This window comes from Episyrphus balteatus, chromosome 2, assembly GCF_945859705.1.
Source record: "Episyrphus balteatus chromosome 2, idEpiBalt1.1, whole genome shotgun sequence".
NCBI lineage: Eukaryota > Metazoa > Arthropoda > Insecta > Diptera > Syrphidae > Episyrphus > Episyrphus balteatus.
This window is the reverse complement of record NC_079135.1, coordinates 76,311,242-77,307,928: the sequence shown is the minus strand read 5'-3', so window position 1 is coordinate 77,307,928 and position 996,687 is coordinate 76,311,242. Positions and strand designations below refer to the sequence as shown.

General features: G+C 30.3%; 58 protein-coding genes and 7 long non-coding RNA genes across 112 annotated transcripts; 30 read left to right on the top strand and 35 right to left on the bottom strand.

Annotated features, from left to right (window-relative positions):
- Positions 1 to 5,053: 5,053 nt before the first annotated feature.
- Positions 5,054 to 48,963, top strand: LOC129910510 (putative protein kinase C delta type homolog). Of its 2 annotated transcripts, XM_055987914.1 has the most exons (15): positions 5,054 to 5,207; positions 11,040 to 11,193; positions 11,252 to 11,472; positions 11,542 to 11,657; positions 15,376 to 15,461; positions 18,028 to 18,157; positions 43,396 to 43,497; positions 44,508 to 44,585; positions 44,806 to 44,942; positions 45,024 to 45,197; positions 47,368 to 47,522; positions 47,602 to 47,749; positions 47,814 to 47,993; positions 48,106 to 48,246; positions 48,319 to 48,963. In XM_055987914.1, exons 2-15 carry the CDS (start codon positions 11,098 to 11,100, stop codon positions 48,466 to 48,468), a joined length of 1,914 nt encoding a protein of 637 aa, XP_055843889.1. In that variant the 5' UTR covers positions 5,054 to 5,207; positions 11,040 to 11,097; the 3' UTR covers positions 48,469 to 48,963. The 2 variants fall into 2 exon arrangements, with proteins under 2 accessions (XP_055843889.1, XP_055843888.1); XM_055987913.1 differs by lacking the exons at positions 5,054 to 5,207; positions 11,040 to 11,193; positions 11,252 to 11,472; ... (3 more) ...; positions 43,396 to 43,497; positions 44,508 to 44,585 and adding an exon at positions 22,924 to 26,835.
- A 6,005-nt stretch (positions 48,964 to 54,968) lies between these two features.
- Positions 54,969 to 67,162, top strand: LOC129910511 (regulator of nonsense transcripts 1 homolog). Its single transcript, XM_055987915.1, has 4 exons — positions 54,969 to 55,527; positions 55,589 to 55,983; positions 59,213 to 61,985; positions 66,488 to 67,162. Exons 1-4 carry the CDS (start codon positions 55,351 to 55,353, stop codon positions 66,551 to 66,553), a joined length of 3,411 nt encoding a protein of 1,136 aa, XP_055843890.1. The 5' UTR covers positions 54,969 to 55,350; the 3' UTR covers positions 66,554 to 67,162.
- Positions 67,163 to 74,338: 7,176 nt separating this feature from the next.
- On the bottom strand, positions 74,339 to 80,718 carry LOC129912743 (uncharacterized). Of its 3 annotated transcripts, none has more exons than XM_055991135.1 (5): positions 80,628 to 80,718; positions 80,440 to 80,550; positions 79,996 to 80,330; positions 74,740 to 75,373; positions 74,339 to 74,656 (listed from the first exon to the last, which is right to left on the bottom strand). In XM_055991135.1, exons 2-5 carry the CDS (start codon positions 80,508 to 80,510, stop codon positions 74,566 to 74,568), a joined length of 1,131 nt encoding a protein of 376 aa, XP_055847110.1. In that variant the 5' UTR covers positions 80,511 to 80,550; positions 80,628 to 80,718; the 3' UTR covers positions 74,339 to 74,565. The 3 variants fall into 3 exon arrangements, with proteins under 3 accessions (XP_055847110.1, XP_055847111.1, XP_055847109.1); XM_055991136.1 differs by having other exon boundaries at positions 80,610 to 80,673; XM_055991134.1 differs by having other exon boundaries at positions 80,440 to 80,645.
- A 3,739-nt stretch (positions 80,719 to 84,457) lies between these two features.
- Positions 84,458 to 85,681, top strand: LOC129912739 (uncharacterized). Of its 2 annotated transcripts, none has more exons than XR_008771897.1 (5): positions 84,458 to 84,581; positions 84,670 to 84,723; positions 84,822 to 85,026; positions 85,102 to 85,508; positions 85,568 to 85,681. It is a non-coding gene; the product is annotated as an uncharacterized LOC129912739 (long non-coding RNA). The 2 variants fall into 2 exon arrangements; XR_008771898.1 differs by having other exon boundaries at positions 84,541 to 84,585.
- A 5,564-nt stretch (positions 85,682 to 91,245) lies between these two features.
- LOC129912741 (uncharacterized) lies at positions 91,246 to 91,649 on the bottom strand. Its single transcript, XR_008771900.1, has 3 exons — positions 91,570 to 91,649; positions 91,400 to 91,498; positions 91,246 to 91,333 (listed from the first exon to the last, which is right to left on the bottom strand). It is a non-coding gene; the product is annotated as an uncharacterized LOC129912741 (long non-coding RNA).
- A 733-nt stretch (positions 91,650 to 92,382) lies between these two features.
- LOC129912740 (uncharacterized) lies at positions 92,383 to 92,735 on the top strand. Its single transcript, XR_008771899.1, has 3 exons — positions 92,383 to 92,449; positions 92,538 to 92,591; positions 92,689 to 92,735. It is a non-coding gene; the product is annotated as an uncharacterized LOC129912740 (long non-coding RNA).
- A 4,680-nt stretch (positions 92,736 to 97,415) lies between these two features.
- On the top strand, positions 97,416 to 130,003 carry LOC129912736 (serine/threonine-protein kinase S6KL). The gene is made up of 9 exons (XM_055991131.1): positions 97,416 to 97,711; positions 103,480 to 103,565; positions 105,043 to 105,250; positions 105,324 to 105,447; positions 105,521 to 105,619; positions 105,681 to 105,839; positions 109,997 to 110,085; positions 128,114 to 128,344; positions 129,852 to 130,003. The coding sequence occupies exons 1-9, from the start codon at positions 97,601 to 97,603 to the stop codon at positions 129,933 to 129,935; spliced, it is 1,191 nt and encodes a 396-aa protein (XP_055847106.1). The 5' UTR covers positions 97,416 to 97,600; the 3' UTR covers positions 129,936 to 130,003.
- LOC129912738 (autophagy-related protein 101) lies at positions 105,858 to 109,504 on the top strand. The gene has a single exon (XM_055991133.1). It carries the CDS (start codon positions 106,058 to 106,060, stop codon positions 106,712 to 106,714), a length of 657 nt encoding a protein of 218 aa, XP_055847108.1. The 5' UTR covers positions 105,858 to 106,057; the 3' UTR covers positions 106,715 to 109,504.
- LOC129912737 (protein bangles and beads) lies at positions 112,186 to 120,227 on the bottom strand. Its single transcript, XM_055991132.1, has 3 exons — positions 120,072 to 120,227; positions 112,771 to 113,529; positions 112,186 to 112,680 (listed from the first exon to the last, which is right to left on the bottom strand). Exons 2-3 carry the CDS (start codon positions 113,526 to 113,528, stop codon positions 112,659 to 112,661), a joined length of 780 nt encoding a protein of 259 aa, XP_055847107.1. The 5' UTR covers position 113,529; positions 120,072 to 120,227; the 3' UTR covers positions 112,186 to 112,658.
- Positions 130,004 to 133,357: 3,354 nt separating the features above from the next.
- LOC129909290 (uncharacterized) lies at positions 133,358 to 157,648 on the top strand. The gene is made up of 12 exons (XM_055986367.1): positions 133,358 to 133,698; positions 134,778 to 135,113; positions 140,749 to 140,937; positions 141,002 to 141,308; positions 146,750 to 146,846; positions 146,918 to 147,318; positions 147,383 to 147,894; positions 147,957 to 148,436; positions 151,734 to 151,913; positions 151,979 to 152,128; positions 152,189 to 153,421; positions 154,808 to 157,648. The coding sequence occupies exons 4-12, from the start codon at positions 141,120 to 141,122 to the stop codon at positions 154,866 to 154,868; spliced, it is 3,303 nt and encodes a 1,100-aa protein (XP_055842342.1). The 5' UTR covers positions 133,358 to 133,698; positions 134,778 to 135,113; positions 140,749 to 140,937; positions 141,002 to 141,119; the 3' UTR covers positions 154,869 to 157,648.
- A 2,402-nt stretch (positions 157,649 to 160,050) lies between these two features.
- On the bottom strand, positions 160,051 to 213,991 carry LOC129908501 (neuronal acetylcholine receptor subunit alpha-7). Of its 4 annotated transcripts, XM_055985025.1 has the most exons (17): positions 213,401 to 213,791; positions 212,880 to 213,278; positions 198,974 to 199,068; positions 198,137 to 198,641; positions 195,853 to 195,992; positions 191,145 to 191,189; positions 190,875 to 190,984; positions 190,367 to 190,547; positions 190,197 to 190,272; positions 189,740 to 189,934; positions 185,732 to 185,818; positions 167,346 to 167,455; positions 166,710 to 166,852; positions 166,359 to 166,475; positions 163,976 to 164,111; positions 163,763 to 163,906; positions 160,051 to 163,615 (listed from the first exon to the last, which is right to left on the bottom strand). In XM_055985025.1, the coding sequence occupies exons 4-17, from the start codon at positions 198,234 to 198,236 to the stop codon at positions 163,610 to 163,612; spliced, it is 1,590 nt and encodes a 529-aa protein (XP_055841000.1). In that variant the 5' UTR covers positions 198,237 to 198,641; positions 198,974 to 199,068; positions 212,880 to 213,278; positions 213,401 to 213,791; the 3' UTR covers positions 160,051 to 163,609. The 4 variants fall into 4 exon arrangements, with proteins under 4 accessions (XP_055841000.1, XP_055840999.1, XP_055840997.1 ...); XM_055985024.1 differs by lacking the exons at positions 212,880 to 213,278; positions 213,401 to 213,791 and adding an exon at positions 213,885 to 213,991; XM_055985022.1 differs by having other exon boundaries at positions 212,880 to 213,791.
- A 25,032-nt stretch (positions 213,992 to 239,023) lies between these two features.
- Positions 239,024 to 240,403, bottom strand: LOC129909856 (nuclear speckle splicing regulatory protein 1). The gene is made up of 3 exons (XM_055986975.1): positions 240,290 to 240,403; positions 240,068 to 240,236; positions 239,024 to 240,009 (listed from the first exon to the last, which is right to left on the bottom strand). Exons 1-3 carry the CDS (start codon positions 240,298 to 240,300, stop codon positions 239,092 to 239,094), a joined length of 1,098 nt encoding a protein of 365 aa, XP_055842950.1. The 5' UTR covers positions 240,301 to 240,403; the 3' UTR covers positions 239,024 to 239,091.
- Positions 240,404 to 242,745: 2,342 nt separating this feature from the next.
- LOC129910679 (nucleolar complex protein 4 homolog A) lies at positions 242,746 to 249,480 on the bottom strand. Its single transcript, XM_055988145.1, has 6 exons — positions 249,210 to 249,480; positions 248,940 to 249,057; positions 244,012 to 244,644; positions 243,608 to 243,943; positions 243,353 to 243,546; positions 242,746 to 243,295 (listed from the first exon to the last, which is right to left on the bottom strand). The coding sequence occupies exons 1-6, from the start codon at positions 249,345 to 249,347 to the stop codon at positions 243,179 to 243,181; spliced, it is 1,536 nt and encodes a 511-aa protein (XP_055844120.1). The 5' UTR covers positions 249,348 to 249,480; the 3' UTR covers positions 242,746 to 243,178.
- Positions 249,481 to 252,512: 3,032 nt separating this feature from the next.
- LOC129910374 (uncharacterized) lies at positions 252,513 to 253,211 on the top strand. Its single transcript, XM_055987728.1, has one exon. It carries the CDS (start codon positions 252,626 to 252,628, stop codon positions 253,181 to 253,183), a length of 558 nt encoding a protein of 185 aa, XP_055843703.1. The 5' UTR covers positions 252,513 to 252,625; the 3' UTR covers positions 253,184 to 253,211.
- A 3,021-nt stretch (positions 253,212 to 256,232) lies between these two features.
- LOC129908735 (uncharacterized) lies at positions 256,233 to 258,745 on the top strand. Its single transcript, XM_055985461.1, has 8 exons — positions 256,233 to 256,836; positions 256,896 to 257,004; positions 257,080 to 257,215; positions 257,273 to 257,417; positions 257,488 to 257,564; positions 258,131 to 258,246; positions 258,313 to 258,427; positions 258,499 to 258,745. The coding sequence occupies exons 1-8, from the start codon at positions 256,268 to 256,270 to the stop codon at positions 258,693 to 258,695; spliced, it is 1,464 nt and encodes a 487-aa protein (XP_055841436.1). The 5' UTR covers positions 256,233 to 256,267; the 3' UTR covers positions 258,696 to 258,745.
- Positions 258,504 to 262,621, bottom strand: LOC129908737 (vesicle transport protein GOT1B). Of its 5 annotated transcripts, none has more exons than XM_055985464.1 (6): positions 262,443 to 262,621; positions 262,292 to 262,383; positions 262,052 to 262,230; positions 259,110 to 259,191; positions 259,008 to 259,046; positions 258,504 to 258,620 (listed from the first exon to the last, which is right to left on the bottom strand). In XM_055985464.1, the coding sequence occupies exons 1-6, from the start codon at positions 262,465 to 262,467 to the stop codon at positions 258,588 to 258,590; spliced, it is 450 nt and encodes a 149-aa protein (XP_055841439.1). In that variant the 5' UTR covers positions 262,468 to 262,621; the 3' UTR covers positions 258,504 to 258,587. The 5 variants fall into 5 exon arrangements, 3 of the variants coding, with proteins under 3 accessions (XP_055841439.1, XP_055841441.1, XP_055841440.1); XR_008771322.1 differs by having other exon boundaries at positions 258,508 to 258,620; positions 258,935 to 259,046; positions 262,443 to 262,609; XR_008771323.1 differs by having other exon boundaries at positions 258,510 to 258,620; positions 258,931 to 259,046; positions 262,443 to 262,610.
- A 1,999-nt stretch (positions 262,622 to 264,620) lies between these two features.
- On the top strand, positions 264,621 to 273,764 carry LOC129908736 (RNA-binding protein cabeza). Of its 2 annotated transcripts, XM_055985462.1 has the most exons (7): positions 264,621 to 264,753; positions 264,817 to 264,954; positions 265,058 to 265,136; positions 269,562 to 269,596; positions 272,581 to 272,732; positions 272,799 to 273,301; positions 273,361 to 273,764. In XM_055985462.1, the coding sequence occupies exons 1-7, from the start codon at positions 264,747 to 264,749 to the stop codon at positions 273,632 to 273,634; spliced, it is 1,188 nt and encodes a 395-aa protein (XP_055841437.1). In that variant the 5' UTR covers positions 264,621 to 264,746; the 3' UTR covers positions 273,635 to 273,764. The 2 variants fall into 2 exon arrangements, with proteins under 2 accessions (XP_055841437.1, XP_055841438.1); XM_055985463.1 differs by lacking the exon at positions 264,817 to 264,954 and having other exon boundaries at positions 264,633 to 264,753.
- A 4,337-nt stretch (positions 273,765 to 278,101) lies between these two features.
- Positions 278,102 to 281,857, bottom strand: LOC129909031 (E3 ubiquitin-protein ligase RNF185). Its single transcript, XM_055985969.1, has 4 exons — positions 281,666 to 281,857; positions 280,832 to 281,303; positions 278,594 to 278,760; positions 278,102 to 278,537 (listed from the first exon to the last, which is right to left on the bottom strand). The coding sequence occupies exons 2-4, from the start codon at positions 281,260 to 281,262 to the stop codon at positions 278,440 to 278,442; spliced, it is 696 nt and encodes a 231-aa protein (XP_055841944.1). The 5' UTR covers positions 281,263 to 281,303; positions 281,666 to 281,857; the 3' UTR covers positions 278,102 to 278,439.
- A 2,033-nt stretch (positions 281,858 to 283,890) lies between these two features.
- Positions 283,891 to 292,442, bottom strand: LOC129909030 (ADP,ATP carrier protein). 2 transcript variants are annotated; one of them, XM_055985967.1, is made up of 5 exons: positions 292,287 to 292,442; positions 284,797 to 285,097; positions 284,598 to 284,725; positions 284,301 to 284,532; positions 283,891 to 284,200 (listed from the first exon to the last, which is right to left on the bottom strand). In XM_055985967.1, the coding sequence occupies exons 2-5, from the start codon at positions 285,091 to 285,093 to the stop codon at positions 283,958 to 283,960; spliced, it is 900 nt and encodes a 299-aa protein (XP_055841942.1). In that variant the 5' UTR covers positions 285,094 to 285,097; positions 292,287 to 292,442; the 3' UTR covers positions 283,891 to 283,957. The 2 variants fall into 2 exon arrangements, with proteins under 2 accessions (XP_055841942.1, XP_055841943.1); XM_055985968.1 differs by lacking the exon at positions 292,287 to 292,442 and adding an exon at positions 287,245 to 287,404.
- Positions 292,443 to 294,536: 2,094 nt separating this feature from the next.
- On the top strand, positions 294,537 to 296,121 carry LOC129909029 (ribokinase). Its single transcript, XM_055985966.1, has 5 exons — positions 294,537 to 294,778; positions 294,844 to 295,066; positions 295,147 to 295,275; positions 295,333 to 295,526; positions 295,586 to 296,121. The coding sequence occupies exons 1-5, from the start codon at positions 294,735 to 294,737 to the stop codon at positions 295,941 to 295,943; spliced, it is 948 nt and encodes a 315-aa protein (XP_055841941.1). The 5' UTR covers positions 294,537 to 294,734; the 3' UTR covers positions 295,944 to 296,121.
- A 2,318-nt stretch (positions 296,122 to 298,439) lies between these two features.
- Positions 298,440 to 309,456, bottom strand: LOC129909028 (nucleolar protein dao-5). 5 transcript variants are annotated; one of them, XM_055985961.1, is made up of 4 exons: positions 309,115 to 309,456; positions 308,795 to 309,045; positions 308,606 to 308,722; positions 298,440 to 301,292 (listed from the first exon to the last, which is right to left on the bottom strand). In XM_055985961.1, exons 1-4 carry the CDS (start codon positions 309,326 to 309,328, stop codon positions 298,635 to 298,637), a joined length of 3,240 nt encoding a protein of 1,079 aa, XP_055841936.1. In that variant the 5' UTR covers positions 309,329 to 309,456; the 3' UTR covers positions 298,440 to 298,634. The 5 variants fall into 5 exon arrangements, with proteins under 5 accessions (XP_055841936.1, XP_055841937.1, XP_055841940.1 ...); XM_055985962.1 differs by lacking the exon at positions 308,606 to 308,722; XM_055985965.1 differs by lacking the exons at positions 308,606 to 308,722; positions 308,795 to 309,045; positions 309,115 to 309,456 and adding an exon at positions 303,955 to 303,976 and having other exon boundaries at positions 298,441 to 301,292.
- A 7,593-nt stretch (positions 309,457 to 317,049) lies between these two features.
- LOC129909026 (uncharacterized) lies at positions 317,050 to 317,497 on the top strand. The gene has a single exon (XM_055985960.1). It carries the CDS (start codon positions 317,157 to 317,159, stop codon positions 317,421 to 317,423), a length of 267 nt encoding a protein of 88 aa, XP_055841935.1. The 5' UTR covers positions 317,050 to 317,156; the 3' UTR covers positions 317,424 to 317,497.
- Positions 317,438 to 321,114, bottom strand: LOC129909025 (26S proteasome non-ATPase regulatory subunit 8). Its single transcript, XM_055985959.1, has 4 exons — positions 320,934 to 321,114; positions 320,702 to 320,877; positions 320,394 to 320,601; positions 317,438 to 317,838 (listed from the first exon to the last, which is right to left on the bottom strand). The coding sequence occupies exons 1-4, from the start codon at positions 321,042 to 321,044 to the stop codon at positions 317,536 to 317,538; spliced, it is 798 nt and encodes a 265-aa protein (XP_055841934.1). The 5' UTR covers positions 321,045 to 321,114; the 3' UTR covers positions 317,438 to 317,535.
- A 3,398-nt stretch (positions 321,115 to 324,512) lies between these two features.
- Positions 324,513 to 633,170, top strand: LOC129909023 (cAMP-specific 3',5'-cyclic phosphodiesterase). Of its 16 annotated transcripts, XM_055985943.1 has the most exons (15): positions 423,499 to 423,589; positions 423,648 to 423,749; positions 431,241 to 431,489; positions 431,778 to 432,592; positions 595,927 to 596,103; positions 599,737 to 599,775; positions 621,676 to 621,780; positions 621,994 to 622,162; positions 622,271 to 622,364; positions 626,510 to 626,820; positions 626,915 to 627,179; positions 627,289 to 627,403; positions 631,455 to 631,617; positions 631,683 to 632,042; positions 632,744 to 633,170. In XM_055985943.1, the coding sequence occupies exons 3-15, from the start codon at positions 431,391 to 431,393 to the stop codon at positions 632,864 to 632,866; spliced, it is 2,835 nt and encodes a 944-aa protein (XP_055841918.1). In that variant the 5' UTR covers positions 423,499 to 423,589; positions 423,648 to 423,749; positions 431,241 to 431,390; the 3' UTR covers positions 632,867 to 633,170. The 16 variants fall into 16 exon arrangements, with proteins under 16 accessions (XP_055841917.1, XP_055841919.1, XP_055841918.1 ...); XM_055985942.1 differs by lacking the exons at positions 423,499 to 423,589; positions 423,648 to 423,749 and adding an exon at positions 324,513 to 325,055; XM_055985944.1 differs by lacking the exons at positions 423,499 to 423,589; positions 423,648 to 423,749 and adding an exon at positions 338,153 to 338,283.
- LOC129909024 (uncharacterized) lies at positions 354,571 to 359,679 on the top strand. Of its 2 annotated transcripts, XM_055985958.1 has the most exons (6): positions 354,571 to 354,763; positions 356,689 to 356,838; positions 356,908 to 356,982; positions 357,189 to 357,478; positions 358,199 to 358,464; positions 358,522 to 359,679. In XM_055985958.1, exons 1-6 carry the CDS (start codon positions 354,571 to 354,573, stop codon positions 358,574 to 358,576), a joined length of 1,029 nt encoding a protein of 342 aa, XP_055841933.1. In that variant the 3' UTR covers positions 358,577 to 359,679. The 2 variants fall into 2 exon arrangements, with proteins under 2 accessions (XP_055841933.1, XP_055841932.1); XM_055985957.1 differs by having other exon boundaries at positions 356,689 to 356,982.
- Positions 361,124 to 362,326, bottom strand: LOC129909534 (uncharacterized). The gene has a single exon (XM_055986607.1). The coding sequence runs from the start codon at positions 362,324 to 362,326 to the stop codon at positions 361,124 to 361,126; it is 1,203 nt and encodes a 400-aa protein (XP_055842582.1).
- On the bottom strand, positions 408,960 to 409,505 carry LOC129909027 (uncharacterized). The gene is made up of 3 exons (XR_008771386.1): positions 409,425 to 409,505; positions 409,242 to 409,345; positions 408,960 to 409,125 (listed from the first exon to the last, which is right to left on the bottom strand). It is a non-coding gene; the product is annotated as an uncharacterized LOC129909027 (long non-coding RNA).
- Positions 633,171 to 640,661: 7,491 nt separating the features above from the next.
- LOC129909533 (uncharacterized) lies at positions 640,662 to 644,259 on the bottom strand. Its single transcript, XM_055986606.1, has 4 exons — positions 644,243 to 644,259; positions 642,396 to 643,021; positions 641,930 to 642,326; positions 640,662 to 641,862 (listed from the first exon to the last, which is right to left on the bottom strand). Exons 1-4 carry the CDS (start codon positions 644,257 to 644,259, stop codon positions 640,683 to 640,685), a joined length of 2,220 nt encoding a protein of 739 aa, XP_055842581.1. The 3' UTR covers positions 640,662 to 640,682.
- Positions 644,260 to 644,573: 314 nt separating this feature from the next.
- Positions 644,574 to 662,989, bottom strand: LOC129910759 (uncharacterized). Of its 2 annotated transcripts, none has more exons than XM_055988266.1 (7): positions 662,465 to 662,989; positions 650,837 to 651,528; positions 647,321 to 647,444; positions 647,091 to 647,231; positions 646,308 to 647,005; positions 645,842 to 646,238; positions 644,574 to 645,774 (listed from the first exon to the last, which is right to left on the bottom strand). In XM_055988266.1, exons 2-7 carry the CDS (start codon positions 650,895 to 650,897, stop codon positions 644,595 to 644,597), a joined length of 2,601 nt encoding a protein of 866 aa, XP_055844241.1. In that variant the 5' UTR covers positions 650,898 to 651,528; positions 662,465 to 662,989; the 3' UTR covers positions 644,574 to 644,594. The 2 variants fall into 2 exon arrangements, with proteins under 2 accessions (XP_055844241.1, XP_055844242.1); XM_055988267.1 differs by having other exon boundaries at positions 662,682 to 662,989.
- A 5,997-nt stretch (positions 662,990 to 668,986) lies between these two features.
- Positions 668,987 to 671,033, bottom strand: LOC129912185 (cytoplasmic polyadenylation element-binding protein 1-B-like). Its single transcript, XM_055990332.1, has one exon. The coding sequence runs from the start codon at positions 670,912 to 670,914 to the stop codon at positions 669,637 to 669,639; it is 1,278 nt and encodes a 425-aa protein (XP_055846307.1). The 5' UTR covers positions 670,915 to 671,033; the 3' UTR covers positions 668,987 to 669,636.
- Positions 671,034 to 673,245: 2,212 nt separating this feature from the next.
- Positions 673,246 to 678,985, top strand: LOC129910779 (vacuolar protein sorting-associated protein 4). The gene is made up of 7 exons (XM_055988318.1): positions 673,246 to 673,380; positions 673,848 to 673,996; positions 674,047 to 674,182; positions 677,263 to 677,982; positions 678,042 to 678,126; positions 678,214 to 678,357; positions 678,437 to 678,985. Exons 2-7 carry the CDS (start codon positions 673,861 to 673,863, stop codon positions 678,536 to 678,538), a joined length of 1,323 nt encoding a protein of 440 aa, XP_055844293.1. The 5' UTR covers positions 673,246 to 673,380; positions 673,848 to 673,860; the 3' UTR covers positions 678,539 to 678,985.
- Positions 678,986 to 681,711: 2,726 nt separating this feature from the next.
- Positions 681,712 to 685,035, bottom strand: LOC129910147 (EP300-interacting inhibitor of differentiation 3). Its single transcript, XM_055987418.1, has 6 exons — positions 684,797 to 685,035; positions 682,674 to 682,897; positions 682,436 to 682,609; positions 682,271 to 682,366; positions 681,961 to 682,200; positions 681,712 to 681,891 (listed from the first exon to the last, which is right to left on the bottom strand). Exons 1-6 carry the CDS (start codon positions 684,876 to 684,878, stop codon positions 681,832 to 681,834), a joined length of 876 nt encoding a protein of 291 aa, XP_055843393.1. The 5' UTR covers positions 684,879 to 685,035; the 3' UTR covers positions 681,712 to 681,831.
- Positions 685,036 to 686,489: 1,454 nt separating this feature from the next.
- LOC129910900 (protein HIRA homolog) lies at positions 686,490 to 693,330 on the top strand. Its single transcript, XM_055988496.1, has 10 exons — positions 686,490 to 686,654; positions 686,713 to 686,978; positions 687,043 to 687,837; positions 691,211 to 691,512; positions 691,584 to 691,715; positions 691,791 to 692,080; positions 692,152 to 692,297; positions 692,381 to 692,739; positions 692,799 to 693,018; positions 693,093 to 693,330. The coding sequence occupies exons 1-10, from the start codon at positions 686,618 to 686,620 to the stop codon at positions 693,225 to 693,227; spliced, it is 2,682 nt and encodes an 893-aa protein (XP_055844471.1). The 5' UTR covers positions 686,490 to 686,617; the 3' UTR covers positions 693,228 to 693,330.
- A 2,888-nt stretch (positions 693,331 to 696,218) lies between these two features.
- LOC129909877 (vesicle-associated membrane protein-associated protein A) lies at positions 696,219 to 706,780 on the bottom strand. The gene is made up of 7 exons (XM_055987005.1): positions 706,426 to 706,780; positions 699,739 to 699,891; positions 699,546 to 699,649; positions 699,393 to 699,483; positions 697,940 to 697,995; positions 696,963 to 697,058; positions 696,219 to 696,899 (listed from the first exon to the last, which is right to left on the bottom strand). Exons 1-7 carry the CDS (start codon positions 706,484 to 706,486, stop codon positions 696,747 to 696,749), a joined length of 714 nt encoding a protein of 237 aa, XP_055842980.1. The 5' UTR covers positions 706,487 to 706,780; the 3' UTR covers positions 696,219 to 696,746.
- Positions 706,781 to 708,646: 1,866 nt separating this feature from the next.
- On the top strand, positions 708,647 to 709,673 carry LOC129911177 (histone H3-like centromeric protein A). The gene is made up of 2 exons (XM_055988885.1): positions 708,647 to 709,228; positions 709,291 to 709,673. Exons 1-2 carry the CDS (start codon positions 708,757 to 708,759, stop codon positions 709,536 to 709,538), a joined length of 720 nt encoding a protein of 239 aa, XP_055844860.1. The 5' UTR covers positions 708,647 to 708,756; the 3' UTR covers positions 709,539 to 709,673.
- A 1,630-nt stretch (positions 709,674 to 711,303) lies between these two features.
- LOC129912635 (uncharacterized) lies at positions 711,304 to 716,122 on the bottom strand. Its single transcript, XM_055990968.1, has 4 exons — positions 715,822 to 716,122; positions 713,804 to 715,762; positions 712,043 to 712,209; positions 711,304 to 711,973 (listed from the first exon to the last, which is right to left on the bottom strand). Exons 1-4 carry the CDS (start codon positions 715,961 to 715,963, stop codon positions 711,521 to 711,523), a joined length of 2,721 nt encoding a protein of 906 aa, XP_055846943.1. The 5' UTR covers positions 715,964 to 716,122; the 3' UTR covers positions 711,304 to 711,520.
- A 981-nt stretch (positions 716,123 to 717,103) lies between these two features.
- On the top strand, positions 717,104 to 725,103 carry LOC129912634 (tyrosine-protein kinase hopscotch). Its single transcript, XM_055990967.1, has 14 exons — positions 717,104 to 718,206; positions 720,239 to 720,399; positions 720,483 to 720,575; positions 720,703 to 720,816; positions 720,884 to 721,035; positions 721,306 to 721,443; positions 721,510 to 721,631; positions 721,693 to 721,905; positions 721,964 to 722,097; positions 723,334 to 723,731; positions 723,800 to 724,050; positions 724,116 to 724,283; positions 724,348 to 724,679; positions 724,734 to 725,103. The coding sequence occupies exons 1-14, from the start codon at positions 717,466 to 717,468 to the stop codon at positions 724,879 to 724,881; spliced, it is 3,165 nt and encodes a 1,054-aa protein (XP_055846942.1). The 5' UTR covers positions 717,104 to 717,465; the 3' UTR covers positions 724,882 to 725,103.
- Positions 725,104 to 727,363: 2,260 nt separating this feature from the next.
- LOC129912637 (allantoinase) lies at positions 727,364 to 732,022 on the top strand. 2 transcript variants are annotated; one of them, XM_055990971.1, is made up of 7 exons: positions 727,364 to 727,681; positions 727,746 to 727,897; positions 730,597 to 730,855; positions 730,919 to 731,070; positions 731,135 to 731,280; positions 731,606 to 731,748; positions 731,807 to 732,022. In XM_055990971.1, exons 1-7 carry the CDS (start codon positions 727,526 to 727,528, stop codon positions 731,963 to 731,965), a joined length of 1,167 nt encoding a protein of 388 aa, XP_055846946.1. In that variant the 5' UTR covers positions 727,364 to 727,525; the 3' UTR covers positions 731,966 to 732,022. The 2 variants fall into 2 exon arrangements, with proteins under 2 accessions (XP_055846946.1, XP_055846945.1); XM_055990970.1 differs by having other exon boundaries at positions 731,135 to 731,472; positions 731,543 to 731,748.
- Positions 732,023 to 736,274: 4,252 nt separating this feature from the next.
- LOC129912639 (cyclic AMP response element-binding protein B) lies at positions 736,275 to 747,537 on the top strand. Of its 7 annotated transcripts, XM_055990974.1 has the most exons (7): positions 736,292 to 736,406; positions 736,473 to 736,640; positions 740,581 to 740,871; positions 740,961 to 741,107; positions 741,182 to 741,329; positions 746,549 to 746,692; positions 746,848 to 747,537. In XM_055990974.1, the coding sequence occupies exons 3-7, from the start codon at positions 740,704 to 740,706 to the stop codon at positions 747,054 to 747,056; spliced, it is 816 nt and encodes a 271-aa protein (XP_055846949.1). In that variant the 5' UTR covers positions 736,292 to 736,406; positions 736,473 to 736,640; positions 740,581 to 740,703; the 3' UTR covers positions 747,057 to 747,537. The 7 variants fall into 7 exon arrangements, with proteins under 7 accessions (XP_055846953.1, XP_055846947.1, XP_055846951.1 ...); XM_055990978.1 differs by having other exon boundaries at positions 736,275 to 736,640; positions 740,581 to 740,763; XM_055990972.1 differs by having other exon boundaries at positions 736,280 to 736,640.
- Positions 747,538 to 753,558: 6,021 nt separating this feature from the next.
- LOC129912636 (late secretory pathway protein AVL9 homolog) lies at positions 753,559 to 760,742 on the top strand. Its single transcript, XM_055990969.1, has 7 exons — positions 753,559 to 753,807; positions 756,867 to 757,070; positions 757,136 to 757,874; positions 757,935 to 758,336; positions 759,278 to 759,455; positions 759,519 to 759,586; positions 759,655 to 760,742. The coding sequence occupies exons 1-7, from the start codon at positions 753,742 to 753,744 to the stop codon at positions 760,053 to 760,055; spliced, it is 2,058 nt and encodes a 685-aa protein (XP_055846944.1). The 5' UTR covers positions 753,559 to 753,741; the 3' UTR covers positions 760,056 to 760,742.
- On the bottom strand, positions 753,746 to 755,124 carry LOC129912640 (uncharacterized). Its single transcript, XR_008771878.1, has 3 exons — positions 755,015 to 755,124; positions 754,770 to 754,950; positions 753,746 to 754,073 (listed from the first exon to the last, which is right to left on the bottom strand). It is a non-coding gene; the product is annotated as an uncharacterized LOC129912640 (long non-coding RNA).
- Positions 760,743 to 762,816: 2,074 nt separating the features above from the next.
- LOC129912234 (synaptic vesicle glycoprotein 2B-like) lies at positions 762,817 to 767,911 on the bottom strand. Its single transcript, XM_055990386.1, has 7 exons — positions 767,713 to 767,911; positions 767,308 to 767,632; positions 765,919 to 766,285; positions 765,555 to 765,863; positions 765,346 to 765,478; positions 765,126 to 765,282; positions 762,817 to 763,108 (listed from the first exon to the last, which is right to left on the bottom strand). Exons 1-7 carry the CDS (start codon positions 767,765 to 767,767, stop codon positions 762,904 to 762,906), a joined length of 1,551 nt encoding a protein of 516 aa, XP_055846361.1. The 5' UTR covers positions 767,768 to 767,911; the 3' UTR covers positions 762,817 to 762,903.
- Positions 767,912 to 770,354: 2,443 nt separating this feature from the next.
- On the bottom strand, positions 770,355 to 771,467 carry LOC129912693 (uncharacterized). Its single transcript, XM_055991050.1, has 4 exons — positions 771,152 to 771,467; positions 770,963 to 771,092; positions 770,739 to 770,895; positions 770,355 to 770,589 (listed from the first exon to the last, which is right to left on the bottom strand). Exons 1-4 carry the CDS (start codon positions 771,401 to 771,403, stop codon positions 770,376 to 770,378), a joined length of 753 nt encoding a protein of 250 aa, XP_055847025.1. The 5' UTR covers positions 771,404 to 771,467; the 3' UTR covers positions 770,355 to 770,375.
- Positions 771,468 to 776,479, bottom strand: LOC129909531 (synaptic vesicle glycoprotein 2B-like). Its single transcript, XM_055986605.1, has 5 exons — positions 776,449 to 776,479; positions 774,820 to 775,002; positions 774,423 to 774,747; positions 771,545 to 771,911; positions 771,468 to 771,473 (listed from the first exon to the last, which is right to left on the bottom strand). The coding sequence occupies exons 2-5, from the start codon at positions 774,869 to 774,871 to the stop codon at positions 771,468 to 771,470; spliced, it is 750 nt and encodes a 249-aa protein (XP_055842580.1). The 5' UTR covers positions 774,872 to 775,002; positions 776,449 to 776,479.
- Positions 776,480 to 780,391: 3,912 nt separating this feature from the next.
- On the bottom strand, positions 780,392 to 786,257 carry LOC129911894 (synaptic vesicle glycoprotein 2B-like). Its single transcript, XM_055989896.1, has 8 exons — positions 786,175 to 786,257; positions 785,793 to 785,985; positions 785,397 to 785,721; positions 782,670 to 783,036; positions 782,264 to 782,599; positions 782,062 to 782,191; positions 781,836 to 781,992; positions 780,392 to 780,750 (listed from the first exon to the last, which is right to left on the bottom strand). The coding sequence occupies exons 2-8, from the start codon at positions 785,842 to 785,844 to the stop codon at positions 780,537 to 780,539; spliced, it is 1,581 nt and encodes a 526-aa protein (XP_055845871.1). The 5' UTR covers positions 785,845 to 785,985; positions 786,175 to 786,257; the 3' UTR covers positions 780,392 to 780,536.
- On the bottom strand, positions 783,334 to 783,721 carry LOC129912547 (60S ribosomal protein L30-like). Its single transcript, XM_055990842.1, has one exon. It carries the CDS (start codon positions 783,652 to 783,654, stop codon positions 783,334 to 783,336), a length of 321 nt encoding a protein of 106 aa, XP_055846817.1. The 5' UTR covers positions 783,655 to 783,721.
- Positions 786,258 to 803,077: 16,820 nt separating the features above from the next.
- LOC129909530 (uncharacterized) lies at positions 803,078 to 823,507 on the top strand. The gene is made up of 14 exons (XM_055986604.1): positions 803,078 to 803,211; positions 803,273 to 803,597; positions 803,659 to 804,025; positions 804,089 to 804,424; positions 806,325 to 806,454; positions 806,521 to 806,677; positions 806,739 to 806,941; positions 813,215 to 813,316; positions 813,397 to 813,721; positions 821,795 to 822,161; positions 822,221 to 822,529; positions 822,786 to 822,915; positions 823,067 to 823,223; positions 823,291 to 823,507. Exons 1-14 carry the CDS (start codon positions 803,157 to 803,159, stop codon positions 823,490 to 823,492), a joined length of 3,165 nt encoding a protein of 1,054 aa, XP_055842579.1. The 5' UTR covers positions 803,078 to 803,156; the 3' UTR covers positions 823,493 to 823,507.
- Positions 823,508 to 831,122: 7,615 nt separating this feature from the next.
- Positions 831,123 to 837,814, bottom strand: LOC129910414 (peptidyl-prolyl cis-trans isomerase-like). Its single transcript, XM_055987793.1, has 2 exons — positions 837,540 to 837,814; positions 831,123 to 831,776 (listed from the first exon to the last, which is right to left on the bottom strand). The coding sequence occupies exons 1-2, from the start codon at positions 837,759 to 837,761 to the stop codon at positions 831,351 to 831,353; spliced, it is 648 nt and encodes a 215-aa protein (XP_055843768.1). The 5' UTR covers positions 837,762 to 837,814; the 3' UTR covers positions 831,123 to 831,350.
- Positions 837,815 to 843,358: 5,544 nt separating this feature from the next.
- On the top strand, positions 843,359 to 849,066 carry LOC129910415 (uncharacterized). The gene is made up of 4 exons (XM_055987795.1): positions 843,359 to 843,563; positions 847,204 to 847,523; positions 847,586 to 847,817; positions 848,024 to 849,066. The coding sequence occupies exons 2-4, from the start codon at positions 847,205 to 847,207 to the stop codon at positions 848,109 to 848,111; spliced, it is 639 nt and encodes a 212-aa protein (XP_055843770.1). The 5' UTR covers positions 843,359 to 843,563; position 847,204; the 3' UTR covers positions 848,112 to 849,066.
- Positions 849,067 to 851,865: 2,799 nt separating this feature from the next.
- On the bottom strand, positions 851,866 to 863,028 carry LOC129910403 (cell division cycle and apoptosis regulator protein 1-like). Of its 2 annotated transcripts, none has more exons than XM_055987781.1 (13): positions 862,825 to 863,028; positions 862,086 to 862,750; positions 858,906 to 859,108; positions 858,339 to 858,839; positions 856,060 to 856,414; positions 855,565 to 855,670; positions 855,169 to 855,464; positions 853,584 to 853,772; positions 853,018 to 853,523; positions 852,763 to 852,950; positions 852,475 to 852,710; positions 852,312 to 852,409; positions 851,866 to 852,242 (listed from the first exon to the last, which is right to left on the bottom strand). In XM_055987781.1, the coding sequence occupies exons 1-13, from the start codon at positions 862,886 to 862,888 to the stop codon at positions 851,993 to 851,995; spliced, it is 3,657 nt and encodes a 1,218-aa protein (XP_055843756.1). In that variant the 5' UTR covers positions 862,889 to 863,028; the 3' UTR covers positions 851,866 to 851,992. The 2 variants fall into 2 exon arrangements, with proteins under 2 accessions (XP_055843756.1, XP_055843757.1); XM_055987782.1 differs by having other exon boundaries at positions 862,086 to 862,630.
- Positions 863,029 to 864,470: 1,442 nt separating this feature from the next.
- On the top strand, positions 864,471 to 865,048 carry LOC129910417 (mitochondrial import inner membrane translocase subunit Tim8). The gene is made up of 2 exons (XM_055987797.1): positions 864,471 to 864,696; positions 864,769 to 865,048. The coding sequence occupies exons 1-2, from the start codon at positions 864,601 to 864,603 to the stop codon at positions 864,940 to 864,942; spliced, it is 270 nt and encodes an 89-aa protein (XP_055843772.1). The 5' UTR covers positions 864,471 to 864,600; the 3' UTR covers positions 864,943 to 865,048.
- Positions 864,987 to 866,326, bottom strand: LOC129910409 (coiled-coil domain-containing protein 137). The gene is made up of 4 exons (XM_055987789.1): positions 866,130 to 866,326; positions 865,551 to 866,058; positions 865,377 to 865,499; positions 864,987 to 865,314 (listed from the first exon to the last, which is right to left on the bottom strand). The coding sequence occupies exons 1-4, from the start codon at positions 866,210 to 866,212 to the stop codon at positions 865,078 to 865,080; spliced, it is 951 nt and encodes a 316-aa protein (XP_055843764.1). The 5' UTR covers positions 866,213 to 866,326; the 3' UTR covers positions 864,987 to 865,077.
- Positions 866,327 to 869,259: 2,933 nt separating this feature from the next.
- Positions 869,260 to 870,249, top strand: LOC129910416 (uncharacterized). Its single transcript, XM_055987796.1, has 2 exons — positions 869,260 to 869,374; positions 869,480 to 870,249. Exon 2 carries the CDS (start codon positions 869,606 to 869,608, stop codon positions 870,134 to 870,136), a length of 531 nt encoding a protein of 176 aa, XP_055843771.1. The 5' UTR covers positions 869,260 to 869,374; positions 869,480 to 869,605; the 3' UTR covers positions 870,137 to 870,249.
- A 6,656-nt stretch (positions 870,250 to 876,905) lies between these two features.
- Positions 876,906 to 880,716, bottom strand: LOC129910408 (uncharacterized). The gene is made up of 3 exons (XM_055987788.1): positions 880,017 to 880,716; positions 877,165 to 877,600; positions 876,906 to 877,092 (listed from the first exon to the last, which is right to left on the bottom strand). Exons 1-3 carry the CDS (start codon positions 880,587 to 880,589, stop codon positions 877,001 to 877,003), a joined length of 1,101 nt encoding a protein of 366 aa, XP_055843763.1. The 5' UTR covers positions 880,590 to 880,716; the 3' UTR covers positions 876,906 to 877,000.
- Positions 880,717 to 886,312: 5,596 nt separating this feature from the next.
- On the top strand, positions 886,313 to 886,962 carry LOC129910418 (small integral membrane protein 4). 2 transcript variants are annotated; one of them, XM_055987798.1, is made up of 3 exons: positions 886,313 to 886,445; positions 886,502 to 886,672; positions 886,728 to 886,962. In XM_055987798.1, the coding sequence occupies exons 2-3, from the start codon at positions 886,519 to 886,521 to the stop codon at positions 886,811 to 886,813; spliced, it is 240 nt and encodes a 79-aa protein (XP_055843773.1). In that variant the 5' UTR covers positions 886,313 to 886,445; positions 886,502 to 886,518; the 3' UTR covers positions 886,814 to 886,962. The 2 variants fall into 2 exon arrangements, with proteins under 2 accessions (XP_055843773.1, XP_055843775.1); XM_055987800.1 differs by having other exon boundaries at positions 886,336 to 886,445; positions 886,517 to 886,672.
- A 1,378-nt stretch (positions 886,963 to 888,340) lies between these two features.
- On the bottom strand, positions 888,341 to 890,104 carry LOC129910406 (zinc finger protein 714-like). Its single transcript, XM_055987785.1, has 2 exons — positions 889,539 to 890,104; positions 888,341 to 889,470 (listed from the first exon to the last, which is right to left on the bottom strand). Exons 1-2 carry the CDS (start codon positions 889,929 to 889,931, stop codon positions 888,397 to 888,399), a joined length of 1,467 nt encoding a protein of 488 aa, XP_055843760.1. The 5' UTR covers positions 889,932 to 890,104; the 3' UTR covers positions 888,341 to 888,396.
- A 1,996-nt stretch (positions 890,105 to 892,100) lies between these two features.
- LOC129910413 (platelet-activating factor acetylhydrolase IB subunit beta homolog) lies at positions 892,101 to 896,119 on the top strand. The gene is made up of 3 exons (XM_055987792.1): positions 892,101 to 892,612; positions 894,679 to 894,801; positions 895,136 to 896,119. Exons 1-3 carry the CDS (start codon positions 892,340 to 892,342, stop codon positions 895,415 to 895,417), a joined length of 678 nt encoding a protein of 225 aa, XP_055843767.1. The 5' UTR covers positions 892,101 to 892,339; the 3' UTR covers positions 895,418 to 896,119.
- A 603-nt stretch (positions 896,120 to 896,722) lies between these two features.
- LOC129910410 (transmembrane protein 41 homolog) lies at positions 896,723 to 899,724 on the bottom strand. The gene is made up of 4 exons (XM_055987790.1): positions 899,515 to 899,724; positions 899,269 to 899,416; positions 899,072 to 899,200; positions 896,723 to 897,632 (listed from the first exon to the last, which is right to left on the bottom strand). Exons 1-4 carry the CDS (start codon positions 899,543 to 899,545, stop codon positions 897,125 to 897,127), a joined length of 816 nt encoding a protein of 271 aa, XP_055843765.1. The 5' UTR covers positions 899,546 to 899,724; the 3' UTR covers positions 896,723 to 897,124.
- A 3,817-nt stretch (positions 899,725 to 903,541) lies between these two features.
- LOC129910404 (chromatin assembly factor 1 subunit A) lies at positions 903,542 to 911,603 on the bottom strand. The gene is made up of 3 exons (XM_055987783.1): positions 909,450 to 911,603; positions 909,207 to 909,379; positions 903,542 to 905,045 (listed from the first exon to the last, which is right to left on the bottom strand). Exons 1-3 carry the CDS (start codon positions 911,485 to 911,487, stop codon positions 903,717 to 903,719), a joined length of 3,540 nt encoding a protein of 1,179 aa, XP_055843758.1. The 5' UTR covers positions 911,488 to 911,603; the 3' UTR covers positions 903,542 to 903,716.
- Positions 911,604 to 912,401: 798 nt separating this feature from the next.
- Positions 912,402 to 913,518, top strand: LOC129910421 (uncharacterized). The gene is made up of 5 exons (XR_008771502.1): positions 912,402 to 912,535; positions 912,674 to 912,870; positions 912,931 to 913,148; positions 913,210 to 913,320; positions 913,388 to 913,518. It is a non-coding gene; the product is annotated as an uncharacterized LOC129910421 (long non-coding RNA).
- A 924-nt stretch (positions 913,519 to 914,442) lies between these two features.
- Positions 914,443 to 917,074, bottom strand: LOC129910420 (uncharacterized). Of its 3 annotated transcripts, none has more exons than XR_008771499.1 (7): positions 916,941 to 917,074; positions 916,712 to 916,813; positions 916,356 to 916,652; positions 916,159 to 916,287; positions 915,444 to 916,108; positions 915,040 to 915,381; positions 914,443 to 914,968 (listed from the first exon to the last, which is right to left on the bottom strand). It is a non-coding gene; the product is annotated as an uncharacterized LOC129910420 (long non-coding RNA). The 3 variants fall into 3 exon arrangements; XR_008771501.1 differs by having other exon boundaries at positions 916,356 to 916,649; XR_008771500.1 differs by having other exon boundaries at positions 916,952 to 917,050.
- A 1,875-nt stretch (positions 917,075 to 918,949) lies between these two features.
- On the top strand, positions 918,950 to 922,931 carry LOC129910407 (dual specificity mitogen-activated protein kinase kinase dSOR1). 2 transcript variants are annotated; one of them, XM_055987786.1, is made up of 5 exons: positions 918,950 to 919,291; positions 919,447 to 920,086; positions 922,061 to 922,387; positions 922,459 to 922,730; positions 922,819 to 922,931. In XM_055987786.1, the coding sequence occupies exons 1-4, from the start codon at positions 919,188 to 919,190 to the stop codon at positions 922,570 to 922,572; spliced, it is 1,185 nt and encodes a 394-aa protein (XP_055843761.1). In that variant the 5' UTR covers positions 918,950 to 919,187; the 3' UTR covers positions 922,573 to 922,730; positions 922,819 to 922,931. The 2 variants fall into 2 exon arrangements, with proteins under 2 accessions (XP_055843761.1, XP_055843762.1); XM_055987787.1 differs by having other exon boundaries at positions 918,956 to 919,291; positions 919,456 to 920,086; positions 922,791 to 922,906.
- Positions 922,805 to 923,612, top strand: LOC129910412 (uncharacterized). The gene has a single exon (XM_055987791.1). It carries the CDS (start codon positions 922,805 to 922,807, stop codon positions 923,519 to 923,521), a length of 717 nt encoding a protein of 238 aa, XP_055843766.1. The 3' UTR covers positions 923,522 to 923,612.
- Positions 923,613 to 927,247: 3,635 nt separating this feature from the next.
- Positions 927,248 to 941,920, bottom strand: LOC129910402 (DENN domain-containing protein Crag). 2 transcript variants are annotated; one of them, XM_055987779.1, is made up of 20 exons: positions 941,691 to 941,920; positions 941,153 to 941,547; positions 937,486 to 937,798; positions 937,233 to 937,421; positions 936,930 to 937,180; positions 936,749 to 936,855; positions 936,524 to 936,677; positions 936,362 to 936,463; positions 936,116 to 936,285; positions 934,512 to 934,725; positions 934,279 to 934,437; positions 934,012 to 934,176; positions 933,706 to 933,946; positions 932,337 to 933,489; positions 931,978 to 932,274; positions 931,745 to 931,825; positions 928,614 to 928,968; positions 928,135 to 928,551; positions 927,828 to 928,006; positions 927,248 to 927,768 (listed from the first exon to the last, which is right to left on the bottom strand). In XM_055987779.1, the coding sequence occupies exons 3-20, from the start codon at positions 937,784 to 937,786 to the stop codon at positions 927,450 to 927,452; spliced, it is 4,854 nt and encodes a 1,617-aa protein (XP_055843754.1). In that variant the 5' UTR covers positions 937,787 to 937,798; positions 941,153 to 941,547; positions 941,691 to 941,920; the 3' UTR covers positions 927,248 to 927,449. The 2 variants fall into 2 exon arrangements, with proteins under 2 accessions (XP_055843754.1, XP_055843755.1); XM_055987780.1 differs by lacking the exon at positions 931,745 to 931,825 and having other exon boundaries at positions 941,153 to 941,914.
- A 6,924-nt stretch (positions 941,921 to 948,844) lies between these two features.
- Positions 948,845 to 956,209, bottom strand: LOC129910405 (venom carboxylesterase-6). The gene is made up of 6 exons (XM_055987784.1): positions 955,814 to 956,209; positions 951,583 to 951,726; positions 950,982 to 951,521; positions 950,569 to 950,916; positions 950,338 to 950,509; positions 948,845 to 949,395 (listed from the first exon to the last, which is right to left on the bottom strand). The coding sequence occupies exons 1-6, from the start codon at positions 956,039 to 956,041 to the stop codon at positions 949,058 to 949,060; spliced, it is 1,770 nt and encodes a 589-aa protein (XP_055843759.1). The 5' UTR covers positions 956,042 to 956,209; the 3' UTR covers positions 948,845 to 949,057.
- Between the last annotated feature and the right edge of the window lie 40,478 nt (positions 956,210 to 996,687).

Genomic DNA, 996,687 nt, shown 5'->3' with positions numbered 1-996,687 from the left:
AGACTACAAATTGGCAAAAGTTTTTAAGTTATTATTTAAAATTAGTAAAATTATAGTAAAATTTGTTAAAAAAAAAACTTACAGTTCAAGAAACGAGAAATAATATTTGATATAAATGAATAAACTGTGCCTGATAACAAAAACAAAACTTATAATTTATTTTAAGTTAATTAGATCAATTTTAAGTATAAATGTCACATTTGATGCATATAAAATTAAAATTAAAACTAAAAAGAGTTATAAATTTTTGTAGAAAATTTAGCTTAAAGCTAGATTGTCATTAAATGTTTGTTTAACTAACTTATGTTAATTATGTTTAAGATAGGTATCATCGATTGAATTTTAAAATCGAGTCAAAAATTTGTAATTGTAACGACGAATGTGTGGAATTTCAAAAAGTTTTATATTCCCTACTTTCTGACCTGCTTCAATAAAAAAAAAAAACATATCTAGTCAGCAAAGCCCAACATACGTCAAATATGTACATTGCAATCTTCAAGATAGCAATGTCTCATAAAAATAAAATACATAAAATGTTTTAATTTTTTTTTTAATTAATATTGTATTTACAATGTTCGCCGTCATAAAAGTAAAATTTTAAAAACAAAGAAGAAAAAAAAATAAATTTGAGGAAATTTCTGTCTGTCATAACCACAACAACCAACAAACTTTTAATCATTTTGATTGTAAAATACATTTAACATTCATTTTGTAAATAAACAAAAAATAAAATAAACTAAGTTAAAAAATGAAAATATTTAAATAAATCAAACTCAAGAAATAAAAAAAAAATAAAAAATACCAATTTTATTGAATATTCAGCATATTGTTGTCCAGTATCCAACGACTTTCTTTGGTTTCATATAAATAATTGTTTAGAAATTTCCTCATTACAAAAAATAAAACTTTAAATAAAAAAAAAAATAATAAAAATATAACGAAAATACTAATATTTTTTACTAATTTGTTATAATAAGTGTTAAATAAATGGTGGATGTTATGTTTGGAAATTTAAGAAAATAGTATATAAAACTAAAACAAAAATAAAGAATATTTAATGTATATCCATATAAAATGATTGAAAAGAAACAAATTTAAATCAGAAAAAGAAATAAAAATGCAAACTTGAATTTGTTTTAATATACACTGAAATAAATAAACTACTATTTTTAAAAAGTCTTATTCCTGAGCTGAACTTGACTTGAAATTCGTTGTGAAATTTTTTTCTTGCTTTTAAATGGTAAGTACCAGGTAGAAATTATTTTCATTAAAAAAAGCAGTCAATTGACTGTTCAAACTGATAAATAAGACAAAAATGCAAGGTTTAAAATCAGTACTATAAAGCTTTGAATTTTTGTCGCTAAATGTGGTCATCAATGAAAGAAATTCCACTACATACATAATGTAAGTGAAGAATCTCATAACAAAAGGAATTGATTACGAACGTAACGTAGTTATCTTACTTACATGTTTGAAGTAGCATATTTAAATATTAATTAATATTTAATATTAATTAATTAAATTAATAAAATTTTAGACCGCAATGAAAATATTTTTGAAAACATTTGAATTAAAATTTAAATTCATAAACGTATGGTTTTTTGTTTTTTTTTATGGAGATCTAAAGCCCAACCTCGGACCTTTACCTATGTTTCCTATTCTTAGCATCCTGAGAAGAGTGTAAATACATTTGTTTCGACAAAATATAAAGAAAAGAAAGGAAAAAAATAATAAATTAAAGAAATGTAAAGTCAAGGCAAAAAATAAATTAAAAAGTACGTATACGCCACAGTGTATATACGATTTTCCTAAAGATTTTCTTTTACAAAGTTGAGAAGAAAACAAATTTATGTGGTGGTTTGCTATGATGGTTGGGTGTTGTAGAAGTCAACAAGTTTAAGGAAGATATAAATAAATAAATAAAAGTGTCTTCCTTAAATGGTTTCAAGTTTAAAGAATGGATTGACTTTTTCACTACGAAATGTATTTGCCCAGTCTTGATGTCATATATTTCATTCAGAATATTATCTTTTTTTTTCATAATACTCGTATGAAGCAGATGGAGAAGTAGCTGATTCGTATTTATATTGCAAGAAGGTCGCTTCGGCGCCGTTTCAGAGAAAAATTGCAATAACATTGCAGTTTTTTTTAAATAATTATAATTTTGACTAAATACTTTAATATCAGTGAATACAAAACAGTTGTAGTGCCAAATTTTTAAAGCTGCACTATTATTGCACTTTTGCTAGAAAATAACGCCGATAAATGCCGGCCGACTCATATGTTTCTATAATCGCTATAAATAGATCTTTATGTGATATTGATATAAATCGTTTACCTATGGCGCAGAAATCTAGCACAGATTCACCCAATTTTACGGAATATGCAAACAAAAATTAGCAAAAATAGTCAAAACCCGAATCGTTATGAACTATCCCTACGATAAGGCTTCATTGATACGACAATTAACTTAGATCCTTGTCACTTCTTATTTTTTTTTTTTTTTTTTTTTTAGTTGAGCAGTTATAGGGGAAGTGGGGTCAAGACCGCCTATGGGGGCAAGACGGTTTTCGTACTATGTTGTATTAAAAAAAGTAAAAATGGCAACACTTGCAATATAAAATAGGTGCCCTTTGGCATGATCGATCACGTCTGTAAGTTTTAGCAATTTAGAGTTACGGTAAATTTTGGGATTCTTCATCAAATTCTTATCGTTCATGTGAAAAGTCAGTTGTATTTTTGACACTGAAATAATTAAAATGTTTAACTTTTCCTTTTTTTATAATAGAAAGTGAATATTAAAAACTATTTTCTGCGAAAGAAGGAGTCAAGAAAGAAGGAGTCAAAAAATAATACAGAACCTTAAATATATTATGATATGACTGGGGCAAGACCGCCCATGGGCGAAATTGGAAGCTCTGGTAGCTTAAACAAAGTGAAAAAAGAAGTTCACCGTTAAATCTTCCAAAAAGCTAAGCAACAGGCGACAAACAATACTGTAATTAATGATTCTGATGAAGAGGACTTTGCAGATTGTAATTGTACCTTCTATCGGAAACTGTTTTCTAGATCCAATCCAAAGTATTGTTGGATAAGTGCAAAATGTGTACCAAATGGTACCAAAAAGCTTTTGCTGGAGTGAGAACTAATGAAAATATAGCATAATTGTGTTATTATTACAAATAGGCTGCATTTAAAACAATAGAAACGGTCTTTCTTCCAACAAAATTTGATAGGGCGGTCTTACCCCCATGTGGGGGCAAGACGGTTTTTTGTTTGATGTTTTTTTCAAAACGCATTATCTTTTATTTAGTATTTTTTATTTTTTTTTTTAGTAATGTGAGTTTCTGCAAAAAAACATTAAACTTAATGAATAAAAACTTTATTCTATTTAAAAGATGTTTTTATTGATTTTTAAGACAGTCAAACACTAAGTGTGCGGTCTTGCCCCCACTTCCCCTACAGATTTCTTTGCGAGTGTCAAAGAAACCATTGAAATAATAGTTAAATTAAAACTTAACGTATCCTTTTTCTAAACAGGCTAAACAGAGAGGAAATAACGCTGGAATTACTTCGCTTTTGGTAAAGTTAACTTTTTTTCTGTTATATTTAACTATACTATGATTAAATATACCAGAATTAAAGTTATTCCTACCGCTACCTTTTTTTCAGGACAGTTTTTTGAAAACTGTACACTAAAAATGCTCAAATAATTAAAAGGTCCTGAGATGAAATAATTGGTAACCTACATACAAAATATCGACTTAACTTTGTTCAGCGAATTTAACAGACTAGTACTCCCAACAATCACTTTTTCAAAATAAGTTTTTAAAAATATCCTGGTGCTGACACTTTTGTATTCTTTGCATAAAATTACAAAAATTTTCATCTTAAGATCAATGCTAAATATTATTGATGACAATTCCTGTTGAGTATTTTTTCTGTAAAAATACGAGTATTTCATGTTGTTTTCTTCTCTTCTATTCATAATTTAAAGAGAAAATAATTTGTTCGTTGAACTTTAAGAGTAAATTCCAAACGAGTGTGTGATCAAAAACAATATAATCGGGCTATGTTCGATCATTGGACTGATGAACTTTTGTTAAATATACTTGACTTTTTCTGTAAACATAAACTCAATATATCCAAAAATGAAAAAAAAAGGCAAAATAAAAGAGTAATAATGAATGCAAGGAAAATTCATCTAACAAAAGAAAAGTAATGAATGCTCCTGCGCACTGATTTTTTGTTCCATCAAACTCTTGCGCACAAAAACACAATTAATTTATCTCAAAAAATCCATGTTTATCTTAAGAAAAATGTGTAGAATAAATATTAAAATTTTTACTCATTTCATCAAGCGGATCATGAAACAATATGAGTGGTTTTCTCAGTCTTAAAGTGCACGTCTCAAGAGCTACATTAAAAAACAAAAAACTTAAAAAAAAAATTAATTACGATCAGTTAATTTCCCTGGGTTTAGGCAACGTTTTTTTCGCAATGATTCTCTTTCTTCACTGATCTACGCGTCATGGATTTATTTTTATTACAATTCCTTTTAATTTCTTGCAGAAATAAATTTTAAACAAAAAATAACTACTTTGGAATGTGCACTCGCTAAAATAAAATAGTGTTCATATTATTCACTTCCCTGTATCTCTAAAAACGTACCTTAAATTTAATTTAAAAAATAATATATTCCAACATTAAAAGAAAATAGAATTCCTCATCCCAAAAATAAATTTAAAAAAAATATAAAAGGCAAGTTTAATGTATTCTTTTGTGAATAAATGTATACTATATATATACATAAAAGCGTGATAAAGCTTTTATATTCCACATGTGAATTTAATTAAAATAAAAACAAAAAAAAAACAATAACTAAATACATTTTCATGGACTCTTTTTAATGGAAACCTACTGGAATTCCTCAATTTGGATATGTATCGCAAAAATGAATTAAAAATTGTTTTGTATATATAAATAAAACACGTCTGTTTTGTTCGCTCGTGTGTGGGTTTTATTTTGAACAAAAATTAAATGTGTACCTGAAATGCCCCAATGCCCATCGAAAGAGTGCGTGCTTGCCGATCAATCGTTTTCAATATTGATATTCAACATCAAAATTTAAGTGTTCCCGAATGTCTGTCTTATTTCAAAATCCGCAGGAAATGATAAAATTCGATTCGGATAACCAATAGATGGAGGTGAGAAATATATAAAAATATTTATTAGAATGTTTGTGTGAATGTATGTATGTATGTAGTTGCAAACGTTTGAAAATGCAAATATTTATGTTTTTTGTTGTTTATTTTAATCAGAGAACTTCAGATTTTATTTATTCGGGTTTTCGTTTATAATAACAATTTTTCAGATGAATTTTTTTGTTTTTTCATTTGGAAAATATCAAAATATTATTCCTCCTGTTAGAAATGAAGAATGACTTTAGTTTGTTGTATTTTTTAGATGCCAGTAAAATCTATCATTGAAAATCATCACAAAAAAATATAATTAAAAAAAATCTGTGACGGAGATGATATTTTTTTGAGTTTTTATAATTTCTCTAAAATTGTTTTCAACTCAAAACACTCTCTGTTATCCATTGTATAATAAATAAGTCAAAACAAGTTGTTTGTGTCATGCGAATGATATTGGTGACGTTTATAAATGTGTTTTTGAATTTCTTTGTTTTGTGCGTATACATGTGCATTAGAGTGGAGCGTTTTGAGATTTTTCTTTCAAATCATCTCATGCAAGTCTTGGTTAATCTCATGCAAGCCTTGGTTTCACCTAAACCGAAATTTTTTTTTGGATGAATGAATGAATAAACTTATTGTTTTTCAAAAAAAAAAAGAAACAAAAAAACCGAGACGAATTGAGATATTCGATAACTACATAGGTGTTTCCATTCCATTATCCTTGCCACTTAGTGGCTTCCTAGGTGACCCTTGTCACATCCACTAACTGTTAGCGGTTCGACGCATCATTTCCTCAACTACTACAATAATGTTATTAATATGCTTTGAAACGTTTTCCATGATATTTTCCAATTTCTGTAAAAATTGAATCACTTTCCCTTGTATTTTTGAAACTATCTATTTTTTGGTGATGAATATCCAAAAAAATATTAAAATAAAATTTGTAGACATTGTTCAGACCTACAATTTTGTTTTTTTTTTTTGACATTAAAAAAAACATGAATGATTGTTTTTTTCACAACCGAACGAGCGACTTGCTTGGCGGTGGGTGCGGACTAAACGACTTTGCGGGTGGCTGGAGGTCGTAATTTTTGTCCAAAAAAAAAAAAAAATACGAAATTGTAGGTCGGAACAGGGTCTACAAATTTTATTTCAATATTTTTTTGGATATTCATCACCAAAAAATAGATAATGTCAAAAAACAAATCGCATATCGTAAATTTTTTACTTTTTTGATCGATATCTCGAAAACGGTTCATGATACGAAAAAAATGTTTGTGAACATGAACATGGTAAAAGCTACAAAAAAGGTCCTTGTAAAATTTTCGTATCTCTAAGGATAACCGATTTATTGTCAAAAAAATTTATTGCGGAAAAAGCTCATAGGAAATCTTGGTCGAAAACTTCAAGATAAGCTTTTTTTAAGCATCCCCTACAACATATCCAAAATTTAGCTTTCTCGGTCATTTGGTTTTCTAAGCCGTTTTTTCCGACATAATGACTGGCCTAGATGGCCGGGTGGGGTAGGGACCAAAGGATGCTGGGGTGAAAAACGGGGCCTTTAACGTATTCTAGTAAATAAGGCCTCTTATTTTATCAAAGTATTTACAAAAAAATGTAGATAAATAAAAGAATAATTAAGAAAAAATGATAAAAATTATTTGTATTATTTTTTTCTTCATTATTATATCAGTCGGACCACGGGCATACATTTTCTAAGAGTCTGAATTTAAACAAATTCTTTTAGAATATTAAAATTCACAGTAAATTCATGCTGTGAGTTTTATAAGTGTCGGTAAACATCGACCAAAATTAGACGTCTTAGGAAGGGTACGGCAGATCTAACTGATGAGCCCACTGTGATAAATAAAAGATCTATAACTTTTATTTCAATCATTTTTTAACTTGACCTTAATCTTGAATTAATTATAAATCCAAAACAACGGCATTTTGCATAAAAACAGAAACCTAATCACCTGTTTTAGAGAAATATTCGATTTTTTCCATATCGCTCATTTACTTGAACACTGTCATAACTAAAAAAAAACTGTTGTTTTTTTTTCAGAAAACGAGTTTTAAATTCAGTATGGATCTGTTTTTGTATGTTAAATGTTAGTTTCCAAGACAAAACTAGTGCTCCTTCTCTGTCAATTTTTAAAGTTAAGAAATGACTCTTTGTGGGATTAAAGATTACTTTATTCCAAAAACTTCTGCATTAATAACTCAAAACTCATGATTTTTGAGTTATGACAGTATTCAAGTAAGAGCCCCCGCACACAACAGACTATCGGCCGATAGTTAAGTCGGTTTGGGCTCCTAGTGTGCGCACAGGCAGGCGACTAAATAGTCGGCTGGGTAACAAATATTTTAGTTTGAAGGCAATTGTGTAGCAAAACAAACTATTTTTTCGATGAAACAAACTTTTTGATCTGCCGATACTTCATCGTTGTAGTGTGCGCACATCATACTGTTAAATGTTAGATGAGACGAAAAAGCGATACGAAAAATCAATTGATCATTACTTTATTTTAATAGATAGATCAATGAAATTTGTACAGTAGATAGGTAATTAAATAAATTATGATTGTGCAAAATTTCAATTAATTTCATATTCAAAATTCTATGAAATTCTATGAAAGATAACAATGAAAAGATGTTCTTTTTATAAACACGTTATATCTTGATCTAGAATACATAACAAGTTTATTTAACTTTAATACGCATGCTGATAATATTACCTTTCATTTAATATATCACACATAACGGTACGTGCTGTACAAGTTATATAACACTGGTTAACAAAATTAAACTTTTTTTTTGTTGCCGAAACAAAAATATACTTTTCTGAAGGTTTTCGGTGTGCTGAACTCGAATCCGAAGTCAAAAAAAATTAATCAGCTCCCATTTTTGAAATATTACCGTTAGAGTATGCAGAACTTCAGACCTTATTCTTTTATATAAGGAAAATTGTTTGAGCATATTTAGTAACGGTTTTTATAAGAAATATTTATCACCTTTTTAAATCTGTTTAATTCTTTCCAATATCTTTTTTACTGCCCGAGATATCCTCAGTTGTTTGGTATTTTTATAAATTTTATAACATCATTATCTCCTTTATGATATATGAAGAAAAACCCACTTACTTAATTTTAAGATATCTCGGGCAATACAAAAGATATTGAAAAGATTTAAACAGGTATCGAAAGATGGAAAACAATTTTCCTTATACAAAAGAATAAGGTCCGAAAAAATCAAAAAAAACGTTTTTTTTGCATTTTCTAACGGTTATATCTCAAAAACGGGAGCTGATTAGTTGTTTCTGACTTCGGATTCGAGTTCAACACACTGAAAACCTTCAGAAAAGTATATTTTTGTTTCGGCAACAAAACCCTTGTAAACCAGTGTAATCTTTAATTGAAAAACTTGAAAAATACCTCAAAACACCTGTGAAGATTTGTTGCCGATGACCAGCCAGCAGTAGAGGAAGTACAGTAATCTCAGTTTGAAATTTCGACATGGTTGGCTTTAAAAAATTCTTACTTTTTTTGTAGGCATGGTAGAAATATGATTGAAGCGTCATATAAAAGGTGAAATAATAATGATATAAAATTTATTATAGGTTGTCTTTTAAAAAATGGATTCAATGGCGTTAGAAGAGAAAAGAGATTGATTGTTTTGCTTTTTTTATGAAAAATAATTGGGTTAAAAAAAATTCTAGCTCTTTTTGTAGATGTTGTATAGACATGGTCGATATAAATATTTTGACCTGAAACAATAAGCGCAGTGGCGTACGTTGAGTCGCCGGGGCCCCAGGGCAAGACTAAATTTTGGGGGCCCTTTGATATTTGGGGGCCGTTTAGATACAAAAACAAAAGTACGTATACTCAATACATTTTTTTTTGTATGGCTTATTTATTTTTAGGTTTATTTTAATGTTTTAATATGTTCGTAATGCACTTTGCTTTACTTACTTAAAATTTCTATCATAAAAGTAGTAAATAGATGTACTGGGGGCCCCCAAAATTAAATGTTTCGAGACTCCTAAAATAAATTTTTTTTAGCTTAGAATTGACAGTTCTTGGGGCCTCTGTTCTGAAGTAATATGTACACGTACCTACATATTTGATTTTCCATCATCTAACATAATTACTGTGCGCCCCCTGAAAAATTAATTTTGGGGCCCCAAAAATTAAATATTTAGAGTCCCCTAAAACAAACATTTTTGAAGTTTGATAGTTCTTGAGGCCTCTGAAGTAATAAATACATAGGTATTTGATTAGCCATCATCAGACATATTTTATTTTGTTTTGGGGCCCCTGAAAAATTATTTTTGGGGCCTCAAAATTAAGTGCTTAGAGGCCCCTAAAATATAATATAATTTTTTTGGAACCAAGAATTAATAGGTATTGGGGCCTCTGTTCTGAAGTAATATTCGGAATGCCACTAATAACGTAATGTTTTTATTTTGGGCCCTGATGTATTTATGTTGGGACCCCTGAATTGATATTTAATTTTCTATTTGATTGTTTTGAACCACTGAAGTAATATCTTTTGAGGATCCTCAAATAATATTTGTCATTCCATCAGAAAATTTGATGAATATTTTTGGGCTCCTTAGTAATAGATTTTGGGGCCCCAAAATTAATATTTGATTGACTCTCAACTAACGGGGTTCCTGAAAAATTATTTTTAGGGACCCTTTATATCATATTTTTGGAGCCCCGAAGTCATATTTTTTGGGGCTCCTAAAGTAATATTTAGTAATCCATCAACAAATGTAATTTAATTTAAAAAAACAATTTTTTTTAATTTAATTTTTTTTTGCAGCCCCGAAGTAAAGGCTTCTGGGGCCCCTGGCCTGAAGGTGTTTTTTGCTTTTTTGGGGCCCCTAATGTATTATTTGAGGTTGCAAAGATTTTTAAGTAATATTTTTTGGGGCCCTAAGATAAAATTATAATTTTTTCTCAATATGGATTGTGTGGCTACCAATGCATTATACATTACACTGAATGATATAATTTGTCTCCCTTGTATCCGAAGTGATTCAAATACATTTTAATTAACTTCGTAGCTCAATGTATGCTAACAGTTTTCTTCTCTGCATTGTCTCCAGTTGGGGCCCTGGGGTCAGTCGGGGGCCCCGGGGCGCCGCCCCGCTTGCCCCAAGGAAGTGTACGCCCCTGAATAAGCGTACAGATGGTATGAAATTTATTGTAGGTTGTCATATAAAAAAGTAATGGAATCAAAAAAATTATATTTTTTCGATTTTTTTTTAAATGATTTTTTGGTTTCACTTCAACCACGTGTGAATTGCACAAATGATTTTTTTTTAATTATTCCTATCCGTGACAGTATAAAAGACCCTGTTTTTTGTTAAAAAATGATTAAATTTAATTTTCATCATGGTTTTATTGTTTTAAATGAAAGTTGATGATGAACATAATGAAACATTTTTTAATATTAGCTAATATTTAATCCTATGTGGGCTTGAAGTCTTTTACTTAGCTTTTTCTAATTTATAAATCCGACGTTTCGAGTGTGTTTACACTCTTCTTCAGAGCTAAAAATTTTTAAAATCAATTAAAAGATGCTTGTTACAACGAAGAAGAGTGTAAACACACTCGAAACGTCGGATTTATAAATTAGAAAAAGCTAAGTAAAAGACCTCAAGCCCACATAGGATTAAATATTTAATTCAACAAAGGTCACGAAGTAAGGAATAATTTAATATTAGCTAAGTTTTTTTATTTTTATTTATATAATAAATCACAGCTATTATTGTATTGAATACATAAAGACAAAACTAATTGCCATATATTTATTCAAAAATTTCTTTTGCAGCTCTGCAAAAAGACATCTTTAGCCAGACTTCATAACAAAATACAAACCAGGTCTTATAATGATGTTTACAGGCGCCCATGGGCGCAAAAAAGCAAATGGAAGCTCAAGCAGCCAAAAACCTCGAAGTAGCCGTAGTAATCAATATGGATTTGATGTAAGTTTTGAAATATCTGACAAGAAATTTTTTTATCAAATATTTCTCCGTTCAAAAGCCAAGGCAAAAAGGTGGAAGCTCTTCAAGCAGAATGGTACCAAGAGATAGTACTGTCTCGAGTGGATACTACAGTGACAATTATTCAACAGCGCATTCCTATAGCTTACCTCGGCAAAATTCTAAAGAAGACTCACATTCACATCATAAAACACCATTTGTGGATAGAAGAACAAATCCTAGAAGTATAACAAATCGAAGAGGTGCAATTAAGCACCAAAAGTATGTTAATCGTTTTATTCCAGATTATATTTTGGAAAAAAATAAATACTTTTTTATTTATCATTGCAGAACTCATGATGTTAATGGTCATCGTTTTGTGGCCAAATTTTTTCGACAACCAACATTCTGTGCTTATTGTAATCTATTTCTTTGGGGTTTTGGCAAACAAGGATATCAATGCATTAGTATGTAATTAAACAGATGATATAGCAAAGCATAGGCATAGACACAAAAAAATATTTTTTTAAAAGAAACATATACTGGTATTAGGACTGTCATTCAAAACAACAGCTTATTTCGCGAAAAATTGCATCTAACTGATTTTGAGATGTTGTTAAAGATTTTGGTAGGGATATCAACGGTTTGAAATCAAGTTTGCTTATACAGCTTTTAGGTTAAGTTTTTCTTAGAGTGCAACCTCAGCTCTGAAGTTTTAATACAACTTGAAACACAACATTTAAGACGTTTAACTTGCCCTATTTTCCATAAAATGTCTTATCAGATATTCTTGAATCACTCACCGTTAAGAAATAACATTTACAATTTTAAGGAGCTTTGGCAGGATCATGATCATGAGCTCTACGAAACATTCTGACCTTTGCTCTCCTTATAACGGAGGAAACTTCAGGAATTTTCATAGATTGTAAACCACCTCAAAACCTGTACACCAAAAATCAGCCAGTTACAATTTGTTTCCATCCTTTGACTATTTTTCGTCTATTCTTAATTATTCTTTAAACTATTAAACGTGTTTGCAAGGATTTTGGCAAAATAAACAGAAATCACGTTAAGAGCGAAACAAAACGAATTCTTTTTATATAAAAACTTGTTTAATGGAAGTTTCAGTGTAAAATTAATGTAAAAAACAGAGGAGAAAAAATGTCAGAAAAAATTGAGAGAAAAGAGAATGGGCAAAGAAAAATGTCCAAAAATATATGGAGAAAAAACTCAGCATTAATTAAAAAGAAACCGTGAGAGGGCATCAAAAAGATATCGAAACAAAGTGCATTAACAATGCCTTTTTTTAAATAAGAATGATACTTAGAAAAAACTGTTGCAAAAGGATACATTTTCCTTAGCTTTTACCAAAATTTTTGGTTTATGATAGTTTTTTATGGATCCATCTAACCATAATATGCACTTAAAGTATGAGTTTTCAAATGCATTTTGCGGTCAGAAAGCAACATTTACACTGTCTGGATTTTCACTTTTTTACATCGCAGCGGAAAACTCAACATCGGTTTTTTCTAAGTAGTAGGCTAATGCATTGTGTATTAGAATTTACTTACTAAGCTCTGCAATAATTTCATATTCAAATCAAGACCCATCCAATTTACAAATCATTTTGCATTATCATCCAGATCCACATAAAAACAAGGAAACGGCGCGCGGTTTCATTTAAAAAAAAAATCTAAGCTTATGGCACACGATCTTGGGGTATTTTGCGATGCTAAACCTCATGAAACTTAAATCAAGACAATCAAGAATACTAGCTCTTGTTTTTGATTCTAAGTGAAAGAGAATTCATTTAGTATCAAAAACAACATCATTGCTTCAATTTTGACAAAAATTGGGTTTGGGCTATGGTCGTTTTTCTTATTTTTCACTGAAATAATCTTTCTAGGACTTTCCTTAAAATTTTACTTCTGCGCTCTTCCTCCCAAAACTGGAATTTTTAAAACTAATAGATATTCACTCAGACTATGTAAAGGTTCTAAAATAAGTTGATGTTAACAGCTCTTAGAGTAGAATCCCTTCTTTCCTTGGTCTTCTACTAGACTTAGCATTGAAAAAAAAAATAATTTATGTGTAAAAAGTTCCATTAATTTTAAAATCAAAACTGTTTTGAAGTAATTAGATGTAGTTTCTACATAGCGTAGCCGTAAAGCAAAATTGTTCTAAGTCACAAAAAGCAAATTTTACAGGGGGCGATTTTTAAGTTTGAAATTGGTTTAAAGCGACAATTTACTGCTCGTTTGCCATTCAAGTTATGTTTTTTATAAAGTTTGTTCGTTTCTCTTGAATAAAATATACAAGTTAACCTCATTAGTAGTTGCATACTATTTTTAAATATTTTTTAAAACTAAAAACCCAAAATTGGACATTATACAGTTCCTATACAAGTACTTTTTTTCCTTAAAGAAAAAATGGACTTAGAACAAAATATGATGGGACTTAGAACAATCAAGAATACTCTAGCTCATTTTCAAAAGGCTATTCCCTGTTTTTAATGTTCTATGTCCCATTAAATTATATTATCTGCGGAGTGAAATTTTTTTGACAAAAAGGGATTTCAAATTCAAAAAGAGCACCCTCAAATTAGTAAAACTGCATCATAAACTCAATTTCGGTAAAAAGTGGATTTATATTTATGATATGTCGAAAATTCAAGCTCTAAAAATCATGATAATCAAGAAAAAAGATGATAATCTGAAATTCTTAGGTAATGTTCATTCGATATCCGTGATCATATCCCACTTATAAAAAATGTTAGAATTTTTTGTTTTGCAAGATAACACTGGTTAACAAGGTTACAAATATAAATTTTTTTTCAAAAAAACATTCCTGGAACTTGCTATGACGATTCTTATTTTCAAACAATAAAGTGCTTTTTCAACCAAAATTTTTTTTCCGGGAAGTCCGATTGTATTGGTTTTTGTTCCATAAGATGCAGCAACGAAAAGTACTTTAAGAACATGTGCCATAATTTAAGGTTTATTTTTAAATGATGCTGTTAGCTTGTTTTTTTTTTTTAAATGCACATGATAGACAAAGGAAAGGACACACTGAAATTATGAGGATGTGGGTGATAACATAAAATTATTATTATCTGGGATTGGTCTTTCATTTGGATGCATAAATTATGAAATTTTCGCAGGCCCTAAGCGGGCAATTCCAAAATAAAGTGCATTTAAAATGCAGTATTATACGTATGGATGAAACCTAGAAAAAAATGTTTGCAATCAGATAGATTTTCCCAGGCCTAAATCGAATTGTCTGGTTTTTGAAAGTTTTTATGCATTCATATAACCTAAATATGCGCTTGGAGTATGCTTTTTCAAGTGTATTTTTTGGCCAGAAGGCAACAATTAAACCATCTTGAACTTAAGTTTGTCATATCTTGGAAGAATAATCAATGATGTGGTAACGTTTTTTTCTAGGTACCATTCTTTTGTAAAAAACGACATTGTGGAGTTGTCTGTCTCACCAGGGTCTGCAAGAATTTTGACTTTTATGCATCTAAATAAAAGAACCACCCAAGATACCAATAATTTTATGTTATCACCCACATCCTCATAATTTCAGTGTGTCCTTTGTCTATCATGTGTATTTTAAGCAAAAACAAGCTAACAGCATCATTTATAAATAAACCTTAAATTATGGCACATGATCTTAAAGTATTTTTTTGCTGCATCTCATGGAACTAAAACAAAGACAATCGCACTTAAGTGAAAAAAGTTTTGGTTCCAGAGATGGTTTTTTGAAAAACAAGTTCATATTAGTTATCTACTATTGAAGAGCTTTCAGGTCGTAAAAGGTCTCATTAGTATCGATGTTGGGTTTTTTCTCCATATATTTTTGGGCATTATCCTTATTCAATCTTTTTTTGTGAATAAAAAAAAGGAAAAAATAGTCTCGAAAATAGCCAAAATTACGTTTTTTAGCATCTTCTAACGGTAATATTTTAAAAACGGAGGTTCTTGTGGCAAACAAAATTTCAAATTTGGTGACTAGTGTTATCTATCCCAATTAATTTTTATTTTTGTTTTGTGGTAGCGCTAGTTATGCAATAGTCTATCATTAAAAAATAATCCAGGACGAAAAAAAATTATTCAATCCTATGCTCTGCTAGAAAATAATGATAAGTTGGTTATTATAATCTCTAATACTTATTTATTACAGCTTGTCAAACTGCCGTGCATAAGAGATGTCATGAAAAATTACTGGGGAAATGTTCGGGGTCTAGTTTCAATTCAGCAAGCACTATAGTAAGTAAAGAATTCTTTATAAAGATTTGCACTTACCATTTCGCGACATCTCGACATAGCGACAAAGCGACATGGCGACAACGCGACAAGGTGACATAGTGACATAGCGACATGGTGATATTTCGACATAGCGACATGGTGACATAGCGACATGGCGACAAAGCGACATGGCAACATAGCGACATGGCGACATAGCGATATGGCGACATGGTGACAAGGCGACATGGCGACATGGCGACATGGTGACATAGCGACATGGCGACATAGCGACATGGCCACATAGCGACATGGCGACATAGCCACATGGCGACATAGCAACATGGCGACATAGCAACATGGCGACATGGCGACATGGCGACATAGCGACATAGCCACATGGGGACATAGCCACATGGGGACAAGGCGACAAGGCGATAAGGCAACATAGCGAAATGTACTTAGGTACATTTGTATCTATCTATACGCATATCAAATTTTATCACCAAAATCAATTATCAAAGAAAATTTTTTTTTTAAATCGCAAACAAACTCGTGCTTGTTCAACTAATGCTAATTGCAACTGATGGTTTCGTGAACGGGTGTAATGGGACACAATCTAAATCCTTTTACTCCAGTCAAAGCGTCGGAAAAAAGGGCCTCACCTTGCGCAGAGAGGCACTGTCAGTTTTTATTTCATGGATCGATAGGGGTATATTTAAAAGGCTTAAACCCAATTTCTCACCACCTGATCATTCTTTTTAGCGGAGTTATTCACAAAAATGCATTTTTTGGGATATTTTACTTCTAAGCTAATATCTTTGCTCCAGATTGTCGTAGACCAAAAAATAAACTTAAATTCTCTTCCTTATAATATTTTCTATTGTTGTATGTAATTTCATTGTATTTGAGTGAGTAAATATAAAATGGCAGCCATTTAAAGTCAAATTCTTGTTGTTAAAAAACACATTTTTGTCATTATTTCGAAAAAAGCTTGCATCATGGTTGACATTTTTCTAACCTATTTTGTAGCCCTGTTCATGTCCTGCATTTTAAAGAAAAAATGAGCTCTTTATCACCAAAGATGACCGAGCTATTGATAAATTAACGCATGCAAAACCGGTGCGAAAACACCCAAAAATATCGTTTTTTGGGAATAACTCGACTTCAGAATGTCCTACGGCAAAAAATAAAGCAATGAATTGTTCGTTACAACATTTTCTATAAATTTAGTGCACAATCTTTTTGTTAAAACAAATAAAAAATAAGTAATATTAAGTCAAAGTCGTTTTTTTGTTTAGCAAACTCTTGCCTTATTCTTTTGCAAACGGTGCAAGTATTGGCTATAAAAATAAAATATTAATGTAGTCCTTTAAATTATCTACAATTAAAAAAAAAAAATTAGATTGTGCACTAAATTTATAGAAAATGTTGTAACGAACAATTCATTGCTTTATTTTTTTGCCGTAGGACATTCTGAAGTCGAGTTATTCCCAAAAAACGATATTTTTGGGTGTTTTCGCACCGGTTTTGCATGCGTTAATTTATCAATAGCTCGGTCATCTTTGGTGATAAAGAGCTCATTTTTTCTTTTAAATGCAGGACATGAATAGGGCTACAAAATAGAAAAATGTCAACCATGATATAAGCTTTTTTCGAAATAATGACAAAAATGTGTTTTTTAACAACAAGAATTTGACTTTAAATGGCTGCCATTTTATATTTACTCACTCAAATACAATGAAATTACATACAACAATAAAAAATATTATAAGGAAGAGAATGTATGTTTAATTTTTGGTCTACGACAATCTGGAGCAAAGATATTAGCTTAGAAGTAAAATATCCCAAAAAATGCATTTTTGTGAATAACTCCGCTAAAAAGAATGATCAGGTGGTGAGAAATTAAGTTTAAGCCTTTTAAATATACCCCCATCGATCCATGAAATAAAAACAGACAGTGCCTTTCAGCGCAAGGTCAAATGATGCTTTGACTGGAGTATTTGAGGGAAGATTAAAAAAATAGATTTATGGCCACATTTCAAGTCAAAATACCGCACTGTGCAACGTCCAGATAAAAATTAATGAAAAGAGTATTTCTGAGTAAATTTGTATTAAATTCTTAGAAAAACATAATTCCGAAATCTTAATTGAAATTACTTTTGTGAAAAATAATAATTTATATTTTTACTTGAACCTCCTATGGCTTTGCGTTTCAAATTAATTTTAAACTGTCGTCGTATTTTGTCTAAATAAAATGAACAACTTCAACGTTAAACACATCAAAATAATGACAGGTCACATTTTGTGGTTTATATTTGTTTTGCTTTTTTATATCCCAATAAATAATATAATTTTTTTACTGTTAGGAATTTATATAGGAAAATTACTAGATCTTGTTTAGCACCTATAAATCCAAAAATAAATATATGAACGTACTATTATAGAATTTGTTTATTTGTTCAAGTTTTTACTTGTAAATTGAAGTTACTTATTCAAGAATAGGTACTCAAACAATTATTAACCAAAAATATGAAAAAAAAATATTTTGGACACTTTGATTTTTATAGATTTTTTTATCTATTCATAGATGTTACGGGAAAGATTCAAAATAGATGTTCCACATCGGTTCAAGGCTTACACATTTGTGTCACCAACTTTTTGCGATCATTGTGGATCTCTTCTTTGTGGATTTTTTCGACAAGGCGTAAAATGTGAAGGTAATTGCAAAAAAAAATATAAACCAAAACAATATAGATTTACAGGGAACATGATGTTGGCTCTTTAAATATTTTCAAATAATTTTCATAAATGTTGTATGTATGTACGTTGATTTCTTACTCTACACAAAAAAGATTAATTTTTTTGTCAACATTATTCCATTTGGTTTTTAGTTCATAGATAATGATAAGTTGTTGCTAAGGAATTTTGATCGAAATTGAAAAAAAGGACACCACAAGTGTGACCGAATGAAAAATTTAAACTTTGCTATTTGTATTAATTCTGCATGGAACAGTAGGTAAATAAATGAACAAATTTGTCGACCAAGAAGTCCATTGTAGTATCTCAATATTGACAATTTGACCCAAAACGATTTAGTGGAGTCGCTAAAGCTTAAAAAATGGCAAAACATAGGAACCAGAGGAACAGATGCGATTTTCTTTTTTTTTCTTCAAACGTGCGTCGGTTATTTTTTGCTGTCGTATTTTTTTTTAATAAAATTGAATTTTATGTGATTTTTTTATTTTCTTGAAATTTCGTAAATTTGAAAGCTTGTTTTCAGATATTTCATTAATAATATTTTAAAAAGTATTCTAATTACGAAGATCTTAAAGGAAACTTGTAACAAGAAAGTACAACTATTATAAAAAAATATTTATTACAAATTAAAATATTTTGCACAAAAAAAATATTATTGCGAATAAATAATTTTCTGCATTGAAAAAAAATTCAATGCAAAATGTGTGCATTTTCTAATATTCATCGAATTTCTTATAATTTTGACTATTTGGCCTTACATAAGGTCAATAAGCCAAAATTGTAAGAAATTCGACGAATAATACAAAAAAATTCAATGCACACATTTTACATTGATTTTTTTTTTTTTCAGTGCAGAAAAGTTTTTATTTGCAACTTATTTTTTTTAATACAAAATATTTGCTATACAAAATTTATTTCCAATGCAAATATGTTTCAGGTGGAATAACATTTTTTTGTAGGTAATGCAAAATATTTTTAGTTTAATGCATTTTTTATTTATTTGAAATATGTAGTTGTTTCGAATGCAGTTTTTTTAATTGATATTTTTTACAAATATTATAATATGAAATAATTCCCAATAAATTATATGAATCAGAGTTTAAATTTTAGTCGAAAACTTTTGGATCTCTAGTGGAAGCCATTTTGGCCTTGCAGCCGATGTTTGGCTCTGTGCATCATATATTGTTCCATTCCAGAAGTCTTTTTGAAGAAATAAGTATAACTTTTTGCTTAAAAATAGTTTATTGAATTTTTGTGATTTTGATTAGGTTTTAAATATTGGCTTACACTTAACATTTCGTGAAATATAAAATTGTTGAATAAATAATGACTCTTCATGAATAATAAAATTATTTCTGCAATATGACTTACAGGATTTGGTTCAGTGTTGATGGAGTAAAATAGCTAGAAAGCTATTTTACAACTTAAAGTTTTAATAAAACTACTACGTAATAATTATTTACTAAAACTAATTGTCACACAAAATTTCGTAAGTCGAATATAAATGTAGAAATAGAAAGACATTTTCTGTTGAACTCCATCCGTTTTTTGTATTGGTTTTCTAATTTTAAAATCTAACCTTTCTCCTCAGTATTTTTTTTTTAATAGAGCTTGAATTTAACTTTCAACGCTGTACCTAAGTCATGCTATCCAGAAAAAAATAATAATCTCAGACAGAAATCTATTAAAATGCAAATTAAATTAATATTTTCCTAAGAACTTTTCCATTGAAACTTTCTTCAAAACATATCCATGTCATGAAGGTACTCGAAATTTGAAATGCATCACAGATAATAAACGAACTTGATTACTCAAAATCTTCTAAAATTCAACTATAAATGTATCAAAACCACCTACCCAAGAGTTCAGCAAAATTCCTAGATTCAACTAAATGCCTTATATCAAATTGCGACGTAATTGTACTAAATTGTATACATTGGACATCATCAGAAAAAAAAAATATCTATACCTACATCTACACCTCTTAATCATTCTGTTGAATATCTAGCAAAGTGGTTTTCTTGTAAAACAAAAATATTAAAAATTAGAACAATTATAGCTAGACTTCAAAAATACACTATACAAACGTCACTTTGCAAAAAAGTGACAAATGCCAGAAATTTATTTCGAAATAATCATTATATTCACGAATTAATTCGTCCAGGTTGCAACATCATTTACTGACGTAAAAATATTATATCTTCTGCCTATTCTTGTTAAGGGATTTATTTTTAATTCTAAAAGATATATACGTATAAATGTACATACAATCCTCCTGACTATTTTAAAATACATACACCCCAAGTTTCTCCGCAGGTGCAGGAAGAGAAAAATAAGAGCCTCTGGTTTAAAAACAAAAACACAGAAAAAAAATTTGTATGCCCTCGCACAGTCTAAGAAAAATTTTAGTTCTCTTTAGCCAAGAAAATCCATTCGACTAGAAACTACACTTAATTTTCCTATAATACGTCTGGTGAGTTTTTCATTCCCTCATAAGAGAAGGAAACATTTAAAGACCATGATCTCACCATCAAAGTCTGTGCAGAATATCTGAAACACAAAAATCTGCTCGAAGGCCTCGTTGAGAATAAAAATTTTTCAAAAATATTTCATCAATTTTTTTCGTATTTTTCGTTATTCAGCGAGCGTTTGTCGTGTCGGCTAGCAAAACATTCAATAAAATACATCGTTCTTTTTAGGCAGTTGAGCAATAAATTTTGTTAGTACTTTTGGTTGTTTCCGCGATAACGGTTGCATAAATTTTAGTTTCAAAACTAATAAATATAATCTTGAAATCCATTTATTTGTTCTAAATAAAATTAATTACTGTGTACTGGAAGAGTATTTTTGAGCTAAAAATAAAATTGGATTTTTAAATTCCAATCCAAACATACAAAAAAAAAAAAAAAAATAAGAAAAACAAAAACAAAACTTCTTGCTTTAGAGTTGAAAAATTCCGATTTAGCTCAGGGCAATTAGTCAAAATATGGGCATGAAATCGCATTTTTCGCGGGACAAAATTTTTTTCATGGAATGTGTTCGGGTGGTTGTCCTTATCATAAAAGTCAATTTGTTGGGAAAATTGGAGGTTGGGAACAGCCGCCATCTTGGAAAAGAGATTGGTAGCGTTTTTATTGAATAGCTCCATTGTTATTCATTTTAACAGAAAATGACAAAGGTAGGACTTATTAACAATAAAATTATCTAAACAATGATATACAAAACAATTCCGTGAGTTGATTAAATAAAATTTTATAGTTGGTCAAAGTGCGGGTTTGTATCGCAAGGTTGGGACAAAATGACATTTTTTCATATATCTGACGAACTTTTGATTTGTTTGGATAATTCTTCAAGAATGAATTATAGTACTTATAATTACCTATAAAATGAGCCCACAATTGTTATTGTAACCATCGTATTGTAGAAGTAATCTAACTCCGAAACTCTCCATGTACTAGTCAAAAGTGAGAAAAAAGCTAGTTTTTTGCTAGTAGGCCGAGAAAATTTTGGGAGTAGAGGTATAACCAAAATATAAGTACGCAGTTTTGCTGCCATACTCGTGTTAATGTCGATTTCAAAGGTCTGACAACTCTAATTTTGGGCTTTATACGGTTTTTGGGGGGTTAAATAACGTAAGTTTTCCAGCTAACGTGAATGGGCTAAATTTATACTATTTGAAATTATAAATATAAAAGCTGATGCTCTATTATTTTTCCTAAATCTGGACACCTTAATCTCGGCTATGGGGTTAATAGAACTCACGATATAAGCTTTTTTAACTAACCATATCAGGCTTTTCAATTCAAATAAACAAACAAAAATCGAAACAAAAAAGCCTCTAAAACATAATCGTATAAACGGCTTATATCTTGAGTTCTATTGGTCACATCCTCAAGATTGGGGTGTCTAGATTTAGGAAAAATAATAGGGAATCAGCTTGTATATTTATAATTTCAAATAGTATAAATTTAGCCCATTCACGTTAACTGGAAAACTTACGTTATTTAACCCCCCAAAACCCGTATAAAGCCCAAAATTAGAGTTGTCAGACCTTTGAAATCGACATTAACACGAGTATGGCAGCAAAACTGCGTACTTATATTTTGGTTATACCTCTACTCCCAAAATTTTCTCGGCCTACTAGCAAAAAACTAGCTTTTTTCTCACTTTTGACTAGTACATGGAGAGTTTCGGAGTTAGATTACTTCTACAATACGATGGTGACAATAACGATTGTGGGCTCATTTTATAGGTAATTATAAGTACTATAATTCATTCTTGAAGAATTATCCAAACAAATCAAAAGTTCGTCAGATATATGAAAAAATGTCATTTTGTCCCAACCTTGCGATACAAACCCGCACTTTGACCAACTATAAAATTTTATTTAATCAACTCACGGAATTGTTTTGTATATCATTGTTTAGATAATTTTATTGTTAATAAGTCCTACCTTTGTCATTTTCTGTTAAAATGAATAACAATGGAGCTATTCAATAAAAACGCTACCAATCTCTTTTCCAAGATGGCGGCTGTTCCCAACCTCCAATTTTCCCAACAAATTGACTTTTATGATAAGGACAACCACCCGAACACATTCCATGAAAAAAATTTTGTCCCGCGAAAAATGCGATTTAAATTACTAATTTCCCTGGGCTAATTATTTTATTGTTTTCTTTAAAAAATTTGATGCAAGAAAATGCTCTAAATTAATTTTCGGTGTAAGAGTAGGCAATTTTTGTATGTGAGAAGTTCAGAGCGCAGAAAATAACAACAAATATTCGGATTACATAATTCAATACAAAATAAAAATACTATGACAGTTTATCTGAAAATAAATCAGTCTGCTAAATATATGCACCTTAGGGGCTATTTGTGTTTTTGTGGAAAATATTTATGTGTTTCTGACTGGTAGCTCAGTTTTGTGAAAAATAAATTTTAAATTGAAAGATGTGCGGCGGCGGTGTTGCATGAAAACAAATTGAAAGAAAGTTTTTGTCACTTTTGATAAAAGTTTTGTAAAAACAAAGGAAAAAAATATAAACAATGCCTCTTTATAGTGATCCAGGATATTCCTACTATAGCAGTAGTGGGGGAAGTTTGTATTCTCCCTATTACACTAGTCCATTGTATGGGTCTTCATCAACATCTTCCACTAGCCCATACGCTCCTTATACATCGACCTACAATAGGTCTTACAGTGGAACTTATTCCCTTCCATCATCTTCAAGATCCACCCGATACACGACCATGGTATCGTCATACCAGCCTAAACTTACTACGATTACGGAATCTCCTTTAAATCGATCGAACTTTATTCCCTTAACGCGAATTAAATCCCCCAAATTATCTTCCTACACTTCTACGGCCTATATTCCCACACCTCGTACATCACGCCTCAAGACTATCAATACCGCTGATATTGATGTTTCGGCTACTTCACGTTATGGCAAGCACCATCACATGGAAGACAGAAAGGAAGAAGCAGAAAAACCTGAAGCAGCTGAAGTCGAAACAGCAACGAATAACAACAACAACAACACCGACAGTGATACGAATAGCAGTGTTGTTGATCCAAATTCACCCTACATGCCAAGAGTCGATGGTACTGATACTGGTAACGTTGCCAGATCAACAATCAAACGAAATCGAGCTGTTGTAAGGCTTTCAATGATGCGCCCACGAAATAAGGCAAGTCCAAAGACAGATGACAGCTTGAAAAAGGATACCGAAGGAAATACTGATTCACCAATCAAAACAAAAAATTCCCCAGAAAAATCCTACATACAAGATCGCACCCAAGAACAAAGTACTAAAATGTGTGTTACCGACATGATTCAATCCCAAGTTAGTGAGACCTCTTTAAATGAAGTTGTAATTGAGGTTGATCCTATTACAAATGCTGTTCGTAGATTAAGTATTCCACCGGCACCAACTTTTCATGATATTTGTGAAGACATATCATCTGATAAAATCGATGATGATTTGAATGCTGGTGAATTGAGAAGACGCGCTTCTTTGATTCAAGAACAAGAAATTGAAATAATCAATGAAGTTCAAAAGTCACAATCGGGTTCATTTCAGGTTATACATTTGGAACGTCAATTAAGTCAAGAGGATTGTCGAAAAAGTCGCAAATCGAAAAAAGTGAAAAAACTTCGTCACAAAATCACAGCTAATGTAGAAGTTATAAATCCTCCATTAACACCAATGATTCAACAAACAATTGAAGAAGAATATCATTCATCGGCTAGTCCGGCTGTTGTGACGCCTAAATTTACATTCAATATTGAAGAAATCGAAGAGCATAAGGTTTTTAAACTTCCAAAGAAAAGAGTCAAAAGTGTTAAATCGAAGAAAGTTGTTGAAGAAAAAGTTAAAGAAACTCAATCATCTATGTCTGTAGATGAGTCTTCAGTGGTTTTGCCAAACGAATCCAAAACTGTTGAAGAAACTATCAGCAGTAATCAAGAAAACTCTGAAATCGATGAAGACTTTTGGAAGAGTATCGAAACCAAGTTGGAAAATAGTGAAAAAGTTGATTCATCATTGCCAAAAACTCCCCTTGATAAATCTCTAAGCTTGGAAAAGAAGGAAGAAGAACCAATTGAAAAGGTTGCAACACCAAAACCTATCAGAAAAGTTATCAAATCAGATAGTAGTGAAGACTTTTGGTCACAAATAGGTACTAGGGAGACTTTATACATGAATAAACGTAAGAAACAGACATCAGCTGAAATCACAAACAGTATTCAAGACTTGGAAGTTTCAATGCCAATCAAGGATGAAGAATTGCTAAAGACGTCAAAAACATCTGAAGTCAATGATGAAATAAAAAAGTCTGATAAAGCAGTTGAAGAAATCAAACTAGAAATAAAAAGTGATAAATTAGACAAAGTACAGACAAAAGAACCAGCTTCAAATGATACTGCTAGTAAACCAATGTCACCTAAAGTTGCAGAAAAAACAATCAAATCCCCTGTTCTACCTTTAGAAAAAGTTGATAGTAAGGATCAAGTTAAACTATCAATTACTGAAGCAACTAAGAAAGAAATTCTTCCTCCAACTTCTCCTAAAGCTTTGAAAAGTAAATTTGAACAAACAATTTCCTTAAATAAAATCGAAACCCAAAAATCTGAAGCAAAAACAAATAAAGCACAACCGCTTGACATCAAGAGCACAACAAATCAATCACTACCGGTCATTGACAAATTGCAATCAAAAATACTCGAGCAACCATTATCACCGAAAAAACTTAATGAAAAGCCAAAGATTCTAATTGAACTATCAAAGAATGAAGAAACTACTGCAACTACTACCACCACCGAAGCAATTAGTAAGACTCTTAAAACCTCACCAAAGACCAAGAATGTTATTAAAACTTCTTCGAAAAAGAAATCCAGTCCTAAGAATAGTGCCAAAGAAGAAATATCTCAACAATCTCTCGAATCGAATGTCCAACCTAAAGCTAAACCAAGTGCATCGTCTTTGACAGCGATATCAACACTAACACCAACCGAAGAAAGCATCTCCTCGACGACGAAAATAAGTTCTGGCATCTCTGCCAAGACACCTGATAAAAGGAAATCTATCAAAACTACTACTAAACCAGCAACCAAACAAAGTATTACCAAAAGTGTGTCTCTTGTTGAAGTAACTTCTAAGGAAGTTTCAGAATCCAAAGCTATTAATAAGGAAAAACCATTGAAACAGCAATCACCTTCAACACCTGTTACACCGACATTTTTGAGGAAGTCAACCCAATTGACAACACCAAAAAGTGATATTAAAATATTTGAGGAAGTCAAATCGGAAACACTTGATAATAAACTAGAAAAGGACTCAAAACAAGCAGATGCTTTGCATACAAACTTAAATGCAACGTCACCATTAACTGCCCCAACGACAACGTCGTCACCGGTAAATGAAACAAAAGCACCAGAAACTATAAGCGTTACACAGCAGCCGCCATTGGTGACACTAAAAACGACACCAGATGTATCAGTGGCACAGGTACAAACAACAACATCAACTACTGAATCTTCGTCGCAATCAGTTGCAGCCGCAACCGTAGCCGCCGAAACAACAACAAAAACTACTGCGACCGAAGACAGTACTGTCCTCGGTAGTGGCAGCAATAATTTATCAAAGTTCGCGACAGTTTCTAATTTGGCACAGTATCTGCTAGACGTTGATGCCGATCTAGAGGATTACATACCCTCCTCGGCCGAGGAGAGCGACAGTTCTAGCGATTCGTATAGCGGGGACGGTAGTTTAAGTGCAAGTATGAAAAAGAAAAACAAGCAACTTAAGAAAAAAGCTAAGGAAGCGCAACAAGCGTTCGACCCAAATAAAAAGATTAAAATCGATACAAAGAAAAAGTGTTATGTGAAAGAGGAAGCACCGCGATATCCTTTGGTGGCAACACCAAGACCATTATGGAAACGCGAGAAAATCGTCTACGAAGAATCTTCGAATAGTAGCAGTGAAGAAACAGAAAGTGAAAGTGAGTGTACAACTTCAGATGAGTACGAGGATGAATTGTGTCCAAAAGATGCAATCATTCGCATGAGCACCTGTAGCAATGATTCAGGATTTGATGGTGGTACAATACCTTCAAGCCCGAAAAAAGTTCTAGGTAAGTTTGTGTGTTGTGTAAAGGACACCTTTATAATCAAAAATAAATAATTAAACGTCCTCATTTGCAAACAACATGAAAATTTTTTTTTTTTTTCAAAAAAGACATTTACGCATTGAACGAAATTTGCATTGACAAAAAACAAACGGTTTTTTTTTTGTTATTTTTTTATTTAGAAAAATACAATTTTACTATTTCAATGTCAAGGAAATGTATTTTTACTGTTACAAGTATTTTTACTTGTTCTAATGTGAAAGATCAAAGTAATTTTGTTGTAATTGTTTTTCATTGTAGTCTTAGTATTTAGTCTATAAAACAGTACCTATGTAAAGATTGTATTTTTATTTTGATGCGAAATTTGTCTCACAAGCTCTTTAGACAAACATTTAAAAAATATGTGTCACCTTTGTGCAGTCATAATAATATAATAATAATCGGCAGGAACAGGTGACAATTAGTTGAAATTCAAATTTTTATATATCGTGTGGGTAAATAATTTATATTTACATTTACATGTTGACAGGCATTTTGTTTTGGCAAAAATTCTCATAAAGATGATTAAAATACAAACATAAACAAAAACATTTTTTAATTTGTTTTGAATGGGTAACAAACAAATAAACTGGTGTTTTGTCAATTTTGTAAAAATAGACAGATTAATGCTTAAGTCATACTTTTATGACATTTATAGTTTTTCTAAACTCAAACAGCCGTTTTTAAGCATTTTTTATATATAAAGTATTTGCAAACGGAATTGATGATTTATAGGATTTTATGTATGATTTCAAAAATGAGTCTTCGTTTCATGAAAGCTACATATAATTCTTGACTTCCTATTTGACTTTTACTGTCTTTATTTATCAAAAGCAAAAGCAAGCGGATTTCTGTATGGTTTGTTGCCATGATAATTCCGGTCTTAAATTTAGATGAAAATCTTCTTATTTTTTTGATAATAAGGATTTTTATCTTAAATTGGATTCCTGCTAAATTTAAGACGGAAGTTATCTTGACAAAAAACATGCAGAAATCTGCTTGTTTTAATGTATGTATATGGGCTATTTTTTTTTTAAGTATCCTGTTTTCTCAAAAAAAAAAAAAACACACGCACACAATTTTAATCCAAAAATTGGCGGCATCTTTAACCTCCTTTATTGGAAAAGCATTGGTTTTGTGTCGAAAAAAAATGTTTGATATTTTGATCAAAATTATTAACATAATGAAAAATTCCAAAGATGGTTCTCATCATACTTTCCGTCGGCATGTTCGTCGATTCATGTGCACCCCATCTCTACAATACTGCCCATAATCTCGTTAAGGCCCTAACTACAAAATTTTCGATTTTGATTTTCTTGCATATTTGCAATGATTTATTCTCATTTATTTTTTTAGCCTAAGTCTTTAAATAAGCCAGAAAATTCCAACTACATTTGCTTTTTTTTATTTTTATATGCAAATTGCGATATTTGATTTGCAAATTGCGATATTTGATTTTGTTGTTTTCCTCTATAACTCAGAAGTATGAAAAATGTAGTTAGGGCCTTTACGAGATTATGGGCAGAATAGGGGTATACACAGATGTTCTTTTTTTTTAATGTGGAACTTTTTTTTTGTACTTTGTTTTATATCTCATTTATTTGGATTTCAAGTTATTGCAAATTTTCAAAACAATGCGTTTTGCAAAAAATTACATGTTTTTTTTTGTTTGTTACCTGTCTACTTATCGGTACGGTGTTATTTTAAATTTGTGGAGGATTATTTTTTACCATATTAATGGTCCCCTCGACTTCGAGAGCAATCTATTTCCTTGAATCTCGAGGAGGAGCTTATCATAAAATTATCTAGTGTCCTAAAAGTTTTACGAAAAATTAATTACACGAAGACAAATTATTCACAGAGAGTGAATCTTTTCCCTTACCGTTTTTGGAGTGAATAATTTGGCTACGTTTAAGTTTCTAATGACGATGAGCCCTTAAGATTCACCATGCATTCAAAATAAAAATTGCTAAAACACTTCTTCTGTACTTCTATGAAACTGTGCATGAAAACTGAAAAACTATGTTCGGAAAGAACCGTAATTACTTATTTCAATACTATCAAAAGCTATTTTTCTATATTTTACATATTTTACTAACCGTTCAAGAGCATTAAATGAAAAATATCCATCTTGGCAGGTCTCATGTTTATACCAAACACTTCAAATTTGTATGTCTATTAGAATTTTAAGCCATTATATCACATCATATAAAAGTGAACTAAAAAAATTTGAAGAAAAACTGAGTAAAATATAAAGTTTTTTTACAAAGAGAAAAGAGTTTTTTGTCAAACATGTATGTTTAAAAGTTTAAAAATAGTCATTTTACTGATTAAATATCTTCTACAAACTGTAATTCTACTAAAAGACCATATATTTGGTCTATAAACGTCGACCAATAAATGCCAAATTTATATGAACCTTTTCGATGATTTTAGGCTTAAAACAGAAAATTTTAAAGGCCAAAATCTTTTTTAACTGAGCCAACTTTGAAAAACTAAGGACGCCATCGTGTTCAGCATACTCGAATTATCTTCAGTAGATAGGAGCGCCATCTGTCGGTTAAAAAAGATGCATTTTTAAGCACAGTGTAATTAACTGTTAAAGATATGGGTCACTATGGTGCATGAGTAACTTTTTTATAAAAAAAAAAACTGAAAACTATTTTTTTTATAAAAAAAAAAGTTACTCATGCACCATAGTGACCCATATCCTTGTAACTTAAAACTTAGTTCATTTGACATTCTTTTCAAACTTTGATGTTATCAATTTGGTAGGGAAGGTGTTACCAAACACCAAAGTAAACTGTATAAATGGTATAAAAATGAAGTGTCAGTTTAACCTTCTAACGCAGAAAGCGTTTTAATCCTACGTTCTTAAATATTTTTTAACTCTTCGATAGGATTATTTTCACTCAACGTTCTAACCATCATGGGAGAGAGCGCCAGGTTAGTCTAAGCAAGTAACCTTAAAAAAAATCTCAAGTGGCGTCAAAATTGCTTTCTTTGGTAAATAGAAATTATTTTCGCTCAATTTTATTTTAATACTGCTTTTAATAAGCTTTCTGAATACTTATGTTAAAGTGTTTTAAATGTAAAGAATGCGAAACGACCGACTTCATTGAATGTTTTACAAAGACCAATCTTGTCGTGTCATTTAGGTGACCGCAAGCCCAAACATTCGCAGTGGATAATCGTCGGCACGTTAAAAGAGTCAGCACAATTCAACTATTGTATGATTGCACTTTGATTGACCAAAAACAATATCCGTAATATGATATCGAATTGGCAATCAAAGAGTACAACACAATTGAAGTGTGCTGAGTTCAACGCACGACGATTTCCTCTGGTAGGTATAGGAGGAGATACAACACTTATCTCATAAACCCCTTTATTATTAGGCGTACTGGCATATATTTCTGAACATTGTTTTTCATTTTAAAACCCTAAAGGCTTGGCCACACCGGAGGGTACGCGGTAGCGGTAAGGGTAGCGGCAACGATATTTGTATTAAAAAAATTCCACACCCGAACGTTGATGTGTCAGTTTGGAATTTTTTCCATACAAATACCCGTACCGTTACCTGTACCTCTACCGCGTACCCTCCGGTGTGGCCAAGCCTTAAATTCTAAATATTTCAATTGTCATTATAAAAATTTTTTATGCATTCTTTTAACGTAAATTTCGTCGGCTTTTTTATTTTTTAATTAATTTGAAATTTATTTCGAAAAAAGTCACACCTCCATTCCACCCACATCGATCGTACAAATTAATTGTTTAGCAATCTTATACGAATCTTATACGAACTTTGTCTATAATTTTAATAATATTTACATTCCATCACCTTCTCACAACCTGTCAGGTGCTAAAGAAAATAATGGTTTGGAGCCTTTCCAAGAAATATTGCAGTAATGTATCTTCAAACACATAAAGAATCGATTTAAAATACTAACAGAGCTGGTGGAATTAATACTAAGGGAGTGTTACTACTCTTTATGTGCAAGAAGTAACGTTTACATTAGTTGAATCGGATTTTTAATTCTTGAACATACATAAGTATTCGGATAGAGCTGATTCAAACATTTTTGCTTATTGAATTATGTCTCAGAATCAATGAACAATCGATTTTAACAACATTAGACAGCAATGTAATGCCGTGAAACGATGTTCGTTGCAAAAATCGACTCGTGAAAATCAATTCATGATTTATTCATACATGCATAAGATCCGAGCACATATAAGATCCGAGCGTATCAAAAAACGTTTCTCAGGAAATGAACCAACAAAAGCTTTAGTTTCGGACATCTTACAAAATCGATGTATACTTTTTTGCACATTTTTTTACAGAAATTTTAATTTTTTGCTTAAAATATATCACAACTCGAGCTTCTTTAAAACGTCACTATATAAATTTTCTACGACACCCCTGGGTGCCTTTTCAACGAAAAACTTTGAGTGTAAAATGCTAAAATCACATCACTATGCTTCAGGTAGTAAAACTACATGCTAGCCATTGCATCGGCGACTGTATAGAAAAAATTTAATTACACATGCGTGCAAATGCGTCATCGGTGAGCGACCTAGCTAAAACGACCGATGCTGTCTTATATTTAGATACGTTCTACGTTATGACTTCACAGATGATCACACAAATTGTAAATCATTCGTTGAATTATCCGCTAGATGAAATATTTAATTTGCTTGAATAAGAATAAATAAAATGTAGTTTTTTTTTCATTTTTGTATCCAGTAGAAGGTATTAGGAAATAATCTATTTATGAATATAATAAGCTTGTCACTTATAAGGAGTTGACAAATCTAAAGGAATTATTTGGCGCCATTGACATTAGAATAAAATGTTTTATTTTAACGTTGTGTATATGCTTTTAGGTACAAACTCATTACGTCGTCGTTGTACAAGCAATTTATTTTTAAACATCAAGTTCCTTGCTTGTAGTGCAACATACATTTTTACACTGACAATATAAAAATATCTGAATGATTCCGCAGTGAATTTTCAATGCACATTCAGATAATTAGATTTTTGGCAAACAATTTGCTTAGATGAAAGTGGAACATTACCAATTTACATGTATATGTAGGTATGAAAAAAAAAATTATAAATTACGACTTTCTATTAAATTGCCATTAAACTTACTGGCTTTTTTTTAGATGAAATGTATATTTTTTTAAAGCTTTTTTACACCTTTAAGCAGCCAAAATTCCTTCTAAATCTGTACCTAACTTCTTTTCATCACCTATAGACTATAGATAGATTGTATGTGAATATTGCACTAAGTTTTGGCATGATTTGGAATGTAAACTATTTTTTTCTTGTTACTTGATCACGTGTTTGATTGATATTATTCGAACGTTTTTTTTTCAAGCTTTTTTTCGAGGTTCGTTGGGAAAATGTTTATATTTCACTGCTTTTATTGTCGTTTCCTTTTAAATATGAAAATTTATCACAAATTTTACATGAAACGTGGTTTCAAAGCTTCGTGTTTCGGTTCTACTGCTTTTTTTTTTTTGTCCTTTACTGTATGAACGATTTATACAAGTTTTCTTCCCTGTGACGAATTTGTAAGATTGGACATATGATGAACATTTCTCATGGCTAACAAGAAAGAAATATTAATAATACAAAGGATAACAGGGATTACTAAAAAGAAAACAAAACTATATATTAAATCGACTTAAGATATATACAATATACATTGAGTTTTTAATCGAGGACTAATTTCTAGTGAAACTTAACTTGATTTCTTGCAATAAAGGTGTTTTAATTGAAATTTATCCCTATGATTTTCTTTACCTTTGGTGTTTTAGCTTGAGAACTACAGAAAAATTCCAGATACATATGAAGGAAAAAAAAATCGAACGATGGCAATGTCCCCTTATGACTTCTAAAACAAATTAACTTCTAAGCTTATATTTCATTACACAATATTCTCTTTGAAATTACTTTAAATGGAAATGCATTTCTATATTATTGTGTCAATGAATTGCATATTACATGGGTTGCTGAGTTTATTATGTATACACTTAGAAGAAAGACCACATAAAATAGAACAAAAACAATAAGATTTCTCTATGGTTTTCATTCAAGAAGGAACAATCGGGTTTTCCTTATTGTTTTAAAATCTGCACTTGTAGGGTTTTGAAAAGAAAAAAAAAAAAAAAACGACGACTTTATTAATCGTTGCTTTTAATAAGATTTCCTTATAAAACATATGGGCAGTAAAACATATGGCAATCTGTTAGTTTTTAGGTGGTCATATTTTTCTCTGTGTAGGTTTAATTTAAGTTTAATCATTGAATTTTAAAAATTTATAATTTTACGTGTACCTATGGGAATTTTTATTAAAAATAAATTAAAATTCTAAAGGAGATGGCACATTTTTCTATGGAGCTTGGGCCCAGTGTGTTCACTAACAAAATTGGTATCAAATGAAAGGTGACGGTAAGCACATTACGTGGGTAAAATATTTTCAAATTCGTTAGTGGGGTTTTGGAGATATTTGAGTTTGAAGTTTCGGATTTCACAATCAAGATTTCAGCTAATTTTTCGAACAATTAATCGTAGAATGCGTAATAATTTGTGTACAGAAATAATATTGGTATCAAATGAAAGGTATTTCTTTTGTCTATAAATCTGTATCAAAAGTTTTTTTCTTTATTAAAAAAAATAATACATATTAGGTATTTACTTTTCAAAAGGTGATTTTTTTAAGCGAGGCATTTGGCACATCGAAATATCAAAATATTCAGTTATGACATCCACTTGTTTTTGCAATTTTTCGATAGCTTAATGTGTTACCTTTAATTTTATATATAAAATAGTTCTTTAAAACATACAAAAACCTTATAATAAGCAAAATACACAAAAAAGCGCTGAAATATGCCTATTAAATAATAAGAATAGAAACTATAGTTCAGTCAATGGGGAAAAATCTGGAAAAAGCTATGACGTCAGCTAAGTTTGAATGCAGTATTGAAGAGGGGTTTATCCCAAGTTCAAATCTCAGATTGCGTATTGTTTGGTCTTGTGGGGCGACCGCCATTTTGAAAAACGCATATGTCTCAATATCTCGAGAACGACTGGTCGGACAGAAAACTAGAAACGACTTTTTAGATTGGAAATTAGTTAATCTTTCTTTTTCTAGTACATCATTTTTCTCTAGGAGTTATTATTTCAGAGTTACACTACCGAAAATTGTGTGTTTTTTGATATTTTAAATATTTTAAACAACCCTTAGAGTTAAGTGCGGAATTACTGAGAATGATATACTTTGCGGTTCTGTTACTCTGAAAGTATAACTCCTATATAAAAATGATGTACTAGAAAAACTAATTTCCAATATAAAAAGTCCTTTCTACACATTCTACGATTAATTGTTCAAAAAAATAGCTGAAATCTTGATTTTGAAATCCGAAACTTCAAACTCAAATATCTCCAAAATCCCACTACCGAATTTTCTCCTTTAACAATATTTTGCTATCGCACTCTTATAACGTCTGAAAATGAAACGTGAGCTATCAACCGAATTTTGTTTTATCGTATAGCAAATACAAATATAAAAAAAAAAATTATTTCACCTCTTATGAAAATAATGGGCAGTGTTTTTCGAGTCAATTTCTATTAAAATTGGAAAAAAAAAATTTCTATTACAGTATTATATTCTGATTGTAACCTGAGTTACCAAGGAATTGCAGTGCTTCCCTTGATCCCTTTTTCTGATTCGTGGCTTTTGTGCTTTTCAATATGTCGATGGTGTTGCGCAAGATAAGGACCAATTTCTCATATTAATAAATTTCAGATCGCCCCTTTTTTGCGCCTTCCAATTTAAACGGATAGGGTTCGGGTAAGGGGCAAGTTTAGGACTCATAAAAATCGAACTCGAGGTAATTAGACTGATTAGATTGAAATCTGTTTGTTTTATCTTCAACCTAAACTACTGAAGCTTTTTTCTTTTACCTTATTATATACTCAATTATTTTTGGATTAAAAAAAAAAAAAAAATTATTTTTTCTTTGTTGCAAAATAATATTTTTTGGAAACGGACCAATACAATTTCTTCAAAACTTTGTTTTAATATTTTCCTTTTGAAAATATGTTTATAACGATTTGAGTTTTATATAATTTTTAATCCAAATTCTTATAAATTTAAATTAAATGTATTCTTTTATGAATTTTTACAAAAATGGTTCAATATTCCAATAAAATTTTGTAATATGAGGAAGTACATGTGACCCAGTCGTGTAGGTACATTATTCTATTATCAAAAAAAAAAACAAAAAAAAACAGGAAAAATATGGAAGATGACATAGGTATTGTAACTTATTACTAGATACGAAAACGCTATCCATGTTCATTAATTTTCTTATTTGGAGAATTTATAAACATCAATTCAAAACATTTCCCGATATTAAAAAATAAAAAAACAAATTTGTTCATCTTAGTTTTTTATCAACCAATATAAAAACAAATTAAACAATAATGTAAGAGAATTAAAACACATTCGAACTAAAAAAAAAAACAATAAAAAAACGTCGGCATTTGCATATTAAAAATTATTTATAATACAAACATATAGGTAATATACATATGTGTCTGAATCCACACGCTTTTCAAATTATAAAAAAATATATGTATATAAACTTTATATTTTTAATTCGCATAGCACGTGTGAAAACGTCAAAGACAAATATATACTTATTTATAAATATTTAATAACTGTATAGTAATATCAACATATTTTTGAATACTTTTTTTGTTGATATACTCTTAACAAATCACATCACTTCTCTGTTCTGTTGATTCCTTTTTATCACACAATCATACTCTTTTGCAAAAATTTTTTGAAATGTCTCCAAAATAATTCTGTCATGATATTTAATTATATTTTTAAAAACAACAGTTTTCAATTAATTTTTAAAGATATTTTTAAATTATGTTCAAGTGTCACGCGGAATTATTTATAAATTATAGCACCTGCAAGCCAGGGGGTTTTTAATATTTCCTAAAATACCATATTTTGAATAGATTCAATGTTTTGAAATAAAAAAAGAAAATACAAAACACGCAAATATTTTTTATGATGATTTTTTTTATAAAATGGCTACTATTTAGAAGAGTAGAGTCCATAAATTTAAAATCATATCTTAGCAAATTGCCAAATTTAAATTTAAATGCATTTTTTTTGAAAACTTGGAGTTTTTTTAAATTTTATTGTCAGAAATTGCAATTTTTTTCTCTACATTATTAATTTGTAACCGAAACACTTGGTAGTCGAATTCCGACTAGTTTCTATGGTCCTAATATTTTATTTTAATAACATGAAATGGTTAGATTAAAGAAAATTCTTGTAAGCTGTTAAAATAAACTTTTAATGAAATCATAAATGCAGTAATTTATGCACAAATATGTCTCCTTTTTTTTCATTTCTGGAGGCCAACTTAATTCATTATTTTAGTTCTCAAGCATATATAAATCATCCATTGAATTTTTCCTTAAAAATAAATGAATAAAGAGTGTAAAAAAGGTATTTATGTATTTCTTACTTTATCACATAAAATTTCACAATAAAATAAAGACACTGTCTAAACAAAACAATGACCTTTAAATTAAACAAAATTCTTGTTTTATATTTGTTTATGCCAAATATTTTAAAGAACAACGGATATTACTCGTGCAGTACAAAATTTAATTCAAAATAGGATTTTTTTTTATTAGAGCTATTAACAAAGACTATGCGTGTATTTGAATTGGTATATATCGTTCATCAAATTGCAATGAATGACGCAAATCTTTTGATTTAAACAAAAAGGAAAAAAAAAAAAAACAAAAACATTTAAGTAACAGATCACCAGTCTAGGTTAATTCTTTTGTTCTTCAAAACAGGGCCGCACGTCTGCGGATAGTAAGCGCGTGCAGGAGACATGATGCTTCATAGAATATTTATAGCACTTACTATCTTCAATAAGCCAGATAAAGTGAAGAAATAAAATCTTCTCGAAACTGTCAAGATGTTTCAAGAATCAATATTATTTAAGTTCAATATCGATATAACTTTATTTGGATATCGCCCGAAGGCGCTACCGAGAGTCGACACATACCTGTCGATTTACATCATCTAATCGATGGGACGAAATAAATGAGAATATAAACATTTTATTCAAATAATTTTATTTCAACACTTATAGCTTTATTTGCGTTATACAATCACATTATAAAATTTGTTTGTCTCGCTTATCAAGGTGATTTATCTTGATTGCCAAAGCGGATATAAGAAGGTGCTAAGCAATTTATATATAGATTAATCGATTGTGACCTTACATATTATGTTATTTAATTAGAATTATATTTAGAAAATCAGTAATAAACTAACAATTTTGTTTTGTTACAATTTATACCTAAAAGAATTTCACATCGCAAAAGCATCATTTCACTGACATTTTTTCACGTCGTCATGGCCATTTCAGCAAGAATAAACATTTATTGCAGGATGCATCTCTTTCAAATAATAACAAACGTACTACTATAACTACGGTGACCATCCGTCCCGGTTTACCCGGGACTGTCCCGAATTTCTACAGCTTGTCCCGGGTTTTTATTTAAGAAACCCGGGACGTATAAGTGTCCCGTATTTTGTAATTTGTCCCGTGATTGTCCCTTATTTGGACATCTCTGATTTTTTTATTCAATATTTTAAATACTTTGTATACGGAAAACAAGAAAACAGTGGCTGGAAATCAAATTTTTTCTAATTTTTCGGTCAAAAGTCAAAATCTTTCGCTGCAAGAAAAACTGCCGGGACAAATAAATGGGAGTGACAAACGATTAAAAAATCTTCATATATTCTAGCACAGGTAAGAATTTCGTTACCTAAGCTGCGTATTTTGCAACGAAAAGCAAAATTTTGTGCTGGTTTTGTATGAAAATTTTCGTTTCGCCCCTAGACTAAGCTTTAGTTTTTTTTAAAATGTTCGTCAATTATTTAATTCCAGCTTCTATTTGTCAGGTTGCTACACCAGGTAAAATGTTTTCGAATAAAGAACAACATAGCTATGGAAGAGTAAAGTACCCAGATAAGTTTCAAAACTTTTAAGGACATGTTAAAAGTTGTGTTAAAGATCATACAATTTCAAAATCATTTAAAATGAAATTAAAATGTTAAAAAACAGTTCTCCCGATTTTGATTAAAAAAATATTTTTTTAGAAGTTATTAACAGACATTATTATAAAACCATTTTCTTGATTTCTGATATCGTAAACGACTTAAATGATTTCAACAAAAACGCTCCCATAAAATCGTTAAGGAAATCTTAATATCAAAATAAGGAAAAATTATGAGAACTCATTTAAAAAAAATTTAATTTTTTGTTCAAAAATCAATATTTTCAAAACGATATAACGAATTTTTTATTTTTCCCGGGTTTCGCTTCCAGAAATATGGTCACCGAAACTATAACAGTTCATTTTCTTTCAAGGGTTTTAATAAAACTATATTAATACGTTGTTGGAATTTCCAAAATGTTTCTGTTAGTCTGGGCTGTGGGCCTGGGTAGCCAGGGGGGGGGGGGGGGCATTGAGGGGCAATGCCCTACCTTAAATTTGAAATGCCCTACCTTAAAATAACTTTACCTTGGAAAATGCCCTATATTAAAAATTGCCCTACCATCAGAAAGGGATTCCTCCAAAAATGCCCTAGCTTCAAAAATACTCTTCTTATAAAAATGCCGTACCTTCAATAATTCCCGGCCTTAATAATGCCCTACCTTAAAACATTCCCTAGTTATGAAAATATCCTACTTTCAAAAATGCTCTGGCTTTTTAAATGCCCTAACTTCTAAAAGGCTGCTCTTATAAAAATGCAATACCTTCAAAAAAGCTCTAGCTTTAAAAATGCCCTGCCTCAAAAATGCACTACCTTCAAAAATGCCCTATTTATGAAAACGTTCGACCTTCAAAAATGCCCTTCTTTTAAAAATATCTTACTCATAAAAGAGGCGTTATATTTCTCTTTTATGATATTATAATACGCCAAACAAGTGAAGATATCTCAGACAATAAAAAAAAAATATTGGAAAGATTTAAACAGTTTTGATAGAAGACAACGTTTTTTTAAAGGAACCTGTATATTGTGGACTCGCTGATGGCAAGTAACAGAATAGCTGACAAAATCACGCGATTTATATAAAATAAGGTCATGAAAAAGAAAAATTGGAGATTTATTTCATTTTTCCACAAAAGGTTAAAAGAAGTTATTGCCTAATTTCATTTATTTCTGAGGCATTTTTTTCAATTCGTTATGGCCTTATTTCATTATGAAAAAATACCTCAATTTGGGGCCTTATTTCATTTTTTTCTTTTGGGCCCTATTTCCCGGGCCTAATTTTGCGGAGCCGAGTTGTATTCTATTAAATTGGTTGTACATACATATATGTATTGTGCTCAATTGGGATTTCAAAAAGAAAACAATGAAATAAATAAGATTTCACTATTTGTCAAAAATTACGCTGTGTGACAAAAACTTACATTTAAAGACTACTTTAGTCAAGACTTAGTAAGTTTTGTCAAACACAGTAAAGAGGCCTGCTTTCTTTCTTCAATATACCCCCAAAATCTAGATTTATGGCAAACAATAACAATAGTGGTATTCCCAATTCGCTGCAAATGGTCTCGTGTCATTGCAAAAGTGTAACATTTTCTTACACTAAAACAAACAAATATACAGACTACAATTTTTTTACACTTTTGTACTTTTGCTATATATGTACCTATAAAAAATAAAATGGTGCAAAATTTGTTTATTTGTAGTTGTAGTAGTAGAAAAATAAAATTTAGCAATTTAACACTTTTCTGTTGCACCGGATCGTGAATACTCCTAATTTTTTTCGACCTTCATTCAGCTTTGTCAATTTTCAACTGACTTGGAGGTAGAATAAGATATTTAGGCCATTTCAGGAACATATATAATACATGTGTTTTGGTTTAAAAAAAACATAGACCTTGTAAGATCAAGAATTTCAAGAATACTGTTTTTCTTTTTAGCTACATTTTTGCCACTTTGTTATCGATTTGAGCTATACGCTATTAAAAGAAAATGTAATTTCTTATGTTTACATTATATAGGTATATACTTGATATAATTACATATTTTCAAATTCAATGAGGTACTTTTCATGAGAATGGGTTGAGAACTGACTGAGAACAGAAATTTAAACGATTACCAATGCCCTACCTGTTAAGACCGTGGCCCTACCTTAAATTCTACTCTGGCTACGGGCCTGCATGCCAGATAGAATTATTTTTTTTTTTACTGAAATTCAAGTGACAAAAAAACACACTTAAATTGATTTATTAAAAGTTAGTCTAATTTTAACTCCAAAATTTAAGCTTTGTTCGATATTTGGATTGCATTTCACTTAAATTATTGTTTTAATTGTTTATCCGCAACAAAATTATTATGCGAGGATAAAAGAGATAACCCATTTTTCTATGGAGCCTGAGCCCAAAGCGTACATAAATGAGGCTAGTGTCAAATGAATGCTTATATTGAGCTCTATATTTTTATTAAAATTAGTGGTCTCCAGACATTTGAATCTGAAGTTCAGTATGATAAATCAGAAAAATCAGGCTTTTTCGAAACAAACGTTCTTAACGTATAGCAATAGAAAAACAATTAGTACTAAATGAAAGATCAGAATAGTAAAAAAGAGATGGCACCCGAATTTTTTAAGATAGAAGAGAAGAGATTGTCAGCTGAAGTTTAGTGTAATATACAGGACTAGTGTTTTAAAAATTATATTTTTTTCAAAAAATTTGAATTAGTACATAATTTTAATTATGTACGCTCTGGGCCCAAAAATGGGTCATGTCCTTTAATGGCATACCGGAAAGACAATTTTCAGCAAAATTGTCGATATACTTTATCGATATACAGGATATCCCGGAATAAGATAAGGGAAATTTAACGGGTGATTCTTGGTTACATTCTAAGAAAAAAATTGATGAAGGGGAAAGGTGCGAACAGTGAGACACCTTTTTTTTTAAATTGGTATGTCTTAGAATGTTTTCAAGATAGCTTAACCAAACTTTGAAGTCAGTTTAAGACATATTTTATCTTAATGAATTAATTTTTTTTTTTTGTCCGTGGGCGTGGGTAGGTGTTGAAATCTTCAAAAGACGCGGGCTCATAGATATGTGGGACTCTTAACCACTAAAACCACCTCCTCCTCCCGATTGTAACTAAGTTCAGATGGAACTTATCTAGCAATTAATCTTTCTCGAAGTTAAGTTACGTGTTGTAGGTAACTTTCCGGTGAAAGTTCCTACTACAGATATTTAGAAATAGCTACATATATAACATTTTTTTTAAATTAAATCATTAAAATAATGGTTCAAAAAATAAGTACTTTATAGGAAATTAAACAAATAAATTCTATAAACATTTAAATTTATATCAATCAATGCCGATATTTTGAAATAAAGGAATTAAATTGAAAAATTTCACTGTACCAAATCGGAAGGTTTAGTCATTCGCAAACGTCGTACTTAGTTTGTCTCGTCGAGAATTTCTAGTATTGTTCTATTAGTATGTTCGACTAACCGTTTTCTATGCTTTCGGGCAAAAGTTTTTATTTCTTCTCATTCTTTCTTAAAGAATGAATGAGAGCATCACATTGGACTAAAATGTAGAAAAAGTCAAAACGTCTCACTGTTTGCAAGGGGTGCGAGCAGTGAGACAGTCTTAGGTTCAAACAAATTAGAGAAACCGTCAAATAATTAGGTAATTGAAAAGTATAAAATTAATTAATTTATGTTACTTTAATCCATTTTTTTTTTCCAAAAATTTTCAAAAAAGCCAAAAAAAAAAACGAAAGAAAAAACGCTACGAAATCATATTAGCTGCATTCCTTTGGAAATATTTATCTACTTTTTAGAACTTAAAGCTGCTTTGAACTACTTTTTCAGTATAGCAAAGTAGATCAAAGTAGTTTTAAGTACTAAAAAGTAGATAAATATTTCCAAAGGAACGCAGCTATTAAAATCATAGTAAAATAATAGATTTTTTAAAAATCTATGTCTCACTGTTTGCTTTTTAAAAATCTTTGTCTCACTGTTTGCTTTTTAATAATGTCTCACTGTTTACTTTTTATCATTTTTCGGAAAAATATAAAATTACAAAAAACGAGAAGGAATTCTAAGTACAAGATATTTTTTTTATGAAAGAACATAATACATACATATGTAAAAAAAAGTTCCATTAACCTGATTTTTTTTGTATAAAACACTCTTCTCATAACACTCCAAAAACAACTTCTACCTGATTTTGTGTGATATTTTCCGGTGTAGGAAAATGGACAACTTCAATTTAATCGGAACAAAATTAAAACGCACAGAATGGGATCAGATATTAATTTTTAAAGTTATTCGTTTTTTTTTTTTGCCCATGATAGTTTTTGACTTTGATGTCAATTTTCTTCGAGAAATTTGTGGTAATATAGTGTTTTATTAATTTATTCTTATGAAACAATATCGATTATGTATATTTTAAAACAATTAAAAACGTAAAAGTAGAGCTTTTTTCTTAAAATCGATGCTCGATGATATAATTTTATTAATCGGAAAAAAATAAAATCTTGAAACATCATCAAAACAAAAAAAACTTAAAAACTATTACAAAAATAAGAAAACAAAAATCATTAAAATTTTAACAAATAGCTATTAAGAAAATGAGTCCGATTTATTTTTAAAATCTGCAACTTCAGACAAATTAAATCTTCATTCAGCCGGTAAGCATAAAGTTTCTCCCGTTTGATCGTTCAATCTATTCTCATTCAATATTTTCAAATGATTTTTAATTCGATTGGCAGTAAATGCCTTCCAAATAAAAAATTAAATTAAACCGTATAACATCAATCACTCTGTTTCCAAAAATTATTAAATTCAAATTAAAAAAAAAAAATACCAGTCTGAAAATCAATTATTTAGCTTTCCATAATGCTGATGATATTCATTGGAATTCTGTGCTTTCTATAGAATTAAAGTCCATACAAAGTACAATCTTTCAACTAAATTCATCACATGCTGTCGGTCGATATACAAAAAATTTAATGATTTATTTTTAAGCATCAGCCAACGTTGGCGTCGAAAACAACAATCCAACAATAACTTTTGTTTTTTTTTTTTATTTATTTATGTAGCTATTTCTTGCAAAAGAAAAGAAAAATGTAAACAAAATTTTATTTTTAAAATGAACAATCCAATTCCAACTTTTAATGTTTATGTTTTCATTGTTTTTCTATTAAATCGCACACATAACTTCACTTTTAGGGGATTTCTTAAGATTTTTTTTTTCTTTGAAACCATTTTTAAATCTTAGAGGCCAGCCAACATCATGTTCCGCTAAATTGTATTGAGTAATAATATCAAAAGATATTCTGCTTGCAAAGTAAAACTATAATTATTTTATTATTAAAAATGTGCATAATCAATCTATTTTGATATAAACCTTTTTCTAGACTGTGACGTTAATTGTCATAAGAAATGTGAAAAATTAACGGCTAATTTATGTGGTGTGAATCAAAAACTAATAGTGGAAGCTCTAGCATGTGTTAAAAGAGGTATGCAAAAAATATTGTATTTATATTTATTATTTTTTTTAATTTCTTATTAGTTAAAAATGTCTTTTTTATTTTGTACCTATACAAAAAAAATTGTTTTTGTGATAATATTGATGGGAATGTTTAAAATAATAAATTGAAAATTATTATGAACAAAGTCTTTGAAGCAAAGTGTGTATTGTACATGCGCTACTATACGAGTATAATAACCTATAGGAAGGTGTCAGAAATTGCTAAAAACGTACCTATATCTTTTCTATTAAAAATAAAGTGCTCTGTGAACATCAAGTGGTCGATTTTTTAAAATACCTTCACATCGCATAAAATGAAATTCCTTGTTCTATAATTGTTTATTTCTTTTTTTTTTTCAATTACATTCTTTAGGAGTATTTCAATTTACGTTTTATTATATACAAGTATGAAATTTATGGAGAAGAAACAACAATGTTTTTTACGGCCTTAATATGTAGTTCAACTCGAGAACAACTGCTTCGCGTTTATTTGAAAATGCATTTGAGATTTAATGGCAATTCATTTTTCAAACAGCGAGCAAACTTTTGTTTGGAATTTCATTTTTGAAAGTGAAAAATTATTTTAAATGGGTAGCATGGCCACCCTTAACGCATCTTATTGTTCTCGGGGGTCAAAATTCGATGCTTACATCTCTTTTGGAATAAATCAGGTGGGAAATAACTCTACACATTTTCTTGTTGACTTATTTTCAAATAAAGTGTGATGTAATAGAATAATGGAATTATGTCCCACCGAGGTCCATACCATAATGCACATAATGTCCTGGGGAGCTATTTCACTGCACCGCAACTAAACTATGCTCAAAGACTTAGACACAGAAGAATTCCCATGGATAATATTAGGAAAAGCCTAACATAAGATAGGTTCAAAAAACTAATTTTTTACTTTTTTTTAAATCTAGAATTGAAACTAAAATAATATAATACTTTATATATGATTTATTTTTAATTTTATCATCTGATTTATAAATATCTAAGGAGCACGAGAAACTAGAGACTCACCATGTTCACCTCTCAGCTTGAATCCGGCCTTCAAAATTGAAGCGAACGAAGATGGTATTTTTAATTGTTTAAATTCTTACAAATTATTTTTATTATTTATTATGGGTACATTTATTATTATTTCACGTTTGCAAATGAAGACAAAATACAAGAGTTTATGTATCTGAGATAACTCTTTTGTTGACAGTGTGATTTTCAGATACATTAACTATTTTATATGTTTCTTTTATTTTATTTAACATTAAATAATTCTTTATTCCTCTTTTACGTTTAGAAACTTCGTACACTTACTTACAATTCCAAAAAACAGGACGAATAACAGCTCCGGCCACTACAATTCCTAGATTTAAGAAATATTCAGTTGAAGATTTTAATTTCCTTGCAGTGCTTGGAAAAGGCAGTTTCGGAAAGGTAATTTTTTTTGTTATTTTATTTAATAGTAATGAATTATTGTAGATTATAATCAAAATTTTGTTGTTTAATTTTAAATAGGTCCTTTTAGCAGAACTGCGAAATACAGACTTTTATTATGCAGTCAAGTGTTTGAAAAAAGACGTAGTTCTTGAAGACGATGATGTTGAATGCACTCTTATTGAACGTAAAGTCTTGGCTTTGGGAACAAAACATCCATATTTGTGTCATTTGTTTTGTACTTTTCAAACCGAGGTGAGTTTTTTATTACTTTATAATTTTGTTTATAATGAATAGAGTTAGTTATAAGGCTAGCGATAATTTTAATTTCGTTGAGCAATTTGTTAAAAGAACAAATGAAAATTCAATTACTTCTTATGGGGCATGAATAGAATATCCAATGGATTTACACAACTTTTTTTTACATAGTACATAAATGTTTAGCTTTTTAAAACAATGATCTAAGTTGCTATTGTGTCACAGAAATTGATTTTATACTCGTTATTCATTTTTTTTTTTTTTTTTTTTTGCGAAAGCTAAACTTTCATTAATCGTATTTTTGATACCAGGAAGGATAGATCTTTCTTTTCTTTTAGTAGCTAGCGTCAACAATTTTTCTTATTCCAAAACAGTTTAAAAAATCCTTTTTATCAAAAAAAAAAAACAAAACCGACTTCCACTGACCGAAACTTTGATTTATTGTTTTTTCACGGTTTCTATATACTGAAATGGACGAAATTGAAATGGATCCACACTGCAGGAACCAGTTTCAATACATAATGAATTATCAAAATTGGTTCACACAGTCCAAAGTTATGAGGTAAAAAACAGAAACAAACATAAAAAAAAAACAGACGAATTGATAACCTCCTCCTTTTTGGAAGTTCGGTAAAAACTGAACTGTTATTGCAATTTTTTTGCAAATACCATGACCTATTCATACATAGCACATAAACGAAAAATTTCATAAAGGTTTTTGTTTTCCAGTATGGCGCTCTTTGATCAAAATTCACGTCTGTATCAGATTATTTGATGAGTTATTCACACATTTTTCACTTACAATTTACTTGCTTGATCGAAAAGAGTTTTTTGACGATTATTTCTTTGCAGCCGGGTTAAGTCATAAATGATAGTTTGTCCAAAAATGCGATCGATGTTGGGCAAATGTATATGAAAATCGATTAATTTTTGAGCATTGATCCTCTTATTTTTACCGACTTCCGAAAAGGAAGAGGTATTCAATTCGTCTCTATATTTTTTTTTATGTTTGTTGTTTGTTACCTCATAACTTGGCACTGAGTTCACCAATTTTGATAATTCTTTTGTATTGGAAAGCTGGTACCTGCAGTGTGGCCCCTTTTCGTCCATTTTTGTTTTGTTTTGTTTTTTTTTTTTTTTTGATAAAAATGACAATTACACTGGTTTACAGCCAAAATGGACACTCAATCCCACTATTTTTTTCTTACGTACTTTGACCTCAGAGACTCTGAAATAAAAATTAGGATGGATACGTTTTCGATAAAGTATCTTCTCTTCTCCTTTACATGTTCAATATCTATGAATGCTCAAAGGATAAAAATAGACCATTTAGTAAAAACATCAAAAATTTCGTTTCTTTCTCTTTTTTGAATAGTTTTCCTTAAGTTTCAATAGGAAATTTAGTTATCTACAAAAAATTACTTAATAAAAATTTTCAAATTCGTCTTGCTTTTCAAGTTATAGACAAAAACTCAAAAAGTAACGGAAAAAGTCGAAAATATTGATCGTTACAGAAATGGTCATATCTTTATAATTTATCCATAGACTTTGAAGAAAATTATCTTTTTATCTTTGCTAGAATGTTTTTTATACATAAAAAAATTAAAACTATGAGGATTCGAAAGTATCGAATACTAAGTATGCTGGGAAAAACAACGACAAAAAACTTTGAAAAATCATATCTCGAAAAGCTATCCATTAATATTTTTTTAGATACAATTTTCGAGTTTTCTGGGCTCAAATCTATACGAAAAGTATAAAGGTACTTGGTGTCCAAAACTTTTTTATTTTTTTGTGAACTAGTGTTAAAGGACAGAGTTCCTCTAAAGGTACATTTTTGATACCAAAAAAAAGAGAAAAAGAGCTTATTCTTGGTTAAAGATCCGACTATACATTTTGAGAATTAAGTTATAACCAAAATATTAAGATGTAGGCTTTGTGGCTGCAGAATTGGTAAGGATATTGTTAAAATCTTGATTCTGATCTTGATTTCTGCGCTGAAAGACATAATTTTGCCGAGGTTACGGCTAAATTCTAAAATTCTAAAACTCTTTTAGAGAGCCTACAAAAAAAGAATCAAGATCTATTTTTTATTGCATGAATAACAATGAATTTTTTTTATTATAACTTTGAGTTATAATACAAAAATTACATTTTAAATTTTCAGAGTCATTTGTTTTTTGTTATGGAGTACCTGAATGGCGGTGATCTCATGTTTCACATACAGGAAAGCGGCAGATTTCCTGAAGAAAGAGCTCGATTTTATGGAGCAGAAATTATATCTGGACTTAAATTTTTACACAAAAAAGGAATTATCTACAGGTTAGAATTAATTTTTTTATATTTTTAACTTAAGTTAAATATTAATCATGGATATTTTTTGCTTTTTAAAAAATTACAGAGATCTTAAATTAGATAATGTTCTATTGGATTTCGATGGACATGTTCGCATTGCAGATTTTGGAATGTGTAAGCTTCAAATATATTTAGATAAGACAGCTGACAGTTTTTGTGGTACGCCAGATTATATGGCACCTGAAATTATCAAGGTAGAGTTGCCTTTAATGATTTATATTTTGGAAAACATTTATTTTTAATTTTAAAAACTTAAAGGGTGACAAATATAATCAAAATGTCGACTGGTGGTCATTTGGTGTTTTGCTGTATGAAATGTTAATTGGACAGTCACCATTTAGTGGATGTGATGAGGACGAATTATTTTGGTCAATATGCAATGAAATACCATGGTTTCCAGTTTATATAACAAGCGAGGCAACAAGCATTTTGAAAGGCGTAAGTTTTAATTTTCAGTTTTTTAATAGAAACTTTTTAAAAATCTTTGCTCAAAAAATTGAATAAAGACCATCTTATCTTCATTGTTCCAATAATTTTTTTTTATTTAAAGCTCTTGGAAAAAGACTATACGAGACGTGTTGGTTCACAATATAGTCCTGCTGGTGATATTTGTGATCATATATTTTTCAAAGATATTGATTGGGGACTTTTAGAAAAGAGGCAGCTATCACCACCCTTCAAACCTCAAGTGGTAAGATATTTTCACACATTTTTATCTTTTTTATATTGATAAATTTTACGTTTTTATTTCAATTTCCTACAGAAACATCCTTTGGATACACAATATTTCGAAAAAATTTTTACACGAGAAAGAGTCCGCCTAACACCTATTGACAAAGAAATTCTTCAGTCAATGGATCAGGAACAATTTCAAGGATTCTCGTATACAAATCCAAATGCAACTTTGGACTGAAGACTTCTTCATCAAAGTATTAAGTATTTATTTGAACGTTCATTTGGTCCAGTATAAAATTGAGTGCAGAGTAAAAAAAAAATATATTATTATGTAGAAATCTACATTGAAAGGAAAAATTTTGTTGGATCTTAATTTTATTGCAATAATTTTTTTTTTTTTGACAAATAAAAAAAATCCTTATGAATTAGTTTTAGATACTCAAATGCAGTTTATCAAATTGAATTCAGCTGTAGATTTAGGTTTAATTGTTAGTTTTTATTTATTATTTTTTAATTATTTATATATGATTTTTAAGAATTAAATTAAAAATACAAAAACAAAATAATGGAAATTCTGATGTGAAAAATATGTGAGACTATGTAATTGAAATTTTCAAAAAACTTAGCGTTTAAAAGAGTGTTGAAACAATTTGAAATGTCAAACCATGTCATTATTTTTATACGGTGGTATATATGATAAATAAAATAAATAAGTTAGGAATACAACAATAAACTTTTGTTTCTTTTTTTATGGAAAAATGTGTATGTTCATTGGTGAAGAAAATAAACAAAAAGGGAGCAAATTATCTAAATGTATTGCTGGGATCCTGAATTTTTCTCATAGTTTAAGTTGCATTGAACCTAAATATTTTCACTACATATGACAATAACTACCCGGACAAAATATTTAAAAACTTTAAACTTGTGAAAATTTTTGATAGAAAAATCATTAATCAAATCCCTGAATTAAAAAAGACACAGCAATGCATTTACTTGAAATCAAATGGATCTCAAATGAATGTAAGAACAAGTATTTTCGGCTGAAAACTTTTGCTATTTCAATCTCTCCTTAAAATGCGAAAGAAATATCTATAGACCAGCCAAGTTAGACATACAAAAAAAATGCCATAAAAAATTCTTTAATTAAAGCAAACAAAAAAAGAACAAACTGGTACCTATACTTTTTAAGTAATTAGATAATAAAAAGTAGAAGTAGGGAAAAGTGGCCTAAAATGGCACCCCAAGGTAAAATGGCCCTCTTGCTAGAAATCGTAGAATCGAAAATAATTAGAAACTTTTATGAACGCGATTATTTAGTTTATCTGGCAAAACCAACATATACGAAATTTCAGGAACTTCAAGCTATTATTTGAAATTTTACAGGTCAAACTGTCTCTATCCACATCAAAAAGTACACTCGTTAAAATTTTGTGAAATTTTTTTTGCAAAAAAAAGTATAAAAAACATTGTATTTTGGAAAAAGAAGTTAATGTGTGTACGCATGAAGTATTTCTTATTAATTTACTGAAATAAGTTGGTTTAAAACGATTTTAAATTTTTTGGTGTAAAAATTAAATTGAAAAAAATCAAAATGGGCAAAATGGCCTACTTAGTGCTCGGGTAAAATGGCATACCTATTTTACATGTCATTTAAATTTTTTTTTTCACATTTAATTTTTTTTTAAGTGAAAATAGTTGCTATTTATGAACGATGTACTGAGAGGAAGTCCTGGACTGAGGAAAGCCCTTGATTCCGTCAAAAACCTGGAAAAAAGCATCCAAAACACTCAAAGTTGCAAAAACTACAAAAACGAGACGAGCAACCAACATGAACTGGGGTTTGAATGGCTAGATGAAAGATCTGGGGGGATTAAGCACCACTTGTTCCAAGAAAATGGAAAAGAAGCCCTTTGAGTCAATTTTGCATTTAAAATCACGTATGTTTGGACGGTGTGCCATTTTACCCGGGTAAATTTGATCAGTGAAATTTGTAGACGTCTTAAAAATTAAAAAAATTAAATACTTTTTGGAACTTTTTCAAATGGCAAATGAAAAAAATGTGAGAGTAATATATTAAACTTTGAAAAGTATATAGCATTTAAGTTTGAATGCTACTGTTTTTCGAGATATAGGACATTTTCCTTAGGGGGGCCATTTTAGGCCACCTTCCCCTAATTCTCTTCGAAAAACTTGAGATATAATTTTCTCGTTTTCACTTCGTTATCGATTTATAACGGTTTTTGTGTTTTTCGTTCTTATTTTCTTTAAATAGCTCTATTTTTGTAAAACTTCAATTGATATTATATTGGAGCAACTCAAGCTCAAAATTTACGAAATTAGGGAATCGATCCGAAGAGATCCGATTTTGATAATCTTTTTTACAAATGTTACGATATAAGCTAAACTACACTACACTATCTTTGTGTTTTTACATATTTTAATGTTAATAATAAAAAAAAGTACGTATACGCCACAGTGAACTGAATATGTACACTACATAGTATGTACTACAGACGTACATAATACGAATAAATTGATTAGTAAAAATAATTTGACAAATAAAAATACCTTAACCTCTAAGTATTGGTTCAAAATTACCAGTGCTTCAATTAAAATTAAGATTTTTGTGAAAAAAGAAACAATTTTTTTATTTCAAAACTTTGTTTAAATTTCATAAATTAAACGATACCAAAAGGTTGTACAGATTACACAGGTCAACACGAAATTTGTGCTTGGGTTGTGACTATGAAATTATGATATATATATTGATACTCATCTGGAAAATATTTTTTTTTTTAATTTGCTTTTGAAGTCAGCAGAGCAATATCCAGTTTTCAAGTAAATCTGTCTTTTACAAAAATTGTCGTGCGTAATTTTGGCAAAAACCCGAGAACGTCTTACACGTTTTGGCTGGTTTTTGTTTTGTTTTCTTCACTTTAATGCTGTTTTCATATTTATATTCAGAAAAATAAAAAAAAGGAAATTTAAGAAGAAAAAAGAAAAATTAAATCGAAATTTTCGTTTTTTTTTGAATTTTTTCAAATGGGAGCTTGAGGCATTATTTGATACCTTCTGTTTTCAATATTTATAGTAAAAGTAATTTACTCTGATGGTATTTTTATTATACAAAAATAACTGCTTACACAAATAACTGTATCCAAACTGTAGCCAAACTAGTTGAAATTCTTTGTTTATTGAAAAATTAAATTAATTTTTTTGCATATTTTTTTTATTTATTATTTTGTTCCATATACAGGGTGTCTAAAAAGTAATGGATTAAACGAAATGGGCTGATAGGCTAAACTTAAGATCTCTCAGAATTTGGTAACTTGTTCATCCCAAATACTTATAGCGTTTTCGTTTGGGAATTCGTAGAACTGTCCGGGACTGTTCGATCCGGAATGCCAAACGATCAGAGTTGGATACCTTTTTTTTATTCTGAAGTTTGGGTTTCTTTGTATTTGTGAAACGTCAAATGCGAACGTCTGATGAAAGTTTGGTTTTGTTATTTTTTTTATTATTATTAAGTTATCTATTTGTTTTTTTGTTTTTTTTTTCACTTTATTTTAATGTAATTTAAAGTTTTTGCATAGTTAAAAATCTTAAAATTGAGAAATGAACAACAAAGAAGACATTTCGTTACTTTGACGTCTTAAGGCTTGGCCACACTGGAGGGTATGCGGTAGCGGTACGGGTAGCGGTGAGGGTACTTGTATGAAAAAAATTGCAAACTGACACATCAACGTTCAGGTGTGGAATTTTTTTAGTACAAATATCGTTACCGCTATACCGCATACCCTCCGGTGTGGCCAAGCCTTTAAGTGTAAACATGTGTGCGTGATTCTGGTTTTGATTCTGACTCAAAATTCGAAATCGATTTTCTCTTCTTTTTAGAATTAGAACTGTCATTGAGTGCCAAACGAACAGTTTCAGAATCGTTCGAATGAATTCCGGAGAGTCCCGGAAGACCAAACGAAAACTCTATTACAGTTCTTGTGAAATTTCGAAAAATCCCTATACTTTGCAACAATATTTTGATTCCTCTGCCCATAATTGATTTTTGTTTTTTTACAATTCTTTTAATAAAACATTGCCTAACAATAAGTTAAAATTAACTAATAAAAATATTTTTTATTTCATACGCCATTTTTTTGCAAATTAATTAACAGTTCCGAGTTTCATAAAAACTCAATTTCTTACTTTTATTTCAGGGCAACAAGACCAAAAAAATTTGTATTGTGTGACTCTGGTTTATTATTTTTAAAACTTATCCCGGTATTGCAGTTTTCAAAAAAGTATAAAAGTTTCCAAAGTTGAAGTTAGATAAAAAAATATTACAGTTTGAACTCAACAAAACAGGGTTTTTCGGAGCAAAAATCCCTTGTATTCATCATAAATTTTTTGTTATAATTTAAGTCGAAAAAAGTGCTTTGGCAAAAATGTAGAACTTTAAATTATCTACATTTTATACCTTTACATTTTTTTTTTGTACAAGGCACGGTTCTTGCACTATAGCTCATAAGACTCGAGTTAGGCTCACAGGGTATGAAAATTGTATTTTTGCTCCCAACACTACAAAAGCAAATCTTAGGAGGGGAAAAGGTGATTATCTATTGTTTTGGTTTACCATGAACATAAAAAGTGCAAATTAAACCCAAGCACAAAAAATATTTTTATTTTTGTCGACCTGTGTTATTTAAGGAAAAAATCAAACAATTTGTCATCGTTTCAATTTTCTAAAAAATTGTCTTCAAACATAAAAAAAAATTTCGAACACAAACGGCATAGTACCTACAATATTAAGATATACATTTTTAAAAACCGAAGTTTATTCCTATCTGCAAAATAAAAATCAAGTAGATACCTAACTAAATTCAATGGAGTGTTCTCCAACAAATTTTCCCCAAACTCAGAATTCTTAAAATGAGATAATTTTTCGTACAAATTTAAAATTAGATAACACTGGTTAACAAGGGTTCTGTTGCCGTAACCAAAATATACTTTTCTGAAGGTTTTCGGTGTGCTGAACTTGAATCCGAAGTCAAAAAAATTCTAGCAGCTCGCGTTTTTGAAATATTACCGTTAGAAAATGCAAAAAAAAACGTTTTTTTGGCTACTTCGGACGTTTTTTTTTTCATGTAAGAATATTTTTTAAAATTAAAATTGTAATGGTTTCTAAAAGACCTGTTTTTCTTTTTTCAAAATCTGTATAATGTATCACGAAATTATCTTTCGTACGCTTGAGGTTTCGTCAACGGATGCGACGATTTGGCCCCTGTTTATCTTCTTTCAAAATCTGTTAAAATCTTTCCGATATCTTTCGTATAGGTCGAGATATCTTAAGATGAAGTAAGTGTGTTTTGCTTAAAAATCATAGAGGATGTAATAACTTTATACCAGGGTTTCTGGGATACGAATATGATGTCCGACTATTGTTGGTCTCTTATATGTCATTTTCCAAAGTGAGCACACCAGAGGAGAGCCTTAAAACGAAGTTTTTTGGAAACTAATTAATTTAATTTATTTTTTTAAATAAAGTTTTTCTAAGTAAATACATGTTTTTTTCTGTTTTATATCTACTTTGCTGAAACTAGAGCTGAATTACATATTTAAAAAGGGTATTAAATATGTAGTCAGCAACAGCTAAAATTTTTTCGACAACACATGTGCTGCTTGGCTTACCAATGTATTATAAAGTTATTACATCCTCTATGATTTTTGAGCAAAACACACTTACTTCATCTTAAGATATCTCGACCTATACGAAAGATATCGGAAAGATTTTAACAGATTTTGAAAGAAGATAAACAGGGGCCAAATCGTCGCATCCGTTGACGAAACCTCAAGCGTACGAAAGATAATTTCGTGATACATTAAACGAGCACAGCGATTGGGATGACGGCATACGTTAGAAAACAGAACGAAATTTTTGGTAGAATGTACAACTGCATAGGCCAAAACATAATTGGTGACAAATTTGACTTCGTCGACCCCTATGCGAGAATGGCCGAGTGGTCTGAGACGCCTGACTCACAAAACAATGTTGCCTTCTAAAGATATGGGAGCGTAAATGACATGGGTTCGAATCCCACTTTTGACAAGAATTTTTTTTTTATTTTTTTTATACATTTTAAGAGTTTTATTATTTTTTTGGCTAATCACGTCGTTTTAGTTTTATACGAAGTCGTTTGCTGTACGTATGACATATCATGCCAAATGAATAGATTTCGTTAACGAGTTACTCGAGTGAAATTTTTTTCACTTTTTGACTTTTTGCAAAAATACGCGCCAGCTAAATTTGCCTATCAAGTGAAAAAAAGAAAAGTTAAAATTTTTAAACATATTTTTTGACAGTTTTTTCAGTCTAGAAATCTTAAAAAATTTACGCAGAAAGCTTAGATTTTGTTTTATGAAAGAATTAGCAAATTCTATTCAAGAAACAAAAAAAAAAAGTTTAACATTTTTTCTTTTGCAAAAAGTTCAAGGCTTGACCACTGTAAATCCATCATTGATAAATGCGAGGTGATTTTTTTTAATTTTATGTCTCTGAACGAGTTCATCCATTTCCAAAAATGTTTGCTGTATGCTGTATCAGTTCTTTTCTTTCCTGGAAAGTTTGATGTTTGTTTCTGCTCAAAAATTCTCTTATGCATACATCACATTAGTTAAAGCGAGAAAAATAAATCTTACATCCTTTTCACTCACCTGCTTTGTTGTTTTTTTTCGAGGCCATCATCACTTTTGACAGATGCCAAATGTAGACTTTCTACATATTTCTTTTCGTTGGTCATTTTTTATCAGCGGAAAATGCTTTTGGTGAGTCGGATGTTTTCGCGCATTTTATTCATCATTAAAAATACTTGATACAAACCGGAACTAAAATCGGACAAAAGACAACCAAGCAAATATACAAAACAATTGAAAATATTTTTGCAGTGACATATTTCTGCAAACATTTTATTAAACCACACATCGTGCACCGCCCACGAATTTGGAAAATTTTCGCAGTTAAATTTTTTCACACAACGACGACGACGACACATTACACCCGTCGTCGCAACAGAACGTGGTAAATTGCAACAAAAAAAAAAACAAAAAAAGTTGCTACCGTAGCTAAAAAATGAGTGTGGACACGTATGGACCCAGTTCACAGACCTTGACGTTCCTTGACACTGAGGAAAATGATTTGATCGGTGCCGACACCCAGGCTTCGGATTTTGATTTTCGTGATTTCACAATTCCATCGCAATCACAGACTCAGTCGTCACAATTGGATCCAATTGCAGCTCCAAGCCAGGTAAAAAAAAAAAAACCTTTGTTGACTAAAGTAGTTGTTATCAATTTTTATATATTTTAAGAGCAATGCATTCGGACGAAAGTTGGAAATTCATTCCAAACTGCCAGGCATTACCAATGGCATGGCTGCTTTGCAGTTTGAAGAAGACGATGAGGATGGTGCTCTGGCAGTGAGAGAATTACCGCCGCATGCTTGCAAGTATTGTGGCATTCATGATCCAGGCACTGTGGTCATGTGCAACAATTGCAAGAAATGGTTTTGCAATGGACGAGGCAATACATCTGGATCGCATATTGTCAATCACTTGGTGCGTGCTAAGCATCGCGAGGTCACCTTGCATAGTGATGGGCCTTTGGGCGAGACTGTTTTGGAGTGTTATTCGTGTGGAGTTCGAAATGTCTTCGTTTTGGGTTTCATACCGGCTAAAGCAGACTCGGTTGTTGTACTTTTATGCAGGTAATTATTATATATAAAGAAAATAATAACACATTATGTACTTACTTCCACATCATATTATTGACACGTTGATAGATTAGATAAAACCAGTTTGTTCCCTTTATTATTTTTTTACATTGAGCAGGTGATCTTTTGTTGATTTTTTTTGTATTCGTTTAGATCAAGTTTTTGTTCATCAAAACAAAAAATGAAAAAAAGTATTTTCAAACGTAAACACAAAAATAACAGACAGGGATGGTTATTAAAGGATTCGTTTTAGAAAATAAAAAACATATTTCGGTAGCATTTAGCATCTATCTGAGTAGGTACGAACAAAAAAATGTTGATTATATTACACCATTTTTAAGGTCTAAATTATATTATTCGTTTGGAACAATTGTCAATGAAGAGTTGGCTCGCAATATTCGTAGAGATAGCATTTGCAACCTTAGAGTAAATGCTAAATTATTGCATAATTTTATTACTTTCCAAAGAAATAACATAAAATCACGTGACAGCGAGATGCAATTTTCAAGGTCAAACTGTGAGTTGAAGGTTTATTAATTTGAAGAAGAATATTTTGATGCAGTATAAATATATGGCGCATATGTACTTTTTTATTGTAAAGAATTTTTGGTGGAGATTTAACTTTTACACTAAATGCAATAAATGAAAAATAAAAATTAAATGTTATTTCTTAAATTCAGAAACCTTTAACTCATCTTGAAAATAATGATTTGCTAAAAATTGATTTTTAAAAGTTTTGCCTGCGACAAATGGCTTTTTTTATTTAGCGCTGTTATGATCTTGATGCCGAGCGGGTCATTACTTCCCCATATATCAGCTTGACTTTAGTGGAAGTCGCCGGGCTGACCTCTCAGAAAGCATCGAAAAGCCCTTCGGTTTGGTATTGTTTCATTTCTGGGGCCATAATGCTTGGTACTTTGTATTTGAAATTACGAGAAGGTTTTTAAGGCTGTCTTTCTTAATTCGCGGTCTTATCGGAACTTTAAATGACGTGGTCTTCAAAGTATTTCCTTTGAACATGCAATACTAAATGATTCGGTCGTGTTCTATTTTTTTTGAGAGATGTTATTTTTAACAAGTAGGCTTCCTTGCATGTTCGTACTTCCAATTCGATAAAGGTTTGTAAATCCTGTCATACGAAATATATTCCTCTTATTTTTTTCTGTACATTATTCAACATTCTGAACCATATCGCTTATTTCTTGAATACTGTCATAACTCAAAAATCAATTCTTAAGGAGCACTAGTTTTGTTTTAGAAACCAACTTTTGACATACAAAAAAAGATCGGTTCTAAATTTAAAACTCGTTTCCTGAAAAAACAGGGGTCGAATTACGGCATACGTTCGTTAACGTATGGTTGCTATGTGTCCCTATCTTTCTCTATAAATTAAATAGAGACACAAATAGTAAAAACGTTAACGAATGATCGTAATCGTATGCTGTAATTCGACCCCAGTTTTTTGAGTTACGACAGTATTCAAGTAATTGAGCGATATGCTTTTTCGGTCACAGAAGATAGCAGAATTTTACTGCCCCATCATCTACCCTACTTTTACACGGTATGGTCATCACAAGTATCTTCGCTATTCAACATTTTCGGATTTCAATAAATGTAGTATTGTATACGTCAAGTTATGAATTCGTAACAAAAATTCGAGCTTAAGATATCAACCAAACACGATGATAGAGAGTATGAAAAAAAGTAGTCTCACTATTCTGTCTATTCTACAAATAAAGCTATGGCTTAACCTGTTTTTTTTTTCTTATATTTTTATCTTTTTTCGTATCTTAATCTTTTGCAGACCAAAGGAGCTTTAGGAATTTTATATTTCCAGCCAAAAACAATGGTTCAACATTTAATAAATTTGAAAAAACAAACTTTTTCCAGAAACTGCTCATAATTAACATACATTTCGAAATTTACCTTTCCATCATAAAAAAAATTCAGCTTACTCAAAACTTGTTTTAGCTAACTAGAAGTAAGCTTACACTCATTTACTGATGAATAATTTAGAACACTTAAGGGAGAAAAAATTGTATAAAGTTAAAACAAACAGAATGGTTTTTATAAAACACAGTGCTTTCACGTGATTATAAATTCATAATAGTTATTGGTGGGCATCGCGTTATTATATCAGACCGTGAAGGTGGCCGACCATTAGCGCATTTCTTGCAAGGACGTTTTATAGAAGTTGGAGAGTGGATGTCAGGCGTCAGAATTGCAAATTCTGATCAAAACGTCCCTTTTTTCTGCTATCTTTGTTATATGTATGTACATATATTAAAATTAAATAATAAACAAAGAAAAACATAAGAAAAACGAACTTAATTAATTTAAAGGGTTATAACCACTTGTAATCTTGAAAAAAATAATTTTTTTATTATTACATATATTTGAAGATACCGTCCGAAAATTTCACATTGATCCGGCAAATAGATTTTTTTATCCCAGAAAAAAAGCAGTATATCTTCATTATATTATATATATCATGGATTAAAGGGTATTTATCTTTTAATGAGTGAGAAGATGAAATCTCAAAAAGTGCACAAAAAGTTATAAAACAAAAGCCTTTCCTTTTATGCAAACGACAAAAATATCGTATGTTTTTTTTCTGTTTATTTCTTAATAGATAAGTTTGCATATAACACAGTTAATTCGCATATGTATTACAATGGTATTGTATACTTGTACATTATATTTATTTACATACATATTTTTGAAATACCTTTCGTAATATGTTTGTATATTGATAAATATTGAACCTTATCACATGAAATAAAAAAAAAACCACAATGAAAAAAATCAGAGACAAACAATTCATTCACATGAATCGCTTGAATACGAAACATGTTACTCATCTTATAATTTTTAAACGTTATTTGATTTTGTTTTTCGTGGAATGATCGATTTATAAATCATATATTATATTAAATTTACGGTGACCATCGGTGCCATTTTAAAACAGTCTTTTTTTTTTGTCATTTATGAGACATAGACATCTTCTTCGGACTAGCAGTTTTTTGTGATATACAAAATGTTACCAATTTGAACAGTACTTTCACTAATACAAAAAATGGCCACTGTAGTATAAGAACAAAAATGGCATTCAAAATTATATATAAATACATTATTAAGAACAAGAATGGAATTCAAAATTATATATAAATACATTATGAGATTACTTTACATTGAATTTCATTATATTTAATTTATTTTCTAGACAACCATGTGCTGCTCAAAATTCACTTAAGGACATGAATTGGGATCAGGAGCAATGGAAACCGTTAATTAGCGATCGTTGCTTTCTCGCATGGCTAGTGAAAGTCCCTTCAGATCAGGAGCAATTGCGTGCTCGACAAATATCAGCTGGACAAATCAATAAACTAGAGGAATTGTGGAAAGAAAACATTGAAGCTACTTTCCAAGATCTAGAAAAACCAGGCATCGATACGGAACCAACTCAGGTTCTATTGCGTTATGAAGACGGTTATCAATATGAAAAGGTTTTCGGGCCATTGGTACGTTTGGAAGCAGAATACGATAAAAAACTTAAAGAGTCTCAAACTCAAGAGAATATCGAGGTTCGCTGGGATGTGGGTCTGAACAAAAAGACAATAGCCTATTTTACATTGGCCAAAACAGACAGCGATATGAAGTTGATGCATGGTGATGAGCTGAGGCTTCGCTATGCCGGTGAATTGCACGAACCGTGGAGTGAAATTGGTCATGTTATCAAAGTTCCCGACAACTATGGCGAAGATATTGGGCTGGAATTGAAGAACAGTTGTGGGGCTCCAATTAAATTTACGTCGAGCTTTGCAGTGGATTTCATTTGGAAGTGCACGTCATTTGATCGCATGTTGAGGGCTTTGAAAGTCTTTGCAATGGACCGTAATTCGGTTTCACATTATATTTATGCTCATCTTTTGGGCCATGGACGTCCCGATGGTTGGGATGATGTATTTCGAGGACCTATCCCCAAGCTATTCAGCGCTCCAAATCTGCCCGATTTGAATCGTTCTCAGGTCTATGCTGTTAAGCATGCAATTCAGAGACCATTGAGTTTGATTCAAGGACCACCGGGAACTGGAAAAACAGTCACATCGGCTACTATAGTTTATCAACTGGTCAAGCAAAACGGAGGAACTGTGTTGGTCTGTGCACCAAGTAACACTGCTGTTGATCAGCTTACGGAAAAGATCCACAGAACCAATTTGAAAGTTGTCAGAGTTTGTGCAAAGTCTCGTGAAGCTATTGACAGTCCTGTAAGCTTCTTAGCACTTCATAATCAAATTCGCAACATGGAAACTAACGTTGAGCTCAAGCAATTACAGCAACTTAAGGATGAAACTGGAGAATTGAGCAGAGCCGATGAGAAACGTTATAGAATGCTGAAACGAGCAGCAGAATTTCAGCTTCTTGAAGCGGCTGATGTTATATGCTGTACTTGTGTGGGAGCTGGTGATCCCCGTCTTAAAAGTATAAAGTTCTCATCGATTCTAATTGATGAAAGCATGCAATCTACTGAACCCGAGTGTATGGTCCCAGTTGTTCTTGGAGCAAAACAATTGATTCTGGTAGGAGATCACTGTCAGTTGGGACCAGTTGTTATGTGCAAGAAAGCAGCTCGCGCTGGGCTTTCGCAGAGTTTGTTTGAACGTTTGGTTGTGCTTGGAATTCGCCCTTTCCGTCTAGAAGTTCAATATCGTATGCATCCCGAGCTGTCCCAATTCCCTTCGAATTTCTTTTATGAAGGAAGTCTTCAGAATGGCGTATGTGCTGAGGATCGCAAGCTTAAAATAGATTTCCCATGGCCACAAACTGATCGGCCTATGTTCTTCCTTGTTACACAAGGTTCCGAGGAAATTGCCGGCTCAGGAACATCCTATCTTAATCGTACCGAAGCAGCTAATGTCGAGAAAATTACCACCCGATTCTTAAAAGCTGGAGTTAAACCCGAACAAATTGGAATTATTACACCTTATGAAGGTCAAAGAGCCTACTTGGTTCAGTACATGCAATACCAAGGAAGTCTGCACTCTAAACTATATCAAGAAATTGAAATCGCAAGTGTTGATGCGTTCCAAGGCCGTGAAAAGGATATCATTATAATGTCATGTGTCCGTTCTAACGAACGTCAAGGAATTGGATTTTTGAATGATCCACGTCGACTTAATGTCGCACTAACACGTTCAAAATATGGAACAATTATTGTTGGTAATCCCAAAGTTTTGTCAAAGCAACCACTCTGGAATCATCTCTTGAATTTCTATAAGGACCGCAAAGTTTTAGTGGAGGGTTCACTTAATAATCTGAAAGAGTCACTTATTCAGTTCCAGAAACCGAAAAAACTCGTAAACACCATGAATATTGGCGCCCACTTTATGAGCACTATGATGTGTGATGCCAAGGAGGCAATGGTACCAGGATCAATGTATGATCGTTCAGCAATGCGTGGATATAGCAATTTCGGACCGAATTCCGGTGTTGGTTTTGGTGTCATTGGCCATCCAATGAATCCTTCGGGACCTTCCATGAATCCCATGGGTGGATATCCTAACCGCAATATGGGTATGGATATGTTTGGCAGATCTCATCATGACTCAATCAGTTATATATCTCCGGAACGAGCACAAGCAGCAATGAATAATATGCCAGTCCCTGTGGGAATGTTCATGAATATGAGCAATATACCACCTCGTTTCTATAACCAACATCAGCAAGCCATTCAAGCAGCTAAACAAGGTCGACGTCAAGCCGTTGGCGAAAGAATCTTACCAAAGACGTCACGTGCTGATGGATCTGGAAATAATGATAAACTCTATTCAAAAAATCGCAACAGCCAAGGAACTGGAATACCACTTACTCAACAACTTATGTCGCAAAATATGTCACAACCTGGCTTTACACTTTCACAGCAGCATGATTTGTCTCAAGATTTTGGACAAATTTCCCAAATGGATGGCATTCTATCACAGGATGTTGCTTTCAACGTAAGTTAAAAAAAAAATCTTTTTTTTAGGCACACTTAACTGACTTCTCAAAGATACTGCAATTGGGAAGAGTTATTCTTCGCTGGATCACGAGTTTTTTTATATTCAGGCGAGTTTTCGGCTAAGCCCATGTACTCAAATTCCCAACTACCTCAAAGCTATTCTTCCTTTAAAACTGCAGTCCAGGGTATTAACTATTGCGATATTTTCCCTTTAAGCTTTGGAATCCAGTTCCAGCTCTATTTCCTCGATTACATGTTGGCTGCTTTTCCCAGAGAAAAGTTTCTAGTTCTTCTCTATCATTGTCGCTACTGCTTCTCAATACTTTCTGATGGTGGGTCGAAAAACTACGATTCCCTTTCAGTTGATTCGACAGTGTCGAGATGAACTCATTATTTTGAATTTAAGCCTTTCGAAGTTATGAATTTCAAAATATTCCGATCTAACTTCTAAATCGTAAATGAAAATGACTTGCTATGTTGTGTCAAGAAATATATGGTCCAACTAAAATAATACCCAAATAAACAACCTAATTTTTACATACAAGCAAGACTTGACCTGAATCGTTGCAAATCATACGTGACTCTAGCTTAGGGTGGTCCAATTTTTTGGTTTTTACATTTCCGTTGTTCTCCACTCAAAAATTGGTTGCATATGTGTTTTGTATTACACACGTTAAATTTCAGCTTTTTAGGTGAAGTGTAAGTGGGCGCTTAACAAGCTCAAAGTTTTTGCTCACATGCTGTTATAGCTGGGTCCTCATGCCTAGTAATTAACTCTTGTTTTGATTTATCAAGTGGATTAAGCTATGATGTGGTAAAGTTTTTCATACAAAACCAATAGTTAAGTGATATTTTCACAGATAATAATTTTTGTTCATTTAAATTCGGCTGTAATGGCGTTTTTAATTGGCAATCCGGAATTGTTCTTCGGTTCGGAATCCCAATTGAAAAGTTTTTTTTATTCCGACGAATCTGAAGTTTGGTGTGAATGTATTGGTTGAGTTTGAGTGTCACATACATTATATGTGTATTCGCGCCAAATTTCATTTCATCAAGTGTGACATCTGACATTTAATAGCGTTTTCGTTTGGTAGTTCTGAGAACTGTCCGGGACCGTCCGATCCGGAATGCCAAACGATCAGACGTGGATACTTTTTTTTTATTCTGAAGTTTGGTTTTCTTTGCATTTGTGAAACGTCAAATGCGAACGTCTGATGAAAGTTATGTTGTTTGTTTTTTCTTATTATTATTAAGTTATTTATCTTTTATTGTTTTCTTCACTTTATTTTAATATAATTTAAAGTTTTTGCATAGTTAAAAATCTTAAAATTAAGAAATGAACAACAAACAATGACATTTCATTACTTAGTGTGAACATGTGTGCGTGATTCTCGTTTTGATTCTGCCTCAAAATTCGGAATCGATTTTCTCTTCTTTTCAGAATTAGAACTGTCATTGAGTGCCAAACGAACAGTTTCAGAATCATTCGGAAGAATCCCGGACAGTCCCGGACGACCAAACGAAAACGCTATAAATCTATGAATGTGTGAGTGATTCTGCTTCTGATTCTGTTTTTAAAACCAGAAGAGAATTTTTCAGAATCAGAACTGTCACTTTTGTCCAATTGAACGCTTTTAGATTGCTTTTTTTTGCTTCCAGATTGCCAATTAAAAACGCCATAAGTATTTTTTGCTTAAAGTTAACAAAACAGAATTATAGCGTTTTCGTTTGGTCGTCCGGGACTGTCCGGAATTCTCCCGAACGATTCTGAAACTGATCGTTTGGCACTCAATGACAGTTCTAATTCTGAAAAGAAGAGAAAATCGATTCCGAATTTTGAGGCAGAATCAAAACCAGAATCACGCACACATGTTCACACTTCAGACGTCAAAGTAATGAAATGTCATTCTTTGTTGTTCATTTCTCAATTTTAAGATTTTTAACTATGCACAAACTTTAAACTATATTAAAATAATGTGAAGAAAACAAAACAAAAATAGATAACTTAATGATAATAAAAAAAATAAACAAAACAAAACTTTCATCAGACGTTCGCATTTAATGTTTCACAAATACAAAGAAACCCAAACTTCAGAATCAAAAAAAAAGTATCCAACTCTGATCGTTTGGCATTCCGGATCGGACAGTCCCGGACGCTTCTAAGAATTCCCAAACGAAAACGCTATTAATCAATGAAATACGAGCTAGTGACTCAAAACCAAAGAAACATGAAAATCATTTACATGGTTGTCGGGAACATGCGTGTTTATCATGTTTAAGCCAAATTCCAACCTCAAGCCAAGTCCTAATACAATATAATCAGATATGAAGGGTAAGGTAAGGGTAACAAAGTCTAATATTCCAAAGCTGATGAGCGCCCTCTTCCTTTTACTTTAGAGGGCTAAAACTTTCAGCATGTGTTGGTATTGATGTCTGAAGCAAAATAATGCGTGGGGAACTAATGAATTATATGGTTTATTTTTTTGCCTTATAACGTGGACCACACTACTCTGGCTAGTAGAAGAGCATGCGTTTTTGTTTTTTCCTGTGCAAAGTTGATTCAATTAAGAAAACAAATTTTTTCCTGTTCGTTCTGAATAATAGAAAAATTAAGCTAGAACATCAAAACATAAAAGCAACAAAATTACAAAGAGCATAAAAAGTACTATTTGTAAATTTTTCATTTTGTGATTTGATGTAGTTCAGGATTTACATCTAGGTAAACGTTGTGCATAATTCATGATGTTTTTTGTGCTCATTCTACCCAAAGGCAATTATGTGTTGTTTCCTAATTCGATACTGGATTTTAACTTTACTACTGTATCTTAGAATTTTCTCGAAATTCTCGCAATAGTTTAGATAAGGTGATCAACAAGAACCATAGTGCTGTAGAAAATGACTGTAGAAAATACCCCTGAAATAATTGGCGAATACTTACTTTACTTCGACCATGGGTTGCCATGTTATGTATGGAAACGATTGCCCTAATTACACTGTGTTCGAAAATGGAACTTTTTTTTTTCCGACAGAGGGCTCTCATATCTACTAAAGATAATTCGAGTATGCTGAACACGATGGCGTTCTTGGTTTTTCTGGATTAGGTCAAATAAGAAAGATTTTTGCGTTTGAAATTTTGTTTCCACATGCCAAAACTGAGGGTATAAAACACCATATATTTTCCAATTTTTGATTTTTATCGATGAAAAATGATGGAAAATCTATTTTTTCGCAAGTATTATTCGTAAAAGAAGTTATTTGAAAAAAAAATCTGCCGAATGACATTTTAAATCATTATTTTATGGCAAAAAAACGTCGATTTTTCTTCAATTTTTCTTATATTTTTCGTATTACTTAAATTTAAATGCAGCACTCGATGGCAACGATTTGATGTTGTATTTTAGGATAGAATATGGCTTTGTTTACAAATACGAATAGGCAGTTCCTACCTATCTACAATATTGGTTAAGCTTAAGAGTGAAAAAGTAGCAGTAAAACACTGTTTTTTTTTTTTAATTTTTAAGTTTATAAAATAAAAAAATTACAAAAAGTTTAAATGCAATAAATGTAGGAGAAGTGGGGGCAAAACGCCCATGGGCTCAAGTAGCATAAAAACCCGCTTAAGAGAAACCCTCTTAAGAGAAAAACCCGCTTATCTGAAACACGTTTCTGATCATTAAATATTTTCTTCAGTTAAACGAGGACTGTGACAAATATATTATGTGTTGTGTATGTAAGCTCATATAATGCAGATGGAAGTAATAGTAAATATGTTTTAATTTTAAAACAAATTGAAAGAAAAATGATTTTTTGAACTTAAACAAAAATTAAATAAAAGTATTGATACCATGCCTGATTTTTTAATTAAATATCTACATCTACATATGTATAATATTCCAGAGTACTAACACATACAAGGTGTGTACAAAAAAATGTTGAGTTTTCGCATACATTTGTACCTTTATAGTTAAAAAATGTAAGAAAAATTGAAGAAAAATCGACGTTTTTTTGCCATAAAATAATGATTTAAAATGTCATTCGGCAGATTTTTTTTTCAAATAACTTCTTTTACGAATAATACTTGCGAAAAAATAGATTTTCCATCATTTTTCATCGATAAAAATCAAAAATTGGAAAATATATGGTGTTTTATACCCTCAGTTTTGGCATGTGCAAACAAAATTTCAAACGCAAAAATCTTTCTTATTTGACCTAATCCAGAAAAACTAAGAACGCCATCGTGTTCAGCATACTCGAATTATCTTTAGTAGACATAAGAGCCCTCTGTCGGTTTTTTGAACTATCACAGTGTTATTATATGTAGTCGCGTAAGACTTATCGCCTATACTAGACTTAATCCATGAAGGAATAGAACCTTCATGGTAAAGGGAATAAAACAAAATTATTTCCTTATTTGTTTCAAAAAATGTATTTTACTTTAGTTTCTCCTTGTTTTTTTTTTAACATTTCAACATTTTCTTTTCTTTTTTCTTTTTATTTAAGGTACAGGTGGGTGATCGCCCCAGCATTGGCTTTAACAATCAAAGTCAATTTTCTCAACCGTATTGATTGCATAGAAGAAGGTTAAAATAATCTAACGACAACAGAAACAGCACCCAGTTGCATTCATAATGTGGTAACTGGTATACGAGTACATAATAAAGATACAAAAAGTGACAAAAGCGTGTGTTGGGAAAATAACAATGCAATAAAAATCAACAACAAGAAAAACAATTAATCAAAGAAAACAAAACAAAAAATACAAACAAACAAAATATACAAATATTTAGAACAAGCAATTTACAAATAAAACCAAAAACAAGAAAATTACCAAATCAAATTAAAAATAATAACTTCAAGATCATCAGCAAGGAAAGAACACAGACAAGTTTAGAGAAAACGTTCAATATGTTAACGTTTAGTTGCGTCTCAGAAGTACGGTCAACTTTTAATATGTGGGCACTTTTCCATCAGCGTTATTGATACAAAAAAAATATTTATATTTAACGCCACACCCACAATCAACAGGTTGTTTGAGGATCAGTCAGATGTGGAAGTCTGCGCGATGAACTCACTAAGCAGAAATGTGTCAGCTTGCTTTGCCGACAAAACCAAGGGGACGTTGGAGCAATTGTCTCTTGGATGGAAATAAAAACAAAACCAAGACTACACAAAAAAGTACTACTACGGAAGGAGCTTACTGTTTGCGTCTCCCTGTACGTGCCGTCGGGACCCTAAGTACATGATGGGCGCTGCTGGAATGCTGAATCGATAATATTTTTTCCTGAATTGTCGTGTTTCGGGGAATGAATTTTTCTGTTAAATCAATAAAAAAAATAAAAACAAACAAAAAACACATTTAAATAAAATAGGTTTCTTTATTTTTCTTTCTTGGAATGCACCATAATGCAAATGTACTCGGTTGATTGAAAAACAACAAACAAAACAAAAAAAATGAAATGTTAATTGCAAAATTTATTTTATATTAATAAAGTTTTTATTTTGTATTTGCATTAAAACTCTGCCTGATTATAATTTTTTTGTTGTATTTTCCTAGTAGTCAGATGTAATGGCGTTTTCGATTGGCAGTCCGGAAGCGTCCGGAATCATTCTGAAAGCGTTTTATTCGTACAAAACTCTCATACTCAGTTCTGTCTAGAAGCAAAACAGTCATACAGAGCTTATTCGAAAAATTTTCTTAAATTTGTCAGAACAGTTATAAAAATCGAATTTTAAATTCTTCATTCTTTATCAGGGAACAAGGAATCTGTAAAAACATGCAAATTTCCCTGGAATAAATTCAGAAGAATCTTTCTAGCACTTTTCAATTTTTAAATTTTAACTGATGTCGCGATAGCTGTAAACTTACTTTGGGAGACCATTTGCTGGTAGAGGCAGAGTTAAAATATTGGACTAAAATTTTATCATGGAATTTATATTTATTTGTAGTTGATTTTATCGCCAGTGATAAACGTTACACAGCAGAGGTACAGGCTCCTAACACATAAATCTAAAATTTTGGAAAAACTTTTAAATGCTGAAATTAACCAACAAATCAGTTTGAACAATTTTTAAGTTGTCATGGGAGTGTACGAAAATTGGGGTTTAAATATGAGGTTTGTAAAAATTAAGGCATGAAGAAGGCCTATCAGATATATTTAAGGCAATGCTCACTATTCCTGTGAGTTGTAGTCGGGTTTAAAGCAGGCCACCTGAACCTAAATTCTGAATATTCCGAAGCTCTGAATGGTCAGAACCAAAGGTCATCTAACTTTTTATGACATCTGACCAATCAAAGTCTTAGAACTTAAGTTCAGGTAGTCAGCTTTGGACCAGCCCAATATGAAAACGCATTACACTTTTTTGTTACATTAGTTTTCTAGATATGCCAAATTTTAAGATTTACGTCCCAAATTTAAATTTGCAAATTAATGAGTTTGACAAAAACGGAAAATCGCAGCTGTTTCGATAGCGGTTTGTATTTGGAAATAAAATGTCAATGGACGAACGAAGAAGCAGTTAACTTTTACGCCGACACCCAGTCGGCCTACTACCGCGGCTAAACGCCAACCAAACCAACCCAACTCAACCAACCCTACAACTGGACATCCGGGTCTGAACACCCCGAGGACAACCTAGACAGCAGACTTTTTAAATTAACTTTTAATTCAGGGGGTCTATTACGTAATACGAAACGAGCGGCAAGTAAACGATAATGAAGTAAACGATAGTCACGACAAAGAGCGATTATGTAAAACGAGAAAGGCGTTTGGCCAAACTAAACCAAAAAAAATATTTTTTTGACGCTCACATACATTCTAACGACAGACGCAATAACATTATTAAACCTAAACGAAAACGAAAGTCAAACGATAGGCAAATAGCAGTCGTAAAGATTAACGAGTATCGTTGAAATAAAACGATTATCGTAATACGTAATCGCGTTTGAACGATAACGAAGTAGTTTCAACGATTATCGTTTTACAAAATAGGGCCCCAGGCCATGAAGCAAATCTTTCGCACAAGCGAAAACGTTTGTTCGCTTATGCGATACAGAATGGCGCCCCAGAATATTCTTCCTTTTTCGTTTAAATTTTGTTCCCTTTTTGTTATTAATGATGAAAAAGCGAAAAGGGTACAAAATGTCGGGAACATTTTTGATTGGAAGCCTTTTCCCGAACACATTTTCCCGGGAGTTTTAATTCAGAATAGGCCTGTATATTTTTATCGTAGAAAGTTAAGCCTTGTTCATATTCTATATTTTTTAATATCCATGTTATCCTTTGAAAGTAGCTAGTAAAGGACTCATAACTTGTCAACCACCTCCAAAGAAACGCAGCTAATTAGCCCCATCGTGAGTTTCACGTGGAATTTGTTCCACTTTTAACACGTTGACTGCCACCGAACAAAAAAAAAAGTATCCCCTGAGGGCCAACCTTTAACGTTTGTTTTAAACGTATCTCTCTGTGTATTTAAATTTAAGTAATAAGTGTTTTTGATGTGTTTTAAAAGTGTGATCACCGTAGGGTCACATGGCCCCTTATGTTAAGTGCTTGTGCTTATTCCTAAGTGACCCACCGGTGGGTCATATCTTCTTTTCTTTTAAGCAATGTTCTGACTGTGACCCACCGGTGGGTCACCTGGCCTCCTGGGAAACTTTTGCGTGACCCACCGGTGGGTCACTTGGCAGTCAACGTGTTAATATTTTTGGTCGCCCGGAATTTTAAAAGGTATTGCGAGTTTCTCTCGAAGGGAATTTACATTTTTCGCTAAACTAGTTACTTGTTTGGCACCAACATTAGCTGTGTTTTATTTTTCTCATGATCCGGACAAGGCTGCCAGAAATCATGATTTAGCATGATTTTCAAGTTTTTTGAACTAAAATCATGTTTTAATGTTTTCGTGCCCAAAATCATGTTTTTTTTTCAATCCAAAAGAAAAATCTTTATAATCCAACAATTTATAAACCAACAATCTTTTTCACTAGGTGAACTGTTTTTTTTAATAAGTTATTCAATACCTAAATGAAGTATGTATATATGAAATTAACCCTAACGGCCATATTATTCACTAGTTTAAAAAATACATCTGAATGTAGAATTGTCAAATGTCGAAAATAAATCCAAATCCAAAATAGTTATCTCGATTTTAACTATGAAAATAGTTAAAAATGACTTTTTTCTCTGTATGAAAGTGAATATTATGGAATTGGATTTATTTTTGGCATTTTTATTTCCTTACATCCAAAAGTATTTTTTAAACTAGTGAATAATGGCCGTAAATGAGTACAAATTATAAACTGATGTATGTTTTCAAGTTTTATTCCTGCCGTTTTTGTAATTTAAGTTATAACTACAATGGCCAAAATGACAAAAGCAAACAAAAACTATAAACTAAATTTTTGAAGCCAATATCTATGATTTCTGCACCATAAAATGAGTTTGAAAATTTTCACTTTAAGACTTTGCAAAAAGTACCCTGTGTAGTTATACCTTTGATACTTTATTAATAATATTTTCGAAAATGAACTCGAAATAATTTGTTTTATTCCCCCCTAGTCACGATGTGGATGTTCACTATCTATCAATTTTTGCTTTTTTTATAAATCACTAGCTAACCCCCACCCGCTTCGCTGAGTGCACTTTTGTAAAAATTGAACCTGTTTGAAAATAATTTGAAACCAATTTATAGTACCTAATGCTTTTTGATATACAACATTTCTTGCATAACGAAAAAAATGCGGTTAAAATTACATGCAGTGGTTCCGCTGTGCTTGAGTCTTGAAGCAGAATTTTCAGATGTAAAATATATGTACATTGTCCAAATGCACTGCTCAATGAAGAAAAGCTGCGCTGGATAAATTTCATGTATTTGAAATGAAAAAATTCGACAAACTGCTTCGTTACTGCTTATGTAGCGTTCTATTTGATCATAGTGATTTCATTATTCCTTTCAACAGATTCTAATGCAACGCAAGCTATATCGCGCCCTTTATCACATATTTGCATTTGTATTTGATAGACTTCACAGAATTACAATACTCGAATTTATGTTGGCTTTGAATGCCTTGTATAATATCGGTGAATATGGCACAACTTCAATATTCACATTTTTCACTTTCACGATCATTGATTTCCCATTTTCTTGAGTGGAACGCCTATGATATAAAGAGTATCCATCATTTCCAGTAACTGTTTCTGATATCAAAGCTCTTGGATAACGTTTCGAACATTTTGCATCAACCACATGGGAATTACTATTAGTCTAAGAGCCTACAGCAAATTTTGGGAATAGAGTGATAACCAAAATGTGAGTAGGTATGCAGATTCATAGCCTTATAACGAAATCAAAAGTCTGGCAGCTTTTAGTCGCAGCCTTATATGGATTTCGGGAGATTAGATATGGCGAGTTTTCCAATCAATGTGAGTAGGCTAAATTAACACAAATTCACATTCTGAATACAAACACTGATGTTCTGTCATTTCCCCTAAGCCTGAAGACACCAACCTTGACGATGCGATCTATGGAACTCAAGATATAGGTTGTTTTAGCGGCATTGTTTTCTAGACTTTTCTGTTTAAATTTGTGTTTGTTTTTGGCTCTCGGTCTACATATATTTACCTATTGCTCCATATACTCCATGAATCACATTTTTTACAACAATCGCGAACAATTCTGGATCAATCGTAATGTCAGGAAGCTCCGCTGATATGATATCATCTATATCTTGTGCCATTATTATCTTCACCAGCCATATCAAAATGCATGCGGTAACCTTACTCTACTGAGTACATCCAGCATTGTACTTTCCCTAAACCTTTATGTTTAATGATAAAATCCATTAATGATTTTAACTTCATCTTAAACAAAAAATGTGCTATTATATCAATATATCATGCCTATCAGCAGGCGATCCAGGCAACAAAAGATCTTTAATTTGAATCTATCCCTGCAGGCTTTATTTCCTTTTTAATATGCCAATTTCACCCGTGTGTGTTATAACCTTTTCTTATTTTTTCCAGTTTTAATTGACCCACTTTATAAGATCGAAAAACAAAAAAAATTGCAATTTCACTTTGAGGAAGGTATGGGGGACATGCTGCCCCCCTGCAACCCCCCTGCTTGGGCACACTATAGTATTTAGGGTGGGTGTCTTATTCCAAGTGAAAGTGCTTACCTATTATTCAAATTCAGAATGAAAAAACAACCGTGAGGCTTAATGCCTTTTTGATGTGGGTGTTATTGCCTCTTTTAAAAGGAAATGAAGCCTGCAGAGGATGTTTTGCATACATATCCACAGCATATTGATTAAACAATCTCCGGCACAACAAAGTATGATTAAGTTCATTTCTGCGAACCTGTACGTATGTATGTATGTAGGTAAATTTTGAAAATTATTTGTTTTACTAATAATTATTTTGAAAGTTTGTCTTAATAAATTTGTTCACAAATTAAGCTAAGTTAAAATTTTTAAAAAGCGAAAGTGTTTTTTTACTCGTACAAATTGACAGCTATGTAAAGATGCGAGAAAAGGTATTATTTTTTTTTGATACAAACCATCTACATATTAATACCTTTCAAACAAAAAAAAAATTACCAAAATCGGACCAGCCAAACGCGAGTTTATCGGCCACACACACTAAACGAACTCATTTTTATATATAAGCAGCCCTATTTATAAAATCATCATAGAGAGTACATAGCATTATGTACTGCTTATAATGTATTTAAACAAAAAATTGTGATTTATAATATTTATGCAACGTTTAATAAATATTGTATAAGCTAAACGCGTTTTTAGGTTGTTTAGAGCTTGAATAAGAATTTATTTTGCTTAAATGTCATTTGAACTTCACATAATTTTCAAAAAAAAAAAACATAGCAATGATTTGTATGTATATTTTTTTTCAAGAATTTATTTTTTGACAATTTCATTTCATTTTCATTTCAAATAAAAAATTAAATGAAATTATTTTGTTATTGTTTGTGATTTTTGGAAAGAAGAGTTGGACAAGTGAGATAAGAGTAGGTTTTACAGACACAAGTAAGATTCAACTGTAGTTCCATTTGGCTCAAAAATAATAAGAAAATAATTTTTGTGATAGTGAATGAGTTAGTCAATAAAATTGATAACAATGGAAATGTTTGTCAAGTATGGTCCTGTTTCCTAAAGTTGCTGCGAAAAAAGTCTAAACACTTCAACCGTTATGATTTTAATAAACAAACATATCATCGCATGATTTCAAATCATTATTATATCTTAAAACATGTTTCTTAGGATAAAATAATCATCGCAGAAAAATGAATAAAAAGTAAGTATACGCCCGAGTGAATCAAATCAAATAGAAAACTGCTTAACTGTGTAACTGCTCTTCGTTATGATTTTTTTCTAGGTTTAAAATGCACTTTTCACTTAATTATCTATTTAAAGAAGAGCCTGTGACACATTTTTTTGGGTCTCCCTATTCCGTCCGTGCGTCTGTGCGTCCATCTGTACACATTTCCACAACGTGATATAATTTCCTGATTTATATATATTATATGACATTGAAAACTTTCACAGATGGAGTTGTTTGTTGTTATAAAAAGTACTTATTTTCCTTTTTTAGTACTTATTTGGACACAAACCTAGCATAATTATAATGGCTAAGAAAATGTTTTAATAAATAGAAATTTATGTGACGTCGCATAGAGGCTACGTAAAACTTTATGCATTGTATAACTATACAGCCGTTTAGAGTTGTTTAGCGAAATCTAATAAATAAGGCTGAAGATGTTTTTTCAACTGAAATCATGTTTTTTATCATGGCAGCACTGGATCCGGATCAGATCATTTATTTATTTGCGAAACAATAACAAATCAAAATCCTACTTTTGTTGTAATGCTGATAAAAACAATGATCTGATCCGGATCACGAGGAAAATAAAACACAGCTATTGTGTGCAAAGAGCTACCGACTACCTCGCATATTACCTGAAAAAAAAGTTGAAAATACCGATAGATGTCCGAGCGTGAATAACTTTTCGCCTGGGACTCACAATGGATGAAAAGTGAAATTTTCCGGGTGGAATCTTGTTCACGTGAAACGATAGGGCTGAATACTTCCGCTTATTAACTAGAATTGCCATAAGTCCTTGAGATGTTCGATATAGCATTTTGTTCATATTTATTGAGAATTACCTAAATGCTAGTTTATTTCGAAAATTCAATAAAGATCCCACCTCCGGTAGGTGATCTCCAACGAGTAAAGTCAAAAAAGTGTTGCTCTTAAACTATTTGAATGGAAGAGGGTATTTAGTGCGACCTAGAAGCCATCATAAGCAATTGCTCAGATAAAAGTCAAATTATAATTTGTATTTTCCACAAACAAACTCCTAGAAAGTATTCAATTTTATTTTTATGCAAATCAATCAGTGTACATTATTTTCTAAAATGCTTTTATAAACGCAAAAACCAATAATTAATTACTTTTTCATTTTTTTTTTTTTGTTCTATTGAATTCATGATTCTTAATTATGTATAAATATAAGCGAGCTTTTTTTAAATGTGCAAATTGGTTTTTAACTAAAAATCACTTTAATCAATGCCGACGAAAGAGGACTTTATGCAATGCATCTATATCGATTTCTAGTGGAATTTTTCCAGGTGGCACTCGATTTGTGGTATTTGAGCTGTAAGCAAATAAGAAAAGAAAACAAGTACAAATGATGATGGTGAGATAATGATGCATATTTTGGTCATTTTTTTTATTTACTTCATAATTTTTATTGCAGGAGCAGTCGGTTTGCTGGATGAACGAGGATTCACCAGCAAACACTTCATGGGTTGCCCATCTAATTGTCTATTGTGATATGTCTCGACAGCCTTTTCTGCATCCTTCAGATCCTTATAGATGACCTCAGCTATTCCCGGACGCACTAGACGTGATTCATACAACTCGCCTAGATCTTCAAAGAGCTCCTTTATGTCTCCCTGAGTGACACTAGTGTTTAAATTGCTTACTACGATTCGGTATCCCGATAATTGAGAACTATTTTGTGGTTTCAGGGGGTTCGAGAATATTCCCATGGAGACATTACGATCGGGTGCGTGTTCTAATCGTGAACGCATTTCGTAGGACAAATGAGAGGCCGGCTGCGGAACATATCGCCTCGAAAACGGGGGACTCAATTGCCTTATTGTTCTCGATGGAGACATTTGGCGATACTGCCTTCGGATGGCATCATCGGGCGTGATTTCTGGCGGTGCCCTTGATATTGGAATATTGTACAGTTCAAAAGGATCACCTCCGTTGGTATCCCAAGGGTCCTTGGCATGTCTTTCGGCCCTGTAGTTGTCGTATGCGAGTTCATTCTTCACCGCTCGATTAATTGAAGCCGCATACTCCTCTGCAAAACAATATAATTAGTAAATTTTTCCTTATTCCGTGACCTTTCTTTATTAAATAAATGTTATCTTCTTCGTTGGCTATAGGTTTTATTTTGATTTTAATTTTTTTTTTTTGTCGACGGTTACAATCCTCCTCCTTCTCAGGACTCTAAGAAAAATAAATCTAAAAATTGCTATTATATTCAAATTTTATACTTATCTTATTTCTAAAAATTGCTATTATACTTAAATTTTATACTAATCTTAAGATTTGTATCCTAATGGCTTTCTTATAACTCTGACTTGATTTCTTGGTATAGATTTTCGCTTTTGATCAAATATTTAAATCTCAATAACAAAATGTCTTGAAAAGGACGTTTTTAATCATTGAAATTTCAAAATATAAAAACTTTTTTATTTGTTAAAGGCTTGGTACCCGAGCATTTCTTTACATATCGTCGGCGTAAAGCAAAATTGTTCTAAGTCCTTAAGAAATCCTATGGACTTAGAACAATTTTGCTTTACGCCGACGATATATACCTGGACCCTATTGCACAGACAACTTTGCACTTTGCATTTTGTAACTTTGCAAAACAATACTTTTCTGCAAAGTGAAAGTGCAAAGTGTTTCACCAAAAATTAACTCTGCAATTTTTGATGTTTTTTTTGCAAAGCAAAAAGTGCGGGCCTTGCACCAACTAAAAATGCAACTTTGAGTAATTTGAAAATTTGCAAATAGTTTCAACTTCTTTTCGCTGTTGAAAAAGGTTGAAATATTCTTTTTTTACTTAAACAACGATATCTTTTGAAATTTTATTGTACCTTACTTTATAATTTGTTATTTTTTTGGTTATAGTTACTTAGATTGTTGCTTTGCTGCAATTTGTTTAAAGAAGAAAATGATAGAATTTTTATTTTCAATATAATTTTATTATTTTAACTTTAAATTGCAATCATTCATTGAATGACGCATAAATTTTAATAAGGTTGTTGGCAATTCTAGAGGAGGCTTTGTTGCCATAGTTTATTTATGTTTATAATATCGAACTATGGTCTTTTGTTTAGTTAAAATTTGTAACTATTTGACAGCTGAACATCATTCCTAAACTCCTTTTGAAGTGTGAAATAGCCACGATTCGTAACTATTTCCAATTCACTTCCATGATCTGAGTTTAGTGTGTTGATCTGTGAAATTAGATGTTTGGTTTTCAAGACAATTCAAACATTTTTAATTCTTTTATTAATCAGCGGAAAAACTAAATTAAAATGGAATTTTTGAAATTATATGATGGGAGAAAATTTATTTTGAATAAAAACATTCCTTTGGGTTATAATAATGGAATTGCATTTCCGAATTCAGATGTTTTTGGTAAATAAAAAAAAATCATTCAAATCATTAAAATCAACAAAAACGCTTTTGTAGAGCGAAACAGCACCCAAAAAATTAAAAAATCTGTCAAATATCTCTTAAAAAAAATGAAATCCATTGCTTTGATTGAAGTACTAACCGCTAGACTACCTAAACTGACAGTTTTAGGACTTGGTACTTGGGAGAAGAAATGAGTTGCTACCGATTTGTATACTAACTTTAGGACTAGGTCCGGTATTAGCGTTAGGACTCTGTGAAGAAATCGGATATTTAAAAGCTAAACGAACATTATCTTTGTTTGTAATATTAGCATCTTGAAGTCGATTCAAAAGATTATGAATATACAAACAATTTCTGTACAAAAACTGTGTTTTATTTGTAACAAAATTTGGTTGAACCAATGGATTAAAATATTGGTTCAATAATAGCCCTGTTCCATTGGAGGTGGTAATCTACTAATAGTAGATGTTTTGGTTTATCTAGTACTATCATCTACTCAAGCTCTTCTTCACGAGTAGATACGATTTGTATTCAATTCGTTGAAAGTGCGTTTCATTTGAAAATCGCTAGTAAACTACTAGTAGTACTTTGCCACCTCCCAAAAGAACAGGGCTAATATCTGTTTGCCTTAAGTATCTACTGCTAAGTACTTCTGGTTGTATTTAACTCTATTTCTTCTATAGAAAAAATGTCTTTGAATGGATTCAAAAGTACTAAAAAGTACTTTGCTGAGCCCAAAGAAACACAGCCAATGTTTTTATTATATTTATTGGAAAAGAATTTGAAAGCAAAGTTTCTATGATTTTGTTAATGTTATTCTGACGAAAGGAAATATCACTGATATCTTTTTCAAGACATTTTGTTATTGCGATTTAAAATATTTGAAAAAAAGCGAAAACCTATACCAAGAAATCAAGTCAGATTTATAACTTATAAGAAAGCCATTAGGAAAAAAAGCTTAAGATAAGTAGGTATAAAATTTAAATATAATAGCAACACCTCAATTTGTATCGTTGTTGACGCAGTAATCGTAACTTTTCTTCTTCTTCTTCTTCTTCTCCATTATCGACGATAGTCATGATCTCGGATGGGGTCACAACTCTCCCACTCTACTGCTTCACACTACGGCTCCGCATGTGGGGTTCGCCTGTGGCCTGTGGTAACTTTTCTACAAAAATTTACTTGAAAAGTTCAACTTTCAATGCGAAAATTCGATTAACTAATCAGAATTTAAGCCTTATTGAAAAAGTGTTGATTGTTCAAAAACTGCGAGATATGTCAATTTTAAATATCTAACAAACTAAAAATCCAAACAAATATGTCCCATTTTTTCGAAATAAAACAAAGTTGTATAAAGAACTAAACTTACATGAGGAGCTGATTTCCAAAACCAGCTATCGGAAAAAAATCGGAAAATGAGATATGCATGTCATTTTTTAGGTCTTTTCAACGCGCGTCTGATTAAATCAAAAATAATTTTCTAAAAAGCACACAGAGATAGTAATTCAATGTCAATGAGGAGTTACAAAAGTAGTTTTCGTCATTACTTATTTCCGTCCGTCCATCTGTACACCGTGCTAGGACCTAAACGGTCTAACGATTTTAATTAAATTGTGTGTAGGTAGGTACTTAAGGGTTTTAGTAAACAATATTTAGAATCTGTGTTTTTAGTTTTTTTTTTTTTTTCAAAAATTTGGATAATGCAAATGGCGTTGTGGTTTTTTGCGAAAATTGACTTATTTTTTAGCTTATTTCGTACCAATTTTTTTCAAAATTTGCAGACTGTTATTTCTTATCATTTAAAAAATTAAATATAGAGCTATTCAAATAACAAAAGTAGACACTCCAAATTACAAGAGCAAGTACGTGCGATCCAGAAACGCATTTTAATTCAATTCCATTTATAAAAATGTATTTTTGTTTCTTGTTATAAACTAAAACATTGATATTGATTTACAAAATTTAAAAAAAATCGTGATTTTACCTGCAAAAGAAGATTTTTTAAATAGTTTTACTTCTAAAAGAAGACATAATTCAATTATACTTCCAAAAGCAGATATACCGACTTTTTAATAAGGAATTTTCAATATAAATACTTAAGATATATTTATTTTAAAAACTTTAATTTTATTAAAATTTCGTAAAGAATAAATTTGTAGAAGATTATTTTGCTCTATATCTTCTGTATTACGAAGTAAAGGTTTTTGGCATTTTACTCAGAACTACCTTCAGATCAGATAGCTGGTTTTGGAAATCACCTCTTCATCATGTTATAGATGAAAAGTACTTTGTGCTTATTTTCCTTGTTCGATCACTTTGAAATGATCGATTAAACTTTAAAAAAATAATATTATTGAAAAGTCAAATGAAAATTGTATGAAAAAGAAGAATCTGGAGTTCATTGTAAGTTATACCTGATTCACAATATTGCGATGCGAGACGACAAGACGAGAGCGTTGAGAGAATAAAATTGATATCCATTTTTGGGTGTTTGGCCAAATAATTTCCTTATTTTCACTGACATTCTTCTATTTGCTGTCAAAAATAAATAATTACAAAAAAAAAATCGTAAGATTACCAAATGGCTTACGATTTAAATGGCCAGGAAAAAATTTCGTCTCGATCTCGTCGTCTCGCAATATTGTAAATCAGGCATTAAATTGCAAAGGAAGCTAGCCAAAGTGGCACTCAATCTATCATACATAATAAGTTTCTTAGGATCTTAATAAATTAACTTCTATTTGTTTTGTTTCATATCAAATAGGTATATTTTATTGAAAAAAAAGGACCCCGCACTATTTGTATGAAAAAGTGGTTTCAGTCAAATGCTCCAATTTTTTGCACAGTGCTTGCTTTTGGAATCCCGAACATAGGTCACAACAAAATCGTATGACCAAATTTTGAGTTTTCGCTCATTAAAAGTGTACCCCTTCGTACACTTACCAAGTTTACCAGAAAACTCTTACATTTTATGATAATTTGGAAAAGCTTAGTGTTGTTAGTTTTGGTTTTCTGATATTTTCGCTTTTCATCTCAGATTGAGCCTACAAAATATTTACTCGGTCATTGCAACCACCCTTGTTTTAATTAGTTGCGTTAATCGAGAATGTACTGAATATTTTTAGAGTTCTGAGGAAGATTGTAACCACAATCGAAACGTCGACAAAAAAGAAAAAATTGAAATAAAAATTAGACCTATAGCCAACGAAGAAGATAACATTTATTCAATGTAATTAGTGTTCTCACTTAAGAACATGAGGGTTGGATTTTTACCTTCTTCCAAACGCTCCATATTGTCATAGTCAACGTACCCGCGAGGTACTCCTAAAACTTCTGGTATACGTTCACGTTCATTGAGTCCGAATTTAGCATTTCGATTGCTAAGAACTCTTGGCACTGGCGCTTTTCTATTCCGTTGACTTGAGCTAATGATTCCTTGCTTCCTCACTAAACGGAGACGAGCATCACCTCCGGTCCGAGTGATTTCGGCCAATTTATCACGGGCATCACGAATTTTCGAACGATTTCTCTCAATAATCTTCAATCGTGCATCTTTTATTCTAAAGTCTTTGGTGAAGACTTTCCCGGAAGTGTAAGGTGCACTTTTACTGTTAATTGAAAAGACAAAAAAAAAAGGAAGAAACAATTTTTACATTTTTTGTGACAAAAAAATGCTGGCTTTACAACTTTTTTCTTGTATAGAATTCGCAAACTTACAAAGGCACTTTTTTCACAAAAGGAGGTGTAATTTTTTTGGTTTTTATAATTTCATCTAAGCTCATATCCATTGTAATGATGATTTAAGTAATTTATTCTTTTGTAAAATTTCTTAAATCGAAATGTATTTTTGTTAGTTTTTTTTTTTTTTTATTTTTGAGCAAACCAACTTTCTGACACGAACTCACCACGAAAAAATAAACAGACAGAGAGAAATGAAGATGCAGCAGAAAGTGAGATGAGAAATGAGAGTGTTCATGTTTTTTAGCTCGCTGTGCACAAGCCACATAATTTGGTGAAAGCGTTCAGCTAAATTTAACATTAGCTTAGTGGTAGAGTTCAGTAAGTGCAATGAAATGAGGACATGATTGAAGTGGGCTAAATAATTGAGATACTACGGATACCTTGAATTTTTCATAAATTATGGTGGCTTCTTGGTGTTTCTCCACCAGCCTTCATCTCAAAATCCACAATTTATAAGTGAACAAAAGAAATGTGCTATGCATTTTTTTCTCGCTTAATTATGTGGAGACTTTTTGAGAGAAGTACTAGATGGCAATATGAATTTAGCACGTGAAACTGCGTACAAGAAGGATTATAGCCTGTTTTCACTACAGCCCAAATGAGATAATTTCGCAAATTTAGTCAGTTCCGATTTCAAATTTAATTTTTTTTTCTATACATTTTGACATTCGAAATGGGGTAAAGCCTAGCGTTGCTGCTGCGAAACGAAAAATGTTCAAGTCTCCAAAGTCGACAACGAAATAGCTAACGAAAAATATCATCGAGTATTTCTGTCAAAGTCAAAACAAAAAAAATCAAAGTTAATTTAAAATCAAGAAAAATGAACAGAAAATAATTTTTAAGGCAAGAAATAAATGGATTAAGGCTTAACTACATTCACCACCTTTTGAAAAAGTACAAAAGTGAAAATTGCGCAAGCGCAATTTTTATGTAAAAAAGAGTAAACAACATGTTTTTTGGACGAAAAAATAAGTTTTCTGCATCATTTGTTTTTATTTCCCAGCCCGAAAAACAATACAAAAATGCGTTTGAAAATTTTTACTTTTGTACTTTTTCACTTTTTGAGCCAATGTAGTTAATACTAGGGGTATTCACGATCTGGTGCAACAGGCCTAGTAAAAGTGTAAAATTTTATTTTTTTTACAATAGATCGTGAACGCACCTCTTCTTATCTATAGTAAATATTGAATGGAATCCATGATATGATTTATATCAGCTTCACTCATTTTTTTACGGAGTTGTCTTTCCACCGATGCTTCTTCTATTTTTTTCAATTTTTTTATAATTTCATTCTTTGTTGTGTTCGGGTTAATTTATTTTCACAAATTACATCAAAAGAAACAAAATAAAAAAGAATAAGAATAAAAAAGATAAACTGTTCATCATGGGCGACACGCGACGGCGAGCTGCAATCTGTCAAAAAAATTTTACACCATTGTATTTTTATTTTGCAATAGGGTTAGGGTATAGCAAAAGTGCAAGACCATTGTAAAATTTCAATCCATATCCCAACTAACATTTCAGCTTCGTTTAAGGTATTACAAAAGCTACATTTCAGCTTCTTTTAAACTTTAGTAAGGTTGTTGGGCATGTTGCTGGTTAGTGGAGGGGAAAGGAGCGTGGAAGAGGAAGAGTCGGTAAGGCAGCAAGACTACCATACCGTGACAGGAACATCTGGAAAAGGAAAGAGGAACACCAGGAAAAGGGAAAGAGTGTCTACTCCCGAGAACTTGGCCTGCTTGCTTTGCGCAGCATCAGCTCGTCGGATGTGGGGGGGATCTTGTTCCCGGAAGTAAACTTCACCAGCAGCCAAAAACATAAATCAGGCCGGTGTACTAACAACTAAACTCAAAAGTTGACGCGGACGAACGTTCACCACCCCAAGGGCACTGCCGGTGTTGTTGCAGTGTGGCCTTTTACCCACCCAACCATGAGAATCCTCGGCCATTTTGGATTCTCCCAACTACGTTGTCGTTCCACTGGAAATCAGGTCCTTACCATCGTTGAAACTCAGCTACCATCAGCACCCCTGAAAATTTCTTTAATGAACCATCGTTTCACTCAAGTGAAACAAAAACAAAACAAAACAAATTATCACTTGTTCTTTTTAACATGGGCGTCTCAACTTTTATTCTTTACAAAAATAATTTTTATCAGATGAGAAATAATTTTAAACATAACTTAAATTAACAGAAAAAAAAAATAAATTAACAAAAAAAATTAACTAACCAAGAAAACCAAAAAAAACTAAGCAAAACAAAAGAAAAATGTAACAAAAAAAAACGATTCCTTTTCGAGGCAATGAACAAAAAAAACAATCAGGATACCCTTTGTGGTACCTACTCAAATACACAAAAAAGACGTCCCAGGATCCCCAACCCCTAGAGAGCTCTTTGGAGGTCCTAGCCCTAGGAAAATAAAAATTTCGAAATCCGCGTGGACCCCTGTGGAATTATTTTTTTTTTATCACTTACAATGTAAATTTTAATATTTTTGAATTGTAAGAAAAAAGAACCAAAAAAAAATATATTAAAAAAAATGTAGTTAAAACGCCAAAAAAATAAATAATTAATAAATAGAAACAACACAAACACATAAATTTTAAAAACGGTCCCGTTTTTGTTGGACACGTGTAGATGGGGTGAACTTTCTTTTATATTTTTGGTAGATTTCCTTTGTTTTAGGTGTATTTTTGATTTTTTTTATTGTTTAAAAAAACTCACTGCGACCTTTGTTTTTATTATTGCAGGCGAGTACTTTCGTTTTCTTTTTAGGGCAATTCAGGGGTACTTTTGTATAGACCAGCCCTCAAGTCTTACTGGGTGCTTCGATGGACGGCCTAAGGCTCCCTTCGCAAAGCGGTGTCGAAGTCAGTTGACTGTGGACCAGGACACAATTTTCTTTCTTTTTATCCAAAAAAAAAAGGTTGAAAAATAATGAATTTTTATAACGGTGCGGCGGCCCAGCCCTTTTATGACAATCTGGGACCGCCGATAATAAACCTAGGAAATTCGCTTTGGTTTAAAACTATTCAATAAAAAAGTTGCTAAAAAATTTGCAGAACTCACCACTTTTAATTATTTTGCAAAATTTATAATTTTGTTCACCACAAGTTAGTACAGGAAATTCAATAAAAAAAATTTCAAACAGATCTTTGTGATTATGTTCTAAAAAAATTTAATGCAAAAAAGAAACATTAAGTACCCACTCAACACTTGGTTTTTATTTAAAAAATTACCGAAAAGAACTTTTCACCACTATCTATTGACTTTTGTTTTTTTTTTTTTTTTTTTATTAATTTTGTTTTATTTTCTTCTAAATAAATTTTTTTGTTTTTGAATTTAATTTGGGTTTATACCAATTTTTATTTTCGTTTTGTCTTAAAAAAACTTTGGCCACAATAGCACAACCGATCTGTATCTGGATTATTTTCGAATGACACGAGTTCGGTGAGATGTCAAAAGCCCGATCTTAAAGAAAAAAAAGTAAGGGAAAACCACTTTGACAGTTGGCGGAGTACCTCAAAAAATTGGTACCGCATGTTAAATCTAACTGGACAAACATCACCCGATTCACATCTCTCAATATATGTAAATCTTATATACACTCATCTATGTATTGGTGAGCATTTCTATATTCCCCTTTTCTATCTTCGAATTCGAAATTCAATATCGGGCACGTTCATACGTACTAAACTGAACACTCATATTAGTTTGTTATAACCAGCAACCGATAGATGGCTTGTTAGGTTAAGGGTGTTATTATACTGTCCTATTCAGAATGGGAAGTTAAACTTTGGTTTGTACCTAAAACTACAATTATAACGCGTAACATGAACATCAACAAAAAGTACGTATTGAACAAATAAAAACAACTAATTAGAGACACCTTCGGACCCGTTTCTGAGCCGAAGTCGGACTCAGCTCCGTCTGAGGCGGAGTGGATTCGGACCGAGGTCGGACTTGTTTGCTTGAAAGGTAGGCACGAATTGACCCATCCAACTCGACCCTCATGTAACCATATAAAGTACGAAGTCTGAACCATTGTTGATCGGTGTCAGTCCATAGACTATAATTTATTAAACATCAAATTCGAACATGGCACATTCAACATGGCAGGTAGGTAATAAAGACTTCTTGTTTTGTTTATTTTTTTGTTAAATATTATTATTTATAAAACTCATATTAATTATTTTGTCTTTTTCAGGTTCTTTCAACAATTTCTAATTGGAGTACTCATCCAGGGATTCGTCACAAGCAGGTAAGTTGTCCAAACATTTTCCTCTAAGGAAATGTTTACATTCCTTTTTTTTTTTTTTTTTTTTTTTGTAATTAATTCTATTTCTGTTTTCATTCTAGGTTTCTTGCCTCGATTGGAGGCAGTTCCCCAGGCGTCCGCAACAAAATTTGCTACTTATTGGGATATATTCCCAATAAGGAGTAAAAATAAACGAAGTGAAGTCGGTCGCCTGGAACATAAAAAAAAACTTGTGGATGGTTATGCTCTAGGCGGTCGCAGAAAAAACTACGATACTTCCTATACCGGGATGCAACGCAGGTAAAGGTATGTAACGGCACATTTCCCTTTTAAATGAATTTCCCTCTTTGATTAATTTTTTTTTTGTTTGTTCGTTTTCAGCATCATAAAGTGTGACGTTCAGCATCAACGAAAGGTAAATACTATCCGCCATGGTGTCCAAGTTGGGATAGTAAATAAATTAAAGAACAAATAAGAACCGAAAAAACTACAAAACAAAACAAAACGGATATACCAAAAACAACAGAAAAATGGGTATGGATCATCGACATAAACAGGACCATAAAAGTGAGTGACTACTGAGTCATTTACATTCATTCAATTCGGGTACGTACATCATTTTGTCTTATTTTAAGTTGCAATTGTGGATTTAAAGTTTTGTTTCTTTTCATTATTTTTTTTTATGCGCTGTGGGGAAAAACCCACGATTGAAGCCGGGCACAAAAAAAAAAAGGTGTCTAGGTATCGTCTATTTTATTACAACAACCACCGACGCCGCTTCAGTGAAGGTTAGTACCATACATTTCTATCTCATTCAAGCATTAATACTTTTTTTTTTATTTAACAGATTGCCTCTATTGCTGGAAGTTAATGGGCTTTACCCAGATGAAACCCATCAGAGTTGCGTTACAAAAACATTTTTCAACGAATTTTTCGACAAAAATAACTGGTGAGCATTTTAAGTATTTTATTTTAATAATATTTTAGTATTAAGTATTAATTAAACACATTATTAAACACATATATAATTTAAACATTCAAATCAAATAAGTTAGTAAACAAATTATATTAAATAAATACATGTGGTAAAAAAAAATAAACTTAAATCTAGTATCACAGTTTTGTAAATAGTCAGTAAAAAAAATAAATATCACAGATCGAAAAAATAAATTAATTAAGCTAAAACTATCTAAATAAAAGTAAATATCACAGTTTAAAAATATAATTTAACTAAACTAAAATTAAACTAAAATTAAGTAAATATCACAGATTATAAAAAAAATTAACTAAATTATCAGTCTTTAAAATTCATCAAATTTTTTTAAAATCACATATGCTTTATAGTTTTTATCGCAGTACATAAGTATATAATTTAAATTCTAATCAATACATATAACAAAATATCAATAAATAATAATAAATAACATAAGTAAAACTAATTTTAAGCATGCAGTTAATAAAATTTATAATAAAACATAAAATTTCTTTGTTTTTATCAAACATTTTCAGGTACTTTTTAGATTTTCTTAGATTTCGGTTATAGCCTTCACTTTTTCTTAAAATTGGGTTTCTTTACGTTTAAAAATTGTTAGAAATCGGCAAATTTTTCGAAATCGGTTTTCGAACTTCAGATTAAAAATCATTTTAGCTCGGTTTATTAACAAATATGTTTACCTTTAGTTAACAACAATTAGAACACAATATAAATCAATAAATAGAACAATAAATTAAATACTAAATTCATGCAACACAAATAGAAACAAATAAATAAATAAATAATTCGTAGGGACTTTAATAAGAAATGTAACTAAAAATTTTAAAAATCGTCTTTAATAGCGTTTACGAAACAAAAATTTAATTTTTTCATTGTTTTAAATCTTTCGCGTGAAATACTCCAATTCTTTTGCCCTTTAAGTTTTCTAATTCGTACATATTGTTTCCAATTTGTTTAATTATTCGGCATTTGACATATTTCGGCGAAAGTTTCGATGACAAATATTTTGAGGAATCACTTAATATGAAGTTCCTTCGGTAAACTTCTTGTCCAGGCACATATCTCGTATTTTTCGTTCGGACATTGTATATTTTCGCCGATTTCTCATTGGCTTTTGAAATATTTTCACGAATTTGATTTCGAATACATTGCAATCGACTTTGTCGGGGAAGAATTAACAACTCGTTGTCGTCCATCGCGTTCAACTTTTTCGCAAGTTCATAGCTACTACCGTGCATCATCATATTAGTGCCAAATAAGGCATAATATGGGGATACACCAGTAGCACTATGAACTGCACTCCTTAACGCACACGCTATATCGCTAAGATGCGTATCCCATTCTCGTTGATCATTTTTAAGGTATGATCGGATAGCAGCTAACAACGAGCGGTTAACTCTTTCCGACGCATTCGATTGCGGTGAATAAAAAGCTGTTTTAAAATGCCTTATTCCGTATTTGCTTATAAGATTTTGGAACTCTTTTCCTACAAATTGTTTTCCATTGTCAGAATGGATTACGTTCGGAACTCCAAACATATTAAAAACGTCTTCCTTCAAAAATTTTATCACTTTCGAAGAAGTTGCATTTCTTAAAGCTTTTAATAACACAAATTTGGACAAATGATCTAATACAACGAAAACATACACATTTCCTAATTTTGACCTAGGATAAGGCCCTAAAAAGTCAATGTATATTTTTTCGAAGGGACGGTTACTACAATAGGACGTTACAATTGGGGGACGGGTTACTTGATTTGACGCTTTACATTGTTTACATACACTACAATTAGAAACATATACGCGAACATGCACAGTCATATTAGGCCAATAAAAATATTGACGGATCCGGTCTAAAGTTTTGGCTATTCCACCATGAGCAGCCTTAGGGGGATCATGAGCCCTACTTATAATTTCTTCAGTCAGACCTGACGGAACCCAAAGAAGCCAAGAATGCTCTAGCATCTCTTCTTCTATTTCAGCATCTCTAATCATTCGCTGGATACGTTCATTTTCTTCTTGGTTAGCTTCGTGTGCCATTTTTCAAAATTATAATCAACTTATTCAACAAAAACAACGAATATGTGAACGGATTTGAAAAATAAACTTCTACAAAAGTGGTGAGTTTTGAACTAATTAATTTTTTTCTCTTTCCCTTTTTGTTTTGAAAAAAATTTTTTTTTCTAAAAAACTACTACCTAATATTATTCGATTGAACAAAAAAATAATGATATTGTAATGAAAAAAGAAAAATGTAAATTAATTAATAAGAAAACCTTTCACCAAAAATTTAAAAAAAAATATGAAACTTGTAACAAAAGAAAACGTAATGTAAATCAAAAACAAAAAAATGTAATTAACAAAAAAAACTGAATAAATATAAATAAATAAATTAATAAATAACGAAAATAATTAACGAAAAATGTTTAAATAAACGAAAGAAAATAAATATAAATAACGAAGAACGAAAATTTGTAATAAATAAATGTTTACTTAAGAATTCAAGATTTTTGAAAGTCTTTGAAAGTGACCAAAAACTTAAATTTCGAAATTTTCAAAAAAGTAAATGTAATTTCAAAAAAAAATTGAAAAATCAAAAAAAAATTATAGTTAACTATATTATTGTTTTCAAAAACTAGTAAACTAAACCTAAAAGGTTTTTCAAAAACAAGTTTTGAAAAATAATTTATAATTCAAAAGGAATTGCGTAACAAAAAGAACTAACACTAAAAACAAATTTCCAAATTATATGTTTTGAAAAACTTAAAGTAATTTAACTTTTAAAAAAAACTTAAATTTTACAAAAATTTATTAGAAATTATTTCTAAAATCTCTAATATCAGAATTTTATTTAATCGAAAATAGCTGTATTAGAAAAATTAAGAAAAGAAACAATTGTAAACTTTAACAAATAAATAAATAAACAAAAAGATACTACACTGAAAACCAAAGTTTTTCACTAAACGGAAGAATCTTAACTTTAAAAAATTTTCAAATAATTGCTTAATTCCTAGTTTCAAAACTGAAAATTTAAAAATTCTTTTTTTTTTTTTTTTCAATCAAAAAAAGATAAATTTCATTAAGAACCAAATTAAGTATTTCTTAACTGATCTTAAACGAGGCTTAAAATTTCTTTTAGCAAAAAACTTAAACTATTTTGAGAAAATTCTCAAAGAAAAGAAAACTTAACCAAAAAATAACGAAAAACGAAAACAGATATCAAAAATCAAAAAACTTGAACTTCAATTTTGTATTATAGTATTGTGTATTTGTATTATTTTATGTTTTGTGTGTTTGTATTTATTTTTTGTATTAGAGTTTTAGTATCTCCAAAAACTTAATTTTATAAATTTTTTTTTTTTAAGTATTTTCACTGTTAGTTTACTTTGAACTAACTAATTATATGGTATTTGTTAACGGTTTTGTCTCATAAGCATACGGGGTGCTTCAGGTAGCTTAATCAACGATGTTTGGACCCGAAGACCTGGAACGACTTTTCTGGAACCGCTACTAGGGTTTAGAGACTTCAGACGGACTAATTTCAACTTCCCTCTGGGTGGTGAAATGGAAGGATAAGGAACAATTCAACAAGTTACATTACGAAGTTATTTTTTCCATACCCGCAATTCAAGTCTGCCTCTAGGGCTTTCGTTGAAGACCTGGCATTGGATAAATAACCACACAAACAAGAGAAATGAATTTAAAAAATTCGAAAAAAAAAAGAATTTGTTGAACATCATGCATCAATGTCCGACAACCTGCCAAACACGGTCACTATTTCAAAAAGCTTTTATAGAAAACGATATAAAAGGATAAGAAAATGAAAATGGTATAGAAAAGAAAAAAAAAGATTAAGGATTGGGAAAAAGGAATACAAAACAAAGGTGGTAACTGAAATTTACTTCAACTTCCCAGAGCCAGTCGCAATTCGAATCTAGCATGTCTGAGACTTCCTAGATGAAGACATACTGAACCCTGAAGAAATCGCTGCAAATTCAGATAAACACCTAACACATATCAACCGCAGTCACTGAAAATTTTCAATGAATCGTCGCAATTTACATGAGTCCGTCAGTGACCTTCCCTGTAAAGACTTACGAAAATTAAAAATTTTCAGTAAGTGTGGTTGAGAACTATAACAACAGAAAAAAACAGAAACGAATACTACAAAAATCTAAGACGAATGCCTTAGACGTTGGGCGCCATTTTGTTGCTGGTTAGTGGAGGGGAAAGGAGCGTGGAAGAGGAAGAGTCGGTAAGGCAGCAAGACTACCATACCGTGACAGGAACATCTGGAAAAGGAAAGAGGAACACCAGGAAAAGGGAAAGAGTGTCTACTCCCGAGAACTTGGCCTGCTTGCTTTGCGCAGCATCAGCTCGTCGGATGTGGGGGGGATCTTGTTCCCGGAAGTAAACTTCACCAGCAGCCAAAAACATAAATCAGGCCGGTGTACTAACAACTAAACTCAAAAGTTGACGCGGACGAACGTTCACCACCCCAAGGGCACTGCCGGTGTTGTTGCAGTGTGGCCTTTTACCCACCCAACCATGAGAATCCTCGGCCATTTTGGATTCTCCCAACTACGTTGTCGTTCCACTGGAAATCAGGTCCTTACCATCGTTGAAACTCAGCTACCATCAGCACCCCTGAAAATTTCTTTAATGAACCATCGTTTCACTCAAGTGAAACAAAAACAAAACAAAACAAATTATCACTTGTTCTTTTTAACATGGGCGTCTCAACTTTTATTCTTTACGAAAATAATTTTTATCAGATGAGAAATAATTTTAAACATAACTTAAATTAACAGAAAAAAAAAATAAATTAACAAAAAAAATTAACTAACCAAGAAAACCAAAAAAAACTAAGCAAAACAAAAGAAAAATGTAACAAAAAAAAACGATTCCTTTTCGAGGCAATGAACAAAAAAAACAATCAGGATACCCTTTGTGGTACCTACTCAAATACACAAAAAAGACGTCCCAGGATCCCCAACCCCTAGAGAGCTCTTTGGAGGTCCTAGCCCTAGGAAAATAAAAATTTCGAAATCCGCGTGGACCCCTGTGGAATTATTTTTTTTTTATCACTTACAATGTAAATTTTAATATTTTTGAATTGTAAGAAAAAAGAACCAAAAAAAAATATATTGAAAAAAATGTAGTTAAAACGCCAAAAAAATAAATAATTAATAAATAGAAACAACACAAACACATAAATTTTAAAAACGGTCCCGTTTTTGTTGGACACGTGTAGATGGGGTGAACTTTCTTTTATATTTTTGGTAGATTTCCTTTGTTTTAGGTGTATTTTTGATTTTTTTTATTGTTTAAAAAAACTCACTGCGACCTTTGTTTTTATTATTGCAGGCGAGTACTTTCGTTTTCTTTTTAGGGCAATTCAGGGGTACTTTTGTATAGACCAGCCCTCAAGTCTTACTGGGTGCTTCGATGGACGGCCTAAGGCTCCCTTCGCAAAGCGGTGTCGAAGTCAGTTGACTGTGGACCAGGACACAATTTTCTTTCTTTTTATCCAAAAAAAAAAGGTTGAAAAATAATGAATTTTTATAACGGTGCGGCGGCCCAGCCCTTTTATGACAATCTGGGACCGCCGATAATAAACCTAGGAAATTCGCTTTGGTTTAAAACTATTCAATAAAAAAGTTGCTAAAAAATTTGCAGAACTCACCACTTTTAATTATTTTGCAAAATTTATAATTTTGTTCACCACAAGTTAGTACAGGAAATTCAATAAAAAAAATTTCAAACAGATCTTTGTGATTATGTTCTAAAAAAATTTAATGCAAAAAAGAAACATTAAGTACCCACTCAACACTTGGTTTTTATTTAAAAAATTACCGAAAAGAACTTTTCACCACTATCTATTGACTTTTGTTTTTTTTTTTTTTTTTTTATTAATTTTGTTTTATTTTCTTCTAAATAAATTTTTTTGTTTTTGAATTTAATTTGGGTTTATACCAATTTTTATTTTCGTTTTGTCTTAAAAAAACTTTGGCCACAATAGCACAACCGATCTGTATCTGGATTATTTTCGAATGACACGAGTTCGGTGAGATGTCAAAAGCCCGATCTTAAAGAAAAAAAAGTAAGGGAAAACCACTTTGACAGTTGGCGGAGTACCTCAAAAAATTGGTACCGCATGTTAAATCTAACTGGACAAACATCACCCGATTCACATCTCTCAATATATGTAAATCTTATATACACTCATCTATGTATTGGTGAGCATTTCTATATTCCCCTTTTCTATCTTCGAATTCGAAATTCAATATCGGGCACGTTCATACGTACTAAACTGAACACTCATATTAGTTTGTTATAACCAGCAACCGATAGATGGCTTGTTAGGTTAAGGGTGTTATTATACTGTCCTATTCAGAATGGGAAGTTAAACTTTGGTTTGTACCTAAAACTACAATTATAACGCGTAACATGAACATCAACAAAAAGTACGTATTGAACAAATAAAAACAACTAATTAGAGACACCTTCGGACCCGTTTCTGAGCCGAAGTCGGACTCAGCTCCGTCTGAGGCGGAGTGGATTCGGACCGAGGTCGGACTTGTTTGCTTGAAAGGTAGGCACGAATTGACCCATCCAACTCGACCCTCATGTAACCATATAAAGTACGAAGTCTGAACCATTGTTGATCGGTGTCAGTCCATAGACTATAATTTATTAAACATCAAATTCGAACATGGCACATTCAACATGGCAGGTAGGTAATAAAGACTTCTTGTTTTGTTTATTTTTTTGTTAAATATTATTATTTATAAAACTCATATTAATTATTTTGTCTTTTTCAGGTTCTTTCAACAATTTCTAATTGGAGTACTCATCCAGGGATTCGTCACAAGCAGGTAAGTTGTCCAAACATTTTCCTCTAAGGAAATGTTTACATTCCTTTTTTTTTTTTTTTTTTTTTTGTAATTAATTCTATTTCTGTTTTCATTCTAGGTTTCTTGCCTCGATTGGAGGCAGTTCCCCAGGCGTCCGCAACAGGCATGGAAAAAGGAGAACGTTATACAAGTTTGATCCTCTATAAGAAGTTTAAACGAAGCTTTACCAAAGCTCTACCGAAGCTTTGAGATTTGACAGATAGCTTCGGAACAGCTTGTATAGTTCTTTAATACATGTCTTATCGAAATTAAAAAAACAACTAAAAAAACAAAAAAGAATTCTTTTTCAACTGGTTTTTATTTGATTTTAAATCATGAATTTTATCTTTTTATTTGAAATTATATATATTAGGTGTGTTTTTTTGTTTATCTATATAGATTTTGTGCAAAAAAACGACATCGGGATTTTTGAAATCCATGCAAACATTTGGCACCACTGTACATATACTTTGGCAGCTGTCTGTCAAAAATGTTGCTTTTGTTTTTTTTTTTTAACTCCGAAGTGGGAAGGCCATTACATCCATGTTGGATGCAAACAAAAATTTTCATATGGCCATGGCATCCATGTTGGATTCAAAAAAATTGTTTTTTCACAAAAAACCAAAAATTATCTGTATATTCTTAGCTACATTTTAAGACCATGACCATTAACATTAGTTGCGTCGTTCTTGTGTTATAAGCGTTTGAATGTAGCCATATTGAATTTTTTTCGATTTTTTAAAAATCAAATGTGAAAACATTTTTAATTTTATTTCTAATTTTTCGAAAAAACTTTGGTAATTTAATATACATATCTGTTCAAAAATCTTATCAGGATCCATTTAAGACTTTTATCTGAAAAGTGCATTGCGTATATCTTGAGATATTAACATTTCAATGCAACCATGTCAAACAAATTTTTGATTATTTTTTTCTATGAGAGTTTTTTTCAAACCTCGTTTTCTCCGATTTTTTTTTTTTGTTAATATTTTCAGATATTTCTGTATGAACACAACAATTAAACTACCTTGGCACTACTGTTTTTATCGAGAGAAAGTAAAATCTGGATAATTATCTGGATTTTTCAAAAATCTATACAGATAAAGTTTTTGTTGTTTTTAACACGTAAATTGTTTTGATTTCAAAAATCTCGATGTCGTTTTTTTGCACAAAATCTATAAAGATAAACAAAAAAACACACCTATTATTCCATTAGTTTTTAGTCTATCTATTAATAATAATTTCAAAATTATATAATTTTTTTACCACACCCAGGAATCGAACTTCGTATCTGCTTGGTGGCAGTCCACCACTCTACCCACTCGGCTATCCTAGTATATTCATTAATGAAATCAAAAACTTAATCAGTTCAAATAGCAGAAATGTCAAAACAAAAAATGTCCGAACTAAATTATTCAATGTCAAAACCAAAAAGTGTCCCAGCTAGATTATTCAATATCAAAACCAAAATCAAATACTAAACTTGGTAATATCTTTAAAACTTCTATAAATTCATTAAGCAGGCCTCTCCGAAAACAAGCTTTTTTCGTTAAAGTTTCTTTAACGGTATTTAAACAACTTATTAGAAGTTGTTAAACAAGTTCGAACTTGTATAAGCAATTAAATTCTGAAGCAAGCTCAATACAAGCTGTATAAAAAGTAGAACCGGTAAAATCTCAAATTATAGAAGCTGTTGTGCTAGTTGGGATATTTTGTTGTTGTAGTGTTGCAAGATTTTACACTTTTGCACTTTTGCAATGATACTAGACCAGTTGCATCGGATCGTGAATACCCCTACTATGTTTCCACCTACGCTAAATCCGAGATTTAGCTAATTAGATTTAGCATAAATCTCGAGTTTTATTCTAAATCTCGGATTGAAAGTAGGTACAAATCTTAGATTTAGGGTAGCTGAACACAAATCTGTGATTTAGCGAAGTAGATTTAAAATAAATCTCGAGATTTATTCTAAATCTACTAAGCTAAATCTCGGATTTAGCGTAGGTGGAAACATAGTATAAGGCTAGAAGTGAAAAAACCTTCAACATTATTACTACTAGGTGTGTTTTGTATTACCACCGGGCTTAACTGGTTAAAAAAAACGCCTCGGGGCTTAGCGAGAAAAATTGGCAGCACTGCATACTAAATGTTCCGAAATCATCTGACACAAAAAAATATAAAGTTGTCATATTTTTCGCTTTTGGGGTTTCTTGTGTGTTTTTGAAAAAAAAAAAGTTCAACTAACTATTAAATAAATATTTAAAATAATAATTGTCCTTCCAAACATCAGTTTTGATGTTTTTAAACAAATTCTAAATAATTTACGAACAAGTTGAGTTGGTAGCACAGATTTAAATCTGTTGAAAAAGTTAAGCCCAGAGAATTCTCCGGGCTTAACAGCTAAGCCCAAGGGGCTAAAGTGTTGTTGCATTTAACATGTAAATTCCTTAGCCCCGACTGCGTTTTTTTTGTCCAGTTAAGACCGGTAGTAATAAAAAACACACCTACTATCCCACTTTTCATCCATATAGATCATTAATTAACACGTATTACAACAACTACATGAGATCACGAATCGTAATCTTGCTTTTCATCAAGATCACGAATTCGTGATCCTGATGAAAAGCAAGATCTCATGTAGTTGTTGTAATACGTGTTGATTAATCTATACCCAACTAGCACACCAGCTTCTATAAATTGAGATCTCGCAGGATCTACTTTTTATACAGCTTGTATTGAGCTTGCTCCAGAATTTAACTGCTTATAGAAGCTTGAGCTTGTTTAACAACTTGTAATAAAGTTGTTTAAATACTGTTAAAGAGGCTTAAACGAAAAAAGCTTATTTTCGGAAAAGCCTGCTTAATGAATTTATAGAAGCTTTACAGAAATTACCAAGTTTAGTATTTGTTTTTTGGTTTTGATATTGAATAATCTAGCTGGGACACTTTTTGGTTTTGACATTGAATAATTTAGCTCAGACATTTTTTTTTTGACATTTCTGCTATTTGAACTGATTAAGTTTTTAATTTCATTAATTAATATACGAGGATGGCCGAGTGGGTAGAGTGGTGGACTGCCACCAAGCAGATACGAAGTTCGATTCCTGGGTGTGGTAAAAAAATTATATACTTTTAAAATTATTATTAATAGATATACTAAAAACTAATGGAATAATAATATAATTTCAGATTAAAAGATAAAATTCATGATTTAAAATCAAATAAAAACCAGTTAAAAAAGAATTATTTTTTGTTTTTGTAGTAGTTTTTTTATTTCGATAAAACATGTATTAAAGAGCTATACAGGCTCTTCCGAAGCTATCTGTCAAATCTCAAAGCTTCTGTAGAGCTTCGGTAAAGCTTCGTTTAAACTTCTTATAGAGGCTCAAACTTGTATAACGTTCTCCTTGTGCCATGCCCAACAACCTTACTAAAGTTTAAAAGAAGCTGAAATGTAGCTTTTGTAATACCTTAACCGAAGCTGAAATGTTAGTTGGGTATGGATCAAGTGGGATAATATAAAACGGCTAATCTCACAAATTAGCCCGACAAACAATATTGGTTCTATAAAGCTTTACAGATGCAATTGTTGCTTCTGTAAAGCATTATAGAAGCAAAATTGTTAGTAGGGAGGTCAGTTTAAATTTTAAATTAATTTTTTTCTTTTCGATTTGGCATCCGAAATGAGATAATTGACGAAATTATCTAATTTGGTTCTAGTGAAAACAGGCTATAACACTCTTTTGGAAGAAAAAAAAAAAACTATCAAGAGAGTGAAAACTCTCCAAATAATCTAGTACGGAGATGAATTTCATTTGGTCTCCATCTCCACCAGCACAACGAAAAATGCTCGCGAATTTCCAAATACACAAATTCTAAAACATAAATAAGCCCTGTTCCATTGGGAGGTGGCAAAGTACTACTAGTAGTTTACTAGCGATTTTCAATGGAACGCACTTTCAACGAATTCAATACAAATCGTATCTACTCGGGAAGAAGAGCATGAGTAGATGATAGTACTAGATTAACCAAAACATCTACTAGTAGTAAACTACCACCTCCAATGGAACAGGGCTATAGTAAAATGAAAACAAACACAAATCTCAGAAAGGCATACAATGAAAAAATGAACAGCAAAACAAACAAAAAATTAAATATCCCCGGCAATAAAAGGTGGAGACTTTTCAATTACACCTACAGCGTACCCCGACAAACAATTTTGGTTCTATAAAGCTTTACAGATGCAAATGTTGTTCTGTAAAGCATTATAGAAGCAAAATTGTTAGTAGGGACTGCAGAACGAAATATTTCGTTTACGTTTTCGTTGTGCTATTTTTGTATGGTTTTTTTCGTTTCGCTTCAGCAGCGTACTAGGTTTGAAAAACGAAAAGAAAAGTTCAATATTTCGTTGTTCTATTTTTGTATGGAATAGGTACTTCGCTGGTACATGGAAACGAAAAACGTAACGAAATTTTTCATTTACGATATATTTCTATAAGAATTGTCATTTCGCTTCAGAGCAGCATACTAGATTTTATTCAAGAACTTCAGCCGTGTTGTTTTCCGGTCAAAAACGATTTTTATTTTCCTCACTTCTCTTGCCCTTCACCAAGCAGACCCGACAAAAAATCATTGGAATAATTTGTTGAATGTAAACGGGCTCTATACAAAATCGCTTTTTACTTCCACGATTCCACACACCTCATTTTTTTATTTGTGTTGGTGTAAATCTCATTTACACAAAATGACAGAACAAACCTTGGAAAAGTTCATGTTCTTACAAAAAATTTATCTGTGGTCTGTATTTGAAAACTGAAAAGAAAAGAAGTGAAAAGGCAAAAATACTAGTGAAGAAGTGAAAGAAATTTTTTTCCGTCGAAGTAGAAAACTACTTTTTTTGTTTTTCAACTATGTAAATTCTTAAAAAGAAGTAAAATATATATATATATTTTTTGTTAAGATAATATTATTACATGATTTTCCATAATTTTAATGGAAAATACTGCAAACAAACTTGAGAGAAAATCCCAAAGCCAGATTGATTTAAAACAACAGAAATGTGAGATTGCTGATAGTTGTAGCGAATTAAATACAAGTCGCCAGGTAACAACACATGGTCATTTTTTATTATTATAATTTTAAATTACATTAAAAGATTATGTCTCATCATCTTATTATTATTACAAGAATGTCCCTTGTCTAAGAGCCTTGTTAATAAAAACTATTTTTGTTTTTCATCTCAAAAGTTGTTTTTTGTTTTCACAAACTTCACTTCTTGTCTGGCTGAAGAGAGAAACCTATGGCAAAAAAGCAAATTATCCCTTTTTTGTTTTGTCCAATAAATCCCTATGGATTGATGGTATTTATGTATACATTGCAAAAATTGTACTTCCAAAAAAAAAAAAACAATGACTTTTTTTGTAAAGTGGGACTTTTTAGAAATGTTTTAAATCGCTAACAGCTTGAAAAAGAATTGACAACAACGTAGGTATAAATGTATATAAATAATTATACGCAGTTTATTACATATTTTTGATGGTGTCATTCGTGTCACCAAATAAACATGCTTTGTGGGGTAGTTTTTAGGTACTTGTTCACAGTTCGAGTTCATTGTTGTGGTCTTAATTCCTAAAAAGGTGTTTGGTTATTGAGTTGATGATATATTAGGGATTTTTTTTTTTACAAATCAATCGTGCTTTGTGTAGGTCTTCTTATCATCTATAATTTGTGTTTATTTTTTAAATTGTCTTAACTTTTTTGATAAACAAGGAAGTCTAAGCAAACAAATGGTGGGCATCAATACAAATTTCTTTTCGATGAAAAAGGTAGATTGTCAAGTTGGTTAAAAAGGTGCCGTGTTTTTTTTTTTTTTTAAATAAATGTGTCCATTGTAATATTATTTTATTACAATGGACGTCATTCAGTGCGTGTTCATTCTACTTTTTCAATGTCAACTAAAAACCGGTAAGAATTCAGCTCTTGCTACACAAAAGAGATGATTCACTTGCTTTCCACTTGACGTTGATTCAATAAAAATTTCATCAATATAGATCCGTTTAGTGAAGAAAATTTAGAACAGAACAGATCGGAACAGCACAAATTCGGGAAAACTGTCAGAACAAAAAAGAACAGGAAAGTACACTTTCTTGTTTTATAGGGTTGACTGTTGCCTATCAGTTTTGAAACTTAAAATTTAAATAAATTTTGTTGTTATGACTTTTCATTAAAATAAATTAAACGTAGGGTAACAAAAAGATGAATTAGTGTTTCATTGATTGCATCCAAAAATAAAGATCATTAAAGCCCAAATAAAACATAAAAAATAAATTATAATTAATTATAATATTTGTTTTACATTTTTAGTTTTTCTTCATATTAAGACCCGTTTACTGAATCGATTCTTAAGCATTTAAGTTCTACATAAATCCTTATGTGACAGTTGAGGAAAAAGTAGGGAATAAGAGTTTATGTTCAACATAAATTATTTATTTATTTATTTATTTATTTACGTCTATAACGGCCATATTATTCACTAGTTTAAAAAAATACATCTGGATGTAAACAATGTCAAATGTCAAAAATAAATCCAATTCCATAATATTCACTACTTAAATCCAATCTTAAATCCAATTTTTTGAATCTCGTTAAATCCAAACAAATTTAAACTGCTCTCTGGAGGTCTGTTTAACTTTATTAATCCAGATGTAAAATTCATTTTCACAGTGTTAAGTTGTTTTGTCAAGTATTTTGTGAAGGAAAAATAAAGATAAATCCAAATTTAACAAAATTTATTGAACAATCACATAATTTATTCCTTGGATTTATGAAATTCGGATTTGGGCGATTAGATTTAAAATTAACTTTTATGCAAACTAAATCCAAAATGAATAATATGGCCGTAAGTATTATAACTCTCTTAGGGCCGGTTTGTTCACACTCGATTATCTTTTAATCAAGGATTTTTATATGGAATAATCTTTGATTAAAAGATAATCGACTGTGAACAAACTGGCCCTTAGACTAATTACAAAGATATTACTTAATAATAATTAAAAATAATTAATAACAAATTAAAGCAATTAGATTATCATTAACATAATACATAAGTGATTTGAATTTATTTCTGCTTTGATTAAAATCGAATACATTTGCATATTGGTTGAATTTAACGCAAGCATTTGTTATCGGCTCATTTTGGCCATAATTTGTTGCATGTCGTGAAATATATAAGAAAAAGTTACTTCTAGGTCTTAAGGCTTTAGAAGGTGCATTTATACCGAACAAGGCTAAAAGAGGAGGACATTCAATATGGTTCGTTAAAAACGTCTCTCGCGAATATTACCGAATAGTAAAAGGCTTTAAACCAATTAGTAGGCATCTACTGTCATAAGATGGCATGGAGCAAATTTTGTAAATCGTTTTTGAATTTTTTTCAATGCAATTATAATCTTTTTTTGAAAAGTGGGGACCAAACTACACAACAATATTCCAATATAGGACGAACTAGGGCTACAAAAAGAGTTTTTAACGTATAGGGATCCCGAAATTCATGAGAATTACTAAACAAAAATCCAGACATAGCATTGGCCCTTGATATAATACAATATGTACACTAAAAGAGAGATGTAGATCAAAAATAACTCCCAAGTCCTTTTGAGTTACAACTCTTTGCAACCTCACTCCACCCATCATATAATTAAATAAAATAGGCATGGTGGACGACCTCGAAAAGGACATTACTGAACATTTGTTGAAATTTAAGCTGAAAGAGTTCGTAGAACGCCAATCTTTTAATTTTTCAATGTCTTTTTGAAAATTTAAACTGTCAGCAACTGACTTGATTGACATAAAAATTTTAGCATCGTCCGCGAAAATTAAGCATTTTGAAAAATTAATTATTGTAGGAAGGTCATTAACGAACATTAAAAATAGAAGGGGCCCAAGATGACTGCCCTGTGGCACACCCGAGTGGTTAAAAATGTTAAAAGATAATGTAGACCCGATTTTCACAAACTGTGAACGATCACACAAATAATTACTTAACCATTTGAAACAAAAGAGTGAAATCCAAAAAAGGAAAGTTTTTTTAATAAAATTCGATGGCTAACCCTATCAAACGCTTTTGAAATATCTGTGAAAATCACATCAGTTTGACATTTATTTTCCATATTTCTTACGAAGAGAGTCAAATTTGTTGAAGTTGACCGCCCTTGTACAAAACCATGCTGGCAGATCGATATATGATTTTTCACCGCTTCATATATTTTCCTTTTCACAATTGATTCAAAGATTTTAGGAATCAGTTGCAATTTGGCTATAGGTCTATAATTTTCTACATTCTGTTTTGGACCTGATTTATAAACCGGAGTTATATAGGAAAATTTATGTTTGATTCAGCAAAGAAGAAGAAATTTCCATTATTTTGAATTAATTTTATTATATTTTTGTCATAATAAAACTAATCAGCTGCTCACTCATTTGCTGTACCTCAAAAGTAGGATCAGAAAAACTTGAACTAAAATGTGCTGGACAAATTCATGGAACACAAAATGACAGTTTGTAGAACAGTGTTTAGAGCAAGGTTTTTCTTCATGAAACACACAAACCTGTACTTTTCGCAGCTTTTCTGTTCTTCTGTGTGGATCAGATTTATTAAACAGTACTATTTAGACGTTTTTGAGTATCAATCATATTATTTGACAGAAGGGAAACATTTAAAATCAAGCAGTAATTTTACGAACTTCATTTCTACGAACTACGTAACGGCACTTTGGTTAACTAATGGCCCATTTCAAGAAGGACTTTTGAACATTTAACAGGCTTTTAAACCTTAAAATAAGATTTTTTGGTTTCACCAAGTAGGTACTTTTAAATTTAACAAGCTTTTAAACACCTTTCTAAACTAAATGCCCATTTTTGGCTCATTAAATTTTAAAAGTGTCATTGTATTTCATCAGATGCACTAAAGAAGTGAATATTAGCTGTTTTTTTTTTTTTGTTTTGTTTTGTAACATTTTCGTTTATTGCAAAAGAAAATAAAACAAACAAATTTCGACTTTGCATCACATGTTTTTAATATTTTAGTGATTTGCTTTTTATATACATAACACAAAGCAATTTGTGAAAGTTTATTCCAGGTTCACAGGAATTCATTGTGGTATTATGAGGTGTTGGTGATGTTCTGACTTTCAAAAAACATCTGTGAATGTGGATCAGTTGTTTAGTTTTTGTTTGATCATCCTTTTTCTTTTTGTACATTTCTTATTAAATTAAAGAAATGAAAAACCCACTTTGTTCAATTTTGTTTTGTTTTCTTTTTTTTTGCATTTCTTTGCATTTTTTCGACACATACATAATGCTTTCTCTTTTTTTCTCACATATTTCACTTATTAGAAAGAAAAAACCAATTCATGTGAGGAGAACTCAATTTTAACAAAAATCCCTAAAATTACTTTTTTACAGATTGGGGAAACCAAAAAGATTTAAGGATTTTTGATAAAAGTGGTTTTAGTGTTGGTTTATGAAATTGGACATTTATTCTTTTTAAATTGATATTATGATATCAGCTTAGTTGTTATTTCGTGTACTAAAGTAGTCGCAGTCTTGTCAATCTTTGGGTTTTTAGCGTTTGTAGTAGATATCCCTTCAAACCTGTATCTCATTAGATTTTATCTTGCAAAATAAATCGATTCATCCATATCCGGCCAAAAAAACGATAGGTTCTCATTTCTTGTCAAAAAGTGTCTCCTGCTCCCTCTTTTTTCGTCTTAAAAATCGGTCTTTCTCTAATTTCTCTTGTTTGCTGGGATCCTGCTTTTTTTTTATTTATTGCTATTTATCTGCTCATGAGAGACACATTCAACTACTATTTGGTAGATTTTCCAATATTAATGTCGTTTTCCAAAATTATGGGAGTGAATTACTCCTTTTTCGTGCAATTTTGGAATTTGTTCACGAAGAATTTGAAATAATGAATAAAATAATAACACAATCTTTTAAATTCACTTTTAGTGATTTTTTACAATACTTTATTGAATTTTTTTTGTAAATAAATATAATTTCCTTCACAAAAAAAAAGTTAAAACAGCACCCAACAATTTGACAAGCAGTCCATGAAGTCAAATGTAGAAGTATTGGTAATCACTCCGTCACTCCTTCAAAATTTTGGGAGTGAAGAATTAACTCCAAAAATTCACTTCTTTTTCAATTTTGGAATTTGAAATCACTCTTTTTGGAGTGATTATATAGCTAGGAGTGTCACTCCTTGAATTTTGGAAAACGACATAAGTGAGCCTAGCAACGATTTGGTGTGTACCTATATTATGTACATTAAGGTTTAAAGTGGTCCTTATCCGGGACATGTAATTGGATAGCCGCCATCCGTTTTCCCTTTTTTTATTAGATTTTTATTTGACGTCCTTCCTCTCCCGGATTTCACTTGAAATTTACATGTAAAACGTATCCTTTGATTTTTATAGGTACTTTTTACGGGGAATTCCATTAGACTTGCGGGTTGTACTGTGAGACTAGGCAGTTGAAGTCAAAATCCGCGAAAATCAGATTTTTCGGTGGATAGCACCTAGGAATTTCGTAAAAAAAAAACAATATAAGGACCACCTAAATGTAGTATGCATTACATACAAATTGATAACATCATTTTAACGTTTCCTAAGTTTTTCTTGGTCTTCGTTTATGTATTTTTCAAAAATTCTTAGCTAAGCATTTTAAAAAAAATGAATTTATTTACTCTGTATAATTTACATGCACTTGCGTGTCACTTTAGTTTGTTCTCATTATAAAATTGTTAGAAATTCATTCTTCTTCCATATAACGTGATATCAGTTTGACAAAATATTTTTTTTTTCTTACAGAGCTCTGCGTGGAATTTAAATAGCTGTGTTAGCAATTGCTGCACTGGATCATCAAACCCCTTCAGAAGTAAAAAGTTTCAAAGCACGTAAGTTTTTTTTTTTGTTTTCAAATATTAATTTCTAATTTTCACATTTTTCTAAAAGTTCTTTTACCACTTGAAAAAAAAAAATAAGAGCTAGAGTTTTAAAATGACCGACCACAACTATTTTGTGTTTAAATTTTTACATAATTCATGTATAAAAAACAGTTTGCTGTCAGAATCACTTAAAAAATGGAAAAACTAAAATAATCATTTAAATCAAATCAAAACTAAAATAACTCATCGTGCTCAAATGTTTTCATTAATAGCTGTGTTTTATTTTCCTCGTGATCCAGATCAGATCATTGTATTTATTTGCTAAACAATAACAAAACAAAATCCTGCTTTTGTTATTAAGCTGATAAAAACAATGATCTGATCTGGATCACCAAAAAATAAAACACAGCTATTTTATTATCTATTGAGAATATGTAATTAAATACTAATGTCATTTGATAGCACTAAATATGTTAAAGACGGGAAACCGACGAAGTTACGAATACCAGAGTTACGGGCGACAGAGTTACGAGCGTCAAAGTTACGCGAAACCGAAGTTACGAAAAACTAGAGTTACGAATTCTAAAGTTATGTTAAGCTTTAACATGTGATTTTTGGGTTGGCAACAATTGCGAGGAACGACATGGAATTATGAAAATACAAACAAGAGATTAACATTTTTCTCATTGGTCAGAACTAAATGAGTAAAGCGAAAATGGGTGTTATTTAATCTTGTAAAATTTTGATTGGATAGGTATAGATATACACATATATGGTTTTGTTTTTGTGAAAAGATTGCAAAAACGTTGAAATAGAAAAAAAAACATGAGTATACTTCTGTAGGTTTGGGGGACATAATTGAATTTAACTTCTTATTTGTCCAACTAATATTGCAAATACGTATTTTTTTTCTTTCTATTAATTAATATAATTATTCATAGAGTATTTTGTAATACCCACTTTGTTATTATTTATATTAAAACAATAACCAAACCACCCCTCTTTTTTACAGACGTTATTTTGGTGTGGTGAACTGTTGTTGCAATTGTTGCCAACCCAAAAATCACATGTCATAGCTTAACATAACTTTAGAATTCGTAACTCTAGTTTTTCGTAACTTCGGTTTCGCGTAACTTTGACGGCCGTAACTTTGTCGCGCGTAACTCTGTTATTCGTAACTCCGTTACCATTTCGTTAAAGACTGACTGCAAGTTTTCTTAAATGTTGCATCGAGACCTGGATTTTTTAATCTTTTGTCCCTAATTGAAAATTAAATTAAATATTTATGAGTATTTCGATTAAACAAGGTGTATTTTCTTGATTGCTTAAGCAGACTTAAGTTTTTTTTTTACCTGTGACCCAAGCCTTAAGATAATTACACATTGTATAAAACATTAACTACCTGTTTAGGGATCCAAACAATATACCTCAATAAAATAACAATATAATTGATTTAATATTCATTCGGTTGTAAATATTCTTACAGAACTGATATATCCCGTTCTCAAGAACCTTGGCACAGACCGCTGACAAATTGTATGTTCGATTCTCATTTCAAGAACATCAACCGAACTGAAGAATTCCAAATTGACCATTTGGTAGCTAAAGGTGCTTTTGCTTCTGTATTCAAAGTATTCCCCAAGGATAAACCTCGGGAGCATGAATTTGCTCTTAAGTCAATAAAAAAGTCGAAGGTAAGTAAATTATGGCTTTAAATTGTATAAAATATATTTTTTAAATATTGTTTGTGTTATCTACTTTGCACAGGTAATTAGAAACAATTGTGTGAAACAAATTAAAGAAGAATCAGATATTCAAAAACTCTGTGGCCATCATCCTTTTATTGTTCAACATTTTGATTCTTGGCAAGATCGACGCCATTTATATATACGTATGTTTTTTTTTTTTTTTGTAAACTAATTGTTATGCTTGTTTAACAACATAAATTTGTTTATATGTTTCAGTTTGTGAATACGTGTCCAACGGTGAATTATTCTCTAAAATATCCAATTTCACAACTGAACTTATTCGACTTTATGTAGCCGAGATAGCCATTGCAATCGGTAAGTAAATATAACCAACAATAATAATATTTTATTAATCAGTTTATTTGTAAAATTTTAGATTTTCTTCACAACGCTGGAGTAATCTATCGCGATGCCAAACCTGAAAACATTCTTCTAACACATAATTTTCACATCAAAATAACGGATTTCGGTCTGAGTAAATGGTTGAAGTTAGGAGCGAAAACAAGGACAATGTGTGGCACTCATCAATACATGGGTATGCTGATTTAAAACACAAAACCAAACAATCAAAAAATTGTATTGCTAATGATTTATGAAAACGTGATAAAGCTTTCTATATATTATATTCTAAGTTAAACAAACAACACACAAGAAAAAAAAAACAAATTTTGTGCAAACTAAAGTTTTCCCCCTTCTAATGAAAGCTGTATAGGTTTCTTCTTCTCAATTATATGTACGAAAAAGATAGGAAACATGAATGCTCGATCGCAGGTATTCGAATTGACCATGGAAGGCCGACAGGTTGATGAAGCCATATCTAGTATTTTCCACACAGTGTTGTTTCATCGCTGCCTGGGCAAATACATGTATACCGGCGAAACCCAATATTCGATTGGTACAGTCGGGTACACAGATGTAGATTGTGATTTCATTGATTTCACTTATGTCTGTTGTGCCTCTGATTATCTCAATCGCACTGTTAAACGTGCTATTAATCTATTTAGCGAACAACTTCGCAGCAACGATAGCAGTGGTTCTGGTCAGATCAGCTTAGAGTTTTTTCAAAAGAAAAAAAGTCGCTGGCCCTTTCAACAGGAATGCATTCCATGGGAGGTGTGGACAGTTCGTTTAGATTTAATTAAATATGACAACGAAGATGACCGCCAATTATCGCGTGAGAATGTCAGCGATCTTTTGACTGAGAAAGTCGTATACATTACCGAAGTAATGAATCGCGAAGACTATGTGCCCAAGACACCAATACAAAATGAAATAGATCTTATTTTTGATACATCATATCCGGATGTTCAACCCTATTTGTTCAAGTTCGATTATAATACGTCGGGCACAAATACCCCATCAGTAAGCAACACTATGAAGAAAATACTAAGAGAGACGCTAGCTTTATGACTGACCAAAGTCCATACAAATCCAAAAAAATGCAATCGTTTTTTATTACTACTATCGTTTTTTAGTTCTTGACTTGATTTTATTTGTTCTGTTTTCTTTTGAAACTCAATTTATTTGACCACAAAAGTTTTTTTTGTCTTTGTTTCAATTTAAACACAACCAAAAATAGCAAAACAAATACAAAAATAGTTTGAAATAATATGAAAATAGATTTTTTTCTTTCAAAATAAAAATAAAATTCAAGGAAAACAAATGTTTCATATCACAGAACAACACGAAATTAGATCTTAAAAAAGAAATATTTCTCTTAAACAGAAAATAGTGTTATTATTGGTATTGTAAGTTCAATAAATATAAAAACAAAATAATTAACAATAAAATAAAAACACACTTGTTCATAGTTTAAAAAAGATTTTAAGGAAATATTATTATTAAAACCACACAAAATAGTTAAAGGTTAGTCGTTTCATATTTTTTAATCTTCTTTTTGTTTTGCTAAAAAGAAACTAAACAAACAACGTACTTATTTTTTGTTTGTATTGAATATTTAAATATGCAATATCTTAACTAAGCCGGTTGTTTTAAATGTTTTCAAAAAATTAATCGGTGAATTTAAAAAGTTGGTCTGTTTAAAAGAAGCTACAAATGAAAAAAGTAATCAAATATTTTTTAGTATTTTTCTTTATCAATTGTACATACACTAAATTAGTTTATATATCAAGAATTCTTTAGCAGGCATATAGTTTTTCGAATACTTTTTTTTTTTGTTTTTGTAGAATGTTAAAACCTTGTTAAACATATTCAATTCCATTTGATAAACCTTCTTAGCACATGCAACAAAAATCCAAATAGGTACTTTAATTTTCTTTTTAAGACATCCCCTCTTTTATAAACTTCATTTTTGGTATTTTTTCTTGTGGAGAACTGGCTTATAAAAAAAAATATTTTTGCCATAGAATCTTCTTATGAGATCTTCATCGATACACACAGAACCGAAGAATATATGAAAAATGGTTCTCTTCGAACAGTCCAAAAGGTTTTCTTTCGATCTTGACATTTGCCATCTCTCCTCGATACAACAGGCCGCCTTAATTCTCTTTTTTTGCTTGGTATGCTTAGCTATTTGATAGCGGTTTTGTAAACGTTGGTTGAATTTTCTGATAGAGATTGATGGGGTCATTGGTGATAATTATTATGCGGTACAACAATATAGGTAGTAATAAAAAAATTTCATATTCGATGTTGGTGAGTTCCCAACATAAACAATTCAGAGCCCTATACACCAAAAACACTATGTTTTTCCAATTTTCGGGTATTACGAATAACAGATGAACTGTAAACTGTGTATGCTCCAGATTTAGCCAGATAGAAATTTGAACCGAAGGCCATTCTTATTGCTACGTTCATATTACAAATAAATAAAACTTCAACTATATTTGTTCTATTCCCTTTTGGGTTAATTAATTGGGCAATCTGACATACCAATTTTGAGGAACGAGCAAAAGTGTTTCTCAAAGAGAAATCAAATTGTAAAAAAGTGTGGAACCGGTTGGAGGTCTCACAGCTGAAACGGTCCAAGTCAAAAAAGGAAAAAAACAACTTTGGTTCGTGATAATCCCTATTAACTATAACATTTTCTAAAACTTAAAAAAAAAATTGAAGGCAATGAAATACATATATCGTCGGTGAAACTAGAAAAGTGTGTAACTCCATTTTAGCAAATTTTATAGGAGAGCAAAAAAACAAATCGTTTTGAAGGCATTTGTATGAGTTTTGATTTTCTAATTTGCTAATAAAATACAAACTATGAACTTTAAGGGCATTCTGAACATTCTAACAGATGGCATTCAAATCTAATTTTCAGAAAATTTGGAGTTACACACTTTTCGGGTTTCACCGACGATATATTATATTGTATAGAAATAGAAAATTACTATCCTTTCATGGATCTGACATACATAAAATATGAGGTTTTGAAAATACTCAACGACATTTCTCTCAAATCTAAATTTCTGAAACAAATCAAACTAATCAGTGAATTGAGTGTCTTTTTTTAACAAAATATCTAATGAATTAACTATTATAATTGATCCTTACACAAAATGTTTATACCAAATTTATTTTACCTATCAATCAATCCGTTAGAAAAACATAATTTATATGCTACTAATCGCAAAACATTTGTGTTTTTATTAAAAAAAAAATGGGTGACTTAATTTGTTTTTATTTCAAAAACATATTAACACATTTTTCTATCTTATGTGCATCATACAAATAAAAAATCAAGTCAATTTCGCTCAAACACATTTATTTAAGTAATTTCTAATTTTCCGTACAACCGGGTACACAGTTCACTTTAAAAAAACAAGATTTATTCTTCAAATTAATCGAGAGAAAATACATAACTGTAATTTTTAATATTAAACGTGTACGGTCTCTATCCATGTTCTTTTACAGGAAAATAAAAAAAACAAATTATAATGTCAATAAATACCAAAATATTCTTATAAAATAATTAGATACATATATAATTTAATGTTGATAAAAATTTCACAAAAAAATTTACACATTTTTTCAAACTAAAATAAATAAAAAAGGAAAAAAAAATCAATCCAGTATGTACGCGTGTTGTTTGTTTGTGTTAAACGATAGTTCTAACGTGCAAAGAACAAAAAAACAAAAACTTATTTGTTAGAATTAAAACAAAAAAATAGATTTAAATTAATTTTAAAAACTCTAAAGTATAAATTATTTCATAAGTGTAAATAAAAGATATAAAAATGTATTTGTTGTGATTATTTTATATAAAAAAATAAAATATATGTTAATATATGTAAAAAAAAATTTGTGAGAATTTTATTTTATATTCTTACAAAAATAATATACTTTTTTTTTGCAAAAACACTCAATTTTAAATAAGACCAAATGTGTTATTCACAAGCAAGTTTCTTAAATTCTTACCTAGTGATTTAGTTATTATTGGGCAAAATGACCTATTTAGTTAATCACGGCTTTTTAAATCAACTGTGGATATGGGCCCTATTCTAAAAAAAGATAATATTTCTTTATGTTTGGTCTGCATTTAGTTTTTGCTTTGAGATAGGTTCCTTGCAAAGAGAAATATGTTAAAAAATTTGCCAATTTGAAAAAAAGGAATTTACTTTGATAAATAAGACCTTTTCGGTAGCTGCTTATTAAATTTCTACTTTTTACAACGTCTAACAAAATTTTACAATTACAGGTAAGTTTTGAATAAAACAAAATGTATTTTTTTCTTTTCAGCACCAGAAATATTGCGCAATGAACCATATGGGCATTCAGTAGATTGGTGGGCACTTGGTGTTATAATTTGTCAAATGTACACAAACAAAGTAAGTAGTTTCAATTATAACTATATATATAACTATTATTATAATAAAAAAAAAAAAGTATGATATTTGACTAACTTTTTGTAATAATCCAGTAACTAGGCATTATTATCTTTCAATTAAGCCATCGAAACCTAAAAAATTATTTAATGGAATATTTTTTAAGAATTTTTAAAAATAGTTTTTTTATGAGTTTAACGCTGGGTCCGAAAGGGTTAAGATATTAAACATTTCAAGCGTTTTTTTTTAATTAGACTTGAAACATTTTTACACGCACAAAATTATATAAATATAATTAACTAAGTATATAATTAAATCCATTTAACCAAAAACGAAACAAACAGATGATATGCTTAAGTAAGTGTAACTAATTCGAAAATTTTCGATCCGTTCTTTGAATGTTGATAGTTAAATTAGACATTTTGACCTTGTCAATGCTACATATTGACGAAAAGGTGGTAAAATTATATAAAATTATCGGAAAACAAAGTAGTAAGAAAACTGTGTAGTGCATTTTCACTTTAAGGTTTTTTTTTTCATACATAATTTATCTGAATTCGTAATCTTTTTTAATTGTAATCATTAATTAAAATTAATTGTAATATAATGTGCAAGTTGTAAGCAATTTCTTTTTGTAAAAATATATAATTATCTAAGAATATTGAGACAGAAGATAAAATTGTATGTCTGTAGCCATTTAAGGTGCACTAGGCTTTCATATATTATTTAGGTTCAGAGTTCGAGGTCAATAAATTTATTGAAATAATGAAAGTGTAGAAACTCATAGTGGCAATACAATCCTATTTCAAGCCCTTACTCTTTTAAACGATTTACAATCGTATTACGAAACTAGAAAAGTTAGGTTTTTAGATTCATTGTATTAATCTGTTGTTTACAACATTCTTATAAGACTTTAAAGCTATTTACTACCGATGTAGGTACATCACTTTAGCTGAGAGTGATTTTATTTTTTTTTTAATTATTCAAATTTTAATGTATTTTATTTTGAAAGTGCCTTGCGAGAAAGGCTTTTAGTTTTCATTTGTCATCTCATAGTAAAATTAAAAATCTCATGCTAAGCTTAACGAATTTATAATAATACTGTAGGACTGTATCTCTAGAACAGGAAGTAATGTTTGTATTAAAACTAAAAACGCTCCTTCTAGTTATATTAAAAGAATCTTGTTACAGTCTTTTGATATCCTTTAAGAGAGTATTTTTAAGTTTCCGTAATTAATTTTGTAGTACTCTTGAAGCGTTTTATTCAAGGAAAAAATGGTATTTGGTAAGTAAGTAGTTAGTACGATGGACTGAATCCAGCCTGCACCACCTAGATATATTTTTTTGTGCTACTGCCTCTTCCAATGAATTGATCAAGTCTCCAGGGGTATAATTGTCTTGTTAGTTAGTTCAGTTAATGGGAAAACAAGTTGTGTGACGTCAGCATCCAATTTTTCTGAGGTCACAACTTTTTCAGATTCCAAGCATTTGAGTCCTCATTGACTGAACTATGTACCTAAGTTGTAGGGCACTTCATTCATGCAAATTATTTATACCCATACAAGAATGGCTGAGGGTTGTAAGTCACTACATGCTGCCCTTAATGGAGTCGATGTGCCACAAATTTATTCGTCCACTTGTTGATTTCCCTTAAAGTCACTTTGCTGGGAGTCCCGATAAGAGAGGACTTGAAGTCAGCATTTGTTATTATGACTTATGAGGTCATATCGACACTTTTGAACCAATTTAAAGGACATTGTGACCGTAAAATTGGCTCTTATAGGAAGCATTTCTGTATAATACATGGATTTAAAAAAAAATGTTTTGGATTGTTTCTGAGGTTTTAACAGTTTTTTTTAATATGCCTGCGAAATGAACGTCATATATTTTTAGGAAAGTAGGATTTTCGGTCCTCATTTAGTGGACTTGTTTTTTTTTTTCTGAATTGAAAATAATTTATTAACAGTTTCTTACATTTTACTTGGTGATGATGGCGTTTGGAGCCGTCCGTCGGTCGTTCATTTCCTGTTGGAAGGCTGTTTTTTCTTGTCATGGGAATTATACTAGACTTATAGACAACTTAATATTCAATAAAAAAAATAGTTTTTTTTTATTTATTTTCTTTTATTTAAAATCTTTCAGTCTAAAGGACATACAGAATTGAGAAAAAGTATTCCTTTGCAATCCTCATTTTAATTTACAAAAATAACGTACTCTCACGCATCATAACAAGAACTCATAGAAACGAGTAAATAATTATATGTTTTTTTTTTTATAACTATTTCCATTTTAAATATGTAATATTTAAAAGTAAATATTTTATAAACGGTTAACAAAACTATATTATTAGTAAATTTTGTATTCAAAAATAGTTGTACAATTCCCAAAAAAGTATTATTATATTATTAACATAATTAAGGCACTTTATAATTTATATTTATTTACATAAATAAATTCTGTAGGGAAAACAACATTTTTGCGCTATATGCTTTCTGTTGATTTGATTACAAAAAAAAAATAAACTATCCTAGAAAATAATATTACTTCGGTTAAGAAAAATCATTATTGTTCCGGTTTTATGCTGTGTGATATATGAAGCTGAAAAAATTAATTATTTTTTTTAACTTAAATAATGAAAATATTTAGTTTGTAGTGCATCTTAAACAGAAGCATGGACAAAATGTTTACTTAGATTTATTGCTTTCGTTCGATTCCTCACTCTCTTTTGATTCGGCTGATTCATCAGATTTGTTTGCCTCAGAGCTGTGATCGTGTTTTTCTTTCGGCGCTTGAGTTGTCTTAACTTCTGATGCATTTGGCTTTGGAGTTTCTGTGGCTTTGGGGATAGAGTTATCGGTTTTATTGTCGCCAGCTACTTCGGGCTTAGCTGTAGTTTTGTTTTGGGCGGATTCTGTTGTTGGAACATCGGTTTTCTTTTCGGCTGAAGCTGGTGATGTGCTATCTGTGCTTGGTTTGACTTCTGAATCAGTCTTTGATTCTGTGGTCTTGGAAGTCTCTTCTGCATTAGGTGATGAAGTTATTGACTTTGATTCCTCAACTCCTTCCTTTGGTTCATTTCGTACTCCAGCAACTGGGACAATTGGTTCGATTTCCTCTCTAGCTTTTACTGGCAACGATTTAGGAGCTTCTGGGATCTCATCTTCTATAGCTTCTTTAACATCATCGACAATTTTTGTCAGCTTGGATTCAATGTCAGTTGTAGAAATATTTTTCGCTGTGGCTGTTAAATTACTAACGACGGCATTCACTCCTTCTTCCATGGTGCTCAAGCTAGCTTCAGATTTCTTTATCAATTCATCAGTCGCTGTTACTGCTTCACCAACCATGTCAGCAGCCTTTTGAAGAACTGATACTTCTTCATCTGGAAGTGGGAGTGCTAGTGCACACGCAACAACTGACAGCAAGATGACAATTTGATAATTCATTCTGAAATGAAACAATTTATTCAAAATTATTATCATTGTTGCGATGGTACTTAAAAAAAATAATTTTTTATTCGTAATGTAAACACACAAGCTTTCCTATGATAAAAGTAGTGGAGTAACTAAAGCTCAAAAATTGGCAATATTAGGGAACCCGGCCGAACAGCTTAGATTTTGATGATCTTTTTTTTCAAACGTCGGTAATTAAAAATACTTTAAAGTCTATAGATTAAAAATTGCCGGTGTTGCCGTTTTGATTTTTTAAATTTTATTGAAGATTTTTGTGAACAAAAAAAAATTTTTTCAAAATTTGTTCTTAAATTTCATAAATTAATTGATGCCAAAAGATTGTCTTGGAAATTCAAGGAAAAAAAATATATGGGAGTGAGGGACAATCTTTCATCGTTCAAGCGATAGATGCAATTTTCTTATTAATTGACTTCAAACACAAAAAAAAATATTTGAACACAACGGCAACACCTACAATATTTAAATGTACATTTTTAAAAAGCCAGAAGCTTAGTCATATTTGTAAAATTAAAATTAAGTTAATTGAATTAAGGACTTTTGAAAGAATGGTAACTCAACTCAGATTCTTGAAAAAAAAAAATTATTGAAAAAATCTTAACATGTGGTTTTTAAAACTTTTTCGTAATATAAAATGCATTTTTTTTTTCAATTTTTTTTGGCCACATTTATTATGATTTGAAATTATAAAAGGAAATGTCAATATGTATTACGGTTTATGAAAAAAATTAAAAAGTTTTTCATTTTCAAAGAACTTTTTTGAATAGAAGTTTTGGAAAAAAATTTAACTTATTTTTTTTTTAAAGTTCAACTTTTAAATATAAAATTATTTTTTATTAATTTAATAACCCTTACTGTTGAAAGCTAAATAGCAAAAATTTAAAGTTCTTATTTACCAAAGTCTTTAAGAAAATCAATTATTTCAATGCAAAAATTCAGTTCTTATCAAAAAAACCCATTGAAATTGAAGTAATTTTGAATTTTTTTTTTAAACTCTATTATATATTACCTTTTCCTCTTTGGAATTCAACTGATAATATTTATGGCCAAAAATTTTTTTAAAATAAATTCATATTTTATTAGAAAAAGTTTGGAAAAAAGTCATTTAAAAATTTTTTTTTAACATTTTTTTTTAAATTCTGAGTTTGAGGACCATTTTTTCAAAAACTCTTCATTAAATTTAGTGGGTTTAAATTTAAGAGATAAGAATGAGCTTCTGGCTTTTTAAAAATGTATTTTAAAATATTGTAGGTGTTGCCGTTGTTTTCAAAATATTTTTTTTGTGTTTGAAGTAAGATTGTGAGAAAATTGCATTTATCGCTTAAACGATGGAAGATTGTCCCTTACTCCTTTATACTTTATTTCCTTAAATTACCTAGAGAATGTTTTGCTATCATTTGTTTTATGAAATTTAAGCAAAAAAAATGGTTTTGTTCAAAAAAAAATTAATTTTAATTTTAAAAAACAATACGGCAACATCGGCAATTTTTAATCTATAGACTTTAAAGTATTTTTAATTACCTACGTTTGAAAAAAAAAATCGTCAAAATCAGAGCTGTTCGGCCGGGTTCCCTAATAATTTGCTTTAGTTACTCTACTAAAGGTAGCTTTTTTCTTATACAAATGATGAGATCTTTTTTTTTAAGTGCAGTAAATTTAAATAAACTTAATGTCTTCAAGTTTTTTGTTTGTAATCCTCGAACCAGATTTAAAAAGAGCTATTAAAGTCAATTGATTCTGTTTAAGAACTGGGACTGATCAATTGAATCTGTTTTTTTTTTTAACAAAACAGATTTGACTCACATTTTTTAAGTAGGAACAAAATTACTCTTAATTTGCCTACACAATCGGTAGAAGTACAAAAATAAAGAAAATATAAATTAAATTAAAGGGTTCAAAGCTAAAGCAGTCTTCAATGCAGTGCACCACTATGTTGCACGAACTTGATCTTATAGTTGAATTTGTTGAGAATGTTAATGAGTTTTATTTGTATTTATTTTTATAAATGTAAAATTTATTGAGAATAAATTTAAAAAAAAATTAAATATTTTTAAAAACACGATAATTTTTAAACAAATACTTTTACAGGTAAAATAGGCATTTAAAAAAAAATTGTTACACTCTTGAAACTTGGCAAAAAGTTTGCTTTTGGGATAAGAACCACAAATCAAAAAAGTCTATAAGAAAAAATTGGGTGGAAGGGTGTTTTTTCGGAGGGGGTGAAGGTGAAAAATATAGTGAAAAAAATTGTTTGTTGAAGGTATGTTTTTAAGCTACTTTTTGATGCTGAATCTAATAACATAAAAATAAAGTCAATACGATTGCTCTAAGAAAAAGTTATTGTTGATTAAAAACAAGGGTGCTTGTTTTTTTGACTTCATCAGAAAAATATTATCGAAATCCATGTGAAAAACAAGATACATTGATCAAATTCGGGATGAAGGTTCTAGATAAAGCAGCTTTAGCTTTTTGGGACCAATTACAGATTTTAATGTCTCTTCGAAAAAACACTCTTTCACCTAAATATTTTTTAAGAAAACTCTTTATTCTTCTTCTTATTTATTCTTTATTAGGGTACCATTATTATTACTTACTTTTTTTAATATACCCACATTTGCTCTACACCTAAAAAAACATGAAAAAACTGTATAGACTTACTTTATTCGTAGTTCTTATAGGAAAGACAACATTTTTAATAAATTTCGTAAGGGGAACTTTTACACCATTGATTTAATCGGACTTATCGCGGATTTTCCTTATTTCCCAAAAAAAAAAAACATCCTTTCACCTAAAATATTTTTATAGACTGCTTAGATTCTTGGTTCATGTTATAAATGAAACATATGTACCAATTTTCGTTGGTGTAACATTTTTGTCAGTTTTGTTTGATTTCTAAAAAAAACACATTTTAAATGTGTTAAAAATGCATTTAAAAATTAATCAAAAATCTAAATCAGTTTGCAAGGTTAACTTAGCAAAATAAATACATTAATTTTATGTGAGTGCATCATAATATCAACTTTAAAGACATGGTTTCTTATAGTGTTTGCAATAAAGATAATTTTCTTTGAAATAAAAAAGGTTATCAACTATTATACCTACATAAGTCAACATTCATAAAAAATATGCTGCTGTTTTGTTTTGCCATTTTAATGATAACAGTCATCGGTTTTTTTTGTCAATGACGTATATGATAGTTATCATACTTAAATATTTTTTTGTGGTGACAAAAAGGGCAAATTACCTACAAAACATGTTGATACACCTTCAAATATTCCATTCATGAATTTTTTTTCAATGTTCATTGGTAAGCGAAATTAATAATAATAATAAAAACAACCTTCAAATGGGCACTTCTGTGTCAGCATTAAGAAAATACAAATGTTTGCGGAAGTAAAAATGCTCTAATAACATTAAAGAATGGAAGTTTTTAGCTCTACAACTCAGTATAGTTGTGTGAATATATACCTTTTAGGTTTGTTTGAGAGAATTCACTTTTCTTAAGATTAATTTATATTTTGTATGCCTTCTATTAATCATGCAAAGAAAAAAACAAAAAATTTATAACGTACATATTTTGCATATGAATTGGAACTATTCTGTTAAGTTTATTTTTTAGAGAAATTTTTCAATAGTAGGTAGTTTCAATCCAATGATTTAGCAAAGGTCTGAAGATGAGTGGATGTAATCACATTTGAAATGTCGCCGACTTATAAACGAACACAGAACATAACCTAAATACGACTTTATGGTCCACTTCATTTTATTTTTAGTTTTTATTTAGAGAATTGACTTAAGTTTAGTTTTAGTTTTTGAAATATTTTTATTCAAATCTTATTAGGAATTTAATATTTTTCATTCTTGAAATTCAGTAGTTGAAAATTATAAAAAAAAAATAGCTACGTACGTAAATGGAATTAAAAATTCAGTAAAAATTCAATTAATAATTCCTATCTTTAATAGCAATGATGTTTGTGAAGTTCGATACGCATTCAATTCACGTCTTATAAATTACAAAAAATATATCTTTCCGGTGAATAATAATACAATAAAGATTTGCAAGTAGATAATTATAAGGAGTGGCAAGTTTTATTTATTTATTTGTTACAAATATATTTGCAATAATCATTAGTCATTATAAAGAAAACAAATCACGTAAATTTTGTTTAAATTCTTGATTTCAAAAGTATGTAAATCAATCTGACAGAAACTGAAGTAAAAAATAGTAAACAAAAGTAACAAATTAATTTTATAAGCGATGGGCTGTGTAAATATTTTGTTTTCGAAAAATTTATGCTGCGTATGTATTTTAATATTTGTATATTATACTCATTTAAGTACACACATTAACAGAAGAGCGATTTTCATTTTGAATATAATATACTGGTTAAGTTAACTCGGTATCAAAGTTGAATTAAAAATATATTTAAAGATATAGATCGGGATTGACCCCGCAATTGGAATTTATTATTAAAGAAATTGAGTTGCATGATCCATATAATTTTGCAGATCGATATGTACAAGTTTTCGGCCATTTAAAGATTAACTAATCCTTAATTGAAAAACTGGCACTGAATTAAGTTTGGGGTAATTTGTTTGTACATAGTTAACAAATCGAGAATTTACTTAATTTGGTTTTAAGAAAATGAAACAAAATCGTTTTCTTAATCAATACAAAAACTTTCGGACTAACTGAACGCCAAATAGTTTATCTAAGTTATTTGAAAAAAAAAAATTTCAAATGAATAACAAAATAAGAATAAAAAAGAACAAACCAAATTATTTCTCCGTTTCAAATCGTTAAGAACGAACTATATAATAAACTGTTTAAAAAATATTTTCTGGGTCGAACTCCTATGTTGAAATAGGCTATGGTATTGACTTCTGAAATTTGACTCCAATTTATTCTACACAGACAAAATAAAGGAACAAAAATCATAGTGCTTGTTCTTCAAAATATTCAAGATATTTTAAATTGAAAAGTGTTTTTGCTTTAATATTTTCATTGCGTGCAAAAAAAAAATGCAAAACTGGGTCGTAAGAACTTGCTGTTTTTGTTAAAGCTGTTATAATATAAAATAATTGAAAGTGGAAAATTAAATAAGCATTGTAAAAAAAATACACTTGAAGTTTCCAAAATTACTAAACAAAATTTTTAAATGGCTAAGTTTCGAATGAAACACCCGAATCTATTTCTTTTAAAAAGATGAATTAAAAGAAAAATCTAGATCTTTTATGCTTTAACTACTTTATACAACATTACAAAACAAAATCCCTAAAGTTGAATTGTGAAAAATTAATTCGAAGTAAGAATCATAAAATATGTTTGTTTTATCGCACTTTTTTCCTTTTTCAATTTTTGGACTATATAGTTAAGCCTTGCAAGTCGTTTTGGAAATTGTTCAAAATATAAGTTAATACGCTGTATTTAATGCAATAATATAAAACATATTATTAAAAAAACAATTGAATTTTTAAATCCAAAAAAAAAATTGAATTTGAAAATTTTTCATAAGTATAAATTAATCTCTGGAAAAAAATCAAATACTTGAAACGTATGTAACAATTTTCGGCAATTTTTAGTTTTTTTTTACATGAAATGAAGAATAGAATTTGTCATGAAATTTAATACACGGTTTTTTATACAAGAAAAAAAAATCCTAAAAATTTTTTGGTATTTCTAGCTTCCAAAATATAAAACAAGAAATATTATGGATGTTACAGGTTGGGTCGCAGATAGCTTCTTTTTTCTAAATGAAGTTCTATGTTTTACGACAAGTCGTAGTTTTTTCGTTAAATGCAATAAAGCTAATGATAATTTGAATATTAAACTTGATTTTTGTATATATTTGAAAACATAATAGGTACTTTTATAATTGAGGAAAACCAATTACATATAATGATTTGAAATTAGAATTCAATTATCTCAAGCTTATCGTAATTATGCATTATTAAGAACCGTTTGTTAAATCGAAACTTAAGCATTTGTGTTCTACATAAATCCTTATGTAAAAATTTACGAAGTTCAGCAAATGGCCCTAAGAAAATTTTTTAAATTAAGATTACATAACTCAAATCTGTCAAGAAGCCCGAGTTTTCGATATTGGAATATGAAAGCTAAGTTTTCATCTATTTTGTGAATGAAATAGATAAATAGATAAATACAACTTGATAACTTGATTTTTATCTTCTTTTGAAAGTTGGGTAAAAGTGTAAAGTGAATTTCAACGAAGTAAATTTGCGTATAAAAATCCTGCTAGAGTAAGGTTCAAAACTCCACAAAATGATTTTAAATTCAATTATCTCATATTAAACTTTGGGAAGTTAGCGAATTGAGTAACCATTTTTAAAGTCAGGCTATTTTTTCAAACTGTTTTTCTTAAGCCGGGCATGGGTATTAAATTAAAGTTACAGTCCTTTTAAAATTTAACCATTTTTCATTCACTGAACACAACAAAGAATTCAATTTAAACACAAAATTAAGAAAAAAAAATAACAACTTAAATCACTTGAACTCACCCGTATATAAAATTTAAACTAGAGGCTATAAAAAGAACGCTATAAACTAACTCCAGAATGTTCTACTATAAGATTCTTTTTGTAATACACGGTCGCGTAAGCTGTGTGCTCGGTAGTAGGTTTGTAATCCGTTTGAAGAGATTTTCCGCTTTTAGTCAGAATATATACGCCATGGATGAGATCTTTATTGTTATGCTGTGTCTTTTGAGTCTCTTTGTTGCTTTGATTAATAATACCCAGTGATATTATATACTATACTTGTATACACAATAATGATGAGGCGGGCGAATTTAGTACGTCTATGGTGATAACGTGCGGCAAATCTATAAGGCGGCTGATTTTTGTGGGAGTGGGATTGAGCAATTGTATATGGGCAAAGGGAAGCCTAGAGGGTACATATTCCGGATGAGATTTGCTTTTTTTTTCGTTCTTGTTGTATCTAACGACAACAAGTGGAATATATGCAAAATGTAAATCATCATCCACTTTAAGGTAAGAATGATATAAATTAGTAAGTATGACACAGTGCAGTGCATTTGCTTAGAGCATAATTTTCACAACTGAGAGTTATATACCTACTATGAAACGCAAAACAGGATTTCAAAGATATTCTTTTTTCATGCGTACTAGCATCTTAAGATTCAGTATTAAAAAAATATCGAATCAATTAAAATAGTAGATAAGTAGTGACATAGTTTATGAAATACAAAAAATCTTCCCTGTTCAACAATCAAGGACCCTCCTCCTACCACAGTTTCTTCCGAAATGAATTTAATTGCTGATAAACATTTTGACCAAGAAGATTTTAACTGTCTTATTTTTAATAGATCATACAAGATCTTACTGTACGTTGTTAATACTTATTTTAATTTGATTTAGAACGGCAGTTGTGTAGATGGCCTCGAGACAAGAGTCAAATAAGGAGAGATCTATGTATTTGCCTCTTTTTAGTCAGGGGTAATTTCCTTAAAAGTTACCTACTTAAAATAAAATGCACGACTGGGTCGCACGTACTTGCTCTTATAGTAAAAGTTGCTTAGTTGTTAGAGTTTTTTATAGCATTAAAAAATAAAAATTTTAATTAAGTTTTATCACTTATTTTATAAGAAATGTAAAATAAAATTAAAAATTGTTTTTAAAATTACGAAAATACCTTTTTAAATAGCTGTTCCTTCTTGCGTGAGCTTAGAAAATTAAATTCTTCTGCCGTGTTTTTTTGGTAACTCAGAACTTAGCTCAGTAAAATTTTACACGGGAAACAACAACAAATGATTGCTAAGGATAAACAAAAGTTTTTTATTCGTTGGTCTACAAAGAAAATTTTTTTCTAAACATATACATTTTTTGACCCTTTATCAATAAAGAATTATTTTATTAATAATAATATTTTATTAATAAATAAAATAATTCGTTTGTTGTTGTTTACAGCATAAAATGTTTTATGCTAATAATCTTATTTATACAATACCAGCCCAAAATCACCAGATTTGGTGATTTTGATTTGGTTTTTTGAGAAATTGAAATTTTTTTTTTGGGTAAAAGCTATATCACCAATATGTAAAACCTAATTATTTCGAAAACGGCTCCACTTTTGAAAAGTTAACAATTAAATGTTTTGAACCATTCTACTGTTTAATACTACAAAAAATACTGCGGCGGAGACCTTTTAGACCAGGGTCGATAATTTTTGAAACCAAAAAAAATCATAGTAGAATGAAACCCATTGAAAAAGGAGGTGAATATGATGAAAATTAAAGGAAAAATAAATTACGGGCGAGCCGAGTTCGGGAAGTGGGTGGGTTGAATTTTTAATGGTAAAAAATGGTATATCTCGATTTCCGGCAAAACTACAAATCCTATAGAAAAAGTTGTATGGCAAAGTTGTAGGTAATAAAAAGATCTTCTTTGTATCAACAATTTTTTCACATAACCTCAAAATTTATGTGAAAAATTCAAAAAACCGAGTTTTTGGTTTTTTATTTTTATCTTTTTCAAAAACAAAAATTTTTCTACGAAATTTGGTGAAAACTTACCTTATTATGTCCCAAATACAATGTAATTTATTTGATTTAAAATATTAATTTTTGTACCTTATTTTGACTAAATACCAAAGAAACACCCTAATTTTCAATCGAAAATTCACGTGTCAAAATATCAGCTTTTTTCAAAAAGTAGGTGGGCATTTAGATCGTTAAAATGTCTATTTTCTGATGGTGTAAAAAAAATTTACATTAGTATACTATAGAACATGTTCTAATAAAATTCAAAAAATGAAAAAAGCTTGAATTCGAAAAAAAATTTTAGCATTGTTTACAATTTTGGCCTATTTATTCAAATTTTCACTTTAATTACTCAAAAAACGTAAGATTTCATGTAACATTGATAAATCTTACGTTTTTTGAGTAATTAAAGTGTAAATTTGAATAAATAGGCCAAAATTGTAAACAATGATTAAAAATTTTGTTCGAATTCAAGCTTTTTTCATTTTTTGAATTTTACTAGAACATGTTCTATAGTATACTAATGTTAATTTTTTTTACACCATCAGAAAATAGACATTTTAACGAACGAAATGCCCACCGACTTTGAAAAAAGCTTATATTTTGACACGTGAATTTTCGATTGAAAATTAGGGTGTTTTTTTGGTATTAAGTCAAAATAAGGTAAACAAATTAATATTTTAAATCAAATAAATTACAGTGTATTTGGAACATAATAAGGTAAGTTTTCACAAAATTTCGTAGAAAAATTTTTGTTTTTGAAAAAGATAAAAATAAAAAACCAAAAACTCGGTTTTTTGAATTTTTCACATAAATTTTGAGGTTATGTGAAAAAATTGTTGATACAAAAGTTGTAGATCTTTTTATTACCTACAACTTTGCCATACAACTTTTTTCTATAAGATTTGTAGTTTTGCCGGAAATCGAGATATACAATTTTTTAGCATTAAAAACTCAACCCACCCACTTCCTGAACTTGGTTCGCCCGTAATTTATTTTTCCTTCCATTTTTATCATATTCACCTCCATTGGGTTTCATCCTACTATGATTTTTTTGTACTTTTTAATGTTTTTGAAGGCATCGGCACTGCACTATTTCACGTTTTATATCATTTATTTTATAAAAAAGATTATCAACGTTTATAGAGTGGTCGTTTCGTTTCATTTCACATTAATATAATGTGTCATATTGCATTGAATCTTAATTTTCAAGCTTAATCAACCGTCTTCTTCTCCCCTATAAGCTTCTCTTGCATCTGCGTTTAAAAAAAAAAGCCATTCCAAAAAAAAAGATGACGTATACGCCACAGTGCCCGTGGCCGACGTGCAAACAATGTGAATTACAACTTTGGTTTAGGTGCACACACACCCTTATCGAAGGTAAATAAACTCTTGCACTCAAAACTCAATAATTGAACAAAATTGTTTATCTTCTCGTCGTCAGTGTTAATAAATAAACAGAAAAAAAAAATCCTTTCATAAAAGAATCAAACATTTGAGAATATTTCTTCAATCTCGTAAATTCAACTTATCCTATAGATAGGTAAAGCGGCTGTAGCGCTTTGTCCCAGTGTCACTTCTATTAATAATTTTTCAATGATTTTCTATACCGATAGTAAGAAAAAGATTCCAAACTTCGTTTTTTTTTAGTTTTTACATTGAAGATGTAATCAAAGCACCAACCTTTAAATGCATTTTTGTAAAGATATAATTTTTTTTTATACTAAGGTCCTTTCCAATTTACCCTTTCAACCCTTCTAAAATAATTTCGATTGCTGTTGGTCGGAGGGAAAAGATGTGTAGGCAACAAATGATCAGCTTAATATTTTATGTAATCAAGGTATAATTCCTTGATCAGATTAGACTTTGATTGTATTAACATCAAATTGAGACTAATTTAAATTTAATGTACCTAAAATCTGAATGTGTATCTATCCGAGTGAACTGCATTGTAAATATGTCGAGTATGAAGTCTAGAAAAAAACCTTGTGCAAGAAGCAAGAAGAAAACTTTAGAGACGAAAAATAGTATAAAATCGAAAGATTAAGTTACGGGACGACAACAATGAATAACTAGATAGGTATTCACTATTAGGGTTGGTATATGTTTTTTTTTCTTTCTTAAGTTTTCTATACAGCCTAACAACTATACAATCTACAAACAAAAACAAAAACAAAAAATGAAAAAAAAGAAGAGGCTCAGGATAAAGCTAAATCGTAAACACTGGTTCCTCTGATTGCTCTTTTCATTTCGAGTTCATGCAGCAAAGGTCACGTGGACTCGTAACATTTTTTTGTTTAAAAGACAAACAAAAAAAAAACTAGTGTAAGGTACCTCTATTGAATAAAATCAAATTGGATAATGAGTCTCGTTTCACTCGCAGGGGGTCAAAAAGTTTCCGTCATGACGTATCACACAATTCTAAGTAATAAGCTGACACTGGAATGCAAGTAAAGTTATTTTTTTATTTGTTGCATTAATGGAAATTAAATTATTATCAAGCCATTTACAAAAGTTGATCAATTTGGGTACATTAGGGCATGAGTCAGATTAGGAAATAATTTTGTATAGGATCAGAGCAGCAGCGCCATCCAGAGTGGAAAAGTACCAGCCAGCATATTGTTATCATAAATTTACATACAATTTTTTTTTTGTGAGTATGTATGTACTTATGTACATATATGAATTGGAAGTATAACTACAGACTGCGGTTTGAGATGCGATTAAGCTTTAAATTAGTTAAATGCATGTATATGTACTTTTGTGTACATATCCGACAAATTTTTTGGTCATCTTGTTATCGTAGTGATTGAACTCAAAATAAATAAACATATCCAGCAATATCAACGAATAAAATGAAGAATGGTGTCTGTTGATTTGTATACAATTTCGAAGATGATTGAACTAGAGTTAGAATTTTTCGGTTCAAATTTCTTTCTTTTTTGCAAAAATTTATGAAATAAATTATAATAATACAGTGTATTTAAGTTATTGTTTAATATAGGTATCATTTGGTGCTTTCTTTTTTGTATGCATGTGTACCTACATATTTTTACAAGCGATAGGTAAAGGAACTAAGTATAGGGCAACTTTTGGATTCGTAAAATGATAGAGAATGCTTAAAAACGTGGTTCTCTTAATTCTATCTGTCCGACAGTCTGTATGTGTTTCTATCCATAGCTCGAGTTGAAACCTAAACTACGAAAGCGATTTACGTCAATCTTGGTAGTTGAGGGTTTTGGGTAGTTCCCAAGATGCGAAATTGAAATTTAATTTTTTCTGAGAAATAAACTTTTTTTTTTTAAATTCTTTGTTACACAAGAAATTAAATTGCATGCTTGGTTTAGAATTCAATATATTTAAAAAAATGTTTTCATAATTTTAAAAACAAATTTTATAGAACTCCTTAAATGCTTGTTAAATTTTTTATATAATTAAATTAAAAGTATTCTTTAATGAATTTGTATATGAAAAAAGCTTGCAGTTGTTCATTTTTTTTGTGTACACCATTAAAAAAAATTTCAAAAGCATTTTCGAACTTCAGTTAAAAACGGTCGTATGAGAGAAAAATATGCATGTAATATTTAAGTTTTTAATTTGAAAAAATAATTGCCTTTAAATTTTTTTTTAACTATATTGGTCAATAATTTTGGTTTAAAATGGCTGTGGCCAGTGGCGTGGAGGGGGGGGGGGTGGGCTCAGGGGGCTCAAGCCCCCCCCCCCCCAAGCCTTCAAGATCATGTTATTATTTAGCTGATTTCATCATAATGAACATGATTTACTGAAACTTTTTCGTAAATCTTAAAGATTTAGGGGCAGCTCAGATGCTCGAGCCCCCTCCAAAATCTGAAACGGATGTTTATGTTTGTTTGAGTAAGAGCCTCAGCTGACGTTGAGGGTTGGCGTAATTTTTTTTCGGATTTTAGTTCGATTTAGAATTCTTCAGATCATTTTTTTTGGTATTTTGACGTCGAATTACATCACCGTTAAATTTTGCAAAACTTCTTATGCAAAATGCAATCTCAAAACGCCGTCTTTTAAAGATATTAGAAATAGAAATTTTTGATATCTCAAAATCTTAGTGACCAACATAACTAATGGTTTCTCTTAGCAAATTCCATTTTGCGCTTTTGATTTTGATTAAAAAAGCAATATATTACGAAAAAATAATATGTATTTTGGATTAAACATCAACAAGAACTTCATTGAAAATTAATATTTGAGACTTTCACATTCTGCATTTAACTTTTTCGGCATTCACTTGCCGAAAGTGAAATTAGGTGTTCTGCATTTTTTCACTCATTTAGATTTTCTCATCGAATTCAGTTTATTTTGAATTTAGTGCCTTTTTCAATGAATTTGCAATTTTTGGACAAAATATTATCAAAACTTATATTTTTATTGTTTTGTATAGTTTATTTGTTGTTGATTTAATACAAAATACATAATGCCTCATGGCATGAAATATTATAATTCATCACTGCCTATGTGTTTGCAGTGCGCAATTCTCCAGGTACCTCCGGGAATTGCGTACTCCTCCTGTGTTAGCAACCTCATTCGCTTTACACTAATTCATTTTTGTTTTAAAATTTGCAATAATACTGCCCATGTTTTTCATTTCACTTACATATTTAATTTGTCTCACAAAATGTGTCTTCTTCAATTTTTCTTTTAAATTCTGCTTTTTTCAATAAAATTGCAGATAAAATTGCATCCATGTCCAAAGCAGTAGTAATTTCACTTTAGAAACAAAATAAAAATGAATGATCCTTCAGTTTTGACAGTTTGAAGCAATTTTGAAGTTTTCGAAATCGATCGAAATGAAGAATATGCTATTTCATTTCACGTGAAATTGAAAAGTGATTTCAATTCACTTTCGTTCAAATTGCGGAACATGAGAATTTATATCGAAAATAATAATGAGCCTATAGCTCAATAACTATAAACGTGATAGGAATAAATCTGTTAACAGTTTTGAATTCAGTACATGACAAAGTTCGAACGAAATAAAGTGTTTTTTTACGGATGACTGAACTTCTTGCTCATTGTGTAAAATGTTTGCACTATAACAACTTGGAAAAAAATACTACTATTATTATGAAAGGAGGAGACAGAGTACGAAGCTGTCGAGTAGTAGCAGTAAAATGCTACTTTACCACTTCAGTACCGCACCACAGCTTTTCACTTTCGATCAAAGATGGATAAAAAAGAGAAACAAATTTTTTCGTACATTTTCCCTCAAAAAAAATTTTGAAAAATCTTCTCGCCCCCCCCCCCCCCCCCCCAAATTTTTTCTGGATACGCCACTGGCTGTGGCATGTGGATTGAACCGATAAGGCTCTTTTAATTAAACTAGGACTTCGCTGTTACATGCACTCCATCGCTAAAGTTGATTTAGACTTGGCATCAGGGGAAATTCGGCAAATAGGAAGCTTTCTGCGTTATCAGGATGCGGTTAGTTGGAGGCGAAGACTTTGAATAGGAACGATACATATTAAAATACTTGTACAACTCCGGTTCTTATGGTTTTTTGTTTTCTGGGTAAAACAGAAATAAGACCGTCTTTTTAGTAAAATTTTGTTTTGCGTTGTCTTTCGAGAATTACTACTACTCTTTATGAAACTAACATCTATTGGAAAAAAACGTAATAAAGCTAATTTGGCCTTATTTCAATCTCACAAAGTGAAATAAAGCTAACTTTTAAAAATTGGCTTTATTTCTCTTTTGAAAAGTTTTTTCATACGGCACCTGCTTCCAAAAAGATAGGTATCCAACATGGCAATATTGAAGGGGTTCTTGAAGATGTTGGTTTTGGTTGGAATATGCGATGAATGGGGATCAGTGTTGTAATCGAGTAAGTTAATAATAACGTCTTGTTTATTATTATCATTACATTATTATGCATATTTTCTTATGAACTTATTTTATACTATCATTACATTATTATGCATATTTTCTTATGAACTTATTTTATACTTCAGCCAATACATACATTTTTTTATTTATTAATTTTTAATTTTATTATATTTTTCTCTTTTGCAGTTCCCTAATATCGAAGAAATCGTTAAACCATCAGCTTTAAACGATGAAAATGATATTCTTTCCAAACCAATAGTTTTTCCAGAAGAATTTGATTCCGTTGATCCGGATGGAAGAGATGTGATTCGTAGACTTTTAGATATAAATCCAAAAACTCGTTTACATTCCGTCATGAGCTTACAAAGAATTGCACTTTATAAAAAATTCAAGATTGATAAGAAATTCATACAAAATGTAAGTTAACAATAAATTATTATATTTAAGGTGAAAAGTGTTCTACATAATTTACAAAACATCCATGTAGATAAATGGTATAAATCACAAAGTCCTTAATTAAACGCTTTCGTTGCAGTTAATATCCAACCACTTTTGAAAAATACATCCTATTAAAAACAAAACAAAAACAATAGTTGCGTTTTCTTGAGATTTTGTCACCACACTTTCTTATGAGTTATTTTGTGACAGTTTTTCTTAATAGAAAAAGACAATTCTAAAAATTCAGCATTTAAAAAACAAATTTTAATCCGCTGCGGACTACAGTACTTAGAAGTAGAACTCATAATGCATAGCATTTCCTTTTATCTTAATCTTGTCTTCTATTATAACAATGGCATGTAAAGAAAGAAATGCTCACGGCCAATGAGAGCAAAATATCACATTACCTTGACGGTGCACTCGATGCATGAAGGCAAAGGTAGACAAAAAAAAAACAGCGGTCATTTGCTTGTATAACAATAATTTATTTAACAATAAATTAGGTCTTTTACCCTACTCATATTATAAGCATGTTTATAAGGCAAACTAATATCAATATTAAGGGGGTTTATTAATCAAAATAGGAATTAAATAAAATTGAGTATTATTGTTATATAGAATGAACTTTTTGCCATATTGAGGTAACTTTCGTTTTTCAAATAAAAAAACAAGCTCAATATTTTTGAAAATATGAAGGAAATAGTCTCTCAAAAAATGAGCTCTTAATATTAATATTTAGAGGTGCCTTTTTCTAATTTTCTATTTTCCATATAAATAACATGGGGAAAAAATCATTTTTTTTTTCTAATTTTTGTAACTTTACATTGAGGAATTGTAAAAATTAATTGTAATATTATTCTTATAGTAAATTGAGCGCTCTACAAAATATCTATTAGAAATTTTTTCATAGAGTCAACCCATTTGAAGTTATTCAAACTTAAAGTTCAAAATAAATGAAATTATGACTTTTTTGGGTAAATTAATACTGATTGATTGAATTTTTTTTGCCAAAAGAACCAAGATATACTTTTCTAGTGGTTTTTGGGTTGCTGAACTTGAATTCTTAATCAAAAAAATTCTATTTGTCTTTGTTCTTGAAATATTACTGTTATAAAATGAAAATAAAAGGTTTTTTTTTAAACGGTTATATTTCAAGAACATATAGGCTAATAGAATTTTTTCGATTGCGGATTCGAGTTCAGCAAACGAAAGTTGCCTCAAAATGGCACAGCCTAACCTACATATTATGTTGTTTCTAAAGAAGATAGATACATATAGTTTAATTTAAATGCCATTCGCTATTAAACATGTGTATGTATTTGTGTAATAATGCTTAGAGCTAAAAATGATTCCAGTAAAAACTTTAATTCTCTGTTCCAAACGTTTTAGTGGCATTTTTTTTTTCAAAGCCTTACTTGAAATATATTTTATACAAAATTAATGAATAAATGACAATAGAAATTTTTTTTTATTATTTTCATTTCAGATAACTCCAATGGATATTATCAAAAAAGAGAACATAGTTCTACGTGATTCTACTGAAGAATTAACTTTCGACTTCCAGTTTTAGTTAACAATGGCTTCCCTTATAATAAGTTTATAAAAAATTATTAATTTTTTTTAGAATAATTTATAAATATTTACAATTCACAAAAAAAAAAAAAAAAAATATTTACACCCTAAATTTCCATTTTTAGTCCAATAAAAAAAAATAAATATTAATGCAGGTTGAACACTCTTATTTTTTTAAAACTCAGTTAAGTCTGATTTTAACCAGACCATGTCACAAATAACTTTTGATTTTTAGAATTAAAAATAAAATGGTACCTACTATAACTAGTGTCGTTTTCGATTGGCTCCCCGGAAGCGTCCGGAATCATTCAGAAGACTTCTGAAACCGTTTTATTGGCATGAAAATGACAGCCACAACGCTTCTCAGAAGAGAAATTCTCTTCTCGATTTCAAATCAGAATCAAATCAAGAAGCACAGAATCACAATTCAAAGATACACTCAATCATTGTTTATTATTATTTTTCATTCAAATTTTTTTCGTTTTCTGAAATTAATTTGTTTATTTATTTTCAAACAAATAAATTAAGTTTTTAAAATATTTTGCAAAACGAATTCCCGATTAATTAGTTGAATATTAGGTACTATTTTCTTCACATATTACCTAATTATTTTTCAAGTCTTATGCCATATTTGACATTTTAAATTTCACAGAAAAACAAACACAAACACAAAAAAAATAGAAGTGAGTGGAAGCGATTCAAACTGTTTTATTGGATTTCAGAATGAGTGAATCCTTGAGTGATTCCAATCGAAAACGACATAGGTCTTTTCTTCAGAATTTCTCAGAAATAGCTACAACTTTGAAAAGTTTTATAAAATTTGAATTTTTTTTTTTGTCAAATTTTTGTTTTTGGATATCGCTTGAAATCTGAAACCTTTTGAAGTGGGACATCATTATTTGTATTTTCTTAAGCAATGTTTATGATATTTTTATTTGCTTAAAGGTAAAACAAAAGGCTTGAGTGTGTACGTTGGGTGAAGACAAGAAATAGATAATAGATTGCATCTGTGTCGTGTCAGTCTGAATTTATAAGAAATTACAGTTGATTTACATCGAACTTGGAACTGAGTGTAATTTTCTTTTCTCCACAACTAATTTGAGGGACAAGTCGGTTCTCTTCAAACTTTGTATGTAGTACCTATGTAATATAAAAATAACGGTACCTACGAGTACCTTTTCTACACTAATCTTAAAAAAGAAGGATTTTTTCATAAATGGCTCCAACGATTTTGAAAAAAAATCAAGATCAATTTGAATGAAATTTATACAAAAAAGCATTAACATTATGTATATCGTTGTATTATGTAAATCAAAAATAAATTTCGGAGAAATAGATTATACACTAAATATTTTTTTTTAATATTCGTATAATATTCAAGACCAATGACCAAATATTTAAAATTGTAGTTAATTTAATTCTTCAATGCAGAATTTTTTTTTTATTTGCAACTAAATTTTTTTCAACTCAAAATACTTGTATTTTCAATAAAAATTCTGTTTTTTTTTTTCAATGCAAATATGTATTTTTCTTATGTAACAACAATTAGTTTTTTTCAAGCAAAATTTTTTAAATGTTTTATATTTCTCCATTTATTTTAATGTAATTTTTTTTCATTTAAAACCCCCAAATTTTGTTTTATTTCATAGCGTAACGAAACCGTACACGAAAAATTTTAATATCCTTTTCGTTTCCCAGTACGCAAAATCTATAGATGAAGTTCACATTTGTAGGGGAAGTGGGGGCAAGACCGCCTATGGGGGCAAGGCGGTTTTCGTACTATGTTGTATGAAAAAAAGTAAAATTGGCAAAACTTGCAATATAAAATAGGTGCCCTTTGGTACGATCGATCACGTCTGTAAGTTTTAGCAATTTCGGTTAAGACCCCGAAGAGTTTCGGTAAATTTTATGATTTTTCATCAAATTGTTATCGTTTATGTGAAAAGTCAGTTGTATTTTTGACACTGAAATAATTAAAATTTTTAAATTTTCCTTTTTTTTATAATAGAAAGTGAATATTAAAAAGTATTTTCTGCGAAAGAAGGAGTCATAAATTTAAATAAAAAAAAAAATACTACAGAACATCAAATATTATATGACTGGGGCAAGACCGCCCATGGGCGAAATTGTAAGCTCTGGTAGCTTAAACAAAGTGAAAAAAGAAGTTCACCGTTAAATCTTCCAAGAAGCTAAGCAACAGGCGCCAAACAATACTGCGCCAAACAATACTGTAATTGATGATTCTGATTAAGAGGACTTTGCAGATTGTATTTGTACCTTCTATCTGCAACTGTTTTCTTGAACCAATCCAAAGTATTGTTGGATTAAGTGCAAAATGTGTACCAGATGGTACCAAAAAGCTTGTGCTGGAGTGAGAACTAATGAAAATATAGCATAATTGTGTCATTATTAAAAATAGGCTGCATTTAAAACAATAGAAACGGTCTTTCTACCAACAAAATTTGATAGGGCGGTCTTACCCCCATGTGGGGGCAAGACGGTTTTTTGTTAGATGTTTTTTCAAAACGTATTATCTTTTGTTCAGTATTTTTTTATTTTTTTTTAGGGATACTGACGATTTTTCAATGTTTATCAAAAAAAAAATTACACTCTATGTAGCATAATAAAAACGCGGATTACAAATACTAAAAATGATTCTTTTAGCTTTCCTTCCCCTTTAATTTTCCATCGAATGTTATCCCACAGCAAAACCCTCAAATGACAACTTAAACTGCTCTTTAGAAAAATCACTATTTTTAAGAAACTGGTAGGTATTAACAAATTTAATGCTTATTTACAGTATCTATTCTATTCAAAATCTCAATGGAATCGAGATCAGTTTGAGAATCACTGTATTCAAAGTCTCCAAAAACAACACACACATACTATACAAACAATGCGGTTTTGATTTTAGACACATAGACTGTAGAATGTTGATCTAAATTCCAACAGTCACAATGAAACAGTGCATCTTTTTACTCGTTGCGATTATTCTTTAGAACACGGATTTCGACTATCAAATTTTTTACAAAAAAGTACTTTCTGTTTACCTTAAATTTGCTTTCTTTTAAAAAAAAATCACTTTTTCTTTAAGTAAACCAATAGATATAACATGTAAATATAAAAAAAAAGAAAATGGAACAAAAATCCGGTCGAATGTTTTCATTTCGCAAGTTTTTTCATAGCCCAAAAACTCTTCTATTTTTCCTGGAATTATTCTTCTAGTATCTCGTGGTAGTTCTTTTTTTGGCCAACGGGGAAAAAAAAAACAATATTGCTTATCAAATTGTGGGTGTATATATCGTTTCTAGCAATCATCTGGATATTCTCGTACTTGCGCATTAAATTATTACAAAAAATGCTTGAATTTATTTTGTAAACTGAGAGAACATTTAGCTGGAACCTAAAAAAAACAAAAAACACAGTCATGGAAAGCACGTTCCACTCTATCACACCGAAGAGGATGTGCGCGTTCACAATGAGCATGTTGCTACGCAGGAACCAAGCAAAAAGACCATCCAAATTATTTTTCCATTAAATAGATACAAATTTTCCAGGCCAGACCCAGTTCGAACAAAATTTCTTTACAAGAAGTCCACTCGGTTTGCTCTGCAGCTGTTTACGCGATGAATAATATCCTTTAACACAGAATTTTTTTTCAGTTTTTTTCCTAAACTATTTTCATCTATTTTAATTCCTCTTTTAATAATAAATTTGAAAAGAAAACAAAAAATATTTTACGAATTGCAAAAAGGATTTTGGTAAAAACACATTTTTCTGTTTAAAGTGCAATTTTATTTCAAAGTGAAAAGAAAAAAAAAAAATGATGAAAATATAAAAGTGAAAATTCCCAAGTCCATGATGTGGAAGAAGACTGATCTCGCCTACTGAAAATTAATTATAATGCGCAATTATTCTTTTTTTCAAATTATTTTATGGGTTTTATTTTTTTGTTTAATATTTTCTTATCTTTAAAAAATAAATTTTGTTAAGATTATTGTGGACGGCATTAACATTTTATGAGATATATTTTTTCATTAAATGGTGGAAAATATTTAATTTTCTTTAGCATTCCAATAAAAAGATAATTTTTTTTAATAAATTTTAAAGTGAATTTAGACACATCTGACGAAAAATTAAAACAAATTTAAAGGCTTTTCTGTTTTCTTAGAAAATCCAAAAAGAAAAAAAAAAAGATATATTTTTGCAGAAATCTTAAGCCTTACATACCTACATTTGGACGAACCAAGGGCATAATAGTCATATAAATATGTATAGCGCATGTCTCTAGAAATGTGTATATTTAAAGAAAATTGTGAATAACACAATTATTGACTTGAAAAGCTGTTAGTTTGTGGCCGAGATTTTTTTTTTTTCGTTTCGTTCAACATCAGTGTCGCGTTTTTTTAACTCTTCATAACTACGGCAGAATGTAAAATTAAGTAAAAAAAAAAACGAATCTCATCATCCCACACTCATAAATAGGCGGATAGGTACCTTTGGATAATAAGATTATGTACATTTTGCATTATGCACGTAGGTACTCGTATCCTAGATGCAAATAGTATATCTATCTATACGCTCATTTAGCTATCTTATACATTATGTGCGTGTGGATGTAGAGTGATAGGGAGCACGACCGACGACAACGATGAGTGTAGCATCTTTGGATCTGTTTCATAACTCTTGTGATGACAATTTAAAGTCTAATTATAATTTTTAGATCTAAACCTTGTTCTAAGTTTAAATCTTAAATTAAAAAAAAAAAAAATAAAATAAAATGTAAAAATGCCTTCCACATATTTTTAAACCATAAACATTTTTTTCCTTCTTCAAATAGCCCTTTTCTGAGAATGTGTTGAAACAAAATAAGATTTATGGAAAAAGTGTGTGATTTTAATTATGAAATAGTGTTGTTATCGTAATTGTTAAAAAAAAAAAAAAAAAAATAAAACGTAAAAATAAAATATAAAAAAAACATTATTTTGGGAAATTCCATGGATTTTCTTGAAATAAAGAAAATATAAAAAAAAAAACACACACACAGACAAACAGCGCGAAGGAAAAGGACAACATTTCTCGTATAACGAATACATTTTTGAAAATCATTTTGCATGGTGTGAAATTCAAGGGCCTCGGAAAATATCCACTGATCAATCAGGCTGGCTAATGGTTGGTGAGTGTTCTTTTCTTTTATTCTTTTTAAAAACAAATATATTTTCAAGGGTTTTTGTCTGCAAAAAGAAGATATTTGATGGAAAACTAATTAAATTTTAAGGTACATTGAATTTTCAAGAAAATTTTGTTGAAAAAAAAAAAACAATTTATGTTTTTTATGCCTTAACCCACCTTTGTTTTTGTGTCTTTCATTGAACAAAGGTCATTTCAAAGATTAAAACTTATAATTATTTATGATGAAATAAGTTAAATCATTATTGATGAAGCAAGATTCTTATTTGAATGTGTACCTATATTATTTATTTTACCTAATTCAATTCTTTTTGCTCGTTTTCTGCAAATATCAAATCAAATCTCAACAAAAACATAAATTTAAAAAAAGGGTTAAGTTCGTCTTATGTTTTATTTTAGGCACTAAAATAAAAAGATTTGGATTTAAATGTTGATTGTTTTGCTTGGCAATTTTTTATTAATGAACGTTTTTTAAATACATAGTTTGAAAAATTGCCAAGAAAAAACTAGCAAAATTTAAAACCATATTTTATATTGACCCTTTTTTTAACAACTTTGTTTTTGTATAGCTTCCACTATTTTTTATACCGGATTGCTGAAAAAATTTTAAATTCATTGCACTTCTTTGTAATTAAGTTGGTATTGTGTAAAAAAAATCTCAAGTTTTTGATGTTTCCTATGCATTTTAAATCAGTTATGTGAGTATGTTTCACATACTTCAAAATGGGTGGGTACCACGCCTTCTGAATAGAAAATCAAACATTTTAAAAACACGTTCTCAGTACAAAATAACAGCGCTACCGTTCTACCAAGTTATAATGCTCTATAATTTTGTATTATAATAATGCTGTTACCTTTCCCCCTAAATATAAAATCTCATATTTGTTCCCTTATATAAACCATCATCTCTACAATTTAACCAATTTTCAAGATTTAACAGCAATAAGGAATGCTCCATAGTGCTTCATATCGATTAAGAGAAAATGGGGGCTACCACGCCCCTCGGTTTTTCATTTGTATAAACCATCAGCTCAAACATGTACCAAGTTTTAAGGCTCTACAATAATAAGAAGTGATCCATAAATGTTTGATAATATTTCTGAAAAAATTGGCGGTTGGCGGTGTCATGTTTTGTATTTTACATTTTCGCACTATAGTTTATTTGTCATGGATCCTCGGTAGAACGGATTTCAGACAAATCGGAAACAAAATTTCTTCGAACGGATGCCTCAAGAATAAAATTCTTTTATATGAGGGTTCTGAATAAAGCAATAAGTAAATTATAATTGTTTGTTTAGAATTTAAGCATGTAAAAGCACAACAAAAAAACCACTTAAATCCGATTTTGCAGTTTAGAATTGTTATGATATAATTTTCAATATTTTTAATTAAAAAAAACTCAAAATCGACCAACGCTTTTTAGTGGAAAATCTTATTTATATAAAAAAATTTTGAATAACATTGGTTTTAAAAATAAAAGAAATGATTGCACTGTTACTGATATGAAATTTTGTTGCCCATTGCTATTGAATACAATTTATTGTTCAAAGATCAAAACTCCATGCAATTTCCATAAAAAACTTCAGTTCCTGTATAATGCTGTAGGATACTGTATGATCGTAATACTGTATGGTAAAAATTCTGAATTTTAAAATACTGAATCTTAAAATATAGAGATATACAAAAAAATACTGTATTTTAGAAAAATATCAAAGAAGCTTAAAAAATTGCTTTAATATTCGTGGAAGTTTTGAATGATCATTGTACAATTTGATGGAGTTGGTGATCAAATCAATGTATGCAATATTGATAAAAAAGACAAGGAGAAAAAGATGAAAATAATATTAAAAACATGTATTTGCAACTTCAATTGCTTAAGTGAAGTTTATAAGAACGTTCTGGTATCCTGTTGTAGGAGTAAAATTGATAAGATACCTTGATGGGATCGGGTCAAAATTCTGGCTTCAAAATTCTGCTTTTCAAAATTCTGCTTTTTTAACGAAAATTCAGTTTTTCAAAATTTTGTTTTTTTTTTTTTTTATTCTGCTTTTCAAAATTCTGCTTTTTAAAATTCTGCTTTTCAAAATTCTGCTAGCATTATACTTGAACAAAAAAATTCTGCCAATTCTGTTTTTTTTTATAGCATATGCGCTGACTAAAGAAAAATACTGCTTATTAATATAATTCAACATTGGTACTTTCCTAAATTTTTTTGTTTAAGTGTCGCAAATATTTTTTAAAATGCATATACTGACTTTCTTTCATATAAAATCTATAACTTATTGGAACCGATGTTGTTGATACAAAATATTCCTTTTCTTATTCAAATTTTTGAATATTCATCTTTATTTGATAAATTAAAAAATTTTGAATTATTTTCGGATAAACCTTTTCTTAATATTTTCAAATTTATTCATTTATAAAACAAAAATTAATATGCATTCAAAGAATGATAAATTATGTAGGTAAGTAATCAAATAAGTAGATAATTTTTCAAGTAGATGATTTTACAGAATTGAAAAACAGAATTATGAAAAGCAGAATTTTGAAAGCAGAATTTTGACAAAAGAATTTTGACCCCATCAGAATTTTGACCCCAACCCTACCTTGATCTTGCAAAAATTGTATTTTTAAAGTTGTGTATTTTAAAATGCTGTAAATAAGGCTGAAAAATAATTTTGATAATGTAAAAAAGTGCGCATTTTTTAAAATAATCAATACGATTTTTCTGCCTTTGTACAGCATTTTGAATGCAGAATTTTGAAATGCAGTATTTTGACCAAACAGAATTTTGAAATGCTAAATTTCGCATTAAAGTATTTTGGTCATACAGTATTTTGTACAAGCAGAATTTTGAATACAGTATTTTGACATACACTCTTTTGAATACAATATTATGACCCATAGTATAGTAAGGGACTTGAAACATGGGGAATATTAAAAAAAAGGAAAATTTGAACACAGCTGCAGACTGCATGAACTTAACCCAAGTCATTCTTTACTGTTGATCCTAAACAAAGTTATTTTATTTTAAGATTCCAAGTTTGAAATAAATCGCATCCACCCGCGTCTAAGGGACCAGTTATAGCTAACATTGAAATTCATAGCTATCATTGAAAAATTTACATCAAAATCAATTATTTTTGTAAGTAAAAATATTCTATATCTCATTATCTTCATATGCTGATATCCTTTATTACCATTTTTGTTTGCTTCTCCAGCTTAAAATTGCAAATGAAAAAATTCAATGATGCATTTAAGTGATAGCTATACTGGACCCTAAGTTGATTTATTCGTCATTGTTTTCTCAAGTACGAATTTTCGAAAATTTACAAATTGAGATTACCCACACGTCCGTTAAGAACGTCTTAAATGCATGTCAGCTAACCACTTTCAAAAGAATAACACTATTATTAAACATAATATGGGCAAAATTTTGCGACTGTGAAATTCTTTTGAAATATTCTTTTTTTTTCAGAAGCAATAACAACAGCAAAAATTTTTTTTCATTCTGTAGAAATATTAATATGTAGTGGAAAGTTTTTTTTTCTGTGAAACGGTGATAAATGTGAGATTAGTGCCTCTTAATACTCCAAAGAGGTACAATTAACCTGTATATTCATGCAACAAATTAGAATCTAGCAAAACAAAATATGCATTGTTTGCATGAAAAACATATGTACTTTGAGGGAACGCACGAATGCAGTTGAAACAAAACATGTTTCCTCTTCATCCACAAAAACAGCATTTTTGCATAAGATATTTAAATGAAGTTTTTTTTTGTCATGTGAAAAGGAACATTTTGTTACTTATTTCACTATACCTAACCTTTGTTAAACTTATTTAACTATTTAAATAATCCAGCAACAAGTTATAAGGTGCACAGAATTTATAGTTTTTTCCGCTGCCATCGCCGTATTGTGGTTTAAATAAAGTTCACGAAAACATACCATAGCCCCCCTTAAGCGGAATTCAGAGTCGTCACTCAAGTAAAAATTTTGCTGAAGTGATTATTTGCTCTTGCGTTTGGCCCATTAAAGCTACTCGTTATGTTAAGAAAACCTAAGGGTTTCTTCGATTTCAACTTATAAATACCATCTGAGGAAATTTTGAAGTAAATGCATGAGCAAACACTCATCTCAGACTACTTGTTCTTGAGAAAAAAATTTACTTGAGTGACGACTCTGAATTTCGCCCTATAAATACTAAAAAAATTAGCTTCAACTCAATATTTTTTATCGCAATAAAGTGTGAAAAAAAAGACGAAGAAAATGAAACAACGGCGTCAAAATTAGTCGGCGGAATGAGTGCAATATGCACACTTTTTTTAGTTGAGCCTGGGGCAGAACTGTTTCTAACAGACAACACCCTTTTGATCTGAATAAATCCTATTCTGGGTCAAAGAATCAGCCATCAAGCTAAGTTCAATAACTTCTTAGTTAACCGCATCTTGTTGATGCCCCCAAACGCGCAATAAAAATTATTCGGTTTCATTAGTTTACTATTTTATTAAACTAAAACGTTTCATATTTTTTTACAAAATGATCCACACTTTTTATTTGAGATCATTTCCTGTAATGTGTGTTCTTATAGGACAAATATATGCATGTAATAAATGTAATGTCCTTTCATATATGCATTATTTGCGTAAATTGGAAAAAAAGACCTAAAAAATCAGTTCTCACGTGTCACCAAGTCAAAACAAATATAGAATAATTTTGCTTTGTTTAAAACAGTTGTGTTTTTGATGAAATTAAGGGGTCATTCTTTAACTGCCTCAAATTGATCAAAAAAATTGTTTTCAAAAAAAATGTGACATCAGCGCAATATCGGAAAAACTTCGGATTGAGCAAAAGCAAAACATCAGCATTCAGTTGGAACACTACAAAACCCGGAAGGCTTGTCACCGATTTCTGAGGTCAACCCTCAGGTACATAAATGAATCACTTTAAAATAAATGGCTGTAGAACCTGTTTTCAATTGAGACCTCAATTTTTTAAAGAAAGATAAAGACTTGCATAAAAACGAGCCTGTTTTATACATTATTTTCGAATTGGGTCACTATGGCGTATGTGTAACCTTTTTTTTTTTGTTGAAAAATTTGATAGCTGAAAAATAGATTTCAACGCTAGCTACATATTTATCAGAATAAATTATTCAAGTGTATACTTAATAAGAAAAAAGTAAACAAGGTAAACAACTATTTGAAAGTCAAAGAATCGTTTATGTTTTTCTTGGCAAATAGCAAACACGAGAATTTTATGAAAGAAAACGATCTTATACACATGTTTTGAGCAGATAATAAACATCTTATTTTATAATGCACTTGGAATATTTATATTCCGAAATTGTCAATGCTTATTTTTCAAACAAAGGGATGGATATATAGAGTTGTGAATGTAATCAAATGTGGTTTTGGAAACGATTTATTTTATTTAACTTGGAAATGCTTCAAAGAAATTGAGGTGTCATGTGTGCATTTTTTTTAACATGTGTATGTACGAAGCCTGAAGTATATTAAAAAAAAAATACATATATAGAATAAATATGTTATTTTTTTATATTAAACAATTATTCAAAAGCTGAAAAAAAACTAAAATAAAATAAATTTTAATTTTCAGATCTCACGTGGAAGTAAGCCAGAAATGGGCCCGGGGCTGGATCGGGAACCAGCAAGCAATAATCTGATAAGGTCGCAGCCCCATTTGTGCGACTTTTTATCAAATAAATACGTTGCCTTTATAACAAATATATTGTGCATCAAACAAAGCCAAAAACAACGATTCGGTTTTTACTAAAAATGAGGCACTGTAAGTTAATTTTATTGTAAGACATTTGATTTTTTTGTTCATGTTTTGTGTTTTTATTTTTCAGCAAATATTTTTATACACAAAGATACAATGGAATTCGGATAAATCACTTTTTTTTAAATAATAATTTTTAATATTCCCAAATTGTGCCAATTAGGGCACAGTTGTACTATCCTGTGGTCATGGAGCCACCTGGCGGTGTATCGTCAGACAAAGATAGGCAATTAGTCGTACATCAACAGCCAAACTTAAGCCTTTTAAAATCTGCAAAACATCAACAACCTCAACAGCAAAATTCAGCACTCATGGGTATATCTGTTGGAAGTCAGCAAACTATCGAAAAACTTTCTCGTCCATTAGCGTTTGATAAAGTAAGTTTTTAAAGTTCATAATTATACATACATATTTCTTAGAAAAATAACTTTCATATCATAAATTTATATTTGTGTGCATGTATGTTATAAATATTTGTATAGGGTTTTTGTTCTCAACAATGTATGAAGAAAAAAACAAAAACATTTTAAAGTTAACTTCACAGATGAACAAAATAATTTGATTCCCAAATGTGAACGATAGCTTATTATAATCTTACTTCAATTTCGAAATTATCAAATCAAGATTCCATTATCAATCTTAAAGATTGAACATCACGAACTAAGTCTATTAAAAAAAAACCAACAATTTTTTGGGTAACTGTGGTGTATACGTACTTTTTTTTTTTAAACAATTTAAACGGTTGATGAATTAATTTCTACAACTGAACAACTATTTAAACCAATTGAGTTCTTACGATATTTTTACTTGCGATATAGGTACTATAGGGCAAGTTTAGGATTCGTAAAAAAAATCGAACTCGAGATAACAATTTTACATGACATTACGATGATGGAGAATGCCAAAAAAGTGGGTCCGGCAATTCTGTCTGTCTGTCTGTCTGTCTGTCTGTCTGTCTGTCTGTCTGTCTGTCTGTCTGTCTGTCTGTCTGTCTGTCTGTCTGTCTGTCTGTCTGTCTGTCTGTCTGTCTGTCTGTCTGTCTGTCTGTCTGTCTGTCTGTCTGTCTGTCTGTCTGTCTGTCTGTCTCTATCTGGAGCTGCAGCCTACACGAGTGAAGTGATTTTCTTCAAACTTGGTAGTTAGCAGTTTTTGGTGATTCCCTAGAGGGGAAATTGAAATTTTTTTTTTATGACCAAAACTAACGGTACCTGCCATATAACGGAAATAGAAAAGTTAATTTTTTTCAAAAACGGCTCTAACGATTTTGATTAAAATTTTTGTGTGTAGTACTACACATAAGAGTCAACTTTTTAAATAAAAAAATATTTTTTGTACCGTTATTAACGGTACCTGTCATAGAACGGTTTTTTTCGTTTCTGAATATCTCGTACAACATTAACCCGATTTAAATGAATTTATACAAACGTGTGTAAGTAAAGATAATATTAAAAATCTAGAAAATTTTCAAAAAACGCAATTTTGGATTTTTAAAAAATATTTCAAAATTTTTTTTTGAAAAATCAATTTTTTGAAAACGGATCAATGAAAAATTTTGAAATTTAGTTTTTATGTGTAAATTAATTATTTCTTCAAAATGGCATACCAACTTTTTTTTTTAAAAATGTTAAAAAAATTTTATACATAAAAAATTATTTTTTTAAAAAACGGCTCCTACAATTTTCGAAAAATTTTTTCTAAAAATACCTTTTTATACAAGAAATAAAATGGCATATTTGTTTTTTTTTTTAAGATAATTTAAAACGGAGTTTAAGTAATTATAAAAACAGATTTAATTTTTTTATACTACTTATGAAATTTCTTCAAAATATCAAATTTTAAATTTCTTGAATAAAAAGCTTTAACATTATAGTTACTTTAAGCATAAGAGCAAGTACGTGCGACCCCAGTCGTGCAATTTATTTCTATATAATTAAGGAAAAAACTAGTTCTATATAAATAGTAAAAAAAAACCAGCCTCCTTTTTAATTTCTTCTTGAAAATTTCCTTTTTCGTTTCCACCTGTGAACGGAATTTGATTTTAAAATAATTAATTTTATGGAAATGCGATTGAAATTTGTTACACATTTTTACTTGCGATATAGGTACTATAGGGCAAGTTTAGGATTCGTAAAAAAATCGAACTCGAGATAACAATTTGACATGACATTACGCTGATGGAGAATGCCAAAAAAGTGGGTCCGGCAATTCTGTCTGTCTGTCTGTCTGTCTGTGTGTCTGTCTCTATCTGGAGCTGCAGCCTAAACGAGTGAAGTGATTTTCTTCAAACTTGGTAGTTAGCAGTTTTTGGTGATTCCCTAGAGGGGAAATTGAAATTTTTTTTTTTATGACCAAAACTAACGGTACCTGCCATATAACGGAAATAGAAAAGTTAATTTTTTTTTAAAAACGGCTCTAACGATTTTGATTAAAATTTTTGTGTGTAGTACTACACATAAGAGCCAACTTTTTAAATAAAAAAATATTTTTTGTACCGTTATTAACGGTACCTGTCATAGAACGGTTTTTTTCGTTTCTGAATATCTCGTACAACATTAACCCGATTTAAATGAAAATTTTTATACAAACGTGTGTAAGTAAAGATAATATTAAAAATTTAGAAAATTTTCAAAAAACCCATTTTTGGATTTTTAAAAAATATTTCAAAATTTTTTTTTGAAAAATCAATTTTTTGAAAACGGATCAATGAAAAATTTTGAAATTAAGTTTTTATGTGTAAATTAATTATTTCTTCAAAATGGCATACCAACTTTTTTTTTGAAAAATGTTAAAAAATTTTTATACATAAAAAATTATTTTTTTAAAAAACGGCTCCTACAATTTTCGAAAATTTTTTTCTAAAAATACCTTTTTATACAAGAAATAAAATGGCATATTTGTTTTTTTTTTTAAGATAATTTAAAACGGAGTTTAATTAATTATAAAAACAGATTTAATTTTTTTATACTACTTATGAAATTTCTTCAAAATATCAAATTTTAAATTTCTTGAATAAAAAGCTTTAACATTATAGTTACTTTAAGCATAAGAGCAAGTACGTGCGACCCCAGTCGTGCAATTTATTTTAATACATATCTGTGTGTGGAAAGTAAAATACCCTAATAAGCTAGAAAAGAGATTAAATCGCTTATTTGGCTGTACTATATATGGAATTATTGCTGATGATTACAAAAAAATTTGTAACATGTTTTAACATTTTATTTTTTGTTTAGAACTAAAAAGTAAAAAACTAAAAGTAAAAACAAACTTATTTCTTCTGGAAACACCCATGAAAGGCAATTCAGTAGAAATAATTATTTCAAAAAGTATCAAATTAATATTGTTGTGAGAACCTTGTATTCTGTACATTCGGTAGTTTTGATAAAAAAAATATATTTTCGTCAAGTTTTCTAAAATTGATTTTGATGAAAAAAAAGTAATTGTTTAAAATTTCCTGTAAGTGTAATTTTGCTAAATTTTCTTTGGTTATTTAATATTTACATCAATGAAAAGTTTTTCGACACTTCGCTACAAGTTGGAACAAGAGCTTCTCAGAGTCATGTATAGTATAATTACGGTGACCATCCGTCCCGGTTTACCCGGGACTGTCCCGTATTTCTACAGCTTGTCCCGGGTTTTTATTTAAGAAACCTGGGACGTATAAGTGTCCCGTATTTTGTAATTTGTCCCGTGATTGTCCCGTATTTGCACATTCTCTGATTTTTATATTCAATATTTTAAATACTTTGCACGGAAAACAAGAAAACAGTGGTTGGAAATTAAAATTGTTCTAGAGTGCTGCTGAAGCAAAACGAAAAATTTTCAAAGTAAAAAAAACGATTAAAAACTCTCCATAAATTCTAGCACAGGTAAGAATTTCGTTGCCTAAGCTGCGTACTGTGCAACGAAAAGCAAAATTTTCGTTGTGCTGGTTTTGTATGAAAATTTTAGTTTTGCCTCTAGACTAGGCTTTAGTTTTTTTAAATGTTCGTCAATTATTTAGTTCCAGCTTCTGTTTGTCAGGTTGGTACACCTGAAAAAATGTTTTCGAATAAAGAACAACATATGGAAGAGTAAAGAACCCAGATAAGTTTCAAAACTTTTAAGGACATGTTAAAAGTTGTGTTAAAGTTCATACAATTTCAAAACCATTTAAATAAAAATGTTAAAAAACAGCTCTCCCGATTTTGATTAAAAAAATATTTTTTTAGAAGTTATTAATAGACATTATTAAAAAACCATTTTCTTGATTTCTGATTTCGTAAACGACTTAAATGATTTCAACAAAAACGCTCCCATAAAATCGTTAAGGAAATCTTGATATCAAAAAAAGGAAAAATTATGAAAACTCATTTAAAAAAAAATTTAAATTTTTTTTGAAAAATCAATATTTTCAAAGCGATCAAACGAATTTTCTATCCGTCCCGGGTTTGGCTTCCTGAAATATGGTCACCGTAAGTATAATGCATAAACTTCAAATGGCCTCCCTCATTCCATTATTATTTTCCATGCCGAAAATCAAGAAAAGCTTTTACCAAATGTTTTCTTATTTAAACTTATCGTCGTGAAAAAGCCAAATTGTTCTAAGTTCTTAACAAACCCTATGGAACGATATGTATTGTATAGGTTCTTTAGGGCAAGTTAATGAAGTAAAAAAAACTCGAGCTACAAATCAGACCACACAAGCGGTTTCCTACAAACTTGGTAGCTAAGGCTTGTGGGTCACTCCCTATGATATTTCCTTTAATTTGATTAAAGTTTCTAGGAATACTGTCGCATATGATTTTTTTTAATAATTTTCTTTTAAAATGGTATACTTCGTTTGGAGGTACAAAGTCATTAAAGCATGCTTTCTAAACTTTTGTCAATATTTTAGTGATTGAACAACAGAGATTGGTGATTTATTTACAAAAAAGGAAGCAAACATGGTTATGGCTTAAGGGGGACCATATTATATTCTGCAGAAGTCTTATTCATATGACGTACTTTACAAACGGATAGAATTTTTGCATTTAGTACTTTATATTGTTTAAGGGTAATTTATTATGGCTCCGACATTTTTTATGAGGGCCAGTTTGTTCATAGTCGGTTATCTTCTAACCAAGGATTATTCCATACGAAAATCATTGATTAAAAGATAATCGAGTGTGAACAAAACGTCCCTTAAGATCTCAATCTTGAATATTCGACAATCTTGAATTTTTTTTTAACTTTATTGATTTTTATCAATTGTAATGCATGCTAAAACGTCGATAAAAAAAGCTTAAGAAAGTACTCTCACCTTAAATTGTATTTATTTTGTATTGGTTGTTTTACAAATGAAACCTATCTATTTTTAAAAGCAAATTGATCAAAGAAATTATTTTAATGAAAAAACTACATTTTTTCAATATCTTTTAAGCAGTTGACTATTTTATTAGTCAACGGTTTCAAAATTTTGTGCAGACCTTTCTGATGAGTTTGTTTGAAAATTTAATTTGGGATGTGAGAGAACCTCTTACTTTATAGATGGGCCACACTATTCTAAGTTACCATTCACATCTTCCAACCAAATTGTCCAAATATTTCTGCTGCTTGTTGAGCTATTTTTTCTCTGTATTGGGCCTAAGATCCTAGTTAAGCAAGAAGTTATTTGGCTGTGGAGCGAGATTCTCGACTTTTGCTTTTATTCTGACTCATTCCTTTAATTTATTTCCCTTGAAACTTACTGCAATTTGTATATAACAAAAAGTCTTAAACGAATGTATTTTAACTTGTGGAATTTAAAATACAATTTGAAAAAAATTAAAAACCCTCTACTCGTTTTAATTTAATTAATTAGATGGAGTCTTTGGTGCGAGAAATGCAAGATCCTGAGCATGGAGTTCCAGTGAGACAGCAGAAAATGTTTTTAACATCAATTCCCTATGCATTTATGGGTAAGTTTTGGTCAATTTTAATATCAATTTTTATTTGGGAAACGTAAACAATAAAACTACAATTTTTAAAGGATACGATTTAATTGAATGGCTAATGGATCGTTTGATGATTGAAGAATCGGAAGCACTTAATATTGCTAATCAATTGTGTCTGCACGGTTATTTTTTTCCTGTCAATGACACAAAAACTCTTGTTGTTAAAGACGACTCATCACTCTATCGGTTCCAGACTCCATACTATTGGCCATGGCAACATAAAGCACCTGATAACGTAGAGTATGCCATCTATTTGGCAAAACGATCTCTACGCAATAAACAACGACACGCCTTAGAGGATTATGAAAGCGAAGCCTTGGCTAGTTTGCATAAAAATCTCAAAGGCAAATGGGATTTCATTTCGATGCAAGCCGATGAACAGGTTCGATTGGCAAAAGAACGAAAAAAAGGTGACAAAATTGTTGGAGATTCACAGGTAAATACACAATCTAACTTTTTGAAAGTTCTTTCTCATTTAATAATAAATTTGTGTTTCATAGGAGCGTGCTTATTGGCGTGTCCACCGTCCACCACCCGGCCAGTTTACACCTTTGGAACCTTGCCCAGTGCCATCTCGTGATCGACAAGGATTGAAATCTAAGAAAAAAACCGTTGAAGATCTTCAGCGAGAAGTTGACTATTTTCAAAAGTCCCTCACCCGTACCCGAATGAAAATGTCACAAGCTTGTGAAAGTCTAGTCAGCTATTCCGAAACATTTGCGGATTATGATTTCTTTTTGCAACCGGTCCTTCCTTCCAATCCATGGGTATCTGAAGACATTACATTTTGGCAGCTTAACAACACTATTGTCGACATTCCAACAGAAAAACGAGTACGTCGCTGGGCTATTTCTATTGAAGAGCTCGTTTCCGATCCAACTGGTTTGCATGAATTTACTGCATTTCTCGAGAAGGAATACTCTCACGAAAATATACGTTTTTGGATAGCTGTTAATCGTCTCAGACGTTCGGCTCATTCGCAAGTTTCCAAAAAAGTCACAGAAATCTATGAGTAAGTTTAACTTTGACAATCTCATCTAAACTTGTAAAATATACGTTTTTTGATCGTTACAGAGAATTTTTGAAGCCTGGAGCTCCTTGTGAGATCAATATAGACGGAAAAACTATGGAAATTGTTCAAAAAGGCTTAAAAAATCCTTCTCGTTTCACTTTCGACGCTGCTGCTGAACATATTTATATGCTGCTGCTGAAAAAGGACTGCTATCCCCGTTTTATTCGATCGGAACATTATAAGAACCTTTTGGCTACCGGCATACAGCCGTTGCACAAAAAACGATTCTTCAACTTTGGTGGAGTTGGTGTTAAAAAGAAAACGGCTGTGAATACTGCAACTCTATCTAGCCAATCACATGCTAGTGGTACTTCGGCAGCAAGTGCTCCTGTCCCACTGCCCGGACATTTAACTCGTCGTCGTGGTAGTGACCGAAGTCTTTCGGGTTCGGTTCATGAATTAGCTGTAATCGGAATAAAGGATGCAGGCAGTAAAGTCCCCCATTCTCATAGTCAAAGTAATTTGTCTGAGATTGCCTACAGGTATGTTTGATTTTCTTTTAAGTCGTAAACACGTACTTGATCATCAATCCATAGCTCTTAGTTTTTTGTAGGTTAAGTGGTGTAGTGCAGTTGATATTATTTATAACATTTACCTACACACACATTGGTTTAAGTGGTAATACAGATGTTGTTGAAGAAGAGCATCAAGTAATACTTTTGACATTGAAACACACTCATGATTCTTAAAAGCTTAGAGTGCTGACACTTTAAACATGAAGGGTTTTTTTTTATCTTATTTTCATTCTCTGTTGTATTTTTTTTACATTGAAGAAAACAGTTAAAAGTGTCTGTTGAGTATTGTAGAAAATATCAACATTATTTTGTGAACAAGAGAAAAACTTAGTTTATATAGAAAAATGAAATATTATAGTTTTTGAATTCATTTATATGTAGCTAGATTTGTTGATATTACTTAACATTTCTCAATGAGCTTCTGTATCACGTAAACGAACAAACGATTTCATGAGTGCGAACGTTTTGCTTCATGTAACTTGAAAAACGAAATAATTTGATCTAAATTTGACACTTCTTTTCTATCGTATTTCAACAACGAATGATCGTTTTCGGTTCATTTTTTTCTAGAATCTACCTTCAGGGGTGAGATAAGATAAGATCCATTTACATGGACCAAACGTTCTGACAAAAAGAAAACATTTATTTGATTTGACACGAAGTCATTCAACTATAGTTTATATTAGAATTGGCATATTATTTAATAACACTGGTCGTCAACGGATATAGATCAAAAACCAAACCCTACTTTTCGAGAGGAATTTGTGTATTGAGTCCGAATCTGAAGTCAAAATTTCACTGGCACGTCACGTTTTTGAAATAATTGAATATTAATAGGTCAAAAACGCGTTTTTTGGGAACATTTGACATCGAATTACATAACCGTTCATTTTTTTTTTTGTAAAACTACTTATGAAATCTCAAAACGCCATATTAACACGTCCTAAAGGTATTTATATTTTTTCAAAATTATTTTTTTTTCTCAAAGATATTGACAAGAGAAATTTATGATAGATATCTCAAAATCTTGATTATTTTTTTCAAAGTAATGAATGGTTTTTTGAATCAAATTCCATCTTGCGTCTTCTGATTTGGACTTATAAAGAGCAACATATTACGGAAAATATATATTTTTGACTAAACATAAAAAAAAAACTCAATTAAAAATTAGTTTTTGAAGCTTTATAGCGAAAATAGTGATGAGTATAGCTCAAAAACTAGACGTGATAGAAAAAATGTGTTAACAGTTTTGAATTCAGCACACTAAAGTCAATCAAAATCACCTTATAAGGTTCTTGATCGCGAATTTTTTTAGTTTTTTGCCGACCAGTGTAATTAAAGTTTGACATTATCTTCGTAAAAACTCCACCAATTGTTCTTTTAGAACAAGAGTTTTTTAGCCATTCTTTCCTTCTACATATTTGAATTCGCGTATCATATTGTTCTTCACTTACGGTCTTATTTTTCGAGCGAGATAACCTCGTCACGTTTCTTACTATTTCGAAGTTAAATAAAATGCACTATTGGCTCGAACGTACTTCCACTTTTAGTACAAAGATAATAATTATATTTTGTCAATCATTTCAAATGATAAACTTTAAGCATTCAAAATTTTATGTTTTAGAAATAGTAGATGTAGTACAGGAAAGATAGACTTTTTCGTGGAACGAAATACAAGACGGCTGAATTTTTCAAATCTGAAAGAGGGGTATTAGAAAAGCTTAAGTCCTGGTTTTCGGGACGCTACCCCTTCTGGCGAAATCCGCCATTTTGAAAAACGCGAATCGCTCTATATCTCCAAAACTATAGGTCCTATAGAAATGGTTGTCAGACCAAAGTTCTTGAAAATTTTATTATCTTTTTCTTTGTAATAAATTATTTTTCTCAGAAATAGTTTTGAATTTAAGTTGTTTTAATTTATTTTTTTTTTTTCGGTTTTTTTTTAGATTATATAATTCCCAGTGTTAGTTAGGTACATAGTTTTTTAAACAGTAAAAGTTATAGACCATTAAATTTCCAATAATTTGGTATATTTTTGAAAGTCATGCGATGTAGGTATGAGTCGTATATTAGTAGATATACGCCAAATCGCATTTTTCAAAATGGGGGATTTCGCCAGGTGGTTGTCGTCCCGACAACTAGGACTTAAGCTTTTCTAATACCCTACTTTCAGATTTGAAAAAATCAGCCTCCCAATATTTCGTTCCACAAAATGCCTGTTTTTTTACTAACTTTCCTGTACTAATGACAGTTTTTTGAAAGGACCCGAAATGCCATATTTCCAATATTTAGAAAAACTAAAAACGGAGTCTTATTAGAATTTGTTAAAGTTTTCAATATTGTTTTTGGATTTCTCCGTCATCGTACTGTTGGTTTTGACTAATACCTCCTAGGTTGGGTTGGGTCTTCTCTTCATTGTTGTCTTGAGTATATCCATCAAACCTTAATATCTTGCGTTGAAGGTGCCACCAAAAATTCATATGCGCTTCTGCTGACGGTTTGGTTCATGATTTGAATGTCGTGGCTGCACTAAAAGAAAAAAAAAATCCGTATGTATTTCCTGTCGCTGAATACCTTGGAAGAAATTTAGCGCATAGCCCCGAAAATTCATAGTTTAAGTTCTCATTCGCACTACATCTTATCAGAAATTTTCCGAAGTATCTGATAGAAATTTTTGCAATGAAACTAGACCAATTATAAAGAAAACAAAGTTTATGATTTTTTCCAGTTTTTAGAAAAAAAAACCTCGTACGTAGTTAGTACTGAAGCTAGTAGAAGCAGAGCCCGACTCAGGACAACACGACTTTGTACACCCCGACTCACGACAGCCCGATTCAACCCATAGCCCGACTCAAGATAGCCCAACTCATCGCAACTCGACGGTAAGAACTCGACCTGAGTCGAGTTGCGATGAGTCGGGTTATCTTGAGTCGGGCTATGGGTTGAATCGGGCTGTCGTGAGTTGGGGTGTACAAAGTCGTGTTGTCCTGAGTCGGGCTATACCCTTCCCCTGAAGCTTTCATACATTCTGGATCATAACTACTGATTTGTTTGCCTTTTTTCTAAAATTTTGATTCTGAATTTTAGCTTTAAAAAAATAAGCACTATCTAATTAGGACAAGACATACAAGTTTCTAAGCTGTTATTAAAATTAGCTAATAACTGCACATTATATTTGGTTTTCTAACTTCCATTTATCATACAAAAGTCATTTTATCCAACTATAGCTATGTTTCATTTATATTATTTTTTTTTTCACTAAAGGGACGGAACAAAGCCTGCTGTGGATAAGCTAGAAACTACCATAGAATCAGCTAGTGCCATATGTCCATGGGATGAACCCGAACCAAGCCAAGATCCTTCATCTACTATACAGCTCTCTGTTTGCCCTTGGGAACAGGAAGAACCTCAAATTGCACAAACGACCTCTAAAAGACTACCAAGGTTTGAAAATTACTTATAACCCTTTTTAATACTAAGTTAACACGAAATTTATTTTTTTCTCAAAGTACTTCATCTGATATATCTGATGTTTCTGATCGTATGAGAAGGTCTTGTGGTCTAAGACAAAATACCGTGGATAGCTGTGAAAGTAGCTCAAAACGTTTAATGCCTAATTTTACCGAACAACGAAGAGCTTCGGTGACTTTGACCCCAAGGTAAGATTTTTATCACTAAACAACCACTTTTTTTTCAATTTTTCTTATTATCTTTCAAAGAATATCGGAATATGCCAGATCTATGAAAGCAACATCTCTCAACGTTCCAATTTATACTGAAGATGTGTCATTTCTGTCCTCTTCTGAAGATCTTAAAAAATCAACAACAAATATCAATAATGAACATGTTGTATCTGTTGTCCTAGACAAACCTCTCGAATCAGATACTATTCAACCATCTGTTGAAACAGTTACAACTTCAACCGATGATGCTATAGAAGATGATGATGAACAAAAAATAACGCCTGATGACAATCCTGATGACGAAATTAAAGATGCAGCCGATGTGCAAACTGAAGTACAAATTGAGTTGATACAAATGGAAACAAATTCCGAAACACAAAATCTCGCTTCTACTTCTGTTGAGATACCTGAATTGCTTGATAAGAGCGATATTAAATTTGATATACCAATACCAACTCCTGAAATAAATAATCCTTTGTCAGGTGAAACTGCAGAGGAAATTGACATTCCTGCCAGTAGCTCAAAAATGGCATTAGATGAAATCAAAAGTGCAACGAATAATTGTAAGATTGCTAAGTCAAATTCAAGTAATTGGCCAGCTAATAACGATACTAAATTACCAATAGCCAACGCCTCTAGTAGCCTTAAAAAGGCGCCATCAATCCAAGTTGAAAGTTTAATTGAATTGAAAGAACAAGACGTTTCGATTCCAATGAAAACGGAATCTGAAGCAATTAATATTATAACATGCCTCGATCCAATTGAGGCCGATATACCAATAGAGCTTCCTTCAAGTGCAATACCAAATACGGCACTGTGTATTGTTAAAAATACAAACATTGACCAGGATCTACAACTATCTCCGATAGACCCTAGAGAAGAGGAAATGTGCGACGAAGAAGCTCTTCTGCATGAAGAGCTTTCACCAACAACCGATGAATACCATGAAGGTCTTCAGTTTGAGGGCCGAACTGAGTCGTATGATTATGATATTGATGATGTTATAACTCCTGGTTGTGTGGCGCCAGCTCCAACACCTGCACCATCGCTAGCACCTTTAGCGGAAATCGATATTGATCCGGTTGAAGATGAAATTGAGCAACCAGCAAAGAAACCGGAAAACGAAGAGTCGAAGAAAAAGCGAAAGAAACATAGTTCGGAAACTCGAAAATCCGTTGACAAGACTGGTCCTGAAAATGCTGCTTCTGGTGCGCAAGCTAAGCCAGAGGGTGATGCCAATCATAAAACTGTTTGTCCTTGGGAGGATGAGTAAGTTTTGTTGATATAATACTTTAATTTTTGTTATCATAATTGTTCAAATTATACAGTTTATTCCTTGTCCTTGTATATTTTGGTTACTTCTATTATTAACAAATTTTAAAACCAGTCTTGGCGTTAAGGTCAAATTTAATTGTTTTTAACTGTTAGATCTGCAACATTTATAGGAAACTTGTATGTGTTTAACATTTTTAGGAGTTTAATATTAGTAAGAGTGAAAAACTAGTAATTTTTGCAGAGGTCTTGAATAGCTTATAATGTATATAATAATGGGGTCTTAAAAGATTAATCTTTAATTTAACTGGAGTATGAAAGTAAGGACGATAAGAGTTGAACCAATAGAGGGATGACTTTCGAAATTCGCTTCAACTGGGACACAGTTGCTTAGAATTGCCCATGTTCTATTTTTTTTTTTTTTACACTTCAGAAATTTCCGATGTAGTGAGCTTAGAGCAAGCTACGATCTACAATCAGAGGCTCATCATATGTGCATGTGTTAGTGGTTAGTAAATAACACAAGCACAAAAATATATACTACGATACAAAATTAACAATTAACATATATTACATTAGAAAATTAATACAGACATTGAAAAACAATTACGATAGTGGTGCACTGGTCCGAAAACTTGTTTTCAATCCCACCTTATTTATATTAAAGTCGATATAAGATGTGTTTAAGTTAAAAAGTTTACACATACGATTAAGAGGTTCATGCATGCCATAGTTTTTTTAAGTTCTATTTTTTCACATATTCAAGAGTAAGGTACAAATTTAGACCTCCTATCGAAAAAAGTTAAATACAAAAGTTGTAGATAGTAGAAAGGTCTTAAACGTTTACTCAAACCATTTTTTTTGCATATAATCTCAAATTGAGAAAAATGCAAAATTACAAAAATGGTTGAATTTTAACAAAACCTGGTTAAAAATTACTTTGTAATATGTTTTACCTATTTTTAGTGTTTTTTAAGAAAAAAGTAAATTTTTGGATTTTTGACGAATTTAATTTGAAAAAATAGCCTATTTTTCAATCAAAAAGTTACCGAAAAAAATTTTTGAAAAGTTTGGAATGCAGTTATTTAGATTAAACCTTTTATTTAAGACTATGTAAAAAAAACTATACTTTTGCTTTAAAAAATATTGAGAAAATTTGAGAAAAAAAACAACAAAAAAATCGATTTTTCCGTAAATGAAAATAATATTGGCGAGAAATATTTTTCCATAGAAACCAAATTATAGTAATGGCCTTTGACCTTCTTGATTCGAATCTAGCATTAGAAATAGAATGGCGCTAACGTGCAAAGTTTTTGAGATATGGAATGAATGAATAACAATTTTTTAAAACACTACTAAAACCATCATTGTTTTTTTTTGCAGGGATGTTTCATCGAGCGATACAACTTTTGTGAAAACCTATGCTACACTTGGTTACTTGTGAATGAAGTTTATTACTGTAGGGAATATATAGAGATTTTTGTTGTTAAATATATATATTTTTTATGTAATAACAACATAAATTAAATTTATTAAATGAGTCTGTTTAAGCCAAAAAAGGACTTAGTTTTATATATTTAATAATAATAATTACAAAAAAAAAAATGCACTTAAGAAATTGTCTTTGCTAAAAGCTTAAATTTATAATTCATCGCATATTTCTAGTAAGTTTTATAAAAAAAAAATGTATACACGTTCTTATTTACAAATTAAAAACAAAAAAAAAAAAAGAAATTAAATTTCTTTTAACTAAGAAAGTATGAATACAAAAACAAACAAAAAATAAATAAATACATAAATAAAGTTATCTATCAGGTATATATTGTTATGAATAAATAAAAAATAATTCACACTACAAACGAAAGTTTCTATTACATTTACCTTATGGTCTTGTTCACACTTGTAAGTCAAGTTAAATAAATACAAAAAAAAACTAATATTTCATTTATGTTCTTGTTTTTTGTCGATTTTAATTTAATTAATTTTCTTATTTAATTAATTTAAATTCAAACTAACTTAAATCAATAAACAAAAAATACATAAAAAAAAGCTGCGAAATGTTTGTATTGCTTGGCATGCAATGATTTTAAGAGCCCCAGTATGTATGCCAATCAATTCAACGTTTTGTGGGCAATAAGAAAATATGCTAATTATAATTTTCTGTTACGACAATAAATAACAACTAACCGATTTTTTGGCTTAAATTTATCAATGAAATAAAAAAAACAATGAAATGCTGACTTAAAAATGGTAAAGAATGGTTAGCAAGACATATTTTAGCGAGTATAAAAGAAACATTATATAATTTAACACGGCTGCGGCGCGTTTTAATAAAAGATTATTTACAATAATGCTCTTTGTCTGTAATTCTGATATCAATCTAATGGAATATCTCTTCAAAACAGATTACATAAATATTAAATTTTTGATGTCTATTAAATAAATAGTGCATAGATAAAAACCCACTATAGAGGATTGTGTACAATGCGACTACATAATTTGATCTTCCATGTTTAAATAAAAAATTTAATTTGTTAAATTAAAAAATTAAATTAAAGTTATACAGGCCGTGTGACTTATTATATAATTTTAATTGACTGAGTTTTAACATAAATATAAGTTTAAAAATATTAAAACATTAAACAAATATGTAAATTATAAAAAACAAAGAAAAAAAACAAAATAAAATTATTACAACTGACATGCACAAATCATATTTTTATATTTTTATATAAATGATTTCAAGTATTTTTGTATATTTTCAAAATAAAATATTCTTTAAGTTGCGCTTTTATCTACTACCAACGTTTTAAATCTGTGTTATTTGCTGTTCAAATTTGCTTATACATAAACAAAGAAATATTTACATTGTTTAACAATTTTTTGCTTATACTTATCCTGGTTTTGAATTTTCAACGAACTACTATTTTCATAGTCTTCCCTTCCATTAAAATTCGTACTGTATTTGTTTTCGAAAACGTATATTATATTCTTAATGGAAATGTGCAATGAACCATTTAATAAATAGCCGGGCGCTGCTTTTTTGCTTCTATATAATTTTTCAATCACAAAAAGGACTTAATTATATAAAAAAATAATATTAAATCTCATAATGCTAAGATCAAAAGATTAAAAGCTAATAAACATTTACAAATTATGCTTTGGAAAAATATTCAAATAAAAAAAAGGAATACACATAACCTTATACAGAACAGTGTTTAACCCTGCGCTGTGTAAATCAGGATAGTTATTAAACACAGCTAAGAAAAATAAAAAGTATAAATCAAAATTATTCTTAGATTCAACAAAACAAAAGAAAAACAAACAACACTCTAATTAAATTTAAGAAGTAAACAAAAATAAAAACCCCTTAAAGTTAAAAAAAAAAAATAAAAGATGAAGTCAAAATAGAAAATAGTTATACATATATGTAATACAAAATGCAAATGATATATTTATAATTATTTTAATGACAGTTATAAAGTTTTTAACAAATAATTTTGTAAATCTTTTTGATTAAAATGAGACCACCGTATATTTTTTTTTTAATTATCTAATCAAAAAAATAAAAAAATATAAAAAGATTTATTTCGATGAGGAAAAAATAATTACAAGAAAATAATATCTATACGTACATAAAATGAATATATATAATGAAACATTTGCAAAAAACAAAACGTAACAAAGTTAAAAACCAAAAATAGTAAACCAACAAAAAAAATCACATACTTTCAAAATCGGTATACCAATTTGTGAAAAAACACCCGTTGTGGTATTTTGATTGCTTTTGAAAACGTGTATAATGTTAGAAAAAAAAAAATAAATACAAAAAAAATATTGTTTATTTGATAGTTAAAAAATATTATTATATAAAATAAAATAAAAATAAAATTTCCGAAAACAAACATTTTCAAAAATTAACTGCATTAGATAATTGACATTTATAAAAAAAAAAAACAAAACAAAAAAAATAAAATAAAAAAGAGAAAAGAACTTTACATAGATACACGAATATCTATGCTTTATTATATTGAATAAAAAAATGAATATTTAATGTTTGTTTAAAAAAAAAATTAAAAATAAAAATACAAAAAAAAAATTATTACAAAACAAAAAAGTTGTGGTTATGCAAATGGCATAAAGTTAAAGAATAAATATGAAGATATAGAATTAAGGAGATATAAAACAATATTATTAAATAATAAAAAAAAAACACAAAAAAAATATATATGTATGTACATAATATATATATTGAAAGGTTTATGTTAAAGCAGTACTACATAGTTATCGTTAATTTTATTGAAATAAAATGTATTGTAGAATGTATTTAATAAAATGAAGAACAATAACAATCGAAATGTTTTCTTTATTTCTCTCTTCTTGGAAATAACAATTGGATTGTTCGCTCTTTTATCAAATTTCTGATAACATAAAAAACTTTTATGGTCAAAGCGCATAACTTTGAGTCACTACTTACATAGCTCAATAATTGGTGCCAAACGAAGAATATGTCCGGGTATTTTTTGACATTTCCATTTCCAAAGTCATCAAGGGTTTCTTTGTGGTCTGGTAAGTTGCAATATTTTTGAATTACTTGGTGAAGCAGAAAGTCTTCACATCAAAGTTACGAAAAAAGTTTTGGTTAAAAGATATGAGCTCAAAGTGAATAGGGTTATGAATGATTTTCGGAAAAATAAACAAGGTCAACCCCTTCTCGAAAAATTTTTTTTAAATTTTTTCGCCGAATCCATCCATGTCTAACCTCATTTAAAGAAAGGTCTCGTAAGACTCTGTTCATAAATAAAACCCAAAAGTTCCTTTGGGGTATGGTTGCAATGTTATTTGCACTAGAAATATTTCGTTTGCGTACATTCACATTCGGAAGCAGATATCTTCGGATAAAAGTCTCAAAACAAGTCAAGTCTTGGTTGAAAGATTTAACTTCATAGTGAATAAGCCTATTCATTTAAGTACAAAAATTTAAAAAAAATGTTTTTTTAAATTTTCGAAAAAAAACATGGTTAACATCTGGTTGAAAAAATTCATTTAAAATTTTTTTTTTCTCCAAATCCATCGAATGAAACATTAAAAGAAAGGTTTCTTTAAGCTGTATTGAGGAATGAAAACTAAAAGTTTCGTTGAGGTCATCTGGTAGTGATTTTGCAAGGCTAACCCCTTGCCAAAAAAATAAATCCATTGACTGAGACATTAAAGGAAAGGTATCTTTATGCTCTATTCATAAGCAAAGTTATTATTATTATTATTATTATCGAAATATTTTTTTTTTTTTTAACATTCAGAGAAAGATATCTTGGGATCAAAGCCTCAAAACTAGTTTTGATTGAAAGATATGAGTTCATAGAGAATAGGCCTCTGAACGAAAATAAATAATTTTTTTTTCGGATTTTCCAAAAAAAAAAGGTCAACCCCTATCCCAAAAAAAATTAATTTTAAAAATGTTTCTTCAAATCTATCGAGTGAGACATTAAAAGAAAGGTCTGTTGTCGTCTTTGTTCTATGTTTCGTTACTGGTACTGAACCAACTGTGGGCCAAGAAAATCGAATATATTTTTTTTATTTTATACTCCGAAAAATCGATTGCTAGACATTTTTAGAACATACTCACCAAATATCAGCTCTTAATATTAATCATTAATCAGTGCACATTAGGGTTTGGATAAGAATATCTTTGAAACGGTTAAAGCAATTAGATACTTACCCTTTTCCATCTCATAAAAAAAAAAACACCTTGTTTATTTCTGTACAATGGTAGGTGCTACCTACTTTAATAAAAACAAAACACCACTTTTCAACTAATGCAAAATTGATGACTTTTATTTACATAGTCTTAATAAACATATTCTGAGAAAAACTTAACATAATGTTAACATATTTGCGATTTTGTTGATCTACTATAAAATTCATATAAATATTTTTATTTGTGTAGGTAGTAAATATATACTCCTACTACATACATACATAAATCATATAATCTTAAATTAAGTATTAAAAAAAAAAAACACTTCATATAGTAAGTTTTTCACTCTCTGCTGTTTACGTTGTTCCATTTTTTTTGTTTTTATTTAGTATGTCTCTAAGCTGCTCCTGGGATTTCTTGTCAAATAATTTATTTATTATTTATATTCAACAAAAGAAAAAACAGTCACCAGCCGTTTGCACATTTAATCTCTTTCATTATAATTATTAGAAATTTAAAAATGAATTTATGTAAAAAAAAAAACAACATGAAAAAATTATTTAAAAATTGGAATGAGATCTGAATTTGAAAAAATATTCATTTTCTTCTCTCTCAGAAAAATGACTGAATGCAATTTTTTTTCTATGACATGTTTCATTAGTTCTTGTTACTTATTTTATTAATTGAAACCATATGTAATTCAAAAACCCTTAAAATCCTTGTTTATTTTTTGTTTTATTTTTATTATGTATGTGTTTCCTGTTTTGTTGATTGGTTTCCACTGTTGAACTTAAATTTAAAAAATATAATTAAATTAAAAAACAAAATAAACGACAGACAAAATTAAAATAATAATATTTTGGCAAATTGTTGCATATTGGAATATATTGAATTAAATTTTCGATTTTATTTGATAAGTTCATAGTGATTGCTTGTTGGCAGTTTTCTGTGTCATTTCTTATAAGTTGTTATAGATTTTTTTTTTTTTAAGTAACCTCAGATTGTGTGGGTGTGTGTATTTGTGTGTTGTATGGTTTATTTAAAATTATTTTTGAATTTTAAGAACATGAAGCCACAGAACTTGAGAAATTAACTATATCTCAAATTTATTTCAAAAACAGTGCTAATTTGTGTTCCTAAAATATTGCAACTAATGCTTATTCGTAAACTTTTAGGTTGTTTTGGTTTTTTTTTTGCAATTTTTTGTTAAGAGTATTTTTTTTTTTTTTTTGTGCACAATAGATGTCGGATTTGCATTTTTAGTTTGATTTTTTTGTTTATTTGTGTTGCTTCAAAGTTTGAATTCATATTCATATTGCTTTTTCTTTTTTTTTTTTAATTTTCAGAAAAATCATGAACAAGTTTATAGTTTATTTATTTTTATTAAGTATGCATTCATTTGAAATAAAAACATCTTATTGATTTTTGTGATTTTTTTTTATGTTTGTTAATTCGAGAGCTCACTTAAAGCTATAATTTTTTTTTTGTTTATTTCTTTCTCCTGAGTGTTTTAATTTCAAAAAATTATTTATGGTTTTTTGTTTTTGCTATATAGGACATAAAAATAATAAATTTAATAATTTAATAGATACAAAAAAATCAAAACAATAATAAAATCAAAAAATATTTTTTATTGAAAATAAACTATATCAAAATATATTCTTAAGTGGAATATAATTTTCCTGTATTAAGCAAGGAAGACAATAATCTTATATTTTTATTTTTTAATTTATATCTATATACCACCAAACCTGGGTATGTCATCTTATACGTCAAAAGTACGCCCAAAAAATGTTATCTCAAGACTACAATACAACACTTTGTATAGACGCAATCGAAATTCAAAAACTCTGACTTAGAAATCTATGAGTATTCACACGACTCATGTATTGGATTTTATTTTAGTGTATGTATGTTTGTTGTTGATTTTTTTTTTTTGTTTATTAATTTTTAGTGACTAACAATATTTATGTCAATATGACATAATGTTTTCAACCATAACATATGTTTGATTCGTTATAAAATGTTTAACGGCTGATAACATTTGATTTTGTGTTTGTTTTTTTTTTTTTTATTTTGTATTTATTTTTTTGTTTAATATTTTATCTATATATTTTAAATGTTAATTTTAGCTTACAACTTTATGTTATCGTTATTATGTGTTTTAATTTTTGTTTTTGTTAAATTTATTATTTATGTTTATAATATTTATGTATTTAGCTTATTTTGTTGTACAAATATATTCGTATTTATTATTTTTATATGAATGGATCTATGGATGTCGATTTTGGGGATGCAAAAAGTATCTATCAATAAATATTCAAGATGCGGTTTATTTTTAAGATTTAGGGATTATGATTAGCTTTAAATATCAGCTTAATGTGAAAAGAATAAGGTTTCAATTAAAGAATTGATTTAATACATTTAAAATTCAACAGAAACTCATAAAACTCGAAATAAATTTTAACATTTAAGTTAGTAAATATTATAGGCTATAAATAATGATTATTTTACGAAGACCAAAAATATATTTTAATGATCGATATATTTGGTAATGATGCATTACAACTCTACTGCTTCCGTTGAGTAACTCGAAGCATATTGAAATTAATAATCCAAGAAGTTCAATTCACCTCGATTCAACTCATCAGCCATTTAGGCAAAATGAATAGGATAAATCTAATAGACAAGGCATTGGAAAATTTTCTTTGCATTTTTCATTCCGTTTCGACGAAAGTTTAAATAAGTAAATTTGAAATTTGAATTTCATTTGAATTATTTTAGCTTCTAAGCAAAACAAGACCTTTGTTATGTATATTAATACTAATATGTATAGTATAAATAAAGATATATTTCCTCCTGGTAGTAAGGGAAGTTGGGAGGAAGGTTTAAAATCTTATCGGGGATTTTATCGGAGACATATGATTTAGCATCTGAGATTAATCGAAACTCTCAATTTTGGTGAAAATGTATCTACATATTTACTATTTTCAAAAAAAAATCGTTTTTTAGCACTTAGTAGGCAATGATCTTTTGACGCATTGAATGTTCTCAGACGAGGTTGTGACTTTGATTGTTTTTTAAAAACAACGAAAATTGAAATTGCGGTTCGTAAAAGACGAAAAGGTGCCCGTCTCATTGAGTCGGAAGCTCTATAAGTACAAAAGCTACAAGGAAATCATAAATTTTAAAACGCTTGACACACAAAATTGACACCAACTAAAAAATGAATAAAAAAACTTCTGATTTTCAAATAAAAAGATCATAATCAAAATAACATTTTTAAAGAGCATTTTTGTACCATTTTTTATTTGCCAAATTTAGTCGTTTTTTTTTGTTTTAATTTTTTTTTAAATTTTATTTTGGGTTATGATAAAAGTTTTCTTATGATTATGATATCCCTTTAACCGCAATTCGAATAATTGATAAATTATTCATAACAATTTGTTTATAGAAGATGTTAACTACACTACTTAATATTTTAATGATATTTGTGTTTTTTTTGTTTTGTTTTATTCGTTTTTATTGCTTTGTAAAATGATACATTGCTTTTATTTAAATTTTGTTTTAAACTATCAAATTCCGTAGTTAAGGGTATTTGTCATTAATTTCGATTATCCCATTTTGTTTGTAAAAGTATTTTTAATCCAATTTGTTTATAGTAAATCATAATAATTATCTACATATATATATTTTATTTATTTATTTTTTGTTTTGTTTAATCATCTTGGAAACACTAAATCTTAGTGCTTACCAAAGAAATCAATGTACGTATTTATTTTTATATTATTTCGTTTTTTTTTTTTGGTTGTTTAATTAAAATAGTTAACTTTTAGGTTATGTTAATTTTTTGTTTATTATATTTTTTGTTTAAATATGAATTTTCATCAATGTAATTTTTTTTGTTTAAATGTTAATTTTTATTAATTGGCTTATAAATACGTTTTTTGTTGTTGTTGTTTTTTTCTTTTTGTTGTTGTTAAATTTGTAAATAGTTTATTTAAAAGTGTTTACTAATTGCGATTAATATATTCATTTATTTTTGTTTTTTTTTTAATGCATGATTAAAATTATATCAAAAAGCAGATAAATGATACATTTATGCGTTTTTTATCTTTTTTATAAAAAAAACAACAAACAGAATTTTCAATTATATTGTAAAATTAATTTCATAACATTTAATTTATTTTTTAACAATTGTCCGTTATCACAGCACCAACCATGTTTTATGTTTTTTTTTTTTTCATTTCATTATTTCGTTATCATTTAAAATTATAATTACACTTTTTTTTTCGTTTAAACTTAATAAAGAAATAAGAAAAAAAAAGGTGATATAGGTAGGTACCTTAAAGAAAAAATTATTAACTTTATTACAGAAATATATTTTTTGTGTTTATAATAACTCTAGGCACAATCTAATAACAAAATTTATAATTTGTTATTTGAACATTTTCCTATTTTGCTTATGTGGAGTAATTTTTGTTAACTTAAAACTATTTTGCGAATAAACACAAATTGGGCAAGGTTAAAAAAAAAGATGAAAAGAAATATTTTTATCAGAATTAAAGATTGTTCTTTTGTTAATACTTTAACAAAAAACTGTATTAATACAATTTCAAGCTTTAATTTTTTTTACTTACAATGAAATGTGGAGCAGAAAACAATACAGCTAGTGTTGCGATTATTGTAAACAGCGTGAAAATTATAAGGCACAGGCGGTCGACTACCATTGCAGCAAATTTCCAATCACGCGTTACATCGCCAGTTTCATCTTCTTTTTTCAACTTTAATATTTTTTTTTTTTTTCAAATAAATGAGTTAGTAATTAGTTTTCATAAAAAAATAATATTTACCTGATCTGTTATCCATCGAAGTTCTTTAAGAATAAGCGCCAGTTCGTATTCTGCTGATGAACTCAAACAAGTATGGGAGATAGCTTCGTGGATTCTACTTTCTCCTACTGGACCTACACTTCCATCGTCACCTTGTCTAAAAGTTAAAGATTATATTCCAGTAGATTTTCTGTTTCCTACCATCATCGTTTAGAAAATTTAAATGGGTTTTTACTTTAATTCAAAACCAAAATGTAATTACTCGTTTTTTTTTTTAAATTTTGATCGTTGCAATATGATCAATAACGGAATAGTCTTTTGTTTTTAAATTAAATTTTAAAGGTATTGAAGAGCTCGTTAGTACGTATACTTGAGGTAAACGCCTAACCTCGTTTTATTCCAAATAAAAATACATATTAAGACAAAGAATGCCCTGAAATATTAATATGAAAATGTACCGAAAACCGGAACCTCTATAGCTTTACAAAAACACCGAACATTTGTTTGATTTTTTCAGTTTTTTTTTGCAAGCGCTGTTGTAATTTTATATGTAACCAAAATTCAATCACAAGAACGTGCTCAAGGACAAACATCGAACTTCGAGTTCATTTGCATATTACAATATACTATATACAGCAATATATCGAAATAATGTTACCCACATCGAAAAAAATGTTACGCATACGCCTCAGTGACCCACAAATGATTTTATTTAAAGTAAACTTTTTTTACAGGGTCCATGTCAGACCCAATTCGACCACAACAAAGTATTAGACCTTGTGCTATATGTTTAACCAATCAAGTAAAAGCAGTTCACATTGGTTTCAATGACAAATCATTAAAATTCGAAATAAGAACATCTAATCGTATTATTCTTTTCGAACAAATAAAGTGCAAAAAACACAATCATAGAAAACATTCAAACCAAAAATAATAAGTTTGTAAAACTCTATGTACGCTGCACTTTGGAAAGAAGGGAAACCCTCTACGTGTTGAACACCAGCTACATCTTGAATAGAAAACAAAACACAAAAAATATTTTAGCCGTGTCTCTCGCTTCTTCTTACTTCATTACATATATGAAGTGATTTTTCGCTGTTTAAAAATTATTCATCAAGAAAACTAATTTTTATAATTAAAATAATTAATTTTACAATAAGGGTCAATTTTTCAATAGTCAGATACACCTCATATAGAGCTTATTCCTAGGAATAAGTTTTTTTTTATATTGACATTTATTCTTCTGATAGTCTTACTGACGATTGAAAAATCAGTGCTAATTGAAATAAGTTCATATTTAAGCATAGTACATACTTCTATTGAAGTGAACGAGAACAAATCTTCACTTGTGAACATTTGACATTCACCGCTGGTACTTACATTATATCAAAAACACGTTTTTCAAGGACTTTTTTCTTTAAGTTTTAAATTTATTTGTCCAAAAAAATATATAAAAGGCTTAGCCACTATGCAAAATTTAAAATTTTAATGAAATTGTCTGTGTGAAAAAGATTCTCGTACATTTTGCACGTGAACTTCTTCACCGCTCGTAAAGCAAAACTCTGCACTTTTTTCTCCAACAAGGTTCACAGGAACGTTCACGTACAAATTTGTATGGATTCACTACTTGCTGCACAAGTTTGTAACTACTAGGCTTCAATCGATTTTTATTTTTGTAAACAAAAATTAATCACAAAAACGTGCACAAGTACAAATATCGAAAATGCAAAATTTAATTCTGGATCTGTGATTCTTGATCTGTGCATCTAACTTGTAAAATTAAGCACGACAAGCCATGAACATTATTTAAATTATTAAAACAAAATATCATCAATTATTTAGATTATTTGATCAACAATAGATAGTTTAAGTTTTCCCATTTAAAAAGTTACGTATACGCAACAGTGAATAACGGTAAATGTGCTCGATTGTCAAACGAAAGAAGTTTATGAGCAAAAGAAAGGAGGTGACATGAAAGCCTCATTTAAATTAACCTTCAATAATTAGGAAAATTGATTAAATAGATGACAATTTTCTTGAATAATAACTTTGATCAATTTTCGTCTTAAATTTAAGAAATACAGTGGAGAAAATTATTACAATCTATCATTTAATAATTTTTCGATAATTTTCGTATTACGACCCGTGGCAATACGTTGTCTTATTTAATAACGGGTAACCAGTAATTATTTTATTTTTTGTACAACTTTATGAATAAAAGTAACGAAAAATTTTAAGGAGTCCCAAAGAAAAGAAATAAAATTCTGTTAAAGAAGTATTTTACATACTAAAAACTTCAATAAAAAGATTAGTACGTCCAGTCAATTAATAATACCATTAACGCTATCAACATAAATAACATTTAATGTAGATATTATTATAAGACGTCCTTTGAAAATCATACCTGTATACAGCTCGGTAGTAAGCCTGTTGGTGTGGTATCGTAGCACTGGAACATCTATGATTGCATCGAAAATCATCATCGATATCCAAAACATTTGCCAGCAAAGATTTCGAGGATCTAGAAATTAATTTTGTCATATTAAAAAGATCACTAAATACCAAAACAAAACATTCACAAATATAATAGTATGTACGAGAGATATAAAATTAAAATTGATTTATATATGTACAGTTTGACAAAACCAATCCAACCAATCTATAAGCAACTTATAAGATCACTTCTGTGGGCTTAAAGTCAACAAAATGGCACACGCGATCATGTGTGTGTTGGTGGTGGTTTCTCAATGATTACCTTTCCTTAAGTTCAACATTTTGCATTTGTTGTTTTTTATCCGAAGACGAGCTCGACGGAGGCGGTGGACATTCGTAACCCACTTGTCCCGGTCTTTGCATTCGTAATATACAAGGCAACCAATACAGGAATATAACTCGAATCTATGAAGGAGATTGGGATTTTAAATATTTTTTTTGTTTAAATTTTCAATTATATTCAAATGCTACATTCATTACAGGCGTGTTTGTAGACTTTTTCAAAGCATGCATTTAAAAGGTATAGATATAGGACAAATTCAAATTCATAATGAAAAATTAAATCGTTTTCTTTTTATTTTTACTATAATAAAATAGTAATTTAATTATGCAATTAATCCCATTGAATTATACTGCTTTTACGTGTTTTGTTTTTTTTGTTTTTTTTGCTAAAGTGTGTATTTTTAATATTTTTTTTATTATTTCTAATAAATATTATATAAATTATGTTTTGTGAGTATAATTTTTCTAAATATCGCTAAGTATATAAATAAAGTATATAGATTTTTGGTTGGCTGATATAAGCTTTTTGGTTTAATTTTTTTTTTTTTTTTTTTTGTATGTATTGGTGGTGTGAATTTTTAGTATTTTTGTTATGTGATATATTTTTTTATATTACCCATTCACTCATTTCATGCGTATCTGGATTTCTATGATGATAATTGAGGATAAGTATGGTTGACACAACTGATGAGGCCACCATAAACATAATGCAATTGAAATAAGTTCCTAGAAGGACACAAAAATTACACAAAATTGTACAATTTGGATTTCTCTATGGCTTATTGGTTTTCTCTTGGATGTTTTTCATCTTTTTTTTTTAACATATAAACTTAAATTAAATTAGTGGCTTGCAGTTATGAATTGTTGCGAAGAAGTTAAGCTGTCCTTTTACTTTTTTTTTTGCTCTTAATAATTTGACTTAAAATTAGTTCTAAATTTAGCCTAAATGAAATAGTTGTTGAGTTTTTTCTGTTTAGCATCCAGAATTGCACGAACTAATTGATACCTAATTTTTAACGACTAAATAAGCAAATAACTTAAAATTAGAAAATAACTTAATAAAATTGTTTCACTTTCTATAATTTGAACTTAAATATCCTACCAAGTAATATGTATCTTAAAATAAAACTACGCGTAACTTAAATAGAAACAATCATTATTCTTATAAACGATATAATGTTTACTAAGTGCAAAACATTAATTTATTTTGAATTTATTAAAAAACTAGTTAATTTTTTGACTAAGGGCCAATTTTTCAATAGTCAGATAGAGCTTATTGACATTTATTCTTCTGAGGGCCAGTTGTACAAATATTTAATCCGTGGATCAGCAACTTTTATCTTCTGAAATCGGTAGCAAGGCTGAAATTTAGCACTGGTTCAAGGTTCATATATGTAGAAATAACCATATTCATGCTTGAACCGAAGTTGACCCGCAGTTAATCCGCCGAAATCGGTGGGTTAAATTCCTGAACCAAGGCTGATCCACGTTTGTACAACTGGCACTGATAGTTCTGATAGTAACTGACGATTGAAAAATCAGGGCTAATACAAATTAATGGTTTAATTCTATTTTATTATTTTTTTAGTTTTAAAAATTAAAGAGAGTAATATTGTGGAGTGATTTTTCTAAAAGGAATATAAACATATTTTGCCTTATTTAATAGTCCAACTTTTAGGGCTGTTTTTGGGTTCAGACTTGACTTAAAGTGTTTACTGGAACATTATGATAAATGGAGAACAAAGATTCATAGGCCTACTTAGCTCAGAAAAAAAATTGAAAAATGATTATATCCCTTTAAAAAGGCACTCCTCAACTATTCTTTAATATTTGTTTTAATATCAGTCATACTTCTTTAATTTTATTTTTCTTCTTCAGTTTATTCCTAGAAATTGATTATTTGTTTGAAAGAGTTAATGGTTGACTTTGAGGCTAGACATTTCGGAGGCTAGACGGAAACAAATTTACATTACAACGAAAAAAAAATATAAACAATTTCTCTAAGCAACGCAGCACTTATGCCGGATTTACACGACTCGACTGGCAAATTGCTAATTTATCTGTCAAATTGAAACTATTTTTCCTTTCATCGTGTAAACGCTAGTTATACCAGCAATATTTTTGCAGACAAAAAATGGAAGAGAAAATATGACATAGAATGTTGCCATTAATGGCTATGTGTAAACAAAATTATTTCTTCTATTATTTTGCCAATTTGTTAGATGAAATATTTGTTAATTTGTCAGTCATGTAAGTTCTGTTGTGTATTTCAATTTTCAACTTTTCTAATCTACAATTAAAAAAAAATCCTGCTACTTGACAGCTGTCAAGATTTTTCTCAAAGGATCGTTTGAGGATGCTTTCGGCCATTGAAGCTTTTCACAACAAAGATTGTGAGCGAAGGCTCAAGCTTTTACTTGAGGATTTCCTCAGTTCGCATTAATAACTTTAAACTAGGATTAGACGGTCAACGTAAATGATGAACGCGTTGACACCCTGACATCAGAATTTGTTGCACACGTTCTGTTCACGTAATTTCCACACAATAATGCTGTCCACGCATTGCCGGGCAGAATGACTCTGCCGTTGACACACATTTTGATGCCGACCATGCGTTGATAGAGTAAAAATAACCAAAGTATCATGAAATGAACATTTTTTTTCTGTGATTTAACATCGTTAAAACAAGTTTTTGAAAAATGTGTGAAGTGTTTTGGCTTTGGATCTTGTGGTTACTTTTTTTTTTTAATAACGGAGGCATGATATTTCGACATGAATTAAAAGTGCAAAACGTGTGTTATCCATACGGATTCACTTTAAGAAAAAGAAAATGTGTGGTAATGCCTATAAAGTATAAAGTTAACTTTAGGGGACCAAAACCATCTTCCGAAAAATGGTATATTTATAGAATTTTAAATTAACTCTTTTGATTTTCAATTTTCAATACAGATGAAATATTAATTCATTTTTACTGTCTAAAAGCTTTCTCAAACGTTATTTCATTTGATTTATGAACTTAAATCACCATTGGATACAAATAATCCAATATTGTTTAACGTTGTATTTGCATTTTTGACATATTTTCGTTCGTAACTCGACCCCGAAAACTTAAGATATTTATTGGACTATAACTTTGGAACATTTCTGTATTTGATGCACAGGTATATTGTACAAAAACGAAAAGGTTCTGGTTAAAAACTGAATCCGAAACTGTATTAGGAAGCCGAAAAAATTATTTTAATATAAAAACAAATTATTTCTTCGATTTTTGGTTTCTTATTTTACAAAAATACAAAATAAAGGAGTTTGGACACATAACTGGCTCTCGGATTTTTTGAGCACAATACAAAAGTTCCTATATTTTATCACGGAGGCTGCAGTAGCTATGAGATGTAAAAAAATTATTTCACATAAATTTGTTTATAGGAAAAAAAAATTATTCCACTTCGAAGTGGGTGTAAAATCTCACCGCAATACAAAATATTTATGAAATAATTTTATTAGAAAAAAAAAAATGAATTTGTGTTGGTCTTTTGATTTGAAATTGTTTATTATTATTTAACATAATTTGACTAGTTGCATTCCGCTGAAAGCTGGTAAAAAAAATCATAGTATTGAGTCCACTTCAAAATAAACAGTCGTCAAAAATTCAATGAACCACTTCCACCCCGAAGAGAGATGTTATACCAGCTACAAATGTTTGAGGGATTTTTATCCACGGAAATATTGCTATAAATAAACGAAGTAATGGCCGATTTTGACCATTGAATTGTAACTACAAAGAAATTCACCTTGAATGTGGAGGAGATTCTAGTGGATTTATTTCTCTGCGTTTATTGCGTGTATTTTCAATGGTATTGGGGAGGACAAGGCTTGAACTATTCTGTTGGTTTCTAGAAATAATAACGTTAAAATAGAAACGTTTTTTAAATATCAAAATATCTAAAACTATTTGTGTTCTGTGTAAATATTCTCATATCACGGATTGCAGTGAAAAATGGTTCTTGTATTTTCTACAAAAAATTGGAAAAATATTAATATATCAAATCATTGTAACTTAGCAAATATCGCTTTAGATTTTTATGATAGATCATTTTGCATAATACCTTATATATTAAATTGGCTGCAGTATATAAATATTTGGTTTGCCTTACGCAAAATTATATTAAAACTAAAAGTGGAATCAAGGAACACTGTATACTGCCTTCAATACTATTTTTTTAAACGTAGGTAAATCATTGTGATTAAAAAATCCTAGAGATCAAAAAAAATTCCACCTTGTACATATGTAAGTTCAATTTCATTAGTCATATGAGTGACAAATTCATAGTGTCATTGATATTCTAATCTATATTCATTCATTACGGCAGGAAGTAAACTGTCAAAAAAATCATTTGGCTCGTTTGTGTTTGACATCCGAGTTCAAATGGATTTTATAGTAGGTAATGACCAAATTGACACATTAGAAGATGGGAAAATTTAGTATGTTTTTACTCTTAAGAACCCATTTGCTTACATTGTTACATTTTAAATTTAATTTAGCGTTAATGATACTTAAAGTATGTTTCAATTGATTGTTCAATTTGTGAGCAAAATGGAATATCGGCAGAGCTTTCCCATTTCCTTCTGTGCATTTTTATTTGGTTATGACAATTTTTTTAAGGTTGATGCAAAACTAAACTTCTAACACGTAAAAATGAGTATAGTATATATAGGTGCATCAATATTTCTATGTGAGCGAAAATTTTTCTACAAAGGAGGAATTCGGGGTTAAGAAAATCGGTTAGTTTGGTAGAATCGGATGCCTCGTTCTGATAGCATTAAAATGAATAACATTGTAGGACTATAATATGCAGGGATATTTTTATTGGTCGAGAACTTATCGATTAGACTATAACTTGGAAAAAATATAATACAGTTAAAAGTCTTTTTTTCTATTTTCTTTGATCGTTAATGTTAAATATATTGTTGCTAAATTAATAATAATGGTGTATGCATAGCATATTTCTAAAAATACCTATTCACTACAATTTGTATATTAAATAAATTTATCAAACTTTAATTTCTACTATCACGCTTTCACAAGTAAAAAAAACTAATATATAGATTTATTTTAATTAAAACTTACTAGAAAATTGGATAGAGAAAAAAATCTACACTAATAATAATTCTTTCGGTTTTGTTTTATTGTTTTCTTGGGTTCTCTTGAAATTTTAAAGAATTATAAATTTTTTTTTTGAAAGAAAAACAAACATTAACCTCAGTGAAGTATTTATGGCTATGTTTTCTTCTTTCCTAGAATGTTTATTATAACAAAAAAAAATATAATAATTAATATAAAAACTGTGCTCTAACTCAAAACTTATTTATTAATATTATATACATTAATTTCAAATATATATAATTAATTTCAAACAATCGTAATAATAAACTTTAACAAATTTTATTGACTTTTATCGTTAAGTAGTTTTTGTCAATACAAAAAATTGATTTATATCTCATTCATAAATATTATTTCTTTTTAGATATTATTTACATTTCAATCTTAAAATAATTATGGTTTTGGCTTGAAATATATTGAAAACTTGAATATGTATGAAAATAAACTAGGGATAAGCAATTTATGCCATTGGTAGCAATACTTATATAATTTTTTGGTAATTTAACAAAGAAAACATTTCGGTTTTGAACAAAAAATGTATATAAAACATTAAACTCAAAAGTGTAATAGAATACCAATTACAAGAAAAATAAGGTCAAAAGAATGTGTTTTTTTCGCCTATCTTTCATACGGTTTCTCACAAGCCACAAAGGGTATTGTTTTTTTCTAATTCTTTCCCACTGTAGTACATACAATGATTTCAAATATGCTGCAGCTCTAATCAAATATCTAACTCAAAATAGTTCCTTGATTTTTTTTTTTTTTTCAATTGTATTCGGGTGACCTCACGTACTGAGCAATTTTCTACTCGGCGTATTTTCATCAATTTTCGTTTACGATTTGGGGAAAATACTTTTTCTTAAAAAAAAAAAAACATTCAGAAACATCAGAAAATAAAATGCACGACTGGGTCGCACGAACTTGCTCTTAGAGTTGAAGTTGCTTAAATTTTTAAGACTTTTTATATAGAATTTTAGAAAATGTATGTACCTACTGTAAAGGTTAAAAAAAAAAATAAATAAAATTCGTTTTTTAAAAAAATAAAATAATATCTGAAATCGAATTGCCCTCCCAAAACAAGTATGCAGTTTCTATTGATATATTAAGATGCATTTTTAGAAAAAAAAAATTTTCAAAATCGTTAGAGCCGATTTAAAAAAAACTAATTTTGTATAAATAATTTTTTGGAAAAAAAGTTTTAAAATAAAATTAGTATGCCATTTTGTAGAAATTACTAATCAACATCTAAAAACAAAATTTCAAGAAAATTCAATGTACCATTTTCGAAAATTTGATTTTCCAAAAAAAAAAATTTCAAAATTTTTTTAAAAATCCAAAAATTTTATTTTTGGCTTATATTTATATTATATAAATACTTTTTCACAAAAAGTTTCGTTGAAATCGAAATAGTAGTAGAATAAGTAGGAGATAATCGGATTTGAAAAAAACGGTTCTATGGCAGGTACCGTTAATAATGATATTCAGACAAAATTTTTTTCATTAGAAGATACTTCTTGTCTTTAAACTAACATTTAAATTTTTTAAACAAAATCGTTAGAGCCGTTTTTGAGCAATTTCAAATTTACTAAAATCGGTATATGGCAAGTACCGTTATTTTTTGTCCAAAAAAATTAATTCCAAATCGGTCAATCGGTCCATCAGTGTCTCAATGTCAATCAGGGAAACATGTGAATTTTTTTTTAAATTAAATGTTTCTCAAATACCGTGAGACAAAGACCATGAGCAGAAAAAAGGCTCAGGGAGGTAAAAAAAAGACGATCCAAGTGGAAAATGGTTTTTTGGTGCTGTTCAGTAATCGGCATCGGTTGAAGACTTTGGTTTGGTGGATCGTAAAAAGCAGTTGTATGTTTGCAATGAAGCAGGTTCCTTAAAAACCCAATTTCCGCTCCGTAAAAATGTGTAGGTATACTTTAACTGTATCATGAAACCATTTAAACAAGGAAAACAAAGAATCAGTAAAAAAAAAAACGTTGTTAGAGCAACACATTTGACAAGTTTGACCAACATTTTTCGAACGGCACTGTACAGCATACACTGAGGGAAAAGCCACCATAAAAAAACGTGAAAATAATGAAAACCACATTGATTTAACTATTATTCGGAATGATTTTGAGTTGAAGATAAACATTTTAAAATCAACATGGAAAAAAGGTTAATTTTTGATGGTTTCGTATCTTAAAGTCACATAAATCAAAGTAGTTCATCTTGGAAACGACGACGTTTCAACTTCAATTTATTTTTTCCCTCAGTGTAGAATTGCATATAAATTTTCTGTTGCCTAAGAAAACCGTCATAACTCAAAAAAAACTTGACTAAGAAAACCTTTTAAAGTATATCTGAGTTTGTTAGTTTTGCATTTTTTTGTCGTCAAACGATGAAAAAATATTAACTGCCTAGTAAGAATGAAAAGGGGTACACAATGATAATTTCAATTGACAATTTCACTATAAGGAAAAATCTACATATCTCCATTCTATTGGCAATTATTGTGTTTCAAAAAGATTAGACAATTACGTAGATAAAAGAAGGGTTTCAAGGAAAGTGATATCCATGCTCTTATTTTATCCATTGTTAAGTCGTTTCCGAATGAGAACCTAAATTTGACTCTATATAGACAACAAAATCTACCTATTCTCCTCTTCCATTGTAAAGGAGTGTTTTTCAATAATGTTGACTTATTAAAATGATAATGCTTCGGAAAGGTACACTTTAACATCGAAAACTTAGCTTTGTCAGAAGTGAAATGTATTTCAAGAACTACAAATGATTATATTTATTTATTTTAATAAAAAGATCGCCTAGACAAGTTTTCAATTTTCAAAAGTTGTTGTTTCCGAAATAATCGGCTGTTGCTTTGTTTAGTTCGATCGAAAGAATTTTGTAAGTTCAGTATAGGTAGTTTTAAAAATCGAGAAAATTCTCGTGAGTTATTATTCCACATAATATAAAAAATATATATCATCAAAAATATAATTTTATCATTATATACAAACCTGATACTCGGCTTAGCTCGTACGAAATACAGTACAATTTATTTCAATATTATTTAAATGAAGTACATAAAACACATTTATGTATGTAGATATTGATCGATGTATGTATTTATTTTATAGTGAAATTGAGTGTGTTTTGTTTAGTGCGGTTAAGTTATATTAGTGATGTGAAGTATAAAGCTGTATACGTGTAATGTTGATTCGAAAAAAAGCATAATTAGTAACCAAAAAATTTTAAGTGTTGTGTTATTGTGTGATTAAGAAAAATACAAACCATTTCTTTTTTCTAATTTTAAAATAATATTTTTCTTGCTAGTAACCCCTTGACATTCAGACTCATATTAACTCTGATATTGTAGTTTGATGTCCAACTTTATATAGTTTTGGGTGATGAACACGAATCTGAAGCTCTCAAACAAACTTTCTCACGGAAACTATAGGAAATTACGGAAGGACTCCGAGAAAATGAATATTTTTCTTGTTGTTGGTTTATTACTTGAAAAGTGGTTTTTTTAACAAAAACCTTTTATATCGCTAAAGGAAATAAATAGGTATAACCATTAATTGCCTTTTACATTTATAAGAAAATTCATTTGAATTGATAAATTTGAAAACGCAAACAAGTATGAAATAAGACGTTAGCTTTCAAAGTCAACTTTCAATAAATCCTTGTTGTTCTAGAAATTATTGTTTTAATTTCAAATAACGACACTTTCACTAAGAGATACATTTTGGTAAAGTAGAAATAATTTCTATATTCTTCAATATAAAATCTCAAAAAATCACTCTTTGCATATGAAATGTCTTACCTAAAAACTGTAACGAAAAACTTTGGAGTTACAAATGTGATTCCTTTTATTTCTATTGCTAAATTATCTGCGTTTTTTCGATTAACCAAAGTATTCGAGATTATATATCTGCTTTTTTATATGGTGTGAACAACTGCAGAAAAAAGGCATTATTTGAAGGCATAAAATATAGTGTAAATTCACAAACGCATCACTGCAGAGATGATTAGCGATCATTCCTTTAGCACGTTCATAAACGCAAATAATAAGCATCACTTGTTGATTGTTCATTATTGCAAACTTTGATAAACTGATGCGCAAATATCAAACAAAAAAGCATCAAGAATTTTCTTGATGCGATTTGGAGTAAAAATGGCGGAAAAGAACAATGAAAAGTATTTAAACAAGTTCTAAATTAATTAACTTGATGAATTTCAGAGAACATATTTTACCAGCCCACAAATTAAACTAATAATAGAAACCAGATTAAAATATGAAGGTGATTTGTTTGCAGGCAGAAAATCGAAGTCGGTATTGTGGAGGAAAGTTCTTTGAGAGATAAAATGTGTTGCTCCATATTTTAATTACAACAAACAGTTTTTATTAGTATCATTTCCATCACTAGCCAAAAATTTTTGTTAAACGTAAAACTTTTTGTCAATCAGCATCACATCGTAATCAGCTGAGCAACGATCAGCATCGCAAAAAAGCAGTGATGAGTAATCACTACCAAAAAATTTGACGTTTGTGAATTTACCCATAGTTTCCGTTTCAACGATGTTGCATAAGGAGACTGTTTTCAATAAAAGCTCAGTTTTTTATAAGCACAGTATGAACTGATTTTTTTATTTTATTTGCAAAACAAATACTTGTGTAGTTTGTTTTTATTTTACATTTAAAATAAAAATGAGTAACTACTGAGTTGTAGGAAAAACAGCTTAGATAAATTTAAAAATCTGACTGTATTGAGATCAAGCCTGTTAACCTATTTTTTTTATTAATACCTGCCTATGACTACTTAATAAAACTCGATAATTTTATGCCACAAAAATGCCATGGTAGCACAAGGATCCTGAGTTACTCTACAAAGTGAGAGCTTGACGACTATTTCTGAATTTTTTTCTGAAAAATTTATTGTCGAAAAAAAAACTAATAATGTTAGAAATAAATTTAAAAGTCGGTATAATTTATTATTGAAAAAAAAAAGTTTTGGCCCTTTGAATGAAGAAGATCCCTCCAAATACAAGAACCTAATTGCCAATATTCTTCAAATCCAAAACATTTGTTTTTTTAGTTATAATAAATTAAAAGTGGTAAAAATTAAAGAGTTTTATCTGTAAATGTCATAATTTTTTTTTAAATATATTTTAAACAAAATAAATACATTTCATATCATTTATGACAATAAAAGGATAAAATTTAATTTTATAACAGAATATCAAATTTTAATATATGTATGTAATTTTGTTTACGATTATAACAAGTATTGGGAAAGGTTCTACTGAAATGTTTTCTTTATATTTTAATTTTAATTTCAATTTAATTTTTATTTAACTTCTACATAATTTGTTTAAAAAATTTCAAGCCAAACAAAAATAAATAATAAATCAAACCTCTTCAAACATTTTATGAGTATAAGTTTAATTGAATATAATGTATAGGTAAATGGTTAATGATTTGATATTAATGTTCTGATTCTGCATATATATAAAATTTGAAAGCTTCAAATTATGTATTTAAAAATATTTTTTTTTTTAGAAACTTAGGGCTCAATTTAAATGTGACAAATTATTGATAACCCCTAAAACACGAATGATTGATTAAAAAAACAAAAAAAACTAAATAAAAACCTATTCATTAATAAAAAAAAAACAAAGAAAATTAAAAAATTAAATAAAATGAATAAGCAAAAATGACTCTAAAACCGTTTCTTCAAACAATTATTCTTCCTCTATTTAAATAGAAAATTCCTTTGTGTGGTGTCATTTGAAACATAAATACGAGTAGATATTGATTCAAAACACCTATTCCGTTGTCGTTAATTTTGATGTCTCCATAACGTATTTTCTGCATTATGCGGGGCCAAACAGTTTTCAATCTTACTTATTTTCGTATATAATATTTGTGTAGTCATTTAAAGGCTTTAAAAAAATTCTTATAACTCTGAAAAGAATTTATAGTATTGTCAACAATAAAGTTTGTCCAAAATCAATAAAAGACAAAGCCTTTCTTAGCGCCCAAAATAGTTTAGATTCTCGTATACATATTTACAAAAGAGCATTATTTTTATTTTTTTTTTGTTTTTTTTTTTTAATGACTTTTTGAAAATAATTAAAATATTTGATTTTGAGAAATGTATTAAAATGAAATAAAAAAAAAAAGAAAGAAAAACAAAATAAGAAAGTAGCATAGTAGCAAAAAATGAGTTTCTTTTGTTTCGAAAAAATGTGATAGCATTTAAAATTATTAGCAAGTGAAGTGAACATAGCAAAATTGAGTTTTTCCTCGCTCACCTCGAGGATGATTTTAGTTTTATTATTTTTTTTTTTTATAAAAATGATTGAAAATAGAAATAAAATTATTATTAGGCAAATTAAACAAAAAAGATAGAGCGAAATGCGATTAAAAGAAAAATTTAGTGCATATGCATTCCTTATCTTATCTAAAATGTCAAAAGAAAATTTTGACTTCCTTAAAATTACTATAGACACCCTGCTAGTTTTTGTTTTATATTACATGTTCTTATTAATCAGACAGATTTCTTGATTTTTTTTTTAGAATTTGTTATAACATTTTTGCGATTTTCTTAATTAATTTATTTTGCTTACTCTTTCCCATACTCAGACATAATGGATTTGTTCCGCAAAGATTTGTGCACCTTTTAGATTTAAATTGGATGAACGGTTAATGGAATTCTAAGTCGTTTTCTCACGTTTATTAAGCATTTGATTCCATACCTTAAAGTTTAAGGAATTTGTCTAAATAACAGTGAGTGATTCTATCTGATTTTCGATTTCACTCTCAATTGGGTTATTTAATTGCTGGAACAGTAATGATATAGTGGACAAAATTACCAGCCCGCGAACAAGCAGTTAGAAGTACTCGATAATAAATTCGTAGGAAACAAGTTATAGAATATTCCTCGGAAGTTTTATAAAAGACAAACGACTTTTATTTTAGAGTTTAGAGATATAGTATAAATCCAAAGCTCAAAATATTCTTTATACTCTAACGAAATGTTCAAATACAACGTCATATTGATATATTAACTTTAGTTATCTATCGATTTTTGTAATTTAGCTCGTTAGTTTTCATAACAACTAATCCTTATGAAACTACCTGATGAAACTTTTCCGATACTCATTTAGTTTATTTCAACTTTTTTGGTTCCAATATTTCTAATTGCTATATCAATATAATCAATATTCAAAGTTGCACTTATTTATTGAGAAATATTGTTTGACACTTTGACTAAGTGTCAAATTTAGGGATTGGAGTTCAAAAAAAAACAATTTTTTCAACTATCTACTTGCCAGTTTATTTGTGTAGATATAAACCCCAAATGAAATTTGAAACAATTTACACCAACTAAACTATTGGTAAATATTGGGAGTAGATCAATATTTCAGATTTCTTTCCTTTTAATTTTGTTGAACATAATTTGTTTGGAGTGTACTTAACTTACGAAATATTAGCAACATACCAAAAAGGAGAACTTTCACTGTCCTCTTCGCCCAAATCTTACGGGCATGGAGTCCGGAATATAAGCTTACTTTTTTCCATACGTTTTTAGTTACTTTTTTTTTTGTAATGTACATTTTTTTTTGTGTAGGTACATTTAAAATGAAAAAAGAATAGTTTGTGAGTTTTGGAAAAAACTCGTTGAGTATTGAAAATAGTTCGTAAGTTAAAACTGTCACGAATACGGAAATAACTAAGAGACTCACAGGAAAATTAACCTGTTACACTGAGGGAAAAGCCACCATAAAACAATGTGAAATCAATGAAAACCACATTGATTTAATAATTATTCGGAATGATTTTGCCTTGAAGATGAACATTTTAAAATCAACGTGAAAATAAGGTTGATTTTTTGTGGTTTTCTATTTCAAAGCAACATATTTCAAAGTAGCTCATCTTTGAAACAATGAAGTTTCAACTTCAATTAATTTTTTTCCTCAGTGTATAGACAAAACGATTCGTATTATATCGTATAGATATAATACGAGTGTCACAAGCAACAGTTTCGAGTACTGCACTTAAAAAGTATTGAAACTAATGAAAAAGTATCTTAAAAATAAGCTCGAGGCCGTACTTTGCGTTAGTTCATCTTTTGTTAACAATATTAACAACCCGCTATTCAACCACTGAAATGGGTTTTGGCAGTCGAAAACGGGTAATTTATCTTACTTCTTTACGTCTACGTGTAAACGTTTACTGTGCAGAAAAATAGATATTTATCAAGATTATGGAGTTCTATTCACTTGAAATTCTTTCATGTTTTTACAGAAAATATATATTTATTACCGGGAAATCGTATGTATGCCCCGAATATTTACATTATTAATATACATATGTATGTAAATTATTTTTTTTTCCTCGTTACGGGCAACACTTTTTTGTATGTAATATTATTAAAAAATGTAAATAATTTTTCCTTTTCTGTACATAATTTGATTTTATGTGCCCCTAAAACCTAATTATTAAACTTGGAAGTCAGTACCGAAACAAATTAAATTAATATTTTTTTGAGTATGCGGAAAGCGTTCAGTTGAAGCTTGAATTATGTAAGACGAAAAGAAAGCCTATATATAGTTTGGGTCTACAACCCTCACCTTTAAAATATTTACTAAGCCGCACAGCGTCTATTGCTCCCAGAAAAGCAAATTAAATTGCAAAAAAACAGTTATGAATAGATGAATATAAGAGTGATAGGCACTACTAGATAGTCATTATGAAGGCTGTTCTCTTAAATCTGGCACCCATATCTATTTGTCATTTATCGTTTTATGATATCAAACAAGTAACTTGAAAAACTTTGATGTCTGAATAAAAATATGCATCGTCAAATGGGTTTTTGGCTTTTGAACTAATTTTAATGACTTGTGAATGATTTACAATATTGATGTCTATTTACGAATAAGCTGGCGCGAATGCATCTGCATTAAAATATTTTCTATTTTTTATGGGAAGAGGTAGTTTATTTTTTAACTATTATTATTATTTTTAATTTTTCTCAGAAGCTTGCAAATTATAATAATGAGTTTAATTAAATAAAGAGAAGACACTTTATGGTAAGCTTTCGTTTTAATGGAATCTAATGAATAAATCTATTTCGCGAAATATCAACAATTTGAAACGAATACTTTAAACTGAGCCCTTGGTTTCCCTACGGATTTTTGATTTGTGTTTTTTTTTTTTTTTGTATATGCGGACAATGAAGGCATAATTCACGCGCTTATAAATTTTGTGTTCAACCAATTATCCGCAATCATCATAAGAGGCTAAAAATCGAGAATATTTTTTTTTTTTCTTTTTTTTATGAATTTTTTTTTATTTGATTTTATTTTGTGTGCCAGTTGTTGAATGAATTATTTTTTTTTTTTTCTTTAAGGGGCGGGAAACAAATTTAGAGTAAGCTTTTCTTTATGTAGGATTCTTGGGGAGAATAAATTAACACTACAAAAGAAATTCCAGCATAAATATATATGAATATGTTGATATCACATGTGTATAGTTTGATATCATATATAGAACTATGAAAGTAAATGTTGCAGGTGCTATGTTATTTGTATGGGCAAAGCTTACAGGTAAGTTTTTTTCAATTATTAATTTTTTTTTCAAATTTAATTTTTGTTGGTTTTGTAGGTATGTTTAATTTTCGTATATGTACATTTTTAAACTTTTTTTTTTTTTTTTTTTTGTTTAATTGAAAAGAAAACTTTAATTTGTTAGAACAAAAATAAGTAAACTATGCGAGGAAATTGATAAAAACAAAATATATATTATGTAAATGATGCATTCAAGCTAGGTCTCTACTAATTATTTTAATGATAATTTAAACAGGTGATTAATTTATTGGAGCGCAATAATGTACAGTAGTTATGTATAGTATGTCAAAGATTTATTTACATTTTTGTTTTGTTTAATTACCTTATATCGTTGTTTTTTTTTTTTATTATTAGTTAAATTATTATTCTGAATAAAATTATTTTTATAACATAGTATAATTTCTTAAGTAAAAATTTAATACAAAAAATTAAAAAATTGAGATAAAAATATAAATTAAATTTTTATTAAATTTAATGTTAATAAGAAATAATGTTAAAATATAATGTGAATCGATGCAATAGGAAAGCGATTTGTTTGTCAAACCAAGAAAAGAAATCGTCGGTTCTAATAATAACTTTTGAAATTATGTAGAAAGTGTATTATACATAATAAAAATATGCTACAGATTGTGTTAATTTATTTAAAACAAAATATAAAAAGGAGAAAAAATAATTAAGAAATACCATCAGTGCTGTAAATTGTATGTTTTTTAACCTTTTAGTTACAAATTCATAGAACTTATAAGACTCTAGTGCTCTCATTGCAAAAATTTATAATTTTTCACAGAAACTCCGCGGACAACCATTTGTGAAAAATCTCAGATATCAATGTTCATCAAGCATCAAAATTCAGTTGTATTCAGCAATTTTTCAAGGGAATCTAAAGTAGCCGAAGTTTGTTGCTCTAGCAAAGGGCTTACAGCAAAAGTTATTTTACGACTTGACTAAATACTGTGTTCCCTAATCATCGAAAAATGTAATAGAGAAATTCATAAACTTCTTGAAACATATTTCCATATAAACGTAATCATTTTTCACATTTCTGACGAATAATATTCGTGCAAAAATACTAGAATATAAACTACGCGCAACAAGGAATCCGTGGTATGATTTCATGGATGTGAAGGTAATGTTTACTGCCGATTGATGCGGTACCCGTACAAAAAATCTTAATAGCTCACTCCAGGTTCTAACACCGAAGAACCGAAAATAGAAAAAGTATCTCAGTTGAATTTTTAGCAGGAGCTTAATAGAATCATGGAGAAAGATAGGCAGAAGCCAGTCAAGGAAGACTCAACTCTGCCACCTAGTGAGAAAAGGTCAAGCAAGCTACAATAACACTAATTGACACCTTAGAGGAGGTTCAACGAAGAATTATCCTAGGTAACCGCCCAAATTTTTCACAAAAGATGGCGTCTTAGTCGGAAGACTAATTGCATCCTAAACAAAATTATATATAGGGAGTGTTAAAACTGAAGTCTTTAAAAAGAAAAATTCCTCGACAAATATTCTGACTGTCAAACTGGAGACATAGGGTAAGGTGGTATAAGAGTGCGCATTTTAGACAAAATACCAAATAAAACAATAACAAAAAGAATTTAACTACTTTTTTTATATATAGTTTTTAGTTTATAATCAAAGCAACGAAAAAAACTTAAAACTGGTAACAAAAATGTATTAATTCAAAAGTTATAAACAAAATACCACATTAGGAAATTTGCGCACTCTTATACATCCTATTGTGAAAGAGTGCGCGGCTTAGTTTGTAAGAGTGCGCAGCTGCGCACAGGTGTAAGTTCGCACAAAAGTCGCAAATAAAATTGCCTATCTTTAAAAAAACAGAGTATTTTTCAACCCATCACTCCTTGCATGAGGAACAATCAATTTAGTCTTCGATTAATGGTTCCGAGAAAATTTCAATATTTCCTAGTTACTCTCATTCGCTTGTTTTTTTTTAAACTTTTATTTGGTTTCTTTTTGGTTGGAATTGCTTTTTCTAGCTGCTTTTTGCTGGTATATGGACAAATGCCAGTTATTTTGAAGCCTTGGATAGCATTTACTGCTTTTTTAACCCGCGCACTCTTATACATCATCATGGTGCGCACTCTTACACGTCCAGACATCTAATCGAAGAATATATATGTATTTCACAATACACTTTATGACCAATCTTACGTGTTCCTTAAATGTTTCTTTTTGTCGACTTTTCAATGTCCTATACTTTGTTTATTGTTATTTTTTGTTGTTAAGCGGAAAAATTAATTTCTTTGGCAAGAAAAATTGGAAAAAAAAGTGCTAAAAAACTTAAACTTAACTAGCACCTCTGATTACAAACACATTTGCATGAAATTTTGACAGCAGATTAAACTCATTTAGATTTTTCCAAAATAAGTGCATTCAGTCTTATATTCCCTTTCAAACCGTAGAAAATGGCATTGCGCACTCTTATCAACCGCGCACTCTTATACCATCCTACCCTAACTCTAGGGATCGTCAAAAAGCCGTTGTGTCTCAGACAGGAACTACTGAAAAATTGGAGCTTTGATGTAAAGTAGTTAGATAAGTAGATATCTAAGAAGATATTCATTCAAACTATAGATGACAAGGAGCAAGAATAAACAACAAGTACCAAGAAGAAATTTTAAACAAGTGAACAAAGAACTGCAAATAATAATAAGTTAGAGATCTGGTAGGTATAATCTAATCAATTAGCAAAAGAGCCAGTTGCGAAACTGCTACAAAATTGGTATAAGATCTTTTTACTATGGTGGTAAAAAGAATAAATAATACCCATACCAGGGAAAAAACGCATGGTAATATTAAATGCGTTCTTCATTGAATCAATGGTGAAATTCATTTACATTAATTTTCTTTAACCCATCTTAATGTGTGCACTACTTTGATTTAAAAGTGCGCCACTTTGATTTATCATTTTCTACTTAAGGCTAAAAATGTAGTAATTTTTCATTAGTTCATGATTAGGTGAATGGGGTTTTACTTGTCCAAACACGATTCACAAAAAGATCAAAGATGATTAATTTTGACATTGTCATAAAAGCGAAGAATGGTGAGCAGTTGCCTCAAGATCAGAGTTATTAAAAAAAAACAATTTTAAGAACATCCAAAACAAATATGAAAAAAGTTATTCCAACAACATTTTGCAGTGAGTTCTTAAAAATCGAAGCTTTCACGATAGCATCTAATGTTAACCTTTTAAGCAAAGCTTGAATGAAATTGAAACGCTTTTGTTTTAAGAAACTTATTGACAACTTTTAAGGGCAGAAAAGCCTAAAAATTATTGGTAGAACAACTGGTTCTCGAGATATTTTCCACTGTATTTTTTTGACATTGTTTTTATTTTGAGTAGACGCTGTTTCTTAAATATTAAATATAATGCGTCTATATCCCTAAATTCCAAATGTAGAAACATAGATAAACTTTTTAAACAGGCAAAGCAAACATAAATCGGAGGACCAAATTCGGAATGAATTTATGTTTCACACCTCTGAAAGTTTTTTTGTTACAATAATATTTACAGCACTGATTTGAACATAAAAATACTAAAATTAAATAGTATTAACCTATACAGTAAAAAATATTTTTTCAAGTAAGAGTTTTTTTTTCCTTTTCTATATCTTTAGAACCCAACTTAAAACCCCCGTAAAAGATCATACAAATATATGATTTCTTAATTTTAAACTTAGAAGCTATTTCTTGGGTAAGAAAGTTTAAGTTGTATGTTTTTTTTTTATTAATATGAATGTATAGTTTAGAAAAATTCTAGTTTGTATAATATTTTATGGATTTTGATGTTTGCGATTTTTATATAAAGTTATGGAGTGTTTGAATGAATTGACCAATGGTTAATTATGTTTTTTTTTTTTTTGATAAAAATGTATATTTTGTGTATACCATTTTTTTTTTAGTTTTTTGATTAAATTTTCTTTTTTAAATGAAAAATTTTGAAGAACTAAAAACTAATAAAAATAAGATAAATTATAAAATTAAATCAAGGTGGTTGTGATTTTTTTTTAAGTGAACTTGTGAAAAATAAATGAGTGAGAAAACTAAAAATGTTCTTTTTTTTTCATTTAAATGAAAAGTGAATTATTTTTAAGCAAAAACAATAGGAAATTATTTGTTTTGATAAAAAAAAAAGAAAATTATAAACATAAAAATGAAATTAGTAATAAAGTCTTACAACTTACCTAGTAGAGGCACTGCATCAGATGTGGCTGGCATAGTTTCAGCCACCATGTTAAGGAAGACTGTCAGTGACAACAAAATTGTAACTCCTATAAAATTGAATATTAATGATTTAATTATTAAATTAGATGATTAAGTATTTAATATTTTGACATTAACATTTAAATTATTGAACGTTCACATTTAAAAAAAAAAAAACCAAAAAATCAATACAACACAGAAAACAAATATTTTAAATCAAATAAATTACCTTTGAAACTTAGATTTAGTTGACATGCAATAAAAAACTACTACCATATTTCTGCGTAGAACCTTGTTGGGTAATTCCATGAAAAAGTGGACACGAATTTTGAAGAAATTATGCAGTGTTTTTTACTTTTTTTATTAGCAAATTACTATTTACAAACGGCAACTCTTTATGCAAGTTGCAAGAAAAGATTCTTTGTTGTATTCTCTTATGGATAGACATAAAATTCAGGGAGTTTAATAATCTTAAAGCATTTTTATAGCATAAGCTTGCCAACAACAGAAGAATTTCACATGAAAATGACGGAAAAACAAGCAAACTGAAAATATGATGAGTCTAATAGTGACGATGACAATATCCCCTCGTGAGTGCTAAAATAAGTTAACATTTAATCAAGCTTCGTTACACACTATTCGATTAAAAAAAAACTTGAGTGAAAATGCATCTTTTCTTTACTTTTGGAACCACAAATCGCAGGTAACATGAGTTACCAAAATAATGTAACGTGAGTTACCTAAATATTTTAAAATTTTTCCTCGAAATATTGAAAAAATGTTTGGTTTTGTCACTCATATTAAAAGCTTGTAATTTTGTATGTATGGAATCTTCATTGAAAACAAATTAAGATTCTTAATTTCACATAAAAACTTTATACTGTCGGACTCTTAAAATTCGTGTCCGATTTTTGTAACGTGAGTTACCATCAAACTTTTATTTTTCCCAAGCAAATGTTAAAAATAAAGACAATTTTTTTAGTTAATTATGAAAGTAATAGTTATGCTCCATTCATGGATAGTAATTTCGTATCAATTTACATTAAAATTGAAAAAAAAAAAAAATTATTTATGTGTTGGAAATTTTTGTGAATGTAACGTGAGTTACCATGGAATTGCCCTGTTAATATTTATGTTTTTTTTTTAATTTGTTTTAAGAAAAGGATTGGTATCATAATTATATGATAAAGCATAAATAATATTTTGGGGGCTTGGTTTTGCATATTTAGCTGTTTGGACATAGTGCAATGAAGGGTTTCTAATTTTTGCATAATTATTCATACATTTATGGGTACATTTAATCGAGCTTTGCGAAGATATTATTTATGTTTTAATAAGAAGAGAATAAAGGGACAGTTATTGTATTAAGGTTTTGGAAGACTTGCAGAATGTTTCTATTGTGAATTAAAGTCTAAGCACGATCACGAACTTTGGAGGTAACAAATAATTTGACGGGAGACCTTTTGTGTATGGTATAGAAGCATGGCTTTTCAGAAAAAAATACATGTATGGACAGAGTGAAACTTTTTTCAAATACGGTGGAAGCTGATGAATTCTCAATGGATAAAATTAAAGGTAGTTAAATATAGTTAAATATGAAATTAATTTAATTTTGAAATGTTCCTTCAAATTGATCCCGGAGTCTGAATCGCAATCGCTAGTAGAAAAAAACAGTTTTGAAACAACTAAAATCTGATTGATGAAGAAACCTGCAATTAAATAAAGGCATAGAATTTCAGATGTGTACGGATAGCTTATGGTCCTTGGTTCATAAATTACTCAACAAACGAAAAGATCTACAAAATGTATGAGGAACATGTTTGATAAGTGCACTAAATACGACGGAAATCCTTTAACATTATAGACTTAAACGGCAATATAAGAAAGAAAATTTTAGTTTGATACTTGGAAGAAATAAATTATAGCCTATTAAATAGAACATTCGAGACTGGCTCAAGCACCATTTATTCCCACTACAGGTAATACCTTAGACTCGGACGAGAGTTCTAAGAGAAATTTACGTGAAAAAGAAGAAGAAACCATCCGATTACTCAGACAAAAGAAGAGAAACCTTAAAAAACAGGCATGTCTATTAAGAGACGATAAAAATAATAATTTTTTCTAGAAATGATCTATCCAAATCTACAACATCTGAAAAAAATGTTCATTAGTGGCATTTGAAGGAGCGGAATAAAATGTTGGTCAGTTGTAGGTACCACTTCACAGAAGGTACAAAGAGATAGGTACCAAAATAAATGCTAAGAATTTTTGGAAATTTCCTCGTGTTACTATACTATTATTTTCAGACTTTGTTTAACGTGCATTTAACTGTGATACGAACACCTGTGATATCTTAAACTGGGAGCCTTTGATTTAAGATAAGTTTAACAAACATTGTTAAACATTGGACCTTTTGGAACACCCTTCTCTTGATTGAAGACTGATATAAACTTATATTTACTAGCAACATTGCTAAATTTGTATCTGAGAAACTGCGTCTTTGCAGAATTTGTTAAGAGATTTGATAAACTCTCGCTTCTAATTTTGTTAGGGAAATTACTAGTTTTTGAAACTTTGTTAGCAGTTACACCTTAAGTCACTGACATTGATAAATTTAAGGTATAAATTTTCGTCAAGAAATGATCACTCAAGTGAGTTATGATGCTGAAATTTATGCGATGCCTCTAAAAGTTGTCGAAATAGAGCGCAATATTATTTAATGAAACAAAGAGAAACGAATCACAGCTAGCACACAATTTTATGTTTATAAAGAACCCTTGTAAACACTATAAAAATAAATATCAAAATAAATAGTTCTCGTCAAAAAAATTTCACTGTCAATAAACCTAGAGCTAGAACTACATCGAAACACAAAGTCAAAAAAAGTATAAAAAGTAAAAAAAGTACAGAATAACAAAAACAATTTTATTGATGTGACATTTAAAAATTAAAATTATTTGAAAAAATAGAAACTTTTTGTGCTTTTTCTCTTTGTGTTTCTATGTATGTAGTTCTGAAAGGGAACTATGTACCTTAAAAAATGGGTAGATAAAACAAATGAATTCAAATAGTCGGAAGATGGACTGCACTTCTTGCAAAATAATAATCTGGCCTACTTTATTGCGCTGCGTATTGGACAAAAAACAGAAAAACTTTAAACGAACGAAAAATTTCCACACTTTTCATTGAGACTAAAGCTGCACTAGAAAAAGACAAGGGAAATTTTTAAATTTTTTTCGTCGAAACTGCTTTTTTTTTTTTGAATTTTGTACTAGATGTTTTTTGGATATTGATTCTTTTGAAAAATTTAATTGTACGAGTTTAAAGGCCATGAATCAGATATTTTTTTAATTTGTTTTTCATTTTTTAAAAAGCGCCTTTTGAAACTCGTGTCTGAAAACTTAGGGCGTTTATTTGCCCACTACTATAAGCACCTATACCAAAAATCAGAACTACATAATTTCACGTGCTGAAGAAAACTCAAGGCTTTAAAAAAAATTTCTAAATTCGACATTTAAGTTTTTTAGTTTTTACACTTTATTTTATTGCGAGGAAACAACTGAACTGAAAAATACAGAAATTGAAGAAAATTGCCTAGATTGTTGTTGTATCAATACAAAAGGCTTTGTACTGATTCTGATAGTAAAAGTATGCAACAATAGAAACATTTGCTTAATCTTCCTCAAGTCAAAATATTTGAAGTTGATTTTTTGTTTAAAAAAAAAAAACCTTTTGGATAAGTTAAATGTATTGAACGAAAAATAAATTTCCATCAAACTTCACTAGCATTTAGCGTAAATAGCTATTATTTATGTTCCGAAAAAGTAAACAAATTAAAATAAGTACTACAAACATTTTCATATCACGGATAGAGTTATTAGATTAATATAATTTTTTTTTTTTTGTTTGGTAATTATTATTTTGTAAATTAACGATTTCACGACCATCTAAATTGATGCAGAATAGGAAATTTGAATTTTCCGACTTACCAAGTGAGAGCTTCTCACCAGAATCTGGTGGCAGTGTAAAACCTAGAAGTGCCATTGAAGCAATTAGTACACACGGCACAATTAAATTGAAAAAATAGTAAAGAGTTTTGCGTCGAATCAATATGGCGAATGTTATATCAATATAAGGTTCAGGGCAGCAATTATAGTAGATTTCATTTCGTTTTCCTGGCACACCTAGAGTTGTTTTTTTTTTTTTTTTTAATACACAAAAGAAAGAGAAGGAAATACAGTTTTTTAATTAATTTATTTTCAAATTTCAAAAAAATACAATTTCACTATTAAATTTGATGTTAAATAAATTTGCTTTAAACTTACGTCCTTACCATATTGATGCTTAATTTAATTTTTGTTCATAAAACTCTAATTTTCATGCTTGAATTATTTTTTTTTGAAATTTTCTAAATTCATTTCAGAGTATTTTACATTTTCCTCTTACCTAATAGATCCCATTCACCATTTGTTATGAAACTGGATATATCGCCTCCAGCTTCGTCCTGTAGCTGTAAATCGAGCTGAAATATTTTTCAGTTTTCCATCATGATAAATTCCTTCGACTTTCAAATCAATATTTCAAACAATTTCCGATAATTTTGCTTTTTTAATTACCTGAAATCCATCGTACGTCCATGAACCAAATTTCATTTCACATCGCTGATCATCGAAAGGAAACCAGGTGATATCAATTTTGCACGTTGATTTGAATATACCCGGCGGCACATAAAGGCACGAACCATTATTTCGAACAACAACGTTGGTGGCGTACGTCCCATCGAAACCTTCATCAGCGCTTTATATTTTACAACAAGAAAAAGTGAAACAAATTAAAACCAATTTCAAAAATTCAGCTGTCAAACTAAACAATTAACATTTTCCCAACACTAATTGGAATGAAAAACTTAATGAGATCCATGAACTTAACTCACTGTCGTCAGTCAACTTGTTTCATAATATTTTCTGTATTATTCTCAACAAAGGATGAGCATGAGACATCCTTGCGAGAAAATATATACAAAAAAAAAACATTGTTCCAAAAAACACATTTTGCCATCCAGATTAAGAGACAACAAGAGCGAAGGATATTTTTTGTATGTATTTTTACTATGACATGGCTTACCTGTTGTACATAAGGACATCTGGTTTCCATAAGCGATGGGGTGGTATACGTAAGTCTCGTACTCCTCCAAATTCACTAGAGTTCCATCTTAGATTCATGTCATTCCATTCCTTTTCAAATTAAAGTTGAAATAACAAGTGAAAATGTATAAAATACATATATAGCTACATAGTTTTGTCTTAAATGTAATTTAATTAAAAACGATAAATTCATTAAAAATGATTACTTTAACATGGGTAGAGACATTATAGACAAATTGACTAGACTTACCAGCTTAAGCCAAATGTTTGTAATTAATAGTTGATTTTTTTCATCCTGCAACAAGAAAATCAATTAAAATTCGTATTTTTTTTTTTTTTAAATAACACTATCAATTAATAATGGTCAGGAAATATAATATACTATCTCAAGTAATATAAATTTTCTTTATAGGTACAATTTATGGTTTATTTACTTTTTTTCTTCAAGGACTGAATTATTCATTGACATTGTTGAAAAAATACAACGAAATTAAAACAATAAATCTAACTTTCAGGAATGGGATGACACCTTTTTAATTAGCTTTATTTCGTGAAAATTAAGTTAAAATTAAAACAAGAAAGTTTAAGTCTGAACGGGAGGAGAGAATTAAGAAAAATTAAAGTTTAATTGCCAATTAAAAATGAACTGCATGACTGGGTCGCAAGTATTTTTGTTAATATAATAGTCAAAGTGGATTAGAAACTCTTGAGAATTAATACATAAGAATTCTAAATATGTTTCCAATAGAAGTTCGTTCTTTTTGTAAAATAATATATAATATTCTAGAACCAACTTGGATCGAAATTCGACTTTTAAGTCACAAACAGGGCCTACCTTAACGGTTAAAAAAACAAATCTTAAAATTCAAATGTATAGTAGCAAGAATTGTTTGTGTTTTCTTGCGTATTAATATACGAGTTTAAATTCGAAAAAGTACATTCGTTCAATATATTATAGGTATGTACAATTTGTTGGTAGTAAAACTCTTTAACCAATACTTGAAACATAAGTGTGTTTGTATTACCTTCTATATTTTTCAAGGAAATAATGCTCAAAATTTCTTCGTGACATTATATTTGGTCTTTTGCACTTGCTTGCTTTTTGCATTGAACTTGTTTAATTGATGTTTCGACAGAAAAGAATTATTCATCAATGATAATGCCTCATTAGTTGAAAATTCCAGTGGTTCAGTGGTTCCATAGGATCAGAACTTAATCTTTTATACATTTTGATCCTTCTCTCAAAGAAAATTTTGATAAATCCTTTACGGTTTTATCGGAATATGCTTTTCCAATTTTGCGGGGAGCGATTTCACTGGTTTTAACTATCTCCTAATGGATAGGTGCACTCAGGAGATTTTTAACCTTCCGATTGTTATATTTTTCCTGTTTTTTTTTAATTTTTTAAAATTCTTTTCTACTTTTGTTTCACTATCTACTGTTTTTGTTTATTTATTCACCTCATAATATTGGTCAAGCAAGATGAAATTCATGTATGTAGAAAGAGCGGTCCAATGTGTCTTCCACCTTTTTTGGCTTTTTTTTCGCTTAACTTGAAGCACAAAACTTGTATATATATGTTTTTAAGTTTTTTTATCGTCAAAAATGTTCCAAAGAAGATACCTGCTCATTAAAAGATCAAAAAACCTTCTTTTCGATCTTATTTGGCAGTTTTGACACATTTTTCGAAAATTTGTTTTTATTTGAAAATTTTGACTTCATTTTGAAAAGTGAAAAAAGTTGTATGGCGGTCGAGAAAACGCGAAATATGTTAATAGCTAATCTTAGCAAGAACACTCCAAAAAATAATAATTGAGTAGTTTTAGGCCGGAAAAATTAACTTTAACTCTATTTGAAAAAACCTTCTGACGGAATTTTTTTTTTTCAATAGTTGCAATGGTGATAATTCAATATTAATTGAGGTTCTTAACCTTCAAATATAGAGTAACAATAATTTTAAAAAAAATTCGACATGAAAAGCTAAGTAGCGTTTTTAATCGCCAACCGAACTCATACGAAAATTAAAATACGACTTCATATTTCTATCAACTGTTGAAAAGAACCAACTTTCAAGCCTAATTTTCCAAGATAAAGACACAAAAACAACACATTTTTTATTGTTACCCATTGTATTGAGAAGCTAAACTCATAACTTCCAAATCAAAGGGCTAAACTTTTTTTTTAAATTTTGTCCAGTTAGATTGCCGATTTACCACACTGTGTCCTGGTGCAAAAGTCAAATCGTTCAATAGCTTTACACTCAGCAGCTGCTGACTCTATGAGCAATGTTGCCGTAGTGTAATTTTAATCGCATTTTGACCCCTTTTCTCGGCTTGATACGACCTTCTTAAAATTTTACCATAGAAAAATGTATGGACAAATTAGTCTTTTCAACTGTTCCTTCTTGCGTGACCTTTTTTGAAAAAAAAAAAATAATTCTTCTGTTTTGTGGGCTAGGTCTTTTCTAATGATCCTATTTAATACATTAATAATTTAAACGTCGACTGGTTTAAATAGGATCATTAGAAAAGACCTATAGCCCACAAAACATAAGAATTAAATCTTTTAAACCTTCCATTGAAATAAATTTTTTTGATGAAATGTTGCTTGTTACCAATTGTACAATAATCGATGTAACATACATCAAACAATTAAAATAAATAAGTAAGAAATTCAAGTTATTAATTTTTTTTTATTTGACATCATCTGAATATCATTTATGGGGTATATAAGCTCCTGGTAAAGTAGTTTAAATCAATAAAAGCATGACCTACAATTACGATCAAGTACCTACTCTCAGGAACATTTTGAGTCAATTTTTTGCAGATCATCTAAGAAAAATGATTAACTGAGGACAATAAAAATTGATATACATATACATAACTATGATATAGGGAATCCGAAAAAGGAAGGTTCCGCAGTTCTGTCTGTTTGCCAGCTTAAACTACTCAAACTTTCAAACTTAAAAGTAATAAGTTTTTTGAGATATAGAGGCGAAATAGAAATTTTATTTTCGGGATCAAAATTAAAGGTACCGACAGAAAATATTTTCTTTTCTTACAAACGGCTCTGACGATTTCGATTTAAATTTGTATGTCTTATAGGCTTGTACTAATGTAAAAAAATATTTTTTTGGACGGTTAATAAAACCGTAACTGTCATCGAGCCATTTTATTTATTTCTGATTAACTTGTAGACTCTTCGACCGATTTGAACCAAAATTTGTATACAAAAACGTTTCAGTAACCGTAAAATTAAAAATATGTAGGTAAGTAAAGTTTTCGAAAAAAAAAACAAATTCTGGATTTCACCAAATAAAAAAACAAATTTTATGTTTTTTAAATAGATTTACTTTTGTATATGCATTCATAAAAAAAGTCTTTAAGTTCTAAGCAGCTACTACGGAAAGAGCAAGTTCGTGCAACCAAGTTGTGCATTTTATTAAGAATACCTACATTTTATTTCATAACTTTTTTGAGATTCACTATTTTTATTTTCTTAAACTAATAAAAAACTTCAAACATATATTACAGATACAGTTTTCTCTTGGTGCGTAAAAACCAGTAGAAAAAAAAAACATTTTTTGCCAAAATTGATTTTTTCGGCTGAGTTATATTGATATTGGTACCGAAAACTAAAAACTTAAAATTCCGAAATATGTTATTTTTAAGCAATTTTATTTAATTTAGATATCTATCGAAACATTTTTAAATGCGTTTTTTTTTTTTGTTCCTTCTAAAAACAAATGTAGGTAAGGTGTAAGAAAAAGTTTAAAGTTACGAATGTAGTTCTATTTATTTCGCATATAGAATATTTTAACCCACAAAATTGTATTTCTATAAGAATTCGTGTAGATAATAGACATTATTATTAATTTTATCCTCTTTTTTAAGCCTTTCTGGTTCAATTTTTACTTAAGTTCAAAATCACAATGCATACCAACACTTTGTATCCTTCGCATTTTTGTATTATTATTGAAAAAAAAACTCTTTAATTTTCTTTGTACTGCTGGGATCTTAATAAAGGAATTCGAATGGTACACTTTACACCTGCTCCCCAGAACGAAATTTTATGAAAACTTTGACTTTTAAATTTTAATTATTCTTCCCAAACCATGTTAGACTTAATTTAAGAGTTATAATCCATTAATTTAAAGAGGTACAAAATCTTGAAACAATTCTCCTTTGATTATGATCTTAATAATGCTGTCTTAGAATTTTAATCCTGTTAAATTGGTCAACTATACGTACACGTGTGTGCTTCTTCATAAAATATTTTCTTTATGTTTATGTTAATCTTATTTATCTAAGGCACAAATTAAATGTGCCTATAATTGTCTTATTTATGATATAAAGTTGTGAAGCGGTATTAAATGCAAACACATCTCTCCTTTGTATATCCTTGTTATCAAATTAGTATGCATATGTTGGATTTAGGAAGGCAATAATAATTTTCTCTTGTTGTTCTATTTGGACGTGAGAAAGAATAGCAGGCATTTACGATAACGTTCCTTTTTATTGAGTTAATAGTCCAATAACATCAATAATATATTCAGTTTATTGTAAAAAGCTCAATTTTCATGTTAAGCTGCTAACATTCTATGAAATTTTATTTGGAACGTGGATGTAAGGATAGAGGGGAGAGGGGAATTAAATGAAATAGAATAGAATCAACTAAAATATGGATTAAGTTTTGTTTTGACCTTTGATCCGAAATAAATGGATAAACTCAAAGTATTTTCCAATAAAGACAAAATATATTTTAATTTATAATAATATAGCAAATGATTAGATAGGTTAACCTTTAAACAGAAACTTGGCGTTTTCTGAGGGGATCTTTTATTTCATGAGCTAAGCTTAAGATCCAATTCAAAGTATTTAGAATCATAATCTTGAATAGCAAGAAATTCACATACTATGTTAAAGCCTATCAATAAAAGAATTAAACAAACTACTTACGACATCTATAATTTGCATAAGCGTCAATCCAAAACTCAACTGCAATGGATCGGATTCGTTGACAACTGGACGCTCCAAACTGTTATAACTGTCCAGCAGCTGATGGAGTAATCTTTTTTCATGTGGCCCAGCAAAGCAAACTGAAATATTTAAAAATATATATTTTGTTATTTGCATGCATATTGCATATGTATGTATTGATAAATCATATAGTAAAAAGAAAAATATAAAAATTAACTAAATTGGCAAACTGGGATTATTGTGAGATCGAATTACTATTTTTAAACTTATTTGGATCTTGGTGTAATTAAAACTTGAATTCAAACTCGTTTTCAACTTATTTTAATATAATTACAAAGAATATATTTTTCCTTACTTATTTCCGTACATACTACATCTACAAACGCGGGAAAACAGCTCGTCGGTGTCTCCGGAGCACAGTGCACATAATATTTGCGTACTGTCTCCGGAGTATTTCAAACTGCTCATATCATTTTAATTTTTGTATAATCATCGTGAGTCGAAAAAAATTTTGTTCAGGAAACAGGAAACACTAAAAATTAATTTAAAATTGAATAAAAATGTGATTGTTTGCTTGTTAGTTGAGCATGTAGTAGAGCTCGAAAAATAAAACTAGAACTGCATAATATTCTTTTGAAATTTCTTAGAAACCCTGCTCCGCACATATCCATAATTGATTTTTGTTTTTTAAAACTCTTGCACTTAAACAATGATTAATAGTTTTCTCTGATTTACCTTCACTCTCTGACCCACAGAAATTGAAATCATTTTAAAAAGGGCAAAATGGCTTGTAGGGAGGGGCCCACAACTTATTAATTTTTTTTAATCTTTAAAAATTTGAATTTGAAGTTTGGTGCGTTGATTACATCGTCAATGTTAAAACTTAGGAAAAAAAAAAGAATTTCCGTAAAAATAGTAACTACAGAGCGTCAAACATTTTCAATTCATTTCAAATAATTTATTTAAATAAGAGGTATACGTACATTAAGATTATATCTAAGAGTAAGAGTATTCTTTGTAAATGTAAATAGAAATTGGATTTTGATTCTATACAGGGTGTCCCACAGTCACCGCCCCAAATGAAAACCACGGATTCCTGAAGTCATTTTAAGTCGAAACACTTAAGAGGTACATAATTTTCTCGTTTTGGTCCCGTTTTCGAGTTATGACGTTTGTATGATTTTTGCTCTCTTTTCCCTCAACTGGATTTATCTTTGACAAACTACATGTGTCTGATTCAAAAGATTTTTTTTTATAACCAATCAATAAATTATTACAGTTTTAGTTTGTCAAAAAACATTTTTTTTTTCTGCGAACAGCCGTTTCTTCCCAATTTTTCATCAAACCCAATTTTCTTACTTTTTTATGTTGTTTTTATCACTTTCATATCATTTTATTAAAAAAAAAAAAACGTTTCTTAAAAAAATAAGTTTTTTTTTCATAAAAAAGACTACTGAAAGTAAGTGAAATTTTCGATATTTTTCAATAAATAAATCGATCCTTGAGTTATTAAGACTCAATTGAAATTTACCTGTCACTTTTGGTCGCTCTTTCTATATCATCGTACTTAAACTCTCTAATAAAATATCTTTTAGGTCGGTTCAGAATTACTGGCTGAATACAATGGTGTAGCTGTGGCTGTAGCTTGTAGTACTGTCAAAATTTTACTGAGGGAATCAACAACAAAAGTTGGCGGCAACTGAGCAAAAAGTTGAGAATTCTTCAACTTGCGCTACAAGATACAGCCACAACTACACCATTGTATTCAGGGGGTTAACGACAACTAAGTTCAGAATCAAATGTTGATGATTTCTTTATGGAAAACTGTTCTAAATGTGTTTTTTTTTAAAGCGGCATTTATTTCTGTACAAACACACATTTGAAAAAAAAAAATAAAAATAAACGAAAAAAAAAATAGGTACCTACCTTAACATATTTTGTTTAGTATTGAATTTGAAACCGATTTTTCAAAAAGTACTGATTGTATTGATTTCCAAATGTGTTCAAAAAGGGCTAGACGGACATTGTTAAAACTTTGTCTTTTCTAATAGAGCAAAAAGTTATCTAGTTAAGTAATTGTTTTAAATAAATCATTTGGTTGGCAATTTTTTTTTATTTCGTGAACAGAAAAATTTTAAATCTCAAATTTTCACAAATTCCAGATAAAAGTTGGAGTTGAAGTTTACTCAAAAGAACGCCTATCATTTTAAAAGTAATAAAAAATAAAAGTAAATAAGCCATTGAAGGCCTATATCAAACTTACCAGGAAGCACGGGTAATGATCCAAATCCTAATAAAATCCAGCAGAGGGCATGTAATGGTTTTTGTAGTAAGTTCATTATAATGGTTTTTAGGTAGAACATTTTTGACAAGAGTGTATAGTTTGTTTATTTTTTTTTTTAATTTTTTTTTTTATTTTATTATTTCTAAAGTTGATAGTAAAAGTTAGTGAGAAAAGGGATTCTGACGCAAAGATTTGTTGGCCTCTTAGTATCTTCTGATTTTAAGTTACTTAGTGCCTTCTTTAAAATCCGTGAAACCTTTGTGACCGCAACCTGTCAGCTAAGATCCAGTTGAAACGATTTCATGCGCAACGAATTTTGTTCATGTATCAACTACGTTGGTGTATTTTTATTCTTCAAGGGGTAGTTTATAAAATATTCAAATACATATTGAATGGTGTTGTTGCTGTTGTTATTGTTGTTGTTTTTGGTGCAATTGCTGTTTCTGTAATTGTTGATGTTGTTTGCATAGCGCTGTGTCTTATTCTTTAGTATTAAAATTAAAATTAGAAATTAATTAAGAAAATTAAATCAGTACGTATATATGTATATTTATATTTCTTTTTGTTGTTGTTGTTGAATCTGTTTTACATTGACTTTATATTTTTTTTTTTGTTTATTTTAATTTTTGTTCGTATTTAGTCTGGGGCATTATTTATAAATTTAATTAATATTTTTTACTTTTGTATTCAAGACGATTTTTTTTATTGATTTAATATTACAACTTTTCTTTATTTTTCATTTTAATTGTATTTATTAATATTTCGTTTAGATTAATGTGTGTTTAAGATAAATATTTTTTTTTTCGTTTATTTTACTTTTAAGATTTCCATTTTAAAGTGGTATCTTTCCTTCATTTTTGATTAATTTTATAAGTTAGTGTAACTATATATGAAAAAAAACAAGTGCTGATCTGGAAAGAAATGAAATACAAATTACTTTAATTTAAAAAAGAAATTTTGTAAAATATTTTAAAACTATACGAATCAAATTGTAATTTCTGTGTAATGTTTAAAGACTTTTTTAAATGTGTCTCTAGTATTTGAAATGATTTAAAACTTCATTTTTCATGTAAGTCAGTTAAAATTGGTTTACATACTCATATTTTTAAGAGTTAATAAGAAAATATACTACTTGCCATTTCTCGCAGGTAACAGGGTTGTCATTTTGGCTTGGAAAAATTGGCTTTACCTATTTATTATAATAAAGGGTTCACAGCTGTAAAGGACCAGTGAGATGTAAAGATACTTTTAATTACTGCTGATATTTTTGGTTATTTAAGACCCTAATAAAGTTTTTTCTTGTGCGTTTATTTTTTAACTTGACTACACTACAGTTTTTAAATCATCTTATTATCCTGTTAAAATAGTTAAAAATTGGTACAACAACAAACGTGTGTTTCGTAATTAAAAAAGTTTGCCAGTTTGTTTGTAGTAAACAGACTTTTTTTAAATAAAGATAATAAAAAATTCAAAGGATTTTTAAGACAAGGTCGTTTTTTATGAAAAATAGTAACAGTTTTCAACTTTCTTCCATTGACTAATTCAATTGTTTTATACAAAAACTTTTATAGTCAAAAAAATATTTTATGAGTTTTTGAATCCTTTTTTTATAATTTTTTTTTTTTTTTTGAAAACAGGACTTTTTTTTGAGATTTTGGGTGTAAATGATAGTTTACAAAATTACTACTAAATGACATGTTAGTTTTATTTAATTTAAAAAAAATGTTTTTTTTAAATCATATTCATTCCAGAAATTGTTTTTTTCGTCTGAAAATGGAATTTTATGTTTTAAGAAAAGTTTTAAAGAAAATTAGTTATTAGGAAAAGCTCAAGAATTCTTTTTCTCGATTTTTCATTTTTAGTGACGTTAAATGTGGTTTATCTGACTTTTGGCAGAGTTTTTTAGTGTTTATGATGGCCCAATATGAACATTAGGGTGGGTCAAAAAAAATCGAAATTCGTTTTTTCGATTTTGTACTCCGAAAAAATCGATTGGATACGAATATCTTCTAAACGGTTAAAGCAATCAACCAATGCCCACTGATTTCAATAGTTTTCTTATGACCCGTATGCATTGCGATTTGGATACGAATATCTTCTAAACGGTTAAAGCAATCAATTTGATGCCAAAGAATACATCTTGTTAATTTGAAAATAATGAAGTTTCAGTGAATTGGAAAATTTTTAAAAGTAAATATTGTTTTTATATTTTTTTTTTTTAACTTTGACCTCGAATATCTTTAGAATGGTTTGATTAATGAAAAAAGTTAATAAAACCATTTTTGTGGAGCAATCTGTTTCCTACAAGAATATGTCATGCGCGTTTGATCATTATAATTTTTCAATTTGTTACAAAATTAAGAACAAAAAACGAATTTTTTAAAGATTTTCTCGATTGATAATTGAAAAAAGTGTATAAGGCCTTTTTTGTAGAGCGTTCAATTTTTTACAAGAATATGTAAAAAAAATTTGCTAAAAAGTCAATTAGTTAAAAAAATTATTTTATTTTCGTAGAAGTTTGATGTAAAAATGGAAAATTAAGCGGAGGACCTTCTGATTAATATAAAGAGCTCATATTTGGTGTGTATATTCTAGAGGTGTCTAGCAATCGATTTTTCGGAGTACAAAATCGAAAAAACGAATTTCGATTTTTTTTTGACCCACCCTAATGAACATTCTTAAATTTTGGATCAAAAGTATAGAGTTCAATGTCAAAATTTCATAAAATTTTGAAAAATATCCGGTTTTTTTTCAATTTAGGTATTTTTTTTTACATTGTATGCATTTTGAAAGTAATGCGGTCTACACTTTTGTTTTGCCCATAACACTCTTTACACATACATTTCGATTTTTTTTATTGTTTGATGATTGTGATGTGAACAAATTAATTTTTTTTACTGCATAGTTTGCATTTAACCAAGCACATAACCGATATAGCGATATCCACTGAATCTAAAAAGTTTGAATATATAAAACTGTCATTCGCACACATTTCAATTCCCCGTCGCTATCAATCATCGATTTCATTAAAAACTAGAGCATAAGCTAAGCATAAACATACTTTTATTATGTGATGTGAAGGCCTTAACCTTTTTTGAAGTACATAATTATGACATGTTATTATAGAATATCATCATAGAACTAATGACAAAGTCTGAAATCTTCAACAGCAGTTTTCATTTAAATAAAAAAAAAAAAAAACATCGTGAATTTTCAAGGACTGCATAAATTTTGTGTAAGGAAAAATCAATAATAAAACCACACTGATGCATACTCTTAAATTGCAAAGATTTTTCATTCATAAAAAGAAGTGTTTTTTAATGCGTGATAGAATTTTTTATTTTTTTTAATAAAATTGAAAAGATGAATGATGATAGTTTTGTGACATTCATATAATGCCAATTTTGTTGAAATGTGAATTTTGAATATTATTTATATGAAAAGTGACTAGTTCTCATTTTCATTGGAGTTTCTAAATTTATTTTTAACAGTCCGATGCTTAATCACTTGTTTCAACGTTTCTATATCAATACTTTTAATGGAGAGTACATGAGTCACGAAATATTAAAGCCGATGTGGAAACTGTCTCAGGGCGTTCCATACTTAAAAATAAAAATTAATTAGATGACCATTTCTTATATCAAAATTTTGTTTTTAAAAACGATTTCATCTTATGCAAAACTTAGGATAACTCTAGCTAGTTGCTGTTTATATGAACTGAAGAAGCAATTGAGGAACATGAACTCTTTTTCATCAGATGGATGAAAACTCTCTTAGTGTATTCAAAAGGAAGAATCTACGTACGGTAACAATTTATAGGTCGGTCGGTTGGCGATAGTAGCTAGGAAAATATTTTTTTTCACTCAGTCTCGCTAGAAAATTTACAGCATCTGTCGAGTCTTGTTCCTTCATAGGGTGATAATATTCTTACAAAATCTTATCGATTGGTTACTACCCACTCGAACTATAGACTCTCAGGGGAAAAAAGTTTCCTAATCATTCCAGGATTTACAATTTTGAGAATCATGGTTTAAAGATGATCAGCTTTGAGCAAACCGGCTCTTAGTATATTCGAAAGAAAGATCCTAGGTTCGATTTTTAGTCTGGTTTATGCTCATTGATGTGTCACGAATCACGATTCAAAAAGCTACGCATTTAAAGTTTCAAGTTTGGAATGGCAGGAACAGGTTGAACTCTTATCAATAATAAAGCGACCAGCCTGTTTCAGAGCTGGGGTCGAATTTCGGCATACGTACGTTAACGTATTGACACTTTATGTCTCTATCATTTTCATCTTATTTAATAGAGACAGCAATAGTCAAAACGTGAACGTATGATCGTAATCGTATGCCGTAATTCGACCCCTGATTTTATAAACTACATCAGCAACTGCAGCCACCTCAATAATCAATAATTGTGTCACATTGAACCTCCAGAAATAACTTCGTATGGTTTTTTAAGTCCTTTAAGAATCCACTTACCAGGGAACAAAACAGCAGAACCTAAATTTGTATGGGCAAAAATATCCCTTTAAACAAACCCACTACTACAATGTCTGTTTTTTTTTTTTACCGACTTCCAAAAATGAGGAGGTATTCAATTCGTCTATTTTTTTTTTTATGTTTGTTACCGCATAACTTTGGACAGAGTGAATCAATTTTGATAATTCTTTTTGTATTGGAAAGCTAGTGGCTGCAATGTAGTCCCATTTCAATTTCATAGGAACTATTAGAAAAAACCATAAAACCCCGTTTTAAATCATGGAAGTCGATTTTGTTTTTTTTTTTTGATAAAAATGATTATTATATCGACCTAACCTTAGTTATAATACTCGTATAAACTCTTTCAACATGTTAAATGAAGTTTTTTATAAGTATAAAAACACATATACGAGCTATTTTATGTGCGAATTTTGTATCTCATAGCATCTGTTAATACCACATACATACAACAAAACAAGAAACAAGTGTGTATTTTTAATTTCGCCATCTTCATAAAATGAATTAAATTACGCAAACAAATAGCGATAAGAAGCAAAATAAAATAATTTTGTAAACCACAAACGCAAACATTTTAAGGGTGAGTGGTGTTGTTTATGTTACAATACAGAAACAGAAAAAATATACATATATAATGTGATTTATAGGGTTTTTTGTTCAAATTCATTATTATTTGTATTTAGGCTTATACAATAAGATATAATATCTTATTAGACTTTACGAGGATAAAGCTTATTTAATTAATTTACATGCAGATATATTTAACGAGATAAATAAAATAGCTTACAATAAGAAAGAAAATCATTCTTTAACATGTTCTGCCTATCAATTGATTAAAAATAAGAAAAAAAAAAAAACAGTTATTTTTGTCCTTTTTATTTTGTCATAAAACAGAATCCCTTTTAACAGCGTTCTAAGTGCAGCATCCTTTTTTATGAACAACATGAAAGTCGTATTAGGGAGATTTACTCTCCCTTACACTCAAGAGTGTAAATATACATTTTATTTCAAAAGTCACGTCTTTCGTATGAAATTATATATTTTCTGATTTGGTTTATTATAAAATAAATTTATAAACTCACTTTACTTTACTGTATAGATATACATTTGCTGATTGTATTTATATAAATACAAATTGAAATGATGCCAGTAAATGTAAATTAAGTACCATACTTATAGACTTGCGTAGTTTTAGTTTCAGATTGACTAAGCAATGAAAATCAATGAAGATTTTTGCATTTGAATCACCAATAAAATAAAATATGAAAAGTGTTAAAAACAAGTGTACATGTAACTCTTAAGTAACAAAATGTCCTTTTTACCTGAAACTTGATTTTAACATATTTTACACTTGAAAAATTGCTGACAATTCCTTGATGCGAATATGTCTGAAATCCTCAGTTGTCATTCTAGGTCAACCCATAGATTTGTTTATTTGCTCTATAGGGAAAGTATTGGTTTTGTGTCAAAATTTGTTTCGTTTTTTTTTTTTTTTCAGTTTTAATCATAGCTAACATTCATTACTTGCAGATTGTTCCGGGGGACTAAGCAGTTGAAATAAAAACCCGCAAAAATTAGAGGGTTATTTCTTCGCTATTCAGAACTTTGATGTCCATATCCACCCTGGAATTTCGGAAAATAACAATATAAGGAACACCTTAATGTACACAAGAAAGCGTTCCCTTAATACTTACATAGATAACTCAAAAACTGAAATTCAAATGGCTTAAAAACACATTAAAGTGAATTATTTTTAGGCATTTCTTTACTTAACACCACTTATGTACCTACAGTATTCTTTATAATTTTTAGATATCTTATAAGAAAAATATGTGACTAGATAATATCAATATTTATATTTTAATAAAAGTTGTCAAAAAAAAATTGTTTTATAGAAATCGGTCTTTAAACAACCAAATAAAATGGTTTAGGCCTGTTATTTTAATGTAACGATAGGCGTTTTTCTTTTTTAGTTCAGAACAGAGCCTTAACAGTCACACGAAAAATTGTGATTTTTTTTTAACTTTGAAAGTTCAGAGCTTCAAATTTGTGTCTCATTTTTCATTCACAACATTTTATGAATATAGTTAGAGCTCTCTCAGCGCGCTCAGAATAAAATGACCGAGCATAATACTGAGTTAAGGAATGAGCGAATGCAAAATATGAAAAGTAGTAGATGAAAGTAGTCACTGGAGTGCTGAAGTACTGAACGAACAAAAAAACGCCCAGGAATTTTACTTTAACGAGCTCCTGAGATTCAAACTTGATCCTTAAAAAAGCAAATCATCGCCTTCATCCTCTAACGAAGAGAAAAAACGGATTAAGCCATCAATAGAAACTACTGATCTACAAGCAGCTTCTCAGACCTGTCATCACCTATACATACGGTCATCATCCGTCCAGGTTTACCCGGGACTGTCCCGTATTTCTATAGCTTATCCCTGGTTTTTATTTAGGAAACCCGGGACGTATAAGTGTCCCGTATTTTGTAATTTGTCCCGTGATTGTTCCGTATTTCCACATTCTCTGATTTTTGTATTCAAAATTTTAATTACTTTGTACCAAAAACAAGAAAACAGTGGTTGGAAAATAAAATTTTTTTTAATTTTTGGAATAAAAGCATTAGTTTTTAAAAATTCTTCATCAATTAAAATTTAATTCCAGCTTGTTTTTGTCAGGTTGGAAAGCTACACCAGAAAAGCAAATAATGAACAACATATGAAAGAGAAAGAACCCAGCTAAATTTCAAAACTTGTAAGGACAGTTGAATTCAATATTACAAAATTTCAAAAACATTTAAAATAAAATTAAAATGTTAAAAAACGGCTCTCACAATTTTGATAAAACAAATTTCTCAGAAGTTATTAACAGTTCCTATTATAAAACCATTTTCTTGATTTTTGACTTCCTCGTAAACGACTTTAATGATTTCAACGAAAATGTTCGTTTAAGCAATCTCATTTTATTTTATTTATTTTTTTTTTTTTTAACAAAGTTTTCAAAACGATCCAACAAATTTTTTACTGGTCCCGGGTTTCACTTTTAGAAATATGATCACCGTACCTATACAGTTTTTCGATATGGTATGCCATCTCCAAGACATCCCTGGAAAAACTCAAATTTTTGAGAAAAAACACAGTGAGGATCTGCACCTGACTTTTCTTTGCCCAAAAGAGGCGATTCTACGAAACTTGGACAAGTATCTATCTACTGCCATCTATCATCTTTCTACATCGCCAATCAACCCAATCAGCTGAGAAGGATGACAACCCAACAATGACATTCCGAACCCAGTTACTTTGTGCTTTGGATATCCTGGATGAACACACAATTCTTACCGAGAACGAGGAAGCAGTTCACTTTTAAGCCGACACGCAGTCGACTGCGCCTAAATGCCAACACACTGGATAGCGACGAAGTACCAACTCGAGCCTCGAGGATAACCTAGTCAGCAGACTTATAAAATCAAGCTTTATCATTCTAATTATAATTATATTTTATATCTTAGCTTGTCAAATTTCGAGTACAAGTGTGGCACGCTTCGTAGATTCTCAAGATTTAAACTCTCTTTTTTGGCCCTCTATCTCGCTCAAGGTACTTAGTTGCTCCGCTTAGGGTATGTTCATTTGCCTCATTTGTAGTTTTTTTATGATTATTCAAATCAATTTTTTGATTATATGGGTTTGATCCTTTGTGAAATTCTAAGCAGTGAATTTTGATACTAACTTTCTCTATGGGTTCTTTTATTGTAGTCTCAAGAGTGATCAATTTTCGAAGAGGAATTAATTAACGAAAAAATAACTTTTCCGACATGAGATAACTAAAAGTAATTATAGATATTATTTATAATAAGAATTCCAAAAATTTCAAAAAGCACTTTCTATTCATGTAAAGTAACTATCTCAGTTTCTGGTTAACCCAACCAAGATGTAAAATTAAGTTCTACTTCAACAAATTATTTCCACTACAAAAGTTACTCCTGCCACAAGATTGATTCAATGATAAGGGTTTTTAATATAGACCGATACAGTGTGAGAGGTTTTCACTTAATTGGTTCGATTAGATTTTCCCTAAAATGTATAATATAAGTTTAATTGTGTTCCTTTATATACACATAAAATGTATATTGTATAAAAAGGAAAGAACATTTTAGCAAAAGGTTAACTTCAATTTAGTTTATTTGAGTTTTGTATATAATTTTCAGAAAAGCATTACTATTATAACGTAACAGAGTGTAAATAAGTATATATACATAATAACCGGATGGAAGCTGTTTACCATTATTAATAAGAGTCGACCTTTATTAAATTGCTTTTAATAAAACTCCTTAATATCGTTTGTAAAAATATACATACACTATACTATGGCTATTTTAACGGTCGATAGCAAAATCACGTTACACGGATCCCTGCAAATTTAATTTAATAAATTTCACTGTATAAAAAGAAATAAGCTCTTTTGAAAGAGTAGTAGTTTGTTAAGGGCGTCGCAAAGAGGGACAAGAGAGAGGACTTTTATCCATCCTAGATATTTCAATAGCTACAGTAAACTGCGAAATCTATTGAAACCATTACAAAAAATAAGGCAGACATCGGTTTCGATAATGAAAAAAAAATTTCCATAGTGTTTCACTTCGCTTTGATAGATTTTTCATTCAGATCTCTCAAAATAACGCACTAAATTAGTTAAATTAAATCCGAGACTTAATTGAAATACTGCAGGAAATTGCCTTAAATAGTTAGTCACTAGGATGTTCTAAAGCTGGGCCTAAGTTATTATTACTTCGCCGGAAAATTGTTTCATAGCATAGCTTGAGATTTATGACTTATACCGAGCTAACTCAAAGTTAATTCAGCACTGAAAAACTGTTCATAAAAGTTACTTTTGAAGTTAATAAAAGTTGTATTACTCAGTTTTAAGTAAAAGGTCAATACATGTAGTCAAGATACATGATACACAAAACAAGTAAAAACGTGTAAGAACTTTGAAATGAACACAAAAGTTGTTGTTTTAATAATTTAAAATTTGAAGAAAAATGTTCACTTATGTTTAAACATATTCGATATTTTTTTTTCTCTACTTGTGTACAAATATGTCAGCACTTTGTGTGTACTAGATTTTTTAAACTTTTTTTTAACATCTTCACATTATAATGGTGTGAGGCAAACTTTGAAAACAAAACAAAAAACACACTTAAGCACATACATACTTCAATCGTCTACGAGAAACATCTTTAAAAAGTTATATATTATTCAGTCGAATGTTGACAAAAACTAAAATATTTTGTTCTGTTATCGAAGTTTATGATTTCTCAATCGATTTTGGCTTAAGAAGGTACTTATCTTAACTCATTTTTTTTTTTTTTTTTCATTTCAAGGTAGTCTTCTATTAAATTTTCGTTAAAAGGATTAATAAAAAAAATTAATCCAAAAAAGGACAAATCTGAGAATGAATGAAAAAATCGAAAAATGGAAATAAATAAGATTAAAAAAAAAAAACAACTCTGAGCGAAATTCTTGTGAAAACAATCCAAAAAAATTGAAAAATCTATTAGGACAGCATTTTAGCTGATTTTTGTTTTGTTTTAAAAACAATTTTCTAAATCAATGCCTATTTAAAAACAATCTATTTTAAATAGGTGACTCCAGCAGGAAGTTCTCGATTTTCACATATCCAAATCATTAAACCTAAGTAAGACCTATAACAAACAAATTGTACTTCTTGCTGTGTGAAAATGTGAGAAAATATCAAATTTTTTGTGATCTGGTTATGATCGGGTGACTTTGATGAAGGGAAGAATATTTCTCTTACGGCCAATTTCTTCACATAAGTCCTTAGTCAGCTTAGTACCCGATCTAGCTAGAACAGGTACTAGCACTAGTACTCGGTCCTAAGGAAAAGTTAGGACCCGAGCATTTCTTCACATATATAGGACCTGAACTAAATTCACAACGCAGTCCTAAGAAATAATACGTATAAAACTGGTCTAACTGTCATTCTGACAATATTTTAATGTTTGAAATATTTTATTTTGATATTTCAGCAGATTAAACCAAATGAAAAATATACAAAAAACAGTAAATCAATGAAATTATCATAAAAATAATTTTTTTAAAATATTGTGAAGATTGAAAAGAAGCCAACAAGAACAGAAGATAAATTCTATTAAGAACTGTCACAATCACGACCGAAAAAAAATCATTTTAAAATAAGTAATAAAAAAGACGATTACTATGCGGATGTTTGTTCATAATGTACATTCATATCTAAATAAAATTGACGTTTTAGAAAAACTGCAGCTTTATTGTTTTGGTACAGTTTTTTTTTATAACAGTCATAGGAAGAACAGAATGAAGACAAGTTTAAGCATAATCTTCAATACTATTTGTAAATAGAATACTTTTGCAAATACATTTTGCGTTGGAAATTGAAGATGGTTTTCACACGGCCATCACGAATTCTAAAACCTGTTCTCTGCCCGTAAAATGGTACCGAAAAGTGATATTTTGAGTGAATATTGTATGTAGGTGACTCCATTTATATTTATACTTAACCATGGTTTTTCAATCAGAAATGCAGTGCCAACGATTTTTTTCATAATAATTTATTCCAAAATTGCTTTGCTATTGCAATTTTTCACGACAGATGAACGTATTTGTCGTTATTATTCATGAATTATATCTAATGCAAAAAATCGATTATTATGTTTTTGGTGTTTCGGGGTTCATAGTTATTTGTTTACAAAAAGAAACACTTGCAGGCGTATGAAAAAATTTGAGCTCGTTGACCAAAATCGAAATCCATATTGAAAATTTCGTTCAAACAGAAAAAAAGTACGCATACGCCATAGTGACCGTTTTAATAACGAATAAAAATAATCAAATAGACCTTTGACATTCAAAATTTCGAAATTGGGTGTGCTTAAATAACAGCTCTTGTAATAGTTGTGTTTAGTTTAATGGGAACAAAATGTTGGTGTCTCAGTCGTTATATATTTAGTATAGCATTTATTTATTTAATGACTGTTTTTGTAATAAGATAACAAATCTTATGTATAATAGTGACAAGGTTTATAAAATAATGGTAAATTAAAATTTCAACATGAACAAAAGAAAAATAAATTAAATTAAAATAATGGTTGAAATAATGATTAAAATAATACCAATATATTAAAGTACAGGATTTTTGTTTAAGTTTAGTTTATAGCTTATTAAGTTAGTTTTAAAATAGCACTTGTTGGAAAATTATAATTTTAACATTACCTAAAAAGGTAATTTTTGACAACTATAAGACAATGCTAAGCAACTTCTCCCAATTGTGTAGGGCGTAAACATTTTAAATAATGGATAAGTTTAAAATTTCTTGTTCCTTTTTCCTGCCTAACATGTTCATGGACATGAGTGCCAGTTAAAAGACGATTTCGGAGAGGAGCCATCCCAGCGAATCTGTTATTTATCTCATTGATGCAGCACGGACGTCTTATTCTAAGCCTTCGCAAAAACTCCCCTATTTCGCCGAACGGGGCTCCAGTTTGGCTCATTCATAATTGCAACAGTATGACAGCTTTAGCTGCTTCTAATGGGGATGGGGCGCTATGCATTTTTTTTTTTAGATTATAAGGCCTACTAAACCTAAATATGTCAGAATTTACTTTTAACAGAAAACCAATAAACGCAAACCAATATTGGAGGAATGGAAGAAATGTAACACTGGCAATTATTCTTTTTAAACGACAAAAGGGAGTGATTCCACACTTTTGCTAGTAATGTCGTTTTGGGCGAACAAGACGCGATGTTAAGAAGTTGACTACGTAGAATTACAGGAAAAATGTAAAATGGTGAAAGTCCATAGCCTGTCTGATTTCTCACGAAATTAATTATAACTGTAATGCAACTGTGCTTAGGGTTGAATGGGTGAGTAAATGTCGTGGTAAATCTTGGTAAGCACCGAATTAATTTGTTTCTGAATTATTTTTTTTTAAGCATCTTGATAAACCAAACGACCGAAAAAGAAGTTTAATTATTTTGATCACGTTTTTTTTTTAAGGCTAGGGTAAACTCTAGGTTTAACCTAATAATTAAATGCGTATGTATGAAAAAGACCAGTACAACAGGGAAAATTTATTAGTCGAAGACAGATACTATAGACTAGAGCTAGTAAATAAATTTGTTCCGAAGCAGATTTCTCTCTGTCTCTCTGTCCTATTGAATACTTCTCAAAATTTATTGCAAAAAATCATAGATATAGGTATTCAATTAAAATAATTTAGTTAAATAAATACCGATGGCTTGAAAGGCAAAAGTTTTATGCATATAGATGGTTCATTGATAACTGCCCTCTATAATCAAGCACATTGTGGTTCTTCAAGTTTTAAGGGGATTCATTTTTTATAAAAAGAATTTCAATCAAGGAATAAGACTTTGAAATTTTAAAAATATTGGAACATATCTCACACTGTTGCATAAACTCATGTACTTAATATGTTACAAACTAAAAAATTAAACATTTTGGCGGCATTTTCTTTTACTTGAGCTTAAATTTTTTAATGATTACAAACCACAGTTTCTGATATAATTTTTTTTTTCGATGTTAGCTCTCATATTTTTAAAAACTTTAAAAATTTGACATGTTGCACATCTATCAAATACTACTATTTAAATCAGTTTAATAGCCCTTAATTTAAATTATAACTGTAAAAGTTTAAAGTTTATAGCTTTCACAGTAATTTATCTTCTCTTGTTGTAATAATAAAAACCAAATTTCATACAACAACAAAAGTTCTTATATTAATGCTTCCCAACACAATGATCGTGACAGAACAAAACAATTAATCTTTTTGAAACATTTGTAGATTATAGAAAGGAATTTTCGATTAGAATTGGAAAACTTTCACATTGTTTCATTTGTATAAAGAATTTTATCACATCAAATAATACATAAATTCCCTTAGCAAAAAATATGTTAAATTTATATTTGCATAGCATTATGATTGTATTCTTTGTTTTGGAATTTTTGTTTTGATTTAATATAAAATATATCCCTCATTAAACTTATTTATACACAAAAGATTGAACATCAAGCAAAGCAATGATGCACAGTAGAGGCAGCTTCACAAACACACACATAAAAAATATATAATTTTCACCTCACTGAATAAATTTTGAATAGCGATAAATCGCACTCATTCTTCACTCACAATAACAAAAAATTAGCCAACCAAAGTCCGTCCGTCGAAAGAGCAGAGAAATATATAATAATGTAGGACATCGCATAGCACAACATCATTTCAGGTCTATACAAAAAATTTTCATCCTATCAACAAAATTTTTAGAACAAAGTGTCAAAATAGAATCACATATTTTAGTTTGAAAAGCTAAAGAACAATCTGAAAAGCATCATAAACAAAGCTGAATAAGCAATGAGGTTTTCTTGTTGTTGACAACGCTATCGCCAAAGGACATCATCATCCAGAATGGAACATAACTATCTGTATGTTTGTACGACAAATGTAGGTTTGTATATGTGTATATAGCAAACTTTTTCAAAGGTGCTTTAAATTTGCATTCAAATTTACATAAACAAACTAAGTGGGCTTCAGATATCAAATGAAATATACCCACTCTGCCCGAAGATAGATGAATATTTAACAGAACTTATGTTCCAAGTCGAATTTGTAGTTTTTCTGTTTTTTTTTTTTTTGTTTCCCATTCTTTTTTTGCCATCCGAAAGTCAAAAGTCATTTAACTTTATCCCTCACACATCAACTACCATCTACCTACCTACCTCTACCACCCACCGGATTTTCCGGATAATGGTATTGTCCTTGAATAAGAGCATAATGCTTAAGAAAAACAAAGGACATAATGTACTTAAGGAAACATACACAAAACAAATTTTTTCAAAAAATACAAAAAAGCAACAAGCAAGAGTAATAGTATATTGAATGCATTTCCAAAGTCATTGTTAAACCCACTTATTTAAAAGTAGAAAAAACATTTTTTAACTCTCTGAGTATAAAATCAATGCATTAAAAGGATCTCGCGAAAATGATAATAATTATCCTTTCATTTCTTGAATAAGAAGACAAAACCAAATAACAAAAGTATGGACATGGACATCAAAAATGGCATTGCTGGGTCTGGGGGGAGCGGGAATTGCGGTGTATTCATATTCACTGCTGCATAATTCCTCCTCTTCCTTAATACATAATTGTATGTACGTACGTTTGCTTTGTATCCTTCGGTGATGCCGCACAGATTACAAATTTTCATGAAGCATAACTTTCATGAGCAAGTGACAAAATCATAACAAAGCATTTTTTTATTTTTGTAATTCTATTCTTTCTACTGCACCACTTTTTGTTAAAAAAAATTATAATAACTTTTATGAGATTAATTTTTTTGTATTCCTCTTTTTTTAGCTACACTTTCTTCGGTAAGGATTTTTAAGGACAAAATTAATAGAGTAAGAAAAAATTCACTGGTTGTTCACAATAAATCTCGTACTGCTTATGTATGCACAAATTTTTGCTATCACATCCATTACATTTTTTTTTTTTATTCTTGCTTCCGTGTTCGTAATCCAGTTTGGTTTTCGTTTGATGTTTCGAAGGATGTTGATAACTTTTTTGTTTTGAAATTTTTTAATAAAAAATGCACGATTTTTGGCTCATGAGAGTTAAAATAAAATTTTCGAAAAAATAAATTAAATTAAAATTATTTTTATTTAAATAGAGGTAACTAACAAATTGTTGATTAATAGTGTTACGGAGATAGAAAACAGGAGAAAGTATAACGACAACGACCGACACGTTCCAGGCAACGTCCTATACTAAAAACCCAAAGGATATTTTTACTCGGAATAAAAGAATTTCAAAATGATTTCAATTTCACCAATTTCTGTTAGCGCAGGAGAAGTATAAATTTTGCACACTATTCCAGCAGTCACTTGGGGCAGATTTAATATTTCCATTGGAGGTATGAGATTATGCAGAATTTCTCTTTTCCTATTTTTCAGAAATTATAAATTAAAGAGCGCACATGGAAGAGGATATAGGTTTAAATATCTATCTTATAAAATGCAGACAATTTTTTTTTCTTTTTAAGTTACACGAGTATAGTTTTTTTTTTACAACTGTTAAACTATTTATTTTTTTTAATATTTAAATAAGAAAAATACTTTAACTTTCCTATTTATTGTTATTTTTTTTTTTTTTTTGTCAAACTAACCCAAATGTATGCAGGACTACGAAGCGAGAGTATCTATATTAATATTTTAGTGCAAAAGAAGGAAGAAACTAAGATATGTGTGTGCGGCACTACACTTGGTAAACGTACTAAACTCTATTGAGCCCTTGAAAAAAACAGGAACTTTGTCTTTGCAGAATTTACCCCATCTCGAATACAATTTTTTGTTTTTTTTATTTTTTGGATTTTGCGCATAAAAATCTTAATCCACATTTGAGAGTATGTTATTCGGAGTTTTGTTACATGAAATAAATAAATATTGTAATTTGGGAAATTGTTGGCGGTATAACTATGTCAACAATAAAACAATGTTTCAATATTCATTTGCAGCTAATTTTTTTTCTTTGAACTTTTTTGTAAGGGAGTAAGTATTGTTCGGTATTTTAGGATGATTTTCACTGCGTTAATATTGAATATTTAAATAATTTCGAATCAAGATGGTTTCAGTATTTTTTTTTTATAAATTTCTTTATTTTTGTTATTTGTCCTGCCCCAGTAGATGGTAAAATTATTTTGATTTCTATAACCTACATTTGGTTTATTGGCGGCTTAAAGCCAAATCGTTATTTTTGTGTACGAGGTGTGCAATAGAGCGAAAATGGTCTCATCTTATACGAATCGATCATATAAATCGATAAATCAGTTTAAAATGAGGCAACTTAACAGTATAAATATATTAAATATATTGGATAAAAATGTCCGGCATACTCTCCATAAACTTGATTTGGAGGGTCCAGCTTAAACAAGCACAATATACACAGGACAACAAATAATCGGGTCCACATCTGAGTGTCAGTGACTTTTTTTCCAACTCAACTAGTTCCTTTTTTCCTTTAAGTAAAAAAGGTTCACTGTAGCGTATGCGTAACATTTTTTTTTAATCTTAATTAAAATTTCTCTAAAATTGATAGAATCAATAATTGAATTTTTATGAGCATATTTTTATAGGTAATTCTAATAATGTTCATAATTGGTCGTTAAAAATTTCAATAACACATATAAAAAAAAAACGCACACACACACCGAAAAGTCAAGCATCATCTTTTTCCAACTACAGTTTAGAGCCCCCTCACACTACAGACTTTCTATCGGCCGATAGTTTAATCGGGTTGGGCTCCTAATGTGCGCACAGGGAGGCGACTAAATAGTCGGCTGGGTAAGAAATATTTTAGTTTGAAGGCAATTGTGTAGCAAAACAAACTATTATTTCGATCAAACAAACTTTTTGATCGGCCGATACTTAATCGTTGTAGTGTGCGCACTTGCATACATTTTCAAACTGATTTAGAGACCGACTAAACTGTCGGCCGATAAAAAGTTTGTAGTGTGCGGGGCAGGGTTCAAACCCTGCTCCGATCGGAGCAAATTTGCTCCACTTTTGAGGAACAAAAGAAATCTACTCCAACGCTCCGATTTTTCGAGATTTTCTAAAAACTTTCTATCGGCCGACAGTTTAGTAGGTCTCGTAATCAGAATGAAAATGTATGAGAGTGCGCACACTACCACGATTAAGTATCGGCCGATCAAAAAGTTTGTTTGATCGAAAAAAAAGTTTGTTTTGCTACACAATTGCCTTCAAACTAAAATATTTCCTAGCGACCAGATTGTTTAGTCGGCTGCCTGTGCGCACACTAGGAGCCCAACCCTACTTAACTATAGGCCGATAGAAAGTCTGTAGTGTGCGGGGGCTCTTACTCCACTTTTTCCACACAGACAAATTGTTTTACTAAACTAACCTTACTAACCGGATTGGAGTGTTTGAAATTGAAATTGTATTTATTTTAGAATTGCAAACACATTTTTGAACCACCACTTGCATTTATGAGGTTTATAAAACAATATAAATTGGTCCAAGGGTAATTTATCTCAAAATAATTTTATTTTATGAACCAAATTGGGCCAAATTCATAGTTGTTGTTTAACTAATAGTGTTTTCATTTGGTAAAAACATCGATTTATTTTTGATCTAAATCTGTCAAAAAAAAACAATTTTTGATCCGTTCAACTACACATTTAGATCAAAAAATAAATCGATTTTTTTACCAAACGAAAACACCATAAAACTGGAGTTTATCCAATGCAATTCAAATGGGATAAACTCGAATTCTTCATAAATGTTTCTTAAACAGTGTCCATAAATACGCCCCGGCCCTATTGACTATATATACTTTAAGACTTTATTATTTTTTATTAAAAAAATTTCCTTAAAAGAAAGAATTTTTTTTGTTTCAAATCTACTCCGGAAATTTTGGATTTGCTCCACTTTTTTTTCAAATTTGTTCCAAAATTTCATGACCAAGGTTCGAACCCTGGTGCGGGGGCTCTTAGAGTGATTCAAAACAATTTCCTTTTTTTATTATTTTTTTGAAGAACATTGTAAAATCGTCAGGACATCACTAGAAATCGACATTGGCAAAATATGTATACATATAATATAAAATTTGAGGATGATGTTTTCTTATTTTTGGATTGTCCATACAAATTTGTTTGGACATTTTACATCTTATCTCAAAAGCATAGACAAATCTAGTATAGATACTATCCTAGTATTATACTCTGGTATCCATGACATGGTGTTTGCCTGATACTAGCATGGTATTCTCTGACACACATGCGGTATAAATTTCTACCATATTATCTCTACTACTATTAAGTGGCCAAATATCTTTAAATGAGGGTTATATATTGTATTAACAATCCTATTAATTTTATCCTTTTATCACAAACCGCACAGTTATTTTTCATACTTTTACTTATGCACCTCACTCTTTCAAAATATTAATTTGAAAATTTAATAAAAAATAAAAGCAAAGCAATTTAAGTTTTGCATGAAAATTTAATATTGCATGGTAAATATAAATATAATATAATTAAAAATATAATATTAAATTTATACATACATATGTACATATAAATGCTTTTATATAAAAAAAATTCCTTGAAACTGAAGTAGTAGTTTGGCAAAAAATCAGATTTGAAAAAAAAAATGGATGTATGGCAGGTAATAATTTTCGAAAAAAATATTATTTTTTGAAAAAAAGTGATTTTAGTGTCTTCGGATGACATTTCTATGCAAGGAAGTATTTGAAAACATTTATATTTTCTCGATTCAAGGATTGCCACTTTAAAATTCATTTATTTACTTCTTTCGACCATATGCACCATTATATGCCAAGTCTACGAGGTTATAAATAAATTAAATGTCAGAGAAAATTTTATATAAAAAAAAATTATTACGATTTTTAGAAACTCGAAATTCAATTAATATAAACACAGGTGAAATTAGAAAAGGTCAAAAAGATATTTTCCTAAAGTTATATTATGATATCATTCCTTATCTCACGAATTGACTTAGATATCTGCTTTTTTTTATAATTTATATAAAAGCAGTTTTTAGTTTTGTGTACTTCTTTGATTGGGTGTTATTTCCGTTTGTTGACATGTTTCTGATAAATTTTTAACTTGCTTTTTTAGCTTTTTTTCACAAAAAAAAATTTATTTTTATATTTCAACTCAGAGGCGGCGGAAGGGGTGTGCGGAGTGTGCCCCCGCACACGGCCCCGCTCTTAGAGGGGCCATGTCCATGTCTCTTCTCTTTATTCAAAGCAATCAAATAATTGAAATTGGCTTGTTTCCACTCGATTTCCATAATTCCATCGAGATGAGTCGAAGCATACATTGGCCACTTTTTGCAAAAGTAGGAAAGAAAAAATAAATTAAACAATTTAAGATTATTGTTTGTTTTTTTTTTTCTCAACTGAAGCAGATAATTAGTTTGCCCAGCAACTTGGATTATATAAAATTTTGCTTTTAAAATTCCCAATTAAATTTAAAATACAAAATCTCAGTGATAAAAACTGTTTTTTTTTTTTCTTTTTTCTATTTTTCAATTTTGTATAGGTATTTAAAATTGTATGAAATAAGTTTTTGTAAAGGTTAAGAATGGGTAAACTTTACTTCCCTTAAAAAAATTCTTTGCTCGCTTACGCTCGCAATTTATATAATCTGATTTTTTACACTTTCTAGAAATTTGAACACTTTGTTACTTAGGACTTAAGAACATTTCTGTTTTCCGCCGCCAATTTAATGATTAAAAAGGACCATTTTCTTCAGTGGAATTTTCGAATTTTCGCTGTTCGAAATTCCGTATTCGAACACATTTTGCGGATTCATTGATGTTTCAAAATACGGAAGGATTTACAATCCACCAAACTTTAAAAACCCGTTTTAAATCAAAAATTTTGCTCAAACAAACATGCGAATAATTTATCAGTTATTTCGTAAAAAAAAAAATTAAATGATTGATAAGTATCTAATAGAGAAAAGCAAACATCAACAAAAACAATTCCAATTTTTTATATATCTTCCTGTATTTAGCAGGGGGAGCCCCTTGGTTTTTTCCGGTCTCTTCTTCTTCAACTCAAAAGCAAAATTGAATCACCAATTAAAAGAAGCAATAAGTCCTCAATATTCCTAAAATTACATTTTGATGTAAATCTTGTCTCTATACAAAAGAAAGAAAAAAAAAACGATTTTCTAATAGAAATCTATGGAGTTTGGTATTAACAGCATAAGTTCATTTTTTTCGAAAATCTATTTTCGTTTGGTCTTAACTGCATAACTCTAAGTAAACAAGTTCCAAAGATATTCAATGGCCCTAACCACACTTAAATCCTTTTTTCTAAAATTATATTTGATCATAATGGCATAACTCAAAAAAAAAATATAGGACACAACTCGAAATAATCTTATTCTTGAACGAAAAATAGTTTGGTCAAAACAACATATCTTACTAAAAAACGAAAGTTAGAAATGCTCTATAATATTTGATGAAAATTCACCGGAAATAGGCAGTTGCCACGCCCCCTGGCTGAAATTCTCAAATTTTAAATTTTTTAATTTGAATAAACAACCAGCTCTAACATTCTACCAAATTTCAAGGTTCTACGATAATCAGAAGTGCTCAATAATATTTTATGAAAATAGATCTATGAACATTTATCTATCGACATTTATCTATCGACATTTATCTATCGACATTTATCTATCCACATATATCTATCCAAATTTATCTATCCACATTTATCAATCGACATTTATCTATCGACATTTATCTATCCACATTTATCTATCCACATTTATCTATCCACATTTATCTATCCACATTTATCTATCGACATTTATCTATCGACATTTATCTATCGACATTTATCCATCGACATTTATCAATCAACATTTATCTATCCACATTTATCTATCCACATTTATCTATCCACATTTATCTATCCACATTTATCTATCGACATTTATCCATCGACATTTATCTATCGACATTTATCTATCCACATTTATCTATCCACATTTATCTATCGACATTTATCCATCGACATTTATCTATCGACATTTATCTATCCACATTTATCTATCCACATTTATCTATCGACATTTATCTATCCACATTTATCTATCGACATTTATCAATCGACATTTATCTATCCACATTTATCTATCCACATTTATCCATCGACATTTATCAATCCACATTTATCTATCCACATTTATCTATCCACATTTATCTATCGACATTTATCTATCCACATTTATCTATTCACATTTATCTATCGACATTTATCCATCGACATTTCTCAATCGACATTTATCTATCGACATTTATCTATCGACATTTATCTATCCACATTTATCTATCCACATTTATCTATCCACATTTATCAATCGACATTTATCTATCCACATTTATCTATCCACATTTATCAATCGACATTTATCTATCCACATTTATCTATCCACGTATATCTATCCACATTTATCTATCGACATTTATCTGTCGACATTTATCTGTCGACATTTATCTATCGACATTTATCTATCGACATTTATCTATCGACATTTATCTATCCACATTTATCTATCCACATTTATCTATCGTCATTTATCTATCGACATTTATCCATCCACATATATATATCCACATTTATCTATCCACATTTATCTATCCACATTTATCTATCGTCATTTATCTATCGACATTTATCCATCCACATATATATATCCACATTTATCTATCCACATTTATCTATCCACATTTATCGATCGACATTTATCGATCGACATTTATCTATCCACATTTATCTATCCACATATATCTATCCACATTTATCTATCCACATTTATCTATCCACATTTATCTATCCACATTTATCGATCGACATTTATCTATCCACATTTATCTATCCACATATATCTATCCACATTTATCTATCCACATTTATCTATTCACATTTATCTATCCACATTTATCTATCGACACGTATATCTATCCACATTTATCTATCGACATTTATCTATCCACATTTATCTATCATCTATCCACATTTATCAATCCACATTTATCAATCGACATTTATCTATCGACATTTATCGATCGACATTTATCTATCCACATTTATCTATCCACATTTATCTATCCATATTTATCTATCCACATTTATCTATCCACATTTATCTATCGACATTTATCTGTCGACATTTATCTGTCGACATTTATCTATCGACATTTATCTATCGACATTTATCTATCGACATTTATCTATCCACATACATCTATCCACATTTATCTATCCACATTTATCTATCGACATTTATCAATCGAAATTTATCTATCGACATTTATCTATCCATTCATCTGTCGACATTTATCTATCGACATTTATCTATCGACATTTATCTATCGACATTTATCTATCCACATTTATCTATCCACATATATCTATCCACATTTATCTATCCACATTTATCTATCCACATTTATCTATCGACACGTATATCTATCCACATTTATCTATCGACATTTATCTGTCGACATTCATCTGTCAACATTTATCTGTCGACATTTATCTATCGACATTTATCTATCCACATTTATCTATCCACATTTATCTATCCACATTTATCTATCCACATTTATCTATCGACATTTATCTATCGACATTTATCTATCGACATTTATCTATCTACATTTATCTATCCACATTTATCTATCGACATTTATCTATCCACATTTATCTTTCCACATTTATCTATCGACATTTATCTATCATCTATCCACATTTATCAATCGACATTTATCTATCATCTATCCACATTTATCTATCAACATTTATCTATCGACATTTATCTATCGACATTTATCTATCCACATTTATCTATCCACATTTATCTATCCACATATATCTATCCACATTTATCTATCGACATTTATCTATCATCTATCCACATTTATCGATCGACATTTATCGATCGACATTTATCTATCCACATTTATCTATCCACATATATCTATCCACATTTATCTATCAACATTTATCTATCCACATTTATTAATCGACATTTATCTATCGACATTTATCGATCGACATTTATCGATCGACATTTATCTATCCACATTTATCTATCGACATTTATCTGTCGACATTCATCTGTCGACATTTATCTATCGACATTTATCTATCGACATTTATCTATCCACATTTATCTATCGACATTTATCTGTCGACATTTCTCAATCGACATTTATCTATCGACATTTATCTATCCACATTTATCTATCCACATTTATCTATCCACATTTATCTATCCACATTTATCTATCGACATTTCGCTGCCTCAAAACTATAATGTTCTATGTCGAAGAAATGGAAAAAAATGACTTTTTTATATCAAAATTTTCGTCTTTTCAATGGCTACAAGACTGTGTCCACAAAAAAATTATTTTTGGCTTAATACAATATTTATGGCCAAAACAAATATTCATTTATCGGATATAATGGCTTATACTCAGTACTATAAAGTTCTTAGTTGACATAGAACAATTTGCTTCATTTGAACGCCATGCAAAAATTACTACTTTTAAGTTACATAGAACATTTTGTATTTAAAAATTAGCTGCCGGACTCTAAAATAAAATCCTTTCAAGCAATATTGAAAGGTCATGCGGCAGGTCGATTATGGCTTTTTTTGAAATTGTTACTGACAATAATCAACAATAGTTTGTAAGTAAGGTTGACTTGAATGTTTATTTAGATAATTGCTGTGTGATTAAATTTTTTTGCTAATTTCTTGGTAAATACTAATTTTAAATCTTTGAACTTGTTTGGGCATGATGCACTTCACTAAATTTATGTTTTTTAATAAAAAAATACAACAAAAAGCTTAAAAAGCAATAGAATTACTCCACAAAATTTGTTTGTCTTGACTGTAAGTTGGTTATTTTCATATACCGTACTCATTACTATAATGTTGTATGTCGAACATAGAACAAAAAAATCAACTGAAAATGCAAGATTTTCAAATAAATGTTCTATGTCAAAACAGAAAAACGTTAATTAAACAGATTTCCAACATCAAAAAAGAAATTTTAGCATTTGAATCGATTGATTATCCAGCTGCGGTAGTTAATTGTCTATTTTCATGCTAAAATACATAAATAAAGGGTGAAATTCAGATACTCCAAACTTTGTGGTCGATTTTCTCGAAACTTTTTTTTGTAACATAGAACATTATAGTTTTCAGGCAGCGATTTATCTATCCACATTCATCAATCGACATTTATCTATCCACATTCGACATTTATCTATCGACATTTATCTATCGACATTTATCTATCCACATTTATCTATCCACATTTATCTATCGTCATTTATCTATCGACATTTATCCATCCACATATATATATCCTCATTTATCTATCCACATTTATCTATCCACATTTATCTATCCACATTTATCAATCCACATTTATCAATCGACATTTATCTATCCACATTTATCTATCGACATTTATCTATCCACATTTATCAATCGACATTTATCTATCCACATTTATCCATCGACATTTATCAATCCACATTTATCTATCCACATTTATCTATCCACATTTATCTATCCACATTTATCTATCGACACGTATATCTATCCACATTTATCTATCGACATTTATCTGTCGACATTCATCTGTCGACATTTATCTATCGACATTTATCTATCGACATTTATCTATCCACATTTATCTATCGACATTTATCTATCCACATTTATCTATCGACATTTATCTGTCGACATTCATCTGTCGACATTTATCTATCGACATTTATCTATCCACATTTATCTATCGACATTTATCTGTCGACATTCATCTGTCGACATTTATCTATCGACATTTATCTATCAACATTTATCTATCGACATTTATCTATCCACATTTATTTATCCACATTTATCTATCCACATATATCTATCCACATTTATCTATCGACATTTATCTATCATCTATCCACATTTATCAATCGACATTTATCTATCGACATTTATCTATCCACATTTATCTATCGACATTTATCTGTCTACATTTATCTGTCGACATTTATCGATCGACATTTATCGATCGACATTTATCTATCCACATTTATCTATCCACATATATCTATCCACATTTATCCATCCACATTTATCTATCCACATTTATCTATCGACATTTATCTGTCGACATTTATCTGTCGACATTTATCTATCTACATTTATCTATCGACATTTATCTATCGACATTTATCTATCCACATATATCTATCCACATTTATCTATCCATATTTATCTATCGACATTTATCTATCGACATTTATCTATCGACATTTATCTATCCACATTTATCTATCGTCATTTATCTATCGACATTTATCTATCCACATATATCTATCCACATTTATCTATCCACATTTATCTATCCACATTTATCAATCCACATTTATCAATCGACATTTATCTATCGACATTTATCGATCGACATTTATCGATCGACATTTATCTATCCACATTTATCTATCCACATATATCTATCCACATTTATCTATCCACATTTATCTATCCACATTTATCTATCGACACGTATATATATCCACATTTATCTATCGACATTTATCTGTCGACATTCATCTGTCGACATTTATCTGTCGACATTTATCTATCGACATTTATCTATCCACATTTATCTATCGACATTTATCTATCGACATTTATCTATCGACATTTATCTATCGACATTTATCTATCCACATTTATCTATCCACATTTATCTATCCACATTTATCTATCCACATTTATCAATCGACATTTATCTATCATCTATCCACATTTATCTATCAACATTTATCTATCGACATTTATCTATCGACATTTATCTTCTTCTTCTTCTTCCTTTTTCTCGGCGCTGTTATGATCTCGATGTCGAGGGGATCATAACTATCCCACGTAACTGCTTCACACTAGTGATCCGCCTGTGGGGTTCGCCGGGTTGACCTCAGAAATCGGCGGCAAGCCTCCCGGTTTTGTATTGTTCCATTTCTAAGGCCAACTGAATGCTGGTGGTTTTGCATTTGCTTGTACCAGGAGTTTTTAGGCCTACCTTTCTTTCTATTTCGTGTTGGAACGTTGTATGATATTGCTTTTTTGACGGGGTTCTCAGGATCTCTCCTTTGAACATGGCAATACCAACTGAGTCGGTCGTGTTCAATTTTTTGAGAGATGGTGTTTTTAACATGAAGGCTTCCTCGGATCTTCGTACTTCTAATTCTATCAAGCTTTGTTACTCCTGCTGTCATACGAAGCATCTTCATCTCAGCTGCCGTTAACTTACTCTCATACTTTTTGTACATTGTCCAACATTGTGAACCGTATGTGAGTGCTGGACGCACAACTGCGGTGTAGAGTCTTCCTTTCAGCTTAGGGGGCATTTTTCGATCACAGAAGATGGCAGAATTTTCCCGCCACTTCATCCACCCTACGCTTACGCGATGATTGATATCGTCATCACAAGTACCTTCGTTATTTATCATAGACCCCAGATATTTAAACTTTTCACACTTGGGAAGCACTACACCATTCAAATAAATGTCAGGAATAGGCCTGTGTGGATCAGAAAATGGGCAGCATAGGTATTCTGTCTTTTTCGCGCTTATGCGGTACCCACTACCTTCTAGAACATCCACCCATACATCAAGTGCTCGTTGCAGGGATATCGGGTCTTCACTTATGATGGCTCCATCGTCAGCAAAGAATAACTGATGCACTTTTGGGTCCGTCACTTTGCCTTCAAGCAGGTAATCAAGAACGTAATAAAGAGCAGAGGACTCAAGACGCTTCCCTGGTGTACACGTACTGTGATTTCGAATTCTTCAGTGACTCCAGCTGCACATCTTACTTTAGTTACTGCTCCATCATACATGTTCTCTTGTGCGGTCAAGTATAGAATACTGCAGCTGTGTTTGGAGCCCATGTTACCAATCTAATATTAACCGACTAGAGTCCGTACAAAAACAATTTTTACTTTATGCCCTTCGACATCTACCATGGAATAACAACACAAATCTACCACCTTATAACCAACGCCTAGCCTTAATTAATTTACCATCACTAGCTGACAGAAGAACTATTACAAAAATCTTATTTGTGTATGATGTTTTAATTGGAACGATCGACTCACAGTATCTTTTGTCACAACTGAACATAAATATTTATCCAAGATCATTAAGATCAATTGATTTCCTAAATCAAAGATTTAACAGAACAAATTATGGAATTCATGAACCTTTGTTTGCTGCTTGTACAGCTTTTAATAATTATTTTAATGTAATTGATTTTAATATATCAAAGAATTGTGTAAAACAAGAACTATATAGAATTTTGCAACATCAAAGCTAATTAATTTGTAAATTTGTAGCTAAATAAATAAATAAATAAATAAATAAATTATCCGCACATAGGTTTCCGGAACTCCTCGTTGTCTGAGGGCCACCCATATCAGATCTCGTGGTTGTCGATCGAATGCTTTTTCAAAATCAACCAATACCACATGCATATCCTCCAAGGAATCTCGATGTTTTTCCATAATGATTCTTATACTCTGGATTGCATCTGTCGTTGATTTACCCGCAACAAACCCGCACTGGTCATCAGATAGCCTTATTATTTTTCGCAGTCGGCTACCCAAGACTCGCTCAACGATCTTCATGGTGTGTGACATCAGCTTAATCGAACGGTAATTATCACAGCTTCGAGTATCACCCTTTCCTTTGTATATTGGAAGAAGGTAACTTTCCCTCCATTGATTAGGCATTCGATCACCTCGTATAAGCTTGGAAACAAGAACCATGAGCCATCTAGACCCGATGTCTCCCATCTTTTTCCAAAACTCTGAGGGTATTTCGTCTGGCCCAACAGCTTTTCCCTTTTTGGAGTATTTTACAGCCTCACTAACTTCTTCGACTGTGACATCGGATACTTCGCTTAAGTTAGGTGAAGCTATTGGAAAGTGTAGCCTTGGAAATTGTTCATTTAGAAGTTCGTCACAGTACTGTCGCCACCTGTGGAGGATTTCGTCGTTTTCCACAAGTAGTTGGCCTTGAGCATTGTTAATAAACTTCGGCGAACAGATCTCCTGAGCATTTCTTCTCCTTTGAGCGGCTATTTTGAAAATGGTTGCGCCCTTATTCACGTTTTGTCGTAGCTCTTGAATAGCACCAGCCAGCAGTCGGGGTAGAAATTTCATCTAGCTCCCGATATATGTCTTCCGTATTCTTGGCTTGAATTTGGGCACATATCTTCTTCGCTTCTTTCTTGCAGTTTCTGTATTCCACTTCGAGGCGTGACTTTTGCTCTGTATTATTAGAGGGGCACTTCGACCAAGCTTTGAAAGCCATTTTCTTTTTACTTACAACTGCTTTAGCTTCATCATTCCACCACCATGTTTCTTTGCCTTGTTGGTTGTGTCCTTTTGAAACCCCTAACAGTGTTTTGGCTTTTTCTATGCAAGTTCGCTGTAGGAGGTCCCACATACTTTGTGCTGTACTCTCTTCATTTCGAAAAATGTTGGTGTTGTTATACAGATAGTTTTGCATATTCGAAATAAAAGCTTCGCCTTTTTCCTTATCCAGATTATACCATTTGATCTTCCCAAAAGTCTTTGTCTGTTTGTTGTCGTTCACTGTCTCCATAAAAAATTCTGTCAGTAGGAGACGGTGTTGGTGGGCGATCGCTTCTCCCAGTATCACTTTACAATCCTTGACCCGAGGTTTCATGAAACTAGATACCAAATGGTAATCAATCTGGGTCTCATTTCCACCACTGCTGTAAGTGACCAGGTGTCGGCTTTGTTTGATGAACATGGTATTTAGTACGATAAGACCATATGTTTTGCACGAGCTCAGGATGTCTTCACCAGGAGAGTTCCTAGTGCCGTATCCGAGGCCTCCATGGCAATCTTCATAGTCTTCGTTTGTTTTCCCGACATGTCCATTTAAATCTCCGCCCACGAACAAAAACTCTTCCTTTGGGATGTCCTTAAGTAGGTTGTGAAAATCAAGCCAAAATGCATCTTTTTCCACCTGCTCACATCCAATTTGGGGAGCATATGCAGTGACAATATTCCACAACTTTCCTTTAATCACCAATTTAAGGGACATCAAACGGTCACTGGATTTCGAAATGGATAATATGCTGCCTAAGAGGTCTTTTGTAAGGATGATTCCGATTCCGTTCTTACCCTTTTCCGTTCCATAGTAGAACATCTTGTAATTTTTTGTCCTTGTATCCAAGAAACGAGCCCTATTTCCCGTGTTACGCCATTTCGTTTCTTGGACACACAAGATGTCTACTCGCCTTCTTATCATCATCTCTTCCAGCTCGAAGCTTCGACCTGTCATACTCCCAACGTTCCAACTCGCAATTCTCAGATTCTGTCTAATCTGCGGCATTACTTTGCTAGCCCCCGGAATCCGTCTAGCTCTGACCCGAGCATTGCTGCTCGGTCCAGGATCAGTACTATTAGTAATGGTAGTGCCTGGCGGGGTAGTGTCATTTCCTTGGACGAGTACTTCCATAATGCTTCAGTTCACAAAATCTTGCGAAACGTTGTTGTTGTTGTTGTTTTGTTTCGACGCGTGCATGCTCCAGTTTTGTATTTGATCTATCTTTAACAGCACCGGTGATCTCCAGTCGTGCCAACCCAGGGACTGGCATGCACACTTTTGGGAAAGTTTACAGGTGTTAAGTGTCGCTAGGTTCACCTTGGTGTTTGTGGCCTAGTTAAATTTACTCCTTTAGTCGCCTTTTACGACAAGCAGGGAGGCGCTGCAGGAATATTCTAACCCGTCCCTGCACAGGGAATCTATCGACATTTATCTATCCACATTTATCTATCCACATTTATCTATCCACATATATCTATCCACATATATCTATCCACATTTATCTATCGACATTTATCTATCATCTATCCACATTTATCGATCGACATTTATCGATCGACATTTATCTATCTACATTTATCTATCCACATATATCTATCCACATTTATCTATCCACATTTATCTATCGACATTTATCTATCATCTATCCACATTTATCTATCAACATTTATCTATCGACATTTATCTATCGACATTTATCTATCCACATTTATCTATCGACATTTATCTATCCACATTTATCTATCGACATTTATCTATCGACATTTATATATCCACATTTATATATCCACATTTATCAATCCACATTTATTAATCGACATTTATCTATCGACATTTATCGATCGACATTTATCGATCGACATTTATCTATCCACATATATCGACACGTATATCTATCCACATTTATCTATCGACATTTATCTGTCGACATTTATCTATCGACATTTATCTATCGACATTTATCTATCCACATTTATCTATCGACATTTATCTATCATCTATCCACATTTATCAATCGAGATTTATCTATCGACATTTATCTATCCACATTTATCTATCAACATTTATCTATCGACATTTATCTATCCACATTTATCTATCCACATTTATCAATCCACATTTATCAATCGACATTTATCTATCGACATTTATCTATCATCTATCCACATTTATCAATCGACATTTATCTGTCGACATTTATCTATCGACATTTATCTATCGACATTTATCTATCCACATTTATCTATCCACATTTATCTATCCACATTTATCTATCATCTATCCACATTTATCAATCGACATTTATCTATCGACATTTATCTATCCACATTTATCTATCAACATTTATCTATCGACATTTATCAATCGACATTTATCTATCGACATTTATCGATCGACATTTATCGATCGACATTTATCTATCCACATTTATCTATCCACATTTATCTATCCACATTTATCTATCCACATTTATCTATCGACATTTATCTGTCGACATTCATCTGTCGACATTTATCTATCGACATTTATCTATCGACATTTATCTATCGACATTTATCTATCCACATTTATCTATCGACATTTATCTATCGACATTTATCTATCGACATTTATCTATCCACAAATGTGGATAAGATAAATATCTTTCCACATTTATCTATCGACATTTATCTATCATCTATCCACATTTATCAATCGACATTTATCTATCCACATTTATCTATCCACATTTATCTATCAACATTTATCTATCGACATTTATCTATCGACATTTATCTATCCACATTTATCTATCCATATTTATCTATCCACATATATCTATCCACATTTATCTATCGACATTTATCTATCATCTATCCACATTTATCAATCGACATTTATCTATCGACATTTATCTATCCACATTTATCAATCCACATTTATCAATCCACATTTATCTATCGACATTTATCGATCGACATTTATCGATCGACATTTATCTATCCACATTTATCTATCGACATTTATCTATCGACATTTATCTATCGACATTTATCTATCCACATTTATCTATCCACATTTATCTATCCACATTTATCTATCGACACGTATATCTATCCACATTTATCTATCGACATTTATCTGTCGACATTCATCTGTCGACATTTATCTATCGACATTTATCTATCCACATTTATCTATCAACATTTATCTATCCACATTTATCTATCGACATTTATCTATCCACATTTATCTATCCACATATATCTATCCACATTTATCTATCCACATTTATCTATAGACATTTATCTATCCACATTTATCAATCGACATTTATCTATCGACATTTATCAATCGACATTTATCTATCCACATTTATCTATCCACATTTATCTATCAACATTTATCTATCGACATTTATCTATCGACATTTATCTATCCACATTTATCTATCCATATTTATCTATCCACATATATCTATCCACATTTATCTATCGACATTTATCTATCATCTATCCACATTTATCAATCGACATTTATCTATCGACATTTATCTATCCACATTTATCTATCCACATATATCTATCCACATTTATCTATCCACATTTATCTATAGACATTTATCTATCCACATTTATCAATCCACATTTATCTATCGACATTTATCTGTCGACATTCATCTGTCGACATTTATCTATCGACATTTATCTATCCACATTTATCTATCAACATTTATCTATCGACATTTATCTATCGACATTTATCTATCGACATTTATCTATAAACATTTATCTATCCACATTTATCTATCCACATTTATCTATCGACATTTATCTATCGACATTTATCTATCCACATTTATCTATCGACATTTATCTATCCACATTTATCTATCGACATTTATCTATCGACATTTATCTATCGACATTTATCTATCCACATTTATCTATCCACATATATCTATCCACATTTATCTATCCACATTTATCTATCCACATATATCTATCCACATTTATCTATCCACATTTATCTATCCACATTCATCAATCGACATTTATCTATCGACATTTATGTATCCACATTTATCTATCGACATTTATCTATCCACATTTATCTATCCACATATATCGACACGTATATCTATATACATTTATCTATCGACATTTATCTGTCGACATTCATCTGTCGACATTTATCTATCGACATTTATCTATCGACATTTATCTATCCACATTTATCTATCCACATTTATCTATCCACATTTATCTATCATCTATCCACATTTATCAATCGAGATTTATCTATCGACATTTATCTATCCACATTTATCTATCAACATTTATCTATCGACATTTATCTATCGACATTTATCTATCCACATTTATCTATCCACATTTATCTATCCACATATATCTATCCACATTTATCTATCCACATTTATCTATCATCTATCCACATTTATCTATCGACATTTATCTATCCACATTTATCAATCCACATTTATCAATCGACATTTATCTATCGACATTTATCGATAGACATTTATCGATCGACATTTATCTATCCACATTTATCTATCCACATATATCTATCCACATTTATCAATCCGCATTTATCAATCGACATTTATCTATCGACATTTATCTATCATATATCCACATTTATCAATCGACATTTATCTGTCGACATTTATCTATCGACATTTATCTATCGACATTTATCTATCCACATTTATCTATCCACATTTATCTATCGACATTTATCTATCATCTATCCACATTTATCAATCGACATTTATCTATCGACATTTATCTATCCACATTTATCTATCAACATTTATCTATCGACATTTATCAATCGACATTTATCTATCGACATTTATCGATCGACATTTATCGATCGACATTTATCTATCCACATTTATCTATCCACATTTATCTATCGACACGTATATCTATCCACATTTATCTATCGACATTTATCTGTCGACATTCATCTGTCGACATTTATCTATCGACATTTATCTATCGACATTTATCTATCCACATTTATCTATCGACATTTATCTATCATCTTTTATCGATCGACATTTATCTATCCACATATATCTATCCACATTTATCTATCCACATTTATCTATCCACATTTATCTATCGACACGTATATCTATCCACATTTATCTATCGACATTTATCTGTCGACATTCATCTGTCGACATTTATCTATCGACATTTATCTATCGACATTTATCTATCCACATTTATCTATCAACATTTATCTATCGACATTTATCTATCGATATTTATCTATCCACATTTATCTATCCACATTTATCTATCCACATTTATCTATCCACATTTATCTATCGACATTTATCTATCCACATTTATCTATCGACATTTATCTATCCACATTTATCTATCGACATTTATCTATCCACATTTATCTATCCACATATATCTATCCACATATATCTATCCACATTTATCTATCCACATTTATCTATAGACATTTATCTATCCACATTTATCAATCGACATTTATCTATCGACATTTATGTATCCACATTTATCTATCCACATTTATCTATAGACATTTATCTATCCACATTTATCTATCGACATTTATCTATCCACATTTATCTATCGACATTTATTTATTGACATTCTACCAAATTTCAAGGTTCTACGATAATCAGAAGTGCTCTATAATATTTTATGAAAATTCAGCGGAAATGGGCGGATGCCACGCCCCTTGAATTGAAAATCTCAAGTTTTCGATTTTTTCCTTTGTATACACCACAAGTCCTATCACCGTGTAAAATTTCAAGTTTCTACGATATCGGGAAGTTCTCCATAATTTTGATGATCTGTCAGTGAGTCAGTGAATCAGTGAGTCAGTTACGGTTTTTGCGATTTTTAAAGCCCTATATCTCAGAAACTACTCATCGTTGGAGGCTGAAATTTTGCGAGGTGTTTGGTTTTGACCAGCTCAACAAATGTAGTTGACCAGCTCAACAAATGTAGTTTGAAATTTCTAGCATCTTTGGTGTGGAAGTTAGAGGGGGGTCGAAAATGGCCTGATTTGTTTCCTGTAAATAAGGGTGTAGTGCCAAAGTTGGTAGAGAACTTGGCTGGGTACTGCCGTGCCCCTTGATAATTTAAAAAATAATTGCATCCCAATATACTTGCATTAAATAAAATTGGATTTGGGGGCATTTCTCAAACTTTAAAATGCATTTATCTCAAAACGACGATTTTGGACTTATGTTGTTATTACCAAACTCCATAGAAATCATATACATATAAAAGTGATTTTAAAAAAACAATAGTTTAAAGAAAGAAACAAATCCCGGCCTTATTTCCTTCTTCCTACTGATAAATTTTAAGTTTTACTTGCGATATAGGTACTATAGGGCAACTTTAGGATTCGTAAAAAAAATCGAACTCGAGATAACAATTTTAGATGACATTACGATGATGGAGAATGCCAAAAAAGTGGGTCCGGCAATTCTGTCTGTCTGTCTGTCTGTCTGTCTGTCTGTCTGTCTCTATCTGGAGCTGCAGCCTAAACTAGTGAAGTGATTTTCTTCAAACTTGGTAGTTAGCAGTTTTTGGTGATTCCCTAGAGGGGAAATTGAAATTTTTTTTTTATGACCAAAACTAACGGTACCTGCCATATAACGGAAATAGAAAAGTTAATTTTTTTTAAAAACGGCTGTAACGATTTTGATTAAAATTTTTGTGTGTAGTACTACACATAAGAGCCAACTTTTTAAATAAAAAAAATATTTTTTGTACCGTTATTAACGGTACCTGTCATAGAACGGTTTTTTTCGTTTCTGAATATCTCGTACAACATTAACCCGATTTAAATGAAATTTTTTATACAAACGTGTGTAAGTAAAGATAATATTAAAAATTTAGAAAATTTTCAAAAAACGCATTTTTGGATTTTTAAAAAATATTTCAAAATTTTTTTTTGAAAAATCAATTTTTTGAAAACGGATCAATGAAAAACTTTGAAATTTAGTTTTTATGTGTAAATTAATTATTTCTTCAAAATGGCATACCAACTTTTTTTTTGAAAAATGTTAAAAAATTTGTATACATAAAAAATTATTTTTTTAAAAAATGGCTCCTACAATTTTCGAAAATTTTTTTCTAAAAATATCTTTTTATACAAGAAATAAAATGGCATATTTGTTTTTTTTTTAAGATAATTTAAAACGGAGTTTAATTAATTATAAAAACAGATTTAATTTTTTTATACTACTTATGAAATTTCTTCAAAATATCAAATTTTAAATTTCTTGAATAAAAAGCTTTAACATTATAGTTACTTTAAGCATAAGAGCAAGTACGTGCGACCCCAGTCGTGCAATTTATTTTATTTTAATATAGCAATGGCACTCAGCTATATTAGATACAGGTTGTTTGAAAAGTGTAAATTTTCAAATTTTAAGACTAACGTGAGACTAGCCTAACCGCATTCTTAGAACCATCAAATAAAGAAGTTGTGCAGTTATTTGCGTTTTGCTAACAATAAGATGAGATGGATTTATTCCCCTTTTCCAATTGGTAATTCAATTGATATTTTTATATTCTAAAAAAGAAACTGACGAAAACAAGAATTTCTACATTAAAATAAATAGCTATATTATATTGTACCAATTTTAGAAAAGTACAGTTTAATCAAAAAAGCAAAGAGTTAGTTTTTATTTTGATGAAGAAAGTTTGATTTTTATTTGAATTGTCAAATTTTAGAATATTTCGCATTTAATTTTTCTGAAATTTGGAATGTAGATTATAAATTTCTGCAAAATTTCATATCAATTTTACTTAAAATAGTTTTTTTCCGAAAAATGTTTATAGCGATTTTTAACGATTTTGATTTTTTCTAAAAACGCGCCCTAATAAAAGAAATCAAATTGCTGAAATTCATTCTAGATGCTGTTTTTTTGTTTGATTTGAATATGTACGTTTTAGAACATTTAAGGCTTGGCCACACCCTAGGGTATGCGGTAGCGGTACGGGTAGAGGTAACGGTACTTGTATGAAAAAAATTCCAAACTGACATATCAACGTTCAGATGTTGAATTTTTTTCATACAAATATCGTTACCGCTACCCGTACCGCTACCGCATACCCTCCGGTGTGGCCAAGCCTTTAACAAAAAATCTTATTTATATAAAAAGTTTTAAAAATTAAAGCAATCTGAAACTTAAGAAAAAGTTCGTGAGATCGAGTCGTGCATTTTGTTTTTCATCTACAGCCCTGTTCCATTGGAAGTGGTAGTCTTCTAATAGTAGATGTTTTGGTTAATCTAGTACTATCATATACTGTCTTGGAAATCGCTAGTAAACTACTAGTAGTACTTTGCCATCCTCCCAAAGGAACAGGGCTTACATTGAAATGAAACGTTTTGTCTTAAGTTTGTTATTAGAATTTTGAACTTGATACTTGATACTTTTTTTCAAAATAATAGTCCAAATTCATTTTCTCAGGGGCCCCGAAAATTTTCTCTAGCACACGCCTCATTTTGGTCTAGCGCCGCCTCTGTTTCAACTAAGCCTATTCTGCTGACGAAAATTTTTATACAAACACAGACTAACGACATCGTAAACGAAAATTATAAATATTAAAATTTTGTAAAATAAAATTTTTTAAAACTAAAATTTTAGCAATGACTGAATTTCTGTCCTTAATTCCAGATTTGGAGGTAAATTTAAAAAGCAAAGTATGCAATATAATAACAGTATAATAACTATGTTTAATGGGCCTTAGGTCCCGAAAATAACGTATTTTTAAATTTGATTTTTTTGTTTTGCTAAACAGAGTAGGATTGAAATATAAAAATATGTATTTTTTCTAAAAAAAAAAAAAAAAAAACAAAGAAGCGTATTTACTTTAACTCGTTATATCTCTGAACACTACCTTTAGGAAAATACATATAACTCTTTGTTAAACACTACCTTTATGTAAATATGTATAACTCTCAATAGCGATGCGACATGAGAGTAGTTCGTCCTACGACGGGATCTAGAATACGAGCCTTTATATTTGAAAGTGGAAAACGGGTAAATTGTTGTTTTTTTATTTAATAAATTGAAATTAATAAATACTCCATATGTCCCATATATTTTGCCAGGACCATGTAGCAGAATTTCCCACGAGAACCAAATTAAATGGGTGTGGTATTTGATAACAAACGTTCTGCCATCTATTGTAGTTTCCCTTTGAATCGCCGCCATTTGTAATTATTCATTGTTTCAACCACATTGAGCATTGACATCAACCCTGTATATTGTTAGAAAATTACTAGGACCACTAGAATTTAACATTAAAACCCTTGACACGAATCATATATTTTTTTAAATCCACCTTCTGATGCATCTATTAAAATATATTAAATATCGAGTTTGATAATCCCTCAAAGTTTATCCCGATTTCAAACAATTTCAAAAAAAAAATCAAAAACAAAAATAGACTATTCGAAGGGGTTGGCTATCGAACATCTAGGGAAAAGAAATTAAGTATTCACGAAACGAGAAAAAAATGGGTGAAATGTTTAGCCTTATGTACATTCCGCAATTTATTTTTGATGTAAGGTTGGTTTTATTGAAATATTAATTTTTCAATACCTTCCAATCGAGAAGTTAATTCTGTGGGCTGTAACATTTTTTGGAACGATGGTATTTGATACAAAAACCTTCGATTCTTTTGTTTGTAGGAAAAAATTAACATTTCTGCTAAAACCCTGTTAACTCTTATAACTCTAAGTAACATAACTTAATCGGAAATAAGTTGGAAATTGATTCCATGAGATGGAAATGCCTTTACTTACAAACCCTGTATTTCTTCGAAGGAACAGTTTTAAAAAGGACCCACAAATTTGTTCTATGTATCTCTAGATGTCGCTTAGTTAAATAAAAAGTCCATTTTAATTCTTTGCACTACTCCTCAAACCTAATTTCAAAATAATTTGTAATTCAAAATTATGTATGTAAAATCCATATTTTCAAAATTTTACGATTGTGCCAAATGCGATAGTGAAATTTAAGTTTTGAAATCTACTTTAATTTAATTTTGACCTTTTAATTGCCAATACGACTATCCGATGAGTTTGGAGGAAAAAGATATAAAGCTCGGTAAAAATATCTAGTCTTCACTTCATCTTTTTCCAATAGAGATAAACTATAATAAATATTTTGGAACAATTTAAAACTTGACTTGTAACCATCCGCTAAGCGAACCGTGCTTGAAGTAAACAAAATTGAAGTAAAAAAATATCTAAAATCCAGAAATTTTTATATTAATAACCGTTTTTCGAAAAGCTTTTTCCTTGGGAGATTTAACTCAAACGCTCTACTCTTCGAGCTAAAGAACATTTCATTTTTGAAGTGGAAGAAAACCACAGGTCATCCCACTCCGCATTCTGGCACCATTAACGTGGTTAGGTGCAAAATTTGCACCTTTTCCATTTTCATGCCTCTCTTTTCACAATTCAGAGCTATTCCAGATAATAAGCTTAGAAAAAAATTTGGCAGAATTAATGAAAAGACAACAGATCTGAAATATGCTCTGAGGAAATATTTAACGATTCCAATAACGATATTATCCGAAACACATTAAAACTCCGATATGTAGTGTCCGACCGAAGGTCGATTTTCAGCCGAAGCCTAAGCCGAATTATTAGGCTGAAAGAAAATCTTCGGCCGAAGCCGAAGCCTAAGGTTGAAAAAAGTCAAGAATTCTCCTTTTAAAAATTGAAATTTTTTCCGGCGCCTTGTACGATGCTCGATATAATAAACAGATTCTTCGGCTTCGGCTCGGCCAAAACTTTAGCCTAAAATGGCCGAAGCCGAAGGTTTGGCCGAATATTGTTTTTTTTTGGACACTACCGATATGTTACAAACGCATTCATTTATCATTGCTAGCTTTGGAAGAAAACGATTGGTTTCGAGAAACCTTTGCTAATCAGACCCATGTACTCGACCAAGTACAACCTTATTTGAAAGTAAGAAATATTCACGATTTTTAGCCATAATTAACATTCAAAAATACAGTGGAATCTCGCTAACTTGAACACATACGAAACCAGGCCTGTTCAAGTTATTGGATTGTTCAAGTTACTGGAAGATATAAAAAAGTCTTCGTTTTGTATGAATTCAATTTGTTATTATAAATTAATGTAAATGACACACAACACAATTACAAAAGTAGTATCCTATATTGAGGAAATTCAAACTTCTGTTGAAATACAATTTATTTGTTCAACTTAAAGAGCTTCGAATATTTCGAATAAAAAAGTTCAGCAAAATAGGATGTTCAAGTTATTGGATTGTTCAAGTTATGGTATGTTCAAGTTAGCGAAAGTCTACTGTATTACAAACGCAGTTTTACTCTTTAATTTTGTGCTAAATTCATCTTTGAAATCGATGAGTGTACTATTCACTTCAAAAATTAAATTTTCTCTAACTCGATGATTATAGTAAATTTAATTGAGCTGAGGTAAAAATTGAAAATTCTAAAACTTGCGCTACAAGCTACAGCTACACCATTTGATCCAAGGGTTAAGGTAGAAAAAAAAAAAACTAAAAATGATCCTAAACAATTGGCATGGGCATGGCCTTTGCACCCGTCACAAATAGGATTTAATTGATTGATTGATATTTGGGGTGTAAAATGTACTGCGATCTGTAAGATCTATTGTACCCCCCTTTTAAGCTATATGAGTTAGTACCTCATTTTATAGCTCCTCCTCTAACCTAATTCCTTTCATGAAATTGATTATTTGGAGTATTTACAAAGAGTAAAATTTATCCTCTTCGACTTGGTAGCGACCCATGTGTTTAAATCTTTGGTGTATTATTTTTTTGCCAAGTTCGTTAAATTTTCCTATACACTCCAATACTATCTTGGAGTTGATTTTATTTTATAAACACAAACATTTGACCATTTAACCTAAACCCAGCAACTTTATTACCTATGCATTTGCATTAAAACTTTTTATATAGAGTAACCCTCACCCGCTTTGTAGATCGTTTTTTGTTTTTTATTTTTTTTTAATTGTTTTGTAACATAAACCTTTATTTAACAAATGCAAAGAGCATGCAAAAAGAATTAATTCGATTTTACTTCTCCCGCTTTCTCTTCTCTGTTCGTTTGTTATAAGCGTACAAACGAACTATATTTTATATCGTCGGTTCAAAGGAAAAACTCACTAACTGCTATTGAAATCGTATGTAGTTAGTGAGTTTTTTCTTGGACGACGATATATAAATAATATAATATGTATAAGAAGAAAAGAACAAACTAAGATGAATTGATTAAATTATATTTGTATTTATTAAGAATAAAAAAAAATCTGCTTAGTTCTACCCACTAACCCATTTAACCATTTCTGGCAGCTTTACGTTGAAAATATCTTTGCAGAGCTGCATCGAAAGCATCTCCAACGGTGCGTTTTTTCCATATCAATGTCCTATCTATTGTTGGTTTACTTACAATTTCTTTTTCTTCCACAATTTCTTCTTCCTTCTTGACTGTTTCCAATTTAATTTCTTTAGGAACTGCAAATGTAACTTCAGCTGTTGGTTGTTTTTCTTCCTCTTCTGGTTCTTTCTTTATTTCAACACTTAAATTATTGGTTTTCTTTTTAGAAGTCTCATCTTCATCGGACGAAGAATCAATACTAAAGTCAGAGTCAGCATCCAGATTGGATTGAATGTGGGCTCTTTTTGTGGGTTCTGTTGTAACACTTTCTTCCTCTTCTTCAGCCGAAGACTTACGTTTGCGATATGCTCTTGGTTTACCGGATTTAATTGGCTTATAAGCAATATTATCGTCGTCTTGAGGAGGAACTACTTCCGGTAAAGCAATCACTTTATTTGTGCTTTCTTTTGGTCCCAATTTCTGTTCATACAAATGCCGATAGAAACCATCTAAATCTTTCTGTTTTGTCACATCACCAATTGCCTCTAGATAGTCCTCTCGTTTTTCTTGATCTTCTGCCTTTTGCATTTCTTCAAGTTTTTTTCTATATGTGGATGTGACAAATGATTCCTTGTCCTTGAATTCTTCACCTTCTTGTTCACGTTCTTTTTGTACCATTCGCTCAATTCGTCTCTCATTTTCCAGCTTTCTCTTCTCGGCACATTGCAGCAAACGACCAATGTATTTTGGTTTCTTGACTTCATTGCTTTTGGCTTTTTTTGCTTCGTCGCGTTTGTTTTCAATTTCATCGTACAACTCATCGTATTGGAATACAGTTGGATCTTCTTTGAGAGCTTTTTCTTGCAATTTTTTTGCCTAAAAATATTGACAAAATATTTTAAACGCTATTTCAAATATAATATTGTTTACTGACAATTCTTTTTTCTGTAGCACCAGGAGCATATGGAGCAGATTTCATCTTTAACTGAGGTAGTCCATGGTCGTCATCGGATTCACTGCTCTCGCCAAAAATCGATGGTTTTGAAAAGTCGCTCTTTGGAGGTTCTATTGGTTTTTGTTTACCAGGAATAATTAGACCATATCTTTAAGGAGGAAATTATTAAATTGTTTTAGGAAAATTTTATTCAATACTTACTGCTTGGACATGGTTTGGCTTAATTTTTTGCAGACAAAATTTGTTTAAACAAAAATCAAAACAAAATTGAATCCGCTGTTGAAAGAAGTTAGATGACGTTTAATTACGTTTAGTGACATTTGATTACGTTTAGTGATGTATAATTACGTTTTGTATGAATGGACACGTTCAGGTCTTAAAATGGTCGTATTCAGACCTAAAATTCAAATATTTCAATTTTTTTCATTTAAAGGCTTGACCACACCAGAAGGGTATGCGAATGCGGTAGCAGTGTGGGTAGTTGCATGAAAAAATTTCCAAAGTGGAACATCAATATTCAGGGCCCTATTTCACCATCTTACAAATTACAATTATTTACAAGTATTTTTTCACAAAAAATGTAAAATAATTGACAAATTCTGTTCCACCAACTTTTGAATACATACAAAAAGTTACAAATTTGTTTAAAACAAGTATACAAATAAAAATTTGTGATTGTGAATTGTTTTTGGTGAAATAGACCACAGATGTGTAATTTTTTTCATACAAGTACCCATATTGCCGTCACCCGTACCTATACCGAAAAATTAGATAAGCCAAATCCACTTATTTCTAAAAATAAATAGCGATCTTATACTGTATTTTCATAGGAACACAAATTCACAGGTCAGACTTAATTTTATTCTCGTAGAACTCTGATGAATGTTTAACAAATAAGCCGAAGAATTTAATGTTTCATAAATTAAAAGCTAACCACACCGGAAAGGTATGCGGTAGCGGTACGGGTAACTGTATGAAAAATATTCCACACCTAAATGCTGTTCTAGTTTGGAATTTTGTTCTTACTATTAAAGCCTGGTAAGCTGCTCGCGCTAAATTTTAGCCGAGATAAAATTCCCATACAAATTATCGATAATTTGTATGGGATCCATTTTAGCTCAGATAAAATTTTTCGATAATTTGTATGGTAGCTAAAATTTAGCGCGAGCAGCGTACCAGGCTTTAGGCTTAACTACATACACCACTTTTTGAAAAAGTACAAAAGTTTAAATATTTTTTTCTGGCTAGCGCAATTGTTTTGTGAAAAAGAGTATACAAATTGTTTATTAGACCAAGAAAAAAGCTTTCTGCATCATTTGTTTTAATTTTTCAGGCCGCAAAACTATACAAAAATGCGTTTGAAAATTTTCACTTTTGTACTTTTTCACTTTTTGAGCCAATGTAGTTAAGGCTTTACCCGTACACCGCTACCGCATATACCCTTCGGTGTGGCCAAGCCTTAATTTAACAACAAGTTCCAATAAGAAAAAAGGAGCTTTCATCTTTTTTTAATTTCTCAAAAACGACAAAACATTTTTGCATCTGTTCTTGTTTTTGAATAAAACCTAATGGGAGCATTGAATTTTGAATTAGTACAAGGTACTTTAAGCCTGGTACGCAGCAAATTATCGAATATTTTTGGCCGAGCTAAAACGTATCCCATACAAATTATCGATAACTTTTATGGGAATTTTAAAAAAATGTCTAAAGTTATCAGTTTTCATCCATTCTGGGTTGCATTTCTTTGTCTGGAATCTATTAAAATCATCGGAGTTGAGAGAAAAACACATATGGCTGTTGATTTTACATATTTTCAACACAAATATGACAATATTATTATTTCTAGGCTTAGCGTTTAAAGATTTTGTAGATGCTCTGATTGACCAGCTGTTATAAAAACCTGAAAGCCATGAGCGCTTAATAAGCAAAGAGTCCACTAATAAAATACACAAATGGGTCGCACGTACTTACTCTTATTCGAAAATTTGCTTGGATTATTAAAGCTAATTAAAATTTTCCAAAAGATTTTTTTTTAAGGAAATTTAAAAAATATAAAACTTAATAATAATGTAAAAAACGGTTTTAGTTACATTAATTATTCCTTTTGATTTCTTGTACAATTAATTTCTAGAAATGTTTGGTTTGAAAATCGTACGAGCTTTCTAAAAAAATATTTTTTCGTTTAATAATGTTAAAAAAAAAATTCAAACAAAATTTGGTATGCCATCAATAAAGGAAATATTAATCGACATATAAAAACAAAGTTTCAATAAAATTAATTCATCCATTTTCAAAAAAATTGATTTTTCAAAAAAAAAATTAACTTTTTTTTTAAATCCAAAAATTCCCCAAAAAATATCGTGAACTCTGGAAAACTTCGGTACTGAAATTTTGGATTTTTTCATTTTTTCAATGTCCTAGGGACATTTTCGTGTTGCCTACGAAATACATACTTCGTGTTCCCTTGGGTTACGAAGTTGTGGCATGTCCCGTGTCACTTGCAATTTGGGATTCCAGTGTCCCATATAAATACGTTTCGTATGCATCCCATGGAGACATGTTATCGCAACAAATAATTTTAAAATCAATTTTTTAAATTCATGTCTTGCTCAAACATGCCGCGTCCAGATCAATAAAAATTTGAGTTTAAGTAGTAATTGTTTGTTTGTATCAAAGCGTAATGAAGTTATTCATGTTTTTATTTTACATAGTTTCTGTCTTCTACATTTTTTTTTTAAGTGGCAATAATGTACCACGTGCATTTCTTTATTTAATTTTAACGATAACAAAACAAAATAATAAACTGAAAATTATAATCACGGCCAACTTCTAGGCAAATTCTCGTATTATAACTACTATAATCTAACTATAAAGATTCTTACTATTTCTACACGAAATACAAATACGTACATAGGTTTCGTCGGATAAATCTTTTTTTATCTTGTAGTTCTTTTCTCATGTCTGTCTGTTTTTTTTTTTTGTATTTTTTAAATCAATCGAAATAAAAATATATATCTCTTATACAATTAATAGGCTATGGGCTGAGCTGGGACATGTGTTGGTTAAATTGCCCCTCAATGAAAGAGCTTTCTAAAATAGTTTCCAATATTGTATCACTTTGTCGTTTTTTGCCAGAAACATTGAATGCGGCCTCTCAAATGCCAAAGCATATTGTTTTGTCTTCTTAGCAATTTCTTGATCGAAAATCTAAAACAAAAAATTTAATATTATTTTTGATAAGTTTTTGTTTTGTTTAAAACTTACATCATCTTCTTTTATTTCTAGCACAGTTGATAGGTCCCATTCTGTACTTGGCAATGGCTGTGATATGAACTTAGCTGCTGTGGCAACGGATGGCAACGCATGTTTTTGCATCGTTACAATCTCCCAAAGTGAACTTTCTAGAGCGTTTGATTTTGTCGGTTCTCTCTCATCCATAATAAAAGGATCTCGAGATACTAAAAAACAAATTAAAGTTTAAGGCGTCTCTTAAAAAACAATGACGCGTTTGATATTAACCTTCAACTACTATTTGTGAACAAATCAACCGCTTGAGACCTGGATGCCTTAAAATTAGATTTCCAATAAAATACAAGATAATTATGGCGTCTTGGGGTGGTGCTATGAGACTAAGGCGGGCTAGTCTCTTAACAAATGCAGCTACTAAGCTCTCTGGCAAATGTGATGAGCTAAGGAATATGTCGGCCAGATAGAAAAGTCGAGCCTTAAACTTTGTGTGAAAGATTTCAGGTTCAAACATAGAATATAGTTTCTCGTAGATATTCGGATAGGTAATGTTGTGTTTTTGAATGAGTGTGAAAAGTCCTTGCAAGGCCAACAAACCGATCGGACCACCTGAAATTATTTATTTGTATTATTATTATGGTTTGCCTTTGGAGGATTTAACATAATTGGGAACTTACCAAAATCAAGCGAATCCATAAGAAAGTCTGTAAGCAGTATGGGTTTTTCCAAATGTGGCAGAATTCGTTCAAGTAATACAATCAGAACCTGCTTGTGTATGGTTTCTTTCATATCCCACTGCATAATGCAGTTCCAAACTTTATTGATTGCTTTCCTCATTGAATGGTAATCGTAGTTTTCGGGTCGTGGTGATTCCAATGAGCACAATAACTTGGCATCATCGGGCATTTCTTTTTTTACCGCAAGAGCATCAATCAAATCAAGATAATTGTGTGCAAACATTTCATTTTCGAATGCTGCCTTTGTTGCCAATGTTGGTATCATTTTCCAGGAATAATAAACTATATCAATGTAATCAGCATATTCTCTGAATCGATTGATCAGTTGACTGTTGGAACGCTCTGTGGAGAGGAGAGCTAACAAAATGTAGCGCAATCGAAATTTTGGGAAACAATAAGTGTCTGTTTGTTCAAGGGGATATTTGCCTTCCCAAGACATTAGTTTCATACTGGTGACAAGGGCTTGTGAGCTCTCATTTGTTTTTTCAACTTTAATACAGGCGAGAATAAGTTTAATTGCTTCTTCAAAACGTTCCTGGAGCCATTCTTTGTATTTTGTTTCTGGACTTTGATCTAAAAAAAATACATATATTAAATTTTTTTAATTTGGTATTATTATAATATAATTTATTTCGTACGTTTTAAGTTTCAGTAAATAACTTGTGGGATCTAAGTAAAATCCACTTTGGATACCTTAGAATTTAAAACCCTTTCAAATTTCTGGATTATCTTTTTTAATTCTCTAGCAAATCAAAATGTTCTATTGTAGCCAGGGATATTCTCCCCTCAAATGGATCACTAATCCTTCACACATTTTACGATTTCTCATAAATGGTATACGAGTATGAAAGCGGAAAAATAAATTGCCTACAAACAAATTGGGTGAGAGGGGGTGCGTGCTCGCAAAACTGTAGTGGGTGTTGAAAATCGTGTTTTTTAAGATTTCTGTGAAAAGTAGACCTCCTTAAATACAAAATTTGTAGATAACAAATAATAACATCTACAGTAGCGAGCAAAAAAAAAAAAAAAAAAATGTAAACATTTGCATTTTTTTGCTCGCATATTTAGGCAGACTTTTGACCAAGTAATGGTTTTGGAGTAAAATATTCCACAAATTTAATGAAAATAAAAAAGTTTCAATATGCCAAATTTGGTAACTTAGTTCTTGTTCAAAACTCTTTAAACCTCTTTCGTTTGCATTTTTTTTTTTGCTCGCTACTGTACAACTTTTTTTAAATCATTTTTTTTATATAACCCCAAAAATGACAAAAATGCAAAAGATTTTTTGGTTTTTTTATTTTACAAAAATAGTTGGATTTTGACTTTATAAACTCGAATAACGTTCGAGATATCGAATTTTGAACTTTTTTTTTATGTTTTTGGTGAAGAAAATATCAATTTCGGACCATTTAAAAAAAAAAAAAAAACTTTGTTAAAAAGGTTTTAATATAGAACATTCCAAATTTTTTTAAAACCAAACAAAATTGGTAATGCCAACTTTTCACGTGTAAACGGAAGCCGCAGCTGACTGAAGTGATAATTCTCATAGAAGAATCCTAATCCACTTTAGCCGTGTGATAACTTTACCACCTTTTGTAACCAATAAATGCCCTATGGGCTGAAAAGAAAGCTCTACGCGACAGTTATTCGTTACACACGTTTTACAATGTTGGACAATGAACAAATCATATACATATAAGTGAATCAAGTTGAAAAGGGTTTTTTTTTCATTTGGTTGCTCTATTGAAGTATTTGAAAGAAAGGTTCTACGATCAGTTTTTAGGTGCTTTCATAAATGCATGGTTGCGCAAGCCTGTCGAATGCAGAGCTTTCATTAATGCAAATGACAAATGTCAGGTGTTCATAAATTCCCAGGCGCAATGAATTTCAACTTGAAGAAAGAAGTAACATGAAGTAAAAAATGATACAGCTTTCCTTTATTTCTCAATTCTATCAAAATTTTGAATGGAAATTCAAAATTCAAGTCAAAATAACAAAAATAGACGCGAATTTTTTGCATATAATAAATTTGTAAACATTTGGAGAAATGTTTAAAAAAAAGATTTTTTCTTAAAGGATGGAGTTGGTTTATTTTAAAGAGGAGGCTGAATTGAAACTTCAAACTTTTGACAAGAGACTCAAATCAGAAAAAGTGTTCATAAACTCAAAGTAAAATACATGCGCAAATAGTTTTTCTGACATTAGTCTGATCGCAAATGACCGCATGTAAACAAAGCAACCATGCAATTATGAAAGCACCCTTTGTTAACAGACGACACTAGCCAAGGAAGTAACAGTGGTTAATTGCATTTCAATTGGAATTGTAATATATATCTATATTGTAGCGATTCAGATTATATAAAGTGTAACAAAGGTTTTATCAAACAACTCGCTTGACATTTCAGTATTTGGTATTTGGTAGTGTTGGTTCATATTTTATTTGAACAATACGCAAGCAGGACAATTTTACTCACACTTAGAAGTAACTTCCGTTAAAAATACCAAGTAACACCCGAAATTGACGAAAGGTTGCCGTTCAGTTATCGATTCCAACCGTTAACACGTAGGTACTTAAACTGTATACCAACTTTAGGGTTCTACCACCAATTGTAATGGCTGCAGTTTTAGCTTTTTCACAATTTAGCTATTATTTGTTTTATAGAATGTTCAATTATAAACTCAACCAATTGAAGGGACAGAAAACCTAACCTATTAGCGAAACAGACACGTTTTGAGATTCCAACCTCATGTTTTATGATCATTTTATATAAATACATAGATTCAGATAGTTACCCTTTTCGGATTCAAACTACTTACGATTATTTTTTATAGGTTTTTGATTTAAATTTTATTTTGAGTTGACTCTTTAGCAAATAGATATGTGCCAGTTGGGATTACAAAGTTAATATACACTACTGGAAAAAATTAAGGGATAAAAAAAAAATTCCAAATTTTTGGGCAAATTTCAACAGGCCGTAACTTCGAAAGAAATGGTCGTACAAGAAATCGATAAAGAAGGAAATTGTAGCTCCAAGTGTCTAGTTTTTGGATTAGAACTTTAAAAATTTTTAACCTCTGCGGTTTTTGAGTAATCGTAGAAAAACCAGCAACAAAAAAATTTTCAAAATTTTTTTAGTTTTTTTTTTTTGGTCTACGGGCGGGGAAAAATTGTTTTTCCTAGCTTTTTCCACATTTTTGCTCCAAAAAAAGCTTAAATTTAAAACAAAACAAAATTCCAAAAAATAAAATTTTTTTGAATTTTTTTCTCTTGAAAAGTTTAAGAGAAAAAAAATTTTATTTTTTGAAATTTTTTTTTTTTTTAATTTTGTTTTGTTTTAAATTTAAGCTTTTTCTGGAGCAAAAATGTGGAAAAAGCTAGAAAAAACAATTTTTTTTCTCATTACAAAATGAGAAAAGAAAATTGAGCTTTTCAGAGCAAAAAACGTGATCCTTTAATTTTTTCAAAAATTCGATCGAGTGAAACAAAAAAAACGGCTGGCTGGATTAATTTGATTTTTTGTAGAGTTTTTGTGGACATATTGAACTGTAAAAGGCACACTTAACATTAGTGGTTTCCTCAATATTTTCGATCTAGCGCTCGATTTTCCAAAAAACCACCAAAAGCCCTTTTTTTGTTGCATTTTCAAATTCATGTGAAAATAAGAAAAAAATTTTTTTTGGAAAAGCAATGGCTAGCCGTTAAGGAGAATTCATTCAAGTTCTTGAAACCCACCTTTAACTTTCTGTGCGATCATTGGTTGCTGAGATATCGATAATCAAACACAAAAGGATCCTTTTCCATTTGAAGACCGATATCTCGGCGAGAAGTGGACGTATCGAGGTGTTGAAAAAACCAAATTAAAGCTAAATGAACAAAGTATCCGATCCTTATAGTGGTTAAGCTAAAAAAAAATTTTCCACGCCCGTAGACCAAAAAAAAAACTAAAAAAATTTTGAAAATTTTTTTGTTGCTGGTTTTTCTACGATTACTCAAAAACCGCAGAGGTTAAAAATTTTTAAAGTTCTAATCCAAAAACTAGACACTTGGAGCTACAATTTCCTTCTTTATCGATTTCTTGTACGACCATTTCTTTCGAAGTTACGGCCTGTTGAAATTTGCCCAAAAATTTGGAATTTTTTTTTGATCCCTTAATTTTTTCCAGTAGTGTAAAAGGACAATAAATAAAAAGCTTTAGTCAACAAATAACTTGAGTTAATCTTCGAGCTGTCTCATTTCAATTTTTTCTTATTGGAAATGGATCTTTACTTAAGGACGAGAAACGAAAAATAAACTTCAGCTAATTTTGATCAAAATAGCAAATTTTGATTAATAGTTCATACTTTTTTCTAGTTAGAATTAATTCTACATTCCAATTGTGTTATTTTCAATATGTTAAAAAAATCTTTTGGTATAAAATCTTTAAAAAAGGTAAATACTCATATCAATGAGAAATGAGTAGCAAAAACTTCATCAATGCTTATTGGAAGCTGTAAAGAAAATTCGTAAAAAAAATATCCTAATTCCTTTATAAAATATCTCTTTTATAGAAAGGGATAAAATGGGTATGTTACACACGAAGCCACAATATTATTGAAATTAAATTAAAAACCTTTCAACTTTTAGTATAGGTACCTGATACCCCCAAAGTTTACCTTTAAACATAATATTGAATAAAAACGTGCTTATTATTTATTATTTGTCAACAAAATGTGATCAGAAAAAATATGTATCGACAAAATATTTAATCATACGAAGTAACTATTCATTATTTAACCACTAAGCACAGCTATACTAAATAAGCTTACATAAAATAATATTGTATTTTGCAATTTTTCGTATCGAATATAACTCAATGACTTCACTTTACCTTTTGGTTTGAGTGGCGTTATAGTAATGCACATTTCTCGTCGCTTCAAAAGTTCTGTGAATATAACTTCCAGGGTAAGAATACATGAAGTAACTGGTTGCTTCTGTGTTAAACATTGCTAAAACGGGAACAAAAAGTGAAAATTTAAGTTAGGACTTGAAAATTCATTCAATTTCAAATATACTCGTATATAAAATTATTGAACAAAATAAAAAAAATGGATACAACGAGAGCAGGAACATATTTTTTTTTTTTTTTTCACACACAAACCTCGAGGTGGCCAATGATGTCTAATAAATTGTTCGCATTTCGTCGGGAATTTAGAAATTCATTTGCTTTAAATTTCAATTCCTTGGCAATTGCTTTGTTTGGATTGTGTATTATGGAATTCTGGTCAGTAGACATCATTTTTATTTTGTATATTTTGTCTGTGTTTTAATATTTTTCAATTAATTTTGCTGATTCCTTTTATTTATTTTCTGTAACACGATGATGTGATGGCGATGGCTACTGACCGAGCCTGCCGTAGTAAAGAAAAAAAAAATAACTAACAACTGTGGAGTGTAAACGCAGTTGATTTGACGAAAAATTTCCCCTACACCATTCGTTCTGTTGTCAGCTGTGTGTTATTTTTCTTAAGGCCGAGTTTTCATTATATAGAAAAAATTCTATTTGGGCTCTCATCTACCAGCATGACAACATTTTTCAAAACAAACAATTTTTTAAACTATTCAAATCCATTTAAAAGGCTTGGCTACACCGGAGGGTATGCGGTAGCGGTAAGGGTAGCGGTAACGATATTTGTATGAAAAAAACTCCACATCTGAACGTTGATGTGTCAGTTTGGAATTTTTTTTTTCATACAAGTACCCGTACCGCTACCCCATATACCCTCCGGTGTGGCCTAGCCTATAGCCTTAAAACCTTGGCCACAACGGAGGGTATGCTGTAGCGGTAAAAGTAGCGGTAACGATATTTGTATTAAAAAAAATCCACATCTGAACGTTGATGTGTCAGATGTGGAATTTTGTTCATACAATTACCCGTACCACTATCTCATGTACCCGGTGTGGCCAAGCCTTTATTCATACAAATACCCGTACCGTACCCGTACCACTACCGTATACCTATCCTGTGTATGGTCTTTCTTTTATAAAAAATAAGTGTATATTAACATAATAGAGATATTCACGATTCGATGCAAATGGTCTTGTATCGTTGTAAAAGTGCAAAAGTGTAACATTTCTTTTAACTAAAAAAAAACAAATATACAGACTACAATTTGTTTACACTTTTACACTTTTGCTATACCCTAACCCTATTGCAAAAATAAAATACAATGGTGCAAAATTAACCTTTGGTACTTGTAAAGCCTGGTACGCAGCTCGCGCTAAATTTTAGCTCCCATACAAATTATCGAAAAATTTTAGCCGGGATGAAATGAGTCCCATACAAATTATCGAAAACTTGTATGGAAATTTTATCTTGGCTAAAATTTAGCGCGAGCAGCGTACCAGGCTTAATAGTAGAAACATAAAATTTCACACAATTTTGTTGCACCGGATCGGGAATACCCCTAATATGAATATAAAAAAGAAAAGGCATAACTACAACGGCCACTTTTTGCAAAAAGTCAAAAAGTGAAAATTTTACTCTCTATAAGGATCTTAAACGAAGCTTTAACGAAGCTCTGAGATTTGACAGATAGCTTTGGAAGAGCTTGTATAGCTCTTTAATACATGTCTTATCGAAATTTAAAAAAAAAAAACAACTTCAAAAACAAAAATGAATTCTTTTTTAACTGGTTTTAAATCATAAAAATTTTGATCTGATATTACATACAATATTCCATTAGTTTTTAGTATATCTATTAAGAATAATTTTAAAAGCATATAATTTTTTACCACACCCAGGAATCGAACTTCGTATCTGCTTGGTGGTATAGTCCACCACTCCACCCAGTCGGCCATCCTAGTATATTCATTAATGAAATCAAAAACTTAATCAGTTCAAATATCAAAAAAATGTTCGAGCTAAATTATTCAATATCAAAACCAAAAAGTGTCCGAGCTAGATTTTTTAATGTCAAAACCAAAAATAAATACAAAACTTGGTTATTTCTGTAAAGCTTCTATAAATTCATTAAACAGGCTTAAGGCTTGGCCACACCGGAGGGTACGCGGTAGCGGTAAGGGTAGCGGCAACGATATTTGTATTAAAAAAATTCCACACCCGAACGTTGATGTGTCAGTTTGGAATTTTTTCCATACAAATACCCGTACCGTTACCTGTACCTCTACCGCGTACCCTCCGGTGTGGCCAAGCCTTTAAGCCTTAACTACATTGGCTCAAAAAGTGAAAAAAGTACAAAAGTGAAAATTTTCAAACGCATTTTTGTATAATATTTCGGCCTGAAAAATTAAAACAAATGATGCAGAAAGCTTATTTTTTGGTCTAAATAACAATGTATATACTATTTTTAACAAAACAATTGCGCTAGCCAGAAAAAAAATATTTTCACTTTTGTACTTTTTCCAAAAGTGGTGTATGTAGTTAAGCCTTTATCCGAAAAATAAGCTTTCTTCGTTTAAGTTTCTTTAACAGTATTTAAACAATTTATTAGAAGTTGTTAAACAAGTCCGAACTTCTATAAGCAGTTAAATTCTGAAGAAAGCTCAATACAAGCTGTATAAAAAGTAGAACCTGTGAGATTTCAATTTACAAAAGCTGTTGTGCTAGTTGGGCAGCGTACCAGGCTTAACTACATACACCACTTTTTCAAAAAGTACAAAAGCGAAAATATTTTTTTCTGCCTAGCACAATTGTTTTGTGAAAAAGTTTATACAAATTGTTTTTTGGACCAAAAAATGTGCTTTCCGCATCATTTGTTTTAATTTTCTACCCCGAAAAACTACATAAAAATGCGTTTCAAAATTTTCACTTTTGTACTTTTTCACTTTTTGAGCCAATATAGTTAAGGCTTAATACGCAGATCACGCTAAATTTTAGCTCGCATACAAATTAAGCCTGGTACGCTGTTCGCGCTAAATTTTAGCCGAGATAAAATTTCCATACAAGTTATCGATAATTTGTATGGGATCCATTTTAGCTCAGATAAAATTTTTCGATATTTTGTATGGGAGCTAAAATTTAGCGCGAGCTGCGTACCAGGCTTGAGCTAAAAACCATCCCATACAAATTATCGATAACTTGTATGGGAATTGTATCTCGGTTAAAATTTAGCTCGATCTGCGTACCAGGCTTAACTTGTTATATCTCCGAATTCACTTTTATTGACTTGGTTCACTTCAGCTCGTAGCCCTCCATATGTAGTGCTAACTTTATACGACATCACGTAAAAAACAATTTATATATTTTTTTTTTAATCAAGATAAACATCAAGAAACAAAAAACTGTGTCGCTACAATTTCACACGATAGAAAATGCTACCGGCAGTGTTATTTTTTGTCCCCGTCGTTGATTTGGGAGGGTTTTGCAACTTTGAAAAGTAGTCAAACAGGTCTTACACATATTCATTTGTTGAAGAGTGTGAATATGCCCTTAATAATTAACTGTCATTAGTTTTGACATTTGCAACACATGTTTTGTTTACATACATTTTTTAACTAATCAAAATTAAATTAATATAAAAATATAAGAAACTAATAAATAAATTGTTGCAAAAAATGAGCGACCAACACGCATTCAAAGCTGTTCCAACGCGAGCTGCATTGTTGCTAAAAAATAAACCTACATTTACTGCAACAGTATTTGAAGAGCCAAAAACACAGTCGGAAACAAGGCGGGAGCAAAAACCCGAAACCATTATCAAGCGTGATAAACCACTTTCTTCAAACAACACACCAAATAAAAAAGATGATTTGGAATTTGATATTAAAAGGGCAAGACACGAAGTCATCAACTTTGCCCTAAATGGAGTCCAGGCAAAAAACAAAAAAAAGATGCAATTAGTGCAAGCAATTAAACTCGGTGCCAAAGCTCCAAAAAAACCATGCAAGAACTACAAGGAACTCTTGGGTGAAAAGAAGAGACTAAAACAAATTAGGGAAGAAAGACAAAAATTCCATCAACTGGGTAAAAATCAAACGGGTGCTGCTTCGGTTAGATGTAGCATACGAAAGAATGTTGCTGCAGCTAAACGGAAGAACAACAAAAAGGCTCCAGTTAATCACATTTCGAAGAACTATGGTGTTGTGAATCCTAAGCTGGGGAAAAAGAAATGATTTTGTAATAAAAATAAAATTAACAAAATGTTTTTCTTTTAAATTAAGTTTTTAAACAATCAAAGTAAGTATGAACTGTTTTGAATATGAGTTCTGTGCAACTTGATATGCACATTAACCATGGTAACGCTTCGTTCGTTGTTTTTGTTTAAGGGAATGGTATTGCCTAGTTCTTTAGTAATTTTTTTACTACAGGAAACCACTGGGGTCATTTTCAAAACCACATCGTTCAGTCCGTGTTTCTATTCGTCTATGTATTGACCGTTAATAATCTAGTCAATATTATATTGAAAAGAGTATTTTTGTTTACCTTTTTTCACATTTTGATAATGTAGGTATAACCTGAGACAGTGTTCTTCAAGATCTCCCAAGTAAAGGTATAACTACAACGGCCACTTTTTGCAAAAAGTCAAAAAGTGAAAACTTTCAAACTCATTTTGTGACAGTTTTTCCGACCACAGAATTAAAAATAATGAAGGAGAAAGCTTATTTTTTGGTTTAAAATATTTTTTTTTGATTTTTCCAAAAACAAATAGCGCTAGAGAGAAATAAATAACGTTAACTTTTGTAAATTTCCCACTTTTTCACTTTTTAGGTCATTGTAGTTAAATAATAATAAAAAAATATTATTTTTGTATGTATTGGGAACACTTATTACACAGTAACAATTATAAATTTTTAAGTGCATTAATATTTTGTTTCTAATTCCCTGGATTAAGGTTTTTATATCCAAAAAATCTGGGATGGGAAAACCCACAGTACACATAATAAGGTAATATATTCCGAACGTTGTCAAAATTTGTTTGTCAAAAATGGGCACCAATCTGTAAGGTCGGCCTTTAATTTTTATATTTCAATCGCAGTAAACAGGAAATTTGTTTTTGTTTTAACTTATAAAATGTCATTTAAAAATATTATAAATTGAAAAATAACAAATTTCGTGTTTCATCGCGGAAAATGATAAATAATTGTTTAAAAATTAGTGGTGTGCGTGGTTTATCTGTTTTTGTGCGTTTTTCATCGGTATTTTAAACAATTAAGAATTAGGTAGCTGACATTGGTCGCCAAAATGTCATGTTTTGACAATCTGGCGACCAATGTCAGTTCGGAACACAGTACACATAAAAAGGTAATATATTCCGAACTGACATTGGTCGCCAAATTGTCAAAACATGACAATTTGGCGACCAATGTCAACTACCGTAATTCTTAATTGTTTAAATTACCGACGAAAAACGCACAAAAACCGAAAAACCACGCACACAACTAATTTTTTAACAGTTATTTACTATTTTCCGAGACGAAACACGCAGAAAATTTGTTATTTTTCAATTTATGTCTTTTTCAAATGACATTTTATAAATTAAAACAAAACCAAATTTCCTGTTTACTGCGATTGAAATATAAAAATTAAAGGCCGGCCCTTAGAGGATATAATATATGGAGTGCTTGTGCTGTTAGTTCCGTGAAGCTTTTATAGAGGGCTCTAGTTTCTTTAAGTTTTTCGATGAGTGCATGCCTCCATTTTATTTTCATTTGATGGCTGTCATGAACAAACGTGTTTATTTACAGCTGCGGAACCGGACTCGCACTGAAAAACGAAGGCAGCGACCCCTATCCATGCATATGGCGTTACAATGTATTAAGTATAGGAACAAGCACTCCATATATTATATCCTCTAAGGGCCGGCCTGACAGATTGGTGCCCATTTTTTGACAAACAAATTTTGACATTTTTCGGAATATATTAATTTATTATGTGTACTGTGAGTTCGGAATATATTACCTTTTTATGTGTACTGTGGGGAAAACCTATAGTGGAAACATTAGGTACGTTCAATTTGGATACGACAACGCACAGGAGGAATTTAGCTGCTGTTTGGAGAGAAAAGACTCAGCTAAAATTTAGCGCTATCAGCTTACTATGCTTATGCTTACCAAAATTCAATTTTGTAAAATTCCAAAATTTAAGGTTATTGAGTAGGTACATACCTAATATTTTTATTATCCTGTGCATTAATGGCTTTCAGTTTTTGATAAAATCAAAAATAATTTTTTTTTATCCCTGTTTTGTAACTTTATCACCTTCGATATTGATGGGATTGTTAAAAAATCTTTTTTATTCCATAAATAATGTTGATTTTTTTTTTCAAATTCAGAATATTATTCACTTAGAAAAAGGGGTAATCGGTGCATACTCGTTTTCAAATGGAAATTGATTATAATCTCAACAGCCGAATGGAAAACAACTTTATTTCAATTTTTTTCTTCAGGGACTTGAACTCATCTCGCTAACATTAGTTCTGTTCAATGACCCTGACCCCGAGGAACACGTACATAGAAGTTCTGGGAATAAAGTTGAAATATACTTAAATGCTTTTAATTACATATATTTACTTGAATGTATATAGAAATATAGTAGATACTTTCATGAAGACGAATCTAGGTATTAGTTCATGTCAGCACTTTTTGGAGGTGGCGCTCATAATATAATTATTTTATACAAATTAAGTTTATGCACGTCACCACCAGAGTTGCTAGGATCGTTTCTCTTCATGATGATGCTGGAAATGTATGGTTCTATAAGAAACTTGAATATTGTTCTTCTCTAATTCGGAATTACGCACAACTGTCAGTATGAAAACCAAAACAAACCAAATTTTTAAAGACGCGCTCGATTTTAAAGAACTGTTTTTGGTAAAAAAAACTCGTACAAATCGATTTCTAGTGTTTTTTTTTTTTTTTTTTGTTAACTACGTTATGCTTTAACTTAATCTAGTGTTTAAAAATCGAAAAAAATACCAAAATTTAAAATACATTTCTATGTTCTATTTATTAACAAATATGGTTTGTTTTGGTTTTCGCTGAGTTTAAAACGTTAAAATGGTAACTGTAAAAAGAAAAAGAAGACAAAAGGACAAATGCTCGAACTTCCCAATCTCTCTTGTTCTGTTTCAACTTTATTCAAATCATTGAACACATCTACTTGCTTTGACATTTTTCTCATCGTCTCATCGAATAAAAAAACATTGAATATTCAACGTAAAAAAATCACAACATAAAAATAAAAATAAAAATGAAAACATGAGTGTCGTGAAAATCTTTCTACCAAAATACCTTTTTTACAATAAAAAAGAATGTGAAATCTTTGGTGAAATACAAATTACCGAAAAGTCCATATCCTATTTTGTTATTTCTGATGAAAATCGAAATGAATTACGACATTTAGGCTATGTTGTGCCAGCAGGAAAGAAAATAAACAAAGATGTGTCTATGATTTTTTCCCACGATTCCATACATTCATCAATTTATTTAACTAAACTCAGTATTAAAACTTCTAATGCAACAGTTCCCAATATATTCCTCTATGATGCTCATAAGATTGTACAATTGCACTATTCAGAAAAGAAAAAGTGCAAATATGATAAAGATTCTGGAGACACTCGAATGTTGTATGATCTACTAGTGTCGTTCCAAAAGAAACCAACTAAAACCGCTAATCGACAAGCTATTCTAGCTATGTTGATCTCATTTGTATGGGAATGCATTCATAGATCATTTTCAATTGTTGAATATCGACCAATATTTTGGGGTTTCAAAAAATTAGTTTTATATGAACAATATATTAAATGGAAGACAATCAAAGCCACTAGGTAAAAACATTAGCCGTTTGGTTTAGAATGGACATAATTTATTGAGTCTTGTGTTTCAGAAAAAGAACAGCTAATATTGTACTGGACAAGTTAATAGGCGTAGTCGTTATGATTACATTGTTGCTTTTCATTACAAAGCCAGGAGATGATCTTATACAAGTTTCACACGTAAGTAAACTTAGCTCTAAATATTGTATTTCCTCTCCGTTTACAATTATGTTTTAAACACATTACGCCAAGTAGTATGTCATACATCAGCTGAGACAACTTCTAGGAGCTCTTAAAGGAAATCCGATTGGTTTGAAGTTAAACGACCATTTAAATAATTTCTTTTTGGATTGTTTTACTTATCACATTGATTTGTGGGCCACTTTCTTGGGTATGAATCATTTCGAAATTTGTTAAACAACATTATGATAAATTTAACTGATTATAGATCTAATTGAACCAATTGTGCGGCAGCTCTTCGTACCGATGGCTTTAGTTGGTTTAATGGGTTTCTCATTTCAACTTGCAATGTTAGCCGATTTAATAGGTCTTGTTGGCTTGCATGCTCATAGTTTTTATATATATACAGCAGTGTAAGAATATTTAAATACAAGTATGTAACTTGAAAATTCTTATAATTTAATTCTCATTCTATTTTCACAGATTATATAAAGTTGAAATCAAAGGTCTTCAAGTATTATGGAAAGTTGTTTTGGGAAAACGACGAAATCCACTCAAGAGTAAGTAATTTATTTTTACAATTTATTAAAACAATCGTAATGAAATAATTAACAAACTTACAGCAAAATCTGTATCGACTTACAGTCTCGAATCAATTCCTTTTCACAAAACCAATTCTTTTCCTTTAGAGTACATTTTTTTTGGCTACATTTTTTTTTTCAAAGAAGAAATAAGTGTTAACCCAGACAAAATATTTGTTAAAAAGATAATTTTTTTCTCGCACCGAGATTTTAAAGATGAAAATTTATGTTTTTTTCCAAATGAAAAAAAAAGTACTTAAAACTTTTTTCACTTATGGATTATTTTTTCGAATCTCGAATTATTTGTTTTAAGTTTTGGGTACAGTAGTATTTTCGTTTGTCAATGAACGACTTAAAATTTAATTACATGTATAAAATTTTAATTCGATTGCGACTGATAAGCAGATGGGCACTACAGCCGTTTTACTATATTTTGGGATATATTGAAGAAATGTAATATATTTTATTTTGTTTTTAATAAATATTCTGCACGTGCATTTATATTAATATATTTACTATTGTTTTCATTTTTTTTTTTTTTTCAGATAGAGTTGAAGCTCATGAATATATGAACCGTCAATTGTATTTGGCTACGATGTTTTTCGCGTCCTTAGTTTTCCTTTTGCCGACAATTTTAGTGTATTATACAGTTTTCACCACAGTAAGTGTGCTTTGGTTTATTGTTAAATTTATATTTTTTTAAATTTTTAATAAATAAAATTTTCAGTTACGCTTAGCGATTTACCTTGTGACAATTTTAATAAAAACCATACAGCGAACAATTATTGAATTTCCTTTGCAAACACTTATTAAATGGAGTCTTGGTCGTTTTTATGAAATTGGTAAGTTAATATTTAATTTTTCTTGATTATTTTTTTCTCAATAGATTGATTTTTTTTTTTTAATTTTTCAGACAGCCTTCATCTGCAACATCTAAACATGACGCTTCACCAAAATTTCATGAAAATGTCTGTTTTTGAAATAAATGTTAAATCATCATCTTTATCTCGGGTATTTGCCTGTGAAGCAGGATTTCTGAAAGAAAACAAACCAAATGAAAATATTACTCTAAAGAGTATACTACTTAAAATTATACAGGGTTCATTTTGAACACAAACAAATAAAAACTTTAAAACAAAACATTGTTTTTCAAATTTCAAGGAATGGTTTTGTGTTTAATTTATTTTATTTACTTTTGTACAAACTGTATATTTTATAAAAAAAAAAAAAAACTATCTTCCATGTTTTGCGCTGTCTTGTGGGCCTTTGCAACTTCGAGTTATAAATGAAATTAAATCAACTGATAAGCGAACGCGAACACAGAAACACACACGGCATTACTCACTTACTACAAAAATTTGATGTAAATTAAAAAAATCGTTTGATCTGAAGAATTGTATTTAAAAATTCCATCTACTATACCGTCGTTCGATTTGAATCGCCTCCAATTTTTTGAACAATCTAAAATAATATTTAAATATATTATTGCACTCGTTTTAAAGTTTGCTTTAAAAATAAAAATACCTTGTTGATGAATGGTGTACTAAGAATACTTCCCAGAACTGGGACTCTTCCGAGAAAATTGACTGCTACTGGGAAGAATCCACTGAAAGTATATTTATAAGTTGTTCATTAATATACAAACCTTAAAAAATATTGGAAGTTTTGATTTAATGTCGTTTTCGATTGGACGTCCAGAAGCATCCGGAAGCATTTGGAAGTCTTCTGAAACCGTTTTATTGACTTCAAAATGACAGCAAAACGCTTCTCAGAAGAGAAATTCTCTTCTCGATTTAAAATCAGAATCAAATAAAGAAGAACTAATACATGCTTATTCACAAGTCAAAATAATCACTCAATCAATATTTTTTTGGTTTTTCATTCAAAATGTTATTTTTTTTTTCTGTATTTAAACAAATAAACGCATTATATAATTATTTAAAATATTCTACAAACCAACTGTCCCATTTATTTGTTGAATATTACCGTTTTTGAAAATAAATTTATAATTATTTCGTGTGAAAGAAAAAAAATAATTTATATTTGACATTTGAAATTTCACAGAATAACTACTAACACAAACACAAAAAAAACAGAATTGAGTGGAAGCGATTTGAACTGTTTCATTCGATTTCAGAATGAGTGAATCCTTGAGTGAAACCAATCGAAAACGACATAAGTTTTATTATGTCGTTTTCGATTGGTTTCACTCAAGAATTCACTCATTCTGAAATCGAATGGAACAGGTCAAGTTGCTTCCACTCAATTCTGTTTTTTTATTTTGTGTTTGTGAAATTTCAAATGTCAAATATTGATATTATTTTTTTTTTTTTCAAACGAAAAAATTATAAAAATTATAAATCTGAAGACGACGGAAGAAGAAAATGTTAAAAAAAATCATTCCACTGCATTAAGGTACCCATTTTAATCTTTTTATTAATTTTAAATTTAATTTAATTTAAATTTTTGAATGACAACAAAAAAAGAATGATTGAGTATTTTTTTTGTTGACATTTTAGTGTTCATGTATTAGTGCTTCTGATTTTAAATCGAGAAGAGAATTTCTCTTCTGAGAAGCGTTCTGTCTGTCAGTTTTGTGCGAATAAAACACTTTCAGAAGGCTTCTGAATGATTCCGGACGCTTCCGGAGAGCCAATCGAAAACGCCATTAATGTCGTTTTCGATTGGTTTCACTCAAGGATTCACTCATTCTGAAATCGAATGGAACAGGTCAAATCGCCTCCACTCAATTCTGTTTTTTTTTGTGTTTGTGTGTTTTTCTTTTAAATTTCAAATGTCAAATATTTATATTAATTTATTTTTCTTTCAAATGAAATGTTTCAAATTTTTTTAAAAATTGGTAATATTCAAGAAATAAATAGGTTAGTTGGTTTCCAAAATATTTTAAGAAAGTTTGAAAATTAATTAAAAAATTTATTTCGGAAAAAAATTAATTTATTTCAAAAAATAAAAAAAATATTGATTGAGTGATTAATTTGACTTTTAAATATTCGTGTATTAGTGCTTCTCGAGTGAATTCCGATTTTAAATCGAGAAGAGAATTTCTCTTCTGAGAAGCGTTCTGCCTGTCATATTCGTGCGAATAAAATGCTTTCAGAAGGCTTCTGAATGATTCCGGACGCTTCCGGAGAGCCAATCGAAAACGACATAAGTATATCATTTGATAAGTTTGTCAAAAATTCTGATTCAAAATGAAAAGTATCAACAAATCTATCGAAAATGCGGCGTGACAAAATTCATCACACTAAAATATGTCCGTTCATCACACTAATATGCGTCCTTTTGACACCATAGCGCATATGCATAAAAAATAGTAAATACTAGCAATAAGTAAAGGGTCTAGGGGAAAACGGCACATGTCCACTTTTTGTCAAAAATAAACTAATGATGAGGTCTTGTTGTATTTACTCAGCACTATCTGATGGCATCCATACTTTTATAAAACAAATTTAAGCCTTGCTGAAAAAATAAATAAATATTCACAAAATGTGGATAAAAAACGTTCATACTTTACAATTTTTCAAGTAAAAGCATTTACTATTTTGAATGCATATGACCCCATAACTCGAGTAACCTGGTCGGTGATTAGCTTTTTAAATTAACGGATGCTATGCTCATTATCATCAACATATTCATGACGAGGTCTTGAAAGCGCAGGTATGTTTTTAGTAGAAAACGAAGCGATGAAGTCTTTGATCTTCGATTCCTAGGGCTCATCAAGGCCTTGGAAAAAATCAAGTAATCGGTTTCTCATTAGCTGCGTTCTTTTGGGAACATTTATCTACTTAAAATTACTTTTGCTATATTGAAAAAGGAGTTCTAAGCAGCTTTAAGTACCAAGCAGTAGATAACTATTCTCAAAGGAAAGCAGCTATTGTTGCGAGTGACGAATATTTACAAATAATATGAGCTGGCTATTCCAACTTATCGGGCACTGTCCTGTACAGGATCTCCATTTTGAACATGGCAATACATGGCAATTTTTGGCTGATCGTATTTTTAACATGAAAGCTTCCTCGGATCTTCGTACTTCTAATTCGATAAAGCTTTGTAATTCGTGCTTAAGCCTACAAATAAGGCAATTCCATCGTGTTTTGTTGAAGGTGGGCCATGTCTTTTGAATATAACAGTTTGACAAGTAACTCTTCCAAGAATATACCTTTTATAATTCTTATTATATATTATAATAGCTAAGTTTCTATTGTCTAGATTCAGTTTAAGAATCTTACATGCTTTTCTGTCACAAAAAAAAACAACGACACCGACGCAACGCTCCATCTCTGAGGTTTCGGTTAACGTAGTTGTGTTGAAATCCATAGTTACTTCAGTAGAGTAGGTACAAACAACTACTTATTGTAGAGTAGAGTACATACAACTACCTAATCACAATAATCAATAGCACCTATCCTAAAATTTATAGAACTTTTTAATTATTATTTCATTACCTGAATAAGACAAAGAATCCATAGGATTCAATAATCATTCCAATAATTGGAAAACCCAATAACACAACAGTTATACCACCAAAAAACGAAAGACTTCCTTTAAGTTTATGTTTTTGAAAGAAAAATCTAAACGTTCTTTCAACTCCAATCACACATCCCAAGCCGCTCAAAAAGAGTATCTGTAAATTGAATATAATTTAATTTCAAAATTTTCAATTAATTGAATTAAAAATTACGTACATTGCCAATTGCTAGTAGTCCTTTGTCGAACAAAAACATCACTCCTAGAAAAAGAAACGATACCCCAAAACATGCGAGGCCAATGCCAATTTCTGTGAAAGTAAATATATGTTTTGTTATTTAAAAGAAAAGAATAAACAACTGTATTTACTTTGTAGATCTGTAACTTGAATCATTTTACTCTAATTTAATATAATTTTAAAATTTAAAACTAGAACTTGGAAATGACCAGGGAAAATTTATATCCTAGGTGTTGTCAAAGGTCCACGTAAACTTGATGTTACTTGACAGCTAAACAGCTGTTGAGAATCAACGTGTTCATATTTTGGCAAAAAAAAAAAACTTAACGCATTTCGCATTTGACACGTTCATTTTATTGTTTATTTTCATAATTTGTGTACGAGGCTGCTCTGATGAAATAATAAATTATAAAATGTATATATATGGAGGATATATGGAGTGCTTGTGCTGTTAGTTTCTTGAAGCTTTTATAGAGGGCTCTAGTTTCTTTAAGTTTTTCGATGAGTGCATGCCTCCATTTTATTTTCATTTGATGGCTGTCATCAACAAGCGTGTTTATTTACAGCTGCTTAACCGGACTCTCATTGAAAAACGAAGGCAGCGACCTCTATCCATGCATATGGCGTTACAATGTATTAGGTATAGGAACAAGAACTCCATATATTATATCCTCTAAGAATGTACGTCATTAATTAATTTGTGGCAACTCACTCACGATATTAGAGATATATTTTTGAAAAATATAAATCTGTATATTTGGTCATGTCAAAAATATTCATGTTGTACAGCACGATTCAGCATCGGTTCAAGTTTTTAGTATCTTGTTTTCACTAGAGCCCAAAAGAGATAAGGAAAGACCACACCAGAAAGGTATGCGGTAGCGGTACGGTACGGGTACTTTTGTATGAAAAAAATTCCAAACTGACACATTTACCCTTACCGCTACCCGTACCGCTACTGCATACCTTCCGGTGTGGCCAAGTCTTAAGGCTTGGCCACACCGGAGGGTATGCGGTAGCGGTCCGGGTAGCGGTAACGATATTTGTATGAAAAAAATTCTACATCGGAACGTTGATGTGTCAGTTTGGAATTTTTTTCATACAAGTACCCGTACCGCTACCGCAGGTACCCTTCGGTGTGGCCAAGCCTTTAAAGGCTTGGCCACACCGGAGGGTATGCGGTAGCGGTACGGGTAGCGGTAACGATATTTATATGAAAAAAATTACAAACTGACATATTCAGATGTGGAATTTTTTTCATACAAATATCGTTACCGCTACCCGTACCGCTACCGCATACCCTCCGGTGTGGCCAAGCCTTAACAATGAGGTAGTTATTTTGTACATATAGTCAAATGCTTGACCAAATTATATATAATTTTTTTACCACACCGAGGAATCGAACTTTGTATCTGCTTGGTGGTAGTCCACCACTCTACCAACTCGGCCATCCTAGTATATTCATTAATGAAATCAAAAACTTAATCAGTTCAAATAGCAGAAAAATGTCCGAGCTAAATTATTCAATGTCAAAACCAAAAAGTGTCCGAGCTAGATTATTTAATATCAAAACCAAAAATCGAATACAAAACTTGGTAATTTCTGTAAAGCTTCTATTAATTCATTAAACAGGCTTATAAGAAAAACAAGCTTTCTTCGTTTAAGTTTCTTTAAAGGCTTGGCCACACCGGAGGGTATGCGGCAGCGGTACGGGTAGCGGTAACGATATTTGTATGAAAAAAATTCAACATCTGAACGTTGATATGTCAGTTTGGAATTTTTTTCATACAAGTACCGCTACCTCTACCCGTACCGCTACCGCATACCCTCCGGTGTGGCCAAGCCTTAACAGTATTTATACAACTTATTAGAAGTTGTTAAACAAGTCCGAACTTCTATAAGCAGTTAAATTCTGAAGCAAGCTCAATACAAGCTGTATAAAAAGTATAACCAGAGAGATTTCAATTTACAGAAGCTGTTGTGCTAGTTGGGACGGGTAATTGTATGAAAAAATTTCCATGGCTGAATTTTGATGTTCCAGTTTGGAATTTTTTCATACAATTACCCGTACTTCTACCGCATGTACCCTTCGGTGTGGCCAAGCCTTTAAAAACATAAAATCAATTACACTAGAAAATTGTAGAAATTTTCTTCTAGCTGCGTACAACCCCTAAAAAAAACATTTTAGCCCAAAAAGTGTAGTCCTACCTTAAATGCCACCTGGTATCAAATAGAAGAACATACAAAAAAAAACCATATTCAGCAATTCAGTTATTCAGCATAAATTTGATATGGCTTTTGTTTTCGCCATTTTAGCTCACTTCTTTTCCAAAATTCTCCGGCGTTGGACGCGTGTCGAAAGAAGAAGTACAAATTGCAAATTTTCTTTCAATTTTTTTCTCCAATTTGTGTTCAATAAAAAAAATCAATTAATAATGGATCGTAAGTGAAAAATTGTGCTTTATATTATAATAAAACTTTGAATGCATTATTTATGTTTGTTAGGAGGAAATTACGGTGGTGGTGGTGGTGGTGGAGGTTATAATAATTTTTCTGTTCCTCCGCCAAATTTTCAACAACCTCCCAAAAATGGAGGCGGTTATAATGAGCCGCCGCCATCATTTAATAAACCCGCTCAAGGAGGTAATTAATATTCATGTATATATTTTAAGAAGAAAAAACCCTAGTACTTTAAGAAAAATAAAGAAATAATATGTTAAAAAACAATTTATTCTTGGAATTCCAGGTGGTGGAGGCCGTGGCGGTGGTGGTGGTTGGAACGATCGCAGCGGAGGCGGCGGTGGTGGCGGAAGCGGCGGTTACGGGTATGTACATACATGTTTTCTTTTCTTGGTTCCTTATTTTTCCCTTAAAAAAATATACAAACTCACAAGCTAAGACCATACAAAAGTGTATCTGACTGAAATTCTCTACGGAAACGTTTAAAACTAATTTTATTTTTAGATGGTTGGTTAAATTTTTGCTTTTCAACTTCTTGGTAGTAGGTTTTATAATACGTACGTTATTAGTAACTATATATAAGGTGTAATTTTAATTCTGTGTTCTTAAAAATGAAATGCTAATTTATGCAAGATTCGTACGCAGGAAAGAATATGTTAAAAATACCGATTTCCAGTCTTTCACTTAAGTATTTTTGTTTGGCTATTAAACTAATACCTATTATGGCAAAATCAAAGGCGTTTGGTTAATGATTTCCTGTAGAAACACTCCCGTTATCGGTTATTGTTAATAACCTTTTTTAATATTATGGAAAGGAACTCTTACTTTAGCATAAGAAACTTAAGAGGCTAATTCTGTTACAAGCGAAATTATACAGCTCCAGTTATTTCAAATCCTTTATTATGTATTATTTGGAAGATTTAGATTGTTTTCATTAATTTAAGATATGCAGTTAGAGAAGGAAATACATATACAATTGAAATTAACTTCCAAACAGATTCGAAAGAAGAACAAAGTTGAATAGTAGGGCCCTAGCTATTGATATAATTCCTAAAGCATAGTACATACTTCTGGTGAAGTGAAAGAGATTCCCGTACATTTTGCACGTGAACTACTTCATCGCTCGTGAAGCAAAACTCTCCACTTTCTTCTCCACCAGGGTTGAGGGTTCACAAGAACGTTCACCGGTGTACACAAAATACAAATTTGTATGGATTCACAACTTGCTTCACAAGTATGTACTAGGCTTAATTGTTTCAAAAGCAAGAGAAGGAAAATAAATGTTTAAAGGCTTGGCCACACCGGAGGGTATGCGGTAGCGGTACGGGTAGAGGTAACGATATTTGTATGAAAAAAATTTAACATCTGAACGTTGATATGTCAGTTTGGAATTTTTTTCATACAAGTACCGTTACCTCTACCCGTACCGCTACCGCATACCCTCCGGTGTAGCCAAGCCTTAAAGGCTTGGCCACACCGGAGGGTATGCGGTATAGCGGTAACGATATTTGTACTAAAAAAATTCCACACCTGAACGTTGATGTGTCAGTTTGGAATTTTTTTCATACAAGTACCCTCACCGCTACCCGTACCGCTACCGCATACCCTCCAGTGTGGCCAAGCCTTAAAGGCTTGGCCACACCGGAGGGTATACGGTATAGCGGTAACGATATTTGTACTAAAAAAATTCCACACCTGAACGTTGATGTGTCAGTTTGGAATTTTTTTCATACAAGTACCCTCACCGCTACCCGTACCGCTACCGCATACCCTCCAATGTGGCCAAGCCTTAAATGGTTATACATAACGGCGTTTTTTGTCGTCTATCTTTCGTTCAGTGAGCTTTTACTGGTAGACCAGAATGTGTGTCTGTGGCTTGTGTCGCTGTCAAAGTTAAAAAGTATGAAATTAGTATATTGGTGCCAGAATACGTAGCTGTGGCTGTGGCAAGGAAATTCGCTGTGGTACAAGTCGAGTCGACTTTTACTTCAAGCTACAAGCGCAATGACTTTTGACGTTTCAAATGTGGTTGCTCAGTTAAAATTATTTTTTTTTCAAGGCAATTGACATTTTAGCGCGCCACATAATTCTGTTCATCTTTTCTACATTTTGAGCGATTTTATTTGACATCTTGTACCACGGCGTTTTTCTTTGCCACAAGCGAATTTCCATTCTGTTCAGCCAGTTAATCGCAAAGCCTTTTTTTCTCGATAGATAAATTGCCAAACAATTGAGAGCCGTTTTACTATTTTCGTACATCATTACTTATTTTGGGACACCCTGTGTAAATCAGAACATTATTTGAATAGATTTGTTCAAAAAGGCCAAACTCTCATATTAATGTATTGCATACAATCGGCTTGAGATGTTTTATGATGAAAAGGAATTTTGGTTTTAAAATCTATGTCATCAAATACAAAGGACTTTCTTTATCGTAGATATACTGGTGGAACAGAATGATGTAGCTGTGGCTGTGTCTTGTGGTTTAAATCTATGAAATTAGTGTATTGGTGCCGGAATACGTAGCTGTGGCTGTAGCAAGGAAATTCGCTGTGGTACAAATCGGGTCGACTTTTACTTCAAGCTACAAGCGCAATGACTTGACGTTTCTAATGAGGTTGCTCAGTTTAAATTTTTTTTTTTTTTTTTCAACGCAATTGACATTTTAGTGCGCCACATATTCTGTTCATCTTTTCTACATTTTGAGCGATTTTATTTGACATCTTGCACTACGGCGATTTTCTTTGCTACAAGCGAATTTGCATTCTGGTTAACCAGATAAATACAACTTGGAATATTTTATCCCTGGCCACTTCATTCATGTACACTGTTTAGCTTGGTATAATGATGATTACTGAGGCATTTGAGGCTTTCAAATATTTAACAGCTTTTTAAAGCATTATACCAAATAATTGAAAGTTGTAGCTTGTAAATCTGTCAAAATTTTAACGAGACAAAAGTTTTGCAAATGTGTCCTGAAGGAATTTTGATTTCCGATTTTTCGAAATTTGTCTCGATAAAGTTTTGAATTTGGAAATTTTACGCTCCTTTAAAGCATTTTACAAAAATTCCGCCAGTCCAGTGATATGAACAGAAACAACCAATTCCCTTACATTTTGATTAATTTTGTATAGGTATTATTTCGCCCGTCTGTAAGCGTGAAAGCCAAAATGTACGCATAAAATAAAATCGTTATTTAAAAATATATAAAAAAAAATTAAATATAACAAAAAAATATAAAAAAATATACAAAAAAATTTGCATGTCCAAGATTCTCGAATTCAACGGTGGAATCGGCTATGGTGATTGTTGATCATCACAATAAATACTTTTGCTCCACGTAAGGTGATTATCAAAGTGACGATCACCTTTTTATTATGGTTTGTGGATGACAGCTATTTAGGTGTCACTTTCTATTTTGATTGAAATCCACGGTGACTACATTTTATTCTAAACTAATACGAACATTTTAGGTCGTTGAGTAAAATATGGTTTCTTGTGAAAAAAAAACAGAACATTTAAATATTTATTAAGAAATAATAAAAAAAAATGGGCACCGGTAGGGATCCGAAAGGGTTAACGACAAAACACATTATTCTAGAAATTTAATGCCTAGAAAATGTGAGAAAAGTTGGTACAAGTACTTTTTCGTGTTCTTTTTAATTATTTTAACTATCGGTAAAACTATGCAATTTTTAGTATGACATTTTTTTTTTTTTTTTTTTTTTTTGAAAAATAGTTTTAAAGAAAAATGTTGCCATTTTTGGTATGTATTGTTTTTATTTTTAATTTTTGAAATAGTTTCAAAGAATAGAATTTAAATATTTTTTTAAATTTTGTTTTTAAATATGTATTTTAATTTAATTATTTTTTGTTTTGGCTTTGCCTTAAAAAGTCAAAAACTTGCATCTTAAATGAATAAATTACAATGCAACAGAAACTTTTTAGTTTGGGTGTCTACCTTAATATTACAAATTGAAGAAATAAAAATATATAGAAACTTATTCGGAGCTTAACATTAAGAAAATGTTAGAAAAGTCTCGGCACTCGAAATATTTCAATTCAAATCTTATAACAAAAACGTTTTGATTTCAAGAAACGAAAAAAAAAATTGTTTATTCAATGTCTTTTGTTATTTTGGGAATCGAAACTAGAAATTTACAAAATGAAGAAACGAATGTTATTGACAGGCTTTAATGATGCTTGGGTTGTAATGTAATGTTTCTTGGATATTTTAAAAATTTAAGTACTAGTAGCAGCAATACAGTTATTTTTTTAAATCCTTAAACAAATATAATAAAACGGTGTTAAATGAATGCAAAATACTTTTGTTTGACGTGATTAATTCAATCTTTGTACTATTACTGTTCAAAATGAAACAATAAACATTATGTTAAGTTAGTTAGGTGCAATATGGTTAAGAAAAAAAAAAAAGAAAAAATTAACCGAAGTTGAGAAGCAAAAATTATTTATCTGGTAAATTAAATTAAAGCAAACTGGTACAAAAAAAGGCATTTCAAATGTGTATTTGGTTATCTGGTAAAGCGTACATATAAGTCAAAAAGAAAAGAAGAAGCAGTGGTAAAGTAAAGTTTTTTTTTACAAAGGTATAATATGTATTTTGTTTTGTTAAAAAAGGTATTTTTATTAAAAAAAGCGTAAAGTTCTTTAAGGTTTAAAATAATTCCTATCCCCATCTACACTACATCAACAACTTTCAACGGTACTTGCTTGTGTATACAAAAAAAAAACTTTTATGCATTTAAATGAGTATTCAATGTATATTCTAGAGCTGGAGGCGGCAACAAGGACGGCTACAATAAAGGTAAAATATACAAGCGGGTTCGCTTCAGAGTAAAGTATTGTTTTAATATCTTTTCGAATATTATATTACATAAACAATATATAATGCATTATAAGTTCTTTTATAAATATTTATGGAAAATATTTTTTGTGAAAAATGGAAAGTTAGGGTTAATTAAAAAAAAAAAAAAAAAACACGAAATCGTTTAATATCTCTGATTCCTACGGTATTTGCTCAACCCATTACCGCTCTCTGCACTTGTATGAGTACAGTGTTAAAAAAAGCTAATTCAATAGTTTACGTATGGTTTTAAAATAAAAAAAATAAGATATGTACATGAAAAATTATATTGCTTAATAAGAGGGCGGAGTGATACTCAAATTGTTCACTAAAAAAGAACCAATTAAATCATAATTCCCACAAAGATTTTTTTTGATAGTCGTTAATGGGCGAAGAAGTGAATAAAAACAACTAATGTGTTAGGATTCATGTGTCTGCAAATAATTTTTCAAAACTTGAAATCGTAAATAAGAGTACAACAAATGAAACGATTATCTAACTCATAGACTGCGATAGTCCTGACTGTTGACTAATTGTGACTCGTTTATGGTCATAAGCTTGTTACATTATCGAAGACAGAAAATAATTGAAAGTTGTCCAACAGTACTACCTCAAAGTCCAATTGAGTAACTTAAGCATTATTTCGAAGAAAAAACTTTGAACTGATAAAAAAAAAATTTTTAGGGAATAATTTCTACCAATATTAAATGATCTTTGTTTTGTTTTTTATTTTTGTTTATTTAAGTATATTAATGCAAATGCAGATTTAAGTATATTAATGTAGATGGAATACCTATCGCACTTCCATTAAAATAATGACTTGATACAGATTTTTCCAAAACTGCCTAAATTCGAAATCTCAAGTTGTTTATTTTGTTAAAATAAATAAACCTTTATTAGTTAGTTTTTAAATAAGAGTTTTTTTTTTTTTTTAAACTTGTTTCACGAAAGTTTTGACAAACTTACAATGGAGGTGCGATATCGTCGGTGACGCGTGTAAAATCTGTAATTTAATTTTTTTCGAAATTGAGATTTTGATGCAATCTTCAAGTAAATAATTAAAATTATTCATGATTAAAAATTGATGAAAATAACACTACAATCTTGTGTTATAGGAAATTTGTTTTACTTTCCCATAAATGTTTGTTCAAAGGAGTTACACACTTTGCACGAGTTGCCGACGATGTATTTTTTTTTAAACTTTAACACATGAATATTAAAAAAAAAAAAACACAAACTTAATTTTAGTACTTAAATAGTAATTAAAGAAAAAAAAAATTAATTGAAACCAAAAAGAAATGGAGTTCTGGGTTTAGAAAAACTTTTAGAGTGATGTTATCCAAGTTGTCGTTGTGTCCAAATCAAAATAGCTCGGACCGATTTTTCTTGAAATGATTCAGTAAGATGTTGCACTGAAATCATTTTTAGACCATAAATATTAATCTTTTTGATGCGTGTACCAAATTCCAAACCATAAAACGTTATCAACGTTGATGGGTAACAGGTCGTTCAAAATACTTATACTTTATTCTTATGCTCAAATGTGTTAGGAGTCCAATATTTGCACAATCTCCTAGACATGGGTCATTTATAGTGTCATGTGCGGATACAATAGTACATAGATGTATTAGCGCTGTTTCATTCAGAGGTGGTAGTTTACTCATGATCAGATGATCTAGTACATTTACAACTAGAATTAATCATGCCTTTCTGCCCAAGAAGATGGGAATTGCATTGATTGCATTGAAAGTGCGTTCCATGGAAAATCGATAGTAAACTGCTAAACTAGTAGTACTCTACCACCTCCCAAAGCAGCAGGGCTATTGTTGCTTTTACGGCAAAGTGCCACAAGACGAAATTTGACGATTTTCAGGAGAGTCTTTAAAGGTTTTTTTAATAACAGGGATGTTACTCGAAATTGACTACTACATTTATTTACAACGCGAAAACTAAAAAAAATCAGGAATGTATCGATTACTAATGATGAAAAATTTTTTGTGTTCTTTTGTTAAAAATATCGTTTTTCAACTTATGCTATTTTTCGTAAAAGCGACAATATTATATTCGATCATATTTGCGCATAACAAAATACAAACCAAAACACTCGTTTAAACTTCGAAAGATTGCACTCGAAAGTGGAATATTTATTCATAGGTATTTGGTAATTTTTAATATGAGTCCGTTCATTACAGAAGATCACAAAAAGAGATATACAATTTAACACTGACAAATTTAGTACTTTGAGTTATGTGCCAAAGATAAATAAATAAAAGTTAATATCGTTTACTTATATTTTTTGTATTTAATCAAAAGTTAAAAAAATTGAATTGTCCGATATATATTGCTGTATTAATTATAATAGTATTCTATTTGTTCTTCAAACTATCAGGTTTTAAATATAATTTTAGTGAGTAGGAGTTACCTAAAACAGCTATTTCTTTGAAGAATTTTTGGTATTTTTTTTTTGTTGTATCCACAATTCATCAGTGTTAAAAGATTGATTACATGACAAATTCGGTAATCAGTGAATGCTTTTGTTTTATAAAAAGTTTGAATTTAATGGATGAAGTGCATACAAAATTGTACGTCTACATCACATAAAATCCATCATAATGAAATCTCCATAGGTACAGCGAATACTAATTATTAAAAAAAAAAAACAAAGGAATGAACTTAAAAAATAAAATGGTTTTAAAAAAAGGGGGAACGTTATGTTACTAAATATTTTCGTGTAGTTATAAATGTTAAAAAGAAAAGAAACAAAAAATGTAACTTAACTTGATTAAACTTCATCAGAGTATTGTCTAGACAAATAACATGGCCTGCGATATACTATACAAGTTTATAAATCTATGATTAAAAACAAAATTAAGAATTAAGTTAGTTTTTATTAAGATATTTGAGTTAACCAATGTAGCATATATCTAACAAATCTACAATTCTAGGCGGCTACGGAGGTGGCGGTGGCGGTGGCGGCGGAGGAGGAGGTGGTGGTGACATGGTAACCCAAGAGGATACTATTTTTATATCTGGAATGGATCCAAGTGCAACTGAAATGGAAATTGAAACATTCTTTGGCGCCATAGGTATTATCAAGGTAAACAATTATCAAGATTGTGAACATATGGACATATTTTTAATATAATTATTTTACTCTTAACAGAAAGACAAACGGACAATGAAGCCAAAGATTTGGCTCTACAAGCATAAAGAAACCGGAGAATCCAAAGGTGAAGCAACTGTGACATATGACGACACGAATGCAGCCCAGTCGGCGATTTCATGGTTCGACGGACGCGACTTTAATGGGTGCATTATAAAAGTTTCGCTTGCACAAAGACAAAATAATTGGAATAAATCTGGTGGAGGAGGTCGTGGAGGCGGCGGCGGCGGTTTTGGTGGTGGTCGCGGTGGCGGATCTCGTGGAGGTGGTGGATTCGGCGGTGGTGATCGTGGTGGACGCGGCTTTGATCGCGGTGGAAACGATTTTGGAGGTGATTCAGGTCGTGGAGGAGGTGGTCGCGGCGGAGACCAGGGTGGTCGAATGGGTGGACGAGGAGGAGGTGGCGGTGGCGGTGGTGCAGCCGGCATGCCACAAAGAGATGGAGACTGGAAATGCTCTAGTTGTAGTAATACTAATTTTGCTTGGAGAAACGAGTGCAATAGGTAAGATTGTTTATAACACTTTCGGATAGAAAAATTCGTAACGAAGCTTTCAACTTTAGATGCAAGACACCCAAAGGAAACGAAGGAGGAGGTGGTGGATCTGACATGGGAGGCGGCGGCGGTGGTGGCGGTTACGGCGGCGACCGAGGTTACCAAAGCAGAGGAGGAGATAGGAACGGTGGAGGTGGCGGAGGTGGAGGTTTTAACCGATTCAGTGGTGGTTCCGGTGGTGGAGGTGGCGGCGGCGGTGGTATGAGAGGCAACAACCGCGGCGACAGAAACAGTGGAGGTCCCATGCGAAATGATGGCGGAAATAGGTCAAGACCCTATTAAACAATCGGACTTACATTTTTTTATTTAAATAAATAAATAAATCAATTTGCTTTTAAAATATTTTAATGTAATTTCGATGAGAAGTTTAATAATAATAAAAATAAAATATTAATTATGTAGATAATAATAATTTACTGTTATATTTTGTATATGGCATAGGTTATAAAAATATGAAAAGGTATGAAATCAAACTAAAATTCGTCAAAGAAGTACAACAAAAAAAGGAGTAGGAACAAAATGTAGCTGTTTTAATACTTCGTTCATTGTACACTCAGCGAAATAATAAAGGACATTATTTTGTATTTCTTTTGTAAATAAGACAAGTATTAGAATAACAAAAAAACAGTTGTATTTCTCCGTTTTTGGAGCGAAATAATTATAAGCCCACAGCTGTTTTTCTGGCTGGAAAATCTATGATTCAGGTAGAAATTGACAAAATTAAGGCTGACTAAACGGGAAATAGCTAAAGGATCAGAAAGTTCCAATTGTGTGATTGATACATTTTTATTAACAAACGTGACTAGTATGGTTACCTTAAACGATCAGGGGTTCTATTACGTAATACGAAACGAGCGGCAAGTCAACGATACTGAAGTAAACGATAGTGTAAATTCACAAACGCATCACTGCAGAGATGATTTGCGATCATTCCTGTAGCACGTTCATAAACGCAAATAAATAGCATCACTTAAAAGTCAATCGTTCATTATTGCAAATTTGGATAAACTGATGCGCAAATATCAAACAAAAAAGCATCAAGAATTTTCTTGATAACTTGGTGATGCCGACGCGATTTGGAGTAAAAATGAAGGAAAAGGACAATGAAAAGTATTTAATCAAATTCTAAATTGTTTATAAATGAATAAATTTGAAGAAATTTAGGGAATATTTTACCAGCACACAAATTAAACAACTAATAGAAAGCAAATTAATATATGAAGGTGAATTTATTGGAGGCAGAAAATCGAAGTCAGTATTGTGGAGGAATGTTCTGGAGGAGATAAAATGTGAGGCTCCAGATTTTAATTATAACAAAGAGTTTTTATTAGTACATTTCCATCATTAAGCAAGAATTGTTTTTAAACGTAAAACTTTTTGTCGATCAGCATCGCATCGTCATCAGCTGAGCAACGATCAGCATCGCAAAAAAGCAGTGATGCGTAATCACTACCAAAAAATTTGACGTTTGTGAATTTACCCATAGTGACGACAAAGCGATGATGTAAAACGAGGAAGTTTTTGAGGCTCACATGAATTCTACCAGCAAACGCAATAATAAAAGTTAAACGATAGGTAAATGGCAGTCGTAAAGATTAACGAGTATCGTTGAAGAAAAACGACTATCGTAATACGTAGTCCGATTTTAACGAAAACGAAGTAGTTTCAACGATAACCGTTTTACAAAATAGGGCCCCAGGAAGGACCGTTGGTCAAGGAGAGAGCCAAAAATGCAGAAAGAGAACTTGTCGAAAAAACGGTGGACTTACGAAATTCCTACGAAGCTAAATGTTGAAAACCTTTGTGTACACCTTCTAGATCCACCCAAATTAAAGCCAAAAACGTATGCTTTTGGAAGGATATCGACTCAGCACAAATATGTATTTTTTATAAGTTTTGATGAGTTATGAATTTTGCAAATTTGTGGTCTCCTGGAGACCCTTATTTAAACCACAAAATGCATTTGAAGATTTTAAATGATTATTTTCTTACCTAGATTTGTATGCTATTCGAAGGATATCGACGTCGACTCGGAAAGTACAAATATGTATTTTTATAAGTTCTGCCAAAAGTAGGTACATAGTTCTGTTTTTCGAGATTTTTGAATTTTGCAACTTTGGGGCCTCTGGGAGGCTACAATATGCATTTGAAGTTTCCAAATATGGGGAGAGTACGATTACTTAGGCGACTAGAATTGATAACTGTTTTTTGTAGAGGAGTTCAATACAACTATTTTTTACCATGCGAGGGGGGCATGTCAACCCCCACCCGATTAAGAGGGAGGGGCGGTTTTATAAAAAAATGAAAAAAAGATTAATAAAAAAACAATGGCAACACTTACAGTTATGATACCTTTTTCAAAAGCCAAAATTTTACACTTAATTCTTGTTTAAAAATCAAGTTATTTCAATCAATTGTTTTTGAAATAATCGATTTCAAAGTCAAAATTTGGGAACACTGTGAATTTCAATGCGAAATTTATCGATTAAGTAAACTGCTTCAATTAATTCCTTATCAAATACTGAAAATAATGTTCTTCTATGCCTCCTAGTTTTTGAGAATATTAAAAAATACCTTTTTATCAGATTTGTATTTTTTTGGCTGTTTCATGTTGAAATTCACAGTCTTGACAAAAATAGTTATCAATTTGTTTTTTTTTTTTTTACTTTTTATTCCTTAATTTTGATTTGAATGTATTGAATGAAGGCTAAATAGAGCTGCATAATGCATTTTGCAAAATGCAAAATAATTATCCGTGTAGGGTAGAGTTGCCTATTTTCGACCGTCTCTAGTTTCCGGCCACCTTTCGGAAAATCGTTATAACTTGGTATTTCATAGGGAACAGCATAAGAGAACAGCTCTTATGCTGTTTTCTTATTTGTTAGAACAGCATACGAGCAAAAATTTGGAATAAATCCCTTCGAAATCACTAGTTATAAAGATTTTTCGAAAGGTGGCCGGAAACTGGAGACGGCCGAAAATAGGCAATTCTACCCTAACTACTTTTTTAACAAGTCCAGTGTTTATATTTGACGATTTTTCTTTGTAGTAGCAAATACGTTATATTTCATTCCACCGGTAAGCTCTGTCCTTTTGGTTCTCTCACAAATTTCACTCGTATAATTCGTCGGCGTAAAGCAAAATTGTTGTAAGTCCTTTACAAATCCTATGTACTTAGAACAATTTTGCTTTACGCAGACGAATTGTAGATTAGAGTCTGTTCAAAAATTCTGATATTTTTCGTAGAGAAAAAGCGCTCACTATTAAAAATTTCTCCACCCTAACAAGTTTAGTAACACAAATTTCTTACTACGACCAACGTTTATGAACTCCCATACTGTTCGTAATTGATGCGTCTAACTATCACGGCTGTTCTTACATTCGTTTGAATTTGAAAACGGGAACGAAAATTGAATCCGTACGATTGTTGCACTTTGATTAGAAAAAATCACATTTAACATTTCCAGATGATAAACTTTATCGCATAAAGTTGTGCTGAAAGTTTAACGCATTTTTAATACATTTTAGTTTTCCATTAAAAAAATATGCTAAAATAAATATTTTATACTTTATACCATTCGACTTTATTTTAAAAGAAACATTTCCTTAACTTAACGTGAACTGCTAATTTAAATCAATAGAGTCCTTTAGAATATAGGCACAAAATAAACATTACCTCATAGAATATTAAGCAAAATGACAATACTTTGCCAAAAGTCCTAATTTTCCTTAAAGACTTGGCTAAAACTACAGTTTTTAAAAAGTTTTCATACTAAAATAATATACACATAAATCCTAAAATCGTATTACTGATTACATACATATGTATGTATCTATAATTGGAGGTCTCACAGCTGAAACGGACCAAGTCAAAAAAAAAAAAGAAAAAAAATACAAATCTAGTGCCAAAATCTGCGCAAGATTTGACTCAGCTAAGGTCCGTCATTAGCTTGATTCAAAATTATTTCGATTAAAATTGTCATTCTCCATAAGATTCAATGGTAGCGTATCTACTTTAACTCGTTATATCTCCGAATTCACTTTTTGTGACTTGTTTCACTTCAGCTTTTAGTCCTCCAATTTGTATTGTAAAAAAGAATCGATTAGATTTTTCTAAATCCAAATTATCGACTTATAATGCAATATGCCAGTTAGGCAGTCTCGATTATATAATTTGGAGCAAGTTGTACTTTGCGTTCAATTTGGAAATATGTGTTTATTTCACATTAAATCGAAAATATTTTCCATATATGTAATATAATAATTAATTCCAATTGCCGATAGCTTCTTATCAAATGCAAAACAACTCACTTCAAATTTGATAATAAGACCACAAAGTATTTATAATCAGTCATTTAAAGTGAATTTGAATAGTTTTCTATTTAATTTTTATGGAAATATTTTATTTCACCGCTTATAAGGATTCGATTGGTAAAACACGTCATTAAAATTAACTTGTACATTATTCGATGTTTGTTTAAACTCAAAGTGAAACAAATAATTTGAATAAGTTAGAATATAGAACATTTTTAGATAGAACACTTTAAAACAATTAAAATCGTTATTCTTTTGTTTGGATCAAGAAATCGAATAGTATATTTTTCGGAAAAAATATTTTTCTTTAAATTTTTCTTTAAAATTTTACTTCGAAAACCAAATCGGGTAACATTCTGTATCACATAAGCGAAAAAACGTTATCGCATGTGTGAACGATTTTGCTTCATGTAATTTCAAAATTAAAAGAATTCGTTCGTTTATGAAAATATGTTAGATAATGTTTATAATCCATTTATGACAAATTTTAATGATGCGTTTTGCTGATCGTTGTAACCGGCCTCTTACAAAGAAATCACTGGTTAAATTAATTATAAAAATTTTTGTTTCGACTAGCTTTGATTTTTTGTTAAAATTCTGTAACATTTTTAAGTACTTGGGACTGTTGCTTTCGTAGGCAACTTGTTTTTCAATTTAAAACGTTTATTTATGTATATGTATATATTTATAAAGAATTGTTTTTTTGTTTATGATTATTATCTTTTGAATGCGAACTTCAATATCTGACTACAATAGATTGAAACAAAAACTCGCTAGGCAAACAAAAGCCATGCGATGCACAAAAATGCTAAATATAAAAATAATTTGGACAACTGCTGTTCATCTTCGTACTGTGTGGTTCCACGATTTGCTAAAAAAAAAATTAATATTTCATTAAATGATTGAAAACAAGTAGATTTGTTTTACCTGCTGGCCTTGGCTCGCCAAAATTGAACGAAGATGCAAAATAGCCAAACGGAAAAGCGCCAATTCCAAAAGACATATGAAAACCATCACCAAATCCAAATCCTTGAAAACCTTGTTGATGTTCGGGTTCAGTTCGTTGACCAGCTGGCCTGGGTGGCACCTTATTTCTGAAATATTTAAATTTTGCTTTAAATAAAAAATTAATACCAAAGTAACTGTTAACACTTATGCCTTAATCTTCATCTTGAAATGTTATTCTTTTAGATAGATAGATAGTTCCGACTTCCATTTTTTTTTATCAAAAACACTTTGCTCATTTACTTGAACACTGTCATAATTTTAAGAAAATGTTTTTTCAGGAAACGAGATTTAAATTTAGTATCGATCTATTTTTGTATGTAAAAAGTTGGTTTCTAAAACAAAACAAGTGCTCCTTCTCCGTCAGCAGGATTAAAGATTACTTTATTCCAATAACTTCTGCATTCATGATTTTTGAGTAATGACAGTATTCAAGTAAGTGAGCGACATATCCTGACTGAGCAACATTTCCATTCTTATGAAAAAGTCATGGAAAGGATTAAATTTCTCAAATTTCTTTCTAAATTTTCAATTTTTGACCATTAGCCCTCTGTCACGGGTGCGAATTTGGCAGGACAAAATTTTAAAAACAGTCTTATTATAATGGAAAACTTATTATAACGGAAAACTCTACGTTAATTTTGTGTGCACAATCCCTATGAAATATTGAAACCAAAATAAATTATAACGACATGAAAAAGTAAAAACCAAATTCGCACCCGTGTTCCTTTCACGTAATAAAAAAGGGGTGTGGCGGAAGCAAAATTTCGCACCTAATACGTTCATATCGTCGGCGTAAAGCAAATCCACTTTTTACCGAAAATGACTCCACTTTTTACCGAAAATGAGTTAATGATGCAGTTTCACTAATTTGAGGGTGCTCTTTCCGAATTTGAAAACCGTTTTTGTCAAAAAATTTCATTCCGCAGATAATACAATTTAAAGGGACATAGAACAATAAAAACAGGGAAGTAGCCTTTTGAAAATGAGCCCGAGTATTCTTGATTGTTCTAAGTCCCATCATATTTGGTTCTAAGTCCACTTTTTATTTAAGGAAAAAACGTAATTGTATACGAATTGTTCTATGTCCAATTTTGGGTTTTTAGTTTTTAAAAATATTTAAAAATAGTATCCACCTACTAATGAGGTAAAATCGTATATTTTATTCAAGAGAAAAGCTTTATAAAAAAAAAATAACTTAAATGGCAATTGTCGCTTTAAACCAATTTGAAACTTAAAAATCTTCCCCTGTAAAATTTGCTTTTTGTGACTTAGAACAATTTTGCTTTACGGCGATGATATGTCTTGCCCACAGTCTAAGGCAAAAAGTTCTAAGCTTCTAAGTTCAAAACAAAAGTGGATAATTTAAAAACTTCACCCTTTTTATAACATACCGATGACATGTGGGGGTTATTTGACCAAGTGTTTACTTAATTAGGGATGAGAAAATATTTCTGTTATAGAGAAATTAATAATATTATTATTGTGTAAACATAATTGCGACAAAACAGCCGACATATTATTCTGTTATAAATTAATTTATTTAATGCCTACTTAAGTGTACAGAATGGAAAAATTAACTAGACAATTTTTACTTGCTCTATAGGGTTTCATGTCGAAAAAGAAATTTGAGGTTTTAATCAAAACTAACATTACGTGCGTCTGTGTTTTCATCTGTACACATTTCCACAGCCTAAACGCGTGGACGGATTTTCTTCAACTTTGGTACAGATGATTTTAATGGAACTCTGAAAGTTGTTTTTTTTTTTTTTATATCTCACTGAGAAAGTGTACAAGTATACATCCCATACAATTTTTTCAAGTTATACCAAATACCTCGAAAACGGCTCAAACGATTTTGATTTTGATTTTAAGGTTTGCTGACGTAATATTCAAAGCAATTGCAATAAAACTGCAACAATAAAAAAAATTGTTTTTCCACTTTACAAAATTTTGCCCTAAATGTCGGCTCTTCTCCAACATCAACAAAATGTCTTTAAAATTTATATAGAGGCAGCTCTTATAAGATAACCTACAAGTAAAATAACATAAAAGTGATTTGAACTGCAAGAGCAAGTACGTGCGACCCAGTCGTGCATTTTATTTATGAAGGGGTCAACTCTAATGGACTTTCCGATGTTTTGATAAAAGTGAAATTACCTGGGATCTTCCTGCTTCGTGCTTCCACGACCATATAATGGAATAACCTTTTCCTTGCTAATAGCAGCCTTGCAAACTGGGCAAAGTTTACGCGTTGGACGTGTCTCCAACCACTGATGCAAACATGGCCAGCAGAACAAATGTCCGCACATGCTGACTACGGCATCCTTAGCCGTGTCCAAGCAAATATTACATTCAAACATGGAGTCATCGCGTTTCTCTTCGTTCTTATCATTCGTCGAATCTTTAGCCGTTGCCCCATCAGTCGAGGTGGTGGCCTCTTTTTCGTTGCCAATCAATGTTCTAAATCCAATTGGCGGTGGTTGCGAACCCAATAAATTTGATGACGATGATGACGACGACGAAGCCGAAGGTGTATATTCTGTGTTTGGCACTTCAGGTGCCGATGGTGAAGGGAAATCAATGGACATAGTTAAATTTTGTCTCCGAAATCAATTATTCGCTCAATGACCTTGAATGAAAAAAAAAAAAAATAAAAATACCTAAATCAAAACAACGAGTCATAAGACAAATAAGCTACTTGAAAGAAAATTGTGTTAATATCGTTCTAAAACGAAAAGTATAAAAAAATTTATCTTTAGACTAATTTATAATCTGTTTACAGATACAGAAGTCGAACTTAATAAAAAATATTTTATCTGCAATAAAATTCAATTTATATTTTCTTATAAGAATCTTAAAGATATCTTAAGGAAAAAAAAATACATAAATGTAGATGGGTACATATTGGATTTATTAAACATTCCCAATCAGTCGTTCATTTTTTTTTTTTAACTTTAGGTATAATAATTTTCAACTTATCTACGAACTTACTTTATGAAGCTTTTTCAAGAATTTTAGATTTCATATGTGATACTTTTCGATTTGTTAATTTATTGTTGAATATTTCTTGTAATTGTAATATGGAAAAAAAAATTACGCTGCACTGGAATTAATTTAACAAGTGCGATTTTGTACGTGTTCTTTTTTCTTGTTTACGAACCCTTCCTCCTTTTTTCCTTTAAGTTATGTACACATTTGCATTTATTCTATTGTATAAACAGAGTTCTAGATTAGCAAATTTTAGAGGTAATATAAGTTAACGTTACGTCATTACGTTATGATTTTCTTTTTTTTTCTATGAATGGGTGCGTTCAATCAAAGAGGAGTTAATTTAATTTCGTTGAACGAAAAAAAAACACATCTTAAGGAGAGTATACAACAAATAACTAGTTTTTTGCACACTTTGTGCACTAAATGTCGTTTTCTAAAACTAGCCCCGTTCCATTGGAGGTGGTAGATTACTCATGAGTAGATCTAGTACTACAATAAAACACATGATCTTCTACTCGAGGAGATAGGAATGTGCAGTTGTTGTGCTAGATTTCTACTCACGACTAACATCCAACTCCAATGGAACAGGGCTAATAAAACACAACATGACCTTCTAATCGAGGAGATAGGAATGTGCAGTTGTTGTGCTAGATTTCTACTCACGGGTAAACTACCACCTCCAATGGAACAGGGCTTTTATTTTCATATTATAATGTTTGACGTGAATATAGAAAAAATTAAAAAAAAAACTTGATACTCTTCAGAGGAAGTGGCTTTGAACACGTATATGCATATGTTTATACATGCATGCGTATTTGTATATTATATGCATGTATGCTTTTGTTTTCTTCTGAGGAGGTTTGATTTTCTTGGTCGGTTTTTTTCTTGTATACTTCTCTATTAAACAGTTATAAAGGAAAACAATAAAGACATATTGCTAAAAAGCTCAATTCGGTATCTCAAAAGACGTAAAACGTAACTCAATGGATGCGTTCAGCCCATGTTTACATCAGCTGAGAGGTATCCAGATACCCTTGGATTGGTACGTGAACGCACCCAATTCTTTTTATAAACAAAAGGTATGATACCTAGTTTATAAAGAGAATTGAATCAGGATTTAGGTCTATGTAAACCAGAATCTAATTGAATTCGGATTATGCGATCCGACTTGCAAGATCGAATCGAAATCATTACCCGCTTTCTTTTGAAGGTGGTAGACTACTCATGAGTAGAAATCAAGTAGAACAACTACACATTCCTATCTACTCGAGCAGATCATGTGTTGTTTATAGTATATTTAGTAGATCTACTAATGAGTAGTATACTAAGGTTCATTTTCTTCACTCGGAGTTGAACAAAACTTGAGAATTTTTCTATTAAAAATTCTCAAGTTATGTTCAACTCCGAGTTAAGAAAATGGACCTAAATGAATTCGGCTTAGATTTGGAAGCGTCTTATGGGAGTGCCCAATCAAAAATATGCTGCCTTGACGTTTTTCATATAAAAAACTTTCAACGCAAATTTATATAAAATACTGGCAATAAAAAAGATTTCGACGAGATTTATTTTGAATCTCCATGATTTGTACGAGATTTACCATACAAAATTTTATGGTAAATCATATTAAGATTTAAAAAAAATCGAGTTTTATTTGATTTTTTGTTCAGTAAATTATCGGCACATTGCTAACGGCTTGTAAATCGCATTAAGATCGATTTTTTTTCTTGAAAGGAATTCGGCATTAAGAAAAATTAAGCGTAAACCACCCTTTCTAGATTTAGGTGGCGGTAGAGGTTTGGCACTAAGTAGCGTTTTTACCTGTTGGAAACACAACTCGAAGTATGATTCGTATGAAATCCAAAAATTTTTCGCTCCGACGGATACCCCGCGAAGGAAATTTTTCATGATCTTTTTCGTCGTTTGAAAAAAAGGAAACATTGTTGCTTTCAAGACTGTAGGTGGACCAAAGAAAAAAGTGCAATGTGACTGTAATATTGCAAATTATATTTGCCGATTCAGCGCCTGGTTTTAAAGAAATGCATTATGCGTACGTTGGTACACGAAACAATGTCCATTTTGAAACCTGAAAATGGTTTCGATTGAAAGTAGAGTTTTAAATAAAAGTATTACACCTGCGAAAGGAACGCAGACTACGTTTCACTCAATTTAGTAAAAGAAATTGAAAAAAAAAATTCAAAAAGACAAAAAAAAAATAATGAAAACCATTTATAATTTACTATTTTTATGTTTTTACTTTTTACTTTTTTCTTACGTTGCTGTTACAATAATTATTTACAATAACTTTTTGATTTCATCATAGAGAACAAGCACGAAAGCACCTCCAGTACCACGGAGGACGTTCGAGAAAGCGCCCTTGAAGAAAGCACCGGCACCTTCTTGTTTGGCAATTGTTGCCCAGCAGTGTACAGTGCTCTTGTAAATAATATCAGCTCCCTTACGGCCAGACTGCATCATCATACGACGACGGACAGTATCGAATGGATAAGAAACAATACCAGCAACAGTTGTAACAACCTGAAAAACACAAGAGTTTATCAATTAATATACAATTTTTTTTAACATTATGACCAAGAAAACAAAAGAACACAAAATAAAAAGAAATGCGAAAACTTACTTGAGCGATAGCCCAGCTGATGTAGATTGGTGTGTTCTTAGGATCAGGAAGCATGCCACGGGCAGTATCGTAGAAGCCGAAGTATGCGGCACGGTAGATGATGATACCTTGGACAGATACACCGAAACCACGGTACAGACCAGCGATACCATCGGATTTTGTGATCTTTACGAGACAGTTGCCAAGACCTGTGAACTCACGCTGACCTCCCTTGCCAGTATCAGCGGCCAAGCTATAAGAGATATCAACCGTTAATATACCGCAAATGATAAAGTACCTCCAACTCAAAATACTAACCGAGTACGGGCGAAATCTAATGGGTAGACGAAGCACAATGAAGTTGCTCCAGCAGCACCACCGGAAGCCAAGTTTCCCATGAAGTAACGCCAGAATTGGGTGTTCTTGTCAACACCTCCCAAGAAAACCTATTTTTTTTTTAAATGAAGGTAGTTAAATAACAATCATACAAAATTAGGGGATTTTTTTAACAACTTACTTGCTTGTACTTATCCTTGAAGGCAAAGTTCAAAGCTTGGGTTGGGAAATAACGGATGACGTTAGCCATGTTACCACGCCAGAATGAAGCAAAACCTTGTTCTTTTGGAATGCGGACAAAGCAGTCAACCATGCCCTTGTATTGTTTGTCAGGTGAGATTTGTTTTGAAATGTGTTGTACTTGCAACAGCAATTTGACACGTTCAATTGGGGCTACGGCAGTTTTGGAGACTGCAGCTGAAATACCACCAGCGGCAAAATCCTTAGCGAAACTCACGGGATCGAAATTCTTACCCATTTTGCTGAAAATAAAAAAAGAATCATGTTAATAATATACTACTAAAGTATTAAAATTTTATTAGTATCAATATTTAGTTGAAGATTTTTGTGCCAACTTTTAAGCCTCCTTTTAAGAAATTTCTTCTTTTTTTTACTATGCACCTAATCATGCAGAATTTGGTAGATACTCTTAAACTTGATTTAAGCAAAAAAGTTAAAACATCAAATTGAGTTGAGTTAATTTTGGATTAGCTGAAGATATATTACATCCTTTTCAGTAAAATGGCGAATGTGTCCTTTAGTGGAAAAATTCATATGGGATTTCATTACATTTTTTGTAGTATTAACTATATCCATGCGTTTACTTAGCACTATAAACAGGTTTTTTACAGCTACTACTTATATGTTTTCTTATGTTCTCCAGCACTGAACTGATAGCCACAAATTCTCCAAAATTAAAAAATTCTAATAAAAAAATTGCTGTTTTGATGCCCAACACATTCATTCTCCACTACTTATATAGGGTATTGGCAAAAACAAGCAGAAAAATTGCAGTTTTGCACAAAATACCGTTTGGAAAATCATTCTTTGAAAAGAAACATTTCAAAGTTCTCATGCGAGAGAAATTTATGCCGAAAGAATTTCTTGCGCCTGAAATATGAGTTTCGGTCAAATTCATTTAACATACAAAATCAATATTCTTCGGTAGGTTTTTCTTAGGACAAAAGGATAATTTTATTATAATATTAATTTAAATACTTCAATGTAATCAATGAGTGATTTGTTAGGAAAGTATCATAAAAAGTGGCTGCTATTGTGTTTTACATACATATTTGTGGTCTTTGAGAGTAATTCATTACCAATCTTAAAACAATTAGTTGTCATATTTAAGCCCAGAAAATACTCAAAACGGACTAAAACTTTGATTTAAATTAAATCCAAAATTTCTTTCCAATTGGATGCTTCATGAATGAATGAGTTTCTTCTAATCCATACCGGATAAATTGATAGAAAAAAAATCAATTCAAAACAATTCGTCTGATTTGTTTGGCTTCGGGTTTTCTGTTTTCATTTCATTCATTAAGGTCGATAGCTTGGCAGCAAGCATAACGAAAGTGAATAATTAGCAAATTGAAAAAAGAAAACACGCTGTGATGCCCTGATACAAATTGAACGATGACGACTTTGTGCGTGATCATTTAATCAAAATAAATGAAAGCACCAAACATCTTCTATGGGAAAAATAATATATCGGTACAATGTATATGTACATACATACATACACATAATATGCTTATACAAGCACAGAATTCATTCAATACGAAGTATTTTGTTTACTTTATACCAGATTATGTATAAAAAAGAATTCTTTCTTTTGGTATAATACATAATTATAATAGGTTAATGCATAGCAACTCTTTATTAACAAAAAAAAAATGTGTTATACAACAAAGTGAATCAAAAAAGAAAAGTTATCTCTAAAGCCTTGATAGATAATTTATATAATCTACATCGTTTTATCAATCTCATGACATTTGCAAAAATTCAAGTACGAATTATTTTGTCATTTGCGATATGTGTTGTCTGGGTAATACATGAATTTTTTTTTTTTTTTTGGGAAAATCACAAGATAGTATAACAAAACAAATTTAATTAGCGTCTGTGGCGTTTATATAACTGCTTCAACATAGCACCTGCCATCAGCTAAGGCCAACGTCCAATTATTTTATTGGTGACGTAACTTCAAGTTTGTCGCTATAGACAGGTTATTTTCGCCAGCTATCATTAACCACGTGGAAATTTAACAAACGATTGGTGATTATATTTAATATATTCATTATCGCAATAAAGTAACTATATCAAAATAGTTCAGCATTACTATATGTAAAAAGTGTCACATAAGTACAAAGTCATGTACTTGTACTGGTTAAATTTTCTTTACACGCACACACAGTTGGTATTGCATAACCATATGAAAAAATTTTAAATCTTCGTAAGGGATGGGCTTTTTTCGACAAAAAATTATTTTATTTTTATTTATATGCAATATTTTTCAGGTTTATTGAATTTAAGAAACTTTTTTTTAGCAATTTAGAAACAAATTAAAAAGTAGAAAAAAGTAGTATAAAATAGTCATATAAGTTATTACTATTTGATATAGTATGTATACCTATATAATTAGTTTATCACAGAGCAGCAGAAAATTATTCACAACACTTCGACTTCGGTCCGGCAACTGATTCACTTTCTGAAAATTTCTCACTTGCTAACCATGATAGACACAATAATTTCGAGAGAACCGTTCTTGAATCTATTTGCAGAATCTTCAAGTTTAAATTTCTCGCTCTCTTGGGTTCTGTATGTCTCTATTTTTTACATGCGCATTTGTTTGATAGAATTATGCCAATGGCAAATGCGTGATTTTTGGCAAACACGCAAAAAGCTTTTTTTTATATGCTCTCTTTTATTTTAAATACATAATTTTATTCTATTCTTATGAAAGAGGTATTTTGTTAGTACTTTTTTTCAAAACATTGTCTTATAAAGTTTTGCCTTTCATTTAGGTTGCATAACTAAAAAGATAAAGTTTAGTACCTTATAAGGCATATAATGGTGGGTGGATTATTTTGTTTTTGTATGATTGGAGATAAAAAAGGGACAGAGAGAGCTTTGCAGAGAACAAGCTTTTTCACGTGAATAGGTACTGGAAATTTTAAAGTAAAATGGGAATTATAAAGGTACAATTACAATACACCTTCCAGTGACTTTGTCTCTTTAAAGCTTGAAATGTGCGTAACAGAATAATTATTGAGCTAACTATGCTTTCAAAAAAGCTTTGCAAGGTGTTTTTAGCTTGTTCTTGATTCGTCCTCTCTGTCTATTGGCTTTTTGTAAAGCTAGAGCAGCCATATAGTTATTAAGTTTTGTTTAGACCTAAGTACCAGGAAGTAAGCTCATTTATTGGAAAATATAATACATGTGACTAAAAATGAGAATATTGATTTTTGATAATTTTTTTCGATAGAAATTATAAAATTAGTGTAATACTTAATTCCACGTTTTTACTTAGAAGAACAAATTTTAGTTGAAAATATGTTATTTTTTTTTTTTATTTTGAAAGGAATTAAAAAAAAACTTGTAGGTACAATAATTTAATTCCATGAAAGCTAATTATTATAGTTTGTTTATATAATTAATTACTAAAATCCTTCATTACTTGATAGGATTATTGAACTGGAAAACTGTGAAAAGGGAAAAATCAATAACTCACAGTTTCAAGGCCAATGCCGTTAACGATAGCTATTAAAACTTAAGCACGTTTCATGCTTCTTCTATTTGCAAAAATTTCTCATTTTGTAACTGTGGAATTTCTACTCCCGGTGTATTTATGTATGTACGTTCATATTTATTAAATTTAAGGCAAATGTTCAAAAGTATGTTTGTATATGCCTTTTTTACTTCGTTTCTTCTCAACGTCGTCATGGCGTTTCTATTCTGGTTTTTACTGACTACTGCTTGAAACCATTTTATTTAGGCAGTATTGAGTAGTATGCAAATGCACAAGGTAGTACCTAATGGTACTTTTTTTTCACGTGAATAAGTTTTCATTTGCCAGAGCCAAATAAGCTCATTACATTACACATTATACATTATTCATTCTTTCTTTTTTTTAGTTCTATCAAGCAGTAATATGAGAAAGATGTGTTTTTAGAGGAAGCATAATTAAATGAATAATGTTTTAAGTATTTTCAACAAGTTTTTATTTACTTTTATGTAAACCATATACCCACATTTTCTTTGAAGTTATTAAAATACATTTTTCGGTTTATAATGGAATCAATTATCCAGACAATTTAAATAAATCTGTATTTATGAAAAAAAAAAAAAATAAATAACAATTAGCAGTGATTTTAATCTGATATTTTTTTTTATGGAAGGTACCAAAAACCACCTGTTGTTCAATAACCAGACTATAGCATTCTTATTTTAAGTAATAAAATAGAACTGCCGAAAATTGTTTCTTAGTCTCAAGTTATAACGGGTGTGACAAGCAAATAAGTGTGAACCATAAACATGGTTCTTATTTAGTTTTAAAAACATTATTTATAAATGCACCCGTGATTAAACATGATCCCATGAAACTTATTTTTATTTTTTTGCTAAACAAAATTGGTATTGAGATGGTATTGATAACGTCGCTTTATACAGGGTGTCTTAAAAGTAATGGGTTAAGGGTTTTCAGAATTTTGGTTAAAAAAAAACGTAATTTTAAGTATATTGTAAAACTAATAACATTCAACTTTATTTTTATAAATTCATTAAACTTTAATGATTAAAAAAAAAAAAAAAAAACGGAAAACGATTTCGTGTGAAGTAAAATATTCCATTTAAACTTTGTCTTCAAAACAATTCCATGATCACTCATGTTACTATCAAGAAGGATTATCTCGTAAAAATAAATGTAAATCGATGCGAAAAATATTGCCTGTGAGTATAATTTATGCATCATTGTATGCTTAACTATTTCTTTAATTCTTAATATTTATTACGAAAAAATGTCCCAGTAATTCAAGTTACCATTATTGGAAACTTAATTTTAAAAGTGTGAAAATACTGAAATTTTGTTTAAAATTTAGAGTATAATTTGATTTGTTATTCATGCTACATAAACAATAAACAAACAAAAATTTAAAGTTTTCAAGGAACTCACGTTACATACAGCCTTATTGCAATTTCCAACTTTTACTTAACTAACAAAAGTTTTCAAAACAGAAAACTGTGCCAACCATTATTAATTGAAATCTAATTCAAAATTTTAATTTAAAAGTTGACCAGCAGTTTGTCCATACAAATTTCAATATTTATCAACTATCAATTGATAGTTGTAAATCGCAATACGGGTGATAAATTTAGTAAAAGATAATTTATAAAAGTATGTAATAATAAAATCGTTATTCTTCAATCCAGCTTATTTATTGTCTGTTGGTTTTTGCTTCACTTAAAAATGTAATTGTTTTAAAATTGCAAACTTATGCAAACAATATGTTGTTCCACTTATAAAACAATATTCCTGTTGCAAAAAACAACCCCAAATACTTTTAAAACGCTTGTATTAAGTTTAGCTAATTAAAGAAGATTATTTATCTATAGAAAAATGTAAAAAGGTAAGCTTGCGTAAGGAAAGGAATTGATAAAACCTCCAAAAGTAACATACATAACAGGAAAAAGGAAGGTTACTTGTCTTCATTAACTTCAAAAATTAATAAAACAAAAAACAGTTAGGTATAAATATTACATTTAAATTTGTGAGATTTGTTGTTAAAAAGTGATAATCTACCGATTAAAAGAAACCGCGTGTAAATGTTCGACTGTCGTTCTTTTGACTAATAACTTTGAACGTAGTATCTCATAGCGGAATGTTTAGTCACGGCAGAGGTTGATAAGACCTCCAAGAAAATCATTGTGAGGAAAAATTTAACAAACTTAAATTTATTGAAATCTAAAACTTAGATATTATTAAAAAACAATCTTTTGTAGGTATTTGTTTTTTTAAGATAAATAAGAAAAAAAAAATATTGCATCTCTGATCGAAAAAGGAATTATAGTTCCTAATTACACGTAAACTCAAAACTGCATATTTATTAAATTTTTGGGTCGTGTAGTTTTCACACAATAATGTTGTTCTACTAGAATTCGAACGGAAATGAGAACAGCCGTATTGCAGCGAAATCAAATCTTAGGGGAAAGTGGTAACATTATAAGTGAAGTGACACTTTTGTTTTCAATATTGGGTTCTCAAGTGCAACTTCTACGGTAAAACTGCTCTAAAAGAAGTTCAGCCGATGTAAACTTATACGAGGCAACTTTAAGATCAACATGAACTCAATGTAGAAACATCCATAAAATATCTACGTACATAGGTATTTATATTTATTGTTTTTATTATATTTTAATAAATATGTAGGTACAAACAAATTATAAACCAAACATCTGTTAGATTCTTTCCTGCTGCTGTTACAAAGTATAATTTTAGGCAATTTTTAATTGATAAAATTATTGCAAAAGAATTAAAACCGAAAAAAAAAACTTTTAAAAAACTTTGACCTTTTAATTTTGGCAAAAGGGCAAATAAGCTGTAATCATGTACAAAGTTGCCCTCAAAATTGGCTAAGGCCGCACACTTCCCGTTTTCAAGGTTTTTCTATTTTCAATTTCAATTCAATACTTGCGTCGCACAAGTAAAATATGATCATCTTATAGAAAGTTACTCTTCGGTTTGTTTAAGTGGTAGTTGCCAAAAGAGACGCAAAAATGTATGCATGTATTCACTTCACGTATAGGCTAAGCAAAATACATACATACATCTATAGTTCTTTTTCTCTTTATCCGCTTACAGGGAAACAAAAAAAAAAAAAAAACTTAACCAGCAACCACTACTGATCAAATTTTTGTGCCAAGGAAAGTTTTTACGTAGATTGAAACAAAAAAAAAATTATATATTTCATATAAAGCCCCTTGCATAACTTAAAAAATAAAAAAAACTAGGAAGGGCAAAAAATCTAGCGATAGTTTGAATTCTTTCAATTATAATTATGAATAAACTGAAGAGAAACCAAACCTATCCCATGATTTCATGGAATATTTGATATTAGATATGAGACCGGCTGACGTAGCTAAAATGGCCGAACATGAGATTCCAGAACTTCTGGTTTTGAACGTCACGTGAGTTTTATTCAAATGTAAGTTAATGTTATTTGAAACTATTCGAAAACAGCATTTTCTTCATGTTTTGCATATTAAACATTAATCTTTAAGCGGTTTGTGACTCATGCATTTTTTCAGAGAAAATGTCCACGCCGCAAAAAAAAAAATCGTGATACTTTCTTGCTGTAAAAGCAAAAAATATACGAGACGTGAGTGAACAATTCAAATGAAAAAAAAATACTGTTTTCAATTGAAGTATCCCAAATAAAGTTTAAATTCTTTTCAGGGAATTAAATCAGTCTAATTAATATTATAGAAATGCAAAAAAAAAGTTCTCTGGAAAATGTTACATAACCAACCACTTCGCCCAATAGATACCCAACCATCAGAAGGCATAAAAGAATATTTTTCCTTACTTAATTTTACACTTGCGCCGTATTTTACTAACCCAAAAAAAAAAACACAAAATAATGTAAATAAATTATTTATAGAAAATTTTATATATACCTGTATTTATTTAGTTAACTTCAAACAACACAATTAAAAGAACTTCAAGGAAAATTTTCTTTCTTTGAGGCGTTTGACAACTCGCGTGCTCAATAAACGACCGCGGTTCGTAAAGTGATGGAGGAAGCAAAGGAAAATGGTGGAAAAAAAAATGAGCATCAAATATTTGAACGGAACTACCAACTGAGTGATATAAAAATTATGAACTCATTCAGAGAAATTATTGATGGAAAGCACACAGTACTTGATTTTTAGGCTGAACACACATCTGGGAACATTTTTTGTGTCGTCTTCAGTATTTTCTCATTTTGGCATTTTCTTGTTATATTTTAACATATACAGACCTTGAACCAGTGTCAAACCTCAGCTTTACCACTTATTTCAGAAGATAAAAGCTGCTGAACCGCATGGATTAAATATTTGTACAACTTGCCCTTAGGGCAATTTAACATAATGGACCTTGAATCAGTGCTCACACTAGCCCTGTTAATTGGGAAGGTGGTAAAGTACTACTAGTAGTTTACTAGCGATTTTCAATGGAGCGCACGCGCACTTTCAACGAATTCAATACAAATCGTATCTACTCGGGAAGAAGAGCATGAGTAGATGATAGTACTTAACCAAAACATCTACTAGTCGTAAACTACCACCTCCAATGGAACAGAGCTACTATGCCAAGTTTTCACTTGTGTATATGGGGCATCTAATTTAACAACTTCATAAATCATCTTATTTCGTAAGTCAAATCGTATAGGAAGTTATTTCATTTGATATTCTATAATTTGGTATTTATTTCATGTAGGATTTACAGTAGCCCTGTTTCATTGGAGGTGGTAGTTCACTACTAGTAGATGTTTTGGTTAATCTAGTACTATCATTTACTCATGCTCTTCTTCCCGAGTAGATAAGATTTGTATTGAATTCGTTGAAAGTGCGCTCCATTAGCCCTGCTCACGAGTAAACTACCACATCTAATGGAACAGGGCTATTGAAAATCGCTAGTAAACTACTAGTAGTACATTGCCACCTCCCAATGGAACAGGGCTTATGCCTCTATCTTTTTCATCTGATTAAATAAAGAGAGCAATAGTCAAAATGTTAATGTATGATCGTAATCGTATGCCGTAATATTACGAATATAACGAATATTATATAAAAATTCTCATTACGAAAGGATTCTGTAATTGTTATTTACGAATTTGTAGAAAGTCTACGATGCGAATGGAATAAGTTATAAGTTAGATTTTTGTTGTACCTAATATTAGGTTTCACCTCAGGATGAAATTTAAATTTCTCACTAAAAAGGTCACTTATGAAATTTTCAGTTGCTTCGCATTTTCATAGAAAAATAAAATTCACATTAAGGGAAATTTACGACAGTAAACAACTTTTTGCCATGAATTTACAAAAGGGAAAAAGTGAATTATTTCCGACTGGAATCTTCCTCACATGGGGCTTACAATAGGACGTATTAAGACTATAATTATTCAGTCCTATTGTGAGCTTCACGTGAAGTAGACTGTAGACTCCTACCAGAAAAATTAGATATCACTTTCCCCTAATATGAGTTCCCCTAATATGTTGTTCCCATCCGGAAAACTCCCCGTGTTTTGAACTTATTTTTAAGGTAATATGCGAGGTGATAAAAAGCTCTTTTCTCACATAAATTTTTGTGCAAAGCAGGAAACCAGAGCGGAAAATGCTCATTTACTTACTGGTGAAGCTTGCAATAGTTTTTTTTTAATTGCGGGCGAACAAAAATATTTCGGGTGAAAAAATTTCCACGTGAAACTCACAACAGGGCTGATTATTATTATTTTTTTTTATTGTGAAGAAAATTCCCCTGAAGATTTTCAATGAGTCTATGAAGCAATGGCTTCAAAATGCGGCAAGTCAATTAAAATAAAACGTGTTTCAAACCAGAGCACAGATCAAATAATTCAGGTAGGTATATATTTTTTTAATAAGGCGCATGTCTGTCTTTTTTTCTATAGATAACACGTATGCTCAACAGCTACAGCTGACACTGACAAATATGTAACCTTGGACTTTGGACATCCTTGACCTGTAGCTTCAACAAACAATTAAATCTCCTTAAATAACGCCTTAGTACTAAAACTGAAAACTCTCTCAGCTCTCATGATCACAATTAACATGAAAATTATTTACTAGCAAGTACTACTATCAGGTATAGTCACTAAACTTCTTGTTCGCACACTTGTCAAAATTAGAAAAACTACATACCTACATATGCTTGTAGTGTCACAGCAACCCCAAAACAATAAATATTTTTGTATCATCGTATCGTTATCTAGACTTAAAGTAGATTAATAAGCTCGTTAGCCGCAACACAAGTAGATAGTGTTGTGAAACAAGAAAGATAATAACTTGCACATTAGCCGCAAGGGTGATTTGAGCATTTTTTCTTTTTTGTCTTAATTTACGTCAATGGAAGTTCTAGTATTTGGATCGGCAATTGTGGATTTCATTTGGTTTAATATATAAATCATTTTCATATATTTATTTATTTTATATATTTTTGTTTAAACTAATATAGCTATGTTCCTCGCTTACCAAAAGCTGGAGAAACACTACATGGAACCTCATTTGCGACTGGATTCGGCGGAAAAGGTGCCAATCAATGTGTAGCTGCAGCAAAGTTGGGAGCTAAAACTGCAATCATTGCAAAAGTTGGAGGTGATGCTTGGGGTAAATCATACCTTGATCATCTAGAAAAAGAGAAAGTTAACATTGACCATGTACAAATATGTCCAAACGAGGTAGGTAGTTTATTCCGCTCCATGTAAGGACAGAGTTTTATTACAAATCTATAATTAGTCTTCATTCTCAATCATTTCAGACAACGGGTATAGCTCAAATAAGCGTTGCCGATGGAGGGGAAAACAATATTGTGATTGTATCGGGAGCAAATGAACTTCTATCAGAAAGTGATGTGAAAAAAGCTTCAGATCTATTCAGAGAATCCAAAGTAAATGGACTTTGATCTTTCTTTAATAAATTAAATCTCATTGCTTTGTTCTGATAGGTTCTAATTTGTCAACTGGAGGCATCAATTGAAGCAACTATTGTTGCTCTTAAAGAGTTTCCAGGTATTTCAATTCTAAATGCAGCTCCAGCTCTGGAGAATACACCATCCGAACTTCTGGAGTATTCAACAATCTTTTGCGTGAATGAAAATGAAGCCGCTTTGATTACTGGTTTCCCCATCAATAGTCTCGGGTATGTACATCTGGCAAACAAGTTGTTCATTTAAAACAAATTATACCTTTTTCGTTTAGTGACTCGAGAGCAGCCCTTCTCAGATTGATCGAAATGGGTGCCAGTACTGTCATAATAACCCTCGGAGGACAAGGGGCTGTTTACATGAAAAAAACTAATACTCAAGAAATGGTTCATGTTCCAGCTGAAAAAGTTGCCAAGGTCATAGACACAACCGGAGCTGGTGATTCATTTATTGGAGCATTAGCTTTTTATATAGCACGTTTTCCTGATGTTCCTCTACACCAACAAATTGGTGGCGCATGTGAAGTTGCATCGATTTCTGTACAGTTCCCAGGAACACAATCGAGTTTTCCCGATGCCAAACAAATTCACACCGACCTGACCAAAAAGCAATTTGCATGGAAAATACTATAATTGTGTACTATTGCAATTATTATTCTCCTTTTTTGTATAAATGTCACAATGCAGGTTTTAATTATATTATATAGGTTAATTTTGGTTTTCACATAAAAAAAGCTAATGAATTAACCATAGAAAATAGTCTATTACAAAGTTGTTTATTTTTTGTTTTGGTTTTTTTTTTTTGTTTAAATAATATGGAAAGTCAATTAATATTATTTTTTCCCTGACTTTTTAATGCCACCACCAACAAGAGGACCCTTTTGTGATGCCTTTTGTTTAGCCGCTTCTAGAGCCTTCTGGGTTTCCTTCTGCTTCTGCTTGAAAGCCATGTCGTTTTCATCTTCGTCTTTTTCAGCCTTCTTGGGAGCTTTTAATGGTTTTTTTTTACCACCTTCACGACCAGACATTTTTGACTGTTCTTTTTAAATCTAAAATGAAAGCATTTAAATTAGATTTTATAAAATATTTGCAAATATAATTTACAAACCTCTATCCCGTCTAGCAGAAGCGAAATGTGAAAAATATGCGAAAAAAACGAATTTGACATATATGACAAGTAAAAAAAGGCACATGTAAAAAAATGACGTTTGGAAAAGAAAAATTGTAGTAGAATTTAGTGTTGTTCAATGAGACAGTTGCACACTTTTTTGGCATGGGTTAGTTCAGATTCATGAAAAGCCGTTAATTTTTGGTGCGGAGGTAATTATACCAATTACCATTGATTTTTAAAGGAAGGTACATTTAGGGCAACAACAACAATACAATTCGCTGGCTGAGAATTATAGGGTTGTACTACGTTTATTCTAAATCTACTTAGCTAAATCTCGGATTTAGCGCAGGTGGAAACATAGTAACAACCATATTTCTGCATTCCGAAATCGAGTTTTGAATGAAAAAATTGGAATTTTTCGATTGGGAGCTCTTCTCCCTCCTGAAAACCCGCAGGGGTTTTCATTCATAATAGAGCTGCTAATAGAACGCTAAATTTGAGTTGATACAGCGTCCATTCAAGGGATACGACTAGATCACATGGATATAACAAAAGTTAGCGACATATCTCCTGCAAATTATCCCAGAATAGATTGCCGAAATAATCGAGCTTCAGCTTCTGAAATTTCATCAAGGCATCACTTCAGATTTAAATAATAACAAGCAACTGTGGCATGCTTTCTAATTGTAGAGAAAGCATTTGACGAATGATTGTAACCTTTTTCCATAAACTTAATTTACTAGGTTTTCCTTTAAAAATCACCCTTATTATTGAATTCGACAAATGGGAAAAAGTGACAGTTACAATCATTTTTGAATATTTTGCTATTAGTGAATTCGACGATAGAAAGATGAACGAATGTCGGTAACAGACCCTGCACGACCGACATTCTGTTCAACTTATTTACTATTACTGAATTCGCAGATCATTCGCACTCCATACAATTTGTTTCACTTCACATTCGCGGCATTTTTGCTACGAATTGGCAGTTTTTTAAAATAAAAACAAAACAAAGAAAACAAAAAGTGTCCATATTTATTTATTTTTATTTCACTAGTTATAAAAAAAAATTTTTAAATTAAAAAAAAATTAAAAATTATAATGGCCCCAACCATGACTTGAACTTGGTACCCTCTTGGTCGTGGTCCGAGTACTCTTCCTCCAGACTACCGAGCATTTGGATATCAAACGTAAAATTTTAAGTACACAAACGATTGGAATTTTTGCTCACAATTTTTCAATGTGAGAAGACTATGTTACAGAACGTAGACACAGGAGTCGATTATACAGTTCATTCGTCGAATTCACTAATAACAAAATATCGCGATTGCGAATCTACCGTGAATCCAGTCAACTCCCCGGGAGCGAATTCACTAATAGGCATGAATATCTTTTTTTCTGCATCTAAAGTCTAAGATATCAACAATGAAGTGGGTGTTGCTAAGGATCAAAACTTGGACCCTTTCTATAGAGAATTCTGAACTCCGACAAACCAGAAGATTAACTTACTGTAAAAACAATTCGCCGTCGAACGCAATTGTAGGTCTTCGAATGTTGAAGATAAATATTCTAGGTATTTGCACCGGACTTTTCTTTGACAAAAAGCGGCAGAAATACCATACCAACGAGCCACTCTATTAGGAAAATCTCATTGGAATCTGTAATAAACGAAGAACCCTGTAGGAACTATCACCAACCACCATTATTAATCTGATGAGTATTCCAAATTTGCATAGAGAAAAATCTAGCTAGTTGACTATTCCTCTGGGGTGTTTTCTGTCTATTTTTGACTTTAAAATTAAAAAAAAAAATTAAATTAATCTTTAAAATAAAATTCTTTATTAATAATGAAGATGGTATGTTAAAAATGATAACAATATAAATATATTTATATTTTTTTTTTCTTCTAACGTACCCTATCTATATATAACCGAATGTTCGCCAAAAATGATGGTTTATTGTTTATTGTTTTTTTTTTATTTTTATTTTTTTTAGAAAAAAAGAATACATTTTATTTCATGTACATGAATAATGATTTTTTTCATTTTTTACAAGTTTTTTGTTTTTATATTATATAAAATTACTTACACTTCATTGCGAACTTAACCAAATTCTTTACATTAATATTCAAATTGCGTTAAGTTTTGAAGAAAAAAAACACACTTACAAATTGGTACCGTTCTTATAAGAACTTCTAGTAGGTTCAAATTGTTTTAAACTGTGCTTGCTGTTTCCACAAACTCATGTAGCAAATCAAGTTCATCGACCAATTCCAATAGAACTTCGATATCTTCGAATGAGCTAATTTTACTGGGTGCCCCGATTAGGCGTACATTCTTTCCATCGATATTTGTGAAAAAAGTTTTCATTTTGAAAATAACGGCTCGGTCATATGGCATGCGGGTTTGTGACTGCTGCTGTGTCGACCGACGGAACATCACGCACGATGGCTGGTATTTTTCGCGGTCTTCTTCGTTGATTGATTGGTCTGATATTTCCCCAGTATAGGGTGTTATATGTGACTTGTTTGCCATCTGAGCCGAGAGCTTGTATAGTGTGACCTTGGAACTCCAAGATGACGATGGAAGTCTGATGGTTTTCGCAGCATTACTCAATGTGATGAGGGGAATATCAAGGCAATTCTTGACAATTTGTTCCTGAGTTTCAGGAATATTAATGACATACCACGTCTCGAAACACGTTATTTTCTTGATAAGCTTATTGCCTTGCCGTTGTACGCAAACTTTTTCAGCGGGAAGTTTACGAGTTTGTGCCGCTTTGGTGGGAAGAACTTTATTGGCTCCGACATTTTCTTTCACCATAACAGATTTTTCCGCCGCATCATCGGTTTGCTCTTGACTCAAATCGCTATCAAGTTTACTCATAATCGGTTGCACTGGGAATGTTTTCCTTCCTACGACGGAGTTGAGTATACGGGGAGCTGGCTTGTCTTTGTTGGGTGAAATTTTCTCTGCAGGTAATAGCTTTTCTACTGGCTGAGCTTTAGCTATTTCCCTCCGCTCTAATGACGGCAGCGGTATGCGTTGTTGGGGCTTAAGTTGGGTTGTTATATTGCTTTGAAGAACTGGTTTTTTAACTGGTGGAAACGGAGTCTTCGGAATAGGCTTCAATAGTTTAACTGGGTCAATTTTTTCCGAGAGGATTGTAGTATGCCCAGTTTTTCTTCGATTGGTGCGATTAATAGAATTAGGAGAAGTTGTTTCTTGCACTTCATCATCTGAACGTTTCTGAACAAGACAGTCGCCTTTTTTGTTGATAATATCATTGATATTGACAATTGTGAAGGTTGGCATAGTTTCAAAGTCATCTATTGTATTCGCCGAATCGACTAATTCCGGTGAACTTTCTATAAAAGTGGGAGATTTTCTTTGCAAAAGTGGCGAATCATTTTTAACTTTTGGCTTTTCTTTCGGCGTCGATTGAGGGGAAATTATTTTGCTACTTAGAGGACCTGCCATTGGTCTTTTTGGAGGTAATATACTTGTAGCTTGAGCGGGTTGTTGTTTTGTTTGTGCCACAGCAACAGTTTGCTTGATTGGCGCACTGCTCCGAATAGGAGAAGCTGGTCTAGCGGTATTTGAATCGTACAATGCAATGTTAAGTCGTTTATTTCGTGCGATAATTGACTCTGGAGGTTCTTTTCGAGATGATTCAACAACTTCTTCAAGCTTTCGTTTTCTATTTGACAATACATGAGGTTGAACTACTGTCGGTTTTGGTGTTACGGTGACAACTCGTTTTAATTCCACCGGTTTAACTATTGGCGGAGGTGTGGGAGTTGGTACTGGTAGCACGGGCGTTACTTTAACACTCGGACGACTTCGCTTAACCAAAGGAGTGTTACTTCTAGTAGGAAATGGAACTGCTCTTGTAATCCGTTTTCGTTTTAGTAGAAAATCTCCGTCTGAAAAATCTGAGCTTTCGTTAGCCTCAAAGACTTCACTTACATCATCATCATTTGTTTCATCTTCAGTGGTAGCGTCCGCACCACCATAAAAGAAGTCATCTCCAGAATCAGTATCCAGACCAGCTTCATTAAGAACGACTATTTCTTTTGTGCGTTTGGTTGGTTTGATAATTTTCGGTGTGATGATGTCGTCATTTGCATATTTTGGATTCGGTTTTGGGGCACGACGCGTTCTTGTTGAAGCCATGGCCGAAACAGGTTCTTCAATTTTTTTAGCACTTGGCTTTGGCGTACGCAATTCTTCGACTTTCTTTGAATTTGGATTAGGTGTACGGTTAGAAGCCGCGACTTCAACTTTTCTTGAACTTGGATTTGGTGTACTACGAGTGTCTTCAACTTTTTTTTGAATGGGTTTCTTACCTAAAAGCTCTTCGACTTTCTTTAAGCACAAGCTTGTTGCAATTGATTCATCTATCTTTTTCTGACTTGCTTTTGCCGGTATTGGTTCTTCGGCTTTTTTCGAACTTGGCTTTGGCAAAGACGATTCTTCTATCTGTTTTGCAATAACTTTTGGTGAAATTATTTTCGGCGGATCTTCAGACTTTGGACTTGGTTTGGGTGAATTTGAAAACCGTTTGCTAGCGTTAGCAAGTGCCTTGGATTTAGCACTAACTGGTGTTGGATTTCTCGATGATCGATCCCTAGGTGATTGGTCTTTGTTAGCTTGTTCCTTGGATGCACGGCTTCTAAGGGAACTTTCTCTTGAGTTGTCTTGCTTGGATGTGTTAGTTTTGGTAGCAGTTTTTTGTGGTGTGAATTCTTCGTCGAGAGGTTCTTCTTTAACTTGCAAAAATCGTCGTATACGTACAATACAAGGTTTGATAAGTTTATGTTTAGAATTTTTTTGCAGTGTACGCCCGGAGCGCATAGAAATTCCTCTTCCCTGTAATAACACATTGTTTTAGTAAATTATTTTCAACTTTGTCTATTAAACTTGTTATAATAAAAATGCTTTGGTTATTTTGACAAATAGATGCTACATACTGGGCAAGAAAATCGTGGGACGAAGGGACTCCCGCGCTATAAACATTGTTAGTGTTTTAAAATTGAAATGAACCCACCCAAAATAAAATCCACTATAAAAGCAAATAAAAAGGCAGGAATTAAAATTATAATCAATTTTATTTGCAATTGTGATTAAAAAATAATTAATTTTTAACTTGAAATTCTATGAATGAAATCAACTTTGTATTATGACATTTTTCCAACACAACACACCACTACTACAAACCTACTATCAGTCAAACTGTACGAAATCAAATTAGAAAGAGAAGCTACTAAACTACAAACGGCCATTTTTTTGTATGAAAGTTGTTTGTTTGGAGAGTTTTTGCTGAATGCGTTCAATGATTACATTTTGTGCTATCTTTTTCGATTTTTCCCGGGACGGTCCCAAATAAAATGAAATTGAGAAAAAAAAAAAAATAATTTTTATAATTATTTAAATAATTACAAAAAATATTTATGCAATGAATCCATTGGTTAAATAATTTTTGTTTAAAAAAAACACCGAAAAAATAAGGCATCATGTTTGCATCTATTTTTAGATATTTAAGAAAGTAATCAAGATACTTTGTGATGACTAGTTTCAACTTCATGGTGGATGAATGAACTACGAATTTAGATAGCAAATAAATGATCCAATCTTGGTCAAATCAAGCATATACATTTATAATAAATTACATTTTTATGGTTTTTCAAATTCTTTTCGAAATCATTTGCCTTTTGTGGTAAAATGAAATATTTCGAAAACGTAATCCCTAATTTAATTTTTAACCTGTCAGAACGTAACACTTGCAAGTTCTTTCAAATTTTTTTTGCAATACACAACCTTTTAGAAGTTATGCTTCTTTTGGCAAGTTATTTCAGGTAAAATTAATTTTTCCGAGCGGCCATTTTGATTATTTATATTCGAATTTTTCGACTAAAAAGTGGCTAATGTAGCAAGCAAGTTGCACGAGCGGTCACCGGTATACAATTTCAAAATTTAGTTACTTGCAAGCAAACTGGTCTGTAATTTTTTAAGCCAGTGGAGAAGAAGAATCAAGTAATTTGACGATTTCATTTCAGCACAGAGATCTGAATCATATTTAAAAATTTGTTCGGAATTGTTAAATTGCCAGCCAAGTTTTCTTTGGGTGCCATCTGAAATATGAAAATATGCTAGAACTTGCAAGTGTAAGGTATTGAACACAAAAATCTCCTCTTTTATAAGGAATCTTTTTAATATCAGTAATAGGGTAGCTTAAACTTCTTAGAAGCGGCGAAAACTTACAATCCTCGCATGCAATTTGAACTAAAGTTTAGATTGCATGAACTAAAGTTCAGATTTTTTAATACTACGATCAGTCTGTTGTCTTGTAATTAATGATATATTCTAGATTTTTATGTCAGCTTGGTCAAACCTTTGCATTCGCGACCGGTAGACAACTTTTCAAAAGGTGAAAATTAGCAGAGGACACAATTTTTGGTCAATTAAAGTAAACTACGAGTAGAGAAGTTTAAAGCCCAGGCACAATGAAATTTTTAAAGTTTAGCTTTAATAAATTGGCCTAAAAAGTGAAAAAGTGGGCAATGTAGTAAGAGCTTTAGATTCAAGTGGATTGAGGAGAGTTTAAAGGCCCAAACACAATGCAGCTAACGAAGTTGTAAATGCAAGCGCAGGCGAGGGTTTAAAGGCCCAAACACAATGCAATTTATGAAGTTTGAGGATTTTGAAAAAGTTTAAAAAGTATGAGAAATTGCTTTTTGAAAAGAAATGTCAAAGGGACTAAAAAGTGGAAAAAGTACAAAAGTTAAAATTTTCAAACTCATTTTATGGTTTCCTGGGATAAACAAATTAAAAAAATGATGCAATAAGCCTAGTTTTTGGTCTAAAAAAATTTGTATACTCTTTTCCTCAAAACAATTGCCTAGCGAGAAAAAAATATTTTCACTTTTGTACTTTTCCAAAAAGTGATGATCATAGTTAACTACAATGGCCTAAAAATTGAAAAAGTGGAAAATTTACAAAAGTAAAATTTTTTTATTTCTTTCTAGTGCTATTTGTTTTTGGAAAAAACTACAAAATTTGTTTTTTAAACCAAAAAATAAGCTTTCTGCATAATTATTTTTAATTTTGTGGTCGGAAAAACTGTCTCAAAATCAGTTTGAAAATTTTTACTTTTTGCAAAAAGTGGCCGTTGTAGTTATACCTTTAAGCCTTAACTACAATGACTTAAATGTGAAAAAGTGGGAAATATACAAAAGAAAATTATTTTATTTCTTTCTAGCGATATTTGTTTATGGAAAAAAAACTAAAAAAAAATTTTAAAACCAAAAACTAGTCTTTCTGCATCATTATTTAAAGTTTTGCGGTCGGAAAAACCAAAATCACATCACAAAATGAGTTTGAAAATTTTCACTTTATGACTTTTTGCTAAAAGTGGGCGTTTTAGTTATACCTTTAAGCCTAGTACGCACACAGTACACATAAAAAGGTAATATATTTCGAACTGACATTGATCGCCAAATTGTCATGTTTTGACAAGACCAATGTCAACTACCGTAATTCTTAATTGTTTAAATTACCGACGAAAAACGCACAAAAACCGAAAAACCACGCACACAACTAATTTTTTAACAGTTATTTACTATTTTCCGAGACGAAACACGCAGAAAATTTGTTATTTTCAATTAATAATTTTTTTTCAAAAAACAAAAACAAATTTCCTGTTTACTGCGATTGAAATATAAAAATTAAAGGCCGGCCTGACAGATTGATGCCCATTTTTGACAAACAAATTTTGACATTTTTCGGAATATATTACCTTATTATGTGTACATACTGTGTAATACGCAGTTGAAGAGAAACGAAAAATTTTGAAGTCTCCAAAGTCAACAGCTATACTATACAGGGTGTCCCAAAAGTAATGGATCAAACGAAATATGCTGATAGCGGAACTTAAGGGCTCTCAGAATTTGGTAACTTGTTCATCCCAAATTCTTACGGTTTTCGATTTAATGCAATTCTTGTGAAATTTCGAAAAATCCCTACTTTGCAACAGTATTTTGCTTCCTGCACCCATTATTGATTTTTGTTTTTTTAAATTGTTTTATAAAAACATTGCCAAATAATTAGGAACAATTAATTAATCAAAATATTTTTTATTCCATACGCCATTTCGCTGCAAATTAACTAACAGTTTCAAGTTTTATAAAAAATCAATTTCTAACTTTTATTTGAGAGCAACACCGCATAAAAAATTTGTACGGTGTGAAAATGGTTTATTATTTTAAAAAGTTGCCCTGTTATTCTAGTTTTCAAAAATGTATAAAAGTTTGCAAAGTTGCAGTTAGATCGCATAATATTACAATTTGAATTCAACAAAACAGGGTTTTTCAGAACAAAAAACAACCAAAAATAAACACATTTTCTCGACCTGTTATTTGTTTATTATTCTTTGAACAAAAGCCTCTATTTTTGTTTGTATTTTTGCTCTGAAAAAACCCTGTTTTGTTGAATTCAAATTGTAATATTATGCGATATAACTGCAACTTTGAAAACTTTTATACATTTTTGAAAACTAGAATAACAGGGCAACTTTTTAAAATAATAAACCATTTTCACACCGTACAAATTTTTTATGCGGTGTTGCTCTCAAATAAAAGTTAGAAATTGATTTTTTATAAAACTTAAAACTGTTAGTTAATTTGCAGCGAAATGGCGTATGGGATAAAAAACATTTTGATTAATTAATTGTTCCTAATTATTTGCCAATGTGTTTGTAAAAGAATTTAAAAAAACAAAAATCAATAATGGGCGCAGGAAGCAAAATAGTGTTGCAAAGTAGGGATTTTTCGAAATTTCACAAGAATTGCATTAAATCGAAAACCGTAAGGATTTGGGATGAACAAGTTACCAAATTCTGAGAGCCCTTAAGTTCCCCTATCAGCATATTTCGTTTGATCCATTACTTTTGGGACACCCTGTATAAACAAATACTATGTCAGCTATTACACGAGGCTTGACTTGACGAATTTTCTTTTGATAATCATTCTGTGAGGCGCGTACTATTAAGCCAGAACCATTATTGGCGGATGGAGTCGGAAGCTACTGTCATTTGTTGTTGTTTTGTTTGTATTTTCGACAAGTTTTCATCCGTCGAGTGCGGTTGCAAGCGCTGTTCCCCTCCGTTTCATCCGACGCTTCAATCAATTATAGTTCTGGCTTTACACGATGCCTCTTGAGTCAAGGACTCAAATTTGACATTTCTCTTTTGATTTAAAGTTTGTAGTTGTTTAATTGCACCAAGAAGCAAAAAGAACTGAAAGAAAAAGTGGAAAAAGAAAAAAAAAAAAAAAAGTGGCAGTGGAGTTTCGACCCACGACTCTCCGGTTGGATAAATTTTTGTTTTATCTTTTTTCTCTTTTGCACTCATTAGTTTTGAGGCTTCGTGTAATATCTGACTATGGGTTATTATAGCAAAGTTAAATTATTAAAATTACAAATAAAAAAATTCAAGAAAAAGCATCAGAAAATATTTTTTAAAGCAAAAACAAAACAAATTTAATTTCGTTCAAGAAACGAAATTTTGTATGGAAATTTTTTTATTGAATCTCGCCAAAATATTGCTGAAAATATTTTACTTTATATCTTTTTTTTCATGTTATTTTTGGGTATTTTAAAATCTCTTCAAGAGGGTTTTTTAATGATTTCTGAGTTCAATATGGAAGTAAAGATTCCAATACAAAATTCAGCTTAAAGAAAAAATATTTTAAACCCATTTTTTTGTAGGCTGAAAAATTTTAGTGTGAGTTTCATGATGGTTCGTGTCGTGCATTTGCAAGATAAAAAAAGGAATGATGAGAACATTAAAAATAGGGCAAATTACTGGCAGAAATAACACAACTTATGCCATTGATTTAGTAAAAAAAAAAAATAGTTTTGTTATGTCTAAATTGGAAAATAAGGATGATTTATGCCAAAAAAGTGCAGCCCGAATGGAACGGCATTAAATCTTGAATTTGTGTCGAACTGGTAAATAATGGTCGTAGATGCAGCGAAATTTTAAATCATGGTGGCACAACTAAGAATGTAAAAACACCATATTTCTTAGTTTGTTTTAAAATTTAGGAAAAATGTGTTACTTAGTTTTAAGTTTCGTGTTTCTAGGTCAATAAATTAAAGTTATTTTTGTATTTAAATTTTCAAACAATTAATTTTGTGTTATTTAAAAAAATGATTCAGTAACCGTAACTTATTATAATTACTATAAGTTATAGAATTTGAAAAAAAAAAATTATTTTCACGAAAAAAAATTTAAACAAAAAAAAAAACTTAATTCCAAAACTTTGTGGATCACGAAAATGTGACCGACGTGCATTGGATAACCGAAAACTGTAGATCATAATCGACAACCACTATACAAATTTCGTAGTTTGTCGATTTGCCGTTCACTTGTTGTCGATTGGCGATCGGCAATAGAATTTAAAATCATCTCTAATTTCACTTAGTTATGCCATATATGAAATAATATAACATTGATTTATTGTGCATTACTAATACAACATACAAACAACAGCATCTTAAAGGCCTCGCCACAACTTAATTTTTCAATTGACGCCGCGTTCAAAAATAAAAAAAAATGAAAATTATCAAACTTCTTTTGTGATGGATTTTCTAACTTGAAAATTATACAGGGTGTTCCGAAACTAATGGATCAACTGAAATATGCTGATAGGCCAACTTAAGGGCTCTTAGAATTTGGTAACTTGTTTATCCAAAGTTCTTACGGGTTTCGATTAAATGCAGTTCTTTTGAAATTTCGAAAAATCCCTACTTTGCAACAGTATTTTGCCTCCTCCGCCCATAATGGATTGTTGTGTTTTACTATTCTTTCACTCAAACATTACCTAATACATAATAAGAAACAATTAATTGATCAAAATGTTTTTTATTTCATAAAAAAAAAAAAATTTCAAAGTTGAAGTTAGATCGAAAAATATTACAATTTGAATTCTACAAAATATGATTTTTCAGAGCAAAAAAACAAACAAAAATACAGGCTTTTGTTCAAAAAGAAATAAACAAACAAATAAAATATATTTTGACCAATTAATTGTTTATTATTACTAGGCAATGTTTGAGTGAAAGAATAGTAAAAAACAAAAATCAATTGTGGGCGGAGGAAGCAAAATACTGTTACAAAGTAGGAATATTTCGAAATTTCACAAGAACTGCATTTAATCGAAAACCACAAGGATTTGGTATGAAGAAGTTACCAAATTCTGAGAGCCCTTAAGCTGGCCTATCAGCATATTTCGTTTGGTCCATTACTTTTGGGACACCCTATATAAAATGATGCAGAAAGCTAGAAAAAAAAAAACAATTTGTGTACTATTCTTACAAACCAACTGCGCTAGTGAAATTTATAATTATTTTTATTTTAGTACTATTGTAAAGTGTTCAATGTAGTTAAGGCATAACTGATGAATTATATGTCGTACCTTGACAAAATACACATTTCTATGTTAATGTATTCATAATATTTACAGATCATTCCTTTAAAATAATTTAAAAGAACGAAAAATGGTGGTTGTTTTTTTTTTTAAGACACACGTCACACATGTGTTTGTGTATTATTCAAAAAAAAAAAACAGCCACTACTTGGCCCTTCATTCCTTTCCTATAAAAAATATTACCTATTTTTTCATGAACGCAACCTAATTTTTCAATTCTAACAGATCGCCAATAAAATGATTTAAAAAAAAATGTATGGACAAGCAAATTTTTGGGTTAAAAGAAAGCAAGTTTATGAGATGGAAATGTGCATGCAATTTTAAAAACTAAGACAAGAAAAAATATACTATATATTAATATTTTGCTATTATTACAATTTACTATAGGAATTATAATATCAATTTAGAAAGAGCATAAAAAGAATTTTCAAGAAAGATGTAAAAATGAAGTCCTTTGAGATTTCTTAAGCATAAATATTAAAAAATTGTTTCAACAAGTGTTCGTGAATATTCTGTTTATGAATATTCACGAACAAATTTCACTTAAATTTTGTTGACTTTCCAGTTCAGCAACTAGAACAATTCCGATTTGAATAAATTCTTTAAAATGCAATATGGTGATCTTTCTTAACACAAAAGCTTCTCAAATTTTTCTTTTTTCTATTATAATAACATACCCACAACAAAAGTAATTACCTTTCTATGGTCTTCACTTCTCTGGGGTTCTTTAATCTCTTTACTTCTAAGCTCTCGAATACTCATTCTAATTTTCACATCTTTTTCTTTCAATCTTTCTTCGTAGTTGTTGACAATCTACGGCATATTACATTATGTTAGTTTCATATGAAAAAAAAAACTCCACACAAGAAAACTACAAAAACTCACCTTCTTCTGTTGGTGCTTCAATTGGAGGCTCTCGTCTTTGTAGCTTTTGATAAGTTCATCTTTGCATTTTAGTTCATTTTTTAGCTTCTCTAATTCGCTAAGTTTTTCAACGCTACCTATGCGTTTTAATTTGGTTGTTGATTGAGATGGCGATATGATCTTTTTTTCATTACGATTGCGTTGTTGGTGGCCCATTTTTATTGTCGGAATCCAGTCAACTTCGGTGTTGTCTTTCAATCTAGCTGGAGAGCCTGTGGCAATAGAAGAGTAAGAAGTTATTAGAATTGTGATTATTTTTTATATTATAATGAAATACAAACCTGTTATAAAGTGTTCGGAACAAATTCCAATGGATTTTAAGACTTCTTCGGGCAAATTGGTTCTGTTTAAGGCTTTTAACCAAGCGTTTCTTCGCTGACGAGAAAGTTCCACTAGACTTTTGGGTTTGTCGAGAAGAGCGGGAAATCGAAACATGCGAATACTGCTTCCCACTTCTAGTTTATTTGAACATCCTCTTACACAACATTTAGCCATTTTTGCTTAATAATTTGTTGTTAATTGTTGATAAAATTTTGTCACCAATATTACGCGCTAAATTATTTTATTTGTCTACTAGTCGAAATCCAACGCAACCTACTGAATTTTTTGACAGTATTTGGTGTCAGCCATTTTTGGAGAGTTTGAGTGCATTCAGTGCTGAGTTGGGTTTAAAATTCTACCTGAATACAAACAAGATTGCGTTCAATTAACAACAGTGAAGTTTACACGAGATATTAGAATGGTATTTGCGATGTCATGCATTGTTTGTTGGTACCTATGTCGTTTTCCAAAATTCAAGGAGTGACACTCCTAGCTATATAATCACTCCGAAAAGAGTGATTTCAAATTCCAAAATTGAAAAAGGAGTGAATTTTTGGAGTGAATTCTTCACGCCCAAAATTTTGAAGGAGTTACGGAGTGATTACCAATACTTCTACATTTGACTTCATGGACTGCTTGTCAAATTGTTGGGTGGTTGTTTTAAATTTTTTTTGTGAAGGAAATTATATTTATTTACAAAAAAAATTCAATAAAGTATTGTAAAAAATCACTAAAAGTGAATTTAAAAGATTGTGTTATTGTTTTATTCATTAGGGGTATTCACGATCCGATGCAACTGGTCTAGTATCATTGCAAAAGTGTAAAATCTTACAACACTACAACAACAAAATATATGGATTGAAATTTTACAATGGTCTTGCACTTTGCTATACCCTAACCCTATTGCAAAATAAAAATACAATGGAGTAAAATTATTTTTGACAGATAGCAGCTCACCGTCGCATAGCCCATGATAAACAGTTTGTCTTTTTTATTCTGTTTATTCTAAGAAGCAACGGTGGAGGAAAAAAAAACATCATTCATGCTTCAATATTTACTATAGATAAGAAGAGGGGCGTTCACGATCTATTGTAAAAAAATAAAATTTTACATTTTTACTAGGCCTGTTGCACCAGATCGTGAATACCCCTTAGAGGATATAATATATGGAGTGCTTGTTCCTATACCTAATACATTAGGGGTATTCAAGATCTGGTGCAACAGGCCTAGTAAAAATGTAAAATTTTATTTTATCGTGAACGCCCCTCTTCTTATCTACAGTAAATATTGAAGCATGAATGATGTTTTTTTTTTCCTCCACCGTTGCTTCTTCTTTTTTCCATTTTTTATAATTTAATTCTTTGTTTTGTTCGGGTAAATTAATTTTCACTAATTATTTTACATCAAAAGAAACTAAATCACGGGACATGAGTAGCGACAACCATTATAAACAGAATAAAAAAGACAAACAGCGGTATTTATTAGATTTGCTTAAATTGGTTCTCAAAGGTTGTTTAATTAAGCTTGCTTAAATATTTAATTCGCCTTTAAGCAACGTTGCTAAAATTTGTATTTATAATCGAATTTCCACAGATGATTAACTAAACGATAGTTGTGTCAAAAAATGAAGGGGAATTGACTAATCTAGTACAAAATACTATTACATTTTAGAAACATCACGTGGTTTTCGACAACTTGAGGGTATGTATTTTTGTAAACAAAAATTCTTAACCTTGACTGCGCAAAAAAAACAGATTAGGTCGTTGACAATGAGTTTGCTTTCGTCGCCAGACGGCATTGATTTTTTTCATTTGTACTAGCCATTTTAATTTTTTTTAACATTCTTTAATTCTTTGATTTGAATTTAAAATTCAAGCTCCTTTTAGGGAATAATTTCATGTCAAACAAAAATGAAGTCTTCACCCCACACCCTAGATAAATTAATAACATGATACTGAGCTCACGATCTTAGTAATAATTCATATGTGGTCAAATCAATCTTAAAATGGACCTAAGCAAGCTCTAAACGCGGTGAATGGCGTTTAAGTTAAGCAATCGTTAAGCAACGTTGCTTAAATGTGTAAATTCTTTGGGCCTTACCAATATTGAATCGCTAAACATACGTTTAAGTATCGTCGGGTTAAATTTTACCGTCGCGTTAAATTGGGTGTATACTAATAATCAAAATAAACACGCGTTTAAGTAATTGTGCTTCTATTACCAGATCTATTACATTTGTTGTCAAAATGACATCATTGAAGTGACATTTAATGCATGTAATGTAATAATGAACACAAACATAACTACAAAATACCTACATATCTTCATATATTTTTATTTTGGTTGTAAAAGTTAAAAAATGCAGCCCAAGCAAGGAAGCCAAAAGTGCTTAAAAAAAAGTTCTTCTATCGTGTCGTGAAGTACGACGATGAAAATTTGCAGTTCTATTTCTTTTTAACTTGCTGAATACAATGGTGTAGCTGTGGCTTGTAGTACTGCCAAAATTTTACTGAGGGAAACAACAATGGCGTCAGCTGAGCATAAAGTTGAGAATTCTTGAACTTGCGCTACAAGCTACAGCCACAGCTACACCATTGTATTCAGGGGGTTAGTTTTCTTTTTCAGCCTTTTCTGAAAGTAATGAATATTTATTAATAAAAATATAAATATTTATAAACAATACATTTTTCCATTTTCTTATTTAATAAATTGCCGCCAATGTTATTAATTTTTCTCAACAACTCGTGACTTGACAAATAATTTTTTTTTTGCTGTCAAATGACAGTGCAAACCGTGCGTTTACATTTAACCGTGCGTTTATAGTACAGTTTCCCAACTATAAAATTAACGTGGCGTTTACCCTTAACCTGACTATTAAATTGGTTATTGGTATGGAGAAATATTTAAAGCTCAGTTAAATATTTAACTGAGCTTTAAATTTGATTATTGGTAAGGCCCTTTATAAATACACATTTTGTACTTAAAAGCTATTTAGAGGTTGTTTAACGTTAAACAACCTTTAAAATTCTTTTATAAATTTGGCTGAAACTGTTTATCATTTTGTGCAAAAAAACCACATCGAGATTTTTGAAATCGATGTAAACATTTGGCACCACTGTACATACACTTTGGCAGCTGTCTTACAAAAATGTTGCTTTTGTTTTTTTTTTTTTTATTTTAACTCCGAAGTGGGAAGATGAGTGTCAACTTAGCGAAACACCCATCACTGATCCAAACGGGACTAGGTGCATAATTTGCCGTTATTTAGTCGTTAATTAGTTGTGGTAATTTTGATTTTGTCGTTCATTGTTTTCATATATATTTTTGATGTTTCGCTAACTTGATATCAACTTAGCGAAACAACAACTCTTAAAAAAGGTCTTTTTGAAAACTTGAGTATGCCGGAATTTGCCTTTAATTAGTCGTTAATTAGTTGTGATAATTTCGATTTTGTCGCTCATTGATTTCATAGGAAAATATGTTGTTTCGCTAACTTGATATCAACCTAGCGAAACACCATCTCTAAACAATTTTTTTTTTGGAAAACTAAGTATGAGGGAATTTTCCGTTAATTAGTTGTTAATTAGTTGTGCCAATTTCAATTTTGTCGTTCACTGTTTTCTTTCAAATTTTTGACATTTTCCCAATTTGACATGAATTTACCAATTTTTGCTTCAAAAAGTGACTTAAACTTGACGCATCAAAGCGTGGCTTATACCAAAATTTGCCATTTGAGACCCTTGAATTAGTTGTGCCAATTTCAATTTTGTCGTTCACTGTTTTCATTCAAATGTTTGACATTTTCCCCAATTTGACATGAATTTACCAATTTTTACTTCAAAAAGTGAATTAAACTTGACGCACCAAAGCGTGGCTTATACCAAAATTTGCCGTTTGAGACCCTCAAATTAGTTGTGCCAATTTCAATTTTGTTGCTCACTGTTTTCATTCAAATTGAGTGTTGTTCCGCTAACTTGACACGAATTTACCAAGTTTCGCTTAAAAAGTGGCTTAAAACTTAACGCATCAAAGCGTGGCTTGCACCTGAATTTGTTGTTCGGGACCCTCGATTTAGTTGTACCAATTTCAATTTTGTCGTTCACTGTTTTCATTGAAAAGTGTGTTGTTTCGCTAACTTGACGTGTCAACTTAGAGGCACCCTCCAAAAAGTGGCTTAAAACTTAACGCATCAAAGCGTGGCTTACACCCTGAATTTGCCGTTCGGGACCCTCGAATTAGTTGTGCCATTTTCAATTTTGTCGCTAACTGTTTTCTTTCAAATTTTGACATTTTCCCAATTTGACACGAATTTACCAAGTTTCGCTTAAAAAGTGGCTTAGACTTAACGCATCAAAGCGTGGCTTGCACCTGAATTTGTTGTTCGGGACCCTCGATTTATGTTGTACCAATTTCAATTTGTCGTTCACTGTTTTCATTGAAAAGTGTGTTGTTTCGCTAACTTGACGTGTCAACTTAGCGAGGCACCCTCCAAAAAGTGGCTTAAACTTAACGCATCAAAGCGTGGCTTACACCTGAATTTGCCGTTCGGGACCCTCGAATTAGTTGTGCCATTTTCAATTTTGTCGCTAACTGTTTTCTTTCAAATTTTTGACATTTTCCCAATTTGACACGAATTTACCAAGTTTCGCTTAAAAAGTGGCTTAGACTTAACGCATCAAAGCGTGGCTTGCACCTGAATTTGTTGTTCGGGACCCTCGATTTAGTTGTACCAATTTCAATTTTGTCGTTCACTGTTTTCATTGAAAAGTGTGTTGTTTCGCTAACTTGACGTGTCAACTTAGCGAGGCACCCTCCAAAAAGTGGCTTAAACTTAACGCATCAAAGCGTGGCTTACACCTGAATTTGCCGTTCGGGACCCTCGAATTAGTTGTGCCATTTTCAATTTTGTCGCTAACTGTTTTCATTCAAATTTTTGACATTTTCCAAATTTGAAAAAAATTTACCAATTTTCGCTTAAAAAAAGGCTTAAACTTAACGCATCAATTTGAATGAAAACAGTGAGCAACAAAATTGAAATTGGCACAACTAATTTGAGGGTCTCAAACGGCAAATTTTGGTATAAGCCACGCTTTGATGCGTCAAGTTTAAGTCACTTTTTGAAGCAAAAATTGGTAAATTCATGTCAAATTGGGAAAATGTCAAAAATTTGAATGAAAACAGTGAACGACAAAATTGAAAATGGCACAACTAATTTGAGGGTCCCGAACGGCAAATTCAGGTGTAAGCCACGCTTTGATGCGTTAAGTTTAAGCCACTTTTTGGAGGGTGCCTCGCTAAGTTGACACGTCAAGTTAGCGAAACAACACACTTTTCAATGAAAACAGTGAACGACAAAATTGAAATTGGTACAACTAAATCGAGGGTCCCGAACAACAAATTTTGGTGCAAGCCACGCTTTGATGCGTTAAGTCTAAGCCACTTTTTAAGCGAAACTTGGTAAATTCGTGTCAAATTGGGAAAATGTCAAAAATTTGAAAGAAAACAGTTAGCGACAAAATTGAAAATGGCACAACTAATTCGAGGGTCCCGAACGGCAAATTCAGGTGTAAGCCACGCTTTGATGCGTTAAGTTTAAGCCACTTTTTGGAGGGTGCCTCGCTAAGTTGACACGTCAAGTTAGCGAAACAACACACTTTTCAATGAAAACAGTGAACGACAAAATTGAAATTGGTACAACTAAATCGAGGGTCCCGAACAACAAATTCAGGTGCAAGCCACGCTTTGATGCGTTAAGTTTAAGCCACTTTTTAAGCGAAACTTGGTTAATTCGTGTCAAGTTAGCGGAACAACACTCAATTTGAATGAAAGCAGTGAGCGACAAAATTGAAAATGCCACAACTAATTCGAGGGTCTCGAACGGCAAATTTTGGTATAAGCCACGCTTTGATGCGTTAAGTTTAAGCCTTTTTTTAAGCGAAAATTGGTAAATTTTTTTCAAATTTGGAAAATGTCAAAAATTTGAATGAAAACAGTTAGCGACAAAATTGAAAATGGCACAACTAATTCGAGGGTCCCGAACGGCAAATTCAGGTGTAAGCCACGCTTTGATGCGTTAAGTTTAAGCCACTTTTTGGAGGGTGCCTCGCTAAGTTGACACGTCAAGTTAGCGAAACAACACACTTTTCAATGAAAACAGTGAACGACAAAATTGAAATTGGTACAACTAAATCGAGGGTCCCGAACAACAAATTCAGGTGCAAGCCACGCTTTGATGCGTTAAGTTTAAGCCACTTTTTAAGCGAAACTTGGTAAATTCGTGTCAAGTTAGCGGAACAACACTCAATTTGAATGAAAACAGTGAGCAACAAAATTGAAATTGGCACAACTAATTTGAGGGTCTCAAACGGCAAATTTTGGTATAAGCCACGCTTTGGTGCGTCAAGTTTAATTCACTTTTTGAAGTAAAAATTGGTAAATTCATGTCAAATTGGGAAAATGTCAAACATTTGAATGAAAACAGTGAACGACAAAATTGAAATTGGCACAACTAATTCAAGGGTCTCAAATGGCAAATTTTGGTATAAGCCACGCTTTGATGCGTCAAGTTTAAGTCACTTTTTGAAGCAAAAATTGGTAAATTCATGTCAAATTGGGAAAATGTCAAAAATTTGAAAGAAAACAGTGAACGACAAAATTGAAATTGGCACAACTAATTAACAACTAATTAACGGAAAATTCCCTCATACTTAGTTTTCCAAAAAAAAAATTGTTTAGAGATGGTGTTTCGCTAGGTTGATATCAAGTTAGCGAAACAACATATTTTCCTATGAAATCAATGAGCGACAAAATCGAAATTATCACAACTAATTAACGACTAATTAAAGGCAAATTCCGGCATACTCAAGTTTTCAAAAAGACCTTTTTTAAGAGTTGTTGTTTCGCTAAGTTGATATCAAGTTAGCGAAACATCAAAAATATATATGAAAACAATGAACGACAAAATCAAAATTACCACAACTAATTAACGACTAAATAACGGCAAATTATGCACCTAGTCCCGTTTGGATCAGTGATGGGTGTTTCGCTAAGTTGACACTCATAGTGGGAAGGCCATTACATCCATGTTGGATGCAAACAAAAATTTTCATATGGCCATGGCATCCATGTTGGATTAAAAAAATTTTTTTTTTCACAAAAAACCAAAAATTATCTGTATATTCTTAGCTACATTTTAAAACCATGACCATTAACATTAGTTGCGTCGTTCTTGTGTTATAAGCGTTTGAATGTAGCCATATTGAATTATTTTCGATTTTTTAAAAATCAAATGTGAAAACTTTTTTATTTTTATTTCTAATTTTTCGAAAAAACTTTGGTAATTTTATATACATATCTGTTCAACAATCTTATCAGGATCCCTTTTATCTGAAAAGTGCATTGCGTACATCTTGAGATATTAATATTTCAATGCAACCATGTCAAACAAATTTTTGATTATTTTTTTCTATGAAAGTTTTTTTCAAACCTCGTTTTCTCCGCTTTTTTTTTTTTTGTTAATATTTTCAGATATTTCTGTATGAACACAACAATTAAACTACCTTGGCACTACTGTTTTTATCGAGAGAAAGTAAAATCTGGATAATTATCTGGATTTTTTTAAAATCTATACAGATAAAGTTTTTGTTGTTTTTAACACGTAAATTGTTTTGATTTCAAAAATCTCGATGTCTTTTTGGTGCACAAAATCTATATAGATAAACAAAAAAACACACACCTATATATCCTCTAAGAACAGCCTATACACGATTGTTTATAAAATTAAAAAGAAATTAATTTAACAAATGGTCACCCTATAGCTAAAAACACACACATACAAGTTCTAAAATACGATGTCAAATTTGGACAGCAGGAAAGTGACAGCTGCCAAAAAACTGATGTCAAAAGAAACTTGCTGCTCGAAGCTCGGCTGCGATTACGTGATAGCTTTGCGAAAAAGTAATTTGGTAGTTCTTAATTTGATACCAAAATATAATAAATAAAAATGTTCTTAAGACCTCGATTGGCCAACATTGCACGCAGCTATTGCAACAAAGCTAGCGCACCAGCAACTGGCATTAATGCCAACGTCGAGGGACTTAGCAGCCGCTGCGTGAAACCTGCAACCGAACCAGTGGGCCCAGGTGCATCCGCAAATGGGGAATACAAAGTACCCGAGTACTTTTGTTTCAGCCGTGTTAGCTATTTCGAAGCTGAAGTAGAAATGGCCAAATACAGATGTCCCCAGCCCAAGGCAAATAGAAAACAGTAAAGGAAAAAACGGAATTATATTTTCATGTAAATGAATGATTTTATTTGTGAAATACAAAGGTTAAGAGAAACAAATGTTTGAATATTTTTATTGTTCGTATAATATTATTTTTCTACACTATCATCTCCAGTTCTCGAGCATAGAATATTGCCTGCTCGGCCAATTCAACGGATGGTAATGCTTCTTTAGGTTTAGCTGTTTTATCCACAAAATTGTAAATCTCGCCGTTTAGGGTCCAATTGCGTTTGGCTCCAAATGCTTTAACTTCAGCGGGCGTTTTGAGATTTAAACGTACTGCTGCTTCGGCAACAGATATCTTTTCGTAGGATTTCTCAATGCATGCTCCAATTTCATTACGAACTGTTTCCAACAACATGTCCATGAAATAATTGTAGATATCAGATGGTGCGCTATTCTAAAAAAAAATAAAAATAGAAGTTATGTTAAGTTGGAGAGAGATTGTTAAGATTTTACCCGAAATTATAATTTTATCAAAGTCGTCAAGTTTTAACAAAATAAAATCTTTTAATATGAGTTGTTGCACAATAAATTGATATAAGTCGCTAATTTATCAGCGAAAATCGTTAAAACTACTTCGTATTACACCGAATTAACTACACCGGTTAATTCGTAGCTGCTGCTTCCTACAAAAAGGTACATAAGCTTCGTCAGTCGCTCCAATATATCCCGCTAGTTAACACTTAGGTGTGAGTAATGCTTCAGAAATAGAGCTAAAGCACAGGTTCAGGTGCTTGTTAGGAAAACTGATGACACAGTTTGGTAAATAATAAAAGCCCCTTTTTGATAGCACAAAAGTTTGCAAGGAAATTCCTCACTGATTAAAAAGGTCGTAGCGGTGGGCTCTTGATGTCTGGAGTAAACCCGATTAACCAGATTTTCAAATTTGTCTTTATAAGAGAGCAGGGCTTGCACAGAGGAAGTGAGCAAAGTTTTCGTGCTTCTCTTCATGTAGCTTATCCAAGTTCCCATACAAAATTTCTCAAAAAAATTTAGCAGAGCTAAAATTTATTTAAGAATTTCAGCGAAGCAAACGTTCATTTCCAACAGTACAATTTTGATATATCATAATTAAGCGGACGAAAAAAAAAGTTAAGAAAAACGAAGCTATAAACACCCTTGGTGGTAGCACCTTCAAGATGTCGTTGTTGATCCCTGAGAAGACAATCCTTTGATTTTTCTGTAGATATGAATAGATTAATCTGACTTGGTACCGAACCGACTGACTTGAGAGTTGGTATGGATCTGACTGAGTTTTTTTTTTGATATGTGCGTGCAAAAAAAAAAAAAAAAATGTGCGTGCACTAAAGGTGTTGTGGGTACCCTTAATATTTAAGCAAAGTACAATCGTTAGGAAAAGAGGGAAGGGTTCAAAAGAAGATTCTGATGCACATTGGTTTTAAAGTTCTGAACATTAAAATGGGAGTTAAAACTGAAGCAGGTAATTCATTCCACTTTCTCCTAGTACGACTTAAGAAAAAATTTTAGTACTTGACAGTACGTTAGAGACAGATTTTTTTTTTTGGATTTTGTCCAGTAGGTCTTAGAAGCTCCTGGGATTTATACTCGAGCTTTGGACGAATATATGCTTTATAAATTGTAGCTAAATCAGGGGCCAACATTTTTTTACATCTTCGTAGGAAAACCTAAAAGAAATTGCAGTTTTTTTAAGCAACATCGGACTTGGCAAGGATCCGATTTACTTTTGACTTGGTATTAATCCGACTGACTGGTATGCACCCGAATGAAGTCAAAGTGATGGTATGATCAATATTTATTAGTACCGGTTCATTGAGAATATGCCTGCGAGACCAACAGGGGGTCTATTACGTAAAACGAAACGAGCGGCAAGTCAACGATACTGAAGTAAACGATAGTCACGACAAAGAGCGATTATGTAAAACGAGAAAGTCGTTTGGCCAAACTAGACCGAAAAAAATATTTTTTTTTAGACTCACATGAATTCTACCAGCAAACGCAATAATATTGTGACAGCTGAACGAAAGTTAAACGATAGGTAAATGGCAGTCGTACAGATTAACGAGTATCGTTGAAGTAAAACGATTATCGTAGTACGTAGTCGAATTTCAACGAAAACGAAGTAGTTTTAACGATAATCGTTTTACAAAATAGGGCCCCAGCTGTATTCACTCTGTATACTTGTCCGCTAATATATTGAGTGTGAGGCTGAGTAGTATGCCTTAAGCCAATGTAAAGAATCAAGCGAAAAAGTTTGTTGATACAAATGTGCTCTTTAGACGCTGTTTTAGGCGCCCCGATTCAAGCAGCCTGAATCAATACAGTCAGGCTGAGAATTGAATCGGACTATCTAAGTCGGGGTGTACAAAATCGTGTTGTCTTCAGTCGGGCTACGTTGTCCCGCAATAATATCGTCGGCACAAAGCCAAAACCGCGAATCTGTATTTATTGGCATTTTCACTTTAACGTGTCATTTACCTTGTTATCGGTCCCTCTATTTACTGCGTCGACCCCGATCCGCCATCTGTTGCCTAAAAGCCTAAACTAATAATTTTTGTTGTACGAGTTTCGATAAGATTGCATGTGTTTCTTAAAACTATAATTTTGCAGATTCGAGGTTTTGGCGTTGTGTCCACGATATATATCCCAGCCCAGATATTATTTTAAAGTTTTGATTCAAAACTTCGTTATAAAACTATTATATGATTTAAAACTTCTTAGTTCTTTTTATGAGTTTGTCCTGGGATATGTTCAATGAAGTTTTTTTTTTCTGTCGTCGAATGCTGCGTTCCTTTGGAGGTGACAAAGAACTCATAAGTTCTTTTCAACCTCAAATGAAGGCTACTGATGTTGTCTCGATAATTTTAGAATAGAATTGTCTGTACTTGCTTTAAGTTCATCTTGTCTTTTTATACAGGAACGTTATTAAAAACACCTTAAACTAAATTAAATTCTTAATAATTGGTAACTTACTTTTGCTTGGAATATTTTGTTGTAGCGACCTTCCATAATATACTGTTCCAGAGCTAAGATTGGACGAATAAACTTATTCGTTTGAATGATTTCGGCAGACAAGAGTTCCAATTCGGTGTGGAATTCGGAAACGCGGTTTACCGATAAAAGGAACAACAAATTAAGTCCCAATAGCTTGTACATGTTAACCGATTCGCCAATTTCTTGTCTGGACAAAAAGAATATACAAATTTATTAATTCCTTTGTACTAAGAAAATTCCCATATTGGTATTAAACAAAGAAAGTTCATTATGCAGCATGTACTTACTTGTAATCATAGTAATAACATTTCAATTGAGAAATATATCTTTCAAATGCTGGTATATCTTTGTTTTTCACACTATATTCAACAGCAATTTCGAGAACATCACGAGCCAAAATCATTTCTTCTTTTGGAGTTTTGATGTTTCCTGTTGGCAAATAGGACAATTTCGTCAAAGCGATCTGAAAAGAAAATTACTATAAGAAAACTATTATTCTTCAGAATTTTTTTAATATACCTTTAAATTGTCCAGCAATGAACCGCATTTTTGTAAATTTAAAGTTTTTTTGCCCCATTCGGCTTTTAATTCTTTAAATAAAGTTTCAACGCTCTGTAGGTTAGCGGCCATGACGAATGCTTTTTTTGTGACTTGTAAATTGTGGATTTTGTGTTTTTCTGTTTTTTTTTTTTTCTTTTCTGACAAAAAGTGACATTTCAGTGCGGCGTTCACAGTTTGCACAAAATTAAACTGCTGAATAACAAAGTTAAGAAATTATTGCAGTTTACACGTTAGCTTATGAAGGTGTTTACACCCTGTTCCATTGGAAATGGTAGTTTACTTATGAGAACTAGTACGACAATTAACACATGATCTTCTACGCGAGGAGACAGGAACGTGTAGTTGTTGTACTAGATTTCTACTCATGAGTAAACAGTGGAACTTAGAACATTCTTATAAATGTAGAACTTCTATGTATCTACTTTCATGTACATACGATGCTCGCCAATATAAATAAGAATTTACTTTCGACCAAGAATTAAAAAAATACATATATTTTTTATTCTTGAATCAGAGGATGTAAGTTTGGTCGTCAGAAGTCCTGTTCAATTGGAGGTGGTAGTTTACTTTTGAGTAGAAATCTAGTACAACAGCTACACATTCCTATCTCCTCGAGTAGAAATTCATGCGTTAATTTTTGTACTAGATCTACTCATGAGTAAACTACCACCTCCAATGGAACGGGGCTAGACTCCAAATTACATGTATAGTATGACCTTAGCGCTCACTCACGTTGATCTTTTTTCGGCGTGTGTGAATGTATATCGTCCGTATGTGACTTTAATGACAATCTTAATTGAAGACTTCTAGTCCACTTTTGTAGTGCGGGCGGCTTATTATGCGGCAAAAATCGACTCGTCGGCATACAAATTTCGTTTCGGCAAACATCTCTTTAAATTTACACACATCTTATCACTAAGGGCCAGTTGTACAAATATTTAATCCTTGGCTAAGCAACTTTTATTTTCTGAAATCAGTGTCAAAAAAGAGGTAATTGTAATTGTAATTGTAATTGTAATTGTAATTGTAATTGTAATTGTAATTGTAATTGTAATTGTAATTGTAATTGTAATTGTAATTGTAATTGTAATTGTAATTGTAATTGTAATTGTAATTGTAATTGTAATTGTAATTGTAATTGTAATTGTAATTGTAATTGTAATTGTAATTGTAATTGTAATTGTAATTGTAATTGTAATTGTAATTGTAATTGTAATTGTAATTGTAATTGTAATTGTAATTGTAATTGTAATTGTAATTGTAATTGTAATTGTAATTGTAATTGTAATTGTAATTGTAATTGTAATTGTAATTGTAATTGTAATTGTAATTGTAATTGTAATTGTAATTGTAATTGTAATTGTAATTGTAATTGTAATTGTAATTGTAATTGTAATTGTAATTGTAATTGTAATTGTAATTGTAATTGTAATTGTAATTGTAATTGTAATTGTAATTGTAATTGTAATTGTAATTGTAATTGTAATTGTAATTGTAATTGTAATTGTAATTGTAATTGTAATTGTAATTGTAATTGTAATTGTAATTGTAATTGTAATTGTAATTGTAATTGTAATTGTAATTGTAATTGTAATTGTAATTGTAATTGTAATTGTAATTGTAATTGTAATTGTTAAAATTTATTTTTTTCTTATAAATGTAGAACTTCTATGTATCTACTTTCATGTATTCCAACCAAAAACGACAAATATACCTTTTTGAAAAAAAACTTGAACACATTTTTAAACAATGTAGTTTATTAGCTTCTTAAGGCTTTAGTTACAAAATAATCTCTTAAAGAGGAATAAACCTTCTTTACAGTCAAATATTATCCCCTTAAACCTAGTTCAACGTGAAAGTCCCCATTAGAATACTATAGATATTTCATAGTGCATGCAACACACATCTCTTTTCTAGGTAATAAAAAATCATTGTAATTCTCCTTAAGAAGAAAAGCAATCTAATTAAAAACTTTTCTTGCAACTTTTTAACAAAGTATAGCTGTTCTTTTTGTTTCACTGTCATTATGCCGATGCCGACAAAAGCCTCTATCATCGCTCTTTAATTTAAATTCCTCATATTTTTTCCTCTTTAGATGCCAATGAACGAATCTCTTAATTCGGAAACTTTAAAAAATTGATTCCGTCTTTGGGTGTTCTATATTATTTTCAGAGATATGCTAGCTTGAAACTAGAACTAGATAGAGAGATATCTTCTCTAAAAAAATATACGCACACTTGCACGCACCCTCCGAAAGAGAGATAAAAATTGTGCTTTTTCAGCACTTTTTACAACTACCACAAAACCATACATAAACCACCCACCCACCCCTAAGACTACAAAATACACAGAGATCTCCAATCCAATATGCTCTTCTCATCACAACACAACTAACTGCTCTCTCACTAAAACACAACTGAAAAACAAATGCGTCCTGAGTTTTGCTCCCGTTTGGAAGAAATCGACAACAGACCCGCGCTGAAACGTATCTCGAACGTCGGGGGGGCAACATCGTCGCGCGCCGTGCACGTCACCATTATTCGTATATGCCCCATCAATAATAAAGATAACTAACTTTGTTATCATCATACTTGTCTCCCTATGTTGTGAACGTTACTATTCTTTGTTGCTATACTTTTTTTGTATTCTCGTTTGTTTAAAATTAAATTGCTGATGTTGATTTATCAAGAACAATCAATAAAAATCAACAACTATAAATCTCTATAAAGAAGATACATGCTTAAAAAAAAATTCTAAAAAAGAAAAAAAAAAATTATACACCTTGCCACCGTTTTTCTGCAACGCAGAGACTGAAAATATATATTTATCAATTAAAAAATAAATTTAAAAAATACTGAGAAATTTATCTATATATATACCTTCATCAAAAAATATATATATATACATAGTACGTTCATACATATATAATTACAAATTTATAAATAAACATTTGGATGTTTGTTAAGCTTTAGTAATATACCAAGTGGTACCAAAATTGTTTGCTACCTATATCGCTAGTTGTTCCGTGTTTTTTAAAGTATTTTTGTTTTCTGTTTTTTGTTTTTAAGTTCGCTCTTCTATAGCAAAAAAAAGTATATAACAAAAACAAAAAAAAAAATTCTTCAAAGAGATTTCAAAATTTTGAAAAAAATACCTACACGTCCTATACCTATACTGAAAAAAAAAATCTTTAAAAAATCCTCTATGTGACGAGTGTACTCAAAAATACCATATTTCAAAATTTTTGAAGAAAGAAAAAACTTGAAGAAAATATTGGTCTTTCGAAATTCGTTGGTTCGGATACTCATATAATTGTTGTTTTTGTTGTTGTAAATATCTATATCCGGCGACATGAGCACACCTTTGTGATTCTGCATTAAACAAAAAAAAAAACGGTTTTGTCCAATGGTCAATTATAATAAATTTAAATTTTTATGATTTATAAGTTTTTTTCTTTTTCTTTTTTTTAGTTTTTTTTTTTTTTTTTGATTTAACAAATTTATGTGCTATCCTGTGAAATATTAAAGAAGAAAAAATAATTCATGTTAATTTTTTTCTCAGATGAAAATAAAAAGAAAAATGATTCAACAAAATCTTCATGGTTCGCTGATTAATGTTCGCGCGAGTTGAAATAGTTTCGACTGGATTCAACGTTTGTTTTTTTTTTTTACACAACAGATAAAAAAAAATTAAATAAAAATAGAGCTTCCCCTTGAAGTTGCAAATTGATTAACAATCTGAGAGGTTTTTGTTTGATAAAATACACAAAAAAAAAAAAATAAATAAATAAAATAAATCGTCGTCGTTTGTACTCGCAGTGAGAGAGAATTAGATAAAAAAAAGTATAATCGTGGGTTGCTAGATACGGAAATAGTTGATATTGCATAAAGTTTGTGTTTTTGTTTCTTATCTGTGAGATCAATCGGTGCATTTTTTTGAGCGGATATCGTGTGGAAATTTGAAATAATAAAAAATAAAGGATGGATATACTATTGCTTTTAATGTTTGGCGATAAAATAAACTAAAATTGAGGATATAGCACGTCAGAGGCAGTGAATGCATCTTTTGAGGGAGTAAATGGTAAGCATGGGAAAATAAAATAATTTATATTATTTATTTTGTAATGCGAGTTATTTAAAACCTTTATACATACAACTCTTTTATTTTAAATAATATCGAATTGCGAGCTACTCATGGAATCGATATGGTTGATTGATGATAGGTTACCGTGTTTTGATTACCTACCTGTAGCGAAGTTAAAGTAAATAGTAAATGAATTCACGTTTCTAACAATAACACTGTGGTCAAATGGGTTTTTGTATACAAACTTATTTGAACCAGATGGATGAATATGATTACTATGACCCAACCCTCTCGCTTTAGTTTTATTGTCTATCTTTTGAAAGTTATTGTGTGTGGATTTCATAAAAAAGGTTTATGATTTTACGGAATATAAATCGAAAATAAGAATTAAAAAACAAAATACAGGGTGTCCCACAGTCACCGCCCCAAATGAAAACCATAGATTCCTGAGGTCATTTTAAGTCGAAAAACTTAAGAGGTAATGTTCTCGTTTTCGTCCCGTTTTCGAGTTACCACGGTTTTTATGATTTTTTCTCTTTTGTCCTTTAACTGGCCTTATCTTTGCCAAACTACGTTTGATTTGAAAGATTTTTTTTGCAACCAATCAAGAATTTATTGCAGTTTAAGTTTGTCTCAAAACTTTTTTTCTACGGAAAACCGTTTCTCCACAATTTTGCATCAAACACAACTTTCTTCGTTTTTTAAGTTGTTTTTTACACTTTCATATTATTTAAGTCAAAAAAACACGTTAATGAGTATTAATTTTTTGTGCATTTTATTAAACCCCAGTTTATTTTCATAAAAAAAATAGGTTTTATTTCATAAAAAAGGCTACTGAAAGTAATTAAAAAAAATAAACAAACTGAGTGAATTAAAAAAAAAAATAATTTTTCAATACAAAATTAATTTAAATGAATTAAAACTTTTTCTGAGCTTTATCTATTTGTTCTTTTCTTAACCACAATTGCTCAGAAAAAGTTTTTAATTCATTTAAATTAATTTTTTATTTAAAAATTATTTTTTTTTTCATTCACTCAGTTTGTTTATTTTTTTTAATTACTTTCAGTAGCCTTTTTTATGAAATAAAACTTATTTTTTTTTATGAAAATAAACTGGGCTTTAATAAAATGCACAAAAAATTTATACTCATTAACGTGTTTTTTTGACTTAAATGATATGAAAGTGTAAAAAACAACTTAAAAAACGAAAAAAGTTGTGTTTGATGCAAAATTGTGGAGAAACGGTTGTCCGCAAAAAAAAAAGTTTGGAGACAAACTTAAACTGCAATAAATTCTTGATTGGTTGCAAAAAAAATCTTTCAAATCAAACGTAGTTTGGCAAAGATAAGGCCAGTTAAAGGACAAAAGAGAAAAAATCATAAAAACCGTGGTAACTCGAAAACGGGACGAAAACGAGAAAATTACCTCTTAAGTTTTTCGACTTAAAATGACCTCAGGAATCCATGGTTTTCATTTGGGGCGGTGACTGTGGGACACCCTGTATATATGGTAAATTATTTATTTAAGTTATAATTATAAGTTTGCACAGCTTTCTATAGCCTTTTATTAGTAGTTTTACATTACAAATTTAGAATTTAATTAAGCATTGAAACATTGTCATTATTTATGAAAAAAAGTAAATACATACATATTTTCGACTTAAGTTGACTTGTGAAAAGTCGGCATAATACTTTAAGAGCCATTTTTTTCACTACAAATTGAACTCAAATTGAAAATTTTTGTTTTCTACTTGCATTATAATTTTATTTTTCTTTACTTAAAGTTTCACTTTCATTTTTCAATTCGCGAGGTAATAATGATGTTTTCTCAACTCCCTGAAACATAGAAGTTGGGCAAGCAAACTTGAGATTTTGCATCACAACGTCATGTTTTTTTCAATATTGTTTCAAACTTACTTACTTTTAGTTTTTGTATTCATTTTTTTAATATGGCCCCTCACGTCTATACGAAGGCAAAAAGAACCACTTTCTTAAACTATTTTCGTTTTTATCTACGAGTTAATGCTTGACTATCATTCAAACAATAAACAAAACTTCATTTTTAGCACATGGAAACACTGACTCAAATAGGGGGAATGGAACGGCAACCCTTGCACGTTTAATAATTTCTGCAATATATTACACACTATAAAATTTTTAGCGTTAAACTCTTGCGAAAATTCCTTTGTGTGTCTTTTTCTTTAAACGGTCACTGTGGCGTATGCGTAACATTAAAACAAAAGTTGTTTGCTAAAAATCAATTATGAAACCAGTTGCAAACTATTTTGTGACCATAGTTATTATGATCTGCTGGCTCTTGTATACTCGGCCTACATTTCAAAGCGCAAACGGTCACTGTGACGTACATATGTGTAAGCAAAAAAAAATTTTTTTTTTCTAAAAAAAAAAGAAAATAAAACCAGGCTAATAAAGGAACATTGATAATATGTAGAGTCCTGATCCCTGCGTGTTGCGTTGAGAGTGTGCAAAAAATATTAATTTTCAAAACAATTGTATTTCTTTATGTCCATTGTTTTTATTATATTTCATTCATTTCTTTCAACATTCAACTACCACATGTTGCATTTATAAATATTGTTTTCCTATCCAATTGAAGTTAAAACTAAAAATGCAATTTAGTTTTATAATTCGCTTGAAAAAATTTGTTAATTAAATGATATGGGAAATATATTTTTTTGTTCGGTAAGCACAAGATATTTGTTTCAAATAAAGTACCTACAATATAATGCCAAAGATGGATTTTTTTTTGGTACGCTAACTGTCAACTAGGATTAGAAAAAAAATTAGCACAATACACGCAAACTTTGTAAAAAACATAGTTTTTACGCATAATGACGACTTTTCACTAGTCGATTTAAGCCGCACAATATGTCGCACGGCTAAAGTAGACTAGGATTCTTCTATGAGGATTGTCACTTAAGTCACCTGAAGCATACGTTCACACCAGTCAACGTACGCCAAAAAGGTTTGCCGCAAGCCAAATCGACTCGAGAAAAGTTGATATAACAGTTCATAGCATAGACCAAATTATTTAGTTAGTTAAACATTTCAAGTTTCCTAGAAAAATATGTTTTATAGCAAATAAATTTAGGTAAAAAAATATGTCCTATGAAATAGATCTAAAACAGAATTCAATTTGTAAGTCTTAGGTCCTTTAAAATTATAGTACACTATTTTATCAGACATTAAAGTGTACCTTTCTATTTTCAATGAGTGGATATATTTTTCTTATGCCATCAACAATCGCCAGAATAAAAAAAATTGTGAAAGTGAAATTATTTTTTACACTAAATTTGTTGGTATACAGAGAAATTTCATGTTCTTTGGTTCATAGAAAAATAAATCATTTAAGTCCACCATCCAATCAAAAGTTTATAGTAGACAAAATTATACCAAAGTTTTGTAATTTTTTGAATTTTTTGGGGTTAGATTAAGATAAATGGATTTTATTTCAAATATTTTGAATGGAGGGTGGACATTGTTATTTTTGATGACTAAACATGAAATTCTTTCACACGTTTGCATAAAAAAACGAAATTAATTTTTGAGTGTTCTGTGTTTTGAATGTTATAATCCCCTCGACATCAGCGCTGAATTAATGAAGAAGAAGTTTTTTGACTGTTGTATTAGATTGTTGCTTTAATTTTTTTTTAAATATTTTATTCAAAATGAAAACTAAATAAAATTTTTGGAAAAGTTTATGTTAATTTTTATTTTTGACGCCAAATTCATAAAAAGCTCCACGGTGCGCCCGTCCGTTGGATGAATACCTTTTCTGTAAAGACTCTAGTTTTTATCTTTTTCTGATATGAATCAAATTATTTTATTAGGGATAAAGCTAAAATAAAAATTAAAACAACAAATTAAGTCGGAAAATTAAAAAAAATGTAAGGATCAAGAATCTTTTAGGCTATATGAATTTGGCATTCAAAGATACAATTTTTTTTGCAAGCCTGTGAAGTTTATTTGCCCGACGTAAGTCCAGGATAGCCAACCATTTAGTTCCCACCCTTAGTTCTAAAATTAAACAGAATTATGTATATATTTTTTTCACCTCAAATTCATGTTAAATAAAAACTTGCCACACTACTTTCTTCAACAATTAAATTTTGTACGTAACTTTATTTCTCCCTATCTGCTAAGTTATCTTTACTGTTAAAAATAAACTTGTCTTGTTTAACTTTCTTCCCACATCTTGTTTTTAAGCCCATATAATATACAAACAAAATAACTGTTTAAAAGCCTTTTGATAAAGGTCAAAGAAAAATGTTTGTCGTCATTCTAAAATTAAACTTATTCTATAATAAACCTCGGCTATAAACCTATAAAACCACCTTGTTATATCGCAAACACTGTTTTTCTTCATGATAAAATTGGAGCTCAAATGTATAAAAACTCGCAAATTATGAATGAATAATAAAATAAAATTTTGTTTTTATTTTAAAACATTTTAATCTAGTAGGTAATAAAGCCATAAAACCAAATGTGTTTTTTATATGCTCACACACTTTTCAGTTGTAAACTGCTACAAAATAAGATATCTTTTTAAAATTCTTTGGTTTTAAAAGTGAAAATAACTTGTGTGATAGGGTTAAAGTTTCTCATATATGGACTTTTTAAACTTTGTAAATGGAAAATTATGTAAGAAATTAGTGGTTTGATGATCTATAAATAATGGCTAGAAAGAATAAGTTTTCAAAATTAAGTCCCCATAAGTCAGGTTCTATTAAGAAATTTGAAATTGGTCCTATTAATGAAAGAAATATTTGAAGAAAAGAATAATTCAAAACCTTACTTTTATTTGCCATGATTATAAAACTTTTACTTTATCCATGTTTTTCCAAAAATAACAACCATTTTTTGCTATAAACTAATACCTAAAGTCAGTTGCGGGCTTTCGGTATAATTTGAATGTTATTTGACAATGGAATAATCCAAAACCACCTGTTGTAAGAAATAAGCGTAAGGTGGGCACTATTAAATTTGAGCTCAATCGGTTGAGTAGTTTCGAAGGCTATTGGAAACAGATAGAATTTCTTACTGAATATATGTATAAATTTAGTTGTTTTTTCATAATAAATGTACTTCTTTTTCTGTTTTCACTATAAACACCTTTTCCTTTTTACTAAATCATTTTGAATTGTATATTTTGTAAAGACACAATCTTTTTTATGTTAGCCGTGCACTTAGATCTAAATATAACAGGCATTTTAATTTTATTATTACATCGAATCAAATCATAATATGTACCTATACAAAACAATTTATCTGCGCCTCGGCTCATTTGTCAATTTACTGACAAATTACTTATTACAGAGAGCATGCAACGCTTATTTGTTATCATCCAATGTTTTGATTGTTGATTTATTATCATCCGGTTTTGTGAACTGTCAATAGAAGTAAGTTGATAAGATAGTACCTATTTAGTATTTGAAGAAACCAATAGATCTATTTATGAGTATTTAACAGCACTAATACCGCAGTTAAATTAGATTTTTTATCTCAAAATTCTCAAAACAATGAAATATTTTGAATACTATGTTCGATTGTGTGTTGCGTCCGATAAAGTTTGATAATCAAATACATATATTGATCATTGTGTCATTACTCTTTACAAAATTCTAATTGCAATTATAGCAACGTGACAACGAAAATCCTTGAAATCTTAACATCTTTATCGTAATGAAAATATTTCACTGATCTGCTCACCTTCACAGTCAGTTTGAAATTCTGGATAACATTGGTTAAATTTGGAAAAAAATACGATTTGTAAGACTTTGTTTGTACGTACAATATTTTTTGTGAAGTACTTGTAGAAAATATTGATTTTTCTTATTAATTGATGCAAATATAAACAGGTGTTTAATACTTTTAGGATTTTGTTTATTATGTAGATAGTAAAACAGAACCAAAGGTTCTTTTCATTTAGATTTATTAATCAACAAAATAAGTTTACAAAATTGATCTCAGAAAAAAAAAAAAACTGAAATACCTACGACATCTGTGTCTGTCTGCACTTAATTTAAAATAAGGCCCAGGCATCATTGCAAGATATTTTAATGTTTATTTTGTATTTCTGAAAGAAATGATAAGCAATCTCTTGTTGTGAAGTCATTTTTTTTTTTTTTTTTTTTTTTTTTTTTTTTATTAACGAGAGAATTCTCCCAATTTATTTAGCTAAATTTGCTATTAATAATTACAATAAATATTATAATAGGTATATAAAAATATAATATGTTATTTACAATGGCATTGGCAATTAAATATATTGTTTAACAAAACTTATTACTTCTTTTTTAAATTCAAACTTATTACTTAGTTGTTTAACATTATTTGGAAGATCATTGAAAAGTTTAAACCCTTTATAAATCAGACTGTTTTGAGATCTTGCATTTCTAAAAGCTTGCAGTCTTATATCCTCTCTATTTCTTAACATATATGGTTGAACATCTCTGACGTAACGAATATATTTTGACAAGTATGTTGGTAATAAATTATTTTTGATTTTAAACACAAAAAATATAACATTGAAATAAATACGCTGTTTAACAGACATCCACATCAAAGTATTTAACATATTTACAATAGAATTATATTTACTACATCGAAGTATTGCACGCATTGCTTTATTTTGAAGTTTTTGTAAGTTGCACATAGAGCTTTGGTTAATTAAATACAAAACAGTAGAACAGTATTCAAAATGTGGTTTGATAATTACATTATAAATATTTATAGCAGTAATAGTATTTACTTTATTTCGAATTCTTCTAAGGAAACCAACTTTCTTTGAAATTTTTTTTGAAATATATTGCACATGTTGCTCAAAACTTAATTTATAATCAATAATTACACCTAAGTACTTTATTTGCAAAACTTGTTCAACAGTTTCTTGATCTATAGATACGTTAACATTAACATTATCGTTTAAAACCATACATTTAGTTTTTGATACATTAAGTTTCAGTTTATTAGCCTTAAGCCACACATTTAACACATCAAGATCTTCTTTTAATAATCGTTCACATTCCTGAGTTGATTCCGCTTCGACAAACAATAATGAATCGTCTGCAAATAGAGCAAGCTCACAGTTCTTAATAGCTTTGTTCATATCGTTGATGTAGCAGTTAAAAAGGATTGGACCAAGTATGGATCCTTGTGGAACTCCAAGATCAATTGGTTCAGGATCAGACAAAACTCCATTGATTTTGGTTTGTTGAGAACGACCCAATAAATAACTTTGAAACCAATCAAACTCAACACCACTTATTCCATACATTAATAACTTCTCCATCATAATATTAGGATCGATCGTCTCAAAGGCTCGTTTTAGGTCAAGAAAAACACAGACAACTTTCTTACCTTTGGAGATAGATTCTTTCCACCTTATCAGCACCATGTTTACTGCAGACAAGAGTGTGATTGACGGAACCCAGATTGATTTTCAATTAAAATTTTATTATCTGACAGATATTTTGCGAACTGTTTATAGACAACTTTTTCGATAACTTTTTCGTATACAGGCAATGAGTTAATGGGCCTAAATTCTTCACAATTGATAGTATTTTTAATTTTTTCAATAGGTGTTACAATTGAATTTTTCCAAGTGCATTGAAAGCAACCCTCTGTTAACGATGTATTTATTATTTTTAGCAATGCTGGACCAACTACATCAAAAGCATCAATGAGAAGTTTCGGGGAGAGAAGGTCACTGTCTTTTTTATTATTTAGTTCTTTAATTGTTTTTATTAAATCATTCATATTTATGAGATTAAATTTAAACGGATTTTGAACTACATGATCTATTTGGTTGACAAATGGGACAGTGTCAATTGCATTTTGTATGGTTTTTACACTATTTATAAAGAATGTATTAAAACGCTGTGCTAATTCGTTGTCATCTGTGATAACTTCACCACCAAACTCAACTTTTTTTATGTCACTTTTTATTTCTTGCAGCACTAATGACTTAAGGGTTCTCCACATATCTTTCTGATTAGAACAGTTTGATAAGGTTCTTTTTGTATAATTATTTTTAGCACGGTCAAGTTCTTTGGAATAAGTGTTTCGAATACCTCTGAAATTACACCAATCGTCTACACTATTCGTAAACACAGCTTTTCTTTTGGCAACGCATTTTTTATTTTTAAGAGAAAGTAATTGTTGATTAAACCATGGGTTTTCATTTTTGTATCTTATGTTTTTATAATTTTTAAACTGATTTACTACTGAAAGAAGTTTTTGTCTAAAGATTTCCGCCGCTTGATTAACATCAGAAACTTCATTTATATTTATATTTATATCACTTTGTTCAAATGCTAATAGTAAATTTTGTTTGGAATATTTTAAAATTTGCACTTTGTTTACTTTTGATTCAGGATTTGATTTTTCTTTAAGGGGTAGTCTTACACAAAGAGATTCATGATCTGCAATATCAAAATCATTATTGACTTGAGTTACTAAAAGAGGATTATTTGAAACAACATAATCTATTAGAGTTCTAGAATTACTAGTTATTCTTGTGGGTTCAGTTATCAACTGATTGCATCCATTTTCGAGAATTATTTTACAACATTCACGCCTATAAATATTATTTTCATCGAACCAATCAATATTGAAATCGCCAATCAGAATAACATTATTATTGTCTTTAACCAGATAATCCATCAACTCACTGAAATTATCACAAAACTGTCTATTTGATGACGATGGAGATCTATATAAATCGGACAGTACAAAATAAAATAACCCACATCGTATTTTAATACGATAATTTTATGACGATCACCCTCAATACTGCTCCCGATGTCATTATGAAAAATAGTCTAGATGTTTTTCAGATAGAATGTGTGCTTTTTGGTAATGCTTAGCGCAGTAGAATTTTCCAAACATCAACAGTTAACAAATCCACGTGCAAAGATCAGAACACATGAAACTAGTGTACTTAGTCAAAATTCTATCCGCAGTCAGTGTTGCCAATAGTGCAGATTTATAAAGGGTGTCCCAAAAGTTAAAGTCGAAACGAAAACGGTATATAGGGTAGGTGGTGACAGTTATCAGAAAAATAATTTAAAAAATCGCAGCCATATATTTTGGGAGTTATGGGCATTTGAAAAAAAGTCTAAAAAATGGTCACTCTGTGACGGTTTTTCATGTGCCGTGACTACAAATCTTAATTTTTCTCATTTTTTTCTTTTGTTACGGAACCTTGAATAACCCTGCTATCAAATGCATTCAAAAATTTTAACTCAGCTACATCAGTTTACTTTTTTACCCAACTTAGTACTAAAAAATTTTACATGTCTCTAATTCAATGAGCCGTAGTGTAAAAAAAATGCACTACGATGTTTCAGCAAGTTGCCTTAAAAGTTGGTGTGTTCAATTCTCTTTTCAAAAAGGTACAACATTGTTGGGAATATTTCATAAATAACCGAGATAAAATTTTTTTTCTTAAGAAATCCGACTTTGTTTTAGGTAATTTTTCCATATTATTTAAGGTTTTGTATTCTGAAAGGTTCTGAAAGGGTACAAAATTTGAATAATATGGAAAAATTACCTCATAAAAAAGTCGGATTTCTTAAGAAAAAAAAATGTATCTCGGTTATTTATGGAATATTCCCAACAATGTTGTACCATTTTGAAAAGAGAATTGAACACACAAACTTTTAAGGCAACCTGCCGAAACATCGTAGTGCATTTTTTTTACACTACGGCTCATTGAATTAGAGTCATGTAAAATTTTTTAGTACTAAGTTGGGTAAAAAAGTAATATTTTCTTTAAAACTGATGCAGCTGAGTTAAAATTTTTGAATGCATTTGATAGCAGGGTTATTCAAGGTTCCGTAACAAAAGAAAAAAATGAGAAAACTTAAGATTTGTAGTCACGGCACATGAAAAACCGTCAAAGGGTGACCATTTTTTCGACTTTTTTTCAAATGCCCATAACTCCCAAAATATATGGCTGCGATTTTTTTAATTATTTTTCTGATAACTGTCACCACCTACCCTATCTACCGTTTTCGTTTCGACTTTAACTTTTGGGACACCCTGTATACATTTTGCAGATTTTTAACTCATTCCCAGACTTTTGAGAACTATAAATCTTCAGTGCAGATTTTATCTGCAGCTGAAACTTAACCTTTCAAAGACAAAAAAGGATAACATTCCAAAAACTCCAGTAAAATTTCAATTAAATTAAAGCCAAGGACGAACTAAAACATTATTTATTTTGGCAAAAACTACAATTATTTTTCCTATTATTTAAGTTTAGTTGTCAAATCACCTCGAGTTTTTTCATAACGTTCTATTTTTTTCTTTCTTCACTTCCTGATTTCATTTTCTAAAATGCAAATTATAAGAAAACTCAGTACATTTTTAATTTTATATTGGAAAAAGCCCAACAATACAATAAAGCCACACTTCCAGGGAAGAAACTATTGATACAAATTTAACAATTCAAGCGAGGAAAATTACTCTCGAAGTATTTTTTTTAGTTGAAATCAGTTCGCAAACTCAAAGGGAGTCTTCCAATTTTTAAGAAATCTGCATTGCAGATTTTTTTCTTCATTTTTGCAGATTTTTCCAAATATTTTCATTTCAATACTGTCCGCAGTACTGAGATGTTTCGTTTTATCTACTGAAGAACTTGGCCGCCCGAAGGACACAAACGAGTTTAGTTTTGAAGGTTTTATACAAATTTTCCGATATGTCTGTCATTGCAATTGTCAGCTGGTCAAAATTGCATGCAGGTGGATTTCGGCCGCAAACTCGTCGGGTTAACATTGTTCAGGGATGCTCTATTGAATTTAAGTCCGAATCTCTTTGTGGTCAATCCAAATTGTTATAGCAACGCACGTCTTGAAGATATTCCGAAACTTCTCTAGCACTATGAACTCGTGCACTATCGTACATCAGAATAAACTGTAAACCAATTCTAGGGCTGATTTGTAATGCATGCTGTTAGAGGATATCAGTCAGGTATCTTTGGGCACTAAACTCAGGTCTAAGAAGTTTTCCCATGTTAAGAATGGTGTGAAGAAAACCTTTTAAGAGGTAGTTTTTAAATATAAAAGAGCTGTTAAATTGAACTTCTATTTGCACAACAAACTATAAAGCTTCAAAATTCTATTCAGGGGTATGGTATATTCATTCAAATCAAATTACACTCTTCTACCAATGATCTATCTATTTTGATCTTCTTTTTTAATAATAACCGTAATATTTAAAAAAAAATTCTTAAATCTATCGTTCATTTCTAAGGTAGCTTTTAATACTCTTGTTGTACAGGTTCTTTTTCCCACAAAATATGACGTTCATGACAAATTACACAAGGGTGTAATAACATAAGTTCATGAGCATATAACAAAAAGGTCTTGGAGAAGTTAAGCCTGAAAATTGATTTTTATTTTTTGAAATTATGACAACAAATTACAGTGAGTAATTTATTTATTAATTGTTGTTCTATTTACTGATATATCCCAGATTGTTCAGTATTTAAAATGGTGGCAATACAAAAGATGAGATACATGTAGTTTAAAAAGCTGTTCATTATTTTTTTTTATTCTTCAACGGTCAAAGCTGCTGCAAGATCAAGATCCATTATTAAATTTTAATACTTGTAATGCTTTTACTTATCACGGTCTCTCCAGACAGCTGGGTCAATTGATCCATGTATCCAGTTGTGCACATGAAATTGGTTAAGGTTATTCCCCAGTTGAATCTGACATCTAAGATGAGATCTTCCTATGTCACGTTTTACTAACGTTGTTGAAAACGAAGACTCGTCGAGAAGAAGTGTTGGTGTTCATATAAGTTCGTAGCTAAGCAACACCGAAACTTTAAAACCGCTCATATCAATGTCCATTACTTAAAGAATTTTCAAACTAGTGCATCGCCTTTGCGTGGTCATCCTCCGAAAGCGATTTACTTTGACAAGGATGTCGAGATGTTTAAAGTATCCCTGTAAACGAATTTCTAGGTGAATAGATAAAGAGATGATGTGTATCAATTTAATATTCTTGAGTTCCTTGTGAAAATTTGGGTAATAGTAGACTTTCTCCGCCCAAGACAAGTTTATAAAAGCCGGTCAGGTTTTTAACGAAAGATTTTAGGCGATCGCACAAAATAGATAATAAGATGTTTCGATTTTGTTTTAAAGGGACCTTGAAAAACTCTGTTCTAATAGAACAATTTTCTGGTGTCCTGAACGTGACAAAGACGTCTCAACTGTGAGATTAATAGCTAGTTTTCTTATATAAACAAATTGTTTGAGTGAGAATCCCATAATAATTTAATAACACCTTGAAAGGAAATAAGTAAATTTACTAGACAAATGTCCCACCCGTGACGATGTAATGCCCTCAAATTACTCTTCAATATTGTGTCTAACTAGTAAAACCTGGCAACTCCTCTCCCAACAAACTCTACTTAAAGCAAAATATTGTTTTGTTCTACAACATACGCAATTTCCCCCTCAAAAGAGAAAAAGGACAATTGGTCTCTTTGATAAAAAGCTAGCAGAAACACAAACAGCAACTAGTTAATACTCTAGCTAGGCTTTCTTTTCATCTTTCCCAATATTATCAACTACCATCACACACATTGTGTATTCACACTACACCGATTCACAAAATGTAACTGTAATTGTGAGATATACTCATAGAATAATGGCGACGATAGTTAGTCGGTGTCGGTGGTGAATTGGTGAGTTGTGAGTATATTTTCGGAATAAAAAGAGAAATGCAGTTTTCAACCATTTATTATATGGAAGACAGTTTCCTATCTTTTTTCTTCTTCCTTAGATAGTATTTCTGCATAACTGTGTGTTGTTATTTACATTGCCGTGCAATATCTAAATGAAATAAAAATAAATATAATCAAAATGTACACACGGTTTGTTTTTTTCTGTTTGCATATAAAGATGTGTGTTTTTAACAGTGAATTGTTTTAAAAATTATTCCCACGGTTCGTTGTTTATTTGTTTTTTTTTTCTCCCTGTGTCCTTTTTTTCTGTGAGTGTTTCATTTTTTTTTTCTTATTCCATTTACTCTATAGTAGGTATATTGCTATTGCTGTTGCTGCTACACACATTGCCAAACCGATTTTGCGATTCTCATTAAACTAACCTTGCTTAATATGTGTGTTTAACCTAATAAAAGTGAACATACCTATCTAACGAAGAAAAAAAACCTAAATAAAATCTTTAAGAAGGTAATTGCATGTTTTATGTACGTAGATGTATTCCATGTCCTTATACGCATATATGACAAAATTAATTGACGTGTGACTTGTCGAAAAAAATATCCTTAATAAAAAAAAAAAACCAACCCACCAACCACCCAACCAGGATAATTTATTTTATACGACAAAAATGTGTTATATAAGCTTTCATCTGGTGCTGCTGCTGCCGCCGTCGCTGCTTTTGTTGTGTTTATGTAAGCCTTTATATGTATATATGTATAGAAATATATACACAAGGATAAGAAGGAGCAAAGAGAAAAAAATATCCTTTTGCTTTTAGTATTAAAATAAACGAAAAATGGAAATAGCACAAACAAAAAAAAAAAATTGAAAGAAGAACATAAGAAAATAATACTTGGGTCGAATCAATGTGGCTTACTTTGGTAAAGAAGCAACTTGGTCGTTTTATCCTCGTTGTCGTACAACAACGGTATAGTCGTAGTATAATATAGCAGCATATCAGGTGTGTATACCCGTTAAGTAATATACATGTGAGTTTGGTTACACAAATTTTACACTATACACAAGGACTATAAGGACGAACTTAAAGTTTCGGCATTTATAGTGTGTTTGTTGACTAGAACATTGAGGAGAATTTAAAGGTGCGGCGAAGGTGGTGGCTGCGGCGCGGCGGACGCAGAGGTGTGCGGCGACGAAACGGCAACGGCAGCAGCAGCGGTGAGATCTCTGGTTCTTGCTTGTGCCCTGTGTGTTTTTGTTACCTTTCGTTATGATGAGAATATATCCATCGCCACCTGAAAGAAAGGGTAAACATCTCACAGTGAATCTATTGGGGTTTTACAGGTTTTTGTTTTTCTCTTTTATTCGGCTTATAGCTTTATATTCTCCCTCAACAAAACAAGGGTGACCGGGTTGAGATGGAAGTTTATTTTTAAAAGTTAAGAGACTTTGACTTTAATGGAGCATGCGGGAATCGTCCTTCGACACACAGGTTGTACTTCAATACATACACACATAATCTATAATAAATTCAATACACACATAGAGACCTCTTACATGTATGGATATACGTGATGTGGTGATAAAAAAATATATTTTCATTTCCATTAAAGGAAGAGGATGAATTTCCAGTTTTGACATAGGATATAATAGATAGTATAGGGGCATTCAATGTTTATTTTTTGAAAGTATTTTCAACAGATTTTGACTTCGAGATTGATATGGACTTATTTTTATAATTCGAACTTGTTATAGAGGACAAGTTTAAATTTGGCGATGTTATTCATCAGGAGATATTTATTTTCAATTAAAATGCTTCTAAAGTAGGATTGTTGATGTTTTGATCTTTAAACTTTTTGAACATTCAGAAAATTAAAATCAAAGAACTGTTTCGAAGCAGAAACTGTCATTACGAGATCAATCGAACGGTATTTTGACTTATCAAAGCTACGTACGTCGATGTCAAACAGTTCTTTACTAATCTACCTATCTCATAATTTGGTTTGTGATCGGTAAGGCTTTAAAAAATCTTGCATATGCAGACAGCGATTTACAATTCAAAAAATCGAATGTGTACTTGAGCCGAATTACCGCATAAGTTATCAAGCCAATGGTATTACCGCTCACCATATCGAGCAGTCTACCACAATTATTCGGCATTTTCTTATCAGGACTATCGAACTAATTTTCATTCGGAAGATAAACAGCTCACAGATTGTGCATAACGTAGCCGAATTCTCTTAGAAAAATGTAAGAACTATGTATTTTTTTATATTAACGCATAATTTTGAGCTAGTTTTTGTCCCTCAAAGTCTTCGTTTAACACTTTAGTCCATCTCACCTTCTCATAATTGATAATTTAGCTTACATACCCACCAACATAATTGGATAGTAATATTCTCACAATTTATGAATCGCTAGATAAAAATAAATAATTCATTTTTTCTAAACTTGTTGCGTTTGTAAATAAAGTGAATAAAAATCACATCTGTCAATAAAGTCTCGATAATGAAGTCAGTATTTAACGTATTGAATAAACTAAACTAAATGATAAGTAATAGAAACTCGATGTAGTAGAGCATAACCACAAAAGTTTTAAAAAGTGAAATGATAAGTTGCCTTATGAATGCCATCATCACAAAGCGATCAATTGCTCATTCGATCAACAATTCGACCCACTTACTCGGTCACCGACACAGACGCACGCGGTAATTCGGCCTTAGTATTTTTCAATAAATATGAACATTTATATTTAACATTTGTTTCTTCTCGAAATATTTTATAAGTATAAGAATGAAAAGGTTGATGGTACAATTCCCGGTCCAATAGTAGTTTTTTAGTGACGGCTGCTTGCTATCTGACGGTAATCATAACCAATTATCATACTTCTGGGCCATACAGCATGATCGGGATCATTAAGGGCTCCATGGTTTTCTAATAAGAGAAAACTTTGTATTGTCTTTTTAGAGTGAATAATCTGACACAATTTTTCGTTTATAATTCCGATCGAGCCCTCATTTTGTAAGTAAAAGTTTTCAACAAATTATTCCTTAATAGTTTTCCTAAAAAAATCACACACAAATGAAAAAAATCACTAAATTTACACACATAACATCGCTGCAGTTTTGAGTTTTATCTTTCTTAGAGAATTGTACGTACATGCCACGGTCCTTAATTGTGACAAACAAACAAATCGCCTTATTTTTTTAAACCGCAATAAAAGTAAGAGAGTAGGGTAGGGGGCCCGACCAGGGATGAAAAATCGTCTTTGAGCATTGTATCGAAAGTGAAATAAAAAGTGTACCGAATTGTACTTTTTGAATTTTTCAAATTTCAAACAATTCAAAAAATGTATTTTTAATTAACGAATAACTTTAGATGAGATAAACCAAAGACCAATTTTTTTTTTTTTTTAATTTCGAAAAACTTTTGAGGCCCATTTTCTTTGTTACTGTGATAAGGAATAGATCTTTTAAAACTCCAAAACACTGATATTTCATTACAATTCAAAACTTTGGTTTTATAAAAAAAAACTTTCGTGATATGTAAATTTGCAGAATTATTGCTGGTGTGTTAAAATTCAAAATATAGGCTTTAATCTTATCGGCTATGAAAATTGAGGTAAATTTTCCATAAAACCTAACCTGTGCCAATTTTTTTTTAATAAATATCACATGTCAACAAAAAAGTCCTTAAAAGTAAATTTTATTTTTCGAAGAAAATTAAATAAAGACTTTAAATTCACCGTTGACCGTTGAATGTTTTGTTCAAATCAAGAGTGTAATTGACTAAAGTTATGTTCAACGAGGATTTTTCTAGATCAGAACAGGACAGCACAGCACAGTTTCGTGAGAAACGTCAGAACAAGTTAGAACAGTCATTTAAACGTCAAATGTGAATATAAAAACAAAAAAACAATTTTTTGTTTATCGTTTCTCGTTTATTTTTTCTATTTTTTGTGTTTTTACTGAGTAAAATATAATTATAGGTCGTTTCAAATCAAAAGTCCCATGGAAAATTGAGCAAAAATAAAAACAACTCATTTGCTTACTGGAAGGAAGCATTTATGAGGCAGCTGAACTTTTCTAAAATTACGATAAAATAATGAAGAACAGTTCTTGATATCCCTATTTTAATTAATTGATCCGTCTGTGAGATTCACTGGGTTAAGCTCAGAAAGCGGAGGCAAGTCTCCCGGGCTTGCATCACTCCATATCCGCGGGCAATACAAACAAACATACAATTATTTAATTATTTATCATTTGAAGGCAGTTGGGATAACTTTGCCGAATATATTATTATAGGACTAGGTGAAGATGGACCAGAAATGTCCAGTTTATATGATAGCAATTCATAACCTAAAATTCTATTCACATCTTTTCATTTGTATAATTGGGCAGTAAATATCTTATTTTTATTTTTCAATTATTTTGGAGTCGTCACCATAGAAATCATTAATAAACAAATTCAGATTTTTTGTTTGTTTATTTTTTTCTCTAGCATTTCTTTCATTCAAACAAGCATGATTTGTTGTTATTTTTGAGTTGATTTGTCGCAATGAGCAAATAAAATTGAGTTTTTTGTTTATTTGTTCTCAATTTTATTGGAAGGGAGAAAATAAACTCAGAGTCAGGACTTTTGATTTGAAACGACCTATAAAAATTGTTTTTAGTTATATAAACCACGAGCACCCGAGAAATATTTGCACAATTAAAACAAAAAAGGACAACTTTGCTTTTCACACTTCTCACGAATCTGTTCTAACCTGATCTGACTCAAAAGCAAGAAAATCCTGATCTATACTTTGTCAATGAACAGCAAACTAGAACAGTTCATCACAGAAAAAATCTATGAACAGCAAAAATCTGTACTTTTCTGCGTAGAACAGTCCAGCACAGCGTCGTTGAACACAACTTAATATTGCAGTTTGAACAATATCTTAGGAGAATCGAAAAAAAAAATTGATTCAGGTACCTTTTGCATTGATATAAGCGGAAGGACAAAACTGTATAAAATTTAGTAATAGTGTATTTGTGTACTTTAACCAAGCCAAATGTATGGAAAAAAGTACAATCGTATCGACTTTTGCAACCCAGGGCCCGACTAACAATCTGGGGTCGAATTACGGCATACGTTCGTTAACGTATGGTTGCTATGTGTCCCTATCTGTTTCTACTAAATAAATAGAGACACAAATTGTAAAAACGTTAACGAATGATCGTAATCGTATGCTGTAATTCGACCCCTGGCTTGTATAAAGCATAACAGATGAGAATAATACAAAAATATATGACTTACTATGTAATATGTTATATTTTGGAGTAACGAGGGTATATGATTTTAGGGTACCTAATGTAAAAATTTATCCATAGGAGTACTTTAAACTAGACCAAACAAATCAAGTTTTAGTGCGATGGTCTATGACGCCAGAGGTCTGGGTTCGTATCCTAGTCTCGACCATGTAAGAATACATAGTTGGATTTTAACAAAATTTGTGCAAAAATAACGTTGTTATGTTTTATATCTATTTTAAATGTTTTTTGAGCAAAAAGTTAAGTTTTGGATTTTTGGCGAATTTAATTTGAAAAATGCCTTTTCAATCAAAAAAGTTACCGAAAAAAATTTTGATTTTTAAAAAAGTTTGGAATGCATTTATTTAGATTAAAACCTTTTTTTTTAAGATTATGTAGAAAAACTACTATACTTTTGTTTTTGAAAATATTGAGAAAAATTGAAAAAAAAAAACGATTTTTAAGATCGATTTTTCAGTAAATGACAGTAATGTTGGCGATAAATATTTTTTAATAGAAACCAATTATACTTTTCTAATGGCCTTTGACCATCATAATTGGAATCTAGAATTAAAATAGCTCTAACGTATCAAGTTTTTGAAATATTGAGTGTTGAACTTCTAAAACACTATTTTTGTGTTGTTTTGGCATGGTAATATCTCAAAAACGTGATGTGATAGAATTTGAGCTCAGCGCTCAAAAAACCATTAGAAAAATATACTTTGATTTCTTAAAAAAAAATTTTTGACTAGTGAAATTGAACAGGGCAGAAAAAATCGATTTCAATAATCAAAAAGTTTTTTTTTTTTTAAATAAATCAAAGTAAAGACCACAAAAAAAGTGTCGATACTTTTGACCGGACCTGCCTATTATTATGTATTTTGACAAGCTGAATCCGAATCTGAAGTCAGTTTTGTCCAAATACCCTCAAAATTATGAGTAAATTGCAAAAATCCCCAATGTTAATGCAGTTTTCATGGTTTTTTTTTTTTCATCTCAAGGAAATGTTTAAGGCCTGAAAATATTGAAAAACGGTTTTTTGGGGATAACTTGAAATTTTGAGGGTCTATGAAAAATTTTAAGTGTTATAATATGATGTACTCATTCATACCTAAATCTCTGATAGGTCACTTCAAAAGTAATTAACATGTTTTTAACATGTTTCTTTCGTGAAATTTTACCGGATTTGACTCTTAAGCGATGTGATTATACTTGGGTTTTACTGTAATTCTTAATCAAACTCTAAAAGGGAGAAGTTTACACATCTTAGTTTTGAGAACTATATCTATTTAATCACTATCCATTATATTTGAAACTTTCATTCAAAATTAAAAAAAAAAACGTTAAATCTCATATAATTTTAAAACCATCTTTTAAATTGCAATTTTAAAAATGAAGTGTGAATAAGTTGAGACTTAGTGTAGAATTCAGAATTTCAAAAAGTTATAGGGATTAAAAAGGTTATTATATAATTAATTAAGTATACTCGTAAGTGTTGCCGTTTTTAGTAAATTTTTTTTTTCATTTCAAGTAAAAGGATGGAGAAAGACCCCTTTTGTAATAAAAAAATGCTTGTATTTGACTCCTCTACACGATGTTTGTGGCAATTGATAAGTAAGCAAAAAGTTTGGAAATCAATGCGAGGGTTTTTAGTATGTATTTATATTGCATGATAAATACGTGTTATTTATTTGTATTGGTTTTGTCGTGGACCATTGAACACAATAACGCCTGGAGCTTATGACCAGTGAAACTTAGTTTGAGAATTTCTCACAAGAAGTATTGAGTATTTTCTAATCGCCTCTAAAAGAAATTTATTGTCAACATCCCCCAGCATTTGCAAATTCACAATAGAAAATGAGAATCAATTAATTTTTATTTTAACTAAAATTTTGATTACAAAACCTAGGCATGTTGCTAAATTATTTTCCAGAGCTTAACTTGAAAATCATCAAACTGTTTATTAAATTGGTCAACAATTAATACAACAATTAAATCAAAGAACCTTTTATAAATCCCTCTCAAATTTGCTAGTGAAACAGCAAATCATTCTCCTTTTAGATTATTTATTGAATTGTAAAATGAACAAATAACCAAAGGAACTATTAATAGCTCCGTTTTACCTTCCACTATAGTAACTTTGATAACCCAGACAATACATATCGTATATGAGTTGTATGTGTATAATACATAAACTTACCTTTCCATATACGTGCCAATCGATATTATCCTGCTCATTTGTTGGTGCCATACTACTTGTTGACACACTTGGACAGGTGTATATGTAAATTTGATCCCTCTTATAGAACACAGCACACAATCTACTCGTATACACTGTTTCATATTGTTCAGTTACGGGTTTATTCTCAGTACACACGTTTCAAGTGTTAGGGCATTGACATCATTTCGGCACCTGCCAGACACCCCCTTGAATGGATAAAAAAATAAAAATAAAAAGAGGATACCTTTTGCCAATCCCCAGGACTAAAATATGAAAATCTCTTGGGCATGATTATCCCGGGAAATGATGCTTTTCACAAAATGTCAATTGGTCCATTTGCCGGATGTGCAGTTGCTCCATATTGTGAAGGTTTGTGAAATTGCGGATGGTTTTCTGCTGCTGAACAATTCCGTTTGCGTCGTCGTTGTCATCGTCCGTTGTCGTTGTCGTTATTTTAAGGGGGAAGGAAGCTTACAGATTTCGAATTTCCTTTTGGGAAAAACTTTGTCTTTCCTCGGTATTGCCATCTTAAAAGTTATGAAACTGTTTTTGGGTCGTCCTTGTTTCTTCTTGAATGGAAAGTATTTTTGAATTTATATTCATAACATTTATACACAGTCACATACACATACACACATTCATATTTAGATTTACATTCCCTAAACTTGTTGAAGAAGAGGTTTTCGTTTTTTTTCTTCTAGGAATTTAATAGTTTTATGTTAATTTATGATGTGCTTTTACACTATGTTTGAGTCTAAATGTTTATTTAGGATTTTATGTGTGTATAGGACATGCGTAATGTGTAGAGATTGTATATTTGTATGAATGTATGTATATTGGCAATCAAGAATTCAGGCTTAAAGTTTTGAAGAAAAACAAAAGAGATGTTGAAAATTGAAGCATTCTCTTTTCAAATATTGTACGAAAAAAATCAAATGTAAATGAAGTTTTTTAGAGCTTGTGTGACAACATACGACCATAAAAACTATATATTCATCCATTTATAGTTCAAATAAAGCAACATCACTGAATTCTGATTTTACTTCAACCATTTTTTTTTTCATATCTTATTTTGCATAACCTTGAGTAAATTTGAATAGGCATCATAGAACAAAAACTGATATTTGCTTAAATCCCACCATCTCGATCACCTAGATTATCCTGAATAATGAATAGTGAATTTGTTCGGATAAATTAACCCTCATCTCTTTTTTTTTGCTTGAAAAAGGTTAAAAAATAAGCAACTCCATAAACACGATATGAAAGCTTATATCATAGGTTAGATACTGTGGTATTCTTCTTAACTTCATATTTTGATCTTTTATTTATTTTTATTTTGGACCGTTCTTAAAGGTCCCTGCGATAAAAACGTTTTTATGATGTCTTACTTTCTCGTAAGCTTTTACCTGATTTCTACAAAATAAATTGTACAAAAATATTTTGATAACATAAATTAAAAACAAAATTAAAAAAAAAAAACAATTTTTTAACTTTTTAAAAAATTTAAAAATTTCTTCTTTTTAAAAATCAATTTTTTAAAAAACGTATCATTGATTTCTTTTTGTTTTGGAAAACTTGTCTTACAAAACTTATGTATTGTTATAAACTGATTAAAAAAAATAACATTACCTAATATTCCCTGCCATTTTATACAGTATTGAGATGCCAATTCGTTTGTTCACATTGGCCATTTATAAATCATGATATACAGCCCGAATTCTTATTTCTTTCCTTTGGTTTTTTTCCAAAATCATATCTCGAACACTCTTAAAAAAATTTTTTTTTTGAAAGAATTTTTGAGTTTAACGCGCTAAAATCTATACACAAAAGTTAGGTCGCTTTGTAAATTAATTTTATGATTTCGGACTACATGGTGTATACGTACTATTTTTTTTTTTTTTTTTAAATCAATTACACAGAAAACTACATTAATCAACATGAATCTTATGAAATAAAAGATCATAATAATGGAATTCAAAATTGTCAGAAATGTTGAAATTTTGAAAAATACTTGAATTTTTCAGTTAGTGTTGATTTTAAGTAAAAAAACATAAAAATCTTTTCTGCAGAGAAAAAGAACACTTTTAATGAAATGAGCTACAAAACAAGTATACAATTTAATTTTTTTTAATGTATTTTAAGAAAAAAAAAATTACAAAATCCTTAGAACCGTTAATTAAAAAAATAAGTTTTTAAAATAATTTTTTGGAAATAAAAAATTAAAAAAAAAATTTTTGTATGGCATTTAAAGCATTTTTTGATAATCACCTTAAAAAAAGTTTCAAAAATATCAATGTGGGTACTGTTGAATAAATCATTCTAGTTGTTTCTGCCAGCAATTCAAACAGTGAAAGATAACTATTTTACCTACTAGGTTAAAAAATAAAAAAAAAAAAAAAAACAATTAAAAAGCCTACATTCAAGCGAATACTTTTGAAATGTTAAAAACTTGAAATTAAAATGTATGTTGTGTTCATGGTAGAGATGGCGGTCATAAGCATCCTAGCTTGATGACCCAAGTAGCGCAAAATGCGCCGTTTTGATACCAAAACTTGTGAAACCTATGAGTTATAAATGGGTTAATTGGAATAAAGTGATTTCAATACATACGAGTGTTTAGGCTAGCCTAAAACCACTTCGTTGCATTGAGGAATGAGATCAAGTCTTTGATCTTTAATTCTGAGATGTTATTTATATCGTTGAAAAATTCACTGCCCAGAGAGAGCATTCTGCTTCTAGCAAGGGCAGGACATTGGCAAAGGAAGTGGAATACCGTTTCTTTTTCTTGCTGATTCAAACAACTGCGACAAAAGGTGTTGTAAGGAATACCTAGCTTTGCTGCGTGTTCTCCTATCGGCCAATGTCCCGTACATACCGCAACGATCCTGCTAATTTCTTTTCTGGGTCTAGAGATTAGGTCATATGATTTGGATTTATTATAGGTGGGCCAGATTTTTCTGGATATGACGCAGCTAGTCAAGTTGTGCCACCTATTGTTGGCTTTTGTTAGGTATTTTGAGAAGATATCGCCCTTCATGACTCCCATGGGGATGTTAACTATTTCTGCTAGAGACTCATGAAGGGCCGATCCTTGCCTGGCCAGTTCATCCGCCTTTTCATTGCCTTCAAAACCACTGTGACCTGGGATCCAGATGAGAGTGATTGTGAGGCTTCCACTCAGCAATGAGAGTTCCTCTCTGCACTGCTGAACTAATTTGGAGGATGTCGTGACCGAAGCAATTGCTTTTATAGCTGCCTGGCTATCTGTTAATATAGCTATGCTTTGGTTTTGGTTTGGATATAGGCTAAGTAATTTGCAAGCTTCTTTAATTGCCAGCAATTCCGCTTGGAATACACTGGCAAAGTTTGGTAGTCGAAAGGATTTTGAGATATTGAGGGATTCATAATAGACACCCGCACCGACCCCACAATCCATTTTTGAGCCATCAGTGAAAATGCAGGTGTCGAAGTCTCTCGTCACAATGCCATCTTCCCAGTCTGATCTAGACGGGAAGCTGACCTTGCAATTCATTACAGTATTCAAAATAGGAGTGCAGTAGTCCGTGGGTGTCAGAAGCATATCCGATGGTATTAAATTTGCTGTGTCACTGTGACCAAAGGGTTTTGCCTTCCAACAGCCCGTTTCTTTTAGCCTTAAAACGCTACAAGAAACCTGGTATTTTATATGAAGGTCTATGGGTAAAAGGTGCAAGAGAACATTTAGAGCCTCAGTAGGGCACGACCGGAGGGCTCCAGTTGTCCCTACGCTTGCTGTTCTTTGAATTTTCTTAAGTTTGTTGATGTTATATGCTTTATTTAGTGCAGGCCACCAAACAATGGCGCCGTAAGTAAGAATGGGTCGTACCACCGCTGTGTAAGTCCATAGAATCATTTTTGATTTAAGACCCCATTTTTTCCCAAAGGTTTTACTACAGGCATAGAAAGCAATGCTCGCCTTCTTAACCCGCTCTTCTATATTTAGCTTCCAGCTCAGTTTAGTGTCCAAAATTACACCTAAATATTTTGCGCTAGAAGAAAGTGATAAGATTTGGCCGTTGAGCTGAGGTAGAGGGAAGACAGGGATTTTGGTTTTAGTTGTAAAAAGCATCAGTTCCGTTTTACTTTGATTAACTCCTAGGCCACAGCTTGTAGCCCAGTTGCTAACTTTTCTCAAAGCCGTGTCAGTGATCTCGCTGATCACGGGTAAAAATTTTCCTGATACAAGTACAACCAGATCATCCGCATATGCCACTGTCTTCACTCCACTTCTCTCAAGCTTCACGAGGATATTATTCATAACAAGGAGCCATAGAAGGGGGGAGAGAACGCCACCCTGAGGCGTACCCCTGTTGACACATTTAAAACAGTTTGAATTTCCTAAACTTGCTTGAATTCTTCTCTCTTTTAGCATTGAAATAATCCAACTTCTGATGTAGTCTTCTACTTCAAAAGTCACTAGGGCCTCGAGAATAGATTCGGTTAGGACATTGTTAAAAGCTCCCTCTACATCTAAGAAGGTAGCTAGGGTATATTCTTTAAAGTGGATCGAGTTCTCAATTGTTCTAACAACTTCATGGAGGGCTGTTTCCGTAGATTTGCCCCTCATATAAGCGTGCTGCGAACTAGCTAAGGGACATCTTTTGAAAATGTCTCTAATATGAGTTTCCAAGATTCTTTCTAAGGTTTTAAGTAAAAAAGATGTTAAACTTATTGGCCGGAAATCCTTCGCGGATTCATGTCCTCTTTTGCCCACTTTTGGTATGAAAACCACGCTAACTTGTCTCCAAGACTTTGGCACATCCCAAGTAACAATTTCAAACCTCGGTTACAAAATAACCAAAGTTATAAAATAACTGCAAATAACCGCGGTCAAAAAGCGGCTATAAACGGGTTGTTAAAAGTCTGTGGTTAATTTTAGGTTAGAAAAAAAACCCAGTATTTTCGAAGGTTTGTTTTGGGTTAAAATTATACGTAAAATAAACTTTTTAGTCATAAATTAGTTTAAAAAATTCCATTTTTAAACTAAGGAAATATTTTGGCTATTTATTTACTTTTATTAAACCCAGGTTACATTCTTGTTATTTTTTCAACCCAATTTTTTTGGTTAAATTATAACCTCAGTTTGAAGTTGGTTTTAAAATAACCAAATTTCTTCAAAAGTTTCGGAAAAGTATTTAAATAACTCGTTTTTGACACAAAGTCATAAATAAGTTTTTAAATAACTTCTAGTTTTGTGTTTTAAGGGTTAAAAAATAACCAAATTTTGGCTCCAAGTTTGAAGTAAGTATTTTAATAACTTTTTTTTTCGCACAAAAAGTTTTTTTTTAAGTTAGAATTTAACCAAATCTGATCCCAAAGTTTTAAGTAAGTATTTTAATAACTCTTTTTTTACCCAAAAAGTTATTTATAGGTTATAAATTAACCAAATTTTATCTATAGTTTGAAACGAGTTTTTAAATTACTCACTTTAAGATGGAAGTTGTTTATTGGTTTAAAATTAACCCATTATAGAACCTAAGTTTAAGGTGAGTTTCTAATTAACTTCTTTATTTTTGTCTTTTATGGGCTAAAAAATAACCAAATTTTCATTACAAGTTTCAAGTAAGTATTTAAATAACTCCTTTTTTACACAAAAAGCTATTTATAGACTAGAAATTAACCAAATTTGACCTTAAGTTTGAAACGAGATTTTAAATTACTGACTTTTTACCATTAAAGTTGTTTATTGGTTTAAAATTAACCCATTATAAATCTTAAGTTCAAGGTGAGTTTCTAATTAACTTCTTTATTTTTGTCTTTTATGGGCTAAAAAATAACCAAATTTTCATTACAAGTTTCAAGTAAGTATTTAAATAACTCCTTTTTTACGCAAAAAGCTATTTATAGACTAGAAATTAACCAAATTTGACCTTAAGTTTGAAACGAGATTTTAAATTACTGACTTTTTACCATTAAAGTTGTTTATTGGTTTAAAATTAACCCATTATAAATCTTAAGTTCAAGGTGAGTTTCTAATTAACTTCTTTATTTTTGTCTTTTATGGGCTAAAAAATAACCAAATTTTCATTACAAGTTTCAAGTAAGTATTTAAATAACTCCTTTTTTACGCAAAAAGCTATTTATAGACTAGAAATTAACCAAATTTGACCTTAAGTTTGAAACGAGATTTTAAATTACTGACTTTTTACAATGAAAGTTGTTTATTGGTTTAAAATTAATCCATTATAAATCCTAAGCTTAAAGTAAGATTTTAAATAACTACTATAAGTACGTATAAGTTTTTAATCAACTCGTTATTTACCTTTTAACAACCCTGGCAATTTTTCAACTAAGTTCCAACCCAATTTCAACTAACCAACAACTCTCCACACATACACATTCACCATACTCGAGCGTCGCGCGTCGCCCATCATATTTTTGTCTCTCATTTTTCTCAGATCTCTCAGTATTCTTTTGTGGCTGGTGGTAGCAAGTTATTGTGCGAGAAAGTTTTTGTGAAAAAATATAAATTAAATAAAAAAAAATATCTGTCTGTGAAAAATTATTAAGAGGTAAGTTATTTGTTTATAATTTATTTTAAATATTGTTATTTGTTTATAATTTATTTTAACCCTTTGCTTCCTAGTGGTTTCAGCATGATACCACCTATTAATTACTTTGTTAGTTTTTTTTACTACAAAATGGACTTTTCCTTTTGTACTCTCAGCTCAAAACATTCCTTATACAATGTTATTACTAGTACAATCATTATTTTTTTCATTTTAGTGTGTTGTTAGAAAATATCAAAACTTTTTTTCAAGATATTTGTATTTTTTTCCGGGAGCGAAGGGTTAAATATTAAATATTGTTTAATAAATAACTTCAGAGTATAAAAAATAACTTCTGAGTTTGAAAAATATCTTCTGAGTTTGGAAAATAACTTCTGAGTTTGAAAAATATCTTTTGAGTTTGGAAAATAACTTCTGAGTTTGAAAAATATCTTCTGAGTTTAGAAAATAACTTCTGAGTTTGAAAAATATCTTCTGAGTTTAGAAAATAACTTCTGAGTTTGAAAAATATCTTCTGAGTTTAGAAAATAACTTCTGAGTTTGAAAAATATCTTCTGAGTTTGGAAAATAACTTCTGAGTTTGAAAAATAACTTGAGAGTAGGCATACAGATAACTTAGCGCGTCTTTTCATTTGTCTTTCTCATTCCGCGTTATTATTCCAAGCTTGACTGTTGATAAAATCACTATAATAAAAATGTATTCTATCATTAAAAATAAAATTTGTAGTAGAACTACTTTTAAAAGAAAAGTTAAAAAAATAATATTAGAAATGCGTGAAAAAGAAAGAATTAAAAATCTTGAACAAGTTTTTCTTAGCAAGAGGTTATTTGAAGTGCAGCAACACCTTTCGGAAAATGAAATAAGTGCTAATTGTGAACAAGGTTTTTCTAACACGAAATTTGAAGAGTTGCAACACCTATCGAATATTATTTCTGAACATGAAAGTGACAGTGAAAATTCTGGAAACAATTGTGTCGCTGTCTCAACTAATTTTGAAGCTATTCCAGAAAATTTAAAAAAAAACTTAGTATTATGGGCTATTCAGCATAACATATCGAATATTTGCTTGCGTGATTTGCTTAACATTTTGCATAATTCTCATCCTTATTTGCCATTAGACCCTCGAACATTATTACAAACTCGCGTTTCCCTTGAGAAAATTTTTATCGAAGTTCCACCTGGTAGATACTGGCATTTCGGTTTGGTTCGCGCTCTTACTAAGGTTTTTGAAAGTGTTCAGACATGTCAAACAGTAATATTCTTGGACTTTAATATTGATGGGATTCCTGTTAGCAAAAGTTCAAAGGGCCAATTTTGGCCTATTTTGTGTTCACCAGATGGTTTTCGTGTGCCGCCGCTAGTAATAGGTGTTTACTACGGAATGGCAAAACCTTCAAGTGTTAATGAATTTCTGCGATTATTTCTTGAGGAGGCTGTTAACATTGATGATTTGAACATTGGTTCCAAAAAAATAAGTTTTAAAATCAGGAATTTCATCTGTGACGCCCCCGCTCGTTCTTATTTAAAAGGAATCAAAGGGCATAATGGTTATTTTGCTTGTGAAAGATGTAATGTAGAAGGGGATTATAATTACAAATCTCACCAAATGTGTTTTCCAAACCTATCAAAATCACTTCGCACGAATGATTCTTTCCGGGCTGGGATACACGAAGATCATCATACGCAACCATCTCCATTAGAAAAACTTCCAATAGATATTATTATGAATTTTCCTCTAGATTACATGCACTTGTTGTGCTTAGGTGTCATGAAAAAATTGTTGGTTACATGGATTAAGAATAGAACCCTTAAAACAAAATTCTCGGCAAAAAACATTGAGAGAATCTCTAAGACCTTAGTATCACTACGAAAATATGTTCCATGCGACTTCAATAGAACACCTCGTGGACTTGATGTGATAAGCTTTTGGAAGGCCACTGAATTTCGTATGTTTTTGTTGTACTTAGGTCCGGTTGTTTTGCAAAATGAAACTCATGAAGAAGTATATGCCAATTTTATGGAACTACACTGTGCTGTTTCAATATGTTTGAGTAAAAATAAACAAGTTTTTGTTGATGTCGCACAGAGTCTGTTCAAATCATTCATATATAACTTTTCTAGTATCTATGGAGCTGAAAACATAAGTTATAACGTTCACAATTTATATCATGTCGTAGATGATGTTAAATACCATGGACCTTTAGATAATATAAGTGCTTTCAAATATGAAAATCGTTTACAATATTTAAAACGTCGAATAAGATCTGGAAACAGACCCCTGGAACAAATTGCAAATAGGATTATCGAAGATTTTGAGAATGTAGATCTAATTGATGTAGATGAAAACAAAACTCCTATGCTTTATATGAAAGATAGGAATAAAATATGCAAAATTAAACACTGTGTTGGAATCTATAGAGCAATTCAGCTTCAACATTTTGTTTTGAAGTCGTCACTTGCAGATAGTTACTTCTTAACAAACTCAGAAGAAATTGTTAGAATGGAGTTTGCAACATATCGACATGGCATCCCAGTTATCTATGGTTCAAGCTTAAAACAAAAACAAAATTTTTACGAAAAACCGTTCTATTCTAAATTTTTAAGCGTTTATAAATCAAATGAAGAAGAAAATTTGCCTAATTTTTATAACATAGAAAATATTTCCTCTAAATTTTTCAAAATAACTTTACCAAACACTGAATCTGTTTTTTTTCCATTAGTACATTGTTAATCAAAATGTATTGTGTTGTGGAGACGCTCGAAGATGAAGGGAAGTTCGTGACGGCAGTTCCCAAAAATTGGGTCATCGATGGAACGAAGCTATTATGGCCAAAGTCCAAGAAAGATTCCATTTGCGGTCGGAAAAATTGCATCACAGCATCGGATGATTGGCAAAGCATAGCATGCAAATTAATATTTGATGACATCGGTAAGATACAAGTTTAACTACATCTTTTTTATTTTATTTTTATTAAGTTCACTTAGACCACTTTTCTCCAAGTAAAATTTTATTCGTATCTAAACTTAAAGCAGTTTATCCTGGGGGCCTATTTTTGACAGCTTAGTTACGTTAATTTTGATACACTTTAGGTCCCCTTTCATATACTTAAAGTAATCGCGGTTATGGCCTTTCAATATTTTTATATTTGAATAACGCTTCATAATATTCTACACAATGAGATTTATTACAGAAATTAAAGTTTTTTAGACCGGTCTTTCTTATATAAACACATTACATTGTCATCGAGTGCAATTCAGCATCAGCCAATTTGCAAAACAATATCGCAAATTTCGCGAAGAACAATGGCGCCTTAAAACACGACTAGCAGGTGTTTTTGCGAGCGGGTGCAATAGCAAAACTCACAGCAACCCTTTTTCTCTTCGTTCACGACAGCGTGCGTGAACGAAAAGGCGTCACGGCGCGGCGCCCACGACTACAATCGACATGTTGATCTTGTGTGATCGATACAAGAGCAATAAAACAATAAAACATCGACCTTTTTTCACTTCACTTCGTTGACAAAATCAATAAGTGTACTGTACAACAATAAAACAATAAAACCGCGACCTTTTTTTTACGTCGTCCAAGACAGCGCGCTTGAACAAAGCGCCACCCGCGACCGACGGTCGACTTGTTGTTCTTGTGTGTTCGATACAAGATCAATAAGTGTACAGCGATAAAACAATAAAACAGCGACCTTTTTTTCGCGAAGAACAATGGCGCCTTAAAAAAAAATTTTCGACCAGCAGGTGTTTTTGCGAGCGGGTGCAATAACAAAACTCACAGCAACCCTTTTTCGCTTCGTTCACGAGAGCGCGCGTGAACGAAAAGGCGCCACCTACAACATTTAAATATACATTTTTAAAAAGCTAGAAACTTAGTCATATTTGTAAAATTAAAATTAAGTTAATTGAATTAAGAGCTTTTGAAAGAATGGTATCTGAACTCAGATTTTTGAAAAAAAAAAATTATTGAAGAAATTTTAAGATGTCGTTTTTTAAACTTTTTCGTAATATAAAATGCATTTATTTTCAAATTTTTCTGACCACATTTATTACGATTTGAAATTATAAAAGAAAATGTCAATATGTATTACGGTTTATGAAAAAAATTAAAAAGTATTTCATTTTCGAAGAACTTTTTTTAATAGAAGTTTTGAAAAAAAATTTTACTTATTTGTTTTTTAAAGTTCAACATCTAAATATAAAGTCATTTTTTCTTCAGTCAATAGCCCTTATTGTTGAAAGTTAAATAGCAAAAATTTAAAGTTCTTATTTACCAAAGTCTTTGAGAAAATTAATTATTTCAAAGCAAAAATTCAGTTTTTATAAAAAAAACCCATTGAAATTGAAATTTTTTTCAAAAACTCTTGATTAAATTTAGTGGATTTAAATTTAGGAGATAAGAATGAGCTTCTGGCTTTTTAAAAATGTATTTTAAAATATTGTAGGTGTTGCCGTTGTTTTCAAAATATTTTTTTTGTGTTTAAAGTCAGATTATGAGAAAATTGCATTTATCTCTTAAACGATGGAAGATTGTCCCTTACTCCCTTATATTTTTTTTCCTTAAATAACCTAGAGAATCTTTTGCTATCATTTGTTTTATGAAATTTAAGAAAAAAAATGGTTGTGTTCAAAAAAAATTTAATTGTAATTTTAAAAAACAATACGGTAACATCGGCAATTTTTAATCTATAGACTTTAAAGCATTTTTAATTGCCTACGTTTGAAAAAAAATCGTCAAAATCTGAGCTGTTCGGCCGGTCTTAAGCCGCTTCACCTTTTGAACAAATATTTTCTTGTATCCCTTTCATGCCACTTATATTTACGACAAAACATGTATTTCCTTTTAAGGTTCCTGGGAGGAAGCAGTTCAGAAGGAAAAGGATGCCGAGTATTTGTCTTCTTCTGAAGAAAATACGGAAGAAGTGACCATCGACACCAATTCTTCGGAATACATGACAGATATGAACAAATTGATGTCAACTTTGATTCCTAATTCTGGTAAGTTTAAAATGTATAAACATGGGAACAAAGTTACTAATTTTGTCATACTTACTTCTCATTTTCAAGACGTTTCCTCGTTCACCCCCCCAAATGAAGATGTTACCATCACTAATGTCATTTCCGACTTATACACGTTTGAAGGTAAAAAATGTATTTTAGCACTAGTACAATTTTCAAAGTCGTTTTTAAACTCCAGCTTATCTTAGACTGGGGTTTATCCAATGTTATTTGAATAGGATAAACCCCAGTCCCTCTTAGTAACAGCTGAGATAGCATATTAGTTCTTTCACTAACCGTATTACTTTTTTTTGTATATTACTATAACTCTTATTTTTAATTGTTTATAGGCCCCAGCACCAGTACCCAATTCAAGGAACTGTCGTCCAAAATAGACGAAATTTTGGAAAGACAGCGTTCCACTGAGGTGAAGGTGCAGGCCATGCAAGGAATGCTGGAGGCATTCATGGCGAAGTCCGAAGTTTCGGTCAATTTGTTGGCGTCCAAAATTGCAAAAGAGAATGCAGAGGAAGTGGATGAGGAACTGCAACTGGATGAAATTTTCCCACTTACCTCTGTCCAACAAATTGAGGAAATCGAGGAAAAACTCCATCAAAATGCAGCATTCAAAAAAAAATTGGTAAGTACCAAAATATACGAAATATGCAATTTTCTCACAATCCGACTTCAAACACAAAAAAAATATTTATAAAACAACGGCAACACCTACAATATTTTAAAATACATTTTTACAAAGCCAGAAGCTTATCTTAAATTTAAATTCACTAAATTTAATTAAGAGTTTTTGAAAAAATGGTCCTCAAACTCAGAATTAAAAAAAAAATTTATTAAAAAAATTAAAAATGACTTTTTTCCAAACTTTTTCTAATAAATATTATCAGTTGAATTCCGAAGCAGAAAAGGTAATATATATCACACTTTTGAAAAAACAATTAAAAATAACTTCAATTTCAATTGGTTTTTTTTTTTGATAAAAACTGAATTTTTGCATCCAAATAATTAATTTTCTAAAAGACTTTGGTAAATAAGAACTTTAAATTTTTGCTATTTAACTTTCAACAGTAAGGGTTATTAAATAAATAAAAAATAATTTTATGTTTAGATGTTGAACTTTGAAAAAAAATAAGATACATTTTTTTTCAAAACTTTTATTAAAAAAAGTTCTTCGAAAATGAAATTCTTTTTAATTTTTTTCATAAACCGTAATACATATTGACATTTTCTTTTATAATTTCAAATCATAATAAATGCGGCCAAAAATATTTGAAAATAAATGCATTTTATATTACGAAAAAGTTTAAAAAACGACATCTTAAAACATATTTTTGTTTTCTTTCAGGTCCGTAAGTTGAGCTCCTATGGGGGGGCCAACGGAATGAAAACGATCCGCACTATTTGCAAGTGCATTTTTACGGATCCACTACTGGCAGAACATTCTTGGCTGGGGACTAATGCCAAAAAAAGTTTCAGCCAATACAAATTCCTGTATAAAACTATATTGGAAGCGGTCCGATCAAGGTACCCCACTTATAGTGAAGCTGAGGGTGCTTCATTTTTTAAAGGCTTTTTGAAGCAAGCCCCATTTCGAATGGGAAAACCGTCCACGTAAGTTAAAAAATAAAATTATAATCAACATTTAAGTTAACATTTTTCTCATTACAGAAATACCAGTTCCAACACCAGCTCCTCTGCCTCTGACGGGCAATCCACAACATAATTAAGTTAAGCTATTTTTTATTTTTAGTTTTAGTTTTACTTTTACTTTAAGTTTTAGTTTTAGTTTTACTTCATTAAATAATGTTTCACTAAACTTAAATTTCAGCGTTCTTATTTCAAATATTAAATTTTCAGCTGGGAAGAATCTTATGGTTTGCAGCATGTTGGTAAGCAAACATTTTATAGGTTTTTTAAAATCTGTAAATAACCGGTTATAAAAAAGCTGTGAAGTAACGTTTATTACAGGTTTTATAAGAACCTGTACGAAGTTATTTACAGGTTTTATAGAAACCTATAGGTAAGCGGTTATAAAAAAAACCGTCAAATAACGTTTGTTATAGGTTTTATAAAAACCTGTACAACGTTTATTACAGGTTTTAAAAAAACTGGAAGAAAACGGTTATAAAAAAAACCGTTAAATAACGTTTATTACAGGTTTTATAGAAACCTATAGGTAAGCGGTTATAAAAAAAACCGTCAAATAACGTTTGTTATAGGTTTTATAAAAACCTGTACAACGTTTATTACAGGTTTTAAAAAAAACGGGAAGAAAACGGTTATAAAAAAACCGTCAAATAACGTTTATTAGAGGTTTTATAAAAACCTATAGGTAAGAGGTTATAAAAAAAACCGTAAATTAACGTTTAATACAGGTTTTAAAAGAACTTGTTATATTACAGGTTTCAAAAAAACCTGTAATAACGTTAATTACAGGTTTTATAATAACCGTAGTAAAACGGTTATAAAAAAAACCGTCAAACAACTCAGTACAGGTTTTTTTTAAACTGTATAATAACGGTTTGTAAACGGTTATAAAATAGCCGTAAATGGTTTATTTCAAGTTTTTCTTTGACTAAAAATAAACAGTTATTTAATAACCGTGAAAATTAGGTTTTTAAAAACCCAGTATTTGTAGAAAAAAGTGGGTTTTTTAAAAACCCGATTTAGACGAAGTTAAAAAATAACTGACCATTTTCGGTTGTGGAGACGTTTCTGGAACGTCTTAAATACGTTTATTTAACGAGTTTAGTAACTTATCCGTTAAATAACCAGAGTAAATATCCGGTTTATTTTCCGCTTTCTAACCACAAAATGTTATTTGGGATGATTAAGAAGAAGGCAGCCTTTAAAGATTTTTTCAAGCCATGGAACTGCTATCTCTTGCTGATTTTGCAGCATAATAGGCAGAATACCATCAGGGCCTGGGGATTTATACGGAGAGAAAGTATTAATAGCCCAAGCTATATTTTCTCTTGTTATCAAGGAGTTTACTCGCTCTGTCGTAACTGATAGCAAGGTGGGATTTATGTTCACTTCAGAGGTGTTATCTACACACCCCGGAAAGTGAGTAGTCATTAGTAATTCCAAGGATTCAGCTGGGGATATTGTCCAGGATCCGTCAGGCTTTTTAAGAAACGAGGGGTTAGAATGTTCTTTCGATAAAACCTTGCTTAACCTGGCGGAATCCTTAATATCTTCTATGGAATGACAGTATTCCTCCCAGCTTTCTTTTTTGGCTAAAGCTATAGTGCGCTTATAGACTTTTAAGCAATCTTTATAGGGTTGATAAAATTTGTATTTGTGGCAGATGTTGAAGATTGTTCTAGTCATCTTCCTCAGATAAGACAAGTCTTCATTCCACCAAGGAGGAAATGTTTTGCTGCTATGTCTCACCGGACACGAGACTTTAAAGGCAGTGATCATCGATCTTTCAAAGGTTATAACCTTTGATTCAAGATCTTCAACCGTATCTGTGCTCAGATTGGGTATACTGCGTATTTTTGCACTAAAAACTTGACCGAAATTCTTCCAGTCAATTCTTTTGGGATTTCTGTAAGGGGGTGGGGTTTTAGTTTCAAATTTGAGTTGGAAGAGAATCCAACTATGATCTGAAAAGGATTTTAAAGGGGATACTCTCCAGTTTTCTACATGCAGATTGGAGTAGTTGTTTATAAAGGTGATGTCTAGTACATCCTCCCATCCTTCATAATTTCCCGAACTCGGGAAAATGAAGGTTGGAGTAGTACCTCTATTGCAGAGAGAAAGGTTATTTTCAATGATATAATCAAATAAAGACTCACCTCGTTCATTGATCTCAGAACTACCCCACAGAGTATGACGTGCATTTGCGTCACACCCGATGAGTAGGCTTGTCTTCATGGTATTGGCTTGTATTGTCAGCCTGCGTACTTCCTCCGGCGGTGACTGCTGGTCGTGTGCCATGTACGCAGAGGCCAAGAGTAAACCCTCAGTATTTGAACCCTCCAATTTGACAACGGTCAAATCAGAGGTGCTAAGATTGGGACACAAAAAAGCTTTTAAGTGTTTTTTAGCTAAAATACAAGTTCTTGGCTTACCTTGGTTCGAACTGACGGGCTTATAGAAAAGGTCGTATTGGCTGTCTTGAAGGCCCCTCACTCGGAGGCCATTAACCCAGGGCTCTTGAATAATGCCCACATCATAGTTTTCCTCCCTCAGGAAAACTCTCAGGTTATCTGAAGCACATTTAGAGTGCTTCAGATTAACCTGAATGACGCGCAGCATGTTTTCAATTCGGAATAGATTCTACACAGTCAGTTACCAGCTCCTTGCCGGAGGACCCTGCCTCTTTGGGGACACCGTCATCTTCGACAGTATCCTCAACTAGGTTAGGGTCCGTTTCCTGACTCTGTAGAATCTTTATCTTGGCATTCCTAATGCCAAAACGTAGCTTGAAATCGGCTTTTTCGAGAGCCCCACGACTGACCTCGCAGATCCTCAGAAGGTAAGACGCGCTGTTCTTCTGCGGCTCTTCAGCCTTAATGACTACCCAGTCATGCATAGGAATCAGCGGGTTTAACTTCTGGAGACTGCGGATCAGCTCCGGTCCGCTTGGCTTGATGCTCATGAGGGGCAGCCAAATACGAGCCAGTGGTTGTCTTGGAATTTCCTTAGCTGGGATAAGCTTGAGCTTCAAGCCATCCCATTTGTTGCTGACCTCAGCTACACTTTTACTAAGGAAATCCCTAGAGAACACATCCTCGCACTTGATTACCCTGTATCCCCTAAGCATCTCACCAGAGTCGAAACTCGGGTAGGGTCCCTCAGTTGCAGATAGGGTATATAGAAAGACCATCTCAGAAAGCTTAGCCTCGATAGAGTTCCACACCGACATCAGAGCTCTGTTGTCAGTGGAGAGCTCATCTACAACCGCCACTTGAAGATCGTCTCTGACAATCTCACTAAAAGTGCGCGATTGCGCCGCTCCCTGAGATGGTGCTTTCTTGTTGGTGCCGTTTGCTTTAGATTTTTTCTGAGGAGGATTAGCTTCCTCAGGTGATCTAATTCTCTTAACGGACTTTTTTGGTTCAATGAGAAGATTATTGTACTCCTCAACAATCTTCCCATATTTGATCTTATCAGCAGCATCGTTTTCGTGCGGAGTTCCAGCTTCCTCATTTAAAGCAATCTTGCTTAGAATGAAGGATGCCCTATGGAAATCCGCTCTCCGATGCGAACTTGCTGATCTTCTCTTACGCCGGGTAGCATGGCTTTGGCTGGCTCTGCTACCCGAAGGATTTATTTGGTTTATTGCGGGTCGAAGTACAGGGGTACCGCTGGTTCCGCCTGTACTTCCAGTTTTTGAAGGTTGCTCAGAGATGCTAGTGCCTCTAACATCATCTGAACACCCTCCGATTGTTTCCTGGCTCGAGGCCAGAAGCTCATCTTCCAACTCGGAAGTCGTATAGTCTGTCTTGTCTTTTTTGTCCATTTGTTGTGTTCATATTAATTCAATCAATATATTTACTTTAAATTACAATTTAAGACCGCCTTTATCAAATTGCTGCTTTGTAACATTAAAATTTTGTAATATTGCTTGTATTGACGTATTCACACATTTGCAATTGCTGATGTGGTTTTGGTCAATCACTTAAATCCACCACAGTTTTTTACTTATTTTTTTTTGGTTTAACTTCATACCTATATGTACAAATCGTGGGTGGGTTCAATTAAGTCAAACATCCAACAGCAGTTTTACGGTCAATTGGTTTATGTTGTACATTTACACCCAATATAGTGATGAAGGTTCTAGGTAAATGTATACAATTTGTGTTGTATATTTACGGGAAAGTTATCGAACAGTTATCTAGCTATGGTAGAGAAATATAAGGTTACCTATTGAAACATGAAGTCAAATCGAGATAAAGTTTTAAATAATGAACTTACATAGATTCACTGCGAGTTAAAAGTTTTTTTTGTGGAGTTTGCAATTTAAATTTAAATAAAAATAAAACATCAATAAAAACTACTAAACATTCTCTCACCTATTTATTTAGAGACATTTTAGTTATATGGTGTATATTTGTATAAATACGTATGGAACCAATTAAATTTTTTTTAGCTTGTCCTACCACTCGTTCAGGCGCAATTTATTCTTCTCATTTCTGTTTTTTTTTTTTTTTATTTTGTTCCTGAACTTTTCAATAGCAATAAATGTACATACAAAAAGTATTTAAAAACTTTTGTGTCATGTTTTTATTATTTAAGGTCATCAATTACATTCAACATACAAATGGATTTTTCTTAAGATCTATTTGTTTATTTTGGATGAGTTAAAAATCGATATTAAAATTGATACTTTGTACGTTAATAGAGAACAACACAAAATAAAGATCCTTAACACAATTGCATCTAAAGGTACTCTGCTAAATATCTCCATACCTCCTACCAAAAGGAGAGAAAAGAGCTGAACTCACCCAGTCAAGTTGAAAGTTTAAAAGAAACATTCTTGTACAGATGAAGTAGTACAGAAAATCAATATAAAGAAACAAAATCGCTATTCTCATGAAATTTGGCAAAAAGTTTTTATTTGCAAAAGAATAAAAGATGAATTGAGTCACGACTCACGATTACTTGCGTAGAGAGTTTTTATATATATTTATATTATTATTCTGGATTTAGTTTGGATTAAAGTTAATTTTAAATCCAATCCATTCAAATCTGAATTTCATAAATCCAAGGATTTAATTTTTTGTTCATATTATTCACTCAAATAAAATTATGTGATTATTCAATAAATTTTGTATAATTTGCATTTATCTTTGTTTTTCCTTCACAAAATACTTGACAAAACAACTGAACACTGTCAAAATGAATTTTACATCATGATTTATAAAGTTAAACAGACCTCTAGAGAGCAGTTTAAATTTGTTTGTATTTAACGAGATTGGATTTAAAAAATTGGATTTAAGATTGGATTTAAGTAGTGAATATTATGGAATTGGATTTATTTTTGACATTTGACATTCTTTACATCCAGATGTAGTTTTTAAACTAGTGAATAATATGGCCGTAAGTGTCCACAAAATAAACTTGTGACCTTGAAATTTTTTTGTTAGACGACTGTTTTTGAGGTGGTCAAAAACCTTTTACAAAAAATTATGTATAGGAACCAAGAATCTAAAAAGTGCATACTTACTATTATTTTGGATAAAAGATTTATTTTTGAAGGGGGAAACAAATTGATGAGGATAATACCTATGTGGGGTCAATGGTCACAAAAACTTATGTCTTAAGGTTTTAGAGAAAAAAAAAATTTCCGAAAATTTTCAAACTGAGCATATTTCACATAAAGTTGTGCTTAAAATTTTCTTGTATCACTCAGAGAACTTTTCACAGATTACAATCTTTGCGTACATGTATACCAAATTTAGACTGTTAAGATTTTTTCCTTGAAAAAATTACTTATTTGACTGGGCTGAAATCCTCAAAACCGAATTTCAAAATTTGTGGAAAAGCAAAAATTAGATTTCAAAATTCTGTACAGCAATATCTTGGAAATGATTAAAGTTAAGTTGTTTTTATACTACAAAAAATTGCCTATCTTTTTTTTAATTGTTGAAAAAACGTCATCGTGACAGCACGATAAGTTGATAATGTGACAAGAGAGGCGACAAGACTACAAAACGACAAGCCGTATATTTTGGACACCAAATTAAGGAATAAACAGATTGTGGCACTAATAAACGAAAAAAAAATTTCATTATGTGCAGAATTTTTTAAAACAATATTATGAGATGCAGAATTTTGGGGTCAACCTGCGTATTTTTTTCCTAAACCACTAAAACCACGTTACCAATAAAATCGTTCAGTAATCAAATATGTATGTAATTAATATTTTTGATTTTCAATACAAATTAGACGTTAATGCTATAATTTGAATCACTACACTATTGTTTGCAAGCATGATTTTGATCGTATAAGATTTATTTAATACCTCCTCAATATGTTTTATGTGCAGAATTTTTCCTAAACCACTAAAACCACGTTACCAATAACAATCGTTCAGTAATCAAATATGTATGTCATTAACATTTTTGATTTTCAATACAAATTAGACGTTAATGCTATAATTTTAATCACTACACTATTGTTTGCAGGCATGATTTTGATCGTATAAGATTTATTTAATACCTCCTCAATGTGTTTTTAATTTTGTGTTACGCTTCCGTGCATCTCATATTCAAAATAGTGAATGGGTAAAAAATATTGGATAATTTTTTCGAAAACATTATTCTACTTTACCAATAAAGAAATTTTGCAATACTTGACAGAAATTTTGAACACATTTTGGATGACGAATAAAATAAAAGGCGTTATTAAATAGGATTAGGTTAAAAAAAAAGAAAAGTACCTGTACCTATTATAGTCAAAACAGAGCAGTATTTGGAATAAGGTCAGAGTTTCAATTCAATTAAAATATCAGAAATTATACTACACTCTAACTATATTCCTATAATCCTTTAAAACAAATTACTTAATTCAATTGAAAATTTACTGTAATTTTAATAAAAAAAACTAATTAAATTCTTTTGCAAGAGCTCATTTCCTAGTTAAAACACCCTCGAGATAAGCAGACTTTACGGAAATGAAGTATTTTTTTATAATTCATTTAAGGTTTTTATGTATGTAATTCATTATGTAAACTATTATACAGTTTTAAATAGGGTGCAGGTGAATCCTTAATTGTTAAATTGAAACACAAATACGAAGGCAAATACTTACAAAGAATTGCGAAAGAAATTAGGGTTGGATGGAGCACAGATGACCACTTAACGTTTACCTATATTTTAAATATTATTTAAAAATGAAAAAAAAAACAATCAAATTCTTTTACATTAAATATGTATAAAAAAATTGGTATCAAATCGTGGGCACAACGCCAAAACCACGAATCTGCAAAATTGTAGTTTTGAGAAAAACGGCTTCAAAGTTTTGGAAATGCATACAATCTTATGGGAACTCGTGCTAAGGAAATTGGTATTTTAGGCTTTTAGGCATCAGATGGATGATTGGGGTCGAAGCAGTGGATAGAGGGACCGATAATAAGTTAAATGACGCATTAAAGTGAAAATGTCCAAAAATGCAGATTCGCGGTTTTGGCTTTGTGCCCACGAAATAATGTTTGAACAAAAAATTCTTTGAACAAATGTTTTATCTTTATACTCCTCATAAGGGATCGGGTCAAAATTCTGGCTTCAAAATTCTGTTTTTCAAAATTCTGCTTTTTTTTACGAAAATTCTGCTTTTCAAAATTTTGCTTTTTTTCTATTCTGATTTTCAAATTTCTGCTTTTTAAAATTCTGCTTTTCAAAATTCTGCCAGCATATTTTTTGAACAAAAAAATTCTGCTTATTCTGTTTGTTTTTTCATAGCATAATATGCGCTAACATCTCATTAATCCATTAAAGTAATTCAACTTTACTACTTTCCTTACTGTTTATTGTCTAACTGTCCCAAATATTTGTTATAATGCATAGACTGACTTTCTTACAATTCACATCTATAAGCCGTTAAAAACTATTAGAAACTAAAAAGAAAGATAGAAAATATTCTTTTCTTATTCAATTTTTCGAACATATACATACTTTTATTTGATAAATTAATAAATTTCTAATTATTTTTCGAAATTTTTTAATATTTAATTTTTTAATATTTTTTAATTTATTGATTTATCAAACAAACAATGTGATTTATCTAACAAACAATGAACATAAAAAAAACTGATAAAGTGAGTAAGTAATCAAAAAAGCAGCGAAGAGATAATTTTACTAAATTCAGCAAAAAATTAAAAAATGGTTTGGAAAATGTTTAAAAGCGCGCGCTTTTAAACATTTTCCAAACCATTTTTTAATTTTTTGCAGAATTTTGTAAAACAGAATTATGAAAATCAGAATTTTGAAAAGCAGAATTTTGGAAAACAGAATTTTGAAAAGCAGAATTTTGAAAGCAGAATTTTGTAAAGCAGAATTTTGAAAGCAGAATTTTGAAAAAAGAATTTTGACCCCGGCAGAATTTTGACCCCAACCCTCCTCATAACCATTGGAATTTATATACAGGTTAATTTGGGGTTTCGTTATTGCATTTAACCTTTTACCGAATTTCAATATAATAATTGCTTTAAAAAGGAAGTCTTTTGGTGCCCAGCTCTCCCCTATCTATAATGTACATTGTATACATGCAACGTTTAAAACCAATAGAAACAAAAACTAAAAGAATGATGATGCGATATAAGCTATTCCAACATTGCCTCTGGGACTATTTTTTTTTTATTTGAAAAACTTAAAGTCAGAAGTATTTATCAGGTAAGACTATATAGGGAAGTCTAAAAAAAAGGTTATTTACACAAAGTAAATTCACCAATAAACCTTTTGTTTCAATAAAAAAGGCAAAAAAAAAGAACTAAATTCAAATTTGCAATGAAGAAAAATCTCGACTACATCAAACTATATACTGTGAAATAAAAAATCGAAATAGAACCCGAAATTGTGTTTCAACAAAGTGAAACCAATTACATAATGCCCTGCCGAACTTGCCTTGTAGGTTAAAATTTCCCTTTTTTAAAATTGAGGTTAAAAATGGTTGGGGGTTATCCTCTGGTGAATTGTAAGGAATGAAAGTCATAAAGAGTCTATATTCATCCACTTTCAGTGGTCTGATATTTTGCGTTGTGTTTTTTTTTTGTGTGTTGTTTTTTTTTTTGTCAGGGTTAACCCTGTAAGCACGTTCCAAATCATCAGCAGTTCCTGCCTGATGAGGCTGATGGGTTTTATGAATTTACACAGAGAATTCGTTTTTTTTTTTTAACTGGGCCTGTCCTGCGCACGGCCTTCAATTCACTGTCAGAAGTCTCTCCATAGTATAAAAACCGAAGGCCACAAAGAAACGTGCGGTGGTGGAAGGCCAGAATCCGGCGCATGTATGTGGCACGAGTTCAACTTGTTGCGTTTCGTTCGTATACGTCAGGAAGTATGACTAGATGAATTTCTTCTTCATCATGTGGAAGTTATTCTTAATGCCAAAGTATTTTTGAGAATCTATGATGAAGGACAACAACATCTTCATAGTGATGGTGTTCAGTTTGATTAATATTTTATGATGGTCGTCTTGAAACTTAAATTATTTCAACAATTTGATTCATTTACTTTCATTTATTCTATTATAAAACAGCTAAAGAACAAAAAAAATAAATAAGAAGAACAAATTGAGTTCGGTGTATTTGTGGAATGAAACTTTCCAAGTTGCTTGTTGAGTTTGAGATTATTTTTGACGGTGAGATTGTTTATTTTTTTTCTTCTTACTTTTCGTTTATTTCGTGGAGGAGAATGAGAAAGTCAGCCAACTAATTAATGACCTTTAGAATAATCCATACACTTCATCTGTTATTTTCAATTTATCTTCTTTTAGTTGTTGATGACTGGAGGCTCAAATTAAATAAGTATGATTTGAATTTATTATCAGAAACCATCTTCTAATCTTCGTTTTCTTTATTTTTTTTTGTTTTTGTTTTTGATGAAGGAAGATATTACTAACTTAATTACTTTATTTGAATTTGCCTGTCGGCTTTTGTCGATTAAAGCTTGGGAAACAACAAAACGCTTTAGGATTTTAAATCAATGTACAGAAACCTATAGTCTTTAAATTAGTAATTATTAGAAATTACTTTCATTTAAATGAAAATATTTAAACAAGAATTATTTCAAAGGTGATTTTAATACTTATAGAATAAACGTCTTGCTGTGCTATATGAATCTATAGAAGTGTGTTTAGATATCAACTTAAGAGAACTTTTTATTCATAAATAGTTGCTCAGACAATTCGTACTGTCAGGTATCAGTTACCTATGTTGTGATTTGGTAGCAAATGAATCGTACTGATTAATGTTGGAAAAGTTCCTAATAAACCTGCTACTTAGTGTGCATACGAGCTGCCCGTCCTCCAGTGGGTTTTCTGGATGCTCGACAGTGTATTTATTTCAGATTATGTCCAGTAGAACAAATATCAATTATTAATATTGGTATTTACAATTATTGTAAATACGAGCATCACTTCTTGTTTAAGATTTTTTAAAAATATTTTTTGGTTTGTAACAGTCAATGATTTCTGCTTTCTCCTGGAAAGATCATTACTGAATTTCAGACGGTTAATGGAATTGTTATCACAAAATCATACTTCTTAAATGTTCCATCTAATGAATAAACGCATAAAATTTGTATATGCTCCTGAACGAAGTTTTTAATTTGTTTCTTTCTTTTCAATAATTCTGTTGATGTTCTTGAAAGTATCAAGTCAGGCTGAATTTACTTCTGAAGCTAAAGATATTTTGTATAATTTGCTGGAAGGTATCATCCCCAAACATTAACGGTTTAGAATCCTTTAATATGAGACAAACATCATTCACATCAGTCAGAACAAAAATGAAAGGACCGAGGGAACTGCCTTGGGGAACGGCGGATGTGTCGAAAGTTTTTTTTATATACAAAGTAAAGTAAAAGAACTTTGTAAGTGCGATTTTCAAGGTCAGAGTTTGAAAGATGGTGGAAAACTCAAGACTTTGAGTTTCAAATATATTTGCTGTAGTCTGTATAGATGACAGCAACTCCAGGGTGAGCTATACCTTAGAGACAAATTCGGCAAGGTTGGTTATGGTGGATCTACCCTTAGAAAATCATGCTGGGTTGTATACAATGGAAATATCCAATGGAAATTTACAGAGTCAAAAATCAAGATATGAAATTAAAGACTGTTTGGGGATGCGTCTGTAGTCTGAAATCTCATTTTTCTGGAACTTTCAAAAACATTGTAATTATCAGTATCGATGGAAAAGATAACATCGAGACCTCTTCCCACAAAGTTAACGAGGAGGTAGTCCTAATCAGTTTGAGAAAGTTGTAAATAGTTATTGCCGAATGATTATCCGGAAGTTAACAAAAACAAAAATTCTAAAATTTCTAGAAATAAGAAATTCTTTGGTGATATAAGTTTATAAAACAAGTGTTTTAGAAATTGTTTACAATAATAAAATTTAGACTTTTAAACATTTTTTTTCGGAAAAAAAGAATGAGCTTAGGCTCTATCTCAATTTTCAGTGCACTTTCTTGAGATCTTTCTCAAGAAAATAAGATAGATCTCAAAAAAATCTAATAAAAAGTGAGATAAGAGCTTAAGCTCATTTTTATTGCATACGACCCAGTGACTTTTAAAGAAAACCAATTTGTTGACTTTTTGAATTCAAGATGCACGCATGTGTACCTACATTTTACTTGATACCACTTCTTAAGAAACCGACAATTTTTTTTTGAGGAAAATTCTTTAAGAATATACCTAATATTATTCTTATAAGACCAAAAGCGAATTCCATGAACTCTTTCAGTTCTTAATTTTGTATGCAAATCAATACACATAGTTGTTACAAATTTGTGCACTGCACCATTAATAAAAACGCGGTTTTTGTCTCTTTGGTCTAGAACTTTTTATAACAATTCTATGACAGAATCAGTGCTACTGTGGATTGAAGCATGCTGCTGGGGCTACTGGGCTAAAATAATGCTTTTTGTTGATTTTTTATAACCAATAACAAAAAGTAATCAATAAAAAAGCATCATCATCCATTGCGTTCATGAAATATTTTCTTAAAAAAATTGATAGTTTCGTTTATGTATGGAACGTAGCTTAATTATAATCTTTCCACAATAAAACCATTCAATATAAGTTTTGTGTCCATATGCTCAACATAATCTTGCCATCTTAGTCGCATCATCTTAGGTCCATTAACTTATTTGGTTTGGTTAGTGTTTTCTCCATACCCCATAATAATGCAGACGGACCCAATAATTTTGTGTAATGATGTTTCGATATTATCACCCCAAACAATAATAATATACTATTGGGTCAATCTGTTTATGAGCAAAGTTTAAACGAAATGCAAAATTATGTACATATTTTGAATAATTTTGATCGAGAACTTTTTGGTATTTTTCAAAACTATTCAACAAATGAAAACATTGTTTTTCAGTATACGCATTGATAATCCTTGTATTCTTATTGATGTCCCCATAAAGATTATATAGATTGTATCAAGCTCAAGTAATACTACCTTCATACAAAAGACTTGCCTTACTTCTACATTGTTATATCGAAAATTACAATTTGTATCGATTTATTATGCATAATTACATGACTGCCCAATGGATGGAATGTAATTAAATTACATTACAATTAACCTGCGTACCGAAGTAATGTAAGGCAATTAGATTTTCAATTAACTCGTCAGCTTACAAGTGGTCATACAACTTCCTTGTTTCTAAATATAACAATCAAATCATACTTATAGTCATCCTCTATTCATTATAATGTATATATTCATATGTATTTGTGTATTTGTATGTCTAATTACCTAAAAGAAAAAACTGAAAAGTGTATTAGTTTTTTCTTTAAATTCAACGTGTTTAAAATATCGATTTTTCAAATTTTCCACAGTGTTCTTATAACCAACAAATCTATAACTACCTTCCTGAATATTGAATAGAATAACTTTTAAGAACATTTAAATAATATCAATTTAACATAACGATCAATTTGAATGTTAGTCAAATGAAGCTTAAAAAAAAGTGCCCTAAGGTAACACAATGAAACAAAAAAAGAAAGAATGAAAAAAAAAAAAACGAAACGATTTTGAATTTTCAACACTCCCACTTGTGGTTTACCTCTACGATTAATGTGTTTGACAATCCATTATATATGCTTCAACTTTGCAAATTGAGGTGCAGAAAAACCAACAACGAATCTAGAAAAGACCATTCCATCAACTTTGAGAACTCAACTTTTATTACCACCAACAAACAACGTAAAAAATCTATTCAACCAATGTTTATCATTGTATTAAGCACTCACCACAATGCCAATAATTGTGTTTGCCTTAAATCGCCCAATAGGCATAATAAATCACATTCTTAACATTTTTTACCCTTTTTCTAGTTTAAGTTAGGGTGCTGGTGGCAGAGGGGCAGTGGTTCATAGGAAAGTAATGAAAATTAAAGTGACAAACCTTAAAGCCAGTCTAAAAGGGTGTATACAACATTGTCAACAAAGTAAAAGGTTATGCAGGAAATGCAAAGAAGGCAGTATTTTTGAAGCTAAAAGTACATAAATTCTAGAAGAAGATACTGACCTTCTGCGTTAGTGTAATAAATAACTCTCATAAGCCGCTATGAAACTTCAATTTTGACAGCTGAATGCTTCTTTATCCCTTCTGCTAATTATTATCTAGGAGTATCGTTAAACATTTCAAAAGCCTAAATTTTGTAGTCGTTGATGTTAAAGACTGCCACCAGCTCCGAACCAAAAAAATCTATAGAATTTATCACCCATTGAAAGTTTCGGAGTTTGGGTTAAGGTCGTTTCGATTCAAATATCTCTGTATACCCTCTTATCATTCTTTAGCCCATCCAGGAACTAGAAAGGAAACCTTTTTTTTTTTCCCAAATCTATTCAATTTTGAACTGCATATTAAGAGAAGCATTAGCAAAATTTCTTCTGTCATTGAAATTGAGTTCCGGTGATTAATATGTTAGGATTTTTTTTTTTTTTCATATGACAAAAAGTAAACAAAAGCAATTTGTCCGTCATCAGTGTCTTCATTATTTTTCTTTTTTCGAAATATTTTCCTTGAATTCTTGAGATACAAATATTTGCCTTAAATATTTGTGCGTAGGTACGTACATTTGAGTTAGGATGTTCTTTGTTTCAACTTAAACTCATACATAATTTGTTGCGTGTAATCCGTTCCGTTTGAACTTAACGAAACTTTTATGATCTCAGTTGTTTATATTTACAGTAAAGTCGTCACGATATGTTTATAGCTCAAGGTTAAAGGTCTCTCTAGAGTAATATAACTACATTCATTCATTTGGACAAATTAATGAAAGTGATTAATTAGCGTGATGTTTGACTTACTTGTTTTTTTTTGTTTTTTGTAGCTTCGAGTTGTATATTTGTTATCTTTATCTTGATATAGCGAATATAATTTTTTGTATTTGTCTTGCCAATTGTTTGTTGTTGTTTTTTTTGTATATTTTAATTGATAAATTGTCTAATTGTCTTTGTTTTTTTGTTTTACTTGTAATGCATTGTTGGTAAACACTTTCAATCGTTGCGTCGCGTCGTCGTCGTACAAAATCGTGACTCTGATGTTTGCGTTTGCTAATGATAAGCGATCTGAATGCAATCATTTCGTATATACAAGCTACTTGAGAAAAAAATAATTGGCTTCTCTCGGCCTGGTTATTTTTGTATAGATTATTAGTTGTAATAATTTCACATGACGTTTAATAGAAATTAGATTGTTGACAATATTTATTTAACTTGAACATTAAAAAAAAAACTGTCTGGTACTTCAATTAATTCAACAATTTATGGAATTGAGTGCATTTTGTTCAATTTTTTAAGTTGCCGGTTTGTTATTGAAGTCGATAGATACCTACGAGTAATTAATTCAAACGCAGTTTTCTAAAAAAAAAATTTTTAATGTCTGATATGTAAAGTATCAGAATGAATAATTGTACTACTTTTTTTAATTTTTATATGAAAGAGTTCTTAGATCGCATACTTCTTAATTGAACTTACCAGAAAATTCACTTAATCTGCATACCACTATGTATTCAAAAAAGACAATCCCTAACAATGAGGCTAAATAAAGACAATGTCAAAATGAGAACAGCAATAAATGAAAAAGGTTAACCTATCTGAACGTGATAGGAAAAACTTTTAAACATGAGAGATGGTAACAAAAATTGTAAAGAAGGTTTGTAATTTAAAAAAATGAAAACAGACAAATTTTTGCCAAGCACCTACACGGAGGCACTTTCGCATTTCGTTACCAATCTTACTCGCACTATACTTTATTACCTGTATAGTACTCTGTGGCGCAATGCTTAGTGCAATGGAATCACTCCAGAGGTCTGGTTTCGAATCCCAGTCTCCACAAGCAAAAAAAAAGGAAAGGGGGCTCCTCTTACAAGAAATTAAATTGAAAAGTGCATCTCTCAACAAAAGACGTCAAAATTTTAAAAAATTTGTTTTTCAAAAACGAGTGCAATTTGATTGGTTGAAGGATAAAATAATTTTGGGGAATTTAGGGGAATCTGTCGAACTTTTAGTTCAGCTCGAGCCCAGAGCAATCGTTTTTCTGTGATTCTTTTTTGAAAATCTGGCTTCAGTAACGTCTTGAATGCTCTCAATCCAGCGCAATGTTTGGTGCAATGGAATAACTCCAGAGGTCTAGTTTGAAATTAGAATTCCAGGTTCCACAAGGAAAAAAAAAATGTTGATTCATCTTACGAGAAATTGACAGAGTCTCTAAGAATATCACTGTCATGAAAAAGTTCATCTCTCCACAAAAGACGTCAAAATCACAATTTTTTTTTTTCAAAAACGAGTGCGAATCGTTTTTCCTTTAGGAAAATCTGGCTTGAGTACCTTCTTGAGTGCTCTAAATCCAGCTTTCACGAGCCTTTTCCTCCCTAAGCTTGACGAACCTTCTCTTCTTCGTACAATTGCATTTGTCCGCAATAGTTGAAAACATAAGTTTTATAAAAAGGGGACTATTAGAACCCACTTGTTTATTAATATTAAAATATGTCCAGTATTTTTTGTTCTATAGAATGTTTGTATTTAGACCAAGAATAGATAATATACATTGAAAGATATGATATTTGGTTTTCGGGTAGGTCCCACAACGTGCTTGAATTTTCACTATTTCATTAAGCTGTGAAAGTGCCTTTGAAATTGTCTTAGACTAAACTCTTGTCAACTATTTTTGCAATTACATGCATCATTGGTATGTTTTGTACGTACACTCGCATAAAATTTCAATAATTCTCCTTCTAGCGAATTTTGAAATATTTAATGCTCTTATAGCAACACGTTTTTTTAATTAGTCTGTTTCATATTCATATACATACATTGGTTATATGTGTATATACATTTTAATACAAACTGTCTTTATCTCAAAATAAAATAAATATTTTATTTCACAAAAAAAAAATATTGAATCATAAATTATGACGAGTAGATAGTTTTGTATCTGTTTCTGTATAATAGGTAGAAATAAAAGCGAAACGTCTAAATCTATTCTCGTTATGTTTTTCGTAAATGTTTTTTGCTTTTGAGAATGCTTAAATTTCAAAAACCATAACAATGTTGATATATTTAATGTTCTAATTAACGGACTTCACCCTTATAATTATGAATTATTAATAAACATTCCTCTTTCTCTGCATTAAGAGATCTCAAGCATCGTGACATTTTCATCTTAAATTATATTAATTTACATTTTCAACGAGGACTATTTAAAAAGAAAAATTCATAATATTTTTATTACCAAATCTATTTTGTTCTGCTTGAAATAATATTATAAACAGAAATGAAAGACACATTCACTATAACCATCTATCTGCTGCGTATTGTAAAATCCTGAACAAAATGAAAATAAATAAAGTGAACGCTTGAGTCGTTTACAATTGGATGTTTTTATTTTCTTCTTTAAGTGGAAACTCGATAATAAAACAAAAATACTTGTTGAATCATTTTCAATATTGCCAGCCATAAACCCGTTTCTTATTTTCTCAACTTCATTTAAACTACTAAACCGATTTCAACCAAATTTTGTAGCGTTTGAGTACTAATTTTTGAATTTATTAAAAAAGTCTCTCATCTTTTTTTTATTCTCTTGAAATTTAGTTTTTTTCTGAGTGGATTAGTATTTTCTTTCTGAAAAGTGTATTGGCTGCAACCATTAAAAAAAATCCATAAATCCTTAGTTTTTACCACTAACCAAATAACATGCATTCGATCAAACCCATTTAAAAATGTCGTTTTTTTAATTTAAAAAACAACACTTCATTATATTTCTTATTATTCTTTTATGCATGTTTACATAAATAAAAATCCTTAAAACTCTAAGCTTCTTTAACAATAAAAACAAATGTAGATACTAAAATGTACAAGTAAACGTTCTCACAGACAAAACAAAACATTTTAAAAACATTTCTGGATTATTATTTATTTCAAATAAATGGAATATATTTTCCAGAGAAATTGCTGAATATTGAGGAATTGAAAAATCTACATAAAAGATATCAGTTCATATCGCCATTTGCTAACCCGATTTTTTGTTCTAAAATTGAAGAGACCTATGGTTTATAGAAGAGTAACACAAATGTTTCGATTTTTTTTGCAAAAAAAAAAAATTCCTGGAAGAATTATTTTGCGTTTTGATGATGTCCTTAGGCCATAGCGATTTGTTCCCATTGAAGTTTTTGTGAAGTTAAAATGCTTTTGTGTATACAATCAACGAATTCCTGAAACTTTGAAAACGTATGTGGGCAAGGTATCCCCTTATGCATCGAAAAGCTATCAAAAATTACATTCTCAGAATAGAAACCAAAGAACTCTCGGTGGAGGAAATTTGAATAGTGGTTGTTTCTATTAAGATGGCAGGAGACAGGACCAAAACAAAATACAGAGATGAATGCTTGATCCAAATCCAAAATAAAACTGTGTGAACAAGGTAACGTGATTCTTCTCGATACTAAAATGGCGATAGGCAAAATTTTTAAATGCACCGCAATAGAAATCTTTGATCATTTAAAACCCCATTTCCAGCTTCTCATAGTTGCTTCTCTTACCTGAAATGTTAGTTGGGTAAGAATTTTAACACTTTGGATGCATTTTTTTAAGCCTTAATATTAAAAATAATATTTTATTTTCAAGATTATTTGAACTGTTGAATTGGAAAATAATACTAGATAGGTAGGTATATGACCGCTATAATTAGTCAACAATTAATTAGTGTAAGTTTGTTTTCCTAGGTAAAATAGGTATTTAAAAAAAAAATCATTGGCTTTTTGGGACCAATTACAGATTTTTCTGTCTCTTCGAAAAAAACACCCTTTCACCTAAATTTTTTTATGAAAACTGTTTGTTCTTGCTTTATATCCCAAATTCAATGTTTTTACCAAATTTCATTAGGGTGACCCATCATTTTTGTTTTCACTCAAAAAAAAACCCTTTAAACCATGATATTTTTATAGACACTTTAGATTCTTGTTTCTAATCTTAAAAGCAACATAATTGCCGAATTTTAATAGGGCACCACTAATATTACTCTTGTATTACATATTTTTGCAAATATATACCCATATTTTCTCTACGCCTAAAAAAAACACCCTTTCACATGAAAAAAATTTATAGATTTCTTTTATTCGTAATTCCCATGGGAAAAAGCATATATCTTATGAGTTTCGTAAGGGTACCATTTATACCATTGATTTTATCGGACTTATCTCGGATTTTTCCCTATATCCCAAAAAAAAACACCCTTTAACCAAAAATATTTGTATAGACTGTTTGGGTTCTTGGTTTCTGTTATAAATGAAACATTTTTACCAATTTTCATTGGTGTAACAATTTTTCCTAGTTTTTGTGGTACTAATTCCGAATTTCATCATTTCTTTAAAAAAAAAAACACCCTTTCACTCAAGATAATTTTGTACACTTTCCAGATTCTTAATTCTTATACCAACCAAAACATTTACACCAAGTTTTTAAAATTAATAAAATTTAAGTCTGCTGTTATGATACCTTCTTCGCACACAACTTAACCCATCAAAAAAACACCCTTTCACCAAAAATAATTTTAAGAACTTTATGAATCCTCTGTCCCTGCTTTATCTAAAACCTTTATCCTGAATTTTATCAGTGTAGCATGTTTTTCACATGGGTTTCGCTTATATTTTACCCGTTGAAGTAAAAAAACAAGCACTCTTGTTTTTAATCGGTAATAACTTTTCTTAGAGCAATCGTATTGACTTTATTTTTATGTCATTAGATTCAGCATCAAAAAATACCTTGAAAACATGTGTCATATGATGATATTCGACAAACAATTTTTTTCAGTATATTTTTGACCTTCACCCCCTCCCTCTTGTCCGCGAAAAACACCATTCCACCCAACTTTTTTTATAGACTTTTTTTGTACTTGGTTCTTATCCCAAAAGCAAACTTTTTGCCAAGTTTCATGAGTGTAACAATTTTTTATTTTATTTCCTGATTTTATGTACTATTTTACCTGTACTATCTGGTGCAGGGAAATAATTCCACGGGAATCTGCTCCACATGGGAATTTATTCCACCTTATGTGGGAATCTGTTCCACTTTTTGAAGTGGAATAAATTCCCGACCCGAGTGAGAATTTATTACACTTTTAATTGGGAAATAACTTCACCTTCAATTTTGGTGATTTATTTCTGTCATTTTGGAGAATGATTTTACTTTATGTTTGTATTGTATGTGCCATCTGGAAACCATTTTCATGGCATACAAAATAGTAGAGTCCTTCCAATTCGATCTGGGAAAATATAATATATTTCTATTGTAATTTTAAGAAACATAGCTATGTCTTGGATCGTGTCAACTGGTACATATTAACTACTTACATACATGCTCTTCATACAAAAACATATCAAAAACTTAAAAAAACAGCAGTGTCGCTAATAAGTAGGTAGTCTAAAGTCGACTTTGATTTTTTATGTTTCAAATCAAAGTACGACATAGCAAAACAATAATTTACGGAAAAGAGGAAGAAGTAGTCGCAATCTTTGACCTTCCTTTGATATTCGTATCACAATTCACTTTACTTATTTAATTCTTTTGAATTTGTTTTTACCTTTAAAAAAACACTAAAAAGTGCCGATACGATAATCATCCGCAAATGACTTCGTACTCGGTGAAAATTGACCCCAGCGCGTGCGGCATCTGGGGGGGGGGGGGGGGGGGGGGGAAGAGGCGTCGGGATTTTTTTAAAAGATTTCTTTTAAGTCTCATAGTTTTTAGTTCGCGTGATTTGAAGAAAGCGGACAAATAATGATAACTTAATGATCAAAAACATATCAACCCCTCTTGTAATAATTGGTTGAAAGCGAAGCGGAAAAAAATTTGTTGACATGAGAATCTACTCAAATTTCACAACCGAAACGCGAAGCGGAAAAAAATTTTGACCACGGGAGAAACAATTTTGAGGTGTGAAAATAAAAATTCGCGCGAATTTTTATTTTCACACCTCGCGTTTCGGTTGTGAAATTTGAGTAGATTCTCATGTCAAGAAATTATTTTCCGTTTCGCTTCTAATGTTGGCCTTATTTTACTTGGCGTTATTTCATAGCATCATTATCCATATAATTGCTTATATCCACAAGATGTAGTTACATAATTAGGAATTCCGTCCAAGCAACTTCAATTGAAGGAAAAACTCTATAATCGTTTGTTTTGAAAAAGAATAAAACGTCGTTTTATAAAAATAAAATATTTTGGTAAAACTTAACCTTCTATTTCCATATACATAAAAATATTGCTTAATATGAATTCAAATGGTTCTTAAAATATTCAGAAATCAATCTATTTTCTACAGTTTTGGTGGGTAATAATTCCACAAAAAAATTGGTGTAGTAAATTCCCTTCCACGGTGTGAATTTATTCCACTTCAAAAAGTGTAATAGATTCCCACTTGAAGTGGAATAAATTCCCATGTGGAGCAGATTCCCGTGGAATTATTTCCCTGCACCGTACTATCTACCCCAATTGAGTAGACCAACGTCATAGGCAATTGAGTAGACCAACGTCATAGGCCATTAAAATTTGTTATTGTATTCTGCATTTTCAAATTCTGCTATCTTGAATATTGTTTTTCTCAAAAAAATCCAATTTTTTTTCGAACAAATCTCAGAAAACGATTTTGAACTGATTTGTCAATAATCTTAATTAAAGGTACTTAGCAAGAGACAGTTTAAACAAAAAAATTAAGAACAAAAAAAAGAAATAATATCACTTTGCAAAATTTAAAACGAAACTTTATAGATGTAGATTAATTTCTTTTAATGAATCCTTAACTTTTCCTAAGAATCTCATGCATTCAACGCCAAAAAAATTTAAATTGGCTAATATTAGTGGTGTCGCCAAAAACAATATGAAACCAAACCCATTCATTCAGTTTTTTTTTTCAATGATAGGAGGGCGAAAGTATACGAACACACGTTTATCCTACGTAATAATAAATTGTCACCTTCTTCATCTCATCTAGTCCTTTAATAAATTAAGAAAAAACAAAAAAAAACACACAACCCGTTTCCAATTTGGCATTTCACACGAAACCAAACCAAAAAATAATAATTATTTCCGAGAGCATGTTGAATTTTTATTTACTTAAAAGAAAAAATCATCTATTTAATGAATTTTTACGATGACAAATTAATTACCGACGACGTTCAAAGTGGCAATCAATTTAGACCTTCATTTCGCTTGTCATGTGACCGACTTGCCAGCAGCCGACTGAAATTATTATTACCTATTCTTAGGACGTACGTACTCGTATATTAGACATATACAAAAATATGCATAACTTCCAGAGAGAGTTATTGCAAAAGTAGATCAATCACTGGTGGAAACCTCTCGTTTTATCTGTTTATATGTATCTAAAGATATGTATCTTGTACATTGTACTAAATCAGAGAGATGAGTATAAGTACATTAACTAATTAAAAAGTTCCTCCAACTTGGGAGGTTGTTAAATAGTAAAATAATTATAATAAGCAAGATATAACAAAGTAAAAAGTAACCTTTCACAAGATGGGACGTAATGATAAATCACACAACTAACAGTTCATAAAGTGGTCGATTCATTATAATATTTTGACATAGTCTTAGTCTTAGTCTCGGTGAGGTGTTCAGATGAAGCAGAAAGGATAGGATCTTGTCTTTCATAACATCTTTTAGTTTGCGGTTGTTGGTCTTGAGAAAGTTTTTTCAAATAAACATTTCACTTTAATGAGAAAATGAAAGGAAGATGTGAGCTTGGACTTTAAAGTTTTAATTTTGAAAAAACAAACAGAGGAAAAAAGTTTTAAAACAAATTTATATAGGTAGTTCATTATTTGAAAAAAGAACCGTAGGGATTTAAAGAACTCATAAAATGTATAACTATTTCAAATGGATTTGTTTTTTTTTTTTTTTAATTGTTAGGATAGTGTTTTTTTACATGGATCCAGAGGCGCAGATACATGGGTTCATAGGACGTAAGTTTTTAATGGAATTATGTCCCCCATCTGGACAAAACTCCATATTCTAGGTTAGGTTAGGTTAGGTTAGGTTAGGTTAGGTTAGGTTAGGTTAGGTTAGGTTAGGTTAGGTTAGGTTAGGTTAGGTTAGGTTAGGTTAGGTTAGGTTAGGTTAGGTTAGGTTAGGTTAGGTTAGGTTAGGTTAGGTTAGGTTAGGTTAGGTTAGGTTAGGTTAGGTTAGGTTAGGTTAGGTTAGGTTAGGTTAGGTTAGGTTAGGTTAGGTTAGGTTAGGTTAGGTTAGGTTAGGTTAGGTTAGGTTAGGTTAGGTTAGGTTAGGTTAGGTTAGGTTAGGTTAGGTTAGGTTAGGTTAGGTTAGGTTAGGTTAGGTTAGGTTAGGTTAGGTTAGGTTAGGTTAGGTTAGGTTAGGTTAGGTTAGGTTAGGTTAGGTTAGGTTAGGTTAGGTTAGGTTAGGTTAGGTTAGGTTAGGTTAGGTTAGGTTAGGTTAGGTTAGGTTAGGTTAGGTTAGGTTAGGTTAGGTTAGGTTAGGTTAGGTTAGGTTAGGTTAGGTTAGGTTAGGTTAGGTTAGGTTAGGTTAGGTTAGGTTAGGTTAGGTTAGGTTAGGTTAGGTTAGGTTAGGTTAGGTTAGGTTAGGTTAGGTTAGGTTAGGTTAGGTTAGGTTAGGTTAGGTTAGGTTAGGTTAGGTTAGGTTAGGTTAGGTTAGGTTAGGTTAGGTTAGGTTAGGTTAGGTTAGGTTAGGTTAGGTTAGGTTAGGTTAGGTTAGGTTAGGTTAGGTTAGGTTAGGTTAGGTTAGGTTAGGTTAGGTTAGGTTAGGTTAGGTTAGGTTAGGTTAGGTTAGGTTAGGTTAGGTTAGGTTAGGTTAGGTTAGGTTAGGTTAGGTTAGGTTAGGTTAGGTTAGGTTAGGTTAGGTTAGGTTAGGTTAGGTTAGGTTAGGTTAGGTTAGGTTAGGTTAGGTTAGGTTAGGTTAGGTTAGGTTAGGTTAGGTTAGGTTAGGTTAGGTTAGGTTAGGTTAGGTTAGGTTAGGTTAGGTTAGGTTAGGTTAGGTTAGGTTAGGTTATGTTAGGTTAGGTAAGGGATTGGGGACAAAATCCCGAAAACCGAAATCCCGAAAACCCAAAATCCCGAAAATCCCAAATCCCGAAAACCCAAAATCCCGAAAACCCAAAATCCCGAAAACCCAAAATCCCGAAAACCCAGACTCCCGAAAACCCAAAATCCCGAAAACCCAAAATCCCGAAAACCCAGAATCCCGAAAACCCAGAATCCCGAAAACCCAAAATCCCGAATGGTATCCCGAAATCCCGAAAAATTATATAAAATGAAAAATTTGCGCAAATTTTTCATTTTATATAATTTTTCGGGATTTCGGTTTCCAAAACAATACTAAGTGTGAAATTAAGGTGTTATTACGTAAAAAACAATATAAGTTTATGATTCCGATAATCTCTTTTTTACATGATTTCAAGTTCTTAGGTATTGTGATTTCAGCAGTGTTTTGTAATGATTGAGTTAAGTTGGAAAATCGTTGAACTAAAATCAAAAGAATTATGAGTTTTAATATTTAACTTATAATAATTGTTTTTAATTGGTTTTAATTTTATGTTTAAGTTAAAATTTCAGTGAAACACAGTTTTGAAGAGTTTTTTATTTTTTCTGTTTTTTTTCGGGATTTTGGCCTTTCTGGATTTTGGATTTTCGGGATTTTGGTTTTTCGGGATTCTGGGTTTTCGGGATTTTGGGTTTTCGGGATTCTGGGTTTTCGGGATTTTGGGTTTTCGGGATCTTGGGTTTTCGGGATTTTGGGTTTTCGGGATTTGGGGTTTTCGGGATTTAGGGTTTTCTGGATTTTGGTCTTTCTGGATTTTGTATTTCGGGATTCTGTCCGTCTCCCTTAGGTAAGGTTAGGTTAGGTTAGGTTAGGTTAGGTTAGGTTAGGTTAGGTTAGGTTAGGTTAGGTTAGGTTAGGTTAGGTTAGGTTAGGTTAGGTTAGGTTAGGTTAGGTTAGGTTAGGTTAGGTTAGGTTAGGTTAGGTTAGGTTAGGTTAGGTTAGGTTAGGTTAGGTTAGGTTAGGTTAGGTTAGGTTAGGTTAGGTTAGGTTAGGTTACGTTACGTTAGGTTACGTTAGGTTACGTTACGTTACGTTAGGTTAGGTTGAAAACTAGGTTAGGTTAGGTTAGGTTAGGATGTAGGTACTGTCGGTTTTTAGCATGCACATTATCGATGATAGCGTTTTCCGCATTTAAGCCCAATCAGTTCAAAATTAAAGGAAAACCCCAAGTCAACTCAAATATTTTCGTGTGTTATCTTAATTTAACATCTTATACAAAAAGTTTCATTTCAAGCTACTTTGTAATATATTTTAAAACCTAGATCAAAGTAAAACTCAAGAGTTTGATGGTAAATAAACTCTGGTTAGGTTGCACAATGCACACGTGCTATTGCTTTATCTATGTAACTTTGCCAGACACTTCTGAATGCATTCATTCTAGCGTGTATTCAAGGAAATTATTTCCAACCATCATAGGAAACTATTGAACTAACTTATTATCTCTTGGTTGAAAAAAGTTTCTCTGATTAAAAAGGTTTTCGTAAGTCCTCCACTTCCTTGCAAGCATAGAAAAAAAACAATGCAATTTACTTTAAGCTAATGCAAATTTTTAATAAAAATTTGAAAACTTTAATAATTTAGCTTCTTCTTTAAAACTCCCATAACATTATCATAAAAATCTGGATCCTTCTCTCTTCTTTTCATATATCAGGAAAAATATCTACTTCCTTCTAAATATCCATCGCTTTTTACAACTTCTCTTCAAAGTTGAGGTAAAATGCAGCACACACAATGTCAAAAAAACTCTTATAATTGTCAAGGTGAATATTTCCAACACACTCCTTTTCAAAATATATATATAAAGCAAACAGATGCTTCCTCTTAAGTTATTCTCTACTTTATCGAACATTTACTTAAAGTTTGCATTTTAGAAACATTAAGAAAAGTACAATATTCCTTGTCAGAGATGTAGAGAAAGTTTGAAAGTCTTTAACTTAAATGTTCTTCTTATTGTTGAACAATGTAAGTGAGGAGGAAATAGAAAATTCTTATATATCCTTAAGATAAGTTCACATCATAGGCTTTCGTTGCACTCTGCCACTTTCATTAATTGTTTTTCTCTCTACTCTACAAAGAAGCCCAAGTGTAAGAAATGAACACTATGACTTGACTATGTATGAATCCACAATGCTACGTAAGTTGTGATGTTCAATTAGGTCATATGTTAATGTTAGAAGGTATTTTAATTACACCCAAAGAAGAAGACAATTTCCAAAAAAAGAAGATATTTTTACTATATTATACAGATACAGATATATATACATACATACAGGCAGGCATAAATTCAACAAGACTTTCAATAGAAAATTCCTGTTTCTAGATTAAGGGGCTCATAGAACTAAAAGATTATTTTTTTTTTCTTCTTCCTTTTTTTTGTTGACTATGATGAAAGTTAGAAAAAGTATCATTTTTTGTAATTTTGTGAAAGTGTGGCTCCAAGCTTCATGGATGAAAAAGGGGAAATTTTCATATTCAGCAGGATAATAACACAACTGAATAATTAATGAAGAAATTCTTTGAAAGAAGATAAAACTGATTGTTTTCGGTTACATATAAATGAAAGAATTACTACAAATATATTCTTTCGAACATATTTCCTATGACTCTAACCCAAAAAAAAAAAAAAACTTAAGCTAGAAGTTTGTTAGAAATATGTAATTTAATTTAGGTTCTTTCTCTTCTTTTATATAGATACAAAAAAAAGAAGAAAATCCGTGGCAGAGATTCGCATAATAGGATTTGACCGTTTTGTGGAGGGATACTTCGAGTTCTTGATTGGTTGATTTTAAGTTCATAGTAAAATTTGATCCGGAAAAAAACATGTATTTTTCTAAGCTGCAATTAAATTTGAAAACAAATTTATTGCAGCTTAGTTCTGTTTTTGTAATTTAAAATAAATTGATATTTAAAATTGGTTTAACTGTCCCTTTAATTAATACAAAAAAATAACACGTCTCTAGTAACTTGTAACTTAAAGGCTTTTTTGAAATAAAGCCAAAGTTTGGGTAAACTAATCTTAGAAACAACTGGGTTTCTAAAATCTTTACCGACAGTCAGAAGTGATTTCTCCCAATGTCAGTAGAAACTCATATCACAGACATTTTAAACAGACGCCACCTGAAAAGCATGTCTTTCCAAATCCCTATGACTTCTTAGTGCCATCATTCAGAAGTCCTTAACTATCTTTGAATAAGAGGACTCTATATCAGGGGCTATATGTTATTCATAATAAAGTTAAGAGAAAACACACATTGTTTAAACGCGTCAACGCCGGTACACCTCAGGGTGGCGTCCTTTCTCCCTTTTTATTGTTCTTTGTTAAGAGTAACATCCTAGTTAATCTTGAGAGAACTGTAGTGGAAGCAGTGTCTGGATAATTTGGTCGGTTATCACTGAAGAGCACTGACATGGCTTTGAGGAAAGTTGGCAACTGGGCTGAGAGCTGTCTCTGATATCAAGGAACTGATGCTTTTTACAACCAAATACTGGGAAACGGCAATAGTGGTTTGGTTGTCTATCCTAAAGCTACCCAATTCTAATAGTATGTTCCAATGACAATGAGAGCTGCTGACAATTAGCATTGAAGCTTGCAAAATACTTAGATAAAATCCAAATCAGAAACTTGAATCAAAATGTACTTTTACTACACCGAAAAAAAATAAGATAATAACAGCTATCAAATTAACATTTTTCAGTGACAAAAGTCGTCCAACAATTAAAATATCAATTTTGATATTTTATCATATCATTTTGACATTTTTTAATTTCAGGTGGGATAGTGAAAATTTCACTTTGACAATTAAAATATCATTTTGACATTTTTTTAAGTTTAAGTGGATAGTGAAAATTTCACTTTGACAATTAAAATATCAATGTTGACTAGATTTTACGTTTTAGTTTATTATAATGAAACCTATTTCTTTCCTTTTCATTTTTATTATTTTTATTTTAAGAATTTTCTTTCTTTTTTCAAAACATTACTGAAAGGGAATATTCTTTACAAAATAATGGTGATATTATTTTTTCTATTATAGGTGATATAATTGTTTTGTTATTTTCTCCCAAACTATGTGAAATAAAATCTTAGTGCCGATCAAATTTTCTCAGTAAATCATACATTTTACTTCGAAAAAACACAAAGCGCCTTTAAATAAGTACACATTAAGAATTTTTTATTTAATATTTTTCAATAATTTGGAATGAGAAATTGATATGAAAAAATGATAATAAAATATCAAAAAAAATTTCCAAAATGTGACATTTAAATATCATCCTGATAATAAAAATGTTGTTTTAACATTTTAAATATCATAAAACACATTTTATAGAGCATTTTTGGCTGATATTTAAAAAATGTTAATTTGATATTTAAAAAATGTTAAATTGATATTGGTTTTTTTTTTCGGTGTAACAGATAGTAAGGCAGCTATTCAAGCTATTACCTCGGACATGACATCCTCTAAATATTTGGTTCAACAATGCAGAGAGAAACTCACAATGTTGAGCGTCAGCCTCAGAGTCAATTTTATCTGTATTCCAGTGGTTTTGAAGCCAATGAAAATGGAAAGGCTGAAGAACTGGTCAGGCAAGTATTAGTCCTTAATCACTTGCTAACTTGCAGAAAAATTCATTCCCAAAGGATTTATAAAAGGCTATAATAATGCAAGCAAATCGTTACAATCGTTACAAGCTACTGTTACATTTAGTTCTAGCCCAGAAAGAATGATTTCTTTTACAGACAATTACAAATTCTCTGTTGTTTTTACAATTAAATGTCCATTCCCACATCTTGTTCTAATCTATTGCTTTCCCCATAATTTGGTCACATATCGATACGTAATATTAGTTTAAGTTCGACAGCTGTTTTGCAAACACTTATCATATTATGTACAATGTACATAATAGCATTTGAACTTAATTAAGCCCCAAAAGTTATTTGTTAAATAAGACTTGAATTCTTCAGGCCTTGTCAAATATTGTGTCGTCATATTAAGAATTTCCACAGACCTTAGTATAATTCCTAATTTAATAACGTTAGCTGAACTGAAATGTGTCAAGCTAATAGGATAATTGGATACCTTCTCTAAGGATATTCTATACATAACAGAGTTGATGACTTAATATTTATTCCAGTTGACTTCTAATTGATATCATGTTGACAAACACTTGTGACCAAAATTCAATTATTGAATGTAGATTCTTACAAATACATAATACATACATATGTAGCTTTTGAAATTTTCCAGATGATAAATGTGAAACGACTTTGATTTAACTTTGCAGACGTAATACTCAAAGCAATCTCAAAAAAGTCAAATAAAAAAAAATTTCCTTTTTTTTTTTAATTTTACCCTAAATGTCGGCTCTTCCCCAACATCAAACAATTTTTTTTTAATTTATATAGAGCCAGCTCTTAAAATCTATACAATAAAATAAGTTTTATTTCATAAAAAAGGCTACTGAAAGTAATTAAAGAAAAATAAACAAACTGAGTGATTTAAAAAAAAAAATAGTTTTTAAATACAAAATTAATTTAAATGAATTAAAACTTTTTCTGAGCTTTATCTATTTGTTCTTTTCTTAACCACAATACCTCAGAAAAAGTTTTTTATTCATTTAAATTAATTTTTTATTTAAAAATTATTTATTTTATTTCACTCAGTTTGTTTATTTTTTTTTTAATTACTTTTGTAGCCTTTTTTATGAAATAAAACTTATTTTTTTTATGAAAATAAACTGGGCTTTAGTAAAAAGCACAAAAAATCAATACTCATTAACGTGTTTTTTTGACTTAAATGATATGAAAGTGTAAAAAACAACTTAAAAAACGAAGGAAATTGAGTTCGATGCAAAATTGTGGAGAAACGGTTGTCCGCAGAAAAAAAAGTTTTGAGACAAATTTAAACTGTAATAAATTCTTGATTGGTTGTAAAAAAAATCTTTCAAATCAAACGTAGTTTGGCAAAGATAAGGCCAGTTAAAGGACAAGAGAGTAAAAATCATATAAACCGTGGTAACTCGAAAACAAGACAAAAACGAGAAAATTACCACTTAAGTTTTTCGACTTAAAATGACCTCAGGAATCCATGGTTTTCATTTGGGGCGGTGACTGTGGGACACCCTGTATAAACATAAAGAATACATGTACACATAGCAAATTTTATATTTTAAAAGAATTCGTCGTGTATTTAAAATGATATTGGGTTCAGTTATTTTTGTAGTAGATCTCCTAGACGACCTGTAAAAAAAGGTGTCTGGCGGTGAGCAAGATATCTCTGATCCAAATCACCTAAAATTGAAAAATCCAAAAGATTCATTTCCAGGAAAGACGAATGCAGGTAATGGACTAAGGAATAGTCAAAAAAATGGCGGCTTCTCAAAGAAAAAAATCGTTTTTTTTTTCACGAACATTTACACTTTAAAGTGGCTTAAAAAATCGAATTATTGTCAAAAACCTTATTCCTTCGTTCTTTACCTGACAAAAGTATCTAAAATTATGTAAAAATTTCAAGCCGATCACCCCAGCCGTTTCGGAGAAATTTCGCTCACCGACTTTAAAAACACAGTTTCGAGCAAAACGCGTTTAAAAATTTTGGGAACCATGTAAACTTAGTTAAAAAGTCTTCGCAAATATGTATTTTCTCGGAAACTAATTGCTATATCAATGTGAAATTTTCGGACAACATTCTTATATATTATGTGCATTCAAAATATGCAAAAAAAATATTTGATTTTTTTCAAAATTACAACTAGGTATAACCCCTTAATATACATAGTTGTATTAAAAAATAATTCAGTTTATATTATAATTTAACACCAAATGTACTAAATTTTAAGTATTGCATATTAAAATTTAATCTTTTTAGAATGGATCGCTGCTGTACGATTGTGTTTTTTTTTGTTGTTGCTAAAATCATCTTCTAATCACGTATTGGTTTGGCAAAATCTTCGGTAGCCGGAAAAAAATATAAATCATGAAACGTGTCGTTTAAAGCACGGGTTGGCCACTTAAACCATGGTTCGGTTAAAAGTTACGGTTTCCACCAGTATCTTAGCTGTATTTTCGCGAATAAAACACGGATAGCTTTAATAAATCGCTGGTTTTTTTGTACAACCATGGGATTTCCAAGTAAAATCACCTAAATTTTTACAAATATCATCGGTGACGCGTGCAAAGTGTGTAACTCCATTTTTTTTTGAAAATGAGATTTTGATGCCATCTGTTAGGTTTACTCAATATCTACAATCCCTCATACCGGGAATCCAAATTTTAATCATATTAACCGTTGAATTCGTACTTTAGAAAAAAGTGTTACTCCGTGGCAAATTTAGTGAGAAAAAATTGTACCTCCATAATTGAAATCACGGTTTAAAATCACACTCTACACTCTGGACGCCAAAATTGAGGCTTAAGTAAAGCTATTATCGTGTCATAGGAAAGAGGGGGGAAAAGCGAAGGAGACTGCCAAGATCAATTTCTAATTTAAGACAAATTGTAGCTCCCAGAGCAACTCATTTTAGTATACAAACGATTTACGTAATAGGGGGGATTTTCTCATACAAAGTATGGGCAAAAGGCTCAGATGCCGATTACTAGTTGAGGGCTGCGAACTTGCTGTTTTAGTCTAGAATATGGAATGTGCAATGACTAATGGGAGAAAAAAGTCATTGGAAATTTTTTTTTACAGAATCCTATCTGCAAGACATCAGAAAGTCGTCATGGAAAAATCTATTTAATTTCTATGGGTTGAACAGATCGGTCCCCAAATTTGCCGCCCCTAAAATCTGCCGCCCTAAGCTCCAGCCTACTCAGCCTTCTGGTAAATCCGTCACTGATAAGGTATACAGAATGAATATAAGTTTTCAAGGCATCAATCAGCAATGAGAAGTTCATTTTGCTAAAGCAAACAATAAAATAGTTTTCCAGACATAGACCTGTTATTGAAATACCCAACTTTTATTCCTATGTTTTTGTAATAGCATCACAAAAACATTTCCAAGAGACAGTTACCATTTCGAATATCAACTTTTTTCTACAAATTTTTTGACTCGACAATAATTAATTAGGTATTTACCCAGTGACAGATCTCAACTTAATTTTAGCCCATTCAAAGTATTCCCAACAGAGTCAGAGTAGAGAGAGAGCTCAGAGCAACAATTGAAGTATTAAATTTTACGACTTCCACACTTTCCTTTGTGATTGTGTAGATAGATATAAACGTTTGCAAACAATTTGATTCATTTAAATCTTAAAGATGCGTAGCTGTTATTTTCCATAGAAAACCTTTTCCATGAAGTTGGCGGAAATGATGTTACACCTCATACACCCCGTTCGGTTCGCGTTTTTAATTATAAAAAGAACTACGCGCGGGATAAACACAAAACAAGCACAACTTCCAGCTTGAACTTAAATTTAATAAACAACAATACAAACTTCAATTAGGACCAACAACCTTGTACCAACATAATTGTGACATTCGCGTAACTTTGGCTTTTGTCGAAAGGAGTAAGAATTACGTCAACGCCACTGCCACTGCCACCGCCACCGACGACGACTCCGCTCTGCGGCAATGAAAGCAGCTTAGATGGTGGCAGTGGCTGTAGCTTTGTTGTCGGTGGTAATGGCAGTAGCGTTATGTATAATAAAGAACACAAAAGTTATGTTCGACATTATTCTCACTTTTGGGCATAAAAGATAAATTTATTGAAGACAGAAGGGAATGGTAATGTTTAAACGAGGCAAATATATCTTGGCTAAGGGAATGGTGACTTGAGAGTTTCTTTCAATTGATTGCTAGGATTACCCAAAAATATAATTAAATGCTGTATATTTTTTTTTTCTAATTTTTTTTTTTTATAATGAAAGAAATACAAGACGTTTTGTATAGAAAACTTTTTCAACTTCACCTTGTGGATTATTTATTAAATCATGAGTTAGAATCTTTTTAAAAAAAAACCTTTTCTTTGACTTGTATTGGTAAAATGCTTTTAACTCACCCTAACTCAGAGCTTAGCTGAGGTTTTTTACTTCTTTCTTTTTAATAAAATGAAAAGAGAATATCATCACACAAGAAAATGAGAAAACTCTTCTTGCGAATAAAAAAAGGTCTTAAAAAAAAAGTAGAAGAATACTTGTTTATAAGGTACAGTGGTGGAAAAATAATTAGAAACACGCTCTTTTTTTTCAAAATGTTTGTATATTCTTAATATGAATAAAAAGTATTAGAAATATTTTTTAACAGAGGTATTTGAAGAGCTTGATGTTTTACTAAGGATCTCCTCTTTATTGCACCTTCTTTTTCTAAAATATAAGGGGTTGGTGTGTCAGGAATATTGTTAAGGACGATTTATTATTTTTTTTGAACATGTGGCATTTTTCGAGGACTGCAACCACATTAACCAAATAATAGAAATTAGTTGGTGATAGTCCTTTTTATTAATTGTACGTTTAATTAATTGACCAAGTTTGGCAAATGTAAATGCTAAAAATCAAAAACATAATATTTCATAGTAATTTTTCCTCAGTGTTTCTAATTATATTTCCACACAAAATTGGACTATATTTTAGATTTTTTGCAATATTTTTCTTTTGTTGGATAAATTCTAAAATTTTTTTCTTAAAATGTTACAAGGATTATATCATCACTTGTGTTTGCTAAAAATTTGTTTAATATTTTGTATTTATAGTAAGAAAAAAATAACATTTTGTAAACAAAGGAGGATGTTTCTAATTATTTTGCCACCACTGTATATGAATGCTCAGACGAACGTTGGATAATGGATAAAATAAACAAAAAATAGCAATTATTTTTTAACAGCTATGTTTTGTGGGATGGATTTTTTCCCTTAGAAATGAAAGTATTTGAAAGGTACAGACTTAAATGACAGACAGAAGATATATTTATTGAAGGGTATTTCTCAGGGTATTGAATTTTAACTATTTTTATATCCTACGGGTATTAAATTTTTTCAAATTGTTTTCATTTAAAAATAACACTATAGTATGTTTGTTTAAATAATTCCTATCTTCGTGACCTTTATTTTAATACAAATTCAATCCTAAGTGGGCTTGATGTCTGGTTTATAAGTTTTTTCTATCTTTTCTCCGACGTTTCGACCGTGTTAACAGTCTTCTTTAGGGAGAGTATTCTATCTTCTCATTTTAAGAATTTAATCTTAAAATTTTTAAGGTTTTGTTTGTTTTGGTTTTAATTTTAAATATTTTAAAACTTTAAAAAATTTGAAGTCTTGAAAAAGACGTTTCAAATCATAGAAATTTCAAAATATTTTGAAATTTTTAAGATTAAATTCTTAAAATTAGAAGACAGAATACTCTTCCTGAAGAAGACTGTAAACACGGTTGAAACGTCGGATTGAATTTGTATGTTTTTTTTTTTAGAAATATGAAGTTAATTTAATGCTAATGATTGGTTAAACTAAAAAGATTTAAGGGCCTGATACAATTTAAGCAGATTTTTAATAAAAAAGCTTTTATTGTTTGTTTATAAAGTTGGAGATAGGTACATTATTAAATTTTCAGCATTCATTACCATTTTTATATTTTTTTTTAACAATACTATCATAGCACTGGAGAAGAGTGTAAAGACACATGAAATGTCAGAGTAAGAGTTAAGAGATAGGAGTAAGAAGATAGAACTGAAACCCACTTAGAATTATAAATTTTAATTTGTTTAGGAAGACATTAGATTAAAGTCATTAAGCAAATTAATATTTTGTTCCACCAAAATGTCAATTTTATAAAAAAATTTTATTAATTTTTGTATACAACCCACTGCTGAAGTTAATTTGAGCGTGTGGGATGACATCTACCTAAAATAAAAAAAAAATCATACAGAAAATATTTCTCTTATATATTTTTAGAAAACATGTAAGAAGAAAAAAACAAAAACAAAAAAATAAAACGTGTATCCCTGAGGTGATTAGTATACCAATTATTTCGCTGACATCTTTGCGTTTAAGTTATTTAAACAACGACAAGTTACACATGTACCAATTAATTTTAGCTTTTCAAAAAAAAAAAAAAAATATTTTTGTATCTTTATAAATATTTCTATAAAGTAGATATCTACAAGAATGACAAAGTTCAAAAGAACACCAAAACATTGAAAGTTTTCCATAATCCTTGTTGGTAGCCAAAATTATTTGCACAAAATTTTAACCAATTAATGTCTGCTAATATTTTGAAGCTCTAATTAATGCGACACCGTCAAAATTTTCTAACTTATTTTTGGAATTAGTACAAGTTTTTTTTCTTGAAATAAAAACATTTCTATTTTCGATTTCGACCTCTTCCATTGAAATGTGTATCACTCAATAATTATTATATGAGTTGAAATATAATTTTTATTGGAGGATATTAAACTGCTTTATAGGTGTTCGTAAAATGAAAAAAAAAAAAGAAAACGTGGAACTCATAATTAAGTAAATTCAAATATTAAATTAAACAGTCTTCTTAAGTCTTGAATTGCTCACATGAGTGTGTGGACTGTTAATTTCATAGTCAAATGTAAATTTGTTGTCAAAGTATTAAAAAGTGCCAAAGCCAAAAACAAAAAGGGCTATTTTAAAATTTAAATTAGGTGATAATTTTGAATGCCATTTAAATTTTTATCGTTAATGCCTGGTTTTTAGGATTATTTAGCAAAATAAGTATGTAATTAAAAGTTAATAAAACGCACGACTGGGGTCGCACGTACTTGCTCTTATGGTAAGCTTTTATCTTAAAAGTTTTTATGAAAAAAATTAGGAAAAGTAATAGTAATTTGATTTTATTAAAGCATAATTCTGATAATGTAAGAAAATATTTATTTTATAATTTATAATTAATAAAACACCGTTTTCAAAGGTTTTGATCACAAAACGAAGTATGCCATCTGATTTCTTGTATTTAAAGGAATTTTCAGAAAAAAATTTCGAAAATCGTTAGTCGTTTTTTTTTTTTTATTAATTTTTTATATATAAAAATTTTCTAACATTTTTCATAAAAAAAGTTGGTATGCGATTTTTAAGACAACATTAATCAACAAATAAAAACAAAATTTCGACAAAATTCATCAACCCGTTTTCAAACAATCGATTTAAAAAAAAAAATTTGTTGGAAATCAGCTTTCTGTATACAAATTTTGGTCGAAATCAGCTTTGTCGTTTACGAGGAATTCATAAATAAAAAAAAAAGTTCTATGGCAAGTACCGTTAATAACGGTACAAAAAATAGTATTATATATTTATTTCCAAAGAAAGCTTTTATGTATTAAACTACCTACACACAAAAATGTTTATCACAATTGTTAGAGCCGTTTTTGAAAAAAATGAACTTTTCTATTCCCGTTATATGACAGGTACCATTTGGTCCTAAAAAAAAATTTCAATTTGTTCCTTAGAGAAATACAGAAAACTGTAAACTACCAAGTTTAAAGAAAATCGCTCCATTAGCTTAGGCTGTAGCTCGAGGTACCTACATACAGACGAGACGGACAGACAGACAGACAGAATTGCCGGACCAACTTTTTTGGCATTCTCCATCATCGTAATGTCATGTTAAATTATCACGGTGTTACAAAAATGAGGTTTTAAAATATACGCGGGCGGATACCTATCAGGTTTTGTAGAGCTAGTCGCACTGAATACGAAACGGTATTTGAAAATCCCCTAACACCCCTAAAATCTGGAGTTACGGGCAAAAAACGGTTTTTTGGACCTTCACCCATTGAAAAAATTCTAGCTTCGACAATTTTTTACCCATTTTCGATTTTTTTACAGTTTCTGATAGAAGATAAATATACCTTTTTAACAATGTATAAAACATGTAACTCGGTTAAACCACTTAGAATTTATAAGATGTCAAAGTTCAAAAATTAAATTTTTTTTGTCATTTGCCCAACTTCGGCATCAATTTAAAGTATATGTTTTCAAAACAACATGCTATTTAAAAAATATATTATAAAACTATATCTATTTCCCAATTGATCGAGGTATTTTTTATGAAAATCACTTCAAAATTGGCTTAGAAAAAAAAAATTTCGATTTCAACCCAGATACAGAAATTTGAGCTTTTAGGTATAGAACAAAAATGTTGTTTCGGCACGTAGTAGGATAAGTTGGGCGCCAGGATTTGATGAAAAGTTTTTGTGGAGAAGCTCAATACAAACATTTTTTTTCTTTGGGAGGGTGGTCTATCTCCCCCCGTTTAGGTGGGAGGGGCATTTTTCTAAAAAAAATTATCAAAATAAAAAAAAATTATTAAAAAACAACGGCAACACTTACAGTAATAAATGATACTATTTCCAAAAGGCAAAATTGTGCATTTGATTCTTATTTTTAAATCAATATAATATTACCAATAGTTTTTGAAATAATCGATTTCAAAGTTAAAAATAGGGGAAACATTTTTTTTTAAACTCATTTTATACTATTTTTGTCCAGACTGTGAATTTTAGTAAATAAATTACTTAGACAGAAAACTGCCTCAATTAATTCCTTATCGAACAATGAAAACTGTATGTTTCTATGTCTTCTAGTTTTTGAGAAAATTGAAAAATAAAAACAAAAAATATTTTGAAAAAAGAAAAATCTGATAAAATAATTTTTCAATTTTCCCGTAACTCCAGATTTTGGGGGTGTTAGGGGATTTTCAAATACCGTTTCGTATTTAGTGCGACTAGCTCTACAAAACCTGATAGGTCTCCGCCCGCGTATATTTTGAGTGTTACACCGTGTTATTATCTCGAGTTCGATTTTTTTACGAATTCTTAACTTGCCCTATAATACCTATGTATATCGCAAGTAAAAATACATATGTAAAAAAAAGAGTAAAAAGTCTAAATAAAAGTGTTTTTCTACATATCGTCGCGTCGGCGCAAAGCAAAATTGTTCTAAATTCACTTTTGACCTAATTTACTAATTAAACCGTTTTTATCAAAAAAATTTCATTCCGCAGATAATATAATTTAATGGGACATAGAACAATAAAAACAGGGAAGTAACCCTTTTGAAAATGAGCCCGAGTATTCTTGTTTGTTCTAAGTCCCATCATATTTTGTTCTTAGTCCACTTTTTATTTAAGGAAAAAACGTACTTGTATTGGAATTGTTCTATGTCCAATTTTGGGTTTTTAGTTTTAAGAAATATTTAAAAATAGTATGCACCTACTAATGATCTAAACTTGTATATTTTATTCAAGAGAAAAGAACAAACTTTATATAAAAAACATAACTTGAATGGCAAACGAGCAAAAAATTGTCGCTTTAAACCAATTTGAAACTTAAAAATCGTGCCCTGTAAAATTTGCTTTTTGTGACTTAGAACAATTTTGCTTTACGGTGACGATATGTCAAAAAAGTTTGACTTCTTACATGCCTTTGCATTAATATTTCTGGCGAGGATATTTTTGTCTTGAAAAATCAAAATATTTTAATAAAATACATTTTTTTGAAAAAAAAAAAACAAAATAAATAATACAAACACGTAGGCGTATTTTTGAGTATTTATAAATCATATTGGCCTCAAAACATTTACAGTCCATTCACCAAATAAAAAAAATATTTATCGGATCCACCGTGTTATTTTTTTTATTTAATCTTTTAAAATATGTTAAGGTGATATGAAATCTTTTTTTTTTTAATATAGTTTTGGCGGCCGTAAATTTATATTTTCGTCAGTTTGTTTTTAGCAAGACATAATTTGTTTCATTAAAAGAAATGTAAATGAATAAAAAAAAGAAAAGAAATTGATTGTAAATAGACTATAAATACTTAATAGGTTTAAATACTATTTGCTAACAAAGGCTGATACAAATAAAATTATGCGTCAAGGATGGGACTTGGGTTAAATATGTGTAGCCATGAAACAGGTGTCAAGTCATGGCTAAATGCAAATCGAATGTGTGGTTAAAGAGATATGTATTACTTTGCGAAGCTCATTTTTAAAATGCATTTTCTATTAGAAGTATAAGACCTGCTTCAAATTATTTAGTATCAAATGATAGGTAATTTCATAACCTGCCAACGTAATTTTGATCTCAAATGATATCGATGATTTTTTTTAGTAAAATTTACTGATACCGAGTTATTTGATAAAATGCACTTTTGTGCATCTTTGATTCCGAGTTGTAGAGCTCTCTTTACGTCCAAAAATTCCAAAAACTTGAAGGGCTTAATTCTGCAGTGATAAGAGTTGCCTGCGTCGAACATTTCACTCGCTCCTCAAATTTTTTTCGACGATTTATAAAAATTTGGATCTTAAATTTAGTACTTCAAGAGGCTCCTTTTGCAATTAAAACTTTTTTTTCAAATTCGACTCCTTGTCTCTTAAATATTCTGGCAATACTTTTACTAAGAACAGAATTTGGAAAAATGAATCGATATCAAATAAAATGACAAAATTGGAAAAGGAAAAAAAATCGATAGCCCGACAAAATTGGATTTTTTTTTAATTTTAAGTCCGTGACAAACCATTTTTGCCAAATATAGCTTCTTAAGAGCTTAACTCAACAAAGAACTAAAAATTCGGTTAGTTTTTGATATTGATAATGTGGCTTTCGCTTTCGATACTCTTGTCTTAAAACTAAGGACGTTTATAAGAACATTATTATAAGCAACAATAGTTGTGTTTTATATATTTATTCCCGTGATTCATCTAAGATCATTGTATTTGTTAGCGTTACAATAACAAAGAGAGATCCTGCTTTTGTTGTAAAACGAATAAAAACAATGATCTGATCTCGATCGCAGGAATAATAAAAAACAGCTAATATAAAAAAATCAGGGGTTTATTTCACATCTACAACTACATCAGTTACATCAGCTACATAAACGAATTTAAACAATAAATGGTAAGGCCTATTGAACTTTTTGAAGCACTTTTTTGAACATTTGCATTGTGTAGACCGTAACAAGTATTTCCCGACTTTCAATCGGACTCAACACTCAACTATACTGATTTTTTAAGTCGCTGATGTAGTAAGCTCTGAAACAGGCCCCAGAAATACCGGATTTGATGTGCGCACTATTGTTTAAGGGGATAGGCTACTAATCAATCAATTAAACCTCCAGTATAAGAATTTGGACACCCTAATAGTAGCTTCTACCCATTTTTGGCTATAAATGCTCATGAGAACTAAATTTAGGCTTTTTGTTGTCTATGAATCTTCCTAGCCTAGATTAAATTTTGCCTCAAGCCTTCCAATCCGTTGTTGCTTATCTGTATAAGCAAATCCTTAAATAGCCCTAACGAGTACTTGATCACCCCGTATCCCCCAGCATTCACCAGGCAGAGGCAGCCCAGAGAGGTCATATATGGTTACATAGAAAAAAAACCCATTGATTTTCACACAGACAGCGCAGCTCTTCTCTACTCTTTTGTGGAGAATTCATCAATAACAGCCTCACTAAGGTATAACAAGTGTAGGTAATATCAAAGAAAATCATTTAGACGTACCTAGCTGTTTGTCGAAGTGATTTAGCTTTAATAGGCCAGTCATTATATACATTTGGAAATGCAAAATGACCGGGAAAGCTAAATTTTGGATATGTTGTACACTCAAAAAATTTATTAGTAAAACGGCTACGAATGGCATTCGTAACAAAAATATTCGTGCATTGTACTCATATTCGTAAAATACACGCAGTATTCGTGCAGTAGAAAATTTACGAATGCATTAGTAAAATTTTACGAATAACTGTAGTAATATCCACGAATTTATTCGTTCAATGTACTAATTTTATTCGTAAACAAAAATTAAACAACTTTTATTAGTACATTGTACGAATTATTGCGTACATATAACTAATAACATTCGTAAATTCTTCGTACGAATGCATTCGTAATTTCTTGCATTGTATTCGTAGTATTTACTAATAAATTCGTACTATTTACTAAGTAAATACTAATATTCGTAGAGAAATTTATTCGTAGGGTGCCTGTACGCATTATTCGTAGAATATACGAATAATTCGTTGATTTTTAAACCGAAATATCCGTTATTTCCGTTATTTGTTAAACGTTTTCCATTCCTAAATACCATAAAAAATGTTAGTTGGAATACGCGCGTCGTCGATGGCAGAACATTTATATTAAATGGAAAATATAATTTCATAAAATAAATATATTTAAGAAATACAGAGTTTGTAAAAATAGTTTACTTTCGTTCAGTGCGGAAAAAAAAGTGCTTGTAGTTAAGCAGTGGTGTAAATCATTGTTTAACGTAAATTTTACTATCTATACATGAAGTATTTACAAAACCGAGGAACGACTGAACAACTACAATTACAACAAAAACCAGGTGAGTAATTTTTGGCATAGGTGTATGAAACACAAGTGTTATAATAACATAATATACAGGTTATTTCATTAATCATAACTTATTTTCTGACTTTTCGTTTTAGAATATTCTTTCAAGATTGGCATAGGGAATTTATCAGCAATCAGCTTTACCAATGGCAAATGGCGGCCCATATCACTTCAAAGTTACTGGTGCTTTTCTAAAAATATTTATTGTAAGTATAGACATTTTTTCGAGCAATTTTCAATGTTAATTGTTTGTATATTTTCAGTGGCCTTCCATAACACAGAATATGAACACCGTGGAATATATGTGGTATAATATTCAAGATCAAAAAAACCTTCATTATATTTTTATAAATGTGAAAAATTAATGCAATATATTTTTATAGTTTGAAGTACAGTTTTGCTTGGGCAATTATTTCAACAATTCATATTTCAGGAAATTTCAAGAACAAAATTCAATGGCTGAAAGTTCTACAATGAATAACATTCGTACAATATACGAATAGCACTGTATAATGTACGAATTATTAGTAAAGCCATTCGTAAATATTACAATGCTATTCGTACAATATACGAATACTACTGTAAAATGTACGAATGAATCAGAAAAGCATTAGTAAATACTACAAATTATTCGTACAATCTACGAATGGGAATGTAAATCTACTAATAGTATTCGTACAATATACGCATGATTTTCTACGAATACTAATAAAATATTGGTAAAAGTACTAATAAACGTGCATTTCACGAATAATATTCGTGGCTGAAAACCACGAATAAAATTCGTAGAATGTACGCAGTTATTAGTACTATTTACACATGAAATTTTTTGAGTGTAGAGGATGCTTAAAAAAGCTTAACTTGAAGTTTTCGACCAAGATTTCCTATGAGCTTTTTCCGCCATTTTGAAAAAAAGGATAAAATTTTTTGACAATAACTCGGCTATCTGACGAGATGCGAAAATTTTACAAGGACCTTTTTTGTAGCTTTTAACGAGTTCTACAATTCATGCATACACATTTTTTGTGTATCATGAACCGTTTTCGAGATATCGATTAAAAACGTCAAAAATTTAGGACATGCCATTTGTTTTTTGACATAATCTATTTTTGGGTGATGAATATCGAAAAAGTTATTAAAATATAATTTGTAGACCACATTCAGACCTACAATGTCGTATTTTTATATTTTTTTTGGACAAAAATTACGACTTCCAGCCGGCCGCAAAGTCGTTTAGTCAGCACCCACCGCCAAGCAAGCCGACCGTTTGGCTGTAAAAAAAAACAATCATTCATGTTTTTTTTAATGTTTATATTATTATATCAGTAACACATACATACAAATGTATGTACTTATTTAATAAATAATAAGAAGAAGATGGTAATGGTTTTTTTTTAACCCCCAATTTTGTAAATACAGTATACCGGCTTTTTGTGTTGATTGGGCATTTTGTAATTTGCTTCAATCTTTATATTATTTAGTTCATCAAAATTGCAATTAGATCAGTACCAATAATTTTTGAAAATAAAAAAATTATTAGCAGCATATTGGTGGTTGGAAAATTAAGGATAAATGGTATATGAAAAGGGAAAAATTAATTGCGCACAAACTAATCGGTGGAATAGGGTGGATGGGCGAAAAAGTGGGTTTGGTGTCAAAAATCGTGGTTTTTTACGATTTGTGTCAAAAGTAGACCTTCTATCGAAAAAAGTTAAATGCAAAAGTTGTGGATAATAAAAGTGTCATAACTTTTACTCAAACCATTTTTTTTTATAATCTCAAAAATAATGAAAAAATGAAAAAAATACGATATTTTTATTTTTTACCAAAATGGTTTGATTTTAACAAATCTTGGTTAAAAATTACTTTGTTATGTTTTATATCTATGTTTTTTGAGCAAAAAGTTAATGTTTGGATTTTTGACGAATTTAATTTGAAAAAATAGCTTATTTTTCAATCCAAAAAGTTTTTGATTTTTGAAAGCTTGGAATGCAGTTACTTAGATTATTTTAAGATTTTATTTAAGATTGTATGGAAGAACTATACTTTTGATTTAGAAAATATTGAGAAAAATTGAAAAAAAAAAAAACAAAAACGATTTTTAAGATCGATTTTTCCGTAAATGGCAGTAATATTGGCGAGAAATAATTTTCCATAGAAACCAAATTATACTTTTCTAATGGCCTTTGACCTTCTTAATTTCAAGCTAGCATTAGAATAGCTCTAACGTGCAAAGTTTTTGAGATATTGAATTTTGAACGTTCAAAACACTATTTTTGTGATGTATTGGCATGGTTATATCTCAACGTGATGTGATAGAACTTTTCTGACTAAAGATTCGAGCTCAGCATACAAAAAATCATTAGAAAAATATACTTTAATTTCTAAAAAAAAAAACTTTTTGACTAGTGAAATCGAACAAGGCATTCACCCACCCCCTTTCCCCAATTAGTTTGTGGGCAATTTATTTTTCCGCTTTCATACACCATTTATCCTAAATTTTCCAACCACCAATATGCTGCTAATAATTTTTTTATTTTCAAAAATTATTGGTACTGATCTAATTGCAATTTTGATGAACTAAATAATATAAAGATTGAAGCAAATTACAAAATGCCCAATCAACACAAAAAGCCGGTATACTGTATTTACAAAATTGGGGGTTACAAAAAAACCATTACTATCTTCTTCTTATTATTTATTAAATAAGTACATACATTTGTATGTATGTGTTACTGATATAATAATATAAACATTAAAAAAAACATGAATGATTGTTTTTTTTACAACCAAACGGTCGGCTTGCTTGGCGGTGGGTGCTGACTAAACGACTTTGCGGCCGGCTGGAAGTCGTAATTTTTGTCCAAAAAAAAATATAAAAATACGACATTGTAGGTCTGAATGTGGTCTACAAATTATATTTTAATAACTTTTTCGATATTCATCACCCAAAAATAGATTATGTCAAAAAACAAATGGCATGTCTTAAATTTTTGACTTTTTTAATCGATATCTCGAAAACGGTTCATGATACAAAAAAAAGTGTATGCATGAATTGTAGAACTCGTTAAAAGCTACAAAAAAGCTCCTTGTAAAATTTTCGCATCTCGTCAGATAGCCGAGTTATTATCAAAAAACCAATTTTATCCTTTTTTTCAAAATGTCGGAAAAAGCTCATAGGAAATCTTGGTCGAAAACTTCAAGTTATGCTTTTTTAAGCATCCTCTACAACATATCCAAAATTTAGCTTTCTCGGTCATTTTGCATTTCTAAGCCGTTTTTTCCGACATAATGACTGGCCTATAAGTTAAAGTCAAGCTGAAACGACATTCATAGAAAAATAGTAATGTTAGTAAACGCTAAGTTAGTTGGTTTATGGTGTAAATTGCTTTCTATTACGAAATTAAAATTTCCAAAAAATCAAACTGCAATGCAATTTTCCAATTCAAAAAATTAAATACTTAAGACAAAAAAGCAGCTTAAGATTTCTGTTGTGTTTTTATCCTTATTGTTTTCGAAACCATAGAAAATTCACATAAAAGAATTCGTAATCCTAAGACAATACCATTCGAAGCCAAGTGCAAAATCCTTAATAAATAATTAGTATATGTATGTGTGTACGTATATGTATAACTACGTAAAAGTTATTCAAAAAACATTTTCCAAAAATCCAAATGTAAATTGAATTAAATCCTAAAAAAGCTTTAAAATCTCTTAAAAAGCTATAGGTACTCTTTGTTGTTATAATAAATCATAAAACACGCCAAACGCAACCATAAATGCGTGTATTAAAACTCCAAATCTAATGAAATGCCATTAATTCGCTAAGCTTTGCAAAATTAATACCCGTTCTCTAATCTTCTCAAAGGCTGATATAGCTCGCTGCAGCTTATACAATGCTTTAAGCTATAAAAACCTTTTTAATTAAATGAAAATAAATCACCCTACAACCAACATAATAACCTCACGTAGCCTTAAGGTGGGTACATACTTTGAAAATTGCTAACCCATATAAATTTATTGATTTATTTTTTCACTCATCATTACTGGGTTAAAATAAAAAAAAAATAAAAAAAACTGTTCACAGGATAAACACATACACATACGAAAATGTTAAATAAACATACTGTTTTTTTCTGGTACATACATTCCTTTAGGGAAAACACACTTTATTTTTTCTTATTATTTCATTTTATTTTTACTTATATTGTTTTTTGGTTGTTGTTGTAATTTTTGTCCCGAACGCGTATTTTAGCGTATAAAAGATCCCAAAGGCAAAAGTTCAAGATTTCTTCACTTCTGCGCCATGTTTTTTTTTTGAAAGAAAAACCACAGTGGAATTGTTTTTAAAACTTTAAGTCATCATTATTGAATTTTTTTTTTCTTGTCTGTATCAGTGTTTAATACACATGTATAGCTATAGATTTATATCTAACATCTAACTTGGGGTTGCTTTTCATCAATAACGTTGGGGCAAGTAAATATTGCATATAGGTACATCCTATATGGGTTTAAGTTTACTTTTTTTTTTAAGGTTTACTTTATACTGAATGCTTCCCTTTTTTCTACCTCTTCGTGTCTTCTGGAAAATTATTTTCTTCTTTCTCCGTTATGCTACAGTCAACAAGTTTTGTTTTGAATTAATAATGCAACAACGTCCTTCTGATGACAGGAAAATGGGGAAAAAGAGCTTGATGGTATTTTTTTTTTTTCATTATTTTGATTGTGACACATTTAGTCTGGGTTCGTTCGAATACAAAATTTATTTTCCTTGTTACTCATCTCAATTCGTTAAAAAAAAATCGATGAACAATTAAGAATGGGTAAATTGAAACTCATTTCTAATTGAGGTCGTATCTTTTTCACTTCTCCATCTTTTCAGAGGTATCTATGGATTTTTTTTTAAAGATTTTTCAAATCATATTAAATTTTTTTTTCCATAAAATTTATGGAACCATTTCTAGAAAATAATTGATTAACTACTACTCTTACTGCCTTATTACGGTTGTCAAATTTCAATACGATATTTGACTATTATCAACAAAATTGATAAATCGGTATTATGGTTTTTAACTATCAATTTTTTTGATAAAAGTTCAGATTTAAGAACTATTGTAATGGGCCCATAGACAAATTCGGTATTAAGTTGGTCAAAAAAATTGGTATTTGTCAATTTTTCAGTCAATCACAAATTCCTTGTTGATAAAATATTTTTAAGAGTCGCAAAAGTCAGAAGCATGTCTGGATTTGGCAGAACATATGTATGAATATTTTTTTTCATTACTTTGATTAAATTTTGGTTTACTTTTTAGATTTATCAAAAACTTCAGATTTTCGAACGAAGCCTTCCTTAATGTATTTTTAGATACATATTTCTTTACGAAAAGTTAAAACCAATAAAAAAACACCATTGCGAGCGTATTAAAATTTGCAGCTGTCTCAATATTCCTTCTGGCAAGCTGTTTTTGTCAATCTTTCTCCTACGTTGAGAAAACAATTAAAATAAATGGCATCATTTGTTTTGTACTCAATATCCACATTTTTTAATATAAAAAGCTAAATAAAATAACAACGACGGCGACGCACGTGTGATGGAAAAACGAAAATGATTCATTTCCTAAAATTGAAACATTAAACGTCAAAATCAAAAGTCGATTTGCACCATTCACAATAAATTTTTGATCTTTGTTCATAATGGATCAAAAATTTGTCAACTCTCGTTCATAATACATACCAATTTATCAATTGATTGACAAATTTTTTCAACTGTCAATAAATTGATCTTTGACAACCGTAATAAGGCTGTTATATTCAAGAAAGCAACTATGTTATATTAGGGTGGTCCTTAACACAAAGTTCATGAAAACATCCGCTCAATCGTCTCGAAGTAAATAAAAAAAAAATCCTCTAATTTTTTCAGATTTTTATCTATACTCCTTACTCGCCCTGTAACAAGGTGAAATTCTAGTAGGTACTTGGACTTTGCGACTGATTTTTGGATTTTTTCCATATATCTTCTTTACGGCTTGATCGATTTTGTTCTAGTTTGAATCTCATGACAACCATAAATAAAATGCACGGCTGGGTCACACGAACTTGCTCTTAGAGTAAAAGTTTCTTAAATTTTTAAGACTTTTTATATAGGACAAAAAATTAAAAATAAAAAAAAATAAAATTCGTTTTTTAAAAAAATAAAATAAAATCTGAAATCAAATTGCCCAACAAAACAAATATGCAGTTTTGATTGATATATTATTAAGATGCATTTTTAGAAAAAAAAATTTTCAAAATCGTTGGAGTCGTTTTTTTAAAAACTAATTTTTTATAAATAATTTTTTGAAAAAAAGTTTTAAAATGAAATTGGTATGCCATTTTGTAGAAATCACTAATCAACTTCTAAAAACAAAATTTCAAAAGAATACAATGTCCCGTTTTTGTAAATTTGATTTTTCAAAAAAAAAATTTCAAAATTTTTTTAAAAATCCAAAAACAATTTTTTTTGAAATTTTGTTTTTGGCTTATATTAAAATTATGTATATGCTTCTTCACATAAAGTTTCGTTGAAATCGAATAAGCACTTTCGGAGATAATCGGATTTGAAAAAAAAAACGGTTTTTTGGCAGGTACCGTTCGTTGGAGCCGTTTTTGAGCAATTTCAACTTTACTAAAATCGATATATGACAAGTACCGTTATTTTTTGTCCAAAAAAATTAATTCCAAAAACCCCTCGGGAGAGTCGCCAAATAACACTACATACCAAGTTTGACATTAATCGGTACATCTGTTTAGGCTGTAGCTCCTTATATACAGACAGACAGACGGACTTCCGGGACCCACTTTTTTGGCATTCTCTACCATCGTTATGTCATGGAAATATGTTATCTCAACTTTCTTTTTGTACGAATGCATAACTTGATATAATATAGTAATTAGTAAGTATATCGCAAGTAAAAATGACCGAAAAGTCCGAAAAATCGTTTTTTTCGTTTTTGTTGTGTTATTAAAAAAAACGATTTTATTTCACAAAAGTTATATTTTTTTTGTAGGACTTATGGTTTTCACTTAAAAGATAGTTGAAAAAAAAACTGTAAAGTCCGTATTTTGAATGAAAAACCTCTAGAAAAATATTTTTTTTTTGTTTTGCAAAAAGCTCTGATTTGTATAGGTACTATTTTTCTTCTTTTATTAATAAAACCGTTTTAATAAAACGAAATCAGCTTTGAAGTGATACGCCAAAAAAGAAGAACAAAACAGTCTTTTAATCTTGTTTTTTATTTTCGATAATTACCTACAGGGTAAAATACTGAAGATTTTCAACTTTAATCAAAAATCGAATTTTGTTTTGGAAATGGCAAAATTTTTATATCGCCATTACTTATTCACATAATTTTTGGCTAGGTATGTACATATTTCTGTATCGCAAAATTCAAATTCTGGCAGTTTCGTCGGGTTTTGATGAGCGAGAATTTTAGTTCTATAAAAAATGAAAACGATCATTTGTTTTTGAAAAACGAAAGAAAATATGCGACAAATTCAGAACAAAATCTTTCGTTTTTCAAGCTATATGAAGCAAATCGTTTGCACATACGAAAACGTTTGTTCGTTTACGTGATACCCCAGACATTTATTTGAGCTTTGAAAATAATCAAAAGTAGTCAAAAATTAAATAAAGAATTTTAAATAATGTAATAGAATAAAATTTTGAAAATTTCTGGAAATTCTGTATTCTCTTTGACTAAATTCATTTGCTATTCGACATAAAAATGGATTCATTACATCAAATACCTTTCGAAACATTTCATTTTTATAGAGACTGTTTAAGAGACCGTAAATTTCGACCTTATGCTTTGTAGGATAATATTATCCTGAAATGGTTTTTAATTTTTTTCAAAAAATTGTACCCGTCTGCAAACACCATTTCAGTCTTTTATTACTTCCTAGATCCTGTGCTTTTCTAACTGCTCTTAGTCCGAAAACTGTTTTCTGGTTTCATGATAATAGTCAAAGTCTGTAGCATTCCTATTAAAGTTGCAAGGACATTTGCGGAAACTACAATCTTCTACAAACGATTTCGACGAGAAAAGATACTCGCTACAGAGGTACTCTTGAAAGCTTTATCAATTCTTCGTAAAAAAGGTCTTGGATTTGAATCCACACCTTCCATATGACAGTTCATCGAAAGCGATCTGAGATCAATAATATTTTGTAAAGAAGGAAAGTTTTTTGATTTAAAGCGTTCAACTACTTAAAATGAATTGAAGGCAGTATAATTTTCCATATATCTCATTGTAATTCAGAATGACATCTTGTAGGTACCTTTATTTTTTTGTATTAAATGAATAACATTGAACAGAGCCAAAAACAAAAATCCAATACTGTTTATATTAGAAAAAAAAAACTAAATTGATGTCAAACAAAAACGAAAACAACATTTATCTAAGCAAAAAGAAAATAACATCTAAAATCCGAGCCAAAATACACCAAATATAATTAATTGCCGAAATAATCAAAACCAAAAGGAAAACAAAAAAACAAACAAAAAATCTCTTTCAAGGATAACACCTCCCCATATCATATGATGAACTTGTATATAGGTATATTAGATACAAAATACTCACAGCAAGCAAGTGGACTTTCACAAGGTCTTACCAACTGACACACACATGTTCCATGCCCCATTAAGTCGTTAACAGCGAAACATTAAAATCAATTATGTCAACGATTTAAGGACATCCACAGGACTCAGCCTCCCCGATGCGACGCGACGACGTGATTTAAGAAGATGCTTGCTGCTTGTTCCTAATTCAAAATCGACATCGTTAGGGGAATATTCTACGGCTGGTAGAGAGAGTGGTGGCGTATAATAGATATGTATATTGGTTAAGCAGGAAGAAGCTATAAGCTATATCTGGGTCAACTATACACAACGCAGATAAGTATTATTACATCCCTGCAAAATTCATTATTGCAAATCTCCCTACTTATCTTTGGGATTCGTTTTCTTGACATTGTCATTATGTACCTATTTAAACATGCCATTTAAGAATGCCTTTTTCAATTGTATATGCGAGCCTTGGTAATCCCCAGGATAAAATTGTAAATGAAAAAAAAAATATACAACTCGTCCCCAAATCAGCTGGTTTTCTAATATTGCTTAACCCTGGTGTAACAATAACAATGATGACATTACTCCCCATCAATACCATTTATAGGAAAATTATAATTAAGGGCTTCGTCCAACTGGATTTTCCACTAAACCCTATAATACAACAAACAAACAAGTGCCATAGACCTTATCTAAATATTATTGAACCGGCTTTGGTGTTGTTGATATACTATTCTAAAGAGATATGCAAATAGATGATGAAAATGTGACGATACAACAGAGAGAGGATGTCAATCATCCATCAGTGTTGTTGACAAAGTTTATACTACGTCGTCTTCAGAGTTAAAACCTTTTTAATTTTCGACCACAATGTCATTAATAGAAAAAATGCAAATAAATACCCCGTTATAAAAATAACAGTTAATTTATTGAATAAATTACTTTCAATTTTGGTAGTCTCCTCAATTTCCAGGAAAAGAAATAAACATACAAAAACACGGGCAGGTGTGAGAATCTTTATAAAATCTGGAGAAATTTTATGGTGGTGTTAAAATAATAAAGTGTTTTTTTTTTCGACAGCTCACCTATTAACAGATTTTGGATCATGTTTTTTTTTAAATTAGAAATGAAATTGATTATGGTTTATAGTTCAAGAATGTAAAACACTCCGTGTGACCTTAAGAAGTTGATAAGTACCTACCTTTTATAATTTTGAAGGTGCCAGTAAAGCCCTGTCTAGGTTGTTTCATATGGTCAAAGATCACTTCCGCTTTTTTATTTCTTTATTTTCTTTGGCTTTTCGTTCTTCATGAGAAAGCCATTATTAAAGTACAATGCAAAGCTTATAAAATGATTGAAAATCTAGACTATGATTCAAATTCACCTTTTGTGACTGGTCGCTAATGAAATATTGATATTTACCACAATTAAGTTGGTGATCAATAGATCATTAGATGTTTAGCGTTTAACGTAGCCTTTCAAGGGCTAAATGCTAAATTCCACTACAGACATTTCCTCGATTTCAAGCTGTACGTTTTGTTTTTCTTCTAAATAAACAAAATATTTTCTTACTTTTTTTTGACAGATTTTTCAGTGAGTTTCTGCAAAATTTTGTCAGTTATACAGAAGTTTGAAGACTCTGTGTCATCGTGAAAGCAAACTCTTTCCTCGTTGCCCTATGCTCATCCATTATATCCAAAAAGAAATAGTATCTAGTTTTGGTATGTCGTTGTTGGGTTGTCATCAGATGAATCTAGTGGTTGGAGTTACTTCCAACAAGTTTTTTTTTTTGTGATACTACTTTTCAAACGGCATTGTTTTTGGATCTATGTAGATGTAGAATCTTTCGTTGCTGTTGCATAGTTTTGCTGTTGTTAATCCACAAAAAACTCAGGATTTCTCTCAAAAATTCGTAGTTTCTTCATGGCTGGCTTGGAGATAATATAGCTATCAAACCACAAGGGTTCAAGAGATGACTATGGGAAAAGCTTATTGTTGGGTAAGAGTTTCTCATCACCAAGTTAAGGCGATTGAAAGCATTGTTTGCTATTCTGAGGACTGAATCTCAGGCTGAAGCTGATTCCTACATACATATGTATGTACATACTAAGGCCTACATACTTTTTTTTTTGGCCCATATGCTTTTACAGTTTGAATTCTCCCAAACAGTGCCGGTTTAAGCACTACCGGCGCCCCTGAGCAAGATTGCAAATGGCGCCTCTTAAAAAAATATTCATTTTAAAACAATGTGCATTTATGTGATAATGTGCAGTTTATTAAAGTACATAAGCTTCTAAATGATTCCGGACGCTTCCAGACGGCCAATCGAAAACGACATACCTTTATAAGTATTAGGTTTGTTCGTTATGGGCTCTAGGGCACTCTGGGTCGCTACGAATTTGTTTTCAAGCCCATTTTGTAGCTCCTTTTTCAACCAGAGTTATTTCCTCTGTGTTCGATGTTCGCTCTGTACGCACCCTAAGCAACTCTGGGTATTTTGTCAGAGCGGAGGAATTCAGAGTTATCAAAATGAAATCAGCTGTTTAAGAAAAACAAATTGTTTGTTGTGCGAAAAGTGATTTGTCATTTATGGATACAAAATTTGTGTGGTAAATATGAGATTTTTTTTTGAAATTCATGAAATAAGAAACTAAATAAAGTAAAAAATGTCAAAACAGAAATCAGCTGATGAAACTAAAGCTCTGAGGAGTTCGATGTAAAATGAAAACCCGAGAAACTCTAATTTTTTTGACAGTTAATTGATAAGACTCAGAGTGCCCTGGAGGGGGGAACAACGAACAGACGTATTTTTTTGTATTCTCACACACAAACGTATTTTTACGAGAAATGGAGAAGCTGTCAATTTTTAGCATTTCTGGATTTTGGGTTTTCGGGATTTTGGGTTTTCGGAATTTTGGGTTTTCGGGATTTTGGGTTTTCGGGATTTTGGGTTTTTGGGTTTTCGGGTTTTTTGGTTTTCGGGATTTAGAATTTTCTGGAATTTGAGCTTCCTGAATTTTGGATTTCGGGATTCTGTCCGTCTTCCTTCTGATTCTTTATTCATTATTACAGTCTGGATATTCTCCATAAACAATTTAGTCTCGTCGTACTATTCTTTTTCATATCCGGAAAAAATAAAGAAACACATTTCATCTCCATATTACCAGCTATGATTTAGTGATTTATATATAGGGGCGCCTTTGTAAAAATTAAATTGGTTGCCGGAATATTAGGATTGCTTTAGTCTTTCAAAAGAAATTGGGGCGCCTTGTTCTTCAAAGATGAACGAGGATTTTGGACATCATTGTCCTTCCGGAAGCCAAACAAATTAACCCAAAATTGGGGGGCACCTTCATTCTTCAAAAAGTTTAGGACAAAAATACGAATTTTCGGACAGCTTTTGATATCGATTGGGATTTGTAGTCTATGTGTTTGAATCGTCAGCCTAGAACAGGCTCTCCTCTCACACTCACTTGCGGTCAGTTGGTGGGCGGTCAGAATGCTTTAGAGAAAAGGTCCGAGTTTTGAGCCTTGAGAAATACCAGCTCTCATGTTCTTCATTGTTGACTTCTAGTCTTCAAGCTGCACAAAAAAAAGCTTTTAAAGCTGTCTAGAATTAATTTGGAAGTACCACCCTTCCAAGTGATTTCTTGAGCTTGGAGTAGGTAATTATTTCGGCAACTTTGTATGAGGAGTCCAGGACCAACTTGTCAACCTGATCATTTGCAGTGTTTGTGTTGATAACTGTTGCTAGAAAGCAAGGTCCTTTGCATTTTACTAACTGCATTTGTTACTTTTGTGCAACAATTTTGATGATTTTCTTGAAGCATCTGTCCAAGTTTTACGTACTGAAGTCTCTGGTGGAACTGCGTGTTATTGTGGTGTTATTACGGAGCAGGGTGTAGGTGCACTGAGTTTCTCTTCACACTGTTACCCTTTTATGTATATATGTAAAGGAAGGTACTGGCAATCGATATCAAAATGAACAAGTGAAGTTTCTAAAAAATTTAATTCATTAATTAAAAAGAAGTCCAACGTTGGTAACTAAATAACATCAAAGATCAAAGTATTACCTTTTTTTTACCATTACAGTAACCATTTAGAATTAAGAAAATTTTGAAGATCTAACACCAAAAACTTGCATTTTCTTTTAACTTGTGACAGTAGTTTCCCGCACAAATTTTTTTCTTGGTACTCGGATCAAACTCGGATCGAAATCCCTCTGACCCTTTCACTGAACAACAGAGTTTTATATTTAACACAGGTTAAACTAACTCTTAACTCAATGTTGAAAGTGACAATACCGTAACACGTAATACAAACTGTTCTTTGGACATCTGCCGAGAAGAAATTCGATTTTCAAAAATCCAATATTGTCATTTATCAGGATTCCACTTATTACCATAGATGGAATTTGCAAACCAATTTTGCATAAACACATACGCAAATATTGTATCTCTGCAAATAATATTTTCTATTTGACGATGACTGTATAACACCTCCATGCCCACACCGATCAGTATTTGCTTTCCATGTCAGCAATACCTAATTTATGCATTAAAGTCCTTATTTATCTATGCAGAACCACTGACTTATATAAATGCAAAGCTACCTCCGGGACTATTCGTGAGTCTATTTTTTTTTGTGTTTGTTTTATTTTTTATTTTTACAAAAAAAAAGTAATGAAATGATGAAAAAAAAAAAAATTATAATAAGAAACGAAAAAAGGAATTGGTTTTGAGGCTGGGTAATGGCACTGAATCTATCGTAAAAATCTTTCCTGGGTTTGTATATATGTATATCGATTACTTATGTGAAGAAACCTACCTTGTGATGTCGTGCCAGGAGCTTAAGTAAAGAAAATGAATCTGAGAAGTGATATTATCAGGGCGTGAGCAGAGACCTCGAGAATGAAATTTCCAAATCAATGAGGCAAGACAGTGTTGTTTTGAATGAATATACTATACATATACTCATGCTTTAAGGATTTTGCGATTTAAGGGTGGTGATGGTATAAACAATTCACAAAAGGTTGTTGTGTGCTAAGCTTATTCATTGGAATTGTGTTTGTAAATCGAAGACTAATCATGACCGTGAAATTATTTCGTTTATATAAAAACACTTCAAATTTCAATACCTACATCAACAAAAACAGACAAAAAAAAAAAATGAAAACGTTTTATTTATTGAGCTTGAAGCAGGCTGTAGAAAACATGAAATTGCTTGCTTTGATTTTGTTATCCTCCAAATGCATAGACATTAGAAGTGTGGAGTTCTGGATGGTTTGGAAGAAAACCGCTGATTGTGGAATTTTGTCTGAGTATGACCCGTGTTATGCATTTGATCGTTGCTGCTATTACCACAAGTTGAGTACCTGTCTTTATCTTTGCTATCTGGTAGAAGTTTGTAGACTTGAAGGGTTTCCAAAAATAGAGGCAAAGCACTTTTGTAATATGTTTTTTTTTTCTATTTTAATTCCAGTTTTTGTTAAGCTTTTTAAATACCCTTTTATCAGATTTAAAAAATCAGTTTCCCTATATTTCGTTCTACATAATAGTCTATTTTTCCTGTACTAAACATCGAATGCAGAATATTGAAAAAACTTGGAACATAGTATTTATAAAATGAAACAAATTACTTATTATCCTCGTAAAATTGTATTAAACTCGTACAGAAATTCCAATATACGAAATTCTATATACGAATTACTTAATAACAGAGGCGGCGCTAGGCCAAAATTAGGCGTGTGCAAGAGTAAATTTGCGGGGCCCCTAGGAAAATGATTTTGGACTATCATTTTGAAAAAAGTATCAAATCTTTCGTCCAAGTTCAAGTTCAAAATTGTTATAACAATCTTAAGACAATAGGTGTTCCATATCTACGTAGATGAAAACAAAATGCACGATTCTATCTCACGAACTTGTTCTTGCTTTATTTTTTAAAAAGTTTTTATATAAATAAGATTTGTTAAATGTAGGTACATTAGGGTGTGTCACTTTTGTATGGTCGAAAAAAAGTACTCTAATTTTGCAATGTAATAGTGGCCAAAAGTTGTATTAGGGTCTATGGTTTAATAATATGTAAAAAAAGTATTATAATATCGAAAAAAGCGATTTTATATGAAAAAATGATTTTTTTTAATATATTTTTTTTGTATGCAAAAGGCGCAGTTTAAAAAAAACGTATATTTCAAAAATCTCTAAAAATACAAGTTTCTTCGATTTCTTCCTATATTTTGAGCGAGCCAAAGATAGTATTAAAAACAAAAATTGTAAACGCAGAACTTAATTTTAATAAGCAATGCAACTTTTAAAAGCTACTACACTTGAAAATTTCATAGTATGAAATTTTGCAGAAATTATTAATCTACATTCCAAATTTAAATGTAAAATTTTCTAAAGTTTGATTTTCTAATAAAATCTTAATTAATACTGACATCTTCAACCTTCACCGCTTCATTAAAAGCTCCAAATGGTTTAATTAGTGAGGAATTTCCTTGCAAAATCATGGTATCACAACAGCCTGACAGACATTTCAACCTAAACCTAACCTAGGCTAGTTTCACGTTAACCTCAGAATTTGTAAAATTGACACTTTTAAAACAACCTGTAATGTAATTTCGCTGAGTGCCATATTTAAATAAAAAATTAAAATTTATCAGTAGGAAGAAGCCGGATAATGTTTCTTTCTTTAAACTATAATATTTTTAAATCACCTGTATTTCTTTTAGAAAAACAGTTTTTGTTTCTTTCTTCGGCCTAACCGATGCGATGGTTTACGTATAGAGACGAAATTTGCATCAAAATATAGTTTTAGAAATATTTAAGACTAATAGCTTCTTTTAATTTGTGATTCAATTTGGATTTTGAGTTGAAGAAAAAGATATCTAAAAAAATTGTGGAACTATATTCTACGTTTTCCGTGCTATTGTTTATTTTTATCCATCATCTAGTTTGAAGTTTTTCAATGAAGTTATATAATAACTAATGGGAGTTGTTTCTGTTGATGTTTGCTTTCCTCTGTTAGAAAATTTTCAATAATTTAATATTTGTTTAGTAAATACATAAATTATTCAAATTTTAATTTGAGCAAAATTGTTGATTTAAAACGGGAAAAGTTTGGTGGATTGTGAATCTTTCATATTTTGAAATGTTCAAATACGGAATTCACACAGCGAAAATTTTACTGAATTAAATTGCTCTTTTTAATCATTTTAAGGAAGTTCAACAAATTGACGGCGGAAAGCAGAAATTTTCCTTAACAAAGTGTTTAAATTTATACAATGTGTGAAAAATCAGTTTATATAAATTGCGAGCGTTAGCAAGCAAAGAAATTTTTTAGAGGAAATATAGTTTACCCATTCTTAAGCCTTATACAAAAAATTATTTCGTATAATTTTAAATACCTACCTATACAAAATTGAAAAATACCCTTAACCTTATAAGCAAAAATTTTAAATACCTAATGTAATTTGTTCGGCAAGCTAATTATGCGCTTCACTTGAGAAAATAAAATAAAACAATAAATCTTAGATTTTCTATTTCTATTTAATTTTTCTTTCGTACTTTTGCAAAAAGTGGCCAATGTAGTAACGACCATGCTTCGACTCATCTCAATGCAGTTATGGAAATCGAGTGGAAATAAGCCAATTTCAATTATTTTTTTGATTGATTGTTATGATGAATTAAGAAGAGACATGGTTTTTCGGATTTTATTATTTCCAAAGGCCGTAACATTTTCATTTGGCGCCCGCGGGGCCGTGTGCGGGGGCACACTCCGCACACTCCTTCCGCCGCCTCTGCTTAATAACATAGTATCAATGAAACGAGTTTAACAGTTCAGCGTTCAAAATTAAACTTACTTTTCAAAACTATTTGTTTGCTTCTGCTTATTATTGCACCGCATAATAAAGTTCTTTGACTTACCACATCAAACCAAATAAAGACTGGCCTCTAGGAATGTTATTCAATTATTATTATTTGCAAACAAAAATTGATTTTCATGCAGAAAAACTTATATCGATTCAACCCAATACTTGATTTTGTATGGTGATCTAAAGAGGTTTATGCCGAAACATGGCACAATCACCATATGATGTAGGTACAAAAGATACAAATTTATGTATTGGATTCAAGTGCTTTGTTTTGTTTGTGCACTCTGCGCTGGCCTTTTCTTTAATCTTTCAAGCATTTACATTTACATTTATCTACTTCGAAGTACTAGAAATAGCTTATCAATGGAAAATGAAACTATTGGCTGATACAAAAACATTGATACAAGACATTGAGACAACGCCGAGCAAGAACAAACAAAAGTAAGATAACATATGTATGACAACGCACGGTCCACCAACTTTCACCTAACAACGCTCAAGATGCTTGATTTCAGCGATCTATCGGGAACTCGGAATCAATACTTTTAATTTGGAAAAAAAAAAACATATGGTCACTGTGGCGTATACGTGTTTTTTTTTTTTTTTTTGTAATTCAAAAAGGCATGTAGGTGTTAAAGTGAGAACACAAATATAAAACGATTGTATGCGATAAGGGTATTGAAATGAAAAATTAAGAATATCTAGAAATCTCTTAAGTATTCGCTAAAGTCAAATCTTTATTCATAGTAAAATAATATGCACGACTGGGTCGCACGTACTTGCTCTTGTAGTTCAAAGTATCTTTATCTTAAATATCTATTGGAAATTTAAGATTTTGTTTAGTGTGGAGAAAAAAAAATTTTTGAAATCGAAAGTTAAAAAAATTAAATTTTTAAAATTTTTTTTCAAAAACCTTTTTTTCATATTTTTTTTTTACATTTTGCACTTCAAAATTATGTCTGTAAATTTTGAATAAAATTGACTTTGATGAAATATATGAACTTAAAAAATATGTCAATTTTTGAAAAACGGCAACGCCATATTTCCGTTCTCCAAATTTTTTGAGAAAAACTAAAAACGCAGATTTGTTAGAATCAATAAGAGTATTACGTACAAAATCGTTAAAACCGTTTTCGAGAAAATTGGAATACCTCGAAAACGTTATATGGGAGATATGAGTTAAAAAAGAGATAAAAAAATTAAAAAACGGGTCTAGGGAATTACGTAAAAATCATCTGCACCAAGTTTCAAGTAAATCCATCCATCCGTTTGGGCCCTAGCTCGACGCACACACGCACAGACCGACGCGACGGACGGCATGACTACTTTTTTGATCTTCTCCATCATCGTAATGTTGGTTTTGATTAAAACCTCGAATTTTTTTTTCTACACGAAACCAATACTTGCCCTATAGAGCAATTAAAAAGAGTGGCAACTTGAGTAGAGTAAAATATTGACATGTGAAAAATTATTTCTCACAATGTAAGTTGACTGATTCGATGACACTTTCAACTAAAAACTATTTTTTATAGTAATTCAGTAATTTAACTTATTTAACTATATTGGCCTAAAATGGTTTCTCGGAATGGAAAACTTGTAAAAATGACGCACAAAGCTTGAATTTTGGTTTAAAAAATAAGTTGTATAGTTTTTTCCACGAACCAATTGCGCTAGCCAGAAAAAAATGTACTTTTGTACTTATGCAAAAATGTAGTTAAGCCTTTTGTTTTTGTTTTGTTTACAAATAATATAGAAAAATAATATTTAAAATGTGCTTCGTGGAGTGAATAAAAAAAAACTTAAGAGTTTCCTCAAGTTTTGGGTTATTAGTGCGAACTGAAGAATTCTTCAAGTAAAAATGACTTCTCAGACGTACAACACTTGAGAAAAATTTCGACTTGAGTGATGACTACAAATAAAGACTTCGGTTGAGTGAATGAACAAGATATTTCTAAACTTGAATTGCATGCAAAAATAAATTCTGGTTTGGTTTAAAAATTTTTTTTAAAAACTATAACTTTAAGTAAGAATCGAAAATATTATACAACACGAATTTCACTAAATAAGACCTTAATTGTTCCATACGTTTCAAAAAAGGAGTCTTATTTTACCATATCGTGTCTACTATACCTAATCTATCAGTATACATCAGTAACTCTAACTATTAATCTTTCCAGGTTAATAAGACAACCATAACACAATAAACACGCACCCAATATAAACAATATAAACTTATCCGTCTGAATGAATCTATATTTTCATACTCACATGAACTTTTTGCGCGAACATTAACCTCACTTTGTGTGTGTGTCCTTGAGATTTGAAATAAAATTTCATATTTTCATAACAATATTTACCTAATTGAAAGCCTCAAAATAAATAATAACAAACAAATCAAAACGTTTTTATTTGAAAAAAACTTAATTTATAAAGACACAAGAGATACAAATAAATTGTGTCAGAAGATACAAGTGCGTTTGGATAATAATAATAATAATGCGCACTACATAACGATACAAACATCTGTTTGATTCTAATGGAATGTTTTTGTTCGATTAAAATAATAATTTATTGATGTTGTTGTTGAAGAATACGAGAAAAATACGAGAAATTTTAAATATTATATTTTTTAATGAGGTTTTTTTTTTTTTGTTTATCTTGTTTATCGTCGGGCAATAATCATTAAAATTTTTAAAGGAGAAAAAAAAATAGTATCTAATTCCTAGATAACCTGTAGAGCCTCCACTGGCTATGATGTCAGAGCACTCTGCATAAGTGGGTGGCATCTTATATAGATATTTAATTCGATTGCTTTTGCTTGAGGGCGATCCCAGCGGGAGAGGTGGCATGGCAGTGGGTGTATTTCTGTGCACCTAAAGGGACGTGTTGTAGGTACTTACCTGCCTGATGGGAATCTTTTTTTTTTTTTATTATTGATTGTGTTGTTGCGCGTAGCGTGCTTTGAATAAGTTTCCTCTGCAAGTATATACGAGTACCACCTATCTATCGTTTGCGGTTGTGGTGCACTTGGTATGTGGGTAATTTCATTCAAGTATTTGCTTAGGTTAACCTCCCCTCTTGACGTCGACGATGGTAGCGGAGGTGATGGTGTGAGTATTAATCTACATTTTTAATGCGTCTTCGTCGTCCTTGAAGGACTTTATTGCATCTTTACCCTGAACCTTAAAAACACTTTTTTTTTTGTATAAGCCGCTTATCGTGAACATCGAGACCTATTTTTTATTGCTCGTTTTTTTTATTTATTTTTTATATTAAAAAAAAGGCAAATAAGAGTTAACATGTTGAATTACATTTACGTTATGATTGATTTTTTTTAGAGCTAAGAGAACAATAAATGAAGAAAAAAAAAAGGAAATATTTAATAAGATCCAAAGTGAATCATTAGCTTTATTGCTTTGTTGGAAAGGTGTGTTTCAGTAAACATTTTTTTTATATATTTTTATTAGCTACTTACTTCTCTTGCTTAGGATGCAGAAAATGAAAACTTGGCATTAAAAAAAAAATGGTATGATGTTTTCTAAAAGAAAAAAATCTGCAATTAGCGAACCTCAACCTAATTATCGTCTTTAAAATGGACTATGCTACCTTCTTACTTGCCCTTCTTAATTTTTTGAATATTTTTGGAAAAACTTTCAATTTTTTTATATTGCAGTTAGGCTTTGTTTTAAAACGATAAGCTCTTAAGTTGCACAGGTCTTGAAATAGATCACATCCAACATTGTTCCCAAAAATTTCGAAATTGTAGTTTTATAGTCGTCATTTTATTAAAAATACTCATTCCACGAGAAAAATCAATGAATTGAAATGTGGAGCATTTTTAAGCTCTAAAAACTTAATATTTAATGACGGTAACTAACCAAACTATACGTTAACAAAAAGGAAAAAAACTCTGATATGTACTTATTCTTGTACCTATACAATATTCGATAATATACGATTTGGAAGTTTCGTTTGGTACCTTACGTCAAAAACTTGATATGTACTATTTCAATGTACATTCAGGAAATATTACGGACTAGATATTTAGGCAACGTCATTTTTTGAACGGAAATTTGAGTAAATTGACTAAATTAGTTTGGATATGATGTTATTGTCAAATTTCGAAATTTTATTAAGAATTTTGCAGATCGCATGGGACAGGCACCAAATTTCACTTTTAATATTAATTATAACCGATAATGCACTTTTTACTCGTCTTTCACACAAATAGATTTTTTTCTTTTAACTTAATACTGTAATTAAAAAAAGAGGTTATCTGTAAAGCCGGTTTACGGACGATGATTTTACGTGATAACGTCGTCAGAAAACAGGTTGTGTGCTTTTGTTTAAAATGAGTCATTTGAAGCGTTTACTTATTTCAAACAATCATAATTTACAAGAAAAAGCTAAAAAAAATACCTTTTTTATTTTCTCATTACATTAATTTTTTTATTTAAAAAAAAATTATGCCAAGTATTTCTTCTTAAGAATAAAACTATTTTAAAATTTTTACAATGCGCAAAAAGTATAAAAATAATTTATTAAAAACAATCATTTTCATCAAAAAAAAAAAGCAAAAAAAAACATGAATTTTTATCTTCTCACATCATTAATTGCATTTTTTTCCCTAACAACCTATACAAAATTTTATGCCATCTGAAAGCTTATTGTCTTAGCTCAAAACATATATATCGATCAGGTCTATGAGACATCTACAAAAAGAGCTAGAATTTTTTGGACTCGATCAAATTTCATTAAAAAAAGCAAAAAAAAAACATTTATATTTATCAATGTTTTTGTTGGACAATCTATTAACAAATTTACCATGTGAAAGCTTATTATTTCACCTTTTAAATGACGTATCAATCTCATTTCAAAGATTCCTACAAGAGAAGTTAGAATTTTTTAAAGTCAACCATGTCGAATTTCCAGACTGAGATTACGGTACTTCCCACACTGGTGGCTGTTCGGGGGGCAACAGATCTCCACTGGTGTTTTGAGGATTTTCGCAAGTTTCCTGATTTAACATTGTGTAGCTTGTTGTTAGTCTACCGTTATGTGTGATACACCAAATGAAAGGTAATTGTATCAGGATGCTCATAAAATATATTATATATATATATATCTGCTCTTTGTCAAAAGTTATAACCTGTTGAATTCTTAAATTTTATTTTACCGTTATCTCAAAATTGTGTTTACGAAAATGATTGAAACTTAGCACACATATAGTCGTAATCATGGTCTATCATTACTCCATATACTTTATTCCTGTATCTATTAAAGAAAAAAAGATAAAAATAAAAAACGATGAAAATCTGTTAAAAACTTTCAAAAAAAGTGTTTTTTAAAACTTGTTTCTTCCGTTATTCAATCAAAACTCACTAAACGTTTCCAATTTTTTGCACATAAATGCATAAGGCCCTACATGTCCTATAAGTTTGAGATTTTTTGAACTCTCCAAAAATAGAACTAAAAATCAAAAATTACCCAAAAATACCCCTTAAAAACAAGGTGTTTTTCAAAAATTCATATTTCGAAACGCAGAGTGTTGGAAAAAAAATCCGTATCACACCCCTAATTTTTTTTCCCTCATCTTTCACCTGGCATCTTTAAAATTGTCAAAAAAAAATTTCCTTTATCCAAAATCATCATTTTGTCATAGCCCCAACACGTGTACAACATTCAAACAAAACGTTATAGCTTAGTTTAAAATTTTTTTGGAATTTTTTCTTAAATGCAGTTATTTTTAAATTAGTCTCATCTATCTAAAGCAAAAAAAATCAATTCTCCACGACTTTGAGTTTAGATTTTAGTCCAAATTTCATCTTTCCGTTTTACCCCTGTTTACCCTGTTAAATGACGGAATTTTAAAAAATCCTTCATTTGGATTAAGCTTTAAGTTATTATCTTTCAAATAAGCTATAGAAGATTTTTGTATCTCTAATAGTTTATTTTTAATTTTCAATTGAATTTTTTTGCCGCACTGCGAAAGTGCGAGAATGTAACGTTATAAAATGGCGTCACTTTTTTGTTGTGGCTGCCATGGTTCATCGATTTATAAGACGTTATCACGTCAAAACATGTCATGTTGACAAAAAAAAAAACTTTCCGAAATTTTTAGGGAAAATTTTCTTGCCGAACTTTCCAGTTAACTTTCCAATAAAATTACCTAAATTGGAAGGATTTTTTTTTGACAGTTGACCAATCAGAGAATGAGAAATTACCTAAATACTTAGTCCCTAACGTTTCTGAACCTGTCCAATAAAAATCAGAACTACCGGATTTAAAACACGGTCTTTATCTACAAAATTGAAAAAGTTATTTAAATATTCTAATAATAAGTACATATTAGTTTTATCTCATGTTCGACATGACATGAACATTTTGGAAAATGTATCTGTCCTGCAATATTCAATTGAAAAATATTCGTCCTTCTCCTTCGAAGGTTTATGAAAAGAAACCCAACGTTTTTCCTCACATTCATATATCCATACAGATATACGTCATGTTAAGAAGTAATAAAAATCCCTAGAACATCGAAGTAGCAACATAAAAGCTTGTTTTATTAGCCACATATCAAAACATATTACTACCTTCCTACCTACATATAAAAATACATACCTAACCCAAGCCTGCTTTATAAAAAAGTTACTTAAGTTTGGTCACGAAAAGTCCGTTTGGACTTGTTGTGCATTGGATAACAATATTTTCTCTATACCTACAACACCACACCACGTGTTTGCATGTTTTATAAGATTAAGAAAATATGTTCAATTTTTTTTTTGCTTATTTCAAATAAAATATACATCTTCCGGTTTGTAATGATTATTTACGATCTAGATACTTTGGAACACTTGATATAAACAGGGTCAACTCAATATATATTATTCATTTTGTTAGTGACACAAATAACATTTGTGTGTCATACAAAATGAGGATTGTATGATGCACCATAACATTGATTGATAATAATAAACCCCTATAACAAATTTGACCATACCGCCGCCGCATTCAAAACAACCGGATGTACGTTCGTACATAAGCATGCGGAAATGTGTTAAAAGTATCTGTCATAAATGAATGCATGAGTGTGATCTAGTATACGATGCCAAAAGATACATCACGAGACGAATCATTTGTCAAATAGCTGTCTTATTATAATGGCGTTTTTTTTTCTTTGTCTCTATTCATAAGGTAATGTACACAACTAAGTTCTAAAGATATGACAACACTACTCAATGAAGAAAACACTAAAGAAGGTAAAAGTGAAATAAAATATAAATATGAGCATTTTACGATTACTGTCACATGAAAGTGAAAAATCGAAATTGGCGCCAAAGCAAAAAATTCATTATGACGAAACGTCAGAAATGTAAAAATGTTTTATAAACAAGGCAAGTTTTTGCGATGAATGCTAAACAGTGGGTTATATTATTGAAATCGAAAGACAAAAGTAAAAACACTCAGTTTTGTTTTGAGTCCTAATAAACACTATACAAATTATGTAGTTTAAAAATGGGAAATAACGAATGTTCTTTGATATAAGTTTCAGTATAAAAATAATTGTTTTTGATTCTGTATTACAAAATTAATTTAAGAATAATTGTCGTATACAATTTTAAAAGCATTTAAGTTTTCAATATTTTCAAATCAGCATTTTATTAATTTGACGAATGGTTAGCAAAAACTATGCTTTGATTCATTAATTTTTGTTTTTGAGGAACAGATTTTAAGATTTAAGGACATCATTGCCAAAGTTATTTGGAAAATGGACGAATATTTGGTGCATATTTACGTATATCAACTTAAAACTCATCGATATTTGAATTATTCAAGGTAAGACAAATATTAAAAAAAAAAAATTAAAAATCCCAAGTTGCTTGAAAATTTGTCATACAAGTTAAGGCAGAAAATTCAAACTCAACTTGTACAGTACCTACAGCTTCTTCCTTCATTTTTGTTAAATGTTAAAAAAAAGCAATGAACCAAGGATAATATTCGTATGTATTTCACGCTGCAATGTCGGTGAAACGACTCGGGACTCATCTCTCATCTCTACTCATCTCTTTTCGAAGAAATGGAAAACAACTTTATTGAAAGATTTTCTTTAGTTTTTCATTGTAAGAGCTTGCCATTGAGCCGTTTTCGATAATGAATACGTTGTATTTTACAAGAAAAAATTAAATTTTTAAGCAATTTTTGAAAGTAGAAAAAGTTCATCCCGCAATTCTAATACAGTAGCGAGCAAAAAAAAAAAAATGCAAACAATAAAAACATTTTGCTTTTTTTTGACCAAGTAATGGTTTTGGAGTAAAATATTCCACAAATTGACTCTGTTTAATGAAAATAAAACAGTTTCAATATGCCACATTTTTTAACTTAGTTCTTTTTAAAAACTCTTTAAACCTCTTTCGTTTGCTTTTTTTTGCTCTCTACTGTCAATGTCGCAAACAAATTATCAGTTTTTTTCACATTTCTAGTGAGGAGAGCTTTTTATTTTAAAAACAATCATCAAATACAAACATATATATTTTAAAATAAAAAAAAAAATCATAAAAATAAAAATTTGAAAAATCAAAAAAGTGTGAGCGAATTACACAAACGGCAGGCCGTTTAGAGCAATAAAGTTCATAGTTTTTTTTAACTAAATTTAAAAATTCAAATGGCCTGTAGTCCAAATGCGTTTCTTAACGTTAGTTGTTTTCTCAAAGTTTTTCATCTAGCAGTTCGTCTTCCTTTAGTATTTAAGATGCAATATATTTTTCAAGTCAATAGAACAATGCCGTTTTGTTAGTTTGTATATTCCTGAGATCTCAAATTTGGAGAGTTTTTTAGGTCTCCAAAACCACAGTTTTAAACATTTGAAAAATCGCTTAAAATTTGACCAATGTTTTGATTCTTTAATGGTTTGCAGTAGTATGTAATATATTTTGAAGTTTGAAAGCATGCAAGTTACGTTTTGAGAGTTATGAGAAGATTTTCAATATTATTTATTAATTTGTAATTAAGAAAATCCAAGAAAAGTCTTCAATTTTGTTGTAAACATAGAAATAGACCGAGAACCGAAATCAAGTCTTGCGAGTAGAGACTAACTAACTAACTGCATCTGCACTCTAATGGGAAGTTTTCTATGTTTTCAAAAGGTTTTAAGTTTGTGCAACATGATTCTTTTTTGACTCTCTCTTTTCAAAATATTAACGAAATACCAAATTGGTGAAGCTTCATTCCCTCTCCTGCCTAAAGCTCATGTGCCTGGTTTTGGGACTTTTGATATGATATAAAAAAACCTATTTTACATTTATTTTACAATCTTGGATCTTCGTTTTCAAAACTAATATGTGTGCCAGCTTTAAGCATCTTACATAAACATAATTTTGAATAATGTATGAATGCCTTAAACAAAAATGTTACAGTTTTCATGACATTCTGTTCTACTGTGCTTCCAGATGGAACGATTGTAATTTGCAATGTCCTTCAGTTTGAGTGAAAAATAAAATCTGATAAATTACGACCAAATGTTACTGACACTTTTCGAAAATGTAAAAAAAAAACTGACAGCAGGATAACCAAATAGCGATGCATGAAATTTAAAACAATTCGAAAACATGTTTGAGTTTCCAGCAAACCTAGTTATTATTTATAGAAACAATTTCCAGAGAATCAAAAAACAAAAAATCATTAAAACTCTTTTTTGAATGAACTTTAGGGATTAAAAGAATGCTAATCAGAGCACTTGATTGAAACAGTGTTGCATATCCAGCAGCACAATATCTGTGTGTGCTGCACCCAACACAATTATGCCAAAATAGTGTCTGTTTAAAGAGTGTTTGGTTGTGTGGTTGGGTTGTTCTGTTCATTCGTTCCACGGCAATGAATTTAAATTGCAAGCTTGATGTCGCTTATTTGCATGAAAGTTTGTTCGTAATTTTCACGCCACAGCCAGCGCAGCGTTGAGCAGGGAAGGGTGGTTGCGCGTGTGCTTTTATTTTCAATAGAGATAATTTCAAAAAAAGAGGGTGGCGAAGCAGGGGTTCATTATTTGCATCATGATGCTAGTGCGATGGTAGGAATTCTGAGAATATTCTTGTTTAATATGATGAATATGGAAACGTGCAATATGGAATGAACCGTATTATACCCGGCAATGTGGGGCTTGTTTAAAGTAGCAATACCTACACTAATTTGCATTTGCACCCGCATCTCAATCAACTTTGTATATGATGCACTCTCTTCATGCCTTTGAAAATGTTTTTGAAATTTACAATACAAAGTAAAAGTTGTTCGCACAAGAGTGAGTAGTAGGTAGGTACTTTAAAATTTAAAAGTGCAATTTTAAGCACTGGGCATCCGCAAACAAATTTCGAGTTCTATTTCAAAATCATTATATTCAATTCAATTGTATCTCGGTGGTTGTCAATAGTGCGAGTCTATAAATGTGTATGCATTTATGCACAGTTTCATTGTTTGGAAGTTGCAACATTTGTTATTGGATGGTTCATTAATTCAGATAGCAGGGAAAAATCAATTTATGAATTCAACTTGTGCATGACAGTGTTGAAATACTAACATTGTCAGAACAGATGGTTCGATTCACTTCGATATTGGTAAATTCCTAACGATTTTTGGACTGTCTTCAGAATACTTTTTGCATTTTTTTTTTCCAAGAAATAGTCCATCAAATCAATCTAACGTACACTAGTCTAAGCAATGGAAAGAAAATTTGAGTGACAGTTGATATTGTTAAATTCCTAACGATTTTTGGACTGTCTTCAGAACACTTTTTGAATTTTTTTTTTTCTAAGAAATAGTCCATCAAATCAATCTAACGTACACTAGTCTAAGCAATGGAAAGAAAATTTGATTGACAGTTGCTCAGTGTGTATTTGTTGTATAATCCAAAAAAAATTGCAAGGTCCAACAATTTCACTGGTTGACAGCCAAAATGGACACTCAATCCCACTATTTTTTTTTCTTACCCCAGGGATTCGGAAATCACTTTTAAAAAAATTACGATGGATAGGTTTTCGAGATATGATTTTTCAAAGTTTTTTGTCGTTGTTTTTTCCAGCCTATGTACTTAGCATTTGGGATATCTATATCTTGAGTAATAAACAACTTATCTGAACAAAAAAGCCGGTGCTAACAAACACTAGAACAACTTTTCTGGGTCACTCCAGTTGTTTAAGTGCAATATATTAAAACATTTAAAAAAAAATCGAGTTTTTAAAGAAAATTTCTGAAAAAAACTTTATTACTGAAAGAAAAAATCAAAATCTTTTGAATCCTAATAGTTTTAAATTTTTTATGTATAGTACACTTTCTGGCAAAGATAAAAAGATAATTTTCTTCAAAATCTATGGATAAATTATAAAGATATGACCATTTTTGTAACGATCAATATTTTCGACTTTTTCTGTTACTTTTTAAGTTTTTGTCTATAACTTGAAAAGCAAGCCGAATTTTTTGTAGATAATTAAATTTCCTATCGATGTGTATCTTTTTAAAAAAAATTAAAATTGAAATATTGTAAAAAACTTAAAAAAAAAAACTATTCATAAAAGAAAAAAAAAACCGAATTTTTGATGTTTTTACTAAATGGTCTATTTTTATCATTTAAGCATTTATAGATATTGAAAATGCAAAGGAGAAAAGAAGATACTTTATCTTTCAACATAATGGTCACAAAAATTAAATACGGCTAAAATTGGATAAAATATGGACTTTCAAAATCTACTGTTTTTGGTCTTTTTGAACCATTTTTTTATCATTAATTTAAACCATAAAACCACTAAATGCAAGAAATATATTCAAACTTAGAAAAAAGTTAATCTATTTTCATTTGAAACAATTTATAAAATACAAAAATAGTTTCGAAATTTAAGATAGACGATACCTATCATATGAGAATATTTTTTAGAAAACAGAGGTAAAAAATTGATAAAAACAAAAAAAAAAATACAAAATTTCTAAAATGTGAAAAATTTAAAACTATAAGGATTCAAAAGATTTTGATTTTTTCTTTCAGTAATAAAGTTTTTTTTTCAGAAATTTTATTTAAAACTCGATTTTTTTAAATGTTTTAATACATTGCACTTAAACATGGGGATTGACCCATAAAAGTTGTTCTAGTGTTTGTTGCTTATTTACTCAGCTTCCAGGCACCGGCTTTTCTGTTCAGATTAGTCGTTTATTACTCAATATATAGCTCAAATACTAAGTAGGCTGGCAAAAACAACGCTAAAATCATACCTCGAAAACCTATTCATAAATATTTTTTTAGATAAGATTTTTGAGTTTTCTGGGCTCAAATCTATACGAAAAGTATAACGGCACTAGGTGTCCTAAAAATTTTTATTTTTTTGTAAACTAGTGTTATCTATAATTTCTAATAATGTTTTAGTAATCAATTAAAGACACACGTCAATAATAATAATAAATATTTTAATATTAACAATTTATACCTGCTTATATGTACTTGTAAATAAGTGAATGATTGTCATTGTCATCTCATGGTCCTCTGTACTTAAGAGATTAAGAATATGTACACTGCCGCTCATCTGAATAGGTTCACATTTTAGTTCATCTTACTTTTAGCCTGTCTTGGTATTTAATGCAATGGCACATCTTTTTTATATATGTAACGAGAGAACATCTTTATGCGCTTAGTTTAGGAGAAAAAAAATTGTCTTGGGGCCTACCGTTCTTCTCACACGGTAGCTAGACCAAATCTAGTCAAAAAATCAAGCATATTTTTTGGCTCATCTGAATAGGTTCAAAAGCAAAAAATGTTAATAAATGATGAGTTGCATGGGTCTGTTTGACTCAAAATTGTGTCTGTAAATAAATCTGATTGTGTATAACCTGTAAGGATGAAAACGGGTCGTGAAAAAATCTTTAGGCGCGGAAAAAATGGGGAAAATAAAAGAAGTCTTTGAATCAGCCCGAAACCAACGATGCATTTGGACAAAAACAAACGCAAGTTAAAATTCAGTAAGCAGTTATTTGCGCAATATCCAAGGGTATAGAAACAACATTAAAAGTCGATGCAACGTAGTCACAACATGGCCCGATAGATGTGCAATGATCACAACAGCATGACTTTGCGCTAAAAATTAAGCCGAAAACCGGTATAAAATGCAGTTTAACGACGGCAAAACGGGTTGTCAGAAGTGGGAAACATTTAAGAAGAACAATACTTCGCAAAAATTACCACTTTACAAACCACGAAAAGAAACTCGCCTACAATAAAAAAAAAAAAAAATTGAAATTGAAAAGTCTTATTTCTACATCTTATAAATTTTAAATCAGAAGTTTCCTATTTTAAAACATGGAACGTAATATTACTGATGAATTGATTGAATTTTATGGAAATTTGGATATTCAGAATAATAAACTTGCCTTAGCTCTATTGGAACCATTGAAGGATAAGACCGATGAATCAGAAGATTGTACAGCTAGAGGAAATGGAACCTTCCTGAGAGATCATCCTTTATTAACGAAATTGCTTGCTCATCCCAAAATGACGCTGGGGAAAATTTTAAAAGTTTATCCAAACTTAAAATATCCAAAATGTTTCGATATGGAGACTAATGTGGCTGCATTGTTTCGTAATAAAGTTTAAAATATACAAAAATTTGAATTTACCTAAAAATTGAAAACAGACAGGAGTGTTTAAATTTTTTCTCAACTAAAATATAGTAATTAAAAATAACATGTTGTAGTTCAATTATATGCCTCAAATCAATGTCAAAACGGAAAAAATAGTGTAAAAAAACTAAATTAAAAAAGGTCCTTTTATTCATAGAAAAAAAAAACCGGTTGAAAATTGAAGACGGAAAAATTTTTTTAATTACTGTAGGTAAATATGCAATACCTCCGTTGTTCCGTTGTTTTTAAAATAAGTTTTGTTAATTCAAAACTAAAAAAGGATTTAAAAACACCTCATTCCTGGAAGATTTCTTCTTATCTTGATTCTTGAAAATAGGTCTCATCAAGAGAAGCTCATAGACACTGTTTCAAAAACTTGTATGCTGAATCTTATGTTTCGCAAAGAAGTTATTTTAAAACTCTTCTTTTTTTTTGCTTATAAACGATGTTCTATTGTCAACAAAATTGTACCTTTTTATGTTTTATGAAATTTCTTCACTGTTTTTTACTAATTTGACTGATTTCTAATCTTCCCTCAGTTTTGTTCTAGCAGCTCTACTAAAATGTAGAAAAAAAATCGTTTATCGAGATTATAATGGGAATATCTCGAAAAAAATTCTGATTTCGGATTCGAGTTCAACGCACACAAAAAACATCTAGAAAAATATTGTTTTGTTGCTAAAAAAGCACTGTAAGCTAGGGAAATGTTCAAAAAGTACATAGCCAACGAAAATATCTCTAAAACTCGAGCGGATAGAACAATTCTGACTTTGTATTCAAATTCAGCACACCCAAAAATTTAGAAAAATATTGTTTTGTTCCGAAAACGAAACCTAGGGAATTGCTTTAAAAGTACATAGTCAAAAATCGATGATCGAGATTTTATAACTGGGAAATCTCGAAAACACGAGCTTATTAAAACATTCCGGTAAAAAATTCTGGTTAAAAAGGGGTACGAAATTATATTAAATTCATTCAACAACTAATCATAGGACTTATTGGTGCAACGAACGTACTTAATTCTGTTAGTTTTAATTTTGCATTTAATTATCATTAACTTTTTTTTTAAAGTTAAAGCGTAGTCGTTATCATAGCAATAAAAAGAACCTATTTTAAAAAAGTAAATGATAAGCATTGGCAATTTTTTTTGAAATTTAAAATCTAAACGCTTTAGAATAAAACTCGCATTTTTTTTTGGCTTTTGACATTCTTCTTAAGATTATGAAAAAAATTTCTATTAGTTTAAAAAAAGTATAGATTTAAGTGATTATAAATTAGTTAATATAATAAAGCTTCCCTTAGGTAAGCTAAGCATCGCCTGTGTGCTACAATTAAAAAACCGTTTAACTAATCAAAGTAAATTTAGATATTTAACAATTTTGTATGCCATTATTTTAAAACAAGGTATGCGACAAGTCGTGCATTTTATTTTTCATGGTTGCATGACTTACTGAAATTTGATTAAAATTTGATAGTGTTTCATTTAATAACACAAGTGTAATACAACGTAAGTGAACACCATGAATTACATTTCAGTATGATGCTTCCTCAAGCATAAAATGTGTGTTTACTTCAATTATTCTATTTTTGTTACTAAAAAGTATTTAAATTTCAAAAAAAAAATAATTCATGTAATAAAAATGACTTAAATTAATTAAGTTTTTTTCATTTTATTTTCAGGCGACAAATTAAAGACTGCCTGTAAGATCTCCAACTATCGACAACAACTACTGACTAAAATGTATACTACGTAAGATATAACTCAAATATGATTCGAATTGAGAAAATCTTACAAAGAGATCTCGAAGACAACTGCTACATTGCCATAAAATGCGATTAGCAAAATTCTCACATCACATAAAATTCAATAATGGTGGTCAAAAAGTGGAAACCGACTCCTCCTCTGCAAAGCATGCGCCTTCAAACAAGGTTTGTTTTCATGTTCTTTGAACTCCTATCAAAATCTACAAAGGCGAAATATTGATCAAATTGATTTAAATAATTAAAAAAATTTAAAAAAAAATCAAAAAAATCACAACGTCAAAAATCGTCAGTAAAAAAAAAAATTAAATTAAAAAAATCGAATTACATCATTTAATTTATTATTTTATATGTAATTTATAGTTTTTAGTCAAACTCCACGATTTATCATTCATTTATTTCAACGAATTTTATCTCACGTTATCCTAACATCAAAAATATTTTTAAAAATCACAGCGTTCAGCCGAGCATTCAAAACGCATATCAAAGCCCAAGTGCTTCGGAGGCACAGTGTTTCGCTGCTGTATACCTTGTCGCGGGGGCTCAGCAGCCCCCGCTACAAGTCCGCCGAATTCACCGATTCCATCGGATGAACTTAATAACATTGTTATTGAAGGACACCATACTGTTAACAAAGTTTCCACACCTGAGAGCCTAGAGCCCACATCCCCCGTATCTAAGCGTTCGGATACATCGGACAGCCCAGATGATATTGTCGCCTCAATTGCATCCTCAATATCGAATCAGGCAAATAGTAATTCATCTGCGTCATCAACACCGCCCAGCAGGGTTTGCCAACCTCAAACGTCACCATTACCTCATATTAAAGAAGAGGAAGAGTCTGAACAAAACCAGCATCCGCCACTACAATTGTCCCGTACAACCCCAGCATCTCTGTGTGCCAGTGATAGACACTCCCAACGCGGCGGTTCTGAAGAATACTCCAGCTCACCATCGCCACGAATTAAACTGAAAATAAGAAAACACATCAAATCGGGCTGGAATAGAACTGTTGTAGCACTTGCAACTAACTCCAGTGAAACTCTAACTTCAAGCGGGAGTGCTTATAGCGGAGCAGGGAGTATCGGCGGAGGTTGTGGGAGTGGCAGTGTTGCCAGCAACGTCAATCATTCAAGCAATCTAGTTAGTTCCAATCCCCAGAGTAGTTCAATACTGCCAAAAATGCAGGCCGAACAAGGATCCATCGGTGATCTGCAGAAGTATCACAGTCGCTATTTGAAAAATCGGCGGCATACATTGGCGAATGTTCGGTAAGTCAATTTATCATTATTACTATATTATTATGTATTAGGTAAGATATATGTATTGGGGTGGGTCAAAACAAACAAATATCCTTTTTTTTGATTTTATACTTCGAAAGTCGATTGCGGAGACACCTCAGAATACATTCCCCAATTATGAGCTTTTAATATTAAAGGGAAGATCCTCCGCTATGCAATTTTCCATTTTTACATCCATCTTATATTTAAAACAAAAAAAATATTTTCTAAATTGCCCTTTTAGCAAATTTCCTTACATATACTTGTAGGAAATTGAACGCTCTACAAAAAAGTTCTTATACACTTTTTCGTGTATCAAATCGTTTAAAAGATATTCGAGGTCAAAAGTTTGAGAAAATCATCAAAAATTCGTTTTTTATTCTTAATTTTATAACAAATTAAAAAATTATAATAACACTGGTCGGAAAAAAACTAAAAAAAGTCGGGAGCAAGAACTTTATAAGGGGATTTTGATTGACTTTAGTGTGCTGAATTCAAAACTGTTAACAGATTTTTTCTATCACGTCTAGTTTTTGAGCTATACTCATCACTATTTTCGCTATAAAGCTTCAAAAACTACTTTTTGATTGAATTTTTTTTTATGTTTAGTCAAAAATATATATTTTCCGTGATATGTTGCTCTTTATAAGTCGAAATCAGAAGACGCAAGATGGAATGTGATTCAAAAAACCATTCATTACTTTGAAAAAAATAATCAAGATTTTGAGATATCTATCATAAATTCTTTTTTCAATATCTTTGAGAAAAAAAAATAATTAAAAAAAAATATAAATACCTCTGGGACGTGTTAATATGGTGTTTTGAGATTGCATAAGTAGTTTTACAAAAAAAATTAACGGTGATGTAATTCGATGTCAAATGTACCTAAAAATACGCGTTTTTGACCTATTAATATTCAATTATTTCAAAAACGTGACGTGCCAGTGAAATTTTGACTTCAGATTCGGACCCAGCACACAAAATTCCTCTCGAAAAGTAGGGTTTGGTTCTTGCTCTATATCCGTTGCCGACCAGTATAATCAAACGGGCAAGACATATTCTTGTAAAAAACAGATTGTTCTACAAAAAGTGTACTTTTTTCATTAATCTAACCATTTGAAAGATATTCGAGATCAAAGTTAAAAAAAAATTTAAAAACACATTTATTACTTTTTCAAAATTTTCTTTTTCACTGAGAATTTAAAAGGAAGCCTACTGAGCTGATCATAATCCAAGCTAAGCAGGTTATCAGCTATATCTTTTACCAGGCTTCTTGAGTCAAAGCCTTGATTTGGTAGCGTACGATGGTGTTTCCATTGGATCTTCGAAATGCAGCTTTAAGTAATTTTAACGTAAGGTAGCTCTCGAACAAATCCCATGTCTGATAATTTTTTTGTTTAAACTTAAGTTTAACCATTACATTTGGTTGATAAAGAAACAGTTATTACTCTTTGTGTGTATTTGTTAACCCTTCATGATCTCTTATTCTAAAACAACACATTCAATTAAAATCTAATACTAAGTTAAATCCGCATACGTCACAAAAAAAGTAATCTTATCTAATATGATTCTAATCTGACCTACATGCAATCATTTACATTCACATTTATATTACACACTCATACACTAACGCATACAAAAAATGAAAACACAAAAAAAATCGAAAGGTTAAATATTTTACCAGGCTTTTCATGCTAAATTGACTCAATCGATATTGATGAAATATTTTAGATAACCGCTACCCAAAGCTCTACGTAAAACGCATACAAAAAGAATAACACGTCACCGTATAGATTCCGTATAGGTAGGTTGGTTTAGTATATAAACATATAGCTCAGACACGTCAGCTTTATATTGTATGTACAATATACTACATTAGACTCTCCTTCCAAATTAATACCTTTGTGGACATTAAGACACATGACACAATATGAATATGGATGGATACTAGGTCGCATGTCCTTCCATGCATGATGGCTATATAACTATACGTATTCAGATTACTGACATAAACAACAAAAAGAACATAAAAGCAGATGTCCAAGTCTATAAATAAAAACGTGAGAAGTACTTCCGTATATGATGCCTCGCCTTTTGCTCTAACGTAAAAATATTACAAAAAAAAGTTTCCTTTATGCTGCTGGCGAAAAACTTATCAATTGTTCGAAGATTACGTGAAAAAAGGAAGAAAAAAAAAAACTATTTCAGAAAAATTGTAACATTTCTTAAAGCATATTTTTCTTTTCAGTAGAACATTTTTTTTTTTCGTTTTTTCTTTCGAATAGAGGCAATCATTTTCAATTCAGTAGCCAAAGAACTTAAAGAAAAAAAAGGACTCTTTAGCTGAAATGGGTTTTTTTTTAGAGAAACCTTTTGTGTAACGGAACAATAAACGTTTCCCTGAAGAGGTATGATGTATTGTGTATGAAATTTTTTAACAGGCGTCCACCAACGAGCAACACCGAAGACGTACATATCATGAATGATAGGAAAAATATGAAATTTTTAGGTTTAATAATTTTTAAAATTATTACTCTTGTAATATTAAGGACGAACCCAACTTATACTCATGGATAGATGAAAGGTCATATCCTTGATATTGTGCGTGTGCCTATGTAGTGTTATGTATGTTTAAAAAGAGTATAAGGAGTTGATGGGTGTGCTTCTTTTTACATTTCTTGTAAAAGAAGGTTGAAAAAGGGTGGAATGGCCATTTTTTATTCAAATCAATAGAGTGTTACCTTTTTTCTTCGTTTTTTTATCATTTTAAAATCAGGAAGACATTTTTTTGATATGTGTTCGTACTCCAATTAATAATGCAAGGTGTATATTATGACAGGTTTTATGGTGACATGAGATGGGAAATAAATTGAAAAAGGTATGGTGTTGGTAAGTGGGGAAATATAAAACAAAATTGAGGATGATGTAAAAAATTGACATACCCTCAGTGGCGTATTTTAAAATTTGTCAACCTGAGATATTAAATTTTACACCCATGATTGCATGAATTTTTGTTTGATGTCTCCACTGATATCGTTTTGCTGGTGATTTCGGGGGCCGAACAGATATTGTGTTTAGTTTTGAAAATTATTTATTCGTAGTTCTAGAATTGGTTTTCCGTATTTTCATAAGTTTGCATACACAATTTTTTTTAAGTTTTTACGGGATCGGGTCAAAATTCTGGCTTCAAAATTCTGCTTTTTTAACGAAAATTCTGTTTTTCAAAATTCTGCTTTTTAAAATTCTGCTTTTCAAAATTCTGCTAGCGTTATACTTGAACAAAAAAAATTCTGCCAATTCTGATTTTTTTTTATAGCATATGCGCTGACTATAGAAAAATACATCTCATTAATGTAATTCAACATTGGTACTTTTGGTAAAATGCATAGATTGACTTTCTTTCAAATTAAATCTATAACTTATTGGAACCGATGTTGTTTGATACAAAATATTGCTTTTCTTATTCAAATTTTTGAATATTCATCTTTATTTTATAGATTAAAAAATTTTGAATTATTTTCGGTACCTAATGTTTACATAGATAATTTTCAAGAAGATGATTTTGAATTTTGCACGCGCTTTTTGACATTTTCCAAACCCTTTTTTAATTTTTTGCAGAATTTTGAAAAACAGAATTATGAAAAGCAGAATTATGAAAAACAGAATTTTGAAAAGCAGAATTTTGAAAGCAGAATTTTGAAAGCAGAATTTTGACCCCAACCCAGTTTTTACATTCAGAATGTATTCAAAGTACAAGCTTTAAATGCAAAATTGTAAAAATCAAACAACTTTATAATTTTAAGGCCAGTCCCCATTAACATTTCTCCTAACAATAGTTCAGTCAATGAGAAGAAAGTAGGGGATCTGAAAAAAGTTGTTACGTTGTTCTAAACTGCATATTTTGTCAGCTGAAATGGCAAGTATATAGGTAATTGGTAAAATTGTCTGATCAAAAGTTTTCCACGAGAAACTCATACGTACAGTAAAATCTAGCATTCAAAACCCCTTGCTTTGCGTTGAGTGCGTCTTCTATTCTTCTATATGGCCATTTTTTGACGAACAATGATGAAATTTGGTGTTCTGAAGAATATAAGAAAGATTTATTTTATTTCAAAGAACAATTGAATCGTAAATTTTAAGAACGGAATAAGTCCATTTTGGAAAACTGTTGGGAAAAAAACTAAAAAACTGAATCGCGTCCTTTTAAGAACAGAATTTATTCGTTTCTTCGAAATTATGGGATTTTTCACTCCCTGTAACTTCGACAGCCAAAATATTTTTTTTTTGTTATGTTTCGACTTAGAAGATGTTTCATTTTCATCAAAAAGTCATTTTCGGAAAAAACAACATTCGGTTTTGTTGAAAATAATTTATAATTTCATGGTTTTTAAACTTTTCTTATATATTATATTTTTGCCAAATATGCTTTAATATTTGGCAACAATATATTACGAATTTAATTAAAAAAAAAATGTTAAGAAAATTATCCAAGTTATTTCTTGTGTAAAGAAAATCCAATAATAATTGCTCTGAAAGTGTGTTTTACCGAAGATTTTTGAAGCCAAAAAGTATGAATATCTAAGCTCTCAGTGAATACAGCAACTCGTTAAGTCTGTTTGATGCTCTACCGTTTTGTAGTTCTTCAGTACCATTTTGATTCCGGAACTTATCTGGGACGGGTTTTAAAGCATTTGATGTGAATTGTGTCTCAAATCCGCTTCATTCTGTTCCCAGTTTTTTTCGGCCCACTGTTCAAGTTCATTATGTACCGGCTAAAAATATGTTTTACCCTCACCACAGTGATTCTGCTGATCAGATTGTGGTACACACTCAAGCTTACAAAAAACTTTTTTTTTTTTAACTTTTGAGGGTCATTTTGGTAGGCAAACATCAAATTCTTGGCTCCCTTGGCACTCAACCACTATACTTTACCTTGATCAAAAGAAGTTCTGTTTATAGCAAGGAAAGAATTTGAAGAATCTGGCCTTCTGGAGGTGTTGAAACCCCACTATAGAGAATTTCCAGAAACCAATCTTTATCCGTCAAAATTGTCAAATATCGTCAACTTTCTATGAGTTCAGTATAATGTCAAAAGTAAAATCCAGATTTTTAGAATCATAAGCGGCAATTCAATTTCGGTTAAACCAGGCAAGTATTCATTGCTTAACGTTGGACGTGTTGGCACGTGTTGTCGACAAGTTGATCCCTCACAGCACCTTCACAATTTCAATAACATCCAATCCTCACTGTATATATAAACAAACATGCTTTTGTTGTCCAGTCCATTCTTCCAACACCTCTGTGACTCCAGTTTGGTTATCAACTAAAAGTGAAAAAATCCCGATGGGATATTTTTCACAATCCCTTTTTACCTTCTCGGGGGATTTCTTCCATCCCAACAGCATCCGACACACTGGTAATTGAGAGAAAATCTATGCGATAAGCTTTATTGAGAGTTTGGGGCCATTTCAAAGGTTATTTTGTAATAATTTATAAATAAGTGCTATGCTTTTTAGCTTCTGATGCATTAAATTTCAATTTTGCAAATATAAAAACAATAACACAGTATGTGCTCATTATTTTATTTCAAAAACAAAACGTATTCCTTTCAATTCATTATTTTTATAAACCGTGTATCCATCAATCACATTCAACACACAAAAACACAAAACAAAAGCCTATACATCTTGTTGTCAGTCCGGTTCTATTGTCCACACCCAGGAACACAGGAACCCACGCCAACAGGAATGTGAGCTAAGCAGAGAGAGAGAGAGATGAGCCATTTGATCTATAGAAAATCATCGCCTCATCCTTCGTGAGTAACACTAATAATACAAATTGATTTCCGATTTATTGTCATTTCCCGGATCGGTAGTGCTGTCGTGATGCATTGTGAGCAACGGTATTATAAAACGGTTTCTCCTCTCCAACTCCCAGTTATAGTACCAAGTGTAGAGATATGATAAGCGAACATACCTACTACGATACACCACCATTCCAGGACGACATCGATTTCTGGAAATCAAATAAATTGCTTTCGATTTATCTTCTTGGCACAAACATTTTGTGGTGGTTGGAATATAATTTTAGTGTTGTATTATGTGTATTTTGTTGTTTCGCAACTTGAAGATATGTTTTTGTTCAGTCAGTGAAGCCCCCGGACAGTAATTTGAATGCAAATTCATGAAAAGTTTTATATCTATGTTCTAACATCGCAAACGCAAATCGAAACAACCTTTTGCGTCATGTTATCGGCAAGGTCGTCATAATATCCTTCGTATTCGGTCCCGATGCTCCTATTTTATATCGTTAAACTTTTTTATCCATTTTGATACCTAAACCGAAAGATATATATTTTTATATGTATAACTTGGTTTACTTTTTGGATCTTCAGTTTCAGTCAATTATAAATAATTGACCCCCAACGGAAAACACTTTTGTTGTTGGTATCTTTTTCTGCTTTGACATGGGCGAGAGGGGATTTAGAATAAGAATTTTTCTTTAAGGTCGTCGTCGTCGGTATTGGTTATGAAACAATTGTAAAAAAGGCCTTTTTCTAACTCGTACCTTTTTAAGAAGCCAAAATAAAGTATTGATTTTTTTGTTTATTTAATAAAATATGTAAATATGTATTTGGTTAAGTATTTTTCTTGATATAAAGTCCCTGGAGGAGGACAGTACATTTTATACCCGCTTGCGAGCATAAAGCGGCTTTCCTTCCCCAAAGCTGCTTTAAGATTGCGCAAAAGGATACACCATAAATACCAGGTCCAGACAAAACATGGTATAGGGAAGAAGGCATTGGTTTTTATGTACAGGGATGGGATGGAGAGAATTTTATCATCCTCGTTTATTGGAAAGGCTCTCGTCTTGATGCTGTATGGAAAGGTCAGTAGGAGAATAATTGTTCGGGGTGATACGTTTAAGAGGACTATTGTGTTATGAGAATATGGATCTCCTATTGAATGATGAAGACCGAGTCTTATGTTTTGTGTGTGAGCTGATATGATACGGATTTAAGATATCATCTGTATTTGCAAGTACATGCATTGAGAATTTTGCTGACTATGTTGTTTTGTTTTTGATAAATAGCATTCATTTAAGATTTTACAAAAAAGAAAAAGGTAGGACATAATAAACAACACCAAAGCTTTGAGTATTACAAAAGGACTTTCACTTTAATGTTGTGTGGGTAAAAAAATAATAGATATCTGACGTCAAATTGGGTTCAAGCGTACTTATACTACGACGAGCATTCATAATATTGAGAGTTTTAAGTAAAGGATAAAAATAGGGTGAGCTTCAGAGTCCGTGTTGTTCCAATGGATTGTGTTTTATAATATTATTTTGTATTTATGAATTCTGTTTATCATAGCTTCTCAATTACTCTAATTCCATTTTCTTCAAACAATAAAATAATCTTTTTTTTTTTTAAATTCAGAATTTATCAATTAAGAAATTATGAATCTTTGATTGTGTAAATGGTTTTGATGATGATTTAATCACTTTTTTTCGTTAGCCCACCCTTAGTTCAAAAATTATGACAAAAAACTTTTTTCAAAGGTCTAAAAAGAAATTTTTGTGTTCTGAAAAAGAAATCACCTCACATACTATTTTATATTATTTGTTGTTACTTTTGAAAAATGTTTAGATAGATCATATTAAGCATGCAGCTTTTCTAGGGGCTCATATGGCAAACCAAAAAAATCTATGATTTAATAAAATAAATCAACTTAGGCAGAAATGTTATATGAACTATATTCAATTAAGTAAGAATTCTAAGTCAAATAAATACATTTGAGGCGCCCACACCAGCGGATTTACATTTTCTAAATTATAAATTAAAAAGGTCAATGTGGTGTATACGTACTTTTTTTTTTTTTTAGGTGAATACAAATGGTTCTTTTATTTTTAAACTAAGGGTAGGATAGTTTAAGTAAAAGTTGGACTATTCTTGGCAAATAAACCACTTTAAGTAACGATTTTTTCACAGGAAAAAAGAAACCATAATTTTTTCGGTTTCTGTTATGAATTGTATTTTTTTTTAAATAGTGGAATAAAGAAAACAAAATTTGGCTATCCTGAGCTAACGTTTATCAATCGAACCAGGCAGGTTTGAAAAAAAAATTTTGCATTTGGGGGTGATCCACTTATCTATAACATTAACGTTGTGAAAATTCAATTCGCTATCTTAAGCCCAAGAGGGTGCTAGTAACAGTTCAATTTTTAGGTTTTGTAGGTAATCTTGATTTTTTTTTGATTTTTCTCTTTGAAAAAAAAAAAAATATTTTATTTAAGTTTCACTTGTCTTTAAAAAACATATAAAATATTTTTTTTTCGAAAAAAAGTGAGCAATAATTTAAAATAATAAATAATAAGCAAAATGTGCAAAAAAAAGTCTGTGTATTACCTGTTGACGAAATTTACTTGAAAGTGGCCCCTAGAAATTATTATTTCGATATTTTTTTTCAGAATACAGTACCACAACCAAAACTTTCAAGCAATTTTTAACATAAAAAATAAAATTTTTTTTTTTTTTACTTTTTTCCAAAAACATAAAATTTTTCAACCACCCCCTTCTATATAAAATAGGAGGCTGAAAATTCAACAGTATTTTTCCCATACAAACGTGTCCTAGTCCGCAGATTATGTATCTGTGGATCAAAGTCTCGAAACAAGTTTTGGTTCACAGTGAACAGGCCTATGTTTTTAGGTAAAAAAATTACAAATTTATTTTTTCAGATTTTCGAAAAAAAATCCCTTGCCGAAAAAATGCATTTTAAAAAATATCCTCCAATTTCATCGAAACATCAAAAGTAAGGTCTTTTTAACTGAAAATCAAAAGTTTCTTTGAGACCTGGTTCATAAGTTATGTATAAATATTTTTTCTTACATTCGGTGCAGATATCTGCTGACCAAAGGCAAAGCCTCGAAACAAGTTTTTTTTCTCACTTAGAGTGCGCAAAGTCCCATTTTTTCAATGTTCATACGACAAGCATCCCATTTCTTTTCAAGGTAATCACTCTAGACCTAACATCATAATGGACATATCATCTCTTTTACGCAGAGTGGTATAAGTAGCAAAATGATATTTTTAAGAAAAGAGCACAGGAAAAATATACAAAAAAAAAAATCTATCCGCATGAGCGTAATCGGCTCTTTCCTACTTCTTTTAGTTTTCGTGTTGTGAAAATGGGTCGTGGTCAATTATCTCTTCTGAAAAAAAAGTCAAATTTCGTCTGTGACACTTTGCCATTAAATCGACGATATATTCAGATATATACCTATGTAGATTCACACAGACATTCTGACTTACATGCTGACAGGTAGACAGATCAACAGGACCAAATGTTTAAGAATTCTTTTCCAAAGTGGAAATTATCCCTGACCAAAGGGAAAAGAAGCCTAGCGCTTCTTTGTGAAAAGGTAGTTCATTTTGAGCGAAAAAATTTTTTTGCAAGCAATACAGATCTTCAAAAACAACTATAAAAAGTTCAAAATTTTACTATAAATCTTACTTTAGTGGTAAAAATTAAATAAAGAAAATCCCGTTTGAAAAGTTATATTTTGATCAAGGGGCACGGTAGTGCCCAGCCAAGTTCTCTAGAAACTTTGGCACTACACCCTTATTTACAGGAAAGAACTCAGGCCATTTTCGACCCCCCTATAACTTCTATACCAAATATGCCAGAAATTTCAAACTCGCTCCATTTGTCTAGTCAAAAACAAAATCTTCATAAAATTTCAGCTACTTAGGATGAGTAATTTCTGAGATATAGAGCTTCGAAAATCGCAAAAACCGTAACTGACTGACTCACTCACTCACTGACAGATCATCAAAATTATGGAGAACTTCCCGCTATAGCAGAAACTTGAAATTTTACACGTTGATGGGGCTCGAAAATTTGAGAATTTCAATTCAGGGGGCGAGGTAGCCGCCCATTTTCCCCGAATTTGCATCAATTATTATAGAGCACTTCTGATTATCGTAGAATCTTGAAACTTGGTGGAATGATAGAGCTGGTAGTTTATACAAAGGAAAAAAATTCAAATCTGAGAATTTTAGTCAGGGGGCGTGGCAACCACCCATTTCCGCTGAATTTTCATCTAATGTTATAGAGCACTTCTGATTATCGTAGAATGTTGAAACTTGGTAGAATGATAGAGCTGGTAGTTTATACAAAGGAAAAAAATTCAAATCTGAGAATTTTAGTTAGGGGGCGTAGTAACCGCCCATTTCCGCTGAATTTTGAATGTTGAAACTTGGTAGAATGATAGAGCTGGTAGTATGTACAAAGGAAAAAAATTAAAATCTGAGAATTTCAGACAGGGGGTGTGGTAACCGCCCATTTTCGTTAAATTTTCATCAAAAATAGAGATTTTAAATTACAATACCTTGCAAAAAGTAGTGAAATCACAACAAAAACACTACTGTTAAAAAAAGAGCCAAGTTCTCCTATGTTGAAATTATGCTGGCACAAAAAGTAGGTACTGAGATATAAAAGTGTACCAAGTTCTTAAGTTTGGTTGCAAATTTGTATCAATAAACTTTTGATTGTTTACTTGGCAATTTTTGAAATAACTTTAAAAATCGGCAATTAAAAGAAAAATTGTCAAGAGAACAACCAAAATTTATTGATACAAATTTGAAACCAAACTTTAAAACTTGGTACACTTTTATATCTCAGTACTTTTTGTGCCAGCATAATTTCAATATAGGACAACTTTGCTCTTTTTTAACAGTAATGTTTTTGTTGTGATATATTTTTAAACAAAACTTACATCTTCAATCAAAAAATTCACATTAAAAATTCTGATTGTTGAATAAATTTTGTTAAAAAATAAAAATTGAAAAAGGACAAATCTGTTCGTACTTGTACTGATTAAAAAGTTAGTGTGAGAAATCAAGTCCTCAAATTTTGTCCTTGAACAGTACTTTCATTTCATAGCACATTCGTAGGAAAAGTCTTTTATTTCATTCTGAATAATGTTGCTTCACTAAGAAATCAAAGAGTAATTTCACAAACAGTTTATCATAGGTAGTTGTACACCTTGAACAACTTCATCAAGGTGATCAAAACATTCGTGGAAAGTATAAATGAAAAAGAAGTTAATTTTCACATTTTGGTATACCTTACGAGTTCAATGAAAGAAAAAAACAAACATTTCGTCACTTTTTCGCAAATATTTTGGCATCAATTTTATTATTTTAATATATAGTTATAAGCATTCGAACAATATACGCTACGCGTGTCTAAGTGCTAATTACTACTCAAAATCTTATGTGACATCGCCGATAGCACATTGTATGTCCAAATCAATTAGCAGGCCCACATACAAAAACAAAAAACAAAATCAAAAGCATAAAATGTAGAGTTGTTCCCAGCACGTGTCCGTCTCAATTACAAGCGTTGTCATCGCAATATAAGTTGCCGCTTGATGTTTATTGCCATAAATATGTCCAATTTAGCTAAGCTTAATCTCTAAGTGCTTCTGATGGACTCATCATCATCATCATGTTTCTTTCCCGCGGGTCGTTATCGTCAGTCACCTCTTTTGATTTAATAAAACTTTTTTTTTAAATGTTTTTTTTTTTTTTTTTTTTTGTATCTAATAGATACCGAGTGCAAGACAAACCTACACATCTTTGGATTAAGCTCAAAATAAAAAAAAAAAATAAATAAATAAAAACTTAAATCAAGATTGACATTTTTATTTGTGCCATTGGGCAAATTTGATTGAATGACGCTAAAGTTTTATTTTTTTTTTTTATTTTTTTATTTCTCTTGAATCACCAGGCGGCAGCGCGCATCAATATTAGTCTGAGTACGTATGTTGTATGTTCTGTGAATAATTTTACTTACAGATAATTGGTTTTTATTGATTGTTTTTACATAAAACTATCTAAACTGATTGCACTTTCTGCGTCATAAAACTGTGTTGTATTGAAATGTCAGAATCTAGGCCTTTAGTTAATTTTTTTACTTGATTCAGTTTAAGTTGCTATAAGAATAAGTTTTTTACCTTGTAATGCTCTTAAGATAAAAGGGAAAAGCTATTTAGTTTTCGGTTTAATGTCCTTAATAAAATCTATTGATAAATTCTTATAAAATTTATATGTGTTTTGATATTAAGACTCTTTTTTAAGTTGATTGGATTGACGCGTTATGGACGCGTTTTGGAAGCGTTTTAGACGCGGTTGGGACGCGTTTTGAACGCGTTTTGGACGCGTTTTAGACGCGGTTGGGACGCGTTTTGAACACGTTTGGGATGCGGCATATCATATTCATTGAGTTTCATTCTGTTATTTCAATATTTTAGGAAATATGATTTTTTAAAAACAAGTACTTTTAAAGAAAAATTAAAATAACACTTATGAAATTTTCAAATTTTGGCTTCGGTTTTACGATTTTCAAATGGAATATGCGTCGAACAAGTTGCATATTAAAGGTTTATATATTTACGAATAAAAACAAACCGTGTTGCTGTCATGGAATGATTTATCATTCCCCAAGAAAAAAAAATGAAAGTTGGTATTTTTGAAAAACGGTCGAATTTGACCTCCTTAAAATTTGTGTGGTTCCACAAATAAAAATTTGATACTTTTAATACATATAGTATAGATCTTTGTTAACCATATTCATTGAGTTTCATTTTGTTATTTCAATATTTTAGGAAATATGATTTTTTTAAAACAAGTACTTTTAAAGAAAAATTAAAATAACACTTTCTTAAAAACGCTTCGTTTTTTAAAATTATCCAACGAAAAAGAAGCAAATAAGCTATTTGGTCATTGAACATTAAATTATTTATTTATTTATCTATTGTTTAAACAAACTAAGTGTAGGTTTTTATCAAACAAATCTTGAAAAAGTGATTTTTTTTCCCAATTTTTTCAACTTTACCCAATTTTTTTTGCAAAATAAAACAAACAAAAAAATAAAGTAAGGTTATATTCTGAAAGAATATACATTTAGGCACAAATTGGCGTATTTTTTTTATTGAATTTGACCAAAACTGCGGAATCTATGCTATTTTTTCGTAAATAGAAAATGTGGCTTTTCATGATGTGAATTGCAAGGTGCACAATAGGGTGTTCGTTATTTTAAAATAATAACAATTTGTATGCTCCTAGGATCTTATATGGTTGGAAATAAACTAAAAAAAATATTCCCCAAGTTTCAAGTCTCTAACTTAATTCTAACCCGTGCCGCCAAGCGGTTGAAGTTTCTTATGGGAATAACATGGGGTTTCTTGGACCTTGTTCCATCAATTTTAAATTCCAGCCAAACCATTCGTTCAAAAAATTTAAAACTTTACAGACTCAAATTTAATAAGTGTAGCTATCATGTGAAAATTTTTCAAATTTTTAATTGTTATAATTTTAGAGATTTAGCTTGGTAAAAAAAAGTCATTTTTTCAGACTTTTTCAAAAATCGCTTTTTACCCGTTTAATGTCAAAAAATTAAAAAACATACATTTTTATTCACAAATAAGCGTAGTATGTATATTTAAAATTTATATTTAATTCAAAGTTATATAATTAACTAGTTTTTTATTTATTTACTACAGTACTTTTTCTTAAATCGGGAACACGTTTTTTGAATATCGATGTGACTTGAAGAATGAATACACAACAAATTTTTTATATAACTATGAATTGAATTTGCATTTTAAATATGCTATGCTTATTTGTAATTAAAAATGTAAGTTTTTTAAATTTTTGGCATTAAACGTGTAAAAAGCGATTTTTGAAAAAGTCTGAAAAAAAATGATTTTTTTAACAAGCTAAATCTCTAAAATTATAAAAATTAAAAATTTGAAAAATTTTCACATGATAGCTACACTTATTAAATTTGAGTCTGTAAAGTTTTAAATTTTTTGAACGAATGGTTTGGCTGGAATTTAAAATTGATGGAACAAGGTCCAAGAAACCCCATGTTATTCCCATAAGAAACTTCAACCGCTTGGCGGCACGGGTTAGAATTAAGTTAGAGACTTGAAACTTGGGGAATATTTTTTTTAGTTTATTTCCAACCATATAAGATCCTAGGAGCATACAAATTGTTATTATTTTAAAATAACGAACACCCTATTGTGCACCTTGCAATTCACATCATGAAAAGCCACATTTTCTATTTACGAAAAAATAGCATAGATTCCGCAGTTTTGGTCAAATTCAATAAAAAAAATACGCCAATTTGTGCCTAAATGTATATTCTTTCAGAATATAACCTTACTTTATTTTTTTGTTTGTTTTATTTTGCAAAAAAAATTGGGTAAAGTTGAAAAAATTGGGAAAAAAATCACTTTTTCAAGATTTGTTTGATAAAAACCTACACTTAATTTGTTTAAACAATAGATTTATATACATCATTCAAAAGGTCTGGAAATCCTCTTTCCAAAAACATATAACATATTGAGAGTTGTTAGAAAAATGACTGAAATATTGATAGATTACATCGTAAGGTCTGTAAAAATGGTTTTTAGTAAATAAAAAAAAAAAAATGGAGGGTTCCAAAAATATAACAAGAATATTTGTATGCATTATTCGACCATACGAACAGCCTACACTATGTTATTTCTCGGGTGTATTTTTGTTTTTTTATTTTGTAGCACAGTGTTATCTTAGGTCTCATTTTCTCCTGCATTGCAAAACAGGTACTCTAAAACCATTTTTCATTTATAGCTAGATTGTATCAACATATGTAATTGCTTCAGCTTGATAAACAATCAGAAGATTTTGAAAGAATTAAAAATTTCCCGCCCTTACTTTGCGAATAATTTTATATTTTTTTCTTGTGGCTCGATAAACATGAAGGGTTATGAAATGATTAATCAGCGAAATCTTATGATTCAATTTTGAACTTATTAATGTAATTATTTTAAGGTGTGAACACCAAGGTTTTAACTTTATTTATAATTTACTTATAAATTGATAATGTGATTACCTTAATTATGTATGCGATAATCTGGTCTTAAAAGCATCGTTAATGCAAAAAATTGAAACTTTTATTTTTGTTGAATTTATTATATAGGTATAAAAATGTACTCTTGGTACCTACTATTGGTTTGATATTGTCAATTGAAAACCTGAAAAGATAGGTGGGGAAATACACTGTCATAATTGAAAAAATTAAGAAAACGTGCTTTAAATTTAATATAGATCTATTTGTATGTAAAAAGCTAGTTTCTAAAATAAAACTAGTGCTCCTTCTACGTCAGTTTTTAAAGCTATGTAATGTCTTTCTGCAGGATTTAAGATTAATTTATTCTAATAATTTCTGTGTTAATAACTCAAAATTCTTGATTTTTAGTTATGGCAGTATTTAAGTAAATGAGCGATTTGTTTTACCAGAAGAACTCATTGTTCCTTGGTATACGTATTACTTCTTTTGCTTAAAAATATATTTTAAAATAAAATTTAAACTTGAAGACTGTTATAAGTTTTATCACATTCGCTGGTTAGTTCATTGTCAGTCAAAACTTGTTCAAAAATAGATTTGCCTTTTGAAAAACTAAGAAACTTTTTTTTTATTATTTATTTGTAAACTCTAAATTTTTCGTTAATGCTGTTTGCAACTTTTTTTTCAAATTTGTCTCTAATAAAATATGGTCAGCTAGGGTGTCCGTTATTTCCCAAAGTGATGTTTTCGGGGGAGACACCCCCCAGATCGAAAGTTTAGGGCCTAAATAAGGGGAATTTAGCAAAAAAAAATTTTTTGGAGGTCATTAACCCGTGCCTCTAAGGTCATACTTTCCATATGGGAAACCGACGAAGTTACGAATACCAGAGTTACGGGCGACAGAGTTACGAGCGGCAAAGTTACGCGAAACCGAAGTTACGAAAAACTAGAGCTACGAATTCTAAAGTTATGTTAAGCTATGACATGTGATTTTTAGGTTGGCAACAATTGCGAAGAACGATATGGAATTATGGAAATACAAAAAAGAGATTGACATTTTTCTCATTGGTCAGAACTAAATGAGTAAAGCGAAAATGGGTGTTATTTAATCTTGTAAAATTTTGATTGGATAGGTAGGTATAGATATACATATATGGTTTTGTTTTTGTGAGAAGATCGCAAAAACGTTGAAATAGAAAAAAAAAACATAAGTATATTTATAGGTAAGTTTGGGGGACATAATTGAAATTAACTTCTTATTTGTCCAACTAATATTGCACCTACGTATCGATTATCTCTCATTTATGTTTAAATAATTCCATATCGTTCCTCGCAATTGTTGCCAACCCAAAAATCACATGTCATAGCTTAACATAACTTTAGAATTCGTAACTCTAGTTTTTCGTAACTTCGGTTTCGCGTAACTTTGACGGCCGTAACTCTGTCGCCCGTAACTCTGTTATTCGTAACTCCGTTACCATTTCTTTCCATATACAAATTTGTATGGGAAATTTTTATCTCATACATAAAATTTTTTTTCTCTCGAGTTAAATCATCTATTTTTAAAATGTTTGTTGATTCTGGTTGGAATAGTTCCTTTAAAAGATTACATTCAAAATTTCCCGTTAAAATTTTTTTTATATTTTATTTCGGTTTTTGAAATTATTAGCTGTTTTCGTAGTTTTTGCTTTCACCTATCACATATGTTTAAATGCAGTTTTATTGGTTTTTAATTCTTTTCAAATATTGCATTCAAAAATTTGTGTATAAATCAAAAATTTTAATTTTTTTAAGTTTCTATTTGAAATTTTTGCCGTTTTGCTAAATTCCCCTTATTTATAGTCCAAGAGCTAGTGGCACATTTGACTAAGGTAGCTCTTGTAGCCTTAGTTATCGTAATTTCCCCAAAAAATAAAAATACAAAAATAAAAATCTGAACCAAAAATGGTTTTCTAAGCCGGAGAAAATTAGTAACGGATTCTTGTAGAGGAGTTAAATACAAGCATTTTTTACTATGGGAAGGGGGCATCTATCGCCCCCCGTTTAGGAGGGAGGGGCAATTTTCTAAAAAAGTAACTCAAAATAAAAAAAAAATATTTAAAAACGACGGCAATACCCACAGTTATGAGTGATACATTTTTCAAAAGACAGAATACTACACTTTACATTAGTTTTTAAATCAAGTTATTTTAATCAATACTTTTTGAAATAATCGATTTCAAAGTCAAATTTTGGGCAAAAAAAGTTGAAAATTACACTTTCAAGGTCATATATATATATGATGTGCACCGCTGAGGCCTGCCAGACCAAGATTTTCTTACTTAGAATGCTAAAAACTACCACTGTACGAATTTTCAGCCTTACAAGAGCTACCTTAGTCAAATGTGCCACTAGCTCTCCTACTATTAGGCCCTAAACTTTCGATCTGGGGGGTGTCTCCCCCGAAAACATCATTTGGGAAATAACGGACACCCTAATGGTCACACTGTTATACGGCTAATCTTGTAATGACATTTAAAGTTGATGTACCGGTACCGGAAATGCTCTCCCTTCATTGACGAAATATACCATGTATTCGCAAGGAGCAGACACAAATTAATCTAAGCAAATATTCTTGCTTACGCAATCATTTCATAATTTTATTCATTTAAAGAAAAACTTGGAATGAAACACTTAGTATTTAATCTTACTTATGCATGGCCTTCTCGCAACCAATTAAGGAAATGAAAATTATTGTCTTTTGCAGCAAAAAATATTTTATTATTAGAAAATTATAATCTTAACGTCCTTGCCCTCACATTTAAATATAAATTTTTAAATTAATCTCTTTACTAAAATTAAACAAAAACTGACTCGTGGAATTATGTATAACGGCTCCCAATGCCCATTCTGTGAACCTTAGTTATGTAGTTAATGTTATGATTTAAATAGAAATGGTCATTAACTGATAATAATCAATATATGAAGTTAAGCTGTGTAAGAAAATAAAATTCCAAAAGTTACTAAAAATATTATTTGTACAGATAATTCCGAAATTTCAACTAGAAAGAAATCCTTAAACGTTAAATGGTCTATTAAAGTTTTGCTTATTTTCATATTAAAATTGAATGACAGTTATTTAACAGTTTTTTGTTTTAAGAAAGAGCTTTTTACGTTAAATTCAAATGCTATTTCAATCTACTTGTGCGCCCTCTTGTCGAATCAAAAAGTATCTTTTTAAAAGCTTTATAAGCATACCGTTAAGCTTAAAATTAAAAATAGTGTTTTTCTTTGATAGAAAACTTACATGAAGCTTCAAAAGCTTAATCATTTAAAGTTTTTTTTTATTGGTTTGACATTTTGCTAAAGTTTTCAACAGTTGTGATAAAAAGTATTGCCATAAATTAAAAAAAAAAAAAAAACAATTATCTCGAAAAAAGTTTTGGTTTGAAGATGTGAATTCATAGTGATTATACCTATCCATTCAGGTACGAAAATTACAATTTTTTTTTTTTTGATTTTCGAACAAAATGTACTTTAAAAAATGTCTTCCAAATTCATCGAGTGATACATGATACATTAAAAGAAAGATCTCTTTAAGCTCTATTTATAGATGAAAACCAAAAGTTCCTTCGAGGTCTCGTTGATGAATTTGATATTTTCAAACCAAAGTCTCGAAAAAAAATTATTTTGAAGATATTTTAAAATGTATAAATAAAATCTATTTAAAAATATGTTTCATACATTTACTGTTTTTAATTTATAATATAAAATAATTAATTTTATTTTTTTTTTCAGGTAAGTTGTCAATTAAATTATTCTCAAACAAATAACAAAATTTGTTATCAAAAAGATTTCGGTAAGTCAATTTTAAGTTTGATTTAAGACCACTAATAACGCCATTGTGTGCGTTGTGTTTCGAAAATATTTTTTTTTTAATTTAAAAATATTTGAAAGTACAGAACATATTGAAATCATTTGCAAAAAATTTAGAATATTAAAAAATACAAGAATGTATATGATTAATTAATATTTACATTTATTTATAAAATGTTTTTATTTCTAATTTACTCTTCACAAAGAAAAGACAAAAATGTTTATATTATGCAAAAATCAAAATCAAAACAACAACTGAAAAAAAAACAACGGTCTTGTTGATTTTTTAGTGAACCTTGTGTAGGCACTTGTTGTCTTTTTTTATATGTCATTCATTCTCTTTGTTCAAAGTTCCTTAATCATCTCAAGTAATAAAATATTTATCTATAGATTTCGTGAACTTTTAAGAGCCCATACAATATTTTGGGTTTTCATGTATAAAATAAATTTGAGCAAGGGTTTCCTGCAATCTTAATACCGTACTCCAAAAACTGTCGGATTTGTTTTGGTACCGTCATTTTCTATTCATCCTAGTAAAAAGTAGACTATTAGTATTAGTTTTTGAACGATGAAAAGTCAATGACTCTTCTGTCAATAATGATGGCCGTAAAAATGTTTAGTTCACATTATTTGAAAGACAGATCAATAATAATACTTTCACTTCGCCGCCGAAATTGACGTTCTTTGCTACGTCCGTGAAATTTGTCAATGTTTAGTGCAAACCGAAAATTTTCACAACGGTCTATTTTTGAGTTATCGAATTGCCCCAACTGCCCCAGACTTTGAATTTATTCTAAATGTTTCAGCAATATCTGTCGATGAATTGTTATTCTTTATTCATTTATTTTTTTTATCAATTAATCAATTTATTATAGTTCTTAAAAATGGTTTCAAAGTCCACACAAGGAAACTCTTTCTCACATGCATTTTCACCTGATTTTGATTAAAACCCCATATTTGAACTTCACAAGGTATAGGTTATAACGACTACGATTCTTTCTTCCCACGTTATAGAGTTGTTGAAATGCGATGGTTTTATAAATCAATTGACATTAACAGCAATTTTAGCAATTTTCAGGAATTTCACTCGGTTTGATTTCTGTTTTTTGTTATCCATCGTCTGAGGTAAAAGCCTTAGGGTAGAGAAATTCCTTTATTACTTCAAAGCAACAGTTGGTTGGCTGTCAAATGAACTTTCAAAGTTGACATAAGAGTGTTTTTTTTTATAATGGTTTTGCTTACACACATATGTACATACAGGGTGTCCGGTAGAAAATGGATAAGCCTGAAATGGCTGATAGGTGCACTTTTGACTGTTCTAAAACCGAATAGAAAAAGTTTCTATCGCAACCAGTTTAGAAATTTTAAATTTCATCATCTTACGTTTTCATTAACCACAACCACGAATGAATGAATTTTATTAATTTTTTATTTTTATAATTTTCTACAATAATTGGCTTAATACATACGAAGTTAAAAGTTTTTAAAACTGTTGCATCTTTTCTTTAAAAAAAATTTGAAAATTGTTTTTCTAAGCAAAATGTGAAAAAAAATTTTTTATGAAAATTTTCAAACACCTGTGGTATAAAAAAAATCCATAGGAACGTAGGTGGCCAACTTTTTTAAAAATATGCGCGTCCAGAGGGGATTGCAGAATGGTAAAAGTTTTTATCAAATCTAGAGTTACTAGGAAGTTATTGGTACCAAAGTGTAAAAAAAGGCTATTAATTTAATAAATTATTTTAACTGTAAAATTAACCCACATATATGTAGACTTATGTAGTATGTTTTTGACCCATTAAAACGATAAAACATATCAATGTTAACAAGAGCTCAGACAAGTTCTGAATGTACCTTTTTTTTTTATGTTATATTCTACCATTTTTTAATAGAATTTACAAATTTATTGAACTTCAACAATTCTTTGGGTCCTAGTCACTGCAAATCGGAATCCTTTCACGTTGAATTTAGTAAATGTAGGTTGGTTAGTTTGTTTAAAGACCAAAATGTCAGATATATTTTCATCCTAAACTTCGCATAGACTTCTTTTCCACCCAGCATAGGAATTTCAAATGCATCCCTAGGGTATCTGCACCACGGCGAAACCTACTCAATACAACTTGATTAAGCATTCATTCCAAGACGGCTCCCTAATTAGTCCATTAGTTCTATTCTATTTCATTTTGCTTATAACGCCAACAATGCTTCCTTCATGATGAAATATTCATTTAAGCTTGAATTTTCCATTGAAATTTTCTAGAAAAAAAAGAAAAATTCTTCTTCCTCGCTATATCCAAAACTTTATTCAAACTTTTTTGGCTTGTCTTCTAACTTGACATCGCACTTAATGGACTGCTGCTTTGAAAGTTTAAATAAATTTGAATTTACCCAGAAGTCAATGAAATCAACATGAACACGCAAAAAAAAAAAATCAATTAACCTTAAAGAAAAATAAAATGTTTTTGAACTTTCTCAACTGTATACACTCTTGTTAATCTAAACAGAAACACCACTACCCTCAATAATTATAATAAGACCACCACCTGCTGTCTAGCAAGTATATACACATTTCTAAGACTTCTCAGACTTGTCCTATAGCAATAGATACTTATTTATACTTATCTCTTTGTATATAGTATCTTTTATGCTTTTGTGATAAACAACATGAAAATCCATTGGAAAACATTGTGAACGGCTTACTTTTTACTTATTGTTTGCCCTGGTGTTCTGAATGCTCCCTGCTTCGCACATTTACTAGAAAATAAACAATGCACTGAGAAAAAAAAATATTGAAAACATTTTTATTCGTATCGAAGAACATGAAAAAGTATCAAATAATGTTTTCAGGTCCTGTAATTTTGTCAGCAAAGTCAAAGTCCCTCATCGGCAGATGTTAAAGTTGACCTATTTAGTTGGTATCAATGTTAACCTCTTCTGACATCGAAAAGCTTAAAATTCTTTAACTTTTTTTCTTCCAAATGTACATTCCATTCACCTCAGTGTACTCACTTTAATGTATTCATAGGTTTTATACAAAATTATTATTCGAATACCTCCTCGAGCTCTCAACATCGACAACAACAGGTGGTGAACGAATTCCGGGGGTTTAATTAGATTTAAAACGTTCTCTTTAGAAATTAGTCACTTTAATGTTCCGTTCGTCGAAAATAAACCTCAAAGGATGAATGACAAATTATTTGACTACCATATTTTTTTTTTCCTCGAACTAAGATATTTTCGTTTCGAAAAAAAATTAGAGATTATTAAAACATGTTTACACTTAAATTCATATGATGATGTTGTCTCATGATATATTTTTGAAAAACTGATTCAGTTCTCTGTGCGAGGTGAAATTAATATTAAAAATCACATATCATTTATTTAAATAAAAAAGAAATAAAATGATACTTATAATAAGCTATGGGACATAGCTTTTTATTGTAGAATAGAATGCAGTGCGCAAGATAAAAGTCTATGAAAGCTGTGAAGATATAAAGCACTCTGTGTGTGGAAAATTGATTACGAAAAATCTCTGCAGATGTTACAGCAGGGTATTTATTCGTCAAAAGTATATTTTATCAAGACTTAAAATATAAATCCAATTTAAAGGTTGTTGATGTTAATGTTGATATATTTATATGACAAAGCTGTGTGCAGAGATTTTTTTTATGTTTTTGAAAATTATTTGCAATTTGTTGTGGAATATTAATATTTTTTTTTTTCTTTTATATTTTACTTTGGCACGCTTTTGTAGTTCATTTTTCTTCATGTTGTTCGATAGGACCAAGTTTAATTGGAATTAAAAAAGTACAGAGAAGCTTTTCGGAGGGACAAAATTACTTTGTTTTTGGAACTCGTAGATTTTAATTTAATTATGTTAAAGCAGTTTGGGTAGGTTTAATGATAACGTAAATTGGGTCTTTTAAGTTGTAATGGACAATTTGCAAGGAAACCTTTAATTCTTAATTATTTTTATACTTTTTTGATCGCAAATTTTGCGATGAAAAAAAGCGCGAATATTTTATTTTATTTTATTTTATTTTATTTTATTTTATTTTATTTTATTTTATTTTATTTTATTTTAATTAGGATAGGTTTCTATCTGAGTCGTACTACGTAAACGATGTTTATAGACTTTATCTAGGTCTTTTTTCTTAGGAATGTTTTTAGGGCTTCTATACAGCTCACTTTCAAGTCTTTTAAGGTTGTTTCTTTGGCTTAAATTGCGGATTATTTGCTTGGTTAGAATTTTTTGTATGAATTTTAAACTAAATACCAAAGAATTTAAAACTTGAAGCCTTACACAAAACTTAGTTAGAACTGGATGATATTCATTTGTTTCCATCATCCAGCATATAACACACAAATAGTGACTAAATACTTAGAGTACACTAAAAGTAAGAAAAATTGGTAATTTAAATTATTTATTTTTTTATTTTATTTTTCTATATTTTTATATTCACACTTTTTGTGTATTTGCTCCTTCTGATATTTTAGTTTATTATTATATACATTATTATAAATAGGTGTACTAATTAGTAGACCTCAATATTTAAAATCCACCAGTAGAATTCATGATATATGAGACGTATTTCTTGAGTTCCAAAGTTTATATCTTTAAGATTTAGGTTATTAACAGGGTTTTATTAAAAAGTTTGATTAAAAAGATGTTGGATCTGATACTCTGGCAGTTTAAATGGATCAGTCCAAAGAAGACTTTTCGGAACAAAATGGGGCGAAATCGGGCTGTGCAGTATTAAGGTTACCACCTTAATACTGCACAGCCCGATTTCGCCGGATTAAGCAATCTATTAATCCGAATATATGTATAAGGTTCTGTTTTTTAGAACTTTTTTTTTCAAAAAGTTTCAGATTAAGTGCTTTTAAATCTTGAATTTTAAAAAGTTTAGGAAAATAAATTGGAAATCGATGAATAATATTCATTGAATATATTGAAAAATAATGGACCTACCGAGAGGTTTTTTCGGCGGGTTAAAAAAAATTGTGTGAAAAATAAAGTGGTCTTGGTTAAAATTACGTAGTTCTCGTTTAAATTGTTGTTTAAAATAACCATTTTAGAAGGTTATCTTAACCACTTGTTTATATTGATCAAGAAACTTGGCTTAAATTTAAGATATATATTAGTAAAATTTAACCGAGAGAGTGGGTAAGATTAAACAATTTTGAATAACCGAGTCGACTCGTGTAATTTTAACCAGGTGCTATCTCCCTCTGTTAACTTTACACAAGTTTTACGTTGTTTTTAGATTTTGTATTAAGGAATCGTTTTGAAAATTGGTACATTGTAACTACACAAAGTTTGTTCTTCTTAGCTAAATTTTTTTAACTGTGGATTTTTTTATGAAAATTAACTACGACTCAGTGGCTGGCAAAATTAAGCATGTTTAACTTTCAGCAGCTATCAGTAGCGACTAACGCGACCTATGTTTTGTTACTTACTGATTTAACTAAGAACTTTGGTCGTGTGAATTAGTGAATCGAAAAACTCTTCCAACCCTTAAGCAATCCTTGTTCCGTGGAAAATAGACGTGGTTTAAAGTGAAAAAAAAAACAAATTTTTTTGATGTTCCTGAATACATTATTATAAGAAGCAGCAATGTTTTGTTTTTCATTTTTACTCCAGCTTAATCTTGATTTGTGCTGACGGAAATTTAATATTTTGAAAACAAATTATAATAATTATTATAATTATTTTTAATATTTTGATTTCGTTGTAAATTAAATTTTTGTGTTTCGATTTTTACATTTATTTAACTTAAAAATATTAACGTTACAAACAAATGAGTAATATTTGTTTTACAATACTTCTCAATTTTATTTTTTTTTCGTGAAATTTTATAAAAGGCAAGATGTTTTGTTAAGTTTCTAACATTTTCACGTTAATTTAATTTTTTTAACAGAATTTTTTTTTCTCTACAAAGAATTAGATAGCATTCAGTTATTAATAATTTTCCACTGGGTACCAACACCTCAACAAACTTGAACGCACGAAGCAACAAATTAAAACTCTACAATTCTAAGGAAAACATTTTTCAAAAAGAACACAAAATATATACAAAAATATTTGTATATCCTTCTCAAATTCTACATGAAAGACAAAAACATATCAAAGTAGGAGAACCGCACTGAGTTGAATGCCATTTTTTTTTAAATATAAATGATCTTTTTTTTTAAGGGCCAATTTTTCAATAGTCAGTTAAACAGTCAGTTAGTACTTATTCCTAAGGTTTAGTACTTATTATAGGCAGATATAGCTTATTCCTAAGAATAAAACTATCTGCTTCTTTCAGAGACGAATAAAAATTATTCTAAGGAATAATCTCAAAAAAAATATTGTGTCAGTTGTCAAAGCTGTTTTGAAAGAATTTTGAAAAAAATACAGTGGAACACAAGAAAACAAAAACAATCATGAATAAAAATGACGTTTAATTTTAAATATTTTTGAATTTGACAATTTTTTTTGTTATTCTGTAGAATAAATTATTCTTGATTGAAAAATTCAATGTTTTTATCTGATTGTTTATGAGCCTAATAACTTTATTCGTCGAACAGTTAACTGACTGTTTATTAGACGATTGAAAAATCGGCTCTAAGTATACAAAAGTTGTAAATTATTCAAACTTCTCCATTATCATAAAAAAAAGACAATTTATTTTTGTATGAAACATTCATCAACGATTTGTCTCCAGACTCCGAAAGTTGTTGATTTTATTGTTACATTTAGAAATGTCCTTTTGCCACCCTTATCTTTTATCATCGTCAAGTTGTGGTACTTTTAACGACAATATTTACGCATTAAAATTAATAAAAACAAGAGAAAAGTAGTGACTGACTGAAAATAAGAACATACCTAATTTATTCGCATTCGAATTTGCTCCCAATGGTTAATTTTGATTCCCATATAATAAAAGCAAAAGAGAAATATGTCACGAAATAGAAAAAAGCCTTGCAAATGTTCATGCCATATCATTTATTCCCAAATGAAGCCATTTAAAACAAAAAAAAGTTGCTGTCCGCTTTTTGTTTTAGCAATATGACAATGTTTTACTGTGAGACGATTAAGGATAATTGCGTTCCATACATTTTCCAAATTCCCAAAGTGGTTGTCAATTATTTTTTCGCTATATTTTTAAAGAATGTTTATCATGTAAACTTACAAAATAGTGTTTAAAACCCTTAAAACAAAAAAAAAATGTTTTGAACAACTTTCAGTACATTCAAAACTTGCATAACATTCAACACCCTCAGACCCAAAACATATGTAAATGCCATGAATAAAGCTTCTTCTTTGCACTTTCAACTAATACCATATCACCTATATAATTAGAGGTTTTATACCTTTGTGGTTTATTATTGCAACACCATAGTAAGATGTGTGGTTTCTGATAACAGCATATAGTTGGTTGAATGCTCCTGCTGCCGGTGACAGGCAATTTTTATATCATTATCCAGTAATAGAATCAATCTGTTATACATGATTGCGTCTATAAAGAGCGCCTCTTATAGAAGATAGAAATTTTGTTTGGTCTAAAAATTTGAGGTTAAAGTTCGCTCTCATATTTTGAGAAATAAAGCTTTTAATTTCTGCGCATGAATTGTATTTGTTGAGCTTTTTTGTGCTTTTGTGCTCTCTGGTCTGGACCAAAAGGATTAAAAATGTCTGTTATCATTTTGTACATAAATACTTCAACAGGAATTTTATTTTTAAAGTTGAAAGAAATGTAAGCTCAGAGTTGCAATTTCAGTCGAAAAGGCTAAATGCGGATTAAGATTTCTAAAATTAATTAAAAATTGAAATGTCAATTGGGTAATTGCATTTATTTGACCTCAAGAAATGTTAAGATGAATTCCCATTTTCATTTTCATTGAAAGAAAGAATACACCACAGATATTTAATCAATTTTCAAAGTTTTAATCTAGGTGGTCACTGTGGTGTATGTGCAACATTTTTTTTATTGAAAAATATTGATACCTTGTCTGTTTTTACAATTCACTGACAACTTAAAGTATATGTTCTTAAGTTTGTAAGGCTTCCCTTCCTCACCTGATTCGCGGTTTTCTTTTACTGTGCTGTCCTTATACAAGGACACTTCGTTGCTCCATAAAGGGCTTTGCTAATCCATTGGACTTCTTAGACATGAAAAGCAGCGATTGAAAAGAGTAAATCTTAATCTTAGAACAACTGTTGTTGTCTGTGTTTGTGGTAGAGTTAATTTAAGATAAATTTCTTTTGCACATCAAAGTTATGGCTATGCATAGTGATGGCGTCTGAATGTGCAAACAGTTGGACGAACCTTTGAAAGGTTACACTTCTAGCACTGGTGTAAGAGTTCTGCATATTTTTCTTTAAAGGACGTCGTTTTGTTGCATATTGTAGGATTTTTTGGCTTTCATACATAGAACATAGTCCAATTTGAATGGTGTAATCTTCTGTGGGGTGAAATTGGATTTATCATCTCCATAGTTTTTGTATAATGGCCCTATTCTGCTATTCGATTCACCTGGAAGTTAAAAATAAAATGCGTTTAAATATTGGTTAAAATTAAATAATTTTTTTCTTTAGAATTTCTAAAACTAAAGGAAAAAAAAAAACGGTTTGCTTTCGAAAGTTAGAGGTTTTTTAAATCCATTTTGAATCGAATAGCAGAATAGCAGCCATTTTTAACACGAGTTTAATATAATTCCTGCTTTTCAGCTAGGACTTCTATAAAGACTGTTCGAGGTTCAACCGGATTTGGCTTTTTATTGAGATTTTAGCAATGCGACCAAGTTATGAGAAATTCTTGTAGTAGCTATGATAAAATCAGTAGAGTCGTTGATACTGAATCTTTTATCGTACTCTGAAAGAAAAAATTATGTATATTCTTTTATATACTTATCTTGGTAAATTTAGCCTTGATGTTAAGGATTTAACCTAGAGGATCCGTCCTCTGAAATAAACTATTAGTAAACATTTTCCAGTTCACTTAAAAAGCTGCTTTTTCCTTTATCCTATTTGAAATTAGGCCAGGAAATAATTTAAAAGGAAAAATATTTTCATTTCGACTTAATATTGTCCGTTTCCGAATAAGTTTCTTTTAAATTCCAGAGAAATTTATTAATATAGTCCAACTGATAAAGTAGACTACAAAGGATTTATTTTGTCTTCCAAGAAAAGTTAATCTGTACATCAGGCATCTATTGGTGCCTAACTGTTCAAAACCAATAAGTCAATTGCCTTTAGTTTAGTTCATAGAGCTTCTTTCACTCCTGACTGCACATGATGTCTTTTAAGGTTCTGACTGCATATATCAATAATCTTATTCGCATTATCCCTGTACGACATTCTCATCTTTCATAGTTATTTTATGAATAGGATGATACTACAATAGTACATAAAAATATTCTAGTTCAAAAGAACTTTCAAAAGTGTGCGTTGTTAAGTGTTGCAGTGGTTGCAATTTCAGGATAATATGGTGTAATTCCTGTTCGTTAAAGATGATAATAAACATTTGTTTGTATCAATTCCAAATAATCAAGCATTTGAAATTTACTTTCAAATTATTTCGATTTTTGTGGGCTAGAGAAAAAAAGAAACGTAGACAAAATAAGTGCAGCTTATTGTTTTAAACATTTCATGTTTTGGAATGCCTTCTTTAAGGTTATGTATAATACTACAAAATTTAACGTCATTATGAAACATTTTTTGGCCCTCCAAAATAAAATGCAAATAAAAAAAAAAATAAAATTTGTTTCAATAATTTTGACCACTAAACAAAGTATGTCATTCGATTTCTTGTAGAAAAAGAGGAAAGTTGTAAGAACCATTTAAAAAAAAGGTTTTATATATAAAAAAAAATTCATGTGTGCAATTCACACGTGGTTGAAGTGAAACCTTAAAAAATCATTTTCCTTGCAGAAAAAAATCGAAAAAATCTACATTTTTTTTATTCCATAGCCATATTTTTGTATATGACAACCTATAATAAATTTCTATCTTCTGAAAGCTTATTGTTTCCGCTCAAAATATTTATATCGACCATGTCTATTAGGGCGGGCCAAAAAAATGGAAATTCGTTTTTTTGATTTGGTACTTCGAAAACTCGATTGCTAGACACCTCTAGAATATACTCACCAAATGTGAGCTCTTTATCTTAATGGGAAGGTCCTCCGCTTTTCAATTTTCCATTTCTACATCAAGCTTCTACCAAAAAAAAATAATTTTTTTATTAATTGATTTTTTAGACAATTTTATTACATATTCTTGTAGAAAATTGAACGCTCTACAAAAAAGGTTAAATACACTTTTTTTGAATTATCTAACCGTTTAGTAGATATTTGAGGTCAAAAAATCGAGAAAATCTATAAAAATTCGTTTTTTGTTCTTAATTTTGTAACAAATTGAAAAATTATAATAATCAAACGCGCATGACATATTCTTCTAGGAAACAGATTGTTCCACAAAATAGGTCTTATTAACTTTTTTATTAATCTAACCATTTGAAAGATATTCGAGGTCAAAGTGAAACAAAAATATAAAAACTTTTTTTACTTTTCAAAATTTTCCAATTCACTGAAAAGTCATTATTATTAAATTAGTAAGATGGATTATTGTATTATTACCGCTTAGAAGATATTCGCATCCAAGTCGCAATGCATAGGGACCATAAGAAAACTATTGCAATCAGTGGGCATTGGTTTGGATGCGAATATCTTCTGAACGGTTAAAGCAACCAATTTGATGCCAGGGACTTTTTTGTAGAACATTTAAGCCCTTACAATAATCCATCTTACTAATTTAATAATAATGACTTTTCAGTGAAGTAGAAAATTTTGAAAAGTAAAAAAAAGTTTTGATATTTTTGTTTAACTTTGACCTGGAATATCTTTCAAATGGTTAGAAAAATAAAAAAAAGTTAATAAGACCTTTTTTGTGGAGCAATCTGTTTCCTATAAGAATATGTCATGCGCGTTTGATTATTATAATTTTTCAATTTGCTACAAAATTAAGAACAAAAAACGAATTTTTAAAGATTTTCTCGATTTTTAGACCTCAAATATCTACTAAACGGTTAGATAATTCAAAAAAGTGTATTTAACCTTTTTTGTAGAGCGTTCAATTTTCTACAAGAATATGTAAAAAAATTGGCTTAAAAAATCAATTAATAAAAAAAATATTTTTTTTGGTAGAAGCTTGATGTTAAAATGGAAAATTGAAAAGCGGAGGACCTTCCCATTAAGATAAAGAGCTCATATTTGGTGAGTATATTCTACAACATTTACAAAAAGAGCTAGAATTTTTTAAACCAATCACTTTTCACCAAAAAAAAACAAAAAAAAAAAACAATCTTTTTTTCTTCTAACACCATTTATTTTTTTAAATGACAAGCTATACATTTAATATCAAATTGTATATCATCTGAAAGCTTATTATTTCAACTATTATATGAGGCTTCAATCATATTTCTACCATGTTTACAAAAAAAGTAAGAATTTTTTAAAGCCAACCATGTCGAAATTTCAAACTGAGATTACGGTACTTCCTACACGGGTTGGGGTCAAAATTCTGCCGGGGTCAAAACTCTTTTGTCAAAATTCTTTTGTCAAAATTCTGCTTTCAAAATTCTGCTTTACAAAATTCTGCTTTCAAAATTCTGCTTTCAAAATTCTGCTTTTCAAAATTCTGTTTTTCAAAGTTCTGCTTTTCAAAATTCTGTTTTTCAAAATTCTGCAAAAAATTAAAAAATTGTTTGGAAAATGTTAAATATCGCTCTTTTTAACATTTTCCAAACCCTTTTTTAATTTTGCAAAAATTTGTAAAATCATCTTCTTGAAAAATTTTCTGCTTATTTGATTACTTTCCTTCATATTTTGTCATTCTTTTAATGCAAATTTTTGTTTTATAAATGAATAAATTTGAAAATATTAAGAAAAGGTTTTTAATACATTTCCGAAAATAATTAAAATTTTTTTAATTTATCAAATAAAGATGAATATTCAAAAATTTGAATAAGAAAAGGAACATTTTGTATCAAACAACATCGGTTCCAATAAGTTAAACATAGATTTTATTTGAAAGAAAGTCAGTCTATGCATTTTAAAAAATATTTGCGACACTTAAACAAAAAATTTTAGGAAAGTACCAATCTTGAATTACATAAATGAGGTGTATTTTTCTTTAGTCAGCGCATATGCTATAAAAAAAAAAGAATTGGCAGAATTTTTTTGTTCAAGTATAATGCTGACAGAATTTTGAAAAGCAGAATTTTAAAAAGCAAAATTTTGAAAAGCAGAATAGAAAAAAAGCAGAATTTTGAAAAACAGAATTTTCGTTAAAAAAGCAGAATTTTGGAGCCAGAATTTTGACCCGATCCCTTCCTACACTGGTGGCTGGTCTGGTCATTGGAAACAGTTCTCCACAGGTGTTTTGAGTCATTTTTCAAGTTTTTCAATTTAATATTGTGTAAATTGTAGAGCACGTACCGTTATGTGTGATATATATCAAATGAAAGGTAATATTATAAGCATACGTATTGAAGTTATTATATGTGCTCTAGATCAAAAGATATGACGTGTTTAGAAAAGGAACATTTTTTCACCGTTATCTCAGAATTTTGAAAATGAAATTAATTTTGTACAGTTATAGTTTACTACCTATCTACTGTATAAATTTGATCCATCTATCTCTTAAAACAAAAAAGTTATAATCAATTGAATTTTCGTGTCGCTTTTTCGTTTCATCTTGTTTCAGATCACTACGATACTAAAGAAGTTTTCAATTCAAAAATGTCTAACATTTTTCAACAAATAAATTTATTTACCATTAGAAAGTATCTAACTTGAACTCGATTTTTTTTCTAAATTCAGTATCTAATCATTTTTTAATTCTAATAAAAAAAAGCAAAAAAACATATTTATAAATAAATATAACTTTTTGGTTTTTATTTTCATATGTAGGTGGGTATATTTTTTGCTTAACATACTTTTAATATAAATATATATTCGAATACCTATTTTCCACTACAAGCAGATGATATACATACGATATTCCTATGTATATAATGCAATTCCACATAATTTCGTGTAAAAGCAGAATATGTGTTGGAAAATATGTGTCAACCTTAATGCAAAATGCAATTTATAATTGATTACATAGAGTTAACTCAGTTTTTAAATCCAATTAAAATTGAAATGTGTCTTTAAACAAAAAAAGCAAGTTAAACTAATGAGCCCATCATTAAAAGTACTTTTCAATTATATAATTTAATCAACGTGCTTTTATTCGTATTTCAAGAACACCAATGAATTTAATTTTCTTGTAAATTTATATTTCTGTAAATGAGTAGGTTGATTGAGCAACCTTAATTATGAATTATTAATACACAACAAACCGCTTTTATGGCCTATTTTTGGAGTTTTTTTTATATTGAAGGTGAGATATGTAAGGAAATACTACTGATATACCACATCCATAAATTTTTAGTAATAAATGCAGAGTTTTCAAAGTAAACTGATTTTATCATGAGTCCAAAAAAGTTTGTAAGTCTTGCTGAACTTTTTCGTGTTAAAACCATTAAGTATCGATCCGAAATTAATTTTTTTTTTATTTACATTAACACGTTTAATAATTTAAATAATAACATAAAATAATTGGCTAGCAGCAGCATAAGTGGTATATTAATTTGGACTTTTTAAATTTTAATAATTAATATTTTCTAGTCAAAAGTTGTTTTTAAAGGTGACACGCCATAACTCGTAGAGTGCTGAAAACCTTACTTTATCCTTTTGACGTACGTTGATGTTTTCTAAAAATTAATCAACACCCACAAATTAGATTTTCATCTTATGTCTATATATGTATATGTGATGTAAGTAGGATTAGGATTAAAATCTACGCTACAACTAACAAAACAATACCCTGGCATCACAACAACAAATTTGAAATTAGTTCCTAGTGGAGGAAATCCTCTTCAATATGCAAAAAATCCAAAGGCCTACATAATATATGATAAAGTTTAAAAGGGTGAAATTATGTTTTCTTTTTGTATTTTCTCGTAGTCTTATACTTCTTGAAATGAATACGAAAAGGTAAACAGAAACAAACAAAAAAAAAAGACTTTTAGGTAAAATCTTTTCTTATTGCCTTTTGCAAGCGACCTTGTAGATGAGATTAAAAAATTGATGAAACACAAAAAAAAAGGAAATGAAATGAAATGAAAATTTCATTTTTTTAACCCTATAAACTATGAACTTTTAAGACTGAAATTCAAAGTGAAAATAAAAAAGAAAACTTAATAAATCATCAAAATTATACTAAAATTAATATTCGTTTTGAGGCTTCATTTTAAAAATTCTTTATTAAAGCCTTTTAATTCACTCTGACTGGCAAAACTTTTCACTATGATGAAGTTGGATTAAAATGGTTTGTTGCAAAGTATAATAAATTTGACTTTGACTTTTTCTCGTTCAATATCAGCGAATTGTGTGGGTGTTAACTTCGAAAGAAGTTGTAGAATATTTTTCATGTGAGAATGAGGTGCATTAATTAGCTTAAGTATGAACACGTGGGGTGTAGCTTAAAGCGAACGAATTTGTATCACATTCTTTAACCAGGTGGATCTTTATTTCCAAAAATTCTTACTTTATAATATCGATTCCCCTTTTGTTAAATTAATTGAATGAAATTAAATAAAAAAGGTTTTTTCTAAGATTAAAATGATTGACGTATTGTTACGAACACTTTCGATTTGTTTTGCAAACAAGGCTGTGAGAAATTGAAACTAAAAAAAAGAACAGTTGGTATACTTTTGCAGGACAAATTAAGTTAACTGTTTTATTATTGTAGGAAGGTATATTTCATTTAAGTTCTTTTTTGTGGATTTTGGACATTTTGAGTGTTGTATACTTAAAAAAAAAAAAAAAAACAAATAAATGGGTGAACATAATTCTTAATTCCATTACTCAGCCTTTCTACACAGAGAAAAATAGACCACATAAAATAGAACAAAAACAATAAGATTTCTCTATGGTTTTCATCCAAGAAGGAAACCTTATTAAAACAATCGGGTTTTCCTTATTGTTTTAAAATCTGCACTTGTAGGGTTTTGAAAAGAAAAAAAAAAAAAATGACGACCAGGCCGGGAATCGAACTGGAGACTTTAAATCATTAGTCGCCCACCTTACCACCTGAACCAACCTGCCATGAGAATAATGATCGCGATTTTTGTTCTAGTGCTAAGTTGCAAAAAAAATCAACTTTTCAGTCAACTTTTAATAAGATTTTCTCTATAAAAATAATAAGAAATCTCCTTAAAAAAACCTTATTAATCGTTGATTTTAATAAGATTTCCTTATGAAATGTATGGACGGTAAAACAATATGGCAATCTGTTAGTTTTTAGCGGGTCATATTTTTCTCTGTGTACTTATCCATATTCAAACAAATCGATAATTCATACTTTTGTATTTCAAATTCTGTAAATGCATGAAAAAGATTTTTTTAAGTTTGTAAATGCGTTAGAATTGGAAATTAAAATTCATGAAATTTTACACTACACAAACAATTTTCTGTGTTTTATTAATTCTTTATTTCAAAATTCTGTAAATTAGGTATAAAAGAAATGTGAATATATGAATTAAAGAGACATTTTTTTTCAATATCAAAGCTAGTTTTATTATTCATTTTGGAATACAGAATTCAGAATTTGGGAATACAAAATTACGTAGGTATTTATACAAAATTTTGGAAAATAGATTTTAGATTTGCAGAAATTTTAAAATACAGAACTTTGGAATATAGAATCACATCCAGAATTTATATCCCAACCTTAATCGATAACCTCTTAGACGCCCATTGTGTGTGTAGACATTATGCATTTACATAAAGTTTTGGTCCCTTTTAAATGCTGAGTCGAAAGCATTTTCAAAAAAAATTAAAATTTTTTTCTGATTTTGATATGACATTCATTTACCGCTCTTCTATTTATTTTCTAAAAAAATATTTTCAAAGGTGTTTGGTACAAACATGATAACTGACAAATTAGGAAATTTCATTCAAAGCTTTCAAATGTTTTTCAAAATGTTGTTAAAAAGATATTGAAAAATATAGGCAAGAAATTGTTTTTGAATGGCTTTTTAATGCATTTATCATTTTAATGACTTTTTTGGGAGCGGGTCATAATTCTGCTTGTCAAAATTCTGTACGACAAAATTCTGTGGGGTCAAAATACTGTAATACCATAATTCTGTACGTCATTATACTGTAAATACAAAATTCTGTACGTCAAAATACTGTATGAACAAAATACTGACATGCAAAATTCTGTTTTGTAAAATTCTGTACGGCAAAATACTGTATATCAAAATTCTGTAAAAATGCTGTAAAAATATATCGTTTTGATAATGTAAAAAAGTGCGCGCGCACATTCATTTACCGCTCTTCTATTTATTTTCTAAAAAAATATTTTCAAAGGTGTTTGGTACAAACATGATAACTGACAAATTAGGAAATTTCATTCAAAGCTTTCAAATGTTTTTCAAAATGTTGTTAAAAAGATATTGAAAAATATAGGCAAGAAATTGTTTTTGAATGGCTTTTTAATGCATTTATCATTTTAATGACTTTTTTGGGAGCGGGTCATAATTCTGCTTGTCAAAATTCTGTACGACAAAATTCTGTGGGGTCAAAATACTGTAATACCATAATTCTGTACGTCATTATACTGTAAATACAAAATTCTGTACGTCAAAATACTGTATGAACAAAATACTGACATGCAAAATTCTGTTTTGTAAAATTCTGTACGGCAAAATACTGTATATCAAAATTCTGTAAAAATGCTGTAAAAATATATCGTTTTGATAATGTAAAAAAGTGCGCGCGCACTTTTTTACATTATCAAAACGATATATTTTTACAGCATTTTTACAGAATTTTGATATACAGTATTTTGATGTACAGAATTTTGAAATACAGTATTTTGACCAACCAGAATTTTGCTATACAGAATTTTGACTTTCAGAATTTTGTTCCTGCAGCATTTTGCACTTACAGAATTTTGACATACAGTATTTTGGCATACAGTATTTTGAATACAGAATTTTGCAACATACAGAATTTCGACCCCAACCCGACTTTTTTTTTTAATGTATTCATAAAAACTTCCTATTAAAGTTTTCATAAATGCATTAATGAAAGAGTAAAAAATTGTTTTTTTTTTTTTTGAATAACGAAAATAACTTTTCAAATGTTTTTAGTCTCTAAGCTAAGTAGATACGCAATTTAATATCTTGTATAACAAAATACATCAAATACAAATACAACAAAAATACAAAAAATATATGAACTCGTTTTCAAAGAATTTATTTTTCAAAAAAATAGTTTGAAATAGGTTAAAATCCAAAAAATAAGATTTTGAAAATTTTAAAATATTCTAAAATACGCTTTTGTATACCAATTTTCATTTCAATCGGTTTAGTTTTTCTGGAGAAATCAAGACAACGGTTCTTGACATGTTCCGTTATTGAATAATAATCCAAAAAACATTTTCTACATAAACATAGGTTAGGTATGTCAAAAGTTGGACGTTATTTGATCAAGTCTACAGGTGAAAAAACTATCTTTTCTATTTTATTTTGCTAATTGAAATTTCTTTTTAGGACCAAAATTAACAGTAGGTACCTGTAATTTTGGTCCAGAAAAGAAATTTCCTCTAGAGAATGATGTCATGTGTGATTGTTATTTCGATTTGTTTTTTTTTTTTTTTTTAAATCCACAAGTAAACATAATGACTTTCAATAAACTAAAAATTAAAAAAAAGTTACTCATACACCACCGATCACCTTAAAAAAAAGTTGTTTTTTTTACAAAAAAATATATATATTTTTTAAATTTTTTATTAAAGTGGAAGGCAAATGCATCCAGAAAAAAAAAATGATTTTTACAACCTTGCTTGCAATAGAAGTAAAAACTGACAATTAGAGAACTGAAATAGAGCAAAGAGTGAGTAAGAACAGTAAGATGTGTGATGACCGTGTATAAATTGACATTTTCAAAGTTCAATAAATACTTGATAATATGAAGTCACTTAATCATTAAAGATCTCTTCCCAGTGATCTCATAGATTTTTCGAAACTGCAAACTCAAACTCCGTTAAACGCTATTGATATTTGTCATAGTAAAATCTCAGTTCATTCCATAATCGCTTCCTCCCAGTTTTTCATTTTTTTTTTTCAAAATGATTGCATTAAGTTTAACAAGGCCTTTTTTTTCTATAGAAAATCACTGTTAAACTGTTCATTCCAACATTAAACTGACACAGCCAACAAAAATTCAATTCATCAGAAAATCGTACAAAAAAAAAAAAATTATGATTTAAAGACATTTGCATCAAACTAAAATTGAAATTCACATTTTTAAAAATGCATACCAATTTCTGGAAAAATATTTATTTTATTCTGACCGCCAACACCAGATTTCATATCATCCTCATATTTATCTACATTTTATATAAATTCCATCAAAAACTGTGTGTGATGGATTAAACCAACTAGCTGCCAACAAATCCGTTATTTTCTATATTTTATATCCTGTCATCATCCAATAAATAATTCAAACTTATAAATGCATTTTCATGATGAGCAATACACATTTTCATAGAAAGCATTCCTACAATCAGTTGTATAGTTGTCTGAAAAAATTCTTAGCTATTTGTAACGTTTGTATAATATTTACCCTTAGACTGAAGTAGGTAAGTAGAAGTACCTACCTACCCTAACTCTGTACAAATACAAACTCATGTCACAATTGCATTAACAAATCACTCATATGTCAAGTTTTCTTGAAAGTTTATTTTTTGTTTGCCTTTTTTTTAGCAAATTTATACCCGTATCTATTGTTTGAATTTTTTAACATCTTTTCTTTTGTGCGTAGGCAGTAGCTTAGTCTCTTGGTGCTTTTTTTTATTATTGTTGTATAAAAATAAAACGTTAATATTATTACGCTGACACTTGTGTCTTTGTGTTCTGATTAATTGAGAGATATACACCTTGGTAGTGGGCTCTCTCTCTCCAGAGTAACATTTATTATAGCTACCCAAAGATAAACTTTAGACGGTCCCCGATCTATCCCCCTTTTATCGACGTACACAAACACAAGTGGGTAGATAGATAGATAGATACCAACTACCTATTGTATCTTCTAAATTTGTTTTGTTGTTCAAATTTTTTTGTTTACTTTACATTTTCGTGCTGGATAAAGTTACTTTGTACCTATTTATTTTTTTTTGTTCTGATGGAGTTATTCTACTCGAATCGGGTATCTTCCCTTAGGATATAAAACATTTTTTTTTGTCCAAGAAAATCCATCCGAGAAAATAACAAATACCTCTACTTCGCTTCAAATAAAGAAAAAAAAAAGAAGAAGAAGAAAAATCACCACCGACTACAACGGACGTCTTGTCTTTTCCAGTCACCATTATCCCTTAACGGTCAACCTTTCACTTCCGGAGTACACACACCGAATCGAAACGAGCAAAGAAAGCAAACAAACAAGTAAGAAAAAAGAAATGCTCCAAAGAAAACCAAAATAAAAACAACCCAAGAACGAAAAGTCTAAAGCAAGCAGCAGCAGCAGCAGCAGCAAAATAAAAAGCTCAACTGTTAAAACCCCAGGTACTGTTATCGTTATACAACAACTCGAGTTTATGTGTGTATAGGTATGCCTCAGTTTTTCATCAGTGAGCCCCCAAAAGCTCGCTCGACATTGCGAGTAAAAGTATCTTTTTTTATCTGGGGTGGTGAAGAAAAAAGCTCTTCAACGCCAGCTGGTTGGTGTATTGTTGGCCTCTCTAGTAAAAGTGCGGTTAACATTTTATTAGTTTCACGTCAGTTTCTTCCAAAATCATTTCATGGTTCTAGTCAATTACAAAATCTCATCCATACAAAAGTCTTCTGTTCGTCGTCGTTGTCTTGCCGTTTGTATCGTCGTTGTTTGGTGTCGTTGTTACTAGTCGACGTTATAAATTTTTTTTACAAACTTTTTGGATTTCCCATCCCCGTAAGCCACGTGATATTATCGTTTTAACAAACAAAAAACAAGGGTGTTTAACAATAAAAAAAAAAAAAAAATATTAAAAATACATTTTTATTGTTTTTTTTTTTTTTTTTTTGGTTTTTTGTTGTTTAACTGAAATATTGGTCGTATTTATTTTAATTTGTGTCGTGTTTGGTGTCACGTCTAATTTCTATTCCCCTCAGAATAGATTTTACGCGGTTTTTTATTCTTCTGCACGTCCCAACTATACAATGTCGATATTGTGTTGTTGATAATAAAAATAAAATAGATTCATTAAATCCGCCAAATGGATAAACCATTGTTTAATTAATGAGAACATCTCTATACAACAGTTGCATGGAATTTAGTTGTGTTGTTGTCAGTGCATAAATCATCTGAATTGCGGGCTGATTCCGACCAGGCATTAGAGAGAGTGAGCTGAATTTTTACGTTCGGGACATAAAGTCGATAAGATATTTTTTATTTAGATATTCGATTTTGTGCGGCCAAATATAAAAATATACAAAAAAATACAAAAAAAAAGAAGAAAGATGATTTAAAATCAATTGCATTTGTGGTGATGGTATTGGTGGTATCTGTTTAGAACGTGTCGCTCGTTGCTGTCCGTTGTTTGTCGTGTATTGGTCAAATTCTACCATCAAAACCGTTCTATTATTAAAGAAGATATTAACTTCGGATCAGTGAATTTTTTTGTTTTAGGGTGGAAGGTAGCGCGATTTTGCTTTTTCAGCGGCGGAAACGGAAGAGCGTTACATGATATAGGTATAACTTAATACCTTCCTACAATTCCAAGCTTGTATCTATGTTTTGAATATTGATTTAGGAAGAAAAAAAAAAAAATAGAAACAGCTCAAACAATAAGGGTAGAAAAAAAAGGTTATTTGTTCCTTCTTTCTTCTATTTGCTATTTTAACAAACATAAAATATTATACCCTATCTTCTCACTTATAAATTTGTTTGGCTGTTTTGTGTTTCTGCAAAAAAAAAAATTTAACATAAATTGAAGTGAAAAATAAATACATATATGATACCCACCTTATATCGATACTTTTGAGAAGTGAGTGAGGATATATAGTACATTCGTTCAACACTTCTTCTTGTTTGTGGAATATTTGGATAAGAAATTGAAAAAAGGATATCGAACACAGAGATTGAAGTGAAGCCCACACGCAACAAGGTGAGTGTTTATTTTCCCATTATTCTCTTACTTTTGTTTCAAACAAAACCACAAAAAAAAGAACAATTTAATTTAAAAACGGAATTCATTGATTGATTGAAGGAAACTCTGCAAAATGTTAGTTTTTATGTAGAAAAAAAGGGTAACCTTCTCTTAATGTGTTTTTATTTTTTTTTTTGTTGGGAAACCATTTTTTTTCCTCTGTATACCTATACTTATACTTTGAAGGTTTTTTTTTTTTTTTTTATTTATATCACTGTATCAGGTGTGAACTCAAGGGTTTCTTTCAGTTCATTAATCAGAAGTTAGTGTGTGGTATATGGCACATATATAACCTATTTTATACATCCTATTGAAGTAATTTGCATAAAGGTTCTTAAAGGGATAAAGAGAATTTGTAAATTCATAAAATAAATCAAATTCAACAACATTTTCTTCATCAATTTTTATGTAACGATGATGGTGTTACAAGATTTTCTAATTTGTAGAAATGTGTGTTTTACTGAATCGAAAAAAAAGGGATAATCGAGTATCAGATTTAGCTAATCAAAATGTGTAATATTTATATAACTTTTTTTTTTTTTTTGAAAACTGAATTTTAATAGAAAAGTTTTGGAATTACTTTAAATTTTCAAAGAAAAAAAAAAATTAAAACTTTAATACATAACTTAAAGTATTTCTAGGTTTTAATTTTTAAAAGTTAGCAAACTTTTCTGTATATAATATGTACATGCATGTACATTTATGTGCATCGATTCAGCAAATTTAAAAAGTATTTATCTTTTAACATAAAATTTTTTTTCTAATGAAAAAAAAAAACTGATATTTTACATAATCCAAGTGTAAAATATATTCGTACAAGATACACGATTAAATTGCTTGAAAGCCTGTTGATTTTTAAAGGGGTACAGAATTGTTGATGTGTAGTAGAGTTTTAAAACAAAAAACTCACCTTAAATTTTTCACTCATATATAATTTATATTTGAACTGTATCTAAGCTCTCAATTAACTCGCGAGGTACCTACTCGTATATATACACCACTTAACCTTTGCAAGATAAAAAGTTAAAATATGATCTTATTTATAATAATGTTGTTTTGGGGATTAGGCATAGACATACCTACGTTCTTTTGAAAAAAAAAATTTGCCTTGAAGTGTGCCCTCCGTATTAACATCCTAGAGAGTAAATAAAAATAACAAGTTAATGTTTTTGAATATGAACAAATTTCCAAAAAAAATAGGTACATAGAATTGAAACTCAAAACTTATTGAAAGAATCTTTTTCTTAAGAATCCATTAGATACAACCGCTTAGTCGACAATAAAAGTTACCAGAAGAGAAAAGCAAAAGTTTAATTGATTATAGAGATACTCTTTTAGAAATAACTAAATCAGCAAATATAAAGAAAAGCCTTTTTTTGTGGCATGAATATTTCAATTAGATTTTGTATTCTTACAAAACTTTGAGATTATCTTTTGTTTGTGCTCGCTCTGTGTTAAATTTAATTAAATCCCATTATTTTATTCTGAAGAACTTCGGGGTACAAAAATTCATGGGATTTTTAATGTGAAGCAGAGTATTAATGTTTTAAATTTTGTGTTTTCATATTCAATCTAATCGTGTTCAAATAACTAACAAGAATAAAGATAACAACATTCAGAAATACCTTCTTTGTAGAACAACCAGTTTAAAATTTCTTTTCATCAGAAAAAAATATCATATTTGTTGCCAATTTTATCATGATTTTTCAATCGTCAGTTAGACTGTGAGAAGAATAAATGTCAATATAAAAAAAAACTTTTATTCTTATGAATAAGCTCTATCTGAGATTTATCTGACTATTGAAAAATTGGCCCTTAGCAGAATAAAATTTCACTTTTCAATTAATTTTTTTTTTTAAGTCAGTACATACAAAAATAATTGAAATACTAAAAAATTTGTCGAAAAAATGAATTAACTCTCGAATTATTGCAATATTACAAACAAACAAAATTAACAAATATTTTGAGTAAATTTTCCAGTCATTTACGTGAAGTGCCAGAAAGTAGAACACCATACAAATAAACACTATGGCCCATATTCATAGACGCTTCTAAGAAAGGCTGGAGTTTATCCTATTCAGTCTAAGATAAACTGGGGACCAAAAATGACTATGAATATGTCCCTATTTTCTAAACTCGCAAAGGGTGGAAATAGTTGCATGCAAAACTGAATTTTGAAAATTCGTCAAATAAATTTTTCAAAGCCATTAATATAATATTTTTTTTTATCAATTGATCATCAATTATTCACAATTTTTGATTTATACAGAAAGATTTAATTATTTTGTAGAAATATTTATCAAATATATTTTAACCATGATTAATTCAATTTCCATTTCAAACAAATATTAAATTTATAATTTCTTAAGAAAACAAAAATATCTAACCATCAAAATTAATTTTTCTTCTTCGCCATTAACTTGAAAAAAAAAAAACTTTCCCGACAACTTTTTAATATTACTTTTTGCAACTGTGACTTTGCAAAAGATACCCTCTTCAAAAGTTTAATTAAAAGTTAATCTAGGTTCAGTTGAAATAAAAAGTATATCTTTTGACTTTTCAATTAATTTCTTTCACAAAATGTTTAAATTCTTTTAACTGATTTATTTTGCATCGCTAAATAATATGAAAAGAAGTTATACAATTTGATAATTAAAAATAAAATCAAAATTGCCTAGGCAATTTGTCAAATCTATTTAAAATATTTAACTATTAAATCAATCATATTGATTAATGGGAAACAAAAATGCAAATTTATTTATAATAATTTATTATGCAATTTTTTGACGAAATTTGTTTGTACATTTGGAAACAATTTATGACTATGTTAATTCTATTTTCCGAGAAGGAGAAGAAAATTTGTTTAAAGGGTGTCTCAGTTTGAGTTCAGGATTTGAATACAAAATTAAAAAAAAAAAACTTTTTTAATTTCCTCTAAGTGTGAATTTTCAATCGGTATTAGTTTATATTAAGGATATAAAAATAAGATTTACTCCTAAAATAAAATTTCCAATTTAAGTGACCAATACGTATTTAAAAAAAGATTTTACAAGGCCGTCAAAATAACATTATTCTATTGAAACGCACACAAGCCAAAAATAAGGTACATACTAATTTCACCATATTTTTGGAACACCCTGTAGCGTATCTGTAAATTCTTTCTTGTTTGCTTTCTCTATAAAAAATTAGTATTTAAAACATGAATTCTTTAATTTTTAAATGAATAACATTTATTACATCACTTGAAGAGTCAACAAAAAATAAAAATTATAATAATAAAAAAAAAAAAACAAACAAACAAACAAAACCAAAATGTCAAACAAAACGTTTATCGTCCTTAAGTCCTGATGGCACAATGGGAGATGAGATATTAAAAAAAAAAAAAAAACAACAACAGCCCTCAAGGATACCCATCTCACTGTCATCAAATATATATTAACCATTGTGCGTGCATTATATTTTCACCGCATAAATACGTGCTTAGATGCCAAATTGTATACAATCCCTCATCCCTCCCATCTCCTACATCTAATCTCACCCATCAGACGCACATTAACTTGGCCCAAATGACTAATAAAATAAAAGAAGAAAAAAAAAGCTGAAAACAAAAAAGAAAAATCTCGAGATAAATCCCAATTTCTGTGAAATTCTATTTTTAAGGTATTTTTATTGTTGCCTCTTTTGTCATATTTTTTTGCGTGTTCCTCTTATTCTTGTAAAGCTAGCCAAATATGTACTGGGGTTCTGACAATGGTGACACAATTCATGCGGTGTAAGACAAAACTATCTTTTTTTTTGACAGAACACTTACACGACACTATTTGTCTATTTTGCATATTTTTCTAAGCTGACAACATTTAGTCATATAGTTTCCAAGAGTGTGATGATGATAAGTTTATTTTCATACTCAACAAGATATGATGGGATGATACAGACATGAAAAGAAAATTCCTTGCATATCCACTTTTTGATGCGTTGTTTCTCTGTCATCTTTTCATCTGAAAATATAAACAAACAGAATATTTAAAACTATGCCAGCGTTAAACAAAATCCTCACCTCTTACGACTCAATGAAAAGTTCAAAGATGCTTTTTGCCAATTAAGTGGTGAACGCGTTGTTGAAGTCGATCATCGGATGCATTAAAATTCCCCAAAACGAATAACGATATTGCTACTCAATTAAGGACATGAGGCTTGTTACGCAATTCCACCAGTGCAGCTGCATCTTTAAGTCGAAACAAGCAGTGCAAATGGGCCCAAGCAAGGAAGTGTTATATTATGAGTGAGAACTTACTTTTATGTTAGTGATAGAGCTGTAAAAGAAGTACTGATTTTTTTTATTTATGTTCAATTTTTTGTAAATTAAGTTTATTCCCTTGCAAACCAAATTTACACTTTGCAAATCAAATTCATCTTTAAAAAAACAAACGCATGAATTTATCAACTTTTCTATTTTATTTTTCATCACAGATGTTTTTCTTAAACAAAACCACAATCTTGGTGATCCGATGGATACTCAAGATAAGCACTTTTAAGTGGCAAGATATATTTTTGAGAACATCCTGTTTACATTCTTAATTGTTTATGTAGTTGAACTATAAAGTTTGTTGAAAATAGCTTGTTTCTTGAGTTTTATACATCGGGTCGCCAAGAGTTTCTATATTTATAGTCTGAATTAAGATGTAATAATTTCTGAGTTCAAGTATTTGATTTTTAGGAGATGAGTTTGAAATGCAAAAGGGTGAATTTGGTTTGCAAACGAGTAAATTAATTGAGGAAAAAGAGGGACTTTAACTTGCAAAAGATTTATAACTCAACTAGCCATTTCTTGTATTTATTTCTAATTTCGACTCTGTAATTAGAAAATTTTCAAATGAAAAAGAAGATCAAAACTTGAAAAGTTCATAAAATTAGTTGTTTTTCAAAAATTTGTATTTCAAAATACAGGGCCTATGAAAAAAATCAGTATTAGACCCCTAATTTTTTGTTTTAATATCTTTCTAAAGGTGTAACTCAAATTTCTGTGCAAAATTGTGCGTACCTGTAATAGTCTTTTTTCGAAGGGTTATGACTGCAAAAAAACCATCACAACTTGGTTCTGAAATTTTTTTGAATTTTTTCAAAACCTTTTTTAACTGTTGAATAAATTTGTCTATCATTTAAAAAAAAGTCAACTCTTTACGACTTACCGTTTAGAAAATAGCCTCTTTTTTTAATGTCGTGTTACCCCTATTTACCCTATAAAATCTTTAATTTGTTTTGCTTTAAATCTTCTCCTCTTATGCCTCTTTGATTTAAAAAAAAAATTAAGAAAATAAGTCAATCGGTGCGGTCGGTTAGCGAACGTACACAAAACCAATTTAATATATATAATAGATTTATAAAAGGTGAACTAAATGTAGGACCCATAAATTAACACATAAAAAATTTAAAAAAAGTTTTTTTTTTTTTAATTTTTGTTAGTGTAGAGTTTTAAAAAATCTTTAAAAAATGATATTTTAATGATATTAAAATTTAGAAAGTGCAAGTCGAGCTTTTCGATAAAGTTTCCGCGAAAAACTGCAACGTTTACAAAATTTGTTTCTTAATGGTCTTATTCTGGCTGCTTTATTTGGTCAACTTATAAGCTTTGTTTTTTTTTACTTAAAAGCACTGTTTTCACATATCTATTTTGTTTTCTTATTCTTTTTTTTACATCTTCAGGAGATATATCCTACTCAAGGAATCTGCTGAACAATTTCTTCTTTAAATGACACTATTTTTGAGAAATCGCTTTGAGCATAACAAACTGCCTCATGTGGAATAAACACAATACTTGACATCAACAAAAAATGTGAAAAATATTTACGTTTCCTTTAAAAGAACAAGAAAATTGTTCCTTCTTCTGTCACTGTCACTGTCCAAACTTTAAATTAAAGAAGTTACTCTTCTAGAATTTATTTCTGTTCTAGAAGTTACGTTTTTTATTTTTTGAAAATAAGACAAAAACAACCTATTTATTGGATAAGTTATTTTTGATGATATTTTTAATTTTTTGTTTTTGTTGAAAAATTAAATAGTACTTACAAAAAAAAAATAAAACGACCCACTTGGCAGATTTAACACAAAAGTGCACACAAAAATTTTCACGCGGCCCTGAATTTCCCTCTCGCTCATTTCAACGATTAAATTATAATTATAATATCTTGAAGATATTCTCGAATGTTGTAAAGCTTAATGGGATCCAAATTGGAATAATGCAAATGCATGTGCACTGCATACATACTATTATCTATATATCTATAATAATGCATTGCGCGTTTGCAATCATATCGTGTATATTATATAGCGGTGAATGCTTCTGTGAACATTTCACAAAGTGCCATCATTTCACAAGTAGGGTCTTGAATGGGATTCTTTATATTCTTATATGAAATGTTGCATTTTTAAAAGCCAAATGGAACAAAATCACAAGGCATATCCGCTGTTTAATGCGATTAAAACATCAGACTTTTGTGTACAAATGTTCGAGAGGATTATCATTTTATTTGAATATGGTGCATTGTTAATTTGGAAATGGTTTTTTATTTTTTAGGTCATGAAACACATTTAAAATTGTAAAAAAAAAAAACAATAAACAGTTGATAGCAATAAAAATAATAATTTATAATGGAAAGGGAAGTTGAAAGATCTTAATGGGCTGGAAGCTGACAAGTATTTTACATATGTGAAGGTTTATTATATTTTTTGACGATAAAAAAATAATGGTTTTTGAAAAGGGCAAACCAATGTTTATTAATGTAAAGTTATCTGAAAAAATGTGGAAAAATGAACTTCATAAATTAAAGTTAAATAATGGTAACATACTGAAATCCTACAGCTATTTTAGATTTGGGATTGGAACCAAGAATCCAAAGTCTCTATAAGAATATCATGGTTAAAAAGTGTTTTTTTTTTTTATTGGGAAAAAATGTATGGGGTACCCAAATGCAATTTTGTAACAAAAACAAGGTTTAAAAAAAGTTAAGAATTTTTTCAAAATAATCTTCATTCAAAACAACAAATTTATTTTTTGAAAATCAACATTTTCAAAATGAGTTTATTAATGCTCTTGAAATTTTGTTCAGAAGGTCATATTTTAAAGTTTTTTAAAGTTTTTTTTTTTAATATGTAGTTCAACAAAGTCCCAAAAGTCCTTGCTTTACAACAAATCAAATGGCTTACTTAATTATGAGGTAAACACAATTTGAAAGGGTATTTTCGTTATTTAAAAGAGACTTTTTTAATTATTTTTTACATTTCTTATAATATTAAAACTAAAATTAAATTTAATTAATTCTAATGAATATTAGCGTACAATAAAAGCACGATACAGTCGTCAATTTTTTTAAATCTAGGAAATCTTTTAATAAAAATATCAAACAAAGTTAAAAAAAAAAAGAAATATTGTCCTTAAAATAAAATTTCATCTAAGGTATCTCACAAAACTCATAACTTCTAGAAGAGGAGTGAAGACCAATGCACATAATTCCAAAACTTTTAAATAGACACACATTTTTTTCAAATTCACTCGGAATGCTATAAAATACAATTATTAACTTTGAATTTTCATTTAATTTATTTGCAAAAGTTCAAATCTGTGTGACCTACCAGCTCTCATCATAAACACTCTCGAAAATTATTTCGTAATATAATATAAAAAATACATATCTATAAAGTATGGAAGTCAAGTAGTTCAAATCCTCTTATGACATCTGGGCATCAATTCAATTAGCATTCAACAACATCTATACCGAAAAGTGCACTTCTCTACCTATATAAAAATGCTTGAATACAAATTGAGAATTTTTCCTCCTTTTCATGCAATTTATGTGTGCATAATGGTTTGAGCATTTGGTGAAGATTTTTTCATGAATAAATTTTATTGGTAGATACTCGTTAACAAAATGATGCTGAACTACTTATTAAAGCTCCATTGGTTGCAAAAAAAAAGAGGATATAATTATACATGAGTGCACAGCACACGTGGTTGCTACTTAATTTACATACATAATGACCCTTAACGAAATTGCGTAACTATTCAATTGAAACGAAGCATATAAAATACCTAATGCTCAAAGTGACATACCAATTAGTAAATTCCCTACGCGTGTTGAATACAAAAAAAAAAAAAAATATGTCACTTAACACCTTTTGGTTCCATGTGCTTCATTATTTATAATATTATAGAAAAACCTACATTTGTGATTGGTTTTTCTTTTGAAAATTTACATCCAAAGTCTGAAATGGTTTCCAAGTTATTGTTAACCATCCCATATGAATAAATTTCTACGTCATCAATAAATGGACAACCATGATTCATTCATAATTTTGTCATGATAAAATTTATTTAATAGTCTTTTTTTTCAGACAAAAAAAGGTTACGCATACACCATAGTGACCAATTAAAAATATATATTATTACTTTTTTCTCTATCTGGCCAAATGATGAAACTAGTTGACCTCTTGTCTACTCATTTAACTTTGTAAATATGTACATAAAATGAAATTATGCACAAAAGGTAAAAGCTGTGAACACCTTGATGCTATAAGTGAAATATATGGAAAACTTTTTGTGATCATTTCTGCATTTCGAAGTTCCAATTCGATTTATAAAAACTTAAAACTAAATTTGAATATGTAAAACCTGAAAACTGAAACAGTAGATTTTAAAAGCTGAGATAATTTTTATTACGTAACTAACTTAAATGTTCGTCAAGTTACTTGGTTGTAAACTTCCACTTATCGATTGATTTTCTTATAACAAAGAGTAACCTTTTAAACTTAAAATGCGTTTCGTGTTATCAAGTACTTCGTATATATTATATGCCTGCTCACACCTTTTTCCGTGATTAAGTGTAAGAGCTTCAAAAAGAAAGACATTTACTGCTGGAAATAAACCATAAGATGACAATCATATTCATATTCAAATTTTGAGGAAATTTAAGTCGGAAAACTTTTGTTAACCCTCATCACGTTCATTTCAAACTTATTTTCATAAATTTGAAATATAAATTAGGTGCACAAGAAAATGTTTTGTGCTTGTACTTTTGTATACGGGCATATATAAAATACCACAACCAAAAAGAGGATGGTGTTTAAGCTTGTATGAACTTATGTACATGATGTACATTATTCGGGAAATATTTGTCGTGTTTTTTATTTCGTAGAATATGGGTCTTTAAAGTAAAAGAACAAAAAAAAAAAAAACACACAATAGCAATTGCTGCTGACAAAAGCCTCAGGATGTAGACTTATTTTTAGTTAAAAGAAAAGTTAGTGAGAAAGTAAAAATAAATAAAGTTGGACAATGTTGTTAAAACTGCGTATATACAGAGCTGGCGGGTATACAATATCAAAATCATTATGTCTTTTATAAAACATACAAAATATGGGATTTTAAAATCAGAATGTATGTAATTGGTATTATTTTTGTTCTAAGTCGGTACTTATTTTTGTTTTTCATTTACATGTATACGTACAAAAATACAGTCATGCATGATTTGGTATATGTAAATAAAATTATTTAAATAACAAAAGGAAACACTTGCGGTGTATATGCGTGTGTTAATGGAACCTTACTTGAGGACAATCTGTTGATTTTCGTTTTTATTTTTTGGCAATTCAAATGAAGGCTTCAGTTATATAATATACATTCGCATATTTTCGTTATTGACAACCTGAAGCAATATTTTAAAAATATTTGATTTGTACGGTGTCCTGGTGGGGAATTCTTGAAATCTTGAGAAAATATTACACAAAATCTACAACAAACTAAATATTTACATTTTGCAACAATTTATCGATTTAGAAAGTTCAAAGCCTCAAATATGCTACACGGATGAAATCTCAAAATTATTCCCAAAACGGAATTTGTTTACTTGTGGTTTATAGGTATAATGGAGTTGTGGCTTAGCTAAGGAGGTGGTAGGATTCTTCTTTAGTGAAAAGAAAAACCGATTTATAGATTGTATTATTATTGTTACATGACTCGAGTTTGGTTCAATGGTTAACAATAGGTAGGTAAATGTGCGTCCAGTAAGATTTTATTTGTTTATAAGTTAGTCGTACTGTGTTTGCTGCTGCTAGTCGTAGTGTATTCTGATGCATTCATTGTGAAAACCGAAATTTTGAGCTTAAAAGTATAAACACAAAATTAAGCTTAAAACGGTCTCCGAACTCTAAAATAACGGTGAAAAAATGTTGTACTTTGAGATTAAGCCCATAAAATCTACACCCAATTTGGTGGTTGAGCATAATACAAAAAATATTTTCAAAAAGAAAAAGTTCTCCTCTGTTTAGAACTGCAAAAAAATCTGAAACTGACCGAAAAATAGCTGAGTAAAATATCGTTAAAATCTGAAAACATTGAAAAACGGTTTTTTGAAGATAACTTGAAATTTTGAGGGTCTACGAAAAATTTCAAGTGTCGAAATATAATGTATTCAGTAATACCTACAACCTCTGCTAGATCATTTCCAAAGTAATTGACATGATTTTTATTTTGTAACACAGTGTTATCTATAGGTAGAATCATTTTCAAAAAAATTAATTTTTAATAAAAAAAAAAAAACCTAAACGAAAATGTGTGTTTTTTTTTGTACAAATTAATATAGTAATTAAGTAATTAAGAGGGCTTTAAAATCTGTTCGAAAGATGTCAATCATAAAATCAAATCAACTTTATTCTTATAGTTTTAAAATCAATACATAATAGTATTTTTTTTTTTAGTTTTTAACCCTTTCGGGCAAAGCGTTACTCTCATGTAACATTTTTTTAAAAATTCGTAAAAAATATTAAATTAAACAATTTTTTAGGTAACGATGGCTTAATTGAAAGATAATAATGCCTAGTTACCGGATTATTACAAAAAGTTAGTCAAATATCATACCTTTAATTTTTTTTTATCGAGAAAGGGACTGAAATTCACATTTTTTTATATAGGTATGGTCATAATTTCGAAAAAAAGATATAAAAAATGTTAATGCAGAAAGTGTTTTGTTTTTTTGCTTAGAAGAATTAGCATACATTATAGTTTTATAAAATGTTATTTTCTCAGTTCTCCGACTTTTTTTGGTGGTCATAGGCAGTGCAGGTTACTTACCTACATGCAACATGAGAAAAACACATTAGTTTTGCTATTTATTATTTTGGAAAATAACTTTTTGCTATTCATATTTCTTAGTTGTGATGTTTTAGACCCGATAATACCGAAAAAACATTTTTTAATATTGATTTTCATAGCATGGGTTCGAAAGGGTTAATAAATTTTTTTTTATAAATATATAGGGGAGAGTGGGGCTAAATGTAACAGGGGTAAGAATTAACAGCTAAAAAAAGCGATGTTCCTTTCAATATTAAGAAACGCGTAAAGGAGAAAAATGCTCAATTTTTGAATATCTACCGGCACATTTTCTTCAGATGAAGATTAGACGACAGGGTGAGAAGTTACACTAGTGGTGCCCAAAAAATGCATGTTTGTAACTTTTTTTTTTAATTTTATTTTTGGTCTACCTCTTTACCCGAAAAAGATAGAGTGCTAAGTGTTTTTTTGTTATATGCAACCGTGTTTTGGCTCAAATTGCGTGTATGTGTTATGTCTATATCAGTTTCGCTTTTTTTTTAAATTGATTTTATGTGCCAAATTTCATGCTGGGGCTAGTTGTAACATTTTTCCGGGGCAAGTTGTACCATGTAAAAACCTACCTATACTGAAAAACTGTTTACCTAATATAATTAACAACCCTGAATATGAATGCTTGTAATTGAATTTGTATTTATTTTGAAATTGGAAACACATTTTTGAACCACCATTTGAATTCATAAAGCTTATAAAACAATTTATGAATTCGAATAACTTTTATTTAAGACTACTGTCAAATTTTCTCTGGAAATCTTGGATTTGCTCCACTTTTTACAAATTTGCACCAAAATTTCATGACTAAGATTTGTTTTTATTGTTATTAATTAAAGACAAATAAATATAAACAAATAAAGGTATTTTTCTCTTATTTTTAGTTCTTGGTACAACCTACCCCGGTATGTGTTACACTTTGCCCCGTATGTGGGGTAAGTTGAAACAACACGATTTTTTTTTTGGAAGCTATATTTTTCAACATTACCGTTATGTTTTGCTAAATTTTTATGATGGATCTTGGAGCTAAAACATGGGTCTTTAATTTAAAAAAGGTCTGGTTGACCCACTTTCAAATTTGTAGGAGAACCATCGATTTTAGAAAAAAGTGTTACATTTGGCCCCACTCTCCCCTATATAAAAAAAAAAAACTAGTATTTAAAGCTGTTTTCCCATAAGAGCAAGCATGTATTCCTCCTCTCCTAAGAATTAAGATTTAAGACCTTAAGAAAATGTTCTTAATTAATCATCCCTGAGTGACATGAGGCGTTAAGAAAGGTAGATAAATGGGTTAAGGCCTTATAAATTCAGTGTTTGCTTATTTCTTACATTAAATGGTAATAATAAATTCAGGGCAAATAAGGGGCTATTGGTACATTAAATATTTTTTTTCAAAAATTATTTTAGTTTCTAACAAAGAGCTTCTCAAAGTTTTGCATAATTCACAAGTTTCAAATGGAATTGTTCAAAGTTCATATCAAAGTTGCAGATAGATAGTTGCAAGAATCACCCCTTAAATTTTCCATATCTACTTATAGACATCCTGTACAGTTGAAACAGATAGAAACTCGCCACACTGAATTAGATTGTCTACTCTCTATCATTGTGGTTTTGAAAATGATCAAAACAAGAGTTCCACTATGCATTTTCTTTTCCCATCTATGTTCATTGATCCCTGCTTGTCTACTAAACAACTACAATCTGCACATCAAGTGATAAGAAGAAAATGTTACAGCTGAATGACAAAGGATGAACTTTATACCTTTCCACATCGACCATAACGTGAAAAATCCATTATCAAGGTAAACACACTAGGAATCAGCAATGAACATGAACTACGTTGGTTACGTACCTACTATTAAAATGAAACAAAATAAAATAGCTCTGTTCCTTTGGTGAAAGCAAAGCCAACACACAGCTTTATGTAGGTATAGCATTCAATTCCAAATACACAAAAAGTAATGGTTCGAAACATTCAAGGTAGATAAAGGAAAGAGAACAAAATCTCAATATTCAAGTGAAGTACCTGATGCCCTTAGTCTTGTGTTTACTCCAAGAAGAACTAAGTAAAAAAAAAAAAAATGAAAAAAATTGTCACTTCAGCCAGACATTTAGATTGCCAATTTTAGATATACATGAGGTGAATCGGGATTTTTTCTTTTTTATTTTGTTCGGAAAGGATAAGGCTAATGATGATTGCCTCTCAACCATCCGAGAAAAAGCAAACAATATTCTCTTCCTATGTACATTTATATATTGGTATACCCTTTGGCGAATTTTTCACGAAATTAGAACCCGGGGATGTGCTGAATGTGGAAAAATTTATTGGTCACGTAAAAATGATTTCCCAATAATGTACTTGCTGCATAAATGAGCAAAAAAAAAAAAAATATTCTTTTTCCTATGCAACTCATATTAGGTGTATCTATTTCTATATGGTATATTTGTATCTAGTGGAAAATGTTATTTTATTCAAAGAGAAATATATTTAGGCACGTTTCAATGAAACCAAATTGGCAAAGTATCTGCATAAAATACACAAACGAAATTGAATATCTTGAATTTTGAGCACATACTCCCGCTCAAATTAGACAATATTATGAACTTTCATATAAGGGTGTTCCTCAAAATAAATTAATTCAAACAAATTTTTACAAAGTATACCGTAGATGTATAATATTTAGTGAATAAGGAACAAATTTTTGTGGCAAATTTACCTCATTTGCAATAAACTTTTCGATTTGGTTACAAACATTTTTGGAAATATTTATTAAAAATATTTAAGTTTATATCGGTTTCAGATTCGTGAGAAAATGAGATATAAAGTGTATCCTTACTCACTAAAAGTAGTTTTTGTTACGCACCCAATGGAGCACTAACAAGTGTTTCAGCATCATTTTCTATCGACTACAAATTGAAGTGACTATTGAAAACTAAAACTTCACTTGATATTGAAAAAAATACATCAATTGGCATACATGCATTTTTATATAGAAGTGCACTTTTTGATAGATGTTTCAGAACGGTAATTGAATTAATGGCCAGATGTCACAACAATCGTTGGCTTCCGCACAATAGTCTGTGAAGTTAATTAATTTTGAGAGTGATTCGAAAGAGGAGAGCTACTATAGATTAAAGCTTTGTGAATCATACAGAATAATTAAACAAATTTATGGATACCTCACATAGTTACCAAGCTTTGTAGTTTTGGAATCTAAGTGAAGTGTATCTTTCTACAAATTCACTTGAATGGGTTAAGCACTGTGCCTGTGCACTGTGACAGCGACCAACGAATGAGGAGATTAACGAACAAGTGAAATTTTATGTTTTTTTAAGTAATTTTTTTTAACAATAACTGTATTAAACAGTAGCAAGCTAACTAAAGGTTATAATTAAAAAAAAAGACATTTCAATTTTTAAATAAAGAAAAATATAAAAAAAACAATTTGGTCGTTACGAATATAAATTTGTTAGAAATTCATAAAATTTTATTTGTTCCCAAGCTCGATGTACTGATAGATGCTCAGACTTAAAGACTGAACGACGCGACGGACTGCAAATTATTTCATTTTCAGATATTTCCCGCTTAACGCTTACGGCTCTTTATCGCACGACAGTCTAATTGGTGGACTGTACTCAAACTAGCAGCCGAACCCTACAAACTTTCGGCCACTACTAAGTTTGTAGTGTACGTCAGGTACTATTAGATAAGAAAATATACTCGTACACATTACTCACTTTATAAAAAATACTCAAACTCATTAACAAATATTTTTCAGCTTATAAAACGTTTTAAATGTCTTTTTAATACTTTAGTTATGTTTCACGCATATTTTGATAAACATTGAAAGTTCAGAGAAAATTGAATTATAAAATTTGTTTATAGCCAGTACGTGCTATTAAGCTAAGTATAGGTTAAAGTAAGTGGCGTCGCGACGCGCCGCCGGGTATCATATAAGTTTCACAAAATGACCCTCTGCCATCAAAATATCAAATTTATACTCACAAAACGAACAAGGGTATAATTAACCATTGAGTGCCAAAAAACAAGACAAATACAAAAAATTCCAAAGAAAGGTCTTCTATTTATCTAACACACAATAAATTGTGAGAAGCATTCTCTTGTTTTTTTTTACACCACACCACAACCATCATATCCAGGAAATCTGCACACCATTTAAATTTTCACTCTCCTCGCATATAGACCTATAGATCTTTAATACCTAACCATAAATTTTTCATCATGCCTTTATGACCATTAGGTTTGTCCTTATCTATACACAATATTAGAAATCCTAAGAGGATTTAAAACCTCTATCCTTCATAGTATTAAAATAGATATGAACCGATACACACACGTGTGTGTAGTGTATATTCTTGCATACAAGCTAAATTATAGTCCCTTTTATAATGAAAATGTTTGCCCCGATTTTATAGCTTACCCTAGAATGCTTTGTTTGGTTTTGCCTCATGGCTTTTTTGGGGATAAAGCTGGCCCATATTATATATGTTATAATGAAATAAGTTTTTCACTTTGTCGTCCTCCTATATCAAAAAAAAAATGACTAAATCAATAAAATTGATTCTATCAAAATATGGGCTGTATATTTTGATGTGACTCTATAGAAACTTTAAAACTTTTGAAAAAAAATTTCAAATAAAGCTTTTATGAGAAGTTTTAAAAAATATAAAAATAAACATCCAATGGAATGCAAATTTTTGCACGTGGTTTAAATAGATTTAAATGCATTAATCCATAAAAGTTAATATATGTCACGCGTCTTGCAAAAAATTTAAAATCCATGAACGTGTGTTTGTCAACTTTAATGACAAATGAAATCAATTAAAATATACATATTATTTGAGTTGCGAAGCATGCTACACCCACTCAAGAAATATAAAATAAAAAAGAAGGTTTTTCATTTTTTTTTTCCACTTTAAGGTTGACAAACTCAATAGGCTCTGAAAATATAAAAAAAGAGAAAAAAAAAAACAATTTCGTGGGTTGTTATAATTTAATAAACCACAAAGTTAAGTCTTCTAACCTTGGGGTCTTAAGAAAATAATAGTCTCCTTTGTTGCATTGAAGACAAATTAAGATAAGGCTAAGGACATGTTTGTTAAAAAAAAAAAACAGCAGACGCTTGGATTTTTTTTATATTTTTCCTTAACAAAAGAAACAAAGCTTACGCTATGGTTTGTATAAGACTTCTGTAAATCTTCGTTATTATAAAATACTTGTTTAACTACTTGTTCATAGTTTTGTTGTGTCAAAGTGTTTCATTAATAGTCCAAGATCCCAGGGCCGCCAGACATTACTTATTTTCTCAAGAAAAAAATGTATGGAATTACGTAGTGCTAGGACATACTATTAGTGAATGGATACTGGCTATCTTGTGCCGACGGCCATTTTACCACTAACAGGTGCTAAAGGTACGAAAAATACGTAGTTAGATTTCTTATTTTCTCAAGGCTGATTTTTATATATGATACTCAGGGAACTAATACATTAATTTTTGTAAGCTGCCAGACCCGTCGGATGGGCCTAACACCTTGCCAGACACGCATAATAGGAATCAGGAAAGTTAGATTTTATTATATGGGGGTCTGGGAAAAAATTTATAAAATATTTTGACTTCAGGACTCGAAAGAGTATCAAGACACGCGTCGAAAACCACATTTTGCACAATCGCATCCAGAGTCATTTGGCCGCCATTTTGTTTTTTTAATAAAAATTGCAATTTTTCACATAACTCACGTATTTTTGAATCTACAGAAAAAAAATGTATTGCAAACTTGAAGATAATTTAATTTACTACAATATATGTTAAATTACTTTTTTCGATTATACCTTCGGTTTAAGAGTTAGGGTGGTTTTTTTTTGAAACCATATTTTCGTCATATCACATTTATTTGAGCTTTTTTGAAAATTAACTTGAAGTAAAAGTTGTAGATCTTTTTATTACCTTCAATTATTACATTAACGGTTTTTCGATTTGACAGTCCGTTTTTGATCTGCAGGAAAAAAACTTCAAAAAGCTTCCAATTTTTTAATATAGGAAAAATGTTCTAGTACAGGGTAATTTGCATTAGATATAACAACAACCTAGGCGTGTAGGTTGCACTCAGACAAGAAAAAATCGTATAACTAACACTGCCAGAAGACCCATTAGATTTTATTAATAACAAATCTACCAGTGCGTGTCTGGTAAGGTGTCAGGCCTATCCCATGGTCTGGCAGCTAACAAAATAATTTTATTGAATTAGTTCCCTGAGTATCATGTATAAAAATGAAGCTTGAGAAAATAAGTAAAGTTAAACTATTTTTTTCAAAGCTTTAAGGTGTCTGGCAAAAAAAATGGCTGTCGGAATGGGTCTGGCAGTGTTAGTTATACGATTTTTTCTTGTCTGAGTGCAACCTACACGCCTAGGTTGTTGTTATATCTAATGCAAATTACCCTGTACTAGAACATTTTTCCTATATTAAAAAATTGGAACCTTTTTGAAGTTTTTTCCTGCAGATCAAAAACGGACTGTCAAATCGAAAAACCGTTAATGTAATAATTGAAGGTAATAAAAAGATCTACAACTTTTACTTCAAGTTAATTTTCAAAAAAGCTCAAATAAATGAGATATGACGAAAATATGGTTTCAAAAAAAAACCACCCTAACTCTTAAACCGAAGGTATAATCGAAAAAAGTAATTTAACATATATTGTAGTAAATTAAATTATCTTCAAGTTTGCAATACATTTTTTTTCTGTAGATTCAAAAATACGTGAGTTATGTGAAAAATTGCAATTTTTATTAAAAAAACAAAATGGCGGCCAAATGACTCTGGATGCGATTGTGCAAAATGTGGTTTTCGACGCGTGTCTTGATACTCTTTCGAGTCCTGAAGTCAAAATATTTTATAAATTTTTTCCCAGACCCCCATATAATAAAATCTAACTTTCCTGATTCCTATTATGCGTGTCTGGCAAGGTGTTAGGCCCATCCGACGGGTCTGGCAGCTTACAAAAATTAATGTATTAGTTCCCTGAGTATCATATATAAAAATCAGCCTTGAGAAAATAAGAAATCTAACTACGTATTTTTCGTACCTTTAGCACCTGTTAGTGGTAAAATGGCCGTCGGCACAAGATAGCCAGTATCCATTCACTAATAGTATGTCCTAGCACTACGTAATTCCATACATTTTTTTCTTGAGAAAATAAGTAATGTCTGGCGGCCCTGGGATCTTGCTCTATAACTTTCCATTTTCCATTAATGTTTTTAAAAAAGTCTGATTCCATTAAAAAAGGTTGAGAACCACTGGAAAAAAAATTGTATGCTTTCTTTGTAACGTTCAATATCCAGCAAAAGAGAATTATTGATGTTCAGGTAGCTTTATTGCAAGAGAATATTTCTACATATTTTATAAAGGTTTTCATATAATTCAATTTAATGCGGGCACCCCTGTTCAATATCTTATTTGAGCTTTCTCAATTCAGTTTTAGGTATCACTTTAACTCCAAAATATATTGTGACATGTGGGTTGATGGCTTATCCAATGTACGTACATTCATATTCATATTACGAAATAAAGAACCATCATAAATGCCTTTGCGTTATTTACAAAGACAAAGTGATGGAAATATCTTCGCGGGTGGAAATTTATGTATAATACAAGTATACAGGATACTAAAGAATAAATTTAAGAAAATTTCATCTTAAAGCCACTTGTGTAAAAAAAGGAAAAATAAAAATAAGAGAAGCCTTCTGCAGGAAGCCATATATGGTTAAATAAATATGGTACATTATTTTGTGTTGTTTTGTTGATATTGCTTCATGGTAAAATATTCAACCAGTAGATACAGAAATTATTTCATGTTGAGCAGTATTGCGTTAACAAAAAGTACACATTGCAAAATAAACAAATCACAAAGCATAGAAAAGTGACAAATTTTATGTGATAGCTATTTTGAATGCAAAATCTGTCAACCCAATGCTTTTGTTGTGATTTTAAATTCGAAAATGATAATGAATTTAAGTTGCTTAAGTTTTGTTTCTATTCTCTTTTTTGAAATTTGTATTCTTAAGTTAACTCCAATTTTGGGCATTGTTTTGATAAACCCTCTTGTAGTTAAAAAAAAACCGTTAAAAATTCGATTTTTGAAATATTTTTTAAGCATTCGTGTTTATCTTATATATAAAAATGAGTTCGTTAAGTGTGTGTGGCCGATAAACTCGCGTTTGTCTGGTCCGATTTTGGTAATTTTTTGTTTGTTTGAAAGGTATTAATATGTAGATGGTTTGTATAAAAAAAAAAATTATACCTTTTCTCCCACTTTCACATAGCTGTCAATTTGTACGAGTGAAAAAACGCTGTTGCTTTTTAAAAAGTTTAACTAAGCTTTATTTGTAAAAAAATATATTAAGACAGGCTTTCAAAATAATTACCTATTATTGTTTATAGTCTGTGATGCCTGTCAACGTTTGAATTTGCTTGAAGCAGACACTCATTGCTTCCTGGTGCATCTGTTTTGTCTTCGCCACATCATATTGTTCTCAGTAAATATAATCACATCTAGTCCTTCAAATCCACTCGAACTTTAGCATAATTTCCGTGATTAGGATTAGATACACCGAATGCGCCGTGTGACATTAAATGAAAAAATGTATAATCAAGTTGTGATCGATATTGAGGACACGTGTTTTGTTTGATGATTGCGAAAGCATTGGCACAATTAGGATTGGTTGCTCCAAATCGTGAAGAGCAAGATGTTCTTGATCAAGAAATACTACGCGGAAGGCAATACAATTGCGTTGAATTAAGAATATTTGTGCACACCACCAATTCCCGAAGTATGACACTATTATGCAAGGTGTCATCAATCAGAGTTGTGGTTTGTATTTCTTAGATGCACCCGATGGTACGGGAAAAACATTTTTGATACCATTACATTTAGCATAAATACGATCTGAAAATAAAATAGCATTGGCTCTGGAAATTGCAGCCATGTTAATAGATGGTGGCCGTACAGCACACGCGGTTCTTAAATTGCCTTTGAATATGCAGGTTAATGAAACACCTACAGTACCTTGCCATATTATTAGGGCCAAGCGAACAAAATACAATTGTTTGGTTCATGTTGCTGAATTTTCAAAGTTTTTGTCGAAATATCTTGAATTTTATTTGTCCCATTTACTTGCACTTATCATGTAGATACGGATTGACTTAAAAAAAGTCAAAGAATTCATACTTTTTGATACAAAATAACGTACAATAGGGGATAAACTCTAAAAGACGTTTCCTGTGGAATTCACGCCCGGATAATTACCAGACCGGTCCAATACTTAATTTTTTTGTACCGAGGAATAACGTGACATGCTTAACTTTAATGGCAAGGATTTTGCATAAACATAGAAGCTCTGATCGTCTGGATAGTACGTAATTTTCTAAGATTTGGAGTACTTTTTTTTTCGTATAAGACCAGACAAGTACGTTAATCAAATAAAAAAACATCCTCTGATCATTATTGGCTGTGCTGCTATTTCAGGGAAAGGATGAGGTTCTTTTTATATTGTGGAAAACGCCATAGCTCCAGACCAAAACAAAAGGAGCTTGGGAACGTTTTGATTCTACGATTTCAGAATAGACTCGAGACTCGAAGCATCTATATCAATGCAAGACTGGGTCCTTGCCATAAAGTTAAGAATGTCCGTTATTCCTCTATATACAAATTCAAGTATTGGACCGGTCTGATAATTCTCCCGGCATGAATTCCATAGGAAACGTCTTTTGGAGCTTATCCCCTTATGTACGTTATTTTGTATCAAAAAGTATGAATTCTTTGACTTTTTTTTAAGGCAATCCGTATCTAAATGATAAGCGCAGGTAAATGGGATGAAAAAAATTAAAGACATTTCGACAAAAACTTTAAAAATTCAGCAGCATGAACCAAAACATTGTATTTTTTCGCTTGGGCCTAATAATATGGCAAGGCTTTTTGATACATTATAGTCCTGGTATATCCAATGAATTAAAAAACTCCGTTTGGTAATTTGATACATTGCTTTCATTTGTGATAGGGTCAACCGATTTGTAGGCAAAACATTGTGCATTTATATAGTTTAAAATTGTTGCATTGATTTCAGAAACATTTTTATTTGTACCAGCCATTATTGCACGTTCACTCAGCCAAGTATGATTTTTGTAATTTGTCTTTATACTTGGAAATACACTTTGAATCAATTCATTTTTTGAATTTACATTGAAAAAATTGTTTTGAAGTGTAATTCGGCCTTCTGAATCACACTGAAAATAATAAATTTCGTAAAATTACGAAAATCGTTTCATACACTACATTTTCGTTGGCCCAACGAAACTTTCGTTGGCTCAACGAAAATATGTAATTTTTCGTAATATGAAAACCTTCATCAATTAATGAAAACGTTTCATACACTTTTTCTCCCTTTTTAGTGCCAAAAAATCCAATTCAATGAAAAGATGCATCACTTAACGAAAAATTTCATACTCATTTTAAAGAATAAAAATAAGAATTTTTTCCTTACTTTATCAAAGTTTTAATTAAGTAACGAAAAAATTCATTAACTTATGAAATTCAACATTAACTAACGAAAATCTTCATAAGCTTATGAAAGTTCTTCATATACTAATGAAATATTACATTGGCTTATGAAAAAATACATCAGTTAACGAAAAAAATCGTTGCCTTACAAAAAAAAAAACGTAGACTTGGGTGCATTTCTGTTTTAATGATTCAAAATTGAATCTTGCTTTATATAGTTCACATTAGGTTTTTGTTTAAAAATCTATGTAAGTTGAGCTGAATATAAAAAATATTTGCGTATTGACAAGGTGTCTCACGATAAGTCGGACTCATCAGTTGACTTAAGTGAGCTCCACCGGGTCGAAACGCCAATTTTTTGTTTGGACTATATTAAATTAATAATTTAACAAGTCCAATAAATATATACTACAATTTACTAAAAAAATAAATTATAACAACGAAAAGTTTCGTTAGCTAACGAATATTTTTTCGTAATTTAATTAAAATATTCATAAAATCTACGAAAAAATTCGTTAGCTTACGAAAGTTTTAATTAAATTTTACGTTAATTGATGAAAAAATTTCGTAAAGTGATGTAAAAATTCATTAATTCTCGATCAAAAATTTTTATGAAAAATTTCATTAAAATACGAAAGTTTTCGTTAATTGATGAAGTTCTTCATTAACGTATGAAAGCCATTTCGTTGAGCCAATTAAATTTTTCATCGGCTGAAAATTAATTAAATTTTCGTTGGCTCAACGAATTTTTTCGTTGTATTTACGTAAGGATTTGGTTCAGTGCAAGTGCCGCTATTCCATTAACAATGTCCAATGACTGCATAAATAACAATAAATTGGTTAATGTTCATTGCAATAAACCATTTTTTTTCTGTTTAAATGTATTTTCAAACAGGTTCTATTTTTTTAAAAAGTACACTCAGAGAAGCGGGTGGGGGTTAGGGGGTTAAAAATAAAGATATAAGATGAAATTCACAATCGTCGATTGAGAAATATGTATGTATTTTAAGCAACGAAAATTATTTAACATAAATATTTTCAGTAACCCAAGTTAAAATTTATAAAAATTAAAAAAAAAATAATTTTTGCAATTTTAAAGAAAAATTAATTTTTTTTTTTTTTTGAGACATCAATTTTATATGGTTTAATATATATGTTCTTTTCATTGACACACCAATTCCTTTGAAATTTTCTATATGTAGAAAATCTATTACAAGTATATTTTTTTAAATGTTTGGTACCTATTTAGTTTGGGGGTCTTGTAAAATTATATAAATTTTTTTCTTCTATGAATTAAAAAAAAAAAAACCTTTAGCATTTAAACAACTTTTACCACAATTTCATTGTGAGCTTGAATGAGCAAAAAATTTTCCCAATTCAAGATTTCACTTTACTCAAGTGACCGCTTTATTTTCAGCCAAGTTCACTGAAATTGTATTACAATTTTAAAGTTTTGGTAAATTCGTTTTTGAGGAAGAAATTACCGGCAAATTTCAAGAAAATGCATTTTCTCTCGTTATTAACTTATTACTTAAAAAGTGATATTTTTGATAAAAATTGTTGTAAATATAAAAAAAGAGAAAACCATTAACAGTTTATGTCATATTAATGTTCTGATACGACTAATGACCTCCGTGATTTTATGGATTTTTCAAATTTAGTCCTTTGAGCAGATGTCTTTGGTCTTAGGTATCAGAAAATGGAAAACAAATAAGTTAGGCAAATATTTTTTTTTTTTTTTCAAGGACAAAAATATCAAATATTCCTTCAAGCAATGAAACCTATCGAAAAGTATTGTATTCAGAACTTATTGATAGTGAAATTCTGTATAAAAATGTTGTGAGAATTTTATTCCTCAGAATTATTGCTTAAAAAATTTCTAAAAAACCTTAATTGTGGAAAATATCAGTATTTTGCAAATAACTGAAATGGAAATATGTTGATGGAAAATTTTTACATAATCTTATTTTCTACAAAAAATACAATAAACATTTTTGGATTTTCTCTCTGGGATTTGTTATTTGACTATTTTATAAAAGTTAACGTAATGAACTGCCCCATACAGAAACAAACCATCCATTATTCCGTGGAATGCACTTAAATTGCTTAAATTTGGTTTATTGTTTGCTTGTGTAGGTCGTTATTCTCTTAGTAACAGTTGGCTAAATTAATAACCATTTCTTGGGTTGAACATGTTTAAAAACTTAAAAAAATATGTGCAATTATAAAAACCCTTAACCGAAATTGATACATTTCCCCCATATTTTCAAAATGATTGTCAAAAAAAAATTCCAACAAATGAATGACAATATTTATCATTCAAATTTCAATAATATTTTTCCATTTGATTTCCACTTTACATATGCATTATGCACACACATTTTCCAATATATTTTCTAAAAAGGATTGACCCACTTTTTTACAAACATTCGATGTATGTATGTATGTCATGTTATTTTATTGTTGGTTCAGGAAATCAATTTTAACAAAAACAAAAAATACACAGTTCACATTTCTATTCAAATAAGGAAGTACCTTATCAGTCAAATGCATACTGATGATTTACATTCCTCTACCACCACCTCCATTCAGCGAGCTTAATCATCTCCTTTGAGAGAATGTTATTGTATGAGTTATATTTCTTCATCGTTTCCATTTATTTACCAGTGCAGAATAAAAAAAAAAGAAGAATTATTTCTCGTTGAGAGAATTTCAATGGGATATTATAATGATATTGCTGGGGGTGTTAAGATCTTATGAATCTTATTACTGGTAATCGATTTACACCAGGGATAACCCATAAGATGATGACATTTTCATCGTTAAACTCATTCCAAGTTGATTATAATCATCATATTTATATTACAATGTCACTTTTTAATATAATGAAATGTAGATATAATACAATGAAGATGAAAGTTATTAAAAGAAAAAGATTGGTTTTTCAAAATTGTTTCTGACTCATGACTAACTTTTTAAGTAATAGTATCTAATGTGGCATTTCCAATAAAGCTTAGATTGACAAGTTGGTTTAAAAGATAAAAACGATTAATTTGAATATAATACATCGTATGATAAGATTTTACGAGTATATTGTCTTTTTCGTACTATGTTCTCTGAACTATCCTTTGTTTTTTTTTTCACATGAATATCTTGTGAAATATTTTCGTATATAGAGCTTGAAAAAGGCATTGTTTTAAAATCATTATAGTTTCACAATGTAATTTAAAAGAAAAAAAAAACTATACAAATATTAAGTGCATTCAATTTAACGTTTTTCTTTTCAAACAAAAGAAAAAACTCACATTGTAAAGCCAATTTATGCCGATCTACTTACTAAAGGTTGCCAATTAAAGGGATCAAATTTTAATTTTTTAAAAGTCGCAGGTAATTATTAATGAACATGAACAACGTGTTTTTCTTTCATTAAAAAACAATGATATGTTTTTAATTAACGGTTCTAGATTTATTGTGGAAATGCACTACACCGATAAAATAAATATTTTTTCACACATATGTATATGTATGTAAATGCTGCAAGGGATAAAATATGAAATAAAAAGCTTTGTATACTCATACACACAAAATAGAGGAAATTTTGATATGAAATGCCATATATGATATTAAACAACATATAATTCTTCAACTCCAAAAATATTTGAATCTGTAAATTGTCGTCTCACAGTGGTGCCTTTCATGTTTTTCTGTGTCGAAAATCATTTGCATGACCATTTTTTCATGAAATTTTGTACACTGAACGATATTTATGGAGAGTACGAAAAATCGGGATTTTGGATGCCATTTTAGAGTCACCATATTGAATAAAAATAAAATTTGTTTTAACTTTTTATATAAATATGCATTATAATCATTTAAGTTTAATTTTATTACTTGTTTTTTTTAAGGAATGTAAAAAAAATATATATAAGAAGTAGTTAATGTTTTTCACCAATGAATTTTTTAGTTTTTTTTTTTTGAAAATTGTTTCCACCCGTTTTTTTTTTTTTTCTAATAATTGCATGTATGAAAATCTTCCAAAGAAAAAATTGGTCTTCTATTCTGAGGAAATTATTATTAATCTAAACAAAACTAGAAAATAAATGATTGATCCATTTTGAAATAAAAAAAAAATGATTTTTCAAGAAAAAAAATTTTTGATAATTTTTTTAAATCCACTATTGATATTTTTGAAATATTTTTTCTTAAATTTTAAATCATAAATGTATAATAAAACGTTTTCGTACACAAATAAAAATCGGTTAAATGGTTTACGAAAAATTCAGAAATCAAGAAAATGTTTCTATATGACATTCAAAAAAAATATTTGGTTTATTTTAAAAATCCTTCTTTTGTGCGACTGTTTAAGAATATACCAACCTAATCATAATCATTAATAATAATTCCTATCTTCATAATCATTAATATTCAACAAATCATAAACAGCGACAGTATTAGTATTTTTCTTAATCAATATCCTAAGAGCTGTTTTTGAGAAAAGCAACCTTTTTGGTCATGTAACCAAATAAACGGTTGAAGCAGTTCTTGTTTTGGAGCTCAAATTCACTCAAGAAATTTGTTTTTTGTTTTGAACAATTTTGATAAACATTTTTAAATGTCTTTGAATTTTATAAATCGATTTTTGTCATTTCAAAAACTATTTGATTTTCGTTTACAGCAAATTCTTACGCAAAAAAACTGAGTGTGTTTTCTCTAGCAATGATGAATAATTCTTGATATTAAAATGACTCAAAAATACGTCCTTTTTTATAATATTTTGTTTTTTTATAATGTGTTACTATTTTGTGTATACTTTCACGTTTGTGTACGAATGTGGGACTATTTACGTACAGGAAAATCTACCCTTCAAGAATTTAGTCTAGCTTTGTAAAATACCATTTAAAATAAATATAAAAAAAAAAAATGTGATTTCTTTTAAATGTGTAATTACAAAATCTGACGAAACCTTCAACGTTCGTCGGTCGGCCTCTATTTACAAAATTAAATAAAATGTCTGTGGTATTCATTATTTTATTTGTTTTCTTTAAATTTATTATCATTTAAAAATTAAAACAAAAACAATTAAAAAGAACCAACATATTGTTAGAATTTCACATTGTTTTTATGATTTCGTTTTGCTAATTAATTAATAGCGTTTACAAAAACAATCATTTTACACATTGTTCTATGATATTTCTATATAAAATACCATTTCAAAAGTTTCAAAAAATTTTATTTTCTGGGTGTGTATATAAATAAATTTTAAACACACAAAAAGAATTATTTGGATATAATCTTTATGGTTATTTAATAACCTTGGCACCTAATCAAATTCCCTCGCTTTAGTTTCATAGTCAATCAAACTAACGGCTTGAACTGAAAAACCCAAACAAAAAAAAAATAAAAAAACGTGCCAACGATATAGAAATCGATTTGGCTTACCGAATATAAAATAAATATATATAGTATATCTATACAGAAAATGAAACGAAAATACATTGCTGAAGTCTATAACTTTGGATAACGATGGGATGTGATTTTAAAGGATAAAATGTACGCAACAGAAAAGCGTAATCCGTCCAGTTGTAATATAACAAAGCTAAAAAGTCCATACATATACACACAGAGCTTATGGAAATTAGATCAGACTTTGCTTGCATAAGCTAAATAATCCCTTGAATCTAAAATAATCCCCTTTCAACTTGTTAGAAGGATGTTTTAACATTTTAAAATAAGTTTTTCAATTTTATTGGCTCCTAGAAAAAAAAAAGGGAAACGAGTTTACTCGTACATTTTCTATTGTGTATGATGTATCCCTAGAGCCTTTTCAATATCTTGTATTTTTTTTTAAAGTATTTATTTTCTTAGGTTTATGTGCGAAACCGTTTTCAAGGATTTATCACGCTTAATTAATGAATGTTTTCAGCCTTTTATTTCAATTTCGTATAGCAGTATTATATGGGGCTATAAGACTTAAACTATTTTAAATAATACAGTGATAGTTTATAAATTATAAATTAACGATCTCTTCAGGGACGAATTTTTCAAATAAAAGCAAAAAGTAAAAATTTATTCAGACTTATACAAAAATGGAAAGTATGTTATTGTTTTTAAGGACAAACGTTAGCTTTTTTTTGGAATATATAATAAAAGAGGTAAAAGAAAAAATGATCAATTTATAATTTGCCTATTTTTCGACTTTTACTCTAAAGAGCCATAAAAAATCAATAAAATCAGTAAGTGAATTAATGGGAACAAAAATATCAGAAAAAAGCAATTCGTATCTCTTTGTCGAAAAGCGCTGATTTTTACCACCAGAAGAATTTTTAAATTAATTAAAATGTGCCAAAAAACTATGCCAACTTGGAAATAAAAGACGCAGTCGGAATCATTTAATTTCGATTAAATTTCAATAACCTCTGATGAGACTACAGATAAACGATAAATACTATAAACTAGAAGTTTATCAATTACAGTCAGCAGGCAGAACTATGAGACCTACTTTTGACGCATTGTACATTATCGTTTTTTTTTTTTAAAGAAATTTCAGTTTTTCAAGTAGATACAATATACCTAGTTTATTTAAAAAGGTTCTCACCTTTTTTAACCATTTTAAACTCATTACTGATTTCCTAGACTAAATGTTCATACTACACGAAATTATTAACTAGATTTGCATTTCAACAAAGCCTTTATCAATTGACATCCTCTTTGTGAGTTTTGTAACATAAACTACATAGCTTTTTATCAAAAAAAAGCAACACTAAAACCCTTTTCATCGATGAAATCCATTATAATTTATCCCTATAACCAAAGTCCTTCAGAGATTCTATGGAATGCGATGGTCATAGAGTGCGTATGATGGTGCTTGTCCATGTACAATGTACATGTAATTAATTAAAATCAATAGGGATCACTTGAATGAAGGTATTATCATTGGGATTTGTAAAGACCCTTATTATATCAAATTGAGTGATAAATTAGATTTTGTTTTAAGGTGCAAAAAAATAAAAGCTTTAGAATAAATGTCAATATTAGAAAATTACTGTTATATAACTTAACATTTTTAAATAATTTCATTTAATGGTGCCCCAAGCCCTCTGAATGCTTAAAAAGGGGACTTTTTGACCTTTAAATTAAATGGGGAAAAATGAAGTTCAACATAATTTTTTTTAAATTCATGTTTTACTGAGTATGAAGCATCAAAAAATAAGTAACTCGACTTTTTAATATATCTTTTAGAAAAAAGTCTTATAAATAGTATGAAAATCGAAATTTAAGAATTCTATATTTTCAACAAACCGCACCGTTGCAACGCGTTGTTAAGATTTTTGATTAAAATCTCAATTAAAAGTGAAGTGAAACGTATTTTTTAAATGATTCAAACTCAGTTAAATATGAATTTAAAAGAAAATTTATATTGAACTTTATTTTTTCAATTTAATTTAAAGGTCAAAAAGTCTCCTTTTTAAGCATTCAGAAGACTTGGGGCACCATAAAATGAAATTATTTAAAAATTTTAAGTATACCTACATAAATAGCGCAACTTTTTATTACTATGCCAATTCGAAAATAAAAAAAAACAAAAATAAAATCGCTCCACCCTAATATACAAGGAGGATATTTTAAAATATAAATAAATATCTATGAAAAGTTATTTATTCTATCACCAAGGTTCTTCTAAAAATGATAAATTTTCAAACTATAAAACCCACAAAAGATAGTATCTCAATGTGTTTAGTTTAACAATTTCTCTTGGGATGTTAGATAAATAAAGATCAAGGACTTTTGAATTATTCCTAATATAGTTAGTTCTCTTTTACTTGGAAGTTTATCTGGTTAACCTCATCTAAAACTTCATAAAAGGGGCCTTTTGAAAAAAAAAAATAATATTTTTTTCTGGGTAACTAAAGTGGCAAATGTCCAATAAAACTTAAATTAAACATTCCGTCCGTAATCCCAAATATATATTTACCCTTAGATTATTATCTTCCTTTTTGTAACATCAAATATGTAAATAGTTAAAAAAGTTATGTATAATTTTCGTCATCACATGAATATAGTTTTGTGGTCAAAGTACCTAATTATGAACAATCTAAGTTTTTAGTTTCAACTTGCTTAAAAAGTTTTTTAATATGAAACTTTAATATTTAAATGTTTATTTAGTATCTATACTGCCTTTAAAACAAATTAAATCGAATATTTCCCCCGTAATTGGATACGTAAAAATTTATAATTTCGAAAGTAAATTTTACTATATGTATAGCTACTTCGATTAAATTACGAATAAATGTTCATGGCATTTATCTTACACTATATCAAACAATTGAACATCAGATAAGAACTTAATGAAGCAGTACGAAGAATGGAACAACAAAGAGGAAGGAACTTTATTCATTATCAGGGAATATTATAAACTAAATTACATTTCAATACAACTACAACTCTTTACAAAGTACCTATAGTGTTTAAAAGCAGATACGATTGAATTGTTGTTGGATGAATCTAGATAAATTAAATTTAATTACGTTAAAATCCTTTTGAGTTCTAAATTGTGCGAATGAAATAAAAGACTCTTTATTTTAATATAAAATCCTGAATACTCATCAATTTAATTAATAGAAATTTAAATTTTTTTTTATTTTCCTCATTTCTCATTCTCATATTCATCAAGTTGGCACAGGCATTGCATCTGTTTATTGAATTGAATACAACAAGTCGTAAATGAAATTGTCGATCTATCGATTGACACCAATATAAACATACAAACTATACACATTTCTATATGAATATCAAATAAACTTTAATTGGATTAGTGCCATGAAGTTGAGAGACAAGAGCTAGGTACTATATGTATGTTGCTCGTCAGTCGTATTATAGGGAGGCATAAGGCTTTAACAATATTTGAAGTGCAATAAAATGTCTTAACAATGGAAAAATGATTACCTTCCAATTACGAGGTTCATTAGGTTTCTAACGTGTTGTCGATGACTACTTGAATTATAATACCTTGCCTATAAAGATATTAGGTATTCGTACTGATGCATACTCGACTCATTGATGTTATCTTTGAGTTTTAATTTATTGCGTATACCGTTGTATAAGTATAATATCTCAAGTAGTTGTTTGGTTTGGTCTTCGAAATCCTTGCCAGTTACTTAACATTCTTAAGACTCAATCAACCGAAAACATTTATTGACAGTTCAATATATTTTGAATGACTATATTGAAATTATTATCAACAAATAGTTCTGCTTATATCATATATTTAATCTGTTTTTGATTTAGTCAGTAGAAACGCAGAAAGTTCTTATCAATAAATTAAATTTAATTAAAATTCTTCTTTCAAAAGGAAAAAAAATAATCTAAGTAAATTTTTCGTTTCTCCAAAACGGCTTTATCGATTTCAAACACAAAAATTTGAACACAAAAACTTTTTATTAACTTTAAATTTAAAATTAAAAACAAATAGTTTTTGGATATATTAAAATTAAAAATATATTTGAAATTTTTTTTTTTTTTTTTTTGAAAAAGGATCAATGAATTTGAAACTTTGGCATGCTTTAATCTCAATTAGCTACAAAATGCTTCAGAATTTAGAGTAAATCAAAACTTGAGTATACATTTTAAATATTCCTTGAATAAAAAGGAAACTCCGTTTATAGACTTTCGATTCAAATTCCTTCACTTCTCCCAGCCTGAAAAGCAAATTTATATTTGCGTTTACAAAGATAAAATATATCCTTAAATTACCACTAATTTCGTTTATTACATTCTAAAGGAATCTTTTAACAAACAATCAGTGGCGTACGTTGAGTCGCCGGGGCCCCGGGGTAAGACTAAATTTTGGGGCCCCTTTGATATTTGGGGGCCCCTTAGTTACAAAAAAATGACGTATACGCCATACGTTTTTTTTGTATGGCTTATTTATTTTTAGGTTTATTCTAATGTTTTAATATGTTCGTAATGCACTTTGCTATACTTACTTAAAATGTCTCTCATAAAAGTAGTAAACACTTGTACTAGGGGCCCCCAAAATTAAATATTTAGAGACCCCTAAAATAAAAATTTTTTAGCTAAGAATTGATAATTCTTGGGGCCTCTGTTCTGAAGTAATAAATACATATTTTATTTTCCATCACCAGACATATTTTTTTTATTTTGAAAAATTATTTTTAGAGCCTCAAAATTAAGTGCTTAGAGGCCCCTAAAATATAATATAATTTTTTTGGAGCCAAGAATTAATAGGTATTGGGGCCTCTGTTCTGAAGTAATATTCGGAATGCCACCAATAACGTAATGTTTTTATTTTGGGCCCTGATGTATTAATGTTGGGGCCCCTGAATTTATATTTAATTTTCCATTTGATTGTTTCACTTTTGAGGATCCTCAAATAATATTTTTTTGCTTTTTTGGGGCACCTAATGTATTATTTATGGTGGTAAGGATTTTTTAAGTAATATTTTTCGGGGCCCTAAGATAAAATTATAACTTTTCTTTTAAAAAAGCAGTTTATTTTTTTTGGGGCCCCTGGGGTAACCTTTTTTTTAAAATCAATATATGTACATATATTGTGTGGCTACCAATGCATTATACATTACACTGAATGACATAATTTGTCTCCCTGGTTACTTCGTAACTCAATTTAAGCTAACAGTTTCCTTCTCTGCTTTGTCTCCAGTGGGGGCCCTGTGGTCGGTCGGGGGCCCCGGGGCACCGCCCCGCTTGCCCCAAGGGAGTGTACGCCCCTGCAAACAATACACTCTAAGAACAATAATTATCTTCAAAGGAAAACGAACAAAAGGAAAATGCATCTTTACACTTGATTTACTCTTAATTCGTTCAGATATTTCTTCTTTGTTCAAACTCATTTGTCCATCGCAATAAAAGTTTTCAAGGAAACCTGTTAACAGAAAATACATTTCTTTTTATTTTTAAGTTGTTAAACAATGACTTTCCAATAATTAGCTCAATATCCGTTTTTGAACTCCACAAACAAAGTTTTGTTTCATTTTGTTCCACAAACAATAATTAAGAAAAAGTATACTAAGAACAAAAATTTTTCTTCTTTTTAAATTTAACTTCCTTTAAATCAACCTAGTGTTTGTAGATTAAGTTGACTTTTGATAACACATCTTTTCTCAGCTATAAAATGGTAATATGTAAACGTTAGCAATATGAATTTAAATTCATGAAAACGAGAAACCTATTTTTTGTTTAGTGCAACCTGTCGTGAAATATTAAATAAGTGCTTCTACGAAATATCAATGGGTCATAAATTACATAATAAAATAAATCGAATCTTGACTAAATAGAATTCTTTCACAATGTACAAATGATTCGTAGAAATAGTTCAAATTAAACTAGTTTTTCAGTTTCATTCCAAGAATGAGAACTTATTTCGTTTATAAAAGTTTCTCTTTTTAATACGTTACTCGTTCTTTTAACCCTTGAAAAAGAAAGTTTTCTTTATTTCCGTTGCGAAACTCGAAATGGAAAAAAAAGACATGTTCACACGCTATTATGTACTCGTATAAATCAAATAAGACATGTTTTTTCTTTTTTTGTAGCACATAATAAGAAGACTTCTTGCACTCTTCCTGTCCATGTACAAGTACATTGTACACTCATGAAAACCCTTCTTTACTACTCAGTCAGTCGAGAATAGTCAAGTTGTTCCTTTAAAATGCATGTCAAGAACTTGTTCAATAAGAAAAAAAAATTGTAAAGAACAGATGTTTACATAAAGCTTCAATATAATGTATTAACGTAATGTCCCACTGACATTATTCAAGTCATTGCTAATGGAAATTTGAAGGTGGACTATATGCAACATTTTGTCAAATTCAAATATAAAGTTTAACAGCGAAAAAATGCAATTTTGTAAAAAGAAAACCTAATATTTTGTATGATTTTCCTTGTGATAGGAGGCAATTATTGGATTGGATCTTCCAGGCAACATTGTCATTGTTATTGTGCATGTGTCTACACTCCTTAAAATATCCAAGAAAATGAAAATGAGATAAAATTGATCTCAAACTGAGAATTTTTAAAAAACTTTTTGAGTTAAGGTAGACACAACAAATATTCAGATAAAAACTTAAACATTTTTTATGCTTAACATTCGACTTCTTAAAGTGGCTACCAAAAAAGATAGAGTAAATCAATCAAGTTTTTTTGTAAATCAATGTAATTTTGTAAGATATTACAAAATGGGACTCAAACCACATTTACCTGATTTTTCACCAAAATCATAAAAAAAAATTAAAAAAAAATTAAAATGACATCTTCTCGATGAAAAATGCATCCTAATGAATCATTTTAACAAAAAACCTTTAGAAATTTTTGTTAAATTAATTTTATTTTTGTTTTATCTTATAAGTTAAATCCAAACAATTAATTTGCAAATTATTCAACAAAACATGATTGTTAATACCGCCACATACTTATGTATTTATATAAGCTTTTTTGGTTTATATATTTAATTAAAATTACCTTAATAAATGGCATTAATTTGTTTAATTCATCTTTTGCATTTGAAAAATACCGAGATGGTGAATTTTTAATCTCTCACGTTTGAATTTACACGAGATATTTTTTATTTTTATTATTTAATTTAAATTTAGTTAAAAAATATGTTTTACATATATTATATAGCCTGAAAGGGGTTTTGAGTATATGTTTTTTATGTTGTAATTTTAAATGAAATTTTCTGTTACATGTTGTTTCATTGAAAAAAAAAGAAGAAAAATACATTCATTTGCAGAGAAAATTTAATTCGTGTAACCTAAAATTAATGTTCAACAAGTTCCTGTTGTTCTTGTTATTTTTTTATTTTTATTATGTTTTGTGTCTTTTGATGTTTGACTTTTTAATTAAAACTTATATGAAAAAAAAAAAAAAAATAACAAGGAAAAACTAAAAGCACCCATATGCACGTTTTTTTTATAATCCTACTTTAAACTTTTTCGTATGAAAGAAAAGAAAAATAAAAAATAAATTTATACACAACTCATTTGATTTATAGTCCTTGTTTTACCTAGAATAATGTTACGAGAGTGTTTGATGCGTTTGACAACTTTGGAGTTTTTATATAAAATTTTAAAAGCAAAATTAATCAAAAGTTTGTAAATGCAACAAAAATAAACTTTTTTGTTTTTTTTTTTTTTTGAACACGCATGAGGTACCCTTTCAGTTATTTCGGTAGATTGATTGATTTACAGTATTTTCGGATCTGGCTTCTAAGTAAAACAAGAGCTACTTTGAATTTAAAATTTTTGCTGGAGTAAAATGCTATAACTTTAGCTCGAAGTATTTTTAAAAGTAGGAAAATAGAATAATACTATATTATTCTTAGCTACTATATAGTACTTAGATTCCATTATACACATTCATCCAGTTAAGCAAGGCTACACAAATAAAAACAAAAGAATCAAACAAATGTTATCTGAAAATAAAAACATCCAAAAGAATTTTTCTTCTCTTATTGTTTTTGAAATTACCATTTTTATTCAAATTTTAAAGCTGAGTTCCAAAACAGTTTGATTATTCTAGGCGCATATTTAAATGTACCATCTGTTGAAAAAAAAAAAAACAAAAGTCAAAAAACTTCAATGTTTGTATTAGAAATGTATGATTGTTTTGTTTTCTTGATATATTCCCTTAAATTAAAATAGACAAAACTGAATATATTTGCAAAAGCTTATTATATATTTTTGTACTTGTGTATAAAATGAACACACTTACATTACTAAGGTTTCTTAGTGGAATTCTTGTGTGACGTCAAAGAACCAGTTCAAAGAACAATTATTTAATTTCATAGACTTGTCAACTGTCAAGTAGTTCTATTTTGCTTTTTTTTTCAATTGCAAATAAGGCAATAATTAAGCGTTTGATATTATTTTAATATAGTTAAATGAAACTATAATAGGGGATACTTGGGTAATTATTTATTATTTGATTTAACATTTACACTGCCACAATGTTTAGCACAAAGCTTGAGGGAATTATAATAGGATTCATATTTTTTTAGTTTTGAATAATTAAGAGCGATTCGTAGATTTTAAAGTTTTTCAAAAAAAAAAATTAAAACAAAGTGAATTCGTACAAAAATTGTCTGTTTTTAATCATATAATATAAACTTTATCAAAATTATTATTCCAAGTTCCTTCTAACTTTTGTGTTCATTAGAAAAAGTGCTTATGCTAATTTTTCAAAACTAATCCTTTCCTTGCAGCTTTGTTGATACAGAAGTTAAAAGGCTGAAAAAGTCTAGGTACCTTTAAAATTAAGTAATGCTGCACATCTTAAAATATCTACATTATTAAAGCCGTTTTCGAGAAAAATAAAAGAAATTTTCCCTTAACTGAGCAAAAAGCAAATAAATTTTAATGAAAATCCTCTAAACAAGTAAAAAATAAAATCAAACCACTTTTTGTAGTTCGGTTCATTCATAACCTTCACTTAAACAAAACAAAAACTGTGCTTAACCTGTTGATATGAACTTTATAAATTATATGAATATTTTGCACTAAATGCCTGAAGTGGTTATCCATTAAATTAGTTTATTAAAAGAAAAAGCAAAAAAAAAAAGTTATTGCATGTTCATCATCAATTTTGTGTGTTTCCGCGACTATTTTATGTTTTATGGTTTTATCATCATCATCATCACTGAACTCTAGAAATTAAATAAAATACATTTTATCATCATAAAAACAAAGGCACTCTTGCAGAATAATTGCGTGAAACCGCAAAAACTTTATTTTATATTTTATTGGTAGTGAATTAATTTACAAGTTGTCTATTTGAATTTAGTTATTGAGGCAGAATATATCGGAAAAATTCGATCATGATAGAATTTTTTTTTCACAATTCATTGAGTTTTATGAAAAACTGCATTATGAAATAAATCAATATTTAATTGAACATATGAATGAAAGAATAAGAACTTGAGTTAAATGCCATTAGGTTTTTTTTTTTTTCGGTTCATAGCAATAGGTATTGATTTTGTGTCTAAAAGAACGTTCAAGATGTTTACAAAAACTAAAATTTTTTTGTTTAGAAAGTTCATAATATTAGGTTGTTATAAGCATCTATTCTTGTGGTTTGAACTATGACATTTTTGACTCTCAAAATATTTGGAAAAAATGTTTTAGAATTTCTTACATTATTGGAAATTGATATGATGAAAACACAAGTTTTCATAGAATTGAACTTAAACGTATTTTATTTGTAAATCAAAATTGATTGAGCAATATCTTTTCGAAAACATAAGAAACTTTTACTCTGCGTATCCCAATTCCCATAATGAAATATGAAGGTTGTATGAACTTAGATATTCTTACTCTGATTTCCTTTTTAGGAAAAAAAAAAAAAAAACAACCAAATCTTGAAGGAAATCCCGTTGGATCTTTTAGAATAAAATATGTATGACGAAAAAAAAAATATTAAGAGATAAGATTTCCTTTGACGTTGATATAAAATGACAAGTAGTGAAGTTGTAGGTGTTATTTTGTAATCTCTTGAAAACTTTTTGTTTATCAATTGATACCTTCTTACTACACAAAATGTCAAACATACCTTAAAGTTGATAACAAAGAATTCCTTTGGGTAGAGAAAATATTAAAATATTTAAATCCAGCATATAAATTATTAGGTTTTTCCAAAAAACCATCAATCTATTACACTATGGTTCACCCAAACGAAAAAAAAAATTGTATAGGTTATATTTATTTTGCAATGTAATCGAAAATGTTCATTCTAACATAAAAATATACCTATTTGTGTGTCGGTAATTTTGATTGATTAGCAGTTTTTCCCACAATTGAATATTTACACAACAAATGAAACAATTGTTATTTCATAATAATACACCAAATATTTTTGTAAATATTTGCTGATAGATTGAATTTTATTGTATTGATTTTTCTTTGTATTTACACCGTAATATTTTTTTTTTTTTGTGTCCAATTTGTGATCCATCATAATTATTTTACAATTCAAACTATTCGATTGGGATTGCAGTAGAGTATTTTTTATCTTCATAAACCTGCCGCCCGTTTTAAAAAGTAGATATTAATTTATTACTCATAAAAACAATGTTATCTAAATTGTCAAATTTTTATATTTAGAAATTTTAATTATGAATTTGTTTCTCAACAAAAGCTTTGTATTAATAGTTTTCTTTGTATATCCAAAATAAAGTTTTACTAGGAATATTTCTAATTTTTGTTAAATGATTTTTTTTTTACTGCAACTGCATAGTGCTAATTTTGCATATAAAAGAGCAAATAGCTTTAAAAACTATGAAGTATATCTAGGTTTTTTTTTCTATTTGAGTAAAATTTTATTTTTTACCCTAAATATTTGACTCGGAGTGTAAAAAATAACCAACAAATTAAATTCCCAAAAATTATATTTGTATAGCATTATTTATTATTTGCCGTAAATGTATGTAGATATATATTTTTATGTTGGAAACTCAAATAATTAATTTAATATTTATGTTAGGTACCTACATATTCAGTAATTAATGATATATTATGCATAATGGTTCTTCATTATAATAATTTGTCATAAATTGAAAACATTATGACATATTCAATAAACAAAAAACTACTATAATCAATTATATTTATAATTGTTCTAATAAGAAGGCAAATTTATTTTCGTGCTGTGGATATTTTTTTTTTATAAACCAAAGTTTATAATATTTCATATTCGAATAAAAAAGTACACACAAACATCAAAAGATTAATTTTATTTTATTTCTCATTTTTAATTTTCTTCACACACCGTAATTGCTTTTAAATATTAATCTAGATAAATTAAAAGAAAAAGTATATAAAGGGTAATTTTATTTTCTGTTAAATAATGTATTTGCATATGTGTATCTTCTTATAAACAGATTTCTACATCTATCGTGTGAATGAATATCTACCATATGCAAACAGATTTACTTATTAAATATCTACACTTGATGAATAATGGTCAATATTCTGACAATTTTAAATATTTCGAGGTGTAGAGTTGTATCATAACGATGAAGCAAATTAAACAATCCATTCTAAGAGTTCATCAAATGAAATTTTTTTTTGCGAATTGAGCTCCGTAACCGAAATCTGTATAGTAATGAATATTTTGTCTGAATTCAATATAAAAGTGATTTTAAAGTTAAATTTATATCTTCCTTCAAATATTACACTTCACATATGATATAGTTAAAATTCTTTAATTACTTTTCTTTTGGAATTTCGATAGTAAAATATTCATTAATGAAAACATTTTTTTTTTGGAAAAAAAAAAATAACTGAAATAGAAAATGAAAAAAATTTTTAAATGCTGTGCCGTTGGGTAATTTACCTTGAAAGTAAAAAATCTAAAAAAATGGGTAGTGTACCGTTAAAAATGTATTTCTGAATTACTCGTTAGTTCAGAATCTCCATATACATACATATTGTTACTACTAAGTAAATCTCTTCGTTATTCGTGCAATTTTTTTTTCAAGTGAAGTCTTCCATGTACTAACTCTATGCGTCATGTGACAAGCTGGATGCTCAATGCATATTCTAACAATAAACACAGTACATTTTCCGCTTCCATGTGCAATAACACTGTTCTGCTCATGCAGGTATATCTTGTGTTTTTGTTGTGACTGTGAATGAAGTTAAATAAATGGGAAAGTTTTTATAATAATTAACTATCCAAAAAAGTACCCAAAGATTCTAAATGAGTTTTAATTCATTAATTTACTTTGTAAAAAAATTGAGGTAAATTTTGTTCGCCAATTAATTGGATAATAGAATTAAGTGAAAGTGTTTCTTGTTAAATCTGCTAATTAGGTGTCAAAACGGAACTATTATCTCTAACAATCAAAATTAGCACTAAATTTTAAACTTATTTCTCCGGTTTTGGGAAGAGGGAAACCGAAAACAAATCAAACGGCAAGTAGAACCAAAACCAATTTTCGACCAAGCTTTCATTATTTCCAAGAATACAATTTAGAACGCTAGTAAAGGTTAAAAAATATTTGATTTTTATAGTGATTTTTAAGAGGCTTTGTGTAAGTGAAAAATGCTCCTATTAGTGAAGTAATTAAAGCTCAGAAAATGGCGATGTTATAGGAACTCAGTCGAAGAGCTCGGTAATAATCTTCTGGCGTTTTAAAAATATATATTCCAATATTCTAGTTTTCGAAAAAAAAAAACTAATTTAAAAAAAAAAAATAATACAAACAAGAGTACAATTGAACTTTTGATTTGTCAAAATGAAATTTCGTTCCTAAAATATATCCTAATGTAGCCACTTTTAAACCTCTCATCAGGCTTAATTTTAAATGCTTCTATTCAACGTTGCAAAATTTTATGAATAAGATTTTCACGCAAATTGTTATGTGCTCACAAATATTTATTTATGTATATTAAAGTTAATATTTACTTGAAAAAATGAAGCTTAAAATGCAATTCAATTAAAGAATAAATTGTTTGTTTTTAAAATCTTTAAATTCTAATTTTGTTCTCTATCATAAATCTAAACCAATTATCCCACTGTTAAACTTAAACTTGATTATTGTATAAAAGCTATAGTTTTCGAATTCTTTAAATGTAATTTTGTTTTAGCTTGTTCAACTTTTTCACTACAAATATGCCAGAAAAGACGAAAGTTATAGCTTCCCTTGAAGGGTTTTTTATTTATCGTTAATCAATTCTTCAAGAACATTATTATAGGGGAATATTTCTTCCAAGAATAATTTTCTATCTAAAAGAAATTCTTTGTTAACTTTATGAAAACATTAATAATGTTTAGTTGTAAATAAGTTATGTGTTTTTGATTGAAATTTTAATTAAAAATAATCCATTTCAAAAAGAAACATATTAGAATGAAGAATAATGAAGTTGCGATTATCAATCAGGTGAATGAAATTGAACTCAAAGATTTTATTTTGTGTAAACACTATTTAGGCGTAAGGAATAAAAAAAAAGTGGCACTAAACATAAGTAGGGAATTGACCTATAAATATTCTATGAAAAAGTTTATCAGCATTTTTTCCAATTTTTTTTTTTCACATTTTTAAATGACTTTTCAAACTTTTCATTCGCAAGTTTAGCAAAACTTTTTACTACCAAAACCAAAACTTATTTTTTAATTATCTTACAATCGATTTATCTTCAATATTAGTTTTTTTTGCCATTCAAACAATTAACTTTTACTTTTTCAAGTGATTTCTTTGAAATCTTTAATGTTCTAAAGATAGAAATATTAACTCAAAAAAATATTTTTCATTCAAAATTTTATTTTTAATTTTAAGCTCTTTAAAGAGCCACTTTTTGGTAGACATGTAATTCATTAAAAATAGCCTTGTGGTGTTATTTTATTTTTCCTTCGTTTCTTTGAATTCTTAAATACATTACCTTGCCAACAATTATAATGAATGAAAAAATAAATATTTAAGCATATTTTTCACAAGTACTAGTACTGAGAGTATTCCCGCTTTAAAGTGTCAAAACATTTAACTCTCACAATATATTTATAGAATTCCACGTAAAAAAGATAAATATATATTATCTTCATCTGTAGTGTAGACTAATGGTACTTTTTTTGGTTTTGGAAAGGTCCATTTTTAACCAGAAATTTCAGTACTCACTCAATTGTTTAAGGACTTATCTAATAGTAATTTGCCTACGTAATTAAATATTGAGGTGAACGAATAGCCAAATGTTTATTTATTTACTATATCGTTTATATTTATTTACATGTAGATAAAATTATTTCAACTTAACCAAAAATTCGTGTGAGTAACTTGTGTGCTGAGTGTGGATTTTTCGGTTCGCTAATTAGACTGAAATTACTCATTTAATTAAAAGTCCAATGACGCAGGCAAAATGCAATGTAATCTGATTACCTCATGATGTAAAGTTCAATTCAACACGAGTGAATTGAGCATTTTAAAATTGTATCAAGAAATTGAACCAATTTGTGGTAAAGGCAATATTCGAAATGTGGTGGGAGTTGCATCTTTTTCAAATTTTTCTTTAAAATTTTTTTTTTTATTCATTGGTTTTATTTTGTAGGTAATTGTTGATTTAATATAATTTGTTGTCAAATGCTTTTTTTATTTATTCTATTTAATCGATATCAATTTTGAGGGTTTGACTCATAATTCTGTACGAAAGTTTTGTTACCAAAATTCTGAATACCATAATTTGGTATTTTAAAATTCTAGAAACTGAAAATTCAGCTTTCCAAAACTGTGTAAGCCTATTATTACTCTACCTATTTCCAAATCGTAGAAATCCAGAATTATGTTTTCCAAAATTCTGTAATTGGAAAGTCTGTACTTTTTTTTTTATTATAAAAAGAATTTTTCTTTTTCCATTTACATTAGATGAAATTATTTCAGAAACATCTCAGCGTATTTCCGATGACTGGCCTATTTATTAACATTATAGTATACACAAAAACGTTAAAGATATTTTATATTAGCTATTTGTGGAAAGAAATAAATCTACATGGTTTGCAACAAAAAAATAAGGGAAGGTCTAAAATTTCCTCCAGATGTCTTGAAGTTGTTAAATCACTCACATATTTTCATCTGACATAAGACTATTTGACTTAATGTACTATATCATCAAGCCTTAAGCTATAGATTTCCTTGTTTTTTTTTCTTTTTTGTATTGGTTGGGTTATTGTGAAAATCTTCAAGAGATACACATTAACTTGTAAATGCTCGTAAATGAGATTATATGTCTTAACATGGGGTTTAGGCAGTTAACATCATTGCCAATCATTTTGTCATTTCGTGTTCCCATGACATTTGAGTTCTTTTATTTTTTTTCATGGTTTACTTTCGGTATGTCATTTATAAGAATGCTTATTTATAGAAAATGAACTTGTACATGAACATTCACAGATGGTTATCGAAATAAAATCTTTAAAGAAATATCTATAAGAAACTTCTAAGTTCTAAGTTTGGTTATCTTTTTAATTTAACAAATAAAAAATATAACAAAAAAACCGTTTGAGGAATTTTTTTTTCAATTATTATTTCTGCAAATGAAAAAATGGTAAAGTGTAAGACAGCTATTGTTGGTCCTTTATCATATTTTTGCCTGTCATACCATATAACGTGCTCCAGGCATTTCCATTCATCCTGTAAATTGCTATAGCATAAAGGTTACTTCAAAGCGACTGGCGATGTTCATACATATACATACAAATGGGCAGAACATCGGAGAGCAATTATTTTTACTTGACCGACCTATAATTCTAGAGGATGAGTCTTGGAATCATAAAAAAACGAACTGATATATTTTGCGATATTAATGCTGAAAAAGTGGGTTGTGTAAATCGGGATTCAAAGAATTGGTTTTTTTCCAAGATGAAAAATTACTTTTAAATTTTTTTTTCAAATGAAAATATATTTCTTCAAATCAGTCAAATTTTTAATTAATATGAAGTAATAATTTAATAAATTTTCCAATAAATTAACCAAAAAGGATCATTATTTTTTAATTCCTTTATCATATAATTTTTCTTCTATTTTAAATTTAAATCATAAATAAGTTGATTTGAATTACATCCACCAAAGAATTACATAACAAATATCATAAACCCTTTTTCTTTCTTAATAAGTTTCAAAATTACTTTACGTAATTATGATTTCTTAAATTTATTTCTCCTAGGAATCATTTCTTTGGAAATTTCTTAGAAATATTTCAAATTTAATTGAGATTATGTCAATAAAAATTATTTTTCATTTTCCACTGAACCTGTCCTTTCTATCATTCGCACGAAATCTTTTGGGTAAATATATACATCAAATTAACCCCAAAAATCAGATGTTCTTTTGACATTGTATTCTGAATCATTGATTTAGTAACACAGGTAAGAAAAAAAGGACCATTATTTGAACATTTGGGTTGTACAGGGAAATAATTTACGTAATTGATGAACATTTTAACAGATTTAATTAAAATTGCCATTTTTCAGCAGGGCAAAGGTCTATAATGTCTTAAATTCTATTGAATTTATTTATAATTATGTGTTTGTTAATTAAGAGTTACAATATTTTGTGGTAAAATAATTTTTTGGAGCTTTAATTTAATTTTCAGAAATAATATTTATTTTCATTTCTTTTAAACATGAAATTAAATTCACGTTTTACGTACATAATACTTCTTATAATTCCGAGTACCTAAACGAATGTTTCAATTAATCTCAATTCACGGAATTACATCCTCAAACAAAATTTAATCCAAGCACAAATTTCAAAGAAGTTTACTTTTCGTTTTTGTTTTTCTTCCTTCCGTTTCTTACAAAATTAAAGTTTTTAGTTTCTGATTCCTTTCTGCACATTTTCTTTATAGGTGTTCACATTCTGAAAAGGATAAATAATTTTTCCCTTTTATAAAGAAAAAGACAAACTGCTGCTTAAGTGAAGTTTTTAAATTATTTATTGCATTTTTAATGGTCACTTTTTCTTCTTTTGAAAAAGAATCATCCTCCTTGTTGGAAACTCAATTACATTTAATACATTTTCAAAGTACCTACCTACTTTTTTTTTAATAATAATGTTAAGGAAGTTGAAACATTTATAAATATCAATTAAGTGTCTTTTCAATGAGAAATAAATATCTTTTGCAATATCGCATTTTGGAATTAAATATTGGATTTACCAAGTCAATTAAGGATAATAAACGTATTGGATTGATTCATTTTAGATGAATATCTATAATTGAGGAAATAACCCTCAACTTCTGATAGCTTATAAGTTTTTTTTTTTTTTTATAAAAAGTTCAATCAATTCATTCCGGAGCTCAGTCTCTTGGACGGGTAGGTAGTTCAAGTATTGTGTATTGAGTTAAATGGTAAAATTACGAAACTAGATGCAAAACAGAATTGAAGGGAATGAAAAAAAAAGGTTTTCTTTTAGAAGTTCAATTTGATATTGAAGGAAATATTGCATTGAAATTGTTTGATAAGCAAACAATTTCAAGTTTTTCTTTTCAAATTGCCATTTTTATCTAGGTTTCATGTTTGAGGTTTGACTGCAAGCTTTTGATAGTACAAAAGTTTATTGTATAAAAGTAGGTAGTTAGATGTGAAAAGTGAACCCAAACAATTTTATTGGTATATTGCTTTTGTTTTTTTTTTTATAAAATCAATTTAATGGCTTGGAGAGCAAAAAGAATACAACATTGTAGGTAAACTAGAGATTAATACTGCTGATATATGTAAGTGTAAAAAGTCGAAAATTATGTTAAGATTTTTTCTTCTCAAGGTTAATTTCTGTATAATAACTATAAACAATTTAACAAATTCAAAATAAAAATAATAATACAAAATGAATTATATAAAAACAAAAGCATCAGCATATTATGTATTTCTTATTTAATGAGTTGAAAAAAAATTAATGCCAAAATATAAATCCCATGACAAATAAGCATTAATCCTTAAGATATATGAGCTTAAAATTTAATAAAATAAAAAACTCATTTATTTTACAAAAAAAAAACAGTGTAGACAAAAGAAAATAATATAAAATAAGTATTTTTTTAGGTTCTCGAAATTTAAATAAATGGAAAGACATTTTTTGGCTACAATCCAAAAAAGAATTAAAATTTTTTTATGAATTCCACATTTTTGCACGTACCTACTTATTTTTGTAGACAAAAAATGAAATGATAAAAAATAAAAACATCTGTTTAGTTATATTTTATAGCCTTTAAAGGTTACCAGCATGATGTTTTTGATCTTATTTTTAATATGAAAATACAATCCATCAAGTATGGGTTGAGCCTTGTTCGTTTTAAACCAAATCGTAAAAGACGTTTTTGAGAAAATTTAACATTTTTTTTTTAAATCTCTGTACAATTTATATAAACTTTTACATACCAAGTTTGAATGAATCGACCCGTCCGTTTAGGCTGTATCCTTTTACAGACAGAAACACTTGCGGGACACACTTTTTTCGCGTTCTCTTTCATCGTAATTTCAGTTTTGAATGGTATCTCAATTTCCATTTTTTTTTCGCTGCTATAGAAAATTCTATGAACTTTCTTCTATCTTAGTGAGACTTGTTTGTTTGTTTTTTTTTTTTTTGTTTCAAATCAAAATTAAGGTTATTGCATAAAAGAGGTTTCCAAAAATGTTTTTGAAAGAAGTTACAATTTCTTAAAAGAACAGATTGTCGGCTATGAGTCCAAATCTGCTTACTCCCACACCTGCTAAATCCACACAAAAATAATTTCAAACCCTGATTAAAACTTTTAAACAGGAATATATTTTGGGATAGAAGAATTGATAAGATTTAAGAGATGTTTGTACTTTTAATTTAAAAGTACAAACATCTCTTAAATCTTATTAATTCTTCTATCCCAAAATATATTCCTGTTTAAAATCTTAAGCTCCATTAGTGGAGTAACTAAAGCTCAAAAAATGGCAATATTAGGGAACCCGGCCGAATTTTGATGATCTTGTTTTCAAACATTTTGTTTAAATTTCATCAATTAATTGATGCCAAAAGATTTTCTAGAAAATTTAAGGAAGAAAAATATAAAGGAGTGAGGGACAATCTTCCATCGTTCAAGCCATAAATGCAATTTTCTTATTAATTGACTTCAAACCCAAAAAAAAAATATTTGAACACAACGGCAACACCTACAATATTTAAATATACATTTTTAAAAAGTTAAAAGCATAGTCATATTTGTAAAATTAAAATTAAGTTGATTGAATTGAGGGCTTTTGAAAGAATGGTAACTGAACTCAGATTTTGAAAAAAAAAAATTATTGTCAAAATTTTAACACGTCGTTTTTAAAATTTATTTCGTATTATAAAATGCTTTTATTTTCAAATTTTGTTGGCCTTATTTATTATGATTTGAAATTATAAAAGGAAATGTCAAAATGTATTACGGTTTATGAAAAAAAATTAAAAAGTATTTAATTTTCGAAGAAATTTTTGTTAATAGAAGTTTTGAAAAAAATTGAACTTATTTTTTTTTTTAAGTTTAACATTTAAATACTAAGTTATTTTCATTCAATACCCTTATTGTTGAAAGTTAGATACCAAAAGTTTTAAGTTCTTATTTGCCAAAGTCATTGAGAAATTCAATTATTTCAATGCAAAAATTCAGTTTTTATCAAGAAAATCCGATAAAATTGAAGTAATTTTTATATTTTATTTCAAAACTGTAATATATATTACCTTTTCCTCTTCGGAATTCAATTAATAATATTGATGGCAAAAAAAAAATTTTCTAAATAAATTCATATTTTACTACGAAAATGTTAAAAAAAAGCCATTTAAAATTTTTTAATAACGTTTTTTTTTTCCAAAATTTTGAGTTGAGGACTATTCTTTCAAAAACTCTTGATTAAATTTAGTGGATTGAAATTTTACATATAGAAATGAGATTCTGGCTTTTTAAAAACGTGTCTGTAAGTATTGTAAGTGTTGCCGTTAAGTTCAAAATATTTTTTTTGTGTTTGCAGTCAGATTGTGAGAAAATTGCATTTATCGCTTAAACGATGGAATATTGTCCCTTACTCCCTTATATTTTTTTTCCTTAAATTACCTAGAAAATCTTTTGCTATCATTTGTTTTATGAAGTTTAAGCAAAAAAATGGGTTTGTTAAAAAAAATTAATTTTAATTTAAAAAAACAATACGGCAACATCGGCAATTTTTAATCTATAGACTTTTAAGTATTTTTAATAACCTACGATTAAAAAAAGATCGTCAAAATCAGAGCTGTTCGGCCGGGTTGAGATGATTTCTGAATTAAAATAAATCACGCTAAATGTTAGTGAGCTATACATGGATCAATCGCCTAATTCCTCAAGGCCAATACAAATTTTATTAAATTTCAATACATTTTAAATTTCTTCTTTTTTATTTTTCAGAAAAGATCTATACTATTTAGATTTACATACAATATTTATTAGAAAATTATATTATTTAAGATATCCTTGTTGCCTTGAAGCAAAAAAAAAACACATATTCTAAAATGTTGTTGTTTTCGCAGCATCCTTCTACAAATAGATAAATAAAAGGACAATGTATTACATCTGTTAATATTATTTCTTTTTTCGATTCACCCATAAATTCAACTTGGGCTCTATGTCGATTTAGTCAATTTGCCTATTTAAAGGAAGTATCCTTACAAAACCGGATGTACAGAGCATCCTCCGTAGCCCGAAGTAATTTCCTTTTTTATATTCATTTTTTTTATGAAAACATCCTCAACCCCCTTTTAAATATGAACAATTTAAACCCCATCGCTAACTTACTTAAAAAATAAAACAACAACCCTTCTCACTCTTAGGATGTACATATTACGATGTGCGTGCGCCTACACTTAAAAAGAACCGTTATTTATTATGTTAAATCGAAGTTACTAATGGCTCGCCAAAAAAAAAAAAAATAATAAAAATCATCGTAAATGTTTAACATTTGTATGGTGTATCGATTAAATAAATCACACAATTCACAAGCTATGCGTGTTTTGTGTTGAAAGCTTATAAGTATAAAGTAGATATTAGTAGACGTTTCTCCTTTGGTAACATTTCCGCAATAAAATCGTGTGTGCGTGACAGGTCTTTTGCTTGAGTTTTAGTATTTTCAATTAACATAAGAAAAACAGCTCATAATGTTTAACCATTTATGATAATAATAATTTATCGATTATTGCAAAAGTGCGTTTTTGTTAATAAAAAAAACAAAAAAAAAAATAAACTATGAAAGTAGAAATTTAATTCACAATAACTTTCCTTAATTTTCATCTTGATGTCCATTCCATAACTCCTTGAGCACAATCATACTTTCCCTTCACAGTAATTAATGTGTAACGTTTAATTACGTTAAAATCCATTAATTATAATCTCAGCTTAGTAGATTTTCTTAAAAAAGGAAAAGTTTTGTGTTTTTATTTTCTCCTAGCTCTTGTAACATGGGTATTAGGGTGGGTCAAAAAAATCGAAATTCTTTTTTTTGAATTGGTACTCCGAAAAATCGATTGCTAGAATATACACACCAAATATGAGGTCTTTATATTATTGGGAAGGTCCTCCGCTTTGCAATTTTCCATTTTTACATCAAGCTTCTAATAAAAAAAAAAATTATTTTTTTATTAATTGACTTTTTAGCAAATTTCTTTTCATATTCTTGTAGGAAATTGAACGCTCTACAAAAAAGGCATTATACACTTTTTTCGTTTATCTGACCTCGAATATCCTTAGAATGGTTAGATTAATGAAAAAACATAATAAGACCTTTTTTGTGGAGCAATCTGTTTCCTACATGAATATGTCTTGCGCATTTGATTATTATAATTTTTCAATTTGTTACAAAATTAAGAACGAAAAACGAATTTTTAAGGATTTTCTTGATTTTTGGACCTCAAATATCTATTCAACGGTAAGATAAACGAAAAAAGTGTATAATGCCTTTTTTGTAGAGCGTTCTCCTACAAGAATATGTAAAGAAATTTGCTAAAAAGTCGATTTAAAAAAAATGATGTTTTTTTATTAGAAGCTTGATGTAAAAATGGAAAATTGCGAAGCGGAGGACCTTCCCATTAATATTAAGAGCTCATATTTGGTGTGTATATTCTAGAGGTGTCTAGCAATCGATTTTTTGGAGTACCAAATCAAAAAAAAAAGAATTTCAATTTTTTGACCCACCCTAATATCTACGTATAGTACACACAAAAAAAATAACTTAAAGCATTTGCTATATTCTCTACAGTTTCGATCAAAAGGTTTAATTTTTGAGGTTAAACTTATTTTCGTTTGGTCAAATACTATAGATTTTGAAAGTCAAACCACAAAATACGTTCGCCCTTTGTTGTATGGTTTCCATCGAAAACCATACCTCAAACAAAGATGTTGGAGTATGGTTTTATCAGTATACGAGTAAGTACATATCGATATCAGGGTATCCATTTGGGACTGGTGTTATTAATTTTCATTTTATTTATGAATGACCTTTTACAAAAATGATAAATTTAGGGTCTGGAACAATTTTAATTGTTTTTTTAAACATGTTTTCAAGTGTAAAACCATTAACTGGTGTCCAAATTTTAAGATTACCGAGAACTTGAAGACAAATTTCAATGAAAATTTAAAGTCTAAAACAATTTTTAAAATAAATAAGGCAAATTACTTTCAAACGTAGCCAGATTTTCGTAAAATCAGTCCTTTGCAGATTTAAAAAAAAAGTTCATAATAATAGTTTTTAACTTCAACTTTTCATTACTTCTTTTTACCAACGGTATTCCTTAACTTCATAATATATTAAATTTACCTATAATAAATACGAACTGTTTGCTTATAAAATGTTGACAAAAGCAACGAAAAGTATAAATGCAATACACGAAGATATATTTTAGTGGTTAAATTTCAACAAAAAAAAGGTACAAACATTATATGAATAATAAAAAGGGAGTTCTGGGAACAAATATAATTCAAGTTTTATTTATTTATTTTGTGAGAAATAATTTTGTTTTCGAGCTCTTCTAGTGAATAATGCCCTTTTTATTCATGAACAACTTCACATATTCGGTCCGGCATTGCATTGTTGTTCGTATATTTCCTTTTATATGCAATTCAAATAAATTGTTCGAGATTTGTTTAATGGTTGCTATGTTGTGGAACTTTTGGTTTTTGAATAGACAAAACCGACTCGTAATCTTTTCCGACTAATCATATCCAAAAGTTTTCAAAATTTCGTTTAAAATTGTTGAGAAAATGGTCCATGTTCAAGTATGTATTCACAGTATGTATATTTTTTTTTCTTCCTTCAAATCATTGACTGAGCGTGTTGTGTGGGAAGAATCATTGTTGTTCAGCTAGAAAATCCATTATTTGGGTTCAGAATTTAAAAAAACATATTTCTCTAATATCCCTATTCAAGTTACGTACACTTGATATTCTTGGCCTTTTTGGAGCTGTTAAACTTCCTCTCATTTATATCATAACACGATGTGTTCATATAGCCGACCTCAAAAAGTTTCTCTTTTAAAGACCCAAAGGACAATTTATCCGAAAAAATATACATATTTAGCACAAAACCAAGAATGGACATACATTATACAACCAGTTTTTAAAGTATAGTCTTTAAAGTTTTTTTTTTTTAAGTTACCTACCCATATTGAAAGCTATTAATATTGTCAGTTCGATTAATAATAATAAAAAAGGGAAATTAGAACGTAAACATTTTGAGAACTGATTGGGATAGAACTTTTTTCTATTTGTTTTTTGAACAGTCATAATTAAAGCTATCAGCCATTTCAGGCTTATCCATTCTTTACCGGTAACCCTGATGTATATTTGAAAATTGTCAGTTTCCAAACATTTATATGGAATTTTTGTTTATATGTAACAATTTTAGAATAATAACTATTATTTTGATATTAATTTATTTGTGTTTCAAAAATATTGAACTTATGAAAAACATTAAATTAAATTTTATCATTCCATCCTCTTTTTTAGTGGTTTCTCATAATTGTAGTGGGAAATCATATTCGGCAACTTCAGATTAGTTTTCAGCAAACCCAAACACAAAAAAAAACCAAGCAATCATAAAAAAAAAAAAAAAAATACACGATTGGGGTCGCATGTGCTTGCTCTTATGGTAAAAGTAACTGTAATATTAAAGCTTTTTAGAAAATAATAGAGACAATTTAAAATTTGTTTTTTTTTTATTTTTTTAAGGAATTTCCTAAGGATGTAATGTAAAAAAATAGTTGGTATGTCATTTTAAAGAAAATATTATTCAACACATAAAAACGAAATTTCGATAATATTCATCAACCCGTTTTAAAAAAAATCGATTTTTCAAAGAAAAAAAATTGGAAATATTTTTAAAAAATCCAAAAATGTGTTATTTGAAAATAAATTTAAATATTTTCATATAACGTTTATTTTAACGTTTCTGTATAATGTTTACAAGAAACACATAAATTAAATAAAAAAAAAAACGACAGGTACCTACCGTTAATAATAATTACAAAAAAATATTTTTTTTTATTTCAAAAGTTGGCCCCCGCAAACAACAAATTTTCTATCGGCCGATAGTTTAGTCGGGTTGGGCTTCTAGTGTGCGCAAAGGCAGCCGACGAAAAAGTGGGGTCGCTAGGAAATATTTTAGTATTAATTAAAATTTAAAACAAACTTTTTGATCGGCCGATACTTAATCGTGGTAGTGTACATACATTCTGATTAAGAGACCAACTAAACTGTAGGCCGATAGAAAGTTTGTAGTGTGCGGGGGCTTTTAAACAAAAGCAGAGCCAATTATCATACTCGTAGCATTAAAATTTATCAGAACCGTTATTTGAGTTCTATCATTCCCTCCTCTTTTTTTACCGACTTCCAAAAAGGAGTGGTTTCTCATATTGCAGTTTAAAATTATATTGGACAATTTCAGATTTGTTTTCAGCAAACCCAAACACAAAAAACCCAACCCCCACTAATTCCTCTACGAAGCAGAAAGTTGACATGTTAAGTAAATCCTTTTTCTATCCTCACCATTTATATGTATGTTACATCCTAAAGCTTCGTAATTAAACACGTACTGACCTTGGCTATAAGTAGGTATATGATTTTTCAAATTTCCTGAAATCCTTTTTTTTTTTCTTAACTTAGTTGTGAAGATGATGATCTACTTTGGATCTAAAAGTTAGTTAACAAGCTTTGTAAAGAAACTAACAAGAAAATCCATGCGATGAACATCATTTGAATTTTATATTTTTCCCATGTTACTATTAGGGAGTATAATAGCTGATAACTAGTTCATTTAGATTCGCATCATGTATGCTTGTTAAGGTTATTATGTTTATAGATGCCGGACTCGTTTTTATATTAACCTGTACATTAGGGTGTCCGTTATTTCCCAAAGTGATGTTTTCGGGGAAGACACCCCCCAGATCGAAAGTTTAGGGCCTAAATACGGGGATTTTAGGAAAAACAAATTTTTTGGAGGTCATTAACCCGTGCCTCTAAGGTCATACTTTCCCCATACAAATTTGTATGGGAAATTTTTAACTCATACATAAATTTTTTTTTTCTCTCGAGTTAAATCATCTATTTTTAAAATGTTTGTTGATTCTGGTTGGAAAATAGTTCCTTTAAAAGATTACATTCAAAATTTCCCGTTAAAAACTTCAAATATTGCATTCAAAAATTTGTGTATAAATCAAAAATTTTAATTTTTTGAATTTTTTTTTGAAATTTTTGCCGTTTTTATACGTTTAAATTTATTTTTTTCGAACTACAAAAGATATGTTTACAATATTTTTATTGAATTTTGTTTAAAAATTATTCACCTAAAAAATGACATCAAAAAGTTGCAAACAAGAAAGGGTAAAGTATTTAATAATATTTATTTAATATAAAAACGGCAAAAATTTCAAATAGAAATTTAAAAAAATTAAAATTTTTGATTTATACACAAATTTTTGAATGCAATATTTGAAAAGAATTAAAAAACAATAAAACTACATTTCAAATTATGTGATAGGTGAAAGCAAAAACTACGAAAACAGCTAATAATTTCAAAAACCGAAATAAAATATAAAAAAAATTTTTAACGGGAAATTTTGAATGTAATCTTTTAAAGGAACTATTTTCCAACCAGAATCAACAAACATTTTAAAGATAGATGATTTAACTCGAGAGAAAAAAAAATTTATGTATGAGTTAAAAATTTCCCATACAAATTTGTATGGGGAAAGTATGACCTTAGAGGCACGGGTTAATGACCTCCAAAAAATTTGTTTTTGCTAAATTCCCCGTATTTAGGCCCTAAACTTTCGATCTGGGGGGTGTCTTCCCCAAAAACATCACCTTGGGAAATAACGGACACCCTACTGTACATATATTACAGGGCAATGTCATATAGGGTAACTTCGGGCATTATGGCGCACCGGGCATTATGGCGCACCTCTCAACTTCCATACTTCCAATACTCCCATTTAAATGAAACCAATGCAGAAACTTTGGCCTTCGTCGAACACTAGCCTTGTGACGATCGCAGGTCAGTGCTATTATTTTTGTGCCAAACAAAAAAGAAAACAAAAAAAATATACCGGTTCTGGGTTCCAATATTATATCGCTATGTTTTTGTTTGTGTATATCTCGGTAACTAAGCAGTGCACGTGTTTGTTGTAAAGAGTGAAACGCAGAGTACAGTTTTGGTTTGTTTATATCACTTGTTATATTTTAACTGAAGTAAGAATTGTGTTTAGTTTTTGGAGTTTTGTGAATATGTGTATATTTTGCAATATGGCGCAGATGCAATAAGGGCATTATGGCGCTATATTATACCCGACTGCGCCATAATGCCCTTATGTAAAACTAATTTCAAAAGTAACTCTGCATATTTTTTAAATTTGAAAATAACCTCAATTTAACGTTGATTTTATGAACCTTATTTACAATTATATTTCAGAAATGCTGAATATACGTAAAAAAAGTAAAGGGTTCCGAAGTAAATGGGATTCGCCATATTGCCCGTACATAGGGCAATATGGTTTTTTTTGGACTATTTTTAATTTAATTTATTTTTTGTTAAAAAGCTTGAATTTTTATTCTTAAATAATTTATTTATGTTACGTTTTTATGAAATTTAATTAAAAAAAATTATTGAAGTAAAAATTGTAGTCCGTAGTAAAGTTATTTGAGTTTGTGCTTAGGTATGCCATAATGCCCTAATTTACCCTATCCTTTTCTGCAAGATTTCCTTTTAATATACTTGAAAAATTGATTTATTGCATAGTGTCTTAATATTATGTAACATAGTCCAGTGCATTTATTATTTGACCCAGCAGTTTGTACCACCCCCAAATTTTTTTTGCTCATTCGACAGAGCATTGTCTGAATATCATTACCCTGATTTTTCGCACTTGCGAAATTCACCTTTCGGCCGCCATCTTGGATTTTAGTTTTTGTTGAATATCTCGATTTCTATTTATCCTACATAAAAGTTGTATATACAAAAAACATAATAAATACTCATTAATCATTTAAAATTCAAGATTTGGTAAAAAAAATTAAGAAAAAAGTAAAGATAAAAAACACAAACCAAAAAAGAGCATTTAAAAAAAAAAAATTATTAATAACTTTTGTATTTATAGCGATACAAAAAAAAAAGTTCTATAGCAGAGTTGTAGAAAATTTTAAGGTGAATAATCTTTAAACTTTAAAATAGTAATTTTTTCGTTTTTTTTTACTATTTTTGGCTTGTAACTTTTTTAATATTCAGAATATCGAAAAAGTGTTCTTAACATAAAAGACGCGAAATTTAATTGCCTATATTTTTTGTACATACAACTTTTATGTAAGAAAAATAGAAATCGAGATATTTAACAAAAACTAAAATCCAAGATGGCGGCCGAAAGGTGAATTTTGCGAGTGCGAAAAATCAGGGTAATGATATTCTATTCAGCCAATGCTCTATCGAATGAGCAAACAAAATTTGGGGGTGGTACAAACTGCTGGGTCGCCCATATATGAACATCATAAATGCACTGGACTAATAACTAATTTCTTAAATTGTTTAATTCTCAAAATATGATTAGTTTAAATACATAATTGATACAAAATAAATACATGAGTATATGACCTTGTGAAAAGAAAAAAAAAATACAATGAAACATCCTTCTTTAAAACCCCGTCACACGCAGTGTGTTCATAATATTGAATTTAATTTAATATTTCACTTAAAGCCATATAATTTTTCACAGAATTTCACCCAAAAAAAATTAAAATAAACAAGCAACGCAAGACAAAAAAAAAAAAAACAAATTATAAATTCATGAATGTGCATTAATAATTAATAAGTTTAACATGTTGGACTCTCCGCAATAATTAGTATTTCAATTGAATTATTTACTCTCCAGTTTGAATAATAAAATTACACAAAAAATTAAAACAAAACACAGCAAATAAAAAGCAAAACAAAAATACCAAAGATAAATAATAAAAAAAAAATATGTTTCAATCATTTCAACTAATGGATGTGAGAACAAACCAACACGTTCATATAGATCCGAAGATAAACAACATCAAGTAAGGTCGTGCGTCGTCGTCGGCGGCGGGCGTTCACATAAAATACGCCCCAACATGAAGTATTAACATTTTATCAAAAGCAAATCGTACGACAGGTACGAGTGTATGTCAGTCATCTCATTTAATAATGAGTTTTTTTTTATTTTTAATTTTAAACACCCATATAAAATGCAAATTCAGTTTTCTGAATATGGGCTTTTGGTAAATATTTGTCAGCGCATTTTTATAATATTGCTGCAGGGGCGGTTTTAATGAAGATAATAATCTATTAGAGCTTTTTTAACAGGGTTGCTAGAATGGTAGTTTATTGAGAAGAGTGTGTGATACTCTGCATGGGGTTTTTAAAAAGATCAAATCTGTTTTTAAAACCACTCTAATGTGTCGCAATTTAATTATATTGTGGTATGGGGATTTGAATATATTTCAGATGTCTGGAATGTCTAAATTCCATGCATTTTAGATTTTCCACACTTTTTCTAGGAAAGGTATACCTAATATAAATTAAAAATGAATTTGGAATTATAAAAATCATAAAGTCAAAAATGTTGTTGGTTCTTTTGTGTTTGGATGTGATGTTTGTGCTTGGTAATAAAATACAAAACGAAAACACGAAAATAAATAAAAAAAAAAAAAACATGAATACAAATTACTTGATGTATAAATCTCAAGTTAAAAACCCAGCGTGGAATCAAAATAAAATTACTGACATTAAAACATAGAAGTTTATATTATATTGTTTTGTTGGCTGTATCTAATACTATTATTTATGATATATTTGAGGATTTAATTGTCCTAAGAATGACTTTTATGACACATAAAATGCACGACTGAGTCGCATCTGCTTTCCTTATACATACATATGTAGGTATGTAGTTAAAGTAATTATAGAATATAAATTATTACGTATCTACATCACGTTAATTATTAATTAATTTTAGGGTACAACAATTTATTTAATATATGGCTGTTGGTTAAAAAAATAGATACATCGTATAAACGACAAAAAACGCTTTTTCACCTTCAAAACATAAAAAAAAAATTAAGGTACTGATGCATATTCAAGGATTTTTCTGAACTATAAGATAAATCATATTGAAATCTATTAAAACAATAAATTACTACAATTTATTGCAATACTCCCTTTTTTGTATATAGTATTCTTGTGTATTTGAGGAAATGAGAAGAAAATTACTCAATTATAAAAGTAAAATAGTTTCAATCCATAATATTAATTTTATTTTACTGAATAAGTATTAGAAAGAAAAACCTTTTTTTATTAAACATAAACAGGGTGTCCCAAAAGTAGGTATTGGTTCAAGCAAAATACGCTCATATGCCAACTTAAAGGCTCTCAACTTGTTCATCCCAAATTCTTACTTATTTCAATTTAATGCAGTTCTTGTGAAATTTCGAAAATTCCCTACTTTGCAACAGTATTTTGTTTCTATCCCCAATAATTGACTTTTTTTACAATTCTTTCATAAGACATTGTCTTATTATAGAAACAATTAATTAATTAAAATATGTTTTTTTTTTTTCATATACCATTTCGTTAAATAATAGTATCGCTTCAAATTTTCCAAGTTTTATAAAAACTAAATTTCTACTTTTGTTTTAAGTTAACACCCCGAGAAAAGATTTGTTATTTAAAAAACTTGCACTGTTATTGAAGTTATCAAAAAAAGTATAAAAATTTTCAAAGTTGAATTTAGAACGAAAGATATTACAATTTGAATTCAACAAAAAAGGATTTTTCAGAAAAAAAAAAAAAAAACAAACAAAGTATAATAATATAATAAATCCTTAACCATAAAAATAAGCTATTTAGTCAAAAACATCCAAAATTTACATAATTTAAATTTTCAAATTCGGCTGGCTTTTCAAGTTTTATACAAAAACTCGAAAAGTAACATAAAAGAGTCGAAATTTTGTATAGTTACAAAAATTGTAATATGTTTGTAACTTACCAATAGTTTTTAAGAAAAAAGTATATTGTTTTCTTTGCCAAAAATCAAATTTTTTAAATTGTTGACAATATTTTCCCAGAGTAAAAGTATGTTATTTCTATATAAATTTTAAAAGATATCAATATGGATACTATTATTTTTTTGATTAAACATTTAAACATTACAAAAAGGAATATTTTGCTTCATACAAAATTATAATTTACGTAGAACTTCAAAATTTACATTTTTATTTTTTAAAATCAAAATCGCACTATCTTCGTTTTAATAAAAAAAATAAATACGAAAGTATTTTTTGAGGATTTGTAAAATTGTGAGTTTTTTCTAACGCCGACGCACAATTTTGTTATATATTGTTAATGGAAAAAACTGTGTATTTAAATGTTGCTAACCAAAAATAAATGCATTTTTTGGATAGAACAGATAGAAAAAACTAATTGTAAAAAAAAAAATAGTTTGGGATTTTAAAAAGAAGAAAATGATTGTCAATTAAATAAAATGCACGACTACCCCAGTCGCACGTACTTGCACTTATGCTTACAGTTACTTCAATGTTACAGCTTTTTATTCAAGAAAATTAGGGAAAATTAAAAAAAAAATAAAATCTGTTTTTATAATTAAATAAACACCGATTTAAATGATCTTTTACAACAAACTAAGTATGCCATTTTATTTCTTGTAAAACAAGGAATATTTAGAAAAAAAAATGCCGAAATCGTTAGAGTCGTTTTTTAAAAAAATAATTTTTTATACAGGGTGTCCCAAAAGTAATGGATCAAACGAAATATGCTGATAGGCCAACTTAAGGGCTCTCAGAATTTGGTAACTTGTTTATCCCAAACCCTTACGGTTTTCGATTTAATGCAGTTTTTGTGAAATTTCGAAAAATCCCGACTTGGCAACAGTATTTTGCTTCCTCTGCCCATAATTGAATCATTTATTTGCAAAACATGATAAGTCCACTTTTTTTCAAAATTCGTTTTTTTGACTTAATTTGTACTCCAGGGATAACCACTTCTGTCTTTAAAATATGAAGTATCTACTCCATCTATATCCGATTTTATAGCTACGCGAAATATTTTTTTAGTATCAAAAACAGAATAAGTCCCGGACTTATCATCTTTTGAAAATAAACAACAGCTTCTTTTTGTGTAAATGGTATATTAGATTAATGGCTGAAAATCTTAAGTTTAAAGCTACTTTGAAGTTAAATAAGCAGTCCTGACATTGTATTTTATTCTCAAATACAATTGTTTGATAGACTGGGGCTAAAAGCAAAATTGCATATCCATTTAAAAACTAATTTCACATCCGTTTATTTTCAAAGTATGATAAGTCCAAAAGAGTTTTTATTTTTTATCTTTTGAGCTATCGCTCGAAAAATTAAAAACGAAACGGTATTTTGTAGCTAGGCAAGAGTTCTACAGAATATATTTATTATAAATTTTTCTACGCATATCAAAAGAAAATAGAACGTTTTTTTCTTCTCCTGAAAAATTTAAAATCATGGACTTATCATGTTTTGCAAATAAATGATTCAATTGATTTTTGTTTTTTACAATTCTTTCACTAAAACATTGCCTAATAATAAGAAATAACTAATTAATCAAAATATTTCTTATGTCATATGCCATTTTGCTGCAAATTTATTAACAGTTCCATGTTTTATAAAAACTCAATTTCTTACTTTTATTTCAGAGCATCATCCTGAAAAAAATTTTTATGGTGTGACACTGGTTTATTATTTTAAAAACTTTCCATGTTATTGCAGTTTTTAAAAATGTATAAAAGTTTCCAAAGTTGACATTAGAACAAAAGATATTACAATTTGAATGCAACAAAACAGGGGTTTTCCAAATTCTGAGAGCCCTTAAGTTGGCCTATCAGCATATTTCATTTGATCCATTACTTTTAGGACACCCTGTATATAAAATTTTCTTATATTTTTAAAAAAAGTTTTGGTATGTCATTTTGAAGAAATAATTAATTTACACATAAATACGAAATTTAAAAATTTTTCATAAACCGGTTTTCAAAGAATTGATTTTTCAAAAAAAAAATTTTTGAAATATTTTTTAAAAATCCAAAAATGTGTTTTTTGAAAATTTTCGTTGAAATTGGGTTAGTCTTATACGAGATATTCATAAATCAAAAAACTGTTCTATGACAGGTACCGTTAATAACGGTACAAAAAATATTTTTTTATTTTAAAAGTTGGCTCTTATGTGTAATACTATACACAAAAATTTTAATCAAAATCGTTATAGCCGTTTTTGAAAATAGTTAACTTTTCTATTTCCGTTATATGGCAGGTACCGTTAGTTTTGGTCATAAAAAAAATTTCAATTTCTCCTCTAGGGAATCACCAAAAACTGCTAACTACCAAGTTTGAAGAAAATCACTACTTTAGTTTAGGCTGCAGCTCCAGGTACTTATAGACGGATAGACAGACAGACAGAATTTCCGGACCCACTTTTTTGGCATTCTCCATCATCGTAATGTCATGTAAAATTATTATCTCGAGTTCGATTTTTTTTTTACTAATCCTAAACTTGCCCTATAGTACCTATATCGCAAGTAAAACTTGATGGAAACAAATGTGTGTAGGTACAACAAAAATCAACAAAAAATGATTTAAAATGTCAAATCCAAAAGCACACTAAAACAAATGCATTATATGAATTTATTTATTTCTTAAAGTTTTTTTTTGTACAAAATCTAAACAAAATAAAAATAAAACAATATCCGCCCGATGTTTCATACAAATAAATCTAATAATATTAAAGCTTCTTTTTGAAAATGGTCGTACTGGCAACCCTATTAGGTAGTCATACATACAATATGCATGTATGTTTTTTTTATTATTTTAAGATCTGCAGAAACGATACCAACTAAGCTCAATCAATGGATTCCGCATATAGGGAAAACACATTATTCATTGATCTAAAGATAATTTATATTTATTACAGACACAAAAAAAAAAAACAAAAAAAAAAATCAAATCTAACAAAAGGAACTGCGTTACATAACAAATCGCTGTCGTACTTATGCATTTGCTCATTTGAAATCCAACCATCACCATGTCTATGGATGAAACAACAACACCACCTCAATACATTGTAACTACCCCAAGTGAAGCCGGTGATGAGGATGACCTATCTCAACCCGGTAACGGTGCTCCTGACAATTCTAGAATGGGTTATCCTCGAGCATATTCGCTAACTACAAATCCAACAGTGTCCGTCTCATCGTCGACAACGGCGACATCTTCCAATCGAATCATGACACAAAGTACCAGGAGTCAAAGTCTTCAATCGAGTTCTACATCCTCAACTGTGGTGGAACAACATCAAACATCCACCTGCTCGTCATCGTCCACCCTATCACATCAATTGAAGGCTAAATCGAGTGCTTCCATTGTCACTGAGCAGCGGAGTGTGATGCAAAAAACATCATCCATATCATCGGCATCGGGTAAATCGAAATTTCAGAGCTTCCTGCAACAACCCGAAAATACACATCCATCGAGCATGGGTGGCGGAGGCTTTCTTACCGCCCATCAGAAGCACGTTCGTCAATTTGTACGCTCGACGTCAGCTCACTCGGAGGCAACGGCCAGTGCAGCTAGTACTAGGCCAGACAAATGCATACGCAGTGCTTCCACACAAATTGAAGAACCTACAGATAACCTGGATATGGACACTCTGTCGCCAATCAATACCCAAAAATACGGATTAAATCAGTCTTCGTCGATTCTCATATCGAAGTCGGCCGAAACAATTGAAATGCACAAAACCGTTTCGGCCTCGAGCATTCGAACGCAATTGACATTGTCGGGAGGCTTGTTGGCACCGCCCAATCGAAAAATTACCATTTTAAGTCCAATACATGCTCCGCCGGGGTTGCATGATATGCTCAAACGTCACGGACGGTCACCGTTATCGCCGCGCATCAGTTTTCCTGGCAGTGAAACTGATTTATTTGGGTAAGTAATTGGAAATGTATTTTGTTTTTGTGATGAGGAAATTTAAAATCTGAATTAAAAGAGATTTTTATCTTTTTAAGACAAAGGGAGAGAATGAAGTATATATAAATAATTTTCATAGATATGCAAGGAAGAACACTATTATGCGATGGAATTAAATATAAAATCCAAGACCTCAATTTTTTTCTCAATCTAATTTAATTTATTTTTTTTACATTATTTTACTGCTCCTTAAACTTTAAATTGAAAACAGTCAATTATTCGTTAGAAAAAATATTCCCTGACCACTTTAAAAATTTCCTCTCATGTTTGAATTTCTATAGAAAAGATATAGTTTCCTAGATATTCCTTTCCCGACATGTGTACTGTACAGACACATTCGATTATTTATTCTAACAAATCTGGTCCGACAGAATGTAGACCAAGAGCTTGCATTAAGACATTTTAATTTATCCATTTATTCTGTTTTTTTCAAAAAAAAAAAAAAACAAAAAATTGAAGAAATGGTGAGATTGTTCGAACAGAATTTAAATGCAAAAAAAAAAAAAAAACCAAACTAAAGGAGACAATATACTCAAATCAAACAACCCCGAATTTCGTTCAAATACGAATCTAATTCCGTATTCAATTCCGGATCGTTGTTTTTGTGTATTTTTTGTTCAAATTTTGTTCATTGTTTTATATTTGCTTTCCTATTCTCGTAAAATCAATATTGAGGACTATTGGCTAGGCATAGTAGGAATTCAAAAATGTTTACACATTGCACAAATGCAATGAATTGAGGCTCAAAAAATTTACATTTGCATCAATTTGTTTTTTTTTTTTTGCAAAATATTTTTTAACGAACGGATGCGATTTGTTAAGTTATCCTTAATTGAACTATCACTCATTCTTTAATACGTTTATACTCAATAATTGGACAATTCTCTTTTGATAAATCTGACTAGGATTTGTTGTTAAGTAGAATTGAAATGGAATTTACGATTCAATTTATAAGTTAAACTTTGCAAAACTAAATTTTGCAGTAGTTGTTGAATTCAACCAAGACATTTACATTTATCATTCTTTCTTTTTTGTTTTGAAGAGTTATTATCCAACAACAAAACATAGACCATTCAGTTGCAATTGGAAATGAGTTTTGTAACAATTCAGTTTCATAGAAACTATTTCCTAGAAACGGGCAATAGTTTAATTGCTTTTTCCTGAAATTTTGTTGCGGTTTTCTAAGAATTTTGAAATATAGCAGTATAATAGTACAGAGGATTTTGTAAATTAATTATTTTTAACTTGTATATAAGGGTAATATCAGACGATTTATGTAGGTATGCAACAAATATTTGTGATAATATTTTAGTACAGTCAAAAAAGGTTTTGAAACCATACAAATTATTGACAAGAATTTCTTTGAATTTTATTGTTCCTTTAAGTCTAAGGTATAAAAATACAAAATGACGTGTTCTAAAGCCCAGTTTTATAGTGCGGTTTAATTCAACTCCTTTAGTCCACTCTAGTAAACAAAATGATAGGTAATTGGAGTGAAAATTTAAAAAAATGAGCTTTTGACGTTAAAATTAAATTTAATAAATAAAATCAATTTAATTAAAAATAAAAAAATAAAAAATATTGATTTTAAAATTACGAAAACAGCTTTGAAATGGTTTTGATTTCCAAACGAATTTTGCCATTTGGCTTAAGTTGAATTTTTACAACTTATAAAGGCTTTTTTTTACTACTTTCAATAGCAAATTACTATTTACAAACGTCAACTCTTAATGCAAGTTGCAAGAAAAGATTTTTTGTTATATTCCCCTTATGGCTAGGGTGTACAAATAATCAAAAATCAATTTTAAAGCATAAGCTTGCCAACTGCAGAAAAATTTCGAATGAACGTGACGGAAAAACAAGCCCACAGAAAACAAGATGAGTCTAATAATGACGATGACAATATCACCTTGCAATTTGCAACACAAAAATTAATGTAACGTGAGTTACCTAAATATTTTCAAATTTTTCCTCGAAATATTGAACAAATCTTAGGTTTTGTCACTAATTTAAAATCTTGTAATTTTGTATTTATATTAAAATTGACAAAAAAAAATCTTCTTTTTGTGAATGTAACGTGAGCTACCATGGAATTGCCCTAGTGTGTTTAAAAAAATATTTTAAGAACGTTAGATAAAAATAATTAGTAGGTAATCGATACATAAAAACAAAATTTCAAGAAAATTCAACAATCCGTCTAGAAAAAACTTTATTAAAACAAAAAAGTATTGTTTTTTTCTTAAATCAAAAATTTTTTTTTTTTTTTTTTGGAAAATTATGCAAAATTTAGACTTTACTGCTGATTTAATGCTTCTGTTTAAAAAAAAAATAAATCGGTAAAGTTGGTAGTAGTAACCATTATAGGTAAAGTTATTGCTCACAGATGCGTATCTATCTGTATAAAAAAATATATAATTTTTATTAAAAAAAAAAAAAAATGGTTAAAGAAGTTTTTCTTACGGGCGTGACACTGTTACACGTAATTTTTTTTTATCACTATTCCTCAGTAGGTATTTTGCAAAACTATACCTTAGAAAATATAAGAACATTTTTTTCAGATATTCGTATCTCAAAAATAACCAAGTTATGTGAAAAAAGTGGGACTTTATTCTACAAATAATAAGATTTTGTTTGCCCATCTAATATACCTGAAATTTGGATCGAGTATTAATCCGTTCTTTTTATTTTACAATATTAAATTTCACTACTTTTTTATCTCCCCAAACACTGGAAAACCTTTAAAATGTTCTTAATTAAACTTCAAAGTCATTTGATTTCTTTTTTTATAACTACAGCATAACAATCTCTTTCTCTTGTTTCAAGTACCTGCGAATACCTTAACCACTGTAAAGGAAAACTGTAAGCAGAGGTAAGGAAACAAAAAATATAAAAAAAAACTTCATTCCAAAAACTCACTGTCATGGTGTTGGGTACTTAGTGATACACATATCAAGATAAACCTCTGTTTTGCTTTATCAAAACCACGTAATATTTCTCCTTTTTAGTGTTAAGTTCGTATAGGTACTTGTCGGATTTATTTTTTGATGTTTTCTTTTTTTTTTTTGTGTTGCTTTTTTCCTGACACGTTATAATTTATTCCCTGAGTACACGGAAGACTGTGTGGTGATTATCCTAATATGTGGAGTGTATATCCTTTCATTTCTGTGCACGAAAAAAAGTACTTACTTTAAAGAATTAAAATGTTTAATTCCTTTAACTGATGCAGCATTCCAAGGTTAAAAAACTTATTAAAAAAGTATACACATCGCATCCAGTCCTTAGGTGATTCTTAATTAAAGTCATTATGATGATAAAATATTTTTTTTTTTTAAATAATAATTTTTCGTACAAAAAACTAAACAAATAATTCTTTCAAATATTTTGCTCTAATTAAAATTGTTAAAAAAGAATATTATACTCATTGGTATTCATAAAAAAACCAAAATAATAAAACACAAATTTTTTTGTTACAAAAATTAGTTTAGGAAGCATAAAATTAATATAAAATTTTATTTTGTAAAAATAAATGAAAAAGTTTGAATTTAATTATAATGTCAAATCCCTTAAACGTTTCTAATTAATTTGATGTCGAAATGTTTCCTACTTACCTTACATACATACAAAACATACATACTTACCTGTTGTTTTGTGGTATACTTTTTGTCCTTCACCTTTCAAGGCCTTTGGCCTTTAAAGTTGTCTGTGTGTATCCAAACATTTAATAATTACGAGTTGGTTTGAGGCGAGACGAGAATAAAAAGCTTTTTTTTTCTATGTTGGTACATTCAATATAGTACATGTTCACATTGTTATTCTTTTAGAAAATGAATATTGTTTTCTTGTTTTCTATTGTTTAGGAGATGGAAAGGGCAATGATTTTGTTAGTACATGGTTTCTAATTGGATCATTCGTCTTAGTGTATAGGGGAAGATATAAACTTTATTACGGGTAAGAAACTTATTCTTGGATTGTGCACGTTTGAGTAAATTATATCAAAGTGAAAAATGCTTGGAGCGAGTATATAAGATATAAATAATTGAGATATGTTGGGATATTTGTAGATAGGTAGATATGCAATTCTGTGTGTAGTGAATTTATTGTTTGTGGGTAGAGTAAGTCTAACTGACCTCCCAAAAGGTCTCTTGTTTTCGAAATTAAAATTTTATGTATTAAATCCATCGTTTTTATAATTTGCTTAATTTTATAATTAAATTAGTCTTTAATTTTTTTAAGTTTTGTCTTTGAAGATATTCAGCCTTATTTATTAGATTTCACTAATAGTGGAGTAACTAAAGCTCAAAAATTGGCAATATTAGGGAACCCGGCCGAACAGCTTAGATTTTGATGATCTTTTTTTTCAAACGTCGGTAATTAAAAATACTTTAAAGTCTATAGATTAAAAATTGACGGTGTTGCAGTTTTGATTTTTTAAATTTAATTGAAGATTTTTGTGAACAAACAATTTTTTTTCAAAAATTTTCTTAAATTTCATAAATTAATTGATGCCAAAAGATTGTCTAGGAAATTCAAGGAAAAAAAAATATACTTGAGTGAGGGACAATCTTCCATCGTTCAAGCGATAGATGCAATTTTCTTATTAATTGACTTCAAACACAAAAAAAAATATTTGAACACAACGGCAACACCTACAATATTTTAATATACATTTTTGAAAAGCTAGAAGCCTAGTCATAATTGTTAAATTAAAATGAAGTTAATTGAATGAAGGGCTTTTGAAAGAATGGTAACTGAACTCAGATTTTTGAAAAAAAAAATTGAAAAAAATGTTTACATATTAAATTTTAAAACTTTTTCGTAATATAAAATGCATTTATTTTCAAATTTTTTTGGCCGCATATATTATGATTTGAAATTATAAAAGGACATGTCAATATGTATTACGGTTTACGAAAAAAATTAGAAAGTATTTAATTTTCGAAGAACTTTTTTTAATAGAAGTTTTGAAAAAAAATTTAACTTATATTTTTTTTCAAAGTTCAACAACTAAAAAATTATGTTTTATTCATTTAATAACCCTTAGTGTTGAAAGTTAAATATCAAAAATTTAGAGTTCTTATTTACTAAAATCTTTGAGAAAATTAATTATTTCAATGCAAAAATTCAGTTTTTATCAAAAAAAAACCCATTGAAATTGAAGTTATTTTTAATTTTTTTTTTTTTTTTAAGTGTGATATATATTACCTTCTCTGCTTCGAAATTCAACTGATAATTTTTATGGCCACACATTTTTTAAAAATAAATTCATATTTTATTAAAAAAAGTTTGGAAAAAAGTCATTTAAAATTTTCTTAATAACATTTTTTTTTTTTAATTCTGAGTTTGAGGACCATTTTTTCAAAAACTCTTAATTAAATTTAGTGGATTTAAATTTAAGAGATAAGAATGAGCTTCTGGCTTTTTAAAAATGTATTTTAAAATATTGTAGGTGTTGCCGTTGTTTTCAAAATATTTTTTTGTGTTTGCAGTCAGATTGTGAAAAAATTGCATTTATCGCTTAAACGATGGAAGATTGTCCCTTACTCCATTATAATTTTTTTCCTTAAATTATCTAGAGAATCTTTTGCTATCATTTGTTTTATGAAATTTAAGCAAAACAAGTGGTTTTGTTAAAAAAAAATTTAATTTTAATTTAAAAAAACAAGACGGCAACATCGGCAATTTTTAATCTATAGACCTTAAAGTATTTTTAATTAACTACGTTTGAAAAAAAAAATCGTCAAAATCAGAGCTGTTCGGCCGGGTTCCCGAATAATTAGCTGTAGTTACTCTACTATAAATAGCTCTATAGTTATACAATACATAAAGTTTTATGTAGGCTGTATGCAACGTTACATAAATTTCTATTTATAAAACATTTTCTTAGTCATTATAGTTATGCTAGGTTTGTGTCCAAATAAGTACTAAAAATGAAAAATTAGTACTCTTAACCACGACAAACAACTCCATCTGTCGATAAAAAAAAACTCCATCTGATTCGAAAATAAACAAAAAAAATATTCTTATTCAGGCTCTAAACATCCTAAAAACGCGTTTAGCTTATACAACCTCTATTAAACGTTGCATAAAGTTTATAAATAACAATTTTTTGTTTAGAGACATTATAAAGGGTACATAATGCTATGTACATGATGAGTTTATAAATAGGACTGATTCTGTTTTAATTTTCTCGCTACTCTATGTTCTGTAAATAAATTAATTACTTTACTTTAAACTGTTTTCTTTTATTTAATTTTATATCATTTCATTTTATTTCATTTCATTTTACTTTGTTCTATTCTATTTGTTATTTAAAATCGTAGCTGATAATATTACGTATACACCACAGTGTCCCATTTCGATCCTTTTCTTTCTGCGTTTAAATACAAAATTTGCACAGTACTAATACTTAAGAAGTAAAACTGTTCCATTTTACTATTTCCACTTTATACTTTTTACCAAACACGTCATTCCACAAAACATTCCCGATAAAAAAGTATGAAAACAACGTAATTACACTGCGCTGCTAGAATTTCTTTTCATATCCGTCTTTATCTTAATGTGATTATCAAAAACCAATTCGCGTCAGTTGAAACTGCAAAGTATCCATAACATTCTAATTCTAAAGCTTTTTCTATTTGACTTTGATAGATATCCGCTTTTGGTATAATTATTATCTTTCCAAAATTATTTTGAAATAGTACTTGTATTCATTGAATCAAAACAAAAGATAATGGGTTATGACAATTGAATTTACGAATTGTTTGCCAATTCTTTGAACTCATCAACTGAATAATTAATTAATTTTTTTAAATTCAATGACTTCTAGATACGATTTGTTATCTTATTCAACAATCTGATTTTGATTAATGTTTTTGTTTAGTCAATCAGTCAATTTAACTGATAAGAGTTTTTTCAACTCTATCAGAAGTTATAAATTCAAACGGAAAGGGTAAACAAAATAAATGTTTGTATAAATTCGTAGCTCATTTAACATTTAACTTATTCATCTGATTTGCACATCAAAATATTTATCTGCACTAAAAACTCAACCCAAAACAAACAAAAAAAAAATATACACAAAACTAAACTTCATAACTAAACCATGTCAATGAAAACCAAACCAAAAACAACCAAACCCACAAACATTCGAAAGATTGACATTTGGTTTATTTATCTATTTATTTATTTTCACTCAATCCACTTATTTTGTGATCCACTGTGTTGTTTCATGTCAAATAATTTGATCAAATATCGAAATGTGTTTCTAAATTTAATTTCAAAATGGCATACCTTTGGACTACACAACACACATAGTACCTACCATTTGTGTATGTGTAGGATACTAATATTTGAAATTTTGTAACGTTTCTGTGTTTATCTATACAACTTGGAGTATGTGAATCTATCACCTAGTAATCCAGATAATCTGGTTTTCTAGAAGTGTAACGGAACCAATCAACCTCTGTGTGGGAGTATTTGCCATGCTTTATATATATTAAGGTACAAATTTCCACCCACACTCACTCATAGCCCGGAAATTGCAGTAAATATGAACACGGATTTGAACATCATCCATGTAGACAAGAGTGTTATGTCTATTTCCGGGTTGCCTGTGGAAATTGGAATTCCTCCTTACGCAGAATGCATTCAATTTTATTATGATATTTTCATTTCTATCTTAAATTGTATTTATGGTGCAGAATGATTAAAAAATACAGGAAGTATGTACGTGCTCTTTATAAGGAATTTAAAGATTAAAAAAAAAATGATATAAATCCATAAACAAATTTATGAAATTCATTAGAATTTTAAAATTAACTTTTAACTTAGATTTGCTGTACCTACCTACACATAATTTGCTTAAAAGTATTTTGATTAAAACTAGCTCTTAAATTCCAGAACTACACAAAAAGATATGATGGGCCGGAAATATTTCTGATTGCAAGATTGAACGAAACTTCCGGACCCAAATCATTGATATTTATTTCATCCAGTTTAAATAATTTGGTATGGGAAAGGTACGATTCCTATAGCTATAATTAGAAAAAAAAAACATCGGAATTGAAAAATCGTGAAACTGACTATTTAAGAATGTTTTCGTAGCCATATATTTCTTTGAAAGGTTTGTTATATGTTTTGAAGCAGAAATAAGAAAATCTTACATAAAATAACTAAACAAATATTATTTTTACTTGCGATAGAGCAAGTTTAGGATTCTTTAAAAAAAAAATCGAACTCGAGATAACAATTTTACATGACATTACGATGATGGAGAATGCCAAGAAAGTGGGCCCGGCAAAGGCAATTCTATCTGTCTGTAAGTACCTCGAGCTACAGCCTTAACTACTTAAGCGATTTTCTTCAAATTTGGTAGTTCACATTTTCGGGTGATTCCCTAGAGGAGAAATTGAATTTTTTTTTAGGACCAAAACAAACGGTACCTGTCATATAACGGAAATAGAAAAGTTAATTTATTTCAAAAACGGCTCTAACGATTTTGATTAAAATTAAGAGCCTTCTTTTGAAATAAAAACAATATTTTTTGTACCGTTATTATCGGCACCGTTGGAATTTCTCGTAAATAATAGAGCTCTTGATACCCGGATACCCGAGTACTCGCCCGAGTACCCGGGTACCCGAGTTTTCGGGTATTACTCGAGTACCCGGGTACCCGGGTATTCGGGTACCCGGGTAGTTCGGGTACCCGGGTACCCGGTTGTTTAGTTACCCGAATACCCGGGTACCCGGGTACTCGGGTATCAAAAGAAAAAAAAAGGATTTGTTAGGAAAATTGTTAATACTGAGCATTTTAAACGGTAAATAACACACCATAGGTATAAGATTGAAGGCAAAAATTAAACTCAAAACAGTTCTCCAGTCAAAGCGAAGAATCGTCGTCAAAAAGAGTTTTAAATTGGTTTACTAACAAAAATCAAAAGACGCAACATCCGCATCGTCTCCATTCCTCTGGGTGGCCGAACTATGCCCACCGGAGAAGGGTCCTTGCCGTGTGCAAAGATACCTTTCATTTTCTTTATTTTGATTTTTATAGATTTAAATAAAAATTTTCCAAAATATTAAATCAAAAAAAAAGCGGAGAAAATGAGGTTTGAAAAAAGCTCTCATAGAAAAAAATAATCAAAAATTTGTTTGACATGGTTGTATTGAAATGTTAATATTTCGAGATATACGCAATGTATTTTCCAGATCAAATTTTTAAATGGATCCTGATAAGATTGTTGAACAAATATATATATAAAATTACCACAGTTTTTTCGAAAACTTAGAAATAAAAATAAAAAAGTTTCCACTTTTGATTTTTTCAAAATCGAAAAAAAATCAATGTGGCTACCTTCAAACGCTTATACCACAAGAACGACGCAACTAATGTTAATGGTTATGGGCTTAAAATGTAGCTAAGAATATTCCAATGATTTTTGGTTTTTTGTAAAAAAAAAAATTTTTGAATCCAACATGGATGCCATGGCCATACAAATGGTTTTTGTTTTCTTGTGAAATTTTTTTTTGTATCTAACATGGATGTAATGGCCTTCCCACTTCGAAGTTAAATACAAAAAAAAAACAACAGCAACTTTTTTGACAGACAGCTGCCAAAGTGTATGTACAGTGGTGCCAAATGTTTGCATGGATTTCAAAAATCCCGATTTGGTTTTTTTGCACAAAATCTATATAGATAAACAAAAAAACACACCTAATGTTAGTGTTTATTGTCTTAAATTGTAGCTTAGAATATACCAATCATTTTTGGTTTTTGGTAAAAAAAAAAAATTTTCCACCCATCATAGATCCCATGGCCCTAATACTCTTAAATCAAACACTTCCAAATAAAACAAACAAATGGCTTTATTGTACCCGAGTACCCGGGTACTCGGGTATTATAATACATGAAACTACCGGGTACCCGGGTACCCGAACTACCCGGGTACCCGAATACCCGGGTACCCGGGTACTCGAGTAATACCCGAAAACTCGGGTACCCGGGTATTTGTGAGGACGGGTATTACCCGGTCGAAATCAAGAGCTCTAGTAAATAACAAAGCAGATTTCAACCAAAATTTTTATACAGAAATGTTAAAATAACCGTCATACAGTAAAAATTTTCAATTTTTAAAAAATATTTCAAATTTTTTTTTGAAAAATCAATTTTTTGAAAACGGGTTGATAAATTTTATTGAAACTTCGTTTTTATGTGTTGAATAATATTTTTTTTAAATGGCATACCAACTTTTTTTTTGAAAAATGCTGGAAAATTTTTATACCTAGGTACATAAAAAAATATTTAAAAAAAAAACGGCTCTGACGATTTTAGAATTTTTTTTCTAAAAAATCTTAACCCTTTCGGACCCAGCGTTACTCTCATGTAACATTTTTTTTAAAATTCGTAAAAAATATTAAATTAAACAATTTTTTAGGTTTCGATGGCTTAATTGAAAGATAATAATGCCTAGTTACTGGATTATTACAAAAAGTTAGTCAAATATCATACCTTTAATTTTTTTGTTTCGAAAAAGGGACTGAAATTCACATTTTAATTTTTTCTTGCAAAAAAAATTTTTTTTATATATGGTAAAGTTTCATAAAAAGTTATTTTCTCAGTTCTCCGACTTTTTTTGGTGGTCATAGGCAGTGCATGTTACTTACATGTAGCATGAGAATAACACATTAGTTTTGCTATTTAATATTTTGGAAAACAACTTTTTGCTATTCATATTTCTAACACCGATAACACCGAAAAAAACATTTTTTAATATTCATTTTTATAGCTTGGGTTCGAAAGGGTTAAATAAAAAAATAAATAATTTAAAACGGTATTTGATTAATTATAAAAACTAATATTGTTCAGTAAAAAGCTTTAGTATTAGAGTTACTTTTACTGCGACCCCAGTCGTGCATTTTATTTTATTTGAATATTTTTAAAATAATTATTTGGTAACAATTTTAACAAATATTTCTATAAATTTTATTTGCAATAAAAAATTGAAAAATTCTGTATTTTGTCGACTTCTCAAAATTTATGGCCACGTTTATATGGATGTACTAAGATCTAATGAGGACTGCAGACGTAGTGCCTTATAGGTTGACTGTATGGTATCAAAACTCCTTTTCTAGTATTCACAAAGCACACAAACATGTTCCAATGTTTGTCTGTTAAATTTTCAGAAATAAATCGCATTATTCTTTTGTTGAAATTGAACTGTGTAAAAGGCAGTAACCTCTGCGGTATGCCCTGTTAATATCTGCTGAAAATAATTTTCGACTCTCAAAAGACAAAAGTCTGTACTTGTCTTGCAGTGAATTAAAGAAATGCTATATGTACAAATGTGTGTATCTGTTTTTGTTTCACATTTATTTATTTATTTATTTGACAGTCAGAATCACCTGAAGCTTACAAAGTTTCCACGTGCGTCTTCATAGAATATTAATGTTATTTAGTCCGAGTAACATTAATCATTGAATCCAAAAAAACAACGAACAAAAACAAAAATCTGCAAAAGACTTTGGAATTACCTTTTCCAAACGAAATAAAAAAGAAATAAAATAAAATAAAATAAAAAATTCTGATGCTTGCGGCAAATGCAAGTGATGCGAACCACTGAATTACAAGGATTTTCACTTCTTTTCGAGTGATTAAATAATTTCTTCAAAAATAATGGAAAAAAAAAATAATATGTGATTATTGTTGTTTGTTCATTTTAAAAATACATTTTTTTGTATTTTACTTTATCATTCAACAAATCGAAACATCTTCAATGCCCACTTAAGTACGAACAGTTTTTTCAAGCGTTCCAAATAAAGAAATATAGGTTGAACAAAAGCTTTAAGAGGAGTCAGTGTTACTGCAATAATTTTGAACCTTTTTTTATCTGGAATCTGAATGGAATTGAATTGGGAAAAAGACAAGTAGATAAAAAGACAGGGACAATGTTGTATTGGTTTGGGTTAGGCAACAATGCGCTTTAATAGAGTGCCTTTTTATTGAGGGAAAAAACAACTTAAAAAATCATCAATTTATAAAAAAAAGAAAAAATTGGCAGCCACCGGGAATCGAACCTAAAACTCTTGGATCTCTAGGGGAATGCTTTACCAACGTGCTATCTCACTGTTGGAAATAAGGGTGATAAAATGCAACAAAAGCTGAAATCCGACAAAAATAAAAAAAGTTCTTACGTTGTTTCAATTCTAATTTAAAGATGTTTCATGTTAGTTTTTTCAACGTTAATTCAACGTCGAACATATTAAATTTTACGTTGCGTTTTTCCCTCAGTGCAGTGTACTACTGTATTAATTTTATGTTAAAATAACTATAAAAGAGATGGTTTCAAGCTTCCAAAACTCACCAACTTGGTTGTCAATCAACTTTACTTACAAGATTTATGTTTCTCAAATTTCATACAGGCTGTTAATTATATCAACAAAGACTAAAATCAGGAACGAAATTATTACATATTTGCAGGAACTTGTTAATTGGGTGAGCCGTTGTGAAGTTTACGGCTGATGTTTAATGGGGTCGACAAAGTGTCATTCAGGTATCAAAAAATGCAACAAAAAATCTTTTTCTTTGAACTTTTTCATGTTTCTTAAAGTCGGTACAAAAATCAACAATAATATTCGATTATGCACTCCCAACAGTAGAACAGTAGGATGCATACGCAAATAAAATAAAGTCAAGGCAGAATTCAAGATATTATTACCCACCCACTTTGTGGTCTTAACAAAAACATGCTGTCAAATAATGTTTAACATTTAAAACACAAAATAAAACTCTTTGTTTGGCTTATTTTTCGAAATGTGAAAATATTTGTGTTTATTTTTTATTTATAATGAATAATCCATGAGGTAATAACTCCTCCAGGGTTTGGATTATTTACCAGCACAATACATATACATACAACACACTATAACCTATATTTTATACAGACATCCCAGAAAATATTGAAGAGAAATATCAAAGCAACCACCAGGTACAGGTATACGCATTTATATACACATACAACGACCAAGTCCTTTCAAGTGAGAATACAAATCTTTGAAATCCTTTGGGAATATTGAGAGGGCTTGGAAAAACCTGGATATAACATAATCAGATCCGGTTGCTGGCAAATTCAATAGAATTGAATTCAAAACAAAATATTTTTTGCCCAGAGGAGGAATTGAATTTGGTCACAAATACATGTACGTACATATCAATTTGACAGACAAAAAAAAAAGGAGAGAGGAAAATGTCGAATGTCGATGGTTTCGAAATTATTCATCAGAGATGAGGATTGTGGATTAAGGTATGAAAGATTTCAATCAAAAAAGATGCTTGCATGAGCAGTATTTCGAATAAGAGATGGCAAGTAGAAATTTTCACTTGCAAGAGTGTAGATACGTTCTTTTTTCCTCAGCGAATTTGAAAAACTCATTTTTTTTACAGTTTTCTCTAGGTGCATACAGACACGTTGCTAGCGAAAAGCTTGAATTAGCTGAGGTGTTTTTTTTTTTTTAATCACAAATTGGTATAAGATGCAATCAGCATAAATAAATCGACTTTTGGAAAAATTTACCTACACAAGATTCCAAAATTGTTACCATAAATAGGTATATATTTTGTAATTTAATACTTGCTTTCTTTTTTTTTCTTATTTTTTTTCATTTTGACCTTAGTAGTGTCATGTTTTATTAACTTTTATTTGTATACCTAGCTTAAAAGTCTAGACAAAGTTAAATTTCAAATTGCCTTGTATGAATAAAGAACGTCTGCAAACTTTTAGGTGGTAAAAGTGATTTATCGCAACATGATACTGCAATAATATGAAGACACAAAAGTTGCAAATTATATTAACCCTCTGTCGGCACACGGGTACGAATTTGGCAGGACAAAAATTAAAAGTGGTCACAAAAAAGTGTTGTGAATACAATATTCGAATTCCTCGGAATATTCTACATCGATTTCATATATGATTCTCTATAAAATAGTGAGACCGAAAAAAGTTCTAGCGACATGAAAAAGTATAAACCAAGTTCGCAAAAAAGAGGTGTGCCTACAGAGGGTTAATATCCTGTTGTAAATTTTGAATAAAATAAAAATAGGTTATCGCGATAAGAAAGTTGATTGGTAGTCGTCAATCACTTTCCGTAAGTATTCGCCGTTTAAGAAAATTATGTCAATAACGATGGCTTTGATATCGACCCTTCTCTTTCTTTAACATGCGAAGCACATCCGTGGGCCAACTTTTTAAAAATCATATTTCGCGTGTGCTGAAATTCCATCTTCTTCTTCTTCCTTTTTCTCGGCGCTGTTATGATCTCGATGTCGAGGGGATCATAACTATCCCACGTAACTGCTTCACACTAGTGATCCGCCTGTGGGGTTCGCCGGGTTGACCTCAGAAATCGGCGGCAAGCCTCCCGGTTTTGTATTGTTCCATTTCTAAGGCCAACTGAATGCTGGTGGTTTTGCATTTGCTTGTACCAGGAGTTTTTAGGCCTACCTTTCTTTCTATTTCGTGTTGGAACGTTGTATGATATTGCTTTTTTGACGGGGTTCTCAGGATCTCTCCTTTGAACATGGCAATACCAACTGAGTCGGTCGTGTTCAATTTTTTGGGAGATGGTGTTTTTAACATGAAGGCTTCCTCGGAGCTTCGTACTTCTAATTCTATCAAGCTTTGTGTGCTGAAATTCCATAGTTAATTAATTAACCTAGGTACTTGATTAATTTAATTAATTAAGAGATAATTAAAAGCCGAAAGATATTTTAAAATTCGGCTAGCATAATGTGTCCGTACTTTTAAAATAAATTCTTTTAAGAAAATTTTGCAAATAATTAAAATTTTTGGAAGCTGCTTTTTAACTTCGAATTGAAATATAAAAAATACTTAAATTATACTTTTGACTATTTCTGAAACATTAACTCAAAAATCTGGCAGCATGTTTTTTCCTTTTTGCGTGCTTTGGAATTTTTTTATTGAAAGAAAGCAAAACTAAAATCTTAAAAAAAAATTAACTTCAGTAGGTACAAGATTTTGAAAAACCCTGTTTATCAATTTTTTTTTTTTGAAAAACAACATCAACTTAATTCTATGCTTCTATGAATTTGTGGAGTTTCAACAAAATCACTTTTTTTTTAAATACTTTTTGATAGTGTCCAACGCTAAAGACATAGTGGACAAATCATTTAAAATTGGTATGACATTTCTTAATTTAATCTTTATTCAATCTCAAATTGGATGCTATCTATAGATTCTTAATTTAACCTCTATATGGTTTTATTTTTTAGTTTTGTTTTTTCCTATTGGTCAGCCGACTTGTGGCATTTATCTTATTTATAGGAACTTAAGTCTTCGTCGGAAGCGATTTAGATTTCTTAACTCTTGTAGAGTAGGCTGCTTATGCATAACGACGCAGATTAAGCTGCATTTGGTTGAGCATACCCATTTCGGTGGGTCAAAAAAATGGAAATTCGTTTTTTTGATTTGGTACTTCGAAAACTCGATTGCTAGACACCTCTAGAATATACTCACCAAATATGAGCTCTTTATCTTAATGGGAAGGTCCTCCGCTTTTCAATTTTCCATTTTTACATCAAGCTTCTACAAAAAAACAAATAATTTTTTTATTAATTGACCTTTTAGCCAATTTTTTTTACATATTCTTGTAGAAAATTGAACGTTCTACAAAAAAGGTTAAATACACTTTTTTGAATTATCTAACCGTTTAGTAGATATTTGAGGTCCAAAAATCGAGAAAATCTTTAAAAATTCGTTTTTTGTTCTTAATTTTGTAACAAATTGAAAAATTATAATGATCAATATTCGTTTAGGAAACAGATTGCTCCACAAAAAAGGTCTTATTAACTTTTTTTATTAATCTAACCATTTGAAAGATATTCGAGGTCAAAGTTAAACAGAAATATAAAAACTTTTTTTACTTTTCAAAATTTTCTAATTCACTTAAAAGTCATTATTATTAAATTAGTAAGATGAATTATTGTAGGGGCTTAAATGTTCTACAAAAAAGTCCTTGGCCTCAAATTGGTTGCTTTAACCGTTTAGAAGATATTCGCATCCAAGTCGCAATGCATAGGGACCATAAGAAAACTATTGAAATCAGTGGGCATTGGTTTGGATTCGAAAATCTTCTAAACGGTTAAAGCAACCAATTTGAGGCCAAGGACTTTTTTGTAGAACATTTAAGCCCCTACAATAATTCATCTTACTAATTTAATAATAATGGCTTTTCAGTGAATTAGAAAATTTTGAAAAGTAAAAAAAGTTTTTATATTTTTGTTTATATTTTTGTATTGGATAGCTGGTGGCTGCAATATGGTCCCATTTTAATTTCGTTCACAGGGGCGGACTGGCCCACCGGGCATTCTGGATTTTTCCCGGTAGGCCCTCGGGCAAGAAAACATTTCTTAAAAGCACTTGAAATTCAATTTTTAAATTCACTCACGTCATGCTTCAAGTCGGTTTCTGGCCTTTTTAGTCAGTATAAATCTATTGTGCCCCTTATGGATCTTTCAAGACCTATAGAATTATGCTTGTGAGCCCCCTATGTATGTTTCGAGGCCCACTGAATCATGTTTATGGCGTTTAAGTCAATGAAGGCCTCCTATGGATCTTTAGGGGCCTACCGAATTCTGTTTGTGGGCCCCCTATGGATTTTCAGGGGGCCCCATATGGATATTTCGAGGCCCACAGAATTATCTTTGTGGCCTTTAAGTCAATGAAGGCCTCCTATGGATCTTTAAAGGCCTACCGAATTCTGTTTGTGGGCCCCCTATGGATTTTCAGGGGGCCCCATATGGATCTGTCGAGGCCCATAGAATCATGTTTATGGCGTTTAAGTCAATGAAGGCCTCCTATGGATCTTTAGGGGCCTACCGAATTCTGTTTGTGGGCCCCCTATGGATTTCCAGGGGGCCCCATATGGATCTTTCGAAGCCCACAGAATCATGTTTATGGCGTTTAAGTCAATGAAGGCCTCCTATGGATCTTTAGGGGCCTACCGAATTCTGTTTCTGGGCCCTTTATGGATTTTCAGGGGGCCCCATATGGATCTTTCGAAGCTCACAGAATCATGTTTATGGCGTTTAAGTCAATGAAGGCCTCCTATGGATCTTTAGGGGCCTACCGAATTCTGTTTGTGGGCCCCCTATGGATTTTCAGGGGGCCCCATATGGATCTTTCGAGGCCCACAGAATCATGTTTATAGAAGGCCTCCTATGGATCTTTAGGGGCCTACCTAATTCTGTTTGTGGGCCTCCTATGAATCTTTGGAGGCCTACCGAATTCTGTTCGGGGGCCCTATATGAATCTTTCGAGGCAAAAAACAACAAAAACTTTATCTGTATAGATTTTTGAAAAATCCAGATAATTATCCAGATTTTACTTTCTCTCGATAAAAACAGTGGTGCCAAGGTACTTTATTTGTTGTGTTAAGCCTGAACTATCAAAACACAAAGTCAAAAAAGTACAAAAAAGTAAACACGATGTTTTTTCTTCTTCCCCCTAGTAGCTTGTTTGTATATCTCTCTTTCATTTTAAAAAAGCTTGAACAAGACCAAGCTTTCGATTTTCACAATGTTTTAAAAACAAATACATACACTGAAACAATATTTCATACCCTTTCCGTAAGGTAGCTCTTCGATCACATAGTTCCTCTCATTTTCCGAAAAAAAAGCTCTTTTGACAAACAATTGAAATTTCAAATACATTCGATTCCCTATAAGTCATACTGTATCACTAACGATTCTCGAGCTACTTGTATTGTTTCAACCGTCCTTTGCTTCAACAGTACCTAATCTCCCCTAATTAGAGATTTAGGTGACAAAATTTTGAAATAAAAGTAACAAATTGAGTTTTTAAAAAATATTGAACTCTTAATTGATTTGCAGCAAAAAATATTTTGATTTATTAATTATTTCTTATTATTAAGAAATGTTTTAGTGAAAGAATTGTAAAAAACAAAAATCTATTATGAGTGGAGGGAGCAAAATACAGTTGCAAAGTCGGGACTTTTCGAAATTACGCAAAAACTGCATTAAATCGAAAATCGAATCGAAAAAAAGAATTTGAGATGAACAAGTTACCAAATTCTGAGAGCCCTAAAGTTAGCCTATCAGCATATTTCGTTTGATCCATTACTTTTGGGACACAAAATATTTAACAAATTTTTAGCAAACACGAGTTGTGGTATAATTACGGTGAGTCACCGTCGGTGACCATATTTCTGGGAGCAAAATCCGGGACAAAAAACATTATAAAATCGTAATAGAATGCATAGATAAAGTTGCTTAGAATATCAAAGCTTTTTATGTACCTGATAACTCACAAAAATATTTTTAATTTAATTTTATAAGAATTTTAATATCAATTTAAAAAATGATATAAAATTTAATTAATTTGTCGAAGTACCTAATTTACCGGTTCAGTAAAAGGTACTGTTAGTAACTGTTAAAAATATTATTTTTTTTTTTTTGTAACATGTAATTATTAAAAGTTTTGAAATTTTAAAGGGTTCAATATTCAAAAAACTTTTTCTTGTGAAGCTTTAACATGACAAACAAAAGCACTGGATAAATTCACGAAAACTTTTAAAAATAAATGCTTTTATTTGAACAAATTAATGATTTTTAGCATTTACATTTTCCAAACTTGGTCAATTAATTAAAAGTAGGTACAATTAATAAAAAGGACTATCACCGACTAATTTCTATAAGTCAGTTAATGTGGTTGCAGTCCTCGTAAAATGCCACATGTTCCAAAAAAATAGATAAAACGTCCTTAACAAATATTCCTGACAGACCAACCCCTTATATTTTAGAAAAAGAAGGTGCAATAAAGACGAGATCGTTAATAAAACATCAAGCTCTTCAAATGTCTCTGTTAAAAAATATTTCTAATATTTTTTATTTATATTAAGAACATACATACATTTTGAAAAAAAAGAGCTTGTTTCTAATTATTTTTCGACCACTGTATATAAAAAAACAATTTCTGCATATCAACTTTTATTTTTAAATATTTCGAGTAAGTAAATAATTATGTAAGTATTTTGTGGCCCTTTTCCTAAAAGTCCCGGAAGGCCCTTTGACTCCCAGTCCGCCCCTGTTCTTTCAGTTCTGGCCATAGGAACCATAAAACCCAGTTTTAGCCATGGAAGTCGGTTTAGTTTTTTTGATAAAAATGATTGTTCTGGTAAGATCGATTATGCCTGTAAGTATGAGCTAGTTTCCTTGAAATCCCGTATTCAATTTTGTGATTTTTCATCAAATCGTCTTGTTTTGTGTGAAAAGAAATTTGTTCTTTTTTTAATAAAATAATTAAAAGTTTTAACTTTTTCTTTTTTTTTGTAAAATGATTGGGAACCGATGAAAATATGGCATACGTTTGTGATTATTGCAAAAAGATTCCATATTTAAAGAAAGAAACGATTTTATTGTCAACAGAAGTTGATAGGGCGGTCTTGCCCCCATGTGAGGGTTTTTTGTTAGATGTTTTTTTCAAAACGTATTATCTTTTGTTCAGTATTTTTTTTATTTTTTTTTTAAGTGATGATATTTCCTACAAAAAAAAAACAATAAAATTAATGAAAAAACAGATTTTAATTAAAAGGTGTCTTTAATTGGTTTTTAAGACGGTTAAACACTATACATTTTCTTCTGAAAACGGCCACAAATTAACAGTTTCTTAGAAATTTTCTCCATTTCAAAATTCATTTTTTCGAAATCAAATGTTAGTTGGTAATCTAAGATTCATGAAAACCTCAAAGAGTAAACAACAAAAGTTTCTCCATGATTTCAGTTGAAATAAACAATAGATTTCAAGTGGTCTTCTTTAATAATACCTATACGCACTGTTGGAACTGTCCCCATCATAATATAATTTTAGTAATAATTTACAGCTCAAAGCAATCCTTTCGTAGAATTTAAATAAAGCAATAATTAAAAACTCAGAATTTGGTTACCTTGGACAGCAACAACAATAAAAAAAATTAAGTTCACCAGAAATTGTTTGTTTTTTAACTTTTAAGCAGACACGCCTCTTGTAAAAAGTACAAAATTTAAATTACTTTTTTGTTCGTGTATGAAATCAACTTTGTGCTCTTCATAAGGATGCTCCTGTTTAAGTATGCAGTCATCACCCGCTGGCAACAACAATGAAAAACTACATGGACAAGCATCCTTGGGGGTGTTTTTTTATGTTTTTTTTTTCTTTTTTTATTGTAAGCTTTTGCTTGTAACTACTTAATTTATTTTATTCAAAGCGTAATTTATTCTCTAAAAAATTCTCAAAGGTCATTGCATGCAAAAATTGTTGAGTCAAACAAGAAGCTTTAAAAAGGAATTAAATATATAAAATGCGTTGCTTTGAAATTTTGCACACAATTTTCCATTGATATAAGTATACTCTGGTGAGCAGAAAATAAAATATATATTTATAATAAAATTATGAAAGAAAGATAAAAAGAGAATATTGTATAGACTGACAAAAATTATAAAATACCAAGCCAAAGTTTTGAAAAGGGTAGAAATGATTATTATTATTGATGCAAGAGTCATCCTTTTGGATGAAATGTTGAAATTTTACTGCCAAACTGTTATTGGATTTTTCATAATTGTTTGAGATCTATTTAAATAAAAAGCGATTCAAAATATGCTTGTTTGGCGGGAGAGTTACTTCAGGACATTTAATTTTTCATTATGTAAATGGAAACAACGAATTTACTATAGGACGAAAATCTTTTGTGTTGGTCCGTATTTTTAATTGGATTAAATGTGTCTGAGTTGAAATCCTGTTAGTCATTTATCTCTGAAATCATTTTAATTACATGGACGATGATTTATTAAAAAAATACATCCGTTAAGGCTTCAGTTTTCTACTTTTTATAAAAGAAAAATAAATCAGAAAATCGTCTGATGCTTTAAGTCTTTTAAAAATTAAAAACATAACATTCGATTTTATATGTAAAACAAATTGCGAAGAAAATTGTCAAGTCATAAAGCAGTTTTACCTCGTAATTGGTTCAATTCACTCTCTTTATTTCTTTGTCACTCGAAAAAGAATCTATAAAGAATCTATAAAGAATCCAGAAGAGCTAGTTATTGACTGAGGTATTGCACATCAGTTAATTTCAAAGCGTAAAACATGGTTATAAATTGTTTATGTTTATACTTTTTCAAAAAACGCATGAAGCTTTAAAACTACGTACTCAGGTTTTGGTTATACTTCCACTCCCCAAATTTGTTGTGGGCTCCTAGACTATAACATTTTGCATCGAATACAATGTGATTAAAGTTAACTAGATTTAAAAGCCGATTTTTCTTTAATTTAATGGATTACTACATGCACCTAACAACCATAATCCATTCATGGAAAAATTAATGAACACACCCTCTTATTTCATTTATAGCCCTATAAACTATAAAATTTATTGTTGAACAGATAGTTTAATCAGTAAAATAATGCGGAAAAGATATAAATCAACTTAAAGCATTTAATTCAAATATTGGTGTTTATCTTTACGCTATTTTATTTGATGCTTTGAAAATATAAAAAAAAAATTTGATGGTATAAGATAGAAATATGACGCGTAAAGTAATAAATACATCACACATTTATATTGGCGGGGGAGTTTTATTTATAAAAGTTTGACTTTGCGTTGAACTTTTATCAGATGTAGGTATCCTTGTATTTTGAAATTTAAAAAATAAAACTCACGATTGCTCTTAAAATTAGTTATTTTAAAGAACAAATTCAAGAAGAAAAGAAAACTTATGACTTTATATTTGTATTTGTAAATATTGATGCAGAAAAATCAATTTAAGCTTTAAAAAAAGAGCATACATCGGAACAGTTAATTAGGTTCTGATTTTGCTTATTACACTGGTTTACAGCCAAAATGGACACTCAATCCCACTATTTTTTCTTACGTACTTTGACCTCAGGGACTCGGAAATCACTTTAAAAAAATTACGATGGATGTGTTAAAGAAAAATGGTTCAAAAAAACCAAAAACAGTAGATTTTGAAAGTCCATATTTTATCCAATTTTAGCCGTATTCAATTTTTGTGACCATTATGTTGAAAGATAAAGTATCTTCTTTTCTATTTTACATTTTCAATAAATGCTCAAATGATAAAAATAGACCATTTAGTAAAAACATCAAAGATTTCGTTTTTTTCTCTTTTTTGTACAGTTTTTCTTAAGTTTTTTACAATATTTCAATTTAAATTTTTTTTAAAGGATACACATCAATAGAAAATGTAATTATCTACAAAAAATTTCTTAATAAAAATTTTCAAATTCGGCTTGCTTTTCAAGTTATAGACAAAAACTCAAAAAGTAACAGAAAAAGTCGAATATATTGATCGTTTTAAAAATGGTCATATCTTTATAATTTATCCATAGATTTTGAAAAAAATTATCTTTTTATCTTTTTCAGAAAGTGTACTATACACAAACAATTTAAAACTATGAGGATTCAAAAGATTTTGATTTTTTCTTTCAGTACCTAATAAAGTTTTTTTTTCAGAAATTTTCTTTAAAAACTCGATTTTTTTTAAAATGTTTTAATACATTGCACTTAAACATCTGGAGTGACCCAGAAAAGTTGTTATAGTGTTTGTTGTTTATTTACCAGGCGCCAGCTTTTCTGTTCAGATTAGTCGTTTATTACTCAAGATATAGCCCGAATACTAAGTAGGCTGGAAAAAAACAACGACAAAACAATTTTGAAAAATCATATCTCGAAAACTTGTCCATATTTTTTTAGATAAAATTTTCGAGTTTTCTGGGCTCAAATCTATACGAAAAGTATATAACGGCACTTGGTGTCCAAATTTTTTTTATTTTTTTTGTAGACTAGTGTTATTTGTTTTTACTAACACAAATTATTACACTGTAATTAAATGTCTCTCATTTTGACACTTGAAAAAAATGTTCTCTAAACTTTGGGAAGAGAGTAAGATAATTCTATTTTTGATTAATGACTAGTCTGAGCTGGGTTTTATTATCCATTTATTTGTCTTCAAACAAAATTCATGTTTTCCTAAATCAACACCCTCAAATTATTAAAAGTATAATAGTAGGTATATTAATAGATTTGAACTGAAACCACCTGAACCAAAGTCAAATAGACAAGAGAGTAATTAATTAATCATCCTTTGTTTTAATAGTCTGATCTTTTTAATCACTTATTGTAGACAAAATTTATAAATTATCTATTCAATAACACGCAATGTCGTGTAAATCAAAAACTGTCTCAATACGTAAATCAAACAAGTATTTGAAAGCTATTTAGTCTCTCAAAATTCTAATAAATTATTTAATTAAAAATTAAATAAAAATAAAGTAAAAAAAATTAATAATAAACTCTTTTAAATCTCATATAATTAATATTTTTTTTTTTCTTTCTTTCTAGGTAAGTTCTTCGTACTGATGTGTATGTAAATTATGTAAGTTGTTTATTTATTTCTTAATATTCATAGCTCGGTGCCTTATTTAATTTTTCCATTTCTTAAGTCTTGTGACACATATAAACAAAGTTAAACAAAAAAGAAATATCTCAATAAGCCGGTTTTATAAGGAAAATTAAGGTTTTTGTTCTTAAATAAAATTTAATTCTTCATACAATTGAGGTTCAACTACCTTCGAGCTCACCTTCGAGGACATGTTTTTTTTTGTTTGTTTAAACTTAAAAATTTTTTTTTTTTAATTGTTACAAGCGTATTTTTGCTTGCCGTGATACTGCTTATTTTAATATAAATACAAGCAAGTTCAGATTTCTTGAAATGATTTGATCTTTTTAGGCAAAAGAAAAGTGCTCTTATAGACGTTTTGGGTATTGGTATAGTAACACTAAGCGTGTTTTTTTCTAAAACTCTGTAGTTACTCATTTTTTTTTCATTTTAAGTGCAAAACAATAACTATTTACACGGTTAAAAATTCTATCGTAGTTGAGTCAGGAAAAAGTCGTATAGGAGGTGGGGGAAGGTAAGGTATATTCGGGAACGGGTCGTTATTCTGTATTCCTAAATTCTGTATGACCAAAATTCTGTATTTCAATATCAAATTCAAAATTCTGTAAATCCAAAATTCTGTAATTTCAAAATTATGGAAATCCGTTATTCTGCTTTTTTGAATTCTGTATATACCTTTTTGTCTTTCCTGTTAAACAAAGTGCGCACTTTTTTTCATTATCAAAAAAATGTTTCTTTTATCATTTACAGAATTTTTATCATTTACAGAATACCTACAGAATTTTGAAATCCAGAATTTTGTATTTACAGAATTTTAGAATACAGAATTTTGAATTTACAGAATTTTAAAATACAGAATTTTTTAATTTACAGCGTTTTAAAATACAGAATTTTATAATCCGAATTTTGGCACATACAGAATTTCAACCCCAACCCGGTATATTCCCATCCGTTTATCCGGAAGTTCAATTTTCTAAAAAAAAAAAGCTTGGAAAATAAATTATATAAAATTAACGGTTACACAAACAATGACGAACTTTAATTTTTTGTAAGGTCAATAACTTTTTACTTCATTTAATTAATTTAAATAATTGTTTTAAGGAATACTTTTACGAAAAAATTATTGTCATAGAATACTCAAATTTTTGAAAAAAAAAATAATTTATTTTTTTTTTTTTCAAAATCTAATAAAATTCTAAATTAATTTTCCAACTAGCCCGTTCGGCTTTTTATCGCCAAACAGACTCCTTGAACATTTCACTCGCTCCTAAAAATATTATTCTCCGATTTATCAAAATTGGATCAATAAATCAACCATAGATATGAACATGGAAAGCCAATTCTCGTACGCTTTTCGTTTTTAAGTATGGCAAATTTTGTTTTACGCAGCATGGAACCCAAAATGTAAAAGTATTAAAAAAATTAAAAACAAGTAATTATTATACTTCAAGTCTGATAAACAAAATTTATCCGAAAATAAAAAAATAAAAAAAACCTCATACAAAATTGTATGCGTTTTTCTGGACCATTTTTGAAAGCGTCTATATTTGGCTCCAAGATTTTTCAAATTCAGCTCTTTGGCTTTAAAATATTCCAGCAACACTTCACTGGCAATTAACAATTTTTAATATACCTATAAAATCCATTTTCTTCCTCAATAAATAAAAATATCTTTTAACTTCAGAATTTATAAAATAAGAAATTATGATTTTGAACGAAATTTATTTATTTTTATGGTATTCATTATTTCGATGATTCTGATCTCCATTTTAACTTCAAATAAAATATCTCCGAACCGTTATTGAAATAAAACCACAAAACCATTGAACATCCATTATTGAGCTCTGATTCAAACGAAATTCCTCCGTTTTATGCCAACTACCTCAAACTTGAATTCATTTTTCCATACGACTGAAATAATTATATTTATCTGCTGCAGTGTTAATGAATTAAAAATGTTATCAAATAGAATTATCTAATCCAATTTTGTTTATTGTGCAATTATAAGTTTTGTATTTACAAAATGTCTAGTTCAATGAACCAGCTAACGAAGTTAGTAGGTCAATGCTTTCTAATTTAATTATTTCCAAACACCATGCCTGCCATAGTCCATAACCGTTAGCTAAAGATAAATTTAATGTTAAGAAACTAACCTTTCTAATAAAAGGAAATGTATAATTCACCTTCACCTTGCTGGTGGGAATAAAGTTATCTTATTCTTTTAATGTCTACATAATCAAATTTGGACTCGCTTGTTGATTTCTTCGAGGAAAATTTTTAACGAAAAAACAAATTTCAAATAATAACGAACAAAGCTCGCATTACGATGTTTTAAAAGCTAAACAAAAAGCTTTACAAAGCTTACAAATAAGCTAAATATTTTTAACGCGCATGATTTATAACGGTAAAAAACATCGCAAAAACCAAATATTAAATTTGAAATTTCCAAAGCTTTAATTTTCTCGTGAGCTTTTAGCAGACTGTTGATAACAAGACCTACAGACAACAGCAATTAAATACCGAAAAGTTTTAAAGCCTTAACTGTTGCGAACATTTTAAGTTAGACCAGCGCGTGCGATGCAAGCCGCATGGAACATAATCGGTTTTAAAAGGTCAATCGATTTAATCGATTCAAGATGCTGATGATAAATGATAAACCGCCCAACCCATCAGCCATCAGGAGAGGAAGGAACACATTAGGAAGAGAGAGAGAGTGTATCTAAAGATTAAAAAAGCTTTTATTTTTGTGTCAAATTGAATTCGCCCTATGTCACTAGTTTAATGAAATAATGATGATGCAAAGCGCATGGAAGAGAGGAAAAGCTTTCTACTTAGTTTACACCTGTTTAAGATAAATTGATAGGGTTGAAGTAAGAGTAAGGGTTGATTTTATTTTAAATTACTTGGCTGTGGAGTATAAGATGAGAATAGGGTGAGATTTTCTCATCTCACTCAGAGTGATATATTAATTTAAATTTGAATCAACTCTGTTGAAGTGAAAGCAGGGTGACCACTTAAAAGCTCACTTGCACTCTTGTCGTTTAAACCAATATACCTAAACGTTCATCATTATTCATTAATGTACACCTTTATGAGAGGCTAACCTTATTCAAAAGCTGTTGGCAGTTGTTGTTGTTTTTTTCCTGTATTTCTCCGTTGGGTAAAATACATATTTCAAATATTAAATACATACATCAAATATTGATGTGAATTGTGAATGTTTTCAATAAAAAAAAAAACTTTCTAAATAAAGGAAGTTATTTTGACATCAAATGGAATTCAAAAGTTATATTTTGATTTCAGGATTTTTGTTTATATTTAGGTCATCTTCTTTTGTTTATATGTTTTTGAGTTATTGATGATGTTGGTCAAATTTTCGCATTGTCACGAAAAATATTGAAGAAAAAAAAACTAAATTTTGATCGAAATTCTACTATTTTGAATCAAATTAAATAATATGCAATTTAAGCCGATCATTTTCTGTGAATAATTCACTACCCGAGAAAAAAAATTTTCACCGCACAACAGCCACACGCTTACATTTCATATGGGAAATTTTGCCGCACCATGATCATTTTGAATTGAAAAATTAAAAAAAAAAATTACCTGACGCGAATAAGATTCGAGCCCACGTGTGCAGATCACCTAACGAAAATCTAGTCAAGACCAACTTGCGGCGTGCTTCGGCGGTGGTGCGGTGGAGTAAACATTTATGAAAACTGTGCGGATGTGATCCGGTCGTGGTGGTGCGGCGACGACGCACGGTGCTGCGAAATAGTAATTTTTAAACATTTGTGCGGTAGTAGTTCGGCGGAATCTTCATTTTTGATAATGATACGGCTGGGCTGTGGTAAGACGGTGCTTCGGCTCTCTAAAAGCTTGCTGATTTTGCTTGTCTTTACGAGACCATCTAATTCATTTGATCTAATCTCTTATAAAGGAGTTAAATGTTTTTTGTTTGTCGAAAATAAATGGTGGCTTCGATAAATACAATCTAAACGGAAAACTTCGAACGAGTCAGTCCCAAAACATAGCAACAACTCTGATACTTTTGGCACATTTGCTTATAGCAATCTTAGTTTATAGCATCCTAATTTTTCAGTCACGAGTGTTGAACGCAACATTGTCAATAATAAAACAAAAATGTCAAAATATACCTCAAGTCTTTTAGTCTTTGTTTCATTTTTGACAAAAAAAAAAATATGAAACTCAGCAAACAATAATACAGGGAAAGGATTTGAAATAAATTCTCTTTTTTCTATCTATTTTCAATAAGAGTAAAACGTTAATCCCGAGTACTTTCACTTTTCCATTTTTTGCCAATATGTTGTTGATTTCAAAAATTGTATGCTCTAAAAGCCTTGTCAAAATTTGTTGTTTATTAATATGTAAGTTACCCACCGATTGGACTATAAAGCCTAGTACATACTTGCTGAAGCAAGTCGTGAAGTGAATCCATACATTTTGTTGTGAACTTTCCTGTGAAATAAAAAAAAAAATATCGTGGTGAAAAAAAAAATTGGAGAGTTTTGCTTGACGACGTGAAGTACTTTTGGACAACTAATATAAATTCAAACTCGGCAGAAAAAAATAAAGGTTTACTCCCATCCTGCAAAATATTTAAACTCACCGAGGAATGGTTGAATTGAAATTCACTAGGCCTAAGGAACCTCACGTCGCACAGTGCATTGACCAGTGGACACAAAAAAAAAAAAAAAAAAAACAAAATTCAGTTTTGCTCTGTTACGATTTTATGTGGTACTGCATATCTGTTAATTATTTTTTATTTTAGATGATATATTAGCGGAATCGTTTCAAGGATATAAGATTTTTAAAATCAGAGTCTTGTTATGAAAAGCAATTTTGAGCAAATTGATTAAGCCAGCGAAAGAAGTTGAAGCAATTCTCTTTTTTCTTCTTCTTCTTCCTTTTTCCCAGCGCTGTTATGATCTCGATGTCGAGGATACGTAAATCGTTTGCACAATCACTTAAAACCCTCACACACTTAAAAAAAAAAAGTATTACGCTGTCTTGGGATTCGACCCAAGACCTCTGATGCAAAAGACAAATTGTTAAACGGTTTAACACCCTGATCTGCTGACACTATACGTATGCCTGTCTTAAGTTGAGCTTGGCTTCATATGACTTGGCATGAAACTTGACAGAAAGTGACGATAAGTCAAGGTTTTTCGTGAATCTAGCCAGCAGCGTTCCTAATAAAACTTTATCACGTCAAAAAACCAAAACCATTAATACTTCACGAAAAAAGAAATAATTAAAGGCTTGGCCATACCAAAACGTTATGCGGTGTTCCCAAACTGGAACATCATTCAGATTTGGAATTTTTTTCACACAATTAACCGTACCAATACCACATACCCTTCCTGTATGGTCAAGCCTTAATAAATACATAAAATTCCACGGTACATGTACCTAATACTTTACGCTAAAGATTCTTACAACTTTGCAATCCAAATAGAGGAAGTTGGGGTTTTGTGGTATACATGTTTGTTTTTTTGACCTCACCAGAAATTTAGTGAACGGTTTGCTCCCAAATTCTGTTAATATCCACATAAACATATCAGCTTTTCAATTTCCACTTTTCGTCCAATTCTAACAATTACTTAGCAAGAAATTTAAAAAACATTGATTTGACCCCGAAATTGTCATTTTTGAAAACTAGTGTGTAATGTGGTACACCCTGTCGTCTAATGTGGTATACTATACCACTTAACCCATATAATGTTTTTTACATTATTTTAAATGAAAAAAATCAAATATTTAAATTAATTTTGATTTAAAATATGAAATTATGTAGTGAAATAAAAAAAAAAATAATAAATAATGGAAGAAAGAACGTTCTTGACCTTAACTGATGGAATAAGATTTTTTACCTGTGGAAAAATTATTTGCATGAAGAAAAAAACAAATAATGTACTCTTTCACTCCTATTCTGCTAATGTTCTACCCGACAAAAAATGTTGGTTCTATAACGCTTTAGATGCTATTGTTGCTTCTGTAAAGTATTATAGAAGCAAAATTGCTATAAGGGTAATGTGGTATACTATACCACAATAGCCCATGACAGGTATACCGCATTAGCCAAAACATAATAGTTGAACAAAAAATTAAATAAAATATAAAATTATTTAGTTATGACAAAACAAACAATTATAACATTTAAATAACTTAATACTTTGTTCTGAAAAAATCAAATCCCGCCGAAAAACACAAAACTTGCCCAGACACAAGCATTTTCCTTTCGTTTGAAAAAATATTTGACATTTTAACACGCCCGCTTCTCTTTTCGCAGTCGCTTCACCTACTGGTTCAAAAATTAAAGTAAAAGCATGCTTAGTTTTTGAGAAACCTGCCTATACCACATTACCCAAGTGTACCACATTTACCTAAATTACTCTACTTTTGTGTAGCACAGTTCCCAAAGCCAACTTTACGGTTATCACAAATGAAACTTTTATACCAAATCTTTCTTATATAGCATTGCTTTGAAATGGTTTAAGCATAAAAATTTTTCTTGTTGTACATTTATAAAATAAATTTCATATGAACTCAAGTAGCACACTGGTGTATAAATCAGTGTAAATTCATTAATTTTGGTGTAAAATTGAGGAAATTGAAAAAATATGGTGTATTTCTCAAAATTATTGGTATACAAATTATACCACTGTCTTTTCTGTAAAAAATTTCAACATTTTTTTAAGAATCCGTGCAAAAAATACACCGATATTCAGTTGTTTTTATAATATACCACTAATGGTGCATAAAATTAATCGATTTTGAAATCAACCAAAACGGTATATTTTGTACACTCTCTTTGGTGTAGGAAGTACACCCTGTGGACATAAAATTCACCAGAATGCATAAGTGGGAGACGACATATTTTTCAATGGCCGCCATTAAAAAAAAGAAGACAGCGATTAAATATTTTACTATAATAGTATATTTATTGACCTAATAATCCCGAATTCTTGGTTTTTTCGCTTCGGTATATTATATTATAAAAGAACTCTTCTAAAAAAATGTAAAAGCAACAAAAAAAATTATAATTTTTGAAAAACTGATTTTTAAAATCGAAAAAAAATCATTAATTCACTGACATTTTTGAGGCGCTCGATTTTTAGAGGGGGTAGTATCTAAAATTAGTAGACAGAATGTGTTTCGTTTTAAACTTAGGCAAACAAATTCATATTTAACCATTAGTTTCTTATAGCAATATTATGAAAGTGAATAAAAATTCATTTTCATTTATTTCATAAGAAATGGTGTGAATTAGAATTCATCAAACTGTTTGAGGTAAAAAATAAACTTTGGCTCACATTTTAAATCAGAATAATTTAAATGGTGTATTTTATCCATAGATTTATTGTGTATTTTTCAATTTCAAAGGGATAATTTTCACCAAAAACCAGATCATTTAATATACCCCTAGCGCCATTTATACACCAAAATCGGTATATTTTTTAAACCACCGGAGTTTATTATATACGAGAAAATGGTGTATTTTTTATATTGAAAATGTATATCACGAAAGTGCAAAAAATACACCAAATATTTTGGTGTATTTTAGACTTTTGTGCTACTTGAGAAGTAGTTCCATCATTCAAAACTTCGTTAAATTTTTACTTTTTTAGGCCCATTTCACACCGGCTAAATGACACCGATTTTTACGTGTTAAATCCCCCCATAAGAATGTGTTCCCAATACCCGTGTAGTCGATGCTGGTTAGCTGGTTATCGGATTTTGTGTGACAAAAGCATCCTCTTCTCCTCTATTAATGTTTAAAAAACAAATATTTTGAATAGCGGCATCCCTAAAAGAACATTTGAAATTACTTGAGTTCCCCCACAAATATGGATTTTTATATTATTATATTTTATATACTCATAATCGTGTATAGAATGTCAATCATCATTAATTCAATAACAACATTTTTCAAGTTTTGTTTATTACTTAAATAAACATAATTATCAAAACAGATAATACACTTGTATTAATTAAAATTAACTTTGTTTTCAAATTATAATTTTTTTTTTGTTCTTGTTGAATGGAGTATTTTACTCCATTTGTTTAAACACATTTTCATTCATCTTAATGCTTTTGATTGTGAATGAAATGTGTTTTTTTTTTTTAATTCTTCAATTGATAATTATAACTTAAAGTAAGCTGTAAACAAACAAAAAATAAGAATTTTTCCACTTTGGGCATACACGGTGTATGAGTAATATTATGTTTGAGAAAATATTTCTATGGAATGCAAGTATTTCGATACATGGTATATTGAAACTTTGAAACTGTGTTTTGATCAATTCAATTAATTGTTTACCTACTATTTCAAAAATCAAATGAATTAAAAATAAAGTTATTGACAAAAGATAATGATCTTGCAAAATGAAAAATGAATTAAAACTATAAAATAAAAAAAAAGATTTTAAATTGTCTGGTACAGTAACTGATTAATAGTTTTATTAAAACATCTTAAAAATATAAAAGTTCAATTAAATAATTCAAGGTTAGCTAAACCTTGTCCTCTATAAAATGTAAAAAAGCGTACATAATCTGTTAATTATGAGAGAGCGAAGTTGTATAAATTTTCTTTGTAGCCGCGTTAGCATTGCAAACGTCAGATGTTAATATTATTTGGTTACCTTTAGGAAATGTCAATTGAGCGTACACTATGGTGTATACGTAACATTTTCTTCTCTTGAAATATTCATCATCAAAATTTCTGTTTTTGACGAATATTACAAGTCAATGCGTGTTTGCCATTAATTGAAGTTTTATATTTCATATTTGGTCATCAAAAATAAATATTTGCATCAAATCAATGGAGTTTGTTTTTTTTTTGCATAAATTCAAAACTTAAGTTGTTAACTAAATACTCGAAGTATTGGGTTGTGAATGGCCATTATATTATCTTCATCATTTATTATACCATCAACAAGTGTTTTTATTTACATGCCATGTAGCGGCGGAGTACAAATTGTTAGCTCAAGAGGGTCTGAATTAGTTACTACGATCGCGTCGCGTAGGCACCGCAACTTGCACAATATATTCGTAGCCTTCTGCTTCTACTTCTTAACTTACACAGATAAGACCTAGTTAAGATATTTGAATACTGCGAGGGACCTAGGTCAATATAGAAGAGTATTCAAGAGAGTTGGGAATCCTTTATAACACCTTCTTTTGAATTTGTGAAAACCACCGTGAAAAAAATGTAGTTAATTTGTAATTATATTTGGTTTTTTAATTTCTCGGGTCATGGACTGAATTTAGTTTAAGTTCTATTTAACAATTCTTGTTTCTATGTTTTGACATTATTTGGAGCATATTGAACATTTATTTGTATTTAATGAGAGAAAATAAAAAGAGGTGCATTAGACTAAATAAAAAGTAATATCGCCACCTTCTCTGCATTAAGTCGGTTACACAGAGGTTGGTTAATTAAGCCCGTGTTACTAAATAAGTGCTCCCTTGGAAAACTGCCTTGTGTAGTGGGTAGAAATTGTTGTTAAAGTCTTCACCGGCAATTGCTTTTTTTGTCCGGAAAGAATGATCTCTATTAATAAAATTTTATAATTTCTCAAATTAGGTCAGTTAGCATTCCAAATTCTAAAAAATTCCTATACATTTGGAATGAGATAATTTGCGAAATTATCTCATTTTGGGCTCTAGTGAAAACGGCCTATAAAATTAAGACTTTTGCATTTTGTCTGTGTTTAGGCTAAAAAAAATCAGTCACAGACCATTACTCAATGTGACTCCCAATGGTACGCGCCATTAGCCGGCTCCGCCCAACTTCGGCGTCGCAACTTATTACGGATGTGAAGGCGGATGTCCCAATTCATGCGGAAGTTCCGCATTTACGGATGCGGATGCGAATATTTGCAGCATACCTACATATGTAGGTATTTAAATTTTTCTTTCGCAAATCTGAAAAAAAAAATTGTAACAGGCCTGTTGATTATAAACTGATATTTTTAATTAAAAACTAATTTCGAGAGTTTGGTCAAATAATCACTGGTCTGCAAGGAAATCCTCCTTTAAATAAAACTTTACTTTTCTAAAGGATTTTTGTATGCTGATTCCGAATCTAAAGTCAGAATTGACCTAGCACGTCACGTTTTTTAGATAATCCCGTTAGAAAATCTCAAAAACCCATTTTTTTGCTGTTTTCGAAGAAATATTTTGGCACAATGTAATCGTTTCAATTAAAATTGATACGGTTTATAAAAGAACTAATTTTTTTTTTCAAATACAATTTCAATCTTCTCAATATCTCTTTTCTTCTCCGAGATATCTTAATTTAAGTAAGTTTAGTAGGTTTGGCATATCTTACCATAAAGAAACTGATCTCTAAAAATTAATATATCTTTCTCTCTAGAACAAAAGTGTGGACTTTAGTGTGCTGATTTTGAATCCGAACTCAAAAAATTTCGGTCAGCTCTGGTTTTTGAGATAAAGTAGTTTTTTTGAGATTTTGATTTTGTGATACTTTAATGCGAATATTATAAAATCCTGACGTGATAGATTTTTTTTGACTTCGGATTCTAACTCAGCACATCAAAAACTATAAGAAAAGTGGGAAATTTAGTTTCTAGGAGAAACAAATCTGAAGCTTTACAAGGTAGTTTATCGAATGGTTTATTACAAATAAGATATTTGTAAATAGAAAAAATAGTATACAAAATTACAAAACACGTAAAGATTTTGTTTAATGTATTTTATTTTTGTTTTCTTTACATATTTGACTTTTTAAATATAATGGGCATTGATATTTTACATTTTCCTTAATTAAGGTGCTTTTGTTCATGTAGGATTTACTAAAAAGTGAGAGATTTCACAATGTCTCATTTTGAAAAATGAGTAAACATGAATGTAAAAGAACATATTTGAGCTCAATGCGACAAATAGTTTTAATTTTAAATAAGTTCAAATTAATATAAAAGGCTGATTTTTTAGAAGCTACTCACATTTTTCAAAAATCATTTTTACAAAAATGGTACCTGATAGAATTTTTGTGAAACCAGCCCGAGTCGAACATTTGGCACTATTTAAAACATATTTTAATCCCAAACATTCTCTATTAAGATTTAATAGACCATAAATATCACTTAATTTCTAAAGAAAATAACCTCTACTTAAGACCGCAAATAGTCGGTTATCGGAAAAAATCCAATTTTGGGTAGTTATTTAGGACCAAAAAAAAATCTAATTAACCCTTTTTTTAAAACCTAAATACACTACAAAAACTCATTTAGTCCTATTTATTCTACTTATTTTCAAAAATTCTACCTATAGGCTTTTTTACTCTCATTAGGGTCTAAATATTCTTGCTAGGTCCTACAATTACTAACTACGGTAGAATTAATGTTCACGTTAAATAAAATGGGTATAGTCGTTTTTTTTTTCGGTAAGTACCTACCTACTTAGCTAAGTAAACTTTAAGAGCCGTTTGCGGAATTGAAACTTAAGCATTTAAGTGAAACATAAATCCTTATGTTGTGACAGTTTAAGCGAAAAAGTAGGGAATGAGAGCTTATGTTTAACAAAAATTATTTAAGTTTCGATTCAGAAAATGGTCCTTAATAACTTAAAGAACAAAAAACGATTACTTTTATTTATTATAAAAAATCATTTGATGTTAAAGAGTAAAAAATGTATATAATACTGTTTCTATATTGATCCAGATCATTAGGCATTTTACCTGTTAAGCTCAGAAAAGAGTCCCGAACACATCAAGCATCATATCGAGCATGCTCTTAAAATCCTCTGAACAAAGTGTGCTCAGTTATTTTATTCGAAATCGTTAAAGCCGTTTTCGAGAAAATTTTAAGCTCAAAAATTGTGTGTGGGAGGTTCACTTTTTAAGTGAGATATTAAAAAAAAAACCGCAATTACTAAAAAATTATCTGTACTAAATTTCAAGAAAAACCGTCCAACCGTTTAGACTACAACTTAGTTTGACGACGCACAGACGTACCGATGCACAGACCGCCGGACTTCATGACGATAATCACTTTTTTTTACTTCTCCATTATCATTAACTAAAACCTCAAATTTTTGTTTTTGACACGAAACTTAATCTTGCTCTATACCTAGAGCAATTAAAAAAAAATTCACTACAATATTAATTTTTTTTCACTTTCACTGTTTTTTTCTTTATATTTTATTTCACAAATTCATTTTTTTTTTCATATTCCAGGGTACGCTGGTTTTTATAAATTATTATTATTTTATTTCAAACTAATAATATTAAAATCACGCTCGCCGATTGACCCATTCTCGCCGAATGACCTACTTCGAATAGCATTTAACGTGTCAAGTGCAAGAGACAATGGACAAGATCGTGCTTGTCTGAACCTATACCTTTAGGACTTAACTAGTATTTGGAGTTTCGAAAGTTTCAGCCCAGATTAAAGAATACAAATTTAAGGGTTAAAAATTCTAGAGACATGAACATTTAGGACTAAAAAGTGTTTGGAGTTTTAATAGTCTCAACCGAGCTTTAATAGTGTCAATGGTATTTTCCAAGCTCAAAGAATTTTTCAAGTACATACTTAGGTCTAAAAATTTAGGACACAAATAGAATATTTAGAATTAAACTACTATTTTCAGTTTTCAAAGGCGTTAATTATTAGTCGTGAAGGTTTCTCAGGAGATACTGAGTTTAGTAAGTATTCAAAGTTCATATTTAGGTTCAATTTAAAATGAAAAGTATTTAAGTAGATTCTATTAAGTACTTTGAGTACTAAATTCATACATAAAGTTCGACTCGGGAGGGGTCGAACTACGGCATACGTACGTTAACGTATTGACGCTTTATGTCTCTATCATTTTCTTCTAATTAAATAGAGAAAGCAATAGTCAAAACGTTAACGAACGTATGCCGTAGTTCGACCTCAGATTTAGATTCAGGAAAGTCTTAATCTTTCATAATATCAAAAAATTATTTGAAGGAGAAAAAAAAGTTAAATTTTGCAGACCAGAGATATCGGCTTCGGAATGTAAGAAAAAAAATGTTTGTTTGGAAATATCTCAGGAAACAGAAACCTTTTGTTTTCAGTTATAATAGAACTAAAAAAAAAAAAAAACAATAATTCACTCGATGAACTTGAATTAAATTTTTATAAATGCTTTGTTTCAGCAATGGGTACCCTTTGTAAATCGAAAATCTGAAAAAAATAATTTTTTTAATTTGTTTGCCTAAATGCATAGGCCTGTTCAGTTCACTGTGAGACTTTGGTCCGAATATTTCTATCTGCCTCCGAATTTAAGAAAAAAAAAATGCTTAGATTTATATAACTCAGCAATCAGATCTCCAAGAAACTTTGCTTTACGTAATGCTGAAAAAATGACAATAGTAATAGTCAGTGACAACTTGGCATCAGTCTTTACCAGTGGTACCACTTTACTTCAATTGAAGTAGATCTACTTCTTTTTTTCAAAAAAAAATTAAATCTACTTCCTACTTCGCACCATCACGAAAATAACGAATTCTACTTCATTTTAAAATCTCTGTTACAATCTACTTCAAGTTATCAAAATATAAGCCAATTCTACTTCTTTTTGCAGAAAACCAAATATTTGACTAAAAATTGTTATAAAAAAATGTATTGAAATAATATTTATACCGAAAATATAGAGTTTGAAGGAATTCAAATTTTTGGTTTTAGTTGTTTTTACTAATTAAATTATTTAACTTAAATAAATTTAAGAAAATAATTTTTTTTTAAGATGGATTTTTATTAAAAAATGATATTTTGAAATCTACTTCGATTTTTCTCAATCTACTTTCATTTTTTCTTCAAATCTACTTCGACTTTTTTGCTGCAAGTGGTAACGCTGGTCTTTACTGCTTGGGCTGAGTTGATGTGTCCTTTAATATTGACTTCAGATCAGCTGCATTAAGCTCAATGTTTTTCGATCAATGTTTTTCATAATTGACAATGTCGTCTAGGAAAGTTTTTATGTTAGTTCATGTAAGACGCACTCCATGAAACTCCCACAGGCAATTTACCGTGGATAAGGACATCTATTCCCGATCTTTTGAAATTTCATCCTGCCAGTTGCTAGAGACCACTTTTCAAGTCCGCCTTAACACAATCACAATGTTCAATGGAGAGATCCTAGCCTAAAAAACAAGGGGTCACCCTACTAACAATTTGCTTCTGTAATGCTTTACAGAAGCAACAATTGCATCTGTAAAGCTTTATAGAGCCAAAATTGTTTGTCGGGCAGGTTCAACCCCGGCAGTAGACGGTTTGCGGAGTTTTTGTGGTAGTATTACGGCTATGCTGGTAAGGAAAATACAGTTTCGGAACGTACGGTACGTCTTTTCAAAAAAAAAAAAACACATTAATTTTTCTACAAATTTGATGATTAAAAAAAATGGTTGAAAGGAGTCAGACTAAGCTCTGTTTTCTTTAGGCACTCATTTTTTTTTCCATTTCAAATTTTATAATTTTATCTCAGTATTTCCGGGGTGGATACCTACGGAAAGAAGGGGTAATTCATGAAACGCTTGCCAAAAAGTCACCAATTTGTCATGTCACCTGTGTTCATTCTAACCCTGCCGCCATATTAAAAGTTGGCACAAACAAAATCCTAAAAAATTATGAATGGACTTATATCAATGAACCATAGTGTTTTCTTGTTTTGAAATCCTTGAGAAAATTAAATACTCGTTGCATTCTGAGTATGTAGTGGATATCACCTAACATCCTTTTGGCTGAGTTGCGCATTATCATACCGAAAACAAAAAAAAAATGCCTCTCAATCAACAATAACATACAAGAGAGAATGAGAGAGAGAGAGAGTCAAACTCAATACTTACCTCTATAACTTTCTAATAAGCTTCTTCTTTTTGAGAGCAGATTTAAGCTTTCTCAATATGATTTTTTTTTTCTAATTTAAAATAACAAAAAAAAAAAAAACAACTTCTAGCAAAGTCTCTATAGATGCCACTTCACTTCTTCCGCCAGTCGTTGTCGTTTTTTTTTTTGTTAATACCTATTCCTCTTGTTATCAGACTTTTTTTTTCTTATTTAATTCTTCTCTAAAAAAAACCGCATATCTGCGCACGTACTGTTGCTCCACCAGCCACCACACGGCCATGAACATGGGTTTTCTATCATCATGTACACAACCAACAAACCTTACGCAGATAAGATTCTCCATCATGCTTGTTGGAATAGCTCAGTAGGTCGTCGTCGTGTTGTGTCGTCGATTTGGAGTAAAAATAATATTCCCAGGCTATTTTTGAAGTGACATAGCTCAATTTCCTTATCATCATCATCCATAATATTGTGTATAGTAGCTCTTTTATAAAGGTAAAAAATGGAGAAACCCTAATACAAAACAACTCAACTTGTTCGTCGTTCGAAATAATAAACTCTTCTCTCTAAAAGTTTTCTCGTTTTCTCGTCGTGTGTCGTTGATAGTGGTGGTGCGGTATACGGGTTTTCTGAGTCCATCATCCAAGTCCATCGCACCGGTTTTCTATAATACTTCTTTTATCAATTTTTTTTTTTTTTTTTTGCAAAACAACTGACTTTTCTACATTCTACACTCCATTCTCCATGATATATTTATATTTATTTAAATAATAAAAAAAAACATCAATATAATGTTATTCTCTCCGTACGGATTTTGTGTGTGCGAGCGAATTCTTCTGCTCGAACGGATTCCATAATGCGTGCTCTTCGGTTCGCTCCAACGCGCTTTGCTTTTGATTGATGTCGCATTGTTGCTATACTCACCATCATCATCATTGGTGTTGTTGGATTTGTTGTTGTTGTTGTTATTATTGTGGCGGAAAATATACCATTTATAACATATGTAATGTTGTATAGCAGCATGTAGCTATATATTGTCTAGCTCGCGCTCAGTCTACTGTGTATCCGATTCAGCTTCTCTTTTCGTGTTTTTTTTTTCTGCTTTATTCAAGTCTTTTTTTTTTTTTTTGCTATTTCTGGCAAGCCCGTTTTATACACATTGCCATCGCCATCTCTCCTATGTATGTGAGTCGTCGTCTATTCTGCCGCGGCAAGCAATGGCAAGTAGCTTTTTAGCATAGACAGCTAAAAGTTCAGTGTGTGACATTTACGTAGAACATCTCTCAAAATGGCGTCGTCGTCGTATTCGTTTTCGCCGTTGTTGGTACTATTATCGTTCTCGTTTTCGGAATTCTAACAAAAAAAAAACGTTTTCGAGTAAAAAAATAAATCAAAAATTTAATCCATGTTGAATAGAATACAAACAAAATATTTTATTTTTCTTTCAATCTAGATCCTAGAAGTGAAATACCTACCAATCTTTACAAAAAAAAGCTATCGCATACCTCCCAAATATATAATCTGCTACCGATTCTTCATATATGAAAACTTCTCTATTAGTGACGTAGAATTAAAAAAAAAAAAAAAGAACGACAAAAAAGCCTTTTTTTTTTTGTATATCTTCTCTCTTAGAAGTCGACCTCAAAAAATAACAAAATTTTATTCTCAGTCAAGACCGCAAATTGCACATTTTTTTATTCTTAAAACCTTTTCTCGACTTGAGTTTTGATGATACACATAATTGTTTATAAAATCTTATCTGGGTCTTTAATTAAAAAAGTTCGACTTTTCAAAGAAGCCTTCATGTGGTGTGAATAATTTTCTGTCTACCACCGTCATACACAGAAAGTCTGAAAAGGTGTTGCTTTTTTTTTGTTTTTGGAATTTTAGGCTTTAAACTTACGTAAAAGAGAAAAATATTCTCACCTCGAAATTAAGTAATTAATAATTTTAAGTGTATTTAAGCCGATTAACGCACTTCAAAGCAAAAAATTAAAAAAAAAAAAAAAAAACCTTAACAAGTAGGTACACATCTCATTCGGAACAATATTGCGGAGGAGACTCTTTTTTTTTTCATTTTTTTGTGTGTTCTTGTTTGTGCTTCTTCCCCTGGTGGATTTATGATGCATATCCCTTCATCCATGTCTCCCGCCAGCCACCCAACAACAATTTCAACATCATCATCTTAGATGGTTGATGGTTTTACCATTCAGAGAATCCGCTTTCCAAATCGATTTGATCTGATTTTTTTTTTCTTTATGGTATTTCATTTCAAAATTTCATTCTTCGTTTTATATATTATTCGCATTTCTCGTATTCGGCATTCTGTTTTCCGTGCAATCATTAAAGAAAAAAAAATTTATATATATATATCTATATACAATCTACGTCATACCCCACAATCGGTTGCTTATCTGGGTTGATAGAGAAAATAAAAATAAAGTAGTTTGTCCCATTTAATTATATTTATAGTGGTATCTCTCTACACATGAAGTAGTTTGAGAAAAAAAAAATATAAATCAACAAATTATACAAAAAAAAAAAAAAACTGAAATTTAATTGAAAAGCGCGACCAAAAAAAAATTAAAAAAAAAAAAACTTATAAACGAAAAAAAAACCGTGTCTTCCATCACATCCATCGTTATCGAGATTCGAGAGAACGAAAAAATAAAAAATAAAATAACCAACCAAAGCTCTCCATTCGGTGACTTGAAATAGAATGCAATTTCCGTCTGCAGTTGACATTGCTGGGATTTAGTATCTAAATCTAAATTAGTGCCAATTGACAAGCAGTGTATCTTTTTTTTCCTTTTTCTTTACTGTGTGTGTGTGGATAGTTATTTCGATCAGATTTACACATAAAGTGATTTAAATTGTTGCACAAAGGAATAAAATGAAAAAAATCTACCTATGAATAAAGTAACTCCATCTGTACGTAATGGTTCGTAAAACAATATGACAGGCCTTCTTGTGTATTCAATGGAGTTTGTCGTCATCGAAAAAAAAGTTTAAAGAAAAAAACAAAATACTAATTAATTATCATATCGTTGAGATAAAGTGCAATAAAATTGGTGTTTGTTGTTGTTGTTGTAGTAATACAATTGAATAAGTAATTTATGTGTAGAGTAATATTAACAAAAGTAATGTTGATAAGTAGTAAATTAATAATAATAACTGTGGTGTGGTTCAATTTAATACTATAAGTTATCATTTGATAAGAAAATAGAAAGAGAAAGAGACAAAAAGAAGAGATTCATAGAGAGCAACAGAGAAAGAGAGAGAGAGAGAGAGAGAGAAAGAAAGAGTACAAGAGCATACGAGAAAGAGAGAGTAAAAAAAAAAGACTATCTAAAAAGTACTACTGAGAGTAATCTTGAGTCTGATTATATTGTTTATTGTTTGAATTTTAGTTATATATCATTTTTTTTTTGATTTTTTTTTTTTAAATTCGTTTATCAATTATTTTGATCGTAAAATTATAAAAAAACAAAAAGAAATACAAAAAAAAAAATTACTACATACGACTATCTACAACTACCTATAATACTGCTGCTGCTGTTGCTGGTGTTGTGGGTCTGGCCCAAATGAATAATATTTACGAATCAATAATAAACAAGCGAAGAAGAAGATGAAAAATTTTAACAGCAGCAAACGAAAACAGAAATCAACAAGAAAAAAGAAAAAAAATTTATTGACAATTAATGTGATCGTTTTCGTGCTATGAAGTGTTGCTGTTGTCATTTGATCAGAAATTTGATAACTATGTAGGTATATTTTGTCATTAAAATTAAAAAATTCAAAAAAAAAAAAAAAACATTACATTTCTTACCAACTACCTATCATGATTCTACTTTTTTTTTTTTTTTGTTAACTATCTTTTTTTTACCTACCCTTCTTTTTTTTGTAAATGAATGCAATAATTTTTGATTGTTTTTTTCATTTATTGTTTAAATTGTACATACATTTTTGTCAATATTGATTTTTTTAAACTTTTGTACAAAATTTAGAACATTTCCAAAAAAAATTTATATTGAAATGCTTTGATGTGCATATCTTTTTTATTTTATTAAGAAATAATTAATTTAAATTTAAAATTTATTCACGTTTTGACATTTTTGAAGTATTTTTTATTTTTATTTTTTCAACTGGATATGCTAACATTTTAAGTTTCCATTTATAAAAAAATAACATAGTCGTGAACTATTTCCTATACACCCTATGAATGAAATGCTGTACTGCCGTGTTAACTAGAATTGATGTAGGTTTTCATTACTTTGAGAGAGTTAAAAATTAATTTTTCAAACAATACAGAAAAAAAAACAGAATTTTACTTAATTGTGTTTTTCAATCAGAATATTAAATCTGAATCGAAATAATAGCATTTATTTGCAGGGTGTTTCGGTACTACTTACTAATACTTCTATTTCCCTAAAAACAAACTTTCTTCTGTCTTTATCAATTAGCATGTCAAATTAAGTCACAATTACAATTTTTTAACTGTACCATTTCCGCTTATATTGTTAACTTGCTCTGAAAAAAAAACTTGAATTCCGATTATAAGCAACTTATTTTTTAAACCTTTGGAGGATAAATAAATTTTCAAATTTGATATAAAATAGGTTGCGGAGATCTGATAATTTTTCAATTAGAGTTTTTAAAATATATTTAAAAAAAAAAAGAGCTTTGACCCTTTTAACAAATAAAATTGTAATTAAGTTATAACCAGTTTTTTTCAATTTTCTGAAAAATGAATCAACTTGTTTTCATACCCTTTAGAAAAGTCAATATACATTTGAATCACTTGTCTCTTCTAGATTCCTTACACCTTCCACCTCATAGTGTTTACACACATAATGATAGATTGCCGGAAAAATGATAAGAGTAACGTTTTTTTTTACAATTCTACAAAACCAAAGCTTTCCAGATTGATGTTTTGATATCACTGTGCAAGTTGAAATTTTTAACAAGTGCGCTGTTGACTGTTTCCCCCTATTTCGGACCTGAGAAATCGATTGGCATCATTAGTTTTTCGATTTATCGGTACGACTTCGAACAACATTTTTTTTGGAAGTTTTTTTTTAATAATTTTAAGCATTTTGCCCGGTTTAAAGTCATTTTTCTAGTTTATATTGCTATTTTTTCTGCTCAAACGTTATTTATTACCAGCATAAACTACTGGCTTTGTAAAAATGTATATCTTAGTAACGAATGCCGTTGTGTTTTAATATATTTTTTTTACATTTGATGCCGATTTGTGAGAAAATTGCTTCTAGCGCCTAAACGATTTAATCTTATAATTCACTCCCATATAATTTTTTTCTGTAAATAATCTAAATAATCCTTATACATCATTTTATTTATGAAGTTTAAAAAAAAAGTTTTGAAAAAAAATTTATTTTTAGTTTAAAAAAACAAAACGGCAACACCGGCAATTTTTAACACATAGATTTTAAAGTATTTTTCATTACCGACGTTTAAGAACAGAAATTTTCAAAATTGGATCTGTAATTTGCTTTAGTTACTTCAATAAAACATAATAAAACGATAACAATGCAAAAAAAATCCAAATTTTTTAATTATTTCAACAAAAATTTGCTAAATTGTTAAATAAAATGCATAAAATTGTTTATTTGTTTTATGCTTGTAGCAAATAACGTTTGAGTCGAAAAAATAGCAATAAACAAGAAAAATTACTTTAAACTGGGCAAAATGCTTAAAATTATTGAAAAAACTTCCGAAAAAAATTTTGTTCGAAGTCGTACCGATAATCCAAAAACTAATGATGCCAATCGATTTCTCAAAATTTTTTTGAAAAAACTTGCACAATGTATTTATTAAACAAAACAAGTTTTAAATATAAATGTAATTCTTTTTTTTTTTTTTCAAAAATATAACTCAATCCTTCTTTCCTCATCTCTTCAATTTCTTATTTTAATTTAAATCACTTATAAATAATTAAAAAAAAAATTATTTTTTTTTTTATTTTTTTGAATTTTCATAGTACTCAAATATTGCATTCAATTACGTTCCTAATATTTTTTTTTTGCAATTATATTTTATACTTTTATTTGATCTATTTAATTTAATTCAAATATTTTACATAAACATTTTATACTCAAATAAATTATTTTGAATTTGGCATTCCTTAATATGATAAAATTATTTCTTTATATTTCATTCTTCAGCATTTTTGATTTACATACATTTTTTTTTATCTAAGACAGTGTAGCGATGATATTATAAATTTAAGAAAATATATTTACTATTAAGGGATTGAATAACAACTTATCCATTAAGTTACATTGTTTAGGAATCGTTTTAAAAATCAATAAGTTTTAAAAATCAAAAATCCATTATCGTAAGAAAAATATTGTGTTTCTAATATATTTCAATACCCCCCTTTTTGCACATGCACACTTCAAACTTTTCATTGGATTTTAATTAAGCGCACACTAGGTCGACTTAGCTATTAAAGTTAACAGTGGGTTTTGCAAACTAATCATAATACAAAAATCCTAACTTTTTAATTATCTTTTTGTTCTAAAATAGAACATGCACTTCTTCAAACTTCCCCGTTAGTTAATTAACAATAAGTTTATTAGCTATTAGAACTTTTAATTCTGAAAGATTCATGTTAAGTAATATGTATATTTGGTTAATACAGGGTGTTTCAATATTTCTCTTACCTTCTAATGAAAAAGAGATGAAGAGAGACGGGAAGCTTCTTTTTTTAACACTCATATTTGTTTGTATTTGATGACGAAAATTTAATTTATGTTGAATCCATTTATACATTTTTTAGTTTTCAGGTAGAAACATGATAATGTGATATTTTTGGGACACTATCGTTATTTCTTCATCAATGAATAGATAGTACAATATGAACAAAATAAATGTCTATGTATAATTTATTTATCTACAATCTTTCAGTCTTGTATGTCTTCTTTTTATTTTGTTGTTTAATTCTGATTATTCTTATACAAATAGATAAATAGTATACAAAAAAAGTTCTAGTCATAAAAACATTTTTGTTAAAATCTTATCTTGAAATTGGAAATGTTGCCTATAAAGAGATTTAAATCTCAGTTAGATTTCTGTACTCGTCACTACTTTATAATTTTTGAGGTTGGTTAATGTTTTTTTTGTGATTTTGATATCTTTGTGTGGTTTGAACACACTTGTTCCAACCAAACTGATTGTTAATTATTTCTAGAATTTCGTGTTTTTTCTCTAAATGGAAATAGATTTGCCTTAAAACAATGGATTTCATTCTTCTTTTTCATCATAGTTTTTATTGAAGAGTGACTTTTGTTTTTATATACACTTTTTTGCAGTTTATGATTGATTGTACAGTCAATTATTCTTTCTACATTTTTAGCAACCTCCGGTTTTAGGTCACGATTAAGATCCCTATCTTTTTTATCAAGGAAAGCACTAATTTTTTTTTAAATATATGTATTTAAATGAAGGAAAGATAGCTTCAAAATATTTTTGACTTATTACTAATTGTATAGTTCAATTGCGACATTAAGAACATCGGTTATAGATGCTGACGTACGTAATAATTATGGTCGAGGGTTTCCAACTATTAAGAAAATCACAGAAATGTGACTTTTTGCATTCTTAGGAAATAAGATAATTTCAGACATCTAGACAATTTATTCCTATGATGTAATAACGAGGACAAAAACAATGAAAATTACATTAGTTTTAAGCAAATTTCTTGAACTTGTTAATTAAATTTTATTCAATCACTTCAGTTAAAACTAAGTTTAAGTTCATTATTTTCAAAAATAGTTTAGTAAAAATTTAAAGTTGTAGTTTCTTGAAAATTACTATAATAAACTTTGTAAAGTAAAATGGTTTCTTGAATATTAAGTACTTATGTATGTAACTTATGTATAATTTATCTACTACAAAAACTTTAAGAACATGTAGTAACATAACAAATTAAAGTTAATTTGAAATCAATAAAAACTTTCTGTCGGCAGAACACAAATAGTGTCAAAGGGTTTAAGTCAGAAAAATTAGTTTTGCGCAAAATCAGATCGAAGTTTCAATTTTTTCTTGTAAATCTGATTTAACTGTTGATTTAACTCCTAAAAGCCATTTAACCTGTACAAATAATTTGGTCCTAAGGGGTTAAGTAAAGAAAAATCTTTGTTTACATCAATGACAAATTTTAATTTATGAAGGAAAGTAGGAAAATTTCAATGTTATTAAATTAGAAAATATGAGAATTCTTTTTGAGCTAGTTTGTGTATTGCAAAAACATGGTTATTCTTATTCTGTCTCCCTCTTGACTTAGCCCCTTACTTTCTTAGGATCAGATTTATTATTTGGAAATAAAAAGTTAATATAAATACAAAGAAGTTAAGTCAACTTAATTCCTCAAGATCACACGATTTAAAAACTTTCTAACTTAAGCCCCTTGCAACAAATTATTTCTAAGGGAAATAGTTACGAAAGAGAGAAAAAACTGACCAAAGTCCAATAACAATCCTAAAATCGATTTTGGTGAGGACTCAGGTGAATGGAGGTTACGTTGAATTTGTCCAGGAATTTTTGGGCCTGCCTTTTCTTCTTGATTGTCCCACATTCAAAACCAATTCACAAATTTTGCAAATTTCTCTAGGAATCACGATGTTTTTCCAATCTCTGGATCTGGACACAACACTCTTGTGTAACTTTTCAACTGAAAGGTCATTGTGACACCGCTGATCAGCTTTAAAATGAGAATAGTGAGAATAATTTAGCCTCAAAGTTCCTCATTTTTCCAGAACTCAGTGGGTATTTCATCTAGACCAATCGATTAAAGTTTTTCACTGAAACACTTACTTCTTCGAGTGTTATCGTTAACTTCTGTCATAGTTCTCGGTGTTTTTTATATTTTTATCTCGATGTAATTTACTCCGTAAAACGCGTTTTAAAGAGCTGTTTGAATCTATCTGCTATCCTCCCATTTCTTTTTCTAAAGAACACACTTGCTATGAATGGTTCGCTAAAGTTTATTATTTATTATTAAGAAAATTATTTAAAAAAAGATTTTTAGTAGTATTCATTCGATTCAAGCCAACAAAAGTCTTTTTTAAGAAAACTCCCCGTAAACAAGATTATCAAATTACTATGTTCTTTTTCCTAGAAAAAGATGTCTGAAAATTCTGAGCAACAAATTATATTGTTATTGTTCTTATCATCACTTTTTATTCTTAAAACAAAACTAATATAATATTTTTATTCCAAGACAATTTTTAATTCCTTTCCATTTAAAAATAAAAAAAATTCTCAAAATTCATGAGTTTTCCTATGAAGTTTGCAAAGTAGTATTTATAAATCCCCGCAATCTTCCCCTAGTTATTTATTAAGACTATTCAATCGGTGGTGTTTGACTTTGTTTACTTTATAAATAAAAAAAAAATACAATTAAAAAATATAAACAATTAAAAAATCATAAATACATCTTACAAAACAACTTACAAACCACTTTCAAAGTGAAAACATTTGCTATAAGAAGTTATTTTGTGTATTTTTTTGCTTTATAAAGTACGAAGGTTAACATGGAGATGAAAAGATGTTTTATATACCTATATTTTTTTCTTGCCTTTGGCTGATACTCCTGTAATCATTTTGTAATAAATTAATTTCATCTGTAACACAAACAACATGACTGCCATACCGACAGAAAAATATAAAAATATCTATGCGTTGTAAACAGTCACAGATAAAGTGTATCTCAAAATACGCCCACTCATACAACTACATTGTGCTGTAATCTTTTTTGATTTTTTTTTTTTTGGAAGAATGTCCTGCAAGGAAGCGAAATAAAATGATTGTTATAACATATATATGAGTGTGTGTGTGTGTAATCTATAAATAAATAAATATTTTTATTACATATTAGAATATTAGAAGAATTCGAACAAAAGTCATTATCCTGCGGATTAATATCTGCATTTTCTTTCATAATAAGAATAACCATTCCAAACAAGGACATGAGTACGAATATAAGTTGTTGTTTTTTTTTTTTTTTTTTTTGCGAGGTGACATAGCACACACACAGCATGGAGTTCCTTTTGTTTTTATTTTTATTTTATTTTTTCTTCAATTTATTCACTTGGTCGTCTTGTGACCTCAAGCCAGGCAATGACATTTTGCCCTAGTTGCTTGCCGCTGCCTAGAAGTCAATATATGTTTGTCCGTATCATGTCCGGTATTTAGTTTTGGTCGTTAACTGGAAGACAAACTGGGTAAATGGTTGTGGCAAGCAAGCTGCAAACACGATAACATCGTTAAGTATTATTTACATGGTCATCTGTGACGTTGGTTTTTTTTTTACCGTTTGTTCGTTATGTTATGTACGCACCATAGGTTGAAGCAATATTGGCCGGCCAGCCAGTAGTGGTGGTTATTTCAAGGAAAATCACTATATGACTGTGTAACATTAAAAAAAAAACCATGTTGTGTAGGTAGACGTTTGAAAAACAAATGACAGTTGGACCAATTCAAGTTGGACACAAAAAATATATAACATAAATGCAAGAAGGCCATGTGAACGTCACTCTAACCCACATGTTCCGAATACATATTTTTGAATCAATTATAAAAGAGGAAAACTAAATTTTTGTGTGTTTTTTTTTTTTTACTATTAGGATAACACTCACAGGTGGTGTCTCGTCCTTCTGTGTAATCAGTGGTAGATTGAATTTGAACTCGATTAAAAGTATGACCTTTTTGATTTAATTCAAATTATACAGTGGGTTTGGTTTGTGATATTTTGAATTGTAATTAAGTTTTTAGTAGATTTAATATATGAAATCAGTCCATTTAGCGAAGGAAGAAGTTGCCTTCACCTGAAAAAACATGTGAATTTTGGCAAAGCTGTCTTTTCGTAACCCACGTTTAAGATTATTTTTGCATATCCCAACTATTATTTAACCAAAAAGGGATATGGAGGACACTTTAGCCTTTTATATTAAATTCTGTATCAATGAAACTGTTCTATGACAAGCAGACTATTTGTAGTAAAAAACGACATAAATAATAAAATAGATTTTTTGCAAAAAAAAAAAGAAAAAAGGTTGCGTATACGCCATACATCATTTTTCTTTGAATAATATCAAGGGTTTTCTACAAATCAACTCTTTTTATGTATTTGAAATGTTTCAAAAAAAAAAAACACTTCAAACTCTCCAATTGATTTAGCATAAAGAAGTTCTTTTGACCTTTCATTCGTATCTCGGATATTTCCTATCTCATTCTTTTAACATTAAAGTTCGCACCATCGAACACAAATTCCGAGAAATATAGAGAAAATACCTTTGACTTCTAGATAGAGTTATTTTTAAAACTATAGCAGATACAAAAGAATGCACATATTTCCTTTTTTTCTAAGGAAATTTAAAAGGCTTTAATATTCTACAATATTTTCGATACGAGAAACAATTTTCAGGCAAAAGTAAAAACAAAACTGCATCTTTCTGTTTTCTGTCGCTATAGCACATGCACATAAATATAAAAGCTAGGAGTTAAAAAAGTAGTATTTATCTCAAAAGATAAGAAATTTAACTGCAGTGTTTGAGTAAATTTCCATTCTCTTTGAAAACAGGATAAAAAACTAGAGATAAATAACTTGTTTACGCAGGAACACATTTTATGAAAAGTTTTTTATTTTAGAAACGGCTCCAACGATTTTTGTAGAAAAAAATAAAAATCTCTTTTTTCGAAAATCATTATTATTTTTGTTTTGAACAAAAGCATTTATATTTGTTACTTTGATTGGTTTTGATGTTTTTAAAAATTACAAAATGGCATTTCAACTTAATTTTAAATTTTTTTGCTAAAAAGTTATATAAAGTAAGTTTTTTTTAAACTTGTTTTACAATTTTTTTTTTGTTTTTTGATCCAGAAAAAATATTTTTTTTTATATAAAATTTGCATGATTTTGATTAGTTTTTTAATTAAAGTCAGATTATTTACTTTGAAATTGATAAAAGAATACGGTTTTATAAACATTGGAATAAGAAACATTGAAAAAAAGAAGTTGAAGAAGAACTTAATGGCTATTGAAAGAAACGGATCATCAAAAGAGAGAACCTCATATTATATTTTTTCGTTAAAGAGGATTAGTTTAAGTTTAAAATGTTAAATGAAATAGGAATTTATTTTAATTCAAAATTTTTATTTCGATTTAAAGAAGTTTAATTTAAATGCGTGATTATAAATATTCATATAGATCTGTTTTACTAGATTGGTTTTTATTTTTTAGTTAAGTTTAGCTCAGTTTTGTTTTCAAAACAAAGCTAAGTAGAATTGAATTTCATTGAAAAAAGTAGCAAAATACTATGATGTTTAATACTCAATGAGGTTCACATAAAACATAGAATATAGGAAATAAAAAATTTGCGTATTGAACAAATAAAATATTAATGTCTTTTGAAACCATATTCTAATAGCAATTCATCAACTGTCTTAGGAGCAGGATTATTAATATGAATTGGGTCACTCGGGCGAATACGTAACTTTTTATTCATATAATGTATTAAATTTTGCTTTGTTTTTATTTTACTCTGCGAATTATTTTCTAAATTAAGTTTTCGTAAAAACCACCTTCGGTGTTGAGAATTAGTCTCCACCTCTTGTTTACAAATTAAAAGTTAAAACATTTAATGCAGAATGATACAGTTCGAAGAAAAAAACAAAGGAACGATTTGGACAGTTAAAACAAGGCTATCTGGAAAATAATATAAAACAAAGTTAAGTGGATTAAGTGACTACAAAAAAAGTATATGGTCGTCGAATTCATCATTAATGAAGAAACAGCTACAAGTATACTGCTAAGTAAAAATAAACAGTTAAGATATTAATAGAATATAACAGAAATGAGTTATAACTACTACAAAGCTGGTTACGGAAAAGGATTTATAAATATAATGGAAGAAAACTTATAATGAAATATAACATTTGATAAATGTCAAAACGAAATACTTCAACAGTTACCAATAAGAGAATAATTCGTTATGGTTGCTCTTGTAGAGTATACAAAAAATAACTTTTTTAAGCAAAAACAGCAAAAATTGAAAATAATCTTGATAAAAAGAAGAAAAACTTCAAACTCGTGAAGGACTCCAGTTGTTCCCATCGCATTCAGCTTCAAAAGTATTCATTATAACACAAACTACTTATTTAGATTTTGTCTAAGTTACATATGCGTGATCTTACAAAATTAATATTTCATTCCAAAAGAGTTTTTCAATAAAAAAACAAAAATTGATTTAAACTTAGAATACAAAAAATTTTGATTGTTTATGTGTCAATTTGAATGTGAATTTAAAGTTAGTCATTTGTGATGTTTTATGTTTATGTTTTTCGTCAAAAATAATTTAGTTGAGAAATTTGTGGTTGTGTTTGTGTGCGTCAATGTTTGTGGTAAAAAAATTAATGTATTATAATAACTCTTTAAATAAAGTTCAAGATGTTTGAAGCTCGAAGAATTTTGGAAGCAAAGATGGCAAACGGGAATAATATTAGTTATTTTAGTATCTATAATTGGTGGTTTAAAGTAGTTAGTATAGATTACTTTCAATTGAGATGAGATAAATATTTAACGTTGGTTAAAATTAAAAAAAAAAAAGAGTGTGTCAAAACCTTTAACCCACTAGCTTTTCTAAAATTTAAAGCTCATATTTAATGATTGATTCAAACCATTTTGATGGCGTTTTTTTATAACAATATTTTATAACATTAAAGTAGTCAGATTCAGAAATAAAGCAAAAATTTAGATCACGTCTTCTTTATGAATTACAGCAATTTAAATATTACTTAAATGTTAAACGCAACTATAAAATTTCTTATACTTTATTTAGGAATAAATAACTTACCGTAAAAAGAATCAAGTTTGTTTTTATTAATGTAGTCAGAACTAATGTAGACTGAACGTCCATTTATAAACTAAAAATGCAGCAGTTTGTACCACCAAAAATTTTTTTTGTCATCAAGAATTGATCATAAATGATTACCTTGATTCTTAGCAGTTTAATTCTATTTATTTTTTTTTTTAATGATTCTCTTTTGCTGCTTAAACAAATGTATAAAACAATCAATTAGTAAACTAAATTACAATTATTTTATGTGGACATGTTTCCAAACATTATATTGATATCATTCAAGAAACTGATTTTTAAATTTCGAAAATTCTGGACAATTTTTACCAAAATAACAAAACTTTGAGGATGGCAGTATAGTTTATAGTAGCATTAACTGTTTTAATTTTTAGTGTTTTTTTATAGCAATCTTCTAGCAATCTTTTCTGAAAATAAAACTAAGAACTATTTTGCAAAGTAATGTTTATGTTTTTTTTTAATACTCATTTCAAAAACACCCACTTTGAGTTTATCAAATACACTGAATAGTGTCCATTTTCTGAAAAATATTTAGTTAAGGCTAAAAATGGCTATGTCTCTAATCTTAAATTTAATTTAAAAAAAAAAACAAACTTGCTTGGTGTACCTGCGTTAATTCAAACTATAAATCAATCGAATAAATCAACAAATCAAGAACTTTTAGACACATTTTGATAGATAATCTTGTAAAATGGAATTTACTTGACAAAAAAAATCAAACTTAAGCGACAATTTTTTGAGATATTATACATATTTCGGTTTCTGCAAAATGTTCAATCAAATTACTTATAAAAAAATTTACGCAATAACATTAAATGCTCTAATTTCCCTCTGCTTTTTAGATATCTCACATTGAAATAAAAACTATTTAGAAAAAACACATACCTTTTTTACTGCACCACTTGTAGACTAATTTGCAATATTATAGCATATGTACAAACCAATCTGACCGGTTCTAAAAAAAAATGTGCATTACACTTGCACAAATGGTGCTCATTTGGCTCACATTCAATTCAAATTCAAAAAAAAAAAAAAAATACCTATAAATCGTGCTATTTTGTTTTTTTTCGTATGTTTTTTTTTGTGTTCGTTTAGCTTGAAAAAAAAACTCGTAGTTCATTAATCACTCTTGTACAAAATCGTTTATGTAGTTTATGTTTTAGTTTAAATATCTATCAGCAACAAAATCAAAATAAAAAAAAAAAAATCAAACCTCCATCATAGACAAATTCGATCTATATAGAGATACAATTCGAAATTCCGATCAAATAGCAACGCAAAACCTCTTACTTTAACGTGCGCCCTTGATCAATTTAAATGAAACAAAAAAAATAAAACAAAACAAAATAAAAATAACCAAACAAAAAAATCGTGCTTTTGTTAATTTGTATTTGTATTTTTTTTTTCTTTCGCCAATATTTGTGTGAATCATACGAAAATTTTCATTGCATTAGATCCTTAAGCGCATCCGCATCAACTCAAAAGGCATACCATAAAAATAAACTCACTGAACAAAAAAATTAAATCAAACAAAAAATCAAAATCAAAGCTTAAAATCAAAATTTGCATACCAACTCAAAAAAAAAAAAAAAAATACTCACACAACGACTTCTATATAGTGAACATCTTATGATATCGTAATAATTGTTAAATTAAATAATAATTAAAACAAAAAGATCTAAATAAATGGATGTGCTATGATTGCAACGTTTTTCATACTAGTTGCAATTTTACGCTCCTTCCGTTGGGGAAATCGGTCATCATCGGAGAATCCTGAAAAGAACGAAACCAGCTCCACTCCAACCACCGATCAGCCCAATGATTCCGATGGACAATCAATTACAACGATAGTTCATGCGGCCGACTCTGGACCCGAGACAAGTCGAAGATTGAAGGATTTCGGTGATACCAAAATCACCTATCGACGACTCTCTCGGCCAAGATTTAGCCTTCAAGTGAATTCACCTTCAACAACGAGAAGATACAACGATCGCACCTATTCAATTGGGACACTGGTACGAACGACAAGACATGGCGGCGATGGTGACACGAGTGACAGCGGTGAATTACACCAACAACAAATAGATCTTAATCAACAAATCGAGAATAGAAATGAGGACGGTGAAGCTGTTGCATCTTCGTCTTCACACAAGTCACCCGAGAATCGAGACGGTAACTGTCAGAATGACAGTCAATTAGACGCTGATGACGACGATGATGAAGACAACCGTCGAGACGCCGAGGAATTCTACAATAGCATCCAAGATTGTGCCGCCTCTTCGCTAAGTAATATATCCGGTCAGCCGCCATCAGCCACCCGCCGCAAACGTTCGTCGCTCTTTTCACGTAGTGATTCATCGGCAACAACAACTTCATCGACTAGTGGCAGTGGCACCTATACAGGTGGCAAGAGACGCTCGACGGCTTCTATAATCTCGTCATCGATGTGCTCGGATGTCATTCCTATTGATCGGCGAAGCTCAACGGAACATAGTCGGGCCAGCAACACACGTCGGTCGAGCGGAAGAATACGTAGATATATTTCACGAATGACGATAGCAGGAGCTCGTAGACGTACCACTGGCAGGTAGATAATTTGATCGTTTTCTAATTCTAACTCTTTTTATTGTTTCTTGTTGACAAATTTTTACTAACATGCTAAGGAAGCGATAAAGTATCGATATCAGTGCGAAAAGACCTTCGTATTATAGTCTTCGCGTGCGTGTCTATTTTTTTTTTTTTTTTTTTTTGAAAAAAAAAAAAATATTGATCTTATTCGATGAGACATGATGATGAATGGAATTTTTTTCTCATTGGCATTAAAAATACGATCTCAAATTTTAGATAGAAATATTTTGCGAAATAATTTTCCATGTTACGGTTTATTCAAAATTTAATTTTAAAAATGAATTTTAATGGAATTTTTATAATTTTAACATTTAGGATTCTATAGAATATCGCCAGATAGACAAAGATTAAAGGGATTATTATTTTCTACTCTAATATTAAGATCAGATGCTTTGAAATTTTTAGACTAATACTAAAATATCATTAAGTTTAATTATTTCTAAAAATGTTCAAGAATTATCAGAATTATTTAAGTTAGCAAGAAAGGAAACCAAAAATGTGATTTTTTTGTCGGCTTTCTCAATTCGTTTATCAACTTTCAAAATTTAGTGAAATCGCTTGATTGATTTTTAAAAAAGTTTAAAATCTAAAAATATAGGAGGAGGTATGCTAATCGGACTTTGTGATATTCTCTATTACCTATGCAATTTTAGTTAATTAAGTTGTTTCTTTGCAAAAATCACCGAAAATAATTTTTTTTATAGTTCGAAATAGTAACGAGACGTAGATTGGGCAGCTCTTTTGCAATAATGACAGTATTTTAGTTTTTAGTTTTTTTTTTTCAGATTGGGAATCGGATATCCTTTCATTTGAAATAATAACCGATTACTGAGAACTTTAAATCTTAAATCTAAACCACGTTTGATAGACAATCGAATAATCTTTAATTTCAAACAAAATAAGATAAAATAACAGACGATGTTACGTTTTCCCAATTTACCCAACTATTCATACCTGGCAGTTCCCGGCCACAGTGATGTGTTCGGCAACGAAAAAGCGGATGAGCTTGCAAGGGAGGGCTCAGTTCTTGATCTCTCTCTCATAGACCATAGCATCAGAATCCCACAATGTGAAATAAAGCGAAATATCGTCAACAATATTTCACAAAAAACTAATGAAAGATGGAACCTCCTAGAAACCTGCGGTCACACCAGGAAACTATGGCCGAACTTCGACGAGAAAAAATCAAATAAGATCTTACTACTTAGTAAACCTTCCTTAAGATCCCTAATAGGCGTCTTAACGGGACATAATCTACTAGGATACCACAAAAAGAAAATGGGGCTTAGTACGGATGATCTATGCAGAGGCTGCGGTAATGAGGACGAACAGGAAAACACTGTTCACTTCCTCTGTCACTGCCCAGCACTCTGTCGCACTAGGAAAAAATTCTTAGGAAACTACTTCTTCAATGAATTAGAAGAACTATCGGAACTCTCAGGCAATAGCCTACTGAACTTTGTCAAGTCCTCCAAATGGCTTGAACAACCATAGCATTCATAGGTTAACACTTTTTCATGAAGTTACAATACTTCAGGGTATCACAAGGGATCTACATTGATCTAAGTGTGACGGTAACAAAATCAACTGTCAGCCCATATTACCTAACCTAACCATTCATACCTGGCAACCCTATAATAGGGCAAGGATGCAAGTAGGCAACCTAGGATTCTATATGTCATATGCTCTCAAAAAAATACTCGATTTTCGTAAATAACAGATGAGGGTTAGAAGTTTTATACTGTTTAATGTTTTCGATTAGAGAAATGTTGCGCATACACCGTAGTGAACTTTTGATTTTTTTTACTTTTGAATGAGTGTTTTTTTTTGTTCTTAAAGCGGCCATTGTATATGTGTACTACGATTAATGAGATTTATTATTTACTATTTCTAAAAACATCAATAAATTTATTTTTTAAATACCCTTTTTCTACTTATTACTGATTACGAAAAATTCACTTTAAAAGAAAGTAAATGCTTAAAATTATTTGGATATATATTCCTTTTTTAACTAGAAGAGAGTTCTTAAGATTTCACGACCATTGTGGTGCGTTTTCACAAAATCTGATTCCTTGAAATTTCGTTTTTACAATTTTAGAAACATTTTTTTCTTATGGTATATGAAACAACAAATTTATATGATCTACCATTTATTTTGAAAATTCAATCGGTAATATTATGATTGTTGTATATAAAGTAAAAGATTTGTATAGTGCTCACTACCAACCATGCAAACTTCATGTACAATTGACTCCATTTTTTAGTTCTTAAATCTGCTTTGTCACTTAACAAAAGCGCCACTCACTTCTTTAGAAAAAAAAATTGTTCTATTCAAGTGAAGCGTAGTGTACGTACATAAATTTAAAAAAAAATACGTTTTCATTTTCAAAAAATTGATTTTTCAATAAGTTTTAATTTTACAGTGAACATTTTTGTTTGGTTGGATTTTTTGATTTTTGAGAATAGTAAATTTTTCGAAAACTGATTTTTGGTAGGATCGTTATTTCTTGATTCTAAAAAAAATTTTTTTTTAATTTTTGCGAAAATCAATCATAAATTGACACAAGAGTCGGGTTGATTATAGAAAAAACCAGGTACATATAATATATTTGAAGACTTCTTTAAATTCAAATTGACTTCATGATGGACAGTAGAATTGACTGTAACTAGATATATGCAGCTCAAAGCTCTTGCCACACCTTTTCTGGAGACCCATAGAAGGTACTTTTGAAATTTGTGTTCATTAAATCGAGAAGGTTTTGAAATTAATTCAACTGTTTCCATTTTTTACTGCTATCATTATTTGATTTAACTAAAGGGTTAAAGATTTTTTTTATCGAAAATTCTTCAAAAATATGTCCACAGAATAACTAAGCAAAGCAGATCAGTTTATTTATAGTAAAAAAAAAACTGCTGATCTAATAAATGTTGTTCAGTTATAACTGAAAATATTTGTTTGAAAAATTCTTAGATTTATCTAATAAAAAATATTCCAGCACACTTTTTTTAAATCTTGTTTCTTTTTTTTTTATTATATCTAGAGGCCAAGGTTATTATTTGTCTACACAAAATGAGTCCATATTCAAGGCTGATAAAAAATGTCTGAAAAATAAATTTCTCTAAAATCAAAAAATTACTGTTTCAAACGATTGCCAGTACATATTTTCTTATTTCTTTAATTTTTAAAAAAACAAAAAAAATCTACATAGAAAACAAAACTGGATTTATCTTATGAATATAATAACTGTCAGTTTTATATTTTCTTCATGCAACATAAAAAATCTCAAGCAATAAAGAATATTTTTGATATTTTAAACTTTTGTGCAAATTCTTCACAAATGCGACTTTTCTCTTTGGCAATAATCCAATTTTAAATGAATGAACTATGTTTTTACAGCTGAAATTCGTATTTATTTTTTTTTTGTAATTATATTTGGCTTCTTAATAAATTTCCGGCATCTTATTGGTAGTTTTTAAAATTTGTATTTGCTTTTTTTTTGTTTTTGTTGTATTTATTATTCTAATATAAATATTAAATGAGTTTTTCATATATGTACATATTATAGCTACACCTACAAAAATATATATTTTTTTAAAGTAAATTAAAATCTATAATGAACTAATTTTGAGAAATTTTTTTCTATTAAATCAATTATATGAATGTGAATATAAATGGCGTTTTAATATAGTTAGCTAATTATTTTGTGTAATGAAAATATTTAAATTTTGCGTGACCAATAATTTTTAATTTTATTTTCGATACAGGATATGTTACATTTATAAAAATCAAAATGTTTGTGTTGGATTTATTTGAAAGAATGGTAGGGATCTAAACTTTAGAGATGCACTTTTTTGTGACAAAGATATAAAAAACGTTTGTGGAGGCTAGATTCGAACCCAGCCCTCTCATGTTCATGTTTATGTTCATCGCACTTATTGCCGTTGTGCATCGGAGTACTACAATAAAAAAAATAAACACACAACAATAAAACTATATTATTATTATTAAATACTGATCTATAACAAAAAAAATATTACATCAGCAGTAAAAAATGCTATCATCTAAAAGCATGACAAGTCTAAGATTAAATAAATTTGAAATAATTTAGTAATTTTGTTTCTTATTACTCAGAACTAAACAATTTTGACAACTTGCCAACTAAAACATATAAAATAACTAAAAATAAAATATAACTGAATTTTAGAAACTGAATAATTTTGGATTTCATTACCTTTTGCGGCTGAGGTGTAACAAAATTTATTGTTTTTTTTTTTTTCAAAAATACTTGGCTCGTTTCGGAAACTTAATAAAATGAGCAAACTTTTAACACCTCAATTATCACTGAATTTCAAAATCCTTGGGACTTGAGTTGATTTTAAGAGAAGAAGTTCAAAAAATTGTCTGTTAGTAGTAGATGTAGATAGTTCTTAGAATATCAATACACATGATTTCAGTCTTACACTGCCGCTCATCTGAATAGGTTCACATTTTAGTTCATCTTACTTTTAGCCTGTCTTGGTATTTAATGCAATGGCACATCTTTTTTATATATGTAACCAGAGAACATCTTTATGCGCTTAGTTTAGGAGAAAAAAAAATTGTATTGGGGCCTACCGTTCTTCTCACACGGTAGCTAGACCAAATCTAGTCAAAAAATCAAGCATATTTTTTGGCTCATCTGAATAGGTTCAAAAGCAAAAAATGTTAATAAATGATGAGTTGCATGGGTCTGTTGGACTCAAAATTGTGTCTGTAAATAAATCTGATTGTGTATAACCTGTAAGGATGAAAACGGGCCGTGAAAAAATCTTTAGGCGCGGAAAAAATGGGGAAAATAAAAGAAGTCTTTGAATCAGCCCGAAACCAACGATGCATTGGGACAAAAACAAACGCAAGTAAAAATTTAGTAAGCAGTTATTTGCGCAATATCCAAAGGTATAGAAACAACATTAAAAGTCGATGCAACTCAGTCACAACATGGGCCGATAGATGTGCAATGATCACAACAGCATGACTTCGGTCTAAAAACTAAGCTGAAAACCGGTATAAAATGCAGTTTAACGACAGCAAAACGGGTTGTTAGAAGTGGTAAACATTTGAGAAGAACAAATCTTCGCAAAAATTACCACTTTATAAACCACGAAAAGAAACTCGCCGACAATAGTAAAAAAAAAACTGTGTTACAAATTGCAGATCGAAAGTTTTGTAGAAGGAAATAGCTTTGCACTTTATGACACTGCCTTCACAGTTATCTAAACACATTAAAATAATACTTCTCTCTACGAAGGTCATAAAAATAGGAATTTAGCCCTCAGCGCCCACTAAATTCATTTTTTTTCCTTTGAAAAATCACCGGTTGCAAATTCGACTTTTACGACATATTTTTTTTTTTTTATTGTAGGCGAGTTTCTTTTCGTGGTTTGTAAAGTGGTAATTTTTGCGAAGTATTGTTCTTCTTAAATGTTTCCCACTTCTGACAACCCGTTTTGCCGTCGTTAAACTGCATTTTATACCGGTTTTCGGCTTAATTTTTAGCGCAAAGTCATGCTGTTGTGATCATTGCACATCTATCGGGCCATGTTGTGACTAAGTTGCATCGACTTTTAATGTTGTTTTTTTACCCTTGGATATTGCGCAAATAACTGCTTACTAAATTTTAACTTGCGTTTGTTTTTGTCCCAATGCATCGTTGGTTTCGGGCTGATTCAAAGACTTCTTTTATTTTCCCCATTTTTTCCGCGCCTAAAGATTTTTTCACGGCCCGTTTTCATCCTTACAGGTTATACACAATCAGATTTATTTACAGACACAATTTTGAGTCCAACAGACCCATGCAACTCATCATTTATTAACATTTTTTGCTTTTGAACCTATTCAGATGAGCCAAAAAATATGCTTGATTTTTTGACTAGATTTGGTCTAGCTACCGTGTGAGAAGAACGGTAGGCCCCAAACCATTTTTTTTTCTTCTAAACTAATCGCATAAAGATGATCTCTCTTTACATATATAAAAAAGATGTGCCATTGCATTAAATACCAAGACAGGCTAAGAGTAAGATCAACTAAAATGTGAACCTATTCAGATGAGCGGCAGTGTAAGTGAACGGATAGCACGTGTCCTTAATTTTTAGTGGGTATTAAAATTTATTTCTGCTTGCTCTTAGTCGTATAAAAACGGTCCACCTTTTTTTCTGTGATATATTTGCTTTAAATTAATAAAGGATGATAGTTTTTGGTATTATATCCTTTTGGTATTAGATCCTTGGGTTTAATCAAAGACAAAAATTGTTCTACAGTAAGTCTGTATCTCTAAAGTTGAAATCATTTTTCGATAAATTAGAAAAAAAAATGCTTACTTTGGTAAACCTTGACCCACGTTAATGAATATTTCTCTGTTACTTCTAATGGTAGAAAAATCGTTAAGGTTTTATTTTTTAGAAGAAATTATTCATTATCATCAAAAAACCTTGAACTTATACCAAAAATAAATAATACCTACCCATTATAAAAAATATTATTTTGTATTAAATTGTATTCTTAGTAGGTAATTAAAAACTTTTAAAACTCCAATTAAAATAAATTAAACTTATTTATAATTTCAATTTTATTTACTTTCAGCTTTGATGTAGAAAATGGCCAAGGCGCTAGATCCCCGCTTGAAGGCGGCTCACCAAGCGCTGGATTGGTTTTACAAAACCTCCCTCAACGTCGCGAATCCTTTCTTTATCGATCGGATTCAGACTTTGAAATGTCCCCAAAGTCCATGTCAAGAAATTCTAGCATAGCAAGCGAAAGGTAAATACAAAAATCAATAAATAATTTATTTTATTCATTTTATGTAGTTTATTTTGTTACTTTTAAATTATTTTTTTTTTAAATGCATGTTTTTTTTTATAAAACTTAAAAACAATTTAAAGACACTCAAACAAAACTAAACAATTTGAGCAAGTTTGTGTGTTTTTAAAAAAAAACTTTGTACTTCTGTTTTGTACGATATTTTCAAATATAAAAACAGTGAAATTGTATTTAATAAAAATATTTAGGATTTTCATTAATCTACTTTTTTATTTATTTTGTACATATATTTTTTTCTCGTATAAGCATAAACTTGCTCTGCATCATTTATGTATTTTGATTCATTTGAAAAACATAAACACAAGTTTTTTGAAATGTTTATCCCCTGTATTGATCTATGCTCTTGTTAAGCCAAAAATATTGCATCGTAAATAAAATTTTTAAATAGAAGTGCGTAGTTAGTTTCCCCCTTTTTCCCCCCATTTTTAACCCTTTGGCACAAACCTTTGATTTGTATATTCATTCCAAAGCACTTACCCATTTTGTTTAACCAAAGTTCGCCATTCTTTACTAAAAAAAACATAGGATTAACAAATTATTCTTCAATTGGTTGCTTGAAAAGGGCAATTTTCGTATATTAAACGCGGCGGAAAAGAAATTACTCAATTACTCGTGTTTGCGGTATAGACAATATTTTCCACAATAGATGTTCAAATATTCTTTTCTTGACTAGGACATGATGTCCTAGTCGTGTTGGATTTGTTATTTTTTATTTTAACTAAGGTAAACAGATAGTTTGATTGTAATTGGATTTTTGTTTTTTAAAAAGGTGGCTTAAATCCATAGAAACGTAGAAATGCTTAGTTGCCAAATATATTTCAGCAGTTTTCAAAATTCAAAACAATTACACTGGTCAACAAGGTTTTTGCCACAAGAACCAAAAATATACTTTTCTAGTAGTTTTGGATGTGCTGAACTCGAATCTGAAGTCAGAAATTTTTTATTGGCCTCCGTTTTTGAAACATTACCGTTAGAAAATGCCAAAAAACGTTATTTTGGCTGTTTTCGAGGTTATGTTTTTATGTGGGGTAATTCAATATGAACAAATTTGTAACGGTGCCTATAAGAACTGGTCTTATTTTTTCAAAAAATGTTTAAATCTTACCGATATCTCTTTTGCTGCCCGAGATATTTAAAATTTAAGTTGCGGTCCTTGACTCAGAAACAGCACTGGCCAACCAAATTAAACTTTTTTTGTCACAAGAACCAAAATATACTTTTCTGAAGGTTTTTTGGTCGCTGAATTCGAATCCGCAGTCAGAAAAATTCTATTAGCCTTAGTTCTTGAAATATTACCGTTATAAAATGCAGAAAAAAGGTTTTTTTTAAAACGGTTATATTTCAAGAACGGAGGCTAATAGAATTTTTGTGACTGCGGATTCGAGTTCAGCAACCCAAAACCTTCCGAAAAGTATATTTTGGCTCTTGTGGAAAAAATTCTGTGACCAGTGACTTAAACTTTAGATTAAATTAAGTTTCTCTTTGGCTTATTAACTGAAATTTAAGATATCTCGAGCAAAAACAGAACCTCGAAAACAGCCAAAATGACATTTTTTTATCATTTTATAACAGTAATATTTCAAAAACGGAGGCCATTCGAATTTTTCTGACTTCAGATTTGGATTCAGCACACCGAAAACTACTAGAAAAGTATACTTTGGTTTTTGTGGCAAAAAAAAAGTTAAATTTTGTTGACCAGTGTTATTTGATCACCTTAATTTTTATGTTTTTCATGCAATTTTAGGTATTCAAAATTGAATATTGAAAGGAAAAGGTTTAAAAGTTATGTAAAAATATTTGGTCACTAAGCATTTCTATATTTTTTAGAGGCTTTCTAATGATTGCATTTTTTCTAAAATAATATTCGTATCGAAGTGATATCCAATAGGTACCACAAAAATCAAAGCAACAAACACATTTTATAAGTCTTCGGTTCAGTTAAAATATAAGCGAGCCGTGATTCAAGTTATTTCTTAAAAATACCATAGTTGTTTCAGATTCAATCGTATTTATTGTATGTAAAAATTTAAAAAATATAGTTAACTTCATCAACTTTATGAATAGAAAAAAATTAAATGCATACAAGAATAAATTTATCTTAAAATAACTTTCGGTTGAAACCAATAATAAATTAGGAAAAAGATCATACTAAGTATAGATTCAAAAACTTAAACCATGCTCCAATAATAAGGAAACAAGAAAATATTTTCATCTGAAATTGTTATGTGATGTTCAGTTTACAAAAAAAAACATCGTGTTCAATTAAATTTAACGTCCTTTAGCTTTTAAATAGTGAACAAACAAGACGCTTCCATACATCAGTTATCAAATTACGATAAGAGGTTGAAAGTTATGATAGAACAGATGACCTGGCTTTTCCGGAATCGGGTTAGAAATACATTATAAGTTCGTTCGAGAATAGGACTTTCGAAAGAGTTCCTCTAAACGAGCAACACTTGGCCTCAATAATTTCAAGATCAAACTCACTCAGATTTTGAAATTTACTTGGATGTGAATCACGACCAAGTGATCAATAATAATCGGGTTGAAAATTATGTTATGTTTAAGCCGGTGAATCCGCACCCTAGTTTGTGCTTTTTTATTTCAGCTGTAATGAATATCGATTTTTTTTTTTCTTTCCTACATTCCTGATCCTATCCATCGTATCTCCTAAACACTGGCACAAATAAGCTCAGCTGTTCAAGTCCGATTATACGAGACCAGAATTTGACAGATACCACTAGAAAGGAAGCGCTATTTTTGTGTAGAAAAAGTTTCAATTCACTGGATTTCATCAAATTCATCCCGATTTGTGTTAATATCCGATTTTTTCAACTCCCAATCGTCTTGTGTTGATATCACCACTTTAAATCGATTTATTTCAAATGCTTGTGCAATTTTTTTTTTTCATTTTCTTTGTCAGAAAAATATATAAACAATTTTCTTTCAAGACTGTAGAAATTAAAAAATATATAAAAAGCACCAAAAAATATACTACCTAAATAAGTAAACAGTTTTTCTGACTCGTCTGTACCTATTATCATCGAGTAGTAAATGAACAAAACATTAATTTGATTTACTATTGTTTTCACTTTCCATATAATGACAAAATCATAAAGTTCAAATCACTTGACCTCAACCTACATCTATATATCGTAAAAGCATGACAAACCCATATAAAAAAAGAGCAGCTCCAATCAAGCCTTATAAAAGAACAACAATGAGTGCTTGAACAAAAACAAAAATAAATTGTATAATTGTATTTATTGCAAAACCAATTGCACTGAAAGAAAAAATACTACACTTTTCTTAAGAAATAAAAAAAACACACAAAAATATTATTTTTATTTATATTTGTACATGATGTATATGAAAAGAGAAATATTCGTATATAAATGTATATTATATTTTTTATTTAAAATTATCAGTTTAATTATAAGAATAAAAAATTATATACATATAAATGTATAAATATATAATTTAACATAAATATAAATTATACTGTTTATGCTTTATTATAATGACAACCAAATGGTTTTGATCTTTATAAAACAAACGTTGTCACCCTTTCAGGTTTAAAGAGCAGGAGGCATCCAATCTAATTGAGAGATCGTACGTATATTTAAAACAAAAAAAAAAAAAACAACTGAATTGTTTTGCTTGCATTTGTTTTGGATTTTTTTTTTTCATTTTGGCGAAATAAATTTCTTTTTTGATTTTTCCAAAATTCCGCTATAATTTCTCATTGCAGTAGCTTTGGTTTTTGTTTTTTTTTTTTTTTATTTTGTCATGCACAAAATTGCTTTTTTCGTTCAATGCCGAAAAAAAATAGTTAAAAAAAAAATGTGTTTGATGTGCTCCTGTTGGCTAGGCAATTTTTCGCGTAGATATATTATCTACTGATTTTGTTTTTTTTTTTTTTTGGTTTAAAACGCTTTTTTAGAGCATAGATGCTAGTTTTGTTGTAAAACATATAACAGTATTATTATATGTTAGAAAAGAAATGCTTTCAAAACATTCAATTATTCTAAGTGTTAATTTATTTCTATTGGTAAATTGTTATTGGATGCTGTTGAAAACTCATAATTAAACAATTAATTTGTTAAAAAACAAATAGTTTAAATTAAAATCAAAACGTTTTTAAAACAATTATTTAAAATAAAATATTTTTTGTCATTTCATTAATCTTATGATAACAAGATCTTTTAAACATTTAGTACAGAAAATAAAAATGTATAGGTAGAACTGGTTTCCGTCGAACCTTGTTTTTATTTTTTAGAAATATTCTTTAGCATTCTATAATGTAATCCATACAATCTGATCTGAGAGTGAACCTAAAAATGTTTTTTTTTTTAACTATGAATAGTAATTGTTCATCAAAAACATAAAGTTTGTTTAAAATTCTACATTTACATACCTTAATCAATATTTACAGTAATTCATTAATCTCTGGTAACGGGTCACCATGTTAAAAAGTTAAACGAAAAACATTAAACATTCGTTTCCTTTTTTTTTTTAATTTTGTACTAAATTGAGCAGTAATTATAATCCTCTAGTAAAATGGTCTTATAAGGTTTTTTCAATAATCTTACCATTTGAAAGATATTATTATTTTATCTAAAATTTCTTATGTACTGGGACGTCATTAATAACAAAAAAGTTTTTTTTGTGGGAAACTAAATGTTCTACAAAGAGGTCCAAATACAAATGTAAACTGCTTTTAATAAGTCATTACAAAAATTATTGAAATAAGAGGGCAATTAAAATGAATAAAACATATTATTTCATATAATCAAAATTTGAAAAAAAGATTTTTTTAACCATGTATTGCAAAGAATCAGAAATGTAAAGTTACAGAAATTTTGAACTGTTCATACTGCTCAACTTTCAACGCGACTAAAGTTGATCGAATCGATAATTTTTTTGGTGTTGTGTGTCTATTTCGACAAAAATATTTACTATTGTGAATAAATAAAAAATGATTTGAGTCGATAGTAAAATTGTAGACGAATAAGATCGAACGATAAAGCAAAAAATATCGCTCATAATAGAAATTCACAATAGCAAAATACATTTTCGAGGATCGACTATCGATAAAATTCTTCCATCGATAAAGATTCACAATAGTTAGGTACCAACATTTATTTTCGACTATTGGCAAAATTCTTCTATCGATATACAAACGACATTCGCAATATCTTTTTGAAAATCACGGAAATGAGTTGATAAATACAATGATGGAACAAAATATAAGTAACAGAAATTTTTTCAGAATCCTCTTTTTAACGATACCTACTATTTTTTTTAATTTAAGTCAATTATATTCGAAAAAGTCAAAAGCTTATAACAAAATCGCTTTTTTCAAGCATTGAAGATGATGGGAAGCAGATTGATTACATTTCTACGAAGTGTCTGGAATATTCCCAGAATTTAGAAAAAAAATATTTAAAAAATATAAGAATTCTTTTTTGGAGATTAAAAAACACAAAATGATATGCATAAAAAGAAGTAAATATTTTGAATTGACAAGTACAAACCAATTGTTTACACTTGTTAGTTATCTCAACCAACTTAGATAGGAGAGTTCTGTCCTTTTAAACCAATTGAAATAAAAAGTTTACTCGGTAAAAATCTTTAAAAAATGTGAAGACTTCGTTCATAAAATCACAAAATAATAAAAAAAAAATCAATTGAGTATGTTTTTTTTTGTTTATAAATTTCTTTTTTTTACAAATGTTTAAAAAAAATTAATGCGCCCGCTTCGATATAAAATGTTGTAACTTTCATAGACATAAACACTTAACATATTGATTTATAACTCAAATACAAAAAATTGAAAATACAAACGTTGATCCAAAATAAAAAATAAACTTTGTCGATATTTATCTTCTTAATCGTTTTTAATTATTTAGTATCCGTTTCTAGACATAATGCGTCTTCATTTTTGATTCACACCAATCAAAGAAAAAAAAAAAAACAAAACAATTAAGCAATCCCGCGTATTTCACAATCGCATTAAATTCAATTAAAAGAATGTGTCTGACATTGTCCAGCAATTTTGTGCGTTGTCGGACAGTGGGATAGTTTTTAACTAATCTATTTGTTAGAAATAGGTGGTGTTTTGACAATCATTTTCTAATAATTATGCTGTCAAAACCATATACAATTTCGATTAATTGAAATTTGTTTCAAAGATACAAAGTTTTTGTTCAAACTTAAGAAATATGTTTCGGTAAAATGAAAAGTGTTTTATTTCTAGAATTCCATTTATTTTTTGAAAACAAAATTGAATCCCAAACATCAGAAAATTAATTTTTTTTCCAAAATATAAATTCATTAAGTTTATTTTGACTCCCTCAGTATGTGTCCCACTGTATTTGTTTCTCATATAAATTAAAAATTTTTGAGAATTGAGTTCCCTTTTATTTTCTGTTTTATTAAACAAACGAAATACTAATTGAATTTCACTGTCTGAGTAGATTTATGATCGAAAATGTTGCTATTGATTGATATTGATCATTCAATTAGACAACTAAAAAAAATTGACAAATTTAATCTACTGACTTTTTTTTTCTAGTGAAAAAAAAAAATAATAAAATAATAAATTGAAAACAGAATTTTTTTTAAATCAATTTTAAAAACCATTCAAATTTTTGTTGTATCTAGTATATTGATTGGTATACATCAATTAAACACAAATTTATTATTTAATAAAAACTGCATTCGAAAAGATAAATCTTTTCAACAATTTACCCAATTTGAATACATTCAGTTCACTGCTCATAATATGAATATATGTGCGTATTTAATGTCATTTGAATTGAACATCAGGAAAAGAAGCATACATTGTATTAACAGAAATTTATACAAATATAAATATTTGTTAATTGTTGAATATGAACGAATCAAAACTATTATTAATTAAATAAGTACTTTTTGTTTGTTTACATTTACAATTATTTTTTGGTGGCAGAATTTTTGACGATTCATAAATCGAACAGTGGAACCAAAAACAAAAAGTAAAACTTGATTGTTTGAAAAGTGTTTAAAAGAAAACTTCGCAAGCAAAATATTAGCGTTTCGTTTGAGTTGAAAACTAATATGTTTTGAATTCAATGAGTTCTTGAATTTGTTCTCATATTAAATGACAACAAATTAAATTTTTGAGCCCCCGAATACAAATTAGGTCGATGTCGATATGTCCATTGGTACGACCACTTACACTCAGCGTTCAACGCACTCAACGCGAATTTAACAAATTAATTATAAAAAAACGACGCCACTATACGTATACTTTTTAATTAATTCGTTTAGTAGCGATCTCTAACTGTCTAAAACTCTTTGTTTGAATATAATTGAAAGCATCATCAATTAGAATTTAAAAAACTTAACCATGATTTGTTCGTTATGCGAAAGGTTGCACTCGAAATTCTCTTCTCTCAAAACATCAACCAGTGTTTTTGAAATATCTTTATCAATTTAGGCGCTCATACAGACAAATCTGTCGTAACGTACAGACAAAGATGCATTATAGATTTTCGATTATCGTGTTTTTCATATACAAATTGTCTGTCGCAAATATCATATGTCTTCAATAGATACAACCAAATTCAATTTCTTCTGGGTACAGGCAGAAGAATACAACAAAGAAATTTATGGTCGAAAAGTTATTAGGAATTATATAAAACTTGCTGTTATGATGTCTCAATAATTATCTGAGTTAAGTAAATAAACGAAAATGTCAACATTAAAAAAATTATATTGCAAAAATCAGCGTCATATTTTAGGAAATCAAGTTTCTTGATTACGGCTAAAATGTTTTTAAAAAATTCACATTGAGAGCAAATTTTTTGGAATATGTACTGTACATAGGTACTCGTATTTTGGAAAGTTGTTTTTTTTTTTTTAATTTATCATGATCAGAGACGGTATTCAATTCGTCTGTATTTTTTTTATTTTTTTTTTTTTTGTGTTTGTTACCTCATAACTTTGGACTGAGTGAACCAATTTTTATAATTCTTTTTGTATTGGATAGCTGGTGGCTGCAATGTGGTCCCATTTCAATTTCGGTTAGCTCTGGCCATAGGAACTATTAGAAAAACCATAAAAGTCGGTTTGGTTTTTTGATAAAAATGATTATTAAAGGATTTGTTAATTTACGCTGTAAAACAATTTTTTTTATAAAAAATATTAAAAACTTAACGCTCTGTAGGCACACCTCTTTTTAGCGAATTTGGTTTATACTTTTTCATGTCGCTAGAACTTTTTTCGGTCTCACTATTTTATAGAGAATCAAATTGATGTAGAATTTTCCGAGAAATTCGAATATTGTATTCACAATTCCAAAAAAAAATGTATTTTCACCCTTATAAAGGCAATTTTTTTGTGACCACTTTACATATTTGTCCTGCCAAATTCGCACCCGTGTGCCGACAGAGGGTTAAGAATCTTTACATATTTGCAGCAATATTCCAAATTTAAAGTTAAATTTAAATGTAAAAAAATTACCTATTGATTTTTTTTTTAAATGAATAGAAACAAGATTTAACATCGAAAGATAAAAGTTTCTCAAAACTAATTTGACGTGATCAATCAAATAAACCAAAATGTTCACCTGAAAAAAAATAAAAGAATAGGGGTTTTGGTTAAAATTAAAATCAAAGAAATTGAATGTTCATCAAAATCATTGAATGTAATAGTATGTTTCAATTCGACTTAAGCAAATGATATAATTACCCATTCAAATTTTAAATTTGAAATAAGATGATTTTGACCTCATTTGCACGAAATGAGCTTAGATATATTTCCGAACCTAGGTACCTACCCAAAAATTTGTATGTGCGTGTAATTAATTTGCAAGAATGGAAGAGACCTACAATTTACCGCCGAATTCAAACATCTTAGCAGAGATGCACTTTTTCACGACAGTAATACTTTTGGAGTCTTTTCAATTCTTCACAAGAAGCAGTAGCCCTGAAAAATATCTTTTTTTTTTAAGTGGTGGACGCTGGAAATCGAACCCAAACCTTTTGCAATATAGTACATTGCATTAACCATCGCGATACGGGGTATTACACTTGCTTGCTTCGTTTATACAATTTCTATAGATTGTATCCCAAGTATCTTTACTGTAAGCTTAAAAAAAAAAAAACAAATGAATATCACGTTCAGTGAGCAAAAAAAAGAACTTAAAAATTAAGAAAACCACTTTGATTTACCTATTTTTTTAATATTTTTCTACAGCGTTCCAACTTATTCGAATTAAGTACCTCTAAAACCCTAAAATTGGCAACTATAAAAAATTACACCAGAACTTTCCACTTTTAAACTGTAATTTACCTGTGGATTTTGTATTTAATACAGCGCCAAAGACACAACTAATCTCGATTTATTTTTCATTTCAAAGTTGTTCACTTTTTGGTCACACTGTTTAATCAGAATAAAATGTATAAAAGAGAAGAAAAAGTTGATGTATTGCCGCGTATATGTACGATCGGCATCATCATCATCATCCCCCAAATATCTACATATCAACAAGGAAAAATTTATTTTATTATTGTTATGTAAGCTAAAAAGCTAAATAAAAATTATTAACCACAGCACAGAAGCGCTGCTCGTTAAAGTGGTCCATAGCCATGTTTTTCGTGATTCTTGCTTCAGATCTCTGTCTGCGATGACAACAATAAGGGCGCGTAGTATTTTCATTTTGCGATGTTATTTTAACGCTGCTATCATACAACAAAATTAAAAACAACAAATAGGCATTTATATTGCCTGCGAGATTTTCTATATGTCCATCACATCCAGCGCCACCATGCGTCGTGTCGCCGCTACTGCTGGTGCTATTGCTGCCAATGCCGCTACCCGGTCATATACGAAAAGATAATATACTCTCGTGACCGGTCCGGAATGATATGTGTGTTTTTTTTTCACCGCGCTAGTGAAATTTTATGAGAATACAAAAAATAAATATTAAAAAAATAGAAATACAAAAAAAAAAATAATTAAGTGAAAAGTGTTGTGGTTTGTAATGCAAAAAATATTCATACCTCTGTTACGTGTATTTCAAAAATTTATCAAAAGAAAAAATTTTCATTATTAAAAAAAATGCCATCCAGTGTAGTTCTGGAGAGAAATTTAAAGCAAAATGTTTGAATATTCGAAAAGTTTTAAAGGCGAAATGAATCATCATCAAAGCAGCATGATTCCAACAGCTTTTGACGATGAAGATGATTTGGCTGCAGCTATAGCTATCGAGAAAAATAATATGTTTCACAAACCAAGAAGGTACTCACAACACCATGCAACTATATTGTTTCCATCACCACATCTGAATAAAATATAAATTTATTTGTTCTGGTTTGAATATACTTTTTTTTATTCAAAAGTTTGTTGGTGAAAACAAAAAATCCATTGCAAAATTTAAGTTTCCAATGCATCCGTTCTAGTTTGAAAACAAATAAAACCAAAACAAAAGTATATATATTTCGTAACGAAAAAATCGTTTGTATGTATATTCGCATTAAATTTTAATGAGTATTTAAAAGTTTATTTTTTTCTTGTTTAAACAAAATGTTTATATAGTAAGGTAGCGCCACCATAAACATTTTCGAAACAGAAGAAAAAAGAACAAATAGTTAAATTGATTTTATTAATTGATGACCTATTTTAAATGTGAGAATGTGTGTTAAATTATTAATTAATGATCACAAGTTTTTTTTGCTTTTGTTTTTGCTTTTAGTTTCAAGATAAAACTTCCTAAAACCCATTATCGGAGAATAAACTTGTTTTGTGTATTTATAAGTTTTCTGCAAAATTTGAATTTTGTGATTTTTGTTTGAAGATAGTTTTATTTTACTTTTATTTTAATTAAAAAACAGGGATTTCAGCTCTTAATAATTCAAATACTTTTAATAAAGTTAAAAGTTATTTGAAAGTTTTTTTTTTTAATTTCAATATTCAATTTCACTTTTTATAGTTCTAGGAAGTCATATGGAAAATTTATTGGCTTCAGCTGATAATTTTCTGTAAACATTTTTTTAAATCAATCCAGTCGTCCCTGATAACTAAAAAAAATGTCTGCAAAGAAATTCCTCTTTACTAATAATAATATGGGTAATTAAAACAAGGAATTGCGTTGAAGTGATTCCAATTGTATTTCATTTTTATTTAGATGGCATTAAGTATATTTCATTTAATTTTTTTTTATACTTTCATAAATAGTTTGGTTGTGAAGTGTAACAAATGGCTGTTATGCTCCATTTACACTATCAACAACTTGTCATTAGGTGTCTACTTTTGGCAGAATTTTTATTTTATAACCATGTCGTAACTATATGAAAATTAATTTAAATTTTGTCAAAATTACTGGCAAATTGTCAATATACGTAGATGTAAATAGGGCAGTAGTCGTTTGGAAGTTTTGATTGAGATAAAATTTTATTTTCAAACTTTTGATAACAAGGTGTGTATTCATGTACAGAAAGTTACACTTGTTTATCATTTATTTATGTGAACTCATTTGTCAATAAATTAATTCACCAAATAAAAACACATCATTAAAAATCTTAACGTTCTTAGTAAAAAGAAATGCAACTGACAAAGAGAACCGAATGGGTTAACAAACGAATTTATTTAACACTGGGAAATGACAAAACACAAAAAAAAAATGACTAAAATGGACGCTCAAATACAAATTTTACTCGTGTAAAACGCGCAAAAAAAAGTACGCCTTCTATTTTTGAGTTACAACCAGTGCAGTGGCTTAGTCAATAAATCTAAACTTAAAACGTGTTCTTCTCATTAGTACTTTTTGAAATGGTTTATCGATGCCATGAACTACTTTTCAGTTTTTTTTTTTTTATCAAATTTTGGCACTTTTAAAAGAACAACTTTTATTTGGATCATCTTTCTATATAAATTCAAAAATATTGAGAAAAATGAAACATCTATTTTTGTATTTCTATCGTTTATACAAATCAAACTGTCGGATTTTGATGAAATTTTGTGAAAATGTACCTACAAAAAGTAAGCTTGAAAAGAAAACATAATTTCAATTAAAAAAGTTGATTAAAAAATGTTTGAGTTTTTGTAATTTCAACACAGTATTTTTTTTTTCGAATCTAAAATTACAAAATCTCTTTAAGCAGGCTTTGTTTTTTTTTTATTCATCGAGACTAATTAAAGCCACAGTGACCGGTTATAACACTTACCCTTGAAGAAATTAATCAAATAAATCAAGAGATCAATGAATTATAAGTGTTCATAACTGTACCACTATTTTCAACGTGAATCTTTTCAGATTTTTTTTTTTCCTATTTTTGTAAAATGGATCCCTAAAGGCTTCGAATTTGGGAGACGGACACAATCCAGAAATATAAAATCCAGAAAACACAGAATTCTGAAAACCCAGAAAACCCAGAATCTCGAAAATCTAGAATCCCGAAAACCCAGAATCCCTAAAATCCAAAATCCCGAAAAACCAAAATCCCGAAAATAAAACAGAAAAAATTTCCGCAAATTTGTCATTTTATATAAGTGTTTTGGGTTTTGAGATGCCGTTTGGAATTTTGAGTTTTCGGGTTTCTGGGTTTTCGGGATTTAGGGTCTTCGGCTTTCGGGATTTTGACCCCAACCCTTCGAATTTTTGTTTTAATTGTTTGCTTTTCTTTTCTTTTCATTTTTTTTTTTTTTTTTTTTTGGGTAAATGTCAATATCCAAACAACACATAGCCAAATTCATAGAAATTTGATTTTTGAATTATAATATTTCCCGCTGAACGTACGGCATGTGTTAAGAACTCTGAAAATTTTTGTGATGCTTTCTACTATTTTGTGGGAAAACTTGGGATGCTATGCCATAACGAAATAACGATATTATGTTTATGTTCCAGTTCTACCAAAAAAAAAAAATTGTTAAGAACTGTGAAATAAGCCTTAAGAGTGTAAAATCCTTTTTTAACAAACTGTAAAAAGACGCTGCACTCAAATTTGTTTTTGCTCTCAAGATTGACAGTTGTAAGTGAAAGGTAGAAATTAATAAAATATGACAAGATTTATTCAAGTCACACGATTGAAATCATTTTGTAAAAATAAACCGTCAAATAAGATTTTTTTCTGCATACAAAATCTTATTTAAATTCTGTATTGCAGAAATCTTCATTATGATATAATATATGTATAATAGACAAAACAATTAATACATAACAGTTAACGACTTTATCAAGCATATGAATATTTTTTAGCTCAGTGGCGTAGATATGTAATTGGAGTGTGTAACTCCAAATTTTCCCAAAATTCGATTTGAATACCATCTGTTAGTCAAACCTACTATCTACCGTTCCTTAAACTGGGAATCCCCTTAAAGATCATAGTTTTTATTTTATTAGCAAATTAGAAAATGGAATCTCATACAAATACCTTCAAAACGATGAAGTTTTAATGCTCTCCTATAAAATTTGCTAAAATGGAGTTACACACTTGTATGGTTTCACCGACGATTTGTGATAATACTAGACGTAATATAGGGCAGTTATTCGTTCGGTCCACTTTTCTTCCTCAGAAGATAGACAAATATAGGTATTAAATAACATCAAAGACAGACAGGGCCGTAGCCAGGGGGGGGGGGGGGCATTGAGGGGCAATACCCTACCTTAAATTTTAAATGCCCTACCTTTAAAAAAAATGCCCTACCATCAGAAATGATTTACCTTAAAAAATACCCTTATAAAAATGCAGTTCCCTCAAAAAATGATCTAACTTTAAAAAGTCCCTTCCTTAAAAATGCCCTACCTGAAAACATGCCCGTCCATGAAAATGTCCTTCCTACAAAAAACGCTATAGCTTTTAAAATGCCCTAACTTCAATATGGCTGCACTTAAGATAATGTTCTTTCTTCAAAAAAGCTGTAGCTTTAAAAATGCCCAACTTATAAAGATGCCGTTCCTTCAAAATTGATCTTGCTTTAAAAGTTCCCTGCTTCAAAAATGCACTACCTTCAAAATGGCCTATTTGTGAAAATGTTCGACCTTCAAAAATGCCCCTCTTTTAAAAATGCCCTACTTATAAAAAAAGGTGTTATATTTCTGCTCTATGAAATTATAATACGGCTAATAACTGACGATATCTCAGACAATAAAAAAAAATATGGGAAAGATTTGAACAGTTTTTGACAGAAGACATTTTTTTTTAAAGAAACCGGTTCTTTAAAACATAACCATAAAAACAGTAAAAACGCCTTTTTTGCATTATCGCAACGCAGAGTTAATATTTCAAAAAAGAAAAAAGTAACTAAATATTTTGAATTCGGATTCGAGTTCAGCACAAAAGTCTCAGATACAAAATAAAAGTTTAATGATGTTAACTTTCCCAAAAACAAATCATTCTTTTATTGGAAAAATGTTAATTTTCAATTGATTTTTAAGGTCTAAAAATTCCATCAAGAGTTACTATTGTCAAAAATTATGTGAGTAGACTCGAAGATAAAACCGAAAACCAAGTGCAGATTTTTACCAAAAAAGGTTTAAATTGGCTGTATATTGTGCTCTATTGGGATTTAAAAAAAAACACAATGAAACTAAATTAGGCACTGTGTAAAAAAAAGCAATTGCTAAAATCCTAGTAGTGTCAATTTTCAACTGAATTGAGTATAGAAAAAGATATTAAGGCCATTTCAGGAACATATACATGTGGTTTTGATAAAAAAAAAAAAAACCTAGACCTTTTAAGATCAAGAATTTCAAGAATGCTGTTTTTAACAACATTTTTTCCACTTTTTATCGATTTAAGTTAAAGGTACACTATTAAAAGAAAATGGTTTTTTTAATTTATATTATATAATTTATACACACTATAATTATTTTTTAAATTCAACGAGGTACTTTTTATGAGAATAGGTTGAGAACTTACTGAGAAAACAAATATTAAACGATTATCTACCTGATAATACTGTTGCCCTACCTTAAATTCAACTCTGGCTACGGGCCTGAAGACAGAGCTGATAAGACATTCATTTTGAATCAAATAATGAAGGAGTTGTAGAACTCAAAACTATCTACAACAATGAAAACATTTAAAATAAATTTAAAACTAATTTTTGAAAACATCAAAACAGTATGTATGTTAATTTGTCTCATTGAACAACAGAAAAATCTTTATTTGTATTCTTATTAAAAAAAATTCTCGTAGTAATAAAATGCCTGCATCAAAGGCGGACATTTGTCTTTGTTTATTAGAATCTTTCTGACTTTCACTTTTGCATTTTTTGATTGAGTAAAATGCTTTTCAATTATATGCAATGATCTTTTTTTTTACAATGTACTTGTTAAAACCAACTGTAGTCTAGAGAGCTAATTTTAATAGCGTCAGATCAACAAACACATTAAAAATTTATTTCTTTATTGATGAAAAAATAAGTAAATTTATTTGTTTACTGCTTTTATTTAGATTCTGAAAAAAAAAAATTTAAATTTGATTTATGACTTTAAGTCCCGTCATCAAATGATAAAATAGCAGAATGTTGACAGAATTTTGTTTCTTATTTTTTTTTTTGTTTGAAAAGGTCTACCTAACATACATAATACCTTAGAAAAATTACAAGTTATTGACAGATAAAAACCATGCTTTTTTCTCATTTTAGGAATCAAAAGTAAATTGAATGTCTCTGAAATATTGTATGCAAAATTATTTTAATTTTCATGCAAATAAAAAAAATAAATTAAAAAATAAAATATTTTTTAGAGGTGTTACATTAAGTTCAGCATAAATCATCAGATCAGACTCAAGGAAAATTAAATTTATCATTTCGCAGATTTATTTCAATAATTTGTAAGCCAAATTTATGATTTTGCAAATCAAATTCATCTTCTGAAATAAAATTGAACTTTTAAATTAATTAATTTTAATTAAAATCATGAATAAAAGCTTATACATATCTTGTTCTGTTCATGAGATTGAGGTCAGGCTACAGAATAATGAGAATGCATCAGATTCTATGTAGTTTAAGCATTCGATCTCTAAGAAGGTGGATTTGATTTGCAAAAGGAACAATTTGATTTGGAAAGGGTTAGTTTAATTTTCCATAGGATGACTTAAAGCAAAAATTCTGTATTCCTTAAATTTTTTTGTGAAATGAGATTACTTTAAGGCAATTGGAACCAATTTTTTTGCAGCACGAGTATTAGGGTGCTTCTTAAAAATCAATTCGAAATTTTAATGGGACACCCTTTAATTTTGTTCTTCCTGCCTTAAATATAAATTGGGTAAAATTTGGTCCAGTTTAAACACGTTCTAGGGGTCGCTACCACAATTCAAAGTTTTGAAAAATACACCAAATTTTGTTTTTTTTTTCTCAGAAAATTTTAAAATTTGTAATCAGAATTAGGTACTTTATATTAAATCTTTAACTGTTTTGAAAGAAATTTTGATAAAAATACAGTGGAATAAAAATAAAGTTTAAATTTGAATATTTTTGAATTTGACATTTTTTTTGTGTTATTCTGTTGAATAGCTAACTGAGTGATCTTTCTTAATTGAAAAATTCAATGATTTTATATAATTGTTTATGAACCTAAAATCTTTATTCGACAGACAGTTTACTGACTGTTTATTAGAAGATTGAAAAATCGGGTCTTAAGCGTACTTTGTATTGTAACAAAAAAAAATTTTGTTGAAATTGATCTTTTTTTTTACTTAAATCTTTAGTGAACGGTAGCGATCCCTAAATTTTAATATTAAAATCGGAAAAAAATACCATATACTATGCTTTTATGGTAGAACATAATGCAGGGGTGTCCCATTAAAAAATCGAGAAAAAGATTTTTTCGACCACATAAGAAGCACCCTAACGAGTATGTTAGTAAATCCCACACAGATATGAAAGTAAAACTAATTTTTTGAGTTAAAAAAAACTCGCAGTTTCATACTTTCCCTCACTTCGTGGTCAATCAATCTGAAAGTTTAATCTTTTGTCCTCTTTACTTTTACTTTTTTTATATAGAGAAGAATTTACTCGAAAATTTAAAAACTAAAAATCAGCAAAAACTCTTTGAGAAACCATGTTTTGTCTTAAGAATTTGTATGATTTCAATTAAAACCTTTATAATTTCGAATAGTATTTTCAGTCTACTAACCCTACTAACAATTTTGCTTCTATAATGCTTTACAGAAGCAACAATTGCATCTGTAAAGCTTTATAGAACCAAAATTGTTTGTCGGGAAATTTCGAAATATAACTATTTTTTTATTAACAAAAAGTTTTTTTTTCCTGTTATTGGTGAGATGTTAATCTTTTTGTTTGAAATAAACCTAGATACACATCTTTTACAAATTAAAACTTATTCGTGTCAAAGCAATTAAGTTTAGATGTCCAATGTTTTGTTTGTTTTTCTTTTGTTTATAATTAATTTGGCACATTTTAAAGATAATAAACGAAATTCACTGTTTCACAATAAATATTGCTTTGTTATTAAAGTAAACAATAAATTTTCATTTTATATCGCAGATATCATATATATTTTAACACATTTATTTTCAAGGTTTATATTTATGATTACTTTTATTGATTATTTTAAATCATAATAATAATATAAACCTTTGTATTTTTATTATTATCCATTTATTGAGGTAGCAAAACAAATAATGAACCAATTTGATACCTTAAAATGTTCTAGTCATTGAAGAGACTTCTAGTAAAACATAAATGTATTTGTTTGATTACACTGGTTAACAAAATTAAAATTTTTTTTTGTTGCCGTAACAAAAATATATTTTTCTGGAGGTTTTCGGTGTGCTGAACTCGAATCCGAAGTCAGAAAAAAATATTCAGCTTCCATTTTTGAGATATTACCGTTAGAAAACGCAAAAAAACGTTTTTTTGACTATTTCGGACCATTTTTTTGTATAAAAGAAAATTTATTTGAACATGTTTAGTAACGGTTTCGAAAAGAACTGTTTTCCTTCTTTCAAGATCTTGATTTTGATTCGGATTCGAGACACCGAAAACCTTTAGAAAATTATATTTTTGTTTTGGCAACAGAACCCTTGTAAAACCAGTGTTATATATAAGTTCCAAGCAGGTTTTTGCGCGCCATGGACAACAACTTTTTGATATGATAATTTTTAACTTGCGATATACATAAATACGTGAGGGACAGTTTACGACTCGCAATTTGAAAGTCAAACTTAGGACCGATATTTTTATTGCAATATTAATGAACCAGGACCTTATACCTAAGAATTTCTTTGCATAAGTGATATCGAGTTTATTTCTGATTGACATAATTTAAATAAAATTGGTCTTATGCAAAAAAAATTGGACTTAAGCTCATTTATTACTTTTAAGAACATTTTCTTGAGATCTGTCTCAAGAAAATTAGATCAATCTCAAAAAAATGTTGTCGAAACTGAGAAAAGAGATTTAGCTCATTTTGTTTGCAAAGGTTCCAATGAGTTCTAGCTGAATTATTCTGAGTCAAATGAGGTAATTTTCTCGTTTTTTCTTCGTTCTCCAGTTATAACAGTTTCTATGTTTTTTGGTGTTGTTTTCGAACAAATATTAACTATGATTTCAACTTATCAAATAATATTTTAAACTTTTTTTCTACTTTTTTTTAATTTCGCATCATTTCAGTCAGCAACATGTGTTATTGAGTATACCTAATTTTTCAATAGTCAGATAATTCAGTTAGAGCTTATTCCAAGGAATAAAAGTTTTTTTATATTGACATTTATTCTTCTGATAACACTGGTTTACAAAATTAAACTTTTTTTATTGCCGGAACCAAAGTATACTTTTATGAAGGTGTGCTTAACTCGAATCCGAAGTCAAAAAAATTCTAGCAGCTCGCGTTTTTGAAATATTACCGTTAGAAAATGCAAAAAAAACGTTTTTTTGACTAATTCGGACGTTTTTTTTCATGTAAGAAAATTTTTTTAAATTAAAATTGTAACGGTTTCTAAAAGACCTGTTTTTTTTCTTTCAAAATCTGTTTAAATCTATCCGATATCTTTCGTATAGGTATAGATATCTTAAGATGAACTAAGTGTGTTTTGCTCAAAAATCATAGAGGATGTAATAACTTTATAATACATTGGTAAGCCAAGCAGCACATGTGTTGTCGAAAAAATTTTAGCTGTTGCTGACTACATATTTAATACCCTTTTCAAAAATGTAATTAAAAGACTTTCATCAGATCTAGTTTCTTAGTTTCAGCAAAGTAGATATAAAACAGAAAAAAACATGTATTTACTTAGAAAAACTTTATTTAAAAAAATAAATTAACCATTAGTTTCCAAAAAACTTCGTTTTAAGGCTCTCCTCTGGTGTGCTGACTTTGGAAAATGACATATAAGAGACCAACAATAGTCGGACATCATATTTCGTATCCCAGAAACCCTGGTATAAAGTTATTACATCCTCTATGATTTTTGAGCAAAACACACTTACTTCATCTTAAGATATCTCGACCTATACGAAAGATATCGGAAAGATTTAGAAACCGTTACAATTTTAATTTTAAAAAATTTTCTTACATGAAAAAAAAACGTCCGAAGTAGTCAAAAAAAGTTTTTTTTGCATTTTCTAACGGTAATATTTCAAAAACGCGAGCTGCTAGAATTTTTTTGACTTCGGATTCGACACCGAAAACCTTCAGAAAAGTATATTTTGGTTCCGGCAACAGAACCCTTGTTAACCAGTATAATCTACCTGACGATTGAAAAATCAGCCCTAAAATAACCTAGAATTTCTCATAGCAAAATAAAAATTTTTAAATTTTTAAACAAAAAATAAAACAAACTACAAGTGAAATTTAAAAAAAAAATTAAATTATTAAATAATAATTTTTAATTTTTTAAGGTTTTTAGCGGTTATGAAATGTCTTTTGGGTAGTTCCATGAAAAAGTGGACACGAATTTTGAACAAATTATGCAGTCTTTTTTACTTTTTTTATTAGCAAATTTCTATTTACAAAACGTCAACTCTTTTTGCAAGTTGCAAGAAGAGATTCTTTGTTGTATTCCCTTATGGATAGACATCAAATTCAGGGTGTTTAAATAATCTTAAAGCATTTTTATAGCATAAGCTTGCCAACAACAGAAGAATTTCAGATGAAAATGACGGAAAAACAAGGAAACTAAAAACATGATGAGTCTAATAGTGACGATGACAACACCCCCTCGTTATTGGTAAAATAAATTAACATTTAAGCAAGCTTCGTTACACAATATTCGATTTAAAAAAAATTGAGTGAAAATGCATCTTTTCTTTACATTTACAACTACAAATCACAGGTAACATGAGTTACCAAAATAATGTAACGTGAGTTACCTAAATATTTTAAAATTTTTCCTCGAAATATTGAAAAAATGTTTCCTTTTGTCACTTATATTAAAAGCTTGTAATTTTTTATGTATGGAATCTTCATTAAAAACAAATAAAGATTCTTAATTTCACATAAAAACTTCATACTGTCGGACTCTTAAAATTCGTGTCCGATTTTTGTAACGTGAGTTACCATCAAACTTTTATTTTTCCCAAGCAAATGTTAAAAATAAAGTAAATTTTTTTAGTTAATTATGAAAGTAATAGTTATGCTCTATTCATGGATAGTAATTTCGTATCAATTTACATTAAAATTGACAAAAAAAAATTATTTACATATGTGTTGGAAATTTTTGTGAATAACGTGAGTTACCATGGAATTGCCCTTTTACATTTTTAGGAGTTTAAAAAATAACAACGAAGTGTTTTAACTACTTTTATTCAAAAATTTAATTTTTAGCTTCACTTTTAAAAAAATAAATTTATCTTTCGTAATCAGAAATGCACAATAACGATTTTTCCTGAATAAAATGATGCCAAAGTAAAAAAGTAGGTAAAAAGAATTCAAAAAAGTTTGAAATCCTCTTTTATATAAAATTCAAGGAAAAAACACCGAAAACACAAAACCGTTTTCCATGATTTTTCAAATACGAATTACGAATATCAAGTTTCTTTATATTACTAATTTGACTGGTAATCTAAGGTTTCATTTCGAAAATATACAATCCAAAATAAAACTCAGTTTTCGAAATAACGGACATCCTAAACACTGTGTTTCCGAGACGCGTTTTTTTTTTTTTTTGTAATTACATTTTCATTAAAATTACATATTAAGAAAATACATATTTTACGAGGTACCTAATAAATAAATGTTTGATGAAACTAATCGAAAAATTACCTCGTGACCATAACCTACTAAATATTAAAAATGTGATGTCGCACCGGATGCAATATGCACGTTCATGTTCAATCTTCAAATAGATACTTTTTATTTATTATTAGAATTAAAAATAGAAAATGTACTTTTATAATTTAAAATTAATTTACATACATTTATATTGTTTCAGTGTTTTTTTTTTTTTTTTTCAAAATATTCTACAGTATACCTAATGATAATGACTAATTGTTTGTATTATTAAATGGACATAGCTATTGTTAAGATATTTTTGGGTGAAAATTGGCGGCATTTTATTTTTCGTTTGTTTTTAAATTTAGAGAGATTCAAGCTTTTGTTATTTATTATAGAAAAAAAATGTATTTGTTAAGGTCACAAGAGGATTCGATGACTAATAAAATAAGTGTTTTCTTTTTGTATTTGATTTGGACTTTTGTTAGGAGAGAAATAGGTGGTTTGGGTCTCTTTGAAATATCTACAAACGATTTTGTCCTAACGTCCAGAAAAATCTCATAATATACTGTTCATATTTTCAAACCGTTTGCAATAATTCCTATGGATACGTCTGAATTAACTTCGACGAATAAAAAAAATTGAACTATGTACTTAATAAATTTATTTAAGATAAAAATAAAAGAACGTCACGTACAGATAGGAACAATCAACAAGAAATCGTATAAACTTGGTATTAGACTGTCTAAAGAACTATTGGTACATTTTCTGGACTGAAAAATTACCACTAAAGTTAAGGTACTAAAGCCTTCAAAGAACAATAAAACTGGCCAACAATTTTCAACTTTTTAAAATTTTCCAGAAAGATTTATATCACATTTTATAGATTTGGGTTCAGTAAGATCAAAAATAATATTGGTTTCTTTCTAGCAGCTCTAGTTTTTGAAATATTTAATTTTTTCATATTTGGAGAAATGTTCATACTAATTTTTAAGTTTTTCTTATTTTGAGCGTTTATAAATATTTTCCAGAAAAATTTATATTAATCTCAATGTATTTGGGGTCAGTTAACCTAAAAATCACATTAATTTTTTTCTACAAGCTCTATTTTTTGAAATATTTTAGTTTTCCACATTTTGGGGGTAATTTCGTACTTATTTTAAAGTTATGATTATTTTAACTGTTTGTTAACATTTTCCAGAAATTTTTTTATAGAACCTAATGCATTTGTGTTCACTTAGCCTAAAAATCACAATGGTTGCTTTCTCGGACCTCTATTTTTTAGATGTTTTAATTTTTCACATTTTTGGGGTAGTTTCATACTATTTTGTTTTTTTTAGATTTTATTATTACAAGCGTTTTTATATTGTTTTTGGAAAAATTTGTTTCGAATGTAATGTATTAAAATACAAAAACAAATTTTTTAAATAAAAACAAAATTTACAAAAAAGAATTGTATGAATTTCTATGCCTTTTCATGTATGAATAATTTAAAAACTAGAGCTGCTAGAAAAAAACTAATGCAATGATAAACAACGGTCTGGAAAATGTTTGTGTGCTGGGCAGTGAATCAATCAATGTTTATATTTGAACTAGTTTACAACAAAATGTTTACAGTCTTGTATACAGTGGTGGCAAAATAATTAGAAACATACTCCTTTGTTTACAAAATGTTATTTTTTTCTTACTATAAATACAAAATATTTAACAAATTTTTAGCAAACACAAGTGATGATACAATCCTTGTAACATTTTAAGAAAAAAATTTTAGAATTTATCCAACAAAAGAAAAATATTGCAAAAAATCTAAAATATAGTCCAATTTTGTGTGGAAATATAATTAGAAACACTGAGGAAAAATTATTAAGAAATATCCTGTTTTTGATTTTTAGCATTTACATTTGCCAAACTTGGTCAATTAATTAAACGTACAATTAATAAAAAGGACTATCACCAACTAATTTCTATTAGTTGGTTAATGTGGTTGCAGTCCTCGAAAAATGCCACATGTTCCAAAAAAATAATAAAACGTCCTTAACAATATTCCTGACACACAAACCCCTTATATTTTAGAAAAAGAAGGTGCAATAAAGAGGAGATCCTTAGTAAAACATCAAGCTCTTCAAATACCTCTGTTAAAAAATATTTCTAATATTTTTTATTCATATTAAGAACATACAAACATTTTGAAATGAAAGAGCTCGTTTCTAATTATTTTTCCACCACTGTACTTATTTCTTGTTTTCAATCAAATGTATAAAGTTTACCCATTCTCCCCTACATTATTATAAAATGAAAACAAATCTCATTCGTATGAACAAATCTTGTCAAATGTATGTAATTCATTGACCGTGGGTGTGTTTTAATGTAAAAATAGCACACTAACCTCGCCTCGACGGATGTTGTTTTTGAAAGACAATTTCAATCATATATTTGCGGAACTCAAAAATGTGTTGTGTGAATTTGTGAAATTATATATATATTTTTTTGTTTTCTTCATTAATGTACGTTTCTCATGTCTATATGTAAATATTTTACGTTGGATAAATAAAAATGAAAACAAAAAAAAAAACAAAGTACGAATATTGAACATTTATTTTAATTTCAATTTTAAAAATATGCCAAAGGGCACTGGCATTAATATTCTTTTTCAACGCTCGCTGCGCCATTTGTATGGACGAGTACCTTCACAGCGAGCCATTCAAAATTTTTAAAGAAAAACAAATAAAATATGACCAAGAAAGGAATGTGGGAATAATAATAATAATTTTTGTTTTTTCTTTTGTCAGTCAAACTCATACAAAATATTTTTTTCATTTATTGCGTTTTCGAAAAATTTATATTATTATTTTTATTATTTAAACAAAGGACAACTGCTGTTATTTTGATTTTATTGTGAAACAAAAGATTTATGGAAGATATAAGAAAAGTTATTGAAAAATTAAGATGGGAAGGAAATTTAATTCGAAGAATCTCTCTAGTTCTAGTCCTTTTTATACAAAAAATTAAATGCCCGTAAAAAATGGCATTTTTTTTGTAAAGGTAAACAAAAACCCCGGATTTAAAATTGATTTTTAATTTTCTAAATTATTTCACTTAATTATATTGATTATATTAACCCTGTTCTGTTGTAAGTTTTAACCAAGTATATTAAACAATAAAATACAGGGTGTTCTTAAATTAAAGTTAGAAATTACAAAAATTTCACTTAAACTTCGAACTGATAAAGTTAAAGAATTAAAACAAAAAATAAATCAAATTAAGGCAGGGAACCAAAATTCTAGTTCAAAAAAAGGTTTTTGGAATTTTTGCAAGAAGTGCATTAAATCGAATCCCGTAAAGACTCCAGATGAAAAAGTTACCAAATTAAGTTTGCATAACTACTTTTGGGATACCTTTTTGGTAAAAATTAAAATTTTCCATTGTTTAATTTTAGTACACTGTTGGAAAAATATTAGAGTCATAAAAAATGCAATTTTAAATTTAAAAAATTTTGAACTTAAAATAAAATTCTTTTAATTTTTTAAATAAAAAAATTAACATATTTTTATACAAATGTGTCAAAAAATATTAATTTGATAAGTTTATTAAGAGGTTGATCATTTAAGGGTTGCGTGATAATTTTTAGCATCGTTGTTCAGCAGAGACCTTTCTTAGGGAAACACAAAATACCTATTCAAAATTTTGATTTCAGCAAATTTTCATATCCTTGCCTGTTTCCATTTAGAGTTGCGAAAAACACTGACCTTCAGTCCAAAAACCAATAAACATTTTTTTGGTTTAAGTACCTACTTGAAGTTAATACAAGATTTTTGTTTGGATGTTGTTTGTAGGTCATTAACACGAATTTCGGAAATCGGAACAGCTTCGCTAAGAAAATCTTTTATAGTTTGTTTATTGCAGCTAAACTTAATGTTTAGCAGTTACGTTTTTAGTTGGTAGTTTAAAAAATAAATAAAAAAATCAAGAAATGAAATCTTTAAATGCATATTAAATATATTCAGAATTTTTTTAGAATTGATCCATGTTTCTCATAATTTAAATCTTACAAGGCAGCTATTAAAAAATAATTGCTGAGGAGAATTCGCTAAAAGAAAAAAAAATCAAGCATGACATCAATGGCATTCGTGCCTTGTTTTAAGCAAATAACTGTAGTTTTCTCAGTAGATATTGAAACCCTTACCTACCTTAAAATTTTTGGCAAATTTTTAAAACTAGTTAAAATTGCTTCATTCATTTTATATTCTTTTATTACTTCATTCCGCCTTGCTTTATTTAGCTTTTTTTCATTAACCTTTCTTTAAAAAAAAAAAAAATTCTTATAAAAAAAGTTTAAATTTTTATAGCCATGGAGAAGATCTTATTGTGACACCATTTGCCCAAATTTTAGCCAGTTTGCGTTCAGTGCGGAACAACCTTTTAAGTCTGACAAATGTCCAAGCGACAAACAAGTAAGCAAACCTTTCAAAACTCCTTTGTGTGTTTTTGTTTTTAAAGTTTGTTTTTTTGTTATTTTTTTTGTATGTTTCTCCTATCGTTTATTGTTCGTCAATTCGTCCAAAAAAACCCAACTACGTATTTGTTTGATGTTAACAATGTCACTGTTGTCGATTTGTGGAAACCAAAACAAAAAACTTGCGTATTCGTTCATTAATAAACCAAAGATCCAGGCGGCCTACACCTCCTTCAAATGCCAATCGAGTGCAATTAGTCCAAGGAGATGAAACATATAATCGCTTGGCCACCGATACTATTGAAGAGCTCGATTGGTGTCTGGACCAGTTGGATACAATTCAAACTCATAGAAGTGTGTCGGATATGGCATCGCTTAAGGTACATATAAAAAAATGTCATAATTAAAAAAAAATTTGAAATATTGTCCTGATGGTAATTTTTTAAAACTATAAATTTTGTTTTTTTTCTATTTTTGTTTGTTTGCAGTTCAAACGTATGCTGAACAAAGAGCTGTCGCACTTTAGTGAGTCGAGTAGATCGGGAAATCAAATATCGGAATATATTTGTTCGACATTTTTGGGTAAGTTTTTCTTTCATCTAAAATAGTTTTGTGCATGGAATTTGTTAAAAGTTCTTTTCATCTATTTAAAATTTTGACAGTTAGACATAATTATAAACGATCTTTGTCAAGTGCTTTTTCAATTTGTTTAAGAAAATTTCCAAAGACATGAGAGGTCTACAAGTTTTATTTTGTTTGAGGTTTTTCCTCAATGGTTTATTGCTTGACGGACGGAGGACATGCACAAAGAATTTTAGAATACATATTCATATATTTAGAAATAGTTGTCAATTTGGTTTGTTAGTTAAGACAATGTAGCTCAATGAATCAATATGAATATAAGGGAAGTTTTGATCTTCGAGCAACTCCAGCTCTGATGCACTTCATTTAAGATTTACAACCATCCACTTGAACAAAGAAGTTCTTGGAAGAAAAAAAGAAAAAAAAATAATTGTGAATAGTTCTAAGAAAAATCCTAGGAAATGAAGTTTATGGATAAAGTTAAAAATTCTGTCGTAGTTTTTAAGACAACCTTTGGAATTAGGCTTTTTTCAATACCTATTTTTTTTAACTATGTGCCTGTAAGACAAAGGGTCTTTTAAAAGCATACTGTACGGCACTAGTTAGAAGGAATAGAAAGATAGGAATGAATTTTTTTGTTGGTACAGTGTTTTAAATATTTTGATTTTATTACGCAGTTTTAAAATCAATTTTTATTTAAATTTCAAATATTTTTGTATTAAAAACCTTATTTTGAATACAAAAATATTAAAATTCAAGAGTATTAAAATCACAACAAAAACATTACTGTTAAAAAAGGAGCCAAGTTCTCCTATGTTGAAATTATGCTGGCACAAAAAGTACTGACATGTAAAAGTGTACCAAGTTCTAAAGTTTGGGTTCAAATTCGTATCAATAAAATTTTGATTGTTCTCTTGACAATTTTTCTTTTAATTACCGATTTTTAAAGTTATTTCAAAAATTGCCAAGTAAGATTCAGCGGAAATGGGCGGATGCCACGCCCCCTGAATTGAAAATCTCAAATTTTGGATTTTTCCCTTTGTATAAACCACAAGTCCTATCACCGTGTAAAATTTCAAGTTTCTACGTTAACGGGAAGTTCTCCATAATTTTGATGATCTGTCAGTGAGTGAGTGAATCAGTCATCCAGTCAGTCAGCTACGGTTTTTGCGATTTTTGAAGCCCTATATCTCAGAAACTACTCATCGTAATAGGCTGAAATTTTGTGAGGAGTTTGGGTTTGACAAGCTCAATAAATGTAGCGAGTTTGAAATTTCTAGCATCTTTAGTGTGGAAGTTAGAGGGGGGTCGAAAATGGCCTGAGTTGTTTCCTGTAAATAAGGGTGTAGTGCCAAAGTTGCCAGAGAACTTGGCTGGGCACTACCGTGCCCCTTGATATAAGAAATTTGAATTAAAAACTAATTCCTATCCACCTAAGTTATAACTTTTTCTTTGCTAGAATTGAAATTTAACACTCATCTTCTTTGTTTTTAACACAAGAATATTAAATTTAATTAAAATTGTATTCAAACCCTAAATGACATCAGCAGCCATTTTATAATAGATAACAGAAATTTTTGTCCTTGGTTTGAGGGCTACCATAATCTGAAAAAGTAGGTAGGTACCTATAAAAATATTTTGTCTAAAAAAAGATCCATTTGGTAACCCTCTTTTTAATAAAAAGAAATTGAAAACAAAAATTGTGAATTTGCACTAATTTGAAGGTGCTATGTATTTTTTCTAAATAAAATGTATGAGTTCCTGAGAAAATTTCACCATGCAACTAAATTTTACTTCACACACTTTTTAGACCAGTGCCGAAGCCTTCAAAAACATTAAAAAGTAAAAGAAAATCATAGTAGGATGAAACCCATTGGAAAAGGAGGTGAATATGATAAGAATGAAAGGAAAAATAAATTACGGGCGAGCCGAGTTCGGAAAGTGGGTGGTAAAAAATGGTATATCTCGATTTCCGGCAAAACTACAAGTCCTATGGAAAAAAGTTGTATGGCAAAATTGTAGGTAGTAAAAAGATCTACAATTTTCGTATCGACAATTTTTTGCACATAAACTCAAAATTTATGTGAAAAATTCAAATAACCGAGTTTTTGGTTTTTTATTTTTATCTTTTTTCAAAAAACAAAATTTTTTCTTCAAAATTTTGTGAAAACATACATTATTATGTCCCAAATACACTGTAATTTATTTGATTTAAAGAACTAATTTTTTCACCTTATTTTGACCTAATATCAAAAAAAAACACCCTAATTTTCAATCAAAAACTCACGTGTCAAAATATCAGCTTTTTTCAAAAAGTCGTGGGTATTTCGTTCGTTAAGAATGAAAGGAAAATTTTTTATTTTTAACTCTTTTCAACAAAAATTTTTTTTTTTTACGAAATTTTGTGAAAACATGTATTATTATGTCTCAAATACACTGTAATTTATTTGATTTAAAATATTTATTTTTTCACCTTATTTTGACCTAATATCAAAAATACACCCTAATTTTCAATCGAAAATTCACGTGTCAAAATATCAGCTTTTTACAAAAAGTCGGTCGGTATTTCGTTCGTTAAAATGTCTACTTTTAGATGGTGTAAAAAAAAATTACATTAGTATACTATAGTACCTACATGTTCTCGTAAAATGCAAAAAGCTTGAAATTGAATTTACACTTTAATTACTCAAAAACCGTAAGATTTATTAATATAACATGAAATCTTATGGTTTTTGAGTAATTAAAGTGTAAATTTTAATAAATAGGCCAAGATTGTAAACAATGATAAAAAAAAATTCGAATTCAAGCTTTTTTCATTTTTTGCATATTACGAGAACATGTACAATAGTATACTAATGTAATTTTTTTTTACACCATCTGAAAGTAGACATTTTTACGAACGAAATACAGACCGACTTTTTGAAAAAAGCTGGGGTCGAATTACGACAAACGTTCGTTAACGAATGGTTGCTATGTGTCCCTATCGTTTTCTAATAATTAAATAGAGACAGAAATAGTCAAAACGTAAACGTATGATCGTAATCGTGTGCCGTTATTCGACCCCTGATATTTTGACACGTGAATTTTCGATTGAAAATTAGGGTGTTTTTTTGATATTAGGTCAAAATAAGGTGAAAAAATAAATATTTTAAATCAAATAAATTACAGTGTATTTGAGACATAAAAAATTTTTGTTGAAAAAGTTAAAAATAAAAAATTCGCCTTTCAATCTTATCATATTCACCTCCTTTTCCAATCGGTTTCATTCTACTATAATTTTTTTTGGTTTCAAAAATTATCGACCCTGGTCTATTTGCACACTTGCGAAACAAATAAAATAGAGACAATAATATCACCTTTATTATTATTTCTGATCAACAATTACATATTTTCAGTAATATTTTGTTTCGATTTAAAGAAATAAGAAAGAAAAGACCTAAAATAAAATTTTAAAAAAGAAAAAAAAAATATCATTCGAGTATTTTAAAACTTAGTATTTAATAGAAAATCCTTGATTTTTTAATACAAAAATAATCATAATAATCTTTTATTGAAAATAGGAATGTAATACATTCAAAGTATTAAATTTTCGTAGATACTACCCCAAATTTTTTAACAGAGTAGAGTAACCATAATCTGTCAAATGCTCAACTCGACGTTTAAAAAGTATTCGAAGCTAACTTGTTGGTTTTTGCTCAGGTAAAGTCTTGATGAAACTTTATTAGCGGATGCGGTATGTATGTACTGCTTCTCCCTGTTGCTGAGATATATTCTTCGCTAGGATGCAATAGGACAGGACACATTTCCTTCGCAACCTGCCCAATTGCAACCCAGTGCAGATTCGTTAGATCTTTCTTTTTTACCAAATTGGGTAGCTGAAGGCCTTCTAAGTTGCTTGTAAAGAAACAGCTTAATCGTCTGGGTGATCCCATTCAGTAGTAAAAATGTGTGCTAACATGTACCTCTCAGTTTCTTAAGCCAGTACCTTTAACCATTCTACTGAGTATACTTAAGAGTGTGTTTTTTTAACATATGTAAGTCTATTAGTCACATTTTTCAGCAAAATATCAAGAATTTTCTTAATTATTTACATATGTATAGGTACATACCAATATTAATAAAACAAATAATTCTTTATCTTGCAGACAAACAACAAGAATTTGATTTGCCATCGTTGCGTGTGGAAGAAAACACAGATCAACATGTGGTACCGTATCCTCGCGCCCGTTCGCCACGTGGCCCGCCAATGTCTCAAATATCAGGTGTTAAAAGACCCTTATCGCACACAAACTCATTTACTGGTGAGCGGTTGCCAACGTTTGGAGTCGAAACACCTCACGAAAATGCACTGGGCACGCATCTGGGTGATCTAGACACTTGGGGTATTGATATATTTAGAATCGGTGATTTGAGTGTCCATAGGCCGCTTACCTGTGTCGCTTATACAATATTTCAGGTAATTTTATAATGTCATCCATTTAAAACAATAGTAAATTATTTAAAACAAATACAATGAACTGACTGTATTTTTTTTTTTTTTTATATTACAGAGTAGAGAATTACTGACCAGTCTTATGATACCACCGAAAACTTTTCTCAATTTCATGACTACTTTGGAGGACCATTACGTTAAAGACAATCCATTTCATAATTCATTACATGCAGCTGATGTTACCCAAAGTACAAATGTGCTGCTAAATACTCCGGCCCTGGAGGGTGTATTTACGCCATTAGAAATTGGCGGCGCCCTCTTTGCGGCATGCATTCATGATGTGGATCATCCGGGCCTAACAAATCAATTTTTAGTTAATTCAAGTATGTTTTCCCTCTTTTTAACTTAACCGCGTAATGAAAGGGATAAAAAGATATTCAAAGTTCTGTTCTTATTTATATATAATTGAATTGCTTTTTTGTTTCTTTAAAGGTTCTGAACTAGCGTTAATGTACAATGACGAATCTGTTTTGGAAAATCATCATTTAGCGGTTGCCTTTAAACTACTGCAAAATACAGGCTGCGATATATTTTGTAATATGCAAAAGTAAGTATTTTTTTTTTTTTTTTTTTTTTTTGTGAGAAAAAAAAAATTTTTTAATTTCAGGTGGGATAGTGAAAATTTCACTTTGACAATTAAAATATCATTTTGACATTTTTTTTAAGTTTAAGTGGATATTGAAAATTTCACTTTGACAATTAATATGTATATCAATGTGGACTAGATTTTACGTTGTAGTTTATTATAATGAAACCTATTTCTTTTCGTTTTTATTATTTTTAATTTCTTTTTTCAAAACATTACTGAAAGTTAATATTCTTTTATAATATAGTGGTGATATTATTTTTTCTATTATAGGTGTTATAATTGTTTTGTTATTTTCTCCCAAACTATGTGAAGTAAAATCTTAGTGCCGATCAAATTTTCTCAGTAAATCATACATTTTACTTCGAAAAAACACTAAGCGCCTTTAAATTAGTACACATTAAGAATTTTTTATTTAATATTTTTCAATAATTTGGAATGAGAAGTTGATATGAAAAAATGATAATAAAATATCAAAAAAAATTTCCAAAATGTGACATTTAAATATCATCCTGATAATAAAAATGTTGTTTTAACATTTTAAATATCATAAAACACATTTTATAGATCATTTTTGACTGATATTTAAAAAATGTTAATTTGATATTTAAAAAATGTTAAATTGATATTGGTTTTTTTTTTCGGTGTATTCATTATTGTTTTTGTATTAACTCAGCAATTAGCTGAGCAAACATTATATGCTGTTAACAACAACAAATTTCAACTCAATTCAATTTACAATTTTGTACTAGGCTTAGCGATAAAAATATAAAGTCATTCTCATTACTATTATAGTAGTTAAGGGCAGAGTAGTAAAAATATCAATTTAAAAAAATTCATTTGAAATTGAAAAAAAATATTTATTGCAACTGAAAAAAAATTGCATTAAAAAAAAATATTTGTTGCAAACACAGAAATTTTGCATTAAAAAAAATATTGCAACTGAAATATATTTGGGTTGAAAATATAACCGACTTCCAAAAAGGAGGAGGTATTCAATTCGCCTGTATTTTTTTTTTCTTTTTTTGTTTTTTTTGTATGTTTGTTACCTCATAACTTTGGACTGAGTGGTCCAATTTTTATAATTCTTTTTGTATTGGAAAGCTGGTGGCTGCAATGTGGTCCCATTTCAATTTCGTTCAGTTAATGTCATAGGAATTATTAGAAAAACCATAAAACCCAGTTTTGATCCATAAAAGTCGGTTTTGTTTTTTGATAAAAAAGATTATTATTGCAAATAAAAATAGTTTGCATTAGAAAAAAATTGTTTTGCAAATAAAAAATTTTCTGCATTGAAAAAAAAAAATCAATGCAAACTCAAGTAGCACAAAAGTCTAAAATACACCAAAATATTTGGTGTATTTTTTGCACTTTCGTGATATACATTTTGAATATAAAAATACACCATTTTCTCGTATATAATAAACTCCGGTGGTTAAAAAAATATACCGATTTTTGGTGTATAAATGGCGCTAGTGGTATATTAAATGATCTGGTTTTTGGTGAAAATTATCCCTTTTGAATTGAAAAATACACAATAAATCTATGGATAAAATACACCATTTAAATTATTCTGATTTAAAATTTGAGCCAAAGTTTTTTTTTACCTCAAACAGTTTGATGAATTCTATTTCACACCATTTCTTATGAAATAAATGAAAATGAATTTTTATTCACTTTCATAATATTGCCATAAGAAACTAATGGGTAAATATATGAATTTGTTTGCCAAATTTAAAAACGAAACACATTCTGTCTACTAATTTTAGATACTACCCCCTCTAAAAATCGAAGGCCTCAAAAATGTCAGTGAATTAATGATTTTTGTTTTCGATTTTAAAAATCAGTTTTTCAAAAATTATAATTTTTTTGTTGTTTTTACATTTTTTTAGAAGAGTTCTTTTATAATATAATATACCGAATCGAAAAAATCCTAGAATGCGGGATAATTAGATCGAAAAATATACTATTATAGTAAAATAATTAATGGCTGTCTTCTTTTTTTAAATGGCGGCCATTGAAAAATATGTCGTCTCCCACTTATGCATTCTGGTGAATTTTATGTCCACAGACTTCCTACACCAAAGAGAGTGTACAAAATACAGTGCGATTCACATGGTTAGACGCACCAATTTCCGTTTACATAAATTTCATTTTTTTGTAGGTGTGTTTAAGAATAACCAAAAAAATTGTGTTCATTAGAATGGTCCTTAATAGAAAAACAAAAAGAAATAGTGGGTGAGTGGAAGTTAACGGTACTTTTTAATCCTTCTTGTCTCTGATGCAAGAAAAAAGGGCACTTTTTTTGGTTCACATGATTAGACGCACACCTTAAATTAGTTAGTTTGGCGAGATCTATTGCGCTGATTTGATTAAATTTGGAAGATTAAGCATCAAGGAGTAATTTTTTAGTGATTTTCATTCAAAATCTGTAAAAAAAAGTTCTGAGCGCGAAATAAAAAGGGAAAAATGATGCCTTGGATTCCAAAGGTGTTTCCATAAGCACCATTGCCAAAAAATAGGATGAAGTGAGCATTTCGAGAGGAATTATTTTTTAGACAGTGCCTCCTACAGTAAAAAACTTCAAGGGAGGAACAATAGAAGCTTTAACACTTCAGGAAAAAAGAAAAATTACAAGAAAAGCTTCGAATTCAGCCCTATCCACGAGCAAAATTAAAGAAAATGCTGGGATAACGGAAAGAACATCAACTTTTCGGCAAATTATTTTGAGTGCCGGACATCCTTTATTAAAATAAAACTTAAAAGTAGTCTCTTAAAAAACGTTATTTGAAAGGAACAGCGATTGGAGATCGCACGTCTTCACATAACGTATGAAACAATTTTTTGAAGTTTTCTAAACTGGCCAAATGTGTGTTTTTCTAATGAAAAAAAGTTTAATTTGAATTTTTCTCATGGGTATTACTACTACTTTCACGATTTTCATAAGGAGGAAAAGTTTTTGACACTCCACTATTCAATAGAAGGAGGAGTAATGTTTTTGGGAGCCATTTAATACTACATTCGATTTCGTTTTCGTTTCAAACCGCTGTTCTTTTCAAACAGGTTTTTTTAAAGACTACTTTTAAGTTTTATTTTAATAAAGGATGTCCGGCACTCAAAATAATTTGCCGAAAAGTTGATGTTCTTTCCGTTATCTTTTTGTTTTTCTATTAAGGACCATTCTAATGAACACAATTTTTTTGGTTATTCTTATACACACCAACAAAAAAATGAAATTTATGTAAATGGAAATTGGTGCGTCTAACCATGTGAATCGCACTGTATACCGTTTTGGTTAATTTCAGAATCGAATAATTTTATGCACCATTAACGGTATATTATAAAAACAACTGAATATCGGTGTATTTTTTGCACGGAATCTTAAAAAAATTTTGAATTTTTTTTAAAGAAAAAACAGTGGTATAATTTGTATACCAATAGTTTTGAGAAATACACCATATTTTTTCCATTTCCTCAATTTTACACCAAAATTAACGAATTTACACCAATTTATATAGGTACCAGTGTGCTACTTGAGAAATGTGTGCATTAAATATTTTTGTTTTAATATTCGTCGAATTTTTTACAATTTTGACTATAAGACCTTACATTAGGTTCGATGTTATTGTTTAAATATTCTCATTACATTAATTTTGCTACCTAATTAAACTCTTCTATGAAAATGTATAGTCTATGACTTATTTTATAGAAAATACGACTCATTTAAACATTAATTAAACAAATTTGTTTCAAATGAACTTTAACTGACCATTTTCGGAAATATTCATTTTATCAAAATAATATTATAAAAGTAAAATATGTCAGAAACATTTCAGAAATTTTTCGAAAAAGATTCCGAAATTTTAATATTTCTGAAGTATTGCTCAGTTGTAAGAAATATTTTTTGAAAATTTGTTTGAAAATATTTCAGAAAAATTTCTATTATGATAAATTTATTGTGGTTAAAATTTTCATTTAAACAAAACATTTTTTTTTTTTTTTTCTTTTCTAGGAAACAACGTCAAACATTAAGAAAAATGGTTATTGACATTGTCTTATCAACGGATATGTCTAAACATATGAGTCTTTTGGCTGACCTTAAGACAATGGTTGAAACTAAAAAAGTAGCCGGTTCAGGTGTTCTACTCCTGGACAACTACACTGACCGTATTCAGGTAAAAGTTTTATTCAAATTTAATTATTCTATAAATAACTACGATTTATGTTTTTTTAAAAAAAGGTCTTGGAAAATCTGGTGCATTGCGCCGATTTAAGCAATCCGACAAAACCGCTTGGACTCTACAAACGCTGGGTGGAGCTATTAATGGAAGAATTCTTTTTGCAAGGTGACAAAGAACGAGAAAATGGAATGGACATAAGTCCAATGTGCGATCGACATAATGCTACAATAGAAAAATCACAAGTCGGATTTATTGATTATATTGTTCATCCATTGTGGGAGACATGGGCTGATTTGGTTCATCCAGACGCACAGGATATCTTAGATACTCTTGAAGAGAACAGAGACTATTATCAAAGTGCAATTCCGCCATCGCCACCACCTTCACTTGATGAAGGTGACGATAAAATTCGTTTTCAAGTAAGTGTTTATTCTTCATATTTTTAATTAATTTATAGTTGGTATTATTAAGAATATTAACAACAAAAACTCAAGTAAAAGAAACCTTCAAAAAGTATATGACGAAGTTATCATATTCGAACAGATTTTTGCTTTGTAAAAAAAAAAAAAAAAAATAGCGAATTAAATTGTTTTATCAAATTTTTGTGTTAAAAATAAAATGGTCACTGTGGCGTATGTGTAACATTTATATCTATTGAAAAACTAGAAATAATTTTATATCTGATTCTTTACTAAAAACAGTTAGCCTTTAAATATATGAAAATTTCTTCTCTTCTATAAGCATGCATTAGATAATTCCTTATTGAGTTGATAAAACAGGAGAGAGTGAATCATTCCATGCAAGTTGGAAGTTTTTCATGAAGAAATTTTGATTGATTTATATTGCTTGCTTCATTGTCTTAAAAACGGAAGTAAACATTTTAAATGACGTATTTTAATAAGTAATAGCTTTCTTTAAATGCCCCCTAAGGAGTTTATTCACTGCTATGAGAAGATAAACTGTTTATTAATACGAGTATATCCCAATTTTCTTCACAAACTTTTTTTTTTTAATTAATTTGAACATTGCTATAGTAAATATTAGATTAATTTTCAACACACGAATTGCATTTAAATATTTTTCACTCATCATATTCTGTTTTCCATTATTTTCATTATAGGTAACTCTAGAAGAATCTGATCAAGAAAATTTAGCCGAACTTGAAGAAGGTGATGAAAGTGAAGGCGGAATTGAAATAAAACCGTCGGGGAGTCAAAATCAATCCCAACACATTGGAATGTGACGGAGAGTCGCAGGACTTTGTAAAAAAATTACTGAAAAGGCGCAAAATTTTTTACTTATACGTTAGTATGTCACTTTTTATTGTGTAAAAAAAAATATCTATAAACAAAAAAAAAACTTCAACAAAAAAATAAACCAAAAAAAAAAAATCAAAACAACAAAAAAAAGTATAAACAAAAAAGAATAGCGCAAAACCCACAAATATATATAAAATAATAAAATGATACTAGACAACATTTAACAAAAAAAAAAAAAAACATAATAGATATACAAAAATCCTTAAACTGACAAATATGTCGTCGAAACAGGCAAACAACAAATTCTTACAGGATATAATATAAATTAAAAACAAACAAAAAAAGAAATTATTAATATTTTTACTTAATAATTAATATTCATATATTATCTACATTATAGTTGGATTTATAAGTTGCTAATAATTTTTGTCTTCTTGTATTAGGTTTGAAATATTTTTTTCGATTATTATTTATTTAAGTTCAAAGGCAAATTTGCTAAAAAATAAATTTTTTCAATGTTAAACAACAACTTACAAAAAAAATACACACATTATAAAAAGATAAAACAAAATAAATTATATGTAAACCGATTTACAAGAATTTAATTAAATTTATATTAACCAAAATAAACAACAACAACAAAAAAATCAAAACAATAACACAAAAAATCCAGAGTTTTGAATTTGCGCTCCCTTCCCATAAAACAAGTTACAATTTAATTTTTTGTTTGTTTTTTTTTTTATAGCAATTATTAAAAACAAATATTTATACGTATTTGAAGAAACACAAAAAAAAAAACTAACCAAAGTGTGAATTTGATGAAAGTTCTAAAAACCAAAGTAATAATAAACAAAAAAAAAAAATACAAAAAATATACTACATAGGTACTGTACTGGTGTTATATAAAACTGAAAATAAAATTAAACAAAAAAAACAAACGGTAGCTAGTCATTTCAAATGTTATTTAAATTTAATTAAAATGTTGTAACTTTAAAAAAAAAAATACAAAATTATTTGTGTTATAGAAGCCCACACGTCAACAAAACAAATAACATTACATAAACATATTATTGATTTATGACGGAAAAGCACAATAAATACAAAATTATTGTTGGACTCGAATTTGAAACAAAACAAAAAAATTAAATGTTAAATATATATATATATATATAAAAATACATACATAACAAATAACTTTAGTTTGTAAAACTCTAAGCAATGCTCGCTGCATCTATTCTCCTTCTCTTCTTCCTTCATATAAGCAAATATATAAAAAAAATGAAACAAAAAATTATAAAATATATTAAAGTCTTCGAAAATAAAAAGAATGTTGTGATCTAACATGTTTTAAGATTTTTTATAAAAAAAAAAAACTAATAGTCCTTAAAAATCTTAATTTTAATAAAATTAAGATGAAAATTATATTAAAAAAAAAGAAAATAATATCTACAAATATTTATTTGGAGAGAGTTATTGGATATTTTCCTTTTACTAATCAAACAGTGACCTTTTATGAATTATTCTACATAAATGCTTAGCTGCTTTTCATAACAAGACAAAAATTAATACCATTTAATAATTTTTTCTTTTTCTAATTTTTATTAAAATAAAATTCATCAATCAGAAGGAAAAGATCCAATTTCTTTTTTGAATTATGTAAAAAAAAATCAAAAAAAATAAAATCTTTATAAAATAAAAAAAAAAAAAAAAAACAAATGTAAATAAAGAGAAAGAGTGAAATTCTACATTATTTCAGTTCATTTAAAATAAACGCATACATATTTGGTAAAAAAAAAATAATAGTAATAAAATATAATACAAAACAAAAAACAAATATATAACATAAATATAAACAAAATTATTTTATTTATTTATTCTATATTTTATTATAAGGGCAGGATCCCTCCTTTTGCTATTTATGTAGTACATTATATGATAAATAAAAAAAAAAAAAACATTGCAATATGCATTAGAATATACATATATATACATATAACAACAAAAAAAAAACCATTGATAGACAAATTGTTACAAAATATTAAACAAAAACAAAAAAAAAAAATCATGAAAAATTATTTGTTCTCCCTGAAACAGCCGCATGCCCTGAAAAGTCTGGAATTGTTACCGACAAATGAGAATGCTGTTTGCTACCATTTTTTGTGGTGTCAAATCATAAGTTTTAAGATTTAAATTAAATTTTAATTTAAAAGAAAAAAAAAATAAAGATAATACGTTTAAAAAAAAAATTCTATAGAAGGCAAAACTGATTTACCATAAGTTTGCTAATTTTTTTGGATTTTTATTTTTATTTTGTAAATGCCAAAGCATTTAATTTATATTTTATTTGATTATAATAAATTTACTACCAATATAAAAGACCCCCCCCCAATCAAATAGAAGCAAAAACAAAACAAACAAAAAAGTTGAATATAATATTAAATTCCCCCACATACATATATCGTAAACATTAAACTCGTGTAATTTAGATTGAAAACAAAAAAAAAATATAAAATAAAAAAAAATTAAAAATCAATGTTATGTAACTATAATATAATAGTCATATTCATACATTATATGCAACTGAATAATCTTATTGCCTCTTTTTGCCAATATCTAAACGTGAATCTTTTATTTTTTGTTCTCATTTTATTAGTGATCTTACTAAGTATTTCTGATATCAAAAAAAAATAATAATTATTATTATGATAGAACTTCGATAGAAAAAATTTTAACAGAAAAAAACAAAAAAAAATCATAATTTAATTAAAACTCAAAGAGCAATAGAAATAGACAGACAGACAGATAAAAAAAAAAAAAAAAAACAGACAGACATCTTTTAGCTTGTAAATATTTCTGAAAATATAAAAATTAGGTACATTTAAAAAAATATATAAAATATTAAAATTGACATTTATGTTTATAAACAAAAATAAATACAAACAAATAAATGTCTTTTACTGAACAAAAAAAAACAAAAAAAAGTTTTATGAAACTATAGAGGTTGGCTAAAAAATCTAAATGTAACCCAAATTATTAAGTATTTTTATTTTTCTGTTTCTCGAATGAGCGAACCAAAAATTTTACAGATATAGATACACTGTCAATGTAGCTGTAAACTTTATTGGACATTAAAAAAAAAAATAATAAGTGAAAAAAAAATAAATACATACAATTCAGATATACACATAGGAAACAAGTACATACATACATACTATTATTAAATGTAATAAATTTAAAAAAAAAATAATATGAAATATTGTACTAGAAATCTAATTTTAAAAAAAATCACTAAACAATTTTAGTTTATAGAAATGTAAAAAAATAAAAACAAAAAAAAAATGAAGGAAAATCATAAGTATAATTATTATTATTATAAATAATTGGCATAGCACGTGACGCTGGCGTGACGTGTGTGTTGTATTTATTTTCAATATGTGTAATAAATTATACAAATAAAATATAAAATCTGAAAAAAAAAATGAAAACAACAACAACAAAAACAAACGGAAACATATTAATTTTAAATAAATCTAAATTATAAACAAGGAAATGTGTTTTATTTTAATTGAAATACTATTGATTTATTTTTTTATTGACGTTCTGTTTATGGGGTGAAGGCTATTAATATTTGTATAGAATCCGAAATCAAACAAAGTAGGCTTACACTGCGCGTTACTTGAATAGATACACTCTAAAATAAGGTTAAAAAGATGAAAAAAACATGGAGAACATAAATTTTAGTTTTGAAAACAAACTAAATTAGACGGTCCAAAAGATCGACGTATGCTTAGCTGTCGGGTCAAGACTACATAAAATTTTTACTTGCGATATAGGTACTTTAGGGCAAGTTTAGGATTCGTAAAAAAATCGAACTCGAGATAACAATTTTACATGACATTACGATGATGGAGAATGCCAAAAAAGTGGGTCCGGCAATTCTGTCTGTCTGTCTGTAAGAACCTCGAGCTACAGCCTAAGCTACTGAAGTGATTTTCTTCAAACTTGGTAGTTAACACTTTTGGGTGATTCCCTAGAGGACAAATTGAAGTTTTTTTTTTAGGACCAAAACTAACGGTACCTGTCATATAACGGAAACAGAAAAGTTGATTTATTTCAAAAACGGCTCTAACGATTTTGATTGAAATTTTTTTGCTTACTGTTACAGATAAGAGCCTCCTTTGATAATAAAAAAAATATTTTTTTGTACCGTTATTAACGGTACCTGCCATAGAACGGTTTTTTTGATTTATGAATTTCTCATAAACGACAAAACTGATTTCGACCAAATTTTTAATACATAAACTTTTAAACAATCATTATTTAAAAAAATTTTTAATTTTTCAAAAGACACATTTGTAGATTTTTAAAAAATATTTCAAAATTTTTTTTTTTTGAAAAATCAATTTTTGGAAACGAGTTGGTGAAAAATTTTGAAAATTTGTGTTTATGTGTAAATTAATTATTTATTCAAAATTGCATATCAACTTTTTTTTTTGAAAAATGTTAGAAAATTTTTATATATAAAAAATTATTTTTTTTTAAAACTGCTGTAACGATTTTAGAAAATTTTTTTCTAAAAATTTCTTTTTATACTAGAAATAAAATGGCATACTTAGTTTTTTGTAAAAGATCATTTAAGGGGGGAAATCCCTCTGGACGACACCTTTTTGAATATTTTTTTATGAAAAACTGAAAGCACTTATTGAAATTTGGAAAAAGACAAGATATTACTGACATTATTAAGTATTGAAAATTTTTTTTTGAAATGAAAAAATAACAAAATGGCGCCTCTGGAGCCTTTCAAAGTTGACGCCTCTAGTTTACGCCGTGCAATGCACAGGTCAAGGAAATCATCTTAAATCAAAAAGGAAATTTTTTTTCCGTTAGATGATATTAGTACGCATTGCATGAACCTAAATTTATTTTTTTTAAATGAAAAATAAAAATTAGAAATCAAAAAAACGAAAAAAACCATGTTTTTATTTACAAAGAAGTAGTTAAAAAAAAATATTTACCTATGTACAAATTTTATTCAACTTTTAGGTTCATGTTGTGGCCAATAAGTTAAGGAGTAATTTGCTTCAAATTTCAAGTCGATAGCTTCATTAGTTTTTGAGTTACAGTGCACGGCGCGGAAAAAAACTAGTTTCGAAAAAAATGCGTTTAAAGTTTTCTTACTATGGTAGGTTCGGAGCGCATTGGTTTCGGGACTATCTAGGCACTTTTGAGGCTTCATTTAAGGCTGATAAATAAATAAATTTATTACGCAAAAAAAAATAATGCAAAAATAAAAAATTCCAGAGGGATTTCCCCCCTTAAAACGGTATTTAATTATTTATAAAAACAGATTTTATTTTTTTTGCACTACTAACGAAATTCCGTGAAAATATCAAATTTTAAATTTTCTCTTATTTTGTTCAATGAAAAACTTTAACATTAGAGTAACTTTTACCATAAGAGCAAGTACGTGCGACCCCAGTCGTGCAATTTATGTTTTTTATTTTCAAAAAAAAAATCAAGGTTGACCCCTTGCCGAAAAAAGTGCATTTAAAAAAATCCTCAAAATTCATCAAGTGCGACATCAAAAGAAAGGTCTTTTTGAGATCCAATCATTACTGAAACATAAAAGTTTCTTTGAGGTCTGGTTGCTGAGTTATTTGCATTCGAAATATTTTTTTCCCTAAATTCGAAAGCAAATATCTGCGGACCAAAGTCTCGAAACAGGGTTTGGTTTAAAGATAAAAGTAAGCAGGACTATGCATTTGGTAAAAAATATAATTTTTTTTTTTTTTTGATTTTCGAAAAAAAAAATCAAGGTTAACCCCTTGCCGAAAAATGTGCATTTTAAAAAATTTCCTTCAAAATCATCAAGTGCGACATCAAAAGAAAGGTATTTTTGAGATCTAATCATAACTGAAACATAAAAGTTTCTTTGAGGTCTGGTTGCTGAGTTATTTGCATTCGAAATATTTTTTTCCCTAAATTCGAAAGCAAATATCTGCGGACCAAAGTCTCGAAACAGGGTTTGGTTTAAAGATAAAAGTAAGCAGGACTATGCATTTGGTAAAAAATATAATTTTTTTTTTTTTTTGATTTTCGAAAAAAAAATCAAGGTTAACCCCCTTGCCGAAAAATGTGCATTTTAAAAAATTTCCTTCAAATTCATCAAGTGCGACATCAAAAGAAAGGTATTTTTGAGATCTAATCATAACTGAAACATAAAAGTTTCTTTGAGGTCTGGTTGCTGAGTTATTTGCATTCGAAATATTTTTTTCCCTAAATTCGAAAGCAAATATCTGCGGACCAAAGTCTCGAAACATGGTTTGGTTTAAAGATATGCGTTCATTGTGAGCAGACCTATGCATTTGGTAAAAAATATAAATTTTTTTTTGGATTTTCGAAAGGTTAACCCCTTGCTGAAAAAAGTGCATTTAAAAAAAAATTCCTACAAATTCATCAAATGCGACATCAAAAGAAAGGTCTTTTTGGGATCTAATCATAACTGAAACCTAAAAGTTGCTTTGAGGTCTGGTTGCTGAGTTATTTGCATTCGAAATATTTTTTCCCTAAATTCGGAAGCAAATATCTTCAGACCAAAGTCTCGAAACAGGTTTAGGTTTAAAGATATGCTTTTATTTGTAAGCAGTAAAAAAAATAAAAAAAAACTTTTTTTTGGATTTTGGAAAAAAAATCAAGGTCCCCTTGCCGAACAAAGTGCATTTTAAAAAATTTCCTCCAATTCGTCAAGTGCCACATCAAAAGAAAGGTCTTTTTGTGATCTTATCATAACTGATACCTAAAAATTTCTTTGAGGTCTGATTTATTTGTAACCGAAATTATTTGCTTTCCTCAACATTTTTTTCGTTTTTTTTTTTTTTTTTTAATTTCGAAAAAATCAAGGTTAACGCCTTTCGAAATATAAATGCATTTTTAAAAATTTCCTCCAAATTCATCCATTACAACATCAAAAGAAAGGTCTTTTTGTGATCTAATCATAACTGAAACCTAAAATTTTCTATGAGATCTGGTTGCTAAGTTATTTGCATTCGAAATAATTTTTTCCCTAAATTCGGAAGCAAATATCTTCGGACCAAAGTCTCGAAACAGGGTTTGGTTTAAAGACATGCGTTTATTGTAAGCAGGCCTATGCATTTGGTAAAAAAAATACAATTTTCGTTTTTTTTTTTATTTTCGAATAAAAAATCAAGGTTAACCCCTTGTCAAAAAATTCATTTTAAAAATTTTAAATTGCAATAATAAATGCAGAAATCATAGCTCTTCAAAAAATATTCCATTTAAAGTCTTATCAGATTAACTACCCAAGTCATGAATTTTCTAAGTAAATTTCAACACATTCGTTTTTTTTTCAGCTGGAATAAATATTTTTTATAAATATCTCATATCATTTAAGTCTGCATAATATAAAGTCTATTGGAAGCATACTTACCCTAACCAAAATTCCATAAAAAGTATTAAGATATGTTTTTTAACTTTTATTTGTCTATAATGTAATCAACATTTGATGTTTTCACATAAGTTAAACTATAAATAAGATAATAATAAAAAGTTATTTATAAAAATTTCGATTTTTAAGTTAAACACTTAACTAATAACGACCATACATTATTTTCAATAGAATTTGGACAGACAAATCAGTGCAACATCGTCATTCCTCTTGTTGCTAGACTAGAAAAACATTTTCTTTTTTTTTTTTTTTTGTTCGACAAAAATCAAAATGAAGAAATAAAACTTCTTAAGTTTGATAAATAAAATATCTACCATAATAGTATATCAAAAATACTAGTTTCTTTGCAAGCTTCTTCTTCGATCGGAAGTTTTTCTCACTGTAGGTCTATATGTTGGAAGATCTATATGCACAAGCTCACGAACTTCATCGAGGGGCTTCAAAGCCCTTGATTCTGTCAAGTCATTGGCATAATATGATACCTCATTGGAAGATTGCGTTGATTCTTTGTTCTGCATTGGACGCATAAAGTCAAAAATGTTTCGATGAGTTTCTGTTTCAGCAGGTACTAGATTATAAACTTGACTACTTTGTTTTCTTACTGCGTGGGTTGTGTTTAGTTCACGACGGAATTTCTCTTCTTCAATTCGAGGAATATATCTTGGCTTACGTTCGTCTCTTCCTTCCTCTTCTTTAAAGCCCAGATTAAAGAATTTTGGTGCCTGAATCGATATAAGTGGAAGAAGTGTTTCCCTTGCATATCTTTCTGCGCGTTCAAGCAATTCACTTAGTTTGAAAGGTAAAAGTTGTACAGTCAAGGTTTCCGGGGTATTTACAACCAGGTCCTTATGCGATCTAGAACCATCAGTTGATGTCTTAATCCGTTGACGTGGTGTAGTTGACCGAAGAAGTGGTTCAACAATTTCATCTGGAACATCATCCGATTGCATTTTCCTGCCACTACTTACAACTGATCGTGGATCCTTCAATATTGGCTCGAAAATTTCTGACAAACTTCGACTTGTTTCTGTAGCTTCTTTATCTAAGGAATTTCCTTCAAATATTGAATGCCATGGACCTTCTGTTGTTTCGTTAAGTTTTTCGGTTCTATTTATTTCTGTTAGAGCCTTGAGAATTACCTCATCTTTCCTTCTCTTAATTGCTTCCACAGCATCACCATCATGAGGTCCTTCAGTTGAAACCTTTTCTGTTGTATCTTCGGTTATATATGTGCCGTAATCTTCTTCGTTGGGAATTTTACAATTTCCCGGAACAAGTTTAAAGTGAACTGGAGTTCCTGAAGTCAATTTAACTTGAGGCTTGCAATAGGAATGACTTCTTCCAAAACTATCAGTCAAAACGATTTTGTCAATATCCCAATGTGGTAATCCTTTGGATAACCAACCACTGTACGACTTGTATTGAAGACTGAGACTTGTTGGAAAGCCTAAAGCCGGATGAGGAACTATTATTTTCGAAACAATATCTCCTGCGAAAAATTCGGTATCTTCTTTTCTGAAAATTAAACAAAACCAATAGGTATTAGGTCTTGCACGATTTTTCAAAAACTTATCAAGCTTACTCTGATATACGGAAAGTCTCGTTAAGACCCCCCTCACCCTCCAAAGTAGCTTCTATGCGGCCAATTGTTCTCAAAGGCAGGTCGTTAAATGAGTTGAAAATTTGAATCTGAAATTGGTGGGCACAAAATGGCTCTTCTTCACGAGTAACCAAGTATAATTGTCCACGTCCAGTAGATCGATCGGCATAGTAACCCATATTGCCACATTTTGCCCCATTACTTGTAGCATTCGTTTCGTATTTCGAACAAGGGAAGCAATTTCCACTTAGAAAATTGTCATAGCTGTTACATGGAAATGCTGGAAATTGACATCTTGGTGCTACAGAATCAATAAAAAACTTGTAAGCTCTTCGATGATTACAAAGCGAACGACCTTCTTCATCTTCCACATTTTGAGCTAAAATTAGATGAATTTTTATAAACTGTTAAATAATTCGTTAACTTTTTTGATATCAAAAATACTTACACCAAATAAAATCGGTCACAGCTCCAACAAATAAGTTTGAGCACCCGTTTTGGACTCTTCCTCCATTCGGATAAAAGTCTACATCACCCATAGGCTGCCAAGATCCAAGTCCACCTAGTATCAGATTCTCTCCATTTGAATGAATGACATCGACAAAGGTTGCATCAGTGCTATCCAACCTCACTTTTGGATGTTGAGCTTCAAAAAGCGGTCCAGCTGGATCCAATCCAGTTATACGACTCAGTCCAGGCAACTCAGCTCCAGCAAATCCAGAGACATGAGCACCTAAGCTGAATCCAATTAAATGAGTCTTGGCCAGGTCCAAGCCATTATACTCCTTAAGGTTATTTATAAGCATGGCAACTTGCTTGCCCACAAGTCGAGTATTTGCAGCTGCTTTAACGTAATTCGGAAATGTTGAGCCGCTAGCCCAGTCAACACATATTACAATGCAGTCTTCAACAGCCATTAGGGCTGTTTTCATTTCGTAGATCCAAACATGAGGACATGCTGATCCAAATCCGTGGACGATAACGCGAATTGATAATTCGTCAAGCCCACGCAAATCGTCTAGTGTAAACGATGATTTCGTAAGTGGTGTTGTTGTTTCGGTCGTATAAAAGTTTCTTTGAGGTCTGGTTGCTGAGTTATTTGCATTCGAAATATTTTTTTCCCTAAATTCGAAAGCAAATATCTGCGGACCAAAGTCTCGAAACATGGTTTGGTTTAAAGATATGCGTTCATTGTGAGCAGACCTATGCATTTGGTAAAAAATATAAATTTTTTTTTGGATTTTCGAAAGGTTAACCCCTTGCTGAAAAAAGTGCATTTAAAAAAAAATTCCTACAAATTCATCAAATGCGACATCAAAAGAAAGGTCTTTTTGGGATCTAATCATAACTGAAACCTAAAAGTTGCTTTGAGGTCTGGTTGCTGAGTTATTTGCATTCGAAATATTTTTTCCCTAAATTCGGAAGCAAATATCTTCAGACCAAAGTCTCGAAACAGGTTTAGGTTTAAAGATATGCTTTTATTTGTAAGCAGTAAAAAAAATAAAAAAAAAACTTTTTTTTGGATTTTGGAAAAAAAATCAAGGTCCCCTTGCCGAACAAAGTGCATTTTAAAAAATTTCCTCCAATTCGTCAAGTGCCACATCAAAAGAAAGGTCTTTTTGTGATCTTATCATAACTGATACCTAAAAATTTCTTTGAGGTCTGATTTATTTGTAACCGAAATTATTTGCTTTCCTCAACATTTTTTTCGTTTTTTTTTTTTTTTTTTTTAATTTCGAAAAAATCAAGGTTAACGCCTTTCGAAATATAAATGCATTTTTAAAAATTTCCTCCAAATTCATCCATTACAACATCAAAAGAAAGGTCTTTTTGTGATCTAATCATAACTGAAACCTAAAATTTTCTATGAGATCTGGTTGCTAAGTTATTTGCATTCGAAATATTTTTTTCCCTAAATTCGGAAGCAAATATCTTCGGACCAAAGTCTCGAAACAGGGTTTGGTTTAAAGACATGCGTTTATTGTAAGCAGGCCTATGCATTTGGTAAAAAAATACAATTTTCGTTTTTTTTTTTATTTTCGAATAAAAAATCAAGGTTAACCCCTTGTCAAAAAATTCATTTTAAAAATTTTAAATTGCAATAATAAATGCAGAAATCATAGCTCTTCAAAAAATATTCCATTTAAAGTCTTATCAGATTAACTACCCAAGTCATGAATTTTCTAAGTAAATTTCAACACATTCGTTTTTTTTTCAGCTGGAATAAATATTTTTTATAAATATCTCATATCATTTAAGTCTGCATAATATAAAGTCTATTGGAAGCATACTTACCCTAACCAAAATTCCATAAAAAGTATTAAGATATGTTTTTTAACTTTTATTTGTCTATAATGTAATCAACATTTGATGTTTTCACATAAGTTAAACTATAAATAAGATAATAATAAAAAGTTATTTATAAAAATTTCGATTTTTAAGTTAAACACTTAACTAATAACGACCATACATTATTTTCAATAGAATTTGGACAGACAAATCAGTGCAACATCGTCATTCCTCTTGTTGCTAGACTAGAAAAACATTTTCTTTTTTTTTTTTTTTGTTCGACAAAAATCAAAATGAAGAAATAAAACTTCTTAAGTTTGATAAATAAAATATCTACCATAATAGTATATCAAAAATACTAGTTTCTTTGCAAGCTTCTTCTTCGATCGGAAGTTTTTCTCACTGTAGGTCTATATGTTGGAAGATCTATATGCACAAGCTCACGAACTTCATCGAGGGGCTTCAAAGCCCTTGATTCTGTCAAGTCATTGGCATAATATGATACCTCATTGGAAGATTGCGTTGATTCTTTGTTCTGCATTGGACGCATAAAGTCAAAAATGTTTCGATGAGTTTCTGTTTCAGCAGGTACTAGATTATAAACTTGACTACTTTGTTTTCTTACTGCGTGGGTTGTGTTTAGTTCACGACGGAATTTCTCTTCTTCAATTCGAGGAATATATCTTGGCTTACGTTCGTCTCTTCCTTCCTCTTCTTTAAAGCCCAGATTAAAGAATTTTGGTGCCTGAATCGATATAAGTGGAAGAAGTGTTTCCCTTGCATATCTTTCTGCGCGTTCAAGCAATTCACTTAGTTTGAAAGGTAAAAGTTGTACAGTCAAGGTTTCCGGGGTATTTACAACCAGGTCCTTATGCGATCTAGAACCATCAGTTGATGTCTTAATCCGTTGACGTGGTGTAGTTGACCGAAGAAGTGGTTCAACAATTTCATCTAGAACATCATCCGATTGCATTTTCCTGCCACTACTTACAACTGATCGTGGATCCTTCAATATTGGCTCGAAAATTTCTGACAAACTTCGACTTGTTTCTGTAGCTTCTTTATCTAAGGAATTTCCTTCAAATATTGAATGCCATGGACCTTCTGTTGTTTCGTTAAGTTTTTCGGTTCTATTTATTTCTGTTAGAGCCTTGAGAATTACCTCATCTTTCCTTCTCTTAATTGCTTCCACAGCATCACCATCATGAGGTCCTTCAGTTGAAACCTTTTCTGTTGTATCTTCGGTTATATATGTGCCGTAATCTTCTTCGTTGGGAATTTCACAATTTCCCGGAACAAGTTTAAAGTGAACTGGAGTTCCTGAAGTCAATTTAACTTGAGGCTTGCAATAGGAATGACTTCTTCCAAAACTATCAGTCAAAACGATTTTGTCAATATCCCAATGTGGTAATCCTTTGGATAACCAACCACTGTACGACTTGTATTGAAGACTGAGACTTGTTGGAAAGCCTAAAGCCGGATGAGGAACTATTATTTTCGAAACAATATCTCCTGCGAAAAATTCGGTATCTTCTTTTCTGAAAATTAAACAAAACCAATAGGTATTAGGTCTTGCACGATTTTTCAAAAACTTATCAAGCTTACTCTGATATACGGAAAGTCTCGTTAAGACCCCCCTCACCCTCCAAAGTAGCTTCTATGCGGCCAATTGTTCTCAAAGGCAGGTCGTTAAATGAGTTGAAAATTTGAATCTGAAATTGGTGGGCACAAAATGGCTCTTCTTCACGAGTAACCAAGTATAATTGTCCACGTCCAGTAGATCGATCGGCATAGTAACCCATATTGCCACATTTTGCCCCATTACTTGTAGCATTCGTTTCGTATTTCGAACAAGGGAAGCAATTTCCACTTAGAAAATTGTCATAGCTGTTACATGGAAATGCTGGAAATTGACATCTTGGTGCTACAGAATCAATAAAAAACTTGTAAGCTCTTCGATGATTACAAAGCGAACGACCTTCTTCATCTTCCACATTTTGAGCTAAAATTAGATGAATTTTTATAAACTGTTAAATAATTCGTTAACTTTTTTGATATCAAAAATACTTACACCAAATAAAATCGGTCACAGCTCCAACAAATAAGTTTGAGCACCCGTTTTGGACTCTTCCTCCATTCGGATAAAAGTCTACATCACCCATAGGCTGCCAAGATCCAAGTCCACCTAGTATCAGATTCTCTCCATTTGAATGAATGACATCGACAAAGGTTGCATCAGTGCTATCCAACCTCACTTTTGGATGTTGAGCTTCAAAAAGCGGTCCAGCTGGATCCAATCCAGTTATACGACTCAGTCCAGGCAACTCAGCTCCAGCAAATCCAGAGACATGAGCACCTAAGCTGAATCCAATTAAATGAGTCTTGGCCAGGTCCAAGCCATTATACTCCTTAAGGTTATTTATAAGCATGGCAACTTGCTTGCCCACAAGTCGAGTATTTGCAGCTGCTTTAACGTAATTCGGAAATGTTGAGCCGCTAGCCCAGTCAACACATATTACAATGCAGTCTTCAACAGCCATTAGGGCTGTTTTCATTTCGTAGATCCAAACATGAGGACATGCTGATCCAAATCCGTGGACGATAACGCGAATTGATAATTCGTCAAGCCCACGCAAATCGTCTAGTGTAAACGATGATTTCGTAAGTGGTGTTGTTGTTTCGGTCGTAACATTTTGGCTGGTTTGATTTTGTTTGGCAAACATTGATGTCATATTGACAAATGGAATTTCCATCAGAGGTTGTTCACTCCTGGTTAAGATAAATATGAAAAATTAACATATAAAACTCTTGAGACCAAATTTCAACTTGGAGCAGATACAAACAACAGTCTTACCTATTTTTTGTTGAATAGAAATAAAAACTTGTATTTATTTCTTCAGGTGATGCTGGTAGCATTTCCAAATAACTAAAAGGCCCAGAATCATCAAAACAGCCAACATCATTGTAACAAACCCTTTTTACGGCTCTCTTCTTTCTAAAGATTTTATTAAAAAAAAAATATATATCACAAGCACATAAAGAAGACTTTAATCTTTTTTATTTTTATATTTTTGCATTTCAAACCTATGATTTGTTTTTCGATTCAATTCCCATTCTTTGACAGAATCTTGGACAGCCTTTAAAAGTTCTCTGTCATTGATTTCATCTAAAGCTTCCTTTTGAGGTGTTCGCCATTTAAAGTTGAAATCTAAAAACCAAACCATTAAAATAATTGTAAATAAATATTCGACAAACGGTAACAGAAAACAGGCAGAAGTTTTGAACCTCCATAATACCCAAGTCAAATTATGTTTAAGGCCTAGTTTGCTGCTCAAACGAAACGAACATTTTCCAAGTCTCCAAATCAATAGCAAAATGCAACAATATAATATTCATCGAAAAATATGTCAAAGTACAAGAAACACCGCGGAAAAACCGTCTTTGCAAAAAACAGCGTTCACCGCAGTTTTTTCCACAAATTTTGTGAAAATGAAAAAAGTGACAAATTAATAGGTATTGTTGTTAAATACTGCCGTCTTAGAAGTCCACGTATCATCGCGAAAGACCGTGGCAACATCGCTGAATATTCTGAATAACCAGACCACGGAACCCAACGAATGATAAAGCCGTGGACCGCCGCAGAGAAAAACCGTGAAGGACCGCGAAAAAAAGCTGTTCCGTCTTTTTTTTGCGGTCAGTCGCGGTTTTCAGTGTTTTTTTTTCGCGGGCCTTCGCAGTTTTTTCCGCGGTTACTTGCGGTGCTCTGTGGTTTTTTTAGCGATGCTCCCCGCCGTTCGTTCATTGTTAGTCAGTCGCGGTCCTTCGCGGTTTTCTGCCTCAAGATGAAAAAAAAAAATGCCCAAAATATGACAGAAAATATAAAAAATAAAATGCACGACTGGGTCGCACGTACTTGGCTCTTGTAGTTTAAAGTATTGATATCTTAAATATATAGTGTAAATTTATGATTTTGTTAAGGGGGGAAATCCCTCTGGAATTTTTTATTTTTGCATTATTTTTTTCCACCTAATAAATTCATTTATCAACCGAAGAAACTAGTTTCAGTGGTCTTAGCCTTAAATAAAGTCTCATAAGTTCCTAAATAGTCCCGAAATCCATGCGCTCCGAGCCTAACATAGTACGAAAACGAAAACTTTAAACGCATTTTTCTCGAAACGCGTTTTTTTCCGCGCCGTGCAACGTAACTCAAAAAATAATGAAGCTTTCGACTTGAAATAAAATGCAAATTACTCGTTAACTAACTGGCCACTGCGTGAACCTAAAAGTTCAACAAAATTTTTACAATAAATATTTTTTTTAACAATTTGTTTATAAAGAAACATTGTGTTTTTTCGTTTTTTTGGTCTCTAATTTTAATTTTACACTTGTTTTTAGTAAATTTAGGTTCATGCAATGCGTATTAATATATTTAATTGGAAAAAAATTACTTTTTGGATTATAAATAATTTTCTGGACCAGGGCATTGCACGGCGCAAACGCGAGGCGTCAACTTTAAAGAGCTGAAAAGCCGCCATTTTGTTTTTTTTTTTACTTAAAAAAAATTGTATCAATACTTCATAATGTCAAAATTAGCATATACTTTTCCAAATTTCAATAAATGCTTTCGGTTTTCCAAACAAAATTATTGAAAAAGCAGTCGTCCAGAGGGATTTCCCCCCCCCTAAGTTTCGAAAAAATATAAAAAATTATATTTTTTTATTTTTTTTTTCTAAAACTATTTAAATATTTTTTTTTACATTTCACACTTCAAAATGATATGAAATACATGTCTGTAAATTTTGATTAAAATTGGCTTATGCTTTGATGAAATATACGAACCTTAAAAATATGTCAATATGTCAAAAACGGAAACGCCATATTTCCGTTCCGGGTTTTTTTTGAGAAAAACTAAAAACGCAGTTTTGTTAGAATCAATAAGAGTATTACGTACACCAAATTTAATCAAAATCTTTAGAGCCGTTTTCGAGAAAATTGCAATACCTCAAAAATGGTATATGGGAGATATGCGTTAAAAAGGACATATTAAAAAAATAAAAAAAACGGACCAAGGAAATTACCCATAAATCATCTATACCAAGTTTCAAGCAAATCCATCCATCCGTTTAGGCCATAGCTCGATGTACAGATGGACGCACAGACGCACAGACCGACCGACGGACGGCATGACGAAAACCACTTTTTTGATCTTCTCCATAATCGTTATGTTGGTTTTGATTAAAACCTCGATTTTTTTTTCTACACGAAACCAATACTTGCCCTATAGATACGGTGACCATATTTCTAGGAGCGAAATCCGGGACAGATACAAAATTCGTTGGATATCGTTTTGAAAAAATTGGTTTTTCAAAAAAAAAAAATAATAATAAAATGAGTTTTCATAATTTTTCCTAATTTTGATATCAAGATTTCTTAAACGATTTTATAGGACGTTGAAAACCTTTAAGTCGTTTCCAAAGGGATCCAGAAATAAAGAAAACGGTTTTTATTAGGTACCTAACTACTGTTAATAACTTCTAAAAAAAAACTACTTTTTTAAGCAAAATTATGAGAGCTATTTTTTAACATTTTAATTTTGTTTTAAAAGATGAATTTTGTAACATTTAAATCAACTTTTAATATGTCCCTAAAAGTTTTGAAATTTAGCTGGGTTCACTATTCGAAAGAACTTTTTTCTGACAAAGACAAGCTCAAACTAAACAATTGACGACAAATTTTTAAAAACTAATGCTTTTATTCGAAAAATTAGAAAAACTTTTATTTTCCAACCACTGTTTTCTTGTTTTCCGTACAAAGTATTTAAAATTTTGAATACAAAAATCAGAAAATGTGGAAATACGATACAATCACGGGACAAATTACAAAATACGGGACACTTATACGTTCCGGGTTTCTTAAATAAAAACCCGGGACAAGCTATAGAAATACGGGACATTCCCGGGTAAACCGGGACGGATGGTCACCGTACCTATAGAGCAAGTAAACATATTTTCATACAGAGTTAAATCTAAAAAATGTTTTTGTTTCAATCCCAAATTTGAACAAGCATAAGAAAATTATGTACCTTAATCTTACCATTAAATTTTGACACAGGTACTCCTTACATTCCAAACATTTTTTAAACGTCTGTTACTATCTACATACTCATAACAGACACAAACTTTACATTTTCATTCCCCTTAATAGATGAGATTCATCTTACTGTCCATAACAATTTTATTTTTCGCAATAATTTTAAATTTTATCACAGCATGTATCGAAGAGAACTTTAGCAGCATTTATGTTTCAAATCAGCAAAATGGTTTCGGTTTTTTTTTCTAATTTAATATATTTTTAAATTAATGTTAAAAGCTACTTAAAATGGCCTTTTAAAAGGGGAAAACCTATTTTTTATAACAATAATTTGAATTAAAAGTATGAATCATGTTAGCGTTAAATTAACGAATTGAAATTCGTAATAACTTGAATTTTTTTAGCGAAACTAAATATTTTCCCATTGAGCAACAAACATAATTTCCGCTAAATACGGATATTTTTCCCCAACGATTTTTTGTAAAATTATTTCTATTTCCACCCACTTACCTGCTGTTAGTGTTTGTACCACAACGCACGCGATCAACACCACGATTATTGTTCCGTGCATCTTTGAACCAATGAGTATAGTTTGTATTTTATATGAATAAAATTATGTACATATTTTGTTTGTATATTCAATTTCAGTACGATCTAATGCAATTTTATTTCGCACCGAATAAATAATACGTATACGCCCGAGTGTATCAGCTGTTGGCATTCGGAAATATTACATAATTCACTTTCATTTTCAAAAATCAAAACAAAATAAAACGACAAAAAAAATAGATTGGTTGTGTTAATTGCACAGACAAATAAGAAAAAAAAAAAAACACTTTTCAGTCTTTAAATTCAGTTATCACCCGGTGAGTTATCTGACAAATACTTAACACTACCACTGATTCAATTTAATGAAGAAGATACACAATTATTGATATTAGTTGATTCATCTTTTGCGTGAGTTTTGTAACGTTTAAAAAAAAAATGTAAACAAACAGCGCTAGCGATCCGATTGATGCGGTAGGTACTTGAAAAATGAAAGTGTCACTTTCACACTGAACGGCTGTTGCGCCGCGCCGGCGCAAGTATTGGTGGTTTGGCTGTTTGACTATTTGGCGGTTAAACTGCCGAACTTGGTTGGCTTTCACTTGCTTAGGAGTATGCACTCAAACTTGTTTGGTTGTAGCAAGTTTGATGTAGGTCTGAAATGGAAATAACAAGAAAAAAAAAATACAATTTAATTTTGTATAATAATTTTATGAGAGGAAATGCATTCAAAAATATATAAAAAAAATATGTACTTATTTGGTAAAACTAATTATTACTACCTGGTACATGACTAGTCATAAACATTTATGTGAATAAAACTGTTACAAAATATTTTACTTTAGGCTGTAATAATATCGTGTACGTATAGGCTTTGGGCAGAGAAAAAATATCTTGAATGCTTATTTACTTGATAAATTTTAATAATGTTTGATTAATTGAATGATAAATGGAGTTAAGGAAGGTTAACAAAAATATTTAAGCTGAATTTATTGATTGATAGATACTTTATACAAAGATAAGAAAGTTCGTTTGCAGAAGCTTACCATTGATCCAAAAAAATCAAAGCAGAGCTTAAATACTAACAATTTGTTTCTAGAACCAACCAATAAGTTACGTTTTTCGTTAAAAAATTATTACAAAGATTGCATATTATTGATGAAACATGACAATCAGATACGATTCTTATTTCAGAGCTAAATGTCTCAAATTACCCCTTTTTAATATGGAAGATTGTAATTGGCAACCCTATCAAATTAAAAGTCCATTTTTAAGCATTTCAAATGTCACTGCTTTTAAATTCGTCTAAGTTGGACAATCTTATAATGCCAACCAATCTTATATCATGTTAACAAAAACATAATAATTACAAAAATGATATATTAAGATTAAGAACATGGTAAACCTATTTTAATATAACACTTAACATTTTTAGCCAAAATGTATGAACTAACATAAATAAGACCAATTTTTGAATTTGAAATTGAAATTACATTACATTACATATTAAACTAATCTGAAGATAAATCTCCGGACTAGAAACACTGCAGCTTCGGAATCTAGGTCCATTTTGCTGATACAACACAAGACATTAATACAACACAGAAAGACAAAGAGAGAAAGAACGATAGAAGAACATACAACACTGAACTACGTGGCACAGAGGAGGAGACATAGTTGAAAATTGTCTCATGTTATCGCACAGGTGGCTTCAGTTAAGCTGGCGATTTAGAAAAAACTTCTGAGCCGACCGCTGGGTTTGAACCCACGATGTCTGGCTCTAAAGTCATCTATCTATTCCTCTGTGCCATGGCCACCTGCTGAAATTGAAATGTTTTTAGAACCAAAACAAACGTCTTTTACTGCATCACCGAAAACGATTCAAAATCTGTTAATCGTTGTTTTTTCAAACAAATATAAATTTTTGGAAAAGGTTAAAGGTTCTTGTCAAGACTTTCTCGTAAACGACAAGACTAGTTTCAATGAACATTTTTGTACAAAAACGTTTAATTAACTTTAATTATTGAAATTAAAAAAAAAAATCAAAAAATCATACATATCGTCGTCTCATGAGAAAACCTCGTAACTCCACTTTTTTTCAAAAATGACTTTTGAATGCCATTCTTTAAAATATGTCAGCGGAGCAACCCAGAAAATTTGGGGTCATTCCGAAAACTCAAAATAGACTTGAATTCAAATTTTGCACAGCGCGTTTCTTCCCAATTACTCTGTTGTTTGTTTACTCTTTCGTCTCTCCTGTAAAATTTTGATTTTGGGAGTTACGAGGTTTTCTCATGAGACCGACGATATTTGAATTTAAAAAAAAATCAATTTTTCATTTCATTTCATTTTTTTTTTTTTTTTTTCAGAAAAATCAATTTTGAAAACTGTAGGACATTAATGTCGTTTTCGATTGGTTTCACTCAGAAATTCAGAATTCACTCATTCTGAAATCCAATAAAACAGTCTGAATCGCTTCCACTCAATTCTAAAATTTTATATCCGTATTGGTAAATAATCAAATAAAAACTTTTTGCTTTTCTACTAGGAAATTTGGTTTGATGTTTAATTATTCAAATATTAGTGATTTTGAGTGAATTCTGCTTTGAAATCAAGAAGAGAATTTTTATTCTGAGAAGCCAATCGAAAACGACATAAAACAGTCAAATAAGGTGAAATGAATGCTAATAGAATTTTTTTTTTTTTGCTCAATACCTTCCCTTTGCCATTCTATAACTTACCTCAAAAGTTTATATTAGAAAAATCTTTTTTTTAGATTTTCGACATAAGTTATAAAATATCCAAGCCTATTAGCAATTATTCCAAGATTGTACAAGGGTGTTTTTTAGTGCATATCGTAAAATTTCCCACTTTCTCAAAAAACACCATTTTTTCATGGATAAATATGTTTTTTTTTTTTTTTTTCATTAGATTATTTGATTCTTATAATTTTTTTTACAAACAAATGAGTTTAAACTGGCAATATGGCATAATTTCTGAAAACGAACTTCACAAACTAGCTTATATTGATCAATAAATAGTCTTTTTCAACTAGGACAAATGAGAATTTCCAATACAACTTTCAAATTTGAAATGAGATAATTTCAAACTCATCTGGACTAAATTTACCAGTACTTTATTGGGTACATTTTTTTTTTCATTTCATCAAAATGAAGTGAAAATTAATTCATTTAAAATTTTACATTTTCATGGGAAAATATTTCATTTGCTCTAGTCGAAATATGGTAGAAGATATCGCCTCATTTATTGATTTATAAGCATTTTTTATTAAGCCTGTTCCTTTTGTTTTTACTATTATTCTTTTGTAAAAGATGCTAGCAAAACATGCAAAAGCAACCACGAATAATCATTCAGTGTCGGACTGGCAATATAACTGACTTGGCGATTGCCACCCGGCCCCTCAGCTATCCCCTTAGTTACAAAATAAAAATACATAAAGAACATGTAAAAAACAAGTACAAATACAAACTTCAAACAAAGAAAAGGGGCCTGTTTAACAAATGCAGGCCCTTGCTCTAACTATTTGAAAGTTATATTTATAAACATACAAGAAGTGAAAAGGTTTGGGGCCCCAGGGGTGTACAATTGTGCATACCCTTGTACCGGGGCAGTGCCCCGGGCCCCCCACGTACTTATGCCAGGGCCACACGCTAGATTGTATTTAGGGAAGAAACAGGATGTAAGAAATAAACAACGAAAAAAACAGATACCTATGATGTGCACTCCGTTTCCTTAGTTTCACCTAAGATATCTATCTTATAGACTTGTATCAACAGAAACAGAATATGCAGATACAAATTTAAGGGTTTTTCGCGTACCGTACTTGTCCTCGGGTCTTGCTTGTACTAACTTGCAAGTAACTTTTTTTTTTTAGTTCCGTGGAGGAAGCAGCGACGGGGCGCGCCCCTTTTATCACTTTGCCACCCGGGCCCCTTTGCCCCAGTCCGACCCTGATCATTATAGTACGAAGACAAGTTTATATTTAAGGAGTTCTTTCAAGAACTTCAAAAAATAAAACTTCTTCCACTTGCGTGGACCGAAAGTAAAAGGTAAACACATAACATAATGTATGTAGCATATCCAAATATTTATTGACTGAACCAGATACCAGACAACGAGTTGCTTCCACCACTCAAATTATTGTTTGATAGGTATGCAGGTAAACTTCAAACATATTTCAATGTACAGTGTAAACATCATTAAATACAACTCAATAGTTTACTTAAAAATGTTTACCACTTTTCTTTCTTCTTTCTGTAAATATTTTCTTAATCCTTGTTATGGACAGAATAATAGACTTCAATGAAATGGGATTATTAAAAAAAAAATCTTCCAAAAATACATTTTTAATTAATAAAAAAAAAAAAAAACAAAACAATAACTCAAGGTTTACTTCTTTAATAAAAATCTTAATGTTATGGTCAACCTTCAGCCACTGACATAATTTAAATAGGGAAATTCAAAAAAAGTTTACAAACTGGTACTGACCTTTACCATACTACAATTGGTTCCGTCACTGTAAAATTTGGTTAAATTTAAATACGTTTAATTTTTTTGGGGAAATTTGAAGAGTTATGAATTATGATGAATGAAAATGAAGAAGAAATGTTGAAGAAAAAGACTACTAGTTCGTAGTACTTAGAGTCACTATTAAACTTGGTTTATAAAAATTGTTTAAATAAGAAGCTCGAAGAAATCAAAAATAAAATAACCACAAAGAATTTTGTTAAGATATATCATTTTGATTTATGTTATAAACAAATGAAATGCAGTTGTTGAGTATTAAAAGAATATTCAAGAAGAGGTAATATTATCTATAGTATCTCCTTAAAATCTCTTCTTAATATTCAATTATGTAAATTATTTTTAATTTGTTTGCATTTTGAATAATATTTCAAAGTCGCAGATTAAAATTCTAGTTTGAAACAAAATTTTAATTATTACTTTTTTTGGCTCTAAGAACCATTCGTGGTTAACAACTTAGATTTATTCTTTTTTATTGTAAATATAGGTATATAATAATGAATAAATAGTTAAAAAATGTAAATAACCTCGAAGTTTTAGTATTTATTATTTAGCCATTTAATTAAATTCAAGTTCTTAAAGAACTTGATTATCTACCTTGACTCAAATGTTCAAAACTTGTTCACCTCCTTAAATGTTCATTGTTAATCAATTCAACTAATTCTTCTTAGCTAAAGTTCTTGCATGATGACATTGAAAATATTGGTATAGTTAGACCTACACGACTTCTTAGACGTTGAAATATATTGTAAGCCGATTTTACTTTCACACAAATCACTTTGTTATTGAATCTAATTGGCAAAGATTATTATCTGACAGTAAAAAAAACAAGTTGGTCCATTTAATGTTATGTAACAAATAAAATGGTACAATTATATTCTTAAGACTTATTAAAAGTAATTTAGACAGAGCGAAAGATATAATAAGTTAAAAGGAAGCTGACATAACGCTACCTATTGCTTTTGATTTTATTTGAGTATAATAAGTGCTCGATATAATATGGATACAAAAAATAATTTTTCTCAACAAATGGCAACCCTGACTCCTGCTAGAGTATAGAGTGGTAACCCTTGTATGCATTGTTTAGTTAGTTTAGATGAGAGAAGGTCGAAGTATGGCAGGATCTTGTACTATTAGGATGTATTTTCTAGGAGTATTTCTAGCTCGGAGTTCCAAACCCAGTGACCGCCCTCATAACCCTTTGGTCCATTCATCTTTTGAGATGTTTTTTAAGGCGTTTGTAAAAGTCAAGCCTCTCGTTGCAAACATCCAATGTTGTGATCTTAAGTGACAATATTGCACACATTTCCTTGCATCATTATTCATTAATTTAAGAGACATGAGACATAAAAGTGAATGAACTTCGAAGTATCAAAAATCCTATCATAAGTTTTCGGCACTGGTCTATTCAAATGTGTTTTTATTTGAAAAATAACTAGTTTAGGGCAAATTTAGGATTCGGAAAAAAAAACGAACTCGAGATAACAATCAGACATGACGATTGTAGATAATACAAAAAAAAAGTTGGTCTTGCAATTATTCTGTTTCTCTCTATATCGAGCCTAAACTAGTTAAGGGAATTACTTCAAACTTCTTAGTTAAGAATTTTAGTGAGGAAATTGAAATTTTCTTAGACCAAAATTAACGCTAGTACTTGCAATAAGCCCAAAATGAAGAAGGTTGTTTTTTTCTAAAAAAGGGCTACAACGATTTTGATTGAAAAAAAATACAAAATTTGTATTTTATTCAACAAAGGTCACGAAGATAGAAATAATAAATAATTTATCTTTTAATTCTTGTATCTAGTTTGTTCCAATATGTATATTTGAATAAATGTGACTGAATTCGTTTGTTCTTGAACGGGCCCGGAATAGAATTAATATGCACGATAAATTTACTATCATACATTTTTTTCAAGGTTAACCATGTAACGTATCTTTTATTTTTAAATTTAATTCTATTTAAACTATTAAAAAATAATAGAATTTGTTTATATTTTCAAAGAAACTCATCCTTAAAAGGATTTCAGATTTAAAATAAACAAAAATCATGGGTTATAAAAACTTCTATTCTTGGACATGACAGACGTGATTATAATTTTTAAAACAATAATAGGAAGAAATTAAATCTTTTAAATCACCAGTAAAAAAAAACATCAGACAATAATTTTAAGTAGCCGGTAATACATTATTCATTTAGAATAATATTCATATTTTAGAATGTGTTTAATCACTTTTTTATTTCAATTTATAATATTCATTATAAGTTGAAGTAAACAAAGTAGGTACCTATCCAAAAATAAATTAATGTACGAAGTTAAAGAGTACTGCAAATTCTTAACAATAACGTCTCTCCTGTTAACAATATCTTGCAATAAAAATAAAAATGTTTTAAGTTTTTTTTAGTAGTGACACACAAAAAAATCAACGAGTATAACAACATATTCGTCTAATCATCTAGTCATCATAACTACCAGAAGAAATCTAAAAGGTTAAAATGATCATTCCGCTTTGACAAACGAAGCGTAATCCACTTGTACTATGTAGTTTCATAAGCGCTTTTTGTATGTTTATTTGACGTCCACGTTCTACTGACTCGCAGCCAACTTCATTAAGTTGGTTTAATAGCATTTACAAATTTAAAGGCGCTGGGGAAAATAAAAATAGGAAAACTTTGACCAAAAATGTTTCTAGCCAAAAACTCTCGTAATTTTGTGTTCTAATATCTTTCTCCCAAAAATATTCATGACCCCGATTCAAAGATCCAATAATGTCAACGGATTCGGTTCACCTGATTCCCACCATCAATTCACCTCTTACTAACATTTCCGGTTGAAACTAAAAACTAAAAAAAAAAATCATGAATTTGCTGTTAAATTACAATATGAAACTCCATCATGGAACAATGCTTCACTAACTTTTACTAGACATCAATAATGGTAGAAGTAGGTACAAACATAAAACCACGAACCGCAATTTTAATATTAGTGTTAGCCATTTATACAATTTGCGCACTTCTACTATCCATTGCTTTTCAAGCGAATCATTATTGTTCCTTTTTATATTCAAAATGAAAAAAATGCAAAATTATGTATGTGTATGGGTATGTTAACCAAACCATTGAATATAAGGTTTTTAGTTGTCAAGGCTTTTACCTATTTTGTTTGTAGGCACTTCAAAAACAGAAGTCAGGAAACATTTTGTTGATATATATTTTGATCAGCAGTCAATAAACGCATTATTTCATAATAATTTCGTATTTCCACTTTCATTCAGAGTTAGTCAGTTACTTCAACGGAAAAAAATAAAAAATCAACCAAAAGAACTCAAAGTATTGACCCACATACTTCATTTATTATACACAATGTTTGTACACTCTGGTTGTTTTGATTAGATACACTACCAACAAAATTTACTGAAAGTAGGTTTGTAGTTATAACATGTGATAAAACAGTTAAAGAATAGTTTACATCTCTCAAATGGTACTCAATTTTTTGTTACCGGTTATTGATTCATAAATTTGATTGATAGGAACCAAAAACCATGATAATAAAAGAAAAGTATTGAGTAAAAACAATATAGGTATTAATCCTCTAAAAACGTTTTGTCAAAACCTTGAGTTCTATTTGTTTTGAATGTGGCTTCAAGTTTCTATATCGGCGAAATATTGTCTTTACCGAACAAAAATTACCTATATTTTTTGTCTTCTTTTATAGTCAGCCTATTTTAAAATATTTAAAATTACTCTAGTTTACACCATTCTAATTTTTAAGGCAGTCGTCTAAATTTTGGCTTATTATAAAAACTTTTTTAATTTCCAGTACTTTCTACCAGTGAGAGATATTGTTGTTCTAATTAGACAAAGTCTGTGTGATCTTTTATTCCAGAAAACATATTTCGAGATAGAAAAGTAAAATCCTCTTATAGACTTCTTTTTACAAAAAAGGTATTGTCTAGTTTTAAATTTAAAGAACTGTTTTAAAAAAACATATGTTTAGCTATAATTAAAAAAAACGTAGTAAAAGGCGAGTGTTATACCAATAGCTTCAAATTAATTTTGCCATATATTTGTCATATATAAAATACATTTTTATTTTATCAGATAAGTATAGTCTTCTTATTCTATTTTCATTCATGTTGAAGACGCAAATAGGAACGTATAAATATTTGTATTTATTTGTTTTTCCTTTTTCTTGCTTAATGCACAAATATTTGAAAAACAAAAACCTACCTGACCAAAGCGCAAATCGCTTTTATAATAAAATGTCTGCTTCTATTATTGTGACGCGCAGTGTATTTATACAGGGTTAGGGTATCCCAAAAGTAATGGTCCAAACGGAATATGACAAAAGACCAGTGAAGGACTTAAAAAAAATTGTGCGTGCAGGGGAAACAAAATACTAAATCAAAGCAGAGTTTTTTGAAATTTCACAAAAACTAACTACAATTTAATCGAAAATAGCAAATATTCATGATGAACAAGCTAACAAATTCTAAAAGTTTTTTTGCTGGCATTTCAACATATTCCGTTTGGACTATTGGTCAGCAAAAAAAAACAACTTTTTTCAGTATTCAATGAGTTATTTATTTAGAGGGAAACTATAGAGTCACCACAGTACACATAATAAGGTAATATATTCCGAACGTTGTCAAAATTTGTTTGTCAAAAATGGGCACCAATCTGTCAGGTCGGCCTTTAATTTTTATATTTCAATCGCAGTAAACAGGAAATTTGTTTTTGTTTTAATTTATAAAATGTCATTTAAAAATATTATAAATTGAAAAAAACAAATTTTCTTCGTGTTTCATCGCGGAAAATGGTAAATAATTGTTTAAAAATTAGTGGTGTGTGTGGTTTATCGGTTTTTGTGCGTTTTTCGTCAGTATTTTAAACAATTAAGAATTCGGTAGCTGACATTGGTCGCCAAAGTGTCATGTTTTGACAATCTGGCGACCAATGTCAGTTCGGAATATATTACCTTTTTATGTGTACTGTGCTTTTGATAATCATTCTGTGAAACGCGTACTATTACACGATGCCTCTTGAGTCAAAGACTCAAATTTGACATTTCTCTTTTGATTTAAAATTTTTTGTTGTTGTTGACAGTTAATGACAGTTACGGTTAATAACGATTCAAAAAAGTAAATGTAAAAAACAATTGCAAGATCTTCTATATTTGGATTAAGTCTAAGAACCAGCAAATTTGAAATACATAAGTCTAAAAATTAAGTGCATTCTGAGATAGGGTCAATGTGGGTAATTGTAAACAGGGGTAAATGAGAACATGGCTCATAACAAGCTTCAGTTAAATCTCTTTGACGCATACATATACATAAGTACAAATCGCGGACGCATGTATCTTTTAACTTATACGTCAAACTCATTGCTGAATTCATTGAGAGAATTCATTCGACGAGCGTATTTTTTGTAAAAGATAACGTTAGTCTTTCAGAAATATTAAATATTTTTGCAGATTCAATTAAGTCAGTATAATTTGCAAATACTTTTTAGTTTTGAATTTTAATGTAGATTCTATGTGAAACAAACAAATTTTATAATACAGGACATTTATGTCGATTTTCATGTCATTTTCATAATGGGAAAATATAAACAACGTATTCTGGGGGTAAATATAAACATATATTTTTGCTGAAAATATTGGATTTAATAAAAATAAAGTATTTTTAGTCAATTACTATTGCTAAAGTGCCACGGAGTCACATTTTAAAGCAGCCTATGCATCACTTTCAGTGGATGATGTTGCAAAATTGGTTCTTTGACGTAAACAAAAAAAAAAATATGACGTTCAGAGCTGCTCAGGATGCGTATTGGGTGCCTACATATATAAAGAAACAAAGGAAGAAAACAAAAACTTTTATTGAAATTTGAAGAAGTTTTTGTCAAATACCTTCTTGAAAGTTTTTCAAGTCGTTATCCATAATATGATAAAGAGGAAATTCTAAATTTTAAACCACTGTTTACATTTACCACGAATTTGTAAAAAAACACAAACATTTGTAAACATGCCATATTTGACAGCAATTTAAACAATTTGGTAAAAATTTGTTTATATTTATAAAAAAGAATTGCCTTCAATTCATATTTGCATTTGAAGATACCTGTAAAGTTGTTCCGTAAAACCATATTAAAATCTATAGTCAAAAGAAAAAAAAGACATGAAATTGTTTACATTTACCCACATTGACCCTACATGACCTCAAAAAAAACCCGAAATAGTTGACTCACTGAATTAAAGGTCTTCAAAACTATTGGATACTTTCCGTGATATCTTAAAATTTAGCATTGTTATTAAAAAAAAAAATAAAAAATTTGAGATTTGTGTCATATCATTTCTATTTTTTTTTTTAATGTGGTAGCTCCTTTTTTGCTGTAGAAAAGGTTAATACGACAAACAGATACGACAAATTACGAGTAATAGTTCATATTCAAATTCACACAATCGATCAGTTTACAAAAAAAGGGAGATCTTGCCATTTTGTCAGTACCTATCGGCTAAGGTATTTTTTTGAATTTTGTTCTGAATGTTTTCGTAAAACGATTAAAGAAAATTAATACCTTTACACACCAACAAATATTAGGTTTGCAAATATTTCGGATCTATGAATAAAAGCATTCCTCTATAAGATTTTATTTAAGTTGAACATTGAAAGCAAAACAAAGATTTTAAGAACGCATTTCTGCATCTATTGATATAAGCCAACAAACCGCACTGTATGAACCCACAACACAAAACTTTAAAGCAGCTAGAAACACATAGCCGCACCACCTCTATCGTTTCCCCTGCCGCTCCACTCAACACTAGCACTGTCACATTTTGAAATAAATTTTAAAGCGAAAATCGTTTGACTAACCATCGATATGTTTATGTGCTCATACCGTTGTTTCGCACTTATAAATAATGCACTTGCCCCACATTCAACTCAAACAAACTGTAAATTTTATACATTTTCAAATAATTTTCTTTTTAACATCAAATTGAATCTAATTGCACAATATCTATGAGTATGAACTTGGATAGATAGATACCTTTAGTTAAAAGGAAATCTCTTCATGATTCTTTTAGGCCGTTTTGACTGACCAAACTATATCTCTCTTGTCCACAGGCCTTGGTTTGGTGGTGGTTGACTTTCGCGCGATGAGTATCTTTTACTTAATTTCGAAATCTTGTTTCGTGTCAACACACAATACGAACAAAAGTACTTAGCTACTTTGAAAACAAAATACAAAAAGTAGATACAGATACCTTTATTAAGATATTGTTTTCTATACACGGAAAGTTAACGCCGCCGCGCAACAAAAAACCATTCAACATAACGAAAAGAGACGAACAAATAAAACAGAATACAACAACACTTTTGGCAAACTTTAATAAGAGCAGAAGGAATTTAATTGAAGTTTTAATCAAAAGATGCACTCTCGGACCAAAGTTGAATGGCTTGCTTTGGTAGTGTCAAGACAAGACAATAATTTAAGGTACCATAGCGATATGGACTTAATATCGAAAACCAAGAGCGAATTGAACGGGAGCCACGGAGTTACTGACTTGATGAAAGTGGAAACTCCATGATGAATTCATATTGCTTGAGCTCCGGCTTCAATAGGTAGACACTTGTATAGACAACTCTGAGAGTGGGGGAGCTGGAGCATGCAATGTGGCTATACAATAAGCTCATACTTTGCTATCAAAATGACGATACCTATCTTTTTCTTTTTTTGTTTTTTGTTTTACTTTGGTATCTTGCAATAAAAACAATAATAGGTAGGTAAACATAAAATGTAAAGAAAAATAATTTGAAACAATAAAAAAAAATTCATAAATAAGCTGCGATAAAAGACTTTGGATGTCAGCAATGTAATGAAAGAGACGCAAGCAAGAGCATCTTTTTGAAAAGTTTTTTTTTTTTTTGTATCTTTAAAAAAAAGTTATGGCTTTATTATTGTTGTGCGAAATTAAACGCACTGATGAGTCTGTGTAGTTGGTTTCCGGTTTATTACGCCGCATTGTGCCATAACGATAATTAAGGCCGCAACAATAGTTATAGGTCAAAATCAAGGAGATATACCTTCATTAGATGTAACTAGAACCTTTTTACAACGACTTTTTTTTTACTAAATAACAAAATTTTAGGGTAAATGGGAAGAAGAAGTTATGGGATTAGTTCTATATAATGAGTCCCCTATCGAAAGTATTTAAACCACTTTTACGCTTCAAGAATGATGCTCATGTGAAAGGGAATTAAAAACCCTCCCGGCCCTTTACACACTTTTGTAATTTGTCATCTTCGAGTATTTTCTGACGACTTTCCCTATTTTTTTAACTTGCTCGCTCTTTGTGCAAAAACTAAGAGAAGAGCACCTACTTCTATTTCTCAAGTGAAAAAAGATGGAGCACGAGATGCAAGGGGCCGAGTCAACTGAAGGTTGCTATTACAGAAGTTATTTACTATTACAGGAGCTTACTTTACTTGTAGGATAAACAAGTTGTTTTTTTAAACCAAATCATTTTTTTTTTAATTAAAATTATTTTTTTTTTCTTTCTCTTAAACATGCAATTTCAACCAATTTCGTACCTACAAAATCTTTGAAAAAAACTTTAATATAAATCAAAGTTTTCACAAAATAGAAATGATCAATTTTTTGACTTTTTTTAATTACTGAATAGCTACTAAATATCTTAACAGTTTTCTTATGTATGCACGATTTTGAAAGTATGTATTTTCTTTTTCAAAAAATTGCGTAGGTGTTAATTAAAAAAATCAAGTTGCATACTTTTTTGGCGCTCAAAATCATAAAGTTTTTTGTTTTTTTTTTTTCCTTTGAAGAATGAATTTCATGTTCTTTTATAGACATTTGCCATATATTTATATAACTACAGTGGAATCTCGCTAACTTGAACACATACGAAACCAGGCCTGTTCAAGTTATTAGATTGTTCAAGATACTGGAACATGTAAAAAAGTCTTTTTTTTGCATGAATTCAATTTGTTATTATAAATTAATGTAAATGACATAAAAGACGATTAGAAAAGTAGTATCCTACATTGAGGAAATTCAAATTTCTGTTTAAATACAATTTATTTGTTCAAGTTAAAGACCTTCAAATATTTAAATTATTCAACTTATAGAGTCAGCAATAAAAAAGTTCAAGAAAATAGGATGTTCAAGTTATTGGATTGTTCAAGTTATCGTATGTTCAAGTTAACGAGAGTCCACTGTAGTTGGTAACGGGTGTGACATATTTACTTCATTTTTGTTCCTGATTTGTGACTAAAAAATTTTCATATTTCCCACACCTAATGTTTTTACATTTACCTACATTTTTAGCCTGTCTTGTTACGTCACAATCTTTTGAAATAAGATGTAGTGGGTGTGACATTAGAAAATCGACTCAGTCTTCTTCAATGGCTTTTAGAAGCCATATTGTAAATTTTCTAATGAAAATTATTTACGTTGATACGTTTTGCAGATAGCTTTTATTTGATGGAAATAATTTTAATAATATTTCAAAAATGATCAGGTGTGACAAATTTTTGTATCGGGTGCGACATTCTAAGAAAAAGTTTATCGAGGTATACAATATGTCCACCGGAAAATAGTAGAATTTAGTACCTTTTAAATAATGCTTGTTTTGAGAACTTTTTATAGTGTTTATATTTTTTGCATTCTTTACTCAAAAACACCGAATTTTTTCAAATTGAAGTAAAAAGTTTAAGCATTAAAATATCAGCATTTTAATTTAGTTTTTTAAACATTCACTTTGATTTTTTTCATTTAAGTGATCAACTTGCGTGAAATTTCCAAGGTTTTAAAAATTTAAACAACTTGGATTGTGTGTTTAAGTTCTTGCGACCCAGTAATAGTAGTGCATCTTATTTTTCTTAGCGTACCACTGTAGACTATTTTTTAAATCCATCATCTATTTTTCCTTCCAGAAACAGAAAGCATGAAAAGGGTAAATGCTTTGGAACATTTGGAACAAATTTCAAAAACGAGCAGAAGAAACACTGACATCGAATGACAGAAGTTTTTCCAACCCAATTTCATGTGATTAACTACTATTACTTTGCTCTCATCATTTGCAAAATCATTGATTTCTATCAAATTGCGACTTGTTTGGTGTTTAAGCCCCGCATTTTCAATCGTCAAAAAAATAAATGTCAATATAAAACAATTGAAAAGTTAGCCCTAAATAAATTAAACTTTACTTGACCTTTTTTATTGAAAATAATTAAATTTTTTTTAAAGTTGTATTTTAAACCTGAATATTTCACTTTTATTACAAAAAGTTACAAGCAAAAATGGACAAATAAATTTATCCTTTCAATTGTTATGAATTGTGCAAAGAAAAATTAAAATCATGCCTACCCACTTCACGCCTTTTTTTATATGAACCTTCATTCTATTGATTTGATTTTTTACTTTTTCAAAAATTTAAGTAAGTAGGTACCTTACCTACCTGCCTATATATTTATTCCTCTACATTTTCCCATTCAAATATTGCTCACGTTCGTTGCTAGCAAACGACTTCTTCAATGGACTTTTGTTGTTTATACTTACCTATATTTTGTTTAACTTTATAATCGAAACATATTTTCCTGCTGTTAACCCTTTCGAACCCAAGCTATGAAAATCAATATTAAAAAATGTTTTTTCGGTGTTATCGGGTCAAAAACATCACAACTAAGAAATATGAATAGCAAAAAGTTATTTTCCAAAATAATAAATAGCAAAACTAATGTGTTTTTCTCATGTTACATGTAAGTAACATGCACTGCCTATGACCACCAAAAATAGTCGGAGAGCTGAGAAAATAACTTTTTATGAAACTATAATGTATGCTACTTCTTCTAAGCAAAAAAACAAAACACTTTCTGCATAAACATTTTTTATATCTTTTTTTCAAAATTATGACAATATATAAAAAAAAATTTTTTTTGCAAAAAAAAAAATGTGAATTTCAGCCCCTTTCTCGATAAAAAAAATTAAAGGTATGATATTTGATTAACTTTTTGTAATAATCCAGTAACTAGGCATTATTTTCAATTAAGCCATCGTAACCTAAACAATTGTTTAATTTAATATTTTTTACGAATTAAAAAAAAAATGTTACATGAGAGTAACGCTGGGTCGGAAAGGGTTAAATTGATTATTCAAATTCGACCTGTATCTGGCGTTAACGAATAGGAACTTACTCCATGTTCTAAAGAGCAAGTTAAAGTCACTGAAAATAAAAAAAAAAAAAAACTTAGAATGAAATCCAAAACTGCCTACTTTATAACCAAAAGTATTTATCTTGTATACTTATGCAAAACATTAGGAAACATAAGAAGAACGATACCAATATTGGATTTTGTTGAAACACACTTCCCTCCTTAAAACAACAAACAATACAACCATTTTTTTTTTTTTTTGTTTAAATACAAATCATTTTATTTAATTTTAATTACACGGTGTAACACTCAAAAAATACGCGGGCGGAGACCTATCAGGTTTTGTAGAGCTAGTCGCACTGAATACGAAACGGTTTTTGAAAATCCCCTAACACCCCCAAAATCTGGAGTTACGGGCAAAAAACGGTTTTTTGGACCTTCACGCATTGAAAAAATTCTAGCTTCGACAATTTTTTACCCATTTTCGATTTTTTTACAGTTTCTGATAGAAGATAAATATACCTTTTTAACAATGTATAAAACATGGCACTCGGTTAAACCACTTAGAATTTATAAGATGTCAAAGTTCAAAAATTCAATTTTTTTTGTCATTTGCCCAACTTCGGCATCAATTTAAAGTATATGTTTTCAAAACAACATGCTATTTAAAAAATATATTCTAAAACTATATCTATTTCCCAATCGATCGAGGTATTTTTTATGAAAATCACTTCAAAATTGGCTTAGAAAAAAAAAATTTTTCGATTTCAACCCAGATACAGAAATTCGAACTTTTAGGTATAGAACAAAAATGTTGTTTCGGCACGTAGTAAGATAAGTTGGGCGCCAGGATTTGATTAAAGGTTTTTGTAGAGGAGCTCAATACAAACATTTTTTTTCTTTGGGAGGGGGGTCTATCTCCCCCCGTTTAGGTGGGAGGGGCATTTTTCTAAAAAAAATTATCAAAATAAAAAAAAATTATTAAAAAACAACGGCAACACTTACAGTAATAAATGATACCATTTCCAAAAGGCAAAATTGTGCATTTGGTTCTAATTTCTAAATCAATATAATATTACCAATAGTTTTTGAAATAATCGATTTCAAAGTTAAAAATAGGCGAAAAAAAAATTTGTAAAAACTCATTTTATACTATTTTTGTCCAGACTGTGAATTTTAGTAAATAAATTACTTAGACAGAAAACTGCCTCAATTAATTCCTTATCGAACAGTGAAAACTATATGTTTCTATGTCTTCTAGTTTTTGAGAAAATTGAAAAATTATTTTATCAGATTTTTCTTTTTTCAAAATATTTTTTGTTTTTATTTGTTTTTATTTTTCAATTTTCTCAAAAACTAGAAGACATAGAAACATATAGTTTTCACTGTTTGATAAGGAATTAATTGAGGCAGTTTTCTGTCTAAGTAATTTATTTACTAAAATTCACAGTCTGGACAAAAATAGTATAAAATGAGTTTTTACAAATTTTTTTTCGCCTATTTTTAACTTTGAAATCGATTATTTCAAAAACTATTGGTAATATTATATTGATTTAGAAATTAGAACCAAATGCACAATTTTGCCTTTTGGAAATGGTATCATTTATTACTGTAAGTGTTGCCGTTGTTTTTTAATAATTTTTTTTTATTTTGATAATTTTTTTTAGAAAAATGCCCCTCCCACCTAAACGGGGGGAGATAGACCCCCCTCCCAAAGAAAAAAAATGTTTGTATTGAGCTCCTCTACAAAAACCTTTAATCAAATCCTGGCGCCCAACTTATCTTACTACGTGCCGAAACAACATTTTTGTTCTATACCTAAAAGTTCGAATTTCTGTATCTGGGTTGAAATCGAAAAATTTTTTTTTCTAAGCCAATTTTGAAGTGATTTTCATAAAAAATACCTCGATCGATTGGGAAATAGATATAGTTTTAGAATATATTTTTTAAATAGCATGTTGTTTTGAAAACATATACTTTAAATTGATGCCGAAGTTGGGCAAATGACAAAAAAAATTGAATTTTTGAACTTTGACATCTTATAAATTCTAAGTGGTTTAACCGAGTGCCATGTTTTATACATTGTTAAAAAGGTATATTTATCTTCTATCAGAAACTGTAAAAAAATCGAAAATGGGTAAAAAATTGTCGAAGCTAGAATTTTTTCAATGCGTGAAGGTCCAAAAAACCGTTTTTTGCCCGTAACTCCAGATTTTGGGGGTGTTAGGGGATTTTCAAATACCGTTTCGTATTCAGTGCGACTAGCTCTACAAAACCTGATAGGTCTCCGCCCGCGTATATTTTAAAACCTCATTTTTGTAACACCGTGTTATTTTTGTTTGAAATTTTACAAAAAACCCAAAATTGAAATTAAAAATCAGTTTGTTTTATTAAACCAGCATAGCTTTTCGATATTTTTAAAGTTTATATTTTAAAGTTTAAAACAAAATTACATAATAGTATTTAAATTTTATTCTTTGGAGAATAAGAAATGTATATATACAATGTTTCATACATAAATGAAAAGTCTATATTACAAAAAATATGAATATATCAAATCAAACTAGGTACATAAATATATTTACATAATGAAAATAACAAAAAAAAAAAATAAATATAACAATATTCCAATGATTAGAAAGTAGTTTTTTTGTTTTACAATCAATAATATAGTTTATTTAATAATTAAAACATAAGTTGTTATGTTTTAAAATTAATAATATTATTATATATACAATGCCCTTTAAACATTGGGCAAAGCCAATATAAATACACTTGGATTCATGTATACATTAGAGCATGTAACGCCAATTAAAAAATCGATTTACAAAATGGTTTATAACTTAAATTATTCAAAAACGATTCATTTTTGAAAATTAAATTATTGAAAACAATCAAAAAATAGAAAAAAAAAAACAAAAATTTTTAACACTTAAAAAAATAAATATACAGTCTACCAAAATCGCCAATTAAATAAATATTAACAAATAAAAAAATTAAATAAATAGTTGTTTTCACAAAAAAAAAAAATATGATAAATAAATTTCCCTAGGGACTGCCAACATCGAAGCCAATCAATGTGTCAGATCGAGAGCTCCTTGTGAGTGGCTTATGGAGCTTAAAATCATAAAAAGAATGCTGCCACTGCCAGCAAGTCCTACAAAAATAACGAAAACAGGCCAATTCCCTGCAAAAGTACGGTCCATGCTGTACACCACACAGGGCGCACAAAGTATCCTCCAAATACGGATCAACTTGAATCGTCTTCGTGAAGATAGTTGTCTTTATCTTGATAAAACCAGCAGATACAGCTTTCATGTAAGAGCGGCTATTATTGAAGGTCACACGACCCGATCCAATCGGATACTTGTACTTGTCTGTGTCTATACCAGCATAAACGACTCCGTCAAACATATCGTTCATAATTTTGGCCAACCCCTCGGCCGTCAGTTTGCCATGAAGTGCCCCCACGAACACAGTTTTACTCGGATTCAACTTCTGATGGGTGGATGTGACAAAGTTCGAATCCGAAATGATCCACGGAATGATTTCCACCTGTTTCGTTCGAATACGGCCCGACGATATGTGGAAGTAATAATTGCCAGCTGTAGCTGAGCAGAATTTTGAGCTAGTGCAAGCAGCTAGCAGGTCTCTAACCTTTGTCTCAGCTTCAAAAATGATATAAGCGTACCCTTTAGGCTGGACAGCGTGTTTATCTCTTCTAGGCCATTCGACTCGTATTCTACCGAAAGGTTCAAACAATTTATTGAGAGTTTGCTCACTCATGTCCCACGGAATACCACCTATGAAAACCTTTTGCGAATAAGTTGTTATCCGATAGTTTCGCTGTTGAGGCAGAATACCATTCCACAAATAAGGGATCTTGTGAGCGGTAACGTATTTTTGATCCATATCCTCTTGTAGTCTTATTTCTGGATCAAAGCTGTAACTCATATCAGCATTGTTAATGGGCAATGGCGGTGGTGGGGGTTTTTGCAAATTATTCATAGGTGACCTTGGCATTTTGAATGGACCGCGTGGTTCCATGGAATTGGGAGTTTCAGCGAGGTATTCCTCACCAGAAGATGGTGAAGATAATTGCAATGGAGGTGGAGGTGGGTGCTTCCTTGGCATAAACTGTTTTTTATTATTGCGACCCCAGTTCTGATGATCAACTGGCCCACTATAATTATACTCAAGCTCATAGTGATTTGAAGTTAAAATATCGATCATGTTCTGGATATTATTATTATCGATGTTGCATTTATTTTGTCGTATTAAATCACTTGTGTCTTGGCAGGCATTATACCAATTTAATAAAGCCATTTTAGATAAAAAAGAATAAACTTACACAATTCCAGAACTTTTTTTTCTACTTTTTTGGGTTAAAATTTGTATGTTGATTGGACCAGGACTAAAGAACTACTATTTGACGGAGACAAAAGAAATAAAACTGATGACTATTGAGTAGATTGAAATAACAGACAAATTAACGGAAGATTTTATCATTCAAGAAAACAAATTGGGAAAACACATATAGGAAAGCTATGTGGGGATTAGCCATAGTGTACCTAATCTGGAATTGTATGTTGAGAGGAACTCAATTCTTTTAAGAAGAGGAAATCTTAATCTTAAGAAGATGAACAAAAAATTGTGATCAACATCTTCTAATAGAATAAAATTTAAATTTTGGTTTGAAATCTCAATTGTTTGAAAATAATACAAGTGGGGTCGAATTACAGCATACGTTCTTTAACGTATGGTCGCTGTTTGTCCCTATCTTTTTCTACTAATTAAATAAAGACAGAAGTTGTTAAAACGTTAATGTACTCTCTTAATCGTGTGCCGTGATTCGACCCTTGGTTTCTTAAATAAGTATAGGGTTATCAATTTTGTATTTCACCAAGTGTGAAAGTAAATTTCATAATGTATACCTCATTTTATAGAAATATATTTTTTGGGTCTTTTTATTAGATTTTTCGAGTGGGACAAATCAGATAATTTCCCAAGGTTGAGGTAAAAATTCCTGTATGTTCTAAAATTTGCTGCTAAAATTCTGTGTTTTGAAGTTCTGATATTTTCATTTACAGAACTTTCAAGTTCAAATAATGGAGGTCTCCCAAACTAATCTGCAAAATAATGGATTTGCAGAATTAAAAAAAAAAAGAGTTCTGGACATAAATAATTTTGAAATTTAGAATGATAGAAAAGCAGAATGATAGAATCATTATTATGTTCAAACAGAATTTTGTATTCAGATACAGAAATTAGGTCATAAAGAATTTTGGAATAGAGAATAATAAACCGTTTCCAATTTCCCATACAAATTTTAAACTCGAAGTGAGATAATTTCTACCTCATTTGAGAAAGATGAGGTTTTCGTTGTGATTGGTAATTCAATTTAGTTTTTTATCTAAATCTGTAAAAAAAACAGATTTTTGATCTTTTCAACTTCAATCAATTTTTGACAGATTTAGATCATTAATAAATCGATATTTTACCAATCGAAACCCCCATTAGTATATGAAAAAAAAAGGTATCTAGCTCATTTTATCCAAAACTATCTCGTTTCAAATTTGAAAATTCTATGAGAAATTTTTTTCATTTGCCCTTGTAAAAAGAGGTACAGGTATTTCAAAACCCAAAACTATGTATTATCGTAATTCTCAACACGTTGACAGCATTATTGACTATGACGATGATAATATGGCACTCTTGGACATATAAGCCGTTTTCTTGTGGAAGTAGTATACTACTCATGAGTATATCTAGTATTACATTTGACACATCATCATCATCGATTGTTTTTACGTCAGAGAGTGGCCTTGAACATTTTGCGATGCCGTCTAATCGCAGCTTTTATGTCAGACACATATGAGTGACAACCTAGCCATTAAATTTGTCAGTCATTTGTCAAATGTCATTATAATATTGCCATAGAATGATAAATTAAAAAAGAAAATGGCAGAGCATTAATGTAATCACAAAAAAAAATTACAAAATTAATGACATATTTCGTAAAATGCAAATTCGCATTTTCCGTTTGAGATGATTTCGATGAAACTTTCAAAAAGAGCTTCTCATTTCACGTTTGAAATGAGAATTCGAAATTTAACCATGAATTGAAGCAGATTTCCAAGAATGAAAGGCGGTTGAAAGATTTACTCGTAAAGGTATAACTACCTACATTGGCTCAAAAAGTGAAAAAGTACAAAAGTGAAAATTTTCAAATGCATTTTTGTGTAGTTTTTCGGGCTGGAAAATTAAAACTAATGATGCAGAAAGCTTATTTTTTGGTCTAAAAAACAATTTGTATACTCTTTTTCACAAAACAATTGCGCTAGCGAAAAAAAAAATATTTTCACTTTTGTACTTTTTCAAAAAGTGGTGTATGTAGTTAAGCCTTAATGAAAAATTTCATACAAATTTTCATTACTTAAAGGATTCTGTGATTGATTTTTTTGGGCTCCATGAGATGAATGGAATTCAGAAAATCCCCAATTTAATACTTTTTTTGCTCGCAAAATGGATTATAATAATTATTGCATACTTCTAGGAAAACATTTTAATGCACACAATCACTCAAACCTCATCAGTTTGACAAGCATTCGGTAAAAAATATAAGTTTTGAACGCTGCCATTGCACAAAAAGACAAAACGTCAAAAAATCTTCATTTTTCATTTCGCAAAAAAGTGGTGTAAACGCTTTCAATTGAAAGAAAAAAAGTCCGTAGTAATTTTTCGTTTCTTTTTTTACGTTTTAAATATATACTTAATAATAAAATTAATTAGGTAAATATCATTAAAAATATTAAATCTATCTCTATTACTAGTTATTCCCTTTTCCAAATGTGTGTTGTGTTGTACTTGACTATCACAAGAAAACCCGTCTGTGTCTGAATCATGGATAAGAATCAAAAACTTTTGTTTTGGATAACAAAATAAAAAAAAAACAAGTCGCAAATATTTAATTAATGTTTTTTTTCAATTTAATGTAAAATTAATTAAACATACAATTGTAATAAAATTAATAAAATTATTCTGGTAGTTAAAATTTCTCGAAAAAAAATCAATTAAATGTTTTTTTTTTATTGTGTGTGGTATTTTCAATCAGACTGACTTCTTTCTATGACATCACAGCTTTAACAGAGAAGAACACACACGGCCCACAACTTTGAGTCATTCGTCGTTGAATATTTTTCTAATGTCATTTTATCAACCATCCCAATTATTTTTTATTCGTTTTATTTTGATTTTAGATTATCCAGATAAATGGCTTCTGGAACAACACTTCAAAAAGCCATTGATTTGGTGACTAAAGCCACAGAAGAGGATCGCAATAAGAACTATGCCGAAGCACTACGCCTCTATGAGCATGGAGTCGAATACTTTTTGCATGCAATTAAATGTTCGTTATCATTGAAAATTGAATTTGTTTTAATATGATTTTATTTTTAGATGAAGCTCAAGGAGAAAAAGCAAAAGATTCGATTCGGGCTAAATGCCTTCAGTATTTGGACAGAGCTGAAAAACTCAAGGAATATTTAAAGAAAGGAAAAAAGAAGCCTGTTAAGGAAGGTGAATCCGCTTCCAAGTAAGTTTATTATTACATTTTATTTTGAATACCAATTTTGTTAGGTTGGTTATGTTTCTATAAAATTGAGACTGAACGGTATGTTAGATAGCAATCAAAAATAAAGTATATAAAAGGGAAGATTGTTGGTATTTCCATGGTTAAAAACAAGACCCAGAGAACCCCGTCAAAAAAAAACAAAATAATACGATACGACCGCAAACTAGGAACTCGTTGTACAAGCAAATGCAAGAATACCATTTTTTGGCCTCAGAAATAGAGCAACACAAAGCCGTAAGGCTTGCCACCGGTTTCTTAGGTCAACCTGGCGAACCCCAAAGGTGAATATCTAGTGAAAAGCGGATATGTAGGGCTCACAGCTATACTGGACCAAATCACAAAAAGTGAATTCGGTTAAAATACGTTGCCTTTAATTACTTTAGAAAAAATATTAATAGTTTTATCGGTATTCTTGAAAGAAAACACTTTTTTACACAGCTCTTTGGATCCCCTTTTATAGTATATCCTTGTTCAGAGTTTGGCACTAGATTTTAAAAAATAATTTGTTTGACTTGTTCGTCTACTGCTCTAAGCCCTCCATATGTTTGAGAGTTATGATCCTCTTGACATCGAGATCATAATAACTCCATTTTTTTAGGGGAAGTCCCGTTCACGCAGTTCCGTTGATCAGCTAAGGGTGGGTTCTAGTATTTACCTATTCCGATAGTAAGAAATTATCAAAATACTTCACGATAAAAACTGTTTGTTTCAACTTTAATTTGTTTTATCAATTTGAATTAGTGAAATGACCAAATTAGTTGAGATAAGTTTTTCAAATTTGTAATTTGGACTTTGCTTGTGTCATAGCTGGAGTAAAAAAATGCTTCTAAGAGAAAAATACGAGAAGTCCAACTGCGACGGTGTAAATAATTTCTTTAAGAACTTTATCTGATCACTATTTTATCGATAGACGATAATGACCTAAACTCCAGTAAGCTTATGAAGTTATAAGGACAAGTTCTCTGAGAAAAACCAGGAAAGGCACAATCATGCTAGGAAGACCATAATATTTTCCGAAGAACTACATTTTTTAAATGACCAACAATTAAACCAAAAAATACTTTAATATAAAAAAAAACGATTAAAAACTCTTAGTTATTTGTAAAAAAAATATTCGTATTGCGCTCTACTTAATGGCATTCTTGTCGTTAGCTCAAAAAAGCTAGGGTTCCGGCAGTTTGCTGTCGGCTCTAGTGATACTGACGCCTACCGTTCTTAAGGACGTAAATAAACTTATGAGACGAATCTTCTTTCGCAAATGAAAGATGAAATTTGCATCAAAAAGTCAATTTCGGAAAAAAGTTCTTACAACTTACAACTTACAATTACAAATCAATCCTTTGGTACAAGAAAAAAATTTTTTAATTTGATTTCAAAACAAAAAAAAATACAAAATGGTTTTTAAAATAAGAACTGTGTCATTTATTTTCTGTATCACCAAGTGTGAATAAATTAAAAAGAAAACATCTCAGTTTTTCAATAATCAGATAAACCTCAGATTCAGCTTATTCCTAATAAAAGTTTTTTTTTATATTGACATTTATTCTTCTGATAGTCTAAAATTGAAAAATCAGGGTTTACAATGTTTACAATATTCGATCAAAATTGTATTTAAATATATGAGCAAATTTCCCATAAGAAATTGAAATTTGAAATCAGGGGTTTCGATTGCAATTGAAACCCTCATTTCGATTTCCATTTGAAACAGAGATTTTTGGATCTAAACCAAAGAACGTTTGTAGCAAATGGATATGGCCAAGAGATTTATTTATGTTCGCAACTGTTTTTGAGCACTAAGTGAGCAAATAGTGTGCAAATAGGTGTAAATATCGCATAAAATCTAGATCCGGGAAATTTGATCTCAGATGAAAAAAAAATATCTCTTTTATACAGGGTGTCCCAAAAGTAATAGATCAAACAAAATATGCCGATAGGCCAACCTGAGGGCTCTCAGAATTTGGTAAATTGTAATATCTTTCGTTCTAATTTCAACTTTGGAAACTGTTATACATTTTTAAAAACTGCAATAACACGGCAAGTTTTCAAAATAATAAACCAGTGTCACACAATACAAATTTTTTTCAGGGTGTTGCTCTGAAATAAAAGTAAGAAATTGAGTTTTTAAAAAACATGGAACTGTTAATTAATTTGCAGCAAAATGGCGTATGAAATAAAAAATATTTTGATTAATCAATTATTTCTTATTATTAGGCAATGTTTTAGTGAAAGAATTGTGAAAAACAAAAATCATTTATGAGCGGAAGAAGCAAAATACTGTTGCAAAGTCGGGATTTTTCGAAATTTCACAAAAACTGCATTAAATCGAAAACCGTAAGGATTTGGGATGAACAAGTTACCAAATTCTGAGAGCCCTCAGCTTGGCCTATCAGCATATTTCGTTTGATCCATTACTTTTGGGACACCCTGTATATCTCATATCAAATTTGAAATTTGTATGACAAACGATCTCATTTCCCTACTACAAGCTATAAAGTAGGAACAACTACCCAACCGAAGTAACAATTTGGCCTGCATAAGGTCCATTTTTTACGATTCGGCAAGCTATAGTTTGTATAAGTTTAATTTAAGGCTTGCTTACGCAATTAAAACGAATTAGCCAATAAGCAATAGATGCTCTAGTGAGCTGGAGCTGAAGGTACTATTTATTTTAATCCTCAACGTAGCTCAAGATAGCCCGAATCACGAAAACTCGACTCACGTATAGGCGTGTTTTTTTTCGGGTTTAACTTTTTCAAGAATTATGACGGATTTTGTTATTGGTTGGAGTGTGCTTATTAGATTCTTGAGGAGAGTGAAGAGAATGAAAATAATGTGTGAGGACAATTCGGTAAGACAACAAAGAATTCCAATCAACAAAACTAACCAAATTGTCCTAACACATTATTTTTCCTACTCTTTACTCTCTTCAAGAATCCGTCACAATACTAAAAAAAGGTAAACCCCAAAAAATATACGCCTACCTGAGTCGAGTTGTCGTTGAACATGCATAAGTAATTGTTTTTTTTTGTTATTATTATTAGGGACGATAAAGATAAAAAAAGCGATAGTGATTCAGATGGCGAAGATCCAGAGAAAAAGAAACTTCAAAGCAAGTTGGAAGGAGCAATTGTAATTGAAAAGCCTCAAGTCAAATGGTCGGATGTAGCTGGTCTCGAAGCAGCCAAAGAAGCTCTCAAAGAGGCTGTAATTCTGCCCATTAAATTTCCACATTTGTTCACTGGTAAAAGAATACCATGGAAAGGTATCCTATTGTTCGGCCCACCTGGTACTGGTAAATCATATTTGGCTAAAGCCGTTGCCACCGAAGCAAATAACTCAACATTCTTTTCGGTATCGAGTTCTGATCTTATGTCAAAATGGCTTGGCGAGTCTGAAAAGTTAGTAAAGAATCTATTTGAATTAGCCCGCCAACATAAGCCAAGCATTATATTCATCGATGAAGTGGATTCAATGTGTTCCGCTCGTTCGGACAATGAAAACGACAGCGTCAGGAGAATCAAAACTGAGTTTTTGGTTCAAATGCAAGGTGTCGGCAATGACACTGATGGAATTTTAGTTCTTGGAGCTACCAATATTCCTTGGGTATTGGACTCAGCCATTCGGAGGCGTTTTGAAAAGCGTATCTACATTCCGCTTCCTGAAGATCATGCTCGCTTGGTGATGTTTAAGATTCATTTAGGTAATACCTCACATGTGCTCTCAGAAGATGATTTGAAAGTTCTTGCTAGCAAAACAGATGGGTGAGTGTGTGATTGTTCTGCAAATTATGTGTAAAATAATTATTCATTGAATATTACAGCTATTCAGGAGCTGATATATCAATTGTTGTGCGCGATGCACTAATGGAACCTGTCCGTAAAGTCCAACAAGCTACTCATTTCAAGGTAATTAAATTACAGTTTGTACAGAGTCCTTAGTCAGGCTCTTTCATGGACCCTTGGCCTAAAACTGAACTTTTTTTTTTCTTTCAGAGGGTTCGAGGCCCATCACCTCTTGATAAAAATCTAATTGTTGACGATTTGCTGACACCTTGCTCACCAGGCGATCAAGGAGCATTTGAAATGGCATGGATGGATGTCGAAAGCGATAAGTTGTTCGAACCTCCTGTCACAATGGTAAGATAACGCAATTTGTTTCAAAAAATTATAAACAAAATTATATAATGGTGAATTTTATGTATGTTTTTTTTTATAGCGTGACATGCTTAAATCACTATCTCGTACCAAACCAACTGTTAACGAAGACGACCTTAAGAAATTGCAAAAGTTCACAGAAGACTTCGGTCAAGAAGGATAGTCGGATTTTCTTTGTTTTGTTTGGCAATTAAATACAGTCCCTCTATTGAAAACAATTGTTATCCATATAAAAATATCAAGAACAAAAACAAAAATCTTTTATCGAATCTAAAAATATTAAATTGTTACAACACCCTTTTAGGATATAGTTTGTCCAATTTTTTTTTTTATAATTCGTCTCTTTAATTTTTTAAAAAAATATGTGTTTTAATAATAAAGCCAATCATATATGCGAAGTTAATTTTTTTTATATTTTTTTTAAGTAAGAAAACAAACTTATTTTGAGACTTTTTTTTAATATTGATTAAATATGTGACACTCATACGATTTTTGCCGCCTGTTTGTGAGCTTCGAAACGAAGAATTTATGTTAAATTTATAAAATAACAAAGAAAGATCACTTAATTTTAATAAAAATATATTACATTTATCTATTTTCGAATTTTAAACTGATTTTTTATTTTGAAAAAAAAAAAAAAAAACAAAAGAAATAATTTTTTTAGAAATTGAGTCCGATTTGGTCTTCAATTGTTGCCGATCTTAAACTAAACTGCTGAACTCGTTTTAGGCGCCCTCAAAGTAAGGGGTCAAACCGTATGATAGAGATCTAGATAGAACAACTGAAAAAAATCGTTTTTTTTACGATATATCGTAAAAAGCCAAAAACACGAATCTGCAAAATTGTAATTTTGAGAAAAACGGCTTCAAAGTTTTGAAAACTGGTGCAACAGAAATTGATAGTTTAAGCTTCTAGGCGACAGTTGTAGGGTTGGGATTGATGCAGTAAATAGAGAGCCCGATAACAAAAATATGTCCAAAAAATCACATTCGCGGTCTTTGCGTTGTGCCGACGATATGTATTGCATATGATTCTACCGAGGAATAAAAAAAAACTAATGCGTTAGAGCGATTTTTTGTTTAATTTTTTTTTTTATTTTTATAAGAAAATGTTTGCCACTGTGAATAATTTTTCTTCTGTTCAGAAAACAAAATGCACCACTGGGTCGCCCGTACTGTTATGGTAAAAGTTGCTTAGAATGTTCTTACTTTAGGATTCATAAAAAAATTATTTTATTTTATCTATAAGAAAATGTAAAAAAAAAATCAAAAGTTGTTTTTAAAATTACGAAAACCGCCTTTTCTATGGTTTCAAACGATTTGATTTGATCCAAAATGTTCTTGTATACAATGTACAATAGGGCGTTCGTTATTTAGGTTTTTTTTCGAGAATCAAGTTCCTAAGTGGAAAATCTGTTTCTAAATAATAAAAAAAAATCCTCCAATTTTTTCAGATGGCGCCCCAAGAGGGTTAAAGTTTTTTCTCATTTGAAATAGGTGTGTGTTGACTTATGAGACCATTTTTTTAGATATAGACTTAAAACAAATATTTTTGATGAGTTTCTTGTCTACATTAAACAACGTTTTCAAAAAGGTATAAACCAGAGATCAGAAATAAATCTCAACCTTTTTTGACAGGTTCCTTAATAACTCTTATTTTTCGCCATTTTCACTTAAGGTCATAAAATAAACTTTATTTTTAAAAAAGAAAAATTTCGGTCAAGGTTTGAGAGAAACCTTTATTTTGTATTTTTTTATGTTTCGGTCAACCAGTTAGATTTATCGCTGAGAGAAAATAAATCTTATTTGAAAATGTATCAATTCCTTGAGACATGGGAGTGGTGCCATATGAAAGCTTATATTCTCAGCTACCCGATAGTGGTATAATCGGGTTTTTGGATTTTTTTTCAAAAAGTTGGGGTAAAATTTTTTTTCGAAAAATCCCCAAATCTTTGGACGCTCCTGGAAGCTAAACCGCTTGAGAGCAATTTTTGGGTGCAATGCCAAATGATAGCTTGTGTCATGAGCCTACGCTTTGCACACTGTCAGATTTTTAAAAAATCATCTTCCATGTTAAACCGCAATATAATGCCTATTTTTTCAGAATCGGGCTTAACTTTTTTTTTTACCTTTAAGTTCTCCCGGTTTGAGAACGCGTGCACCTACAGGGATGGGAGTTGTATCCAAATGTAGGTTAGAGTCCCCGCTTTTTGGCATCAAACATTTTTTTTTTCATTTTTTTTTTTTTTCAAAATTCCGAGATATAGCCGTTTGAAGTTGGGGGCGAAAACGTTTCTCGAAGCTAACGATATTAGAACATCGGTCTCCTGAAATATTCGAAATTGCATTGGATGTGCTTGTCGTCCCAGCGATCACAGTGGAAAACGCATTTTCGTCTTTAGATTTTACTTTAAACGAAAAGAGATATAATCTTGGGTCTAAAGAACTTTAAGAGTCTATTTAGTTCATGCATTATTTAATACATAAACTTAGAAAAAAAATCCTTTTCATATTTATTTTTTCAATATAAAGACATTCTTGACATATTCGACATTTTCCTATGAATTGACCATTTTTGGTTTATTTTCAGCGCAAACGGTTAAAGGTTGACCTTTTCCATTTATTGTTTTGTAAAAATCTCAACCATTAAGAGATATTTAAAAAAAATTAAAAAATAAATCTCAATCGATAACCTTTATTTTTGATTTTTTAAAATAAATCTCAAACCTTAACCGTGGTAACTCTCAGAGAGAAACCGATTGAAAATAAAGGTTGACTGTTATTTCTGGTCTCTGGTATAAACCATTTTTCTAGGACCAGGGGTTCAGTCACGGCATGTATGTTCTTTTTGGGTTGTATTTTATTTTTCATACTATTTCAAATGCTTGTTTTAATGAAACATGCTTGCTTTAATAAACCTAAAAAAACATGCATGCCCTGACTGAACCTCTGGTCCTAGAAAAATGGTTTATACCTTTTTGAAAACGTTGATTAATGTAGACAAGAACCTCATCAAAAATATTTGTTTTAAGTATATATCTAAAAAAATGGCCTCATAAGTCAACACATAACTATTTCAAATTAGAAAAAACTTTAACCCTCAGAGGTATTGACATCTTTGATTGTTATCTCATGTCTTTTTCTCTTGTTCCATCTAAGAGTATACTGTCCATATTCAGCCTATGCTGAACATAGAACCTTTTTCATAATTTATTACAAACTTTTTTATAAGAAGTTCTTTTTATTTTTAAAATATTCATAGAATCCCAAAAGTCATTTGAAATTTAAAAAGAAGCTACGCTGCCATTTTTTAAAATAATGAAGAATTTTTTTCAAAATACTCAGAAAAATAAGATATATTTCATAAAACCAACAAAACTTATTAAATTAACTTAATTCTTATTAACATTGGAAAAACTAAATGCTAAAAATACTGTGAATCTCAAACATCATCTCCTTATGTGCTTCTTTCAATTTTAAGCATAGCTTCTTTTATATCATAAAATGCTATCATTTCCTTCAAATAAAGATACAAAAATGTTAAACAAACATTTCATTTTCAGTATTTAATAGGCGGCATACTCACTTTGCAAACATCCATATTAATACTGCAAACAGATTGATTCGTATGCTTTACCAAATCTTTTTCTTTTGGATTTGTTACCCGGACATGTGGCATATTACCATCACCAGTTTCGATTGCGACAGCACCGTCCCTTGCCAAAAATGCAACTTGAAAAACATTTTCCACAGTATTCATAAAATTATCTGGATCTATGACAAGTTGATAGAACGGAAGCGGAAATCGATTGTTTTCTTCAAATGCCTTTACACAAAAAAAAAAAGCAATACATTTTTTACATTCTATATAATTTTAAATGACTTCTTTTTCATACCCGAACAATTTGTTTCAATATAATTTTAACCTTTTTAGCTCCTTTATCTTGTTTTTCCAACTGAGCCATTTCTTCTGGTTCGAGTTCTTCTGCATTCTAGAAAAAAAAAAAAATTTGGAACATTTTTCAATATACTAGATGGATAACATTAAATTTCAAACTCACATTTTTTGTCCTTCTTTTCTGTTGCTTTTCTTTGTTTGGTTTTTGTGTTGCAGTCACAGTTAGATCGAACGATCCTAACATAGATGTTGAAAACTTTGATGCTCGACAAATTCCAATCGCTATTTCAGCCAGAGCATTCCAATTATCATTATCATCTCTGAAGACAAGATTAGCCTGTGTAATAAATGAATAAAACTCATTTGTTGCAATGTGAAATACATTTTTTTTTAATTCATACAATAGCGTTTTGATATATTCCATCATTAAAATCAGTGCTAGCCTCCAAGACCTTGTCAACAGTTTGATGACTTATTTTGAGCAGCTGTGCATCCATTACCACTTCAGTAGTATGTTCGGCTCGATCGCCAACATTACCCTCATCAATAATTTCATCGGATTCAACGATGATATTTTTAATCGCAGATATTGTATCGACAGTACCTTCGCTTTCCACATTTCCACCTGGAATTTGAAATGTAAATAAAGGTCGAGTATAATAAACAGTCAATTTAGTGTATCTGTGAAAGGGGTAATGTTTGAATGATCAATCAAATGGTTAAACAATCTACTCAAGAGAATGGGTATACGCACTTACGCAGTCGATGTTGATGATCTAAAAACTGCTGTGGCTTTTTCTATGCTAGGCAATACAATTTATTCTACTTCGACTATGTTGGAAAGTTTATCCGTTCAACCGGCAACTCTGACGGCCAAGCTGCCCTCAAATCGTAAGCTTCTGTCTTCACAAACTCTGTAACTGCCCGCCACAGTCGAGCATATCTCATGGAGATGTCAGAACAGTTTAACGTTCACCTTCGAAACTACGAAACAGATGAACTTACCAGGAATGGTACTCCTATACCAAATTTAACTAACAAAGCAAATAATGGTATACCAACCGCAACGTGCAAACTTATACTGAAGCAAGAAGCTATAGAGGCAGTAATCAAAAGATTAACCATAACATTATAACATGCCAAACGACCAAGCAGATCTGGCCTAGGCTAGATTCAAAACATTCAAAAAATCTATTGTCTCTAAAGTAGATTGCATATCAGCTCCATAATAAATGTCCTAACAGGACACTGCCTCATAGGTAGACACGCCGTAAGACTAGGCGTGGTCTCAAACGACTTCTGTATAAGTTGATTTGATGAAGAAGAAGACAACTTAAATCGCATAAAACAAATCGCATAAAACAAATCGAGGAAAACAAATCATTAATCAGGTTTTCTCCCGAGATATTTTGGTCAAACAAAATAAAAGTTTAAAACTATAACCATCATCTCTTGCATATGATAGCCCAAAAATTGAAGAACTATACAGAGCCATTTAACATTTAGACAAAACTCATCCTCTGGTACATTGTCATGAAGGAATCTTCCTGCGGCATTAAATTCAATAAAAGCATCACCAATTTTGTATATTTTGTGAAAAGTTTAACAAAAGGTGCTGTGATACTTATGTATGTAGCTACCAACCCCGGAAGTATAATTTTTTAGAAGTTCAATCTACTCCTTTCTCAAAGCGATAAGACATTGCAGCATTTAGTCGAGTTAAAGCCAAAGCGTTAGACTCCACGTCTTCATGCACAGATAACTGTGACACCACCACGTAAGAGAAAAAGAACTACCATTTATCGAAAGACACTAAATAATTAATTTTCTAAAGGATACAAAATCTCTAAGAACCTAAAATTGGGGATACAATAGACCTTAAAGTAAGCAGTGCAGTTTCCCTTTTTAATTTCTTAAGGTATTCATTCATCTCGAAGTATGAAGATCCGAGGAAGCCCAGGTAGGTACATTTTAAAAATACCATCTCTCAACAAATTGAACACGACTGACTCAGTTGATGATATTCCCATATCTCAAAGGAGAGATCCTGAGAATCCTGTCTAAAAGGAAATATCAAACACGTCTTAATATCAGCACGAATAAAGAAGACCGGTAGGCCTAAATACGCCTGGTACGAGCAAATGGAGAAACCAGAATTCAGTTGGTCTCAGAAATGGAACAATACAAAAACCGGAAGGTTTATCGCTGATTTTTTAAGTCAACCCTGTGAACAGACAGATCACTAGTAAAAAGCGGATACGTGAAACAGTTATGATAACGAAGAAAAAAATAACAAAAATAATAAAAAATTATTAAAATTATTTTTATTTTAAGTGGAGTGATTGAATATAATTCAATATAAGTTCAAGTGATCACTTCGACATCGAGATCATAACAGCACCGAAAAAAGGAAGAAGTAGATTTATTCAGCTTTATATTAGTCCTCTATTTTAATTTCTATTAACGGGGATTGGACAAAAGTTTTTTTATATATTTCACAAAAGCCGATAAAACAATACTTTACCAATTGCGCTTCCCTTGTCCAACAGGTTTTTTAGTCGAATTTTTCGATCGGTTGGACCTTGTGTGCTATTTAAATCAGCCATGATAATCGTTAAAGTTATTTTAATGTTTTTTATCTTGAAATTTTGAAAATGTTAAGTATATTTAACAAAAAAAAAGTAGAAAATTGATAAATTATTTGGCTTTAATTTTTTTTTAACAAACAAAAACAAATTTGAATTTTGTTGAAATGTCAACAATGTTCTTTTCCATTCTTTTTAATAATGCGCTGAATGTATTCATTAGGTTAGGTTTACATTACGGCTTTGGAACAGTTTAATTTTATGAAACATCAATACAAAAATAGCTTTAAGGCTTGACCACACCGGAAGGTATGAGGTAGCGATATGGGAAGCGGTACGGGTACTTAAGGTTTGGCTACACCTAAAGGCTTGGCCACACCGGAGGGTATGCGGTAGCGGTACGGGTAGAGGTAACGGTACTTGTATGAACAAAATTCCAAACTGACATATCAACGTTCAGATGTGGAATTTTTTTCATACAAATATCGTTACCGCTACCTGTACCGCTACCGCATACCCTCCGGTGTGGCCAAGCCTTAAGGCCACATATCAACGTTCAGATGTGGAATTTTTTTCATACAAATATCGTTACCGCTACCTGTACCGCTACCGCATACCCTCCGGTGTGGCCAAGCCTTAAGGCTTGGCCACACCGGAGGGTACGCGGTAGCGGTAAGGGTAGCGGCAACGATATTTGTATTAAAAAAATTCCACACCCGAACGTTGATGTGTCAGTTTGGAATTTTTTCCATACAAATACCCGTACCGTTACCTGTACCTCTACCGCGTACCCTCCGGTGTGGCCAAGCCTTTAAGGCCTTTAAGGCTTGGCCACACCGGAGGGTACGCGGTAGAGGTACAGGTAACGGTACGGGTATTTGTATGGAAAAAATTCCAAACTGACACATCAACGTTCGGGTGTGGAATTTTTTTAATACAAATATCGTTGCCGCTACCCGTACCGCTACCGCGTACCCTCCGGTGTGGCCAAGCCTTTAAGTGTACATGCGGCAGCGGTACGGGTAGTTGTATGAAAAAAATTCCAAACTGAAACATAAAGTTCAGATTTGGAATTCTGTTCATACAACTACCCGTACCGCTACCGCATGTACCCTCCGATGTGGCCAAGCCTTTACTTGTATGAACAAAATTCCACACTTGAATATTAATGTTCCACTTTGGAATTTTTTTCATAAAATTACCCGTACCGCTACCGCATACCCTTCCGGTGTGGTCTAGCCTTTAAGGAGCTCGTTGATGTGTCTGTTTGGAATTTTTTTCATACAAGTACCCGTACCGCTACCGCATGTACCCTTCGTTGTGGCCAAGCCTTAAATTGTAGAAACAAAATTCCACACGTGAACGTTGACGTTCCAGTTTCAAATTTTGTTCATACATTTAAACTTACCGCTACCGCATACCCTTCCGGTGTGGTCAAACCTTTTTTCGTTGTACCCTGTATCGCTACCACTTGTTTCCTTTCTGGTGTGAGCTCCTTAAATTTAATTTTCTAGATTTGTGCAGATTTAATTTTCAATAGATGGCAATCCTAAATTTGTTTCCATTTTCTTTCTTGCCAATTTCCTTGAAGCTGTCCATTTGTATGCGAAAAAGCGCCAAAGCATAATCTGTCAAAATAGAAAACGCCAAAAAGCAAAAAGGTCAAAGCCACAACCGGCCCATGTTTCTGTTTAGTTCTGTAAAACATTTATATTTTATTTATTTTTCATAAACATAAACTAGAATAAATAATATTCTCAATGAAACTCGTAAAACCACATTGGGTTCATCATGATGGCAAGTTTCAAACACATTTATAAAATAAATTCAATATAATTTATTTTGTTTTGCACAGACAAACCCATATTTTCAGTTGACATTCACCAAGAGTGCCTCAAATTTGCCACTGGCGGGCAAGGCAATGATTCTGGTCGAGTGGTCATATGGAATTTGCTTCCAATACTATCGGAAAAAGCTGAATTGGATAATTCAGTGCCAAAAATCCTGTGCCAAATGGATAGCCATTTATCGTGTGTCAATTGTGTGAGATGGTCTAAAAATGGACAACTTTTAGCGTCTGGATCTGATGATAAACTTGTCATGCTCTGGAAAAAAGCAAAGGTATCTAAGTGCATTTGTATGTTTTAGTTAGTTCCTTTATAAACTTCTTATTTGCGTTGTTAAGGGTTCAAGTGGTGTTTTTGGAACAGGTGGCATAACCAAAAACCCTGAAAGCTGGAAATGCATTGCAACTTTGAGAGGTCACTCTGGCGATGTTTTAGATTTAGCTTGGTCTCCACATGATCGATGGCTAGCAAGTTGCAGCGTTGACAACTCAATTATCGTTTGGGATGCTCAAGCATTCCCCTCGATGGTTGCAATGCTAAAGGGGCACACTGGTCTTGTGAAAGGTGTAACCTGGGATCCGGTGGGAAAGTTCTTAGCATCGCAAAGTGATGATCGTAGTGTCAAAATCTGGAAGACCAGTGATTGGACTTGCAGCAATACAATCACAGAACCTTTTGAAGAATGCGGTGGAACAACACATATTCTCCGTTTATCTTGGTCTCCAGATGGTCAGTATTTAGTCTCAGCGCATGCTATGAATGGAGGTGGTCCCACTGCTCAGATAATAGAACGCGAAGGATGGAAATGTGACAAAGATTTTGTCGGCCATCGCAAAGCTGTCACATGTGTACGTTTTCATTCATCAATACTTAAGCGACAGGCTCCGAAAACCAATAAACCTCAGCAATACTGCTGTCTGGCAGTTGGATCGCGCGATCGTTCATTGTCGGTATGGATGACCGCTTTGCAGCGACCACTAGTTGTTATACATGACTTGTTTGAAGACAGCATTTTGGATTTATCATGGGGTGCTGAAAAATGCATTTTACTTGCTTGCAGTGGAGACGGTACAGTTGCTTGTTTGCAATTCTCTGAGAAAGAACTTGGAACATCACTGTCGGAGGAAGATAAAGTAAGAATATTTTTTTATCATATTAGTTTTCCAAAAAAGTAGATACATTATTTGAGTTAAAAAACCCAAATAAGTTAAGTCGTTGGTTATTGAAAGAATTGTCTTTGTGAGATCGAAGATTAAATCATAGCCAACATTACGCTATATATTTTCTGGGTTTGTTAATATATCTGTTAATGGACCCACGCCCTTAACTAATGGTAATCTTTCCTTGACTTGAAATGCGGTTAGATACCTTGATTTTTTAAATTTTCAATTTTCGTTGTATTTTTTTAACGGAATACGTCAAGGTTATGAAGCGTTATCATGAAATGGGTTCCCAGGGACCTTAATTTTGTTTGACCAAAAATAACAGTACAGATTTCAGTAAAGTTGAATTTTTAAGAAAACGGCTCCAATAATTGGAGCCGTTTTTTTTTTAATAAAAAAAAACGAAAATCGTTATTAACGCTATCTGCCATAGAATCGTTGTTTTTTTAAATCCTATTTTATCCGAAACTACTAATTCAATTTCAACGATTTTTTTAAAAGCATTTATATAATTTTAATATAAACCAAAAATAAAAAAATAATTTTTGGATTTGTAAAAAAAAAAATTTGAAATGTTTTTTTTTTATTTTTGAAAATTCAAACTTTCGAAAACATTTTTTTTTTTTTTTTTTTTTTTGACGGGATTAAATCTTCAAAAGACACTTGGCAGTATTCGACACCAAGTAGTGTGGGACTCTTAACCACTAAAACCACCACTTTATCAGGACCAATCTTGAGAGATCGACATCAGATTTTTCTTTCTTAACTTTGTAAAATCACTTTGGGGGAAGTTTAAACTTTTAATACTTTCCCATGTTTTTTTAGACCATAAGCTCATGAGGCTTGGTTCTTCTTAATCTCCGAACATGGTTTCTGGTATTCAAGACGGACACCATTTCAGAATTGGTATGACTTTGCAGTCTCTGATTATGGGATACAGCGTATTTTTTAACAACTTCTGTAACCGTTTCTATTTGTAAGTCACGATGTAGATCGCTATTTCTTATGTACCAAGGTGATTCCACGAAGGACTTTGTTTTGGAATTTTTGGATGATTTCGGTATTTGTTTTCTTTGTACAGCCCCATAATTGGATACCATAGGTCCAAACAGGCTTTAGTACTTGATTATACAGCATTATTTTGTTTTGGGTTGATAAATCAGAGTTGTTACCAAGTAACCAGTACATTTTTCTATATTTCAAGTTTAATTCTTCTCTTTTCTTTTTGATGTGCTCTTTCCACTTTAGCTTTGCATCCAAAGTCATTCCAAGGTATTTGGCCGTATTGGCGTAAGGTACAGCTTGATTATTAATGAATATTGGAATATTGTTTATCTTTTTATTTGTAAAGTTTATATGTGAAGATTTTTCGGTCCAATCTCTGACTGTGTCGACGGCATTTTGCAGCTTTACTGCTGCCTTAGAGACACATTTGTCGGGTACCAAAATTGCGGTATCATCTGCAAAAGTAGCCATTATGGTGTGATTCCCAACTGGGATATCCCTTGTGTATAGTAAATACAGGGTAGGACCTAGGACACTTCCTTGTGGTACACCGGCTTCTATTTTCTTCAAATCCGAATATTCTTGATTGTACCTTACTCTAAACAATCGGTCTGAGATGTACGATTTTAATATTTCATAGTACTGTCTGGGAAGATCCCTTTGCAGTTTGTACTCAAGTCCCTCATGCCAAACCTTGTCAAAGGCTTGAGCAACATCGAAAATTGCCAATTTGCATACCAATTTTATATTTTTTTTTATCGAAAAAATATTTTTAAAAATTAGTTAAAAAAAAAACTAAAAATGAATCTTCATAACAGAAATGAAACTGTATACTTATTTTGGAGCTCAATTTGATTTAACATGTTGTTATTTTAATTTGAAAACAGAATTTGGAATTAAAAAAAAAAATTTTTCACATGCCTTCACCAAATTTGTATATAAAAAAATCTTAAAATGTTTAGTACTTTGCACTCTAAGAGCAAGTTCGTGCGACCCAGCGTGCATTTTATTTTAAATAGTATCACATTATTTTCGAATTTTAATCGATTTGGTATATTGTTGAATGGTTGCACACAAACTATATTATTAAATAGATAAATTTACAGCATATTTATTATTGTTATCTGATTTATTGTAAGCCATTGTAAAGTGCTTAGCATTGATCTTTGTGCATGACAGTACCATCTGAGTATGTCGTTCTATATTTTGCCCAAAACGTTATTTTTGACGTGAATGCTTTTTCGGATTTTCTTGCTTCTTCTTCGATTAACCTTGGTTAGGTACTCCAGCTGTTATCCAAAGCATGTTGATATCAGTTACTCCCATACGTCCAACATTGTCAAACGTACATAATAGTGCTGGGCGAACAGCTGCCTTTCATCTCAAATAAGAAGTCAAAAGGTAGAGTTTTCTCTCCACTTCAGCCACCGTACGGTTACGCAATGGTTAATGATGTCATCACAAGATGCTTCTCTGGAGATCGTTACTCCAAGATATTGAAATTTTTCATTCTTGGAAAGCACTTCGCCTTTCAAATGAATGTATGGAAGAGGCCTATATTTATAGAAAAAATAGTCTTTTATGCCCAAACATCCATTTATATATCAAGTGTTAACTGCACTTCACCGAGGATGGTTACGTCATTTACAAAGAACAATTAATTCACTTTCCAATAGATAACCTTACCTTCAACTAGAAAGACCTCAACATCAACTCTTGCTCGGCATTTATCTTTTTTTTTTGTCAAACATAATTTTTAAAGAGTTTAAAAGCAGTACACTTTTTTATGGTTTCAAATTTCAAACCGTTGTTAGAAAAACAATTAAGGTTCGTACATTCCACGTCCACATCATAACTATTGCGTTCATTTCTTTATCCGGCAATTACCCTAGTGGCAGGAGCCCTCCAACTATAAGACCAGTACCTTTAACATTTTAAGACGAGTGATAGTTTTAACTGCTCCTTTTGAATCAGGTCTCTTAATAGTCGGAGGAAACAAAATAAGTTGTAGGCTATAAGATCAAAAATCTACTCCTTTTTAACTTCTCCACCAGCAAGAGCCCGCGAGCTCGCTACCTGGTGCTTTTAAGGCGAAAGCTCAGTTTAACCGTCTTTGAACCTAAAACGTCAACAAGCCTACACAATGTGTAACGGTGTTTTTGATTCCGCTGCACGAATTTTTCCGTTAACATTTATAAGAAGTTCTTTGATGACCTCGAGCTGTTGACTATAGTAGGCTCCTCTACAGAATAACGGGTAGTCGCTATAAGCCACTCTAGGCCTAGAAAAAATTTGTTTCAAGTATTTAATCCATTTAAATTGATTTTTTTTTTTTTAGAATTTACTGTATCAAAGAATCTATGGAAAGGGTACTTCATTTGAAACAACTACTTCGGCAAGAGATACCCTCATAGAAAATGCTGAATTGTTAAACGCAGTACCAGAACAAGTATGCCCACCATCATTTCCGATCGATCTTAATTCAGAGACTATCAAGGAAACCACGGTCCGAACTATGACATCTAATTCTGCAGATACTATCTATCAAGCTAAAGCAATTAACAAGCAAACCGAAACTCGGACAGCAGATGGTAAACGAAGAATAACTCCAGTGTTTATACCACTAAACCAAGAACCAGGGTATTTAAAAACTCAGTAACACGCTTAACAACTTTTCATAATATTTTTGTTTTTATTTTAATTTTAAACAGTGACGTACCAGTTACAGTCATTAATAGCAGTTCACGTCCTAAAAATGATGCCATTATAGTAGCAGAGAAACAATTTGTTAGTTATGCAGACACTTCAGCAATGAAACCTATCATAACCGAAGCAGAACAAACGTATGTCGTTAATATTGTTATTTTTTTTAAATCGTCGATAATTTAAAAATAACTTCCCTTTCATAAACACAAAAGGCGTTTAGATAACCGTTTGACAAAAAGTACATTGGCAATATCACCTTCGCAAGCTAGTCAAACTGTTCTCAAGTCATTTCCAGCCGTTTCATCTTCGTCCACTTCGAATACAAAACCACAAATTTCCAATGGACCTGTTTTGCATGGACATAAAAATGAAGTCAATAAATCAGCTCAAGATTATAGAATTCATGTGCAAAATAGTGCGCTTACTACATCAATGGGTCCTCTTTCTAAAGTTATATGCTGGGCTGTTAACGGAAATGAGAAAATTTGGGAAATATTTATTGGTATAATATGTGTTTTTAATGACTTAAAAGCCGTTTGTAAAGAATTTTCATTTTTTTATTTTATTTTAAAGGATCACAAGTTGCTTCGTCTTGTTTGTCTTCCAAATATTTGATCGTGTGTAGTGTAGATGGTACTTTGCGCATACTTTCCTTAAGCACAGGCAACACTGTGTTTCCTATTATAAATTTAGCATCAGCAGCAGTACAGTGTGCTTTTGTAAGTATAAATATATATTAATTGCATCAACCAAAAGCTTGATATTTTATCGCTTTTCATTGATATTTAATATTAAAATATAGTGCCCACTGGGAAATTTGGTTGGCGTGATAACAGAATGTGGTTTACTAAGAATATGGGATATTGCGTTGAAAAAAATTGTCATTTCTACAACTTGTGCCGAAATATTTGGAAAACATGGTCAAGTTGTTCAATTTAGCATTACAGAAAATGGAGTTCCTTTTGTATTATTTTCCAATGGAAATTCTTATACATATTCATCCAGCATGCAATGTTGGATGGTATTAAACTCTAAAGATCCCGCAATTCGACATGGCTTAAGAACAGCAATACCAAAAGATTTTCAGAAGAACTTTCGATCTTATCCTCTTACAACAATACAGTCTTCATCAAATAACTATACACCTAATGCTTCTGAAATGTAAGTTAATTTATTTCAAATATTTTTTCTACATTATCTTACATGTTATCAATTCACAGGAATAAAGATGACTGGCAATCAGGAGCTAAACTTCTTTTCATAGAGAATCAAATAAAACTTTGTGAAGTTATAAATTCGCCAAAAGAAATGCAACATTGGTATTCTTCACTGGCATATCATCTGGCAACAAATGGAGTTGAAAAGCAAATACGATTGCTTCTGGATGATCTGTTGGGTAATAATTGTGCACAATCGAGCGAAGAAGATCTTCATATTTTGGTAATTTATTTTTTCAAATCTCTTCTTATTTTATTTTATATTAAATTATTTTCTTATCTTTCTCTTGTTTATAGGGAATACCTAAAAAAAATATATTAGATACAGTTCTTAATGTTTTCAAATTGCATCCGAAATGGCAACGTTTATATATGGAATATCGAGAACTAATAGATTGTAAGAACGATAATATTAATAAGCTATGGAATTAAGTATGTTTTTTTTTAAATAACAATTAAATATTATTGATATATGTAAGTCACAAAACAATATTTGTTTTAAATGTGATAACAACTAAAATATAAATGCATTATAAAATTACTACAGATTTTGTAATTTTTGATAAAGCGAAAAAACTCAAGGTAGATTTGGGGTTGTGGTGGTAAAATTTTGCAACTCTGGTGCAGGCAACAACTTTCATTTTTAGAAATAACTTGACTTCTGGGGTAAATAATTTCACTATTTATTAATGAAGTTCTTTCACAATTATGGTAAGTAATAGGTTCATATAAAAATTGTGTGAAGATAAATCCAACCTACACTTTGGAGAACCTATTGTGAGAAGCTAGATAGGACCAAGTCCTAACTAGTACACGGTCCTAAATTGACAGTTCTATTACCTTGTAGAAATATTGATTATAGTAATTAGTTCAATGAAAACTGTTAAGAACCGATCTCAAGAAAATTACCTTGAAAATATTATATGGGAGTATCAGTTCGGAGCGAGATATGAAAAAAATCAGCTCATAATTTCATAAAAACATTTTGCAGATTTGAAGAAAATTCATACATATGTACAGTACGTAGATTCGAAAACAGCCGCGGAGGCCGATGGGGTACATGAAGAAAACTAAAGTTTTTTTTATTCTTTTTTCTCCATGATCGTAATGTTGCTTTTGAAAGTTACACGTTAAGTTTCTTCCAAAGTATTCCGACAAAAAATAGAATCGGTTTTTTTTATGAAAATGAAAACGATTTTATGCTTCATTTCTTTTGTAACTTAACGGATAACTCGAACTGAGTTTATATTCCGAACTGAGGTTTATTCCGTTCTTAAACTATCATCGTATCTGAACGGTACAAAATTTTGTCCGATTTCTAGTAAATGTAGAAATTTTGCAATGCGACCAATAAATCAATTAAGCTTTCGAAAAAATTTAAAGTGCTTTGAAAATTTTAAATTCTAACTGACATCATTTCCCGAGTAATTGTTTAATTCCTTTCAACAGTAAATAAGCCGGGATCCTTTCGTAGGAAATAAAAACGAATAGAATAATAAAAAAGAAATAAGCTTAGAAAATAATTTATTTATTAATTTATAATGCGCCCTATCGTGAATCTCCACGGTAGTTTTGTTAACCTCGGAGTCCCTCTGACCTTTTTTCTTGCGACCTTGTGATTTTATTTCCAGATAAAAAAAAATTGTATGCAATTCTAAATCTAAATTCCAGTTTGTTCTCATGTTTGAAATAAAGAAACAATTTCCAGCGAAATTTCTATTCACGATAGCCGCCAATAATACAATCGAAAATCCATGCGAATAACCTAAAACAAGGGAAGGGATCTTTGTAAATAAATGATTTCATAGACTTTTGGATTATTTCCACCATTTTTCAATGGTCATTTTATTTTTAGTAATTTATTTCTTTTATATAACGGCATGTTTAAAAACTTATTACATTTTTTATTGTTGGAAAAAAAATAATTATGTTCGAGACTCGTTTATTGTTAAGCGAAAATTATATAATTTATATAGATTTTTGTTGTTTTTTTTTTTGTTATTTTTTTTATGTGAATATGCCAAACATTTATTTATTGGTATGAAGTATGCATTTTTTGTTGTTTAATTTTAATTAAACACAACTAACAAAGAGAACACGTCTTTTAAATTTAAGTTGTTTTGTTTTTTTTTTTTATTTTTTTTTTTTTTTCATTTATTACCTTATTTATACCCAAAAAACCAACATTATGGGAAAAAAAATATTCAAGTAATGTCTAAATCTTTCCACATAACAATTCTGAAACAAAATACAAGCACATTTTCTGTTTTATATTGGCAGTACGCTGGAATTTTGTACAGGAGGTGACAGAAAGTAACTATGTATTGTTTTTTTTTCGTAAAGTTGTGACTAATCGTTCACTTATTTTTATTTTTTTTATTAATTGTAACGATCAACTCACATCTTAACTAAACTAGAAAAGCTTTCAAATCAAAAACATTTAAAAATAAAGATAAATTATATTTGCATACAAAAATTTCGACATAAAACACTTTAATACAAATCAAAATATTAAAGACCTTGCTTGCAGGCTGCGAAACATAACTCCTCATATCAAGCCAAAGAACAATTAGAATGAAAATATGTTAGCACCAATAGATTATACACAAATAAACAATAGGTTTTCAAAAGTTAAGACGTGCCATATATTTTTGTTCAATAAATTCAGTAGTACATTCTAACTGAATGAAAGGCGACTTATAGCACGAAAAACCAAAAATTAATTTGAATAAGATATCGAATGTTAAATGAAATTTTACGAATTATAAAGCAAATAAAGGTTAAAAACTTAGTAGAAGATTTCACCGGTAATATAAGTTTAAAACATTCTTAAATTTATATTTCTTGTATTCTTTAAAAATCTAACCTCCGTGGTACTATTATTACTTAACTTAACATGACCATCAATCTTTTTTCCCCGTTTTGAACGGAAACCACACACTGACAAACAAGAGAAATTTCGGAAAATGCATGTTAGAAATAAAATGCAAGTCTCTTGATCAAAAATGTTTCGTGTTATCTATTTCTAAAAATATTTTTTTTTTGTTTGTTAAAGGACAAAATCTTAGATATCATTTAATTGAAAGTTGACTAAGATCATGCACAATTCAATTGTTCTTAAAGAAATCTCTTCAAAAACTCATATTTTTTGCAGTGGAATTTAAGAAGCCATACAAAATAGAACAAAATCTAAGCTTTAAAAAGGTTATGCTATGCTTTAAAAAGTTTAAAAACGAACACTTTAACAAATGAATAAAAAATAAAATTTAAATAGTTATTCAAAGCAATGTAATGCAATAGTTTATTTATTTAAAACAAAATTATAATTTTTTCCTTAAAGCCTTCAACAGCAACAAACGAAACTATCTTTATATTTTTTTTTCTTTTGACTAAATTATTTTCTTAAACTAAAGGCATTTAAAAAAAAAAACAAAAAAATTATAAACCATCATTATATGAAGACATTTTCGAAGAAAGAAAATAAAAACGCTTCCCATCACCTCCTGTCATTTATGCCACCCATCCATACATTTATTAATCGTTTTCTGTGATTTTAAGAAATAATTAGCTATACGTGAAATCTTCATAGCATGGTGTGTATGCATTTGTTTGTTTGTTATTTATTTTTTTTTTTTTTGTTTTTTTTTTTTTTTAAGTTATTGTTTTATGATGAACTCAATCACTGGATTTCATGTATTTTTGAATTATGATCTAAATAGATGGTTTTTAAATTCAGTTGATTTATAATTTATTTTTGTATCCGTCTCTGTTTTCAATTGATTTGTTGTTGCTGTTGTGTTTGTCTAAAAATTATATTTTTTTTTTAGGCATTTATTTACTTTTATATTTTTTTTGATAGGTATTAATGATTTTTTTGTAGTTTTTTTTTTTTTTTCTTTTGTTTTAATTATTTTTACTCATCGATAATAACAAAATTTTTAATCCATTGATTCAGAGCAAGTATTTGCCCAGAAATATGCCAAAGATTGCTGTTACAATGGAGAGCGCTATGTAAAACATTGGAATTTGTTTATCCACCGTCGGTGAATATGGTTCATCCATTCTTTGCTGCGACGTTGTGTACTTTATGCGCATAAGCTGATTCTGTAGGTGAAAAGAGAATGATTAAAATTTTTTTTTTTGTTATTTTATTTTGATGCAAATTACCTTAAGGGTAAGATTTTCTTCCCTTAACTCGCTTCCTTCGTTTTTGAGTTGCCTTATTTCTGTTAAAAGCTGTTCTGTCTGATACGAATCATTTTGCTTTAGAAAGGAAAAAAGTACATTGAAATAAGAAAGTTTCAAAATTATTGAAAATGTGTTAATGAGAACTTCTGTAATGCATTTTGTGAGCTATTTTGTGCAACTACTCCAATTGATCTGTTGAACTAGTTCAATTCTTCTTTCATAAAACCTAGTACTAAGGTTGAAAATGTGACACTTTCTACTTTAATAGCAAATTAAAGGTAATAGTTTCTATCTTGTCTAGGGAATGTGTTTACCGAGTTCATTTATAATCAAATCGATTAAATATCGCCTGCCGTTTACTGTCAATAAATTTAACATTCGGTATTGCATAACTTAATCGAGTAGAACAGTTGAAGAAGTATGAAGAAACTATCATTTTTGCAAACCTGTTTGAACAAACGTAATAATGAAAAAGAACTTTAAACGCCTGATATTCAAAAAACCTACCTACTCTAAATCAAAACTTACTCTAAATCAACTGGAGGTTGACTCTACAAATAAATTGTACAAAAAAGATTATAAAGCATAGACTTTCAATTTTTTCATGATCTTGTGTGGATAATGTATATCTTTATTGAATGTTGATATTTAAGAAATCCTACTGAAGATAACTTTTTCAACAAAACACATCTATTGCTTGTTGAACTGTAAATGATAAATTATCTTGTTTTATATGCCTGCGAGAAATTATTTTACAAAATCCCAAAATAAAACCACAGAAACATGTGAAAACTTAATTTGTTAATTCCAATGATTTTTTTCAGTTGTCTACAAGTCAATGTAAAGTGATACCCATTTAGCTTTCGTTCAAACGTAACCGTTTTTATTTTAATCATACAAATATTTGTATAGCTATAAGATTTCGTAAACAACAACAAAAGAATATATAAACATACCTTCTCTTCGCCTACTGGAATTGGTGAAGCTTCATTAGTCACCACCTCTTTCGGAGCTGCAATAAAAGAAACGAAAATAGTAACATTTATTGAAAAAAGTAAAATTAAATAATATTTTAAATATTTATTCTTAATAAATATTTAGTACACAAACATGAGACATGAATAAACTATAATGAGGGCTGGCTATGGTCCTCAAAAGATTCAATCGGAATTTAATCATTAAAAAATGTAAGAGATTTTTTATAAAATTGATTTCATTTCGTTTACAAAGAGTTTGACGACCATTGGTCTGTTGTCTAATTTTGCATTTACAGAATTCAATAACTAAACTAATGGTTTGTATGAAAAATCAAATGGTAAAAACTTAAAACGAAAAATAATAATACAGTAAGAGGCACGTTTGGAAAAGTTTGTTCATTGTGATTATTTAAAAAATCAGTTTAACTTATGTCACATAGAATCATAAATGTTACTTAGTGCACATATTCAAAAAAAAAATAAATTGGTTTGCTTTTTGCTTTAAGTGCAAAAGAATAATGCAAAGTACTCAATAATTTCGTTCTATCACCCATTCTCATGAGAGTAAGTTTCTCAGTGACGTGTTTGGCGAGCTAAGTAGTAAACAAATTAACTGTTAAACGGAATTATGGAATAATATGATATTAACTGATGAAGAAATTCATGTTATGCTTTATATTTCGGTTGAATCCTTTGCTTCAATACAAGAAATTTTTTTTTTTCAGTGATGGATAAATTCAGTCAAATCTGAGATATTTAACCCTGTAAAAAAAATTGAACCTACGTATCAGTCAGAAATTCGAAAAAAGTTTATATCATGGTTGACATTTTTCTAACCTATTTTGTAGCCCTGTTCATGTCCTGCATTTTAATGAAAAAATGAGCTCTTTATCACCAAAGAGTCGTTTTTTTGTTAGAAAAATGTCAACCATGATATAAGCTTTTTTCGAAATAATGACAAAATGTGTTTTTTAACAAAAAGAATTTGACTTAAAATGGCTACCATTTTGTGTTTACTCACTCAAATACAATGAAATTACATACAACGATAGAAAATAGTATAAGGAAGAGAATGTATGTTTATTTTTTGGTCTACGACAATCTGGAGCAAAGATATTAGTTTAGAAGTAAAATATCCCAAAAAATGCATTTTTGTGAATAACTCCGCTAAAAAGAATGATCAGGTGGTGAGAAATTGGGGTTAAGCCTTTTAAATATACCCCTATCGATTCATGAAATAAAAACTGACAGTGCCTCTGTGCGCAAGGTTAGGCCCTTTTTTCCGACGCTTTGACTGGAGTAATTAATAACAGCCGAGTTTTTTTTATAATTTTTTGTTTTTTAAATAAAAGTAAGTACTGAATATAGAGTACTGACTATTAGAAAAACTCGGCTTAGATTAGAATAGAAATAAAAAGAAAATTATAATTACCTGAAGTATCAGCTTCTGATGCCTCTGCTGGCATTTCAAATACACACTTTAACTTAGCGTCCATCAAGTTCTCAGGTTCAACTTCTTTCCACTAAAAAAAATTGTTTAATGAAAATTTATTGAAAGTTTAATTTATTATTAAAATGTAATTACCAGTTTGCCAAAATCCTCAACACCTTCCGGGACGACCAAGCTTTGAACCATGAACTTATGTTTGTTCTTTTCATTTGGATCGTAAACAAATGCTTGTAAGCAGACTACACATAAAAGAAGAGAAAAAAAAAATATATTTTAGTCAAAATAAATTTATTGTTATTTATTTCATTTATAACGAAAATATACTTACTTTCCACTTTAATATTGGAGTGTGGCATAACATGGCCAAAGTTTGGACGAACACAATATTTTTTTGGAGCTGTTGTTTTGATTTTGAAAAGTACTGTTTCTTCTGTTGGATTAGACAGTTTCAGAACAGTAATAACTGGTTTCGTAAAAGGCCCTGTAAAACAAAATATAATAAATTTTAATATGAGGAAAAATAAAACAGGATTTATCTCATTTGTAAGTAAGACTCCATGTGTGGGTTGGCAAACAAAAAGATAAGAGCCAACCGCCCCTAATGTTTGTATCTCCGAAAAAATTATTTACGTGAAAATTCCTAAACATTGCAAGCCTCTTGAAACAAAAACCTTTGAAAGAGACAAACATTAAAAAGCATCTATAAGTTTATAATTCCTTAATGGGGTGACATTGTGTTTTCCTGACGACACGTCGCGTCGCCGTCGCCTCAGAAGCAAAGTGTCCTATCTCAAAATTTTGCGATTTTGAGTTCAGTATACAGAGAAAATCACAAAACAATAAGCTATTCTCTATTTCATTGAAATACTTCTTGCATGATCTAACCCGTTATTCATAAAAAAGCAGTTCAAATTTCTAACAACAAAAATGGAAAGTATATAGGGTGGGTCAAAAAAATCGAAATTCTTTTTTTTAGTTTCTACTCCGAAAAATAGATTGCTAGACACCTCTAGAATACACACACCAAATATGAGCTCTTTATATTAATGGGAAGGTCCTCCGCTTCGCAATTTTCTATTTTTACATCAAGCTTCTACCTAAAACAAATCATTTTTTTATAAATCGACTTTTTTGCAAATTTCTTTACATATTCTTGTAGAAAATTGAAAAGGTCTCAAATACTTTTTTCGTTTATCTAACCGGTTAATAGATATTTGAGGCCAAAAAATCCAGAAAATCTTTAAAAATTCGTTTTTTGTTCTTAATTTTGTAACAAATTGAAAAATTATAATAATCAAACGCGCAACACACATTCTTGTAGGAAATAGATTGCTCCCCAAAAAAGGTCTTATTGACTTTTTTCATTAATCTGACCATTCTAAAGATATTCGAGGTCAAAGTTAAAAAAAATTATAAAAACATTTTTTACTTTTAAAAATTTTCTAATTCACTGAAAATTCATTATTTTCAAAAAAGCAAGATATATTATTGTAGGGGCTCAAATGTTCTACAAAGAAGTCCTTAGCAACAAATTAATTGCTTTAACCGTTTGTCCAAATTGTAAGATTTTAAATACACTCCTACCTCAAACATTATGTTTAGTTAACTTTCATTAAGAATTGTTTCTTCTTCCTTAAGAAAAGAAGTTGTAATGTTTAAAAAATCAATTTAAAAATGTATGGAATTTTTGAGTTCTTGATTTCATTTAAATTACATTGCGTAAATTTACGTGACACAATGTTAAGTGCCAAAGGTTCTGGGTTCAAATCAAGCCCTTAATTTATTTATTTTATTGCATACATTTATAAAATTTTGTAGCATAATAATGTCTGTTTTCTGTTACTTACAAACTATAAACGGGAAAAGATTTTCATAAATTTTGTTTTATTTGAAAGGTATGGTTGATATGACAGTCTCTCTATTACAAATTAATTTACATATTATCTATATTTTACCGTTAAATTAATTTGTAGTTGTTGAAGCAATTACCAAATGCACATAGAAGATCATGAAGTTAGAACATAAAAGAAGTACCCTGAGGAGGAAAAGAGATTCATTAATATAGACAAGCACGAGTGCGAAGTCATCGGTCTGGTGTTTACAATCAAATGTTTACAATCATGCACAGTGACGAGCAAAAGTGATCAATATTTTGCCTTTCTTAAAAAAAGGTTTAAACTTAAGCGTTGTTTAAATGAAATCGTTTCAAATTTTTAAATTTTGTATCACCATTTGTTAATTTAAATAAATGCTTCATTCCACATAAAAAGCTAGTGTAAAATTGGAACATATTTTGACTCTACCAATTCACTGTTGAATTTTCGATTTTCATACTGTCTAGACAATTTCTTCAAAATTTTCAAGAAATTCGGAATCAGATTGAGGTCGGGGCCATGTGCTGCTGTGTTGGGTTTTCATTTTCTTCTAGTTGAAACTGCAGCAGGAATTTCAAATATACGAAAACCCAACAAATGGATATATTTTGCGTCGTAAATCTGAGATATTTTACGTCAGCACATGGCACTGACCTTAATATCACTCAGAATCTGTTGACAATTTTGAAGAAATTTTCTAGGCAGTATGAAAATCACAAATTCAAAAATGCTGACTTTTGAGTGTTTTAAGATGAAATACGATCGGATTCCAAAATAGTTTCTTCATAATTTGATGAATTGTAAGAAGTGATAAAAAAGAATTCTAGTGAACTAAATATATTGAGGCGAATGCCTTATCCAAAACCAGACGAAATTACACAGGGTGGAGCTAATTTTAATTTTTTGGAATTTTGTTTTGTTTGTAATATTGATTATTAAAAAAAAATTAAACAACAAAATTAAAAAAATAAATTAAAATAAAGTTAAACTAAAAAAATTATAAAAATGTTATTTATTCTGTGAGATGTCTATTATTTGTTTTCCAAGTTTATTTTTTAGGTTTCAATTGTAAGAAGGAATAACTGATGGGGGCTTTTAAAAAAGAATAAATCCATAAATTAATAAAGAAAAAACAAAATCTGTCTTTTACAAAAATTGTCGTGCGTAATTTTGGCAAAAACTCGAGAACATCTTACCCGTTTTGGCTGATTTTTGTTTTGTTTTCTTTATTTTAATGCTGTTTTCATTTTCATATTCAGAAAAATAAAAAAAAGGAAATTTAAGAAGAAAAAAGAAAAATTAAATCGAAATTTTCGTTTTTTTTTTCGAATTTTTGTCAAATGGGAGCTTGAGGCATTATTTGACACCTTCTATTTTCAATATTTATGGTAAATGTAATTCACTCTGATGGTATTTTTATTATACACTTAGGAGCAAAAAAATGGAATCAAACTTTTGCGTTTTTTTAAAACGTTAATTGGCCAGGATGTAATTGACATACATGAATGTTAATTGCACCATTAAAAAGCTTGAAACAAAGGCTTTAAATCAATACTAGGAACTTTAAAACCCGTTCACTTTATAAGGATCCAATCAACATAAATGAAGCATGTAAGCAAAAAAAGACTGAAACTGAAACAGAGAGTATCTGGAAAATTTAACATTTTAAAAAAATTAACTGCAATTTATTGACAGATAACGTCAATAGTAACGGTAGGAAAAAAAACTGAAATTGAAGCAAAGAATATCAAGAAAATTTAACATTTAGAAAAAAATGAAGTGCAATTTATTGACAGATAGCTATGATACTATCGTATGCATTTTGAAGTTTTTACCAACAATTAAAAGTAAAAAATTCAAGCTTTTAAATGAGACCATAAAACTTGAAGAAACATTATTTTATCCATTGCAATTTTTGTTTTAAATAAAAATTATCTTTTTTGATTCCGTTTTTTTGCTCTTAAGTGTACAAAAATAACTGCTTACACAAATAACTGTATCCAAACTGTAGCCAAACTAGTTCATATTGAAATTCTTTATTTATTGAAAAGTTAAATTAATTTTTTTGCATAATTTTTTTTTATTATTTTGTTGCATATACAGGGTGTCTAAAAAGTAATGGATTAAACGAAATGGGTTGATAGGCTAACTTAAGATCTCTCAGAATTTGGTAACTTGTTCATCCCAAATACTTACAGTTCTTGTGAAATTTCGAAAAATCACTACTTTGCAACAGCAAAAAACCCTTGTATTCATCATAACTTTTTTGTTATAATTTAAGTCGAATAAAGTGCTCTGGTGAAAATGTAGAACATTAAATTATCTACATTTTATACCTTTACAGTTTTTTTTGTACAATGCACGGTTCTTGCACTATAGCTCATAAGACTCGAATTAGGCTCACAGGGTATGAAAATTGTATTTTTGCTCCCAACACTACAAAAGCAAATCTTAGGAGGGGAAAGGGTGATTATCTATTGTTTTGGTTTACCATGAACCCAAAAAGTGCAAATTAAACCCAAGCACAAAAAATATTTTTATTTTTGTCGACCTGTGTTATTTATTTTTAAATGGAGTTTTCGGAATGATATTTACCAATTTTATATTTCTTTTCTTAAGTCAGAAAAGGTAATTTTGAGGAAAATGAAATTGAAATTTCAATTTTTGTTTGTTATGCTGAATATTATTGTTTAGAAAAAGTAATGATGCAGAAACATCTATAAGATGGTTTTTTAATATCCATATGCTGTTGACCAGAAAATGAACGTTTTTCGTTTTCTGTCTTCCTCTTGACCTTTCCCCTTAGGATCAATTTTTGTATTTAAAAATTAATGCAAATACAAAGGAATTAAGTCAACTTACGCCCTTAGTACCACAACATTTTTAAAATTTTTGACTTAAACCATTTGTACCGAATTATTTCTAACGGAAGGAGATACGCTAGAGCTATGGCGATAGGACCAAACGAAAGAGAAAAAAAAACAGACTTAAGTCCAATAAAAATCCAAAAATCGATTTTTTTTTATTTAACCTCTTTGCACCCGGCAGCAAATTTTTAATAAGAGCCAAAAATGTGAACTGATAACTGATTTGTTCTAACATGCCTAACATAAACATTCATTTATTAATTTTCTGGGAAACCTACACTATCTCCAAAAAATAAAATCTCAATCGGATAAAATCTCCAGAAAATTTTTGACCCCATGGACAAAATCTCCATGGGGAAAGGCATCCAATGGACAAAATCTCCAATAAATAATTTTTTCTCCCATTTTCTCCAAATCCCCAAAAATCTCCAATATGCAAAAACAAAAACGTCATAAAATGATAAAAAAAACAATGTTAGTCAAAGTAAAATCAGAACTAAACACGACAATTTTAAAATCATAAAGGTTCTTCTTTTAAAACGGAATAGAAAAAATAAATTGTGTAAACAACCGTGACTTGAACCTTCCTTGTTTGACCTACCATTCGTGTGCCTTAATGATTCTAATATACTGGAAGGATACAGCGAGTTGAACTAAGCATAATCTTTTGAGGCAAGTTATCACAGCATACAATTAAATATGAGTAAAAATAGGTTTTTCCAAAATGAAGATACACAACTTGCGCATCTGAAATTTTGGGATTTTCGCTCGGAGATTTTTTTTTTTTGAGATTTTTTCCTGGAGATTTTGTCTATACCCAGGTTTGTCTTGGGGATTTTGGATTTGGGGATTTTCTCTTTGGGATTATGGGTTTTGGTCATTCTTCACCAACCCTAATTTTCTGACTTTATTCGATGTTTTTACAATAGTATTTTTTTGTATTAAAAATCTAATAAGAAGCTACATCTTTTTTCTAAATTTTCAAAACAAATAAAGCAATAGTTGCACGTGCACACATGCACTTACACATACTTCGAGCTAAAACTGAAACTAAACATTTCCCTACAAATTCAAACCCCATGTACATATTTGTACTATTACCTAAATCGCAAATGAATACCTAATCTTTCAAAAAATCCAAGTAGATATTGCTCCTTCCAATATCAAAGCAAAACAAGAGAACATTTTAATTAAACCTCAAACTTTTGTTCGAAATATTGTCTTGGAAGAAGTAGGCCTTCCTATTAACTGAAGCCCTACAATCAATGACTTGTAAAAATACATTCATGCCGACTACATACCTACAGACATATATATGCACATTCTAACCAATATGCTTTTAAAACAATGACTTTTGATCTCATACCCAAAGAGTTAATTATTGACAACTCCAATAGGTATACATATATATTTTTTTCTTTTGTAATAATTTTTTTTTTGTTTAAACAATAACAACTGAAAAAAAAGAATTGGGCAATAGTTCAAGTCTATATAAAAGCTAGTATACCTACACACATTATTACGTACCCTACTTTTAGTATAGTGTCCTTTAAAAATAATCTAAACCAAATGTATGTCACCGTAGTAACATTGCGGAAGACCGTACTGCATATTATACAAAGGTGCAAGCAAGGACCAAGAAAATTAAAGAAAAACAAAAAAATTTAAAGATTATTTTTGGAATCGAGCTAATTGAAGACAACTTATGTTGATAACAATAATCCATTTTATGATGCGTATTACCGACCCACCAGATTCATTCATTTATCGAATCGAAAAATCGATTTTTCTTTAGCAACAATGAATGTATGAGCAATATTGGGCGAATGTCACGAAGATACGTTGCAGAATTGCACATTTTACTTTTTACTTTTTTTCTTTTTCGGTTTTAGTTAATTTTATTTTCTTTGCTTCCACACAATCGTTTTACCATAAAAAAAATATATCATTAACCCCCGGTTCACAATCAGAACAGAATTAATATAAAAAAAAAAATGGTTTTTTGGTCGAGCCCAGATCAGCACATTTAGTGCATCCATTTTCTTTGGTCATTAATTTTTCATGTTTGCCAATAGTAATTTTAAATAATTATTGAACTTTGGCAATGAATATAACAAAGATTCATAATTTCCATTTCTATCAAAATCATAATCTTCATAATTACATATGAGAAACTAATTTTAACCACAAAAATTCTGTCCTAGGGATATTAAAATTCTGAAATATTTTTATAATTTTTTTTTTTTTTTTTCAATAATAAGAAATATTACGTACCACGGAATCGTAATTCATTAGGTGGGTCAATTACTAAAAGTTCCTTTTTATTATTAAACATTTTAGGGCTTTCCTTGGATTTTTTTTTCTTTCTTTTGCTTTTTTTTTTATTTGATGAAGTTTTTCGGTGTTGTTATTTCTACTTGTGGATTTGCTTGTTTATTCTGTTAGTTTGTCGTTGTAATATTTAAGCGTTGTGGCCGTTTAGAAAAATAATAATTTTCACTCTGGGATTTAACAGAAGAAAAATTGCAAAATAGTACTTTTAGTTTTTTTTTTTTTTCTTCAAATCTGAAAATTTACTCCGGCCTTCCGTTCTATGCTCCAGCTTTTTGGCAAGAAATCCAACGCATGCGTCATATTTCAGAAGAAATTTCGATTTCGATAAAGTAGTGACGTAAAAAAAAACAACATGGAGGTTTCGAATAAAATAAATCAGTAATGCCAAAATATTATTGTTATAGGTGTGTTCGTTTTATTGCAGCACAACAGTTGCGTTCACTGATCATTGAATACAAATTTGAAAATTAAAGACCACAAAATTAAAAATAATGATGCAAAAAGCTTATTTTTTGGTTACGGGTAGCGGTAACGATATTTGTATTAAAAAAAGTTCCACATCTGAACGTTGATGTGTCAGTTTGGAATTTTGTCCATACAAGTACCCGCACCGCTACCGCATATACCCTCCGGTGTGTGGTATAGCCTATAATCTTTTTCTTTGTAAAAAAAAAGAAGCCTGTGAGATGATACAAAACTATCATCTTCCATTGGCATCGAGTAAAAATTATGTACTTTGTAACTGAAGTGAAACGAAAATTTGTATATAAAAATAGCACAACGCAATCTTTACTGAAATTTTTTTCCAGGTGTTCAAACGTGGTTCAGGAATTCAACTTGCCAATGATGATGTTTTTTCTTTATTGAAGAATGGATTTGGGTGTATTAATGGACCTCCCGACAAACAATTTTGGTTATATATAGCTTTACAGATGCAATTGTTGCTTCTATAAAGCATTTATAGAAGCGAAATTGTTAGTATTGCTGTATTTAGTGTAAAGGTATAACTACATTGGCTCAAAAAGTGAAAAAGTACGAAAGTGAAAATTTTCAAATGCATTTTTGTGTAGTTTTTCGGGCTGGAAAATTAAAACTAATGATGCAGAAAGCTTATTTTTTGGTCTAAAAAACAATTTGTATACTCTTTTTCACAAAACAATTGCGCTAGCGAGAAAAAAAATATTTTCACTTTTGTACTTTTTCAAAAAGTGGTGTATGTAGTTAAGCCCTAAAGCATTAACTACATTGGCTCAAAAAGTGAAAAAGTACAAAAGTGAAAATTTTCAAACGCATTTTTGTATGTTTTTTCGGGCTAGAAAATTAAAAAAAATGATGCAGAAAGCTTATTTTTTCGTCCAAAGATCAATTTATAAACTCTTTTTTACAAAAAAATTCCGGTAGCGAGAAAAAAAATATTTTCACTTTTGTACTTTTTCAAAAAGTGGTGAATGTAGTTAAGCCTTAAACCTCAGTTTTACCAGAAGATAACGGCATAGCAACGATAGCCACGGATTAATCCACTTCAGCAGCGTACTAGACTTAAATAAAAAATTAAATTTAGCAATTTTACACCTTTTCGTTGCACCGGATCGTGAATACCCCTATTGTTTTTCTTCCATTGTTTTACTTACACCAAATTGTGATTTTTTAGATGAAGCTCTGCTCACAACTTCGAATAAATTTTAGCTCTGCTAAATTTTTGAGAGAATTTTGTATGAAAGCTCAAATTAAGGCTTGGCCACACCGGAGGGTATGCGGTAGCGGTACGGGTAGAGGTAACGGTACTTGTATGAAAAAAATTCCAAATTGACATATCAACGTTCAGATGTGGAATTTTTTTCATACAAATATCGTTACCGCTACCCGTACCTCTACCGCATACCCTCCGGTGTGGCCAAGCCTTTAAGCTTTATTTCTAATAGGCTTTACATTTAGAAGGTAGCCATTTTTTGCCTTGAAAGTGTTTGGGTTCTTTTGTACAGTTTTTCTTTCTCTGAGAGAATTTCATCACCACTCTTTAAAATTCGACAGGTCCAAACATACCTAAAATGTGTACCTCATTTTTGTTATCTGAGTATGAACTATGAACTCATCTATTGTCGCTGAATGATTTCATTCTAAAACAAAAATTACATCCCTGTAGCCGATGACAGCTAAAAATTATTTTTTTTTTTCGAATAAACAAAATTCAAATCAAATAAACGGCGCGCAAAATTTAAAAATTTCTTAGTTTCTTTTATTTTACTATTTTATTAATTTTATGTTTTAAAAATGCCACGTAGACATACTGGTCCTCGTCCTAAATCAAAAAAACCACCACCCAAACAATTTTCCTTCCTTGGTGACAGCTCTGCTGGTGAACCATCAGAGGCAGAAAGTTTCCAATCGCCAGAATTGGAACCTAATCATACAGATTATGGATTCGATTACACAAGCGGTAGTCCGAGCACTTCCAGACGAAGCAATGTAAATCAACGTAAGTCATCAGAAAACACCTCTCAGCCGCGTCCCTCATCTTCACAAAGGAAATCAATTCCTCGAAATACTTCAAGTCCAATGGTACCCGTTCTGCAGGCATCTAGAAGATCCGAAACAAGCCCAAACAGAAGAAGTTTTATTCCCCAAGCTGCTCGCTCTGAGCCTGCTCGATTGCCACCTAAGAAAAATAAACGAAAGCAAAACACTCCTTTACAACGTGAGAAGGCATTATGGCATCAAATTAAAGCACTTCAAAGTCGAACAGGTACTAATTATTAAATCATTTTTTGTTATATAAATTATTACACTTTGTTGTTTTGTGTTTAGACAATCTTACGCCGAAGGCTCCTTTTTCAAGACTTATCCGTGAGTTGTTGTTTAAATATGCTAGCGATGCATGTAGAATAACTGTGCAGGCTTTGGAAGCTTTACAAATATCAAGCGAAATCTATCTTACGCAGTTATTTGCTGATGCCTACGTTTGTACTTTGCATCGAGGAAGAGTCACACTTGGCGTGCATGATCTGCGATTAGTACGCTTCCTGCGAGGACCATATGAAGGACATAATTTGTAAATTAAGTCGATTTTATAGAACATTGTAATAGTATTAAGTATTATTGTTTTAAGATTTTCCCACTCTCATTTAATTAATATTTGTTAATTTTCTGTTGTATTTGCTAGTTTTAAAAATAATAAATTTTGTAATGCATTCATTGATTTTAACATAAATAAGAGACATCAGCTTTGGATAAAAATTCAAAACATTTTTTTTTTTGAAATTATTTTGAACTCGAATAAGCGAAAAGTTTTTGAATGTTTTTTCCCTTTTCAATGTAGAGCAATGGGGTTCAGCAATAAACATTTCAATGGATCTGCTAAAAATGCTCTTGCTTCACAAGTTTTGAGTTATTAATGCAGAAGTTATTGGAATGAAGTACTCTTTAATCCTGCAAAAAGTAATTTCTTAAATTTAAAAATTGACGGATTAGGAGTGTTAGTTTTGTTTTGGAAACTATTGTTTAAGGAAAAAACTGTTTTTTTTTTTAGTTATGACAGTGTTCAAGTAAATGAGCGATATGATATAAGTATGCGTAAGACTTGGTAAGACCCTACTGCTAATATTTTAAAAATTAACTGCTCCTTAAAAAATGTCGGTGTTATCCATTCACCCCTTCTGAATGAAAACTCCCGTGGAATGGCTCTCAATCGAAAAATTACTAGAATATCATTTCTTTTCTGTTTTGTGCTTTTTTGGCAAATGCTGTCCGTAGTAAATATACAAATTGAACAAAGTCCTTCTATGTAACTTTGTTCTACTTCTGCATCTGTTCGAAAGTAATTTAAAATTGTACTTCCTTTTCGAAATGCGTATAAGTGGGGCGGCTTAGCAGCAAAATCATGCACTTTGTTATAAAAGCATGAAATTTACATCATGATTTCGAGGTATTTCTTAACGAATAAAATTAATACCAAAATGTCTCGACCATAATGTAAAATGTTATTGGACTCTTTATGAATAGTCTTTTACTTAAAGAGCAAGAATCAGAATATTACCAATTGCTATTTGAAAAAAAGTGGCAGGCTGATAAAATTTTGCAAGGACGTTTCATATACCATAGAAAAAAATAATAAAATATTTCGGGTAAAAAGGTGTTTTTTTTTTTAGCGGGAAAGAACACTTTTGAAATGGTGCCATTGCACCACATGGAAAATTTATGCATACAAAGAACAAATTAATTTTTGTATAGGTCTTTGCCTTCTCTTATAAAACATTTTCGATATCTAAGGTCTTATTCCTATGAAATTTTTAAAATTGGAAAAAAATGTATTATGTTGTCGATTTTTCCTGTTTGGTCATGATTCAAAAGCGACTTTAGTGCGACAAGACATGTCCTTAAATACTTTGTACCAAGTACAACTGCCATTTGAGTTTTGAAGATATTTACCTTCATATTGTACAATTTTTTTCATGAAATTTTTTTGTCGATATTCCAATTTTGCAAAACCATTTCAACAAGAGAAAACTTTCAAACATGATTATATTTGGATTAAAGGTGTTACCTTAAATATTATTCACGTCTGAAGTCATGTTGTGAGAAAATTGTTGCTATACTTACCACTTATCCGACCGAAAATTGTCCCCCACTCCCATAAGATTTTTTTTTTAATGACCTATATAAATACCAACGTTTTAAAAAACGTCATCAAAATCGGCCTTGTTCCGAAGAAGTACCTTTTAGATTAAGTTGCTATACACATTGACTTAACCCATAGTAAGTCAATGGCTCCACACAAAATTCGAAAATAAATAAGAACAATTACATTTAAATTTTGTTGTGTCCTTTAAGGTTTACTTAGCATCCAAATATTATTTAAATTACATTTTTCACAATCTGTGAAAACCATTATTTCAATGTCAAATACAAAACAATATTATTGTACTTGCTACGAATTTAACAAGTATGTAAGTTAACTCATTTTAGTTCATTTTTAATAATAGATCAGCCTTATTCTGCTATCTGATCTAAAAATATCAAAATATTTTTATTTTTTAATTTAGCTCAGATTTTCAGTGACAAGTGTTGTATATTTTTGTAAAAATAATTCCTTGCCCTTGCAATCCTTCATTTTCAAAATATTTTTTCTAATGTTGTTTGTAACAGTTTCATTAACTGGTACATCACATTGTTGCATTACTTCTAATAGTAATCGCTCAAAGTTCATAAACATTTCTTCATATATTGCAGCCGGTGCAAATTCAATAATTTTTAACAACTTTGTAATAAGCTGTTCCACTTTGATTGTATCCTTAGCAACGCCTGGTATTAGATACTTTTGAACTATATTGGCATAGTTAACCATGCAATTACGATAGTTAAGTACTGCGTTGGGATTTTCTGTTTCATTAACAACGACACCAAGTGTTAAAATCATATCGGACATGTGGGGCAAAAGACGATCACTTCGTGCAAGCCAATCAGTTTCCTTTGTAGTACATCGGATGAAGTTCTATTGTGGTTAAAAAAAAATGAATATTACATATTTTTATTCTTTCGTGTAAATTTTATGATTACTTACACTTATAAGAAACATTTCAACATCGGCGGCAGTATGCGTCTCTGAGGGAATTAAGAACTCATCGAATTTTTTTGGTGGTTGGTCAGGAGTTAGTGAAAATCTTTGGAAATAGTACTGAGTTAATGGCCTGTATGAGTCCCTTATTGATTTCTTAATCCATTTTTTGTCTGCAAATTTTCAATAAAAAATTAGTTTTTGCTTAAGTTAAAAACAATAATTATTTTATTTATTATTTCTAAACAAATTTATGAACCTTCTTTGTTCATATAACTGCTAACCAGAACTCTAAAAAACTCTTCAAAAAAATGCAATTCTAGTATTTCAATCGAACTGAAGGCACCAATGCTTAAAGCATTTACACCAAAAATGTTGAAGCATCATAGGTGAATGAAAAAGAACAAATAATTCTAACCTTGTTGTGCCATTTCCCTAATCGCAGGCCTTTATTAAAGAGTCAGCACATATTAATTGGTCTTATTTCACTTTGATTGACCCAGAGACGGATAGAACACCATTTAGGAAATCCTAACATGCAAGTCCTAAGCACCCCAGAAAGTATTGTCGAAATAATAAACTTCTCCAAGGTAAAGAAATCAACTGAACCAGATGGTGTTTCCAATTGTATTCTTTTTATCTATCATCATGTTCAACAACTTCTCCCAGAAGAATTGGAAAATTGTAATTCCAAAGAAAGCTGAAATATCTTCAACTATCTTTTTCTTATTCCTTTTGTTTAGAGGGAATCATAACTCTCCCACGTATCTGCTTCACACCAGTGAACTTCAACTATAAAAGCAGTTTTGCGTCGACAACCACTTCATTCCAGACATTTCAGGTAAACAAAATCCAAACAGCATCGCTATCGACAGCTGTCTGAAATGTCGATGCATTCGGAAACTTATAATTTCTACAACAAACGGGATATCCGGATCAAGTCATCAAAAATGCACTATTGTACTTTAGGGGATCAGAGACTAACATTCCCAGGTAGAACAAAACTGCCGCTCAAACCAAACGTCAAGTACCTACGAGGCGACATGGGATAAGAATCTACTGGAATCTGCTAAGAAACTTGTCGGAAGTATCTTCAACCACACTTATGAGATGATGAAAACTCAACATTCATACTGCACTGCCTCTTGCGAGGAATTCACAAATTGACAAGGCCATCTTTGCCTAGCCATCTTCTTCTTGCAAATTAATTACACGACACGCACAAAAAAAAGTTCGGATTCTTAGAATTTTTTTTCGATATTAATTTCAATGGAAAAAAAGGAAGCGGTTTACTTTTACGCCGACAAGCTGTTAGCAAAATTTATATAACTCAATAAATCTTTTTAGTGGAAAGTAACCTTAAGCCAAATTCTAAATAGCATGTTTAATAAAACTCTCGTCTCAGTTTTACAAAAAGGGAAACGCTCTGAATTGCGCCAACTACAGAGGTAAAAGTCTTCTTAATATCGCATATACCATTTTGTCGGCTATCTTGGGTGGTCGCCCAAGCCATGGCCATATAGAGCCATAATTCGTCTCGGCATTCCTGAAAGACTTGTTTACTCATGCTAGGAGCTGAGCTGGATGGAGAGACTTGGTGGTTGAGGTCGAGATCCATCCTGGACTATGAGTGTCACCTTAAGTTACTAAGAATTTAATTGTACACCAACACCACGGAATAAGCATGCCAAAGCATCAAAAGATGCTAATTGCAATTGAACGCAACCTACAATATTCAAATAAAAATATTAATCTACAAAAACTTACCTTTTTCTCTAGCCACTGGCAGAAAACCTTTTATTGTATTTTGTACAAATTGTGCACACTCCTTAAGAATTTCATCTTTTTCATTCGAATAAGTTAACAGATCCCAACGAACATTCTCCATTATCTGTGCCGCCATCAGCAAAACAGGTGCTGTTGCTTCTCCAAATGGTAGGACATCCTTATTACCCTTTGATACAATCAAATTCAAGCACTTAACCAATGGAATCAAATCAGTGTATCGCTCTGCATCTAGCATTTCATTTACACTCGAATTAAAGAATCGTTTAAAAAAATCAGTTTGTCTCTCGAAGCATAATTCAAAATAAATGCTGCACAAAAGTTGGCTAAAGAATTTCTGTTGAATTCTATCATCGCGGAGAGCACTATTCAAAAGTGGATAAAAGTAATCATTCGATAGAGGACGCATCAGCTTGACCATGGAGCAAAATATTCCAATGTGTTCTTCGGAATTACATGCAACATCAAACATTTTGCCCCACATGACCTGGGGATTTTCAAAACATAAACAAAGAAATCCCAGCTCATCGAAACTATTTGAGAATTTGTTAAGAAATTCAGTTGCTCTTTCGGAAAAACGTTCTGCTTGAAAACGATTGACATCTTTGCCGAATTTTTTTACTTCATAGTTAATAAGTGTTATGATATCTGCAGGCTTGAAAATCTCAACTCCTGCAAGGAGAATCTGCGTAAGACCCAAAGCAGAGTCAATTTCCATGTCTTCATTTTCTATTTCCTCTTCAGACTGCTCTCTAACTTTTTGCTCTAGATCAATATAGTCTACAATCTCCATAGCATTCTCCAATCCGAACAATTTAATATTATCTTTGATCGACTGAAGGCATTCATCATTACCTAAAGCGACAGGTTTTTTAAAGAGTTCATCGAACCAAGCCTTTTTTACATGCCTTTCGAGAGGTTCACTCAACTTGCCCAGAATTTCACCTATGGTTGCATCTGTAATTTGCTCCTCCAAAGTCTTGGGACGAATGGCAATCGATTTAAGCTGATGTGCAACATCATGATTAAAATCCCGATTGGCTATCATACGCTCACCCACTAAAAACGATTTAACACCGATAACTGATTGAAGAGTTTCTTTGTTATTGAGATCTACCTCGACCCAATGCATAAATACATCGATTTTCACTAACATAACGTTATACTGTAAGGAATTGAGAAGAGCAGTTATAACTTTCAATTGGAACTCTTTGACCAATGAATGTGATTCTGCTTCGGATGTGGGATTTTGGTTTGAAAGGGAGGCGCAAATATCATAAACCTCCACATCAAAATCAGGCTTTAATTTATTCTTTTCCTCATACACATCAAATGCAAAGATAATCATCTCCAAGATGTGATTGATGGCATAGCCAGAATATGTGAAAAATTCATTTTTTTTGAAAGTTTTAAACTTTTCAGCATCTGGAGTGTAAAATTGTCTTAATAGATTCATGGTAAAGTCATAAAGTTTGCCCAGAATAATTTTCTTATCTACGAAATTAATATGCTGGGCTTTGGACTTGGTGATACTTATGAAGATGGCTCTTGCCATATTCTCCACTTTGATTAGTACTTCATAAGGGTCTTTAATGTGTTTAAGAGAATCTGTTGCATTTTCATAATACTGAAACGAAAACCAACAAGGACAATGTGCCAATGCTTCGTAAAAGAATTGATCAAGATTTAGTTCCCAAATGATGGCAACTAAAAGATATTTGGGTAACAAAGGACATATTTCGATAACATGTGCTAGTCCAGGATCGTCTTTTAGATTGTATTTGTAGGTGGCATCGGTATTGACTAGCAAAAACATTATAATCTTACGGAATATGGGGTTTGCTTTGGGAAGTGGTTTTTTCGTCTCCACATCAATGTATTCCATTTTTAGGAAGTAATCCTGAAGTCTTTTGCATATTTCATCGACGACATCTTCATTACCTTGAGAAATAATTGTTACAACAATAAATCATGCATGGAGAAATTATTAGTATAGTTACCTCCACGGAAACGAACTTTGTTAAGCGATTTCACATTATCATTACAATAATCTAGAACAGATTTGATGGCATCGAATTCTGGACAATAATCCATAGCGCATTCTTTAGCAAAAAGGTTAAGAATTTTATGCAAATCGCGCATTATTTTATTTTTGGTTGTTTTATTTTGCAATCAGGATCGTGGTTTGTTAAATAGAAATAGAAACAGTTATGATTTTTGGCGAAAAAAGTAAACAGATTTTTGACAGGCACTTTTTGAAAATAATTTTTCGCTTGTTTTTTTCGCCGGTATAATTGACAAATGCTGCCAAAATTTATTTATAAACAACAGGGTGGCTCAGTTTAGGCAGGTTTACATTAAGGGCAGTTCACACTAGCCCCGTTCCATTGGAGGTGGTAGTTTACTCAATTGTATTCAAGAATAGGCTGATAAACGCTAGTGATATGAATTAAAGTTATCCTATCTACAATTTTAATTTTGTACTTCCACAAAAAGTGGCAAATGTAGCTAAGCCATATCCTAGTACGCAGTAAATTCCTATACAAAATGCTCTAAAAAATGTAGCTGAGCTTAAATTATCAAGTTATGCGCAGATCAATCTAGAAAATAAAACATTCGTTTCCAACTGTACATTTTTCTGTCACAACTTAGGGAACAAAAAACCAGTCATGAAAAAAGGAGACAAAAATCTCAGCTGAAATTTAGCGCAATCTACGAACTAAGTCTAAATTTTAGTACATGCTTGGCATATGCTAAGTAAAGCACTCCGTTTTTCTTAAATAATTAGAGAATTTATTAGGGTGAAATGTACAAAGAACGTGATTCAGCCTTGGTTCAGGAATTTACCTTGCCAATTTCGGTGGGTTAGCTGTGGTTCAAATTTGGTTCAAAAATGGATTTGCCTATTTTAACATATATAAACCAGTATTGAACCTCAGTTCTGCCACTGAATTAATTTACCCAAAACTCAACCACGTTTGTTCAACTAATTTAAAAAAAAATGTTGCAGAAACTTATAATTTGGCCGTAGAAATCTTAGCTCCTGGTTTTAAAAACAGCTTATAATTCCCTTTCACAAGTAAATTGTACATTTACTTTTTCTCAAATCTTCAAATGTAAATCTGCCATAAATCTATACACCATGTAAACGTAACACAATTAAAACGTAGACACTGAGCGAATTCAATTCCATCTTGTGTTCAAACCTTAAAATTTAAATTCGCCGTGTCCTTGCGCTCTGTCAACCACCCCCATTCTAGTATACATTGGGCATCTATTTTCCAAAATATAAAATGGTGTTGACGAATTTTGTTATCGCTTAAAAAATATATTTTTTTTTAATAATGTTTTGAACAATTTGTATGCGATTTTCAAATTGTTTATCGCAAGACCCTTTAAACAATCTGAAGTGAACAATAATTCATAAAGTGGTGTGATGCTGCTTTACAATGAAAAAAATTGTTTCAATGTGAATTTTTTTTTTAAATAAAATCCAAAAATTAAGATTTTATTTCAGTACTAAAAAAATTAAAAAAGAAAAACAAACCAAAACAAATACAAATAATATTAAATGCAATAAAAAAAAAACAGAATCTTTAAACTACATTAATTAAATATAACATTCTTAAAAATAAGAAACAAAAATGGCAGTAATACAAGTTTTTCTTTATCAAACAAATGAATTCTCGGTATTTCCATACAATTCGAGCATTACCTGCGAGGATATATGCATTTTGTGCTGCAAGTCACTTAACATTCTGCCAGCAGCTCGCTTGTTATTTGGACTACGTGTAGCCGATACCGAGGAGTGGCTTTTTCCATGCCAAATACCCAAATTAAGTGTTAAATATGAATTCCGTATGCGCTTCAAAGTCCCTGAATTGGATAGCTTGTATGCAATTGATCCAAATGCATACGAATACTTGTACTTACAAATAAGGTATGATATGGTTAATGATCGCATTAGTGAAATCCGGTATCCCTTGAAAAAGGACAATGTTGTTGGACTGGGAGTTGTTGATATGTATATCGATTATATTGAAAACAAAGGTACTGTGGAGAGTATTGAGAGGAATTACAAAGATTATCTGCCACCGCAGATTGTAAAGAAGCACAAGTTTTTTGCTAAAAATATCATACGTAATGGGTTTCAAGCTATACGCGGTACAACTCAAGAATTGAAGTATGTGAAGAGTTCTTATATGCATACTTTTGCTGGTCTTGCACCGAATTATTTGAGAGAGTATTTTAATGCGACGGTTCAACGTATGCCAGATGGGGAAGATGCAGCTGATCGTAGTGGACGTTATCCGGTTACTGTTGATTTGGATCTATTTGGTGATGAAGACCCTTCGATAAAGGTTTCGCTGAAATTTAAAAAGCAGGTAAGGAAAAATGTTTATATCTACATACATTTTTTTTCGATAAAAGCTCTTGTCACTGTACAAAGTACAATTATACTGGCTGAATACAATGGTGTAGCTGTGGCTGTAGCTTGTTGTACTGTCAAAATTTTACTGAGGGAAACAACAACAAAAGTTGGCGGCAGCTGAGCAAAAAGTTAAGAATTCTTCAACTTGCCCTACAAGCCACAGCTACATCATTGTATTCAGGAGGATACTCTGTTGATGACGTAGGCATATTATGTTTAATAGTCATAAATAATTTCCCACTGTTTCCAAGGTGATTTGAAAATGTCAACTTGCATCTACTTATCTGCTAATCGTTTTAATTTACAACAATAATAATTGTTATAAACCGCATTAAGGCTTGGCCACACTGGAGGGTATGCGGTAGCGGTACGGGTAGCGGTACGGGTACTTGTATGAAAAAAATTCCAAACTGACACATCAACGTTCAGATGTGGAATTTTTTTAATACAAATATCGTTACCGCTACCCGTATCGCTACCGCATACCCTCCGGTGTGGCCAAGCCTTTAATATTGTGTTGAAGATAAAATAATTCATAACATGGGTAACAAAAGAATAGAATATTAAAAATCAAATGAGGAAGTTATGATAAGATTCATAGAAAAAGTAAACAAGTTCTTGTTACAAAGAAGATGAGATGAGAATTACCATTACAATTTTAAATTTTAAATCTGATAGAATTTTAAATTTCAGGAGGATTATTTATTTTTTGTTTATGTTTTAAAATCCATTCTTTTCGTCCGAATCTTCTTTTCGCGTCTCTTTGTAAACAAAGGCCTATTAACCAGGGTGAATATTATGCCTCTTCATCTAGTTCCCTCCAATTCAATTCAATTTTGCTTTATTGAATTTGTTATTTTCAATAACATAATAATATACATAAAATAATATTCTGACTTTTGTATGAAAGTTGCTATTTCGGGACTCTTCAAGGACGTCAGGTGGGGGTAATGCCGTGGTTAAAACGTCTGGGACCTATTAATTAACTATCAAGAGGTAATGATAATATTTTAGGAGCTACCATCCGATGGTTATATTTAAGGCGAAAGAAAGTTTGCTTAACTTTTTTTTGAAATCGTATACATAACAGATTTCAATGACGCCTATGATAAAATGAATAATTTAGCCCTGATTTTTCAGATTAGCTAATAACTACACATACATGTAACATATTTTTGGTTATACCTCCACTCCCAAAATCTGCTGTGGGCTCTTAGACTATAAATTTGCTGCAGATGTCTAGTTGTGGGGTTGGTTAAGTTGGGTTGGTTGAGTTGGAGTTTAACCACGGTGTTATGCCGACTGTGTGGTTCTGTAGAAATAAACTGCTTACTGCTTGATTCCTTCTGATCAGTTGATTTTTGGGGTTGGTGATATTTTTTATAGAAATCTTCGCCGATTGCTGTATGTAGGTAGATACTTGTCTTCCACTTTTGCTAATTTGTAAAGTCGGCTGTGAAGATCCTCAGTATTTTTCTGTCCTGTTTTTTTCCTGTTCCTTGTTTAGCTTAATCCTTTCCTTCTTTTCATCATGGGAAAAAACGGTGAATATATTTTCGATTCACTTTTTAACAGAACCAAAATAATCTCCCTGCTGCAAAATTGTTTAGTTTGCAAAACATATGGATCTTGTACGGAAAACTTGCAATATGGACAAGAATATATGCCAATATGGGCAAGAAATAGTTGCGGACCCTTGTTTACTAAACTAAAATGATATTTCTGATGTATTGCTTTTGTTTCGATCAAATATAAATTGCGTTTGTAAACTTGTTCGGAAGATACTTCGATTCGATTTTTTGATTGATAAACCTTTTATGAAAACGGATTAAGCGATCGTTAAGTTTGAATAAGTCGCCAAAAAATCTATCTCATAAATCATAACTACCTATATTATTAGTTATTTTTATGTGCTTTACAAATAAATAATTCCAATACTTTTTGATATATATATGTAGTTCCTAATTATTTTTTATATGTTCTAGTGGGTAATGATTACAGAACTGGAAAATTTACACGCTCTATATAGAGAAGATGAACATCGCGTTCGTTTGGATCTAAATGGACCCTTGAAAGACTATTACTTGGAGTTTAATCGCCCATATGAGTTGACGTCATTTATGTCTTACGTATCAGGATACTTCAGGTAAACACATGAAATTAAACTATAAACTTTTTAAAGTTAAAAAAAATTGTTTGTATATACTTCATCTTTGTTGTTTATTTTAGGCTCATGACCAAATGGATGTTTGATCCGTGTGTAGACTTTGTGACTCCGTCTTTGATGGAACTAAAACGTATAAGTTGTCATGGTCCAGTGGGGTAAGTAATTTTTTTTTTTTATATTCTGTAGAATTTCTTAATTCGGCTGAATTGGTCTCTAATGTACTAATTCACATATCGAAAAAAAAATTGTTCTTTAAAATTTTGTTCTCTTTTCTTAATTCAGTGGTGAATTTTCATATGCAAAGATCCGGGAACTAGGTAAGGGATGTGGAAGCTACATTGTTCGACAGTGTGAATTGGAATACGATACTTATTACATCGATATTGTTACAAAAAGGTAAGAGATAAAATTAAACCAAAGATTGAAATGCTATTAATTCTATAAAATTAAAAATTTTCAACAGAAAACAACCAGAAACTTTTAAGATAACTAGAAATGGTGAAAAATGGACATTACACATGAATGGAATTACATGTTCCAAAGATTTGACTGATTTAGTTTCTAAGATACCAACAGACTCGAAGTCCAGGCTACGGATAACACCTTCTGACTACGGTAAATCAAATATTTTCTCTGTGGTTTGGTTTTGATTTTAAATAAAAAATATATATTTAAATCGATAAATATGTAAATACTAGAAAATATATCTAATTTCTATTTTCTGTTTTCCGAGTTTGAATGTCGAAGTTGTCGAAAATACTTTTATTAAATTTATTAGAGTTACCGAGAATTGTCTTATTTTAAATGCATTTAACCCAAACTTTGAATCTCATATTTATTATGTTTGAAAATATCTCCTTAAAATAATTATACATTTTCTTATAGATAAACCGTTGTTGTTGCTAATATGTTTACCAAGAAATCGATTACAAAAAACTACTGACAACGAAATTAAAAAAGAAAAACTCCAAGAAAATCGTCCACAAATATTTGATCCCAAAAAAGATCTTCAGTGGTATATCCGTAAGTGATAATATACTCTTTCGTTATTATTGAAATATTTTCTGACTTATTCTAATGAAATCACAGATTCAGTCACTCGAAGCGTTTGTGGTAGAATGACATGTCGTTTAGCGGAATGGATTCAGCCAAGTGGAGTTAAGAATGTTAAAGTAACTTTGAAAGTTTTAAATTATGAATCCGACTTTGGGGTATGTAAAAAAAACTTTTATTTCATCCTGTGTTGTTAAATCTTTTTTTTTTTATTTAAAGGCTTTTATGGAATTGTCAAATACATGGAGCCGAATATACTCGACTGATTTTTTAAAAATGTACGGACTTACACTGACAACTCCGTATACAATGATTATGGAGAACTCTAAATACGGACCACTTAATAAATTTTTATTATCTTCAAAAAATAAGGTTACATTTCAAAATTTGCTAGATGTAACAAATGGCTTGGTTCGTGGTGTTGCATTTATGGTAATAAAAATCAAATAAAAACATGCAAAATATTAATGTTAATTATTTATACTTTTAGCAAGAAAAAAGAATATACCATGGACAGATTCGATGTAGTTCTTTGATGGTGACTAGTTTTGATCCAGATAAAAATATACTCATTGCCAAAATATCTGACCCTGGAATAAGGCGAACATATGATCCGACAAAAGAGTAAGACTTTTAAGTATTATTTTTCTTCTTTTTTATCGACAATTGTCATAATATCGAATGGTACGACAACTCTCATACTTTACTACTTTCCTTTATGCTGCACATTTGAGGTTCTCTGGGTTGACTTAAGGAAACGTCGGTTTTCCAGCGACTTCATCCACGTTACTTTTACTGGATGCTTGATATCGTCATGATATTTATTATAGATCCAAGAACCTAGTTAATTGAATTTTTCTCACTTGGGAGGCACTGCTCTTTTGAAATAAAAGTTTAGATAGTTAAGGTCAGAAAATTGACAGCAAAGAAATTCTATCTTTTTCAGAGAAAAATGTTGTTGTCATCAACAAGCATTTAGGCTAGAGTATTGTTAATAAACTTAGTAAGCGTATTTTCTGAGAATCTTTTTTCATTGAGCAAGCTTTGAAAAGTGTTTTTTCCCTTTTCATCACTGTAAAGAAAAATATTCATAATAGAGATCATTGCTTCGCCTATTTCACTTCCCAGATTGTACCACTTGACAATCCGGACCTCTCCTTGTTTGCTTATTAACCCCGTCTTTATATGAAATGTTGTAGAAGTTTATCAAAAATGCAGCTTTTTCCATCCGCTCACATCTAATTGGGGAAGCACTGAATTTATTCCATCCCTTTATTCAATATTTGGATCAACAGTCCCTAGACTTTGAAATAAAGTATTCAAGTAATCTTTTCGAAAAATGATACCGTTTTTGGCTTAGCTATGTCGCCAGATAACATCTTGTATGTTTTTACCTGATTAACGGGCACTGTTTCCATTATTGCGCTATTTGTTTCTTCGACGCACAAGTTTTCAAATCTAAATTTGTGGTAAATTTAAGCAACGCAAACCCAAATATGTAAGACAAACCGATGTGAGTAAGAAAACCCTCATATTCTACCAATTAAATTTTTAAATGAGCAAACATCATTCCAAAAATACCATACTATGTGCCAACAGAGCCTTAAATTTGGTCTTTCCCTACACCAACTACAAGAATGTTGAATGCATTACTCGGATACGTTTTTCGTTCCCATTTTAATATGAAGGATTTTAAAACCAGTGTGCGTCGGTATCTTCTCTCTATTTTCCTTATTCGTATTTACAACTTAGAATTTGATGTTATTACAACTTTTCAGCCTATTTGGTGTTTATTTTAGTTCCTCCATTAAAACTTAATTTTGTAGGTACATATTATTTATTACGTATTTTTTTTCTTAGCTTACCATGGATACCAATGAACTTCCATTCGAATCCAGCCAATAACCAACTCGATCTCTATTCTGAACTATGGGCTTTTGCCACAACTGTTTGGGAAATTTTTGCACGTGCTCAACCCATCCAACATTTAACTGCACAAGAACTCTCACGAAATTATAGAATTTATGGAGCGATTTTAGAAATCCCAGATGAATGGCCCGAGGAAATTCGTGTAATAATTATGAATGGCTGGCAATTGAATGATGGAGTACGTTTTGATAAAATGGACATATTGAGCAAACTCAATGTTATAAAGCGACAACTGTCGTCAACCAATTCAACCATGAATCCGCCAAATATGGACGATGATAATAAATCATTGACTCTTTCTACATCTAGTAATGGAACTGAAAATGCTTGTAAGACAAATAAAATCAAATGATGATTTTACTATCTGTACTTAGTAATGTTTTCTATTTTTTTTTAGGCCAAAACTTTCCCAATGGAGATATCTGGCCCGATAATTATTTTGATGATACTCGAACCGTGCAAATAATACCAGAAGGTAAATTGATTAGAGATAAAAAGATTGGTGAGGGTCACTATGGTAAGGTGTTCCGTGGTGAACTTCATTATTACAATCAAAATAGTCCTATCACCGTTGCCATAAAAGTTCTAAAACACATGGATCAAGGATGTATTGGTATTGATTTTGATAGAGAAATTAATATAATGCAGGTATGACTTTTTATTGAGTAATAACTTCCCTTTTTACATGATCTGTTAAACTTTACTCGCAACAGGGCTTAAACCATCCAAATATAGTAAAAATAATTACGTCTACTTATGACGAACCTATGTCAATTGTAATGGAGTACTTAAAATGTGGATCGTTCGATGTTTATTTATCATCTCAGAAGCCAAATCTTACAAATGAAAGACTCTTAATGTTTGCCCTGGACATTGCGAAGGTATTTTACCGAAATGCCGAAATGAACTGTTTAGTTTGGAATTTATTTATTATTTTCTTTTTAGGGTATGGAATATCTTGAGACTAAGGGCATAATTCATAGAGATTTAGCAGCCAGAAATATATTAGTTGATGGTGAGAGTGTAAAAATCTCGGACTTTGGTCTTGCACAGCATGCCAACAACAAAGGCTATTATGTGTCACAAAATGTAAGAAAAATTCCAATTAGATGGTATGCTCTTGAATCTCTTCTTTCAAACAAATTCTCATCTTCTTCGGATGTGTGGTCTTACGGAGTAACATTGTTTGAAATATTTACACGAGGGGAAGAGCCCAATCTTGATGGTGTTGAATTGAATGGCGATGAATTTATTAGTAGACTTGAAAAAGGAGATAGGTTTGTCTTTTGAATACAAAACCAAAACAATTAATTAAATTTTCCAATTTTTAGGCTGCATAAACCAAAATTATGTCCACAAATTGTATACGACAAACTGATGGTGCCAAGCTGGCACAAAGTAAAGGAAAAACGTCCAACTTTTACCGAAATTATTAAAATTATTCATTTCATTCAAAATGAGAGTGGAGAGCTTATTTAGAAAATTTTACAGGCGGGTTATTATATCAACCCGATATTATTATAAATATGATAGCATTTATTTAGAAATTTAGGTAAAATGATTTTTTTTATATAAAATAGTTAGAGGATCGAATATTCATTATATTATACATATTATACGTGTACAAATAATAGTCACTGTGTTATTTGTTGTTTAAACAAGTGCTTAAGTTATTTTTTAATTTTTTTAATTAAAAACAAAACAACACAAAATTGACTAAGGGCCAATTTTTCAATAGTCAGATAAACCTCAGATAGAGCTTATTGCTAGGAATAAAAGTTTTTTTTATATTGACATTTATTCTTCTGATAGTCTAACTGACGATTGAAAAATCAGGGCTAAATTTAAAATTTCATATGTAAATAGTTTTTCTATACACAAAAAATTGAACTTCTATCTAAAGTGCTAATTATTATTATAATCTTATGAATGTGTGAGAGGAAAACAATTTTCTTGCTCTGTAACTTTGTTGTAAATGATATATTTTTATGTTAGTTAATAAATAAACTGTTATTAAACATTAATGTTAATGTTTTGTGTGTTTTTTTTTTTATTTTGGTATTGTTTAAAAAGTACTTTCAGTTTTTGTGCTGAAGTGGATTCCTGCAATGTTTAGAAACAACATGCTAAATGAGAAACGTTTGGTCAAGATATCTTATTTCGGGACACGGATAATAAGAATTATATGTGTGTAGGACAGGTTTAAGAGAAATTTGGTGATGCTAATTGCATGACGAGCCATTCATATGTACCTCATTGTTTCTCTGTAATATAAATATTAGAGAATATAAAAATATCATAGCAAAATTACTCTTATAAAGTAAATTACTCCCCAAAAACAAAAACGTACTATTTCAATGACTCAATGACATAATTGACTATGTCGCGCTTTTTAAAATTCCCTTTATTAAGATTTAAAAAAACATAGACGCTACTATGGCGTATGCGCAACATTTTCGAATATTGAATCAATTACGAGCAGTAGTTTAAAAAAAAAAACAATTTTAATTGTAAGAAACTACAATTGTTATTTGTTTTATTTGCAAATAAGATGCACCGATTTTAAAAACTAGATAAAATTTTCAAATTTTTAATCGCCGGAAGCATGTGTGTCCACAGGCATTGAAATCCTTGTGATCCATTTTTGCAAATGAATAATCGCGCGATCAAAATCGCATGTGTGTTCCTAGTCCTTGGAATGAAATTGATTGCTTTAACCGTTTAGAAGATATTCGTATCCAAACCAATGCTCACTGATTTCAATAGTTTTCTTATGACCCGTATGCAATGCGATTTGGATACGAATATCTTCTAAACGGTTAAAGCAATCAATTTGATGCCAAGCAATTTTTTGTAGAACGTTTAAGCCCCTACAAGAATATATCTTGCTAATTTGAAAATAATGAAGTTTCAGTGAATTAGAAATTTTTTAAAAATATAAAATGTTTTTATATTTTTTTTTAACTTTGACCTCGAATATCTTTAGAATGGTTAGATTAATGAAAAAAGTTAATAAGACCTTTTTTGTGGAGCAATCAATTTTCAACAAGAATATGTCTTGCGCGTTTGATCATTATAACTTTTCAATTTGTTACAAAATTAAGAACAAAAAACGAATTTTTAAAGATTTTCTCGATTTTTGGACTTTAAATATCTATTCAACGGTTTGATAAACGAAAAAAGTGTATAAGGCCTTTTTTGTAGAGCGTTCCATTTCCTACAAGAATATGAAAAGAAATTTGCTAAAAAGTCAATTAATAAAAAAATTATTTTTTTTTTGTAGAAGCTTGATGTAAAAATGGAAAATTGCAAAGCGGAGAACCTTCCCATTAATATAAAGAGCTCATATTTGGTGTGTATATTCTAGAGGGGTCTAGCAATCGATTTTTCGGAGTACCAAATCAAAAAAAAGAATTTCGATTTTTTTGACCCACCCTAACATACATACATATAAAAAATATGTTAAGTTTAACTTTTATTTACATTTAATAAAAATTGTAATAAACTACGATTAAAAAGGGATTTTTTTATTTGTATCTTCCTAAATTTTTCGATAAAAGAAAATGTTACACATACACCGTAGTGACCTTTTTTTTCTTAATTTTTCTACAATTCCAACGGAGGAAATTCTTTCGGATTTGAAAATCTTGAACTGGTCAGTTATATTGTTTTTTATTCTTTGAGTAAAAAAACTTTGATTGGCATAAATGTACATATGTACAGGAGATAACCGACCAGTTCAAAATTTTAAAGAAGTTTCTTCGCCAAAATTGGTTTTCATTGAAAAAAAAATTGAGAAAACTCGCCCGGATCATCATCAAATCTCTCTTACGCCGGCTACAGATAACATACATTTCTCTTTATCTCAGTCCCGAAAAAAACATTTGTTTACTAAACTTTTATCTCATTCAGCCTTTTGATCTACAAAATTGTCGAAAACCATTTCAGTTGAAAACTTGAATCTGAAGCAGCGTGAACGCTTGGTATATTTATAGTCATCAGTTTTCGCACATTGTAATTTATTATAAAAAAGAACAAAAAGCATCTCTGTGGTGACGTCTAATTTTAGTTTGTTTGAGAAAAAAACGCTTATTTACCTTTTATATAAGAGAATTTATTGAAAATGGATATTTTATTCATAAGCAAGCGTATTTATCTTGGAAAAGGAGATGGGTTTATTAATGGAGGAATTATTGTTTCTACAGAAGGAATAATACAAAGAATTTTAAAATCAAGTCAGGAAGTCAATTCCTATATGTACAACACCGAATCGGAATCAGTAAAAATATATTTTTTTTTGTAGTTCGTTGTTGTTTAGTATTGGAATCTTTTGACTTTTTCAGGTAATTGATTTTGAAAATATGGTTTTAATGCCGGGCCTTATCGACACCAATGTTCATATAAACGAGCCAGGACGAAAGGATTGGGAGGGGTTTTTAACAGCAACAAAAGCAGCTGCTGCCGGTGGGTTTACTACAATAATTGATCGTGCAACGTAAGTTGTTTTCAATAGTTTTTCAACTACATATATAGAAAACATAAAATGTATAAATTCATAATTTTTTTTGGTAATATTCACATAGGTACGAGTATATTTGGTATCGCAATTATTTAAAAAAAAATGCAGTTTTTTGAAATATATGTCCTAGTATTGTCAGTGTAGTATGTAGGAAAGAATTTTACATTACTTATTTAATGCATACAACTTATCAATAAATGAGAACCTTTTGCCAAAGTCCAAATTTAACTTTTTGTGGGAAATTTAAAAAAAAAACTCTTTGCATAATTATTTCACGAATGTTTTTGGATAAAAAATGAAATTCCAGAAATGGAAACTTCAATGGGACAAAGGAGCTAAAGTTATATTAAACTAATACACTACTCGCCACTTGAATAGGACACACCTTTTGTTTTTAATAAAAGTGGGTATAATTCCAGTCTCTTAATAGATAAGTGGTCAATATTTTACTATTTTGTATGTCCCCTTATGCACTCTCTCTGTGAGCAAGATCATTCATTTTCAATGTCACTTTAGTTAAATATTGCAATTTTTTGCGAAACAACTGTGAAAAAAGTGCTCCTATTTTTGTTCACTTGAATAGGACACCCCCTTTTTTATTGGTTTTCGTGTGCAAATCAAAGAAGATGGAAATGCAAAAATGTTTTCCAATGTCTTTTGGTAATTTTTGGCTAATGTCAGTTTAAATGGATCGCGCGAAATTATTGGCAGAAGAAGAAAATCTAGAGTGTCACCCGCCTTTTCATCAAAAAGGTAAAAAAACGCATCAAACCCAAAAAGTTATTTCATTTATTTTTACGGAATGAGTAAAAATGTGGAAAAAATATGAAAACCTGAACAGTGAGTGCCGTTACTGCAGTTGACAGAAGAACGATTCTGCGACTCGCGTAAAATTTACATGACTTTGACACCAAAAAAAACGAAAAAGTGGTGTTAAAGCAAGTGCATCCGTAGTGAAGCGAGTGATTTCGAAGGCTAAAGACTTAAGGCGATTAAAGCTTAAGAAAAAACCATCGGTTAATACATGCAGTAAAGAGCAACGCCTTAGTTTCTGTCTGTTTTATGACATGAAGTAAAGCAAGTTTTCTCTAATGAGAAAAAAATTAATTTTATTCGAAAAACAATAAAAACAAATACTTACTTGTGTAATTTTCATTATTGTTTTGCGAATAAAATTAAAACTGAGTAGCTACTGAGTAATAGAAAAAACACGCCTATAGATTCAAATGGCCATACTTTTTATTAGAGCAATGCATATGTCTATCTTAACCCAAGAAAAGAGACAACCAAAAAGCAGAAAAACTCAAAAAATCGATTTTTTTATGGTTGCTTCGACTGTTTTGGTATGTAAATTTTTTTTTTTTTTTAATTTTTAAAAAACATTATTCTGAAATTTAATTCTCTACAAAAAGTGATATGCATCGAAAAAACCAAAAAGAGGGTTTTTGCACCCCTATCTTCAATTTCCAACCCCTCATTTAATAGCACTCCGCGGTTTTATCTTCTTTTATAACCCATTGAACGATATAAAAACCCGTGAACATCTTAGTTCCTTGTTACCTTGTTTTTTCGACATAATCAATAGCCTATAAGTACAAAAGTATAAAAAAGTAAACAAAAAAAAAAAAAATTTTTTTACGATTAATCAAATACTCTTCTTGTTCGGTTTTATAAATAATCAGTTTAGTTTATTACAAAATAAAGATAATGAGAATAATTCAGTATTATTGGAAAAAGTTTTACGAAAAATGAAAGATTGGATATAACAGCAAAGATTTTGCACGTCTGACTAGCAAGGCAGCTTTACTTCAATTGCCGAACTATATCAGAATGGAGAAAGGAGAAGAAGCAAACTTCCCCTATTTTCCCCTCTCGTTACAATTTTAAAAACCTAACAAAAATAAATAAATAAATTTTTTTGTATTTCATTAAAAAATTAATCACTAGCATGTTATTGCCATATGATCAAGTCTTTCCTAAAAAAATGGCTCAATTCTCCCGCTCAAGTTTTTTTCAAAAATAATATTTAATAACTTTTGTAAAACACAATAAATAAAGATGTAAGAAGTCAAGTGTTTCCACGTTTAAATTCTTTGGCCTCAATCAATAACCGCTTAAGTCGAAAAAAAAAAACAAAATTTAGTTTTACAATAATGCTCCGCATTTTTTAATTTGCCTCAAAAACAACTCAATCTTTTCTTAACTCGATCTAGATAGTTTTAATCTATCGTTTTTAATAGTTAAAAAATTAAAAAGATGTAGATTTAGCATTGGGTAGCATCATAAAACCTCTCAAAAAATTTTATCTTAACTCACTTAAGCGGTTATTGGTTGTGGCCACAGAATTAAAACTGGAATAAAAAAACTGGGGCCCCAAGTTCCTCATATTTAAAATTTGTATTGGTTTTTGGATTAATTTTCGTGACAAGTTTTAAACAACTTAAAAAAAAAAAAAACAATTCAAAAAATGTCCAAGAAAAATGATCGAAATTTATTAGAACTTCTGGTTCCCATTGTATATATATCAGTAGGTACTTTTTGTTCTAGACTTACTTCTGGCCTATGAGAACAAAGCAGTTTATATAGTTATTCATTTTATAGTTTTGAATTTTCGACTATTATAAATACCTAATTATGAAATTGTATTTTTCATTTCAATGATAATTTTTATTAAGAAATGCCATTCCACCAACAACAAATGCTGCTAATTTAAAAACAAAGACGTCTATTGCCCGGGGCAAAATTTACGTGGACATAGGTTTTTGGGGTGGCATTGTTCCAGGAAACTTCAATGAACTACCAGAACTTGCCAGCTCTGGAGTGATTGGATTCCATTGCTCTCTTTGTCCCACAAATTTGCCCGAATTTGAATACGTCACCAAAGAACAAGTTAAAGAAGCTATTGATAAACTAGATGATGGAGCAATTATTGCAGTAAGTTTTCATTTGAAATCTGCAACAGACAATAATATCTTCTTAGTTCATGTCCCTGTATAGTTTCATGCTGAGATGGAAAAAGTTACAACTTTTGTTCCCAAACCAAACGACGACAACGTAAAAAGCTATGAATCGTTTTTAAAAACTAGACCGCCATCTATGGAAATTGAAGCAGTCAGCTGGATAGCTGATCTAGCTGAATGCAATAAAAAGTTGGAAAATTTACAAAAACTTCTGAAATATTTTGATTCAAAATATGTTTTATGAATATTTTAGAAAACATTTTCATATCCTGAATTTGAGCGCTGCAGAAACTATTCCCATTATTGAAAAATCTCAGAAAAACAAAGCCAACCTTACTGCTGAGACGTGTCATCACTATCTAACTCTGTGCGCTGAAGATGTAGAAGACTGTCATACAGAGTTCAAAACATGCCCACCTATACGTCCGAAAGCCAATCAGGAAAAACTTTGGAAAGCTATTCAAGACAAAACTATCAATATGGTTGTATCCGATCATTCACCAGCTACTCCCGGTGTCAAGTGTCTTAACTATGGAAAAACTAGAGGAGATTTCTTAAAAGCATGGCCAGGAGTTGCTTCGTTACAATTTGGTAAGTTTCTCTTAAAATTTAAATGTCATCGTGATTTTAATGTTTTTCATTTTTAATCATATTTTTTTAGGTCTATCAATATTTTGGACAAATTGTCAAAAGTATGGCTTAGGTCTTGAGGATGTTTGCCGAGTTATGTGTGAGAGTCAAGCCAATATGTGTGGCATTCAAAACTTTAAAGGAAAAATTGAAGAAGGCTATGATGCCGATTTTTGTGTTTGGGACCCTGAGGAGGAGTTTTTGGTTTCACCCGAGATCATACAATTTCGAAATAAGGTTTTAATATTGAAGTAATTGTTGTGTTTTTTTTTTCATATAACAATATGAATTATAGGCAAATCCGTACATGAATACAAAATTACGTGGAGTTGTTCATGCAACCGTCGTTCGAGGTCTACACGTATTCCAAAAATATGAAGGTTTTGGACAACCACTGGGAAAAGTTATTCTAAGGAAAACAAGTAAAAAAGTTGTAAAGTTTGTAAGACTTTAAAAACAAGTATTCACAATAAAAGTTGTTCCAGTTGATGAATGTTTTCAAATTGATTAACTTAATTTTTTTTAATGATAAAAACTAACAAAATAAAGGTTTTTATTGGATTGACCAATTCTAATGTTTTGGTTTATAAGGTATAACGTATAAGGATATTTTCTGAATTTCAAGTTATTTTGGAAAATGTTAATTCTACGATTAAATTAATAAATTATCTTTATTATATATTTTATAGACATTTCATTTTTAATGAAAAACCCGAATCACAGGAGTCCATTTCCTCTAGTAAATTTAAACTCAGCGTAATCAAAAAGAACATAAAAGTGAAAGGCCGGTAGCTGCGGTAGCGGTACAGGAAAAGGTAAAAATGAGGCAGAGGAGGTTACATGGTCCATGGTAGACATTTGGTCCGCTGAGATTTATAGGGTTGTACATGTAAAGTCTCCCGACATACAACATTTTCAGCCATCAGCCAGCGTATTGTGATTGAGTTTGCTTAGTGAGCACTTTTGTGTTTACTTTTTTGTTTGAAACTCGTTTCTTTACAACTAAAATATTTCTAAGTCATTTAGCATTTTAAATGAAAAATTGTTTAATTTGAATAGTAAGTAGATGGTTAACAGAATTGAGCTGTATTCATAGTTCCGTAAGAGATTAAATTTGTTTTATTGGGCAACTTAGAAGTTCACTGTGGCGTATGTGTAACTTTTTTTGTATTGAATTTTTTTTTATTCATAAGCATTTAATCAGACTATTTGACATGGGGTTAGCGTAAGCCTATTTCATCGCTAGTTAACCATAATTTAGTCATTGAAATAGTTCGATTAGCCATGTGAAGTTTTATATAGTGTGTCCCAAAAGTATTAGTCAAAACGAAGTACTCGTCTCTATTTTGGTATGTTTTTTTTGCTCTTTCGTTCAACTTTGGAAATTTTTTTTTAGGGTGTTGTTTTAAGATAATCGTTGAAAATATGAATTTTATTAAAACTTCGAATTGTTAATTGAAGCGTTGAGGATAAGAAGGGGTTGAGTGACATTTTTGAAAATTTTTATTTTTCCCTCGAATTAAAGGTCTTAAACGACAATTTAAATTTTATAATTGCATTTGTTTTGTCATTAGTTTAGAAGTCAATCTTGTAACTTTTTCATTTTCATATATAAAGTAATAATCCTCAAAACTCGAAATTTATCAAATAACCCCTTTCTTTTTCTGTACGTAGTCGGTTCATTTTATTTTATCCCATTGGGTGCGTTCACGTACCGATCTTAGGGTATCTGGATACCTTTGTGTTGTTGTAATCCCATATAAAATCTCAGCTGATTGGAAACATCTGTTGACAATCAAAAAAAACCAAATGTATCCTAAAAATGTTTGGATACTCGTATATCTTATAAGAGATTTGAAGAACAGCTGATTTGTGTTCACAGGTATCTTGGATAGCCTATCCTATACGTAGGTGAACGCAGCCATTGACTTTCATAAATTCACCTTACCCGTTCCGCCCCTGGCTGCTTCGATTTTCTCAATACAACAAAAACAAACTCGAAAAGAAAAGAAAAACTTGGCCGCACTTTTTTCATTTTTTGTTTTTGTTTTCACCACAAGAGGTGAGTTTCGTATTATTGGAAGATTGGAAGGAAAATGATAGATAATTTTGATTACCGGTAATAATTTTGCTCTTCAAAATTTTATATCGCAAAGCAATATAACTGATATTTTTTGTCTAATTGTATACAGATAAACTGAGTATTTGTCCTCATACTAAGTACTTTTTAAATATACTTATGGCATGTATTTTCCTAGTTATGTAAAAATAAAGATTGTTGCAAAAGGTTTTAATTGGTAACTAACTATGACTATAAGCACCGTCTAGAAAAGTGTAACGATTGCATGTCAAATAGTCTGTCTACTAGTTCAATATTGAATAGCGAAACGATGACAAATAATGAAATTGTGATGCATTACTACAATTTACCTCCCACCCGCATTTAATATTAAAAAATTGAATGTGTGACACTGACAAAAGTGGTAAATGCAAAAACAAAAAATAAACGAATACATTAACATGACTTACATACATACATTTGACGTGGCTGAACAACTACGTAAACAACCAGCCTATTAAAATAGATATATGTTTGGGTGAAGTTGCGCGTTTTGTGGTGGTGAATATATTAAAAGACAAGCAGTGCCGGATCAGTCAACAAAAAAACTTATATGGCGTTTTCGATTGGCAGTCCGGAAGCGTCCGGAATCATTCTGAAAAAATTTTATTCATACAAAACTGTCAGTTTTGTGCGAATAAAACGCTTTCAGAATGATTCCGGACTGCCAATCGAAATTACTATTAAAATTCTGTTGTCTTTTACGGCCATATTATTCACTAGTTTAAAAAATACATCTGGATGTAAAGAAATTGAAATGTCAAAAATAGATCCAAATCCATAATATTCACTATCACACAGAGAAAAAAAATACTCATTTTAAACTATTTTTTAACTATTTTCATAGTTAAAATCGGGATAACTATTTTGGATTTGGATTTATTTTTGATATTTGACAATTTTACATCCAGATGTATTTTTTAAACTAGTGGCCGTTAATTAAATTAAATTAAACTCAAAATCTTTTTTTTTCTGGAAAACTTTTGATGCGAGACGTTTTCTTTTAAGCTGACATTTAACTCAAATACTTAAATAGGTAGTTGTTATGCCTACACTCAGAGAACAAAATAGTTAATATCGGGATAACTATTAAAATAGTTAAAAAAAATAGTTATTTGTGACTATTGTAATAGTCAATCGAAGTACTCGCATTCTCCAAATTAACTATTAAATAGTCAATTTCAACTATGAAAAAGTCAATAACGACTATTTAATAGTCAATAATGACTATTTAAAACAGTTATCCCAGTTTGGTTAATTTGGAGAATGCGATTACTTCGATTGACTATTAAAATAGTCACAAATAACTGAGTGTAGTATGCAGATCGAAGTGAATTTTAGCTCCCATACAATTTTTTTTTTCCAAAATCTTAAATAAATAAATAAATAATAAATAAATAATAAATAATAAATAATAAATAAATAATAAATAATAAATAAATAATAAATAAATAAACTTTATTTTATATTTAGCTGAAAATTTAGATCACCTTGTATGCAAGGCCTTATACTATAGACAGGTTCATAGACGTAATAGTTTTTGTTAATTAAAGGTTACGTTAAATCTTCCATAAAAAAGAACATATTTGACTCCATTGGACCAAAAAGCCTAGTACCCTCATAAATTGTATCTCCAATACAAAATTCTCTCCAAAATTTAGCTTGATCTGCATTCAAGACAAGAAGTCAAGAACAAAATCCACTGTACCATTACCATCCTTAATACTTATCAATGTCGTTAAATATCAGATTATATTTAAATACATTACACAAAGCTAGGTACGAGTAGCTTTGTGTATAAAATAAGCTTGATCAAATAAGAAATACGAAGATGCAAGAAACTATATGCCACATCTCTTAAAATAGAATAGGACCGACTAAGTTGCCATGTTCAAATGAGAGATCCTGAGAATCCCGTCATAAAGGCAATATTCATAACGTTCCAATAAGACCGCGAAATAAGAAGAAAGGTAGGCCTACAAAATCCTACAAGAAAATGCAAAAACACCAGCATTCATACGAGAAGATTTATGTGCCGAAAAGCTTTGTCCCAAGACAAAACTCGACTAGCGAAAAGTCGGCATTATAGCAACAAACAAAAATAATTGGAACGATATTTAAAAAACTGAAAACAATTTTTTCTTGGCTTCACTTTTCTCACAACGAAAAATCGTTGAATGTAAACGGCCTCAAAGAACCGTTTGTGCCTGGAAAACTCACCATTCACCTTCCTTCCAGTTTTTTGATATTTCCTTTCACTTATTTTCGTTTTTTTTTTCACAATGGAAATGGGTAGAGTTGCCCTATGCCCATACGTGCTTACTGTCCATGGTGCTATTTTGTAGGTCTATTCACCACACTTTTCACCAAACTATTCCAACAACTTATCTATGAGTGATCTCTGCCGGGAAAGTTTCAGTTTTCACAGAATTCCATTGGGATTGATCTCAAGAAAATTATCTTTAAAGTGAGTAAACAGATATCTCATTTTTTTAACTTCGTCATCACTGATGTTTTTGTACTTTCAATTGGAGCCTTTAACATAGAGCAAATGAAACTTAACTAAATGCAGCCCTGACAACTAGCATATGTACGCGAAATGAAGCCGAATACGAAACCTTTGACGTAATCACTAGGTTCACTTGGTGATGCTGACGGTGGTGGTTTACTCAGTTAAATCGTTTCGTTATTTTGCACGTATACCAGTACCGCGCCTCCCCGCTGCTTAGTATACTAATATATCTACTTCTCTACCTGTTTTGACGTTGGTTTCACAGTATATTAAATGCAAAAAAACCAGTGGTTTCGTATTTTTGTTTTTTTAAGTAAATCTACTCTCTAGATCTTCTATTAAATTTCGGATCGAAGAATTGGCCTACTGAGAGAATACCTTCCTCTATTAAAAATAACAAAAAAAAAAAAATATTTATACTATTTGTCATATGCATAAAACACGCTGACACAGTTGATAGAGGGTCGGAGTGTGTGGTGCATACAAAAATATAATGTGGTAACTCAAATCTCTCAAAATTGACATCATAAATATTTATTACGTCTTTTCAAAAAAAAAAAAAAAAAATAAAGGTGTCAATTACCTACTCTACCTACGAGCAAAGTTGAATTTGAAAGAATTTTGTTTTGTTATTGTCAGCAATAGTGTTTTGCTTTTTTATGCTTTTTTTGAATGCGGTTAAAGTCGAATCAACATTTTCAAACGCATTAAATATTTTTGTGTCGTAATAGTTTCAACATTACGAATACAAAACTAGTCAATTTTTTTGTACCCCCTGATGGTCCCAGTCCTAGTCTACTGTGTATTAAGAGGGTGTTATCTATTTTTATCTATGGACAGGTTTTTAAAAATTTGACAATTTCACTAGTGGTTCAAGGCGCGAGTGGCATTGGCATATTTTTAAACATAGACCTATATCAAAAATTTGTTAACAAAAAAAAAATAAAAATAAATAACCCTGCTGCTTTCATCATCATGCAATTTTTTTTTTGTCTTTTTGATTTTTGACATTTACCTCAAGATTTGTTTTAACAAATTATTTTTATCTCGCTCTAACAGCCCTTATCACAATGTGCTAAAGCAGATCAAAACCATTTGTACAAAAATAGAGATGCAAATTGAACATATTTGACATTAATCATGGTGAATAAAATAATTTCCTTTTGGGAAATTTCACTTTTGACGTTTCTATAAAATTATCATCCTTTTTGCTTTCGTTTTCGTCGTCTACGTCGTCGTCATTCTTGTCGTTGTCGACTGAAAAAGAAAAGACCCCTTCTCGTTGTGTCGTGTATGTCGTCGAATGTGTGTTGTGTACTTTTTTTTTGAGAAAAGAAAATTTTTTCCCTCGCGATTTCCACACATAGGAAAACTAATATCAAAAATTTGATAATTTACACTTGGTGAACATTCAATCAATTTCGTGCAACACGTGATTTTGTCAGCAGAAATTTGGTGTAATGCACTAAAAAAAGTGTAAGAAATCTGAATTCGCCCAAAAGGCACGACTTGATAAATACCTAAAAAGAAATATATAACATTTTTTTTTTTGACATTTTGTTTACAACAATTTTTAGTGATGTCATCAGAAAAGTTTCATTCACCACATTAGAGAAGAGATTTGTGGGAAATTTTTTTTGTATGTGGATTTTCTTTTGATTACTTTTTTTTTTGATTAAAATATGGATAACAATTTAAGACGGAACATTTTAAAAAGGTGTTTTTTAAATATTTGATACAAATCAAGGAACTTTTTAAGTATTTAAAATATGTGGTTGCTTTAAAGACGGGAGAGGGTAGAAGTGGCAAAGTGAAGATACTAGCAAACTAACCAGGAAGTCTCAATAAGTTTTCCGCTGTTCTGCTTTTTTTTTTTCTTATGACGTCATCTATAAAATAAAGTTTTAAAAGGAGACAACCAAAAGTAGTGAAATGTAGCAATTTAATATTTTGTGCGAATATTTTTATTGTACATAAACTCTTATCTACTGCAAAAATGGATTAAGCAAAACTATAGAAATGAGTTTCTATATTTTGTTATGGAGAACTTGCGCGATTTTTTTTTTAAATTTTATTTTATTGAACTCAAGGTCAGAGCGGGTTGTCCTTGTAGTGTTTTTGTTAAAGGACACTATTTGCTTTGATTTTACAAATCTTAAAAGACTTAATGATCTGCAAATCAGTTAACCCCTTCTATTAGATTGTTGCAAACTTGATTCAAAATTGACGGCAGCTGTTTTGTTTTCTTTTTTTTTTCTTAATAAAAAATTTCTAGTGAGTGGCCTAAGGAATGAGTCATGAAAGCAGAGAATTTTTGCAGACCAAACGTAACTAAAAGACTAGACCGAGACAATCTGTCGTTTGACCATTTTGGATACTATTTTTGTAGATCTGTTAGATAAAGCTCAGGCAGGAATGGAATGCCAGAGTCTTTTTGTGAAGGGACAAGAGACAGGTATAAAGAAAAAAGATTCTATTAGAAAAATGATTCAACTAGTTTACTTTGTAGGTAGGTACTTTCTTATTTTAACTGTTATAGTTAAAATCTAATTAGACAAACTAATTGGGAACTCCTTGAGGAAAAAATGATAAATCTCCTTTAATATTTTTTTTATATTGTTATATATTTTGGATAATTGTCTCCAAAATTGTTTCTTGGGATATATGTAGGTCACATCTTGCTTTAAGGATTTTTCCAGGATAGGCTCATAAATCATTTTTTTTATTATTTAAAATAGCCAACAGTTTTTTATAAACTATGAAACTATGAATTTCAATATTAAAAACATTTTTATTTAGTATTATCGTGTCAAGAACATTAAAACTAAGAAATATGACTGGCAAAAAGTTATTTTCCAAAATAATAAATAGCAAAGCTAATGTGTTACATGTAAGTTACATACCTACACTGTCTGTGACCACTAAAAAAAGACGGCCAACTTTGAAAATAATTTTTTATATAATAATAATGTAGGTATATTACTTCTTCTAAGCTAAAAAACAAAACACTTTCTGGATTTACATTTTTTATATCATTTTTTTTTTTCAAAATTATGACCATATAAAAAACCCTTAGCAAAAAAAAATGAGAATTTCAGTCCCTTTTTCGATAAAAAAAAAAATTAAAAATATGATATTTGACTAACTTTTTGTACAAATCCAGTAAATAGAGATTATTATCTTTCAATTAAGCCATCGAAACCTGATATTTTTTTTAAATATGCGCGTCCAAAAGGAATTTCAGCATGGTAATAATTTTTATCGTATATCGTATAGTTACTAGGAAGTTGTTGCTGCCAAAGCGCAAAAAAACCTATTAATTTAATAAATTATTTTAATTGTATAATCTTTAGTTTTTTTTCACATTGCTGCCCCAAATGCATGGATTCCATCAGTTTTTTTATCAGTCATATTTTTTAATAATACTTTTAATTTATAACCATTAAAAAAGTGTTATAACAGTTGAATAGTGAAATGCAAACTGGTTGCGATAGAAATTTTTTTTCTTTCTAATACAATGGAACCATTATTGGCTTTAGAGTGTCAGATGTTTTTTGAGAGTCACTTACTAACCAGAACTAAGTATACTAAGATAAGTCCATTTGAGGAGCATTGTTTCAAAACTCAACAAATGTTTTTTTCAAGTAATATATTTTTTTTAAATTTATTTTGTTTTGCTAAATTGTTATACCTATTTATATTCAAGTTTTTCAGAAGAAGGTTTTTTGTTTCCCATTTGAATACAAAACCAAATTTTCAAAAAGTAGAAACGAGTATTTGTTCTTTCTTGCAAAGCTAAAATTCTTGCAAAGCTAGTTTTCAAAATGAAACAAATCCAAAAGTACACATACCGCCTCAACATAATGGTATGAAGCTTTAAAAATGATAAAGTAGAAGCTGTCATTAAAAACGCACATTTAGTTGCAAAAGACAATGATGAATTGCGGTCCTAGTATATAATAATTGAAGTCTTTGTCAATGTAAAAATCAGTTTATTTTGAAACAAATTCAATGGCCTAGTTTTAGCTAAATTAAGCAAAATTCGATTTTAACAAACAAAATTAATACATACCAACTCTACTAACTTAAAAGAAATATAACCTAAGGCTTGGTACTTAGATTATATTTTAAAAAAAATATTGAATTTTGATTTTTTGGTACTTTGACCCTTCGACTTACAACCTTTCAAATGTCTTCGTTTAAAAATGTTAGAAAAAAAAACTTAAAAGCAAAAATTTAATTTAATTTCCATTAATTTAGCTTATTTTTAGAAACAACTCCAATATTAAAACCAAAACAAAACAAAATTCTTTGCCAAAAAAATGCTCATTTTTTTCAAAATTTTGATATCATGTGAAACTTATTTAAATCCTTTAAATTTTCCATGCTCTTGAACATGATTTTAATATATTATCAATATTATGAATTTCTTTTTCAGACTTTTTACAAATTCAAAACCAAAGTGGAACACACAAAACAAATTCATCAAAAAATAGTTTACATTTAAATCGTCAAACTGAAGCAACTCTCGAAAGCAACGGTGCTGTTGAAAATAGAAAAAATGGACAGCATCGTGGAAGAAAACGGAAACAATTCAAATAACATAGAAACCCTATCAGATGTGAGTATATCGCAAGCATCATCTAACACACCTAATTCCACAACGACGACAACCGTTCTAACGACCGGATCGAACGTTGTTCAATTTATGCCAACACACAATATCCAGGTGACCACACCAAATTCGCCCTTAATAAATTCAAATTATTAAATTAACCAAAACAAAAAAAAAAAACAAAACCATACAAATAATTTCAGCCCCAATCTGTAATACAGGCAAATCAGTCATCGGTAATACAAACAGCGGCTGCGAATATTCAACCAGTGACAATGTCCAAAGGCGGTGTCCTCTATGTAGGTAAACCGAACACGGTGATTCACACAGCCTCGGGCAATACAGTTCAGGTTGGAATTTATTTTAAATATTTTTGTCTCTTTCTAAGTGCGAATGATCCTTTTATTTCCAAAAACTATTTTAGATCAAGCATGAACCGAACACACAAATTATGGATTCAAATAGCGAGGAGAGTCTTACTGATGACGACTCACCCAGAAGACAAAGAGAATTCACAAGGAGACCTTCATACCACAAAATCTTAAATGATATCAGTGGTCCAGACATTGCAGGTGATTCATTGTTTATTTGTATAGTTTTTGTTTTACTCTAACAATACTGCTGCGCTGTTCCTCATCCCATCCAAGAATTAAACAAAAAAAAAATAAAAATATATACAACATCCACCTCTCATAAACATACTCTCTACATACAAAAAAACAACAACATCTCATCTCATTTGTATGTTCTTTCGAATTGTGTTGGTATTGCAAAGTCAAGTACATTTACTATAGTTTCTAATCCTTCATTTAAATTTATAATACTAATATTTTGAATTATCTTTTTCTATTGTGCATAAAATGTTGTGCGTGTTTCCTTAAACAAAAGAAACAAAAATTGTTAATCTTATATATTTTTGTTCATAGTACAGTCCCTCTCTAAGTTTATATTGTTTATTTTTTGTTTTGTGTCAATATATTGTTGTCTTAGGTCTGAATAAATATATCGTTTAAATGAATTATCATAGTTACATGAATTTTAAGAAAATCCGCAATTACACTTAAATGCGCTAGATAGAAACTAAAAAAAAACAAAGACATCCCTTAAACCTTCAGAAAGCTATATATTGGTTCGTGTGGCAAAAATCGTGTTTACCAGTAACTTAAACATTAGATTAAGTTAAGTTATTCTGGCTAATAACCTTTGACTCAAGATATCTCGGCCAATATGGTTGGTTATTCCAATATATCACTTCTACGGTCAGCTACGTCCAAAATATTTAATCAGGTATGTACTTTTTGTTCAGCCCTATAAAATAACCAAGACCCAAAACGGAAATTATTTCTGATCGAAACCCGAATTATTCTTTAAAGAACAAAAGATATGAAGCATAAAATCGTTATCATTTTGGTAAACCACTACTTTTCTTCTTCAAAACCTCGAAGGAAATTTAGCGAGTAGCTGAATTTTTTAAAGCCATATTTAAAGTGAAGACAAGGAAGGGAGTGGTAGTTGTTCATCAAGCTGACACATTTCAAAAAACAAATTTCAGTTTTTAAAAAAGTTAAAATTTTGTTTGACCATTAAATTTTTGGAATACGGTCAGTAGATTTTTTTAAAGTCTTTTTTCTTTAACAACGCATACCAATTTTTGTTAAAATAATGTTAAAAAAATGTGTATAAATAAAGGAAGTTTTACTTTTCGTTTCGTTACAAGAAAATGTTTTTCCTCTCAAATATATTTGAGAACACACCTTCAGATTCCATTTCGCCTTAATCACAAATTGAATTTAAACAAAAAGTACAAAAAATTAACATACATTTCTAAAAAACTTTTTTCGTTTCAAATTTCTGTTTGTTTTAAAAATATTTTTTTCAAAAATCGTTCGAGATTTTTTTTCATGTTTTATTTTTGAAAATGTATTCTAAACTTTAATTTTGAAAAAAGTTTGAGAGCTGGTATTCATAAAAAAACGACAAATTTTTTAAACATTTAGAGGCCATTTAAGAAGTAATTACTAATTTAACTTCAAGAGCAAAACGTGTTTCAAACTTTGATAAGATCTGTAACAAAATTTAGTTGACGTTTCTTTAACAAAAATATACCCGAATCTTTAATTCATTTATGACCAACTTTTCAATTGTCATTTAAAATTTAGATAGAGCATTTTCATTGACACCATTATTTTTTTTATATTGACATTATTATTCATGATTAAAAAATCAAGGCTTTGTATAGAACAGCTGCCTAGGTTTTCAAAAATCTAGAACTGTTTAAGAATTTAATATTTAATATTAATATTTTAAGATTTAATATTTCTGCATTCACATTAGATCTTTTTCTAAAAATCTATGTAGGTTGAATTGAATTCAAACAAAGTTTGCGTATTGAAAGGTGTCTCACGATTAGTCCAAGTCCAAGTGAATTCCACCGGGACAAAACTCCAAATTTGTGTATAAACTAAAGCCCGTAAAAAGCTATACATATGTATGTATTAATTCAATTATAGGCATGTTTTTTCTACAACTCAGTAGCTACTCATTTTTTTATTTTATTGTATTAGCAAAAACACGCCTTATAAAACAAAACATTAAAAATTTAATTTTGCCTTACAGTTTGTTTTTTTTTTTAAGATTCAATTTGGCCCAATTTTGTTTCCCTATTTAATTTCAAATCGTCATTTGAAACGATTTTACAGATTTCTCATTTTTAATGCCGACGTTTAATAATATAATAGATAGCGAGGAGTTATTTGACCAAGTGTTTACTTTATAATAAAGATTAATAGAGAGCGCTAAGGGCTCCATGTGCTGACTCTTAAAAATGATTTTAATTCAAAAACCAGTTTTTTTTTATTAAATTATAAATGCTTTTAAGCTAAAGAACCCATACAACTAAGGTCATCATTAAATTTGCGTATTTAACTCTGACTTAACTCTAATCTATTTTTCTTATCGGATTTAGTCTCATATTACTTCTAAGCTATCTCACAAATACATTTCTTAAAAAAAATATACTTGAATGTTCGCTGTTTTCAAAGACAATTCAAAATTATTCACAAGAAAAGCTGAGGGGGCTGTACTAAATAGGGGTTCCTTAATATTTTAATGGTGGTTTTACATATTTTATGTGTGTGTATGTTTTGTAAATAGATTTGCACAATTTTTATTCTTGTTAGCGACACGTTTATATAAATGTTGTTATCTATGTACAAAATTATTAAAACAAAATGGTATTAGTATAAGGATAATAAGCGGTGTTTACAAAATGTTTAAGGGCCATTTCCTGAATCGACACTTAAATAATTTATGTTGAACATAAACTCTTAGTCCCTACTTTTTCCTCTGCGTAAACTGTCACATAAGGATTTATGTGGAACTTAAATGCTTAAGTTTCGATTCAGCAAACGGCACTAAGTCGTTTAGATTCAAATCTACATTTACTTTGCTCATGATCTGTAATTGTATATCTTTGATTTCGATTCGAAATGTTGTTCATTGATTACACTGGTTTACAAAATTAAAGTTTTCTTTTTGTTTCCGAAATAAAAATATATTTTTCTGAAGGTTTTCGGTGTGCTGAACTCGAATCCGAAGTAAACAAAATTTATCAGCTCCCGTTTTCGAAATATTACCGTTAGAAAATGCAAAAAAAACATTTTTTTGTCTACTTTTGGAGTTAACAAGACTTTTCCACAAAGAACCAAAATATACTTTACTGACGGTTTTTGGTGTGCTAAATCTAATCCGAAGTCAAAAAAAATAATCAGCCCCCGTTTTTGAAATTTTACCGCTAGAAAATTCACAAAAAAACGTTTTTTTTTACTATTTTGGACGTTATTCATTTATTGTAAGGAAAATTGTTTAAACATAAATCGAACGGTTTTTTCTTCTTTCTAGACCTGTTTAAGTCTTTTCGATATCTTTTTTACTGCCCGAGATAACTGGCTCAATATATCATAAAAGAGATAAAACTTTATACACCTTAGAGTAAGCAAAAGAACTGAAGATATCTCGGATAATAAAAAAGAAAAGAAAAACTTATAGAAACCGTTACGATTTATATATTTAAACTATTTTCTTTACATAAAAGAATAACGTCCGAAATAATCAAAAAACGTTTTTTGAATTTTCTAACATTAGTATTATAAAAACAGGAGCTGATTAATTTTTTCTGACTTCGGATTCGAGTTCAGCACACCGAAATCTTTCAGAAAAGTATATTTTTGTTTAGGCAAAAAAACCCTTGTTAACCATTATTATTTATAGGACGGTGGATAATACTGAAACAAGTTCGCATTAAAGTATTTTGCATACTTTTGCAAAAGTGCACAAGAACACGCCTCCACTTGAGAACATTTAACATTAATCGCTAGTACACACATCAAGTTAAAATTATTAAAATTTCCGGATATCTCTTGTTTAAATTGTAAAGCCAAGGTACTATTTAATTTCTGAAAATATTTTGCATTCAAAAAATTTTTTGTCCCGAAATTTACTGTGCGATTTTAAATCTGCCTCAAAATTTATTTCCGGGGTACAAAAAAGCCTTTGAAATGGCAGCTGAATTCCCCTGAAAAATGTATTGCCCATACCAATAAATTTCAAGAGAAACTTTTCATGATTGTTGTCGTTCTCATATTATTTGAAACAGGAGGCTTTGTCAAACCTTGTTTAAGGTTGCGGATCACATGTTTTTCGTAGCTCAAGAAACTAAAATGATTTTGACTTATTTCAAAGAGCTATCCAATTTCAATTTTACGTCAAAGTATGATATTTAACGTAATCAGGTCCTTTTTGTAAAACAGTGAAATTCCTTCACAAATACGTCGAGAAAGAAAAATTCAATTGAAAAGCACTAAAACATACACCTCACTGAGAGAAAGCCGAATTCCAAACTAAAAAATATTTTATCTGCAGTCCATTCTTCTACCTTAAACGAATTTCGATAAAAAAATACCCTACTTTTGTCCGAACAATCGATCCATTCATTGCTTGAGACAAATTTTCACATACACACTAATGTTACACATTCGAAAAGCTGTTTTGGTCTAAATCTTAAGGAAAGTGCCCCCTTTTACTTCTCGCCTATGCCATGGTGTTACTATTGCAGAGGTTTATTCTTTCGCTTTAAACCAGTAATTTGGAAACACGACTCAATGTTCATCCAATCACAGTATTCAGAACACATGTGCTTGGGTGTCGTATCGTTCTTAAACGTTAATAGAAAGGTATTGTTACCAGACAAAATTTTACAGTGTAAAAAACAGGAATAAATAAACGAAACTCACGAAACCAAAAGCGACAACAAAATATAAAATAAAAATAAATCTAAAAATATTCTAACATCAATGCTAATAGAGTTAAATTTTAATTCGTCAATATTTTCATCGACCGAATACATTTTGGAAATTTTAAACTGCTTACTTTATGCTCTCCATTTTCTTGTAAATACCACCAAAATAAAGCATAATTTCAAATACAATAAATGTTTTTAAAAATCCTTACATAATGTTTACCTAAATACTTCATCTCTTTAAATAATAAAACAAAACTCCATAAAGCAAATTACCACATAAACTGCTGAGCTTCTTATCAATTTCATCAAACTCATTCCGCCAAATAAAAAAATAAATATTGCATTTCACATATCTCAAGCTACTACCACCACTAAAAAAAAAATTAATAAAAAATTCGTTTGTAAGAAAACACAACCTCATTTTTGTAATAAGTATTTCTCAATTAATTTTTGATTGATAAATCGAAAAATAATCGAAACGAAATTCCGTAGCTGGAACGACTTTGCAAATACAAGAAAGCGGCGGAATACCCACAATCGCATCGACTGGCGGTACGACCGGTACACTAATCCAATTGACCCAGGAAACAGCACCAGCATTTTATTTACCTAGTAGGATCAATAAAATCAATACCAGTAATTTATATTTTCAAAAAAATCAATTAATTTGCGATTATTTCTCTCTCCTTTCTTCCCATTTTTTTTTTGTTTGTTTTTTTCTTTTTGTATTCTCCGTTTGGCCCATGTTTGTACTTCTATCGTTTCCCTATACGAAAACTTTCAATAAATAGATAACTCAGTCCTAGCCGAAGATCAAACCCGAAAACGAGAAATTCGGTTGCAAAAGAACCGCGAAGCAGCTCGAGAATGTCGGCGTAAAAAAAAGGAGTACATTAAGTGCCTGGAAAATCGGGTGGCGGTGCTAGAGAACCAAAACAAAGCCCTTATCGAAGAATTGAAATCCCTTAAGGAATTGTACTGTCAGACGAAGAATGAGTAAAGCTGTAAACCTGATTAAGAAAATTATTTAAATTTAGTTGTAAAAAAAAAAACATAAATATTAAACAGACAAGAAAATATATATAAATTTATATATTTGCAAAAAAGAGAACGTAATAAAGTGTATTTAGTTTTTGTTCAATATTGTTCGATTTATTTCATTATATTCATTAAAATAATATTGTTTAATATGATTATGTACATTTTCTCAATTTTGAAGCTTATAATATTGTATAATTATATTTTTTACTGAAAGCGAAATCTATTTTTAAGTTTTCTTTAAAAAAAAAACAACACAAACAAAAACAAAAAAAAAAAGAACTAGAAGTGTTTTAAGTCATCAGCAGATTAGAATTGTTTTAAAGGATGGATTCCAATACCAACGAGTATGCTATAATATTTGCATTTTCGATAGTTTCTTCTTATTTTAAAATTGTTTTAAAGTTATTTCGATTAATAAATTTAGTTGAAAATATTACAAATTCCCTTTGAAATACTTTTTTATTTTACAACATACCAAGGAATACAATATTTTGACATTGCAACCACATTTACTATTACATGATAATTTTAAGTTTATCTTTCTACAGCTGTATTTTTGGCGAATATCCTTTATCTGTGTATGTTTACTACATATTCACATATAAATCTGTGGAGTGGATAATCGCGATAAATCCATATATACATTCTGACACTTCTGAAATATGCTCCAAAAGACCCTCGAACTAGAAAAATTCAAAATAAACTTTACTTATCAACTTGGCATCCAAAAAGTATAAAAACTAAATTATTGTACTTTGTTAGCTTAAATGCAATTGCCACAAAGAAATATTTAAAGAAAATCACATTTTATTTTAAAATTATTGTACTTTTCGACCACAAAACGTTGGCACTGGTTCCAATATTTGTTCAGAAAAAAAGTTGCACATACGCCACAGTGACCGGATAGTTTAAACATGGAAAATTGTGATACAAAAATGAAACAAAATAGACATTGTAATAAAATTACTTTTAAATTTAAGAATTAAAAGTTTGAACCAAATTTGTGGTCTAGGGATATTTTTGTTTTATGAAGACCAAAAATAACTTTTTGTTTACAAAATTTAAATTTTATTATATTCGTCAACATTAAAAAAAAAAAAATCGAATGCATTTCGGACGTCTACATCGTGTAAATTGCTGATAAGGACAGAAAATTGCTTTTCTGTCCACAATGCATTCGATATTGTTTTTTTAAAGTTGATGAATAAAATTTAGATTTTGGTCTTTAATAAAACTATAAAACAAAATGACAATAGGTACATACATAATTTTTGTTCAAGCTATTTTTTCGAAATTTAGGCCGATATTCTTATAACGCTCTTAAGTGAGGAGCGGTTGAAGAATACCGGTTTGAATTTTGGAAAAAACAACGTACTGATTTCTTTTTATTTAGGTAAATATGGAACTAGGTCCCAAATAGAGTGGAAGTCCCAATGCAACAGAATGTAAATTATTGTTTTCAGGCTCAGGGAAAATGACAGAGCATCATTTATGTCTTTTATATTCAAAATGAAAATATAAATAATTCAATTTGTCCTTTTCACATTGCAGAATGCATAAACACTTCGAATATTGCAATATCGTACAGTCTTCATGCATTGCAACAAAACGACAATAGTAAAAGATATTTCTAAGTTATAGTTCCTTGATTTGATACCAATTCTCCTTTCCCGGTAGCGGTACCGCGGTACGGGTAATTGCATGAAAAATATTCCACACCTAAATCTTGTTGTTCCAGTTTTGAATTTTTTGATACATTTACGTACCGCTACCGCATATAACCACGTTTGTACAACTTTTTAGTTGATCACACAAAAAGTTGACCACACTAACAACTGTACAGTTGATCACACTTACAACAACTATTTGAGAGAAAAGATACATAACGACGGTTAAACTTCATAACCTCGTAAGTCGTTTTTGCAAGTTTTTCAGAAATCGAAAAAAACCTCTTCGTCTAGCCTAGAACCTCGTAAGCATAATTTTTTCGGATCGCTTCTATTCTTTTCTGTGTGGATCAGATTCATTAAACAGACCTAATACCATTGTGTTCGCCTGATACTAGCATGACGCACATGTGGTATAAATTTATACCATGGTATCTATACTAGAAGTGTGCCACGGGCAAAAGAGAAGTAGGTAACACTTATTTGCTTTGAGGTTAGTGCCTTTTAAAGCCAGAACTATAATTGTCGGATGCGTCGGACGAAACTTGTCGAAAAGTCAAAGAAAACAACAACAAAAACGTTAATTTGACATTAGCATCCGACTACTTCCTCCAATTGTGTGGATTAGAATCAAAACCCATTATATCCACTTTTCAAAAAAAATGACTTAGGTATGAGGTTTTGTTTCTATTATTCAAATACATACTGTTATGTACTTGAGTACATAAATTAAAAACTCTTAAATACTTATTTAAGTTAACATTTATTGAAATATAAAATAATACGAATATTATAACATTGAAAGTTTAAGCTCTTAGTTCTTGTTAGTTTAACACGTGTAGTCAGAATGAATGTCAGTTTTGATTAGAGGTTTTACATGAGATCTTTTGCTTCTGTTCGATCGTTAGTTTACATTATGTTTATACACGACATGACATATGACATGACATGACACGCCCCTTTTATAATAAATTGATTAAACATACATTTTTAGTCAATACTTAAATCATAATCCTTTAATTTGACTCTTGGTTTTATTACCCTCTTCGAACCGCTTGGTTGTTCAGGAATGTCCGGTATAGGTTGAGAATTTGAATTTGCTAGTATATCAGGTACGGCTTTCGATGTTTTCATATCTGGAAATAGTAATTTAATACTCATTATAGAATCTGAATTATCAATTATTGCTTTAGGTGAAATCGCTTGATAAATGCTTCTATCAATTAATGAAGTTTTGTTAGAAGAACACTGTTTCGCTGAAGAACAAGTCGGTTCTTCTTCTAAAAATTGAGCTCCAGGCGAAGCGGTGGTGTAATAGTCTTCAGGAGATGCAAAACTTTTGCTGTAATCTTTATCAACGCTTTTTTCTGGAAATTTGTTAGGACGAATGTACACACTATTTCTTGTGAAAAATTTGTCATCAATTGTTTTAATAACATAACGGCGACTCGATTTTTTTTTAACAATTTTTCCTGTTGTCCAAGGAGTTTTATTATTTTTGCGAAACCATACTGTGTCCTTCACACAATATTCTTTATAAGGTTTTGTTTTGAGGTTCGCGGCTTGAGATTTAAGACCATTAGTTGCGGTGGTTCGATAATCTAATTTTTTTTTAACTGGTTCATGCAATGAAATTGGAATTCGTCTTACTGCAGCAATATGAGGAACCGCATTCTCCTTTAGGTGTTTTTTAACTGGTTTTAATGAACCACGGCCTTCAATCACGTCTGCAAACTCAGCGATAATGGATTCTGGATTTTCTTTTATTTGATTGTTGTTGAACACAAGCTCACATATATTTTTTTTATTAATGAGCTTAAAATATCTGCATGCCTCAAGTCCAAGAATAGTTTTTACATCCAGATAAGTGACTAAAAATCGCTGCTTACATTTGATTCCATTGAGTTCAACTTGCAAATAACATTGGCCAACCAATTCAATTACTGAACCTCCAAATGCTTTCAAAATATCCTTGGTTTTAAGCACATTCGGTTTATTTTTTAATTGCTGGAAACAATTAACAGAAATAACATTTGACTGAGCTCCTGTGTCAAGTTTACAATTAATAAGATTTCCATCTATAAATGCATTCACCAACCAGTCTTTCGAAGAACATTCGGATTTGCCAGCTAATGTGGAGATTGTAAAAACTTCACCCTCATCATGGTTGTCATTGCCAGTCTGAATCTGATGGACGTGGTTGTAGTTATTTTTATTTTGTAGAAGGTTTTTTTTATATTTCGGCGAGCTTCTGCATTTCTTTGCCCAGTGATTCAATTTGCCGCAATTATTACACTCATCACCATAGGCTGGACAACGCCGGGGATCGTGCAGCCGTCCACACTTGTTGCATGTCTGATTTTGGTTTGTATTCTTTATTTGAAATTTTCTTTTTTTTATGAAATCTATAGAAACTTCTTGATTTTCTACACTGGCAGAGGACATGCAATTTGACTGGCTATGAGATAACTCACTTATTCGGCACTGCTGTACAACAATTTTTTCGGATGGAGTTTTTTCACGCATAAGGCGCTCGCGTAAGGCAGAATTTGAGATACCAATAAGCAATTTATCCCGAATGTTTCTTGATAGCGAATTGCCAAAATTGCAGTCGATAGCATGTTGTTTGACTTTGTTATAGAAAACATCAAATTTTTCTTCTGGAAGTTGTCTAAAATTTGAGTTCCAAAATAAATAACTAGAAAAGATTTCATTAGAAAATGATTTAAAGAAGTCATCAAATTTAGCCAGGACTTGTTCAAACTTAACTTCAGTGGCGGGAAGAACAGGTTCAACTTCGAGTTGTGCAAATTTGCACTTTAGATCTTCACCGCAAGTCATGAGGAAAACTGCAATTTTTCGTTTATCAGATTTTTCATCTAATTCATTTGCAATTAGATAGTTGGAAAAATCTGACTTCCACCGTCGCCAATTTTCTGCAACATTTCCATTCATCGAAAAAGGTTCCATTTTTAATGCCGCCATTTTGAGGTTGCGTGATTCGACAATTATTTTATTTTATCTTTTCTTAATAAGATCCCGATTCTGTCACCATGTTATGTACTTGAGTACATAAATTAAAAACTCTTAAATACTTATTTAAGTTAACATTTATTGAAATATAAAATAATACGAATATTATAACATTGAAAGTTTAAGCTCTTAGTTCTTGTTAGTTTAACACGTGTAGTCAGAATGAATGTCAGTTTTGATTAGAGGTTTTACATGAGATCTTTTGCTTCTGTTCGATCGTTAGTTTACATTATGTTTATACACGACATGACATATGACATGACATGACACATACGTTGCGCCCAAGTTTGAGTCTCTAATTACATTTTTTGGTATAGAAATCAGACCACAAAGTTAGAGGTTAATTTCAAAACCCATTATATCCAAACAATTTTATTCGCATCAAAATCCATTATATCCATTCAAAATATTAATTCTAAGCCCTCTGGGGTCGAATTACAGCATACGATTACGATCATTCGTTAACGTTTTTAATATTTGTGTCTCTATTTAATTAGTAGAAAAAGATAGGGACACATAGCAACTATACGATAACGAACGTATGCCGTAATTCGACCCCTGAGGGCTTAGAATTAATAAATGCAGTAGAATAAATGTCAATATAAAAAAAAACTTTTATTCTAAGGAAAAAGCTCTATCTGAGGTTTATCTGATTATTGAAAAATTGGCCCTAAAATTAATTTGAAATTCAAAAACCATTTTATCCATGGGATGAGATTAGATGGGAATATCCGAAAATTTATACGGATTTTTGAAAAAAAAAATGTTCGGCATTTAGGATTGAATTTATTTGTTTAATTGAATCAATCCTGCATTTAAAAAAGTACTAAAAAATGTTTCGTTTACGAGATACAAGTTTTTCTCGATTTACTCGAAATAAAAAAAAATGGATACAATGGGTTTTGATTCTGATCCACACAATTATAGTTCTGGCTTAAGTTATGAGTTTTCAATGAATAGGGATGTAAGCGAATCTGTCAAATCCAAATCTGACAGCTCCCACTTTGATGACATGACAAATACCAATTTTAAATGTAATAAAACACCGGTTTTAAATTAATTTTCGTAAGAATTTGTTAGCTTAATTGTTTGCTGACTGTTTGAAGACTCTTGTTAAATTGATTTTTTTTTGTTAAAAAACATACCTAACTATAGTTCCCAAAAATGTTTTCTAATAGAAAAACAAATGTCAGGTTCATCAAAGTGGATAGTTTGACGTTTGAGCACTTCTTGCTTAAAAGCCCTATTGAGAGAAAAGCTACATATTCCATACATAGATACATAATACATTTCCATAAAAAAAAACTCAGAAATCAATTATTAATAGGATGAAAACGGTCTTTAATCCCATTTAAAAAAATCTTTAAAACCGTCATATAGTGGGACGCGTCTATTATTAATCGAACAGTCCAAAAGTTCATTATCAAAATATAACTACAGTTAACTTCGTTTTTATTTTTTTCTATTCACCGATGAAAAAAGCTATGTTTGTAGAAGAAATTGCGAATACGGCTATTTCATTAAAAAAAAACTCAGCAATCAATTTTTAATGCCATGAAAACGTCCCATATAAAAAATCTTAAAAACCGTCATATGGTGGGACGCACCTTATATCAATCAAACAGTCCAAAAGTTTATTTTCAAATTAATAACCACATCCAACTTCATTTGTATTTTTTTTCTGTTCGCCGGCGAAAAAAGCTCTATTTGCAGAAGAAACTGCGGAGAAACGTCAAATGTCAAAAAATTCTAATGAAGTCAAGCAAAAGAAGTGAAGTATCTACTTTTCTGCTTGTTGTCGTTGTATTGTGCAAAAATTTTGTGTGTTTTGTTGCATTTCTCTGAATATAATTTAGCAATAAAAGTTGGAATAATATTATAATTTTTAACAATAATAAAGTTAAAATATTATGTAATTCTTGATTTAATTGTTTAGAAGTTAAAATGTCTGAAAAGCCACCGATTTTGCATATTTTAGTTGTTGGATTCCACCACAAACTCGGATGTCAGGTAATGAATTACTTTTTTTTTTCTTCAAAAATGCATAAAATGCACTCTATTATATATAAATAATTATTTATTTAAACAAATAACGTTTGTTACTTCATCAAATTATTAACTTCAATATAATCTAACACGAAAGATGTAAGTTTCTGTACTTCGTTCAGATGATATTGATTTTTTTCCTCTGAGACAACTTCCCACTGATCCGAAGTTCATTGTATTCAAGTTGTTATGAAAAGTACTAAGGCTTCTATAGATATTTTTTTCTACGTCTGCAATTTTAAAAATGTAAAGAATCTGTTGTTTTTGTGCATTGAATTTCAAAATCAAAAGGAACTGATAACAAAGGGTAAGAGTAGGTGTACCTAACTCTAGTGGATGACACAAATCCTAGATTCGAAAAATATTTTATTGTTTTTTTTAAATATTCGTAGGTATGTGACTCTATAGTAAAATGATTCATGACTCAAAGAAAATAGTAGCTATAGTAGATTTTTTAAATTGTTTGTTATTGTTGAAATAAGAAAGAAAAGAGATGGATGCTAAACGGAAGCAAAAGAATGCAGTCTGAATCTTTAATCTTGCTGATACTATGATTAACTTCTTAACAGTTATTGGGTTGGAGCATTTTACAACACTTTAAACAAATTAAAATAGTTTTTAAGGCTCTGTACTTGTAAGTACTTGTACTTTAAAGAAAGCCGTGGAAGTAGGTTTTTTTTTGTTGCAAGATCTCTTATTAAAATTATACAATGCCTTGGAAGATGAAGCTACAGTCGCACATAATGTAGAGATAATATAATTTGTATCAATACTGAATGGTTATTTTATTTATTTGTTTATTAATTTTGTTTGTTGAAAAGTAACGAGTACACAACGGTTAGATAACACGACACACAAATAGGTTTCTTTATCATAAAAACACAGTACAGAGTTAAACAATAAAATAGTACAATCAAACTACTCACTTTGTTGTTTGATAGGGGTTTAAGTCCAGCGTAGACCCTGGATTAGTTTGAATTTTTTTACTTTAAATTTATAAAATTAGTTCCTTCCAAAACATCTACTCTAATTCCTTTGAAGAAATTTAGTATTTGAGGTACACTCATGATATTTTTGCCTTTCTTCAGCCTGGTTAGAACCAAGGTACTGAAAATTTTGGTGGATTAATTCATTGCAGTTGCCAAAAATGCAGTTTATTGAATCTACATACGGTAGGTACTATTTTCCAAGACAAGAAAGTTGAGGTGCCTTTTTAGCGTGCACAAGCCCATATGGAAAACCTGAGATAATCCTTAGATTATTCCCTAAGCCAATTCTGGAATGATGTTCTCAAGAAGTATTTTAGCATGCGTAGGTAGTTAATTCAAGCATTGTCCTTTTCTGGTTTTCTCTTATTTTTTAGATTTTTTTTTGATGACGTTATTTTCGTTTCGTTATCTTTCATTCCGCAATATGTTTCCTTCTGGATCATGGTTCATGGAAGTCTTATATCCTTATCTTGTAAGAATTCGGTCCATCATTTCTTTGGATCCTTACGAGCCTATGTACTCAGTGGGGAGCTACTTTGTTATTCTCGTTAAGTTTTGCATTCCCATAGTGCAATCCCATATTTGGATAAATTATTTATTTACGTGTCTTCAGTTTGACGTTATAGAAAAGATAAAAATTGATTTGATATAGAATTCAAAGCGTAATAATTTTATTAAGTAAGCAAGTTTAAATTTAAAGTACATCATAACAAAGTGTTACTTCTAGCGGTCACTGAATTAAATTTTCCAAAGCCTTGTCCGAGTGCAGCAATACAAGCGCCATGTTTTGGAGCCAGTAAAGCTAAGATAAACATTAAGCAGCTGACAGCTTGTTAATAAAACACATCCATTATGTCAGCTCGTCTTATTTTATTCTTCGTGCACATCTTAGTCAATTTTTGAGAGGGTATCTTCACTAGACTGCAATACATTATATTGAAATGAAATCAATGCCTTCTTGCGATCTCTGTTTGAAATTAGATTTAAGTTGTTATTTTAATTTTGGTACCATGAGCTAGAAATTAAAAAAAAATTATTATTTTTAATAAATTCAAACTTTGACTACCTAATAAAAAATTAAAATTCTTCAATTCCAATTTCTGATGTTTTTTTTACATGATTTTACACGGGAAACAACAACAAATTATTGCTAAGGATAAACAAAAGTTTTTTACTCGTTGGTCTACAAAGAAAATTTTTTTCTAAACTTATACATTTTTAATTATTAATAATTTTACTAATATATAATAAATAAAATAATTCGTTTGTTGTTGTTTACGTCATAAAATGTTTACTCAGTAAAATACTGAGTAACAATAAAATACGGCTCAAATTGACATTCTCAAACCAAAAAGATCATTTACATAAACTTATACTCGTACGTATGTACATAGACTGAATTTCTGCATTGCCACATCCAACTTGATATTCCAAATGTGACTGACTTGCTGTGTTAAAGTATAGTATAGTCGCATAGTCTCTCAAAATGGTGTACCTACCATACAAAAGTTATTGAAAATTTATCGAAAACAGCTTTAACGATTTGATCAAGGAAAACCTGCGACCCAGTCGTGCATTTTATTTTTTTACAATTTGTTTCCCTAAACATTAACAGTGTTTTATTGTTAACTTATTACTCAACTCAGTTTATATTTAACACCGATAAAAACACCAAACAATTGCTTTTGATCTTCCTTAACTTAGTACTCAGTTCCCAACAAAACACGCGAATTAATAAATAAACATAAATTAGGAAAACCCATTCTAATACGTCTATCTCATTAACTACTCAAAAAATTGTTGAATAAACCATTAAATCAGTACGAAATAATCAGAAAGAAATAAAAAAACACTATCTACTGGGTCGCATGTACTTGCACCTATGGTAAAAGTAATACTCATTTTTAAACTACATATATACAATGTAAATACATATAATTAGATTAGATTTTGCAGATAAATCCATTAATTTTCTGAAGAGTATTTCTTCAAAAGTCGAACTCTAGATTTAAATATTTCTGTTTACATATTTAGGTTGAGTTTTCGTATCCTCCTCTAATTGTTGACACGGAAGGCAAGAATGAATGCCCATCAGGTTGGAAATACCTACCAACGCTTGCATTGCCAGATGGCTCACATAATTATCTCGAGGACACTGTGTTCTTCAATCTACCAAGCTTATTGGATCCAACTGAAAGTATATTTGGAGTCTCTTGTTACAGGCAAATACCAGTTGAGGTTTGTTTTAATCTAACAATATAAATTAATAAAAATGCTAACATTTTTTTCCTTTTAAATTGTAGAAATTGAAAATTCGTACTGCAGATGTTACCAGAAGTACGGTTCAAAAATCAGTCTGTATTTTGTCACGCCTCCCCATCTACGGATACATTGAAGTCAAACTCTCTCTCATCGCTGATGCATTTTTCGACCAAGGTGACTTCTCATGTACTGATATTCTAGTCAAAGCCTACAACCAACTAAATGCTTGCCTTGTTGAAGAACCACGGGCACTACGGCATTTTTATGTTGGCATTTCATTGCGAGAAATTGTTCTTAAATGGCGACATAAGACGTTGATATTGTTCAAGTTGTTTTTATTGCAACGTCGTGTTGTATTTTTTGCTTCGCCCGTTCGTGGAATGTGTTGTTTAATTTTGGGAATATCATCTCTAATACCAAGATTATTGGAAAAAGGATTTCAAGAGGTCGCCTGTGTTCGCACATCGCGTCCAATGTCACCAATGCCAGATTTTTCAAACACCCAAGCAAGTGATGATGAGAATGTTAAAGTAGAAAACGATTTAATAGAACCACCAACACCAAAAATTAAAGACGAGAATGGTTGTGCTATAAATCATCCTACAAATGAGAAGCTAGGAGAAATTAGTGAGAGCATTTCATCTTCTTCATCTCCTGTAAAGAGCAGTCCTGAATCAAATCGAGAATTTGTGAGGACTGATTCCAATGGCGCCGAAGTTGGAAAAAGAATAGACAGAAGTAATTCATTGACACGCGAGACTAGTATGGATACCTTAGAATGTAATTCAATTTTCTATAAACTACTAAGTGTTTTATAAATAGGTAATTTTATTCTTACAGCCAATATGTCTGCGATGTCATCAATTAATCCGGATGAGTATCGTTCACCTATAACAATCTTTGCGAGTGGTAATCTTTGCTTGCCATATCTGTCATTGCCATACATGGATCTTCTATCAGATCCATCTGTTCTTAGTTATGTCATTGGAACTTCAAATGTTCTTTTTCAACAAAAGCGCAATTTGGCTGATATCCAAGTTGATGTTGAAAATTGCACAATAGAAGCTCATGACCCAGATCTTAGAAAACAATTATCTCTAACCACTGAAGATCTACGTTTTATGGAATATTTAATGCGTCATGTGCAAAATCCCAAAGAAGATGCTCAAGGCAGTGAGTTCTGGATACGAGAACAGTTCCAGGGCTACATGCTATCTCTACTTCGTACGGCTGTTGTTCAAGGTAACGTTTATAAATATGTTTTTTTTTTTTTTGAGTTTATTGCAAATATAGCAGATAACATTTACCAACAAAATTAAAATGCCATACTTTTCTGAAGGTTTTAGGGATGCTGAACTCGAACCCGAAGTTATTCTATTAGACTTTATTTTTGAAATATAACCGTCTTACGAGACGCCTAAATTCGTTATCAGCACACGTAGTTTCGTGAAGAGTATGCTCTCCGATAATACTTCCAAAGATTCCTTCTCTACTCAGCTAAACAACAAAATCGATCAAGACAATTTTAATATCATAGCTTAAAATTTGATCGTAGACTATTTAGAGGTGGTCGTAGCATTAATGCGACTGCACTTAAAGTTTGTTGATTGTCTGTAACGAAGTAAGAAATTATTGTAGTCCTTTAAAATTTCTACAATTTAAAACAAAATTTAGCTCTCTACGACCCACGGAGCCGAAAAATTAATTTTTTGAAGTTTCAATCAAAACCAACATTATTTAGTAGTTTTCGTCATACCGTCCGTCGGTCTGTTCGTTTGTTCCTCGGTTCAGTCCAAACAAAACTTGGTACAAATGATTTTTTGTGTTATTTTTTTAATATCTCGCTTTAGGTCCTCCCATACAAAATTTTCGAGTTATTGCAATCTTCTCTAAAATGTCTCTATCAATTTTGATGAAATTTCGAACGTGTCGGGACAAAAATGTCCATTTTATCCTTTAAATATGTTGGTATTCAAAATTTAAAAAAAGTTGTTGGTAAACGATTTTTTTCTGAGAATTTAATTAAAATGCCTGAATTCGCAACAGTAAGCTAATATTAAAAAGTACTACAAGAGCAAGTACGTGCAATCCAGTCGTACATTTTATTATATTCTAGCGGAGAAATTATCTCTGATTTAATTTTTTTTTCTTAACTCATATGAATTATTGAATTTCGTTTTCAGATAGCCCCAAAGATTGTGATCACTTCAATAGTAATTTTATGTCAACATTCAAAAGAACTCAATGTTTCCAAGAGTGGTACGATGTACGACCAGAACCGAGTTTCTTTGAAAATCTCCCTTCTGGTCATCTGTTTGCTGGAACGTTATCTTACAATGACATGAGGAACAAAATTGCCCAGTAAGACTTAATTATTAGTGAAATTGTTTACAAAATAGTTTGAATTTCATCTTATATTTCTAGTTCTATGCAAAATAGTGAAAGCGGCCGAAAAATAAATCTCGCTGTTACATCAACAAGTAAAGCAGTTGGTAAGTTTTAAACAGTTTCCTTTTGCTTCTTTTTATTTAACTAAACTATTTCTTTTTTTTTTCAAAAGGTGGAGCAATCTCACAAGCAAAGGGTGCGTTATCCAATTGGTGGTCTTCGGTGACAACAGCTCCCCCATCAACAACACCCGCAAATCCACCACAAAATTCGGCAATATTTCATACTGATGGTTCTGACGCTGAAACCAATGATGCGGACAGTGAAGAAGCTAATTCCCCAAATAAAAAGAAACCTGAAATCATCAGCAATATACCAGAAAATTTGGTCACCGAAAAGTTAGAAAAGTTAGACAGTGCTGAAGAAAGTGTAGAAGATGAAACGCAAAAGCGGGCTGAAGGCATTGTTGAGATTGCCAAAGAAGCTGAACTGCTTGATGCGAATAGCAGCATTAGTTCGAATAGTAATAATAATAGCGGAACAAGAAAAAATGGAGAAGTATTTGTGGTATAATTATAATTAAATATTCTGGTGTTGTCTGTTTCGCCTTAAGAGTCACGACAAAAAAGTGCAACAAAGGAGTGAATACAAGAATAAAATTGCTCAGATTTATTACAAGTTTCAAACTACTTTGTTGCATTAGTTTGTCATTATGACTTTGTAATTGCCACTTTAGTAAGTCAAACGTCTAGATTATTATTTGTAATAAACAGTTTATTTTTATTGCAAATCTATTATTTTATAACGAATACGATGCATAAATACAAACTCAAATCTGGGAAATGCAATAAAAAACAAAATAGAATATATCGGCAATAATAATACATTATAGTAATAGTAACCATCACTCTTTGGATCATTTAGGATTGTTGATCTATCTAAACACATGATAAAACCTTTATTTTGCTCATTTTCACTATGTTACAAGTTAAATTGTCTACAAAATATTTTTAATCTTCTTGTTATTTGCCCATAGACTAAGAACTCACACCAATTTTTGGTTGTGATTGGATAGCATAAAATGAATATGTTATTTTTGGAAAGATCTTTTAATTGCAATAAAAAAATGTGTAAGCCTTTCAGTCTCTAGATGGGGCATTTGGAGGATATTTGAATTTTAAGTGCATCATACATACAATTTAAGGTACATTCCAAAAAAAAAAAAAAACAATAATCTTATGCTACCACTCGTACCCAAAAGTTAAAGTGGAGGTTTCAGTCTACCATGTTTTGTTTTTATTTTATTCTTTAAAACCAATACTGCTCGTCAGAACTGATAGTCAACTCATCGTGCATGTTTTTTTTGACCCCATACTTGAATTTGTACATGCGCTCTATCAAACCATCACCTTTCTTCAATATTTGCCTTTTCTGGAAATCTTTTATTATTTTTGATTTCACCAATATTGATAGAAATACAAGGCTTTTTGTAAATCTGTTTTTGTAGTTTTGATTCTATGTAAGAAATGTACCGTTAAAATAGTTTGTTTTATCTCTTCTCTCACACATATTATTATTTTATTTATACTGTGACTCGAGACATGCCAATGCATGTGTCCAGAAACAATCATTTTTTTATTGTTCCCAACACAAATGAAACATCCACATGATAAGTGTTTTCTCAAAAATAACAAAAAAAGACTTTATTTTACATAAGCTATAAATAGTATTATAAATTTAAAATTTTTTAAGTAGTGATTGGTCAAACATTCTTTTTTTGTATTAAACTTATTTATGTATGACTGTAGTTGTTTGACGTTTTTTGATAATAATTCTGGAAATCAGATAATTATGAAATAAAACAAAATAAATATTATTAACAAAAAATAAGATTATACTTAAAGTTTTTATCGTATGTTTATATTTATAAAAAAAAAAAAAAAAAAAAACAAACAAAAAATAATAATATCTATTATTAATGTAACTATATTGACAAAAAAATAAATAAATAAAATATACTTTGTGTATATGGAAAATATGTCGTTTTTTTCATCAATTTCCCCATTATTAGATTCAAAATAGATGCATATGTTTTTTCAAGTAAATTTCTTACGATTTTTCCTCCGTATTTGGATTGTTCTGTAATGGTGCAACCTTCGACAGAAGAAATGCTATAAATTCATGAAAAATCAAATTCCCAATGATGAAGGGAAGGTACCTATATATATTTATGCTCTAAACTACTCGTAAAAAAAATCGAAAGCCTAAAAAAATAAAATGCACGACTGGGGCCGCACGTACTTGCTCTTATGTTATCATACCTTTTATGTCAAAGCTTTTTTGTAAAAATATTTTGAATTGGTTATAATTTGATTTTTTAAGGAATTTCATAAGAAATGCAAAAATATGTAATTTTTTTTATAATTTCTTAAGCCATATTTCCGTTATCCGTATTTTTTGAGAAACACTAAAAACGCAATTATGTTAGATTTACGTACAACATTACGTGTGTTAAATTTAATCAAAATCGTTAGAGTCGTTTTCGAGAAAATTGGAATAACTCATTAACGATGCACGGGAAGAGCCGACATCGGTGATTTAAAAAAAAATTTTAATATCATATTTTCACTATACGTATTTTTTGAGAAAAACTAAAAACGCAGTTTTGTTAGATTTACGTACAGTATTACGTGGGTCAAATTTAATCAAAATCCTCGAACATTTTGTATGGGAGGTATATGTTCTAAGCAAGATATTACAAAACAAAAAAAAAACCAACCTTGGAAATTACGAAAAAATCATCTGTACCAAATTTCAAGAAAAACCGTTCACCCGTTTAGGCTGCAGCTTCATGTACACCTTTTTTTGACGACGCACAGACGCACAGACGCACCGACGCACAGACCGACGGACGTCATGACGAAAACCACTTTTTCGGACCTCTCCATCATCGTAATGTTAGTTTCAATTAAAACCTCGAATTTTTTTTTGACACGAAACCAATACTTGCCCTATAGAGCAAGTAAAAACATGTGTCCAAAACTTTAAAAAAATACATGCATAAGTATGTAATTTTGCTTTCTGAGTCGAAATCAAATCTAACTTAAAAATTAACGTTTTAAGAAAATCATCATTTGGACACTTTAAATCGTATTTTAAACTTACACAAGCATCGTATCACCCCAAATATTGCAAAATTCAAAGGGCTCTTAAAAAAAAAACTATGTAGGTACGTGTCCAAAGCTTATACAAAAATAAATATTTGAAATTTTTTGATAATAATCCTGGAAATAATCATGAAATAAAACAAAAATGTTCAAAAATAAGTTTAAGCTTAAAGTTTTTATAGTGTATTTATAAAAAAAAAAAAAAACAATAACTATTATTACATTCAGAAAAGTTAGATTTTTCAAGTAATTTCTTACAAATCTTCGTCTTTATTTTGATTTTTATGTGATGGTGACCCTTTGGGCAGAAGAAAAGCTGTAAATGCACCCAAAAGTAAAAAGGAACTTGCAAGAAGCAAGGCCATCTGACAATGATTCTCAATTAATGCTCCAACAATATTGGTTCCAGTTACGCTGCCAATACGTCCGATCATCAAAGAAATACAAACAGCCATTGCTCTATAAAGAAATTCAGTAAAGTTATTTTGTCAAAATATTTTAATTATAGTACAAATTTTGGATTTGAAGGATGAATAAAATTAATGCACCACTTGTATTTGTAAAATTATACAAGTTAACAAGTTCAGCATTTTCTCGATGTTAGAATTTGTTAACTTTGTAATTAAGTAGTTTAGAAATTGTTAAATATTATTTAAGACAAAAAAAAAATTTCGAGCCTTTAATCAAAAGATATCGACTTCGGAATGTAAGAAAAAGAAAGAAATATGTTTGGTTGGAAATATCTCAGGAACCAGACCTATAAGAAATTTTTAGTTTTCTGTTATAAATAGAGCTTAAAGAGAAATTTTGAAAAATGTATTTTTGTTTGGCAAGGGGTAACCGTTGGATTTTTTCGAAAATAAAAAAAAAAATAGATTTGTAATTGTTTTACCTGAATGCATGAGCCTGTTGATTAAGAATAAGAACTCATATCCTTACTTCCAAACCAATTTCGAGACTGGTCAAAAGATATCGGCTTCGTAATATGTACAATGGTCGGAAAAAGTATTTTGACAAAATGAACATTTTTCTAACTGATGAGAATAATCTGTAACGGTTGAACATAAAATAAGGAAGTTGACGGTTATTTATTAAGTATATTATGGTGAATCTCATGATGTTCAATGTCAGTCATATAGTTGGTATTATGCTTCGAGGCTGCATTTTTTGTATAAAAAGTACTAATTTTTAAGGGGAAAAATTTTTTTGACAAACGTTCTTTTTCAACGTTGGTAAGGTAAGGTAATGCATTTTACGTGTTTAAAGCACGTATATAACTGACAGACTTGTTAAGGCCCCGATTTGTAAAAAAAATTGGGCAAAACGGCGGAACTTAACATTAAAATTAGTGCATCTTCTGTTGCAAGTCATAATTTCGGTGTGTCTAGTAAAAAATCTGTGGAAACTAAAAATTACCAAATATAAAAACACAAAAATATAATTATACTATTCAAAATTTACCATAAATGGACAAAAAATTAAAAAATGCACTAAAAAAGATAGACGAGCTTTGAAGATTTCATTTTAAATCGCGGATTGACTCCAAAAAGTCTGAATTTGGAAATGCCATTCTTTCATCAAAAACTTTGTAAGCAAATGTACCCTTTGCATTGAGCTCGAAGAAGACAATTTTACCATGTTTATGGCAAGATAATACAGATAAAATTGAATTCTCAAAGGGACATGTTGTTGTGCTTTTCGCTTCTGGAACAAACTTGACCAAATTTTTACGGAGCTTCAACAGTTCTTTTTCGTTTCCCGGACCATTGAGATAGAATTTTGTGAGAATGTGGTCCATAAAACTTTGTTTTTGAATGAAAGAACCATACCAATATGTTCCTTTGAGAATTCAGGGGTCGAATTACAGCATACGATTACGATCATTCGTTAACGTTTTTACTATTTGTGTCTCTATTTATTTAGTAGAAAAAGATAGGGACACATAGCAACCATACGTTAACGAACGTATGCCGTAATTCGACCCCAGTTTTTTTCAATTTTTGTTTTATGAGGTATTATCTTGCCATAAACATGGTAAAATTGTCTTCTTCGAGCTCAATGCAAAGGGTACATTTGCTAACAAAGTTTTTGATGAAAGAATGGCATTTCCAATCATATCATGAGATTCACCATAATATACTTAATAAATACCCGTCAACTTTCTTATTTTATGTTTAACCGTTGCAGATTATTCTCATCAGTTAGAAAAATGTTCATTTTGTCAAAATACTTTTTCCGACTGTTGTATAAGGAAAAAAATGTTTGGTGGAACCAGACATCCAAGAAACTTTTAGTTTTTAGTTATGAAAAAAGCTTAAGGAGATAAACCTGTTAATTATGAACTCATATCCTTAATTTAAAACCATTTTTGAGACTTTAAACAAAAGATATCGAGGGTAAAAAGATGAAATAAGGCTTTAGTTTATGACATTTCAGATTATTGAAAAAATGGTATGAAAAGATGTCATTTACTTACCGCAAATGAGTCGGATACATATCCACAACAATTGCACTAAGAACTGAGGAACTAATTGCAACGACAAGTAATACCACTAAAAAGTAAACTGCCACAATTGGAATATCTACAATTACAGATAGAACTCCACAACTACCGCATATAAATAAAATTATAACTAAAATTGAAAAAGAAATATTTTAAGTGTTACATCAATTATAGTACTTATATCTTTACTCACATAAAGCCGGTCTTCTTCCAAGTTTACCAGTAAAGTATCCGATAAATATAAAAATTATAATAAAAATAAATTCTAACGCCAATGTATGTTGAAATGTTGAGACTTCAAGGGTTTGTATGCATTGGTTATCATCCTGAAAAACAAATTCACAAATTACGAATAAGTCTATTTTGGAAAGTTAATAGCTTTTTGAAAAAAGACATTTCTACCTCAATCACGTCTGCTCGTTCTATTTTGTAAAATATTTCACACATTTGGTTTCTTTCATCTGGATGATCTTTTGTAAATTGCATAACAGTATTTAGCAAATATGGAAACCACATGTAAACTCCTTGGGCTGTAAAAAATATCCAAAATTGTATTAAACAATTTAAGACAGTTTTTCGCAGATGTTCTTGTTGAAAAAGTGGTGCAGTCTGGTTCCACATTGATCGGAATAAAAACATTACACAGTTATTATTCCCTCTGATTAGTTTCAATTTTTGTTCATCCTCAATATCTGGTACAATTGAGGTTATCTAAAACATTTAAATATTTAAAAAATACATACTTTTTATTCAAAAAAAATCTAACTTCAAAACTTTCAGCTTTTTTCCCAGTATTAATTGAATAAATCCTTTTTAAAATAGCAATAACTTCGTCTTCTTTTCCAACTGATAGCAAATACTTGGGACTTTCAGGCAGGATTAAAAAGCACAATCCCGAAACAAAACCAAGTAATCCACAGCACACAATATAGAATCTCCATGGTTTGTAGACAATATCCACAATTGGCACATAAAATGACCAATATCTGTTGATAACTGCCCAACCCATAATTGGATGAAATAGAGCAGCTGCCGCACAAACAAAAGCAGCCGACATAATACCACGGTTTCTGAGTTTGTTGCAATGAAATTCACCTAGATAAGCATATATGGTAGCTGATGCACCAGATATCCTATGTGTATTGAAAAAAAAAAATTAAGAAATTAATTGCATAGCTTGATAGGCTGGTTTTGTAAAAAAGAAATATTAACTTAAAAATGAAAATATTAAAAAAAGAAGGACCCTCTTAACCCAGTTTAATAAAGTAAAAAAAAAAAAATACCTCCACGTATAAATTAATTTTATTAAACGTGCTACACGAATCACAGGTCTTTTGAAACTTTAAACAAAATTTATTCCTTTCTCGAAAAAAAAGTGTGCTGAGCTCGAATCCGAAGTCAGAAAAGTTCTATCACATCACGTTTTTGAGATATTCTCATTAAAAAATGCATATTTTTAAGTTCTTTTGGGGTGATGTCATAATTTCTTCGTTTAAATCTTTTCAATGTCTCTATTAATTCTACTGTACATCCTTAAAATTTTAACATAACGTTCCATTTGCATTGCTTTACATTTTGAAATTCCTAAGAAAAGTGTATTTTGGTTTATGTAACAAAAAAAATTAGTTGTCTGTAAAGTCGATTTACGGACGTTAATTGTACGTGATAACGTCATAAGCTTATTAACAAAAAAGGTATTGGGCTGTCTTGGGAATCGAACCCCATCAGACCTATGTTGCAAAAGACAAATCGTTCAACAGTTTAATACTCTGGACTGGTGACTCTATTTACGATGGGCTGTCTAAAGTTTATACGATATAAGGTTCATCAGTAGAAAACAAAAAAAAATATTACGCATACGCCACAGTGACCCACTTCTATAGTAGTATTTATAACATTTTTTTTATATTTCTATTTTTGCATCATATATTGCATCATTTTTTTTTTTTTAAGTGGTGTATTGGTATGTGTAGTGGTAAACTATACAAAAATATCAGTATTTAAAAAAACACCGCCTGTTGGGAAGAAATTGATATGAAGTGCATGTAACTTTTACATTTTTAACGAAATATATATTTTGTGGTTTTGCAGCTTTTTTTTTACATGCCACTGCAATTGTTAACTAGATTACTTTTTTTCTAATAATAATACTTACAAAAAACCATTCAAATAACGAAGAACAGCCAGAGTGACAAAATTTGGTGAAAAGCTTGAAATTATTGAAACAAAATATGCAGCAAACAATGTTGGTGCAATTATTTTTCTTCGACCATTTGTATCAGCCAAAAATCCCCAAAGATGTGAGCTGGTGATAATTCCAAGAAAACCAACAGCACCAAGGATACCTTTTTCCTGATATGTCAATTCCAAATCACACTTTAGAATTGGCAAAACAAAGCTAATGCCAAGTGTTTCCATTATTACATTAATCAAAATGAAACCAGACACACTAATGATAAAATAATTAAATTTTCCGAATTCTAAAAAAAAATGAGAAAAACATTGTAAAAAATTAAAATAAAAAAATTCACATTTTAAAAAATTAAAAAAAAAAACAAACTTGTCATTTCGAGAGCTTCATCAATAGATACAGCCTTTGATACCGATTTTGCCATAATTATGTTTTAACTTGTTAACAGTCGCTGTTCAACAAAAAAACAAAAATCGCTAAAGCGAAACCAAACGAAGACTTTAACTTATTTAACCGATTGAAAAAATATATTTTGATTAGTTAACCTCTTCTTGTGTTCAAAGTCAGACATAATGACTTTGCAGTAAAATGTAAATACTATAAGATACTTACTTACTCATAAAATGAATAATAATGTCTTAAAACTTAAATAACGAGCAAATATTTAGGACTATAAATTCTCTGTTTTAATTACTCTCTTATAATTTTCTTCTTGAGGCTTTCTTATCATTGTATTTTCTTTTTCAGTTTCTTCTATTCTATTCTAGTTATACAAAAAAGCCTTGAAAAAAGCTCTGATTTTCTTATCAAAATTATCAGATTTTATTACCGAAGATACAACAAAGAATTTCTTACTCTTAAATTAAAGAAATTGTTTTAGATAATGTTTACATATTTAAAGAAAACACATGAACCTCAACTTTATTGTACCGTGGCGTAATAAATAGTGTGATGTGACCCCAGAGGTTCTGGGGTTAAATGCACCACCTATAAATACTTTATTTGAGGGGTAGTCCTTCTAGACTCTAGAGTATCATTGTAATCTCAGGAGCAAGTGCTTAGCCGTTCAGATTCAGCAGAAAATCGGAGTTCCCCTATATATTTGCAAAGTCATTACACTCAAAAAGGAGTTGTAGTTCACAATGATTTGTCAAATCACCAAACAAATGATATAGCAGATTACGGCCCCATTCGTATTCTCTTAGAATAGCTTAGTTCTGGAAAATTGATCGGTTCAGAACTGCCCTAGACCAACAAGAAACATTGTTCAAAATTTGTTTAATCGACAAGAGGGAGGGGGTGAAGGTCAAAAATATACTGAAAAAAATTGTTTTTCAGATGAAAAAATTTATAGTTTTACTTTATTCGTAATTCCCATGGAAAAGACAACATTTTTAATAAATTTCGTAAGGGTAACTTTATACCATTGATTTTATCGGATTTTTCGCAGATTTTACCAAAAAAAAAACACCCTTTAACCTAAAATATTTTTATAGACTACTTAGGTTCTTGGTTTCTGTTATAAATCAAACATTTGTACCAATTTTCTTTGGTGTAACAATTTTTTCCCAGTTTTTGTGGTACTAATTCCAACTTCATCATATCTTTAAAAAAAACATCCTTTCACTCAAGATAATTTTGTACCCTTTATTGAATCTTAATTCTTATACTAAAAAAAACTTTTTCACCAAGTTTTAAAAATTAATAAAATATAAGTCTCACACACAACTCAACCCACCAAAAAAACACCCTTTCACCAAAAATATTTTTAAAAACTTTATGAATCCTTTGTCCCTGCTTTATCTAAAAAATTCATTCCGAATTTTGTCAGTGTAGCATGTTTTTCACATGGGTTTCGGTTATATTTTACCTGTTGAAGTCAGAAAACAAGCACCCTTGTTTTTAACCGGCAATAACTTTTCTTAGAGCAATCGTATTGATTTTATTTTTATGTCATTAGATTCAGAATCAAAAAATACCTTGAAAACATGTGTCAAATGATGATATTCGAGAAACAATTTTTTCAGTATATTTTTCAGTGTATGTCAAAGTAACGTTTTCTTAAATATCCCATAAACGACGTCATTATTACAGATTAATCCTCAGTTGGGATCCTTTATAGCTCTTAACATAGAAAATACTAACAGATTGTAACTGAAAGTTATTCTAGCGAAAAAGTGCATTTTTCGGAGGTTTCACGATTTCGTTTTTTCCATTGAAGACTCAAAATAGGGGATAAGAATTGATTCCAGTGGCCAAACTCCGCGCAAGAGTGAGATTTTCTGTGTGAGTTTTCCTCTGTCTTGTACGCAATGCAATTAACACCTTTTTTCGTGCACACAGAGGAACTCACTCTTGCAATACATAGTGAATTGAAAAAGTATAATTCACTTCAGATGGGTTTTAAAAACTCACCAAATATCGATTTCAGTGAAAAACGAGCATTCTTCAGAGGCTTTAAAAATGAAAAGGTTTTTGATGTTAAACATTTTCGAAATAAAAATTAAAAATTTATTCATTTGAAAATGAATATTAAAAAAATTCAATAAGAAAATGATTATTTTTTATCATACAACATCGTTTCTATAAGGGGTGTATGAGTTCTAAGAAATTCAACCTATGCTTTTTGAAAAATATTTGTTACAATTAAGCAACAAATAAATAGTTTGGAAAGTAAGTACTAAAGTTAAACCATATTTTAACTGTGGTAATTTAGTTTAGAAACAGAATATGCTGATTTTGTTTATTCAAATATTATGCTGGCAGAATTTTGAAAACCAGAATTTCGACAAAACCACGAAACGTCCATAGTAAAAGTAAATTCTTAATTATACTCTATCGCCGCGCGTACAGCCCGTTCTCCTTTATATTGATTTTTATATCAGTGAAATTTATTTAAACTTGTAGAAAATACAACTTTAACTACAAGTACAATATGTGTAGGTATATGTTTTTACAGTAGTTTTTATTACATAAATTACAAAAATTGAGCTTAAATAAAATATATTTTGAAGTGGAATTCGAATGATCCATTATGAGGTGGGATCATTATAGTTAATTTTTTTCATTTTCTTTGAATTCATACCACTTGGTAAAAGCAATGATAAGAAAGCACAGATTATCACTGGTATACTAGCTGTAAGCAATGAAGTTTTACAATAATTTTCCATTAACATCCCAACAACATTCGTTCCAGTAACACTTCCTATTCTCCCAATCATAAGTGAAATACAAACAGCCATTGCTCTGAAATAAAATTAAAACAAAAAAAAAAAAAAGAAATTTGTTAAAAATTAATTGAAAATTTTTTTTAGGTTGGGTATAAACATTTAAAAAAAAATGGTAGCCACTATTTGCTTGAATATTTGTATTAATGTAAAGGTTTATTTTGTTACCTGAAATTGGTAGGATATATGTCAACAACAGTAATATTAACAACTGTTGTTGCCAATCCAGCTACCAGTAAAATAATATGGAAGTATATAGCTACCATAGGCGTTGTGATAACTGCACTCAATACTCCACATACACCACAAACAAATAAGATTGTGACTTAAAGTAAAAAAATTAAAAATAATGTTTAATGCCACATATTCCTCTCCATTCAAATAAAACTTACAAAGAGTTGGACTCCGTCCTACTTTCCCGGTTAAAAATCCTATACATAGAAATGAACTCACATAAATCACCTCATGGGATATAGAATGTTTATAAGTTGACAATTCCAAAACTCTGTCACAACCCCTTTCCTAAAAAAAAATATTGAAAATATACAACAAATTTTGTATTCATTTATCAGAGGGCTTACAGTTTCAAAAACACCATCTGTGCCATTAAATTGAATGTTTCTAGTTTTTTCAACCATCGAATATACTATATCGCATATTTCGAGTCTTGCAGAAGGGTTTTCATTCGTAAACTGCATCACTTTATTGAGAATGTAAGGGAACCACATAAATAACCCATGGGCAGCGTAAAAAGTCCAAAATTGAATAAAACATGCCAACACGGTTTTTTGATAATGCTCTTTATTTAACAGTGGAACTGTCTGATTCCACATTGACTTAACAATTGCTTTTACACTCTTTCCATTTTTTACAACGAACCTTTGAATTTCTTCATTATCAGGTCTAATAGATTTAATCTACAAATAAATCAAAAATAATATGAGAACAAAAAGTTCATTAACAAAATAACTTACATTGAAACTATTACGACTTTTCCCAGTATTGATTGAATATATTTTTCTCAATATTTCCATAGCAGCTTTTTCCTTACCAATAGATAACAAATATTTTGGACTCTCAGGTAAAAAGAAAAGACTCAATCCACAAATCAAACCCGGTGTTCCAACTAAAAGTATATACATTCTCCATGGTGTATAAGTTAAGTGGATAATTGGTATTTCGAATGACCAATTTTGATTTATAACAGCCCAAGCCGATAAGGGAAAGAAAATAGCTGAAGCTGCTGATATAAAAGCTGAAGACATAAGAGCCCGGTTTCTTAAGTAGTTGCAATGGAATTCTCCAAGGTAAGCAAAAACAGTTGCGGAACCTGCAGACAATCTGTAGATGGTAAATAGAATACAAAACACAAATTAAAAATATTTTAATAAAAGTTAAAATTAAAGTTTAGTTTACTGCAACCAAAGTCAATAGTCAGCGATGAAAAGAAACTTAAAATATCTGATGAACATTTCATTCGAAATTTCTATCAACTACCAAGTTACAGTTTAAAGAATGAACCGTCTGCTTCATATTTTAACCCTTTTATAGTTGGAACACCGGTATTTTCAAAATCTACCCCATTGTGGGGCCTAAAAGTCTAAAGACTTTCTTAATGAAGAATTTCTAAGCGAAACAGTCAAAATATAAATTGATTAAAATACCAAATCTTAGAATTTTCTGTCCTTTTATATCTTAGTGCTGCTTCTTGTGCGAGACTTAATTCTTACATGGAAGAACTTGCGTACTTTTTTAAAAGTTATGTTTTTGCTGAGATAATAATTTAAATGAGAATATTTTCTTAGTCATTCAGTTTAGTCCCAATTTCTTAGACGGTTTTCTGGTTCAATGATATTTCTCTGTGATTTTTCCACCTGACATTATAACGTTTTGAACAACAAAACATCATTAAAGATATCAAATAATTATCATACAAAATAAATTGATCTTCCATAAAAATGTTACGCATACGCCAGAGTGGCCTATTCTCTTTATACAAATATCTGCAACATATTCACAGAGAGTGTATTAATAATCTAATATTTATAATGTGTTTTTAGTTAGTAAAGATAATAATAACAAATATGTATCATTTTCATTACTACACTTAGAGCCAATTTTTCAATCTTCTAATAAACAGTCAGTTAACTGTTCGACGAATAAAGTTATTAGGCTCATAAACAATCAGATAAAAACATTGAATTGTTCAATCAAGAATAATTTATTCTACAGAATAACAAAAAAAAATTGTCAAATTCAAAAATATTGAAAATTAAACGTCATTTTTATTCATGATTGTTTTTGTTTTTTTTGTGTTCCACTGTATTTTTTTCAAAATTCTTTCAAAACAGCTTTGACAACTGACACAATATTTTTGTTCAGATTATTCTTAGAATAATTTTTATTTGTCTCTGAAAGAAGCAGATAGTTTTATTCTTAGGAATAAGCTATATCTGCCTGTTGAAAAATTGATTTTTTTCTCTATCCTTAGGAATAAGTACTACCTGAATGTTTAACTGACCATTGAAAAATTGGCCCTTAGGAGCAAAAAAATGGAATCAAACTTTTCGTTCTGTAAAAACGATAATAGGTCAGGATGTAATTGACATACATGAATGTTAATTGCACCACTAAAAAGCTTGAAACAAAAGCTTTAAATCAATGCTAGGAATTTAAAAACCCGTTCACTTTATAAAGATCAACATAAATGAAGCATGCAAGGAAAAAAAAGACTGAAATTGAAGCAGAGAGTATCAAGAAAATCTAACATTTATAAGTTTTCACCAACAATTAAAAGTAAAAATTTCAAGCTTTTAAATGAGACCATGAAACTTTAAGAAACATTATTTTATCCATTGCAATTTTTGTTTTTAATATAAATAGTTTTTTTTGATTCCGTTTTTTTGCTCTTAAGTGTATATCTCTGTAGTGGAGAAAGATCATTACACAAAATATGAAACTTTTTGGTTATGATTTTGTTTTTTTTTTTATATATGTATGTATATCGATATAAAAGCAAATGAGTCAACAGTCCGAAAAATATTTTAACAATGTCTTTTATAACATTCGAATGCCTTAACGAGAAAAAAACTACAGATTATACGTTGAAAGTCTTTTGATTTTTTACCACTTCCTTGGACCTTCTTAGGAAAAAATTTAAAGTTATAAGTATGTATAGCTAAGTTTGATTTTTAGATTTTTTATTCAATTAGTTGTAGTCAAAAAAATATTTTTTGGGATAGGTTTTGATTTTTAAAACTTATCCCAAAATCTTCCATATTTATTTTAATAGACTCAACAAAATTAGGGCCAACAGGAAATTTAGTAGTTTTTGTTAAGTTTTTCTTTTTTTTTTCTAAGAAAACTTCTCCAACATTTCACAAGTCTTTGCATAAATGCAGAACTAGCCTAAGTCCAAAATTTGTAATTTTTTCCTTTTGATAAGGCCAATTGCGTTCTGCACCTGCCTGTGTGATGGCATTATTTCTACGTGCAGTTGATCGCTCACAGTTTTAATTGTACATCATAAAATAGCCTTGGAGTAAGTACATTTTCAAGTTTTAAAATCGCTCTAATGAATAATTTTGAAATTGTGACTTAAGCTAAATCTGCATTCATGCACGAAGTGTATTTAATTATAAAAAAAAAACAACATAAAAGTGCAGCAATGAATTAAAAAAAATTTAGATTTTAGCAATTAAAATGCGTAAATGCACTGCATTTTTAGCTTTAGTGCATTAATTATATTGGATTGTGATAAATTTCTTATAAATTCAATTTAGTTAATTTTTTACCATCTGCATTTGTTGCACTTTAATTTAAGAAACTTAATAATTTGAAAGCTTAACTTACAGAAATCCATTAACAAATCGAAGAATAGTGAGAGTCCAAAAGTTTGGAGAAAAACTTGACATCACTGTCACAAGATATCCAGCAATCAATGTAGGTCTTATAACGTTTCTTCGTCCAGTTGTGTCAGCTAAGAAACCCCACAAATGTGAACTGCAAATCATTCCCAAAAAACTAACAGCACCCAAAATTCCTTTCTTTTGATAAGACAAGTCCATATCACAATTGATAACAGGTAAAACAAAACATAATCCGGTACATTCCAGGATCACATTTATCAAAATCATTCCAGATATCACAATGACAAAGTAATTGAATTTTCCGTAACCTATACAATTTTAAGTTGTTAAATTGATTTTGTACGAAAAATTAGAAAAAAAAAAAAGAAATTAAAAATTACCTGTTTCGGCAAGAGCATCGTCAATAGATACATTTTCTGTTTTTTTGCTCATAGTCGTGATTGAAATAAAAACTCAGACCTGTTTAATACAAGTTTCACAATGTAATAACTTCTGTTTATTTCAACAAAAGATTCTTTACCAAGACTTTTCTTGGTTGAAGATAAGCACTTGTTTGCTATAAACTTCCAAAATAATATAATTAACATGCTATTTTTTTATTTATGCAAATATTTTAAAAAGGCTAATATACTTTAAGAAAATACAAATTATTATTTGTGATAATTAAAAGTAAGAAGATAAAATGTAAAGTAAAGCAAGCTTAGAACCAGGTTATTTACGCTTTTCTTCGGGCTAATCTTAAACACGTACCGTTTGACTCTTTTGTGATTAAATTCGGGATGCAGATTATACACTGACATATCAGAAAAAAAAATATTTAAACAAAAACAAAAAAAACTTAATTTAATGACAGGTTACCTATCTCAACTATATTAAAACATCCTACACGTTTGATTCAAAATCTTAATATTAATTGTTGGCTCTCCTTTCTGCCTCAACAGTTGAAATTTAGTATAATATTTTTTTAAACAATATTAATAGTAAATCATTAGCTTACAAAATAAAAAATGGTTCTATTTGAGGCACCGTTAGTAGGTACATCTTCAAAAAATCAAAAAATATCTCTCAAAAAATTCGGGAGAATCTTCAAAAAATACCACATACTAAGTTTGAAGAATCCGTTTAGGATTTGCCAGATCCATTTTCGGCGCATTTTCTACAATTCGTAATACCATGATTTATTGTTATCTCAAGGTCACACAAACGTGACTTTCATATTTCAAAGCACAATAAAAATGTATCTTATTTAGTTGATTTCTTAATTTAAAAAAAGCCTTCTTATTCATGCGTCAAAGTAAGCAATGAATGACTTTGCAATAAAAAAAATTAAAAAAAAAAATTTTAAACGCCTTACGGGCACCTGTGTACTTAGACAACATTTAAAAAATCTTCTAAATAATGAGCAAATATTTGAGCTTGTTAATTCTATTGATTAACTACCTTTGTTAAGTTTTTCTTCTAAGCAAAATAATCTTCTTTTTTTCTATTTGTACAAAATGTTATTTTTTTGAAAAAGATGATGAAATGAGGAATTATTTTTAGATCGGTATGTGTCAAATATTACTTGGTGGAGATATAAACAAAAGCTTTTTTTCTTCAATATTTGAAGAAGTAAAAATAAAGAGAACTATTTAATTAACATTGGTTAATCTTTTCACCACAAAACTATTGTTGCCGTAACATCGATAGAGTTTTTTATGTATGGATAAGCCTGAAATGGCTTATAGCTTAACTTATGACTGTACTAAAACCAAATAGAAAAAATTTCTATTGCAACCAGTTTAGCTTTTTTTCGTTCAGTGTATTTTAAATTTCATCATCTTACGTTTTCGGTCACCACAACCACGAATGAATGAATTTTATAATTTTCTACAATAATTGACTAAAACTATGAGCATTTAAAAATGTTTATAGCTGTTGCACTTTTTCTTTGAAAAAATATTGAAATTCGTTTTTCGATGCAAAATGAAAAAAAAAAAAATTTATTTTTACATAATCTATATACATACATATTTCGAGGGCCTTTTTGCTTCATCATCAGGATCTTGTAAAAAAAATATTTCATGAAAAATGGATTCCACCAGTTTTTTTTATTCAGTCATAGTTTACATATCCATTTTTTACCGGACACCCTGTATTATTATATTGGATGCTTATTAACAGTAGCCAAATTCGCAAGTCGGCAGTTCCCAATGGTTCACTTCCTTTAACCATAGGTATGTTAATATTAATCCAGGGGTCAAATCGTCGCATACGTTAACGAGTAACTCGTTAACGAAATCTGTTCATTTGGCATGATGTCATACGTACCACAAACGACTTCGTATTCAACTGAACGGAATGTCATTCGTTTGGTTTGAAGCTTTCGAACAAATTGTTAATGGGTTCAAAAAGTAATGAAAATATAAGAATATCTTATTTTAAAAATAATCAAACTGTTTGAAATCACGAAAACATACATTAGGGCATATATTAACAAAATAAAATTTCACCAAAAGAGTTCAAAGCAACAGCACCAACCCCCAATGATTTAAGAAAAAACTAATTCCTCAAATTAGAATTATATGGAAAAAAAATTTGATTTTAAAACTTAAACGACGTGATTAGCCAAAAAAATAATAAAACTCTTAAAAAAAAATTAAAAAAAAAATTCTTGTCAATAGTGGGATTCGAACCCATGTCATTTACGCTCCCATATCTTTAGAAGGCAACATTGTTTTTTGAGTCAGGCGCCTCAGACCACTCGGCCATCCTCGCATAGGGGTCGACGAAGTCAAATTTATGACGAATTATGTTTTGGCCTATGCAGTTGTACATTCTACCAAAAATTTCGTTCTGTTTTCTAACGTATGCCGTCATCCCAATCGCTGTGCTCGTTTAATGTATCACGAAATTATCTTTCGTACGTTTGAGGTTTCGTCAACGGATGCGACGATTTGGCCCCAGATTTCATCAACTTCGCACTTGTTTAGCAGTACCTAGTGATACGAATCATTGAGTAGTAAGAACTACAGCTCGTTTATTATATACCACATCCAGATGATAGGCAAATGTCCTCGAAATATATTGATTATATAAAAATAAAAAATTCATTTTAAATGGATTAAAAGAAAAAAAACAAAAAAGTGAAATAATTATTAGCACAAGCTTCAACGACCAATAAACCTAGTTACACTTTTAGTGAAACACTTTAGCAAACACAAAATTTTCAATGTAGAAAGGTTACAGAGTTACGCCGAAATATATACCATGTTACTCCCACAAAAGCGAAATTTAGTGAATATTTACAAGTACAGTGCATTATAAACCGGCGAGAGACAACACAGAGCCACAATCAGGGATCGGACTTTACTTCGATCGAAGTAGATTTACTTCGATTTTGGGAAAAAATTAAAATCTATTTCCCTACTTCTCTTTTCAGTAAATACTTCTATTTCTTGATTGAAAAATATTTTGCAAATAATAAATTATGAGAAATTAAAGAAAGGGATTTAACTTCAATTTTGAAGCTGGTCGAGGCATTAAGAAATAAAACTCCACTGAAATCTAAAAAGATAAGTGGTGGTCAATTATTTTGCGAATTCAAGATATAAATAAAATGTATCAAATTATTTTTGACTGATTTTGAAGAATTCCTGATCAAAAATTTGTTAGATTATGCTGAACTAACCGTTTTACCCCACATCACCGTTGCAACCAATAGATAAGAAACAGTGTTGCCAGAATATTTTAAAGGCAAGGAGCCGATTTTGAAAAATCTTTGAGCCAAAAATAGCCGCTTTCAAAAATGGTCCAAAAAAACGCAAACAATTTTTCATTTTTTTTTTATCAGACTTCAAGTATAATTTTTTATTTTAAATATTTTGGTTTTAATGCTCGTTTACGGCCGTAAAATTAAATTTTAAATGAAAATCAAATGAAAAATGTATGAAAATTGGTTGTCTGTTCACATTTTTGGTGAATTTTTGCTGTAAAATGCTTTGATTTTAAAGGAGCCTTAAATCGCCAAGTTCAAAATTAAAAGAGCCGAAATCCTATAAATCGAAAATCAAAATTTTTAGGAGCTAATTAAAAGTTCAAGGAGCCTGTTTGGCGATAAATAGCCAGCTCCGCCAACACTGATAAAAAAGGTTTTTCGAAAAAGAACATAATAAAAAAAGTTTAGACAAATAATTTTGTTGAAAAATAATTTTTTTAAAATAAATTTTTGTAAATAAATGTTCTGAAAGTTGAATTTTTAAATCTACTTCCGAAATTTTGGATCTACTTCACTTTTTTTTCAAAATAGCTTCGAAATTTTGAAACTGAAGTCCGAACCCTGGCCACAATCAGCACTTTCAAGATTTGCGTAAGTGCACTTTAGTTCACAAACCTCATATTTAGTAATTTCATTCAACACCACAATAATACTTCGTTCCAAAAGGGACTGCAGTCAATGAAGGTCAGGGGCGTACACACCTTTGGGGCAAGCGGGGCGGTGCCCCCGGGCCCACGACCTACGATAGGGCCCCCACTGGAGACATTGCAGAGAAAGCAACTTATTATAAAAGTAACGAAGCAAAAAGATAAGATATTTAACATGAATCCCTTTGGACAGAAGAGAGACAAATTATTTTCTTCAGTATTATGCATAATGAAATTGTAGGGCTTTTTTTCAAAATTCTGCTTTCAAAATTCTGCTTTACAAAATTCTGCTTTCAAAATTCTGCTTTTCAAAATTCTGCTTTTCAAAATTCTGATTTTCATAATTCTGTTTTACAAAATTCTGCAAAAAATTAAAAAACCAAACCATTTTTTAATTTTTTGCTGAATTTAGTAAAATTATCTCTTCGCTGCTTTTTTGATTACTTACTCACTTTGTCAGTTTTTTTTTATGTTCATTGTTTGTTAGATAAATCACATTGTTTGTTTGATAAATCAATAAATTAAAAAATATTAAAAATTAAGTATTAAAAAATTTCAATAAAATAATTAGAAATTTATTAATTTATCAAATAAAAGTATACATATGTTCGAAAAATTGATTAAGAAAGGAATATTTTCTATCTTTCTTTTTAGTTTCTAATAGTTTTTAACGGCTTATAGATGTGAATTGTAAGAAAGTCAGTCTATGCATTTTAACAAATATTTGGGACAGTTAGACAATAAACAGTAAGGAAAGTAGTAAAGTTGAATTACTTTAATGGATTAATGAGATGTTAGCGCATATTATGCTATGAAAAAACAAACAGAATTAGCAGAATTTTTTTGTTCAAAAAATATGCTGGCAGAATTTTGAAAAGCAGAATTTTAAAAAGCAGAATTTTGAAAGGCAGAATAGAAAAAAAGCAGAATTTTGAAAAGCAGAATTTTCGTAAAAAAAGCAGAATTTTGAAAAACAGAATTTTGAAGCCAGAATTTTGACCCGATCCCGAATTTGTAGCCAGCAACAAATATAATACTTCAGGGGCCCCCAAAAAATAAATTGCATTTTTAAAAGAAAAATTAAATATTATATTAGGGCCCTAAAAAATATTACATCAATAATTTTAGCGACCAACAAATGACACATCAAGGGTCCCAAAACAAAAAGTATGGCGTATACGTACTTTTTTTTTTATTTTTTGTTTTTTTTTTTTATATATATATCAAAGGGGTCTCTAAATATCACAGGGGCCCAAAATTTAGTCTTGCCCCAGGAGCCCAGGTCCTCAACGTACCCCTCTGATGAAGGTAAATGTTGTTTTCAAGAACTTCAAACGACTTAATGAACAGATGTCACCAATGCCGTTAGGCGTTCTGCAACTGGAGAACTACGAGTTAATAACGAAGTGCATCAGAGTTGGTACTGCTCAAGGCCCATAACATGAACCCTTTCTGTATAGCATTCCTTCAATCAACTGAATTGAGACTTTCAAATGTAATGACGATGTATTTTATTCACAAATTATAAATCAAAAATCAAAATCAAACTTAATTAACATAATTACTTGTATTTATCTTGTAAAAAATTAAATATATATACATTATACACATTAGTTTTTGTATTAGTTATAAAAACTTTTCTGTATAAAAAAAAAAACTACAATATCAGGTGGGATTTAAATGTTTCAGTACATTAAACATCATCATTATCTACATTGCTGTTTTTCTCTTTTTTCTTATTTACATCACTTGGTAGAAGCAATGATAAGAAGGCACAGGCTATCATTGGAATAGTCGCAACAAACAATGAGGTCTTACAGTAATGTTCAATTAACGTTCCAAAAACATAGGCGCCAGTTACACTTCCTATTCTTCCCAGCATAAGAGAAATACAAACAGCCATTGCTCTGAAATAAAATAAAAAAATAAATTAAAAATTAAATTAAAGCTAATCTATTTAAAAAAATAGAAATTTGATATTTTTTTTTGCATTAAACATATTAAATATTATATTGAATCCTAAGCGGACTCAATATCTTTATAAAAAGTTCAGGAAGATAGAAACAATTCATATTAAACATAATTATAAATTTTCAAAGAATTAGCCAATATAGCCCAAAATAATTTCAAATCCTCCATACAAATTACAACGACAGTACCTCAAAGGTAGATCCACAGAAAATGCTCTCCAAGAAGAAGTTAATACCATCCAAAAAAACAATAAAGTTCCATATGTACAACCTTGCCACTAAGTTTACCTTCAAAGGCTAAACAAATCAATTTATAAATCTTTAGCTAGGTTGGCTATCTTTGAAATACGTCGGAAATTCTTTTAATGGTGTAAATAGTGCATATGTTTAATAAAAAGCTTAGAAAAGTTCAATAGCAAATTCTGACCCCCTAACATCTTGCAACTGCAACAAGGACTTGAGGACTTCACAGAAACACTTTTGATTTAGTGACTTGCACATCGGGTTTTGTGCTGAACGAACTCGCTTAAGTTCTGGGACACACAATGAGATCCGACTTCTATGACAATAGCCTGTCGAGCAAAAGGCTTGCTCATTGGATCCTTTTTAGACGAACTATGCGTTGGACTCTGCTTTGCTGAACCAAGAAGCTTCCTTCCTACGACTAAGCACGCACCTGCCAAGCTTATGCTGGTTAGATTCAAACTAATAGTCTTTCTCAACCAAAAATGATCAGTGATCACAAATTTAGTCTTCCACTTCTAACCATTCTACAAACAATTACGGTTACAAGAGTTATGGTATCAAAACTGCGCAATGGTCTTTTTTCGAGCAGGGGATCTGGGTTCTGGGAGGCTACCATATACTTTTCTTTCATAAATGTTTTCTTTTCTAATAGGAATAGAACTCCCCCAAGTATCAATCAATAAATCTTTTCAGGTCAATGAAAAATGGATTAGAAGCTCTAATAAGTGCTTTGCACGGATGCAGACTTGCATGAATCAGTTATTTATTAAACTCACCTGAGATTCGTAGGAAATATATCCACAACAATAACATTAACAACGGTTGTTCCCAAACCAGATATAAGTAAAATTATATGAAAGTACACAGCAACCATTGGTATCGTTACAAGTGCACTCAAGACCCCACATGCACCACAAACAAACAAAATTGTGACTAAAAATAGACAAAATTACAAATTAAATTTTCAAAACGAAAATTTTTTCAAACTAATCAAATACTTACATAAAGTTGGAATACGTCCTACTTTTCCAGTTAAAAATCCAATACATAGGAATAAGCTTACATAGATAAACTCAAGGAATAAACTATGCTTATAAGTTGAGTTTTCCAAAACTTTGTCACAAACTTTGTTCTGAAATTTTTGAAAAAAAAAAATATATATATCAATAAAATATGTGTTCCAGATTAAAGATTCATATCTTACATCTACAGATATACCAGTTGTTACATTCAAATGAGCATTTCTTGTCTTTTCTGCCATCGAATAAATTATATCGCATACATCCAAATTTGTAGAAGGATATTCATTGGTATATTGCATTACTTTGTTGAGAATATAAGGAAACCACATATAAACTCCATGAGCTGTGTAAAATGTCCAAAATTGAATAAAACATGCCAGCATAGTTTTTCGACAATGTTCTCGCATAAAAAGTGGAACTGTCTGATTCCACATAGACTTAACAATATCCTTTACACTCTTCCCGTTTGCCACTTTAAACCTTTGAATTTCTTCATTATCAGGTTTAATTGAATTGATCTACAAAAAGATATACATACAAAATAGTATTAATAATAATTGTATTAAGGGTAAACAAAAATTAACTTACTTTAAAGCTATCACGACTTTGACCAGTATTGATTGAATACATTTTTCTCAAAACGTTCATGGCAGCTTCTTCCTCACCAACAGATAGCAAATATTTTGGGCTCTCAGGTATAAAGAAAAGACTCAATCCACAAATTAAACCAAGTGAACCAATTAAAAGAATATACATTCTCCATGGTGTATAGGTTAAATTTATAAGTGGAATTTCTACTGTCCACGTTTGGTTAATGACAGCCCAAGCTGATAATGGAAAGAAAATAGCTGCAACTGCTGAGATAAAGGCCGAAGTCATTAGAGCTCGAGTCCTCAGCTTGTTGCAATGAAATTCACCAAGGAAGGCATAAACAGTTGCAGAACTTCCGCATAGCCTGTGGATATTGAAAAAAACTTTAATAGTTCTGAGTTCAAAAACAGCCTCCAATCAACAACCATCACAACCACTGCCTTTGTAGGCTACTTTGTAGACCACAATCCATGCTCGCAAGAGCCAAGAAGAAAAAGTGCACCCAAGCAAACAGAACAAGAATGTGGATCAGAGTCTAATTCTCAAAAAGATCCAAAATGCGAGAAGAGCCGAGCAAAGGTATGGCAAGGCTGAACACAGTTACCCTTCGCTGGGTCCCAGGACACCGTGATATACAGGGGAATGAAAGGGCAAAACAGGATCAACACTTGATATCTGAATCACCTGGATCTGTGATGGACAGGGTGCAGACGCGGAAGTATTTACCGCAGGCTGTTCCCAATTCAATGTTGGTGCCGCTGTAATATTGGACTTCAGTCTTGGCCAACATAGCGTAGTATTCAATCTCAGATTTCCTTAAAGCAGGAGTGTTGCTGGCAATAATGACCAATTTAGCTTTGCCTTGACGAAGGGTCTTCAAAGTTTGTTTGTAACCCAAGCAGTATTTGCCTGATTTCATAACAAGCGCCAAACGCGAGTTGGTGGAATCTAATGCCTTTTTTTGTTTCTTGATTGCAACCATTTTGAAGTTGTTTGTTGTTAGCTTTTAAAAAAACTATAAGACAAATCTCCAGCGACGGATACTTGAAAAAGCCTTATGCCAAAGATTCTTGAAATCTTCAATGACAGTAGGTCAGCACTTGGAACCAGAGATGACGTCTCATCCTTGCCACTAAAAAACATCATAAATTCATTCAAATTTCAGGTTTGTTCATGGAGGCACCCAGACCCAGTACCTTTTACTAAAATTCCAACACAACCTTTCTTTATCCATTTAAATCCTTCAGAATCTAACCCAAGGGCGAACAATGGATCCATCGAGATCCGAGAGAGATGATTTGGCTTGTCACATTATGAACCCGTACAATTAATCTAACCTAATCCTAGTGCAAACAAATCGTACACTGGTCATCGAGTCGATGGTTCCTAAATATATGTGGAAAGAGACTGCACTAACTGCAAAGTATAAAAGTTTAAACAAGAGCTCTCAAAACAAAAAGCAAAACCCGACTGGAATCTGTCTTGATATGCAGTAGGGACTAGGCAAGAGGGGGAAAGTTTAACTATTCCCGCTTTCGGGCTATGATGGTTAAGAAGAATCTTTTAATGCAATCGAAGCCATTCCCAAATAATTGACAGAGCATATTGAAGATGAAGCAACTACACTAAGACGTAACGCAAGAGGTCATATTCCGAAAATTATATAACCTACAATGTGAAGTCAAATAAAATAAATTTTGATGATGTTCCATAAAACTTATTCCCAAATCCAGACCAAAGTAGGACGTTAATCTTAAGAAACGAAGAAATACAATCTATGAAGAAAAGCCAAGTTTTGGAATTGACAAGTCGAAATAGGTTTTTCAAACTAAATGATGTTGGAAAATCTTTGAAGTACAAGGCAAAAGAATTAATGGCTGTTAAGTAGTCAAGATATGACTACTGCGTTTATATTAAAAACACCAAAGAAAATGCGATACGCAGCGATATGTCTACTTATAGTTGGAAAATATCTGCCTGAAATCAAGAAAATCAAAAAGCAAATGCTTGAAGTAAGTGATCAGATACGGCAAAGGAACCAATAAACTGAAACTATAATTTACAAAAAGTGTAAACTAGTAAAATATTCTTGGATACTGTGAAGCCATAATCTATTAAACGTTTTTGGCAACAGCGTATCATGGTTAAGCAAGAAACAACTCATTGTGAAAACATCTCGAGGTGAAGCTAAACATACGTTTCACTAACCGCAGCAGCTTCTGAAACCACGTGGAAAAGATTGATATTTTCCTCCTCAAAGTAAGTTATTGTTAATTCGTTTCTTTTAAGTGATTATTTATATACTCCCCATGAAGAAACGAATTAATAATCACATACTTTGGGGATTAGAAAGATAGTAAAACTGCTCGTTGATTCAAATGAGTTAAGAAAATCATGGTCTGATGGGTTCAAGATCAAGAGTAACGGAAAAATTAGTTTGAATCACTTATTTATTTGAATCACATATTTTAAAACCTAATTATGGAAAAACTGATCAACTAGAACTAGATAATCATTTGATAGTTTTAAATCGCAATAAGGGTGAAAGTGTTTGACCTTTGCTAATGACAAACTTGTAAAAGATCGAAGGATCTTAAGACATTCATTGCTTTTCATAACAAAAATGGTATTTGCTCCACCTGGTACGTATCTAACAAAAATTTAAGGGAGTTATTGTATATAATAACTAAACCAATTTAATTTAACTTAAATAGCTTAACTTACATAAATCCATTGATGAATCGTAGAACAGCCAAGGTCCAAAAATTTGGTGAAAAACTTGAAAGCACCGTCACAAAATAACCAACAAAGAGTGTCGGTCTCATAACTTTTCTTCTTCCAGTTGTGTCAGCTAAGAAGCCCCACAAATGTGAACTAAAAATCATTCCAAAAAAACCAACAGCACCAAGAATTCCTTTCTTTTGAAAAGATAAGTCCATATCACAATTGATCACCGGCAAAACAAAACTTATTCCAACGCATTCTAGGACAACATTTATCATAACTAATCCACATAACAGAATAAGAATGTAATTGAATTTTCCGAATTCTATAAAAATTAGAACATAAAAATGTGATATAATATACATTAAAATAGGTAATTTCAAATTTATAACTCACTTGTTTCAGACAGAGCATCATCAATAGATACCTTTTCTGGCTTTTTCTCCATCTTTGCTTTTGAAATAATACTTAAGACTGGTTGTAGTAAGGCCTTTGCAATGAAATCTCAAATTGTATTAGAGTTTTAATACGAGATTCCTTATCAAGCAGACTGCCGCACCGTGCAAGATAAACGCTTGTTTATCAAAAGCTACCAAGTATAAAATTAACTTAAGATGCAACTAAATAAATTTATCTTACATGATAAAAATAAATGTTTAATTTTTATGATTTTGAGTTATGATTTATTAAGTCTTAAGGTATGGAACATTTGGTTTAAATTTTATAAAAAACAAAAAAAAAAAACAAAATTTTCTAAATCAAGAGCCATAGGATTTACCAGATTTAAGCTCGAGATGGTGCGGCTTATTCTCTGACAGCTGATAAATTTAGTAATTTGAACAAAAATTTTCAAACATTTACAGCCTTTAATTTTCTGCTACACGCTTTCCATTTTGAACCATCAAAAAATTGCTATTGATAATGAATAAATGATGCACCTGTTGATGTAGCTACACAGGTGCATTATGAAATGATGAGTAAATTGTAGAAATTTTGTATGCACTATCCAGCGCTGCCACCCAATAGATGATTGAGTATAGTGTGTTTGAGAAAAGAACGCAGTTGATCTTACAATTTTCATCATGTAAAAAAGGGGAAGATCTTAGAGTCAATCGTGTGAAACTTCCACTCAAAAACTATATAAAAAAGTGAATGTAGACAGGGTCACTGTGGTGTATGCGTAATTTTTTTGTTTGTAGTTCTTTAGAGGGAAAATTGAATTTTTTTATGAAACGGTTGTTTGTCTCAAAAGCGGTTCTAACGATTTTGATTTAGAAAAAAGGCACAAAAGGTGATACTTTTGAAATAAAACTAATATTTTTTGAACCATTATTACCGTTGTCATAGAGCTGTTTCTTTATTCATGACTTTTTCGAAAACGATTAACCCTTTCGAACCCAAGCTATGAAAATCAATATTAAAAAATGTTTTTTCGGTATTATCGGGTCAAAAACATCACAACTAAGAATTATGAATAGCAAAAAGTTATTTTCCAAAATAATAAATAGCAAAACTAATGTGTTTTTCTCATGTTACATGTAAGTAACATGTACTGCCTATGACCACCAAAAAAAGTCGGAGAACTGAGAAAATAACTTTTTATGAAACTATAATGTATGCTACTTCTTCTCAGCAAAAAAACAAAACACTGCATTAACATTTTTTATATCTTTTTTTCAAAATTATGACCATATACATATAAAAAATATTTTTTTTGCAAAAAAAAAATGTGAATTTCAGTCCCTTTCTCAATAAAAAAAAATTAAAAGTATGATATTTGACTAACTTTTTGTAATAATCCAGTAACTAGGCATTATTATCTTTCAATTAAGCCATCGTAACCTAAAAAATTGTTTAATTTAATATTTTTTACGAATTTAAAAAAAAAATGTTACATGAGAGTAACGCTGGGTCCGAAAGGGTTAAAACCGATTTCAAGCAAAATGTTTGTAGAAAAACGTTAGAAATTAAGACAAATTTTCAAAATAACCAATTTCGAATCTTTTAAAAATACACTTAGGGCCAATTTTCCAATAGTCAGATAAACCTCAGATAGAGCTTATTCCTAGGAATAAAACTTTTTTTTTATATTGACATTTATTCCTCTGATAGTCTAACTGATGATTGAAAAATCAGGGCTTAGTCAGCTATTACATGAAGCCTCAAGAGGCTTGACTCTTTTTTCGAATTTTCTTTTGATAATCATTTTGTGAGGCGCGTACTATTACACGATGCCTCTTGAGTCAAAGACTCAAATTTGACATTTCTCTTTTGATTTAAGAATTGTTGTTGTTGTATTCCACCAAGAAGCAAAAAAAAATGAAAGGGAATGTTGAAAAAAGAAAGAGTGGGAAAAGAAAAGTCAAAAAAGAGTCTCAGAATTTTGGCCCACGACTCTCCGGTCGGATAATTTTTTGTTTTATCTTCTTTCTCTTTTGCACTCATTAGTTTTGAAAAGAGGCGCGCCTCTTGAGGCTTCATGTAATAGCTGACTTAGGAGCAAAAAAACAGAACCAAATAAATTATTTATATTAAAAACAAAAATTGCAGTAAATAAAATAATGTTTCTTCAAGTCTCATGGTCGCATTTAATTTACTTTGAATTTTTGGTAAAAACATAAAAATTGTGTTTTAATTTTCTTTTTAAATCAATATTTTCAAAATGGATTAAAGAATTATATTGATTTGTTTTTTTAAATAATTTGTTCAAAACGACAGTCTTGCATTTTATTTAATAGAGTAGTCAAAAAGGAGTCATTCAAAACGTAACTGTTTTATTTCGTTTGTTTTAAAAACATAAACAAAATTTGAGTGGAAAAAACCTACAATTTAACGCCGGGTCTGAAAGCCTTAATAGAGACATAACTTTTTCATGACAGTGAGGCTAATGGAGGCTGGGACTCGAACCCAAGCACCTGGTGTCATTATCCATTGTGCTAACAGAGTACTACTACGTTTATTTTATTAGTGAAATAAGCTTGGTTATTGGTTTATTAATTACAAAAAAATGTTTCCTAACAGAACATAATGAGTATTATTTAACGTATCTTTTTGAATCCTAAATACATATGTACATATCTTCGCTTAAAACTTTTATTGTTACTTTAATTAAATGACTACACTTATTTTTTAGATTATTGAACTTATGTATATTTTTTTCAAAGTTAACTCATTTTTATGGCAAAAAGTTCTAAAAAACACTAACGGAAATCTCATATTATTTCTCCTTCTAACTTTTTCAAGTATGCGCTTCCATGAAAGTCGAAACCGTTTTTCAAATTCTATAAAAAAAAAAAAAAAAAACAAATTTCGAGTAAACCGAATAAAGAGCGAGTAAAACTGAAAACGTTTGAAAGGAGACCAATGATTCAAACCTTACAAAAATGAACATGGTACAAAATTTTCCAAATAGAAAAACAAACTGGAAATAAACGATCACACAAATAAATGGTAAATCTGACTTTACTTCAAAATAACAATGGACTAATAATTTACCTTAATAACAAGTAATTTCCGATATTCATTTTTGAAATTTTTATTGATAAATTTTTCATTCAGTTTGATCTCAGATTAGTTGTGGTAAATTTTATTTAGCTTTGTACAGAACTACAAAGTATAAACGATAAAATCGTTAGTGAATAGTTAATTTTCCACGAGGGTATTCCCTGTTGTAGTACCTGAAGAAAAAAGGTGTTGTTTTTAATAATTCACCCACCAAATGGACATTGTATGTACATAATGCATGCATGTCATTGGTGCAAGATTTTAGACGATTTAGTTAAATGTTAAAGCTATTTTAGTAAGTTACTAAGGTAATAAGAAGAATTTGCTAATTTTAAACGATTTTAGAATCTTACTATCTCTTTTAGTAACTTCCTAAATTCATATGAATTTGCTATTTTGCTCGAAAAAAAATAATTACAATTTTTTTTTAGGAATTTTTTTTCACGGTTCAAAACGCAATTAGATATAACATTTTTTTTTTTAAATTCTTGATTAAGTTTTTATTTATGGAGACATTTTTTTTCCTCGACCTTGACTGCCTCTTTGATCTTTTTTGTATTTATTTTGAAACTTTTGAGTATGCGCATTAAATTCAGCAATTTTCAAAATAAAGGACACCCTAATATGCATCTAAGGCGTTCCTGGCGCTCTTGACCAAAAAGATTTCTATTTTTCTTCAGAGCTAACGTTGCGTTGCACAGTGGGCAAAAGGCGGAAAAACCCAACTTTCGGAAGTACGATTTATTTTGATACTACACGTGTTTCTAACAGTAAATTAGTTGAAGAATCAGAAAAAATTGTGGGCCTGGAGATTATCGCTCAAAGTTGAAAAAAAGTGAAAAAAAAGTGTGAAGTCCGTTTTCTAAACAGCCCAAAATTTGTGATAAGATTGCAAAAAAAAAATTTAAACCCACAATTTTAAAGTTTTTCCCAATTTAGTCGCTGTTGGGATCAGGAGTTTGTGTTAATGAAACATGCATTGCACATTTACCTATTAAAACAAATATTTTTTTCACTAAGCCACTTTTTTTACTTTATTTATAACTATCGGAATCGGAATACAGTAAAACTGGTTATTTGAAGCCTCTCTTATCTTTTGTTCCAGTTGTTTCCAAAAAAAAGGATGGAATGATTTGATGGAATGTTCCGCTAATTGAAGGAAAATTTTAGGCTCTGTAGCCGTTTAAATTTTAGAACTAACCAAGGAAAAAAAAAGTTTCCAAAAAAAAGTTAAATTTTGAAAAAAATGCCATACCTACCGTTTTTGGATATTTTTCCTTTTTTGAAAATTTTTGATTTTTTTTTTTATTTATGTAAAATTTAAACGGTATTTATTAATAAAATGTTCAAATAAACTCAAAAGAATTTGTTTTTTCTAAAAAAGCGATTGGAAGTAAGTCATTTACAGCTGCAAAAACTTGATTTCAGATTTTTTAATATAATTTTTTTCTGAGTGGACGTGGCAATGGGTGGTCATTGATGTAGGTTTGTCTTGCTATTAGCTACTTTTCCTGCAAATTTCATGAACATTGGTTCAGTAGTTTAGTCTTAATTAAGTTTTTTCCGGTCTCCCATACAAGGTGCCCCACTGTGCGTTGCCTGGCTGAATTTGATTTCAATCCATCATCGTTTGTTTAAATATTCAATATAATTTATGTTCACAACAAAATACCTACCTAGTTATAAAGTTTGAAATGTTTCTAAAAGAAAAACAAGTGACGATATTTAGTCTAGTGTAAAGTTTCACCTGATTGCATATTATAGTTAGGTAACTGTTTAATAAGTAAACAAAATAAGGCGATATTTGTGATACTTAGCACGTTTTTCTTAATTAAATTGCTCTATCTTGTCATCGTATAAATATTAATTTTAAACTTCGGTTCTTTGTTGATGATGGCCGCAAATCAAGAAAATATTCTGATGCAACAAACAGTTTTTATTAGATCATCATATAACTAAACAAAACATAAGAATTACTTAGACAACAATCCAAAAAAAAAAATTAAAACAAATATTTAGCAATTTTTTTTTGCATACTCAAGCCTGGTACGCTGCTCGCGCTAAATTTTAGCTGAGATAAAATTCCCATACAAGTTATCGATAACTTGTATGGGATCCATTTTATCTCGGCTAAAAATTTTCGATAATTTGTATGGGAGCTAAAATTTAGCGCGAGCAGCGTACCAGGCTTCAGGGAGAGAGTTTGAAAAAATGACGTATAACACCATAAGTATACAAAAATTCAGAAATCTGTTACTTATTGTTCTTGAAATCAGGTGACGATGTTTAAAAAGATAAAGTTATTAATATGTTGGTAAAATATATTTTAACAATTCAGAACGTATTTCTCAGAGAACAATATTTTTCTATTCAATAAGCCATTGTTTATTTTTAATTAAAATGCAGCCCGGAAAAATTTCTGTTCCATTGATTACAATAAACCGTGACGGATATGTGAAAAGTTTCCCTACAATAGATACAAGTAGACAATAATATAAGGTGATAATCTAATAAACGTTATAAAATCGATATCAAATATCAAATTATACTTATACATAATTTCCATCTCTCATTTCAACATCATTTTATAAAAAATATACCTAACATGATATCGATACTTTTAATTGAATTTCAATATTGTCTTAACAAGTCAAACACCATACAAAATTGGTAGTCTGGCGCCGCAAAGAGACTTTACAATTAGTTTTATGAAGTAGAAGTAGTAGATTGTATTGCCTCCAAATTTAATTTTTTCATACGATTAAATAAATCGCAGTGAATTTATGATTATGTAGCACCGAAGATCTTGCCAATTTTCGCTATTGCCTTCCATATTTAAAACATATTTCCATACGTCAAAATTAAACCATACTTCCAGTCACAGTAGCTTCAGAAGAACATACAAAATTAAAAACATTTGTAGATAAAAACATATCTAAGGACAACCATGACACCAGAAATACTATGAGATTTGATATTAGGCGTGTTTTATTCTAATACTCAGTAGCTACTCATTTTTCATTTTATTCGCAAAACAATAATAAAAATTACACAAGTAAGTATTTTTGGTTTTATTGTTTTTCGAATAAAAGAAAAAAATTTGCAGCTACTGAGTTGTAGAAAAAACACGCCTATTATTATTATGATGCCGCAATAATGACGGGTTGGGGTCAAAATTCTGCCGGGGTCAAAATTCTTTTGTCAAAATTCTGCTTTCAAAACTCTGCCTAACAAAATTCTGCTTTCAAAATTCTGCTTTTCAAAATGCTGTTTTTCAAAATTCTGTTTTTCAAAATTCTGCAAAAAATTAAAAAAGGGTTTGGAAAATGTTAAAAAGCGCGCGCTTTTTATCTATATAGAATTTTGAAAAGCAGAATTTTGACCCGATCCCGATAATGACCTAACTGATTTCTTAACTTTTCTCAAAGGCTACAATTATATAGATGTTTGGGTTCTTTTGGACTACAGAGGATTCCGCATTCAAAAGTTCATCTCATGTTTGTGTAATACTTGTATATTTATAATTTCAAATAGTATAAATTTAGCCCATTCACGTTAACTGGAAAACTTACGTTATTAAACCCCCCAAAAACCGTATAAAGCCCAAAATTAGAGTTGTCAGACCTTTGAAATCGACATTAACACGAGTATGGCAGCAAAACTGCGTACTTATATTTTGGTTATACCTCTACTCCCAAAATTTTCTCGGCCTACTAGCAAAAAACTAGCTTTTTTCTCACTTTTGACTAGTACATGGAGAGTTTCGGAGTTAGATTACTTCTACAATACGATGGTTACAATAACGATTGTGGGCTCATTTTATAGGTAATTATAAGTACTATAATTCATTCTTGAAGAATTATCCAAACAAATCAAAAGTTCGTCAGATATATGAAAAAATGTCATTTTGTCCCAACCTTGCGATACAAACCCGCACTTTGACTAACTATAAAATTTTATTTAATCAACTCACGGAATTGTTTTGTATATCATTGTTTAGATAATTTTATTGTTAATAAGTCCTACCTTTGTCATTTTCTGTTAAAATGAATAACAATGGAGCTATTCAATAAAAACGCTACCAATCTCTTTTCCAAGATGGCGGCTGTTCCCAACCTCCAATTTTCCCAACAAATTGACTTTTATGATAAGGACAACCACCCGAACACATTCCATGAAAAAAATTTTGTCCCGCGAAAAATGCGATTTCATGCCCATATTTTGACTAATTGCCCTGAGCTATATGTTTTTCAAAAAATTTGGCAAAATTTTCGAATATTTGTATTCTATATTGTGTTTTGGTTTCACAGATCTTTTTATATAACTCACAAACCCCTAAAACTATCATATTAGATTTTTTCAATAAATTCGAATTATTCATTTTTTCAACTAAAAATTATTTTAATTAATTTTTCGCGTCCGTTTTTTTTTAATTTCATAAATGCAATCTTGTAGAGCGTTCAATTTTATACAAGAAAATGATTAAATCTAGCCTTTTTGATGAACCATTAAAAAGATACAAAATTCTAAACACAAATACACAATCTTTCCCATACAAATCGTATGGGAAATAGAAAATTGCGATGCGGCGGTACTAAATGTTAACATTAAGGGCTGAAAGTTTTACAGTATTTTTTTGTCGTCATTTCCAACAATATTTTTAACAATGCTTTGAACAAAAGAAAAAAAAAATTTTTTTGAATCAGTCTACTGTATAGTATAGGGCTTATGATGCGAACTACCTTAAATAAAGGCCCCCAAGCTAAAGTCTGTAGTCGCTGGATGATCCAAATATCGTACATTGCCGAAACAGAATTTGGAATTAAGGCTCCTGATCTTTTAATAACAAAAATGACAACATTCCTTCAGAAAATTGTATGATCTAATATTTGAGAATTGCAACCCGTTAAAATTATTTACATATATTCACTTAAACAATATTCTTAGCATTTGATCTTGAATGAATTTATTTCCAAGAGGGTATTATTTTTTGATAAGTAAGTGAGAAATAAGTAAATCTTATGTTGAAAAGTAAGTTAAACAAGGATAAAAAATACTTTCTTTACTCGAACCAAATAGAAACTTGTACATTTCAAAACATTTTGTGCCTTTCAAAATCAAAAATAAAGGTATTTGTTGTATCTATGTTGCAAAAAGAAATATATCTATTTTTGTTACGTATACGCCGTAGTGATCGTTATAGTAAATAGAAATACTTTATTAATAAATTTGATAAATAAATGTTTTTATTCAATTACGTCTAGCAATTATTTAAGGATATTATCATGTACATATACGTATATGGGATATGGAAATTTTAAAGAACATTCACATGTACATTAGGGTGTGTTATATTTTATATTTTTTTCGAAAAAGTCAAAACTCTTTTCCTAAAAATTTCATACTACTTTTTTATATCTTTATTTATGTATTTTTGTATATTTGGTAATACAATTTAAATCCAATTTAATTTGTTGGCATTGCATCCAAATAGCAACTTATATAAATGCAATACAAAAATCTTATATGAAAAATGAATTATGATTAATATTATGAATTAACAGTAATAGTTATTCAAATAATTGGAAAAAATGAAAAAACAATTCTTACCAAACAAAAATAACGAAATGTTATTTTAGTAAACAAATTTGTTGACACTCATCATTATTTTATTAACATATATGTATTTTATTTAGGTGTAGTTCCTGAAAAAAAAATAATATTAGTATTAATTTCATATTGGATTTGTAAGCTGTTTTCACTACAAGAAGACCGACACTAATGGACAAGCTTAATGCAATCATTATGTTGTACTTATCCTCGTCTATCAGTCTATATGTATTTATAAGGAGCTACAGTTTTAACATATGGACCGATAAACACCAAACTATAGTAGCGCTTTTTTTTCAGAGCCGTATTTAGAAATGATATTTATAGGATCAAAAATAACGGGACACTCATAACAATTTTGAAAAAGTTTGACATCTCAAAAGATTTTAGGGCCTGTTTGTTCACACTCGATTATCTTTAAATCATGAATTTTTCTATGGAACAATTTTTGATTAAAAGATAATCAACTGTGAACAAACTGGCCCTTAGTGAAAAGATTCAAATGTAACTTTTAAACCAAGGTCTAACTTTTAATGAAAAAAGTTTTTTTCAATATAATTTTACTAATGACACCTGCCATAGAACCATCATTTCTGTTTATAGTTTTAAAAATCTACATTTTGAAAAAAAAATAATTTTTGGATTAAAAAAAATGATTTTTTTCTTGTTGATAAATCAAATCGAAAATATTTTGACTTAACAATAATTAATTCCTCCTTAATATTTTAAAAAATATAATTAATCACTACACATATGTACCAACTCTATTTAATTTTGTTTTCAACAAATTATTTATTTAAAATGTTTATTTAAAAAACAGCTCTAGCAATTTTTTTTATCTTTTTTTTTCTAAAAATGCAATTTTGCCTATTTTTTACGGCACTGAGCGTTAATATAACGGTTTCAAATGATAAAGGAAAATAAAAACAATGTTGAAAACTGCATACAAATTTAAAGTTGATGATCTCAAGTGGTCCATAAATCGGTTCTTAATTTTTTAAACTTCACGTCATTATATTGATATTTTTAAGTCAAATTTTTAACCGCGATTACCATAAAAGTTGTAAATCGAATTATAATTGGGGAAAATATAAAAAATAAACATTTGAAGCAAAAAAAAAAAAACTGTTTCAATTCTTGTCCATACCGTTTTTTATTTATATTTTTTTTAAACTTTAGCATAAAATTTATAAAAATAGATTTTAATTAACGTACCAATTTAATACACACTTTAAACTTTAAAACTAATGACGTTAGATTTTTTGAAATAATAACTGCAGAGGAACCACCGTCTATATAGTTTAATCAATGTTTAAAAGACAACTAATTGTTAATAAATTTGCAATATATAATATAAGTTTCGTAATAAACCCGTAAAATCCTACTTTCTTGATTTAAATCTTTTGTTTATTTACCTGAAAGAAAAAAAAAAACTTTAAAAAACTTGTGTTTGTTTTACGAGTTCAAAACAAAAACTTTGTTTTAAACGTTTTCTAGAAAAATAAAATAAAGCAAACACGTTAATTTCAATTCAGTGTTTAAATATTATTTGCCAAAAAAGCTTTAAAAGTTTAAAAATAAAATATGATTATTCATGATTTGACATTATAGGTACTTTCTTTTTTTTATTTAAAAGAAAAAACACCTTAAACGTGGTGATAAAAATACATTTGAATTGTTTTGGAAACTGGGTGTTTGTTTACCAAGTGTTTCGTTTTTGTTTTTTAAATGAGTATATAGGTAAATTTTTTGTTGATTTAATATAGAATCGCTTAGAGATTAAGAGATTGGAAGTTTGAAACAACTTTTTTCGATATTCAATCTATGTTAGTGATTGGATAAATGACAATAAAGAACCTCGTCTACTAATCAATACATTAATAGTTCACAATAATAGTACACAAAAATAGATAGTTCTCAATGTTTCTTTTCTATATAATTTGATTTAAAGCATTATTCAGGGTTAAAGTTTTGTTAGTCTAAGGTTATGCTTCACAATTTTTGACTAGTCACTATTTAATGAAAAACTATACCATTTCTTTTCAGCTATTTTTTTTTGTTTTGTTCAGTTTATCAGTCAGAAAATTAAACCCTTAGGCGTACTTCACACATAGCCGGCGACCGTCTAACCGGTCCAGGTAGCCGGTTTTTCTTCATAAGTTTTCAATTTAATCGTTTGAAGGCGCCCATAAGAACGTGTATCTAGTAACCGGCTTTCCAGGCCGTTTACCCGGTTCCCGGCTATGTGTGATGTGTGAAATGGGCCTTAGTTAAAGGACTTTGTTTGGCTATTCGAACTAAGACGTTTTTAAGTCTGTAGGTATTTCAAAGGTCGTAAAACGTTATATCACCTCGTACATCTTAATTCAATTTTCTAAATTCAAAATTAAAAACATTCACCTTTCATTCGTGTGCATTTTGTTCGTAAAAACATATTTGTCTAGCACAAAAAAAAATAGAAACGAAAACACAAGGTTCTTAAACAATCATTTTATTTTTAAAAATAATGTTTGGAAATCAAAAAAAAAAAAAAAAATAGGTAAATAGGAAGCTAAGTAAATAATATAGATTTCTATCCAAATAAATGCAATCTGAGACTTAATTTTTCTCAAGTCGTTGATCTGCGATATTTTAAAATGGGTTATATTAAAGTTGACACTTAAAAATACATTTTAACTATATAATGTTATGTATCTATGTATAATGTATTTTAGTAGTCTATTAAATAGACCGGAACTCCAGAGCACAAATTTTTAATTTAGTTTTAACTAAAATTCTAACCTAAAATCTATGAAAAAAAGTTAAAAAATTGAGGATTTCATTTTTGTAGGGGCATTCGGTGTATGAAGCCGGTACGTCCAAACTTTGTACTAATAAAATAAAGTAGATGATGATGATCTCTGTAGGTCCGAAACTTCTTTAAATAAATCACTCCAAAAGTTGAACATTTTCCACACAAAGTAGACTAGGCCAAATTAAATGGGACTTGAGCCAAAGTCGAAAAGCCATTAGACTAGTATCAAATCAAACCTGAAGGCTTCTGCATATAAATTGTGATTTCTTTTGAAAATCGTATGAGTGGTAATAGAGATATTACCGTATGTTAAGTTCATATTAAGAACTAATTTTCCAGGAGAAGCATAAGACCTATGTAATTATTTAGTATCAAATGAAAGGTAATTTTGTGTCCCGAACGTGTCAATTTTTTTTTTTTCAATTTTTGTATATTGAACTTACTATTTACAATTTACTTAAAATAACTTATTTCTAAGATACTTTGATAGATACAAAATTTTGCTGGCACAAAGGGGGCCTGCCGTAAACAATGACAGAGTTAGAAAATATAAACAAATATAATAAATGGATAAACTTAATTTAAAAAGTCTGCTGTCTAGGTTGTCTTTGGGGTGTTTAGACCCGGATGTCCAGTTGTTGGGTTGGTTGAGTTGGGTTGGTTTGGTTGGCGTTTAGCCGCGGTAGTATGCCGACTGGGTGTCGGCATAAAAATGAACTGCTTCTTTGTTGTCCATTGAAATTATGTGCTCATCCAGTATATCCAAAGCGCAAAGGTACCTAGGTTCGGGATGTCGTCGTTGGGCTGTCATTATTCGCATCAGCTGATTGGGGTGATTGGCAATATTTCCTACAAGTATCTTCGCCGATTGCAGTATATGCTTGTCCAATGGTATGATTTTTGCTTCCTCGTAGAATCGCTTGTTGTCGGTCGAAGATAAGTCCAGTGCACATCCTCAGTAATTTTCTCTCGAATATTCGTAGTTCCTTAATGGCTGTCTTGGAGATGGTGTAACATAATGGAAAGCTATAGGCAATGACTGGTCGCAGAAGCTGCTTTTAGATCAAGAGTTTCGTTGGTTGACTTAATCCTGTTCGTGACCCGAATACGTCCCGAACTTATCCCCAACGTGTCCCAAATTTGTACCGAAAGTGTCCCGAACGAGTCCCAATTAGGTCCTGAACGTTCAAGAGTTTCTTGGTTGACTTAATCCTGTTCGTGTCCCGAATACGTCCAGAACTTATCCCCAACGTGTCCAAAAACGTGTCCCAAACGTGTCCCGAAAGTGTCCCGAACGTGTCCCGAATGTGTCAGGAGCGTTGCCCGAACGTGTCCCAAACGAGTCCCGAACCTGCCCCGAACGTGTATGGAACGTATCCCGAATGTGTCCTGAATACGTCCCGAACGTATCCCCAACGTGTCCCGAACGTGTCCCGAATGTGTCCTGAACGTGTCCCGAATGTGTCCCGAACGTGACCTGAACGTGTCCCGAACATGATCCGAACGTGTCCCGAACAAGTCCCGAACGTATCCCGAACGTGCCCCAAACGTGTCCCGAACCTGTCCCGAACGAATGTGTCCCAAATATGTCCCGAATGTGTTCCGAACTTGTCCCAAACGTGTTCCGAATGTGTCGCGAAAGTGTCCTAATGTGACAATGTATCAAAATGTGACTTCTGTTGGGATTACATCAAGACGTTTTTGGATTGTTATTGTTGACCTTGATTAACTCAGGTACGATTCATGCGTCAACCTCAAAACAAAAATTCATACAAGTGTATACCTTAATAAGTTTCTATTCAGGGATTCAGTCCGTATTTGACCTGAACAATTGCAGTCAATCAGAGTTAGTTTATTTATTTAGAATATGGTCATAAATTTTAAATATTTTCTCATAGTGTTTTTGTTTTAAACGTAGTTACGTAATTGTCTGCGATTTCAATGATTGGAATACTTCTTGGAACACTTGAAAACAATGTCAAATTGCAAACAATTTATTATGAACACTTTTCAAATTGTACATATCCCACATGCATTATTATGCCATGACGTCTAGGGTCTGTTACGTTGAAATAATTTTTTAAACGTAACTATGTGAATAGTTCTTAGACTTATCTCTATTCAAATACAAATAATGTTCTTAGAGCTATATCAAAACATGAATTGTTGACGCTTAACGTCAGACTTTCACTAGCAGACTTAAAAGCGGCTGGGTGGCAATTTGATTTATGAAATCAAATAGTTTGTCTGAATCGTTTTCCTTTTAATTTCAAATAATTAATAGTTGTTAGTGAACGATGGGGTTTGAAAAACTTCTGGGGTTAATTGCTTCTAAATGTTTAGTTTAATTTCTATAACGCAGATTTTAAGTGACAACTATTTTGTTCTTTGGTTGACATCAGATCCAAATGTTGCTTATTTTCTAATGATTGAGATTTAAATGTTTGAAATAATGCTTTAGTCATTCATTTCTTAACTAACTTGCAGGTGCATTTTTGTTTATAAAGCCTTCGACCATTTTCACAAAATCTCTAACGAATAATAACAACTTTGTATTTTTAACCTTTTTATATAGATAATATACAGTGACGAGCAAAAGTGGTCAACTGTTTTGCCTTTTTTGAAAAAGTTGTTTAAAACTTAGTGTTGTTTACATAAATTAAATCGTTTTAATTTTATTATTTTTCTATACTATGCAACCATTAGTTTTACTGGTTAAAACTTTTAAAAATGCTTCATTATCCAAAAATGGAGAGTATCATATTGGTATATGGACTTGACCAATTCTGCTCGTTTTGGAAAAAGGCTTTTGTTTCAATATATTGAGTGTACTAGAGTTAATTTTTACCACTTTAAACAATGCCTCGAGATACGATCTATCAATCTGTGAAGAAATAGTTTGTAAATTCCGTCGTATTTCAGCTTAGTGGAGAGCTCAAAACTCATCACTTTTAGGCTTGCGTTTTTTACTGCCCTTACAATTTCTTCAAAATTTTCAACAGATTTTTAGCCAAAATGGGACAGGGCCTTATGCTGACTACGAAATTGTCTTAAATTTCCGATTTCCGAAGCAATATTTGACAATTCTAAAAGTTTTGGTCATGTCTTCATCTAGCTGAAAAATTATATCAGACAACACGTAGTCTTCTGTTGCCAAAAAACTTCTGGTGTTTAAATTTATCTCGTCAATCCAATCTACCTTTTACCATTGGGTATGATTCTTTTTTGTGGTTTTAGTTGAAGTTTTAGTAAAAGTTCATCTAGCCTTATGATTTTTGACTCAAAAAAGCAAAGCAATTGTAATAAAACTGAATTTTTAGTTTTTTCTCAAAAAAAGTAAAAAAAAAATTACCTACCATACAAAGTTTTCAAATTATACCAAATAACTTGAAAACGGCTCTTACGATTTTGATTAAACTTTGCATATGTAACATTCAAAGCAATTGCAATAAAACTGCATTTTTAGTTTTTCTCAAATAAGTCAACTAACAAAACAAAAAATTTGTATTTAACAAAACTTTAGATTCCATGTCGACTCTTCCCCTAAATCAACAAAAATTGTTAAAAATTTAACTGTACATTCAATGAAGATGTCTCAATCATGTGATCATAGCCCCCATCCCCCCCCCCCCCCCCCCCCCCCAAATTTTAGAAAACCATATGATGAGAATTTGAACAAATACCTACAACCCTAATATGTACATACTTGTGCATAATAATATGCCGAACTTGATGAATTGCTTTTATATTTTAGTGATAAATCGATTAAGTTTCAAAAAACTTTGAACAAAATAAAATATATGAAAAAAGTATTTTTTTTTTTTTAAGAAGTATCTACCTTCTACCTACTGATTTGCATGAAATTTTCAACCCTCTTATAAGGGGGAACCATAAGTCGTACACAAAAACGGATAATTATAAATTGATTGTCTCTTTTTAAGAAAGTATACAATTTGTTTTTGCTAAAAGAGCTCTTTTTTGAAAAAATACGACATAAACACAAATACTATGCATTTTTTGTTTTTTCTTGGGAATGCCATTCTTATAGTTGTATGCTAAATAATTTTTTTGGTCAAATTCAGATTACTGACTTGTTAAAGCTTGTGGTAACACAGCAAACTAGGCTGAATATGAACAAGAAACGAGAATGCAAGAAAATTGTTCCTTCAGCCTTAATATTGGAAACTTTCATTTTTAAATGATATAGGTATATTGACGTTTGGGTTGCATTTTGTCTGTAGATACTAATCACAAATACTGATTATTTTTGTACTTTCTACACTGAGGGAAAAGCCACCATAAAACAACGTGAAATCAATGAAAACCACATTGATTTAACTATTATTCGGAATGATTTTGCGTTGAATATGAACATTTTAAAATCAACGTGGAAAAATGGTTAATTTTTGATGGTTTCGTATCTTAAAGTCACATAAATTAAAGTAGGTCATCTTTGAAACAACGACGTTTCAACTTCAATTTATTTTTTCCCTCAGTGTATACCTATCTATTTGAATCTTAACTAGCGTAAAAGTAAAAAGCATTTTTGAAATATTTTTTTTTTTTTATAATTAACGCGCACTAAAGGGAGTAAATACCCTTCATATGTTAAACACAGTGCGAGCTTCAGGAAAATAGGGAGGGATTTAAAAGGAGAAACCGATGCACATTAGTTTTAAAGCTCTGGACATTAAAATGGCAGGGAAAAACTAGGGCTTAAAAACTCGATTTTTCAAATTCAGACGTGATATACACTGCTCTTGGAATCAAGAAAAATGCACAAGACAATGAAAAGTAAGTGACAAATGAGTTAAAACTTTCTAGAGCTGCGTAGGTACTAAAAAACGAAAAGTAAAACGAAATTTTTCGTTCAAGATTTCGTTATGCTATTTTTGTATGGAAAATTTCGTTCCGCTTCAGCTGCGTACTAGGCTTTAATGTTCAAAACTTTTAATAAACAAAGAAATTTGAAAAAAATAATACATTAATCTCATCAGAGAGAGAAAAGTCCATTTATGATTTACCTGCTGGCTGTTAAAACCATTGATAATATCTAGTGTTTTTGTATATGATATTTTATGAAATAGTTTTTTGTATAAGGTTTAGGAAGGCTTCTACAAAATTTTTTTTGCTCGCTTACGCTCACATGTAAAAATATATAAAGAAAATGTTTTCTCGGTCTGAGCTAACCCCTCCCGAAATGAAATCCTTGCTACGGCTATGCATGTGATTATAAGTAATGATTTTTTCTTGTGTAAAACTCAATTTTTTACATTTTTCGGTCATATTTGCCTACAGTTCTTATATCTTCTAGACTAGAGGAAAAAACATAGTAAATAATGAAACCACTAATTAAATGAAATTGATGAGATTAGTGTTTACAAAAAACATTTTCTGCCAAAAGTATAGTTAACTATCTGATTTTTCCACCAAATTATAGCTTTGAGTCGGATGCATTTATTAACAAAAATATTCGCAAGTCTCCTTACTAATATGGGAAATTTCTAAACTTGGAACTCTCCACTATCTTGACAATTTTTATAAAACTATTAGAACTTCTCCCAACCTAAGACTCCCCTTAAAAAAGTATCTTCTTAAGTATACATAATTACATGATACCTCCCAGAACACTTTTCAAAACATGGTTAATAATATTTACTTAAAGTCTATCAAATGAAATTTAAAACAAACGGATTATCCCAAGTTGACGAGGTAATATTTACACATACAAATCTCAAATATTTACGAGGTTTCTAATAAACAATAGAAAACTTATTTAAACTTCAGTACAGTACTATAGCCCACTTTAATAACTCGTTGAATTTCCATCTTGAGATATCAAAACCGGCAATATGACTAAACCGGTCGATTATCGTCTTCCAATTGATCAGGCTTTAGAAGAAACAAGTAAGCTAAATTTTATTTTTTCGTCCTTTTTGAATTCTTGATGATTTATTTAATTTTCTAGAATATGGAAGGTTCAATTATTTTGTTATTGTTGTATCCGGACTGATTCTTATCAACGTTGTTGTTGAGTGTATTGGCATTAATTTCGTCCTTCCAGTGACAGACTGTGATATGGATTTGAACTATCAGAAAAAAGGAATTCTAGCAGCTGCTGGGTTTTTAGGTATCATCAGTAGTTCACATCTTTGGGGATATCTAGCCGATACTACGGGTCGAAGGAAAGTTATACGACCAACCTTAATTATCGGTTACTTATTCACAGTTGCTTCAAGCTTTTCACCAAATTTTGAAACCCTTTTGATTCTGCGATACTTAAATGGATTTGTGTTAGTATTTGATCAGGATTTTATTTGAAAATGGAAATCTATTCGTTTTTTCTATGTATAGGTTATCTGCTGGTTCAGCAGCAGTTTTTCCATATCTTGGAGAGTTTCACACGGACAGGATGAGAAATCGTGCTATCATGTCAGCTGGTTTTATTTGTGCGGCAGCATCTCTACTTTATCCCATTGTAGCCTGGGCAGTTATTAATCAATCTTGGTCATTTGATGTTCCACTTTTGGATATAGAATACAAACCCTGGCGAATGTATATCCTTGTTATCGGTCTACTGGGTTTAGTTTGTGGATTGAGTCTATTTTATATACCAGAAAGTCCGAAATATTTGATATCAATTGGTAGAGAAGAAGAAGTTATAGAAATCTTAAGAAAAATGTATTCAACAAATACTGGGAACCCAAGAGAGTCTTTTAAGGTTTGTAGTGTTTTTTTCTTTTTACTTGAATAATTCTTAACATTTTTTTATTTATAACTTCAGGTAACATCAATTTTGCCAGAAGTAAAAGAAATTCGTAAACTAAAGGTTGAAGAAGAAGAAAAAGGGTGTGCCGTAAAAGTTCTTCTACGATCAATGTGGAATCAGACAGCTCCACTTTTTATGAAGGAACACCGTCGCAATACAACAGTTATATGTTTTATAATATTTTGGATATTTTTCACTGCTCATGGACTTCTTATGTGGTTTCCATTTGTGCTTAACAAAGTTATGCAATTTACCAGTGTTAATCCGAACGCTAAACTTCAAATTTGTGAAATCTTGTACATTATGGACAGCACTGAATCAGTTGTAGTAAATTCAACAGCAGAAGTACTGGTAAGTAAGAAAAAAAATTAATTTTCGGGGGATCAGTATTTAGTAAAATGATTTATTGGTGCAGATACAAAATTAAAAGCATGTTAAGAACTATAATTGTAGGACCAATCAGTTTTCAGTGTTTATAGCGGAGCCTTGGTAGACGAAGTCCTTTACTACCTCGAAGTTACCTATAGCTTATGCTTAGCAAAAGTTATCTGAAAATTTAAAAAAAAAATCAAAAATCTCATACCAAAAGGATATTGTTTGCGTTTTCTGGACCATTTTTGAAAGCGGCTATTTTTGGCTCCAAGATTTTTCAAAATCGACTTCTTGCCCCTAAAATATTCTGGCAACACTGCTGAAAACATTTTTTCTGTTTCTTTTTACAATAAAAAAAACTATTTGTCTATTAACGAGATCTTAGAACACGAAAAACTAAAAAATATGTAAGTTTTCGATTAAAAAAAATGGCAAAGCCATTATCGGATAATAGCAAGAACTCTCAAATTTTATAAAAAAATAAAAAAATAAACAACTTTCGAAATTCAATAAACAAATATTTACCCAGTTTTGGAAATAAGCTTAATTTTATTTCAAAATTGGAGCCCTAAACTCTTTCGTGGACCTTATACAGTTTCAAGATATTTATTTTAAAATATCGCAAATTTCATCAATCAAATACTTAATATATTTTTAGTACAAATACTGCAGTTAGTGATGAATTTTGACCTTCTAAATATTCGTCCCAATATACAGGGTGTCTTAGGATGAAATAGGAAGATTTTGAGGGATGATTCTTGGGTATATTCTAAGAAAAAAATTTTTCTACAAGAACTCTCTATCTGCAAAGTTGATACCCTTTAGCGATGATTTAAGAAAACGCTTACTTTGGTATGCCTTTACACATCTTAATGTTAAAAACTCGTTTAATACTTATGATAAAAACTTCATTAATGTCTTTATTTTTAGAAGAAATGCTATTCTTTGTACCTGCATAAACTTAAACTACAAAAAGAAATTTTTAATTCGTACCCATTTTTGACTAAAGCAAAAAAACACATTTTTTAGAGATTTTACCTGGTGCAGGTTTTCCCAAATATCAAAAAATCTATAAGTTTTCTGGCAAACTTGTAAACGACATTTTTGTTCATTATTGTTTTCTTTATAAGAATAAATTTATAAAACACTATGCTTATAACAAATTTATCGAAGAAAATCGCCCCCAAAATCAAAAATTACCATGGGTAAGAAAAAAATAATTCCTGAGCAATTAAAAAAGATATTAACATTTTTTAAATGCAGGTACAAAGAATAGCATTTCTTCTAAAAATCAAGACATTAATGAAGTTTTTATCATAAGTATTAACGGAGTTATTAACATTAACATGAGCAAAGGCATATCAAAGTAAGCGTTTTCTTAAATCATCGCTAAAGGGTATCAACTTTGCAGATAGAGAGTTACTGTAGAACAATTTTTTATACAAAAGAATCATCCCTCAAAATCTTTTTATCTCATCCCGGGACACCCTGTATAGAATTTTGACTTATGAAAACAGGAATTTTTAGACAACAAAATTGAGTTCGATAAAAAATTTTGAATTAATGATGCACAAAAGTGCATTTCCTTAAAGAAAAACTCGTTATCAGCGCAATTCACGAAAAAAATATGGCAAAACTTTTAACACAAAATAAATCTTTTGAGATGAAGCTTTAAAACGCGTAGGGTCTCTACAGAGTAGACAAGGATACTCTACTATAATTCATCTCAAAGTTTTCACATTGCAGCTGCCAGACATTGGTTTTTCTTACTTATAAAGGCTTAAAAAATATTTTTTTAAATTGGCTCTACCAATTTTTTTTTATTAATCTTAAAAATATCCTCAAATATTTTTAAATTTTCCTTATTTTTCTATTTAAGGAGAGCAAATGCAACCAATCATTGGAACTTTCAACCTACCAACATACTTTGTCATTAGAGGCCATTTATTTAGCACTTTATTTGGGAGTTGGCTATTTTACCGGAAAACTAGGACGCATCAGAACTTTGTGTAAGCTAGTTTTATTTAGTGTCAATTATAATCCTTTACTTAATTTAAATCTATTTTTTTTTTTAGTTATCATTCTTATGATTTGTGGAGTTGGTGGAATCTTTTCAGCCACTGTCACTATTCCAATTGTTGCTGTTTACTCATTACAAGTATTTTTAGTTTGTGGCTTAGGCGTTACTGTCTTAAATTCAATTACTGTGGATATTTTTCCAACTCATTTGAGGTATCTTGAGAATAAGGTATTTTTCGTATAAGAACTTAATGTTATTTTTTTTTTTTTCTAGAGCTATGGCGTGTTGCGTGTCCTTGATGATTGGCAGAATAGGAAGTGTTTTTGGAACAAATTTCATTGGTTTATTGCTTGAGCACAACTGTCAGATTGGATTGTTAACAGCCAGCATTGCATTGATTTTAAATGGATTTTTAGCTTTGTTATTGCCAAAAAATATTGGTGTACAAAAGCAGAACAAACCATCTATTGAAGGATAAATAAATAGCAATAATATATTCAGAGATCCAAATTACAAAAAAAAAGCTAAAGTATTTTAAAAATAAGTTTTGTAACTAGGTACGCCTATATTAGGTGTGTATTTTACTGTATGAGTGGAATGGAATGAAATTAAATGCCGACTATGCCGAATTACATGTCGTGTTTTTTTTACAATTTGTAGATACTACTCGTATTTCGATGATCAAATTCTAAAAACTTCAACGCGTTAGAGTTATGATCCAAAACAGAATATAACCCTCTATAGCAAATCAATGGCTTCTCTGGGGGATGTCATATCGGGATTTAAGTCTCATTCGACCCAACATTCAAAAATAAGCAATTATCACTGCATAGTTTGCATCAACAAAAAATGTTAAATAAGCTATTTTATTCCACAGTTTGAAAAACTGAAAAAATCAAAAAAGAAATATTCGTAAGAATATCTTAAGATAAGATAGGTACGGTCAAACTATGCGCCAACCATATAAATTAATTTAATTTTTGTTTGAAACAAGCATTATGTACATAAGGGCGAAAAACTTTCAGAATTATCGATATCTTGGATTTAAAGGTTTCTCGGTTTTTATTGAATTCTAGAAAAAATGTGTATATGACAATGAACATAGAAAATTAATGTCGTTTTCGATTGGCTCTCCGGAAGCGTCCGGAATCATTCAGAAGCCTTCTGAAACTGTTTTATTCGAACGAAAATGACAGAAAAAACTCTTCTCAGAAGAGAAATTCTCTTCTCGATTCAAAATCAGAATCCAGTCAAGAAGCACTAATACATCAATATTCAAAAGTCAAAATAATCACTCAATCAGTTTCTTTTGTTTTGTTTTCTGAAATTATTTTTTTAATTTACTTTCAAACAAATAAGAGCATTATTATATTTATTTAAAATATTTTACCACCCATCTATCCTATTAATTTGTTGAATATTACCGTTATTGAATATTAATTTATATTATTTCGTTTGAAGGAAAAAAAAATTATTTAATGTTTGACGTTTGAAAGTTCACAATTTTATTTGTTTATTAACAAATACAGATATAAAATTTCAGAATTGAGTGACAGTGATTCAAACTGTTTTATTGGATTTCAGAATGAGTGAATCCTTGAGTGAAACCAATCGAAAACGACATAAATTTCTTATAACTTATGTCAAAATATTATGAAGTTACCTATGTTATGAAAGGTTTATATATCTTAAAATTCTCTACATTTTTGTCATACAAAAAATATGAACAAACACTGATTTTAACCATATTTCAGTTTGAATAAGAAAAAAATCAACTTCAATGTTGAATTTTTTTCGGCATAAGTAGGTTCATTAAATTTGATTAAACTAAACAAACAAAAGCTTAAAATGGCGAAAGGCAACCGGAAATGCTAAAAAGCAGATATTTTAAAAGATGACGTTTATTTCACAAGACAATATTCATGATTTTTATGTTTGTTAACAAACAAACAAAAAAATGTAAGACAAAAATGTAGAGAATTTTAAGCTTCAACTCGTCGCCGTAAAGCAAAATTGTTCTAAGTCACAAAAAGCAAATTTTACAGGGGACGATTTTTAAGTTTCAAATTGGTTTAAAGCGACAATTTTCTGCTAGTTTGCCATTCAAGTTATGTTTTTTATAAAGTTTGTTCTTTTCTAGTAGGTGCATACTATTTTTAAATATTTTTAAAAACTAAAAACCCAAAATTGGACATAGAACAATTCCTATACAAGTACGTTTTTTCCTTAAATAAAAAGTGGACTTAGAACAAAATATGATCATGATGGGACTTAGAACAATCAAGAATACTCGGGCTAATTTTCAAAAAGCTACTTCCCTGTTTTTATTGCTCTATGTCCCATTAAGTTATGTTAACTGCGGAATGAAATTTTTTTTGACAAAAACGGTTTTAAAATTCGGAAAGAGCACCCTCAAATTAGTAAAACTGCATCATTAACTCATTTTCGGTAAAAAGTGGATTTAGAACACTACTGCTTTACGCCGACGATATTTTTCGATGCATATTTTTTCTAATATTTTGATAACAATTGTGCTAATTTATCATAAGTAAATACTAAATTTTTTTCAACTTTGTTGGTCTTTAATGTTCTTTATATCAATAATATCGAAAAATGTCCTTACGCATAGAACAGGAATTCTAACTTACTGCATTTACTGTATACAAATTTTTTCTAGAACCAACTTTTTTGTTGGTTGATATCTGTCAAAATCTAAAATACAAAATAACCACCAAAAGGTATATAGTGGAGTAAAATTAGATTTATATCTCGGAATCCAGGGAAAGTCGATGAATCTGTAAAACTAGTATAGTTCTGCTAGTCAAATAAGAAAGTTAAAAAAAAATTTCACCGCTCTCGATTACAACCATTTTTAAGGACCGTTTGCGGAAATATATGTCATTCCGTATGAAGTCGTTCTGTCCCATTTAAGATTTTGCTAAAACTTTGTAGGTATGTTCTCTAGGACTGTAAGGAAGCAAATCCATGATGATTCAATTTTAAGTTGCGTGGTTTCTTCGCTATCCGCATTCGAACTTTTGCAAAACGTTTTTATGTTATTATAGTTTTGCGTCTATTAAAGATATCTTTTTGTTTGAAACGGCATTTTAAAGCTTAAGAATAGTAATTTGTTGAAAGATATCTATATTTAATATTTGGTAAGTATAAGCCTCCTATATACATATTAAAGTCAAGGTTCTGGAGCCAGTCAAAAACCATGAAAAATCAGCAAAATTACCTATTTTTCAAAAATTGTTTTTAATTCAGGGATATTATTAGTACCTATGTAATTTTTTAATAATTCATTCAAAAATTAATATTCTTAAGCTTTCCCTCGATTCCGATCATAGAGGAAGGAATACCTTTCCTCTTTCCTCTATGATTCCGATTTTCAAATTGTAGATATGCTTAATTTTACTCCACTAATTCATTATGAGTGCGAAAAGTATGAGAAAAGAATAAAATACACTACTAGTTCGTTAGTTTGTAGTATGCTCGTATGGTAAAAGTTGATCACGATATTCAAACTTTTAATAAAACATCTTGTTTGTAAATCCTTTGAGAAGTTAACGAGAAAAATCAATAAAGGGATCTATGATGGATATCGTTAATAACATTAAAAATACTTTAAATTCAAAAGTACGACTTATGTATTTGCGATTTGGTGACGGAATAGTTTTATGGCTATCATAATTTTCTCTTAGGGACGCACCAAAAACCCTTAACTACCAAGTTTGACGGCAATTACTGGGCGTTTTAATTCCCGGAGAGTTAATGAACATGAGTTTACCAATTCATGTGAGTAGGTTAAAAGTTAAACCTAAATGTTTGTTTCAAATTTTCTCGCCAAATTCAGCAGTAAACTTTGCTCAAAATCAACTATATTTATCAAACCATTAAGTAACAAATATGATTTTAATCCATATTATTATATTTATACATGATATATATTTATACATGATATCCTCCTAAAATTAATTTACCAATTCATTCAAATGTATTACTCGAATTTCTTGCTTCCATAAATTTATTATGTATTATTATTATGAAAATTCTAAAATGAAACTTAATATCATTTATTTTTATTGTTAATGAATTGTAATGGATGATTACATTTTATGTAACTTAATATAGTATCGATTGTTTCTATTAAAAAAAAAACAATCCAGCAGTTCTTATACTCTTGATGCAGAGGTAACTGTTATTTTAAATTATTAAAAATCATTCAGTTAAATTAGAAATCTTGAACAATAAACACGTAGTGGAAATATTTCTTTAAAAAATATTACTTTCGTATTTGTAACATTAAGAAAAATAAAAAAAAAAGTAGCTATATCTTAAAATAAGAATTATACTTAATTTTGGGATATTGAAAATTAGTATCGTTAGTTAACTACATTATATGGAATATCCAAAAAATACTAACATCCTGTCTCTATGTTTCAATGTGATTTTATATTTTTTTTACAAAAAGTTTAACAAATTCAGATCCCAAATTGTGGTTATATTTTACTGAAATAGTTTTTTAAATTTAAATAAGTGTGTACAAAAAACAGATATATTTTATATGTTGGATCGTTCCAGAAGTTCTATCAATTTTTAGACATAAAGCCTTGTAAGCAGCTGAAACGAGAAAAAAAATCAAAGTCTCCATAGCCACAGTGAAAATGCTTCCGAAAAAAGATCATCGAGTACATACCTATTCTGCCAATATTCATAGTTGTTGTTTAACTTAAACTAGAGTTTATGCAATGCAATTCAAATATAAACTAGTGTCTATGAATTCATCCCATTTTTTAAACAAAAAAAAAGTTAAAATAAGAATTAAAAAACCTTAAACAAAACTCTTGTGAATCAAGATCAGTGACCAGATGAGGAGCTCTATTCTGTAACATTTATCACTGGCGATTAAATTTTTTGAATTGCTATCCAATTTATTCCATAAATTAAGCAGAATTTTGTTCATGTTCAGAATTATTTATGAATTAAGAAATTATGGTTTTGAACGAAAATCCTTTTATTTTAATGGGATAAAAATCCATTTTTTAGTCATTGCTTATCGCCAGTGATAAAATTACAAAACAAGGTCCAGAACAATTATGAGTGACAAAATATGAGTAAAATTTCTCCAAAAATCTAGTACAAGTAAGACTCGTTTGTCAATATACTTAGGTACTTTGAAACTAAAAGAACAACCAAATTGTTCGCTTATGATTTCGTTGTAGTGTTTTTGTAAGGAACAGATACAGATATTTAACAAAATTTAAATTAACTAAGCACGGGTAATTTTATGAAGGTGACAGTTATATATTCTTATTGGTGTATAAATGTATAATAGGTATTGTGCTGGAACTATTTCCATATACGAGTTGCAAACTACCCCAGAGAACTTAGAAAAAAAGTGTACCTACTTCTATCAGTCAGTAGTTGGCTAGACCGTAAAATCGTACTCCTTGTGATGATTATTTGTATTGTTGGTATAGTACTCCATTTACAAATAATTTTGAGTTTCATTAAAGTTAAATAAAAAGTCTGTATCGCCAGATGAAATTTCATATTGCCCAATTGGCGATAAATCTCCACTTCTGAGGAGAACCCTGATTAGTATGCCAAACATTTTTGAATTATTTAAAGTTCTTGTTTTTAAGCATTCCGAAATTATTTTTAAACTTAGTGGAATGTATCAATTTATGTAACACAAAAGAACAGCGAAAGAAAAGTCCATATATGCCTAAATCGGAAGTCAAATGAATTTTAAATCAATCTTTTGCCAAGTATCTACATTTTCATATTTATTTACTATTCAAAAAGCGATCAAGTGGCATTGGGTTTATACAAAGTTCATAGTCATGCAGATTTCTAAATTAAAATGTTTTTGGTATTCTGGGAATCCATACTTCTCAGACATACTTCAACCCAGTTGCTAGTTGAGCTAAAGATACGATGCAATTATTGTTTAACTTTCAGATTATGAATACAAGCTTGAAAAACAAAACTGTACAGAAAATGTCGCTATGAGTCTAATATAACATCTGTTCAAGAAAAAGTAAACAGAAATAAGATCATGTGACTTCTAATACGTTTTCGAGGTACCTTTAAAGGGTAAACTTTATTTGCTGATCTTTTGTGTGACAACATAAATATAGACTGCAAATATTTGAATCACAAATATTGTTTAAAATTTATTCCAATTTGTAAAGAAGTAATTTTTGTAGGAGTGATGTAAATTTAATAGTTCTTTGTATGTACTTTGTTATGATCAAAAATTAATTCTTCAGAAAAATGTATTTTTGTATCAATTGCGTCAGACGATTTTATACCAAAATGTACCTACTGTACATTATGTTCCATACATTGTGTGTGAATAATTCTATCGATTTAAGAAAAATATTTACCTACTAATTTTATTTATTTTTTTCTTTTTTCTTTTTTTCTTTAAATTTAGCTTGTTTCGCCGATTTCCTGTTAGACCTTTAGAATAGCACGCTTTATAAATTTAGAGGAGCGTAAACATAAGCTCGGTATTGTGTATTGATAATCGATTTATCAAATTTCCCAAGCAGTTGATAAAATATTTACTGACTTTTTCTGAATGTCAAAAATAATGTTGGAAACTGTGACAAGAGAAAATAAGATAAAATAAATAAAGACTTATGCATGTTCGTAAAAGCTTTGTAAGATCAATAGGCAATCCAGCTTATAAGTCTTGAGATAACCAAAGAAATTTTTATTCGTTCGCTGACATTTTTTCAAACAAGTAATAAACTACATAATTCATTGTTTAAAAAAAAAAATGGGTGATACCAAAAACATAAATCGAGTTTCGATTGACGAGGCTTTAGAGGAGACAAGTTAGTAAAAAAATAAATTAAATTTGGAAAAGATAAACATTCTTTAAAATACGTTTCTGCCTACTTTGATTTTTTTACAGAATTTGGAAAGTTCAACTATTTCGTGACGTTAATATCAGGCTTTGTAATAGTAAATGTATCTCTTGAATTAGTTGGTATCGGTTTCGTTTTACCAATAATTGATTGTGATATGGATTTATCCTTCGGAGAGAAAGGAATTCTTGGTGCTGTTGGATTTTTGGGCATCATATCGAGCTCACATATTTGGGGATTTTTAGCAGACACAATTGGCCGAAGAAAAGTTGTTAGACCAACGCTTATAGCTTGTTATATTTCCTCAGTGATTTCGAGCTTCTCACCAAACTATACAACTCTAATTTTTCTTCGATATGTCAATGGATTCTTGTGAGTATAATATCTAGTAAATGTATCAACTATATATGTGCCCCTATATACCTCTAAGCAATCACTAATGTTTTCATACGAAATTTCGACTGTTTCGAACCGAGTGACATTTTTTTTAGTTTGTTTCAATTAAATTTTTTACAAGTTCATAGTGCCCCGATTTCTTGAAAAACTTCAAAAAAACAAAAACGCGGTTTTAAAAATAATGCAAATCTCTTCACTTCAAAGTGTTTTCTTTTTAATGTGTTAAACGAATTTTTTTGTATTTTACAAAAATATTTGTTTACCATATTATGTTTTTTTTTAATGGAAAGTGCGTAAAGAGCTACAAAGATACTAGGTTTGTTCCAGACTTTTTGTGCACTAAATTCGGCAGTCTGTCAAATTAATGAGAGTTGGGAGAGAATTCTCTCAGAAGGAAATAAAACTACGAAAGACTGCCAAAAAGTCTGAAACAAGTTGAACACCATTATACAACACAATTTCATATTTTATGCTTTATTCGATAGACATTAACACTTTTTTAATGCAAACACACGTAAACGCGATTCAATTTAAAAAAAATCACTACAATTTGATTTGTTTTCTTCTCAATTTATTTGTTTGACACACGTCAACTTTTCATTTGACAGAACTCATATTTCTGCCGGAAGAAATTCTCTGGGCTAAATTTGTCAGGGTGGGAAAATGTTTTACTCTCTCGTGAGCGCTCTCTTCTACACAATTTTTGAAGTTGGGAACAGACTCTGACCAAAAATAACCAAAAATTACTAAATTCGGCAGTTGCCAACTGAGTGTGGAACGGACCTACTATGTTTGTATTAAATCTGAAGTTAAGTCAATTTTCGGTCTATCAAGCTGTAATTCAATTCAATTCAATTTAAGTTTATTGAGACTTTCTTTTTTTTTTAACATTTGATTTATAAAAGTAGTAAAACTTATACTAGGTTTTGTTGCTGACTTTGAATTGGTCTAGCTCATACATACAAATTTTTATAAAAAGATTTACATTATCTTTTGAAAAAATAGTAAATAACTTGACTAGTTACATATGTGTTTAAGTGTTGCTCAGGGCACTTTTCAGAATGTACATATTGTGATTGAGTACTTAAAACTAGATAAAAAAAAAATTAACAAATTAACAAGAGGCAGATATCGACTCGTGCCAAAAAGGACACAAAAGTCCCCTCATTGACACGAGTCGATAAATGCATCATACCACAAAAGGTATTACATAAGTTTTTCATTATACATGGTATAGAGTTTAGTTTCATAAAATTTGTACATTGTTCATTTAGAGCCGATTTTTCCATCTTCTAATAAACAGCCAGTTAACTGTTCGACGAATAAATTTATTAGGCTTATAAACAATCGGATAACAACATTGAATTTTTCAATCAAAAATAATTTATTCTACAGAATAACAAAAAAAAATTGTCAAATTCAATAATATTCAAAACTAAACGTCTTTTTTATTTATAATTGTTTTTGTTTTCTTGTGTTCCTCTGTATTCTTTGTCACAATTATTTCAAAGCAGCTTTGACAATTGACACAGTATTTTTATTGATATTATTCCTTAGAATAATTTTTATTCGTCTCTGAAAGAAGCAGATAGTTTTATTCATAGGAATAAGCTATATCTGCCTGTTGAAAAAATGATTTTTTCTCTATCAGGAGAATAAGTACTAACTGACTGTTTAACTGACTGTTGAAAAATTGGCCCTTAGTTAAATAAAGCAAATAATTTAGAATTTTCATAAAGTTTAAAATTTGTACATTATTTAGAAAAAATTTTTGAGATCTGGAATTGTTCAAGTGTGTTAACATTTTAATTTAAAAAAAAAAGCCACAAAAAGTGTTTGAATGAGTTGAGTTCCATCTATTAGCCTCTATATACATTTGGATTGCCCCTCCCATAGAAGTCAGAGAGGAATTCGTTGTCTTGAAGTTGAAATAATTGGGAAGACGAGGGGTTCGCCAAGCTAATTGGAGATGCATAATACCTATCTTCAATGGCAAATTCAATATTAGCTGTATATACATTTCTAATCAGGGGGTTGTCATGATAACTAAAAGAACGAATTCTTTTCGTAACCAGGTCGAAAAGGTATGAGAGTAAAGGTATCGTATTTGACTCGTAATATATGATAGCATTTTTATACCATTTTCCACCTGGTCGTCTATGTTTGTTTATACAGAATCTTAAGACATATCTTTCGAATATTTGAAGTTCTTTAGCTACAGTTGGAGACATTTTAAACCATGAAATGAAGCCGTATGAGAGGATAGGTCTGATAAGTGTTTTATATAGGAGGAGTTTGGTGCTTTTGTCCACAAAGGAAGATCTGAAGAGAAATTTAAGCTGGGCTGCTGCAGCTTTACTTTTATTAAGAGCAATACGAGCGTGGGGGTTCATTCTTAGTCTCTCATGGAAGTTAATTCCAAGATATTTTATCTGTTTTTTAAGTGGGATCAGATTTCCATTAATAAAAAGTTTGAGTTGCTTGCTTTCTCTCACTGCTAAGTGATGACCACGAGGGGAAGCGTTTCTAAAACAAATCAACTCGCTTTTTTGATAATTGATGGATATGCCCCAGTGGTTAAAGTAGTCGACAAGTCTTTCGACATGACTTTTAATAAAATTTAAGGCATCGTGAGGTCTTTCAGAAGAGGCAAAAATAACCGTATCGTCTGCGTATTGTATGCTTTGTGAATGTCCGAGTGAAGAGGGTAAATCATGAATGAAGATATTGTATAAAAAGGGGCCCAAGAAGGAACCTTGAGGGATCCCGGCGAAAATTTGAATAGCTTCTGAAAAGGTCGAACCAATTTTGACTTTAAAAGATCTGTTTGATAGGAAATTAGAAATGATTTTTATTGAGTTAGTTGGAAAATTCAGGGAAATCATTTTGGAAATAAGGCCATCATGCCACACTGAATCGAATGCTTTTTTTAAGTCCAATGAGCAAGTGACAGTGCACTCTCTTTTTCGAAGGTTTTCAAGTATTATATTTTCGAGGTACATGATGGCGTGTTCCGTAGAGTGAAATTTCTTAAACCCAAATTGGGTGTTTGGAATGATGTTATTATCTTGGCAAAAGGTTTCGATTTGTCTGTATATAGCTCTCTCAAGAATTTTCCCTAAGTTGGAAAGAAGTGAAATTAGTCTAAAATTTTCAATTTCATTGGAAGAACCTTTTTTCTTGATTGGCAGAAGGATAGCCTCTTTCCACATATTTGGGAAGTAGAAATTATTTAGGCAATTGTTAATGATAATAGTCAAAAATTTTAAAATTGAATTACAACATTTTTTTAAAAAGAAATTTGAAATTTTGTCAGGACCAGAAGATTTTTTATTGTTTAAACTCATGATTGTTGATTTGATAAAGTCAGTAGAAACAAATTCACTGGAAGATTGAAGATCAGACTTGTTAGTTATTGAAAAGAAAGAGATGGTTGGATTATTATTCCAAGCTAAAAATGCATTTTTTGAAGTAGCTATTTCAACAGCAGTGACCGGATTGATACGAAGATTTTGATTTGAATACAGATCAGTGAAAAAATTTTGAAAAGCGATTACTTTTTCGGAATCAGTGGAAAGAGTGCTGTTTCTGAATACAATTGGAATTTCAGATGGATTAGATTTATTTTTACGGCCAGTTATTTGATTTATTTCTTTAAAAACCATAGGTGAGGGTTTAAGGTTTCGAAGTCTGGTTTTAAGGTTTACGTTGAGTCAATTCGAATTTTATCTTTAATGATTTTACTTAAGCATGAAATACGAGCAGAGAGTTCTAGGTAGTTAGAGTTTAAACGGTTTCCATTGCTATGGAAAATGCGTTTCAACTGCCTTTTCCAAATCTTTCTAGTTTTCATAAAGTTTAAGGTGTCTGAACTAATGTTTTTGTAAGAGCTTCTGATTTTTTGAATAGAAGAGTGGTTAATCATACAGGTGTTAAGGGCGTTTGTGAGAAACTCAATTTGATTATCTATTTCAAAATTTGAGAGATTAACGTCATTTGGGATGGAATGACTATTGGTAATAGTTACTAATTCTCTATTACAGTGGTTCCAATTAGTGTTTTTAAATGAAATAGGGTGCTCTTGTATATCAGGAATGGGGTTGAAATTGATGATGTTTAAAGCTAAAAGAACCGAAAAGTGATCAGAGATGGCGTCTAGAGTGACGCAAGAATAATTTTGTTGCTGGACAGAGCTAGAAGTAAGACTTGGAGAGGTTAAAAAAAAATCAATATGTGATGATGACCTTGGAAAAGTTGGTTCGCCCGGCGAAGTGATGTCTGTGCGAAAGAGGTTATTCTGATACCAATCAAAGAGGTTGTGGCCGTTTACGTTGGTGACATTATCTCCCCAAAAAGGGTGACGGGAATTAAAGTCACCACCAATAATAAAGTGACTGTAACCTGTTAACGCATCAAACAGATCATCCAGGGCTTGTTGTAAACATTGCCCAGAACTACCTGGAATATAAATCGAAACTAAAGCAATTTTATCTAACTGACCATGGGAATCATAAGATTGAATGCTAATAATTGTGGCTGAAATAACATTATTGTTAAAGGGTATGATTGAGTGTTGAATTGAGTCTTTAATTAAAACTCCAGTCCCAACACCTGAATCATTTCTAATGAATTTATAGTTATCAAAATATCTTCTATGAAAAGTTTTTAAATGAGTTTCTTGTATAAGAACCACAGTGGGTCTAATGTCTTCAATTAGAAGGCGCAGGTCGGAACATTTTTCTGTAGAGATTAGCGAGTTAATGTTGATAGAGAGGGCTTTCATGTTCATGGTGAAAGAGAGGCAATGAAACCGAGATACGCCCCCGGTTTGTCTTGTTAATTGAGTTGTTTATACTCTGGCCAAAAGGATTTAACCTTACCAATCAGAATGTTAATAGGGACACCGAAAAGTTTGATTGATTCGTTTAAGAAGTCCCCAAAAATAGAGGATTCTCCAACACCAGCAGAAGATTTACGAGGCAAAGATATTCTAGGCTGAAGAACTTTTTTTGCTGTAGCAGCATATGAGTTGTTTGATGTAATAAAAGGTGTTGCTGAAGAGTTAACTTCAGCGAAACGTGTAATTTTTATAGTATTACTAGATTCAGCTTTAATTTCTTGATTTTTAATATGTAGTAATCTTTTCGGACACTGGCTAAAGCTAGCTGGGTGACCTGCTTGCTCACAGTTAATACAGAAGACATGTGAGGGAGAACCATCATCATTTGCTTTATTTGTGCAATCTTCGGTTTGATTAGCTTCGTGATTTTTCCCACATTTAACGCAACGAGACTCGTAGGCACAGTATCTGCTACCATGTCCGAATCTTTGACAATTAAAGCATTGAATCGGGCCCTCCCTTTTAATAGAGTCCCACCAAATTCTGTGGTGTAAAACAATTTTGATTTTTCTGAGTTTAACGATGTCTTCATTGCTGTTAACTGTACATAGGAAAATATCTAAGTCATATTTATTATCTTTCGACCACTTGGTGGTGAAGGGTTTAATTTGAATAATATTTAGTGAATTGTCTATTCTAAGTAATTCCTCTCTGACATCTGAAGGAGGGAAACAACCTGCAAGGCCTTTGAGAAGAATGGGTGGATTACGTAAGGATTTGGGAGTGAAGGAGTGGCCTTCCACATTTTTTGACTTTTTAAAATTGTTAAAAAGGACGGAATGTAAATCAGGGTTTTTGACACGGACTTGAACTCTACCATACCCGTCAGTTCTTAATACTACTTTATTATTATTAATTTCACTAGCAAAATCGGATAAAATAAAGTTACGTATAACACTAGATTTTAAACCTGTGATGTAGATGTAGGGGCACCATTTTTGATTTTCAACTACGGCTGCGGGTTGGGCATCTTGACTGCTGGTCTGCTCTTCAGTCTCCATGTTACTATTGTCTTGATCTTGAAGAATCTTATATCTGTTGCTGTTGTTTATAATGTTGTCTCGTTCTTGATTCAAGTTCAATCGGTTATTCATCATGTTGTCTTTTGCGTTCATTGGTTTTTTAGAAGAGGATGGCGAGTTGTTTGCACCAGCTCTCTTTCTCCTTTCTAATACTTTGATGAAACAGTTGCTGTCATTTTGTAATATTTGTTGTTGTTTGCTTGATGACGCTGCTAAATTTGAGTCGGTTGAAATGGCTTTAGGGACGCCATTTGTAAAATCTCCAGAGACGCCATTTGTACTGTCTCCGTGGACGCCATTGTTATTATTGCTATTCAGAAATTCATCTGAGACTCCATTATTTTGCGACATCTCTGCACACATTTTATCAACATTTTCGTAAATCTTGGAATAGTCGCTATTGTTTAATAGCTTTGAAGGCACATTTATTTGTTGATTATTGTCAATATTATGAATATCTATCAAGCTGTATAATCAGCCCTATCGGCAATACTTTTTCCCTGGAAAAATTTCTCTAGTTCGAAAAATCGGTATCGGCAATAATTTTTGAATGGAAAAACTTCCTAGGAGAGATTTCCCCTATAAAAATACCTATCGGCAATGAAGTTTCTCCCCCGAAGTATTTCTGTCTTTGTTTTGATAGGGAACAGATATTTTGAAGCAAAAATGTAAGTTTTTTTATTCAGAATATTAAATAAAATGTGAAAAAAACGTTAAAACAAAGCATGGAAATGGAGAAGGCCCATTCCAATAGTATAAATTTGCTGCTATCAAATTATGTGGAATGGTTCATTCTGTAGAATTCTCGATTTGGGTTGTCTTCGTGGTAAAAAGGAAAATAGTAAACCAAGAAAATTTTTGTGGCCGAAGACTCCAGGCAAATTAAATACTACCATAAGTGGATCTTTCAGTCATATCCTAACACACAAAAAATTATAATCTCATGTCATGAAAGAAAACTAAACCGGGAACTTTGTGATAAAAGAAATAAAATTAACTTGATGAATAAACAGCAAATAATCAACATCAACGAAATAAATTATAAATATTGCACTATTTGACATTTTTTTTTTACTTTGTGAACCGAGCACAACCAAAATTAGAGTTGTCAAAATGTTCGAAGAAATATCTTCGAAGGTTTTTTTTTTGTTAAGTTGGCTGTATTTCTTTCCCGAAAACGAAATTCCGATGGAGATTCCCGATAAGGAGAAAAATTCCCGGGAGAGAAAACCTTCTCCCGGGGAAGTTTCTCACCTGAGATTGCCGATAGTGCTGAATGTGATAAATTTGATTGGTGTCGAAGTGAGGAAAAATTAAATCAAGAAATGTCAGGATTTGTTCCAAAAATGAACTGGAAAACACAATCTTGCCCATGTTAATTTAATGGGAAATTAAAATTTCCATGCGGCAGTTCTTAAATGTTAATATCAAGGGCTGTTAATTTCACAGGATTGTTTTTCATCATTTCCAAAAATACTTCCCATATAATTTTGAACCAAACTAATTTTTTTTTAAATCAGTCTAGTGCATAGTTTCTAATTTTGCGTTCGAACTAAAAAATGTCTCCAAATTTTTTTTAAAATGGATCTTCAATTGGATTACAATCCTGGAAAAATATACGGGCTACTCCAAAAATATTTAGTTTTTGGGCTTTTCAAAACAAGTAACTGGACTTGAATTGTCTCATTTCCTTGCTGAAAGTTCCCTTTGAGCTACTGCCGTTGGGCAACCTCAGGAAAAAAGTCATTGGCGCAAAATTTTAAAGGCTAAAGCGTTTAAAATTTTGTTATAGCGTTTAAAATTTTGCGCTATTGAAACGTAACTTCAATTCCAATATTGAACGATAGGTTTTTGGGTATATTTGTGAAAAAATGTACTTATCCTATAACCTATACATACAAAATTTAAAAAATTAATGTAGATACTCTTATCGCCCCTATCTTGCCTCAAATATCTCGGAAACCATTGACGGTAGAGAATTGAACTCATTAAAACTTGATCACCTAAAACATACAAAAATTTTATCTTTGACTGAAACCAGTCTGACGTTGGCATTGCCATCACTCTCTACCGTTTATTCATTAATTTATTATTTATTTTAAGTAAATTAATCATTTATTTTCATAGATTGTCAGCTGGATCTGCTACAATATATGCTTACCTTGGCGAATTCCATTGTGATAAGACAAGAAATCGAGCTATTATGGCAGCTGGATTCATTTCGGCTGCGTGTGCATTGGGTTTTCCATTTGTTGCTTGGGCAGTTATTAATCAAACATGGTCTTTTGAAATAGCATTTTTGCATATTATCTACAAACCATGGCGATTATATTTCGTAGTTATCGGATTACTTGGATTAGTATGCGGTATAAGTATGTTCTATTTGCCCGAGAGTCCAAAATACTTACTCTCTATTGGAAAAGAAAGTGAAGCTATAAAAGTATTAAAAAGGATCTATTCAATAAACACCGGAAATCCAAGAGATAGTTTCAAAGTAAAAATACATTACCATATCAATTTTCATATCCAATAACGATTTAATTTTTCTTCAAGATAAATGGGATTTTACCAGATACAACTGAAAATTGCAATAAAATAGTTGACAATGCAAGTAAGGGATCGGTTTTGAAAAAACTAATCAGGTCCATGTGGAATCAAACGGCTCCGCTGTTTATGCGTGAATATCGTCGGAATACAGCACTTACATGTACAATACAATTTTGGATATTTTTCACTTATCACGGACTATATGTTTGGTTTCCACATATGCTTAATAGCGTTATGCAATTTACACAAAACAATCCAGATACTAATTTGGAAATGTGTGAAATCTTAGGCATAATGCAAAGCACAAAGGAAACTGTACGTAAATTAATATTAGATGAACATAATCTAATCAGCCCTATTGTGAGCTTCATACGTTTAAATTTTCACAATTTTAAAAGCCATTTTCACTCCGAAGGTTCAGAATAAGGAGAATTTCTCGAGCATTAAAACAGGGAAGAAGTGAAATGCAATTTTTTCGGGTGGAATTTGTCAGGTGGAACTCACAATAGGATTGATTATAATGGAAACAGTTTATGAAATGGTGTAAGAACATAAAATATCTTTTTTTCAGGAAAGGGTATGCAATCAAGTTCTAGAACTATCAACCTACCATCATACATTTTCACTGGAAGTTATTTTCGTAACACTATTTTTGGGAATCGGATATTTCACTGGAAAAGTTGGTCGAAGACCAAGTTTGTGTAAGTATATCTATCTCAAATAAATTGTAAAAGAAAAAAACAATTAAAGTGCTCACTTACCAACATAGAAAAGTGTTAAAAAAAAGTGTAAACTAAAGTATTTTCAGGCTCTAGAACGGCTGTTTCTAAATACGATTATTTTTTGTTTCAGTTCTAATTCTTCTTTTATGCGGCTTTTGTGGAGTTTTATGTGCCACTGTGACCATTCCAATTGTAGCAGTATATTCCTTGCAAGTTTGGCTTGTATGTGGTTTAGGAGCTACAGTGCTCAGCTCAATTACAGTGGATATTTTTCCAACACATTTGAGGTAAATAAAATTTGTATAAAAGAAGTTTAATGCAAATTTATCTTATTAACTTAATTCTAATTTTCAGAGCGATGGCAATTTGTATATCATTAATGTGTGGAAGAATCGGAAGTGTTTCTGGCACAAATGTAGTTGGAGCATTATTGGAGAATCATTGTAAGACGGGACTGCTGATTGCAGGTATATTCTTAATGCTCAGTGGAGTTTTGGCATTCCTTCTTCCGAGATCTTCTAAGAAAACAAAGACTATAAATGATAATGGAGCGTGAAACAAAAACCCTACGCATATAGAAAATTTGTAATTATAAGGGATGGTATTAATCTATTTGAATGATGTTATGTGTATGAATTGGCTGATTGTTGTATAATTTTTTAATCTAAGAATTAATATTCTTTCTAAGTGTGAATGTATTTGAAATTTGCCTACATTAGGTATTTATACTTTTTTTTGTATTTTAAATTGTATTTAAATTAAAGTTTTTTTAAAATTATGCATTTGTTTTTCTTTTGCGGTTTTTATGTAGAAAATGTATAACTTAACTATAGTATGATTTGGATAGGCAAGTGCAATTGCGTTGATCTGGCGAGACTATGGGTTAATACAAATTTGTTTATCTTAATAAAGCGAGACATCACAAAACGCCCAAGACCAAAGCTCAAAACAAGTTTGAGTTCACAGTGGCAAAGCCTTTGCATTTAGGTAAAAAAATTAAAATTTGATTTTATTCATATTATTTTCAGAAAAAAAAAATACATTTTAAAAAATTTCCTCCAAATTCATCGAGTGAGACGACATGTCTCATGAGAGATGTATCACTGGTTCTCTTTACTTGTTGTTGGTGGCTGTGTCATAATGTACATAATTGTCAATATCAATACTATTACAGCTTTAGGGATGCATTTTCTATTTAGAGTCCTACACAAGAATATCATGGAATACGCATGATAATAAAACAATAAAATATTTTTAACCCATGCAATACTAAGTCTCGCGATTATCTGTGGACCGTATAGCCAACAAATTCAATATAAATTCAATTTATTCAGAGACATACATAGATATCTCGTTCCACCCTTCAGAATCTAAAAACAAAAAACAAGCAATACCATTATTCTGATCTTGTACATTAAATATTGTATATTGTATATAATATTGTATATCACATTGTTCAGTTGGTCCGTGGTCGGCGACGAGTTAACATCGGGAACCAGCTCCTGATAGAATTGGTATGTGATGTCTCATGGAACATGTCTCATGGACATGTCTCATGGGACGTGTCTCATGTACATGTCTCATGGACATGTGTCATGGACATGTCTCATGTGGCATGTCTCATGAGGCATATCTCATGGGACAAGTCCATTGGACATGTCTCATGGGACATGGCTTACGGGACATATTTCAAGAGACATTTCTCATGGGATATGTCTCATGGGATATGTCTCATGGGACATGTCTCATGGACATCTCTCATGGGACATGTCTCATGGGGAATGTGTGAGTGAACGAAAAAGAATTAAATAAGTGTAGAGGTTTGTTTTCTCCCTTTTTTTCTCGTAGCTCCTAATAAGGTAGGAACCTATGTTCTATGTATATTAATCAGCATTAGAAGCTTGCCTCTTTATTAAGTGGATCTTTTAGAAAGTCATAATAAAACTTCTATTAAACAAATCTGTATTTTAAAGTTCTGTAAAAATGCTGTAAAAAAATATCGATTTGATAATTTAAAAAAGTGCCCGCGCACTTTTTTACATTATCAAAACGATTTTTTTTACAGCATATTAACCGAATTTTGATGTACAGAGTTTTGAAATACAGTATTTTTACCAACCCGAATTTAACTATACATAATTTAGATTTTCAGAATTTTGACATACCTACAGTATTTTGGCATACAGTGTTTTGAATACAGAATTTTGCAACATACAGAATTTCGACCCCAACCCGAAAAATAGCCCAACGAAATCTTGAACACAATTTAATTTATTTTTGTTTTAAAACTAATTTTTTCGCTAACATGTTCGCTGTTTGACTTTGGAGACTTTACATTTTTCGTTTCTCTTCAAGGAGAAAAAAAAAACTTATTATTATTTAAACTTTCATGCAATTCATCGATACTTTTATACAATTTATCGATAATATTTAAAGAAACGTTGCCTGGTTTCAGAGATTCTACATAATGAAAAAATTTAGTTTTGACAATTCTTGGGGCTATGTGAATGACCTTCACTTTGTTCAAATCATTCCATGTTTTACTTAATTGCATGCCTTAAATCCCAATTTTATTTTCGATTTAATTACTTTGATAACGATAACAATAATTTATCCCCATCTCTAACACGACTGATCACGACATCATTATCCTAAAACTATACTTTAATAAATTTTGTATTCCTTTTGAAACATTATTTATTCAACCGTTCCACATTTATTTCAAAGTGTTTGAAAATATTTGAAGAAACATTTTTTGGGAGGTTTTATTTGCAATAACATCCAATAAAGGTTCATCGATTTTGACCAAAGGAGAATACCCTAAAATATATGGAGAATAAATAAGAATCGATTTAAATGAGACATGAAAGGGCAACACTCGTGGATAGCAAAAATATAAAAAAAATGTTCTCAAGAAATCATCTACGGAACTTGCTATGGCGATTATTTATTTCACATTATGGGTTTTTTCAAGGAAATCGGATTTTTTTGATTTTAGGTTTTAGTTCCATGAGATCTAGCATCGAGAAATAGCCAAAGATCACGTACTATACTCTGTCCGATAAAAATTTGCAGTACAGAGAAGATAGGGCATTTGCATCTCACTCTGCTTTACGACTTCTGGATACGTCTATCACATAAAAAAGCTCACACAGCGATGCCGTGTTATCCAAAAAAAAATGTTTGGAAAGGTACCAGCGTTACCATTTTGTCGGTAAAATTTCACAAAAACGATAAAAAAATAAATTGTCCGTTTAACACCAAAATAACAAAACAAAATATTCACGCATTTAAGACGCAGCCCGACCCCACGCATGGGTAAAAAATTTTCCTGTTGAAATGTTAAATTGCATGTTAAAATGTTGACATTAAATGTTTTCCTACATACGCAAAATAAAAAAAAACAGCCACCAACAACACGACAACACATAATGCTTTTTTTCATTGTAAAAGCTTGAAAAAAGCATTAATCCTGAAAGCTCTTTCAGAAAAATAATACAAAAAGGAGTAATTTATGAAGGAAGTTTACCAATGGTAACTCTTATGTATTGTGAATACATCGAACCTCGGTCATGAAATTTTGGAGCAAATTTGAAAAAAAAAGTGGAGCAAATGCAAAATTTCCGGAGTAGATTTGAAACAAAAAAAAATCTTTACCTTTTAGGAACTTTTTTTTAATAAAAAATAATTAAGTCTTATTAAAGTCAATTCATAAAAAAGAACTATTTTGTGATAAATTCACCTTGGACCAAATTATATTGTTTTATTAGCCTCATTAATGCAAGTGGTGGTTCAAAAATGTGTTTGCAATTCTAAAATAAATACAATTTCGATTTAAAACATTCCAATCCGGTTAGCAAAGTTAGTTCAGGAAACAATTTTTCTGTGTGGAAAAAGTGGAGTAAATCCTGAAAAATCGGAGCGTTGGAGTAGATTATTTTTTTCCCTCAAAAGTGGAGCAAATTTGCTCCGATCGGAGCAAGGTTTTAACCCTGATATGAGTTTCATTCTGCCAGGCCACAGATCATGTGAAAGATCGGTCATAGGAGGATGTACTTCTTTAGTGTTTGAGGGGCATATTTTCGTGAATTGTTTTTTGGGAAAAAAACGCACATGATATAGCAAGCACCCAAAGGAATTATGTGGAATCACAGAATCCGAAATTTTCAAAAAAAAATTTTCATAATAAAGGGATTCTGATTGTTTTTGTTTTTTTTTTTTAGATTTTGTACTGTGTTTTATCTGGAATTCCAAAATTTTATTCTCGCGAATAAAATTAATATTTTACTCTGGTTTTTGTTGTTCTTCTTGTACACCTTCAAACATTAAAGGGGCCCTACTCAGCCCTATTCTGATGGGGAAAAAGGATCCCAATCAATGCTCTATTTTTGCTTTTTCATAATTATTAACGAAGAATAAAATAAAACGAAAAAGAATCGTTACTCTGGGGCCCTATTTTGTAAAACGATTATCGTTGAAAATAATCGTTTTACAAAATAGGGCCCCAGAGTAACGATTCTTTTTCGTTTTATTTTATTCTTCGTTAATAATTATGAAAAAGCAAAAATAGAGCATTGATTGGGAGCCTTTTTCCCCATCAGAATAGGGCTGAGTAGGGCCCCTTTAATGTTTGAAGGTGTACAAGAAGAACAACAAAAACCAGAGTAAAATATTAATTTTATTCGCGAGAATAAAATTTTGGAATTCCAGATAAAACACAGTACAAAATCTAAAAAAAAAAAACAAAAACAATCAGAATCCCTTTATTATGAAAATTTTTTTTTGAAAATTTCGGATTCTGTGATTCCACATAATTCCTTTGGGTGCTTGCTATATCATGTGCGTTTTTTTCCCAAAAAACAATTCACGAAAATATGCCCCTCAAACACTAAAGAAGTACATCCTCCTATGACCGATCTTTCACATGATCTGTGGCCTGGCAGAATGAAACTCATATCAGGGTTAAAACCTTGCTCCGATCGGAGCAAATTTGCTCCACTTTTGAGGGAAAAAAATAATCTACTCCAACGCTCCGATTTTTCAGGATTTACTCCACTTTTTCCACACAGAAAAATTGTTTCCTGAACTAACTTTGCTAACCGGATTGGAATGTTTTAAATCGAAATTGTATTTATTTTAGAATTGCAAACACATTTTTGAACCACCACTTGCATTAATGAGGCTAATAAAACAATATAATTTGGTCCAAGGTGAATTTATCACAAAATAGTTCTTTTTTATGAATTGACTTTAATTTAAGACTTAATTATTTTTTATTAAAAAAAAGTTCCTAAAAGGTAAAGATTTTTTTTTGTTTCAAATCTACTCCGGAAATTTTGCATTTGCTCCACTTTTTTTTTCAAATTTGCTCCAAAATTTCATGACCGAGGTTCGATGTATTCACAATACATAAGAGTTACCATTGGTAAACTTCCTTCATAAATTACTCCTTTTTGTATTATTTTTCTGAAAGAGCTTTCAGGATTAATGCTTTTTTCAAGCTTTTACAATGAAAAAAAGCATTATGTGTTGTCGTGTTGTTGGTGGCTGTTTTTTTTTATTTTGCGTATGTAGGAAAACATTTAATGTCAACATTTTAACATGCAATTTAACATTTCAACAGGAAAATTTTTTACCCATGCGTGGGGTCGGGCTGCGTCTTAAATGCGTGAATATTTTGTTTTGTTATTTTGGTGTTAAACGGACAATTTATTTTTTTATCGTTTTTGTGAAATTTTACCGACAAAATGGTAACGCTGGTACCTTTCCAAACATTTTTTTTTGGATAACACGGCATCGCTGTGTGAGCTTTTTTATGTGATAGACGTATCCAGAAGTCGTAAAGCAGAGTGAGATGCAAATGCCCTATCTTCTCTGTACTGCAAATTTTTATCGGACAGAGTATAGTACGTGATCTTTGGCTATTTCTCGATGCTAGATCTCATGGAACTAAAACCTAAAATCAAAAAAATCCGATTTCCTTGAAAAAACCCATAATGTGAAATAAATAATCGCCATAGCAAGTTCCGTAGATGATTTCTTGAGAACATTTTTTTTATATTTTTGCTATCCACGAGTGTTGCCCTTTCATGTCTCATTTAAATCGATTCTTATTTATTCTCCATATATTTTAGGGTATTCTCCTTTGGTCAAAATCGATGAACCTTTATTGGATGTTATTGCAAATAAAACCTCCCAAAAAATGTTTCTTCAAATATTTTCAAACACTTTGAAATAAATGTGGAACGGTTGAATAAATAATGTTTCAAAAGGAATACAAAATTTATTAAAGTATAGTTTTAGGATAATGATGTCGTGATCAGTCGTGTTAGAGATGGGGATAAATTATTGTTATCGTTATCAAAGTAATTAAATCGAAAATAAAATTGGGATTTAAGGCATGCAATTAAGTAAAACATGGAATGATTTGAACAAAGTGAAGGTCATTCACATAGCCCCAAGAATTGTCAAAACTAAATTTTTTCATTATGTAGAATCTCTGAAACCAGGCAACGTTTCTTTAAATATTATCGATAAATTGTATAAAAGTATCGATGAATTGCATGAAAGTTTAAATAATAATAAGTTTTTTTTTTCTCCTTGAAGAGAAACGAAAAATGTAAAGTCTCCAAAGTCAAACAGCGAACATGTTAGCGAAAAAATTAAAAATATTTTACTCTGGTTTTTGTTGTTCTTCTTGTACACCTTCAAACATTAAAGGGGCCCTACTCAGCCCTATTCTGATGGGGAAAAAGGCTCCCAATCAATGCTCTATTTTTGCTTTTTCATAATTATTAACGAAGAATAAAATAAAACGAAAAAGAATCGTTACTCTGGGGCCCTATTTTGTAAAACGATTATCGTTGAAAATAATTCTTTATCGTTCAAACCCGATTAAGTATTACGATAATCGTTTTATTTCAACAATATTCGTTAATATTTACGACTGCCGTGTTCCTATTGTTTGACTTTCGTTTTTGTTAATCTCTAATAATATTGTTACATCTGCCGTACGAATGCAAAAAAAATATTTTTTTCAGTTTAGTTTGACCAAACGAATTTGATGGTTCGACAATTCGAACCGTATAGTATAAGTAGAAACATCGGTCACTAGAATTTTTTTGCATTAAAAAAAAAACAACAAATGTTTGTTTCCAATGTTTTCTCCAAACCAGAACTGACATAAACCCAAGTTTTACATACGGGCAATTTCTATACTTTTGGCCACTTTTTCTACATCGGCGCTTGTGTCTCGAACTTTTTTGTTTCTGCCTTTGTATGGCATAATTTGGAAGAATTACAGAGATACGTATTTGCAAATTCGAACCCTTCTCCCGACCATAATTTCCCGGGAGTTTTCCTTCGCAATTATTGGGCCTGATTAACTGAAAAAAGGTGCAAAACCGGGAGATGTCCGAAAGTGAACAAATTTTCGTCCATGACTCACAGGGGAATAGTGAAAATCAATTTTTCCTGTGGAAATCCTGGGTGAGATTCTGTATCGCGTAAACGACAAATTCGAACGAATATCAAAAAAAACCCTGTACAAATATAAATCACGTGGGATCGAATTTATTATATAGAGAATCATTCCATGCAATTTCACCCATGATAAAATGCACTGAAAGAAAAATAACTCCGTAAAAAAAAAATCCATTGATAATCTCGATCGGTGCTTTAAATATGAAGATAAATTAATACAAACTAAAATGCACATCCCCTTATACGACCTTCAATTGAGTTAGAAAGTGACTTATGGTAGGTTATCGCGAATAAATAAAAGTTCCCCTCATTAATTCTTGAAGGTAAGTTCAAAAATAAATTTTCTTCTAACAACAAATTTTAGTCATTCATCTTTATTCATTACCTTTTTCATCATTTGAAAAAACAATCTTCATAATAAATGAAATAAGAGAAATATTAAAACAAATTTCAATCAAAAGTACAAAATATTTCTACAATCTACAGGAGGAAATACATACGTTTGGCATGCAAACATTGGCATGTTATTTCATTTATGTATGACCTAACGTTGCAAAAAATTTAATAATGTAGGAATATTTAGAACGTTAAGTCATTTCAAAAAGAGAGAGAGGGAGTTCTAAGCTTAAAGTTCTCTCCAAGTTAGTAAAAGTATAAGTAAAAGAAATATTACAACATTAAAAAAAAAAGAAGAATAAGATAACTCGTTTAATTAATTAAATTTATTAAATTTTGTTAAACTTCTGCTGTTACTTATACTTTAAAAGTTTTTCATCTCTTGTTTCTTGTTTTTTAATTTATTTTAATTGTATATTTATCTTCTCTGCTTTTGTGTGTAGTTGTTGTTGTTGTTGTTGGTTTTTGTTGGGATTTTAAACAATTTTTTTCTTATTTATTGGGAATAAACTACGCTTTTGGCTGGGTTTGCCGCCTTAAAGTTGGCCACAATCAGCGACGACAATCTTCTTGCTAGTCTTTCCGGATTGACTGCCAAAGCCTTCAATCTTCTTAACAACATCCATACCCTCAACCACTTTGCCAAAAACAACGTGACGGTTATCCAACCACGCAGTTTTAACAGTAGTGACGAAGAATTGCGATCCGTTGGTGTGGGGTCCAGCGTTGGCCATGGACAAACAACCAGGTTCGGTGTGCTTCAAGGTGAAGTTTTCATCGTTGAACTTGTTGCCATAGATAGACTTGCCACCGGTACCATTGTGATTGGTGAAATCACCTCCTTGGCACATAAAGTTCGGGATGACACGGTGGAATGTTGAGTTCTTGAATCCGAATCCCTTTTCGTGTGTACATAGAGCACGGAAGTTCTCAGCGGTCTTTGGTACAACGTCGGAACGCAGCTACAAAGAAAAAAAAAAAAAAAACAAAGAAAAATAAATATAATTAGTAAATTGATGAGTCACACGATTATCAAACAAAATACAAAAGTTCAATTATTTATTCAACAACTATAGTTTATAATAAATGAAGTATATATTGATTAACTAGCCTGCTAACGTCATCATCCTTCAGCAATAATTTTTGGTTGTTAACACTTCGAATGCAATTATGATTACTTTTGATCGATGTAGAGCGATAACAAACCATATATGGCACAAATGTGTTGTTCCAAACAGGCGTGCACGATACATTGAACAGCTAATGACAAACAAAGTAAACCCGACCAAGCGACCAACAGAGGTGGGTGATTTCATTTTACCTGTTCAAGGTCACACTACAGTTATTAGAGGCATGTTCCTACTTTGATTGTTCTATCATATTAATGAAGGTTTCAGCTGTCTGTCCATTCTGTATAGTTTTTGTATTGTGTATGGATGTACATATGGATATATAATAGAAGCAAATTGAAATTGAGTCATGCAAGTCTGTTTAACAAAACGACAAAAAAATCGATGACCCCATCGTTTGGAATATAAATGTGTTGAATTTGCATACATTCTTAATCATACTTCAATACAAGACACATCGTCACGCATTTACTTGTAAAATTCTTTCAAACTTTATGAATTAAAAAGAAGGCTAGAGGCAACAATATTATCATTATTTTTTTTTTTTAAACAAGAACTATTAATTACCTTAAAAAAGTGTTAACATTTTACTTATAAAATATTCATAAGCCCACGTTTAGTATAAAGCTTAAGTATGTATTGTATGAAGCACGGAAATTTCGAAATATTTTATATTTCGCTGATAGTTATTCCGATATCAAGTTTGTCATTTTATCACATTTGGCTATTAAACAAATAGTTTCCAACTTGATATAACATACCTACAAACTTACAAACCAAAGTTGTGGAAAGAGATATTCGTGCAATAGCCTCAGAGGAATTATTGGATATTGATAAGCATGGGGACATGTAACAAGTGTTGGGGAGGTTGCCGACAAAACGTGCCGTTCGCAGTTCATCGATTACATTTAATTGCTGTTTTTTGTCTATTAATTTAACTTTATTTTTTTTCTTTTCATCAGGAGGCTACTTTGAACACAGAGGTTTTGTCTTATTTAAAAAAAATATCATGAGATATGAGGGACAAGTTAGCTTTAATTACAGTAGTTATCAAGGATTATGTACAATTAAAATCCGATGACATCAATACTTTAAATCGAGTGTTTAACGATTCTTTTATTTTTTTTTTCTCACGGAAGAAAATGTACATCTTGGGAGTTGCATATTGTATCTGAACTCGAAGGTATTGGTTGGATGCTATGTTAAGGATTTTTTTGTTCTTTATATGTATCATACTTCATAATAATTGTATCTCCCATAGCACATGGCAGATTGAAACTATCGTTTTTGTTCGGTAGGCCATACATATATTTACAGAAAATCGGTAACAAAACAAATTTCCCTTGGAATTCTTATTTCAAGCATTAGGCTTTATCGCGAATATACAGGAACAATAAATACCGAGTAAGTTTTGAGTGTTTTTTTCCCTTTAGGGTCCAGGATAGGGCTCATAGAATATTTTCATAGTCGTTTCTAAATGAAAAAACTTGTTTATATTTCCGGGAATTGATGAAGTATTTTTATTTTTTGACAAATGACGCTAATTAATGTATGAAAATGGTACATGTTAACGGCATTAGCCATAAAGTTATGTTTTTATTAACATTTCCTAAAAATACATATTGAATTCTTCAACCGAAATCAAACAGACAAAATTAAAAATCCTGCTAGCAGACTGTTCCAAAGGAAGTTCTTTTTTTTCCTTTTGCAAATACAAAAATATTTGAGCGAATTACCTTAAAAAGGTTAGTATAAAATTATTCACTTGCAATTTTATTTTATTCGCGTGTAAGTTATTTACTGGTTGCATTGAAGCAAAATAATTAAAAATAAGTGGAACGTCTAAATTAAAAGGAGGGATAAAGCTGGACGAAATACAAGATGTTAGTTTTACGACTTGATTCCGATTTATATTTAACACTACATTGGCCCACAAAAAAGTAGTTTGAATTTAAGTTTCATTGCAAACTTATGAAGAGTCGGAAGCTAAGAAGAAAATTTAACCACATCTTCTTCAACGTAAGACAAAGCGACATGAAATGTTTTTTTTTTTCTTATGTGGTTAAATAAGAACAGTTTTCATAACCTAAACTTATTTCAGGATACTATCTCTTGTGAAGAATTTACAAATACTCAAAGAGTTTCACGATAAAGTGCTTCTTTGCTTAGCCATTCCGAGTCGGTGGTAGGTATTCTTGCAAATTAATTATACGCACAGAAAAGAGCAGATCCGAAAAAAGCAAGTGATGGATATTGAATTTTTAAAGAAAATTATGAAAAGTGTCGAAGAACGACTTGATCTGCTTTCCACAAGCGTTGTTTGTACCAGGAGAGTATTAAGTCCTACATACCTTTCTTCAAAGTTGGCAAATATTTGAAAAACCGTTCGAAAACATTGTTTCTTGGATAACGTATGTCCCCGAAGGAAGTTTTTATTTTTTTTTTTGTAAACTAACTACGAATATTCATGATTTTTTATGAAATTTGGTCTTTGTTAAAAAGTTCCTGATTGGAAGAAGAAGGTTTACAAATGACAGTATTTTCTCGTTACAAAAAATTTGGGTAATATTGTGAATACAGTCACAGTTCATTTTTCTTAACATCATATTCTGATCATTAAAGTTTCCATAGACCCAATGATCAAATCAAAAATATATTTGTTCATCTCTGCACGAACACAAACATTTTTAAGAGTTCCAAGTACCTACCTATATTTTAAATAAAGGAGTACAGTGATTGTTTTCGCAACTTTCGACTTCAAGAATGCTAATTCAAAAAATGGTCAATGTATCTTTAGTAGCAAAAGTTGTAATCTCGGGAGTATGTGCAGGAAAAATCGACAATATTTTCACTTGCCTTTTTAAAATTTTGATTTTTTTTTTGTTTGTTTTCGTTTGTACTTTTCTAGACTTTGTATTCGCAAATGACACGTGACTTTTTTCTAATGAGCTATGAAGCATGCTCGAAAAGTCAACGAGAAAAATATGCATGGGAGCATGTTAGGAAAGGTATCAAATGATTCTAACTATAGAAACAGATGATACCTATGGATTCTGGCCACTAAATATGACTGGCAAAATCATTTGAATACTAATTACAACGTTACAAAGTGTGAAGAAATTGTGTATGAAATGAAGTTTTTGAGATTATATTTGTAGATATTGAAATGATTGAAGGTACTGGCAAATCAGACCAAATAGTAGTATACTTCCAAACTGATCCTATTTAATTTTTTAAGTTCTTCGGCCAACGGTTTACTTTTGTCTAGTACAAATATCTATAGCTGGAAATAAAATGGGATACAGCAAATTAGCTTCCACCCGTTTTAAACAAAGACTTTTGCCTTAGTTGATGGAAAACCCTTAACTTATGTGAGGCATTTACCATTTAATTGTCATCTCATGTCCACGGTCAGTAACAGTTTTTATGACTTTTTTATCAAATTGTCCTTATTAATTTCAGTATTTATTGAGCTCATTGGTGCTAGCAGTGTGCGAGCCTCCTCATAATGACCATGTAATACAGTTTTATCCACTACATTGACATTGTTCCTATTAAACTGCAGACCAATTAAAAAAATTCTTTACATGTGAAAGGGTACTTTAGATTATCTACAGATTTCAATAGCAAATTTGTAGGATACTATCCATGTAGGTAGATACTAAGTTTGTAGATACAAAAAAAAAAACCTAGTTATTTGCACCCATTCTGGTCCACGTCACCGAGTTATTCTTCACCCACTTGCCCAATTTGCACGCTATTGAGTCATTTTCATAAATATACCCTACAACAGACTACACATTTAACGCAAACATTAGTATAAAAATGTAACTACTTTATTGCGAGGCAAGAATAGATATTAGGGTAGGAGGGGGAGCATTTGCCAGTGGGGTACCTTTGCCAGTCCAGGTTTTTTTCCAAACCAACAGAATATTAAATACCGAAAAATCATTTTCTGTTGCACATTTATTATTGAAAACTTTGCACAAAGTTTGACAGCTTTTGGCTGGACACGAAATAAATTAGACGCTTGCGTTAGTTTTTTAATGTTGAGAACCAAAATATGAAGGTACAAAACCGTCGTAAATTGTAGGTATTTGTCGTGTTAAATTACTTTTTGATACAAATATCTTTTCAAAATTATGTGTACTATGTTGTGTAGAAGCGATTTTTTTACTGTTTAACTTATAAAAAAGTTATAAGTAAATTTTTGAAAGATTAGCTTGTGGGATGCATTTGCCATTTGTTTTTGGGTAGGTTTTGCTCTGGCAAATGCACCCCATGGGGTACATTTGCCAGAAGCGAGCTTCCTCAAAAGAGGATGGCAGAATCCTTAAAAATCAGTCCCTTCTTCGTATTTTCAGCTAAAAAAAAGTTTTGTTTATGATTATTGGTTTTATTTGTATTAACTTTGATATTTAGGTAACTGGCAATCCCTCCCCACCCCCGTGGCAAAGCCTCCCACCTGGGGAGGCTTTGCCACATCACTTTTCGTTTTTTTGAATAAATTATTAAAAATAGAAATAATTAATATAGCAAAATGAAAAAAATATTTTAGTGAAGATAATAAAGTCAATAATAATATCAGATATAAAAAAATTAAAAGAAACGTAAAAACTTTGCGTTAAGTCAATTTTCCTAAATCCTGGCAAATCCTCCCCCTTCTACCCTACTCTAAAATACCTACCTACGATAATTTTATTGTTAGTAATGGTTTTTAAAATTTTTATCTTGTAAGCTAACCAATTTCCTTAAAACACATGTTTTTTGTTCCTACAACTTTGTACAATTATTTTACGATGTTGGCTGTTCATTTTAATTGAAAGACTACATACCTATATGTACAATGTACATACCCATATTCAAGTGTAAAATGAACGATACTTTAAAATAAATAAAAAAAGAACCTACAATGATTTAGATTTACGTTTTCAAGGTCGAACCTTTGAAACAATAAAAAAAAAAGTAGGCAGGTATCACTACCAAATTGCAAAAATCGTTTTTGGAAACTTCCAGACTCTAGGGCGTGCTCCAAGTGGTTATCTTTCTTTTTGTAAAGAATTTGCCATTATTTTCTTGTTAGCACATATAAAAAGCCAATGAAAACTAACACAAAGGCAACATTATTTTACCACATGTAAAATAAACCGGTCCGTCATTGTGTAAAAGCAATATGACACACCATTTAGTTTTCTTTCGATTCAATTAAAAAGAAAATCCTATTAATCATTAAAATTAAAAAAAGAGAAAATCTTTTTTTCAAAAAATCGATTTTAAATTTAATTGGAATTTCAAGTTAAATCTTTCTTTTTTTCATTTACCTCAAATTTAAACACTAACACATACATAAAACTCCGTTCGATACAAGTATTTTAAACTATGCAAATCTTTATACATATATATATGTATATAAAATTTATATATATATAGAACTCATATACACACACAGAAAAAAAAAATACCCCCTTAAGCAAAGATTAGATGAGAAAAAATTTGTAATGGAGTTCCTACAACTTTAATCTTGAAACTTTACGTAATATTAGAAAGAAATTTTAGGTTCTATATTCTTTGTATTAATATTTATAAAATACTTACTTCCATAACGATGCGACCCACGGGCTGATTATCAGCGGTCATATCAAAAAACACACGAGGTAAACCCATTTTTTTACTTGAGAACTGGCGAAGACACAACAAACCGAACGCTGACGCTGACTGAATCGAAACTAGATTCGGATTTTGAGTTAAAATGGCGAACGAGCGCGATTGTGACCGGCAAAAAGTTGTTCGTCCCAAGAAGGCCATGTTTGTGCACATGGATTCGTCGTTTCTTCGATGGCGTAGTGTGTGTTCCAGATTCCAGTAGAATTTTTGGAGACTTGGTACGAATTAGAATTGGATATTTATTTTCTTTTACATGAGATGGCGCATGACAGCGCTGGAAGGGAATAGAATAAAAAAAAGAAAAGAATTCAAATCAAATGCGGAAGTTCAGACATTTTGAACTTTTGGTATATTTTTATGTTGTTTTGGTTTTTTAGATATTTTTCTCGCTCTTTCCAATTGGTTCCATAGAATATAATTAGGCGCAAACTATATGCATAAATAAAAATTTATTGGATTTTCTTTTTCTCACGTTCTATTGACAGTTTTGGTATGAGCCAGTGCTCAGTGGAAAGGATATTTTAGGCTGTCTATAAAAAAAAACTAAAATAAAAAATTTGTTTTAATTAGAATATAGGGCATTTATTTTTTACTAGGCTACACGAAATAATAAGAAAGGTAGGCCTAAAAACTCCTGGTACAAGCAAATGCAAAAACACCAGCATTCAGTTGGCCTTAGAAATGGAACAATACAAAACCGGGAGGCTTGCCGCCGATTTCTGAGGTCAACCCGGCGAACCCCACAAGCGGATCACTAGTGTGAAGCAGTAACGTTTGATAGTTATGATCCCCTCGACATCGAGATCATAACAGCGCCGAGAAAAAGGAAGAAGAATTTTTTACTAGGCTATTCTGTAGTAAGCACCTACACATAGCTTCTCTTAACCAAAATTAAACTGTTAAAAAATGGATTTGAGACTTCCCAAACACCATTATCTGTGTTTCTTTCGGGCTTCAGTATTCCAAGTACATTTTAGTACTTCTGGATGTATTCAAAGATATATTTTTAAAGAAATAAAGGAGGTGGATGCAATTAAAAGTTAAAGTACTTAGCAGAGTAGATATCAAAGGAAAACACAGATCTACTGTGAGAGGAAAATATTTTTTGTTTTATTTTATTCCAAAAATCTTCACATATTCCTGTCACATTGAACTGTCAAAACATGTATGGGAAATTTTTTCTGCAAACCTGAATAATTTATCTAAATATAATTGTCCACATTCCACAATCAAAATGTTATACATCTAAAACCTCATCAAATTGAATAATTTATATAACCTTTTATTATTCTTACTAATTTCTACATTTAAATTAATTTATGTATTTTAATCCCCATTCTACATAGCGCAACTTTTTCTCTGTACTTGAATACTAGTGTAAAAAAAAAATAACCAAAGAAAAGTACATTTCTTAAATTTGATCCCAGCACCTATGAACACGTATCATGTCACCAATTCCGGATATAGTGTAGAGATTCGGGTTTCAATATTGTTCCCTTTCCCAGAACATGTCGCTTGAAACGATTAATAAACATATGTGTTCGTAGACGGATATATGGCAAGTTCAAGTTCCTGCAAAACTAGGTGTGTGTCAATTGCATTAAAGGTATAGCAGCAGACCTGTTCCTTTGGGACGTAGCTAAAAGTACTACAGGAGCAAAGATTTAAGAAGAGAACGCGTATGATCATTAAAGCCTGGTACGCTGCTCGCGCTAAATTTTAGCTCCCATACAAATTATCGAAACATTTTAGCTGAGCTAAAATGGATCCCATACAAATTATCGATAACTTGTATGGGAATTTTATCTTGGCTAAAATTTAGCGCGAGCAGCGTACCAGGCTTAAGGCTTAACTACATTCACCACTTTTTGAAAAAGTAGAAAAGTGAAAATATTTTTTTTTTCTTTCTAGCGCAATTGTTTTGTGGAAAAGAGTATAGAAATTGTTTTTTTTTAGACCAAAAAATAAGCTTTCTGCATCATTTGTTTTAATTTTCGAACCCGAAAATCTATACAAAATTGCGTTTGAAAATTTTCACTTTTGTACTTTTTCAGTTTTTGAGCCAATGTAGTTAAGGCTTTATAGTCTCCATTTTATAAAATGGAGTAATAAGTTTTTGACGTTTAATTTGGCAGAGTCAAAAGCAACAACAATTTCCAAGACAAATTTGTTAACAACAACAATTTCAATGGGGCAGCTGTCAAAAACTTAGGAAGCCATCTTTTTTTTCTTTCATCTGACAGTTCTCGATAAAGACTTTCTTCAGGTGATCATATATATAGAAGGTATACCTTCTTTTTACTACAGCCACAAATTAGGTCAGTTCAAATTCGAAATGATATAATTTGCGAAATCATCTTATTTGAGCTCTAGTGAAAACAAGTGCAAAAAGAGCAAAAATAAATTTTATTATTACAAAAATGATGCAGAAAGTTTAGATTTTGGTTTACAAACTTATTTGTACTTATGTAATTTTGCAAAAAGTGGCTATCCCGAAAAACAATTTTGGTTCTATAAAGCTTTACAGATGCAATTGTTGCTTCTGAAAAGCATTATAGAAGCAAAATTGTTAGTAGGGATGTTGTGCCTCCTTTTGCATCTACCAGAGATTGTCGTGCATTGAACCTCAGCACTGCTAGCAGTCAGAAAGCTTCAATTACTTTTGTTGTTAGGCCTAGTACGCACTGTTGGTGCGAAACGAAAAATTTTCAAGTATCCAAAGTCGAAAACGAAAATGCTAAGTCAGCTATTACACGAAGCCTCAAGAGGCTTGACTCTTTTTTCTAATTTTCTTTTGATAATCATTCTGTGAGGCGCGTACTATTACACGATGCCTCTTGAGTCCAGGACTCAAATTTGACAGTTCTCTTTTGATTTAAAATTTGTTGTTGTTGTATTGCACCAAGAAGCAAAAAGAAATGAGAGGGAATGTTGAAAAAAGAAGGAGTGGAAAAAGAAACGTCAAAAAAGAGTCTCAGAATTCCGACCCACGACTCTCTGGTCGGATAATTTTTTGTTTCATCTTTTTTCTCTTTTGCACTCATTACGATTGAAAAGAGGCGCGCCTCTTGAGGCTTCATGCAATAGCTGACTAACGAAAAAATATCATCGAGTATTCTGTCAAAGTCAAAAAAAAAAATTCAAATTAATTTAAAATCAAGAAAAAACTACCGAAAATATTTTTTAATACAAGAAATAAAGGAATTAAAAGTGAAAGAAAAAGAAAAAGTCAAAACTTCTCTTGCAATTACGAAATATGCACAGGATAAAAAGTAAGTGGCAAATGAGTAAAAACTCTCCAATTTTTCCCTAGAGATGCGTACTGAAAAACGAAAAGCAAAACGAAATTTTTCGTTCAAGATTTCTTTATGCTATTTTTGTATGGAAAATTTCGTTTATCTTTTCAGCAGCGTATGTGCCTGGCTACACGGTGATTTTCCAATCGCCTAACGAGTGAGTTTGTAGGCAAGAGTGATGAGGAGTGTAGGGGGAAGATGCTCACGAAGGGAACTGAATTTTCTGAGGGCAGTACAGTTCCGTTGCAAAATTTCTCCTCTTTTTGAAAAATCACTGAGTAGCCAGGCACATACACAAACGGAAAATTTAATTTGATCACATTTGATTGCCACAAATGTGACCATCACAAATCACTTTATATGATTCCAGGGTCACAGTTTGAATAAAACCCAGCAAACGTAGAACTACAGAAAAAAACAGTGAAATATGTACGTTAAAGAAGTACTTCTTTTCCACTGAAAAAAGATGAGATCTCGGGAAAAAACTCAGTTATATGCTTTCTGTATATAAGAATACGTGAAGCAGCTATCTCTTTCTTGCATGCAAGATGAAATAAATTTCCCCCTCTATTAAAAGTACAGACAAATGTACTTTAAAAGTACATCAGCGAAGCACATCTGGAAGTGCTTCTGATGTATATTTACCAGCACAGTACAAATAATAAGGTAATATCTTCCGAACTTTGTCAAAATTTGTTTGTCAAAAATGGGCACCAATCTGTCAGGTCGCCCTTTAATTGTTATTTTTCAATCGCAGTAAACAGGAAATTTGTTTTTGTTTTTAATTATAAAATGTCATTTGAAAAAATTATAACTTGAAAAATAACAAATTTTCTTCTTGTTTCAACGCAGAAAATGATGGTAAATATTTGTTTAAAAATTAGTGGTGTTTGTGGTTTATCGGTTTTTGTGCGTTTTTCATCGGTAATTTGAACAATTAAAGGCTTGGCCACACTGGAGGGTATGCAGTATCGGTACGGGTAGCGGTGAGGGTACTTGTATGAAAAAAACTCCAAACTGAAGGCTTGGCCACACCGGAGGGTATGCGGTAGCGGTACGGGTAGAGGTAACGGTACTTGTATGAAAAAAATTCCAAACTGACATATCAACGTTCAGATGTGGAATTTTTTTCATACAAATATCGTTACCGCTACCCGTACCTCTACCGCATACCCTCCGGTGTGGCCAAGCCTTGACACATCAACGTTCAGGTGTGGAATTTTTTAAGTACAAATATCGTTACCGCTATACCGCATACCCTTCGGTGTGGCCAAGCCTTAAGGCTTGGCCACACCGGAGGGTTCGCGGTAGAGGTATAGGTAACGCGTACGGGTATTTGTATGGAAAAAATTCCAAACTGACACATCAACGTTCGGGTGTGGAATTTTTTTAATACAAATATCGTTGCCGCTACCCGTACCGCTACCGCGTACCCTCTGGTGTGGCCAAGCCTTTAAAGGCTTGGCTACACCGGAGGGTATGTGGTATAGCGGTAACGATATTTGTACTAAAAAAATTCCACACCTGAACGTTGATTTGTCAGTTTGGAATTTTTTTCATACAAGTACCCTCACCGCTACCCGTACCGCTACCGCATACCCTCCAGTGTGGCCAAGCCTTAAAGGCTTGGCCACACCGGAGGGTATGCGGTATAGCGGTAACGATATTTGTACTAAAAAAATTCCACACCTGAACGTTGAAGTGTCAGTTTGGAATTTTTTTCATACAAGTACCCTCACCCCTACCCGTACCGCTACCGCATACCCTCCAATGTGGCCAAGCCTTAAGAATTCGGTACCTGACATTGGTCGCCCAATATGTCAGTTTGGAATTTTTTTCATACAAGTACCGCTACCTCTACCCGTACCGCTACCGCATACCCTCCGATGTGGCCAAGCCTTAAATAAAAAAAGATCCCTGGGGGCGCGTCTTTGGCCTAGCCAGTTGAGAAGAGTGAAAAAGAAAAAAAATACTCTGCACTTTGGTGGTGGTTTTTTTTTGTTTTTTTTTTTTTTTCTAAAGCCTGGTACGCTGCTCGCGCTAAATTTTAGCTCCCATACAAATTATCGAAAATTTTTAGCCGAGATAAAATGGATCCCATACAAGTTATCGATAACTTGTATGGGATCCATTTTATCTCGGCACTCTGCTCGCGCTAAATTTTAGCCAAGATAAAATTCCCATACAAGTTATCGATAACTTGTATGGGATCCATTTTATCCGAGATAAAATTCCCATACAAGTTATCGATAACTTGTATGGGATCCATTTTATCTCGGCTAAAAATTTTCGATAATTTGTATGGGAGCTAAAATTTAGCGCGAGCAGCGTACCAGGCTTTGAAAACTATTAAAATAGAAAATAATAGTGTAAGCATAGCCTAAGCAACACTTGCGCAAAAACTACTAAAACGAAACCAATATACAACACTTGTCTATTTGTATCTCTCTTCCACAGAAAACCCACAAATAAATGGCAGACTACAAAAATAGTGCACTTTCTGACGGCAAATTATTTTAAACAAGTTTAAAAACTCTTATAATGTTTATAAACTATTTGTTAAACAAATAAACAATTTCAAACTTGAAGTGAAGATATATTTTTGGTAAACAAATCTGAGATTTTAAGTACAATATAAGTGAAAATAGAAACAAAACAGGTAAAACATAAATTTTCATTTACAAAAATAATCACACATGTAAAATTTTTGTATTTGTTTTCCAATTAGTTTTATCTTAATTGATATTATTTATATTACATTCATTATAAAATTAGTTACAATATTAATATGTATGTAGCTGATAGTTTAACCTTCATGGTAAATCAATTTAATCATAGTTAAAAACATAAAAGTATGTAGTAGCAAATGGAACTTGTAGAACTGGTTGTTTTGGTTTGGGTGGAAAATCGATTCCTACAATATGCATTCAAAACAATAGAAATTTTTTTGTCTATAAGCAAAATAACCAATAAAAAATACTATAATATTATAAAATTATTTGTATAAATGTAAACAAGAAATTGTGCAACTCTTATTGAAACCTTATTGACCTTGCAAGCCAAGTTCAAATATCATTTCTAGAAAATGTATTAAAGCCAATTTAAAATTTAATTATAACAATACCCTACCTATATAGAAATATGTTATTAGTTAGAAAAGTTCCTAATCTATACCTATATGCAGTCTAAAAACAAATATGTAAAGTATTTAAATTTTGTTTTTCTTTTTTATTTTAAAGTATATATTCATGTAGCTGACAAGTTTTCAAAGTAGGTAGGTACCTAGTTCTTAATTAATTCGGGGGTTGTTGGATAGAATCAACTACATATCTATTATCTAGTTAAGAATCAATATATTATAAAAATGTATGTTAGATGGCTCGATAGGTACTCACTAAACATTAATTAGCGTAGCTATGGGAATGAGCTGCTTAGGGACTTGAAATATACAAGCACCACTTTTCATATTAAACTTCAAGATCTTTTTAAACATTTTTACAAGGAGATTCTTAGCTATTCAGATTTTGTAAATTCTTGGCAATAAGTTATATGTATGATAGTTAGAGTTATATTTAATATTTGTTAAAGATCAGGAAATTTTTAAGATTTTAGACTCTTTTATGACATGCTTTACCTGGCTCTGTCTTTCCCAGCATTACAATCTATAAGGATTTAAAGTCAATGTGCATCGGTGTCTCCTACTTAATCCTCTCCTCTTTTCCTAAAAGCTCGCACTGTGTTTTTATAACATTTAAAGGGTATTCATAACCCCTTGATGTGCGCGTTAATTATAAAAAAAAGACAAGAGTTTTAAGAAGCAATTTTAAAGTAGCAAAATTATCATGGTTTATTCAGACTGCGACACTATCGCTTAATGGGAGAAGTTACTATCAGGGATGGGACTTTGCTGCAATTGCAGTAGATCTACTGCATTTTTTTCAAGAAACAAATCTACTGCCTTTAAATAAAATCTACTGCACTTTTTGTTTTAAAATAAATCAGCGATTTTTTTGTGAACAAGATTTCACCCGAAAAAATTCAATTTTACTTTTACCCTATTATAAGTTCCGTGCGGAAAGTTCTTCACGTTCAGAAAACTCCCCGTAGTTTGAACTTTTTTTTCAGGTAATGAGTGAAGTAGTCGACAGGTCTTTTCTAACTAAAATTTTAGTGACGCACAAGGAACTAGTTTTGCCGAAAATATAAATTCCATTCGGTTGAAAATTACAATATATTTTTAATTTCTATGCGAACAAAAATGTTTCGGGTTCACGTGAATCTCATGTTTAAAATGTTATGAACATATTATTTTTGTTTGATCGTATTTCTGATTGCAGTCAATGCATACATTTGTCTTTTGATCTGTTTTTGTTATATTTTCTTAAAAAGAAATAAATGTTGAGTTTTTGTTAATTTTTATAAAAATTTATACAAATATAAAAATCTACTGCGATAAAAATGAATCTACTGCGTTATTTGTTCAACTTCGACATTTTTTTCAAAAAGTCCCATCCCTGGTTACTATTGCTAGTTTTAGTCTTCTGTTTTTATTTGTTTCGACTGGACGGAAGCAATTTCTTTTTTTGTAGTTTCTATTGTATTTCTATTTGTGTTGAGAAATTATATATTTATGATTTATATGTTACTATATATGTAACTAGTTATACAAAAATGAACACTCCAAATTTACTCATTGACATTATAGTGTATAATAGTAGACCGAAAGTTTATTTGAAACATTTTCTTTTAGTTACATTTCTGTTTCCAACGAATGCAGTGACAGAAGAAAGTGTTTTTAGTTAGTGCTTATGATACCTAAAATTGTATGTGCTGTTGTATAGGATGCATTTGAAGTACTTCTTGTAATTATGATTAATGTGTTAAAGTGATAAGTGGAGGAGATACAACAAATGCTAGTCCAATAATTTGATGTTTTAGTTGGCGGTTCTAATACCTGAAACCTTTTTTGGTTTTTAAAAAAGTGCATACAATTGGAATTATTAAAAGCCTTGTTCCATTGGAGGTGATAGTTTACTCATGAGTAGATGATCAAGTACATTTACTACTAGGACTACTCATGGTCTTCTTACCGAGTAGATACGATTTGCATTGAATTCGTTGAAAGTGCGTTCCATTGAAAATCGCTAATAAACTACTAGTAGTACTTTGACACCTCCCAAAGGAACAGGGCTAAAATGTGCATTAGAAATGCTAGTATTAATTTCAGCCAGAAATTTATATCTATTTTTTTTACGCAAAATAAACTACCGTCAAGCTTATTTTATAATAAAAATTATTTGGGATCTTAATGAAGTTGATTTTAATAGTGATTGATTGTTACAGACTCTACACATACAAAACCGTTTTGATTGAAAAAAACTAGTACGACCTATTTGTTTTGTGTTTGTTTCATATTCAAACTAAAAATTTTATTTTTTTTAATTAAAGAGTAAAGCTATTTGGGAAAACTTAATTTTTGTTTTTTATAAAAAAAAATTAATCGCAACTGATGCTATTTTTCTTGACCTTGCAATGTTTGAACAGTTGCTCAACTCAAATATTAATACCTTGGTTTTTTTTTTTGGAAAAAAAAAATAATTAAATTATGTATTATTTCTGAAAAAGTGAAAATAAAAAATCCTCAATGATGTTAAAAATTATAGAATATAATGTACATCCCAGCCAGCTGATTGATGTATTATGCGATATTTTAGCAAAACAGTACTCACTTGGCAAAAATCAAAGTCTAAGCACTCTGAACAACTTTTTATTTCAGCAAATCAATATCGTACACTCAAATTTTGAGATATTGGGCACCAAAGGCACCTTTTTACGTACAAGTAAGGTGCTTTTTTGTTTTCTATACATTCTGTTTTCAAAATGGAGAATTTTTGATTTCGAATTAATCCATACTCGACAATTTTGATTATTTACATTTCCTGCTAAATCCTAGTACGCAGCTGAAGCGAAACGAAATTTTCCATACAAATCGGTAGCGAAGTCTTGAACGAAACTAAATTTGTTTTGTTTTTGAACGATATTTTTTGTTTAATCGTTCTATATTTTTCGTTAACAATTTTACTTTCGACTAAAACTCAAATCATAATTCACAATACCAAATATCTTGGTGGAAAAAGATACACAATACCAAAACAGATATTTATCGATTCCACCGACTTCTATCGCGTCGAGAGTTGACCGACACTCGCAATAAGAGCCAATATGATTGTTTTGATCTTTACTCTATTGAATGAATTTATTGCGACAATATATAACAACATAAATACTTATTATTTCAGAATGCCGTCCGGTGGGCCAGTGTATCAGCCCACAACGGTTTCTTATGAAACCCGACCTGGAGGATTACTGGGACAAACATCAGCAGTCTCACCAATGAAAGTGCTTAAAAAACCAATGCCTCAAGTAGCACTGTTGCTCTTTGCTTTGATATCGATTGCTGCTGGAGTTGCAATGATAGCTAGTGGTGCGGCAGATTTTGCCGACAGCGAAGAGCACAAGGAAGAGTTAGGAATTGAAACGGTTGAGACATCGGAAGGTATTGACATTGGTGTTGTTACGGGTGGTATTTTCATGACAATAATTGGTTTTTGTTTAATTGGTAAGTTTTGTAATACTTTTTTTTTTTTCTTTAACATAAAAAAAATAATTTTGTCTTCGAAGGTCTTTACATAAAGGTTGCTGATTGGAGACGCAACTGTGTATGTCCATGTTATTTCAGCAAGAAGCAAAGCTTAGCACGGCAATTGCAAGGAAATACAGGTGGACAAATTTTGGCATTGAATCCATCAACTGATCCTTTAGTGTCGCATACTCAGTATGCCCCTGTGTCGGAATTACCGCCAAGGCTAGAAGATGAGGAGCGACGTAATTTAATGCCCGATAATAAAGAATGGTAAACTTTTATTTTATTTCATGTTGATAGCAAATTTATTTGTGCTTTATGATACAAATCCTATATATAATTAGTTCCGCTTCTGTCTGTGGCCCAACTATCGGCCAATAGAAAACTTAAAAAAACTTTAAACAAGTTGTAAAACTTCCTGTCAGAAAAAAAGTTTGTAATTCGAATTAACCTGTTTCATTTTATCCTTGTTAAAGCCTAAGCAGCGCCGAAGAATCTGATCGAATGCTTGATCCGGACCCAAGGATAGTGCTGCGTCCAATTGGCCGTGTCGAAGAAGCCTAAGCAGATGATGTGAATTTTTATTTACTTAATGAACAAATTTATTGTTATTTTGAGACTAAAAAAGCCAAGAGCAAAAAATCAATTTATCTCGAATTTACAAAAAAAAAAAAAAAAAAAAAAAAAACAGATTTGAATATCGTACGTAGTCCAGACTTACGAGGTTGAAAGCAACAGAATAGAAATCAAATTTTATTTTATTCTGATTTGTTTCTTAATTACACTTAACGCGTTATTAAATATTTATATTTACTTTGCTTGAACGCACCTTTCTGTGTATTTATTTTTTAATGCAAACATTCAGAATTTAACTTAATAGGGTGTAATTTCCAAATGGTAGTAATTTTACCAACTCAATACTTAATATTAGTTCAATAAGAGCATTTATCATTAATAACAATTTCCAAAATTATTAAAAACAAAAAATAAAATAAAATATGTACGTAAGAATTAACTTAAAACATATATTATATTTTTTAACGTTGACGTCCATTTTACTTAGCAAAAACAAAATAACTCAAAACAGCCGAACATGTTATGAAATAAAAACAAAAAACGATTTAATCTCCACAAGTATCTGATTATACAATACAACATGAAATTTAATAAAATCTGTCCAAAATTGTGTATCTTTAAATGCAAAATACATTGTAAATTATTAAAACAAAAACTCACACCGAAAAGAATTATATTTTAATTTTGCAAAGACTGTTTTTTTTATATAAATTTATCTTAATTTATTTGTTTTTTAGCATCTTTTTTTTAATCCCTAGTTTGTTATAAAATTATGTTTTTAAAATCATTAACAATTATTTCATTTATTAATATTTATTATTTGAAAATTCATTTTCCTTTTTTATATAAGCTAACTAGTTAGTCCGGAATTATAAAATACAATACAGAGCGAGAATGCGCCAAATAAAATTTGAAAACAAAGCCAATCAGTAACAAAAATAAACCGATATATAGTGTGTATATTTAAATATTTGGGAAGAGGATAAAATCTAAAACATTTATCTACAAACTGAAGAGCAAATAAGTGAAGGACATATTTTTGTATGAAATCAGAAGAAAAACAACTTATATTTATGAAAGAAGAAAAACAAAATAACAAAAAAACAAATGAAACCAATATTATATTTATAATCTCTATATTAACCTGAATTTGTTCGTTCCATTTTGTTTGAGACTTGGTTTATTTAACTACTTTGTATGTAATCAATTTTTCACTAATTTATGTATACTACACAAATCTAGAATGAGAATATTATAATGATGGGAAAAACTACAATACTAGTTCTGATTTTATCTATGGATGATTTTCTGTGAACCAAAGTTTTATTTTTGTTCTTGTTTCAAAATATAAAAAATTAATAAATATTTAACTATTTTGACGTTCATTCCTCTGTTACAAATAAATACTTTTTTTGTGAAAAATTATATTAAAAAGCAAAACGAAAAAAAAAAAAACAAATGTGAAGTAATTGTAATGTGTTACATAATTGATAATTTAAATAAAATGGCTCCTTTGAAAGGTATTTTACATATTGTTTTTATTTAAATTGAAATGAAGAAATCAAAGAAAGACTTGGTAGCTTAAAGCTGGTGTTGGCCAAATATTTTAGGACTAAACTGACGAAAGGCAGCAGCCTAACTGAAGTATGGAATCATCCAAAATTTAAAAAAATTAAAAGAAAACAAAACTTGTGCCCTTTGACCCTAAAACTCTGATCTAGCGGCACTCGAACCAATGAATACTTTTGCGTTGTAAGAAAAATGCAAAATAATTTTGTTCGAATTATTGCTTTCTCTTACAGGAGTTGTCGCCGCCATTGCATTAAATTATTCCAAATTCACTTACCTCGACTTGTAATCTTTGCTATTTTAAATAAAAAAAAAAAAAAATAAATGCTTAACTATTGTAACGAAGAAAAAAATAACAAAAATAATGAAAAATTATTAATATTATTTTTATTTTAAGTGGAGCGATTGAATATAATTCAATTTATAAGTTCAAGTGACCTCAAGCCTCAACTCCAAAAATTTATAAAGCGTTTCGCCCCGTACGACAGTGGGCTCATCAGTTAGATCTGTCGTACCCTTACTAAGACGCCTTATTTTGGTCGATGTTTACCGACACTATATAAAACTCACAGCATGAATATACTGTGAATTTTAATATTCTAAGGGAATTTGTTTAAATTCAGACACTTAGAAAATGTATGCCTGACCACGGGCATCTCTAATGACAAATAGGGGCATGATAGTGCAGTTCTGTTGAAAGATGTGCCTTTAATAATCCTTTACCGCATGCACAAACAGAAAATAAATTAAGTTATATAAAAGTACTTTAAAATTATGATCCTAAGTGGGCTGTAGGTCTGTCCTTCTTCAGGACTCTAAAGTAAAAAATTTTATTCTAAAAATACTAAAAAAAAAAAAAATCTAAATTAAAATCTATACTTACAATATTATAAAATAATAAATTTTAAGATATTTCTTAAAATTTGTTTTGGTTAATTTTCTGCTATCTCTTTTTTATTTCTTAAATTTCACATTTGATAAAAAAATCAAAATTTGACTTTTAAAATCAAACACGATCTTCAGAAATCAGGTCAAATATAAAATTTAGCCTAAAATATTTCTATGGACAAACTGGCTATAGATATTGCTCAGTCCTTCGCAATCAGATCGCCTATTAACAGTATTATTAGTATTTAAAATGTGCAACATTTCCAATAACATACGTTTACTATAGTGTTTTTCTGTCTGTAAAATGTCAACATTGTTAAAGTCTGGCCTATGTCCTTCATCTATACAATGTAAAGCCAATGCTGTTTTTTGTGAGTTTCCGCTATTTATGTCTGATCTGTGACCAGCTAAACGATTTTTTAGCTTTTGCATAGAAGTTCCTACATAAACGGAAGGACAATGGTTTATTCCGTCAATTAGACATTTTATCTTATAGACAATATTTGATCTTTCACTTTTCGAAAATTCACCTTTTAAATTTGAAAACAATGAACTTCTTAAGATATTTGACGATTTAAAAGCTAAACGTACATTGTCTTTATTTCTTATGGGGGCATTTAAAATACCAAGACAGACCTACAGCCCACTTAGGATCATAATTTTGATTGAAAAAAGGTCACGAAAATAGGATAAATTAAAAGTTCTTTATTTCATGAAAAATAAATTAGGAATAATGAAATCTATTTAAAAACAAATATGAAATTTTCTAAGTGAAAACATAAAGTAAAGTTTTCTACAATTTTGAATAAGTGCCTAATATTTGCTAAACGTAACATAACTCTTCCCCAAGTTCACCAGGTGGATAGCAGAATGACAAGGAAGGGTTAAAGTGAACTGAATTTGAAAATCGGATCTGAGATTCACGTAAATAGCAGAATAGGGCTGATTTTTTTTTTAGTGATTTGTAAGAATTAAGTCATACCAAATTGCATTGACAATGGAGCAAAACAATTTGCTTACAAGTTAAATTTTTCAAAGTTTTAGAAAAATTATGTGTATTTTACTCTAGTATCTAGTTTAATGTTGTCTTCTTTTAAATTTTATCCACACTCTTTAAATTTTGAAATTGTGCATGAAATACCCTATTCCTCTACAAATGTATAGCAGGTAAAATTTATTCCAAGGCAAATTTCTGAGAATCATATATGTTCTCAAGTCACAAAGGCGGGGGAAAAGTCTCAGGAATATTTTCATTTCCAATACAGAGAAAAAAAAAAAAACAATATTCTACATGTTTAATAATGTTATTTATTTCAGTTTATTCATATGCCAGCTAATAAGTATAAGTTACACCAGAAAAAAAATTATCAAATAATCTAAGCAAATCTAAAGAATTATGTATAACTTTTTGTTCAATCAATTTCTATTTTTTGAACCTTTTCAACTTCAATTTTTTCACTCGGTTGCTTTTCTTTGTCCACCTTTTCTTCTGGCTTTTCTTTTACTTCTTTCTTATCCTTTTCCTTATCTTCTTTCTTCTCCTTTTCATCTTTTTTCTCTTTTTCATCTTTCTTCTCCTTTTCATCCTTCTTCTCCTTTTCTTCTTTTTTCTCCTTCTCTTTTTCTTCCTTCTTTTCTTTAGTACTATCTCGATCACGTGACCTTTTATAATAAATAAAGTTTCATAAAACAATACATTTTTTTACAAAATGTTCGCAAAATATTCCTTACCCATCACTCGTTTTGTGATTCTTATCAGATCTTGGTACGAATGGAGCTAACTTGTCATAACAGTACATCAATGCCGAGTGCTGATCACTATATTTTCTCTTTAAAATTAAAAACAAAAACAAGTTAAGAAAAAATTAATACTTTTTGAAAATTACAAACTTACATTTAATGTAAACAAATCTTGATCGGCATCACTTAGTTTTCTTAAAAGACTTTTGACTTCACTCTGAAGATCTTTAGTTTTATTGTTGACCTTGGAATAGCTTGCTTGGAGTTCTACATGTTGTTTCTGTATATCATTATACATTTGCTCCAACTCCGAATATGATTTTTCGTAACGTTTATTTTGTTCAAATAATTTGCCAACATGCACCAACACTCCATTGTGAGTGACCATGCCTGCGGAGTTTTTATTTTATAACAATTTTTTATAGATTTTGATTTTACTTACCATCATTTTCAGTATGAACTTCACCTTTAGTGCTTTCCTCATCAATATCATCGCGAGAGCTTTTAAAAACGGGTAACAAGCAGTTATTACCAGATGCAATTCGCTTCAGTTCTTCTATTGGATACTCTTCATCTGCGTCGATATCTTTTACAGTATTTTCGGGTTTTTCCTCCGCATCGGTCAGTTTCCTAATGAAAACAAAGTATTGTTTCAACATTACCACACATAATAATGAAGAGAAATAAAACAAATTACCTATAATACAATGCATGTCGAGAAACCGTCTTTGAGAGGGCTTTTCGAATTTCTGCGCGTGATAGACTCAGACCAAGAATAGAAAATAGCTCCTCCAAATCTTTTTCAAAAATATATCCGCAATGGGTAGTATCGAAGTAGATAAACGAAAGCATAAGATGTGGCTTAACAATACACATTTTTTTATCGGATTTCTTCTTTCGGTCACTAGAGTGTACCGAGAAATTCTCGTCTTCAGTATCTTCGTCTGCAGGTTTTTTCGAAACACGACGGTCACGAGCATTTTTATCTCTTTTCTCGCTTTCACTTGTAGATTTTTTTTCAGAAGCTTGGTCTTGGCTGTTGCTGTCTTTAGACTTTTCATCGTCATCGTTTGATTTGCTTTCATCTTTCTTAGCTTCTTCTTTTTCGGAGACTGGGTCTTTGTGGAAATACAACTCTTTGAATATATTGAATCCGAAATCTCTCATCAACATTTCATTAAAAAGTTCAGCAAACAGAGAAACCTATAACATAATTAACTTTTATGGTTTTTAAATAAATAAAACATAAATTTGACTTCAAACCTCGAAAAATCTTTCTTTAGTGTCATCGGGACGGTAATCCAATAGGACAGACAAGGACATTACGGTACAGTCAAACTTTCCGTCCTTAGCAGTTTTAGAAGGATGTACTATAACATGCGGGTCGTCTGGAAGAACGTAACGACGTTCTAATTGTTTGCGCTCTTTTTCATCTAACTCCTTATTCTGTTCCTGAATAAAAAAAAATAATAATGAACAATTCCAAAAACAGAAAATTCTTAAAATTAGAAAAATGTTTATATGCCTTATTTCCATAAATCATTTTTGTTCAATAAGGGGTCATTCATTCGATTATAATTTATTGACAGTTCTTAGAAACCCGATTCGATAACAAGGTTAATTTTTTTTTATTTGGTTGGTTTATAGTTTTTGGGTAATTCCAAAATAAAGTGTATTAGAAATGGACTTTTCAAATAAAAAAAAACGTTACCACATGATTGAAACGATACGAAAAAGTTAAGTTCAAGACGGTTTAATCACAGTTGCCACTTCAAAATAAAATTTGTCCCTTATTTTGAACAAGGCTAAATTGTAAAATGTATGTTTTTAAATAAATTAAAAAAAAATTCCCAAAGTTTCAAAGCTCTATCATTATTTTATATTTACCCGTGCCGAATTATGCCTGATTTACAATTTTGCGAGACGACGAGACGAGAGCGAAACGAGATTTTTTCTTGGTCATTTAAATCGTAAGCCATTTGGTAATGTTAAGATTTTTTATGGGTAATTGTCTATTTTTGACAGGAAATAGAAGAATATGTGTAAAAAGAAGGAAATTATTTGGCCAAACATCGAAAACTAGATATCAATTTTACTCTCGCAACGCTCTCGTCTCGTCGTCTCGCAATATTGTGAATCAGGCATTAAATTTCAATGTTTCAATCGATAATTTGCAGGTAGTTTTGAAGTGTAAACCGTAAACGTTGATAGAAAATTTTCAAAATTGTAAATATTTCAAGCACTAAAAAGAGTATATGAAATTTTTAGAAAAATGTTAAGCCATAAACCGTCAATATCATGAAAACGACGAAATTATCGGTCATTTTCAATTTGGTAGATATTGTTTGAACAAATTAAAAATAATTTTTTCTTGAACTCTTTTTAGTGCTTAAGATTATGTATTTACAAATTTTGAAAATTTTCTATACACGTTTACAGTTTTGTCGAATTTTTAAGTAAAACAATTCAAAACTACCTGTAAATTAACGATATTTTTTATGGAAACATTTAAAATTAATTAATTTATAGTTTCAAAATATGAATCGTCATAGCAAGTTCCGGGGATGGTTTTTTGAAAAAAAAAAAAATCATATTTGTTATCTACTATTGATGCCCTTTCAAGTCAAATAGGTCTCATTTGTATCGGGGCTGGTTTTTTTTTTGGCATTCTCCTTTAATTAGAAGCTTTTGAGCCCGTATACATTTTAAAATTCGGCCTTATAAATAAGCAACGCCCTAATGTGCATATCCCAAGTAAAAAGTTAAAAATTCTTAGTTGCTTTTACTAAAATACCAAGCTTAATTGATATCTATTTAATTTAATTTGTTTTCATCCATTTTCACTCACCTTTTCTTGATTTTCACCATCTTGATTTTTGCTAGAATCATATTCGTCCAATATAACGATATCACTCATATCAACTTCTATTCCGGCATCAGCATCATCATCTTTCATTTCAGCATCATCAGCTCCATCATTAGCTTTTTTAGAGTCATCATCCTCTTTATCGCTATCACTTTTCTCCTTTTCTTTTTCTTTTCCTTGTTCTTTTTCTTGTTCTTTTTCCTTTTCCTTTTCTGTTTCTTGTTCTTTTTCAGTTGCCACTACCTTTGTCAAACGAGCCAACAACTGTGGCTTAAGACCTTTTTGTTTAAAACGAAAGAATTTTATCAACAGTAAAAAAAGAAACAAATATCTTAACGGAAATACACACACAGAAATTGGAACTTAATTAAGTTTTACCTTTAGAGGATAAATTACGGGCTTCTAACTCATCACGTAATTCCTGTATTTTCATAGTTTTTAGATCTAATTTTGAATAATGTGTTGGTTCTTTCTTATTATCTTCCTGTAATGAATAAAGCGCATATAAAAAACAGTTCTCTTTGCGCCAATCTTCAACTTTTATAGAATTGTTAGCAACCGATTCGTTTTTTATATCATCTAATCTCAAAAAAAATTTTGAGATTATAGATATTAAAAACCGAATTAGTGTTTAATTTGTAACTTTTTTTTGACAGATATAAAGAAAAAAATTAAAAAGTTCATTATTCTTCACGCTGCATTCGCTAAGGGATTTAAATTTAGTCAGTCTTCTATAAATACATACTTATAACCCGGTTTAGAAAAAAAAAAAACACGAGATATTTTAAAGGCGGTTAAAAAAGAAGAAAATCTAAATCTATGCAATTGCAAAATGATTTTTTGTTTGTTATAAAAAAATTAAAGGTAGAATGCCTTCTCTGTTCCATTTTCATCGGTTTGATTGTTTGCAGCGTCTCCACCTAAATTTGCCAACGATGTTGCAGAATCAGGAACATTAGCTGCTTCATCAGCTTCTTTTGTTGATTTTACTTCCTCTGATGAGGCGGCGCCAGTAGAAGTTGACTGTTGAGCAGCATTTTTAAGACGATTAAGATGATTTGTTGCAGCAGTTTTATAGTCAGCAGCAAGGGATGTCCATTCAGACCGGGTCGGCATACAAGAATGTATATCTGGGAGATAGATAACAACAGTTTCCACCCGCGAAGGTATTGTTTTTCCTTTGCTTGTGTAATCGCCACGATGGTAGTAGAGCTCCACAAAGCGGTACCTAAACATATGATCAACCAAGCAACCCATTTTTTGATTTTGTTTTAGAATTTTTTTCCAGCAATTAAAACAAAAATTATAAACATTTAATTCTAAATTTACGGTAAAGGGCGTCTTAAGGACTTAAAGTATTTGCCTCAGTAAATCTTTAGTGCATTTACAATCAAATATGTAGACATAAAATTATAATAATATAAATAAAATACAAGCTTTATATTTGTTATTTTAACATTGTGATGGTAAAACAAAAACTTAAATGACAATTTTTTGTACGGAATTAATAAAATTTATTACAAGTAATTCTTGCACGTCTAGCACTTAGAGCTTAAAGTTTTAAATTCAGTTTAAAAGTAAAACTTTCTTTAAAAAAAAGCGCAAGGAAATTTAAAACAGCCCGAGTGAAAATGTTTCAATTAGCTTTGGAAAATTTCAATAAAGCACATAAATACTTTTTCTAGTGCGAGGAGCACAGGAATTCAAATGAGATACGTAAATGTTTTCAAATTTCTACTGCGTTGGCAAATAATCCTAAAGTGTGAACTCCACTTACAAGCAAACAAAATAAACTTACATAAAAATCTACTTTAAAGTTCATTTTATTTATTTTATCAATTAAAAAATATCCATTCACTTTGCAGCAAACTTGATTAGTTCTCAAACAAACAGTAAATCAAAAAATTGCATGTTACCCTGTTGTATTAAATATAACCAATCTTCGCAAGGCAAATAAGACATGAGTATACTCAAAATAATGAAAACGAGAGATGATGCACTACTATTAAAAAAGATAAAACACAGCTCTTTTTCACAGAAAAATGGTTAAAAAATGGATCTGGTATTAACCCTAGTTGTCTTCAGAAGCGACAAGGTTACAAGTAATAAAATAGTGCTGCAAATACACAAATTTTTGTATGTTCAAAATGTTTTTAAGGCTAAAGTCTAATACGCTGATTGCTCTAAATTTGTGGAGAGTACTAGAATTTTTGTATCCTAGATGTCAGAAATGACAGATGTGTTTTAAAAAAATGTTAACAGTTAAAAAATTTCTGAAGCTTTTATTTACAAATTTTTACTTAACTTTGGCTGTAAAGTTTTACATACATAGGCAAAAATCTTTGCAAATTACATTTTTGACATAATCAAATCATTCAAAACCTTCAATCAAAAATGTTCAACCCTTCTATCTACATACCTCCATCTGAATTAAATTAACGAATGTGGCAACTATAAAAGCTTTCAAAATTAAAAAAAAAAAAATTATGTAAGGAATATCATTTGAAGAAGAAGAGGAAACTGTTTAACATCTTCTGTGCGCCTGCTCTGGTCTCTCTAATAGAAGAAAACTCCATTTAGGAGAATTCTTCTACGAGGAAACTAGCGACCTAGTGAAAGCGGACGTAAAAAGTCTATCTTTATTCATAAGAAGCTCCGAGTGGTTCGGCTAGTGAGTTTCTAACTTGCTAGTCTTTCGTGTTATCACAATGGATCCATAAGGGTCTAAGTGTGTCGGGTACTTTGCCTGACAACCACTACTACCTAACCTAATATCATTTGGATTTAAGATAAGAGTGTGAAACTGAAGTGCTGATAATCTCTATTTAATTAAGTATTTGATTCGTAATTACTTCTATAACATGTTGAACAAAACATGAGAGTATCAATTGAAGTCTTGGAAAACTGGCTTATTTTGAATTATCTCAATAATGGAGATGAAATATTGCATTTTGTTTATTGATGAAAATCAATTGAAACTTAGAAAAAATTGTCTTTTTTATGATTTTTGTTGTACAATATTAAAATAGCTTTTAGTGGGATTTGAAACTAGTCTCAAGATAAAATAAATACATACAATTAGATTTTTTATACTTTAGGTAAATATAACGGCAATTACATAATATAAAATAAATGATAATCAATTAACATACCATTGTGTGCAGTTGGACAAATCAATTCCTGTCAAAGCCTTGCAACTTCTTATAGCGGTCTTTATCAAAACTGCAGGATCTTTATCTGGATTTTCACCATCTAAAGATGGACTCCATGGACCACCAATTGCCATTGGCTCATTACGTGCCCTTGTTCCGACCAAAAAGTTTATCAGCCGAGATGGATGAACACAATTATGTGTATCGTCATGTTCATCTTGGTTGAAACATCTCTGATATAATTCAGATAATGGCGGACAACCCATAAGCATTACTTTTGCCGAAAACAAATAGTCAGCATCTTCGGGCTCAATAAGAGCTTTAACTTCATTCAAAGGTTCTACAATCTTGTGAGATATATGAAACGAGCATGGACGTCGCATGGAAAACGGATTGTCCGGTGTAAATGTTTCCGACCACTTGACTTTAGTGTGAAAGAAATCTGACGGAATATATAAATTGGAATAACGTCTTTTAATTTCTTGTACGCCACCACTTTTGCTAAAATTAAAAGAAACAAAATATGAAATCATCGAAAAAGAAAAACATAAAAAAAGAAAAACTTACAATGTTAATAATGTTTTTGGAATTTGAACAACATAACGTGGGATTGGTCTATTTTTTCGCCTTTTTGGAGACAATCGTCTTACTGGGCTGCGATCACGGTCTTTTTTATCAAGACTAACATCACGTTTATCCTGGTCACTGCGTCTATCACGATCTCGAGGCCTTGGACTTTCATCTCTGCGACGTTTGCGATCATTTTCAAACTGCAGAGGTATATTAAAAACAAATTTTAAAGTTATATGTATGTATATAATTGTTTTAACAATTTTTACTCATTTGAGACCACAAAAATGTAGGTAGTAAATGCTGTTTGTTCATAGAAATAAAAGAGTACATTTTATATTTGACCTGATTTTTAAGACCTTTTTTCCTATCAATCTTAAAATTTATTATTTTAATATATTGTAAGTGTAGATTTAAATTTAATTTTTCCTTAGTATTTTTAGAATAATACATTTTTTTACTATAGAGTCCTGAAGAAGGGTGTAATCGCCAGAAACAGCAACAAGACAGACTTAAGACCCGTTTAGAGGATTATAATTTTTGATCAAAAAAGGTCACGGAAATAGAAATAATAATTAAAACGTTTTATGTATCAATATTAAAGGGTCGATATGGATACAAATACATTTGTTGTTTTTTTTTTTACGTTTGTTACCTCATACCTTTGGACTGAGTGAACCAATTTTGATAATAGCCGTAGGAACTATTAGAAAAACCATAAAACCCAGTTTTGATCCATGGAAGTCGGTTTTGTTTTTTGATAAAAAAGATTATGTTGTTGAAATGTTGAATGTTGTTGTGTATGTGTTGGTTTGAATAAACTAAAATTAATAATGATTCGATTATCTTTACGCTATTTTCCTTTGTCGATTAGAGAAAGACATGTAATCGATGTAAACAAACAACCAACTGGTATAAAAGCAAAACAGTTGGCTACTTTAGTCTTATTTTTCTCTGAAAACTAGCATTCTAGCATAAGAACACTATTACTTACTTTTTTTTTTAAAATAGTTTTAAGTGCTCTGATTTTGATGATCTTTTTTTCAAAAGTCGGTAATTAAAAATACTTTAAAGTCTATAGGTTAAAAATTGCCGATGTTGCTCTATTGTTTTTTAAAATTAAATTTTTTTTTGCTTAAATTGCATAAAATAAATGATATCAAAAGAATCTCTAGGTAATTTAAGGAAAAAAATATATAGGAGTAAAAGACAATCTTCCATCGTTTAAGCAATAAATGCAATTTTCTCACAAACTGACTTGAAGAAAAAAAAATAAAATATTTTGAACACAACGGCAAGTCGGCAACACCTTATACACTGCCCATAATCTCGTAAAGGCCCTAACTACAAGATTTTAAATTTTGATTTTTTTTGCATATTTGGAGTTAGGGCATTGTATCTGTTTTATTCTCATTTATTTTTTTAGCCTAGGTCTTCAAATAGGTCAGAAAATTCAAAATGTACTTTTGATTTTTTTCATTTTTATATGCAAATTGCGATATTAGATTTAGTGTCTCCCTCTATAACTCAGAAGTAAGAAAAATGTAGATAGGGCCTTTAATCCAGAGTTTTTGAAAGAATGGTCCTCAACTAAAAATTTTGGAAAAAAAGTTATTAAAAAATTTTAAATGCCTTTTTTTCAAACTTTTTCGTAGTAAAATATGAATTTATTTAAAAAAAAAAATGTTGACCATAAATATTATCAGATGAATTCCAAAGAGGAAAAGGTAATATTTATTACAGTTTAAAAAAAAATATAAATTACCTCAATTTCATTGGATTTTTTGATTTCCTTTAATTGCCTAGACCCTTGACAATCTTTTGGCATTAGTAAATTTTTGAAATTTAAGCAAAATTTTTGAAAAAAAATGTCTTTGTTCACAAAAATCTTCAATTAAATTTAAAAAATCAAATAGGCAACAGCGGCAATTTTTAATCTATAGACTTTAAAGTATTTTTTAATTACCGACGTTTGAAAAAAAAAACGATCATCAAAATCAGAGCTTTTCGGCCTTCATCTTTTTTTTAAAGAAGTAGATATAATTACAAGTATAATATAAATTGATTAGATATTGAGTTTTAGAAAAAACTATATTCGGCCCACGATACGAGCATTTATCTTACTCCTACGTGGCTTTTGTCATGTTATGATCTGTATTTTTCTATTTCATTGCATGTGGGCAAAAATATTAGAAATATTTTGTTTTAATTTGCGAGTAGTAGTAGTAGTGTTGTTTACTCATCTTTCAGTTTTGTGTAATACAAATTTACAATTTTTTTAAGTTTTATGTACAATATTTGCTTAGTAAATGTTAATTGTAATAAATATTTAAAAAATAATAAATCATTTGTTAATATTAAAAACAAAAATTTGCGAGTGAGAGAATATTTTAAGAAGCTGGATTTGTTTACGAAGATAGACGTAATCGTTTACTTCCACCGAATAATGAAAAAAGTTGTTTTTATTAGCCAGAACTTACCATTAGTAAATTTTTATATGCTAAAATAACAAGTTTTGTATTAAAAAAAAAAACATTTTTTTAAAAATCTTTTTATTATTCGGTATTCGGCCGAATATTGTTAACTACTCAAAAAAATTGAGTACTTAACTAATGATTTTTAATTGAACCCACTTTCAAGAAATTATTCATTCCGCATACTCGGACAATAGTGTAAATAGTATTACACTATTATTATATCTTCTAGTTTCAAAGGAACAACCCTTAATAATAAACAGTTGAAACTCGATTATCCGGGATTCGATTAACCGGGACGCTCTATTATCCGTGATGAAAATATTTGAAATTTGTTCTCGAAAATAAAGACAACGTATTAATTTAAACTCTGTTATCCGTAATGAACTCTACTATCCGTAATATATGAACAGCACCTAACAAATTCCTTCACTTCAAATCAGTCCTATGCAAAAAAAAAGTTGCGGGATATCTGTAGTATTTTGTTTTTTACGAGTATCTTATTTTTGTTTTGGTTTTTTTTCATAAGTTTTTTAATAAATACTTAAATATATATAACTTTTTGTTTGAGAAAAGAAAGTTCTATTATTCGGGATTTTCGATTATCCGTAATGGGCTCGGTCCCGACCATCCCGGTTAATCGAGTTTCAATGTATTTATATTTTTTTAACAAGTTACCAATAATAAAATGTTTTCAACTTACATCGCTGCGTTCACTTCGATCCCTTCCCCTATTTGACTCCTTTCGGTCACGATTAGAGTGACGATCGTTGCCAGGAGAACCACGCCTTGACGGAGATCCCCTTCTCTGACTAGCAGCCAGTGCTCTATATTCAACTGGCGGCGGAACAGCATTATACCCAGACGATGATTTAACATTTTGTCCCATCAAGGGTGGTGGAGGTGCTTGATTGTTCTGCGAACCAGTTTGCGAAACCAATTGAACTCTCGTAGCATTCCACTTGAATTGAGAGGTTGTACTATAACTCGATTCAAACAAAACACGATCTCCAACTTTGGGAATAACACCCTTGCATATAATTTTGTAGAATAGCACTTCATCGTTTATCAAACCGCAATCATTGCTTATCTTGGTGACAGTACCCATTGAATTGTAGTTTTGACGATTCTGGCCATGCATATTCATGTTTTGCTGATTTTGACTCGAACCAGAATTGGAATTCTGAAATGCAACCGGATTCAGACCCGTACGAGATGGGTATGCAACTCCTTGTTGTTGCTGAAACACTTGATTATTCGACATTTGGTTAATATTACCACTATTCATTTGATTATATTGCATGTTTTGGTTTTGCTGGCTCGATTGTTGATTCATAAACATTTGGGAGTTTTGATTAAACCCCATGCCTGAATATTTTTTTTATATTTTAAGCCGATAAGAATTTGCATATATTAAAGTGAAAAGTTTTGTAAATTCTTACCTTGCATTGAGTTATTCATCGAGTTTCGTTGCCATGGTGGATTAGATTGACCACTGAAAGACATTTTAACAATTTAAAATCAATTTAAGTTTTCTTTTTTGGTTGTAAAAAGGCGTAAGCTGTAAATGTGAAATATTTTTTCGTGTTTGAGAAAAAGCCGATGAGTTTTTTACACAATTTGACAGAATAAATATGGCCGCCACTGCCCGAAAAACGAAATGGATGTGTTCAAAAACAGAAATGCATCTTTTCTGTATAAATCATCTAGTACAACAAAAATAACATAAATTATTTAAGGGGCCCTGCACACCATCATTGTTTAATAGCTTTTTTTCCTCGCAGGTTTGACAAGATATAAATACTGCGTTCCTTTGGGAATATTTATCTACTGCTTAGTACTTAAAGCTGCTTTAAACCACAGTACACATAATAAGGTAATATCTTCCAAACGTTGTCAAAATTTGTTTGTCAAAAATGGACACCAATCTGTCAGGTCGGTCTTTAATTTTTATATTTCAATCGCAGTAAACAGGAAATTTTGTTTTTGTTTTAATTTAGGTATAAAATGTCATTTGAAATGATTATAAATTGAAAAATAACAAATTTTCTTAGTGTTTCTTCGCAGAGAATGGTTGAATATTAGGGGTATTCACGATCCGGTGTAACAAAAAAGTGTAAAAATGCAAAATTTTGTTTTCTACTACTACAACTACAATAGACAAATTTTGCACCATTGTATTTTATTTATTTTTGCAATAGGGTTGGGGTAAAGCAAAAGTGTAAAAGTGTAACAAAATTGTAGTCTGTATATTTGGTTGTTTTATTTTAAGAAAATGTTACACTTTTGCACTTTTACAACGAAACAAGACCATTTGCATCGAATCGTGAATACCCCTATTGTTAAAAAATTAGTGGTGTGCGTGGTTTTTCGGTTTTTGTGCGTTTTCCGTCGGTGATTTAAAACAATTAAGAATTACAGTAGCTGACATTGGTCGCCAAATTGTCATGTTTTGACAATTTGGTGACCAATGTCAGTTTGGAAGATATTACCTTTTTATGTGTACTGTCGCTTTGAACTACTTTTTTAATATAGCAAAAAAGTAGTTTTAAGTACAAAGCAGTAGATAAAAGTTCCGAAAGGAACGCAGCTCAAGTAGGTTAATGATAGTGTTTGCTAACTATCTCATTTGGGCAGAAGAGCATGAGTAGATCGTGTAGCATGATTAGATCTATTAGTATATTAACAAGATCATCTACTCATGAGTAGTTTATTGCAATCTTCAAATGAACGTAAGGGTGATTATAGTTTTTATCTGCTCATGAGTATTCGATCAACTCCAAAGAAACAACTAAAACTAAAACTAAATTCTGTAAAAGATCTATTAATCACTAAAGCCAGAACTATAATTGTCGGATCGTCGGATGAAAACGGAGGGGAACAGCGCTCGCAACCGCACTCGCCGGATGAAAACTTGTCGAAAATACAAAGAAAACAGCAATTGACAGTAGCTTCCGACTCCATCCACCAATTATGGTTCTGGCTTAACTTGTAAGCAATCTACTACCTCCAAAAAAAACAAGGCTAGTGTGATGTGAACCGAACATAAGAATAAAAATCTAGTTCTCTGAACACACTCATTTCTAATGACGTAACGACATGAAAAGTTTTTTGAGGTTATCTTCTCATGTCAAAAATTCTCTAAAAAAAATTATCAATTTTCCTAGCTGTACCTAGAGTTTGGTATTTCCTGATATTTTATTAAAAATTTACACAAAATGTCCGATTTTGAATCAATAAATGCTACTGCCGGCAATCAAGAGCTCAAAGAAATGATTATGGCTGAAAATCAAAAGGCACAAGCCACAGCACATGTAAAATTAAAAACACAACTTTTGTGAATACTTTTTTATATTGTTTTTTTTTTTTTTATTTTTATCTTATAGGTGCACGAATTCAATGAAATCTGTTGGGACAAATGTGTATCGAAACCAGGATCAAAACTAGACAGCAGTACAGAAACATGTCTCACAAATTGCGTTGAGCGCTTCATTGACACATCGATTTTTGTTGCAAAACGTTTTGCCGACAGATTACAAAAAACTGCCAACGGATTGTGAAATGCCTAAAATGATGATTTAGATAAATATGTATAGCAATCGAATGAGTTTCCCGGTTGCCGCCATGTGTTCTCGTTATTAATAAAAAACAAAATTAAACAACTAATACATACATATTTCTTTTGTATATCTAAACTATAGGGAAGGTTTATTCTTTTTAAGCTGTCTATACATGTCGATAACCTTATTTTGTTCCTTTTCGATCATTGCTCTCGTGCCAGCAGGCAAGTCTTTAAGTTTTCCCTTCAACTTGCCCTTGAACTTTCGTGGAGCTTTAAGCGTTTGTGGAGCAATTGTTTTGACCTTCGATACAGCTTCCTTGTTTGTGCCTTTAAGCATTGACTTTAGAAGAAGGTTATCTTTTTTACCAGGCTGATGAATAAAGTAAAATTAAGTAATAACAATTGAGTAACGCATTTTATATAAAACCTTACCCTTGGAACGGTTTCACTTCGAAGTGCTTTGCGGGGAAGGGCTGTTAATGTTGGTGGTGCGTGTACCACCTCACCAAATTTGATGTTATCTCTTTTGTACTCTTCAATTATTTCTTTTTTGGACTGAAAAGAAATTTGCTTTATTTTAAGATATTTTGGTTTTTAGATAGTTACCTCTTCCTTGTCCTCTTTTATAGCTTGTTTTATAAGTTCTCTGGCTTCTTTTGGATCCATTTTTTTTACACTAGCTTTTTCCATTGGTTTTCTTGATCTTTTCCTCTTAATCAATTCATCAATCTCATTTGGAGGCTTTTTCTTTATCGCGATTGCACCAGTTTTTGCATCTCTCACAACCGTTACTCCATACTTTGCTTCATATTCAGCCTCTTTAAGTGACTGGCTTGTCATTCTGTTTACTCGACGAAGATAGTCTTCATCACTTTCATTTGCCAATTGCCGAATAGGTTTTATTTTACTCCCTGTATTACTTACATTATTTGTTTTCTTTGACTTACTATTGCCTTGGTTTGCTTCTTTTGGTTTATCTTCGATACCGGCGTGTATCCTTTTAATTTTCTTACCACTTTGAGCGGCATTGGCTAGCCTTACAAATTCTGCAAATTTCTTGGAAACCTTTTCTTCGCCTCCTTTAAGTGGCGGGTTATTTGTTACATTTTTCAATCTATTTTATAAAAGTAGAAATATCAAGTTTAATGAAGTTGTTTTTAGAAAAAAAATATGCGATATATTTACTTTGCTAATTGAATAGATTTTTGTTTAATGGGATCACGAACACCATGATGTTTTCTGGCTGGAATTTTTCTTTTTCGAACCATTATTAATAAATATTAATAAATTAATAGAAAAATGTAATCTTGGAAGACGAAAGTGAATGTATTATTCTTCTAATCTTTGATAAACATGTGTAATGTACTTCAAGCTTTTGACAGATAATTTGACATTTATGATTTAGAAATTTTTTTCAGTCACACTAGACAACAATATTTCCAGGTTCCAGTTTAGATTTCCAAATTTAGAACTGGAATTTCAAACTTGACTCTGTTATCTGTTTATAAGACGGTTTGAATGCGAATTGAATTAGAATTTAGGTCTATGTATACAAGGATCGAATTGAATACGGATCCGATGCGATTATTTATGTATAAAGGCTTAACTACATTCACTTTTTGATTTCAAAAAGTGAAAAAGTGAAAAATACACACATACTACTAGCGACATCTTCATACGAAAATGAGTATCAAAATTGTGTTTAAAACTTTAAGATTATCTGTCATTTGTGAAAACAAAATTGTGCAGTTATTTGTTTTTGTCTTGTGAGTTGTGAGTACTAACAATTTTTATTTCATTTCTTAAGATTTCATTATTTTTATTTTATAATTTCTTTTAAATATGTGGGCATAAAGAAACTTCATCATTCAACTGTGTATATTCATTTCCGTTGTTCTTCTAGCTCATCGCCGCCGCTGCGAAAGAAAACAACAACCAAACCAAAGAGTCCCCACTTTAGCCTGGTACGCTGCTCGCGCTTAATTTTAGCTGAGATAAAATTCCCATACAAGTTATCGATAACTTGTATGGGATCCATTTTATCTCGGCTAAAAATTTTCGATAATTTGTATGGGAGCTAAAATTTAGCGCGAGCAGCGTACCAGGCTTTTTCCGAGAAGCACCACGACATGGTGTTATCCAACTTTAATAGGATTTTATTATTGCGTTCTTCATGCAAACATAAATATTGGAAATAAACACCATTTGCTGAGTGATGGTGTGGTCCAGTATGATAGGCTTGAAGGATAGATTATTATTGGAGTAGGAGATTGTGATTGGTGGTGGTGTTGCGGTGCCCGAGAATTTTCTTTTTGGAGGTTACCATCGAGCTTATACCGTCTCCTCAGTCGGTGGAAAAGCAACGAAACAAAAAAGAAATTAAAGTGAAATGAGCAATTTTTATGTATCCTTTTTAAGCCAAAGAAAAATTTTAAATTAAAAACATGAGTTTCGGGTTTCATTTATTGTACTATATACCGAATGTATCAAATTATGTTGTAGAGCTACAGCTTCCAAGGCTATATAAATGATACATATTTGTACATCAAATCAAAAATGGGAAACCATTTGAAATTACAACAAACCTTTTGAAAGATTATGTTGGATTGGAATTTGTTTGGAATTTATAAATTTTTGCTGAAAATTTTTTTTGTTTACAAAAAATCATCTGTCAAAAAAAGGCATGTTCATTGAAAATTATCCTTTGCAACGCCATCTAGCAATCATGTTCTTAAGTTGTTGGTTTGCATGTGTGGGTTTTTTCAAAAAGTGAAAAAGTAAAAGTTAAAAATGTTTTAACTTTCACTTTTGTTTTTCTGAGATGCAAGATAGAATTTTGCAGTGTGTTGGTGAAAGACAAAACATTTTTTCACTTTTGTACTTTTTGAAGTTGAATGTAGTTAAGCCTTAAAGCCTGGTACGCTGCTCGCGCTTAATTTTAGCTCCCATACAAATTATCGAAAATTTTTAGCCGAGATAAAATGGATCCCATACAAGTTATCGATAACTTGTATGGGAATTTTATCTCAAGTCTGGTACGCTGCTCGCGCTAAATTTTAGCCGAGATAAAATGGATCCCATACAAGTTATCGATAACTTGTATGGGAATTTTATCTCAAGCCTGGTACGCTGCTCGCGCTAAATTTTAGCTCCCATACAAATTATCGAAAATTTTTAACCGAGATAAAATGGATCCCATACAAGTTATCGATAACTTGTATGGGAATTTTATCTCAAGCCTGGTACGCTGCTCGCGCTAAATTTTAGCCGAGATAAAATGGATCCCATACAAGTTATCGATAACTTGTATGGGAATTTTATCTCAAGCCTGGTACGCTGCTCGCGCTAAATTTTAGCTCCCATACAAATTATCGAAAATTTTTAGCCGAGATAAAATGGATCAGCTAAAATTTAGCGCGAGCAGCGTACCAGGCTTCAGCTAAAATTTAGCGCGAGCAGCGTACCAGGCTTCAGCTAAAATTTAGCGCGAGCAGCGTACCAGGCTTAAAGCCTGGTACGCTGCTCGCGCTAAATTTTAGCCGAGATAAGATTCCCATACAAGTTATCGATAATTTCTATGGGATCCATTTTAGCTCGGATAAAATTTTTCGATAATTTGTATGGGAGCTAAAATTTAGCGTGAGCTGCGTACCAGGCTTATACCTTGATCGACGAATTGAAGATTGTAGCTTGGTACGCTGCTCGCGCTAAATTTTAGCCGAGATAAAATTCCCATACAAGTTATCGATAATTCGTATGGGATCCATTTTAGCTCAGATAAAATTTTTCGATAATTTGTATGGGAGCTAAAATTTAGCGCGAGCTGCGTACCAGGCTTGTGTTCTTAAAGCCTGGTACGCTGCTCGCGCTAAATTTTAGCTGAGATAAAATTCCCATACAAGTTATCGATAATTTGTATGGGATCCATTTTAGCTGAGATAAAATTTTTCGATAGTTTGTATGGGAGCTAAAATTTAGCGCGAGCAGCGTACCAGGCTTAAGGCCTGGTACGCAACTCGCGCTAAATTTTAGTTCCCATACAAATTATCGAAAAATTTGGGAGCTACAAATTTAGCCTAAAGCCTGGTACGCTGCTCGCGCTAAATTTTAGCTGAGATAAAATTCCCATACAAGTTATCGATAACTTGTATGGAATCCATTTTATCTCGGCTAAAAATTTTCGATAATTTGTATGGAAGCTAAAATTTAGCGCGAGCAGCGTACCAGGCTTAAATTATCGAAACAAAAATTATCGATTAGAAATATCGATCAAATATTGCCACTCCGATATATAAATGTTTTTTGCCCAACTCTATTTAACATACTTTGTTTATGTTTATACAAAGCGTGCTGCCGGCGTCAACAATACAAAAAGCTTAACCTCAAAATCATTTAACTCGCTGAACAGACTTAAAATTGGGAACTGAGAGGTAAAGATAACGCACAAACTAGCAACAGATGAAAAATATAAAAATAAATTTAATTTAAGAGCGCTCATAACTAATTTTTTTGTCGCAATATATTTCTACCAACAGACACGCAGTGCTTAAGTGGATAAATTCGATTTTCGATATTCACTTTATCTGCATTCGTTTCTACACCGTTCAAAAACTTGTTAACGCTTTATTTCTCCAACTTTTTGGCGAATTTTTGTATTAAATATGACCCAACCAGCGGATGAAAGAAACATCGAAATCAAAGCTCGTGTAGGCTCTGATTCTGAATTTGAAACCAAAGTGAATATCGCTAAGAAACTAACAGCATCCGAAGGAGAACTACTTATTCAGAAGGATATCTTTTTTAATTCAGAAACTGGTCGTTTAAAGTTGCGCCATACAGAAAATGCAAAAGCGCAACTAGTGTATTATGATAGACCGGACATAGCAGGTCCAAAACTTTCCAAATTCAACAAAATCACGATCGATGAACCAGAAATATTGGAAAAAATCCTAACTGCAAGCAATGGAGCACGAGGTATTTTAAAAAAACATCGTTATTTATTTATGTACAAAAACACAAGGATTCACATGGACAAAGTAGAGGATTTGGGAAATTTTATGGAGTTTGAGGTTTGTCTTAAACCCGAACAAACTATAGAAGAAGGTCAAGCTTTTGCTGAAGAATTAATGAAATTATTCGGAATCAAAGAAGACGACTTGATGACTGGTGCTTATTTTGATGTTAAAAAATGAGATTTCAATCTTTACATCTGGACACTAGTAAGTATTATTACATGTGATCCAAATTAAAACATACCCATACTCACTATTAAAATAACAATAAAAGATAATTCGTTTTATATAAAATTTAATTTAAAGTTTGTAATAGAAGAACTATTTAATGAATAATCTGCGCGCTCATAGGAGTATTTATATCTGCGATACACGAATGTGTACCTCACATGTTTTTTTTGTCTTTTTTTAATCTCAGATTTTCAAAACTAATCTACATCGGTATTTCCTTTCAAACATCTCATTAACTTTGTTAGCAAGCAAAAAGTAATATAAAGTCTAAACCCTTTCCAGCGATCTTCTGTTTCATCCACCATTGTCAAACTTATTTATTTATTTGTTTAAATGCTACATATGGTAGGACATTCTCGCATGTTTATATGCTTAGTTTTATACACTCCTGCTCAAATTTAACGCACTATGATTTATTTAAAAGAAAATTCCTATTTTTATTTTATGTCACAGTATCATGGTTATTTCCTCCAATGAGACAGGAGTGATCTTAAATTCAAGGTATGCCATAAAATGTTTGATCCACGATAATGCATGCTAGATATGTTTGAGAATATCTTGAAAAGTTTAATATTCCATTTTTGGATTGACCACACAGAAATCCGGATTTAAATTCAATAGAACATGTCTTAGAAATGCATTCGCGACCGAAATCCACCTCCAAGCAGTCTTGATCAATTGAAAACTGCACTGAAGGAAGAGTTACAACAAAACCTTCAAAAGCTAATTGGTGGAATGAACAGACGATTCCAGCTTGTCATATGCACTAGAGGAGACAATAACAAGTACTGAATAAAATTATTTCAAAGAACTGTTACTTGCTTCCACTTTTTTTTTTAATTTTTTCTTAAAAAACAAAAATTATTTTAATATCAGTTTTCAGAGGTTGAGTTGTTTAATTTGGTTTATCTTTTTTTTTGGTAAATAATACCTATTGTTGCAGTTTAGCATTTTTGCGACTTGGTAAACAATAAGCAAACATAAAAAAATAGAGCAAAGAATTTTAAATCCATTTAAAATAAGATACAGGGGTATAAACAGAAGAAAAGCGGAAATTCAAGTATTGTAGTAGGGCAAAGGACATTAGACGCTTGGCTAGGGCACAACGACTGTGATTCTTCGGGGACTTCTGAGGTCAATCTTTCTTTTTATTGTTTTTCTGTCCCATTGTCTTAGGAAATTCTATGGTAGATCTTTTGGTCGTCTATCGAAATCTTTCGATTGCATCTGAGGTTGATTAACCTGAGACAGGGGCCCTATTTTGTAAAAAGAAAGTCATACAGATTGTACAACTTGACTTAACCGATTAACTTATTCACTCATTCTCAAAAACTATAGAGACAAAAAAGATTATGAAAGTGATCTTAGTAGTTATAACCTTATGTAATGTGAATACTTAATACCTACACACTTTAATGATTACGAGCCCGGGCACCCTTTATATAGTGTTGGGTTGGGCTGCCAGTGTGCTCACAATCGGGCGGCCAGTAGGCCAGTTTACTAAATACTTTTGTCTGTAGGAAATTGTAGGAATAAAAGGATTAATTCAGGATTAAAACAATGCTTTATTTATTTCTTAAAAAAAATAGTTTTTTTAATTTATCGAAAACGCCAAGATGTCTTGGCGTTTTTTTTGTATCCGGTTTTCTTTGTTTAAAAACAAATGAGCATTGAGTTTTGAAAACTCAATTAGCCCTAATTTATTCACTCTCCATTTTATATAAATATGTTAACGCTCTTAACTACCGGAACAGTTTTACTTATTAAACACATTTTTAGCCTTTTATTGTAGTTTTAAACTATCTCATTTATGTTACAAATCATTGAATCATACAAAATTGTTTTTTTTTTTCTTTTGTGTTTCAAATCACGTAAAAATTGTCAAAATTTTTTGAGTAAATCCTAGTATTCAAAAATTGTATTATTTTTATAAATTGTCCAAACTTTTCTTTGAGTAAATTCAAACAAAAAAATCCTTATATTCAAAAAAATTTTAGTAATTTTTAAACTTTAATTTTGTGTTTCAAATCACGTAAAAATTGTCCAAACTTATCTTTGAGTAATTTAAAAACAAATAATATACAGGGTGTCCACCAGTCACCGCCCCAAACGAAAACCATGGATTCCTGAGGTAATTTCAAGTCGAAAAACTTAAGAGGTAATTTTCTCGTTTTCGTCCCTTTTTAGAGTTATGACGGTTTTTATAATTTTTGCTCCCTTTTCCTTTAACTGGCTTTATCTTTGCAAAACTACGTCTGATTTGAAAGATTTTTTTACAACCAATCAAGAATTTATTACAGTTTAAGTTTGTTCCAAAACTTTTTTTTTCTGCGAACAAGCGTTTCTCCGCAGTAATTTTGTTCACTTATAATTAAAGCCCAGTTTATTTTCTTTAAAAAATAATTTTTTTTCATAAAAAAGCCTACTGAAAGTAATTTAAAAAAAATAAACAAACTAAGTGAATTAAAAAAAAATAATTTTTAATTTAAATGAACTAAAACTTTTTCTGAGCTTTATCTATTTGTTTTTTTCTTAACCACAAAATTTCAGAAAAAGTTTTTAATTCAATTGAACTAATTTTGTATTTAAAAATTATTTTTTTTTAAATTCACTCAGTTTGTTTATTTTTTAAAATTACTTTTAGTAGGCTTTTTTATGAAAAAAAAAAATTTAAGGAAATAAACTGGGCTCTAATAAATAAGTTAACAAAATTATTACTTATTTACGTGTTTTTTGAATAAAATGATATGAAAGTGAAAAAAAAACAACTGAAAAAACAAAGAAAATTGGGTTTGATGCAAATTTGCGGAGAAACTGTTGTTCGCAGAAAAGAAAGTTTTGAGACAAACTTAAACTGTAATAAATTCTTGATTGATTGTAAAAAAAATCTTTCAAATCAGACGTAGTTTTGCAAAGATAAAGCCAGTTAAAGGAAAAGGGAGCAAAAATTATAAAAACCGTCATAACTCTAAAAAGGGACGAAAACGAGAAAATTACCTCTTAAGTTTTTCGACTTGAAATGACCTCAGGAATCCATGGTTTTCGTTTGAGGCGGTAACTGTGAGACACCCTGTATTATTTTATAAATTGGAATTTTTTTTTTATAATCTTACAAACTACTAGTAGTTAAAAAAAAAATGATTATAATATTTTTATTTAAATAAGTTTACATTTTCTTTTAAATTTGTATTTTTTTTATCACTTATGAAATGTCAATTCAGGCAGACGACAGTCAATGCCATGTCCTTATTCTTAGGAAATTATATTTGTAAAATCTTATGATGAAAAAACAAATAAAGAATTTATCTTCTATCTATCTATTATGTCAAATCCTATACGAATTTTTAAATTTCCTATTTTAAATGGAGACTTTAAAATAAATGGAGTGTGAATAAATTGGGTTAGTATATATTACATACAATTTGAAAAAAAAAAAAAAAATATTTGAATTTTGTTTCATTACTTTTTGTTAATATTTTGATTTTTTCAAAAACTTGTTCATTAAATCGCTATAATGAAATACAAGATAAAAGACAAAGTTTTTGGCAAAAAGGTATCTCGTATAATTCCACGGGGGCATCTAGTTGATGTTGGGAAAGTTCTGGTGGGACTATCACAACAAAGATTGGGAAACACTGGATAAGAGAATCAGTATCATTGATATTAAATAATAAAATCAAACACGTTTACATTTTAGTTTACATATTTTATTCATTAAAATAATCAACAAACGACTTTTCAAGCAAAAATAAATATATAGAAATAATTAATATATAGGCATCTCTCAATTCATTTTATCTATGTCTCACTAAATAAATGTTATATGAATATGCAATTAAAAGTGTATTCTCTTTATTTTGCATTCATTTGTTTTGTTAAATGCATTCAAGTACAAAAATTAGAATCGTTTTTTTTTTTTTTGTTAGACAAGTATGTATAAAATCAAAAATAAATAAAAATCTAAATTATTATAATGATGGCATAAAATATCCAAATTTCGATTAAAAATATTTATATGAAAGAAGTGGGCATAGATTTATAGAGTGACTAATAATTTAAATATCATGTTGTGTTTAATATGCTGTGCACGAATTTAAAAGATTAATTTTTTTTAAAGACATTACAAATATTCATATTCTGTAGTTGAATTTGAATTGTTATATTTCGTTCCCTTTCTGCCGGAACCACGTATCTACGCAGCAAATTTTGTTCAGTTCTTAAAAGAAATATACATTTTTCTCAAAAATATAAATATAAATTGAACAAAAGGAAATCAAGTTATGTTTAAGACATATTGATTTTTTTTAAACTAAAACCTTTGTATATATTCTTTCTTTAAGTTTTGGAGGAATGTTTAACCCTTTCGAACCCAAGCTATGAAAATCAATATTAAAAAATGTTTTTTCAGTATTATCGTATCAAAAACATCACAACTAAGAATTATGAATAGCAAAAAGTTATTTCGCAAAATAATAAATAGCAAAACTAATGTGTTATTCTCATGTTGCATGTAAGTTACATGCACTGCCAATGACCACCAAAAAAAGTCGGACAACTGAGAAAATAATTTTTTATGGAACAATAATATATGCTACTTCTTCTAAGCCAAAAAGCAAAACACTTTCTGGATTAACTTTTTTTATATCTTTTTTTTCAAAATTATGACCATATATAAAAAAAATTTTTTTGCAAAAAAATTGAAAAAATGTGAAATTCAGTTCCTTTTCCGATAAAAAAATAATTAAAGGTATGATATTTGACTAAATTTTTGTAATAATCCAGTAACTAGACATCATTATCTTTCAATTGAGCCATCGAAACCTAAAAAAATATTTAATGGAATATTTTTTACGAATTTTTAAAAATATGTTACATGAGAGTAACGCTGGGTCCGAAAGGGTTAAGAGAAAAAAAAATATTCATACGAGGTTCAAGCAGAAACGGAACGATTTTAGGTGTGTTTGTTTGTTAAAGGGCTTTATGAAGCTGTTTGTTCTAATTACAACAGAATGATAGTTAAAAATGCGTGTATTATCCTATCCATGAAATAACCGAAACGGCTTTGGCTCATTCCTTGTTGCCAGCAGTCAATTTTGTCTGGTTCACTTGAAAAATTATACAAGATATTTTGCATAAGAGAATAAAACTTTTAGTGTTTTTTTTAAGTAACATAAATTAAATAGCACCTATTTGGTGTCCTGAAAAACCAGCTGGTAGTAGTAAAATTAGGCAAATCAATAACCTTAGTATATGGTTGAACTCGTACTTTGTTATTTTATTTTAAGCCAATAAGATTCTGTTTTATAAGAATGCTCGACTCGCACAAAATCTCGACGTGCACATTTTCTGTTGATGTCAAATAAATTCATCAAGCTCAACTTCATCCGAATTATATGCATAGACTACAAGATTTTCGCATTATATCCATCCCCATCGTCTTGGATGAATTTGTAGGATGAGTTTGTAGTAAACTCGTGCGACGGTTTTCTGTGCACGAGCTGTTTTCTTTTCTTTTGTATCTGTTCTGTTTCGTTTCTGTAAAGCTTTTTTATTTTTGGTAACGACAAATTAAGTCCCAAAATTTTCTTTGGACAGAAATATGAGTTCTATCAAATGAATATTTAACGTATGTGAAATAAAATAAATAAAAGAAGAAAACAAATCAGAATCAAAAAATGTTTTTTTTATCGTAAAATATAAAATAATTGTGTTCAACTTGTTGCAGATTCTTTAGCAGTCTTTCGTATTTTCATTTCCTTCTGAGACAATTCTATCTCAACTATCAGAAATTTGACTTACTTCCTTATTTAATGCACAAAAAGTATGGAACAGACCTATCACATTCCAGATAAAAAAAAAGATTCTTCAATTGGTAATTTGAACTCTTAAAGTTATTAGCCGACTTTCGAAAACGAAATTTTTCAAAAGATAATTTTGACTATGTAATATGTATTATTTTAACTCGACGGCTAAGAGTGCAAACCTGCTAACTGCGGGATCCACTTTTTCGCATTCTCTATTAACGTTATGGTATGTCTTATTATTATTATCTCAAGCTCGATTTGTGTACGAATCCCAGTTTTACTTTTATTTTCTTTCTTCTCTTTTATTTTTGATATTCTCAAAAACTGCACAACATTATGACCTGCCACCTAGATTTTATATCATTTTTATTCTTGTGAACCAATACACATCTGTCTTATGAAAGTAACCCTGTATAAGTGCACATATTTGTTTATTAACCAAAATCTAAAAATTTATAAATTTATACTCTTTAACTCACTGCTTTAATGGCATTTTGGGGTTGTATTGTGTTTCGCGTATCAAACTGTTGTTAACGGATGTCTTATGAGCCTTACAACTAACTTGTAGCTATATTGATATTGGATAATTGAACAAACTACTAAAAAACCTGAAAAGTAAACAAGTTATTTGAGCCTTAATAACAAATAAATTCCTGTAAGTCATACGACATTTGCTTTCTACTTCAACTAAAGTAAATACCCTTATTTAAATTCAACAAAATATAATTTATATTTATATGGCTTAAAATTTTGCGTGCGTTGGTTGTAAATAGACACACTTGATATTAAATTAAAATGTCGCTGGTAAAATTGTTCGTTAAATATAAACATTTATACATTTTACGTATACAAGATTCTTATGTAATAGGATTAAAAAATAAAAATCAAACAGGGATAATACTTGCATGACTTAGTGACTAGGATATTTTGTAGGTAGAGTAATAAAATCGTTTTTTTTTTTTGTTTCTTTAAATTTACGAGGAAGGAAAAGCTGTCGAAGCGCATGTTTTTAACAGTACGATCCTATTAAACTTATCGAAACTGATTCAGTCAAAGGAACTGGTGCAGATATAGGTTTCCAATACCACCAATTATAGCTCACTTTAAGTAATTAAAAAAAAATATAATTAAATTAAGTTAAGAATTATGTATGCAAAAATTAAAATAACTTACAGACAAAAGATTGTGGCAAGCGAATCGATAATGTACGGCATTTATGTCGGCATTCTGGTGTTGGTCGTAGAATAATAAAACGCGTTCCTGACGCTTGTTGGACATACATATTTGAGCATTCGGTATCTGGCAGGGTATATGATGCAGCATTTGATGTATCCATCATAACATAACGTTCCAATGCTATGCCGGTTTTTGGAAGACGTTGTGGTCTTGCAAACAATTGACGAATTAGTCGGGCAGGTTGCATTCGATTACATCGCCAGATGTTATGACTTTCTGTATGGTGGGTATGGTTAAAATCGTTAAATAACTCATCAAGATTGGTGATTTCACGACTTGTAGATTGTACACGAAAGGCGTCACGTTGAAATATGTCTCGATTGTTATTGTAAAGCTCATAAATATCTTTAGGTTCTATGTATTTTTGTTGTATCTATTTAAATGAAGAAATAATTTTATTTTGGTTATAACAAGTTACTTATTTAAAATTATAAAAGTTTAAATTTTAAACTTTGTTAAAGCCAACGTTATTAGAAAAGAAAAGCAAACTTAAGGCCATGGCAAAAATTTAAATCATGGTACATACTTCGGTGAAGTCAACAAGTTAAATTAACTTTATCTTAAACATTATTTCATTAGTAGTGATATAAAAATTGAGAATTTTATTTTTTTTTTTATAACTTTTCGTTAAGGTTAAATGCAAAAAAACTTTTGTAAAAGTTTTTGATAAAATAAAATATTTCAATATAAAGATTCTGTTTTTAAAAAGATCTCAGAAAGTTTTTTTTAATTTTTTATAAACTTAAATAAATGGGACGTTTTTCTTTTCTCAAATTTATACAAATTTATAAATATATAAACAAAACAAAAATAATTATTCATATTTTATAAAAAATGCACTTCATTTCTCCCTCTACTACAATCCATATCATGCAGCCGGCAGATGTTGGAGCTTTTAAAGGGCTCAAGAGTCACAGCCGAGCTTCAATGTTTGAATGGACAAGTTTAAAAGGCAACGAACGTTGGAGAATACCTAGGTGACAAAAACAAACTCCTGCGGATTGTTGTGCACGTTCTAGAAAATAAAGACCATTTTGGTTTTTTTTTTTACAAAATGCATTGCGCAGACATGGAACTTATCCCTTCCACCCTACCGCGGTCGACCATACAAAATGGAAAATGCACCCATAATAATTTTCTCTAATGTGTCTATCTACCAACCAGTTATTAGAATGCACATCTAACCCCCCATATTCATAGACATAGCTTAAAAAAATAATTTTAAAACCGTTCTTAAAGTTGTATCGGAAGCAGCGAAAAAATTGAGCTCATCGAAGAGCCAGAACCATTATGATATAGGCCCGTTTCCAATTTGTTTTATAAATACATATGTATGGAACATTTTTTTTTACTTTGAAGGTTCCATATTTTTGTTATCTAAATTAGTTATAAAAGAGTTTTAAGTTTTTATCTTAATAATAGAAGAAAATTGTTTAAATCATGGTGTTCGGAATTAAGGCCTAACTATAATAAGCATATGCGCGCATGGGCTAATGTCAAAATGGCATGAGTGAGTTGTCGAACATACACAATTCTTATGGGATAGCCATAATGCGCATATGCGCGCTTCGTTAACTTTCGCTAAGCATATGCCGTGCGCTCTGAACCGCACGGCATGAGTAAATTTCTCAGAATAAAATGTAAACCACATGGATAAAAGGGGGATGGAAAAATTAAATTAATTTTCACTTAATAAAAATGTGATAAACGAATTGTGAATTGAATAAAAACAGTTTTAAAAATATTTTTTTCTAATTCAAAGCTTTTTTTTTTACAAAAAATATGGAAAACAAAAATGTTAATTGTGACAGAAGGCTTTGCGGGCGTATGTTTATTACGAAGCAGTTCGTTCGATTTTGACATAAGCCCATGCGCGCGTATGCCTATTATAGTTGGGCCTTTAGTAGGCACCTAGTGTTCGGCTTCTGGTGAAAACGACATGCCTTCGGTTTTTATTTTTTTTTATAGTAAAACCTTTAAACTCATTGAAACAATCTTATTTTTTTTATAATAAAGTATTCTTACACCTTTCGTAAAAAAATATTTTAATTTTTTTCTTGATTAAAAAATAATGTTTTATAGCATTTTTGCTTTTGAATTTCCGTTAACTGTTCGGGTATGGTTCGGGTGAATGCACCCCCTTTGTACTATTTTAGTTTTCAAAATTCAATGCTGCTAATTGTTTTTAAACAAAAACAGAAATCAATTTTAAAGTTCAAGTGACCTCAACTCCTAAAGCGTTTCGCCCAGGTACGACAGTGGGCTCATCAGTTAGATCTGTCGTATCCTTACCCAATCGCTCCACTTAAAAAAATAATTTTCATTATATTTTTCTACGTTAAAAACAGAAAACCGTATCCAAAAACGTCTCTTCGTTTTCGTTTATTTTTTGTTTTTACTTGGCTGGGCTTGTTGGTAAATTAATTTATGAAACATTAACTATTATTTTTTAAACATTAGGACTTTAATAAGGACACACACAATAAAGTGGATTGACCCAGAATTAATCAGTTTTTTACATTGATAACGCCTGAAAACTGACCTTTAAATTGAATTTATTTCTAGGTAAACAAAAATATGTAATCAATTATCGGAACGCTTCCCACAGTATACAATACAGATACAACCTCGGTCATTGAACCATTTCACATTAAAAGATGCTGAATAATATATACCTAGCACAATTCTTATTGGCAAATTGCCAATTGGGGTAAAGATAAATTTGCAATATTCAAAGAGAAATAAAGTGTTCTTCAAGTTAAATGAGTGCTATAATTATGTAGGCATACCTTAAACACAAAAGGCACAAACTCAGTTGTCTTGTCCATGTTTGTCAAATCCAAAACATTCTTCACATTTGCACATGGATCGCAATTTAGGTCATCAACTTGAAAGAACGGATTCATCATTAAGCACGATTCGTCGTAGAGTTCGGTTAATCCGGGGAATTTCTTAATCACTGGCAGTGTCATTTTCCTCCAAACTTTCATTCCAGGATAAATGAATGTTTGTATGTTGCGTAAAACAATGGTCGATGCTTCATTCTTATAAGATATAAAAATGCACGCAATCGCTACATAGAATATCCAGAATAAAATTTTTCGCTTTCGGTCGATAATTTGTTTTAATATTTCAGCTTTGATAAATGCAACATCATTATTGGGGCTATTATGATTAACATTGATAGTGCTAGGTGATCGATTTTGTTCGAAATACTGAAATAATACGTAATTGTCGAATTGGAATGCACGTATATTGCAATGTTGTTCTGCAATTGATTTCATCAAACGCAAATTTTCAATGTATTTTGTTATCACTTGGTGTCTTGATAGATTAGTAAAATTTATATCAATATTTTCCATTGTGATGTTTTTATTTTGTTACATTTATAATTTTTTTTTTTATATTTAATTACATTTTTCTTTGCGAAATTTTTTGACTGGAGGGTTTGTTAAAGTTTTCTTTTTGTTTTGTGGTTTTGTTTAAAGTTTTGGCAGATGTTTGACGTTGACAGTTTAAATGTGGATTGTGGATTGTAATAATGGAAGTGTTTTCTAGTGATGGGACTTATATATAAGTTTGTTCGATTTAAGAGCAGCAAAGCTCGTGTTCGTTACTTTTGTGCCAAAACTCGTTGGTTTGGGAATGGCTGCGTCCATAAACAAAAAATACCAAGACTGGAAACTCGGCGGTGAACTGACGTTTGCCTACAAGCTGCGAGGTGTGGTGAATGTCGTGAACCTATCGTTGTGTTCGTGTCCGATGTGTGGTGAATGTCGCGAATCTATAAATGTGTGCGTGTTAACGTCATTTACCAACGTGGTGGCTTTCACATATTTTCACAGACAACACTGTAAACAAAAGGGTTTTGGGGGGAAAGACGTACGAAAGTTTCCAGTCTTGGTATTTTTTGTTTATGGGCTGCGTATTATATTATATAATAATATGTATATAATATTATATTATATTATATATATAATTATACTCGAAATGTCAGCATTGGGTGAAAATTGTGTGTGATTGTGTACTGAACGTTGAAGTTCCGGTTTGGAAATTTTTCCATATATCGCATACTTTTCCAGTATGGACATTTCTTAAAGGCTTGACCACACCGGAAAGGTATGCGGTAGCGATACGAGTAATTTTATGGAAAAAAATTTAATGTCAACGTTCAGGTGTGGAATTTTATTCATGCATTTATCCGTACTTACCGGCACTTAAAAATAGCCGGGTATGACCAGAGCAAATTTTTAAAACTGACCTCGATGAGTGGTGAGACAGCATCAGCGTTCCAGAACTGATCAAACACTTGAACGTCCACATTACGATATATGATTACAATTGAAACACATTCTTCATTATAATAGATCCGAATCTAGCAAACAGGCTGTTTCTACTAGCCTGTTTTCACTAAAGCCCAAATGAGTTCAGTTCAAATCAAATTTTTTTATGAGTGTCAACTTAGCGAAACACCCATCACTGATCCAAACGGGACTATGTGCATAATTTGCCGTTATTTAGTCGTTAATTAGTTGTGGTAATTTTGATTTTGTCGTTCATTGTTTTCATATATATTTTTGACGTTTCGCTAACTTGATATCAACTTAGCGAAACAACAACTCTTAAAAAAGGTCTTTTTAAAAACTTGAGTATGCCGGAATTTGCCGTTAATTAGTCGTTAATTAGTTGTGATAATTTCGATTTTGTCGCTCATTGATTTCATAGGAAAATATGTTGTTTCGCTAACTTGATATCAACCTAGCGAAACACCATCTCTAAACAATTTTTTTTTTGAAAAACTAAGTATGAGAGAATTTGCCGTTAATTAGTTGTTAATTAGTTGTGCCAATTTCAATTTCGTCGTTCACTGTTTTCTTTCAAATTTTTGACATTTTCCCAATTTGACATGAATTTACCAATTTTCGCTTCAAAAAGTGACTTAAACTTGACGCATCAAAGCGTGGCTTATACCAAAATTTGCCATTTGAGACCCTCGAATTAGTTGTGCCAATTTCAATTTTGTCGTTCACTGTTTTCATTCAAATGTTTGACATTTTCCCAATTTGACATGAATTTACCAATTTTTACTTCAAAAAGTGACTTAAACATGACGCACCAAAGCGTGGCTAATACCAAAATTTGCCGTTTGAGACCCTCGAATTAGTTGTTTCATTTTCAATTTTGTCGCTAACTGTTTTCATTCAAATTTTTGACATTTTCCAAATTTGAAAAAAATTTACCAATTTTCGTTTAAAAAGTGGCTTGAACTTAACGCATCAAAGCGTGGCTTATACCAAAATTTGCCGTTCGAGACCCTCGAATTAGTTGTGGCATTTTCAATTTTGTCGCTCACTGTTTTCATTCAAATTGAGTGTTGTTCCGCTAACTTGACACGAATTTACCAAGTTTCGCTTAAAAAGTAGCTTAAACTTAACGCATCAAAGCGTGGCTTGCACCTGAATTTGTTGTTCGGGACCCTCGATTTAGTTGTACCAATTTCAATTTTGTCGTTCACTGTTTTCATTGAAAAGTTTGTTGTTTCGCTAACTTGACGTGTCAACTTAGCGAGGCACCCTCCAAAAAGTGGCTTAAACTTAACGCATCAAAGCGTGGCTTACACCTGAATTTGCCGTTCGGGACCCTCGAATTAGTTGTGCCAATTTCAATTTTTTCTATTATAATCTTTGAACAACAACAACATCTTGAAGGTGCTACCACCAAGTGTTTTATGGCTAGAGTTACAGTACTGTTTCACGGATGCCAATCCGATCATCAGACTCCTTTTTATTCCATTTTGTGTGTGGTGCTTGGTCTAGTAATTTTTTCATTTGATTTGAAAAACTTCCTCCGTCACACTTGAGTATTGAACCTAGACCATTTTTTCTGTTTCCTATTTTGACACGAATTTACCAAGTTTCAAATTCTCTTGTATTTTTCAATAGGAAATTGGCTGAACGCATTCATTTTCAATTTTATTCACCTCGATATTCACCACAGCTGACCATAGAGCAAAAGTATCTTGTTCTCCTTTTCATGAGTATAATTTTGTCTCTTTTTGTCTAGCGGTAAAATATACTGGCACCAGACAAATGTATGACGCTTAAACAAAAATGGCATTTAACGGTCTTCGCCTCGCCTTTTGAGTTAGTGATTTAGTTTAGTGCTAGTTATTTGTGTTATAAACTTAAAAAAAAAAATAAAAATAACAATTAACAATTATCAATTAAACATTAAAAAAAAAAAACATAAAACTTAATTTTGAAAATGCGCGCGGGCGTCCACCAATTGTACAGCAGAGTGCTCTACTCGAAGCAGTGGTGGAAAAAAAACAGGAAATCTTGGACGAAAATAATTCGGTGGTTCCTCCCACGAACCCGGTGTGGGAGATAATCGCTGAAAAAATTCTACATAAAGTCCAACCAAGATCTATATACTCATATGTTGTGAATAATAGATTCGGATTAAAAACTGCTCTAGTTGGGCAGTCGAATCCGCCCAACATAATGAATAATTTGGATATATCTTCGGTATATGAAAGCGATGAATCCCTACGCCAAAAACAACCCGGTTTCGCCTTCATTCTGAAATTGTCCAAATCCGAATTCGAAGAACTTATCTCTGAATCGCAGAGGCAGTTTAGAGATAGGAAAGGCAACCAGAGATTCCGGGTTGTAAATATTTTAAAGCCCCAAAAATGGACAGAATTCGTATCGCGAAAAATTTATGATGACTTCCACCTTCTTCATGGATACCACTTTAAGGGGAGTTACGTCAGCCGCGATAAGGCGCCTGTAGCCTTCACAGGTAAATTAAGTTTATAATACATATTTTTAAAACCAAATTTTAAACAATAAACCTTTTTTATTATTATAATTATTTGGTATCTTTTTTAGTTATAAATAACTTTAAATTTTAACAATTTGAGCAATAATAAATCTTGAAAATGAATGCGTTCAGCCAATTTCATATTGAAAAATACAAGAGAATTTGAAACTTGGTAAATTCGTGTCAAAATAGGAAACAGAAAAAATTGAAATTGGCACAACTAATTCGAGGGTCCCGAACGGCAAATTCAGGTGTAAGCCACGCTTTGATGCGTTAAGTTTAAGCCACTTTTTGGAGGGTGCCTCGCTAAGTTGACACGTCAAGTTAGGTTCAATACTCAAGTGTGACGGAAGAAGTTTTTCAAATCAAATGAAAAAATTACTAGACCAAGCACCACACACAAAATGGAATAAAAAGGAGTCTGATGATCGGATTGGCATCCGTGAAACAGTACTGTAACTCTAGCCATAAAACACTTGGTGGTAGCACCTTCAAGATGTTGTTGTTGTTCAAAGATTATAATAGAAAAAATTGAAATTGGCACAACTAATTCGAGGGTCCCGAACGGCAAATTCAGGTGTAAGCCACGCTTTGATGCGTTAAGTTTAAGCCACTTTTTGGAGGGTGCCTCGCTAAGTTGACACGTCAAGTTAGCGAAACAACAAACTTTTCAATGAAAACAGTGAACGACAAAATTGAAATTGGTACAACTAAATCGAGGGTCCCGAACAACAAATTCAGGTGCAAGCCACGCTTTGATGCGTTAAGTTTAAGCTACTTTTTAAGCGAAACTTGGTAAATTCGTGTCAAGTTAGCGGAACAACACTCAATTTGAATGAAAACAGTGAGCGACAAAATTGAAAATGCCACAACTAATTCGAGGGTCTCGAACGGCAAATTTTGGTATAAGCCACGCTTTGATGCGTTAAGTTCAAGCCACTTTTTAAACGAAAATTGGTAAATTTTTTTCAAATTTGGAAAATGTCAAAAATTTGAATGAAAACAGTTAGCGACAAAATTGAAAATGGAACAACTAATTCGAGGGTCTCAAACGGCAAATTTTGGTATTAGCCACGCTTTGGTGCGTCATGTTTAAGTCACTTTTTGAAGTAAAAATTGGTAAATTCATGTCAAATTGGGAAAATGTCAAACATTTGAATGAAAACAGTGAACGACAAAATTGAAATTGGCACAACTAATTCGAGGGTCTCAAATGGCAAATTTTGGTATAAGCCACGCTTTGATGCCAAGTTTAATACTACGTTTCCACCTACTCTAAATCCGAGATTTAGCTAAGTAGATTTAGCATAAATCTCGAGTTTTGTTCTAAATCTCGGATTGAAAGAAGGTGAAAATATTAGATTTAGGTTAGCTGAAGCCAAATCTGAGATTTAGCGAAGTAGATTTAAAATAAATCTCGAGATTTATTCTAAATCTACTTAGCTAAATCTCGGATTTAGCGTAGGTGGAAACATAGTATAAGTCACTTTTTGAAGCGAAAATTGGTAAATTCATGTCAAATTGGGAAAATGTCAAAAATTTGAAAGAAAACAGTGAACGACAAAATTGAAATTGGCACAACTAATTAACAACTAATTAACGGCAAATTCCCTCATACTTAGTTTTTCAAAAAAAAATTGTTTAGAGATGGTGTTTCGCTAGGTTGATATCAAGTTAGCGAAACAACATTTTTTCCTATGAAATCAATGAGCGACAAAATCGAAGTTATCACAACTAATTAACGACTAATTAACGGCAAATTCCGGCATACTCAAGTTTTTAAAAAGACCTTTTTTAAGAGTTGTTGTTTCGCTAAGTTGATATCAAGTTAGCGAAACATCAAAAATATATATGAAAACAATGAACGACAAAATCAAAATTACCACAACTAATTAACGACTAAATAACGGCAAATTATGCACCTAGTCCCGTTTGGATCAGTGATGGGTGTTTCGCTAAGTTGACACTCATAATTTTTTTCTATACGATTTGACATTCGAAAAGATAAAATTTGCGAAATTATCTCATTTGAGAACTTAGAACTAAGTTGATTTTAAAATCATAGCTCTTTTTTTTATTTAGAAGTGAGATATATGTATTATTTTTTGTTAAAATCGAGTTTTCGCCACATTGGGTTACTTAGGGGCATTGACATTTCAGAATTCGGAATTGGTAAATTTATAAAAAAAAAATAATGGTATCAAACAAACCTATCTCAAAGGTGTCATCGTTTTGTCATTTCGAAATTTGACATTTTGCTTCAGCTTTCTTCAAGTACCAAATAATTTTTAATTTGATACCTATTTTCTTAAAAAATTAAACAATTTTATCAACAATAAAAAATAACTTTACGCTACTGACAGCTATAATGAAATATACCAATTGATGTTAAGGTAACTCAATTTTATTTAATAATAAACCGAAACGAATTATATAACAATCTTCATAGATACTTTGTTTTAAGATATGCATTGGTATAGCGCTAGTCTACGGAACTTTTTGGACAAGTGGCCAGGCAAAAAAAGTTTGGGAATTTACAGATTCCTTCCTTTATTTTTCGTTCTTGGGGCGGCCCTAGAATTTTCCATGATAAATTGGACTGTCGGCGAAACTAACTTTTGTATGATATTTGTACAATTTTGATTTCACCATAATCATTATTTTTACACTTTTAGATCGAACGTACAAAAAGCGTCAAGCTAAAAATTTGATTGAATCAAAACTTGCAGCAAGTATTACCGAAGCAAAAACAACAGCATAAATTCAATATGCCTGCTGGAGTTTCATGGGGACAATATACCAAGTTCTTTATTAGCGCCATGATTTCAATGGTTGCTGGATCACAATTGGTACACATATATTACAAACCCTTACAAGACATCGATGTTTATATAGAAAAAGAAATGAAATCAGTCAAGACACCACAAATCAGTGAAGGAAAAACTTGAATTATGTAAAATAAAATAAATATTGATTTTATGTTGACCTAAAACGATAGTTTATAGTTATTCCTTTTTCAAATGAACCCGCTGCTCAGTAATCAGAATTTTATTTTATGTTATACATATCTGTTAACTTTTTGTCTCCAGTTCAAAAGAAGAACTGCTTTGTCACTCTTACCACTAAGAGATTTTATCCTTGCGCTATTTTGTAAGGTATTGTATTTTAATATGATAAGCTCTTGCCTTGATATATAAATAATTTGAATTTGAGATTTGCCAAGGAAGGAAATGGGACTGAAAAATGCATAGGTATGCAATAGAGAAAGAGACTTTCTCTCCAGATCCTTAGAAGAAAACTTTCATGACTTTTAAAGAGATGCCATGGTCACAAACTATAACTACAGAATACACCTGAACTACTCGTACTCATTTGAAGAAAACACCATCAAATGGTATACAGGCGGGTCAAGAACGTACCAATGGGTCAAACCCCAAGTATCTTTCTGGCTGCAGTAAATGCGATTGTAAAATGCGCAGAAATTAATCTCAAATTAAATCACCGTAAAAAAAAACATTGCAATCACGGCTGTTCTGATTTCCGTTCGAATTTCATTTTCTCAATGCTCCGAATTTCGTAATAGAACACATTTTGCGGATTCATAGGTGTTTCGAAAAACGAACGGATCTAATATTCTCCATATTCCAATCTCCAACAAAAAAGTCGACGTTTTCAATCCATACGGATTCAATTTTCGTTTAATTTTTCAAATTCTTACGAATATTAGAACAGCCGTGTATGTCTGAGTCAAGCTGCCGTAAAAGCACTTAAGTCCTATGAAATCAACTCCAAGCTAGAAATGGAGTATACTTGGCAAAATAAACAAAGTCACTCGCCACTGGGTATCGATATCCTTCTTAGACATAGGGCCTGACATGGAGTGAATGAGTACCTACTAGAGGGTATGAGGCACAAATTAAAACCTCCTTGTTTGTAAATCAATCTAACTGACTACAAAGATAAAGTATAGGCCGATCGAAAAAAAGTTGTTTTGCTATACAATTGCCTTCAAACTAAAATATTTTGTGCCAACCCGGGCGACTGTGCGAACACTAGCAGTCTAAACTAAAAAAAGCTATCGGCCGATAGAAAGTCTGTAGGATGTTCCGGCATCCCTATAGTGCAAACTCTTATCCGAAATATCATTCGAATCCGATATCTTGATAGTTACTTCCTGATTTCGAAAAAAGGGAAGACAAATTCTTAACGGATCCCTCTACACGAATGAATAATAGTATAGTAGGTACCTGGTTGCGATTAAAAATCCTGTAAAATATTTAGCCAACGATAAACTTAAACTATGTGAAATAAAACATTTATTTTTTTTATCGTAACTTAAAACAATTAGGTAGCCTTATTATGCGTTTTTAAATGAGCCCGTAGCGCCACAACCTGTATGAAGCGTTTCTTGCAAATACTACATTCGTGTGGCTTCTCACCTGTATGCCGCATTTCATGATGCTTAAGAGTTTCGGCTTTTCCGAAACTCTGATCACAATATTTGCACTTGAATCGACGTATTCCCTTGTGCACAATTCGATTGTGCAGCCCAAGATTCGCAGAACTATTGAATACTTGAGGGCACTCCGGACAAGGCCATTGTTTTTCCTTCGTGTGATAATTAATATGAATACGGAGTTCACTTTTCGTTGTTTTCCGCAGGCCACAATATGGGCAAACAAAGTTCTTAATCCCTGCATGCCGCATCTGATGGTCTCGATAAGTCCGTTGTGATATATATCCCTTACCACATTGTTCACACTTGTATGGAAATTCTTCCCCCGTATGCTTATACCGATGCTCTTTGAGAGTACTTATATTCTTGAAAGTCTTACCACATTCTTCACATATGAAGATTTTCGGTTCATACTTTACCTCAGAGTGCTTAATGCGACAGTGCACTCGAAGTGTTTGCCTGCGACGGAATACCTTATCACAACCTTCGTATTCACATTTAAAGTCTTCCTTGTGTTCGGTGTGTACATCATCAATGTGAGCTTTCAAATGAGAAGATTTGTTATAGGATTTATCACACAATTTGCATGGATAAGGCTTGAGGCCTTTATGCAGCCGCAAGTGAGCATCGAAACGATCTTTTTTGAAGAATTTCTTTCGGCATTTTTCACAATTGTAGATTTCAGGAGTTTTAATATAAGCAGGCATTGTATAGTCATCATCTTTGGGTTTTCTACCTCTTCGTCGTGCTGGTGGCTTGGTGTTTTTCTTTTCTGCAGTCTCCTCTACTCCGTCGAGTATATTTTGTTCGGGGGTGGAATCATAGTCTGTGGAATCATCAACAAGACCACTGAACACATCGTGATCGATCTCCTGCTCGTCGAGTACTTCCTTAACAGATACTTTTGGAGGTTCAGTAACGCTATTAACAACTTGAATTTCATCAGCGTGTGGTGGAGAATTCTATACAAAAAAAAAGATAACAAATTACGCTAAAGAATTTTCATGGGAAGTTAGACCTTTTTGCGTACCTCTTGTTTGTGTTGAACAACAAACGATTCCTCATCATTGACTTCCAATTTATTTGCCAATTGTAGCCATTGAATACTATTTAAGTTTGCAGAAGCATCTTCAAATTCGAGTCTATCGATTTCAAGTTTTGGAAATGCATTCACAACACTATCTAGTTCACGGAAAGATTTAATACACATCACACGAAACTCGTAGCATGTTTGTATTTTGGTATAGCATTCTTGGCATATATGACTTGGAAAGCCATCATCTCGTTCAAAATCCAAAGAGGTACACACAACAAGCCACTTTGCAATGTTTGGAGTTTCGTGTATATTTATTTTGCCTGCCGGTCCCATAACATCTAGGCAGGTGCGACAAAAAGAATCGATTTTGTCGGGCGTTACGTCCATTGTAATGAAAATTTCCAATTGGGTTAGTACATTGAGTATTTTAGTTTATTAATTTATTCTAAAATGTGTTTGTTTTATTTAAAGAAAGTAGTTTTATTTATAAATTATAATTTTTGTGGACAAAAATTCTAATGTTTGGTTTGACAAAAGTCAAGAGTTTTGAATTGGGTCTGTTCATTAAAACGAACACCCAAAAGACAGAACAGATCTGTTGAACGCGAAGCGTCAAACGGCAGAACATATTAGGTGTGTTTGGTAACGTTTTGTATCAAAATATTTGAAAAGGTGAAATTATAGTTAGGTTTTCACTAGAGCCCAAATGAGATAATTTCGCAAACTGTCTCATTTGGAATGTCATCGTTTAAAAAAAAAATTAAATTGAACTGACCTAATTTGCGAAATTATCTCATTTGGCCTGTGCCTACGTTCTGTAACTTAGTCGAGAACTTCTCGCATCGAAAAATTTTATTTTTTCAAAGCAGCTTTAAGTACTAAGCAGTAGATAAATATTTCCAAAGGAACGCAGCTTTTAAAACAAGAATTCCATACGTTTCTCTATTTGGAAAAATAACCTGGGGTCGAATTACGGCATACGTTCGTTAACGAATGGTTGCTATGTGTCCCTATCGTTTTCTAATAATTAAATAAAGACAGAAATAGTCAAAACGTAAACGTATGATCGTAATCGTATGCCGTAATTCGACCCCTGGTCTGTATCTTGATGTGAGAAGCAACCCTGTAAATTTTTTATTCCATTGGAATTGTTGGAAACTGTCAAAAAAAGGGAAAATATTTGTACCTTTGGCCATCAAAGGTCTTATAGACATAGTTTTACAATAAGGGCCAGTTGTACAAACGTGGTTCAGCCTCGGATCAGGAATTTAACCCACCGATTTCGGCGGATTAGCTGCGGGTCAACTTCGGTTCAAGCATGGATTTGGCTATTTTTACATAAATGTGGATCTTGCACGGGTGCTAAACTGGAACCTCATCACTGATTTCAGAAGATAAAAGTTGCTGAACCACGGATTAAATATTTGTCCAACTGGCCCTAAATATCTCAAGGTTCGGTAGTCCGAAGGTAGAGCAGTCGGTCAGCGAGTGGAGGGTACCAAGTTCAAGTCACAGTTAGGGCATATAGTTTTTTCTTTTTTTTTCTTTAATATTCTTTTTTTTTATTTTAAAAATTTAAGTGATACAAAAATAAATTACCGTGAACACTTTTACTTTTAGCACATCTCACATTCAATGCAAGATTATCAATTTTTTTTTCAAATATCTTACTTTCTCGCATCCTTTTTGCTTGTGAGTAATTTTGGCAGTTCAATCGAGAAATTATCTCGATAATTTTCTTACAGACACAGTTTTATTCACATTTTTCCAGTCTGTCAAGCATTTTGATTCAGAAATGTTTCAAGGCGAGAAAAATTTGTTTATAGAAACAAACGAATGTGAGAAAATGATTTTTGTGTCGATTCACATTATTTTTGTTCCGATTTGCGTGTTTCGTGCGAGAAATTTCTCGATGCGAGAGTTACAGAACGTAGGCACTGTATAGTAAAAACAGGCTATTAGCTACACCAGCATCTATGGGAGTGCCCATAAAAAAAGTGTGTGTACATGTACACCATGTACACGCGATTGAAGTTATACTTCATACTTAAGCCAGAACTCTAATTGTCAGATACGTCGGACGAAACAGAGGGGAACAACGCTCGGAACCGCACTCGACGGATGAAAACTTATCAAAAAGTCAAAGAAAACAACAACAAAAACGTAATTTGACATTAGCCGTTTTTTATTATCCCACTTGATCCATAAAGTCATTAGCCGTTTTTTATTATCACTTGATCCATATAGATCATTAATTAAAAAGTATTACAACAACTACATGAGATCTTGCTTTTCATCAGGATCACGATTCGTGATGGATGTGACGATGCCAACAGCGAATATATCTTCACAAATTCGTGATACTTACGCATAATGTCGAATTCCTTTCAACATAAAAAAATCGATTTCAATTACGTGTTGTAAAAATTGTACCGAGCATGTTTAACTGAACAAAACGATTTTTTTCGACACAACATCGTCGCTTCAATGTGTTCTAGCCTTAAAATTCAAAACTTCTTGAACACAGTTTGCGCATTGCCAGCACAACATTTTACAATTGCGACACGACAACTGTCATTGCCCGGGTGCGCTCTAGCAAACAAAAAAAGAAGTTCTTCAATTTTTTCTTGATCTAAATTTTGGATAATATTTCAATAAACTTTACTTAAAAAAGAATTAATTAAATAATTCTGTTTCAATTAATTAAACAACTGTTTCAAAAGAACATTAGCACTTGTTTTTTTTTAATCAGTGCTTTGAATTTCGGCTAAAAAAAAAGACTTTCGGTGAAAGTAATGAGCTCTTGTACAGTGCCAGCACCCTTTCCTGACGATGACGGCGACGAAAGGTGGATCAGCATTCATAAACGATTTTTGTCTGAGTGCCGGGAAAAGGATCCAGACGTGATATTCCTGGGCGATTGTATACTCGAAACACTCCAGGATACTGAAACCTGGAATCAATACTTTGCTCCGATGCACTGCCTCAACTTCAGCATCCGAAATGACCGCACGGAAAACGTTCTTTGGCGAGTTGAAAATGGGGAATTGGATAATGTTAGACCAAAGGTAAGTTGATATAATTTCTTATAACTTTTTCTTGTCTGTTTTTTTTTTTTTTGTTAATAAATCAAAATTTTGTTAAAAATGCTTTGTTCTCGTACAAATATGAATCGTTTCCCAACCAGATTTTAATTTTTCTTTCATATTTTAGATTTTTTTATTTGATTTGACTCATCTTCTTTCATGTATAAATTTTAGTTTGAAGTAGAAATTCTTTTAATACCTATAATCATTTCCCACCATCCTAAATGACCACTTTCATTGCAATGGGGTGGGGTGGAAGTAGGTACTTTGTCAAGTGGAAATGAATTACATATTATTTATAAATCTAAGTATGTACCGAAGCACCATACAAACATTTTCTGAAATTATCCCACTGAAAAGTTGTATGTATGTCTACTAAAATATTCAAATAAAATGCTCAATAAGAAAATCTTAAAGAAGTGCAATTATTAATCAATTCCCACAGTTATTTGAATAAGTAAATTTGGTCTGCATGAGTCATTAATTTTTTTTTTTGTATGCTCTTAGACTAACTTTGTACCTACATTACAAATGATGTATCAACGTACAATCTTATTTGTAGAGCATCAATGAAAATAACATGAATCTATTTTCTTAAGATATTTTATATTTAAATAAATTCAGTCTTATCCTTGATTTGTTAGCAAAAACATTGGTTTACACACCGAACAACATAATAAAAAACAGAAAAAGAAAAATTCAAGCTCATCTCTTCTAAACTTCAAAAGTCTGAATGTCCAAACTAGCAAGGTCTGAGACCAATATCATCTTAACGTATTTTTAAGTTCAAAATGTTAATTTTGAAGAAAATTGTTCCTGGGTGCAGACCGGTGAGCGTATAGCTTTCGCACCCAGTAATAGTTATATTTCACTTTAAAGAACTAAAATTTTCCTCAGATTGATAAATACAGCGTTTCTGGCATTTCATCTGCTGCCGTACTACAGCTAAGCAAGTTTAGGATTCGTAAAGAAAATCGAATTTGAGATAACAATCAAACTTGAGATTTCTGTGAAAGAGAATGCAAGAAAATTGCTCCCGCAATTCTGTCTATCTACATACAATCCTTTATCTTGGTGCGTGCATAAAAAGCTTTGTTCAATGTTGATATTTGGGAAATCATCCTGCGGATAGCTTGACCAAAAACAAAACTCAGCTATTAAAACTTCCTAACCAGGGGCCTGTTTCAGAGCTCACTACATCAACTACATCAGCTATATTTACTACGTCGGAAAATACTAGTTATGGTTTAAATAGTGCAAATGTTCAAAAAAGTGCTTCGGGAAGTCCAACAGGCCGCCGCAATTAATGTTTAAAGTTATTGATGTAAACAATGTAATAAGCTGCGAAATAGTCCCCAAGTCTTCAAGTTTTTCGTTTTAAAAAACATTTTGTATGTATAGAGTCATAAAAAAATGTTAAATGAACAAAGAAAGGTCGTAAAAATATATAATGATGAAAAACCCAAATACATCTCAAAAATCCATGTAAAACATTTTGTAGTAGAATCTTGAAACTTTGTTAAATGGTAGAAATAGAAGTTTATACAAAAAAAAAGATAATTTGATATTTTCAACCCAGGAGGCGTAGTATCCGCCTATTTCCGCTGAATTTTTATCAAATATTATAGAGTTCTTATTATCGTTTAATCTTGATAGAATGGTAAAAAGCTGGCAGTTATGCAAAGCAAATTTTAATACTTGAGGTTTTCTACTCAGGTGGCGAGGTACCCACGCTCTGATATATGAAAATTATCTAACACTTTTAGGTACCGAATACAATTAAACAGCTTGAAAAAAAAAATAAAAAATGGTTAACTTGAGATTTTCTAAAAACGAATCATATGGAATAGTATAAAAACTAAAGATTTTAAATTGTACAGTAATACCTTGCAAAAAGTGATGAAATCTCAACAAAAAAAATAACTGTAAAATAAATTCAAGTTCTTCTTCTTCAATCCAAATTTTCACGATACAAATTTAAAAACAAATCCTAGAACTTTTATATATGTATAACGAACACAGTTTAATTAAATAAATTTTTATTTCAGATTGTTGTTTTGCATGTCGGCACAAATAACATAGAGAATACACCCGAGGAGATATCTGATGGCGTGTGCGAAATAGTAAATCAAATTCGAAAAAAACTTCCCGAAACTTATATAGTTTTACCGGTAAGGAAAGAAAATCGAACTCAAACTTCATAACCTCGTAGGTCGAAAAATTCGAAAAAAGTATTATTGATGCAAACAATTCAGAAAATTCAGAGCTATCTTTTGGTATATTCAGTTCAACAATGTTGTTTTGAACATTTTTCAGGAATGACGAAATTCAAAAGCTCGTATTGATAGATCCCATACAAAAACAAGAAACACAACATATTGTTTTTTGATTTCTGAAAAACTTGCAAAAACGACTTACGAAGTTATGAAGTTTAACCGTCGAAATATCAAAAAAAAAAAAAAAAAAAATTAAAATGTTAATAACTTTAATTTATTTTGCTTTTAGACAATTCTCCCACGTGGTCAACTTCCAAATAGACTGCGTGATAAAAACGCTGAAGTAAATCGTCTTATAAAAGAAAAATGCATAGGGCTTAATCGAGTACAAACAGTATCTATAGACAAAGGTCTAATACAATCTGATGGTACAATTAGCCATCATGATATGTTCGACTATAAGAACTTAACAAACACCGGTTCGAAAAAAGTTTTCGAACCTGTCTATGACTTATTGTCACAAATACTCAATGAAAACGAACCAGAAAAAGACCTTACACCATCGGAATAAAATTTAAGTCATAATATTTATATTTTTGATTGAATATTTTCTATACACCAAAACTAATTAAAAATAATTAAGTAAACAAAAAAACACATTCATTGAGCTGCCTTAAACCAAAAAGATAAAAAAAAATAAATTAATAAAGCTTTTAAGGAGCATTTTTTTTATAAGTATATTAAATTATTATTATGTTAAAATAAAATCATTCCAATTTCGCACTCAGTAGCTTTGGCTTCAACATCAAATCATGTCTCGTTTAAGTTTAAAATGAGTTTTGATGTTAAAATGCAGGTACTTCACGAGTAGTATTTATTTATTGTTGATGTTAGTATTATTTATTTAAAAAAAAACCTTATATGATAATTTATTCAAACTCATTTTGAACATACATACGTTTTTTAACTATCGAAACTTTAATTCGTATAAATAAGAAAACGTAAGATTGGCTTCTTTTGTAATTCAACCAATTGCAAAGATAAGTAAAAAGTTAAGAAAAGGCTAATCCCTGTTTTTTGTCGTTTTAATTCATGCGACAGGTGATCTCTGCTCTCAAATTAAGAAATAAAATATACAAAAACACAAATGGATGTTATAATTGCGTTTCAAATTATGAAAAGTTCACACTCGTACAAGTTTATTTTTATTATTTGCGAATATTTTGTAAAAAAAAATTAAATGGAAAATAAAGTGTTTGAAAATATGCAGTAATTATATTTTTTTTATTTTAATTCTATCGAGTTTAGGGGAAACTTTAACGTTCGGATTCGGATAAATTTTAAAATTCCGAATGAACAAAAGTATTTTACCATCTTACTCACCTTTACCGTTACATCTCTTATCCAGAGAGTCATTCTAAGGCGATTGTTCTCTTTAAACAAATGAGAGGACAAAATTTCGGAGTCGTTGCATAAGTAAGTGAAAAAAAAAAATTATAAATTGAAAAAGTTTTCCGTCAAGTTTTCTCCCGGCAAGAGTTCCCCGGGAATTTTAATTCAAAATAAGGCTGAATTTGTATGGAAATAATTCAATTGGCAAAACATTTTCAGTTTTTGAATTTGACGCGTAAACAACATTCGAACGCACTTTTCCACTTTTATTATAGATAAAAATAATAACACATATTTTGAATATAACATTTTTTTATTTTGCAAAACAACATGTTTGTATAGGTAATCAGCTAAATGTGTTTTTAAAATGCTTTGTATATAAAATACAGTATATGCCCAAAAATAAAAGACAACAAATAATAGAAATGATAATATTAATAAAAACGTTTTCGATTTGTAGTCCAATTGATTTTTACTTTGCTTGTGATTTAATTTCCGGTGGGTTCAATAACAAGAGTTTAACTCTACAATTATAAATACATATTTTGATGTAAACTAAGCTGAGATTTGGCTTATTCCTATTTTATGTAAATCCAGACCAGAAGATACAACAATTATTTCCAAATTCAAAAAAGTTTTATAAAATCATATTCTTACAGACAACTAATCGAAAACGCTGGCATTATATTTACAAAATGTATAACATTTATGAACCAGTTTATAAAAAAATAATGACTTTCGTACAATTTACTCTTGATTTAAACCGGTATAATCTACTAAACATATAGCAATAACGCATATATAATAAAATACGTAATAACAAAAAAATATAGATAATTAAAAACAATACAATTTTAATTTAACACAACCACAAACGCTTAAAAGTTTATTCAAGCTTCTTTTTAAGTTTGTTTTTAAGTAATCCTGGGAGTAAGGATAATATTGCACATACTGTAAGTATACCAACAGAGGTCCACGAAAAGGCTTCATTAGAGCTTGTCATTTTTTGTAGAGTTTTTCCAGTTTGTATGGCAATAACAGATGGTGGCGCCACTCCAAAGAAGGTACCTATTGCGAATGTATAAATGGGAACACCAATAACCGGCGAAGCTAAATTAATGAACCAATTTGGTAAAAGTGGTGTCATACGAAGAAATAAAATGTAATTAAATAAACTATGGCGATGTTTTTCGACTTGTTGCGTCCATTCTGCTGTTTTTGTTGGCCAAAAATGGCATATTAATCTTCGACCAACTAGGTTTGATATGCTGTAACATAACGTGGCTCCCAGTGACGAACAAAAGCATATAAGAAATAAAGCAATTGGAAATTTGTAAAGGAATCCCAGTAATATGGATAGGAACAATGATCCTGGAATGGCAAATGTTTGTAGGCTGTAAAATAATATTCAGTTAAGGAAAATGAGTGTGCAAAATAGAAAAGAAAATCAATTTTAAATTATTTTCTTTGCAATTAATAAATTAATAGTGTAAAACACTTTCAAAAAAAATTTAATTCAAATGATTTTTTAGTAATCTTTGGGTCGAATAGAGTGAGGCTGCGGCCGCGCAATGACCGATTGAGCGATTAAATAACTACACTGATCACTATACTCCAAATTTACCAGCTGTTATAAAGTGATGGAACAGCAAATCTTTTTTGTATATGTTTATCATTTTTCTATATGCACGACTGGGTCGTAAATTTTATTTAAAGAAATTAAAAATAAAACTTATATAAATATTATAAAATTTGGTTTCATGTTAAAAAAAAAACACCTCTTTTAATTGTGTTGACCTCCGAATGAAGTATATTATTAAATTTGGTATACAATGCTAAAAAAATTACTAATCAACACACAACAAAAAAAGTTTCAATGAAATTCATTGGTCCGTTTTCGAAAAAATGCTTTTTTAAATTAAAAAAAAAATTGAAATGTTTTCCTTAATCCTTTTTTTTTTTAATTTCGACATTAACGTTTTTATGAAAAAGTTTTCATTGTCTACAGCCAGACATTAAAAAAATGTTTCTAAAGCAAGTCCAAAAAATAAAAAACAACTGAGTCACCAAAAACCCTTTATGAAGTTTGGAGTAATTGCATTCGGTGGTTTAGGCTGCAACTCGAGATAGAAACAGGCACAGAATGGGAGTTCCATTTTTCTGAATCATAGTATTAATAGAGAAGAAATTATTTTACTTCAACGGCAGACTACATTTTTCACACTTTGGCAGGCGCTATTGTATTAAAAAACGTAGCTGAAAAGCTGTTCCCTTAACATATGAGTAAAGCTTATCTATTTAAATATTATTTAAACAGATAGCTGCGCTTCAGAAATTCAATTCGAATTTAGAATATTGAAGGAAGAGTATTAATTAAAGGAAAAAAATATGTGTAGATAAAATACAATGGTACAATAAATAAAGATATTTCACAATCATCACATTTCACATGTAAAATACCTATTTCCTAGATCCTATTAATCTAAAAGCCGCAAAAGCTAATTTCAAATGGCCACAAAACAGCAGCAAGTTTTGGGAAGTGAACCGAAATACCCATACATTCACAATGTAGTGATACAAATACAAAAGGCACACAGTTTTTTTCTCAGCTTTAGCGAATGTTTAAAAATAGCTACTTTCTACCAAAGGCTAAACAAAATCATCCCAGAATTTCAATTTTGATATTGCGAAAATTATAACCTACCGGCATGAGCAAGGGCAAAGTTTAAAAAAAGTGTGAAATGTTGTTTTTATACATTGCAGGAAATACTAACTACTAAAAAATATCAACTAAACATAAAATAAAGGAAATGAAAATTTTTCAAAAGGATACAACACATAGGTTGTGACAACTCCAAACATAACTTCAAAATAGTACATGTCCTTGTATTGATCTAATACTTTAGCTAGCATTTTGGCATCTTGAATATCTCGCGGTAATTTGATGTACTGCTTTTCCGTCCTATAGAAACAAAACAACAAGATTACATAAAATTAACGTGCTTCCCCTAATATAATAATTTAACTCACTCTTCTAGTTCGGGAAACATCATATACACATAAGACATTGCCGCCAAGCTGATTAAAAATATCACAGCAAGTATTGTTAATGATTTCTTTGTTGCGCTTCGTTCGGTAGCCGACATGGTCTTCTTTTGTGTAACTTCCTTATTATTAACTGAATAGAAAAAAATCATTGAAAATATCATTCACATTGAAGATTGAATATTAATCTAGTATTTATATATGCATATATGCATTTAAACTTACTATTTATATTTAGCGAGTCTGTTTCTTGGAATTCCATGATTAAAACTGATTGTTTAATTTGTGTGGAAAGTGCAATAGATCTTAACACAAATTGTTGTCGATAATCAAATATCAAATTTGAATAAAAAGGTTTTTAATAAAATATTCGATTTGGTTGGGTGCAAAACCAAACTGCAAAGTTTACGAAAAAAAAAATTGGTGACAGCAAAAAAATGACAAACACACGTCAGTTTTTTGGGGGGTGGTTTGCGTTCAGGTTTCAAGAGTTATGTTTGACATTCAACAGTTTTAGAAGCTATGGCTTTTGAATTGAACGTTATTTTTTCAAATAATAGCCGTGTTCCCTCACGAAAACTTTTCCCGAGTCAATTTTAGCCGTACAATATGCCGCAAGACAAAAATGGACTAGGACTCTTCTATCCTATGGGGAATTCGACTGCGAAACTTTGAACCAGAGTAGGTAAAGAAGTTCAAGTGGGAATTGCATTGATTCAAATGGGACAGGGACATTGCAAATTGTCTCATTTCGTTTGACAGCTCATTTGTTGTTTATTCTAACCGACTCTTTCTTTGTCATACACCTTCTTCTGTCAATTTTGTTATTTTGGTTCCTTCTCTCCTATACAGAGCTAATTAATTGTGATCTGTTAATGGAAAATTGAGTGTGTTCGTTGAGTTATAGCCTGTTTTCATTAGAGCCCAAATGCGATAATTTCGCAAATTACCCTTCAAGCAAGAAAACGGAGTTCTGTTTTTATTTCTTCATTTGAACACGCCGTTTTACTCACACATGCATACAACTTTTTGTGTATGAACACAAAATCGAAGGAGAAAGGTGTGAAAAGTGCGAAAAGGAAAATTGACGAAAGAAAGACCAATCAACAGAATAATAAAACGTCGTCATTTTATTTTTGTTGACCTAATTTGCGAAATTATACTACTTGGGTTATAGTGAAAACAAGAATCGAATTCCGGGACAAGATTTTGAACGTTTTTAATATTGCTATCTCTATTCAATCAGTAGAAAAAGATAAGGACATACAGTGCTGCTAAAAACATTCCGGATTTTTTTGTGATTTTCATCAATTGAAATGTTATAACACAAAACTGGGACAAAATATTGTTTTAATATTTTTTCTAGGTCGTTAATATATCAGTTAAGCAATTTCAACAGAAAAAAATGATCTTTAATACATACAAAAAATTTAAAAATTGAAAAATGAAGTAGAGTCAGAATTTCAGCTGTGAAAAACTAACCGGATTTTTCAAGGATTTCGATTCCCGTTGTTGAGGTAACGGTTTTAAGCGTCACTTCAATACAATTTTTGTTTGCAGTGACAAACAAAGTTGTTAGCTTTGTGAATTGTATAAATTATTTAATGGAATAACGGAAAAAACGCATTATAGTCATCAAATTCGTTATTGAGTTGTAGAACATTTTCAAGCCGAAATAAAACAAAATATTTTCCCTTTGGGATGTTGAAAATTGCACCGTCAAGTGAGTTTGATATCGTCAAAAAGTAAAAAAGCGAAAAATTAGTTGAAGTAGATCAATTGGGTGCCATCACAAAATATCCCTAAAAACTGATAGGCGAATAAAGAGTTTTTTGATAAAAAATCCTTTTGCGGCTTCTAAAACGATTTGTGAGGAGATTAATCTGCTTTCAACATCAAGTACAGTTAGAAAGGATTTGAGAGATTTGGTCTTTATGTCTTTCGGCTCGGAAAAAGACCATTTCTTTATACTAAGCATTGTCTAAAAAGGTAGGCAATGAAAGGATCTTAAGGAACACTTTAAATTTGAAAATAAAAATACTCCATCATGGTTGTATTTCCAAAAAAACATCTGAGTTGCTCGATAACAAAACGCAAAAATATGCTTTTCAGTGATAAAAGCAATTTTAGCTTGTTTTATTCCGATTGTGAAATGGTTCAAACATGGACATGTTTGAAACCAAAAAAATATGCTCCCTATCGTGAAGCACAGCAGAGGATCAGTGATGGTTTGGGTTTTTTCAGCTGCAGGCTCTAGCCCGTTTCACAAAATCAACGGAATTATGGATCATTTCCAAAATAGAGAGATGTTGGAGTCGATAATGGCTCCATTAAAGGAGAAATAAATTCCTTTACGTCGCCTCTTTCTGCAAGTTATGATGCCAAAAATTCTTAAAAGCCCATTAAACAGAAGTTTGGGGAAGACAATACTCCTTGCTTAGAAAAGCCGTAAAAATTAGCCAACTTGAACCCGATTAAAAATTTGTGGGCCATCTTTAAGTGACGGGTAGAAAAGAAAAAGCCCATTTCAGCAACTAACGTACTTGTAGCTTTGAAAAATGACTGGGAGCATATTTCTAGCAAAATATTAACTTTGAAAATTAACTTCAAAAAATCCGGTTAGTTTTTCACAGCTGAAATTCTGACTTTACTTCATTTTAAAATTTCTAAAATGTTTGTATGTATTAAAGATCATTTTTTTCTGTTGAAATTGCTTAACTAATATATTAACGACCTAGAAAAAATATTAAAACAATATTTTGTCCCAGTTTTGTATTATAACATTTCAATTGATGAAAATCACAAAAAAATCCGGAATGTTTTTAGCAGCACTGTATATAGCGACCTTAAGAACGTAAGCCGAAATTCGGCCCCTTAATTTTATACGATTTTGAAATTCGAACTGACCTAAAGCCTAGTACGCTGCCGATGCGAAACGAAAAATTTTCAAGTCTCCAAAGTCGACAACGAAAATGCTAACGAAAAAATATCATTGAGTATTCTGTCAAAGTCAAAATAAAAAAATTCAAAATTTATTTAAAATCAAGAAGAAAAATCAACAGAAATCAATTTTTAAAGCAAGAAATAAATGAATTAAAAGCTCTTGACAAATGAGTGAAAACTCTCCAATTTTTCGCTAGAGCTGCATACTGAAAAACGAAAAGCAAAACGAAATTTTTCGTTCAGGATTTTGTTAACGACATTTTGTATGGAAAATTTCTTTTCGCTTCAGCAGCGCCCTAGGCTTTATTTGTTAAATTATGTTATTTTGGGCTCTAGTGAAAACAGGCTATAGATTTATTATTTTAAAAGGAGCTATGTCAGAATTTTGATTCGAATGTAATTGTTCAACAAAAACAAAAAAAATGGAAAAAGTATTTGGTGCGAAATCTGTATGTCAAAACGATACATTTACAGAACAAACTCTTCTCTCATTTATGTATATATGCAAATTACCTGCTCTTATGATAAACAATTTTTTCAAGTTTACAAAATATTAGGGGTATTCACGATTCGATTCAAATGGTCTTGTATCGTTCTTCTATACAATGAATTAAAATAATTTTTTTTAAAGAATATTTTTTTTTGTAGAAGTTTTTTCGATATTTTTGAAAAAATTGTAACTCGTTTTCAAAGTTGATTTTTCGAAAAAAAAAAAATAATAATAATTTGGTAGCGTCAAGTAAAACATCATAAGTACTTCCTCAGTGCCTTGCTTTCCGCCTCCCGATCCCTTACCAGTTTACATTTTTTCTGCATTAAAAACATATCCCAGTATATATAGTTATATCTCGAAAACAAAAAACATTAAAAACAGTACAATAACTTTGTTACAACTAATCATAAAAAACCGTTGTATGGCGAATGAGTATTTTTTTTTTATAAAATTTCGTTTAGCGCCTAGTAGCGGCAAAATCTTTTTGTATTACAAAAACAAATATTGAGTTTTGGACAGCTTTTCGGTGCAACTACTCCTATGTGCGACGTCACTCCTTGATTGCCTATTTCTGTCCGACGACGAGGAAGATCATTTGCAGTGTTAACAAATTTAATTGGTATCATAATTAAAAAAAAAAAAAATATGGTTATGTAAAAAAAAACTAACAGCCAAACTTGAGAAAAAACAAATATCAACTATGTATACAAAAGCGAACAATCTTCAAGTTCCTTTCCTTTCTTCTTTGTATGTTTTTTGTGACGAAATATATAAAATATTTTTCTCTTTTAAGTGATCTCTTTCATAAAAAGATTTATTTTAATGTGTATAAATCAAATGTTATATTTATATCATTTTAAGTAGTAAAAATACACCCTATTTATATAGATTACATATAGATAATATAAATTAATAACTAACGGCGAGAAAAATCCGAACGCGAAAAAAAAACTAAATACAGTTTAACAATCAATTACATTATAAATAACTATATCATTTAATCGAGTACAACAACTTCATCAACGTCCATTTTTGTAACGGAATGAACAGGCACTTTTGATGATTCGTCTGCTTCTATTAACTTTGCCACAGGCGCTGTTTTATTCTTTTGCAGAAACTTGCTTATCAATGCATTCTTCGACTGTGCAGAGAACTGTTGTCCTGGCGGAACAGACATAAGCAGAGCTACTCTTTTTTTAACTACTGGAGTTTTATTGGGAGCTGTCGCCGTGGCAGGTGGTGCAGGTTTTTTAAAAGTAGGAGTTGTAGAGGTTTGTACCTCTTTCACTTTTGGAGACGGTAAGGTCTTTGATGTTTTAGGAGAACTTTTTGTTGTTGCTTTTGGAGAAGCACATTTTTGATCTGTAAGTTGCTTTTTCTTTTCTTCTTTTGTTATGACTTTAGTAAATTTAGCTATACCTGGAGGTTTGGAATTTTTCTTTTCAGTTTTATCTGTTTTAGTTTGTTCGGAACTCTCTGATTTTGGGATTTCATCCTCAGTCTCGTTTACTTCATTTTGATCGTTTTTATCTTTATCGAACTTAGGTTGAAGTTTATATGACCATTCATTACGCAAACCCAACTTTTCAAGGCCATGTTTATCCAAAATATCAGCCGAAACGACCCAGCATAGTTTCTTTTTATTTTTATTTTTCTTATTAACGGCGTCCACCACAGACCACTCGGAGATTTCATCGATTTTTTCTTTTACCTGAGATTTGGTTGGTGGCAAACATTCACCATTCTTAATTGTTTCACATGTATTTGACACATGCTCTAAATACTCTTTAATAAGAAACACTCTCGAGTGTCGATTTCCATGAACAAGACGCACCAAATCCTTCATTAGGTCATCTTTTATTTTGATTCGCTTTAGTTTCTCTGGTGGAGGTGTACTCGGCTCTGGTTCAGGGACTTCAGGCGCTTCCATTATAGGTGGCTCGCAGAAAATCATTGCACGGGTACAGAGACTATCCCAAATGATAGTTGGACAAAGTTTGGGACGATTGCCATTTTCGTCTTCCCAAATTGCACCAATTAATCTTGGTTTAATTTTTTCTGTTTTCTTTTTCATTTCTTGGGCGAATTCTTGTTGGAGAGCTTTTAGTTTAGCCTTTTGAGCTTCACGAGATGTATCGGGTCCAAGCTCGTCTTCGTTTTGCATTTCTTCGTCACTTAAATGGCCATGTGGAACAAACCATTCATTGTCAACTTCATAGTCCTCGTCCTCTGATTCGTCCTTTTCATCTTCACTTCCATTCAACGACTCTCCGGGCTCTTCTTCTTCCCATTCATCATCTGAATCTACTTCATAATCAAAGAATGCCTAAAAGAAATAGAACACGTTCAAAATATAAAGATAATTGAATATTTAAGTTTAAGATGTTAATTACATATCGTACGTTGAGAAACAAAGTGTCACAAAAAAACACGACTTTTTAGGAGTAAAATAATCAATTATAAAATTAACTATAAAACAGATGAATTTGATAACGACTCTTCTTTTCTCCAGTGGGGACTTTGCATACATCGTAACGCCTTTTGGTAAGAATGTAGAACTTGACTTAAAAACTGCATTTTTTGTTTCTTTTTTTTTCAAAAAATATACAATGTATAGCATCTTATACCCATCAGCATTTGGAAAAAGTGGATAGGATTAACTAGAAAACACTTAACAATAACAGGCTTAATTGTGCCCATGATTATGAAAGTGGACTAAGTCACTTTTTGCTTTGTTTAAAGAAAAACTTTCATAATAATTTTCTTATAACGATTTAATTATGTTTCTTTTATGAAATCACTAGAGGATTTCATACCCCTTACATAATAATTATTTTAAGGCTAGATTCGAGGCCATTTTTAGGAGTGACTTAGTCTACTTTCATAATTAAGGGCACAATTATGAATCTCTGTTCTTAACTGTACTGGTGAAAATTTCCTACATCGTTTGAGAAACCCCTAAAAATGACAGCTTTTCATTTGCAGCCGTTAAAATTCAACATCGGATAGGCAGGGACGTTGAGTTGGAAACGAATTGTTTGACGATTAGAAAGGTAATTTCTAATCCAACAAAGAAGAGATTCATCGAAGTCTAAAGCACACATTTTCAGGAAGACTTTGTGTGTACCTGCCATAAAAAATTAAATAGTTTGCAAAATTTTGAAAATATATTATTTGGATCATTTTTAAATGAATGATATATTTAAAACGAAGATCCTCACAGGGGTCGAGACAAATTAAGTTCGCCGGTTTTTAAAGACTAATCGTCTAATTTGCTGCAATGAACCTTAACATGAGATTAGATCAAAGGGCTGTCAGGCGATCTGACTCATTTAAGAGTTCATTGTGATACCACAAAAGACAAGCGAGTTAAGAATCCACTAGTCAAATCACTCTTTTAAAAAGGGACGCCTGATTTTACTATATCACTATAATCCAGTCAAATAAGGGTTTAACCTCGGAATGAATGCTAATAGAAATTTTTTTTTGTTCAATACATTCCTTTTGGCATTCTATAACATTTTGAAGGTCAAAGCGCGAAATGGAGATTTTCAAAATTAGCAAAAATAGACTATGGTACACATTACATGATTTCAAGGTATTTTTTAATGCTGATTCCAAAAAATCTAAAATCAAGGCAATCTGACGTCTCTGAAACCTGTTTGTCATGTGTCAACCTATATTATTATAACAGTTGCTAACTTACTACCGAAAAACCCTTGAAAGTTATGGTAGCGGAACCAAATTTTGCATGAAGGTTTTTATATCCATTATCGTTAAGAATCCAATGGACAAAATATTTTGTCTTCAAAGTCTCATGATCTCATTTTAAAGCTTGAATTTTTTACTTTGAATTGTTGGGAAAAACATAAAAATGCTTACAATAGTATTAGTTAAAGTTCTCAGATACTCTCTGTTTCAATTTCAGTCCTTTTTTCCTTACGATAGTATTAGCGTTATCTCTCAATAAACTGCACTACATTTTTTGTATGTTAAATTTTCCAGATACCTGATCTCGTTTCAATTTCAGTCTTCTTAAAAGTGAACAGATTTTTAACTTCATTGACTTAAAGCTTTTGTTTCAAGCTTTTCTATGGTACCATTAACATTCATGTACCTATGTCTATTACATCCTGATCAATTATCGTTTTTACAGAACGCAGTTTGATTCTATTTTTTTACTCCTAAACGTACTTTATAAGTTCTATCTAAACTTAGTTGCTTGCAATCGGGTGGAAGACATGGTTAAAAGTGCGGTCCGCCCAACTAAAGCCCTTATTGCCAGTGTCGTTTGTGTATCGACAGACGACTTTTGTCGATAGTGGATGAATTTTGGTATCGTCAATATTTATTGTGAATGAAAGTGTTTTCTTATGCTTATGCAATGAGTATCCCCAGCGCCGAAGAAAACATTTCAAGGATAAAGACGGGTATACTTTCTGGTCGATCAGATTTATGTACGAATGAGTATACTGAAATATTTTAGGACCCTCACACAGTGGCGTATCCAGAAAAAAATTTCTGGGGGGCTAGAAAATTTTTCAAAATTTTTTTAGAGGGAAAATGTACGAAAAAATTTGTTTCTCTTTTTTATCCATCTTTGATCGAAAGTGAAGAGCTATGGTGCGGTACTGATAGTGGTAAAGAAGCATTTTACTGCTACTACTCGACAGCTTCGTACTCTGTCTCCTCCTTTCATAATAAAAGTAGTGTTTTTTCAAAGTTTTTATACTGCAAACATTTTACACAATGAGCAAGGAGTTCAGTCATCCGTAAAAAAACACTTTATTTCGTTCGAACTTTGTCATGTACTGAATTCAAAACTGTTATCAGATTTATTCCTATCACGTTTATAGTTATTGAGCTATAGGCTCATTATTATTTTCGATATAAATGCTCATGTTCCGCAATTTGAACGAAAGTGAATTGAAATCACTTTTCAATTTCACGTGAAATAAAATATCATATTCTTCATTTCGATCGATTTCGAAAACTTCAAAATTGCTTCAAACTGTCAAAACTGAATGATCATTCATTTTTATTTTGTTTCTAAAATGAAATTACTACTGCTTTGGACATGGATGCAATTTTCTCCGCAATTTTAATGGAAAAAGCAGAATTTAAAAGAAAAATGAAGAAGACACATTTTGTGAGACAAATCAAATATGTGAGTGAAATGCAAATCATGGGCAGTATTATTGCAAATTTTAAAACAAAAATGAATTAGTGTAAAGGGAATGAGGTTGCTAACACAGAAGGAGTGCGCAATTCCCGAAGGTACCTATAGAATTGCGCATTGCAAACACAGAGGCAGTCATGAATTATAATATTTCATGCCATGAGGCATTATGTATTTTGTATTAAATCAACAACAAATAAATTATACAAAACAATACAAATATAAGTTTTTATAATATTTTGTCCAAAAATTGTAAATTCATTGAAAAAGACACTAAATTCAACTGAATTCGATGAGAAAATCTAAATGAGTGAAAAAATGCAGAACACCTAATTTCACTTTCGGCAAGTGAATGCCCAAAAAGTTAAATGCAGAATGTGAAAGTCTCAAATATTAATTTTCAATGAAGTTCTTGTTGATGTTTAATCCAAAATACATATTATTTTTTCGTAATATGTTGCTTTTTTAATCCAAATCAAAAGCGCAAAGTGGAATTTGCTTATGTTGGCCACTAAGATTTTGAGATATCAAAAATTTCTATTTCTAATATCTTTAAAAGACGGCGTTTTGAGATTGCAAGAAGTTTTGCAAAATTTAACGGTGATGTAATTCGACGTCAAAATACCAAAAAAAAAAAATGATCTGAAGAATTCCAAATCGAACTAAAATCCAAAAAAAAAATTACGCCAGCTGAGGCTCTTACTCAAACAAACATAAACATCCGTTTCAGATTTTGGAGGGGGCTCGAGCATCTGAGCTGCCTCTAATCTTTAAGATTTACGAAAAAGTTTCAGTAAATCATGTTCATTATGATGAAATCAGCTAAATAATAACATGATCTTGAAGGCTTGCCACTGCCCTCACAACCGAACAAGTGAGAATAAATATTTGCTTTATGAGACAAATGTACATTTTTCTGTGTGATGAGAAGCAAACTGCTGTTAGGAAGTATAAAATAGACGGGAAATAAATATGTATAAAAACATTTTAAAAACAAAATCATCAAGTTTGTATTTTTTGGACCTTCATGTGATGTGAAAATAAAATATAAAAAAAAAATATAGAAATAAAACATATTATTGCGATTCTTAAATAGCATTCAACATATCACATACTTTTTTAAAACTTTTCACGGATTTAGTTTCTTCTGACAGAATTTTCTCCCAACTCTCAGAAATAGAAAGATAGGCTTCATAATAATTAGGTAATAATACAAATTATATTCAAATGATAGGGACAAAACACAAAAGCCACCCATTGCAATTAGTAAACAAAACTTCTTCAAATGTTTTTTTTTTTAATATTTACCTTATCTGTAGCGAAAGGCCTCCTTGATGTAATCACAGTGCTTTTTTTTCTCCATGTGCCATAGAAAGGTGGGCGCCGATTTTCACGGAAATAATAATATTTAGCCCTATATGTTTGTATTGGCATAGTCCGAGGCTCATCAATTGTCTGAGCAGCATTTTCAAGTTCACTAGCTACAAATACAATAAATAAAGGCTCTTTCAAACTTGTTTTAATATATGTAATTACAAATTGTTCACTTACCTATAATTATAACATCATCCTCATCGTCCTCAAAATTATTCTTTAGAACTGTTTTAAAACCTCTCAAAGGTGTATGTGCTTTACTCTTTAGTTCTCCAATGTATAAAGCAGATTTATCTGTTTGTGTACTTTTAAGAAAAGAATCCAGCTTTTCTCGTGAGTTATCATTAAATTCTCTTCGCACTAATGGTGCCAGTCTCATAGCTCCCTTTACCTGAAACGGGCGAAAGGCTAACGAATCAACACTTTCGGCATCCTCTCGAGACTCTTGATCTTCATCGGTTATTGGCTTCGCAGGTTTCGGAACGAAGAACTTGGTGAATGCTTGTGCAGCTTTTTTCTTCTTATTTTCTTCTTCTTCCTTTTCAATTTCCTTACGACGACGATCCTCGTCCTTTTTGCGACGCTCTTCTTCTTTAGCTTCATCTTTCTTACGTTTTTCTTCATTTTTGGCTTCAACCTCGGCCAAGCGTTTTCGCTCTTTATCTTCCTTTTCTTTGCGTCGTTGATCTTCTTTCTCTTCACGTTCACGTCGTTTTTGCTCCTCCTTTTCCTCACGCTCCTTCTTACGCAACAATTCACGCTCTTCGCGTTCTTTTTGTTTTTGCAATTTTTCTTCTTGCAATTTACGTTCCCGCTCTTCACGCTGTTCCTGTAACTTTCGTTCTCTTTCTTCCTTCTGCTGCTGTAATTTTAGTTCTTTTTCTTCGCGAGCTTTTCTACGTTGCTCCATCAACTTTTGTTGCTTGGGAGTCAGTAATTTGTTTTGTTGAATAGCCTTGTTGAGTGAAGTATCAGCGGCACTCTCCGACACAATCTCTGGTTCGGACGAAACGACCTCTTCAGTTTCTTTTTTATTCTTTTCAGAATCAGTTATTCTGATAGATCTTCGCGTGGATCTTGTTTCTTTTGTTGGACTTTTTTTGTCTCCGTCCTTTAAGGGAATATCTTTGGGAGACTTTTCATTAAGAGTATCTGAATCCTCTTTTTTTGAACTTGTTGCTTTTGAAGGCTTTTCCTCGGGTGAGGTTGCTGATACTTCTTTAATGGCTTCCGTCTTTTCTGGCGATAGTTTTATTGTTTCTGGGGTTTTAGATTTTAATGTCCTTTTAGGCTGTTTTGGTGATTTTTTAGCCTGTTTGATAATGGTTTTGGATGGCGATGGGCTCTTCTTCAAATTGGCAGTTTTGGGAGTTTCCGGTTCAGGTTCAGTTGGCTTATTACTAAGTTCTTCATTTTTATTTGCTTTTATTGGAGATTTTGAAGAAGAAGAAAGTTTAATGTGTTCTTCTTCAACATCAATGGACTCGTCAGCAACAGATTCACTTGAAGCGATTGTTTGTTTTTTACCAACATCATTTTGGACTTCTTCGAGTTTTAGTTTCTTCTGGGGATTTTCTTGGTCATCAGACACAAGCTCTACATCGCTTGCATCACTCAATTCAACCTTAGCATTTGATTGAGAGGCACGCTTGGATTTTCTCTTCTTTTTCCCGCTTAATGGCAGTTTAATTTGTAACTTCGGTGTAGTAGAAGTTCCACTCCCACTGGCGGCAGTACTTGGTGTCGATTTGTTTTTCTTTTTTTGGGATATCGTCCCAGAGGCAACTGGTGTTTTTGGTGATTTTGAATCACTTGGAATAGTTTCTTCTTCTTCGGAGAGATCATCATCAAGGACAATCACATCGACCGTTGAAGAATCAGCATCTATTTTGTCAGTGGTTGTTAGATTCTCTTTAATATCAGACTTACCAATTTTTTTTTGATTGTCAGGTTCTTCGGTGAATGATAGTTTACGCTTTTTAGAGGGAACTTCTTTTACATCACCAGATGATGCACCAGCATCATCGGGTGGCTTTATTGGGAGACTCCCAGCAATTATTTTGAATGGTAGGCGAGCCTGTACGAGTTTCTTTCCGGTGCTTGAATCTTTTTCATTTTTTTGTTTCTCGGTTGTTGGAGTTGTCGCAATTTTACCAGATTTTCGAGCACTTCGCATATTTGCCTTTTTGGCACTATTGGACTCAATTGTTTTCATATGAATTAAATAAGAAATTTAATTTGTTTTTAATTTTTATTTACGAAAAAAATAAAACTTGAAGAAAAACCCGCTTTGGTTAATGTCAATTCAAGTGAAAACGCGCCAACTGATTATAAAAGTGGGGTATGAAGTTAGGTATGGTTGAAATTAGTTCTAAAATTTGAAATGCAGATGGCCATTTATGATTTTTGTTAAGGGTGACATTACACTGCTTTGATTTGTTATTTTTTGTTTATTTTTAAACATAATGCCCTACTTACACCAGAATTGGCAAAGAATGAACAACAAATTAGGGGTATTCACGATCTGGTGCAACAGGTCTTGTGAAAGTGTAAAATTTTATTTTTTTACAATAGATCGTGAACGCACCTCTTCTTATCTATAGTAAATATTGAATGGAATCCATGATATGATTTATATCAGCTTCACTTCTTTTTTTTACGGAGTTGTCTTTCCACCGATGCATCTTCTTTTTTTCAATTTTTTTATAATTTCATTCTTTGTTGTGTTCGGGTTAATTTATTTTCACAAATTACATCAAAAGAAACAAAATAAAACAGAATAGGAATAAAAAAGATAAACTGTTCATCATGGGCGACACGCGACGGCGAGCTGGCATCTGTCAAAAAAATTTTACACCATTGTATTTTTATTTTGCAATAGGGTTAGGGTATAGCAAAAGTGCAAGACCATTGTAAAATTTCAATCCATATATTTTGTTGTTGTAGTGTTGCAAGATTTTACACTTTTGCACTTTTGCAATGATACTAGACCAGTTGCATCGGATCGTGAATACCCCTATTTATTTTATGGTGGCTGGCAATTATTGGGTAAGTCCCATAGAGAGAGGGCTCAGAGCATTGACCTATTATATATGGACTGCCAGGACCAGGTTCAAGCTATGGTGGCGCCCCTTGGTAGGGCAGCGGGAAATAGTATTTTGACATCTAGGTTTTGTGACTTTTGATTGTCACAAAAAAAAAAAAACAATTTAATTATTTACAAAAATTGTTCAAGGAGTTTTGTGTTTCCCAAGAATAAAAAGGTAACAACAAATTAAAAATACATTATACTAATATATTCTTTACATAGTTTTATTTCAAATTTTCTAAACCTTAATAATATTAATTTTTCTTCATTAGATCGCATCTTAAAGTTCATTAAACAAATACTTTTTTTTCAGGCGTCCCCGACCCAAAAACAAAACCAACACAATTCCTTGACATTCATTTGGAATCCCTACATGAAATGGGACCTTGGAACCTAAAGAAGCAGAGCTAGAGCATCGCCGACAAGAAGATGTCTTAAAACGTTACAGCTCAAAGAAGGAATCGATTTGCCAACATAGCTGAGACTGCGCTCGCTAAAGAAAGATTTCAGGTAGGAATTCTTTAACAAAATGATTTGGATTTGAATAACAAATGTTTTTTTTATTTTAAGAATGAAGGGTAGATAGCGTTAAAAGGTAACTCACTTGTGAAGCTCTTCAATAGGAAAATGCGATCACGAAAAAGTTTGAACCCCCCAAACCAGACCTGAATTGAAGACTTTTCAAGCTCTCCAGAGAAGACATCAGAACAGATGAAAAGATGCTAGCAAACGGTGAGATCTCAGAACAAGAAAGCAATTGTGTTGGGGAGAACTCATGGAGTCAACCGGTGAGATAATAATTTGTGTATTAAATTCTTGGTTTCCCTTTTTAATTATTTATCTCCTTAGCTTTACAATGAATTTGCGGTACCCTTCCCGAATCCATATCAAATCACAAGAGCTGGAGTCAAGATCATTACTTTCGCCCTCAGGATTTAAGTTCATCTGTTGAAACAAAAAGTAGTCCTTGTTACATATAATTCAAAATTTAATATTTAATGTTTAATCTATGTTTGTTTTGTTTAAGTTTCCCCTTGCGAGCAACGGAAGAACCGTCAGCAGTCATTGACACACTTCCATCAACATCAAAGCGAAAGAACAAAGAAGTGATCGCAAAAAGTGCCTCCCAAAAAGAACTTCCAGTGCACCCACTGCAACACACACTTCCCACTGCTTAAAGAGAAGAAACACATATGATTAAACAACACGGTTATTATAAGCGTGTTAACCGTCGACCGATGAACGACCCACCGACATCAACTTTTACCACAACTCTGAATGCAGTTGATCCCGCTGCTGGAGCTGCTCCTTTGTTACTCGGCTTGGATGGACTTGCACCACCATCCTTGCTAACTTGCGAAGAAGATGAAGACTCCAAAGTGGCAATTGTTAAAATCGAACAAGGCAACCAAGATTGCAAGAATAAAAAAATGGAATACATATTTGGGAAATTGTGTGATTATTACTGCAATCGATAAATATTTTTCATCAAATACAATGAAAATAAAAAAAAGTTGTTTCGAAAAAATCGGAAATTAGTTTTTAAATAAAAAAAAATATTGCTTCTGAAAAAGTAATCGCAAATGTACTGGTTTTGTAGTAAGTTGTTCCACGATAAGTCGTTGAGGTTGTTGGTTTTGAAATTTTCGTGATCATATAAATGTACCCTTAATTATGAAAGTGGACTAAGTCACTCCTAAAAATGGCCTCAAATCTAGCCTTAAAATAATTATTATTTAAGGGGTAGGGTTTATTTAAAAGCAAAATTACAGTAAATAAACTTCTTTATTGCTCCTCTAGTGATTTCATAAAAGAAATATAACTAAATCATTATAGGAAAATTATTATGTACGTTTTTCTTTAAAAAATGTAAAAAGTGACTTAGACCACTATCATAATCATGGGCACAAATAATCTAAAGCTTTTTCTGATAAAGAGAGAAAAATCCGTGCTAGATGATCATGATCTTTGGAGAAGCTTCAGAACTATACAAATCATAATAATCTTATATGATACTAAAATATTCATCATAAAAAAATGCACCGATGTGAAGTAAAAGAGACAGAAATTAAACTTCGAACAATTTAATTCAAGAATTTTTATAATCACTCAATCTGTGGTTGTTAGTTATTGAAAAAATAAGTAGGAACAGAGTATTATTATACTTATTTAACAACTAAGTTCATACTTTATCAACATTTTTAAACAATACTTTTTGTTCATTACAAAAGTGGTTTATAAAATATGTACATAATATTCAGTTTCATACATTTTGCGCATCATACTTGATCGCATTACTTGGTTTATTGTATTTAAACAGACACCAAATCGTTTTAGGTGTTTGGGCTCCAGTATTTTCAGAGAAATTCTTCTGGATGCAGTCAATTACATAAGGTTTGTTGTGAGCTCTAGGGCACTCTGGGTCGCTCCGAATTCCAATGATGTCCTCCTGGCATTGCTATCAAGAGTAACCTGCTGCAGACGATGATCCAAAAAAAATTTTGTAGTACTCGCGTACTGCCATGGAATTAAATTTGTATTCATCCAACATTGCTCCGCACTCACCACATCTTTCACAAACACAGTAGTCACCAACTCGTGATTGACTCTGCAATGAAAGTATGAAGGTTAAAAATATGTAGTTAACAAATGATAACACAAGACTACTTGGTATTATACCTGCCAGCCTTTGTGATTTCGGATACGTGAAGAAATTTCGGTTTCTTATTCACTGTGATTTGATGCGGGCCAAATTTCACATAATCGATAAACATAATGTGTTGAAGATTTTTATGCGGTGATAGATTTTGAATACGTTTTATTAGAACAGCATCCTGATATTTAAAGGCTTGATTCATTAGATTGTGTAGGCCATTGCCAGCGACCATTATTTGTACATAACGTTATTTGTTTAGCAAAGGAATGCATAGCGCAACGAGGTCAACTTTGGTATTTATATTGAGAATTATATAGCATCAGTTGCCATTCGCACATATTCTGTTTGGTTAACATTGATTTTACCTAAAATTAAGTTGTGTAAATGAGTCAAGACAATGGAAAATAAAAGAATCCCTCCTCCTCACCTTACCATCCAAAGTTATGTGAAACAAGATTTTCAAAGCAATACCATGATGCTTTTCTTTATAAAAACATCACCAACATTGGTAGTAATGCAGCTTGATACATTTTCCGACGTAATGATCCATCAAGGGATAAACTGAAAACTAACTTAAGGTTATCTTGTATTGGGTCAGCATTGCCATTGCTTCATCAGCCACTGCTGCATCAGCTTTGGCGACAATGTTTAGGTCGTTCATGTTAGCTTTATTATCACCAAATATTTAAAGTTTCTTAAGGAACTTTGTCATCGTCACTAGCTTGGCAAGCATATTGACTATATTTTTACGATGTATCTTCTCTTAAAGTTCAACATTCTCAGCCATATTGAGCAGAAGATAGAAGGCAACTCTGAAGAGTGGTTCTTGTTTCTTGACGAATATTTTCAATTGTTTATTCAATCATTCATATTCTTCTTTTTTTACTTTTGGATCGTTTGAAGCTAATGCTTCATATTGCTGTTGGTTTTGGCTTCGGGTCGTGTAGATCTTGAAGATAGGTGTTTCTGATACCTAAAATTATACTCTTTATAAGGGATGATGAGTGATTGACGACATGGAACCATGAAAGCTATTCCAATTACCAGGTTTTGGGCGTAGTTTTAATTCGGGGATACGCGTGGGGGTTCTATCTAAAAAGAAAATATGATACAATTGTTATTATGATGAATATCTTACTTACCTCTTTAGGTTGTTTCTCTTTACTGAGCTTAGTGTTGGGATAATTTCGAAGATGAAAATCCTTTACGCATAATTGCGTAGCGCCGTAGTTCCAATTCAATGACATCCATGCTAACAATACATAACCAATCTGCAATAAAGTAACAATAGGAATATGAAGTAAGGTTTGGGGGAATAAGAAATGCATTCCATACTCACCTTATACTGCACAATCATAGGATGAAACTTTGTGAATGTGTAGAAACAGGATATAAATTATATTCGTTGAGAGATCTACTCTTTTGTCAGTCCTCTCGAAAGTACGCTCAGTGCACCCGGAATTCATGAGTCGTCAAATACAATTTCTTTTTCGTCGATGATTAGATGGATAGCTTTATTTTAATCCTCATCAGGAGTCCTGAAAATGAAACACGGCTTTTGGATGTTTTCATCTAGATAATTGTCTTGGAGCAGTCCTCAGCGTAAGCATAAAATTGCAAAGATATTAGGTACCTACTGAAAAAGAAAGCTTTATAAATTGTTTTGTAGGCTGCAGAAAATATTAATTATTTTACGTTGTTGTTGATGCTGGTGTGATAATGCTGTTGCGGATGGTGTTGTTGATGCATTTGGCCCTCCTTCCTTCCAACACGATTCCATATGTGATAAATTTGCATCTGAAAAAAAAAAAAAAAAAAACAAAAAGGAAATTATTGAAAAAAGAAAATTTAATTTTTTTTGGGAACTGAACGATTTAATTCTAATTTTTAATAACTTTCGAATAATAATAAATTAAATAAAAACCTTTTTCTAACATGGTTCAATTATTTTCCCCGACATTTATCTTTGCACAAAAAATATTTTAATAAAATACTTTTTTTTACTGAAAGAATTCTTCGTTCTTCCAATACGTCAAAAAGTAGACTTCAAAAAAGACAGATGCTATTGATTTTTGTAGCAAAAAAATGTAGATGGCCATAGTTTCTATGCACAAAAATGTTAGTTCAAGCAATCTGACGGTAGATGTCGCTACGCTAACTGAGTTCTATTTACCACTTTCTTCCACAGGCGCTAGTAATCATTGAACCACATTTTCAAAAATTTTGTATGGAAACGAGAATCAACTAGCAGTCCATATATAATAGGTCAATGGCTCAGAGATTTTTTAAAAGAGACAAAAAATCTCCGCTTCGCTCTCTTTTTATTTTGAATATTTCTGAGATGAAAAATTTTTCAATTCATTTCATAATAGGGGTATTCACGATCCGGTGTAACAAAAAGGTGTAAAAATGCAAAATTTTGTTTTCTACTACTACAACTACAATAGACAAATTTTGCACCATTATATTTTATTTTTGGAATAGGGTTGGGGTATAGCAAAAGTGTAAAAGTGTAAAAAAATTTTAGTCTGTATATTTGGTTGTTTTATTTTAAGAAAATGTTACACTTTTGCACTTTTACAACGATACAAGACCATTTGCATCGAATCGTGAATACCCCTAGTTTATTTTTCTCATTTTTTTTTTACGTTTGTTTGACAAAACAGCTGTTCGTTTCATTATGTTCATATTGAAAAATTTATTGAAAATTTGTTATTATTTTGAGCTTGCCACTAAATCATTAATTTTAAAATAATTTTTTCACAATTGAATTTTTGAAGAAAAATTGCAGTTAGTGACATATTGAAGTATTGGATTTAAAAAAATAGGATTCAAGTGAGAAACTTTACCCACCCAAATCACTACCGCAAACCTTTTCCGTGTGGTCATTTCATGTTGCAGAAAGCTTATAGGTATAAAGGCATAACTACAACGGCCACTTTTTGCAAAAAGTCAAAAAGTGAAAATTTTAAAACTCATTTTCTGACAGTTTTTACGAAAACAAAATTAAAAACAATGATGCAGAAAGGTTATTTTTCGGTTTAAAGGCTTAACTACATACACCACTTTTTGAAAAAGTACAAAAGTGAAAATATTTTTTTTCTGGCTAGCGCAATTGTTTTGTGAAAAAGAGTATACAAATTGTTTTTTAGACCAAAAAATAAGCTTTCTGCATCATTAGTTTTTATTTTCCAGCCCGAAAAACTACACAAAAATGCATTTGAAAATTTTCACTTTTGTACTTTTTCACTTTTTGAGCCAATGTAGTTATACCTTAAAAAACAATTTTTGTATTTTTTTCCAAAAACATATAGCGCTAGAAAATGAAATAAAAATTTTTTACTTTTGTAAATTTCTCACTTTTTCACATTTTAGGTCATTGTAGTTATGGCTTATATCGTAATTTCACTACACCCAAAATAAGATAATTACTCAATTTAACTAATCAAATTTTATAGAAAAAAATGTAGGTAATTTGAAATTTGACTGACCTAATTTGCAAAATTATCTCATTTGGGCTATAGTGAAAACAGGGCTCGCATTACAGCACACGATTACGATCATACGTTAACGTTGCATGCCCAAATGAAGCTTCTCTAATACTTTTACCAAAGCTGAAATGTTAAATGGGTACTGACTAAAAAATTGTATTACCTAGCCTGTTTTCACTACAGCCCAAATGAACTAATTTCGTAAATTTGGTCACTTCAAATGTCAAATTTAATTTTTTTGTCTATACGCCCGACTAACAATTTTGCTTCCGTAAAGCTTCTGAATCAAAACTGTTAGTTGGGTGGTTTGATATGATGGATAATTTGCGAATTTGCGGGTTTTTTCGTCGAAATCCAGTTAAACAAATGTGAACAACTCCTTAGTTTCTAATATTGATTTTTAAAACAAACAGACCTAATTATTTGACAGGACCATAAAATTTCGAGTCACTCGAAAAAGTTTTTACGGGCAGGGCAGCTCCAAAAAAAATAAATTTCAGAGTTCTATTTCTAATTGTTCTTAAATAAATTACTTAAATAAGAAATACATTAGAAATTGGTCAATTAGATTAAATGCAGTAGTTAAATTGCATCAGTTAACTTGAATGTTCTGTGATTCATACATAAATAAGTGCCCGTTTTATACTCATTACATCTAGGATATATACCCAGACTGAAGGATGTCGAAAAACAAGTTGAACCTTACCTTGCCACCAGGATCTGTCGACTCGACAGCCCAGCAAGTGGTTCCAACGCCTCCTTTCAAAACTCCATCTGGCACCGAGTAAATATTTCACATTTTTTAATAATTAAATTTTTTCTTTTTCTTTAGTTATTTTGATTTTTGTTTAATTTTTATTTTCGCCTCTGGGCGTTTTGTTTGTTCTTTTGTTTTTTGGTTTTATTTCCTTCGTGAATTCACATAAACTAATATTAAAGAAAACATAGTTTGCTGGGGAAACCAAAGACTAGCATTGAAGCTCTAACCGAGACGCTCGAGGAGCTCGAAATGGATGATACCGCACGAAAGCGCATCAAAGTATTCCTCAGCCAAAAGGAGAAAATTGGCGAGTTAAGCGATGAGGATTTAGAAAAACTGGGTGAATTAGGATCCGGAAACGGAGGTGTTGTAATGAAAGTCAGACACATTCCAACTCAACTTATAATGGCCCGCAAATTGATTCATTTGGAAGTGAAACCGGCTATTAAAAAGCAAATCATCAGAGAATTGAAAGTATTGCATGAATGCAACTTCCCACACATTGTTGGTTTTTATGGAGCTTTCTATAGCGATGGAGAAATAAGTATTTGCATGGAATACATGGATGGCGGATCACTTGATCTCATATTAAAACGTGCTGGTCGAATACCAGAGTCAATATTGGGAAAGATAACTTTAGCTGTGCTAAAAGGATTGAGCTATTTACGCGACAAGCATGCAATTATGCACAGAGATGTAAAACCAAGTAATATTTTAGTTAACAGCAGCGGCGAAATAAAGATCTGTGATTTTGGAGTTTCTGGTCAGTTGATTGATTCGATGGCGAACTCTTTTGTTGGAACGCGTAGTTATATGTCGGTGAGTTATAGAAATAAAAAATATATAGAAATCCTTGACACTTTTCCTAGCTTAATATTGATTTAACTCTACCTACCTACATTCATAGTCTATCCTACCAAACATAATAATTTTTTGTATCAAACTTTGTTTCTCTCATAACACTGGCCAACAATTTTTAACTTTTTAAAATTTTCCAGAAAGATTTATATCCAACTTTATGGATTTGGGTGCAGTTAGCCCAAAAATCATATTGGTTTCTTTATAGCACCTCTAGTTTGTAAAATATTTAATTTTTCATATTTGCGGGATTGTTCATCCTAATTTTTAAGTTTTCCTTATTTTGAGCCTTTATTCAAATTAAAAAAAAAAATGCATAGTCATTTTTAGACCCCAGTTTATCTTAGACTGGGTTTTTTCCAATGTTATTTGAATAGAATAAACTCCAGTCTTTCTTAGAAGCGAGTTAGACAGTGTCTATTAATATGGCCCAATGCATTTTGGGTCAGTAAGCCTAAAAATCACATTCATTTATTTGTAGGAGCCCTAATTTTTTAGATATATTTTAATTTTTCACATTTTTGGGCTATATATACTATTTTTTTTAGTTTTTCTTATCACAAGCGTTTTCAAAGTTTTTCTGAAAAAAAAAAATGTTTCGAATGCAATGTGTTTCGGTTCAATAAGTAATAAAAATAATATAAAAATACAAAAAAAAAATTAACAAAAAAAAAAAAAAATTGTATGAATTTTTTATACCTTTTCATGTATGATTTAAAAACTAAAGCTGTTAAAAAAAATAATGTTATTTTCGGAAAAAGAACCCTCCATTTATTAAGAAATGATAAAAAATGGTCTGGAACATTTTTGTGTGTTGGGCAATGCAGTTAATAATTGTTAAATATTTATTGGGGTTGAGCCAAATGAAAAATGTTTTGTCCGTTTCGTGACGTTTTAGAATTTTTTCAAAGATAAAATAATACGACTATTTAAAGAACCCTCAAGAAACGTTACTGTGGCGACCTTGAAGCCACCATTTGATCTCTCTATTCTTCGCATACTGTGGGTCTATTACATACTACGAAACGAGCGACAAGTAATCGATATTGACGTAAACGATAGTCACGAAAAGATTGATTATGTAAAACGAAAAAGTCGTTTGGCCAAACTAAACCGAATGAAATATTTTTTTGAGACTCACATGCATTCTACTAGCAGACGTAATAATATTATGACAACTAAATGAAAACGAAAGCACAACGATAGACAAATGGCAGTCGTAAAGATTTCCGAGTACCTATATTTGAAATAAAACGTCTATCGTAATACGTAATCGGATTTTAATGAGAACGAAGGATTTTAAACGATAATCGTTTTACAAAATAGGGCCCCACATCCTACATAAACAAAATGCACACGTTAAACAATTTCCAACACTTACCTTACACTTAAAGCTTCAAGAGCAAGATTTATACATATTTCTAATATAGTTATTTCTTACTTCGTTGTAGTTCTAACTACGTTTTTATGTGTGAGCTGTGTGACACATACCAGCGGTATTCTGCTTGTAAATAATTTGTTAAGGTTCAAAATCATTTAAGGGAAAACTCAAATCTCATTGCAATATGGGCTGAATTCACAAACGCATCACTGCTTTTGCCTCTGAAATTTTAACTAATAATATCCTTAATCATAATTAAAAAAATAAAAAAATATGTCACTTGGAGTTTGTCCACCATCTTAAACAAACTGAAGGTGCTTTGCATTTTTAAGATATGGCTTTATATAAAAAAAAAACTAATTGTTCTTATGAGGTTTGAATTGAAAAAAATCTGATTTGAATCTTTAATCTAACAAGTTAAAAGCGAAGACTATTTGAAAACTTTAACTTAACTAAAAATATGTAACCTTCTAATCAACTTTAAATGAACTATTATTAATAGTTGAAAACTTTATATTAAACATATTCATTTTTTTTCTAACAATTATTTACAGCCAGAGCGGTTGCAAGGCACTCATTATTCCGTTCAGTCAGACATCTGGTCACTTGGTCTGTCGTTAGTTGAAATGGCTATTGGTATGTATCCAATTCCTCCGCCTGATGCTAATACCCTCAAAGCAATATTTGATGAAAATACCGAGGAGGGTAATCAGGCAACAGTCGAACCCAAAAATATGGCAATTTTCGAACTATTAGATTACATAGTTAATGAACCTCCACCCAAGTTAGAGCATAACATTTTTACTGAAGATTTCAAAAATTTTGTGGATATTTGTCTTAAGAAAAACCCAGATGAGAGAGCTGATCTCAAAACACTTTTGGTATGTTTAAAAATTTATTTATTCCCTTAAATATTTTAAATAATTTTGTTTTCATTTCGTTTTTTTTGAAGAACCATGCATGGATTCGAAAAGCTGAAGTGGAAGAAGTCGATATTGCTGGATGGGTATGCAAGACTATGGATTTGCCACCTTCAACACCAAAGAGAAATACATCACCCAATTGATTTGATTCTCTTTTAATTTAAATTTTAAGAAAAAGTCTTGTGTTTATATACATATTTGTTAAAAATCACACTTTGCTCTTTTGATTCATTTTAGTCAGCCAGCAGTATAAGAGTATTATTATGTTTTTTTTTATAGATCTTCAACTAAAAACACTCATGTAATAAATTAAGAAAATAACATAAAATAAAAATTTTAAAATCTTATTTTTGTCATTAAGAACTTTCTTTTTCGATGTTTCGTAATAGAAAATCTCCATTAACGACAAACAATAGCAAAAAAGAAGAGAACATGGAAGAAGTGTGGTTTTTCTTCAAGTTAATTGAAACGTTACTTGGGTCTACCTGTATGATTTTCCACATTCAGGGATTCCTCGATGACCGTCAACCCTTACCTCATCAAATGTATTTTTGTGGGACATTTTTCGGATTCACAATAATTGCAATATTCGGAAATATAGGAATCAGCTTAGGTTCAAGACCATCGATGCTAATCGAAGCAATAGTAAGTGGAGTTGCTTCTTTGTTTTTTATCCTTTCATCGATATTTTCAATGTACCATGCGGAAAAAGATTTTCATTTGATGTATTTATCCGATTATGAAGAATCTATCCATCCGTTTTTTGCAATAAGTAAAAAACAAAGTATAACAGCTCTTTGTTGTGGCTTATTTTATATGTTGCATACAGTGTTTGCTGTTGATGCTATTCTAATCACAGACGAAATACAATTTGATGAACAAGGGGCACAAGCCGAGAATATAGCAAAAGCTGATATAGAATGCTATCAGCCTATTAAGTTATACATTTGCGGAAAGGAGTTGAACGATATACTGGAGAAACAAGAATGGTTTCTTAGAATAACCGGCCAGGATGTGAGAAATGCACGGAATGGAAAAATTCAGAAAATAATGAAAGACTTGAAATATGTACGGCACGATAATATTATATAATGAAATAAAATTGACCAAGTCTATTTTTTTCATTTTCAAAATTGGAACTTCATTGATAAATAAATAAAATAAACAAACCTGTTCATTTGAATTGTGAAATTATTCTAATTTTTTAAAATTTATTTTATGAAAAAAAAAAATAAAAAATAACCTAGAATAAAATTATCGACGAATTTTAATTAATAGTGGCCCTTATTGCGAGTGTCCTTCAAATGTCGAAGCGATAAAAGTCGATCGAATCGATAAATATCTGTTTTGATATTTTGTATATCTTTCGACAAAACTATTTGCAATTTTGACTTATGAACTTTGATTTGAGAAATCGCTGGGTTTCGATTTGAGTACTAACGATTGGTATAATAACCAGGTACTAGGTGATTTTGTTTTGAGGAGCTAGCTAGTACTCGGTTCTAGGGCTTAGTATTGAGTGAAGAAATGAGTTGATACCGATTTGAGAGACTCTGTGAAGAAATCGGCCGTTACATCATTAGATCTGATTTCGAGAACATTTTCGAAAACTCGAGAAGACAGTGAAAACGATGATTGTGAATGCCACAACAGTGGGTCTCGCAATTCTGTCTCTCAAGCTACAACCCAAACCAATGAAGTGATTTACTTCAATTTGGGTCCTTTATAGTTTTTGAAAAATAAATTTTCAGACACAAAATTTCGAAAAATTTAATTTTTTAATAATTAATTAAAAATAGCTATGCCCGGGATATTGAGAGGCAACATTATCCCGATTTTTTTTTATCTTGGCCTTATGTAGTCCACAAAAAAAATTAACAAGGTTTTCGATTAGGGACTGTCGCACAGTTTTTCGTCTAGAACATCAAGGTGGACATTCTCAGTTTTTCATTAATAAGTCATCGAGTCTTTTTAAAAAATACCTACCCCAAAAAGCTGAAATAACGGTAACCATTTAATTCATATACTGTTCAGAGCCATGTGATCTATTTTTGAATTTAAAACAGGAAGGTATCAATTCAATATTCAACCCTAGCGAGGTAAACCGTCGGAGCGGAATTTGTCCGATTTTATCCGAATCGGACAGTTTTTACCTGTCGGAAACAAACCTCGAAGCATATTTCGTATGAAATCGGAGAATTTCCGCTCCGACGGATTACCTCGCTAGGGCCGATTATGCCTTAGTGCATACTGGAAGCTTTTAAAGTTTTACTAACAGCAATATTCGGCTATTCACGTGAATCTCAGATCCGATTCACACATTCGATTCACTTTAACTCTACCTTGCCATTCTGCTATCCATCGGGTAAACTGCATTATCATCCCTCTATTTGACGTCCACGTGAACGTGTGTTTATTTGCATAGAAAAAATAAAAACAACCGATTACATATGCTAAGAAATATTTAAAAATTTATAAAAAGTGGCATTTTGCTTAATTTTAACGATGGTGAATTAACTTTTACAACCAAAGGTGACAGATCGGCAACATTTTTTATGCGGATTGCAAATGTATGGAGTAAGTTCATTCACGTGAATAGTGGAATACCGAACAACATTACCGACGTGAGTTTGGATTCCCCCCGATGAAAAGCAGAATGGCAATTGGTGAATATTAAGAGATTATTCCCCCCGATGGATTTTTTTATTTATTTGATTGCTTTAACCTTTTGTTCACGACAAATTACAAAAATCTTGAGGAAAAGTTTTGATATTTTCTAATAACACACCAAAACGAAAAAAAAAAAAATGATTGAACTAGTAATTACATTGTATAAGGAATGTTTTGAGCCGAAAGTCCATTTTTTAGTAAAAAAAACTAAAAGATAAAAATGCACGTACAAACCAATGTGTTTTACCAAAGTCTTATTAAACTAGTATTTAGATTATAAAAGCAAATTTTCTGATCAAAAACTGTTTACATATTCATATAGTATATAAGAACCATTATAATCATTCTCTTTCAGTGTTACCGTTATTTAATGTTATAGCTCTAAGCTTAAGGCTACTTGAAAAATTGTGAAAACCCTCACAAATCCTGCATTTTTTTAAATAAATATTAACATTAATACAGATATTAATTTTTTTGTTTGTCGTACTACGCATAATGCAATAGCTCATGCAATAATTTTCAAATTTTGGTGATTGCAATAAAAAACAAAAAATAATTAATAGGTGGTTTCATGCTGAAACCACTAGGAAGCAAAGGGTTAAGTCACTACCTTAACTAAAAAATATTTGTTTCTTGGCGAAAAATTTTTTTTTCCACGCTGATTTTGTGTTGTCGGTTATAAAAATTACATTCATTTCGTTTTTCAAAGCATAAAATATAATATTAAATTGAATTTTTATATCTCTGAATTTCAAATGTAAAACTAGTTTAGTAATTTTTTTGAAAACAAAATTATAATTTGGGGAAACCCTTTTTATTTAGCTTAATTTTAACTAGCCTATTAATGCTAGAATTACCTTAAATTAATTTTGTCCACCTAGCTTTTTCTACGCGAAACACTGTGTGTCGTGTAAAATAGTTCTCTATTATTCGAATCATAAACCGAACCTATAATAACTATTCTTCAAATAAAAATGGGAATTTTAAAAGCCGTATAGTAGAAATAATTGTTATACCGTTATTGTAAGAATCATAGAAAGGTAAGTTTTTCGTTAAATTTATCAAAAACGTTTAAACAAAAATTAACAACTGATTTTTTTTTACTTTGAATCGTTTAAAAGTAGTTATGGAACTCAACAAATATCACTTTAATCGGATGTTTGCGCAATTGTACACATGTCACAATGGTCAAGCAAATGTATCCTTAATGAAATTCTACATCAACTTGAATAAAAGATGCGTAATTTATACATTTAATATTTATTTTGCAGCTAAGAGAGTTTTAAGAGATTTTTCGTGTTTTTAATTATTATTCTGTACATATTTTTTTAGATCGGTAAATACTTTTTAATTTAAAATTTTTTTTGAAAAATTTTGTGTTTTGAAATTTACGAGAGTGAATGCATGTAATCATTTTTCAATTATTTTTATTCCACTAATTTAGATCATGTGCCATTTTTTCTTAACTCTGTTTTAAATTTTCCTATTAAAAAATATACCTTCATAATTTAATATTCCTTTTGTCCTTTCATTTTTATTTATATTTTCCTTTTGTATCACATATTACATTATTTTTTTTTATTGGAAAACTAAAAATTAAAATTTTTGTTTTTATCTAATAATACCCAGCTAAAATTGATTGATGAAAAATTCAAACGTGAAAAATTTACAACAAATATCTATGTATGAATTTTTATGAAATGTGCATTGGTAGGCTAACATTTTGTTTGTGTTTAGTAACATATAAAAAAAATTATGAAATTTACACACAGTTTCGTAGTTGTTGGCCACGATTTTAATTTCAATTTAACTTTTATGTCTTAATCTTAATAAAGTAGGTAATAAAGGTTCTTTTTTTTGTTATTTTTGTGTTAATTGTAACATTCAATCAAAATCTATGATATTGTTATAAAAAATTGAATGCCCATGGGGCGGTGATTTTATTTAATATCTTTGCAAATAATTATATATGTATGTAATTTAATTCATATCTCAATAGTAAGGCAGATTATGGAAACAACTGATGATGCTTCAATAGTTTTATTTTATAAGTATTGTCGGAAACCAGTCAAAACAAAAACCAATAAAATTCATCGAGAAACAAAAAATTAAAAAAAGGATAAAAACAGGTTAATAAAAGAAGAACACTCAAAATTAAGTACGTTTTGTATTTACCGTATAAAGTAAAATAAAAAAAAAAATTTTATAACAATAAAGTGCAACACATATGGAGAGTAAAAAGTATTTATTTTACTCGTGCACGTAATATAAATGTCGCTCAGTTCATCTTTTTTTACCGAGGCTATCTTCGTATGTCATTGAACTCGGATCGACTAAAGGCGATCTCGCGTCAAGGAAGTAGCAACGGTTTAAAATAAGCCCTACAGTAAATCGTCGCAGTCGATGGTGGCAGATCTTGATTGCGGTAGTACATATTGCACTCTTTCTCAGTTAGCTTATCAAAGATCGCAGCATATTCGCGATGGAATGTGGCCAGATCAACGTTGGAGCGACCTATAGCTGTAAGAGCCAAAAAGAGAATATCCCTGTATATTGAGTGTGTTCGATCGACGCCGCTGTTTTTGAGCTTGTGTCGTTCGTTAGCTAAACGCTTCACCGGCGCAAGAAGATCATTACACCGGATCGCGGTTATAATTTGTTGAATTGCTCTGAAAAGATAATGTTAAGAATTAATATGCATACATTTTTTAAATTTAAATTAAAATACGTTTTATTCAGATAAGTCTGATCCGTTAGCAAGGCCTTAAGAAGTGGACTGGCTGGTTGATTTTGTTTCCATAAAATGTACATCGGTGGTCCCGCTTCAGCATGTAAACGTAAATTATCCCACATACATTGAATTTTAACAGTTTTTACTTTACTTAATGGATCAATGTCTACATCGGCCTGAAATAGAAAAAAAAAAAAATAGATAAAATAGTTCTTTCACAGTCGTAAGGTCACCATTAGGAATATAATTATGTTGTATATTTAGTTTCATGGAAAGAATTAAATACATATAATAATTCAATTACCTGCTTAGGAAGACACAATTCAGGCAAATTTGTATGACTTTCGATTCGTTCCATAATCCAAATTAAATTCCAATAGATAATTGGATGTTCTTCGACAAATTTCGAATTCAACAGCGCCGAATCACCTTCTTGAGTTAAAATATTTTCCAATTCTTTGCGCAATACCAGCGGATTCAAATAAGGTATACTAAGACTATCGGATTGCTTGACATCCTTGAGTGAATCACCAACAATTATTTGAACACTTAGGAATGGCACAGTCAGTTTATTGCATGCATGGCAAGCTGTATTTAAATTTGAATCCTCAGCTGTCCATCCAGACATTATTTCTTCATCATATAACAAAACCGAGCAGTTGTGGCATTGTGAGCAAGAAGTAAGTTGAATTAAAATATCGCACTCAGGACTGTCAACAACCTTAAATTTATAGAAAAATATTGAAATATGCATTACCAATAGAATAATATATATCTATTTACATCAGCAACAGCACTGTATAGATTGTCGGGCAGGCTGGGAAAAGCATTCAAACTAAATGACGATGTGTTTTCTCCCAGCGGTACCAAATTATTGTAACTAGATTTTCTAGATTCACTTAGACGTCCCCATGGATCGAGGTCTCCCGATATACGTCTAGTTCGCGAAGATGGATCGTCTGGATCATCATCAATCATACTATCATTCATACCACCTGCAGTCTTGACTGGAGTTGAATTTGCTGAAATTGCTTCCTTAATCTCATCGAATTTTCGTGCTACCGAATTGGCGGCATACTTAATGCTGCTCAAACTACCCTGTATTATTTCGTTTGACTTTTTACCAGTTAAGCTTGGACTGAGAAAAAAAATAATAAGAGAAGAAATATTCAAACATTTTTATTGATCTCAATACAAACATTAATTTAAATAATAAATAAGGGAACATCAAACCCAAAGGCATACACACTTTTTAAGCCACATTAAAATCCAAAGCTAGGAAAACACTATTTATTATTTTTACTATGGGATTTATTTATGTAAGTGCAAGACAACCAAAAGTATTATATTTTGTGGTCAACGAGTACGAGTTAAGCAATATTTCAGTAAATTTTGTTAATAATGAGTGATAATTTATACATACAGAAGTTATACATACATACATGAACACAAAAAAAAAAACTCTGGTGTTATTGACCATAATGAAAATAAATGAAGCACCAAATATAACTTGCGGACGACTCTAAACCTCAATTACATTTTTCAAGAATCTTTATATCATAAGTTATTATAATCTAAGCTTTCCTAAAGATAGTTGATTTTGTAAAATTATAATTTCTGGAAAATTACTATGACAACTTTTTTGTTTTTTATAAATAAAGTCAGTAACCCGTTTTAGAAACATTTGTTTTTTACCAATTGCCAAAACGTTTTATTCGAATGTTTTAGAATCTTTTAACTGAATTTTCGGAAAAATAAATAATTAGTTTTAACTTTGTATAAAAGAATCTTTGACATTTTTTTCCCCGAAAATTTTCTATATATCGAGTGCAAGGCGGTACCACTGTAAATGGGTGTTTCTGTGATAGAAGAACAAGTTTGTCAGGTTAAAAATATTTTTGAAGAATCGTTTAGCAACAAATAAGAAAGTCTGAATAGATAAAATAAAATTAAGTCCATTGGTAATTACAAAAAAATTATTATAATTTAAATGCTCAGCGATAGAACAGGTCACAGAGTTTTTCAGCAAAAAAAAGTTGCACATACACCACAGTGACCCATTTCGATAATGGTTTACTACTGTAAACTAAATACTACCCTACTTTGTTTTCTTATAAATTGAAAGAGAATTGTTAAAGATAATGTAGTGTAGTTATTTTACAGTTGTAAACTATTATCGAAATAGGTAAATTTAACGTTTTTTTTTTTAATCCACATATTGTACAAGTATTCTGACCATTATTTTGAGTTATAAATTAGTGTTTTGGATTGATTTTATTAATTTAAGTTATAAGTCTAAATATATATTTAAAGGAGTTTCAAAATACACACTTATTACTTAAAAAAAGTGAAAATTATAAGTTCGGTTTTTAGAGTTGCAAAGAAGGTATTTTAACAAAATTTGAAAAGATATAAAAATCACCATGCAATAAATTGAAGCCAAAACAAATTGAACATAATTCAGAAAAGGGTATTAGACAATAAGACATTTCAACATGTTTGTAGTTGTTCGAACAAAAACGAAAAACCAAGTGAAAATTGTAGCCACTTGCCAATGTTAATATTTTTTTTTATTTCAATTTGATCCTGAATTTAGTATCGGATGACTGGTACGATTTTTTTTTACCTGATCCAGGCAAAAATAGTGTAGGGTGATAGGGAAATGCGAACTTTCATCACTTACAAAATTACAATATTTCGTTAATTACAAAAATTTAATTCAAACATATTTTAATTGCGTTCGCCATTGGATTTAAAGCCCGATTGAAATGAAATCATTGCAAAGAGATTTTTCAATTAAAAAATTCTCTCTTGCAAAGTACCCGTTTAGTGTTTTTATTCTTTTAATACAAACTACATAATCTGAAAACCTTCTTTAAAAATTAATCCAGTTCTCAAACTCCCCCCACAAAAAAAAATTTTTCGCTTGCTGTTTTAATGGAATGTAATTGAGGCTTATGTTAGACACGCATGAACGATATTCCGCACGGCCAATTCAAGTTACAACACTCATGATACATTCAGAGGACTGTTTTTTTTTTTTAATGGTGATAAGTCACAATTGAGGCAACAGTTAAAAGATTTTTCAATACAAAATTTTTCTTCTTGTTGTACTTTTAGCTGTATCGAAAATGCAGAAAATTGTTCATGAGTCCTCTAGCCTTAAGAATTATATTTGTTTCTATTTGGCTAGTAAGGCGAAACCAACAGTGTATTAACTTTAACAACTACTTATTTTCCCATATGTATATTATAAACATACCTAAATATTATTGACCTCCAAATGTTTTGCTCTGAAAAGTTAAATAGTTTATGAAAAAAATAATCTGGGTCTTTCATATAACCTTTTTGATTGTCGATTGCAAAAATCTGTGTTCCTCAAGTATTTTGAAATTATTACGTTTAATTTTTATTTTGTCTTACTTTTAAGTTTAGATTTGGCTTTGGCCAAAAAGTTCTAAAAAATTAACAAAAATGATTAATTGGCTTTTATTAATCTTGCCAGATTGTTTCATTTATTTAAGGGTAACACATGTAGAATCTTTTGAATTGACAAAGGATCGTTTTTACTATATTTTCAGTACAATAGTCTATTTGCCTGTTTTTAATAACCATTTGAATTTTACAGGAAACGAAGATATTTGGCAAAACTTTTAAGGCCTGAGTTTAATTTAAATGAATATTTCCAAAACCGAAAATTATGCAAATATTTGCGTCTTCAAAACATTAAACAAAAAAAAAAAAAAATACCATTCACCGTATGATCTACACGTATATAAAAAAAAAAAGAAAACCACCACCAGAATCAAAGCTCCAGCAATAATAATGATGTTTTGAAAAACAGAAAAAAAAGAGATAATCGAAGCCAGCTGGGAATTGTAATTTTGCTGTATTGCCAGCGCTTCTGCACTTACCTTATATTGGAAATATTTTCTATGATATTCGCGGGCAATTTCAAGTCTTTCTTAAAGGACAATCGTGCAGGTGAATAGCGTCTACATCGAGGGCGATAATCATGAGAATAATTAAATCAAGAAAATCATGCAAATAATAATAAATAAATAATAAATCACGAAGATATAACTTAAATAAAAAATAAAAAGTTCCGTGCTAGAGACAGGGTAGGATATGAAGATTAAGTGTTTACCCAAAATTGAATTTCAAAGAGGATCCAAAATTTGCCAAACTTGTGGTAACGCTTGATCCAGGCATTGTCTCCGAACGATGCATACTTTTATTTAGATGAGTCGATTCGTCGAAAGTTGCACTGCGTTGACCTTTGAAAAGAATTGGCTGGTCGGTGTACATGGTGTTGTTGCTTAAAAGAGGTTTATTATCTTCATGTGAAGTATTATTGTTATTCGGTATTTTAAGGACTTCGTCAGCGTCCTCGTTAAGGGCACCCAATGGATCATTTTGAGTAACCGGAGTTCGTGGTGATAATCTGAAAATGAAAATAAATATATATTTCATCAACATGAGACTGGACAAAATTTTATAGCTTACTTTGTAGGGCTACTAACGCACTGATTCGGATCATTTCCTTCATATTCTAATTCTTCTTGCGAACTAGCGATTTCATTCAATCGCTCTGTAGAGTCTTCATCTTCCATATTCATTATTTTGAAGCGCTGTTGCATTGTGTTCACTTCTTTTCCCGACATGGATTGCTGTCTTTGCAATTTATCCAGAATCTTTGTATCACCCCCAAAACTCTCGGCTCTAATCAATTTTCGTTTGGTTAGATCACAATTCGGACTGGACGGTGGCAGTTTTGAGGCCGGTTGTGGGCTGTCGTTTTTAGCATCGCCTGATATCAACAAACCGGCGCTGCTAATGACATCAGAAGATTCTTGTGGTCCCGATTGTTTCACAATGCTTCCCAATTTACCACGCAACTTATCAAAAGCAGCAAAATCAACTATATTGCTGCTTGCAACTGTTTGAGGTTCAACTTGTGAGGAATTGGTCGATTCTAAACTTGTTCGTGATGTTCCATCAACAGTCTCTAGCGTCCCCAAATTGTTTTCGCATGATCCAGCGAAGGGTTTTGATGTTGCTCGTTTCTTACCAGCACGTCGGAAATGGGCTGCTCCCAGAACAACATTTTTAATGCGATTCCACCTGAGCTGACTCAGGGTTGTGCTGTCAGATGGCCATTCTGATTCAAGAACACAACGGTTATAAAAACCGTATGTCAGTGCATTGGGCTGAACGCCGGATCGTTTCATCAGGTAATGCAACCGAACAGCCAAAACCGGAAAATTATGAATGCCGCACAATTGCATCATAATTCTATAGCAAAACTCGTCACAAGTTATTTTGAGTTTGCTTGCACGTACCAGCAAATCGTAAGCAGCACGCAAAACAGCGTGTTCCTTACCATGTGCGTCTAGCATCATACTAGGCAATATTAAAAAGTATAATGAATAGCACGTAGCTAGCATGTATTTTGCCCAAGCTTCGGGTTGCATCTGGCAGCGACGTGCCAGCTTTTGGGCTAGCTTAATTTCATGCTTTGTGCGACGAGCAATAGGTGAACCAGGTGCAGTGCTCAGATGTTGGTGCTGAATGAAATTTTTTAAGGGAGTTTTCTTAACATGCCTCAAAAGGCTTGGATCCAAAGTGAAGTTTTCGTAGATGTAACCTGTTGTGTTTTCTAAAATAGAAATTAATTGTTTTTTTACAAATTACATATTAACTGAAAAATGTGATGTGATATTATGAAAAACGGTGTTACTTGGCAATTTGTAGAATACTTAAAGCAAGTTTACTTGTTTCGTTTTGTTTCACTAAATTGAACTAGACATACATTGAGGCATCTTTTCTTTGTGCTTAAAAGGTTAATATTTTAAATGTAAATGTTTATACCCACCATTTCCTGTTGTTGCAATGCTATCTGGTGGGAAAATATATTTTGTTCTTTCACTGCTATGACCAGTCTCCCAATCGACTAATCTCACATCGGACGGAGTTTCATCGTAGGAACTCACTTTCTCCGCACATTCATCAAAAAACGTTAAACCATGATCTCCGTCTGATACAAATGATCTCTCTTCAATGAATCGAATGAACATTTGAGTTTTCATAAGTAACTGAAAAAACTTGTGGTGAGACTGTAAAACAAAACAAAAAACTTTTTAACAATATTATAAAGAGAAAACTTATTAAATCGATAGACCTTATCTCTAGAACGCAGAAATGCATTGAGTTGGAATAAAGCATTGGGATCAGTCGCTCCAACCGAGGGTGCTTTGGAAATTGGTACTAAATAATCTCTGTACCCGCGTAGAATGGATGTCATAAAGAGCAAAAAGGCCTCTTGAATTCGTTGTTCGAGATTTTGCTAATTAAAATAAATAAATAAATAAATAAAAGAAATAATATAAAATGCAGAATTGATTATTTATGATCAAAGAGCTTATACATTTTAAAAATAACCACTTACTTCACGTTTCTTTCGTTTAAAGTCTCTATCCAGGCTATTTGTCGATTCTGGAGCACAAATAAGCTTCAAATTTTCTAAATAATTAAGAGTTTGTTTTAAAATTCGAGCTGCTCGCTTTGGTAGAAGTTTCGGTGTTAAATGCTTCTGCGATTCACAAAGCTAGACCATAGAAATTTTACAATTAATTCGATTTACAAAAAAATAATGGTTTGTGTTTGAGGAAATTTACTTACACTTATTGTATTAGTATCTAGATCGATACAAGTTACGTCTGTTGGGGGTTCATATAGATCGAAAAATCTTGAGTCCACACCAATTAAGTAAGGGAGTGGTGCATGAAGGACTTCTGCTAGACCTAGTGGACACAATGGAATGTATGGGCATTGCCATTTAAATGGAAACAGCAATGATACAACAGCCTCAGCAACAGCAGTTAATGTAGCGGGCCTGTAATCATAAAAATCAATTTATTAAAAAGATATCATGTAGTGTCTAATTCAGTACTTATAAAATTTGCGTTTAACACCTTAAAACATGGAAGATCGGTATCGAGAGAGCTATAAGGCAGAATTAATTGCCAAGTGTTTCGGGTGAAATGTAAAGAAACCTTACAAAATTGTATACAACATTTAAATAAAATGCACGACTGGGGCCGCACGTACTTGCTCTTGTAGTTCAAAGTATCTATATCTCAAATAACTATTGGAAATTAAAGACTTTCGTTAATTTTTGAACAAAAAAAAATTAAATTAAAAAAATATTCCATTTATAATTTTTTTTTTTCAAAAATTTTTTTAAATTTTTTTTTACATTTTACCCTTTAAAATGACAAGAAATATCTGTCTGCAAATTTTGAATAAAATTGGCTAGTCTTTGATACGATATTAACTAAAAAATATATCAATCCAGCAGAAAACGGCAACGCCATATTTCCGTTCTCCGAAATTTTTGTGAGAAACTAAAAACGCAGTTTTGATAGAATCACTAACACTAGAGCCGTTTTCAAGAAAATTGCAATAAATCATTAACGATACACGGGAACAGCATTAGCGATTAAAAAAAAAAGAAAATGTCATATTTCCACTATCCGTATTTTTTGAGAAAAACTAAAAACGCAGTTATATTAAATATACGTACAGCATTAATTGTGTCAAATTTAATCAAAATCGTTAGAGCCGTTTTCGAGAAATTTGCAATACCTCGAAAACGTTATATGGGAGATATACGTTAAAATGGAGATATTAAAAAAATAAAAAAAACGGGTCTAGGGAATTACGTAAAAATCATCTGTACCAAGTTTCAAGCAAATCCATCCATCCGTTTAGGCCCTCGCTCGATGTACAGATGGACGCACAGACGCACAGACCGACGGACGGCATGACGAAAACAACTTTTTTTATCTTCTCTATCATCGTAATGTTGGTTTTGATTAAAACCTCGATTTTTTTTTCTACACGAAACCAATACTTGCCCTATAGAGCAAGTAAAAATAAGTAATGTCGACCTATTGACTAAAGCTCAAATTTCTTAAATTGATTAAATTTATATTTGGCACCCACCCGTGATGAGTGTGAGCATTAAAATACCATAAAACTCTTGGCTCCAATTCAATCACAATCCACTAAATCAAAAGTTGCCATAAAAAAGGAAATTTTGAAATATGTATGAGATTTCACAGACTTCTCAATTTTAATTGAGACTTTAATATTTAGTGAATTAATTGGGGCTTAGCTGTTAAGGCCATTTTTTTGGTTTTTACTATAGCTTGGTTGTCTTACTTTTAGAAAATGGGAAGTGTGTGTTATAAATTTAGTATAATGATGAAAGTTTCTATTACCTCAATGAGTGAATAAGTATTTTCTGTTCTGTCAAAGCCAATAGTAGAACATGAAGGCAGTTTTCTGTTCCCAAATTTGACAACAGCAACTGGAAACCAGCTCCACTTCTTGGCAGAGGAGAATCTTCTGGCTGAGTAAGTAATATACGTTCATGACTTTCACCCGATAGCTAAAATGTTAAAATTAAAAATTGATATGATTTCATATTATAAAAATAATCTTATTTAAAATAATCAATAAATCACCTGTAAATGAATACTCGGAGATGGAAAAGGAACTTCGTCGATTAATTGAGTAATATATCTTTCAATTGGTATGGGTAATGGATTTCCAGCTGATGCCATACTCTAAAAATTAAATTTCATTAATCATAACACATTTGTAGAGAATAATATTTGTATAAGTACATGTAAATATTTTAACCATTTATCGAATGTATCACCAAAAGGATGATGTGAAAGCAAACAAATTGCTTTGATTATGTGAAGAGAATGATGATTTTTGAATCCTTCATCATCATATCCCAATTGTTCTTTTTGCTTTTCCGTCAAATTGTTTTCGCTTAGAAAAGAAAAAAAAAAAAAACAAAAATATGAAAAAAAAAATCAAAGATAAATCTTTATCACACTTACTCAAAGTCTTCATAAAATGTTAAAGCTGATCCATAAACCTTGTAAGTTCCGTCGTTAACTGTTAAAACAAACGTACTAAATACTGGAATGGTAGCTTCACGCTTTGTCTAAAAACATAAAGCAATTTTGAATACATAATTTAAATTTTGTTAAACCAGAATTGTAAAAAATATAGTATTACCGACTCATCTACATGTGGCCAAGCTTCAAGAGAAGCTCCCATGGGTAAACAAAATAGAGGCACACTCGGACATAAGTTAAGTGGAAAATCATTATGATCGACCGTTGGATAACGCAAAAGGATTTCCGGTTGATAACTGACTAACTTTGGACGGTTCATTGATTTTTTGTAACAAAGATATACGTCACTGCTCATGTATGCTTTGTTGAGGGTTTTATGTATCAAACAAAAAGCATGTGGTGGTCGTTCTCCTACAAAGTTTTTATTATTTATTTGTTTATAAATAAACATTTTTATGTTTACCTTTTGACCAGACAATAAGACACAAATCAGTCACAACAAGTTCATTGCACGGCATGTCTTTCCTTGCACGACGGAATGTTAAAAATGTTTTAGCTGATGAATTATTAACATTCGCTACCCTTCCGCCTGGTGTTTCAGTTACAATTTCAGCATCTGGCATAATTCTCTCGTGTCCTTCAAAGAGAACACCTACAATAATGAAAGTAGTTTAGTTTACCTGAAGGAAAAGCTTATTCTGTAAATCTTTTATTACCAATATCAACAAGTGGGGGTCGATCTTTTCCACGGCGAAAATAAATAAAACATTCTGTTGTGCGAACGGAACCGTAATTAAGGTTTGCAGGTAATCCGGTTGGTGTTTTTTCAAGTATTTCATAGCCTTCCGGAACTTCTTCACCAAGCAAAGGAAAAAATACTCCAATATCTGTTATTGGATCAATGCTGTTGCATGCTCTCAAGTGACCCGAATCATTGAATATACTCTCTTGAAGTAATTGTGGATTTTCTGGCATACCAGCCACAACGAAATAATCAGCAATTCGCTTATCATCCATTGCTATGCATTACTGTTAAAAATATAAACAAATAAGATTACGTATTATTATTTTTGTTGTTTTTATTGTAATTATAATTCAAGTACAAGGATATTATTGTACAAGTTACTAGTGATGTATGTTATCAAATGAAATTTATTTCATTTAATTAATGCTCCCATTGAACTATTATTATTATTGACCTATTAGATAAAGAACTTGTACTAATGATAGTTTATTTGTGAAAATCAACTTAAAGTTAATGAATCATTATAAGATCGATACCAGAATGTTGTGGGAAAATTATTTCAAGTTTAATTACTACTTTTCTTATCTGGTTTTAAAAAAATATACTTTGAAGTGATAACATAATGTCTCTGGAGGTTTTATCAAGATTTTCAGGTCTAATAATATAATGATTCGCATGAATGCAAAAGTCCAATTCACACCGTTAACGTTAAATAAAATTTGTTTTGTTATTTTTGTTGAAAAAATATATATTTTTGGACTTATGATGATGACTTTTAATAAGTAAAAGTTATAATTTAAAAAATCAGTTACTGATAGCAAGTAAAGTCTGTTAGCTTGAAAGTGGCCGCACCAAGATAAAGCTATTTGACACTTCTAGATTAATTGGCATGAGTATATGTATGTATGTCCCGATTGCGGCAGAGTTGGGAAAAAAAAAACAGGATAATCTATGTCAACAAAAGTTCCCATCTGATAGTTAGAATTAGGGAACTTAGAAGATGCACTTGGATCCTTGAAATGGGGCTTTGAAAAGTCACAGCTTTTTATGATATTAAACCCTATTACGTTCGTTGTTTGTGCTAGAACGTAGATTTGAATATTGCGGCCAGTTTAACTTGTTTGACCGATTATAAATGATCAGTTCTGAGCTGTTAAGTTTCTGGGGCTAACAAAGTAATACAAAAGAAGAGAAAAAGTTGAAAGTCATGAGTTGCAGCATTTTAAGTTTGAACGGTTGAAGCTGTGACTTGGAAGTTTTGTTGAAGAGAAGGTGAGTGGACATTTTGTGAGTCTAAAAACAAAATGGAAAAACAGAGCTCGTTTCTGGTGTAACAAACAAAGATATGCTTTCGCGGGAGTAAAGTTATACAATCTGGAGAAGGATAAAGCGATGCCATCAACAGACTTTAAAACGAAGAGTGCAGATTACAAAAAAAGTGAGCCTTTCTGCAAAGAACATGCGAAATTACTGCTAGGATATTTTAAAGGAAACTACAAACGCAACAAAGAAGTTATACTAAGGGAAAAAACCGTATCACGATGAATCCATAAGCGAAAATCCAAAATCAATTTAACGAGCATTCAGTCAAGCGGAAAGGGTATTAGAGCGATGTTTTCATTTCTTATTCTGAACACTTATTTGCATGAAGCAGTGCTTTCCAAGATTGAAAAATTCAAATATCTTGGATCTATAATAAAAAGTGAAGCATTTTATGTTGTTGTAAGCTTAGGGTGGATGCAGTTGGGTTCTGCATCTTACATGCATCTTACAATGGTGAGACTGAAGCTAAACGGGACTTTGTTTTTTTTAATTTTGGTCCCACCTGGCACTTGGTTATAGTACATCTGAATAAAAAAATACAAATTCAAGTTATTCTTAAGTAGTGTGACTACAATGTAGCATAGCCGACAAAATTTTTTATTCATTTTTTACCAACATTTTTCAAGCAAGAACATTAATACAAAAAAAAAACTAATTCAGCTATCAAAAAAATCCTACGCTACATTTTAGATAATGTTTTTAAGAATATTCAGTAAAAACTTGAAAGCAATCGGATGAGTAGTTTCCGAGATCTCGAAGGTACCAGGTTAAAAAAATGTATTTTCGAGATACCTAATTGCAAAAGAAAGAAAGTCAACCGCAAGTAGTGGATACAACGTGCAAGATGCACATAATTAATTTCATTAAAATGTGCTATTATTTTAAACGACTATAATATTCCAAAACACCCTGTATACGCACCAATACATAAATATTGTGCATTCGATGTTTTATATAAAAATCTAACGTTAAAATATGTATGCTTTCATCGTATGATCCAATTGACCGTTGTCTTTTTATATTTGCAAGCAATATGATGTACTTTTCTTTATTCGAAGTAATGTTATAGTTTGAATAAAGCGCTTGTAGAAGAAAGTCGTCTGGTCTATTCATTTAATTATTCAATCTTTTTAAGTAAAAGTTCTTACAAAGACTACATCTCAGGTGGTGTGCTTTTCGGGCGCAACTGGAGACATCTAGCTAGGGACCGAACTGGCTGAAGAGGGTTGTTGGTTGTGGCCGAGATCAATCCTAGACTGTGAGTTTCACCTTAAGTAAGTATGTAATGGCTGTAGATGGTTAGCATAAAGACAGGAGAACAAATCTTGAAGCTTCACGTCAAAATTACCATCTTAAACAATATAACTTGGCCTCAGACATGGAACAATTAAAAATAGGGAAGGTCTACCATTACATTTAGTGAGGACAAACGACGCGAACCTCACAAGTATAGCACTAAGGCGAAGAAGTGGGAAAGTTGTTGACACGTTAAAACAGGCAATAATAAGTATAACAATGGATATACTCTACTAAGAAGCGAATGACCCTTAATCAACAGAATAGATGTATTGACCAATCATTTCAATTTCAATAGCCTTTTATATTCCTGTGCCCATGTTGTGTAAGTTTGATCACTGGCGATAAAATATTTGAATGACCTTAAAATCCATTAAATCTCATCAAAATAAAAGAAATTTCGTTCCATATCTTGCTTTCTTAATTCATAAATTCTGAATTTGAAAGAAATTTTGCTTTATTTAAAATGTTTATCCCCAGTGATAAAGTTACAGAACAGGGGCCCTGGTACAGGTACAAACTATCGATCTTTTTCACCATTTTAAAACATTTTAATCAAAATATTTAAGTCTAATTGACTGCCACTATCATCAATGAACCTACGTGTAATGATGATTTATTGTTCGTCTTTCCAGTTTTTTTTTAAAGCAATAACTATAATCGACAACTTCTATTTTTATAACTAGCACATAGATAACTAGCGTAAGTATTTGCCTATGCCACAATGTTTTTGTCTTAAGTTAAGTATATCTTAATTCTCAAGTAAACAGTGCGGAAAGAAAAAAAGGTTTTCTAAATCCAATAAGATATGCTTTCCACAGAACACTTTGCTGATAACGATAAGGTTTTATTTATGTTGAATTCTCTATTTATCATAATTCAAGCAAACCTAATAGATAGCGCAATTAGACAAAACGAAAAGAATGATGACATCAAAATAAAATTTTATAAACTTTGTCAACCCCTTTGCCATATCCCAATCATCTCAACAACAACAATAAAAAACATTTCCAAATTACCTTGTTTGATTTTTCCGTAAAAAGATGCTGAGCTTACACCTTGGCCCCACTCTGAACTCAATTTATGGGCAAGTATTTATAACCGTTCTGGTTTAGATATATAATTTGCGGATTTGTGATTGTTGCTAAATTGTAGGCAACGAGCAACAATTAAAAAATGATACAACACCCCAACGGGTGATTTCAGTTTGTGAAGCTTGAAGTCATTGTAATTGTAGGAAAAGAAACAAAATAGCAACTTCCTTCTAAACAGGCATCATTCTGGTTGATACGGAGTTCAATGGAATGTCCTTGAAATTAGGGCGGCGATGATTCAAGCAAGTTTTTTTTTTTGTATTGTATTTTTCTCTTCACACTTTATAGTTGGTGGTTTTTTTTTCTTTGTTTGTTGCAAACTTTAAAACAAATGAAAAAAAAATTTAACAAATTTATTTTGTTGTTCCTTTTTAATCAATTTTCACTGAATACATTGCGAAATAAAAGTTGGAGAAAAAAGAAAAATATTTAACAAACATATTTTTCACAAATAAAAAAATACCTATATACAAAAATCAAAAGTTAAAACAAAAAAGGTGTTATTTTGGGGCACTTTTTTCGATTGTTTCCGATGGTTTATTAACTTTATATTGCAACAGAAATACACGGAAACAATTTAATAAAATATTTATTTATATTATTTGCAATAAATTGTTAGAATTTTTAACAAAATTAATATTTTTCTTGAGCGACTGCTTTGTGTTATGTCAATATTTTACGCCATTATTGAAAAAATTGCAGTTGTCAAAAGCAAAAAAAAAAAAAAAAAACTGGTTTGGCAAAATGTCAGATTCGTTTGCCAAGTTTAATTATGAACAAAAGCGACATCTGTTGTTCATAATTATAAAAAAAAATTTTGGTTTGTGTATGTGATAGTACTAAATTTTGATCTATTCACAATAGTTAAAGAAATTTCGTAAACAAAATTATTTTTAAAACAAATCCATTTAAGCCTTAATACATTGGCAAAAAAAGTGAAAAAGTAAAAAAGTGAAAATTTTCAAACGTATTTTTGTATAGTTTTTCGGGCTGGAAAATTAAAACAAATGATACAGAAAGCTTATTTTTTGGTTTAAAAAACAATTTGTATACTCTTTTTCACAAAAAAATTGCGCTGGCCAAAACAAAATATTTTCACTTTTTCAGAAAGTGGTGTAGTTAAGTCTTAAGATCCCGCATAGGACGACCTACCCTCATCGTTTGAGAGTTATATTTTGCGAAAGGTAGTGTCTAATGTCGTTTTCTATTGACTTTTGAGATTTTTGTGTAAAATTCTCAGATTTTCCACGAAATCTGTGCGTAAAAAAAATTAAAACAACAACAAATGTTCAGACAAATGTCAAACAGAGGAGTGTGTGTGAAAGTGCGTGTGTTTGTATGCGTGAATCTTGCTAAAAATCCAGATTCAGATTCTTGAATCTCAGATTAATTTTTTTGTCATTTTTTTGAATCTCAAGACGCAAATAGATCATGAAATCTGAGATTTGTCCACTATTTCCCCTCTTCACCCCGCCTTTCAGCTGTCAGATTCACAAATCTCATTCTGAGATTTGTCAATAGAAAACGACATAAGGAACAAGTTTGCGCATGAGTTGCCAAGAGATATCCTATCAAGGCATAGGGTTGCCAAGCCTTAAAGTTAATTTTTTGAGTTTTTTTTTACTACGCTTATATGGCAAGTCTGAGAGTCTTAAAAAAATAATATGTCATAGAAAATAGGTAGGTACTATTCGAAAATTTAGATATTCAGGATTTGTAAAAATTTTAAATTTGAGTAGGTAGGGTAAAGCAAAGGTGAATTTACAAAAAGACCAAAAAGCTATTTTCTCAACAAAAAGTGATAGACAAGATTATACACTTATAAATATAAGAAAGTCACACATACAAATAAAAAAAAAATCATGTGTGCAATTCACACGTGGTAGAAGTGAAACCTCAAAAAATCATTTTTCTTGCAAAAAAAAAAAAAAAAAATAGAAAAAATCTACCTATTTTTATTCTATCACCTTCAAATAAATGTTTTTTATATGACAACCTATATAAATTTTATATCATCTGAAAGCTTATTGTCTAAGCTCAAAATAATATATCGATCAGGTCTATGAGACATCTACAAAAAGAGCTAGAATTTTTTGAACTCGATCAATTTCCATCAAGAAAAGCGAAAAACACGTATTTTTATCTTCTCACGCTATTAAATCCATTTTCTTCCCTAACAACCTATAACAACCAACACCATCTGAAAGCTTATTGTCTTAGCTAAAAATATATGTACATATATATCGATCAAGTCTATGAGACATCTACAAAAAAGAGCTAGAATTTTTTAAACTCGATGAAATTTCATCAAAATAGCAAAAAAAACATTTATTTTTATGTTCTCATGCTATTAATTCAATTTTTTTGTTTGACAACCTATAAAAAATTGTATACCATGTGAAAGCTTATTGTTTCACCTTGTATAACGATGTATAAATCTTATTTCAAAGATGTCTACAAGAGAAGTTAGAATTTTTTAAAGTCAACCATGTCGAATTTTCAGACTGAGATTACGGTACTTCCTACACTGGTAGCTGGTCATCGCCAACAGATCTCCACAGGTGTTTTGAGGTATTTTTCAATTTTTTTTTTCAATTTAAGATTGCGTAACTTGTAGAGCATATACCGTTATGTGTGATATATCAAATAAAAGGTTATGTTATCAGCATGCGTGCACAAAATCAAATTTGTATGTGCACTAGATCAAAAGATATAACGTGTGTTGGAAAAGAACATCTTTTTACCGTTATCTCCGAATTTTGAATATGAAATTAATTGAAATTTTGTACAATTATAATTTATTTAATTACCTATCTACAGTACAAATTTCATTCATCTATCTATTAAAACAAAAAAGTTATAACAAGTTGAAGTCGTGTCGCGTTTTCGTTTCATCTTGTTTCAAATCACTGCGATACTAAAGAAGTTTTCACTTCAAAAATGTCAAAAATCCACAACTCGAGATATGGACTTTTTAAAGTCAAAAAACACAAATTTGACGTTTGAGAAATAATTCACCATAAATCAGAATGAACCAATTTTTGAATAGTTTCTATGTCAGCTATTACACGAAGCCTCAAGAGGCTTGACTCTTTTTTCGAATTTTCTTTTGATAATCATTCTGTGAGGCGCAAACTATTACACGATGCCTCTTGAGTCAAAGACTCAAATTTCACATTTCTCTTTTGATTTAAAATTTTTTGTTGTTGTATTGCACAAAGAAGCAAAAAAAAAAAAAAAATGGAAGGGAATGAAGAGAAAAAGTGGAAAAAGAAACGTCAAAAAAGAGTCTCAGAATTGCGACCCACGACTCTCCGGTCGGATTCTTCTTTCTCTTTTGCACTCATTAGTTTTGAAAAGAGGCGCTCCTCTTGAGGCTTCGTGTAATAGCTGACTATGTTATTAGGAAGCATAAGTAAAATAACTAAAATAAATAATAACTATCTGCCAAATTTTCAATTTAATTTATTATTTTTGCGTAGTGATTTTTTGAAAAAGCACTTATTCAGGTATTTCAATTTATTAAATTTGAACTTTTCGCCATATGATGACCTCTATCCTCATCGTTATACCAGTTGAAAGTTATATTTCCCTAAAGGTAGTGTCTAAAGAAGCAGTTTGCACATGGGTTTCCAAGCGATATCCAGTCATGACATAGAGTTGCAAAGCTTTAAAGTTTATTTTTTAAGTTTTTTTCGACAACGCCACCTTGCTTATATGGTAAGTCTTATAGGTGTAAACAAATATGATGTCAGAGAAAATTCAATTTGAATATTCATTATTTTAAGAAATTTGAAATGTTAATAGGGTAAACTGAGGTGAATTTAGAAAAAGGCCAAAAATCTATTTTCTTAACAAAAAAATGATAGAAAAAAAATTGATACAGGAATCCATAGATATTGGTAATATATAAAAGTCAATCATACAAAAAAAAAAAAAAAATATACAAAATATGCAACTCGAGATATGGACGTTTAAAAGTCAAAACCATGAAATTCGACACTTGAGAAATAATTCACAAAAAATCAGCACGAAATGTATTTGAAATAATGTTTATGCTATTGAAGAGCAAAAACAAAATAACTTGACACGTAATTTCAAACGATTAAGTAAATTGCTAAAGTAATTTACAAAATTTACAAAAAGCAGACTGATTTTTAACTTAGTAACTTACTAAATGACTTTGGCAATATTTAAAGCATATTTTTTCACATAAGCTGAAAAAAATTAAAGTAGCCCTTGGTACCTAAAAACTTAGTCATATATATGAGGCGCTTTGCACCACAGAGGCCTAACCCCAAAAATTTCGTTTTGAGAAAAACGGGTAGAAAGAAAATCATATTTTCAGGGATTCTTTTTTAATGACTTGTAAAAGTTATAAAAAATATTATTTAATTCTTAGTTTGTAATTTTTTTTAGTTATTATTATTATTATTATATTATAATATTCACAGTATTTTTTCCAATGAGGTAAGAAAATTAGAAGTTCCTCCATTTATTTGTATGATTTGTTTTCTGCTTGGGTTAGTGGGTAAAAAATACTTTACCCATTTTCGCTTACCATACTTAATGGGTCCGAAATCTAAGCTCCCATATGTAAAATTTTGACATTTATTTAATGATCAACAAAGTGTACTGGTGTAATTGTTTAGTCAGCTATAAATTTGTTTTAATTATTTTGTTTGCGGTCTAGCTGCGGGTCACTGTGGTGTATGTGTAACTTTGTTATATTGAAATATCTTATTGCTTTATACAAATTGTAAAATATGGTAAGTAATTTTTGTATTTATTAATTATACTTTTTAAGGACCTTTTTCATTTAAAAATACCAACAAATAACTTTGATAACCTTTTTGGATCAAATACCCCTATATACGTGCGAAGACATGATCTCACCCAACAAACATTATCCCTTCTATAAAGCTTTACAGGAGCTACATTAACACATGTAAAGCTTTATAGGAGCAAATTTGTTAGTCGGGCAGTGAGGTCAATAATTCGTTTGGAATAAAACGACAAGTTATTTTGACTCTAGAGGTTAAAATTAAATTTTTTTAAATTACACTGGTCTGCAAAATTTAACTTTTTTTTTCTCCTTCAAATAATTTTTTGATATTATAAAAGATTAGACTTTCCTGAATCTAAATCTGGTTTCAGAAAAATTCTATCAGGTACCATTTTTGTAAAAATGATTTTTGAAAAATGTGAGTAGTTTTTAAAAAATCACCCTTTTAGATTCATTTGAACTTGTATTAAATTAAAACTATTTGTCGCATTGAGCTCAAATTTGGAGGACTTATTCTGATATGATATGACCTATCGATTGACACCAAATATGTTCTGTTACATTCATGTTTACTCATTTTTTAAAATACTGATTGACAAAAAAAGCAGACATTTCGAAATCCTTCACTTTTTAGTAAATCCTACATGAACAAAAGCACCTTAAGTAAGAAAAATGTAAAATATCAATGCCTATTATACAGGGTGTCCCAAAAGTAATGGATCAAACGAAATATGCTGATGGGCCAACCTTAGGGCTCTCAGAATTTGGTAACTTGTTAATCCAAAATCCTAACGGTTTTCGATATAATGCAGTTTTTGTGAAATCTCGAAAAATCCCGACTTTGCAACAGTATTTTGCTTCCTCCGCTCATAATTGATTTTTGATTTTTACAACTCTTTCACTAACACATTGCCTAATAATAAGAAATAATTAATTAATCAAAATATTTTTTATTTCATACGCCATTTTGCTGCAAATTAATTAACAGTTCCATATTTTATAAAAACTCAATTTCTTATTTTTATTTCAAAGCAAAACCCTGAAAAAAATTTGTATGGTGTGACTCTGGTTTATTATTTTGAAAACTTGCCGTGTTATTGCAGTTTTCAAAAATGTATAAAACTTTCCAAAGTTGAAGTTAGAACTAAAGATATTACAATTTGAATACAAAAAAACAGAGGTTTTCAGAGCAAAATAACAAACAAAAATCGAGGCTTTTATTCAAAAAGAAATAAACAAACAACAGTCGAAAAAATGTGTTTATTTTTCTTTGTTATTTTTCTCTAAAAAGCCCTGTTTTGTTGCTTTTAAATTGTAATATCTTTAGCTCTAACTTCAACTTTGGAAAGTTTTATACATTTTTGAAAACTGCAATAACACGGCAAGTTTTCAAAATAATAAACCAGAGTCACACCATACAATTTTTTTTCAGGGTTTTGCTTTGAAATAAAAATAAGAAATTGAGTTTTTATAAAATATGGAACTGTTAATTAATTTGCAGCAAAATGGCGTATGAAATAAAAAATATTTTGATTAATTAATTATTTCTTATTATTAGGCAATGTTTTAGTGAAAGAGTTGTAAAAATCAAAAATCAATTATGAGCGGAGGAAGCAAAATACTGTTGCAAAGTCGGGATATTTCGAAATTTCAGAAAAACTGCATTAAATCGAAAACCGTAAGGATTTGGGATGAACAAGTTACCAAATTCTGAGAGCCCTAAGGTTGGCCTATCAGCATATTCTGTATGATCCATTACTTTTGGGACACCCTGTATTTAAAAAGTCAAATATGTAAAGAAAACCAAAATAAAATACATTAAACAAAATTTTTACGTGTTTTGTAATTTTATATACTATTTTTCTATTTATAAATATCTTATTTGTAATAAACCATTCGATAAACTGCCTTGTAAAGGCTTGGCCACACCGGAGGGTATGCGGTAGAGGTACGGGTAGCGGTAACGATATTTGTATGAAAAAGATTCCACATCTGAACGTTGATATGTCAGTTTGGAATTTTTTTCGTAAAAGTACCGTTACCTCTACCCGTACCGCTACCCCTCCGGTGTGGCCAAGCCTTAAAGCTTCAGATTTGTTTCTCCTAGAAACAAAAGTATACTTGATGTGCTGAGTTAGAATCCGAACTTCGGATTCAAAATCAGCACACTAAAGTCCATTAGAAAAGTATACTTTTGTTCTAGGGAGAAAGATATATTAATTTTTAAAAGAGATCAGTTTCTTTATGGTAAGATATGCCAAACCTGCTTAACTTACTTAAATTAAGATATCTCGGAGAAAAAAAAAATATATTGAGAAGATTGAAATTGAATTTGAAAGAAAAAAATAAGTTCTTTCATAAACCGTATCAATTTTAATTGAAAAAGATTACATTGTGCCAAAATATTTCTTCGAAAACAGCAAAAAATGGGTTTTTGAGATTTTCTAACGGGAATATCTAAAAAACGTGACGTGCTAGGTCAATTCTGACTTCAGATTCGGAATCAGCATCCTTTAGAAAAGTATAGTTTTATTTAAAGGAGGATTTCCTTGCAGACCAGTGTTAATGTTACAGGGAAGAAGGTCGAATAGTTCCTGTTAGAGAGTTGCTATATTGTAAAATATTTACTTCAGGAAAGATAGACACTTCTAGAGCAAGTCGTTTTCTTGGCATTTTAGCACAAACGACAACCATAAAACAGATAAATATGTAACGCTAGTTAATTTTGGCTAACTTTTTTGACCATTAACATTATTACTTCAGTCGAACTTTACATACTAAATTAAAGAAAACCACTTCTTTTTTTGTAAAATGTTGTTTAATTTAAGTCATATAGAGAGCACTTATTATATTATGCTAAATACATTATAGACTAATGTCAAAAGACTCTATTGCAAGTGGCTTAAAGTTACTATAATAACTAAACAATTTGTTGGATGAAAATAAAATAATCTACAATGAAAGTTGCATAGAGAATTAATACTTAAGTAACTACACGAAACTTCACATGATGCTTTTACTATAGGTTTAAATGTATACATAAACTAAAGCTCATCTTTAAATACATTAGCTGGGACATGAGGTTTAAGATCATTCCAAAAGTCTACTCGTTCTTGTAAAAGGCCTTCTTCAAAGCTGAGAAGTTTCCAATTTTCGTCGTCTTGATTTCCAATTCGCACGAAACTCACAGGATATTTTTCAGTTGGATTCCATTTTGGCAGATCGGATGAATTTGGAGTAGGATCACTATACCATGCAAAATTTACCCACATAGTTTGTAAGGTTTCACGGATTTGGAGATCTTCATTGGTTGGTGACGCTGTCACAAACAATTCCCTTCCGATTGGGAATAAATATTGAAGTTCTTCGGCATGACAAACACCTAGAAAGAAAACAATGAAAAAAAATATATTTTTATTAGAATTTTACAAAATAATCAGAAATTTCTAACTGAAATTAATTTTTTAGGGGCTATCTGGGTACACAAAAATCTCGTTTTTACATTTAAGATCTCTGATAAACTTTTTGCAGAAACAGAAAAATAAATTCAAACCAGCAATTATGCATTTTGGCCGTCAAACTAGGTTGTCACAAATGATTTATTTGCTTAGTTCCAGTTTTATAAATTTATTTTTACGGTATGAGCATAAATTCGAACCAGCCATTATGCATTTTCAGAATATACATATGCTGTCACAAACAAACTAGGTTGTCACACGCGATTCCTTTGCTTAGTTCCAATTTTATAAACAATTTTCAATGGAATGAGCATAAATTCAATTCAAACCATCCATTATACAATTTTGGAAAATAGGTTGTCACAAACAAACTAGGTTGTCATAAATGATTTCCTTGCTTATTTCTTTTATATAAAAATTTTCCATAGAATAAGCATAAATTCAAACAAACAAATTAATTTGTTTCTTTTATATAAAAATTTTAGATAGAATAAGCATAAATTCAAACCATCCATGACGCATTTTTGAAAAATAGGCTGTCACAAACAAATTAATTTGTCACAAACGATTTCTTTGCTTGTTTCTTGAATATTAAAAAAAATTGTTAACTTCATTTTTTTTTTAATTTGTTAATTTCAAAACAACTAACAAGTCACAAAACTTTTTTATTGCTGTCACAAACAGTCACAAACGAATGCCTATCTGGGAGCAGCTGAGTAAGAGAATTATGCATAAAAGCCCAACTATAGGTAATAGTGGGAAAAGAGCGCAAGTCACCGTCTGAATATTAACGAATACAAGCAAATGAAAAATGGGATAAATATTTCTAGTTCCTTGATTAAAAAGTGTTATTCTTCTGTTCTTACCATAATAGTCTTCCTTTCCGCCTTCAAAGATTTCTGTAAAACTAGCTGCACCTTTATGGTCAAACAAATACACGTAGGTTGGTCCGACAGAAGTTTTCTGTTTTGTAATAGCATCAACGCGCAATCGAAGGTATTCATCTAATCCAGCAGTGAACCATCCATCAGTCATGAGCTGTAAATATGCGGAATGAATTAGAAACTATCAACCCGTTTTGAGCTAAATTTTCTTACATTTGTCAGATTTTGATGGTTCTTTTTGTCAAAATCATGCAATCGATTAAAGTAGAATTTATCGATCCTATCTGTAATTCGTCTTTGAACGTCTTTTGGATGATGATCGTAATTGAGAATTATAGGAAGAACGTCATTGAACTTCAACTTGAATTCGTCCAATAATCCTGGAATATTTAACAGACCAGCTGTCTTCAAAGCACCTTCTTCGGAAGTTGCTCCTGCCATCCATGGCAGTTTAAAACCATGAGGAAGTTCTTCACTTCTCGGGAGAGCTGTTAAAAATGCATCAGGGCTATCAGGCTCGACAACTGGAGGAAATGGAATCATTGGATCGTAGTCCCATTCCTAAAATATACAATTTTACTTTTAACTTTGTTTAAACTAAAGAAAAGATAACTTTTTGAACTTACAAAGAATTCATAGACCGTTGCTGTGATATCACTGGCTGATCTTTGTCTCAAACAACTAAGAATATCTGACCAATCGCCCTTATCACAATTAAGCATATTAGCTAAGCGTTTAGCTCGAGATGCAGCTACACCTTTGTGTGCAGGTTGGGCCCATGGATTAAAGTAAGTTCCCGATTGTGAAATACCCTTGTGGAATAAGCCCTTCGATTTTTCAGACATCATATGGTACGTGACACTAGCGCCTCCAGCACTTTCTCCAAAAATTGTTACCATATCTGGATTGCCGCCAAATGCAGCGATATTACTTTGTACCCATTTTAAAATTAATAACTGATCCTTGAGCCCATTGTTACCGGGGCAATCTGTTGTTTCCGTACTGAGAAATCCGAGTGGACCTAAACGGAAATTTCCACTCACATAGACTACATCATGATCCATTAAGAAATCTGGTCCATAAAATGCACTTATTCCGGAACCACATTCCCAACCTCCTCCATGGAAGAATATCATGACTGGCAGTGGGCCAGATTTACGAGGTTTCTGAAATACAGATTAATGATTAAAATCTTGGTATAATATTGGAACAATGTTGAAATCATACCTCTGGAATGTATACATTGATGTAAAGACAATCCTCACTGCCTTCGATTAATTCATCTCGGCGGAAGGGATCTCTTTGGATACATATTGGGGAGTCACGGGTTACGAGTTTTTCACCTGACCATGGTGCTTTTGGAACTGGGGGCTGTAAAAAAATGTTTTATTATTTTTTGTATTATGTAGATAAGATTGCTTGCTAATATGATGTTTGTGATAAAGGTAAAATGAATAACCCAATAAGTATCGAAATGAATAAGTAGCGAAAAATCCAAATTTTCAGTTGTTGGTAAAGGATTTGTCATAAATCTTTACATCGTTTAGATACGTAATATTAAGCTGAGGACTAATTTGGTACAATAATTACATTGCACTTTAACTTCCAAATGCCGCCCTCTATTGAGTGCAGAACTTGAATAATATACATACATTCGTCTCATAGAAACAATTAAAATACCTTCCAAAAATACCAATCATTCTATATGCTATCACTAAAGACCAAAAACACTCAACAACTGAAAGTAATTTAGCCTCTGTTTTTTAGTTTTGTTAGGTTTGATACTTTATCTATGTAAATATAGATTTTGAACAAATGATTTATTAGAATGGTAATGGTACACCTACAACACCTAAAAATGAAATGTTTGCGAAACTTCCTAAATGATACAAAGTGCGTTTTCATAAATAAAAGATTAATAGGAAAAAACCACATATTATAGTATCTACTCATATTCATTAATTTCTATTACAATAAAATATACGACTGGGTCGCACGAACTTGCTCTTAGAGTTCAAGTTGCTTAAGTTTTTAAGACTTTTTATATAGAAACTTGGAAAAAACAAAACAAAAAAAAATAAAATTCATTTTTCAAAAAAATATAACAATATCTGAAATCAAATCGCCCCACAAAACAAGTACGCAGTTTTATTTGATATATTAAGGTGTATTTTTAGCAAAAAAAAATTTCAAAATCGTTAGAGCCGTTTTTTTAAAAAACTATTTATTTATAAATAATTTTTTGAAAAAAAAGTTTTAAAATAAAATTGGTATGCTATTTTGTAGAAATCACTAATTAACATCTAAAAACAAAATTTCAAAAAAATTCAATGTCCCGTTTTCGAAAATTTGATTTTGCAAAAAAAATTTCAAAATTTTTTTAAAAATCCAAAAATTATTTTTTTCAAAATTTTATTTTTGGCTTATATTTAAAGTATATAAATGCTTTTGTATAAAACATTTCGTTGAAATACAATAAGAAGTTTTGCAGAAAATCCGATTTGAAAAAAGCGGTCCTATGGCAGGTACCGTTAATAATGACATATGTATATCGCAAGTAAAAAAGGTTGTATGTAATATATAGGTTAAACTAGAAAGAAAAAACTTGCTCTTATTGAATGATAAGATATAGCATTGACAATGCACACGCGCAGCTTATTAACTGGAAGTTGTTTATTCAAATAAATTATTTCACCACAAAATTATAGATACTTTTCTAGAAGTACTTAAAATTGAGTTCTACTGAGTCAATTAGAGGCAGTAAATTATGTATGTATGTAAATTGTGTTAAGTTACAATTTTTGAGATTTTGTATCATGTTTTATTTGTAATACACTAGCCCAAAAAATTAAGGGAACAACAAAAAAATCGTGATTTTTTTTAGTGATTTTCGATAGGCTGTATCTCAGTGAAAAATGATCGCTTCATGACAAAATAAAAAGCATGTGAAAGCTCAAAAATTAGGAAAAATATCAAAAAATGGTATAAAAAGCTTTTTTTTTTTCAAAATTCAACTTTTTTTGAAAACTTTTAATTTTTCCTTGGTTTATCTTAAATTCAAACGACATTTATCAATAAAATGTTCAAAGAAGTAAGTCGTTTAGACCTGCAGAAATATGGTGTTTTATTTGATCTCAAAAGTTCAGACGCTCACAACAGAAAAACTGTTCGATGAATAAATCTATAACTTTGCAAATTAATTTCAAGTATTTTAAACTTCAATAATTAAGCCTCAGTTTAATCTTATCATATATGATAGCTATTCTAAATTAATCTCAAAAATAAGAAAACATTTTTTTAACAAAGCAAACTTAATTCCTTTGTAGAAAATTGAATGAAGTTTTTAAATGTGTCTTTCAATATTCAGTACAGTGATCCGTTGTTGAGATATTGATAGTCAAAGTCAAAAGTATGGTTTTTGGTTTGATGACTGATATTGCAGTCTAAAAAAAATCGTAGAAGTTTAAAACAAAATGAATCTTAAAGCCAAATAAATATCCTTTCTAAAAATAATAATCATTTTATCAGAAATAATGTTCCCACTTTCTTAAGAGAAAAGTAAAAACAAAAAAAAATGCAATATTTTGGTTTTTGAACAGTTCCAATGATTTAGCTATTTTGCCGTTAGAAAGAAAATATTTTGATACCTATTTAATTCTAAAACTAGAAAAATAGAGCTTTCACATGCTTTTTATTTTCGAAAATCACTAAAAAAAAATCACGATTTTTTTTTGTTCCCTTAATTTTTTGGGCTAGTGTATATTTTACATATCTTTAGTCTAACAAATGTTGTAGCTAGCAAAAGAAGAAAATTTTGAAATATTAAGACAAATGTACCTACATAGAATTAAGATGGAATGTTCTAATTTTAAGTCGGTATTTTTAAGATGAAAATTCTTATTAAAATAAAATTTAGTTCACTTTAATAATAACCGAATTTAAGCGGATTTTACTTATTTTAAAGCTTTTTATGAAACAAATTTAAGAACAAAAATATAATTAGATTTTTCAAGTATTCATACAAAATGTAAAAAATTATGAAATTTGTTTTTATAAATTCTTAATCTCTTAACCGTTAGAGCCGTTTTTTTTTTTAAATATGTAATAATTTAATATATTTTATAGGTAAAAGTTTTCTAACATAAAAAGAAATTGAAATTGCTATTTTTAAGCAAATATTAATCAATAACAATAAACCCAAAATTTTAAAAATGTCCAAAAATTATAAGCAAAACCGCTTGAGCCAGTTTTCAGAAAAAAATAAACTCTTCTATTTTCGTGATATGATATGTATCGTTATTTTTTGTCCTAAAATACTGGGAACTAATAGTCAGCTAAACAAATTTTAGCAAAATAACTAATCGCTATTTAAAATTCGGCTTGATAAAAAAGCGCTTACAATATTGGACAAAACGCAAAATCAAGATTCGCGAAATTTAGCGTAATCTGCTTTGCAACACAAATACAAAATTTTAAGTAAATGGTTTTTTAAAAATTGTAAATAAATCAATTTTTTGTTGAATTGTATTAATTAATTCATTTTCATGCGTTTTGGTTTATAATTCACAATAAGTTTTGAATCTTAAAAGTTAAAAGATTCATCAACCAAAACGTGTTTGAATAAATTGAAAATTAATCAATAAAAATGCGAAATTTAAAAACAAAAACTTTTTTTTTCAAAATAAAAAAAAAAAAATCATTCAGAGCGAAAATTATTTTGCACCTATTCACAAATATTCGACACATAAAATCATTACAATCGGAGTTTTCAGGACCGATTCAAATATTACTTGGGATTACTCTATTATTATAGCGTATAAAATATTTAAAACTATGAGATGCATGAAATAATCCAAAAGGCGACTTTAAACGCTAAAAGAAAGTGGTGCCTTTAACAATTAACATTTTCCGATATCAAAATCAGTCAAATTTATATAAAAATATATGCAATAGAATATTTTAAAATCCCAAAATAAATATCATTTCTATTTTATACAAAAAAAAAACTTTTTGTTCTTATATGTATCTAATTTGAAAAAAATTAGCATACATACAAATAATGCTTCATTAATCGTCATAGTTTCAAAACAAAAATCTGGTTTTTCGGTTAATTTTTTTCCAGATAATTAATTTTGAAATAAAAAACAATAAAAATCTATTTATGTATATAGATATTGTTGAATCTAGATTTTTCTAGTTATTTGATTAAAGAACAATTTTGCTTCTTTTTGGCCTTGAAGATAGCATCTCTTTACAAAAGATGATAAATTTGGCACAAAAGACAAGACACGGATTTATTATTAAAATTCTACATGAATTATTGAACACACATTTTCACTATTAGTTAACAAATCTTCAAATAAGATTCTAGGTACCTACATACATATCTTTCAAAAAGTTCAATACCGGATTTTAATATTCGAACTTAGTTTTTTTGTTCTCAAAATTTTAATCTTACTTTGAATCTTAATTCACCAACAGGTGGCTCCGCATAGGGTATTCCCATAAATGCCCGCACATGTCGACCGTTATGTGATGTTAAATGTCTACCAACCAAAATTCCACCATGATTAAGTTCAACTTTTAAAATATCCGATGTTCGACAATGCACTTTTTCACAAAGAACTGATAAACCTATCAGTAAGGTAAAATAAATCCGCGACCGAAATGTTTTGACCGAACACATTCTAAGCGATGTTTAACAACAACTGAGGTGCTAAACCAAAGACTCAGATTATTTGAACTTGAATGTTTATAATATAACGCCAGGTAGACCGTATAGCCTTTAAGTAAGAAGTTTCACTTTTAGTTGATTTTATTGTTGTTTACCAAGTTGCTTGTTAGTTATACCTGCCAGTAGTGGATGGAAATACAAAAATATCAAATGCTGTTTCCGATTTGCATTTGCTTGCGGTGGTGGTGACAAGCTTAAGACATAAAAAGCTTCAGGGTTTAAGAAATATCAGACTTCACGTGGGAGCACTTATGCATACGTAAATGTAGATTTATCACCATTTTGGTACGATCAAGGGGATATGGTAGAAATTGAAATACATTTTTTGATTGGAGGTAAACCTCAGAGAATTATTTGAACCCTTGAACCTTGCAGATAAGCTTTCAAAGAATATAAACAAAAAATCTTGAACTTTGAAATCGTCAAATGACTATCATTTATTAGAAGTTACATTAAGAATTGCTTAGAATAACTCTCTTATACAGTAGGCAATTTGGGAGATAATTTATTTTATACGAGTAGGTAAAGTTATAAAGCTTTGTTTGTGGACCAAATTCAAACTGGTTTGTTAATAGATTTTAGATGAATAAGCTCAGTTGGCTATTTATCTACAAGATTAATGTGTAGAGCTAATCAATTGTGAAATTCATTGAAGAAGTAAACAAAATTATAATGACAATTAAGTCGCGAATTCTTACTCTATAAGATTTTGGTACAAAAAAAAAAAACAGAACTATAAGATATTTAAATATGTTATTAAAATAGCTTGTTCAATAACAATTTAGGTCTCTATACCATAGCAAAGAAAATAATATGATAAATACAAGTAGTTATACTACGAAGTATAAAAAATTAAAGACAACAAATTTTGAACTGGTAAAAAGTTATGCTGTTTTGAAGCATTTTTTGGTGTTCTACGTAAATAAATCAATTTTTATACTTAAAATACTTTCATGCCACATAAAGTATCAAAAAGAGAAATCTATTACTTTTATATAATGTGTTTATTAAAAGTTTCATTACTTTTATAAATAACATCTTCCTGCTCAGAAGTAGTCTATCATTATGGAATTTTTCTAATTAAAAATAAGTTTTGGTTAAAAAAAGCAAAAATAGTGCATAACACGTTACGTAACGCTAAATTTCTATCTACTGTTCATATTTTAAGACTCATTTAAATGAACTTCTGTATAAGCACACATAAAAATAAACTCCTTTCTTTAATCATAAAAAAGGACGTTGCGTAAGAAGGGCGAAATCAATCAAGAAATTGAACGGATGTTGAAGAAGATTTCTTGGTCTGCCGATTTATCACAATTTTACAAGAAATTTGGAGAATGATCTGTTGAAACAAAAAACTTTAGTTATATCTTAGACTTTCAGCAAAACCAATACTGCCCATGTAGCCCTGTAAAACAAGTTGAAAAAAGGGAAAACATTCCATTACTTAGATTTTCCATCATGGTAAGTAATTATATGGTTGCTTGCACGATTAACGATCATGTTTTAATAATCTACATACGCAGTTGTACATAAGGTTAAAATTTAATTTACGTAATAAAATATTTAATAAAAACGGTTACAATGTCTATAATTATATATAGATAAATAAAGTGTTAACTTATTTTTTTTTTTGCAAGTCATTATTGTTTCTTGACGGTGTTACTATTAACTTTTCATACAATTTGTGGAATAACTTACAAAAAAAAAAAATAGACAATTTAAATCTAATTTGCAATGAAAACAGTACTTAACCTGTCATTACCATACAATAATTTGCAAAGGTAATAACAAGTAGGTAGCTATGATTCCCATTTGTGTTCTTAATGTTGTTTTTTTTTTGGTTTTTAAGATGTTTAAAGATTTATTTGTTTCACGTTTGGGAATTCGAAAAAAAAAAATTAGAAGAATAACTAGTTAATGAGATTTTATCTCTTTCTTATTAACATCATAAAAGAAAACTGGTAATAAAAAATTGCAAAAAAAAAGCTAAACTAAACATAGAATTTGAATTATAAACTAATTCATTTTTTAATTAAAGGTTAGTTCGCAACATTTATTTGGTTATGTTTATTAGTGAGAACCCGGAAGAAACATTAATGAAAAATTTAAGGATTAACTAAACTTTAAACAAAGTTTTATTTGACTCCAATTGAATTTCATTCCAATTTCAGAAACATACATACACAAAATAAAATATGACAGATGATGATCTAATAATATTAACCTTGTTTGGATTCACTTACAGGAAGTAAACATTCGAATAGGTTTGGAGAAATTATTGAAAATATGTTTTTAGCCGGTAAGATATGTAAGTCCAATTCTAACGTTACGTAATATTTTTTGAAAATTTTGTTGCACTGCTACATGAAAATCTATACTTGCGAAAATGTCACTTTTATCAGTTAAAACATATTTTTTTTAAGGCTTAAGTTGCCTTCTACTGTTGCATGAAACCATTTTACAGGTCACAGAATGGCTAACTTATCTGATAAATTTATTAAGAATAGAACAATTTGCATTCAGGCAATTCCATAAAAAAAAAGTTACTCATACGCCACAGTGAACCTATGTACATATAATATACATACATACATACATAGATGCAGGTCCAAATTTTACAAATGTGGTTTTAGGATCTAGCACACATTAAATACGAATATTGCTAGTAAATAATGGTTATGTAGTTCTTACCTACTAACCCGTGCTGAAAAAAAACGGTAATTATAAAAAATGGCGAAACTTTGAATTCATCACATGATAGACAAAAATACTATTGTACCCAATTTTTATATGCACAGGACTACTTTTTCGTAATTCGGTTAGTTTTCAAAATACATATTAATAAAATAAAAAAAGGGAACCTTAACAACCTGAAGCTCACGGCTCTGGTTTAGGACTTAGGATGTTTTATACTTTTACCACTAAAAATTACAAGACTTTTTAATTTGTTTAATTTTATTTTATGAATTAGGAGATCAAAAAAGTATGAACTTAGAAAAACAGTCTAGAATTTATTTTCTTTTCGAAAAGTAATGGATGTAATGATTGAGTAAAATCCGTATTTATCTTTTTCCAGTTAATTTTCAGAAACAATAAGGATATTTCCATAAAACTACAACATCCCAGTATAAACGGGCAATACTCGTGTCTTAATTGATTTAAATACTTGGCAGTTAAAATCTATTTTTATCGCCACACGATGAATAATTTTTGGAAAAATCTTCATACCCTCTAACCATTTTTTTTCTCAATGTGTTAACATGTGCGTTTTATTTTGAACCCATTGTGACGGTTTCTTACACGCGTGAACCAAAAAATTTTATGCAGATAAAAGAAAGTGTGTACATTCTTAATGCACACGTTTATAAAATTAAAACTAAAATAATTTGAAATTAATTTTAAATTTAACAAATATTTTTGGTTTTATAGAGGCTATTTATTGCGATGATTATTTTCGTGATATAATTAAATAAATTGCATATTTTTGGTACGCCGTAATATTTACGATAATGTTATACAATCGATTTGGAGATCATTAAGATTAAATAATGATCAAATGCCATTTTCGTATCTGATATTCATTATCAACTGAGATCCAAATTTTAAGGAACGGCATATCAAGTTCACTTTTTACACCAGAGTCCAAGAAACTGGTTTTAATTATTGAGTTCATTATATTATCGAGACTAATTGTTGATGAAATACAATGCATTGAATTGCGTAAGCTCATCTATGGAAATGTTTAATTAAATGCAGAATTGAGTTTTATAGAATTACAAGAATATGCTGGCTTTAATATTATGTTGTAAATAGTTGAGTGTTAGAAAATCAAGGTCCACTTGTACACAAAGCTGATTAAATTATAAATAATTATAATAATTACTAGTTATAATTTCAGTAAATTTTGTTTAAAACTATTGGTTCATTTTTATAGTTACAAAGCATATTTTAAAATAAAACAAAAGGAGACACTAGACACGTAAAATAACAGGTCTTGTACCAAATATGTAACATAAACTATCTAAAATAGTCGGACAAAGTTTTTTTTTTTCTAATATGTTTGCACATATTTGTAAACATGAAGTACTTTTTACACAAACATCCTCTAATATTTCGAGGCGGCCAAAGCCGCCATCTTGGATTTAATGAAAAACAAATTTTAGTGAATAACCCGTCCTTTTTTGATTTTTTACAAAAATGATTAAGGCAAAACTTGCGGAAAATATTGTTTTTTACAACTTTTACTTAAATAAATTTATCGATAGAGAGAGAGGCAGAGCGAAAGAGAGAGATAGAGAAAGAGAAAACCCAGTGGCCTCCTCTTTCCTCTACCGTTCTATGAAAAAAATTTCACGATTAATTTTTTTCAGCTTTACGACTATTTTTTGTCTGACTGGGCTTAGGGTTGAACCAAAAATACGTAAATACATATATTTGAAATTATCTAATTAATACCTTTCATTTAATACCCAACGCGGTAAAATTGAACAAAACAATATTTTCATGACCTCACATCCTTTAGAAGAGTATGATCACAACAAAAACATTACTGTTAAAAAAAGAGCCAAGTTCTCTTATGTTGAAGTTATGCTAGCACAAAAAGTACTGAAATGTAAAAGTGTACCAAGTTCTAAAGCTTGATATTGATTGTTCTCTTGACAATTTTTCTTTAAATTACCGATTTTTAAAGCTATTTGAAAAATTGCCACCATCTCAACAAATGTAGCGAGTTTGAAATTTCTGGCATCTTTGGTGTGGAAGTTAGAGGGGGGTCGAAAATGGCCTGAGTTGTTTCCTGTAAATAAGGGTGTAGTGCCAAAGTTGCTAGAGAACTTGGCTGGGCACTACCATGCCCCTTGATATATTCAATTTAATGTGACATCACATAACCTTTAACCTGCGGAAGTCAAGATAATTCCATTGCCATTTGACGATTTATGATAAGAGGTAATGATAGAACAGCTAAATATATCTACATTATATACATACACATATTTTCTCTAAGATTTCATTAATTGAATTGAATAATTAACTACAAGTTTTGACATAATAATCTAGTAAATTTTTATAATATTAACGCATTTAATGCATTCATAATTCATTTATCTGGGTTTTTGTTTTATTATTTCAATATATACAATTTACACCTCTAACATTTTGCAATGCAAAACAAGTTTAATTAATCATAATAATTCATAAATTATTAAAATTTGTATAAAAACTTGATAAAATGCACTTAGTAGACTTACAAAGTGCTACACATATGGAACAATGAGATAAGAAAATATAGCTTAGGATAAATTAATATTCATAAATTCATATATCCATGTCTCTGAATTAAAAGTGGTAATTCTATTCGATACTACCCCAATGCAAAATCTATTAAACCCAGTGGAAAAATGAAAATTATTCATATCAGGTTTAACAATACTTCGATTAAAATGTACATACATAGAAGAAAAAGAATAAGACAGTCTTTATTAATAATAATATTTATGCATAGAATAAATTAGTATTCATGCAGGTACAGTATTCATGCAGGTACAGTAAAGATCGGTAAGTTAATAAATATTTAGCAAATAAATACAATTGAATACATAGAAATTTGAAGTAGAACAGCGAATAGCTTTTTTTTTTTTGTTAACTCTAAGCTCAGTAAGGAAACAGTTAGGTGTTAATGTATATTTTTATTTGATTTTAACTAGATATTAGTTTATTAGTTGACTTGATTATTGGTCGATCAGACAGATACTCATGTTTAAATCAGAGATAACTGCCATCATAAAGCATTTGTTTAAGTAAACCAAAATATATTAAAGCCCAATTATAGTTGTTTATTATAAACCAATTACAATTATATAAATTAACATAGTTAACTTGTACATTATACCATTATAAATAAGAGATGAGACTTACAAGTTATGTAAATTGAGTTGAATAAATTTAGAAAAGTTGAGTGTAATTCGCGTTCATTGATTAAATTTAATTCCATATTGACAGATAATTGTTTTGCCAGTTGCAAATACAATGACTGTATTTTATTTTACTGATGTAAACTTCAAGAATTATAATATTGGATTAAATGGATTTTATATAACAATTTAAAAATGTATATTAATGCAATAGGTTCATAGGGTACAATTATTGTGGATTGTGTACAGTGTAGTTTTGTATTCAATTGATAATGACAGTGCAATCAATTTCGTTTTTGCTTTGTTTAAAAAAGAAAAAGGTTAAAAGCATTAAATAAAGGAAAATTTTTACGCTCATGAATCTTGACAAAATGTTTCTTTTTGCAATAGGAATGAAGGATCAAAAAAGTTTTTAAAATAATCCTTTTATATCAAAAATAAAAAAAGGATAACCGACTTCTATGGACCTAATAATATTATGGTTTTTTCATGGATCCATAGTCGAAACTAGACCAAATTGAATGGGATATGACCATTACCAGATTTTAAATCAAAGAATCATCAAAATCGGTTCACCCAGTCGAAAGTTCATAGGTAACAAACATAAAAAAAGACGAATTTAGAACCGCTCCTTTTTGTAAGTCGATTACAAATATGGTGAAATGGTTATTTTTTGTGATTGAGAGTGAGTTGGTGAAGGTCAACGAAATAGTGAAAAAACTTGTTTGTGGAATATAATCATATGATACATGTTTTTAAAGTTATTTTTTGATGATGAAAATTTATTGCTGATCAAGGGCTTAAAAATAACCGCATCCCATGTAAGAACCTTATTCACTGATGAAATTCAGGATGGAGGTTTATGCTTAAGCAGGGACAATGAATCCATAAAGTTCTTAAATAACAGGGTGTTTTTTTCTGAGTGGTTGAGCTATGTGTAAGAAAGGTTGCATAACAGCTGACATTTTTTTTTACTGGGTGAAAAAGTTTAATTGCTTATAAGAAAAAAGAATCTAAATCTAAAAAATTTATTTCTACAAATAAAAGGGTCTAATTCGTGTTTGCAAATGAATATCTCTCCTTACAACAGTTTTCACGGTGGGTGGAAAGACCAGCTTAGTCTAAGTTTAATTGATATAAATTTGAAGCGAAACCTTAGAACTCGGTACACTTTTATATCTCAGTGGTTTCTGTGCAAAACTTATGTAGTATCGCTTCTTATTTTACAAAATTACAAGAAATTCGACGAATATTTAAATGCACACATTTTGAATTGAATTTTTTTTCAATGCTGAACATTTTTTATTTGCAATACCTAACATTTTTTTTGCATTACAAAATATGTATTTTTATTAGCAGTAAAAATGTTTTTTTAAATGCAAATATTTTTCAGTTCCAATACATTTTTTTTTGTAATATAATTTTTACTTGCTCTATAGGCAGGGCAAGTATTAGTTTCGTGTAGAAAAAAATAGAGGTTTTAATCAAAATCAACATTACGATGATGGAGAAGATCAAATAAGTGGTTTTCGTCATGCCGTCCGTCGGTCTGTGCGTCTTTGCGTCCATCTGTACATCGAGCTAGGGCCTAAACGGATAGATGGATTTGCTTGAAACTTGGTACAGATGATTTTTGCGTAATTTCCTAGGTCAATTTTGTTAAGTTTTTCAATATCTCCTTTTTAACGCATACCTCCCAAATACCGTTTTCGAGGTATTGCATTTTTCTCGAAAACAGCTCTAACAATTTTGATTAAATTTGGTGTACGTTATGCTCTTATAGATTCTAACAAAACTGCGTTTTTAGTTCTTCTCAAAAAATTCGGAGAACGGAAATATGGCGTTGCCGTTTTTCAAAAAATGACATATTTTTTAAGTTCATATATTTCATCAAAGCATAAGTCAGACATCATTTTGAAATGCAAATTGTAAAAAAAAATTAAAAAAAAAGTTTTTTTTATTTTTTTTTTTAATTTTGGTTTTTTTTTTAGTTTCGATTTTTTTTTAAAGTTTTTTTTTATTTAAATCAAAGTATATTTTTCTAATGGTTTTTTGTGCGCTGAGCTCGAATCTGAAGTGAGAAAAATTCTATCACATCACGTTTTTGACATATTACCATGCCAAAAATCAGAACAATAGTGTTTGTGAAGTTCAAAATTCAATATCTAAAAAACTTTTCACGTTAGAGCTATTCTAGTGCTTAATGACCATTAGAAAAGTATAATTTCTCAAGTAGCACAAAAGTCTAAAACACACCAAAATATTTGGTGTATTTTTTGCTTTTTCGTGATATACATTTTGAATATAAAAAATACACCATTTTCTCGTATATAATAAACTCCGGTGGTTAAAAAAATATACCGATTTTGGTGTATAAATGGCGCTAGTGGTATATTAAATGATCTGGTTTTTGGTGAAAATTATCCCTTTGAAATTGAAAAATACACAATAAATCTACGGTTAAAATACACCATTTAAATTATTCTGATTTAAAATTTGAACCAAAGTTTATTTTTTACCTCAAACAGTTTGATGAATTCTAATTCACACCCCATCTTATGAAATAAATGAAAATGAATTTTTTTTTCATAATATTGCCATAAGAAACTAATGGTTAAATATGAATTTGTTTGCCTAATTTAAAAACGAAACATATTCTGTCTACTAATTTTAAATACTACCCCCTCTAAAAATCGAGCGCCTCAAAAATGTCAGTGAATTAATGATTTTTTTGTTCGATTTTAAAAATCAGTTTATCAAAAATTATAATTTTTTTTGTTGTTTTTACATTTTTTTAGAAGAGTTCTTTTATAATATAATATACCGCATCGAAAAAAACCAAATTGCGGGATAATTAGGTCGATAAATATACTATTATAGAAAAATAATTAATTGCTGTCTATTTTTTTTTAAATGGCGGCCATTGAAAAATATGGCGTCTCCCACTTATGCATTCTGGTGAATTTTATGTCCACAGGGTGTGCTTCCTACACCAAAGAGAGTATACAAAATATACCGTTTTGGTTGATTTCAAAATCGAATAATTTTATACACCATTAATGGCATATTATAAAAACAACTGAATATCGGTGTATTTTTTGCGCGGAATCTTAAAAAAATGTTGAAATTTTTTACAGAAAAGATAGTGGTATAATTTTTATACCACTAATTTTGAGAAATACACCATATTTTTTCAATTTCCTCAATTTTACACCAAAATTAATGAATTTACAACAATTTATACACCAGTGTGCTACTTGAGTTAGTTTCTATGGAAAATTATTTCTCGCCAATATTACTGTCATTTACGGAAAAATCAATCTTAAAAATCGTTTTTTTGTTTTTTTCAATTTTTCTCAATATTTTTTAAAACAAAAGTATAGTTTTTATACACAATCTTTAAAAAACGTTTTTAAGCTAAATAATTGCATTCCAAACTTTTCAAAAATCAAAAATTTTTTCGGTAACTTTTTTGATTGAAAAATAGGCTATTTTTTCAAATTAGATTCGTCAAAAATCCAAAAATTAACTCTTTGCTCAAAAAAACATTTTTAATAATAGAAAACATAAGAAAGTAATTTTTAACTAAGTTTTGTTAAAATCCAACTATTTTTGTAAAAGATAAAAATAAAAAATCAAAAAATCTTATTTTTGCATTTTTTCAATAATTTTGAGGTTATAGAAAAAAATTGTTGAGTAAAAGTTGTATACATTTATACTACCTACAACTTTTGCATATGACTTTTTTTCAATTGGACGTCTAATTTTAACAGAAATCGTAAAAAACCATGATTTTTGACACCAACCCCACTTTTTCACCCACCCACCCCCTTTCCCCCAATTTTTTTGTGGGAAATTTATTTTTTCCCTTTCATATACCATTTATCCTAAATTTTCCCACCACCCATATGCTGGTAATAATTTTTTTATTTTCAAAAATTATTTGGCGCTGGTCTATTATTATAGAAATGGAATTGAATTACAAAAAAAATATTGTTTAAAATCTTACGCATTAAAAAAATATTCCTAATTATAAAGTTGGCTGAGTTGCAAGTTCAAATGGTTCCAACTAAAACGTGTTTGAATTAGAAAAAAGCCTCGAATAAATCAAAACATTTCATAACGAATAAGTGGTTCCGACTTACGAGTGGGTACATTATTAAATAAAATTAAAACATAACTGAATAACAGCCAAATGCTTACTGAAATTTGTTGGCCAGAGTAATATTTTACCACAAGTCTTCATAAGCAATCTGCTGTTAAATGATTTTTCTTTTTCTTTTTTTTGTATTACACAAGACTTTTTGGCCATAAACCTGATGGTTAAACGCAAATGAAGGCAAATATGTTATATTAAATCAGAAAACATAAAATAACACCTGAAGCCGTGTTGTTCCATTATGCAGGTTTGAATAGTTAAAAATCTATCATTTGAAACATCTGATAGTACATGTGCCAGTCTTGGCTGAATGTTTATTCTTGTAATGTTAGTTTTCCAACAGCAGAGCACTTCATGGCCAGCAGCTTGTTTAAGTGATATATCAATGAAACATATTTTAAGATCATCGGCACTGCAGACATTTTTCGTGTTCTTGGGGGGCAGTTATTGGTTCTTATAAAAGAAAACCTCGGGATTAGATAAACTTAATATAAAATCGTAAATTATAGTCTTTTCAAAAATTTACTTTTTTATTCAGCTTCTATACAGTTCCTAATGAAATAACTAAAATTTACATAAAACGTGTCGAGGAAGCTTTTTTTTTACAAAAAACCCACACCGAACACAATAAGCAAGTTCGCAAAACCCAGTTGGACATTTTATAAAGCTATTGAACCAATCTTGATAAATGATGTTGTGGACAATTTTTTTGAGGTTCCGTCAAAACGATTGTACCACTAATCGTCGATGGCTTGTAATGAGTTTATCATAACAACTTTACAGCTGGCAGTGTGATTGGTGATCTTGCTGGTAAACAATTTTGTGTGTCGAAATTAATTGGTTTGCTTGATATGTGTGATGAAGTGGGATTAAGATATTTGTTTGCTGTGTAATTAGTAAGTTTGCAAAGTTTTCTGATAGATTTTGACTGTTCAGAATGTAACTTGCCTTGGTTTTGTACTTCAGAAGTAATTTGACTGGTATATTGACCTGGTTTTGAATTAATTTTTCACAGAACATTTAACTATTTCTTGTTTTTAAAAGGTAAAGTTAGTGTAGTGCACCGATGTATCAAGTTGAACCAAACGTATGGGAGCAGTTTTTGTTACCAGATGCAATCTAAGATTTAAAAAAAATTATTGTTTATAATTTTTTATCAAAAGTTAATTGATCTTTAGTTAATGGTCTATCTGAAGAATATGAATATTATACATGCCATCAGATATACCATTGTATAAAGATGTTAGTCAAGGCCTAATAGCCCAGTAATTTTAGTCATTTTTTACCCCAATCTGCGGAAAAATTCCTATTGGGCTCGATTTTGGTATAGACCTTCGTTACGGCGTTATATCATTCAAACTACAAACATTTTTTCAAAGTTTCGATATGACTCTTATAAGTAGTCTAACATTGATTTGGGGTGTTTTGACCCTCAAATGTTTTTACCCTGAGACCAAAACGTATCTGGATAGGTAACTTTGACCTGAGGGTCAAAATTAATTGCTAAGATTTTATTAAATAGTTAGTTAGTAGCTAAGTAACTTAGTTAGTTAGGTAGTTAGTAAGTTAGTTAGAAAGTTAGTTTGAATATCGATTACAAGTGAAAATTATAAAAACGTATTAATAAAAAGCAAAACAGATTACACATGTATTTTTCAGTATTCAAATACTGAATTATTCACTCTTAAATATAACAAACCTATTATTACGTATCATGTATTATGCCTACGCTTGGAACAGCTCTATTCCGAAAACGATTGGATTTACAGAAAAATGCATGAGGCAATATTTGTAGATAATTTTATGACGAACAGATTTTTCATAGACCCCTATTGACCTCCGAGCAACAGGTCACGAGATATATGCGAAAAACTGATTTTCGTGACCTTTTGACCTCTATATCTTCTAACGCGGACGCGATATCAATGTCGATTTTTCACATCTTCATTGCAACGCCGTAACGAAGGTCTATACCAAAATCGAGCCCAGTAGTAATATTTCAGCAGATAAAACCTAAAATTACTGGACTATAAGTCTGTCTCCCCGGAATATTAACGAAACATATTTCTTAATCGTGTTAATCCAATTCTTCGATATAATTGTTTTTAATATTAAAAGTTTTCTAACTATTATGCTGGAACATCAAATATGAGTGGAAAATAGGGAGCTAATTGTTACCTCACATTGAAATGGAATGGTTTTTTTCAAATGCAATAGAAAAATTGCATACTTTTAAGAAAAAACATTTCATACTTACAAGAAGAAAATATTGCATACTTAAAAGATAAAAACATTGCATACTTAAAAGAAGCTATTGGAACAACTCTTATAGAGCCCATATGTAACTTGAAAATACGAGGCTTCCTTAGAACGTCTCAAAAAGGTTTTAAAAAGACCTTCTTTAACTAAAATTTACAAGGCTTCCTCTAAACACTTCTAATGTCACACTCGTTACATATTAGCTGCGTTCCTTTGGGAATATTTATCTGCTGCTTAGTACTTAAAGCTGCTTTGAACTGCTTTTTCAATAAAGCAAAAGTAGTTCAAAGTAGTTTTTAGTACTAAGCAGTAGATAAATGTTCCCAAAAGAACGCAGCTATTAGGTATTTGAAAAAAAAAAAAATAATTTCTTTCCACTTTTGTTTTGAAAAATGTTTGAAATTTTGTATTACTAAAAACACTACTAAAAAAAATGTCTCTAACAATTTTCATAAAAACAATTTCTAAAAAACTGTTTGATGTACAAGAAATTAAATGGCATGCTTTTCATATTTTTTTACATTCCTTTTTAAACATCTTTCCAAATTAAATTAAAATTATTCTTTTATAATTGTTTGCATACATTGTAAATGTTTGTCATTGTAAAATAAATCTATTTTATTGATGTCGAAACAAAACGCCAAAATCTTCACTCAATTCATTCAAATAAAAAAAAAATAATGAACAAAATATCAGAGATGTTAAAAACCTTGCAAAAAAGTTCTCATATTCTATTAAAAACCACATTAACCTAAGGGAAAAGATTACCTGTCGTCTTCAGAAATTCTTCATATCATCAATTTAATCATCATCAGTCAGTTATTTAAAAAACAATTTTTAAGGATATGTGTGTGAACAAAAAGCTTCGAATGTTCATGCATTTCGAATTGTACAACAACTGTCAACTGCACACATTAATCAGAGTTTCTTAATTTAATGTTTTATAATTCCAGTATATAGAAAAAAGCAAGGATTATTCAGGATGTTGTTCACTTCACAGGATTCTCAAAGGTATAAGGTTCCTGCTTGCTTACAATCTACGGGTTTCGTAGAATTGATTTTAAATTTAATGTTGTCTGTTTTTTGTTTTTGTTCGTTTTTTATTTTATTTTCCCAGAATCCTTGTAGCTAAATAATTTTTAAGGAATACACAAAAACACTTTATTGTCTGGAAAGTTTTTTACATTTAGCACTAGGTTTGTTGACCCACTATATAAAATTTGCCAAAAAAATAAAAGAAGGATTTCAGAATAAAAGATGCAATCGAACCTGTGGCGTAGCTAGTCCTTTAGGGCCCTGTAACAAAAGATCCGGCAAAGTAAGATACGTAATAGTTAAGCAGGTTTTCTTCTGGAAAATTCACGAAATCATTCCATAAGACAACCTGCTAAATTATTAAGTCCCTTACTTCCCCGATCTTTTGTGGCGGAATCAAAGAAAAACTTATCTCAAAAATTGTAGCTAGTTAAATGCTGATTTATTGCGTTAAAAGTGCACTTCCGGTTTTGGACGCGTTTTGAACGCGTTTTGGACGCGTTTAGGACGCGTTTTGGACGCGTTTTGAACGTGTTTTGGACGCGTTTAGGACGCGTTTTGGACGCGATTTGTACGCGATTTGGACGCGTTTTGGACGCGTTTTGAACGCGTTTTGGACGCGTTTAGGAAGCGTTTTGGACGCGTTTAGGACGCGTTTTGGACGCGTTTTAGACGCGTTTAGGAGGAGTTTTGAAGAGCAGTTGAAACAAGAATTTCTGTACATAGAAATAAAAGTTAGAAGTAGTGGGGTAATCTTCATTTATAGGAAAGACAAAGTTAATGTTCTTTCTTCTGTCTCAAATTAAGTGGCGTGGAGTGTATATGTATGTTTTGTTACATATTTATTTATTTCTTTTTGCAAAAGAAATAAAAAACAACAACGATGAAAACTAGAAAAGTTTACGTTCAAAAGTCTATCATTTTATTACTCATTGCAGCCACTATGTCCTGCACTGAAAAAGTGAGGACATAAGTTAAAAATCTAGTTAACATCTGGATACTGGATCCATTGTTCTTAAATGGGTGGAACCATGGAAGAAGAAATTTGTAACCCTTGGAGACCATGCGCACGTTTTATGTATAGGTACATATTTTTGTATGGTTCCTGTGCTTCTGTCAACTCTTAGCAATCGGACAACGAATGCTTTAGTTTACTATTTTTCAGAGACAAGCAATGGTACGAAGATTCTTATCCTTAAACCAGGAGTAGAAATAGTAGATAATATGCACTTGTGATTATACCACGGAGTCAAATACTATACGACCAAAGACGGAGATGGATATTCAGACAACGATGACTGTGACTGACTTTGTTGAGTGTAATCGTGGAGTAGTGAATTGGATTAAACTACCTTTCGACTCCAAACGACATTGATGATTTGTTGGCTTTTTCGTAAGGGAATTTTCGGTCCTTTGAGGATGAAATACGATTTTATGTTTTAACACCTCAAAGCATTTTTGTTTCTTTTTTTTTTTTAATATCCTGCATTTAAATTCAAAAATGTTGGAAGAGGCACTTGAGTCAAAAGGACAAATGAAATCTAAGGAAATTTAAATTCAAAATTTTTTTGTACTTAAAAAAAATTAAGTTTTATTTTATTTGAATGATCTTCGAACATATTTTTCGAATCCTGTAGAAAAATATTAACGTCCCTTACTTTGGGGGACACTTTGTGGCGGAATAAAAAAAAATGTATCTCAATAATTGTAGCTAAATAAATGCTAATTTGTTGTCCAAACCAAAAATTGTATAGCTCGCATAGTTTTTGAATGATTGAATTTTAAGCTAAAATAAGTCTGAAGTTAGCGGACAAAATCTGAAATGATTGAAATTAATGTGTCTAGTTGACCTCCAAATTTGTAGCTTTTTAAATGCTTTTCAATTACATTAACTTGGTTTTTGTAGCTTGAACAGTTTTTTTGTAATTCAAAATTCCGCTAAAATAAGACTGAAGTTAGCGGACGAAAGTATGAAAATTACAAACAAATTTTCGACTTTTTTGAAAATTTTGACCGTTACATATGAAATTGAGTCTTATTTTAGCGGAATATTGAATAACAAAAAAAAAAAACTAATCGAGCTACAAAATCGAAGTTTTTGGATTTCATCTTAGTCTAGGTTATTTCGCATTTTTTTGGATTTTGAAAGGTTACTTTTGAGTTTTTTAAAACAAAATCTTGAATATTTCAAAAACGGTTTGAGCTACAAAATTGGGTTTTGTATCAAAAATAATGTATTCAAAAGCTACAATTAATGGAAAAAGAAAAATGCGTCTTGTGACGCATCGTGTCACTTCTTATTGAGCTTTTTTTCGTCTTGACGCGTGCCTTCTCAGGTGTGATGCTAATCTTTTCGCTCTTAAAATGCGTCTTGTCATACTTGATCCGCGTCTTAAAGAATTTAAAGCATGTCTTAACGCACTTAACGTGAGTCTTGTCGCACTTGACCTGTGTCTTTTTGATTTTTACGTTCGTCTTTTTACACTTGACGTATGTACGTCTTTTTGCACTCGAATCACGTCTTGTCGCACTTGACGCACTTCTTAACGCATTTAACGCATGTCTTTTGAACTTCACTTGCCTCGTTTCACACTCACATAAAGTCTATCGTAAACAACAAGTCCTCGGAGCGTGAGATCGATCACTTGAACAATTGCCACTTAAACAGCCTCTTACCGCCGCTTCTACGCTGATTGACTTCGTATTTCATTTGAGAAATTGTCAATCTACCCGTGATCTAAAATTCATCGTCAGACCTATCACTACTAATAAAGTGACACACCAACAAATATTTTTAAGAAAAGATTTTTATGTTTTTCTTTAAATAAGTTATACCAAAAAACTATCAATTTACTTTTTTCCTTCAAACATCCAATTATGAACGTTGAACCATATATTTAAATTGAATCTATTTTTGTTTTAGAAGTGTCCACTTATTTCATAAAGAATTGATAGCTTTCTTGAAATCGGGTTCGTATTAATTTCTCATATTCCCTCCAACCTACTCCGGCATGAAATTGAAATGTCGTGGGAATAACCACAAAATTGATTCCCTTTTTCGAATGTTTCCTTTCTAATACTTTCAAAGGCATACATACCCCAGGTACAAATACAAAACGGTGCTGTCGAAAGGCAAATGGAACAAATAAAACAGATGTTTTCACAAAAGCAATTGGAATGCAAAACATTTATTTACATTAAATTGGACACCTCCTCCGCATGAGGATTCAGAGTCTGATGTCGTCGTTTAAAATCAATCAAATTGTTGTTGTGACCGATGTGATGGGTCCCCAATTTGCTTTTGCGTATTTCTAAGCCATTAATAATTCACTGCTTCCGACCAGGAATTTCAATGTCCATAAGGGGTTAAGGGCCATTAGAATACTATGGTTTCATATGGATAGAACCGAGCATTGTGGGATGCTCCTTACTTCCCATTCCGATTTTGATTGTCGGAACGGACGGTATACCTTTGTGTCCTATGCTGTTGGCCGATGGTTGTTTTTATGTTATGTAGTATTGGCAACCTTTTTGCCATGATCTACATGCCAATTTGTCAACCACTTGTGGTCATTTGTCACATAGATTATGGTTCATACAAATCGAATGTCATCAATTTTCCAACGGCAAAGGGTCATTAAAATCATATACAACAGCATTGGAGTGTGGAATTGTGTGGACCAGTGGACCACTTCATAATTGGAATTCATAAATTTACATTGACATATCGGCTTACATCGATTCTACTCAATAAGAAGAAATAATTATGGTAATTCTGATATGGCGGCAGTGATTAATTTGAAAAGTGGTATATTCTTTTGTTAAACAACCACAACACCAGTAAAATATTTATTTAGCCTTGACATATTTCAAGTCAAACTACGACGAATGCAAATGCAGATTGTGAACTGGCAAATCGCATCATCAAATCCGAAACTTAATATTTTTTTATAATGATAATTGGCTAATTTATAGAAAATGGTAAACACAATTTATAAGATGCAGGTGGTTTTTCAATGGTGTATTTGTGGTTTGATGATGAAGTTTATTCCTCCGGGGAATAGACACACAAAGCAAATATAAAATTCAAGCCAAATCTTGTGTATTTTCAGCGTACTGAAGGTCCTCACGGTAGGTAGGAAGAAACGGAAAACAAAACGTAAGAGTCGTTTTCTTTGGATCCTTATGAAGAAAATATATATTTTTGACGAGATAACGTCTTATAAATCGATGAACCATGGTAGACACCACAAAAAAGTGACGCCATTTTCTAGCGTTCCACTCTCGCACTTTCGCAGTGCGGCAAAATTTCAATTAAAAATTAAAAATAAACTATTATTTGAAAGATAAATAACCTAAAGTTAAATACATTTGAAGGGTTTTAAAAAAATTCCATCTTTTAATAGGGTAAATAGGGGTAAAACAAAACTTCAAAAAATTTGCTATTTTCTAAACGCGATATTGTAAAGAGTTGATTTTTTTTTAATCAATAGATACATTTATTGCAATTCTAAAAAATTTTAAAACCAAGCTATTAATGGTTTTCTAAAACTAAAACATGAGGTAGACCTTTGAGAAAGTAGTGATTATAGGTAGGGGAATTTTTTTTTTGAAAATTTGAAAAATGTCATTCGAAAGATAATAAAAAAAAATATTAGGGGTCTGATACGGATTTTTTTAAGGCTCTGCGTTTCATAATGTGAATTTTTGAAAAACACCTACTTATTTTGGGGTATTTTTGAGTGAGTTATTATTTTTTTAAATTTTTTGTAGCATTCAAAAAATCTCAAGCTTATAGAACATGTAGTCTATGACTGTGCACATACATGAGCAAAAAATTGGTATTTCAAATTGGTTTTTGACCGAATAACGGGGAAAAACAAGTTTTTTGACCTTTTTAACCGTTTTTTATTTTGATCTTTTTTTCTTCAACAGATAAATAAATGAAATTTATATTGTAGATAGATAATAAGACAGGACTATATTTGTGCAAAATTTCAATCAATTTTGTAGTCACAATCTTGAGATAACGATAAAATAAAGTTTTATTAATCAACAGCTTCTATCTTTTGATCCAAAGCAAATAAAAATTTGGTTTAACTTTATTGAGCATCCAGATGATGTTACCTTTCATTTGGTATATCACACATAACTGTACATTCACTACAAGCTACACAATGTTAACTTGCCAAATACCTCAAAACACCTGTGGAGATCTGTTGATCATGAACAGCCACCAGTGTGGGAAGTACCGTAATCTCAGTTTGGAATTTCGACATGGTTGGCTTTAAAAAATTCTAACTTTTTTTCTATGCATCTCAGAAATAAGATTGAAACGTCATATGAAAGGTGAAACAATAAGCTTTTACATTATATACAATTTTGTATATGTTGTCTAAAAAAAGTTGATTCAATAGCGTGAGAACATAAATTTATATTTTTTTTTGCTTTTTTTGATGAAAATTGATCGAGTTCAAAAAATTCTAGCTCTTTTTGTGGATGCCTAATAGACATGATCGTTATATATATATTTTGAGCTGAAGCAATAAGCTTTCAGGTGGTAGAAAATTTATTATAGGTTGTTATATCAAAAAAATTAATTTTTGGGTGATGGAAATAATTGTTCTTAATAAATTATTTTAATACTTTTTGCGCATTGTAAAAATTTAAAAATGGTTTTATTATTTAGAAGAAATATTTGGCTTTTTAATGGTATAATTTTTTTTGTAAGCTTTTAAAATAAAAAAAATGAATATAATGAGAAAAGAAAAAAGGTAATTTTTTTTAGCTTTTCCTTGTAAATTATGATTGTTTGAAATAAATAAACGCTTCAGTTGACTCATTTTAAAAGCACACAACCTGTTTTCTTACGACGTTATCACGTAAAATCATCGTCCGTAAACTGGCTTTACAGACAACCTGTTTTTGATTACATATGTTCATATGTATAATGGATTTTTGAAAACATGTCTTTGAAAGACTTAAAAATAGTTGAACGGAGATATTTTAAGTTTGTACGACTTGTCGAACTGATTGCGAAACGGCATGCTTAATTTAATTTTATCCTCAAATTCTGAATTTAGGGACAAAACCTTTTTTTCGACCTTAGCCATTGCAAAAGTTCTAGTGTCTTCAATTTAACATTGATTTTAGTAATTTTACCTTATTAAGAAAGAACTAAACTAAAAATCTAGACTTCATAACCTCAAGAATTCCACATTTATTCTCAAGAATTCCAAATTTATTCTACTTAAACATCGATTTTAGTCATATTCTTGCCTAAAACATTTACATATTCATAGTGGAGTAACTAAAGCTCAAAAATTTACAATATTAGGGAACCCGGCCGAACAGCTTAGATATTGATGATCTTTTTTTTCAAACGTCGGTAATTAAAAATACTTTAAAGTCTATAGATTAAAAATTGCCGGTGTTGCCGTTTTGATTTTTTAAATTTAATTAAAGATTTTTGTGAACAAAAACAAATTTTTTTCAAAAATTTTTCTTAAATTTCATAAATTAATTGATGCCAAAAGATTGTCTAGGAAATTCAAGGAAAAAAAATATATGGAAGTGAGGGACAATCTTCCATAGTTCAAGCGATAGATGCAATTTTCTTATTAATTGACTTCAAACACAAAAAAAAATATTTGAACACAACGGCAACACCTACAATATTCAAATATACATTTTTTAAAAGCTAGAAGCTTAGTCATATATGTAAAATTTAAATTAAGCTAATTGAATGAACGGCTTTTGAAAGAATGGTAATTGAACTCAGATTTTTGAAAAAAAAAAATGATTGAAAAAATTTTAACATGTCGTTTTTTAAACTTGGTCGTAATATAAAATGCATTTATTTTCAATTTTTCTTGGCCGCATTCATTATGATTTCAAATTATAAAAGGAAATGTCAATATGTATTACGGTTTATGAAAAAAATTAAAAAGTATTTCATTTTCGAAGAACTTTTTTTAATAAAAGTTTTGAAAAAAAATGTAACTTATTTTTTTTTAAAGTTCAACATCTAAACATAAAATTATTTTTTATTCATTTAATAACCCTTACTGTTGAAAGTTAAATAGCAAAAATTTAAAGTTCCTATTTACCACAGTCTTTGAGAAAATTAATTATTTCAATGCAAACATTCAGTTTTAATAAAAAAAACCATTGAAATTTAAGTAATTTTTCATTTTTTTTTTCAAAAGTGTGATATATTTTACCTTTTTTGCTTCGAAATTCAACTGATAATATTTATGGCCAAAAATTTTTTTTAAATAAATTCATATTTTATTAGAAAAAGTTTGGAAAAAAGTCATTTCAAATTTTTCTAATAACATTTTTTTTTTTAATTCTGAGTTTGAGGACCATTTTTTCAAAAAGTCTTGATTAAATTTAGTGGATTTAAATTTAAGAGATATGAATGAGCTTCTGGCTTTTTAAAAATGTATTTTAAAATATTGTAGGTGTTGCCGTTGTTTTCAAAATATTTTTTTTGTGTTTGAGGTCAGAATGTTAGAAAATTGCATTTTTCGCTTAAACGATGGAAGATTGTCCCTTACTGCCTTTTATATATTTTCCTTAAATTACCTAGAGAATCTTTTGCTATCATTTGTTTTATGAAATTTAAGCAAAAAAAATGGGTTTGTTAAAAAAAAAAATTAATTTTAATTTTAAAAAACAATACGGCAACACCGGCAATTTTTAATCTATAGACTTTAAAGTATTTTTAATTACCTACGTTTGAAAAAAAAAAAATCGTCAAAATCAGAGCTGTTCGGCCGGGTTCCCTAATAATTTGCTTTAGTTACTCTACTATCAAACTAGGTAACTATTTATAAATTGTGCGAGTTAATTTTTATGAAAATCAGTTTAGAATTGAATGAGTAACGATTTCAAACGATTTTAACAACGCCTGTAAAGAGTTTAACTTAAAAATTAATAAGAAAAAAAAAAAAAAAAATAGGATCGGAAAAATTATTTTATGATTTTTTGTGATTGATTTATGTATGTATGTATGTTTAGTAAAAGAAGAATTTAAACTTCTATAAAATGAACCAAATAATTATTCAAATGAACAACATTTCACGAAATTTTTATTGCTATTGCATATTTCATATTAAAAAGTCACACAAATTTCTTCAAATGATAAAAAATTTGTTTTCAACGAAATATTTTATTCATTTATAGTAGAGTAACTAAAGCAAATTATTAGGGAACCCGGCCGAGCAGCTCTGATTTTAACGATTTTTTTTTTCAAACGTAGGTAATTAAAAATACTTTAAAGTCTATAGATTAAAAATTGCCGATGTTGCCGTATTGTTTTTAAAATTAAAATTAAATTTTTTTTCAACAAAACCATTTTTTTTGCTTAAATTTCATAAAACAAATAATGGCAAAAGATTCTCTAGGGAATTTAAGGAAAAAAAATAAAAAGTAGTAAGGGACAATCTTCCATCGTTTAAGCGATAAATGCAATTTTCTAACATTCTGACTTCAAACACAAAAAAAATATTTTGAAAACAACGGCAACACCTACAATATTTTAAAATACATTTCTAAAAAGCCAGAAGCTCATTCTTATCTCTTAAATTTAAATCTACTAAATTTAATTAAGAATTTTTGAAAAAATGGTCCTCAAACTCAGAATTAAAAAAAAAAATGTTAATAAAAAAATTTAAAATGACTTTTTTCCAAACTTTTTCTAAAAAAATGTGAATTAATTTTAAAAAAATTTTTGGCCATAAATACTATCAGTTGAATTCCGAAGCAGAAAAGGTAATATATATCACACTTTTGAAAAAAAAATTAAAAATTACTTCAATTTCAATGGGTTTTTTTTTAATAAAAACTGAAAAAATAATTAATTTTCTCAAAGATTTTGGTAAATAAGAACTTTAAATTTTTGCTTTTAACTTTCAACAATAAGAGTTATTAAATTACTAAAAAATATTTTTTTTGTGTTGATGTTGAACATAAAAAAAAATAAGTTAGATTTTTTTTAAAACTTTTATTAAAAAAAGTTCTTCGAAAATGAAATACTTTTTAATATTTTTCATAAACCGTTGACATATCCTTTGTTAATTTCAAATCATAATAAATGTGGCAAAAAAAAATTGAAAATAAATGCATTTTATGTTACGAACAAGTTTAAAAAACGACATGTTAAAATTTTTTCAAAAAAATTTTTTTTTTCAAAAATCTGACTTCAGTTACCATTTTTTCAAAAGCCCTTAATTCAATTAACTTAATTTTAATTTTACAAATATGACTAGGCTTCTAGCTTTTTAAAAATGTATATTTTAATATTTTAGGTGTTGCCGTTGTGTTTAAATATTTTTTTTTGTGTTTGAAGTCAATTAATAAGAAAAGTGCATCTATCGCTTGAACGATGGAAGATTGTCTCTCACTCCCATATATTTTTTTTCCTTGAATTGCCTAGACAATCTTTTGGCTTTATTAAATTTATGAAATTTTTGAAAAATTTTTGAAAAAAAAATTTTTTGTTCACAAAAATCTTCAATTAAATTTAAAAAATCAAAACGGCAACACCGGCAATTTTTAATCTATAGACTTTAAAGTATTTTTAATTACCGACGTTTAAAAAAAGATCATCAAAATCTAAGCTGTTCGGCCGGGTTCCCTAATATTGCCAATTTTTGAGCTTTAGTTACTCCACTATTAAATTAATTCGATTTATGTAAGATGAGTGTAAGGTATTTTTGTATGAGAGTTGAACAAGCAAAATCAGGCAAAATGTTATATAGCAGCCCCCTTTTTCTCAAAATATGTTTAAATTTTCGAACTATTTTCGCCGACAGACTCATTTTTGCTTGCGATATAAATATTTAAGGATTGGATTAATAGGATCCTTTAAGTTAAACTTCCAATGCACAGTCAAAGAATGATCAATCATTTCAAGTAAATAAATAATTTTTTGCGGTCACTGTGGTGTATGCGTAACTTTTTTTTTTTTTAATTATGTTATTTTATTCTCCAGTTATTGAATAATTGTATTCTCATGGAATATCATTAAATGCAGAGTAGGTATTTATTCCTTACAATCATCTAAGGTAACACCAGACAAACAATTTTGGTTCTTTAAAGCTTTACAGATGCAATTGTTGCTTCTGTAAAGCATTATAGAAGCAAAATTGTTAATAATAAATTAGACACTTACTGAATTCATTAGATGTAATCAAGAGAACGATAGCAAAACAAAACCATTGGTGGTTTTCTTAAGACAATTTCGAAATTGTTTTTTTTTTGAAACAAAGGATAACAATTGAAATCTGGAAGAAAAAATTTAAGTATAAACAATTCAGTAAAAAGTAATAAAATCATACAAAATTATTTTGATTTAAAAGTGCAAGTTCGTGCGAACCAGTCGTAATTTTTATTGAGAACTGTTTTCAAGCTCTTCGGATAAGAAACCATCATTTTTAGCTTGAAATTTGATACTGATAATGAAGACAAATTTTGAATAGGAAATTGAAGTTTTCTTAATGAAATTTGTTTAACCATTACTGATTTTATGTATCTTTTGGAAACCAAATATTTTTTCCATATCATCCTTGATTTCACAATAGCTGAAAAAGTCCAGAAAATAGAGTTGTTCGTAAGATTAACCAACATTGGTATGTTTCTCAGCCAACTTGTTCATTTCAGCGAAACTTATCATTTGAGTAAATGCTCGTGTTTAGTGTTTAGGAAAAGATAATTGTTGCCAAAAACTTCTTTTCTGTACCATTAAACTCAGGGTTTGAGCGGTGTCTCTGTCTACCACGGATTTTTTTGTTTGATTTCGAGCAAATGGGCTCCTTGTTTACCTTTGAGAAAGTTCGTCTTTTCGAGTCGTAATAATTTTTCAACTAACTCATTGGGAAAGTGAACTAAACAATACCTATATTAATTTAACTTATTACAAGTTCAAAATCCATCTTACTATTTTTTAAATTTAATATAGATTTTATTATAGACTGCCGGGTTAAACTATTAATTTACTTTTTTAAAAGAATCTAAAATAAAAGTTAAAAACATCATAGAAACGAGAAAAAGTACATGAGTGGGGTAAAAAACGTTTTTAGAATCAACATCAACATTACTCTCATTATCACAATCAAAAACCCTGTGAGCTTAACTGACCATGTGATATCTTTCTTAGTGATTTATACCCTATCAATATTTTTCAAAATTCATGTATTTACAAAAAATAATCAATTGGGGACAAAGTGAAATCATAACACATGCATAGTTGTACTCTCAAACTTTATGATTTCATTTAAAACTTATCGCAAATGTTATCGTTTTGTAATTTATATTTGCTGAATACAAAATAGCTTCCTTCATTTATTGAACGTTCTGATTTGACAGGGATGTGATTTATTTATATGGCCTGTATGCATGTGTGCCAAAAAAAACTATCGACTTGAAGTGAATATAAAAATTCCTTATCCTGATTGTTATTAAGTGATTTTGAATTGCCAGCACTCATACAACTTAAAATGCGTTCTCATTTTTCATCTTTCTGGTTCCAGCCGTTGTTGTCGACTTGTTCATAAATTATAACACAATTGACCGACCGACATTGGACGTTTCTTTCATGTGAGGACTAATAAATTTTCCCCGAACCATGCAGGGGCACTTGGCCGCTCATATATAAAATAAAATCACCACCAACACCACAACCTAACAACGAACCAACCATAGTTTCTCGTTTAATCTAGTTGAGTGGCGATTTGTCACCCAGCTAAAAGTTGGTTGTAGTCCGCTAGTTGAAGTTGGTGAAACTTTCGTCATAACTAATCCATCCACTAGCTTAATAAATGCTTTATTATTATTTTTTTTTTATGTGAACAAAAATTATCAAGGACCACCATAGCACATAGTAGGGATTCATCCAAAAAGGCAATATACTATAAAAAGATGGAATGGAGGATAGGATATAGTCCACCTTGAGCTGAAAATGAAAACTGAATGAGTGAGTGAGTTTGCGGGTGAAATTTATGTTTGTTATGACAAACTTTGGTTGAGCATATTCAAATTAATTAATGGCAAGAGAATTTTTGATGAATTGAAAAATATCCTTCCATCGCATCGCATGGTGTATATTTTTCAAATGTTTGAAAGTAAATATTGAATGTTATTTTTGTGTGTGTTAGCAAAGGCAAACTGAGGGAGAAAAATATTAGAAATTAGATTTTTGTTTTTGATTTTTTAGTTTTCAAATTGTTTGGTTTGGTAAGTTTATGATTCTTGATTTTTGCTATATTTGATTTAAATTTTTTAAATTTCTACGAAAAATAGTTTTTTTAGTTGAGTTTGTATAGGAAAAATTAATAAATTGAATAATAAATAAACTGTAAAATTTTTCAATTGTAGTTTTTACTTTTGTGTAATCCTTTTAAGTTAATAATAAATCTGATAATACCCGTGGCGCAATCCTGGGTTCGAATCCTGACCTTGATACCTTGGGTAATCCATATTTGTTGGTTGACTCAAAAATTGGTCAATAAATAAGTAGGTATTGAGCTGTCTTTGGACTTGTAATTCAGACCCCGGCCCAACTCTTTTTCCCTTTCATCTATCGGAATTGAAATAAATCGATTTGAAAAATTGAGAAGGGGGTGGCAATGGAAGAAACGGGAATGTGACAGTTAATATTTTTATACCTAAGGCTTCAAGAAAGAAACAATACAATCCAATGAAATTTCCAGCGAATAATTTTTGTGATATACCTACGGTGACCATATTTCTGAAAGCGAAACACGGGACAGATAAAAAATTAGTTGGATCGTTTTGAAAATATTGATTTTTCAAACAAAAAAAAATTAAATTTTTTCAAAATAAGTTTTCATAATTGTTCCTTATTTTGATCAAGATTTCCTTAGCAATTTTATGAGAGCATTTTCGTTGAAATCATTTACATCGTTTACGAAATCAGAAATCAAGAAAAGGGTTTTTAGGTACTGTTAATACATAACTTCTTAAAATATATTTTTTAATCAAAATCGGGTGAGTTGTTTTTAGCATTTAAATTTTTTAAAATGATTTTGAAATCGTATATTCTTTCATTCAACTTTAAACCCTTTCGGACCCAGCGTTACTCTCATGTAACATTTTTTTTTAAAATTTGTAAAAAATATTAAATTAAAAAATTTTTTAGGTCTCGATGGCTTAATTGAAAGATAATAATACCTAGTTACGAAATTATTACAAAAAGTTAGTCAAATGTCATACCTTTAATTTTTTTGTTTCGAAAAAGGGACTGAAATTCACTTTTTTTTTTTTTTTTGCAAACAAATTTTTTTTTATATATGGTCATAATTTTGAAAAAAGATATAAAAAATGTTAATGCAGAAAGTGTTTTGTTTTTTTTTGCTTAGAAGAAGTAATTTTTTTTTTATATATGGTCATAATTTTGAAAAAAGATATAAAAAATGTTAATGCAGAAAGTGTTTTGTTTTTTTTGCTTAGAAGAAGTAGCATACATTATAGTTTCATAAAAAGTTATTTTCTCAGTTCTCCGACTTTTTTTGGTGGTCATAGGCAGTGGTGTTACTTACATGTAGAATGAGAATAACACATTAATTTTGCTATTTAATATTTTGGAAAATAACTTTTTGCTATTCATATTTTTTACTTGTGATGTTTTTGACCCGATAATTTTATTTATAATTTGTAGTTCTAATAGCAAGTTTTTTGTCTATGTGCACTGAAAAAAGTGGACTATTTGAATTTGTCTAATTAGTTTATTATTAAATTTGTGTTTAAATGTAAATTTTCTTTTTTGTTTCTAGTTATAAAAAGTGTAATTATTTAATTTTATTTTATTGCAAAGCTTTTAGTATTTTTTTTTTTTTTGTTTTGTCTTTGTTTATTGCTTGCATGCATAGGTAAGTGTGTATTTATTTTGTTATATAAGACAGCACTTCCCCTACATTACAAACCAAAGCTTTTAACGTTATCATATTTGTATATGTTATAATTATTTATTTTTCATTTTAAATTTAATTATTTCTTTTTCATTTGCATCATATTAAATATTTTCTTCCAATAATTTACAGCCTCCGTGGCCCGGTGCCGTGAAATAACGCCGAGCGAAATAACGCCGAATTCCAAAATTCGGCGTTATTTCACTTTACAAAAGCGAAATAACGCCGAATTTCAACATTCGGCCTTATTTCGCAAAGATAAAGTGAAATTACGCCGATTCGGCGTTACTTCACTTTTTCCTGCTAAGTGGAGCTTAGGAAAAATTTCTATGTTACCACCTGCAGTCAGTTTGGTATTGAAATGCCATATTTTTGGCACAGGACATAAGGCCCATGGAATAAAAGCCACTATTTATTTGTGGGGCTTACGTCCCGCTTAAGTGAGACATAAGTTCCAAATTAAATGTGGGGCTTATGTCAAACTCAGGTTGGACAAAAGACCCACAAATAAAGGATGGGCGTTATGTCTCACTAACAAAGAATTTACAAATTATAAAATTATCTCCCAACTGAATAACTGTATTTGGGATAGTTACATAATTCGATTTTGCACTTATGTCCCACCTTATTGGCAAATAAGCCGATTCAATAGTGTATCCAATCAAGGGGATTGCAGCAGAGCAGCATGCTCCCAGCCTCCAAACCTATTTCACTGTTTATAAACCTAAGTCCTGGGTTTTATTGTTTTATTTATGTGCATACCAAACAAAACAGAGATATGTTTGTGTTATAACTTGGCAAACGCGAAGCGAAAAATAAATTCTTACATAAGAATCTATTTAATTTTTGGAACCCGAACGCGAAGCGGAAAAAAATTTTGCCCACGGGAGAATCAATTTTGAGGTGTGAAAATAAAAATTCGCGCGAATTTTTATTTTCACACCTCAAAATTGATTCTCCCGTGGGCAAAATTTTTTTCCGCTTCGCGTTCGGGTTCCAAAAATTAAATAGATTCTTATGTAAGAATTTATTTTTCGCTTTGCTTTCCACCAACTAAAACAGTTGGAATCTATTTGTTTCTTATCATTATCTTATTCAAAGTTTCTTTTGCATTTAAAGAATCTGGAACAAAACGCGAATAAAATATAACAAAAGTTATAATTGTTCATTATTGTTTTATATTTCGAAAAGTGTGGGGCTTATGTCCCACTTGAATGCTAAATATATGGAGCTTATGTCCCACTCAAGTGGGATATAATTTTTAAGTGGGTTGACACCCACTCAAGTTGAACATAACTCCAATAAAAAAAAAAGTGGGTGCTATATCCCTGGGCCTTTTGTCCCTGCGCCATGTTTTTGTACATTCTTAAGACTAATCTGTTAATGAATAAATAAGAGGCACATAAGACAAAAAACTTTTTTGGAACCTATACCTCGATTGGATGGACATAAGTCCCGAATTGGTATTGGGGCCATTCTGCCTTAATAAATTAGGGCCTTATATGCCTTTGAAAATAAAAAAGGTTAGCAATTTAATATACGGGTTAACTTAGGTCCACTTCTATGCTCACTTTTCTAGCATTCGGTGCACGGGGTGCCGTGAAATAACGCCGAGCGAAATAACGCCGAATTCCAAAATTCGGCGTTATTTCACTTTACAAAAGCGAAATAACGCCGAATTTCAACATTCGGCCTTATTGCACTTAGTCAAAGTGAAATAACGCCGAGTCCCAACTGAGAAATAAGGCCGAATGTTAGAAAAGTGAGCATAAAAGCAAACGCAAGTTAAAGGGTATGTTCCCCTTTTTCTTATTTTCAAAGGCATATACGGCCCAAATTTATTAGGGCACAATGGCTCCAATACCAATTTGGGACTTATGTCCATCCCATCGAGGTATAGGTTCCAAAAAGTTTTGGCTCTTATGTGCGTCTTAATTATTCATTTTCCTAGATTAGTTTCAAGATGTGATAAAAACGTGGCGCAGGGACATAAGGCCCAAGGACATAACGCGCACTTTTTATTTATGGGAGTTATGTTCCACTTGAGTGGTCCGACATTTATATTTAAGAATTAAATCCCACTTGAGTGGGACATAAAAAAATTATCTCGCGAATAGGGCGGTCAAATTAATCACAATACAAAGATAAGAAACAAATAAATCCCACCTGTTTTAATTATGGTGGAAGGCAAAGCGGAACAAAATTTGCTTACATGAGAATCTATTTAATTTTCAGAACCCAAACGCGAAGCGGAAAAAAATTTTGCCCACGGGAGAATCAATTTTGAGGTGTGAAAATAAAAATTCGCGCGAATTTTTATTTTCACACCTCAAAATTGATTCTCCCGTGGGCAAAATTTTTTTCCGCTTCGCGTTTGGGTTCTGAAAATTAAATAGATTCTCATGTAAGCAAATTTTTTTCCGCTTCGCGTTTGCTAAATTATAACACAAACATATCTTTGTTGTTTGGTATACACATAAATACAATAATAATACCCAGGACTTAGGCGTATAAACAGTGAAGTATGTTTAGAGGCTGGGGAGATGCTGTCCTGCTTTGGATACACTATTGGATAGGCGTATGTGCCAATATACTCCAGTCAAAGCGTCATTTGACCTTGCGATGAGAGGCACTGTCTGTTTTTATTTCATGGATCGATAGGGGTATATTTAAAAGGCTTAAACCCAATTTCTCACCACCTGATCATTCTTTTTAGCGGAGTTATTTACAAAAATGCATTTTTTGGGATATTTTACTTCTAAGCTAATATCTTTGCTCCAGGTTATCGTAGACCAAAAAATAAACATACATTCTCTTCCTTATAATATTTTCTATCGTTGTATGTAATTTCATTGTATTTGAGTGAGTAAATATAAAATGGCAACCATTTAAAGTCAAATTCTTGTTGTTAAAAAACACATTTTTGTCATTATTTCGAAAAAAGCTTATATCATGATTGACATTTTTCCAACCTATTTTGTAGCCCTGTTCATGTCCTGCATTTTTCAGAAAAAATCAGCTCTTTATCACCAAAGATAGCCGAGCTATTGATAAATGAACGCATGCAAAACCGGTGCGAAAACACCCAAAAATATCGTTTTTTGGGAATAACTCGACTTCAGAATGTCCTACGGCAAAAAATAAAGCAATGAATTGTTCGTTACAACATTTTCTATCAATTAAGTGCACAATCTTTTTGTTGAAACAAATAAAAAATAAGTAATATTAAGTCAAAGTCGTTTTTTTGTTTAGCAAACTCTTGCCTTATTATTTTGCCAACGGTGCAAGTATTGGCTAAGAAAATAAAATATTATTGTAGTCCTTTAAATTATCTACAATTTAAAAAAAAATTTAGCTTTCTACGACCCACGGGAGCCGAGCTATTATAATTTTAAGAAAGCATTAATCCGTACGAAAATTCAAAAAAATTTCCCTTGTTTATGATTCGAATACTAGTTCTCAGTGAGAGGGGTTGTTTTCATTGTTTCTTGTTATAAGAGAATTTGTCTTATGTTTTTTCGTTGGTCATTTGGACCTTTTTTAAAAAATTAATTACTCGGCTCGTGTGGGTCATAGAGAGCTAATTTTTTTTTTAAATTGTAGATAATTTAAAGGACTACAATAATATTTTATTTTCTTAGCCAATACTCGCACCGTTTGCAAAATAATATGGCAAGAGTTTGCTAAACAAAAAAACGACTTTGACTTAATATTACTTATTTTTTATTTGTTTCAACAAAAAGATTGTGCACTAAATTGATAGAAAATGTTGTAACGAACAATTCATTGCTTTATTTTTTGCCGTAGGACATTCTGAAGTCGAGTTATTCCCAAAAAACGATATTTTTGGGTGTTTTCGCACCGGTTTTGCATGCGTTCATTTATCAATACCTCGGCTATCTTTGGTGATAAAGAGCTAATTTTTTCTGTAAAATGCAGGACATGAACAGGGCTACAAAATAGGTTGAAAAAATGTCAATCATGATATAAGCTTTTTTCGAAATAATGACAAAAATGTGTTTTTTAACAACAAGAATTTGACTTTAAATGGCTGCCATTTTATATTTACTCACTCAAATACAATGAAATTACATACAACGATAGAAAATATTATAAGGAAGAGAATGTATGTTTATTTTTTGGTCTACGATAACCTGGAGCAAAGATATTAGCTTAGAAGTAAAATATCCCAAAAAATGCATTTTTGTGAATAACTCCGCTAAAAAGAATGATCAGGTGGTGAGAAATTGGGTTTAAGCCTTTTAAATATACCCCTATCGATCCATGAAATAAAAACTGACAGTGCCTCTCATCGCAAGGTGAGGCCCTTTTTTCCGACGCTTTGACTGGAGTAATAGGGTGGGACATAAGTGCAAAATCGAATTTTGTAACTATCCCAAATCCAGTTGGGAGATAATTTTAAAATTTGTGAATTGTTCGTTAGTGGGACATAACGCCCATCTTTTATTTGTGGGGGTTATGTCCAACCTGATTTTGACATAAGGCCCACAATTAATTTGGAACTTATGTCTTACTCAATTCGGACTTAAGTCCCACAAATAAAAAGTCCATGGTCCTTATGTCCCTTTGCCAAGAATATGGCATATCAATACCAAACTGACTACACGTGGTTACATTGAAATTTTTCCACTTAGCAGGATTTGCCCCACTAAAAAAGTGAAATAATGCCGAATCGGCGTAATTTCACTTTGTCATTGTGAAATAAAGCCGAATGTTGAAATTCGGCGTTATTTCGCTCTTGTAAAGTGAAATAACGCCGAATATTGGAATTCGGCGTTATTTCGCTCGGCGTTATTTCACGGCACCGTTTTTTTTTTTTAATTTTTTTATTTTATTTATTTTATTTTTTTTTTTTTTTTATTTCTTTTAACCCAAAAATAATGGTCTGTTCAACAAAAAATTGTTTAGAAACTTCAAGCAACGCGCGCCTATTTGCGTGCTTTGGACATTGTGGTAATCTCTACCACCCAAGGTGTATTGGCTCAACGAACGCATTTATCGAAAAGATAGCTAATTCCGAGTTTGCCTATTGGTATTGCCCTGACTGCCGCGAATTAACAATATCAAGATTAGCTTTTAAAATGTCTTCTTTTAAAGCAGACATTTTAAAACTTTCAAAGGGCTTTGAAGAGCTACTCAATGTCTTTAACATCGCTGTTTCAAATTTTAATTCTTTTTCTGTAGACAACAAAATGGTAGATAATTCCACTTCAACGACCGATTTAATTTCTGAAAATCACCAAAATAAAATTTCTTCTGTTAATGAAGACATCCTTGCCAAATCAGGGTCAGGTATTCAGAAAAACCATGTTTCAAAAGTTAAGAAAAGAAGTAGAGATGCCGACTCCTTATCACATACTAAAAATTCTGGCCCACCTCCAAAAAGAACTAACCTCAGATCCAACCTTTCCAACACTGCCAACACATTAGAACTTCCTGAACCCATTGAAACCACTTCCACAACAAATTCCATTTCCAATCCTAAACTTATCAAGGCTGTTTCCAAACCTAAAACTATTTTCGTTTCACGTTTGGATCCTGACACAGCTCCTGAAGATGTTATCTCCCACTTAGTCTCTTGTAATAGCATACCATCGAACACTTCTATAAAATGTACGAAAATCAGTAAACCCAATAGCTTTATCTCTTCTTTTAAAATAATTACAAATCCACTGAATTTCGATTCTATTTGCAATATTAATAACTGGCCTCCTGGAACACTAGTTAAGGAATTCTGCTCCACAAGAAAACGCAATTTGCCTAAGGATCTTCCATCAAAAAACTCAGTAGGATTACCCTCTTCTACCAAAACGTAAGAGGGCTTCGTAGCAAAACCGCTGACATTTTCGTCAATTCTCAAACATTCCCACATGATATTTTTGCTCTGACAGAAACCTGGTTAAACCCAAGTTTTTTGGACACGGAACTTTTTTGCCAAGAGTTCTTAGTTTATAGAAAGGATCGTCATGTTGGAAACTCAAAGGAATTGGGGGGAGGTGTCTTAATAGCTGTACATAATAAATTTGTTTCTTCTTCTATTTCATTCCCTTTTAAACTATCAATTGATTTAATTTGTGTAAAACTTACTGTAGAAAATAATTTTGTTTATATTCTAAACGCATACATTCCTCCAAAAAGTTCTGCATCCGTTTATGTCGAACTTTCCTTTGCTTTAGACTTCGTACTTGACCTGGTTTGCCCCAACAGCAATATATTACTTGTGGGAGATTTCAACTTACCACACATTCAATGGATTCCGTCGGAAGACGAAACTTACCAAGAACCTTCGTTGACTTCCTCTCAAAATGAACTGGCTTTTCTTGATAAAATTAGTTATTCTGACTTACAGCAAATAAGCTGTATTAAAAACTTTAAAAATCGAACTCTCGATTTGGTATTTTCCTCTGACGCTATTAGTACCCTTGTTCTAGAGTCTAGAATTGGAATTACTAATATAGATAATTACCATCCACCCTTGGAAATCTTTTTTGACTGTAGCAGTCATGTTACTGAAAACAGTAATGACATTGATTGCTCCTATTTTTTTGATTTCAGAAAAGCAAATTTTGAGTTGCTATCCGAAAACTTATATAGGTCTGGAATATCAGACGTATTGTCTTTGTCTAATATTGATGAAGCTGTTAACAGTTTCTATAGTATTCTAAACAAGTGTCTTATTAATACTCTTTCCATGAAAAAAATGAAAAATACGAATTTAAATCAATCTTGGTACACAAAAGAACTGAAATCGTTGAGAAATAAACGAAATAAAGCATGGAAAACTTACCTAAAAACCTTATCTCTAACTGATTACGCCTCTTATAGCGCTCTGTTTGAAGAATTTAAATCTCTTTCGAAAACACTTTACACCAATTATTTAATTGAGAAAGGAAATAGCTTAAAAAAAGATCCTAAGTCTTTTTGGAAACTCGTTAACTCTAAGAAAAACTCAGATGGCTACCCTGCAAATTTTATTTATGAAAACGTCCCAATGCAACAAACCTTTGACATTTGCAATGCTTTTGCGACAAACTTCCGTAAATCTTTTGTTGATGAGGCTTTTGAAATTGACGAAATATTTTTTAGAAATCTACAAAGCTATTCCCAAACGTGTTGTAACAATATCCCTGTACTAGAAAGTACTGTTTTAGAAATTCTTTCATCGTTGAATGATGATTGTTCGGTTGGACCAGATGGTGTTCCTCCAATATTATTGAAAAACTGTAGAAACTCGTTATCTAAGCCCCTAACGTATTTGTTTGAACTTTCCCTCAAATCTGGACAATTTCCCATCATTTGGAAATCATCATTTCTAACTCCTATTTTCAAGAAGGGTGATAAGACAGATATAAAGAATTATAGACCTATTTCAAAACTATCGTGCATTCCGAAGATTTTCGAGAAAGTTGTTTGTGAGAGTGTAGCATTTTTCAGCAAGAATCTAGTATGTGAACAACAGCATGGTTTTATGAGGAAAAAATCAACTATTACTAATCTCCTTACCTTTTTATATAAATGTTCAAATGCTTTAGAAAAAGGAAGTGAAGTTGATTGCATATACACTGATTTTTCTAAAGCGTTTGATCAATTAAATCATAAAATTATTTCTTTCAAGCTAAAAGCTTTTGGTTTTCCGCCTTTTTTTATAGCCTGGATAGAATCATACCTTGAGAATAGATCCTATCAAGTTAAATTCAGGAACTGTCTTTCTGACCCCTTTATTGCTCGCTCAGGTGTACCCCAGGGAAGCCATCTGGGTCCATTTCTTTTTATACTTGCTATAAATGATGTAACTTCATGCATTAATTCAAGTGAAATTCTTATATTCGCCGATGATATGAAGATTTTTAAGACAATAAAAAACAACCATGACCGGATTCTTCTACAAGATGACATTGACAGTTTTAGTGTTTGGTGTGGGAAAAACGGTCTCTCTCTCAACCCAGTCAAATGTCAAACAATTACTTTCTCTCGAAAACGAGTCCCGAATGCCTTCGATTATTGTATATCGCAACACAAGCTCTGTCGAGTATTTAGTTTTAAGGACTTGGGTGTCCAATTCAGTTCAAATTTAGAATTCACCGAACACATTAATTTCATAGTAAACAAAGCGAGCTCAATGCTTGGATTTGTAAAACGCTGGGCAAAGGAGTTTGACGATCCATTTGTCACACTTTCTTTATACAACTGCTACGTTCGACCCCACCTCGAGTACGCTTCCCAAGTATGGAGTCCTTTTTATGAGGTTCATAAGAATCGTATAGAATCAATCCAACATAATTTCATACGCTTTGCTCTGAAGGGTCTACCTTGGACAGATCCTTACAACTTACCACCTTACGATCAGCGGATTCAACTTTTAAACATGCAAACTTTGCAACAAAGGCGTGTCAATAACGATATTATATTCTTTCATCAATTAATTAATGGCCAACTTGACGCTCCTGACTTATTAGGTTGCCTTGGCTTTAACTATCCGGGAGGATCTCACCACCTACGAAGATTTGAACTCTTACATATTGACTTTCATAGAACAAACTATGGTATAAACGAGCCTCTTAACCGAATGAGCAAACTTTATAATTTAAACGATATTGACTTTAATATGAGCAAGATGAAATTAAAAAATTTATTTCGAACCAGTGCTCCACAGACGTGATTGTCAGTTAATGTTTTAATTAGATTTTTAAATTGTAAATATGTTAGTATATCATTTTTAGCTAATATTAATTGTATATTGTGCATGTGGATAGTATTTAATTGTTTTTGTCCTACTAACTACTAACACATGCACTAATGATGAACCCTCTGATAGTAGTATACAGCTTGCTCTAAGCTGACTACATCAAAGAATCTGAAGTGAAAAAAAAAAAAAAAAAAAAAAAAAAAAAGATAATACCGAAAAAAAAATTTTGTAATAATGATTTTCATAGCTTGGGTTCGAAAGGGTTCACATGTCCTTAAAAGTTTTGAAAATTAGCTGGGTTATTTACTCTTCCATCCATATGTTTCATATTGTTCATTTTTCAAAAAAAAATTCGTGGTGTAGCTTTTCAACCTGACAAACACAAGCTGGAACTAAATAATTCACGAAAAATTTAAAAACTAAAGCCTACGAAAATGTAAACGAAAATTTTGCTTTTCGTTGCACACTACGCAGCTTAGGCAACGAAATTCTTACCTGTGCTAGAATATTTGGAGAGTTTTCAATCGTTTGTCACTCCCATTTATTTGTCCAGGCAATTTTTCTTGCTCCAAAAGAGTTTTCTGACTTTGGAAAAATTTTCGTCTTGCTTCAGTAGCGTACTAGATTTAATGTTTTATCCGAAAAATTTGAAAAAAAATTTATTTCCAACCAATGTATTCTTGTTTTCCGTACAAAGTATTTAAAATTTTGAATAGGCACAAAAATCAGAAAATGTGCAAATATGGGACAATCACTAGACAAATTACAAATAAGGGGCACTTATATGTACGTCCCGGGTTTCTTAGGTACAAGCTGTATAAATATACGGGACAGTCCCAGGTTAACCGGGACGGATGGCCACCGTAGATATATGTAGGTACCTCGAAATTTTTGGCTTGTTTTGATCTTCCTTCACATTATTATTAGTTTCAAACAATTCCAAACTAAACGCATAAATTCCTTCCAAGTCTCTTTGTACACTGAGAAAAAAGACCACTTAATAACAAGATGATTCCCTATTAAATTAAGCATAGGTATTTCACCTTAAATTCCACTTATTTCAAGCGGAAATTTTATTGTTTAAGCGGTTGGAATTTAAGATGGCGTCATCTTATTTTAATATATCCTTTTTTCTCCGTGTAGAACATGTATCACTTATTAATTAATAAGGTTATATTTTCTTTAATTTTATTTAAGCTTTAATTTTAACCTTGATTTGGTTTTTATTTTTCATAATCAGTTTTTTTATTGGTATAATTTCATGTATTAGAAAAATTCAAAAGAATAAAATGTATTTAATATACGAATTTCTCACAAATGGGGATATCCTTCCATCATCCCCTTTGTTTTTTTTTCCAACAAATGGCGTGCTAATTTAGTTAATTGCAGCAATTATCTAAATGAGCCAAGAAAGAAAAATCTGAACAATATTTATAAGCTTCTGTATTATCCTTTTACCCCCGGATTTCTTATAATAATGCCAAAGAAAAGAAATATTACAGCTGTGATGTTTTTGTATCCCCTTCTGTTTATGTTCAAATGCGAGAAACAAAAAAAAAAAAGAAACCAGTGTGACATGTCGTCCTAATGAAGCGGAAATAAAGAAAATTGTTTGCATGAATTAATTAAAAATGAAGAAGTCTTTACGTTGGCTTGGAGCCAGTTTATTTATAAATATAAATTCTACGGCTTTATTTGGTTTTTATTTTATTTTCTATAAAGCTTTGTCATATTTTGAATTACGTAAGACTTTGTTGTTTTATGATGTTAATTAAATTTCCTCTTTTCATATGGTTTACTTTAAGAACAGAAAAATGCAAAAATAGCAAAACGGGTCACCGTAAAATATTCTATATAATGTGTCTTTGACAATTTTGAGTCTTTTCTGACTGAAATCAATAATCTTAACTTGTCAATTCATTCTGCAACTGTCGGGACATTTAAGCTATCTCATCACCTGTTTCATCTTAATAAGCTGACTTGAACCGAACCGCAAAAGAAGAAAATTAGAAGTCCATAGTTGTTCTGTTGATGGCTTAATAAAACGAACGTGACTATTGCATCTAATGAAACACAATCCAAAAGCCCTTTGCACGTGGTAATAAAATCATCAGAGTTAAATATCCAACCTGTAGGTGATTCCTTTGAGCCAATAGAAGAGGGTTGAAAGGATGGACGGTGAAACGAATTTGATAAACCTTCAAGGATTTACTTACTTTTTTTTTTTTTTGTTCGTTTGTTTTAAAATGTTTGCCCACTTTGAAATGCGTATAGAATAACAAATCAGTTTCTTTTGAGAAGGAGGTTTTCTTCTCCTTTGTTTATGTTGCTTACCTGTTTCTAGTTTGGTCATTGAGATGTTTTTTTTTCTCCAGCCAGAAACAACTTGGAATACTAATGCGAAGAGTTGAAAGAAATCCTGATAAAAAGGATTGATTCGTTAGAGACAGTTTGTTTTCTTCAACGAGGTGCTGATGTCTGCGAAGATACTCTTTGAACAACACCATTTAATTTGATGGGTTCAGACAATAGTAAAAGGATGCAAATTTTGGAACACCTACTTTTACTTTTTACATTAACATTACATTTTTTTATTAAAGACAGTAAAACAACCCTTTGCTCTATTGAGATTGAAAGAATTTTGCTTTTATCGCAAAGATAGAGATCTCAGGATTTATGCTTTTCCCTAAAAAAAAAAAAACTTATTACCTTCTATACCTACTAAAACATAATTTTTTTTCCATATGCTCAGTGAGAGGAACTAAAATCTCCAATGTGTCAATAGTTGAACTAGTGTTTTACAACAATTATGTAGCTCCATTTCTCTTCTTTTAACGGTTGTTTAAAGCCTTAAGTCCTAAAAAAATAGTTTTGCTTTTATGCTCTTCTATAAAATTTGCTAAAATAGACTAATCAACTTTTCAGTTATCACATTCTCACTCAAAAATAGGTCTGCAAATGAATATCATCACAAACCATACTTTTGCAAGGTATGTCGTACGGTATTACCGAGTCCGAAGTCAAGACAAGACTCCTCTAACACTTATGTCGAATTCCTTTCAATTGAAAAATCGAATTTTCGGCGATCTCGAAGCGAATTTTTTCTGAAAATCATGTTCCATAGAAAAAAAATTCGCCTCAAACGAAGCAGAATTCGATTTTTTTTTAATCCCTCTTTTTTGAGAGATTTACACGGATTTGCACACACACTTGGAACATTTGACATTTCTCAAACGTCAAGCTGACAGTTTTCTTTGTTTTGTTTGTTTATTTGAGAACATCAACTTCTAATAAAGAGTAAATTTTAATTGAATATCGTATTTTTATTGCGGAAAAATATGAAATAAATTTTAAAAAAACAATGTGCGATCAAAATATATTTTTTCCTGGCATAGTTCTTGTGAAAAAGTTAAATAACTGTTACTTTTCTTCTCGTAATTATCATCAGAAAATTTTTTCTCTGTAAAACCACAGCATACGGCCAAAATAATAACCTTCTACTTCATCTTCACTCAGATCTTAATAATAACTGCAATTTCCCTTTGATTCTGATTAAAATAACTTTATATTACCAAAGAAAATAAACAAAATTATTGATCAAAGGAATCTCTGGTTTTATTTGCAGAAATTGTTTTGGTTTCAGCTTGACGTTCGTGTAAAAATTGTTGTCAAATGACACACATACAATCGCAAAAAGAATTCGGTCTGTTTTCATGTTCCTTTTTAACACCAAAAATTCGATTTTTTGAGGCGATTCAAAAAATTGAAAGGAATTCGACATTAGATATTGCAGTACAGGGATATGAAAACCCAGTTTTTTTTTGCCGCGGTGAAGAGTTGTTTTTTTTTTTTGGCAAATGTTGAATTTGTATTTAGGCCGAAAGACCTAAAATTTTGTTTCTGTCAGCTGAAATTAGTATATATATGTATTTTGAAATTAATTTCTATTTTGAAGATAGTTTTTAAAAATATAAATTTATGATAGGTGCTTCCAAATTTTAGTGTTCAATAAAATGAATTTTTTTTAACAAATTACAAGTTTCCTCTGATTTTGAAATATTTGCATTGCTGTTTCCTTACAAATTATAAATATTTAAATAAATAATCATTTTTAGCAAAAAAACAAAACCGACTTCCATGGATCAAAACTGGGTTTTATGGTTTTTAAAATAGTTTCTATGGTTAAAAGTGAACGAAATTAAAATGGGACCACACTGCAGCCACCAGCTTTCCAATACAAAAAGAATTATCAAAATTGGTTCCCTCAGTCCAAAGTTATGCGGTAACAAACATAAAAAAAAAAAAAAAAAAAAAAAAAAAAATACAAACGAATTGAATACCTCCTCCTTTTTGGAAGTCGGTAAAAAAAGAAAGCAAGATTAGCTTTTTTTACTTTTAAAAATCTAAAAATGAAAAAGAAACATCATAAACCCTAAAAAACCGTTCAAAATGAATAATAATTTTTTTTTTTTTACCGACTTCCAAAAAGGAGGAGGTATTCAATTCGTCTGTTTTTTTTTTTTTTTTTTTTTTTTTTTTATGTTTGTTACCGCATAACTTTAGACTGAGTGAACGAATTTTGATAATTC

Bases quoted from the DNA above. Each gene is read 5' to 3' on its own strand.
- LOC129910510 (XM_055987913.1), top strand. From the start codon at position 23,244: ATGCCTCTTTATAGTGATCCAGGATATTCCTACTATAGCAGTAGTGGG. The intron at 45,198-47,367 runs GTGAGTTTTTTA...TTAAATTTTCAG, and splicing joins TTTGTACTTTTCAAACCGAG to AGTCATTTGTTTTTTGTTAT. The intron at 47,750-47,813 runs GTAGAGTTGCCT...AAAAACTTAAAG, and splicing joins TGGCACCTGAAATTATCAAG to GGTGACAAATATAATCAAAA.
- LOC129910511 (XM_055987915.1), top strand. From the start codon at position 55,351: ATGAGTGTGGACACGTATGGACCCAGTTCACAGACCTTGACGTTCCTT. The intron at 55,528-55,588 runs GTAAAAAAAAAA...ATATATTTTAAG, and splicing joins CAATTGCAGCTCCAAGCCAG to AGCAATGCATTCGGACGAAA. The intron at 61,986-66,487 runs GTAAGTTAAAAA...TTTTTATTTAAG, and splicing joins CACAGGATGTTGCTTTCAAC to GTACAGGTGGGTGATCGCCC.
- LOC129912743 (XM_055991135.1), bottom strand. From the start codon at position 80,510: ATGGATATGAGCTTAGATGAAATTATAAAAACCAAAAAAATTACACCT. The intron at 80,331-80,439 runs GTAAGTTTGCGA...TTCAATTAACAG, and splicing joins TTTGTGAAAAAAGTGCCTTT to TAAAAGTGCACCTTACACTT. The intron at 74,657-74,739 runs GTAAATAAAAAA...ATTTGCTTACAG, and splicing joins CCTGCAATAAAAATTATGAA to CTCAAATACCACAAATCGAG.
- LOC129912736 (XM_055991131.1), top strand. From the start codon at position 97,601: ATGGAAAATACTGCAAACAAACTTGAGAGAAAATCCCAAAGCCAGATT. The intron at 105,620-105,680 runs GTAAGTAAATAT...GTAAAATTTTAG, and splicing joins CGAGATAGCCATTGCAATCG to ATTTTCTTCACAACGCTGGA. The intron at 105,840-109,996 runs GTATGCTGATTT...TTTTCTTTTCAG, and splicing joins TGGCACTCATCAATACATGG to CACCAGAAATATTGCGCAAT.
- LOC129912738 (XM_055991133.1), top strand. From the start codon at position 106,058: ATGAATGCTCGATCGCAGGTATTCGAATTGACCATGGAAGGCCGACAG.
- LOC129912737 (XM_055991132.1), bottom strand. From the start codon at position 113,528: ATGAATTATCAAATTGTCATCTTGCTGTCAGTTGTTGCGTGTGCACTA. The intron at 112,681-112,770 runs GTAAACATTTTG...TAATTTTTTCAG, and splicing joins AACGAAAGCAATAAATCTAA to CTTCATATATCACACAGCAT.
- LOC129909290 (XM_055986367.1), top strand. From the start codon at position 141,120: ATGGAGCCACCTGGCGGTGTATCGTCAGACAAAGATAGGCAATTAGTC. The intron at 146,847-146,917 runs GTAAGTTTTGGT...CAATTTTTAAAG, and splicing joins AATTCCCTATGCATTTATGG to GATACGATTTAATTGAATGG. The intron at 151,914-151,978 runs GTTTGAAAATTA...TTTTTCTCAAAG, and splicing joins ACCTCTAAAAGACTACCAAG to TACTTCATCTGATATATCTG.
- LOC129908501 (XM_055985024.1), bottom strand. From the start codon at position 198,236: ATGTTCTACCTAAAAACCATTATAATGAACTTACTACAAAAACCATTA. The intron at 190,985-191,144 runs GTAAGTCTAGTC...TAATTTGAAAAG, and splicing joins CAAACATTTGGCTTAAGCTG to GAATGGAATGACATGAATCT. The intron at 185,819-189,739 runs GTAAGTCGGAAA...TCAATTTTATAG, and splicing joins TGGTGAGAAGCTCTCACTTG to GAGTTACAATTTTGTTGTCA.
- LOC129909856 (XM_055986975.1), bottom strand. The intron at 240,010-240,067 runs GTCAGTAAACAA...CAATATTTTTAG, and splicing joins GTGCTACAGAAAAAAGAATT to GCAAAAAAATTGCAAGAAAA.
- LOC129910679 (XM_055988145.1), bottom strand. From the start codon at position 249,347: ATGATGTCTACTGACCAGAATTCCATAATACACAATCCAAACAAAGCA. The intron at 243,944-244,011 runs GTAAGTTCCCAA...AAATAATTTCAG, and splicing joins TATGGATTCGCTTGATTTTG to GTGGTCCGATCGGTTTGTTG. The intron at 243,547-243,607 runs GTTAATATCAAA...TTTGTTTTTTAG, and splicing joins TTCACAAATAGTAGTTGAAG to TATCTCGAGATCCTTTTATT.
- LOC129910374 (XM_055987728.1), top strand. From the start codon at position 252,626: ATGAGCGACCAACACGCATTCAAAGCTGTTCCAACGCGAGCTGCATTG.
- LOC129908735 (XM_055985461.1), top strand. From the start codon at position 256,268: ATGAGTGTCGTGAAAATCTTTCTACCAAAATACCTTTTTTACAATAAA. The intron at 257,005-257,079 runs GTAAGTAAACTT...TACGCCAAGTAG, and splicing joins ATCTTATACAAGTTTCACAC to TATGTCATACATCAGCTGAG. The intron at 258,247-258,312 runs GTAAGTGTGCTT...TAAAATTTTCAG, and splicing joins ATTATACAGTTTTCACCACA to TTACGCTTAGCGATTTACCT.
- LOC129908737 (XM_055985464.1), bottom strand. From the start codon at position 262,467: ATGATTCAAGTTACAGATCTACAAA. The intron at 262,231-262,291 runs GTACGTAATTTT...TTCAATTTACAG, and splicing joins GACTACTAGCAATTGGCAAT to ATACTCTTTTTGAGCGGCTT. The intron at 258,621-259,007 runs GTATAGTAGATG...GTTTTCTTTCAG, and splicing joins GCGATTCAAATCGAACGACG to AAATCCTGCTTCACAGGCAA.
- LOC129908736 (XM_055985462.1), top strand. The intron at 265,137-269,561 runs GTATGTACATAC...TGTATATTCTAG, and splicing joins GGCGGAAGCGGCGGTTACGG to AGCTGGAGGCGGCAACAAGG. The intron at 273,302-273,360 runs GTAAGATTGTTT...TTTCAACTTTAG, and splicing joins TGGAGAAACGAGTGCAATAG to ATGCAAGACACCCAAAGGAA.
- LOC129909031 (XM_055985969.1), bottom strand. From the start codon at position 281,262: ATGTCCATTGATTTCCCTTCACCATCGGCACCTGAAGTGCCAAACACA. The intron at 278,761-280,831 runs GTAATTTCACTT...TAAATATTTCAG, and splicing joins ACGAAGCAGGAAGATCCCAG to AAATAAGGTGCCACCCAGGC. The intron at 278,538-278,593 runs GTAAAACAAATC...TTTTTTTTTTAG, and splicing joins TGGCGAGCCAAGGCCAGCAG to CAAATCGTGGAACCACACAG.
- LOC129909030 (XM_055985967.1), bottom strand. From the start codon at position 285,093: ATGGGTAAGAATTTCGATCCCGTGAGTTTCGCTAAGGATTTTGCCGCT. The intron at 284,533-284,597 runs GTTAGTATTTTG...TATCTCTTATAG, and splicing joins TTAGATTTCGCCCGTACTCG to CTTGGCCGCTGATACTGGCA. The intron at 284,201-284,300 runs GTAAGTTTTCGC...TGTGTTTTTCAG, and splicing joins TCAGCTGGGCTATCGCTCAA to GTTGTTACAACTGTTGCTGG.
- LOC129909029 (XM_055985966.1), top strand. From the start codon at position 294,735: ATGGAAGTTCTAGTATTTGGATCGGCAATTGTGGATTTCATTTG. The intron at 294,779-294,843 runs GTTTAATATATA...AAACTAATATAG, and splicing joins GCAATTGTGGATTTCATTTG to CTATGTTCCTCGCTTACCAA. The intron at 295,067-295,146 runs GTAGGTAGTTTA...CAATCATTTCAG, and splicing joins TACAAATATGTCCAAACGAG to ACAACGGGTATAGCTCAAAT.
- LOC129909028 (XM_055985961.1), bottom strand. From the start codon at position 309,328: ATGGCTAAATGTTGTGTAAGAGGATGTTCAAATAAACTAGAAGTGGGA. The intron at 308,723-308,794 runs GTGAGTTTTTGT...AATATGCCGTAG, and splicing joins TGAAGCACCAACAGAAGAAG to ATTGTCAACAACTACGAAGA. The intron at 301,293-308,605 runs GTAATTACTTTT...GTGTTATTACAG, and splicing joins GAAGTGAAGACCATAGAAAG to GGAAGAGGAATTTCTATGCG.
- LOC129909026 (XM_055985960.1), top strand. From the start codon at position 317,157: ATGTTCTTAAGACCTCGATTGGCCAACATTGCACGCAGCTATTGCAAC.
- LOC129909025 (XM_055985959.1), bottom strand. From the start codon at position 321,044: ATGGCCGCTAACCTACAGAGCGTTGAAACTTTATTTAAAGAATTAAAA. The intron at 320,878-320,933 runs GTATATTAAAAA...TTTTCTTTTCAG, and splicing joins CATTGCTGGACAATTTAAAG to ATCGCTTTGACGAAATTGTC. The intron at 317,839-320,393 runs GTAAGTTACCAA...ATTTTTTTTTAG, and splicing joins ACAAAATATTCCAAGCAAAA to AATAGCGCACCATCTGATAT.
- LOC129909024 (XM_055985957.1), top strand. From the start codon at position 354,571: ATGTATTGTGTTGTGGAGACGCTCGAAGATGAAGGGAAGTTCGTGACG. The intron at 354,764-356,688 runs GTAAGATACAAG...TTTCCTTTTAAG, and splicing joins ATTAATATTTGATGACATCG to GTTCCTGGGAGGAAGCAGTT. The intron at 357,479-358,198 runs GTAAGTACCAAA...GTTTTCTTTCAG, and splicing joins CAGCATTCAAAAAAAAATTG to GTCCGTAAGTTGAGCTCCTA.
- LOC129909534 (XM_055986607.1), bottom strand. From the start codon at position 362,326: ATGGACAAAAAAGACAAGACAGACTATACGACTTCCGAGTTGGAAGAT.
- LOC129909023 (XM_055985942.1), top strand. From the start codon at position 431,391: ATGCGATTAGCAAAATTCTCACATCACATAAAATTCAATAATGGTGGT. The intron at 622,163-622,270 runs GTACATATAAAA...GTTTGTTTGCAG, and splicing joins CGGATATGGCATCGCTTAAG to TTCAAACGTATGCTGAACAA. The intron at 627,180-627,288 runs GTATGTTTTCCC...GTTTCTTTAAAG, and splicing joins TCAATTTTTAGTTAATTCAA to GTTCTGAACTAGCGTTAATG.
- LOC129909533 (XM_055986606.1), bottom strand. The intron at 642,327-642,395 runs GTAAGTATTTTT...ATCTAATTTTAG, and splicing joins TGTGACCGATTTTATTTGGT to CTCAAAATGTGGAAGATGAA. The intron at 641,863-641,929 runs GTAAGCTTGATA...TTTAATTTTCAG, and splicing joins GAGACTTTCCGTATATCAGA to AAAAGAAGATACCGAATTTT.
- LOC129910759 (XM_055988266.1), bottom strand. From the start codon at position 650,897: ATGCACGGAACAATAATCGTGGTGTTGATCGCGTGCGTTGTGGTACAA. The intron at 647,006-647,090 runs GTAAGACTGTTG...TATCTTAACCAG, and splicing joins TTCTATTCAACAAAAAATAG to GAGTGAACAACCTCTGATGG. The intron at 646,239-646,307 runs GTAAGTATTTTT...ATCTAATTTTAG, and splicing joins TGTGACCGATTTTATTTGGT to CTCAAAATGTGGAAGATGAA.
- LOC129912185 (XM_055990332.1), bottom strand. From the start codon at position 670,914: ATGGCTTTATTAAATTGGTATAATGCCTGCCAAGACACAAGTGATTTA.
- LOC129910779 (XM_055988318.1), top strand. From the start codon at position 673,861: ATGGCTTCTGGAACAACACTTCAAAAAGCCATTGATTTGGTGACTAAA. The intron at 673,997-674,046 runs GTTCGTTATCAT...TTTTATTTTTAG, and splicing joins CTTTTTGCATGCAATTAAAT to ATGAAGCTCAAGGAGAAAAA. The intron at 677,983-678,041 runs GTGAGTGTGTGA...TGAATATTACAG, and splicing joins CTTGCTAGCAAAACAGATGG to CTATTCAGGAGCTGATATAT.
- LOC129910147 (XM_055987418.1), bottom strand. From the start codon at position 684,878: ATGGCTGATTTAAATAGCACACAAGGTCCAACCGATCGAAAAATTCGA. The intron at 682,898-684,796 runs GTAAAGTATTGT...TTCAAATTCCAG, and splicing joins GGACAAGGGAAGCGCAATTG to GTGGAAATGTGGAAAGCGAA. The intron at 682,610-682,673 runs GTATGAATTAAA...TTTATTACACAG, and splicing joins GAATATATCAAAACGCTATT to GCTAATCTTGTCTTCAGAGA.
- LOC129910900 (XM_055988496.1), top strand. From the start codon at position 686,618: ATGAAACTCGTAAAACCACATTGGGTTCATCATGATG. The intron at 691,513-691,583 runs GTATTTAAAAAC...AATTTTAAACAG, and splicing joins CCACTAAACCAAGAACCAGG to TGACGTACCAGTTACAGTCA. The intron at 691,716-691,790 runs GTATGTCGTTAA...TAAACACAAAAG, and splicing joins ATAACCGAAGCAGAACAAAC to GCGTTTAGATAACCGTTTGA.
- LOC129909877 (XM_055987005.1), bottom strand. From the start codon at position 706,486: ATGTTTAATAATAAAAAGGAACTTTTAGTAATTGACCCACCTAATGAA. The intron at 699,484-699,545 runs GTAATTACATTT...AATTTTTTTTAG, and splicing joins TTGAGGATTTTGGCAAACTG to TGGAAAGAAGTTGAACCTGA. The intron at 697,996-699,392 runs GTAATTATAATT...CTTTTATTGCAG, and splicing joins ATCAGAAGCTGATACTTCAG to CTCCGAAAGAGGTGGTGACT.
- LOC129911177 (XM_055988885.1), top strand. From the start codon at position 708,757: ATGCCACGTAGACATACTGGTCCTCGTCCTAAATCAAAAAAACCACCA. The intron at 709,229-709,290 runs GTACTAATTATT...TTTTGTGTTTAG, and splicing joins AGCACTTCAAAGTCGAACAG to ACAATCTTACGCCGAAGGCT.
- LOC129912635 (XM_055990968.1), bottom strand. From the start codon at position 715,963: ATGCGCGATTTGCATAAAATTCTTAACCTTTTTGCTAAAGAATGCGCT. The intron at 715,763-715,821 runs GTAACTATACTA...TTATTTCTCAAG, and splicing joins CAAAGTTCGTTTCCGTGGAG to GTAATGAAGATGTCGTCGAT. The intron at 712,210-713,803 runs GTAAGTTTTTGT...GAAAATTTGCAG, and splicing joins GCCAGTGGCTAGAGAAAAAG to ACAAAAAATGGATTAAGAAA.
- LOC129912634 (XM_055990967.1), top strand. From the start codon at position 717,466: ATGGCAGTAATACAAGTTTTTCTTTATCAAACAAATGAATTCTCGGTA. The intron at 720,576-720,702 runs GTAAGTAATTTT...TTCTTAATTCAG, and splicing joins AGTTGTCATGGTCCAGTGGG to TGGTGAATTTTCATATGCAA. The intron at 721,444-721,509 runs GTAAGTGATAAT...ATGAAATCACAG, and splicing joins AGATCTTCAGTGGTATATCC to ATTCAGTCACTCGAAGCGTT.
- LOC129912637 (XM_055990970.1), top strand. From the start codon at position 727,526: ATGGATATTTTATTCATAAGCAAGCGTATTTATCTTGGAAAAGGAGAT. The intron at 731,473-731,542 runs GTAAGTTTCTCT...ATATTTTTTTAG, and splicing joins AGTTGCTTCGTTACAATTTG to GTCTATCAATATTTTGGACA. The intron at 731,749-731,806 runs GTTTTAATATTG...TATGAATTATAG, and splicing joins TCATACAATTTCGAAATAAG to GCAAATCCGTACATGAATAC.
- LOC129912639 (XM_055990972.1), top strand. From the start codon at position 740,704: ATGGACAGCATCGTGGAAGAAAACGGAAACAATTCAAATAACATAGAA. The intron at 741,108-741,181 runs GTTGGAATTTAT...AAACTATTTTAG, and splicing joins CCTCGGGCAATACAGTTCAG to ATCAAGCATGAACCGAACAC. The intron at 741,330-746,548 runs GTGATTCATTGT...GAAATTCCGTAG, and splicing joins CAGTGGTCCAGACATTGCAG to CTGGAACGACTTTGCAAATA.
- LOC129912636 (XM_055990969.1), top strand. From the start codon at position 753,742: ATGTCTGAAAAGCCACCGATTTTGCATATTTTAGTTGTTGGATTCCAC. The intron at 753,808-756,866 runs GTAATGAATTAC...TTACATATTTAG, and splicing joins ACCACAAACTCGGATGTCAG to GTTGAGTTTTCGTATCCTCC. The intron at 759,587-759,654 runs GTAAGTTTTAAA...TTTTTTCAAAAG, and splicing joins ATCAACAAGTAAAGCAGTTG to GTGGAGCAATCTCACAAGCA.
- LOC129912234 (XM_055990386.1), bottom strand. From the start codon at position 767,767: ATGGCAAAATCGGTATCAAAGGCTGTATCTATTGATGAAGCTCTCGAA. The intron at 765,479-765,554 runs GTAGAAATGTCT...TTTGTTTTTCAG, and splicing joins AACGAGCAGACGTGATTGAG to GATGATAACCAATGCATACA. The intron at 765,283-765,345 runs GTGAGTAAAGAT...TTTCAATTTTAG, and splicing joins TGGAAGAAGACCGGCTTTAT to TTATAATTTTATTTATATGC.
- LOC129912693 (XM_055991050.1), bottom strand. From the start codon at position 771,403: ATGTGGAATCAGACAGTTCCACTGTTAAATAAAGAGCATTATCAAAAA. The intron at 771,093-771,151 runs GTAAGCCCTCTG...ATTTTTTTTTAG, and splicing joins CAGATGGTGTTTTTGAAACT to GAAAGGGGTTGTGACAGAGT. The intron at 770,590-770,738 runs GTAACAAAATAA...ATTTTATTTCAG, and splicing joins ATATATCCTACCAATTTCAG to AGCAATGGCTGTTTGTATTT.
- LOC129909531 (XM_055986605.1), bottom strand. From the start codon at position 774,871: ATGAGCAAAAAAACAGAAAATGTATCTATTGACGATGCTCTTGCCGAA. The intron at 774,748-774,819 runs GTAATTTTTAAT...AAAATTGTATAG, and splicing joins CGATGCTCTTGCCGAAACAG to GTTACGGAAAATTCAATTAC. The intron at 771,912-774,422 runs GTAAGTTAAGCT...TACCATCTACAG, and splicing joins CGATTTGTTAATGGATTTCT to ATTGTCTGCAGGTTCCGCAA.
- LOC129912547 (XM_055990842.1), bottom strand. From the start codon at position 783,654: ATGGTTGCAATCAAGAAACAAAAAAAGGCATTAGATTCCACCAACTCG.
- LOC129911894 (XM_055989896.1), bottom strand. From the start codon at position 785,844: ATGGAGAAAAAGCCAGAAAAGGTATCTATTGATGATGCTCTGTCTGAA. The intron at 783,037-785,396 runs GTAAGTTAAGCT...CAATATCCACAG, and splicing joins CGATTCATCAATGGATTTAT to GCTATGCGGAAGTTCTGCAA. The intron at 780,751-781,835 runs GTGAGTTTAATA...ATTTTATTTCAG, and splicing joins ATATTTCCTACGAATCTCAG to AGCAATGGCTGTTTGTATTT.
- LOC129909530 (XM_055986604.1), top strand. From the start codon at position 803,157: ATGACTAAACCGGTCGATTATCGTCTTCCAATTGATCAGGCTTTAGAA. The intron at 804,425-806,324 runs GTAAGTAAGAAA...TTTCTATTTAAG, and splicing joins ATTCAACAGCAGAAGTACTG to GAGAGCAAATGCAACCAATC. The intron at 822,530-822,785 runs GTACGTAAATTA...TCTTTTTTTCAG, and splicing joins TGCAAAGCACAAAGGAAACT to GAAAGGGTATGCAATCAAGT.
- LOC129910414 (XM_055987793.1), bottom strand. From the start codon at position 837,761: ATGTGCACAAACATGGCCTTCTTGGGACGAACAACTTTTTGCCGGTCA. The intron at 831,777-837,539 runs GTAAGTATTTTA...TTTTCTTTGTAG, and splicing joins TGGGTCGCATCGTTATGGAA to CTGCGTTCCGACGTTGTACC.
- LOC129910415 (XM_055987795.1), top strand. From the start codon at position 847,205: ATGCCGTCCGGTGGGCCAGTGTATCAGCCCACAACGGTTTCTTATGAA. The intron at 847,524-847,585 runs GTAAGTTTTGTA...TTGTCTTCGAAG, and splicing joins AATTGGTTTTTGTTTAATTG to GTCTTTACATAAAGGTTGCT. The intron at 847,818-848,023 runs GTAAACTTTTAT...TCCTTGTTAAAG, and splicing joins ATGCCCGATAATAAAGAATG to CCTAAGCAGCGCCGAAGAAT.
- LOC129910403 (XM_055987781.1), bottom strand. From the start codon at position 862,888: ATGTCTTTCAGTGGTCAATCTAATCCACCATGGCAACGAAACTCGATG. The intron at 852,711-852,762 runs GTAAGTAAAATC...AAAACTCCGCAG, and splicing joins AGTTCATACTGAAAATGATG to GCATGGTCACTCACAATGGA. The intron at 852,410-852,474 runs GTAAGTTTGTAA...TTAATTTTAAAG, and splicing joins AAGATTTGTTTACATTAAAT to AGAAAATATAGTGATCAGCA.
- LOC129910417 (XM_055987797.1), top strand. From the start codon at position 864,601: ATGTCCGATTTTGAATCAATAAATGCTACTGCCGGCAATCAAGAGCTC. The intron at 864,697-864,768 runs GTAAAATTAAAA...TTTATCTTATAG, and splicing joins AGGCACAAGCCACAGCACAT to GTGCACGAATTCAATGAAAT.
- LOC129910409 (XM_055987789.1), bottom strand. From the start codon at position 866,212: ATGGTTCGAAAAAGAAAAATTCCAGCCAGAAAACATCATGGTGTTCGT. The intron at 866,059-866,129 runs GTAAATATATCG...TTTATAAAATAG, and splicing joins AAATCTATTCAATTAGCAAA to ATTGAAAAATGTAACAAATA. The intron at 865,315-865,376 runs GTAAGGTTTTAT...TTTATTCATCAG, and splicing joins GAAGTGAAACCGTTCCAAGG to CCTGGTAAAAAAGATAACCT.
- LOC129910416 (XM_055987796.1), top strand. From the start codon at position 869,606: ATGACCCAACCAGCGGATGAAAGAAACATCGAAATCAAAGCTCGTGTA.
- LOC129910408 (XM_055987788.1), bottom strand. From the start codon at position 880,589: ATGGAAAATATTGATATAAATTTTACTAATCTATCAAGACACCAAGTG. The intron at 877,601-880,016 runs GTATGCCTACAT...TCATTTAAATAG, and splicing joins TTGTGCCTTTTGTGTTTAAG to ATACAACAAAAATACATAGA. The intron at 877,093-877,164 runs GTAAGTTATTTT...AATTACTTAAAG, and splicing joins CTTGCCACAATCTTTTGTCT to TGAGCTATAATTGGTGGTAT.
- LOC129910418 (XM_055987798.1), top strand. From the start codon at position 886,519: ATGCATTGGTATAGCGCTAGTCTACGGAACTTTTTGGACAAGTGGCCA. The intron at 886,673-886,727 runs GTATGATATTTG...TTACACTTTTAG, and splicing joins TGTCGGCGAAACTAACTTTT to ATCGAACGTACAAAAAGCGT.
- LOC129910406 (XM_055987785.1), bottom strand. From the start codon at position 889,931: ATGGACGTAACGCCCGACAAAATCGATTCTTTTTGTCGCACCTGCCTA. The intron at 889,471-889,538 runs GTACGCAAAAAG...TTTTTTGTATAG, and splicing joins TTGTTCAACACAAACAAGAG to AATTCTCCACCACACGCTGA.
- LOC129910413 (XM_055987792.1), top strand. From the start codon at position 892,340: ATGAGCTCTTGTACAGTGCCAGCACCCTTTCCTGACGATGACGGCGAC. The intron at 892,613-894,678 runs GTAAGTTGATAT...TTTTTATTTCAG, and splicing joins TGGATAATGTTAGACCAAAG to ATTGTTGTTTTGCATGTCGG. The intron at 894,802-895,135 runs GTAAGGAAAGAA...TTTTGCTTTTAG, and splicing joins AAACTTATATAGTTTTACCG to ACAATTCTCCCACGTGGTCA.
- LOC129910410 (XM_055987790.1), bottom strand. From the start codon at position 899,545: ATGGAATTCCAAGAAACAGACTCGCTAAATA. The intron at 899,417-899,514 runs TAAATAGTAAGT...TTTTCTATTCAG, and splicing joins AGAAACAGACTCGCTAAATA to TTAATAATAAGGAAGTTACA. The intron at 899,201-899,268 runs GTGAGTTAAATT...TTGTTTCTATAG, and splicing joins ATGTTTCCCGAACTAGAAGA to GACGGAAAAGCAGTACATCA.
- LOC129910404 (XM_055987783.1), bottom strand. From the start codon at position 911,487: ATGAAAACAATTGAGTCCAATAGTGCCAAAAAGGCAAATATGCGAAGT. The intron at 909,380-909,449 runs GTAAGTGAACAA...TTGTATTTGTAG, and splicing joins GGATGATGTTATAATTATAG to CTAGTGAACTTGAAAATGCT. The intron at 905,046-909,206 runs GTAAATATTAAA...TATTTCTTTTAG, and splicing joins GGCCTTTCGCTACAGATAAG to GCATTCTTTGATTATGAAGT.
- LOC129910407 (XM_055987786.1), top strand. From the start codon at position 919,188: ATGTCGAAAAACAAGTTGAACCTTACCTTGCCACCAGGATCTGTCGAC. The intron at 919,292-919,446 runs GTAAATATTTCA...CTAATATTAAAG, and splicing joins AAAACTCCATCTGGCACCGA to AAAACATAGTTTGCTGGGGA. The intron at 922,388-922,458 runs GTATGTTTAAAA...TTTTTTTTGAAG, and splicing joins CTGATCTCAAAACACTTTTG to AACCATGCATGGATTCGAAA.
- LOC129910412 (XM_055987791.1), top strand. From the start codon at position 922,805: ATGTTTCGTAATAGAAAATCTCCATTAACGACAAACAATAGCAAAAAA.
- LOC129910402 (XM_055987779.1), bottom strand. From the start codon at position 937,786: ATGGATGATAAGCGAATTGCTGATTATTTCGTTGTGGCTGGTATGCCA. The intron at 934,726-936,115 runs GTAATAGAAACT...TTATGATTACAG, and splicing joins ATACTTATTCACTCATTGAG to GCCCGCTACATTAACTGCTG. The intron at 928,969-931,744 runs GTAAGTGCAGAA...TTTTTTTCTCAG, and splicing joins GAAAATATTTCCAATATAAG to TCCAAGCTTAACTGGTAAAA.
- LOC129910405 (XM_055987784.1), bottom strand. From the start codon at position 956,041: ATGTGTTCGGTCAAAACATTTCGGTCGCGGATTTATTTTACCTTACTG. The intron at 950,917-950,981 runs GTAAGTTCAAAA...TGTATATTTTAG, and splicing joins CAACGGTCTATGAATTCTTT to GAATGGGACTACGATCCAAT. The intron at 950,510-950,568 runs GTAAGAAAATTT...GCATATTTACAG, and splicing joins ACCATCAAAATCTGACAAAT to CTCATGACTGATGGATGGTT.